General features: G+C 42.7%; 10 protein-coding genes across 19 annotated transcripts; 4 read left to right on the plus strand and 6 right to left on the minus strand.

Moving 5' to 3' along the window:
* The first annotated feature begins 36,347 nt into the window (after positions 1 to 36,347).
* LOC129711255 (transmembrane protein 158) lies at positions 36,348 to 38,586 on the plus strand. The gene has a single exon (XM_055658784.1). It carries the CDS (start codon positions 37,054 to 37,056, stop codon positions 37,708 to 37,710), a length of 657 nt encoding a protein of 218 aa, XP_055514759.1. The 5' UTR covers positions 36,348 to 37,053; the 3' UTR covers positions 37,711 to 38,586.
* Positions 38,587 to 112,959: 74,373 nt separating this feature from the next.
* On the plus strand, positions 112,960 to 214,224 carry LOC129711278 (progressive ankylosis protein homolog B-like). The gene is made up of 12 exons (XM_055658823.1): positions 112,960 to 113,116; positions 157,018 to 157,234; positions 163,344 to 163,462; positions 167,658 to 167,741; positions 169,772 to 169,942; positions 179,055 to 179,189; positions 181,884 to 181,976; positions 182,980 to 183,066; positions 197,718 to 197,847; positions 200,479 to 200,602; positions 207,325 to 207,424; positions 211,945 to 214,224. The coding sequence occupies exons 1-12, from the start codon at positions 113,018 to 113,020 to the stop codon at positions 212,056 to 212,058; spliced, it is 1,473 nt and encodes a 490-aa protein (XP_055514798.1). The 5' UTR covers positions 112,960 to 113,017; the 3' UTR covers positions 212,059 to 214,224.
* Positions 214,225 to 217,165: 2,941 nt separating this feature from the next.
* Positions 217,166 to 253,516, minus strand: LOC129711266 (ubiquitin thioesterase otulin-like). 3 transcript variants are annotated; one of them, XM_055658810.1, is made up of 11 exons: positions 253,101 to 253,511; positions 243,616 to 243,848; positions 243,449 to 243,509; positions 242,001 to 242,219; positions 239,667 to 239,939; positions 233,097 to 233,176; positions 230,239 to 230,342; positions 228,832 to 228,972; positions 227,273 to 227,398; positions 222,739 to 223,008; positions 217,166 to 217,653 (listed from the first exon to the last, which is right to left on the minus strand). In XM_055658810.1, exons 4-11 carry the CDS (start codon positions 242,159 to 242,161, stop codon positions 217,459 to 217,461), a joined length of 1,350 nt encoding a protein of 449 aa, XP_055514785.1. In that variant the 5' UTR covers positions 242,162 to 242,219; positions 243,449 to 243,509; positions 243,616 to 243,848; positions 253,101 to 253,511; the 3' UTR covers positions 217,166 to 217,458. The 3 variants fall into 3 exon arrangements, with proteins under 3 accessions (XP_055514785.1, XP_055514774.1, XP_055514767.1); XM_055658799.1 differs by having other exon boundaries at positions 230,239 to 230,339; positions 243,449 to 243,848; positions 253,101 to 253,516; XM_055658792.1 differs by having other exon boundaries at positions 243,449 to 243,848; positions 253,101 to 253,514.
* An 11,523-nt stretch (positions 253,517 to 265,039) lies between these two features.
* Positions 265,040 to 305,990, minus strand: LOC129711287 (inactive ubiquitin thioesterase OTULINL-like). Its single transcript, XM_055658835.1, has 8 exons — positions 305,846 to 305,990; positions 288,938 to 289,094; positions 286,699 to 286,721; positions 286,497 to 286,588; positions 281,147 to 281,296; positions 274,092 to 274,217; positions 271,058 to 271,327; positions 265,040 to 268,532 (listed from the first exon to the last, which is right to left on the minus strand). Exons 1-8 carry the CDS (start codon positions 305,889 to 305,891, stop codon positions 268,353 to 268,355), a joined length of 1,044 nt encoding a protein of 347 aa, XP_055514810.1. The 5' UTR covers positions 305,892 to 305,990; the 3' UTR covers positions 265,040 to 268,352.
* An 8,502-nt stretch (positions 305,991 to 314,492) lies between these two features.
* LOC129711294 (uncharacterized) lies at positions 314,493 to 339,410 on the minus strand. Of its 2 annotated transcripts, none has more exons than XM_055658847.1 (8): positions 339,300 to 339,410; positions 334,428 to 334,939; positions 332,339 to 332,403; positions 330,786 to 330,856; positions 329,249 to 329,368; positions 327,423 to 327,542; positions 326,012 to 326,281; positions 314,493 to 318,908 (listed from the first exon to the last, which is right to left on the minus strand). In XM_055658847.1, the coding sequence occupies exons 2-8, from the start codon at positions 334,910 to 334,912 to the stop codon at positions 318,843 to 318,845; spliced, it is 1,197 nt and encodes a 398-aa protein (XP_055514822.1). In that variant the 5' UTR covers positions 334,913 to 334,939; positions 339,300 to 339,410; the 3' UTR covers positions 314,493 to 318,842. The 2 variants fall into 2 exon arrangements, with proteins under 2 accessions (XP_055514822.1, XP_055514830.1); XM_055658855.1 differs by lacking the exon at positions 339,300 to 339,410 and adding an exon at positions 339,025 to 339,161.
* Positions 339,411 to 344,728: 5,318 nt separating this feature from the next.
* LOC129711306 (triple functional domain protein) lies at positions 344,729 to 677,743 on the minus strand. Of its 4 annotated transcripts, none has more exons than XM_055658868.1 (58): positions 677,476 to 677,743; positions 589,866 to 589,940; positions 576,959 to 577,073; positions 574,724 to 574,916; positions 571,534 to 572,046; positions 554,733 to 554,855; positions 545,542 to 545,733; positions 541,964 to 542,095; positions 537,713 to 537,943; positions 535,100 to 535,222; positions 521,438 to 521,629; positions 520,422 to 520,591; positions 516,573 to 516,747; positions 511,448 to 511,483; positions 510,218 to 510,413; positions 504,836 to 505,002; positions 501,855 to 501,974; positions 499,232 to 499,423; positions 491,975 to 492,124; positions 489,610 to 489,724; positions 486,756 to 486,871; positions 480,989 to 481,111; positions 480,533 to 480,721; positions 480,327 to 480,442; positions 479,369 to 479,435; positions 476,864 to 476,973; positions 475,425 to 475,494; positions 464,577 to 464,666; positions 463,469 to 463,561; positions 463,066 to 463,177; positions 461,161 to 461,351; positions 458,999 to 459,100; positions 458,551 to 458,690; positions 453,902 to 454,001; positions 438,551 to 438,794; positions 413,836 to 414,131; positions 410,690 to 410,860; positions 409,280 to 409,375; positions 407,791 to 407,945; positions 406,165 to 406,231; positions 403,714 to 403,817; positions 400,565 to 400,634; positions 395,284 to 395,373; positions 394,611 to 394,703; positions 394,156 to 394,206; positions 391,748 to 391,825; positions 389,195 to 389,386; positions 388,159 to 388,339; positions 385,109 to 385,845; positions 381,175 to 381,422; positions 379,726 to 379,864; positions 378,121 to 378,148; positions 361,080 to 361,242; positions 360,862 to 360,983; positions 358,855 to 358,933; positions 353,876 to 354,076; positions 348,855 to 348,993; positions 344,729 to 346,606 (listed from the first exon to the last, which is right to left on the minus strand). In XM_055658868.1, the coding sequence occupies exons 1-58, from the start codon at positions 677,540 to 677,542 to the stop codon at positions 346,064 to 346,066; spliced, it is 9,183 nt and encodes a 3,060-aa protein (XP_055514843.1). In that variant the 5' UTR covers positions 677,543 to 677,743; the 3' UTR covers positions 344,729 to 346,063. The 4 variants fall into 4 exon arrangements, with proteins under 4 accessions (XP_055514843.1, XP_055514853.1, XP_055514861.1 ...); XM_055658894.1 differs by having other exon boundaries at positions 346,493 to 346,629; XM_055658878.1 differs by lacking the exon at positions 511,448 to 511,483.
* A 31,079-nt stretch (positions 677,744 to 708,822) lies between these two features.
* LOC129711323 (leukocyte elastase inhibitor-like) lies at positions 708,823 to 730,832 on the plus strand. Of its 2 annotated transcripts, none has more exons than XM_055658913.1 (7): positions 708,823 to 708,922; positions 709,491 to 709,666; positions 715,580 to 715,717; positions 716,186 to 716,303; positions 717,736 to 717,878; positions 717,975 to 718,142; positions 730,098 to 730,831. In XM_055658913.1, the coding sequence occupies exons 2-7, from the start codon at positions 709,499 to 709,501 to the stop codon at positions 730,602 to 730,604; spliced, it is 1,242 nt and encodes a 413-aa protein (XP_055514888.1). In that variant the 5' UTR covers positions 708,823 to 708,922; positions 709,491 to 709,498; the 3' UTR covers positions 730,605 to 730,831. The 2 variants fall into 2 exon arrangements, with proteins under 2 accessions (XP_055514888.1, XP_055514879.1); XM_055658904.1 differs by lacking the exon at positions 708,823 to 708,922 and adding an exon at positions 708,936 to 708,995 and having other exon boundaries at positions 730,098 to 730,832.
* Positions 730,833 to 740,757: 9,925 nt separating this feature from the next.
* LOC129711334 (1-aminocyclopropane-1-carboxylate synthase-like protein 1) lies at positions 740,758 to 766,509 on the plus strand. 2 transcript variants are annotated; one of them, XM_055658934.1, is made up of 14 exons: positions 740,758 to 740,929; positions 745,156 to 745,215; positions 745,690 to 745,763; positions 747,609 to 747,678; positions 749,301 to 749,367; positions 749,445 to 749,542; positions 749,632 to 749,709; positions 755,686 to 755,705; positions 758,980 to 759,063; positions 761,872 to 761,917; positions 762,174 to 762,315; positions 762,397 to 762,539; positions 763,395 to 763,548; positions 765,718 to 766,509. In XM_055658934.1, the coding sequence occupies exons 1-14, from the start codon at positions 740,813 to 740,815 to the stop codon at positions 765,933 to 765,935; spliced, it is 1,371 nt and encodes a 456-aa protein (XP_055514909.1). In that variant the 5' UTR covers positions 740,758 to 740,812; the 3' UTR covers positions 765,936 to 766,509. The 2 variants fall into 2 exon arrangements, with proteins under 2 accessions (XP_055514909.1, XP_055514900.1); XM_055658925.1 differs by lacking the exon at positions 755,686 to 755,705 and adding an exon at positions 756,781 to 756,881 and having other exon boundaries at positions 740,760 to 740,929.
* A 79,591-nt stretch (positions 766,510 to 846,100) lies between these two features.
* Positions 846,101 to 883,583, minus strand: LOC129705860 (sodium-dependent dopamine transporter-like). Its single transcript, XM_055649712.1, has 14 exons — positions 882,726 to 883,583; positions 880,709 to 880,840; positions 878,957 to 879,188; positions 875,763 to 875,901; positions 870,931 to 871,065; positions 861,495 to 861,598; positions 859,768 to 859,892; positions 858,907 to 859,019; positions 855,703 to 855,831; positions 855,319 to 855,418; positions 853,149 to 853,249; positions 850,567 to 850,734; positions 846,441 to 846,512; positions 846,101 to 846,124 (listed from the first exon to the last, which is right to left on the minus strand). Exons 1-14 carry the CDS (start codon positions 883,126 to 883,128, stop codon positions 846,101 to 846,103), a joined length of 1,977 nt encoding a protein of 658 aa, XP_055505687.1. The 5' UTR covers positions 883,129 to 883,583.
* A 28,319-nt stretch (positions 883,584 to 911,902) lies between these two features.
* lpcat1 (lysophosphatidylcholine acyltransferase 1) lies at positions 911,903 to 1,020,467 on the minus strand. 2 transcript variants are annotated; one of them, XM_055658955.1, is made up of 15 exons: positions 1,020,262 to 1,020,467; positions 988,051 to 988,193; positions 972,484 to 972,698; positions 957,683 to 957,795; positions 956,327 to 956,387; positions 948,562 to 948,620; positions 944,996 to 945,030; positions 939,144 to 939,198; positions 937,739 to 937,821; positions 932,068 to 932,193; positions 931,122 to 931,275; positions 927,763 to 927,861; positions 920,911 to 921,049; positions 915,774 to 915,992; positions 911,903 to 914,486 (listed from the first exon to the last, which is right to left on the minus strand). In XM_055658955.1, the coding sequence occupies exons 1-14, from the start codon at positions 1,020,385 to 1,020,387 to the stop codon at positions 915,799 to 915,801; spliced, it is 1,602 nt and encodes a 533-aa protein (XP_055514930.1). In that variant the 5' UTR covers positions 1,020,388 to 1,020,467; the 3' UTR covers positions 911,903 to 914,486; positions 915,774 to 915,798. The 2 variants fall into 2 exon arrangements, with proteins under 2 accessions (XP_055514930.1, XP_055514923.1); XM_055658948.1 differs by having other exon boundaries at positions 911,903 to 915,992.
* Positions 1,020,468 to 1,077,500: the final 57,033 nt, after the last annotated feature.

The raw sequence follows: 1,077,500 nt of genomic DNA on the forward strand, positions 1-1,077,500 counted from the left end.
TCAAAAAGTCCTTTGGCACATTGGTCAGCTAATCAAAGAATTGGAGAATTGTGTTCAGTTCTGGGCACCATGTTATTGGAAAGATGTTGTCAAGCTAGAAAGGGTACAGAGAAGATTTACGAGGGTTTTGCCAGGACAAGAGGATATGAGTTATAGGGAGAGGTTGCATAGGCTGGGACTCTATTCCATGGAGCGCAGGAGGATGAGGGGTGATCTGATAAAGTCATGTATAACTTTATGTAAAAGTATATCTCTAAACTGAAGGACACTGATCAGGCTAACAAGTTTAGGCAAGAAGTTATCAAAGTTCTGGCGAACATCGACCGATCCATGCTGCCTGGAAAGCTGAAAATATGGTGCCTGCAGTTTGGGTTGCTACCTCGCGTTTTTATGTGGCCATGTAAAAGACCATGTATGATTGTGTTTATAATGACATCACCCCCACAAAGAGTCGAGAATTTCATGAAAGATGTGACAATCAGCTCTTTTTGTGACTTGAGGTGACTTGGCTAACAAGTTTTAAGTGTCATCCTCGGTGCCATCGAGCAGCGTAGGCTGAAAATATGGTGCCTCAGTTTGGGACCTCGCCTTATGTGCCACTAACCAGCTGCCTCTCTCTAGCTCTTTTGTGACAGAGGAGTTCAAGCAGTGTGCACTAAAGTACTCTAGCTGCCTAGAGATCACAGAGGTGTTCAAGGCACTAAAATCAAGGGAACACTGTCAGCATCCGAGCGGCTGCTCCAACCCTGGCAACAGGAAAGAAGTGGACGGCTAAGAATATAACACAGCAGGCAACATCTGCTCTCCACCAAGGCAGCATGGTAGGGCAAATCCAACACGGAAGAAGTGGCTTGGGGCCTGGCGGAAAGCGACCTTGCTGGAACAAGGCATCATCACTGGAGCGCCGGAAGTTGGTCGCGGCCGAAGTCTGCCGACAGGGGGAATCGTGTAGGTGTGCCAAGGCTGTGTCGCAAGCTAAACAGGGCCAGTGGATGAGATGGGAGAGTGTGGAAAAGAAGAAGATCAGCTGGAAGGACATGTGGGAGGTGGAGGCGAGCAGGATATGTTTCCTCATTCGGGCAACCTATGATGTCCTTCCTAGCCCAAAAAATCTCAACCAATGGCTGGGTGAAGATCCATCATGCCCCCTGTGTTCAACACCAGCCACATTTAGGCACATCCCCTCTGGGTGTAAAGTAAGCCTCTCCCAAGGACGGTACACCTGGAGACATAATCAAGTGCTCAAATGCCTGGCAGCGACTCTGGAACGCAGGAGAACAGCCAACAATGCCCTGCCACCCAGAACAACCAACCCAGTTAAGACAATTGCCTGGATAGGACAAACCTGTCCTATCCATGTACCATGTACCATCCATGCGATATGCAGAATAGCGAGGCTGGAGAGGTAAGATCTGCCCGGTAGAAGTTGGATGTCAAGGATTTGTGGCAACGTCTACCTTAAGACTGATGAAGGACCTGGGGATCAGCGGACAAGCCCTACGCCAGGCCATCAAAGAAACATCACGGGTGGCAGAGCGGAGTAGCCAGTGGCTCTGGCTGAAGAGGAAAGACCCCATTTGGTCTCCCAAATAACCGACTAGACAGATGCAGAGGGGGGTGGTTCTGGGACGCCAGAATGCACCGCTGAGCCTACTGGAGACGTCGTGGGTTCAATCAGCAAAACGTCTATGAAAGTAGGTGCCCACTTGATAACCCCAATGACGTGTCTGCCTAGCCTTTCTCAACATCGGAGGAGCATAGGTGAGTGCAGAAGGCTCCCATCACCATCGGGAGTCAATTGATATTTGGCACTTTGGACTTTTAACATCTGTGTCCTGTGTATTTGTAAACATGTGAGGAGTAGATCGGGTAGATGCACAGAGTCTTTTGCCCAGAGTAGGTGAATTGAGGACCAGAGGACATATAGGTGAAGAGGAAAAGATTTAATAGGAATTTGAGGAGTAACTTTTTCACACAAAGGGTTGTGGGTGTATGGAAGAAGCTACCAGAGGAGGTATTTGAGAAACAGTTGAGAAACAGTTCGACAGGTACATGGATAGGACAGGTTTGGAAGGATATGGACCAAATGCATGCAGGTGTAGTGTAGCAGGGACATGTTGGCCAGTGTGGGCAAGTTGGGCTAAAGGGCCTGTTTCCACACTGTATCACTCTATGATTCTAATAAAACTCCCACTGTTGAATCAATGAGTGGGAAGAACAAACAAAATCGATTAGTCTTAGTTTTTACAGTTTTGATGTTTCCTATTGATTCTACACATTTCTAAATTGTTTGTGAGAAAGGTTTCTCCATTTCCACTGCATTGAATAATCTGCATGAAGATTGATCTGCACACACATTGAACACTTTAATTGGTGGCATGGTGGCGCAGCGGTAGAGTTGCTGCCTTACAGCGAATGCAGCGCAGGAGGCCCAGGTTCGATCCCGACTACGTGTGCTGTCTATACGGAGTTTGTACGTTCTCCCCGTGACCTGCGTGGGTTTTCTCCGAGATCTTCGGTTTCCTCCCACACTCCAAAGAAGTACAGGTTTGTAGGTTTGGTAAATGTAAAGATTGTCCCTAGTGAGTGTAGGATAATGTTGATGTGCGGGGATTTCTGGTTGGCGCAAACCCGGTGGGCCAAAGGGCCTATTTCCGCGCTGTATCTCTAATATATATATATCATAGTAATTAAATCATCCCTGAATTACCTTTATATGTGGGAATATAAACTTAGTCTTTGCAATCTGTTTCCCCTAATCATTTAGCCTTTGTAGCAGTGGTGTACTTCTGATGAATAGAGACTGCATTTCCTGCAGGCTGACCATTTTCTCTGGAGGTGCTTTTTCGAGAACTGACCAAAAACTCTCAATGTGGTTTAACTGGAGTTTTATTTAGACCAAACCTAAATACCGTTCCCTTGAATTCCAGTATCTTTAACATAAAGACCAATACTTTGTTTAAGAAGGAACTGCAGATGCTGGAGAATCGAAAGTACACAAAAAGGCTGGAGAAACTCAGCGGGTGCAGCAGCATCTATGGAGCGAAGGAAATAGGCAACGTTTCGGGCCGAAACCCTTCTTCAGACCAATAATTTGTATCTTTAACATAAAGGCCAATTCTTTGTTGCCTTGTTCATTCAAGTTTTAGGTACTTGCTAATTGGTTTTGAATTATCCTTGTACTTAGAGAGCAGAAACAAACTGAGTAAAAAATGAAATGACAATGCTGTTGTATCACTGCCAGACCCACACAATGCTGCATGTGACTAGGTTGTATATAAATCATACACAGCACTGATGAAAATACCCATCTGCTCTAAATGTGTGTGGCAATCTGAGGCACACAGGAAACATGGAACATATTGCTATGGTAGCGGTGAAACCTTTAACAAGGAGTCAACCTTTATACCTGTCAGTTCTTGTTTTCCTGGCTCCAGTTGCCACGGGCTCCAACATCATTGTGTGCAAGCACCAATCATAGTCTGCATCCTAAAGGATTTCTGTTGACCCAACTTAATCACCTCATGGAATTCATTGCAGATATTACTCAAATGAGGATAAAGTCCTTGAATGAGAAAATGGAATGTACAATAATGCAGATTGCCAACAATTTCAATTGATAGCAAACTATTGGGGAGATTGTTTAGGGTAGTGGTGTGGGCATACCGTTTGGTCTTGGGGAAGGCTAGAGAGATGCAGGAAAGTAGTGGGACGAGGTGAGGAGATAACAAGATTGTGTTGGAGAAGGCTGAAAAAGGATAGGTGGGAAGTATAGGATTGCGTTGGGTTGAGGGTAGTTTACAGCTTTGTGTTGAGGTGGGAAGGAAGATACAGGATTGCACGAAAGTGGGGTGGATAGATAATAGGACTATTTTGGGATGGGATGGGATAGTACGGAATTTATTTGAGAAGGATCTGAGAGATAACAAGAGATACAGAATAGCATTAAATATAGGTGGGAAATATCAGGATAGAGTTGGGAGAGGGCAGGATAGTTTTGGAAAGTAATAATGCAGTATGGAATAACTTTTGGATTTGCTGTGGAGCTACATTACACATTTGTCTTGAATAAGCCATTCAGTTCAGTTGGGGTGGCTGCAGAAATGTTAATGTGCCCTGACTTGGGTTTTGTTGGAAAGATCTGAAGATGACAGATCTTTTCAGCTCCATGTGCATAAATACAATGATGTTTCAACATCAAAAGAGTTTGATATTAACATGAAACATTAATGACAATTGGGAATATTCAAAGCAAAACGTGGCCTAAAGTATTCCCCAATATTGGAAACTGTTCTGTCAATCAGGAGACAATTAATTTATCTCTTTAAATGAATACAAAATAAATAAACTCCCATCTAGGTTCCTCTGTTTTTGGTTTCCAGTATTTTCTTTTACGATAAAGCTGTCAACAGCAGCAGCAGAAACACCATGCTTCATAATGCCATGGTTTTGCTTCGTATAGGGGGCAACGCACAGCTTCCTTCCATTCCTGATAGACCATTGCGTAAGGAAGAGGTCATCAGATAAGGAATCATTCCGTTTTCAATAGAAGAGTAGACTGAATAACTAGTCGGCAGTCTAAACAGAAGCTGTTGTATTTTTGAGAGTGCAGGCCAACCCAGGAATGGGTTCTATTTTTATAGACGTCCAGAAGTTGATTTTGTCCAAAAGTCGGAAAATGCACAAATATCACTTGGCATAGTAAACATGGCAATGAATGGCATCAAAACCATTTAAGGTTGATAGAAAAGAACAATTACTTGCAGGGATAGAAAATTGGTTGGCAGACCAGAAGCAAAGAGTAGGCGTGAACGGGTCCTTTTCAAAATGGCAGGCAGTGGCGAGTGGAATGCCGCAAGGCTCGGTGTTGGGGCCGCAACTGTTTACCATATATATTAATAATTTGGAAGAGGGAATTAGGAGCAACACTAGCAAGTTTGCAGATGACACAAAGCTGGGTGGCAGTGTGAACTGTGAAGAGGATGTTAGGAGGTTGCACGGTGACCTGGACAGGTTGAGTGAGTGGGCAGATGCGTGGCAGATGCAGTGTAATATAGATAAATGGGAGGTTATCCACTTTGGCGGCAAAAACAAGGGGGCAGATTATTATCTCAATGGGGTTAGGTTAGGTAAGGGGGAGGTGCAGCGAGACCTGGGCGTCCTTGTACACCGGTCACTGAAAGTTGGCTTACAGGTACAGCATAGAAACATAGAAACATAGAACATAGGTGCAGGAGCCTGCACCGCCATTCAATATGATCATGGCTGATCATCCAACTCAATATCCCGTACCTGCCTTCTCTCCATACCCCCTGATCCCTTTAGCCACAAGGGCCACATCTAAGTCCCTCTTAAATATAGCCAATGAACTGGCCTCAACTACCTTCTGTGGCAGAGAGTTCCAGAGACTCACTACTGCCTGTGTGAAAAATGCTTCTCTCATCTCGGTCTTAAAGGATTTCCCCTCTATCCTTAAGCTGTAACCCCTTGTCCTGGACTTCCCCAACATCGGGAACAATCTTCCTGCATCTAGCCTGTCCAACCCCTTAAGAACTTTGTAAGTTTCTATAAGATCCCCCCTCAATCTCCTATATTCTAGCGAGTACAAGCCGAGTCTATCCAGTCTTTCCCCATATGAATGTCCTGACATCCCAGGAATCAGTCTGGTGAACCTTCTCTGCACTCCCTCTATGGCAATAATGTCCTTCCTCAGATTTGGGCAGTAAAGAATTATCTGGGACTATAATAATCACAGAATAAATTTTAAAAACATTTACGCAAGTCCAAAGCTAATGGAGGATTAGCTTTACCAAACTTTCTATTATATTATTGGGCAGTTAATATTAAAAATATAACCTTCTGGCTGGATGACATTGATCAACAGCCAGACTGGCTAAAGATGGAGATGGAGGACTGCTTACCTATTGAAATAGGCTCGATTCTTTTAACTCCAATTAATTTGAATAAAAAAACATACGGAGGAAATCTGATTATACATAGTGCTATACAGATGTGGAAACAATTAAAACCCACTCTAAAATTGGGTAATTTATCGCTTTTTCTCCCGATTGCAAATAACCCTTCTTTTAAACCGTCTGTTTTAGATAGAGGATTTGTTCAATGGAAAACCCAATGGAATTAAAACGGTGGGAGACCTTTATCAAAAAGGCATTTTTCTCTCATTTCAGGAACTGCAGCAGAAATACGAGTTACACGCTAATAAGTTTTTTAGATATTTGCAACTCAGAAATTATGTAAAACTACACACGCAAGATTATAGATTTAGGGGCCAAAAATCCTTAATGATTGTTTGAATAGACATCCCAATAAAAATAAATTAATATCTTATATTTATAATATCCTCTTAGATACTGAGGTTCCGTCTTCAGAATCATACAGACGAGCATGGGAGGAGTTGGCTCAACCCATAATAAAAGACACATGGGATGATAGCTTACAATATATAAATCACTGTTTGTTAAATGCTAGACACTCCATGATACAATTCAAAATACGATGTAGACTAGATTATTCGAAGGCAAAATTAAATAGGATTTTTCCAAATATTTCCCCTCTCTGTGATAAATGTCAATTTCAAGAAGCCTTTGTAACGTATAAAAATTCAAAATTTGTGGGTGGACATTTTTTAAATTATTTCTGAAGTTATCAATATCCAACTAGACCCAGAGCCAAAATTAATAATATTAGGATTATCAGAATATAGCACAAACTTAACGATAAGTCAGAGACAATTTCTTGACTACAGTCTAATAACTACAAAAAAATGAATACTAAAGTTTTGGAAAAAAACAGCCGCCCCCACAATTGGAAAAAATTGCATTTGGAAGAAATAAGACTTGTCTTAATTGACAAACCAGAATTATTTGTTAGAATATGGTCTCCATTTATTGAATTTTTGAAAAAGTGAATTGGTTTAGCACAGAATCAGCGCTGAAACCTGTGTTTGGGATCGGATGAATAGTTATACTCAACATTTCCTGGATCTATCTCCACAATCTTGTTATTGAGAGTTTCCTTTTGTGTCTCCTTTTTTCTCTATTAGTTTCTCTCATCTTTTTCTCTCTTTATCTTTATTCTTTAAAAAAAATTTTTTTTTTTAAAACTGAAGCTATGTAAGAAATCTGTAATTACATTGTCGTTTACTACTAATTGTATACATGCTTCTAATAAAAATATTAAAAAAAAATAAAATGATAGAATTATGTAGTACATCAGGAGCATCCATGGATAGAGAACCATTTCAGTTTAATGACTTTTCAATTGATGAAACGTCATCAAATTTAAATGATGCCTCTCTTTCATCCTCAAATTTAATTTCTCCACCATGTACAACTGAATGTTGAGCAGCTGAAACTTTAAGCATTGGCATTCTGATTCAATGATTCATTTCAATGGTTCTATGATGCTTTATTGTCACATGTACCGACCTGCAAAGAAATGCTTTGTTTTTGCATACAACCCGGTAAAATCATATAGCAGACCACACCTAGGCAGGACACAAGTGTCGCTACGTTTCTGGCACCAACAAAGTTACAAAAGTTCACCGAACAGTCCTATCTTCTGCCTGCTGCTGCATGTGGAAGCAGCCTTCTCCCTCCGCTGGCTCCCCCTTCATTCTCTGCGGCTCCCCGTTCTCTCACTAAACTTTTCCATTTCACTCACTTTCTTCTAAAGCTCTCCTTGAAACCTATCTCCTTGATTACGTTTTTTAACCTCAGCTTTGTAATGCTCGGTGTCAAATTATGAACATTCCAGTGTTAATAACACTTTATGATATTTTACTGTGGAGAGGATGACAAATGAGTTGTTCTATCCCTTCTAGTAATTTTCAAAAAATGAGAGCCTTTCTTATTGCAAATATAAAATGTGATCAAAATTCCTGCATCTGTAAGAGTAAGAGGTGTAAGATGTGACCTGCCTGTCCTTCATACCCACCCAAGCATTATAAAATGTCTTAACAGTATTATTTATACATGTTGTCATCTTGGCCTCATCAAGTGCTGAGGAAAACTGCATTTTACTCTGCTGACATGGATTTATTGAAATTAATGTACTTCCCTTCCCCATGTTCAAGATATTGAACATGACAAGCATTTTTTTTAGAAAACTAGATTGTTACATATTCCTTTCTTTATGTTACTAAGCAACAGCTAGGCAATTATTTTGCAATTGTCAGACTCAACATTGTGATTTCTCACATCCATTGAACTTGTTCACAATTGCTGAATCGTGCATCGCAGAGTTTTAGAATTAATTAATAATACATTGGCAAGCTGTTTTGAACTGGCATTACATGAAGATGCAGGATGTGAGAAGATTTGGGCTTGAAGTGGAAACAGGTAAGTTGATTGAATGAAAAATATGTCTCAAATAGGATGCTATCGGTGACCCAGTGGTTCTAAACAGCCACAGATTTGATAGTGAAGGTGGGAAGGAAATTGATTTCCGCAACTTTACAAATTAACCAGCAAATACTTATTTTGAAGGGTGGAGAGGACAGGTGCGGGAGATGGATAACTGGTGTGAGCTTCAGAAGGTGCATCCAGTCCACAGCGAGGATCAAGAAGACATCATGGTGCTGTTTGGAAGTGAGCCTTTCTAAGCTACTCCTTAAAAGGAACCAAGAGATTTTACATTGAGAAAGTCTTTTCGTTATCTTTGGATATCACAAAGCTCTTTTGAAGGCAACAAAGTACATTTATCTGAAACTTAAGCACTATTGCAATGCAGTAAATACCAGTCAACCTGTGTGTGGTAAACTTCTACAAACAACTGTGATAATAACCAGATAACCTGCTCCAGCAGAAATATCGTGCCATTCCTTCAGCATTGTTCTTTCTACATCCTGTAACTTCCCATTGTTGGTGTATCTTCACCAGGAGGATTGGGGTGGTTCATCACCACCATCTAAAGAGAAGTTACGGTTTGAAAATAAATACTGGCTTTGGAAATGATGCCAACATCCCACAATAATACATTAGTAAAGTGGGAAGACCCTCCATTGGTATTAGCAAGAGCTGATAGTGTTGTATGGATCTGTAGAATTATCTCAATTCACGTGTAATCCAGGGCTTTATCTGTCAGAAGAGATTTATCAATGCACACCGGATACTGGTGGCCTCTGAAATAAGGTAGACAAAAATGCTGGAGAAACTCAACGGGTGAGGCAGCATCTATGGAGCGAAGGAATAGGTGAAGTTTCGGGTCGAGACCCTTATTCACCACTGATAAGTGCAGCAGGGTGACCATGGCTGTGTCTCACTTTTATTCCCCAACAAGCTCAACGTTCACTGTCTATCCTTAGTTACTCTTGCACTTTCAAGTTCCTAGGTCAGCAGCAGCGAAGAAGGTGGCACTGGCTACCACCGTAAACATAACAAATGATTTGGTCTGGATCAACCACATTGAAGCTATAGCCAAGAAAGCACACTAACGTCTCTTCAGAAGACTAAGGGTGTTTGGCATGCGTCCATTGACTCTTACCAAGTTCTACAGATGCACCACAAAAAGCATCCTGTTGGGATGCGTCACAACTTGGTTTGACAACAGCTCTGCCCAAGACCACAAGAAATTGCAGAGAGTAGTCAACGTAGCCCATCACACAAACCAATATTCACCCGTTGACTATCCACACATTGCCTTTGGAAAGCAGACATCATAATCAAGGACCATTTATGCACTGGTCATGTCCTCCTTTCCCCTCTCAAGTAGGGCAAAAGATTAAAAGACTTGAAACCACAAACCACCAACGTCCGTACAGTTTCTTCTACACTATTATCAGACTACATGAATGGTCATCTCATAAGATAAGTGTGTAGTCCTAATCTCCAAAACTACACAGATATCACTCTCTCTCCTGCCACCTGCAGAAAATTTCAGATGACTCTGCAATTATGGGCTGCATCAGTGAGGGGAGGGAAGCTGAATGCAGAGGTATAGTCAACGACTTTGTTGTGTGGTGTGGGCTGAATCACCTGCAGCTCAACACCATCAAGACTAAGGAGTTAATGGTGGACTTTAGGAGGAGAGGAACACCCCCATCCCCTGTCTTCATCAATGGTGTGGATGTGCAGTTTATCAGGGAGTACAAATATCTTGGAGTGTACCTGGACAGTAAACTGGACTGGTCAAGGAACACTGAGGCCGTGTACAAGGGACAGAGCGGGCTGTACTTATTGAGAAGGCCTTCCTTCAACATCTGCCGTAAGATGCTGCAGATGTTCTACCAATCGGTGGTAGCCAGGGCCATCTTCTTCGCTGCCGTGTGCAGGGGCAGCTGGGCGAAGGCTGCGGATGTCAAAGGCTTAACAAAATCATCAGGAAGGCTGGCTCCGTCCTGGGGGAGGAGTTAGATTCATGAGAGGTGGTCTTGGAGGGGAGGATGTTCATCAAACTGCAGAGCATCCTGGACAATACAGCTCACCCCCTCCATGACACACTGGTCAACCTGAGGTGTACCTTCAGCAACAGACTGGTTCCACCAAGATGCAGGACAGAACACCACAGAAGGTCATTCTTCCCTGTGGCTATCAAACTGTACAACTCCTCCCCACTTGTGTCTTGGGATAGAATGAGACTGAGACGGTCTCCCCTCCCCCCACATCCCCAAACTTTGCACATCCCCAATCCTTTCCACTCATCACTTTAATTTCATATTTCATGTATTTTGTGTTTTCATGAAAGTTGGCAGACCAATTTCCCTCCTGGGATAAATAAAATTCCATCATATCGTATCGTAGATTGGTGCAGTCCTTGTACTTTTTGTTATTTGGACTTTCACTAAAGCAGTAATGATTACAATGCTGTAACACTATATTCTGCATTCTAGTATTTTTTTCTGCACTAACTGTTGTGTATGACTTGGTTATACTCATATATAGCATAATTTTATTGGATAATACAAAAATAAACAATTTCATGTTATTCTGGTACTCGCAGCATGTGTTCTGGAGTCCCCAAAGTCCATAGTGAGACAACTGAGCTTTTAACAACAGTTTAGTTAATTTAAAATCCATTACCAACTCTAATGTTGAATTCCACACGTACAGTATTACTTAACTGAATTTATGAACTAGTAGCAGTGAGGGGGTTTGCATTGGCTTCTGTTCCTGAAATAACAGTTGGGCTCATACTTCATCCGTAAGGAAAAAATTCTGTGTCCTCCTGGTTTACTGTAATGTCCAGACCCCTGTATTCCAGCAGTGGGCTCAGCCCACAGGATAGAGAGCAGGAGTAGGAATCTCTGTTTACCTTTCTTCTCATTCCAAGGATTTAGATGTTAATTGCAGCTGAAGCTGGGATGTAATGTTAAAATTGTACAAGGCATTGGTGAGACCAAATCTGAAGTATGGTGTACAATTTTGGTTGCCCAATTATAGGAAGGATGTCAACAAAATAGAGAGTACAGAGGAGATTTACTAGAATGTTGCCTGGGTTTCAACAACTAAGTTACAGAGAGAGGTTGAATAAGTTAGGTCTTTATTCTCTGGAGCGCAGAACGTTAAGGGGGGACTTGATAGAGGTCTTTAAAATGATGAGAGGGATAGACAGAGTTGATGTGGACAAGCTTTTCCCTTTGAGAACAGGGAAGATTCAAACAAGAGGACATGACTTCAGAATTAAGGGACAGAAGTTTAGGGGTAATATGAGGGGGAACTTCTTTACTCAGAGAGTGGTAACGGTGTGGAATGAACTTCCAGTGGAAGTGGTGGAGGCAGGTTCATTGGTATCATTTAAAAATAAATTGGATAGGCATTGGGATGAGAATGGAATGGAGGGTTATGGTATGAGTGCAGGCAGGTGGGACTAAGGGGAAAAAAAGTTGTTCGGCACGGACTTGTAGGGCCGAGATGGCCTGTTTCCGTGCTGTAATTGTTATATGGTTATATGTTATATGGTTATTTCCTCCCTGAGTTGACTATAATATTCTGTTCCTTACCTTATTATGATCTGGTGATGAATTATCAATAGATATCACCAGTGTATCTGTCTGCCTTTCTTTCATATCTAGGCAGTTACCAATTACCAATTTTCCTTTGAGCTTTACATGTATCAATGTCATTCGCAGTAAAGATTGAGGATCCCAACAAATGTTAGTGATCTGGATTTTGCTAAATGCCACTAATTGTGAAGAATGAAGTATTGTCATCAAACCCTGCACCCTAACCACACAGACTCTACCTCTGATAAGTCTGATAATTCTCCTGTGAAGAGTCTCAGTACATTTCTGGATAGAGTGGATGTGGAGAGGATGTTTCCACTAGTGGGAGAGACTAGGACCAGAGGACACCACCTCAGAATTAAAGGACGTTCCTTTCGGAAGGAGATGGTGAGGAATTTCTTTAGTCAGAGCGTGGTGAATCTGAATCTGGAACTCATTGCCACAGAAGGCTGTGAATGCCGTCAATGGATATTTTGAAGGCAGCGATAGATAGATTCTTGATTAGTACAGGTGTTGGGGGTTATTACGAACAAACGAGAGAAAGAGGAATCTAAAGGCCCTGCCTCGTGATCCAGGAACATGCATTCAGCTCCCATCAGAGCCACCAGGCAATTTCATTTGGCCGTGGCACAGTGGCACAGCAGCAGGGTTACTGCCTTAGTGGTGCGTTTGATCCTGACACCAGGTGTTGTCTGTACGGAGTTTGTACATTCTCCCTGTGATCACGTGGGTTTTCTCTGAGTTCACCGATTTCCTCCCACATTCTAAAGACATACAGTACATGTTTGTCAGTATATTGTCATCCTGTAAAATTGTCTGAAGTGTGTAGGATAGAACTAGCAAATGGATGATTGCTGGTCGGCATGGACTCGGTGGGCTGAAGGGCCTGTTTCCATGCTGTATCTCTAAATTAAATTAAACTAAACTAAATAATTAAATACATTCTGGAAATAAAAGCTATTTTCAGCAGTGATGACTACAGGGTTATTGTAAATGTAGACTAAGTAGGACCCGTTGGGTCCCTGTCACATCCCCAATCCCCCAATGCACCTCGTTCCCCCCAATATTTCACCACTCACCCTTAGCCCTCAACTCCCGCCCTCCGGGGCTCATCTCTCCTCCCTACCCCCTCCTATCCCTCTAGCCCCCACTCCACTTCACCCCCCCCCTTCTTCCCCCCCCTCCCCTCCTGATCCCACCTTCACCTCCTCCTCCCTCTCATTTCCCCTACCCTTAGTCCCACCCTCCCTCCCTCCAAAACTCCTCTCTCCTCCCTACCCCCTCCTATCCCTCTCTCCCTCACTAGTCCTCACCTCCCTTCTTTCCCCCCTCTATCCTACCCTGACAAACCACTGCCCTCCCTCTCGTCTCCTTTCCCCACCTTCTGTCATTCCCTCCCCCCACCATAACCTCTCTCTCCCTCTATCCCCCCCTCCTCCGCAATCCCCCTCCTCATCTCCCCCCACCTCCCCCACTTTCCCCCTCCCCCTCCTCTCCCTCTCAATCCCCCCACTCCCCCTCCTCGCCTCCCCAGGATCTCGAGGTTGCTGTTTCTCTCCCTTGTTGTGTGCCCCAGAGGAGCATCAGCCATTGGCTCCCTCAGAGCCAGGCTCAGTGCCAGGCCTCAGGATTCTCGGCGCATCCTCAGAGCACCAGCAGTTACGGCCACGTGCCGACAGAGGTGGACGGGTGCAGGTGATTGACAGCGGACGTGGCCAATCAGCGCAGCGATGGTGCAGGAAGGGGCGTCGCCATCCCAGCGGTGACTGACAGGAGAGAAGACCAATCTGCGCATGCGTGGTTTTTAAGATTTTTAGACCTTTATAACTTTTAAATTATACCACTGATCGGAACAAAACTAGTTGCACTTGCAGCACAGGAGAATGTTGAGTAAGGTGGCGAAAAATCGTAGCACTATCGTGTATCGTTTTTGCATAAATATTTAAAAGAAGCAAACCGGAAGATAACACGATGAGAGTTTTAGTTATATACTAGCAAGATGGCTATATAGATTCACTTGGTCCACAGACATGCAGTATGTACCTGGTCTAGCTAAGTCGTGATTCAGACCCAAAACAATGTGTTGACTCATAATGACCCTCTGAAATGCTTTAGAAGTCATTTATTTGTCTGAGCTGCCCACATGCTACGGTTCAATTTATACAAAATAGTCTGGTGGTGATCTGGCCAAATTACTCAGTAGGAAACTTTAGTTAACTCCACACAGATTCTTCAAGATTATCTAAAGCTAAAAATGTGCTTCAGTCCACACTTTGGATTTGTGCAGGTAGAGAATCTGGCGAATAATAAAAAACAATTTCTAACAGAAAAGGAGCTCTCAAAAAGCAAGCATCAGGGTGGGATTTTAACCCAGACCAACAGGCGTTAAATTCTCTGCCAAGATGTTTGAAGGTGACAATCCTGAGATCCTGTCCATTTGTTTGTTAAGTTTGCACAGAGTGGAGGCTGTGGACATCCTGGCCCAGACAGCGGAGCTCTCACTGAATAAACAGAAGTCACAGCAGATTGATGACAATGCAACTTTCTCCCCTGGTCGTGAGCCCTGTATGCCGTGGTGGCACCCATCAGGAATCGCCATGGTAACCAATGTGGGTTTCAGCTCAAGGGGCGATTGCCAGCCATTTATCACCATTTCCACTCAACCCGAAAACCAACGCCATATTTACATTTTTTTTTAGAATTGATAATTTTCAAATAAAGCCAGCGAGTTGAATTGTCAATGGGCCTGACAAAGAACTCTCCATGATGGCTGCCCAGCAACTAACCCAGCATAGACACAAAATGCTGTAGGAACTCAGCGGGACAGGCAGCATCTCTGGAGAGAAGGAATAGGTTTAAACCAGTGTCTGCAGTTCCTTCATACAACGACCCAGCATATTTGGAGTTAAAGCAGGAGCTAACTGCGGACTTTAATCTGTGCAATATTTTGCTAAGCTTATCTCCATCGATATTACTTTATTGTTTCTGCGTCCTGCTCATTAGGCAATGCCTGTAATTTGGTTTTATTCTTCCTTAGCCCTGCAATCAATTCTGAGAGCGCAGATAATAGCAAACCACTTAGCAATTCTTCAATAATTCTGCCATCTGCGCAGACTAAGCTTTCCGTCCAATATCACATTTTAAACAGAAAGAATGCCTGTGGATTAAATTTTAATCATGAAAAATAACATAAATTTAAGTCTTCTCTGTCTGCCTGCTAATATATAAATAGAACCTTGCGGGATGCCCACGCAATTGTTTTGATTGACATACAACTCTCATAATCCATCATGATTTCAGTAAACTCTGCCTCGGTGGGTGGCTCTCTCTCTCTCTCTGAGTCAGAAGATTGTGGGTTGAAGCCCCTCTCCAGAGACTGAGGACAAAAAGCTGATGCTCCAATGCTACAGTGAGGGAGCGTTGCACTGTCAGAGGTGCTGCTGTTCGGATGGGGCATTAAAATGAGGTCCTCCCTGCTCACACAGGCAGATGTAAACACACCAGGACATCTGAAATGTCCTCACTATTCAGGGAACGGGGGTTCCCCTCCTCCACCATAAATGAGGCTCGCACCAGGGTCTCTTCCATACCCCGCAACACTGCTCTCTCTCCCCATCCCCGCACTCGCAACAAGGGCCGAGTCCCCCTAGTCCTCACCTTTCACCCCACCAGCCATCACATACAAAAAATAATCCTCCGTCAGTTTCGCCACCTCCAACGTGACCCCACTACTGGCCACATCTTCCCATCTCCCCCCATATCTGCCTTCCGCAAAGACCGCTCCCTCCATAACTCCCTTGTCAATTCTTCCCTTCCCTCTCGGTCCACCCCCTCCCCGGGCACTTTCCCTTGCGGCCGCAGCAGATGCAACACTTGTCCCTTTACCTCCCCCCTCAACTCCTTTCAGGGACCCAAGCAATCGTGCCAGGTGCGACAGAGGTTTACCTGCATCTCTTCCAACCTCATCTATTGCGTCCGCTGCTCTAGATGTCAGCAGATCTATATCGGTGAGACCAAGCGGAGGTTGGGCGATCGTTTCGCCGAACACCTCCGCTCGGTCCGCAATAACCTAGCTGACCTCCCGGTGGCTCAGCACTTCAACTCCCCCTCCCACTCCGCCTCTGACCTCTCTGTCCTGGGTCTCCTCCATGGCCACAGCGAGCAGCACCGGAAATTGGAGGAACAGCACCTCATATTCCGTTTGGGGAGTCTGCACCCCGGGGGCATGAACATCGACTTCTCCCAATTCTGTTAGTCCTTGCTGTCTCCTCCCCTTCCTCAGCTCCCCTGCTGTCTCCTCCCACCCTCCAGCCTTCCGGCTACTCCTCCTTTTTCCCTTTCTTGTCCCCTACCCCCCCCACCCCTGATCAGTCTGAAGAAGGGTTTCGGCCCGAAACGTTGCCTATTTCCTTCGCTCCATAGATGCTGCTGCACCCGCTGAGTTTCTCCAGCTTTTCTGTGTAACCTTCGATTCTCCAGCATCTGCAGTTCCCTCTTTAACACAGATGTAAACATTTGATTGCTTCATCTCGAGAAAAGCAGTAGAATTAACCTCAAGCCATGTCATAGCCTCAGAATTAAAGGGCGCTCTTTTAGAAAGGAGGTGAGGAGGAACTTGTTTAGACAGAGGGTAGTTAATCTGTGGAACTCCGTAGACGGCTGTGTAGGCCAAGTCCGTGGATATTGTTAAGGCGGAGACAAATGTGATTAGAACGGGTGTCCAGGATTATGGGGAGAAGGCAGGAAAATGGCATTAGGAGGCAGAGATCAGCCATGATTAAATGGCAGAGTAGACTTGATGAGCTGAATTCTACTCCTAAACAGTTTTTTAAAAAACCCCATGGGCACAAACTGATTTTTCCCTCCTATTTATCCCTGACAAAATGCCACCGTAAGAGATTGCCCCACTGAAGGAGCTTTGAGTGTACAAATTGCTCCGTTTCTGATGACAAATGTGAGGATGCATAAAAAGCATTTAAAGTTCATATTGCCCTGAAAGTTGCATCAAAGGTAGATAGGGTGGTAAAAACAGCTTTTGGCATGCTGAGTATAGACGTTGGAACTAAAAACCCCCCAATGTGTTGGAGTAATTCAGTGGGTCAGGCAGCATCTCTGGAGAACATGGATAGGTGAAGTTTCAAGTCGAGACTCCTCTTCAGCATCTGTGGGGTTTTTAAAACCAGTATCTGCAGTTCCTTGCACCTCCATAGAAGTTGGGATGGTTTGTTGCAGTCACAGAAGACATTGATGAGGCTGCACTAGGAATATTGCGTTCGGTTTTAGTCACCCTGCTGTAGGAAAGATGCCATTAAACTGGAAAGAATGCAGAAACTATTTCTGTGGATGTTGCAAAGAGTCGAGGGACTGAATTATAGGGAGAGAATGGTAAGGCTGGGAATTCCTTGGAACATAGAAGATCAAGGTGTGATATGGTAATATGAATATCACTGTACCTTAATTGTTACATGTGACAATAAAAGACCTTTGAAACTGAAACCTTTGATCTTAGCGAGGTTCATAAAATCATGAGAATAGATAGTTTTTTCGCCAAGGTTGGGAAAGCAAGAACTAGAAGGCTTAAGGTGAGAGGCGAAATATTTAATAGGAAGCTGAAGGCCAACTTTTTCATGCATAAGGTGGTGGGTATATGGAATAGGGCTACTAGAGGAAGTGGCTGAGGCAGTTTCAATAACAACATTTAAGGAACGTTTGGGCAAGTACATGGATAGGAAATATTTCAAGGGATATATGTTAAAGGTGGGCAATGAGAATAGCGCAGATGACCATCTTGGCCGAAGTCCAACTGTATGACTCTATAACTACAATGTGCTTAAGGATGTCCATTAAAGGGGTGTGTAATGTGCTACAGATGTGCAACCTTTTCATCTTTTTCTGCAACATGCAATTCAATAAAATATTTTTAAGTCAAATGACAAAGCTAATTCTGTTATGTAACATCAGAAATAGCTAACAGCGCAAAGATTTTCATTTCATTATGTCTGCTTAATTCAGTTTTTCATACAAACTGTGTGATGTCAGAGATGTGAGATTCACATTATAGTTGCAGGAACTGGGCGGTCTTGGTGGCACAACGGTAGAGTTGCTGCCTTACAGCGAATTAAGTGCCAGAGACCCGTGTTCGATCCCGACTACGGGTGCTGTTGTACATTCTCCCCGTGACCTGCGTGGGTTTTCTCCGAGACCTTTGGTTTCCTCCCACACTCCAAAGACGTACAGGTTTGTAGGTTAATTGGCTTGGTAAATGTAAAAATTGTCCCTAGTGGGTGTAGCATAGTGTTAATGTGTGGGGATCCCTGGTCGACACGGATCGAGAAGAGGCACTTTGTCCCTTGGGCTTTTTCCACCATTCATTGAAATCATAGCTGATGTGTGCCTTGAGAATGTAAACCAGGCAGGCAAATGTTTCATTTAATGGATCAATAGCAGAATAATAGATCTGCGAATCATAGAATTATGGAATCATAGAATCATACGTAACAGGAACAGGCTCTTTTGAGCCATCTCATCAGTACCAACCATGATGTCTATTTATGCTAATCCCATTTGCTTACATTAGATCCACATCCCACAATGATTTTTCTATCAAGGTGGCTGTCAAAACACTCTTCCAATATCATATTTATACCTCCCTCTACCATTTCCTCTTGTTCTAGCTCCTTCTAGATAACTATGTGAAAAACCTACTCCTAATATCTACTTTAGCCTTTCTCTCCTCTTATTTTAAAACAGTGCTCTCACATTCTAGACTCCCCTGTCCTGGAAAAAAATACTCACTATCTATCCTATTAATGCCCCTCATAATGTTCTAAACCTGTAAGATCACTCCTCAGCTTCCTATGTCTCTGTGAAAATAAACCTGGCCTAACCATGCCTTGTCTGTCATCTATTGTGTACTATATATGAATCTATGGGGTGAAATGATTTACCAGATCTGACCCATCTTAAATGGCTTAATTAACAAGAAACCTTGAAAGGGTTTAATAGCAATAAGAGTTGTAATTATACAGTATCTTTCACAACCTACGAATGCTTCAAAATGCTCTACAGTCCGTAAATAACCTTTGTAGAATTATCAATATTGTAATGTAGGAAATACAACATTGTAGCGGCGCCTGCTGGCGTACGCAGAGATCGAACCCGGCGTTCCGAAGCCGCGGTCACGTGACTCGGGTGGGGCCGTTTGTTTTGCGCGTTTTTCACTTGCGTGCACTAGTTCAGCGCTGACCACCGTTGTGGGCAGAAGTGTCTGTAGAACCTGCATATTGGCAATCGAACTGGTGAATAAAGATTTGTTGAAAACTCCAGTAGTCGTTTCTCAGACCACTAAATTGGTGACCCCGACCTGTCTAGCCGTCGTTAGACAAGAAGAATTATGCAGGAAGAGAGTGTTCCCGCAGAATCGGCCAGCACGAGGCAGGTCTCGCCGGCCTTCAAACTGCCAGCCTTTTGGCCTGATCAACCTCAGGTGTGGTTCGCCCATGTTGAGGCACAGTTCCACCTTCATCGCATCGTGACGAATGACACAATGTATTTCCATGTGGTGGGTGCATTGCCACAGGACTGTGCCTCGAGGCTGTTGCCCTACATCAGAGACCCTCTGTCCAGCGGCAAGTACGAAGGGTTGAAGGCCCTGTTATTCCACGCTTACGGCCTCAGCCGCAGAGACAGAGCAGCAAGGCTGCTGCACATGGACTGTATCGGTGACCGGCGCCCATCGACCGTCATGGCGAAGATGTTGGCCCTTATGGACGGGCACCGCCCTTGTCTGCTTTTCGAACAGGTGTTCTTAGAGCAGATGCCCGACGTAGTCCAGCTGATGCTCGCCGGAGCTGATTTCAGCGACCCGCAACAACGCGACCCGCGGAGTGAGCTGACGAACTGTGGGCGCTCAGGCAGTGGGACGTTTTTGCTTTCGCCCGCCCCCTGGTCACAAAACGGGTGCAGCCGTGCCGACATCGAGGAGAAGAAGAGGAAGCTCAGCCCAGCGCCGAAGAGGAATCGCCACGGCCAGTGGTCTACAGTCAACGCAGATGCTGCTACTACCACCAACGATACTGGTCCCGAAGCTCGAAGATGTCAGAGCCCCTGTTCGTTTCTGGGAAATTCCCCGGCCGATCGTCCATAAAGGCGAATGCGATCGACCCCAATGAACGCCTCTACGTCCGCGATCGCCATTACGGCCACCGTTTCCTGGTGGACTCCGGTGCCCATGCCAGTATCCTGCCTCCGAGAGCCCGGGATATTTGCGCTGGTAAGGTAGGACGCGTCCCCTAGGCCGTTAACGGCAGCTATACTCACACTTGCGGACCGCGGACCTAAATTACACCCCCGCCAGTACAGGTGGACGTTTATCGTTGCTGATGTCGCCCAACTGATCCTGGGGACCGACTTCTTCTGCGCGTTCTCCCTGTTAGTCGATGTGCAAGGTGGACGCATGGTCCCTGTGCCGGACCTGTGCCCTGTCAAGCCGCACAACCCTGTCCACGCCCCTACAGCAACTCGACGAGGTAGCTGAGATCCAGCAAACTTTCACAGCCCTGCTCACCGACTATCCAGGGCTGCTCACGCCCCGGTTCAATGGGGCCGCGCCCCGTCATGGTGTGGTCCAGCACATTCCCACCGGTACAGATCCGCGCGCGCCCGAGTCCCCTGCCCGATAAACTGCTCATCGCACGAGACGAGTTCCAACTTATGGAGGACATGGGGATCATCCGGCAGTCAGATAGCCCCTGGGCTTCCCCGTTACACATGGTGCCCAAAGCGTCCGGAGGTTGGAGACGTTGCGGTGATTACAGGCGTTTGAACGCGGTAACCACAGCCAATCGGTATCCAGTCCTGAACATCCAGGACTTCTCGGCTCATCTTGAAGGTGCAACATTCTTCTCGAAGGTCGACCTCATCCACGGGTATAATCAAATCCCCGTCCACCCCGACGACGTCCCTAAAACGGCCACCATCACCCCTTTCAGCCTTTTCGAATGGCTCAGAATGCCTTTTAGTCTGAAGAACGCTGGTCAGGCGTTCCAAAGGCTAATGGATCAGGTCGGCCGGGGTTTGCCGTTCATTTTTATCTACCTGGATGATATCCTGGTGGCCAGCAGCTCACAGGCGGAGCATGTCAAGCACCTCCGCCTACTTTTCGAACGGCTGCGCAAACACGGGTTGGTGATCAACCCTGCGAAGTGCCAGTTCGGATAGCGCTCCATTTCAATTTAGGTCACAGCATCACCTGCCATGGTGCGCAGCCACTCCCCGAGAAAGTCAACGCTATCCATCGCTTCCCGAGGCCCCTATCGGTCAAGGGCCTACAGGAGTTTATCGGGATCGTTAATATCTACCACCGATTCATCCCGTCAGCAGCCGCCATCATGCGGCCGTTGTTCCAATGCCTGGCCGGTAAGCCCAAAGACCCGTTCTGGTCTAAGGAGGCCCAGAAAGCATTCGAGGGGGTTAAAACCGCATTGGCCAACGCCACTATGCCCAAACGGCCCTCACAGTAGACGCTTCCGACGTTGCGGTAGGCGCCGTCCTCGAGCATCTTGTAGGTAGTCGCTGAGTGCCAGCTGCGAGCCCCCGAAGTTAAATACAGCGCTTTTGACCGGGAGCTCCTCGCACTTTACCTAGCGATCCACCATTTTCGTTATTTTCCTGGAGGGGCGCACTTTCACTGCATTCACCGACCACAAGCCGCTAACGTTCACTTTGACCAAGGTGTCTGACCCCTGGTCTGCCAGACAGCAACGGCACCTCACCTACATTTCCGCATTCACGTCCGATATTCGGCATGTGGCAGGGAAGCTGAACGTTGTGGCTGACGCGTTGTCCCGTCCAGCGCTGCCAGAAGTCTCAGCGCTTAGCCTAGGCGTTGATTATGAGGAGCTGGCCGCTGCCCAACAGGCAGATGCCGGTATGAAGGTTTATCGCAATGCTGAATCAGGGCTCAAGCTGGTTAAGGTGCCTTATGGCGCCGCTGGCATGCGGGTCCTTTGTGATATCTCCACGGGCAAAGACCGTCCTATTGTCCCGGTCACTTGGGGGCGTCGGATATTCGACACCATCCACAGCCTAGCGCACCCGTCCATTCGCGCCACCTCTGCCTTGGTCGTGGTGAAGTTCATCTGGCACGGGTTAAGAAACAAGTCGCTGCATGGGTTCGTTCCTGCATCCCATGCCAGACCTCCAAAGTACAGAGACATGTGCACCCGCTGGTCCAGGATTTCACCGTCTCGGACGGCAGGTTCCTGCACATCCATGTTGACCTGGTAGGTCGCTTGCCGTGTTCGCGTGGGGCTACCCACTTACTGACCATCGTGGGCAGGTTTACCAGGTGGGCAGAGGCAATTCCGTTAACGGATACCTCCACTGAAGCATGCGCGAGGGCCATTGTCTACAGAGACAACGAAATGCATTATGAGGAGCCATTGTCTCCAATTGGATCGCTCATTTAGGGGTCCCCTCAGATATTACGACCGATCGTGGGGCCTAGTTCACGTCCTCCCTGTGGTGCGGTATGGTGCAGCTGTATGGCGTGAAGCTGCATCAGACCACCGCTTATCACCCAGAGTCCAACGGGTTGGTTGAGCGTTTCCACAGGCACCTCAAGTCGGCGTTAAAAGCTCGACTCACTGGCCCTGATTGGGTCGACCAGTTACCTTGGGTCCTCCTAGGCATCAGAATAACGCCTAAGGAGGACTTCAAAGCCTCCTCGGCCGAGTTGGTTTATGTCTCGGTTTTGAGAGTTCCCGGGGATTTCTTGCCTGTCCCCCAGGACCAAGAGATCCCAACCTCAGCGTTGTTAGCGGTCCTTCACGTGAGTGGGCGTTTCACGTGCGTTTCCGTACCGCGGATTCTGGGGGGGGCCATGTAGCGGCGCCTGCTGGCGTACGCAGAGATCGAACCCGGCGTTCGGAAGCCGCGGTCACGTGACTCGGGATGGGCCGATTGTTTCGCACGGTTTTCACTTGCACGCGTTAGTTCAGCGCTCACCACCGTTGTGGGCAGACGTGTCTGTAGAATCTGTATACTGGCAATCGAACTTGTGAACAAAGATTTGTTGAAAACTCAGGTAGTCGTTCCTCAGACCACTAAAACATCTCATTTACACAAATCTGGCATTCCTTTAGTGCCAGCAGTAGATTCAAGGCTTGGATCATGTGCCCTGGTCTCAGGCAGGGACTTGAATCCACATGCGTGTGAGCCACAGGCCATGGTACAGTACATAAGTACACAAAGAGTGACAAATATTTGGAACCATCTGCCAGGCTGGTTGATATCATCGGAAATATGTTTTAGGCTACAGTGGAATTAATCATACATCAGAATAATCAGCACATAAGTGAGTTTTAATTAACTTGGCTTGACCTTAGTATTATGCAATGCTTGATAGAGCGTCAGTGTGTATTTTCCTCATCTCTGAATCACAAGGTTCTTGTTCAAGTTCCATTCCAGCCACTTGAACAGAAACAAAGGTTGAAACTCTACCATGGCCTGAAGACATTGTAATATTGTCAAGGGCTTGTGCCTCTCACAAAAGTCTGCCCGTTTTGGAGGAATGTGAAGGACATAATTACAGCACTTCTGTTCTCCCCGCTGCCCCCTTATCAACACCAAAACTGATTTTCTGATCATTTCTATATTCATTGAGCCTGGAAACAAATTGTCAGTTTACAAAAGTGTCACACTTCAAAAGTATTTAATTGGCTTATCCATTTGGAGATATCGTAGAGTCATAAAAGATCCTGAAGAAAAAAATCATGGTCTTCTTTTATGAAGCTGAACAACTCAGGCCAAGGAATCACACTTTTAACAATATTCTCACTTTTGAGGATCCTAGAAATAATGGATCCAACCTGTTCTTTTCTTTAAATCAGATTTAGTGCATAGGAAAGGTTACTCCTCAGAGCATCTTTACTTCCATATATCACCCCGCAATAATCCTTGTGTCGGTCATCGAGATGGCCACATTCTTCAGAAAAGTCGGGCTGAATTCATGCAGATCTTAAAATGTGACTGCAGCACAGATGGCTTGTATGAAAATGTGTTTGCCTATTTATCGAGTCACTCCATTCATACGGATTCTGTTTAGCAGATATTATGTGAATTGTATGATCACAGCTTTAATCAAAAAGACCATTGCGATAAAGATTATTCAGCAAAGCTCCTCATTGCCGTTTGTTTGGTTCGCATTGTGATGAAACTCTCTCTACAGGAAGGGAACATGTCACGATAAACTGTTTCCATGGTCACAATATCAACCATCAGCTTTTATGTGTGTTATTTAGCCTTGTTTATCTACAGCCTTAGGATACCCTACTCTAACATATCTCTCTCCTATATCTTTCTTCATGTTCAACAGATGTAATGTGCAAGAGAGGTCAAGGTCAAACAGAGATAATGCAACTCCAATTGGAATCAATTTTTTTTTGCCTTCACTGGGTGCATCTGGTAAACGCACTGCCTCACAGTACGTGAGACCGGGTTCAATCCTGACCCCAAGTGGTGGGTGTGTGTGGATTTTGCATATATTCCCTGCGATCAAGTGGATTTCCCCCAGATGCTCCTGTTTTCTTTCACATCCTAAATACGTGTGGGTTGTTAGGTTAATTAGCCACTGTGTAGTAAATTGCCCTGTGTAGGTGAAGAGTAGAATCTTGGTGGAGTTTAGGAAAATGTGGAGAGAATTAAAAACAGGACTAATATAAGATTAGTGTAAATGGTTTAATGGCCAGCACTGACTTGGGGCTGCAGGACTGCTTCTGTGCTGATCTCTCTGTATGTTTACATTGGCTGAGATGTCACCAACAGACAGACAGAAACCTTAATCAGAGATCATGGCCTGAATGTAAGTTCGTTGGCCCCCCTCGGTCATGACTGACCATGGGTGATGCATCCCAGTTGTTGGCTGCTTGCTCCAAACCTCGGCTAGAGCAGCGTCGCTTGTGGCTGAAGAGACCAATGCGGGAGTGACAGTCTCTGTGGCAAAGGTCACATTTGTGTGTGTGTTTGTTGAAGTTGCTGCGCTCCTTTCTGTGTGCCCGCTTGTCTGCCGCTGCGTTCATCAGTTTCTCTTCCCCCGTTTTGAGATATTGATTCAGGGCACCTCTCCACCTCGTGCGGTCAGCTGCAAGGCTCTCCCAGGACTCCACATCAATGTCGAGCGCCTTCATATCTCTCTTGCAGACATCCTTGTAATGTAGCTGGGGGCGGCTGATGGTTCTCCTCCCAGATGTCAGCTCTCCATAGAGGATGTATTTTGGAATACGGCCAGCCTCCATGTGGTGGACATGGCCCAGCCACCACAGTCTGCGCTGCCTGAGTAGAGTGTACATACTGGGAAGGCCAGCGTGAGACAGGATCTCGGCGTTGGACACTCGGTCTTGCCAGGATATGCCCAGGATATGGTGGATGCTTCTCAGGTGGAAGGTGTTGAGTCTTCTCTCCTGCCTGGCTTATGTAGTCCATGTCTCACTGCCGTACAGCAGCGTGCTGATGACACAGGCGTTGTAGACTGCTATCTTTGTCAGCTTTGGGTTGGTTCACACTCGTGTTGTGAGGCGAGCGAGAGTTGTAGCTGCCTTCCCGATCCTCTTGTCAATCTCTGTGTCCAAGGAGAAGTTGTCGGTGATGGTGGAGCCGAGGTACGTGAACTGATGGACGGCATCAAGTTCGATGGTGATGTCAGGCGGCGCCTCTGTATCCTGCCCCAAGAAGTCCTTGCATGCCTGATAGAGGCGGTCCATCAGTGACTGACTATAGTTCCTGCTGGGTGCGGGACACAACTGTGGCGTCGTTGGCAAACAACATGTCTCTGATGAGAGTTTCACGTACTTTTGTAAGTACGTCACAATTAACAGCAATGCCTCGGACATTGGGGAATGCTAGGAAGGCGATTGCTGTGTCCCTGGTAGAGACATTTGCTTCATCCTTAGCCACAAGTGAGGCACAGAAGACTGGAGGTTGGCTAATGTTATGCCTTTACTCCAGAGAGGCTGCATGGACCAGCCAGAATTACAGGCTGGTGAACCTGACATCAGTGGTGGGCAAGCCACTGGACGAGGATCAGGACAGGATCTACCAGCATTTGGGTAGACATGTCAGCATGGCACAAACTTGATAGATTTTTTTGAAGAGGATTAATGAGGGCAAGAAATGGACACTATCTATTTTTAATTGGCCTTTGATAAAGTCCCGTATGGTTGACTAAAGGTTCAAAGGTTCAAAGATATTTTGTTGTCACGTGTACAGGTGAAGGTACAGTGAAACTCTATTTAGAATAGAATAGAATAACCTTTAATAATCCTTTACAGGAAATTACAGTGCCACAACAGCTTCAAGACAGACATAACACCACACATTTCAACAGATATCTTCAATACATAATAAGTTAAAATGTTTGTGCATTATAAGACCTTATAGCAGCTGGTATACAAGACTTCCTATGTCTCTCCGTTTTGCACATTGGTGCAATCAGTCTCTGACTGAAGATGCTGCACTTGATCACCTTCAGGGCGTGGAGTGGGTGAGTGGGGTTGGTCATTATTGAGCCTAGTTTTTTCAGAGTTCTGGCCTCTGCCACCTGCTTGACCGTTAGTTGCTCTGCCCCATACAGTCATACTATAAAAAGCAACAAGACTCACAACTCCATAAAAGTTAACATAACTATCCACCACAGCGGATCCCCCACATTCCTCACTGATGGAAGGCAATAAAGTCTAATCTTCTTCACTCTTTATTCTCCCGCAGTCGGGGCAGTTGAACCATCCACAGTCGGAGTGAAAGCTCATCGATCGAAGCCCCCATGTCGGGGCGATCAAAGCTCCCGCGATCGGGGCGGTCAAAGCTCCTGCGGCCAGGAGCTCCTGGTCCAGTTGGAGCTCTGAGGTCGATCCCCGATAAGGACTTCCAGCTCCGCGATGTTAAGTCCTGCAGGCTCCCATGGTTGGAGCTCCCAAAGGCGACCCCTAGCAAGAGGCCGCCAGCTCCTCGATGTTAGGCCATAGTGCGGAAGGAGATACGATACTGAAATAAAATCGCATCTCCGTCGCGGTAAGAGAGATTTTTAAAAAAGTTTTCCCCCACCCCACCCCCCACATAAAACAAAGCTAAAGAACACTAAAACATACATTTAACGCATACTCAAAAAACAACAAAGAAAGAAAAGGACGAGACAGACTGTTGACGAGGCAGCCATTGGGGCTTCTAGTCCAGAGATTAGATCAAATGAGATGCAGGGTGAGCTAGCCAACTAGATGCAGAATTGGCTTGGTAGGTGGAGTCAGAGGGTGGTAATGGACTAGAGGCTTGTGATCAGTGGAGTGCTGCAGGGATCTGTGCTGTGTCCACTGCTGTTTGTCCTCTGTATTTTCATGATTTAGATGACAATATAGTTAAAGTGGCTGGTAAATTTGCAAGACACTAACATTGGTGGTATAGTAGATAGTGAAGGAAGCTATCTAAACTTACAAAAATATCTGGATCAACTGGGGAAATGTGCGAAAGAATAGAAGATTAAATTTAACTCAGACAAGTGTGAGGATGCATTTTGGTAATTAATTCAGGACGGAATATACACGATAAATTGTGGGGCCTTGGAGACACAGGAAGGTGTGGTGACGCAGATAGGCAGGGTGTGAAGCCAGGATTTGGTATTCAAGAATTTTAGAATGCTTGTCTTCATCGGTACTGAGTGCAGGATTTGGGACAAAACATTGTTGAGACCACATTTGGACCACATATTGTTTGCAGCTCCAGTCTCCCTGCCAGAGGACGAATTTCAGCAAGCTGTAATGGGCACACAAAAGACTCATCAAGATGCTTGAGTTATAAGGAGAGTCTGGATTGGATGGGACTTCTTTCCCTGGGGTGTTGTAGACTACATGGTGACCTTATAGAGGTATGTACTGTAAAATCATGAGAAGCATTTTATAGAGTCATAAAGTGATCAAACATGGAAACAAGCCCTGCAGCCCAACTTGCCTACGCCAACCAATATGCGCCATCTACACTAGTCCCACCAGCCTGCCTTTGGCCGATATACCTCTAAACCTATCCTATTAAATACCTGTTTAAATGTTTCTTAAACGTTGCGATAGTACCTGCCTCATCTATCTCCTTCGACAGCTTGTTTATACACCAGCCACCCTTTGTGAAAAAAAACTTTACCCCTCAGGTTCCCATTAAATCTCTCCACTCCCCCCCCCCCCTCAACTTACACCTATGTCCTGTAGTTCTCCATTACCATACTCTGGGCAAATTACTCTGTGCGTTTACCTGATCAAATCCTCTCGTGATTTTGTGTACTGTATAAGATCATCCCTTATCATCCTACAGTGGAAAGAAGAAAACCCTAGCCTGCTCAACCTCTCCCTATAGCTCAGTCCCTCGAGTCCTGCCAACATCCTGGTAAATGTTCTCTGAACCCTTTCAAGCTTGACTACATTTCTCCTATAACATGGTGACCAAAACTGAACACTATACTCTCCGTGGCCTCACCAACATCTCGTATAACTGGGTAAGTTATATGTTTATAAGGTTAATGGTCACAATCTCTTTCTCAGGGTAGAAGAATCTGGAACTAAAGGGGCAGATTTAAGGTGTGGGGAAAAATTATTCACCTGAAATATTTCCAACATTTTAACTCACTTTTTGTCACTTTGGAAAGTGCCTGACCCACTAACCATCACTCTCCAGCATTCTCCAAAATGGTGAAAATGAAATTGACATGATTGATGGCATATTGCTTTATTAACCGGAATGATGAAAGTTAAATGTTTTATTTTACCAGCTATGTATAAGAATTGGCAAATGATCTGACTGTTCTTTCACTCTAATTGCTTCATAAAATAAGGAAGATTTGCCTGATTTAGTATTCTGATGTTTGATATTTGAGAAGGTTAGGCTAGTAATAAGCATCTGTCCCCAAAGAGTTTAAGAGCTGTTGCCAATGTATACGAAGGAAGCAATGTCATTAAACATGTGTTAAAACCTGAGCGTTATACATTTTATCTTCCAGACTTTTCTGATTAAGTGATGATGTGTAAATACTGGTATATCCATAGATATTGTTGCTACCAGATGCATGAAGTGAATGACCATTATTATAATGTTTTTATTTTCTTATATGGTTACTTTTTTGTGACACAATCAGAGAATGTGATGACTGGGTTAGAATGCAGGGTAGATGTTCAATGTAAGTCCTGATTGTGTTGTATAGCAGACCGTATTTCAGAGCCACAATGGCCCCCTCTCATGCACTTTGCAATTAAGACATACTTTTTGAACTGTGTTTCAGCTTGAATACAGTTAAATCTTATAAACAGTTACAGGAATGGCCAAATTGTGGTCGAATGATCCAAGAAAATGGGGGGATCTTCCTTCTTATCATGATTTGGTTTCATGGGAAATGTAACCCACAGATATTAATGTTAATTGTCAAACCCACATTGTTCCTGTGGATATTTCCCAAGGATCAACTTTTATCTTGCCTTTTACTTTTCTAAAACAGTAGGGCATAGAGACATACAGCATGGAAACAAGTCCTTTGATTCAACACTCATCCATGTCGAACAAAATGCCCCATCTAAGCTAATCCCAGTCATCTGTATTTGGTCCATATTCCTCCAAATCTTTCGTATCCATTCACCTGGCCAGTGTCTTTTAAATGGTGTTTTAGTAGCTGCATCAACTGCCTCCTCTGGCAGCCCATTCCATATACCTACCACCTTTAAGTGAAAAAATTGCCCCTCAGGTTCCTTAGCCATTGGCATTAACCGCAGATATGGCGTCCTACTTAAATCAAATTGTTCCCAACAACTAACCTACTCTGTTGCCTCTTTAATGTCCAACTGCAGGAAGATTGCTCCCGATGTTAGGGAAGTCCAGGACAAGGGGTCACAGCTTAAGGATAAAGGGGAAATCCTTTAAAACCGAGATGAGAAGAACTTTTTTCACGCAGAGAGTGGTGAATCTCTGGAACTCTCTGCCACAGAGGGTATGTTGAGGCCAGTTCATTGGCTATATTTAAGAGGGAGTTAGATGTGGCCCTTGTGGCTAAGGGGATCAGGGGGTATTGAAAGAAGGCAGGTATGGGATACTGAGTTGGATGATCAGCCATGATCATATGCATGAATGGCGGTGCAGGCTCGAAGGGCCGAATGGCCTACTTCTGCACCTAATTTCTATGTTTCTATGTTCTATGTTTCTATGCAACCATTCTTGGATGAACCACAAATACCTCAAACATTCAGGGGCAGTAAACAATCCGCAATAGGGAAATTGCCCAATAATAGGATTTAAACAGGAATACAAATATATTACTACAAATATACTGTGAGCTATTTTAGTGCACATCCTAGTAAAAGGATACTTTTGATCTAATGGAAGTGCAGTGGAGATTCATGACCTTGGGATTGCAGTTTTCCCACGAGAAAGATTGAGTGGCTTATCTGCTTTTAAATTTAGAATTATCATGAGGGAGCTCTTTAGCACTTATATAATTTTGTTATAGGACTTGTAAGGATGAATATAGCAAGAATGTTTTCCCTGACTTAGAAGTCGAGTACCAAGGCATGCAATCTAAAAAAATGAACAGGCTATCTGGGACTGAAGTAAGGAGAAGTCTCTTCACACAGAGGATAGTTAATTGTTGGCATTCTCTATCCTGGGTTGTCATGGATATTTTATAATTGGGTTAATTCACAAGAAAAATCAATAGATTTCTAGATATTTGGGGGAGGGATGTGTAAATAGTGCAGGAAAATGCCATTGCGGTTGTAGATCAGCAATGATAACATAATTGGTGGCACATCATTGAATGGTATTGGCGCAACGTAGGCTTGAAGTTGCTGTATGGCTTATGCCTGTTCTGATTTAACATGTTCTTACATTTTTTTTATGAACACAAATTTATCTTTGATCACTAGTACAAAACATTTAAGTGGATGATCAATTATCTACTGTACTCATCTCCTAAATATTCAGTCCCATTGACTTCAGTAGAACCGAATGTTCACATGTATTTAAAATTAGCAAGAAACATTTGTATACAAAAGCACAGATGCACTTCCATTCCATGATCTTACTCGCATTACAACAGTGGCCTCATTAATAAAGCACATCACTGTCTTTGCAACACTTTTGGACATCACAATGTTGCAAAAGATACTATGTAAGTCAAAACTGCTGGAGGAACTCAGCAGGTCAGGCAGCGTCTGTGGAGGGAAATGAACGGACAATGTTTCAGGTCGCAACCATTCTTCTGACTGATCAGTTGCTATCTTATTCTTCCTGTGTCTAGGCAGCGACTGAAGAGTGCAGCCCCGGTGGTGATGATTGTACAGAGCTGGTCAGGAGTGGCAGCAGAATGACTTTGGGACTGCTTAGGTCTGGTAGACTGGGCTATGTTCAAGGACTAGGCAACAGACCTGAACGAATACACCATGGTTATCGACTTCATAAGGAAAAGTGTGGAGGAGTGTGTTCCCACCAAGAACATCCTGGTGTTCTCTAACCAGAAGCCTTGGATTAACCTATATCCCTTGGTTCATAATCTACTGAGAGCCTAATCTTGAGCATTCAGGTCTGGTGATACAGGGTCGTGTATGGAGTACAAACTCAGCCTCGATAAGGCCATTGATAGCGTAAAGGCACACTTTTGGATCAAATGGATGTTTGGCAGCTATGGCGTCACTTTTTACAAAGTGAAACCAAGCAGAAGCTCAAGTGACAGCGACACTTCACTCCTGAACGAGCACAATGCCACTGACATACCTCAATGGCACTCACATCTGTAGTGAGGAAGTGCTTTGAGAGGTTGGTTATGACACATGTTAACTACCATAGCAAGGACCTTTACCCAACACTGTCAACAGTGTTCAACAAGTTCCTGGGCATGCATATCTCTGAAGATCTGGCATGGATCCAGCACATTTATGCAATCAGAAAGAAAGTTCATCAATGCCTCTACTTTCTTAGATGATTGAGGAAATTTGGTGTGTCGAACTTCTGCAAATGTACGGTAGAGAGCATACTGACTGGATGCATAACAGCCTGGTTCAGTAACTTGATCACCCAGGAATGAAGGAGGGATAGGAGGTGTCCAATCCATCACAGTTACTGACCTCATCACCATCAAAGAGATCTACAAGAGATGCTGCCTTAGAAAGGTAGCTAATACCATCAAAATCCCACTCCACTCTGGCCACACTCACATCCCACTACTACCGTTGGAAGAAGGTGCAGGAGTCTGAGAACCACGACCTCCAGGTTCAAGAGCAGCTTCATCCCAACAACCATCAGATTCTTGAACACTACACAACACTAACCACAGACCTACCTCAGCAACTATCATCAACTGTGAATGTTATTTTAGTTTCACTATGTACTTTGATTTTGTACTATCATGGTCTGGTTACCAAGTATTAATGATTATTAATTTATTGTTGTGTGTTATTGGGGGTTATTGTGTTAATGGTCCTGTAAAGCTGCAGCAAGTAAGAATTTCACTTCCACTGCTGATATATGTGACACAATTGATGCTTTTCACTCTTGACCCGTTGAGTTCCTGCAGCTATTTGTTTTTTAACTCATGATTCCAGCATGTGCAGCCTTTGTTTTGTACAGCCCTTTTCACAGGCCCTGAACTGTTTTCATTAATTCCAACTCCTCACCTGGTCTCTATTTCAGCTGAACCATTTTGGTTTTAAATGCTTACTTTCTATTTGTTCCTGGTCTTTGAATTCAGCTATCACATAGACCAATAACTTCCAGTTAACTTTGTTAACATTTCAATCACATATCCCGATATTCATTGTACATTGGTGGGCCAACAAGGATCATAAAGACGGTAGTTGAGGCCAGTTCATTGGCTATATTTAAGAGGGAGTTAGATGTGGCCCTTGTGGCTAAAGGGATCAGGGGGTATGAAGAGAAGGCAGGGATGGGATACTGAGTTGGATGATCAGCCATGATCATATCGAATGGCGGTGCAGGCTCTAAGGGCCGAATGGCCTACTCCTGCACCTATTTTCTATGTTTCTATGTTTCTATAAAAGCAGAATAGAAACAGGAATGTTGGAATATTCAGCAAATCAGGCAGCATTTCTGGACAAAGACGCAAACTTTTGTTAACCTGAAATTTTAATTTAATCTGCCTGAATTATTTATTAAATCCACATTGTGACTTCCACAACAAACTATTTTTTATATCTTGTGGCATATTTCATATTCCAAGGTACTTTATAAGAGGGTTATCAAACAAAATTTAACATTGGGTAGCAAATTTCAGTTCACAATCACAGCAGTGAAGATAAAGCCTTAGACCGATGTAATTAAAATATCATAGAACATAAGTAGGAGCTGGAATAGGTCATTTGGTCCTTTAATTGTGCTCTACCTTTGATCATGATCCTGGCTATTCTACCTCAGTATCATTCCTCTGCACTCTCCCAATATCTCATGATCCTCTTAAAAATGCAGAAATCTTAAAAATGCAGAAATCTTGTTAATCTCTGTGAATGAACTCTTGACTGAGCTCCCTCAGCCCTCTGGTGTACAGAATTCAAAAGATTCGCCAACCTCTGTACACAAAGAAATGTCTCCTCGTTTCTGTCCTAACCAGCTACCCATTTTTTCTAATACTATGAAATTCCTGATTCTTGACTCCACAACCAGAGTAAACATCCTGCCGGCATTCATTCTGCGGAGCCTCGTATAATTTTTGTATGTATTCATGAGATCTCTTCTCATTTTTCTGAATTCACGATCATACAGGCCTTCTTTAACTCAATCTCTCTCCATACAACATACTCAACATCCTAGCAGGTGTTAATGAATCTTTGCTGCACTTCCTCTATGATTAATATACTATTTTCCAGGTAAGGAGACAAATACTGTGCACAATACTCCAGGTGCAGTCTCATCGCTACAGTACGATTTATTTTACTCCCATAATCAATTCCTCTTGTTATAAAGGCCAATTTACAATTTGCCTTCCCAATTAGTTGCTTCACCTGCATTTTGACTTTCAATTACTCGAATTCAAGGACAACTAGATCACTTTGAACATTAATATTACCCATCCACATGATTTAAAAAAAGATCTGCTTTTCTGTTTTATGCCAAAGTGAATTATTTCATTTTTTTCCATATTATATTCCAACTGCCATGTTCTTGTTTACTCAAGTTGTCCATAATTCCCCTTTAATGCCTCTTAACAACCTCATCTCTGTTGCCCCTACTTACAATCCAGTAAGTTTTGTGTCACGCAAACTTGAAATATTTATTCCCAAATTGTTGATGTAAATCAGGAATAGCTGGGACCTAACTAAGCACCAATTTCTGCAGTAGCCCAAGCACCCCAGCCTACCCACCGAGCCAGATCCATTTACTTTCACTCTTTGTTTTCCATCCTGTAAAAAACTGTCAGTACACGTCAGTAGATTACTCCCAAGTCTATATTTTCTAACCATATTAACCAACCTCTTGTGTGGGATTTAATCAAAAGCCTTCTGAAAATCCATATCCATATCCACCCATGCCTTCTTATCTCACCAACTAATCACATCTTCATAGGCTTCTGGTAGTAAATTGGTTTAACATGTTTTTTTCTTTCATAAGCCCATGCTGCCTCTGCTCAATCTTGTTAGTCTTTTCAACCCTTCACTGTGTTTGAGGATGATCAAGATTTGAAAAGTGTAAAGGTATGAGGCTTAGAGGTAAGTCAGGAGTGTACTGGAATAGTTAAGCTTCGAGGTAACAAAGTTGTGAAATAAAGATTCAACAGCAGATGATCTGAGTGGGATAGATTCAAGTGACCTACAGAAGTAGAAATAAATGACGTACATTTATAGTTGGACATTCACTAAATCATTCATTAATGTCCTTGCCAAATAGTTTAAATCTTTCACTGTGATAAACTTTGCTGCTAAGTATATTATGGACACAACGGTTTTCTATTATTTTTTTAGGGAAAACTGATTTTTGGCGCAATGCTTGCGAATTATTGTTATTTAATTAGTTATTTCCCGCTGCCTCCTCCCCACTGAACTAATCTCCCATCTTTCTCCACCTCTGCATTGCTCTATTCACCTGTCCTTCTAATTAGATATTATTTCACAATAGTCTTGGAAGCGAACTCATAGGCAAATACATTCAACTACAGAGTACCTGACATTTAGGGTAAATGACATAAGTTTGCAAGTGGCAGAAGCACAGATACAACTTGTTTGCATTTTGCCTGTTCAGCCTGTTAGGAATCCCTCCAATCAACCTAACAAAACTTATATCTTCACCTTCTGTCTGAAGAAGGGACTCGACCCAAAACGTCACCCATTCCTCCAACATCTGAGATGCTGCCAGTCCCGCGGAGTTACTCCAGCATTTTGTGTCTATCTTCGGTGTAAACCAGCATCTGCAGTTCCTTCCTACACCTTCTCCAGTGTTGGTTTAACATCTCCCAGAATGCAGTGCCTCTTTGAAGTCTCCAACTCTAGATAACGTGTTTATATGTGTGAAGATGCAACACATGTAGTGACTGGCAAATGCTGCTGTTCATTGTAATACCTTTCACTGTTTCACTGTGGACAATGTTGCTGTTGATCTGTTCATTGCAAGCTCCCACAAATCGCAATGGAATAATGACTGCGTAAACTGTATTTTAATTATTTTGATTGAGAGATAAATATTAGGCAGAGCACTTGGGATTACACCTCAACTGTTCTTAAGAATAGTTCTACGGGATCTTTTACATTAACCTAAGTGAGCACAGAAGGCCTCATTAAAAGAAGCGGAACTCCAAATGTTCAGCACACCCTCAGCACTGAACTCCATTCTAGGGGCACAGTGGCACAGTGGTAGAGTTGCTGCCTGACAGCATCAGAGACCCGAGTTTGATCCTCACTATGGACATTGTCTGGGCGGGGTTTGTACATTCTCCCTGTGACCTTGTGGGATTTTTCTGGGTGGTCCGGTTTCCTCCGTACAGGTTTGTAGGTTAATTGTCTGCTATAAATTGCCCCTAGAAGGGTTTTGGCCCGAAACGTTGCCTATTTCCTTCGCTCCATAGACGCTGCTGCACCCGCTGAGTTTCTCCAGCACTTTTGTCTACCTGTACGATGTAAAAGTGAGTTAACACCAGAACTAGTGTATGGATGATCGATGGTCAACATGTATTCTGTGGGCCAAAGGGTCTGTTACCATGCTGTATCTCTAACTAAACAAAACGTGTTCGAATTTATGAACGTTTCAACAAAACTTCATCCTGCCCATGAGTTACCACTAATGATGCCAATTCCGATTCAGATTCAATTTTAATTGTCATTGTCAGTGTACAGTACAGAGACAACGAAATGCAAAACTTATAAATTCCAAAACTTATATGCTTCAATGTCTCTTCAATAAAGTACCAACACAGGTTACAATATGCAAAACCTGTGACAGATAAGACATTGGCACCAATAAAATATATGACAGCTCTGCCAGCTCCTCTCTAAAGAGCACTTTGTACATGGGAAGATATATCAGAATACAGTAATACTGGAAATGTGATCGTTTCAAAAACATCAAATAATTAAAGTGATTAGATTTGGGAGACAGAAGTGATCTGTAAATTGATGTGGGAAAATAACTCCCTGGCATTGATTTGCAGAAAAGAAAGTGATATAATATTGACGCAGTTGGTACCCTCTAGTTGCTGACGGTCTCATGTGGCCACACCACGCCAGTACTGGCTGTGTTCACAACGGAGAGAGAGGTGCACATTGTCAAATGCAAAAATATGATTTCTTTATGCGAGGACGGATGTTTGGCAAGGAAACCGCTCGCTCCCCAGCTGCGTGGCAATTCTAAGAATTGAAAAAAAAAATTGCAAGATTTGAAACAAAATAATGTTCCTCCGGTGCGGCAGCTTTAAGCGGAGCTCGCATTACACGACTGTGTTGCAGGATTGTATAAAAACAGGAGGGAGTGTTGTGTAGCGGTTGCAGCCGCGGGATCTCATGTGTTGCACAGGGAGAGAGGAGAGCGGCTCTTTCTCAGCACCTCCTTGATACCATGCGGTGTACAGGGAGAGGGTGATGTGGACCATCCAACTCCTGGCTGTGGCTCTGGTCGCTACCGCCAGCCTCCCGTCTTGCAAGGGCTGGAGTGGAGAGGACTTCTTCCTGCATCCCAACGGCACTTCTCTCAACTTCTCCTTGGCTGCCTTGGAGTTGGGCTCTGCCCCAGGCGCTGTCAAGGCTAACGGTGCTATCGGCCAGGGCAACCAGTGCAACATCACCGTCCTGAGGCTGGTGTCCACCTCGCTGCTGGCCCGCTGGGATCGATCACTGGGCTTCCACTGCGACGTGCTTCTCTTCACCACCAAAGCCAATGCCAGGTCCTTCTTCTCGGCGGCTTTCAACAGGGTCTTCCCCCCTCTGATCATCGACCATGTGGGGGTCGGGGGCGCGGGGCAGCAGGAGTTCAAACTCTGCGTAGGTTGCGGGCAGAGGCCACGCAAGAGGAGGACAGCCCTTCAAGGGCAGCAGGTCAACTTTTGTTGCCTGGACTTTAGCCTGGGGGAGTTGAGCTGGGACAAGGGCTGGAGGCTCAACCGCAAGCCCATCGAATCCACCCTGGTGGCTTGTTTCATGACCATGGTGATCATCATTTGGAGCGTGGCTGCACTGATCTGGCCGGTCCCCATCATCGCAGGCTTCCTACCCAACGGCATGGAGCAGAGGCGAGGCTGAAGTTTGCCGTCTTGCCCGCTCAACTATGCACGGACGGACGGACGACCGGGAACCTACCGACCTCTCCCATCCAAGGAAAGTGAGCAACAGGCATCTATCTCTCCTTGTCTGCAACTACACATCTGTGGCAGCGCACACACATCTTGGTGGCACCGATGACAACGAGATTAAATCCACAGAAAGAATGAAGCTTTTGTTTATACAAACGGTGGCACAATTGTCTTTTGTACTCGCACTTACATCTTCTGCAAGTTTGACGAGGGTTTGGAAGGGTCGGAGCAGCCTTTCTAACAGTTAAACATGTATACTTTTATTTTCTGGAGAATACAGGTAATAAATGTAAGCTTTAAGTAATGTGACATTCCATCGATTTGCTGCATCTCGTCCTATCGAGATTTGGGTAAGAGCATGATAATTTTCATTGGCAAATTTGTTAGGCTCCGGGCGATGCTTGTCGGAGAATCTGCTTTTTATTTTGCAATTCGTTTTCTGGTCAAGCAACTCCATTACAAGGCAATGCCCATCACTGCCTGGTTACTGATCATTCAAGCACACATAACACGTAACTATCATATGGCACTGTATGGCATCAGCAGTTTGCAAAATTAGCTCTGGTCATGCACCAATTAATTTGTGTTTATTTATTTTTGTACTGGTGCTCGCTTCAATTCACCTCCATTGGAGTAGATGAAGGAGCATGTTGGGCTTGTTCATAACAGCCTTTCCATCTCATCACTAAAAAATGGTTTTTGAAATTTGTATTTGGAAAGAATTTGACCAGAGCTTTTGAAGTTGTATGAATTACATTTAAATGTGTTGATTTTTTATTGGATAAAAGTATTTGAAAACATAATACCGAGTGGATTATTGACCCTCTGTTACAAACACTCCTTCCGTTCCCAACCATGGCTGTCTGTGATAAGAATAGGGTTACCACATTTTCAAGATGTGATTATAAATCTCCACAGTTTCAGGCAATGTGTTTATGGTGATTTGCAAAAGAACAGGGATATGGTGAATTTATGTTATCAGTTATTTCTGAGCAGATTAAATAGGAGCATTCAAAAAGATTCGGATAAATATCTTTAGTCAGAGGGTGGTGAATCTGTGGAATTCAAAGTCAATGGATATTTTTAAGGCAGATTCTTGATTAGTACGGGTGTCATGGGTTATGAGGAGAAGGCAGGAGAATGGGGTTGCGAGGGAAAATAGATCAGCCATGAGGAGGATGCTAGGAGGCTGCAAGGTGACTTGGATAGGTTGGGTGAGTGGGCAAATGTTTGGCAGATGCAGTATAATGTGGATAAATGTGAGGTTATCCACTTTGGTGGTAAAAACAGGAAAGTAGACTATTATCTGAATGGCGGCCGATTAGGAAAAGGGGAGATGCAACGAGACCTGGGTGTCATGGTACACCAGTCATTGAAAGTAGGCATGCAGGTGCAGCAGGCAGTGAAGAAAGTGAATGGTATGTTAGCTTTCATAGCAAAAGGATTTTAGTATAGGAGCAGGAAGGTTCTACTGCAGTTGTACAGGGTCTTGTTGAGACCACACCTGAAGTATTGCGTACAATTTTGGTCTCCTAATCTGAGGAAAGACATTCTCGCCATAGAGGGAGTACAGAGAAGGTTCACCAGACTGATTCCTGGGATGTCAGGACTTTCATATGAAGAAAGACTGGATAGATTTGGCTTGTACTCGCTAGAATTTAGAAGATTGAGGGGGGATCTTATAGAAACGTACCAAATTCTTTAGGGGTTGGACAGGCTAGATGCAGGAAGATTGTTCCCGATGTTGGGGAAGTCCAGAACAAGGGGTCACAGCTTAAGGATAAGGGGGAAATCTTTTAGGACCGAGATGAGAAAAACATTTTTCACACAGAGAGTGGTGAATCTCTGGAATTTTGTGCCACAAGGCAGTTGAGGCCAGTTCATTGGCTATATTTAAGAGGGAGTTAGATGTGGCCCTTGTAGCTAAAGGGATCAGGGGGTATGGAGAGAAGGCAGGTACAGGATACTGAGTTGGATGATCAGCCATGATCATATTGAATGGCAATGCAGGCTCGAAGGGCCGAATGGCCTACACCTGCACCTATTTTCTATGTTTCTATGATTGAATTGTGGAGTAGACTTGATGGGCCGATTGGCCTAATTCTGCTCCTAGAACTCATGAACTTATGAATATCTAAAGGGATATTCCCTTCAGAAAGGCATTGGCTTTGTGGGAATGGGCCAGGAATTAGACCAACTGAATTGATCTTGTAAAGAACTGAAAATGGTATAATGGACCAAATAACCTGTGCTAAAACATGATGGTGTCTGTGTATCTATTAATACAGACTTGGGGGTGTTGGAATAAAACCAAAGTTCCTATCCTTATTCAAAAGTGCAAGGTGATTAAATGCATCATTTGCTTGGATTTGGTTGTTGTGTACCTTAAGGAACTACTGGTACAGTTTAGAGCTTCTGCACAGGACAGGGATACAAGTCACCACACTACTGGTGATTGTGAACCAACTGCCAAGAAAGAGGTATGAAGCCAAAAACCACTATGATCTGTTATCATGGAATTCTGGGTTTTGCAGCTACAATGAGTGTTAGGAATGTAGGCTTGGCCTCCACTTAATGTTTTGTTCTCCAGATAGAACAACAATGTCAAAAGTACAAGCAAAAACATTCCTTAGCTAATGCTAAATTCAAAATTCTAACCAGCTGGAAAGCTATGGTTGAACGAATGTATGAACTCTTGGAATGCCTTTGTATTTAAAGGGTAAAGAATCCTAAGACCCTTGTGCTTACATTGTGTCAGTTGGCCTTTTGGTACAATATTTTTGCATTTCGTTAAAACTACCCTGATGAAATTTAAAATGCTTTTCATCAAATAGCGATTATTAGTTTTAAATCAAAGATTGATGTGTTTTATGTTACCAGAGGCATATTGGATGCTGGACTGGGATTGAGGACATAATGGACTTGCCTATTCCCATGTACCTCCATAAACATAACATCACAAAAGACTGTCAGCTACATAAGATATCGGGCCAGCAGTTGGCCATAGGATCCCTTGCACCTGCTTCACTATAGACGTCATACCTGATCTGCTAATTGCAAATACTCTTCTCCAATTTTCGTGTCCAATGATTTCCCCAGTGTTCAAAAATTCATTGATTTCAGACATAATTATATTCACAGTTTCTGGACAGAGAAATCCAATTATTGCTGCCATGTTTCCATAGCAAGACTGTTGTTCTCCCATTTCTCTTACAGCAAAATACAATTGTGAATAAGGTTGCTCTATGTGCTTATGCTTCATTTCCTGAATGGCAGTGAAGCAAATGTTTATAATATCACATCTGCTCTCATTTATTGTGCCACATTAATCCTATTTGTCTATGTCAATTGCCTATTCAAATAGAGCAAGTGATTTGGTATGTTGTTTGTATCCCTCACTCAACATAACTACGTCAAATTATATAGTCATCACAACATGATTGTTTGTGGCTAATTTCCGTATATATTGGTTTCCTGCTTCTGACCATGAGAAGTTATTTCCATCTGATGATAAAATACTTTAACAACATGTGAAATAAATGTGCAAATGGCTTGTGACAATAGGAGATTTCCTTTCATTTATTTGGCAGGAAAATACTCATGCTTTTTACCTTTTGATTATTGTAAAACTACAATACATCCTGAATTGCATGATTTGTCATTTTCACTTGGATCTTTACATTTCCCAAAGTGCATGTTCCCAAAGTTCAATTTGCACAGGGTACTTTGACTGTAATTTAAAGAAGCGCGTGGTCAAATTTTGACAGTGAATGTATGGAGTATGAGATTAAAAAGATTTCCCGTGGGCAGTACCATTGGATCAGGGGGCAGCAGGAATATGGAAGTGATGACAACTGACCAGTCAATTCCTGAACATTGTGACACAAAGTGCTGGACTAACTCAGAGAGTCAGGCAGCATAGAAACGTAGAGAAACATAGAAATTAGGTGCAGGAGTAGGCCATTCGGCCCTTCGAGCCTGCACTGCCATTCAATATGATCATGGCTGATCATCCAACTCAGTATCCCGTACCTGCCTTCTCTCCATACCCCCTGATCCCCTTAGCCACAAGGGCCACATCTAACTCCCTCTTAAATATAGCCAATGAACTGGCCTCAACTACCCTCTGTGGCAGAGAGTTCCAGAGATTCACCACTCTCTCTGTGTGAAAAAAAGTTCTTCTCATCTCTGGAGAACATGGATAGGTGACTTTTTGAGTAGGATGAAGGGTCCTGAACCAAATTGTCACATGTCCATGTTCTCCAGAGATCTGCCTGACCTACTGAGTTACTCAGTGTCTTTGTGTCTTTTTGTGTATACCTGCACCTGCAGTTCATTGTCTCTACATCCTGAAACAATGTGGAATGGCAATGTAGGTGTTATGTTGGTACCTATTGTGCCTATGGTGTTTTGGGCAGCATCAAAGCACTTCCATTCCTATTGGTTTACAGTAAATCTTTCAATAATCCCCAGCAGTGTTTGGATCTTTCAGCTAGACTTCCCCCATGATTCTTCACCATAATGTTATCACAACCTCATTTTTACTTGGCAGCAGATGTCCACCACGAGGAACTAACTTCTCTCTGAAGCATATGGCCAGTCCATTCCCAATGTCTTCATATCTTTACAATGATGAATAAGTACAGTTTGAATAAATCTTCAGTTTGGTTTTAATATTGTGCGTTGATACTATCCAGTCTACATTTAAGATCTGGAAGTTGTTTGTTGCTTTGTTGGTTCTGTTCCAGTTGTCATGGATTTTTAACCATTGGGTCAATGGTGCTTCCCAAGTATGTGAAATTGTGAATTAAGTTCAAATGTGATTCCGAACCTGCACTGGTCACAGTGGGGCAATGTTGGGTAATAACGCGACAAGGTATAGCACTGAATGCCATGATCGTTTGTAGTTCATCTTTCGACTGACTTTGTTGGAATAATAATCAAACAGTCTGCAGATCGGACAGCATCTGTATAAAAGAAACAAAGTTAATGATGTAAATCAAAGACATTTTATCAGAAGTGTGACACAGAAAAAAAAACAAGTTAGTTTAAAGTTGCAGAGAGGGTGGGGGAGGAATGGACAGGGCAAACAGAATATTTGTGAGAAGGTGTTAACAGGGTTGGCATGGGGATATGTTGTAAAGGTCATCCAATGGAGAGGTAAATGATCAATCTCGACCCAAAACGTCACCCATTCCTTTTCTCCAGAGATGCTGCCTGTCCCACTAAGTTACTCCAGCATTTTTGTGTCTCTCTTTGGTTAATGACGGCAGTTAGAGAGAGAGAACCTAAACAATTCTTCCCCATTTAAGCTTCTTGTACTCGTATCTGAAATATGAATGCACCTGCAATGACCACAGCATCATAGTTTCATCAACCAGTCCAGATTCTGATTGTCTTCACCCATAATATCCCAAAACTGGAAAAAGGGGAAACTGTTTTTCAGTCGCTTCAGGCTCAATAAAAGGAACGCAGGTAGAGGAACACAGCAAGTCAGGCAGCATCTGTGGAAGGAAATGGACAGTTGAGGTTTTGGCAGAGACCTTTTATCACGACTGAAAAAGTAATTGGCAGATAACAGGGAAGAGAAGGTGAGGGGAAGGGGAGGGAAGGGGAGGGTGGAGATAGTGACGCTGGAAGGTGCTAAGCGGAGAACAAAAGACTCTGGAATTTATTAGAAAGAAAAGTGAAGAATGGAACTGCATTAGGGATGATGACAGATGGGAACAACAGCGGGAAGGGATTGGTCAATAATAGGGGGAGGATGGGATTCAGTGGGAGGAGTGTATGGGTAGCGGGCAGTTGGAGTAGGTGGGAGAAGAGAAAGAAACTGGGTGATTGGGGATATTATGGGTGCATGTGAGAGGACCAGGATAGATAGAAGAAGGAAAGGGACAGAGCAGGTGAGGGTTACCTGAAATAGGAGAGTTCAATGTTTGTGCCATTGTGTTGTGGACTATCCAGGAGGAATATGAGGTTTGTTTGTCTAGTTTGTGTTTTTCTGCACCAGGTCAGTGAAAGAGGCCAGCGAGAGGCAGATTGGTGTGGAAACGGAAAGGGAAACTTAAATGGTTCATTAATTGGAGCGATGTGGATGGTCCCAATAGACTAGCCTGTGTTTGGTCTCAACAATGTAGAGGAAGACACATCAAGAGCGCTGAATGCAATTGAAAGATTGGAGGAGGAACTGGTCTACCTGGAAGGGTTGTTTAGGTCCCTGAATGGAGGTGATGGAAGAAGGGTAGGGACAGGTGTTCTGCTTTCTGTGGCTTCAGGGGGAAATGCTTGGGAGATGAGGGAATTAGTGGGGAGATATGTGTGTTTGTACTATTTGTGTTTCAATCTGTGGAACTTTGTTCTCTGTATCCCCGTTTCTTCGGGGCTTCTTTGGTTTCTATGGTTCACTTAGTGTCATCTTTTTGTTCCTTCTGCAAAGCACCCATCATTGCTACGTGTTTAGAATGCTGCCACTTTGTCCCACTTGTTGATCTCCTCAGCTGTTTTTCCTCCACTTTATCAAGGACTGCAAGTGCCCCAAACCTGTGCAGCTTCCTTTATTTCAGAGGATTCTGGCTAATCACAACCCCTATGTCCATAGTTTGGTGGATCCACTCTTCTCAGCATTTGTCTAAAGGAGATTGTCATCAGGTGGTGGTCATTGCAAACCGCACCCCATTCGCACTTCTCTGTAAATAAGCAGCACCGTCGGCCGTTGATCATTATGTAGAAACATAGAAATTAGGTGCAGGAGTAGGCCATTCGGCCCTTCGAGCCTGCACCGCCATTCGATATGATCATGGCTGATCATCCAACTCAATATCCCATCCCTGCCTTCTCTCCATACCGCCTGATCCCTTTAGCCACATCTAACTCCCTCTAGCTACAAGGGCCACATCTAACTCCCTCTTAAATATAGCCAATGAACTGGCCACAACTACCTTGTGGCAGAAAATTCCAGAGATTCACCACTCTCTGTGTGAAAAATGTTTTTCTCATCTCGGTCCTAAAAGATTTCCCCCTTATCCTTAAGCTGTGACCCCTTGTTCTGGACTTCCCCAACATCGGGAACAATCTTCCTGCATCTAGCCTGTCCAACCCCTAAAGAATTTTGCACGTTTCTATAAGATCCCCCCTCAATCTTCTAAATTCTAGCGAGTACAAGCCGAGTCTATCCAGTCTTTCTTCATATGATAGTCCTGCCATCCCAGGAATCAGTCTAGTGAACCTTCTCTGCACTCCCTCTATGGCAAGAATGTCTTTCCTCAGATTAGGAGACCAAAACTGTACGCAATACTCCAGGTGTGGTCTCACCAAGACCCTGTACAACTGCAGTAGAACCTCCCTGCTCTTATACTCAAATCCTTTTGCTATGAATGCTAATATTTGGAGAACATCGGGTCAGCTCGAGGTGTTGAAACAATGCTCCAATGACAACTTCATTGTTCATATCACAGGGATCGACAAGCTTCTCATTTTCATTCACAGTGCCACATCCTTGCCTTCCCATCACTCTTCCATTATTTGTGTTTTCCTTACTGACCTTGGCATTCGGGCCTCCCAGGGGAATAGTTAGGTCATGGCTTGACACTCTCTCTAATTTGCACTGGCGGTGTGAAGAAGTATTTGCCATTTGCTTCATCATCACTGTCCTTTGCAGGTGTGTGGCCCTGAAACTGGGAGATGTTGCTGCATTTCCCCTTCAGCCAAACACTAATCGATCTGTTGCTCAAAGGCTTCCCCTCAAGCAGGGACTCTCTCCTCAAAAGGTGTTGCCCATGACTTCACTCACAACGCTGTTAAACATTCTGATCGATTCCATCCGTGCTCACTAACATGGGGTTTATAGGTTGTAGTGTCTCTTCTCTGCTGTGACCTGAATTAGTTTTCCTGTTGCAAAACATTTTTTTTGATATTTCTCTTGACATTGAGCCATTTCCGTCTCAGGCTATTAACGGCCTTTTGTCTTTCACTGCTGGCAGTGGGATGAATCATTAACCCTGAAGGCTCAGCGGTAGTTTATTTCTCAGCTGCTGTTCCTGTACTAGGAGCCAAAGCCCCACCACTGCAGGCTCTGGGGATCGTTACCATGTGCCAGCTCTTCTTCCATGGCAAGGCAAAAACACACAGGACAAAATGCTAATGTTACTGGGTTAATAGTCATAGAGCCATGCAGCACAGAAACAGGTTCTTCAGCCCAACCAAGCTCCCCCATGCTCACTAGTCCCAACTGCCTTCACCATATTCCCCTAATGGGACTCTCCCACTTTGGCGACTTTTTAGGCGACTGCAGGAGACACTGAGGTCACCACAAGTTCGCGGGTGATTGCTGGGGAGTCGCCTTCATGGTCGTGAGGAGTTCCCGCATTCTGGTAACTAGTCGCGGGCCCATTATGGTCGCCGTGAATTTTTCAACATGTTGAAAAATTAGCGGCGACTAGAATGAAGCCGCCCTGGAGAGTAGCGAGAATTCTCGGTTGCCAGGAGGTCAAAGGTTCTCGGAGGGTCTGGTAGGTTGTAGTCGGTGCTGACCGGTGAATTTCATTGGCTTATTGGGGGGAAAAAAGGTAAGCAGTAGTTTTCAGAACCAAGGACAATCGACCAGTAATGTTAAATCTCCGCAGAGCTTCGCAGCTGTGTATCTCTGGTTTCTTAAAAGTTGTCTCCATTCCTTCTCCCCCCCTCTCCCCCCTCTTTTAAAGGACTTACCGTCCACTGTGCTTTAGCCGTCATTTTACAGCGCCAACCTTCCTGTTCATCACGGTGTGTGTCTGTTTAACCTTAGCTTTGCACCGTATGGATTTTTTTAGACAGCGCTCCCTCCGCTTGCCCTGTCCCCTGCCTGCATAACGGGCTGGTGAAGGAAGCGATGTGTTTGTGTGTGTGTGTTCCACTCTGACAGTTGCCGTTCCAGTTGTCCGTTTTTCAGGTGACTGCCGGCAACTTGACAGTCGCCTGCAGTCCACTGAAAAATCGCCTACGTGGGACAGGCCCATTAATCTTTCCTGTCGGTAAATCTGAAGGCTTGCGTAAATTCTCCAGAAACAGGAGTTCAAATTCCACCATGATACTGAGGAATTTATCTTCAGTGATTTAAACAACTAGAAGTAGAAAGTTGTAATTAGGTACTTAATGACCATGAGACTAACAGGGTTTCCAAACAATATAAGAAACAAGAGGCGGCAGAAGCTGGAGTCTGGGGCAAAGAATTTGGCCAAAAAAATGACCTGGTTCATTAGTGATTTTGGAGATGGAAATGTTCTCTCCATCACTGGTGACCCCATGAAACATGGTTTATTCATACGTGGTTTCTGATATGGGGACCAGCGTGTCATTCAGTTCTACCACAATTGGCCAAAAAGATAAATTATGAATACATTGATCAGGACAATGAAAAATACAAATGAATGATAACTAAACACAATCCTTTATCAGTGGGTGCAGCTTTTCTGTAGGAATTGTAGTTTGTGGACAGAAGGTTTTGAGATGGAAATGATCACAATGCAACAATAGAAAATAGAAGTTGTTGGTTGTTATCTTCTAAGTTACAAAGCAAACTGCAATCTACTGGGTAAACATTGTTATAATTGTAATAACAATTAGATTTTAGTAGGTTATGAGTGAGAATGTAATTTTGTAATTCGGCTATAGAGACATGCCATCACAAGCCCCAAGATACATTGTACTGTTCCAGCAGACTGATTAACATCTTCCACATCTGTCATCTGTGTTACAGTCAAATTAAATTTCCATCCTCACTGAAGAGAAAATTTAAAAAGTTGTTGTATAATTTGGTAGTAAAACCTGCAATATTTAAAAAAAAAGGTAATATCTAGCTTACAATTGTGCAATAAAATATCAACATTTACAGGATCATTGCTGCAGAGTAATATTTGCAAATCTTTACTGTTCTGTAAAACCTTCATCTCTAATGTGCAATATTATCTACTTCCTGACAGTACAGTAGTTTACTACATTGCACCTATTTTCCACTTGTTTACTGTTTATAAATTCATAACCTTTAATGTTCGTGTGGTCTGTATTCAGGTCCCAAGAATTGGGAAACTGCCAGCAAGATATTCCAGTTGATATTCTGTGACGAATGAAACATTTTATAAAGGAGAACAATATTAAGGGATTTTGGCAGAAATATTAAAGGCAAGGGATTTGAAGATCTGCTCATTCTTGCAATAATGTTTAATTTCAAGTAAATGTTTTCAGGGAGGGAACCTGACTAATATCACTTAATGATAATAAAGTACACATCTCACATTACTATGATTGAACATTAAACATTTCTTTTAGGTAGCAGGTTATGCCAAATTCATTTTGTGTTTGCTTTGAGGACATATTTTATTTCCAGATGGGAATAATGTAAACAATGCCTGAAACATAGGAATGTTCTGTAATTCAATGGCAACAACATATTGGCATCTGATAATGTTGATCCAATCGTGAGTGGATCAACAGGAAGAAGCCGGGGACTCACAAGCCGACTCACCGTTGCCGTCGCGGAGCTGGCCGAGACCGGAGCGGTGGAGGAACGCTGCTGCTGCTGCTGCTGCTGCTGCCGATGCCGCTGCTGAGTCGGGGGCTGCTGCTGCGGGTCTGCGGACAGCGGCGCCGGGAGCCCGCGGCTCCCTGGAGAGAGACCGCTTTTCGGGGCTCCTGCAACGGAGAATTCTCCCGCCCGAGTTGCGGGGTCGAAGAGCTCCTGGAGCGGGGCCTGACATCACCGCCCCGCGCGGCTGGAATGGCCGCGGGTACTTGCGAGCGCACACCGGGGGCTCCAACACCAAGACCCAGTGTGCGACCTTGCACCACCCGGCGTGGCTTCAATGGCCGCGGGACAATCGCCATCGCCAGCCGGGGGCTTTGACTTTGACTCTGACATCGGGGGGGGGAGAGGGTAGTGGAGAGATAAGTTTTTTTTTTTGGCCTTCCATCACAGCTATGTGATGGATGTTTATGTAAAATTGTAATTATTTTGTGTCTGGGTCTATTTGTGTGTAATGTATGGCTGCAGAAACGGCATTTCGTTTGGACCTCTAGGGGTCCAAATGACAATTAAATTGACTCTTGACTCTTGAGTGGAAGTAGAATAACTTGGATTTATAAATGCTCTAAATGTGGCAAGAACACGACTTGCCAAACCAGATGGAGACATTTTTGGAGAGGTGACAACATGTCTGATCAAAGATTACACAAAAAAGCTGGAGAAACTCAGCGGGTGCAGCAGCATCTATGGAGCGAAGGAAATAGGCAACGTTTCGGGCCGATCCCTTCTTCAGTCTGATCAAAGATGCAGGTTTTAAGGTGCATCTTAAATAAGGTAATCAAGTTAGAGAGGTGAAAAGGTTACAAGTAAAGAGGCAATTAAATTTAGTTGAGGAAGACCCAAGAACTGGAAGAGCATGAGGATTTGTTGAAGGACGAAAGGCTGGAGGAGATCACAAGGATAAAGAGGAACAAGACTATGCATAGAGGCATTTAAAATCTAGGACACAATTTTAAAATGGAGGCATTGCTTAAGCAGGATCAGTGTACGTGACCAAGCAGGGTAGTGAAATTGTGTGCCATGGGACAGAGACAGCAGAAATTTAGAGGACTACATTGATGGAGTAGAATGAGGGAGATTGCTGAAACAGTCAAACCTGAAGGTAGCAGAGGCATGCATGAAGGTTTTTGCAGTAGGTGTATTGGGGCAGGGGTGGAGTTGGGACACATGCCAGAGGTCAAAATAGGTGGCCGCAGTGAGAACCTGAACAAGATGCCACCAAGGTTACAAACAGGCTGATTCAGGCACAGACATAGACACAAAATGTTGGAATAACTCAGCGGGACAGGCAGCATCTTTGGATAGAAGGAATGGGTGACGTTTCGGGTAGAGACCCCTCTTCAGACTGTATTAGGAGAGAGGAAAACAGGGAAAAGGATGGGTGTGTGAAAATGAGACATCAAAGGGTATGAAAATCAAGCAATCGTAGAATAGATCATTGTTAGGTTGGAGAAGGTGACAACGAAGCATAAAGAGATACAATTCCTACTCAAATGGTCCAATCCCTCCCTACCTATGTCCAAGACACCTCGTGTGTCTCTTCAAGCCCCCCCACTCCATCATCTATGGATATTCAATCATTCTATACCTCCATCCCAAAGCAGGAAGCTCTTAAAGCCCCCAGTTTCATCCTTGACTGCAGAACCAGCCAATTTCCCTCTACCAACACTCTCCTCCTGGTCCTTGCTCTTTACACCTTCTCCGACTCCTCCCACTTCTTCCAAACCCAAGGCATAGACAATATGGGCCTATATTGCATGGGCTCGCATGTGCCCGCTATGCCTGCCTCTTTGTAGGGTACTATCCCCAAACTCTTATATCCGCTACATTGATGATTGCATTGGGTCTACCTCCTGCACCCTTGCAGAACTCACGGACATCATTAACCTCACTACTAATTTCCATCCTGCACTCAAATTCACGGACCATCTCTAAAATCTCCCTACTGTGTTTTGATCTCACCACTTGCACCACAGGAGATAGACTATCGACTGACATATATTATAAACCCTCAGACTCCACAGCTATCTAGGCTACACTTCTTCCCACCCTGTCTCCTGCAAAGAATCTACCCCCTACTCCCATTCCTCCATCTACGCCGCATCTGCGCCCAAGATGAGGTGTTCCATACCAGGACATCTGAGATGTCCTCATTCTTTAGGGAACAGGGGTTACACAATTCCATCATAGATGAGGCCCTCACAAGGGTCTCCTCGATATCCCGCACTCTGCTCTTGCTCCCCCTCCCCCCAGTCGCCACATGGATAGAGTCCCCCTAGTCCTCACCTTTCACCCCATCAGCCGTTGCATACAGCACATAATCCTCTGACATTTTCGCCATCTCCAACGGATCCCACCGTAGCCTCATCATCCCATCCCCACCCCTCTCCGCTTCACACAGGCTGTTCCCTCTGCAACTCCCTGGTTAACTTCTAACTTCTCACCTAACCACCCCCTCCCCAGGTACCTTCCCCTGCAACCACAGGAGATGCAACGTCTGTCTTTATAACTCCTCCCTTGACTTCGACCAAGGACCCCAAAAGTTTTCTCAGAGGTTCACTTGCACCTCCTCCAGCTTCATCTATTTTATCCGCTGTTCCAGGGTTGGACTCCTATTATTCGGCGAGACCAAAGTCAGGCTAGGCGATCGTTTCGCTGAACACCTCTGCTCAGTCCGCCTATACCTACATGATCTCCCATTCTCCTCCTCCCATTCCCATATTGATCTTTCTGTGAGGGGCAGTACCTCATATTCCACTTGGGCAGCTTACACCATAGAGGTATGAATATTGAGTTTAACTTGAGGAAACCCTTGCTTTTCCTCTCTTGCCATCCCTCCCTCTCTAGTTCTCCTAACAGTCCGACTGTCCCCGATTAAAATGGTATCTCTATGTTTCGTCATCACCTTCTCCTAGCTAACAATGATCTATTCTACATTTTCCTTGAACCTGATCCCCTTTGATGTCTTATTTTCACACCTTACCCTCCCTCATCTCTGTCTCCCTCTCCCCTAACTCTCACTGAAGAAGGGTCTCGACCCAAAATGTCACCCATTCCTTCACTCCTGTGATGCTGCCTGTTCCGCTGAGTTACTCCAACATTTTGTGTCTATCTTCAGAGTAAACCAGCATCTGCAGGTCCCATCTACACAGGAACAGACATGTAAAGGAAAGCAGCAAAGTCAATAGTCAAGGAACAACATTTATGCAGCTAAAGGATTATGAACATTACAAAGGAATCTAACTGGGATGGTTATTAACATATTAGATACAACGTGGGCCTTTTAAATGTTTGCCATTAAATCACATAAACAATCCTTTCAAAATAATGTGAGGGTTAATGCAAGAGATGCTCACACACATTGCGGTTTCAGAGGGGCTGACACCTCAGTGACTAATTTGGCTGTGAATCTAAAGCAGAATAGACAAGGTGCTAATTGCCTCTGCTGCAGTCACTGATGGCAATTAACAAATGTTTGAAACAAGAATGTTTAAACCAAATGTTTAAAACCAGAAGATTAAACAAACATCGGTGGAGCAGATGAAATAAGACTAAAAGTTATTTTATCTATCCCAACTCACAAAGAAATCCTTTCATTCGGTGGTACATTGGGAAGTTTGGAAATGGGAGAAGTGTATTTTGCAGGCCAGAAGGACACTTTTTGACAAGTTAATTAAGGTAATGGAGAGGAAAATGCTGTTTCCCCCACAGGAAATATTCCATGATTCAGAGCAAAACTGGGAAGGAAAATTGCTATGCATTAAAATTTAGATTTGTGAACTTCATTTGATGTGAATGTGCAAAGGGCTAGAGCGGAAGACAAAATTGATCTGCCTAATGTCAAGCAACAAAGACCTTTCTATAATTAGTTATTTCATAACCGCAGGACATCCTAAGCTCTTTACAGCCAATAGAGATACATTATTGTGGTAATGGCCATTGCAAGCTTCCCAGATGTAGTCTGCAAGGGTGAATATTTATTTCCCAACTCTACATGACACCCACCTAAGGTTATTTTAGAGACCATCATCTTGCTGGGAGTTTGGAGTTTGTTGTTCACACTGGATAACAAACTAAAATTGCCACCATCAGCAGATGTTCAATTTTCCTCGACCAGACATGTGATGTCACTGGTTAGGTGAAGGGTTGCACTATTGAGTAGAAAATTATTCTTGCATCTGTCAAATATTGATTCGGTACCAACAAGGCCCACGAGATCTGGGACACATTCAGAGGGCCTTCTTTGGGTTCTCCATTGCAGCCAGGTGTACATTGGAGTAAGAGCAGACATAAGTGGTTTGGGTGTGCGACCAAAGGGGAACCCAATCTAAATTAATTTGATTGAAGGAGAAATGGCAACATGGACTAACGAGGCATTTTCTGGTTACAACTTTAGATTTTCTTCATTTACATTTCACCGTGGCTGAGACATGGTTAAATGGCTCTTGGCAGCTATCTTTGGAATCGTATTACAGCAATATAGTAAGGAGAGCTTTGAATGTAAGGGAATGATTGAGACAACTGGTTATTCTATTGTGTAGGAAGGAACCGCAGATGCTGGTTTACACCAAAGATAGACACAAAATGCTGGAGTAACTCAGTGGGACAGGCAGCATCTCTGGAGAGAAGAAATGGGTGACGTTTGCGTTGAGACCTTTCTTCACACAGAGAGTCGGGGGAGAGGGAGTCATAGATATGAAAGGGTAAGATGTGAAAATTGTTAGCTTTTATTGTCTTGGGAAGATGCATTAGCCACTTGAAGGAGACAATATATTGCATAAGCAGCATACTTATTATTTTAATGATTTGCTTCTGAATTGTGGTCAATTTTTAATGTAGTTCGTAAGACACCTAATTTGTTCTCAGCAAGCACCTGCAAATAACCAATCATGGCAAAATATGTGTCTGTGAAATTGGTTGAAAGATAAATCTTAGCCAAGACTCCTGGGATAGTTCACTTGCTCTTTTTTTAAAAAAAGCCATTATTTCCTGATGTCCCATAAATGATAAACAAGGTGCACTTTACTCAGTTTAAGTAGAGACACAGTGGTAGAGCTCCTGCTTTACAGCACCAGAGAGCAGGGTTCTATCCTGACTATGGGTACTGTCTGTACAGAGATTGTATGTTCCCCCAGTTACTGCATAGGTTTCCTTCAAGTGCTCCAGTTTCCTCCCATGTTTCCAATAAATTCCAACTTTGATGACTTCTATAAATTATCCCTAGTGTTTAGGATAGAACTAGTGTATGGGTGAACGCTGGTCATATGGACTCGTTGAGCAGAAGGACATGTTTCCCTGCTGTATCTCTAAATTAAACAATACGATTACGCAAAACAAGTGCAAGTTGATGATCAACAGCCAGTTACCTCATTCTTTCCTGCAAGGTGAATCAGAATCATGCATATGGGAATGTTGCTCATAAAATGAACCTTGAATAATGCTTAAAAGAACATAGACAGGATACTGTGGCACAGCAGTAGAGTTGCTGCTTTACAGTGCCAGAGATCCGAGTTTGATCCTGACTACGGATGCTGTCTGTACAGAGTTTGTACGTTCTCCCTGTGACCGTGCGGGTTTTCTGCTCCAGTGCTCCAGTTTCCTCCCATATTCCAAAGACTTGCAGATTTGTAGGTTAATTGGCTTTGTAAATTGTCCCTAATGTATAGGATATAACTAATGTATGGGTGCTCGCTGGTCAGCATGGACTTGATGGGCCGAAGGTCCTGTTTCGACTGCTATACCTCTAACTTAAACTAACGACAGGAAATGGATCGTGCTTTGTGCTTGGATTATTTTTAGCTGACCATAAAAACACAATGAAAGTCATCGTAATTGATGTACAGTGATGGGTAAGAATAAAATATATACAAGGAAATGTAGAAATAGGACCACACTAATCCATGAGCCTGCTCCACCTTTCAGTGGGATCATGGTTACTCTGATCCAACTCCTTATACCTGGGAATTGAATTGAATTGAATTGAATTGAATTGAATTTAATTTAATTTAATTGAATTGAATCGAATTTCCTTTATTGTCATTCAGACCTTTCAGTCTGAACAAAAATTTCGTGCCTGCAGTCATACATACAATAATAGACAACAGAACAGACAGTAAACACAAATTAACATCCACCACAGTGAGTCCACCAAGCACCTCCTCACTGTGATAGAGGCAAAAATCTTAGGGCTGCTGTCTCTTCCCTCCTCTTCTCCCTCTACGCTGAGGCGATACCCCACCGGACGATGGTAAATCAGTCCCGCGGCTCACCGAACCCCGCGAACGGGCCGGTTCAAACACCGCGGCCCGGGTGGTCAAAGCTGCCGCCCTCCAGTCCAGCGGACGCAGCTGTTGACGACGTCGTCCACTGGCCCGCGGCCGAACCCCGGACTCAGGCCGCCGCCGCCAGAATGCCGTCTCAGCCACCGGAGCACCGTTCCAGCCCCAGGCCGGGTCGCTCTCACATGAGCGTCTCAGCCCCACGCCAGGCCGCCCCCACGGGAGCGCCGTTCCACCCTCTGGCTGGGCCGCCCCGACGGGAGCGCCATTACCCTCGGGCTGGGCCGCCCACCCGGGAGCGTCTCAGCCCCTCTCCAGGCCGCCCTCACGGGAGCGCCATACCAGCCCCGAGCTGGGCCGCCCTCACGGGAGCGAGCCCAGGGCGAGTCCTGACAGGCTGCCTCCGGAACCTCGAGGTCGCCAGCTCCGCCATTAGGCCTCAGCGCAGACGGAGGCAGAGAAGGGGGATACGACAAAAAAGTCGCATTCCCCCGAAGGGAGAGACAGCAAACCCCGTTTCAACCCCCCCACATAAACACAACCTAAAAACCTAAAAAACCAAAAACTTAGCTAGACAAAACGAAAGAAACGACACAAAAAAGTAAAAACAAACGGACTGCAGGCGAGCCGCAGCCGATCACCAGCGCCGCCACTTCCGGATTGCCCCCATATTCCTTTATACTTTTGATTACCAAATGTTTGTCAGTGACTGATTTTAAATTAACAGCTGACAACCTCATTTATTGGTTGCAAAAGAGAATTACAAACTTCTACCAGATTCAAATTAGTTTATTGTCCAGGGTACAATTAAGTTCCATATTGGCAGGCACGGTAACATGATAATGATGGATACAACAACATGCTGCAAACATTGTCGTGTTATCTGAAGTAGTGCAGAAAAAAACCTAAAGTGGAATAATGAAGACACAAACGAGGTAGAGTTTAGAGTATGCGATAATACCCTTGGAAAGATGCTGTGAAATAGTTCAGGAGTCAGATAGCAGTGGGAAAGAATATGTTCTTTAGTCTGTATATACAGGTATTCAAACTCCTTTATCTTCTCTGAGAAGGTAGAAGAGAGAAAAGGGAATAGCCAGGATTTAATATATTCTTGACAATACTGCTCGCTTTCCTAACACAACACACTGTGAAGATGTCTGAAGAAGGGTTTTGGCCCAAATCGTTGCCTATTTCCTTCGCTCCATAGATGCTGCTGCACCCGCTGAGTTTCTCCAGCATTTTTGTGTACCTTTGATTTCCCAGCATCTGCAGTTCCTTCTTAAATACTGTGAAGAAAGACTGGATGAAAGGAAGTGACGAGCTGTGTTCACCTCACTCACTGCAAGTTCAGGAGGTCGGGACCTTTCTTCAAACAAAGTGCTGGTAGAATTCAGTGGATCAGGGTGGGGGAGAGGGGAAATAAAGCAGGAGGAAGACAGGGGCAGGGCAAAGCCTAGCAGGTAATGGTTGGAGCAGACTTTTTCTTTGCGAGGTGTCTTGGGCATAGGTAGGGAGGGATTGGACCAGGGGGGATAGGATGGAGTCCAGGTATGTGTAAATTAATTCAGTGGGGGCAGGAACAAGCAGAAACAATGGGTCTGCCTGGGCAGTTCTGTCTATGTATTTTGGGGATAAGGAGGTCTGAAGAAGGATCTCAACATCCATCATCCATTACTTCTATCCAGAGATGCTGCCTGTCCTGCTGAGCTATGGGCCTGTCCCACATTGGCAATTTTTTGGGCGACTGCCAAAATATTTTCAACATGTAGAAAAATTTTCGGTGATTGTGGCAACAGTTTTTGCTGTCATAGGTACTGTCATATGTTGGCGATAGATGTCGTCGGTGAATTCCATTAAAACTAGTTCCTGGCAGTCGCCTAAATAGTCGCCTAAGTGGGACAGACCCTTTACTCCAGCGTTTTGTGTTAACCTTGAGCAATGGATGGATACAGGTGAGGGCCACTTTTGATAACCAGATTGTTGGAGAAAGGCCGGGGATGAAAAGGCAGACGGTGTGAGAAATATGGATTGAAGTTAAGGGCCTGTCCCACTTGGCCGTCATTTGCGCCTCATTTACGCGTCATATGTAAAATAGGTTGACGCGTCGTTACGCGCCATCATGCCGTCTGGTGCGCGTGACCTCATTAGAATACCTTGCGGTGTGCGGCGATGCAAGGCTACGCACGGTGACATAACCATGCATCACCACGCGATACACGTGAGACGTCGGGACGCCAGCATGCGATGCCAATGCGTCAGCGTGCGTACCCAATCCATGCGCCCTTCCCGCGCTACCCACACGCTACCCGTGCGTCACAACGCGACAACCACATTTTTGGAGGTCACGTAAATGACGCGCAAATGATGGCAAAGTGGGACAGGCCCTTTAGTGAGTGTGAAGCTAGTGGAAGGAATGTGGATGGAAGGGGAGGAGGAGGGGAGAAATAGAGGGTGAGTCCAGGTGGGGCCCCAAGTGGTTTTTCTGGTTAGGATTTTGCTCTTCACCGGAAAAAGTGATGGTAAATTAATCAAGGGTTCCTCAAATGATTGACAATGGTCTCCTATGCCTCACCTGGACTCGCACCTCCCTCCTCTTCTAAGGAATTCTCCTGCAGAGCAGTTTGAAAACCACATTAGATGACAATTGTTTGAAGAATCTTTGATTCATTTAACCTCTTTTTTTCCAGTCAAAAGTAAAATCTTAACCAGATTCAGATTCAGATTCAGATTCAATTTTAATTGTCATTGTCAGTGTACAGTACAGAGACAACGAAATGCATTTAGCATCTCCCTGGAAGAGCGACATAGCAAATGATTTGAATAAATAATAATAAGTGTCCGGGGGGGGGGTGTGGATTGGCAGTAAAACAGAGGTACGTCGTTGAGTATCATGTGACAGCCGCGCGTGACCTCATTAGAATACCTTGCTCGACCTGCAGTGGTTCGGCAACGGAGAGACCATGCATCACCACGCCTACACGTGAGACGTGGATAGCCAGGGTAAATGTCCATGGTCAGGGTGAGAGCAGTCCTTGGCGCCCTGCTGAGCGCCCCCACACGCAGACAGCGCTTGCTTTGGACAGACTCACATTTTTGGAGGGGACGTAAATGACGCGCCGGTGATGGCAAAGTGGGCAGGCCCTTTAGTGATTCACCACCCTAGTCAATGCCTTCCGGTCGGGAGACAGAGCAGTTGCCATACCATACTGTGATACAGTTGGTAAGGATGCTCTCGATGGTGCAGCGGTAGAAGTTCACCAGGATCTAAGGACCCCCCCCTCAAATGATTGACAATGGTCTCCTATGCCTCACCTGGACTCACACCTCCCTCCTCTTCTAAGGAATTCTCCTGCAGAGCAGTTTGAAAATCACATTAGATGACAATTGTTTGAAGAATCTTTGATTAATTTAACCTCTTTTTTTCCAGTCAAAAGTAAAATCTTAACCAAGACCTAAAATCACCAGGAGATACTGTACAAGGACTTGCAAATGCTGAAATCTTGATCAAAACATAAAGTGCTGGTGGAAATCAATGGATCAGGCAACATCAGTGGAGGGAATGGAGAGACAATGTTTTGGGTTGGGATCCTTCGTGAGACGAGTTGTAACCCAAAATGTCAGTATGAACAAGAGTCCTTTCCTGAAACGTTCCATGTCCACTCCCCCCCACAGATGTTGCCTGATCCGCTGAGTTTCTCTTGCACTTTGTGTTTTGATCCAAGTTCACTTCTTGTTTCCATCTTGGTCGACAGTCAAAATATTTCCCTTGCTGGCATGCTCTTCTGAAAAGGCTCTTATGGAAACTGCTAACAGGCTTAAACAGATTGAGATGGAATGATGCCAAGCACATCGCAAGAAATTGAGCTGGGAAACATTTGATCAGGCTAAAGGAGAACAGAAAAGGACTGGGATGGGTAGAAGTCCAAAAAGGTACAAAGCATAGTTGACCTGTTCTTCTGTCTACCTTATGTCTCCCCCTACCTTGGTCCTACAGAAACACCCATCCCCTCCTCCGCAACCCTACCCATCAACTAGAAACCTTAATTCTCAAGGAGACAGATGCTCTGTGGCTGAAATAGATGGGAAATGGAGCAGTAACCTGGTAACAATGGTTAAAATCACTTCAATGTCATCTTGTACTATGATACATTGGAAGTAGCTCCTTCGTTTTCTCATCAATCAGCCAAAAAGATTTGCATTTCTGCCTGACCTCAAGCTCAAGCACCAAACAGTAGAAGAGACAGCACCAGATTAATGGTGTAAATCTGAAATTAAAATAGAAAATGCTGGAAACACATAGCAAGTCAGCCAGCATCTATAGAGAGAAATTGAATTCAAATGCTTCAGGTTAGTCTGTAATAAAGGGAAAAATCAGGAATCAAACGGATTTTACAGAAAGTAGGAAGAGGGAAGAGAACATAGGATGGAAAGTTTGGTTATGGGTTGAAGGCAGAAAAGATTAAATAACTGATGAAATGAAGGTACAAGCCAAAAGAGAACGGTAAGCGGATGTAAAGTAGAAAAAAATGCCTTGTGAGGAGGTGCAAATAGGAAAGGCGAAATTATATTAAAATTTCAAATTCGCTGTTGAAATTGGAAAATGCAAATTCTCTGTGTAAAAAATGATTTTCCTCAACTCGGTCCTAAAAGACTTCCCTCTTATCCTTAAACTGTGACCCCTAGTTCTGGACTTCCCCAACATCGGGAATAATCTTCCTGCATCTAGCCTGTCCAACCCCTTAAGAATTTTGTAAGTTTCTATAAGACCCCCCCTCAATCTTCTAAATTCTAGCGTGTACAAGCCGAATCAATCCAGTCTTTCTTCATATGAAAGTCCTGCCATCCCAGGAATCAGTCTGGTGAACCTTCTCTGTACTCCCTCTATGGCATGAATGTCTTTCCTCAGATTAGGAGACCAAAACTGTACGCAATACTCCAGGTGTGGTCTCACCAAGACCCTGTACAACTGCAATAGAACCTCCCTGCTCTTATACTCAAATCCTTTTGCTATGAATGCTAACATACCATTTGCTTTCTTCACTGCTTGCTGCATCTGCATACCTACTTTCAATGACTGGTGTACCATGACACCCAGGTCTTGTTGCATCTCCCCTTTTCCTAATCGGCCACCATTCAGATAAATCTACTTTCCTTTTTTTGCTACCAAAGTGGATAACCTCACATTTATCCACATTATACTGCATCTGCCATGCATTTTCCCACTCACCCAACCTATCCAAGTCACCTTGCAGCCTCCTAGCATCCTCCTCACAGCTAACACTGCCCCCCAGCTTAGTGTCATCCGCAAACTTGGAGATGTTGCATTCAATTCCCTCATCCAGATCATTGATATATATTGTAAATAGCTGGGGTCCCAGCACCGAGCCTTGCGGTACCCCACTAGTCACTGTCTGCCATTGTGAAAAGGACCCGTTTACTCCTACTCTTTGCTTCCTGTCTGCCAGCCAGTTCTCTATCCACATCAATACTGAACCCCCAATACCATGTGCTTTAAGTTTGCATACTAATCTCTTATGTGGGACCTTGTCGAAAGCCTTCATCCCAGTTTGGCAAAAGAATAAATCAGGGAAGGTAGTACATCCGTGGATAACAAGGGAAATCAGGGATAGTATCAAAGCGAAGGATGATGCGTACAAATTAGCCAGAAAAAGCAGCATACCGGAGGACTGGGAGAAATTCAAAGACCAGCAGAGGAGGACAAAGAGCTTAATTAGGAAAGGAAAAATAAATTATGAAAGAAAACTGGCAGGGAACATAAAAACTGACTGCAAAAGTTTTTATAGATATGTGAAAAGAAAGAGATTAGTTAAAACAAATGTAGGTCCCTTGCAGTCAGAAACAGGTGAGTGGATCATGGGGAACAAGGATATGGCGGACCAATTGAATAACTACTTTGGTTCCGTCTTCACTAAGGAAGACATAAATAATCTGCCGGAAATAGCAGGGGACCGCGGGTCAAAGGAGTTGGAGGAATTGAGTGAAATCCAGGTTAGCCGGGAAGTGGTGTTGGGTAAATTGAATGGATTAAAGGCCGATAAATCCCCAGGGCCAGATAGGCTGCATCCCAGAGTACTTAAGGAAGTAGCTCCAGAAATAGTGGATGCATTAGCAATAATCTTTCAAAACTCTTTAGATTCTGGAGTAGTTCCTGAGGATTGGCGGGTAGCAAACGTAACCCCACTTTTTAAGAAGGGAGGGAGAGAGAAAACGGAGAATTGCAGACCAGTTAGTCTAACATCGGTAGTGGGGAAACTGCTAGAGTCAGTTATTAAAGATGGGATAGCAGCACATTTGGAAAGTGGTGAAATCATTGGACAAAGTCAGCATGGACTTACAAAAGGTAAATCATGTCTGACGAATCTTATAGAATTTTTCGAGGATGTAACTAGTAGCGTGGATAGGGGAGAACCAGTGGATGTGGTGTATCTGGACTTCCAGAAGGCTTTCGACAAGGTCCCACATAAGAGATTAGTATACAAACTTAAAGCACACAGCATTGGGGGTTCAGTATTGATGTGGATAGAGAACTGGCTGGCAAACAGGAAGCAAAGAGTAGGATTAGTTGGGTCCTTTTCACAATGGCAGGCAGTGACTAGTGGGGTACCGCAAGGCTCAGTGCTGGGACCCCAGCTATTTACAATATATATTAATTATCTGGATGAGGGAATTGAAGGCAATATCTCCAAGTTTGCGGATGACACTAAGCTGGGGGGCAGTGTTAGCTGTGAGGAGGATGCTAGGAGACTGCAAGGTGACTTGGATAGGCTGGGTGAGTGGGCAAATGTTTGGCAGATGCAGTATAATGTGGATAAATGTGAGGTTATCCATTTTGGTGGCAAAAACAGGAAAGCAGACTATTATCTAAATGGTGGCCGACTAGGAAAAGGGGAGATGCAGCGAGACCTGGGTGTCATGGTACACCAGTCATTGAAAGTAGGCATGCAGGTGCAGCAGGCAGTGAAGAAAGCGAATGGTATGTTAGCTTTCATAGCAAAAGAATTTGAGTATAGGAGCAGGGAGGTTCTACTGCAGTTGTACAGGGTCTTGGTGAGACCACACCTGGAGTATTGCGTACAGTTTTGGTCTTCATATCTGAGGAAGGACATTATTGCCATAGAGGGAGTGCAGAGAAGGTTCACCAGACTGATTCCTGGGATGTCAGGACTGTCTTATGAAGAAAGACTGGATAACTTGGTTTATACTCTCTAGAATTTAGGAGATTGAGAGGGGATCTTATAGAAACTTACAAAATTCTTAAGGGGTTGGACAGGCTAGATGCAGGAAGATTGTTCCCGATGTTGGGGAAGTCCAGAACAAGGGGTCACAGTTTAAGGATAATGGGGAAATCTTTTAGGACCGTGATGAGAAAAACATTTTTCACACAGAGAGTGGTGAATCTCTGGAATTCTCTGCCACAGAGGGTAGTCGAGGCCAATTCATTGGCTATATTTAAGAGGGAGTTAGATGTGGCCCTTGTGGCTAAGGGGATCAGAGGGTATGGAGAGAAGGCAGGTACAGGATACTGAGTTGGATGATCAGCCATGATCATATTGAATGGCGGTGCAGGCTCGATGGGCCGAATGGCCTACTCCTGCACCTATTTTCTATGTTTCTATGTTTCTGAAAGTCCAGATATAACACATGCACTGGTTCTCCCTTATCCACTCTACTGTTTACATCCTCGAAAAATTCTATAAGATTCGTCAGGCATGATTTACCTTTCATAAATCCATGCTGACTTTCACCACTTTCCAAATGTGCTGCTATCCCATCTTTAATAACTGACTCCAGAATTTTCCCCACCACCGATGTTAGGCTAACTGGTCTATAATTCCCCGTTTTCTCTCTCCCTCCCTTTTTAAAAAGTGGGGTTACATTAGCTACCCTAATGATGTATCGATGTAAAATAATTGATTGATGGAATAGAGTTGTGGATAAATGATGAGCCAAATAATCTCCGCACCAAAACCAGCTCAGAGTTTATAACTCTGAGAATAATTGGCTGGGATTTATGCAATAGTTGACATCCCTCCTCAAATTAAATGATATTTTTCAGATACCATTAGCATCCCCAAAAGTGTCGGATAAAATTATCAAATCACAAATTGGCACGGCAATTAAGAAAACAGAAGAAATAAATCAATTAATGCATGATTTAAATAAATCTTCACACAGTAAGCCTATCAGGAGGCATTCATTAAAAGTAGTTCAGAAAGGGAACTCTTTGCTTTGCTGTGGCTCTGTTGCCATGGAAACTATTTCCAAACTGGATCACACTCCATAAGGTGAAACTTTGTCAGCTTGAAAGAATAAGGCTCTACCCTTACATTATGTCACCATTGACTAATCTTAGAAGAGCACGGTTTCTGATTACCTTATAAGACGAAGATACATTCCTTATCAACTCTCTTGTTTCATTCTCTGGCACTAGTTCCAAACCCTGGTGAACCGTACCCACTGTTTAACCAATAGACCGGAAAAGCACAGTTTCCCTCAAATCAAATAACAAAGTAAATTAATCGAATTCTCAAAGGTTTTTTGCCAATTAGTAAAAGTAGACATTAAATATATAGCACAAAATAATTTGCAGACGTTCTTACGTAGCTCGTAATTAGCTACATTTTTGCAGGGATTTCATGAAAAACAATTATGTCAATGTAATTGAAATCTTCCACATCCATAAAGTCACCCCTTTTCTACTACCATCAATGTCTATGAACTCTGATTTTGGAATATTGGCAAATAATCTTTACAGTTTCTGTTGAAAATATACTCCAAGAAAAACATTCTTCACAAGTCTTTGTTCCTAGATCAGAAAACAAACTCCAAGAGAGTCTCTCCTCACAACTAAACTTTCTCAGCCTTTTAATTTTCTCTAAATTCCCTCTATATGCTGTCGGATGCCATCAAATCTGACCTGGTATTTGGTGATCAGAACTGTGGGCAGCACAATGGTAGAGCTGCTGCCTGCCTCACAACGCCAAAGATCCTGGTTCGATCCAGACCTCAGGCGCTGTCTGTGTGGAGTTTGCACATTCTCCTTGTGACTGTAAGGTTTTTCACAGAGAGTTGAGACTCTGCGGAATTCTCTGCCTCAGAGGGCGTTGGAGGCCGGTTCTCTGGATACTTTCAAGAGAGAGCTAGATGGGGCTCTTAAAGATAGTGGAGTCAGGGGATACGGGGAGAAGGCAGGAATGGGGTACTGATTGGGGGATGATCAGCCATGATCACATTGAATGGCGGTGCTGGCTCGAAGGGCCAAATGGCCTACTCCTGCACCTATTGTCTATTGTCCATTGTCCAGTGTTTGCTCTGGTTTTCTCCCACCTTTTAAAGATGTGTGGGACTGTGTGAATTGCCCCTCATGTTTAGGGAGTAGTTGAGAAGTTGGGATGGCACAGAACCCATGCACCTTGTACCTTGTACCTTCCGAAGAGTCCACCAGGGACTATACTAGAATTTGGATAATTTTATACTGGACAATTTTTTTACATTTTAGCAAACCAATTAATCAAGCCAATTAACTACTGTGAATTGGTGAACAATGATCGGCATGGATTGAGGGGCCTGTTTCCATGCTATTTTTTCTAAACTCTAAACCTCAAACTATATAGAGTACTCTTGTTGTGGTTTAACGAGAACTTGTCCAATCTCCCTTCCGATGGTTAAGATTTAGGAAACCGGGATTGTTTACACTATAGCACGAATAATAACTAAGTTTGATGTAGGAATGTTTAAAATGACGTGGCAGTGGAAAGGACAGCATAGATAGGCCCAAACCGTTCTGGTGATGGAGATGGCAAAAATGAAGATCCACAATAGAATGCAAGTAATTTAGAGTAGCGAGCAGGAAACATTGTTGTACAAGGTGATGTATCACAACGGTAATTATCATGGCTGTATATGTATATGTAAATGGATCTTAAAAGAGCATCAGATGTCAGTTTCCAAATCTGAGCCATTGGCTAAATGTTTTTCCAGCATTGATAAAAAGATATGCAAACATGACAATTATTCTGTGTATGGGAAAAATACACAGAATATACACGGCTTTCCGCAGAGACCGCTCCCTCCGTAACTCCTTGGTCAATTTGTCCCTTCCCACCCAAACCACCCCCTCTCCTGGCACTTTCCCTTGCAACCGCAGGAAATGCTACACTTGTCGCTTGCCTCCTCCCTCGATTCCATCCAAGGACCCAAGCATTCTTTCCAGGTGAGGCAGAGGTTCACCTGCACCTTGTCCAACCTCATCTATTGCATCAGCTGCTCTAGGTGTCAACTGCTCTACATCGGTGAGACCAAGCGCAGGCTTGGAGATCACTTCGCCGAACACCTCCGCTCAGTTTGCATTAACCAACCTGATCTCCCGGTGGCTCAGCACTTCAACTCCCCCTCCCATTCTGATTCCGTCCTTTCTGTCCTGGGCCTTCTCCATGTCCAGAGTGAATCCCACCGCAAGTTGGAGGAGCAGCACCTCATATTTCGCTTGGATAGTTTACACCCCAGCAGTATGAACATTGACTTCTCCAATTTCAGATAGTCCTTGCTTTCTCCCTCCTTCCCCTCCCCTTCCCAGTTCTCACACAGCCCACTGTCTCTGCCTCGTCCTTTCTTCTTCCCGCCCTCACATCAGTCTGAAGAAGGGTCTCGACCCGAAACGTCACCTATTTCTTCGCTCCTTAGATGCTGCCTCACCCGCTGAGTTTCTCCAGTCTATCTTCCAGTATATTAATTACCTGAGTTTACAATCTGGGAAAGTGGGAGGGGATGATAGGGGAGTCAATGCCAGCAAATACCAGGAAGTAATGATGTGAATATATTTTAATATCTCACTATCGGTGGAACTTTGGTTCCAATTGTCTACATCCTCAAAATTAAAAATTAAATTTAGCAAACGCATGAAGAAGATTTATAAAAGCCACCAAACCTTTCTTCCTGGATTCTGGCCTAGAGCCTGAAAAGCTCTGACTGACCTCACACTTACAGAGCTACAAGGATTTATCCACTCGACAATGATTTGAGTTATCCTCCTAATAGATAAACCAGACCAATTCTTAACGAGTTGGTCCCATTTATTGGCTTCTTGGATGCATGTGGTGCAACAAAATCGTAAAAAACAACTTTCAGGTCTGAGTGAAAGATGGCCAAGAATACAAACATTCATCTCCTAGCTCCTATTAAACTACTATTATCTACTATTTTCTACTTTTTCTTTCTTTCTTTTTTCTTTTTTACTTTTCTCCCTCACTCTCTCTTTCTCTTCGTTTTTTTTTTGTCTTTCTTTACACACACTACACGTTTTTCTACTCCCTATTATCTAGTCTCTTTTTCTCTCTCTCATTTCTATTAAAAAAAAATAAAAAATGAAGTTGTACATAGAATGTAACTTGCCAACATATATTTGGCACCTGAAAAAAGGTACCACTGTATTGTACTTACTTCTAATAAAAAATAAAATAAATAAAAACAATTAAAAAACAATGATTTGAGTTTGTAGAAACAAAGCACTGTAGGTTTGAGATTAGTTATATGTACCAAGGTACAGTGAAATCTTTTGTTGTGTGCTAACCAGTCAGCGGAAAGACAATATATGATTACAATTTAGCTGCCCACAGTGTACTGATACATGATGAAGGGAATAAAATGAATAATGTTTAGTGCAAGGTAAAGTCATCGAAGGTTTACAAAAAAAGACACAAAGTGCTGGAGTAACTCAGGGAGCATCTCTGGAGAATGTGGAAAGGTGACGTTTTGAGTCTGGTCAATCAGCAAGAAGCTGTCCTTTCAGCCCATCTCATTCATCCCTATCATCTGAACTAATCTACTTTGCCCAGTTGGGCCTGAATATTTCCAGGCCTTGAGACTCTCCCTATATGTCCCCTGAACATAGTGATTGGACTGACTTCACTACCTCCCCTGCCAGCATGCTCCACATATCTACCACTCTCTAAAAAATAAATCTCCTTATATTCATTATAATACTGCTTCCTTTCACCTTAAACCTACTCTCTTATTTTCAATATCCATATTAATGGAAAAAGATTCTGGTTATATATTCTATCTGTGCCTCTTATAATTTTATACACCTCCATCAGGTCACCCTTAATCCTCCTCCGCACCAGCAAAAGCAAAGCCAGTCCATCCAATCTCTCCTCATAACTAAAATCCTCCAAACCGAACAACATTCAGGTGAACCTTCTTTAGTTTGGTTTATTATTGTCACGTGTACAGAGGTACAGTGAAAAACTTTTGTTTCCATGTTATCCAGTCAAAGAAAATATTGTACATGGTTACGTTCAAGCTGTCTGGAGTGCACAGAAAAGGGATAAAGGGTACAGCATTTAGTGCAAAGTGGCTGATAAAGTTTGATTAAAGATGGTTCAAAGGCCTCCAATGGTAGATGGAAGGTCAGGATCGCATTCTAGCTGATGAGGGAACCGTACAGTTGCCTGATAACAGCTCCAGCCCAACCCTGTAATTATGCTCCTGAAGCTTACCCCATTAGTCTAGTTCAGTAAAACACTGAGTCAAGCACTGGACCACTAAACTCTATTTTTTGAAATAATAACAAACTCCCTATACAATATCTAATGCCGCGGGTCCGATCCTTGTCTCTGCTTGTCCAAGCCTTTCAGCCTCGTGCAAGCAGATACCTCCAAAAGGTTACGCAGTCCCAAGCGCCTTTCAGATGATCGACAACGATCCTCGTGGGAGTCACCTTTTATAGGTCATCGGATCTGTGGGGCAGAACTATATGGGGTGGGCAGCCCCTACAAGCCAATCACACATATCAATCACATTATACAGTTAGTGACAGTTCCCCACCCAATTACAAAGCGCCCCATTACAATGTTTCTACAGAAGCTTCCAGAAAGAAGTCAGCTAACTAATTAATGCACCATTTCCCCGGGCAGTATAAACATTTCAACCAAGGCTTCACACTTCAGCCAATCCTCAAACAGCAGTACAAACATCTTGCAACATTATTAACAGTATTTACAACCCTTTTGCAGCCGGCCGATCCTGATTATGCATCTGGAACACCTCTGAGTTTCTCTGCAGAGTCCTCATACATTTTAACAATAGAGAGGACTCTGGACCTCACCATATCTCATATAACAATCTAGGACCTAGACTTCCTGGCACCGGAGCAGCCTGTAGCTTCACACAGAAAAAGGCCAAGCAGGCCCTGCAGATGCATATCCTCTATTTTATAATAACTACAATCTAGGACCTAGACTTCCTGGCACCGGCTCACAGCCTGTAGCTTCACACAGAAAAAGGCCATTCTTTAGGCCCTGCAGAAAATGCATATGACTTCCTTACCTATTTTAGCTTAAAGGAATAAACTACAACATTCCTTGGCCATTTACTTTTATATGTCAACCCCGTCAACTTTTGCATAATATTGTTCTTTGATTAAATTTCACCTTCACACAATTTCCACCTAATCTAAGCTGCAGTCTAAACCACGAAACTCCATGCGGCAAGCGCGTTCTAAGTAACTCCATTCAGCACGCGGCTAACGGCCTGCCGTACGGCCTCACGCAGTCCCACTTCTCGAGCTGTATGGAGTTGTGCCGTCCTGACATCGCGCGGGGCTCCAAAAAACTGACCGCGTTCAAACATTCCACGCGGCAACGGCCTGCCGGCCCGCAGCCGCCTCGCACCGTACGTCACGCGCGAACTTCCCACGGACTTCGCTCACACTTTATGTCACTCACTCGACCTCCACGCCACCCCCGCTTCTGGTTAAGTTGCGCTTGCCGCATGGAGTCGCTTAGGTCGCGCTTGCCGCATGGAGTCGCATGCTCGTGGGTCAGGCCCTTAAGCCAACCTTCCTTGCGATCCACACCACCAATTTTCATGCTTTCTGAAGATTTACTAAATCATACTTCTGACATTCACGCCCAAGTTGTTAATACATATCATGGAAAACAAAGGTCGAGCTCTAATCCCTGCAGCACTCCACTAGCCACTGTCTTCCAATCAGAAATGCATCTTTCCAATACCACCCTCTGCTTCCTAAATCAAAACCAATTTTGGATCCAAATTATCAGCTTGCTTTGGATCCCTGGTGCTTTAACCATCTGCAACAGTCTACCGTACAGGCCCTTGTCCAATATCTTACCAAACACCATACAGGCAATATTAAACACCTTTATCAATTATACATCAATCTTATCCTTTGGTCATCCACCTATCGCTTGTCAGCTCTTTCCCCTCACCTACTTGTACTAACTATTTTTCCTCTACTCATTCAGTCCAAATGAAGAGTCTTGACCCAAAACGTTGTCCATTTTCCTCCACAGATGCTGCCTATCCCAGCAAATTTTCTGTTGCCCTTGCAATAAAACCCGAGATAGTTTTTCTCCTAAATTGTTTGCTCTGACTATACGTGTACTTCTGCTCTTCATACACCAGCACACCCAGACCCCTCTACATTAAATGATTCCTTACTATTTTTAAATATTCTATTTTTCTATTATTTCCTGTTCTGAACCAAGATTATTTCAAATCAGCCCATTTTAATAGGTAAAGTTACTGGATCAGCACATCTGAAACATTGGTTTCTATACAGATCAACCTTACACAGGGAAGTGGAAAACAGAACAGTGGAACAAAGATTGTTCGAGGCAAATTACTAATAATTGGTTTCCTCAGTAACTAATAAGCAGAAATCACACACTCGCCTCCGCTCAGCTCCAAGCTTCTGCCTGAGGTGTCAGACAGTGTTCAGGCTTCAGTAAATGGGATGGTTGCTGCTTTTTCACAGATCTCAGCTAATCTGTTGGATGCTCCTGGCTGCATATTCAACCATCTATTGTGCCACATTTCTATAACTGAATGGAGGAAGCTACCAAGGACAGCAGAAGCATTGTTAAAAAAAACCCACACTTAATAAGAAACTGAACTGCTGAATGAAGTGATGTGGGAAATGTCATTCTCCCAAATGGTTCCATTTTGGTTGGATCGGAACTGTGTCGGTGCATGCCAACCAAGACGGGTCAGTGAGAAAGATTCCTTTGGCATATTTTGGTGTCATGTTTCAAACTTCCTTACTATCTCTGTATCCCATAATGGCTTTGCATAGGTCCCAATATTCAATGTTTCCATCTCCGCCACATTCATGGTGTTCAATGTTTACAGATGATTGTTCCAAAATATTAATTATGTTTCCCTTTCCACAGATGCTGCCTGAGATCATAAGATCACAAGAGATAAGAATTATGCCATTCGGCCCATCAAGAATTAGGCCATTCGGCCAGTCAATCATGGCTAATCTATCTTTCCCTCCTAACCCTAACTCCTGCCGTCTCCCCATAACCTGAGTTAACATAAGCCAGAAGTGGCGGCGCTGTGAAACGGCTGCGGCTCGCCTGCAGTCTGTCTGTTTTTACTTTTTTTGTGTTGTTTTTTTTTTTTTTTTTTTTGTCTTGTTCAGTTAAACATTTGGTTATTAGGTTGTGTTAAGTGTGTTGTTGTGTGGGGGGGGGGGGGGGCTGAAACAGGGCTTTCTGTCTCTCCCTTCGGGGGAATGCAACTTTCTTGTCGTATCCCCCTTCTCTTCCCCTGTCTGAGCTGAGGCCTAATGGCGGAGCTGGCGGCCTCCAACCAGCGACCGACCTCGAGGCTCCGGAGGTATAGCCAGCCAGGACTTACCAACGTATGACTGGCCGTCTTCGAGCTGCAGTGGCGTTCGGGCAGCGGCACGACTCGGCGCTCTGGTGAGGGCAGACGGCGCGGAGCTGAGACACTCCCGTGTGGGCAGCCCGGCTCCCGGCTGGAATGCGTTCCCGTGTGGGCGGCCCGGCTCCCGGCTGGAAGGCGCTCTCGTGTGGGCGGCCCGGTGCGGGGCTGAGACGCTCCCGTGTGGGCGGCCCGGTGCGGGGCAGAGACGGTGTTCCGGTGGCTGAGGCGGCGTTCTGGCGGCAGCGACCTGAATCCGGGGCTCGGCTGCGGGCCAGTGGACGACATCGTCGGGAGCTCGCAGTTCACAGGCTGGTGCCTGTTTTCCGGCGCTTCCGTGGCAACAGCTGCGTCCGCTGGACTGGAGGGCGGCAACTTCGACCACCCCCAGGCCGCGGAGCTTGAACCGCGGGACTGACTTACCATTGCCCGGTGGGGTATCGCCTCAGCGCAGAGGGAGAAGAGGAGGGAAGAGACAGTAACCCTAAGACTTTTGCCTCCATCACAGTGAGGAGGTGCTTGGTTAACTCACTGTGGTGGATGTTAATTTGTGTTTATTGTGTGTTGTTTATTATTACATGTATGGCTGCAGGCAACGACATTTCGTTCAGACCAAAAGGTCTGAATGACAAATAAAGGATTCAATTCAATTCAATAACCTCTGACAGCCGTACTTATCAAGAATCTATCTATCTCTGCCTTGAATATATCCACTGACTTTGCCTTCACAGCCTTCTGTGGCAAAGAATGTCACAGATTCACCACCCTCTGACTAAAGAAATTTCTCCTCATCTCCTTCCTAAAAGAACGTCCATTAATTCTGAGACTATGACCTCTAGTCCTGGACTCTCCCATTAGTGGAAACATCCTCTCCACATCCACGCTAAGCCTTTCACTATTCTGTATGTTTCAATGAGGTCCCTCCTCATTCATCTAAACTCCAGCGAATATAGGCCCAGTGCCATCAAATGCTCATCATATGTTAACCTACTCATTCCTGGGATCATTCTTGTAAACCTCCTCTGGACCCTCTCCAGATCCAGCACATCCTTCCTCAGATACGGTGCCCAAAATTGCTCACAATATTCCAAATGCGGCCCAACCAGTGCCTTATAAAGCCTCAGGATCACATCCTTGTTTTTGTATACAAGCCCTCTCGAAATAAATGCTAGCATTGAGTTTGCTTTCTTTACTACCGATTCGACTTCCAGATTTATTTTTTGAGAATCCTGCACCCGCACTCCCAAGTCTCTTTGCACCTCCGATTTCTGTATTCTCTCCCCATTTAGAAAATAATCTACACCTTTATTCCTACTTCGTATCTCATCTTTTCTCCCTGTATTGCCTTTTTAGTTATTTTCTGTTGCTCTTTAAACATTACCCAATCCTCTTGCTTCCCGCTCATCTTTTCTATGTTGTACTTCGTTTCTTTAATTTTTATACTGTCCCTGATGTCCCTTGTCAGCCACGGTCGCCCCTTACTCCCCTTGGAATCTTTCTTCCTCTTTGGAATGAACTGATCCTGCACCTTCTGTATTATTCCCAGAAATACCTGCCATTGTTGTTCCACTGTCATCCCTGCTAGGGTATCTTTCCAGTCAACTTTAGCCAGCTCCTCCCTCATGGCTCCATAGTCCCCTTTATTCAACTGTAACACTGACACCTCCGATCTACTCTTCTCCCTCTCCAATTGTTGATTAAACGGCCTTATTATGGTCACTGCCTCCTCATGGCTCCTTAACCTCAAGTTCCTTTATCAAATCCGGTTCATTACATAACACTAAATCCAGAATTGCCTTCTCCCTGGTAGGCTTCAATACAAGCTGTTCTAAGTATCCATCACAGAGGCACTCCACAAACTCCCTTTCTTGGGGTCCAGTACCAACCTGATTTCCCCTGTCTACCTGCATGATGAAATCTCCCATAACAACAGTACCATTACCTTTAGTACATACCAAATTTAACTTCTGATTCAACTTGCACCCTATATTCAGCTACTGTTTGGGGGCCTGTAGATAAGTCCCATTAGGATCCTTTTACCCTTACAATTCCTTAGTTCTATCCATATATTGCTTAGTTCTATCCATACTGACTCCACATATCCTGTTTCAATGTCACCCCTTGGAAGGGACTGAATTTCATTCCTCGCCAACAGAGCTACCCTACACCACATGTGTAGTTCTAGCAAACCTGCCTGTCAGAACGTCAGTCCCCCTCCAGTTAAGGTGTAACCCGTCCCTTTTGTACAGGTCACCCCTACTCCAGACGCAATCCCAGTGGTCTATAAATCTAAATCCTTGCTCCCTGCACCAGCCTCTCAGCCACATATTCAGATCCCCTATCTCCCTGTTCCTGTCCTCACTAGCACGAGGTACTGGAAGCAATCCAGAGATAACCACCCTAGAAGTCCTGCTTTTCAGTCTTCTTTCTAACTCTCTGAACTCATGTTGGAGAACCTCGTTCCTCTTCTTCCCGATGTCATTTGTGCCCACGTGCACAACTATTGCCGGCTGTTCACCTTCTCTCTCTCTCGAGGATGATCTGAATTCAGCTCATGACATCCTGAACCCTGGGAGGCAACAGACCATCCTCGCGTCTTGTCTGCCGCCACAGAATCTCCTGTCCGCTCCTTGGACAATGGAGTCACCCACCACTATGGTTCTGCCCGATGTCGGTCTCGCCGGTCGAGTCCCATCTCCAGGATTGGAGTCACCGATGTGTCCGCCGCTCAGACTGGAAACATCGTCTCCCCGGACAGTTCCCAAGAGGGCGAACCTGTTTTCATTAGGCGCAGCCACCCGGGTCTCCTGCACTCCACGGTTACCACCGTTTCTCTCAGTCACACACCTTGGTTCTTCCCGTATCCTCGGCGTGACAACCTCACTGTAGGTTCTGTCCAGGAAACTCTCGTTTTCCCGGATGGCCCTGTGGTCATCCAGCTGCTTCTCCAGGTCCTTCAGGAGCTGAAGCTGGACGCACTTGCCACAGTTGTAGCAGCCAGAGGCTCCATCCGTGTCCCTGGGCTCCCACATCCTGCAAGCATCACACTGTCTCATATTACTCGTCATGTGTTCACCACGTCCCGTCCTCTCCAGGTTTTTGCGTAGTCTTCCCTCCTCAGCCTCCTCACCGATGACTCTCGAGCCAAAGATTTACGAAGGGGAAATCATGCTTGACAAATCTTCTGGAATTTTTGAAGGATGTAGCATGGGAGAGCCAGTGAATGTACTCTACCTGGACTTTCAGAAAGCTTTTGATAAGGACCCACACAGGAGATTAATGGGCAAAATAAGAGCACATGGTATTGGGGGTAGGGTAGTGACATGGATAGAAAATTGGTTGGCAGAGAGGAAGCAAAGAGTAGGGATTAACGGGTCCCTTTCAGAATGGCAGGCAGTGACTAGTGGGGTGCCGCAAGGCTCGGTGCTGGGACTGTAGCTATTTAATGTGGATAAATGTGAGGTTATCCACTTTGGTGGCAAAAACAGGAATGTAGACTATTATCTAAATGGTGGCCGATTAGGAAAAGGGGGGATGCAATGAGACCTGGGTATCATGGTACACCTGTCATTGAAAGTGGGCATGCAGGTGCAGCAGGCAGTGAAGAAAGTGAATGGTATGTTAGCATTCATAGCAAAGGGATTTGAGTATAGGAGCAGGGAGGTTCTACTGCAGTTTTACAGGGTCTTGGTGAGACCACACCTGGAGTATTGCGTACAGTTTTGGTCTCCTAATCTGAGGAAAGACATTCTTGCCATAGAGGGAGTACAGAGAAGGTTCACCAGACAGATTCCTGGGATGTCAGAACTTTCATATGAAGAAAGACTGGATAGACTCGGCTTGTACTCGTTAGAAATTAGAAGATTGAGGGGGGATCTTATAGAAACTTACAAAATTCTTAAGGGGTTGGACAGGATAGATGCAGGAAGATTGATCCCGATGTTGGGGAAGTCCAGAACAAGGGGACACAGTTTAAGGATAAGGGGGAAATCTTTTATGACTGAGATGAGAAAAACATTTTTCACACAGAGAGTGGTGAATCTCTGGAATTCTCTGCTACAGAAGGTAGTTGAGGCCAGTTCATTGGCTATATTTAAGAGGGAGTTAGATGTGGCCCTTGTGGCTAAAGGGATCAGGGGGTATGGAGAGAAGGCAGATACGGGATACTGAGTTGGATGATCAGCCATGATCATATTGAATGGCGGTGCAGGCTCGAAGGGCTGAATGGCCTACTCCTGCACCTAATTTCTATGTTTTTATGTTTCTATGCAACATTAGCAAATTTGTTGATCACACAAAGCTGGGTGGCCGTGTGAATTGTGAAGAGGATGCTATAAGGGTGACTTGGACAGGTTGGGTGAGTGGGCAGATGCATGGCAGATGCAGTATAATGTGGATAAATGTGAGGTTATCCACTATGATGGTAAGATCGGGAAAGCAGATTATTATCTGAATGTTGTCAGGTTGGGAAAAGGGAAAGTACAACAAGATCTGGGGGTCCTTGCACATCAGTCACTGAAAGTAAGCTTGCAGGTACAACAAGCAGTGAAGAAAGCGAATGGCATATGGCTTTCATAACGAGAGGAGTTGGGTATAGGAGCAAAGAAATCCTTCTGCAGTTGTACAGGACACTGGGGAGACCACACCTGGAGTATTGTGTGCAGTTTTGGTCCCCTAATTTGAGGAAGGACATTCTTGCTACTGAGGGAGTGCAGCGTAGGTTCACAAGGTTAATTCCCGGGATGGCGGGTCTGTCATAATATGATGAAAGAATAGAGCGACTGGGCTTGTATTCACGGGAATTTAGAAGGATGAGAGGGAATCTTATAAAAAAATATAAATTTATTAAGGGATCCGACAAGCTAGATGCAGGAAACATGTTTCCGATGTTGGGGGAATCCAGAACCAGGGGCCACACACAGTTTAAGAATAAGGGGAAAGCCATTTAGAACTGAGATGAGGAAAAACTTTTTCACACAGGTAGTTGTGAATTTGTGGAATTCTCTGCCTCAGAAGGCAGTGGAGGCCGATTCACTGGATGCATTCAAAAGAGAGTTAAATGGAGCTCTTAGTGCTACCGGAAACACGGGGTATGGGAGAAGGCAGGAACAGGGTACTGATTGTGGATGATCAGCCATGATCACATTGAATGGCAGTGCTGACTCCTGCACCTATTGTCTATATATCTATGTATTCATTTCATAATTTATTGTGCTATATGAACATTATCCTGCAGAAATGTGTTGTTACAGCAGGGGGAGTAAGGAGATAAAACTCAACATATCCAGCTCCTGACCCATTCCAAGTGCGGCTTGAGGATAGATCTTTCATCAAAGTGAGAAGTTGCGTGTTCAAGTCCCACTCCAGACATTTGAGCTTCAGTGAAATTTGGGTTGTGGAAAGTAAGGAGGATAATCTTGGGCTATAGAAATATATTGATCGGCTAGTAAGTGGGCTAGGACAGATGGAATTCAATCTTTTTAAGTTTGAAAAGGTGCATGTTTAGATGCATGTAGGTGGTCAAATACAGGTAGAACATATTGTATTGAAGTGGTGTATTGAAGAAGAATGCAGTCTTGGTGTACAATTCCAAAGATCCCTGAAGGTGACACCACTGGTAGGTAGGGTGGCAAAGAAGGCATATGGGATGTTGATCTTATTAGCTTGTGCAGAGCATATTAAAGAGTAATGAAATTATGGTATAGATTGTAAAGCATTGACGAGGTCACATCTGGCATATTGCATGCAGTTCTGATCACCACACTACACACTGACCTCAAGGAAGCGCTCTAGAGATTCATCAGGATGTTGCCTGGGGTGAAATGTCTCTGTTATGATGAGAGACTGAATGGGCTGCTTTTGTTTTTATTTGAATGGGGAAAGCTGAGAGGGGTCCTGTTACAGGTATATAAAATTATGCGGGACATAAAAAACAAACTGCTAGAGAAACACAGCAGGTCTGGCCGCAAGCGCAGAGGGAAATGGACAGATGACGTTTTGAGTCAGGACTCTTCTTCAGAATGTACACAAAAATGCTGGAGAAACTCAGCGGGTGCAGCAGCATCTATGGAGCACAAAAATGCTGGAGAAACTCTTCTTCAGAATAATGAAGGGCCCCAACCCACTGAAACGATACAGTCTGTTATTGCAAGAATTCATTCTGTAATTATTAAAAACAACATACTTGTGCCGGTTTTGTCGCTGACCAATCTCGGGAGTGTTTAGTAATAGATTTGAACATAAGCAAGGTTGAGTTTTTTCTGTCTGAGCTGTTTAATGTTTGTACTTTACTTCCCGAACTCTGATCTGGACCCAAACAAAGTGGACTCTCGGATGTAAAGCACAACGCAATGTAATCGAATTTGAAAAAATATCACTGATTCTTCTTGGTTAATAGTTCCTAGTTAAATAAACAGTTGTGATGGTTGACTTTGTCCTTTTTAATTAGTGTCACGGTGACATATTTAATTCAACTTCTCTGACACAGCGAATAGAAATTGGAGCAGGTCGTTCAGCCAGTTGAACCTACTCAACAAGATCAGGTTGAAGGCAATCTACATCAACATCATTTTCCTACCCTACTACCATATCCCTTGATTTTTTTTAAATACCTCGTTATCTATCATTCTGTTTTGAATAAATTCAATCCCCAAGCCTTGGAGAATATGAAGACATTTCTCCTTATTTCAAGTATGGCCTATTCCTGATTTTGCTACAACAACTTAGTTCTAGACTCCTTAACCAGGGAAGTATTCTCCCTGAATGATATGAAGAAGGTGGTTGAGGCCAGTTAATTGGCTATATTTAAGAGGGAGTTAGATGTGGCCCTTGTGGCTAAAGGGATCAGGGGGTATGGAGAGAAGGCAGGTACAGGATACTGAGTTGGATGATCAGCCGTGATCATATTGAATGGCGGTGCAGGCTCGAAGGGCCGAATGGCCTACTCCTGCACCTATTTTCTATGTTTCTATGTTTCTAAGAAGTCCACTTTGAGCTTATCATTATTATTGTGATCTCCATTGTTACGGTCAGGGGCTTGACCAAACCTGCACCAGCTGCTTCTGCCATTCATTTTCTTTACCTTCGGTTCATTTAAAGAAATACAGCAAATTTGCAGGTCTGGATTTCTCTTTGGGTTACTGCCCATCAGAGAGAACTAAGGAGAAAGTGTAAGGCATCAAAAGCAAACTGTCTAACTGTTAAGGCAACAGTTACAATGGAACATAGGAACTGGGGGAATGGAAGTATTCCCTGCAGCATCAATCAATTGTATGTACTAATGAGGGAATGCTGGTCTGGTTTTATTTGTAAACCTCCTTCCACAGATTTAATATGTAATGATATCAACAATAGCATTAATTATTAAGGACTGGTAAATGAGATTTGGACAAATTCGTGACCATTACAGAACTAAATTTGTTAACGTATGTAATGATTTTAGGGCTATAGAACACCAAAAATAGCAACAAGGACAGGTCATGCAGTCCCGTGATCTCACTCTCCCATTCAATATTGTGGCTGATCCACGACACATTCCCACCTGTCCCCATGTCCTTTCATTTCTTTTGTGTCCAATATTCTATAGCTGATATAAGCCATAGCCCCTGAGTAGAGACATTCATAGATTTGCAATCCCCGGGGTGAAGATTTTGCCCCTTATAACCATATAACCATATAACAATTACAGCACGGAAACAGGCCATCTCGACCCTTCTAGTCCGTGCCGAACACGTATTCTCCCCTATTCCCATATACCTGCGCTCAGACCATAACCCTCCATTCCCTTCCCATCCATATAACTATCCAATTTATTTTTAAATGATAAAAACAAACCTGCCTCCACCACCTTCACTGGAAGCTCATTCCACACAGCTACCACTCTCTGAGTAAAGAAGTTCCCCCTCATGTTACCCCTAAACTTCTGTCCCTTAATTCTCTAAGTCATGTCCCCTTGTTTGAATCTTCCCTACTCTCAGTGGGAAAAGCTTTTCAATGTCAACTCTGTCTATCCCTCTCATCATTTTAAAAACCTCTATCAAGTCCCCCCCTTTAACCTTCTGCGCTCCAAAGAATAAAGCCCTAACTTGTCCTTGTGTCAGTCCTCAGACCACAATTTCTTATCCATAGGTTGTGTTCCATAGTTCTAGATTCACCAGCCTGATGAACCACTTCCCAACCAGTGACCTGGACTTGCATTTATGTACTGGCAATATCTGACATTTTTAGCACCAACATACAGCATCTGAGGAATTTCGACATTTAATGCTTGAACATTGCATAATAAACATCCAGCAAAACACAAAGTACTGGACTAAATCAGCAGGTCAGGCAGTAAATGTGGAGGGAATGGATAGAGGTTTCGGGTCGGGGCCCATCTTTAGGTCAACAAGATGATCTGGAAAACAGTCACCATACTATTACTGCTAATTTGTCCTTACTGCTAATTAAGTCCTTAAGGGCAAAACAAATTAGCAGTAACAGTGCAGTGAATGTTTTCTAGATAATCTTGTTGAGGATCGACCGAGGGAACAAACCATTTTAGATTAGTATTGTGCAAATGAGAAAGGATTAATTAGTAATCTGGCATTTAAGGAGCCATGAGGGAACAAATTATCATAAGGGGATACAAGGTCACACAAAGATGCAGAATAACTTGGATCAATCTGAAATCTGGTTCTTCAACCTAAGCATATAACTTAGAGGTTTAAAAACAATATTTTGTGTTGTGCATTATGCAGCATGAATTTACTGGCAGACTGGGAAATTACATTAAAATAAATGACAGTCATTGAGCAACGGCTACCATTTAAGGATTTAGTGCCATCCTAGACATCGTGGGACCCGTTGGGTCCCTGTCACACAGGAGGCTTGGTCCCCCAACGTAATATTCCACCGCTCACCAATAGCCTCCAACTGCACAGGTGCAGCTCATTTCCCCTCATCCCGAGCACTCTCTGCCCCTCCTCTTCACCCTCCCTCTTCTTTCCCCTCTCTTCCTCCTCTCCCCAATCCCTCCCTCACCACTTACTCCCTCTCCTTTCCACTACCCTCAGTCACTCCCTCCCTCCATAGCCTCTCCCCCTCCTATCCCTCTATCCCCCACCTCCCCCACTCCTCACCTTTCCCCCCCCCCCCCACTATCCCTCCTCACCTCCCCCCACTGCCCTCCTCTCCATCTATTCCCCACTCCATACCTCCCTCACCCATCTTCCTCTACTCCCCCTCCTCTCTCTCTATTCCCCCTCCTGCCCCACTCTCACTCCTCACCTCCTCCCTCTTCTTTTCCCTCCCCTTTCCCCTACCCCAGTCACTCCCTCCCCTCCTTCTCTCCCTCCCTACTTCCCTCTTCTCCCTCTATCCCTTCTCATCCCCCAATCTCCGTCCCTAGGATCTCGAGGTTGCTGCTCCTCTCCCTTCTTGCGTGCCGCGGAGGAGCATCAGCCATTGGCTCGGATCTTCGGCTCGGCCCAGAAGCACCAGCAGCTATGGCCACGCCGGCATGTGGGCGAGGGGGGGGAGGGGAGAAGAGAGCACGGAGAAATGACGGGGGAATAGCCATGGGGGAGAGGGGGGTATCACGGTGAGGGGGGCAGGAGACAGCGAGGGGGGCTGTAGGAGAAAGGGCTGGAACTGCGGGGCATTGTGATGGCGGTGCATTTGGGACTCACAGTGGGCGCTGGACACTCTCCTCCACCGGGATCAGATTCTCCACTTTCCATTTGGCGACATCTCCTGCGCCACGTTGGGCCTGGCCGTTCCGGGCAGCTTCCGGTCCCTCGGAAAATTGTGTCGAGTTCGAGACTTCCGCCGGCCACCCACAGCGTTCCTTAGCTCCAGTAAAGACGCGATGGCACAGGAATGGATGGACGGTCCCAGGGAGTGAGAGGAGAAGAGATCAATCTACGCGGCGCTGACTAGCAGGTGAGGAGATCGATCTGCGCACGTGTGATTTTTAAGATTTTTAAACCTCGCTAACATTTACAATTTGCCACCGATCGGAACAAAACTTGTTGCACTCGCAGCACAGGAGAACGGTGAATGAGCTGGCGAAAAATCGTAGCGCAATTGCGTACCGTTTTTGCGCAAATAGAAAAAAACGCGCAAACCGGAAGAGCACAAGATCAGAGTTTAAGTTTTGTATAGATAGATAGATCGAAGATAGGTGGATTTATAGCAAATATATATGCCCTTAGAACTAAATATCCAATTGCAAAGGTGGTCCAGGCAACATGACAAGAAGAGCTAAAGATGGTATTACATCAAAAGACAGTCCATATAAGACCAACAAGTGTGGAGATAGGGGAAAAAATAGGGTTTCAGTAAAGGAGGACTAAAAATCTAAGAATGAAACAAAGTTCAATTCAGAGTAATCTTGCGAGAAACATAAAAGCAAATTGTAAAAGTTTCTGCGTGGAAAAAAATGAGCAAACGTTAATGTGCATCCATTACAGACTTGCCAGGAGATCTGAATGGCCCATTTCCAGTTGTATTTATGATGTTCTTTAACCCTGAACATTACAGGTGCTGAGAATATATGCAAAAACACAGGAAATGTTGGAAATGCTTAGCAGGTGAGTCAGCGTTGTGGGCAGAACAAACAAAGTTACCAGTTAAAGGCTCTGACCTGTCACTGGATGCAATAAATGGTTAGCAAGCACAGAGGCAGGGAAAGGTGTACAGAAGGGAGGAAGCAACAAGAAGGAATGGTGTGTAAATTCTTCCTGTACAGTGATGTACACGGCACAATAATGCTGCCAGTAGAGCTGTTGCCTCGCAATGCTGAAGATCTGGGATTGATTCTGACCTCGGCTGCTGACTACATGGAGTTTGCACGTTCCTCGTGTGACCGTGTGGGCTTCCCCTGGATGATCTGGTTTCCTCCCTCAAATCTAAGACGTGCGGGTTGGTAAGTTACTTGGCCGTTGTAACGTAACCCCAGTGTGTGGGTGAGGGGTAGGATCGGAGAGGAATTGATGGGAATGTAGAGAGGATAAAATGCCATGTAACTTGGATGGGTGATGGTTGTCGTGGACACAGAGGACTGAAAGGTCTGTTTCTGTGCTGTACGACAAACAAAGTTTAATTGCATGAAGCGATAATGGGTTTAAGGTGAGAGAGGTGAGGTGTAAAAAAGATGGATAGACTTGGTTTGTTTTCTCTGAAACATTGGAGGTTGAGGGCAGAGTTTATATAATTATATAAAATTATGAGGCATAAGTAGGGTAGACAATCAGAACTTTCTTTTCCAGAGTGGAAATATCCAACACGAGAGTGCATCGCAATAAGGTGAGTGAGGGGACGTTTAATGTAGATGTGTGGGGCAAGTTTTTTTTACACAGGAAGTGGTGCATGCCTGGAACGTGCAGTCAGGGGTGATGGTTGAGGCAGATACAATAGTGGCATTTAAGAGACTTTTGGACAGGCACCTGGATATGCAGGGAATGTGTTACTCCAGCATGTTATGCCTATCTTTGACATAAGATTAAGGTGAGGGGGAGAGTAATAGGAACCTGAGGTGGGACTTTTTTACACAAAGGGTGGTGGATGTATGGAATGAGCTGCCGGAGGAGTTAGTTAGGCAGGTACTATCGCAACGTTTAAGAAACATTTAGACAGTTACATGGATAGGATAGATTTAGAGGGATATGGACCAAATGCGCCCATGCTGGACATGTTGAACAGAGTCAAGTCAAGTCAAGTTTCTTCGTCACATACACATGCGAGATGTGCAGTGAAATGAAAAGTGGCAATGCTCGCGGACTTTGTGCAAAAAGACAAACAAACAAACAACCAAACAAACGACAAACAGAATGGAACAGAATCACATATTCTTTTACATATTAAATATTGTGGGCAGAAGGAAAAAGTGAAAAAAAACAGCAATTTTAAAAAAGCAGTAAATTGGTGGGCAATTTGGGCCGAAGGCTCAGTTTCCTCACTCTACGATTCCATGTCTCTCTATCTACACCTGATCCTGTGATGACTCACATCCATTGCACGGCCCAGAAAATGATTTACTGAAGGTCTACCTCATTCCATATTGGTCACCAAGCTCAGAGTGTTGGAGGAACTCAACGGAAGAGTGTGTGTTGGTCGGGCCTCTTGCAATTAATTCATGGTTTCTATAAAAACACAAGCGGGGATGGAGAGCGGGAGGTGGTATTGGTACTGTATTATTATTGTCACATGTACCAAGATAGTGGCAAAATCTGTTGGCGTATTTCCAGTCAAATCGGACTATACTTGAGTACAATCAAGTGATGCACAAGTACAACAGGTAGTGTAGCCGAGAGAAAGATACAGTGTACGGAATAACCATATAACCATATAACAATTACAGCACGGAAACAGGCCATCTCGACCCTTCTAGTCCGTGCCGAACACATAATCTCACCTAGTCCCATATACCTGCGCTCAGACCATAACCCTCCATTCCCTTCCCATCCATATAACTATCCAATTTATTTTTAAATGATAAAAACGAACCTGCCTCCACCACCTTCACTGGAAGCTCATTCCACACAGCTACCACTCTCTGAGTAAAGAAGTTCCCCCTCATGTTACCCCTAAACTTCAGTCCCTTAATTCTCAGGTCATGCCCCCTTGTTTGAATCTTCCCTACTCTCAGTGGGAAAAGCTTTTCCACGCCAACTCTGTCTATCCCTCTCATCATTTTAAAAACCTCTATCAAGTCCCCCCTTAACCTTCTGCGCTCCAAAGAATAAAGCCCTAACTTGTTCAACCTTTCTCTGTAACTTAGTTGCTGAAACCCAGGCAACATTCTAGTAAATCTCCTCTGTACTCTCTCTATTTTGTTGACATCCTTCCTATAATTAGGCGACCAAAATTGTACACCATACTCCAGAATTGGCCTCACCAATGCCTTGTCCAATTTTAACATTACATCCCAACTTCTATACTCAATGCTCTGATTTATAAAGGCCAGCACACCAAAAGCTTTCTTTACCACCCTATCTACATGAGATTCCACTTTCAGGGAACTGTGCACAGTTATTCCCAGATCCCTCTGTTCACCTACATTCTTCAATTCCCTACCATTTACCATGTACGTCCTATTTTGATTTGTCCTGCCAAGATGTAGCACCTCACACTTATCAGCATTAAACTCCATCTGCCATCTTTCAGCCCACTCTTCCAACTGGCATAAATCTCTCTGTAGACTTTGAAACTCTACTTCATTACCCGCAACCCCACCTATCTTAGTATCATCTGCATACTTACTAATCCAATTTACCACACCATCATCCAGATCATTGATGTACATGACAAACAACAGTGGACCCAACACAGATCCCTGTGGCACCCCACTCGTCACTGGCCTCCAACCTGACAAACAACCATCCACCATTACTCTCTGGCATCTCCCATTCAGCCACTGTTGAATCCATCTTGCTACTCCACCATTAATACCCGACCATTGAACCTTCTTAACCAACCTTCCATGAGGAACCTTGTCAAAGGCCTTACTGAAGTCCATATACACAACATCCACTGTGTTACCCTCATCAACTTCCCGAGTAACATCTTCAAAAAATTCAAGAAGATTAGTTAAACAAGACCTTCCAGGCACAAATCCATGTTGACTGTTCTAATCAGACCATGTTTATCCAGATGCTTATATATATTATCTCTAAGTATTCTTTCCATTAATTTGCCCACCACTGACGTCAAACTAACAGGTCTATAATTGCTAGGTTTACTCTTAGACCCCTTTTTAAACAATGGAACAACATGCGCAGTACGCCAATCCTCCGGCACTATTCCCGTTTCTAATGACATTTGAAATATTTCTGCCATAGCCCCTGCTATTTCTACACTAACTTCGCTCAATGTCCTAGGGAATATCCTGTCCGGACCTGGAGACTTATCTACTTTTATATTTCTCAAAAGTGTCAGTACTTCCTCTTCTTTGATCCTCATAGTTTCCATAGCTACTCTACTTGTTTCCCTTACCTCACATAATTCAATAGAGTCACAGTGTTATGACATTAGAGACACAGTAACAGTGTAGATAAAAAATGCAAGTGCGGTAATGACCTCAGTTAATTCATGGTTTTAATTTGGGGAACACTTATATTGTCGTCTTTGGCACACTTTCTTCCACACACTTACTGATAGAGTATGTGGCAGCAGTGGCATACTCGTTTACGTTGACCACAGAGTTCTTGAATATGGACTAGTACACCGCTCAAAGCAGTTGCAAAGGATCTCATCTGTTTATTCAGACCTGACCCACACGGGTTGCTGTATCGTATTCTTCCACGTCAGTTTCTGTGGAGTCAGGAGATGGAGCAGCGGCTATCTTTGACGGTTGTGTAGTAGTGGTCAAGTGTGTTTGGGCCTCTAGTGGGACAGGAGACCTGCTGATAATATTTTGGTAGCACATTCTAGAATAGAATAGAATACCTTTATTGTCATTCAGACCTTATGGTCTGAACGAAATTTTGTGCCTGCAGTCATACACACAATAATTCAATAATAAATAACACTAAACACAAATTAACATCCACCACAGTGAGTCCTCCAAGCACCTCCTCACTGTGGTGGAGGCAAAAATCTTAGGGCTGCAGTCTCTTCCCTCCTCTTCTCCCTCTGCGCTGAGGCGATTCCCCACCGGGCGATGGTACAACCAGTCCCGCGGCTCACCGAACCCCGCAAACGGGCCGGCTCAAACACCGCGGCCCGGGGTGGTCGAAGCTGCCGCCCTCCAGTCCAACCTCCAGCAGCCGCTGGCCTGCGGCTAAACCCCGGACTCAGGTCATCGCCGCCAGAACGCCGTCCCAGCCACCCGAGCACCGTTCCAGCCCTGAGCCGGATCGCCCTCACGTGAGTGCCGTTCCTCCCAAGAGCTGGGCCGCTCCAACGGGAGCTCCATTCCACCCTCGAGCTGGGCCGCCCTCACGGGAGCGCAATTCCACCTTGAGCTGGGCCGCTCCGACGGGAGCGCCATTCCACCTCGAGCTGGGCCTCTCTCATGGGAGAGTCTCAGCCCCGAGCCGGACCGCCCTCACGGGAGCGAGCCCAGTGCAAGTCCTGACTGGCTCTGCCTCCGGAGTCTCGAGGTCGCCAGCTCCGCCATTAGGCCTCAGCGCAGACTGAGGCAGAGAGGTGGGATACGACAAAAAAGTCGTATTCCCCCGAAGGGAGAGACAGCAAGCCCCGTTTCAACCCCCCCCCCCCCCCCCCCCCACATAACCACATCCTAAAAACAAAAACTAACTAGACAAAAACGAAAAAAAACAACATAGAAAAGTAAAGACAAACGGACTGCAGGCGAGCCGCAGCCGTTTACCAGCGCCGCCACTTCCGGAATGTTCTTAATGTTTGCCTGGTTGAAGTCTTTGAATTTACAGGATTAGCCAGATCCCCAAGATCCAATTTAGCCAAACAGGCAATAGATCAGCCCTTATTGGTGTTATGATGTAAATACACTGTATATGGTGCGCATGAAAATCAAATGTCCTGCTCCTCTGAACTTGGAAGGTACATCAAACATATACTTGCTGTAAAATTCTAGTCAAATGTTAAAGACAACAAATTGACACAATGAATTCCAATGTTATGGGCTGTGGATACAAACAATGGTATGGCATTGTCCTCCCAGCAGTGTTCGCGTCCTGCCCACAAGAGGGCAATGCATGCTTGAGCATCATCTGTAGTGGAGAAAATCTGAGGAGTTTCTGAGGGATTCTCAATGAGTGACAGAACTGGCCTCTCCATAAACCTCTGCAGCTACCCAGTGTAAGTCAGGAATGCGTCAGACCACCCGTCTTCCACATAAATTCAGGTGGGTATCAACGGCAAGGCCGGCATTTATTACAGATCCGCAATTGCACTTGAACAGTGCACCCAGATTTGCCGCTTCAGAAAGCAGTTACTCGACCACATTGGTAGAACTCTGAATCAAATACTTGATGCAAACTGGCTGATGACGGAACATTTCCTTTGCCAAGACCATAAATAAACAAGATGTTTTATGTCAATGGTCTGGGAATGTCATGGTCACAATTATCAATGGAAATTGTTTATGCTGGATTTACTTAATTTACTGAATGATGGAATTTACATTGGAGCATCACTCCATGCCTGGGCCCTCGCTATGGGCACTTGCGTGGGCCCCAGCTATGCCTGCCTCTTTGTAGAGTACGTTGAACAATCACTGTTCCAGGCGTACACTGGCCCTATCCCTGAACTCTACCTCCACTACGCTGACAACTACATCAGTGCTACCTGCACCCATGCGGAAGTCACTCACCATCAACTTCATGACTAATTTCCATCCTGCACTCAAATTCGCTTGGACCATCTCCGACATCTCCCGACTGTTTCTGGATCTCACCGTCTCCATCACAAGAGACAGACTATTGGCCGACATCCACTACAAACCTATTGACTCCCATAGCTATCTAGACTACACTTCGTCCCACCTTGCTTCATGATTCTATCCCCTACTCCCAATTCCTCCGTCTATGCCGCATCTGCACCCAGGATGTGTTTTTCCATACTAGATCATCAGAGATGTCCTCATTCTTTAAGAAACGGGGGTTCGCCTCGTCCATTATAGATGAGGCTCTCACTAGGGTCTCCTCGATATCCCATAGCTCCGCTCTTGCTCCCTCTCCACCCATTCGTAACAAGGACTGAGTCCCTTTTGTCCTCACCTTCCACCCCATCAGCTGTCACATACAGCATTACGCCACCTCCAACGGGATCCCACTATTGGCCACATCTTCCCATCTCCACCTCTTTCTGCTTTCCGCAGAGACCGTTCCCTCCTCAACTCCCTGGTCAACTCATCACTTCCCACCCAAACCACCCCTCCCCCGGTACTTTAACCTGCAACTGGAGGAGATGCAAAACCTGTCCCTCGACTCCATCCAAAGACCCTGACAGTCTTTTCAGGTGAGGCAGAGGTTCACTTACACCTCCTCCAACCTCATCTACTGTATCCGCTGTTCCAGGTGTCAACATCTGTACATCAGCAAGACCAAGCGCAGACTCGCCGATCGTTTCGCTGAACACCTCCGCTCAGTCCGCCTTAACCAACCTGATCTCCCCGTTGCTCAGCACTTTAACTCTCCCTCCCATTCCCAATCTGGCCTGTCTGTCCAGGGCCTCCTTCAGTGCTAGAGTGAGGCCTAGCGCAAATTGGAAGAACAGCACCTCATATTTTGCTTGGGTAGTTTACACCCCAGTGGTATGAACATTGACTTCTCTAATTTCAAATAGCCCTTGCTTTCCCTCTCTCTCCATCCCCTCCCCCTCCCACCAGTCTTACTGTCTCTGACTACATTCTATTTCTGTCCTGCCCACTACCGACATCAGTCTGAAGAGGGGTCTCGACCTGGAATGTCACCCATTCTTTCTCTCCCTGCCTGTCCCGCTGAGTTACTCCAGCTTTTTGTGTCTCACTCCACGACATTCACACCAACAATTTAACTGCGGTGCTACCACATGCTTCTGTTTTGCAGTAAAGCAAGATATTTTAGGTAAATGGACACACAGTGTTGGAGTAACTCACCGGGTCAGGCAGCATCTCTGGAGAACGTGGCCTGAAATGTCACCTATCCATGTTCTCCAGAGATGCTCGACCCGTTGAGTTACTCCATCACTTTGTGTCCTTTAGTGTTAAAAAACAGCATCTGCTGTTCCTTATTTCTAAATTTCAGGTGTTTAGTATAAAGGTTTATTTTCAGTTAGCAATTGAATTCATTGCATCCATTGCCAACTCAATTTTATGATCCATATACGTTATCTTTTCCTTTATTAAACCTGCTTGATTATGATTCACCACAGATGATAGCAATTTTGGGAACATTTCGCCCACATGTTTTCAGGAAATTAAAAATGTTATGTACTTGTAAAGCAGTAAATTGCAGGGTCATGAACCAGGAGCAGAAGAGTCAACCTAATTGAATAGCTCTTTTGAAGGAACACATTAGAAGGAATTTTAACTCTGATTCATGTTGGGTGTGTGGGAGCTCTCCAGCAGGCAGGAAACCCAATTAGTTACTAGTGCAGCCTTAACTCGACTGCCCAATTAGCAGGTATTACATATTAGGTACAGTGGGTGAGATCATCTCTCTCGAACACACTCACATCAATATCAGCTTTCAATGGTTTAATTTGGTTTCTAGCATATCAAAGGAGCAGGTGAAAATAGCCCATGGATGTGCCATGACTGCACTCTGATTCACTGGACAAGCTACACGAGACCCGTTGCGAGAGCTCATTCAAGTCAAGTCAAGACAAGTCAAGACAAGTCAAGTTTATTTGTCACATACACATACGAGATGTGCAGTGAAATGAAAGTGGCAATGCTCGCGGACTTTTGTGCAAAAGACAAACAACAAAACAACCAAACAAATTATAAACACAATCATAACACACATATTCTTTTACATAATAAATAATGGAAGGAAAAACGTTCAGTAGAGTTAGTCCCTGGTGAGATAGGCGTTTACAGTCCGAATTGCCTCTGGGAAGAAACTCCTTCTCAACCTCTCCGTTCTCACCGCATGGCAACGGAGGCGTTTGCCTGACCGTAGCAGCTGGAACAGTCCGTTGCAGGGGTGGAAGGGGTCTCCCATGATTTTATTTGCTCTGGAGTTGCACCTCCTGTTGTATAGTTCCTGCAGGGGGGCGAGTGAAGTTCCCATAGTGCGTTCGGCCGAACGCACTACTCTCTGCAGAGCCTTCTTGTCCTTGGCAGAGCAATTCCCAAACCAGATGGTAATGTTCCCGGACAAGATGCTTTCCACCGCCGCTGCGTAGAAGCACTGGAGGATCCTCGGAGACACACTGAATTTCCTCAGTTGCCTGAGGTGGTAAAGGCGCTGCCTTGCCTTACTCACGAGTGCTGAGGCATGTGATGCCCATGTCATATCCTCGGAGATGTGGACTCCCAGATATTTAAAACAGTTCACCCTATCCACAGGATCCCCATTTATCCTCAATGGAGTGTACGTCCTCGGATGATGTGCCCTCCTAAAGTCCATGATCAGCTCCTTTGTTTTTTTGATGTTCAAGAGGAGGCTGTTATCCTGGCACCAGAGTGCTAGATCAGCCACCTCTGGTTCTCTGATTCTCTGAGAACATTCTCTGATGTTTCACTGTCCTCCTGATTAAATATTACTGATGCCTCATTGTCATCTTCCCATCAGCTAACAATGATCCATTCTACATTTTCCTTGATCTTTGATCCCTTTGGTCTCTCATTTTCACATCTTCCCCTTCTAAATCTCTATGTCTCTCTCGCCCCTGACTCTCATCAGAAGAAGGGTCTCGACCCGAAACGTCATCCATTCCTTCTCTCCAGTGATCCTGCCTGGCCCTTTGAGTTACTCCAGCATTTTGTGTCTATCTTTGATGTAAACCACCATTTGTAGTTCCTTCCTACACAAGAGATCCAAAGCATGTTGGATCCAAAACTAGCTTGGTGATAGGAGGCAGACAGTATTGCTAGATGGGTGTTTATAATATTATACATGTCCCACCCTGCCCCCTGTAAGGACTCCATCCCCTACTACCAATTCCTCCGTCTACGCCGCATCTGTTCCCAGGATGAGACATTCCATACCAGGGCATCGGAAATGTCCTCGTTCTTCAGGGAACGGGGATTCCCCTCCTCCACCATAGATGAGGCTCGCACCAGGGTCTCATCCATACCCAGCAACACTGCTCTCTCTCCCCATCCCCGCACTCGCAACAAGGGCAGAGTCCCCCTGGTCCTCACCTTTCACCCCACCAGCCGGCAAATACAACACATAATCCTCCGCCTCTTCCGCCACCTCCAACGTGACCCCACCACTCGCCACACCTTCCCATCTTCCCCAATGTCTCCCTTCCACAAAGACCGCTCTCTCCGCAACTCCCTTGTCAATTCTTCCCTTCCCTCCCATAACACCCCCTCCCCGGGCACTTTCCGTTGCAACCACAAGAAATGCAACACCTGTCGCTTCACCTCCCCCCTCGACTCCATTCAAGGACCCAAGCAGTCGTTCCAGGTGCGACAAAGGTTCACCTGTATCTCCTCCAACCTCATCTACTGCATCCGCTGCTCTAGATGTCAGCTGATTTACATCGGTGAGACTAAGCGGAGGTTAGGCGATCGTTTCGCTGAACACCTCCGCTCAGTCCGCAATAACCTACCTGAACTCCCGGTGGCTTAGCACTTCAACTCCCCCTCCCATTCTCAATCCGACCTCTCTGTCCTGGGTCTCCTCCATTGCCAGAGTGAGCAAGACCGGAAATTGGTGGAACAGCACCTCATATTCCGCCTGGGTTGCTTGCGTCCTGATAGCATGAACGTTGAATTCTCCCAATTTTGCTAGCCCTTGCTGTCTGCTCCACTTCGTTAACCCTCGAGCTGTCTCCTCCCATCCCCTCGCCCTCAGGCTCCTCCTCCTCCCTATTTCCTTCCTGCTCTCCCCCCCACCCCCCATCAGTCTAAAGAAGGGTTTCGGCCCGAAACGTCGCCTATTTTCTTCGCTCCACAGATGCTGCTGCACCCGCTGAGTTTCTCCAGCAATTTTGTGTACCTTCGATCTTCCAGCATCTGCAGTTCCTTCTTGGACACAAGTTTATACATGTAATGTTAATTGTGGAGTTGTTCATAACAAATAAGTTTGTTTCTGAATACGAGATATAAGTCAGCAGGAAAGTTGGATGGATCACGAGCAGGTGGCAAGTAATTCAATCATTTATGAATGCACTTTGGGAAGTCAATTTCTGGCAGAGTAAAGGCAGAAATCTCAGGAGTATTGATATAAATTGGGAACTTGGGGTATATGTCCATAGCTCACTGAAAGTTGTGACACGGGTGGATAAGCATCTGGTATACTTGCCTTCATAGGCTGAGGCTGTAAGTGTAAGAGTTTGCAACTAACATTGGTTAGAACGCATTTGGGGTAGTTTGTACAGTTCGGGTCACCACACTTCAGGAACGATAAGGTAGCAATAGAGTACAGAAAAGATTAATCAAAATGTTTCCTGGAATGGAGGGCTGTAGTAATAATGAGGGATTGGGAGGTTGAGTTTGTTTTCACTGCAACGAGTCCGGGGGGAGGAGGGGAGGTGGGTTACCATATAGAGTGTTACAAAATTATGTGGCGCACAGAAACAAGAGGTAGAGTGTTTTTCCTGGATGGAGGAGTCAAGGGGGCACATATTTAAGATGAGAGGGGAGAAATTTAAAGTAGATCTGAGGAGCATGTTTTTTTTGTGGGAAAACTTTTTTCACACAGAGAGTGGTGAATCTCTGGAATTCTCTGCCGCAGAAGGTAGTTGAGACCAGTTCATTGGCTATATTTAAGAGGGAGTTAGATGTGGCCCTTTTGGCTAAAGGGATCAGGGGGTATGGAGAGAAGGCAGGAACAGGATACTAAGTTGGATGATCAGCCATGATCATATTGAATGGCGGTGCAGGCTCGAAGGGCCGAATGGCCTACTCCTGCACCTATTTTCTATGTTTCTATGTTTCTATATCTGGAGTAAGTTGCCAAGAGGTTGTGGAGGTGGATACAATGTTGTTGTTTTAAAGGCTTTTAGGCAGGTATTTAGGATGGAAAGGCATGGAGGGAACACAGGTGTAATGCAGCCAAATGGGTTGAGCATAGCTCAGCTTCATTGTCGGCGTGGATGAGGTCAAGACTCAAGTCAAGAGTGTCTACACTCTAATAATAACTTTGTATGCTACGCTTCACAAGCTTTAATCTCATTGGCCTTTTTATCCCAATACGGGCTAGATATTACAGATTATTACAGATCGCCTTTATTGTCATTCAGACCGAAGTCTGAACGAAATTTCGTGCCTGCAGTCATACATACAATACAATAAAAAACAACAATAAACACATATTAACATCCACCACAGTGAGTCCACCTAGCACCTATTCACAGTTACTTTCAACTCTAAGCAGTACGGATGTCAGGGGTTATGGGGAGAAGGCAGGAGAATGGAGTTAGGAGGGAGAGATAGATCAGCCATGACTGAATGGTGGAATAGACTTGATGGACCGAATGGCCACATTCTGCTCTTATCACATGACTATATGGCACGATAAACTGCAGATGCTGGATTCTTGATCAAACACAAAGTGCTGGAGTAACTCAACGGGTCAAGCAGCATCTGGGGAGGGAATGGGCAGCGACTCTTTGTCCGGGCCCCCACCTCTCTCTCCCAGCATTTTTTTTCCTTATTCCAATCAGTCTGAAGAAGGGTTCCAAACAGAAACTTGGCTTTTCCAGCACTTTGTTTAACTCTAAACATTATTTATTCTTTAAAGCTAGATGATTTTAGATAGTGGTAATTCTGCCTGACAGGTCATGTTATTCTAGCTTCAACTCCTTGTAAGGTGTAACAACAATTTCATCCTCAACCACAGCTGCTTCTATCTCTCTGTGGTCTCTAGAAGTAATCCAAAAACCACATCCAATTAAAACAACCTTTCATTCTGACTATATTAGCATAACAAAGATGGCTTTGGTGAAGATAATTGCTTTTTGAGATATCAGTAATCAAAAACTTGTTAATGGATGTTTCCACTAATAGTCACTCCTGTAAATACCCTTTACAAATAGAGCTAGACTCACTGGAGTCACTTTGTTGTGCCAGGTTTAGTACAAACCACATCATGAAGTATGCAGATGACACAACAGTGGTGGGCCTTATCCGGGACGACAATGAGCTTGTTTACAGGGAGGAGGTGAAACAACTGGTGGACTGATGCAATACGAACAATTTGATCCTGAATGTCGGAAAAACAAAGGAGGTCATCGTCGACTTCAGGAAAAACCGGCACAGTCACACACCACTCCACATTAATGACAGCGATGTGGAGTTGGTCAGTAGCACTAAGTTCCTGGGGGTGCAGATCACTAACAGTCTGACCTGATCAAATGACATCACATTAATAGTTAAGAGAGCGCAGCAGCGTTTGCACTTTCTGCACCGGATGAGAAGAGCTCACCTCCCCCATCCCGTCCTCACCACTTTCTACAGGGGCACCATAGAGAATATTCTGACCAGCTGCATCTCTGTCTGGTTTGGGGACTGTAAAGCCACCAACTGGAAGTCCGTGCAGAGTGGTGAGGACGGCTGAAAAAATCATCGGGACTTCTCTCCCCTCAATCGGGGACATTGCGAGCAAACGTTGCTTGTCAAAGGCCAGCAGTATTATAAAGGACCCCACACATCTCCATCATAGACTGTTCACTCTGCTGCCCCCGAGCAAAAGATATCGTAGCATAAGGAGCAGAACGTCAAGGTTTTGCAACAGCTTCTTCCCACGAGCCATCAGACTCTTGAATGTCATGCAATGGGCCGCCACCATTATCTATTTTATCTTTTTATCCATTTTGACTTTTTATCCATTTTATCTTTCTGTTTAATTTTGTGTTGCACGGGGAGCCAAATGCAACCGAATTTTGTTTAGAATTGCATATATCGATGTATTTCTAAATGACAATAAAGTTTTGATTGATTGATTGATTGTTATTTACACAATGGTTTGTATTTAGATCTTTAGATATGTAATAATAATAATAATAATAATAATAATCTTATTTATATGGCACATTTTCAGTCAACTTGCATTGACCCCAAAGTGCTTCACATAATTACATTACATTACACACAGAGAAAGGTGGGTGAAGTGTTTTGCCCCAAGGACACAACGACAGTATGCACTCCAAGCGGGATTCGAACCGGCTACCTTCCGGTCGCCAGCCGAACACTTAGCCCATTGTGCCATCTGTCGTCCCTGTAAAAGAGCAATGAAGTCAAATGTAATAATAATAATAATAATAATAACAATATATTTTATTGTCATTGCACATATGTGCAACGAGATTTGTCCCTTACAATCAGAGACAGGTGAATTTAAAATGGGAAACAAGGAAATGGTGGAACAGTTAAACAAGTACATTGGTTCTGTCTTCACTAAGGAAGACACAAATAATCTCTCAGAAATACTAAGGGACCGATGATCTAGTGGGAGGGAGAAACTGAAAGGAACCCACATTAGTCAGGAAATGGTGTTTGGTAAACTGTCGGGACTGAAGGCAGATAAATCCCCAGGGCCTGATGGGCCCAGAGTACTCGAGGAGGTGCCCTAGAAATCATGGATGCATTGGGGATCATTTTCCAACGTTCTATAGACATTGGATCAGTTCCTGTGCACTGGAGGGTAGCTAATATAACTCCACTTTTTAAGAAAGGAGGGAGAGAGAAAATGGTTATTTATAGACGTTAGCCTTACATCGGTAGTGGGGAAGATGCTTAGTTCAATTATTAAAGATTTAATAGCACATTTGGAAAGCAGTGACGGGATCGGTCAAAGTCAGCATGGATTTATGAAGGGAAAATCATGTTTGATTATACTTCTGTAATTTTTTGAGGATGTGACAAGTAGAATGGATAAGGGCGAGCCAGTGGATGTGGAGTATCTGGACTTTCAAAAAGCCTTTGACAAGGTCTCACACAAGAGATTGATGTGCAAAATTAGAGCACATGGTATTGGGGTAGGGTATTGACATGGATAGAAAACTGGTTGGCAGACAGGAAGCAAAGAGTAGCAATTAACGGGCCTTTTTCAGAATGGCAGGCAGTGACAAGTGGGCTGCTGCAAGGCTCTGTGCTTGGACCACATTTATTTACAATATATATTAACAATTTAGATGAGGGAATTAAATGTAACATCTCCAAGTTTGCGGATGACACAAAGCTGGGTGGCAGTGTGAGCTGCGAGGAGGATGCTATGAGGTTGCAGGGTGACTTGGATATGTTGGGTGAGTGGGCAGATGCATAGCAGATGCAGTATAATGTGGATAAATGTGAGGTTATCCACTTTGGTGGCAAGAACAGGAAGGCAGATTATTGGTGTCAGATTAGGAAAAGAGGAGGTGCAACGAGACCTGGGTGTGCTTGTACATCAGTCACTGAAAGTAAGCAATGAGGAAAGCTAATAGCCTTGATTGTGAGAGGATTTGAGTTTAGGAGCAAGGAGGTCCTACTTCAGTTATACAGCGCCCTGGTGAGATCGCACCTGGAGTATTGTGTGCAATTTTGGTATCCTTATTTGAGGAAGGACATTATTGCTATTCAGGGAGTGCAGCGTAGAATCACCAGGTTAATTCCCTGGATGGGGGTGGCTGACATATGATAAAATAATGGGTCAACTGGGCTTGTATTCGCTGGAATTTAGAAGGATGAGGTGGAATCTTATAGGAACTTATAAAATTCTTAAAGGATTGGACAGGGTAGATGCAGGAAAAATGTTCCCGATGTTGGGGGAGTCCAGAACCAGGTGTCACAATTTAAGAATAAGGTCATTTAGGACTGAGATGAGGAAAAACATTTTTTGGCGGGGTGCATTTTGTTCTCCAGAATATCTATTCTGGACGTCGGGGTCACCAGATGTAGCAGACATGGAGCTGTCTGTCTAAGAACGAGGCAGAATACAAAGTTTGTCCAAAAACGAGATTCTTTATTGGTACTACAAGTCTCCTAACTCCCAAACCGTGCACGCGCGATTATCACCTTAAATACTCCTAGGGGCACCCCTGGCCACTACATGACCCCTACCTCTCATCACCGGGACACGTGATCCCCCCTCCCAGAGCCAAAGGGTATGTGCAGTGCGTGGCCCACCACCAAGGGCCGCCACAATGTGTGTGTACTTGTGGGTATGTGTATATATACACACTGCACTTTTTTTCTCTCGTTTATCATATTGTTTACATATGTACACTTTAATTGTTCCATCTGGGACACATGACATTAAAACACTCTTGACTCTTCACTCTTGAAATGTTGGACTAACTCAGAGCGACAGGCAGCATTTCTGGAGAAGGAATGGGTGACGTTTCTCACAGTTGTGAGTCTGTGGAATTCTCTGCCTCAGAGGGCGGTGGAGGCCGGTTCTCTGGATACTTTCAAGAGAGAGCTAGATAGGGCTCTTAAAGATAACGGAGTCAGGGGATATGGGGAGAAGGCAGGAATGGGGTATTGATTGGGGATGATCAGCCATGATTACATTAAATGGTGGTGCTGGCTCGAAGGGCTGAATGGCCTACTCTTGCACCTATTGTCTAATGTTTATTGTCTTTAAACCAAGGCCAGCCACAAAGTGCTGGAGTAACTCAGCGGGACAGGCAGCATCTCTGGAGAGATGGAATGGGTGACTTTTCGGGTCGAGACCCTTCTTCAGACATTGCATTCTTCATTGTATTCATCATCCCTTCAGCTGGACGAGATATCAGGAGGAACACAAAACAGAGCACAGCACAGCACAGGGACAGGTCCTTTGGCCCACAACATTTGCGCTGTCAATGATACAATTTAAACTGCACATCTGCTTGCATGAGCTTTTTACATACTGTACCTTCCATTCATTTGTCCTAAGTACCATCTATATCTATATATTTCCCCTGACTCACAGTCTGAAGAAGGGTCTCGACCCGAAATGTCACATTCTTTTTTTAGTTTAGTTTAGTTTAGAGATACAACGCGGAAACAGGCCCTTCGGCCCACCGGGTCCGTGCCGACCAGCAATCCCTGCGCATTAACACTATCCTACACCCACTAGGGACAATTTTTACATTTACCAAGCCAATTAACCTACAAACCTGTACATCTTTGAAGTGTGGGAGGAAACCGAAGATCTCGGAGAAAACCTACACAGATCATGGGGAGAACGTACTAACTCTGTACAGACAGCATCCGTAGTTAGGGTCGAACCCGGGTCTCCAGCGCTGCATTCGCTGTAAGGCAGCAACTCCACCGCTGTGCCACCGTTTTCTCCAGAGTGGCTGCCTGACCTGCTGAGTTACTCCAGCTTTTTGTGTCTGTCTCCTTCACATCCTTGCCTGTTTGTGTGTTTATGTAAACCATATAACCATATAACAATTACAGCACGGAAACAGGCCATCTCGACCCTTCTAGTCCGTGCCGAACACATAATCTCCCCTAGTCCCATATACCTGCGTTCAGACCATAACCCTCCATTCCCTTCCCATCCATATAACTATCCAATTTATTTTTAAATGATAAAAACGAACCCGCCTCCACCACCTTCACTGGAAGCTCATTCCACACAGCTACCACTCTCTGAGTAAAGAAGTTCCCCCTCATGTTACCCCTAAACTTCAGTCCCTTAATTCTCATGTCATGTCCCCTTGTTTGAATCTTCCCTTCTCTCAGTGGGAAAAGCTTTTCCACGTCAACTCTGTCTATCCCTCTCATCATTTTAAAAACCTCTATCAAGTCCCCCCTTAACCTTCTGCGCTCCAAAGAATAAAGCCCTAACTTGTTCAACCTTTCTCTGTAACTTAGTTGCTGAAACCCAGGCAACATTCTAGTAAATCTCCTCTGTACTCTCTCTATATAAACGCCTGTTAAATATCCATATATTGCCATATCTGCGTCCTCAAGGAAGTGGAAAGTGATCTGGTGTATAATTGTATTCATTGTCATTGTATAATAAGTGTATAATTAATGCCACAAACATTCTTACCTATACACATCCAGCTTGTGTCTTCAGTCTCCCAGAAGGACGTTGCCCACTCTGCCAAGCATGCAGCAGGAGTGCGAGTGACAGATGCTGTTCAGAGAGTGCATCTCCACAGAACTGATGCCAGCAGGACAGATCGGTGGGCTTGCAATTGGTTTTAGTTGAGAGGGGTGAGATTTAATATGAACCTGAAGGGCAACTTTTTCACTCAGAGTGTGATGGGTATATGGAACGAGCTTCCAAAGGAGGTGATAAAAAGGAACCAAATATAGACACAAAATGGAGTAACAGTCAGGCAGCATCTCTGGTGAAAATGGATAGCTGATGTTTTGGGTCGGGTCCCCTTTACAGACAGAGGGAGGGAGATTCCAGATGAGGCAGTTGCTGCAGGTACTATAACAATATTTAAAAGTGTTTTAAATACAGGATATTTAAAATCCAGTATTTTAAATATATTGGACGGGTACATTGATAGAAAATGATTAGAGGGATATGATCCAAATGCAAGCAAATTGGACTAGCTTAGATGAGGCATCTTGGTGGGCATTGACAAGTCGGACTGAGTGGCCCATTTCTGCGCTGTATTTCTATGACTCTAGGTCTCACACATTGAAAGTGAGCAGGAACAGGTAGTGGAGACTGTGACTGCACAGGGAGATTCAGTGCCAGAGGCAATTAAACTCTTCAAGCTGAGCTCAGCTGGATGCAGATACATCACCTCCAGTTGTGAACAAACCACAAGATACTTACGCATGACGTCTGGGACATTAGGGGCATCTCCTTTCAAAGGTGTCTCCATCCCAAGGAATGATCACACACAGAGTAGTAAATGCCACAATCAATTTCATCTGGGCTATTCAATGACTCACTGACCTGCTTAAGATGCTTAGCAGCAGGTAAGTGCAAGAGGGCCATGACATGGTTGCAATAGTGACTGTGGTAGTGGGAGCTCCAACTAAAGAACTCCTTCATCAGATGTTCACAAGCTCAGATGCCCATTTGCTAGCCCGCACCCTGATCCTTTACCCACCAACCTTGCCACAGCCAAGCCCCTTTCCTTCTGCCTATCTTCCTCCTAACATTCCTCCAAACCGGTTGCTGGAAATTGACGCCCAGCTGATGGCATTAAACAAGCCAAGGAGCAGCATAAGCACCTAATGCTCTGCCTCTGAAATCCATTCCTTTACAGTCATTTAAATCAACTTCCGAGACAGATTGCAGTACATGATGGCATATTTATTGCCACTGCCCCAGGATTAGTTGGCCTAAACATGTTTCTGAACATTTTTTCAGTTCTGTCGGAGGTTCATTAGTCCTGAGGTTGTCTCACTGTATTTCTAACATTTTCTGCTTCTAGCTTGCCCCTTTCACATACAATACCTAGGGTGGTACAGGCTGTGGAGGAGTCTTCACAGGCTCCAAGATGAGCAGGATCATTGGTCGGCGGGTCCCGCTTGAAGGCTTGTCGGACTGGGAACCCGCCCGAAGGCTCGGCAGACAGCGGGACCGGGAGGGAGCTGGACTGATCAGATATGAGGGGCAAGGGCCGGTTCGAGGGTGAACCAGGTTAATGCCTCCAGTACCTACAGGAGGTGTCCCCAGGACACAATGATGGCCAGAAGAGGAGAGGGACATCGGTTTGCGGGAACTGTTCCAGTACATCGAGTCCACGGGCCAACCGGACTTTAGACTTTAAGTCCAGTCAAGCCAAGATATGGCGGCCCCTGCATGTGTAATAAATGCAAAAATAATTTCACTGTGCAGGTGCATGTGTGACAAATAAAGTTCCATTGGTCAATCAGCATCTCAGCTGTCAGCAGTCTAACTCAACCTCCAGAAAAAAACCACAGGCAATGCACACTGTAGGAGAAATAGGAAGCAGAAAGGTAAAGATTTGTTTCTGCGTGAGAGACAGCTTCAGGGTATTTTACATAATGTTAGAAAATTAATTTTCTGTGGTTTACATTTACATTAAAGTCATTGCTTGACACCACTTTTTGGTCTGTAGCAATTATGTTTTTTTCAAGAGCACAAAAGGGATCCAATCTAGATGTCAATGATTGCACTCCAACTAAACCTTGCTGCTATAAGTGGATCTCATGCAGCTGCCTGCACAGTTTCTCCAGCAATACTTCTTCCTTGTCATCCTACGGCTCATCCGGGGAGCTCCCGTGATGCCAAATGCCAGCATTCACGCCTATGTCATGTTGTGAATGGTGCGGCAGGCCACCATCATTCCAGACACGTATTAAAATGCTGCTTAAAAATAGACGGGGCATCTAAACAGCACTTCCAGCATTCAGATGGTTTGCTACATAACATCTGAAAGAAAAGATGGCTTTGTTTCTGAAGCCCCAGTGACATTGATTGACTGGAGGGCACAAGTTTAAGGTGAGAAGGGCAACGTTTAAAGGAGGTGTATGATGCAAGTTCTTTACATGGTTGAGTGATGAGTGCATGGAATGCTCTGCCTGGGGTGGTGGTGGAGGCAGATACGAGGGGCCTTTGGGATAAGCACATGGATATGCCGGGAATAGAGGAATGTGGATCATGTGCGGGCAGAGGAAATTAGTTTATCTTGTGGACTGAAGGGCCTGTTCCAGCGCTGTACTGTTTTATGATGCAAGTATTCAGCTATCAGAGTCACTCGGGAGAGCAGTTGTGAGGTCGCTGTACCTACAGTGAAGATATATTTTCAGCTCCTCATGTCATTCTGCTTTCACCAGGATCCACTGATGAGTTTCAGATAGCTCTGGAAAACAAAATACCCTATTTTAAACCTCAGTACCAGAGATAAACTTTTGATAAACTTTCAAATTATTAACCTGCCTCACGCACAGATAGGGTTCCCTCTCATTGCTTGACGTACTAAGGTTCAGACTGGAAATTAGTAACATTGTTTAACTGACCCATTGATCATATTGTGTAGGGGGGAACTGCAGATGCTGGTTTAAACCGAAAAACTGGAGTAACTCAACGGGTCAGGCAGCATCTCTGGAGAGAAGGAATAGGTGAGGTGTCGGGTCGAGACACTTCTTCAGACTGACATTTCAGGTCAAGACCCTTTTATAGTCTGAAGAAGGGTCTCAACCCAAAGCGTCACCTATTCCTTTTCTCCAGAGATGTTGCCTGTCCCACTGAATATGTGTCTCTTCCATTGATAATATTTGCAGATATGAACCTCATCCTTTTCAAAATCCATTCACTTCGAAGTTATAAGGAAGGAACCATTCTCACCACCAGCAGCCCCACCACAGCAACCACCAAACCCAGTACAACACCCATCAGATCCATCACCACCATCCCCAATGAAACCACCACCACAGCCTCCCTCCCCACCTGCCACATCTCCCATATCTCCCACCACTGTCAACTCTCCCATATCTCCCATGTCTGCCTGGACCCATGGACTTTAGTAGGGGAAGGATGAGGACCCACAATCCTGTTTATATCAACGGGACGGTGGTGGAGGGGGTCAATAACTTCAAATTCCTGGGCGTGCATATATCAGAAGATCTTTCCTGGACCCAACACACCGATGCAATTGTAAAGAAGGCACATCAGCAACTCTACTTCCTGAGAAGATTACGGAGAATCGGCATGTCGAAGAGGATTCTCCTAAACGTCTACAGGTGCACGGTAGAGAGCATTCTGACTGGTTGCATCGTGGCCTGGTTCGGCAACTTGAACGTCCAGGAGTGAAAAAGACTACAAAAAGTTGTGACCACTGCCCAGTCCATCACTGGCTTTGACCTCCTCTCCGTCGAAGGGATCTATCGTAGTCGCTGCCTCAAAAAGTCAGCAAAAATCATCAAGGACCCCACACCATCCTGGCCACACACTCATCTCACCACTGCCATCAGGAAGAAGGTACAGGAGCCTGAAGACTGTAACGTCCATGTTCAGGAACAGCATCCTCTCCTTAGCCTCAGGCTATTAAACACAACAAATATTCTATGAGCTCTGAACTGCAAAAGACTACATTATTATTTGTTATTTACACTATATTTGTTATTTATTGAACTTTTTATTTCCCCCCCCCCGTTATATACAATGTTTACATATTCACATATTCTGTTGTGCTGCAGCAAGTAAGAATTACATTGTCCCGTCCGGGACATATGAGAATAAAACACTCTTGACTTGACTCTTGCTACCTCTCCCACTTCGCCTACATCTCACACTGCCAACCCACCCCCACCTTACCTATGTCTCCAAAACCTCTCCATTCCTTACCTCCTCTAGGGCTTCCAATACCATCACCTTACCTCCCCACTACCCCCCTCCCCCCCCCCCCCCCCAACCTCTCCCACACCTCCAAACATGGGTCAAATCAATTTCTTCTCTGTTGATTCCAAGATTATATGAAACCCTGAACCAACCATCAAGGTGAACAAAATCTCTTAATTCTCTTTGTGTAAAGCATTTAATTTCCATTTGATGTTTCTACACAGTAATGTGACAGTGGTTCATCAGTGGGAAGAAATATCAACAGCACCCTGCTTACTGCAGCTTGAACTATGACCTTGTGTGGATGATTATATTTGAAGCAAATTTAAAAATAACTATATATACTTTATTGATGGTCATTGATTGAACCCACCCCTGCTTCATGTCATCTGCTGCTGACATCCTCATTCTTGCATCGACTCCACCATTCCAAACACTTCTAGCAGGATGCCCCACCCTCACCTCCCCCATTGTCCTTTCTGAACTGTTTAGGATGCATTTAAGTAATGCCTCAAAATTATCATCCGTGTTTTTAAAACTCTCCATGGTCATGTTCAAGTTCAAGTTCCATTTATTGTCCCATGCACCAATTGGTACAGTGAGATTTGAGTTATCATACAGCCATACGAATAAAAAAAGAACACAATACACGATAGAGTTTAACATAAACATCGCCACACAGCGGAATCAGCGTTCCCCCTGTGAGGGAAGGCAATAAAGTTCAGTCATCTTCCTCATTGTTCACCCGTGGTCGGGGCCTAGAGCTCTCCGCAGTCGCCGCTACGGATGGCCCGATGTTTCTCACCGGGAAGATCGGAGCACCGGCGTCGGAAAGGAAGAACACACTCAGCGGCTTGGAGTTTCCGAGTCGGCCACTTCCTTGTTATTTCTTTGTTGAAAACCACCTTTGCTATTGTGCCTTGTGAAATCCTGCTAATCGCTCTATCGTGTAGGAAGGAACTGCAGATGCTGGTTATCCACCAAAGATGGACACAAAATGCTGGAGTAACTTAGTGGGACAGACAGCATCTCTGGAGAGAAGGAATAGATGACATTTCAGGTCAAGACCCTTCTTAACGGTCTTGACCCGAAATGTCACCTGTTCCTTCCCTCCAGAGATGCTGCCTGTCTCGCTGAGTTACTCCAGCATTTTGTGTCTATCTTTGATCAATTACTCAATCATTAGCAGCAACGCATTCAGCTGCCAATGCCTAAACTCTGCGATTCCTTCTCAAAACTGGCTCAATGCCAATTTTTAGTTTGATAATGCTCAAATGAAGCATATAGGGACGTTGTGACTAAATAAAATAAATATGTATTTTATTATGTTATTTTTCTATGTGTAAGGAATTTGAGAAGTGTTGCTCATCAGAAATAGAGTGCAATGCTATACATTTTTTTGTTCATTATGAGACATAGCATAGACATAAATTAAAAAAATAATTATAACAAATATGGGTGAATATGTTACTAATCAATTAAACGTGCACAGAAAGAGAGGCCTGTTCAGCACTCAGTTTCACACATTCCCTTTTTATAAATGTTCATACATTGGGTGGCAACCAGTTTATGCCGACCAGCTATCTTAGTGATATCAACTTAGCCTTGGAAAGTACAGAGAAAATTATAGGCAGAAGTTATCAGTGGAACTCAGGCATATACCACGAAAAAGGCCTTGTTGTTTCAGAGCACAACTGATAAAGTGTTGGGGATGGTGCTATTTTCTTTAGTTAACTTCTTTAGAAACGAAGTGTTCTTGGGCTGGATCCAGTATTGTCAAAGTCCGTTGAGCAGACCGCCTTGTAATAACTGGATGGGTGATTTGAGGGATTAATGTAAACTATGGTTGATTGGGGTTCTTTGCTGTCCCAAAAAGGAATGTTAAAACCTGGCAGCGCAGGGAAGTGGAGAAGAAAGAAATGGATAGAGCTTCTTATGCTGTGTCCCTTGTTAGGCTCTGTAAATTGACCGCCTCCAGTTAATGGTTAAAAATAAGACCACTTCTCCAAGCCACTAATAATCGCTTGTTAACCACCTTGCTCCTTCTTTTATGGGTCAAGTGCCAACTTTATCTTATTGTGTTTTGATATTTACGTCAACTCTCATTCCTTTATGAGTTAATGAACCATTCAATTCTTTAACTTTATGAATGATTCAATTCAATCATGAATTGTCTGTCATCAATCTATAGAATTACATGTTGAGCAATATGCTGCCATGTCACTGCAATTAAAAAAATATGCTGTCTTGAAATTTCACGTCACCAACGGGACATGCGGTTTTCTGGGAGGGGGGTGGCATCGAACATTGGGAAAAAACATAAAAAATGACACTTTATTCATTTTGAGTTTAATCTTTATTTATGAGGATTATGTTTATTAACAATATAGAAAAAGAAGAAATGGGATAGAATTACAGGTTCTCCTTATATACAGCATCAAAGTAGCGGGACACCAAAGTAGACATTTACTGAAGAATCACCCAGAGGTGACAATGAGAAAGCATTTGATAAGGCACCACACCATGTTGGGGGAAGGGATAACATGTTAACTTAAATACGCTCATTGCACAATGGAAAGAGGACTACAGGTTAATTCTAGTTTTGCCACTTTCATTTCACTGCACATCTCGTATGTGTATGTGACAAATAAACTTGACTTGACTTGACTTGACTTGACTAGTTTTAATTGCTATGTTCTTATGCTCTGCATTTCTCTTTGAAATGCCTTGAAAAATAAATGCAATCCAAATTTTTATGTTGAGGCATATAAGCAGTAGGAACTAGATTGTGTTCAGCTTTTAAGATAGATGACTAAAGTTATGAAATCTTTCCTCACCCCCACCTCTTCATTAAGCACGCTAAAAACTGGACTGGATTGCTTTGAGATGTTATGCTGCATATATATGAATGATGTTACTGAAGCACATTTTGGCCCTTAGATAGACACAAAATACTGGAGTAACTCAGCGAGACAGGCAGCATTTCGGAGCGAAGGAATGGGTGATGTTTCGGGTCAAGGCCCTTCTCCATGGGTTATGACGAATATTCAGTGTTATTCCGTGATCTAAGCAGAGATAAGGGCAGAGTCTGTCTACAAGGTTTAGCTGCATCCTGATAACATGATGCTAATTATCTGCTCCAGGTGGGTGATAACCAATTTACCTTGCATGGAATTTAAAAATGTCAAAGCTTATATTAATAAAATATATTTTTTATTCATGTAGAACTGAAAAGTTTGTTAGCATTGAAATCAAACCAAAGCATTGTTTCAGTGCTGCTATAAATTTAAATCATCTTAAAAAGCATAACATTCACAATAAACTTTTGCTGCATTACAGCATACATGGGCCAATAGTTCTAAGTACAGACAGAAGATGCAGATACTAGAATCTAGTTTGTATTGCAGATGATTTCTAATGTGGAGGGTTAATGTTTCTAAATTTGTTGATTACATCAATATAAAATGTAATGTTAGGAAGCCATTTCTCATATCTCATGGCTTCCAGCTCCAGTTCCCCACCACCCAGTTCCGACTCCAGCCGGACCATTGGTACCGACTGGCTATCCACCGGCATACCCAGCAATTCTCCAACCAGGCACTGAGATCCACCCTGGCCGCGATGCGCGGGCACCAGCAGGACCTCGCATTGACACTCCCTGAACTTCAGGCCTCACTAACCCAGACCTACAACGGACCCCAATTATATTTCATCCGCCGAAAGATCCACATCTTCAATCAAAAATTCCAGGCCCACCTTGACTCTACCCTGGACTCTGCACTGGGCCTGAAGCATTCACACTGCTTACTCCCACTCTCCTGGGTTTGACTCCACTGGGTCCTAGTGCCAGTCTGCCCAGCCTTGCTTACCTCAGTGGCTGTTCCACTGACTCTCCCCCATCCCCCTCTAACTATGTGACCCCTGCTCTTCCCCACCCACACTACAGCCCTCTCATCCCCCCACCCCCTGACCACCCACCACCCCGACACCAAGGTCAAATCCCTTCCCACCTATGTTCAAGACACCTCAGACACTCTCCGCCGCCTCCGCGCATTCCATTCTCTAGGCCCTCACCCCCTCATCTTCACCATGGACGTCCAGTCACTCTACACCTCCATCCCCCACCAGGTTGGCCTCAAAGCCCTCCGGTTCTTCCTCGACCAGCAACCTATACCCAGCCACTGACACTCTCCTCCGCCTAGCGTAGCTGGTCCTTACCCTCAATAACTTCACGTTAGATTCCTCCCATTTCCTCCAAACACAAGGCGTAGCTATGGGCACACGTATGGGCCCCAGCTACGCCTGCCTCTTTGTCGGGTACCTCGAACAATCCTTGTTCAATACGTACCAGGGCCCCATCCCCGACCTCTACCTCCGTTACATCGACGACTGCTTTGGTGCCACCTCCTGCACCCACACACAACTGACTGACTTCATCCACTTCACCACCAACTTCCATCCGGCACTGAAATACACCTTAACTATTTCCGACACTTCCCTACCATTCATTGACCTCACTATCTCCATCGCAGGTGATAGACTCCTGACCGACATCCACTACAAACCCACTGACTCCCATGGCTATCTCGACTACACTTCTTCCCACCCTGCCCCCTGTAAGGACTCCATCCCCTACTCCCAATTCCTCTGCCTACGCCGCATCTGCTCCCAGGATGAGGCGTTCCACACCAGGACATCTGAAATGTCGTCATTCTTCAGGGAACGGGGATTCCCGTCCTCCACCATAGATGAGGCTCGCACCAGGGTCTCTTCCCATCCCCGCACTCGCAACAAGGACAGAGTCCCCCTAGTCCTCACCTTTCACCCCACCAGCCGTCACATACAACAAATAATCCTACGTCAGTTTTGCCACCTCCAACGTGACCCCACCACTCGCCACATCTTCCCATCTCCCCCAATGTCTGCCTTCCGCAAAGACCGCTCCCTCTGCAACTTCCTTGTCAATTCTTCCCTTCCCTCCCGCACCACCCCCACCCCGGGCACTTTCCGTTGCAACCGCAAGAAATGCAACACCTGTCCCTTTACCTCCCCCCTTGACTCCATTCAAGGACCCAAGCAGTCGTTCCAGGTGCGACAGAGGTTCACCTGTATCTCCTCCAACCTCATCTACTGCATCCGCTGCTCTAGATGTCAGCTGATCTACATCGGTGGGACTAAGCGGAGGCTGGGCGATCGTTTCGTCGAACACCTCCGCTCAGTCTGCAAGAACCTACCTGACCTCCCGGTGACTCAGCACTTCAACTCCCCCTCCCATTCCCAATCTGACCTCTCTGTCCTGGGTCTCCTCCATTGCCAGAGTGAGCAACACCGGAAATTGGAGGAACAGCAGCTTATATTCCGCTTGGGGAGCCTGCATCCGGCGGGCATGAACATTGAATTCTCCCAATTTTGTTAGCCCTTGCTGTCTCCTCCCCTTCCTTAGCCCTCGAGCTGTCTCCTCCCATCCCCCAGCCCTCGGGCTCCTCCTCCTCCCTTTTTCCTTCCTTCTCCCCGCCACCCCCTATCAGCCTGAAGAAGGGTTTCGGCCCGAAACGTTACCTATCTCCTTCGCTCCATAGATGCTGCTGCACCCGCTGAGTTTCTCCAGCATTTTTGTGTACCTTATATAAAATGTAACGTTAGTTCTTCAGATTTTGACAATGCATACATTTGCACTAGTGACATGAAGTACAATAAAGTATATCAACAAAACTAATGGTGGTGAATACTGCAGTGAATAGCAGCAGGCTTGTTGCTGGGGAAGAACAGTATCTGATGAACCAGTTCAAAGAACAGTAAAATCAGCATTTAGGATTTATAATGTTAATAACAAAAGCTCACTGAATTCCCTGTGTGTTATCTCAAGCAGCATGGTACTCCTTTGTACTCAATTTAAAAGTAAAATGGCTGCATTTTACATTATAAAATAGCATGCCTACGTTAGAAATTAATGTCAACATAGCTGAAAGATGGTCTAATAATTTTTCAGGTTCTTGTTTAATCCTTCGATCAAATGTACAAACTGCATCTTGTTTGGAATAACAGGTAAACTTTGGACCTTCCCACAGCCATGCATTATTTAAATGTCCTTACATCATTTCTATTGTAGATTGACATAGATGACTGTAAATTCTAATGAGACAGATACAAGAAGAACTTAGCTTTTAATCATTTAGAATTTCCTATATTCTAATGTAAATGAGGCAATGTTTCCAATTCTATGCTGTGAATATTGCTTTGAATATTGACTTCAATTTAGATTGTGTCCCCAGCCCAGTCTCCACATTTCCTAATTATCTTCAACTGCAAGACATCTATCAAACAAACACACAAGAGATTGCAGAAACTGGAAAAACGAACTGCTGAGGGCACTCAGCCTGTGAGGCAGCATCTGTGGAGAGAAATGTGGACAGATGGCTTTTTGAGTCGAGACCCTTTAGGAGAACCTCTTCAAAGTCTTCCATTCAATCCCCTCCACACATGCTGCCTGGACCACTGAGTTCCTGCAGCAATTTGTTTTTGCTCGACACACTCAGCTTGGAAGATACACAACGTTGGGATTAATGGTAAAGGCAGATAGGAAAGTCGCATTTCAGAGACTTCTGGATAGGCACTTGAATATTTAGGGAATGGAGATAAATGGATTATGTGCAGGCAGATAAGAGTTGGTCGTGGCATCATTTTTGACACAGACATTGGGGGCCGAAGAATCTGTTCCTGTGCTGTACTGTTCTATTGAACAGCATCATCAAGGACCCACATCATCCTGGCCACACACTCATCTCCCCGCTGCCATCAGCTAGAAGGTACAGGAGCCTGAAGTCTGCAACATCCAGGTTCAGGAACAGCTTCTTCCCCACAGCCATCAGACTATTAAACACAAATTCAAACAAACTCTGAACTATAACAGCCTATTGCATTGCAGGGGGTGAGGTGAAGAGAGGGGGGAGAGGTGGGGAGCAGGGAGGATGGAGGGAAGGGGTAGAGCAGTGTGGAGGGGAGAGAGAGAGAGGGGGAGAGAGAGGGGGAGAGGGAGGGGGGGAGAGAGGGGGGGGGAGGGGGAGGGGGAGAGAGAGAGGGGGAGAGAGGGGGGGGGGGGGGGGGGGAGAGGGGGGGAGGGGGGAGAGAGAGGGGGGGAGAGGTGAGGGAGAGAGAGAGAGGAGGGGAGAGAGAGAGAGTGCCTTTTTATTTCAACCCAAACCCCCCAAACAACCATTTGCAGACAATGCCTTTTTACTTCAAACCAACCATATTTTCATTTTCAAACCACATTAAGGGCACTCACAGTTGAATAGACATGTGTTCAGTGTTATTCAGAGCTCAGAGAGACGTGACCTCCATCTTGCAGAGACTGAGTGAGATACACCACTTCCTGGTTTTATAGTACCACCCCCTCCCTCCAGCAGGGGCAGCAGAGAGAATGGTGATTTTAAAAAAAAACATTAATATGTCTCTGATATTTCATCGATGGGAAAATCCCTCTGGTCCAGGAAGGCAGATTTGGGCTCTGAGCAAGGTGGCCAAAAATGACGGCCGTAGGTGGCGGCGTTCTCTTGGAAATCGCAGCACAGATGGCCAAAAGTGGTCAAGATCAAACTTTTAGTAATATAGATGGTATATGGACACACTGATCTGTATTTATGCCTACAATATTCTGTTGTGCTGCATCAACCAAGAATTTCATTGCCCTATCTGGGTCACATGACAATAAACTCTGTCTTGTCCTGTCTTGTCAGATCATCCACCAACCCAAGGAATGCCAAAAATCCAAATTATCTGAGTGGTGTCATTTCTCCTCATCCCCTTCCAACACGCTGCTCTAAGACACTAATTCTCCAGTCGGGAGAAACTGCCTTTCATATCTATCAAGCTCAATGAAGCTATTGTGTCGATGTTGAGAGGGAGCCCATGGTGGTGGGTGTATGGAACGAGCAACCAGAGGAGGTAGCTGAGGCAGCTATTATAACAACATTTAAAAGGCATTTGAACAGGTACATGGAGAGAAAAGGTTTAGAGGGACAGGACCAAACGTGGGCAGGTGGAATTAGTAAAATTGGGACAGCTTGGCCGGTATATTGGGCTGAGCCTGTTTCCGTGCTGTATGATTCTATGACTATAGTAATTCACACATGTTCACACTTTATAGGAGTAGAATTAGGCCATTTGGCACCGAGTCCACTACGCCATTCAATCATGGCAGATCTCTGCCTCCAAATCCCATTACCTGCCTTTTACCCGTAACTCTTCACACCCGTTCTAATCAAGAATTTGTCTATCTCTGCCTTAAAAATATCCACTGACTTGGCCTCCACAGCCCCAATGAGTTTAACAAATTAACTACCATCCTCACCTCCTTTCTAAAAGAGCGCCCTTTAATTCTGAGGCTATGACCTCTGGTCCTAGACTCTCCCATCAATGGAAACATCCTTTCCACATATATTCTTTGCCTTTCATTATTCTGTAAGTTTCAATGAGGTCTTCCCTCAACCTTTTAAACTCAAGGAGTAGAGGCCCAGTGAACCACTTTTTCACACAGAGAGTTGTGAGTCTGTGGAATTCTCTGCCTCAGAGGACGGTAGAGGCCAGTTCTCTGGATACTTTCAAGAGAGAGCTCGATAGGGCTCTTGAAGATAGCGGAGTCAGAGGTTATGGGGAGAAGGCAGAAACTGATTATGGATGATCAGCCATGATCACATTGTATGGCGATGCTGGCTTGAGGGACCGAATGGCCTACTCCTGCACCTATTGTCTATTGCTGTCAAACGCTCATCATATGCTAAGCCACTCATTCGTGGAATCATTCTAGTAAGCCTCCTCCTGGACCCTCTCCAGAGCCAGCACATCCTTCCTCGATATGGGGTCCAAATTTACTCACAGTACTCCAAATGCGGCCTGACCAGCACCTTATAGAGCCTCAGCATTACATTTCAGTTTTTGTATTCCAGTCCTCTTGATATAAATGCTAGCATTGAAATTACCTTCCTTACTACCGATTCAACATGCAAATTAACTTTTTGGGAGTCCTGCACCAGCACTCCCAAGTCTCTTTGCAACAATTTCTGGATTGTCTCTCCATTTAGAAAATAACCTATATCTTTATTCTTATTACCAAAATGCACGACTCCACACTTTGCTATACTGAATTTCATCTGCCACCTCTCTACCCACTCTCCTAACCTGCCCAAGTTCTTCTGCAGAGTCCTTCAACACTGCCTGCCCCTCCACCTATCTTAGCATCATCAGCAAACTTGGCTACAAAGCCTTCAATCCCCTTTCCAAATCATAGAAACATAGAAAATAAGTGTGTAGGCCCTTCGAGCCAGCACCGCCATTCAATATGATCATGGCTGATCATCCGCAATAAGTACCTCGTTCCTGCTCTTTCACCATATCCCTTGATTCCGTTAGCCCAAAGAGCTATATCTAACTCTTGAAAACATCCAGTGAATTGGCCTCCATTGCCTTCTGTGGTAGAGACTTCCACAGATTCACAATTCTGTGTGAAAAAGTGTTTCCTCATCTCAGTCCTAAATGGCCTACACCTTATTTTTAAACTGGTTCTGGACTCCCAAAACATCTGGAACATTTTTCCTGCATCTAGCCTGTCCAATCCATTAAGAATTGTATATGTTTCTATATGATCCCCTCTCATTCTTCTAAATTCCAGTACAAGCCAGGTCGACCTATTCTTTTATCATACGTCAATCCCACCACCCCGGGAATTAACCTTGTGAACCTACGCCGCACTTCTTCAATAGCAATAATGTCCTTCCTCAAATTAGAGAACCAAAACTGCACCCAATACTCCAGGTGCGGTCTCACCAGGGCCGTGTACAACTGCAGTATGACCTCCTTGCTCCTCAAATCCTCTTGCAACATAGGCCTACATGTCATTAGCTTTCTTCACTGCCTGCTCAGTGGGACAGGGAGCATCTCTGGTAAGAAGGACTGGGTGACGTTTCGGGTCAAAACCCTTCTTCAGACTGAAGTCAGGGAAGAGGGAGATGCCTAGATAAGGAAGTGTAAAGTGTGAAAACTGGACAAAGGGGATGGCGAACCTCACCAGTCTGAAGAAGGGTGTCGACCCGAAACGACCCCCCATTCCTTCTCTCCAGTGATGCTGCCTGTCCCGCTGAGTTACTACAGCATTTTGTGTCTAAATTCAGTTTAAACCAGCATCTGCAGTTCCCTCCTCCACACTTGCCAACCCTGCTGCGTGCAGCCCGGCCAGGACAAGACAAGACATCCTCACGGACCCCTAACCTGCGACTCTAGTTTTTCAGAGAATATTTCTGAGTAATCTTTCAACCTTTCCCTAAGATGTGTGGGTCATTTCTAAATGAGTCTTGCTTGGTTCATTTCAATCTTTCATTCAGCTATCTGTCTGCACCCCCACGGTTGTTGTGCCCTAAGGCAAGAGGCAATGAGGTGGTGATCCGAGGTTGTGAGTCCGAGCAGCGACCTCCCCTCCTGACCGACGCTGTGGGGAGGGGCTGCTGGGCTGGGCTGGGCTGGGCTCTCGGTGACTCCCCTCCCCTCCCCTCACCCGGCCGCGGTCACAAACACACACACACACACCGATCACCCCGCACTGGTCGGCATGTTGCTGCTGATGCCGCCGGCAGCCCGGTCGGCAGAAGCTTCTGTGCATCGATCACAATTGTTGCTGCCCGCCACTATGCTGTCGACCGCTTGTTTTCGCCCTCTCCTTGTTTACTGCGCCGCACAATGGCAGAAACTTCGGGACCATCGCCTCTTCTAATATTGTGTGGAGGGGGGGAAAAAAGAGAGACCGTCAGCTTTCCTGGTTGGGTCTGTTTGTTATTTTGGCGGAGCTGCCCGCCCTCCTTCTCTCCCCCGCCCCGTGTCCCGTGTCCCGCCCCAGCCCCAGCCCGCCCGCCCGCCTCACGCACCCATCCCCGGGGAGCGAGGAAGCGGGGTGCGGGGACCATGCTCCAACTCGCCGCCTTCCACACCCACTACTGGCCGCTGGTGCGCTTCCTCGTACCCCTGGCCGTCACCAACATCGCTGTGGACCTCGGCGAACAGGTCAGTGGCTTCATTTTGTTTTCATCCTCTCTGCAATGTGTGATGCGCAGCGGGATTAACGCGGCTGATTGAGGGGGTGGAATATGCGGCACCGGGTAACGGACGGGCGGGCGGGGATAGGACATGTTTGGTCTTTGAGCCCGGCCGAGCGGTTTCTGGGGAAGTGCGTTGAGATGGTGTGACCATGATCAGCTGTTCGCCCTCCGTCAGTGGCCCGATGGCCGTGCAGTGCGCTGCTTGCTGTCTGTACCAGTGGCGTTCCTGCTTCATTTCTGCAATGTTGAAGGGCATCGTATTATTAGTTGCACCGCTACACGGGAGGAGGGCTGAGGATGCAGTCAATGCGGCAGGCTTGAAACCAGATCAAGATGCGTGGATGCAAGGGAGGGATGCCGTTCCTTCCTTGCGCCTGTCACCGAGGAGAGCGAGCCCATCACAATTTCAATTAAGAGCCTGTGTTTTATTTGCTTCAAGTGACGAGTTCCACACAGAAGGTCGTGTGTGACCTTCCAATCGCAGCCCTCACTCGTGTTAAGGTTGTCAGTGTTGCCCGTCATTTACTAATCATATGCGGCTTCTCATTGCTAATTTACTAAACGTTTACTTAGTGATACAGATTGTCTCTACAGATTTTTCAATAATGTTAACATCAACTATTTGACGGAGTGTCAAGAGTCACAAGAGCTCTGCAGCACGGAATATGCACAATGTAATGGTATACTCACATTAGCAAAAGATCTGCAGCACAATATGTACAAAGTATATATCTTGCTAAAAATAAGAACCATTTCTATCCATTAAAACACGTTCATTGTTAAATTATTGATTTCTCATTTAATGAACATGTGATTTTTAAGGTCATAGTTAATAAGAAGCTACTGCCCATCCACCCCTCTGTTATAAATATTTAATACATCCAATTCCTCCTTTTTGCCAGACACACTTGTGTTGGTGTGTGTGGGAAAGTAGGTGCATGTCAAAGGCAGATAAATATGTTTGTGAGCTAATGATGCTATTCTGGTTGTGCGATCTGTCAGTAATCAGCATAAAACCACACACACAAGAAATGAGATGTGTGAGGTTTGCCCAGTCTTCATGGCTTTCTGTATCAACATTTTGCTTCAAGAGATCCACCATTGTACCAGTGCCTAAGAATGCCTCTCCAGCCTGCTTGAATGACTACGTCACTTGGTGGCCCTCACCTCGGTAGTCATGAAATGCTTCGAGAGGCTGATCAAGACCTACATCTGCGCTTTCCTCGCACCATGGACCCACTGCAGTTTGCATACCATCCAAACAGATCCACGGATGATGCGGTTTCCCAGGTTTTGCACACCACTCTCTCTCATCTTGACAGCCAGAGGGGGGGGCTATGTTAGAATGCTGTTTATTGATTTCGGTTCAGCTTTCAACACCATAGTCCCCACCAGACTTGCTGAGAAGCTGTTGGAATTGGGACTGAACACTCCCCTGTGTGCCTGGGTCCTGGACTTTCTTACCGCCAGGCCCAAAGTGGTCAAGATGGGGAGAATACATCCAACCTCCTGTGTCCTCAGCCCCCTACTGTACTCCCTGTATACACATGACTGTGTGGCCAGGTTCAGCTCCAACTCCATCATCAAGTTTGCTGATGACAGTGTGGTGGTGGGCCTGATCTCCAATAACAATAAGAAGGCCTACCGGGAGGAGGTGGCTGATCTGGCACTCTGGTGTCAGAACAACAGCTTCCTCTTGAATGTCACTAAAACTAAGGAGCTGATTGTGGACTTTAGAAGAGCACAACAACTGAGGACGTACACGCCACTGGGGATAAATGGGACTACTGTGGATAGGGTGAGCAGCTTTAAATACCTGGGAGTCCACATCACTGAGGATCTGACATGGACAACACACACTGCTGCACTGGTGAGAAAGGCAAGGCCGCGCCTTTACCACCTCAGGCAGCTGAGGAAATTCAGAGTCTCGCTGAGGACCCTTCAATCCTTCTACTCTGGTGCTGTAGAAAGCATCTTGTTCGGAAACATCTCAATCCTGTTTGGGAACAGCTCTGCCCAGGACAGGAAGGCTCTGCAGAGAGTAGTGTTCGGCCGAACGCACCATGGGAACTACGCTCACCCCCTTGCAGGACCTATACACCAGGAGGTGCAGATCCAGAGCCAGCAAGATAATGAAGGATCCCTGCCACCACAGCAACAGACTGGTCAGGCAAGCACCTCCGCTGCCAGGCTGCAAAAGCAGAGAGGATGAGACGGAGTTTTCTTCCCCCATCAGGACTGTAAACTTTAATCTCACCAGTGACTAATTTACTGCTGTGCCTTTTTTTTATGTGACAAATAAAGTTGACTTGACTTGACTTGACATGTCTGCTGCAGCTTACATCTACAAACTTATCCAGAAATAATTTTAGCTTTCCAATTACTGACTTTTGTCTTTTACCATTTATGCATATTTGTACTGCACCCCCTTTAGATCATGGACCTGTGCTCTGGAAATAGCCTTCCAGAATATTTCCATTTTTTACATTAAATCCACTTTCAAATGGACACCTCCCTTAATTATTGTTTATTACTTATTTACCCTGTCCACTTCTCTTTGGCAACGTGGCTATGGATTTGCGGCAGGAACGTAACTATATATATATATCATTTTGAAAATTAAATTAAAATGATCTGTTCTGGTTGACCACATTGAGTACTTCAATGGGGTGATTAGTAGAGAAGGTCAAAAAACATCTCAATGGATGTATTTTAATTGAAGTGGATAAGACTGATCTCTGCCTTTGTCCTAATCTTAGTAATCCTGTGTTTATTTTTATATGGCCATTAACGACACAACTATTTTGGCTATGCCAAAGTCTAATTATAACTTGGAATGCAGTCCTGCCTTTGGAGGAACAAAAAGCCACTCGGGAGGCTCTGACCAAGGTGTCTCTTTCAAAAGAAATAGTGGGTGAATGTTAGTAAATATTGCAACTTTGGTCTTCATGTACATACACCAGGAATGTTACGCAGAGGACAAAAATCTTAATTGTGACTTTTGAACATTTTGCACATTTAGCATTGCAAATGGTTCCAAACATATTACTTGTTCTATCTTATTATACATCTGCTATTTCACTGAATGGATTCCTTATTTTGTTGTCTGATGCACACACTGCATCACTTGTTAAAATATAGGTCTGATTAACATTGCTGTAGTGAGCTTGATCTTAAGTAATAACTAGACTAATCACACGGGAGGCCTGTTCCCCCAACGCAACTCGTTCCCCAACCCAATATTACACCACTCACCCATAGCCCCCAACTGTGCAGGCGTGGCTCATTTCCCCTCATCCCCAGCACTCTCTCCCCCTCCTCTTCACCCTCCCACTTCTTTCCCCTCTACTCCTCCCCTCCCCCAATCCACGCTGACTGGAAACTGTGCCGACCGAAGCCGTGCCAGGCAACGTCGGTTCCACCGGTGACTGACAGCGGATGCGGTCAATCATTGTGGCGATGGTGCAGGAAGATGCATCGCCGTCCCCGCAATGACTGACAGGAGAGGAGACCAATCTGCGCATGCATGATTTTTAAGATTTTTAAACCTTAATACCTTTTAAAATATACCACCATATATAGATAGATTGTGGCGCTTCAGTTTTTTGACATAAAATAGTTATTTCAGCACTCATTGCCTGTTGAGTCCAATAGGTCTATTATTATTTGTGTTCCTCATGGGTTCCCTCTCAACATCTTCCTTTCTCCTCTGGTTGCTTCTGGTTTTTTTCCAGTGAGCATATATTTCCTCTTAGGTGCATTAACGCATTTTGTTTCAGCTACTTGTGGTAGTAAGTTACATATTCTAACCATTATACAGCGAACAAAATCATCCCTATTATTCATATTGTATTATTAGTGATGTCTGTCAATGGTCTCCTATTCCAGGCTTTTCGACATACACATACATTTTCTTCCTGAACCCATTCCTATAAAAATTATCTATACTTTTAAATACTCTGTCACATCATCTTTGTCCAGGAAAGGAACACCATTCTGCGCAATTTTTCCTGATAGTTATCACCTCGCTGTTTTGATATCATCTTTATAGGTCTTTTTGTGCATCCGTGTCAGTAACTTTTTTATGACACATACAACAGAACTATATGCAGTTAGATGCTTCTGACATTGCATCCCTGAAGTGCCAATTACTTTGGTTCAGCAATCAAAATACAGTAGACCAGGGCCACGGTAGAGTTATAGGTATGAGACCGTTACCAATATATCAGATTTGGTTTATTGTCATGGGTACCGAGGTACAGTGAAAAGCTTTGTTGCATGCTAACCAGTCAGTGGAAAGACAATACATGATTTAGCGATGTTACAAAACTTACCTTCAGCGGCACTGTAGTTCTGCCACTGGCCGTGTGTGTTAGTTTGGCGCCTTTCATGGGGGGGGGCGGGATTAAAATGCCATTTGTACTGCTTATCGGAGGCGGACTTCCTCGGGCTGCAAGCTGCTGAAGAAAAATCGATGTGGCGACGGGCCACAATGCACAAATCGGCAGACAATGTGGGTAAAATCGTGCCCACCCTCACCCTGATGGCCTCCTTTGTGTGTGACTGCATCAGGCGGAGTGTAGAGCCAAGGCACGTGGGCACCAAGTGTCACTACCTGCTGATGTTCTACCTGTCCCTGGTTTTGCGAAGGATGGGCCTGGCGCAGATGCCACGTAGTGTGCCAGTCAGCTGGACATTGTAGCACCATCTGTCAATCATGGAAAGGTTCTTCCGGACCAACACCTTTGACCACAAGTCCATCGGGTAGTGGTCAGCACGGAACGTCCTGCAGGGAAATGACTCCATGGATCCGGTGGCGTTGTTCCCAGAGTAGACTGCCCAACTTGTCTGGTGAAATGCCTCATTGCCAGAACTCACCAACAAGCACCAAGACATGGCTTGGCTGGTGGTAAGGGGAGCCCTCCCAGTCAGATCCTTCCTGCACCGTTAGAACCTCACTACCAGCACACACTGCCCTCGGGACGGCTGCTATAGAGAGGAGACGGTTGCCCAACTCTTCGCAGAGTGTGAATTTGCAAAGTGAGACTGGAGAGGTTTTCAAGGTTCCCTGTCACGGTTTATTCCGAACAGCTCCGTCACAGAGCACTCTGTGATTTACGGACGGTTCCCTGGGACGCATTCAGAGACTGACATTGAGTGCTGCTGGAAGGTCATCAACTCGGTGAAAGAAGCTCTTTGGTCTGCCCGAGCATTGTTAACCACCCAGCAGCACGTGATGTCCATTGGGTAAATTTGCCAACTGGCCCGCTGCTGAGGGACGCACTGAAGCTCGGTGCAGCCAACGCCAAGGCTCGGTGGGGGAGGACCACAGTCTAGGGTCCTTCCGCTGCTGGACATGGGTGGTAGGGTGTGGTGGAGACGCCTCTCAAAGGGAAGGGATTCCACACCAGTGAGCCACTTGAGTGGCAAGGACGAGGGATAAATTTGTGAAATTTGAGCATGTATGTAACAGTATTGAAGGTTTGGTGTAGCCTCCAAAAATGTCGGATGAATGTTTTGCACGGTTCATGTATTGTATATATTACCTGAATAAAGTCTTATTTTCGAAAAAAAATTGCGAACTGAACAGAGGTGTTGTGCGAAGTGATCGTCAAGCCTACGCTTGGTCTCACCGATTGCCACTAGGGGCGCCGCATTGAAGGCGCCTCTGCCTACAGTCTGTCCGTTTTTTCCCATTTTTTTAAATTTTAGTTTGTCTAAACAGTTTTGTTTTGGGGATTCTTTAGCTTTTCTATGTGGGGGAGGGGGGTAGGGTAAGGAGGAAACCACTTCCCAGTCGCTTCCGGGCGAGGATACGGCTATTTCTCCAAGTCGCGTCCTCGCCCCCCCCCCTCCTCGCGGCCTACCACTGGATCGGAGCGGTCTTTTGTACCAGAGACTGGGGACCGGACCAGAGCTTCGGCAGCGGCGGCGTGGCCCTGGATTCACCGCGGAGCGGGCGATGCCTACCTGGATCGACGTTTGGAGCTCCGGAGCGTTGGGCCTGTTGCTCCAACATTGCGGGGTTGTGGTTTAAGGAACGCACAGCGCTGGAGGCACTGACCGACATCGCGGACTGCTGGGGCCTTTTGCTGAGGGCTGCCAGCGTTGCATCTCCGCCCAGCGGGCCGTCGGGAGCTGTGGACTCCGGTCGGAAGCGGTCGATTTGCCGATTTGGAGGTCCAAGCCGCTGAGGTTGGCCTCCCGTTCCGACGTCGGAGCTCCAACATCCCGGCGAGGGGGCCTGAGCGGCGGGCTGCCCATAGCGGCAACTGCGGAGGGCTCCGGAGGCCCCGACCACTGGGGAACATCAGAGGAAGATGAATAACTTTGGTGCCTTCCCTCACAGTGGGAATCTTTTGATTTTGCTATATGGGGATGTTTTATGTTGAACTCTATCGTGTGTTGTGTTCTTTATTTTAGTGTATGGCTGTATGGTGATCACATTTCACTGTGCCAACTGGCACATGTGACAATTAAATGTATCTTGTAGAGAAGTTAGCATTTTCTCTGGCATTTTCGTCTACCTTCGATTTTTCCAGCATCCGCAGTTCTTTCTTAAACATTTTGTCTACAATGTTTATATACTTTTAGCGAATGTTTGGTAAATTAGCACAAAATATGTGTACCTATATGCTTTATGCTTTTATGTTTCCGATGGTAGAACATTAGTTGCAGTAAAATTGCACTGAGTCACATCAATAGCAAATCCACAGCCTAGTTCTGTTATAAACCCCATTCTTGGGTGTACACCAAGAGCATGCACTGCACTATGAGATATCACCTCACTATCTGAATGAAAGTGGAACACAATCAGTGGTCGGCTGTACTTTAAACGGTTGTGCAATTACCAGTCGTGGAATACATGCTGTCAACACATGGTTGACATTTGCAAGCATGTAAATTATTAAAAACAAACTGCTCATGTCACTGTAAACTGTGCAATTATACCTGGAACATTGTTGACTTAAACAACCAATATTTGTTGTTTTTATATCTGCTAACATTTTCCAGATCCTTGTGTTTTTGTTAGGCTACAAAGTGTTGACAAAATTAAATGTTTTATTATTAACCCTTAACAAAATTGTTGAAATGATTTGTGAAGAGTACTCTAATGTTATTTATAAACCGTAATTAAGTGCTTTTTTAAAAACTTCCTTGGCATGTGGGCATAACTGACATGATCAGCATTTATTGCCTGATTGAATTTCCATCAAGTAGCTGGGTCGCCACCATGAAATGCAGAAATCCTCATGATATAGATTGCACAATTTCCTCAGTATTGTGGAATAACAAGTTCCAGGATTTAAACTAACACTGATGAAGTAGTTTGAAGATATTAAGTTACTTGGAAAGGGTAGGTTGTGGAGCTTCTGTGTGGTTATTTCTGAGAAATGAAAGTGTGGAATGTACTTCTGAAGAAGCATTAGCATGTTACAAACTAGAAACAGAGAAAATAGGTGCTGGTGTAGGTCATTCGGCCCTTTGAGCCAACACTGCCATTCAATATGATCATGGCTGATCATCCAAAATCAGAACCCCGTTCCTGCTTTCTCTCCATATCCCTTGATTCTGTGAGCCTTATATCCAACTCTCGCTTGAATACATCCAGTGAATTGGCCTCCACTGCCTTCTGTGGCAGCAAATTCCACAAATTCACAACTCTCTGGGTGAAAAGGTTTTTCCTCATCTCAGTCCTAAATGGCCTGTGAACTGTGAGTTCTGGACTCCCCCAACATCGGGAACATTTTTCTTGCAACTAGCCTGTCCAATCCCATAAGAATTTTAATATGTTTTGATAAGATATCCTCTCATCCTTCTAAATTCCAGTCAATATAAGCCCTGTCGACACATTCTTTCATCATACTGTTTGTCACAATGTGACTTTTAGTTACTACACACTGGTATGATATGATATGCCATTTATTGTCACTATACATGTACAGTGAAACTGAAAGCTGCTCGTACTCAGTGCATACATACAATTTTACACAAAAAACAAGAAACAGAAAAACAAAACAGAAGGGAGATGGGGGGGGGGGGGGAATAGGTGCACAAATTCTACGGCGCTACATACATATATACATATATACAGATGGAAGTCCGTGTTGGGCGGTGTAGTCAGTGCATGTGTGGATTTGAATTTATGGTAGATATAATTCTCGGGAAGCAGCTATTCCTGAGTCTGTTTGTCCTGGATTTGATGCACCTATAGCGCCTTCCAGAGGGCAGCAGGTCGAACAGTCCAAACGCAGGATGGGAGCTGTCTTTGGTGATCTTCTTTGCCCTGCTAAGGCAGCGGGAGGTGTAGATGTCCATCAGGGAGGGGAGAGGGCAACCAATGATCCTCTGCGCTGTCCTGGTTACCCTCTGAAGCCTCTCCCTGTCTGCCATGGTGCAGCTGCCATACCATGCTGTAATGCAGTATGTCAGCAGGCTCTCGATGGACGAGCGGTAGAAGGTCAGCAGCAGGTTAGAGTCCAGGTTGTGCTTCCTGAGGACCCTCAGGAAGTGCAGCCGCTGCTGAGCCTTCTTTGCCAGACTACCTTCTTGGTAGTTCCCTTCAGTGCCATGGATGGATCAAAAGTTAAACAAGCTTACTTGTCTTACTGATATTGAATGTCAGAAGTGCCAGGCAATTGATAAAAGCACTCCAATTTACTGCTGACTTGTAGGGGCTGGAAAGGCTTTGATCAAAAACGTATTTCAGTGGCCACAGTATAACCAGATCTCTGTCCTTCTCTTTTAGTACTGTATTTAGTTGGCTGGTGCGGTTAAGTTTGTGACCAGTGTAAGCTAAATATCATTGTTAGTGTGATGGTGCGGCACCGTTAATTTTGGGAGATGATGATTACCTGGCATTTGTAAAATGTGAATGTTATTTGTGATATATCAACACCAACCCAACTGGTCCTCAGATTATGTTGCACGTGATTATATGAAATTACTTCTTATTTGAGGAGATGTAAAGGAAGCTGAATGCTGTAATCATCAGCAAACATGTCCTCTTTAGAATTTAAAATGGAGGGCTCATTTGTGAAGTAGCTGGAAATGATTGAAGCCAGAACACTGACCTGAAGAATTCCTATGATAACTGAGCTCCAGTTGCGTTCATTGGCCTCCAACCGTTGCAATCCCCACTTGATTAAATATGCTGGGAGATTGCAGGCAGCTGCAAGACTAATAGAGAGTTGTCAAAGTAGGGATTTTAACTTTCCCAATATAGCCATTATGCCAAGGGCTTAGATGGAGTGGAATTTGTCAAATATATTCATAAAAGTTTCCTTCAGCGATATGTAGAGGGCCCTACAAGGAGAGGGCTAAGATTGACCTACTCTTAGAAAATTGGGAAGAGCAAGTGACTGAAGTGTCAGAGCAGGTGAGTATTTGGGGACTAGCGACCATAGTGTATTAGCTTTAAAATAGTTATGGATAAGTACAAGGTGGGCCCACAAGTAAAAGTTCTGAATTGGGACAAGGCCGACTTTGATGGTATTAGACAGAAACTTGTTAAAGTTAATTGGAGTAGGTTAGTTTGCCCACTCTGTTTGAAGGCAAAGAGACTTCTGGCAAGTAGAATGCGTTTAAAAGAGTGATGGTGAGAGTTTAAGGCATGTGTGTTGCTGCTAGATGAAGGGCAAGGATGATAAGAAAAATTGAGGCACTGGTCAGGAAAAAGGAGGTTTGGGCCAGGTATAGGCAGCTGGATCAAGTATTCCTGGAGAGGTTCAGGGCACTAAGGAGCATACTTAAGAAGAAAATCAGGAGGGCACATAAGGGGCAGGAGATAGCTTGTGCAGAGAAAATTAAGGAGAATCCAAAGTACATTAAGGAAAAGAGCATAACTGGCGAGAGAATGGGGCCCCCTCAGAAATCAAAGTGATCATTATGTGTGGAGCCGCAGCAGACAGGTAAGTTCCTCAATGAGCATTTCTCCTATTTTTTTTATGTGGAGAAAGACATGAAGATTAGGGAACTTAGGACAATTAATGGGGATGTCTTGAGGAGAGTTTGTGTTTCAGTTGAGGAATTGCTGGACGTCCTATGGTGTGTAAAGGTAGATAAACCCCTCCGAACTGATTAGATATTTCTGTGGACACTGAAGCGGCAGAAAAGATTGCAAGAGCACTAGGAGGGATATATGAATCATTGTTAGACACGGGTGAGGTGCCAGATGACTGGAACTATCAATAATGTATTGATATGTGTGATTGGATTGTTTGGGGAACCACCCCTATGTAGTTTGGCCCCTCAAGGTTTGTGGACCTATAAAAGGTAGCCCCCAATTAGATCGGTGTCGATCTTCTGGATGAGCGCTTGGGACTGCGTGACCTTTTGGGCAGTGTCTGCATGCATGAGGCTAAAGGGCATGGCCAGGCAGAGACAAGGATTGAACCCGCGGTGGTTAGGTATCGTATTGGGGAATTTATGTTTGTTCTAAAAATAAAGATTTGTTGGTCCAGTGCTTGAATCAGTGTTTTTACTGAACTCGACTAGGGGGATAAGCTTTAGAGGCTGAGAAGGAAATTATGCATTTGGGGAAATCAAACCAGGGCAGGAGCTTCACGGTGAATGGCAAGGCCCTAGGGAATAGAAACATAGAAACATAGAAAATGGGTGCAGGAGTAGGCCACTCGGCCCTTCGAGCCTGCACCGCCATTTGATATGATCATGGCTGATCATCCAACTCAGTATCCCATCCCTGCCTTCTCTCTATACCCCCTGATCCCTTTAGCCACAAGGGCCACATCTAACTCCCTCTTAAATATAGCCAATGAACTGGCTTCAACTATCTTCTGTGGCAGAGAATTCCACAGATTCACCACTTTCTGTGTAAAAAATGATTTCCTCATCTCGGTCCTAAAAGTCTTCCCTCTTATCCTTAAACTGTGACCCCTAGTTCTGGACTTCCCCAACATCGGGAATAATCTTCCTGCATCTAGCCTGTCCAACCCCTTAAGAATTTTGTAAGTTTCTATAAGATCCCCCCTCAGTCTTGGGAATTCCAACGTGTACAAGCCGAGTCTATCCAGTCTTTCCTCATATGAAAGTCCTGCCATCCCAGGAATCAGTCTGGTGAACCTTCTCTGTACTCCCTCTATGGCAAGAATGTCTTTCCTCAGATTAGGAGACCAAAACTGTATGCAATACTCCAGGCGTGATCTCACCAAGACCCTGTACAACTGTATATGATACAGTTGGAATTACGGAAACATGTCTCCAGGGTGACCAAGGCTGGAGCTAAACATACTGGGGAAAAAATATATTTGGGAAGGATAGACAGAAAGGAGGAGAAGGTGGGAGCATTGTTGTTTAAAGAGGAGGTTAATGCAATAGCAAGGAGAGACATTAGCTTTGATGCTGTAAAATCGGTATGGGTAAACTGCAAAATAGCAAAGGGCAGAAAACACTTGTTGGAGTTGTAAACAGACCACCAAACAGCAGTAGGGAGGTTGGGGATAGCATCACACAGGAAATTAGAGATGCGTGTAGCAAAGGTACAGCAGATATCATGGGTGACTTTAATCTATATATAGATTGGGCCAACCAAGTTGGTAGCAGAGCTGAGGAGGAGGATTTCCTGGAATGTATACGGGATGTGTAAGAAGGAACTGCAGATGCTGGTTTAAACTGAAGATAGACACAAAAGTCAGGTCAAGTCTAGTCACTTTTATTTCTATAGGTCATTTACAAAACAACTCTCGTTGGCCAAAGCGCTTTACATTGGGGGAGGTACTAACGTTACACAACAGTGGTTCATAGATTAATTACATAAATACATACATATATCCCTCACTCAGAGGACTTCAAGAAAGGTTTGAAAGTAAAGATGAGTTTTTAGTCTCAACTTAAAGGAGTCGATGGAGGGGGCAGTTCTGATGGGAAGAGGGATGCTGTTCCACAGTCTAGGAACTGCAGCCGCAAAGGCGCGGTCGCCCCTGAGCGTATGCCTAGACCGCGGGATGTTCAGTAACCCCAAGTCGGCCATTCTGAGGGACCTGGAGGTGGTGTGGTGGATAAGCAGACATTTAATGTAGGTGGGGACAAGCCCGTTAAAGGGCTTTGTAAACATAAAGTAGGATCTTGAAATTTTGAAACCGCACAGGTAGCCAGTGGAGAGAGGCCAGGATCGGGGTGATGTGGTCCCTTTTTCGGGCGCCCGTCAGGAGTCTCGCTGCGGCGTTTTGGGCCAGTTGCAGGCGGGACAGGGAAGATTGGCTGATGCCAGTGTAGAGAGAGTTGCAGTAATCTAGATGGGAGGAGATAAATGTGTGGATGATCTTTTCGAGGTCATCAAACTGGAGGAATTGTTTTATTTTAGCTATCATCCGAAGCTGGAAGAAGCTAGCGTCCGAAGCTGGAAGCAGGCAGCATCGCTGGAGAGAAGGAATGGGTGATGTTTCTGGTCTGAAGAAGGGTCTCGACCCAAAACGTCACCCATTCCTTCTCTCCAGAGATGCTGCCTGTCCTGCTGAGTTACTCCAGCTTTTTATGTATACGGTTTTATTAAACCAATATGTAGAAGAACTGACTAGAGGACCGGTCATCCTAGACTGGGTATTGTGTAATGAGGAAGGATTAGTTAGTGATCTTGTTGTAAAAAACCTCTTGGGCAACAGTAACCATAATATGGTAGAATTCTGCATTAGGATGGAAAGTGGCTTGGTTCGGCAATTTGAGCGCCCTGGAGAGGAAAAGACTACAAAAATAGTAAACACTGCCCAGTCCATCATCGGCTCTGACCTTCCTTCCATCAAGGGGATTTATCGCAGTCACTGCCTCAATAAGGCTGCCAGTATCATCAAAGACCCACACCATCCTGGCCACACACTCATCTCCCTGCTACCTTCAGGTAGAAGGTACAGGAGCCTGAAGACTGCAACAACCAGGTTCAGGAATAGCTACTTCCCCACAGCCATCAGGCTATTAAACCTGGCTCGGACAAAACTCTGATTGTTAATAACCCATTTTCTGTTATTTGCACTTTATCTGTTTATATATTCATGTGTGTATATATTTATATTATGGTATATGGACACACTTATCTGTTTTGTAGTAAATGCCTACTATGTTCTGTGTGCTGAAGCAAAGCACGAATTTCATTGTCCTATACAAGGACACATGACAATACACTCACTTGAACTTGAAGTGACATGGTTAATTCAGAGATTAGGGTTGTGAACTTAAAGAAAGGAGACTGAAGGTATGAGACAGGAACTAGCTAGGATAGACGGGCAAATTATACGTAAAGGGTTGGCGAAAGAGATGCAATGGCAAAGGTTGTTCATCATGCCTGTCGAAAAAATAAAACGGGGAAGGCTGTTCATCCGTGGCAAACGAGGGAAATCGGGGATAGTGTTAAATCCAAGGAAAAGGCATATAAATTGGCAAGAGGATGCACCATACCAGAGAACTGGGAGAAATTAAAAACTCAACAGAGGAGGACAAAGGGGTTAATTAACAGAAGGGGAAAAGAGCATGAAAGAAAGCTTGCAGGGAATATAAAAACTGACTAACAGCTTCTTTAGATATGTAAAAAGGAAAAGATTAGTGAAGACAAATGTATGACCCTTACAATCAGGTGAATTTATAATGGGAAATAAAGAAATAGCAGAACAGTTAAACAAATGCTTTGGTTATGTCTTCACTAAGGAAGACACAAACAATTACCAGAAATACTAAGGGACCGAGGATCTAGTGGGAGGGAGGAACTGAAGGGAATCCACCTTAGTCTGGAAATGGTATAAGGTAAACTGTTGGGACTGAAGGCAGATAAATCCCCAGGGCCTGATGGTCTGCATCCCAGAGTACAGGAGGAGGTGGCCCTAGAAATTGTGGATGCATTGGTGATCATTTTCCAACGTTCTATAGACTTTGGATCAGTTCCTGTGCACTGGAGGGGAGCTAATGTAACTCCACTTTTTAAAAAAGGAAGGCGAGAGAAAACGGGGATTTAAAGACATTAGCCTTACATCGGTGGTGGGGAAGATGCTTGAGTCGATTATTAAAGATGTAACAGCGCATTTAGAAAGCAGTGACAGGATCGGTCAAAGTCAGCATAGATTTATGAGGGGGAAATCATGCTTGACTAATCCTCTGGAATTTTTTGAGTATGTGACAAGTAGAATGGATAAGGGAGAGCCAGTGGATGTGGTGTATCTGGACCTTCAAAAAGCTTTTGACGAGGTCCCACACAAGAGATTAGTGTGTAACATTAGAGCAGATGGTATTGGGGGTAGGGTATTGACATGGATAGAGAACTGGTTGGCAGACAGGAAGCAAAGAGTAGGAATTAACTGTCCTTTTCAGAATGGCAAGCAATGATTAGTGGGGACCCCAGTTATTTACAATACATATTTACGATTTAGATGAGGGAATTAAATGTGACATCTCCAAGTTGTGGATGACACAAAGCTGGGTGGCAGTGTGATCTGAGCTATGAGGCTGCATGGTGACTTGGATGTGTTTCGTGAGTGGGCAGATGCATGGCAGATGCACTATTTTTAATGTGGATAAATGTGAGGTTATCCACTTTGGTGGCAAGAACAGGAAGGCAGATTATTATCTGAATGGTGTCAGATTAGGAAAAGGGGAGGTGCAGCGAGACCTGGGTGTGCTTGCACATCAGTCACTGAAAGTAAGCATGCAGATACAGCTGGCAGTGAAGAAAGCTAATGGCATGTTGGCCTTCATTGCGAGAGGATTTGAGATAAAGAGCAAGGAGGTCCGACTGCAGTTGTACAGGGCCCTGGTGAGACCCCGCCTGCAGTATTGTGTGCAATTTTGATCTCCTAATTTGAGGAAGGACAATATTGCTATTGAGGGAGTGCAGCGTACGTTCACCAGGTTAATTCCCGGAATGGCGGGACTGACATATGATGAAAGAATGGGTCGACTAGGCTTGCATTCACTGGAATTTAGGATGAGAGTGGATCTTATAGAAACATATAAAATTCTTAAAGGATTGGACAGGCTAGATGTAGGAAAAATGTTCCCGATGTTGGGGGAGTCCAGAACCATGGGTCACAGTTTAAGAATAAGGGGTAGGCCATTGATATGAGGAAAATTTCTTCAACCAGAGAGTTGTGAATCTGTGGAATTCTCTACCACAGAAGGCAATGGAGGCCAATTCATTGGATGTTTTCAAGAGGGAGTTAGATTTAGCTCTTCGGGCAAAAGGAATCGAGGGATATGGGGAAAAAGCAGGAAACGGGTACTGATGCTGGACGGGTGCTGGACCAGATGGCATCCCAGGGAGAGTATTGCGGGACTGTGCAGACCAGTTAGCGGAGGTTTTTAGCAAAATCTTTAACCTCTCTCTGTTAACGTGCACTGTCCCTAAATGCTTTAAGACTGCTACCATCGTGCCTATACCCAAAAAAACATTCATTACGAGCTTGAATGACTATAGACCTGTTGCTCTCACTTCGACCATGATGAAATGTTTTGAACGGCTGGTCCTGGCCCACATTAAGTCCTCACTCCCATCCACCCTGGATCAGCATCAGTTTGCATATAGAGCTAATAGGTCAACGGAGGATGCCATCAACACAGCTCTACATTCTGCACTGGCACATCTAGAGCGTCCTGGCTCATATGTGCAGATGTTATTTGTAGATTTTAGTTCTGCATTTAATACCATCATCCCCAGCAGAATGGTGGACAAACTGGCTGATTGGGTGTTAATGCAAACACATGTGGATGGATTAAAGACTTTTTAACAGACCGCCCACAGACTGTCAGGATGGGGTCCAATTACTCCCCAGTCCTGACGCTCAGCACAGGAGCGCCACAAGGATGTGTGCTGAGTCCCATCTTGTATACAATATACACTTACGACTGTACACCAACACACAGTACAAACAGGATCATCAAGTTTGCGGACAACACGACTGTGGTGGGACTGATAAACAACAACGACGAGTCTGCCTACAGGGATGAAGTCCAAAAATTGACCATCTGGTGTACCAAAAACAACCTGGTACTAAACCCATCAAAGACAAAAGAACTTGTCATTGACTTCAGGAGGAAGAGGAGAGAGGAACCTGCTCCCTTATACATCAAAGGAGACATGGTGGAGAGAGTCAACGACTTTAAGTTCCTGGGAATAAACATCTCCCAGGACCTCAAATGGCAGATGAACACCGTCACTCTCGTGAAGAAGTCACATCAATGGCTGTATTTCCTAAGGTCTCTACGGAGAGCTAATGTCTCACAGCCGCTGCTGCTGTCCTTCTATCGATGCGACGTGGAAAGTATCCTCACCTATGGAATCCTGGTGTGGTTTGCCAGCTGTACTGTGGCTGAGAGGAGGGCGCTGCAGGGAATTATAAAAACTGCGCAGCGCATTACAAACGCTAACCTGCCCTCCTTGGATGACATATACAAGGCCCGATGCTTGTGCAGGGCCATAAATATCAAGAAGGACACATCCCACCCTGCCAACCACCTTTTTACTCTGCTACCCTCCGGGAGGCGATTCAGGTCTCTGCAGGCTCGCACTGGTAGACTAAAAAATAGTTTCTACCATTGTGCGATAAAAGAGCTCAACTCCAATAGTGAACACTGAGAAGCAAGAAGTAGGAATACCGCTAAATTCATTTAATCTCTTTTAAAAATGTATTTATATTCTACTATTAACTGTACATATGTGCATTGGTGTTGTGTTGTATTTCTTTTAACGGAGGAGAAGCAAATGGAATTTCATTGCTCAGTTTTATGCAATGACAATAAACATATTCTATTCTATTCTATTTTAGATGATCAGCTATATTGAATGGTGGTGCTGGCTAGAAGGGCCAAGTGGCCTACTCCTGCACCTATATTTCTATGTTTCTACATTGATTTACGGCTAGTGCGACAAAATTTAATAAGGACATGTTGGTATCTTTTTTCACTGAGGGTGGTAAATATATAGAAGAAGTTGCCAGAGGAAATAATTGAGGCAGGTACTATAATAGTATTTTAAAAGATACGGACAGTTGGATGGATGGAAAGGTTTAGAGAGATATAAATATAATATAAAATGAGCAAATGGGACAAGCTTAGATGAGGCGTCTGGGTTGGCATGGATGATTTGGGCTGAAGGGCCTGTTTTAGTGCTGTATGACTATTATCCATTGATAGCTGAGTCATGAAGGATTCTTTTTATAACACCACTGGAAATGCTGCTTGGTGCTAAGGGAATTTACTCTGGCCTTGCTCAAGGAATTCAGCTCTTCAGTAATTTTGGGGTTAAGATCATAATAGTCAGAACCAGCATGGATTTGACTGATATAAAGTTGAAAATGTGAGCAGCTCAGTGAGACATGATAGCTCAGTCAATAACATCACTGGCATTCCATCATTTTGCTGCTATTTAACAGTCAGTTGTTGAGGCTGTTATTGCTTGGATGGAATTTTGGTGCATATCTATTCTATTTTTAAATTGTGGTGTGATGATGGTGTCATTTTAATGGAGGTGATTTGAATGCAGCTGTCTGAAGCAGAGGTTCTGCATCATAGTCAAGATGTTATATTGGTTTATTATTGTTACATGTTCCGAGATACAGTGAAACATTTTGTTTGCATGCTATCTAGTCAAATCATACTATACATGAGTACAAACGATTCATACAGTACAACAGGAAGTGCAAAGAGAAAATTGCCAGAGTGTACAATATATTCTGACAGCATTATAGCATTACAGCTACAGAGGGAATGTCCAAGGTCTGCATTGTGGTTGGTTGGAATATCAGGACTACATTCTATCTCATGAGAGGACCACTGAGTCGTCTGATAACAGTGGGGGTGAGTGTATACTAAGTACATTAAAAGGCTGAGAATGCATTTTTGCAGCGCACCAGTTATCCTACTGCCTATCCTCACTGATTGTGGTCTATGAGTCAGGAAGTCAAGGATCCAGTGGCAGAGGGGCCTAACTCTTACTGTAGGTCTAATTGTAAAGGTCACCAATTCCTTGATGGGTTCCCAAAAGTCCCCAATTCTTTGATTAGCTGACCAATGTGCCAAAAGCCTTTTTGACCACCCTATCTACGTGCAACTCCACCTTCAAGGAACCATGCACCTGCACTCCTAGATTTCTCTGCTCCACAACACTCCCCAGAACCTACACCACTCTCCAGAGCCCCACCATTCAATGTGTAGGTTGTGCCTATGTTAGGCTTCCCAAAATGCAACACCTCACATTTCTCTGTATTAAATTCCATCAACCATTCCACAGCCCACCTGGCCAATTGATCAAGACCCTGCTGCAATTATTCACAACCATCATCACTATCAGCAAAACCACCTACTTTGGTATCATCAGCTAACTTGCTAATCTTGCCATGTATGTTCGCATTCAAATCATTGGGATAGTCATGAAAGATCTTGCCTGTTTTCTCAGACCAGCATTGTATGAATCTCTGTATTGGATCTTTATCCTTCTGTGTTTGCTTGTAAACAGGGAGTGGAGGCAAAGGCTGATTATGAATCTCTGTATTGGTAGGTGTCTTTGATCCTTCTGTGATTACTGGAGTTGCAGTTTTGTCTAAATCTGAGGAAGGATTGCCATGGAGTGCAGAAGGCTGACTGATTCCTGGGATCAGACTGTCTTTGAAGAAAGAAAATTTAGAAGTTGGAGGGGATCTTATAGAAACTTACAAATTCTTAAGGGGGTAGGCTGTCTTTGATTGTTGGGTTAGGGAAGTCCAGCAGGGGTCACAGCTTGATCAAGGGGATCCTTTAAAACCGAGATGAGAAGATACGCAGAGAGTGGTGAATCTCTGGAACTCTCCCACAGAGCTCTTGAGGCTGTTCATTGGCTATATTTAAGAGGGAGTTAATTGGCCCTTGTGGCTATCAGGGGGTATGGGAGAAATCAGGTACGGGATTTGGGATGATACATGATCATCATTTCGGTGCAGGCTCGAAGGGCCGAATGGCCTACTCCTGCACCTAGAGGTTTTCTATTAAGTAGATAGAAGTTTTTGTCCCACGCTCTTGATGACCAGTATTGTTGCTAACAAATCTTTGGGATATCATTTCAAGTTATTGTTAGGGGACAAAGTCTTTGCTGCATCCAGTATGTTCTGCTATCTTAGTATGGGAGGTGAAGTCCATCAACCAATAATATTGAACCCTAACCATCTTTATAAGCATTTAAACCTCAAAGATAGGAGGTAAAAAGATGGCCTACCAGGAACCCAAAGGAAATCTTTGGGTACAGATAATGTTCATGATTAAATTATCAAATAGGTGCTTTGTTAATGAACATGGCATTTTATTGAGAGAGTTGTAATGGAGACTAGAGTATTAAAATGTATTGTATGTTATGTTAATAAGTAGTCTTTAATCACTATCTTAAAGTTATTGTTGGATACAGACGAGGTAATGGAGTACTGGAAGGTTGTTAATATTATGCAGTCCCTTTGGGGTCAAGGATGACTTTCTTCTGCATCAGCATAGAGAAGTGGCAGATACTGATTTATTTTAATGTAGAAACATAGAAAAATAGGTTCAGGAGTAGGTCATTCGGCCCTTCGAGACAGCACCGCCATTCAATATGATCATGGCTGATTATCTAAAATCGGTACCCCGTTCCTGCATGTATGGTGGCTATTATACACCAAGCATTATATTGATCAGACTGAGCAAAGTCTTGGTTGAGTGGCAAGGATTTGTATTCTAGTTTATTATCAAAAAAACGGCATTATATAAAAATAAAGTGCAATAACTGAATAACCAAATGAAGCAGTTAAGAGTGAGTGTTCGTGGCAGCACCTCTGGGGAAGCGGCTATGGAGTCTAATAGCAGCAGGGGAGGACATGCAAGAGAAAAGAACCAGGCTCTCTCATGTGGTCCTGGCATTTCAATGTTATTAGTGACAATAATGTTTTTGTTGAAATGGCACGAATTAGTCAAAAGAGCAAATGTGGATCTGTTAAAGGAATTAGCATCAAACCAAAAGACTGGGACATATATATGGTACATTTGCACATTAATAAATTGGACTGTGCCATGCGAATCTCTTATGAAGAAAATTGAATTTTGATGCAAGTTAGGTCAAGGATAAAGAATTACCACGGCAACAAGAAGAAGAAGAAACATAGAAACATAGAAATTAGGTGCAGGGGTAGGCCATTCGGCACTTCGAGCCTGCACCGCCATTCAATATGATCATGGCTGATCATCCAACTCAGTATCCTGTACCTGCCTTCTCTCCATACCCCCTGATCCCCTTAGTCACAAGGGCCACATCTAACTCCCTCTTAAATATAGCCAATGAACTGGCCTCAACTACCCTCTGTGGCAGAGAGTTCCAGAGATTCACCACTCTCTGTGTGAAAAAGGTTCTTCTCATCTCGGTTTTAAAGGATTTCCCCCTTATCCTTAAGATTTCCCCCTTATCCTTAAGAGGGCATAGGTTACATTTAATTACTTTTTCATAGGGAAAGTGGTTTGCAGTATTGTTTGCAAAGACCTTTTTATGTTTTAGGGACAACGTAAACTTGGGTGAGGAGCGGCATTATAATGTCTGCAGATGAATAAAACATGGCAATACAACAGATAATATAGAGCATCACTGTAGACTTTAGGAAAATAAAGACGGAATATGAATATGTGGTGATGAATGAATACCATAAATGGGAAGAGTGGACAAAGATTTGAGACGCCTGGTGCCCTTATATGGAAATTAGCAGCATAAATAGCTAGGCGCTTAAAGAAGGATGTGGATTAGTCATATTTATGTACAGATTAAAACGTACTGTAGAAAGCATACTGCCGGGTTGCATCACAGTTTGATATGCGAACAGCTCCATAAAGACTGCAAGAAATTGCTGAGGGTTGAACTTTTTTCCCTGTTGCCAGCCAAGCAACCTAGGCAGCTTTTTAGGTTGCCCAATGACAGTTTAGGTGGTCATTTATGACGGCTTGAATGACGAGTGCGATAATGTGCTCGGACGATGATGTGCTCGGAATTATGCTCAATGAAGCATTCACGTATTATTTCTGCTTCAAATAAAGTCACAAACTAAACATATTCACCAATCAAGACATGATATATACCACAATGACATGCAGCAAAATTACAATACAGTATCTCAATTCTTTTTATACGTTGCAATGAATCCAATTTCTATTATTTCTTTCCACTTTCAAACAAAAATGTGGTTGGATTATTCAGCGTATTATCAACCTCAGTGAGACCAAGCGCAGGCTTGGCGATCGCATCAAACAACGCCTACACTCAATTCGCAATAACCAACCTGATCTCCCGGCGGCTCAGCACTTCAACTCCCTCTCCCATTCCGAATCCCACCTTTCTGTCCTGGGCCTCCTCCATGGCCAGAATGAGGTCAACCACAAATTGGAGGAATAGCACCTTGTATTTCGCTTGTAGACAAAAATGCTGGAGAAACTCATCGGGTGAGGCAGCATCTATGTCTATGCCCCATAGATGCTGCCTTACCCACTGAATTTCTCCCGCATTTTTGTCTACCTTCGATTTTCCAGCATCTGTAGTTCCTTCTTAAACATCATATTTTGCTTGGGTAGTTTACACCCCAGCGGCTTGAACATTGGCCCTCCAGTTTCCTTGCTTTCTTCCTACTTCCCCTCCCATTCCCAGCTCTCCCACACCCTACTGTCTCCGTCTCTTCCTTTCTTTTTTGCGCTACCCGACATCAGTCTGAAGAAGGGTCTCGACCGAAACGTCGCCTATTTCCTTTGCTCCATAGATGCTGCCTCACTTGCTGAGTTTCTCCAGCTTTTTGTCTACCACCCGTTCACACAAGTTCTGTTATCCCACTTTCCTCACCCACTCCCTACACATTAGGGGCAATTTTACAGAGACAAGTTAACCTACAAAGCCAATGCGTCTTTGGGATGTGAGAGGAAACCCACACGTTTGCAGGGAGAATGTGCAAATTCAACACAGACATTGCCCGAGGACAGGATCGAACACAGATCTCTGGCGTGTGAGGCAGCAAGTCCACCAGCTGTGCCGCTATATTTTGTTTTCCAACACACAAAAAATAATACGTTGATAACTTTGGTTACTAAAAAAAAGAAACTATCCATTTTCAGTCTTAAATCTCTAAGTCACACTATGTCCCCCTTTACAGCCACTGTGTTTTAATTCAGTTCAAGACTATGGGGCAGTACCAGGCATGTGCCGTGAGTAATTGTTCATCTGCATGTGCAGATTGTTCTCTCCGTAAAAATAAAAATAAGTAACAATTCAATTTGCCCAAGGTTTCTAAATCTCCTTCATTTTTTAATTACTGAATGGGTGGGGGATGGAGGATGACGGCAGGTGGAGAGATGGTGGGAAAAACGGGACAAGTGGAATCAGTTGTCATCGTATTGAATGACAATACTAATTCAAGGGACCAATTGATGGGAGAGTTCCTTTCACAGCGTGTGGAGAGTCTGTGCCAGGGGTTAAAGATGTGGGGAGGCCAGGAGTGTTGAGAAGGAGGGGGTCGGAGATCATGTCAGTAACTCACTGCTGCCGCAGCGCTCCGGGCACGGACAGCAGAACTGGCCGCCACTTCCTAGGAGGGAAACAGCTCGGGTGACTGCGAGTGGCCGCCGGGACCCGACAGCAGAACCGGCTGCCACTTCAGCGCCTTCTGTCTGAACACCTCTCACCTGCTGCTCGCCGCACATGTCAGCCGCTTCCCGCAAACCCTAAAATTCCCACAGCCGAGTAGCCTCAATTGGTCCCTCGATTGCGCAGTCGGAATTTAAGGATTTGTGGGAAGCGGCTGACATGAGTTGAGGCCGGCGAGCGACAGGAGAGGGGTTTTCAGACGGAGTGCACTGCCAGAGGTGAGCGGAGACCAGCAGAGGGGGCTGTCTGGTCCCGGCGGCCAGTCGCAGCCACCCGAGCTAATTCACTCACCGGCCACAATGCGGTGGCTCCGTGCCCAGAGCGTCGCAAGTGGGTTACTGGCCCCGATCCCCTCCTTCACAACGCTCCTGCCCTCCCCGCAACTTTATCCCGAGCCAGACTCCTCAAACGCTGTGAAAGGAGCTCTTCCCTCCCACCCCGGGAAATACGGTATTTAAAAACATAAAGCACCAAGAAATGTACTTACCACGTTAATGGTAGACAAACTCCATTCTTCTCTCTTTGTTTCCTAAGATACTCTTAATATAATGGCATTATATTTGAAAAACCCGCCAAGAAACTTGCGCTGCGCATGCGCAGTATGATGCTGTACTACAAAGGCAGAATTTCACTGCCTTCAACCCCACTTGTCAATGACGGCTTGAAGCAGCGCTGACGGCACGTGGGCTGCACAGACCTTCGTGTGTTACAAGTGCTGCGGATGAAAGGTCCCATAATTCTCCCGTGCCTTTACGGTTTATATTTAATAATCACCAGTTCATAATTTTAGTCAGGGTAGGCAGTGCCCATCTTGCCTATCCTGACGGCACGTGCCTGTGTAGTACATTGGCCATAAAGTTGCTGCCTAAAAGTGCCAGAGACCCGGAATTGATCCTGAATATGGGTACTGTCTGTATGGAGTTAACTCCTTTTCCCTTTGATCGCACAGATTTTCTCTGGGTGCTCGTTTCCTTCCACATTCCAAAAGTGTGCAGGAACCTTTTTCAGACCCAACCCAAAACGTAATGAATTGGTCCGGAGATTCTGTCTGACCTGTTGAGATGCTCCAGCTTTTTGTGTCTATCTTCATTTTAAACCAGCATCGCCAGTTCCTTCCCACACACACACGATACTGTACGATAGAACTTTATTAATCCCAGGAGGGATGATCTGCTGGCCATGGCAGTGCGCATGTGCATGGGGAGGATGTGCAGGGCGTGGCAGTGCGCATGTGCAAGACGGCCGGCCGTGCCGGCGGATGAGGAGCGGCCAGAGAGCGGAGGCCTGGTCACGGATGGCGGGCAGAGACGGAGAGTGACAGAGAGAAAGAGATGGGTGGCCCGCTCAGAGTTGAACGGTAGGTGTCCTGGGTGCTCTGAGAGTGGTGCCCGTGTGCTGGCAGCGCAGCCGACAACCTAGGCCCGGAGCCTCGGCAAAGGGCCGGGGCCGCCCGGCTGCGTTTCAGACGCCTGCCAAATACGAGGGAAATGCCATCCTTGTGCCCAAAAATCCGGGATCATCCCAATCCTGCACCGCAACCACCGGACTGCAACCGTCCTCCGTCCCTGTTCATTAACCCCGCCCACACACAGGCAATTTTATCCCAATCTAACCTAATTCAGGGATTCTTCCCGAACTGCTTGATTTTTTTTTTTGCTTGCCAAGCCGAGCAAATTGACACGGCCTTTAGGTTGCCATTGGCAACCATTAATTTCGAGCCCTGGTTGTGGATGTTGCCCAGTCCATCACACAGACCAGACCATTAACCCATTTATACTTCACGCTGCCAACATAATCAAAGATGTCTTAACCCGGTTATTCCTTCTCCCCGCTTTGTCTGACAGAGAATGACAGAGGAGGCACTAGACTTTTCAAGGTCTACCTACCTTCAGACTTCAGAAATCCAAAAAAAGAGTGTCTGGTTTTTAAAAACCCTCACTAAACTTTCACAATATTTTTGCCCAGTCCATCACACAGACCAGACCATTGACTCCCTACGCTGCCCGATCGGAAGGAAACTTACAGAAACTAGAAAGTGCATACCTCGCAGCACAGAAGAACTTGGTGTGAGCATGAGAACTGGCTGCTGAAAAATCGTAGCGCTTTTGCGTACCGTTTTTGCGCAAATAGAAAAACCGCGCAAACCTGAAGAGCACAAGATCAGAGTTTTAGCTATGTATAGATGTATTAACTATAGTAGTTAGTTGGAGCGACCACATCACCAACTCTATGGGGAGAATCCACTTCTGACCGAGAAGATTAGGTTGCGAAGGATGAGACTCGCTGGTCACTGCCACCGCTGCCCAGAAATGCCAGCAAACAAGGTTGTGCTGTGGGAACCTACCCATGGAAGACGTGACCCGGGTCACCAATGAAGACGATGCTGAAGACGTTCATGGAAGGAGCGCGTGTAGAGACAAAAGGGGAGTTTGCCAGCTGCATGGAGGACAGAGATGTGTGGTGCGTCCGTCACCGTGCCCGTCGGAAACCAGCACCACTGCGTCACGAATGTTGTCAGCGATAATGAATGAATGAATATAGTAGTGTCAATCCATAGGTGCCAGTCACTTACCAGACCTCAACTTCAAGAGGATTAGGTATCTGAGCACAATCCTGCGCTTATTCAACATTTCTGAGCAGACAAATCCAGTTCACAATTGAAAGGCCTAGTTTATCAGCAATCCAACATTGATGATGCTACCCTGACAATCTAGCTAACTTGGCACTGGCTGAAACTGGGATAAATAAGGCTTTTGCCAGTTGTACAAGTGATTTTGCTCTATTGCATGCATTGAACTTCAAATAAGAACATTCTGTGCTTCAACATTATAGGAATAAAAATTGTTTATATTTTATGGAGCAACAGAATGTCCATTCATTTTTGTGCCACTGTGCTCATTTGACTGGATATTTTCCTATTTGACATCTGACAATTTCCATGCCAGGCACGCACAAGATGATGACATTTCCTGTGCATCACTCCTCCTGAGGTAAAGCAAAGTAAAAGCAAACAAAAGTGACCACTTTAGAAAGTTCATAGCCGACTAGATCTTCATTCTGCAATACTAAATTGGGTTTCCAGCAAGGCAAGTCCCTTTTTATACTTCTGCATCGCGACACCTCATTCCCCGATGCCATTGGTGACTCTCCCAACTATTTACTTGAAGCTTGGATGTTAGTTTCCAACTGTTTTGATTGTTCTCCATTTCCCAGCCCCTCTATTCTTTTTAGTGGCTTCCACTGTTTATTTTCCCCATCTCATTAAACTTCTTGAATGAGCACTTGAAAATCCATAATTGTATGGCTGTAAACCTAGAGTGGAGAAACCACTAGGGGCGCCGTAAGATGGCAGCCTCTACCTACAGTCTGTCTGTTTTTCCATCTTTTTGTTATTTTTAGTCTGTTTAATAAAGTATGTTTTGGAGGTTTCTTAGTATTTTTTGTGGGGGGGGGGGGAGGGTAAGGAGGAAACCATTTCTCAGTCACTTCCTGGTGAGGATGCGACTATTCTCTGAGTCGCGTCATCGCCACACCCCCCACCCACCTCCCCTCGAGGCCAACCAACTGGATTGTCGCTGCCTTTCCTGCCAGTGACCGACCAGAGCTTCAGCGGCAGCGCAGCACTGGATTCATTGCGGAGCGGGCGATGCCTTACCGAAGATCGCCGTTTGAAGCTCCAGAGCTCCAGGGCCTGCTGCTTCACCATCGTGTAGCTGTGGTTTATGGATTCGGAGGAGGAGGATGACTGAACTTTGGTGCCTTCCCTCACAGTGGGAAACTTTGATTCCGCTGTGTGGGGATGTCTATGTTAAAGTCTATCATGTGCTGTGTTCTTTTTTTTATTTGTATGGTTGTACGGAAGGGCTGCCAACTCTCACGCATTGAGCGTGGGAATCACGCATTTCGACAAATTCTCACGTTCTCATGCTGATCACAAATTTCTTACGCTCTCACGAAAAGTTAAAAATTCATTAACTGCATGGGCCGCGGGTGTTGGAGAGCCGGGGCTGAGGGAGGGATGGAAGCAGAAGCAGCGGCGGGGACAGATACGGACAGGGAGCCGGGGCTGGCGAGTGTTTACCAGGCTAGCAAGTGTTTGCCCTGCTGGTGAGTCGCTCGCTGCAGCTCCTGCCATGGAGCAGTTCGAGAGTCCCGGGGCGTCGGAAGCGTTGCGCCGCAGCCGTGAGAGTCTCTGTGCCGAATTCACCCTGGATGGATCAGGCTGCGGATCAGTGCATCCTGGAGAATAACCAGGGGCAAGCGGTGGAAGATAGTGGACTTCAAATGGGGGTGGTTGGAGAAAGTATCCTGCTTGCCTGCTAGATTTTCACTTACTGTAACTGCAGGAAAAAATGTTCCCAATATTGGGGCAGTTCAGAACCAGGGGTCACAGTTTAAGAATAAAGGGTAGGACAGTTAGGACTGCGATGAGGACAAACTTTCTTCATCGCAGAGAGTTGTGAATCTGTGGAATTCTCTGCCACAGACGGCAGTGGAGGCCGATTCACTGGATGTTTTCAAGAGAGAGTTAGATTTAGCTCTTGGGGCTTGTGAAATCAGGGGATATGGAGCAAAAACAGGAAAGGGGTACTGATTTTAGATGAACAGCCATGATCATATTGAATGGCAGTGCTGGCTCGAAGGGCCAATGGCCTATACCTGCACCTATTTTCTACGTTTCTATGCTTGAGTATATGGCAATAAAACTCGACCACTTGATTTTGAAGCATTCATGCATGGTGGAGGTATAATGTAGTCATAGAGTGATATCCGCCAACATGTCCCAGCTACACTACCTACTATTAGTCCATATCCCCCTAAACCTGTCCTATCCATGTATCAGTCTAACTGTTTCTTAAATGTTGGGATAGTCCCTTCCTCAATTATCTCCTCTGGCAGCTTGTTCCATACACCCACCACCTTTTGTGTGGAAAAAGTTACCCCTTAAAAAGTTACCTCTTAAAAATACTTCAAACAAAAAACATTGAAATCATATTTCTACAATGCACTAAAACATGATTTTCATACATCAAATTTCAAAAAGTCCCTACTGTGGGAGGGGGAACATCCTCCCCCCCCCCCCCCCCCCACTCAGTTGCTATAGTCACACACCTGGTACCCCCAAGGCCAGTGATCACTCAACCCCCAACTTTCAAAAACGCTCCGCGGCCCCTGGTTCAGTCAGAGAGCACTGCCAGATGTGAGCGGGGAACTGAGGCCAGTTATCCGTGATGTCTGGCTACCAATGCTCAGTGTTTTGTGTTTCGGAGTTGGCTAATGTTATTGATTTGTAATTAGCCTGATTTGTAATTAGTTGACAAAACCTTAATTTATTATTCTGGAATATCCAGGGGGATGAGATGTGTAATATTAAAATAACATGCAAGGTGCTAGGCTGTCTGTCACACCATACAGCCCCGATAACTCATTATTTCCTTCAGTTAAATATTGGGAAGGTAGCACTATTGTAATTTGCCACTCAACTATTATGTTTGTTTGCCTCACTGACTATTTCTAAACCCAATTCCTTATACTAAGATCATTCATTTGCTGCACCTGTTGATCAGAGCCTGGCTTTACTGTGGAATGTAATTAGGAATGTAATTTAGCCTAACCTTATTCATAACTAATCCAATTTAAAGCATAAATATTGCATTCAAGTGTAAGTTAAAAGACACGCTATAGTATGCACAGTAACTCAAATTTCACTGTACCTATTGGTGCCTGTGACAATAAATGTAACTTGAACTTGGGATTAGCCTGAACTTCATTTTTGGCTGCATAAACAACATGGTCTCCTTCGGTGCTGTAAAATCTTTATGATTTCACTACAGCAAGTGATTCACCAGCTAATTCCTCACAGCTTTTCAACCATATAGAGGACATAAATCTGGAGTGTAATTGCATATTCATTCCTCATCTGGATAGCTGCAATTGGAATAGCACGAGGGCCTCACCCGTGTCATATCCTCGCCTGGATCTGAATGTAATAAACACACCTCAAGGACATGGAACATAAATGCTTTGGTTTATTCATCTGCCATTCCTTTACATCCTGGCAACATGTGCCCTCTGACCTTTCTGACTCATAGTAAGATGTGATACATTTAAATACAATGTCAGTTACCATGAAAACCTGTATCCTGGACAAATCAACCACTTGATTGGTGTTCATTCTATCAGACATTTGAAACATTTAGTCCCACCACTCCCACAAGGTGTACCATCTACAAGATGCACCCAGCAAAACCTTCTGCAGCAGCACTTTCCAAGCCCACAACCTCTACTGTGTAGAAGTACCTAGGCTGCAGCAATACAAGAAGATCATCTTCTGCAAGTCCTTCTCTCAGTCATGCACTATTGTAAATGTTACCATTCTTTCATCATGTCTAGTCATGAATCCACTAGCTAACGAGTACATTGTCAGATTACTCAAAAAATAACATGCAGCATGAAGAAGGCAGTTCCCCATCAACTTGCCAAGGATAACAAGGGATGGGCAATACAATGTATGCTGGCCTTGCCAGTGACACTCCCATGTATTAGATACCAACGCTTTCCTTGCCAATGATGCCGGGCTAACTAGCTTATCGTTCTTAATCTTTGCTTTCTTCCTTGTGCCCACTGCTCCCCCTCATCTTTCTTTCTTACTCTTTCTACTTGCCCCTTCACAGAAAGTTTGGGGAGATCTAAACCATTGCTCACAATTCATGATCAGTGATGGGTGATCCAAATTTGGTGCTGATCTATGAGATAAATTCCAATTTGTCTGCCATTGACACTGCTGGATTCCTCGAAGAGCACTTGGGAAAACGCTGGCGAGGCCAGCATTCAACACGGGCATCCCATATTCACATACAATTAAGCAAAAATTTTGTGTTTGATTTTTATATATGGTGTCTGCTCTGCAGAAGTCATTTGTATACCTCCAGTTATTCAGCAGGTAACACTAGAGTCCAGGCTATCAATTTCCGAGGATATTTTGGTCCTATTAGTAGTCAACACTGTTCACCCATGCTAAACACTTTGTATTTCCTCACTTGATTTTAAATATACCTGCATGCTAACCCTTTGAGTTTCATGCACTGGGACCCCAAGATTTAAAAAATAAAATTCCTATGCTTTTCATTACTTAATAGATTTGCTCTCCAAAGTTACTCAGCACTTTTTCTTGGTGTTAATGCCAATTGCTATGATCTTGTTGAATGATGGAGTAGACTCAAGTAAGTGACCAGCCTACTCCTCCTCCTCTTTGTCTTTCTCATGTTCTTATGCAATGTTCCCTAAATGCAGACCAAAGTTAGCACATGTTCAGTTTTGGTGGGGCCTCTCATGTAATTGACTGCATCATGGGTGAGTTGGGGTAATAAGTTCATTCTGCGAAGGACATCAGCAAGCTGATTGGATTTTTATGGGTGACTGCCTGATTTAGTTAATTCAGTGTCACAGCATGCCTTGATGAAATGTATTGACTGTAGAAAGAGGTCTTAATCAAATAATTTATTTTGCTGTGGTTGGTATAAAGTTGTTTGTATCATTGAAGTTCATCCTGATAAAGTGTAGAGCATTCCACAACACTCCTGATTTTGCACCTAACCCTAACTGCCCCTCCCCCCTCCATTTTTTTGAGATTCTACCACTGTCTGATGCACAAAGGGTAATTTACAGTGGTCAATTTACTGTACTTACCAACCATGTCTTTTGGGAGAGAAATAGAGCTTTTGGAGGAAAATTCCATGAAATGCCCGAGATTAGAATTGAACCTGGGTTTCTATTTGCTGTGAGCCAGCAGCTCCACTGCTTGGACTGTTCAACCCAAGATTTTATTCCATCTGGGTGCAAAGAACCTGATTAAGGTGGATTTTCTTTTTTTTTTCAACCTCTTCTGCCCCCCCCCCCCCCACAAACACTCCCTGAGCCACCACCGTTCAGTCACACCTTTGCTTCACCCTTTCAACAATCATAAATAAGTTTGACTTTTGCTCAATGATTCCCTGCACATCCATCCACTGGTCTTTCGATTAGCCCCTTTTACTTGAATAACATGCACCACCTGCAGCTCCAAGACAAATGATCACAGGCTTTGGTGCTCATTTCAGGGCACCATAATGTTTGGGACACATGGTTTCACAGACGTTTGTAATTGCTCAGGTGTGCTCAATTGCCTCCTTAATGCAGGTATAAGAGAGTTCTCAGCACCTAGTCTTTCCCCCAGTCTTTCCATCACCTTTGGAAAATTTTATTGTTGTTTATTATGAGGACCAGAGTTGTGCCAATGAAAGTCAAAGAAGCCATTATGAGACTGAGAAACAAGAATAAAACTGTAGAGGCATCAGCCAAACCTTAGGCTTACTAAAATCAACTGCTTGGAACATCATTAAGAAGAGAGAGAGCACTGGTGAGCTGACTAATCGCAAAGGGACTGGCAGGCGAAGGAAGACCTACACAGCTGATGACAGAAGAATTCTTTCTATAATAAAGAAAATTCCCCCAAACACCTGTCAGACAGATCAGAAACACTCTTCAGGAGTCAGGTGTAGATTTGTCAATGACCACTGTCAGCAGAAGACTTCATGAACAAAAATACAGAGGCCACACTGGAAGATGCAAACCATTGGTTAGCTGCAAAAATAGGATGGTCAGGTTACAGTTTGCCAAGAATTACTTAAAAGAGCAACCACAGTTCTGGAAAAAAAGATCTTGTGGACAGATGAGATGAAGATTAATTTATATCAGAGTGATGGCAAGTGCAAAGTATGGAGGGGAGAAGGAACTGCCCAAGATCCAAAGCATACCACCTCTTCTGTGAAACACGGTGGTGGGTGTGGTATGGCTTGGGCATGTATGGCTGCTGAAGGTACTGGCTCCCTCGTCTTCATTGATGATACAACTGCTGATGGTAGTAGCATAATGAATTCTGAAGTGTATAGACACATCCTATCTGCTCAAGTTCAAACAAATGCCTCAAAGCTCATGGGTCAGCCGTTCATTCGACAGGAATACAATGATCCCAAACACACTACTAAAGCAACAAAGGAGTTTTTCAAAGCTGAAAAATGGTCAATTCTTGAGTCAATCACCCAATTTGAACCCAATTGAGCATGCCTTTTATATGCTGAAGAGAAAACTGAAGGGGACTAGCCCCCAACAAGCATAAGCTAAAGATGGCTACAATGCAGGCCTGGCAGAGCATCACCAGAGAAGACACCCAGCAACTGGTGATGGCCATGAATCGCAGACTTCAAGCAGTTATTGCATGCAAAGGATATGCAACAAAATACTAAACATGACTACTTTCATTTACATGACATTGCTGTGTCACAAACATTATGGTGCCCTGAAATGGGGGAACCATGTATAAACACTGCTGTAATTTCTACATGGTGAAACCATAATGTATAAAAATATCCTTTAATAAGATCTGACAATGTGCACTTTAACCACAGGTATATTTTTTCTATTACAAATCTCAAATTGCGGAGTGCAGAGGCAAATAAATAAATGATGGTTCTTTGTCCCAAACATTATGTAGGGCACTGTATCTTAACTTCACATTACAGATCAACATTGAATTTTAACCCGGAAAGGAACACAAAGCTGTCACACACTAAATAATATATTTTTTCCATTTAACTGTGAATATTATAGAACTTTGAGGATATATTTGATCACCTGTAACAACAACTACCACCAAATTAATTTTTAATTTGTTTCTGATCCTGGAAAAAACCTTGCCCTCTTTTCATTTATTTTTAAATTCTCAGTTGTTTATGCTTTGGCCTTCCATTCCTTTTCCACTTCTGTTTAACCAAACCTTCTTTCACTCTCTTGCCCTCTTATCAGAATAGTACTTTATTTGCCAAGTATGTTTAGCAACATCTCGGACTAGAAGGGCCGAGATGGCCTGTTTCCGTGCTGTAATTGTTATATGGTTATATTCTGAGTGTAGGTAGATGGGATTAAGGGAGAATAAGTGTTCTACTTGGACTAGAAGGGCCGAGATGGCCTGTTTCCGTGCTGTAATTGTTATATGGTTAATTGTTACATGGTTGTATGGTTAACATACGAGGAGTTTCATTTGCCAAGTCAGTCATACAAATAAAATGCAACAGAACACCCAAAACACATTTTAACATGAACATCCACCACAGTGACACCTACACATTCCTCACTGTGATGGAAGGCGAAATAAAGTTCAAGTCCCCTTTGTTCTCCCGTGGGGGCCTCGAGCCCTCCGTTGACGGGACGATCTTGACTCCCGTAGTTGGCGTCGTTTGGGCCCTCCGCGTCGAGGCGGTCAGCTCCCACATCGGGGGAGATGTCAGCTCCCCCGTGTCGGGCGATCGAACCTCGCGTCGGGGCTGGTCGAACCTTCTGCGTCGTTGGAGCTTCCCGACTCGGCCTCTCCCGAGAATGCGATCTCCTGATGGTAAGTCCACAGGCCGCATTTGGAGCGATGCCAGGCAAGAGATCCGCTCCGATTTTAAGTCCACGCCCCGCGGTGAGGCTCACGACAGTCCGAGGAGGCTTCCAGCTCTATCGATGGTAGGCCGCAGAGCGCCCAGTGAATGCGATCCGAAAATTAACCACATCTCCAGCAAGGTAAGAACCTGAAAAAAAGTTTCCCCGGACCCCCTCCCCCCTCTCCCCACATAAGACAAACCGGAGAACATTAAAACAAACTTTTAACAAACATTAAAAATTAAAACAAATTAAAAAACGAATAGACTGCTGGCGGAGCTGCCATCGTATGGCGCCCTGATGATAACCTCTTGACTTTCCCTGTGTGCTCTTCCGATCCAAGCTCTAACAGGTCCAAGGCAGGCAAATTTGTGTCATAGACAGACACTTGACAAATAAAGCACTATCATCCATTCCGCAAAATGTCTCCCACCTTCATGATCGTCCTCTATCCCTCACTTCCAGTAACACTTGAGTACTTCATTTTTTGTCACTGTTATTGATAATGCCTGCTACCAATCGCCAAGGCTAAATTTCCGTGACATTTCCTATCATCTTAATCTTAACCCTTAATCTTTCTCTAATTTCTCTCGGCCTCACCCCAAAATATTCTTGTCACAAAGATCCTCCTCCCACACTATTGACTCTACTCGTGGTAAACTGCTGTCCACCTTCGTGGTCCTCACAAGCTGATTTTGTTCCCTCAGTCAAGGTTGCCCTTTCATTCAATCTGCTGTAATTAACTTTGTCCTTGAAATAAAAATTCACTGTTGACCAGATTGAACTTGTAAACAGCGACCATATTTTTAGTCTCCCTTTCCTCTTCAAAGTCTGTGGTGATTTTGCTTCCCAAGTCTGTGCATAGTTTGCTGCAATTCTATATTTAAATCCCTCCACTCAGGTTTCTGCTTCTGCCGCAATACAAAAATGGCTCTCCTTTCCTCCCTCATTTCGCTTCCCTAATTTGTCACATTGCTTCTCCAATACTCAGACATTTCCTCCCAACTAAATATTAGAAAGGCCAGGTGTGGTTTTACTTCCCTCTGTGAACTTGATTCCTGAGCTTCATTTTTGTACTTTCGAGATACAGTGCGCAAACATGCCTGCTGAGTCTGCGCTGACCAGCGATCACCCCGTACACTAACACTATCCTACACACTAGGGACAATTTATAATTTTACCAAAGCCTATTAACCTATGTAGTTGAGAAGGCAATCGGTGCGGAATGGAAGGATTGAGGCAGGTGAATTAGTACGTGATGGTTGGAGTATGTAAAATTGTGAGGGGAGAGCACGGGGGATGTCAGTGATGTTGAATGGGGGGGTTCAGTACGGGATGAATGGAGGGGGGGGGGTAGTTCATCACTACGAGAGAGAGAGAGAGAGAGAGAGAGGGAGAGAGAGAGAGAGTCTCTCTCTCCTCAGACAACATCGCCCCGCTGCCTTGGCCATCCCCGTCCATCGCCAAGTGCCGCCGCCAAAGGGGGAAGCAGTTGGGATCTCCTCACCTCCCCTCCTTCGCCAGCCAACAGCAAGGTGCGGGGCTGAGCGGTGCAGTTCAAAGATCCTATAGTTATAGGATCTTTGGTGCAGCTGCTTCAGACGGCGAAAGGAGGCCTCCCCCACCTTCCCTCCTCCCGGCCTCGGCGTGCGGGAGGGTTTGTTTTGAAAGCGCCGTTAGTGGATTTGCAAGCAACGGCCGCTATCAGGGCGGGCGGGGTGCGGGCGGAGGAGGGAGATGGAGCCGCTATCGCGGGCGCTGCTGCTGCTGTGCAGGGCCCGTCATTCACTGCGACCCTTCATCACCACGCACCTAGTATCTTTGCCCCGCAATACAGCCGTCGCCTACACGAAACGTTACATTCCTTTTCTCCAGAGATGCTGCCTGACCATGCCAGAGAGTTACTCCAGTTTTTTGTGTCTATCTTCAGTACAAACCAGTCTGTCTTAAGAGTGCCACCATCGTCCCTGTCCCGAAGAAACCAAACCCAGCCTGCCATAATGACTTTCGACCAGTGGCCCTAACACCGATTGTAATGAAGTGTTTTGAGCGACTAGTTATGCAGAACAGTCAGGGTGGGCAGTAGGACATCAAAAACCATAGCCGTGAGCACTGGCTCACCCCAAGGCTGTGTCCTAAGCCCCCTTCTGTTTAGTCTGCTGACACACGACTGTACTGCCAGACTCAATAACAACTTCATCAACAAGTTCGCTGATGACACAACAGTGGTGGGTCTCATCAGTGACAATGATGAATCGGCGTACAGGATGGAGGTGGAGCTGCTCACAGGTTGGTGCAAATCCCACAACCTCATTCTTAACGTGGGAAAAACTAAGGAGATGGTGGTTGACTTCAGGAGGGCGGGGAAACAACACCATACACCTCTGCACATCGACGGAGCTGATGTGGAAAGGGTCAGCAGCATGAAGTTCTTAGGACTACATCTGTCTGATGACCTGACGTCCACGGCCAACACCACAGCTCTGGTCAAGAGAGCCCAGCAGCGACTTCACCCTCTCCGAAGACTACGTAAAGCAGGCCTCCCCACCACACACCTACCGACTTTTTATAGGGGGACTGTCGAGAGCACACTGACATACGGCATCACTTCCTGGTTCGGGAGCTGCAAGGCGTACGAACGGCACCAACTGGACAGGATAGTGAAGACCGCAAGCAGGATTATTGGTGCTCCACTCCCCTTCCTGCTGGACATATACAGGAAGAGATGTATCAACAGAGCCATCTCCATCATCAAAGACCCTTACCACCCATCGCATGAAATTTTCTCCATCCTCCCATCTGGGAAGAGGTACAGGAGCATTAGCTGCAAAACCAGCAGGATGCTCCTCAGCTTCTTCCCACAGGCTATAAGACTGTTAAATGGACTTTGCCCCCTGCCAAATATCGCGCACAAACCCCCACACTGCAGCAGAGCCACTGTTGTGCCGCTGCCGGTCGGAACGGCTGTTGAATGTTTAGTAGAGTGTTAAATTTGTTCATGACATGTATTTTTTATTTCTATTTATTTTTTCATGCACACTGAATGGACACTGGTTGAGCAACGTTTTTTTGTTTCCTCTGGGTATGCGAATACTCAGGAAATGACAATAAAGATATACAATACAATATCTGCAGTGCCAAGCCAGGCAAAATGACTCGGCGTTTAGGTTGCCCTGCGGCACTTTGGGTGGTCAATGGCACCCGGGCAACCGCTAATATAGGTAGATGGAAATGCAGGGAGGCAAAGGAGATCGACTTAACTTGCCACCATTTTCAGCGTAGGTATTGGCAGTCAAAGGACCTATTCCATTGCTGTACTGTTCTATGTTGTAAATACTATCCTGGCCAGTGACACCCATATCCTGAAAAATGAATACGTTAAAAAATAACCTGTCACCTGCTCACGTAATTTACTCTGCCTGGCCTCAGATCACCCACTGCTGAACTCCTTTCTTATGCATTTGTCATCCTTGCATTTGACCATTCCAGCTCAGCCGGCTGGCCTCTTATTTTCCAAATGAGACCAACCCAATCTCTGCTGTGTACATCTTAATTTACATGTCTCATTCAAGCATTGCTGCTAACCCGGCTGACCTTCTTTTGCTCCTGATCTAATGCGTAAATGTTAAGATTTTTAAAAACTTTTTTTACAAATTAATATATATTCGGTGATAGGGGCTGGTAAAGGTGTTGATGAAATAGAGAGAAAATGGTTTACGAGGAAATGAAAGAGAAAATGAGACTGATGGGATTGCACTGAAAGCCTGCATTGAAAGTCTTACATCGGATGGCGTCACTGTCGTGGCTGCCTCGCCAGCAGCTCGACAGTCCTTTCGCCTTTTTTGTTATTTTTAGTGCGTCTAAATGTATGTTTTAATGTTTCTCAGTATGTCTTGTGTGGGGGGTGCTGGGGGGAAATAGGGGGAAACCGTTTCTCAGTCACTTACCTGGACGGAGACGAGTCTTTTCTCCATGTCGCATCTTCGCACCCCTCGCGGCCTACCAACTCTATCACTTCTTCTTGCATATGGCGTGCACAGCCTAAAGTTATAGGTCAACTTGTTCTATTTGATCTTGTTTGTGCACGTCGGGTTCATTGAATTAGTCGAAACAGGGTGGGCCACGTGAAGGTTGCAATCTCCCACCCCGCTCTATCACTGTCGGAAATACTTTCAACTCCCTTGATTCTAAACTCTCAAATTGCTTCCCTGACACTGTAATTGTGTATCTCTAATCCATCCTTGAATATACTTCCTGATAACTTTCTCTGTAACCCGGCCTTTGGACTTCTGCCATAATACTATCTTGCATCGCTAAATATAAAGTTGTATTTGATTTATTTTCTCTGAAGTGCCTGGGACTGTCAACTACATTGAGACGCTAATGCAAGGACTTCAATTAAATAATTGATATTTGAGATTACAGCGATGTATGGAATTAACCTGTTGCGATCAATGTACATTTTGTGCAGAAAGTGGAAATCAAGAATTTTGTTCGGTCACTTTTTAATAAGAAGTTATATCAGTTTTTTTTAAAGATATTTTATTTTAGAAGTCATTGCTAAAATAAATATTCCAAACGTTTGTAATTAAGGCATATCAGGAGGTGATTAAATAGTGGTCAAGGCCACTGACCTGCAGTTTTTATGGAATAGGCAAAAAGTCTCAAACTTTTGCAAAAAGTATCAAACTTAAAGTAGCAAAACTTATAATTTGACCTTTTAGTTAACATAATCACTCCCACAATGGAGGAATGGTGCAAATCACATCACATTGACTACTTATGAGAACTAAAGATAGTCAAGGTGAGTCCATATAGCTCTTTAAGCCTACTGTACCATTTAGAAAGACAACTGATCTCCATATATCCTGTTTAAGAAAGAACTGCAGATGCTGGAAAAGGAATAAGCGATGTTCCTTTGTCTATTCCTTCACTCCATAGATGCTGCTTTACCCGCTGAGTTTCTCCAGCATTTTTGTCTACCTTCCATGTATCCTCTATCCCTTCATTCCTTTTGTGTCCAACAATCCATCCATCTCAATTTTGAAATAATCTCAGTGGCCTTCAGGGGTACAAAGTCCAAATATTTACAATTATTTTAGTGCAGAAATTTTAACAGTCTGGGGGTCGGTCCACAGAGTGGGAGTAGGATGGGAAAGTAAAGCTTCAGGCAAGTGGAAGCTCGGGATTACTCCTACAGGCTAAAAGCAGGTGCTCTGCAGTGATCACCCAGTCTGCATTTGGTTTCTCCAGTGTAGAGATGATTACATTGTGAACACTGAATGCAGTACATTAGGTTAGAAGTGTACGTGAATCACTGCTCGACTTGGAAAGTCAGTTTCGGTTCCTTGATGGTCGAAAGGGAACAGGGGAAAGGACAGATGTTGCATCTTCTCTGGAGTGATCCCTTGTTATCCTGAAAGGATGGGTAGGTGTTGAGGAAATTGACGGAGGAAAATTAAAGGAAAAACTGAGTCTTCGAGGTTAGCTTCAAGAGGCTTTATTGCAGGATATCATGGAGAGATGGTGACAGTTAAACTGCTCACCGGTTCCCTGTCTTTGCAGCAGAATTAGCCAACAATTATACAGTGCAGTAAACAACTTTTTTTTGTTTAGATACAACTATACGAAAATATACTTCGTCCTTGGTAATATGTTTTCCTGTTATTACTATCTACCACATGGGCATTAATTATTTCATTGATCATAATATACTTTTTGTTTATGTTAATCTTATTCAACAACAGATGGTTAATACGTCAAACATAATACAAGGGCATCTTGACATTTTTATCTCATCTTTCAAAAAGACCGTGTCACTGCCTCCCTCTCCGAGCCAGTCATAAGCCCCCATTTACTGCAACGTTTCTGCACTACTAGAGGTAGGGGGTGCAGGTGATCTACCCAGCTATTGCTGTTGTGTTTTTGATCACAATAGTTACCGACATTACATTAACTATTGTGATCCAGCATTCAGTAACTTTCCACTGAGAAACAGGCTTCCTTATCTATGTCCTAATTTGTTTTGTTTTATTCACCATGCTACGCATTCCAAAACAAAAAAGAATGCGTCTGAAACTTGTTTTGGCAAATTCCCATGATCTTCTTCTACACGTGGTCAACGAGAGATGCCCCTTCATTACCTTGTTTAATTCCAATCAGAATTAAGTAATTTAAGATTTTATTTTTTTCTTCTACGGTCGGTGAATAAGTGTCTGCTGGTGGAATCTTTTTGATGCTGTCAGATAATGTGATGGATGATTCCTGGAAAGGAGAGGCTAGTGGGGTGGAAATGATGATCCAGGGAACTCTCTTCGCCCTCTGTCCAGAGGAAGAATGGATAAGAGCAGAGGGATGGGAAATGGATGAGTAGCTATCACATGCTTTATCCACAGTGATAGGGGGAAGCCACAGTTAATCAAGAGGGAAGCTGTGCAGAATGTTTTGTCATCTGAGCAAATGCGATAGAGGCAGAAGAAGTGGGAGAACAGAATGGAGTCTGAACTTTGAAACAGTCGTTTGTGGTCGAGATTGACACGTGATGCATTTTGTAATGGAATAGCTTTTCAGTTGTGGATTCCGTGTGAATGTTGCAGTATTGCTGAGTGTGGTATTGTAAGTGCTGATGCCATGTTTGTGGATCACAATACTAATTATCAATCACCACTGTCCGCAGAAGACTTCATGAACAGAAATACAGAGGCTGCACTGCAAGATGCAAACCACTGTTTAGCTGCAAAAATAGGACAGCCAGGTTACAGTGTGCCAAGAAGTACTTTAAAGAGCAACCACAGTTCTGGAAAAAGGTCTTGTGGACAGATGAGATGAAGATTAACATATCAGAGTGATGGCAAGTGCAAAGTATGGAGGAGAAAAGGAACTGCCCAAGATCCAAAGCATACCACCTCATCAGTGAAACACGGTGGTGGGGTGTTATGGCCTGGGCATGTATGGCTGCTGAGGGTACTGTCATACTTATCTTCATTGATGATACAATTGCTAATGGTAGCATAATGAATTCTGAAGTGTATAGACACATCCTGTCTGCTCAAGTTCAAACAAATGTCTCAAAACTCATTGGCCGGCAGTTCATTCTACAGCAAGACAACGATCCCAAACATGCAGTCAAAGCAACAAAGAAGTTTTTCAAAACTAAAAAATGGTAAATTCTTGAGTTGCCAAGTCAATCACCCGATCTGAACCCAATTGAACATGCCTTTTATATACTGAAGAGAAAACTGAATGGGACTAGCCCCCAAAACAAGCATTAGCTAAAGATGGCTGCAATACAGGCCTGGCAGAGCATCACCAGAGAAGACACCCAGCAACTGGTGATGTCCATGAATCGCAGACTTCAAGCAGTCATTGCATGCAAAGGATATGCAACAAAATACTAAACATGACTACTTTCATTTGCATGACATTGCTGTGTCCCAAACATCATGGTGCCCTTAAATGGGAAGACTATGTATAAACACTGCTGTCATTTCTACATGGTGAAGCCAAAATGTATAAAAATATCCTTTAATAAAATCAGACAATGTGCACTTTAACCACATGTATATTTTTCTATTATAAATCTCAAATTGTGGGGTACAGAGGCAAATAAATAAATGATAGGTCTTTGTCCCAAACATTATGGAGGTGTTAAACTCCATGACTAGTTCTCTGCCATGTTTAGGTTAGAAATACAATGCCGAAATAGGCCCTTAGGCTCATCGAGTCTGCACCGACCAGCGATACCCACACACGAACACTATTTATTCTACGCGCAAGGGACAATTTATAATTTTACCAAAACAATTAGCCTACAAGCCTGTATGTCTTTGGGGTGTGGGAGGAAACCGGAGCTCCTGGAGAAAACCCATGGGGAGTAGATGCTGCCTGACCTGCTGAATTACTCCATCACTTTGTGTCCTTTTGTGTATTAACCAGCGTGTTTTCCAATGTGTTTTCTATTTATCATGCGGACTGCACAGAATTGTCAGGCAAGGAAAAAAGTGGTAGCATCTGCTATTTGTTCAGTGTTTGTGGGTGCACTGATGTGCCGGTCTTCGCTGACCAACCTGGAATGGTTGTTTTTAAAATTCCATCCCTTTTGTCTACCAATTCACCTCTATCATCTTGTCAGCGTTGTACATACCATCCAAACCAACACCAAAGTGATAATGTCATCAACTCTCTCAAGACAGTGAATTCCGATGCCCTGTTCGTCATCGCCAGTGACTTCAATCATGTTAATGTACACAACACATACTGTAAGTATGACTCCAGCTTCATGCCAGTTAATAACACTCTTGATCACAGCTATACGACTATCAATTACACATTTAACTCCATCCCTTGCACTCTTTTTGGCCACTTTGATCATCTGTCAGTTCTGCTTCTGCCAGTTTAAAAACTGAGACAGAAATGCAAGGCACCAATGAAAAGAGTAATACAGTAAATCATTGTTAGTTTGAATCTCTTTGTAACGTATTTTGGTTATAATGGACGGACTTACCAACCTCCACCGCAGGCCGGACTGCCGATGCTGACCCACATGCCTCCCCAGCTGCTTCCAGGCTGGACTTACTGCCTCCTCCATCAGCTCGTACATGGCTTGGTATAATGTTAAAAACATGTCCCCAGTGGGTGTAGGATCATGTTAATGTGAGGGGATTGCTGGTTGGTGCGGACCCCGTGAGCTGAAGGGCCTGTTTCCACGCTGTATTTGAGGCTCTTTCTTTTTTTTTAAAAAGGGTAAATTATTGGGAAGCACTGACCAGATGGAGTCACTGGCAGGTTCTGAAATCATATGCCAATCTGGCCACAGTATTCACCAATGTCTTCAAACTCTCACTTCAACAGTCTACTGTTCACATCTGTTTCAAGGAAACCTCCATCATTCAGCTCCAAGGAAAATAAAATGACCTACCTCAATGACTTCAGCCTAGTAGCTCCAAAAGTAACCATAATGAAGTACTTTGAAATATCGGTAAAGCTCATTTGCTCCAGTCTTTGGGAATTCTTGACCCCATGCAATTAATGTATGAAATAAATGGGTATATGGAGGAATACATCTCTCGAGCTACATTTAGCCCTATATTACCTTAATAGGAACATCAATCTCAGGAAGCTATTCATTGATTACAGAGCAGCCATCAACACATCATAACACCGAATAAGCTCATCACTAAACTTCAGGTCCTTTGCCTTGGGCCTCCATGTACAACTAGCTTAAAGTTAAGGGCCTGTCCCACGGCGGGACCGGCCCTTTAGGTCGCGCTTGCCGCATGGAGTCACATGCTCGTGGGACAGTCCCTTAAGAGTCATACAGATTTGGGAAGCACCAGAATTCCACTCTACAATAATGGAGTGCACAAAGTAAAAATCATTGAACACCGAATCTTTAGAAATGGATCTTTTAAACAAAACATCTGTTACCTCATGTGATTGGAAAATGTATACCTTGCTGAGGCAGCAATTTCTGAACAAATACATTCACTGGATTTGTGTGAAATTTTAGTGCTTCGAATTTAGTTGTTACAGACAGAAGAACAAACTGGGTTTGTCCCAGGTTGGCAAGCCATCACCTCTGGGCTGCTGCAGAGATCTGTGGCCGGTCCCCCATCGCCATAATCTGCATCAATGGATTGGTTTTGGGTCCAAATGTAACACTTTGAATTATACCAATGCCACCAAACTAGGTGGTAATGTGCATAGTAATGATAGTGACGTGCCATGGGGTTGTGGAGAAGTTTAGTGAGTGGCCATCAACACGGAAGAGTGAGTACAGTGTAGAAAAATATGAGCTTATCCATTTCATTTTCAAAAATGCAAAAATGCTGAATATTTTTTAATTGGCGAGAGAATGGGAACTTTTGATGTTCGTGGACACAAGTAGCATTCAAGTGCAGCTGGCAATTAGAAATGTAAATGGTATTTTGGTAATTATTAGTTGAGGATTTAAGTACAACTGAATAGGGACTTGAACCACATCTATTGTGTTGTGTGCAATTTTGGTATCCGTTCCTGAGGAAGGTGCACATGTTAGAGAGGACATGTGGTTAAAATTCTCCAGACTGGTTCCAGAGATGGCAGGTCAGCCATACAATGAGAGGAATAAAGAGGGTGGCCCTCTATTCTCCAGAGTTTGGAGTTCCCCTAGTTGTAAATTGTAGAAATGGTAGTCTCAAAACATGAGGTAGACCACTTAGGATTAAGGTACGGATAATTTTTTTCCACTCAGATCTTGGTGAATCTGTGGAATTCTCTACTTTTTTATAGGCTGCAGAACCTGCCCGTTGATTACATTCAAAGCAGGGATTGATAGATTTATGGATATTCAAGACATCATATAGGGATAACACAGTAGTCTTTAGCTAAAATGTGTAAAATAAATCTCCACAGTGTGTGAGCTTTAAGAATGTTGTGTCACTGCTTAATAAAGGCTGATGTTTCGGACCCCTTGATATAAACCTTTGATTCTGATCAGCAAATATTCCTTTGTAACTACTTTTCATTGTAATTGTGTTCAAGAGTCGATACTTGTGCTACTTCAGTTTGGATTAGAAGTGTTGGTTCAGATTCAGATTCAATTCAGATTCAAATGATTCTGTTCATTGAGAAACTTGAACAAAACGGAGATGATTCTCTTACTATTTATTCTGTGGATCAGTTGAATCTCTTAACATTATGCATGAATGATACATTTCTCAAAAGTGTAGGGTAAAACAATGTTAAAATTCACTGAATTTATATTTTAAAATGCACTTTTATGGATTTTACATTAATTCTTGTATTTTTCTGCCATTTCTGAACAGGCACTAAACAGGGGTATAGCAGCTGTAAAAGAGGACGCAATTGAAATGCTTGCCAGCTATGGGCTGGCCTACTCCCTCATGAAGTTCTTCACTGGGCCAATGAGTGACTTTAAGAATGTGGGCCTGGTATTTGTTCACAGCAGACGGGATAGGATCAAGGCTGTCCTCTGCATGGTCACAGCTGGCACTGTGGCTGCCGTCTTTCACATTCTAATAGGTAATCTTTTGTCTTTACTGCTGTAGCAAGAATTAGGTGATTGTTGGTTAATTATCTGGAAGATAATTTTCAGATGTCTGAGGTTGCATGCACTGGTACATCACTGCCCAGCAGAATTCTCACAATCTCCTTTGATCCAAGACTGGACTCGTGTTATACAGCAGATGATGCTCCTATATTTTCTAGAACTTGATTCTGAGCGAACAAAATTTACCCCAAAAAACCCTCAAAAGTATATTGTCATAAAAAATGCAAATCTCAAATACCGGCGGTCCTGTCTTTGTGTTTTTTATGTTGTTTATTTTGTTTGGTTAGTCTAGTTTTTTTGTTTTAGCTTGTGTTTTTTGGGGGGGGGGGGGGTTGAAACGGGGTTTGCAGTCTCTCCCTGCGGGGGAATACGACCTTTTTGTCGTATTCCCCTTCTCTGCCTCCGTCGGCGCTGAGGCCTAATGGAGCTGACGACCTCGAGGCTCCGGAGGCAGAGCACCGTCAGGACTCGCCCTGAGCTCGCTCCCGTGAGGGTGGTCCGGCTCAGGGCTGGAAGAGGTTGGGACGCTCCCGTGAGGGAGGCCAGCCCGAGGGTGGAACGAGGCTCCCGTTGGAGCGGCCGAGCTCGGGAAGGTGCGGCGCTGGCAGCCCGAGGGAGGTTTCGGCGCCCAAGTCGGGGCAGCCCAGCCCGGGGAAGAAGCGACGCCCAAGTCGGGGCGGCCCGGTCTGGGGGAGAAGCGACGCCCAAGTCGGGGCGGCCCGGTCTGGGGGAGAAGCGACGCCCAAGTCGGGGCGGCCCGGTCCGGGGGAGGTTCGGCGCCCAAGTCGGGGCGGCCCAGCCCGAGGCTGAAGACGGCGCAGTACTCACGTGAGGGTGGCTGGGATGGTGTTCTGGCGGCGGTGGCCTGAGTCCGGGGTTCGGCCGCGGGCCAGCAGCTGCTTCTGCAGGACTGGTGGGCGGCAGCTTCAACCACCCCGGGCCGCGGTGTTTGAGCCGCGGGACTGTTCTTAACATCGCCCGGGGCGGGGGGTATCGCCCTAGCGCAGAGGGAGAAGAGGAGGGAAGAGACTGCAGACCTAAGACTTTTGCCTCCATCACAGTGAGGAGATGCTGGGTGGACTCACTGTGGTGGATGTTAATATGTGTTTATTGTTGTTTTATTGTTGTTTTATTGTATGGTATTATATGTATGACTGCTGCAATTTTGTTCAGACTTCGGTCTGAATGACAATAAAAGGCTATCGAATCTAATCTATCTAATCTAAGGCTTTGGCAGTATTGCAGAAGCTGAATACCAAAGATTTATGGGTAAATTCATTCCACGTATCTTCCTCAAAAAGTAAAAGGAGAAATTTTCATCAGTCATTTAAGGATCATTCTGGACTGTGGATTATGATGGCGAATGGAAATATTTTTTGTTGTATTTGCTGCTAACGTTGTGCACCCTGCTGAAAGACTGAACATTTTTAATGAGCAAGATATTTATGCTGCTCAAGTTGCTGCTATTCATACTACCACAGTACAGTGGTAGAGCTGGAAAAGTATGGAATTAAGGTATAACACAATTTGAGGTGTGCACTTTGGGGGGTCATAACAGACACAGATATATTTCCTTAGGATTTTGGAGAAATATCTTATTTAATTATTTATCAGAAGGTATAACAGTAAAGATCTGCATTAAATATTCATTCTCTCCCTTCTCTCTTTGCACATACAACATTTTATGCCATGCACATCTGAGGTTTAATGGTAAAATGTAAAGCTTGCATTTGCATTTGAGCTTGCAAACTCAAAATAACTTTTTCAGATTTACACAGTAACCACATTGTCAGCTGAATTACAATTGTAAGCAATTATTTGTTCTTGGGTTACATAATAGTTCAATTGTTTACAAATTTTTTTGGTCTGCTCTAGAAATTAGTCTACGTGACATGATGAACTGTCAATGCTGAAGGCAGATTATCCTTTGAGACAAGTGCATGTAACTAGATTATATTGTGCACAACAGCATGTAACTACAGTTTTAGAGAACGACCACAAATTGCATGTATAATCATGCAAGAAAAAGCATCACTGTTATGAATGCTATTAATATTCTGGTCTCGCTCCCCCAGACTCCACACGACTGTGGTTGGTTTTGATCCAGCTTCGTTCTTTCTGACCTCTGTCTCCCTTTTTGAAACAAGTCACTCTAGATATTGTCGATCCTGAATTTCCTTGGTCTTTCTCAGTTTTTTATTCTACACAACTGATCACAGGCCGTCAAAAGCATTCTAGTTATATCTATCCTTTAAACTTACCAAGCTGTGCTTGGTTCTTTGATTTTAGGAAAATCTCATTCAACTATTGAAAACATTTTTATCAGGTTTTCTCATATTCCACTGCTTAAATTCAGGTAAAGAAACATGCGTGTAGATATTTCACTCCAAGGTAGGAGAAAATCAACTGTGACCACATAGATAAGTGTTAGCAGCACAATTAGCATGAAAGACAATTGCTGTGAGTAATTTTTCAGTGCAAAGGTTAAGTCAAATTATGGTGAACATATTAATTATTTCTGTTATTCAGAGATACTCCCCTCTGGTCGAACACCAAGAATAGATATCACTCCTTGCCTTTGGTCCAGCCATTAATACCTCACCTTTTGGCATTCTTAACTTCAGTTTAACTACATACAATGAGAGGACAAAAAGTTGGAGTAATTTATTGGAAGGGGGGAGGTTAAATAACAGGAAACCATCTGGATTATGGGTCATTTTTTCAATTGGCAATTAGTAACTAAGATTGCATTGGTGCTAGAACCTAAACTATTTATTATCTATACTGTGGACTTTGAAAGTATCAGCATACTGTAGCCAAATTTTCTGGTGTTGCTTGAAAGATAAGAGAGCATGCAAAGGTTAAGTGAGTGGATGCAAAATTGGCAGATGAAGTGTAATGCAGGAAACTGTGAGGAGAATTATGATTTGCATAGACAGGAAACAGGTGTGAAAAACTCAAGAACATGGGCTCAGAGGAAATCTGAGAAATCATTTTTCGGCCACAGACTAGTTAGAATCCATAAGTCATTACCTGAAAGTCCGGCGGATGGGAGTACTCTCGCAACAATAAAGGAGTATCTAGATGGTCACTTGAATTGCCAAGTCTTAGAAGACTACAGATAACATCCTGGTAAATGGGATTGTTGTAGATGGTTGACACGAACTTGCTGCACCGAAAGGCATTTTTCTGTGCCGTGCAACGATGAATTTAAAAATCAGGACGTTGCTTAACCAGATGACAGTGTAGCCGAGTATTCAGCCAGCGACTGATAGATAAATGGGGCAGTGCGAGATTGGAAAAGAGCAGCTAAAGGTCAGGATAATATCAGCTTTATAGGGTGGAGATCAAGTGAGGTCTCAGAGAAGTGTATCTGACAATCAAATGTGGAGATCACAAAGGCAAATGTGAGGGTTTCATAGGTGGAAGCTGGAAGTATTAAAATACATAAATATATGGTCTGGTCAGATATAATAAAAACTGCAATTTCTCTGATTCCATAACAACCATTTGCCACAGAGGGGTGGAGTTGAGAGGGAGTTGGGAGTTTGTGCTCAGATCAAGGAAGATTGTGTCAATATTCCCAATATCTAATTAAAAGGGTTTCAGCTTATTCTGTGGAGGATGTTAAGTAGCAGTGTGACAACTTAAAAGTGAGAAAAGGTCAAAATAGATTGATATATTTGAACCGATGTATAGCTAACAACAGAATCAATTTAATTGATTGACTTTGCTGCAGATTATATGCTTAGAAATGTCTATTTTTAACAAGGGGACATAGCGATTGACCCCAGAACGGATCCAGGACTACTTTATTCATAGAAGGCGGAGGGTTGAGGTGGAAGGTAGATATTCCAGCTAGAGGTGTGTGACCATTGGAGTTCAGCAGAGATCTGTGCCATGACCTCTTCTGTTTGTGATATACATTAGTGGCCTAGACATAAATGTAGATCAGTTAGAGAGTAAGTTTACTGATGACAACAAAATTGGAGGATTTGCAAACAATGAGGAATGCTGTCAGAAGATACAGCAGGATATCAACCATGGGCAGAGAAACTGCAGATGGAGTTTAATCCGAGCTAGTGTAAGGTGATGTCCTTTGGGAGTCATAGAGTCATACAGCGTGGAAACAGGCCCTTTGGCCCAACTTTCCCACGCCGACCAACGTGCCCCATCTGCACTTGTCCGTCCGGCCTGCGTTTGGCCAAAATCCTTTTAAACTTTTCCTATCCAAGCATCTGTCACAATGTATTTTAAATGTTGTTATAGTAAGTGCCATGATGACCTCCATTAGACTTTAGAGATACAACGTGGACACAGACCCTTTGGCCCACCGAGTCCGCGATGATCAGCAATCGCCCCTTACACTATCAATATCCTACACACTAGGGACAATTTACAATTTTACGGAAGCGAATTAACCTACAAAGCTAAACTTCTTTGGAGTGCAGGGAGGAAACCGGAGCACCCAGGATAATCCACACGGTCACAGGAAGAACATGCAAACTCTGTACAAACAGCACCTGTGGTCAGGATTGAACCCGGGTCTCTGGTGCTGTAGGACAGCAGCTCCAGCGCTATGCCACTAGGCTGCCCATGGCCTCCTCTGGCTGTTCATTCCATATACCCACCATCTTCTGTGTGAAAAAGTTTCCCATCGGGTTCCTATTCAATCTTTCCTCTCTCACCTTAAACCTATGACCACTGGTTCTTTATTTCTCTATCCTGGGTAAAATACTGTGTATTCACCATATCTATTCCTCTCATGATCTTTGCCCTCATCCACCTGCACAGCAAGGAATAAAGTACTAGCCTGCTCAACCTCTCCCTATTTCTCATGCCCTTGATTCCTGGCACCACCCCTGTAAATCTTCTCTGCACCCTTTACACCATCTTTCCTATAACCCGATGACCAAAACTGAACTCAATACTCTAAATGTGGCCTCACTAATGTATTGTACAACTGTAACATAACCTCCCAACTTCTATACTCAGTACTCTGACTGATGTAGACCAATGTGCAGAAAGCCTTTTTGACCACCTCATCTACCTGTGATACCACTTTCAAGGAACTAGATCCTTTTGCTCTACAACACTCACCGGGGCCCTGCCATTCACTGTGAAGATCCTGCCCTGCCCTGCACTTCCCAAAATGCAACACTTTGCACTCTCTGTATTCATCTCCATCATTCATTCCTCAGCCTACCTGCCTAACCTATCGAGTTCCAGGTTTTTTTGACAATCATCTTCAAAAATCATCTTATCTACAAAACCAGCCACATTAGTGTCATTGTGGGAGGATGAATGTAAAGAGAGACCATACAGTTAATGGCAAGACCCTTAACAGCATTGATGTGCAGAGGGATCTTGGAGTCCAAGCTCATAACTTGCACAAGTAGATAGGGAGGTTAAAGAAGGCGCATAGTATGTTTGCCTTCATCGCATGGGGCTTTGAATATAAGAGTCATGATGCATCTCTATCAGACTTCAGGTGGGCCTCACTTGGAGTATTACATACAGTTCTGGTCGTCCCATTGCAGGAAAGATGTGAAGGCTTTTGAGAGTTTGCAGAAGAGGTTTACCAGAATGCTGCCTGGATCAGAGGATTTCAGCTAGGAGGAGAGGTTGGATAGTCTTGCATTGTTTTCTCTGAAACTTTGGAGGTTGAGGAGAGACTTGATAGAACCACATAAAATTATGGGAGGTACACAGTCTGAACTTTTTTCCCCACAGTTGAAATATCCAACACTAGAAGATATAGTTATAAGGTTAGTGGGGGATGTTTAATGGAGATATGTGGGGCACATTTATTACACTGAGAGTGATGGGAGCCTGGAGCACACTGCCAGGGGTGCTGGTGGAGGCAGATATGATAGTGGTGTTTTGGAGGCACATGGAAGGGCAGGAAATAGAGGGATATGGATCATGTGGAGGCGGATGACCTCAGTTTAACTTGGCATTATGGTTAGCCAAACATTGTGGGCTGAAGGGTGCATTCCTATGCTGTACTGTTGTGTGTTCTAACTTGGGACGTGTGTTTGGTGTAATAAATCTGACAGTTTATTTTGTCTGTTTTTCCAGCACACACAGATCTGGGATATTATATCATCAACAAATTACATCATGTGGATGATTCTGTGGGAGCTAAAACAAGAAAGGCATTCCTCTACCTGGCTGCCTTCCCGATGCTGGATTCATTGGTAAACTAAACATGGTTTTGGTTTTTAAGTGAACGGTAACAGTGTTTCCTTGACTTTGGTTGTCTACAGTGGTGGTCTGACCATGGATTTTTATAACTGGAATTGCCCATTCAGGATAGAAATGAGGAGAGATATCTTCACTAAAGCAGCCATGAGAGACCAAATCATACACAGTCTCCTTTATTTTTTACCATAAGATACAAGATCACTAGTAATGACCCACATTTCTTCGACCAACCAAAGGTTCCACATGTTACATTTTATGTAATATTGGCATGCATTATCAAAACTTAAAAATTCCAACTTTCCCCTCGAGCACCCTGTTCTTATGCAAAATTATTGTTTATGTGATAAAATGTGCTTACCATTGAATAATAACATTATTCTTGATTTCATCTATTGTTCTATTGTGGCTAAAGGGATCAGGGGGTATGGAGAGAAGGCAGGTACAGGATACTGAGTTGGATGATCAACCATGATCATATTGAATGGCGGTGCAGGCTCGAAGGGTCGAATGGCCTACTCCTGCACCTATTTTCTATGTTTCTATGTTTTTATTATGACAACTAAATTACTCAGATAAATTATATTGAAAACTAGAGTTTATTTCTTTGACTAGTTCAGAGAAAAATAAATATGAATACAATGTTTCCATTTCTGCAAACGATAGTTTATGTCAGTTAACGTAAATGCCACTCTTTGTATATAAATTATTTTGTAGGGCTACGAACCTGTTGTCTCAGCTCCTTTGTACCCGCACATATCACATGATAATGCCTTCTAATTTATTTATTGTGTGCACTCTTTTTCTTCCATTTCCCTGTTTGACTCGCACTCATTCTTGTTTCTCTATCTTTCTGCAAGACATACACTGGTCCATAGTGGGTCCATTGTTAGTATAGAAACTGAGGCATAAAATGATCAGTTTTATGATGCTGTGTCCAGCACACAATCTGTGCTGCTTTAAAGTTGGCAACATGTTATTGTATGAATTATTAAGCAACTGATGAGGAACCTAATCTCCCTTAAGAACTCCTCAACAAAATCCATCAGTATGAATTGTGGCGTGATCAGTACGTGCGTGGACCTAATTAGCAGCTGCCAACAAAAAGTGTTTCTACTTCAGGAGACTCATTTATTTTTGTGTTCAAAATTAAATTTCAACTTGGCATTTAAATTATGGCACGGTTATCTCTGCTATTTTTTTTAGAAAAATCAAAGAACATTAAATAGTAAGGGATGTCTCTTTTAATGTGTCAATGGAGTGCAATGAAATCACACTGAAATATATAAACAGAAATTTGCAATTCATCACCTTGAACCTATTGAGTTATCCAATTGTATCATGACTGGTCTGTACCTCAGCTCCCATTGCCATAGATCTATAGCACAAAATAACTGGGGCCTATTAACAAGAGAGTTACTTTCAATGCCAGTTTTGACAATTTCACCTAACTTCATTATAAAAGCTGGTTTAAGAAAGACCCCAGTTTTTCTTTTACTTTTTGAAAGCTTAACTGCTGATATCACCTCAAACTCCTATTATTAGGTAATCTCCTCACCTGGATTTACGAGAATAATGCCCGGATTAGGGGGTATCAGCCATAGGGAAAGGACAGACTTGAAGACAGGCAGAACCTCTCTGGAATGCCGGAGGTTAAAGGGAGATCCTATACAAGTATATAAAATTATGAGGCATTGGGTAGACAATAGACAATAGGTGCAGGTGTAGGCCATTTGGCCCTTCGAGCCAGCACCGCCATTCAATGTGATCATGGCTGATCATCCCCAATCAGTACCCTGTTCCTGCCTTCTCCCCATATCCCCTGATTCTGCTATTTTTAAGAGCCCTATCTAGCTCTCGAAAGCATCCAGAGAACCGGCCCCCACCGCCCTCTGAGGCAGAGAATTCCACAGACTCACCACTCGCTGTGAGAAAAAGTGTTTTCTCGTCTCCATTCTAATCAAAATATCTTTCCCAGGATGGAAAAATCAAATATTAAACGGCATAAATTTAAGGTGAAAGGGTCAAAGTTTAAAGGAAATGTGTGGAACAAATGTTCTATACAGTGGAGGCAGATACGATCGTGGCATTTACGCGGCTTTTGGATAGGCATATGGATGGGCAGGGAATGGAGGGATATGGATTATGTACAGGCACGTATGAGTTGGTCTTGGCATTATGCTTGGCACAGACATTTTATGCTAAAGGGTCTGTTCTTGTGTTGTACTGTCCAATGTTCGATCAATTCCCCACCACCGGTTTTGCGTTTAGTGACTTTTATTCAGGAAACTTTATAATAAAGTTAATCTGTTGACATCAGATAACACAAAGTGCTCAACCTACTTCATGAGACAGTGATGTAGATTTGCCAATTAAAAATATATTTCTGTAGTGGCTTATTAATTTAATTTACTGATAACACGTAACAAAGAATACCATGGCAACACTTATTGAAATGAAAGTAATTTGAAAAAACGTGTGTCTGAAAAAGATAGGTTGCAAGTAATAAAAATATATATGACGCATATAGTTACAAGTGCTAAAGTTACCAGCAGAGTTGGTGTAATGTGTGCTGTTTAACTGGTCAAGATGACTCGGTTTCAGAGCTAGTGCCACATGACTGCAGTATAAAGTTCTCTGATGGGCAGGATCTTATTGTCGGACTTTTGTAATTTAATTAACTATTTTCTCACTCATTTCTTACAGTTTGAAACTCTGCCTAGGTCTAAACATATATACCTCAATATCTCATCGAGGTATAGATGGCGCCCCACATATATTGGATGTGATAGTTAATATTCCAATCCCAAGATACGGGTGGAATAATTATTTTGTCTTTGGAAATAAAAACCTGGGTTTATGCACGATAAGCAATTTACATCAAATATCCTGAGGCTGACCTCATTAAGTCCTGTTATCAAGGGTGAAAAACTTCTTGCTTTTGGTGGAATACCAAGCAACCATTTGTTAAAATTCTGAAGTTTCAGGTGATCGTCCAAGTTCGCACTTTACGATGTAGCAAAGCCCAGGGGAAGCCTCCAGTATCGTGACTGGAGCTCTGAGATGAACTGCCATTATCCCAGCTGGAGACCAGGTTCAGGCCTTGACTCTCCCAGCTTACTAACACCGCTGATATTTCATCAGTCTTAAGTACTGTAAGAGTTATTGTCCATGATCTCAAGAACCTAGTGTAGATCAGGAACTAACAGGATTGGCCAAAGATGTAATAGAAGCCTGTATTAAAAAAACCCACCTGTAGCAGTGTTGGAAATGAGTAATAGATGTACTTTGCACTTGCGTTATTATTTACTGAGACGTTCTGTGCAAGCTTACAAAATGATTAAAAAGAGGAGTTGGCATTTTGAATTCCAATAGTAATCTAAAATGGATATGGATGAAAAGGAATTCAAAAGAACTGTTCCTGGAGAAATTAATTCTTCATCAATTTTGCATTCTGGGAAAATATCTTATTCAGATGAAGACCTAATTAGTTCTTTTAAAAAAAAAAAGAACCAAGAAGACTGGTGCCACTGATGGATGGATGCCTGATTTGTTTCTCTCAACTCCAGCTAATTTACAGTTTTTGTGTCCCTTCTGCTTTATTTGAGTGCCAAATCTCTAATTCCTTCCAAAATCGAACACTGGGTATAGGGCTTTGTTAATTAAGTGCAAAAGTACCCGAAAGTACATAACATTCATAATAACCAAATATCAACAACATTTGTGGGTAATGATAATTTTTATGTTTTTTGTAACATTTGACTAGTGTCACCAACAAACTTTCTTCCAGATTAATTTCCATTGTAAATTTGTCTAATTGTGTGCTACCATTGGCACATATAAACAATTTAAATCAGATTCAGATTCAGATTCAAACAATTTAAATGACTTCCGTCTTATAGAAGTCTTAAAATAATGTTATATGAAATAGATCTCTCGGTTTAGACATGGTTTCTGATGTTCCCTGTACTTTGTTAAAGCTACAGCTCGTAAAAATTCCTGATTTATTTCTTTTTATCCTTCTTTGGCAAAAGAGACCTGCTGAAAGTAGATAGCCTGGTCTTCAGAGGAACTGGGACCAATGTTCTCATGAAGATTCACTGAGCATAAGATAAATTGATAGGTGCCTGGGAACTAAGTGAACTGCAACATGAGAGAATTTAATTCAATATATATATTTTTTCTGTTTAGGCATGGACCCATGCCGGCATTCTGTTGAAACACAAATACAGTCTACTGGTGGGCTGCGCCTCTGTCTCTGATGTTATTGCTCAGGTAAGTTGATTTGTTTAATACGAGTGGAGCAGAAGAGGCCAGTAAGATTTCAGACTGTAGATAATAGGTGCAGGACTAGGCCATTCAGCCCTTCGAGCCAGCACCGCCTTTCAAAGTGCTCATGGCTGATCGTCCACAATAAATACCCCATTCCTGCCTTCTCCCCATATCCCTTGACTCCGGTATCTTTCAGAGCTCTATCTATTTCTCTCTTGAAAGGTGGAGGCTGCCACCGCCCTCTGAGGCAGAGAATTCCACAGACTCAATATCCCTGCTAAATATTTTTCCTGCTTAATAGTCTGAAAGATTGTTCAGTGCAATCAGTTATGGTATTGGAATGTATTATGTGAGTCGAGGAAATATCACACAGTAGAAACATGAAAGAGAATATGCTGATGGTAGATGCCAAGAAACATCAGTATGGAGGTAAATTTAAGGTATATCGGCATGTTTGTTTTAAGAAATCAATAGTGTGAATAGCTATTCCCGGGCAACAAATGGGTTTCCTCTTTACAGATGTCCATAAGCTAATTTTGCCCCAAGTTGGAAAGTGCACTCCATATTATGAATATTAAAAATCACTCCGTATTATGACCGTACCTCCACAATTTGAGTGCATTGGTATCTAAATCACATTCTATTGATAAAAAAGAACAATTGCTAAAAGTGGAGAAACGAGTTCTGCTGCTATTCGGAATGCATAAGTGTTGGACTTTTGAATTTAATAATGTTAAGGGAACTAATTTGTACATAGGGTGCCCATAGGTCTGGCACTTGTAAGCCAGGGAACTACTGGTACAGAAATCCATTCTGTAGATTATTGTGTTGCTCCCTGAATGAATGTACAGTTGTGATCAAATAATAACATTAACGTCTCATGATAAATTCTTAATATAAGCTTCTGATCCTGCTTATTACATAAATTTAAAATTTACCAACATTGTTAATAAAAATTGTATTACAGAGAACCAAACGAAAAAAAAAATCTTGGAATTGTTATGGAAAAGCGTTTCATAGTAGGACATTGAAATTAAGATTTGACTCAATATTTGGATGAAAGTTGCTAGCACTACATATAATTATATAAAAGGACCTGAATCTGTTTATTTATTAGCAGTTAGGATGAAGGTCAATCTAATCTGTCTCTTAAGAAAACAAATTTTACTAACTTTCTATTATAAAATGTACCTTTGTAAGAGTCCAGTGTTGTGATCTCTGTCATCCTTGCTGATGGCTGGCTCAAGCGATGATTATCTTTGCTGCAACAAAATACTTCATGACTGGCACTTGTAGATAACCAGCCTGTGCACACTCAACCCACTGACTTAATATATCTGTCAATCCACATCGAGTTGAAAGTATCTTTCAAATGATTCTAATTATCACAGAAACATTCAGCTTTGCTTGTCCCTTTATAATAATGAAAGTCAATTTTGTTCTCTCTGTTTTCCATAGGCCATGACACTGTATGTAGCCCGCCAAGTGTGACCAAACTTACATTACATTGATATAAGTTATGCCTGAATTGAATTGGAAAAACTCCATTGGTTTTTACCAACATATTGCTGCCTTGTATATTTGAACAAAGTAAATGATGAGACAATTAATAATGCTGGTCTTTTCATTTATCCATGATTAACTTTCAGTGCATCTATCCAGCATTTGATATTGGTTTGTTTATTGTCTCCTGTAACGAGATACAGTAGAGAAACATTTGTGTGTGCCATGCAGGTGAATCGTCCATATGTGATTACAATCAAACCATGCCAGTTTGTAGTATTAAATGTTATCACTGACCAAATGTATGTGCTATCAAGTTTCTGGTGGAATATTGATCGTTCAGTTAGGATTTCATACCTCTCCTCAATTTCATGTTTTTCTAATTTAATCGCCCTTTGTTGTGACTACAAGTCTAGATATTTTAGTACATCAGCTTATTGGCCCAGTGATCAAAATCTGTAAATCGATTTACTGCAGGCAAATTATAAACTCGGGTTTAACTAATCTAATTTACCTCCTTTATTTTTCAGATTGTATTTGTATCCATTTTGCTTCACAGTCACTTGGAATGTACAGAGCCCCTCCTGATTCCGATTCTGGCCTTGTACATGGGAGTCATGGTCCGGTTTACCATGGTGGGCCTTGGATACTACAAGAATGTGCATGATATCATTCCTGAGAGAAGTGGACCTGAAATGGGGGTAAATATTATGTTCAAAGAGATCGCAGAAGGGAAGATTTAGAACAGATTAAGATTAAAGGTGTCATGGAATAATATGTGGTAGAACTTTTCTATTTTGCTCTTAAGGTATGTCTACATTACTTACTGCCAATGTTTGTGTATAACAGGCATCTGGGATTTACACATGACTCATACACTGCGGCTTACCATCAAGCCAACATACACTATTTGATCTAAACAGCATGGTTTAAGTCAGCAGGTCTAGGTGAAACACTTAGCCAAATCTAACTTGAATAAGTAGTTTGTTAGTTGCTAGATGCATTCAGAGTGCTTGAAAATTAGCTCTCACGTTGTAAAAAGCATAAAAATATCGATTCATAACAGTTGTTGAAGGCTCTTAGACATTTTACGGTAAGGGCAAAAACTCAATCTGTTAAAAAAAAAAATCTTGGAACATAAAGCAATCCCTTGTATTCATACAACATCCTAAAAGTCATGCTAAGGCATGTTCTGCTTAAGGTGCATATCCATTTTAAGACTAATGATTGAGGGCAAAAGCACAATCAGTTTTTTTTAATTGTTTCATAAAGCAACTATTTGTACTTGTGTAACATCTTAAAAGTCCTAGAGGGATCCACAAGGGTAAATATTGGACAGTAAGATTTAGAAAGTAATACCAGAGTTAGTAGAGAAGTGACCAAAAAATCTATTAAAATAGTTGTCTTTTATTGGTGGTCATCAGGCAAAGAGCATAAAGTTGGGATTTAGGGACAGAATTTCTGGACAAGAAAGTTTAGCTAAACGTCTAGAAGATGGAGCCTGCCTGTGGCAACATTTTGCCAGCAGCTCAACAAAAGAAGATTATTTATAGCTTCACTCAATTCACCTGGATCAGAGAAATGGCAGAAATCGGCACCGTAACGGACAAGCTGCCAGTGCACTTGAAGGCACTAGCGATATCGCGATCTCCCGCTGCTGCGGGAACCTCCCACTGCAAGCGTTCCCTCGATTGCTGGAGAACACCCGACCCGACTGAAGATCACAGGTACTGTACCGGGAAACACCGGGAAGACCTCCGGAGCCGACGGGCAGGATCACCCAGGAGCAACGGAGCTGGAGCTGCCGACTGCAAGGGAATCCCCGTTCCAGCGCAGGTCCGCAGAAACAGCAGGTACAGTAAGTACAGTATCTGGAAACAAAGGGGAGGCCTCCATTGTGTCTGGAAACGTGGCCGACGGGCAGGACTTCCAGGTCAGACTGAAGCGCAGGGGACTTCGGCCCCCTCTCCCTACCATCCTACTGGCCAATGTACAGTCCCTTGAAAACAAAGTGGAGGACTTAAGGGCAAGGCTGCTTTATCAAAGGGAGCTGAGGGAATGCTCTGTGTTCTATTTCACAGAGACATGGCTCACCCCCAGCTCCCCAGACTCAGCGGTCCAGCCTGAAGGTTTCATCCACCGTACGGACTGTGCACCGGCATCTGGGAAAGGGAGAGGAGGTGGCGTCTGCTTCATGGTCAACTCTGTGTGGTGCTCAGACGTGGCAGTCCTGTCCAACTCCTGCTCTCCACACCTGGAACACCTGGCTGTGAAGTGCCGTCCCTTCTACCTTCCGAGGGAATTCACCTCCATCATCCTGACCGCGGTCTACATCCCACCCCATGCAGACGTCCGTCTGGCACTGGAGGAGCTGCACGCCATGGTCAACAAGCACCAGACGGCTTACCCCGAGGCATTTACCACCATAGCTGGGGATGTCAACAAAGCCAACCTTAAGTTATCACTCCCTAAATGCCACCAACATGTCTCCTGCAGCACCAGAGAACCAAACACTCTCGACCACTGCTACACCACCATCAAGGATGCCCATCGCTCTATCCCACGCCCTCACTTCGGTAAATCCGACCATACTGCGGTGTTGCTTCTTCCTGCCTCCAGGCAGCAATTGCAGAGCGCACCCCCAGAGGTGAGGACAGTACAGAGCTGGTCGGGGGGAGGGCCAGAGGAACAACTCCAGGACTGATTGGAGTCTGTAGACTGGACAATGTTCAGGGACTCGGCAATGGACCTGAATGAATACGCCACAGTCGCTAGAGACTTCGTAAAGAAATGTGTGGAGGACTGCATCCCACAAAAAACCTTCTGAGTGTTTCCTAACCAGAAACCTTGGATGAACCATGAGATCCGCACTCTTCTGAAGTCCAGATCCCGGGTATTCATGCCTGATGACACAGTGGTCTACAAGAAGTCCAGATACAACCTTGGTAAGGCCATCATAAAGCCCAAAAGGGACTTTTGCTCCAAACTGGAGGATGAGACGGATGTTCGGCAACTGTGGCAGGGCTTGAATGCCATCACTTCCTACAAAGCAAAATCATGAGGCAGCTCAATTGTCAGCGAAGCATCACTCCCTGACGAGCTCAATACGTTTTACGCACGCTTTGATGGGGAGAATACTGAAGTGCCTTCCCGAGCCCCCATTCGTCTGTGATGGTATTTTGGTCACAGTCACAGAGGCCAAAGTCAGAAGATCCTTCAGAGGGGTGAACCCACAGAAAGCGCCTGATGGTATACCCGGGCGTGTTCTCAAAACCTGTGCGGACCAACAGGCTGGAGTTTTTACGGACATTTTCAACCTCTCACTTCTGAGGTCTGAGGTTCCCGCCTGCTTTAAAAGGGCATCAATTATTCCGGTGCCGTAGAAGAGCAAGGTGACGTGCCTGAATTACTATCGACCAGTGGCACTAGCGTCTGTGGTGATGAAGTGCTTTGAGCGGTTGATCAGGGCGCAAATCAACTCGTCAAAAACCTGGACCCACTGCAGTTCGCTTATTGCCACAACAGATCAACGGTGGATGCGATCTCACTGGCTCGCCACTCCGCTCTGGACCACTTGGACAACAAAAACTCATATGTCATGCTGTTATTCATTGACTACAGCTCGGCATTTAATACCATCATTCCTTCCAAGCTGGTAACCAAACTTGCAGAACTGGGTCTCTGCGCATCCCTCTGCAATTTTATCCTCAACTTCCTCATTCACAGACCACAGTCTGTCCGTATTGGTAGAAATGTGTCATCCTCGATAACAATCAGCACGGGAGTGCCTCAAGGCTGCGTGCTCAGCCCCCTGCTGTACTCACTCTATACTCATGACTGCGTAGCCGGACATAGTGTGAACTCCATCATCAAGTTCGCCGATGACACCACTGTTGTGGGGCGTATCACTGATGGTGACGAGTCAGAGTATAGAAGTGAGATCGACTGATTGACCAAATGGTGCCAGCACAATAACCTGGCCCTCAACACCAGCAAAACCAAGGAACTGATTGTGGACTTTAGTAGAGGTAGGATGGGGGCCCACAGTCCCGTTTATATCAATGGGTTGATGGTGGAAAGGGTCAAGAACTTCAAATTCCCAGGCGTACATATTTCCAAAGATCTCTCCTTGTCCCAGAACACGGATGCAATTATAAAAAAAGTACATCAGCGCTTCTACTTCCTGAGAAGATTACGGAGAGTCAGTATGTCAAGGAGGACTCTCTCGAACTTCTACAGATGCACAGTAGAGAGCATGCTGACCGGTTGTGTCGTGGCTTGGTTCGGCAACTTGTGCGTCCAGGAGCGGAAAAGGCTGCAAAAAGTTGTAAACACTGCCCAGTCTATCGTCGGCTCTGACCTCCCTACCATCGAGGGGATCTATCGCAGTCGCTGCCTCAAAAAGGCTGGCAGCATCATCAAGGACCCACACCATCATAGCCACACACTCATCCCTCCGCTGCCTTCAGGTAGAAGATACAGGAGCCTGAAATCGGGTACATCCAGGTTCAGGAACAGCTACTTCCCCACAGCCATCAGACTATTAAACACAACTTCAAACAAACTCTGAACTATAACATCCGATTGCATTTTATCTGTTTATTTATGTGAGTCTATATATATTCTATGGTATATGGACACACTGATGTGTTCTGTATTTATTCCTACAATATTCTGTTGTGCTACAGCAAGCAATAATTTCATTGTCCTATCTGGGACACATGACAATAAACTCACTTGACTTGACAACTACTGATTGAGTGTAGAAAGGGAAATGTACAAAACAGAGTTAGAAAATTATAGAGAAATAGTGCATCTAGAAATGAGGGGATTTAAACTTAAGACTGCAAATTTTAAATTTATGCACATTCAGGATCATGAGTCAAATGTGATGAGTGAAGCTGTGTGCACGTGTGAAAATTACTTTGGTATAAATACATGCTGCAGAGTTTGGGATGAAATGAAAATTACAGAGCAGGGCTCTCACTTAACTTTTCTTTCTCTGTTTCCAGCCGGGCAACCTAGGCAGCTTTTTAGGTTGCCAAATGACAGATTAGGTGGTGATTCAAGACAACTTGCGTGACGCGTGTGATAATGTGCTCGGACGAAGTGCGTAGTTACCAGTGGGAATTATGCTCAATGAATCATTCACATATTATTTCTGCTTCAAAGTCTCAAACTAAACATATTCACCGATCAAGACATGATATATACCACAATGACATGCAGCAAAATTATAATACAGTATCTCAACTCTTTTTATACGTTGCAATGAATGCAATTTCTATTATTTCTTTCCACTTCCAAACAAAAATGTGGTTGAATTATTCAGTGTATGATCAACCTCGGTGAGACCAAGTGCAGGCTTGGCGATCGCTTCGCACAACACCTACACTCAGTTCGCAATAACCAACCTGATCTCCCGGTGGCTCAGCACTTCAACTCCCCCTCCCATTCCGAATCCGACCTTTCTGTCCTGGGCCTCCCGCATGGCCAGAGTGAGGCCCACCGCAAATTGGAGGATCAGCACCTCATATTTCGCTTGGGTAGTTTACACCCCAGTGGAATGAACATTGGGTTCTCCAATTTCAGGTAGTCCTTGCTTTCTCCCTCCTTCCCCTCCCATTCTCAGTTCTCCCACAGCTAACTGTCTCCGCCCCTTCACTCCCTGGATCTGGAGTAACTCCCTGGAGTAACTCTTGCTTCTTGTTTTCCTGGTCCTCCAAAAATATTCCAAATGGAATTTAAACTGGAGGTGGTGGAGGGTCCACCACCAAACTCAGTACAATAACAGCCTATTGGACTTTATCTGTTTATTTAATGTGTATATATATGGTCTATGGTATATAGACACACTGAACTTTTATCTCCTATTCTGTGTTATGTTTACATATTCTGTTGTGCTGCCGCAAGCAAGAATTTCATTGTCCTATGTGGGACACATGACAATAAAACTCTCTTGACTCTTGCCTCTTGACTTGGACTTAAGCAAAAAAGGGTTCTTGGGGAAAAAAGAGTTACCTTAAAGTCAGTTGCGTCTGGTTGGGTAACTATGATAGGGTGAAGACTATTCCATGCTTTAATTGTGTGGGGGAACTCCATGGAGCAGCCAGCATCTCTGGATAGAAGAAATTGAGTGGCGTTTCAGGTAGAGACCCTTCTTTATGAATGTTGCCTGGGTTTCAGCAACTAAGTTACAGAGAAAGGTTGAATAAGTTAGGTCTTTATTTTTTGGAGTGCAGAAGGTTAAGGGGGGGACTTGATAGAGGTCTTTAAAATGATGAGAGGGATAGACAGAGTTGACGTGGACAAGCTTTTCCCATTGAGAGTAGGGAAGATTCAGACAAGAGGACATGACTTTAGAATTAAGGGACAGAAGTTTAAGGGTAACATGAGGGGGAACTTCTTTACTCAGAGAGTAGTAGCTGCGTGGAATGTGCTTCCAGTGGAAGTGGTGGAGGCAGGTTTGATTTTATCATTTAAAAATAAATTGCATAGGTATATGGATGGGAAAGGAATGGAGGGTTATGGTCTGAGTCTGAGTGCAGGTATAATTGGGACTAGGGCCGAAAATAATTGTTCGCTCTAATTGTTACGGACTTGTAGGGCCGAGATGGACCACTGAGTTTCCGACCACTTGCTCTAATTGTTCTATCCCACACATTTACGACAAGGTTTAGACTCCTCTCTGGTTTTAGTGAAATCCTTTTAGAATTTAGTACTCTTTAAAGATAGTGTAGCATGGAAATAGGCCCTTCGGATAGCACAATGGGAGTTTGGCCACGGAAGGTAGCCACTTATCACCCGTAGACTACTGTCGTTCTATCCCACTTCACACCTTTACGACAATGGAATGTAATTACGGCGGCAGGCGCGGGCACACCGCGACGCCCTGTGTCTCCCCTTCAAGGGAGATGCTAAAAATGCATTTCGTTGTCAGTGTACAGTACAGAGACAACGAAATGCATTTTTAGCATCTCCCTTGTAATGGAATGTACGGCGGCAGGCGCGGGCACACCGCGACTCCCTGTGTCTCCCTTTCAAGGGAGATGCTAAAAATGCATTTCGTTGTCTCTGTACTGTACGCTGACAATGACAATAAATTGAATCATTTCATTTCATTTCATTTCATTACTAAAACTCTGATCTTGACTGCTTTTGGCCCACTGTGCTGCGATTTCCGACTGAAAGCCGCCACCTACGGCCGTCATTTTTGGCCACCTCGCTCAGAGCCCCCCTCCGCCTTACGGGTGCGGAGGATTTTTCCCATCGATGACAAATCAGAGAGATATTAATGGGTTTTTTTAATCACCATTCTCTCTGCTGCCCCTGCTGGAGGGAGGGGGAGGAAAAATAAAACCAGGAAGTGGTGTGCCTCACTCAGTCTCTGCAAGGTGGATGAAACCAAGGATCACGTCTCTCTGAGCTCTGAATAACACTGAACAATTGTCTACACAACTGTGAGTCCCCTTAATGTGGTTTGAAAATGAAAATATGGTTTGTTTGAAGTAAAAAGGCACTGCCTGCAAATGGTTGTTTGGGTGCTTTGGCTTGAAGTTGAAAGGCACTACTTACTGCAAATGGTGGCTTGGGTGATTTGGTTTGAAGTTGAAAGGCACTTCTTACTGCAAATGGTGGCTTGGGTGCTTTGGCTTGAAGTTGAAAGGCACTACTTAATGCAAATTGCGGCTTGGGTGCTTTGGCTTGAAGTTAAAAGGCACTACTGCAAATGCACTTACATCCTGTTTGCACTGTATATTGATTTTAGATAAAACGCTACCACTTACGGCTGTGATTTTTGGCCATCTTACTCAGTCCCCCTCCACTGAGCAGGTGCAGAGAATTCTTCCCATCAATGAAAAATAAAAGTGTTATTAGTGTTTAAAAAATTGTTGAGAATCTCTCTCCTGTCAATCACGCCATGAAAGCCACACCTTTTCCGGTGGGAGGGGGAGGGGTTAAAACCCAGAAGTGTGGGTGTGACTCAGTCTCTGCATGATGGGGGAGGGAGAGGTCGCGACTCTGTCTGAGCTGTGAATCAACTGAACCCACTGAATGTCTACTGAACTGTGAGTTTGGTGTTTTGTGTGTTTTAATGGTGGTTTCACCCTGCATGAAATGGTATGAAGCTACATTTGAATTTGGTGGACTTGCACCCTGCTTGAAATGGAATGAAACTGGACGAATTTGGTGGCCTTGCACCCTGCTGAAAGTGGTATGAAACTGCACTTGAATTCAGTGGCCTTGCACCCTGCTTGAAGTGGGAGGAAACTGCACAAATTTGGTGGCCTTGCACCCTGCTCAAAGTGGTAAGAACTGCACTTGAATTTGGTGGCCTTGCACCCTGCTGCTTGAAAAGGAATATCAAGGAATAGTCATGAGTTAATTGCCAGCCCACCAGCCGTGAGTGAGCTGCCAAGCAGATCAGGCTTGAGGGACTGAGCTGCCACCCCAAGATCCCATACCAGCACTCCAGAAAGCCCCCCCACTGGCCACCATTATTGGAATTGGTGGAGAGGTGGAATATTGCATCGGGGGGCCAGCCCTCCCGTGTGAACATGGGACCCAACGGGTCTCACTTAGTCTAGTAACTATATATATATATATATGTGTGTGTGCGTGCGTGCGTGCGTGCGTGCGTGTGTGTGTGCGTGTGTGTGTGCGTGTGTGTGTGTGTGTGTGTGTGTGTGTGTGTGTGTGTGATATACCCACACACACACAATTTCCCTCCTGGGATTAATAAAGTTCTATCGTATAGTATCGTGTGTAGGAAGGAACTGCAGATGCTGGTTTAAACCGAAGATAGACACAAAAATCTGGAGTAACTCAACAGGTCAGACAGAATCCCTGGACCAAAGGAAAATATTACATTTTGGGTTGGGCCTAAAAAAGGTTCCTGCACACCTTTGGAATGTGGAAGGAAACAAGAGCACCCGGAGAAAACCCACGCGATCAAAGGGAAAAGGTGCAAACCATACAGACATCACCCATATTCAGGATCAATTACGGGTCTCTGGCACTTTTAGGCAGCAACTTTATGGCCAATGTACTGCCCCCTAGTCTTGAACTGAATTAAAACATACAGTAGCTGTAAAGTGACATAGCGTCACTTAGAGATTTAACTGAGAATTTCAGGTCATCCATGTAAGATGTATCATATTTGTTTCAGAATGCTTCAATCTATAATAACTGAAAATTTCATTCAGTTCTCTTAATTTTTTAAGAAAGTTATGGGCTTTTATGTCAATTGACTGTCCTCGATCACAGCTTTTGTGTTAAGTTAATGGAAAAGCAATAGGGAACAATGATGCTAATTTCCGAGTATGAAAATGACCATAACTTTTTTTAATACTGAAGATATGAAAGTGAAATTTTCTATTCTATTTTCTAGCTATCTAGCTATTAAAGTTCTTTTTATGCTTTATCTGATGGGATAAATTACAGGCTTGATTTTTAAAATCTCAAAATGTTGTAACATTCCTTAACTATCCTATTTGCTTCCACCCACCAGTCCTGGCAGCCTGTGTTAAGCTCCTGCTACACTCTGTATAAAAAAAAAACAGAACTGCCCTATTTATGCCTCTCTTCATTTTATAAATTTCAATCAGTTTGCCCCTCAGCCTTTGCGCTCCTGGGAAAACCATGCTTTGTCCAACCTTTCCTTGGACAAAGCATGGTCCCACTTGTCCAGGAACCATCCCGGTATAGCTGTTCTGCATCCTCAACAAATCCTCTACATCCTTTCTGTAATGTTTGAATATTGCTTTTGAACTGCTGTACTTGGATCTGAACTTATTTTATTTTATGTTGTAGGGTGAGGCTACAATAAAGAAGATGTTGGCTTTTTGGTGGCCTTTGGCCTTGATTCTAGCGACTCAGCGAATAAGCAGACCTATAGTCAATTTGTTTGTGTCTCGTGATCTGGGAGGCAGTCCAACAGCCACAGAGGTGAGTTTATTTTAGTCTATTCAAATAAAAGCCTGTGTTTGCTCCTGTTAGAATTCAGAACCACAGAGTTCCTGTGCAAACCATAAGCTGGGAACATTTATACTAAATATAACACTCGTCCCTACCTCTACCGCTACCGCCTCATGATTCCTTAATTTGTGGTATTGCAGCATGGAACGTTGTGTTTCTTGTTGGTGGTTTCAAACAACATCTCTGTTGATCTTTGCTTAATTGTAAATGGCAATTCCATTTCTGCTAAAGGGAGGTTGTCAATGTATTGGTCAATAATGATGAGTTCAGTCCTTTTATTTATGAATGCATTAAAAATGAAGAGAAGCTCTTTTCAATTTGTCACCAAAAGATTGATCAACTATTCTTTAGAGAGAGAGAGAGAGAGCGAGAGAGAGCAAGAGAGAGAGAGAGAGAGAGACAGCCTACGATAGCATTACGACTTACTCGACTTACTCCGACCTACCTCGACTAAACCTACAAGTCAAAAAATAAAGATTGTTTCCATGGCCACCTTTTTTACTCGTGGCCATTTTTCAGCATGTTGAAAAAAACACCGCGACCTAGCTGAGGCCTCGAATACGCCGGGACTACTCTCGAGCATGAAGGAGAGTTACGAAGACCTCCTAGGACCTCGTGTCGACCATGCTGCGAGTATGAGTCGAGGGCAAACCCTTCTAAACTCATGAATTAGGTCACCGCAGTGGGACAGGCCCTTAAGTAATTTTTGAAAGGCCTAGCATCTAATTCACTCATTGTGCTACGCAAGCTATGTTATTTGAAATTAAAAACAACTTAATACAATAGCTATCCTACTTATTTAAAAAAAGAATGAAAATATAGGTCTTTCTGTAACTCCTTTGTTTATTAATTTTCTGTGATAGAATCATACAGCACAAATAAAGGCCTATCAGTCCGTCTAAATTTTCTCATGAACAATGTTCCAGATCGCAACCACCTTGAAGATTTTTTTCCCCTTCAAATCCCATCTGAACCTCTTAAAATGGGCGCCTTCTGGTTTTAGACATCTTATGTGAAAAAGTTTCTCACTATCTCTATGCCTCTCATAATTTTGTATACTGCAATCAATTAACCCCTCGCCCTCCTCCTTCCAAGAAAAACAAACCCAGCCTATCCAGTCTTCCTTTATGACTGAAACCTTCTATCCCAGGCAATATCCGCTGCGAAATATTCTGGTAAAACTTCTCTGGAATCTCTCCAATATTATCATGCCCTTTCCATAACGCGATGAACAAAATTACATACACTATTCCAACTGTGGTTGTTCCATGCGCTACTATTCGGTACTATGGTTAATGAAGGCGAACATCAAGTATGCCTTCTCCATTCGTATCGGCTTGTGCTGTCAACCTTCAGGGATCTATGTACTGGGCCACCAAGGTCCCTTCATTCTTCAATACTCACCTTTAGTATGTGTTCAACCTTTATTAGATCTGCCAAAATGCATCACCTCGCATCTGCCGGGATTAAATTCCATTTGTTATTGCTCTGCCCAATTTATTAGCTGATCAATATCATTCTGTGACCTAAAACTATTTTCCTCACTACCACCACCAATTTTTGTGTATTCTGCAAACTTATTATTGAAACCTCCAACATTCATATCTTAAATGTTAATTTACATGACAAGCAGTAAGGGTCTCAGCAGCCATCCCTGTGGCACATCAATGGCCATAGACTTCTAATCAGAAGAGAAATTTTCCATTGTCACCTTCATGATCCAAGCCAACCATAGATCTAAAATGCCAACTAGTATTGGATCTCTTGCACTGCCCTCATCATTAAATGATGTTACTTTTACAAAAATCTTGTTTAGTCAGGCAGGATCACTTGCCACAAAAGCTGTGCTACCTTTCCCTGATCTGATCAACACTGTCATCCCAAGTGAAGATTTATCTTGCTCCTCAATTGAATAACTCTCCCTCCCCCTCCCCCCCCCCCCCCCCCCCCCCCCCCCCCCCTCCACCCCCCCACCCCCCCCCCCCCCAACTGCCATTGGATTCATTACCTGGCCGATCACCGTTTACCTTCCTGAATAAAAGCATCACATTAAATGTTTTAGTCATGGCACCTCTCAGCAAAGATTTAAATTTGTTTTTTGTAAACCCCCATGTTGAGGAAAGGGAATAATTGGATAACAATTTCAAAAAGACAGATAGCAATCTCAGTAGTCATGGTACTTACCGTATAGTAGTTGATTTACTGATAATTGGAGGCACTGCAGACATAACATGGGTTTATACTTTGGGTGGCTTTGTGTGGCCAAGATTACAGAGACAATGGATTGCACTCAAGCACAAAAGAACGTACTTTCTATTGTAAGAGGAAGATTTGGATGAAAGGAACTAAGTAAACTCCTCAACAAGAGGGATACAAAGAGACCAAGGCAAGGCAAACATTCCTGCATTTGACAGTGTGAGACTATGCTGTAACATGATGGCAGTGACACATTGATCTAATACTGTCAGATAAACTGTAGTCAACCTACATGGAAAGCAAGACCCTACCTTTGGAGCAGGAAGCAGCAAGTCAATAGAGAGAAAAATCAAGTGTATAACAATTAATAAATCCACAATCACTTTTGTGTTCATAACCAGAATTATTCCCTATATAATAGGAAAGTGATACATATTGATTTATTAACGTTTATTTTTCTCTTTTAAGGCTGTTGCAGTTTTGACAGCAACATATCCAGTTGGTCACATGCCTTATGGCTGGTTGACTGAGCTTCGAGCAGTTTACCCTGCTTTTGACAAGGTAATGCTAAGCTCAGCAAATGTAGAAATAGTTCAATAAAGATTGTAAGGCAAAAATGTTGCTTACTGTGTGGTTCTCAAAAATGCTGGTTCAAATGAATGTATAATATTATATGATGATGTTCTTTAGATATCACCACTTTTAGCCCGCTAATGTCATGCAATTGAACCTTAGTATAACCAAGTACTATCTGCTTCTGGACCCCACTTCAAATTTTACAGGTCCATGAGCATTGGGAATAATATTTGCAATAATATGCATGTCTTTAAATGTGAGTGACATTTCCAGAGTGGTTTTATTTTAAGATTAGTGGGCTAGAAATTTTATTGCAGAGCATGAGGCTTTTATGTGCCACAAATGTACGTTTGTGGAAACCCCATTATTATAGTGAGCATATGCTGGACTTCTATAAATGCATATGGTGCACATACACTTGCATCCCACCAGTTTTGTAGAGTGATGTTAGAGGGTTAAGGAATGCTCCTTGATTGCACAAGGGTCTGTCCAACCTCCGCTGGGAACGTGACAGTGAAAAATGTAACGGGATCGGTTGCTCCTCCTTAGGAGCTTGAATGCCTTCTGGTGTAGATAGTGTGTTTCAAGGCTATATCATAAGACTCGAAGAACTCGCCTTGGTAAAGTAACATGAAAATTCTCCCCACGCTACCCCATGTACTTGAAACTTACATGATACAGGTACATGACAAATGGAAAAGAAAATAATTGTAACTATTCTTAAAGCCTCCATCCTTTTTGGAATTGTCGTTTATAACAATGCAAGGTCAATTCACCATTTATTTTGCGAAACTATTGATATAAATGAATAATAACCGCAGAATTTTGTTACCAAATATTCAGGCATGGTAAAAACTGATAGTTCAAATTGCTTATATATTGCTGTCTGTTGAACCCTTTTGAAACTAAAGGTTTTTTAAGAGAATAATTATTTCATATTTCATTAATATGAATCCAGAAACAAATATATATTTTTAATTGGTTACAGAACAATCCCAGCAATAAACTTGGGAACGTGATCAATAAGTCACATATCAAGAGATTTACTTTCACCTGCCTGGCTATCTCTGTCACGGTAAGTACAAAACTTTGGAGTAAGGTTAATATGACAGTGTTTCATTAGTGATTTCATTTTGTTTAATAAATTACATGTTTCCTTTGAATGTAAATAATGGAATTGCTTACTTAGTTAAAAATGTAGGCCAGAATTAAAAAAATCTATTTACAAATGTGGTAATCTGCCAATAATGCAAAATAGACAAGAAAAGACAAATTATTACATACATACATTTCTCAAATTGAGGGCAAATAGGATGTTGGCCTTTAATACAAAGAGAATGTGGGCATAGAAGTAGTGAAGTCTTGCTATAACTGCTACACATGGACATGTTCAGTTGTGATCTGCTTATTGTTCAGAAGAAGGTTCACTAAATTTATTTTCAAGTTGAAAGTAGGACCAATGAAATCGGTTCGATCTACACTCCTTTAAGTTTAAAAGGATGAGAGGTATGTCATTGAAACATATCAGATTGGGGGGAATTTTAGATACTTAGAGAATATTTTTTTAGTGGTGAATCCAGAAGCAGGATATATATTTTCCTTCCACTTAAAAGGGAGATTAGAAGGAATTTCTTCTGAAGGTCATGTATATGTGGCGTATAGAAAAGTTAAGGGTTATGGCACTGAGACCAAGAGCCATGTTTTTATTGAACAGAGACACATGTTTAAGGAGTCCTATTACTTATTATTGTGTCATTAAGCAAATGGGTTGTAAATTATATCCAACAATAGTAAATGTAAACTACCAGACCATCTGAATGCATAGGTCAGTAAATCTAGAAATACTTTCAGCTATATTGGATCTTCAACAAAGCAAGGCACGTGCCGTGAGTAATTACTCAAGGTAGGCAGTCAGTCCGCTTTAAAAAAAAATCGTAAACCGCGCATGCGCAGATTGTTCTCTCCGTAAAAAATTAAAATAAGTAACAATTCAATTTTCCCAAGGCTTCTAAATCTTCTTCATTTTTTAATTACTGAATGGGCGGGGGACAGAGGATGAAGGCAGGTGGAGAGATGGTGGGAAAAACGGGAGGACACCGGGGGACAAGTGGAATCAGTTGCCATCTTATTGAATGACAATACTAATTCAAAGGACCAATTGGAAGGAGAGTTCCTTTCGCAGCTTGTGGAGAGTCTGTGCCAGGGGTTAAAGATGCGGGGAGGGCAGGAGTGTTGAGAAGGAGGGGGTCGGAGATCATGTCAGACTCACTCACCGCTGCCGCAGCGCTCCGGGCACGGTCAGCAGAACTGACCGCCACTTCCGGGGAAGGAAGCTGCTCGGGTGACTGTGAGCGGCCGCCGGGACCCGACAGCAGAACTGGCCGCTACTTCAGCGCCTTCTGCCGGCTCGCTCATCTCTGGCAGTGCTCTCCGTCTGAACATCTCTCACCTGCCGCTCGCCGGCTTCGCTCGTCAGCCACTTCCCGCAAACCCTTAAATTCCCACAGCCGAGTAACCTCAATCGGTCCCATGAGCACGCTGTCGGAATTTAAGGATTTGCGGGAGCGGCTGACATGTGGGAGTGAGGCTGGCCGGCAGAAGGGGCTGTCCGGTCCCGGCGGCCACTCGCAACCACCCGAGCTACTTCTCCCCCCGGCCACAATGCGGTGGCTCTGTGCCCGGAGCGTCGCAAGTGGGTTACTGGCCCTGATCCTCTCCTTCACAACGCTCCTGCCCTCCCCGCAACTTTACCCCGGGCCAGACTCCTCAAACGCTGTGAAAGGAGTTCTCCCCCCACCCCGGGAAATACACTATTTAAAAACATAAAGCACCAAGAAATGTACTTACCACATTATCGGTACACGAACTCCATTCTTCTCTCTTTGTTTCCTAAGATACACTTAAAATAATGACAATCCATATTAGAAAAACCCGCCAAGAAACCCGTGCTGCGCATGCACAGTATTTTTTTTATTTTTTTATTTTTATTTTTTTAAATTTTATTTTTATTAGAAGTACGGTAAATTACAATCCTACACAACACATATATCTTAATACATTTTTTGTACCGCTTCATTTTTTTTGAGCTTTAAGAAAAAGGTAGAAGTAAGGAAAGTAAAGAAAGTGCGCGAGAGTCGTGAAGTGCAAGAGTGTTGGGAAAAGAAAGCCCCTTAGAAAAGAAGTTAGAGAAGGAAGTAAAGTGAGAAAATAGATCCTAGAAAAGAAAGAAAAAGAAAATAGGAACAATCGCTCTATTATAACATTAAACTCCGCAGAAAGGGGACTACCAACCAAGTCTGTTTTTGTTGTTTTACCTCCCGTTACCAGGTCCTGTTACCAGGTCCTGCATAGTATGATGCTGCACATGCGCAGCACTACAAAGGCAGAATTTCAGCTGCCTTCAACCCCGCTTGTCAATGACGGCTTGAAGCAGCGCTGACGGCACGTGGGCTGCACAGACCTCCGTTTGTTACCAGTGTTGCGGATGAAAGATACGGAGAATTATGCCTACCTGAGATCGATCTCTTAGATAGGCATAATTCTCCCATGCCTTTACTATTTATATTTAATAATTGCCATTTCATGATTTTAGTCAGGGCAGGCAGTGCCCACCTTGCCCACCCTGGCAGCAAGTGCCTGCTAAGTGTTTTCCCAAGAACTCAAATAGATGTATTACTGTCTAGAATCAGAGAAGTCCTAATATCTCAGATGTATGAGTGAAGGTTGTTACAGAGATGTGGTATAGTATTGCTTATCTAAGAGTCTTGTGGGTCGGTCAACATTGTGGTAATGGGTGAACATCATTTGGTCTCTGTTAGGATATGGGTGATCTGAAGAACACCAATGTCATTGAAGTGGCCGAGCCCTCTCAATTGGATGTAAAAGATCCTGTGGAACCTCTTCAAGGAAGAGCAGAGGAATTTTTAGGTTTATGATTATCATATTTAAGGATAAGGGGGAAATCCTTTAAAACCGAGATGAGAAGAACTTTTTTCACACAGAGAGTGGTGAATCTCTGGAACTCTCTGCCACAGAGGGTAGTTGAGGCCAGTTCATGGCTATATTTAAGAGGGAGTTAGATGTGGCCCTTGTGGCTAAAGGGATCAGGGGGTATGGAGAGAAGGCAGTACGGGATACTGAGCTGGATTCATGATCATTTGAATGGCGGTGAATGCTCGAAGGGCCGAATGGCCTACTCCTGCACCTAATTTCTATGTTTCTATCACATGTACTGAGGTACAGTGGAAAGCTTTCTTTTGTTGCGCTACAGACAGCTGCAGTTAATTCAGAACGCTGCTGCTCAAGTCCTCACTAAGACCAAAAATGTAGATCACATTACTCCAGTTCTGAGGTCTTTGCACTGGCTTCCTGTCTTTCAAAGAATTGATTTCAAAATACTACTGTTGGTTTACAAAGCACTGAATGGTTTAGGGCCAAAATACATTTCTGATCTTCTGCTTATCTACGAACCACCCAGACCTCTCAGATCGTCTGGGACAGGTCTGCTCTGTATCCCCAGCGTCAGAACTAAACATGAAGAGGCAGCATTTAGTTTTTATACACCACATATCTGGAACAAACTCCCAGAAAACTACAGGTCTGCTGCAACTCTCAGCTCTTTTAAATCTAGACTGAAGACTTTTCTGTTTGCCGCTGCCTTTCAGTAAACAATACAATTTATTAATTACCTATATGGCACTGTAACTTCTACTCCTGGTTTTATTCTATTTTAAATATTTTATTTGATTGCTTTTAATTTTGTAATTATTTTATCTGAATAATCTAATAATCGTTTTACATCTAAATGTAATTTCATATGTGTTTCTTTCCAATGCTTATAATGTTTTATGCAAAGCACTTTGAATTACCTTGTTGTTGAAAGATGCTATACAAATAAACTTGCCTTGCCTTGCCCTGCCTTGCCTTGCCTTGCCTTGCCTTGCCTTGCCTTGCCCAATCAACTTGGATAACACAAGTTGCTGGAGTAATTCAGCAGGTGAGGCAGCATCTCTGGAGAGAAGGAATGGACGATGTTTCGGGTTGAGACCTTTCTTCAGACTGAAGAAGTCTGAAGAAGGGTCTCGACCCGAAACGTCACCCATTCCTTCTCTCCAGAGGGATTACCTGGCCATAATCTATAAGATTTCAGACAAATAAAATGTATAAATATAGTAAACAATGAAAAGCAAAGTGCTCATTGGAAAGAATTCAATGTTTTTGGAGATTGTGCAGCTATTTATTGTAAGGTGTGAGAGATAACCTTTCTGTGGCAAGAAAGGAAAGGCTGGGCAGTCTCCTTGGACCAGATAAGGCTGAGAGAAGATTCGGCAAAAATGATAAAATAATGAATTGCTTGACAAAAACAAAGAAGCCCTGTTGTAATCAAAGCATATAGATTTCAGGCGACTGGCAAAAGACGCAAAGAAAACATTTTTTTATTTAGAACTAGACCAAGTTTGACCCATCAGCCCCGCCCCCTCAACACGCAGTCACCGGACAATAAGAGATCACGGGATGGGGTAACGTATTAGCATGGATAAAGGATTTGTTATGGCATAGAAAACAGATGGAATGTAGGGTTGTGTTTAAGAAGGAACTGCAAATGCTGGAACAATCGAAGTTAGACAAAAATGCTGGAGAATGTAGGGTTATTATCAGATTAGTAGACTTAATAATATGGTTCATTATGAATCAGTACTAGATCGCAATTATTCACCATTCGTGCTCATGTCCTTGATGAAAAGAGGGGAATGTTTCCAAAATTGAAATGTAAAATTGAGCGGATCAGCCAGCATGTATGTAGATTGAAATATTTTGCCCTGATATCCTTTAAGAATCTGAGGGAGTGACTGATACCACACTAAGAGTCTGTTTCTTCTAGCTGCAGAGACTTAAACAAGGAGGTAAATTATTAGGATATTTAGGACCTAGACCAAGAAAATGTCTTTAACGTGAGATTATATATCTTACTCATTCATTTCCAGAGAATGTGAATGCTCATGTTTGTGTGATCAAGGCTGGAATCGATAGATCTGAACGTTATTGAAAGTGTGCATATGTTGGCATTGACCATGCTTGCACTATTGATGGTGCTCATATGTTAGTGTGATCCAGGCTGGAATCAATAGATTTGAACAATTGATGGAAATGTGCGTCAGATTGCAAAATAGACAGGGTACAGTGTTGGCCTTGAGATTGAATGCATAGCAGACTTGAGAGGTCATGTTGCCAATGCCATTGCAAAAGGATTTGAGTATAAGAGCAGGAAGGTTCTACTGCAGTTGTACACGGTCTTGGTGAGACCACACCTGGAGTATTGCGTACAGTTTTGGTCTCCTAATCTGAGGAAAGACATTCTTGCCATAGAGGGAGTACAGAGAAGGTTCACCAGACTGATTCCTGGGATGGCAGGACTTTCATATGAAGAAAGACTGGATAGACTCGGCTTGTACACGCTGGAATTCAGAAGATTGAGGAGGGATCTTATAGAAAAGTACAACATTCTTAAGGGGTTGGACAGGCTAGATGCAGGAAGATTGTTCCCGATGTTAGGGAAGTCCAGAACTAAGGGTCACAGTTTAATGATAAGAGGGAAGTATTTTAGGACCGAGATGAGAAAATCATTTTTTACACAGAGAGTGGTGAATCTGTGGAATTCTCTGCCACAGAAGGTAGTTGAGGCCAGTTCATTGGCTATATTTAAGAGGGAGTTAGATGTGGCCCTTGTGGCTAAAGGGATCAGGGGGTATGGAGAGAAAGCAGGGATGGGATACTGAATTGGATGATCAGCCATGATCATATCGAATGGCAGTGCAGGCTCGAAGGGCCAAATGGCCTACTCCTGCACCTATTTTCTATGTTTCTATGCCACTTCTGTTGCTCAACTTCTAATGTTCTCATAGTTGGAAAGCTTTATCAAACAGCTGGCACAAGCGTGACAGGCCTGCATCACTGTAGGAAGTTACCATTCTCTAAATCTGCTAAGTAGGCGGAATTTGATCACATGTCGAAATGGATGACTTTGATCACATGATGGAATGTATCACTTTGCTGCTGAGCTGATGAGTCAAAGATAAACTAAGTGACCCCTGGCTTGTTCATGAGTTCCTTCATATATTTAACCACTGCTGATGAATGGAGATAGACTGAACATGAATCAAGTAAGCATGAGGATGCAACTAAGCAGTGCTGGAAAATGTGATTATCTTTTGTTTTTCTGATGAAGTCGAATATTCTGTAAAGAGAATAAAGGATCACAAGATGGGGTCGTATTTTAGCATGGATAAAGGATTGGTTATAGGACAGAAAACAGAAGGAATAGAAGTTTAATTTTCAGCTTGGTAGACTGTTAATAGTAGGGTTCCTTAGAGATCTGTACTGGATCACACTATTCAATATTTAGTGACATTTCCAAAATAACATATCCAAAATAACAACAGAATATGCTGGAAATATTCTGCGTGTTAGACAGATATCCTTTTAAGGCATTGAGAGGAAATAACAGATAAGATACTGAGAGACTTTCTTCCAGGTACAGGTCCAAATAGGCAAAGTATTAGGACATTTAGAAGTTAGACAATCATGCCTTGTTTTCAAATAATTTCTGAACTTAAGGTTGCTGAGATCTTTTTCAGAATCGGTAAACTGCAAGCAAACCATGTTGGAAAATATGACTAAATTTGTCAGCTTTGCTTAATTCTGTCAAAATTCCCATGGGCTGGAGTCCTTGATTGCAGATTTTATCTGTTATTTAGATTTTATTTGATGTTAGTACTTTTGTCTATTGTTAAATGATTCATAATAGCCAAACTACTGACATCGTACGAGTAGAAGAGCAGACCTTGAAGTAAAAGCAGATAATTTATGTATGAAGAAGCATGTATGGGGAGAGAAACTGTTTAAGATCAATAATCTTTCAACAGAACTGGGTGGTTAAAATGAGAGATGAAACTTCAAAAAAACAGATAGGGAGGAGTGGATGTAAAGAATGCATGACAAGGCAATGATCAAGTGGAGGGGGATCAAGGAGATTCAATGGCAAAAAGGACAATAGTGGAGCAGCAAAGGTGATAAGTGGAATAAAGAATAACAAAAAGTCATCTTGGAGACATAAAATGGAAATGGTTGAATCACTGAAATTACTGGAAAGATCAAGAGAATGGGAATGTAATACAAAAAGATGATCTGAACGGTGATGAGTCCAGTGCATTGGAATGTACACAGCTGTAAAACTAGATGTTGTTTTATAAGCTTGTGCCGACTTTCACTGGAATAATACATTTCCATAATAATTCCACTCATAATGAGTTCTCTAGTCTTCGTTATTTGGACGAAGAGATAAGACCTTTAACAGGAAACAAAGAATGTAAAGATTATATCTGGCGGAGGTGACTATTGATGTGCACTGTCAAAGATAATGGGTTAATTGTAGTTACTATCAAAGGAAAACAGCACCTGAAAAAAAATATATAAGAGGGTGCATAGTACAGCAACTCAGAAACAAAAGGAAAAAACAATTGCAATAGTAAATTTGTGCCCTAATTACTCTCTCACGTTCAGGGTCCAGCGGTGAATAAAGTATGGGCCTTTGGAAAGAATCCACAAAATGTTATGGTTCAGGTTGAAACAAATAGTAAGAGGAAGAATAAATTCAGTTCCTGGAAAGAGAGCAACAGGAAATCCTCATGAACCATCCAAGGATCCCAGTGCGATATCCAGTACACAAGTCAGGTTCTATACAATACACTTCTTCTGGAGGGAAGGGTTTCGATTACTCAATATTAGCTTTGATAGAGGCTGATTAGATCTGTGAAGGAGAGTTGAAAGTCAGAATGGAAACACCAGATTGTATTAGCAGTTGAGAAGATAAATAATTGTTAGTATGCTTGTATTGTTGGAGTTGTAAAGGCTGAAAGGTCAAATATAAAGACAGAATAATGAAAAGTTGCCAAGAAAAAAACATCTAAACTATGTATTTTGTTGATAACATAGTATTAATATTAATACAGGGAGCAATAATAAACTAACTGAAACCAGGACACATGTAGTCAACAGTGGCCATGATGCAAACACAAGAATTACACTTGGGCAAAGCAAGCTTTGAGTACTTAATAAAATTAAAGTGCTGCGGCTTTTACAGTAGTGATATTGGATTTGGAAAAGCAACAAACAGACCTTAGTACCACTTCTCACGTTGATGTTTCACAGCAAGTTTCCTAAATGGTTGCATGAGGATTGAACCTCAAGGATTGTTGAGGTACTGGGCTCCCACTGTAAAGTTTAGTTGGTTTGGGTCTTGGTTGGAATTGAATAAACATTGCAGGTTTTCAGGAAATGATAATGTTCCATCCAAAGTGCAGAACCATGACTAGATCCGAATGGATCTGTGAGAGGTGGCCTTGGGCTTGATTGATGCATGAACTATGGCGATGTAAGGGCTTTGGCAAGGTTTGAAATGTGCCAGGATTGATCTGTTCCTGATTTGTGGTTATGACTGGGGAAATGATGGAGAATCGCAGAATATGTTCCATTTAGAATCCTGTTTTCAAAATCAAAAGCACATCTTTTGATTGGTGTATTAGGTATACAATCCTCTGCAAACAATGGTAAACTCGTTATTGTAATCCAGCAAATCTTCCTGAAGTTAAAAACACAAACCCGTTAAGTGGTACATGGCAGGCTCTGGGCTGACCAAGCTCTGCAGGCAGTAATCATGTGAAGGTGTCATTTCTCCTCTGTAACACTTACTGATCTTCAGCCTCAAGTAATTGAAACGTTGACTCTAAATAATGATTTGTTTTCTATTTCATTGCAAAGACTAATTTTATGATCTTATAACTATTTAATAATAATAATACATTTAATGGTGCCTTTCAAGACTCAAGGTCACCTTAAATCACATAATATCAGTAATAAACATACAATAAGCAACAAAGCATAGCACAACGAGTTAAGATTGATATAAAATAAGATGAAGTCGTTGCAGTTAAAATGAGTAAGCTAGCTTAAAAAGATGGGTTTTAAGAACAGTTTTGAATTCTGTCATGGAGTCCAGTATGTGTATGTGAGGGGATAGTGAATTCTGAAGTTTAGGTGCAGCGTGGGAGAAGGCCCTGGGACCCATTGTGCTGAGTTTGATGGGTGGTATTTCCAGTAGACCTGCTGATGAAGACCACAGGGAGCGGGAGATGGTGTAAATCTGAAGGAGGTCTGTGAGATAAACTGGGGAAAGGTTATGAAGCGCTTTAAATGTTAATAATACAATTTTAAAGTTAATCCTTTGTGACACAGGGAGCCAGTGTAATTGAATCAACAGGGGTGTGACAAGATCAGTGGACTTTGAGCATGTGATAATCCATGCTGCAGAGTTCTGGATGAGTTGAAGACGATTAATAAGTTTGTAGGGGATGCCTGCCAGGATCACATTGCAATAATCAATGTGTGATGTGACTAAAACATTGACTAGAACTTCCGTGGAGTGTTGTGTTAAAGCAGGGTGTAGTCTGGAGATGTTTTGTGGATGGAAAAAGGCAATCCGGTAGACATTGTTTATATGACTGGAGAAAGAAAGGGTACTGTCCAAGATAACACTTAACCTGTGTAGAGACTGGTATGATGGCTTCAGCGATGGGGAGTGAACAGATATTGGTTTTTGAGAGTGTAGATTTAGAGCCAATGAGAACTGCTGTTGAGCTTTAGGTAGTTGTTTGTATCCATATCTGTATATCATGGAGACAGGCAGTGAGAGTACTGGAGGGGACAGTAGAAATGGGCTTGGTGGACACATAAAGCTGTGTATCATCAGCATAACAATGAAAATGAATACCATGGTGCCGAAAAGTGTTGCCAAGAGGGAGGAGGTGGATAATGAACAGGAGTGGCCCCCAACACTCCAGAGTCGCCAGAGGGTAATGGTGGATGGCTGTTTGTCGGGTTGGAGGCAGGTGACTAGTGGGGTGCCTCAGGGATCCGTGTTGGGTCCTTTGTTGTTTGTCATGTACATCAATGATCTGGATGAAGGTGTGGTAAATTGGATTAGTAAGTATGCAGATGATACCAAGATAGGGGGTGTTGTGGATAATGAAAAGGATTTCCAAAGTCTACAGAGTGATTTAGGCCTTTTGGAAGAATGGGCTGAAAGATGGCAGATGGAGTTTAATGCTGATAAATGTGAGGTGCTACACCTTGGCAGGACAAATCAAAATAGGACGTACATGGTAAATGGTAGGGAATTGAAGAATGCAGTTGAAAAGAGGGATCTGGGAATAACCGTGCATAGTTCCTTGAAGGTGGAATCTCATATAGATAGGGTGGTAAAGAAAGCTTTTGGTATGCTAGCCTTTATAAATCAGAGCATTGAGTATAGAAGCTGGGATGTAATGTTAAAATTGTACAAGGCATTGGTGAGACCAAATCTAGAGTATGGTGTACAATTTTGGTAGCCCAATTATAGGAAGGATGTCAACAAAATCGAGAGAGAGTACAGAGGAGATTTACTAGAATGTTGCCTGGGTTTCAACAACTAAGTTACAGAGAAAGGTTGAATAAGTTAGGTCTTTATTCTCTGGAGCGCAGAAGGTTAAGGGGGGACTTGATAGAGGTCTTTAAAATGATGAGAGGGATAGACAGAGTTGATGTGGACAAGCTTTTCCCTTTGAGAATAGGGAAGATTCAAACAAGAGGACATGACTTCAGAATTAAGGGACAGAAGTTTAGGGGTAACATGAGGGGGAACTTCTTTACTCAGAGAGTGGTAGTGGTGTGGAATGAGCTTCCAGTGGAAGTGGTGGAGGCAGGTTCGTTGGTATCATTTAAAAATAAATTGGATAGGCATATGGATGAGAAGGGAATGGAGGGTTATGGTAAGAGTGCAGGCAGGTGGGACTAAGGGAAAATAATTGTTCGGCACGGACTTGTAGGGCCGAGATGGCCTGTTTCCGTGCTGTAATTGTTATATGGTTATATGTTATATGGTTAAATGGTTATTAACACTGAACCCTGTGGAACTCCGTGGTGAACTATGGAACTCTCTGACCGGTAATTCTGAATCTGTATAAAATGTGTCCTATCTGCAAGGTAGGAGGCCAACCACTGATACACAGTGCCACAGACTCCAATGCTAGCCAGACGATCCATGAGGATCTGATGGGATATGGTATCAAAGGCTGTGGTGTGGTCAAGGAGGATAAGGATGGAGAGTAGACTGTAATCAGCTGATTACAGAGGATCTTGGTGATCTTAACCAGGGCTGTTTCAGTGCTATGTTTGGGGCGGAAGCCGGATTGGACTTGTTCAAAGATATTATTGTTTGCAAGGTAGGTCTGGAGTTGAGATGAAACTACCCTCTCAAGAATTTTGGAGATGAATGGTAAGTTGGAAATAGGCCCGTAGTTGTTTTGGTCACTAGAGTCCAAACCAGGTTTTTTTCAAGGTTTGTCTGATTATGGCAACTTTCAGTGAAGAGGGAACTATACCATTGGACAGAGAGGAGTTAATAATGGAGGTTATCAGGGAAATGATAAAAGGAAGGCATGCTTTAACTAGGCTTGTGTGGATTGGATCCAGGTGACATGTGGAGTTATTGGACTTAGTAATAAGTTCATAAATATGGTTTTCAGTTGGAAGCCTGAAGTCACATAGGCCAATGGATGGGGACAGTTTCATTGTGCTTATTGATGGTCATTTGGTCTGCATGATGTTAGCAGTGGTCAGCTGCTCATGGATTGTGCAAATTTTGGAGTTGAAAAACTTCAAAAAAAGTATAGCATTGTTCATTGGAAAGGTTACTGTTCATATTGGTTTCAGGTGGTTTGAGAAGGCTTTTCACCGTGGAGAAGAGAGTTCTGGTATTTCCTTCATCTGTGCTGATGAATTTTGCATAATAAGAGGTTTTAGCTATTGTAGTGGAGTAGATGATCAAAATACATTTGTTTATGAACAGCAAGTCCAGTCTTGGCGCAGAGCCTCTCCATGCGCCCACCTAAAACTTTGAGCTGACGTAGTTCAGGTGTGTACCAGGGAGCAGTATGGGAAAATGAAACAACCCGTGTTTTCAGAGGGGCTAAAGAATCAGTGCAGAAGATAAAGTGTTGTTGTAGTAGTCCATTAGATCCGAGAGTGAGCAGGTTGGAACAGGAACAGGGTTTGAGGTAATTAAACTGCTGAGAACTTCTGGGTTAACATGTTGCAGTATGACATGATGCAATGCGCCCTTGATTTACTGCACGGTAGGTTGGTGTAGAATAATACAGCTTTATGGTCTGAGATGGGTAGTTCAGCAGAGGTGATGTTATATAGCATAATGCCGGAACAACAAACCAGGTCAAGGATATGGCCCTTAGTGTGGGTTGTAAAATTGACATATTGTGTTAGGTTGAAGCAATCTAACATTTCTTTAAAATCTTTAGTAAACATATTGTCAATGTTATCAAAATAAACATTAAAATTCCCCATTAGGATGGTATTAGGAGACATTGCACTAAGGGTGGTTAAAACTGCCGATATTTTCTTTACTGAACCTCATTGGTTGGTGATCAGTGCTTTTTAAAAAGATTTAAGATTCTTGCTTCATTTGAAAACGCTGTTTTCCAGATGTACCTATATTTTGCAGTCACGAAATCAAGCCTGAACCTCTAATACTGATTTAAGATTTTCCTCTGGGGGAAAAAATATATAACAGAGCCCTCTAAATTGTCAGATTTTCATCTCTCTGCGAGGTATATTATTTGATTAACTGACTCCCGATGGCACTTAAATGTTGGTAGAAACAAGGAATTGCAGACGCTGGTATACAAAAAAAAGACAAAGTGCTGGAGTAACTCCACAGTTTAGGCAGCATATCTGGAGAACATGGATGGATGATGTTTTGGGTTTTCAAAGTAATTGTGTGGGGGTTGGGGTGGGTAGAGGAAAGAAAGCTGGGTGAGGAATGGCATGACAAAGCCTGGCAAGTAATATGTGTGTGGGGGGGGGGGGGGGGTTGTTGTTGGGCAGATGGTTGGACAAAAGCCAAAGGGGAAAAGACAGGAGCAGTGAGGCAAAAGGAATGAGTTGTGGAAATTATGTACTGTGGAAGTTTTTAGTCAGATATTTAGTATGGAAATATTGATCATGGTAAGACAATAACACAAAATATAGATAATCTAGATGTACTTATGACATGATTGTGCAAAAAATAATGAATTGATTTTCTTGAGAGTGGATGTTTGTGAATTATGATACAGAGATCGGATTGTGGCCATCGCCATGATTTTGCTCACACTCACAGCTGGCAGGCAAGACACAGCCGATATTGGGCCTAAATTACATATTTCGCATCATCAGATTAAAATTAAATGATACCAACAACTAGATAAGATGTTAAATAAGCGTCCTATAGTAAATACCTTTTGTTTTGTCCTGAACTTTCAATCCGTGATTTTGAAGGCATTGAAGTTGGACCCGACTTTCATCCAGCGATTCAATAGTCAAGCAACATTTTAAAACAAAAATCGCGAACGGGTTGACAGAACAAAATTTCTTCATAGGCTTGTCGTACGAGGGAATCCCTCCCTGACAACCAATAAAAACCTGCATTTTAATTCCCCCCCCTCCCCCACACACATCCTCTCCCCCCCCCCCCCCCCCCCCCCCCCCCCCCCCCCCCCCCCCCCGAGTCACACGAACAGACAGTGGACAGATCTGGAGCGCCACTGATGGCAGGAATTTGTAATGACGTTACGGGAAGTCAAATATAAAGTTTAAGTGTACAGGCGAGGTAAAGAAATGGTTGAAGAGATAATTAGTCTTAATAACATAGAAAATCACTTCAATGTTGAGAAAGCTTATACGGAGGAAACTGGGCAGGGAATACATGAGCAGAATTTTAAAAAATCATTGCAAATTGCAGGGAAGGGCTCCTATTAATGGAGGAAAGTGATAAAATGATTAAATGCTAAATTCAGATAAGCATGTAGCTAAGATTTCAATAAGAATTTTTAACCTTTATGAAGACTGATGAAGCAGATTTGCTCAAATCTGAAAAAGAGTGAATTTCTGGAGTGTGTTCAGAATAGTTTACTGCAAGTGCCAGCCACATCAGAGAAGTGGTACATTTTCACTTTAGATTTAAAGCTGATTCTTCTTGATTTACAAATTTCTCTACATTAAAAGCATTTATTAGCTCTATTTCATAATCAGAGGAGGCATATAAGACTGCAGATGCTCAGTGCCTCAGGCAATATCTGTGGAGGGTATGGACAATCCAGCCTGATCATCTGAAAGGTCTCAACCTGAAACATCGTCTGTCCATACCCCCCACATATGCTGCGTGACCCACTGAGATCCTCCAGAGCTTTGTTTATTGCTCACTTTTTAGAATCTTTCAAAGTTATAAGGATGAACTCGATATCTTGCTTGTGTTTCTGACTTTGCAAATGTGATCTTGTATAGTTCCTATAGCTAAAAGCATATTTTTTTAATTGAATGTCAAAACAGTCAATCTCTGGATTTATCATGACCCTGCACCACTGGGTGTGTATCTGAATATCATAGCCAGAATAGTACTACCTTCTGAAGAATGTTCTGCACCGTGTAATATCTTAAGAGTGACGTTGACATCTTTGACTGTAACCCAGCAGTTCAAGCTGTGGTTCTGAATCGATTGACTATTTTGTAGTCAGACATCAGTGTTCAACTGTTTACCTGAATTGTGCTGGTTTCTAACTTAAATTTCTCCTATTTTCACAGTTGTGCTTTGTAGTGTTCTGGACTCCACATCTGTCGGAGAAAATTCTGGTTAACCTGATAGGTGTGAATTTTGCTTTTGCTGAGCTCTGCGTGATTCCACTGCGAATCTTTTCTTTCTTCCCTTTCCCAGGTATGAAGCTTTTGTTTTTTTAAGGTAATGACTCAACATTCAAGAGCTGTTGTTATTAATTGACTAAGAGATATCCTAACTGCCACCTTTTTTTGCTGAAATCTCAACAAAAGAGAGTTAGATTTCAAGAGTTAGATTTAGCTCTTATGTCTAAAGGAATCGAGGGATATGGGGAAATAGCAGGAACGGGGTACTGATTTTAGATGATCGACCATGATCATATTGAATGGTGGTGCTGGCTCGAATAGCCGAATGGCCTACTCCTGCACCTGTTTTGCTATGTGTGTGTTTCTAAAAGCATTTATTGGTTCAAATGTGTGCCTTAATTTAACAACAGTGAAGGCTGTACAGTGTAAAATATGGTCACCAAACTTCCCTTTCTATCCTGGCCTAATTGACTTTAAACTGCTTCCACACGAGTGATCAAGTTTTGTAAGAGGAAGTTACAATGAAAATTTAAATAACTCCCTGTACTCATACAACTCATCGATCCTGAAAGTTCATTCAGAATTCCATTTATGAAGAGGTATAGAAAGTCAAAAGATGATGAAATGTCAAAGAAGTCCCAGCAATCCCCATGAGAAACAAAGATGGTTAAGTTTTAACTATTTTTAGGTGGAGAAACCAATTTCAAAGATGACAGTCCTTGTGACTTTAGCTCGTGGCTCAGTTGGGTGTTGATGTGTTGAGTTTGCATATTCCTGTGAACCTGAATAAGGGTTTCAACCAGAAATGTTCCAGAGGTGCTCTCTGATCCACTGAGTTACTCTAGCACTTTGTGTCTTCCTGTGAACATGTACGTTTCCCCCAGTTGCTCCAGTTTCCTCCCACATTCCAAGGACGTGCAGGTTGGTGAGATAATTGGCCAGTGCATATTGCCCTTCTTGTTGGTGAGATGAAAATCTGGGGAGAGTTGATAAGAATGTGCAGCAGATCGGGGATCATGACAGAAGCCTCCTCATGGTGATCCTTGGTAATGACGACGCGATGCACTCTGACACGTCGAGCGACAATTCTGTCAACATGTTGGATGACGACAGAAGCCAACAGCGAACTACATCGTCTGACACACAAGCGAACGATGGAAAACTGTACTACACAGGAACAGGCCTCTCAGTCTAAGATGTCTGTTCCGAACATGATGCCATGTTAAACTAATTTCCTCTGCCTGCATTTGAACCGTTTTGCTTCATTCCCTGCATAACTATATGCCTATATAAACATCTGTAGATGTCACTATAGTTTTTGCTTACACTACAACCCCAGTAGCGCATACCCACCACTCTCTGTTTAAAACAAAAACCTGCCCTGTACATTTCCTTTAAACCTTATTACTCTCACTTTAAAGCAATGCCCTGACATTTCCACACTGGGGAAAAAAGTTCTGACTGTCCACACTTTCTACATCTCTCATAATTTTACATCATGTTATAAGGTTTCCCCTCAACCTCAGACACTCCCCTCATTCCCAGTTTTGCCAAACTCTTTATAATCCAGGCAGCATCCAGATAAACCATTTTGCACTCTCTCCAACACCTTCATATTTTTGTAATGGTGTGTCCAGATTGTAAACAATATTCCAAATGAGGCCTAACCAGTTTTATAAAGCTGCAACATAACTTCATGACTCTACTTGTGTTGCCACTTGCAGGAAGCTGTAGACTTGGACCACAGGATCCTTGTGTACATGAATACTCTTATGGGTCTTGCCATTAACTGTATACTTTGAGGGGGTATGATGTCAATTACTTTATACGGGGAGCTGGCCTTTTTCTGAACGGGGGCAATTAGCTGTTCATAGCTGCTCATCCAAAATCAGTACCCCGTTCCTGCTTCCTCCCCATATCCCTTGATTCCGTTGGTCCGAAGAGCTACATCTAACTCTCTTGAATACATCCTTTGTTCATTCCAGTACAAAACATTGTAGCTGTATAAAATTGTATATAATACATCGTGGACTCATTCAAGTAGAGGTCCTTGATGGATAACAAAACATGTATGTATTGGAAGAAGCACATGGCTTTCCGGAGACTTTGTGCTTAAGTGCTCTGACTCTAATGTGGAAGCTCCTTTTGATTGCAATGTTTGTCTGTGAAAACATGCTGTCACACAAAACTCTGTGTCACTATCTAATTTTATACTGTAATTTGTGTGGGATTTGCCCCAAAGCAATCATACCCAGTTTACTGATGAATTTTCAGTGACTACAGGAAGAACAGAAGATATTAATTGGAATAAATCATTCTACAAAAGTGTATAATTAAGAATTTTGTGGGACACAGCACTTATATCTGCACTCTCTTTCTCTTCCCATTGCCCATGCTCTCCCTCTCCTATTTCTCAGCAATCAGAAACAGTGGGATTTTTTATCACTGCCTATTCTCTGCAAAAGGTTTTCAGTTTCTTAATCCCATAATCCTACAATACATATGGCCTATCTAAGAAGAGCAGTACACATCACTTTATTTTGATTGTAACATTTATTCTATGTTTTGAATACACCAGCATTGATCCAAGCCTCTAAATGTGTTGCAGAAATAGATTTTATTTTTGACTGCATGAAACTAAAGTGAAATTTTAAAAATGATGTGCATCACATTGTGTCATTAACACTCATTCTTTCTTGTACAGTGACTGTACGAGCGCACCTAACTGGCTGGCTGATGACCTTGAAGAAGACGTTTGTGCTGGCACCCAGTTCAATCCTAAGGATAGTGCTTCTCATTACAAGTCTGATTGTGCTGCCTTATATGGGGTCAGTATCAGTTCTGGCAATTCGTAAATGGACATTGATGTAGTGATGAATAGGAAATTGTCTGCTAAACTTGTACATGTGACATGTGTAATGTCAGTCATGGCTTATTTAATTGCACCAGGCACCCCACTCTTTTTCAGCACCAATCTTTTACCTAGTCATATTATTCATGTTTATTTAACAAAATGCAACATCTTCCACAGTTGTATTTCTTCTGCAGTTGTATAGGGCTCTGGTGAGACCACATCTGGAGTATTGTGTACAGTTTTTGTCTCCTAATATGAGGAAGGACATCCTTGTGATTGAGGCAGTGCAGCGTAGGTTTATGAGATTGATCCCTGGGATGGCTGGACTGGCATATAAGGAAAGATTGAAAAGGCTAGGCTTGTATTCACTGGAGTTTAGAAGGATGAGGAGGGATCTTTTAGAAACATATAAAATTATAAAAGGACTGGACAAGCTAGATGCAGGAAAAATGTTCCCAATGTTGGGCGAGTCCAGAACCAGGGGCCACAGTCTTAGAATAAAGGGGAGGCCATTTAAGACTGAGGTGAGAAAAAACTTTTTCACCCAGAGAATTGTGAATTTGTGGAATTCGCTGCCACAGAGGGCAGTGGAGGCCAGATCACTGGATGGATTTAAGAGGGCGTTAGACAGAGCTCTAGGGTCTAGTGGAATCAAGGGATATGGTGCGAAGGCAGGCACAGGTTATTGATTGGGGACGATCAGCCATGATCACAATGAATGGTGGTGCTGGCTCGAAGGGCTGAATGGCCTCCTCCTTCACCTATTTTCTATGTTTCATATCTGGCAGTGAATTCCACCTGCTGCCTTTTAGTTAATTGCCCATCATCAGTATCTCAGGTGGTAGTGCTACCTCTTTTCTCAGTCAAGTCATGCCTTCAGATCCTACACCAGATCAATGCATGAGATGTGGTACTGTGCAAGTGCTTTGGTTTCAAGAAAAATATGATACAATGAGGAAGAAGAGACCAAGTGCTTGAGTAACTCAGTAGGTCAGGCAGCATCTCTGGAGAACATGGATAGGTGATGTTTCAGGTTGGGACCGTTCTTCAGACTGACTGTGGTGGGAGTTGGGGGGGGGCTGGAAGAAAGGTGGGGCAGAACAAATTATGGCATTTTATGGGTGGATACAGATGAGGGGGTGGGGGGGGGTGAGGGGCAGATGGTTAGTTTAGTTTATTGTCGTGTGTACAGAGGTACAGTGAAAAGGTTTTTGTTCTATGCTATCCAGTCAACAGAAAGGCAGTTAGATAAAGGCCAGATATGACGAAACAAAAGTGTGATACACGGATAGAAGAGATGTGAATTGTGAATCCAGAGGAAGGAATATAGGTTGGGGAAATGAATGCTGGTCCCCATAGGGTACAGGGAATGGAGGGGCGGGAAAAAAATGTTATTTTGTAGGATAGTTACCTAAGATTTGAGAATTCAATGTTCATAATGTCACAAGTGATTGGGGCAGAATTAGGCCATTCACCCCATCTAGCCTACTCAGCCATTCAATCATGGCTGAGTTATCTCTCCCTTCTAACCCCTTAGTTCATACCATTAGGTTGTTGCTTCAAATCAGCGAGACCAAGCGTACACTCGGCAACCATTTCGCTGAACACTTACGTTCGGTCCGCCGAGGCCTGCTCGATGTCCTGGTTGCTAACCGCTTTAACTCTCCCTCCCATTACCATACTGAATGTTCTGTCCTGGTCCTCTTCCTTCACCAGAGCAAGACCACTTGAAAACTGGAGGAAAAGAACCTTGTATTCCATGTGGGTAGTTTACAAACGGAAGTAACATGTGTTGTAGGTAAAGAGGATATGGTGGATGTGCTATACTTTGATTTCCTCACGACATTTGATAAAGGACCACACCAAAGGTTCTTTCAGAAAATAAAAGCTCATAGTGCAGGCGATAACATTTTGGTATGAATAGAAGATTAGTTGACCACCGGATGTAGAGGAAAGACATAATTGTGTCCATTTCTGTTGGCAAGAAGTCATGAAGACATTTTGCAACATAAATAATTGACTTCAACAAAGGCATCAAAGGTATGGTCGCTAATTTTGCTGATGACACAAAAGTAGGTAGGAAGCTAAATTGTGAAGGGTTACAAATGCATAGAAATCGATTGAAAACCCAATCCAGGCCAATTCAGGCTGCTGCAGGGCATCCATCCTCCACTTCCATCTATATTGTCCAGCAAACCATTGTACCTCTCTCTGCCAGACCACCTTCACCTTGGCTGAAGCCAAGACCTCGGTTCACTCTCTTACTGGCCCCTGCATTTGTGTCCACCATCGCTGGCTCCCTCTATCCTCCTCTCCCATTCTGTGGTCCGCAGAGAACAAGCAGGGGCCAACTCAGTGACTTCCCTCTGCAGGCCATGGCCTGCTGGTCTTGCCATCTGGCCATCAGGCGATTGAACACTGCGAATTCCAATTAAACTCCAAACTATCAACTGCCTTGGTTGCACTCTGGACTTGGGTTATGTTTTGCACTATATTTTTAATTTACTGGATTTTTTTAGTTTGTGTGTTATATTATCTATTGAGTACTGTGTTTAGAAAGCTGTTTGCTGCTGCAATTTAGAATGTCATTGTTCCGTTTTGGTACATGACCATAAAATACTTGATTCTCTAATGTTTTTTCTCAGAAATCTGTGGTTAATGAAATTTATTGCTCAAGGGTGGGGGAATATTTCTTTGAATACTTTTACAGAATGAAATAGGTACGCACTTAATGGGCAAGACAGCAAAGTTACCGTGTAGGGAAGAGTAGAGTTCTGGCTACATTTAGATCAATTTGTGAAAGGCAGAGCAGGATTGACTGTCTTAATGGCCTATTACTGTTGCTAATCTGTGTTTGTACATTACTTGATGAAACAAGCAAGTCATTATCAAAGTGCACACCCTTAGTCACAGTTGTTAAACCTGTGATCGATAAAGGGTGAAATTCATCTGCTGATTACGTTGGGAAAGATGTGATCAAGGTCCACATTCATATTCATTTTTCTTATGAGCATTACCATTTCTCAAGCTGACTATTTCCAGTGTCTAATTTTGATATGTTTTTGTTTTAATTTGAGATTTGTTGAGTTGTTCTTAAAATTGGCAAAGGCAGACTTAGTAGTCCAAAGGCAGACTTAGATTGTTACATTGAGCTTTGGCTGTGAGCCACCACAAATGCAAATTAGAAAAATCTCTCATGCAGTGATTGCGATTTACAGATCTTTGCTCAAGAGGCAAAGGTACCTTGTCACTAACCTAGATATCTTTTAATACTTTAACCAACCAATAAATTATTGGCAGCTTCCCCCAAAAAATTCTGAAAGATTCTCTTATTTAGATCTGCAAAGGCATTTATGGCTATATTGTAGTTATTTATGGGCAGTAACTGAATAATTGGGCGGTGAGCCATTGTTGATGGAGTGAATCGATAGCTATGTGTTTGTATGATTCAATGATGCTTTATTGTCACGTACTTAGGTGGATGATCAGCCATGATCACAGTGAATGGCAGTGCTGGCTCGAAGAGCCGAATGGCCTACTGCACCTATTGTCTACTGTACAGTGAAATGCAGTGTTTTTGCATACAGCCCGGTAAAATCATATACAGGTACACAACCTTTTATCCGAAAGCCTTGGGACCAGACACTTCTCGGATTTAGGAATTTTTCGGATTTCGGAATTGAAGATTTTTAGCATAGATTAGGTAGGTAGCGCGGGCGGTTTGAAAAGTCTGGAGCGGCTGCCTCCTCCCCAGAGACCGGGGAATCATTGTAAATCATTGCTTAAATGTTAGTCAGTTAGTTTGGAGGGATTTTATGTGGTGGGGGGTGTGAAGGGGGAAACTTTAATTCTTAGTCCCTTACCTGGTCGCGGGAGGCATCGGGGAGTTCCGACCCCGGGCAATGTTCCAAATCCAGCCGGCCCGGGATGCCCGCCCCAGCTCCGCGTGCAGTAGTGCTGGGATACCAGCGGGGAGCGGGCAATGCCTCCGTGCGGAGCGCTGTGGCCCGCCGATCGCGGAGCTGGGGCTGCGGGCGTCCCAACGCAGCCAGGGCTAGAGTTGGAGCTGGGGGCTGCGGCTACGTCTAGCCGCCCCGGGTGTTGGGCGGGCACAGCCGGTTGCTTACTGCACGGCGAGCTAAGGCCGACCCAATTTATACCAGGCAGGGGATTTTAAAGTTTTTATTAAAATGTTCATTAAACTTTGAGAGATCCGGGGAGGAGGTCCTCTTGAATTTGTATAGCTTTGGTGTTTCCAATGAAAAAAATGTCCGGTTTTTGGAGCTTTTCGGTTTCCGGGTCCGGATAAAAGGAATGTGGTACGCAGTCCTAATGTTCCCCTTATTGGTGAGGAATGCATGGATTTTATCTTGGATATTTAAAAAAAAAATTGCTCCAACTTCACCTCACCGCCTCATTCTGAGGGTTGTTAATCTCTGAAATTAGGTGCCTCTGATGTTGGTAGAGATACATTTAAGCCAGAGATGAATAACTATTTGACAGATTGAAGAACTAAGGGTTATGGAGAAATAGTGTTGAGAGATTGAGGCCAATGTATAGATCACATGTGAGGTTATCCACTTTGTGGGGGCAGGCTTGAAAAGGGGAGAGCAACCTGGGGTGGCCTATGCTTATGGTTTTTGCTGTTTATGCTATTGTGAGCTATAGTTTTGTCCCGAGCATTCTGCCATCCTTAATTAACTATGTTATTAATGTCCTGTACTCCTATTCCAAAAGGGGTTATGTTTGTTCCCAGGAAACACTCCAGTTTAAGGATCATCTTTTTATATGTGTACATTTTTGTGTTTGTCCCTTATTCACTTTTGTGTTCAATTTAATCTGTCATGAGTCTATTTATTTTATCAACCTGTGTGTTCTATTTCCATCCACTTATTTAGTCTGTCTGTAAACATTTACTATAGTTCCAAGTTCTGAGCCCTCTGAAACTGATTGTGCTGTGCAGACCTAGTTATTAATATGTAATGGAAATGGCATAGTTGTGAAACTAGACCCTGGGGCCTGTTACTGTAAATCTCAGTCAAAAGTATAATATTTACCGCAATTGATTTAAACTGCTTAGCAGCTTGTATCCTTTTTGCTGTTAGCAGAGTTGAAACTCATGGGATAACATGTTATGCATCACTCTGTTAAATTCCTTTTGAAAGTTAATTTGCCTGATATATGGGTAAGTGTAGGTGCCTGTGGTTAGGCTTTGGTACTTCATCAAGAAACTCAATGAATTTGCTCATAAATTTGCTTTTAAGAAGTTTGCTGCATATCTTTAATCCATATTTGCCAAAGGCTTTTATTTTCCCTTCAGTTGTTTCTTTAAAAAAAATTCCCACGACCAATGGCAACTGGTTGGACTACAAGCCTCATTCTTCAGGGAACGGGGGTTCCCCTCCCCTACTATAGATGAGGCTCTCACCAGGGTCTCTTCAATACCCTGTAACACTCTCTCCCCATCCTCCCACTCGTAACAAGGGCAGAGTACCCCTAGTCCTCACCTTTCACACCACTAGCCACATCTTCTCATCTCCCCCCCCCCTCCCCCCCGTCTGCTTTCCGCAAAGACCGCTCCCTCCTTAACTCCCTGGTGAATTCTTCCATTCCCACCCGCACCACCTCCTCCCCGGCCACTTTCCCTTGTAACCGCAAGAGATGCTACACTTGTCGCTTTACCTTTCCCTCCTTGACTCCATTCAAGGACCCAAGCAGTCTTTCCAGGTGCGACAGAGGTTCACCTGCACCTCCTCCAACCTCATCTATTGCATCTAGATGTCAGCTGATCTACATTGGTGAGACCAAGCGTAGGTTTGGCGATCGTTTCGCCGAACACCGCTTTAACCACCTGATTTCCCTGTGGCTCAGCACTTCAACTCCCCCTCCCATTCCGAATCCGACCTTTCTGTCCTGGGCCTCCTCCGTGGCCAGAGTGAGCACCACCAGAAATTGGAGGAGCAGCACCTCATATGTAGTGGTTTTTTACACCCGCCTGAAGGTCCTTTCTCCACTTCCCCTGGTCCTCAGCAGCCACTTCACAGTCGTCAGTGTCAATGTTAAAATTAGTTGTATCTCTTTAAGTCGTATCCTTGTAGCGAAGCTTTGTTCTTCCTCTTGCCCTCTGTTCATTGGCGGCCTCCCAGTATAGCACATTTGGTGATGTGTTCATTTTCCATCCTGTGTCCATTTTCCATCCTGTGTACATGTCCAAGCCAACGGAAATGCTCCTGCTTGAGGATCGCAGGAATGCCAGGCATGTTGATCAGGGAGAACAGATTCATTAGTGATTTTGTTCTGCTAAGAAACTACCGGAAGACAACGGAAATTAAAATTATTTTTGTTTCCATTCTTGATGTTCTAAGTCATCCAAGATTCACCACTGTACTGTGATATGCTCATGACGCTTTTTAGAGTTTTATAGAGAGTTTATAGAGACTTATCTTGGTCTTGATTGTGAGTTTCCTGTTCGTCCATGCTCGCTTGGTTAGACTCTCGAAGGTGGTTGCTGCCATTCCTATACGCAAATTGATTTCCTCATCCAGAGAGAGGCTATCATTCACCAAAAATATTAAATTAATTGTGTACCTAATGTTATAAACAGTTTTGTGTTTTGTAACAGCAATTATATTTCTGAATTGTCATCATTTTGCAACAGTGCTAATAACTTATAGAAGTGTTTCTGTTTCTCCTCAGAGTTCATGGAGCCTCCTTAGGGGTTGGTTCACTTCTAGCTGGTTTCTTAGGAGAATCGGCTATGGTAGCAATAGCATCGTGTTATGTTTATCGCCAAGAGGTAAAAAATAATTCTATACACGATTTTGTAGCTGTTTTGTTTTTGACACTGTGCATGAAACTAGAACAGGCACTGATGATATAGTCTCAATACAGTTTTTGCAAAAGGCTTCAAGGTGTTCAATTTAACTATCAAATGAAAAATAGATGGTATCGAAATTTGGTTAAAACCAATGGTGTTGCGATTGTTCTTCTCAAAACGCTCTGCCACTGAAATGCCAGTCACCTAGCCAGGTTAATTTCCCAATACAAGGTCCACTATGAACCAACTTTGAGTTGAACTATCCACATTTTGTTTCAGGAATCTCTCTTGGATACACCTAACAAATTTTGCACCTTGGAAGCAATGCTCCCTTTAATTTTTAATAGTTCATGTGCGCAGAAATCTTGTGTTGTGCAATGTTTTATACTGTTACAAATGTGTCTGCGTACTGAATTCTTGTGCAAATATAAACCTGAAATTGTTTCATGATATTTTTGCCATAGCCTCTCTCATGGCTAATAAAACTGTATTGCTATGTTTTAATATCATACAAATATAGTATACAGATATATTTGGAGAAATATGAATGCAATTTATGGTTATGTATTCAGTTAAGATTTTATCCTATACTTTGACGATTTAACTACTTTGTTCAGTTTGTTGTTCCATTCAATAAACAAGAGTCTGTAGGTCATATGAGTATATGATGACATACAGACTCTTGATGTTTACATTTTCAAATGAAACAAACCTCCTCCCCCCTCTCCTGCCCCTCTCCCCTCTCTCCTCTCATCCTCCTCCTCCCTCTCTCCCCCCTCCCCCCCCCTCCCTCCTCCCCCTCTCCCCCCTCTCTCATTCCCTTTCCCCAGTCCCTCTCCACCCCACTCTCCCTTTCCCCCATCCCTTCCCTCCCCAGCTCCCTCCCCCTCCTCTCCAAGGTCCAGTCCTGTCCATTTACCGCTGGATTCCTGCCAGCAGCGACACCATCTTTGAGGAGGGCGGCCCTGACCCACATCCGGGTGAAGCACGGGGACGGATTCAGCGCCCGCTGACCGGATGCGGCGCCCGCTGACCGGATGCGGCGCCCCTGGGCTGCAGCTGTCCCCGATTCCGGATCGGGCCGCCGATTTTGACATTTTTTTCTCTCACGAATTTCAAAATCCGCGGAATCCTTTTGTGTGCATATAAATTTTCTTTGTTGCAAAACCTAGAGGGAACATTGCGTGTAAGCCTTTTGTACTAAGGAAGTCTCGGTCAATATCCAGGAAATTTGCCATGCATGAAGATAACTGTTGCTTTTATATTTGGGCTCTTAAGAGGCCTAGAGTATAATCCCACCAGAGTGACCAATACTATAACTCAGAAATATGAACTCTACCCATTTGCCTCAGCCGATGAGCCTTCTGAATGCAGCTGTGACATTCTCCCTAATTAGTAAGGCAACTGCTGTACCTCTTACTTCCCTCTCAATCACAACTGAAACATAGAAACCCTTGACTATTAAGCCACCAGTTATATCTCTCTCACCATCAGGCCCCATAATTGCCACAACATCATAGTTCATTCATTGATTCAAGCTCTATCATCATCCGCATTGCCCATATCTATGTATTGTAATAAACACAAGATAGACACAAAAAGCAGGAGTAACGCAGCAGCTCAGACAGGATTCTCTGGGGAAAAGGAATAGGTGATGTTTCGGATCGAGACCTTTCTTCAGACAGAGTTAGGGGAAAGGGAAATGAGAGGTAGAGATTGTGATATAGAGAGATATTGACCAAATGAATGAAAGATATGCACATAAGTAACGATGATAAAGGAAACCGGCCACTGTTAGCTGTGGCCCAGATGAGAACGAGTACAATGAGGCTCAACAAGACGGCTTTGAAACTGGTATGACTAGGGTGGTGTGGGAGGGATGGATAGAGAGGGAAATCAAGGGTTACTTGAAGTTGGAGGAATCAATATTCATACCACTGGGTTGTAAGCTGCCCAAGCGAAATATGAGATGCTGTTCCTCCAATTTGCACTTGGCCTCACTCTGACAATGGAGGAGACCTAGGGCAGAAAGGTCAGTGTGGGAAGGGGAATTAAAGTGTTTGGCAACCAGGAGGTCAGGGAGGTCAAGGTGGACTGAGCGACGGTGTTCAGCGAAACGATTGCCCAGCCTGCATTTGGTCTCGCCGATGCCACACCTTGAACAATGGATACAGTAGATGAGGTTGGAGGTGGTGCAAGTGAACCTCTGACCAAAGACCACAACAGTCCTTTGGGTTAAGCAGAGTCAAGGGAGGAGGTATAGGGACAGGTGTTGCATCTCCTGCAGTTGCAGAGGAAAGTACCTGGGGAGGGGGTGGTTTGGGTGGGAAGGGATGAGTTAACCAGGGAGTTGCGGAGGGAACAGTCTCTGCAGAAAGCGGAAAGGGGGAGAGATGGGAAGATGAAACTAGTGGTGGGGGTCCCACTGGAGGTTCATAATAGACTTCAGTTGATATTCTAACTCCCCTGATGGAGAAATGGGAAGGATGTGTCGGAGGTGATCCAAGTGAATTTCAGTGCCAGATGGAAACTAGTGGTGAAGTTAATGAAGTATCCTACAAGGAGGCAAGCAGAGCTGGGGCCCATGCTAGTGCCCATAGCTGTACCTTTGATTTGGAGGAAGTGTGAGGAGTCGAAGGAGAAGTTGTTAAGAGTGAGGACCAGCGGAGAAGTGTTAGTGGAAGGAAATTGACCGGTTCTGCCATCGAAGAAGAAATAGAGGGCGTTAAGGCCTTCGGTGGGGGATGAAGGTGTAGAGTGACTGAATGTCCACAGTAAAAATGAGGCAGCTCGGAAAACAGAAGTCATTAAAGAGACGAAGGCATCTTGGACACAGATTGGGGGAGATTAGAAAAGGGGGATAGTATGGAGTTGAGGTACATGGAAATGATTTCAGTGGGACAGGAGCTGACAGAAACAATGGTTCTGCCAGGGCAGGTGTGTTTATGGATTATGGGGAGAAGGTAAAACCGGGCCGTGCGGGACTGGGAGCGATAAGGTTGGAGGATGTGGAGGGCAGACAGATGGAAGTGATTAAAAGTTCTGCCCATCACTCTCGCCTTGTTTATTATCCTGCTCCTGCATATTCTTTCTTTCAGACTTACTTGTCATATCCTTTCTTATCCCACATCGATCCCTCCACACGCTGACCTACTGCTCTGGTTTCCACCGCTCTGTCATTCTAAATACTCGCGAGTAGAACGAGCAATTGCAAGCCGAACAGAAAACAAACACATTTAAGGAATTATCCACTTGGGGATTGAGAGCGTAATGGAGGTTAACATCTTGCCTTTCATGCACAAGATCAACCCAATTGCGAGTAACTCTTGCCCTTCAGATTGACTTTGACCAACATTATTATCCCCAATCTGAAGTGTATGCATTACCTGCATGCAAGCTTGACTTCTCTCACACAAAGAATGATCCTCACACCAACCAGTAGAGAGCCATAGATATCCAACCCTCCCCAGTCCCACCTAAATCCCCACTGTTGAGTGTTCTTCCATTATGCAAGCCCGATTCCTTCAAGAACCCCTATACTCCCCTCAGCTTGATCATGTCATAGACTCAATGGAAAGTAAATCCTCAGTCTGTAGGACACACACTCACTCGCTCTTAATAACCCCATCACTGCTGAGCCTTGGGGTTTCAACCCTGATCACAAACCCAATCCTGACCCTCCTGAGCTGATTGCAAAGTTGATCCTTGTCCTCCCAAACTAATCATGAACATGACTTTAATTTTCCCAGAAATTAATCATTGTCTCTGTATCTTCCCCTCCCTCCACCTCCAATAGAGAGACGCACCTTTTTCCTAACCCGACTGCAAGTCTGAACCGTGCCCTCAGCGATGTTCGAAAGACTACCAGTCGCACCCAACCAATGACGAGTTGATCTGCACTATTGGACTGAAAAAACAACTTTTTGTGCCCAAAGTATGAACTCAACTATAAATCTAACCTAAGTTGCAAGACTAACTTTCAACACCTCAGCAAGTGTGAGCTAACTCTTGCATCCCCAAGTGCACGCCTGATTCTCACGTCCTCAACCCACTTCAGTGCCAACCCCTTGACCCCAGCCAAATTGCAAGACAGATTCTTACATTCCACTGTAGACCTCAACATGTACACCACCTCCTCCCTGAGAAAAGATTCTGCAAATACCCTTTTTTGGCAATAGATAATGGAAAGCCAAAATCTAGCCAATGCATAAAAACCACCATTCTCCAGTAAAGAGGCATGGTTCAATGCAACTGCTGCGTCCTGTACCATGGAGGGCAGCACACAGGTTCATGTTGTCTGATTAAAGTGGAGATTTTCTGATCTTCAGTGTAACAATATAGCAGCTTGCCAGCCCTCTTTGCAGCCCTGTATCTTGGAACAGAATGCGATTGGAGAGACACCAAGATATTCAAAAATGGCACTGAAAGAATGATATGTATTGTTGGATTGGTCAATGGTTGAAAATGGACTGTAATGCTAAAATTGTATTGGCACACAGAAAAAGAAAAGAACACTGGATACAGCAGCAGCTGAAGGGGAGGACTCTGCAATGAATTATGACGTTGTTCCTGAAGAAATGTCTGAGGTAGTGGAATTGGATGAAGATGAGTGAGCTGGATTTACACACTGCGGCAATCACTCTGGTACTACACTATGCCCTTCATTTATTCTCCCTCTTCCATTTTATTTTTCTAGAAGTGTCTATTGCCAAAGACAACTTCTAATTGTACTGCAGTATTGTTTGCACTATCGGACAGGTGCAGGCAAGGAAGGATCTCCTAATGTACAGTGCTGTTCCATTTCTGCTATTACATGGAGGAAGAAAATATTAAAGAAAACATCCAGAATGTCTTCCACCTTTAGCTTGGCTGACACCTTGCCTCTCATGATATTAGCAACACATGTGCAACCAAAGCATCTTTCATTTGTTTGCTCTCCTGTTGTCCTGTTTTCCATAAATCTTTGAAATGCAAAGGGTATATATTTGGGAATTTAACTTTATTTAATTGTTTAAGTATTACTTCTTTAAAATGTTTGTTTGCAGTTAGATTTCTAGTGGCCTGTGGGATTTGCTGCCATAATGCTGCTGTTCAAGGTGGAGCTTGTCACCAAAACCACAAAGTACACAATTTAGAAAAAGGTTAAAACATATCAAGATTATTTTTTTAATACCAAAAAGTGTTTGATAACAGAATTTGAGCATAATGATGTGCGTGGGATGGTGATGCAAGTAAAATGCTAAATGTGGAGAAATTAATACTAAAACAGACATTACTTGAATTTCATAAACTCATAATACTAAAAAGGTACGAGGTTATTAATACTTGAAATATATATGTTTTTAAAGTGGTGTGAAATTTGACAACATCAAAGTACACAAGTTTGTTACTCACACTAAAATATATGAACTGATTCAAAGCATTGTATATTGTAAAGAGGGAATCGTTAATTCATTACAGCTCATTAGATAGTTTACATGTGGAAAAATAGCTATTTCTTACAAACATTGATGACACGTACGTTGCAACTGGGTGCTTGGTAGGGTTCTCTGGAAGAGTGTCACCAGCACAGACTGAACAATAATCTCTGTTTCACTGTTCACTTTTCACTGTTTAAGTGGCATTTCATTTTCTGCATGTACATTTGAAGTTAAAGGAACCTTGATTTAAATATACTCATCAGTATTCTAGTTTGATAAGCCATTTGAAAAGTCATTAAATTTCTTCAGATAATCGACCTTTGTTCTAAATAATGAAGTTCATTCTGCCGGTCATTATTTTAATCCAATTGTTACTACACTTCAATGGCTTCAGTGAAAAATATAGCAAGAAGTTATAAGGATGAAAATCGTTTATTATTAAGACCTATTGAACAAGTGACAACCTTTAATTTACCTTTGAAGGAAATTTCTTTGAGAGCCATAATGGCTGGCTCTCAGGGACAAGGTTAACAGAATAATGCACTGTTAAGGAGCTTTGCTTTTTATTTAACACTCCCGCACATGGCCACAAAGTGCCCTATGATGTGATTGGGTGTGGAAATTTCAAAATATCAGCAGATTTGCTTAAGGAGAAAAACAAATCACAGCCACTCTTTAGTAAATCAATGCGTTTTGTGAGTGTGTGCAATAGGCACATACAGGCAAAATCTGTAGTAATACCCAAAATATTTGGTAAGCAGTTCACCCATTACTGAAAGGCACAAACTGGCTTGGCAAGAGCAGTGTTTTTAGTCAGGGAAGTAAAAGCCTATATTTTTTTTTAAATTAGTGCATCAGTGATCATTGCTATACTGAGTGTTTCAAACACTTATGGTCACAATATTCTTCTATTTAACTTGAAGAGGCCCCTGACAATATTAATTGAAATTATCTTGATGTGATTCTCAGCATTATTGTTACTAAATAGTTAGATTAAATTTTGTGTAAAAATTATGAATGTTGTGTAAATGAGTGAAGACCTGTTCTCTTTAATAGCCTAGCTCTACAACATGCTTTAAATCTCTTCAAGCAGCGAAATGTTCCAAAGTTTTCATTAATTTAAGGTACCAATGTGCCCCGTTTAACATATAAGTGTAATTTTAATATACCAAATATATTGTTATTTCCATATATATATATATCATGTGTATTTTCCACAGTATTAATTTGATTTGAATCCATTATTTTGGGCTTATGATCTTGTGCTTTTTCAGTTGACTATTCAATTAAAAAAAAAACCATGTTGATCACTTTTGCATAGTGCCATATGAAACAGTTTGATGTTTTATAAAATAAGATTCAAGATTTAAATTTTGGTTACACTACGCAGCAGAATAGGGCAAACGGGATAAGGCAATAAAAAACACATCATAACAAGGCTCGCACACATTGCTCAACTTGGAGAATTTTCCCAATAATATGTTTATTATTTGGGAAATAAACAGTAGGGAGCGACACCTATAATGAAGAGATTTTTTCCCGATGTAAGCAGATCAATTCAAAGTGATTATTAAAATGATTAATGTCATAATATTGATTAAGTATAATTATTTACAAAATTAACAGCACCACATGCAAAAATGGCAATTGCTTCAACTCATTTTGTTCTGTTCAAGATTATAATAGCATCTACCTTAGCCAATGATTAACTGCATAGAAAGTGTTCCTATTCTTTTCTCTAGGACTTTCTGCAACCCTTTTCCAGCAGATAATTTCATACAAATTGTTGTGTTAACCTTGTTGTGTTAACCTTGAACTGAAAATACAGATTACAATATGCTGAGTACAATTTTTCCATGTTATTTCATCTTTACAAATTGCTTGCACCATTTATTTTTCACCTTTTCATCTCCTGATAACTAACCAGCAACTATATTCACAGCCATGTATTAATAATATTGACATCTAGTCTATGAAAAGATGCATGTCATTTTATGTTTAAGGTTAGAGAAATATCAGTCGATTTTTTTTCACTCGAAGTGTCAAATAACTAATCAATTTATTTTACTTAAAGCTACCACCTTTCATATATATTTAACAATGCTGGTTATCAATGCCTTCTCAGGGTACACACTATTGTTTGAACAATGTGTTGCCATTGCTCCTTTCATAACCTTATCTTCATGTTTTGACTAACTTGCTCAGACACTTGTAAATCCAACATAAAGCCCTGATACCATCACATTCTGTACATCCCTTCAGGGGCATTATTTTAACAATCTGTTTGTGGACATTGCAGCCAAGTGCTCACCCATTCCCTTAAATTGATAAGTTTTGAATCAACTGATTTAAATACCTTTTTAAAGGTCTCAGAAGTTCACGCCATGGATCACAAGATAAAGTCAAGAATTGCACAGACAAATGTGTTTTAAGTTAGGCATTACCAAAAATGTCTTTGGATGCAATATCCTGTAAAATGGATTCCACATATCAGGCATGCCTAATCTTAAATTACCTAATGGGACATCAACATTTTTTCTCAAGTTTCTCAGGTAAGGTTTGCTGTTAGAAAATAATGCTGTATATCTCCAAAAACATCAAAAGCAACTCATTATAAGAAGATAGCCATGACAAATGGTATTAAGCAACATATTCAGTGATTCAGTGTGGAAACAGGCCCTTCGGCTCAACTTGCCCACCAGCCAACGTGTCCCAGTTACACTAGTCCCACCTGCCTGCTTTTGGTCCATATCCCTCCAAACCTGTCTGATCCATGTACCTGTCTAACTGTTTCTTAAATGTTGGGATAGTCCGACTCAACTTCCTCCTCTGGCAGTTTGTTTCATACAGTCACCACCCTTTGTGTGAAGAAGTTACCCCTCGGGAGATAGGCACATCCACACTGCACATCATCTCCTGCACTTTGTTCCCCATCTCTCGGTGCACCCTAATCAAAATCCTCATCCATGCCTGGAGGGAATGAATGTGCAGAATGACCTATCCTAGAGCGAGTCCCAGCACCAGATACGCAATGCCTCAAGCAGGACTGCAGCCCAAACCTATTTGCTCAGCTCTCACAGTGCCAATCTCTAAGGATGTTCAATGTCGTGTCAGAAACAATGACACACTCTTCATTGTCATCTTCCTCCTTTTACTCCACTCTTCTCTCCTGCATCTTTGGTTCTTCATGTTGTAGCGAGGACAGAAATAAGGGCCGTCTCTTTGATGCCTGGGAAAGAAAAACCAGAAGAGAACTGTAGGCTGCTCCCAGAACATACTTTAAAGTGATGAAATGGGTCATTGCCAGCTTGCATGGTAATAACATATGTGGTTATCGATACAGAGGCAATGTACCAATCACAATCTTCTTGCGTATGGCGTGCACAGCCTAAAGTTGGAGGACAACTTGTTCTATTTGATTGTGCACACCGGGTTGATTGCATTCGTTGAAACGCGTAAAGGTTGCAATCTCCCACCCCACCAATCACAATGAAACGTGCTGAAGAGTACACTTGGAAGATTTCACATAACTTTGAGTCCTGATACGGGAACCTTCTTACTCCTCACTGTTTTAGCCTAAATTGAAATTAAAAACATCTAATACCTTTTCACTATCCACATTTCAGGGCTTTACCTGTGTAGGAGGTTGCTGGAACTAAATGTGGACAGATTTGTGGATATGATTTGTGGGAGGTCGGGCGAACATATCAATCTTTACAAACATAGAAAAAAAGTAGGAAAGAACAGTAGGTTTACTGGTGTGTGACTCACCTTGATACACCGTGACAGGCCATGAAACCTCTGGCAACATAGCTCCACTCCTTTGAGGCCATTCTTGTGAAGGCCATGTTGTGTCTTCTGCATTCCCAGCAGAGCAGACCTTGCTCCTGACGTTTATCTCCCTTGTGTGTCTTTAATTTCCCTTTCTGTAAATCTAGGTTCTCTCTCCCTGTTGCCCCTTGTAGCCTCTAGCATTTCCATGGCAGTCGGTGCTTCTCATTGATATCAGGCCACCATGGGGATGCACCTTGAAGGAATGACACCCGCCTGACTCCTGCACATTTGTAATGGATTGTCTCAAAGGTAGCGGCATTGCCTATCAGTGCTTCTCTGGCTGGAATCCTGGACGTAATCCTGATGGGCTTTTGTTTTTGCCTCTCCAAAAAAATGTGAAATTGATGGAGCAATGATATTTTAGCATACCAAAAAGGTTAAATATAATTTTTCAGCAGACTGCCAAGCCCCTCAGTCAATAAAGTTCTCAGAAGTTTGGAAATTAAATCATTATACATCTCAACACTTACATGTATAATACATGTTTATTTATATAATTTCCAAGTATTATTTATGAAGACAGTTTCTGTGTACAAAGGAACAACTTACAAAGTATTAATAGAACACCAGAAAAAGTCTGGAACAGCAGATTTATTCTTCTTGCCTACATATCATTTACTCAACCTTTGATTTTAACCTGAGCATTTTTTAAGATTAAAGTCATGCATCACAGCTGCAACTCTTTTCCAAAAAAGCACAATTGGATTTTTAAAATTCCAGATATGTATTGCCAATTACATCCATCCCATAAAATTCACTTTATAAAATAGTCACTTGGTCGTCTTTCATTGGTATATTATAATGTCTGTCATCCTCTGTTATTAGGGTAACCATGGGCCATTCATCCTTGTGATCATCGGGATAATAGGTGATAAACTCGTCTGTTCCAAATTTGTAGAGCCTGAATACTTGGATAGTCACTTGCAAGGAATATCCCAGAAGAAACATTTCCACCTGTTACGTTTGAGAAAGAATGAATATGTCAGTTTGATAACAGTTATTGCACATAATTTGTTATTGTTGCAGATGGGGTAACTATCAATTAATACAATCAATAGCTCAAGTTAAATTTCAAACTGATTAAAAAGGTACTCATTATTAATGCAACCAAGGCATATTGCCAGGTTATTTTTAACTATTAATTTGCTCATGGAACACATTACACCTACAAAATAAATGAAAACCCCCCCCAACTGGTATTTCAAGGTAGCTTACAATATTACACACATTACTGATTCTGTGCACACCAGCAGCGAGGGCATAAACTTAGAAAAAATAAATGAGATAAAGGAATAGATAAAAGCACAATAAATACTGATGTAGTCACATATATAAATCAGGAGATATATACTAACATGCCACGTTGTTCCTGATAAAACTGTCATTGAAACTTACCAGGATAAAATGGAACTGTATACCGATTGTCAGGATCTGGGCATCATTGGCAGTCCTGCATTTAGTGCCTATCCTTAATTATGCTTCAGGGCATTGAGTTGAGCCACGTTCTTGAACTGTTAAGTTCTTCCCGTGAAGCTATTGCCAGTGCTATAGAGCAGGAGTTTCCAGAGTTTAGACCCACTAATAATGAACGACCAACGATATATTTCCAAATCGGAATAGTATCCAACTTGGGAGTAGAACATGCATGTGGTGTTCCTATATGCCTGCTGTCCCTTTTCTTGGAGATGTATCCTTGGCAGTAACTGGTTCTTTTTGTAGATTATACATATTGCAGCTACTGTTCACAAGTGGCAGAAAGAATGAAAGGTTAGGATAGTTCATGGGCTTGCTGCTCTATGTGTCGCTGTTTTATACCAGATGATGTTACGGTCTTGAGAATTGTTGGCACATCAGGAGGGATAGACAGAAAGCAAAAGGAGGTGGGGTAGCGTTGCTGGTCAGAGATGAGATTAACGCAATAGAAAGGAAGGACATTAGCTTGGAGGATGTGGAATCGATATGGGTAGAGCTGCGAAACACTAAGGGGCAGAAAACGCTTGTGAGAGTTGTGTACAGGCCACCTAACAGTAGTAGTGGAGTTGGGGGTGGCATCAAACAGGAAATTAGAAATGCGTGCAACAAAGGTAAAACAGTTATAATGGGCGACTTCAATCTACATATAGATTGGGTGAAGGATTTCTTGGAATGTATGCGGGATAGTTTTCTAAACCAAGATGTAGAGGAACCAACGAGAGAGCAGGCTATTCTAGACTGGGTATTGAGTAATGAGGAAGGGTTAGTTAGCACTCTTGTTGTCCGTGGCCCCTTGGGGAAGAGTGACCATAATATGGTTGAGTTCTTCATTAGGATGGAGAGTGACATAATTAATTCAGAAGCAAGGGTTCTGAACTTAAAAAAAGGTAACTTTGAGGGTATGAGACGTGAATTGGCCAAGATAGACTGGCAATTAATTCTTAAAGGGTTGACGGTGGATATACAATGGAAGGCATTTAAAGACCGCATGGATGAACTACAACAATTGTTTATCCCAGTTTGGCAAAAGAATAAATCAGGGAAGGTAGTGCATCCGTGGATAACAAGGGAAATCAAGGATAGTATCAAAACAAAAGATGAAGAATACAAATTAGCCAGAAAAAGCAGCCTACCAGAGGACTGGGAGAAATTCAGAGTCCAGCAGAGGAGGACAAAGGGCTTAATTAGGAAAGGGAAAACAGATTATGAAAGAAAACTGGCAGGGAACATAAAAATTGACTGCAAAAGCTTTTATAGATATCCAAATGAAGAGATTTCTCATCCTTTCCATCTTAAATTGACTGACTATCCTGTATTCTCTGTCTGTGCCATTGCTTCTGGATACATCAGTAATAAGAAAAATTCTCCCTGTACCTTGTCTGTCATGCCCTTTAAGATTTGGTCAATTTTGAAGAGATCTCTCATCCTTCTAAACTCTAGAATCCAATCAATCTCTCTTCATAGTACAACCCCACATTTTTGGACCAGTCTAGTGAATCTTTGTTTCACTCCTTTCTACAACTTTTCTTGGGCAATAGGACTAAAACAGTACACATCACCAGGTGTTCTCTCAAAGATTTTTGGCAATTTCATTAAGACTTCATTACTCCTGACAAACCCACTCATATTAAAGGCTGACATACCATTTTCCCACGTTCCGTTTTATATGCTAAATACTTGTGAACATAATTGAACACTGCATTCACTGGTGTCTGAGCATATGATGAAAAGAAGGTGATTTCTGTCGAGTCTCCGTTGTCGTTGGGGCTGCAACGAGGAGCGGCCTCCAACAGGAGAAGACCGGGGACTCTGGTGCCGACGACTCACCTCACCGTCGCGGAGCTGGCCGAGTCCGGAGCGGGTGGAGCGGTGGTGGAGCGCTGCTGCTGCGGCGGCCCGACCTCCGGAGATTCGGAGGCTGCAACTGCGGGTCTGGCGGACGGTGGCACCGGGAGCCCGCGGGTCCCTGGAGGGAGACCGCTTTTCAGGGCTCCTGCAACGGCGACTTCTCCCGCCCGAGTTGCGGGGTTGAAGAGCTCCTGGAGCGGGGCCTGACATCACCGCCCCGCGCGGCTTGGAATGGCCGCGGGACTCTGCGAGCGCACGCCGGGGGCTCTAACATCAAGACCCGGTGTGCGACCTCGCACCACCCGGCGTGGCTTTAATGGCCGCGGGACAATCGCCATCGCCAGCCGGGGGCTTTGACTTTGACATCGGGGGGGGGGGGGGGGGGGGGGGGGAGAGTGCAGTGGAGAGATAAGTTTTTTTGGCCTTCCATCACAGCGATGTGATGGATGTTTATGTAAATTATGTTGTGTCTTGGGTCTATTTGTTTGTAATGTATGGCTGCAGAAACGGCATTTCGTTTGGACCTCAAGGGGTCCAAATGACAATTAAATTGAATCTTGAATCTTGCTGTAGCTGGTTTGACTCAGTATTTTGCCCTGTGGAACTTCTGCACTAATTTTTTTTTTTATAAGTGCTGGAGGAACTCAGCGGGTCAGATAGCATTTGTATAGGGAAATGGACAGAATGTTTTGGGTCAGGGTACTTCTTCAGTCAGATGGAGTAGGAGGGAGAAACTTAGTACAAAGGGTGTGCAAAGCCTGGCAGGTGATGTGGATACAAATGTAGAAGGGTGGAGATAGTGACAAAGATTCAAGATGAAAAGGAGAAAACGTGTCAGAGAAAAAAGGAAAATAAGTGAAATGTAAATCTGGAGGGAGGGAAATAGGGAAAAGGGTACCTACCTATTCTTCCATTTCACTTTTAGTCTTTGTCACCATTTCCACCTAATCTGAGGAAAGACATTCTTGCCATAGAGGGAGTACAGAGAAGGATCACCAGACTGATTCCTGGGATGTCAGGAGTTTCATGTGAAGAAAGACTGGATAGACTCGGCTTGTACTCGCTAGAATTTAGAAGATTGAGGGGGGATCTTATAGAAACTTACAAAATTCTTAAGGGTTTGGACAGGCTAGATTCAGGAAGATTGTTCCCGATGTCGGGGAAGTCCAGAACAAGGGGTCACAGTTTAAGGATAAGGGGGAAATCTTTTAGAACCAAGATGAGAAAAACATTTTTCACACAGAGAGTGGTGAATCTCTGGAATTCTCTGCCACAGAAGATAGTTGAGGCCAGTTCATTGGCTATATTTAAGAGGGAGTTAGATGTGGCCCTTGTGGTTAAAGGTATCAGGGGGTATGGAGAGAAGGCAGGTACAGGATACTGAGTTGGATGATCAGCCATGATCATATTGAATGGTGGTGCAGGCTCGAAGGGCTGAATGGCCTACTCCTGCACCTATTTTCTATGTTTCTATCTGTAAATTGCTCCTCCTCACGTAACCACCTATCACTTGTCACACTTAATTTGCTTTTTCAGCTTTCTCTTCCCTATTCCCTCAGTCTGAAGAAGTCCCAACAAACTCCTGATAATTATTTTTTACCAGTAACATAATTTAAAACAGCAAAATTATTGCATTGAACAATTAAGGAAAAGTCATCAAAAATTGGTGAATTTTACAAGCCTGTGAATGTTGCTCAAAAACCAGCTTAATTCTGAAAATGAATGAACATTTGCCCTTTGCAGAAAGCAAGTGATGATAATTAATTTCTGAGGGTACAATGGCCATTTCAGAAACTTGCTACAAATTATAATACTGCCACCTGGTAAATCTGCTCCCGATGAAAAATCTGGTTCTTTCACTAGATGGCTCACTGAAGTAGTACCAGCAGATAAATGGTGTTTCATTTGACTACTTACTCCTCAATGCTGCACTGTTGTTCATTAGGCATGTGGTGAATGTGCAAAACAGGTGTCGGCAACCTACAGCCCACAGGCCAAATCCGGCCCGTAACCCAAAATCATCCTGCCTACAGGCATATTTTTTTTCAATTCGTTTTTGCGACCTGGGAATTGTCCCGGGGCAGGTGAGCCGACCTGGGCGCTATAGCCAGTCCCGGGTCAAGCAGGTGACCTGGACGCTACAGCATCTAGTTCCCGGGCAGGCGAGTCGACCTGGGAACTGCAGCCAATCCCTGGGCACACGAGGGATCCGGGAACTGCAGCCAGTCCCTGGGCACACGAGCTGATCTGGGAACTGTAGCCAGTCCCAGGGACGCGAGCTGATCTGGGAACTGCAGCCAGTCCCTGGGCACACGAGGGATCCGGGAACTGCAGAAAACTAATTGAAAAACACGTGAAAACGAATGCGAAAAACAACACCAAGTGTCACACTATGGTGATAGATGTGGTCTGCCATCCGCTCACAGGCATGGGTCCTGGCCCCTATGCAGAACAAGATTGCCGACCCCTGGTGTAAAGGAACATTTGGTCAAAGCCTCCAAGATTAACAAGCTTTCTACTGCAGCCAGAAGATTCAGCCAGTTGGCAGAATGTGTAAATGCATCTCTTCTCTCATCACTACCAATTTATCCTTTATTATTTTCATAATTTAAAAGCATTGAAATGTGAGGAGTGAAATGCCAATTCTGGACTCCTGATGATGCAGAACTCCTAGTCTTTGATAGTTTATTTCAAGATTTTATCATTGTAAGCCCTTACCTGATCCAGTCCACAAGTGTTGCCGACATGATTCAAATGATTTTTCATGAACTGATAAGGGTTAGTAGAAGTATCACGAGCAAACATCAGCCAGCAGAATAGAGGGACCTCTTTTTCATGCACTCTATTGTAGTCGAGTTCAATAGCCTTAGCCAACATCATAATTTTCAGAGCTTCAAACATTGTGTACTCCTCTGTATCGGTTTGGAACAGTTTTTCACAGGCAGCCTTTCTTTCTTTCAAGGAATCCATTTCACATAAATGAGTGCACTAATGGTGGTGACAAGAAGGGGAAGAGGGGAAAGTTAAAATCACAACGCATCAATGTGTAACCAGAGAGCTTTGTAAATTCCTGTTGTCAACATTTGAAAATTGATTGCAAATTTTACACATGCTAATAATAACACACAAAAAATGGGAATAGAATGCCAAATGCTCAAATTTGTTCCAGCATTCTATAAGAGCATGACTATCCAACTGTTGCCCTGATTCCTTTAAAATCCAAAAATCTATCACAGCTTTGAATATATCTAATTACTCATCTACAGTTCTCTGGAGTACTGAATTTCAGAGATTTACAGCTTCAGCTCAGTCGAAATTATATCCCTCATTCTAGATTCCCCTAGATCCTTGATTCTAGATCCTTCAATCAACATCTTAAATTTCTAAGAAATTGTCTCGCACTCTTCTAAATTCCAGAGCTTAAGCTCAATTTACAAAATTATTCTGCATAAAAGAATGCTTCCTCCCAAGAATATTGAGCCTTTGTGTTTCTGCTCCAAGGTGTGTGTGTGTGTGTGTGTGTGTGTATATACACACACACACATATATATATATACTAGACCAAGTGCAAACCCGTTGGGTCTGTTTCCCCAACGCGCGTTTGCGGGGGGGGGGGGGGGGGGAACACTGCGGTGTCACACTCACACTAACCACCCCCCAAACACACAGGCGAGGGCATGTTCACCAGAAATGCTGCCTGACATGCTGAGTTACTCCAGCACTTTGTCTTTCTTTGTAAAGCAGCATCTGCAGTTCTTTGTTTCGAAAATCATTTGGTACTTCTGCTCACAAACTTACATTCCCATCTAAATTTGAATTATTTGAAGCAAATTTGGATAGAATTTATATATACCCCCATGAATATATATTTTTCAAAAACACTTGTAATGTGTGCAAGTGTTAAAAAATCACAATTGTTAAGCGTTGACAACTCTCTTCAGGTCAATAGAGCAAATATTATTCACTCATGGAATACGATCCATACAATCCTTCCAAGACTTTCTACTGCTGCTGAAATGTAATCAGAATCTCTTAAGCCCAGCCTAATTTGAATTTACCCATAACTTTGGTTATATGTATAAACACACTGGACTCAGTTTTGCATCTAATAAGCATAGTAGACGTTAGTACTTTAGAAGTGTTTGTTTTTTGTTTGGGGTGATACAACAGAACTTAAACATTAACACATGTAATAAACTATTTCAGAAGTGTCTTAGGTGCTTTTGAAGCTTTGGTATCAACCATGCATGAACTTTGGAAAAAAGAAAGGGAGAAACACACGAAAAGCATTTCATCTGTCAGTACACTGAAGCAACAATTCAACAAAGTTCATTAAGCAGCCACATGGTTGAACATAAAACCACTGAAGAAAGTGTTGTTTTAAGCAACAAAGCATGCCATAACTTTGGGGACTGCAAGCATCACCTCGAACCTGATCTTGTCCTCACCAAGATTGTTTTCCCTTAAAAAGCCTCAGCCACCACTTCCTCTCCCCTTGACTCAAAGGCATCCTACTGGGAGATGCACTAATACACTGGAACACAATACATTAATGATTATGATGAATAGGCATAACTTAATGATTCAGGTCAAACAATACAGGAAATGTGTGCAATACTCAGCAATTACAGTCAGGCAGAGAAACTGAGCCGAATGGATGCTCTTCGGCCCAACTTGCCCAGACTGACCAAGAAGCCCATTCTAAGCAAATCCATTTACCCGAGTTTGGTTCATATCCCTCTCAACCATCCCCATTGTTAAACAATGCAAAAACCAGTTGCAGTCTGAGGTTACGGGGAGAAGGCAGGAGAATGGGGTTGTGTGGGAGAGATAGATCAGCCATGATTGAATGGCGGAGTAGACTTGATGTGCCGAATGGCCTGATTCTGCTCCTATAACTTATGACCTTATATCAAAACTGGGAACAGTTTAGCAAGTATACATTAACGGGGGAGATGAGGAGAGAGGGTCTGCTATAGGGTTGGCAGCAGAGATTAGGGGACAAAAGTAATAATAGTGAAACATTAAGAGGAGGAGCAATGCAAAATCATTATCTTTTCACACCCCTTACTTGACCTGCTGGAGTATTTCCAATTTTTTTAAATTTTTTATTTAATTTCCAAATAATAGTTATGCCATTTCCTTAACAAATAACATGATTGAAATATTTAAAATTTCCGCCCTCTTTGATATTTCCGCACTGATCACAACTGTGATTTAAGGAAGCAATTAGAAAGATACACAGATTGCAGATCTAGAGATGAAAAGCACTGGTAATACTTGTGGGCCAAAATAGATTCAATCATGCATAACAGATCGCACAGGTTCGTAATTCCACAAATACATCAAGTTTAGCACAGTCAAAAGTGCCATGATTAAAGGAAGTAACAGGGAATCAGGGAAAAATTACCCGATGGAAGTGTCAAAATAAGAGGGAGTAATGTTAAGAGTCACTAATGTTTAATTGTCATATGTACCGAATCAGAACAATGGAATGCTTACTTGACAAAATTAGAAAACGAAAAACTCCACAAGCTAGATATGTAGGAAGGAACTGCAGATGCTGGTTTACACCGAAGATAGACACAAAATGCTGTAGTAACTCAGCGGGTCCAGCAGCATCTCTGGAGAAAAGGAATAAGTGACATTTTGGGTTGACTGCCGGACCCGCTGAGTTATTCCAGCATTTAGTGTCTCACTTCACAAGCTAGAAATTGGAGATGTAGAAAAACACTTAGCAGGTAAGGCAGCATGAGTGGAAAGAGAATGAGAGTTAATGTGTCAGGTTGAAGAGCCTTCATCAGAAGTTGGAGCTGGGTTATTCACGCATAGTCGAGAAACACTTCTTCACAAAAAGGCAAGGATCGAAACAACTCAAATTTCGAACCGGTCAGTTGTAATTCGAACTGCCAATTTAACCTTTGAACTCCTTTGAAGCTGGATCAATCGAAATTTCATTCATGAACATTTGATTAAATCGTGGTAGAAAATCCAAGGAGAGATAGAAGGCAGCAGAGGCTGATGGTAGAAGATTACTTTTCGGACTGGAGGTCTGCACCTGGTGGTGTGCCTCCATGCTGGTGCCATTGTTGTTTGTCATCTTTATCAATGATTTGGATGAGAACGTACGAGGCATGAACAGCAAGTTTGCAGATGACACTAAAGTGGGTGGTATTGTGGATAGTGAAGATGGTTCTCAAAAATTGCAGTAGAATTTTGATGGGTTGGGCAGGTAGTCTGAGGAACAGCTGATAGAATTTAATAGACAGAAATGTGAGGTGTTGCATTTTGAGAAGTCTAACAAGGGCAGTACCTACACAGTGAATGGTAGGGCTCTGGGAACTGTTGTAGAGCAGAGGGATCTAAAAGCGTAGGTACATAGTTCTAAATGCAGGTACATGGTCAAAAAGGCTTTTGGCACTTTGGCCTTCATCAGTCAGAGTATTGAGGTAGAAGTTGGGAGGTCATGTTAAAGTTATACAATACATTTAGAGTAGATTTGGTCACCCTGTTGTAGGAAAGATGTTGTTAAGCAGAGCAGATTTATGAGGACGTTGCCAGGACTTAAGGGCCTGAGCTATATGGAGAGGTTGAGCAGGCTAGGACTTTATTACTTGGAGTGCAGGAGAATGAGGGGTAATCTTATAGATGTGTAGAGCATGAGAGGAATAGATAGGCTAAACGCACAGTCTTTTATCCATAGTAGGGAATTGAGAACCAGAGTACATAGTTTTAAGGTGAGGGGGAAAAGATTAAATAGGAACCTGTGGGGTGACTTTTTTTTACACAAAATGCGGTAGGTATGGAATGAGCTGCCAGAGGAAGTAGTTGAGGCAGGTACTATCACAACGTTTAAGAAACATTTTGACAGGTACATGGATAGGATAGGTTTAGAGGGTTATGGGCCAAGCTTGGGCAGGTGGGACTAGTGTAGATGGGGCATGTTGGTCGGCATGGGCCAGTTGCGTTGACAGACCTGTTTCCATGCTGCATGACTCTCTATGACTCTATGAAAGGTCACAATACAACTGAATGGCAGAAAGCAATCAAGGGGCTGAATTGCCTGATATTCTCCGAGTATGACCTTTCTGATGGAAAAATAAGGTATAGCTGTCCATTAACTTGAATTTTCTATTTAAAATAGACATTTAAGAGCAAAAAAAATGGAGAATGGTGATGGACATTTCAACATCATTTTTGTTTGTTAACACTGAGCAATTATTATACAGCATAAATTAACAGAAAAATGCACCTTGTCTTTCAGTGCCATCAAATATCCACTCAAGAGTTTCACAGGATTTACATCCCCAGAGTCTTGAATTCTAAAATGCCACTGCTTAATCCAGTTAAGTTTTTCTCCAATGAGTTTATCTGGTATCTAGAAAGGAGAATAATTGAATTGAATCTGAAAGTTGCAATGAAATAATAATAAATCAGTTGTTTCAATATCAATACCAGTTTAAAATGATTTGAATATCCTAACACATAGCAAGAAACATGACGTAGAAATCATAGACAATATCTAAAATCTGTGCAGGTACAGAACTCAAAGGTTCCGCTCGTGTGAAGAAATGTCTCCTCATTTCTGAGGAAGGACATTATTGCCATAGAGGGAGTGCAGAGAAGGTTCACCAGACTGATTCCTGGGATGTCAGGACTGTTTTATGAAGAAAGACTGGATAGACTTGGTTTATACTCTCTAGAATTTAGAAGATTGAGAGGGGATCTTATAGAAACTTACAAAATTCTTAAGGGGTTGGACAGGCTAGATGCAGGAAGATTGTTCCCGATGTTAGGGAAGTCCAGGACAAGGGTCACAGCTTAAGGATAAGTGTGAAATCCTTTAAAACCGAGATGAGAAGAACTTTTTTTCACACAGAGAGTGGTGAATCTCTGGAACTCTCTGCCACAGAGGGTAGTTGAGGCCAGTTCATTGGCTATATTTAAGAGGGAGTTAGATGTGGCCCTTGTGGCTAAGGGGATCAGGGGGTATGGAGAGAAGGCAGGTACGGGATACTGAGTTGGATGATCAGCCATGATCATATTGAATGGGCGGTGCAGGCTCGAAGAGCCGAATGGCCTACTCCTGCACCTAATTTCTATGTTTCTATGTTTCCATTTCAGCCCTTAAATGCCCAATCCCCTAGTTCGAGACGGAAACCCACTACTGGACTCCTCAGCCTCTGGATACTTCCTCTCCATAGTTTAACCCTCCAGAAACTTGATACGTTTCGATGAGATCACTTCTCATTCTTTTAAACTCTTAAGAAGAACTACTTATTCTTCTTCTTGGTCTTCTGGGGAAGTGGACCAGCCAACTCAAACTCTTCTCACTTGACTGACCAGTTATCCCAGAACCCAGTATAGCGAAACTTTTCTCTAAATCTTCTAAAATATAAACATTTTTTTAGGGAAGGAGATTAACATTGTCACATAAAGGAAAACAAAAATCACTTTTGTTAAAAACTAATGAGTGTTTAGGATTTGAATGCCCAACATAAAGGATAATGGACACAGATTCATCTTAACTTTCAAATATGTGAGCACAAATATGGCATGGTTAGAGATATGGCATGGCTGTGCAATTCATTCAGTGAAAAAGTTGGTACCAACTTGAATGGCTTCCCTCTATATGGTTGGACTCAATAAATCATAACTTTCATTACTCAACACGAATTACTTTCAAATATAAATTTCATGTGATAAAACACATTACATAACAATGACTTAAGCTGAGGAAACCTTCTGGTCAAGACACAGAAAAAGTGAATAGATGGATAGATTGAACAATAACCGCAGACACGGAAATACCTGGTCCAGATCATCCTGTTGCAGGCATGGAAGTTTTTCAACACTATGCAATGCTTGAAATAGTGTGGCTCTCAGAGCACAATAATTATCACCCCGAACTCTGCGTATGGAATTGAAATCTTCACATACAGCTGCATAGGCCTGTTTAAATAAAAAAATTGATTCTTTTTAAACTTCAGGTTTGTCGCTGGTTTTGAAAGGCAAGTTTGAATTAGAAGAGGACACTCCGAGGGTTGATCAGCAAGATGACTTGGCAACAAACTCAAGTTCCTGGTGCACAGCAGTTGAGTTAGAATTGCACTTACGAGTGCAGGGAATGTGAATTTGTTGAATGCAGTAGCTATCACATGCTGCACTGTAAAATTGAGAAAGCTATAATTTAAAAATAACAACAATAACAAACAAGTATCAGAGGAAATGGACTCGGCAAACTCAGATCATCATTCAAAATGAATATTGATTGGTTTCCCAACTTGATAAGGCATAGGATCACAAAATTATCAAAACATTATGCATCATAACAACCCAAGCAGATTGTGGACAAATACAACTTGCATTTATATAGTTCTGCTAATTGTACAAAACATCTGAAATTACGTCACTGTTGCAGCACAAGCATAATTTTGCTTTAGATCCAAAGGAAGTTTGAGGCACAAGGAAAAGTTTGAGCAAAGAAGTAGTTTTAAGCTTACAACCCAGGCAGCTGAAGTCACATTCACTAATGATGGAGCAATTCAAATTGGCAATACATAAGAGTTCAGAAATAGAGCAGCACCAAGATCTTACCCCTAAACTTCATGTATTCTCAGTCATGTCCCCTTGTTTGAATTATATCAGTGGGAAAAGGGAAGATTTTAGAGACCCATACAGACCTTTGCGGAAACAATAAGAAGTTGCACCAAACTAGTAAATCTCCTCTGTACTCCTCTATTTTGTACTTGAAGTCACACACACTTTCGTGATTACATACATAAGGGTGAATAGAGAGAGAGTGGAGATAAAGGGAAGGTACATACAGAATTGGAAAAAAGAATTATGCACCAACTGAGCTGTCCTTGTACTTGGAACACACTTTCGTGATTACATGGGTGAATGAGAGAGTGGAGATCAGGGTACGAAAAGAAGAATTAGCTCAATATTTTGGAGGGTGGAGGAAAGAACAGTTTTGGAACTGAATTAATACGGAGATTGGTGATGGATAAACTGAACCACAGGTGGATTGGAGAGCTGAATGCTCAGCAGCAGTTCAAATACAGGAGTTTGTTTGCAAACCCTGTGATTCACCTTCAGACAATTGCCAGGAGCAGCACTCAGTCAGAAACCAAGATCAGATGTTGTGCTAGAAATATTTAATTTGATAAAATATCCTTCAAAGACCAAATGTTAAAAATAAAAGTAACTACTGACATTTCTTATCAGCTGGGCTTTTGCTGTGTTTCCTTTCCATTCTCTAGTACAATATTTCAAAATGGCCATGCTGGGTTCAATAGTGGACTTCTCCGAGGCAACTGCTGAAAAACAAAATCATTTGAAAGTCATTTCTCTCCTTTAGCAAATGACATGAACCATCTGGAATACCAATCATAAAACCTCTTGCAGGATATTGCATGAATTCTTGATTAGTACAGATGTCAAGGGTTATGGGAAGAAGGAAGGACAATGGGATTAGGAGGCAGAGATCAGCCATGATTGAATGGCGAGATAGACTTGATGGCCCGAATGGCCCAATTCTTCTATAACTTGTGGACTTATGTTACCTGATAATCTCATAAATGGAAAGAGAACAGTACAATTTCAACTGCATGCAAAGATTGTTAATCACTCGTTCAAATTCTCCTTCAGATCTAACACAGGCAGATTCCCTTCTACGATACGATACGATAGAACTTTATTTCTCGGAGGCAATTCTTGGAGGCACCATATTTTGGTTGTTACTTGGAACAAGTAAAGGGTGGTGAATGTGGAATTCTTTGTCACAGAAGGCTATGGAGGCCAAGTCAATGAACATTTTTAAGGCAGAGCTGGATAGATCCATGATTAGTAGGGGTGTCACGGGTTATGGGGAGAAGGCAGGAGAACGTGGTTAGGGGAGAGAGAGATAGATCAGCCAAGATTGAATGGCAGAGTAGACTTGATGGGCCGAATGGCCTAATTCTGCTCCAATTATATAAGACCTTATGAACTGAATCTCGAGTCACCTGTGGTAAATATTTAAGAACAGACCATTCTTTTTATTGAAGATAGACACAAAGTAATGGATTCATTCAGCGGGTCAGAAAGCATCTTTGGAAAAAAAGGATGGGTGACATTTCGGGTCAGGACTCTTCTTCAGATTGAGGTGCAGGGGGTGGTGGAGGGAGGTGTGGGTGTGGTGGGTTGAAGAGCGGGAGGCGAGAAAAGACCATGACAAATCAAGGCCAGCCAGAAATAACCTTAGGCAAAGCAGTCCCTGGTAAGCCCATTGTTGGCTAGGGACGGTGTGATCTCAAGAGGAAAACAAGAGTGCGGGGGGAGTAAATAAAAGTTACTTAAAATTAGTAATTTCAATGTTCATACCACTGGGATATAAGCTACCCAAGTGAAATACGAAGTGGAGCAGATACAATAGTGGCAGTTAGGAGAATTTTGGATAGGCGTATGGAAATGCAGGAATTGAAGGGATACGAGATATGTGCAGGTAGATATGCGATGGTCTTGGCATCATGTACATTGCGGGCTGAAGAGCCTGTTCTCGTGGTGTACTGTTCTATGTTCCAACAATATAAGCAGCTCCTTAGTTTCCACCTAATCCTCCGCCCTTCACCACTGGCTGCCGTGCGTACCAATTACAAACTGCACTGCAGCGCCTCGATCGGATTTCTTCAATGGCATTTTCTAAACTTACAGCATACCCAACCTGTATGCCCAATGGCAGCTTGATCATGGCACTGAATGAGAGGCAAGTTCTTCCCTCAAGTTGCATACAATGGTGAATTGGAAATTACTTGTTTTTCATTGCTGGGTCTAAACCCTTGGACACCCAATCCCACAGCACTGTGGGGGAGATTTCATCCTTTCATCACACACATTGGTGTGATTCAAAATGGGAACAATTGACTTTTAGATAGGCACATGGATATACAGACAACGGAGGGTTATGGATCATGTACAGGCGGGCAATATTAGTTTATCTTGGCATCATGTTCAGTACAGACACACTGGGATGAAGAGCTTGTTCTTGTGCTGTACTTTTCCATGTTTGATGTGCTATGACTACCAGTATGCTTCACCCAAATTGGAATGATCCAACTGCATAGTGCTGCTTTAATGTTACATTTGAGTTTCCACACCAATACAAGCATTACATTTCAACTGTTTTGGGGGATCTTCCTTAGTCCAGTGAAGTTACTGCTTTTTCATTTCTTTGTGCCCCTTTTACTTTAAACTGAGAAGCTTAACTACAAAATCATAATAATAATAATAATAATAACTTTATTTGTTAAGCACCTTAAAAACAACCAAAGCTGACCAAAGTGCTGTACAGAAAAAAGAAAACAAGCAAGACATCATAAAACAGGCAGAACAACAGAACATACAACTAACACGAGGCGCATAAATTACATACAAAAATCCAAACAATAAATTAAAAAACATAAAACACGAGTACGAACAACGCAGCAAAACCAAGCAAATAAAGTTAATAAACAATTCAACACCTCACTGGTCTACAAAGGCCATGGAGAATAGATATGTCTTCAGGAGTGACTTAAAATCAGCTAGAGAAGGGGCCTGTTTTAACGTGCAGAGGCAATTCATTCCACAATCTCGGAGCCGACACAGCAAAGGCACGGTCCCCTCTGAGCTTCCGCTTAGTCTTTGGCTCAATCAGGAGCAGCTGATCATCTGACCTGAGAGAGCGGGAGGGCGAATAAGGGTGAAGAAGCTCAGATAGGTAGGACGGGGCAAGACCACTTAGGGATTTAAAAGTAAATAAAATAATTTTAAAACGAATCCTATACTGAATAGGCAGCCAGAGGCCAAAAGGTGTGAAACATGATCATGCTTTCGTGTGCCAGTCAAGAGACGAACAGCTGCATTCTGTACCATCTGGAGACGGGCGATGGAGGACCGACTAACCCCCAGATACAGTGCATTGCAGTAATCCAGCCGGGTGGTAACATCATGAGTGATGCTTTTTGATTCTTGTCAAATTAATTGGGCTGAGGAGGTTTAAAACAAGAAAAGAAGTGTGGGGAAAGGTAGGCTGCAGCAAGAAACAAGATCACCTGCAAGTTGGCTTTCATCGAGCAGCCTTTGGGATTTGTCTTTCTCGATTTCATCTTCATCGCGGTAAAGGTCTTCCTCTCTACAAAATAATAAATTATTTGTTCCACAATTAGGGGAAATTTAATTACAAAGCATGAAAAAGTATATTAATTAACTATAAAATGTTCTTCAACCCCTGCCACACCTCATTTCCAATGTAGTTTAGGACCTTTATTTAAAAACAAGTTCCTCAAAGTTGGTATTAGGACTCTTACTTTTCTTGGAATATAATAATACCTTGAACATGGGAGCAATTTTCTAGTTTTGGAGATCATACTGGTCTTTTATAAAGAAAAAGTATACAGCACAAAAGCCAGAAGGTTACATTGAACAAGTATAAGACAACGGTTTGGTTATAATTGGAGCATCATGCCCATTCACTTCATGTTTAAAAGGATTGAAGACTTTTTTTTTTAATAAAGTTTAGAAACAAAATATTTGAAGGTGAGAGTGGAAAGATTTAATAGAAACATGAGGGGTAACTTTTGTGAGAAAATGATGGGGTAAATCAGCAGGTCAGGCAGCAAAGATAGACACAAAATGCTGGTGTAACTCAGCGGGACAAATAGCCTATCTGGATAGAAGGAATGGGTGACGTTTCGGGTTGAGACCCTTCTTCAGGCAGCATATTGAGAGAACATGGAAAGGTGACATATTGGGTTGAGACTCTTCTTTCGACTCTCGATCTGGAACTGTGCCTGAAATCCAGGTGAGTTGACAGCTCAAGCTTGATGGCGGCTAGGGAGGTGTGAAAATCGGCAGAGTCATTTGCCGCGGCCTAAGTGTGGCCAAAGTGCAGGCAAGGGCCGGCGGTGGTAACAGGTGCGGCCTGGAAAAGGTGGGGGATGTGGTGTGGGCTGGGGGTGGTGTTGGCAGCCCAGCATGGTGAAGATCAGGTCCCTGTAATGTATTCATACATATTCATCTATATGTTAATGAGTTGGTGTTCAATATAAGCAGGGAATGTTGGGTAATAAATCTCTCTCTCATGATCCAGGCAATCTACGTGTAAGTTGTTATTCATTCTGCCGTCCGGAATATAACAAAATTGGCAATGAGGATGGGATGGAGTTTGTGAACTTATCCTTTAAATACAGTGCAGGACTGTTTTGCAACATGCAGTATTGTTTAACATTTTAAACAGAAAATACAGAGTTGTGTCGCAGTTGTTTGGAAGCTGGACACGATAGGCTGTAGATCCTTCTATGCAGGGGACTGTAGTTTAAAACAGCAGCTGGATAAATCATCGAGAGCTTGTCAGGCTATCTCTATGGTTACACAAAAAAGCTGGAGAAACTCAGCGGGTGCAGCAGCATCTATGGAGCGAAGGAAATAGGCAACGTTTCGGGCCGAAACCCTTCTTCAGTCGTTGCCTATTTCCTTCGCTCCATAGATGCTGCTGCACCCGCTGAGTTTCTCCAGCTTTTTTGTATAACCTTCGATTCTCCAGCATCTGCAGTTCCTTCTTAAACACAGGCTATCTCTATGTTGTGTCTACGTGGCAAGATGCCGTCCTTGGGATTGTATAAGATTTTTTTTTGTCAAGTTCCTCAAACTGATTAGCATTTGTACAGCTAAGATTTAGGTGAATTGTTACACCAGAACAGACAGGAAATCGGGGTTTTTGAATGGACTTTTAATAAAAAAGAGAACGACACGATGGCAGCCTCCACGGGCTATCGGAAACCTTGGCACTTTTTACAAGAATAGAGAGCTGTTCAGCTCCTATATGCAGAGAGCAAACATGTGTTTCACGGCAAACAACATATTGGAGATTAGTGTTGAAGGAGATACTGACGCATGAAAGCGATTCTGCTCACAGAGATCGATCCTGAAGTGTACGACACACTCGCGAATCTCCTTGTGCCCATAAAGGAAAAATACGTGCCATTCAATGACATTATGAAGAAGTTGGAGGAGCATTTCAACCCCAAAGCCTCTGGAAATTTCAGAAAGCTATAAATTTGGCACTAGAAACCAGAAGCAAAATGAGACAATCAATGAGTACATTGATGCCTTGAAAAACGTAACTTTGCACTGTAACTTTCTCTGAACCTTTCTCGGACGAGCACTACGCGACAGATTTGTTTGTGGTCTAGTGAGTAAACAAATTCAATCCAAACTCATGAACACTCCAGATCTCACATTCGAGAAAGCAAGCAAGATTGCCACCACAATGGAGATGGCAACAAAGAATGCCTGCGAGTTTCATCCACCACGGACTGCAGTGGCCGTTTACAGTCACAAGGCAGTGCCTATGGCCAAACCAAGAGGCTCTAAACCAAAACCAACGTATGGCGGGGAGCCGAGTTCAGCCAGTTGTTATCGTTGCAACGGTAATCACTCATCCCAATTTCGTCAGTTCAAAATGGCCAAGTGCTATAACTGCCAGAAGAAAGGCCATATCGCCTCAGCATGTCGGGCCAAACTTAAAACAGGAAACCAACAATCTGCGGGAATCAAGCGACAACACCAGAGAGGAGTTCACAACTTGGAGGTGAACCCAGATGGAAATGAACTTGGGTTGTACACCATTTATGCAACCAACATGGATAAGCCTACAACCAGCCAAGGCAAGGACTTTCAAACTAAACTATTGATTAATGAACAGTTAATCGATATGTGTATTGACACGGCAGCAGATTGTTCAGTCATGAGCAGAGACCTGTACGAAACAAAGTTCCCACAGATACCATTGTTTGAGAGTAAGGTCAAGCTGAGAACCTACTCGGGTGAAGTTTTGGAGACATGTGGACAAATGAACTGTAAAGTTCAACATAATGGTCAGTCAGTAACACTGCCCATCATAGTGGCCAACTACAGAAATAAACCAACCCTCCTTGGAAAGGATTGGCTGAGCAGAATAGAGTTAGAATGGAAGAACATTTTCAGCGTCGATTTGTCCAAATCACGTCTTGAAAACGTCATAAGCAAACATGCAAACATTTTTGCTGACAGTTACACGGGAATACCAGGGAACTCTGCACACATTTGACTTAAACAAGATGTGAGACCTGTGTATTGTCGGCCAAGACCTGCACCATATGCACTAAAGCAACAAGTGGAGGAAGAACTTGACAGGTTAGAGTGGAATGCAGTACTCGTGAAGACAGACCAGAGTAACTGGGCAACGCCAATTGTGGCCGTACCCAAGGCTCATAAAACTGTTCGACTATGTGGTGACTACAAAGTCACAATCAACCAAGCCGTTGATGACGAACAATATCCATTACCAATCTCGCAAGATCTGTTCGCAGAACTTAGCGGAGAAAGAGTCTTCACTAAATTGGATTTGTCTCACACTTTCGCCCAACTCAATGTCAACAAGGAAAGTCAGCGGTACTTGACTATCAACACACATAAGGGCTTGGATTCATATACAAAGCTGCCCTATGGTGTGAAATCCTCCCGGACAATTTTCCAGTCTGTCATGGACAAAACGTTACACCAGAAACAGTGAAAGACAAAACGTACTGTGTGTGCAACCAGGATGACCTACTGATATTCACAGAGGGCATGGTAGAACATCTGGAAATCCTCGAGCAAGTTCTCACACGACTGAACTGCCACAATGTCAAACTGCGACAAAGTAAATGTGCATTTGCGCAGTCAGAGGTGGTCTACCTTGGACTCAAAGTAGACGCCAACGGACTTCAACCTGTGAAGGCAAAAGTGGAAGCAATAGTGAATGCTCCAAAACCCAACAAAATGTCGGAGCTACGATCATTCCTTGGGATAGTGCAGTTCTATGCATGATTCCTTTCAGATTTAGCAACCGTGCTAAAGCCACTACATCATCTGCTACAAAAAGATGTGAAATGGCGGTGAGGAAAGGAACAGCAACGTGCATTTGACACCTGCAAGGAAAACTTGACATGACAAACTCATTGTTCACTACGATACGACACGCGAAATGAAACTTGCTTGTGATGCTTCAAGTTATGGTGTAGGTGCAGTGATCTCCCACATAATGAATGACGGACAGGAAAAGCCTATTGCTTTTGCATCCCGCACCCTATCACCGAGTGAGCGTAATTATGCACAGATAGAAAAGGAAGCACTCAGCATCGTGTTTGGAATCAAGAAATTCCAGCAGTTTCTTCTCGGCAGACCATTCACCCTAGTGACTGATCACAAGCAACTACTAGTGATACTTGGTCCCAAGTCAGCTATAACTTACATGGCGGCATCAAGGATGCAGCGCTGGGCAATTTTGCTGTCCCAGTATGACTACAAGGTTGAGTGCTGAAGCTCCAAGTGCAACGCAATTGCAGATGCATTGTCACAGTTGCCCCATGAGAACTCTGACGTGGGAAGTGAGAACTCAATCTACACACTGCATGTTGTAGATGGAGACTTTTCAGTGACTGCAACAGAAATTGCACCAGAAACAGAGAAAGACACTGTGCTGAAGTGGGTTTATGAACAGACATTGAATGTTTGGACTGAAATCAATAGTGGATTGAACTCAGTTCTGAACTCAGAGCTGAAGCTTTTCCATAATCAATGCCATGAATTATCATGTGAGCATGGATACATTAAGTGGGGTTACAGAGTGGTTGTACCAGAGTCTTTGAGAAACAAAATTATGAATGAACTTCATGCCAAACATCCTGGCATAGTAAGCATGAAGTCAATTGCCAGAAGTTTTGTGTATTGGCCTGGTATTGACAGTGACATCAGGTCACTGGTGAACAAATGTAGTGTCTGCCAAAATTGCCAGAGTAAACCACCAAAAACACCACTGCAAGCCTGGCCATGGCCAATTAAACCTTTTCAGAGAGTTCATGTAGATTTTTGTGAAAATGGTAATGATCACTTTCTGGTAATAGTAGATATCATTCCAAATGGATTGAGGTTAAGCATATGGGGTCAAGCACTACTACTGAGTGTACCATAGATGAGTTGAGATCCATTTTTGCATGCCATGGTTTACCGGAAGAAATTGTTTCTGATAACGGGCCTCAGTTTCGTTCAGAACAGTTCAAAGAGTTCATGCAGCGGAATGGTGTAAAACACACACATGTTCCCCCATAACATCCAGCCTCTAATGGGGCGGCGGAAAAGTCTGTTAGAATAGTCAAAGATGCTCTCAAGAAACAGGTTTTGCAGGGTAGTTCAAAACTCAGCATGCAACATCGTTTGACTAGTTATTTGCTGAAGTACGGAACCACACAACACTCAACAACAGGTTACTCACCTGTAGAACTGTTGATGAAGAGAAGGCTAAGAATACGCCTAAGTCTCGTTCAACCCAATTTGGCCTTGGGAGTTGAATAAAAACAATTAAGTCACAAACGTCATTTTGACTCCCACAAAAAGGAGAGGTACTTCAAGCCAGTTGAGCAAGTTCGTGTTCTCAGTCCTCCCAACAAGTCCAGTCGAGTCAAGTGGGATGTTGGGAAAATAGTGGAAGTGTGTGGAACAAAAAGATACTTAGTTGGCGTTGGAGATAGGATCAAAAGTGTTCATGTTGATCAAATGTTTCCAGCCAAAGATGAACCAAAAACTGAGCATGAAGTCCTAATCCCTGAGTTTTTATCTGAAAGTTAGTTGGAAGAGACCACTGTGATTGGAAAACAAAGTTCAGTTGGTTCAGACAAAGAAACAGATTCCTCTGGTCAAAGTCAGGGTACTAAAATAGAGCCAAACAAGCCAACAGTTGAGTCAACACCTAAACCTGTTACTCCTGTTACTGTTAGACGATCAGGCAGGAACCGTGAACCAGTAGTCAGATTAGGTTTGTAAATTAAGTAACTCACTGTATAAGTAAAACGAAAATGTGTAGATATGTAAAATAAATATATTATGTTTATCATTTAAGATTTCATAAATACTGGTTTAAATCAAGTATCACAACAACAAAAGTGTAACTGAGTACTTAGATTTAATACTTAAAAAAAGGAGAGCAGTGTAATGTATTCATACATATTCATGTATATGTTAATGAGTTGGTGTTCAATATAAGCAGGGAATGTTGGGTAATAAATCTCTCTCTCGTGATCCAGGCAACCTGCGTGTAAGTTGTTATTCATTCTGCCCTCCGGACTATAACAGTCGCTATAACCAAAAACCATTATAAAGGGATGTTTATAATGAGCGTTTACTATATCAACAGTCATGTCTTCAGTTTACAGCCATGATAGTACACTAACATTTCAAAGTGGAAGTCAAATAAATGTCAGGCACCATTCCAAGGCACGTCTGATGAAAAAGATGCTACAGGTTTAGGATTAACAGCGAACATGAAAAATGAATGCAATGACAATTGCCTTTTCCTCTGCTAGGTGCAGATATACTCATTGCAGACCTACTTTCCTAAGGCCAAGAAATGTACAAAGGATACCGTCAAGATAGAGCTGAGTTTACTTAAAACAAAATTCTATATTTCTCTGTTCGACTGTAAATTAGAATTACATTGAATTCCCCGCTGCATTATTTAGAAAAAATGCCTAGCTTTGAAGTCAATTCAGAAAATGTTCGTATTTGTACCCAGTAAATAGCAAAGTAAAACCCAAGTTGCAACATACCCATCATTTCCTTCCTGATTGCAGACAATTTGAACATCAGTATCCACAGCAACGGAAATATCACTTTTAAAGAGGTTATCTTTCATTTCCAATAATTCTGGTTCTTTAAAAACCTGTTCAGTCGCTTTCACACTCGTATTGATATGTTCACTTTGCTGGTGGTTCCTCATCCCTTCTATTCCAAAATCCAACTGTTCACTTTCTAGATTTTTTGCTCCGGTTTCATCCCCGTGAATCGTCACTTGCGTCTGACCAAACTTTTTTTCATGGTCTCTACCAACGCAAAAAACAAATAAGCATTACAAAGATATTTCAAAACCAAGGCAACAACAGCACTAGGTTTACTGCTGTCTGGCTTGCAAGTATGACTCAGTCATGCTTCTATTATCTATTAAATTAATTATGGTCAAAACAGCACTGATCAATAAACTATTTATCCAAGAAACACAGAACTGTCAACTCTTGCTATAAAATTAAAACACATATTACATATTTCATTAAATAGACAGGATTTTTTCCCCCACTCAATTACAACCACATCCTATTGTAATTATCCTTCTCAAATCAACAGATCCAATGTAAAGGAAAACAGCACTAGCAGTTATTTCTTAACTAAGATTAACTAATGGTTACACATGTTAATCAATGGTTAATACTAACATGGTTAACTAATAACTAAGATGGCCGAGCAGAAAGAGATACAAGGGCAGCAGGAATGTTCTGGGTGGCAAAGGAATAAAAAACAAGGTACCCAATTCAGCAGATTAAATATCAGGGGAAGAGATTAGACTCAGTAACTGTAAGATTTTCGATGCCATTAGATATCCCAAGATTCCAAAATAATGCCTGCAATGTATGTGTACTCTCTGGGCACAGAATGTGAAGGACACTCATTGGTGAAGGAGTTAGCATGAGAACACCCAGCTTGTGCCACAAGTGCGGAGTGTGAGCAGAACATGGCTGCAATCAAGAGTGAATTGCTGACTTGATCTCATGCTGGCATCTTGACGCTCCACATTCCTATCTTCTCTGAACCGGTCAAGCAGATCACATGTTATATGGAATGTAGCATCTTGAGGTAGCACAGCTGCCTTTTTATTCCTTTATTTCTGGCGTCAAAACTAAGCCTCGTCACTTCAAAGGGTTTACACCAGGTGGCAGCCTCCCCACTAGTCTATCTCATCCCTTTCTTCTCTTGCTGTTTTTAGTCTGGTGTTAAATGTATGTTTTAGAGTATCTTTAGTTTTGTATTATGTGGAGGAAATTATTTTTTATCTTTTTCCACAACGGAGTTGCAACTTTTCCCATGTCATATCTCCGTCTGCACTGCGGCCTAACATCGTGGAGCTGGCGGCCTCTTGCTGGGGATTGACTTTGGGAGCTCCAACCACGGGAGCCTGCGGACTTAACATCGTGGAGTGGGCGATTCCTTTGCCAGGGATCGCATTCGGGAGCTTCAATCACTGAAGCTTCGACCACCCTGACACGGGTGCATCCGATCGCCGGCTGCGGGAGCTTCGATCACCCCGAATAAGGATGGTTCAATTGCCTCGACTGTGGGAGAAGAGGGGAGAAGATAAGACTTTATTGCCTTTCATCACAGTGCGCTGCGGTGGATGTTTATGTTAACTTTTATGTAGTTGTGTGTCTTGTTGCTTTTTCTTGGTATGACTGAAAATGCATTTCGTTGTCTCTGTACTGTACACTGACAATGACAATTAAAATTGAATCTGAATCTGAATCTGAAAATGGTAAATCAAATTCTTTGTATGTTCTTCTTGCATACTTGGCTAATAAATGTCTTTGTAATCCTTGTAAAAGTGGTTAGTTTAGTTTATTGTCATGTGCACCAAGGAACAGTTTTGTTGCGTGCTAGCCAGTCAGAGGAAAGACTATACATAATTACAATTGAGCCATCCACAGCGTACAGATACACGATAAACAACGTTTATTGCAGCTAAAGTCCAGTAAAGTCCGATTAAAGGCAGCCTGAGGGTCTCTAGTGGGGCAGGTAGTAGCTGGGGACTGCTCTTTAGTTGTTGATAGAATGGTTCAGTTGCCTGATAAAAGCTGGGATGAAACTATCCCTGAATTTTGAGGTGTGCGTATTTGCACTTCTGTACCTCCTGCCCAGTGGGGGAGGGGAACAGAGTGACCAGGATGAGAATTGTCCTTGATTTTGTTTGTGGACTTGCCGCGGCAACATGAAGTGTAAATTGAGTCAATGGAAGGGAGGTTGATTTGTTAGATGCAAGGTTATGGAAGGCAAAAACAAATGATCAAAAATAAAGTGCAATTAATCAACTGGCCACAGAGCTTAAACAGAGGACCCACCCATCACTCGAATCACATTGAGGTTGTTTAGCTATTTTTGCCTTCTTGCCAGAATCTTCCAAATCAAACAAATGTCTTCTCTCTGCAGATCCTGGTAACGGGTCCCTCTCGCATTTTTCTGGCGCAGAATCCAATGGCTGGTTGTTTTTGTAATTTTTCATTGTTTTGTGCACAACCGTGCCAACATTCTCTTCTTCGGTCTTTTCAATTATTTCACAGCTAGGTTTTAGAAAATTATAGAATCATGTTTTAGTGATACTAATATTCAATCAAGACATATTTTGCAGAATGTAGACATCTGTGTATGTTTACAAAACAGCATTTTCAATATTTTAATCACAGTGCTACTTTTTCCCTAAAGTGTACATTGACTAAGTTTTACATCAAACAATTAAAACCCTTGAGTTGGCCTCCACCTCCTGAGGCAGAGAATTCCACACTCACATCTCTCTGTGAGAAAAAGTGTTTCCTCGTCTCCATTCTAAATGGCTTACCCCTTATTCTTAAATGGTGGCCCCAGGTTCTGGACTCCCCCAACATCGGGAACATGTTTCCTGCCTCTAGCGTGTCCAAACCCTTAACAATCTTATATGTTTCAATAAGATACCCTCTCATCCTTCTAAACTCCAGAGTGTACAAGCCTAGGGCTCCATTCTCTCAGCATATGACAGTCCCACCATCCCGGGAATTAACCTTGTAAACCGACGCTGCACTCCCTCAATAGCAAGAATGTCCTTCCTCAAATTAGGGAACCAAAACTGCACACAATAGAATAGTGGACTACACCGAGGCAGTAGATAAAGAGTCGCCATGTTTTACCAGTTTGAGCTGTTTAGATTCAAAGTTCATAAGAGTACAGAGTCTTATCTTGGCCATAAAGGCCCATTGTCCTGGTGGCGGCAAGGTCAGTGTGGCAGGGGTTGACCTGGCCCAGCGATGCTGTGTGTCTGCCACCGCTCCATCCCGCTGCAGGCCGCATCTGATACAAGCCCTTGTCCGACCTCTGCCGGGCCTCCAGCAGCGGCCGAATCTCGCGATCTTCTTGCTGCTGCAGGGCCTCCAGCAGCCCAATTCACCAGCCCCTCCCTCGCCTCTCACAGCCACCGCTCAGCCTCCATGCCTCCAGCAGTTGGCCTCGGAACTCCCCAGAGCACTTCCGAGGGTGCAGGAGGCAAGCCCACTGGCACAGCAGCTCTACCAGCTGCACCTCTGTGCTAACCTCTCCATCCCCAAACCCATATACTCAGTACTTTAATATCCAAAATTATTCAAGATTGCAATTCGTAAAGGCATTGAAATAAATACTACTTTTGTGGTGGTTTCTGTTGGATGGCTACGAGTTCATATTTCTTTTCATCAAATCACCAAGTTATAGGCTAATACATTGAAAGTGCACTGAAGCAGATGTAAACAGTGAAATTAGCAGAACTGAAAACAAAAAAAAATACCTTTTACAATCCTCAGTGTTGTCAGTTCCATTTCTTGGCTCTTGTGGACCCTCGCTGACTTCTGAATTTTGAGGAGATATTGATTGCTCTTTAACATAATTTGTCTCGCATGAACTGGTATTGGTAACATGCAGTAAAGCTTGTTCACTTTCAGCCATTGATCTCACCTCACTTTGGCAATATGACCATCCGCAACACACAGCATTGCCCATTTTAATCTTTACTAAGAAAGTAATCCATGATTGTCCGGCAATCCTACTGAGCTGTCAAGCAATGGTTGCACACTGTTGCCTGAACCTCTGAAGGCGAGTGAAGGAGTTATCCGATGCCTGAAGTAAGAACTCACTCCTGGGTTTAAGTATTTTTGACATTCACCAATTACATTGGTGAATTGATTTATCTGCAACAGAAAAGTACTATTAAAAAACAAAAATAACATATTGCGTGCTATTTCTTATTTGAACAGGAATTGTCAAAATAATACTCAAATTAATATCTGTGTGTGTGTGTGTAATAAATATACCCACACACATACACACAATTTCCCTCCTGGGATTAATAAAGTTCTATCGTATAGTATTGTGTGTGTGGGAAGGAAGTGCAGATGCTGGTTTAAACTGAAGATAGACACAAAAAGTTGGAGTAACTCAACAGATCAGACAGAATCTCTGCACAAAAGGAAAATATTATGTTTTGGGTTGGGTCTGAAAAACGTTCCTGCACACCTTTGGAATGTGGAAGGGAACAAGAGCACCCGGAGAAAACCCATGTGATCAAAGGGAAAAGGAGCAAACCATACAGACAGCACCCATATTCAGGATCAATTCCGGGTCTCTGGCACTCTTAGGCAGCAACTTTATGGCCAATGTACTGTCCCATTGTCTTGAACTGAATTAAAACATACAATAGCTGTAAAGGGGGACATGGCGTCACTTAAGAGATTTAAGACTGAAAATAGATATTCTTTTTTTTTAGTAACCAAAGTTATCAACGTATAATTGTTTGTGTGTTGGAAAACAAAATATAGCGGCACAACTGGTATACTTGCTGCCTCACACGCCAGAGATCTGTGTTCAATCCTGTCCTCGGGCACTGTCTGTGTTGAATTTGCACATTCTCCCTGCAAGCGTGTGGGTTTCCTCTCACATCCCAAAGAAGCATTGATTTTGTAGGTTAACTTGTCTGTAAAATTGCCCCTAATGTGTAGGGAGTATTGCGTACAGTTTTGGTCTCCAAATCTGAGGAAGGACATTGTTGCCATAGAGGGAGTGCAGAGAAGGTTCACCAGACTGATTCCTGGGATGTCAGGACTGTCTTATGAAGAAAGACTGGATAGACTTGGTTTATACTCTCTAGAATTTAGGAGATTGAGAGGGGATCTTATAGAAACTTACAAAATTCTTGTTGGACAGGCTAGATGCAGGAAGATTGCTCCCGATGTTAGGGAAGTCCAGGACAAGGGGTCACAGCTTAAGGATAAGGGGAAATCCTTTAAAACCGAGATGAGAAGAACATTTTTCACACAGAGAGTGGTGAATCTCTGGAACTCTCTGCCACAGAGGGTAGTTGAGGCCAGTTCATTGGCTATATTTAAGAGGGAGTTAGATGTGGCCCTTGTGGCTAAGGAGATCAGAGGGTATAGAGAGAAGGCAGGTACGGGATACTGAGTTGGATGATCAGCCATGATCATAGGCTCGAAGGGCCGAATGGCCTACTCCTGCACCTAATTTCTATGTTTCTATGAGTGTGTGAGGAATGTGAGATAACAGAACTTGTGTGAATGGGCAGACAAAAATGCTGGAGAAACTCAGCCGGCGAGGCAACATCTATGGAGCGAAGGAAATAGGCAATGTTTCAGGTCGAGACCCTTCTTCAGACTGATGTGAGGGTGCGGGGGAGGGGGCGGGAAGAAGAAAGGAAGAGGCGGAGACAGTGGGCTGAGTGAGAGCTGGGAAAGGGACGAGAAAGCAGGGATTACCTGAAATTGGAGAAGTCAATGTTCATACCGCTGGGGTGTAAACTGCCCAAGCAAAATATGTTGTGCTGCTCCTCCAATTTGCAGTGGGCCTCACTCTGGCCATGGAATAGGCCCAGGATAGAAAGGTTGGATTCGGAATGGGAGGGGTAGTTGAAGTGCTGAGCCACCGGGAGATCAGGTTTCTAATTGCAAACTGAGTGTAGGTGTTGTGCGAAGCGATTGCCAAGCCTGCGCTTGGTCTCACCGAGGTTGATCATACGCTGAATAATCCAACCCCATTTTTGTTTGGAAATGGAAAGAAATAATAGAAATTGCATTCATTGCAACGTGTAGAGTTGAGATACTGTATTATAATTTTGCTGCATGTCATTGTGGGATATATCATGTCTTGATCGGTGAATATGTTTAGTTTGTGACTATTTGAAGCAGAAATAATATGTGAATGCTTCATTGAGCATAATTCCAACTGGTAACTACGCACTTCATCCGAGCACATTATCGCACGTGTCATGCAAGCTGTCTTAAATAACCACCTAGACTGTCGTTTGGCAACCTAAAAAGCTGCCTAGGTTGCCTGGCTGACAACAGAGGAAACAAAGTTAGGTGAGAGCCCTGGAGTGGGGAGTTCAGTCTACCTTCACTGAATCCATTCCTGTGAAAAGTTAGAGACGGTAATTATCCTCGTTCCCTGCCTTGCCCTGATTGTGAACCAGCAGCTCAGGCAGCGGATTGGCCCTCGACAACGCTGCAAATTGTTCTGTTGCTGTTGTTCCCTTAAAGGGCATGTCCCACTTTGCGATCTTTTTCGGCAACAGCGGAGTGTCAGTGACTAACGCCTGTAAAACCGTCACTGATGCTTCGCAGTCGCCGAAAAAGATCGCAAAGTGGGACAGGCCCTTTAAGGGAACAACAGCAACAGAACAATTTGCAGCGTTGTCAAGCGCCAATCCGCTGCCAGAGCTGCTGGTTCACAAACAAGCAGCAACTCCACAGGGCAAGGCAGGAGCTCTCTGAGAAATACCGGCACAGTTTGCATCAGGCCGTCCGCTGTCCACATCAGCCAAGCTTTCCTTCGCTTGCCAAGCCGAGCAAAATGATATGGCTTTTAGGTTGCCCAGCGGGACTTTACATGGCCATTGGCAACCGGGCAACCGTTAATTTCGAGCCCTGTAGTAGCATAATGAAATCTGAAGTGTATAGACATATCCTCTCTGCTCAAGTTCAAACAAATGCCTCAAAATACATTGGCCGGAGTTTCAATCTACAGCAAGACAATGATCACAAACATACTGCTAAAGCAACAAAGGAGTTTTTTAAAGCTAAAAAATGGCCAATTCTTGAGTTGCCAAGTCAATCACCTGATCTGAACCTAATTGAGCATGCCTTTTATATGCTGAAGAGAAAACTGAAGGGGACCAGCCCCCAAAACAAGCATAAGCTAAAGATGGCTGCAATACATGAATCGCTAACTTCAAGCAGTCATTGCATGCAAAGGATATGCAACAAAATACTAAACATGACTACTTTCATTTACATGACATTGCTGTGACCCAAACATTATGGTGCCCTGAAATGAGGCGTGGGGCAGGTGACTATGTATAAACAGTGCTGTAATTTCTACATGGTGAAACCAAAATGTATAAAAATGGGCTTTATTAAAATCTGACAATGTGCACTTTATCCACATGTGATTTTTTCTATTACAAATCTCAATTTCTGGAGTACAGACGCAAATAAATAAATGACGGGGTTTTGTCCCATCTCGGTCCTAAAAGACTTCCCTCTTATCCTTAAACTGTGACCCCGAGTTCTGGGCTCCCCCAACATCGGGAACAATCTTCCTGCATCTAGCCTGTCCAACCCCTTAAGACAACAATGAAAGTGCGGCTTTATTTGAAATTCATTGGCATTTTGGAAAGCATTACAGAAAGTGTGGAAGGTTAAGTAACATTGACCGACACTCAAGATCGATGTGTAAGAAGCAACTGCAGATGTTGGTTTAAACCAAAGATAGACACAAAATGCTGTAGTAACTCAGTGGGACAGGCAGCATCTCTGGGAAAGAAGGAATGGGTGACATTTTGGGTCAGGTTGAAGAAGGATCTCAACCCCAAACGTCACCCATTCCTTCTTTCCCAGAGATGGTGCCTTTCCCGCTGAGTTACTCCAGATCGGTGAGCAGGTTGGGAACTCGCGTCCCGCATCCTCGGAGGCACTTTGGGTGTTCTGAGGTTGGCTGCAGGACTGTGGGAGGTGCATGGAGTCCGCGCAGAGTGGTGGCTGTGTGAGGAGAGGGTTGATGGATTCGCAGATTAACATGTCTGAATCGATGTGCTCATGCACTGGGCTACTGGAGGCCCTGCACTAGGCTGGGATTGTTTGGATCAGGCACCGCTAGTCCCCACAGAGGTCAGACTAGAGCAGGGATCAGATGCGGCCTGCAGCAACATGGAGCAACACACTAACATCATCACCAGACCAGGCATACACTTACAAATCTGACCCATCGCCGCCACAAGGATAACGGGCCTTTAAGGCCAAGATAAGACTCTGTTTTTAACACCTTTGAAATTTTAAGTATACAAGATGGTGCGGGAAGCATAGTGACTCTTGTGTACCGCCTCAGTTTAATCTACTATTCTATTCTTGTACGTGTGTGTGATTGTGCTTATGTACAGTAAGATTTTTACTGAATTGTATGCATAAAAAGGAATTTCAGTGTATCTAAGTACATGTGACAATAAAGTACCATCGAATCATCACTATGTTGTTATGGCAGTACCAAATAAACTACAAACTCCTACTACTATCCAGTTTTATATCAGTAACAAAGTGGCATATGATGCAAATGGTCTTATCTTCTGCAGCTACCTGCCACTAATTCCTATGTCCCCATTAGCCAGGGCCTTCCAACTAAATGATCAGGTAATTTCTGTTTTGGCCATTTAACACTCAATCCATGGCAATACATCACCCATCAAGTCTGTGTGATCTAATTTTGTTAAATAACCTCATATGATTCTTTGTCGTGTGTTTTCCAAGTCTACCCGGACTCTCCTTTAACTATTCTGCTCATCATTAGTTCTAACCAATTGGTCAAATATAACTTTAAGAAAGGCTGCAGGGAAAATGCTGGAAACTATAGGCCAGTGAGCTAAACATCTGTGGTTGGAAAGTTACTAGAGAGTATTCTGAGAGATAGGATATACAGTGCATTTAGACGGACACGGGCTGATTAGGGATAGTCAGCATGGGTTTGTACATGGGATATCGTGTCTCACAAATCTGATTGAGTTTTATAAAGACTTGACCATAAAGGGCAGAGCTGTAAATGTTGTAAATATGGGGTTCGACAAGGTTCCGCATGGTAGGCTGCTCTGGAAGGTTAGATCATTTGGGATCCAAGGAGAGATAACTGAATAGATAGAAAATCGGCTGCATGGAAGGAAGCAGAGGGTGATGGCGGAAGGCTGCTTCTCGGACTGGAGATCTGTGACTAGTGGTGTGCCTCCGTTTTCGGTGCTGGGCCCGTTACTGTTTGTCATCTACATCAATGATTTGGATGAGAACATACAGGGCAAGATTAGCAAGTTTGCTGATGATACAAAAGTGAGTGGTTTTGTTGATAGTGAAGATAGTTGTGAAAAATTGCAACAGGATCTTGATCGATTGGCCAGGTTGGCTGAGGAATGGTTGACGGAATTTAATACAGAGAAATGTGAGGCGTTGCATTTTGCAAAGTGTAACATAGGCAGAACCCACACAGTGAATGGTAGGCCTCTGGAGAGTGTTGTAGAGCAGAGGGATCAAGGAGTGCAGGTGCATGGTTCCTTGAAGGTGGAGTCGCAGGTAGATAAGAGTGGTCAAAAAGGCATTTGGCACATCAGCCTTCACCAGTCAGAGTATTGAGTATAGAAGCTGGGCGGTCATGTTGCAGTTGTACAAGACGTTGGTGAGGCTGTATTTTTTAATTTCTGGGCACCATGTTATAGGAAAGATGTTATCAAGCTGGAAAGGATAGAAGGAAGATTTACAAGGATGTTGCGAGGGCTAGAGGATTTGAGCTGAACAATGGGGTTAGGTTATGTAAGGGGGAGGTGCAACGAGACCTGGGCGTCCTTGTACACCGGTCACTGAAAGTTGGCTTACAGGTACAGCAGGCAGTGAAGAAAGCTAATGGAATGCTGGCCTTCATAACAAGAGGATTTCAGTATAGGAGTAAAGAGGTTCTTCTGCAGTTGTATAGGGCTCTGGTGAGACCACATCTAGAGTATTGTGTACAGTTTTGGTCTCCTAATTTGAGGAAGGACATCCTTGTGATTTGTGGCAGTGCAGCGTAGGTCATTTACGGGTTATTGATAGGGGACGCTCAGCCATGATCACAATGAATGGCGGTCGAAGGGCCGAATGGCCTCTTCCTGCACCTATTTTCTATGTTTCTATGAGCTTTAGGGAAAGGTTGAGTAAACTGGGACTCTATTCCTTGGAACGCAGGAGGATGAGGGGTGATCTTATTGAGGTGTATAAAATCATGAGAGGAATAGACCGGTAGACGTACAGTCTCTTGCCCAGAGTTGGGGAATCCAGGACCAGAGGACATAGGTTTAAGATGAAGGGGAAATTATTTAATAGGAATCTAAGGGGTAACATTTTCACACAAAGGGCGGTAGGTGTTTGGAACAAGCAGCCAGACTAGGTAGTTGAAGCAGGGACCATCCCAACAATTAAGAAACAGCTAGACATTTACATGGATAGGACAGGTTTGGAGGGATATGGACCCAACGTGGGCAGGCGAGACTAGTGTATCTGGGACATGTTGGCCGGTGTGGGCAAGTTGGGCCAATGGTCCTGTTTCCACACTGTATTATTCAATGACTCCACCTCTCATGTTCACTCTGCTCCAGCCCTTTATTATTTTCTAGTTGTTTTCTCACTAGTAAGTAAGTAAGTACATTTTATTTATATAGCACGTTTAAATCAACTTGCGTTGAAACCAAAGTGTTTCACATAAAAGAAATAATTAAGTTTCCGTACGTCCATAGGAAAATGAAAAGAAGAAAAATGACACAAGACATTATAGAATTCAACATGAACGTCCCCCCACACCAGAATCAAAAATTTCCACTGTGGGGAAAGGCACCAGAAATTTCAGTCCTCTTCCTCTGTGATCACCCAAGGTTATAACCATATATAACCATATAACAATTACAGCACGGAAACAGGCCATCTCGGCCCTACAAGTCCGTGCCGAACAACTTTTTCCCTTAGTCCCACCTGCCTGCACTCATACCATAACCCTCCATTCTCTTCTCATCCATATGCCTATCCAATTTATTTTTAAATGATACCAACGAACCTGCCGCCACCAATTCCACTGGAAGCTCATTCCGCACCGCTACCACTCTCTGAGTAAAGAATAGGTTGGGGCCTATTTGTTGCCTCCGCAGCCAGTCCAATGTTTTCTGGCCCTCTTGCCACGAAGATGGAGCTCCGGCATCGGGTGAACACTCCTCAGCAGCTTGGAAATGTCTGGAGCGGCCGCTTCCTCCCCGGAGACCGCGGCACCCATAGTCCTCAGGCCGCGCTGGCTGGAGCTCCGACTCTGGCGATCTTGGATCCCAGGTTCTGCAGTGTTTTAAATCCAGCGCCGCCCGCAGCTGGACGTCCGGAGCCACAGCTCCTCGGATGTTGGAGTCGGCGGTCACAGCACTCCAGAGCTTACCGCACGGCGACCCGGTAAGGCATCGCCTGCTCCGTGATGGTGTCCCAGCGCTGTGCCGCCGCCGACGCTGTAGTCCCGGCCGGTCCCGACAGGAAAGGCCGCTCCAATCCGATGGTAGGCCGCGAGGAAGGGGCGAAGAAGCAGCTCGGGGGGAAGCCGCCTCTCAGACCAGGTAGGGACTAGGAAATAAAGTTTCCCCCTTCCCCTCCCCCACCCACCGCATAAAAGACCTCCAACTAACATTTTGTTTTTTAACAGGAATAAAAGTAAAAATAAAAAGGGTGAAAGGACGGACTGCAGGCAGACACTAGATCGTTCTCGTATTATAACTTTCCATCCCTTACCAATGTTTTGATACAACTTTCACCATACCATTCAGGAAGCATGGTGGAGTACATGCCCCAAACTGTATCATGGTGCAGAAGTGGAAATGGTTGAGAGTTTCAAGTTCCTTGGCCTTAATATTACCAATAATCTGTTGTGGACCAACCACATTGATTCAACAGCCAAGAATGCACACTGATATCTCTACTTGCTGAAAAATTTCGACAGCTCAAGTGACTCTTACAAACTTGCAACAGATGCACCATAGAAAGCATACTGTCAGGTTGCCTCACAGCTTGGTTTGGGAACAGCTTTGCCTCACAAGTAGAATAGAAAACGCACTATTGCAACAGTCTACAATTTGAAAGATCACTGTTATGAACGATTCCTGAGCCTTGCATTGCAGGGCAATAAAATGCACTGCCGCTCCATACCTTTCTCAACAGTATAAACTGATAATTCTGCATCACATTTAAAACCTACAGGGATCATGGCAATAAATACCCACAGAAATTAAAAGTACACACAAAATATGCCAAATATTGCCAACGTTGTTGTAATTCGTTTCTTGGGATTAAAAGTCTGATGCACCACTTTAATTTAAATCTATGTGTTCCATTTTATAAATCTAGATTTTAAAAGTTCAACTGTTTCCAAAAACAAAAGGCCAATTTTTCAATTTTTTCCCCAAATACATTTCAGAACATTACACAAGGCTAAAAATCTCCCTCCCATTTCACAAATTTCCGAACATTTCTGTGAAGGAATTTCTTTAGTCAAAGGGGAGTGAATCTGTGGAATTGATTGGATTGGCCAAATCAATGGATTGTTTTAAAGGCGGAGATGAACACAGTCTCAATTGGTAAGGGGGAAGGGGGCGATGCGAGTGAGGAGAATGGGGTTGAGAGGGAAAGATAGATCAGCCATGATTGAATGGCGGAGTAGACTTGATGGGCCGAATGGCCTAACTGCTCCTAGAATTTATGAACCCAACCAGCAATCTCATTCCATACAGAGGTATTGGAAACGCGGTGCTGTTTCTGGGGCATCAGTGAGCAGCCATTGTTTCCGCTCTGCAACAGCAAGGGGAGCGCCGTGGAAATGCAGGCACAAGAAACTGCAGATGCCAGAAACTGGAACCAAAACAAAAACAAACTGCTGGAGGAAATGAGCAAGTCAGCCGGACTGATTTTGGAGCATCGACCCGAAACAGCCAAAAATGCATTCACAGATGCTGCTTTATCCGTCTAGTTCCTCCGGCAGTTAGATTTTAACGGGTAAATTCTTCCAAACATTAACGGTCCTTATACACTTATATGTAAAACATGTCGTGTGGGCCAAGCTGCCAGCAGTCCAAATGAAGATTGAATTCACGTAAGGTCAGCCACCCTCGGCTGACACAACAAACAAGCAAATATACTATGTTTAAGATACTATGAAAATTGCATTCCAATCTACACGTAACCCTTGTTTGTTTTTGCACCTTCCGAAGAGTCCACCAGGGACTTCTATACTGTAAGGAAGTTGGGCATTTTTTTAATACTGGACAATTTTTACATGATTAAAGCCACCTACAAAACCCACACGATATCTCGTTTCCTTTGGAGTTGAATAAGTTTGTTCTGTACCTTCTGCGTGTCAGGATTCCAGTCTCAGCGGCAGCAGCAACAGCAGCAGCAGCGGCAGCAGCGTGAGGGTAACTCTCCCAACCTGCGCCGCCCGAGCTGGGCTGCGGAGCGGAGACAGTCTCCTGCCTGCGCTTCCAGGCTCCAGAGCGCAGCGAGCCCGGCAGCCTCGGTAGCGGGCGGGTCGATGCAGGCAGGGCACTGCCTTCAGCCCGCGAACAACCCGCCGCAACCCCGAGCTGAAAGCGGGCTCTCCTCGGCCAAGGACCGGCGTCCTTTCCTCAGCTGCCGGGCCGCTCCCGCAACACTACCTGCGAGCAGAAGGAAGCGAGCTGCCACGTTAGTTTCACTTTCACTGCAGCGGGCTGTCCGCGGCGCTTCAGTGTCATTGAGGCGGCGCCGCTCGTCTTGCTGTGCATGTACGCGAGGCTCCAACTCAGGAATATTTTTTTTAACGTAAGTTTCAGTGGCCCTGCTATCATTTATTTAATTTATGTTCCTGATTTTGTTCAAAGGGGGAAAAAAAATAATTGTTTTTGATCCGGTAGGATGAATTCCCCAAAACCCATATGTTGCCTTAATCCTCAGCTCATTGGACGCAAGCGGCGTGAGGCGGCGGTCTGTCGGTCTACCTCCTTGTTTCCCGGCATGAGATATGTCGTCTCCCTGGCTTTCTGACTGGCGGGCTGTTCGGAATTGCCCTCAATTCCTGGCGATTGCATTAGAAATCAGAGGCGAGCACAACGCAAGGGAGTTCCTGGACTGAAAACTGTACTTGAGATGACTGTGACCTGCTTTGGGAGATTCCCTTGCCGTCCGGAGGACCTAGAACTGGCATTACATCTTCCCAGTTGCTGGTTCAGATCGTTAGGCAGTGGGAGCACCGGAGTGAGCTCAGTACATTTTCAAGAATCTACTGCTTGCAACACAGATTGGAGGCCAGGTTTAACCAGACGAGGAACAAAGGGTATCAGAGCCCGGCACTGCTAGAAGGGGATAAGGAGGATATCAGAAATGCCAGATGATTTGGAGGGAGTGATGGAGGAGTTCAGGAGATTGTGAGGATGGCAAGTATGAAACATAGAAAATAGGTGCAGGAGTAGGCCATTCGGCCCTTCGAGCCAGCACCACCATTCAATATGATCATGGCTGATCATCCTAAATCAGTACCCCGTTCCTGTTTTCTCCCCATACCCCTTGATTCCACTAGCCCTAAGAGCTATATCTAACTCTCTCTTGAAAACATCTGGTGATATGGTCCCCACTACCATCTGTGGCAGAGAATTCCACAGATTCCCAGTAGGGACGGGATCTGGGAGTTCTTGTACATCGGGATTTGGGAGTTCTTGTACATCAGTCTATGAAAGTAAGCATGTAGGTACAGCAGGCAGTGAAGAAAGCAAATGGCATGTTGGCCTTTATAACAAGAGGAACCAAATAAAGGAACAAAGAAGTCCTTCTGCAGTTGTACACAGCCCTAGTGAGACCAAACCTGGAGTATTGTGTGCAGTTTTGGTCCCCTAATTTGAGGAAGGACATTCTTGCTATTGAGGGAGTGCAGCGCAGGTTTACAAGGTTAATTCCCGGGATGGCGGGACTGTCATATGCTGAGAGAATGGAGCAGCTGGGCTTGTACTCTCTGGAGTTTAGAAGGATGAGAGGGAATCTCATTGAAACATATAAGATTGTTAAGGGTTTGGACATGCTAGAGGCAGGAAACATATTCCCGGTTGGGGGAGTCCAGAACCTGGGACCACAGTTTAAGAATTAGGAGTAAGCCATTTAGGACGAAGACGAGGAAACACTTTTTCTCACAGAGAGTTGTGAGTCTGTGGAATTCACTGCCTCGGAGGGCAGTGGAGGCAGGTTCTCTGGATGCTTTCAAGAGAGAGCTTGATAGGGCTCTTAAAAATAGCAGAATCAGGGAATATGGGGAGAAGGCAGGAACGGGGTACTGATTGGGGATGATCAGCCATGATCACATTCAATGGCGGTGCTGGCTCGATGGGCCGAATGGCCTACTCCTGCACCTATTGTCTATTGTCTGGGTATGGATGTGATTGGGTGTTTTGATATATGTCTTCTTACAAAATAGGTAAACTAGCACATAATAGACGTAGAAAGATGGCTCCACACACACTCGTGTTCGGATCAAAAGCAGGAATGATTTATTTCCAAGTCAAAGGTCACTGACTGATTTACTGAGCATGTGCAAGAATGAGTACAGCTCATACGCATAAATTACCTGGATATTGTCACATTGGGGTTGCTTGGAGGATTAGCAGGAAGACTAGATTGTTGCAGGATTGCCCAATGATGGATACTCTGGTCAACGTGGTTCCTTTATTTGTTATATGGGTTAACAGGTCATTTTGGGCACCGTTCAGCTGATATTAGGAACAAATGTGCCCAGATATGTCCGGTTGAATTTTGGGCTGGAAATGTTCGTTACTCTTGTGCCAGTTCAAAATAAAAACTGTTTTTCAATTGTGTGATTAGGCAACACAGCTTTAGCATTTCCAAACCAAAGGCAACACAGCTTTAGCATTTCCAAACCAAAGGCAACACAGCTTTAGCATTTCCAAACTATATTTTCAAACCACATTAAGGGCACTGACAGGTCAGTAAAACCACTCGTAGTTTAGTTCACATGTGTTCAGTGTTATTCACAGCTCAGACTGAGAGACGTGACCCTCTCGCTCTCCCATCTTGCAGAGACTCACTGCAGCACTCAACACTTCTGGGTTTTATAGTCCCTCCAGTAGGGGCGTGGCCTTCAGGAGAGAGAATCTCAACATTTTTTAAACACTAATAACTCTTTTATTTTTCATCGATGGGAAAAATCCTCGTCCTGCGCAGCGGAGGGGGACTGAGTAAGATGGCCAAAAATCACAGCCGTAAGTGGCAGCGTTTTTTCTAAAATCAATATACAGAACAGGAAGTGGTCAAGATCAGACTTTTAGTAATATAGATGGTGACTTGCAGTGGTTTGCAAAAATCCTGTTTACGAACTATGTTACTAAAGGATGAATTCCAATGGAAAAGTGAATAAGTCAACAGGCCACCTGCCATATTTCCCAAAAGTAGAGGAATTCCAGTAATTAATACCTTTGTTGATATTTATCCCTAAAAAGGGAAGCTTAAGCATGTTTTAACCACTAACATCCCACCTGAAATGAACTGTTTTTATTCTAACTCACCATGCTTAAGCTAGAAAAGGATCACATTCATACATATCAAGTCAGCTAAATGATAGAGAAGAAAATCACAAAAATAAAGATCATAAAGACACTGCGTATTTAAATATCTAAATGTCTGGTCACGACCCGAAACGTCACCCATTCCTTCTCTCCAGAGATGCTTTAAGAAGAGCACTGGGGAATCTCAGGCACACCTGTGTGTTTCTTTCATGGCACATAATTTCCCAGCAGCTGTTGATATTTGTTAGTATTTGTCTTGGGGGACAACCCACATAGCACAATGCCTTTACGAAGGAACTAAGCTTGAAAAAAACACTGAATTTCCCCAGCCTGCCTGGCAAAAATGTATTTGCTAAGGAGATGGATAACACTCTCTTGCAATCTATTCAATAACTGAATGGATTGAAAGCACAAAATAAATGTATCAACATTGTAGCCATTATGTGGCTGTAGGACTAAAGATAATAGATTTCATACCAGGTGGTATCCAAAACATATTTCTTCAACGGTCAGAGCCACAAGTGGCATGAAAGTTGCATGAAAATATCCATATGACTTGCAATTAAAGCTAACAATCCATCAGCCTTCCTAATCAGCTGTATGTTTTTCTTTGGCGACCCCCAATCCATTTGAACCACTTATGATGTTTAAATAATAATTTTCAGTTTAATTCTTATTTCCAATGGATAACCATATAGTGAGAAACATGTTTGAGAACAAAGTGATCTTCATTGGCAGATACAGAGTCAGACACTCGCACGCTGAGAGTGAACACTAACTGAGTCTCTGCAGTTGGACATACCCGTGACTCATGATGTCATTTACCCGCCAAACGCAGTCACGTGCCTGATCCAGTTCTACTAACGAGGGTTCGATCTATCACTGGCCTAACCACCAGATGGCGCTACATGACCCCACCAGAACCTGAGTAACGAAAATGAACAGGCAGACGAATAGAAAACGAACAGGCTGCCCTCTCACATCAACCAGCAGAGATTGAGCCCGGTGGAAATCGGCGCCCAGCGACGGTTGGGGGACATTAGCAACGGTAAATGGCAGGAGCCGAAGATGAGAGGGACCGTGCAAACTCCATAGTCCGGATGGAGCTGCATTAACCGTGGTCAGGAAAGGTCCCCGTTTACCAGAACGAGTGTCGAGTCCCGACGGAGGGCAAAACGCTGACCTCTGCGCCCGTGTCGACGAGGAAGCATCGCCATGAATGATGGTCCCTGGCGTAGAGGCGATGTTTCAGTCCGACCGCAGCAGCCACTACTGGCGGCTGGCCGAGGCGTTTCCCAGAAACATGCAGGGTGGGCGGCATCGATGGGCCTCCGAACCCCAGCGCTGATGATAGATGCACCGCGACTCCTTACCGGCGTTGCTCAGGCCCGGCTTCACAGCGTGAATGCAGGAACTGGCCGCTGGGCCCGTCGAGGCCCCACCAACACCCTATCGATACCAGCTGTTTGGCCTGCGACAGATCGTCAGCCTGTTCAGCCAGCTGCATGGGATCGTTGAAGTTCACACCCGCAAGTAGTCAGATGTCCTTGGGCATCTGCTTCAGGAAAGTGTGCTCAAAAAAAAGACAGGGCTGATGACCATCCATCAAAGTGAGCATCTCGCTCATTAACACGGACGGCTTGTGATCACCGATACCCTCCATGTGCATGAGCCTCGCCGCCAGTTCGCGGTGGCTGAGGCCAAAGGTACGCAGGAGGAGCTCCTTGAGGCCCTCGTACTTGTCGGCAGCTGCTGGCTGGCGCAGGAAATGTGCAGGGTGACTGGCTGTGTCCTGATCCAGTGCGCTGACCACATAATAATACTTTGTGTCATCGGCCGTAATGCATCGAACATGGAACTGGGCCTCAGTCTGCTGGAACCACATCTGTGACTGCAATGTCCAGAACACGGGCAGCCTGAGAGAAACAGCATTCTGTTGAGCCGGGATGTCGGCTGCTTCGGGTTGCTGAGGTAGGTTGTCGGCTGCGTGCATCGTGAGAATCCAAAAGAACCGTTTTGGATCGTTCGGGCCACCAATATAGTGAGAGACAGGTTTGAGAACAAAGTGATCTTCATTGGCAGATATAGTCAGACACTTGTGCGCTGAGAGTGAGCACTAACCGAGTCCTTGCAGTTCCAGTTGGGCACACCCATGACTCATGACGTCATCTTCCCGCCAAACACAGTCACCAACACAAACACAAACACAGTTCCAGTTCTACTAACGAGGGTTTAATCTATCAAGTCAAGTTTATTTGTCACATACACATACGAGATCTGCAGTGAAATGAAAGTGGCAATGCTCCCGGACTTTTGTGCAAAAGACAAACAACCAAACAAACTATAAACACAATAATAACACACATATTCTTTTACATAATAAATAATGGAAGGAAAAACGTTCAGTAGTTAGTCCCTGGTGAGATAGGCGTTTACAGTCCGAATGGCCTATGGGAAGAAACTCCTTCTCAACCTCTCCCTTCTCACCGCATGGCAACGGAGGCGTTTGCCTGTCCATAACAGCTGGAACAGTCCGTTGCAGGGGTGGAAGGGGTCTCTCATGATATTGTTGGCTCTGGAGTTGCACCTCCTGTTGTATAGTTCCTGCAGGGGGGCAAGTGAGGTTCCCATAGTGCGTTCGGCCGAACACACTACTCTCTGCAGAGCCTTCTTGTCCTTGATCCCTGACACTCCGAATTTCCTCAATTGCCTGAGGTGGTAAAGGCGCTGCCTTGCCTTACTCACGAGTGCTGAGGCGTGTGATGCCCATGTCATATCCTCGGAGATGTGGACTCCCAGATATTTAAAGCAGTTCACCCTATCCACAGGATCCCCATTTATCCTCAATGGAGTGTACGTCCTCGGATGATGTGCCCTCCTAAAGTCCATGATCAGCTCCTTTTTTTTTGATGTTCAAGAGGAGGCTGTTATCCTGGCACCAGAGTGCTAGACCAGCCACCTCCTCCCGGTAGGCCTTCTCGTCGTTGTCTGAGATCAGGCCCACCACCACAGTGTCATCAGCAAAATTAATTAATGAGTTGGAGCTGAACCTAGCCACACAGTCATGTGTGTACAGGGAGTACAATAGGGGGCTGAGGACGCAACCCTGGGGCGATCCTGTGCTCAGGGTGAGGGACTTCGATATATTCCCTCCCATCTTGACTACCTGGGGGCTGGCGGTGAGAAAGTCCAGGACCCAGGCACACAGGGGGGTGTTGAGCCCTAATTCCATTAGCTTCCCGGCCAGTCTGGTGGGGACTATCATGTTGAAGGCTGAACTGTAGTCTATGAACGGCATCCTCACGTAGCCCCTCTTCTGGCTTTCCAGATGGGAGAGAGCGGTGTGCAAGACCTGGGAGACCGCATCGTCCGTGGATCTGTTCGGATGGTATGCGAACTGCAACGGGTCCATGTTCCGAGGGGGGAAGGCGCCTGATGTGTTTCTTCACCAGCCTCTCAAAGCTTTTCATGACTACCGAGCTAAGGGCCACCGGACGGTAGTCATTCAGACAGGCTGGGGAGGTGTTTTTTGGTACCGGTACAATGATGGATTTTTTGAAGCAGGCAGGGACGACGGACTTGTCCAGGGAGAGGTTGAATAATGTAGTGAGCACCGGAGCTAGCTGCGTAGCACAGGTCTAACCACCAGATGGCGCCACAACCTTATCTTTTCCCACGCTGTAACCTATGTTCCTTTGTATGCACTTTGAGTCCTCATAACTTTCTATTTTCTGCATCATCCACAATACCAATACAGGTTATGAATACATGAAACCCGTACTACCCATATCTCCTATTTCTAGTACTTGCCTATTCACGCTGATATACACTTCCCACCCATCCCCACCCCCTCATTCTGTATGCTCTCGGCAATGATCGTTGGTGTTAAGGAGCAACATTTTTAATTTGTCTAACTTCCCCATTGATTACTGTGGCAAGACGCTAATAGTAGCAGGTCCTCTCAAAGGTGATTATGTGCGTAAATGTTGGTACCATTTAAAGTGCTGAGTTAAGATGAATGAAGTGAACCAATCTCGGCCATCGAAAACCATGTGGATGGGGATAGTAAATCTCCAAATGCTCCCTTGATAAGTTAAGAATTAATTTCATTTAAAAAATAACTTGTTTGGGGTAATTAATTGTGGTTTAAGTCTCCCAAACAGCTTTGGAACATTGTTGAATTGTGATTCACTTTCTAAGGATACAAATTGATATTAAGATGTTGTGACAGGTGGGAATTTGTGAGTGTAAAATCAGCAATAAAATCCTTCCCTGCTTGCTTCCATTATTGTAGAAATGAACAGCAACGTCTAGAATTGTGCAGTTGCTCAGTAAATGCAGAAATTCAGTGGTTGTTAGTATCCACAGGATGTGCTGTTGCACTCTTCACAGCTGCATTCAATGCAGTATCAGTGATCTGGCATTGACTTTATAGAAATCACCATAAAATCTTTTCCATATCAGTGATTTCAAAATGTATATCCAACTATGGTTAGAGGGGACAACTACAACTATACTCAAGCAGCATTGATGTTAAAGGCAGTTCAGTGCAGCACAGGACTAAGCCCTTTGGGCAAAAGGGCCTGTCCCACATGCGCTACACACACACACACGGAAAGCGGGGGAGCGCTGCCTGAAATGTACACGGTGCTAATCCAAGGCCATACCCACGATGAACAGGAAGGTTAAAGACTAGCACAGTGTACGGTTGGTCCTTTAAAAGAGCAGGGGGGAGGAGAAAAGTGGGGGGGGGGAGAAGGAGTGGAGACACTTGTAGGAATCTAGACAATTTTAATAAGCCAGAGATACACAGCTGTGAAGGTTAGTGGGCATTTAACATTACCGGTTGGTTTTCCTTGGTTCTGAAAACTCATGCTTACGTTTTTTTCCCCCCAATTAGCCAATTAAAATGCCCGATGAGCAAAGGAGATTACCTACAGCTACCTCGACTACCTACAATGACATGGCGACCCCACTACCACTGCACTACGACTTCAAAAATATCGATTTTCTCCATGCCAATCATTTTATCGTCGCAGAAAAAAACGTTCAGGCCGCGAGTAGTAACTACTATGCGGGAACTCCTCTTGACCATGAAGGAGACTTACCAGAGACCACCTACGACCATGTGTCGACCATGCTGCGAGCTTGTGGCAAGCGCAGAGTCTCCTAAACTCGCCAATAAAGTCGCCTTGGAGGAACAGGCCCTTAATCTGTGCCGAAGATGATGCCAGGTTAAACTAATCGCCTTTGCCTGCTTGTGATCTACCTCCCACCATTCCCTGCATATTAGTTTAATTTAGAGATACAGCATGGAAACAGGCCCTTCAGCCCACTGAGACCCTGCTGACCAACGGTCATCCGTACATTAGTTCTACCCTACACACTAGGGACAATTTTTAGAAGCTAATTAACCAACAACCACACACGTCTTTGAAATGTGGGAGGAAACCGGGGCACCCGCAGAAAAACCACGTGGTCACAGAGAACGTGCTAACTCCGTACAGACGGCACCTGTAGTCAGGATCCAACCCAGGTCTCAGGCACTGTGAGGCAGCACCTCTACCGCTGCGCCACTGTGCCACTTTATCCATGAGCCTACATAAAAACCTCTTAATCGGCATGATCCTGGACTTCCTTACCAGTAGATTGGTAACATTTCCTGCTCAATGACCATTGACACTGGTCTATCTCATGGCTGTGTGCAAAGCCCCCTGCTCTTTAGTGTTTACACCATGACTGTATAGATAAGGATAGCTCCAATGCTATCTACAAATTTACCAATGACACCATTGTTGTTGTCAAGTTATGGGTGGGTGGGTGGGTCAGCATACAGAAGCGATGTAGAACACCTGGTTGAGTGGTGCTGCAACAATAACTTCTCACTCAGCATCACCTAAATCAAGGAACTATTCATTTACATTGAAAGCGAAAGTTGTGAATCACACACCAGCTTTCATTGGAGGGCCTGGCAGGTTAGTGGTGGAGTGAATTCGTTGCTTCAAATTCCTGCTCATCAACATCTTGGCTGACTTGTCCTGACCTCAGCATGTAGATGTGACCATGAAGGCAGCATGCAAGCACCTCTACTTTCTTGGAATTTCAGAGAGATATGGCATGTCACACAGACCTCAACACAACAAACTTCTGCAGATGCTCTGTAGAAAATATCCTGACTGGTTGTCTCAGGAATGCAGCATCTGTCATTCCGGATCCCCACCATCCCCACCCAGTCCTCGCCCTCTTTTCACTGCAACCATTGGGCAAGAAGTACAAAAGCCACACCACCAGGTTCATGAACAGCTACTTTCCCCACAGCCATCAGGTTCTCAAACGAACACATACCAACATAGTATTTTTCATTCCAAATTATGCAAGTAATTTGTCAATGTATTATTTATGAAAAAGTGTTTTATGTGTTTGTGTGTCTGTGATATTGCTGCAAGCAAGATTTTCATTGTGCTGGTATCTCACCTTACATACAAATATGACAACAAACTCACTTTGACTTTGCCATTATTGTTTGCAGGTATATATAATTAACTTGGAAGAGAAGGTAGGTGGTGGTCAGTTCACGGATAACATGAACATTGGTGGAGTTTTACATAGCACAGTAGGTTATCTAATGATGCAATGGGACATTGATCAGTTAAAAATTGGGTTCTGAAAATGGCAGATGGAATTTAATCCAAACCAGTGTGAAGTGACTCACTTTAACAAGTCACATTCTTGTGGGACATATAGAGTAAGTGGCAGGGACCTTAGGATGTTATGGACATAGGAACCTTGAGTGCAAGTCCACAGTTCCCTGAAAGTGCCAACATAGAAAATTAGAAATTAGGTGCAGGAGTAGGCCATTCGGCCCTTCGAGCCTGCACCGCCATTCAATATGATCATGGCTGAACATCCCACTCGGTATCCCGTACACCTGCCTTCTCTCCATACCCTCTGATCCCCTTAGCCACATCTAACTCCCTCTTAAATATAGCCAATGAACTGGCCTCAACTACCCTCTGTGGCAGAGAGTTCCAGAGATTCACCACTATTCACGGAGTTGAATAGGGTAAAGAAGGCAGTATGAATGAATGAATACATTTATTGGCCAAGTATTCACACACAAGGAATTTGCCTTGGTGCTCCATCCGCAAGTGACAACATGACATATAGTGACAGTTAGGAATGACACATAAAACATTAATAATAAAACATTGTGATTAAACATGTGAATTAAATAAAACACCAAAGCAAAAGGAGGCTACAGATTTTTGGTTGTTGAGTAGAGCTACTACTCGTGGAAAAAAAGCAGTTTTTATGTCTGGCTGTGGCAGCTTTGACAATCTGGAGTCACCTTTTCAAATAGTGTTTCAAATAGTTTGTGACCAGGGTGAGAGGGGTCAGAGATGATCTTACCCGCTCGCTTCCTGGCCCTTGCAGTGTTCACTTCATCAATGGAGGGAAGGTTGCAGCCAATAACCTTCTCAGCTGATCGGACGATTCGCTGCAGCCTCTGGATGTCGTGCTTTGTGGCTGTGCCAAACCAGACCATGATGGCGAAGGTGAGGACAGATTCTACGGTGGCCGTATAGAATTGGACCATTGTTGCCTGTGGCAGATTGTGCTTCCTCAGATGCCGCAGGAAGTATATCCTCTGTTGTGCCTTTTTGACTGGAGTCGATGGTGGCCCTCCATTTAAGGTCCTTGGAGATGATGGTTCCCAGGAATTTAAAAGACTCCACAGATGTGACTGTGGTGTTGTTGATGGTGGGTGGGGTGAGGGGAAGTGGAGCTCTCCTAAAGTCGACAATCAATTCCACTGTCTTAAGACCATTGAGCTCCAGGTTGTTGCGATGGCACCAGGTACTGATATAACTTCATAACCCAAGGCTTTGAGTATGAAAGATAGCAAATGTTGGCATTTTGGGTTGAGATGTTTCTTCAAGGTCTGAAGAAGGGTCCGACCCAAAAGATTGCCTATCCGTGTTCTCTCAAGATGATGCCTGACCCGCTGAGTTACTCCAGCATTTTGCCACTTTTTTTGGTATAAATCAACATCTGCTGTTCCTTGTTATTACATTGAGTGCAAGAGTAGTTATGTTGTAGTAGTAAAAAACATTGTGTACAATTCTGGTTCCCACACTTCAGGAACAGTGTGGTAGCAATCGAGAGAGTGCAGAAGAGTTTCAACAGGATGCTGCCTGGAAAGGAGAGCTGCAGTTAAAAGGAGAGATTGAATAAACTGAAATTGTTCTCCCTGTAAAATTATTTTATAAACCTTAGATTTATAATGTCATTAAAGGCATAGATCGATGGGTGTTCCAAATTTTATTTATCCCTAGGGCAGGGGAGGCAAGAACTTGAGGAAGGGTTCTGAAGAAGGGTTTCGACCCAAAACGTTGCCTTTTTCCTTCACTCCATCTGCTGCACCTGCTGAGTTTCTCCAGCTTTTTTGTGAAGAACTTGAGGACGCAGGTTTAATATGGACAGAAGAAATTTAAAGGAGATCTGTGGAGTAAGGTTTTCACACAGAGAGTGATTGTCATCTGGAACAAATGGCCAGAAGTGGCAGAAGCAGGTACAATTATATTCTTTAAAAGGCATTTGGATCAGGACTTAAGGCGTAGAGCGATAGAGGCATAATGCAGGCAAATGGGATTAATGTGTGTTGGTTGGACGAGTTAAGTTGAAAGAGCCCTGTTTCTCTGCTGTATTTACCATGATTCTATGAATCAAAACAATGGATGATTTAAACAAAATACTTTATTGCTCAAAACCAATTTAATTTCAAATTTAATGTTAATTTCAAAAATATGATTTATACTCTCTATATAAAAACTGAACACAATTTTAAATCCATATTTATAAAACAATGACATAATTTGGCTCTGTATTAGCACCCCTAGCTGAATGACACAAGTCATGATAAATGACAACAAGTAGAGTTTATAATACATTTGTTGCCAGAATAAATGCACACATTTAAAATCAAATTGATTTGATTATCTACTATACATAGAAAATTGTGTACGAGATACTGATTGCCCTTTTCTCAAATGCTTTTATCTTAATATTTACCACAGCAAAAAGGTTAGTTTTATTTTTACTCTAAATGGTTTGTTTTACAACCGGTTTGTTATCTTTGACAGACACAGAAGGCTTTTAAATGAGTAACTGAGCTCGAGTACGGTATTATCTTATTACCACTGGAATGTTATACACCCTGTTTATAAGACCTGGCTTTGTCAGTAGTTAATGCCACAGAATATGTACAAACATCTCAGTATATTTTAAGGATTTTAAAGACACCATAAGGACATTATGGAATCCTTTATTCCAAACATTACATATTTTTATATTCTGCAGCACAAAAATAATTAAAATTACTGATCATGGACTGTATAACCTTTCCCAATTTATTAAAAAATAAGGCAAAATAAAACAATTAAATGCTTATTTTATGCTTGCCAGTTGTACAGATTTTTGTAACCAAGGGAATGAAAAAAGTACATTTCTTCACCATCAGACATAGGAGACAATAGAAAATAACTGTTTTATCATGAGGCATCTAATTATTTTGAAGCAAGTGAAAGCTGCCCTTTTATTCATAATTTGTAAATTACTGAAAGCGTCCAACGACTACTTTTACCTATATTTTTCATATATTGTATAAAGCATTTTAATCTCCGACTAAAATGTGCATCTGTAAACCAAACATAAATCATCAAGATTTACCCATTGCTAATACAATCCAAAGAAGTCTGGTTACAGTTGAGTATTGCACCGATATTAATCACGACACCTGCTATGGTACTATAGTAGCATGCAAAAATCCAAGCTAATATATAATGTTAAATAAACTGGTTAGACTCATTGGATGCTGCCAGGGAGGACAGGCTGAAGAGATAAACATAATCCCAAATGCATCAACCATTAGCATAATAGAGAAAAAGGGAAAAGCTGTCACTTATTACAATCTCTGAATTTTATAAGGCGGCAATTTACAGCCAATAAAATAATTTTGAAGTGTCTCACTTCAACAAAAGCATCAGCCTTTATCTCATTCCCTCACACACATTCCCATGAGAGATTCCGTTAATAATCTGGACTGATTATTAGTGCTGCATTACGGGAAGTCCATCAATTGAAGATTTGCTAAACTTAGAACATCCAATGCATGACCATAGCACTTTTTGGACACAACACAAGTTCTTCTTGTGTCCTGACACAAGGAGCAGGAGGAGGGCATCCATCATCTGGAACCTCATTCATCATCTAATAAGATTATATTTGCCCTCATCCCTCGAGTCAACTTGTTACTCCATCCCCACAGCCTCTTAACACATTGGTGTTCAAAAATATATACATTTCAGCTTCGCATTGACTCACAAAGCATATACATAACTCTCCGAGGCAGAGAATTCCAAACAGTTAGAACAATCAACAAGAACATATTTTTTCATGTCTTGGTGCTCTATATGTAACATGTTTTCCTAATACTACACTCTGCAGCTGAAGCAAACAATCCTTATCTTCTCCACTATCAATGGAGAAGGTGTTGATTCTCAAACTCCCGTGAGAACTGGTCCGTCTCAATCATTGTCTCCTCTAAGGAGAAGCACATTTCCCAGGAATCAATTTAGTGTATCAATGTCATACAAACTTTGAAACAGATCAATTCTACTTCAGGAACAGAGACTACAATTAAACAATATTCTCTTCTTGGGATCTCACCAGGACCTAGGCCAATATCAGCAAGACTTCCACATTTTTATGCTCTTTCTCATATACAACAAAGGACACCATTCATCACTCAATTACCGTCATATTTTTATGGGTACCAGCACACATTGGCATTAGAGGAAACGAAATGGCAGATAAGGTAGCAAAAGAGGTAACAAAAAGAAGTAAGATTGATTTAAGTATTAACATAGGTCAAACTGAAATCAAAGACATTATTAAGCAAAGACTGAAGGAAAGATGGCAAAAGCAATGGGAGGATGAGCGGAAAGGACAGTGGTTCTACAGAGTCCAGAGGAAAGTGGGAGAAATGAGATGTGCCGGAAAAAACAGAAAAGAGGAGACAGTAATTTCAAGAATCAGATTTGGACACACTGGTCTGAACAGTACACTTTTTATAATAGGCAAGCATAATACAGGCAGATGTGAATACTGTGGGCAAGAAGAGACAATAGAGCATGTCATTATACATTGTGAGAGGTATGAGGAAGAAAAGACAAATGAGTGAACGATTCAGAAAAGAAAAAGTGCAATTTGATTTAATAGATATTTTACAAAAGAATTCATATGTGCTATCAAATCCTTTTGCTTTTTCTCAGGGTAACCAATTTGTTCAGAAAGATATAGGTTATTAGTATATAAGTTATAATGTTATTTGATCCACACTCCATACCAGTTGGTGGCGGTAATGCACTAAAAAGTTGTTTGCCAACCGCCAAAAAAAACGACATAGAAGAAGAAGAAGAACCTGTGAGTGCTTGAGTCTGCCTTTAGGAGCAATGAACAGATTATTTTTTGGGTGATCAGAAACTATAGAGTAAGAGATAACGTGTATCCCAGAATTTGTTCCTCTTTCACATGTGCCCTCTCTCTACATCCGTTTACTCCTTCAAAAATAACATTCCTTGTTGACTAACTATAAATTAATTCAGTAAAACTGGCACATTGGGTACATTGATATATTTAAAATGCAGTGCTGCGTAGGAATGGAGTGGACGAATGGTTACAGATACCAAAAAAAAGAGAAAGAAAAGAAACATCGATCAATTAATTATTTATATAATATTATTTTGTGGGTTTTACTTTTTGTTTCCTAATGTAAATGTTTCTCGTTTAAACCAAAATGTGCATCTTCAGGAAAAGTTTAGGCTTGCAACATGTTGGAAATATCAAATTATATGATCAATAGATTTTCAATGAAAGTAAAGGATTTTGTTGCTACAAAGTTTGCACATAACAATCAGCACAAACATGTTAAGTCAATATAAACCCATATCATTTTAAATTCAGTCAATGCCTCCACAGAGTCTTGATAATGTAATCATTCGCAGGTAATGGGGATATTATAATGCCTGTCGTCTTCAGTCAGAATAAGAATTTCATGCCATTCCCTCTGGCAGTCCTGAGGATAGCACGTCACATATTCTTCAGAACCATGTTTGTAGAGTCTGAAAGTTCTGATCTTCAATTGAAATGTGCATCCAAGGAGAAACATTTCAATCTAGAAATAAATAAATAGAGGGAAACAATAATTTCAACTGTCAAATGTGTTTTTGTCTCAAGATAAATAAAATATAAACAGATGAAATGTCACCATTTTGTCCTGGAATTTTTCTCACCTCAAAGCACTGTCTATTTGTCGTGTTCTTTCCAACCTTCATCTATTCCTTGCCATTGTCATCAAACTTTAGAGTCAGAGCACACATGAACTGATAGGCTACCACAAAAATACTGAGCACTTTGAAACTGACAAAAGGAAATGGAAAAGTAGGCATGGGAGAAGTGTGGTGATGAGTAGAATTAATCTTGGCATTCTACTCAAAAATATAAATCCAAATTATAGCAAAGAACAGAGAATGGTACATAACAGGAGCAGTGCCCTTCAGCCCAGTGTCTGTGCCAAACTATTGTCAAAGTAAACCAACCCCATTTGCCTGCACCTGATCTATATCCTTCCATTCCCTTCATAATTTTATAAACTTCTACAGGTCTCTCCTCAACCTCCAATGCTCCAGAGAAAACAATTCAAGTTTGTGCAAACTCTCCTTACACCTAATAGACTCTAATCCAGACAGCATCCTGGTAAACCTCATTTGTACTCTCTCCAAAGTTTCCACATCCTTCCATAATGGGGCAACCAGAACGACACACAATTCTTCCAATGCAGTCTCACCAAAGTTTTGTACAGAGAAAGCAATGTTAGAATGGTCTCAATTGCCATAATTGGATCCATAGGTAAAACATTATCTGGAGATACTAATTCACATCTATGAACTAGTGACTTAAAAAGCTGGTTCAGCAAACACAATAATTCTGGATGCATAACATTTTATATATTAATTCAGAAACATCACTGACAAAGCTGCCATTTATTGCCCATTAATTGCATCTAAATAAAAGTAGTCAGATAAAGACGATTTCTTCCCTGAAGGACATGAGCGAAACAAAACAAAAAAATTACTGGAGGAACTCAGAGTCAGGCAGCATCTATGGAGGGAATGGCCAGACTACCTTTCAGATTGGCACCCTTCAGACTGATGGAGTAGGTAGGAGAAGGCTGGAAAAGACAGGTAAAATGGGGTGGGATGGTTGGCAGGTAAGTGGAGTAGATTACAGGCTAGAAGTGAAAAGGAGACGCAAGAATGTCAGATGAGAGAAGAGGAAGAGCAAAATATAGGCAGTGGGAGGGATATGAGTGAAATGGTACAGAGTGAGGGGAAAGATATTGGCTTGCTGGGCTTGTTTTCCCTGCAGTAAAGCAGGCTGAAGAGGTAACTTGATAGAAGTATATAAGGTGAGAGGCATTTGTTTTCTCCATGGTAGGGATATCAAAAACTAGAGGGCATAGTTTAAAGCTGAGGTTGGACATCGAAAAGGTACGTATTTTTGTTACACACAGAGTGGTTGATTTCGGGAATGGTGTGGCAGAGGTGGTAGAATCTAATACAATTAGTACATTTAAGAGTCACATACGCAAATATCTAAGTAGGCAAAACATAGAGGATACGATCCCGATGCTGGAAAATTGGATTAGCAAAGATGGGCACAATGGTTGCCATGGTTCAGATCAGCCATTCCTGTGTTGTAACTCTATGACCAATGCAGGTATTGACAGAGGGAATCTTAATAGAGTGAGAGTTGAAAGCAAGTTTAGTAAAGATACAGCGAGGAAACAGGCACTTCATTGAGTCTGTGCCGATCGCCCGTACACTAGTTCTATGTTTTGCATAGCAACAGTTTTGCATCCTGCACGCTAGGGGCAATTTACAAAAGCAAATTAACCTACAAACATGCAAGTCTTTGAAATGTGGGAGGAAACAGGAGCACCGAGAGAAAACCTATGAGGTCACAAAGTGAATGTACAGACTCAGTACAGACAGAACCCGTGGTCAGGAACAAACCAGAGGCTCAATTTTTAAAAGTTGTGCAAATCTGCCTGAACATAGAGAATCTAGCATCAAGTCCAGCAGTTGCTGAAGTCAGACTTCAAATAAGTCAACAATCAAGGAAGAGATGCGTCTTAGGGAGTCACTGAGAACGGGTGGGGGGGGGGGGGGGAGATTACAAACTGCAGCACGAGTTGATACCATGAGTAATAATTGTGGAGCGGTGCCAAGTTAAAGGGGCTTTGTATCTCTTATATTATTATTCTGCCATGGCTAGCATGTGGACGATATTCTATTGAAGGGATGTACCAGTATTATCCATACATATGTAATATTTATGATCTTACACTAAATCATAAAACATCCAACTACTGGCTCCAAGGTATAGCCTCCCAATTACTGAGGTACGATATTCTATTGAAGGGATGTACCAGTATTACCCATACATATGTAATATTTATGATCTTACACTAAATCATAAAACATCCAACTACTGGCTCCAAGGTATAGCCTGCCAATTACTGAGCGTATAATCTTGGCCATGTGATGGTGCTATTGGAATGCACACAAAGCATGAGAATTTCCATTTATTTCATTTCAAAAAGGTTTTGGAAGGGAATCATTAGGTATAACTCCTTACCTGCTCCAGTCCACCTGTGTCACCAACCTGGTTGAGATGGTTCATCATAAAACTCAAAGGATCTGGCGAGGAATCTCGGGCAAAGAAAATAGCACAAAAGCCAGGAACATCTTCTCCATCTTTTAAACCCTCATGGAGTTCAAACACCGTGTACAACATCAGAAATTTCATGGCTTCATACATCTTGTATTCATTCTCTTGCTTACTGAATAATTTTATACACATAGCTGTTCTTTTCTCCTGATCTTTAATTCCATGAAAGTTCATCCACTAGAATAGAATAGAATGGATTACATTAATCAAAACATCACAAATTGCTTCAGATCGATGAAACATAAAAAAATGATGAATTGCAAGTAAAACATCCAGACAATTGGCACAAAAATAAAAATCTTTCTGATGGCAAAAGAACTAATCTGAATTCTTATTTCAAAATGTGTATGATTTCAGTGGTGGGGATTAGAATCCTGCCATCTGATTTGGAGTCTCACAGGACATAACTATACATGTCTGAAGAAGGGTCTCAACCCAAATTGTCACATTCCTTTTGTCCAGAGATTCTGCCTTACCCACTGAGTTACTCCAGCTTTTGGGGTATATACTTAGATTTAAACCAGCATCTGCAGTTCCTTCCCACACACAACTGCACGTATCAGGTTCTCAGGAGGGTGGGTGTATATTCAGAAAAAAAAAAAATTTGGATATCACATGCCACCCCACACAGACCAATAGCATGTTTATCATTATTTATGGCAATAGCCAGGAAGGCAAGATATGGAAAAAAATAATAGGTACTTGGGTTTAGGTCAGGGTTGAGAGATCATTTTAACTGTGGCACTTAATTTGTTATTGTGCTGCCTATTTTTTTTTAAAGCGGAATATGGATTCTGATCTGACAGATTATGATTACAGGACAGGAACAAACTCATGTGTATTTGGTAAAAGAGCCAGGGACATTAAGTGATTAAATAACTCTGTAGGAATGTTTTCAGTTGCACCAATTTCAGACGATGTGCAGTGTGAGATATATTGTGACACTGCTTTTTTGGATACGCCTTTGAGAGGTTCCTTGGGTTGTTTTTCTAATTACAAAATAATTGCAAATTGTAATTGTATTTGCAGAGAAATTTATGCTAGAGGCCTCTACATTCAGCAGGTGTGAATGTATTAATCAAAATTTCACCCCACCACAAAATCCACCCTTGCTCCTTTTTACATTTATCTCCAATTCCTGGACACTAATTTGTTTTTTACCACCCTCTTTCCCCCACCCACTTTCCACCCATATCCCTCTTTCTAGCTTTACATTTCACCCCTTTTCTCTCGTGATCTGACATTCTGTCTTCCTCTCATCTGTAGGCTTTGTCACTTACTCTACCCATCTGACAATCAAACCACCCTCATGTGTAACCATCTATCACTTACTTGCCTGGCTTTGTCGCACCCCACCTCTTTTGCAGCCTTATAGCCTTTACTACATTCAGTCCCAAGAACGGTCCTGACCTATAACGTTGTTTACTCACTCCCTTCACAGATACTGCTTGTTCTGTCGAGTTTCTCCAGCAATTTGTGTTTTGAATTGGAAATGAGAAAACAATATTGCACTGTATTTTTGAGTTTAAAGAGCTTTAATATTGACAAGATATGCAAGGAACTGCAGATGATGGAATTTTTAGCAAAACAGAGTGCTGAGGGAACTCAGTGGGTCAGGCAAATCTGGGGAAGGTATGGACAGGTGATGTTTCAGGTTGGGACCCTTCCTCAGACTAAGGAGTATCTCTTCCCTCCCCAGATGCTGCCTGACCTGTTGAATTCCTCCAGCACTCTGTTTCTCTTTAATTTAGAATGCAGTTCACATGTGTTACAACCTGCTGTTGCTTTCTATAATTTATCATGAAATAAGGTATTGAACAGTTGTAAGTCTCCTTAATGAAGATAATAGATCTTCCATCTTTCTATATCATAGATGGTATGTTTTGCATAACTGGCCCATCCATAAAGCTCCTTCTAAACACTATCATTATCCAATTTAAAAAAAGATACAGAGGGTGAGAGTAACCCAGCAGACAGGCAGCATCTCTGGAGAATGATAGGCAACGTTTCAGGTCGGGATCCTTCTTCAGACCACAAAGTGCAGGAAGATACTAAGTGGGTCAGGCAGCAATCACTGGGAAACCATGGATTATCATGTTCTCCAAAGATGCTGCCTGACCCGTTGAGTTATTCCAGCACTTTGTGCCAATTTTTGCAAGGCAGTATCTGCATTTTCTTGTTTTTTTATGATCTAATTAACTGGTTATTCATAGCTCTGCCCGACAAGACAAAATAGCAGGTACTTCCGATCATTTGCAATTCACCGTTGCCGTCGCGGAGCTGGCCGAGACCGGAGCGGGTGGAGCGGTGGAGGAGCGCTGCCGCTGCCGCTGCTGCTGCTGCTGCCGATGCTGCTGCTGCTGCTGAGTCGGAGGCTGCTACTGCGGGTCTGCGGACGGCTCGGACGACCCCGCGCGGCTCCCTGGAGGGAGACTGCTTTTCGGGGCTCCTGCAACGGCGAATTCTCCCGCCCGTGTTGCGGGGTCGAAGAGCTCCTGGAGCGGGGCCTAACACCATTGCCCCGCGCGGCTGGAACGGCCGCGGGACTCTGCGAGCGCACACCGGGGGCTCCAACACCAAGACCCGGTGTGCGACCTCGCACCACCCGGCGTGGCTTCAATGGCCGCGGGACAATCGCCATCGCCAGCCGGGGGCTTTGACTTTGACTTTGACTCTGACATCGGGGGGGGAGAGTGCAGTGGAGAGATAAGTTTTTTTGGCCTTCCATCACAGTTATGTGATGGATGTTTATGTTAAATGTAATTATGTTGTGTCTGGGGTCTATTTGTGTGTAATGTATGGCTGCAGAAACGGCATTTCGTTTGGACCTCCAGGGGTCCAAATGACAATTAAATTGACTCTTGACTCTTAATTAACAGTGATTAATGCCTAAAGTCCTTTCTTCCCTTCATGAACGAATACTATACTTCGCATACACTACCTGCACTTGTAAGAGTTCCAAACACTTGCGAAGTTTTCCAAAAACATTGTTCCCAGTATATCTCTCAGGACCAAAGTTGTATTGCTGCACCCAGTTGCAGCCATGCATGAATATTTTTTCTGGTAACTGAAAAGGAAGTAAAAAAAAATCAATTACAAATCACCTCTTTTCTTACATTTAATCTACACGTCAAACGTGTTCATGGAGTACAGGGATGATGATGAAAATATTGCACTGTATTTTTGAGTTTAAAGAGCTTTAATAGCCAAATGAAAAAACATCTAATTGAAATGTCGTTTGTGGGCACTTGATCTTCATGCAGTACTATGAACTTCATAATTATTAATAAATAATACATAATACAAATGTTAATCTTCATAATAATTTTTACATTATTGTAATGCTTTTGATAATGAACACAAAGTTAATTATTTCATGTCTAACCAACCTGAATTTTGCATAGCTTATGTTAACAAAGGCACTTTTTGTGAGAGTCTGACAAAACATGTTGAACCAGTTCAATACTTCAACATCCATGAATCACAATTCAAGCAGGGAATAGTTCAGCATTTATTTGCAGAGCAATCCACGTATTCTCTGACAAGAATATAGAGACTGCAAAAGCATCAGTTGGAAGTCATTATCCAAACCAAAGTAGCTTCGTAAACCCCAAAATTCCTTCACGAAAAACTGCCTTTTTCAAATTAAACTTATTTTTAAAGATTAATAAATTAAAGCTGCTGAATATATTTCCTCATCGTGAATAGATGTACTTCACTATCTTGGGATAGTGGCGGGAGGTTCGGCAACTTGAGCGCCCTGGAGCGGAAAAGACTACAAAAAGTAGTAAACACTGCCCAGTCCATCATCGGCTCTGACCTCCCTTCAATCGAGGGGATCTATCGCAGTCGCTGCCTCAAAAAGGCTGGCAGCTTCATCAAGAACCCACACCATCCTGGCCACACACTCATCTCCCCGCTACCTTCAGATAGAAGGTACAGGAGCCTGAAGACTGCAACGACCAGGTTCAGGAATAGCTACTTCCCCACAGCCATCAGGCTATTAAACTCGGCTAGGACAAAACTGAACATTAATAGCCCATTATCTGTTTATTTGCACTTTATCAGTTTATTTATTCATGTGTGTATATATTTATATAATGGTATATGGACATAATGATCTGTTCTGTATTCATCCCTACTATATTCTAGTGTGCTGAAGCAAAGCAAGAATTTCATTATCCTATCAGGGACACAGGACAATAAGCTCTCTTGAACTTGAACTTGAGGTGGGGGCAGGGGTGTCTAACAGCATGAATTGCACTTTTGGGTAAGTTTGAATTTAAGTTTGTATTTGTTTTTGTTACCTCTCTTGCTGCTGTCTATGTTAAATACTAGACCCAAGTGGGTCTGTTCCCCCAACGCGCGGTCGAAGGGGGCACGCAGAGTCACACACACTAACTATCCCCCCCCCCCCCGCACTCACGCTAATTACCCCTTTGATATTATATTAATATTATTAATTTGCGCCTTTTACCCCACAACCACCTTATCTACTGATGCATAGTCCCCAACTTGCAGTCACATCTAGAGAGGCCGGGGGGGGGGGGGGGGCGGGGGGGGGGGGGGTAGAGAGTGAGGGCAGAGAGAGAAGGGGCAGAGACAGAGAGAGAGACACACACAGAGAGAGGGGCAAGAGGGATAGGGGGGGGTGGAGAGGAGGATGAAGGGTGGGTGGGTGAGGGGGGAAAGGTGGGGGAGGAGGGGAGGAGAGATAGAGGGTGAGAGTGAGGGGGAGAGAGAGGGGGGTGCTGAGAGGGGGTGGAGGTGGGGGAGGGAGAGAGGGGTGTGGAGGGAAGAGGGTAGGGGGTGTGGAGGGGAGGGGGGTTTAGGGGAGGGGGAGGGGAGGGAGGGGAGGAGGAGGGGAGAGAGGGGGAGGGGGGAGGGGGGAGAGGGCGGGAGAAGGAGGAGAGGGGGAAGAGGAAACGGGGGGTGGGAGAGGAGAGGGGGGAAGAGGAGAGGGGGGAAAGAGGAGAGGGGGGGAAGAGGAGAGGGGAGGAAGGAGAGGGGGGGGAAGAGGAGAGGGGGGAAGAGGAGAGGGGGAAGAGGAGAAGGGGAAGGGGAGAGGGGGGAAGAGGAGAGGGGGGAAGAGGAGAGAAGAGGAGAGGAGAGAAGAGAGAGGGGGGAGGGAGAGAGGAGAGGGGGAGGGGAGAGGGGGAGGAGGAGAGGGGGAGGGAGGGGAGGGGGAGGAGGAGAGGAGGGGAGGGAGGAGAGGGGGGGGGGAGGGGGGGGGGGGGGGGGGGGGGGATAGGAGGGGGGGGAGGGAGGGGGGGGGGCGAGAGAGGAATGGGGGGGAGAACCTAAAAAACATTTTAGAACCAAAAAAGACACATTCTGCAAGCATTGTAGAACCAAAAGACACCTTTTGCAAACATTTTAGAACCAATAAACACTTTTTGCAAACATTTTAGAACCAATAGGCACATTCTGCAAGCGTTTTAAAACCGCTAAGGACACTTACATTTGAGTAGACATGTGTTCAGTGTTATTCACAGCTCAGAGAAACGTGACCCTCTGCCTTCCTCCAGCTTGCACACACTGATTGAGGCACACCACTTCCTGGTTTTATAGCCCCTCCCCCCTGCTGCCAGCAGGGGTAGCAGAGAGAATGGGGAATTTTGTAAAATCATTAATATCTCTGTCATTTTTCATCGACAGGAAAAATCCTCGGCGAGGTGGCCAAAAATGACGGCCGTAGGTGGCGGCGTTCTCTCGGAAATCGCAGCACAGATGGCCAAAACCGGTCAAGAACAGACTTTTAGTAATATAGATATTGCCAATTGAACATGCACTTCAAACAATCCGCATTTCAAACCTTTCAAATTGTTGAGCTCTTCTCTGCTTTTGAAGTTTACTTAAATTTTAAAATATTTCAACAGAATATCGTCGCGCCCCCCCCCCCCTCCCCCCCTCGGTCATGACTGACCATGGGTGATGCATCCTAGTTGTTGGCTGCTTGCTCCAAACCTCGGCTAGAGCAGCGTCGCTTGTGGCTGAAGAGACCAATGCGGGAGTGACAGTCTCTGTGGCAAAGGTCACATTTGTGTGTGGTCTCTGGTTTGTTGAAGTTGCTGCGCTCCTTTCTGTGTGCCCGCTTGTCTGCCGCTGCGTTCATCAGTTTCTCTTCCCCCGTTTTGAGATGTTGGTTCAGGGTACCTCTCCACCTCGTGCGGTCAGCTGCAAGGCTCTCCCAGGACTCCACATCGATGTCGAGCGCCTTCATATCTCTCTTGCAGACATCCTTGTAATGTAGCTGGGGGCGGCCGATGGTTCTCCTCCCAGATGTCAGCTCTCCATAGAGGATGTATTTTGGAATCCTCCATGCAGTGGACATGGCCCAGCCACCACAGTCTGCGCTGCCTGAGTAGAGTGTACATACTGGGAAGGCCAGCGTGAGACAGGATCTTCGGCGTTGGACACTCTGTCTTGCCAGGATATGCCCAGGATATGGTGGATGCTTCTCAGGTGGAAGGTGTTGAGTCTTCTCTCCTGCCTGGCATATGTAGTCCATGTCTCACTGCCGTACAGCAGCGTGCTGATGACACGGGTGTTGTAGACTGCTATCTTTGTCTTCACTGTCAGCTTTGGGTTGGTCCACACTCGAGTTGTGAGGCGAGCGAGAGTTGTAGCTGCCTCCCCGATCCTCTTATCAATCTCTGTGTCCAAGGAGAGGTCGTCGATGATGGTGGAGCCGAGGTACGTGAACTGATGGACGGCATCAAGTTCGTTGTCGTCGATGGTGATAACAGGCGGCGCCTCTGTATCCTACCCCAAGACGTTCGTCTTCGTCAGGGTGATGGTCAGCCCGAAGTCCTTGTATGCCCGATAGAAGCGGTCCATCAGTGCCTGTAGTTCCTGCTGGGTGTGGGACACAACTACAGCATCATCGGCAAACAACATGTCTCTGATGAGAGCTTCACGTACTTTTGTCTTTGCTCAGAGGCGGGTGAGGTTGAAGAACCTGCCATCTGACCAAGTACGCAGGTAGATCCCCTCTGTTGCAGTGCCAAAGGCATGTTTCAGGTGCAGAGCTCAATGGCTCAGAAAAGCTGCCATTAAACTGCACTGTCCCCTTCGTGTTGATGTGGAAGGATTCTATCATTATACGGGTGTGGACACAGGGGGAGATGGCAGCCCTACCGGCAGTCTGTAGCAATGTTACAAAATTTTGAGATTTAAAAAATCAGTCTGTAATTTATCCCATCAGATAAAGCATAAAAAGAAGTTTAATTTGTCACCTAATTCACTTTCATATCTCAAGTATTTAAAAAGTTTTTTTTTCATACTTTTCTTTTTATTGATTTTTATGTTAACAAAAAGCTGTTGTGTTTATAACCTTCTTTGGTGAATGAAATTTTCAGTTATCGTAGATTGGGGGAGACCTGGGATTACTTAGTTGGGGGAAGCTAATTTCAAAACTTCAATTATGATCTTACATCTATCCATTTCTTAATAAATGATTAACAGATGTGATCAATTTTTGGATCACATTCTCCAAATGGAAGGAATTTAGTGTGCTGCGGCCTAGTCCAATCGCTGGAGCTGGGAAGTGCTGCCCTCGGACTGCGGGTCGTGGGCCCAAAATGAGCTACTCCAATATTAAACTTTGTATAAAGGGATCGGATGTTAAGCACATCTGGAGCTAGGTCGCTGGTGCCTAGGGATCGCTCCGAGGCCTTTAACCTAATAATAGCTTTTGCGACCACCGCATCTTCGAGAACAGCCTAGAGAAAATTAAACCCGCCCCCCTCTAAACGGCGCCAAAAAGGGCAGATTTTCGTAGTCTCGGGTGAGGCCGAGTCGGGTGCTCCAACGTCGCGGAGGGCTCGACCAGCCCCGACGTGAGATACGATCGCCCGGCGCGGGGGAGCTGACATCCCCCCAATGCGGGAGTGGAGCGCCTCAACGCGGAGGGCCTGAACGCCGGCTACGGGAGTCAAGATCGTCCCGTCAACGGGGGCTCGAGGCCCACGACCGAGGAAGAGCTAGGGGAAGGACTTGAACTTTATTTTGCCTTCCACCACTGTGAGGAGTGTGTAGGAGTCACTATGGTGGATGTTCAATGTTAAAATGTGTTTTGATTGTTCCGTTTCCAAGATGGCTGCCGGAAGGGAGAGTGAACGTTAGCGCGATTAGCTGCCGCTGCTCTCTCTCTGAATTGGGTATTGTTGGTCCTTACTATTTACTTTTTATTTTTTGTTGTTATATTTTTTATGTTTTGTTACATTCCGCTTACATGTTTTGCAATCTGCTTACTAAATTTTGTAAGATGTCCTTTTGAGTCCTTGAAAGGCGCCCATAAGTATAATGTATTATTATTATTATCATGCTCTGCAGTTTTGGTGGGCAGCCGATCTTTGGCAGAGCCTTAAATAGGCCATCTCTCCTGACAAGGTCGAACGCCTTGGTGAGGTCAATGAAAGCAACATACAGGGGCATCCGCTGTTCTCTGCACTTTTCCTGGAGCTGGCGAAGGGAGAAGACCATGTCCACTGTTAACCTTCCAGCTCGGAAATGCACTGTGACTCTGGGTAGACCCGTTCTGCCAGCTTCTGCAGGCGGATCAAGATGACCCGAGCAAAGACCTTGCCGATGATGTTGAGGAGGGAGATGCCTCTGTAGTTGTTGTAGTCGCTTCTCTCGCCCTTGTTCTTGTAGAGGGCAATGATGGTGGCATCCCTCATGTCCTGCGGTACAGCTCCTTCTTGCCAGCACTGGCAGAGGACTTCATACAAAGGAAGCAGTAAGGTGGTCTTGCAATGCTTGATCAGGTCAGGGGGTATCCCATCGCTGCCTGGGGCCTTGCCTGAGGCCAGGTTGTCAATGGCCTTCCTGAACTCTTCTACTGTCGGCTCTGCGTCTAACTCATCCATGGTCGGCAGGCACTCGATGGCATCAAGGGCTGAGGGGGACACAGTGCTCTCTCTCTCAAGTAGAGGTCGGAGTAGTGTTCAACCCATCTCACCATCTGCTGATTTCCTCAACAACAGAATAATATCCTCTAATACAAAGTACATTCGACAGAATTCATTTTACATATTTTCCAATACCCTTTCCAAATAGTTGTGCTCAGAATAAAAAATTGGAAAAGACAAAGCCAGTGGCTAAGTGTACAACCTCAAACTAAATTAACAAAAGAATCAGACAACTTCATTTTCACTTTCTTAACTCTGTGATTAGTTCCCCGATATAAAACTCAGAATATCACATATTTAATGTTTATTTTTTCGATCAATGTGGATCCCCATTTCTCCTTTTCATTGACGAATTCCAACCTCTATTCCCATTCATTTTCTTAACAATAATCCATGGAATCTGGCAAAACTGCTACAGTCACATGTCTTTAATCTAAATCTTTCTTGCTGTTAGTCCTGCCCTTTGACTTGGTATAGTAATCCCTGACAGTTTTTACGGCCATATTATTTATATATACACAGAAGAATTGGTAGGCAGATCTTAATAAATATGTTATTAAATTACAGCACAAATATTAATTCTAAGCCAATTAGCAAAATGTTGAGAACTTAAAACAGGTCCAGATAACAAGCCTTTCCACATCATCATCTTACCAGCAGGGGCAACAGCTCCAAAAGGACATACATGCAGTGTTGTGGATCACATTCAGCAACGTTGCCCATTTCATTCGCTCCATAGATGCTGTTTCACCCGCTGAGTTTCTCCAGCACTTTTGTCTACATTCAGCAACTACATCTGTTACTTGCTAAATGTATGGTGATAACAAGTTATATTACTTTGTTAACAACTTATCCCTACAGCAACCCTGATCTCATCCTATTAGAGATATTTCCTCTGTATTAGAAATGCTCTCCGTATGGCCTCATGTTTACGCAATAAACAGCTGAAAGGTATACAATATACGTTCACACTTAAAAATAATGAAATAAATGTGTGTTTTGGAAGCAGAGTCCATTTTCGCTGATTCAATGCATTGAGATACAACAGTTTTTTGGTCTTAACTTTACAAGCTCAAGTTACCTTGGTTATGTCCTGTTCCTTCATCCACGATGGAAGAGGTATACCCAGGCTGAAAATCTGGAACAATACCGCCCTCAGAGCACAGTAGTTATCTCCTCTGATTCTTCGCATGTGTTTAATGTGGTGCAGCAAATAAATATCTTCGTAAGCCTGCAACATAGAAATTGGACTATGTAATTATCAAACTGGAGGAATATAAGAAATGGAAATACGACTAGGCCATCTGACATTACTTCACTATTCAAACATTGTTGCTCCCCATTACTCCCTCATTATCCAAGACCTATATGCTTACTAAGTATGACAGAAGATTCCAAAAATCTACAACCACCTACATAAACATTTTACAGCCACCTACATAGAAGCACCTACATACGCCTCATCTTAATTCCATTTGGGTGCCTGCTTTCCCATGTCCCCTGGTTCTTCACTGATCAGATTGAAAAAAACAGCCACTTGGTAGCTACCCTGTCAATCTCTCTCACAATCTTGCACATCTTGTACCTCTGAATTGGGATAACATTAATCAATCTGTCTTTATATCACATTGGCAGAGGACATAGTCGTGGTCACGGTGCAACTCCATGAGAAATAAATCTGCCAATGTTAACTGTTTATTACTCAACCGCCCTTTAATCAATCCTCCATCAACACACTTGTAACCACAAACCAATGAATCTTACTGTTACATTTCATGTTACACCTCATTAAATTCCTTGAAAGGATCCAGATATACTGCAACCATTGATTTTCACAATTCATCAACAAAATAAAATTTATTGGATTAATGAAACACAAATTTTCCTTCCTTAATCTATGTTGGCTCTGCCGAATCATATTGCGATAATCTAAGATCGCTGTTCCCACATTCCAAAAATCATCATGAGCAGTGAAGTCATGTACTGTAGCAATCTTGGGCTGGTAGTTGTCAGACCCAGCAGCTTTACGTTGGTTCAGTGCCTCGGTATCAACAACGGAGCGCAGAAGGTTAAGGGGGGAGTTGATAGAGGTCTTTAAAATGATGAGAGGGATAGACAGAGTTGACGTGGATAAGCTTTTCCCATTGAGAGTAGGGAAGATTCAAACAAGAGGACATGATTTGAGAAGGGACAGAAGTTTAGGGGCAACATGAGGGGGAACTTCTTTACTCAGAGAGTGGTAGCTGTGTGGAATGAGCTACCAGTGGAAGTGGTGGAGGCAGGTTAGATTTTATCATTTAAAAATAAATTGGATAGGTATATGGACGGGAAAGGAATGGAGGGTTATGGTCTGAGTGCAGGTAGATGGGACTAGGGGAGAATAAGTGTTTGGCACGGACTTGAAAGGCCGAAATGGCCTGTTTCCGTGCTGTAATTGTTATATGGTTAATTAAATAGTTATATCCACATTTCTTCAAAGAGTTACAATACTTTTTAGTATTTAGCTTTCAGGGGACACTATAGTAAGATATACATTTAATTCATCAAATTTAATAGTATTTGGCTTATTAAAGCATTTTCAATTGCAAACATGCAATTTAACATATAGATTCTCAGCTTTTCTGTGTTCTAGTCACATAACTACAAATTTTAGTGCCAATTCAGGAAATTAAATTAGTGCTCAAAAGATTACATTAAATATTAAGGTAGATGCTGGAGTAACTCAGCGGGACAGGCAGCAACTCTGGAGAGAAGGAATGGGGGATGTTTCGGGTCGAGACCTTTCTTCCGATTCATGACGGGAGTTGGCGGGATAGAGATAGAATGTAGTCAGAGACAGTAAGACTGGTGGAAGAACTGGGATGGGGGAGGGGATGGAGAGAGAGGGAAAGCAAGGGCTATTTGAAGTTAGAGAAGTCAATGTTCATACTGCTGGGATGTGAGCTACCCAAGCAAAATATAAGGTGCTGTTCCTCCATTTTGCGCTAGGCCTCGCTGACAATGGAGGAGGCCCAGGATAGAAAGCTCAGATTGTGAATGGGAGGGGGAGTTAAAGTGCTCAGCAACTGGAAGATCAGGTAGGTTAAGGCAGATTGAGCAGAGGTGTTCAGCGAAATGATTGCCAAGCCTGCGCTTGGTCTTGCCGATGTACAGCAGTTCACACCTGGAACAGCAGATATAGTAGATGAGGTTGGAGGAGATGCAAGTGAACCTCTGCCTCACCTGAAAAAACTAACGGTGTCCTTGGATGGAGTTGAGGGAGGAGATAAAGGGACAGGTGTTACACCTCCTGCGGTTGCAGGGGAAAGTACCTGGGGAGGGGGTGGTTTGGGACGAGTTGACCTGGGAGTTGCGGAGGGAACGATCTCTGCAGAAAGCAGAAAGAGGTGGAGATGGGAAGATGTAGCCAGTAGGGGGGATTCCGTTGGAGGTGGCGAAAATGCTGGAGGATATGTTATATGTGACGGCTGATGGGGTAGAATGACAAGGGGACTCTGTCCTTGTAACAAATGGGGGGAGGGGCAGCAAGAGCGGAGCTGCGGGATATCGAGGAGACCCAAGTTAAAGTCTCACATATAATGGTAGAGGGGAACCCCCGTTTCCTAAAGAATGAGGACATCTCCGATGACCTGGTATGGAAAACCTCATACTGGGAGCAGATGTGGCGTAGACAGAGGAATTGGGAGTAGGGGAGAGTCAAGTTTAGTCAAGATAGCTATGGGAGTCAGTGGGTTTGTAATAGATGTCGGTCAATAGTCTGTCTCCTGTGATGGTGACGGCAAGATCTAGAAACGGTAGGAGATGTCAGAGATGGTCCATGTGAATTTGAGTGCAGGATGGAAATTAGTTGTGAAGTTGATGAAGTCAGTGAGTTCTGCCTGGGTGCAGGAGGTAGCACCGATGCAGTTGTCAATGTAGCGTAGGTAGAGTTTGGGAATTGGGCCAGTGTACGTCTGGAACAGTGATTGTTCGACGTACCCTACAAAGAGGAAGGCATAACTGGGTCCCATGCGAGTGCCCATAGCAATGCCTTGGATTTGGAGGAAGGAAGTGGGAGTAGTCGGAGGAGGGATGTTGTTGAGGGTGAAATGGGACCAGCTAGGTGGAGGTAGGGAGGTATCCATAGTAAAGTGAGGGAGAAAATGGAAATTGAAGAGACGAAAGGCTGGTTCTGCGGTAGGGAGTTTCCTACACATTAAATATCAAAAGGAAGTACAGGTGCACAAGAGCGATTTCCGAATAGCGACCAGTCCTTGAAGAAAGGTTGTGGCGGGGAGGTGGAGTCGGGAAGAAAGTGACTGGACATCCATAAAAAAGATGAGGGTATAGTGCGCGCGGGGGCCTAATTGAAATGGAAGTCTGAGTTTAAAAGAGACGAAGATAGCGTGTATCGTGGTTTGCATGGACATAGGTAGGGAAGTTTTCCTACACATGTGTAAATATCATTGCATACTGTCTTTTTGCCTCACCGGAATCACACTGCAAGCACGGAGATCCCACCCACAGCCAATATAAGTACTGTGGGGGTTGTTTAAGAATTCCTGACCAACGGGACAACGACTTGTCTAGCCCAGCCCCGCTCCAACTCCAGAGGAACCCGGGTTTCTCCTTTAACTTGTCGCTGTAGCAGCATCGGGGAGCGGGTTATTTCTGACGTTAAAAGAAAATCACTGATGGCTGTTCCTAGTTGAATGGTTGTGTTTATTAACAACATATTGAGTGCACAAGTTTAAGAATGGAAAGGATATCACCCCAGGGGGCCACGAGTGGCAAGGATGTTTTGTGTAAAGACAGGGACCTCCATTACTGAGTATAACGGTAGTAATATTTAATGTATAGATACGAGGAATATATTAAGTGTTTGCATGTTTTTTGTTTTATATATATATTTTTTACAAATAAAGTTTATTTTTGAAATTTAAAAAAAGTTTAAGGGTGATATTAAAGCAACTGCACTTTGTGCAAACACTAAACTTCTGAGATTTTGGCTGCCCAAATAAATTCTATCTATTTTGTTTGTTAGTGCAGACAAATACCCACTACTTCAGAGAAACTCTTCATCTTTATTGTGTTCTAAATTAGGTTATGACACTGGACTGAGAGCATTATTACACCATCAATCAGTGTCTATGTTAAGCAAAAGTATTTCATACTGATATTATAGTTTTTAATAAATGCGATGTGGGACTAGTTCATATGACTGCTGATGATTTCTCAATGTGTTCATTTCCATACATCTAATTCTTAAAATATTTCAACAAGCAGCAAGCAGCTTCTTATCAATCTTGTTAAGCAGCTCATAGCAGTTGATGGAGCACCCTGGCTGCAGAGGAATAATTACCAAGAGAAAAGCATGTGACTGGCATTCCATAGTTCAGTATCAGACCAATCAAATTTAATAAGGAAATAGAGCAAAGAAATAAATCATAGAAACTGAATCTGTATATTTGTCATGAGCAGATAACATAAATCCAATAGCTCAAAAATTCAACTAGAATTTTAAAAAGCTTAATCCATTTACAGTAGAGACTTATTAAACAAGATCTTGGAAGAAGAACCATCAACTGAAATCCTTAAAAAAATGCATACATTTCCAAACATTTTACAATAATCTGGTTAATATCACACTTCCTGACATTTAGAATTTTAATGTAAAATAGCTCAAAGACTGCCATGCATTTTTACAAAGTAGATAACTTTGAAAACTAAATACAATATTAAACTGTGTTTGCACTCAAAGATTTTGCGTGATTTTGCGATAAATGTGTTTAGCATCTAATATCAAAGTTTTAATTTGCAGAGGCAAATTAACCTACACATCTGCACAACGTTGGGATGTGGGAGGAAACCAGAACACCCTGAGAAAACCCATGCTTTTGCAAGCCTTTCGGTATATGGGATGGGGATTGCGGGGAAGAAGGACAAATGAGTGCAGAACAAGCCCCACCCACAGAAGTGCTGAACAAAAGGCATCTAAATCCTTAGTTTAGCCTGATGTCAAAATCTGAAATATTTCCAATTGTTAAAAATATTCCAGAACTATTAAACACATCATTATTAATTTTGAACATGAAAAATTAATTGAAACTTCAAAAACATTGAAATAGAATTGTAATAATCAAAATAGTTTTTAATACCAACACAAATCTAATTTACTAGTATTTGTTCTCCTCTATTGAAATTAATGAAGGAGAGATCCCCGTTTCAGATCTAACCAGTAAATCCCCAGTGTAGGTGCGTGAATTTGTTGCAGCTTTACTTTTCTAGACTCCTAATTAGAGTATTAATTTGTCGAAATCCTGAACCCTGTAGCACCAGCATAAAGAAAAGCTGACAACATTACACCACAAAGTCCAGCCCACTGTTTTGTTTCAGAGGGCAGCATTTTTTAAATGGATGTTTCAGTAGAGTTAAAAATGCTTTATAGTTACCATTCTCAGCTTCTCAGCTTGCTTGGTATCACCTTTCCATTCGATGTTTGCATATTCTAAGATATCCATTGGTGGACCAACAGAAATGTTTCCTGAATCAAAACGAGGGATAAAAAAAAATCCATCACTTAATGTACAAAGTAGATTCACAAAAAACAAACTTTGAACATAAACACTTCAGAAAGAATAAATCATCTCTTACTTTTGCCTCTTATCCTTAAGGGCCTGTAATGGTAAAATGGGAGAAAGAAATATCAATGTCTAGGTAGTTGATTTATATTTTAAGTAGGTGCATATACTTAAGCATTCAACAACTTTTTACATTTTATATTTATAATGCCAATCCAACAGTTTTCTCCCAAGTAGATGCACATGGATTCATGCTCACAATTCCATGCTTGACTAATTTTGAACTGTAATGTGGAAGCCAGACAGTTCCTGAGTTGGGAGAGCACCAGACACCAACATGACTAGTTCAAGAAATCATTTTTTGTGAGGAACTTGAAAATACAAAATTCCAAAATCCTCTGGCGTAGATTTTTTTCTGGCAAAGGTATAATAAGAGATTTGCTGTTCATCCTCTCTGAAGACAAACACAAATTGTTTGCTTAATTTCTGTATCATCTCCTCATTCCCCCAATGACATTGCTACTATCTCATTGTGAAAGGGATCATCCTTAACTAATATTTCTCTTTATGTATATTGAGAAACTTTTACAGTCCGTTTATATATATACTGCCAGATTACTCTTATTCTTTCTTTCTTCTTAATAACGCCTTGTCCTATTTTGCTGGTCAAAACCTTTCCTAATTAAGCAATTTCCTTTGATTTATTAATATATTGTAACTTTCTTCTTGGCCTTTCTTGTCTTAGACTGACATAGTTATTGGGACCAATGTGTTAATTCTTTGAAAGTCAGCCTTAGCCTGTATATTGTTATACCTTTTAATGTAATTTCTCAGTCTATTATAGCATTCTTAAGGAAGCTCTGTTCTCAAAGTTGTACACTTTGTGTGCACTGCAGGTGCTGCTGTACAAGATGGGTAAACATTATTCTGAAACGGGAATTAAATTTAACGGGACAAACTCATGCAAGCTTCTGCTGATGATAAGCTCAAGCTTCTCTCTGCTGCTTTTCTCAATGTTTGAGATTAGAGCGGTGGACCAGCATAGATTTAGCCAGGGATCTGCTATATTGGTTTTGAAAACAATATATATATTCAGAGCAACAGTTACCTACATATGAATCTAGTAAACTTGACAAGGAGACTGTGGAATAGTTTAAATGAAATTGCAGCTTGCTAAACTAACCTGGAATAAAGGAAAAAGGGAGGGAGAGAGAAAACGGGGAATTACAGACCAGTTAGTCTAACATCGGTAGTGGGGAAACTGCTAGAGTCAGTTATTAAAGATGGGATAGCAGCACATTTGGAAAGTGGTGAAATCATTGGACAAAGTCAGCATGGATTTATGAAAGGTAAATCATGTCTGACGAATCTTATAGAATTTTTCGAGGATGTAACTAGTAGAGTGGATAAGGGAGAACCAGTGGATGTGTTATATCTGGACTTTCAGAAGGCTTTCGACAAGGTCCCACATAAGAGATTAGTATGCAAACTTAAAACACACGGTATTGGGGGTTCAGTATTGATGTGGATAGAGAACTGGCTGGCAGACAGGAAGCAAAGAGTAGGAGTAAACGGGTCCTTTTCAGAATGGCAGGCAGTGACTAGTGGGGTACTGCAAGGCTCAGTTCTGGGACCCCAGCTATTTACAATATATATTAATGATTTGGATGAGGGAATTGAATGCAACATCTCCAAGTTTGCGGATGACACGAAGCTGGGGGGCAGTGTTAGCTGTGAGGAGGATGCTAGGAGGCTGCAAGGTGACTGAGATAGGTTGGGTGAGTGGGCAAATGCATGGCAGATGCAGTATAATGTGGATAAATGTGAGGTTATTCATTTTAGTGGCAAGAACAGGAAAGTAGACTATTATCTGAATGGTGGCCGATTAGGAAAAGGGGAGATGCAACGAGACCTGGGGGTTATGGTACACCAGTCATTGAAAGTAGGCATGCAGGTGCAGCAGGCAGTGAAGAAAGCGAATGGTATGTTAGCATTCATTGCAAAAGGATTTGAGTATAGGAGCAGGGAGGTGCTACTGCAGTTGTACACGGTCTTGGTGAGACCACACCAGGTGTATTTTGAGGATGAATTGGGAAGGCAGGTACAGGATACCGAGTTGGATGATCAGCCATGATCATAATGAATGGCGGTGCAGGCTCGAAGGGACGAATGGCCTACTCCTGCACCTATTTTCTATGTTTCTAAGAGACAAAGGAAGGTTGCAGACTACTAAAAGAATTTGTAGAGAATTAGCTACATCAACACAACAGCTTGACATATGATACAACATCAGTTAAAAATCAGTCACGTACCATTTTAGAAGATATACTACCCATTTGTAAGGTGTTCTGACAAACCATGAACTTAACACAATTGCTGCTATTCCAACAATTAATGGATTTGGAAGCTTTTTCCAGGTCCAGTCAATGATCCAGGAGAATGCTTGACTTAAGGAGTGTATCTTTGTTTCTGCATTGAAAATAACAAATAATTTTAGGAACACTCACTTTAATATTGTCATAAGGAGCAAAAGCCTAGAAACAGTGCAAAAGCTTCCACTTTTGAAAAAGCTTAATTGTTCAATAAGGTGAACCATTATGATTTCATGCCTTTTTTATCCACATTCCTTTACATGGCTTATTTCATAGCCACAGCTTAGCCAAATTGCTTCCCAAATCATTAAATTATTTTTGAAGTCCACACACTGTTGCTATTCAGGCATATGCTCAAGGGGGCAGCATAGTGGCTCAGCTGCTGGCACCTCTGTAAATTGCCCCTGCTTCTCTGAAGGAGGACTCGACTCGAAACGTCACCCATTTCTTCTCTCCAGAGATCCTTCCTGTCCCGCGGAGTTACTCAAGCTTCTTGTGTCTATCTCCAGTAAACTATAAGTTCCACAAATAGTGAGACCAGTCATAAAGCATGGAAACATGCCCTTCGGCCCAACTTGTCCACACCGGCTCCATAATGTCCTATCCACACTAGTCTCATATGCCTGCATTTGGCCCATATATCCCTCTAAACCTGTCTTATCCATGTGCCTGTCTAAAGGTTTATTACATTTCACAATAGTCCCTGCCTCAACTTGCTGCAGCTTGTTCCATACATCCACTACCCTTTGTGTGAAAAAGTTACCCCTCGGATTCCTATTAAATCTTTTCCCCATCACCTTGAACCCATGTCCTCTGGTCCTCGATTCCCCTACTCTGTGCATCTGCCAGATCTGTTTCTATCATGATTTTGTACATAATACTAATAATGTTGTTTTATATCTTCAACTGACTTGATCGCATCTGAATATCAACATTTTATGCACATTCAATCAAATATCACTTTGATTATATGCTTAACCCTACAACCATTTATAGAAGGCAGAAATGTACAACTGCTGGAAATCAGAAATAAAAACAGAAAATGCTGCAAGTACATAGCAGATCAAGCAGCAAATGAAAAGAGGGGAAATTAGAGTTAATATTTCCAGTCAAGACCATTTACAATAAAGGTATTTTTCTAAGGAAAGGTCATTGACCTGCAGCATGGCTTCTGTTGTTCCCACCACGGCAGTTGTCTGATCTGCTGAGCATCTCCAGCATTTTCTATTTTTATATGAAACTAATCTTTCCCATTCTTGGATGAGAGTGTCTTGTTATTCTTCAAATTAAGGTACCTTACAACAGTCACCAACGTTTTTGAATGCCTTTCAAGATATCATAAAATACACAAAGCTGAACACTTCCAACTACCACTTATTAAGCCAAGTATGCATGGTTAAAAAACACAAGAATATTCTGGCAGTGTTCAATACCCTAATGCCTCTTATTGCTTAAAGAAAGCCGAATATTGATTTAAAAAATAAATGGCTTTTGAGGAATAGGTTGCTTTTTACCCAACATCAAGAGAGACAAGGAGCAAACATTATTTCTGTGATTGAATGCTTAGTTTTGGAATTCTATTCCCAAAACTTCCACTCCCCTTCTAAATTTAATGAGAACATCAAAAACGCCCACTTTACCAAACATTTGATACCAAGCATTTCATCAGGATGCATCACAGCTTGGTTTGGGAATAGCTCCATCAAAGACCGCAAGAAATTGCAGTGAATTGTGGATGTAGCGCAGACCATCACACAAACCAACCTCCCGCCTATTGACTCCATCTATTCCTCACGTTGCCTCAGCAAGGCCAGCAGCATAATCAAGGACAATTCACACCCTGGCCACTCAATCTTCTCCCCGCTCCCATCAGGCAAAAGGTCTAGAAGTGTGAAAACACACACCACCAGATTCAGGGACAGATTCTTCCCAGCTGTTATCGGGGAACTAAATCATCCTACCACAACCGGACAGCAGTGCTGAACTACTATCTACCTCTTTGGTGACCCTCAGACTATCAAGTCAAGTCAAGTTTATTCGTCACATACACATACGAGATGTGCAGTGAAATGAAAAGTGGCAATGCTTGCGAATTGTGCAAAAAAAACCAACAAAACAGAGTGGAACAGAATCACATATTCACATATAACATGTTTGTGGGAGGAAAAACCTCCAAAAAACAGCAATTTTAAAAAGGCACAACACAACAGTAGAATGGTACAGTAAAGTTAGTCCCTGGAGAGATAGGAGTTTACAGTCCTAATGGCCTCTGGAAGAAACTCCTTCTCATCCTCTCCGTTTTCACTGGAGGCGTTTGCCTGACCATAACAGCTGGAACAGTCCGTTGCTGGGGTGGAAGGGGTCTCCCATGATCTTGTTGGCTCTGGAGTTGCACCTTCTGATGTATAGTTCCTGCAGGGGGGGGGGCGAGTGTAGTTCCCATAGTGCGTTCGGCTGAACACACTACTCTCTGCAGAGCCTTCCTGTCCTGGGCAGAGCAGTTCCCAAACCAAAATGTGATGTTTCCGGACAAGATGCTTTTCACATCCGCTGAGTAGAAGCACTGAAGGATCCTCAGAGACACTCTGAATGTCCTCAATTGCCTGAGGTGGTAAAGATGCTGCCTTGCCTTAAGGGCCTGTCCCACTTACGTTTCCTTGGCTCAGAAATTACGCGACCTCGTGGTCGCTTGAGGCGTACGGGCACCGTATGGTCGCGCGGGGCCGGTCCCATTTAGAAGCGCGGAGGGGTATGGAGTTGTGCGGGGCCGGTCCTGACATCGCACGTGGCTCCGAAATTCTTGCAGTGAACGAAATCTTCGCGCGCCAACGGCCTGTCGCAGAACTGATGGCCAAAGTGGGACAGGCCCAAGTCCCTGGCGCGACGCAACGTCTCACCTCCAACAGCAGCAGAAGCAGGTAAACGATCGCCGAACTCGGCCTGGGGCTCACGGCCGTTGCGGTCCGGATCCGCCCCCACTTCTACTCCCAGAGCGGGGCCAAGAAAATTGAAGATAGACACAAAATGCAGAAGTAACTCAGCGGGACCAGCAGCATCTCTGGAGAGAAGCAATGGGTGACGTTTCGGGTCAAGACCCTTCTTTTCAGACTGAAGAAGAGTCTCGACACGAAACGTCACCTATTGCTTCTCTCCAGAGATGCTCCTTGGATGATGTGCCCTCCTAAAGTCCACGATCAGCTCCTTTGTTTTTTTGACATTCAAGAGGAGGCTGTCGTCCTGACACCAGAGTGTCAGATCAGTCACCTCCTCCCGGTAGGCCTTCTCATCGTTATCCTTGCTTGGACTTTGTTGGCTTTACCTTGCACTAAACATTATTCCTTTATCATGTATCTATACACTGTAAATGGATCAAATGTAAACAATGTATTGTGTTGACTGGTTAGCAGGCTACAAAAGCTTTTCACTGTACCTTCGTTCATGTGATTGATACAAATACATCGATAGATGCTCCTGAACACATCATCAGTGATGTAACCTGGGGTCATTGGGTGTTTTGGGTCTTTCAACATCAGACACCCTCACCCAGGTGATCCAGCCGTGGTTGATCAGACCACGACTTGGGTTCAGGTGGCATTCGCTCCTCCCCATGGATCTCCTCTCCTGATCCAGAGCCATCTCGAGGCCTTCTCCGATGCCTCTGTGGTGTTCTTGATGGCCCTTCTGCTTGCCACTCCGTTGATGCCCAGTGCACTCAAGGCTTTGTAGAGCGATTGCCCTGCAAAACCTCTGCAGCCAACCTCGATGGGCATACACCTTGCCTTCCAGCCCTGCTTGCGGCAGTCTATGACCAGTTCTTCATATTTGGCCATCTTTCTCTCGTGGGCCTCCTCCAGACGGTCCTCCCACGGCACTGTCAGTTCCAACAAGACGATGTTTTTGGTCGCTTCTGAGACCAGGAGGATATCTGGCCTCTGGGTGGTTGTGGCAATGTGCTGTGGGAACTTCAGCTGTTTCACCAGGTCTATGGAAAGCTGCCAGGATTCCTGATGGGTTCCTGGATGCTGTGGTTCTTGGCAGCTGCACTCCGGCCTTCATGAAGGTGATCATCTGGGTGGTGGGACGTGCTAGTCTGCAGCTGCTGATTCCCATGCTGATGGCTTCTGCAATGGGTTTGAGAACCTGGTCGTGAAGCCAGGTGTACCGGCCCTGCCCAAGAGCCTTTGGGCAACAGCTCAGGATGTGTTCCAACGTCCCCTTGCCTGAGCATTGCGGGCAATCTGGAGATTCCGCTTTGCCCCAGATGAAGAGGTTCGATGGGCTGGGCAGGACATCATACACTGCCTGGACCAGGAACTTGATGCGCTGTGGTTCAGCCTGCCAGAGCTCAGTCCATGTGACTTTTCAGTCCATGGCCTGCTCCCACCTTGTCCAGGCTCCCTGCTGCCTCAATCCAACTGCTCTGGTACACCTCTCCTCCTCCACCACTGCCCTCACTTCCTCCTGGACCAGCCTGCGCCTCTCCTTCCCCTTGGCCTTGTCAAACTGGGGAGATGGGAAGATTCCCAGGCCTGCTCTTCCCCGAGTCACTGCTCCCACCAGGACTCTGTGGCGTATCCAGGACTCTGCTTGCAGCACGGCTTCGCCGGCTCTCCACTTCCTCCCAGTTTTCACCTCCACCCCTGCTTGAGCCACCTTGGGGTCGCTGGAGTCCCTGTACATCATCACCTCTCTGGCCCGAGTCACCTTGAACTCCTCCACCAGGGACTTCAGGGGCAGCTGGTGCTTCGTGTTATTTCCGTAAAGAGCGATGCTGCTAAGGCTCCTGGGCAGTCCCAGCCACCTTCTGAGAAAGCTGCTGACTTTCCTCTCCAATCTCTCTATGATGGATATTGGGTCTTCGTAGATAAGCAGTGGCCAGAGTATCCTTGGCAGGATACCATGCTGGTAAATCCATGCCTTGAACTTGCTGGGAAGCCCCAACCGGTCCACTGCTCTCAACCAGCTCTCCAGCTCCTGACAGGTTGCCTGGACAGATGCTGCATCCTTCAGGCTGCTGTTAAACACCTTGCCAAGTCTCTTCACTGGCCTTTCGGAGACAGTTGGGATTGGTGTCCCTTTGCCCTTCTTCAGCACCAGTGACCTTGATTTTCCTGGGTTAAACCTCATCCTTGCCCATCCAATCAGTTTCTCCAACCCCTGCAGGATCCACCTGCTTCCTGGCACTGACTCAGTGGTGACAGTCAGGTTGTCCAATGAAGGCTCTGATTGGTGGTTGCCGCATTCCTGACTTGGTCTGAGGGCCCCGGCATTCTGGCTCAGCAGACTTGACGATCATGTTCATCGCCAAGGCAACAAGGATCACAGAGATGGTACAGCCTGTGATGATCACAACCTCCAGTCTGTGCCACTCTGATGTTACTGACCCTGATGAGACTCTCATGCTGAACTGGTTGTAATAGTCCAGGATGAGATTTGCCACTTGGCCCTGCACATGATGCTTAGCCATGACTGTCTGGATCAATATATTAAACTGAAACTGGTCATCTGCTATTGTGCTTTCTCATGTGGCTAAATGTTAAATATTGTTTGATAATGTTCTAGTGAAAGTTTTAGAATATTTTAGAACATAAAAGGATGGAGCAGATTATTTTGACAATATGACATCCTGTATATATAACACACATTCAATGCCTTTTCATTTTACAGATTTTAATATGGATGTATTTGTGGAGGTAGATAAATAATTAAGGGAACCTGTAACAAAATCACCTATTTGCATATTAAAAGTTCAGAATTGTTGATGGAGATAATGAACAAAGTGAGCAGGCTTAGACACACTGAGATTAATTGAGTAATAGTTTCTTCTTTCCAAATCCATTCTTGTTAACCATCCTTCTTGTTTACAAACCAAAAACTGGAATCTGACAACGTTATTGGTTCCACTGTGTATTTAATTACTAGCAAATTAGCTTGTTGTGTAAAATATTCTGCAGATCTGGAAACATTTTCAACATACATGCTTCATTCATTTGGCACAAATATATAAACACAGACATCACTCAAGATCACAAAATAAATTTGTAGCTTATATGGGTACAGCAGCTGACCTCAATATTGCAAACATTTTGCAAAAAAGATGCACCCTTTGCTTCTTAATCTGGCTAAATGGAAACAAGGCTCAGTTGGTCAAATATACGGTTGTACTCAGAGCAACAACACTGGGAAGGGGAAAAAGACAATTTATTTACAGAGAGTAAATTAAATTTGTGATGACACTACAAGATATGAAGAACATGATTTTAGTTTATGGGTTGTTTAGCATGGAAACAGGGCCTTCAACTCACACAGACCCACAATCACTCATTCACACAAGTTGTATGTTACCATTCACTTTCATTTCCACTCCCTATACATTTGGGGCAATTTAGAGACAAATTAACCTACCAGCCCTCACGTCTTTGGTATGCGTAGGGAAGAAACTAGAGCACCCTGAAGAAACCCATGTGGTCACAAGTAGAACATGCAAAATCTGCACAGAAGCCCCCCCCGCCCCCAGGTCCTGGGTCTCATGCACTGTGAGGCAGCAGCTCGACCAGCTGCGCCCAACATTTTCAAAGGACAATATGCCAATGGATGAAATGAAACCTCATCAGCCTCGTCTTAGGCAGTCCTCAGGATTAATTACAACTTACTTCCATTCCAGTTTGTGGAACTCAATGAATCTTCTGCTGATGGTGCAGGTGGTGACCAATGGAGCAGGCAGGAGGGAGGTTTGTGAGGTGGTCAACTCCTTCCACTGCTTGTGCAGTCTTTGTGTACTTATGATGCATGGCCTGGAGATTCTTTGTATCATATAGAATGTTTCTTCTCTACAACTACTATGACATCCTGGTGTTGGCCACTGACTCGGCTCAAACACAAGTGCCATTCACATTCTACAGCATGACTACTGGAGGTTCGGGCAACCATGGTTCAGGAGTGTAGTCACTGGGCATTGAATGATTTCCCATGAGTCTGAAGATTTACTGCATTCCCAAAAGGAATTTGAGATATAACATTGTAACTAGAAAGATTGATAAAACGTTGGGGCAATGACACAGCCTTGTTTGTCTCTTGTCTTCATGGGGATTGGTTCCATTGTAGAGCTACTGGTTAGTATCACAACTTGTATGCCATCATGGAAGAAGAGCTAGTTGGAGTGGAAATTCTCGGAGGGACAATTGGAAGAGAGTTTTCCATAGTTCCTCCCGAATGGTGGAATGCAAAACTTTGGTCAACAACAATGCATAGGCAGAAGATCAATTTCAGCTAGCAATTATTGGTTGCTTAGCAAATTGAATGTATATTGCTTTTTTATATAGTTCTTAATGAGTGTCACTGACCAGTGACATTTATATTTATTGCTGACCCGAAATCTCATTGATAAGATTATGGTAAGCCACGACCTTTACATATTGGACTCTCATGTAATAACATCCACAATGTGTATGCTATTTTATGAACGGACTTTTCTGTTTAATGAACTGCTATCTGAAGTGAGATTTATCAATATGAGTGAAATATTAAACTGGGAGGTATTCAATCGGGAAAATCTCATGAATCACAGTGACAATATAGCCTGAAATACATACTACACAATCAGGGCCACAATGCCAGGAATTAAAAATAATTTAGTTTAAACCTCATTTGAAGCAGCATTATAGATAATTTAAATTGGCAATTTATTTCACATTTTAATAATTAAAAGAGGGGCATACAGCATTCTTAAGAACAGGTTTGAATGCATGGCCATTATAACAGCATGTGAATATTTGCAAAATGTACTTCCCTTCTCAGCAGTCAATTTCCCCTAAAATTAATCAGAATAGTTTAAAAGGAACAATTACATAAATTCTACGAAAATTCAGTTTTGGTTCTCAACCTAAGCACTATAAAAAGTCAAAGTTTATTAAGATGTTTCACAGTTATCTAGATCAAAATTATTATGAAAGCACTGATGCACTGAGACAACTCATTGCCTCTTTGCCTTTAATTATGAACCACAAATGCAGCCCAAATGCATAAACTGAAATGAAGAGGTTTTCTCTCTGCAGATGTCAAGAGTTCGTCAAAAATATTTTCAGAATAATAAATAGGATTATCTGTGCACAAAGCCACTGGGTACACACCTAGAGATGGGTTTGAAGAAACATGAAATAACAAAGATAAAAATGAAAATAACATTTGCATCCAAATTGTTGTTTTCTTGTTTGAGCCAGAGTAAATTATAGGCACTTTTTTAAATCTGATCTATAGTGGGGAAAATGTGGAATGTTTCATCCTTATGACAGGCATTCTTTCCACTTTGGGAATAAAATAAAAAAATCTGAAAATATATTTAATAAATTAAAGGTTTTGCTGGAAATATTGAACTGATCACCAAAATAAGGTGGCTGATGTGAAGCAATGTGGCAATTCTTGCTGCGGAATGTTGTTATTTATCCCCCAAGTAGCAGCAGATTCAGATACTTTAAGCATGTGTATCTGAACACGGATAACATTAACACGCTGATAGATTAAATTTCCCTACATTGCCTTTCACACCCATCAATGAGGTTCACAATATTTGCACAGGTAAGGGTTGTGCTGCCCCACCCATGTCAGCAGATGGCCCCGGTTCCAGGGTCGATACTTCCGCTAACAAGATCAGCTTTATGCGTTTGAAGCAAGTAAATGCTGGACTGGGTATGTGATATTTGAGCAATGTGTTTTGGTGGCAGTCTGCAATGTCCACTTTAATAGTTCCATTGTAGAAACAAGGAGCTGCAGATGCTAGTTTACTAAGAAAAGGCACAAAGTGCTGGAGTAACTCAGGAGGTCAGATAGCATCCCTGGAGAACATGGATAGGTGGTTTCAGGTTGGTTCGGCGACCTGAAACAACATCTATCCAAGTTCTCCAGGAATACTGCCTGACCTGCTGAGTTACTCTAGCATTTTATGTCTTTCATTACTTTTATTTCTCTCTAGATGACTTGGTTAATATTTTCTATAATTTCAGTTTTCATCTCAGATATCCAGCAACTGCAGTACTGGTACTTGGCTTTAATCTTAATTTGAAGTTTATTTTGCCTCTCCAAAATACCGGAAGTTCAACTGGGTTATGAACCATAGGCATTTCAACAGAAAGTGAGAATTTCCTATTTCCAAGAACCATGACCTGCAAAGTCTAAGAATAAAGTAGGGCCCACTAAAGACTAAAAGGGTAACATTTTTTTTTTAAATGACCAGTCTGAAAGGACTATATTACAACCCTATATTAAAATGAGAGATTGGACACCTCTCTAAAAAAAAACATAGAAGTGGTCCTTTTCCCCTTAGATAGCCCAATTAGATTATCCAAGAGTTACATAATGAAGACAGTGAATAGAAACTGACTAGTATTAAATGAGAAGTTTGCAATCCAATATTGTCCTCCTCTCTCAAAATCTGTAGGAATGTTCCTCTTTCCTTTTGTGCAGTGATCAATCGGGAGAGTCTTTTCCAAACTTAACTAAGATGGGACAGGTTTTTATTTCAAAATCACGACTTTATCCAGATCAGGGTTACATGCTTAGTATTACTATGTGCCCTCCATTGCTGATCAATATATTTGCGGCAAACCAAGACATTACAACATAAAAACAGATGCTGCTGCCCGGCCTGCTGAATATTTCCAAATATCTGTGCTGGAGTAGATTTTGCAAGGACCAGTATTTCATTTTAGCTTATTATTTCGATTTGTTATTTTATTATTATTATTTCGATATCTTTGGAATCCAAGTTGCATCATAAGACACAGAATCACATTTATTAAACCTGCAGCTGCCTGTTTCAACGAGGTGCATTTGCAGTTTCAGTGAGCTTATATGCAACAGTATAAGGGGATAAACATTCATTTCCTTTAAGGAGTGTCTTTCAAATGTCAATATGTCCCTTGGGCTTTGACAGGTAATGAACTACTTTTGAAAGCAACTATATTTATACAGGAAACCAGGCAATTTGCACACCCAGATTTGATAAGCAACCAGATCAGCCAAATGTGGACAACAAACTGATAATAAGGAGGGGAAGCCAAGAAAATATGAGAAAAACCCCCCAATTGATTTAAGAGGCTAGTGCTGCGACATTAAGAAAAATAACCGATCTCTTCTGATCTCAGTTCAGTTCAGTTTATGGTCACGCATACCGAGGTACTGTGAAAAGCTTTTTGTTGCATGCTGTCCAGCCAGCAGAAAGACAAATTATGATTACAATTAATCCCCCCTCACGGCAGTTCCCCCCCTCTCTCTTCGACCGCTACCGAGGCTCCACCACTGCCGCGAGGCTTCAATGCAGCTGCCGCTTCACCATCACCCCACCGCTACCGCCGAGGCTTCAGCGCCCAGGCTTCGGCCCAGGCAGGTTTATTCGCCCAGCTTTTCCGCAGCCTCCTGGGGTGGGCGAGTTGGGCCTACCGGGCGGGTTCCGGTCCGGGCTTCAGTCTTCAGTCACCCATTCCTTCTCTCCAGAGATGCTGCCCGTTTCACTGAGTTACTCTAGCATTTTGTGTCTATCTTCAGTTTAAACCAGCATCTGCAGTTCCTTATACTCATTTCTTAAACTTGAAGCAGTCTGACTGAAACGCCAGGGCGAATTTTAAATTCCATCTTTTACTGCCTTGTGCCATTTTTACATTTAAAAACTGGTAGCAACTTTTGTGGTTGGCTGATGGAGCATATGAGTGAAAATTCAGATCACTGTGAAACTAACATACACTGCATATAAAATGTATTTAAACACAGCATATATCTGAAATAGGTAATGCATTTTAAAGATAAAGTAAATTATTCTTTGCAATGAGAAGGAAATATTTCCACTATTAAAGTGCAACCATAATCCAAATAATGACTCATATGTCTGCAATTTCTGAAGTAGGCAGCGGCAGAGTTAAACACGACAATCTATAATGTAGAAACAAGGAACTACAGATGCAGGCCCATGCATGAAAGGACACAAAGTGCTGGAATAACTCAACAGATCAGGCAGCATCTCTGGAGAACATGGACAGGTGACATTTCGGGTCTAGACTCTCAAAATCCCCCTTACCTTTGTCCACCTATTTCCTGCCATGCTTCTTCTACTCTATCCTCTTCCAGCTTTCTTCTCCCCGCTACAATCAGTCTGAAGACGGGTCTCAACCTGAAACGCCGCCGATCCATGTTTGCCAGAGATGCCGCCTGCCTGACCTGCTGATTTACTCCAGCACTTTGTGTTTGTATGGGAATTTAAAGTTTAGCTTTAGTTTAGAGATACAGCGCGGAAACAGTCCCTTCGGCCCACTGGGTCCGTGCCGCCCAGTGATCCTCGAACATTAACACCATCCTATCAGTCTGAAGAAGGGTTTTGGCCCGAAACGTTGCCTATTTCCTTCGCTCCATAGATGCTGCCGCACCCGCTGTTTCTCCAGCATCTGCAGTTCCTTCTTGAACACTATCCTACACCCACTAGGGACAATTTTTACATTTACCACGCCCATTAACCTACAAACCAGTACTTCTTTGGAGTTGTTTTAAGTGATTCCCTGCTCCTCAATAGGTTACAATATTTTGTTAACTTTTCCAATCAAAAGAAATCACCATGATCTGTCTAGAACTTCAATGGTAAATGGTTCTTTATTATCAAGTACAGCTACAGGTATCTGGGAACAGTGACATTCTTATTTTGCATACAGTGTATTGTCATGCATAAGTACAACCTCCTATTAAATACAGAACATCGAAACAGCCCACTGAGTCCATATGCAAAAGTCGTCAAATTCGGCGCCATTTCCAAAGCCTAATGTTACAGTTCACATATAATTGGTTTATGTCCAGAGACACCAAAACAGTGTGGTTGAGGAAGAAAAGTTGAAAATCACTGAAAGATATCAATGGACTGGTTAGGTAGGCACAAAAGTTGCAAATGGAATTCATTTTACAGATTGGGAAGCAAATAAAAATGCAAAACACAGAAGGATGATCGGAGGGATCTTTGAAGCATGTCCACAGGCCTCTGAAGTTTATTGATGACATCAGTGGAAACTGTTATGAACAGTGTCACAGCAGTTAGTGCTGCTCCATTACAAGTTCGACCGTGACCTTGGTTGCAGTCTTATAGAGTTTGCACATTCTCTAAGTCTGCATGGGTTTCTTTAGGTGTTCCAGTTTCCTCCCACATCCCAAAGATGTACTTTTAAGTTTACATGTTTCTGCAAACTACCCTTAGTGTAGACAAAATGTTTAAGAAGGAACTGCAGATGCTGGAAAATCGAAGGTAGAGGAAAATGGTGGAGAAACTCAGTGGGTGCGGCAGCATCTATGGAGCGAAGGAAATAGGCAACGTTTCGGGCCGAAACCCTTCTTCAGGCTGATGTAGGGTGGGTGGAGGGGGACAGGAAGAAGAAAGGAATAGGAGGAGCCAGAGGGCTGAGGGAGGGCTGAGAAGGGGAGGTGATAATAAGGGCTACCGGAAATTGGAGAAGTCAATGTTCATGCCGCTGGGGTACAAACTGCCCAATGGAAATATGAGGTGCTGCTCCTCCAATTTATGGTGATGTTCACTCTGGCCATGGAGGTGGCCCAGAACAGAAAAGTTGGAATGGGAGGGAGAGTTGAAGTGCGGTGCCACCGGGAGATCAGGTAGGTTATTGCGGACTGAGCAAAGGTGTTCGGCAAAACGATCGGCAAGCCCACGCTTGGTCTCACCGATGTAGATCAGCTGACATCTAGAGCAGCGGATGCAATAGATGAGGTTGGAGGAGGTGCAGGTGAACCTCTGTCGCACCTGGAACGACCGCTTGGGTCCTTGAATGGAGTCGAGGGGGGAGGTAAAGCGACAAGTAGGATTTATGAGCATGTGTGAGAGAATACGTTACAAGGAAATAAGAGGATTGGGAATATGATAGGACTGCTTTGCTGGGTTCTTGGTTCTTGGCCCTCCAGAAATATTCCAAATGAAATTTAAACTGGAGTTGGCGGAGAGTGGACTTCAGCAAAAAAGCATTCTTGGAGAAGAAGAGCTACATTAAATTTAGTTGCGTCTGGTAGGGTAACTATGGGAGTTGTCATCAAACCAATGGACTGAGCAGCCTTTTTCTGATTCATAAAACAAACTGCTAAAGGAACTTAGCGGGACAGGCAGCATCTTCAAACTAAAGAAGGGTCTTGACCCGAATGGTCATCTGTTCATTTCCTTTCACAGATGCTGCCTGACCCCAACAGTTATTTCGCAGGTATTCTTTATGCTTAGGATTTGTTTAAACTTGGTTTGGGAACAGCTCCATCAAAGACCGCAAGAAATTGCAGTAAATTGTGGACGCAGCCCAGACCATCACACAAACCAACCTCCCTTCTTTTGACTCTATTTGCACCTCACGCTGGCTCGGCTAGGCCAGCCGCATAATCAAGGACAAGTCGTACCCTTGCCACTCCCATCTTCTCCCCTCTCCCATCAGGCAAAAGGTACAGATGTGTGAAAATGCACACCGCCAGATGCGGGGACAGTTTCTTCCCAGCTGTTAGCAGGCAACTGAATCATCCTACCACAACCAGAGAGCAGCGCTGAACTACTATCTACCTCTTTGATGACCTCCTTGATCGGACTTGCTGGCTTTACCTTGCACTAAATGTTATTCACTTAAAAGTGTGTCTGTACACTGTAAATGGATCGATTGTAATCATGTATTGTCTTTCTGCTGACTGGTTAGCATGCAACACAATGCTTTTCATGTGAAATTCACAATAAATTAAACTGAAACTGAAGATTCCAGCATCTGCAATCTCATGTCTGCTCTCGAATCATTGTAATTAAGTAAGTTGTTATAATGCAACAGGTTTATAGGGCAGACAGAACTTGCTGCCAAATAAGAGGCCCAACTACCTTCTCCTGATTTTCGTAGCAAGTGTGCACCTTCCTCTTGCAGATCCAATGTCAACAATTGCTGAATAACAACACTCTTATCATAGGTTTTTCCACACAGAGAGTTGTGAGTGTGGAATTCTCAGCCTCAGTGGGCGGTGGAAGCTGGTTCTCTGGATGCTTTCAAGAGAGCGTTAGATAGAGCTCTAACGGATAGTGGAGTTAAGGGATATGGAGAGAAGGCAGGAATGTGGTACTGATTGTGGATGATCAGCTATGATCATATTGAATGGCGGTGCTGGCTCGAAGGGCCGAATGGCCTACTCCTGCACCTATTGTCTAAAGCTTAGGGAAGGGCCTAGCTTGATGTCAAATGTCATTATGCCGGGTGACATATTGCAACGCTTTGCGACCAATGGCACTAACGTCCGTGGTGATGAAGTGGGTGGGTTTGAGAGAAGCCATGGAGCGAGATCGGGGGCAAACAGTGATTGTGGGCAAAGCCAGGCGAGAGGGATTCTTTTATTATGGAATTAAACTCCTTCCAATAAAAAGGATCATTTACCGGATAAGATGAGGATTGTTGTCGGGTAAAAGGCACGGCGCCAATGCTGACTGACCTGCTGAGTATTCACAGCACTCCCTATTTACCTTCTTGCAATTCTTCTTGGACATGTGAAGATGACATATGTCAGTTTGTTGTTCATAGACTGCAGCTTGGCATTCAACACCATCATCCACTCCAAACTTGTTACCAAGTTCAGGGAACAGGGTTTCTGCACATCTTTTCTGCATCCTTGATTTCGTTATCACCAGAACACAATTGGTATGAATTGGCAGCAACATTTCCCCCTATAACATTTCACTCTATAACCATGACTGTGTAGCAGACACAGGTTCAACTCCATCTTTACATTTTTTGATGATATCACCATTGTTGGACGAATTACAGATAACGATGAGTCAGAGTGTAAGAGGGAGATAGATCATTTGATTGAACGGTTCCAGAACAACCTTGTTCTCAAAATCAGTAAAACCAAGGAAGTGATTGTTGACTTTAGATGTGTAAGGCCGAGGATCCACAAACCTGTCTACATCGATGGGTCGGTGGTGAAGAGAGTGAAAAACATCAAGCTTCTGGGTGTGCTTATCTCTGAACATCTGTCCTGGATCCAGTACATTAATGCAATCATAACGCCTCTACTTCCTTAGAAGATTGAGGAGATTTGGTATGTCAATAAATACTCTCTTGTTGTACAGTAGAGCACAGTGGTCGCATCAGGGCCTGGTACGGTAACTCAAAGCACCAGGAACAACAGAACGGGCTGGCAGTGGCGCAGCGGTAGAGTTGCTGCATTTCAGCGTTAGAGACCCGGGTAAGATCCTGGCCACGGGTGCCGTCTGTACAGAGTTTGCACGTTCTCACATGAATTTTCTCCAGATTCTCCAGTTTCCTCCCACACTCTAGAGACATATAGGTTTGTAGGTTAATTGGCTTCTGTAAAATTGTAAATTGTCTCCAGTAAGTAGGATAGTGCTAGTGTAAAGTCTGATCACTGGTCAGCACAGACTCAGAGGGCCTAAGGGCCTGTTTCCACACTGCATCTCTAACGTCTATGAGATTACAAGAAGTGGTGAATACTGCCTGGCCCGTCACAGGTACTGACCTCCCTGCTATTGAAAGGATCTATATAAGGCACTGCCTCAAAAAGGTAGCCAGCATCATCAAGGACCAACACCAGCCTGAGTATGAAAACAGTGATGTCCAGTTTCAGGAACAACTTCTTCCCAACAACCATCAGGCTATTGACCACTACGAACTCGAACTAAACTTCGACCTACCTTGGTTGCACTTGGGAACTCAGCCTTTTTTTCCCTTTGCACTATATTGTGTTTTTTTTTTAATTGATTTTTTTTTGCTTATTATATTATCTATTCGATACAACTCTATATTTACACATCTGTTGTGCTGCTGCAAGTAAAATGCCATTGTTCTGTATCTGTACACAGGACTATAAAACAATCCTGACTTGAAATAACTCAAATAAACTATGTGCACTGGTTAAGAAACACTCACTGGTGTCACCAGTGTCGAAACAAGTGTCAGCAGCCATGATAATAAATAAATCCAAATTATTTATTTTTATTATTACAATGAAAAATATTTACAAACAATTAAAAACATAAGGAAACCCCACTAAAAAAAGTGACCCATGCACTTCATTCCCTTCCTTTGCATATCAATCAATAGGCTCCATATTCTGGACCAAGGACAGTTAATGTAGGTTCAGTGAGTGGATAAGTAACAGGGTATGGGTGAAGTATTTAGTACAGAAGATTGGTTGGACAAAAAATAGAGGATGTAGCAGTGAATGGTGCAAACAGTGTGAGTAGAACAAATATGGATGAACCATTAATGGCGACATTGGTACATTTGATCCGAGCTGTTTGTGTGCTGTGATGGGCGAGGTCAAAATTTGAAGGGTCTCAATCCAAAACGTCACCTATTCCCTTTCTCCAGAGATGCTGCCTGAGTTACTCCAACATTTTGTGCCTATCATGATTGGAAGGATTCGAACAAAGAGACCCTTTGAAAAGATGCAGACAGACATCATGGTAATAACACGAGGGGAGAGGTAACACCTAAAGAGGCCAGTATTAAAGTATGTACTGACATGGGAGTCGAGGGGCGATTGGGTGGCCCGTTGTATACAGAGGAAGTTGAAAAGAGGGAAGTTAGAGATGTAGGTAGGTCTGTGGCTGGAAGTTTGGTCTTGAGGAGGTAAAGTTCCTGACACTTGCCCAGATGTTCTCAATCTGAAAGACAGATAATTGCAAGGGGTGCCTATTTGAAGGGAAGAAACAGGAAGGGTTTAAACATGTTTGCAGTGGCGGAAAATAAACGTTTACACCCAAGCGGGCGAAAGCTCAGAAGACGGGCTGATAACAAAGCGGACTCGTACCCCGTGCACTAATGTGGGCGCAGCATTTACCTGAGACGGTGGAGTTGATGTCCTGGTTGAGGAGCAGCGTCGCCATCCCGGACCCGGACCCGGAGCGCGCGGCCACTACCGCCTTCTGACGGACAGCCAGCGCGGCCAATCAACCCGCGCCCAGGGCACGACATGGACCAATGGGCCGAGTGTAACGGGGCGGTGGGAGGGACTTGTCGGTGGGCGGGACTTGGGGCGGTGGGTGGGCGAGCCCGGCAGCGGTGGGTGGTGGCAGCAGCACCAGAGGTGGGTGGTGGCAGAGGTGGGTGGTGGCAGCACAGAGGTGGGTGGTGGCAGCAGCAGCAGAGGTGGGTGGTGGCAACAGCAGCGGTGGTGGGTGGTGGCAACAGCAGCGGTGGTGGGTGGTGGCAACAGCAGAGGTGGGTGGTGGCAACAGCACCAGAGGTGGGTGGTGGCAGAGGTGGGTGGTGGTGGCAGCAGCAGAGGTGGGTGGTGGCAGAGGTGGGCGGCAGCAGCAGAGGTGGCAAACAGCAGCAGAGGTGGTGGCAGCAAAGGTGGAGGGGTGCAGTGGTGGGTGGCAGCAGCGGTGGGTGGTGGCAGCAGAGGTGGGTGGCAGCAAAGGTGGGTGCAGCAGGGTGGGTGGCAGTAGCAGCGGTGGGTGGGCAGCAGTAGCGGTGGGTGGCAGGCGGTGGACGGCAGCAGCAGAGGTGGGCGGTAGCAGCAGCGGTGGGGCGGCAGCAGCAGCGGTGGGGGCGGCAGCAGCAGCGGTGGGCGGCAGCAGCAGTGGTGGGTGGCAGCAAAGGTGGGCGGGCAGCAGCGGTGGGCGGCAGCAGCAGCGGTGGGTGGCAGCGGTGGGCGGCAGCAGCAGAGGTGGGTGGCAGCAAAGGTGGGCGGCAGCAGCAGAGGTGGGCGGCAGCAGCAGCGGTGGGTGGCAGCAGCAAAGGTGGGCGGCAGCAGCAGCGGTGGGTGGCAGCAGCAAAGGTGGGCGGCAGCGCTGGGAACCAGTGGTGGGACAGTGGGGTGTAACATTTTGTATGGCAGTCAGGGTGGCACAGCGGTTGAGTTGCTGCCTTAGAGCAAAATGCAGCGCCAGAGACCCGGGTTCGATCCCGAACACGGGAGCTGTCTGTATGGAGATTGTACATTCTCCCCGTGATCTGCGTGGGTTTTCTCCGAGATCTTCGGTTTCCTCCCACACTCTAAAGACGTACAGGTTTGTAGGTTGATAATGTAGCAATGTTACAAACTTTTGAGATTTAAAAAATCAAGTCTGCAATATATCACATATGATAAAACATAAAAAGAAGTTTAATTTGACACCCAATTCACTTTCATATCTTCAGTATTAAAAACGTTATGGCCATTTTCATACTCTGAAATTAGCATCTTGTTCCCTATAGGGGGGTTGCACGAAAGGTCACTGGAGCGTAGATCCTGACCCACGTGACCGCAAATTTTAACTGGAGTACACTCGTCACTTCCGGTACATGTAGTGAATCTGAAAACACGCACTTTCACACCCGTTAAAAACCGCGAAAACGGCCAGTTTTTGAGCTGTAAATTGCTGTGCCAATCGGGGTGACCGTGAGGCACAGCTACCTAACTTTACAGTCCAGAAGAAAGATAAAAACTAAGGTAAATTCAAGAGGGAGCTGAAGGTGCAAAAACAGCGGAAGTGCTCAGCAGACATTTGCCGTGGAGATATAAAGATAGAAAATATCGGGAATTATCGCGTTTGCTCGCTGCATTTCATCAAAAGTAAGGCATTATTGCCGATCAAATTGTTTTATCTTTATTCATTTGTTATATGAAAAGATGAATTGTGAAATAAAGTTTTAAAAAGTGAAAAAATCCGTCAGTAAAATTGCAAAATCGCCCATGGTTCTCAGGTGAGTGCAGGCTTTTAACATGCAAAATGAAAACGCTTCTGAAGCTACATTTACCATTTACGAATTTAAATGGTAAATCTTCAAACTATAAAAACCACCTGCATGGGTTTTGAAATAAAATTTTACTCATGAAATGCAAGCTGAAGGAATGGGATAATTGTCAGCTGTTAATTGGACAAAATCTACGCTCCAGACATTTGAAAATACCCTATTTGCACAAAATACTGGGTTTCTAAATCCAATGTTTCTTCCGGTATATGTTTTAATGCTAGAAACGCGTACTTTCCTAACTGGTAAAAACCGCCAAAATGTTGAGTTTTTGCTGAAAAAAATGGTGGGAGTCAGGGTTATTAGATGTACCTAACTTCAGAATCCAAATAAGCGAAATAGGTGTTGAGAAGCAAGAACTGAGGGTGCATCTAAAGGCTTTTAAACAATTGGTAATTAACAGTCACTGCATTTCATCAAGAAGGCATTATTTGTTTGTTTTTTTTCTTGATTGTATTATTCTGCTGTAAGTCCTGCAAAAATTTTTTTAACAGATAGGTAAATAACCCGTCTGCCGTGAAACCTCCCTATTGCTTTTCCATTCACTTAACACAAAAGCTGTGATGGAGGACAGTCAAAAACCTAACTTTCTTAAAAATCAAGAGAACTGAATGAAATTTTCAGTTATTATAGATTGAAGCATTCTGAAACAAATATAAAACATTTTACTTGGATGACCTTCAATTAAAGCATATAATTAGTTAATTACCTAATTGTAGTTAATTACAAAATTGACCGTTTTAACGGAAATAGTAATAAACACCCAGACTGCCTTGAAAATTCAAAAATGTGATATTCTCAAGATCAGAACTTTAATATTGTATTATATGCTGTAAGTCCGTAACAGATAGGTAAATAAATTACAATTTCTAGCAATAGACCAAGTCTTTATGGAGAAGATCAGTTGCTAGCTGGTACATGGGCATATCATAATCAGTAGCATCATCATACTCCTGTACAGAGACGGTTCACCAGACTGATTCCTGGGATGGCAGGACTTTCATATCAAGAAAGACTGGATAGACTCGGCTTGTACACGCTAGAATTTAGAAGATTGAGGGGGGATCTTATAGAAACTTACAAAATTCTTAAGGGGTTGGACAGGCTAGATGCAGGAAGATTATTCCCGATGTTGGGGAAGTCCAGAACTAGGGGTCACAGTTTAAGGATAAGAGGGAAGTCTTTTAGGACCGAGATGAGAAACATAATTTTTTACACAGAGAGTGGTGAATCTGTGGAATTCTCTGCCACAAAAGGCAGTTGAGGCCAGTTCATTGGCTATATTTAAGAGGGAGTTAGATGTGGCCCTTGTGGCTAAAGGGATCAGGGGGTATGGAGAGAAGGCAGGGATGGGATACTGAGTTGGATGATCAGCCATGATCATATTGAATGGCGGTGCAGGCTCGAAGGGCCGAATGGCCTACTCCTGCACCTATTTTCTATGTTTCTATGTTTCTCAGATTGTAACCAATAAACAACTCTGTACACCTAGTTTTTCCTCAACTTTTCAATTTTGGTATTGTAAACTACAAGTTTTTGCTCTTCAAACCACACACGATATGCCTTTCTGCCCACTACATTCCCATTAACAATGTGCTGTAGTTTCCATTTCTTAAGAAAATTATATATTTTTTAAATAGCCCAAGTATCCAAATAACAAACTAATCCCATTTACACAAGAATTCACAATATAACATGATTTTTAAATCTCACTGTCATGAATTCATAAGGAATTTAATGTTTAATTCCCATAAATTAATCTAGAAATATCCACTCAATATAATTTAAATTATTATTTTTTTGCACAATACATGGGACTAAAACTGATATTTAATCTAAAAATATTGACTATGGGTATACAATAACACAAAATATAGACGATTTAGATGCTCTTATGATATGATTGTCCAAAAAAAAGAGCATTAAAATCATCTTGCGAGTGGATTTTTCTGGAACGTGATCGATTGGAACATTGCATTTGCGGTGAATTTGAACCCCATATCGGCAGGTAAAACACTGCCGGTTCGTATATCTTTCTATCCCATATCACATTTTCGCAAATGAAAATTAGATTAAAGCCGTCCTGAGAAACAAGTTTATATGTAAAATAATCGACTTACATTATGTTTTGTCCCCTTCATGCAATCCGTCACGTTGTAGGCATTGAGGGCGTTAGAAGTCGCTTTTTATTTCAATGTAATTATTGAATTGTCTCGCGATTAAATAAATTAAAAAATCGGGAACGTTTGTCCTAACGATTGTACCTCAGCAGCTCAGCAGCCCGAGGAAAGCCGCTTCCGATAAGCAGGAGAAAACAACATTTTAATCCCCCCCCCCCCCCCCCCCCCCCCCAAAGGCGCCAAAGTCGAGCACACAGCCAATGGCAGAACTGCAGCGCTGCTGAAGGTAAGTTTTGTAACATCGCTAGATAAAGGCTTGATAAAAATGTAAAATTGTCCAAGTTGGCAATATGCAGAGTACTGCCCTGCCGACTACAAAATTCAGAAGGTTCAGAAAGATTATTTATTGCAAGATAAACCACGTTCTCCCCTAAATTGTGAGATTTAATACGCCAGTGAGCAATTGCGACAGGTTAATAATTATCCTCATTGAAATTCCGCTCTGGGTAAACCAACAGCAGCAGCAGACCGGAACTAACAGATTGACTGGAGGTGAGCCGTGCTCTCTTTTCCTCCAACAAATACCAAATTTCATAAAGGACTTCAATGGCTAGAGTCCCCCTAGTTCTTACCTTCCACCCTATCAGCTGTCGCACACAACACATCATCCTCCAAATTCTACGCCACCTCCAACGGGATCCCACCACTAGCCACATTTTCCCATCTCCACCCCTTTCCGCCTTACACATAGACAATTCCCTCCGCAACTCCCTGGTTAACTCATCCCTTCCCACCCAAACCACCACCTCCCCAGGTACCTTCCCCTGCAACCGCAGAAGACGCAACACATGTCACTTTTCCTCCTCCCTTGACTGTTCAGGGACCCCGACAGTCCTTTCAGGTTAGGCTTCACTTGCACCTCCTCCAACCTCTACTGTAACCGTTGTTCAAGATGTGGACTCTTATACATCGGCGAGACCAAACGCAGAATGGCTGATCATTTCACGGAACACCTTCGCTCAGCCGGCGGGAACCAACCTGATCTCCCGGTTGCTGGGGACTTTAATTCTTCCCATTCCTACACAGACCTTTCTATCTTCAGTCTCCTCCAATGTCAGAGTGAGGCTAAATACATATTGGAGGAACAGCATCTCACATTTCACTTGGGCAGCTTACAGCCCAGTGGTATGAATCTTGATTTCTCTCATTTCATGCACAGTGGCATTCCCTCTCTATCCCTCCCCCACCCAAGTCACACTATCTTCTCATTTTCACCCTACAGTTAACAATGGCCTGTTTCCTTTATCATCGTTACTTTTTTGCATAACTTTTATTCATTGTTCTTTATCTCTCCACATCACCGTCTATATCTCTTGTTTTCCTTATCCCTAACCAGTCTGAAGAAGGGTCTTGACCCGAAACGTCATCCATTCCTTCTCTCTAGAGATGCTGCCTGTCCCGCTGAGTTTCTCCAGCTTGTTTGTGCCTATCTTTAGTATTTTTAGTTTGCAATACATTTAATTTTGAAAATCCTGCAGGAGAAATAACTTTGTTATTGGGAGTCTGAAACTTTCTAGTCACCAACCCCCTTTCCCCATTGTTTTTAATAAGGCGTTTTGTTTATAACACAATATCAGAGAACAACTATGGCGTTATAGTAGAACTACCTGAACGAACAGGTGAAGAAAGAGGGCAAAAGGTAGGAATTGGCGTAGAATGTGGGATTGAAAATTTTTGATGGAAGAAGAAAATTCCATCAATTTTTCTTTATTATGGTTGGTAGTTATTCTGGTGTACAGTAAATTGAGTTACTATGCAGGTGAAGCAAGCAATTAGGAAGACAGATGAAAAGTTAACAATTATTGCAAAGGATACAAGTGATAAGACTCATCTGAGATTACAGTTCAAGTATTGTCGACAATATTTAATTTTGCTCCAAATTAAAGGAGTTGTATCCTTTCCAGACTATTTTTTTGTAGCAAGATGATTATAGTTTTAAATCAGTAATAAAAATAATTATGTCCAGCAGTTCAACTGTTAAAGATGTTGGCATGGACTGGACAAGTGGGAAGGTGAATGCCTGTGAGCTGTCATATTTTATTTACATAGAAACATAGAAATTAGGTGCAGGAGTAGGCCATTCGGCCCTTCGAGCCTGCACCACCATTCAATATGATCATGGCTGATCATCCAACTCAGTATCCTGTACCTGCCTTCTCTCCATACCCCCTGATCCCCTTAGCCACAAGGGCCACATCTAACTCCCTCTTAAATATAGCCAATGAACTGGCCTCAACTACCCTCTGTGGCAGAGAGTTCCAGAGATTCACCACTCTCTGTGTGAAAAAGGTTCTTCTCATCTCGGTTTTAAAGGATTTCCCCCTTATCCTTAAGCTGTGACCCCTTGTCCTGGACTTCCCTAACATCGGGAACAATCTTCCTGCATCTAGCTTGTCCAACCCCTTAAGGGATACACCAAGCTCTGATCGTAGAACTACTTTACTAGATAATTGAAAAGCTTGTTTATTGCAGAAGTATTCTAAAGCAACAGACTAATCCCAGTATAATGAAAACAAAGCACAAAGCCAAGTCACAATGATAAACTACATTCATATTTTCCTTGGTAGTTGCTCAATGCAAATGACTAATTTTATTCAAATCTGTCTTGTATAAGGAAGTCTTTTCTGCAGTGTACTTTCATAAAATTGACATTGTGGCTTAAAGCGTGTAAAGTTGAATTAAATCAATAATCACAATTTTCATGACCAGTACACCAAGCAGAGTGTACGCAGAATTGTCCTCAATGTCCTGATTATATTCTGATTAACAGGGAATTAGGAAATCGCATTTTCATAATTGTTCCTTTTATTTCTTCCTTGGATATGGAGAAAGTTATATTGTGGTATTTCTGATCTCTGGTATTTATCACAGAGGATTTGGTGAAAATATATGTTGATAATCTGATCAATCAAGTGAATAAATTGGTAAAACTCTCCCGAGCTTGGCAGAAATAATTATCAGGGTGTTTTGTTTGATTGCAGAGCTCCAGTTAATTTAAATTAAATTCACCCTGGGGGGGTATGTGCATTCCAATGCACTTTTTATCTGGAAATGGGAGGAAAATATTATTGCTGCAGGCCTAAGATGACTATTCAGTTCACACCTGCTTTCTCTGTCCCGTTGCCAGATGACTCGTTCTGAAAATATTTATTTTCTCTAGTACTTCTGGTTCAGCAATTAGATCTTGCCAGAATACCTCCAGATAAATATTCCTGCTAAGCATGGGACAGTTCAGTATCCTGACAAGATTTGTTTTAATAGCCATCAAAAATGTTCAAACTATGTTTAATTGTTTGAAGGGTGGCAGTTCACACGTTAGTTGATTATCATTCCCCCTCCCCCCTAAATCATCTAACTTTCTCCATGCCCTGAGAACAAATAAAAATAACATTAATTTAAAGTTTTATTTCCTATTTGCTTATGTCAATCAAAAATGTAATTAGTAAAATGTTAAGGATATTTTCGGACTAGTTTTTGAAATTGTGTGCAGATTATACAATAATTCTTGTGGTTTCCATCCTCGGGACACAAGGATGTAAAATGTAAGTTTTTACAAGTTTTATTCCAATGTTGTGAAACAATGCCAGTCACCTAAACCATATATTCTCTTGTATGCTGATGTGCAGTTCTCAAATATATTTTATCAATTGTAATTGAGATCTGCCAATATTTGTATTGCAATCTTGATTTATAAATTTCACAGAAAGTAATAATGGTTTTGGTTTAGATAAAAGGGTGTAGAAATGAGGTGAGCAGAGTGATTTTTAAAACTATCATTCTTGCAGATACGGTAAATACCAAGATGAATTGAATGTCAAAGTAAACCAGTATAAACTCCAATAGTGACAGATGCAGAAGCTGAAAGTCGTAAAACAATTCACAAAATTAATTGTTTCGGTATCCGTACAACCAGTGAGTTTGTCAAAATATACCTCTCCATCGAAAGGCCTAATTGGCGACACAAGGATGGGAAATTTAATGTATTGGCACAATCATATGCACTTCTTGCGTATGGCGTGCACAACCTAAAGTTGTAGGACAACTTGTTCTATTTGATTGTGCACACCAGGTTGATTGCGTTCGTCGAAACAGGGCGGACCACGTGAAGGTTGCAATCTCCCACTCCATCATATGGATAGTGGGGAAATGATGACAAAATCACTTTGACTGCCCCGCCTCCATATTCAATTTGCTGTTGGCTGAGGTTGAAGCTTGAAATCTGAATTAAAAATGTTTATTGGGAGAAGCCAAACAGTGCCTGCTACTCAGAGTTATGCTGCATATGGCATAAATGTCATTTTTACTTTGAAATCATGCACATTTTTTATTTTTTATTTTAAATGGTTAACAAGCAATGGAAAAAAATGAAATGCATCAGCTTGGCCAGAAATCAGATGACATGCTCCACTTTCAAATTTTAATATAAAACTGTGATGTGAATCAAAGTTGGGCAATTATATTTTGTTAAGCATTATGATTAAGTAAAATGCCATGTGTCTTGAAAGCCAACCTTAAAATTCTATGAAAATGAAATTTCGGCTACATTTTAACATAAGAGCACTTTGGAACTTAGTTTAATCATTGGGTTTATTCACATTGCAATGTAAGTATTTTCCATTATTGAAATAACAAATTTATTTTTAAAAATTCTTTTGTTCGTGGCACATAATTACAAATATAAACAGTAACATTAAGTAAGTATGGCTGTAACGTAAAGAGTTAATCCAGGTATTTTACATCATCCATGAATATTTGAAAAAAAATAACATCTTAAGCTACTATACAAAATTTAAAAATAATCAAAATAAGACGACACACTCAATATAAATGCTAGATGAGGAGACATTGATCAAACCCATTTTAAATGACCCAGTAAATGGAAATATTTTTATGTTTAACATTTTTGTAGGACCATTTAATTGTCCTTTTAGCAAAGATATTGCAATGTCTATACTGTTACAGTCATGATTTGTTCTGCACATGTTAGTAACTGGTGTTCAATGACTAGTAAATAGCAACAGATTTGATAAATCTTGGACAGATTCTAGGTTGCAAATTGATTTTAGGAATTTTCTTGTAACAGCTAAATTATTTACAGATACACAATATACTGCAGCTGCTGGAATCTTGAGCAAAAACCAAACTACTTGAGATACACAGATCAGGCAGCATCTGTTGAGAGAAATGGACAGCTGACGTTTTGGGTCGTGATCCTTCTTCAGACAGAAACTGTTAGTTTTTCATACTATTGTTTTGGGAATTTGCTGCCTGATATGCTGTAAAAATCTCACTAATTCCTATTTTTTCTTTTGTTATGTTATCCTCGTTCAGAATGTGCGGGCTCATATTAATGTGAAAAGAAGCTGACCATTGTCCTTCCAGAATCAGTTTGATGATGGAACAACTCTGTCATTTTGAACAAAATGTTCCAAGTTACTCCAGCCTGTGTTTCTGGCTGATGTCAGGGTTTTTGGTAGTAGATTTAATGGAGAGATTAACTAGAGGCCACATACTGTTGCTTCATTACTTATTAAAGATTAAATGTAATCTTTTGACAAATGAACCAACAAATGTTCAATGGAGAAGAAATGTCCCCATGTTATTTTAAAGTTGAGTTAATCAGTTACAGCAACAGATTTTTAGGGACGAGGGATGTTATTGCATTGCGAGATTACAAAGAAAGGATATGAAGGGATCTAAACTTGATGAGCAATTTAAAATGAAAGTTTGGGGGATATTAGGAGCATTTGTGGGCCCATAACATGATGGGTGACAGGTGACCAGAACATAATGCCAGTTCTAAAATAAAAGCAAATTGCTTGATAAGTATGTGAATTGGTACAATTTAAATTGGAGAAAATGATTTGTTATCTTACTCCAAACTGTGTGTAATTAACCAAGAAAGAGTGGTTTGTGTGAGCTTGTGTTTGCAGAGAATGAGAGCATGGTGAGGAAAGTGTTAAAATAGCTCATCTGGAACTAATGTAACATAGGTAAGAATTTCAGTAGAGCTTTGGATACAGATCAATGAGGCAACAGATTATTTATGAAGTTTGTCAATTGATTATAATACCAAAAAGAAATGGAGCAATCCCAATGCAGATAATCTAATAAAGTACTGTAATCACATCCATTAAGACTATGGAAATGCCATTAGTCTCATGCAGTGATGAATCTATAGCAGTCTACTACTATTCATAAGGACTAAAAAAAATAGATGTAATTGTGGTTCCATCTGTTTAAATTTCAATATTTCAAACTACTGTTTAATATTTCATTATTAAATGTAATTTGGCTATATTTGGACGTAAATAAATATGGCGTGCTGTTGGCAGGAGGATGTGCTCTCCCAATTAGTCAAACATAGTCTGAGCTCTGCTTGCCTTGGAGCGCCTACATCATGATGAGGGCAGCTCCAGGTGCAACAGATATTGACCAAAAATATATATTTTTTACATCAGCTGTCATGAGATACTAAAACCAAGGAAGGTGCTGTTTGTCTGCATTCTTGATATGAAGCTAACAATTAATTGAAGAACATGAAGCTTTTTGAGTTAGTGTTGATCATCTTAGTTTCAGTTTAGTTTGTTGCCTGCTAACCAGCCAGTTTCAGCCCACATAGCTATCCCATCTCTTGCATTGCTTTTCAGCCAACTAGTGTTTGCCAGTCTTTGCTGCTGCTTCTGATGATCTGGCACCTTGTTGGTGTCCATCTCATTACTTCACTGTTCCAGTGCCCTATGGATGTGACCTCTTTTGTTCATTACAAACTTGCTACCATCCAAAATGCTGAGCCCTCACTTTAATCACACCCCATTCAATTAATCCTCATTCTTGTTGACTTTCCCTAGCTTCTGATTAAGCAACTCCCAATTCTTATTTATTTTCTTGTAAATTTCATCAGGGGGTCCTCCACCCTTATACCCTTTCCCACAGGCACATTCTACACTAATTTCAGCCTTCTCAGCATCCTATGAATTTATTGCTCCTAGCTTGTCTTTCATTGCCAGGAGATTAAACTATAAATTAATTTCCTACTGTTTACTTCTGTAATCTTCTTTCTTCTCTTTAAGGTACCATCTCTTCTGACAAAACATTTGATAATTGCCCCCAAAGTCTCCTTGTGTGAATCGGATTTGGCCGAAAATAAATATGGCGTGCTGTTGTCAGGAGGATGTGCTCTCCTAATTAGTCAAACATACTCTGAGCTCTGCTTGCCTTGGAGAGCCTACCTCATGATGAGGGCAGCTCCAGGAGCAACAGATATTGACCGTATTACCTTTTTGACAATATTTCTGTGACGCTGACTTTTTTATGCTATCTTATGAAAGTTGGCTTTTGTTGTCATCATATTTTAAGCAATGTTATTTCTGCAAACAAATGATAGAAACAGAAAGTCAGTGCAGGAGTAGGCCATTCGAGCCAGCACCGCCATTCAATATGATCATGGTGGATCATCCAAAATCAGTACCGTGTTCCTGCTTTCTTCCCATATCCCTTGATTCCGTTAGCCCTAAGAGCTATATCTAACGCTCTCTTGAATACATCCACTGCCTTTGTGGCAGAGAATTTCACAGATTCACAACTCTCTGGGTGAAAAAGTTGTTCCTCATCTCAGTCCTAAATGGCCTACCCCTTATTCCTAAACTGTGACCCTGTATCTGGACTTCCCCAACATTGGAAACATTTTTCCTGCATTTAGCCTGTCCAATCCCTTAAGAAATTTATGTTTCTGTAAGATCCCCTCTCATCTCCAGTGAATATAAGCCCAGTTGATTCATTCTTTTATTTCACTCCTTAATTGAATGTTAAGTGCAGAACAGCTCACTTTAATGCAACTCTTTTTCCTCATAGCTTGCACTTTATAGATGCAAGCTATTTGTTTAAAAAAAAAACACTTTTTGTATCAGTTTAATGCTTTATTTTCTAGCCATTTGAAATGAACATAATTTATAGAAAAGACAAAGTGCTGGAGTAACTCAGCAGGTCAGGCACCATCTCTGGAGAATGTGGATGGGTAATGTTTTGAGATGGGACCCTTGTTCAGACTGATTGTGTGGTGATGTGAGGGGGAAGAAGGCTGGAATAGAGGAGGGGCAGGACAACGCCTGGTGACTGATATGGATACAGACGAGGTTTTTTTTTTGATAGGCAGATAGTTGGACAAATGCTAGAGATGAAAAGGCAAAGCTGTGAGATAAGGGTAGAAGCGGTATAAATTGTGAAGCCAAAAGAACATATATATGTAGGTGGACAGGGAGAAGTAGGTGCAAGTCCAGATGGGGCACAGGGAAGGTTTTTGTAGGTTAGTTACCTAACATTGGAAAATTCAATGTTCATACTATTGGGTTGAAAGCTACCCAAGAAGAATACGAGGCACTGTTCCTCCAATTTGCGTGCGGCCTCACTAGCAATAGAGGAGGCCCTATCTGGACGTATCTGTTTCTTGGGTCCTCACCCAAAACGTCACCTATCCACATTCTTTAGAGATGCTGCCTGACCTGCTGAGATACTCCAGCACGTTGACTTTGTTTGTTAACCAGCATCTGCAGTTCCTTCTATTTCCTAGAATCTACGGACTCCTTTTGGACTACCGTGGCATTTTTTCTAATTGCATATTTTTACAATCTGTTTTGGTCTTGCTGAATTTGGATGTTATTCATGTACAATGTTCATACAAATCATATAATGTATGTTGTCTGACTGCCTGCGATGCTGCTGCAAGCAAGATTTGTATTACACCTATACCTCACCATACTTGTGCATATAACAGTAAACTTGAAGTGACTAGACTTGAATCCAGCAGTTGTAGGAATGTCAGCTGTCCTTTGTAAGCTGTTACATTGTATGCTGTTACAATTTGATTTTATTCAGTGGATACATGTCGATTTTCATTACTTGAGAATGCCAGTGATCCAGTTACTCCAAAACAAAGTGGTCAGTCATAGCAATTTCCAAAGTGTGATACAGGAGCTCTCTCTCAGCCTAAAATAAAAGAGACAAATCCAAATAAAAGAGAGACGACACCCATTGCACCACTACATCAAGCAGTAATACTTAATTAGTGTTCAAGAAGGAACTGCAGATGCTGGAAGATCGAAGGTACACAAAAATGCTGGAGAAAATCAGCAGGTGCAGCAGCATCTATTGAGCGAAGGAAATAGGTGACGTTTCGGGCCAAAACCCTTCTTCAGACTGATGGGGGGTGGGGGGGGAGAAGGAAGGAAAAAGGGAGGAGGAGGAGCCCGAGGGCAGGGGGGGATGGGAGGAGACAGCTCGAGGGTTAAGGAAGGGGAGGAGACAGGAAGGGCTAGCAAAATTGGGAGAATTCAATGTTCATGCCACCGAACGCAAGCAACCCAGGTGGAATATGAGGTGCTGTTCCTCCAATTTCCGGTGTTGCTCACTCTGGCAATGGAGGAGACCCAGGACAGAGAGGTTGGATTGGGAATGGGAGGGGGAGTTGAAGTGCTGAGCCACCGGGAGTTCAGGTAGGTTATTGCGGACTGAGCGGAGGTGTTCGGCGAAACGATCGCCCAACCTCCGCTTAGTCTCACTGATGCAAATCAGCTGACATCTAGAGCAGTGGATGCAGTAGATGAGGTTGGAGGAGATACAAGTGAACCTTTGTCGCACCTGGAACGACTGCTTGGGTCCTTGAATGGAGTCGAAGGGGGAGGTGAAGGGACAGGTGTTGCATTTCTTGCGGTTCCAACGGAAAGTGCCCGGGGAGGGGGTGGTGCGGGAGGGATGGGAAGAATTGACAAGGGAGTTGCGGAGGGAGCGGTCTTTGCGGAAATGGCGGAGGATTATTTGTTGTATTTGCCGGCTGGTGGGGTGAAAGGTGAGGACTAGGGGGACTCTGCCCTTGTTGCGAGTGCGGGGATGGGGAGAGAGAGCAGTGTTACGGGGTATGGATGAGACCCTGGTGCAAGCCTCATCTATGGTGGAGGAGGGGAATCCCCGTTCCCTGAAGAGCGAGGACATTTCCGATGCCCTGGTGTGGAACGCCTCATCCTGGGAACAGATGCTGCGTAGGCGGAGAAATTGGGAGTAGGGGGATGGAGTCTTTACAGGGGCAGGGTGGGAAGACGTGTAGTCCAGATAGCCATGTGAGTCAGTGGGTTTGTAGTGTATGTCGGTCAGAAGTCTGTCCCCTGCGATGGAGATGGTGAGGTCAAGGAATGGTAGGGAAGTGTCGGAAATGGTCCAGGTGTATTGGAGTGCCGGATGGAAGTTGGTGGTGAAGTGGATGAAGTCAGTCAGTTGTGTGTCGGTGCAGGAGGTGGCCCCAAAGCAGTCGTCGATGTAACGGAGGTAGAGGTCGGGGACGGGGGCCTGGTACGTATTGAACAAGGATTGTTCAACGTACCCGACAAAGAGGCAGGCGTAGCTGGGGCCTATGCGTGCGCCCATGCCTTGTGTTTGGAGGAAATGGGAGGAGTCAAACGTAAAGTTGTTGAGGGTGAGGACCAACTCCGCTAGGCGGAGGAGAGTGTCAGTGGCTGGGTATAGGTTACTTAATTAGTAATGTGCTGTAACTTGTGTAACTGTTCTTCAGTGTTATCCTCTAGTTTTCACAATACTGTACATTTATGCAGATTAAAAAAAAAATGTCTTATTCACTGCAGTGTCAACGCAGCAGGACAGATCTGATCAATGACACCAGAACTGCTACATTAACAACACTGAGATTCTACATGTAATTTATGAAAAATAAAAAAATCTTGGGGAAGCCAAAGAATCTCAAAAAATATTTTTTAGCAAAAAACAAGATCAGCCACATTGTCTCACCGTTCATCCATATCATGTACATCACTATTGTAAAGCAAACCTGCTTTGTGATTTACTCAAATGAAAGAATATCTAGTTCCATAAACTTTTTTTAAAGTATAAACAGGCTGATTTATTTTCCACTGGACTGTGAACAGGAATTAGGAAATCAATAGGCTATTGTCTAACTGTTTGACATATATTAAAGGAGAAGGCCATTTAGCCTGTGGGATACTTGCTTCCTCTCAGTTGAGCAGTATCAATTTCCCCCACCCATTGCAACCATGCAATTTATTCTCACTCTAAAACACCCATCAACTTCCCCCTTTAATTCTTTCAGGACTTACCAGCACCGAGCTTACGGTAACCAATTAAGAAATCATCTTTTAATTTCACGAAATTAGTCTGACGTGGAGAAACGTATAACATCTGCAAACACTCGAAAACTCTGAAGTCCAATACAGTTTGTACCAATCAAGATGTTTAAAAATAATTAGGGCTTGTAAGATTAGATCAAGATTAGACGAGATTAGGGTTTGTAAGATTGTAAGGGCTTGTAAGAGTGGTAGCGGTGTGTAATGAGCTTCCAGTGGAAGTGGTGGAGGCAGGTTCATTGGTATCATTTAAAAATAAATTGGATAGGCATATGGATGAGAAGGGAATGGAGGGTTATGGTATGAGTGCAGGCAGGTGGGACTAGGGGAAAAAAAGTTGTTCGGCACGGACTTGTAGGGCCGAGATGGCCTGTTTCCGTGCTGTAATTGTTATATGGTTACATGGTTATTCGAAAATCATATAATCGCCGGGAAGAATCAAATTAAGGGCACTTTCACACACCGTTGTAAATCTAACCAGGGAATAGTTTATTTTAGACCTGGTTATGTGGAAGGACATGGGATTAAATACTAATTTCATAATATGGATCAACTAAGAAAGAATAATCATGATTTGATATAATATCTCATGGTATGAAACAAGAGTGTTAAATTTAACTTGGGACAATTGCATAACTGAGCTGGTCAAAGTACATCGTGAAATTAGATTAAATGTTATGGCAATAAATAACCACTGCAGATTAAAAAAAAAAGTTTTCATTATTTTCAAAGGTTCAAAGTATTGTGAATTAAAGACGCTATGGTATACGGGCCTTCATCCATAACTAAATATATTACAGATGTGATTAGGATGAAAGAAACCCCTTAAAGTTGCAACACCAAAAATATCTGTGGGTTGGGGAGCTATTAGAAATACCTTATTATGCCTGAAACTATTTAAGAGGAGGGGGGGGGGGGGGGGGGGGGGGGGGGGGGGGGAGAGAATGCAAACTGGCAAAGGCTTACAAGTTTGTACAATCAATTTTCTGTAGTAAAATTAAACATTGGGCCCCTAGAAGGGGTGACAGAATCAGATATATATATATAGCGAGTATGGAAATGGCAAAAATATTGAACACAGCCACAAAATTATATTAACAGTGGAAGATAAAAACCTCTGGTCTCTTGAATGTTTCTCTTCACTCTACCTGTTGTACTCGTGTTTGAAGAGCAGAAGTTCAAGCAATTAAAGTCATTAGAGTAAAATGTGTGCAGATTGATAGAACTATTGGCCTGCAACCAATCTAGAAGGAGCTGCTCTTTGCATTAATTATAGCATTCCAAAATTCCTAAGATTCTGGTGAGGCTCCAAAGGGTTGGAAATCAGCAAATGATTGGCTGACACTCTATTCAGAAGGGCAAAAAAAACAAAACAATTTCTAGGGATAAAGCCAGTTAGCATAATATCAGTTTGGCAGAAAAAAAAATGGAATCCATTAAGGAAGTAATAGGGGGCACAATTAGTTGACACTAACAGCATAGGACGTAACTAACAACATAGATAAGGTAACCCATGGACAATTGTATTTGTACTTCTAAAAGGCAATTTAGAAGATGTTATACAAAAGGTTACTAATGAAATGGATGCCAACCTCTGAGGCCGTGTCTGAAAATCATTCTTTAATGGTGAAAAGAACAGATGGTTTATGCTGAGAGAAATATGTAAACACAATTTACTCTTCCGCTTTCTGTTCTTTGATATCTTACTTAGGTCTGCATTTATCATTTCACGGAACCTCAAGTTACTGGGAAATTCTAGCACTTCCACATCAAATTACAGATATTTTTGTGGGTATAGTACGAGTTAAATATACAGATATTATGTCTGCCATTAAGCTCAGTATATCTATATCAGCACGAAAAAGGTAAATTTGTTAGTTGCATTTCCCTTTTAAAAAAAAATGGAACTGATATTGAATTCCTAGAGCCCAGCGGCACGATAAATTGTAAACAATCTCCCAGCAGTTGAACTTGTACATTAGATTTGGCATAAGTGCAGCATTCCATTTGTACTGACGGAGAGTTCATCTTCAATTGAACGGATATTGTGTTTTACAGTTTAAAACTTTTATTTTATTCATTGTTTCAATGTTTTTAAAAGTTTTCATTTGCTCTCCCCAGCTGTATAAGGATCAAGGCTTGTGCTAGACTTCCCTCAAGATATTGTGCAAGCTACAACATCTACAACATCAAAACTGCTTCTGGCAGCAATTTTATGCTGATGGTTCTGGAAAAGGGTTGGGTGTCAGAGGAATTTCTCTACTTTCCCACAGGTCAGTATCAGGCAATGTTAGACTTGCCGCAAGCAACTTTCCAGCTCATTATTTTCCTCTCATCTTCTTTGACAGAGTAGACATGTCAAATCTTAACATCCAATATCCTTCACTAAACATTTTCCAAATTACTTCATTTCTTCAACTTATCTCATATGGTTCTATTTTCACAAAAATACAGTTGATCCAATTCCGTGAAAGTGGCATGGGGGGGGGGGGGGGGGGGGGGTTGAAGATGACCTTTGACACCTTCACCCAGGACTCACAGTAACTGGGACCTCAACGCTTGTAATCTCGTCGCCCCTTCTCCCGTCACGCAGCGACCCTCTGTGGCTCCGGTTTCAACACCCTAGGAGCATGGAGAACCAGCTGGGAACAGACTTCACGACCTCCACAATTCACTGTAGCACCGAACACCACAGCCCCACCCGGCTCGGACCTGCCCTGCAAAGAGTGGGTCGCCCTGAACCGGCTCTGTACAGAGGTCGGCCAGTTCAATGCCAACATACATCGCTGGGGGCTGCGTTCATCAGCATCCTACATGTGTGGAGCAGACCAGCAAAAATATGTCATTTTTTACTGTGCTGTCCTCCGCCCCCCTGGTGGAGGGGTAGACAGAGGGTGGTGAGTGTCCCATATTTTTCTATTCAATACTGTCTGTGCTAAGGTTGAATATAGTTGGAGAAATAATTGAGGCCGGTGCTGAATTTGGATTGAGGGTGGGGATGGGCAGGGGAAGTAGAAATGTTTGAGAAAAATGGTTTGCTAAGTTCAATGGGATGGGAGAACAAAAAGAATATTGGAAGCCATTGGAAAGATTAGAGGAAGCTGGGAAAGGGAGAACATCTTCAAACCTTTCAGCGTCCCAAGCAACTTCTCGTTAGCAATAGTGACTGTACTCACTTCTGCCTCCAGACTCTTTGAATTTATGGCAATGTTACTGGTGTCATAGAAACATAGAAAATAGGTGTAGGAGGAGGTCATTCGGCCCTTCGAGCCAGCACCGCCATTCATTGTGATCGATAACCCGTGCCTGCCTTCTCCCCATATCCCTTGACTCCACTAGCCCCTAGAGCTCTATCTAACTTTCTCTTAAATCCATCCAGTGATTTGGCCTCCACTACCCTCTGTGGCAGGGAATTTCACAAATTCACAACTTTCTGGGTGAAAAAGTTATTTCTCACCTCCGTCTTAAATGGCCTCCCCTTTATTCTAAGTCTGTGGCCCCTGGTTCTGGACTCGCCCAACATTGGGGAACATTTTTCCTGCATCTATCTTGTCCAGTCCTTTTATAAGTTTCTATAAGATCTCCCTCATCCTTCTAAACTCCAGTGAATACAAGTGTCCTTCACTGACGCAAAAATGTATACAATTCATCTGCCTTTTCTTTGTTCCCCATTACTACTTCTCTAGTATAATTTTCTGCAGTCCACTCTTGACTCTTTTTGTTTATATATCTGAAAAAATTATGGTATTCTCTTATATTGTTGGCGAGTTTACCTACATATTTCATCTTTTCTCCCCTTATTGCCTTCTGTTGGTTTTTAAAAGCTCCCCAGTCCTCTAGCTTCCTGCTAATCTTTGCCATATCATATGCCTTTAGGCAAACTTTGTTAGCCACTTCCTTTGTTAGCCATGCTCATCTCATTCTCACCCTGGTATCTTTCTTCCTCATTGGGTTAAAAAGACCCTGCGTCATCCGAATGACTCCCAATACTCCTGCCATAGCTGCTTCATGATTATTCCTGCTAGGGACCACTTCCAATCAACTTTAACCAGCTCCTCTCTCATGCCCCTATAGTAACCTTTACTCAACAGTAATACAGATACATCTGATTTCAGCTTCTCCGTCCGAACGACTGGCAGCCCTGCCAACAGTCTGTCTGTTTTTTCGTGGACTTAACATTGGAGCTGATCCCTTGCCTGGGATCGCTCCAACCGCGGCCTGCGGACTTTACATTGGGAGCTCGCAGTCTCCGGAGAGCCCGAGTCGGGAATCTCCAACGACGCAGAGGCTCGACCAGCCCCGACACATGGTCCGATTGCCGGCACGGGGGAGCTGACACCCCCCCCCCCCCCCCCCCCCCGATGCAGGAGCCGATCGCCCCGATGCGGAGTTCCCAAACGTAGCCACTACGGGAGTCAAGATCATCCCATTAATGGAGGGTTCGAGGCCCCCGACCGCAGGTGAGCATAGAAGGGAAGAGATATGAACTTTTCTTCGCCTTCCATCACAGTGAGGAATGTGGAGTCACTGTGGTGGATGTTTATGTTAAAATTATAATTTGTGTGTTCTTTTGCTTTTTATTTGTATGACTGACTTAGTAAATGAAATTTCTCATATGTTGCAAATCATATTTGGCTAATAAAGTATTATTGTGATCGCTTTTCAGGTAGCCCCGGCATTCCATCTCTATCCTACCCCCACCCAAGTCACACTAGCTTCTCATTTTCACCCTACAGTTACCATGGCCGGGTTCCCTTATCATTGTTTTTTTTTTTGCATATCTTTCATTCATTGTTCTTTATCTCTCCACGTTGACAAATGAAATTCCTCGGATGTTGCAAAACATACATGGCTAATAAAGTATTATTGGGATTGTAAAACTGTGGGTTGAATTCTATCATATTATACATCACATCAAAATGGATGAGTATCATTGCTTACCTCTTCAAAACATCTGGTGTGGCCAATCAAATTTAGATGGTTTATCATTAGATAATATGGGTAAAGCGAGGTACTCCTTGCAAACAAATGTTTACAAAATTCAGGAACAGTTCTTCCATTTTCCATGGTATTGTGAAGATGAATAGCCTTGTATAGCATTAGAAACTTTATGCCTTCATATACTTTTTGCTCAGTCACTTGATCCTCAACCAGTTTCTTGCATTCATTTGCTCTTCCACTCTCGCTTTGTATGGAACATATTAATGCCCACTGTAAAAATAAATTGGATATTAGTTTCTATATTTTAGTTATGAAATAATTGTAAATAGCTTTTAATATTTTTGGAATAAACTTCGGTTTATTCAGTATTCTAATTGTCATTCAAAAATAAAAAACATTAAATTTTCAAGAATTTTGTGTGGTAAGTGAAAATTATTTTTATAATGTCTTTATGATGGACTAGTTGCAAAGCAAATTTTAGTTGATAATTTTGTGGGAATCCTACCATTGGCATGGAAATGCTGAGACCACTTAATCATAATTGTAAAAGCATGTTTGTTATAAAATTCCTGAATCTGGGGGAACATTAACATAGTGTGTTTTCCACATCTATTTAAATAGAAAATTATTGATAAAATATCTAAATATACAACCTTAAGAACTGGAGGGACGTCTGGTCAGACTTCCATGACGTGTTCTTGCTTTGAATGTGAAGCTACAGCAGTGGCTTTCACTTTGTTCAGTTTAGAAACCCTCTTCATTGCTCAAAAACAGTCCTAAATAGCATTTACTGTCACCTTTAACCTTACGATGAGCTCTATATCTGGGATTCCTAGGCACTTATGCAGCCTTGACCTTGAGCTCTGTTGAATCAACCAAAACTAGCATGGAGAGAATCCAATATATATTACAAAATAACTGCAGATGCTGGTTTATTCCAAAGAAAGACAAAATACTGGAGTAACTCAAAGGGTCAGGCAGCGCCTCCTTTTCCAGTTTTCTTTCTTGTCCCTCCTACAATCAGTATGAAGAAATGTCTGACCTGAAACACCACCTATCCATGTTCTCCAGAGATGCTTGAGTTTAGTTACTTCAGCATTTTGTCATTGTGAAAGATCATGTAGGTTATAACATGTCAATGTTCAATTATCATTGAACATTGACATGTTCATTGAAGGAACATATGAACTCATTTAGAGTGATCTTGTAGTCTAGGATTTTTTTAAAAAGATGGCTCCTTTCCTGTTTTATGAGCTTTCCAACTCTGACATTTCCTGCAGTTTGTCCTGGCAAGTTTTTATTTTCCAAGCATTTTACTGACTTTAAATTACCTGGTCCCATTAATGCTGATGTAAACAAGTGAGAGCATGAATAAACACCTCATATTACACCATAGAATCAAAAATTGTACCTTCTTCTGAAGCGTTTCCAGACAAATTTGCAGTTGTTCAATGGAATTTCCACAAAGTTTCTGTTCAACACACCACTGATTAATCCAGCTGTAGCCTTCCCCGGATAATTTTTTGGGAATCTATGGATGTTAAACAAAGAACTACTTAACTCAAGTCAATAAGGTTATGGCTTTTTCTCCAGAGATGCAGACTAACCTGCTGAGTTTACTCAAGCACGTTGTGCCTATCTCTTGACCCTTATGCTCTATTCTAGATCTTTAACATATCCAGAAAAGTAGTACTAATATTGAACCCAAGGGGGCACCACTCTACAATTTTCACCAGTTTAAAAAAAACAATCATTCACTGTTATTGTACGCTTCCTGATCCGTGGTAAATACTGTACCAATACTTTAATCCCCAGGCCTACCTTTGCTAACAGGTTTATGATGTAATTCTTCAAAATAACTTAATTAATTTAGCTGATCACAATTTGATTAATATATCAAATGCAGTCTTTAGTTTATTTGCACAAACATTTTCCTGCAGCCACTAAATCCTTTGCACTCAGCCAATATGACTTTATGCAAGAAAATTGTTGTTTTAAGATTAATTTGGTTTAAGATTACAGGCATCTATATTTGAAGTTCTTTTAAATATACTTGAACACACTGCTTGCTTTTTCTCCCGTCAAGGTTGAAAAGGCTACAAGTTTGACGAATGATAATTATCATCAGTTACGGACGATTGTGTGTCAGGCACTGGAGAAAGGCAAGCCACTCCCTTCTTGGATAATGACCGAGGAAGCAAACATGAGGAAAGTTTAAATGCCTCACAACTTTGCTCTTGCCCATTTCTGTGAATTGCTTACGTATATATTCCTCTAATTTCACCGACTATTGGGTAGCCTGTGGTTTAACTAACCCCTGCAAACTGACTGCTCTTCTCCCCAAGTTCTACCCATATTGTCTTGTAGGGCACATTCCCAGGGTGTCCTCTTCAGGTGCTGGCTCTGGAGAGAATCCAGAGGAGGTTTACAAGAATGATTCCAGCAATGAGTGGGTTAGCATATGATGAGCATTTGACAGCACTGGGCCTGTACTCCCTGAAGTTTAGAAGGTTGAGGGCGGAACCTCATTGAAACTTACCGAATAATGAAAGACAAAGATAGAGTGGATGTGGAAAGGATGTTTCCACTGGAGGGAGAGTCGAGGACCAGAGGTCATAGCCTCAGAATTAAAGGGCGCTCTTTTAGAAAGGAGGTGAAGAGAAACTTCTTTTGTCAGAGGGTAGTTAATCTGTGGAACTCATTGCCACAGAGAGCTGTGGAGCCTGTCAGTAGATATTTTTAAGGCAGAGATAGAGAAATTCTTGATTAGAACGGGTGACAAGGGTTATGGGGAGAAGGCAGGAATTTGGGATTAGGAGGAAGAGATCAGCCATTATTGAATGGTGGAGTAAACTTGATGGGCCGAATGGCCTCATTATACGTATATAACTAGGTATGTTGCAAAACCTACCTTAATCACCTTATCTGATGATAAAGTTGAATAGCAGCCTTGGTAGGCTAATTTGATCTGTGGCCAGAATGTAAATAGATTCATGCTATTACAAATGTATCTATGGTCTTAAAAATGAGGAATCTCACCACCTAAATTCCAAGAAAGTAAGAGAAGAGTGATGTCAAATGGTGAATGGTCTTCTTGGAGTTGAACAGAAAAAAAGCTGTTTCACTCATGGGGCTCACGCTAGCATACAGGTATCCAAACTGAAACACATGCTCTGGTGAGCTTTAGAATATTGCATAAACAATGCAGAATAACAAATGAATCAATTACTGAATTACCTGTGAAGCTTCCTCGGTCATTATCCAAGCAGGGAGTGGCTTGCCTTTCTCCAGTGCCTGACACACAATCGTCCGTAACTGATGATAATTATCATTCGTCAAACTTATAGCCTTTTCAACCTTAAGGGGAGAAAAAGCAAGTACTGTGTTCAAGTATATTTAAAAGAACTTCAAATAAAGATGCCTGTAATCTTAAACCAAATTAATCTTAAAACAACCATTTTCTTGCATAAAGTCATAAGGTCATAAGTGATAGGAGCAGAATTGGGCCATTCAGCCATCAAGTCTACTCCACCATTCAATCATGGCTGATCTATCTCTCCCTCTTAACCCCATTTTCCTGCCTTCTCACCATAACCCCTGGCACCCGTACTAATCAAGAATCTATCTCTGCTTTAACCATATCCATTGATGACTTCCACAGTCTTCTGTGGCAAAGAATTCCACAGATTCACCACCCTCTGACTAAATGAATTCCGTCTCATCTTCCTAAAGGAATGTCCTTTAATTCTGAGTTTATGACCTCTAGTCCTAGATTTCCCACTAATGGAAATATCCTCTCCACATTCACTCTATCCAAGCCTTTCACTGTTCGGTATGTTTCAATGAGGTCCCCCCTCTCACTCTTCTAAACTCCAGCAAGTACAGGCCCAGTGCACATAATAAGTTAACCCACTCACAGTGAGACCAAGCGCAGGTTCAGCGATCGTTTCGCTAAACTCCTCCGCTCATTCTGCCTAAACCTACCTGATCTCCCGGTTGCTAAACAATAACTCCCCTTCACATTCCCATACTGACCTTTCTGTCCTGGGCCTCCTCCATTGTCAGAGTGAGGCCCAGTGCAAATTGGAGGAACAGCACCTCATATTTCACTTGGGTAGCTTACACCCCAGTGGTATGAACATTGACTTCTCTAACTTCAAGTAACCCTTGCTTTCCCTCTCTCTCCATCCCTCCCCCTTCCCAGTTCTCTGACCAGTCCTACTGTCTCCAACTACAGTTTCTCTGTTTGCTTTGCCGTTACTTTCTCCAAGCTAACAATGATCTATTCCACATTTTCCTTGATTTAGATTTCCTTTGTCCCGTTTTCACACTTTACATTTCCTTATCTATGTATCTCCCTCTCCCCCAAGATCAGAGCGGAGCAAGATAGTCCACTCGTCAAAAAAGCCATAGTAATTCTGTCCCCCCCCCCTCCCCCCCAGGAGACAGATTTCCTGAAAGCAACCTGCAGTGCTGGGATATACATTTCCTGTGAAGCCTCCTGACTTTTGAATAATATCTGCAGAACAACAGGATGCATACACATAGGCCCAGCTGTAGACACCATGAAAAGAGCAGAAGCAGACGCAACATTAAAGTGAAATCCATCAGAAAGCAACATTAACGTTGGTATGACCAGAAGAAGGCTTCATAAACATCAAGGAATTTGATTAAGTCTTGAAATTTGTAGAGCGATCACTGAAATCCACAACATGCTCTGAAGCACAGATCATTCATTAGTTGAATACATTTAGGACAACATTTATTATCTTACCTCCACTTTGGTCAAATTATGTTCAATTTCATCATGTAAGATATGGTCACTTCTTAAACCACTGCCTGAATCTGCCAAAGATCAGAGAAGATATCATCTGTCATTGTATTATTGATGATTTTTTCAAGTTTAATCACTAAACTTTGAGTGGGAAATCACAATGGACAAATCAAATGTATAGAGAATCCCAAAGAACAAGACTATTTAGTCCATTCACCACAATGTAGTGCACTGAAATCATGTTCCAGTATTCAGTTTGAGTCTTCTCTCACCTTATATCCACCTGGATTAGCCGACATTCAATAATCCATCAATTAACATATTTTATTTCTTTTTCAATAGAAATGTACATAAACAGGGGTGGTTGGACAAGGGTAATCCAAGCCTATGCAACCTTGTGTTGACATATTTTCAAACGGGTTTAAGACAAAAAAAAAATAGAATCAATCATTTCTTTATTGCAGAATAACAGAGAGATGACCTCCTGTAGAGGAGGTAATTTAAGTCATATCCATACCAACCTTTTCATAAGAGCAACCCATCTTGTGCAACTTCTCCCCATAGCCTTGCAATTTCCTTCCTTTCAGATACTTGTGCAATATCCTTGATTGCCACAAATGAAGTTATTCCACCGCACTACTACCACGATTTTAAATTCGTGAATCAGAGTCCCATTACAACCACTTTTGCTCCAAGGACAACTCCAAATTCTCTCAATCCACCAACTAAAATCCCTCATCCCTGGAATCAATCCAGTGAATCTGCACCTTGTCTGAGGCCTTTAAATCTCTCCTACAGCATGGTACACGGAACTGGGCAGAATACTCCAGTTGTGGCTGAAACAGTGTTTGACTTAAATTATAAAAACAGAAAAAGTAAGACCCACTCAGGAGGTCAGGCAGCACTTGTGGAAGGACAAATATTATTAGCATTTCAGTTTGAAATGTAGAAACCAGATGCAGAAATAGGCCATTCAGCCCTTCGAGCCATTCAATATGATCATGGCTGATTATCCAAAATCATTACCCCATTCCAACCTTTTCCCCCATATCCCTTGATTCCGTTTGGCCCAAGAGCTAAATCTAACTATCTCTAAACATCCAGTGAATTGGCCTCCACTGCCAATTCTGGTGAAGTTATCAACTTTCTCCAAAGACATACAGGATTGTAGGTTAATTGGCTTTGGTAAGTTGTAAAATTGTCCCTCGTGTCTGTAGGTTAGTGTATGGGTTGATTGTCGGTCAGCATGGACTCGGTGGGCCAAAGGGCCGGTGTCTCTAAAGTCGGAAACTTTAACTCTGTTCCTCCTTTCTTAGATACTACCCAAACATATATTGCACTTTAAGTTTATTTCAGATTTAAAGCATCTGCGGATTTCTAAATTCCATCACTTTGCTTCCTTGCATATAGAACTAGTACGCCTACTGCAGTTACCATGGGTGTTGTTAGGGCTTCGTTCTTTCGTGTTCTTGAGTAGCTTTTAAATATTAACATGCTACAGACTGAAATAATAGTTCAAATAAACATCCAATATGCATACACTACAAGAGTACCTGAACTCCTCAGATGACTTTCCTTAATGTCCTCCACACCACAGTACAGGTCTTCTTCCTCAGTACTAGGTAAATACACAAGGCATAACAATCAATGCTGGAAAATACGAAGGACAAAATAATGTTGCCGCTCATAATATGGATCATAAATGCACCATTTCATTTGCATTGTGTATTTTATACCTCGTTATAATTTGATTTAAACTTGTTCATGCATAGCAACCCATTCCAGCCTTTAGAAAACAAGCAACATCATGAAATATTGATATGAAACTAAACACAGATGTAGACAGACAGTTCTGGGCTATCTGTATAGAAAATGCCTCATTATCTTTTTACAGTAGACATGTACGAACCTCTCAATAATTTAATTTAGATTACGGTAAGTTATGAATTTCAGATGAAAACTGACCAATTGTTGTAAAGTCCAATAATTCACACATTTTTTTGTCTATTGCTAGAATGGAAAAAAATGTGTACACTGGCACAAATTGCATTACGGGTGGTGTAACTAGAGACATGATTGAGATAAGCACCCGGATATTAATGAGGGAAGAGAATGACTGAGGCAGAAGAAACAAATCTAGCAAGTCGAGGGATGCGTCGATCTTAATGGTGCTGGGTGTGTGCAATCCTGTTGGTCCCCCGCCCACAAGCACATATGTCTGGGGAGCCAGCAGGTCTGCTTCATCGATCTGGCAAATTTTCTGACACCATTCAATTTCAACTATTACAATAACTTTAGCATCTCCACTGGAACCAGGAATGCCGATGTTAGCGTGGAGCCAAGCAGCACGCAGGTGTATTCTAAATAAGTATCACATTCTGTGTATTTCACTTAATCTATCTCAACAACTCACACCTCAGCCCAGAGCACAACCACAACTTTCTCCCCCCTATTTCAATCAGTCTGAGGAAGGATCCCAACCTGAAACGCCACCTATTCATGTCTTCCACAGAAGCCTGGCCTGCTGAGTTACTCCGGCATTTTGTGTCTTTTTTAAAATAAACCAGTCATGGCATTTTCTCATGGAAATCTCGCATTATCTCACAACCTGCAGTCCTTTGTGTTTAAAAACTCCATTCTCTAGGCACCGATTCTCTCCCTTTCCCTGGCAACTGAGTGAGCAAGACTCTTTACAATCATTATGTCATACCTGCCCACGTATTGGTGTCATGACAAAGGTCAGTTATTTCTACTGCTATAATGCCGCCTTACACTGCACCTGGATCAACTTGGCTGTAACTGAAAGCTCATCTATGCCTCTGTTAGCTTCAGCCATACCATACCAATACAATCTTTACTGACCTTCTACATCCCATTGTAAAAATGAGGCTGCCTTCTGCCCCATCTCACACCCTTTACCTTTTGCCCATTGACCAATTTTGGTTCCCATTTAAATAAGGTTTCAATATAATAACCTTCCAATCTCTGTAATCTTCTCCTGCCTTCCAATCTTCATCTTCAGTTCTGTTGCCCTGATCATTTGTGATCAGTTGGCCACCAGCAAACATGCCTTTATCAGTCAAAAATCTAGGTTCTGGAATTCTCTTCCCAAATTTCCATGTCTCTCTTTATTCTTCTAAGATCTACATTTAACACTCTCTCTCAGTCCAACTCCCAGCCAGCAAGATAGAGTTATTTGGATAAATAGTCAAATGCTAAATGAATATGGCCGAACATATTTATCTTTTTAAATATTTGAAATGTTGAATAGCCACTCCCTAACAAGATTCAGTCAGATTTTAGTTGCTAATATCACTGCAAAGCATCCAAATCAATTTTTATGTTAAAGATATGCTACAAATGCAAGTTGTTGTCGTAATTGTGCTGATATCAACTGAGGTAAACATATCCCGAGGATTCCTTTAACTCTAAGACCTAGATTGTCAAAGGAATTTGTGATATTTTCTTTTTCTTACAACTAATACATTTTACTTCACACACATCTTGGAATGAGTTTGCTTGTTATACCCGTCCTCGGTGTTAATCAAACACAAGTGCTCCCCGCCACTAAATCTGGCGTCACCTGCAGATGTTCTATTATATTTCGGGTTACTATGCACTAGCAATGTCATTTCACGTTACCTGGACAATTGCAATTTGCTGCTCATATCATCAGTACAGCAACTGTCATTCATGCTAGTGTAGATATCAAGAAAATCCACAGATTTTGGGGCCATCATTGAAGAAATATCTTCGTCGCTTTTATATTCAACTAAAGTTTCAGGTTTTTCTACTCCTTTAATGTGTTGCAGCAGAACAACCGAGTTCTTGGACACATCCTTGTCATCTCCACTTTGTAATATTTTCCTGCTGTTTTCAGTCCGTGTGCCAATGGTGACTGGTTCCTTTATTTCCGACGTTTCTCCACTTGCACTGAGCTTTCTATTAGATGTGGTGTCTTCTTCAGGTGTTAATCCATCTTTGGGCAAGAGCTTTGTATAAATGTAACTTATAACTAATCCAGTAACTGAAATCACAACAAAATAAAACAGCATAAAATCTGCTACACAAAATACTGCTTCAATTCCACCATAGATCCAGTTCAGAAACTGCACAATGTAATCCATTTCCAATGTTTCTCAATGCGTATGCAGCTGCAGAGAAAAAAAACAAAATCATTTTCAATCAGAAAAATGCCCCAACTGATTTTAGTGTCAATTCATTAAATTATGCATTAATCAACATAATTAAGGCAATATGGAAATGCATATTATGCAAAGAATTACATAATTTTGTGGTCTATGCACTTTGTGTTCTATGCAAGATTCCAGCATCTGCAGTTCCTTGTGTCTCTATAAAAATTGAAAATGGTCTCACCGTTTGGATTAGACAGATCTTTCTCATGGTTGCATCTTCCGGGAGAAAGCACTTGTTGCGATTGTGTGTGTCCAGCCAACCATTATGTTATTTGGTAGACACAAAATGCTAGAGTAACTCAGAGGGACCTGGAATGTCACACATTGCTTCCCTCCAGAGATGCTGCCTGTCCCGCTGAGTTACTCCAGCATTTTGTGTCTACCTTTGATTTAAAGCAGCATTTGCAGTTCATTCCTACACATTATGTTATTTGAATTGGACAAAGCCACAATTAACAAATGCAAGTGCAAATAGGATAAGCCACCAAGACTTCATGAATTAGATTAACATGGTTTAAAAATCCAAGATTCAAAAGACCAAACTGATCAGCTCTTTAAGAAACTTCCATTGTTCCAAATGCCCCTGAACACAGGTGGGTATGAGGGGAAAAATTCTTATTAAATGTTTTCCCCTTCACCTTGAACCTATCAATTCAATTCAATTCAACTTTAATGTCATTGCACAAATACGAGTATGGGTACAACGAAATGCAGTTTAGCGTCAGTCCGTAATATAGTGCAATATAGAAATACAAATAAAAATACAGAATAATCAAACAATAATCGAACAATGTGGACGGAGAGACTGGAGAAGTCTATCGGCGGGACTCCGAGTTCAGCAATGTGATGGTATTATTGTAGAAGCTGTTCCTCATCCTACTAGTACGAGACCTGAGGCTCCTGTACCGCCTCCCTGATGGGAGGAGGGCAAACAGTCCATGGTTGGGGTGGGAGGGGCCTTTAATGATCTTCCCGGCCCGTCTCAGACCCCGTTTTCGGTGGAGGGCATCCATGGCAGGGAGCGGGGCACCGATGATGCACTGCGCGGTTTTCACCACCCGTTGTAGTGCCTTCCTGTCCGCTACGGTGCAGCTGCTGTACCATACCGTGAAGCAGGTGGTCCGGATCTGGGGGGACAGGTGAGCTTTCTTGAGCCTCTTCAGGAAGTAAAGGCGCTGCTGCGCCTTTTTGATCAGCTTGGAGGTGTTGAGGGACCAGGACAGATCCTCCGAGATGTGTACCCCGAGGAATTTGTAGTTGGAGACGCGCTCCACCTCCACGCGCTATGTGCTCGAGGCCCCTATTCTGGGCAAAAGACTGCATCAACCGGATCTATTTCTCTCATGATTTTGTATACCTCTATAAGATCTCCCTTCATCCTCTTGTGCTCCATGGAATAGAGACCCAGCTTACTCAACCTCTCCCCATTGCTCACTCTCTAGTCCTGGCAATATCCTCATAAATCTTTTCTGAACCCTGCCTCCTCCCTGAAGGGGGGTATCGCCTCAGCGCAGAGGGAGAAGAGGAGGGAAGAGACTGCAGACCTAAGACTTTTGCCTCCATCACAGTGAGGAGATGTTGAGTGGCCTCACTGTGGTGGATGTTAATATGTGTTTATTGTTGTTTTTTATTGTATGTAAGACTGCTTAAATTTCGTTCAGACTTCGGTCTGAATGACAAATAAAAGGCTATTCTTCAAGTTTGTTATAGTGCCTGCCTCAGCTACCTCCTCTGGAAGCTTGTTGCATATTACCACCACCCTTCAAGTAAAAACGTTTCCCACCAGGTTCTGATTAAATCTTGTTTCCTCGCATTAAACTTATGTCCTCTGGTACTTGATTCCTTAACTTTGGGTGAAGGACTGTGCTTTCACCCCATCTATCTCCATTCCGCCTTCTGCGCTCCAAGGAATAAAACATTCCACTTTCTGGACATCTTTTTTCCCTCGTTGACTTCCAATTGTTTCCCCTCTCCGTTGAGAATGTTCTGCAGCTACTTCAAGACATCCTGGCCCCAGGGAGGCAACTCACCATTCTGGAGTCTTGTTGCCGCCACAGAATCTCCTCTGCCCCCCTAACTAACGAGTCTCCTGTCACTATCACTGTGCCTGGTTTCCCGATGTGCATTGGAGCCAGTGCTGATGCTGCTGTGCTCTACTCTGACCGGTCACCCCCACCAACAGTATACAAAGGGGTACATCCTGTTGGCAAGGGCAATCAGCATAGGGTCTCCTGCACTCTCTGCCTATTCCCTTTCCTGGTTGTGGTCTAACTACTTTCTGCCTGTACTTTCGGCATGACAATGCCATTGTTACTCTTAACTATGACATCCTTCTGGATGATCCTGGTGTTGTCCAGCCGCTGTTCCAGTTCCATAACAGAGTTTATAAGGAACTGCAGTTGGACACATTGTAACTGTAAATCTGTAACTATAACTGCAACTCTCACCGGTGTTGTCCTCAGGGACACTGGAAGTCTCCATGTCTTCCCATATTCCAGAGGAGGAGCATACCACTGCCCTAGTTGTTGGCTCTACTGCACCAGACAAAGGAGATTTGGAAAAGAGAGAAAAACTCTCTTCGCCGAGCCTCTCGAGCCAAAGCCTCAGCACTTTACCTCAACACATCTTCACCTAACATGCCCACTCTGCTATCGGTGTCAGCATCAAATAACCAGTCACAACCATCCGACTGAGAATATCAAAGATTTATCATCTACTGGGTGAAATAATTTCTCCTTGTCCCAGTTCTGAAAGGACGGCTCCTTATCCTAGTGCAGTATACTGCAGCTTGAGACTTATCAGATAGAGGAGGCAGGCTGCCGCTCTGTAAATTTCTCACCAAGATCATCTTTCCCTCTTGTACTGTAAATGTCAATGGCCGAGGCCAACCTTATCCAATCTCTCTTGATAAGCCTCATAGGATAACCCATTCATCCCTGGAAACAAAGAAGTGAATTCACTGACTCCAAGTCATACTTCTCCAGCCACAGAAAGCAAAGCTGTGCACAATAATCAAAGTTTCTCACTAAGGTCCTGTGCAAACGGGAAGAGTAAAAGTTTTGAACACTAAACAAAGCAAACAAGATCCTTCCAGAAAACAATATTTATCAATTTCTCCAAGCTTAAAAAGAATGATGTTTTTTTCTATTCTTGCAAATGTTGCCCTACTGAGAAGGAAGCTTCCTATATATTAAGGACTATGTGCGGTTGTGGACCCAACACCAGCTCATGTCCCTCCACGAATACCAGCTGAAAACATTTTACTACATCCTAATTTCTATCCTGCAACCGATCCCCTATCCATCTTAATGGAATGCATCGTCCAACCAAACGCACCCAGTCACAGTGGCCAGTTTGGCATAGCTGCTTTGCTGAAATCCATATACACATCTGCAGCTCTGCCCTCACCAAACATTTTGGTCATGTCTTCAAAAAAACGCAATCAAATTTGTGAGAGGTGACCTCCCACCTATGACTATCCCTAATCAGCTCTTGTTCGTCTAAATGCCTGTATATCCTATCCCTCAGAATGCTCTCCAGCAACTTTTCAACTGCAGATGTTATAGAATGTAGAATATTTGTGAGTAATATTTCCAACTATTAATTTAATAAAACAATCCTACCCAGTGTTTTTTTGTAATTGAAGAAACCTCCCTAAGCCTGTGGGACATACAATATTGTCAAGCACTAACGTTGGTGCACAACTGTCCGCTGCCCGGGCAGTCGGCGTGTGTTCCCAACATTACACCCGAGTTGCAGTGACCCAGAGCGCCCAGCAACGCCAGCAGTGCTCGGGGATGCCCGGCCTCCTCAGACAGTAAAAGCAAACTGGGCTCAAGGCCAGGTAGCGACTCGCAACACCCTGGGTCAGTGCTGCACTCATGCAATGCACGGGCAGGCCAAGCGTTACCCGGTGCCCGGACCCACCCGCAGCATTTTCATTAGATGAGTCGCTTGTCGGCGGTGGGGAAACAGACAGCAAATATTATAGAGGAATCTTTGGCAGACAGTATCATCCCCCCGAGCTCGCCCACACTTCCTACCTGTTGCCGGCGGCGAACTGGGACTTGGTGAACCCTCCCCTTCCTCCCGCCGGCCGGCCCGCCGAGTAAACCACAGATCTTATCTTTGGAGTAAACGTTGCAAACTTCCTTCCCTTCCTCCCTCCCATTCTCACTGCAAGGCCCAGGGCCTTTACACCAGATTATGGAGCAGATCTTCGCTTTACACATTGTAACCGCGCCTGCACCTGGTGCTTCTGATGTATCTGCTACATACATCTTTCCGAAATAAAGCAGAACATGTTTTAAAGACTCACCCTGTCCGGTAGCATCTCTTTCTGCCTAATCTTCTGCGTTTAATTATAATCTCTATACTAATAGAGTTCGGTCTTCCGACTGCGCATGCCCAAGTCAAAGGTCACTATGCATAAACAGCCCTGGAAAGCAGGGAATCTTCATTTCTTATTTTTTCCAGCTTTTATTCTTCTAGGTAAGAAAATATTGCTTTCAAACTATGAAATTTGTGTATTTATTGTTCCTTTGTTAAAGGCTAAGATTATTTTGTTGTTTTTTTTTTGCTTTGGTCAGTGAGCGAGATCGTGCTTGTCCGTGGCTGGTGTCGGGCCCGGGACTGTTGCGTTGCTGTTGGGCCGTCCCTGTCCAGGGGCGGCTGGAGGTGTTGGGCCAGCTGGGCCGGGCTTGCAGACGGCGCGGGGAGAAGCCCGAATTGCTGCAGCGCTTTCGCTGGTGCCGGGGAGAGGTGGCTGGTGGCTGGGACTTGGTGAACACTCCCCTTCCTCCCGCCGGCCGGCCGAGTAAACCACAGATATTATCTTTGGAGTAAACGTTGCAAACTTCCTTCCCTTCCTCCCATTCTCACTGCAAACCCTCCCGGTAGGCGGCGCGGCTCTGGCCAGCAGCGGCCTCTGCAGCCTGTCCGCGTTTTTGTTATTTTTTTGTCTGTGTTTCTGTGTAGTTTTTGTTGTTTTATGTTGGGGTGCGTGTGTGGGGGGATGGGGGTGGGGGGGTGGGGGGGGGGGGGGGGGGGGGGGGGGGGGGGGGGGGGGAAACTTTTGAATCTCTCCCTGCACTGGAGACCCGACCTTTTCTCGTCGGGTCTCAGGTGTCGTTGAGGCCGCAACGAGGAGCGGCCTCCAACAGAAGAAGCCGGGGACTCTGGGTGCCGACTCACCGTTGCCGTCGCGGAGCTGGCCGAGACCGGAGCGGGTGGAGCGGTGGAGGAGCGCTGCCGCTGCCGCTGCTGCTGCTGCTGCTGAGTCGGAGGCTGCTACTGCGGGTCTGCGGACGGCTCGAACGACCCCGCGCGGCTCCCTGGAGGGAGACTGCTTTTCGGGGCTCCTGCAACGGCGAATTCTCCCGCCCGTGTTGCGGGGTCGAAGAGCTCCTGGAGCGGGGCCTAACACCATTGCCCCGCGCGGCTGGAACGGCCGCGGGACTTTGCGAGCACACACCGGGGGCTCCAACACCAAGACCCGGTGTGCGACCTCGCACCACCCGGCGTGGCTTAAATGGCCGCGGAACAATCGCCATCGCCAGCCGGGGGCTTTGACTTTGACTCTGACATCGGGGGGGGGGTGAGAGTGCAGTGGAGAGATAAGTTTTTTTGGCCTTCCATCACAGTTATGTAATGGATGTTTATGTTAAATGTAATTATGTTGTGTCTGGGGTCTATTTGTGTGTAATGTATGGCTGCAGAAACGGCATTTCGTTTGGACCTCCAGGGGTCCAAATGACAATTAAATTGACTCTTGACTCTTGGTGGTCCCCGGCCCGTCGGGCTGGAGTTGGCGCTTCTTCCGCGGGGAGAAGAAGTGGCAACTCCACCCTAACCCCACTCCCTGACATGCCGTGGACCGCCAGCCAACCCCCCTCCGGCACGGTCAAAAGCCGAGCACCAGCCGTAAAGCAATAAAAATGACAAAATAATCATAGCTTTTAAGAAAGAAAGAATAAATATAACCATTTCATAGTTTGACAGCAACATTTGGAAGCTGGAAAAGAACAGAAGAAATGAAGGTTCACTGCTCCACTGCTTTCCAGGACTGTTCATGCATTGTGACCTTTGATCTGGGCATGTGCAGTCGGAATACCGAACTCTCTTATTCCATTTTCCAGCACGGCCAATAAAATCACCTATCCTTTTCTCAACGGATGCTGCCCTGACCCATTATTTCCAACAGTTTGTGAGAGTCCTTTGCCAATCAAGTCACCAGTCAGATTATTGAGTATAGAAGTTGGGAGGTCATGTTGCAGTTGTATAAGATGTTGGTGAAGCTGCATTTGGAGTATTGTGTTCAGTTTTCGGCACCATGTTATAGAAAGATGTTGTCAAGTTGGAAAGGGTACAGAGAAGATTTACAAGGATGTTGCCAGGACTCGAGGGTCTTGGGTACAGAGAAGTTACCTAGGCTGGGACTCTATTCCTTGGAGCGTAGGAGGATGAGTGGTGATCATACAAAGCTGTATAAAATCATGAGAGTATTTTATACTATCCAGTTTAAATTCCATTTTGGAATATTTTGGAGGACCAAGAACCAAGGAATAGATCGGGTAGATGCATTCGGGTAGTCTTGCCCAGAGTTGGGGAATCAAGCACCAGAGGACATAGACTTAAGGTGAAGGGTGGAAAGATTTAATAAGAATCTAAGGGGTAACTTTGTCACACAAAGGGTGGTGGGTGTATGTAACAAGCTGCCAGAGGAGTTAGTTGAGGGAGGGGCTATTGCAATGTTTAAGAAAAATTAAGACAGTTATATGGACCGCACAGGTTTAGACGGATATGGGCAAAACGCAGGCAGGTGGGACTAATGCAGATGGGACATGTTGGTCGCTGTGGACAAGTTGGCTGAAGGGCTTGTTGCTATGTTGTATGACTTCCATGTGCACATTTAAACACAGGGCATTTTTAGCCTGTACGATAGAAATTCATCACTTCCTGCATCACCTGGCTGGTGAAGTTGTTACCTCATTTGACTCACTACTGTGGTGAAAGCCCCATCTGGTGAAAACTTGCTGAAATAGGATCTTGGCTGTGGCTTTGGTCAGAGGTTCAGGCTGGAAAAGCTTCTCATTTATTGAAGGCATACTATTACCAGGATTTGTTTGTTCCCCCCTCCCCAGGATGAAACAGCACAGCATAATATATCTGTAAGTCTGTCCAGTGTCCTTCCATGGGTCTGGTATGCCATAATTCACCTTTGCAGGCTTTGCATCTTTCTGGCCTTATCCTCACCCACTCTGGTAATGGGTGAGGATAAGGCCAGAAAGATCAATATAGGAAGGGGAATTAAAATAGTGAGGAACCAGGAGCACAAGCAGGTCTTGGCAGACAGAGTACATGATAGGCGAAACAGTTGCCTAGTCTATTTCGTCTCACTGACATACAGGAGGCCACATTGGGAGCACTGAATGCAGTAGACAAGGTTTAAAGAGATGCACGTGAATCTCTGTGTCATTTGGAAAGGTTGCTGGGGTCCCTGATGAAAGTGAAAGTGGTGTTGGGATTAGTATTACATCTGTGGTAGCAGAGGAAAGCACCATATCATCTGAAATGTTCCTATAGGGTGATTTCACGAAAGGTCACTGGATCATAGATCCTCACCCACGTGACCGCAAAATCCAACTGGGGTACAAACGTTACTTCCAGTACATGTTATTGATGCTGAAAACGCGGACTTTCAAACCCGTTAAAAAGCGCGAAAACGGTTAGTTTTTGAGCTGTAAATAACTGTGCCAGTCGGGGTGACCGCGAGGCACAGCTACCTTACTTTAGAGTCCAGAAGATAAAGAAAAATGAAGGTAAAGAGAAGAGAGAGCTGAAGGGAAAATAACAGCGGAAGTTGTTGGCCGTGCAGATATAAAGATAGAAAATATCGGGAATTATCGCGTTTGCTCACTGCATTTCATCAAAACATCAATAATGCCTTATTTGTATACCGGTGGGGGCGCTGCACTGGCAGCAGCCCTGTCAGCAGCGTGTTAGTCTTTTCAACTTTTTTTATTTTTTTAGTATGTCTTAAAGTTTGGTTTTAGTGTTTCTTAGTGTGTTTTGTGTGGGGGGGTAAGGGGGAAACCGTTTCGGCCGCCTCCTCCATGGAGAGGCGACTTTTTCCAGGTCGCATCCCCCGTGGCCTAACAGCGAGGATCGGCGCGGCCTTTCCCGGAGACGCGCCCGGGGCTCGGGACTCCAGCGGCGGGTGCAGCGTGGACTGTCAGCACGGAGCTGGGGCTCGCTGGAGGGGAGTACTCCGTTCCGTTGGCCCGCAGCAGACGGCAGCCTGAAGCCGCGGACTGCACAGCTCCAGCTGGCGCGGCGTCTACAGCCCGGGATCCCTCGTGGGGGACCCGGGGGGAAGAAGAAGCTTCCTCCGCCGGCCCGCGGCCAACTTCTACCGCGGGTCCGGTATGGACTTTACATCACCCCTGGAGGGGAGCTTCGACCGCCGGCCCTGCAGACTGCGGTGCTTACGGCTGCGACGTGGAGGGAACTTTAAATCTTCGGCCGCCGGCCTGCGGCCTACACCAACTAAAAGCCGCGGTCTCCGGTGGGGAGGAGCCGACTCTGGACTTACCTGGACTTGTACCTTGTCCTTTTACCATCTGGACGCCCGCAGCAACGGCTGCGGAGGGTTGAGGTCCTGACCACGGGGGGAAATGGAGGAGGACTGGCCAAATTGTGTGCCTTCCACCACAGTGATGAATGCTGTGGTGGATGTTTATGTTAAAAATTTATTGTGTTTTTGTGTGTGCCCTTTATCATTGTATCGCTGCTGACGTATCATTTCACTTGCACTTTTTGTGCAATGTGACAAATAAACGTTGTATTGTATTGTATTGTTTGATGAAATGCAGTGAGCAAACGCGATAATTCCCGATATTTTCTATCTTTATATCTGCACGGCCAACAACTTCAGCTGTTATTTTCCCTTCAGCTCTCTCTTCTCTTTACCTTCAATTTTCTTTATCTTCTGGACTCTAAAGTAGGATAGCTGTGCCTCACGGTCACCCCGACTGGCAGTTATTTACAGCTCAAAAACTAACCGTTTTCGCGGTTTTTAACGGGTTTGAAAGTCCGCGTTTTCAGCATCAATAACATGTACTGGAGGTGACGTTTGTACCCCAGTTAGATTTTGCTGTCACGTGGGTAAGGATCTATGATCCAGTGACCTTTTCGTGAAATTACCCTATCCATGTGTCCAAATGTCTTTTAAATATTATTGAACCTGCATCAACTACTTTCTCTGGCTGCTTGTTGGATATATCCATCACCCTCTGTGCAGTTTTCCTCTCATCTTGAAACCTATGTCCTTTGGTTATTGATTCCCCTATCCGGAGATAAAGACTCTGCATTCACCATATCTATTTCCCTCGTGATTTTATACACCTCGAAGATCATCCCTCTGCCTCTCGCACATATTAAACTGGCCATTAAACTATTGGATTGTTAAAAAAATCCTTGCTAGTTAACTGACAGAGTTCACATAAGACATATGTGATTTTCAAAAGAGTGCTGTTTCCAACATAATACATATTTGTTCATCTTCCTCAAAGTCCCCATTGGATGGATGCTTCACAGTTGAAAACTGAAAGCATTGGTAACCCCACATATACATTTGATGGGCTATAACACAATTACATTGTGCACCTTGTATCACTATTTTACTGTAGCTCAAATAACATTTCTCATCTCCAATGAGCTAAAACAAATGGACAAACTGATGCAGGATAAATAAAAAAAAACAGACTGCATACATTTAATTGAAACAAATGACAGAGAAAAATATTTACAATACATATTCAGCAAAACAATCAATATTATACAAAAGAAATATACATGCAAAATAGAACAAACTTAAAATGATGAATAGGCTATAAATCATTTCTAAAAATGTGAGGTTTTAGTGCCAAGACATTTTTTGAATTCTTGTTTTTTTTCTCATGCAGAATTGCTTCATGAGACACAATAGCAGTTTCATGCTTGATATAAACATACTATATCACTAAAAATACTATGTTTGGTGCTTCATTAGTTTGCAATCCACAACAACTAAGTTGTGATACTGCTCCTCATGATCAGGTAAAAGGGCCAGTTGCTAAATAAATCAAATGACTGTATAGTTTGCAGTACGAAGTACTTGTTTTTAATATTTATTACAGATACAACAGAAGTCTTCATAGAGTTGCATAAAATGTTAAAGCCACAACATTGCACATGATATGAATTAAAACATAAAATACAATGAGTGCATTTACAGTACATATTCCTCCTTAAACTGCTCTGCAATCTGAATGGCAGGTGCAACTCCCAAACCCCCCTCCAGAAATAAAAGAGCATCTACGGCTTGGCTCAGGGGGAGGGTTCCAGAATAGCAAACCAGCAATAAAAATACAGACTGAAGGCAAATTACGGTCTATATACAAGTAAGGCTTATGCATAATCAGAGCAACAGAATTTGTTTCTATCATATGCAAAAGATCCATGGTTAAAGTCGCAGCAGTAAAAACTTTGGCCATATCTGGCCAAATGCATGGAATTATAATTTAAATACATTAGTGAAGCCTTTGGAAGGTTTATGACAAGTTAAAATCATACATTTTCCAGATCACTTAATATTCACCGGCATATTTGATTAAAATCAGTAATTGGGAGGCAAAAAAAATCTTTGCTGGCTAATTTGTAATTAAAATTAAATGTTTCAAACATTTTGAGGGTTTCGTTAAAACATTATAACAATCATGATTTGTTCTTTGCATTTCCCAAGTCAAAAAATTGTTTCTAGCAATCGGAAAAAGAATACTGTCGAAATAATGAGCATCCAGCTGGTTGGCTGGGGCTTATATGGTCCTCTCCACCAGCTTTACGTTGCATTGGTGGCACTGAATCCCAAGTACTGTCTGTGCAAAGTTTCTTGGCATGCAATTCCACACAATGACACATGAGTATAGCAGCCAATTTTTTTTGTCAGTTTAATTTTGGGTCAACAGCTGACTGGCTGAAAATACCATCTCCAACTTTATTGGCAGGTGAAAGAGAATGAGCAATAAAATCTCCGTTCCAGGGTCACACCCTTGGCACGAGTCTACTTTGTAAAACGTTTTTTATGCTACCAACTGGCCGAACATCATTTTGGTGTTTGCGTCGCTCAATGAATGAAGTCAGTCTTGATGTATTTAGAGTTTCAGTATTTCTGTTGATACCTGGCTGCAGCCAAGGTTCCTGGAGGCACACTGCAGCCGAGGGGCGTTTGTTTGGATCTCCCTGCAGCAAGAAACAAACGTAATCTTTGGCAGCTTGACTAACCCCTCTGAAGTAGTCATCAGGGAAGCTGAAGTCCAATCGGCAAATGTTCAAACATGTTTCCTCTACACTCTCATCCAAAAAAGGAGACACACCGCTAAGAAGGACATAGGAAAGCACCCCAACACTCCATATATCTGATGTCAGGCAGGCAGAACTTCCTAAAATAATTTCTGGAGCAGCAAATTCAGGGTTCCCCAGCAACTGGTGGATGTAGTATGTTGCAGTTAGCTGTACGGTATCCCCAAAATCAGCAAGCTTGATGAGTGGCTTGGCCCTGCTGAGGTCCACGAGCACATTTTCTGGCTTTAAATGACGGAAATATAGAGCTGATTAGTAATAGAAAAGCTCATTATTCATCAAATAATTAATCTCATATGTACAAATATTTCAGAAAATGATTTCATTATTAACTAACAAAATATAATTTAAATCTCAAAGTATACTATGGAGCGGCATGGTGGCAGAGCAGTGCAGCCTTACAGTGTCAGAGACCTGGGTTCGACCCTGACTACTGGTGCTGCCTGTATGAAGTTGGTATGTTCTCCCCATAACCTGTGTGGGTTTTCTCCTTGTGCTCCGGTTTCCTCCCACACTCCAGATTTGTCGGCTAATTGGCTTCAGTAAAATTGTAAATTGTCCCTCATGTGTCGGATAGTGCTCGTGTATGGGATGAACGCTGGTTGGTGTGGACTCGGTGGGCCAAAGGACCTGTTTCTGCACTCAATCTCCAAACTAAACTATTAACATAGAAACATAGAAAATAGGTGCAGGAGTAGGCCATTCGGCCCTTCGAGCCTGCACCACCATTCAATATGATCATGGCTGATCATTCAACTCAGTATCCTGTACCTGCCTTCTCTCCATACCGCCTGATCCCTTTAGCCATTAAACTAAACTAAACATCACATTATTCAGAAAGTTTGAATGGTGAGCCGAGCAGCTTTATCTTGCATCATATGGAAGATCAATGCATCTCTTGACACCAACGTACAGATGTTCACTTCTAATCTTGCATTAGTTTCTTTCTGATGATGGTGTGTGCTATTTACCTCATCTTTACTTTCACGACAAAATCAAACCTAGCTCACTTGCTTGGAATAAACCATATTATATTTTCATTTATGTTAAAAACCTTGACAATTAGAATATGAAATATTGATGTTTGTTTTTGAAGGGCATTCTCCACTTCCCTGCTTCAATACACTTATTACACCATCTCGGCATTGGAGAGGACTCAGACATGTGGCATCCTCTCTCCCCAAAATACTCTTAACAGAGACTGCTCCTGCGTGATCATTAAATACCCTAAAGAGCTTGTCCCACTGCTGGGACCTAATTTGCGAGTTTAGAAGAGTTTAGGATAGTTTAAAAAAGTGCCATGGTCGTGTTGTATCCCCTATGTAGAGAACCTCCTACGAATATGTAGAAGACCACCTTTGACTATGTAGAAGACCTCCTTCGACCTCCTTTGACTATGTTGAAGACTAGCTTCAACTAGCTTCGGGAAAATTGGACACAACGAATACTGGAGAGTGAAGATGCCACCTTTGACTATACTAACACTATCTACGACTATCTTCGATCTTCGATCTTCGATTACCTTCGATTTCCTACGATTATCTACGAATAACATGCCGACCTACTTCGACCAAACCTACGAGTAACAAAAATATTGATTTTTCCATGGCGACCTATTTTAACTCGCGGACAATTTTCAGCAGGCTAAAAAAACCGCCTCGACCATACTGAGGCCTCGAGTATGCGGGGATACTCTCGAGCTTGAAGGAGAGTTACATAGACCTCCTAGAACCACGTGTCGACCATGCTGCAAGTATGAGTCAAGGGCAAACTCTTCTAAACTCGCAAATTAAGTCCCCGCAGTGGGACAGGCTCTTCTTACAAGGGTTAGAAAAATAACCCTAATCTCCTGCACTGCTATTCATTCAGTCTTCCCAAACTCATGACTTCTATGACCAGAAAAGACATGGGCAGCAGGCACAAGGGAACACAGGCAGCTATAAGTTCCCCTCCAAGTAGCATGCCACACTAATTTGGAAATTATTGTCATTGGATCTAAAATCCTGAAATTCTATTCCCAATAGCACTGTGAGAGTACATTCACTAGATGACAGTAACGGATCAAAATGGCAGCAAACCAACATCTTTGCAAGGGCAATTAGGACAGACAATAAATATTGGCCCCGATCCTGAGAAATGAATATAGAGAATACAGACGACCTAGCTGTCACTTCGTTGTTTCCCATATGGTGGAAACTGGAAGTAGAAAATGTTGCTATATATCCACAAAACCAAGTACTGGAAGTCTAAAGTGCCATACACTGTACTATACAGACATATGGATTGTAATTCAATCATATTATAAATATGCAGGCTCGAAGGGCCGAATGGCCTACTCCTGCACCTATTTTCTATATTTCTATGTAAATGAGATGTAACATTAATAACTAACAGTATGATCAGTGGCAATGCACCAATCTTTTCCTGAAATATGAATATTGCTGAGCTATATGTGTGAGTTGATGTCACCAACCTTTATATCCAGGTGAGCTGTTCTGCAGTTATGTAGATACTGTACAGCTTCAAGAGTCTCTCTGAGATATGATGCCACCTTCTCCTCAGTTAGATTCCCCCACTCTATTATATAGTTGAGAAGACAACCTTGGTCTGCTCTGAAAAAAAGTGTCAAACAGTGTTAATCTTGATCTCAGCTCCACAGTATCAACGATTGAGTATTTTGTTCAAAGTACACTCATTTAAGTTATATTTTCAGACCTTTACAGAAAACTCTTCAATGGAGAGCAAATGGACTGATGAAATTTGTCCAATTGCAGAAGAAAACACTTATCTGTAAGTGGATGGGTGACTCCTTCCATCACATTATGGCTGCCTTGGGTGGCAACAGTTTCTCCAAACAGAATAGAGATAAGAAATAATAATAATATGAAGGCACTGATGGGAGTCGCATACAGGACACCAATCGTAGCTATACTGTTCGACTGAGTATAAATCAAGAAATAAGGGGGGCTTGAATGAAAGATACTGCAAAATTCACAAGCAATTTTAATTATTAAGTAGATTGGCAAGGATCACCGTGAGATCATTTCTACGGCATATTTGGGTAATTTCTTAGTAATAAATTGAAGAACCAACCAGGGAACTAGCTACTTCAGATCTGGTGTATTGTAATGAGATTAGTTAACAAAACAACTCAATGTAAAGGATGTTAGAGAAAAGAGTGATCATAAAGGTAACATTTCAAATTTTGTGCAAGGATAAGAAACCTCTGCCTGAAATTAGAAACAAGGAATTGCAGATGGTTATTTGCAGGTTAATACAGAAAAGGACACAAAGTGCTGTAGTAACTCAGCAGGTCAGGCAGTATCTCTGAAGTACATGGATAGGAGATATTTTGAGTCGTGACCCTTCTTCAGGCTGATTGTTGGGGGGAGAGCTGGAAGAGGGGAGAGACGGGACAAAGCAATAGGGTGACACAAGCAATGGGATTTTGGATAGGATGGTTGGAACAAAGGTCAGAGATAAAAGCAGAAGGTTTAAGAGGATTGAAGAGTTGTGAATTGTGAAGCCAGAGGGAGGAAACTAGTGGAGGGGAGGGGCAAAATAGGTGGGAGCCCAGGTGGGGCAGAAAGGGAGGGGTGTGTGTGGGGGGGGGGGGGGGGGGGGGGAAAAGAGTGTTGGGGGGTTAGTTAGAGGTTACCATTTTGAGAATTGGGGTATCGCTGGAATCCATTATTTAGAAGGTAATAGCAGAACATTTAGAAAATCATAAGAAAGTCAAGTAAATTTAATGATTTTATAAATTTATGTTTGACAAATGTTTCAGTGTTCTTTGATTGGTGAACTAACATTTGACAGTCCGGATAAATGGGTCATTTTCAGATTAGCGATTAGTAATTAGCAGGATGTAATGGCAGTCAGTGCTGAGACTGCAATTATGTATTATCTGCATTAAGGATTATGTGTACTGCAATCAAATATACTGATGATAATAAAACTGGACAAGTTGGCAAGTTCTGAGTACAAAGGTAAAGTGAGTTGCAAAAAGTTTGTAGACTATAATATGGGAAAATGTAAGATTAGTTACTTTATAGGAAGAATGAAACAAATTATTACTTCAAAAAAATTAAGGCGACAAATGTGGAGGTACCAAGGAATCTGGAGATTCAAGTGCATGAAACACCAAAGCAAGCCTGCAATAAACGAAAATTAAAAAAAATAACTGCAGATGCTGGATATCTGAATTACAAAACAAAAGATATTCTTCTGACAAAGAAACTTGAAACTTAAGTTCGCAGACAGGTGCAGCATGTCATTAGGAATTAATGTAGCACTGGCATTTATTGCGGGGGGATGGAGTGTAAAAGATGCTTTGATGTAACTTTTCAAGATGCTGGTGAGACCGCACGGAGTATTGCACATAGTTTTGGTTTCCATATTGAAGGAAGTATGCCCTTGCATTGGAGTTAGTAAATTGATGCGTGATATGAAGGAATCGACATGTGATGAAAGGTTGAGCAGATTAGGCATATCTTCATGGAATATTGAAGATCGTACTGAAACATAGAAGGATCTGTAGATTGGTTATTTCCTACTAACCAATTGTAGTGCTTGTTAGTAGTTGCTCCGCCTAATATGCGATTTATATTACCAAGGGCTTGCCTACGTAATTCAGTCTGAGTAGCTGCTAGTCACTGTAATATCCTGCAGACCAATGCTGTAAGTGGACTATAATAAACATGTGTTGTATCTTGATGTGTGTATGACTCGACCCATTACAGATCTGAGTGGGATTGACCAGGTGCAAACTGAGAGGATATTTCCTCCAAAGTAGAAATAGGGATTAGTTTCAGAATAAGGGTTGCCCATTTCAAATGAAATTAAAAGACAAATGATTTTGCTCTGTGTTATGAATCTTGGGAATTCTTGATCCCACAGAGTTGAGGACAATATATTCAATAAGGAGGTTGACATACATTTTAACAGACATTCAGGACACTTCTTTGTACTGAATTTAGTAAGAGTAGGGGGAGAAATCTGGAAAAAAGGGTGGGAGTGGGAACATTGCCTGTCCATTCCCTCCACTGAGGTTGCCTGACCCACTGAATTACTCCAACATTTTGTGTTTTGCTTAAGATCCAGCATCTGTAGTTTCTTGTGTTTCCATGCTCCCACAGATGTTGGATCCTATGATTCACCAACTCCTGCAAGTCTAGCATCAATTTATGTAAGGCTATTCCAATCTAGTTGAGCTATTTGTCCTTCTGATGCATTGCATTGTTGCCAACCACATATGCTTGCGAATATTTCAGAATAAAGGTTTTCCCATTTAAGATGGAGGAGGAATCGCTACTCTCAGAGGGACATGAATCTTAGGAATTCTGTACCCCAGAGAGCTGTGGGGGAGCAGTCAGTGAATATATTTAAGGTCTAGGCAGATGGTTTTCATTTAGGTGATGGGAATAGGCAGAACTTGGAGCAAAGGTCAAGATCAACATGATCTTACAGAATAGTGAAGCATGCCCAAGGGGCCATATTTCTATGGTAATGTACGGCAGAAAAAAGTGAAATGGTAAATAACCTGCCCTCACTGTAAACCTCCAATTTTTTTTACAACACAACAGTAACACAGAAATTAAATCTTTATATTTAGTTCATCATTGTGTCTTCAAACAAAACAACATGTCCGAAAGTTGGTAGCTATTAAATTATTATTTAATATATGCAATATATAAAATTAATATATTAAATTAATATTTAATATACTTAAAAACTATATAAAAGTATTCTATCCTTGGAATCATGAAATTATCTTTTATTAAAGTAGAAAATGACATTTAAAATGAGTGTTTAGCAATGTGGTTTAAATGGCAATGAAAAATATTGTCTTGTTTGCTTTCTTTCTTTTTGGATTGCTCTTGCACTATACCATAAAGCATACTGCACCATCCACTAACTGTTACCTGGCACTAAATATCAATCACAGAGAGACACATCAACTTAAAAAGTGAAAATATATTGATGACGTTGTACCAAACGCCAGCTAAATTAATGGTTTTTTTTTTTTAACTCGTCGAAACACTCAACTGTGAACAGCAAAAGCTGCGAGAGTGGTGAATCTCTGGAATTCTCTGCCGCAGAAGGTAGTTGAGGCCAGTTCATTGGCTATATTTAAGAGGGAGTTAGATGTGGCCCTTGAAAGGGATCAGGGGGTTTGGAGAGAAGGCAGGAACAGGATACTGAGTTGGATGATCAGCCATGATCATATTGAAACATAGAAAACATAGAAATTAGGTGCAGGAGTAGGCCATTCGGCCCTTCGAGCCTGCACCGCCATTCAATATGATCATGGCTGATCATCCAACTCAGTATCCCGTACCTGCCTTCTCTCCATACCCCCTGATCCCCTTAGCCACAAGGGCCACATCTAACTCCCTCTTAAATATAGCCAATGAACTGGCCTCAACTACCCTCTGTGGCAGAGAGTTCCAGAGATTCACCACTCTCTGCGTGAAAAAAGTTCTTCTCATCTCGGTTTTAAAGGATTCCCCTTTATCCTTAAGCTGTGACCCCTTGTCCTTGAATGGCGGTGCAGGCTCGAATGGCAGTGCAAGGGTCGAATGGCCTACTCCTGCACCTATTTTCTATGTTTCTATGTGAAATTACTTGTTTTGTAAGGCATAAAGTAATGAAAAAATCCCACGCAGAAAGATTGTGTTGTGTTATGGTCATTCGTGCGGGTTTGCCAATGGCAAAACCACATCGCAGAAAACGTTATTTAAAAAGTTATAGATTTGGTGTTTAAAATCTTTGTCAATAGGGTTTGCTAACTTTTTCCATTAAGGAGCTAGATATAGTCTTACATAAAGCACAGTATTTCTGAGAAAGTAAGACAAGGAATTGCAGGCCTTGACTGAGATATATGAATCATCATCAGACACAGGTGAGGTGCTGGAAAAGCAGAAGGTGGATAATGTTGTGCTTTTAATTCAGAAGGGCTGCAAGGAAAAGCTGGGAACTATAAAACAGTGAGCTAAGCATCTATGTTAGGCAAATACTAGAGAGGATTCTAAGGGATAAGATATTTGAATAGCGAGGAGCTGATTAGGGGTAGTCAGCATGTTTTTGTACGTGGCAGATAGAGGCGTATATGATCATGAGGGGTATATATAGGTGAATGCATTTTATCTCAGAGGAGGAGAATCACGAACATAGGTTTAAGGTGAGAGCAGAAAGATTTTATAGTAACCAGAGGGCACACGGTTTTCCACACAGAGGATGGTGGGTATATGGGGTGAGCTGCTGCTGGAGGAAGCAGGGACCATAACAACATTTAAAAGATATCTGGACAAGTATGAGAATAGGAAAGGTTTAGATGGATATGGGCCAAACAACATGGGACGAGTGTAGATGGGGCATCTTGGTCAGCATGGGCATGTTGGCCGAAGGGGCTGTTTCCATGCTGTATGACTCTATGACGTTTTCAAATAAAATAGTGAACAAAGACATAATAAAATTATGACAATCATTACTTACAGTTCTAGAATGATTATGTAATTGGATGAAGTTTCAAAGATATCCAGAAGACTAATGAGCTGGGGATGCTGGAGATTGTGCATGATTCCAAGTTCATGAATAACCTGGTCCCGTTTCATCATTTTTTTGTTGATGAATTTTGCAGCAATCTCCTGCTTAGTTCCTTTTTGGTCGCATCTTTTAACCACAGAAAATCGTCCCCTGAAGTTTAAAAAACATATTTTAAAAGTCTGTATATCATTAGCTATTTTTTAAATGTGCACTTTTTTAGGGTAAATAAAACCAGAAAGAGATGGCCCAATCCAAGACACAAGCCACACACCAATATGACACTTGGTTCATATTTTGCTCAATTAGTTCAATTTTGAGTGGAACCATACTGATCAATTTTGAATGATAATTTAAATCTTGACTAAGTATTCCCATTGTTCTGGTTTAAATTAGAATTCATTCAAAGAATGATAGGAAATTGTTATAAATTGTCATGCCATTCTGATCAATAATCGATCACATTGATAATGGGTGATCTTGAAATGCACAACTAATGGGCCTGTCCCACTTAGGTGATTTTTCAAGTTGCCAGCGACTGTCAAGTTGCCAGCAGTTGCCTGAAAAAATGGCAACTGGAACAGCGGCTGTCAAAGTGGAAAACACACACACAAACACATCGCAAAGGCGGGGGCCAGGGCAAGCGGGGGGGAGCGCTGTCTGAAATTCACATGGTGCAAAGCCAAGGTGATACAGACACACACCGCGATGCACAGGAAGGTTGGCGCTGTAATTAAGATGGCTAGCACAGTGTACGATAAGTCGGCGGGCGGCGCGACTCTGGTCAGCAGCGGCCTCTGCAGTCTGTCCGCGTTTTATTAGTCTGTGTTTTTATGTAGTTTTTGTTATTTTTGTTGGGGTGTGTGGGTGCGGGGGGTGGGGGTGGGGGTGGGGGGTGGGAGTGGGGTGGGGAAACTTTTTAAATCTCTCCCTGCACGGGAGACCCGACTTTTTCTCATCGGGTTTCCGTTATTTGGGGCCGCAACGAGGAGCGGCCTCCAACAGGAAGAGACTGGGGACTCTGGTGCTACGACTCACCGTCACCGTCGCGGGGCTGGCCGAGTCCGGAGCGGGTGGAGCGGTGGAGGAGCGCTGCTGCTGCTGCTGCTGCTGCGGCCCGACCGGAGAGTCGGAGGCTCCAACGGCAGGTCTGCGGACGGCGGCACCGGGAGCCCGCGGCTCCCTGGAGGGAGACCGCTTTTCAGGGCTCTCGCAACGGCGACTTCCCCCGCCCGAGTTGCGGGGTTGAAGAGCTCCTGGAGCGGGGCCTACATCACTGCCCCGCGCGGCTTGGAATGGCCGCGGGACTCTGCGAGCGCACGCCGGGGGCTCTAACACCAAGACCCGGTGTGTGACCTTGCATCACCCGGCGTGGCTTTAATGGCCGCGGGACAATCGCCATCGCCAGCTGGGGGCTTTGACTTTGACTCTGACATGGGGGGGGAAGAGTGCAGTGGACAGATAAGTTTTTTTGGCCTTCCATCACAGTGATGTGATGGATGTTTATGTAAATTATGTTGTGTCTTGGGTCTATGTGTTTGTAATGTATGGCTGCTGCAGAAACGGCATTTCGTTTGGACCTCAAGGGGTCCAAATGACAATTAAATGTATCTTGTATCTTATCCTTTAAAAGAGGGAGGGGGGGGGGGGGGGGAGAGAAAAGGGGGGGGGGGGGGGGGGGGAATGAGTGGTGGGACAACTGTTAAGAAGCCAGACAACATTTAAGAAGCCAGAGATACACGGCTGTGAAGTTCGGCGGACATTTAACATTACGGTTATCCTTGGTTCTGAAAACTACTGCTTACGTTTTTTTTCCCCCAATGAGCCAATGAAATTCACCGGTCAGCACCGGCTACAGCCTACAAGAACCTAAGAGAACCTTCGACCTCCTGGCAACCCACCTATGGCTCGAGAATTCTCGTTACTCTCCAGGGCGGCTTCATTCTAGTCGCCGCTAATTTTTCAACATGTTGAAAAATTCACGGCGACCATAATGGGCCCGCGACTAGTTCCTGGAATGTGGGAACTCCTCACGATTTTCCGGCAACCACTCGCGAACATGTGGCGACTGCAAAGACTCCTGCAGTCGCCTAAAAAGTCGCCTTAGTGGAACAGGCCCATGTGATTCCACTACACACGTAACAGATTAAGCACTTGGGAATTTGCACATACAAGCTGTAATATATATGCAAGTATTTATGTAACTTCAGGAAGTAAGTTCGAACAAACCAGAGCAATAATGGAAGAAGGAATGGAAGAAAGGTCATGACCTGAAATGTCACCCATTCCTTCTCTCTAGAGATGCTGCCTGTCCCGCTGAGTTACCCCAGCATTTTGTGTCTATTTTCGGTAGAACAACATTGGAAACAATTCACAACCCTGCCATTACCAGAATCTAATTTTAAAAACTCAATTATTGCATCTTGGTTTCGCCCAAGAAAATGGTCACTCATCTCAGGAAGTAATGAGTCAAGATGCAGGATGGAGATAGAACGCCTGGTTCAGCGCTGCCATAATAACCTCTCGCTCAATATCAATAAAACCAGGAAGAATTATATCGTGGAATTTATGTTCAATAACTAACTCTCTGTCTTACAATATTTTCAATAGAACTGTAAATCTTGAAAAAGGCCAGGAATGATTGTTTATTCCATTACATTGAATAGACAGGTTTATATAATTTAGCATTGTGACATACTATTAATTTAAATTCCTACCACCTGGCTATTCTTTGCTACTCTAACAATAATACAACTGATCATTCAATCAACTATTTGTCTGAACTCAAAGAAATGGTTGATAACAATTTAGAGATCCAGCATGGAAATGGGCCCTTCAGCCTCTGCTATCTATCTCTGCCTTAAAAATATCCACTGACTTAGCCTTCACAACCTTCTGTGGCAAAGAATTCCTCATCATCGTCAGACTAAATAAATTTCTCCTCGTCTCCTTCCTAAAAGAACGTCCTTTAATTCTGGACCTTTACCTCTAGTCCTAGACTCACTCACTAGTGGAAACATCCTCTCCACATCCACTCCATCCAAGTCTTTCACTATTCTGAATGTCCTTTAATTCTGAGGCTATGACCTCTAGTTCTAGAATCTCCCACTAATGGAACCATCCTCCCCACATCCACTCTATCCAAGCCTTTCACTATTCTGTATGTTTCAATGAGGTCCTCCCTCATTCTTCTAAACTCCAGCCAGTACAGGCCAAGTGCCGAAAAACGCTAATTTTTGTTTAACCTACTCATTCCTGAAATCATTCTTGTAAACATCCTCTGGACCCTCTCCAGAGCTAGCACATCCTTCCTCAGATATGATGCCCAAAATTGCTCACAATATTCCAAATGCGGCCTTACCAGCGCCTTATAGAGCCTCAGCATTACACCCCTTTTATGTATACAAACCCTCTTGAAATATATGTTCGCATTGAGTTTGCTTTCTTTACTACCGATTAACTTTTTGGGAATCCTGCACCAGCATTCCCAAGTCCCTTTGCACCTCCGATTTCTCTCCCCATTTAGAAGTCTACGTCTATATTCCTACTGCCAAAATGCATGACTCCACACTTTTCTACACTATAATAATAATAATAATGGATGGGATTTATATAGCGCCTTTCTAGATACTCAAGGCGCTTTACATCGCATTATTCATTCACTCCTCAGTCATACTCGGTGGTGGTGAGCTACTTCTGTAGCCACAGCTGCCCTGAGGCAGACTGACGGAAGCGTGGCTGCTAATCTGCGCCTACGGCCCCTCCGACCACCACCAATCACTCACACACATTCACACGCAGGCAAAGGTGGGTGAAGTGTCTTGCCCAAGGGCACAACGACAGTATGCACTCCAAGCGGGATTCGAACCGGCTACCTTCCGGTCGCCAGCCGAACACTTAGCCCATTGCGCCAACACTATATTCCATCTGCAACTTCTCTGCCCACTCTCCCAACCAGTTCAAGTCCTTCTGCAGACTCCCTGCTTTCTCACTACCTGCCCCTCCACCTATTTTCATATCATCCGCAAACTTGGCCACAAAACCTTCAATCGCAGTCGCTGGCTCAAATAGGCTGGCAGTATCATCAAGGGCCCACACCATCCTGGCCACACACTCATCTCCCTGCTACTTTCAGGTAGAAGGTACAGGAGCCTAAAGACTGCAACGACCAGGTTCAGGAATAGCTACTTCCCCACAGCCATCAGGCTATTAAACTTGGCTCGGACAAAGCTCTGAACATTAAGAGCCCATTATCTGTTATTTGCACTTTATCAGTTTATTTATTCATGTGTGTATATATTTATATAATGGTATATGGACACACTGATCTGTTTTGTAGTCAATGCCTACTATGTTCTGTTGTGTTTGAGCAAAGCAAGAATTTCATTGTCCTATCAGGACAATAAACTCACTTGGACTTGGCTTGATGCAGGATCACAACCTGAAACATTGACTGTCACTTTGTTCCCTCAGATTCTGCCTGACCAACTGAATTCTTCCAGATATTTGTTTTTGCTCCAGATGACAGCATCTGCAGAGTCTTGTGTTTCCATTAATTCCCCAATACTTACTACATATGATTAGACACTAATTCAATTTGAACATAAGCATCACAAAGAGTGTTTACCAAAAACGAAAGAAGCATCTCATGTGAGAAAATGAGACCTTTCAAAAACGCCATTGTTGGAAAATAAGGAGTGATGGGTGAAGAACCGTACCTGGGAGAATCTAAATATTAATGGGAATGATGAGTAGCCAAAGGGATCTACCTCCCTCAATTTCAATGAACTGGCCTCAACTACCCTCTGTGGCAGAGATTTCCAGAGATTCACCACTCTCGAAAAAAATCTCAGTTTTAAAGATTTTCCCCCTTCCTTAAGCTGTGACCCCTTCTTCCAAAGGAGAATCTTCTTAATGGGAATGTGAGTAACCTGCCAATTTCAGCTATTTCCGTGTAAACGGAATCAAAGTTATCCTTCCAGATGACTCTTCTTCCATCACTTCTTGGTGCTAAGAAATGAAAAAAAGAATATAATTTACTGTTAACCATGAGGATATAAGAAATCTGTGCAGAACAGATTATCTACACAATAGCAGCAAGGTTTGATAAGATACTGGCTAGAAACTGAAGTCCTGTTGACTGCAGGAATACAGGGAAATATAAATTTATAATAACATAGAATATTTCATGGATAGTGGAAAAGTAAACATCAAACTTGTGGGAGAGATCTATTGTGGGTTTAAGGGAGAATAATTAATTACTATTATTTGTAAAATGATCTCAGATTACATGAATGTTTCACCAATAAAGCATGTCATTCAACTCACTGTGTCAGCGTCAAGTCCTATATGAGCAAATAGTTCCAATTTCCCTACATTCACCTTCCTTATCTTCATATTTCTTCATTCACCTTGTCCTTTCAGTATCTGGCCCTCCAAAGTTACCCTTTAAATTATCCCGACTGTCCAAAACATTGCCCGAGTTTTAACTTCATTCTCTCTGCTCATCACAAGATGTCAACTTGATCCCTGGTCAGTGAAGAAACGTATCCTCATTTTAATGTTAAACAGCCTTCCCCTATTCTGAGATTATGATCCCACACTCAAAGGAAACATTTTCCATGCATTCAGATTGTAAGGAGTTTGGAAGTTTCAATTAAATATCATGTTATTCTGCTAAACTTTGGAAAGTGCACATCTAGTCTTATTTAGTTTCTCATTATATAGCAAATTAGCTATTCTTGAAACCTGTTTGGTGAATTTTAACCCAGGCAAGTATATCCATTTTCTGATATGGAGTACACAATACTTGTGGTGTAATTTCACAAAGGCACTATATAATTGCAGTAAGGCATCTTTATTCATGTGTTAATTGTCCTATAACGAAGGTCCATATACATAGTCATCACTATTTATTATATTGATTATCAACTAAAGATCGCATACTGTATTTTTTAACGATTTTATTTATTCTCGGGCCATGGGTATTTCTGGCAAGGGTTATGTCGATATGTTCTGGCTCATTCGGCTATATAGCAAGTGGTTATGGGTCAGGACTGTTGTTATGAGATTGGAATCACATCAAGGCTAGACTAGCAGAGATGGCAGCCATCTTCCCATATAACCCATTCTCTCGGCCCTACAAGTCCATGACGAATTTTTTTTTTTCCCCCTTAGTCCCACCTGGGCACTCATACCATAACCCTCCATTCCCTTCTCATCCATATGCCTATCCAATTTATTTTTAAATGATACCAATTGCCGCCACCACTTCCACTGGGAGCTCATTCCACACCGCCACCACTCTCTGCGTAAAGAAGTTCCCCCTCATATTACCCCTAAACTTCTGTCCCTTAATTCCCCATGAGCATTAACGAACCAATGGATGTTTTCACGCATCTGGGGCAGTACTGTCACACTAATGAATACTAGGCTCCATTTACAGATTTACTTCATTTTCTGAAATGGTCATGGAGAATCTGAATGGTGTCCGTTACATTATTGGCCTGATTATTGACCACGATACCACCAGTCTCCCAATATTATTGTCATATCAGTAAAGGGAAGGTGGGTTAACAGGAGACCACATTGGAACTATTGTAGGATCTTTGCAGGAATTTATATTTGATTGCTTCTGGAGCAGTACATTAAACAGACACATTTTGATACACAAATATTCTTAATGTTTGTCATTTGAATGTTTATCATTTTCCCTGCTCTTCGGCCCTGCTCAAAATTCTCCCCGTTCACTTAAACACTAAACAACAGATACAATGTCCATGACACTATAATGTTTGGGATAATTCCTGGAGAAAGCTATTAAAACACACTTTCCAAAGCGGTCTTCTAAAAACATAGTAACAAATGCCAGAAAATCATAATGCAGAATAATTTAAATACTTTCTTACAGCATCAATGTAAAATGTCAAAACCCTCACCTAGAACTCGCAGAATTGCAGCAGATGAGGCTGACCCCACATCATTTACAGCTACACAGGTGTAAGTGCCATCATCATCAGTGGTCACATTCAGTATTTTAAGGGTAGCTTCACCAGAATCACTGTAATCACAATTGTGCAACAGAATTAACACATTAGTTGAGGCATTATCCTGGAAAACATAAATCAGTTTCTCGTAACAGAAAACTGTCCCTTACCTGTACATAATACTGTTACGACCTTCATTGCTCATGGTGCTGTTGTCTGGGGCCTTCCACGTTATTGTAGCTTTAGGACGACCGCAGACTTTGCATTTCAGAGTAACCGTCTCCCCAATCTCACAGGATACATCTGTCAGTGGGTTGATGAACTCCGGGGGAACTGGAGGGAAAGGGGTAATTTACAAAATTAGACCCAAGTACTTTACACTATGCTTTCCATGTTAAATATCTCAAAACAATAAGAGTCAAAGTTCAGGGCAGCAGGAATAATACAAATATGACAGACAAAAGTAGGAGGAATTCACATGAATAGCCTGCTTCATAATTTAACAAGTCTAATCTGATCTTAGTCTCAATTAAAATGTTGTGCTTATTTTTCTTAATCTGTGATCCACCTAGTCCAATAAAATTACTTCAACTTTTCAAAGTTCAAAGACATCCTTTAATGTTCTCCTGGGCAAATTTCAAAATATTCATGAGCTTCAGAGAAAAAAAAAATCTGATCTGTTTTAATGGAAAATGACATTCTATAATATTCCAAATTTGCCAATATTCAGAATGGCAAAAATCAGGGTGATGCTTTGCTGAGAGCTGATTTCAAGAAAAAATAACAAAGAGCAGAATTCCCAATTATTTTGTTGACATTTTGTATTGAAACACTGCATCATCAGTAGGGTTCATCCCCAAAAGTCAACAATTATCTTCCCCTCACAGATACGAGCGGAATCTGCTGAGTTGCCCCAGTATCTGCAGTCTCTTGTGCCCCATTTATTTTGTTGATTAGTGTCTAGATTCAAGATATATAATATCATAAACTTCCATTCAAATAGAAACCCTAACACAGCAAAATGTCTTATGCCACTTTCCAGCAGTGTTATTAAGCAAAGATCACACTACATGAAGGGAGGCCAAGATCATTGACCAGGACTTAATTCAGGACATAGGTTTTGTGGAAGGACTTTATTCTTGATCAGGATATTCTTATCAAGGATAACTCCTACAATTCCCGACTTTGGTAACCAACTGGGAGAGATTGGGCCTCACTTTTACACTTGCTGGAATTTTGCAACTTCTCACAGTACTTTACTTCAACATACCAATGAAAACTAATATATTGCTTTGAATGACGTTTGCAAGAGGCAATATGTAAATAAGAAGGGCCAAGGATAGAATCTTGGGAGCAAGAGGTAAAGAGAAAGAGAAACCACTGGTCACCACTGGATAGATAAAAAGGAGCTAGGCACATGTGATGCCCTCCAAGTAAATGACAGTGGAGAGGTTTAACAGGAGGATAGTGGGGGAAATGTCAGAAATATCAGAAAGGTATAGATGGTTAAGGAAAGATAATATTTCTCTTTGTACCCTTCCATATCACTAGTTTCCCTCTCCCCTGACTCTCAGTCTGAAGAAGGGTCATGACCCAAAACGTCACCCATTCCTTTTCTCCAGAGATGCTGCCTGACCCGCTGAGTTACTCCAGCATTTTGTACCTATCAAAGATAATAATTGGCTCGCTTTCTGTGGGTGTAAATAATATACCATTCCAATGCTGCAATTAAAGTCATACACCATGGAAACAGGCCCTTTGGTCCAACTTGCACACACCGACCTACATACCCCATCTATACTAGTCCCACCCGCCTGTGTTTGGCCGCTAAAACTATCCTATCCATGCACCTGTCTAAATGTTTCTAAAACAATGCGATTGTACCTGCCTCAGCTACTTCCTCCGGCAGCTCATTCCATACACCCATCGCCCTTTGTGTAAAAATATTACCCTTCTGGCTCCTATTAAATTACCCCCACCTTAAACGTATGCCCTCGGGTTCTCGATTCCCCTACTCTGGGCAAAAGACTGTGCATTTACCCAATCTATTTCTCTCATGATTATGTACACATCTATAAGATCACCCCTCATCCTCCTGCGTTCCAAGGAATAAAACCCTAGCCTGCTCAACTTCTCCCTATAGCTCAGGCCCTTGAGCCCTGGCAACATCCTCGTAATTCTTCTCTGCACCCTTTCCAGCTAGACAACATCTTTCATGTAACATGGTGAGCAAAACTGAACACAATACTCTAAACGTGGTTTCACCAAAGTAATATAACCATAACATCACCTACCAACTTCTATACTCAGTATTCTGACTGACAGGGCTGCCAACTCTCATGCTTTGAGCGTGAGAATCACGCATTTGAACAAATTCTCACGCTCTCCACAAATTTCTCATGCTCTGTCGTGAGAAATTCTGTGATCAACGAAAATTTCAAAACTCAGATAAACTGCATGGGATTATTATTTGTCTTTAGTTTTAGCTCGAACCAGGACATCTGAAGTTTAGTACAGTAATTGTGCTGATACTGACCCCAACCAACCACGTAATGAATATCATCCATTCCGGAGGTTTTACTTTTATGATGCCATTTAAACTTCACCTGGATTTCAATCACTTCAATGTAAAAGTAATTGGGAATGGTGATTGTTCCAATTGGCATTGGAACAAAAATTTGCGCTCGGTACATATTAACTGTCATGTAATAATGTATGCATGTTGGTAGGTGCAATCAAAACAAAGATCTTTTTTTATCATTGTTGTGTTATGAATACCACAGAAAATATTATGTACCCTCAAGATCACATTAAATTGAATAATATTGCTTAATTATATAGTTGTTGGACTTTGCATTTCGCAAAAGTCCCAGCTGAGAGGAAGACAGCAAAATACTGAAAATATTGGGGGTGAAAATGACTTTAGGACAGTTTGGTATGAAAATGAAAGAAATGGTAACAGAATACATATAGCTGAATGAGTATAATTTTATGGATGAGAAATTGTGTTCAACCAATTGATGACTTCTTTGACAAAGTAACTACCATGTTAGATAACAAGGAAGCCAATGGATGTAGCAAATTTTGTTATCCATAATTTGGTCTGTGAAGTGCCCCATAAAAGATTAATGCATTAGATAAGCACCTGTGGACTTGAACGTAATAGGTTAAGTCCAGGGGGTCAGATATGGGGCTTTATGTGTGGGCCAGATATATTGTCAGTGCAGAGGGGCTAGGAGCAAGGCCAAGTGAGCATCCAGAGTCAAGGTCTGGAATAGTACTAGGTGTGCAGTCAAAGCAGGGACCAGGGGAGTGTTCAGCACTGGGAACCTAAGCAGGTAAGCAGCTATGATCAGGGTAGAATAGGGGGTCTGGTGTAAGGCTGGACTCAGGGACAGGAATGAGAGAAGGTATGCAACTGGAGTCAGGGCCAGGAGTAGTACCAGGTGTGCAGTGAGACCCAGGTTGGTCTACACGGGCCAAGTGTTTGATTATAACCTGATTTCCATTCATGAATACACTAAGATCATTCATGTGCTGCACATGTTGATCAGAGCCTGGGCTCTACTGTGGAATGTAATTTAGTCTAACCTTATTCATAGTTAATCCAATTTAAAGCATATATATTGCATATTAAAAGACTCATTGCTGTATGCACCATATTGCACAATTTCAAGCTGAAAAATGCAAAAGTTCTGTACCCCCCCCCCCGGTCACTATGCTCACTCGGGCTTGATCTCTCGCAATTTCTCACTCCCAACTCGCCCAATGTTGGCAGCTCTGGACGGATGAAAGTTAAAGTGCCAAAATGATTTTAGATCACCCTCTCTACCTGTGATGCACTTTTAAGAAATTATGTACCTGCCCTCCTAGATCCCTCTGCTCTACAACACTCCCCAACGCCCCACCATTCACTGTGTAGGTCCTGCCAATGTTAGACTTCCCGAAATGCAACACTTCTCATTTCTCCGTATTAAACTCCAACAACCATTCCTCAGTCCATTTGCCCAATTCGTCAAGATTCTGTTACAATTTTTGACACCTATCTTCACTATCGACAATACCACCCACTTTGGTGTCACCTGCAAATTTTCTAATTATGCCATGTATGTTCTTATCCAAATCAATGATAGAGATGACAAACAGCAATGGGCCCAGCACCGAACCCTGAGGCACACCACTGATCACAGGCTTCCAATCCGAAAAACAACCTTCCACCAGCACCCTCTGCATTTTGTATCCATTCAGCTATCTCTCCTTGCATCCCATGCGATCCAACCTTTCAGAGCACCCTACCATGCGGAACCATGGCGAATGATTTGCTGAAATCCACATGTTCGTCTACAGCTCTGCCTTCATTAACCGGGAGATTTGTCTACCTTCATACGTGTCAGGACCTTCAGCACCTCTTCGTTTATAGTATTGTCTTTTCTCAAGACACTTCCATTGACTGCCATGTTCCCCCACCCTCCTGTCTTTCTCCACAGTAAAAACAGAGGAGAAATACTTGTTGAGGCCTTGCCCATGTCCTGTGGCTTCACAGCTTGATCGCTTTGATTTCTGAGGGGTCCCGTTCTCTCTCTGGTTATTCCTGTTCCCTCTATGTACTTTTGAAATCTCTTGGGATTAATGTTATCTGCCAGAGCCATCCCGTGTGCCCTTTTCGTCCTCACAATTTCCCTTTTCAGTTTGCTCCTCAGTTCCCAAAACATCTCCAGGGATACATTTGATCTCAGCTGATTATACCTGCCACATGCCTCATTTTTACTCTTGACCAGAGCCTCAATTTCCCTCATCATCCAAGCTTCCTTACGTCCAAGCCGCCACACCCAGACATAAAAACTGCTTTTTTCCACAAGCACACAGAGGAGAAATACACATTTCGAACCTTGCCCATCTCCTGTGGCTCCACATCGAACCTTGCCCATCTCCTGTGGCTCCACACAGAGGTGACCGCTTTGATTCCTGAGAGGTCCCACTCTCCCTCTAGTCACCTTTTCCCCCTTATGTATTTATAAAATCTTTTTGGATTGTCCTTCATGCTACCCGCCAGAGCTCTCTCCTGCCCCTTTTTTGCCCTTCTGGTTTCTTTTTTTAGTATACTCCTTAGTTCCCGAAAATCCTCCAGGGATGCACTTGATCCCAGCTGCTTATACCTGTCCCATACATCCTTCTTGTTTTTGACTAACGTCTCAATTTCCCTCGTCAGCCAAGCTTCATTACGTTTACCTGCTTTGCCCTTCACTCTAACGGGGACGTACACATCCTGAGCTTTAGTACACTTTCTAAAAACATCCCACCTGGCCGATGTTCCTATCCCTCCAAATAACCTGCTCCAGTCAACTTGAGCAAGACCTTCACTTATAACCTCAAAGTTGGCCTTACACCAATTGAGCATTTTAACATGTGGACCCTCTCCGTGCCTATCCATAACTATCTTAAACCCAATCGAACTGTGGTCACTGGTCCCAAAAGGCTCCTCCACACACACTTCATTAACTTGCCCTTCCCAATTTCCCAATACTAGATCCAGTGTTGCCCTCTCATGTGTGGGGGCCTCCACATTCTGCTTAAGAAAACTCTCCTGAACACCTTTGAGGAATTGCACCCCGTCTAAATTTTATTTCACAATTCAGTTTTCTCTTTCCTACCTTTCTTGAATAATATTACTTTTGCTCTCTTTCAATATACTGAGACATCACCCACATTCTCTGCAGCCATTTCTTTTAGAATCCTAGAGCTTAGATTATACACGGATCAGAGGATTTATCTGCTTATTGTCCCTTTAATTTTGTCAGTACTTTTCCATTTGAAATATTCATTACATTAAGTTCCCCATTTATCACGGGAACATCGGTTCACATTTATCATGTGTTCTGCAGTGAAAACAGATGTAGAATATGTTTTATTTCTTTATTCTCTGTATGACTTCTGTCCACATTCTCCACACTGGTGTCCCGCTAGGCTGCGCATACAGCCCCTAAACAAACTCCCTATACACTCACGATTGTGTGACTGAATTCTGCTCCAACATCATTTTTCAAGTTTGCAGATAACACCATTGTTGTGGGGCAGATCTCAAACAATGATGACACTGAGTATAAGATGGATATAGGGAGCTTAATAGGATAGTGTCAATCTTTTCCTCAATGTCAGCAAAATGAAGGAGCTGGTATTTGACTTCAGGAATTAGGGTGGAGGACATGCTCCTGTTTATATAAACGGTGCCATGGTGGAAGTGGTCGAGAAGTTCAGGTTCTGAGGTGTTAGTTTACTTTAGTTGAGAGATACAGCGCGGAAACAGGCCTTTCGAAAAATGAAATGAAAATGAAATGATTCAATTTATTGTTATTGTCAGTGTACAGTACAGAGACAACGAAATGCATTTTTAGCATCTCCCTTGAAAGGGAGACACAGGGCGTCGCGGTGTGCCCGCGCCTGCCGCCGTAATAACATTCCATTACAGGCAAAGGTGGGTGAAGTGTCTTGCCCAAGGACACAACGACAGTATGCACTCCATGCGGGATTTGAACCGGCTACCTTCCGGTCGCCAGCCGAACTCTTAGCCCATTGTGCTATCTGTCGCCCACCAAGTCTGCGCCATCCAGCGATCCCACACATTCACACTATCCTACATACACTACGTAGAAACATAGAAATTAGGTGCAGGAGTAGGCCATTCGGCCCTTCGAGCCTGCACCGCCATTCAATATGATCATGGCTGATCATCCAACTCAGTATCCCGTACCTGCCTTCTCTCCATACCCCCTGATCCCCTTAGCCACAAGGGCCACATCTAACTCCCTCTTAAATATAGCCAATGAACTGGCCTCGACTACCCTCTGTGGCAGAGAGTTCCAGAGATTCACCACTCTCTGTGTGAAAAAAGTTCTTCTCATCTCGGTTTTAAAGGATTTCCCCCTTATCCTTAAGCTGTGACCCCTTGTCCTGGACTTCCCCAACATCGGGAGCAATCTTCCTGCATCTAGCCTGTCCAACCCCTTAAGAATTTTGTAATTTTCTATAAGATCCCCTCTCAATCTCCTAAATTCTAGAGAGTATAAACCAAGTCTATCCAGTTTTTCTTCATAAGACAGTCCTGACATCCCAGGAATCAGTCTGGTGAACCTTCTCTGCACTCCCTCTATGGCAATAATGTCCTTCCTCAGATTTGGAATAGGAATATATAACTATATAACTAGGATATAACTTATCCTATAACTATATAACTTATATAACTAGCATCCTGGCCAGATGCGTCACAGCTTAATATGGCAACTGCTCAACCCAAGTCTGCAAGAATTCACAAACAGTTCTGAACACAGTCCAATCCATTCTCAAATCAGCTTTCCCCTGATCACCTCTGTCCATGCTGCCTTGGGAAAGCAGCCAACATAATTAAGTTCCACGCACACTCAGGTTATTCTCTCTTCTCTCCTATTCTTTCAAGAAGAATTTACAAAACTTTAAAAACAGATGCCACCAGATTTTTTTTCCACTGTAATCAGACTGAGGTTGAGTTCTTAATAGCCCAAATTGCATTGCTGCGGCACTCTTTAGTAAGATCGTCACTTTCTCTGTAGCTGTAACTTCTGCATTCTGATTATTTTTCTTTTGCATTAACTTTGTGTACATATGAATGTATGATTTGCCTGGATCGTATGCAAAGCCTTTCCTGTATCTTGGTATATGGAACAATAATAAACCAATTCCTCACTGTCTCCACATCATAAGTTTATGAGTGATAGGAGCAGAATTAAGCCATTCAGCCCATGTCTACTCCGCCATTCAATCATGGCTGATCTCTCCTAACTCCATTCTCCTGCCTTCTCCCCATAACCCCTGACATCCATGCTAATCAAGAATCTACCTATCTTTGCCTTATCCATTGACGGCCTCCACAGCCTTCACATTTATTTCTGCCACTCTTTTCCCGTTTACATTTGTATGAAAGCTCTATTTATTTTATCTTGCTATTTTACTCACATATTTTATCTACTTAGAGAATGTTCGTCATCTATTGCTAATTCCTAAAACTTTCCCAACCCTCAGACATTCCAGTCATTATTCACAACACTGTCAGTCTCTTGTTTTAATCTACTAATCATCATTTGGCATGAAATCCTGATGTGATTTTAATCCTCGGTGGAATGTATTTTTATTGAAACCTTAACTATTTGCCTAAATATTGTTATCTAATGACCAATAATTCTAATTTCCCAATTCATTTTGACATTTTTGGCAATGTAACTAGCCTTATAAATATTTAAGACTCTTGCTTTCAATTGAGTTATGTTCCTTTCAAGCTAAATATAAATCCCTATCCTTGCCATGGAGGAGCCTTTGCTGCGAGATTGCTAATTAACCACATCTAATTAAATATGACAAAATTGAAAATATCCTGTTGCCTGGTTGATTCCACAGCATTTTGCTTCAGAAAACTATCACAATGCTCTCAGTGAACTCATAAATCAAACTAATTTTGCCAATTTAATTTGTATATGAAAATTGTAGTATCTGCAATTATTGTATTATTACTCTTACTAAAAGCTCCCTTATCTCTTGACTAATACTCTCACCAGCTGTGTTGCTACTATTTGAAAACTACAAATCCTTCATAGTCACTTTACAAAGCAAAGCCTGTGGTGGATGCAAGTCAGCCTCAATTCTGAGGAGCTAGAGGCCTGCTTAGATATATACAATTTAAACTTGACTTGAAAGAGACCACAGCCAAGATGAAACTCGATTTCCACCAAATTCAATGTTGGGTCCCCTGTAGTTTGTCATTAGATATTAATGATTTGGACGAGAACGTAGATAACATGTGGTAAGTCTGCAGATGACACAAAATGTGTGGTCAATGAAGATGCTCGTCTTAAGTTATAACAAGATCAGTTATAACAACTGGGAAAGGGGGTAAAGGAATTGATGGAATTTAATTTAGACAATTGCAAAGTGATTCATTTTAGGAAGTTAAACCAGGGCACACTAAATGACAGGGCTCTGTGAAATATTGTAGAACAGAGAGATCCAGGGGTACAAGTACATAATCCCTAAATATGGTGACGCAGGTGATCAGCCTGAAATAGGGACTGCCAAAGAGAAGGAATGACTCCCATCATTATTCCATGTTTCCACCCATTCTGATTCTTTGGAGCCAAAGACATTTCTTACTCTTGCCCCAATTAATCTTTCATCTTTGAAATATCAAGGACATTGGAATTTTTGGACATTGGAACTCTCACACCTAACACCATCTTTGCCCCTGCAATAGACAACAAATCATAACTGACTTGATGTGCACTTTTTCAAATGAGGTATTAGACAAGGTGGATTGGGAAAGTATGATTGATGGTTTGCACACTACCCAAATGGCATTTGATGTTGTGTCCGATATTTGACTTGTAACACAAATGGAGAACATGATATCAAAGCAGCATTGGTCTAACATTAAATTAGTATAATAAAAAAGTTCTAGTGAAAGGCTTAGAAACATAGACAATAGGTGCAGAAGTAGGCCATTCGGCCCTTCAAGCCAGCACCGCCATTCAATATGATCATGGCTGATCATCCAGAATCAGTACCCTATTTCTCCCCATATCCCTTGATTCCTTTAACCTTAAGATCTATATCTAACTCTCTCTTGAATACGTCCAGTAAATTGGCCTCCACTGCCTTCCGTGGCAGAATTCCACAGATTCACAACTCTCTGGCTTAAGGTTTTCCTCATCTCAGTCCTAATGGCTTACTCCTTATTCTTAAACTGATTATGGACTCCCCCAACATTGGAACATTTTTCCTGCATCTAGCCAGTCCAATCCCTTAAGAATTTTATATGTTTCTATAAGATATCCTTTCATCCTTCTAAATTCCGGCTTATTTTGGACTGGAGAAATGGAGACCCTCAAGTGCAGACTTGGACCATTCATATGCATTAATGACAAGGGGGTACAATGGGGAGCATAGTTATAGACAGACAGGTAAGTGGAAAGGGGGGATACATGGCAGATGAAACTCAACACAGAAAAAGACGAGACATTGTCATACAAATAATAAGGTTAGAGAATGCATGCCAAATTATAGTTCAAATGGGATACAAGAGGAGAAAAATCTAGGATGACTGCAGTCGTTGAAGGAGGTAGGGCAAGTTAACATGATTGAATTGGAAGTGATTCTAGAAACATCGAAAATAGGTGCAGGAGGAGGCCATTCGGCCCTTCGAACCAGCACCGCCATTCATTGCGATCATGGCTGATCGTCCCCTATCAATAACCCGTGCCTGCCTTCTCCCCATATCCCTTGACACCACTTGCCCCTAGAGCTCTATCTAACTCTCTCTTAAATCCATCTAGTGATTTGGCCGCCACTGCCCTCTGTGGCAGGGAATTCCACAAATTCGCAACTCTCTGGGTGAAAAAGATTTTTCTCACCTCAGTCTTAAATGGCCTCCCCTTTATTCTAAGACTGTGGCCCCTGGCTCTGGACTCGCCCAACATCGGGTACATTTTTCCTGCAAATAGCTTGTCCAGTCCTTTTATAATTTTAGATGTTTCTATAAGATCCCCCTCATCCTTCTAAACTCCAGTGAATACAAGCTTAGTCTTTTCAATCTTTCCTCATATGACAGTCCCGCCATCCCAGGGATCAATCTCGTGAACCTACGCTGCACTGCCTCAATCCTCTTGATTGTTGAGGGTACAACTCTTCCACAATTGATTCTATGCAGTGAATTAGAGTGATTCTCTCAAGCTTATTGCGCTAATGAGGTCAATACTCAACTGTGATATGCTGCTCCAAATCCTTCTCTTCTCTATATTCTTTTTGTTTACAAGCTCACAATCTCAAATTTTAAAATTAACAAGTGACCTGATATCAAATGCTTTTTGTGATTAAGTTCAAAATTTCTAGCAGCTTTTGTTCAGACAAATGTTTCTTAAGTCAAGTCAAGTCCCTTTTATTTCTATAGCACATTTAAAAAACAACTCTTGTTGACCAAAGTGCTTTGCATTGGTGGAGGTACAGGTGCACAACCTTTTATCCGAAGATCCAAATAACGAAAAGCTCCGAATAGCGGACATTTTTTCAGTCCTTGAAGAAAGGTCCTTGAAGACGTTCACCGAGGGCGGCCCGCAGAGGTGACAGCGGAACCTCCGGTCGGTCCTCGAAGAAAGGGGAACTAAATCCCCATTCATAAAAGAGGTGAGGGTATATTGCGCGGGAGGGTTAATAATTAACAATCTGCTGCTGCCTGCCCGCTGAGTTTACAAGTTGCCACGGTAGACTCACGATACACAGTGTATCGTGAGTCTTGCGTGGGAACGTTTTAACGGGAAGGCAGCAGCAGATTGTCGCTCCCTTCAGTTTCACCCCACCTACACCCCTCTGCTTCCCGGCCATGTGTGTGACCCCTTCCCTCCCCTCTCCAGTTCCCCGCCCATTGCACCGGCGCGGGGGCTTTGCACTGCCTTCACGTCGGCGATGCCAGCCAGCAGGTCAGTGCCAGTCACCGGAGACGTCAGGACCAACGGGACACCGACCCCCAGGCCCACTGCAAGCACGGAGATCCCAGAGACCCACAGCCAGCAGCAGCCCAGCCACGTTCCAACTCCAGAGGAACACGCTCCCCGTAGGGACAGAAGCTGATGGTGTGCAAGGTACGTCTTGTTCTTGGGATTGCGGATGAGGGGGCGCAGCTCGGGCTGTGACGTCTCCGGCCACCCCCCTGTACAGGAGCTGAGACTGGGAACTGTGCCGCCCTTGCAGGTGAGCAGGAGAGTGGGGTTGTTTGCAGTTGCAGAGGGAGGGGGCAAGGGCGGTACAGTTCACAGTCTTAGCTCCTGTCCAGGGGGGGTGGCCGGAGACGTCAGGACCAACGGGACACCGACTGCAAGCACGGAGATCCCGGAGACTCACTACCAACAGCAACTCTAGCCCAACCCCGTTCCAACTCCAGAGGAACCCGGGTTGCTCGGGCTGTGGGCGAACTGCCACTTGTCGCTGTAGCGGCCCATCGGGGAGTGGGTTCCTGTTGGTCCTGACGTCTCCGGCCATCCCCCTGGACAGGAGCTGAGACTGGGAACTGTACCGCCCTTGCCCTCTCCCTCTGCAACTGCAAACAACCCCACTCTCCTGCTCACCTGCAAGGGCGGTACAGTTCCCAGTCTCAGCTCCTGTACAGGGGGTGGCCGGAGACGTCAGGACCACCAGAAGCCGCTCCCCGATGGGCCGCTACGGCGACAAGTGGCAGTTCGCCCACAGCCCGAGCTGCGCCCCCTCATCGGGACACCGACCCCCAGGCCCACTGCAAGCATGGAGATCCCAGATCAGCAACTCCAGCCCAGCCCCGCTCCAACTCCAGAGGAACACGCTCCCCGTAGGGGCAGAAGCTGATGGTGTGCAAGGTACGTCTTGTTCTTGGGGTGGCGCAGCTCGGGCTGTGGGCGAACTGCCACTTGTCGCCGTAGCGGCCCATCGGGGAGCGGATTCCTCTGGAGTTGGAGGGACAGGGAGACACAGCGGCTTTTGAAAATGGTGGGCAATCACTTCCAAAGTTCTGCCCACACAGTCAGTACACCTCTCCTATACTTGTCTCCCGCACTAAGATTATCTCGCAGAGAATGATCCCAGCCTAACCCTCCCTATTCTCTCCTATTCTGCAAGAAAAAACTACATTGAAGACTCAAACTCGCGATCGAGTAACTGCCGGGATCGAGGCGCAAATTCGCGACCTTGCGGATATGAGCCGAGCACTCTACCACTGAGCCAGCCGTTAAAATCTACGCTAAAAATCTTCCAATCCGAAAGCAGAAAAATTCCGAATTACGAAAAGTGTCCGGTCCCAAGGCTTTCGGATAAAAGGTTGGGCACCTGTACTAACGTTATACAACAGTGGTTCATAGATTAAGAGACCACACCTGGAGTATTGCGTACAGTTTTGGTCTCCTAATCTGAGGAAGGACATTCTTGCCATAGAGGGAGTACAGAGAAGGTTCACCAGACTGATTCCTGGGATGGCAGGACTTTCATATGAAGAAAGACTGGATTGACTCGGTTTGTACTCGCTAGAATTTAGAAGATTGAGGGGGGATCTTATAAAACTTACAAAATTCTTAAGGGGTTGGACAGGCTAGATGCAGGAAGATTGTTCCCGATGTTGGGGAAGTCCAGAACAAGGGGTCACAGTTTAAGGATAAGGGGGAAATCTTTTAGGACCGAGATGAGGAAAACATTTTTCACACAGAGAATGGTGAATCTGTGGAATTCTCTGCCACAGAAGGTAGTTAAGGCCAGTTCATTTGCTATATTTAAGAGGGAGTTAGATGTGGCCCTTGTGGCTAAAGGGATCAGGGGGTATGGAGAGAAGGCAGGTACAGGATACTGATCAGCCATGATCATATTGAATGGCGGTGCAGGCTCGAAGGGCCGAATGGCCTACTCATGCACCTATTTTCTATGTTTCTATGCATACATACATATAGCCCTCCCTCAGAGGACATCAAGAAAGGCTTGAGAGTAAAGATGAGTTTTAAGTCTCGACTTAAAAGAGTCGATGGAGGGGGCAGTTCTGATGGGAAGGGGGATGCTGTTCCACAGTCTAGGAGCTGCAACCGCAAAGGCGCGGTCACCCCTGAGCTTATTCCTAGATCGCGGGATGTTCAGTAACCCTAAGTCGGCCGATCTGAGGGACCTGGAGGTGGTGTGGTGGGTAAGCAGACTTTTGATGTGGGTGGGGACAAGCCCATTAAGGATTTTGTAGACATAAAGAAGGATCTTGAAATTTATTCAGAACCGCACAGGGAGCCAGTGGAGAGAGGCCAGGATCGGGGTGATGTGGTCCCTTTTTCGGGTGCCCGTCAGGAGTCTCGCTGCGGCGTTTTGGACCAGTTGCAGGCGGGACAGGGAAGATTGGCTGATGCCAGTGTAAAGGGAGTTGCAGTAATCGAGGCAGGAGGAGATGAATGTGTGGATGATCTTTTCGAGGTCGTCAAACTGGAGGAATTGTTTTATTTTAGCTATCGTCCGAAGCTGGAAGAAGCTAGCTTTTACCACAGCATTGACTTGTTTGTTTGTCAAATTTCAACGCTGAGTCAAATATCACGCCAAGGTTTTTGACGTGAGGTTTGAGTAATGGGGTAAGGCTTCCAAGGCTGCCTGCTATCGTTTTGATTGAGTCCGAGGGGCCGAGAAGGATGACCTCAGACTTACTCTCGTTTGTTTGGAGGAAGTTCTGGGCCATCCAACACTTTATATCCTCGAGGTAGTGAATAAGGTTAAGTAGATTTGATCGGTTGTTGGTTAACCTCACACTTGAAAGAACTGGCTCTAATTTGTACTTTCAGCTGCTCGTCCCAGACTCTCTGAACACCAGCAGCATTTCAACCTACCGTTTCAGTTCTAGAAACTTGAAAGTTTTAATCAAATCAGCATTTTGAATATAAATTCTTAAAAATATTACCTCAGTTTGTTTAATCTTATCTAATTTGACCAAGAGTTCAGGTAACACGTTCACCATCTTTCCTGTAGTGTTGAGAACTACTTACATTTCTCCAGGTATGATCCAAACAAAGTTTTATGTTGGCTATGTAATAAATTCTGCCCTTTCTACTCTAGTATTCCAGATAGAAGAATAGCAATTAATTAGCTTTAATAATTATTTATTGCTTGACACGTTAAATATACTGATCCATAGCTCCCTTTGGACTTCCACTGTTGCTAGTATTTTATTACTTATAAAGTACCACATTCTCGCCATTTTGGTCCAAGGTGAAAGGCCTCAACGATGTTGAAAGTGAAATTAATTTACCACAGATTTGACCATAGGTTTAATTGATTTCCCAGCCCCAAACTATGGCTAATACTCTGATGAACAGTGGCATGTGGAAACAGCTGAAGAACCTGCCCACCCTGCTTGCAAAGATGCTACCCCCTACTCTCAATTTCTCTGTGTCTGTTGTATCTTCTTCCAAGATGAGGCTTTACATCTTGAACATCTGAGGTGTTCTCTTTCTTGAGTAAACATGCATTCCTCGTTGTTTTCATTGATGGATACCTCACCCATGTTTCTTGAGTGTCCCATGGTTCTGCTCTCACTCCCCCTTCCCCCAGACAGGACAAGGATAGAGCTCTCCTGACCCTTAACTTTTACTCCACCAACCTCTGCATCCAACATGTTTTTCTCTGACATTCCTGCCACCTTCAATGTGATCCAATCCCCAGACTCATCTCCCTATCCACACCCTCTTCCGCCTTCCACAGACACCGCTCCCTCCGCAACTCCTTGGTTCACTCAACCCTTCCCACCCCACCTCCAGGTACTTTTCCCTGCCTCTCCGTATCCATGCAAGGGCCCCAGCAGTCCTTCTAGGTAAGACAGAGATTCATATGCACCCCCTCTAACCTCATCCAATGCATTTCGTGTTCCCGATGTGGCCTCCTTTACATAGGCGAGACCAAGTGTAGACTAGGTGATCGTTTGCCGAACAGTTGCATTTGGTCGGCCAAGGCCTGCTGGATCTCCTGGATGTTAATTCCCCTTCCCAAACTGACCTTTCTGTCATGGGCCTCCACCATTGCCAGAGCGAGGACACACAAACTGGAGAACAGTACCGACCACCTCTTCCCTGTGTCCCACTTGGACTTGCACCTATTTATCTCCTTTCCCCTCCATTCTATTTTCCTTCCTCTAGAATTACAATTATCCTTACCAGACATTCACACAGAGAGTGGTGAATCTCTGGAACTCTCTACCACAGAGGGTACTTGAGGCCTTTCATTGGCTATATTTGGCCCTTGGAGAAGGCAACCATACTGCCATGATCCCCGGTGCAGGCTCGAAGGGCCGAATGGCCTACTCCTGCACCTAATTTCCCATCTCTGGCTTTGGCCACCATCTGCCCATCAAACCCCAAGTCTTGTTACCAAGTTTTGTCCTTCCTGCCCCCACTTCTCTTCCACTTTCTCCCCCTCCCCACTATAATCAGTCGGAAGAAGGGTCCCGACCCGAAATGCCCCCTATTCATGTCCACCAGATATGCTGCCTGACTTCCTGAGTTACTTCAGCACTTTGAGTCTGTATTTGTAAGTTTCTCTTGCCTGCAGTTTCTGGTGCTGAATATATACTTTGATGTCCTTTTTAAAATTTCATAGTCTCTTCTGCAGTTACTACTTTGGAAGTCCTTTTTATGTCCGTAAGTAGGATTTGTGTTGCATTTTTCCTTTACGCACGTTTTTTCTTTCAATTATATGTTGTTCCCCATCCCTGTGGTTGTGCATGGCTTTGTTTCCTGGCGAGCTGAGCTCTTGCCTTCTTGCCTAATTGTTTCTTTTTAGGAACACCCTTTGCTTATCTAATGGTATTTTCAACTCACAAATTTGCCACGGTTACAGTGGAATTCTGTCTCATTGTATGGAACTCAGCTTTACCCAAATCTACAATATTAACAATGTAAACAAACAAATCTTCACACATCATTGGGATTTGAATTTTAGTTTCAGCCTTATTCCTTTAAGTTCATAGTTGAAAAACGAAAACATGGAGCCAAGAAATATTGCTAAATCATAAAATTACAGTTTGGCCTTATCGAGAACATTTGTCAAATACTGAACACTGCACTCAGGAAGACTGTGAAAGCTTTTGAAATGGGACAGAAGAACTACACTGGACTATTTCAAGGCGATGTGAGATAACAGTTCATCGGATAAAGAGGAGAAGCTGGACTATTGCCTGGAAAGAGAAAACTGAGAGGATATTTGACAAAGGTGGTTAAAGGTATGAAGATTTTAGATACATTAAATTGGGAAAGATGTTAAAAATGCTACACAATGTCATAACATACAACATTGAACCTCTGCACTGCTTTGAGGTACACACACAAGAGGTCATTTGTAATGGAAGAAGGGTCAAGAACCAGATGGAATTAGTGGAAAAATGGAGAGACTGAGGATTACATATGTATGGTTAAGTATTGAAAATACACCACCTGATTAATGGATATATTTCAACAGCAGCCTTCATGAGTGAATTGCATGACAAATGCATGGATATGGCAAAGAGCAAAGCCGAGCAGCTAACTGGATTGTCTGTCAGAATAGCCAACGGTCTGTACTATTTTATACTCAATTAATATTTCTCTATAAATGTTACGCCCAATAATCTCAATTATTTACAAGAAATATAGTTTGTGAAATTTGAGATTGTTTACAACAACTTACCATCATATATATAATTAGGATTCAGGAGCTGAAAGGAAAAAAAAGTATAATAAATATAAGTTTTTATAATTAGTAGCATCTCTCATCATCAGTTTGGAATTCTTACACTTTGCACTGATGTTTGGAAAAGTATGATTAACGGCCAGTATCAGATATATTATGTTAACAGTAATATTAATGTTAAGCAGAATATTAGTTCTCCCCAACTTGACTATTTACTGCCAGTGTGTACAAATAAGTGTTTGGAAGATCGGTGGGATGGATTTCCTGGCTGCTGCAGGCATCATCCCTGCTTGAGGCTCCATCCACCCTATTTAGATAACGTTCAACTCCTTTCTCCCTTTCGGAGATATCTAGCATACTGTATCATGTATCAGCACTATTTGCCTCTATTCCTTCAGAGAGTAGCAAGTTCTGCATTGCTAAGATTTTGACGAAAGAGATTTGTCTAAATTACTTACCCATCATTTTCAATGATTCAGGACATTAAACGTCATATTTTGAGAATATATAACTTTGAGAATATGGATTTGTATATATTTCAAAACTGAAAATTGCAATTGGAAGCTGGTGAACGGAGCTGGATTCACACATTTAAATATATATGTGTATAAACTATGCCCTGCCTGATCAACTGTGTGAATAAGCACATAAAGACTATACATTTAGAAGGTTCTGTGGAATACATTCTGAAAACGTTTCATGTTTTACAAATATTCTGAATCATTTTCACCTGTAGTTAACAACTAAACTGATTTGGTTTAAACATAGAAATATCAATGATACTTGACAAAAAAAATATATATATTTTAACAATTCAGCATACAGATCATGCAGAATCCAAATTTCTTTGGAGACCATGGATAAGTAACAACATTTTGCCAAAGGCTACTTTAATACTCGGACTGAGGTATGATCTGTGGAATTCTCTGCCACAGAAGGTAGTTGAGGCCAGTTCATTGGCTATATTTAAGAGGGAGTTAGACGTGGCCCTTGTGGCTAAAGGGATCAGGGGGTATGGAGAGAAGGCAGGTACAGGATACTGAGTTGGATGATCAGCCATGATCATGTTGAATGGAAGTTCAGGCTCGAAGGGCCGAATGGCCTACTCCTGCACCTATTTTCTATGTTTCTATGATTATACTAGTCAGTAAAATAAATGATGGCCTTTGCTCAAGAGGAAGATTGCTAGCTTACTTTAACTTCCAGCATCATGTGTGGTTGCTTTTACCTACTTAACTCAAAGAAACGTGCAGCTTTATTATATGGTAATTACTTGGACTTAATCGTTGTTCTTGCCCACTCATATTGCATAGGTCCTTTAATTATTTGGTCCCCAAACTGGGTTGAGGAATGAGGGCATATTGTAGTAAGTCACAAGCTCATAAAGACTAAAGGGAATTAACAATGAATGTAATTCTCCTTACTTCCCAAGGCAAAAATTATATAATTTAACACATAAATTGCTTGCAAATGAACACTTTGTCAGTTTTATAATCTTCTTGCCATTTATGTTTACGATTTAAATGAAAAAGAATCTGGCTGGAAGGAGGATGGAAACGCCATTGTGGAGAATTTCCAAAATAATATTTCACTCGCACTTACCTTAACTGATACCTTATTGGGTAATCCTTCTCGTGATTTCCTGAAACCATTTTCTAGCTTTCCTTCCTTCTTGCTATCTTTATCCTTCTTTTCATTTTTCTTTCTTAAACGGAGTGCAGTGTGCCAAGATGTTGACTTTCTATTGTTATATTTAAAATAAGAGGAGGACAGGAGGAAGAACACATTTCATTTTAGGAACTAATGTTGAATAAAACTCAATGATAATCAGGGCACATGAAATACGCACACTATAATTTTGAACTACATTTAATTATGGATGTAAAACATCGGGGCTTCAATGCCATGCCAAGTGATGTGGTTTAACCCACAAAGTGATCGCATCACTGGAAGTCATTGGCGTGTGGAAAAACAACCAGTTATTTCTCAAAGTCCTTTTGTGTAGCTCTGAGGCATGTTAAAACAGCAATAACAAAGGTAAGTAAAATAACCTTCATTTTCTTGCTCTGCCAGACAGTCGATGTTGTTGACACAGCAAATGACTAAGTAATAGAAGACTCCCTATACTGCTCCAAAATGCAGTAAACCTAAACAGCTGTCACACAGTATTGTTGCACAGGGTTTCTGGAATAAATAATTTATGGCCAATCATTAGCAAAATCAAAAGTGGTTTAAATTCAAAGAAGAATAATAGCTACCTGCTACTTCACAGCTTGATATCAATAGTGATGTTTCTTACAGCTCACACTTTGGAAATCAATTTAGCCACATCATAAAATAGTTGGAATGGAAATGTACAAATATGCACTTTCCATATTAATGGTTACTATGCCACTCAGTAGGAAATTGTGGCATCAGATGTGGACTAAGGGACAAGGAAAGTTCCAGGTTCAATCCGCAGCATGTGCTAAGGAAGTTGATCTTAGTTAATGCGATTGCATTAGTCTCAGTTCTCTTGGACTAAAAATGGGAAAGGAAATATTCAAGCCCCTGATTCTGATTACCATCCAGTGACCACCATTAGAAACTGTGAAGGTGTGGTTCCTGGGAATGGGGAGAGCTGGGTTTAGGTTTCGAAATAAATAGAATGAAGAGGGGTCTCGACCCAATATGCCACCCATTCTTTTTCTCCAGAGATGCTGCCTGACCCGCTTACTTCAGCATTTTGTGTCTATCTTCGTTGTGAACCAGCATCTGCAGATCTTTCGTACAGAATTATTCTTCTCCCGCCCTCACCACACTGCCAATATTGGCAGTCTGGATTCTTGTATAAACTATAGCTACTTGCATCAGTTACCAGCAGGCTACTAACATCCATGGTGTTACACTTCAGGAGAGACAAAATTGGGAAAAATCGAAGAATCTTCATCCACTTTCCACCAAATGCAATAATCTTTCTTTCATATTTGCAAGTAATGAGTTGCAACAAATTGTCTGAGATATTGACAATTTAGAGTTACACAACCACACTAGAAATGAAAACAGACTAACTTTAATGTTCCTTCAGGGTTGTCTGGGATTATAATAGTTGTGTGACCTAGTACAAAGCCAGGAATCCATCCCTCAGCTGCAGGGCACTGGTCAGTAGCTGCCCGAAACACCAAAAACATGTTCTGTTGGTTGCTGGCCAGGATCTGCACTACCTCGCCCTGGCAGACATTAATCTCATCCTCTTTCACGGCGGTGTAATCATGTGTTACCAGCATGGTGGAGATATTACTGCTACTGCTACTTTCACTCTACAAGGGAGGAAAAGACAAGGTTGGAAAAATAAAATGTGTTTCTTAAGCAATTCATACAACAATAATGTGCAAATTGTTAATCTACTATGTTAATTTGACTAATAAATTTGCAGCCCTGCCCATCACCAACAATTAAAAGACAGCTCTAAAATGAACCTGATCTCATTGGCTAGCAAAACTTCAAATAAAGTGAGAAATAGTCTTGTTTTATTAAGACATACATAAATAGATACAACAAACTGACAAGTAAAACATTAATAATGGCCACAGCACATTGGAAAATATGTTTATGATTCTCATGCTTGAAATAAGAAAGAGAAAACGCTTCTACTATAAATATTACTTTTGTGATAGGGCTGTATTTAGATTTTCAACCTTTGCCTCTCTTGTACAATTATGATTTGCTCCTTTACAATGACTATTGTATTGAAGGGTTAACTATGTAACTTTTATAAAAGATGAGAAAATTATAAGACTGGACAGTTCGCAGGTTGGTTGTTTCCCAATCTTTATGTCTAGTTTTATCTGAGTGTAGAACTAATACTTTAAACAAAATGTGTTGGCACTTTCCAGTTTAGTTTAAAAAAAAAAATGTCATTTGTTTTCCCACCAATGTTCTCTCTTCCCTTCTTTTAGTTGATTCTTTATTGAGGTATGGTTTCATGGGGTGCAAGCACTTTTGTTACTTCAGTACAAGTGGCAACCCTTCATGTTTGAAGCTGGATGCATCATTCCACTATAGAGGGGCATCACAGCTGCATCCAAACTCTGTCCTGACTTGGTGTCCACCCGAGCTAAGATTTAAGAAATGTGTGGATAATTTACAGTGGGAACATTGACTAACCTCCCCTTCTCTTGTCCAGAAATACTGAATCCAAACCCTTCTCCAGGTATAATCATATAACTCAGCACAATGAACAGAACAAAGCTATGACCTTTCTGTTTTGTAAGGATTTCCTTAATTCATGTTCACAAATCAGGTGAGCCGTTGAGAGAACACTTAAGAACAATATCACTTACCTACATAAAAATCACATAATCTGATGGTAGCCGTTATTTATGTTAGAGCAACGCATTTCAAAAGGCAGTCAAAAACAGGTGGATGTTTCATAAGGAGGGCTGCTAAATTTAAATGCAACTTTTCTCCACATATGTATACAGAATTTGATGTGTAAATACCACCATTCTGTTATTTTAAAACCCAACAGCTTATATAATTTGTTCTATCATCGCTATTCAGGACTTCTAAGGATCCATTAATACCCAACAAAGAATATTTATATACACTTTTTTTTACAGAATGAGAATAAGGCTATACATGGACAGAAAATGAATTAGTTAGCTGTAAATTACACGTTAATCTGGCAAACGGAGGATATCTGTTTTGAAATAAATGCTCTCCCCTATGTTATGCTTAATTTCACCAAAAAGATGGGCAAATGATTACCCTTTGAACATAGAATAGTACAGTACAGAAATAAGCCCTCTGGCCCACAATGTCCGTGCCAAACATGATGCCAAGTTAAACTAATCTCCTCTGCCTGCACCTGACCCACATCCCTCTGCCTAATGGCCTCTAATATATTCTAGTAAGCTTCTTCTGCACTCTCACCAAAGCCCCCACATCCTTTCTGTAATGGGGCGATTGGAACTGCAAATGCGACCTAACTTGAGTCACATAAAGCTGCAACATGACTTCCTGACTCTTACACTTAATGCCATGATCGATGAAGGCAATCAAACCATATATCTTCTTTACCACTCAATCTAATTGTGATGCCACTTTCATGGAGATATAGACTTGGACCCCAAGATTCCTCTGTATATCAATGCTGTTGGGGTCTTGTCATTAACTGTATACTTTCCCCTTACTAAAGCACAACACCCCAAACTGTTCAGATTATAAACACTTGCCATTTCTCTGCCCATTTCTGTAAATGATCTAAATCCTGTTGTACTCTTTCACAGCCTTCCACACTGTTCGAAGCTGCTTCAATTTTGATGTTGTCTGCAAAGTTACTAATCAACCCATCTACATTTACGTCCATGTCATTTATATATATAATAAACTTTTAATTAGGTAGAAACAAGAAAGTGAAGAAAATGATCCAGCGTTCATTTGAAGTGAACTCATCACCTCGTGCTGCAGAAACCTGCCAGTTTGTCATGTATTCCTTACTACATCTTGCCCAAATATTTGGCTTTCATTGGGAGACTACATTTATCTTTCTCTTTCCAATGTTTGTGGACCCAAATGCAAGAATTTTTAAACAATTCTCATGGAAGAAAAATAACGGCTTTAAACTTCCTGGTGTTTATGCATGAAGTCAGGCCACATTACTAAGAATCTCCACATATCAGTCTCTAAGGTGACTTCTCATTTTGGAACATTATATTTCACAGCCTCACCTCCATCTACATTACATATCAGTACTACAAATACTTTGCACATTTTAATTGTGGATTACATAAGACCATTTTTGACATACAAAATACAACAATAATAGTTTTTTTTTTAAACACAACTGGTACAAAGTTGCTTCCTTAATTGAGACAGAAAAAACGTACAAATTGAAACAAGGATGAAGGAAAGAAAAGGAAAGTTAAAGACTAGAACAGATAGAGGAAGAGCAGAATGCCAGAATTTACATATTATTTCAGCATCTGCTAATGCAGCAAGATGCACGCACTTCCAAGCAAACTGGATTAATACAGTAAAACTTAACGATATATCCAAAATGCCATGCTTGGAAACTGAAGAGACATGCAATGCAGAGTGAGCATGCAAGAGTTTAAAAGATATAAGCTAGGCAAAAAATGTAAGTGACAATGCTTTTGAAAGTTTTGTACTGCTCAGTGAAACATTTTCATCCCGATTAATAATTGATACAATGAGTTCTAACCAAATGAATGATGGAAAAGAAACAAATTTTGGAAAGACATCTGATAAAATTGCTTTTTCGGTGTGAGGGAATATTGAGCCCCATTTCATAAAATAACGCATTACAGATTTACAAAATGTTGAAAAACAAATTGTGTTTGTGACAATCTCTGCAATTTATAAATAATAGAACTGAGATTGCCACTGAATTAAAACTTTCAGATGTTATAGCACTCTTAAGCAGTTTCAATGTCTTACATTGTAAAGCTGGATAGATTCTTGAACAGAGAACTCCAAAAGTCAGCAGCAGAAACTGGGATGAACAAGAGGGGGGGGTGGGGGGAGTTGATGCTTTGAATCAGCAACTGGTAATAAAAGAAAGTTGGAACTAGCAAATTTAAAATAGTGCTACCAGTCCAGAGAAATGGCCCTTTAATATATGCAGTATGCTGGAGTATAAGGGAAAACGTGAAGCAGCAGATGTTTATTTTTTGCCAAACGTTGAGTAGCTAGAAGTTTGCAAGTATCTGCGTTAGTTGTTATTTGCCTTCTGCAAGTGAGGCTGTTGGAGGAGCAGTGGTTAGTAGATGTTTAGGCTGATCAGTTTTTTAATAAGATCTTGACAAGTAGAGAGTCACAGCGATGAGTAATAGGCAGGTGTGTAATCAGATGAGTAATCAGAACAGAGCAGTTTTTGCAGAGCCAGGAGGAATTATTAGTACGGAGAGTGATACTGACGCACAGAAGGTGAGCGTGGGAAGGTTTTAGAGGAGCTCACAGGACAGACGTGCTCCGCTCTTACCCCGTTGCTCTGGGTGGAATGCACCGATTGCTCGCTGGTCGAGGAGCACGTGCTCATGCGATCAGTGTCCTTGCTGTGCGTGGAGTGGCGGTGGACCTGGCGCTGTAGGGAGTCCACGTCCCCCGGGAACGTGAAGGAGCCAGGGCGGCTGGCTGGTGAGGCTGGGTGTGAGCTCCAGAAGGAGCCCTTAAGAACAGGACTGCTGGGAGGGTAGGGTTCTTTGCTGAAAGGAGTGGATGGGAACGTTGTAGACAGCGGTGAACTCAGGGGTGAAGTGGTGCCCGGTCGTTGCTTTGCTATTGTCAGAGAGCCCACACTCCCTCTTGGTGACCGGTTCTCTTCTAGACTACCACGCAATTCCTTGAGGCTTCCATCTCCTGCATTGGTGTGCGATCCTAATGTTTTCCTGGGGCTCTCAAGAACTTTTGTTCTGGGAATCTGTTCCAAGTCATTGTCGCTGCCTTCTCGTTCCAGGTGCCTGTCAGATTGGCTGCAGCCAGAATCTAGGGTGCTGTTGTTGAGTGTCGCCAGGGTAGGGTTGCGAGCGGACATACCTGTCAATCTGTCTGCCTCTGCCTGGGCCGAGGCCGCAGAGGAGACCAGGACTGGGGAATGGTGCCGGATGGGTTGGGGTATCCGAGAAGGTCTCGAGCGGCTTGTGCTGCTCATTCCACTACAGCTATTTGGTCCACTAGGGCCGACATGGTTCCTCTGGTATTCAATCGGAGATGTCAAAGCTGGAGCCAAAAAAAGGTTAATTAGACAATTTTAACATTGTATGGTTGGGATGAATGAAAAGTGAGGATTATAGAAGCCAGGCTGGAATGACTAATATTGGCTTAGAACCCCCCCTCCCCCCTCTTAAAGGTCATGAACCATCAGCATTATTCAAATAATTCATGATTATCTGAATGCAGAACTTCTTTGCTGATCTTTAGTGCTTTCCTTTAAATGTTGATGAATACTTTATTAACAGAGGGCTGGACGTGGTAGTTGTAATATTATGTCTATTATTAACACAGATTTCAAAAACAATATTAAAAGCAGGTGTAATGTGTAAGATGGAACTGCAGGTGGAGTTTGGTGATGTATCCTGCACAGTGATTTTAAGATTAATTTGCTGAAGACTGGCTATGGAGGAGTTAAATTAATGATTGTCATCCTTCTTGTAACAGTAGTACAGATGAGAATGCTTTGGCATACTTTGAGGGTACTTATGGCATAATTGAAGCAAGAATAAGCTATTCAACCCCTTGTTCTTTCCCTGTCGTTCAATTTGATCATGGCTGGTATGTTTTTGAACTCCATTTATCCATTTTACCTCCACCTTACTAAACAATGTTGTGCCTGTGGTTTTGAAAAATTAAGCTAGTGTGCAGCTAAAGCTGAAATATTACAGTATATAATTGGACTTTAAATTATTTTCTACAGTTTCTCAGATCAAATTCTTCAAATCGTTATTTAATATATTTTGAATAATTTGAAGATTTCAAAGTCATTGCATTTTCAAATTCTTAAAAGATTCTCTGTTGGGGGGGGGGAGTAGGGGGAGTTCATGAAAGAATGATATGCAGGATTGATTTTCCAGCCTATGGTATGCAGAATTGATTTTCCAGTCTATCAAGTTTGTTATTTCAGCCAGATTGATGTGTGGAATGGTGTTGGAGATGAGGGGTTTACAAGTGGGAGGAAGCATGTTGCATTTCCTCGGGGCAGCTCATAATGACAAACTCAGGGAGACTACTTTGTTTCCCCTTGGCTGCAGTTGTGATATTCTGTTAGGGGCAAAAAATGACACGAGGGAAACAAGGCTAAAACTAAATAATGAATTACCCATTGTTATTAAAGAAGTGGTGTTTTACATTAAACACTCTAATGGACACACTACAAAAATACAATACTATTTAAGCCTTCACATAAACGCACATATAATTAAAACCGATCATGCACATTTTTTCAAGACGAGTCACACTGAAAATTCAAAACAGTTCTGAAATCTACTCTCTGTGAACATGGAAGTCCAAGACACTCTAATGTATTTTTGCTGTGATTTAATTGCACCCTGACACTCAACTCCTCTTGGACTCTTCAGTCAGAATCCAGTTTCCTACAACTTCCAGATCAGGCACAGGGTCAGCAACTGCTTCAATGGAGGAGAATAGTTGGCATGAAGATGGCAAGATTCAATCACATTTGTTTAATGAATTGAGTTAACCTATGAGTATTTAATTGTGAGCAAATTATTTTGTGTTTTCTTATAATACTTTCTGTTCGTTTTAGAATGCTTGCGATCATCAGAGACATTCACAGTAATTCAATGTCTTCTGATGGTTTTGACAGTAGGTGGCCCTAAGCTATTTCTCAGGATCGCACATATTATTTTTGGCAAGGAAATTCTTTGGACGTAGAGTTATACTGATCACGAGCCAGTTTTGGAGAACAAGTTGCCACTTAAAAGTAGAACAACGTGATGAAATTTTTGTTGACCATGGTGTAGATCACAATCACAATTTAAGAATAAGGGGTCGGCCATTTAGGACTAAGATGAGGAAAAACATTTTCACCCACACCCAGAGTTGTGAATCTGTGGAATTCTCTGCCACAGAAGGCAGTGGAGGCCAATTCACTGGATGTTTTCAAGAGAGAGTTAGATTCAGCTCTTGGGGCTAAGGGAATCAAGGGATATGGGGAAAAAGCCGGAACAGGGTACTGATTTTGGATGATCAACCATGATCATATTGAATGGCGGTGCTGGCTTGAAGGGCCAAATGGCCTAATCCTGCACCTATATTCTATGATCACAAATTAACCAATATCCATGAAAAAGCCATTTTAAAACAAAAATCATAATCATTATTACTTTATGGAAAGGTGAGAGCAAAGACCAGGACATAGATTCCCAAGACAATTAACAACAGCATTCCACCCTAATCCTTGGTGTAATGTGGGTCATGCATTAACTAAAGTGGGTGCAAGTCTGAACAGTTAACATAAGAAAGATAGAAGAGGTTATGTTTAAGTCAACCTTCAGAAAAAGAATCTGTAAGTACCATTTAAAAAGTTGCGCTGGTTTTCCAGAATTTGATTGATTTCATGGATCCACATTTGTCGAATTGTAGGATTGGATGCTTGTAGAATGTAGATTTCCACACTGCCATCTGCTGATCGTGAGGTTAGTCCAAATTTACACGGATCATTATCCACATTCTCTTCCAGGCCAAGGCAACTCACCTAGAACACAATCAGTAAGCTCTCACCCAGACCAATAAATCACATTTCATCAAGTCAGGACATTCATGCAGAGGCAAGAATGGATGCAAAATTATATAACACAGGTGATCTATTACAATTAATAATGGGAGGTAATTACATTTGGTACAAAATCTGCTGTATTTATGGCCCATAATAAGATCAAATAATTTTTACTCCATAATGCACTGATATGTTTAATATCATAACATCGCCCCAACAACATTCTTTCTAAACTAAAGGTGAGAACAAGGAATGAAAAATTAATGGCGAACAATTTACAGTCAGGAAATTATCAGATAATGTTCTCATTATAGAGAGAGGTTCAGACAGTTGATAATTATACAGACTCTGAAATTAGGCTTGCACTTGCATGAAGGTTTTTAAATAAAATATTCCATTAGTTTAGAATAATGGTGGACGTCTGTGACTACATGGGTCCAGCCAGTTATTCCATGAAGACTGAAATGTGATGAATAAAACATCTGATTAAAATCTCAACAGTCCAGAAATCCAAATGTTTTCTTCAACTTGCAGGAGTTATCTGCATTGCACTGTCACATTAACCAGGGGTTTATATTACTTTATGCACGACAATTCATGAATAATATTCTGGCAAATTGGAAAATGTTATTGATCTATGATTGGATTGCATGATACATCTGTGATGGATAACTTGCTACATGATGAGACCACAATGGCACAACCGCACTAACTCACGGACAGTTCCTTTGCTCAATTGGAGGCCAAATAAGATGATTGAATAAATTTAATTCCAACATATATTTGTAAAGGATAAATGGTAACTAGTACACAAAAAACAGATTATTAGATTACCTTGATACTGTTTTTAAATAAATAACCAGGCATGGAGAAGCCTTTTTTCTTATCTAAAGGTTCACTGAATATTGCAATTTGTTCAAACAGGAAGATTCTCCGCTCTCTACTGCGTGAAAGAAGCCCAGCATCCTGATCTGCAACAAGGAAGGTGTCCTGGAGAAGTAATCTCCCCTGGGCTATAATTTTGCCCTGAAAACAAAGGAAGAAACAACATTTACCTCTGGATTTCCAAAGAAAAAATGCACAGATTTTTAAAAAGATTAAAACTATCAATTGTCTATATAATTAAAAAAAGGATTGCGTACACAGTCCAAAAGAAAATCAAGTTTTATCTAACTACAATGGTTGGAGTGTGGAATTAAGGTACAAATAGCTGCTTGAACCTTTCTAAGTTGAACCACAAATGTATCAACAAATCCTAATCTTCCTAAGCAAAGAGAAGATAAACTTATTCATACTGCAGTTCTCTTTACAATGATCAAAATGTTCTTCACCCTGAGGGAAACACATTTTTGGATTTATCTAACCAAGGACAGTGGGGGTTGTACAGCTACAGAGTACATTCAAGCAAAGATTGATAGAATTTTAGACAATACGGAGATGAAGGGTTCTTGGGTTGTTACAGGAGAGCGGGCCTACTCTAGCACTTACAGTGCCCTCCATAATGTTAGGGACAAAGACCAATCATTTATTTATTTGCCTCTGTACTCCACAAGTTGAGATTTGTAATAGAAATATCACATGTGGTTAAAGTGCACATTGTCAGATTTTAATAAAAGCCAAGGTACACAAAAATGCTGGAGAAACTCAGCGGGTGCAGCAGCATCTATGGAGCGAAGGAAATAGGTGACGTTTCGGGCCGAAACCCTTCTTCAGAAATAAAAGCCATTTTGGTTTCACCATGTAGAAATTACATCAGTGTTTATACATAGTCCCCCCCATTTCAGGGCATCATAATGTTTGGGACACAGCAATGTCATATAAATAAAAGTAGTCATGTTTAGTATTTTGTTGCATATTCTTTGCATGCAATGACTGCTTGAAGTCTGCGATTCATGGACATCACCAGTTGCTGGGTGTCGTCTCTGGTGATGCTCTCCCAGGCCTGCATTGTAGCCATCTTTAGCTTATGCTTGTTTTGGGGGCTAGTCCCCTTCAGTTTTTTCAGCATATAATAGGCATGCTCAATTGGGTTTGGATCAGGTGATTGACTTGGGCACTCAAGAATTGACCATTTTTTAGCTTTGAAAAACTCCTTTGTTGCTTCAGAAGTATGTTTGGGATCACTGTCTTGCTGTAGAATGAACTGCTGGCCAATGAGTTTTGAGGCATTTGTTTGAGCTTGTGCAGAGAGGATGTGTCTATACATTTCCGAATACATTATGCTACTACCATCAGCAGTTGTATAATGTAGATAAGTGAGCCAGTACATTCAGCAGCCATACATGCCAGACCATAACACCCCTACCACCGTGTTTCACAGATTAGGTGATATGCTTTGGATCTTGGGCAGTTCCTTCACTCCTCCATACTTTGCTTTTGCCATCACTCTGATGTAAGTTAATCTTCGTCTCATCTGTCCACAAGACCTTTTTCCAGAACTGTGGTTGCTCTTTTAAGTACTTCTTGGCAAAGTGTAACCTGGCCATCCTATTTTTGCAGCTAACCAGTGGTTTGCACCTTGCAGTGTAGCCTCTGTATTTCTGTTTATGAAGCCTTCTGCGGACAGTGGTCATTGACAAATCCATACCTGACTCCTGAAGAGTGGTTCTGATCTGTCGACTGGTGTTTGAGGAATTTTCTTTATTATAGAGAGAATTCTTCTGTCATCAGCTGTGGAGGACTTCCTTGGCCCGCCAGTCCCTTTGCGATTAGCAAGCTCACCAGTGCTCTCTTTCTTCTTAATGATGTTCCAAATAGTTAATTTTGGTAAGCCTAAGGTTTGGCTGATGTCTCTCTAACAGTTTTATTCTTGTTTCTCAGTCTGATAATGGCTTCTTTGACTTTCATTGGCACAACGTTTGGTCTTCATGTTGATAAACAGCATAAAAGTTTCCAAAGGTGATGGAAATATTGGGAGAAAGACTAGGTGTGGAGAGCTCTCTTATACCTGCATTAAGGAGGCATTTAAACACACCTGAGCAATTACAAACACTTGTGAAGCCATGTGTCCCAAGCATTATGGTGCCCTGAAATGGGGGACAATGTATAAACACAGCTGTAATTTCTACATGGTGAAACCAAAATGTGTAAAAATACCCTTTAATAAAATCTGACAATGTGCACTTTAACCACATGTGACCTTTTTTCTATTACAAATCTCAAATTGTGGAGTACAGAGGCAAATAAATAAATGATGGATCTTTGTCCCAAACATTATGGAGGGCACTGTATTTATTACAATCACAGGAATAATCATGGTAATAATAAAAAAAAAAGCACGGTAAACTATTCTAAATCCGATCAGTTTCATGCTTTTACTAATAATAATATAGGAATTAATCTGGCATGTTCATAATCTTGTACACTTTTAGGAACACAAAAACTTACATCAAATCCTTGAAGCCGTCCAACATTCATCATATCATTGCATCGTTTTGGTACGATGCACATGACTTCCACAGCTTTCTGTATATAGAAGAAAGGAAGGAAATAACAGCTTATAATAGTTTCAGGTTTAATTACATATTATAATATCTAAAATGTTTTTACACTTTCAAAAGCATCTTTCTTGGTTATATGATTCCCTGCTGGTTTTAAAAGCTGAAATTAGAGACACCTCTGTGCAAGATGCTTGTAAAAGTCCTCTGGAGTCAGAATTTTTTCTTTCTCTTTGAAAGTGATTTCCCACATCCTTGGTTTTATTTTTCCCTCCAATTTCTCACCTTCATTCCCAAATATAAGTACATGCAGCCAAAATAAGCTGTTCCATATACAGCAGTCAATAATATTTTTGTTTACCTAATTAATTGATTACTGCAAGGCACTCTGACCAACCTTTGCCCAAGGAAAGCAACGTGGCTTTAATGACCACTGGGCAGTAGTAATGGGCAGTGGGCAGTGAGTGGCAAGACGGAAGGGTATCCCCTGCAGGGTCATCAACATGAGAGGCCTGGGCCATTTGACTAAAGGTATCCACCAAACTGGCCAAATGTCTGTGTAGTTGTACGAGATCAGAAAATTAGGCTTCCAGGGATTTCGAGGAACATTCATTGGACTTGATACTCCTGGCCATGGGGCTTTACAGTAGAGAGAGAGCAAGGTGAGGCCAGGTCTCGAGAGACCCAAGAGCTAGCCAGTCACAGGGTGGCTCTCTCAACCCTCAAGGTCCACAAGGATTTCACACAAAGTATTTTTTCTAAACTTACCATGGCTTCTTCTGGGTGGTCAGTTCCTCCCACCCTGGTTCAGCCTTCAGGTCTGCTGTGGTGGCATTGATGCCATCAGTGGGCTGAAACCTTCAAATGATTTCAGATTCCCACAGAAAGTAGCAGGAGACTTGAGCCAAGGCCACATTGGAAGATGGCAAAAATCGTAGAACAATTGAGCAATGCCAATAAAGGGGCTCAGCCTAATTTAAACACCACTACACACTATTTTCTCAGAATTTTCGTAAACCTCACAACTTCTTTATATTAGTCATATATTACTTCATGAAGAATGGTAGGAATAATAGCTCCTTACATTTAGTCAGAAACTAGTAAAAAATTCTGTCCTAAATTATATACTATGTAAAATGGACCGACTCTGATAATAGCTCTACTATTGATAATTAAGAGTCAGCTTCAGACTCTGCATTTAACCAGTTTCCTTGAACACTTTCCAAAGCCAATATTGAATGAATATATCGAAAAATAACTAGGCAAACAACTGATATTGTTTGTAAATCTCCCCTCAATATAACCATATAACCATATAACAATTACAGCACGGAAACAGGCCATCTCGACCCTTCTAGTCCGTGCCGACACATAATCTCCCCTAGTCCCATATACCTGCGCTCAGACCATAACCCTCCATTCCCTTCCCATCCATATAACTATCCAATTTATTTTTAAATGATAAAAACGAACCTGCCTCCACCACCTTCACTGGAAGCTCATTCCACACAGCTACCACTCTCTGAGTAAAGAAGTTCCCCCTCATGTTACCCCTAAACTTCAGTCCCTTAATTCTCATGTCATGTCCCCTTGTTTGAATCTTCCCTACTCTCAGTGGGAAAAGCTTTTCCACGTGGAATATGGAAGGAGATGTTTTTTAAATCTATCTGAAAGTTCCAGTTGCTCTTACTAGATTTACTTAAAGTTCAGGATTTACCCAGCTGCCATGGTTTGGAACGCTGATAAATGACCTGGAACTCCACAGGCTAGTCCAATAATTTAACCACGATGCTAATGTAGGCAGTAATGTATCTAATGTTCACAAACATTTTGAAAACTTATAATACTGCATCTTAAAACTCTTAATAAATCAAAATAAACAGAAGAAAACACAAAAACAATTAAATAGATTTAAATTAATCCAATTAAATAAAATTAATATAATTTATTTTTATACTTAGCTTTCTTTTTAACAGTATTCTGCTTCACTCAAATGAATATTTGCTGTTTTGCCATGTCTGATCTGGCACAGATTCACCAGGCAGAGTTCCTCCTGCGATTACTGATAAACCATCAGGGTTTACACAGTTTTGGTGTATAGTGACAATCAGCTGTACATACTCTTGGGGCTTCCAGTTATGTACATGTTTGCATAAAATACCTCAACTTACACACTAATGTAAAAAAGGTCAGTGCTGACTATTCAGTGCAGAACTGTTGGATTTTTAGTGGATAATTGCTCTATTGGCTAAATGTTTAATTCAATCTCATCATACTATACATTTGAGGAATATATATTGATACTACTTCCATCACATTGTAATTATTAATGTTGTCACTGGTTTGATTGAACAATACCTCTAGCTCTGTTATATCTGCAGCAGCCTTCCTGGAGTATTTAAGGAAGTCCTGCGTGTTGAAAATAAATAGGATTAGCTAACATATTTCCAATAAACCAGAAAACTTTCTTTGGAATGAATATCCTCAAATTACTTGAAGTATTAGAATAAATGTTATATTATTCACAACTTTCCCATTAACAAAAACAGATAGCATCTTATTATTTTTATTGTCAATTGCTTAAATATATTTTGTTATTTTACACATTTAGCTTAATGCAGTTAAATATGAGAGGGTTCCTGCAAACTTATGAATGAACTATCAACAAAGTATTTTAGTTAACATTATGCACATGAAAAACCTAAATGTTGTCAAACTGTATCAAGTGCTAGCATACTTATTTGCAAGGATGTAAAATATAGTGCATACTCAGTAATAATTCTTTAATTCCAGGTTTCCATTGAAGAGCCTACCTTCAGCAAGAGTTGGTATTTCATTATACGCTGTACTGGTTTGATTAGCAGGTCAGTCAATTGGAGTCGATGACCAAGCCGCTGTTTTACATCCTTAAGACATTAAAATTAATATTAACACATTTTTTTTCTAAACTTCGGTGTAATAAATGTAAAGTTATATTATACTCATATGCTAATCATTTCCACCTCGGTTCTATGACATTCAACACCCTCTGGCCAACTATCTTTAGTATCTCAAATGTAACTACAGAAGAAAGTAAAACAACCACGACAATACCATGTAATATTTGTAGCCTTTGGAAAAATATAACTTTAAAATTAAATTATAATATTGAATATTGTAAATATATAAAGAACATGCACATTGAAGCTGCTTAAATGCTTGTGAGTTACTCAGAGCATCACCAAAAGTGGCTGGAAAAATATTGCCTGGACAGGACAATTAGAAATAAAGATTATAGATATTATCATCTCAAAATTATGAGGTGTTTTGATTCAATATACAAACCACAATATTTCACACCAGATTACATACAATAAAGGTATTTATCATGCTTTATACATTTACTACAGTAAATTTGGGATTGTTCAACTTCTGCCGATTCATATTTTAAAATTCACATGTATGATCGTTTCTCAAAATTCAAAACAATATATATAAAATACTCACCTCGAAATAAGTGTCAAGATATTCAGATACAATGTACTCAGATTTGGGTTTATTTTGACAGTAAACTATATACATATGCAGTCTTCTTTCCTTTTTAATTGAAATAGAAAAAAAAACAATACTGTAAATCCACTTTTAATAAAAATCAACAAAATTACTTTTTCCTTATCTTTCCTAATTTGAAGAAATATTTTCAGTTGCGTAACATGCTGCTATTTGTGTTTGTATTAATTATTTGGGAAACCATACACATTAGGTTTGTTCTGCTGCATATTAGAAAATACTTTCTTTGGAATGATGCTTTCTTTAAAAAAAAGTTACATTTATTATTGGAGGCCAATACAGTCTACTCTTGTTATTATGGACCTCTTTATAACAGATTTAGGTTATAGTGGACGGAGCATCCCCACTGTAGTCAGACACCGCTGTCTTTTTAAGATCACAGGCCTTTAGTTACACTGCGGGAGGCCATAGAAATTGATTGCTTCGATTGACACGTGCAATGACACAAAATACTGGAGTAACTCAGTGGGTCAGGCAGCATCTCTGGAGAGCATGGAGAGGTGACGTTTTGGGTTGAGACCCACCAGTCGATTGCGCCACGCATCAGACGAGGTTGAGACCCGCAGTGGTGCCGAGAGACACAGTGCCAACGTTCACCATCTCCAAGATCCCCCAAGCTGCCACCAACCTGCACTACCACCCCAGTCACTTCCCGAACAGTCCTGTCGACCTTCACCACCAAGTCCGGCTGCCATGACGGACCTACTGTCGCTAGGCCGGCCCATAGAGCTTCTTGGATTCCAGGCCCAGTTCCAGATTAAGAATCTGAAGAAGGGTCTTGGCCCGAAACATCACCTCTCCATGTTCCCTAGTGATGCTGTTTGACCCACTGAGTTACTTCAGCACATGGTGTCCTTTTGTGTATTAACCAGCATCTGTAGTTCTTTGATTCTACCACTTGTGCAATCATAATCTTTTTCTTGGTAATCCCTTACTGACAAAACATACGGGTTTTCCCAAACCAGAAACCCTGGATGTCCAGTCAGGTCCGCACACTCCTCAGAGCCCGCGATGCTGCCTTCAGGTCAGGTGACAGAGCTCTGTACAGGGCTGCTCGAGCCGACCTGAAAAGTGGTATTAAAAAGGCCAAGGCGGATCACAAGAGGAGCATAGAGTCCCACTTGTCCAGCAATAATACACGGGAGGTATGGCGGGGCATACAAGACATTACCAACTACAGAGGCTGTGCCACAAAGTCAGAAGACCTGAGTGCGCCGCTGGCAAAAAAGCTAAATTGCTTCTTCTCCCGCTTTGAAACATCACAACAGCAGCACTCACCTGCTACAGCCCTGTTCCCACCCTCACCTGGCTCCTGTACTACCCCACTCACTGTCGGGGAACACGATGTCAGACGGGTGCTCCTGGCAGTGAACCCCAAGAAGGCTACCGGCCCAGATGGAGTCCCTGGTAAGGTGCTCAAAGCGTGCGCCCACCAGCTCACTGCCATCTTCACCAGAATTTTCAATCTCTCCCTGGCCCAGGCAGTTATTCCGTCCTGCCTAAAATCAGCCACAATCGTCCCTGTGCCGAAGAAGTCTCCCATCACCAGCCTTAATGACTACCGTCCTGTTGCCCTCACTCCGGTAATCACGAAGTGCTTCGAGAGATTGGTCCTCCAGCACATCAAGGACTATCTACCACCAGACTTCGACCCCCACCAATTCGCTTATCGCCAAAACAGATCCACAGAAGACGCCATCACCGTAGCTCTCCACTCTGTGCTGAGCCATCTGGAGCAGGGGCAGAGCTACGTCCGGATGCTCTTTGTGGATTTTAGTTCAGCCTTTAACACAATCATCCCGGACATCCTCATTGGTAAACTGGTCACTCTTGGCCTCCCCACTGTCACATGTGCCTGGATTAAGGATTTCCTCACAAACCGGCCCCAGACTGTGAGACTTGGCCCCCACCTCTCCTCCACTCGCAGGTTGAGTACCGGTTCCCCACAGGGCTGTGTGCTAAGCCCCCTCTTATACTGTCTCTACACCTACGACTGTAGTCCGGCCCACAACAACAACCGCATCGTCAAATTTGCTGACGACACTACTGTGGTCGGACTTATTTCAAAGGGAGACGAGGCAGCCTACAGAGAGGAAGTCCTGAAGTTGACAACCTGGTGCTCAGAAAACAATCTGGCTCTGAACACCAGAAAAACAAAAGAGCTCATTGTCGACTTCAGGAGGCACAGCACCGACTTAGTCCCCCTACACATTAACGGCGAGTGTGTGGAGAGGGTCAACACCTTCCGGTTTCTCGGCGTCCATATCGCGGCTGACATCTCCTGGACGGACAACACGACAGCGGTCATCAAGAAGGCTCAGCAGCGGCTGCACTTCCTGAGGGTCCTCAGGAAGCACAACCTAGACTCTAACCTGCTGATGACCTTCTACCGCTCGTCCATCGAGAGCCTGCTGACATACTGCATTACAGCATGGTATGGCAGCTGCACCATGGCAGACAGGGAGAGGCTTCAGAGGGTAACCAGGACAGCGCAGAGGATCATTGGTTGCCCTCTCCCCTCCCTGATGGACATCTACACCTCCCGCTGCCTTAGCAGGGCAAAGAAGATCACCAAAGACAGCTCCCATCCTGCGTTTGGACTGTTCGACCTGCTGCCCTCTGGAAGGCGCTATAGGTGCATCAAATCCAGGACAAACAGACTCAGGAATAGCTGCTTCCCGAGAATTATATCTACCATAAATTCAAATCCACACATGCACTGACTACACCGCCCAACACGGACTTCCATCTGTATATATGTATATATGTTTGTAGCGCCGTAGAATTTGTGCACCTATTCCCCCCCCCCCATCTCCCTTCTGTTTTGTTTTTCTGTTTCTTGTTTTTTGTGTAAAATTGTATGTATGCACTGAGTACGAGCAGCTTTCAGTTTCACTGTACATGTATAGTGACAATAAATGGCATATCTATCTATCTATATCTATATCTACTCAGTTATAGCAGGCAATCAGCAATAACGGACGCCATTCTCACCCTATGATCTGTTATAACAAGGGTTCACTGTAATATACTCAAAGATTGGTTAAGAAGGTTCAATGGTTGGGTATTAATGGTGGAGTAGCAAGATGGATTCAACAGTGGCTGAATGGGAGATGCCAGAGAATAATGGTGGATGGTTGTTTGTCAGGTTGGAGGCCAGTGACGAGTGGGGTGCCACAGGGATCTGTGTTGGGTCCACTGTTGTTTGTCATGTACATCAATGATCTGGATGATGGTGTGGTAAATTGGATTAGTAAGTATGCAGATCATACTAAGATAGGTGGGGTTGCGGGTAATGAAGTAGAGTTTCAAAGTCTACAGAGAGATTTATGCCAGTTGGAAGAGTGGGCTGAAAGATGGCAGATGGAGTTTAATGCTGATAAGTGCGAGGTGCTACATCTTGGCAGGACAAATCAAAATAGGACGTACATGGTAAATGGTAGGGAATTGAAGAATGTAGGAGAACAGAGGGATCTGGGAATAACTGTGCACAGTTCCCTGAAAGTGGAATCTCATGTAGATAGGGTGGTAAAGAAAGCTTTTGGTGTGCTGGCCTTTATAAATCAGAGCATTGAGTATAGAAGTTGGGATGTAATGTCAAAATTGTACAAGGCATTGGTGAGGCCAATTCTGGAGTATGGTGTACAATTTTGGTCGCCTAATTATAGGAAGGATGTCAACAAAATAGAGAGAGTACAGAGGAGATTTAGTAGAATGTTGCCTGGTTTTCAGCAACTAAGTTACAGAGAAAGGTTGAACAAGTTAGGGCTTTATTCTTTGGAGCGCAGAAGGTTAAGGGGGGACTTGATAGAGGTCTTTAAAATGATGAGAGGGATAGACAGAGTTGACGTGGAAAAGCTTTTCCCACTGAGAGTAGGGAAGATTCAAACAAGGGGACATGACATGAGAATTAAGGGACTGAAGTTTAGGGGTAACATGAGGGGGAACTTCTTTACTCAGAGAGTGGTAGCTGTGTGGAATGAGCTTCCAGTGAAGGTGGTGGAGGCAGGTTCGTTTTTATCATTTAAAAATAAATTGGATAGTTATATGGATGGGAAGAGAATGGAGGGTTATGGTCTGAGCGCAGGTATATGGGACTAGGGGAGATTATGTGTTCGGCACGGACTAGAAGGGTCGAGATGGCCTGTTTCCGTGCTGTAATTGTTATATGGTTATATTCAGATTCAGATTATTTAATGACCACACAGTCAAGCTTGTGGAATTAATATTCAGTACAGGATGTTACACAATAGGCTGATTCCTGTCAAACATAACATGAAACACAAACAACATACAGTATACAGTACATGCACGAGGTGGCTTTGTCATATTATCATAGAGTGTTCAGAGTTCGAATTGCATATGGATAGAAACTGTTTTTAAATCGTGATGTTTTGGCAGGCAGTGAGCTGTAGCGCCTCCATGATGGCAGGTAGAAGATGTAGTGAGCTGGGTGGGAGGGATCAGAAATGATTTTCTTCACCCTTGACACGGACCGTTTGAGATTGAGTGATTCTATTGATGGGAGGGGAGTGCTGATGATTTTGGATGCTTTGTTGACAATGCGCTGTAGTTTATTACGGGAGTGAGTGTCTAAACTGCTGTACCAAACTGTTATTGATGAAGTGAGCATGCTTTGGATGATGGCTGTGTAAAATCGGATTAGGAGATGTTTCCTCACTCTGAACTTCTTGAGCTGACGGAGAAAGAAGAGTCTTTGGTTGGCTTTTTTATAAATGTTGAATGCAGAACTGAAGCCTATGAACAGGATACGGGCGTAAGTGTTGGCGGTTTCCAGGTGTTGTAGAGTGTGATGGATGGCCAGGTTGACTGTGTCTTCTACTGACCTGTTGGCTCTATATGCAAATTGATATGGGTCCATGTTGGAGGAAGTGCTGGTTTTGAGGTGAGCGAGAATAATGCGCTCAAATGACCTCATGGCCACGGATGTAAGGGCAATCGGTCTGTAGTCATTGAGGCAGGATGTTGTGTTAGACTTGGGCACAGGAATGATGGTGGATTGTTTGAAGCACTGGGGCACTGAACATGGGCAGAGTCTGGCCTGTTGGTAAAATGTGCTTTGTCTTTTAAAATGATCTGCTTTATTATTGACACCACATGTACAGACGGACCTATGGATGTGAAGGCTGAAATTCTGCAATTAAACTTTTGTAAGGTAAAAAAAGAGGAGGAAATACTGTTGCAAATTGTAACTCACATGTTTGACAAAGAGCGAAGCGAGTTTATCAGGGTCCTCAAGGCACTTCTCCAACTCACCAAGAAAGAAGCTAATGATAAATATATAATAAAAAATAAATCAAGAGAACAAGAGTGCTTTTTGTCATATGCAATGGATATGGACTGGAACAATGCAAGTCTTATGTGTTGCAGCTTTACAGGCACATTATACAATGAATTATCGTTATTCTGACTAAGCTTTACAATATAGCGCAAAGACCAAAGTAACTTGCTGAAATTCAATAGCCAGATTCAGCTATTAATTTTGTCTCAACCATACCCTTGAATCTTTTGTAAGCAACCCTAGATCTCCTCAGGTGAGGCTTTAGTTTTGTAATCATGTCAAGTCAAATCAAGTTTATTGTCAAATGTACAACTGTAGTGAGATGCAGGTACATCGAAAATCATGCTTGCAGCAGCATCACAGGTACACGGACTCAGCCTATTCATAAAAACAATAATTAACCTAACTATAATAACATTTAAATGTTTCTTCCTTCTGAAAAATCAAATGATTTGTACATAGAAATTGTGAAAGAACAACCTTCTGGGTCTTTCAAGGAAAAAAAGTTACATATTGGGTGAAAATAAATGAGAATGTTTCATTTACCAGAATGCTGCCTGGAATAAAGGCTTTAAGCTAACGGGAGTGATTGGATAGACGGATTGTTTTTTCTGTAACTTCGGTAGTTTAGGGGAGACTCGATATATTTGAAATTATTAGAGGCATAGACAGGGTAAACAGTCAGAACCTTCGCCCAGGGTGGTAATGCCTAACACCACAGGGCAGTGCTATAAAACGAGATGGGGACAACTTAATGAAGATGTGCAGGGCAAGTTTTTTTTAAACAGAGTAGAGGGGGCCTACATGGAAGTGCAGGGAATTGAGGAATATGGATCGTGTATAGGCAGATGAGATCAGTTTAACTTGGTATCATGTTTGGCACAAACACTGTGGCCCAAAGGGCTCTTTCCTGTGCTGCACTGTTCAATACTCTGTTCAATGTGTGAAAAGAGAATGTGTGATAAACAAGATTCTATGAATATTAAGCTTTAAAATGTAAATGGTGAGGCCGGAGGCAGATTAGGCCGTGAAGGATTTATTTCATGGCTTCAAACTCCGAAAAAACGATACACTATAATTTCTTGAGTAAGAAATATGCCTAATTTGCAAAATCAGTATAATGACAAAAACATTAAAAACTACGCTTTTTAACAGATGTAATTTTCGTTCACAGCATGTAAGCTGACAAAATGTGGCTGTTCACTTGGAAAGGGAATTGAATGTATAAGTGGGAAGATTATGCTTGTTACACTGGGTTTTTGTGAGAGTACACAGAGTTTTGGTCTCCTTATTAGATAAAGATTATTAATGCAATAGAAACAGTTCTGAGAAGGTTTATTAGACTAATACTGGAAATGAGTGGGTTGCTTTTTGACAGGAAATGAAGGGCCAGTCTTTTATCCTTCGGAATTTAGGAAACTTGACTAAAGCATATGAAATTCTGAGCTGTCCTGAAAGGATAGATGTGGGGAGAATGTTTTATCTTGTGGGAGGATCAAGAACTAATGTTCACTGTTTAAATAGGGATTGAATATTTAAGACATGGATGTGGCAAACTTTTGGACTGCAAGTCATTCAAACTCTCTTCCTCAAAAGATGTGTGGAAACATATTCTTTGAATCTTTTTAAGACAGAGGTAAATAGAGGGCGCTAATGTCTTCATGTAGTATGCTACTACATCCCAATTGCTGACCACACCTCAGTTTTGTGTTAAACTTTTACCCAGCACACAGCCATGCAGCAAAGCGTTCTGCAGAGGAGCAGGATTAAGTTGAAAGAAAGAGGCAAAAGTCAGAAAATAGAGAGTCAACAAAACCCAAGGCTGATGCTTAAACATTCCTTTGTTTAAAATGTTATTAATTCAATCATTCAAAAAACAACGGTTCCAGCTCTGATCCTCTGACACAGTCCTAGAGACTGAAAAACATTCACATCAAGCTATAGGTTTTCGGTTCTTAAGCCAATTTCTTATCTCTTTTGCTACGTAACCCTTTTAATCGATGGGGCTCAATTTTTCAATGGCTTTTGTGTTTGACAGTCAAATGCTTGCTAAAAATCCTTATAGTCGACGTCCACTGCATCTTGCTTAGCACCTTATTGAAAAAAATCACCATATTTTACCCTTTTACAAACTGCACGTGCTTTACTTTATTACCTTAAATCTCCAATGTCCTCTAATTGTTTCTGATTATTGATTCTAAAAGCTTCCTCATCGTCAAAGTAAAACTAACTAGTCTGAAGGTCAAGGAAGTGGTTAGTTTATCGTCTGCTTTGGTTTGGGTAAAATATAAGGTAGATCCAAAATGTTTCTAGAGATCACGTTACTGTTTAGTTCCAAAAGTTGAATTTAATTTTTCTCACCATAACTCACTTATTATTCTCTTTTAATCACAATTATCTGTCACCAGTGAAGTATTTTATGGCAGAATGATTGAGGAAAGACTGTTCTAACGATTGAATTAAAAAAATGGCAATTTAAAATAGTCACAAAAAAAGAGAGAATAATTTATCAGAAATATCTTTATATAGAACTAAATTACCATCGAGAAATATGAAGGAAAATGTAGAAAATAATTTGAAACAGGCAAGATCAGAGATATAGCAAGAAACTGGAATGATGAGAATAGGCACAAAATACCATGACAATACCATGTGTGAGAAAATCAGCCAGATCTACTCCTTTTCTGGATCCCAATTTGTCTGCATTTAATTGCTTCCAACAGTGCAAGAAGATCCACGTTTTAGAAAGGATGAAAAACCACAAATGAAATTATACAAACATTTTCAAAATTTTCCAATGTACCTTGGCTTGGCTGCAAATCAGATTTTCCATTGCCTGGAGAAGATTCATTAAATGTTTGTAGTTTTTGTATACAACAAAATCTGATTCTGTGTCCGTGCAGACTGTGGATATTGGGTCAGAATATGTATAATATAGTGTGCTTAAAAACTGGCTGGTTTGACTTGACTGGGAAAAGATGCAGACGACCACTCCAAATGTTTCCCAACAGTTTAAAATCACTCACTTTAAGCTCAAAGAAAGGCAAAATAATAATTTTACATACTCTCTGTGCCAGTCGTAGATCTGATGTATGTTACCAAACACAATCTTGTCTTTCCCCTTCATGTCATCGGGGACACCATCTTCTTTCATCACAGCTATGTAACCCTGAAGAGAAAAACATTTATTTCTGTTATGTTTATGCCTTTCGAATGATAAATATGCACATTTACAAGCCACAATTGCAGCATCAAAACTAGTACTGCATTTATTATGTGTAAGAATAATAATAATAATAATACATTTTATTTATGGGCGCCTTTCAAGAGTCTCAAGGACACCTTACAAAAATTTAGCAAGTAGAGGAAAAACATGTAAGCGGAATTAAATAAATAGTGCAGACATGACTAGTACACAAATTAAATTCAATTCAAAACACAATATGAGGCAAATCAAGCACAGATGAAAAGGGATGGGGACGTGGGGCTAAGGACAGGCAGAGGTGAAGAGATGGGTCTTGAGGCGGGACTGGAAGATGGTGAGGGACACAGAATTGCGGATCAGTTGGGGGAGGGAGTTCCAGAGCCTGGGAGCTGCCCTGGAGAAGGCTCTGTCCCCAAAACTGCGGAGGTTGGACTTGTGGATGGAGAGGAGACCGGCTGATGTGGATCTGAGGGACCGTGAGGGTTTGTAGGGGGAGAGGAGGTCAGTGAGATATGGGGGGGCCAGATGGTGGAGGGCTTTGTAGGTGAGGACCAGGATTTTGTAGGTGATCCAGTGGGAGATGGGAATCCAGTGAAGTTGTTTGAGGACTGGAGTGATGTGATGCCAGGATTTGGTGTGGGTGATGAGTCGGGCGGCTGCGTTCTGGACCAGTTGGAGTCGGTTGATATAGGTGGATCTGATGCCAAGGAGAAGTGAGTTGCAGTAGTCCAGTCGGGAGGAGATGAAGGCATGGATGAGTCTTTCAGCAGCGGGAGGTGTGAGAGAGGGTCTGATTTTGGCGATGTTGCAGAGGTGAAAGAAGGAGGTTTTAATGAAATGGCGGATGTCAGGCTCAAGGGAGAGGGTGGAATGAAAGATCACGCCAAGGTTGCGGGCCTGGGGAGATGGGGAGACAGTGGTGCTGTCGATGGTGAGAGTGGGGTTATTGATTTTGCTGAGTGTGGATTTGGAGCCTATGAGGAGGAATTCTGTAAGAAGGAACTGCAGATGCTGGTTTAAACCAAAGATAGACACAAAAAGCTGGAGTTACTCAGCGGGACAGGCAGCATCTCTGGAGAGAAGGAATGGATGATCTTTTGCGTCGAGAACTTTCTTCATACCTACCCTCAATCATTAGTAAAGTAATGAAAGGTGTTGGCAACAGTACTTTCAAGTGACACTTACCCTGTAATAACCTGCTTACCAATGTCCAGTTCCGGCTTTGCCAGGACCACTGGACTCCTGACTTATCACACCCATTATACAAACAAGCAAGTTTGCTGATGATGCTAAAGTGGGTAATTTTGCACATAGTGAAAATAGTTGTGAAAAATTGCAGCAGGATCATGATCGATTAGCCAAGTGGGCTGAGGAATTGTTGATGGAATTTATTACAGAGAAATGTGAGGTGTTGCATTTTGGGCAGTCTAACATGGGCAGGACCTACACAGTGAATGGTAGGGTTCTGGGGAATGTTGTAGACTAGAAAGAACTAGGAGTGCAGGTGCATAGTTCCTTGAAGGTGAGTCACAGGAAGATAAGGTGGTCAAAAAGGCTTTTGGCATTTTGGCCTTCACCAGTCAGAGTATTGAGTATAGAAGTTGGGAGGACATGTTGCAGTTGTATCAGACGTTAGTGAGGCTGCATTTAGAGTATTGTGTCCAGTTCTGGGCACTATGTTTTAGGAAAGATGTTGTCATGCTGGAAAGGGTACAGTGAAGATTTACGAGGATGCTGCCAGGACTAGAGGGTCGGAGCTATACGGAGAGGTTGAGCAGGCTGGGACGCTATTCCTTGAAGCGCAGGAGGATGAGTGATCTTATAGAGGTGTATAAAATCATAAGGTCATGTGATAGGAGCAGAATTAGGCCATTTGGCCCATCAATACTCCGACATTCATGGCTGATCTATTTCTCAATGCTAACCCTATTCTCCTGCCTTCTCCCCATAACCCCTGACACCCAATTAAAAAGGAATCTGAGGGGTAACTTTTTTACACAAAGGGAGGTGGCGGTATGGAACAAGCTGCCAGAGGAGTAGTTGAGGCAGGGACTATCCCAACGTTTAAGAAACAGTTAGTCAGGTACATGGATAGGACAGGTTTAGAGGGATATGGACCAAACGCTGGTAAGTGGGACTAATGTAGTGTGGACATGTTGGCCAGTGTGGGCGTTGGCAGTGTGGACCTGTTTCCATGCTGTATTACTCTATGACCATCTGCTACTTTCAAAATAGGGCTGTTGCAATTCTTTAACCACACAGAGTAAGTGCATAATACTGGACATTTGTAATGAATTACATACAAACCCACCTCTACCACGCATCCCAGGTCCCTCACGTAATCACGCTCAGTTTCAACCAACTCCTGTAACACATAGCTAAAAGAAGAAAGTTATTAGATGATATTTTAAAATATATATAATTTTGGCTTAAGAACAGCATCTCATATAGAAACATAGAAAATAGGTGGAGTAGGCAATTTGGCCCTTCGAGCCTGCACCGGCATTCAATATGATCATGGCTGCTCATCCAAAATCAGTAACCCGTTCCTGCTTTCTCCCCATATCCCTGGATTCCGTTAGCCCTAAGAGCTAAATCTAACTCATCCTTGAATACAACTATGTAAATGTGTCTGTGAAGCATAGTAATTGTCTTATGGACTGTAATTGGCTCATGTCACAGCCAGCCAGCATTGAGGAGCAACGATGTGCTCGTGATCCACTTTGTAACTTACCTCACACTGAGCTGGAATTCAGTCCCTTAGACAGGTCCTGAATAGCAACGGAAATAGTGAGCACTGCTGTCAAATTTACTTTGCGAGTTTATTAAGCCTTTTTCCTCAGCATAACATTCAGCAAAATACAAGACACAATAAAAAGAAACTATTAAAACATAATTATGTAATTAAGCATTTAAATATATTTAGAAATCTAAAATGTTAGAAAACACTTATAACAAGTACATTTACTTTAATTTAATCAATTTTAAATTTTGCAAGTTACCTGAAACATTTATGTCTTCATTGAAATGAATGGAGGATTTGAATCTGCACCAGATCTAACGTGACAGGTTCAGTGGGCAGATTTCCTAATTGTGAGGAAACTTAGATGTTGGTGCTCCATTGCTAGACTCCACAAAGAGTTCATTGTTGGAGGAGGGCAGAATGACAGTTGTGATAAAATTAAGGATTTTGTATTCATACGTGTTGTCCGTAAAAGTGCTCTGAACTGATAAAGGGAACTCCCTGTAAAATTGCTGATCATTGCTGAGCTCATACAAATAGATGGGATAGGCAGAATTATATAAATTTGTTGATGTTTTATTTTATGATGATGTGTGGATTGCAATCATGTCTTTAAATTTGTTCAAGTACCATTAAAATAATGAAAAACAATTTAAAGGGCCTGTCCCACTTACGCAACCCTTACAGGCGACTGCTGGCACCCATCATAGGTCGCCAAAATTTTCAACATGTTGAAAATTCAGCGGCGACCAGAAAGATGCTATGACTCTTTGGAGACCTCTCACGACCATACAGGCGACCCCATGCAACATGTTATGGGTGACTTCTCACGACGTGAGAGGTTTCCAAAGAGTCGTAGCGACTCTCTGGTCGCCATTGAATTTTCAACATGTTGAAAGTTTTGGCGACCTATGACGGTTGCCGGCAGTCGCCTGTAAAGGTCGCTTAAGTGGGACAGGCCCTTGAGGAATAATCCTAGTCAAAGACAAATGATCACTGCAATAATTCCAAACCTGCCTATTATTGTAAATCATAACTTATCCAATTTATTATGATGTAACCTTCAATGAAACGTACTAAGTAATGTCATATTCTGTCCACATGAATAATAGTTTGAAGAAATTTTCATTGAAATATATTTGCTCATCCAAACTAAATGAATAATACATTGCTGTTAATGGTGAAATTACTTACTGGCGCCTCTTCAAGGAACTCGATTTCCTTTCTTCCATTTCATCAATGGGAGAGGAGGAGGAAGTACACAGCAAAGAATTATCAGATGGGTTGAAAGATGGACTGCTGCTGTCTGCTTGATCAACAGAGAGGGACGTTGGACGATCCTCCAGAGCCTGTAAGTTATTTATGAATGCATGAAAATATAATTTACCAGCTTTAGTCATTGTAATACAAAAAAAAAAATTTCAGCTGTCTGTTCGATTGTTGTTACTTTGTTTACAACATCATATTTTGAATATATAACTGTTTCTAACTGAATGTAAACAACCCGAAGAAAGTACGTGTACTTTGTCGTTGAGAAGGTTGTGGTGGCCTTCTTAAACGTGTGAAGGTTGTGCAATGGTGCAAGTATCAAGGGAATTCTACCATTCCAATACAGCCACCATGAACCGTTGGACACTGAATCAAGTTAGTAAAGTTGTGCTAGCAGCCTTCTAAACCTTACCCTGAATTTGAATGCAACCCTGACTGAAAAGTCATGCAACGAGACCTGGGTGTCATGGTACACCAGTCATTGAAAGTAGGCATGCAGGTGCAGCAGGCAGTGAAGAAAGCGAATGGTATGTTAGCATTCATAGCAAAAGGATTTGAGTATAGGAGCAGAGAGGTTCTACTGCAGTTGTACAGGGTCTTGGTGAGACCACACCTGGAGTATTGCGTACAGTTTTGGTCTCCTAATCTGAGAAAGGACATTCTTGCCATAGAGGGAGTACAGAGAAGGTTCACCAGACTGATTCCTGGGATGTCAGGACTTTCATATGAAGAAAGACTGGATAGACTCGGCTTATACTCGCTAGAATTTAGAAGATTGAGGGGGCATCTTATAGAAACTTACAAAATTCTCGATTGTTCCCGATGTTGGGGAAGTCCAGAACAAGGGGTCACAGTTTAAGGATAAGGGGGAAATCTTTTAGGACCGAGATGAGAAAAACATTTTTCACACAGAGAGTGGTGAATCTCTGGAATTCTCTGCCACAGAAGGTAGTTGAGGCCAGTTCATTGGCTATATTTAAGAGGGAGTTAGATGTGGCCCTTGTGGCTAAAGGGACCAGGGGGTATGGAGAGAAGGCAGGTACAGGATACTGAGTTGGATGATCAGCCATGATCATATTGAATGGCGGTGCAGGCTCGAAGGGCCGAATGGCCTACTCCTGCACCTATTTTCTATGTTTCTATGTTAGTCATCCCTTATAGGCAAAATTGCATATTGCCACTTCCTGTTAACTGGTGGAAATGCTGAAATAGTGTGTTGAGGGGGCGGGACCTAACGGGTCGCATTTGGTCTAGTTAATTCTAAATTGGTGCTCAACTTTTTTACATTAAGAAATAAGATATGCATTGTAGAACTGAACATTGCTACACTGTAGGATTAGACATTCACTGGAAGAATATCGGAGAGTAGTTGAATTAATTTTAATCTGTGACAATAAATAAGTATCCCTCTTACCATTTTACTTTTCACGAGTTCCTCAATAGCACTAACAAGCTCTGCTGCACTGGGTGTCTCTGAACTGGTGGGGCGTACTGATAAGCGTGAGGATGCCTAAGGGAAAAATAGGGAGAAAGTTCACTGAAGGAATACCCTCTTTTGGGACACCTGCTATGAAAGCCAAATAAATAAAGACTAAACAAAACATTATTAAAATACTGTGATTAATCATCATTAAAGGACATCCAGGTATTTCTACAACACATTTGTTGAGATTTACATTTTTTTAAAGGGGACAAGGCTCACCATGTCTGAGGCATCCTCAAAGTACATTCGGATGTATGGATTTGTTTCCAGACCAGGACTGCAGGAATTTAGGAGATCTCTGGCCTCAAAAGCAATCTGACGTCAACTTATGTCTAGTTGTACAAAAGTGCATGCAGCTGGTAGAATATTGTGGGAACCAACAGTAAGGATTTCTGGGTAGGGAAACTGAGCCAATCAGAGTAAAGTTTAAGTACATGGTTTTTATGTGCTTCATGTACCATTAGGGTGCACAACAGACTGAATTTCCACATGATGGTTGTAATTAAAAAAAACAAGGATACTTGTCAAACAGGAGGTTCGTTAAGCACAATAAACAACTTTCAACATTAATTCTTTTTTTTATTTAAAAAAAAGATTGATATGGTTAAGTTGAACCTTGCGGATAGCAAGCTTCACACAACATTTAGCCAAAGTAGCTGAGGAACATGAAAAGCAATTCAACAGAAAGGTCAAGACAGGAAGCATAATGATTTAAATGGAAAGATAAGGGAACTGAGAAAATACAGATACCGAACATAAATCAACATAATGCTGTGAGAGAGTACATTAAAAAAGAGAAAACAAATCAATTAGTTACTGCATAGAAGTTATCTTTTCACATAATGAAAGATTTCACGCAAAATGTTAACACAATTTAACTATTCTTCTGTAACTAAAACCTTCAGTGAAGTTCTAAGCAAATGGTAAATAATTAGGGAATAGATCTATCACAAATGCTAAACTGCTGATTTAAAGTTCAATTTTACATACAATGAAAATAATATCCTCTTTAATTGTACTGAAACAATCTAAACGTTGAATATTAACTATTGACAATTATAGTTCTGATGGGAAGTTTATTTAGAAGTGGAATTCTCCAATGTATTTGCATGGATTAAAAAATAAATTAAAAAGGTACTTTTCAATTGTTTTACTTATGTCAATACAAATACTTCATTTACTTAACCTTAAATTTGTAAAGAATTATAACATCTTTAAAATCAAAAAGGTAAATTAGATTATCTTTATCTTTAATTTTTGAAGGAACCGTCCATTAGGTTTACCTCAGAAATGTTACAATTAGCCTTTTGTTATATAAATTTGAAAGATGCAATGTCTTACCTTGTCATCCTGGGAATCAGGCTGGAGAAGACTGTGTTGCTGAATTGCCATTGGAGGGGGAAGAGGCACAGCATCTGCCCCCTCTTCACCTTCTTCTTCCCCACAGCTCTGCATTCCTGAAGACGATGATTTTGAAAGTGTGCCGCTGCTGAGTCCTTCATTTCGTCCCCTCTGTGGAGAGAAAAACATCAACACCAATAAACACCGGTTCATCAAGGCAATCCTAGCTATTGTGATAATTAATGAAAGCAGGGAGGGATTCATCATTGAATTGGTCATGGTAAGTGTGCAATACAACAGCAGTAGTGTGTTGCATTCCATTTCTGAAATCCAGTTCCATTGACCAACAGGACCTCATTTCAAAAGCAAAGCACAACATGTAGGGTGCATGCCCAAGATGAATCTCTGATAATTAAAGCCAAAAATGCCTAAATATGTCTTCAATTATGTAAGCACTGGCATGTTCCAATTTTAGTGGTGAAAATTGGAATCCTTTCTCTCTTTTATTTGTTCTTGCTAATGGAGCCATATTACATCCACACCATTGCTGGATTCTGCTGCGTTTAATACTGATATTCTCTGTTATATCTTTTTATCTTCTGAAAATCGAGATACTTTTAGTTATCTTTTATCTCCTCTTAGAAATGTAATGGTTCATTTCCCAGGATATCTTAAAATTGATTGTGTGATAATTTTGTTTCACAGAGTGGTGAATCTCTGGAATTCTCTACCTTGAGTTTGTAGAGATGGGACCATTAGAAGTATATAATGAAGAGGTAGCTATATTTTTGAAAGTTAGGAGAATGTGGAACTACACAGATGTCGAGTTGAAAAAACAAATGTCAAGAACAGCAGGTGGCTTAGAAATAAAGTGATGTTAAAATTGTGCATGAAAATGAAACGGTAGATGTGTGGAAATCTTTTAGTTAGAATCAGTTTTCATGGTAGAGAAAAATGATAAATCCATGATTATCTTGACCAAGTTAATACCAAGTTGGAAGAGGTTTACACAACAAATGTGCATATATCAGCAATGAAAAACATGTCATAATGAATGACGATCTTCAGGACCAGATAGTTTACACCTCAATTTCATAATTAGTAAAAAACGTTTCAGATCATTGGGAAAACCAGTGGGAAATTATGCAAGGCTGTAACCATGAATCCAACGAATTTGTAAAGCGAAAGTCAATGTGATTATTTCCGAGCTGATTGTTTGAAAAAAACTTTTTAAAGTAGTAACTAGAGATTTTTTACGGATGCTATTTATAAAGAAAGCATATCATAAAGTACCTCACATTTGACTGTTGGCTGACACTGAAGCTCATGTGTTTGAAGACAACTTATTGACTTGACTAGGAAACTGTCCTCTGGCATGAGGCAGAGAGAAAGAATAATGGACTGGTATTCAAATTGTCAGGATGCAACTTCTAGTATCCTGCTAGGATCCATTTAGAGGCATGACCATTCCCTGTACTTATAAATGACTCTGGTTTTGGGATTGACAGTCAAGTCTAAAATAAGCTGCATGATAAACAATGTGAATAAAAACATTATATTATGAACAGAGTTATGACTCTGCCACAGAAGGTAGTTGAGGCTAGTTCATTGGCTACATTTAAGAGGCAGTTAGATGTGGCCCTTGTGGCTAAGGGGATCAGGGGGTATGGAGAGAAGGCAGGTCTGAGTTGCAGGATACTGAGTTGGATGATCAGCCATGATCATATTGAATGGCGGTGCAGGCTCGAAGGGCCGAATGGCCTACTCCTGCACATAATTTCTATGTTTTTATGAAAAGTAAAGTTGCCAGGAAAAGGACTAAGGCTTATTATTGAGAGCAAATTAGAATCCAGCAAATGATGATCAAGAAGAGTAAAACAGGATACAATAGTAAACTAGCAAGAAGCAAAAGACAGACGAGGACCTTCTCTAGAAATGTCAAAAGGGAAAGAACAGCAAGGGTAAATATGATCCCTTTTAGACAGAGGCTGGAGAATTTATAATGGAGAAAACATAATGACAGAGGAATTAAACAAATACTTTGCGTCTCTCTTCATGGACGAAGCCACAGAAAACTTCCCAGAAATACTGGAGAACCATGTTCCAGTGCAAATGCAGAAAAAAAAGAAACCAGTATTAGTTTAAAAAATACTATTAAAGAGATTAATCTGCTTGAAACCTGTTAAATCCCCAAAAATTCAACATCTCATCCTAGCATTTTGAATGAGGTGGTTGGAGATTTAGGATACTCCAATTTTCATCGTCTAAAATTCTGTTGATTCTGGAATAGTTCTTGCAGGTTGTGGAGTCGCAAATGTGACTGCTATTTAAGAAACAATTTAAGAAGAGACTGCACTTCTGACCTGATATTGGTCGTCAGGAAGGTACTGGAAACTAGGATAAAAAGATACAATATCAAAAGACTCAAAAATAATTCGTCTGAAATTAGATTTGTTTTCAATGGATGAAATCTGTAGCATTCCCTACCCTACAAGACTCTGAAGGCTCAGTCATAGATGCCAAAACAGAGATCAACAGTTTGGTGGATATTAAAGGAATCAAGGAATAAAGGCACAGAGCATGAAAAATTAGATTGAGGTAGGTTGCCACTTATGACCGTGCCAGGGTAGGTTTGGGAGAACCGAATGGCGTATTCTGGCTTCCAAGTTTTGCTCTTAGGCTTTTAATTGAGTGAATGATAAATGTATTTTAATATCTGCAAACATGAGGTAATCCATTTTTGACCAAAGGACATTAGAATGAAAAACTTTCTAAAAATGAAAAAGGAGTGATGGCTCAAAAAGGTCCTGATACATAGATGATTAGAACATCTGCATATGTACAACAAATAATCATAATGGAATGCTTGCTTTTTTTAATCGTAACCAAAAATATTAAGGGAAGTGAAGGAATATTGTATTTGCTCACAGATTAGCTATGAACTTCTGAAATAAGACTTAAGGCACTATGAAGCTAGTACTTTTCTTATGATCCAAGGACAATGTGAAACACATGCTTATAAAATGTTTTATCAGCTTTTGAAATAAGAGTCTAATTACTTTATGAGCTTCTGGATTATTTAAATTGTTTTTACTCTTAACCACTATATAAAATGTTTCACCACAATTTCAAGATCAGTCACTCACCTCATCCACTGTTTCTTCCTGGGGTGTAGCTGCATTCTCATCAGAGTCCTTCTGAGTTCCAGTATCAGCACTTTTTCGGACATCCCTGCTCTTTTTGTGTTTGTGGGCCAGTTTCTTAACATGGCCATCTGCTTTTCCACTGCTGAGACGCCTTACAGGACTGGTGAGCCACTTCCTCAGAGTATTACCTGGGCGCTTTGGGCCTGGTGAACTTTGAGTTGTACTTACAGAGTGAGGCTGAAGTGAGGTCACTGAGGCAGGAGGACTTGCATCGTTGCTGGACACTGAAAGTGAATCTGTGGAACAAAGCACAAATGGTAAAAATCTACTGGATACAGGAGTTGCAAGTTTACATGTGGCATTTCTCTACAACGGAATAGACCAAATTGAATGATAGAATAAAGTAATCGGGTTTTACAAGGAAAGAAACTGATTCAATGGTCCTTTTACATCTTACACAAGCAATGTATTGTGGGGATAAATGGGTTAAAACAAGATCTGCAGTAAAACATTTTACGTGTCATTATTTATTGAACAAAATAATTCTATGCATGTTCATGAGAGTATCCTTCAGGTACTGCAAGTTGTTATTGACACACAATATTAAGAGGTTCTCACTGTTGTGGCATTTACAATCAACAGATTCATAAGAGATGGTACACTTGATATTCAAAATCACATAGAAACAGGTGGCAGTCATTGGTCCACTAATATTGGAGGGTTTACTCCAGTGCTAAGATGAGTCAATGGCAGCTTTATGGGAACATAGGACTGCCCTACTCAGCTCTGCAACTGTGATGTGCAGTATGATGGATGGTGCTGTATCAATCAATTGTACTCAAACAAGTTGATGCAGGTGTATTTGTCAATTCAGTCAGGCATGCTGCAACTGAAATACTCTTAACAACGAACAGCAAAGTATGATATTCATAGCAGATTATGTACCCTGCCTTGAAGTTTAAAATGCATTTTTTGTTCATTAATTGCAAGCAGCTCTTTAATATTTGTTCAATGCGTAGGTTACTTTGAAAACACATTACTGCTAGATTGATATGATCGAATGATTTTCCTGATCAGTATGTCACTGCACACATGATTGTGATCAAAACTTTGCACAACAATTATTCAATACATCTCCCTCTTCATTCTTAACAGGGATGACTAAAACATTTAAACAATAATAAGAGCCAAAACTATTTAGTGAGGTACATGATAGAATAAAGTGAATTAATACAGCTGGAGTGGAAGTTTTGTTCCATTACTTGTTATAAAGATTACAGCTGGAAGGTAAATCTCAGAGAAAACTAATCAATATCTGAATATGAGAAAAGTTAAAATGACAACCATTCCTTCCCCCCCTCGCTGAGAGATTTAACTATAGATTTGTAAATTTTATTGTTATTTGATTTTTCAAGTGATTTTACGTATATCTCTACTGGGGGAGGTCTGTCGTTATCCCATTGTAAATCTAAATAACTGGATAGTCTTCATCTTTCATTACATTCAGAAAATGAATGCATACAATTCATTTTTCAGAAAAGAGAATAATCACTAGATGCCTATATTTACAAGGAAAGTTGACAACTATTTAGCTGCAGAAAGAAAACATTTCATTGAATTGGTAACTCTGACATCACTGTATTTATTTTCACTTTTTTTTCTTCTTTGAAACTAATTCTGAAGATCACCATGACCAAATATTTGCTTACAATCCAAATGCAAACATTTAAAAGTGATATTTTATTTAAGCTTTTTTGAAATTGCTTGCTTGAAATGTTTTCCTCCAATTGCCAATATTCAAAACTAAATTAGTTATAAGTATGGCACTCCTTTGCAAGTTAATTTGTCTGTTAACATGGACCATGAGCTTGTTTAGTACATTATTTCAGAAATGATTTATAGTGACAGCAGCAGGCATCAATTTTATTTGTGCCTGATTTTTAATTATGCATCAGGTCAGAGATTCAGTGACAACATACAGCTGGGTCTACTTAAGTTAAAGGAGGGTGGTAAAATTAAGTTCCAAAGCCATGAGTGTTGCCTCCCTTCCACATCTGGTTATTCAGCCCTTAAGCCGCAATTTGATGAAGTCATGGTTCATACAAAGTCCAGATTTGTTCCACATTTTAACTTTTTGAAGACCGATTAACACATCATCTCAGACTATTTTATAAAATTATAATTTTGTTCAACGTAGGATACAAAATAATGATTGGTACACATACCTGGACCAAAGAAGATGGAGTGTGAAAAAATACAATGTTATTATTCTAAACTTCATGGCTTTAACACCATGCAATTTTTAAAGGAATGAAACTTACATAGAACAAAGAACAGTACAGCACAAGCTCTTTGGCCCACAACATACATGCTGAACATACAGGGTTACAGGGTTTCCTTTATTGTCATTCAGACCGAAGTCTGAACAAAATTTCGTGCCTGCAGTCATACATACATACAATAAATAAAATAAAAAAAACAATAAACACATATTGACATCCACCACAGTGAGTCCACCTAGAACCTCCTCACTGTGATGGAGGCAAAAGTCTTGGGGTCTGCAGTCTCTTCCCTCCTCTTCTCCCTCTACGCTGCGGCGATACCCCACCGGGCGATGTTAAAACAGTCCCGCGGCTCAATCACCGCGGCCCGGGGTGGTCGAAGCTGCCGTCCACCAGTCCTGCTGCCGCAGCCGCTGGCTCGCGGCCGAACCCTGGACTCAAGTCACCGCCGCCAGAACGCCGTCCCAGCCACCGGAGCATCGTTCCAGCCCTGAGCCGGATCGCCCTCACGTAAATACTGTTCAGCCTCGCGCCAGGCGCCAGGCCGTCCCGACATGGGCGCCACTCCTCCCTTGGGCTGGGCCGTCCCGACATGGGCGCCGCTCCTCCCTCGGGCTGGGCCGTCCCGACTCCTCCCTCGGGCTGGGAGCGCCGTACCTCCCCGAGCTCGGCCACTGCGACGGGAGCGCCGTTCCTCCCTCGTGCTGGCCGCCCTCACGGGATCGTCACAGCCCCTCACGGAAGCCCTGTTCCAGCCCCGAGCCGGACCGTCCTCACATCAGCGAGCTCAGGGCGAGTCTTGGCGGGCTCTGACTCCTGAGCCTCGAGGTCGCCAGCTCCGCCATTAGGCCTCAGCACAGACGGAGGGAGAGAAGGGGAATACGACAAAAAAAGTCGCATTCCCCCCGCAGGGAGAGACAGCAAACCCTGTTTCAACCCCCCCACCCCAAAACACAAACTAAAAACCAAAAACTAGACTAACCAAAATGAAAAAAACAACACAAAAAAAGCAAAAACAAACGGATGCAGGTGAGCCGCTGCTGCCAGGGCAGCGCCGCCACTTCCGGAACATAATGCCAACTTAAACAAATCTCTATCTGCACATGATCCATATCCCTCCATTTCCACCACATCCATGTGTCCATCCAAAACCCTCTTAAATGCCACTATTGGACCTGCCTTCATCAGCATCTCTGGCAGCACATTCCAGTCATCCATCATTCTCTCTGTAAGAAAACATGTCTGACACATTGTCTTTAAATTTTGCTACTTTACCTTAAAGTTATGGCGTCTAGTCTTTGACATTTCCACCATGTGAAAAAGGTTCTAGCTGTCTACACTATCTATGCCTCTCATAATTGTATATACATCTATCAGGTCTCCCCTTAGCCTCAAGCAAAACTAATCTAAGTTTGTCCAACCGCTCCCTATGACTAATAACCTCTAATCCAGTATTGTGTGCAGTTCTGGTTGCCCAATTACAGGAAGGACAAGGAGGCTTTGGAGAAGGCGCTATATTGAATAAATATATGTTATTAGCCAAGTATGTATACATACAAGGAATTTGCCTTGGTACATTGCTCGCAAGTAACAACATGATATACGGTAGACAATTAAACATAAAACATAATTTAAACATGTGAAGAATGAAATAAAATACCAGAGCAAAAGACGGCTACAGACTTTTGGTTGTTGAGTAGAGTTACTGCTCGTGGAAAAAAAGCTGTTTATAAGTCTGGCTGTGGCTGCTCTGGCAGTCCGGAGTCGCCTTCCAAAGGGAAGTGATTCAAAGAGTTTGTGGCCAGGATGAGAGGGGTCAGAGATAATCTTACCCACTCGCTTCCTGGCCCTTGCAGTGTACAGTTCGTCGATGGAGGGAAGGTTGCATTCAACAACCTTCTCAGCTGATCGAACGATTTGCTGCAGCCTCTGGATGTCATGCTTGGTGGCTGAGCCAAACCAGACCATGATGGAGAAGGTGAGGTCAGACTCTGATGGCCGTATAAAACTGGACCATCATTGCCTGTGGCAGATTGTGTCTTCTCAGCTGCTACAGGAGATACATCCTCTGTTGGGCCTTTTTGACTGTGGTGTCGATGGTGGCCTCCCATTGAATGTCCCTGGAAATGATGGTTCCAAGGAACTTAAATTATTCCATAGATGTGACTGTGGTGTTGTTGATGGTGAGTGGGGGGAGAGGAGGGGGAGGTCTCCTAAAGTCTACAATCAATTCCACTGTCTTAAGAACATCGAGCTCCAGATTGTTGTGATGGCACCAGGATGGCAACTGTGTCACTTCCTGTCTGAAAGCAGATTCCTCCCCATCCTGGATCAGTCCAATCAGGGTTGAGTCGTCCGCAAACGTGAGAAACTTGAGACGAGTCTGTGGTTTATTAGCATTTTGGTAACCTTCCTCAATGTCTGCCACTCCACCAATTTTGGTGTTGTGTGCAGACTTACTAACCAACCTATCTGCATTTATGACGACATATATCACAAACAATAGATGTCCCAACATAGATCCCTTCATGACTCCACTGACCAGACCTCCAGCTAGAATAATATCCTTCCACCACAACCCAAATAATAATCTATGCCAACCTCCATTAATACATCAATTGCTATTCAAGGTGTACAGTACCATCAGTCCTGACTATCAACTATCTATTTACATGAATCCTATTTGCTCCCCCCACATTCTCAACATCTCCCACCATGATCTACCATTCACTTACCCACCAATTTGCATAGTCCAAACAATCTACCAACCAGTATGTCTTTGTGATGCAGAGGAAACCAGAGCACCAAGAAGAATCTCATGCATTGAGTGTGAACTTACACACTGGCAACACCCAAGGTCGGGGTTGAACGTGGGTATTTGGTGCTGTGAAGCAGTGGTTCTGCTCGCAATGCTACTGAATCAGTCGTTTCCTGGACAAAATGGTATTCTTTTTTCAATAGATGTGGTGGAGGCATGTGACTGGGATTATTTATAGGATACAGGAAATCATAAAGAAATATCAATAAAATGTTTAGTTCTGCAACAAGTACATATAAAACAATCACACTTATATCATGTGTCCTAGGTGTTGCAAGATTAAAATGTACTTCATAGTTTGATGTAAATATGATTGCATAAAACAGGATTATATCCTGAACTGGTTGCAACATTCATTCTAAAGCTTTCTTTGTTGCCTTTTTTCACTCCTTGTTCAAAACTATTTGTTGTTTTTTCTTAAAATTTTAGTTTGAAAGTATTCATTTGCTTCTGTGTTCTCAGTAACTACAGTGTTATTGCAAATGTTTAGTGGCAAATGACGGGGTTGTGATTTGTCATGTCTGGCCCAGCTTTGCCGTTCTCTTCCAGTGTCAATTTTAATTGACACTATTCATCACATAATATTTAATATGTTATAGGAATGACTTGGATGAATAAATAGCATGTTCTCTTTTCATACCAACATTTTTTTTCCTCATAAAGCTTATCGAAAGGAAATCCAGGTTTAAGACAAGCCCTTGAAATTCACTTAGTAACCTTCACTCCTATAGAACAGACTTTCATCAAAATGATGAATGAGCAAATGCATTACTACTTCTCGCACAAGTAAAATATTGTTCATTGTGCAATATTAGTGATTGATTCTGTGAGATTTTCACATTTCAAAAGATATTGGCATTATGGAACTGAACTAATAAGAATTTTAGAAATTATTAAGGTCTTGGATAACAAATAAAGATATTAAGAGGAAATATCAAAAGCAGGAAATAGAAAGAAAGGAAAGAAAGAAAATTCAAACAGTCACAAATGAAATGTGAATCTACTGCAAAGAGATTAATAAACCCTGAAATAAAAACACAAAATGCTGGAAAATTGAAGAGGTCAGGGAGCATTTGTGAGACAGAATGAACATTTCAATTCCATGAATCCCAGTTCAGATACAGGACAGTTAGAAAACAAATATTTCAAGTTGCAGAGAAGGAGGGATGGAGAGACCTCAGAGAACAGCTGCATTAGGGTGGAGACCAAGGGAGTCCGAATGTTCAAGAAGGAACTGCAGATGCTGGAAAATTGAAGGTAGACAAAAGTGTTGGAGAAACTCAGCGGATGTGGCAGTATCTATGGAGCGAAGTTTCAGGCCGAAACCCTTCTTCAGACCTGACATGAGTGGTATTGCCAGTTGAGAAAGGGTGTTGAAGGTTTGTTACTCACAGCTGGTCTGTCAGGAAGAGATGACGGAGGAGCAAAAAAAAACTATGTCATAACTGTGAGATACAAATTGCTGCATTTGCTGTAAACCTAAATTAAATTGTTGGAACAACTCAGTAGGTTAGACAGCATCTACGCAGAGAAAAAATAGCTAATGTTACAAGTTGATAATATTTCAAGACCTGGCCAGTTCTGATTGAAAAACGTTATTACATGTTGCAGCCTTGCCACTCTCAGTGCTGTTCATAGGGCAGAGGGCATTCGTCATTTGATGGTAGATAGTCGATGATGGATGGCTATTTGGAGGTTTCTTGCAGTGCTTGACCTGATGTCTTGAGTATTCATAGGATCAGGGAGTCATGTGGATTAGTTCTATGTTGGTCCATTTGGACACAAAACCACTGTTTCACCACCAGAGGCTGTGGGTCCAACTTGAAGATTAGGGTAGCACTTACTAAGGAATTGTGATGGAGGACTCTGGCTTTTGGCCTGGAGCATTAGATGGCATAAAGTAGATAAGGAAGGCAGATTTTATTTTCTGAACGATATTAGTAAAGCAGATTATTTTGTAAATGACAATTTGATGGTTCTATGATCACCGTTACCAATAAAGATACTTTATTTTTCCCAGAGAAGTCACAAGACGCTAGTCCGAAAAAAAAAGCCTTCCACCATCGCCCTCTGCTTCCTTCGATGAAGCCAATTTTCTTTCCATTCAGCTATCTCTTCTTGAATCTGATGAGATTTAACCCTCCAGAGCAGCCCACCATGTGGAACCTTGTCAAATGTCTTACTGAAATCCATATATACAATGTCTACAGCTCTGCCCTCACCAACCTTTTTGGTCACATCTTCAAAAGACTCAATCAGAATCACGAGACATGACCTCCCATGTACAATATTGTGTTGACCATACCTAATCAGCCCTTGTCCATCTAAATGCATGTGTAGCTTATCCCTCAGAATAACTTTCTGACTGCAGTTGTTAGACTCACTGGCCTGTAGTTCCCAGGCTTTTCCCTGCAAACTTCTTGAATAAAGGCACAACATTCACCACCCTCCAGTCTTATGGCACCTCACCAGTATTTGTTGACAACACGTAAATCTCAGCTGGGGCACCTACAATTTCCTCTATCGCTTCCCATAATGTCCTCGGATTTATCTGAGATTTGTCAGGAGATTTGTCTACCATTTTACTTGTCAGCACCTTCACGACTCTAATGCTGACTCAAGATGCTTCCGTTAACTGCCACAAGTTCTCCAGTCCTTGTGTCTTTTTCCAAAACAGAGGAAAAATACGCTGAGGTCATTGCCCATTTCCTGTTGCTCCACGCGAGTCGACTGTTTTGATTACTGAGGGGTCCCATTCTCTCTCTGGTTACCCTTTTTTTTCCTGTTTATGTACATAAAATCTCTTGGGATTATCCTTGATATCATCTGCCAGAGTCATCTCCTGTTCTTCTTGGCTTCCTGATTTCTTTTCTAGCAATGAGGAGGATGTAAAGAGGCTTCAACGGGATGTACACAAAAAGCTGGAATAACTCAGCGGGTCAGGTAGCATCTTTGGTGAGATGGAATGGGTGACGTTTCGGGTCGAGACCCTTCTTAAGTCTAAAAAAGGGTCTCAACCCAAAACGTCACCCATTCTCTCCAGAGATGCTGCCATGAGTTACTCCAGTTTTTTGTGTCTATCATTGGTTTAAACCAGCACCCGCAGTTCCTTCTTACACATTTCAAGGGGATGTCGAAAGGCTGAGAGAATCCGCAACAACATGGCACATGGAATATATGGCAAATGTGCTCCTCTCTCCTTTGGTGCATAAAACAAAAAACATATCTTAAATGATGCGAGATTGGGTAGTATTGATGTTCAAACATTTATCTCTCTTTTCCCTTTCTCCCTCCTGACTCTCAGTCTGAAGAAGGTCCTCGACCCGAAATGTCACCATTCTTTTTCTCCAGAGATGCTGCCTGACCTGCTGAGTTACTCCAGCTCTTTGTGTCTATCTTCGGTTTAAACCAGCAACTGCAGATCCTTCTAAACATTCAAGCATACTGAGTTGTGTTTGTATGCATGTCATTAAAAGCCAACATGCAGGTAAAACAAGCAATTGGAAAGCCATGTGATGTAAGCCCTTATTAGAAAAGGATTTAAATACAGCAGCAAGAAAGTCTTACTGTGATTGTGCTTTGCCTTGGTGAGTAGATATGGGGCATTGTGAATGGTTTAATCTCTTTTCGTAAGAAAGGGTTTACATGCCTCAGAGGCATGAAAGCTTCACTAGGGTGGATCCTGGTGTGGTGGGTTCGCTGTAGGACAAAATGAGTAAGACCAGACCTGCATCTCGAACGAGAGGAGATACAAAATCATTACAGGGTTTGACAGGATAGATTCAAGGATGTTTCCCTTGGAGTACAAAACGCATTATAACAGACTCAGAAGGAGTCGGCTTTTTAGGACTGAGATGAGGTCATTTCTTCACATAGGAGCTAGTGAATCTTGCGAACAGAGGCTCAGTTGTTGAACTCATTCAAAATGAAGATAGCTATTTTTGTAGATATTAAGGGAGCTAAAGGATATGGTGACGTTGCTGGAAAATGGCAATGAAACAGACGAACAGCCATAATCTTCACAAATGACAGAGCAGGTTCAAAGGTCCGGATGGTCTGCTCTTCTATCTCACATGTTACATTCTTTTAGTGCCTATTCTATCGTAGATCTTCTCTATTATCTCAGGTTTCTAATGAATCTTTCCCTCCTAATTTTACATCTATGTTCTCTCGTTCTTGATTCTCCTACTCTGGGTAGAGAAAAAGACTCTGTGGATTTACCTGATCTATTCCTCTCATGTTTTTGTACACCTCTATAAGATTCCTTATCCTCCTACTCTCCAAGGAATAAATCCCTAGCCTTCTCAACTCTTCTCCAGTCCTGGCAGTATCCCCATAAACCTTTTCTGCACCCTTTCCACCTTAACAACATTGTATATACTTTTGATTATTAATCAGATGCGCTTGCCACCCTCAATTATCCAATCTTCCTCTAAACCTCTTTTAGACAATCTGTGAACTCGCTGAATCTTCTCATATCAATTCCCCAAATTTATGAATAAAATACTTCAATTGAACATGTTCAAATCTTGAACACAAAACAAATTGCTGGAGGAATTCAGCAGGTCAGGCAGCATCTATGGAGGGAAATGAACAGATAACATTTCTGGTCATAATACTCCTCCAGAATGATGAACAAGGGAGATAGCGTGAGTTCAGGGAAAGGGGTAGGACAGGAACTGGCAAGTGTGTGGGAAGGAACTGCAGATACTGTTTTACACCAAAGATAAGACACAAATTGCTGGAGTAACTCAACAGGACTGGCAGCTTCTTTGGACAGAAGGAATGGGTGATGTTTTGGGTCGAGATTCTTCGTCAGACTGGCAAGTGATAGACAAAATCAGGTGAAGGAGGATTGATTGACAGATGAGTGAGGTGGGGAGAGATGAATGGGGATGGTAACCATGACTGGAGATGAATGGAGCAAACAAAAGAGGGATACAGAGATGGAATCTGATAAGGAAGAAAGATGGAAAGTGAAACGTAGAATCATAGGGATATTGTGTGGAAGCGACAAACGGAATGCGGGAGCGGAGGAGGGGAAGAAAGAAAATGGGTTCCTGGAGTAGGTAGGGGTAGGAGATGAGTGGATGAAGGACGGGAGAGGAACTAGGTGATACGGGTGGGGAGGGTAGTATGAAGGCCAGTGTGTGAGGGAGGAAATCAGCGTTCCTTAAAACTATCTTAATGATCAAACTACAAAATTGAGTGAATTTTTAAATAAGGAGTCGAAAAGTTCTGCTGATAATACAGAATTATACTAACTCAATCTAAGATTCAAATCTAAAAGCTTCATAGTTAGTATGATCTGGGAATTTCTAATAAGTTGGTGTAATATATAAACCTGCCCTATTTCCTAGTCATCGCTCAAGTACAATAGTAAAATATGTTAATAGGAAGTGGACTAACTATGACTACAATAGATCTCTCCCTTTTCATTTCTCGCACAAATTAGACTTACTTTTAATAGCCAGCTGAAGCAAGATGGAACAACGTTTATAGATCAAACTTCACAATATCAAGTTCATGGATAGGCACGACATTAAATATTATAAAATTAATAATTTTGCATATTTGTTAACACTTTCCGCATTGAATTTCTTCAGCACTATTATTATGAAATTAGGCATTAACAATAGAAACAGTAATTAAAAATGCAGTTGCTAAATAGTGTAACGTGTGTGTCAACAGAAAAAGAGCTGGTTCTTTATAACATTTACATGAATAAGTAACTTGCCAGGTTTTAACAATTTCAAAATTAATCTGACCACAATGTTTATGATTATTTTTGTTACAAAACACAAAAGTGATACAAAACAAGCTAAATATTTATATTGACTCTTACCTAAATCAAGAATCCAGAACTTGCAATTGCTGGATGGCACAGAACTGCAAGAGTTCAATGCACAAACAGGATGTAATGTATGGATTTCCTTACTGCTTTTTGACATGATCAGAACTCAATAGCTGACTGCATCTAAGCTATATATCCAAGAGACTGCAATTCGCTTTTTCTTCCACCACTCCTTTAAGCTTTTCAAAGAAATGCTTTTTATTGTTTAAGAATCTTGATCCACTGTCATGACTTCATGAAACATCAGATCTCTCCTGAGGGATATTATTCACTGAGTGACTCAGGCACAGCTCTGGAACGAAGCATTGCAACAGGGAATAGCTGTACAAGCCTGATTCTGAGTACCGTAATTACTGTAGTTACACCCCCAAAACCCATTGTGTGGACATATTGCACAATCATTAAACAAACAAAATAGGCACATTATTTAATTTTGTTTGGCAGAATATACTGTCGATCCTTTTGTTAATTTAATTAAACTGATTTATCAATTAGATTCCATTCAAACTGCAATCTGAGGCTTGCCAGAATCAGCTTGATTTCTTATATTTGTATTGGGAATAACTATTGCACTTACTTACTGATAGATGAAAACCAGAAGTAAGAACTTGCTTCCTCTTGAAAACAAAATTAAGCTTAAAATAATGTTCATGCTTTTGTTTAATTGAATGGAAAATATAGTGTAAATTTATGTGACTGAGAAAAAACAGTTATTGTAGAAATACTGTGATTTCTGCTCAGGTTATGCCTACAATCCATAAATAACAAAAAAAAAACATTTTTTATAGAAATTTGAATTCCTGTATGGCCAGGCATGTTCTTTCCTTATTGATCTTATGTAAGGTTTTGATATTGCAGATACTGGAGAAGTCTCTGCAATTAACTGACAGTGTGGAAACCCACTTGAAAAATAAAAAAACAGTTCAATTTAGTATTTTAAAAACAAAAAGTCTTTGTATTATCAGCAAAGCCCAAAGCAATTAAATATACATATATATATATATATATGTAGGCTGTAGAGCTCCCTTGCGCCTGCTCAGACATTCAGTAAAATTATTACTGATCTTCTACTTCAAATCACATATATATATATATATTCTGTAGCTATGGGGGATATGGAAAAAAGTAAATAATGTCAACAGAAGCAGAAGTGTCGACATAGCATATATTTTATGGGAGTAAACGACAATTTTACTTTTTAAATTCACGTAAAATTAGTTTCCCACAATCTTATATACTGGTCTAACCACAACCTAATCTCCAGCTCTGTACCCTTTATGAAGTGATGGCTGTCCACAGATCAAGTGTAGAATATCAGTGTTGACTAATTCAATTTTGAAGAATTCACATCAGTCTTGTTTAATAATTATGTGAAATATTAGGATTGAAAAACAAATCCCTTTTACTTTACGGGGTACGGAAAAAAAGTCTTAGAAATGTAAATAAAAACAAATAGATAGACACAAAGTGGTGGAGTAAGGCGGATCAGGCTGCATCACTGGATGGGCGATGTTTTGGGTCAGAACCCTTCTTCAGATTCATACCTAGGGAGTGTGAAACCCATATAATGCTCAAAGGCCTTTTGATCACAAAATGGCTGCAAACAGGATTACATGCAGCAGGATTACAAGCAGCAGGAATTTACTCAACCATTCTATTTGCATGATGCAGTATTGTTTTTAAATTGATTACCCAAATCAGATGTTTAGGAGCAAACGCATATCGCTTTAATTTGTAAAACAACACGATATTGATTTAGCATTATCTTTTCATAATCTGTATCAAAATAGTGCCAGTAGTGCAATGAATTAGGAAGATACATGGAAATCTTGGTTTTGTTAGCAGATTAACATAAACATACAGATGTTTTTTCTCGCTGCAGACGGCTTTGGTGATATCACACCTGGAGTACAACATACAAATTAGCTTTTTAATTTAAGGAAAGACATCTTTGCATTGGCGTAGTCAGAGAAGGTTCACTAGATTTATACCTGGGATGAAGAAGTTTTGTCTTGTAATGAAAGATTGAGCTGAATGGGTAACCTTATTGAAACTAACAATTCTGAGAACCATCCTATAGCCTTGAACGGTTTATCTGCAGATATTCTTTGTCACTATAAGAAATCATCCGGAATGAATAGTTTTATGTTTCATCAGTTTTTAGTAAATTAAAATTGATAAGACTAATACGTTTGAGAATCAATGGATGAAAAAAACATTACCAAGAGCAAACAATACTCAGTAAACTCAACAATATTATTACACAAGAAAAATCTTGCATCTGGTCACAATTTTAAACACCATGAGTATATTAGAACTGGACAGGAAAGTGATTTGAAGTAGAAGATCAGTAATAATTTTACTGAATGTCTGTGCAGGCTCAAGGGAGCTCTACAGCCTACATATGTTCTAATTTCTGATATTCTAAGTTGCTGGTTAAACAGCTAACGCAAGCTGTAATTCTGACATTTCTGCAAACCCATCAATTCTATGTACACCAGGGATCACACTGTAGATTAATCATAAAGTTAATTAGACATACTTCCAAGCGCTCATAAGTCTGCAATGCAGCCAAATGTCTGCACTGAACCTTGGCTGCAGTGAAGACAGTTAATCTTCCACATCCCTGACAAGATATCGTCATTTGATCCCGTGCCCAAATTAATAAGAAGCAGAAGATTGGATCCATGCATCTCACAGCTTGCGCTGCATAAACATTAACCCTTAAAGGATGTCTGTAGTCGTCGACATATTTCTTAAGATAAAAAATCGAGCATGCAGCATTACTGCTTATATGCCATCAGCTATTATTTTCTCACAACAGGCTGCAGTTTGTATCTTTCAAAAATACTTTGCTAACAATGTGCGACACATAGTAAGCTTGGAATTTTAAATTCAGACAATGCCAGGCAAGGAATTTAAATGTGACTAGACCAAGTGCAGACCCGTTGGGTCTGTTCCCCCATGTGCGGTTGCGGGGAGGGGTGGGCAGCATGTGGTGTCACACACACTAACTTCCCCCCCCCCCCCCCGCACACACGCAAACTACCCCCTTGATATTATATTAATATTATTAATTTGCTCCTTTTACCCCATAACGGCCCTATCTACTGAAGCATAGCCCCCAACTTGCAGGCACTTCTAGGGGGGGTAGAGAGCGAGGGTAGAGAGTGAAGGGGCAGAGACAGAGAGAGGGTCAAGAGACAGAGAGAGAGGGGGGTGGAGGGGAGCAGGAGAGGGAGGGTGGTAAGGGAGGGGGAGCGGTGGGGGAAGGGAGGGGGAGAGGTGGGGGAAGGGAGGGGGTGAGTGGGCGGAAATGAGGGGGTGAGAGGGGGAGGGGGGGGAGAGGGTGAGAGGGGGGAATGGATGGGAGGGACGAAGGGGGTGAGAGAGGAGGAGAGAGGGGGAGAGAGGGGGGAGGGGGAGAGAGAAAGAGAGGAGAGAGAGGGGGGGGAGATCGAGAGAGGACAGAGAAAGAGGGGAAAGAGAGGGAGGGAGGGAAAGAGAGAGAGCGTCAGAGAAAGAGAGAGAGAGAGAGAGAGAGAGGGGAAGAGTGGGGAGGGGAGAGGGCAGGGGAGAGGGAGTGTGTGAAGAGAGAGGGGGAAGGGGGGTGGGAGATGAGGGGGGGTGGGGGGGGGGGGAAGGGAGAGGGAGGGAGAGAGAGCGAGTGGGGTTGATGGGGGGAGAGGAGGGGGAGAGGAAGTGGGGGGGAGGAGGGAGTGGGGGAGGGAAGGAGGATTGGGAGAAGATGGGGGGGAGACAGAGGGAGAGGGCAGACCTGAACTCGGTGAGCAGGTGGCTCGGACGGGGCCTACTGCAAACGGGCAGCGAGCCTCGGCAGCTCTCTCGTGATGATTCCCCGTGTCCCTGCAATCAACGGAGGAATTGAGCCATTCAGAATCGCCTCTGGCGACCGGCTGTAACCTGCTATGGGGGGGGGGGGGGGAGTTGGAGTGAACGGGCGGGGGCGGGCGGACGTGGGAGCCCAGCTGCGGGAGGCGTGCGCGAGCGTACTTGGGCTGGGCACGGGGCTTTAGTCCACAGCGGCGGGAGGGAGGCGTCTGGAGGCAGGTGGGTCTCGATTGGTGGGAATGTGAGCATTGTGACGTTAGCAGCTCAAGTGGCGATTATATATTTTTTAAAGTGAGTTTTGTGATCAATTATCTTCAAAATCTGGGGCTTTAATTGACCCAGGAGTGGATTTCTGAACTCATAATAAATCCCTACTGAAATTGTAAAAATCTCCGCGTTTTTGCATCTGGTTTTCGAGGAGATACGTTGCAAATGCAAACTGCCGTACACTCACACACACATAGAATTTTAATAGATACTAGACCAAGTGCAGACCCGTTGGGTCTGCTCCCCCAACGCAGCTGTTCCCTACCCGTAGCCCCCATGGGAGACGTGGTCCTCCAACTCAAGCGGCTCAGGAATCAGCAGTGCGGCTGTTTTTAAATGGCGTCTTTGAGGCGAGATGCATGCGCCAGCAGCCGTTATGGTCGCTGGCCAGCAGGAGACGACAAAATGAGTGAGTGGGGGGGAGAAGGATTTTATTAAAAATGTGTACATAAACACGACGAAATTTAATGAGGAGTGGATACTTGGAATGAAAAGTGAAATCTCTATCGAAATGGAAAAAATCACGGCGTTTGTGGGTCGGGTGTTGGCGTGGCAATGAATCAAAGGCTGGCAGCCACAAGTCAGAAGCAACACACAGCCACACACACACACACACACAGTTTTAATATTATATAGATAGATAGATAGAAGATAGATAGATAGATATGATGATACCAAGATGTATCATAAAGTTCCATTCTTTTTCTGACATTTCTAAAAGCAAGCCATATTTCGTTAAAGATTTAACATAAATTACAGTTAAATCCACTGAAGTTTAAAATAAAACAAACATAAGGAAGAAGTTGAAATATGGTTCATCTTTCAGCAGAAATCCTTATTTGTTTTGTTTTGAGATTAGAATCAGAGGCTTAGATGCAGCATCATGGTAACCCTGAATGCGCACAACCTGTCACTCTGGGCACTGTGTTCGGATGTGGCTCATGATCCGAATTCTCACTGATCTGCTCCCATGCAAAGGCTTCAAAGACAGCTTTCCTCTCAAAAAAAATATTTTATTCTCTTCCGACTTTCCCCCATGTTGCAATCGATTTCATGGAGCACGATGGTGAACAAATGATTAATTGCAGCAAAAAGATATTTGCATTTATTTGTTACAATTGAAGCAATGGAAGTTCAGGGCACCCACTGGATACTTTTGTAACCTCACTAGCTGCCTTAATCTGGACATTGGTACAAAGAATGCTACTACCACCATGCAAGCTCTTCTGTTTCCCCTGTCACAGTAATAATCTTGCTTCACTCTCATTGCACCCGCAATAATTGTTACCTCTCAGTCAAACCATGTTCTCAATTTCCGTTTTATATTTAGAGCTATAAAACTTTACAACTCGCATGTTATTATGCAATCGCATTTCCAATTATCCACTGGAAAAATAGTATAGAATGATAATTCCATTGGGCATTAATGACACTGGATGCTGAGAACACTTACTGCTAATTATTTTTGTACAGAGGGCTGAGATGAGATAAAATTCTTGAGGTTCCATGTAGATAAAGTTTTGCTTTTGTAGAAAACCAAACATTATTGATGCTTCAAGCTTTTGTCAGAAGTATAGCCATTGGGAGTGATCAGAATACCTGGCTTCAGGGCTGACATTCTTAGAATTTCACAGATCCAGAAAGATGACCAAGATTCAGAGATAGTAGAAATAATGTTGCAATGCAGTGTTGCAATTGGTACGTATTTGCAATGCAGTGTTGGGTGGGAGATAATCAACCTCTTTAATTGCCCAAACGAGGGCAAAAAAGGATAAGGCTCTGAATTTGGACCAAAGCTGTCCTTAATATACAATAATGATTGGAGTTGCAGATCAGAGCACAGTTTTGAAATTAGCAGATAACATTAGAATTGAACACAGTAGTGCTGAGGAACAGGCCCTGCAGCCTACAATATTTGTGCTGAACATGATGCCAAGGTAAACTGATCTCATCTGCCTGTACATGATACATATCCCTCTATTCCCTGCACCTATCTAAAAGCCTCTTCAATCCCACAACTGTCTCTGCCTCTATCACCACCCCTGGCAATCCATTCCTGGCCCCACTACTCTCTGCACATTTCCATTAAACTTTACCCCTCTCACCTTATAGCTATGCCCTTTAGTGTTGGATATTTCCACCCTGGGAAAAAGGTTCTGACTGTCTACCCCATCTATGCCTCTCATAATTTTATACACATCTATCATCTCCCTTCAACCTCTGATGTTCCAGAGAAAACAATTCAAGTCTATGCAACCTCTCCCTGTAGCAGAAACACCTCTAATCCAGGCAGCATTCTGGTAAATCTGTTCTGTACCTTCTCCAAAGCCTCCACATCTTTTCTGTAAAGGGCGGAACCAGAACTGCACACTATGCTCCAAATGCAGCCTAACCAAAGTCCTATAGAGATACATCATGACTTCCTGACTCATATACTCAATGTCTCCAGCAATGAAGGCTAGCATATCATACATCTTCACCACGACTTGCTGAAGAAAGGTTACTCCAGCTTTTTGTGTCCATCTTCGGTTTAAACCAATATCTGCAGTTCTTCTTACACCCTACCTGCTTGTGCTGTCACTTTTAGTGATCAAGATCCTTCTGCACGTCAATGCATGGTTAATGGTCTTGCTATTAACTGTATACTTCCCTCTTACATTCAGCCTCTCAAAGTGCAACACCTCACACTTGCTCAGGTTAAACTCTATATGCCATTTCTCTGCCGATTTCTGCAGCTGTTTCTTCTGACAGCCTTCTCTGCTTCCTGCATTAGATCATTCTAAATAGAACATGTATAAAGAATCATGGAGACATTTGTGTTTAAAATTTTGAAGGTATTAGGACAGTGTAGCAAAACAGTGAGGAACAGAGCTTGTCAGCAGCTGGTTCCCTATGTGATATGAAATATTCATAGTCAGATATCCAGCCTGCTCAATGACCTTCTGAAATACTAATTGGAGAAACTGCACCACAGGTCTTAATGGGTACGTTGATGTAACTGGCTCCAAGCTGGAACTGACAGCACCCTTCACAGTTTAGGTCATCCATCATTTCTGGAGCACTCGCCAAATGGTCTATGGTCATTTTATACTGGTTTTGGGTCAGCGATGAGGTAACTTTTGTCTATACTGAATGAACCCCATAGTTTTTTATATTTGGATATTATATCTGTGCCCAGGCTATTCCTCAAATTGCTAGTTTTTCCAAAGCTTTTGCAGTAATTTTGGCAAATATTTGTGAATGGACGGGTTGCCCGTATTCCATTCCATGGAGCTAGTTGGAAACAATGCAAATGACAAGAATGGTTACATGAATCAGCATCAGTAACCAGTCATCTGGAGAGGGTGCCTGATATTGAGCTGCCTGGTCTGAAATTTACTAGGATTCCAGGGGTCATGGCTCAACTGCTGGGATTGGAGTGGTGATTGGCTCTTCTAGAGAGTGACCAGCTGGCAACTGGAGAATGGGAGCAGGTTGCTGTGGTGGTGGGTGAGGTGGGGATAGGGTTAGGGTTAAAAAGTATGAGGAAAAGGAAGATGGGGATTGATTGAGAGAGGTGGGAGAGGGTGCGTGAATAAATGCAGATTGGAGTGGTAGCGTGTAAGGGGCCGAGTGTTACACTTGTCGCATTACCTTCCCCCCTTGACTCCATCCAAGGACTCAAGCAGTCTTTCCAGGTGAGGCAGAGGTTCACCTGCACCTCCTCCAACCTCATCTATTGCATCAGCTGCTCTAGGTGTCAGCTGCTCTGCATCAGTGAGACCAAGCGTAGGCTTGGCGATCGCTTCGCCCAACACCTCCGCTCGGTTCGCACTAACCAACTTGATCTCCCGGTGGGCCAGCACTTCAACTCCCCCTCCCATTTCGAATCCGACCTTTTTGTCCTGGGCCTCCTCCATGGCCAGAGTGAGTCCCACTGCAAATTGGAGGAGCAGAGGAGGAGCAGCATATTTTGCTTGAGCAGTTTACACCCCAACGGTATGAACATTGACTTCTCCAATTTCAGGTAGTCCTTGCTTTCTCCCTCCTTCCCCTCCCCTTCCCAGCTCTCCCACAGCCTACTGTCTCCACCTCTTCCTTTCTTCTCCCCCTCCCCCTGCCGAGTTTCTTCAGCATTTTTGTCTACCTTTGATTTTTCCAGCATCTGCAGTTCTTTCTTAAACATGAGTATTAACAAGCACATTTTTGGCTAATATAACTGTTATCCTTTGGAGTTAATAAATAGAAAGAGATTTATAATTAATATTTGCGCTCATCCCCATGTTGCATAGATCTTATAAATGGCCATGTCTGCTGTGGCTCAGTGGGTAGCACTTTTGCCTTAGCTTGAGAGTTCAGGTCTTAATTGAAAGATTTGACAATAATTGAGGCTGACAGTGTAGTGCTGTGAGAGTGTCAGAGATGCTGTTTTTCAAAACAGATGTTCAACCTACATTAACCAAGGTCAGGTGGAGATAAAAGATTTCATGACACAATATTGAAGAACAAAGACATTTTTGCCACTGTTCCACTAAGATTTATTATTAAAATATAACATCTGTTTGATATTGCATCTTTATTTTTCTGCAGGTCAACAAGTGCTTCATTGGCTATTGAACAGTTTTGGACTTCTTGAAAGGGGCTATGTAAATACAGATCAATGTTCTTCCTTCTTTAATCCATTCTGAAGCTGAAGGATCAGTAATCTTCTTCAAAGCCTTCTAAGTGGTGTACAAAGACAACCAAAGTAACTACTGAACTAGATTGTCGCTTAATTTGGACGAGATTAAGTTGCATTGTGATATTATAAAGTGTGACTAACAAAAGGATTTAATCATTGGTGGAGGCGAAAATTCTCCAACAAAGATATATTTTTGCCTTTGTTAGTCTCTTTTGCTTAATATTGTAACAATCAGTAACGTGGCATTTGCGCCAAGGCCTCCCGTACTGTTTAACAGACTGAACCCAGTTGTTGGCAGCTGTGTTGAAAGATGTGTGTTTGGTTTGTCAACATCAAATTTTCAATATGGAGCACTACAAACGTGATACCACATGGTGCATAAATATCATTAATAATTGAGGAAGTGGCAATATTTCTGAGATATCATTATTGGAATTCCAGCACCATTCTTTTATCTCATCAAAGACTAAAAACAAAGCTCACAAGAAGGTCAGCACCTTGGCTTTGAAAAATATTGAATGCAGCACTTAGAAAGGTCATCTGCTTTATTAAAGGTATTTAAAAGGACACTTCCTTTCACCAATAATTTATGACGAAGATGACTGAAAGGTGCACAGAGAATTATTCCATTCTTAACATTAAAAAAGTGTTTTTCTTTGGACGTTAGACAATAGACAATAGGTGCAGGAGTAGGCCATTCGATCCTTCGAGCCATCACCGCCATTTACTGTGATCATGGCTGATCATCCACAATCAGCACCCCATTTCTGCCTTCTCCCTATATCCTTGACTCCACTATCTTTATCTAACTCTCTCTTGAAAGCATCCAGAAAATTGGCCTCCACTGCCTTCTGAGGCAGAGAATTCCACAGATTCACAACTCTCTGGGTGAAAAGGTTTTGCCTCATCTCCGTTCTAAATGGCTTGCTCCTTATTCTAAAACTGTGGCACCTGGTTCTGGACTCCCCAAACACCGGGAACATGTTTCCTGCCTCCAGCGTGTCCAATCCCTTAATAATCTTATATGTTTTAATAAGATTCCCTCTCTTCCTTCAAAATACCATCATGGAGAAGCTCAAGCCAATTCACATAAATCGTGGTATAAATACAAGGTGTGTGTATTCATTAATGATGATATGCAAACAAAATAATTAAATGATAATTGTGGCCAATCTAAAATATTTGGTACTGCAGGGGAATGTCCTTTGAAATAGATATTGTGCCTGACCTTTTTGCACCTGCATAGGTAACCAACATGCCCCAGAAGAAACTATTGCATGTATGACACAATTAGACACACTGATTTTTAGAATTATTAAAATAATTCTCCCTGAAACTCAAAAAATGCTTAGAATTCCAAGTTCTGGTCTGTGATACCATATGTAGTAAACTACACAGGGGTGTTTTTGCAATTTCTCATGGGTCTTCTTGAAAATCCATTTTCTTTTCACACAACCCTTTCTGATTCTTCATTCACTCTTCATCTCCATTCATAATCTTCATATCCATTAATCATTTAAAAGACAATTGGACAGGTACATGGATAGAAAAGGTTTAGAGGAATATGGGCCAAATGCGGGCAGGTGGGACGAGTATAAATGGGACATTTTGGTCGGGTATGGACAAGTTGGGCTGAATGGCCTTTTTCCATGTTGTACGTTTCTATGACTATTATTCTAATTATGAGATAAAGCTGAATCCAGGATTTTGCAGAGTTAGAAATTATTACAAATTAGGGGCTTCCCAGTACCTAGCATTGAAAAGTTGCTCTGATGCCTCCTAACAATTCACTCCCCCCTAAAGCAACTACAGTCGTTTGGAGTGCTAAAACAGCCTTGGAATATGATGATTAGATTGACCTCACCGAGTTCTGAAAGGTTATAAAACTTTAGATGTCTACCACACCTGCCTCGTCGGTCCTCAAAAAGATTCAAAACTCTATTGATTTAAATGGGGTGGTATTCGGTGGAACAGGAGATAAAAAGGAATCAATGTTTTAAAAATAATTCCCTTTAGCACAATGTGTGGTTCAGCGTTGTTTTTCATTTTTTAAAATATGATGTTTTATTTTTTAATTTAATGCAAATCAGGAACATTTAAAAGCTATTAATACGCTGCATCTGTCGCAGCTGATAAAGTTCAACCCCAGGTCTGCCAGTTGTGATAGCCTTTGAGATACGAGGCTGTGGAACACTGCTGTCCACAATCATGGCTCTTTATTGAGCTCAATGATGGACTTAATATGCTTGGTCAGAGGGTGTAAGTGAGTACTTGGCATTGGTATTCAGGACATGGAGGAGAGTGAGATCAGTGTGGGGTATACTAATATGCTTGGGCATTTTGAGATCAAGGAGAAAGTGCAATTGTTCTCTTGAAACGTATGAAGGTGGATAAGAGAGGACTTATACAACATTATTGAGAGATGCCAGAAAGGCGATCGTTATGACCATGACAACATAACAAACATTTCATTGACCTCTGACTATTTGCTACATCTGTCCATGACATTTTTAAATGGTCCATGACATTTTAAAATTATCCTTTTGCATGAATTCCAAAGTCCCTTTACACAGCTACTGCTTCCAAGTTTCATCATTTAGAAAACAGTTCTGAGTTCTTTACCATCAAAGCTGATAATAATACTAATAATAATAATAATAATACACTTTATTGTCATTGTAAATACATACAACGAAATTTCAGGCGCACTGCCCGAGCAGAGCTCCAACGCATCAGATAAATAATAACGACAGTTGAAACAGCAAAAATGGCAAGAAAAACTTCATCGTCAGAATGTGCAATATTTCACAGTATAGTGCTGTGGCAGTATAAAATATTGAAAAATGAATATTGGATGTGTGTTCAGTGCAGGTTCAGGGGGGGGGGGGGTTAATGTTGTGGTGTGTGATTTTCAGCTTTCCTGCAGAGGGTTCAAGTGAGTGGATGAGATGGCCTTAGGGTGATCACAGCAACGAGATATAGATCTCTTCCAGGGCAGGCAGATGTGTGTTGGTGATCTTATGGGCTGTACTGATGACTCTCTGCAGAGCCTTCTTGTCTACCTGAGATCTGCTGAGATATGGGTGCCCAGGAACCTGAAACTGGAGACTCTGTCCTCACATACACACACACCTCACGCACATTGAGAACTAAATTTGTTCACAACAGTTTTGCTCAATTTCCACACGATCAGTATCCCTTATATGCTTTCAAACACACCTCTTACAATGATGCCAAACTTACTTTTTCCAAACCTGTATCTTTGATTGTTTATCCCATTATCTATGAATTCAAGGAATGAGTATAATCATAACCTGATGTTTCGAGTACTGGCCAATTATCCAAACTATACATCTGCTAACCAGGATATAATTTGATGCAAATTCCACTAGCTTCATGGACATACTTCAACTAAAATGAAACGCATTATCAAATACTTCTGGAAAGAACATACAAAGCACAAAAGATAGACACAAAAAGCTGGAATAACTCAGCAGGACAGGCAGCATCTCTGGAGGTAAGGAATGGGTGATGTTTCAGGTCGAGTCTCTTCTTCAGAATATTTTTTCTATCCACCACTTAATCACAAATCTCAAAACGTTGATCAATATGTTTGTAATTGTACTATTCAAACATGCCAACTCTGCCTTGGAACTGTGGAACCTCTTAATTTCCAGATAATGGATGTAATACTCATAAATTTGTTCTCTGATTTTACCTATCATCTTTCTTGAGTTATACTGATAGAAATCATCAGTACTTGGAGATTTGTCATTTATCACTACCATTAATTATTTTCATTATTGTTGCTTTTCTTATGTTAATTTTGATGTCCCCCATACTTTCAAATGTTTGCCACAATATGATAATCAATTGCTTACATTTTAAATACACACACCACATCCAACCTGTTCCAGATTATTATTTCCAAAGAGAATTTTCCCAACAAACTTCCCCTACAATCCCCTCAGGTCAGAGCTGTAAACTTTTCTGATGTATACATTTTTTAATGTTTTAAAGCATGGGTAGGTGAATTTTTGGCACACCCTGCATTGTGAGAATTAAAATCCTCCATTACAATCAAATTACAACCCTCAGATGGTTATAAGAACAACTTTACATCGTAGTTGATAGATTTCCATTTGTTCAGTTTGCATGTAATATACCCCAATATAATGATTTGAGGAAATACACCAGAGTATTTGTCTGCTATAATGGAGGAACCTGTACAGTGGGTAAGAACTGGAAGAGAGAAAAGACCAGGAGAAATGAGTGTAGGAAGGTACCACAGATGATGGTTTACTCCGAAGGTAGACACAAAATGCTGGAGTTACTCAGCAGGACAGGCAGCCTCTCTAGAGAGAAGGAATGTGTGACTTTTCAGGTCAAGACCCAACTTCCGAGTCAGGGGAAAGGGAGACACAGATATTGAAGGGTAAGCTGTTAAAATACAGATCAAAGGTGACGTTGATCAAGGAATATGATGAACGCAGGTGGAAAGAGATTAGACAAGGTGGGATAGGATGGAAATGAGGTATGTGGAGATGGGTTTGGTGGGGCAGGAGCAGGCAGAAACAATGGGTCTGACAGGGCAGCTCTGTTTGTGGATTTTGGGAAGGAGGTAGAAGCGGGCAGTGCAGGGCTGGGGAACGATTAGGTTTGAGGCTGTGAAGGGCAGATCGGCAGAGGTATGAAGTCAGAGATAGTCTGGGATATAACCATATAACAATTACAGCATGGAAACAGGCCATCTCAGCCCTACAAGTATTAATGGCCTGGTTCTCATAGGTGGGGTCATGGTCAAGGGGTAGGTATGAATAGATGTCCAAGAGTTTGTGTCTGGCCTCCAAATGTAATTGGAGTTCCCTGGCTAATCCAAATGAATAAGCAGTAAAGAAAATGGCGTGCATAAGATCCAAGTACTTCACTTGGCTAAAGAAAATTCTGCACAGCGATTTTCTCAAAATAATAGTGAATCCTACCTTTATGGTTGAAAATGCCCTCCATCTCCATACTGCTACGCGAATGTGCAATGCATAGAACACTGCTGGGAACTACTCCTTCTGCAGCTGGAGATCGATCAGTTGTACGCACCAGACACCAATCCGGCTTGTCATGAAGTCTCTCTAATACCTCCACGGTCTGACCCCGCCGAATGCTCAACTCATTGTTGTTGGTTGCCAAGAAATCATGGATAACAACGGTTAACTCGCATCCACCAGATAACTGTAGAGGGGGTGAAGAAAAGACAAGTGATGCAACATACTGGGTCTGACAAAAAACAAATACTTTAGCTTCCAAACATTGTCAACAATAACTATTCCAACTTTTGTTGCACCTTTCTGTTACTCCTGTAGTTCGCAAGAGAGCAGGAATCTATTATTTAAATTCTTTGCCACCATTCAAACCACCATTCAGAAAGCAAACTGGCTGTCACATTTATTTTTCCAAAGTTGAAATGCAAAATAATTCATTGCTTCTACATTTAATCAAGTCGTTATTAGGGCGGCACAGCGATGCAACAAGTAGAGTTGCTGTCTCACAGTGTTACAGACCTCCTGACCTCGCAATCCTGACCTCGCAAACTGTCTGTGTGGAGTTTGCACGTTCTCCAAGTGACTATCTGGATTTCCTCCCACATCCTATCAGGGAAGGGATACAAAAGTAGGACTGGAGGGCGGCTGCTTCGACCACCCCGGGCCGCGGTGTTTGAGCCGGCCTGTTTGCGGGGTTCGGCGAGCCGCGGGATTGTTTATGCCATCGCCCGGTGGGGAATCGCCTCAGCGCAGAGGGAGAAGAGGACGGAAGAGACAGTAACCCTAAGATTTTTGCCTCCACCACAGTGAGGAGGTGCTTGGAGGACTCACTGTGGTGGATGTTAATTTGTGTTTATTGTTGTTTATTATTGTATGATTGTATGTATGACTGCAGGCACAACATTTTGTTCAGACTGTAAGACAATAAAGGTATTCAATTCAATTCAATTCAATTCAACTAATGAAAATAGGGGCTCAATAGTCAGCATGGACTTGGTGGGCTGAAGGGTGTTTCCAAGTTGTCTTTCTATCAGTGTAAAAGACAAACTGCGGGACAAATTCATCAGTTCTTGCAGCAGTTTGGTTTATGCTCAAGATTTCAGTAACTCCTCGGCCTTTGTAGTGACTGACTTTGGACTAGATTTAGTCTCTATAATTTTTCTAAAAAAACAATTTCACCATAAAATTCATTTCAATCTCTTTGCAGAATATCGCAAAGCACTTTAGTTTGACTACTTCATGAAGTGCAGCTATTGAGGAAACACATGGCTTATCTACACACAAGATTTTAGAAATCGAATGTCAAGATAATTTTTATTTTTAGTTATACTAAGTAAGAAATAATTATAGTTCAAGACATTATAGAAAACTCCCATAACGACATAATTGTTTTTACATAACAACTCGAAAGAATAGGTAGGACTATGGAAAACAAATGAAGTAATTCTCAGTAAGCTCAAAGTAGTATTTCTGTAATAATTTATCTTTAAAATCAAAAACTCCCCCAGGAAAAATGACAAGAAAATTGGATGTGCACGATTTCAACGCATGTAATTTTGTCTTGAGAAAATTGTTAATTAATAAGAAATTAAATGAAGTGGTTCAATTGGATTAAACTCAAGAGAAAGTATTCAGTGCTTTAGGTTATATTTGTGTAATACACTGAAACACTTTATTAAAAAATTCACAATGATATTCCCAATTATTACATCTGATAATACAATACTGTATTCATCTGCTTTCAAATGGTTTTAGTACTTGTTCCCGTACATGTTTTTTGCATATTTCAAGTGAATTTTTGTGCAACCTTTTATAATGATTGACCCTCCTGCTATTACAAAACTACACTCAACCAAGTGGAAAACACAACCAAGCCCACCAAGCTTTCTAATGACTCATTATTAAAATTGTGGTGAACATTTTGCTTTGGGCTTTGCCAGAATGGTCTTCAAAACAAATGACTGCACTTAATTATGTGTATATGTTTTGGCTTCCAATATAGTTTGTATTGGACAGCTTGCAAGTACAATAATGCCTTTAGTCCTTTAACAGAGTCAGTAAATTAGTTAACCAACTTACAATTTTTGTTTTCAATTATATCGTTTCATTCTTTGCTTTTTTGCACTGAGGTTATCTAGCATTATTATTATTAATTAATTGTATTACTGATTATTATATGTTTATGCATTATTGTGTTTAGGGGGTCTGTTCAAACTGCAACAAGTAAAGGTTTAATTGTTCCATTGCTGGTACACAAGACAATTAAACAATCTTCACATATATATTCTTTTGTGCAGAAATTAGATTATGAAATACCAAATGCAAACATTTCAAAAAGCATCAATTCACCAAATTTGCAGATCTAGTAAAGCAATTCATATTTTGAATTGTTTCATAACAAAATACAATGCGCAGATCAAATCTAAACTATTCTATTCCGAAAAACAAACCAGGCACCTACTCTCCACTTTGGATTATTTGAAATATTCAACCATTGATAGACTTGAAGAATCCCTGTTAATTCAATTTATTCATGGCTGGGAAAACTTATGTATCTACTTTAAATGCGAGAAGTAAAGAATAAAAAACATTAAGAGATGCCTTTCACATCTTCAACATGTCACAGTGTTCCTTAACAGCCAATAAAGTATATCTGGAATGCAATCATTGTGCGATATAGGAAATGCTAATGTTTGCAAGCTGTAATGTCATAATGATCAGATAATCTGTTTGCAATTTTGGTTGAAGGATAAATATTAGGCAAAACACCGGATGGGAGTTCTTTGCTCTTTAAAATTACTATAGGGGATGTTTTATAACCATCTGAGACGGCAGACAAGGCATTTGTAATAAAGTCCTGAACTTGCACAATTTTGGGCTACAGTCTGCTTTCTGGGTCAAACCTCTCAATTACATGATGGCAAATCCCCCCTTGGAATCCAGTTGTAGGGCGGGATTTAGATTTAATTCTCTGCATTACATTGTGGAGATGCCATTTGGAACTTGTGACAAATCTGATTTCAATGGTGTTTTTGGGCCTGCAGATTAGATGAGGAGGCATGGAGGAAGCTTTATTTCACTTTATATTTTATCTTATATTCTAATAGTAAATTAGAAAAAATATTCTCTTCAATTTTAATAGATTAATGTCAGTGGCAGTTTTAAACAAAATTTTGAAGGTGGGACCTCCACATTTCCAAGGACCAGCCACAATCTAATCCTTGCAGTTGGAGTACAGGGGCTAGCTGGACAAGTCCTCTGCAAGTCGCTCATTTAAGGTGGAGACCTTGGGTGTTAATTTTGTGCAGCTGGTCTGATCCAACATGATGTGGCCCTATGTCTTACTCAAAAGATGTCACCTCCAACAGTGTAATACTCCTTCAATAACGGACAGGCAGCAGCCCTAACACTAAGCAACAGCCGACTCAAACTAGTTTTTTGTGGTTTATGTGGGGTCAAGGAAGCAGAGACAACTAATTACAGTAAAATCCTATTTGCTACAAATATATTCAACAGTACCAACAGAATGCAGGGCTGATTGTTGTTTGTCTTGTTATTGATGTTTTCATTGAAAGTAGATTTGCTGAAGGTAATTTGGGGACATTGAACTACAAATTCATCATGAAGCAGTTGTGCATCATGCCATAGAATTGCAGCTAAACGTCAACTATAGTTTACTGGATGGGAGTCTGGAGCAGGTCTTCCCTGAACATGACGTGCTGATACAGAAAGACATCAGGACATTGTAACTGATATAAATTCCATTCAATTTACAATTCAGGTGCATGTGCACATCTAGCCTGTCCAATCCCTTAAGAATCTTATATGTTTCTATAAGATCCCCTCTCAATTTTCTAAATTCCAGTGAATATAAGCCCAGTCAACCCACTCTTTCATCATATGTTGTTCTGGACATGTTTCTACAAGAGGACTATTGAGGAAGGAATAAAAAATTGATTGTGGAAAGCTACTTTGTCTGATCAGAGGACTGTGACCAGCAGTGCGCTGCTGGCATCAATGCTGGGTCCACCACTGTTTATTATATACATTAACGATTTGGGTAAGAAAGTAATTAACATTGTTAGTAAATTTGCAGATTCACCAAAATTGGTGGAATAGTAGACAGGGAGGAAAAATATCTAAGTTTACCACAGACCTAGAGCAGTTGGGAAAGTGGGCCAAAGAATGGCAAATGGAATTTTTGTCAGAGTTAATTTCACATTTGTCAATGTGAGGTGTTGCACTTTGGTACATCAAACCAGGGCAAGACTTACACAGTAAATTGTAGAGCTCAGGAGACTGTTGTAGGACCAGAGAGATCTGGGAGTACAGGTACACAGGTTCTCCAAATGCAGTCAGGTGAACAGTGTGGTGAAGTGTTGATTGGGAAGGATATTGAGTACAAAGGTTGGTATATCATGATGCAGGTGTTTAGGTCATTGCTGAGACCATACTTAGAGTACGGTGTACAGTGCTGATCATCCAGCGATAGGAAGGAAGTTATTACGTTGAAAAGGGTGCAGAAGAGATTCACCATTAAATTACCTAGGGTTGCAGGCTTGGGAGAGGTTGGAAAGGAAGGTGTTGGATATGCTGGCACTTTTTGCTTTGGAGCATAGAAGGTTGAGGGATGACCTTGTTAAGATGTACAAGATAACGAGTAGCATGAATAAAATGAATGCTAAGTTTTTTTTCTCAGGGTACAAGATTCTAAAACTAGAAGCCACAAGATGAAGGCGACAGGGGAAAGGTTTAGGAGAGAGCTCAGGGGCAATTGCTTTACTCAGATAATAGTCCATATTTAGAATGAGCAGCTCGAGAGAGCTATAGAAGAAGATTCAATAACAACTTTTAAAAGGCATTTGGACAGATATATGGATAGGAAGGGTTTAGTGGGCTATAGCCAAATGCAGGCAAATTGGTCTAGCCCAACATACTAAATTTCGTCAGCATGGAAAGGAAGGCAGATGCATAGCTCTGACTCAATTTCTGTCTTTGATTGACCTATAGTTTTCCACAAGTCAAACTATAATCTCTTCAATAATGAATTGCATCATTTTCCCAATGACATGTCGGATTTGTTTCAATTCCTAATCTCCGATTCCTCCTTTCTTGAATAATGGCATTATATTCGTAGTTTTACAATCTTCTGGGACATATTTGAGAATCTGAAGCATTTTTGCGGATTAGAAATGACATGTACACTATCTCTGCAGCCACTACCTTCCAGACCCTTGCATGTTGGTCATCAGATATCAATGAACCCAATTGCTCCTCAAAAATCTATAAAGGTTTTCTCTGTTTTGTGACTAAAATGCAAACCATCCTTTACACCTGCCTCAAGCAAATGCACTGCAATGGACAAGCCTTGCACTCACTTCAGGGACTTAAAGAAAATATGCATTGGTTCATATTCAGCTCCAATTTATGTTGCTTTTCAAAGTGTGCACAATTGTAATGGCATTTTCTGGTTGGATTTTGTTTTTAAAGGAAGAACAATTGTCAAACTCCCTGGATCAGGATACCATTGATCACCTGCTAAGCATACGTATTTACATTCCCTATGGATTGAACCACAGATTATGGATTTTCTTTAGAATTCAATTTCCATTTGAATTTTCTGAGCAAAATGTAATTTAAAACGCAAAAGAACAGTTAAAAGGTTTATCTAAAAGCACAGGCTATTCTGCCATTGCTGTGATGTGTCTACATTTTACAACATATTCATTCGAAGTGATGTTTTTGAAATGAATTTGATTCAGAGAAAAATGAAAGCATCATACTGTAGAAATCATTTCTACTGTAAAATAAGAGCAAACATTTACATTATTTACAGCAGGACCTTTTACCTAATATAAGATCAGAACTATTTAATCATTAAAACAATGGTGTTTTAATTTAGGATTTGAATTAAAGCAGCATATATTGACCAAGAAGCAGCAAATTGATATGGTTGCCACAATATAAATATTATGTTTTAATCATTTTATTAGATAGGCTCTAATGGACAAATGCTATTCCACCAACAAACTCATTAGTGCACAATGAATCAATTAATTATGGATTATCCCAGCAGAATCCATATAATGGTAAAATAAATTAATTTGATGGTTTACAAAAAATACTGTTTTGTTATTAAACCAGCACATGAAGTTCCTTGTTCCTAATTTGATGGTTCAACATTTTTGCTCTTTTAAAATATATATTTTAATTCACAAACCGTTTTGATGAATCTTACACTAAAGACACAAAGATCATGTTTGGTACGGTTTGAAAGATCAGTGTATTATCCATACTTCTTAAGTATACATTTGACATTTATAAAAGGAAAAATGGGAAAATATCACATACATTGAAGAGCAGCAAAGCCAGTTGATAAAATTGAATTGTTCTCTTCTGCAAACAGCCTCAAAATAACTCAAGTGGCCTTCTATAACTCAAAATACCATATATTTATTGGAGAATTATTTCACTGACAGATTTGGATTATGTAGCATAAGGCTTTGCCAATATTATCGTAAGCATAAGAAATGAAATACACCTCTACATTTATTGATTATTTTCCTGATTACCATCTAGCTCTTGAAATATAAACCACAGTACAAGAAACGTACCCAGTTTTGATGAGGAACAGCTAAGGAGCTCAAAAGCTCTGTCACAGACTCCATGCCTCGGATGGAACTACCAGCCGAATTGCTTAAATCTTGCAACATCAGAAACACTAAAATGGCTTCAAAGGCAGTTTCAAACCCACACCAGTTGAATTCCCGTATCTATTTTGCAGCAAAGAGGAATGACGTTCATGCTGACAAATTCGGAATATAATGAATTTGTTTAACTTTAAAGATAAGATTTGAGCATAACAGAAAGGTTCTCTGTACTGTAAGAGCCAATTGAGGATCCTTTTAATCAGATGGAAAGGGTATTTCATGATTACTCCCAATTGCTGCACCAATTACTGCAGAAGAGCCTTTTCTACTTTCAGTTGCTGGATGCACATTAAAAGCAGTGAGCAAACATTAATTCTCATAATGATCATGATGGTGGATGGTGACATATTAACTTAAAGCAAACTGTAGCAGAATAACTGCTCTAATGGAAATTGGTGCAATTTATAAAGCCTATTATTGGTGAAGAATTTTCAAGCTGCAAGAAATAAAATTAAAAGGGAAGTCCCCTGGCAGAGTTAAAAAGAAACTTAAAATAAAGATTATAGTATGAAGGTAGACAAAAATGCTGGAGAAACTCAGCGGGCGAGACAGCATCTATGGAGCGAAGGAAATAGGCAACGTTTCAAGCCGAAACCCTTCTTCAGACTGCTCCCTAGATGCTGCCTCACCCGCTGAGTTTATCCAGCATTTGTGTCTACCTTCAATTTTCCAGCATCTGCAGTTCCTTCTTAAACACTATAGTATGAAGCTTATCTTTACAGGAAATAGTAACTTTAACTAATTACTTGGCAGGGTAATCTCTTGGGGGAAGTGGGAGAAATTTTGCATGGGGCATAAAGTCAGGCATTGGGACACTGAGCTGAATGGACCATTTTGTGCAGCAAATACAATGACTCCATACACATCTTCAACTAAACATTTAGGCTGATCAGCACGTTATTAACAATGTGTTTCACTACTTTCCAAGCAAGGATTAAGTCATTAACACAAAGTGGCAGTGCTTTTGTTTTAGATAGAACCGATGATTGGGAAAATCTGCACCAATTGCAAAATGTGTTTGTTTACACAAGTTCCTCTCATGTTCAGTTGTGTGGCCCTGGTGTGCTTTGGCTCTGTACAACCATACAAACATATAACAATTACAGCACGAAACAGGCCATCTCGGCCCTTCTAGTCCGTGCCGAACACTTATAACCATAACCCTCCATTCCTTTCCCGTCCATATACCCATCCAATTTATTTTTAAATGATAAAATCGAACCTGCCTCCACCACTTCCACTGGAAGCTCATTCCACCCAGCTATCAATTTCTGAGTAAAGGTTCCCCCTCATGTTACCCCTAAACTTCTGTCTCTTAATTCTCAAATCATGTCCTCTTGTTTGAATTTTCCCTACCCTCAGTGGAAAAAGCTTATCCACGTCAACTCTGTCTATCCCTCTCATCATTTTAAAGACCTCTATCAAGTCCCCCTTTAACCTTCGGTGCTCCAAAGAATAAAGACCTAACTTGTTCAACCTTTCTCTGTAACTTAGTTTGCTGAAACCCAGGCAACATTCTAGTAAATCTCTTCTGTACTCTCTCTATTTTGTTGACATCTTTCCTATAATTTGGCGACCAAAATTGTACACCATACTCCAGAATTGGCCTCACCAATGCCTTGTACAATTTTAACATTACATCCCAACTTCTATACTCAATGCTCTGATTTATAAAGGCCAGCACACCAAAAGCTTTCTTTATCACCCTATCTACATGAGATTCCACCTTCAGGGAACTATGCAGTTATTCCTAGATCCCTCTGTTCAACTGCATTCCTCAATTCGCTATCATTTACCATGTACGTCCTATTTTGATTTGTCCTGCCAAGATGTAGCACCTCACACTTATCAGCATTAAACTCCATCTGCCATCTTTCAGCCCACTCTTCCAAATGGCCTAAATCTCTCTGTAGACTTTGAAAATCTACTTCATTATCCACGACACCACCTATCTTAGTATCATCTGCATACTTACTAATCCAATTTACCACACCATCATCCAGATCATTGATGTATATGACAAACAACAGTGGACCCAACACAGATCCCTGAGGCACCCCACTAGTCACTGGCCTCCAACCTGACAAACAGCCATCCACCATTACTCTCTGCATCTCCCATTCAGCCACTGTTGAATCCATCTTGCTACTTCACCATTAATACCCAACAATTGAACCTTCTTAACCAACCTTCCATGTGGAATCTTGTCAAAGACCTTACTGAAGTCCATATTGACACCATCCCCATAATAACCTCTTCAAAAAATTCAAGAAGATTAGTCAAATATAGCACAAATCCATGTTGACTGTTCCTAATCAGACCCTGTTTATCCAGATGCTTATATATATTATCTCTAAGTATCCTTTCCATTAATTTGCCCACCACTGACGCCAAACTAACAGGTCTATAATTGCTAGGTTTACTCTTAGAACCCTTTTAAAACAATGGAACAACATGCGCAGTACGCCAATCCTCCGGCACCATTCCAGTTTCAAATGACATTTCAAATATTTCTGTCATAGCCCCTGCTATTTCTACACTAACACCCCTCAATGTCATAGGGAATATCCTGTCGGGACCTGGATACATCCACTTTTATATTTTTCAAAAGTGTCAGTACTTCCTCTTCTTTGAATCTCATAATATCCATAGCTACTCTACTTGTTTCCCTTGCCTCACATAATTCAATATCCTTCTACTTGGTGAATACCGAAGAAAAGAAATTGTTCAATATCTCCCCCATCTCTTTTGGCTCTGCAGATAGCTGTCCACTCTGTCTCTCTAATTTTATCCCTCGTTATACTTTTGCTATTAATATAGCTGTAGAAACGCTTTGGATTTACTTCCACCGTACTTGCCAAAGCAACCTCATATAGAAACATAGAAAATAGGTGCAGGAGTAGGCCATTCGGCCCTTCGAGCCTGCACCGCCATTCAATATGATCATGGCTGATCATCCAACTCAGTATCCTGTACCTGCCTTCTCTCCATACCCCCTAATCCCTTTAGCCACAAGGGCCACATCTAACTCCTTAAATATATCTTCTTTTAGCTTTTCTAATTTATTTCTTAAGATTCTTTTTACATTCTTTATACTCCTCAAGCACCTCATTTACTCCATGCTGCATATAATTATTGTAGATCTCCCTTTTCCCTTGAAAACCATGGCTCTTTCCAATTATTGCTATTTCTTTTCAACCGAACAGGGACATAAAGATTCTGTACTCTTAAAATGTCACCTTTAAATGTCCTCCATTTCTCTTCTACATGCTTCCCATAAAACAAAATATCCCAATTTACTCCTTTTAAATCCTTTCGCATCTCCTCAAATTTAGCCTTTCTCTAATCAAAAATCTAAACCCTTGGTCCAGTTCTAACGTTCTCCATAATTATATTGAAACTAATGGTATTGTGATCACTGGACCCGAAGTGCTTCCCAACACATACCTCCGCCACCTGACCTGGCTCATTTCTTAACAGGTCCAGCACTGCCCCTTCTCTAGTAGGTACCTCTATGTATTGCTGCAAAAAACTATCCAGCACACATTTTAGAAACTCCAAACCATCCAGCCCTTTTACAGAATGTGTTTCCCAGTCTATGTGTGGTAAATTGAAATCTCCCAAAATCACTACCTTGTGCTTACTACTAATATCTGCTATCTCCTTACATATTTGCTCTTCCAATTCTCGCTCCCCATTAGGCGGTCTATAATACACCCCTATAAGTCTTGCTACACCTTTCGCATTTCTCAGTTCCACCCAAATAGCCTCCCTAGACAAGCCCTCTAATCTATCCTGCCAAAGCACTGCTGTAATATTTTCCCTTACTAGCAATGCAACACCTCCACCTCTTGCCCCCCCATTTCTATCACACCTGAAGCAACAAAATCCTGGAATATTTAGTTTCCAATCACAGCCATCCTGCAACCAGTTTCACTAATCACAGCATCCCTTCCTGCAAACTCATGCTTTCACTACATCGCCACATTAAAATAACACATCATACTTTCTCTGTTTGTCAATCCAGATGCTGGAGAATCGAAGCTACACAAAAAACCTGGAGAAACAGCGGCTGCAGCAGCATCTATGGAGCGAAGGAAATACACGTTTAAAGGTTTTGGCCCGAAACGTTGCCTATTTCCTTCGCTCCATAGATCTGCTGTGAGTTTCTCCAGCTTTTTTTCTGTTTTTATTTCTTTTTCTTCTTTCTCCCCTAGATGTTGGGTCTAAGTGATTCCCTTCTCTGCCTCCTGCCTCACACACTGTCTACTAGCTTTCTCTATTTGAGTCCTTCCCCCCAACCGTTCTAGTTTAAAGTCTCCCCAGTAGCCTTTGCAAATCTCCCCGCCAGGATATTGGTCCCCCTCAGGTTCAAGTGCAACCTGTCCATTTTGTACAGGTCACACCTTCCCCAAAAGAGGTCTCAATGATCCAGAAACTTGAATCCCTGCCCTCTGCACCAGTCCCTCAGCCACGCATTTATTCTCCACCTCACTCCATTCCTACAACGAGTCAGTTTTAATTGGAAAATGTATTCCTGGATTAGCTAATATAGATAAATTTGAATAAGCATAATACAGGTATACTTCAGAAAAATGTACAAAATTGTCAATACACCACCTTAGACTATGTCTGTAATTTAAATTACAGAAAATTACACCCTATTTCTGCAATTCAATTTACAGAAAATATCTTCATGCATATGCAAAACTATTTCGGTTACATTAGAATGAAATGTTCAGAAGGGATCTGCCATGATGGTTAGGGTAGGAAAGAACTGCAGATGCCGGTTGAAGGTAATCACAAAATGCTGGAGTAACTCAGTGGGACATGGAGCAACTCTGGAGAGAAGGAATGGATGGCTTTTCAGGTCGAGACCCATTTCAGACTGATGTCAGGAGAGTGGGCGGGCCAGAAATAGAATGCAGTCGGAGACAGTAAGACTGGTGGGAGAACTGGGAAGGAGGAGGGGGTGGAGAGAGAGGGCAAGCAAGGGCTATTTGAAGTTAGAGAAGTCAATGGGGCGTGAGCTACCCAAGCGAAATATGAGGTGCTGTTCCTCCAATTTGTGCTGGGCCCCACTCTGACAATGGAGGAGGCCCAGGACAGAAAGGTCAGATTGGGAATGAGAGGGGGAGTTAAAGTGCTGAGCAACCGGGAAATCAGGAAGGTTAAGGTGGACTGAGTGGAGATGTTCAGCGAAACGATCGCCAAGCCTGCGCTTGGTCTCACCGATGTACAAGAGTTGACACCTGGAACAACGGATACAGTAGATGAGGTTGGAGATGGTGCAAGTGAACCTCTGCCTCACCTGGAAAGACTGTCGGGGTCCTTGGATGGAATCGAGGGGGGTAAAGGGACAGGTGTTGCATCCCTGTGGTTTCCACTAGGGATCCCACTACTGGCCACATCTTCCCATCTCCACCCCTTTCAGTGCAATCATCGCCATCTCTTTGTATACTGCTGTTTGAACGGCTGCTTCCTGCTTTTAGGTCCAGATGATGATGTAGAAGCCATTTTGGAAGCTCCCTCTCCCTCCCTTGCTCTCGCTCCCTCCTTCCTCTCTTTCCTTCCCTCCCTCCCTCTCTCTCCCTCCTCGCCCCTCTTTCCCTCCCTCTCTCTTCTTCCCTCACTCCTTCCTTTTTTTCTCTCTCCCTCTCTTATTCCTCCCTCCCTCTCTCCTTCTCCCTCCCCGAACAGTCTGGGACCCATAGCGCGCTGTGTTTAAAGCCCACAGCAATCCAACCGGTAGCGCTATATTTAGAACCCATAGAGCTGTAGCCGACAGCTCTTCGTTTAAATTCCCACTCGCTAAACGGACAGCGCTGTTGAAACCTGGAGCGGGACAGGCTGATCAAAGCTTACAAAAATAATCATCCAGATCTTGAAATTTAAACTCTAATAGATTTAATTGCTATATTCTTTAGAGGTACAGTATGGCTTTTTATATCCTTGCATTTTTTAAGCAGCAAGATGAAACAGGAAGTCGGGCCGATTAAAAAAAAAAAGTATTTAACAAAGCAAAATCAAATCCGTATTCTTATTGCATTTCCGTACAAAATATGGAAAATCCATACTGCGTGGCAGCACTGCATACTGAAACATAACTGCCATTATGTTGTTCAATTCTATACCTGCATGGAAGTCAGGAACGTTTGGAAGTCAAATACCAATGCATCTAACCTCTTGCCTTGCTGCTAAACTCAGGAGCGAAAAAGACTACAAAAAGTTGTGACCACTGCCCAGTCCATCACCGAAGGGATCTATCTTAGTCGCTGCCTCAAAAAGGCAGCCAAAATCATCAAAGACCCACACCATCCTGGCCACACACTTATCTCACCACTGCCATCAGGAAGAAGGTACAGGAGCCTGAAGACTGTAATGTCCAGGTTCAGGAACAGCTTCTTCACCACAGCCATCAGGCTGTTAAACACAACAAATAACTATGAGCTCTGAACTGCAAAAGACTATATAATTATTTATTATTTGCACTATATTTGTTATTTATTGAACTTTTTCTTTTTTCCCCCCCGTTATATACAATGCATACATATTCACATATTCTGTTGTGCTGCAGCAAGTAAGAATTTCATTGTCCCGTCCGGGACATATGAGAATAAAACATTCTTGACTCTATTCCTCCATTCTGCAAGATAGCTATGGCAGCTTAGTTAAACACAGGGGCCACAAAGACCAATGTGGTGCGGTATGTAGAGTAGTAGTGGTGAGTGGCCAATATGAGAACAAGCTGCAAAGATTCAATTGACACTTAATTTCATTTGTGCTTAATATTCTCCAATCTTGCATTGGGTGTATTGTGTGCAATTCTGGTCATCACATTTTGGGAATAATGTTTGAGCTGAGAAAGTGCAGAGAGATTCACCAGGATATCACCTGGATTGGAGGACTTTGATTACGGGGAGAGATTGTGGATTGGCTTAGATTGTTTTATCCTGAGTAAATTAAGATGAGGGGTGACCTGATAGAAGTATATAACATTTTAAGAGGCATAGATAGGATAGCTAGTAAGAATATTTTTTTTTGTCATGGCTGGGATATCAATAACAAGTGGGTATATGTTTAGGATTTTTAAAGAGGATTTGAAGGAAAAGTTTTCATTTGCACAGCGAGTGTTTGCTTTCTGGAACCACTTGGAGAAAACCCATTTCAGTCACAGGGAGAGCATACATATCCATACAGATGACACCCACAGACAGGATTGAACTAGGGTCTCTGTTGCTGTAAGCCAGCAACTCTACTGCTGTGCCACTGTACCACCTCAGGACCTCAGGCTCAGGAGATAGTGGAGTCAGATCACAATATTTAAAATGCATTTTAAAAGACACTTAAATGGACACGAAATAGAACATATTGACCAAAAACAGGAAAATAGGATTAATGTAGATGGGCAAAATGTCGGCATGGTTGCGGTGGGCTGAAGAGCCTGTTTCTGTGCTGTACAATTCTATATTCTGTGCTAACTTTGCTAATAGCATCGGAAACCGCAGATAAGAAATGGACCTGAGCAGATTTGTCAAAAACATGGGATATATTTCTAACATTTTGCTTTAATAATTTAATTTCCATGGTCCTTTTCAGTTACTGCATGTGAATTTCTTTCTTAGAAAAAATGGCTCCTGCCACTATTACCCCAAACTTTGAGTTATGTCAATAAACGTCTCATGAAGTGAAAACCTTAATCTGCTGGGAAGCCTTTTGACAACAAACCAATTCCATTGGAATTTAATGCTGTCTGCTTTCAATGCTCAAATGTATTTTACATTATGATTTACAGAAAAAAAATGTATAAATATTAATTGATATTGCTCTCTACAGCAAATTACTGCAATTATCACTAATCACTCTAGCTTAATCAAATTAAAGAAGAAATCTGGCCACTTCCTCTCTCACGATTGAGCTTAAAAGAGCTTTTTATCTTCCAGTTGTTTTCTAAAGAACTTTAATGTTCTAAAGATTCAGATCACTTTCACCTACAATATTGCCAACTGTGAGCCAGAAAGTAGATTAAGGAAAAAAGGCACATTTTCAAGTCAGGCTTTCAACCTGGCTTTAGATAGTTTGTTAGTTATAGGCCAATAAAATTAATCAATGCTGCCTCTTCTCATTTTCCTCAAGGCAACATTTTCCCATGTGAAGAACAGTGCCGTAAGAGATCACATTCAGAAATACCAAACATTTTTTTACTTGCAGCATACTAAGAATAAGTTACAATTTAAAGTTTTTTTTTGATTGTGCTAACAATATATGTTAGCTTGTCTATGTAATACATGGATGCTAGGCTTTACTTTCCTCTTTGCAGCACATTAGTGGACATGTTTACATTAATTTTTCAAAGATTACTGTGGTATATTGGCAGAAAAATAAAAGTGAATTAGTAAATCATATTTTAGTCTCAGATCACAAATTGAAATGGGTGTTGCTGTTGACCTTCAAATTCAAAAGATATAGAAAATCACAACTCTTTGGTTAAAAACTCTACTTTTAATTGTGCAGTGTCTCTGTAGTCAATTCATTGGAATCTAGTCAAACCCATGGAATTGATGTTGAACATCACAATGTCACCTACCTTATCACTGTCCAACGTATTCTGTGAGGTCCTTGATGCAATGGAGATTGTGTCAGGTTGACTGCTTGCATCTCCCTGGCTATCGAGATCTTCTCCATCCCTGCAAAACCATGAAACATCCTGATGTCTTTTGCATTTCGGGTGATTTTTAACAGATTCCGGTTATTAATTACTATAACTCTTCCATTACTTATTTGTTCAACAAATTTACTTTGAAGCTAGAATAACTTCTGTTTATAATTATATTTGATGCCAAATTTAACATTCACTTTCACCATCTAAATGAGAAATCTATTAATCTGTTTCTATTCAGTTTGTCTTGACACTGAGAATGCACGGAATGAATTCCAAAATGACAGTATGGATTATTTTAAGTACAGATGAGCTCTCTTTAGCAATGTGTTTCCCTCAAACAATTACTGCGACAAAATAAAATTGCAATAAAAGCAATAAATGGGCAGACGGTGGCACAGCGGTGGAATTACTGCTTTGCAGTGCCACAGACTCGGGTTCGATCCTGACTATGGGTGCTATCTGTACGGAGTTTGTATGTTCTCCCTGTGATCTGCGTGGGTTTTCTCCAGGGTCTCTGGTTTCCTCCCACACTCCAAAGACATACAGGTTTGTAGGCTAATTGGCTTGGTAAAATTGTAAATTGTCCCTAGTGTATGTTGGATAGTGTTAGTGTGTGGGGATTGCTGGTTGGCACAGACTCAGATGGGTGTGTTTCCACGCGTTATCTCTAAACTAAATGCAACCAACGATGTAGCTCATTACAAAGTACATCACAATACGGTTACTTGATAAAATTTGGTAACACGCCATATAATGAACTAATAAATTATCTAAAATGTGGTCAAAAGTTGATCTTAAGGAACATTTTCAAGGAAGAGAAAAATGGAGAGGTTTACTGAGGAAACTTTAGTGCATAATTTATAGGTAAGCAAGTACATAACTACCAAAGACAATGCAACATAACATGGGGACTTTGGAGAACGGGGGGTAATGAGGTTACAGGAGTTTTCAGATTATGATTGGGGGATTTGAAAAGAGTATGAATATCACAGCTGAACTGTGATGAGTCATTGGAACTTGCTGTAATTAAATAATTGTCGGTGACACATAACCAGCTCTAGATCATTTATGCATGTCGGTGGAAGCATGTACAAGTCCCTACAGACTACAACAGATTAGAATTTGCTGTTGTTAAATAATTAACTGGAGGGAAATACATCTGAAGTTTGGATTCTAAGGTATGGTTCAAGTTTAACCATTTTTCCGATCATGCTTGTAGGCGTCATAGTGCGAACAAAAATACTTCCACAATGTTAGGCTTGTTATGAGACAATTGTTTAATTAACTCGCTCTCAAATCTGGTGGTTGCCATGGCATTCACTGACATTTGCGAGCAATGGGAGACAAGTTTCCGAAAATATTTCTCCTCAATTTGCCAGGCATCCATTTTTGAACATTTTTGTTATGTTAACAAATGATTTTGGTCTTCTCATAGTGCATGGAATAAAATACATAGAACCACTAAATAGAAAATTATTGTGATTGTGACAATTTTGTGTACAGCCTGGAGTCTACATGTGGTTTTGTGTGATCAGTAAAACATGATTAAACATTGCTTTACTATTTAAATCAGTAAAATTATCTTTGGTGAAAGAGACAAAACACAAAAATGTCAAAGCATAATTTAGGATCATGTTAAGATCTGCATTTTCTAACAATAATCTTCCGACGTGTTGCATATTTGTCTGTGGGGACCTGCATATTTTTCAACCGACATGTACATATGATCAAAAGCTTGTCATGTTGTTACCAAGAACTGTTTCTTTCAGTACAACTGTTACATTATGAGTCAATTTGCACAATTATCTATCCTTCTCCAGGAGCTTAATGTTTTTCCCTGTCACTAAAACTAAGAGAACAGTTACAGCACCTAAAAATGTAGGAAGAAATACAGGGGAAAATACATTTATTTCCTCACAGCGAGTTCTGAAATTTAAAACAGATTAGGAACAATGTATCATCTCCTGCCCACAGCTAACCACGTCACAATGTAAATGGACACCGTTCACAGTTATTTAGAAGCAGTTTGAGCCTTGCCTGATTTTTCCAACTACAAAATAACTTTGCAATGTTACACATGGGGAGTTCTGCCTTATCAAAATGAAATTATTTGTGTGATAGTTGATAACTGGATAACTTGTGAACTACTTTGTTGCCAAGATTAAGACCATTCAGATGCCCCCCCCTTTGGTATTTCTACGTTTTAGTAGCCGACAGACCAATTAGCTAACAACACTCCACTACCCCATCAGTTTTGACAATTATCCTACTTCTTTCTCGTTTCTTCCTATCTCCCCTCACCAAACTCATCTTATCCTTGAAACGCACCTAGTTTCTTAGTCCATTTGCTAACCACCAAACTCTCCTTTAGGTCCACATGTTAGTGGATGGTAATGAATCCTTCCAATCAAATTTGCCACCATTTGCCCTCCCCTAACAAAGAGACTATGATCCTTACTTGCTGCCCCTGCCCATAATTCCACAAATGTAAAATACTACTTAATACCTATCCTTCCTTTCCTCTCTGAAGTAATTGATGGGCTGTGGCTTACCAAATTTGAGGCCGAAACTCTTGGCTTGATTTCCTCCTATCAGTTTTTTTGGGGGCATGTCATTGGTAACAGTAGCCCCTGTTGAACCTTGTAGTTCCTGTATGAGATAATTTTTTTAATTCTCATCTTTGTTTTCATCATCTCTATGGCCTCATTCCATCCTCCACCCCAACACTAACATTTCTTCCAGCTCCATAAATGCAGAAGATATGTGTGATTTACGAATTCTTGCTCATCCAAGTGAAAGTGCTCCACCAATGGTGGATGAGACTACAGCAGCCATACCCCACAGTTCTGAAATTCCCACCTTAAACCTAGCTTGTCATTACATTTCCTTACAGGTTTTGATGATAGTTTATCTCACAGTTGTTAATTAAGTCGCTTTGGTATGTTAAATAAGCCATATAGGCTGTGGGCCGAGCAACAAAAATGTGTCTAGAAATGGGATTTCGTGACCCAAGTCACCAAACTACATGAAATTTTCACATATTGTGTAAAAAAAATTATATAAATCACCCCTGAAACTCGATATGAAGAAGACTTGCACATTTTTTTATTAAATTAGAGAAAAAACGGAAAATTTTCGGGTAATTTTTAGTCCAATCAAAGCACGTTTAACATTGAGTTGTCTGCCAGTTGGCCAATCACGCGCTTTGCTTCAGGCTAGCACACAAAATGGCTAAGGGGGCTTCACAGATGCCTGTTTTACTGGAGATTCCGATTTGTTGTTCTGTGGAATAAATGTCGTGGAAACTTGCAGCAGGTAATTGTATTTAGTGGGAAAAGCATTAAAAAGGCTGAAGAAAGTGCTGCGAAGTGGATTAAAGTGCAAGAAAGCCTTGAAAGCAAAGTCCCTGCTGAGGTCCTGGAACACAAAGATTTAGACAGCCAGGGACCAACTCTAACTAAAAGGTAAGATCTAACGTCTGAATTTATGAAAATCTATCTGTATGTGCAAGTCTTCTTCATATCGAGTTTCAGGGGTGATTTATATAATTTTTTTTACACAATATGTGAAAATTACATGTAGTTTGGTGACTTGGGTCACAAAACTGCAGAATAAAGCTCCTCGGCCCACAGCCTAATATAGATGGAAGTTGATATTACTGTGGTTTACACTCAGTTAACTTATTGGCACTTGTTTGATTTAATAGCACAGCAATTAAATATAAACATTGCTGCACTTAAAAGTCAGCAGCTAGCCACGTCAGAAAAATATTGTGATGCATAATTTGTCTCTGGTTTACGTATTTTTTTCCTTCACAGTTTCAGTAATGAGATTTATATTACTAAAAGTCTGTTCTTGAACGGTTTTGGCTTTCTGTGCTCCGACTTCCGAGAGTACGCCGCCACCTACGGTCGTCATTTTTGGCCACCTCGCTCAAACCCCCCCCCCCCCCCGCATGTGTGCCGAGGATTTTTCCCGTCGATGAAAATTGACAGAGATATTAATGTTTTTACAACATTCCCCATTCTCTCTGCTGCCCCTGCTGGAGGGAGGGGGAGGGACTATAAAACCAGGAAGTGGTGTGCCTCAATCAGTCTCTGCAAATGGTGTGCCTCAATCAGTCTCTGCAAGTGGTGTGCCTCAATCAGAGCTCTGAATGACACTGAACAAATGTCTACAGCACTGTGAGTACCCTTAATTTGGTTTGAAAATTAAAATATGGTTAGAGGTAAAAAAGCACTGCCTTTAGTGTGTGACGCTCTCATCCCCCTCTCTCCCCCCCCCCCCCCCCCCACAACCGCACGTTGGGGGAACAGACCTAACGGGTCTGCACTTGGTCTAGTATTGGATACAAATGGTGTAAACTTGATTTCACTCACTATTTAAAAAACAAGTAATCAATCTGGGAAGTTAGAAATACATGTGAAAGATTATATGCATCGCACTTACGATTTAAAAAATGATTTGCTTGACAGACAACATACATTAAATATTGATATTACCTTGGATTATTAGCACAACATGTGGAACAATTACTGTGCCAATGAAAGAAGCAGCAATATGTAATCACTCACCTCCTTCCCTTATGTTTGTGAGAAGCAGGTTTGGGCAGATGGATTGCTTCTTTCAGTGCACCTTTCAGATGAATAGTTCTTTCCTGTATAACTTCTCGTATATGCTTAATCCAATCTTGTTTATTTTCAATACTCGATGCCTTAATCATGAAAAATTCATATATAAGCAAGATAAAACTGACATAATAGATTTCCTCTGTAACATATGCTTCCGTGAATTGAAAAGCAGATGTTTAAATTACTTTTATTTAAAAATTATTTCAGTACACGTGGCACATGATCAATGATCACATGAGTAGTTTGATTAATATTACTATATTTTCCACAGAGAATAAGGAATAGAGAATATTGAATCTTAGTCAACATCCCAATAGCAAACTCAGTAAATGGAATTTGCAATACATTTTTTGGAAAACTCTCAATTTCTTGAAAAAAAGATCAAGATTACCTTCAAAACTATTTTATTATCCGAGGTTGGTGTCCGTCCAATCCACAATGCAAACTTACACTGATCTCCTTCAACATGTTCTGTGACACCGAGCTCTGAGGTCTACACAAAAAAAGAAAATAATTGGAAATAAATGGTCAGATTTTCTACAGTATTTATGCTGTAACAATTATAATGAAGGAAACAGAAATAAGGTAAATTTAATTATAAACAAAACAAATTTCAAATGGCCGACAATTAATGTTTTTTTGTTGCATGGTTGTCCAATATTCGTAAAACAGCTAATTTTTAATTATAATTTCAGAAATTGAACATAAAAGTATATATTTCTTTACTTTAGACAGTGAATTATGCATGTAAAGTGCAACGGCATGTAAGGTTTAAGTAAATAGCACATCACAAGGCCATTAATTGTCAGTGGCAGATGGCTGCATTCTTGTTCAAGAATATCTAGGTTCTGCTGCGCATAATCTAGGATTGCTTCATTGTCCGATGGGTTATGAGTGAAATTGAACGTTCCTAATTCTGAACATGATGGAAGGAAGATCATTGAGAAGGCTTTTACAAGCCCTGAGGGACTCTTGGAGCAATCGCCTGGGAGTGATATAGCAGACCTCATGCAACCTCTGCAGTTTAATAGAACAGACATAGAAGGGTCTCAGTGATTTCCAGAGAGACTGAACAAAACAGGCTGAAGAAGGGTCTCGACCCGAAACGTCGCCTATTTCCTTCACTGCATAGATGCTGCCTCACCTGCTGAGTTCTCCAGCATTTTTGTCTACCTTCGATTTTCCAGCATCTGCAGTTCCTTCTTAAAGAACTAAACAGGCATATCATTTATCTTTATCTAAAAACACTTTAAAAAAAAAACTGCAGATGTTGGAAATCAGAAATGAACACATTGTTGCAGCTAAAGATCAGATTAAACCACTTATACAGGGTCTCAACCCAAAATGTCACCTATCCATGTTCTCCAGAGATGATGCCTGACCTGCTGAAATACTCCAGCATTTGGTGTTCTTTTGTAGATACTCAAAGGAATTCAATCTGATTTTAACTGCTCCTTACCTGCCACATTCTGTCTCAATATATCACAGAAATTCCCTTTGCCCTAATCATCCCCCTATCTAGGTTCTTTGGCCTAAACTCTTATTTTCTCTCTTTCCCTGTTCTGATGAAGGATCCTAGACTTGAAACATTAAAGGCCCAGTCCCACTTTCCCGAGTCACTCACAAACTCTCCCAAGTTTTCCCCTTGATTTGAACTCTGGGAATGTCGGTAGCGAGCTCGAAGGAGGCCGTATGAATCCGTAGATGTTTCGTAGCGGCTCGTAATGCCAGCCGTAGGAACTCGGGGCATCGGGCAAGTTGGGACGTTGTTTCAACATGTTGAAAAATGTCCACGAGTTAAAAAAATAGCCCCGAGTACCTACGAATGGCTATTACCGTAATTCTCCAAGTTCGAATCAAGGGGAAAACTCGGGAGAGTTCGCGAATAAGACAGGGCCTTAACTCTTTCTTCTTCCATAGATGTTGTCCATCATGTTGTGTTTCTACCATTTTCTATTTTTATATCGAAAAAAAACGTAACCTGTGTGGATAACCAAAAGATATGGGTAGGGTTCTAAATTAATTATTATGCCATTGTCTTTGTAAAAATAGGGAATGACGCCGATGTTGTGATTAAGAAGGGAGAGTAAGAGTAACAAACACCACTGAGCTTGTTAGAATCAGAATCAATGGCATTATATATTTAATTTTTGTTGTTGTAACAATAATGAGATAATTTAAATCATTAAGCTCCATTAAGGTGATCTAAATAAGATGCAAGATGTTTGCAATATACAATCACCAATTACTGAGAATTCAAGAAAATTGAGTCCAGGGAAGGAAAAGATTAGACAAATTAGACAACTTCCAGCTCTTATGTATCTGAATGTCTACAATTTGGAATTAAAATTTTGTGAAGATGCCCCATCACACTAATAATGTTGAAAATACACAACTGATTGGTCGACAACTGAAAGGGAACATAAATGAATGACAAACATTCCAGCGTCTCACTTCTGTAATCTAGTGAATAGTCATGTGCCGTCCTAATCCACAAGACCGAATTTTCATGATTTCAGTGGCATTTTTATTCCAGTATCTATTTGTACTTACAAGCAACTTGTGTTTGTAGATATATTTACTCCTGCCATTAGAATCTTTGATTTCTTTGCTGAAGACGAGCGACATTTCAAATAGGAAGAGGTGCCTCTCTCGACCTTTACGTATCAAAGATTTCGGATCCCACACTTGGAAGGATTCTTGGAGGATTAGCTCTCCCTGGGATTCCAGATTCTCATCAAAACCTGGTTACAACAATATTTTCATTTTTTTTTAAATAGATTCTAGTCAACTTATTCTTCCACATTCTGAACTTGCTGAAACATGCACTTGTGAAGTTATTCTAAGCTAACAAGATGGAATTACTTTTGTTTGTATATGTGTTCTAACATCACATGCGGCATTGTCATTATCATGCTTTACTGCAGAACATGTACATTTATGAAGCAAGTGTGGTGTGGTTTTAATTTTTTTATCATTTAGTTTCAAGATGCAGCATGAAAGACCATTCGGCCCACCCATTCAAACTAGTGCTGGGACCCCAGTTATTTACAATAAAACGATTTAGATGAAGGAATTAAATGTAACATCTTCAAGTTTGCAAATGAAACAAAGCTGTGAGGCAGTGTGAGCTGCAAGGAGGATGCTATGAGGCTGCAGGTTGATTTGGACACGTTGGGTGAGTGGGCAGGTGCATGGCAGGTGCAGTACAATGTGGATAAATGTGAGGTTATCCACTTTGGTGGCAAGAACAAGAAGGCAGATTATTATCTGAATGGTGTCAGATTAGGAAAGGGGAGGTGCAACAAGACCCGAGTGTCCTTGTACATCATTCACTGAAAGTAAGCATGCAGGTACAGCAGGCAGTGAAGAAAGCAAATGGCATGTTAGCCTTCATAGCAAGAGGATTTAAGTATAGGAGCAAGGTGCCCCTACTGCAGTTGTACACAACCTTGGTGAGACCACACCTGGAGTACTGTGTGCAGTTTTGGTCTCCTAATTTGGGGAAGGAAATTATTGCTATTTAGGGAGTACAGCGTAGGTTCAACAGGTTAATTTCCCGGATGGGGACACTGATATATGATGAAAGAATGGGTCGAATGGGCTTATATTCACTGGAAATTTAGACGGTTGAGAGGAGATCTTATAGAAACATATAAAATTCTTAAGGGATTTAGACAGGCTAGGTGCAGGAAAAATGTTCCCGATGTTGGGGGGGGAGTCCAGAACCAGGGGTCACAGTTTAATAATAAGGGGTAGGCCATTTAGGACCTATAAAATTCATTTTCACCCAGAGAGTTGTGAATCTGTGGAATTCTCTGCCACAGAAGTCGGTGGTGGCCAATTTACTGGATGTTTTCAAGAGAGAGCTAGATATAGCTCTTTGGGCTAACGGAATCAGATATATGGGGAGAAAGCAGGAACGGGGTACTGATTTTGGATGATCAGCCATGATCATATTGAATGGCGGTGCCGGCTTAAAGGGCTGAATGACCTACTCCTGCAACTACTTGCTACGTTTCTATGTTAGTTCTATGTTATCCCAGTTTCTCAACCCTCCCTGCATTAGTACACAATTTTACAGAGTCTAATCGAGTACAAACCCACGCATCTTTGTAATGTGGGAGGAAACCGGAGCACCCAGAAGAAAACCACACAATCACAGCTGGAATGTGCAAACCACACAGTCAGCACCGGATTACGATCAAACTCAGGTCTCTGGTGCTGTGAGGCAGCAGTTCTATCAGCTGTGCCACTGTGCAGCACAAACTTGGCCAATATACTTGGCCAAACATTTCAAGCAGAGATGACAATAATTTGGAGAAATAAGGCAATTGTTAAGAGTCAAACAACTCTCAGGTCTTAATCTGAACATAAAATGATAAACGCTATCATTTCTGGACAATTTGTGAAGAATTTCATTCTTTGCGTTCAGCTGTACACTTATCAGTGAAGTACCTTCCAGCATGCTGAGATGCATGGCATCATTGGCTCGTTTCGGCACGCTCAGCATCACCTCCAAGCCATCTTTAATTTCTCCTTTTCCTTCTTCACAACATGTCAACAGTTCCTACAAATTAACAAATCCATTGAAATATGGTTATTGCCATCAAGAAGCCTTTCTGAAGGAAAATAACGATAAGGAAATTCTAAAAGATCTCATTCTGTTGATTTGATTTTTGAATCAATATTTGAAGACAAAGAATATAAGGTATTCTCATGTGAATCCCAATACAAGCATGATTATATAATTGTTAAAGGAATCTGTGATTGCATCATTCAAAATTGAAATTCATTTGATTAATTCAGCAAATCTACTATTTTAATATTCTTGTCATTTCAGAAGTTTACTAATTCCTACCTTTAAAAGCAGTTGATATTTAGTTATTCGTTGTACAGGTTTAATAAGATAGGAAGAGATTGAGTTGGCCAGTCCATGACGATGTTGAATTTCCTATTTAAAAACAATATTTTTGTACTGTATTACATGGGAGACAATACAATTAAACCGAATACAAATGCATGTGCCAATTTCTTACAAACATTCCATCCAAATATGCATTAGCTAAACGTTTATATCAGGATAATTCATAGTTCTGTTGCTATGGGGATTTACATTCAACACAGCTTCTCCGTTTTCTTCCCTGTTAAATGGGCACAACTTTAACTAAGGGAGAAACCAGTGTCTGAATTGTGTCAACATTGTGTCAGAATTGATAAACTCTGATAAACTGGTTAGAGGCTTTCATGAAGCTAACCCACACTGGGTATTCCTCTTCTGGTTCACTGAGTTCCACAAACACCAGAATTGCGCTCAGTTTTGATACACTGCAATTTCTGTTCCATTCATTTCAGCTGATTTTTAGATAATTATGTTTTTTTTTTATTTTCAATCACTGCAGTCAATGGTACTATTGCAAGATGATGTGGAATGGGGGATGATGTAAAAATCATATTGATAACCATGGACCTGTTTTCTTCACCACAGAGATAGCACACTGAAATTCCAACTGAAAATCTATGACTATCCCCTCCCTCCCTCAAATTATTCACTGTACCCACAACTTCATGATTCTCAGATCTTAATCCAAATGAGGTGCTTTGGGAATCTGACACCGATAAAAGTATTTTTTAGCAAGGAATACTGGAAAAATATTGAGAGTTTTCTTCCTTAAGCATCATAAATTGGTGAGGAAGCAGGCCTCCTGTCTGAATGGAATCAAGGAAGTGTGGTCGGACATTAATTACGTTGGCCATGTTCCACAATTCCCTTTCTCTCCGCACAACCCCTGTTGTACACCTTAACTCCACCTAGTCTTGCTTCCACAACCTTCATTAGCTTTGTCTGACAAAATCAAAGTCAAATTCAAAATTTAACTTGAAGATGATTAAAATATAACTAAGAATCACCATCCTAAGTGAAAAGAACAGAAAGAGTTAAAAAGCACCAACACATGAATGATACTAACATCAAAGTATGCTCCTGCATGCTCCAGTATGATCTGGGTGGAATCTGGCTTGTTCCTGCAATATGTTACATACATCTGGAACTTGTCAGCCTGTTCAGAGAAAAGAAAGTAATAGTCACAAAACACATCCTTTTTGCATCATTAGTCATATCCTGAAGGAATATTAACATGGGGAAAAATAACATTAACCAAAATTCGCTTGTTAATAAAAATCCAGGGATTCACAAAAGCATAGTAAAGCGGAATAGTTCTGTCAAAAATAAGTTTTTAAAATGCAGCAATGGCATAAGACAACAAATACAAATAACTTTGTACAGGTCACTATTTTTATTGAGAAATCAAATGACTTTTTATTTGAGCATGCATATACAGTTCCAGTTTTTTTTTAATGTTCATTGTATTTTTAGGATACTTGTGAATAGGGAGGGCTAAAATTAACTTCCGACGAGCCGATACTGTCAATTAAACTGTGCATGTACACATGACTGATTTAAAAGCAATCAAAATTCAAAGTTTAAAAGCTCAACGCTGTTGTTGTGTTATATACAACTAGAAGCAGCCTTTTCATGACTTAGGAGGTAAATGGACCATTGCTGTAGTCTTACTGCATTTTAATGTTAACATACAAAGTAGTACAGTGGTGCAATGAGTAGAGCTATTGACTCACAACTCCAGTAACCAAGGTTCAATCCTGACCTCCGGTGCTGAAGTTCACTCATTTTCCTATCACCGTATGGTTTTCCTCTGGGTCCTCCAGCTTCCTGCCACATTTCAAAAATGTGCTGGTTCGCTGGTTAATTGACCACTCTAATTTGTGAGGAAGGTGAGGACGTCCTCGAACGCCTCACTACTCATATCATCCAAAAATATTTTGGCAGATCAATTCTCTGCTTTTAGTGTTTTCTCTCATAGTCAATTTATCCAAACCAAATTGACAGAAAACAACTACTCACGCCTGACTCCGATTGTATCAATTAAAAAAAAAACAGTCCTATGTCTTGGGGCTGGGGTCAGGTTAAGTTGGGCTACCTATTAATAAATAAATGTGCTAATGTTCAGGGCTTCATACATAAATGCACTCATTAAAAATAAACATACTTTGCCAGGCAACGGGAGCTATACCATGCTGGTTCGAATGGGCACTGACCTGGGAAGGTGAAGGTCAAGGTGGGGAGTTATCAAAATGATTACAAATCCTTTCTTTTCAGCCAGGTTCAAATTGTTGGATCAAGTATTAATTTTATACAGGGGTATCATATAGGTATGCAGATTTAGACTCCCTTCTATTTTCATTTACAGAATGTGAGTCAGTGTGAAGGACCTCAGCAAGGGGACTTCATTCTCACGGGACCTTTTCATGAGGAAGGTCTTGCTGGACAATTCGAGGCCAAGGACATCTACTGCCTCCAGGACTTCCCGGGTAATGGATACTTTCAAGTATCTGACGGGATGGCAGAAATTGATGCAAGATTTCTGGGAGAAGGGGAATGAAGCTCTGCTGTCGCTGCTGAAGGTGTAGCCACTCTTCACCTTCCTCACCCAGAAGGAACAGATGATCACAGTGCACATGTTTAATCCACAAGTGCCCGTCGTGGACGTCCTCACCTTCCTTGCTCGTTATGTCGAGGGAGCAGGGAACTGTGTGGATGTGAAGGACCTGTTTGGGATCTGGACGAGCAAGCAGCAAGTGAAGGTGAAGCTGTGGGTGGACGAGAAGGGAGCCATCATCCACCCTCCCTCGGTGTTCGCTAACGGAGGGAACCGAAGGTACATGACATATGCGGGGCAACCCAGGCTGTGCAGGAAATGCAACAAGCTTGAGCATGTGGTGGCCCAATGCAGTGCAGTTGTCTGCAAGAACTGCAAGCTGGAGGGCCACGAGACAAAGGACTGCCAAGTCAGCAGGAACTGCAACCTGTGTGGGGAGGCAGGCCACCTTTATAGGGCCAGCCCTAAAAGAGCTCGCACCTACGCACAGGTGACAAGACGGGCTGTTGCCAACACCCCCAGGGTAGGCGAGACCCCCCCACCACTGCCAAGACCCCAGCAGAAAGGGAGAACAGGGGTGAGGACAGCCCAACCACCTCGAGCCCCCAACCGTCGGACAGAGACCCCCAGCCCCCTGTGCAGGAGGGAGAGTCGATGGAAGAGGGGGAACAGCAGGAGGAATGGCAGGTGGTGAACAGGAGGAAACACCGGAGGGCTCTGCCCAAAGAGCCAAGGCCGGAGGGGACGGGTAAGTCTAAGAAAATAGTTATTTTCCAGACCGACGCCAACAACCTCTCCTCGTCGGAGGAATGAATGAATGATTGAATAAATGAATGAAAACTTTATTGTCATTCAGATATACACCTAGACACAGTGCACCTTGAACGAAATTTTGTTGTATTTTACTCTCCAAAATCCGGTAATAGTTAAAAGTTCTAGATGCGTCCATAAAAATGCCCCATGTGCATGGTTCTGTAAAATAAATATATATAAAAAGTTTTTAAAAAGTGTCGATATTTAAAAAGTTCTAGCCTCGGTTTTTTTGATTGTTCAGTAATCTTATGGCCTGGGGGATGAAGCTGTTGCAGAACCTGGTTGTCCCGCTCTTCATGCTGCGGTACCTCCTCCCAGAGTTAAGCAGTATAAACAGTCCAAATTGTGGGTGTGTGGGGCCTCTGGTAATGCCCTTAGCTCTTGTCAGACAGCGCTTGTACCCCATGTCCATGATGGAAGGAAGAGAAGTCCCAATGATTTTTTCCGCTGTCCTCACCACTCTCTGAAGGCACTTCCAGTCCGCAGCTGTACAGCTGCCGCACCACATAGAGATGCAGCTGGTCATGACCGACTCAATTGTGCTTCTGTAGAAAGTGGCGAGGATGGGAGGGTGGAGGTGTAAACTTCTCAACCTGCGGAGGAAGTACAACCGCTGCTGTGCCCGTTTTGCCAGAGATGTAATGTTTGTGGACCAGTTTAAGGTGTCCGTTATATGCACCCCCAGGAACTTGATGCTTTTCACCTGCTCCACTGCTGAGTTGTTGATGCAAAGTGGAGTGTGACTGGGCTGAATTTTCCTTCTGAAATCGACGACAATCTCCTTGGTTTTGTTCACATTTAGGAGAAGGTTGTTCCTGCTGCACCAGCTCACCAGCTGTTCCACCTCCTCTCTATATGCCTGGTCGTCGTTATTGTGGATGAGGCCCACTACTGTTGTGTCATTTGCGTATTTGATGATATGGTTAGTAGTGGACCTGGCGACACAGTCATGTGTCATCAATGTAAAGAGCAGCGGACTCAGGACACAGCCCTGAGGGGAGCCGGTGCTCAGTGTGATGACCGAGGAGGTGTTCTTCCCCACCCGCACAGACTGGGGTCTTTCAGAAAGGAAATCCAGGATCCAGTTGCATAGTCTGGTATTGAATCCTAAGGGTGCCAGTTTGCTCACCAGATGCTGGGGGATTATCGTGTTAAATGCTGAGCTGAAATCAACAAACAGCATCCGCACGTGGGTGTTCCTCTCCTCCAGGTGTTGTAGGCTCAGGTGGACTGCAGAGGAGATAGCATCCTCTGTGGAACGGTTCGGGCGATAAGCAAACTGGAACGGGTCAAAACTGGAGGGGAGTTTAGAGACCATGTGCTGCTTAATAAGCCTCTCAAAGCACTTCATTATTATTGGTGTGAGTGCTACGGGGCGATAATCATTCAGGCAGGTTATTGTGGACTTTTTTGGGAACTGGTATGATAGTGGCTGTCTTGAAACATGATGGAACAATGGCCTGGTTCAGGGAGATGTTAAAAATGTCTGTCAGAACCAGAGCCAGCTGGTCGGCACATCCCCTAAGCAGACGCCTCGGTGTGTTATCCGGTCCGGCTGCCTTTCGCTGGTCAATGCCCTCCAGAATTCTGCGGATTTCAGCAGTTTCAAAATACAGTGTCTGTTCTCCTGGTTGTGGCTCTAATTTCCTCACTGTAGTGGTGTTCAGTGCCTCAAACCTGCCGAAATGATTATTTAGTTCATTTAGAAAGTCTGTGTCATCTTTACAAGACATCTGAAGGGCCTTGTAGTTTGTTATGGCCCGGATGCCTTCCCACATGTTCCTGGTGTTGTTACTATCCTGGAAGAAACCCTCGATTTTCTGTCTGTGGGCGCGCTTTGCTTCCCTAATTTTGCGGTTGAGGTTGGCTCTCGCTGTTCTCAAAGCCCCCAAATCACCAGATTTAAAAGCCGCATTTCGTTCTTTCAGCATGGCACGCACCTCTGCAGAAATCCAAGGTTTGTGGTTGGCCCGGGTTGTGATGTTCCTGATGACAGTGACATCCTCCATGCACTTCTGTATATATCCCGACACAGACATGGCATACTCATCCACATTGATGGTTTGGTTGTGAGTGGCTGCTGTCCTGAACATGTCCCAGTCCGTGCACTCAAAGCAGTCCTGGAGTGCTTCTGTAGCTCCCTCAGACCAGACTCTAACCTGCTTCACAGTGGGTTTCGCTCTGATCAGCAGGGGCTTATAGGCTGGGATAAGCATTACAGAGAGGTGGTCAGAGGAGCCGAGGTGAGGCCGGGGTACTGCTCTGAAAGCCTGCTTGATATTACTATAGACCCGGTCCAGCGTATTCTCTCCACGTGTAGCAAAGTCCACATATTGATGGAAATGAGGGAGGACAGTCTTCATGTTGGCCTGGTTAAAGTCCCCAGCAACAATGACAACGCCCTCTGGATGATTTCTTTGCAACTCACTGATGGAACGGTAGAGAATACGCAGAGCCTCCTTAGTGTTGGCTGCGGGGGGGATGTATACAGCAGTAATGCTAACCACAGTAAACTCCCGTGGCAGATAGAATGGCCTGCATTTCACAGTCAAAAACTCTATGTCTGGAGAGCAGTGGCTGGAAACAGCGGTAGCATTATTACACCAGCTGTTGTTTGTGTAGATGCACACACCCCCACCCCGGGATTTACCAGTCAAGACAGTTTCCCAGTCGAGCCGGAAAGTTGTTAGCCCCCCTAAGCTAACAGCCGCATCAGGTACAGATGAGTTTAGCCATGTCTCTGTCAAAACTATAACGCAGCAGTCACTCACCTCCCTTTTTATTGTGAGATCCAGATGTAGATAATCCATTTTATTTTCCAGAGAGCGGACGTTCGACAGGAGAACGGATGGGAGCGGTGTTCTCCACGGGTTAGCCTTTAGCCTCGCCGTTAGCCCCCTTCAACAGCCCCGCTTCTGTCTTCTGTAGCGCCGCCTCCGTGTCCTTCGTGTCTTCCGTGTCCTTCTGTAGCGCCGCCTCCGTGTTCTTCTGTAGCGGCCAGTGTATGTGAATGTCTCCGCAATTCTGCGCAATTCTCCGCAATTCTGCAGGCCTCTGGGTCCTCCCGACACAGCAGTCCAAGACAGTGCAGGCATTCCTCGAGTTCAACGTCCACGTAGTCTCTACTGCTTACCCATTGTAATCTCAGTAGTGCCCACGATCGTACGTTAACTTGCAGCCTGCCCGCTGCAAGTTATGGAGCCGGACCTTAGAAAACTTATCGCTATCCCTAACGAGAGTCAATGCAGCCGCAGCCAGCCAGGGCGCCGCCATTTTTTCGAATAGGCAACACTGAGGACCCGACGACGGAGGCAGAGGAAGAAAACAGGTGAGGAAAACCACAGAACGCCGCAGCCAGGCTCCTGACAGGTACCCGGAAGAGGGACCATATTATCCCCATTCTAGCCTCTCTCCACTGGCTGCCAGTATGGTTCAGTTGATTTTAAGGTTCTCCTGTTTGTTTATAAAGCCCTATTCTGGCTTGTTCCCCCCCTTTATCACAGACCTCCTTTCCCCTTACTCGACCTCCAGGTCCCTCAGGTCGGCCGACTTGGAGCTCCTGGCTGTCCGGCGATCTAAACTTAAGCTCAGGGGTGACCGTGCCTTTGCTGTTGCGGCCCCTAGACTGTGGAACAGCATCCCCCTCCCTATCAGATCTGCCCCCTCCATCGCCTCTTTTAAGTCCAGGCTCAAAACTTATTATTATTCACTAGCCTCTGAATCCCCCTGATGTGGCTGATCTTTGTTTTGTGTCTCTGAGCTAATTATTTGTACCTGTGTGCTGTGTGCATTCCTGTGTATGTCTGTTTTTATTTGGGGGGTTGTGATTTTAGCTATCTGCTCTGGTCTGTACAGCACTTCGGTCAACATGGGTTGTTTTTAAATGTGCTTTATGAATAAATTTGATTTGATTTGAAAAGGGAAAGGCCACGCCTATTGTCCCCCAGCTCTAGGAGACCGGGAGCAGTGCAGTGGCCAATGGGCCCCAGCTCCGGGAGACCGGGAGCAGTGCAGCGGCCAATGGGCCCCAGCTCCGGGAGACCGGGAACAGTGCAGCGGCCAATGGGCCCCAGCTCCGGGAGACCGGGAGCAGTGCAGTGGCCAATGGGCCTCAGCTCCGGGAGACCGGGAGCACTGAATCACTGAATCAGCCACCGAACCCCAGCTACAGGAGACAGAGGGGGCAGTGCGCCCAGAAGAGGGTGGAACACGGAGGGTACCCCCGACGACAACTCCGGTTACGCCAGAGGAAACCCACCTCCTGGAGGATGCCGGTACCCAGTACCTGAGCCCCGGAAAGGCTGCAATTCGCCAAAGCGTTGGCATGAGGGCACAAGATGACGGTCAGTGACTCGAAAGAACAATGGAGCTGAAACTGGTATCATCAAGGCGGACCTGACTTTTTTGCAGGAGTGTGGGCTGCCAAACTCCGCAGCTATCGGAGGTGGTCGCGATGGTGGCCCCACAGACTGTCGATGTGGTCGGGGGGCAATGACTGTCGCGCTTCCAGTCTGGGGAACTTCGCCATCACTGAGGTCAAGGAGGTGGTTGGGGGGGGCATAAGAGGAGTGACATTGCCAGGCAGTGGGGGCACTCAGGTCAAAACCTCCCTGTACATGGATGATGTTGCTGTCTTCTGCTCGGATCCAGGGTCGGTCCGCAGATTGATTGGCGTCTACGACCAGTTTCAGTCGGCCATGGGAGCCAGAGTGAACCACAGGAAGAGCGAAGCCATGCCCTTTGGCAACTGGCCCAACCGATCTACCGTCCCCTTCACCATCAAGCCTGACTTCTTGAAGGTGCTGGGGATCTGGTTCGGGGGGGTTGAGACGTGTGACAAGAATTGGCTGGAGCGGATAGCCAAGGTGGGGAAGAAATTGGAGCTGTGGAAGCAACACTCCCTCTCCATAACGGGGAAAAATTTGGTCATCGGGTGTGAGGTGCTCTCGGGGCTGCTGTACATGGCGCAAGCATGGCCTGTCCCTCCCTCCTACGCCACAGGGATCACCCGGGCCGTCTTGCAGATCATCTGGGGGTCGAGGATGGACCGGGTGCGACGGGCCACAATGCACAAGTCAGCAGACAACGGGGGTAAAAGCGTGCCCAACGTCGCCCTCACCTTGATGGCCACCTTTGTATGTGGCTGCATCAGGCGGAGTGTAGAGCCAAGGCACGTGGGCACCAAATGTCACTACCTGCTGAGGTTCTACCTGTCCCCGGTGTCGCGAAGGATGGGCCTGGCGATGTGCTAGTAGCTGGACATTGCCGCACCATCTGTCGTTTGTGGAAAGGTTCTTTCCGACCAACACCATTGAACACAAGTCCATCGGGCAGTGGGCAGCACGGAACGTCCTGCAAGCACTGCAGGAAATTACTCCATGGATCCTGTGGTGTGGTTCCCAGAGTAGACTGCCCAGCTTGTCTGGCAAAATGACTCATCGCCAGAACTCGCCAACAAGCACCAAGACATGGCTGGGCTGGCGGTGAGGGGAGCCCGCCCAGTCAGATCCTTCCTGCACCGTCGGAACCTCACTACCAGCGCACACTGCCCTCGGGACGGCTGCTATAGAGAGGAGACGGTTGCCCACCTCTTTGCAGAGTGTGGATTTGCAAAGAGAGTCTGGAGAGGTCCCCAGGGGGTCCCTGTCACGATTATTCCGAACAGCTCCGTCACAGAGGACTCTGTGATTTACGGACTGTTCCCAGGGACGCATTCAGAGACTGATATCGAGTGCTGCTGGAAGGTCATCAACTTGGTGAAAGAAGCTCTTTGGTCTGCCCGAGTATTGTTAACCACCCAGCAGAGCGAGCTGTCCGTCGAGGAATGTTGCCGAATGGCCCGCTGCAGACTGATGGAGTATGTGCTGAGGGACGCACTGAAGCTTGGTGCAGCCAACGCCAAGGCTCGGTGGGGGAGGACCACAGTCTAGGTTCCTTCCGCTGCTGAACATGGGGGGGCAGGGTGTGGTGGAAACGCTCCTCAAAAGAAGGGAAGAGATTCCACGCCTTCTTTTGAATGGCAATGGTGTGGGGTAAAATTATGATTTGGGAAAACTGGATGTATAGCCTCCGAGAATGTTGGATGGAGTTTTGTATGGATCTTGTATTGTATGTAGTTATTTCTTGAATAAAGTATATTTTTAAATTAAAAAAAAAAAACTGAGCGGAGGTTTTGGGCGAAGCGATCGCCAAGCCTACGCTTGGCCTCACCGATGTAGAGCAGCTGACACCTAGAGCAGTGGATGCAATAGATGAGGTTGGAGGAGGTGCAGGTGAATCTCTGCCGCACCTGGAAAGACTGCTTGGGTCCTTGGATGAAGTCAACGGGGGAGGTAAAGCGACAAGTGTAGCATTTCCTGCGGTTGCAAGGGAAAGTACCAGGGGAGGGGGTGGTTTGGGTGGGAAGGGAAGAATTGACCAGGGAGTTACGGAGGGAGCGAACTCTGCGAAAAGCCGACACGGGAGGAGATTGGAAATGTGGCCAGCAGTGCGATCCTGTAGGTGGTGGCGAAAATGTCGGAGGATTATTTGTTGTATGTGATGGCTGGTAGGGTGGAAGGTGAGGACAAGTGGGACTCTGCCCTTGTTACAAGTGGGGGGGATTGGGAGTGAGAGCAGAGTTACGGGGTATAGAAGAGACCCTGGTGAGAGCCTCATCTATAGTCGAAGAGGGGAACCCCCGTTCCCTGAAGAATAAGGACATCTCCAATGCCCTGGTTTGGAACACCTCATCCTGGGTGCAGATGCGGCGTAGATGGAGGAATTGGGAGTAGGGGATAGAGTCCTTACAGGAAGCAGGGTGGGAAGAAGTGTAGTCCAGATAGCAATGAGATTCAGTGGACTTATAGTAGATGTCGGTCAGAAGTCTGTCGCCTGCGATGGAGATAGTGAGGTCTAGAAATGGTAGGGAAATGTCAGAAATGGTCCAGGTGAATTTGAGTGCCGGGTGGACGTTAGTGGTGAAATGGATTAAGTCAGTGAGTTGTGTATGGGTGCAGGAGGTAGCACTAATGCAGTCGTCGATGTAGCGGAGGTAGAGTTCGGGGTTAGGGCCACAGTACGCCTCGAACAAGGATTGTTCGACGTACCCTACAAAGAGGCAGGCATAGCTGGGGCCCATGCGCGTGCCCATAGCTACACCTTGGATTTGGAGGAAATGGGAGGAGTCAATGAAAAGTTGTTGAGGGTAAGGACCAGTTCCGCTTGGCGGAGGAGAGTATCGGTAGATGGGGATTGGTTGGTTCTGCAGTCGAGGAATAAACGGAGGGCTTTAAGACCCTCCTGGTGGGGGGATGGAGGTGTAGAGTGACTGGACATCCACAGTGAAGATGAGGGAGTGGACATAGGTAGGGAGGGATTTAACCAGGGGGGATAGGATGGTGTCGAGGTATGTGGAAATAAGTTTGGTAGGACACGAACAAGCAGAAACAATGCGTCTGCTAGGACAGTCAGGTTTGTGGATTTTGGGGAGAAGGTAAAATCGGGCCTGCGGGGCTGGGGAACGATGAGGTTGGAGGCTTGGGAGGGCAGGGAACCAGAAGTGATGAAGCCACAGTGATAGTGTTTGAGATAATGTAATGTCATGGTAAAAAACATCCAAGTAGCTGGAGATCAATAGGATGAGCACCGTCTGTAGATGCAAAGGAATGGTCGACGTTTTGGGATTAGTCCTGATGCAGGGGATCAACCAAAACATTGGCAATTCCTTTCCATCCACCTATGCTGCCTAATCTGTCAAATTCCTCCAGCAGATTGTTCCAGTATCTGCAGTATTTTGTGTCACCACGGTAACAGCTTGATCCTGCAACCACAGCCAAGCACAATTCTGACTTGATGTGATACCCATGTGTGTTAATCAAAAGTCACTGTCCAATGTGAATTCTTTGTTTGCTAGTTGACAGGATAGAGGCCAACAGTGTACAACCTCTTTGTTAACTATTTTTACCAATTGAGATGCATCCAAGATGACGCTGAAGCCAGGCAAAACTCTGCATGCTGGTCCCAGCAGTGGATCTGCAATCATTCATCACAATTGCTCCACTCTTTTAAAACTCAACTCCAAAAGTAGGATTTCTTATTATAACTATGCTCACTAAACATTATTCCCTTTATCCTATATCTATACACTATAGAGAGCTTTCATATATAGTCTTTCCACTGACTGGATAGCATGCAACAAAAAAGCTTTTCCCTGTACCTCGATACGTAACAATACATTAAACTAAACTAATTAATCCTTCAAGCTGCACCAAGGTAAATATAACCTTTACCAATTACAGATAATATGTTACATACATGATTCTGTTTATTGAGTTACAGGCAAACCAATTTCCAATTGCCACGTTGGTATGGCTTGATGAAAATCCAATACATTTAAAATATTCTAACATTCAAAATTTGCTTTTGGTGTTGATATACATGTTATTTTTACTTGTGTAAGTAAATATCTTAAATAAAAAGATACACATCACCAAAAGTTCATTTTTTTGCCAAAGCTTTTACAATTATCTGATGAAATTAATTTTCTGAAAGTGAGAATCAACTTACCCAGGTTACGAAACAATGACCCACATCTTCTGGCAACTGCTCATACTTTTCCAGCTCCTTCAGAAATAAACTGTGGAGATATTTTAAGTACATAAAACAATTTAAAAATGCTATTTCCATTGTAGGATTTCAAACAGCATTCGGGTCAATATGGCGGGGAAACTGTGCTGTTATTTTACAAATGGCTTGGAAAGGTTAGCGGGGGGAGGGATGGTTGTGAAGGGAAGCAAGATTAAAATTTTAAAAATCAAATCACAACCCTTAATTTGAAGACGTTTGGTGCCTGTTTCAAATTCAATTTGTTACCTACTACCCAACCATCTTCTTGCATTTGCCTGAAACTGAGCTAGAGTAGTCACAACCTCGAAACTACCAGATCAAGAAATGTAACACAACATTTGTGTGATATTTGCACTTCCATTCTCCTCTGCTCCTGAAGCCTTCTGCTTGACTTCATCATTCCAATACAGTTCCAATGTTGGTCTATCAAATCCAGTCAACTCAAACATCCATCTTAACTTGCGCCAAGCCCTTTGAACCCATCATCCTTGGCTTAACTGGCAGCCTATGAACACCTTAATTTCCAAGTTCTCACAATTGTCTTTAAAATTTTTATGTTATCAAAACACAACCCCACCGCTCCACTTTTATGTTATATTCACTAGATGTCAGCACTTCCCCACTTCTGGCACTTCGCTTTCCTCACCATTGATTGTTAATGGTTGACAGTGGTGCCTTTTGCTGCTAAGGACATGGGGTTAAAAATTCCTTCCCCTAATGTCTCTACCTTGTTACCTCTCCTTTAAGATCATCCTTAAAGCTCAACTTAGATTCTAATAGTCTCCTTAATAGTTATTTGGCTCAGTGAATTAAGTTTCTTGGACCTTTTCTATGTTAAAGATACTATAAGAATTTGTACATTTAATTTTAATTTATAATAATTTGTTCAGTACAAAAATTCCATGAGGAAGGAAAAATAAATGCTAGTCCATGGGAATGAGGTTAGCTGCATTGTTCTCAGAGCTGATGCAGATACACCTGGCTGAATGGCCTCTTCCATGCTGTAACCTTGTTGTGATTCTGTGACTTACGTTATCAACTACCCAGGAATTTCAATATCAACTCGGGATTTTTTTTAATACTTTCTGTCTGAAGTTGTGACTTAGCCAACAGTTATATATTTTTTCTCATTGGGATAATCATGTCCACCCATTAGGACAATGGATGAACTGTATGAGGCAGAAGACCCTGCCAGAGAGACTTCTTCCAACAATTTCCAAAATGTGAATTTAGTATTATTGCAAAGACAACACAGGAATATAAACACCTCTATCCCCATTTTCCCTGAAAGAATGTGGGTGATTTACACCTTAATTACAACTTAATTTGTTCATGGAACTTGCAAAAGTACTGCTGTACTATACATTAAACATACTCACTTATTATGGAATTCACAGATTTCCTGCATGTTACCAAATATGATATGTTCTTTATTTACAATCCCAGGTGGAATTTCATCTACTCCACTGGTCATTTCCCAAAGATATGTCTAGATTAGAAAGATAAAAAAAATATTCTTCAGGGATGTAATTATGATTATTTTAAAAGAAACAGAAGTAAATATTTTACTAGCAAGGGTTTTTTTTTAAAAATATTCCTTAAACAACCTCTAGGTGAAATGGAACATTATGTAAAATAATAGATACACTCAGGCAGCACATATGGGAAAAGAAACGAGAGTTAACAAAAACAGAAAATGGAAAAAATACCCAGCTGAACAGGCAGCATCTATGGGAAGAAGCAGCGTAAACATTTCAGGCCCTTCAGCAAAACCAAAAGGGAGATAAAATAAACTTATTTAGCTGCTAGCAGGATGGGGAGGAGGGCTATCTCTGATAGCATTAAAATTGGGATAACAATAGGAATAAAGTGTGGAACACAAAGTGCTGGAGGAACTCAGTGGTTCAGGCAGTATCTGTGGAGAGATTGGAAAGACGGTTGTATTCGGGGGGGGGGGGACAAAGCTGAAAATGAGCGCATGGAGTGGGACAAAGCTTGGGATGGGATAGGTGGTACGAGTGAGTTAATTGGTAGTTAAGTGGATTAAATGACAAAAGCTAGTGAGGAAAAGACAAAAGGTTGTCAGATAAAGAGCGAAGAGGTGTGAAATATAAAGCCAGAGAGAAGGCGACAGGAGGGAGGGGAAAGAAGATAAATAAAAAGGAAATGAGAGACATGAGAGAGGGGAAAAGAGTTAGGTGATTGGGACAGAATAGTGGGAGAAATGGGAGCGCATCATGGTGATGCAGGGAAACACGAAATAGAGGGGGTATGGAAGTTTTATTTAAGATTGGGGAATTAAATATTCATACCATTGGGTTATAAACCAACCAAGCAGATTATGAGGTGCTATCCCTCTAATAAAACCTGTGGCTTCACTCTGACAACGAGGAGGCCAAGGGGAGAGAGTTCGGTATGGGAATGGGGAAGGGATCTAAAATGCTTAGCAACCAGGAAATCCAGCAGGCCTTGCTGGAGAGAGTGCATGTTCAAAGTGAATGGGAGCGGTTAGCGAGTGAGAACATCGAAAAAACTACATGGACAGTTGTGAAACGCTAATGAGGAGCACTGAGGACGTAATTTCTGTCTTGTCACTTTGCAGTCTTCAGGACTTAATATCAAATACAATCATTTCCTATAACTTGCTTTATCTGCTTGTATTGAAAATTGTTGGTTCTGCTGTATATGTATCCTTCTGTAATATTAACTAAGTTTCTTACTTTCCAGTGCTCAATCCACTGGGTATTCCAGCATTCTCCTTTTGAAGACTGATTTCTCTAATTTTAGGTAACCTCCAACAACCACTCGTTATCGCCCTCCCCTTTATCCCCCCCCCCCCCCCCCCCCCCCCCCCCCCCCCCCCCCCCCCCCCCCCCCCCCCCCCCCACAACCCCACCCCCCCCCCCCTCCTGTGTGTCCCACCTGAACTCACACCCTTTTCTCTCCTCCTCCATTCTTTCCTCTAGCATAACAATTTGCAATTTTTCAGTCTATCTTACACCTGCTGTAATCATTTGCCTTTGTTCCAACCATCTGCCTATCAAAACAAAACCCTAGGTCTGTGTCCACCTATGACCTGCCATGCTTTGTCCTGCCTCTCCTCTCTCACAACTTTCTTCCAACCCCCCAAATCAGTCTGAAGAAGGACCCCAACCCAAAACATCACCTATCCATTTTCTCCAGAGATATTGCCTGACTCGCTGGGTTACTCTAACACTTTGTGTCCTTTTGTGTAATTCAGCATCTATAGTTTTTGTTTCTACATTTCTCCTTTTGGATTAAGTTTTCCACTTCATCTCTGACCTGTTATTCACATCTGTAACATAGAAACATAGAAATTAGGTGCAGGAGTAGGCCATTCGGCCCTTCGAGCCTGCACCGCCATTCAATATGATCATGGCTGATCATCCAACTCAGTATCCCGTACCTGCCTTCTCTCCATACCCCCTGATCCCCTTAGCCACAAGGGCCACATCTAACTCCCTCTTAAATATAGCCAATGAACTGGCCTCAACTACCCTCTGTGGCAGAGAGTTCCAGAGATTCACCACTCTCTGTGTGAAAAAAGTTCTTCTCATCTCGGTTTTAAAGGATTTCCCCCTTATCCTTAACATATCGCTTTCTTTGTTTTCACTCAATCTGCCCTTATTAACTTTCAGCTAGATTGCTCCACAAAGCAAGATCACCTCAGCAATCCTTGCCTCACCCTGCAGAAGATAATACTTTTGTTCCAACCATCCCTCCCACATCCTCTGCAACCTCAACTTGTTTTCTCACTTTACCAGCTCTAATGATAGTTTTAAAATCTGAAATGTTAACTGTTTATCTTTTCCTGCCTGACCTGCTGAGTATTTCTAGTATTTCCCTGGTTCCAAGAAACATACCTCCAAACATTCTCGGAGATCCCGGACATAAGCTTTTTCAGTTTGTATCAATTCAGCCATAATGAATCTGGGGATAATCGCAGAAATTATGTTGTCAGAATTCATAATTTACTATTTTTTAATACTTTAAAAGTAAACTAATCAATTCCCAATGACCCATCCTTACATAAAGAAATCAAATCTGGGTTTTGAAAACTCAAGTTTTCATGGGGCTGAATCAACCTGCAATCAGTTTGTGCCTGACTGTCTCCCAACAGTCACCATCTGCCCGAATGCAGAGCACCAAGTGGACTTGCCACTCGCACACAACAAGCAGCATATCCCAAGTAACTGCCGCAGGAAACTTATTACAGCTTCAACAGATCAGTAGGTGTCAAAGAAAGACAAGACATAAACCACTGAACTTTGCCAGACCTTTTCACATGACTTTGAGAACAGGGCAGAAAATACATTTGGCCACCCTCTTCAGAAAGTCATTGCTACCCTGCTGGACTTGATAATGAGCCCAGCCAGTTGCACAGGTATTTGACCATCAGGTTAATTTCAGATTCTTGTGTTTGCAGATGTGTAGAAGTTTAATGATTCCTTCGGTACAAATAGCTGAAGGTGAGCTGTCACCTTCCAATGCTCTGGCTACATAACTATTCTGCCTAATATTTATCTAATGATACATAACGTGAAATTCCTTCCATAGTTTGGGCACTAAATTGTCATGCACTCCATCATATCCACAAGACATAACTACTAATAATATTTTCATAATATTATATATAATATATAATACATAACAAAAAAGAACTACTAATATATATTTTGCTTTGATGGGATTCAAATTGTGACTATACCCATGATGATAGAACAGCATAGATTAGTGGTATATGTATATCAATTCCATAATTTCATTTCACTGCATCAAATTGGTAAACTCAAAGATAACTTGAAAGATATCAGAACATACTCTTTCCTGCGAGCTGATTTACGTCTTTCTTCATTAAGCTCATGGGCAGCATCACGAAGTTTCACCTCTGAACCCGGAGCACTTGAGGGGATGATATCCAATTGCAAGTCTTTGCTCTGCATTGGATGGTTGAGAAGAAACATCTCAATAAACATGTATGAGAAATAAAGTGAAAATAAAAATAAATATTGGCAGCATTTACTCACTGCTTTGGAGTCCAAGATACCCAGTGCTTTTTCTAATGCTACACGATACTTCTCCATACGGAGGGAGAAATCCCGGTATCTCTTATCTACTGCTGTAACCCAATTTTTGATTTCCACTGCATGGGAGTGCCCCTTATCACAAAATCCATCAGCCAGTTGTATCAACAGTTTCACACGGTCTTTGGTTTGCTGTTAAAAAAATAAGAGCAAATTTAAAATGGTAGCAATTACATTTTCTTTTTGTGAACTTCCATGAGAGGTCAAAAGTGAACATTAAAGTTACCTTGTTTAAGACAGCAAAAAAACTGAACAATGATAGTATCATTTGTGTAAAACTTTTATTTTCATCTAAAATAAACCACACTATAGCAACATTCAAAACAAAATAAAATTTGACACTTCTCAACGCACACGTCTTAAATGAATCATATGCGATTAAACTCAGAGCCCTTTTACCTTTGCAGTAATTTGGAACTCCTCATGATCTTTTAAAAGCTCCTGAGTGTGAGGGATGCTTGAGCCTGTGGATGTGTGCGTGGACAGGTAGAACTCCCCAGTATCATGAATCCACTCCAGAGCCTAAAAAATAATTGTATCACAATATATCAAAAATATATATATATTTTATTTACATCACATTAAATGAGAATTAGACTAAACCGTTGGGTCCCAGTCACACGGGAGGCCTGGTCCCCCCCCCAACGTAACACTTTCCCCAACGCAATATTCCACCACTCACCTGTTCCCCCAACGCAACCGGTTCCCCCAAAACAATATTCGAATTGAATAAACTTTATTAAACCCCAAGGGGAAATTCAGATGTCCTTGCAGCACACTAATAAAAATACAACAAAGTATTCGTGAAGAAATTCAACACCAAACATAAAACATTCCCCCACAGTGATTCCCACTGTGGGGGAAGGCACAAAGTTCAGTCCCCATCCTCTTGTCCACCCAAAGTCGGGCCTATTGAGGCCTCCACAGTCGCCGCCACGGCGCCCGATGTTCTCGCCGGGTGATGGTACTCCGGCGTCGGGAGAATCCCCAGCGGCTTGAGGTGCCAGGAACGGCCGCCTTCCCAACGGAGCCCGCGGCTTCCAAGCCAACCTGACCGCGCCGGACGGAGCTCCACACACTAGCGATCTCTGCGAGAGATCCCAGGCTCCGGGATGTAAAGACTTTCAGCGTCGCAGCTGGCTGCGCTCCGCAGAACCGCGGCTCACCGATGATGTTTTGGGCAGTCCCAGCATACTGGAGTTCCAGCGCGGCGACCCAGGAAAGGCATCGCCCGCTCCGCGACAGCGCTCCAGCGCCGCGCCGCCGCCAAAGCCGATGTTCTGCGCCGCCACCAAAGCCGATTTGTTCTGGGCAGGCCCCTCAGGAAATCATCGGGGAGGGGGTGTGGGGGTGGTTGATAGGGGGATGGGGGGGCCAGGGGGAGGGGTGGTGTGAGGGAGGCGGGTGTGGGGAGGAGGTGTGTAAGGGGGGGGGGCTGGTGTGGGAGGGATGGGGGGGTGTGGTGGGAGGGGGAGTGTGGGAGAGGGGAGGTGTGGGGGAGTGGTAGTGGGGGGATGGGGGAGGATGTTGGGGGGCGGGGTTGTGGAGGATGGGTGGGGGTTTAGCCAGGGGAGGGAGGGCTGTGGGGGGGGGGGGGGGAACCTTCACAACCGTTGTACTATTTCACCGATCGGAACAAAACTTATTTGACTTGCAGCAGAGGAGAATGGTAAGGTGGCGTAAAATCGTAGCGCTATGGGGGATCGTTTTTGCGCAAATTTAATTACAACGCAGACAGGAAGTGGTCAAGATGAGAGTTTAAGTAATATATAGGTATAGATGAAGATAATATATTTAACTAATTTTTTCAAAACTAATTTCTAGATCGCTAATGAAGAATGGTGCAAAATTGAAGATTGTAGTGTAATAAAATTAAAATACAATTACGAAATGACGGATTGAGGTGTGGTTAAGAATACGGAATGCATAGCAGCTCCTCCAGGAAGTAGGGCGAAGGAGGTGATTGGTTCAGAACTTTGATAGCAGTGGGAGTGAGACTGGTGTTAGGAATGGACGTCTGAGCTTTCAAGCTCATGTATCTTCTCCCAGAAGGTAGAAAAGAGAAAAGGGAATGGCCAGGATGACCTTCCTTGATGAAGGCAGCCCACCAGTCTTCCTGCAATGCACATAAAGATGAACTGGTTGGAAGGAAGCAATCTCTGCTGCTTCAGGTGGGCAAAACGGAGCAGTGGCCAGACTGACTGAGTTGCATACTTTCAGAATACATTTTGGAGCACATTTCTAGACTTTTAAGATAATTCCCACAGACTTGCCAAATCCTTTCAAGACCCCTAAGAAAGTAAATACATTGCTGCATCTCCTTGATTGCTGATGAAGGAACCAGTTTAGGTTGCTGCTGATGTGGATGCCTAGGTACTTGGAGATGTTGATCACTTCCACAGTAGCTCCGGTAACGAGTATTGGGTTGTGCACTCTTTACTCACCCCCTCACTTCCTTAAGTTAACAACTTCCAGCTCCTCGTCTTGCTGTCGTTAAGGCCCAAATTTGTGACCTGATGCTATGACGCAAGGTTACTGATCTCTTTCCTATATCCTGTCTCATCTACACCCTTGAATGAGTGGCCAAGTACAATGTCAATTTGATCTTTAATTTTGCCAATGATCCCATTGTTGATCTGGCCAACAATAATGGGATCATCTGCAAAATTAAAGATCGCATTGACATTGTACTTGGCCACTCAGTCAAGGGTCTATATAGGGTTTAGGCAAGGAACTGAGTAAATCACCCTGAGGAGCACCAGTGTTGAGGCTCTAACTGGAGGATGTGTTATGACTAATTCTAACCAACTGAGGTCTGCCTGTCAGGAAGTCCAGCAGCCAATTGCAGATGGAGGCACCAAATGTACAGATGAGCTTATTCAGTATTATGGCTTTGAAGGCTGAGGTGTAGTCAATGAATAGCATCTGGAGGCAAGTGTTGTTATTGTTAAGGTGTTCCAGAGCTGAACGTAGTGCAAGAGACATGGCATCCTCCACAAACCTAGTGCAAGGAGGCTAGATTGTCTAGATGACTTGGCATAGATGTGGGCCATTATGAGGCTTTCAAAGCACTTCATTATGGCCGCTGATCGATAGTTATTGAGGCAGGTCACTTTATTTTTCCTGGGAATTGTAATGATGGATGATTCCTTGAAGCAGATGGGTAACCTCCATCATTCCAGCAGCAGATTGTTGAAGTGAAAGATTGACAATATCGACAAAGACTGTGGCCAGTTGATCGGTGCACAATTTGACCTGCCACTGAGTATGGAACAGAGCCAGCTGGGGTGGGAGGGGTAGGTGGTGGTGGTAGGTGGAACTTTGTTTGCCTCTCTGAAATAGGCGTAAACAGCATTGAGCTCATATGGCGGAAATACACCATTTCCAGAGATCGCCCCCGATTTTGGCCTGTAGCCTGTGATGGTATTCAGGCCTTGTCACAGTCACGTGGCATCCACGTGATTGAATAGCTGTCTTGTGAATGTTTGACGACTGAGTAAAATTAGTCCTGTGCCACCTAGGCATTGCCATGGAATGGTATGTAGATCACTGAAAAGATGGTAGAGATGAATTCCCTTGGTAGTTAAAAGGGATGGCATTTTATGAACAGGTATTTGCAGGTCAGGAGATCAGAGTTGAGCAAAGACAGTCACATCAGTGCACCATGAAGCATTGACCAAAAAACAAATGCTGCCACCTTTCCCCTTGCCTGAGTATTCCATGGGATAAATGGGAAAATGCTCAGTTTGTATATCAGGGTTAGGTGAGTTATGTTTCCGTAAAATAAAGAACACGGCAAACAGTTGAAAACTAATATTAAAAAAGGTGAGGCAAAAAGCAGTATATCTGTGCACATCAAAGAATCTTTCTTTGCATTAATGAGTTCAAGTGAATTGCTACAGTGGATGTGGATGTTCATCTCTTCAACTAATCATTTCAATCATCAAAAATGCTACAAGACAAGTACAATTACATTTCCTATGAATATATAACATTCCCATACAGTTGCATGTGAATCCTGCTTACCCATAAATATGACTATTTAGTCATAGTGATACAGTGTGGAAACAGACCCTTCGGCCTAAATTTCCCAACAATGTCCAAGCTACACCAGTTCCACTTGCCTGCGCTTGGTCCATATCCCTCCAAACCTGTCCTATCCATGTACCCGTTTAACTGTCTCTTAAACGATGGGATAGTCCCAGCCGCAACTACCTCCTCTGGCATACACCTTATGTGTGAAAAAGTTACCCCTTGGATTCATATAAAATCTTTTCCTCTTCATCTTGAACCCATGCCCTCTGATCCTCGATTCCCCTACTCTGGGCAAGAGACTCTGTGCATCTACCCGATCTATTCCTCTCATCATTTTGTACATCTCTATAAGATTCCCCCCTTATCGTCCTGCGTTCTATGGGATTGAGACCCAGCCTACTCAACCTCTCCCTATAGCTCACACCCTCTAGTCCTGGCAACATCCTCGTAAATCTTGTCTGAACCCTTTCAAGCTTGACAATATCTTTCCTAAATTATGGTGCCCAGAACTGAACACAATATTCTAAATGCGGTCTCACCAACGTCTTATGCAACTGCAACATGACCTCCCAACTTCTATGCTCAATACTCTGACTGATGAAGGCCAAAATGCCAAAAGCCTTTTTAACCACCTTATCAACCTGCGATTCGACCTTCAAAGAACCATGCACCTGTACTCCTAGATCCCTCTGCTCTACAACACAACCCAGAGGTCTACCATTTACTGTGTAGGTCCTACCCTTGTTCGACATCCCAAAATGCAACACCTCACACTTCTCTGTATTAAATTCCATCAACCATTCCACCTGGCCAATTGATCCAGATCCTGCTGCAATCTTTCTAAATGTAGTGTTGCTGTAAAATGTAACTAAATCCCAACCATGCTGCTCAATTTTAGTTGAACATCAACCAATCCAGATTTGATTTTCAGGGAAATATTTTATGGGTGGGACATCTCCTGTGTGTAAAAGAAAATGTTCTTACATTTTCCAAAGCAAATATTATAACCTGCTTAGAGAATCCTTTTATTGAGCTATTATTTGAAAGCAATTTTTTCAACAATTACCCAAGAATGAAAAATGCATGAATTGTAAGCGAGTACATTACTTCTTTCTCTTTTATCCAAACATCTAAAATACATTGAAGGAATTTCAAATAAAAGAGAAAAGAAGTAAAAGTAAAAAATCTTAAATCAATTGGAGACACCATTCAGGGCCAAGTCAGGTTTGAATGGTTTGAATACTTTGAATGCTTTATCCACTTTGGTAGCAAAAACAGGAAGGCAGATTACTATCTAAATTGTGTCAAGTTGGGAAAAGGGGAAGTACAACAGGATCTGGGGGTCCTTGTTCATCAGTCAATTAAAGTAAGCGTGCAGGTACAGCAGGCAGTGAAGAAAGCAAATGGCATATTGGCCTTTATAACAAGAGGAGTTGAGTATCGGAGTAGTTCTGCAGTTGCATAGGGCCCTGGTGAGACCACACCTGGAGTATTGTGTGCAGATTTGGTCCCCTAATTTGAGGAAGGACATTCTTGCTATTGAGGGAGTGCAGCGTAGGTTTACAAAGTTAATTCCCGGGATGGTGGGACTGTCGTATGCTGAGAGAATGGAGCAGCTGGGCTTGTATACTCTGGAGTTTAGAAGGATGAGAGGGAATCTTATTGAAACATATAACATTATTAAGGGTTTGGACACGCTAGAGGCAGGAAACATGTTCCCGATGTTGGGGGAGTCCAGAACTAGGGGCCACAGTTTAAGAATAAGGGGTAAGCCATTTAGAACAGAGACGAGGAAACATTTTTTCTCACAGAGAGTTGTGAGTGTGGAATACTCTGCCTCTGAGAGCGGTGGAGGCTGGTTCTCTGGACACTTTCAAGAGAGAGCTAGATAGGACTCTTAAAGATAGCAGTTAGGGAATATGGGGAGAAGGCAGGAACGGGATACTGATTAGGGATGATCAGTCATGATCACATTGAATGGCGGTGCTGGCTCGAGGGGCCGAATGGCCTACTCCTGCACCTATTGTCTATCTGATTACATTTCCTTTCTTTGTTTTTGTCTAACAGTAAAGATGAATTATAAAATAACTCTCTCTATTGTCACAAACCTCTCCAAAAATACATAACGTACCTGTTTAGCACTCCTCTCAAAGACCACATATTGCTGGCACTGGTCCAACCTCTTCTTCCTCATGGTCCAAAAATGCAACACTCGATTCTCCCTTTGCAATAGCTCATTAAGAATGTCTGCAGCGTGCAAAATAAATATGCCATTAAAATTCAGATGTGTATATGCTAACATAAAAGAGAACAAATGAGAAAGCAAAACTACAAGAGCCACGGTTAACAGCAGAGCTATGTCTGGAGAAGGATAACCAGTTGTAATTATACAGTATCCCGACATAGAAAAACATCCCAAGGAATTCTTAAAGGCATAATCAAAAACATTAAGACCCATCAAATAGATAGTTTCAAGGAGATTGCTAAAGGAACAATGATGGAGGAAAGATTTACAGATGTATTTTCATTGCTGTGAGCCAGACAACTTGAAGAATGAGGAATAGGGAGAAAGATACACGGAGGAGAAAACCAGAGTCAGAGCGCAGCAATGGTGGAAAGTTTTGCAGAAGAGAACTATGCATGGTAAGACATTGCAAAGAGACATGGGACAGACAGATACTAATTACCTATCACTGTTGAGACTAAGAGAAACAATAAATGATTTGGAACACGCAGGAAAAAATGCTTTAAAACAAAATCAATGTTTAAGAAGAATATCAAATAAAGAGAAGCTACACCAAGATTTAAAAAAAAATTGGGAGGAATACACAGAATAAAGCAAGATAAAAATGTTGGCAGCAAAGAGGGAACTCTAAAGTTGTGTTTCACTGAAGATAACAAATCATAGTATACAAAATGTTCGATCTCCAAGTAACAGAAGTAAGGGCTGCATCACATTGGCTATGGCTTGTAAGTCGAAAGTAAATTGCCAGTGTTCAACCACTTCCACGTAATAAGCCTCGGACTTAGTGAACTGCCATAAGCTCAGAACGCACTCTGATAAATGTCAAGTGTCACTCTCTTCAATCACTTGAAGGCAAAGGCAGAGGTCAATCTTTCGTGGATTCCACTGGGAAATCCACCTTTTTGACCATATGACAATTAGATCAAGACCCTATCATATGAATGGGGAAATTCTATTTTACTCCAGTTTAATGTTTTCATCAGCTTGTATTTAGGATTAATATCATCATTCATAAAGTTATAATCTGTTACTTTATAATCTTTTTAAATAATTTCTGTCATTGTTAATATTAGAGGCATTTGCAACTTGTGCAAAAATTTCAGGCTCTGACATGCGACAAAATTCACAGATTGAACTCCTGTTAAAAGTTGCTGGGGTGGCCTGAGCCCAATCACTACCGATGCTGAAGGTAGAAACAAAGAACTGCAGATGCTAGTTAACACACAAAAGGACACAAAGTGATGAAGTAACTCAGCGGGTCAGGCAGCATCCCTAGAGAACGTAGATAGGTGACTTTTCAGGTCAAGACGCTTCTTCAGATTGATTGCAGGAGATACTTGCCACCAAAGTGGGTTGTTTAGAATGCCTGTCACTGGGGATTCACAGCATATGCAACTGGTCAATATGAAAAACCATATATCCACAAGGGCAGCCACAAGTCACTCAAGCTCCAGATTTCAAAGCTTGACGTGTCTGGATTCATAGCCATACATTCAGAGGCTGAAGGTTTCCTCGAATGTACATTCAGACAGGTAGCCACAAAACATATAGGAGGTGACGGATGAATGACCAGACAGAATACAAAATGTGCAAGATTAGCAGCCTTAGACCCCCCTCCCACACACGTGAAAAGTCATTGGCTTGAAACTTTGACCCTGAAGCATGGGAGATGGAGTTCAATGCAATGTGAAGTGATGCAGATCAGAAAGAGTAACACAGAGAGACAGTGTGCAATACCTTGCACAATTCTGAAAAGAATGAACAAAAAGGGATATTATGACACGTACTGATAAAAACTGATAGATGGCATAGCAAGTTAAAAGGATAAAAATGCTCATTGGTCACGGATTTATAAATAATATTTAAAAGCAAAGAGGTCACACTCGGCTCTTTTAAAATGTTGTCCAAATGAAAGGTCGCAAACTTGAAACATTGATTGTCTCTTCCACTGATACTGCCTGATCTGCTGAATATTTCTCTTTTGAGCTTCAAATAATTGGTTAGGCCACTACTTGAGTGCCAAGGACAATATAAGGCAACATGCATCAGAAACACATTGGTAGAGATTCAGAGCTGGTTTACTGGGAGATCGAAAGGTTTCAGTAATGAATAGCGGTGGAAATAATATCACTATGTTCTTGAACAGAGAACAGGTGACTGAGATTTTCAAGATCATGAGAAGTTTTGATGGAGTTCATGAAGATAAATTATTCCCTTTGGCAAATAGCAGTCAACAAATACTTATTTTTTACAGAACAGCTGGAGGTCATTTGGGCCATTGGTATCATTTATCCTTGTGATGAGGAAGGAGGGAAGGGCATCTTATGGAAACTCACAAAGTGCTGGAGCAATTCAACTGGTCAGGCAGAACCTGTGGAGGGAATGGGTCAGGACCCTAAACGTTGTTGGGTCCATTTCTCTCAACAGATAATGCCTGACCTGCTGAGTTACTTCAGCACTTTGTGTTTTGCTCAAGATTCCTGCATCTACAGTGTCTATGGAAACCCATGAAGTCAAGAAGAGAACATGCAAATCCCACACTGTTCCACTGTGTTGCTCATAACAGTCTAATTAGACGATGAGGAGACATTTCAAAACAAAATGGAGAGATGTGTGATTAATTATGACAACACTTTCTATGAACCAGCACAGAGGCATGGGTGAACGCTTCATTTACGGATAAGCTTCTATGATTCTACAATAAACCCCCAGTCTTGAGAAAATAATGATAATATCTCACTTTTCACTTGTTGCTCAGGTGCTTTGACATGACTCATCATTCCTGGCATGTTAACACTGTTTCTGTGGAGATATTTCAGGAAAACATCGGCATTCCTCCGAGCCAAAGTGCAGGCCTATAATTAAAAAAGTCAACCAACATTAGTCAGAAAAAAATTAATTATGCATCTGCCATCTGCTCAGTTCGGATCTACATTAACATAAATGTTTTTACTGTTGCCGAAAGATTGCATCTATCTATCTATCTATCTATCTATCTATCTATCTACTAAAAATATAACTAAAACACTCATCTTGTTTGTTTCTATGTCTGTCTGTGTGTCTGCGTGTGTTGATGTGTGCCCATGTGCTCCCGGAACTACGCCAAAACGGTACGCGATAGCTCTACAATATTTGGACAACCTTACTCACAATTGTCCTGTGTTGTGTTTTTTTAATCAATTTTCGTTCAGATTGATGTTATGATTTACAAGTTATTCACATTTTCAACCTTAAAAATGTAACTTCTCACTGTGAAAATTTCAATTTGAACTTGCTGCCCCTGCCCATTACAATGTTGCATTTTATAGGACACCGAGTCCTTTCATTTGTAACTTTGTAAAGGGCAGGGGCAGCAAATGCAATTGGATTTTTAAGAGGAGGGAGAGGGAGTTATGGGGAATGAGGGGAAATGAACCGCCCCTGTGCAGTTGGGGGCTATGGGTAAGTGGTGGAATATTGCGTTGGGGTAATGGGTTCAGTTGGGGGAACGGGTGAGTGGTGGAATATTGTTTTGGGGAACGGGTTGTGTTGGGGGAACCATGTCTCCCGTGGGGGCTATGGGTGAGTGGTGGAATATTGCATGGAGGAACGGGTTGCATTGGGGGACCAGGCCATCCATGTGACAGGGGCCCAATGGATCTTACTTGGTCTAGTATATATATTACTAAAACTCTCATTGTTAGTATGGCCGTGTGTCTGTGAGTGTGATCCGGAAATTACCCCAAAACAGTACACGATAGAGCTACTATTTTTGCCCCACCTTACTTACCGTTGTCCTGTGATGTGCATTAGTCAAGTTTTGTTCAGATTGATGATATATTTTACAAGTTAGTCACATTTTAAACGTAAAGAAAATCACTGTAAAAAATCCAATTCAACTTGTCCTGCCTGTTACAATGTTACCAAATGACAGGACTACCAGTGCAATGAGAGATTTGTTACATTACAGGAGAGGGAGGGAGTGGGGAGGGGAGAAGGAGAGGGAAAAGAGGGAAGGTGAAGAGGAGGAGGAGGGAGTTCTGGGGGATATGGGGAAATGAGCCGCGCCTGCGCAGTTGGGGCTACAGGTGAGTGGTGGAATGTTGCATTGGTGGAACAGGTTGCATTGGGGGAATGAGTGAGTGGTGGAATATTGCAATGGGGGAACGGGACCCAACAGGTCCCACTTGGTCTCGTTTGATTAGAAATCCCTTGCAAGAACCAACTCATCCTTGGGGTTGGGTGACATGTTAGCCTTAAGACAAGTCCTCACAGGTTGCAGTATATTCAGTTGGATAAGCAGCAGAACGTTTACCAGATGTTTGCAGTAATAACATATTTCTCACAACACAAGAAATATGTGCGGACCATTTGGCCCTTCGAGCCTGCTCCATTATTATGGCTGATTATACACCCAAAGGGGATTTTCCTGAATTATCCTCATATGCCTGGATTTCCTTAGTATTCAGAAATCAATTCATTTATATTTTGAATTATCTCAATGACTGAGCCAGCACAGCCTCCAGTCGGATTTGCTGAGCATTTCCAAAACTTCTGACCCACATTTCCACTGCTTTTATGTCCTCTGTTTGCTTTCAATGAAATTTCCCTCATAGCTTTGCTGCCATTACTCTCACAAATTCCAAATGTGATGATTGAACTTGTGAATTATGCATGCACCTGATAATTTACTTATTGAGACGGCTCTGCTCCTACAATGTCTGCAGTAAGATGCTGCAGATGTTCTACCAATCGGTGGTAGCCAGTGCCATCTTCTTCGCTGCCGTGTGCTGGGGCAGCAATGCAAAACTTTATAACCCCCCCCCCCCCCTTTTGTGTCTTGCATTTTTATGACTGTTGGCAGATCAATTTCCCTCCAGGGATAAATAAAGTTCTATCATCTTTTTCTTCATCTAAGAAAATTGATTTTCTTTTCAGAAAATGTTCAGGAAAGTGATCAATTTAAAAACAACCATTTTTGGAAATCACAGTGGAACTGTTTTCTATAATTGTTATTGTATATGATTTTTTTTTTCAATTGCAAATGAGATATTTCCTAACCACAAATGGTGAATGACAATTTGGAAATGAGCAACAATGACCAAATAGACAAAGGTTTCACTTACTTTGAGAAAAGCTTCTTTTTGTTCCAGGTGCTTGCTGATCATGGGTGTCACATGATCACATTCGGAATTTGGACCAAGCTTATCGATTCCTCCGCACCAGTCCTCTTCTCTTTTGTACTCCTGTTCCAGACTCTCCAGAACACTGCAGACCTATTCAAAGAACACATTACCTAAATTGATCTTTTTTTAACATACGTTTCTATGGATTTAATTTACTAATAAAGGCATATCTGATGCATCAACCAAGTAAGCTGCTATCAGAAAGCATCATACTTAGAATCATAAGAGTCATAGTGATACAGTGTGGAAACAGGCCCATCAACCCAACTTGCCCACACCAACCAACATGTCCCATCTACATTAGTCCCATCTGTCTGGCCCATATCCCTCTAAACCAGTGGTTCCCAACGTGGGGTGTACGCCCCACAGGGGGGCAATTAGATTTTTAAGGGGGGCAATTGAGCGCGACTAAGGAGGTCTAGGTCCAAATTTTCGATTTTTATTTTTTTGGATTTTCCATCAGGTAAACATATGTAGTTTATGTTTCAGATGTTATTTTGAGTAAATAATTTTTTGGGGTAAATACTGTGAATACTCTTTTATTATCATATTTATCATTATTATTATTTTAATACCACCTAATGTTTTTTTCTTTTTTTTTTACAATTTTTTAGTAATTTCTTGCTCGGAACTTTAACTGTCTTTTGTTTATTTCATTTTTCTTTTTCATGGATGCCATGTTCTTTTGAAGCTTATTTAAACCATGGTATTGGCGTTTTAAGCTTCTTCAGCTGAAACGGAGTTCACTTTTTAAATGATAAGAATTATATATCACCACATGGGGGGGAGGGGGGCATCAGGATTCTAGAGGTGATTAGGTGGGGCATGGCCAAAAAACGGTTGGGAACCACTGCTCTAAACGTATTCTATCCACGTATTTGGCCAAATGTTTCTTAAACGTTGCAATAGCATTTGCCTCAACTACCTCCTCTGGCAACCAACATGTACAATAGGTTACCCCCTCAGGATCCTATTCAATACTTCCCCCTCACCTTAAACCTATGTCCTCTGGTTCTTAATTCCCCAACTCTGGGCAAGAAACTCTGTGCGTTTACCCAATCTATTTGTCACATGATTTTGTACATCTCTATAAGATCACCCCTAATCCTCCTGTGCTCCAAGAAATAGAGTCCTAGCCTGCTCAACCTCTCCCTGTAGCTCAGGCCCTCGAGTCCTAGCAACATCCTCAATAAATCTTCTCTGTACCCTTTCCAGCTTGACAACATCTTTCCTGTAATATGGTGACCAAACTGAACATAATACTCTATATGTGGCCTCACCAATGTCTTATATAACTGCACCATGAACTCCCACATACTCAAAACGCAGTTGCTGGTTCAAATCGAAAATAGACACAAAATGCTGGAGTAACTCAGTGGGACAAGCAGCATCTCTGGAGAGAAGAAATGGGTGAAGTTTCGGGTCGAGACACTTCTTCAGAGTCAATACTCTGACTGATGAAGGCTAATATGCCAAAAGCCGTTTTAACCACCCTATTTACTGTGATGCCCCTTTCAAGGAACTGTGTACCTGCACTCCTCGATCTCTCTGCGCTACAACCCTCCCCAGAGCCCTACCATTCATTGTGTATATCCTGACTATGCTAGACTTCCCAAAATGCAACACCTCACATTCCATCAACCATTCCTCAGCCCACCTGCCCAACCAATTAACATTCTGCTGCAATTTTTGACCATCATCTTCACTATCTACAAAACCTTTTGTGTCATCTGGAAACTTGCTAATCATGCCATGTACGTTCTCATCCAAATCATTGATATAGATAACATACAGCAATGGGCCCAGCAACTGCTCTGTCTCCGACCGGAAGGCATTGCAGAGGGTGGTGAAAATTGCCCAACGCATCACCGGTTCCTCGCTCCCCTCCATTGAGCCTGTCCAAAGCAAGCGTTGTCTGCGGAGGGCGCTCAGCGTCGCCAAGGACTGCTCTCACCCCAACCATGGACTGTTTACCCTCCTACCATCCGGGAGGCGCTACAGGTCACTCCGTTGCCGGACCAGCAGGTCCAGGAACAGCTTCTTCCCGGCGGCTGTCACTCTACTCAACAACGTACCTCGGTGACTGCCAATCACACCCCACCCCCCCGGACACTCCTCCCACAGGAAAAACACTATGTCTGTATATATGCTAATGTAAATATTTATTCAAATCATATGCTATGTCGCTCTTCCAGGGAGATGCTAAATGCATTTCGTTGTCTCTGTACTGTACACTGACAATGACAATTAAAGTTGAATCTGAATCTGAAAGTCCGAAAAGCAACCTTCCACCATCACCCTCTGTTTCAAGAGTCAAGTGAGTTTTATTGTCATATGTCCCAGTTAGAACAATGAAATCTTACTTGCTGCAGCACAACAGAATATGTAAAAATAATACACTGTAAACAATATCATAATTATAATCTTTCCATGAAGCCAATTTTCTATCCATTCATCTCTCTCTCCTTAGGTCCCATGTGATCTAACCATCCAGAGCAGCCTGCCGTGCAGTAAATTTCTCAATTCTTCTTCATGCACTTCTCAATTCTTGTTGGAGCTCTACTCAAATCTAATAAGTGAAATGCATTCAATTACATTTCTTGAGTGCCTCAACAATGGAGAACCGGGGGTAAACTACTACCCAGCAACTACTCAGCCCCTTATTACTCTATAGTCTCTGTATAGTCATCATATATCTAGACCATTGTGACTTCCATCAATTTGATTGTACATATTTGATGAAAGTGTTGTAGTTGCATTTCAGGTGGAGATGGTTCGAATCTTTCTTGCTTGTGAGAGCATTGTGTGACTTTTGTGAGGTGCAAATGTAGTATAATTTGTACAATCCTAGATGTTGGTCTTGTCTATGAAAATATGTTTTCTGCCCAACTAGAAACAGGAGCAAAATTTGAAGTTATAATCCTAGTAACAACAACAGAACTGCATGCTCATCTCCACACCATTCTGAAAGAAAGCAACATGGCTGAATAACCAGAATGCAGAACTAGCAAGGCCATTTACTGGCATGCCTAATGTAGCTGAAGGACATCAAACTGTTTGAAGTCAAGCTTAAACCTTAAACCAGATGTCTGGTTAAATTTAGTTCCCTATTTACATGCCTGTGAACAATTACTCATTTCCAACCAAAATCATACCTTTTAGATTAAATATGTGTTTTTTTTTAACCAGTGGGAGTATTTCAAAGCTGCATGCTTGCTAAAAGACAAAATTATATGGTTGTCCAAAACAGAAGGATATGTTCAAAAATTTGTCCCGACTCCTGAACAGAATTGAATAAACGTATCTATCTATCTATCTATCTATCTATCTATCTATCTATCTATTAATATATAAAACTCTCTATCTATCTATCTTCTATTATTAATATATAAAACTCTCGTGCCATCCGACCTGCTGCCGTCCGGCTGCCTTTCTGCCTTTTGATTCGTTGACGGCTGCTCCTTCCTATCAGCTTCCAACACACTTCGAAACAAAGTTGCAAGACAGGAACACTCTGAACTTTTCACTGCTGCAGCAGGCAGGGGAGGTGCAATTGGATTTTTTTTTTTAATCCACTGCTGAGGGAGGCAGGGGAGTGCTGGAATCTTACATTTGGGAACGGCTTCAGTTCCATTGGAGGAGACGGGTGCATGGTGGAATATTGGGTTGGGGGATCACACCATTGGGGGAGCAGAACCAACGGGTCTGCACTTGGTCTAGTTATTATATAAAAGTCTGTGGCTGCCGCCTGCCGTCCGTCCGTCCGGCTGCCGGCTGCCTTTCTTCCCTTTGATTCGCTGCTCCTTCCTATCAGCTTCCAACACACTTCAAAACAAAGTTGCAAGACAGGAACACTCTGAACTTTTCACCTCAATGGGATATCACAGCAAGTGCTTCAACAGGAGGGGGAGGGCCAATTGGTATTGCAATTGGAACTGCTGCAGCAGGCAGGGGAGGTGAAATTGGATTTTTTTTTAATCCACTGCTGAGGGAGGCAGGGGAGTGCTGGAATCTTACATTTGGGAACGGGTTCAGTTCCGTTGGAGGAGACGGGGGCATGGTGGAATATTGGGTTGGGGGATCACACCATTGGGGGAAGCAGACCCAACGGGTCTGCACTTGGTCTAGTTTGTATATAGTAATGCCGACACTCACCACTGAATCACATTGAATGACAACCGAGAGATATTGGAGCCATATAGCTATCATACAACAATAATTTAGCAAATTAATACTTTAGGAAAGGAGAGATATAAAATTATAGAAAATAAAAATGGCGACATCTCATAAAGCACAATCCCTGTGACCAATTTCAAGAACCAAATTGTGTTCATTTCTGAACTTGGAATTTTTTCAATACTGTTAAAAGCTATTTCATGTTCCTAATCTAATTAGATATAAAAAAGGCGGTTCTTGGCTTATTCAAAGTGAATCGACAGATTTATGGAACAAGCTGCCAAAGGAAGTGGTGGAGGTGGGTATAATTATGACATTTAAAAACACCCAGAGCGGGGCCAAGAAAATTGAAGATAGACACAAAATGCAGGAGTAACTCAGCGGGACCGACAGCATTTCTGGAGAGAAGCAATGGGTGACGTTTCGGGTCAAGACCCTTCTTTGCAAACTGAAGAAGAGTCTCGACACGAAACGTCACCCATTGCTTCTCTCCAGAGATGCCGCCGGTCCCGCTGAGTTACTCCAGCTTTGTGTCCATATTCAAATGATGTCTCGCGCTCCAGAAGGCTGTGCGTACGCATTTAATCGCACCCCGACCTTCGCGAGACCATCGTGGCTCAACGCGACCACGTGGGCGCGTAATTTGCATCCCAAGGACACGTAAATGGGACAGACCCTTAAGTGGGTCAGGCAGCATGTCTGGAGGACATAGATAGGTGACCTTATAGGTCGGGACCCTTCTTCGGACTAGTTGGACTGAAGTGCCTATTTCTGTGCTGTTTGCAGCGGCCGCGGAACATTTTTGAAAGTGGCGGGGGGGGGGGGGGGGGGGGGGGGCTGAGCGATCACTGATCACCGGCCTCGGCGGTACGGTGAGGGAGGAGTGACCGAGCGGGTTGAGGGTGTGGGAGGGTGGCACAATTATTATTTTTTGTTGTTGCTCGACCTCCAAAAACTGGGGGGATAATACAGGCCATCTCCCAACTCAAAAAGTGGGGGGATATATCCCCCATCTCCCCCACTTCCCCGGGATCGAGGCCAGTGCATTCCACGGTATAGGGGGGGTTGCATGTAAGGTAATCAGAACAAAGAGCGTGACGCACGGAGCAGCTCAATCCTTCTGGAGGACATGGCAGCCTCCCGCATACACTGTTAACACACGAAACGCGTATTTTCTTACCTGTTAAAAAATGGCAAAATGGTCAATTTTTGCCCTGTAATAATTGTGGAGGGTGACTGAGCGCTTCGAACCAAATGCTCTAGTATCTTTGCTCTGACCCCGAGCACCAAGGTGTAAGCGGCCGAAGGAGCGTATCCCTCGGGACAGCCCCTAACTCTCCCCCCGGGGTCAGCGCTGTGCGGCTACAGCTGCCCTGTGGGCCGCACTGTCACGGGCTGTGGGTCGGCAGCGCCCACACATGGGGCCGGATGGAGTGGGGCCGCGGCTTGGGGCAAAGGACACACAGGAACAAAAACCCGGCAACGTCCCAGTCAGCTGCAGCAGAGTTGTGGACAGTCTAGTCCTCCCGCCCACCCAGTGTCACTGACCGCGCTGCACCGGTACCCCGACCCCCCCGAGAGAGTTGGCCCCTCTCTTATGCTGACTCTCCCTCCCTCCCTCTCAGGGCCGACTCTCTCCCCTACCTCCCCCTCGGGGCCGACTCTCTTCCTCCCTCCCTCTCGGAGCTGACTCTCTCCCTCTCTCTTTCTCCCTCCCTTTCTGCCACGGCTGGTCGTGATTTTGCCGCCCTCACTGTGCGCTTGTTCTGAGATTCTGGATGGCGGAGGTTCTCAGAAGAAGAGAAAATACGCCTGCGGGCCGGATAATTTCGGGTTATGAAGCATGTCTCGCCAAAAAAGTGGAGGGGCGGCAGCCCCAAAGCCTCCCTGGTTCTGCGGCCCATGGCATGGCTCCAAGACTCTGATGATTATGGGCATCACTGATCCTTCTAAACAGTTTCCTGCGCTGATAGAGGCCATTATTATTTTATTACACAAAGTACACATAAAGAAATATACATTTTATTTGGTTTCGTTCCCTGTCCTTCATATTAAAAAAAATAATCGGTCTATGCATTTTTGTTTGAGACCCCTTAATAAATATACCTGTGGATATCAGATGGTTAGACAATCGCCACTTTTACTGAAGTAGAATCAAAGTAGTCAATATACTCAAATAACATCTGAAACCAAGTATTTCAAAATCATAGATGAAAAACTTAAACCCTTAAACTGTATCAGTTGAGAGTTAGTTGGTAGCACAATAATCGAAGCTAACACTAAAAATATTGCACAGTCTGACGTATCAGCTGGTCTCATGTATGGGGACACAGCATCATTGCACAGAAGAATAGGGTAGTCATTCCGATGTTCCAGTTAACATTTATCGCCGAATTAACATTGCTAGAATAAAAATGAACATCATCATAATTGTACTTGTGGAAGCTTGCTATTCACATACTGGCGGCTACATTATTGACATTGTAACCTTCAATGACTTGTCAAGACGTGAAAAGTAGCATAGATATGCCAATCCTATCTTTTCTTTTAACTGTTGATATATTTTTTTTAATTGACCATTAAAAGGTTTGCTTCAATATTTTATGAACAACCCATAATCAACACTATTTCATCCGTATAATCAATCCCAATATTTCATATTTACGGCGTCACTGTTCACATTTCATTTTATACAATTCATACTTTAAAAACAAAAAAAAATATTCATATTTGAATGGGACAGAATACAACTAAGAATGATACAGTTTTAAGAATGTTTCATTCTTGTTCTAATGCTGCAAAATAGTGTTAATACCTGTAGTCCCATGGGTGTTATGCTTATGTTATTTCATTTCAATTTCATGCAGACTTACTTTCTAAATTTCATACACTTCAATGGTATTGTGTTGGCTTTCTAAAATTCCCATTTGATGAGGGACCATTTATAATCATTACACAAACACAATAATACTCAAAATCTGGGTTAATAGATCACTTGTAAACTTCGAATTATTTGCTTACCTGTTCAGAAGTTTTATAAAATGCAACTGAGGCATTAACAAGCTTTAAACGATCCTCCATCTTGAGCATGAGCTGTTGCCAGTTGGAAGCCACCTTCTCTGCACATTCTCGGATCATCTCCATGTCATAGTGATTAGCCTGCAGTAGGCCTTCTGCTTTCTGCTGCACTTGAAGGGCACTTTGATGAGTTTTCTATTGTAAAATAAAAGTGAAAAAAAACATAATTTCAAATTAAAAAATGCATTTTACTGGCTGAGAATAACTCAACAAATAAATTGATCCAATAAAGTTTTCTATTTTTTGAGGTACTTCAATTGCTGCTTTGCAGATATGCTCTTAAATCGAGCAACTTCTAATTCTGGTGAAAATATAAACAGCAAATCATCTTTTAAAATTAGTTACAGAGGACTGAAAGTAGCAACCAATTAAGGAGGAAACGGAGCTCATTGGAAGGTTATTGGGTAATGCAATAAACTTTGATGATGGTGTCAACTTCCATGAGGTCTGCCTAATGTCCTACGTCAGCGTTTTTTTTTAGGCAACTACAGGCGACTAATTTGTCGCCACATGTTCGCCGGTGGTTGCCGCGAGTAGTCCCCTCAGTCGCGCAAAAAGTCTTTCTGGTCACCACTAAATTTTCAACATGTTGAAAATTTTTCGGCGACAGTGGCTTTGATGCCAATGAGCGTAGCTTGACTTCTCCTGACGTAGGTGCTGTCGTAAGTTGTCACCAGGATGACGTAGGTTGTCGCCAGTTTTTCGGCGACCTGCTACGACTATGACAGTCGCTGGCAGTTGCCTAAAAAAATCTCCACGTGGGACAAGCCCATAAGACTGACACCATGTTGATACTATTTCTCACTAGACCCTATTTATATCTCAGATTAAGGACCATCTCAACTCTGAATGTGTGCACTGCTCTACAGTGCCACATAGTGGTTCTCTATATTGGTTATCAGTCACAATAGGCTTTTCACAATGAGGTTAGTGGTGGGAGAAGGCAGGAGCTGTGCTTGGGGTGTAAACACTGGATATTTTGAACCAAATAATCAGCAATTGGAAATAGCCCATCAGCCTTCTCAGTTTCCTTCCCAACTGCAGTATTGCTTGTGAAATAAAGAGGCAAAAATAGAAGAGAGTAAAAAATATACAATGTGTAAATCACTGAATGCTATTGGGCTGTATCATATTAGATCAGTAGGCACAACATGCTGAGGTAACGCAGCAGGACAGGCAGCATCTGTGGAGAGAAAGAATGGGTGACATTTTGGGTTAAGACCGTTTTACGTCTGAAGTCTGAAGTTTTGAAGTCTGAAGATGGGTCTCGACCTGAAACATCACCCATTCCTGAGTTACTCCAGCACTCTGCGTCTATCTTTGGTGTAAACTCGCATTGCAGTTCCTTCCTGCACATTTCGTCAGATTAGATCAGATTGTCTTATTGACATAAAAACCAGAGTGCAAGGCAATATTTTGCTCACAATGAAGCTCAGATGACACAGTATACATGATTATGACAAAAACAACAATAAAGACAATTAGTTGAATACACTGACAAATGCAATATAGCAGAAAGGAGTTGATTGTGGTTCAAAAAAATGAAAGCGCAATAGCAGAAAAATTGAACAGGAATATACATCTCAAACTCTCACTATCACATGTAAAAGCTTCCCACTTTATGCTTGTCTCTTTGCCAATAAACAACCTACTCCAATCACTTTTGCAAGTTCCTGTCTAATTCCTTTTTGGGTTTCCTCTAATTGGAATTCCTCTAATTGGGAGTCTGTTTACAGGTAAACGGATGGCTGGCTAGTACAAAGCTTTCAATTGGATAGATTCCTGCTCCTTCTGCCTACTGCCATTACCCTTGCGGGTGGTCACAAAGCCACTTTCTGCCTGCAACTTAGGCATAACCACCTCACTACAGTCCCTACGTAAAGCACCCTCATTCTCCCGGATGATCCTCAGGTTGTCCAGCCACAGCTCCACTTCCCATATGTGGTCAGTCAGGAGCTGCAGCTTGATGCACTTCCCACAGGTGTAGTCCTGAGTGACACTGGAACTTTCCCTGATTTCACACATCCTGCAGGAGCACAGCAGTGCCCTAAAGGCCACCCAGCCTGCCATAAGCCTCAAGAAGAACGTCACAAAAACTGGACCTTATCTTATCTTGCCATCACCCTCTGCTTAATTTCATCGCCAAAACCTCCTGGTCAAAGCCTTAACTCTTACCCTCAAAAACTGCCCTTGGGCCTCAACACAACCTCTCCCTAAATGGCCGCCCAGGTATACCTTTACCTTTACCTTATTGGCTGCTGTGCCTCTCTATGAGCTAATCAAACAGAACTCTTTTTAATCTTTCCTCTGAAGCTTCTCTCTGCTCTGCTTCCTGGCTTGAAACTTTATTTTAACTGTTGGCATTTCGGAGCAAAACTCTGCATCCAGATATTTCATTGCATATATGAAGTGACTGAAATTATCTGGAGCTTTCAACTCGGAAAGTATCAGATTTTAGTTGGAAAATCTTTTCAGCCACAACGACATTGTCTTCCAGTAGAATAGCGAATGGCCTACTCCTGCACCTATTGTCTATTGTCACACTGTAGACAGAAACTTGCATTACCTCAATAGCATGCTGGAACTGCTCATGTTCACGCTGTAGCTGCTCAGCTTCCTGGAGTGAGCTTGCAGTAATGAGGCCTGCATTTAGCATGGATTCTCCATTCCGGATCCAACCCAGTACCTACACCAAAACCAAGGGCACAAACAAATGACATATAATAAAACTTCCAATTGTCAAAGGAATGGGTATTAAGGAAACGCAGGTGGAGATGTTTTTGGATAGAATTTCATACCTTGGGTCTATGTGACTGAATACATGTTTACCTAAGATACGGGGTAAATAGTGGCCAGAACAACCAGTGTTCACAGGCAAATTCTGCACTTGTTTTCTATGTCTCCATATGAGGAAGAACACTTTAACTAAAGTGATAATTATCTGATATACAAAAGCTTTCAGTTTTCCTCGATCATTCTATTAGTTTACTCTGAGAGTGAACATAATGTAAAGTAACAGAAGCTATTGCTGACAGTCCTCATCCACTACGTTCCTCACTCCTTCCCCAACCAGATTCACCATCAGTAGAAAGCTCCATTGTAAAGGTCCGGTGGTTAGACCTGGCCCAATGTGTTGCACTCCAGACATGACTGCAAATCTGAATGGCCTGTACCACGAGCATGCGACTGCATGCGTCAAGCGCGACCAAACCGGAAGCGGGGGCTGCGCGGAGGTCGAGTGATCCCCGTACAGGGCCTGTGCCACCAGCATGCGGCGAGCGCGACCAGACCGGAAGCGGGGGCCGCGCGGAGGTCGAGTGATCCTGTACGAGTTGACGTGAAGTTCAAGCGAAGGCGTACGCATTCAAGACGCTGCGCACGCCCGTTGAGGCGGTGGATACGGCCTCAATGCGGCTGCGGGCCGGAAGGCCGTTGCCGCGCGGAATTTTTGGACACTGTCAGGTTTTCGGAGCCCCGCGCGATGTCGGGACCAGCTCCGCACAACTCCATACGGCTCCGGCGACCGGCCCCGCGAGGCCGTATGGCTCAAGCGACCACGTTAGTTCGCGCTTGCCGCATGCAGTCGCATGCTCGTGGTACAGGCCCTTAATGCAACTTCAGTAAAATTCTGTGAATAATGTGCTCATCCTTCCTTTGGATGAGACAATTTATTATTGCTCCATCAACCAGTCATAGAGCCAAACAGCCTTTCAGCCCAACTTTTCAGTCCCTTCCAACCCTCTCTTAGTTAGTCCATATACCTCAGTTTGGCTCATACCCTCCATATCTTTACAACCATGTATCTGTCCAAATGTATTTTAAATGTTGTTATTGTACCTGCCATAACTCTTTCATCTGGTAGCTTATTCCATACAACCTCCACCCTCTGGAAAAAGTTGCTACTCATGTTCCTATTAAATCTCCCCCTTACTGAAAACTTTTGCCTCTAGTTCTTGATTCCCCTAGCCTGGGAAAAAGACTGTGCATTCACCCTACTTATACCCTTCATGATTCTAATACACCTCTGCAAGATCACCTCACAGCCTCCTGTCCTCCAAGGAATAAAAGTTCTTCTCTGGCCAACTTCTCTCTATAGCTCTTTTGAGTCCTGGAAGCATCCTTGTAAATCTTCGCCGCACTTTTTCCAGCTTCAAGACATCTTTCCTATAGCAAGCCAACTAAAACTGAGCACAATACTCTAAATGTGGTCTCACCAGCATCACCACAACTGTAACATAACATCCTAACTTCCATTTCACTTCCCTGACAGATAAAAGCCAATGTATCAAAATCCTTCTTCATCACCCCATCTACCGGTGATGCCAATTTCAGGCACTATGCAATTCTACTCCTAGATACATCTGCTCTACAACACAACCTACTGTGGTTTGACCTCAAAATGCAACGTCATACTTATCTAAATTAAACTCCATTTGTCATTCCTTGGCTCACTGTCCCACCTGAGCAAGATATCATTATAAATCCTGATAATCATTTTCACTGTCTACAATACCACTTATTTTAGTGTAATCTGCAAACTTACTTGTATATTCATCCAAATTGTTGATATAGATGATAAACTGCACCAATTGCAGAGGTACAACACTAATCACCGGCTCCTGCTTAAAAAACAACCTTCAACTGCCATCCTCCCCTTCCTACCATGAAATCAATTCTGCATCCAGTTAGCTTGCTCTCCCTGGAACCGTTCCATAGTAGCCTTCCATGCAGACCTCATCAAAGATCTTGATGAAGTCCATATAAACCACGCCTACAGCCCTGCCCTCAGCAATCCTTCTTGGTTATTATTTCAAAAAGCTCAATCAAATTTGTGAGACACTATCTCCTAGGCACAAAACCATGTTGACTAACCAACCCGTCTTTGCAAAAGCATGCATCTATTTTCCCTCTCGAGGAATATTTGTGCCACAGGTCTATAATTCTCTTTTTTTTTTTTTAATTTGCAGCCCTTTTCAATAGGAGACACAACATTGGATACCCTCCAGATGTCCGGCATCTCAACCACCTTTACTGATGATTTATATATCTCAGCCAGGACTCTTGTAATTCTCTAGTTTTCTAGTTTCCTTGGATTTACCTGATCAGGCCCAGGATATTTATCTACCTTCTTACATTTTAGGACATCCAGCACCTCCTTGACTCACCTTACAGACTACCATGATCTTCTTCATCCATAAAGCAACCCCCTCTCCTCTCTTACCTCCACCTCTATCTCATCGGTAGCATTAGCCTGTCAGTCCCGTCGCTAAGTCAAGTTTCCGTAATGGCTATAATATCCAAGTCAAATCTACCTATCTGCTCCCCAAGATCATCCGCCTTACCTGCCAGGGCATTCGCATTGAAATAAATGCAATTTAATCAAGTCGACTTTTCTCATTCCCTACCCTTCTGCCTATCCTATCTTCTGTTAGTACATAAAAGACTGCTAATATCTATTTCCCACTTCATATTAATTTTATACTTATACCTACTGATCAAATTCATTTTGATTTTTGGGTCTGATCACCAAGTAATGTGAATGTGAACCTGTTTAACTTCAGCCTGTAGGTGCCTCAGCTGCACACACTGCTCCAAGTGGCGACGGTGTTGCTCAGCTGTCAGGTCCAATTCCTGCTGCTTCTCATGCAGAAACTCCAGCAGGTCCTGCACACGGGTTGCCATGTCAACATCTCTGTCACAGGTTAACTCAACACCTAAAATGAAAGTGCAAATACAAAATATAATTTTGTCTCCAAAAATCTGCTTTTTAAATAGTAAAAATACGTGCAGGAGTAGGCCATTCAGCCCTTCGAACCAGCACCGCCAAAATCAGAACCCCGTTCCTGCTTTTTTCCCATATCCCTTGATTTCTTTAGCCCCAAGAACTAAATCTAACTCTCTCTTGAAAACATCCACTGAATTTGCCTCCACTGTCTTCTATGGCAGAGAATTCCACAGATTCACAACTCTCTGGGTGAATTTTTTTTTCCTCATCTCAATCCTAAATGGCCTAACCCTTATTCTTAAACTGTTCTGGACTGGATCTGGACTCCCCCAACATAGGGAACATTTTTTCCAGCATCTAGCCTGTCCAATCCCTTAAGAATTGTCTATGTTTCTATAAGATACCCTCTCATCCTTCTAAATTCCAGTGAATACAAGCCCAGTCAGCCAATTCTTAGTAAGTAAGTAAGGAAGTTTATTGGCCAAGTATTCACATACATGGAATTTGCCTTGGTGCTCTGCCCACAAGTAACAACATGACATACAGTGACAGTTACGAATCTCAGAAAACACTAAACATTAATAATAATAAAACGTTAATGATAAAACACCATTGATCAAGCATGTGAACCAACAATATACCAGATCAAAGGGAGACTACAGATTTTTGGCTGTTGAGTAGAGCAACTACTCGTGGATAAAAACTGTTTTTATGTTTGGCTGTGGCAGCTTTGACAGTCTGGAGTTGCCTTCCAGAGGGAAGTGATTCAAAGAGTTTGTGGCCAGGGTGAGAGGGGTCAGAGATGATCTTGCCCACTCGCTTTCTTTCATCGTATGTCAGTCCTGCCACCCCAGGAATGAATCTGGTGAACCTACGTTGCACTCCCTCAATAGCAGTAATGGCCTTCCTCAAATTAGGAGACCAAAATTACACACAATACTCCAGGTGCTGTCTCACCTGGGCCCTGGGACCTCAGGGGACCTCCTTGCTTCTGAACTCAAATGCTCTAGCAATGAAGGTGAACATGCCATGAGCTTTCTTCACTGCCTGCTGTATCTGCATGCTTACATTCAGTGACTGATGTACAAGCACACTTAGCCCTTTTCCTGCTCTTGACACCATTCAGATAATAATCTGCCTTCCTGTTCTTGCCATTAAAGTGGATAACCTCATATTTATTCACATTATACTGCATCTGCCATGCATCCGCCCACTCACCCAACCTATCCAAGTCACACTGCACCCTCATCGTAGCCAACACAATCATCCAGCTTTGTGTCATCTTGACTCCTTAGAATTAACCATTTGATTCTTTTTTTTCCAAAACAAACGATCTCAACACGAAACGTCACCCATTCCTTCTCTCCAGAGGTACTGCCAATCCCGCTGAGTTAATCCAGCATTTTGTGTCTATATTCGGTTTAAACCAGCATCTGCAGTTCCTTCCTACACAAACTATTTAAGCTATTCTTTGATAAATAGGAAGCATATATAGTCCAATGGTTTATAGCAGGGGTCGGTAACCTTCTTCTGAATAGGTGCCAGGATCCATGTCTGTAAGCGGATAGCGGGCCACATAAATGGAGGCAATAATAATACATACTAAATTAGTAATTAGTAATAATACATATAATGCATTGGTGATAATTTTCCAATGTTCTATAGACTCAGGATCAGTTCCTGTGGATTGGAGGGGAGCTAATGTTATCCCACTTTTTAAGAAAGGCGGGTGAGAGAAAACAGGGAATTATAGACCAGTTAGCCTGACATCGGTGGTGGGGAAAATGCTGGAGTCAATTATAAAAGATGAGATAGCCGCACATTTGGATAGCATTAACAGGATTGGTCAGAGTCAGCATGGATTTACGAAGGGGAAATCATGCTTGATTACCTAAGTCCAGGTACACTACATCCACTAAAGAGCCAGTGGATGTAGTGTACCTGGACTTTCAGAAAGCATTTAATAAGGTCCCACACAGGAGCTTAGTGGGCAAAATTAGGGCACATGGTATGGGGGGTAGAGTGCTGACATGGATAGAGAAGTAGTTCGCAGGCAGGAAACAAAGAGTAGGGATTAACGGGTCCCTTTCAGAATGGCAGGCAATGACTACCACAAGGCTCGGTGCTGGGACCGCAGCTATTCACAATATATATTAATGATTTAGATGAAGGGATTGCAAGTAACATTAGCAAATTTGCAGATGACACAAAGCTGGGTGGCAGTGTGAACTGTGAGGACGATGCTATGAGAATGCAGGGTGACTTGGACGGGTGGGGCAGATGCATGGCAGATGAAGTTTAATGCGGATAAATGTGAGGTTATCCACTTTGGTAGCAAAAACCGGAAGGCACATTACTATCTAAATGGCGTCAAGTTGGGAAAAGTACAACGGGATCTGGGGGTCCTTGTACATCAGTCTATGAAAGTAAGCATGCAGGTACAGCAGGCAGTGAAGAAAGTGAATGGCATGTTGGCCTTTATAACACGAGGAATCGAATATAGGAGCAAAGAGGTTGTACAGAACCCTATTGAGACCACACTTGGAGTATTGTGTGCAGTTTTGGTCCCCTAATTTGAGGAAGGACATTCTTGCTATTGAGGGAGTGCAGCGTAGGTTTACAAGGTTAATTCCTGGGATGGCGGGACTCTCATATACTGAGAGAATGGAGCAGCTGGGCTTGTACACTCTGGAGTTTAGAAGGATGAGAGGGTATCTCATTGAAACATATAAGATTGTTAAGGGCGTGGACACACTAAAGGCAGGAAACATGTTCCCGATGTTGGGGGAGTCCAGAACCTGGGGCTACAGTTTAAGAATAAGGTGTAAGCCAATTAGAACGAAGACGAGGAAACACTTTTTCTCACAGAGAGTGGTGAGTCTGTGGAATTCTCTGCCTCAGAGGACGGTGGAGGCAGGTTCTCTGGATACTTTCAAGAGAGAGTTATATAGGGCTCTTAAAAATTGCGGAGTCAGGGGATATGGAGAGAAGGCAGGAAAGGGGTACTGATTGGGGATGATCAGCCATGATCACATTGAATTGCAGTGCTGGCTCGAAGGGCCAAATGGCCTACTCCTGCACCTATTGTCTATTGTCTAGTAATACATACATTACTAATATTACATACTAATAATACATACTAACTAGTGTGACACTTTGTGTCGTTTTTCGCATTTGTTTTCACGTGTTTTTCAATTAGTTTGCTGTAGTTCCCAGATCCCTCGTGTGCCCTGGGACTGGCTGCAGTTCCCAGTTCGGCTCACCTGCCCCGAGACTGGCTGTAGCACCCAGGTTGCCTTCATGCCCCGGGACTAGCTGAAGTTTCCAAGTCGGCTCGCCTGCTCCGGGACTAGCTGCAGTACTTCCCAGGTCGGCTTGCGTGCAAGCGACTAGCTGCAGATCCCAGATCCCCCGAGTGCCCCGGGTCTGGCTGCAGTTCCCAGGTTGGCTCACAATCACAATCACTATCAGTTTTATTTGTCACTTGCACATAAAGTGCTAGTGAAATGAATTTGCCAGCAGCGGTACAATGAAAAAGAACACACAAAAACACAATAAAAATGTAACACAAACATCCACCACAGCATTCATCACTGTGGTGGAAGGCACAAAATTTGGCCAGTCCTCCTCCATTTTTCCCCCCGTGGTCGGGACCTCAACCCTCCGCAGCTGCCGCTGCGGGCGTCCAGATGAGTAGGGACTGGTTGCAGTTCCCAGGTCAGCTCGCATCCCCGAGACTGGCTGCAGTTCCCAGGTCAGGTCAGCTCGCATCCCCGGGACTGGCTGCAGTTCCCAGGTCAGCTCGCATCCCCGAGACTGGCTGCAGTTCCCAGGTCGCGAAAACGAATTGAAAAAAAAAAATGCATGGGGGCCGGATGATTTCGGGTTACGGACCGGATCCGGCCTGTGGGCCACCGACCCCTGGTTTATAGTTTATATCAATGCCTTTGGAGCCATTGCTAACCACTCATTGTTTATCCTTTGTTATTTTAAAATGGGGAAGAAACAGTGTACATGCCTTCAAAAACACAAATTATTATTCCATTAACTTTTAGGTTTGATCTCTACTCCAAACTGCTCTCCAAACAATAAGCCCATCGTTTTCCCTTGTTACTGAGAGTGTGAAACAGATTGTGCACCATAAGTACCACTAAGCTGAACTTCTGATCTAATATCCTCTCCATTACCAATCTGCCTACATCCACAGCTGTCTCTTTAGTCATCTCCAGCCCAGCCTCAACTGGAATGCTGCTAAAATCTTCTTCAGAGCGGCACAGCGATGGAGTTGCTGCCTTACAGCACCAGAGCCCTGGGTTCAATCCTGACTGTGGGTGCTGTCTGTAAGGTGTTTGTACGTTCTCCCTGTGATCACGTTTGTTCTCCGGGTGCTCCGGTTTCCTCCCACACCATAAAGGCCACACAGGTTAATTGGCTTTGATACGTTGTAAAATTGTCTTTAGACATACAGCGCAGAAATTGGCCCTTCGGCCCACCGAATCCGCACCAAACAGCGATCACCCCATGCACTAACACTATCCTACATACTAGGAACAATTTTACAACTTACCGAAGCCAATTAACCTATAAACGTACGTCTTTGGAGTGTGGAAGGAAACCGGAGCACCCTGATAAAACCAACATGATCACAAGGAGAATGTACAAGCTCCTGTAGACAGCAGCCATAGTCAGGATCATACCCGGGTCTCTGGCACTGTAAGGTAGCACTCTACCTGCTGTCCCAATTTTCCTTAGTATGTAGGATGGTGTAATATAGGGATGATCGCTGGTCGGCACAGACTCGGTGCACCAAAGGACTCGTTTCCATGCTGTATCTCTAAAGTCTAAAAGTCCAACCCTTTGTTATCTCCGGATTTGATTATTCCAATTGTCAGCCTTCCACTCTGTATCCTTTGTAATCCTTAGTCATTCAAACATTTAACAGCGATCCCTGATCCGACTGGCAATTATCCAATTGGATTCATTTGCACGCATTTGGAATGTGGGAGGAAACTGGAGACTTTGGAGGCTGCAGGAAGAACATGCAAACTCCAAGCAGACAGCACCCGAGGTCAGGATCAAACCTGGGTCTTTGGCATCGTGAGGCAGCAGCTCTACCCTCTGCGCTTCTGAGCCGCCCAAATTTAGATCCTTTGTCCTGGATATCTTGGGAGGATGTGATAGAAAAGACAATGAATAGAGCATACCTGTTGCTTGAACGTCATTCACATATTGGAGTAACTCCTGTCCCTGGTGGATAACATCAAAGGTCAGGTTGTTCATGGTGAGGGATTTATCAGCATGGTGTTGCAATCTTTGCTCAGCAAGGGTCAAATCCTCAGTATCAAAGTCATTCATCTGCTGAGATAGCTCGTCACCCCAAGATTCGAGGTCTGAAATAATCTGAAAGAAGCAAGGCATCATAATTTACGGAAAACCATGCCGCAGTGGTGGAGAGTCCAGCCTTCATGTGGCAAGATTACTTTCAATGTGGTAAAAATCAGTTTGTTAAAGTTTAGCATCAAAACATAACACACATACAGGCTTTTATAGAGTGCCAATAATACGAGTTAAAAATAATAATTTACCACTATCTACCAGAACAGGCTAAAGTGTGTGGTGACTCAATGTGCAATTTTAAAGTAAAAAGGAAGAAAACAATGCACAATTAAACTCAACAAGAAAACATTCTGCAACATACAATTTTACATTTGCCCAGTCTCGCAAGATAATCACTCCAAAATATATTAGAATTTAGCAGTTCTCAGCAGTTTCATTCAAATTGAAGGTGAATGTCAGGATTATCAGTCATGAAAAAATGGTGAATTTTCAAAATAATCTTTGCAGTGGCTCACACAGTTTGGCATTATTAAAATGCAAGATCAACAAGCTGTATACATAATCATAATCTCTCAAAATAAGCCATGGGTGGCCTCCAGGAAAATGCCTCCCAATTTGCAACACAAGATGCAACTAATTTTATATATATATATTATTGTGTCCAACTGCTGATCGGTAACTCTGCAGTAAAACCATGCCTGTCCTCAGTATTTCCATGAACTAAGTTGGGAATACAGAAAATAGTTAAGCATAATAGTTTTCATGTTCTACCTTGTAACCTAGATGGTAATCTGACAATGGTTCAACCAGTTATTGTGCCTCAAAACAATTCCATTCCAATCAGTAAATGCCAAATGATGCATGTCCGAGCTTACTGCTTACATGCTTTTAAGTTAAAAGATTATTCTCCAAATACTAATAGGAAAATTATCCCAGCACTCTATTGATTATTTTCATAATACCATTATTATTTGTTGATCATTTATAAACGCACTAACATGTAAATATTATTCTCTCACCATTACAGATGAACTTTACAATCATCTGTTCACACATATAAACCATTCCAGTCCATTCCCACACGTACAAAGTCTTACCTGTGAACTGCATGGAAATTGGAACAGGCCAATTTTCTGCAAAAAAAGTTATATTTGTAACCTAGACACAGAAGTAACCCAAATCACACCCTGTCAAATTGACTGGTTTATTTTGTATAGCCTAAGTGAGCTAATTTTGTAAACTTTTATAAAATTACAATGCTGCTCTGCAGGACATCATAAGCCACCAATAGAAACTATGTTTTAATCTTTCTTGATTCTTATCCATCGCTTGTCTTGTCCACATGCTTAACTATTATTATATTCAATTCTTCCTTCAGTTATTTTCCTCTTCCGCTTGAAGTATCAACTGCTCTTATTGTACAGATTTCTGTTAAGCTGGGTACCTAGTCATAAAATCATCAAATAAAATGTTACAGAAACTGGCCCCTCAGCCCAACTCATCCCTGCTGAACAAGATGCCCATCTAAGCTAGATGGCCATCCACTTACCCGTGTGTGGGCTATGTCCCTCTAAACCTTTCCTACCCATGTACAACCAAATGGATTTCAGATGTTTTTGTACGCCTCAACCACTTACTGCTGCAGCTCGTTCTATATATGCACCACTCTTGGCCCATTAGATGCCTCTGTAATTCTTTATAATCTTTTTCACTGTCTACAATATTACCTATTTAAGTGTTATCTGCAAACTTACTAATCATGCCTTGTACATTCTCATCCAAATAATTTCAAATCAATCACAGACAACAATGGGCCTAGCACCAACCCTTGTGGCATACCACTATTCACATGCCTTCAATCCAAAAAACAACCTACCAGTACCCTCTACTTACTATTATCAAGCAATTATGTATACAATTAAACATCTTTCCATGGATCCTATACAATTTAACCTTCCAGATTATACTACCATGCAGGACCTTGTCAAAAGCTTTGCTTAAGTCCATAAGACAACATCCACCACAGCATGCCCTCATCAATTATTTTGGTTATCTCTTCAAAGCACTCTCGAACATCACTTATTATCAACACTTTTTATGCAAAAAACAGAAAGAAGATATTGATTAAATATTTGACTGCATTGTATATCACAACTATACTCACATTTACACAAGAAATGAACAACCCAGCAAATACCACTGGATGCAATGTTTGGATCTTTTGGGATGCATTGTTTGGATCTTACAAGCATTAAAGTCAACAGTAAGATTCAACTGAGATTCGCAGAATAAAGATTGAATCTAGGATTTTGAGCAAAAAACAAAGTGTTCAAGGAACTCAGGGGATGAGGCAGCATCTGTGGAGCGAATGGCCAGGCAAAGTTTTAGGTCAAAGTTTTACCTCTCTTCTTCAGACTGCGGTGAGAAAGCAGGAAAAGAGAGGTGGGAGTGGGTCAAAGCTGACAAGTCATAGAGGGAAGGTACACAAAAATGCTGGAGAAACTCAGCGGGTGCAGCAGCATCTATGGAGCAAAGGAAATAGGTGACGTTTCGGGGCCAAACCCTTAGAGGATGTATGATTAACAGATGGGTGGAGATGGTGACAAAGGATAGAGGTGAAAAGGAGAATAAAGGGTGTGAGATAAGGAAAGGGGTGAGGGAGTAGAGCTGGAGGGAGCTGGAGGAAGGGATATATGTGGAAGGGGAAAGGAAGGTGATGAAAGAGGGGATATTTTCCAGTTTGGAAAGCCTTATAAAACATTGGGGAAGTTATTTTGTACTTCACTTCACTTTGTTTACGATTAAAAATAAATAGCTAAATGTACAGTATTTTCTAATTTTGGCTGCTAGAAATATGTTCCCTTGAACTTACAATGCCAAGCTATGGCTGTTATTTGTATTTGTGCAGTTACAACAATGGGGAGTAGGTGTGGTAACTGGCGAAGAGTAAGTCCAATAAATTGCTGGGGGTGAAGCAAACAATGGTCTTCAAAATAAACTGAGCATTTGCATTAACGTCCACAACCTACATGTATAACAGTGATCCATTAGCCTGGATTGATCTGAGGCTGCCATCTGTAACTTAGAAGCAATTTTTTAATCCCTTACATCCATTCAAACTGTTTTATATACAGGTGCACAACCTTTTATCCGACAGCCTTGGGACCAGACACTTTTCGTAATTTGGAATTTGTCGGTCTTCGGAATGGAATTTTTTTAGCGTAGATTTTAATGGCTGGCTCAGTGGTAGAGTGACTGGCTCATATCCGCAAGGTCGCGAGTTTGCGCCTTGATCCCGGCAGTTCCTCGGTCGCGAGTTTGAGTCTTCAGTGTAGTTTTTTTCTTGCAGAATAAATGGCTGTATGAAATGCAGTGTGTTGAATGAATTCCTGAATTTGTAAATGTGACCGCAGCATTGAATCACCTCCCGCACTGTCACCCTAGCGGGGCTACATGCCCTAAGGCGGCCTAAGGCGACATTTTCACACTCTTATATCCGTGTGCAGTAGAGGCGCCAAACGTGAGCTTTGGTGTGCAGACGACATCCTGGAAAAAATGTCTGGTTTCTGCCAGGTAGGCGATATACCCTCCCGCGCAATATACCCTCCACTTCTCTTTTATGAAGGTGATTTAGTTCCCCTTTCTTCCAGGACCGGCCCGAGGTTCCGCTGTCACCTCTGCGGGCCACCCTCGGTGAACGCTCACTCAACTTTGTCTTGGGATTCCTACTCTCCCACGCAATGTACCCTCACCTCTTTTATGAATGGGGATTTAGTTCCCCTTTCGTCGAGGACCGACCGGAGGTTCCGCTGTCACCTCTGCGGGCCGCCCTCGGTGAACGTCCTGTCTCTCTGTCCCTGGGATAGCAGGGGGCGATCAAACAGCACAATACCCCCCTCCCCCTCCCCCTCCCCCCCACCCCCAACTCCAGAGGGGCCGCTACGGCGACAAGTGGCAGTTCGCCCACAGCCCGAGAACAAGACGCACCTTGCGCACCAGCAGCAGCTGCCCCTCTGGAGTTTGGAGCGGGGCTGGGCTGGAGTTGCCGATCTGGGGATCTCCGTGCTTGCAGTGGGCCTGGGGGTCGGTGTCCCGATGAGGGGGCACAGCTCGGGCTGTGGGCGAACTGCCACTTGTCGCCGTAGCGGCCCATCGGGGAGCGGCTTCTGGTGGTCCCGATGTCTCCCGCTAGTTTGCAGTTTTCCTCTGGAGTTGGAACGGGGCTGGGCTGCTGCTGGCTGTGGGTCTCTGGGATCTCCGTGCTTGCAGTGGGCCTGGGGGTCGGTGTCCCGTTGGTCCTGACGTCTCCGGTGACTGGCATTGCCGACGTGAAGACAGTGCAAAGCCCCCGCGCCGGTGCAATGGGCGGGGAGCTGGAGAGGGGAGGGAAGGGGTCACACACATGGCCGGGAAGCAGAGGGGTGTAGGTGGGGTGAAACTGAAGGGAGCGACAATCTGCTGCTCCCTGCCCGCTGAGTCACAACGTTCCCACGCAAGACTCACGATACACTGTGTATCGTGAGTCTACCGTGGGAACTTTTTAACTCAGAGGGCAGACAGCAGCATATTGTCAATTATTAACCCTCCCGCGCAATATACCCTCACCTTCTCTTTTATGAATGGGGATTTAGTTCCCCTTTCTTCGAGGACCGACCGGAGGTTCCGCTGTCACCTCTGCGGGCCGCCCTCCGTGAACGTTTTCAAGGACCTTTTTTCAAGGACTGAAAAAATGTCGCTATTCGGAGGTTTTCGTTATTTGGATCTTCGGATAAAAGGTTGTGCACCTGTATATCTTTAATAATATTTAAATGCACTTCCAAAAATTTTTAATTAAAGCAAGCTACCAAATGTCATCAGGAGGTCTGGATACAATGGTAAGTGCTTCAGGAACAAGATAATGCTCTTGGTTGAATGTCATTTCCTAGCATCATTTTTAAAAGGTGGTTTGCAAGGAAGATAGTGTGAAACTATTTGACTCAAGAGGCTGCACGTCAGATCAGGTGTGATCTCTCCGTGTACAGAACTAGGTTGATTAGTTTTACAAATTTCTATTTGAGGTTGCACTTTGTAAGGGGGAAAGTGAGGGTGGAGACAACTGCTGGGGGTGATAAGCAGGGACACAAAGACTACAAGTCACTTCTCAGCCCTGTTAACACCACAAGTCAGCTTGTTCACCAAACAGCTAATATCTGAAAGACTAGAAATTTTCCTCAACCGGTGCAAGAGATAACACTTGGATTTTTTTGAGGAATATGCCGAGGAATAAATCAGAAAATATTTCCCCAAATGCTACTTGTTACTAAGCAAATTTTAATTAGATTTATTTTACATTAAAAAAAAGCAAGGCTATTAAAAAAGGGTCTAGGTTAATTAAATCTGAGACATCATCGGTAAGATTAATGTTTGAATTGCTTTCCTTATTTAGGGGACCAAATTCATCTGTTTGACTTTCATATTGAGTCAGAGGGAACAGAAATAGCAATGAAATGAGCAGTGGCACAGAAGAGTGGAAATTAAAGTGGGATGGGAATTGCTGGAGTTCAGAGAACCTTGAACTTTTGACTTTGGAGAAACTTTCAGTAAAAGTCAACACATTAAGTGAATGAAGGAGTCAGAAGAGGAGAATTTATACTCTGTGCGATTTGTACAGAATCTAAAATTTGAACACTGACAACTAGAATTGCCAGGCATAATACACAAATTAACAAGTTACTTCTAAACCTCTATCTTCTCTCAATCAGATAATTGATTTGAAAGTTGAAATCTGAAATATTTCAACAGAAGCAACAATCCTGCACCAGCACTCCTAAGTCTCTTTGCAAACTCCAAATCCTTCGAATCTTCTCCCCATTTAGAAAGTATACGCCTTTATTCCTTCAAATACAGGATTGCCATTTTGTAATTAAATCAACTAAAAATAAATTGAGCACCTTAAGGTGACAGTTGCTGCGATTTTGATGAACAGAGCCCCCATTTGATTGGTGTGATTAGGTAGTGATGACAGGGGAACCTGCTAGTACAATACTAAAATGCTACAGGCTACCTGCATGCTAATGTGGAAGACGCCAGGCACATCACAGTAAATGCCACATACTGTCTCATTGAAGGAAGAACAAAACCAAAAACTTACGAGCATGGAATTAACTTGCCAAAGGATAACAGAGATCAGCGAATTAAAACAATTGCTTTAGCAAACCACTACTTTCTGCTGTTGACACCTACATCTATTGCATCCCGCTCAAATACTCTGAGCTGAAGAAAAAGATCCAGTTTGATCTTGCGTTCCTGAAAAAGATCTTCCATTTGAGCCTGGGCTTCATCCAGCTGTTGAAGAACGCTCTCGATGTGATTAATAGAGCTGTTGTGTGGTGTCTTGTTGCTTGAAATGGCAGAATCCCTATTAAGAAAAGAGAGTAAACTAACTGCCACAGATAATTACACAATGACTGAACTTTAAATACTTTTAAGTTAGGGCGGCACAGTGTCTCCACACAGACCCAGGTTCAATCTCAACCTTGGGTGCTGTCTGTGTGGAGTTTGCACATTCTCTCGGTGACTGTGTGGGTTTTCTTCCACATCCCAAAAATGTGCAGATTTATAGGTCTTTGACCCCAGTAATTTGGTCCCTAATGTGTAGGGAGTAAATGAGAAAAATGGTATAACATAGAACTAGTGAGAATGGGAGATCGATAGTCTGTGTGGATTTGGTGGGCAAAAGGAGTTGTATCCGTACTGTATCTCCAAACTAAACTAAGTTATTATTTGGAGATCCACTAACTTGGGTTTCAATTTAGTGCCCTGTCTCCCTGTAAAAAAAACTAAATGTAATAATGTTTCGTGAGAATTTAACTTCTAGGGAGAAATATTGTTTGTCATGAAAAGTGAGCTGTCTTATGTAACTAGCTTGTGTCAGATGTATCAAGCTAAATGCAGTGAAATCCCCTCAACTCTGCAAACTTCGAAGATTCTAAACTTTGACATGTACGCACTGCAGACTGTGTAATTTTTAACTAAGGTCATTATTAAACGTCATCAAAATAGTGTGAGTATTGTGCTCTAAGCCCTCAACTGAAAATAATTTGATTGGAGAAGTTTCACTGCATGAGATACTCTCAGAGTCATGGATCACTAATTTAAGGGACTTAAATCAAATGCCCAGGATTTGAAATTTTATTTTAACCAGTGTTCTAACCAGAAAAAATGAGGTTAAATGTAGCGCAAATACTGCTGTGCAAGCCGTGAGCAACCAACACAGAATCCATTAAGTACACTAGTGTTTTTTGTGGAATTTTGTTTTAAAAACCTAACACACCTGCAGATCAAGCTGGCCAATAAATAAATAGAGAAAAAACAGAAACAAATCTTTCAAATGGTTGTATCTGAAATGTGTAGGTGAACATCAAGATTCCCATTTTCAATTATTACCATGAAAAGCAAAAATGTTCTTAATAGCATTATTACTCACAGGGAATATTACTCAATACTATTCACATAAAACAAATGTTGTGATTCAAAGTGCAAATTAAACACATCATACTTCACTGGCATATTTTACAGAAATTACATCATGTACAACACACTGAGCATGAGAGGTAGAGCTTTTATTTAGTATGAACAAATTTACTTCACCATCTGCTTAATGTTGGAATACCTTTCAAATAACCAAAGAGAAGAGTGTTTAAAAACAGAATAAATTAATGTATTCAAATCACATCTGAAACTTAAAGGCCTACCTTTTACTGTAGCTAAACTTAAATATCTCTGCGTCCTAAATCCCAAATATCTCTGAAGATATGTCCTGGGACCAGCACACCAATGCAATCACGGAGAAACCTTATCAACGCCTCTACTTCTTGAGAATGTTGAAGAGATTTGGCCTGCCACCCAATATTCTATCTCACCTACACATATGCACAAGCCATGACAGATTGCATCACGGACTGGTTCGGTAAGCCAAATACCCAAGAACAAAGGACGCTGCAGAAATTAATGAACATTGCCTGGTCCATTGTAGGCATCAACCTCACCATCAAAGGATGGATCTTATTGAAACGTATAAGATTAATAAGGGTTTGGACAGAGGCAGGAAACACGTTCCCGATGTTGGGAGATTCCAGAACCAGGGGCCACAGTTTAAGAATAAGGGGTAAGCCATTTAGAACGGAGGGGGGTGGAGGCCGGTCCACTGGATACTTTCAAGAGAGAGTTGGATAGGGCTCTTAAAGATAGCGAAGTCAGTGGATATGGGGAGAAGGCATGAAAGGGGTACTGATTGGGGATGATCAGCCATGATCCCATTGAATGGCGGTGCTGGCTCGAAGGGCCAAATGGCCTACTCCTGCACTTATTGTCTATTGAACCTACAGAAAGTGCTGCCTCTAAAAGGCAGCTAATATCATAAACAATCCACGCCACCTTGGCAAAGCTCTCATCTCGCTGCTACCTTTAGGAAGAAGGTCTAGGAGCCTGAGAACCATGACCCACACGTTCAAGAACAGCTTCTTCCCTCCGACCAACACGCTCTTGAACTACACTGCACAACCCTAATCACAAACCTACCTCAGCAACAATTTACTATAGACTTTGTACAAGGATGCATGATGTATTTTGGGTCTGGTTACCTAATATTATTGATAATTTATTGTATTATTGATCATTGTATATTTATTTGTTGTGTTGTTGTTTTAATGGGCTGTTATGCTGCAGCAAGAATTTTAGTTCCATTCCCAGTGCATATGACAATTAAACACTCTTAACTCTTGAAATATGAAAGCCTTAAACTTCCTTCATATTTTTCATTTAATTTTTACTTTGCCTTTAATTTATTTTTCTTGTTCATTTATACAGCCCCGCCAAACCAGAAATATATTAAAATACACAACTGCATTATTATTTTTAAAAAGAGGTCTTAGGAGCTGCAAAATTTGTCTAGCATATTTTTCTATTTGTACTCTATTTCTTTATCATAACTAGTTATCAATCTTTTGTGTACCCATGTTGTAGAATAATCTTGAGGAGAATCTAGCATATTACACCATAGAAAGTAGGAGCGCATAGCTGTCCAGTATCCAGGTGTCTGTTATTCTGCTGGATTATGTAAAAGGGTACATTGGAATGATTGATTCTCTTCCATTGCTCCCCGAATATCGGGAATAGAATCCTAGTCTGTAAGTAACCCAGCTGAGCTTGACACGGTATACCTTTTGCAGATATCACATGCTTCTTGCCATTGTTTGATTTACACAAAAAATGTTTTCCATCATACTTCAACAATTTGCTTTTTTAAACTAATTGTATACCAATATCGTGCAAGTATATTTAGATTTATGCTGTTGATTTTATTTGGTCTCTTTTTTTCCTGATAGATAGATAGATAGATAGATATAGATAGATAGATAGATAGATAGATAGATAGATAGATAGACAGAGGCGGCCCGGTCCGGGGGAGGTTCGGCGCCCAAGTCAGGGCGGCCCAGCCCGAGGCTGCAGTACTCATTGGCTGGGACTGGCCGGTATGTTGCATTGCATTGGTGGGCGGCAGCTTCAAGGCAGCATTTTTGATCCGCGGGAAAATATTAACAATCGAATACTACAACTTTTGTCCATCACAGTGAGGAGAATTAATCAGAAAGTTATATTGTTTATTGGTTTTTATTATATAATTTATGACTTTTGTATTCCAGGCTCTAGAAGCATATTCGAGGATAGATAGATAAAACAGATATTCCATTACTCTATGTGCATATTGGGTAGCATTTTTGAAAATCGAATATACAAATTCCCACACATTATTAAAATTTATTTTGAAGGCTCTAGCATTTTACTGTTCATTTACTTAATGACAAAATATTGGCAATATTGGCAAACTGCTCTCTTTGAGCACTCTTTCCAAACTTACAAAACTATAACAACTAAATTATTGAAATGATAATAAAGTAGCTGTAGTTTTGCATTCACTTGTAATTCCAACACAAAATTAGGAGAGGCTTAAGTCCTGCAAATGGCTACCAATTTCCAAGAATTCAAACCAATTGATGAAAGCCTAAAAGCTTTAACAGCCTCTTCACCAACCTCAGCTGCTGGATGAGGGCCTCCCCTTCTTTGATGACATTTACTGTCACTTGGAGGGTGGTCTGCTGCTGCTGTCCAAAGCGTTTTATCAAATCCTGCACTGCCTCCACAGATTCCGCATATACATCGTCAAGGAGTTCCTTCTGTAGCTCCTCCAACCACGTCCATAGCTTAAAAAAAACAGTAAAAAAAAAACATTAGCACACTGAATACAATAAAGGCTTGTGATTGAGAAAAGGTTTAAGAAAAAGTTTGAAAATTACTCTTCTGTACACATCTTGAAGTTATTTTCCCACAAACAGGGTTAACATATTTTGTGTGGGTCATCAGCCTATTATATTTTCTCCATTTCCAGCAGCCAAGTACAACCTTTGGGAGATCAGTCATAATTTATTGCAAAATTATGTAATGGTGTGATTTTTCAATGCTCAATGAAGAAAACCAAATGCCCGTTATCAGTAGAAATTAAATAAGCAACTTATTGCCATGAAGAACATATAAACTCTTCACACTCACAGGAAAACTATTATCACTGGTGATTTTTCAACATATGAATGGTGCATATCCTCCCACTTTTGCAATTCAACTACGAAGAAACAGTTTCTGGAGATCCTAATTCAGAATGAAATTTAGCACCAAAAGAAACATCCAATCTCCTCTCCTAAATGTCTATTCAACAAGGCAAGAGTTCCCCAATTGATTGCGATGTTTCAACAATGGAACGATAAGCATTCTCTCAAAAACCTTCACAGGAGCAGTAATTAACATACATCTGCAAAAAGGCCTGTGATCCATCGATCATTCATTTAGCTGGTCATATTACGAATCAACTTTAAATGCTGTTTAAGATCCTAGTTAGTAGACTGGCCACTGTTTCACAACTGCTACAAATGCCAGCCAAGCGGCAATATTATTCATACGTAGTTAGCAATATCCATTAAAAATCATTGGCCAGAAATACATCAAGATGTGAAAATATACAATTATTAAACAAAGGGAAAAAAATAACATCTCACCTCTTTGACATGAGTATGAAAAGAGACCGACATATCCAATAAAATTTTCCGTTGTTCTACTCTTCTCACAAAATCCTGTATCCGATCTTCCAGTTGATGGGCTGCCTGGTAAATCTCTTCAGGGTCACACTCTCCAGTCTGAGCCAATTGCTCTGCTGCTTCCAGGAGTTTATCTGCATTAGTGTATGTGTTCTAAAGAAGAAAAGAATGTTTCTATATTTTCTGCGATTTTCAATGAATTCTGGAACACAATGTAACCAATTTCCAAATGGAGCCAAGTTTATTCAAGAAAGTTAACCTATTACAATGAATATATAATTTGGCTGCTTAAGAAACTCAGGGAATATCAGATATATATAAATTTTCAGATGACACAATAGATTTATCATCTCATTTTAATAATGGGATGAATATAACATTTCCTACGGTGCTGTCAATCTACAGAATGACAGGTTCAATCAGCATAATTCCTTAGTGATGCAAACCAAATAGTTTTGGTTGAAATCTATTGAAGTGCTACATGCATGCAAATCCACATATGAACGCGTGCATGTGTGAGAAGTACTTATGTATGTGTAAGAAAATGTGTGGAGGGTTTACATCCGTATACACTTGAACATAAATGAATAAGGTGAGTGTTCATTGGAATGCACAACCGTGGAAATGTTAGTGAGAGCGTGTTTCAGACCAAATATGAGGTTGCAAGTGCATAAGAGCAATAGTATTACACACTGCACACATGAGCATGGCAGAGAGACCATGATCTCAAATGTGTATGATCATGAAAGAGCACAGGCATGAGAATGAAGTCAAACACAATCCTGGATGAAATAGAGAACTGTTTAATGCATAGTTCATGGAGGTCTATCTTGTGAAGAACTACAGACGACTTCCGTAAAATGGGAAGGGGTGACAGTTCATATCTTAATTTTCTACAATGCAAAGCTGTGTCATCCCTGCATGCACCAGGAATTGCGATTTAAAAAATAAAATTGTATTGATTTATTCATTTTTTTCTCCACATAAATTCTCTGAGAGCAAATTTTATTTTATTCCGTTTCTAAAATTTCTGGGTTGTAATTTGTGAATTCTGTTGGGGTGAATTTCCGTCACCTGCATGGTGGTAATGCAAGGGTCATATACACAGTTATATTTGAAATTAGTCCTGGCAGGGATTACCCATACCTGAGAGCAAAAATGTGTTTATGACACTGCTAAAATACTTTTAATATTGATTCCAATAATCAGTGATGGAAATGGGGGGGTACGCAGGGGTACTGCGTTCCCCTAGTTTTAAATTTCCAGCTCAGGTTTAATGAGTACTGCAGAAAGATTCGAGCCGTTTCTCAATTTATTCAACTCAGACGAAAACGATTTGTTAACGGCCACTGTTAGCACGTGTTAACAGCCAGTAGTTAACAGTAGTTATACAATATGTCATCAATACATCGATCCACATTCCCCAGTAAATGTAATAGTGTTTTAACACCGCGTTCTTTGAATAAAATTCAAGGGAGAATTTCTTAAACTCGCTGTCAGGGCTACCAGACCGTGAGCACGGGCTCAGGTAATGTCATGTTGTTTTATTATTCCACGTTATTTTATTTGCATCCCTGCCTTCGTGCCTCTCCCCCGCTCTCCCACTCTCTCCCCCGCTTCCCCCTGCCCTGCCTGCTCTCTCCCCGCTCTGCCTGCTCTCTACCCCGTTCTGCGCTCTCTCCCCCGCTCTCCTCTCGCTCCCCCGCTCTCCTCTCGCTCCCCCGCTGTCAAGTCAAACTGAAATGAAAGGACAGGTGCAGAGAAATGCTAAATTGAAATCACGAGACAGTGATTAAAGTGGGCGGAACCCCAGCCTGCCGAGTTCTGCCCGGGGCTTTCAAAAGGGCACACAGCACCAGAAGCCAGGGAAGAAGACGGAAGAGACTTGCGGGCGGCAAAACTTGAACAGTAAATCAAAAGGACTGTCCGAAAAGACTGCCGCGATAGCCAGAAAAGGCAAGCAGGACTGATTTTCTACAGACCCGATTGGCAGCCGGTAAGGACTGAACTCTAAATGAACTGAGCCGAAGACTGCAGCCCCAGAGACTCTGTTTAACCCTTTAATGTCTGAGAAACTTGTCTGGCTAACGTGTTGATTGAGAAAGTTTGAAATATTGGTGGGGTTTGTTAACCAAGATGACAGGTTGATGATAGTGTTTGTCGTCTATGTAAAGTGCATCCTGCTTCAGTGTAATAATAATAATAATAAATTATATTTTCGGGCGCCTTTCAAATCTCAAGGTCACCTTACAAAGATTAAACAGAAGAGAAAAAAAAACATATAGTCGGAGAAAAATAAATAATAAGGACATCATCAATACACAAATTAAAGATAGAAATCGCTCCAAAGACACAAAATAAAAAAATAAATAAAAAACACAATGTGAAGAGAGAGCAGCGGCAGCTAAAGCACGCCAGCGTCCACTCTCTCTTCCGACAGCCATCTTGGACACAGACTAACAAAGTACTTTACACACAGAAAAATCATCCCCTCACAGTGGTTACCACTGTGGGGGAAGGCACAAAGTCCAGTCCCCATCCCCAGTTCACCCAAAAGTCAGGCCTATTAAGGCCACCGCTGTTGCCTCAACGGAGGCCCGATGTTCCTGGCTGTTCTAGCCCCGGCGTCGGGAGAGGTGTGGGGTTAAGGGCTAATGTGAGCTAATTTCTAATGCTTATATGCCATGTGTGGTGTTGGTTTAAATAATTGCACTTTAAAAAATATGATAAAATGTGTTAAAAACCAGTAAAGATTCATATGATATTAAGCTAAAAAAATTGGTAACAGTAGTGGGCATTATCTGTATTTTTCATTTAATGAAATGTGAAAATTATTTTAAAAAACAAAATGGCTGCTATGTTGGAATGTTAGATACATGTAATTTTCTGTTATTTATATTTGGTTACAGTAATGTGTATATTTTCTGCCTTTGTGTCTAAAGGTTTTTCACCTGCTAAAGACAAAAACTGGTAAAGACTAAAACTGCTAAAGTCTAATCTGCCAAAATAAAAGGAGGAGAAAATAAAAGGTGGAAAAGAAGTGTTTGGTTTGAGTGAATCCAGGTCATCATTTCGGGGTAGATAAATCAAATCCCTTTCAAGCGGGGAATCTGCAAAAACATTAGAAGACTTGACACCCGCTCTCCTATCTCTCCCCCGCTCTGCCCGCTCTCGAAAACTCAATGATGTATTTTGGGAGGGATTTTGGAGAAAGGAGATGCATAAAATATGCACATTTTAAAAATCAGGGTTCAGAAATACAAACCTTCAAAAGCAAATGATATGCTACATTTTCAAATGGGAAATAATGCTTAAGAAGCTAATAGAAAGTATAAACCATTGGTTGTGCCATTGTTAGAATATAGTGTTCAATTTTTCTGGAACGATATTTCCTTCAGCTAACAAAAATAATGAATAAATAGTCTGAGTTAGTCAATTAGTTAATGGTGCAGTAACGCTTGGCTAGCAGTCACCGTTGAATGGTATTCGATATACCTGTTAAGAGGGCGAAGGATAAGTCACAAACAAGGCTCTAAATTTAAGTAAACTTTGGGAAAGTGAGGCAGAAGAGTAGACTATCCAGAGCATTGACAAACAATATGAAATGTTCCAAGATCTTCTTGGTAATAGACCTGTACATTTTGAATTGAATTGAAATTATTTATCATTTAAAAATGAAAGAAAAGAAATGAATGTTATTCCTAACAACCAAGTTCAGGTAGACAGTAACATGGATAAGGGAGAGCCAGTGGATGTAGTATACCTGGACTTTCAGAAAGCCTAATCTCCTGGAGATTAGTGGGCTTTCTCCTGGAGATTAGTGGGCAAAATTAGAGCACATGGTATTGGGGATAAGGTATTGACATGAATAGAACATTGGTTGGCAGGCAGGAAACAAAGAGTAGGAATTAACGGTTCCCTTTCAGAATGGCAGGTAGTCACTAGTGCGGTGCCTCAAGGCTTGGTGCTGGGACCGCAGCTATTCACAATATATATTAATGATTTAGATGAAGGAATTAAAAGTAACATTAGCAAATTTGCAGATGATACAAAGCTGGATGGCAGTGTGAACTGTGAAGAGGATGCTATGAGGATGCAGGGTGACTTGGATAGGTTGGGTGAGTGGGAAGATGCATTGCAGATGCAGTATAATGTGGATAAATGTGAGGTTATCCACTTTAACTGGCAAGAACAAGAGGCAGATTATCATCTGAATGGCAGGTAGACAAAATGCTGGAGTAACTCAGCGGGTCAGGCAGCATCTCTGGAGCAAAGGAATGGGTGATGTTTCGGGTCGAGGCCCTTCTTCTGTATGGTGTCCGATTAGGAAAAGGGGAAGTGCAACGAAACCTGGATGTACTTGTACATCAGTTACTGAAAGTACGCATGCAAGAAACAGCAGGCAGTGAAGAAAACTAATGGCATGTTGGCCTTCATAATGATAGAATTTGAGTATAGGAGCAAAGAGGTCCTTCTGCAGTTGTACAGTGCCCTGGTGAGATTACACCTGGAGTATTGTGTGCAGTTTTGGTCTCCTAATTTGAGGAAGGACATTCTTGCTATTGAGGGAGTGCAACGTAGGTTCACGAGGTTAATTCCCAGGGTGGCAGAAATGTCATATGATAAAAGAATGCCACGACTGGGCTTGTATCCACTGGAATTTAGAAGGATGAGGGAATCTTATAGAAACATAAAATTATTAAGGGATTGGACACGCTTGATGCAAGAAACATGTTCCCGATGTTCGAGGAGTCCAGAATCAAGGGCCACTGTTTAAGAATATGGGGTAGGCCATGAGAACTGAAAAACCTTTTCACCCAGAGTGTTGTGAATTTGTGGAATTATCTGCCTCAGCAGGCAGTGGAGGCCGACTCATCGGATGCATTCAAAAGAGTTAGATAGAGCTCTTAGGGCTAGTGGATCAAAGGATATGGGGAGAAGGCAGAAATGGGGTACTGATTGTGGATGATCAGCCATGATCACATTGAATGGCTCAAAGGGCCGAATGGCATTCTCTTGCACCTATTTTCTATGTAACTATGTAAAATGCTGGAATAACTCAACGGAACAGACAGCATGGGTGACGTTTCGGGTCGAAACCCCTTTTCATACTGATATCAGGGATGAGTAGGACAGAGATAGAATGCAGTCGGAGACAGTAAGACTGATGGGAGAACTGGGAAGAGGGAGGGGATGGAGAGAGAGGGAAAGCAGTGGGTATTTGAAGTTAGAGAAGTCAATGTTCATACCGCTGGGGTGTAAGCTACCCATGCAAAATATGTGGTGCTGTTCCTCCAATTTTCGCTGGGCCTCACTCTGACAATGGAGGAGGCCCAGGACAGAAATATCAGATTGGGAATGGGAGGAGAATGGCGTGAATTCAGAGTTTTATCCTGCGCTACTTAATCCAAGGGCGAGCGAACGAGCGGACAGACGGACGAAAGCGATGATCATAGAGTGGAATAGATGACATTTCGGGTCAAGATCCTTCTTCAGACTGAGTCAGGGGAAAGAGGAACTAGAGATATAGACGGTACTAAGGACAAATGAATGGAAGATATGCCTATATCTCCCGTTTCTCTTTCCCTTGACTGTCTGTCTGAAGAAGGGTCTCGACCCGAAATGTCACCTACTCCACTCTATGATCGTTGCTTTCGTCTGTCTGAGAGAGAGATGCAAGAAAACAGCTATGACATTTAATACACAATAAACTATATTATAAATACGCAATAAACAAGTTATGCATTCTTGTACTCTTACATGGGTATGACCGCACATAAAAATCCCCCCCCTTCCCCCCAACCTCAGCCTCATGGACCTTAGAGTACCCCTAGTTCCTCAAACCCATTTCCATCACTGCCATTAATAAAGTCACAAGACACGACAGCTTCTTCAAATTTCCTTTATGTATCATAACCAAACAAACCACCTTCAATTTCCCACTTCAGTTTTTTTGGTTGAAACTCAAACTATTTATGATTGGAGGATCACAAACAGTGCAAAGCTGCAGTAACATTAGCACTTGATTTTAACGCAATGCTCTTTTAAAGCAACGCTCAGTCATCATGTCGCTTTAAATTCTCAACGGTGTAACAGATCTAACTTCTCCAATCTCTTGTCATAACTGAACTGCAACATTCTGCTGAATGTTCTTTGCACCCCCTTCGGCGCTATCAGATCCTTCCTGTACCTTGGTGACCACAAATGCACGTATTTCTCCAACTGAGGTCTGACCAATTTTTTCTGAAATTGGAACATAGCCTCTCTACTTCTGCATTCAAAGTCCCCTTTTGCTGTGCTGACTTAAAAAGTGAAATAGAAAATGGTTTAAGGCAGGTGGGAGCTATATAAAGGTCCCTCAGAACAGCTGGGATTTTGCAGAGCATATTATTGCAGAAAATTCTAAGCAGGCTAACACGCATGCACACTTTTTTGACAGTGCTTATCCCAATCTTTATGAAATTTAAAATGCATTACCAAAATCACGGTATCTTTTCACACAATTTGCTCATCTCTTTACTTGAGCCAGCAAAATCCCATATAGAACTTCAACTATGTTGTTTATCTTTATTTGAAACTTTGAAGAGGGTACAGAAGGTGTTTACCAGGATGCTTCTTGAGTGTATTAGCTAAATGGATAGTTTGGAGAAACTTGTTCTGTCAGGAGTGTTAGAAGTATAGGCTAAGCGGAAAGGGACTCAGAGAATAAGATGGGAAACTTGTTCACCAGGAGGGAAGCAAGTACTTGATGCAGTGCCCAAGAGAGTATAAGTTGGACCGCTGACCAGATTGAAGAATTGTTTCGATGAACACTGAAGCCATTTAGGCATGAAGATTTATGGACCAATTGTTGGGCAATGGAGATATCACAGAATGGTCCCCACTAGAAGGTTTGGATAAGTTGCGCCGAATGGCCTCTTTCCATAGTTTACAATTCTATAAAAACCCATATTAGATTTAATGACATATTTAGTTAATAGCCGAAGTCTAATTGCAACAAAAATATTGTTGAATCACTGTTCAATAGAAAATAAAATAGCCTTTAAATTTGTAGATTTAAATCAGTTCAGTTAAATGGGCTCCGGAAAAAATCAATTCCTGTGTTTGAGGCCCATTTCATTCTCGAAGAACGTACTCTCTCTATAATACAGTAACAGTGAAGTTACGGCAGTTGGAATCTCTATGCTGACTGATGTCATTGTAAGCACATGATACACTTGGAGACAGTGATGTAACGTCCCAAAGTGTACCATGTACAAAAACATATTTAGCAATCAGTATACAGGTGAAACCTAGTCACGCGTTAAATGCTACCTAGTGAAGCTAAATATCCCACAATTAATTAACACTTCAACAAGTAGGCAGGTTCAACAGGAGTTGGAAAACTAGGGAGGGGGTGGGGGGGGGGGGGAAGGTAATGCCAGGGGAAATCAATCACAATCACAATAATACTTTATTAGCCAAGTATGTTTTACAACATACGAGGAATTTAATTTGCCAAGTAACTCGTACAAATAAAAAGCAACTGAACACACAAAACACATTTTAACATACACATCCATCACAGAGACTCCTCCACATTCCTCTCTGTGATTGAAGACGAAACAAAATTCAATCTCTTCCCTTTGCTCTCCCGCGGTCGGGGGCCTCCAGCCCTCCATTGACTCCCGTAGCCGGCTGTGTCAAGGCGATCTGCTCCTGCATCGGGGGGATGTCAGCCTCCCCCGCGCCGGACGATCGAACCTCGTATCGGGGCTGGTCGAACCTTCTGCGATCTTGGAGCTCCCAACATCCACGGCCTATCCCGAGACTGCAAGCTGCAGATGTAAAGTCCGCAGGCCACAGTTGGAGCGATCTCAGTTCAATTCTGATGTAAGTCCACGCCTCGCGGTGTGGCCCAAGTCTATCCGAGGAGACCTCCAGCTCCACCGATGGTAGGCTGCAGAGCGACCGGTGAATGCGATCCAAAAATTAATTGCATTCTCTGGCAAGGTAAGAAACTGAAAAAAAAGTTTTCCCCGACCCATCTATCTCCCCCCACATAAAACAAACTGGAGAACATTTACACAAACTTTTAACACACACTAAAAAATTTTTAAAAGACAAAAAAAACAGACTGTTGGCGGGGCTGCCAATCGTACGGCATCTCTGGGAATTAGCAGAGGTAACCTCAAATAGTTCTCAACTAAGTCCAAAACTTGGACTAATTCTGAAAACAAAAGTTGAATTCAAAATGTGGTGAATGCTGAATACATGTTACGCCTTAGACAATTTAAACAATATGTAGTGTACGGGTTAAACTGACAATTACAGCTAAAATGTGAAATGGAGTTTTCAGCTAAGTTAGCAGCCCTACATTCCATAGCCTCTTGAAAACAAGTTTTCAAACGCATTATCTCCTCGCCCCTGTGTTCATTGCCTGGGAATGCAGCCTTTCCCGGGCCATTCTCTGGGAAAGCGTAACTTTGGCAGACACAACACAAAATAGTTGCCAGGTGATCAAGATCGAAACATCCTGTGGTGTGCTCTGATGATTTTGCAAGTACGTACGGGTTTACGTGAGTGTATAAAGAAGTACCCTGCGGCGTGCCCTGCTGTGTACTCAGGGTTTTTGAGTGCGTTCGGAGATATTCGAGGATAGGTGAGTGTATGTGCCCTATTTAGTAATGTAATAAATTACTGAGTGAAACAAACTGTTATCTGAATCCAGTGATTTATCGGACACAACATTTGGTGTAGTCGGCAGGATTCAGATAACAGACACTTGGTAATAAATAATGTGCAAGTCAAAAAAAGCAGTGGAGCCTGCAACTTATCGGATTCCAGGGTGGGTGGATAATAAGGACGAGTTTGCGAGTTTGGCCAACTTAATTACTCAATCAGGGACGCCCATCGACAAGTCCGATGCACTAATCAACAAACTTAATGTTACAATCGGACATAATATATTGACACAGTAAAAAGAGAGCGGGTTCCACAAGTAAAAGGGGAGCCACAAAGGAGCATTCTGACTGTTACTATCAATAGTTAAATCTCGGCATGAGAGTCTTAAACAGAAAGAACAAGAAGTAAAAAACCTAAAAGACAAAATTGATAAATTAAAGGAGGACCCACTGACTCTATTAGAGGCAGTGGAGACATCCAGAAACCGGGCAATGGAGATGGAAAACCAGGCGGTGGACAATGCTTGTGGGTTGGCCAGACTCCAGCAAGCTGAGGCAGCTAAGCTCACGGACTGGTAAGTTGACCCGATTAAAGTCCGTTCACTAATGATAAGGGGGGGATGACATTAATACCTGGGATGGGGACAATCTGGTATGATAACCATAGCGGGAAGCAGGCAGTGGATCAGGGTCCCTCCCTTCCCCCATCAACAGACTTACGACCCCCCCCCCCAATGGTCCACAGCCAAGGAGGGGGCAGTGGCATTAAGACAATGGGCCCTGATTATCTATATTACCAAATTTAAAACAAATCAAACTCGTGGGAATCACGTAGAATTAACATAGCGGGAACGTCGGAACTCGTAACACTAACGGCAGGCACTCGGGAAACTTGTTAACTCATGAAAATCTTTCAACAGGATGAAAGATTTCCACAAGTCAAATTTACTCTTGAAGTAAAAATGTTTAACTTTTAAACTTGTTGTAAGAACGTAGTAGCCCGTGAGTTTACCGTAGTGACACGTGACTCTACCATGGGCACTCTTTAACTCAGCGGGACAGGCAGCATCTCTGAAGAGAAGGAATGGGTGACGTCTTTGTGTTACTCCAGCACAATCAACTGCCACGGATACAAATAATGTCATACACAAGAAAGGGCAGATGCTGGTTAACAAAGTGAACACACAGTGCTGGATTAACACAAAGACGCAGCAGAATTTTGGAAACGTAGGTTTAGTCGAAGTAGGTTGTAGTAGGTCGGCATACTATTTGCAGGTAATCTAAGGCAATCAAAGGTAATCGAGGGTAGTCGAAGGTAGTCGTAGATAGTGTTAGCATTGTTGAAGGTGGTCATCTTCACTCTCCACTATTCGGTGTCCAATTTTCCCGAAGCTAGTCTTCAACATCGTCGAAGGAGGTCGAAGGAGATCGAAGGAGGTCTTCTACATAGTCGAAGGAGATCTTCAACATATTCGTAGGAGGTTCCCTACATAGTCGAGGAAGGTCGAAGAAGGTGTTCTACTTCGGCGATACAACACGATCATGACACTTTTTCATACTCTCCTAAACTCTTCTACACTCGCAAATTGGGTCCCCGCAGTGGGACAGGCCCTTATCTCTCACTCCTGCATATGTACCCACTTAAACTGAGTTTGTGCACGTCCCACATCACAGACAACAGGGCCACTCTGGGGCTAGTAGAGGCAGGGCAGACTATCCAAGCCCTGAGTGCCAAAATGGTGGCAATCCGCTGTCGCCTTGCAGAATCGCATGGCCCTGTACTTCCTACTACCTGTGATTTGTGCCATCATAGGGAGAGAATGCTGCATTTACATACTGGATTACAAACCTGGTGGCCCACATGCGATAACAGGTTGAGGCCTTGAATAGGGTTGGTAAACATGAGGCCACGGAGAGCGCATGGTGGAATTGGTGGTTCAGAGGTTGCAGGCATATTAATATTATGCAATGGCTGATGACTGGACTTGTTTTGGTGGTGGTTGGCATAATATTCTGCAATTATGTGCTTCCCTACTGCGTGTGAGGAGTGCCAAAAGGGTGGAGTGGTGGTATTGAGCCTGTGGGCCGAATGTAACGGGATTTAGGGTGTGTGGGGTTAATGTGAGGTGAAATTGTGTTCAAAACACCGCTTTGCTTGCTGAATTCAAATAACAGTTTGATTCATTGAGTAATTTATTACACTACTAAATAAGGCACATACAATCACGTCTCCTCGTATATCCTCGAACGCACTCGCAAATCCCGAGTACACAGTAGGACACGCCGCAGGGTGTTTCTACATATACTCACGTAAACCCATAAGCACTCGCAAACTCATCAGAGCACGCCACAGGATGTTTCGTTTTTGATCACCTGGCACCGTTCGCGACACGGTCGAAGGCTGAGGTACTCTCACCGAAAGGGCGCCCAACACCCATCTTTATAGCATTTCTTATCAGACACGCCACTGCCCCCTCCCCGAGCCAATCTTTATGGCATAGTAAAGAGGGGCGAGTAAATCATGGGGATGCTTGCAAGGCTAATGAGATAAGCTTTGCTTTCACAGAGACTGTCAAAACTAGCTCGGTGTTTGATAGAACACATAACTCACGCCATCGTGGCATGGATAGTTAATGTTACACATAATCACCTCACATTCATAGAGAAATAATTATAATACTGTACTTTTGATTATTATTGTTTGTATACGGAGTAAAATGTAGTTAGATGGCCGCTAATGTAAATTGATGACTCCTCAAGGGGTGGAGTGTAGTGTAAGGGTGAAACTGACAATTTCAGCTAAAATGGGAAATGGGTACGTTGTAAAATATATGGGTACGTTGTGAATATGTGTATATATACACACTGAGCTTTTCTTTTCTCCGTCTCGTTTGTCATATATGATGTTTGCATATTCTGTTGTGCAGCAGCAAGTAAGTTCTATCTGGGACATATGACAATAAAACACTCTTGACTTAATAGTTTAGTTTAATTTGGTTTAGTTTAAAAATACAGTGTGGAAACGGGCCCTCCAGCCCACCAAATCTGCACCAACCAGTGATCTCCGCACACTAACACTATCCTACACACACTAGGGAAAATTTACAATTATACCAAGCCAATGAACCTACAAACCTGTACTTCTTTGGTGTGTGGGAGAAAACGAGAGATCCCAGAGGGGAGAACGTATAAACTCCATACAGACAGCACCCATAGTCAGGATCAAACTCGGGTCTCTGGCACTGTAAGGCAACAACTCTACCACTGCGCCACCGTGCCGCCCCTCGCCGATTGCAAAATGATTGGAAGATGGAGAGTGTTTAAGAAAGAACTGCAGATGCTGGAAAAATCGAAGGTAGACAAAAATGCTGGAGAAACTCAGCGGGTGAGGCAGCATCTATGGAGCAAAGGAATAGGTGACGTTTTGGGTCGAGACCCTTCTTCAGACTGAAAGGTCGGATTCAGAAAGGGAGGGGGAGTTGAAGTCCTGAACCACCGGGAGATCAGGTTGGTTAGTGCAAACCGAGCGGAGGTGTTGGGCGAAGCGATCGCCAAGCCTATGCTTGGTCTCACCGATGTACAGCAGCTGACACCTAGAACAGCGGATGCAATAGATGAGGTTGGAGGAGGTGCAGGTGAACCTCTGCCTCATCTGGAAAGACTGCTTGGGTCCTTGGATGGAGTCAAGGGGGGAGATAAAGCGACAAGTGTAGCAATTCCTGTGGTTGCAAGGGAAAGTACCAGGGGAAGGGATGGTTTGGGTGGGAAGGGACAAACTGACCAGGGAGTTACAGAGGGAACGGTCTCTGCGGAAAGCCAAAAGGGAAGGAGATGGGAAGATGTGGCCAGTGGAAGGATCCCGTTGGAGGTGGCGAAAATGTCGGAGGATCTGTTGCATGTGACGGCTGGTAGGGTGGAAGGTGAGGACAAGGGGGACTCTGTCCTTATTACGTGGGGGGATGGGGAGTGAGGAAGATGGGGAATTTATTTTGCACCCAACCCATGTTCTGAACCTCATTGTGTGACAGTCACAAACTGTCTTCATGTTTAAAGAGCACCTGGCAGAACTCACGATGGCTCATACCTAAATAGCTACACACGGAGTTCAGAAGTGAAATTAGTCTGAATAAGTTCTTTATCTGGTATGGACACGATGAACAAAGGGGATCCTTCTACAATTTATTTTAAGGTTCTGTAAACTCATTCGCTCTCATTTCATATAACCATGCCTAATTAAATTTTTAGATGCACCACAGCAAGATTTTAAAGATTACAAATCAATTGCAAAATTTAAGGTTTGAATAGTTTGCAATGTCTAAAATCCTGAAGTACTTAGCAGATCAAGTAGCATCTGTACAGAGAGAAACAGAGGTAGTGACCTATCATCAGATCTAGGAAAAGATAGATAATATCCATAGAGGAGGGGTGAGGAGAACAAAGGGGAAGTTTGTGATACAGTGGAGGCCAAGTGAGACTGTAATGCAAATCATTGTGGTGCTGGTCGAGGCTCGTTAACTCTAGGGAAAACATTTAAATAGGCAACGAATAAGAACTGAGGAGAGAAAACATTTAACATTTCTGAAACTGAGATATGGTGCAATGCATTTATCTAATCATAAATAAGAATGTTGGCATACCCAGCCGATTGGACTGATGCCAACTGGCAGGAGTACATTTCTGAAATTGCCGAATTCTCAGGAGTGCCGGGGACTGTAATGAGCTTGGTCATAGGATGAGATGCTGTTTCTCAATCTTAGTTTGGTCTTCATTTGAACACTCCAAGAGGTCAAGGAGTCAGAGCAAGACGAAATGGATAATTAACATGGAGATATAACATGGAACTACAAGCCCTAGATTAACCTTGCACACAGGATCCTTAAGAATACACAAATATCATGCATCTCTTGATAGAAAATCAAATGTAACTCTTCATCTCCCAGTATGCATGAGTTGAACTTACCTGTGCAACTTCTTCAAAATCCTCGTGTCGCTTCTGTAAAGCCCTGGCTCTGTGTAGTGATTTTCCCACTCCAGTATGTTTGCTGAGGAAAGCTTCTCCATGATTTTCAATCCAGTCCAACACCTGAAATATTTAACAAAACCACTCTAAGGAATGAACTTTCAGGTATTCTGCCCAAACCAATGATCACAATAGCAGCTCGTATGACCAAGTTAAGACATTTTTACCAATTTTGAACGTGAAGGATGAAAAATAGCATCGGGAACATGGCGACACTTATGTCCTGCCTCAGCATAATCTCCTATTCTTACACTCTTGGACTTAAGTATAATTGTGCCTACTGTAAAAATATTGTTACAACTATATGTAAAAGGAAATGTCACCGTACCAAAGTCCATGTGACATTAAAGTACCATTAGTTGTCATTCATCACGATCAAGATAGTCCAATTTTTACAAAAGAGTTATTCTAATACCAAGACAAAAAACATGATTAGGTAGCTGCATCATTTTTTTTAATCACCCTTGTCCTTGCTTTGAACTGCCACAGTGATGGGGCCAAAATAATGACTTAGCAAGGACAACTTGCATGAAAACTGTGCCTTTAACATTGAAAAATGCCCCCAAATTAGTTTAGACTAAAATTTGTATTTTATCAGATTTTTTCCCTATTTTCTTCAGTAAAAAAAAAGTCATAGCACCATTCTCGTGATTTTAATTATTAGAACACCTGGCAATGTTGTACCTTGATTCACCAGTCTGAAGAAGGATCTTGACCCGAAACGTCACCCATTCCTTCTTTCTAGAGATGCTGCCTGTCCTGCTGAGTTACCCCAGTTTTTTGTGTCCATCACATCTGGAATGTCTGATTAAGGCACTCCGACAGCGATGTCGAGTACAGAGCTCAGGGATCGAGACTGTGATGTTGAAAATAAGTTTGTTTTCAGGTCAGCATTATATTAGGCTTGGTGGGGAACACAAAGGTGCTGGAGTTCACTTGCATTTTATCCCAACTCTTTGGTGGTGAGATTGCAAGTTTGCGAGGTTCCATTAGACCTTACACAGTAGGTAACCATAGTATATTCTGTATATGGTACATATAGCAGTCACAGAGTACCAGTGTTAGAGGGAATAATGTATAAGATAGAGGGTGGTATTAAGCATTTTGATCCGTCCTGTATTGTGTCAAACTTCTTGAGTCTTTGTGGAACGTGCAATCACACGGGAAAGTGGAAAGTACTTTGTTACGCTCCTAACCTCTGCCTTGCTGACTGTGGAAAGGCATTGTAGTGTTGGAAGGTGGGTCATTCACTTCACCGACCTGCTACTGGACTCCTCCCCCTTCTGTAGTGGGGTAGACTGATTCCCCTTTCCTCCCCCCCTCCCCATATCTATGCACATCCCCAATCCGTTCCACTCGTCACTTTAATTTCATGTTTCATGTGTCTTGTGTTTTATGACTGTTGGCAGATCAATTTCCCTACTGGGATAAATGAAGTTCTATTGTATCGTATAGTATTGTACTGTTGCTGGTTATTAATTCCTGGATATATTACAATTTTGAAGTTTAATTTTAGTCATGTCAGCCTTTGGTCTGTTAAACTGTTTGGTCGTCAACAAAATAGAGAGAGTACAGAGGAGATTTACTAGAATGTTGCCTGGGTTTCAACAACTAAGTTACAGAGATAGGTTGAATAAGTTAGGTATTTATTCTCTGGAGCGCAGAAGGTTAAGGGGGGACTTGATAGAGGTCTTTAAAATGATGAGAGGGATAGAGTTGATGTGGACAAGCTTTTCCCTTTGAGAATAGGGAAGATTCAAACAAGAGGACATGACTTCAGAATTAAGGGACAGAAGTTTAGGGGTAATATGAGGAGGAACTTCTTTACTCAGAGAGTGGTAGCGGTGTGGAATGAGCTTCCAGTGGAAGTAGTGGAGGCAGGTTCATTGGTATCATTTAAAAATAAATTGGATAGGCATATGGATGAGAAGGGAATGGAGGGTTATGGTATGAGTGCAGGCAGGTGGGACTAAGGAAAAAAAAAGTTGTTCGGCACGGACTTGTAGGGCCGAGATGGCCTGTTTCCGTGCTGTAATTGTTATATGGTTATATGGTTATAAATCTTATAAAGTTACATATAGAATTAGCTAATCTCAATTACACATGGATTAGAACACTACTTCAGTAATATTAGATTTGAATTTGCCTCACATGCAATGTATTTAATGTGAATTATTGATAGAAGTCATAGTCAAACTGTTCCTCAATTTTTAATTTACTTTATGATGAGGTGTATTTTCATAAGGACAGTCAAAGAAGATAGATGTGAGCCGCCACTTTAAATTAGAGATTTTGGAAACGATGTTTCCACAAAAAATTAAAAAAACAATTAATCCCCGAGAAGATTCAAATACGTATCAGTAATTCACCAGTCTAAAATGTATACATTCTTTCTATTAACTGCCTGAAGTGCTGGTGGCTTATTTGTAAAAAATAAAAAAGAAATGTATGAACAAAAATACAATGGAGTTAGGAATAACATTAAATTCTCTAAATGCAAACATAACACCTCATTCCATTACACCGTGACACCAATAAAATGTTGCCATTCACCTGGTGTACATCTTGTTGAAATACACAGAGCTGGAGTCGCTGGTGAAGTCGAACCTTGCGATGCTGCCAGATATTTTCCAACTGTCGCTGATGGTGGAGGACCTCATGAATGATATCCAAGACATGATGAACGGCCTTTGAATAATTGGCTGTTGCCATTAATGAGTCAGCACTTCCTGGAGTCAGGGGTCGCTGGAGTTTATCCAGCAGAACTTTTCCATCTTGACTCACCTGCAGAAGATTTAAAAAAAATGAATATAAGTAAAATGAAACTGTAAATCTAAATTCATCTTTTGTAAAAAGCAACTCAATTATAGGTCACAGCAAATTCAATCATGCCTCAAGTTTTACAATTATTTGATTACCCTTAATGCTTCGGCTTTAAAGTAATAACAGAAGCATTTCCCCTCTTTGACTGATGACTTTGCTTTCAAGATATAATTTTCCCAATTTCTGAAGCAAAACAATGAGTGCTAATAGCATTTTTGACTGATGAGGGCATCCAGCAGAATCTATTATGATCTTGACCAATGAACAAATGTACTCTTTCCAGCAGAAGCCACCTGGCAAGTCAGATATTAGTTTGAGTGGGAAGGTACTACTGGCAGCATCTCTGGATCGAAGGAATGGGTGATGTTTTGGGTCGAGACCCTTCTTCAGACTTTAGGTTGATTGTTCCCCCCACAGTTCAGGTGCACATCTATCAAAATACCCCAGCATGGGAAGGCACGGGAAATGCACCACAGACCCAAAATCTAATTTGTTGCCTTACATTATAAATGGGGCACTAGGTGCTGTACTGCATAACAGATCATCAGTGAAATTACCAAGATGATTTTCAAGTGTTTTGACGTTGCTGATTAATGGCCCTGTCCCATGGTACGAGTTCATTCCAAGAGCTCTCCCGAGTTTGCCCTGATTCGAACTTGGAGATTTACGATAATGGCCGCTCGTCGGTACTCGGGGCTCTCGTGGACATTTTTCAACATGTTGAAAAATCTTCACGAGTCTTCCCGAGCTTACCTGCCATTAGCGAGTCTTCCCAAGTATCTGCCGTTAGCGTTACGAGCCACTAAGAGACGTCCCCAAGCTCCGACGTACCCGCTATGTTCATTCTCCATGCTTCCCACGAGTTTGATTTTTTTTTAAAACTCGGGAGAGCTCTTGGAATGAACTTGTACCGTGGGACAGGGCCATTAGGGTTTTTTTTTAAAACAAGTTTAAAAGCAAAACTATTCATGGCTGAGCAGCATACTTTCAATTAACAATACCAAAAAGGAGAACATGCCAAAGAAAAATTTAGTTGGGAGTGCTAAAATGTTTTCCTGCAGCACTGGGTCATAAAATGGATCTTAAAGCAAAAGAGGCTGAGTCAGGGACATTGAAGGAGAGAATTTCACAGATTTCAAACTGGCTGATTAATGTATGATTACTCATGGTGGGGCATAGAGAAGGTAGTGCATAACTGGTCAGTGAAAGAAATTAAGAATTTATGGAAATGTTCCGAAGGAAACCATCACAAGAAATAGGATTTTAAATGCAAATCATAGTAGAAGGCAAGAGGGGTGTGAACCCACAATCAAAAAGGATAGTGAGGATGTGGCTAAGGTGTCGACAGGAAATGGGAATGAGAAATTTGTCTGAACTGCAGCGTGCGTAAGATGGAAACTAGCCAAAATAGCAGTGGGGGAGCACTTCTCGAGGCATACGTGAAGGCTTCATTAGCAGGCAAACTCTTGAGCAGGGAATGAAAAGGAAGTTGGCAAACAAAAAGCTGAAGTTGATAGTTTCAAGGAAATCTTGGATTAACCGAGGTTGGATGCTGACCAACCACTCACGCAGTAGCTATGTTAAAGATATAGCATTAAGCAGGAAGTTGTGTAATAAAAACAGAAAAACAATGGGAATTTGCACAGCTGAGGAACCATCTGTGAAGGGAAAAAAATAAAATTAAAGAATATATTGAGTGTGAGCATTGTGGAAACAAATGTAATCAGTGCCTTGCAATTGAAACAGGAAAGGCAGTGAAGGGCTATGGGGAAAGAGCAGTAAATTTGGGATTGGCCGAATTGCTCTATTGAAAAAGGTGAACTTCGTGTGCCAGTATAAATCTAAGAATCTAAAATTTCTTCCAAGGGTCAATGATTTAACACTGATCTCTTTTAAGATACTGTCTGACCTGCTAAGTATTTCCGTTAATTATTTTCTAATATTTCATACTCTGCTTTGTAAAGAAAGCAGCAGCTGGAAACGCCAAATCATTTTGCCTTCCAGATTAAAGAGTTGAAAATGAAATATATTAGCCCAACATTGTTTATGACTGCTTTCTAAAATTACTTGTGAGAAATTCAGCACATGCTTGCAGTTTGAACAAGCACAGGGATCCAGGCCCTATAAATGAATCAGCTAATAATTTTATTAAAAATAGATAATTGTGCCTGAGCAATGCCATGAAATGGGAATGTCATCAATTCATAGAAAAGTTATGCAAGCTATTCTGATCGCATTCAAAAACCTTGTAAATTCACGCACAACTTTCGTGTTTTTCACAAATTAAGCATGTTAAAGTTTGGTTAAAATTCAGCCATTAAATGCTAAATGTTTATATCATCCCATTGAAAAGTCATAAAGGGTATGAATTGACAAACATAAACTTAGAAAAAAAAGAACCAAGGAAGGTTGAACGAGCATTTCAGAAATAAGTTTTGAAATCCAACAAGTTTTATCGAGGGTACACAAAAAAGCTGGAGAAACTCAGCGGGTGCAGCAGCATCAATGGAGCGAAGGAAATTAGCAACGTTTCGGGCCGAACCCCTTCTTCAGACTGATCGGGGGCGGGGGGGGAGGGGCGGGGACAAGAAAGGAAAAACTAGGAGGAGCCCGAAGGCTGGGGATGGGAGGAGACAGCAGGGGGACTGAGGAAGGGGAGGAGACAGCAAGGACTAACAAAATTGGGAGAATTCGATGTTCATGCCCCCAGGGTGCAGACTCCCCAAACGGAATATGAGATGCTGTTCCTCCTGTTTCCCGTGCTGCTCGCTGTGGCCATGGAGGAGACCCAGGACAGAGAGGTCGGAGACGGAGTGGGAGGGGGAGTTGAAGTGCTGAGCCACCGGGAGGTCAGCTTGGTTATTGCGGACCGAGCGGAGGTGTTCGGCAAAACGATCGCCCAACCTCCGCTTGGTCTCACCGATATAGATCTGCTGACATCTAGAGCAGCGGATGCAATAGATGAGGTTGGAGGAGATGCAGGTAAATCTCTGTCGCACCTGGAACGATTGCTTGGGTCCTTGAACGGAGTCGAGGGGGGAGGTAGAGGGATAAGTGTTGCATCTCTTGCGGTTGCAAGGGAAAGTGCCCGGGGAGGGGGTGGTACGAGAGGGAAGGGAAGAATTGACATGGGAGTTATGGAGGGAGCGGTCTTTGCGGAAGGCAGATATGGGGGGAGATGGGAAGATGTGGCAAGTGGTGGGGTCACGTTGGAGGTGGCGAAACTGACGGAGGATTACTTTTTGTATGTGACGGCTGGTGGGGTGAAAGGTTAGGACTAGGAGGACTCTGCCTTGTTACGAGTGGGGGGATGGGGAGAGAGAGCAGTGTTGCGGGGTATGGAAGAGACCCTGGTGCGAGCCTCATCTATGGTGGAGGAGGGGAACCCCCGTTCCCTGAATAATGAGGACATTTCAGATGTTTTATCGAGGATCCCTTTTGTGCCAATAGTGTAAAACTCCCTTCATAATGCTGCACCCTCATTACTTGAGCCCAGGCAACCATGGAAAAACACAGATGAATGCTAATCCTGTACAGAATATCCAGAAATTTGGATGGAACTAAGTCCAAATTCATGTCTGGTTTTATGATAACCCAGCAAACAGAAGATTTGATGTATTTTCTTTATCTTTAAGAGTAACTGTATCAAAACAATCTATTTTATAATTAAAAAACTTCCACAAATGTCTTTTCCTAAATATTTTTGCCTCTTTTTCAAAAATTATACTACTTTAATCTCTCAGGTTTGCATTTATAAAGATTACATTAAAAATGTTTTAAAAATCGTGCTTCCTTGTTCCTATATCTTTATGCTGATTTTCCTTATACATTCTAATAGAAATAAAAAAGTACCCTTGCAAATAAATTGTTAGGCAGATCATTTTATGCTTTTGTTTGTCAAGATGGTGAAAGGAACCTGCATTAAAGGTGGCCTAAATGTATTCCCATATGTTGTAATTTGTTCTGTATTACTTCACTTACCTCAGAGTATGCCAATGTTATTTGTTCATATAAACCTTGGTGATGGTGAATTGAATCTTCTAGATCTTGCAGCTCTGAGGGAAGATCCACTTCTCCACAGGCCTTACACCAGGAATCCACGTTACTCATGTACTAGGAATAGAAATCCATGGTCACTGATAGGATACTTGATTTTATAGGACCTTGATCTTAAAACCTTGTGTTTTATATATTCAAATGCCATTGAAACTTTATTGCAATAGTGCAGAAATAAACACAACAACCTTTTTTATAATAGTATTTGTAAATCACTCATTGCATTAATTGCATGTAATTAAGCATTATATAGATTTTTGTAAATGACATAATGTATGTTAAAAAAATAAACAACAAACATTGGAGCAACAGAATATATCAAATAATCTTGTGCTGCATATGAACACACCAGAATAAGTTCAGAACATCTCTCCACTATGTAGGTAGTTCATGAATTTAGGATCAACATAAGGAATCTCATAAAATAACAATTTTATGATGACAGGATAGACAGGAAAAATAAACATGCCATTTGACGCAACTTGTTCATGTTCGCTCTAATCCTGTTATTCCTAATCTAATTCATCACTATTCCCCTATCCCTCATAGACTTGACCATATTCTTCTTTAATGCATGAAATAACGTACTTCAACCATTTCCTACGGTAGTAATTTTGCATCCTCACCTCTGTTCAGGCAAAGCCGTCACTTCCGAATTCTCAATTTAATTTCTACATTATACCAATGGCTTCAGGTTATGCTCTTCTCACATGGAAATATTCTCTTTAAATAACCTCCATCACTGAATGGCTACAGCTTGGAAGGAGACCATTGGGCATGTTTAGTTTATCCCACCTCTATGCAAGATCATTCCAGCAAGACTCATTTTCTCCCATACTCTAAAAGCTATTTTTTCGATACATACCTGCTTCTTTTTCAATGCTACAATTGAAATTGTCTCCACTGTCTCCATTCCTTCTAAAGGCCATACATTCCAGACCCTAACAACTCATTTTGTAGAACGAGTTTTCCTCACGATACATTTGGCTAATGATCATTTTATATTCATTAAATTCCCTGAACAGATATAGTAGCTCCCCATCTACCCTAGTCTAGTTCCTTCGTGATTTTAAATACTCTGTGTTTTCAGGTCTTCTCACAACCTCCTTAGTTCCAAGGAAAACAACCATAGCTTCTCCAATTTCCCCACTTCCCCACTTCTATAGTCAATCATCTCAACATCATTTAGGTCCAACTCTTCGGCAGCCTCTCCAAAGCCTTCATCTATCCTTGAGTGCAATGCCATGGACAGCAATACCTCTTCACCTATCTACAACATCTCTTTTGTCATGTATTTATCTGTTCTACTCTGCTATTACCATACTCAGGAAGTAATTGGGATATATCCATCTTAGAGGTCTTTACTAAACTTCTTACAATCTGCTCGCAGGATCTCACGATATTTCTACCAATATCATTGGTACTGAAATGGACCAGGATCTTGAGCTGATCATCCTCATCCTCCAGAATTTTGTGCTATCACTCTTTCATAATCTAGGCAAATCTTCATCCTGGAATCAGTTTTGCATTCACAAAAAGACTTACTACTCCCCTAATGAGGGAATCAAAATAACTATTGCATTCTTGGCATTTCTCTTTCAATGTATAATTGGAGCAATCCACAGGGCTATGGTTCTGACTGCAGTTCCCAGGGTACTACTGTCCTTCTCATCACCGACTATCCCAATGCTGACTCCCAACGATCCAATTTGGCATCACACCCAAATTTAAAAAAAAAGAAGGGTTTCGGCCCGAAACGTTGCCTATTTCCTTCGCTCCATAGATGCTGCTGCACCCGCTGAGTTTCTCCAGCTTTTTTGTGTACCTTCAGAAATTATACATTTGATTCTCAAGTCTAAAATATTAATTATAATTACAATAACAGTGCTCTCCAAGGAAATGATAATTTCTCAATTCCTTCCATTGTCAAGAATCACTCTTTACTCTTAATATCAGCTCTCTGTCAGCAGTAAACTTAGAACAGAATTCTCATGTGCACTATGACAACAGCAGAACAAAACCACTTTCAAACAGTTTGTCAAGACTAATGACAGAAATGCATTGTTATCTCTAAGGGTGAGCTTCCAAACAAAAATGCTGGAAATATTTCACAAACTTTTTATGCAGGGGGATTGTATGTTTATCGACCCAACAAATTAAGATAAATCAAATAGCAACCCCACCCCTCCTCCCACCAACCATGTGATGTTGTCAGATTTACAAAGCTTAATGCAGCTTTCTGTATTCGTAGGACAGTATCAATGTAACTTTTGCAGCAGCTGCCAAATTAGGCTCATTGTTTAACTGTTTAATTTAGATGTTGTCTTATAGTGATTCACTTAATTATTACTGCAAGTAGCACGACTTTTAGCAATTGTAAGAAATCAACAAACTGGACTATCGTCAAACAAAGCAAATTCTTATAATTAGCAGCAGCAGCAATGATGGGGTACGAACGTTCAATCCTTTTAAAGCAGAAATAAAACAAAAGGAAGAGGGCTGTTTCTTTACCAAGATCATGTCACTAATTTACAGATCCCCATGGTGCTGCTCAAAATATGTCGAGTCATTCAATTTTTCAAAAGAAAAGAACAATGTAGTATTTTATTGTTATATTTAGCAATACTAAGTTCGCAAAGTAATTAGGTCACAAAATACATTACTGCAATCAGGTCTATTCTGCGAACAATCATCAGCTAATTATTTTTCATTCCCTGCAGATTACTGGGAGGCTGGTGGAATCTGTCAGTGGCAATGCCTTTCAAATAAGACATAAAACCAAGGACTTGCTTGGCCTCCAAAAGATCCCCACATTCCATTTCACAGGAAATCAAGGGAGTTATCTCTGGCATCCTGGTCTATATTTATTTCTCTAACAATATCGCAAAAAGAAAGAAACAAAATCTTCTCATGGTCAAAAAAGAAACACTGGAAAATCAGAAAATACAGGAATCAGATCTTTTGATTCTATAACTTCTATATATCATATTTCAAACATTTCGGCATTTTATGGAAAAAAAATCAGAATCTGTTGCGGTATCAATTTTTTAAAGGACCATTTTTGAGATATATTGGTTAATGGATGAGATCTTTGCAAGGAAGTAATTCTCTATTGTAGCCACTGAAGTAGACTGCAAGAAGAAATTATTTGAGACAGTTTTAAGAATAGAACAATTTACATGGAGTTACATTTGACCTGAAAACTATCAGGTATAGAAATAGGTCAAGAGAAGCTCAACATGCCAGGTGCACAATAATAGAGAACCAATATAAAAATGAAATATCCGAAGTACTGGCGACAGATTTTCCATATCAAAAGCAATCACATAAGCAATGACAATGAACATTTACTGAAATTCAAAAAAACCTACAGATTCTAGAAATGTATAACTCAAACCGCAGTAAATACTCAGTAGGTTAGGCAGCGCAGGTGGGAGGAGAAACTGGCTTTCTCTTCCCAGTCCAGTCAGTACTGACCTGCTGAGTAATGAACAATTACTGACCTGTTCAGCTTTCTGATGGAAAACAGCAGACATGTCAAGCAAGGTACTTCGCTCATCTAGCGCTGCTGCAAATGCCTTCCACTCCAGATCCAGCTGATTGGCAATCTGCTTGATTTGCTGAGATGCATAATGGCTAGATTCCAATAAACGATTGGCCACCGACATGATGCGATTGATATTTACATATACATTCTGTGGAAAAACAGATAGAAAAAACAACTGTTGGTCTTGACAAATAACATATTGGGTTTCTCAGGATTTGCCACAAGCCCAGTTTGGCAACAACATCCTTTACGACTCAGAGTGCATCATTGGTCACAATATATGATGCCACTTTTGATGATGAACACAGAAGAACGTCTCCTGTTAAGATTCTGTGCCCTTGTTCTATCCATCTCTCCCTCACCTTGTCGGCTGCTGAAAACTAACTTGTTTTCCTCTATTTCCAAGTTTTGACAGAAGGTCCTGCACATGTAGTATTAACTGTTTTTCCATCCAGATGCTGCCCAACCTTCTGAGTTCTTGCAGTGTTTTTTGTTCCAACTAAGTCGTGGGTTTAAGAGATGTAGCCAACAAAGTCTGGGTGGCTTAATAAAATATTTTTGGGGCACACACTGCTGCCATGGGTGTGACAGTAATGGAAATAGTAAATATTCATCAATTGGCTACTTTGTCCTGCATCTGTTGAGCAACTAGCTTCAGCCGAGTGAAAAGTATTCAATCTTACTCCCACTGTCTGCCTTGTAGATGACGACAGGATTTTGGGGAATAGTCACCTTTTACCTGCTTTAGTAACCACAGCATCTATGAAGCAGCTCCAGTTAATATTAGAGTCAACGATGAACCCCCCCGCAAATCTTGATGGTTGGAGATTATTATATCACTGAATAAATAGATGCCGTAACTCCTTTTGTGATGGTCCTTGGCTGCCATATATTTAGCAAATTGTGAATGACCACTTCCAGCACATGCCCAAATGTAGTCTATGTCATGCTGACTACATGCATGGATTGTTCAGAAGTTACAAATGTAATTGAACCATGATTTAAAAAATCCCCAATTTCAACCTTAGGTATCCATGCAGAGAAGATGAAGCTTCTCAAGATAGTTCAACACTGGACAACCTGTTATAGCCTGGGGTTCAGTCTGAAGAAGGGTCTCGCCCAGAAAGGTCACCCATTCCTTCTCCCCAGAGATGCTGCCTGACCCGCTCAGTTACTCCAGCATTTTTTGTCTACCTTCGGGGTTGAGCCAATAATCTCTAACAATCAGAAAGTGATGGAAGGTGTCATTGGCATTGTTCGATATACGCTTCTGCTATGTACAACTCATAACAGTGGAGAGTTTCGCCCTTGTTTTCCATAAATTTAAATCTCATCAAGGTACTTTGATGGCATACTTGATTAAAAGTTGCATTAAAGTTACGAGCTGTACCTCTCAGCTTATTTCCAGTGACTAAGTTATTTTGTCCATATAGAACAAAACTTGTAATCAAGTCCTCGTATGAGGAGCAGGGTAGTACTGGCAAAGCTCAAACTGAGCGTCAGTGAGCAAGCAAATGCCACTTGCCGTACATAACAATGACAATGGCATAGTCCATCACTTTGCTGATTATTGCTAGGCTTATAGGGTATTAATTAGATTGATCATATTTGTCCATCATTATTTTGAACTGGATTAGCGTGGGCTAATTTTCCACATTGTCCAGTAGATGCCAGTATAGTAGCTACACTGGAACTGCTGCTTGGTTAGATACACAGCTAAATCCGGAGCAAAAGTCTCCAACATCACACAAAAACCTAAAATAAGAACATTCTGGTATAGACTCAACAGATCAAGCTGAATTTCTGAAGTGAGAAATAGAGTTCATGCTTTGTGAATGACCTTTCAGAAGAACAAAAAGTTAGGAAAAAGGCAAATATGTTGCAGCGAAGGAGCATGGGAAAGCTCCAGAGAACAAAAGAGAAAATCTGTGAAATACTGGAGACAGAGAGAAAAGCGACAACACAGATTTGGTGTCAGCCGATGGAGAGAAGAAGGCATGGTCATTTGATTGAATGTGGTGCATATAGAGGAAAAATAGAGGGAAGAAAAGAGAGAAAAATAGCTGGAACTGTGAGGACAGAACATGACACTTGCTGAAGACTTGAAATAATAGTGAATGCTGGAAAACACTACAGCAAAGGCAGCATCTGCGGCAAGCAAAATATTGAGTTAAATTTACAGATTGATGAATTGTGATAGTTTTCACACAAAATAGAGAGGCTGGGTGATTGTTGAATTCAGTGTTAAGTTCAGAGGGCTTTACAGTGGCTGGACTAAGGTTGCGATGTTGTACCTCCAGCTTGTTTTCTGCTTTGTTATAACAGTGCACAAAGCCAAAGAAAGAAGGATTAGATTGGCAATGGAATGTAACATGACAGGCAATTGGAAGCTCAGGTCACCTGTACAAACTGAATGAAAGTTGATTGTGGCAGAAATTATGACGACCTTCTGGACGTAGAAAAAGAAAAGAGATCTAAGGAAAAGAGAAGACATCTAGAAGTAATGACGTGGACGGACTCATTATGTTGTGTGTGTTTTAATGTACGCGTTTAATGTCTCTCTGTGTGTCTTGTGTGGGGGGTGGTGTGGGGGGGTAAGGGGGAAACCGTTTAGGTCGCCTCCTCCACGGAGAGGCGACTTTTTCCATGTCGCCTCCCCCGTGGCCTAACATCGAGGATCGGTGCGGCCTTCCCCGGAGATGCGCCCAGGGCTTCAGCTGCGAGCGCAGCGTGGACTCTCGTCGCGGAGCGGGTGAGCCCTCGCCGGAGGGGAGCACTCCATTCGCTGGCCCGCAGCAGCCTGAAGCCGTAGTCAGCAGAGCTCCAGCTGGCGGCGTCCTAGGCCTGGGATCCCTCGTTGGGGACCCGGGAGGAGCAGAGTTCCGACTGCCGGCCCGCGGCCAACTTCTACCGTGGGCGCGGCGGGGACTTACCATCAGAAGTGGGGTCCCTCGCTGGGGTCCCCTGGAGAAGAGTTCCGACTGTCGGCCCTGCGGTCTGCGGTGCTTCCGGCTGCAGCGCGGTGGGGTCTTTAGATCTTCGACCGCCGGCCTGCGGCCTACACCAACCTGAAGCCAGGGTCTCCGGTGGGGGAAGCACCGATTCTGGACTTACCGGGACTTTACCTGTCTACTCATCTGGACGCCCGCAGCGGCGGCTGCGGAGGGTTGAGGTCCCGAGCACGGGGTAAAGTGGAGGAGGACTGGCCAAATTTCGTGCCTTCCACCAGTGATAAATGCTGTGGTGAATGTTTGTGTTAAATTTTTATTGTGTTTTGATGTGTTCTTTTTTCATTGTACCGCTGCTGGCAAATTCATTTCACATGCACTTTATGTGCAAGCGATGAATAAAACTGATATTGATTGATATTGATATATTGATGCAAAACAAAAAAACTGTGGAGAATGGAATTGAGGTCTTTCTGAAACCAGGGTGTAAATATGGGGATCTGTGAGTTTCAAGTTTATAATTGGTCTTTCTGAAACCAGGGTGTAAATATGGGGAACCGTGAGTTTGAAGTTTATATTTGGTCAAGAACCTATCTCCAGAGGTAGAGACAGAATAATTCAAAAAAAAGTATGAGAGCATGGTAGAAAATGGCAGCCAAGGAAATTACATCTTTAATTTTTAAATGCATGCAGGAAGCAGCTCCAAAATACAGTGCCCTCCATAATGTTTGAGAAGAAGACCCATCATTTATTTATTTGCATCTGTACTCCACAATTTGAGACTTGCTTGGGACATATTCTAGTCGATATCGCTCAGTGCATCCTGCAGCATGGCCTCTGTATGGTCAGACCACTGCTTTATGTCCCTCGTCCCAGCTGCTTCCCTTACTATCCGTTGTTTATACTCCGGCTGCAGGAAAATGGCAGCATGGTCAGATTAGGAAAATCCTTCCTTTAGGAAAGAGGGAAACGGCCTTGTAGCCTTTCCTGAATGGGGTGTAGCAGTGGTCCAAAATTCTTTCCCCTCTGGTGACACAAGTGGTGTGTTGGCAGAAGGTAGGCATGACCTTTTTGAGATTTGCCTTATTAAAATCTCCAGTTCTATCTTGATAGAAGTATATAAAATTATGAGAGGCATAGATAGGATGGACAGTCAGAACATAATTCCCATATTGGAAATGTCCAACACTAGCGGGCATAACTATAGGTGAGATTGGGAAAGTTTGATAGAGAAGTACAGGAAAATTGATTTTACATAGAGAGTGGTGGGGGGCTGGAATGCATTGCCAGTGGTGGTTGTGGAGGCAAGTATGATGGTGGCATTTAAGAGACTTTTAGATAGGAACATGGAAGTGCAGAGAATAGAAGAATATGGATCATTTACAGACAGAAGAGATCAGTATAAGTATCACGTTCAGCACAAACATTGTGGACTGAAGGGCCCATTCCTGACTGGTACTGTTCTATGGTCTATCTCAGTTTTTTTAACACAAATGAGCGAATCTCCACAATTCTCTGGGATAAAACTTTTCAAAGAATCACCATGCACTATGTGAGGAAATTTCAGTCCTAAATGTCTAATCCTTCACTTATGACTGTAACCACTATTACCATTATTTGATGTCAGAGCCACATCACCTGGTCCAGGTCAGATGCATCTCCCTGGCCCTACACTCACTCCTGCAACATCTGTATTTAAGGTTGAAAATTTGATCAGAAAGAAAAAAGAACTATATGTAAGGTTCAGAATTCATTCATTCATTCATCATCGTTGAAAACATTAACGATTCAGAAGGATTAAATCAGACAGGGCCTTTGAAGAATATAAATAAAGCTGGGAAGAAATTGAGCAGGGCAATAGGATGGTCACAAGAGGCCATGAAATATCGTTGGCAATTTGGATTAAAGAGAATCTTGGAGTAAGAGGATTTAGGCGTGGTATTAATGAGTACTTTCAGCGCCAGGATTCATCACGGGTAAGGACATGGAAGATCGTGAGATCAGTGTGGGGAATACTAATGAGTAAGAGGTTTTTACAGATAAAGGAATGGGTAATAGGTATCTTGAAGGGAATTAATATGGATAATCTCCCAGGACCTAACAATATCTATCCCAGGTTATTGAGAGAGGCAAGAGAGATTGCTGGGGCTTTGACAAAGATCTTGTATCTTCTCTAACCAGGCCAAGGTCATGGAGAGCTGGAGAGTAACCAAATTTGGTTCTTTGTTCAAGAGCGGAAATAGGTGTAATGCAGGAAATTACAGGCCGCTGAACCTCACATCAGGGGTAGGGAAGCCACTGGTATTTAGAAGGATGCAAGGGGATCTTATAGAAACATATAAAATTCTTAAGGGATCGGACAAGCTAAATGCAGGAAACATTTTCCTGATGTTGGGGGAGTCCAGAACCAGGGGCCACAGTTTAAGAATAAAGGGTAGGCCCAGATAGATGTGAATTTATGGAATTCTCTGCCTCAGAAGGAAGTGGAGGCCGATTCACTGGATAAATTCAAAAGAGAGTTAGACAGAGTTATTAGGGCTAGAGGAATCAAGGGATATGGGGAGAAGGCAGGAACAGGGTACTGATTGTGGATGATCAGCCATGATCACATTGAATGGTGGTGCCTGCTCGAAGGGCCAAATGGCCTACTCCTGCACCTATCTTCTGTGTTTCTATAAGATGATTCGTTCGGAGAGGATTTACTCAAATATGAACGAAAATGGCCTAATTGGGGTTTTGTCCGCGACAGGTCATGTCTTGCTGAGTTTTCTGAGGAAGTGACAAAATTTGACGAAGGTAGGGCAGTAGAAAATAAAGGGAAAGTATATAGTTTATGGCAGAACCCTTAACAGCACTGATGTAAAAGTAGATAGTGGTACAGAATGCAGACGGTATATTTGCCTTTGTCAGTTAGGATATTGAAGAAAAAAATCAGCAAGACATCTTGCAGCCTTATAAAATTTTGGGTGTACACAAAAATGCTGGAGAAACTCAGCGGGTGCAGCAGCATCTATGGAGCGAAGGAAATAGGCAACGTTTCGGGCCGAAACCCTTCTTCAGACTGAGATTTTGGTTAGGCCACATTTGGAATATTATGTACAGATACGGTCACACCATTATAGGATGAGGGTGGCTTTGGAGAGATTGCATAAGCGATTTGCCAAGATGCTACCTGGATTAGAGGGTATTAGCTATATGCAAAGATTGGATTGTCCTCTTTGGAATGTCGGGTTCTGTGTGGTGACCTGATGAAAGAACTAATTTTATAAAATTAGGTTTATTGGAATGAATATGGCGCCTGTCGGAACCTACTCTCTGGGGTTTAAATGTCAAAGGCTAGAGCACATATCATTTTAAGGTATGAGGGGCAAAATTTAGATGAAGTGCAAGCAAGTTCTTTTACACAGAGAATGGTGTGTGCCTGGAACATGCTACCAGGGATGGTGATGGAAGCAGAAATGGCATTCAGAGGCTTTGGGACAGGCACATAAATATGCAGGAAATGGAGGAATATGGATCATGTGCAGGCAGAATGGATTAGTTTAATTTGACATCATGTTGGTGCCTGTAGTTGTGTTTAATGTTTTAAGTAAGGACACTGACATCAGACTATTTATTAACTATCACCCTGTCTTCAACACCATCATTCCAACCAAATTTACCTCCAAACACTTAGATTTTGGAGTCACCACCTTCCCCCTGCAACTGGAACTGCAATTCCTGAAAATACAGACCACAATCAATAAGGATAGGCGATAAAACATCCTCTACAATAACTCAACACCGGTGACTCACAAGATGCCTACTCAGCTCCACTATACTCCCTGTACACTCGTGACTGTGGCCACATTCAACTCTAATTCCATTTTCAGATGACACCACAGTTGCGGGACAGATCTCAAACAACGAGATGAAGTTCAGGAAGAAGATAGAGAACTTAGTAGCTTGGTGTCAAAACAACCACCCCTCTCCCTCAACATCAACAACATTTTGGAGCTTGGCATCAACTTTTGGAAGTAGACGTCTCTGTCTGGAGCAGCAGTGATGATCAGGAGCTTTAACTGCCTCAGTGTAAATATCACCAAGAATTAGTCCACTCACAAAAACACTATGGCTAAGCAAACACACTACCTCGTCAGAAAGCTGAGGAAATTCAGCATGTCTCCAATTAATTGTGCCAATTTCCACAGAGCCACCAATGAAAGCATCCAATTTGAATGCATCACAACTTGGTTTAACAACTGCTCTTCCCAAGACCACAAGCACTGTAGGAAGTTGTGAACGCAGCCCAGCCCATCATGCAATCCAGCCACATGATCGTCAACTCCATCTACACTTCACACTACCTCAGAAAAACAGCCAACATAATCAAGATCTACTTACATCTCAATCATTTGCTTTTCTCCCATCTCCTGGTGGGCAGAAGCTTCAAAAGCTTGAAAGCAAATACCAATATATCCAAAAAAAGTTTTTTTGAAGCATCTTTGCATACTCACCACTTCCCACATTCTCTTAGTTTCATGTCACCTGCACTTGCAAATATTATACTTAGTTCCTTTAGTGAAATTGTTAATATAGAACGTGAAAAGATGTCTGAAGAAGTGTCTCGACCCGAAACATCACCCATTCAACGAAGCAGGAGCAGATCGCCTCGGCTGTGGGAGTCACGATCATCCCGTCAACGGAGGGCTCGAGGCCGCCGACCGCGGGGGAGCAAAGGGAAGAGATTGAACTTTTTTTCGCCTTCCATCACAGAGAGGAATGTGGAGGAGTCTCTGTGATGGATGTTTATGTTAAAATGTGTTTTGTCTGTTCCGTTGCTTTTTATTTGTATGACTGACTTGGCAAGTTAAATTCCTCGTATGTTGCAAAACATACTTGGCAAATAAAGTATTATTGTGATTGTGATGTGAAAAGGTGCCAACAAAAACGACTCTAATCCATCTACCTCAGTGATCATGAGCTTTGAACTTGCCCAATCTACTGAGGATCTCTGCTAAAGCCAATCAATTAAAAAATATATAGCAGGAAACAAAAAGCAGAGATTATATATTTTACCATTAGAACGAGTGAAGATAACATATCTCTTAAAAATAATTTCTATTCTTTTAAAATTATGGAAATTTAAAATGTTATCTGAATGGCTATCTCCATAATCACAAAATTGCATTTTACAAGGCTACACGGCGTACAAACAGAATAACTTGGAACACCATACATGCGCTTTTATTCAACAATATCTATTTCAAGAATAGTGTGACCTAGTTCATAGTTCAAGTTGTAGTTCAAGTGAAAATCAATAACTATATACGGAGTATTCAACAAAGACTGAAACCTCATGCCCTTCAGAGCAGCAGGGAACCACTGACAGCAACACCTAGGTTGCTTTTACACATGGGTGGCATTAAGTGGTAACACCTTTGTCATCATTGCAATTGTAACTGCCAGGTCATTAATTAATCAACGCATATAATTTGTGGAGTATAAAAAAATGAAATTCAAGGTCAAACATACTGGGCTCAATTCATCAAAACTGATTAATTAATCAACTGGGCAGGCATTTTTTACTTTTACACAGGATTTTGTACTAAATTCCATGAAATTCTACTACATGCAATGCAATCTGCAGCCAATGTATTATGAAGTTTGCATATTAAGTTTCAACGCTGGTGTATATCATTGTAGAGGCAATGTCGTGGCAAATGGGATCTCAGGGAGGAATGAAAGTCAAGAAAAGAATAAAGAGGTTTAGCGAAATCCCAAAAGGTTAATGATATTTCGTCATGAAGGACATTAAAGATGGAAAATGTTACTTAAGCTTTAAAGGAATCAAAGGATGTGTCACTAAAATGGGCCAGAAGAGGATCAGCCATGATTTTATTTAATGGTGACACGGGACAGCTTTGGTTAGCAATTGTATGTTTTATTTTCAAGAAGGAACTGCAGATGCTGGAAAATCAAAGGTAGACAAAAATGCTGGAGAAACTCAGCGGGTGCGGCAGTATCTATGGAGCAAAGGAAATAGGCAACGTTTCGGGCCAAAACCCTTCTTCAGGTATGTTTTATTTTGATGTAAAAACCTATTTTGAGAGAATCCAAGCAATAACAAACCATGTATTAATCAATAGTGAACCCATTGAATAATTGTTTATTGTTGCTGAATAATTACCTTTTTGCCCCATAATGTAATTGCACTTACCATGCAGTTCATTGCAAAGTGATTGTGTTGTGTCTGAAGTTCCACAGCATGTTGATGAGTAGCTCCAATCTCTGTATAGCTATTCAAGAAGAGCCCTTTGTTGTGAGAAATCCAATCAAACATCTGCAATAAAAAGAGATTTATTAAACACTTTGAATCTCAATCAGCTTTATGAAACAATTCATTGTGATTGAATTAATTATTTCATTTTATTACACACCTGTGATCAAAAATAAAAAAGGTAAAGCATGCAGTACACAGTGGTTGAAGTTAACACACACTACACCTCCTATCAGCTTTATTTGGTCCTCTAAAAATAGAAGTATGAAATGTTTCTTGTTTCTATTGAAACATGTAATTCCACCATGGAGCTGCAGAAATCAATCAACCATTTGAACATTTAAAGATATACCAGCATCTCGCAAACAGTTTTTAAAAAGCATACCTCTTTATTAAATACATAGAAAGAATTGGTGATACAACGTATTTGCCATTGAATCGATGGCAAAACTAAGTACATTAAATTCATATAACCATATAACCATATAACAATTACAGCACGGAAACAGGCCATCTCGGCCCTACAAGTCCGTGCCGAACAAATTTTTTTCCCCTTAGTCCCACCTGCCTGCACTCATACCATAACCCTCCATTCCCTTCTCATCCATATGCCTATCCAATTTATTTTTAAATGATACCAATGAACCTGCCTCCACCACTTGCACTGGGAGCTCATTCCACACAGCTACCACTCTCTGCGTAAAGATGTTCCCCCTCATATTACCCCTAAACTTCTGTCTATCCCTCTCATCATTTTAAAGACCTCTATCAGGTCCCCCCTTAACCTTCTGCGCTCCAGAGAATAAAGACCTAACTTATTCAACCTATCTCTGTAACTTAGTTGTTGAAACCCGGGCAACATTCTAGTAAATCTCCTCTGTACTCTCTCTATTTTGTTGACATCCTTCCTATAATTGGGCGACCAAAATTGTACACCATACTCCAGATTTGGTCTCACCAATGCCTTGTACAATTTTAACATTACATCCCAGCTTCTATACTCAATGCTCTGATTTATAAAGGCTAGCATACCAAAAGCTTTCTTTACCACCCTATCTATATGAGATTCCACCTTCAAGGAACTATGCACGGTTATACCCAGATCCCTCTGTTCAACTGTATTCTTCAATTCCCTACCATTTACCATGTACGTCCTATTTTGATTTGTCCTGCCAAGGTGTAGCACCTCACATTTATCAGCATTAAACTCCATCTGCCATCTTTCAGCCCATTTTTTCAAATGGCCTAAATCACTTTGTAGACTTTGGAAATCCTCTTCATTATCCACAACACCTGGTATCATCTGCATACTTACTAATCCAATTTACCACACCATCATCCAGATCATTGATGTACATGACAAACAACAAAGGACCCAACACAGATCCCTGAGGCACCCCACTAGTCACCTGCCTCCAACCCGATAAACAGCCATCCACCATTACCCTCTGGCTTCTCCCATTCAGCCACTGTTGAATCCATCTTGCTATTCCTGCATTTATACCCAACAGTTGAACCTTCTTAACCAACCTTCCATGAGGAACCTTGTCAAAGGCCTTACTAAAGTCCATATAGACAACATCCACTGCTTCACCCTCGTCAATTTCCCTGGTAACCTCTTCAAAAAATTCAAGAAGATTAGTCAAACATGACCTTCCAGGCACAAATCCATGTTGACTGTTCCTAATCAGACCCTGTTTATCTAGATGCTTATATATATTATCTCTAAGTATCTTTTCCATTAATTTGCCCACCACTGAAGTCAAACTAACAGGTCTATAATTGCTAGGTTTACTCTTAGAACCCCTTTTAAACAATGGAACAACATGCGCAGTACGCCAATCCTCGGGGACTATTCCCGTTTCTAATGACATTTGAAATATTTCTGTCATAGCCCCGGCTATTTCTACACTAACTTCCCTCAATGTCCTAGGGAATATCCTGTCAGGACCTGGAGACTTATCCACTTTTATATTTTTCAAAAGTGTCAGTACTTCTTTTACTTTGAACCTCATAGTATCCATAGCTACTCTACTAGTTTCCCTTACCTCACATAATTCAATATCCTTCTCCTTGGTGAATACCGAAGAAAAAAAATTGTTCAATATCTCCCCATCTCTTTTGGCTCTGCAGATAGCTGTCCACTCTGTCTTTCCAATGGACCAATTTTATCCCTCGTTATCCTTTTGCTATTAATATAGCTGTAGAAACCCTTTTGATTTACTTTCACCTTACTTGCCAAAGCAACCTCATATCTTCTTTTAGCTTTTCTAACATGCAAAACATTACTTGTTTAGACAGATAACAAATAAGAAAATAACCACTGCAAATTCTTATAAGTGCATCTGCTGCTATTCTTAACCATTAGGCAGTCACTGCAATTATACAGTACAATGACAATCTCTTAGAACATGTGGTGAAGCATTCTGGGAAGTCAAATAGGGGCAGGCCACATACATTATTGGCGCTAAGGAATGGTGATGACGAGATAAAAGTAAAGGTCCAAGTTCATTTTAAAATTTCCTGAAAGTATTAAAAAAAGTCACCAGAATGGTTAAGAAGGCATATGGAAAACATGCCTTCATAGCTGGGGCTTGACTTGGCCTCCACAGCCTTCTGTGACAAAGAATTCCACAGATTCACCACCCTCTGACTAAAGAAATTTCTCACCTCCTTCCTAAAAGAACATCCTTTAATTCTGAGGCTATGACCTCTTGTCCTAAACTCTCCCACTAATGGAACCATCCTCTCCAAATCCACTCTATCCAAGCCTTTCAATATTCTGTATGTTTCAATGAAGTCCCCCCTCATTCTTCTAAACTCCAGCAAGTACAGGCCCAGTGCTGACAAACGCTCATCATAGGTTAACCTACTCATTCCTGGAATCACTCTTTGTAAACTTCCGCTGGACCCTCACCGGAGCCAGCATATCCTTCCTCAGATATGATGTCCAAAATTGCTCATGATATTCCAAATGGGGGCTTACCAGTGCCTTAGAGCCTCAACATTACATCCCTGTTTTTCTGTACAAGCCCTCTTGAAATAAATGTTTGTTTTCTTTACTACCTATTCGACCTGCAGATTAACATTTTGGGAATCCTGCACCAGCACTTCCTTTGCACCTCCAATTTCTGGATTCTCTCCCCATTTAGGAAATAGTCTACGCCTTTATTCCTACTACCAAAATGCATGACTCCACACTTTGCTACACTATATTCCATCTGCCACTTCTCTGCCCACTCTCACAACCTGCCCAAGTCCTTCTGCTGAGTCCCTGCTTTCTCTACACCACCTGCCCTAACACCTATTGTAGTATCATCCGCAAACCTGGCCACAAAGCCTTTAATCTCCTCATCCAAATCATTAATATACAACGTGAAGAGTAGCGGCCCCAGCACCGACCCCTTCAGAACCACTAGTCGCTGGCCGTCAACAAGAAAAAGCCCCCTTTATTGCCACTCTTTGTCATCTGCCATCCAGCCAACCTGCCAACCTGCTATCCATGCTAGTATCTTCCCTTTGATACCGTGGGTTCTCATCTTAATTAGAAGCCTCAAGTGTGTCACCTTATCAAAGGCTTTCAGAAAATCTATGTAAAGGTCATCTACTGACTGTTCTTTGTCTGATCTGTTATTTACTTCTTAAAAAAAAACATGGCAATTAATCAGCAACAAACAAAGAGGGCATGGGCTTAAGCCGAGAGGAAGGAATATTAAATAGAATTAGAGAGGCAAGTTTTGTATTTACACATAGATATCTTGATATCTTGAACATGTTGCATGAGGTGGTGGTGAAACCAATACAGTGCCCGCATAATGTTTGGGACAAAGACCCATAATTTATTTATTTGCCATTGTACTCCACAATTTGAGATATGTAATAGAAAAAAATCACATGTGGTTAAAGTGCATTGTCAGATTTTATTAAAGGGTATTTTTATACATTTTGATTTCACCATGTAGAGATTACAGCTGTGTATATGCATAGTCCCCCCATTTCATAATGTTTGAGACACATGGCTGCACGGGTGTTTGTAATTGCTCATGGGTGTTTAAATGCCTCCTTAATGCAGATATCAGAGAGGTCTCAACACCTAGTCTCAGCATCTAGTCAGAAACACTCTTCAGGAGTCAGGTGTGGATTTGGCAATGACCACTGTCCGCAAAAGACTTCATCAACAGAAATACTGAGGCTACACTGCAAGATGCAAACCACTGGTTAGCCGCAAAAATAGGATGGTCAGGTTACGGTTTGCCAAGAAGTACTTAAAAGAGCAACCACAGTTCTGGAAAAAGGTCTTGAATTGTGGACAGATGAGAAGAAGATTAACATATCAGAGTGATGGAGGAGAGAAGGAACTGCCCAAGATCCAAAGCATACCACCTCATCTGTGAAACAAGATGGTGGGGGTGTTATGGCCTGGGCATGTATGGCTGCTGAAGGTCCTGGCTCACTTAACTTCATTGATGATACAACTGCTGATGGTAGTAGCATAATGAATTCTGAAGTCTATAGGCACATCCTATCTGCTCGTACAAACAAATGCCTCAAACCTCATTGTCGGTGGTTCAGTCTACAGCATACAATGATCCCAAACATACTGTTAAAGCAACAAAGGAATTTTTCAAAGCTAAAAGATAATCAATCTTAAATGGCCAAGGTCAATCACCTGATGTGAACCCAATTGAGCATGCCTTTTATATGCTGGAGAGAAAACTGAAGGGGACTAGCCCCCAAAACAAGCATAAGCTAAAGATGGCTGCAATACAGGCCTGGCAGAGCATCACCAGAGAAGACACCCAGCAACTGGTGATGTCCATGAATCGCAGACTTCAAGCAGTCATTGCATGCAAAGGATATGCAACAAAATACTAAAAATGACTACTTTCATTTACATGACATGGCTGTGTCCCAAATATTATGGTGCCCTGAAATGGGGGAACCATGTATAAACACTGCTGTAATTTCTACATGGTGAAACCAATATGTATAAAAATGGCCTTTATTAAAATCTGACAATGTGCACTTCAACTACAAGTGAATTTTTTTCTATAACAAATCACAAATTGTGGAGTACAGAGGCAAATAAATAAATGATGGGTCTTTATCCCAAACATTATGGAGGGCATTGTACATTTTGAGGTTTAAGAGCCATTTAAACAGACATTCAAAATAGGTAAGGAATAAAAGGATACAATCTAATGCAGGCAAACAGGATTAGTGTGCATGGGCAAAAAGATCAGCATGGACTGGTGGGCTGATGAGACTGTTTCTGTGTGTACAACTCTCATTGAATCATACGTTAACCCATGAATGAATGGGTTAACATATGCTGAGTGTTTGACGGCACTGGGCCTATACTCGCTGGAGTTTAGAAGGATGAGGGCGGATCTCGTTAAAACATACCGAATAGTGAAAGGCCTGAATAGAGGGGATGTCGAGAAGATGTTTGAATTTATCGTCTACCACCAGAGAAGATAGTTGTACCAGGTACTAAAACAACATTTAACAGACCATGTCATAGGAGCAGAATCTATTCCTTGGAGGGCAGGAGGCTGAGCGGTGATCTTACAGAGGTGTATAAAATCATGAGGAATAGATAGGGTAGTTGCACAGACTAGGGTATTCGAGATCCATAGGTTTAAGGTAAGGGGAGGAAAGAATTAATAGGAACCCGAGGGGTGACTTTGTCACTCAAAGGGTGGTGGGTGTATGGAATGAGCTGCTGGAGTAAGTAATTGCGACAAGGCTATCACAATGTTTAAGAAACATTTGGACATATACATGAATAGGACATGTGATGTGGGTCAAACACAGACAGGTGGGACTAGTGTGGATGGGACAAGTTGGTCGGTGTGGGCAAGTTGAACCAAAGGGCCTGTTTGCACGCTGTAAGATTTTATGTCTCTGATTAGGGCATTTGGCACATCAAGTCTGCTCCCGCGGTAGACACAAAGTGCTGGAGTAACTCAGCAGTTCTCAATTCCCCAACTCTGTGCATCTACCCGATCTATTCCTCTCAGCAGCAACATCTCTAGAGAAAAAGAATAGGTGACATTTCCAGATGGAACCCTTCTTCAGACAGTAACCTGCTGAGTTACTCCAGCATTTTGTGTCTATCTTCGGTATAAACCAGCCTGCAGTTCCTTCCCACACATTGAGTCTGATCCACTTCCAGCTCTTAGACTAAAATTCAAATTGAACCAAATGTTTCTCCCCCATGCGTTAGGGTGAGTTTGACGAGTATTATCCGTGACAATGTCATTCTTCAACCCAATTTACAGCCTTTATTTGTGTACGACGATTCCCTGTGGGTAAGTTGAAACTTTACTTTTGTTTATTAATCTGCAGAGTACCAAGTCACAGATAGACAACATAAGATGGAGTAACTCAGCGGGCCGGGCCAGGTTGCAGCTCTGGAGAGAAGGAATAGGTGATGTTTTGGGTCGAGACCCTTCTTATCCTTTTTTCCAGATATGCTGCCTGTCCCGCTGAGTTACTCCGGCTTTTGCTCTCTCCTCGTGGGTTTAAACCAGCATCTGCAATTCCTTCCCACATGCTTCAAGTCGCTGCAGGTGAGAATCGTAGCTTGTGTGTAAGCAAGTCGAGGCGGGTTACACTACAGGAGAGCCCGGTGTGGGGACTCGACCCAGTCGAGGGACAGCCGCTTCTTGCTCAGGCTTCAGGAAGCCAGTGCAATGGAGAGGTACGAGGCTGCCATGGTCCTTGGAGCACTCGGGAATGCCATGGGCTATTATAACGTTACGGGTCACGGGTGCAACAAAGCTGGATTCAAGCTGACCGAGTCTGATTTATCAGCAGAGATAGACATATTGGTTTTAAAACCATTTCAGTGGAGGGCTCCGTTCGATACGCTCATGCACATGGCGACCGCTGAAGCTTTGGTTAGTGGTGAGTTTTCTACTCTCGAGTCTTATTCTTTATTGTTTATGTATGACTCCAGTTTGTCCCATGGTATTGTTATCCATCTTGCTTGCCTTACACACTGCCCGCCCACCAACACGCTTCATTCACACGAATACATGACACACATAATCCTCGCGTGTTGTGTACTATGCTGGCACTAAAGTAGAAATAAACGCTTCGGGTATCACTGCTCCAGTGCTGCCCACCTCTTGCTTCGGGCGACTCTCTAACAACTTGCAGTTTTTAACATGCGATTTTATCCATCGCATTTTCCGTTTAGTTTCACAAGCTCTCGGAAATGCTCAACATTCATGAACGCGCCATTACAAAACGAATCGTATCCCTTTCGTCCAGATTTGGATGAGAAATCTAATCTTCGGATTACTTCACAATACCGACCTTAGTTTCAATCTTCATGGTAACTGTGAACGTACTGACTGGGGTACCTTGGAAAGTAGACCCGAGGTCCTGTCAAAGCACATCCTCCCCCCCACCCCAGTTACTTTTCAAAAGATGCCATCATTAAAAAATACCTTAATTCACGGTTGGCTCAAGAGTAACTCGGGAGACGAACTTGGAACATCGCAGAAATGACAAGTGAATGGCAAACTTGTCATACCCGTGGGAACTCGGTTAAACTCTTGATCATACACTTGGAATCTCGTACACAACCACGAGTCTTTCACTGGGGGTACCTCGTCGGTCAGCTTGCACCGTGAGACAGGGCTATAAGGACCTTTTTTCAGGCAAATTTCAAGAGAGAGTTAGATGCGACTCTTAGGGCCAAAGGAGTCAAAGGATATGGGGAAAAAACAGAAGAGGGTACTGATTTTAGATGATCAGTCATATTGAAAGTGCTGGATTGTAGTATGCCAAATGGCCTACTCATGCATCCATTTTTTTCTATGTTTTTCTCTATAGAAATTGCTCTTTCAATCTACCGTTTATGCCAACTATGATGCCTATCTATGCTGACCTACCTGCTTATATTAAGTTCAGATCCCTCTTCACCTTTTATATCTAAGCCTATGTCCAAAGTACCTGACTTTATGACAAACTGCCGGAGGAGGGTAGTTCCGTTTATTTGGTTCATAAAAGCTTTTGTTTGCGTACTATCCAGTCAAAAAAATGACTATACGTGATAACAATCAAGCCATCCTCTTAAACAATCAAGCCATCTGTACACAGATAAAGGATAAAGTCTGAGGTAGTTGTTGCAGGTACTATAACAACATTTATAGGTTCATGGATAGGAAAGGTTTGAAGGGATGTGGGCCAAACACAGGCAGGTAAGACCAGTGTAGATGGGGTTTCTTGGTCAGCATAGGCAAGCAGGGCCGAAGGGCCTGTTTCCGTGTTGTATGACTTTATGCCTTTAAGTGGTGGTAGCCTTGTTTAAGGCTGTGGATTCCAGAATATGAAAACTTGATATTATAATTTAATGTTAAAAGAGAATGTGCTGTTTATCACTGAGAAGCAAATTGTTACTTGATTAGTGAATGGTAAAATCTCATTAACATTAGCAGCAATCAAATGTTGCAGTATTTAAGATAGTGTTAAATTTTAAGATAATTTCACTGGTAGTTTTTTTTTCCAATTCATAATTTTTATGTACAGATTTGGTACATAAACCACAAAGGAACATAAATCATTACACTAATTATTACACTAAATGAAAACACTAATTACTTGAACTGCATGGGTGTTTTCCAAACAATAAACTTGAATGTTTTATTAATAGTCACACAGCATGGAAATTGGTCCTCTGGCCTAACTCGACCATGCCGACCAAAATGCCCCATCTAAGCTAGTCCTATTTGCCCGCCTCGGCATTGGCCCACATCCCTCTAATCCTTTCCTATCCATGTATCTGTCCAAATGTGTTTTAAATGCTTTTAGAGTAATAAGATGGCTGAGTAATGATTAAGAAGCAGGTAAATACTACATTCTAGTAAGCTACTAGATTAAAGTAGAATGAATGGTCAAGAATTGCGGTTTTCCATGAGATGGTAAAGGAAAATAGAGAAATCTCTTGAAATTTCTAAAATTTCTCTCAGTCTGTTGCCTCAGACAATATTCAAATTGGTGTAATGACGATTAGAAAGAAGAGGAGTTAGCACAAATGGTTAAAGGAACATAAGTTTGGATCTAATAAGAAATGGGGGAGTATACTACACACACTATCCTACACACACTAGGGACAATTTTACATTTGTACCAAGCCAATTAACCTACAAACCTGTACGTCTTTGGAGTGTGGGAGGAAACCGAAGATCTCAGAGAAAACCCACGTGCTCACGGGTGGAACATACAAACTCTGTATAGACAACACCCGTAGTTGGGGTCTCTGGCTCTATAATCGCTGTAATGTAGCAACTCTACCGCTGCGCCACCATGCCGCCCGTATATATTGGATTGATTACCTTATCTGATCCTAAATGAGCTGAAACACATAGTTCGTATTAATTCCGAATTCAGAGGTGGTTAATACAAGTCAAATCAGTCAATTAACTCTGTAACAACTTATTTGCAGTCAATACTAGGGTATAATTTGACATTTGTACTCAGAAGTGGCATGAGTCTATATAAGATTGATAAGGGGAACATCCAAATCCTAATTATAACGCTTTAGCAAAGGTAAAAATGGCACCCACCACACCCAAAAAGAGAATTTGACACCCAATACAAATGGAGAATTATTTCAAGATACATTCTCAGCATCAAAGCAAGAGGTCTACTAATGCTTGTCAGATTGTTTGTTGAACAATTCCTTCAGGGGGCATATTAGCAACGATTTCTGATGGTATTGATGTCCCCAGATCGAGATAGTCACTATTTATAGGGAGTTTCACATTCATTGAATTTAAACAAAGTGTTGAGACCATGCCAGGAAAGAGCCTATGATGCTAACATTTCTTGATTGGGAACTCCCATGGAGTTGTACTTGAGTACTCCTCGCGTAATTTACTGCCAAATTAAGAGTAGCAACAAACAAATCGGTTTGCTTTGGTCTAATGAATAACTTACCTTGCTCTGATTAATGTGGGAAACATTATGCAACCATTATGGTTGCTTTTCAATAACCAGAAACAAATTTGACAGGTAATGAAGCCATGAATTGGCAGCATGCATTGTACATAATGACCAAATGCAAAGCAAGTGTGAACACAGTTCACCCTCATTATTATGGACTTCTTTATAATGGATTTCAGTTAAAGCATACAGAGCATCCACACAATAATCATACACCAATATCTCGAACAATTTTTGGAGTTCATCCATGCGGTCTTTAAATCTTTACCATTGCATCTCCACCCTCAACCCTTTAAGTATAATTTGCCAGTCTATCTTAGCCAATTACCATCTCATACCTTCAACTATGATCATCAGCTATGATCTAATGGTGGATCAAAATGGATGGGCCGAATTCTTCTCCTATGTCTACTCCTAAAGTCTACAGAGGCTGTGCACGCTGGTCCTAGACTCTCCCACTACTTGTAAATGTCCTCTCCCCATCCAATCTATATTTGCCTTTTTGTGCCTTGTCTTTTCTTTTGTACAAATTTGAACATATAACTTTGTTCTTTTCTGTAAGTCCGTTTTTCAGTTTAAAGTTTTGTCTGCAGTCCTAGTTTGATGATTCATCAGGAAACTGGCTGCAGTCTAGTTTCAATGCATCATGACACTTTGGAATAGCTTTCTTTGTCTGGATGCAGAATAAAGTGCAAAACTAAAAGTGAGGAGGGAAAGTGATGTCCGAGAAGAAAGTGAAGTATGAAAGGATATCTTTCAAAAGGTGGCAGGTGGAATGTAATATGGTAAAATTTGAAGTTCTAAACATTGGCATGACATACAGAAAATAGCATGTTTAAATGGTCAGAAACTTCTAAACGTCATTGTACAAAAGGATCAGTGTGCTGGTTCGTGTGATTCAGAACGTTCACATGGGAAAACAATGATTGTACAAAAGTGAGAAGCCCTGCTACATTTGTACAGAGCCTTGGTCTAAATCCAAGGTGCATTATAAACTTTCTATGCTAATTTTGCGATTAAGCGTTTGTCCCACAAAACACTGAGATAGATTAGCCTTTTCCTGTAAACAGGAGGAACCTCAGATGCTGGTTTATAAAAGAAGTCTCAACCCGAAAGGTCATTTATCCACTTTCTCCAGAGATCCTGCCTGAGCTGCTGAGTTACTCCAACGGTCTTTCTCGCCTGTTCCTACTAGATTTAATAAGATTAAGTTGTTCATCATGAAAATAAAAGGCTTGGAGAGGGATGGAAAGGTTAGAACTTGAAAGGCTTCTCAAAGGTGAACGCAAAGTTTAGTTTATTGCCAAGTGGACTAAGGTACAGTGAAAAGCCTTTTGTTGCAAGCTATCCAGTCAGTGGAAAGACTACACATGATTACAATCAGGCCGTCCACAGTGTACAGACTGTACAAAGAGTCTACAAAGAGCAACAGATAGGTTAAGAGGCTCGGCAAAGATATGGCAGGGAGTACAATGTGCGGAAATGAGGTGATCCACCGATAGAAAAACAGAATTTTGTTTAGAAGACAAGACATTACAGATTTTTTTTTAATATGGAAGAATGGGTATACTTGTACATGAAACACCGCGTTAGCATGCAGGTACAGCAAGTGATCAGAAAGGCAAATGGAATAACAGACTTCATTAAAAAGGGAACAGAGCATGAAAGTTGAGACATTTTGATAAAACTTGCAGGGTCCTGGAGAGACCATGCATGGAGTACTGCATACAATTGTAATCTCGTTATTGAAGCTGGGATACATTTAAGCTGGGAGGCTGTTCAGAAAAGATGCATAGATTGATTGATGAGATGAATGGCGTGGTCTTAATGAGGAAAGTTAGAGAAGTTTTGGGCTATACTCGTTGGTATTTAGAAAAATAAGAGGGAGTTTTATTGATCCAAATTTTATTGAACTAGGAAGCCTGGTCTATAATAACTAGCTGCCATTTTAGTTCAAGATAAGGAATAATTCCTTTTCAGAGAATCATTGATCTTTAGAATTCTCTCCCCCAGAGAGCTGGAGACTAAAATGTTAAATATATTCACGGCTTGGATAGACAGATACCATGCTTATCGAGGAATCAATGGTTGTGGGGAACAAGCAAGGAAGTAGAGCTGATGCTAAGATCAGATTTGCCATGACCTTATCAAATGGTGAAGCAAGATCAAGGGTCGGCATGGTCTACTTTTTTTTTCTTATCTTATGTTCACAACTTTTCAGGGTAGGGATTCAAAATTGAGTTGAGAAGATATTTCTTTACTCTGGGGCTTATTAATATGTGGAATTCTCCAAAGCAGAACAATATGCAACTGCACATATATAAGACAGGGATCAATGGATGTATGGAGAGTCATGAGATGAAGGGATAAGGGAAAAGTGGGCCTTTGTCATTGAATTGCCCATGATCTTTTTGTGCAGCAGAGGTGTTTGAGAAAAACATGGCTTTGGTCATGGATAATGCAGGATTATGCCACTACATGTATTCAATGAATAGATATCTTACTTATCCAACTGTACTTCAACAAAAAAAATGGCCTTGCTCCAAACCTGTAGGGCTGCACCACAATTAAAAATCTACTATCATTTTGCTCCGGGTTAATTGAAGCTCCGAGGTACCAGTTTATAACCTGCCGTTCAGTGCTGATCTGTTATTTTTTGATTCTGTGTTTTGACTATAATTGTGCTTTCACCGAGATTCATAGTATCTGCTGTGAAAATTTGTCTGTTCTCAGTACAGGTGCACAACCTTTTATCCGAAGTTCCAAATAACGAAAACCTCCGAATAGCGACATTTTTTCAGTCCTTGAAGAAAGGTCCTTGAAAACGTTCACCGAGGACGGCCCGCAGAGGTGACAGCGGAACCTCCGGTCGGTCCTCGAAGAAAGGGGAACTAAATCCCCATTCATAAAAGAGAAGGTGAGGGTATATTGCGCGGGAGGGTTAATAATTGACAATCTTCTGCTGCCTGCCAGCTGAGTTAAAAAGTTCCCACGGTAGACACGTTACACAGTGTATCGTGAGTCTTGCATGAGAACTTTTTAACTCAGCGGGCAGGCAGCAGCAAATTGCCGCTCCCCTAAGTTTCAATATGAAGGAACCCCTCTGATTCCAGGCCATGTGTGTGACACCCTTCCCTCCCCTCTCCAGCTCCCCGCCCATTGACAGCTTCGCGGGGGTTTTGCAATGAAAGAGAAACGTTGAGCTAGTGCCAGTCACCGGAGGTCAGGACCAACGGGACACTGTGCCCCCAGGCCCACTGCAAGCACGGATCTGGGATCTCTGGGATGTGCTTGCAGTGGGCCAGGGGGTCGGTGTCAATGAGGGTTCGCAGCTCGGGCAAGCGATTATGCCACTTGTCTCTGTAGCGGCCCATATGAGCGGGTTCCTGTTGGCTGAATCTATTGCCGTCCCCCTGGACAGGGTTGAGAGACGTCAGAAAACCAGAAGCCGCTCCCCGATTGTGCGCCGCTACAGCATCAAGTGGCAGTTCGCCCACAGCCCGAGCTGCGCCCCCTCATCGGGACACCGACCCCCAGGCCCACTGCAAGCACGGAGATCCCAGAGACTCACAGCCAGCAACAACTCTAGCCCAGCCCCGCTCCAACTCCAGAGGAACCCGGGTTGCAGATGAGAGGGCGCAGCTCGGGCTGTGGGCGAACTGCCACTTGTCGCCTTAGCGGCGCATCGGGCAGCGGATTCCTCTGGAGTTGGAGGGACAGGGAGACACAGCAGCTTTTGAGAATGGTGGGCAATCACTTCCAAAGTTCTGCCCACACAGTCAGTACACCTCTTCCTACACTTGTCTCCCGCACTAAGATTATCTCGCAGAGAATGATCCCAGCCTAACCCTCCCTATTCTCTCCTATTCTGCAAGAAAAAACTACATTGAAGACTCAAACTCGCGTTCGAGTAACTGCCGGGATCGAGGCGCAAACTCGCGACCAGCCGTTAAAATCTACGCTAAAAATCTTCCATTCCGAAAGCCGAAAAATTCTGAATTACGAAAAGTGTCTGGTCCCAAGGCTTTCGGATAAAAGGTTGTGCACCTGTATAAGTCTCAGAAAATGTCCACTAATCAGTGGAGAACAAAATGCCTCGAATGAAGAAGTTAACATAGTAAAACAAGAAGGAGAAATTGTTGGGAACGAAAGCTTGTAATTTCCAGGAACACGATAAATTTTCAAGATATCAAAGACATATTAGATGCATTGACAGTCATCTTCCAAAGTGCCATTGATTTTTTTTGGATTTGATTTTGAATGGCTCCTATAAATTGGAAAGTAGTAAATTAACCCCACTATTTAAGAAAGGAAGGAGGGAGGAAATAGGAAACTACAGTTAGCCTGACATCAATATGAAGGAAAACATGGGAATATATTATCAAAGTGGTAGCACTCACAAAATAATAATAGAATCGGACAGCTTCAAAGTAGGTCAATGAAAGAGAAATGTTTGATAAATCTTTTTTGAGGTTGTAATAAGCAAAGTGAAGGGGAACCAGTTGATGTGTGTTTGAACTTTCAGAAAGCCTTCAATAAGTTCCATACAAGAGATTATTAAATAAAATTAGAGCATATGAAATTGTTGGCAATATATTGGTATGGATCAGGGATAGATTAGCACATAGAAAACAGAAATAAACAAGTTATTTTTGGATTGTGGGATCAGGGCCAGAGTTTCAGCTGCACACAATAAACATCAATGGTTTGGATGACAGGGTTAATGTGAGATTAAGTACTCTGGGAGCAAAACAAAACCAGAAACCATTGAAAGTTTTAAAAGGCATTCAGAGTGTCCTATAAATTACTAAAAGACAATGGGCAATTAGAGCAAGCAATGGAAAGGCCCTGAGGTATTGTTGTAGAACAGAGAATGTTGGGGCGGCAGGTACATAGTTCCATGAAGTGGCCCCACAGTGGACAGGACTGTGAAAGCGGCACTTGAGATGCTTGCCGTTACCAGTCAAGGTATTGAGTACATGAGTTGGGACACCTCATTTTACAGACGTACAAGATTTTGGGACGTAATGTTACAGATATACAAGGTGTTGGGACATCATGTTACAGATGTACAAGACAATGGTAACTTTTGTGAATATCCTAAATACATTTGAAGTATTGGCTACATTTCTAGACACCCTGCTATAAGAAGGATGTCATTAAGATGCATAGCATGCAAAAAGGATTTGCGAAGTTGTGACTGGACTGGAGGGTTTAAATTACATCAACAGGCTGGGTAAACTGGGTCTCTTTTCTCAGGAGCAGAGAATGCTGAACGACAATCTTACAGAGAGTGGTATATAAAATCATGAAGGACAACGTTTAAAAGACATTTAGACAGGTTCATGCTAACGATTGGATGGCTATAGGCCAGGCATTGGCAAGCCAGACAACCTCATTTAGGCAACTTGGTCGGCACAGATAAGGTGGGCCAAAGGGCCTGTTTCCATGTTGTATAGCTCTAAGATCCTATAGCTCCAAGTAAAAGACAAATGATACGTTGACCAGTATTAGGATCCAAGAATAAGAGTCAATCTTGCTGCTTCATGGTAGGGTGCTGGTGAGCTGCCTTTGGAATATTTTATCCTGGTTTGCTCTCCCTGCCCAAGGGGAAATATATTTGCAACAGAGTGCAACAAAGTTTTATTCCGTTGATTCTTGATATGGGAAGTTTGTGCTAATAGAAGAGATTAAGCAGATACTCTCCAAATTTCAATGGCTGAGAGGTGAACTCATTGAAAACTTCAAAATTCTAAGGTGGGAAAATTGAGTAGAAATTTAGCTGCAATCTTGTGAACAGTACACCAGGCTGGATGAGTCACACCCAATCCTACTTACATTCTTGTGTTCTTTTCATGTGAAGGGTTTAAAAACATGTTTAAAGCCTTGATTTTTTTAACTCAACTTGAATTTGTTATGGGTAAAAGATCAGGATGAGAGACAATGGATACAAACTTGATGTTCCGTGTGGAAACACAGGAACTGTCCCCAGCATTATATATGATACAGATGAAAGAATACATCCAAGTAAATTGATGACACCAAGTTAACAAATAAGGGACAACATTCAAAAGGGACACTGACAGATTTTGAAAACTGACAGATTGAAAAATCTGCAACACTATGAACTTCAATTAGAAGTATGAGTCTTTCCTATTTGGATCCAAGAAAATTTAGGGACCCAAGTACATAAATCTCCCACGACTGACAGGTACAAGATACAATGAAAGAGGTTAATGGGATAGCATCCTCTATCTTTAAAGATTCACAAAAAAACAGGAAAAGGTTTGGAATTTAAGGATGTTTTATTAATTTTAAGCTTTGGATCAAGCCCATTTGGTTCAGTTCTGAACACCACTTTTCAGGTTATGGGGTGATGACAGGAGGAATACCTTCAAACTAAATGTAATGGAAATATGGGAAATGTCACCCCTCTGCCCCTTTACCCCTTCCTTCTACTCCTCCTATTCCCCCCCCCCCCTCACCTTCCCCACCCCCACACAACGCCCATTTCCCCCACCACTATCTTCCCATAACATACCGATTCCTGCCATTACAAAGAGTGCTGGAACCATAATCTTTTTAACCCTGTGAACCAAAAGCTGGAAAAGACTGTTTTCCTCAGTTGTCACAAATAAGATGGACTGAATGGCTTCCTCGTGTACTATAAATTTCAATGGTTCTCAGCACACTTGAATTTAAATTAACTTTGGAAATAACAATATCACTCCAAAACCAGCCAAGATTGTTAATGCAACCTAAATGGCTTATCAATCCTTACCTTTTCTGCATCTTGTTCAAACAGCCTTAGCTGAAAGCATTGATCGAGTTTCAGCTTGCGTATATGCCACATCTGATGCAGATGCTGTCTGGTTGAGTGTAGTCTGTCCAACATACTGGACACTTTTGGTACAAGGCCCTGAAAATCTGCATTCCCTGATATCGAGTTTTTATGGGGAAAACTTTCACTGCTTTGAATCCTTTGCAGCAATTTTTGCCCTTCTAGATCTAGTTCTTCAATTGGAGCTTTGATTACTTTCTTCTTCAGCAGCGAATGTTCATCAATCATCTTTCTTGCTCCTTCCAAGTCCTGAGGGAAGTCTTTTTTGGCGAGCATTTCCTGTAGCTCTTCCAGCCTGGACAACATGTGTGATGCATTGCTTATAAAGTCTTCAAAGGCCACACGAATTTCAATCCATTCATCGTGGTTGTAGTCCAGGCAGCCATCAAACTCCGGAGTAAGCTGCGATGGGTCAACTACTTTGGTGAGACCTTCTATGGACACCATGTTGGTCTAAAAGCAGAGAACATGTTACCAAATTGGATAATAAGTCACTATCAAAGATTACACTTATGTGAAACTTATTACACTGCTTGAAAAATGCTTTTGTTTATGTTGGCAGAACTCCGGATTTACATTTTTTACGGATCTGATTTTCTCTCCAGTAAAGATAGCATGGATTTCTTTTAAAAGACATGGCCACCAAGAATCATATATCAAACTTTAGAAACTTATAGGATATATAGTTTAAAATCAACTTAAATATTTCACCCCCACCCAGAGGGAAGTATATAGTATTCTCTGCAAAAAAGGAACAGCCTACCAAGAGATTGAGGTACAAACCAACACTACTTGCAGAACTTTAGTGCAATCTCAAAACCTGCCGCAAAAACCTGCAGCAAAAAAAAAATAAAAAATTTCCATTAATAAAACAATCAACGTCAGGCACTTCATTAAATGTTTTATTGTATACCTAGTTTGTGAAGTAATTAATTTCAAGTTTTACGATCTCTAAACAGTTCCTGAACTTTTGTTTGGAATGTCCAGTGGCTATTGCAGACTTTTTGATAACTGAATGAGTAGTTTTACTTTAAACTGTACCTTGTTTACACATTTGCTTCAACTGTGTCACCTCCACTCTATCCAGCCTTACGCAATTTCCTACCGTCTATTCCAATGGACCCAAAACATTTCAAGCAACAGCTTCTCTCACTGCTTCACAACTTCCAGCTAGAGAGCCCCTTGAATTTTATATTTAACCTCTTTGTCTCCAATACAGTTTCTCTCTTCACAACATTGTCGGGAAGCAACAATTCAATTTTCATTAATGCACTCTTGCTCTATATTTCCACCACCTACTGTCACTGCCAACACTATCCTTTCAGACTGCTTTTAAAATACCAACTCATGCAACACATCTTTTATTAGGAAAGAGATATAATTTATTGTCACCCTCCACCATTTTCTCTAGTTCCTTCCACTGGCTAATACTTAAATTGAAGCAGGCTGCCCAAAGCTTCAATACACTGATTGTGAATTTAACTAAATTTCTAACTTAACTACCATTCTTCACTAAGGCTACCTAATCAAACTTTTCCATCCCACGGTAACCACTGAATTACTGAAATCTTTAACTGGAGTTCTGTCGAATCAAAATCGACTTTCATTTCCTATTTTTCTAGGTTTCCATAATCCGCACTCATCAGATTTTACCTTGCTCAAAATGCAACCATTTTAAATTTCCCTCACATTGTCCCACATGACCATCACCTTTATCTTGCTGACTTGTAGCAAACTGTTCTACTCCAACATAAACTCTGAAGAAGGGTCTCGACCTGAAACGACTCCTATTCCTTTTCTCCAGAGATGCTGTCTGATCTGTTGAGTTCCTCCAGCTTTTTGTGTCTATTTTTGGTTTAAACCAGCATCTGCAGTTCCTTCCTCGGTGCCAAATACTATAACGTGCAATCACGGCTCTTTGTACATTCATGTCTCATATTAAGAGCAGCTTTTGACTAACCTTGTTTTCTTATTATACATTTTTCTCCGACAAGACCACAATTTTCATCCCTGCAAATTGTCACTATATTTAATGTGTGTTACACATTATTGATACCTAGTTGACCAAAAATATTTTCTGGTGATCGGGGGCATCCATTAATCATGTTGTGAACTAGCATTTTTCACAGAATTTTAAAAATATTATACCCAAAATTTGAAAACAAAAAATGACCTATGCATTATCTCACATTTAGTCAATTTGTACCCAATTTTTAGAAACCAACCTGCAGAATAATGACCACCATGGCTTCACTCAAAAATAAATCACTGGTTTTTAAGTCTCAGCAGTTAGAAAGACGTGATGAATAACATGCCGTAATCATTCAATAGAAGTTGCAGCAAGCTTTCTTTCATTCAGTTACTAATTGTGGGAACTCTGAATAACAGTTCACCAAAGAGTCACGTAAACGCAGTTAAGGACTCCTTAAAAACTTTGCTCCAATTGATTGCATAACGAACTGAACATTATCTTATCACACAATATAGTGAAGAAGCAAGTGTGCCTACAGAGATTCTGATTATTTTTGGATGAAAATGTTATGAGATAACTTAAGTAATAAAGTCCCAACTCATCAGGTCAAATTCTCAAATGTTTAGTCCACTATACCAGCTTTTTCCTGTTAGTTAAATGGATTAATTTCTTAAATTAGCCAGTTCATTGGCTATATTTAAGAGGGAGTTAGATGTGGCCCTTGTGGCTAAAGGGATCAGGGGGTATGGAGAGAAGGCAGGTACGGGATACTGAGTTGGATGATCAGCCATGATCATATTGAATGGCGGTGCAGGCTCGAAGGGCCGAATGGCCTACTCCTGCACTTATTTTCTATGTATCTATGTATCTATATAAACCAATCCTAAATATTGTTTCTTAAGAGATTTAAACAATGACAAGTACCTTGCTTAAGTTAGTTATAAACAGTACTTAGGACTAGATGTGTTTTCACAAAACATGTTTATAAACTTCCGGGATTTACTCACAAATATGGCAATAATTTGTCTTGTCACTAGTGACTTTAAATAAACTTTCAAATCTCTTGTTTTGAAATAAAGAAGTTAATGCTTTGCCAAAAATCTGCTGTGAACCATTAAATCTGCTTTTGGATTTATTCTGATATCTGTCTCAAAGTACCTCAAACTCAAACTTTGAGCTCCCAAAGTTAGTCCTTTGCTTCTGCCAGAAGTTGTCTGGCTTGATGATCAGTGCAACGTGAATACAGCCAGGAAATGACTCCTGTAGAATCTTCAGCAGCGGTTTAATGGAATCCCATTTGGAGCCTCGCATGTCAACAATCACAGTGAATCCACGCTTACACACCTCCTCACTGGAGAGAAGAAAACAAGGCACAAAGTGAGCGTACATATAAACAAGAAACACAGACTGCATAAAGAGGGGAGGAAGGAGAAGGTGGGGCAAGGGAGGAGAGAGGGGAGAGTTGGTAGGAGAAGTGAAAGAAGTTAAGAACTGTCTTGACTCTACACTTCTTCCCACCCTGCTTCCTGTAAGGACTTCATCCCCTACTCCCAATTCCTCCGTCTACGCTGCATCTGCACCCAGGATGAGGTGTTCCACACCAGGGCATCGGAGATGTCCTCATTCTTCAGGGAATGGGGGTTCCCCTCTTCTACCATAGACAAGGCTCTCACCAGGGTCTCGTCTATACCCCGTGACTCTGCTCTCTCTCCCCCTTGTCCTCACCTTCCACCCTACCAGCCGTCACATACAACAAATAGTCCTCTGTCATTTTCGCCACCTCCAACGTGACCCCACCACTCGCCACATCTTCCCATCTCCTCCCGTCTGCTTTCCGCAGAGACCGCTCCCTCCGCAACTCCCTGGTTAATTCATCCCTTTCCACCCGTACTACCCCCTCTCTTGGCACTTTCCCTTGTAACCGCAAGAAATGCTACACCTGTCATTTTACCTCCCCCCTTGATTCCATTCAAGGACCCAAGCAGTCTTTCCAGGTGCGGCAGAGGTTCACTTGCACCTCCTCCAACCTCATCTATTGCATCAGCTGCTCTAGATGTCAGCTGCTCTACATCGGTGAGACCAAGCGTAGGCTTGGCGATCGCTTCGCCGAATACCTCAGCTCGGTTCGCAATAACCAACCTGATCTCCTGGTGGCTCAGCACTTCAAGTCCCCCTCCCATTCCGAATCCGACCTTTCTGTCCTGGGCCTCATCCATGGCCGGAGTGAGGACCACCGTAAATTGGAGGAGCAGCATCTCATATTTCGTTTGGGCAGTTTGCACCCCAGCGGTATGAACATTAACTTCTCTAATTTCAGGTAGTCCTTACTATCTCCTCCCCTTCTCAGCTCTCCCTCCACCTCTTCCTTTCTTCTTCCCTCCCCCCACCCTCACATCAGTCTGAAGAAAGGTTTCTGCCCGAAATGTTGCCTATTTACTTCACTCCATAGATGCTGCCTCACCCGCTGAGTTTCTCCAGTATTTTTGTCTACCTTTGATTTTCCAGCATCTGCAGTTACTTCTTAAACAAGTGCTTATTTTCCTAATTGCTTGATATCACTCCACATTAGTGATTTGTATACCAGGCTGCCAAAGTTCTCCTAAAACTTCAAACTCACTTTTTCACAGTATGCTGTCTTTCTGTTTTAGTACCAAAGTAAATGTTCTCCAATTTTTTCATATTATATCCCAGCTGCCGCCACATCCTTGCCCATTAACTTATCCTGTCTATTCTCCCAGAAGACGCTGCATGCTTGACAAGGCTAACACTGCCACCTATTTTAGTGTAATCAGCAAAGTTAATCGTCAACACCGCCCCCACCCAATCTCCGATGTAGACTATGAACAGCCAAGGCATTAGCAGTGATCACTGTGAAATTCCACTAGTCACATCTTCCCAACCCAAAATGACCAGTTAATTCCTCCTCACTGTTTTCCACTCATTAACCAATCGAGAAAAACAATCGTTTCAGATTGGAGAGTGAAATCTAAAATTAGTGCTTGGAAATACTTGCACAAACAGAAAGTGGTGGTTCAAACTCTTCCACAAATGGAACAATAGGCAAAGTCAATCATTCATTTAAATCTGAGTTAAAACAAATAAAACTAACTGTGTTCAATATTTGTTAAACCAAATTTGTTAGCCAAATATTGTTGACTTTCTAAAATATATTATATACTGATAGTTGCCAACCTATATCGTCAATAACAGCAGTACTTCCCAGTGCCATCATTTAATATTTACCAAGTTTCTAAGCAAAATTACATAGATATTTGGCAGAATATTAATTTTTCCCACCATTCACATTTTGAACAAAGACAGTTTTGCAGCAAAATAAATTGTGCAAAATACACAACTAGTACAATTTTCAGAACATTAATGCAGGTTATATACCTTGGAATATTAGCTAAATAAGAGATAAGCCGCCTAAGATCTTCTTGTCTTATTCTGTCATGGTTGCTGCGTGCTGGAAATGTCAAGACGGGCCCTCCACGCTTATCTCGTCCACCTGGAAAAAAGTAATGTTCAAGATCATATAAAGGCAAGCAAGTAATAACAAATGCATTTCTCCTAACTTCTACAAAACAAAATCCTGTAGCAAATTTATTTGTAATATATTTGGAAGGAAATTGCCTACTTCACGAAGGATGCCGAATTTAAAAACCTTAAATCAAACAAAAGATGACAATAAATATTGATTACTGTCAGGACACAGCTCCAATATCTAGTCTTGTCCAAGATGACCACAGATCAGATACCACGTAGATTGGTTCAGTGGCTTCAGAATCTTTGGAATTCTCCTAACCCAGAGTGTGAATGTAGTCATTGCGTATATTCATTAATGAATGAGTCATTAAGTGTATTCAAGCTTAAGATGGACTATTCAAGAATCAAAGTGTATGTGAATACACAGGAGAGTAAGTGAGGCGAATAATCAGATCGAACGTGATCATATGGAATTGCACAGCAGGCTCAAGTGGGCAGAAAGTCCATTTCTATTCCTGTTCCTTAGGTTAGCATGTTTAGTTGGCAAGGGAGTGATAAGTGGTTGCTAACAAATCCGTCCATCTTCCTTTGGAGTACAAAAAGAATGGCAAAGTTGCGCCCCCAAAAAGCTTGGTGAATTCATATTCTGAAGTTTTACTTCAAAACAAACTTCATGTTTTATCATTAATCTTTCTAATGTATTTTTCAGAAATAACGAGGTCAAAATGGGCAGAATTAATTGCCCAGCTCAATCAGAACAGACGCTGCCTTTTTGCATGTGAATGCCCAAGGGTCCCTTTGAAAGGCACCATAATTTCAATTTTAATTAGAAACTTGCTCCTGACTGCAAATTTTGATTTATTTTTTCAACTCCAGTCATAGATCATTTTCAGAATAGAAAACTAATTTCTGGTTTCCACACATTCGAACTGAACCATCTGATCAATATATGGTGATTGCACAGTTGGGCTTTTCCACTGCCGACATGCTTTTAGGGTGCGCAACCAAGGAAACTGATAAAACTGAAACATGGTCACTGGCCTTCACCTGAAACTTAATTCTCTTAACATCAATTCTATTGGCTTATTCTGGCCTAAACAGCATTTAAAAAAATAATTAATACAATTTTCCTTTTTTGTACTCTCTGTCTCTATTTACAAAGTCCAGAATTGTAAATGCTTCAGGAACTCCATCCTCTCAACATATCCTGCCGCTTTCAAAGATTTATGAACTGAGTTCCATCTTCTGAATATTCTTTAATGCCTACAATGTCTTCCCTGTTCTTTCTGCCAAAATGTATCCTCAGGGCTCGTAATTAACGGTTGCCCGGTTGCCAATGGCCACCTAAAGTCCCGCCGGGTAACCTAAAAGCCGTGCCATTTTGCCCGGCTTGGCAAGCAATAAAAAAAATCAAGTAGATCAGGATCAATCCCTGAATTAGGTAGATGCACATTCCTGGTATTGAGATAAAATTGCCCTGTGGGGGCGGGGTTAATGAATAGGGACGGGGGACGGTCACTCTTCCAGTGGTTGCGGTGCAGGATTGGGGTGATCCCGGATTCCTGGGCACAGGGAAGGGAATTCCCTCGTATTTGGCGAGCGTCCGACCCGCAGCCCCGGAACCGAGCATAGGCTGCGCTGCCGGCGCACGGGCGCCACTCTCAGAGCACCCGGGACACTTACCGTTCAACTCTGAGCAGACCCCCCTCTCTATCTCTCTCTCTGTCACTCTCCGTCTCCGCCCGCCATCCATGTCCGGGCCGCCGGGTCTCCGCTCTCCGGCCGCACCTCATCCGCCGGCACGGCCGACCGCCTTGAACATGCGCGCCGCCATGACAAGCACATCCTCGGCTGCCCTGCACATGTGCACTGCCACGGCCAGCACATCCTCCCCATGCACATGCGCACAACCACGGCCTGCACATCATCGGCCACCCTGCACATGCGCACTACCATGGCAACTGGTCGGCGCCAGGGACTTTCTCTCTCCCTTAACATTGTGGGAGATCTGGCCGCCATTGCTGTCCGGTCACAGCCTCGCCGCGACCGTTGAAACCCAACTCTGGAGCTGGAGCTGGAGCTGGAGCTGGAGCTGAAGCATGTGCGTGTGCGTGTGTGTATATTATATATACCCACACACACAATTTCCCTCCTGGGATTAATAAAGTTCTGTTGTATAGTATCGTGTGTGTAGGAAGTAAGTTTATTGGCCAAGTATTCACATACAAGGAATTTGTCTTGGTGCTCCACCCACAAGTAATAACATGACATACAGTGACAGTTACGAATGACTCAGAAAACACTAAACATAAATAATAATAAAACATTAATGATAAAACACCATTGATCAAGCATGTGAACCAACAAAATACCAGATCAAAGGGAGGCTACAGATTTTTGACTGTTGAGTAGAGCAACTACTCGTGGATAAAAACAGTTTTTATGTCTGGCTGTGGCAGCTTTGACAGTCCGGAGTTGCCTTCCAGAGGGAAGTGGTTCAAAGAATTTGTGGCCAGGGTGAGAGGGGTCAGAGATGATCTTGCCCGCTCGCTTCCTGGCCCTTGCAGTGTACAGTTCATCAATGGAGGGAAGGTTGCAGCCAATAACCTTCTCAGCTGATCGGATAATAATAATAATAACTTTATTTATAAAGCACTTTTAGGTAACATCAGTTACCACAAAGTGCTGTACAATGGAAATCAACAAAAAGTTATCACAAAACTAAAACCATTAAAACGACAGGACTATAAAAACAGTAAAAAATTAAAAGACATTAAAAGCACTAAAACAGGAACAAAGTCTCAGCCAGTGTCGAAAGCCAGTGAATAAAAGTGCGTTTTCAGGGAGGATTTAAAGATGGACAGTGAAGGGGCCTGTCTGATCTGCAGCGGCAAGGTGTTCCAAAGTGCCGGTGCAGCAACAGAAAAGGCTCTATCCCCTCTGAGCTTCCGCTTAGACCTTGGTACCTCAAGGAGCAGCTGATCCGCTGACCTGAGGCACCGGGTAGGAGCATATAGGTGGAGCAGCTCAGAGAGGTAAGGCGGGGCGAGGCCATTCAAAGATTTAAAAACAAATAAAATAATTTTAAAATGAACTCGAAAGTGCACTGGAAGCCAGTGAAGGGAGGCCAAAATTGGCGTAATGTGCTCCCTCTTTCGAGTTCCGGTTAAAAGGCGAGCGGCAGCATTTTGGACCAACTGGAGACGCGCCAACGAAGCTCGCGAGACTCCAGTGTAGAGCGCATTACAGTAATCCAGCCGAGATGTAATAAAGGCATGGATTACTGTTTCAAAATGCTGCCGCTCCAGAATAGGCTTCACCTTTGCCAGCTTCCTTAGGTGAAAGAAGCTGGACTTAACCACTGCGCCTATTTGCTTATCTAATTTAAAATCACTGTCCATCATAAAACCCAGGTTTAAAACTGTTGGCTTTTCAAACACTGCAAGTGGACCCAAGTCAACAGAGGGAGGTTCACGGCAGCCATTAGGGCCGAACAAAATCACTTCCGTCTTTTTTTCGTTAAGTCCCAGAAAGTTTAAGGCCATCCAGGACTTAATGTCCTCAAGACAAGACAGAAGTGATTTTAGGGAATAATTATCTTCTTTCCTGAGTGGCATATACAACTGGCTATCATCCGCGTAAAAGTGAAAGGAGATGCCATGCCTTCTTAAAATTGAGCCCAGTGGAAGTAGATAAAGGGAGAAAAGCAGGGGGCCTAAAATTGAGCCCTGTGGAACCCCATATGCCAAGGGAGCAGAGGAGGATTCAAGGCCACCAAGGCTTACACGCATGGTTCTGTCTGCCAGATAGGACCTGAACCATCCCAGGGCACTGCCACAGATGTCCACTTGTTGCTGTAATCGGGAAATTAATATTCCATGGTCCACAGTGTCGAAGGCGGCAGATAGGTCCAGCAAGACAAGAACCACATAATTACCGGAGTCGTTTGCCAGGAGGATGTCATTAGAGACCCTTAGCAAAGCCGACTCTGTGCTATGCATAGCCTTGAAACCAGACTGAAAGACCTCCCGGATGTTGTGCTCATCCAGGAAGAGTTTCAGCTGGGCATAAACTACTTTCTCCATGATTTTTGAGATAAATGGCAGCTTTGAGATTGGCCTAAAATTGGCCAGGACAGTCTGGTCCAGGCCTGGTTTCTTGAGTAATGGCTGCACTACAGCATGTTTAAATTTTATGGGGACAACCCCGGAAGACAAGCTACTGTTTATGATGGCAAGGACCGAATGCCCTATGCTCGGGAAGACCTCTTTAAAAAGAAGAGGAGGGACAGCATCACATGGGGAACCCGATGGCTTGATATGGGTAACCACATCCTCTAGACCCGACAGCGTCAGGGGAACAAACTTATCAAATGCCACCCGGCAAGGGGCCAGAACAGGTGGGTCTGAGGCAGGAGCTGAGATAAGAGCCCTAATAGAAACAACCTTGTTTATAAAGAAGTGCAGGAAGTCGTTGCACATGATTCACTGCAGCCTCCAGGTGTCGTGCTTGGTGGCTGAGCCAAACCAGACCATGATGGAGAAGGTGAGGACAGACTCCACAATGGCTGTGTAGAATTGTACCATCATTGCCTGTGGCAGATTGTGCTTCCTCAGCTGTCATAGGAAGTACATCCTCTGTTGTGCATTTTTGACTGTGGAGTCGATGATAGACCCCCACTTAAGGTCCTTGGAGATGATTGTTCCCAGGAACTTAAAATACTCCACAGATGTGAGTATGGTGTTGTTGATGGTGAGTGGGGTGAGGGGAGGGGGAGCTCTCCTAAAGTCCACAAATCCACAAATTGCGTACAGTTTTGGTCTCCAAATTTGAGGAAAGATATTCTTGCCATAGAGGGAGTACAGAGAAGGTTCACCAGACTGATTCCTGGGATGTCATATGAAAATATGAAGAAAGACTGGATAGACTCGGCTTGTTCTCTCTGGAATTTAGAAGATTGGGGGGGGATCTTATAGAAACTTACAAAATTCTTAAGGGGTTGGACAGGCTAGATGCAAGAAGATTGTTCCCGATGTTGGGGGAGTCCAGGACAAGGGGGTCACAATTTAAGGATAAAGGGAAAATCCTTTAGGGCTGAGATGAGAAAAACATTTTTCACACAGAGAGTGGTGAATCTCCGGAACTCTCTGCCACAGAAGGTAGTTGAGGTCAGTTCATTGGCTATATTTAAGAGGGAGTTAGATGTGGCCCTTGTGGCTAAAGGGATCAGGGGGTATGGAAAGAAGGCAGGTACAGGATACTGAGTTGGATGATCAGCCATGATCATATTGAATGGCGGTGCAGGCTCGAAGGGCCGAATGGCCTACTCTTGCACCTATTTTCTATGTTTCTATGTTTCTAATCAAAGGAAGTGCAGATGCTGGTTTAAACCAAAGATAGACACAAAAAGCTGGAGTAACTCAACAGGTCAGACAGAATCTCTGGTCAAAAGGAAAATATTACGTTTTGGGTTGGGTCTGAAAAAGGTTCCTGCACACCTTTGGAATGTGGAAGGAAACAAGAGCACCTGGAGAAAACCCATGCGATCAAAGGGAAAAGGTGCAAACCATCCAGACAGCACCCATATTCAGGATCAATTCCGGGTCTCTGGCACTTTTAAGGGCCTGTCCCACGAGCATGCGACTGCATGCGGCAAACGCGTCCTAACGTGGTCGCTTGAGCCGTATGGCCTCGCGGGGCCGATCGCTGGAGCCGTATGGAGTTGTGCGGAGCTGGTCCCAACATCGCGCGGGACTCCGGAAAACTGACAGTGTTCAAAAATTCCACGCGGCAGCGGCCTGCCGGCCCGCAGCCGCATTGAGTCCGTACGCACCGCCTCGACGGGTGTACGCACCATCTTGACGCCGTACGTCACACGCGAACTTCCCGCGGACTTTGCTCGAACTTCAAGTCACTCACTCGACCTCCGCGCGGCCCCCGCTTCTGGTTTGGTCGCGCTTGCCGCGTACAGTCGCATGCTGGTGGGTCCGGCCCTGTACGGGGATCATTCGACCTCCGCCCTTGCCCCCGCTTCCGGTTTGGTCGCGCTTGCCGCATGCAGTTGCATGCTTGTGGGACAGGCCCTTTAGGCAGCGACTTTATGGCCAATGAACTGCCCCGGAGTCTTGGACTGAATTAAAACATACAGTGGCTGTAAAGGGGGAAATAGAGTGACTTAGAGATTTAAGACTGAAAATGGATAGTTTGTTTTTTTTAGTAACCAAAGTTTTCAACGTATAATTTTTTGTATGTTGGAAAACAAAATACAGTGGCACAGCTGGTAGACTTACTGCCTCACACGCCAGAGATCTGTGTTCGATCCTGTCCTCGGGCACTGTCTGCATTGAATTTGCACATTCTCCCTGCAAACGTGTAGGTTTCCTCCCACATCCCAAAGACGCATTGGCTTTGTAGGTTAACCTGTCTCTGTAAAATTTCCCCCAATGTGTGTGTAGGGAGTGGGTGAGGAAAGTGGGATATCAGTACGTGTGAATGGGTGGGAGACAAAGAAGCTGGAGAAAATCAGTGGGTGAGGCAGCATCTATGCAGCGAAGGAATAGGCGACGTTTCGGGTCGACGCCATTCTTCAGACTGATGTCGGGGCAGGGGGGCGGGAAAAAGAAAGGAAGAAGCGGAGACAGTGGGCTGTGGGACAGCTGGGAATGGGAGGGGAAGGAGGGAGCAAGCAAGGACTACCTAAAATTGGAGAAGCCAATGTTCATACAGCTGGGGTGTAAACCATCCAAGCAAAATATGAGGTGCTGTTCCTCCAATTTGCGGTGGGCCATGGAGGAGGCCCAGGACAGAAAGGTTGGATTTGGATATGGAGGAGGAGTTGAAGTGCTGAGCCACCGGGAGATCAGGTTGGTTATTGCGAACTGAGTGGAGGTGTTGTGCGAAGCGATTGCCAAGTAGGAGTGAGGCCACCGTCGCGGAGTGAGGAACAAAAGACGACAATAGACAATAGGTGCAGGAGTACGCCATTTGGCCCTTCGAGCAAGCATTGCCATTCAATGTGATCATGGCTGATCATCCACAATCAGTACACCGTTCCTGCCTTCTCCCCATATCCCTTGACTCCGCTATTTTTAAGAGCCCTATCTAGCTCTCTCTTGAAAGCATCCAGAGAACCTGCCTCCACCACCCTCTGAGGCAGAGAATTCCATAGACTCACCACTCTCTGTGAGAACATTTTTTTCCTCGTCTCTGTTCTAAATGGCTTACTCCTTATTCTTAAACTGTGGCCCCTGGTTCTGGACTCCCCCAACATCGGGAACATGTTTCCTGCCTCTAACGTGTCCAAGCCCTTAACAATCTTAAATGTTTCAATGAGTTACCCTCTCATCCTTCTAAACTCCAGAGTGTACAAGCCCAGCTGCTCCATTCTCTCAGCATATGACAGTCTCGCCATCCCGGGAATTAACCTTGTAAACCTACGCTGCACTCCCTCAATAGCAAGAATGTCCTTCCTCAAATTAGGGGACCAAAATTGCACACAATACTCCAGGTGTGGTCTCATTAGGGCTCTGACAAACTGCAGAAGCCCCTCTTTGCTCTAATATTCGATTCCTCTTGTTATAAAGGCCAACATGCCATCGCTTACTTCACTGCCTGCTGTACCTTTCGTAGACTGATGTATAAGGACCCCCAGATCCCGTTGTGCTTCCCCTTTTCCCAACTTGACGCCATTTCGATCGTAATCTGCCTTCCTGTTTTTGCTACCAAAGTGGATAACCTCACATTTATCCACATTAAACTTAATCTGCCATGCATCTGCCCATCTCCCCAACCTGTCCAAGTCACCCTGCATTCTCATAGCATCCTCCTCACAGTTCACACTGCCACCCAGCTTTGTGTCATCTGCAAATTTGCTAATGTTACTTTGAATCCCTTCATCCAAATCATTGATGTATATTGTAAATAGCTGTGGGCACCGAGCACCGAGCCTTGCGGTACCCCACTAGTCATTGCCTGCCATTCTGAAAGGGACCCGTTAATCCATACTCTTTGTTTCCTGTCTGCCAACCACTTCTCTATCCAGGTCAGCACTACCCCCAACACCATGTGCCCTAATTTTGCCCACTAATCTCCTATGTGGGACATAGAAAACAGAGAAACATAGAACATAGGTGCAGGAGGAGGCCATTCAGCACTTCGAGCTAGCACCGCCATTCATTGTGATCATGGCTGTTCGTCCTCTATCAATAACCCGTGCCTGCCTTCTCCCCATATCCCTTGACTCCACTAGCCCCGAGAGCTCAATCTAACTCTCTCTTAAATCCATCCAGTGACTTGGCCTCCACTGCCCTCTGTGGCAGGGAATTCCATAAGATCACAACTCTCTGGGTGAAAAACAGTCTGAAATGACCATTTATTCTAAGACTGTGGCCCTTGGTTCTGGACTCGCCTAACATTGGGAACATTTTTCCTGCATCTAGCTTGTCGAGTCCTTTTATAATTTTGTATGTTTCTATAAGATCCTTCTCATCCTTCTAAACTCCAGTGAATACAAGCCTAGTATTTTCAATCTTTCCTCATATGACAGTCCCGCCATCCCAGGGATCAATCTCGTGAACCCACGCTGTACTGCCTCAATCACAAGGATGTCCTTCCTCAAATTATGAGACCAAAACTGTACACAATACTCTAGATGTGGTCTCACCAGAGCCCTATACAACTGCAGAAGAACCTCTTTACTCCGATACTGAAATCCTCTTGTTATGAAGGCCTACATTCCATTAGCTTTCTTCACTGCCTGCTGTACCTGCATGTCAACTTTCAGTGACCGGTGTACAAGGACGCCCTGGTCTTGTTGCACCTCCCCCTTACCTAACCTAACCCCATTGAGATAATAATCTGCCCCCTTGTTTTTTTACCGCCAAAGTGGATGACCTCACATTTATCTATATTATACTGCATCTGCCCACTCACTCAACCTGTCCAGGTCACCCTGGAACCTCCTAACATCCTCTTCACAGTTCACACTGTCACCCAGCTTTGTGTCATCTGCAAACTTGCTAGTGTTGCTCCAAACTTCCTCTTCCAAATCATTAATATATACAGTAAACAGTTGCGGCCCCAACACCGAGCCTTGCGGCACTCCACTCGCCACTGCCTGCCATTCTGAAAAGGACCCGTTCACTCCTACTCTTTGCTTCCGGTCTGCCAACCAATTTTCTATCCATGTCAACACCCTACCCCCAATACCATGTGCTCTAATTTTAGTCACCAGTCTCCCGTGCGGGACCTTATCAAAGGCTTTCTGAAAGTCTAGGTGCACTACATCCACTGGCACCCCTTCGTCCATTTTACTTGTCACATCCTCAAAAAATTCCAGAAGATTAATCAAGCATAATTTCCCTTTCATAAATCCATGTTGACTTGAACTAATCCTTTTACTGCTATCCAAATGCCCCATTATTACCTCTTTAATAATTGACTCCAGCATCTTTCCCACCACCGAAGTCAGGCTAACTGATCTGTAATTCCCAGTTTTCTCACTCGTTCCTTTCTTGAAAAGTGGGTCCTGATCAAATGCTTTCTGAAAGTCCAGGTACACTACATCCACTGGCTCTCCCTTGTCCATTTTCCTAGTTACATCTTCAAAACATTCCAGAAGATTAGTCAAGCATAATTTCCCCTTCGTAAATCCATGCTGACTCGGACCGATCCTGTTACTGCTATCCAAATGTGTGGCTATCTCATCTTTTATAATTAACTCCAGCATCTTCCCCACCACCGATGTCAGGCTAACTGGGCTATAATTCCATGTTTTCTCTCTCCCGCCTTTCTTAAAAAGTGGGATAACATTAGCTACCCTCCAATCCCCAGGAACTGATCCTGAGTCTATAGAACATTGGAAAATTATCACCAATGGATCCACGGTTTCTAGAGCCACTTTCTTAAGTACCCTGGGATGCAGACCATCAGGCCCTGGGGATTTATCAGCCTTCAGTCCCATCAGTCTATCCAACACCATTTCCTGCCTAATGTGGATTTCCTTCAGTTCCTCTGTCATCTCAGATCCTCTGGCCACTACTATATCAGGAAGATTGTTTGTGTCCTCCTTAGTGAAGACAGATCCAAAGTACCTGTTCAACTCATCTGCCATTTCCCTTGTTCCCCATAATAAATTCACCTTTTTCACTCTTCAAGGGTCCAACTTTGGTCTTAACTAATTTTTTCCTCTTCACTTACCTAAAGAAGCTTTTACTATCCTGCTTTATATTCTTGGCTAGTTTACCTTCGTACCTCATCTTTTCTCCCCATATTGTCTTTTTGGTTATCTTCTGTTGTTCTTTAAACATTACCCAATCCTCTTGCTTCCCCCTCATCTTTGCTACATTGTACTTCTTCGCTTTAATTTTTATACTGTCCCTGACGTCCCTTGTCAGCCATGGTCGTCCCTTTCTCCTCTTAGAAACTTTCTTCCTCCTAAGAATGAACTGATCCTGCACCTTCTGTGTTATTCCTAGAAACACCTGCCATTTTTGTTCCACTGTCATCCCTGCTAGTGTATCTTTCCAGTCAACTTTGGCCAGCTCCTCCCTCATGGTCCCATAGTCCCCTTTATTCAACTGCAACACTGACACCTCCGATCTACTCTTACTCCCTCTCCAATTGTAGATTAAACCTGACCATGTTATGGTCACTGCCTCCTAATGGCTCTTTAACCTCGAGGTCCTTTATCAAATCCGGTTCATTACATAACACTAAATCCAGAATTGCCTTCTCCCTGGTAGGCTTCAATACAAGCTGTTCAAAGAATCCATCACAAAGGCACTCGACAAAGTCCCTTTCTTGGGGTCCAGTACCAACCTGATTTTCCCAGTCTACCTGCATGTTGAAATCTCCCATAACAACCACAGCATTACTTTTGCTACATGCCAATTTTAACTCCTGATTCAACTTGCGCCCTATGTCCAGGCGACTGTTTGGGGGCCTGTAGATTAGTCCCATTAGGGTATTTTTACCCTTACAATTCCTTAGTTCTATCCATACTGACTCCACATCTCCTGTTTCAATGTCACCCCTTGCAAGGGAGTGAATTTCATTCCTCACCAACACGGCAACCCCACCCCCTCTGCCCACCTGTCTGTCTTTTCGATGGGAGGTATACCCTTGAATATTCAGTTCCCAGCCTTGGCCCATTTGCAGCCATGTCTCAGTAATTCCCACAACATCATACTTGCCAGTTTCTAACTGAGCTTCAAGCTCGTCCACTTTATTCCTTGTACTTCGCGCATTCATATATAGTACTTTGACCTCCGTATTCACTACCCCCCTTGCAATTGGCCCTGACCTTACTCTGTTGTCCATTCTCAAGCTTTCCTTCCCATTAATTTGAGAATCTTTTGTAATTTTTCCTGTAGCCACTTCCCCTTCAACTCCATCTTTATACTCCCAATTTGTCAATCCCTCCCCCCCACAATTTAGGACCTGGCGTGGGGGGACCACTGTGAGGGGGAAGAACAATGGAGGACCCGGCGTTGGGAAGTGTCGTGAGGGATGGGGGGAGAACATACGTGGACTTGACGTAGGACGATTTGCAACTTTGTCGCCACCGTTTATGGGGCGATAATTGCATACCCAAGCAAAGAATTTCGCTGTAACTTGTCACTTGTGACAATATAGTAAAGTATTCGGTGTTCAACAAGCTAGGAAGCATCCATCTAGTCCAAATGAAATCACTTTAAGCACAGCCAGTCTGTGTACCATTTTTCTACTATCCGTACTTCTAGTGACATGTGGTGGCAACCTCATCCTCAGTAAAGACCAATGTAAAGATTGTGTCTCAAATTTCAAAAGTGAGGACAGGCTTTTTCACGTGTACATTAGAGCAACTTCCTGACAGTTCTGGGATGAATGTAATGCAATCTAAGATAAGTAAATAAATATTAGAGAATCAAACATTGAATATAAACATTGAATATTGAACTTTATATATTGTATATAGAATGCAAACAAGTGTTCATTTTGATCAAAATATTAGGATAAGAAATCTGCAAAAGGTGATAAATTTCAACATTAGCAACGATGTCATATACTATATGTTGGGCCTTAAGTTTGATTCTGAACAATCTATGTTGAATCTAGCTTAAATTGTCGCAGTAAAGTTAAACATAATTTCACCGTGAATGCGCTGCAAAGTTTATGATCCAGGATGGCATTGTTGTGATAAAGAAGGTGACAGCAATAAACTAAATTGCTGTCACTCAGTATTGGTTGTTTTGCTGGATGCAACTAAATAAGTTTTACCAATGGCTATGTTTGATCCTTTTGATTTTTATTGCCATATATATGACATTTCAAGGAAACTACATGAAGTCACGGAAAATAAACCCAAATCCTAAACCTTTCTTCTTATAAATATCTTAATGATTTGATGAGACAGATTTCTATTGAATTGTTTTAGTATACAACCATAAGTTGTTTTATCTGCTTTAGCTGTCAAGACCCCGAACACTGGAATTCCATTCCTTTCAACCCCTCTCCCATCCCCTCAATGTCTCTGCCTCTTAACTCCTGCATCATTCCTAAAAAGGTTTTGACCAAAGGGATTGAAGGGTTTCGGCCCGAAACGTTGCCTATTTCCTTCGCTCCATAGATGCTGCTGCACCCGCTGAGTTTCTCCAGCTTTTTTGTGTAACCTTTGACCAAAGGGAGATGGGGAGATGGAGAACGAGCAGAAAATAAAATTAGAGGAGATGGGGAAATGGGGTAGAAGATAAACAGTAATTGCCAAAATCAGGTCCCCCCTCTAAACTATTGCAAATTCTCAAAAGTATATATACAATGTAAAGGTTTGGTTTACCCGAGAGGAATGCAACCTTCTCCTTCAGTATTGGAAGGACCTCCATCGCCTTCATCTCATCATTTTTACGAAAACCTGAAAGGGAATCATATTAAAATCAGAGAAAAGCCATTTATCACAAACTTATTTCAAGCCTTAAACAAAAATCGAGAAATTCTATAAATATTTAAACTCCTATATCTAAATGTCCTTTGACAATCTTAATTGGGCATTTATTATTTTTTAAACAAGATTTGTTTGTACCCCTCACATGCAGAAACTTTACTAAAACTATGTAACAACCCAAATCGTCGACACAATTAGTTCTCCGATGAATTATTAACAGGAATCCAAATTCTTTGACTAAACCGGGTAACTAATTTTGGCAATGATGTAATACAAAAGATTCTTCCGCTTTAGTCTTTCCATTCAATGATTATTATTCAACTGTGACTTGCATTGTGCTTTGTACCATTTCAACAGAAGGACTTAAAAGATTTGACTCCCCCCCCCCCCCCCTCCCCAACCTGCAGATTTCCTAGAAAAACATTGCTGATCATAATAGAACAGCTCTCGAGCCATAACCCTATGGTGTTATGAGCTCAGTATAAATTTTTCATGCAGACCTTATTTAAACACAGCCAAACATGTTTCCAATGTTCTCTCCCCCCCCCTCCCCCGCCTGTATTTAATAAGTAGAGGAGATATTATTTGTCCAGGAAAATTACAGAACAAGTAGGTCATTTATTCCTTTGTGTCTGCTCTACCATTCGTTCAATTTGATTTAACACCATTTTCTTGCCGAATCCCCAAAAACTGGATTCTAGCATAAATTTATCTTATCTCTGAATTTTCTCAACAACTCAGCATTCACAGCTCTCTTGCATATGTAATAACAAAAATGTACAATCCTCGGAAGAAAAAAATACTTTTCCTTTCAGTCTTTTATCCAGAGACCATTACATTTCCACTGGGGATAACATCCTCAGATACCTTCCCTGTCAAGCTCCAACACAATCTTCTGTGTTTCAATATGATTGCCCTTCCCTTGAAACACAAGGGTTGAAACACAAGGTAATATGGGCCCTATTATTTTTCAGAACTCAACTCCTTTATCTTCGGAATCAACCTGTAGAATCATCTTTGTCTCCTTAAATAATTTGGAGGACTCTGTGTGAGTCCTCCAAATGCCAACTTATTCATGCCCTGTATGGATATACCAAAACTTCCAAATGTTTGTACTAAAAGAAAATAGCAAACAATTGATTTTGCACTGACTTTCCCCATCTATGAAAGTTCAATCTATGCAACAGTATGATTTTTCAGTAACAATTTTCATTTTTTTATTCTCTGCTTTACTGGGGCAACTGAATGATTGGCTATCTGCATACTCTCTGATCCTGTCCGGTATGATAGCTAGTACCAATTCTGATCTGCCTGATGGCTTCCCACACGTATATTCCATCAGTAACGACTGAGCGCTGTTTTTTTTAATATCCATGGGTGGCACAGTGGTGCAACAGTAGAGTTGCTGCCTTACAGTGCCAGAGACCCGGGTTCGATCTGACCATAATCTTATAGGAACCTGAGAGGCAATTTTTTTTAGGTAGTTGAGGCAAGTACTATCACAAAATGTAAAAAACATTTGGACTGTTACATGGATAGGATAGGTTGATAGGGATATAGGCCAAATGCAGGCAAGTGGGACTAGAGCAGGGAGGGCATGTTGGTCGGCATGGGCAAGTGGGCCAAAGGACCTGTTTCCACCCTATATGCCTCAATAAAATTGAATTTAATATCTGAACTAAATTTCTTTTGCCACATTTTTGCAGGTTATTAACAAAGTGGCATTGCCTGGGAAGAACAAAGTTCTATCTCATTTAATTTATCTTTTAGAGCGATGCACCTGAATAAAGGTTTGATTATGTTCAAATTGTCACAATCCATTGTTAAGTAGCTGATACAGCACACGTAAAATTATGATACAATTAAGTGTAATCAACATAGCTTTATGAAGGGAATGTCACATTAGGATAAGGTTGTTATCTAACAAAATTCTAAGAATATAATTTGCAAAGAGAAGGAGGAAGACCACTGGATGTATATGGATTTCCAAAAAGGCATTTGATAAAGTAACACTCAAAAGGTTATTGCATAAAACTAAGCTCACACATTTAAAGGTTAGCTTGTGGGTCACTTAAAGTGCACAAATAGAGATTAGGAATAAGTAGATATCAAATTTTAATGAGGGTATATTTTTTGTGGAGGGATTAGTTCTGGGCTCTGAACTTCATAATTTGTATAAAGACATGAATGAAATGCTAAAGTGTAATTCTCATAAGATGAGAGGGGCAAAGTTTAAAGGAAATGTATCCTACAGGTTATTTTTTTAACGATGAGTTCTTAGAAGGTGCTGCCAAGGATGGTGGCGGAGTGGCATTTAAGAGACTTTTAGATATGCAGGGAATGGGTGGATATGGATCACGTGCAGGCAGAGGAGATTAATTTAACTTGGCATCATGCTCGGCATGGACATTATGGGCCGAAGGGCCTGTTCCTGTGCTATACTGTTCAATGTTCTATGAATACAAGTCTGTTGATGATATAGAGCTGGAACGAAAAGTGAGCTGAGTGGATGATGCAGGGGGCTAGAGACAAATAACCAAAAATTAGGTGTGCTGATGAATAGGATAGATGCCACGGAACTATTTATTCTAACTGGGGAGTCTAGAAAAGGAAAACATGATCTTAAGACAAGGTATCAGTCATTTATGGATGACGTAAGAACACATTTCTTTGTGTAAAGAGGGTTGTAATTATTTGGTTTTCTTTGCCTTTGTGAATGTTCTGTCATTGATTATATCCAAGGCAAAGATCAACATAAACGTGAGGATATGGGGCTTAGTGATAAAACGAGCAATGTGCATGATCAGCCATGATCTTACTGAATGACAGAGAAAATTAAAAAATAACCAGATGGCTTACTTTCAACTTTTCATATTCTTATAAGACTAAAACATCAGTTGAATCCTGAGTGTATTTCAAAATCGACAAGCAGCCAACATTCCAGCTATATTACTGAAATGCTGTCCTCTTGAACTAGCTGTGCCTCGAGCCAAAATATCTCAGTACAGTTGCAACACTGGCTACCGCACAAAAATGTTGAACATTTCTCTTGTAAGTCAATGCCGTAGAAGATAGAAATAGGACCTTCAAGGGCCTATTGTCAGTGTTCACAAACAAAAACAGGACAGATCCATTGCAGCTGAATACCTTCTGAATCAAAGGTAAAGTGATGGAAATTATGCTTGAAAGTGGGGATTTTGCCTAGACCACTTGGCTCCAGATCTCATCTCAATCTTGATCCAAACATGGATCCAAGAGCTGAGTTCCAGGTGCAAGGTTGGGATGCCTGCCCTTGGTGTTGTGGCAAGTCTTGAACAAGTGTAGTATCAAGATGCCCTGGTAAACCTCAAGACAAATGGAATTGAAGTGAATGCACTCATGTGGATAATGGAAGATGGTTGCAGCTGTGGGAGGTCGAACTACCAATTTTGGGGTTCCACAAGACAACCTAAAGAATTTGTTAGCCAAACTAATTTCAGCTGCTGCATTAATGGCCTTCCATTATCATCAGACCAAAGGTGGTCATGTGTTTTTTGGTTCTAAAGATACGGCATGTGAACAGGCCAAACGGCCCACCAAGCCTGCACCAACCAGCTATTCCTACACACACTATGGACAATTTACAATTTTCCCAAGCCAATTAGCCTACATAGAAACATAGAAAATAGGTGCAGGATTAGGCCATTCGACCCTTTGAGTCTGCACCGCCATTCAATATGATCATGGCTGATCATCCAATTCAGTATCCTGTCTCCTTCTCTCCATACCCCCTGATCCCTTTAGCCACAAGGGCCACATCTAACTCCCTCTTAAATATAGCCAATGAACTGGCCTCAACTACCTTCTATCCAGTCTTTCTTCATATGAAAGTCCTGACATCCCAGGAATCAGTCTGGTGAACCTTGTCTGTACTCCCTCTATGGCAAGAATGTCTTTCCTCAGATTAGGAGACCAAAACTGTATGCAATACTCCAGGTGTGGTCTCACCAAGGCCCTGTACAACTGCAGTAGAACCTCCCTGCTCCTACACTCAAATTATTTGCCTATGAATGCTAACATACCATTCACTTTCTTCACTGCCTGCTGCACCGGCATGCCTACTTTCAATGACTGGTGTACCATGACACCCAGGTCTCGTTGCATCTCCCCTTTACCTAATCGGCCACCATTCAGATAATAGTTTACTTTCCTGTTCTTGCCACCAAAGTTGATAACCTCACATTTATCCACATTATACTGCATCTGCCATGCATTTGCACACTCACCCAACCTATCCAAGTCACCTTGCAGCCTCCTAGCATCGTCCTCACAGCTAACACTGCCCCCCAGCTTCCTGTCATCCACAAACTTGGAAATGTTGCATTCAATTCCCTCTTCCAAATCATTAATATATATTGTAAATAGCTGGGGCCCAGCACTGAGCCTTGCGGTACCCCACTAGTCACTGCCTGCCATTCTGATAAGGACCCGTTTACTCCTACTCTTTGCTTCCTGTCTGCCAGCCAGATCTCTATCCACATCAATACTGAACCCCCAATACCGTGTGCTTTAAGTTTGCATACTAATCTCTGATGTGGGACCTTGTGTGGGACCTACAAACCTGTGCATCTGTAGAGTGTGGGAGGAAACGGGATAAAACCCATGTAGGTCACGGCGAGAAAGTACAAACTCCGTACAGGCAACACCCGAAATCAGGATCAAACCCGGGTCTTTGGCGCTGTAAGGCAGCAGCTCTACTGTTTCGCCACCATGCTGCCCCCGTTCTCTGACACTGCACAGAGTCCATGCCTCCATGGAGTAAGACTTGGACAGGCTTCGACAGGGGCTGAGAAGTGGTAGGTAACATTCACTTTGGATAGATGCAGGCAATGTTTATATTCAACAAGAGGGCATCTAACTGCCTATCATTCAAGATGTTACCACTGTCAAATCTTCACTATCAATATCCTCGGGCTCATCAGTCACCGGAAATTAAAATGGACTAGCTGCTCAAATATTGCGGCTACGCGAGTAATTCTGAAGCTGAAAATATTATGACAAGTGATTTACATTCTGAGACCTCAAATCCTCTCATTTATCTACAAGGCACAACACAGGAGTGTGACGGGATACTTTCCTGCTGCCTGGATGACTGTAGTGTCAACTGCTCTTAAGAAACTTAACATTATCCAAAATAATGTAGCTCTCTTGAATTTGATGCCATCAACCAGCTGCAGTGTGTAACGTCTATTGACGGCACTGCTGTTACTCATCAAGGCATACAGTCCTCATTATGCTCCTGATTATGATATGCCAATGTACAAGCTAGCAACTGATCTTCTCCATAAAGACCTGGTCTTTTGCTAGAAATTGTAATGTCTTTACCTGTTACGGACTTACAGCATATAATACAATAATATTAAAGTTCTGATCTTGAGAATATCACATTTTTTAATTTTCAAGGCAGTCTGGGTGTTTATTACTATTTCCGTCACAACGGTCAATTTTGTAATTAACTACAATTAGGTAATTAACTAATTATATGCTTTAATTTCATGTCATCCAAGTAAGATATTTCATATTTGTTTCAGAATGCTTTCATCTATAATAAATGAAATTTTCATTCAGTTCTCTTAATTTTTAAGAAAGCCAAGGGCTTTTGACTGTCCTCGATCACAGCTTTTGTGTTAAGTCAATGGAAAAGCAATAGGGAACAAGATGCTAATTTCCGAGTATGTAAATGACCATAACTTTTTTAATACTGAAGATATGAAAATGAATTAGGTATCAAATTAAAGTTATTTTTATGCTTTACCTGATGGGATAAATTACAGGCTTGATTTTTAAAATCTCAAAATGTTGTAACATTCCTACATTGTATCAGTAGAACAAATCAACCAGTTTAGGGTACCAGAGTGGCACAGCTGGTAGAGATACTGCCTTACAGGAATAGAGACCCAGGTTCGATCCTGACCTTGTGTGCCGTCTGTGTGGAGTTTGCACGTTCTCCCTGCGACCGCGTGGGTCTCCTCCGGGTGCTCTGGTTTCCACCCACATCCTAAGGACGCGGGTTTATAGGTTAATTTGTCCCTAGTGTGTAGGGAGTGAATGTGGAAATGCGATAACACAGAACTAGAGTGAAGGGGTGATCAACAGTCAGTGTGGACTTGGTGGGCCGATGGGCCTGTTTCCATGCTGTGTCGTTTAATCAATCAACATTTTTGAATAAGTTAGACAATACATAAATTAATTATTTGTGCCAAGATATTAATCCATGGGTAAAAAAAAATTGCAAGCATGTGTCCTTTTCTATATTTTTATGAAAAACTGATTGTATTAAAAACTGCAATTTCAGTTGAGGATCATGAACCAGTGCTTAATTCCAATCATTAACTAACTGGCATTTGACTCCCATATCAATAATTTATTTTCCTGCTTGAGAAGTAATCATTCATGTAAGGTGTTGTACATCTCTGATGTATCTGCAGAGATTTTTCACTGTAATCCTTGTTCTGAATGTCAAGAGATATTTCCCATTGCAGAGAAACTGAGTTAACTGGATGACATCAGCTTCATTTTATGCTGAGGATGCAGGCATACATGGATGGACTAGTACAATTATTTATGGTGCCAATTCTGTTGTGATTTACAACATAGATCATGTGCAATCTAGTTCTAACTGGCTGAAGCAGCTGTAATGCATCAGTCAGCAGTTTATTTTAAATGTGTCTCAGTATCTCTCGAAGAGAGACTTAATTTTTTTTTCAAAAACTCAAACTTAGTAGGGTTCTGGAAGTACTCAAAGTAATCAATGAACTGAATCATTTAGCAAGCACTTACTATTCTTGGACAAAGCATGGCTGAGATATGGTAACAGCTGACTAACTTGTGGGCCTCTTTCAATGTCAGTTGGCAGCAACTGCAAATAGGTACATGGAACAAAGAAAATTATACAACTTGGAAGGAGAATACTGGTCTATTACATCTATGTTCGATAAAAAAAGAGCTAACTAGCTATCTCATTCCAGGCTCAATCCATCTGTTGCCTTGCATAGCGTCACAGAGCAGGGAAACGGGCCCTTCAGGTCAATAACTAGTGAATGTCACATTGTTGGTATGTCAGGCCAACTGGGGAATTCTCTCCATTATCTGAAATATAGTATAAGTGTTTTGGTCATCTGATGGGGTGGCGCAGCGGTAGTGTTGCTGCCTTATGGCGCTAGAGACCTGGGTTCAGTTCAGTTTAGTTTATTGTCACGTGTAACGAGGTACAGTGAAAAGCTATTGTTGCATGCTAACCAGTCAGCAGAATGACAAAATATGAGGACAATCGAGATATTTACAATGTATAGATACATGATAAGATAATAACATTTAGTGCATGGTGAAGCCAGCAAAGTCCGGTCAAGAATAGTCAGAGGGTCACCAATGAGGTAGATAGTAGTTCAGCGCTGCTCTCTGGTTGTGGTAGGATGATTCAGTTGTCTGATAACAGCTGGGATGAAACTGTCCTTGAATCTGGAGGTGTGCATTTTCACACTTCTATACCTTGTGCCTGATGGGAGAGGGGAGAAGACGGAGTGGTGCTGCTGGCCTTGTCGAGGGAGCGTGAGGTATAAAAGGAGTCAACAGAAGGGAGGTTGGTTTGTGTGATTGGCTGGGCTGCGTCCACAATTCGCTGCAATTTCTTCAAGTCTTGGCGCGAGCTGTTCCCAAACCTTGCTGTGATGCATCCTGATAAAATGCTTTCTATGGTGCATCTGTAGAAGTTGGATATAGTTGCCAAACGTCCAAAGCCTTCTAAGGTAGTTGAAAATGAATATATGGTTTGTTTGAAGTAAAAAGGCACTGCCTGCAAATGGTTGTTTGGATGCTTTGGCTTGAAGTTGAAAGGCACTACTTACTGCAAATGGTGGCATGAAGTTGAAAGGCACTACTTACTGCAAATGGTGGATTGGGAGCTTTGGTTTAAAGTTCAAAATCACTATTTACTGCAAATGGTGGATTGGGTGTTTTGGCTTGAAGTTGAAAGGCACTACTTACTGCAAATGGTGCCTTGGGAGCTTTGGCTTGGTTTTAATAAAAAAACACCATTCTCTCTGCTGCCCCTGCTGGAGGGAGGGGGAGGGACTATAAAACCAGGAAGTGGTGTGCCTCACTCACTCTCTGCAAGATGGATGAAGCCAAGGGTCACGTCTCTCTGAGCTCTGAATAACACTGAACAAATGTCTACACAACTGTGAGTACCCTTAATGTGGTTTGAAAATGAAAATATGGTTTGTTTGAAGTCAAAAGGCATTACATACTGCAAATGGTGGCTTGGGTGCTTTGGCTTAAAGTTGAAAGGCACTACTTACTGCAAATGGTGGCTTGGGTGCTTTGGCTTGAGGTTGAAAGGCACTACTTACTGCAAATGGTGGCTTGGGTGCTTTGGCTTGAAGTTGAAAGGCACTACTTACTGCAAATTGTGGCTTGGGTTCTTTGGCTTGAAGTTTAAAGGCACTACTGCAAATGCACTTACTTCCTGTTTGCACTGTATATTGATTTTAGATAAAACGCTACACTTACGGCTCTGATTTTTGGCCATCTTACTCAGTCCCCCCTCCACTGAGCAGGTGCAGAGAATTCTTCCCATCAATGAAAAATAAAAGTGTTATTAGTGTTTAAAAAATGTTGAGAATCTCTCTCTTGTCAATCACGCCTTGAAAGCCACACCTTTTCCTGTGGGAGGGGGAGGGGTTATAAAACCCAGAAGTGTGGGTGTGGCTCAGTCTCTGCATGATGGGGGAGGGAGCGGTCATGACTCTGTCTGAGCTGTGAATCAACTGAACACACTGAATGTCTACTGAACTGTGAGTTTGGTGTTTTGTGTGGTTTTATGGTGGTTTCATCCTGCATGAAATGGTATGAAGCTGCATTTGAATTTGGTGGCATTGGACCATGCTTGAAGTGGAATAAAACTGCACTGAATTTGGTGGCCTTGCACCCTGCTGAAAATGGTATGAAACTGCACTTATATTTGGTGGCCTTGGATCCAGCTTGAAGTGGTATGAAACTGCACTTGAATTCGGTGGCATTGCACCCTGCTCATAGTGGTAAGAAACTGCACTTGAATTTGGTGACCTTGAACCCTGCTTGAAATGGTAGGAACATAGATTTGAATTTGGTGGACTTGCACCCTGCTTGAAATGGAAATTCAAGGAATAGTCATGAGTCAACTGCCAGCCCACCAGCCGTGAGTGAGCTGCCAGCAGATCAGGCTTGAGGGACTGAGCTGCCACCCCAAGAACCCATACCAGCACTCCAGAAAGCCCCCCCCCCACTGGCCACCAATATTGGAATTGGTGGAGAGGTGGAATATTGCGTCGGGGGACCAGCCCTCCCATGTGAACATGGGACCCCCCACTTAGTCTAGTATCTATTATTTCTTTCCACTTCCAAATAAAAATGTGGTTGGATTATTCAGCGTATGATCAACCTGTGTCAATAAATCCTGGACCATGGTAACATATATGCTTAACCATGCACACTACAGATTGATGCAAGCATGTTTTCTGTGAAAAAACGAAAATTATCATGACATGACCATAACATGGGGTCGTTATTGCTATTGGTACAGAAACACTCTCGCTTCCCACATAATTTATCCACAACAAAATATACAGGTTGCAAGGAAATTTCTAAAGGCATTTTATGATAATAGTTGTTAAAACTGACTATACTCATCTGACAGGTTAAACATGACAGGAGATGGCCAAAGGACATAACTGCATCAAGTGTTCTTTTGGTAATATGTTTAAAGGTATCAAAACGCCACATTACAGGACATTTAGATTAGATGTATGTGTTGTGAACAGCAATGAAGATACCCAATTTGTAAGCACCAGATTAAAAACAAATTATTGATAAACACTGTTTCCATCATTCCCACTTCAAAAATAACATTAAAATTTCAACTGAAATATCTCCTGACCACATTTGTGATGTATATGACTGACTGTAGAAGTAAAACCTGGATAAATCCAACGTATAGTTGTGAATGTTGTTCATTAAATAACTACAGTACTGATACTCCATATTAAGAGCATTGATTTGCCGTTAAAATTAATTCTGTAATAATGTGTCAACGGTAGCAGTGACAATCGAATTTTAATGTTTCACGTGTTCACAATTAATCCATCTTTATGGATTAAAACAAATATTAACATTGGGAATTAAAACACATTTGATTGCATTCCATCATTAAACATAGTCGACCGAGGGGGGGGTGTGTGAATCAGTGTGGGATGGATAGATTGGGGTTCAGAAGGCAATCAGTGCGGAATGAATGGATTGAGGCTGGGGAATTTAGTGCGTGTTGGTTGGAGTAGGTAAAATTGTGGGGGGGGAGAGCGCGGGGGTTGAATGGGGGGGATCAGTACGGGATGGACGGGGGGGATCTGTGCAGGATGGATGGGGGAATCAGTACAGGATGAATGGGAGTAGACAAAAATGCTGGAGAAACTCAGCAGTTGAGGCAGCACCTATGGAACGAAGGAAATAGGCAAAGTTTTGGGTCGAGACCCTTCTTCAGACTGATCCCCCCCTCCCCCATTCCTTTTAAATGGGAGGGATCAGTACAGGATGGGGGGGATTCAGCGCAGGATAAATGGGAGGGTCAGTACAGTGTGGATCAGAGGGTCTGAGCAGGATGAATGGGAAGTTCACTACAGGATGAATGGGAGGGGGGGGTCACTACAGAATGGATGGGGGGGGTCGGTGCAGGATAAATGGAGGGGGGGTTGGTACGGGATGGATCGGGAGATCAGTGCAGGATGAATGAGGGGTTCAGTACAGGATGAATGGGAAGATCACTAAAAGATGGATGGGGAGATCAGTAAAAGATGAATGGGGAGAGCAGTAAAAGATGAATGGGGAGATCAGTACACGATAGATGGGGGGGATCGGTGCAGGATAAATGGAGGGGGATCAGTACAGGACGGGTGGGGGGAGCAGTGCGAGGTGGATGGAAAAGGGGGTCAGTACAGGATGAATTGGGGGACCAGTGTAGGATTGATGGGGGGTTGCAGGAGAATCAATGTGAGGTGGATAGGGAGATCAGTGCAGGATGAATAGATGGGGCACAGGGGGGGGGGGGGGGGAGTAGAAGGGGAGAGGAGCACAGGGGATGTCAGGGAAGACTGAATAGAGGCGGGAATGGGGATCAGTGCGGGGTGGAGAGGAGGGGTCCCAGCATAAGGGGGTGGAGGGGGCGGGGGGGGGGGGAAAGGGAGAGAGAGAGAGAGAGAGAGAGAGAGAGAGAGAGAGAGGGGGGGGGGGGGGGAGGAGGAAGGAAGGTCAGCGCTCCTCGGACAACACCGGCATCATCGCGCCGCGCTGTCTTGGTCGTCCCTGTCCACCGCCAAGGCCCGCCACTAAAGGGGGAGGCAGTTGGGACTCCTCACCGCCTCCCCTCCTCCACTAGCCAACAGGAGGTTGTGGAGCCGAGCGGTGCAGATGCTTCAGACGGCGGAAGGAGGCCTTCCACTTACTCCCTCCCTCCCTCCTCCCAGCCTCGGCGTGCGGGAGGGTTTGTTTTGAAAGCGCCGTTGGCAAGCAGCGGCCACTATCAGGGCGGGTGGAGTGTGGGAGGAGGTGGAGGTGGAGCCGCTGTCGTTGTGCGGGGCCCGTCATTTGCTCCGACCCTCCGTCACCCCGCACCTAATATCTTTGCCCCGCACTACAGCCGCCGACATGAAATGCCACGTTCCTTTTCTCCAGAGATGCTGCCTGACCCGCTGAGTTACTACAGTTTTTTATGTCAATCTTCAGTATAAACCAGTATCTGCAGTGCCAAGCCGGGCAAAATGATTCGGCATTTAGGTTGCCCGGCGGGACTTTGGGTGGCCATTGGCACCCGGGCAATCGCTAATTTCGAGCCCTGCCCATGGTCATTAAGTTGTAGAATCTCATTGATCGCCATCCTGATCTTTGCGATATTCATTTATTTGGCATAAATTTGATGAACACGAACCAAGACTTTAAGAAAGTCACTAGCTACTACGACACAGTCCATGTATCACACACAGCTGCGCAGGAAAATGTAGAGACTATTCACCCCCAAAGGTCTTACATTTGTGATATAATCTACTTTATTTCACAGTACATATGGCTGATAAAAATATATCCATATCACCATGATAATTAGCCATTTGGATTTTCATCTATTACTGTTTGTTGAACAAAGTTCCAAAGATATCTTTTTCTATGCAAGTTTTTTTTCCCAATCCAACTTCCCAAATATCGAGCTTTAATTTTTAAGACAATATCACTACATTCTGTGCCAATCTATTTTATTTTAAGTTGGGGAAAATGAAAAGCTCAGAGCATGTTCTGAGGGACCTGTTTTGTTTGGGTGTATAAATCAATTAAAGTTTACACCCAGCTACAGTAAGTAATCAGGAAGAATAATGGTACAACAGCATTTATTACAAGAAAACATAGTAGTCTGTAAACAATGTTATCAACGAGAAAACAAAACAGTGTATATTTTTATATATGAATATATAACTATGCACACATGCACACAATTTCCCTCCTTTGGGAATAAAGTTCTATCGTATAGTATCGTGTGTGTAGGAAAGAACTGCAGATGCTGGTTTAAACAGAAGATAGACACAAAAAGCTGGAGCAACTAAACAGGTCAGACAGAATCTCTGGACAAAAGGAAAATATTACGTTTTGGGTTGGGTCTGAAAAAAGTTCCTGCACACCTTTGGAATGTGGAAGGAAACAAGAGCACGCGGTGAAAACCCATGCGATCAAAGGGAAAAGGTGCAAACCATACAGACAACACCCATATTCAGGATCAATTCCAGGTCTCTGGCAATTTTAGGCAGCAAATTTATGGCCAATGTACTGCCCCATAGTCTTGAACTGAATTAAAACCTACAGTAACTTTAAAGGGAGACATAGCGTCACTTAGAGATTTAAGACTGAAAATGGTAGTTAATTTTTTTTTCGTAAACCAAAGTTATCAACGTATAATTGTTTGTGTGTTGGAAAATAAAATATAGTGGCACAGCTGGTGGACTTGCTGCCTCACACGCCAGGGATCTGTGTTCGATCCTGTCCTCGGGCACTGTCTGTGTTGAATTTGCACATTCTCCCTGCAAGCGTGTGGGTTTCCTCCCACATCCCAAAGATGCATTGGCTTTGTAGGTTAACTTGTCTCTGTAAAATTGCCCCTAATGTGTAGGGAGTGGGTGAGGAAAGTGGGATAACAGAACTTGTGTGAATGGGGAGACTAAAATGCTAAAGAAACTCAGCGGGTAAGGCAGCATCTATGGAGCGAAGGAAATAGGCGACGTTTTGGGTCGAGACCCTTCTTCAAACTGATGTGAGGGTGCAGGGGATGAGAAAAAGAAAGGAAGAGGCTGAGGGAGAGCTGCGAAGTGGAGGAGAAAGCAGGGATTACCTGAAATTGGAGGTCAATTTTCATACCGCTGGGGTGTAAACTGCCTAAGCAAAATATGAGGGGCTGCTCCTCCAATTTACAGTGGGCCTCACTCTGGCCATGGAGGAGGCCCAGGACAGAAAAGTCGGATTCGGAGTGGGAGGGGGAGTTGAAGTGCTGAGCCACCGGGAGATCCAGTTGGTTATTGCGAACCAAGCGGAGGTATTGGGCAAAGCTATCGCCAAGCCTATGCTTGGTGTCACCGATGTAGAGCAGCTGACGCCTAGAGCAGCGGATGCAATAGATGAGGTTGGAAGAGGTGCACGTAAACCTCTGCCGCACCTGGAAAGACTGCTTGGGTCCTTGAACGGAATCATGGGGGGAGGTAAAGCGACAAGTGTAGCATTTCCTGCGGTTACAAGGGAAAGTGCCAGGAGAGGGTGTGTTTTGGGTGGGATGGGACGAATTGACCAGGGAGTTACGGAAGGAGCGGTCTCTGCGGAAAGTCGACAGGGGAGGAGATGGGAAGATGTGGCCAGTTGTGGGATCCCATTGGTAGACGAAGCTGGAGAAATCATCGGGGAGGCAGCATCTATGGAGCGAAGGAATAGGCGACGCTTCGGGTCGAGACCCTTATTCCGGCTGATGTTGGGGCTGCGGGGGGGGGGGGGGGGAGAGGGGGGGTTTTAAAAGAAAGGAAGAGGCAGAGACAGTAGGCTGTGGGAGAGCTGGGAATAAAGGAGTGGGAGGAGAAGGATGGAGAAAGCAAGGACTACCTGAAATTGGAGAAGTCAATGTTCATACTGCTGGGGTGTAAACTACCCAAGCAAAATATGAGGTGCTGTTCCTCCAATTTGTGGTGGACCTCACTCTGGCCATGGAGGAGGCCCAGGCCAGAAAGGTCAGATTCGGAATGGGAGAAGGAGTTGTAGTGCTGAGCCACCGGGAGATCAGGTTGGTTATTGCGAACTGAGTGTAGGTGTTGTGCGAAGCGATTGCCAAGCCTGCGCTTGGTCTCACTGAGGTTGATCATACGCTGAATAATCCAACCAGAATTTTGTTTAGAAGTGGAAAGAAATAATAGAAATTGCATTCATTGCAACGTGTAAAAGGAGATGGGATACTGTATTGTAATTTTGCTGCATGTCATTGTGGTATATATCATGTCTTGATTGGTGAACATGTTTAGTTTGTGACTTTATTTGAAGCAGAAATAATATGTGAAAGCTTCATTGACCATAATTCTGACTGGTAACTACGCACTTCGTCCGAGCACATTATCGCACGTGTCATGCACGTTGTCTTAAATGACCACCTAAACTGTCATTTGGCAACTTAAAAAGCTGCCTAGGTTGCCCGGCTGGCAACAGGGAAAAAAAGTTAAGCGAGAGCCCTGCTCTCCTTCTCTAACCCCCTCCCTACCCTCCCTCTCCACCCCCTTCACCCTCCTTCTCTGCACCCCTCCCTCTCTACCCCCCTCCTTCTCTATCCCCCTCCATCTCTACGCCCTCCCCTTCCCTCTATACCCTCCTCCCTCTCTTACCCTCCTCACCCTCCCTCTCTTCCCCCTTCCTTCTCTGCCCCCACTCACTCTATCCCCCTCCCTCTCTACCACCCCTCCCTCTCTGGCCGCGCCTGTGCAGTTGGGGGTTATGCGTGAGTATAACCCCCAACTGCACAGTTCATAACCACATGTCAGTGTGTGTGGGGGGTGGTTAGTGTGTGTGTGTGACGCCGCCCCCCCCCCCCCCCACCCCCCCGCAACTGCGCGTTGAGGGGACGGGACTCTCAGAACTACCATAAACCTTTGCATCACAAAATATAACCCATGCACTCTCATTTGTCCATCCTGGACTGAATCGAAAATCTTTACCCCATTCTGCTTTCCGTATGGAAATAAAAACACACCACTACCCCTATTTTTTTTCCTGGAGAATTTGAAATGTGTTTGAATACTCTCTGTTACATAGAAATAACATCCTGCAGTCAAGTAAACAAGCTGTAACTGATGTTTCATCCTAATCTCCCCATTAGGCAAGGGGTGGTCATCCACACAGCAACATGCAGACACAAAAGGAAGCCTGAAAGTAACTTATGTAAAAGCATACACCAACTGATAAAATGAAGGCTAAAAGAGAAAATGAAGGCAACTCCTGAAGACGCTGCATCAGACTGTGAGGAAATACGAATGTGCCATGCTACATACGATCTTCAAAGACGAAAACAATTTTGCATACTGCTGAAATACTTATGGATGAAATGTTAAATCCAGATTACCCATCTCGATGCAAACAATCCCGTGGCACTATGTGAATAAGAACCGGCAATGGCTACTGAATGAATATCAAACAAACTGCAGATGCTGGAAAACTGAAATTTAAAGAGAAAATACTGGAAACACAAACTAAAACAAAATACTGGAAACACAAACTGACAGTATCTCTAGAAAGCAGGGCTGTCAACTCTCACACATTGAGCGTGAGACTCACACATTTCGCCAAATTCTCACGCACTCACGCTGATCACAAATTTCTCCGCTCTGCCATAAGAAATTTTGTGATCAACGAGAATTTCTAAACTCATATCAACTGCAAGGGCCGCGGGTGTTGGAGAGTCGGGGCTGAGGGAGGGATGGAAGCAGAAGCAGCGGCGGAGGCAGATGCGGACTGGGAGCCGGGGCTGGCGAGTGTTTGTCGGGCTGGCGGGTGTTTGTCGAGCTGGCGAGTCGCTCGCTGCAGCTCCGGTCATGGAGCAGCCTCAGTGCAACAGTCCAGGGCCGTTAGAGACATCGGAAGCGTTGCACTGCTGCCGTCAGAGTCTCTGTGCCGAATTTGCCCTGGTGACCGGCATGGATCAGGCTGCGGCTCGGTGCATCCTGGAGGGCAACCAGTGGCTGCTGAAAGTAAGTAACAAGCACTGGGTAGAAACGGTGGATGAAAGTGACCTTCAAATGGTTGGAGAAAGCATCCTGCTTGCCTGTTAGATTTTCACTTACTGTAACTGCAGGAAAAAAAATCCCAATGTTGGGGGATGCAGAACCAGGGGTCACAGTTTAAGAATAAAGGCTAGGCCAGTTAGGATTGAGATGAGGACATACTTTCTTCACCCAGAGAGTTGCAAATCTGTGGAATTCTCTGCCACAGAAGGCAGTGGAGGCCAATTCACTGGATATTTTCAAGAGTTACATTTAGCTCTTGGGGCCAGCAAAATTAAGGGATATGGGGAAAAAAACAGGAAAGAGGTACTGATTTTAGATGAACAGCCATGAACATATTGAATGGCAGTGCTGGCTCGAAGGGCCGAATGGCCTATTCCTGCACCTATTTTCTATGTTTCTATGCTTGAGTATATGGCAATAAAACTTGACCACTTGATTTTGAAGCATTCATGCATGGTGGAGGTATAATGTAGTCATAGAGTGATAGTGTGAAAACAGGCCCTTCGACGCAACTTGCTCACACCCGCCAACATGTCCCAGCTACGCCACCTGCTTTTGGTCCATATCCCTCCAAACCTATCCTATCCATGCATCAGTCTAACTGTTTCTTATATGCCTCAACTACCTCCTCTGGCAGCTTGTTCCATACACCCACCACTCTTTGTGTGGAAAAGTTACCCCTTAAAAAGTTACCTCTTAAAAATACTTCAAACAAAAAACATTGAGTTCCACAATGCACTAAAACATGATTGTAATACATCAAATTTCAAAAAGTCCCTATCCCCCTCCCACACCTAGTCCCTAACCTCCCTCCATTCGGTTGCTCCTCTCCCTCGCAGGGTACCCCCAAGGCCAGTGATCAGTGATCGCTCAGCCCTCCCCCCCCCTTTCAAAAACGCTCCGTGGTCCCCAGTTCAGAGAGAGCACTGCCAGATGTGAGCGGGGAACTGAGGCCAGTTGTCCGTGATGTCTGGATCCCAATGCTCAGCACTTTGTGTTTCGGAGTTGGCTAATGTAACAATAGGATTGTTTATTTAAGTACTGTTGTACGAGGGAGTGTGTATACTGGCTTGGAATGAACGAGGAGATCAAGACCTTCATCGCCAAATGTGACATATGTAGGTCAGTGGACCCGAGGCAACAAAGAGAGACACTACATCCACATGACATGGCCAGCAGACACTGGGCCAAGGTAGGAACGGAACTTTTCTCCTTTCACAATAGAGACTATCTGATAACAGTGGATTATTATTCAAACTTTTGGGAGGTCGATTATCTACCTGACACTAAGAGCAACACAGTGATCAAAAAACTCAAGGCCCACTTTGCCCGACAGGGGATTCCGGACATTGTTATCTCGGATAACGGACCCCAGTATGCATCACAAGAGTTTCAGCACTTCAGCCAGAAGTGGGGTTTTGAACACCGTACATCGTCGCCGGGATACCCGCAGAGTAATGGGAAGGCGGAGTCAGCGGTAAAGACAGCCAAGCGCCTGATGCTGAAGGCTGCAGCAGCGAGACAGGATCCGTACTTGGCAATGCTGGATCATCGCAACACACCGAGCCAGGGCCTCAACACAAGCCCGGCACAGAGACTCCTAAGCAGGAGGACCAGGACCCTGTTTCCCACAAAGGACACTCTGCTGAAGCCAGAGGTAACACACGACGATCAGGGACTGAAATACAACAGACAGAGACAGGAAAAGTACTACAACCGCACAGCAAAAGACATAGACACTCTGAAAAGAGAGGACAGTGTGAGAGTACAGCCCTCTGACACACACAAGGGCTGGAGACCAGCGAGAGTGGTCCAACAGGTGAGCCATAGATCGTACGAGGTGGAGTTAGAGTCAGGAGGTGTTCCGAGACGAAATCGTCATCACATCAGATACAATCCCACCACGCTCACACCAACACAAAACACACCCACACCAACAGTGACTGAGGCGGCCATACCGCCAGATGGCCCAGCAGAGAACCAAGGCACGGTCACCAGGTCAGGTCGACAAGTTATCAGACCCCGCTACCTGACAGACTATACTCAGTGATTAGAGTATGGACTATGAAAGGAAAATAAAAGAAATGAAAATGTGTTGTTTATGCACTTGTGGGAAAAAACTGATGTTTTGAACTGTTGATTTATTATTGCTTATGTTGTTAGATCTGTTGTAAATGAGCAGAGCATATGGTACAAGTTTGTTGCACTAGAATACCTAAGGGGAAGAGACTAACTTGAAAAAAGAAAAAGAAAGATGTAACAATAGGATTGTTTATTTAAGTACTGTTGTACGGGGGACTGTTTTACTGTTGTACGGGGGACTGTTTTAGAGGTGACACCGGGCTCGTGGCCCAGTTGCAGATAAAGTTACAGAGGCAGAGAGATGAACTGCACAAAGACAATAAAGTTCAAGTAAGCAAAACTGCTTTAATCGTCCATTATGTATCGTCCAGATAGAGACAGAACATAATGAAACAGCTAATGTTATTGATTTGTAATTAGCTTGACAAAACCTTAATTTATTCATCTGAAATATCCAGGGGGATGGCATAAGTGTAATATTAAAACGGCATGCAAGGTGTCAGGCTGTCTGTCACAACATACAGCCCAGATAACCAATATTATTTCTTCCAGTTATATATTGGGAAGGTAGCACTGTTGTCATTTGCCACTCAACTATTATGTTTGTTTACCTCACTGACTATTTCTAAGCACCCCCCCCTCCCCCCCAAATTCATTTGACAGGTTGAATAGAAATGTCCTCAATCTCGTTGTTTTATTAATTGAACACATAGATGAACATCCTCAAGGAGTGTAATCAGATGAAAACGGATTCAGATGCGATGTTTAAGAGCTTGTTCAAAGAATGGGTATATTTTAAAGGAGTGACAAAGATACTTGCAGGGCAATGTGTGAGGAGGTTATTATTTGTCTTTAGTTTTAGCTTGTATCAGGACATCTGAAGTTTCAAAGTTTAATATAATAATTGTGCTGATACTGACTCCAACCAACCACGTAATGAATATCATCCATTCCAGAGGTTTTATCTTTCTGATGCCATTTAAAATTCACTTTGATTTCAATCACTTCAATGTAAAAGTAATTGGGAATGAGAAGCATTGGAACAAAAATTTGCCCTCGGTACATGTTAACTGTAATATAATAATGTATGCATGTTGGTAGGTGTAATCAAAACAAAGATCTTTTTTATCATTGTTGTGTTATGAATACCACAGAAAATATTATGTACTCTCAAGATCACATTTAATAGAATAATATTGCTTAAATATATAGTTATTGGACTTTGCATTTCGGAAAAGTCCCAGCTGAGAGGAAGACAGTAAAATACTGAAAATATTGGGGGTGAAAATGGCTTCAGGACAGTTTGTTAGGAAAATGAAGGAAATGGTAACAGAATACTTATACAGCTGAGTGACTATCATTTTATGAATGAGAAATTGTGTTCAACCAATTGTTTACTACTTTGACAAAGTAACTAGCATGTTAGATAACAAGGAAGCCAATGGATGTGGCAAATTTTGTTATGCAAAATTTGATCCGTGAAGTGCCACATAAAATATTACTGCATTAGATAAGCACCTGTGGACTTGAACGTAATAGGTTAAGTCCAGGGGGTCAGATATGGGGCTTTATGTGTGGGCCAGATATATTGTCAGTGCAGAGGTGCTAGGAGCAAGGCCAAGTGTGCATCCAGAGTCAAGGTCTGGAATAGTACTAGGTGTGCAGTCAAAGCTGGGACCAGGGGAGTGTTCAGCACTGGGAACCTAAGCAGGTAAGCAGCTATGATCAGGGTAGAATAGGGGGCCAGGTGTAAGGATGGACTCGGGGACAGAAATGAGAGAAGGTATGCAACTGGAGTCAGGGCCAGGAGTCGTACCAGGTGTGCAGTGAGAACCAGGTTGGTCAACATGGGCCAAGTGTTTGATTATAATCTGATTTCCATACATGAATATACTAAGATCATTTATGTGCTGCACCTGTTGATCAGAGCCTGGCTCTACTGTGGAATGTAATTAGGAATGTAATTTAGCCTAACCTTATTCATAGCTAATCCAATTTAAAGCATAAATATTGCATTCAAGTGTAAGTTAAAAGATTTGCGACAGTATGCACCAGATTGCACAATTTCAAGCTGAAAAATGCAAAAGTTCCGTACCAATGGGAGGGGGCACACCCCCATCCCACACCCTCCCCCATTTCAGTCACTACACTCCCTCCGGTTGGGTCTCTTGCAATTTCTCACTCGTAACTCTCACCCAATGTTGGCAGCCCTGAGAAAGTGAAACAAAGAACTAAAATTTCAGATTTATAATCTCCTTTCCCTTGACAAGGAAACAACAAAAACAAGGTGGAGAAAGGATGGATAGAACAAAGGGAATGTATTTCATAGTGTGAGGCCAGGGAATAAGTAACAGAGGTAATCCAGTCAGTGTATTTATAGAGATGCTGGACAGAAACAAAATAGTACCAAAGCTATGAGATGAGTGCAGTCAGAGAGTGTAAAAGCAAACACAGGCATAGGATATTCCTCCAGGACGGGCTGTAATAATGGAAATAAAAACTGACCAACATCACAAATGGAGGATTTGCATTGCAAATAATAAATTCAGATACAGGGAGAGTAAGCAAGTTACCCGAGATTGTGAAATTCAATATTAGCCTGAAAGATTGCAATATCGTCTGATGGAAACCTAAATTCTGATAACAAGCTTATCAATCAGAATGCAGTTCTCTTACTTAAAAGATGGCAGCAAACCAAAAACAGTTAGTCCAAAATATTTGAGGGTTTAAAGAGTGCACATAGCCCTGTGGGTAACCATAAACTAAAGGCCACAAATACAACAGTAGCTCAATAGCTCCTAAATCCATGATGAATGAACTTCCGAGATATGCATTTACCTACAGAACAGACGATGACCACACTCATGGATCGGCTGAGGGAAATAGCAAGACATACTTAACGGGATTCTTGGAAAGTTTAGACAAATGAATCACGCTGATGTAGGAGGGTGGAAGGAAGTGAGTGTAGAGCGAAACATTGACAGACCAATAAGCATAACAATCTGTTTCCGTGTTGTAACCTCTCTGCATTTCTTGTAATGGCAGGCTAATAAAATTAAATCATGCCATGAAGATTTAAAGTTTTCAATTTGGTATAAGGAAGATAGACACAAAAAGCTGGAGTAACTCAGCAGGACAGGCAGCATCTCTGGACAGAAGGACTGGGTGACGTTTCTGGTCGAGACCGTTCTTCAGACCTATGCTCTTCCAAAACCATGAGCAATCCTATTTCAGATTAAGAAAATAACATTTTGTTATTTCAGCTCTAAACGTGTAACGTACGAGTTGAGAATACTGAAACGTGTAATATCTTGGTAGAAGAGCAAAGGATATTTAACATTTGATGACATTCTCCAAGCATTCAAACGATACAAGGGGACAACACAAATAATATGCTCTCTCAAGGAGACCTTTTCCAGTCAAAACTATTGACATCTAACTAGAATGGACTTTACTGAATTTGAAAATGAGTAATTCACTCAAAGTTGTGATGCCAGCATTAGATTGGACAAAATTATAATGAATTGCAGGACACTGAAGAGGTTAAACAGACTGGATATAGACCACATGGCATACATTTTCAATAAATCATACTTTCATATCTGTAGATCCATTGTGCTTGTTTAAATACCAAATAAAAGAAAGGAATTTATTTTTACTGAAAAAATAGTTATTGATTGTCAGCATATCTTTGAAAAACACAGATTTCAAACCATATTGTTCAATCCATGCGATATCAAGAAACAATTAATTGTACTACATACAGAATCTATGGGCACAATTAATTTCCTGCCTTTAATGCTGAAGAGCAGTGCTCAGACTCCAGCCAAGCTGTTTCTGTCCAGTTACCCAATATTGCAAAATATTGCTTTCAGATACCTAATCCAAAACCAATTCAATGGACCTGACTGGAAACACAAGGAACTACTGATGCTGGAATCGTCTGTAGAAAACAAAGTGCTCGACTAACTCAGCAGGTCAGCCAGCATACCTGAATTGGAAAACCAATTCAGTTTCCACAGCACATTGCCACCACCACCCTGAGGCCAGACATCCTCCTGGTCTCAGAGGCGACCAAAAACATTGTCTTGTTGGAACTGACAGTGCCGTGGGAGGACCATCTGGAGGAGGCCCACGAGAGGAAGATGACCAAGTACGAAGAGCTAGTCATAGACTGCTGTAAGCTGGGCTGGAAGGCAAGGTGTATGCCCATCGAGGTTGGCTACACAGGTTTTGCAGGGCAATCGCTCTACAAAGCCTTGAGTGCACTGGGCATCAACGGAATGGAGAGGAGAAGGGCCATCAAGAACACCACAGCGGCAGCGGAAAAGGCCTCGAGATATTCTTGCTATTGAAGGAGTGCCAGCGTAGATTTACAAGGTTGATTCCCGGGATGGCGGGACTGTCCTATGCTGAGAGAATGGAGCAGTTGGGCTTGTACACTCTGGAGTTTAGAAGGATGAGAGGGTATCTCATTGAAACATATAAGATTGTTAAGGGTTTGGACATGCTAGAGGCAGGAAACATGTTCCCGATGTTGGGGGAGTCCAGAACTAGGGGCCACAATTTAAGAATGGCGACGCGGAAACACTTTTTCTCACAGCGAGTTGTGAGTCTGTGGAATTCTCTGCCTCAGAGGGCAGTGGAGGCCGGTTCTCTGGATACTTTCAAGAGAGAGCTAAATAGGACTCTTAAAGATAGTGGAGTCAGGGAATATGGGGAGAAGGCTGGAACGGGGTACTGATTGGGGATGATCAGCCATGATCACATTGAATGGTGGTGCTGGCTCAAAGGGTCAAATGGCCTACTCCTGCACCTATTGTCTATTATCTAACTGTAGCCACATATCTCTTATCAGGCTTTGTCCCACCCCACCTCATTTTCTGCTCTTTATCCCGACTACAATCAATCTGAAGAAGGTCCTGACCCGAAACGTCCTCCAGAGATGCTGCCTAACCTGCTTTCTACCCAATCTACCTGATCAGTTTATTTGCAATTAGCAAAGTAATGAAAGATGTTGTCATCAATGCTTTCAAGCAAAACTCACTTACCAATTACCACATTAATAATATCCAATATAGGTTATGCCGGGAATTCTCAGCTATGGAACGCAATACAGATTTGGTTCAAACATGGACTAAATTATGGAGATAAATTCCAAAGGTGAGGTAACTGATAACATGGCGGCATCTGATGGTGACATTAGGGAACCCGGTAAAAGTGAAGTCGATGAAACAAAGATTAACTCAAGTCCAGCATCTCAACCCCTAAACATCATTCCACGATTTCAAGATATTCTCATCAGTCCAATCATATTCACCTGTTGAATCAATGGCCTTCCTTCCTCAAGATCATAATAACTGGGACAAGTAAAGCAAATGCACAAATCCACTCAGTGAATAAAACAGTCGGTACCCTGCACACACACAACGGTAAAAATACCCTGGCACAGGCTCTAGAATGGCCAGTAACAGGAGCAACGCATGCAAGTTCACGAGCAGACAGTATGACAACCTACCCTTGACATTCAACAGCATCTGCATCCCCAACCTCCACCACCACAGTTCTGGGTAGGGAACAGTAGGTTCATCACTATTAATTTGACACAAACCATGCCTATAAAATCAGGGCAGAAACTGCATTTTGCAGCGTGACTCATTTCCTGACTTTCAAACATCTGCAGAGCACCAATCAGATAAGTGATGAAATATTCAGCACTTTCCTGGATGAGTGCAGCTCACAGCAGCTGAATAATATCTAGGACAAATATATAATAACGCTAAGAAAACCTTCTCCATCTCTCACATGCAAGGACTGCATGGATACCCAGCAAAATGTATGGCATGATAGCATCAGTTTCTTTGATGATAGTGCTCAATCCAATAATAAAGAACACCTCGTCTGATCCATGCGATCCTCAGCTGCTACAGGACTTGCATGCCCACTCCATGGATACATCGACCCGTGAACACGCCATCGGCATTTAGGTTGCCCGGGTGTCAATGACCACTCAAAGTGCTGCCGGGCAACCTAAATGCCGAGTCATGTTGCCCGGCTTGGCACTGCAGATACTGGTTTATACCGAAGTTAGACCCTCTTTTACCTTCAAATGATTTTAAAAAGGACAAATGCCACCAAATACACGCATCTCAGCATATCACTGTGATATCAATTCTACATAAATAGCTCAAAAGGGAAAAAAACTGAACCTGATAGTATGAAGTTCTCCTTCTTATCCTCTATACAGAAATCTTATTTCAAAATAGGTCATTTTTATTCTATTCAACATAATCAATGACGTATTTTCTGCTTTTACACAGTAGCAGGCTGATTTTTCCCAACAGAAAACTCAATTTAGTTCAAATATTACTCCCTGTGGTGTGCCACTGATTTTAGATGTGTCCTGGTCATGTATTTTTTTGAAACATTAATTACAAGCAAAAAGAAGCTCCGCGTAGAGTTGGTGTCCCCATCCCCAACAAATTACAAAGCTAAGAAATAATATTACACTTTAATCGATTTGGTAGTGTAGAGGTAAATTCTTACTGCAAATGAGTAATAAAATGAGATCAATTGATATTACCAAAAATCTGTCAGTAACAATAAGGAAAGTTAAAATGCAGTGAAGGAGAAAACAGCAGAGTCAATTTTTTTAATTAAAAAAAAAAAAAAAAAAGTTAAAATGCAGTGAAGGAGAAAACAGCAGAGTCACAGAGCATGAAAACAGGGCCTTCAACACAACTAGCCCATGTCAAACAAGACGCCCTATATTCCCACCTGCCTGCATTGTCCCATATCCCTCTAAACATTTCCTATCCATGTACATGTCCAAATGTCTTTTAAAATGGTGTTGAAGTATCTGTCTCAACAACCTCTTCTGGCAGCTTGTTCCATATACCCACTACCCTCCCTCTGTGTGTAAAAGTTACACCTCGGGTTGCTATTAATCTTTTCCCCTCTCCATAAACCTATGTCCTCTGGTTCTTGATTCCCTTACTCTGGGCAAAAGACTGCATTCACCCTATCTCTTCACCTCAGAAAATCACCCCTCTTCAACCAGCACTCCTAGAAATATAGTCCTAGCCTGCCCAACCTCTTCCAATAACTCGGATGCTCAAGTCCTGGCAACATCCTCGTAAATCTTCACTGCACACTTTCCAGCTTAACAACATTCTTCCGATCGCAGGGTGATCAAACCTCACCACAATTTCTCCAAATGCAGTCTCACCAACTCTTGTACAACTGCAACATAACATCCCCACTTCAATACTCAATATCCAGACAGATGAAGGCCAAATACTGAAAGCCTTCTTAACCACCAACCTGCCACGCCACTGTCAGGAACGACATACCTGCACTCCTAGATCCCTCTGCTCCATAACACACTTCAGAGCCCTGCCATTCACTGTGTAGGTTCTGCCTTGGTTTGACCTCCCAAAATGCAACACCTTCACTAACCATTCCTCAGCCCACTTGCTCAACTGATCAAGATCCTGCGGTACGTTTTGATGACATATTCGCTATCTGCAATAGAACCCACTTCAGTGTCATCTGCAAATTTACCAATCATGCCTTCTACCATATAACTATATAACAATGCACGGAAACAGGCCATCTCGGCCCTTTTAGTCCTCTCACCTAGTCCCATCTACCTGCACTAAGACCATTACCCTCCATTCCTTTCCCGTCCATATACCTATCCAATTTATTTTTAAATGATAAAATCAAACCTGCCTCCACCACTTCCACTGGAAGCTCAATCCACATAGCTACCACTTTCTGAGTAAAGAAGTTCCCCCTCATGTTACCTCCAAACTTCTGTCCCTTTTCTCAAATCATGTCCTCTTGTTTGAATCTTCCCTACTCTCAATGGAAAGAGCTTATCCACGACAACTCTGTCTATCCCTCTCATCATTTTAAAGACCTCTATCAAGTCCCCCCTTAACTTTCTGCGCTCCAGAGAATAAAGACCTAACTTGTTCAACCTTTCTCTGTAACTTAGGTGCTGAAACCCAGGCAACATTCTAGTAAATCTCCTCTGTACTCTCTCTATTTTGTTGACATCTTTCCTATAATTTGGCGACCAAAATTGTACACCATACTCCAGAATTGGCCTCACCAATGCCTTGTACAATTTTAACATTACATCCCAACTTCTATACTCAATGCTCTGATTTATAAAGGCCAGCACACCAAAAGCCTTCTTTACCACCCTATCTACATGAGATTCCACCTTCAGGGAACTATGCACAGTTATTCCTAGATCCCTCTGTTCAACTGCATTCCTCAATTCGCTACCATTTACCATGTACGTCCTATTTTGATTTGTGCTGCCAAGATGTAGCACCTCACACTTATAAGCATTAAACTCCATCTGCCATCTTTCAGCCCACTCTTCCAAATGGCCTAAATCTCTCTGTAGACTTTGAAAATCTACTTCATTATCCACAACACCAACTATCTTAGTATCATCTGCATACTTACTAATCCAACTTACCACACCATCATCCAGATCATTGATGTATATGACAAACAACAGTGGACCCAACACAAATCCCTGAGGCACCCCACTAGTCACCTGCCTCCAACCTGACAAACAGCCATCCACCATTACTTTCTGGGCATCTCCCATTCAGCCACTGTTGAATCCATCTTGCTACTCCACCATTAATACCCAACAATTCAACATTCTTAACCAACCTTCCATGTGGAACTTTGTCAAAGGCCTCTTCAAAAAATTCAACAAGATTAGTCAAACATGACCTTCCAGGCACAAATCCATGTTGACTGTTCCTAATCAGACCCTGTTTATCCAGATGATTATATATATTATCTCTAAGTATCCTTTCCATTAATTTCCCCGCCACTAATGTCAAACTAACAGGTCTATAATTGCTAAGTTTAGTCTTAGAACCCTTTTTAAACATTGGAACAACATGCGCAGTACGCCAATCCTCCGGCACCATTCCCGTTTCTAATTACATTTGAAATATTTCAGTCATAGCCCCTGCTATTTCTACACTAACTTCCCTCAATGTCCTAGGAAATATCCTGTCAGGACCTGGAGACTTATCCACTTTTATATTTTTAAAAAGTGTCAGTACTTCCTCTTCTTTGATCCTCATAGTTTCCATAGCTACTCTACTTGTTTCCCTTACCTCACATAATTCAATATCCTTCTCCTTGGTGAATACTGAAGAAAATAAATTGTTCAATATCTCCCCCATCTCTTTTGGCTCTGCAGATAGCTGTCCACTCTGACTCTCTAATGGACCAATTTTATCCCTCGTTATCCTTTTGCTATTAATATAGCTGTAGAAACCCTTTGGATTTACTTTCACCTTACTTGCCAAAGCAACCTGATATCTTCTTTTAGCTTTTCTAATTTCTTTCTTAAGATTCTTTTTACATTCTTTATACTCCTCAAACACCCCATTTACTCCATGCTGCCTATAATTATTGTAGATCTCTCTCTTATTCTGAACCAAGTGTCCAATTTCCCTTGAAAACCATGTCTCTTTCCAATTTATTACTCTTTCCTTTCAACCGAACAGGGACATAAATATTCTGTACTCTTAAAATGTCACCTTTAATTGCCCTTCATTTCTCTTCTACATCCTTCCCATAAAACAAAATGCCCCAATTCACTCCTTTTAAATCCTTTTGCATCTCCTCAAAGTTAGCCTTTCTCCAATCAAAAATCTCAACCCTTGGTCCAGTTCTGACCTTCTCCATAATTATATTGAAACTAATGGTATTGTGATCACTGGATCCGAAGTGCTCCCCAACACATACCTCCGCCACCTGACCTGTCTCATTTCCTAACGGGAGATCCAGCACTGCCCCTTCTCTAGTAGGTACCTCTATGTATTGCTGCAAAAAACTATCTTGCACACATTTTACAAACTCCAATTCTATCACACCTGAAGCAACGAAATCCTGGAATATTTAGTTTCCAATCACAGCCATCCTGCATCCATGTTTCACTAATCGCCACAACATCATACTTCCAGGTGTCAATCCAGGTTCTAAGCTCATCCACCTTTCTAACAATGCTCCTAGCATTTTCATCCACAGCTACATTTTCATCCAAATCACAAACTGCAAAGGGCTCAGCACCGATCCCCGGCACACCACTCGTCACAGGCACCCCTAACAAAAAAAAATAATAACCTGCCAACATCATCCTCTGCTTCCTTCCATGAAGCCAATTCTTTATCTAGTGGCTCGCTCTCCCTGGATCCCATGTGATCTAACCTTTCAGCACAGCTTGCCATGAACCTTATCAAATGCCTTGCTGTAATCCATATAGGCAACATTCATGTCTTGGCCCTCATCAACCTTCATCGTTACTTCTTCAAAAAAAGATTCATAAGACACTATCTCCCACGTACAAAACCATGCTAACAATCCCTAATGGCCCCCTGTCAATCCAAATGCATATATACATATATTCCCTCGGTATACTCTCGAGTCACTTGCAGAATATTGAGTGGAGAATTTGGGAAGAAATGTTACAGTTGAAAAATACATCGGTGAGGCCACATTTAGAGTATTGCGTTCAGTTTTTGTCGCCATGCTATAGGAAAGATGTTGTCAAGCTGGGAAGAATGTAGGGAGAATTTATGAAGATGTTGCCAGGAATCGTGAGTTTGAGTTATAGGGAAAGGTTGAGCAGGCTAGCACTTTATTCCTTGGAGCACAAGATGAGTGGAGATCCTATAGAGATATACAAAATCATGAGAGCAATACATCAGGTAAATACACAGAATCTTGCCCGGAGTAGGGGAAATCTAGAAATATAGGGCACACGTTTAAGGGGGGGGGAAGATTTAAAAGGAACCCGAGAGGTTGTTTTTTTTTTAAAGCACAAAGGGCAGTGGGTATATGGAACGAGCTGACAAGAGATAGGTATAGCAGGTACTAACATTTAAGAGACAATTGGGGAAGGTACATGTATAGGATAGGTTTAGAGGGTTATGGGCCAAGCGTGGGCAGGTGGGACCAGTGTAGATGGGGTAATGTGGCCGACATGCTCACACTCTATGACTCTATATGTCTCAGCCAGGGTGCCTGCAAGTTCTTCTCTAGCTTCCCACAGTGTCTTTCATACATCTTAGGACGTTCAGCACCACCTCAACTGTTATAGGGACTATCCTCAAAACATTTTCAGGAACTATCCCAAGTTCACCAGTCTTCGTGTCTTTCTCCACAGTAAAAACAGAGGAGACATATACTCATTGAGGACCTTGCCCATCTCTCATGGCTCAACACAGAACTGGCTGATTTGGTTTCTCTCCCTAGTTATCCTCATTCCCTTAATGTACATCCCTTTGGAGACCAAAACTGTACGCAATACTCCAGGTGTGGTCTCAACCAAGACCCTGTACAACTGCAGTAGAACCTCTCTGCTCCTATACAAATCCTTTTCAATACCATTCGCTTTCCATGCCTGCTGCACTTTATTTTAATTTGGATTTTCCTTGCTATCATCTGCCAGTGCCATCTCCTATCCCCTTTTTGTCCTCCTGATTTCCTTCTTAAATTTGCTCCTCAGTTCCTGAAACTCCTCCTGGGATATATTTAATCCCAGCTTCCTATATCTGTCCAATGCCTCCTCCTTTTTCCTGACCCAAGCACTCAATTTTTCTCATCACCCAAGCTTCCTTACTGTTAGAGTGAAGGGCAAGAAGCCCTTCACTAACAATAAAATACATGCCCTGAACTCTTGTCATTGCACTTTTATAAGCATCCCACTTTCTGGATGTTCATTTGTCCACAATCAAGCTTCTCCAATCAATTATAGAGATGACCCAATTCAGAATGTTATCTTGTGGGTCTGCTCTCTCCAGATCCACAACTATTTTAAAGCTAATAGAACAGTGAGAGCTGGTCACAGAAGGCTCGCCCACAGACACTTCAATTACTTGTCTTTCCCAACTTCCTCAAAGTAGATCAAGTTTTTCCCTTTCCCTTGTAGGGTCTCTCCATATTGCCTGAGGAAACGTTCCTGAACACATTTGACAAATTTCACCCTGTCAAAGCCCTTAGAGCCCATGGCACTCTGACAGTCCAAGTCTATATTGAGAAATTTAAAACCTCCTGCTATGACAACCTTAGTAGTCTTGCAACTGCGTGCAACAAAGATGATTGCAAAATCGATGAACACTGCCCAGTATCGTGGGTCCTAACCTACCCACCATCAAAGGTATCTAGAGGAGTCACTGCCTCAAAAAGGCAGCCAGCAGAGACCCACAGCACCCTGGCCACACTCTCATTTCACTCCTGCCATCAGGAAGGTAGTATAGGAACCTGAAAACTAACCTCCAGGTTCAGGAGCAGCTTCTTCCCAACAACCATCAGATTATTAAACACTATAACCTGCATATACGCTCCCAACTGCATAGACTTGGTGGCATTCTATTTTTCATATAGTCCTCTAACACCATTAATATAATAAATATATTATGGTGTTGGAGGACTATGTTTATATATCTATTGTGCTGCTGCAAGTAAGAATTTCATTGTTCCGTTTAAGGACAAATGATAATAAAACAGTCTTGACTCTAATTTGGGGGAGGGGCTATTGTACACTCCCAACAAGGTGATCACCCCTTTTTAATTTGGCAGCTCCATCCATATAGCCTCACTGGACAAACCATCAATCATGTCATCTCAGACTACTGCCGTGGCATTTTCCTTAATCAATAAAATAATACCCCTCCTTTTTACCCCCACCTCTATCTCTCCTGTCGTATCTGCACCCTGGATGATTAAGCTGCCAACCCTGTCCCTCTCTCAGCCAAGTTTTCGTGACAGCCACAACATCCCAGTTGTTCTTGCCTATTCATGTCCTGAGCACCCCAGTCACTCTTGCTTATCCATGTCCTAAGTTGATCTGCCTTACCTGCCATGTCTTTCACATTAAACTAAATGCAATTCAATCCAACAGTCCTTCCTCACTCTTTGCCATGACCCTGCCTATTCTGTCCACTGAACGTTTGTTTATCCGTACCAACTTCCAGCCTCTCGACTGTCTCAGACCTGCATTGGATCCCACCCCCTGCCAATCTAGTTCAAACCACAAGTGTAACATTCGCAATCCTGCCTGTAAGGATATCGATTCCCCTGGATATGATGCAAAACTGGGTTGGATTAGGGACTGGGAGAAGGGTGCAGAGAGTGCAGAGAAGATTCTGAGAATACAGACAAGTCAAGTGAATTGTACGGTAGCAGCACCACAGGTTCAATCATGATTGCTGGTTCTGTGAGTTTGCACATTCGCCCTGGGACCTCGTGGATTCATAATAACTCTGCACTGCTGGTTTTCTTCTCTATCCCAGAGATGTGCTGCTTGATAGTTTAATTGGCTATTGTAAATAACAGTAGTTGGGATTTAAAGAATCTGTTGGGAATTAATAGACACAGATGGTGTCGTCAGATTGCTCTGAGAACTGGCAATGAATTGATAGGCATAATGGTCTCTAAGACATGAGAAAATATATGAGGATTTGAAACATAAGACTCCTCCTGTTAATTAATTGAAACAAACACCAACCAAAACACAGAACAGAATTACTGTACCATTGTCATTCATAAGACCATTCATTCAGGTGTTGCACTGAACACCATATCATAAAATATTTTTGTGTAATAAAATCAATCTGACTAAATTACAAACCACTGCCATCAGCAATACTGAAGGATCTTGACCCAAAACGTCACCCATTCCTTCTCTCCAGAGAAGCTGCCTGTCCCGCTGAGCTACTCCAGCAGATTGTGTCTACCAGCATTGTACATGCAATCTCCATGTACCAAAAACAGAGCAGGCTTCCCTCTGAAAAGTTATAAGAGAGATTGAATGTACAATGACTTTCAACTCAGTTTCAGAATCAGCTGCAAATAACAAAGAACTCTGCAAAACCACTTTTAATTTTTAGTGCTGACTGACACTTAAAAAGCCTTTGACTGAGCCAATTGATCATCATTTATTAATAATAAGTAAGCACTAATAAAAAACGACTTCATTACTGTTAAATTAATTTCCAATACTTTTATTTCAATAACTTGGTGCACAAAAAAATTAACCTTGTGCCCCATCACTGACATAATTTTATTATTCAAACTACAGGAATGCTCTCCTTAAAAATATGGACGAATAAACCAAGCATAATTAGTTTTTCTGCACAAATACAAGACAGCATTATGAATGAAACTAATTTTTACCCATTTTCCATCTTGGGGGACATGATAAATACTGCAGTATATTCAAAGTTGAGATATGATGAAGTGTATGTAATTTCAATAATGCACAATACCGGTTTTGAAACGGAATGAAAACATGCGCTGATGCATCTGTATTATCTGTTTTATCAGCTTGAATCACATGACCTCAATTCTTAGATGGAGAATTGAAAAATTGTGTCAAGGACGAATGCAGATAGCACCAGTGTCTCATTTTGAAATAAAAGCACAAGCAATAGGGTGATTTCATGAAAGGTCACTGGAGCGTAGATCCGCACCCACATGACCGAAAATCTCAAGTGGAGGACATGCTAGGCATCCGGTACATGTTAGTGGATGGGAAAACACGCACTTTCCCACCCGTTAAAAACATAGAAAACGGCCAGGTTTTGATCTGCAATTTATTGTGCCAGTCGGGGTGACCGTGAGGCACAGCTACTTAGATTTGCAGTAAAAAAAAAAGATAGAAACGAAGGTAAATTGAAGAGGGAGCTGAAGGTGCCAATCCAGCGGAAGTGAACAGTGGACATTTGCCGTGGAGATTTAAAGGTCCAAAATATCGGGAATTATCACATTTGCTCGCTGAATTTCATCAAAAGTAAGGCATTATTGACTTTTGATGAAATTCAGGGTAGAATAGGGGGCCAGGTGTAAGGCTGGACTCAGGGTCAGGAATGAGAGAAAGGTATGCAACTGGAGTCTAGGTCAGTAGTACCAGGTATGCAGTGAGACCCAGATTGGTCTACACGGGCCAAGTGTTTGATTATAATCTGATTTCCTGACATGAATACACTAAGATCATTCATGTGCTGCACGTGTTGATCAGAGCCTGGGCTCTTCTGTGGAATAATTAGGAATGTAATTTAATGTAGGAATTAGGAATGTAATGTAATTGGAAATCCAATTTAAAGCATATATATTGCATTCAAGTGTAAGTTAAAAGACTCACTACAGTATGCACGATATTGCACAATTTCAAGCTGAAAAATGCAAAAGCTCCGTACCAATGGGAGGGAGGACACCCTCCTCCCACACCTTCCCCCCCCACCCCCACCCCCACACCCCCCCCACACCCCACACCTTCCCTCCCTCCCCCCCCCCGGTCGCTACGCTCCCTCAGGATTGGTCTCTCGCAATTTCTCACTCCCAACTCTCATCCAATGATGGCAGCCCTGTGTATACCCTCGTCAGGCTATTACATATGGTCACAGCTGCAGCCTGCCATATGTAATCAACCCTTCAGAAGGAGATGCTTGTACTGCTAATTGTACACTGTCATTAGAGTTCAACAGCTGAACTCAATGAATCTATCAGCTTAGTCAAGCATTTCTTTGTGGGCCTTAATTCATTAATGGTGATTTTAGGTTACAAAATTGCTTCCTAGTTAAATTATTTTATTTGTTATAAATTGGCCCCAGTGTCATGGAATGAGCACACTAATAACTACCATATCCCATAATGTTGTTGCAACAGCAAAAACAACCTTCTCTGCATTACTCCATATATTGGATGAACTTTAGCCTTCATGCTCTAAGAAAATTGGATGTGATGTCACTGATAATTTGTTGCTTTTGCCCGAAAAATGATCGAGAGAAAAGATTGAGATCTCTTTATATTTGTCAAGACAGTCACATGTTTAACCTTCCAAGATTCCCAGTGTTAGCACTGTAATTCAATTTCATGTGGAATGCATGCAGAATTATGAATAGAAATACTGCAAATTTGATTGATGTTTTCTACAAGAATCTTTGAATGTGCCATTTAAAATTATGGGGCAAAGAATAAAGACAGTTGCAAGGTAATCCCTTTTTATTTAGTAGTTGGAAGCTGGAAATCATGACCTGCAAGGGTAGTCATAGTGTAAAATCAGGCCCTTCGGCCCAACTTGCCTATGCCAACCAACATATCCCATCTACAATAGTCCAACCTGCTTACGTTCTACAATATCCCTCTAAGCCTGTCCTATCCATGTATCTGTCCGATTGTTGCTTAAACATTGCAGTAGTCCATGCCTCAGTTACCTTCTCTGGAAACGCGTTCCATACACCCACCACCCTTTGTGTGAAAAAGTGAAAACAGAATAGATCTGTCCAATTCCCCTTTGAAGAGAATAATCCGTCGGATTACAGGAAAGGAAATTGATGACTCCTCAGAGCCAGCACAGATGGCTTCCTTCTGTGCAACAACAGTTCAATGATTTTATGATCTTTTCCCTTATGGCAAAAAAATGTTGCACACAGAGAAACTAGAAGAATCACTTGACCCTTAAAACCAAAGATCGTTTAACTGTGCAAAGTAAAGGTTCCACTGGAAGGAGCTAACAATCGATATTGCCCAAGCACATGACCTAATGAAGTCAAATTAGTGTTTAAATTACATGAAGACCTGGTGTTCATTTAGATTGTCTCCAAATGGCATTCTATGCATTCAAAGTTATGGGATAGTGTGAACTTCACGCGCATGCGCATGCACACACACAGATATATAAATATATATTTTTAATTTTCCACTGGTTTTGGAGAAGATATTTCTCTAAGATAGGCACAAAAAGCTGGAGTAACTCAGTGGGCCAGTCAGCATCTTTGGAGAAAGGGAATAGGTGACATTTCGGGTTGAGACCTTCAGACAGAGTCAGGGAAAAGGGAAACAAGAGATATAGTGGGTGATACAGAGAGATATAGACAAATGAATCAAAGATATGCAAAAAAGTAACCATAATAAAGGAAGCAGGAACTTACTATTTTGTAACTGGGGCATATATCTCTCTACATCACCGTCAATATCTCTTGTTTCCCTTTTCCCCCACTCTCAGTGTGAAGAAGGGTCTCAACCCAAAACATCACCTATTAGTTTTCTCCAGAGGTGCTGTCTGACCCCCTGAGTTACTCCAGCTTTTTGTGTCTATCTTCGGTTTAAACCAGCATCTGCAATTCCTTCCTACAGGTATTTCTCCAATCCTGTTCAGATACAATTAAAACCCATGCAGCTCACGGGGAGAACGTACAAACTCCGTACAGACATCATCCGTAGTCGGGATCAAACCCGGTCCTCCAGCGCTGCATTCGCTGTAAGGCAGCAACTCTACCGCTGCGCCACCTCTTCCCATAGCCAAAGCCCATATGGGTATTCCAGGTGAGAGAATAATATGCCCACCACATTTACCCCATTTAATACACTCCATTTACTCCTTATATTGGGCAATTGTTCAGTGGGACACACATCTTACTCATGCATTAACCTCAGTCTTCAAACTCCTATCCTGCTCCAACAAAGTTCAATGCAAACTCAAAGAACACCTTTTTCAAATTATAACCACTGCTCTCATTTTATTTCTTAGCCCAATTGCAAATTCATCAGCTGCACAATTGAACAAACTTAATTCAAGAGGCTATTTAAAAAAAAAAAAAATTAAAAACACACAATGCTGGAAATACTCAGCAGGTCTGGCCACATCTTTGGGAAGAAAAACAGAGCTAATATTTCAGGTTACTTCCAGGGTACTTGACATTTGGAATGGACAACCAAATGCAAAAGAAAGTAGACACAAAAAGCTGGAGTAACTCAGCGGTGGTACAGGCAGAGTTTCTGGAGAGAAGGAATGGGTGATGTTTCGGGTTGAGTCTGAAAAAGGGTCTGAAGAAAGGTTTAAACCAGCATCTGCAGTTCCTTCTTAGACTTTATGCAAACGATAGATGTTGGGAGGATGAAAATTCTTCTGGTAATACAGGTAGTCCCCAGGTCAAGGCAGGCTCCTTCTCCTGAGAGACCACAAGCTGAATGACTCGTGTTGGAAATGAACAAATTCACAACAATTTGAAATGTCACATTTCTAACTTGTTCACAATTCTGATGAAAGATTAATCACTGAAAGACAAACTGTGCATATCATATATATATACACGTCACATATATCAGAATTACAGAGAGGCCACAATGGTACTGATAAAAGACTAAGAATTCAGTCTGAATACATCTCCTGAACATTAAAAAATGTAGTATCTAATTGCAAAGTACGGAATGACATGCAAAACAAGAACGACCAAATTAAACATTGCTAGACTTTTGATACAAGTAAAAATAATAGGTACCCCATATTTAGGATCTGCACCTAACTGATGGTCAAGAGTCAAGAGTGTTTTATTGTCATATGTCCCAGATAGGACAATGAAATTCTTACTTGCTGCAGCACAACAGAATATGCAAACATTGTATGATATGACAAGTGAGAGAGAGATACAAGCATTTGGTAAATAAACATTCTCAACATTTGTTACATGAAGCAATCTCATGTAGAATGGAATTACATGTTAATGTGGTCTATAAAATATTTCACAAGGAGACTTATTTAAAAAAATTCATATCAATAACTAAAAACCCTTTTTTGATAAAGGGTTTGTTTATCTTAGCATCTTTACAAATTGGCAAGTCTCTAAATTCTGGATTCTCACTGCTTATTGTCATGACGAGGGCAGCTATGCAAGCCTGGCAAATGACGTTAACCCGAATTCCCATGACAAATGGTATTTGCTTCAAATACACATGACAGTGCCTTATGGAATGAATTACATATGACACCCAACAATCAAACTGCTTGTAGATATTTCCTCTTCAGTCAATCGAGTCTGGCTACTCAGGTCTAATCTGACAGGATCCGAATTTATGCCTCAGACCTGTGATTTGAATTCAGTACCTAGTACCATACCATGCTCGCCAGCTTCACATTTTACCCCGGTCATTTAGAGTTGATGCGAGTGACAGCATGCAATACCAAACCAGGGAGTGAGCAGGGATGGTTCCATGGGATTTTGCCGCACTTTTCCAGGCATTAACTTCAAGTGTCAGGCAACGACATCTGTCCATTAAGGGTGGACAGGAGATTTCAGCTAAGTTTGGAATGCACCTTTCAGTTCTGGATGTCGTCTGAATCTGCAAATCACTTTAGATTAGGTGATGAAAAGTACTTATTATTTAAATCATGGTGTTTTGTATCAACTTATTTTATTTAAACACTTTAATCCATTTTAGTTTGGAATGAGAGTTCAAAACAATGAGCGCTAAATACATAAATGGAGAAACCAATTGGCTTGAGAGATTAAGCTAAGGGGCACTAAGGGGCAGAAAACGCTGGTGGGTGTTGTGTACAGGCCACCTAACAGTAGTAGTGAAGTTGGAGATGGTATCAAACAGGAAATTAGAAATGCGTGCGACAAAGGCAAAACAGTTATAATGGGTGACTTCAATCTACATATAGATTGGGTGAATCAAATTGGCAGGGGTGCTGAGGAAGAGGATTTCTTGGAATGTATGCGGGATAGTTATCTAAATCAACATGTAGAGGAACCAACGAGAGAGCAGGCTATTTTAGACTGGGTATTGAGTAATGAGGAAGGGTTAGTTAGCAGTCTTGTTGTACGTCCCCCCTTGGGCAAGAGTGACCATAATATGGTTGAGTTCTTCATTAGGATGGAGAGTGACATTGTTAATTCAGAAACAATGGTTCTGAACTTAAAGAAAGGTAACTTTGAGGGTATGAGACGTGAATTGGCCAAGATTGACTGGCAATTAATTCTAAAAGGGTTGACGGTGGATATGCAATGGAAGACATTTAAAGACTGCATGGATGAACTACAAAAATTGTTCATCCCAGTTTGGCAAAAGAATAAATCAGGGAAGGTAGTACATCCGTGGATAACAAGGGAAATCAGGGATAGTATCAAAGCGAAGGATGATGTGTACAAATTAGCCAGAAAAAGCAGCATACCGGAGGACTGGGAGAAATTCAGAGACCAGCAGAGGAGGACAAAGGGCTTAATTAGGAAAGGAAAAATAGATTATGAAAGAAAACTGGCAGGGAACATAAAAACTGACTGCAAAAGTTTTTATAGATATGTGAAAAGAAAGAGATTAATTAAAACAAATGTAGGTCGCTTGCAGTCAGAAACAGGTGAGTTGATCATGGGGAACAAGGATATGGCGGACCAATTGAATAACTACTTTGGTTCCGTCTTCACTAAAGAAGACATAAATAATCTGCCGGAAATAGCAGGTGACCGCGGGTCAAAGGAGTTGGAGGAATTGAGTGAAATCCAGGTTAGCCGGGAAGTGGTGTTGGGTAAATTGAATGGATTAAAGGCCGATAAATCCCCAGGGCCAGATAGGCTGCATCCCAGAGTACCCCCGATCAGCTCCAGAAGAAGGGTTTCGGCCCGAAATCTTTTGCCTCTTTCCTTCTGGAGTAGTCCCTGAGGATGGCTGGTAGCACCCGTAACCCCACTTTTTCTCCAGAGAGAAAACGGGGAATTACAGACCAGTTCGTCTAACATCGGTCTCCAGCATCTGCTAGAGTCTTTATTAAAGATGGGAAAGTAGCACATTTGAAAGGTGAAATCAGGACAAAGTCAGCATGGATTTACAAAAGGTAAATCATGTCTGACGAATCTTATAGAATTTTTCGAGGATGTAACTAGTAGCGTGGATAGGGGAGAACCAGGGATGTGGTGTATCTGGACTTCCAGAAGGCTTTCGTACAAGGTCCCACATTGGTAGATACAAACAAACCTGGAGTATTGGGTACAGTTTTGGGGATAGCCAACTGGCTGCAAACAGGAAGGACATTTTTGCCATGGCAGGCAGTGCAGAGTGGGTTCACGCAAGGCTCCGTGCTGGGACCCCAGGGATTTACAATATCATTAACGGTCTTATGAGGGAATTGAAGGCAATATCGATAGTTTGGTTTATACTCTCTAGGGCATAGGAGCTGTGAGGAGGATCTTATAGAAACTTACAAAAATTCTTAAGGCTGGGGATTGGACAGGCTAGATGCAGTATAATGTGGAAAATGCTCCCGATGTTTGGGGGAAGTCCAGGACAAGGGGTCACAGCTTAAGGATGAGACTATTAAAATGGCCCTAGGAAAACCAAGATGCAGCGAGAACTGGGTTTGATACACAGTCAGAAAGTAGGCTTTGAATCTCCTGGAACTCTCTCCATTGCAGGTGTAGACTCAAGGCCAGTTCATTGGCTATAAACCCAGAGGGAGTTATGGCTATCTGGACCTTCTTCCCACCCTGTTCCTGTAAGGGGATCCCCTACTCCCAATTCCTGGAGAGAAGGCAGGATAGGGTTCCACACTGACATTGGATGTCCTCATTATTCAGGGCCGGGGGTTCCCCTCATACCATAAAGAGGCTCGCAATGGCCTTCCACTCCTGCAACACTAATTTCTCTCCCCCATCTATTTACTGCGCAACAAGGCAGAGTGAATAGTCCTCACCTTTAACATGATCAAAAGGTGGCTCCGTCAGTTTATTGAAGCAGTCCGGACCCCACAGCTCGCCACTAATCCCATCTCAGTGAATTCCCCATAGGAGTCATTAACCTCAAAGGCAAAAATATGAGAGGGGAATGCAAGTGAGAGAAACAGCTGTGCATGAATTTTACATTCATCAGCTCTAACATTTTATCATGACATATTTTAGTTTTATCAAACAAATTTATGCAGATTTGACCAGATAATGTAATTCATCTTTGAGTATCTTTGAAAGGAAGAATAGTGAAGTGAATCTAAAACTGGCTCTATGTCAGAGTACAAAGGGTAATGGTTGACAGGTGTTTTGGGAATTGCAGGCTAGTTCAGTATTTGGTTTCTTGCTTTTTATGACTATATATCAATAATTTAGTAATATAGTGGGCATAATAAAGATTTTTGCATGATTTAGTAACGATCCAGTGGTCAATGTGGAGAGAAGATTTAAACTGCAGAAAAATATCCATCGCCTGGTCAATTGAGCAGCAAGGTACCTCGTGAAATTTCATTCGTAGAATTGCGAGTTTATGCATTTGGAGACCTCTAATGAGGCACAGGAAAGTCATTAAATGCTAAGAGAATGAGCAGTGTGGAGAAACAGAGGGACTCATTAATGTACATAGATCCTTAAGGCTAATAGGATGAAGTTGAAAATACAAGTCAAGGATGAAAATATAACCAGGTGTTAAAACAGTACACAACACTATCAGAACTGCTCAAGTAAGAGCGACCAAACTATGAAAAAGATACGATTACACTAGATAGAGCTTGGAGGATTTATAACGATATTCTCAAACTCAAAAACATTACCTCCAAGGAAATGCGGGGTAGGCTGGGACGGCTTTCCTTGGAACAGGATGAGGAAAGAGCCATTAGTATTTTATTAACAGATGTTTTTCGATGATTAAAAAAGAGTGTCAAAAAGTTAGAGCCATCTTCTCAAATACTATGTCAAGCTAATGTTACTCATTCAATGCAAGGCGTGAGGCTTGGCTGCCTCGGAAGGCACTGGAGGCCGATTCTCTGGATGCTTTGAAGAGAGAGTTAGATACTCTTAAAGATAGCGGAGTCAAGGGATATGCGGAGAAGGCAGGAATGGAGTACTGATTGTGGATGATCAGCCATGATCACAGTGAATGGTGGTGCTGGTTCGAAAGGCCTACTCCTGCACCTATGGTCTATTGCCCATTTCACTAAAATGTAGCTGGAGCAGACAATACAGGCATTTTACTGTCAATTTTTGCAATAAAAATTTTGCAGGAAAATCTTTACAGCTAGTTTATATTTCTCAGATGCTGGATGTGCTGTGCCTCTGTAATGACACTGGCCCATCTCAGTTCACTGGCCTATCTCAGCTGGCCCATTCTTGGAAAGTGAACCAAAATGTCACACATGTCAAGATGGCGGCGCTGACTTAACAGCTGCGGCCCACCTGCAGTCCGTCTGTTTTTTTTCTTTCTTTTTGTTCCTTTGTCATGTTTTAGTTAATTTTGTTTTATTGAGTTGTGTATGAGTGTGGGTGGGGTGGGAGAAACATGTTTTGGTCTCATCCTTCGGGGGATGCAACTTTATTTCTGTCGTATTCCCCGTCCCCATCTCCGCTGAGGCCTAATGGCGGCGCAGGCAGCCTCGGAGCTGTGGCGGCGAGAGAGCGACTCGGAGCTGTGGCAGAGTTAGCTCCGGCAGCAGCAGGGATATGCGGAGAAGGCAGGAATGGAGACCTGATTGTCGATGATCCCCAGAACCGTGGCGGCGGAAAGCGACTCCTGCACCCGCGGGTTTTTGCCCAACCGGCCTAAAATGTCGCTGGAGCAGACAATACGGCATTTTGCTGCGGGATTTACCATCAAAACCCGGCAGGAAATCTTTACAGCAATATTTCTCAGATGGAGCCTGGCCTCTGTAATGACTCTGGCCCACAGAGGGCCTATCAAGCTGGCCCATTCTTGGAAAGAGACAAAAGTCAGACTTGTCAGATTTTGCGCTTCCTTAACAGTGACCTGCAGTCCGTCTGTTTGGTGAACTTTCTTTTTGTTCTGTGGTCATGGATAGTTAAATTTGTTTTGATTGTGTGTATGTTTTGTCATCTGTGGCGGCGATTATGTGGTATGACTGCAGGGAAACGAAATTTCGTTCAGACCGAAATGTCTGAATGACAAATAAATTCAGTTTTCAATTCAATTCATATTTGACCTCTTACCCTAAACTAACATTGTTAGGATAACATATAACATTTTAACTTGATAAACCAAAATAAATTTGTGTCATATATGCAGTAGAAAACAATATACCTGGAATGCTTTCAGAATTAGAAGAGATGTATTCCACAATGTTTCATCCTTTGGTCACACACGTGACTAAGAATGGGCAGCTATGATAGAATGTACAAATTCAGAGCCCCCCATCTGCTAATTTGGTGAAATTACCTAATTCGTGTCAACATGTGCAGTGTCAACACAGTGCAGAATTGTTTTCTTTTAAACTTTGCAGGAATATTGACTTGTTTGATCTAATTGCTGCATGACATTATCTTTACTGACTCGGGGATATGGCGTCCAAAGTAGGAACCCTCACAGTCATGGCTTGCTGTTGGATCACTGAGGTCCCAAAAAGAAAACCAGACCACTTTCTTTATTCTTGCTGATTACAGTTAATCTCAGTTGAGCCCTGGTCATTAGTTGGGATAAGGTCTGATGAGAAGGTACAGTGACCCAACCAGAAGTCATTCCCTTCACATGAAAATATTGCCAGCGGCAACAACACGGAAATGGAAACAGATACGATTAAAGCCTTGTGTCAATACACAATGACATTACATATTGCACAAGCTCATCATTTAGATATTCTAAAGCACTCAGCCATATTTATCCCTGTTACATATTATTGTTTATATATTGGGTATTTAAAAAACTTGAATGTGATACTCTGCATTTAAAATATTTTAATTAACTTAAATAAATAATTCTTCCATTTATATTTTTTATTATAATTAAAAATGTTACTAAAAAACTTTGTGGAGTATTGTGTATACTTAATTTCAAGTAGAGCACAGATTTGATGGCAACAGTGTCACCGGCTTTCAGTGGGCTACAAAGAATTTGATGGTTGTGCCAGAAAAGCAATGTCAGTACAATATTTCATGGCAAGTCACACAAAAACAATTGTTCGGACAACAATGTATACAACAGTTTGTTACTAAAATTCAGAAAACCAAGGATAATCATTGGTTGCATTAATTCTCAGACAATCCTCACAGAAATTGCAAAGTTTAAACAATGGTCAATTGGCCAGGCAATTTAAAAAATCCCACTATCAGCCTCAAACGTATTCCTCGTGAAAGGCAAAAACACAGTAAATACATTAATTATTTTTAGCAACAACACACCTACGTTAATAGAAATAACTGATAACTCAATTACAATTGATCAATTATGTCATGCAACAACAGTGAGGTTGACAGGTAGAAATCTGAATCTATTGCACTTGTGTCATACGTTACATCATACAGCACCAAAATTTAGTTATGGTTTGTAACCACTATTGCATGCCTTATCAACTGAAAAATAGCCACATTCCTACCTACTTTACACACAAGAGATATTACTACTGCTTACAGCAAAGCACAGTCATTATTTCTAGAGTTTGGCATTTACATAGCACATTGCATAACCACAGGATGATCTGCAGTATTTGACTTCTGTAGTCATAATTACTCAAAGTAATAAATACAACAGTCGGTATGTTTGCAGGAAGATGATGATAGCAATATTTAATTCATTATTTTAATTAAAGGTCATTCCTCAGCACTCTGAAGAATTGACTATATTGAGATAAAGCTGGGAACATGCTGTTATGCCTCATGTAAAAGACAACATTTCTAACAATGTGCTCGAAATATCAGCTTTAATTTTTTTAACTAAAATTTGTGGAGTAGGATTTGAATTCCCACAACCATTTTGCTTAGAATCAAATGTACTACCAACTGGGTCATAGCTGCTAAAAATGGACAACATAGCTAAGTGGTCAATAAATCCTATAGATGTTGGTTAATCAGTTGTTTGCCAAAGCATAACCATCCAAATAAAATACAGAGTATTACACGCTCACTGTATTTGTCACTTTAAGCAAGGCGCACATTTCAGAAATGATCACATACACAACTAAAAATGTTCAGTCATCACTTCATGAACACAGGGAAAGTGGCAAGTTTACTCAAACATTACATCAATCTGTTTCACAGGCAGTTAACTAAATATATTCAGTTTTCATCAAAAGTGATTACAAATGATATTTAAATTAATAAGCCACTGATTCTGTGATCCGACCACTTAATGGATGAAATCAAACACATGGAGGGGGGGGGGGGGGGGGAGGGGGGGGGGGGGAGAGGGGATAGAGGGGAGGGGGGGGGGAGAGGGGGGGGAGGGGGGGAGGGGGGAGGGGGGAGGGGAGAAGACAAGGGAGAGGGGGAGGGAGGGGAGGGGGGGGGAGAGAGTGAAGGGGGGAGTGGAGGGGGGGGGAGTGGGGGGGGGGGGGTGTGAGTGGGGGGGGGGGTGAGTGTAGTGGGGGGGGGGGTGGGGGGGAAAGGGAGGGAAGAGGGGGGGGGGGAGGGGGGGGGGAGGGGGGGGGGGGGGGACGACCAGGGGGGGGGGGGGGGGGGGAGAAAGAGGGGTCTTCCTGGTGTGCTAGTATGGGTGTCGTGGGCCAAAGGGACTGGTTTCCAGAGAGCTAGTATGGACATTGTTGGGCCGGCAGCTCAGTCACTCGGGCCTGGTGGGCCGGCAGCCGACTCATGGCTGGTAGGCTGGCAGTTGACTCCCTCACGGCTGGTGGGCTGACAGTTGACTCGCTCACGGATGGTGGGCACACACACACACACACCCTCCATCACACGCACGCACCCTCCATCTCAGACACACACCCTCCATTTCAGACACACACCCTCCATCTCACACACACATACACACTCACATACACACCCTCCAACTCACACACACACCTTCCATCTCACACACACACCCACCATCTCACACACACCCACCATCTCACACACGCACCCACCATCTCACACACTCACACCATCCATCACACACTCTGACAGAACATATATATGACAGTAAAACTCTTGATCTACTCACGCAGTTGAGCACGGCCTCTCCCGAGCGGGACTTCCGCAGTGAGCAGAACTTCCGGAATGAGTGCGACATTTAGTTCAAGCAGCAGTTTGCAGACCAACCAGTTCAGTTCCCTCACTGCAGAGACTCACAGTTCTGGACTCAACTATCGCTCACGGTTTTCCGGGATGACTGCCTCATGTCCGGCCTCTGGGGCTTTATTTTCCTGGCCCCCCCAGAAGCGCTTTACCTTCATCATGGTGACTGACAGTGAGAAGACCAATCTGCTGATCTCACTGATTTTTTTAACATTCGTAACTTTTTTATTATTTCACCGATCGGTAAAACCTTGGGGTGGTTGGAGGAGAGGAGAACGGTGAGTAAGATGCCAAAAAATCATAGCAATATAGGGTAGCGTTTTTTCTAAAATGTATTTATAACGTAGACAGGAAGTGGTCAAGATGAGACTTTTAGTAATAGTATAGATATGACTACGATTTGTTTGAAATCTACCATGCATTTAATGAGTATTGTAGATTAATCGGAAGACAGCAACCCCATCAGCTCACAAATAGCCCATACAACGATTGGCTCCTTTGGCTATGGAAATGTCCTATGCTTAAAATCAAACATTAAAATAACACTAAAAATAAAGATACTTTGTCACTAATTTAATAATTCAACAATCATAAAACTGTGTGTATGGGGTTTGAGTAGGACCCATGGTCGAGACTGAAATGCACATTTGCATTCTGCTGAAAAGCGTAACAAATGGAATCGACTGCAAGCATGATCTATTTATTTAAGAAAGAACTGCAGATGCTGGAAAAATCAAAGGTAGACAAAAATGCTGGAGAAACTCAGCGGGTGAGGCAACATCCATGGAGCGAAGGAATAGGTGACGTTTCGTGTCGAGACTGATGTGGGGGTAAGGGGGGGAAGAGGCGGAGACAGTGGGTTGTGGGAGATCACAGCATGCAAACATGATCTAGAACAGCATTGACGTCAGATGTTTGAACAAAGATTACAAAGTGTTAGCACGTCAATAAATTTGGAAATAAAGCTCTCAAAATTCTTCACAGCAATGCTGTGTAGGTTTGGCTTTATTAATTACTAGACTAAATGGGACCCGTTGGGTCCCAGCATCGCACGGGAGGGCTGGTCACCAACGCAATATTCCACCTCTTCACCAATTCCAATATTGCTCGCCAGTGGGGGGGGGGGGCTTTCTGTTGCACTAGTATGGGTGTTGCGGGCCAAAGGTACAGGTTTCCAGTGGACTAGTATAGACATTGTGGGCCGAATGGATTCTTGGGCTGGCAGCCAACTGTTGCAACGATTTTAAAAGCCAAGTCAAGGCAAACAATTTGGCTGCAGCCACCCGACAACCAAAATTCATTTTGTGAACACAAACTTCTTTAAAAAGGCGAGGCAAACAATTGGGCAGCAGCCACCCGACAACCAAAATTCATTTTGTGAACGCAAACTTTAAATAAAAAGGCAGACAATTTGGCAGCAGCCACATCAAGGGGACTCACCGTGCATTCAGTGTTATTCACAGCTCAGAGAGCCGTGACCCTCTTGCTTGCTGGGTCTGGCAGAGACTGAGTGAGGCACGACACTTTCGGGTTTTATAGTCCCTCCCCCCTCCCGCCAGCAGAGATAGCGGAATATTTTTTAAACATTAATATCTCTCTGATTTTTCATCGATGGGAAAAATCCTCCGGTCCTGGAAGGCGGAGGGGGGCTCTGAGCGAGGTGGCCAAAAATGACGGCCGTAGGTGGCGGCATTCTCTTGGGATTTGCAGCACAGCGGGCCAAAAGCGGTCAAGATCAGACTTTTAGTAATATATAGATAATTGTTGAGCTCCTAATTACAAATATCCAATCATCATTTGAGATCACAAATTTGAGATTTACCAATTAAAATTTAGAAATGGTTTTATTCATGAATGTTCCCAAGTATTGAAATGAAAAAAAAAACAGGTATTCCTTTAACAATGGCCTACATGTGAATAACGCCACTGCAATTTAAGGACATGCTGACCACCACATTATAAGGGAACATGTTTGATACCATTATAAAATGCTGACTTTAATTACTTTCTGCCTATTATGCCTCCTGGCATGTAGGGTAGCAACGAAGGACCTCCACCCCTGTCTGTTCTGGGCTAGCTTCTGGACACTACCCCAGGTCAGGTCCATTGTGTTCATTTCCTCCTCTATAGTTCGACGCCAGGTGGTTTTGGGTCTCACTCCTTTCCTTTCCCCTTCGGTGTCCGGTGCAGGGCTGCTGTCTGGTTCTCTTCACAGTATATGGCCAAACCAGTTTCAGCGCCTTCTCATGATGATAGTGTCCATGCTGCCTTGTTGGCATTGAGCAAGGAGATCTTGGTTGGATATGGCGTTTGGCCAAAATATTCTAAGGATTCTTTTCAGGTTCTTAGTATGGAAGATTGATATCGCTCACTGTCATTCTCCAGCATTCCAAGCCACATAGGAGGGTGGAGAGGACACAGCTCTGGTATAACTTCAGCTGACTTTGCGTCATGCTAAATGGCATCTCAACACAATGCTTGAGGAATAAGTGGGTTTGTTTGCATCTGTGGACGGAAATGGATCGACATTCCAGATTGGGACCATTCAATCTGAATCGTAACACGGTCTGTCGATCTCCCTCCATGGATGCTTCCTGAACTGATGAGTTCCTCCAACATTTTGATTTTTGCTCAAGATACCAGCTTTTGCTCCGATCTTAATGGCATCTGATGTCTTGAGGTTTCTAAACGTGTAGCATCTGTCCCAACTGCCCTTGAGTGTGTGGTGCACGAATTGGACTCATGAGCCATGTCAGAACTCACCAGAATTGAGATTGCACAACCCGCCATCATCGTTATCAACGGGCCACCACCAGCAATTAATCAAAGAAAGTATGCAACTATAAACCTATAAAACATTTAAGTTACTTCAAAATTCATTCATCCGGCAACAAAAGGTAGAGTTGATTTGACAATATATGAAAAATAGTTTATGACATGATTATTGCAGACACACAAAAATACAACTGTGTTTGAAAAAGAAGGCATTTTATGTTGTGTGTAACTAAAACTCAAAAGTAACTAAATTTTAAACTTTCAATTCGTGGCCAAATAAATCTCTGTCCTTTCGGCAATTTTCTTTTGTAAAATTCAGTCTTTTGCAGCCTTCTAAATCTTAAAAATATTGTATATCTTACAACAAAACTGATACACAATGATTACGACGAAAAAAAGAGCTTCAGCCACATAGGTTAAATAAATTTGGTTCCTTTTCAAATTGAGTCCATACAAATGCACTAGATGGGAAAAGAGGAAATTGATTGGATTTTAAAACATTTAATACATATACACACATATATGCATACATACTCACACACACACACAGTTTCAGACTTAGCATTAGCCAAATTGCATGAAATTACACTACCCTTACTTTTTCATAGATTGAGAGAATTTCCATGTTTTTTAATAATTAGTCCTTTATAATAGTTCAGATAAGATCACAGAGCAGATTTCTCCACAGTGAACATTTTCGCAGTTGTTATAGGGCTTAGCTTGTCCTCAAGCATAGAGACAGTCCGACTCCACCTACTGCAGCAAAGCACAGCTGCAGACTAGCACTGACCTCCCTAGAGGCATTTATTATTAACAACATTCCTTAACCTGCAGATCAGTGTGTTGCCGGCAGCTAAAATTACTGCAACCATGAGGCTAACCAATGGCCTGATCCAAGAAACAGGAAGCAAAAAAAGTCCCGACATTAAACTCAGCACAAATATAAGATACAAAGTTAGATAACATTGATTACATTTTTATAATTGCTGCATTTAGTGACAATAATGTCTGAAGATAGAGTATTGAAGGTGTAGCTAACCAATGTCATTGTTGCATGTGACTGAGAGCTAATAGATGCACGTTTTGTGTTTAACTATTCTCCACTTCCTACTATCCTGCCAAAATTACCTAGTTCATATTTGTAGTTTCTTTCCCTAGTTCCATTTCCTCAGTTACTTAAATAATTTTTTTCTGAGTAAAGTGACATTATTAGTTGTGCAATCAACTATCTGCTGAAAGCTCAGGCATATACCTGCCCTTCTTTCAGTTCATCAGCTGACACTGCGCATTTCAGCACTAGCCCTTGCATTTTCTGCAGACGAATATTGTGCCCCTGTTTGGTCCAGGTCATCCCACACACACCATGTGGACACCCAATTGAACTCAACAATGAGGATCATCACAGGAACAATCCGCTCAACGCCACTCCCCTGGCTCCCTGTCCTATCCAACATAACCCCTCCACACATCCGGCGAGTAGTCCTCACTCAAAGGATGCTCCAAAAGACCAAAAACTCCCCTCACCTGCCAATTCACATGGACATCTTCAACCCACCCACTGCTCGACTTCCATCTAGACAACCAATTTGGAAGAACCCACCACCAGCTGATTTCACCATCCAATCAGCTTGGAAAAAGGAATGGGAGTCCAAGGACGTCCCAAATAAACATCTGGTGTCAAACCCCACCCTACCGGTCCCTGGCACCAATCTCCCAAGGAAGCAGTGGACGACACTGAATAGATTCAGGACTGGACATGGCCCCTGCTTGGCCAGCCTTCACAAATGGGGCAGCAGTCCAACCCCATGGTGTGCTTGTGGAGAGCAGCAAACAATGCAACACATCATTGAAGCATGCCCTCAACAAAGACTCAAAGGAGGACTTGTCACCCTTCATACAGCAAATCAAGAGGCAACTGCTTGGCTAAAGGACTTTGCATTCGCTAAATAAAATCAGCTGACAAACCTGTCAATTAAGATTTAGCTTCATAATTAATATAACACTGGTGTCATTTTTTTCCACACGAATTTCAAACCATAGAGGGGGGGTGGAGAAGAAGGGGGGGGGGGAGGAAAGGGGAGAGAGAGGGGGGGGAGGGGGGGGGCGGGGGGGGTGGGGCGGGGTGGGGGGGGGGGAAGGGGGGGGGGGGGGGGGGGGGGGGGGGGGGAGGGGAGGTGGTGGGGGGGGGGGGGGGGGGGGGGGGGGGGGGGGGGGGGGGAGGGGGGGGGGGGGGGGGGGGGGAAGAGGGGGGGGGGAGAGGGGGGGGGGGGAGAGGGGGGGGGGGAGGAGAAGGGGGGGGAGGGGGGTGGAAGGGGGGGAAGAGGAGGGGGAAGAAAGAGAAGGGGGGGGAAGAGAAGGGGGAGGGGGGGGAGAGGGGGGGGGGGGGAGGGGGGGGGGAGGGGGGGGGGGAAGAGGAAGGGGGAGGGAAGGGGGAAGAGGAGGGGGGGGGGGGGAGGGAGAGAAGGGGGGGGGGGGGGGGGGGGGGGGGGGGGGAGGGGGGGGAAGAGGGAAGGAGAGAGGGGGGGGGGAGAGAAGAGAAGGGGGGGGGGAGAGAGAAGGGGGGGAGAGAAGGGGGGGGGAAGAGGGGAGAGAAGGGGGGGGAGAAGGGGGAGAGAGAAGGGGGGGAGAGAAAGAGGGGGGGGGGAGAGAACGGGGGGAAGGGGGGAGAGAGAAGGGGGGATGGGGAGAAGGGGAGGGGGGGGGAAGGAGGGGGGGGGGAGAGGGGGGGGGGGGGGGGGGGGGGGGGGGGGGAGGGGGGAGGGGGGGGGGGGGGGGGGGGGGGGTGGGAATGGGGGGGGGGGGGGGGCTGGGGGACGGGGAGAGAGAGGGGGGAGAGGTTGGCGGGGGGGGAAGAAGGGGGGGGGAGGGGGGGGAGAGAGGAGAGGGGCGGGGGGGGGGGGGGAGAGGGGGAGGTGGAGAGGGGGGGGGGAAGAGGAGGGGGAAGAGGAAGGAAGGGGGGGAGAGAGAAGGAGGGGGGAGAGAAGGGGGGGGAGAGAAAGGGGGGGAGAAAGCGGGGGGAAGGGGGGGGGAGAGAAGAGAGAAGGGGGGAGAGGGGGGAGAGAAGGGGGGGGGGAAGAGAGGGGGGGAGAGAAGGGGGGGGAGAGGGAGGGGGGGGGGGGAGAGAAGGGGGGGGAGAGGAGAGAAGGGGGGGGAGAAGGGGGGGAGAGAAGGGGGGGGGGGGAAGAGAAGGGGGGGGGAGAGGGGGGGGGAGGGAAGAGAAGGGGGGGGAGAGGAAGAGAAGGGGGGGAGAGAGAAGGGGGGGGAGAAGGGGGGGGAGAGAGAGAAGGGGGGGGAGAGAAGGGGGGGAGAGAAAACTGAAGTTGGGGATGGGTTGGGGATGGGGAGATCGGAGGGGGGTATGCTCTAAATTTGCCTGGTATAATAACTGAACCTAAATTACCCATTCTATTGAGTCTCAAGTGATAACGGCAAAAAGATATTGCAAGCAGATTATGCTGACGTAACAACAATCCACAAGGAATAATTCCCTACATTTTAAGTAAGTAATTATTTCTGACTTTTCTTGTTTGATAGCAAATAAACAGTTAATAAATTACAACATTTTAGATTTCATGTCAAACTAAAAATAACAATATGCAACCACAATGAATAATAAGTTTCTGATGAGTGCTCCCGATGATTTGGCTTATCAATCTTACAATCGCTCAACAAAATTGTATACCACTCATCAGTCTAAACAGGAGATACAAACATGCAAATCTTTTTCAAGTGCATGTTCGGTTGCATCGTGACCATTGACTGGTCTATGGGGATAATGAATTACATAAAAAAATAATTGAGATATGGTAGTCTTACAGCAGAAATTAACGCATTTAGCAATGAAGAGATGTAAAACATTTATATTTGTTAAATTGGCTCAATGGCAGGCAAACCTCGTGTTCTTGCTAAAAGTCTGGAAAAAAATTCCAGGAAAAGTATATTGGCAAAAATGTGTTGATAAACAATACAAAAAAAATAGATTAAGTAGGTGACTTAATATTGAAAGATAATTTCAAAATTATTTTTTTCTACGTCACAATTGTAGTGTGAGGCATATTATCTTTTAAGCGTCTATATCATAATGAAGATTTGTTTTTATTCCACTTTCATGACAACTTCCGACTTCAAATGTAATGCATTAGAAAAAACCTGTGGAACCCAAGCTCTCACTCTACTCCTGCCACCATATTCTACAAATTGAAGCCAATCCCTTACTCGGGTAAAGCTGTAGTACTATTTTCTATCCTATTTTTCTTCTTCCAGTAATATAGTATTATTATTCTAATTTTTGATTTTTTTAAGTATCAATCTTTTTATAACTCGACATCATCAGTAGGGAAGAGGTCTACAATAATACTTACATCTTGATATTAAGGAATCCAATGGCAATTCCAAACAAAGGTTTGTTACTTGGGCACCACACTAGTTTAGGACTCCACCTCATGAAGTAGGTTCAAATATTCAAAAAGGGAACTGCACAAGTTCATGGAAAAAGCTAACAATGTTATTCACAAAAGCTAAAAAAAAAATGTTGTGCTGTCATTGTTTATCTTGTGGAATAACTTTTGAAGATGCTTTCATTAATGTTCTGCATTTTGTGTTAATTTCATATATTTTTTGTTAATCAACTTTCCCCACTCCCCTATACTAATGTGGATGAATCGAGAATAACCAGACAATACCCAAGAGAAGCCACTTCTATTGCAAAATAAAAAATCTGACCTAAATGGAGCAAACTGAAGTTGGAAAATAACATCTTGAATGCAAGAGTGGGACACAATGAGTTATAAATTCAGCCACAAAAATCAAGCCAGGATCATGCTTAATCAATACCAGGACTGATATAATGGGCTGGAGAAAAGTGCCAGGACATTTCAACACAAATATTGTAGCCCCGAAGAAAATAGAATATAAAGTAGCAGTGTTTTTGGTTTTAATAGGATTCCCTTTAATTCAGGTTCTCAAAATTTGATGCTAAGCTTAGTGCGTGCTCTGTTGAATCTGGTTTTGCAGAGAACTGACATTTATGAAAATAGTTATTCCTATTATTCTGAACAACCTATTCATTGCAGATCGTTTATTGGGGCTGAACAAAACCTTAAGCAATTCTTCCATGTTACTTAGCAGGAAAATTTTGATTGCTCGATAAATGGTCACAGTCAGTAAATAACTTCCAGATGGTGTCTGCACCACAGGAAGAGGCAAATGCACATTAAATATAAATAAACTGAATATTTAGGTTTTAAGTTAAGGAAAATATGACCAGTTGAAAATGGGTGGGACAGCCATGGTAAACCAGCAAGTAAAGTTACCCATTATTGTTTTTGTTTTGATTGTAACAAAGCTGAGAACAAAGTGTTGGAAATAATCTACAGTCCAGGTAGCATCTTTGGAAAGAGAACATCAGCTAACCTACCAGGAAAAAGATGTTTGCTGAACTTTGGCCTGAAACAATGATTTGGTTTCTCTTTTAACAGATGCCGTCTGACAGTTCATTTATTCCCACATTTTAGTAAACCATTAGTTTCAAGTTGCAGGGACAGAGGAGGAGGGATGAATACAGCCAGACCAGATGTGTTGCCATGATCCTGCCGTTTACCGAGCCATTGACCGATACATTAGTGATGGCACATTAACAAGAGCAAGAAAACATACGTCAATTAAGCACCAAAAAGACCCTCGTTTTTACCAACCTCTTTATAACGGATTTTAATTGTAGCGGACAGACGCACCAAACTTCACTGCGAGGGCAGCCGACAGATGCCAGCCGCCTCCTCGGGCGCGCCCGCCATCGCTGGCTCCCTTGGCAGCACCGACCCCAGCCGCTCCCTCAAGTCACTTCCGCCGGCCGTGCCAGCTCCTTCCGGCGCGCCTACCAACGCCACCCCCAGCCCATACAATTTCTTCAGCTGCACCTGCCACCTGTATTGCTGTATTGAGACCTTAGAGCTTTGGTAGGTACGGCTTTGTTTTAATGTTTCCACTGAAAAAAAGGCACCTGTCAGGGCAGCTCTTGCTTGGCCTAAATTGTATTACTGGGTCTTTGCACATGAAACGCCTTTTATTATACTCAGTTATAACAGATAATTGGCACCATTCCCCCCAGCTATTGTCCGTTATAATCTGTAAAAATTAAAACAGATTCAAAGAATCCCTCCCGAACCAATTCATAACGAGTTGGTCTCCATTCGTCGTTTTTTTGGAATCATATGGTGCAACACAATTGTAAAAAATAACTGTTTCAGGACTGGACGAGGGTTGGTCAATATTATAAATAATGATCTCCTTTTCTTTTCACTATTTTCTCTCTCAACTGTCTTCATTACTCGTTTTCTTTCTTCACACACTGTATATTTCACATCTTTCTATCCTTTACTATCTAACTTCTTTTTCTTATTCTCATCTTTTTTCAATGTAACAAAAAAAAAAAAAGAAGTTGTACATAAAATGTATTATGAAAATATATATTAGGCACTTTGGTGCCATATGACTGTGCTTACTTCTAATAAAATAAAATATTTTAAAAAAAAAAAGAATCCCTCCCGAGGCTGATGCCGGGATTTACCCATTGCATAAAATTGAGTATAACATTTTCTGCATCGCCATAAGATGATAGTTTAGCAGTTAAAATCGTTTTGGAGTAATGGGTTGATTCTTGAACCTAAAGAGTCGTCATGTTGTAGGGAATTAAACAATTCTACTTTGGGGCACTACTACAATTTTAGCCACAGGTTAACAAACAAAGACAGACACAAAATGCCCGAGTAACTCAGCGGGTCAGGCAGCGTGCCAAATTCGGATTAGTTGAAATTTGTTAAAGACAGCTTTGAAAATACTTTTTGGAGAACAAATACATGAACTCAGGAAGTAACAGGATACTTCAAATTTGTAACAAACATAATTAATATATTGTCATAACAAAAAATATCTTGACATTACTATTGTCGAGTCCCACAATTTCAAAATCACGAGGGTCACTATTAATCAGAAATGCTCAGGACCAGCCATATAAATCAAAGGCTGAGATTATGTGGAAATTGACTCACCTCCTGACACACCAAGATCTTTCCACCAACTACATGGTACAGTGTAGGATTGTGATGCAATGCTCTATTTGCCAAGATGAGTTCAACTCCAATAATTTGTAACAAGCATCATACAATCTAGAACAACGCAGCCTGTTTGATGATACCCCATGCACCATTCTGAACAATCATTTCTTCCACCAACAGCACACTTTGACCGCAGTGTGTACCACCTACAAATGCAATGTAGTTACTGATCTTGACCAGTCACACCGCACTTCCAAACTTGGCGCCCCCACAACCAAGGAAAACAAAACATCCCAGACTGATTATCTATCCAAAACTTTGAAATCCCCACACAAGGAATGCAACAAATCAAGATGGTGGTTCACCACCAACTTCTCAGGCATTTAGGAATAGGCAATAAATGCTCACTAAGCCAGATACATTCACACAGCAAAAATAAATTGATTTGATAAATAAATATGCCTTTTGTCTTGCAGTAGTTAATCATGGCCTGATCATGGTACGAGTCAATTAAATAACAGTCTACCCACTATGCATTCTCATGTGGATTTCTCGACACACTTTCGCAATATAAATGAACAGTTAGTTATTTTATCTCAAAAATATCACCCAAATGATAACCTAGAAATAAAAGTAGAGAAAATGAAATGCAATTAACCTAGTTAACTTACATTATCGAAATCCAAAACCCTAAATCCCCCAGGTACGTAAGACATGTTTTGCTATCTAATGGGATTTCCCCCCCCCCCCCCCCATCTATTGGGAAGTGAGGTAGAGGAGATAGGAAGATCGATCCCTCTATCTAAAAGAGGTGCACAGTTCGCTGAAAGTGGCATCACATGTAGATTATAAGGTCATGAGGTCATAAGGAATAGTAAAATTTGGCCATTCAGGCCATCAAGTCTGTGCCGCTATTCAATCATGGCTGATCTATCTCTCCTTTCTAACCCCATTCTCCTGCCTTTTCCCCATAACCTCTGACACCTGTACTAATAGAATAGAATATAGAATAGCTTTTTATTTGTCATTCAGACCGAAGTCTGAACGAAATTTAAGCAGTCATACATACAATAAAAAACAACAATAAACACATATTAACATCCACCACAGTGAGACCACCCAGCATCTCCTCACTGTGATGGAGGCAAAAGTCTTTGGTCTGCAGTCTCTTCCCTCCTCTTCTCCCTCTGCGCTGAGGCGATACCCCCCCGGGCGATGTTATAACAGTCCCGCGGCTCAACACCGCGGCCCAGGGTGGTCGTAGCTGCCGCCCACCCAGACCTGCAGACGCAGCCGAACCCCGGACTCAGGCCACCGCCGCCAGAACACCGTCCCAGCCACCCTCACGTGAGTATCTGTCGACTTTAGCCTCGGATCGGGCCGCCCCGACACGGGCGCCGAACCTCCCCCGGGCCGGGCCGCCCCGACATGGGCGTTGCTCCTCCCTACGGCCGGGCCGCCCCGATTCGGGCGTTGCTCCTCCCCCGTTCCGGGCCGCCCCGACTCGGGCGTTGCTCCTCCCTTCGGCCGGGCCGCCCCGACATGGGCGCCGAACCTCCCTCGGGCTGCGAGCGCCGCACCTCCCCGAGCTCGGCCGCTCCGACGGGAGCCTCGTTCCATATCGGGCTGGCCGCTCCTCTCCTGTGCCGGACCGCCTTCACGGGAGCGAACTCAGGGCGAGTCTTGACGGTCTCTGCCTGAAGAATCTATCTATCTCTGCCTTAAAAATATCCACTGACTCGGCCTCCGCAACCTTCTGTGGCAAAGAATTCCACGGATTCACCACCCTCTGACTAAAGACATTTTTCCTCATCTCCTTCCAAAAAGAAGGCCCTTTAATTCTGAGGCTATGCCCTCTAGTCTGAGACTCTCCCACTAGTGGAAACATCCTCTCCACATCCACCATATCCAAGTCGTTCATTATTCTGTATGTTTCAATGAGGTCACACCTCATTCTTCTAAACTCCAGCAAGTACAGGCCCAGTGCCGACAAATTCTCATCATAGGTTAACCTACTCATTCCTTGGATCATTCTTGTAATCCACCTCTAGACCCTCTCCAGAGCCAGCACATCTTTCCTCAGATATGATGCCCAAAATTGCTCACAATATTCCAAATGCAGCCTTATCAGCTCCTTGTAGAGCCTCAACATTACATCCCTGTTTTTGCATAAAAGTCCTCTTGAAATAAATGCTAGCATTGAGTTTGCTTTCTTTACTACCGATTCGACTAGCAGATTAACTTTTTGGGAATCCTGCATCAGCACTACCAAGACCCTTGCTACCTCCGATTTCTGGATTTGCAACCCATTTAGAAAATACTCTATTCCTTTATTCCTACTACCAAAATGCATGACTCCACACCTCGCTACACTATATTCCTTCTGCCACTTCTCTGCCCACTCTCCCAACCTGCCCAAACTCTTCCGCAGAGTCCCTGCTTGCTCTGCATTACCTGCCCCTCCATTTATTTTCGTACCATCCACAAACTTTGCCACAAAGCTTTCAATCCCCTATTTTAAACCATTAATATACAACGTGAAGAGTAGCAGCTCCAATACTGACCCTTGCAGAACCCCACTTGTCACTGGCAGCCAATCTTTGCCACTCTTTGTCTTCTGCCATCCAGCCAACCTGCTATCCATGCTAATACCTGCCCTTTGATAGCGTGGGCTCTCATCTTCCTAAGCAGCCTTATCAAAGGCTTTCTGAAAAGTAAACAACATCTACTGAGTCAGTAACAGTATGAAGAAGGGTTTCAGCCCAAAACCTTGCATCTTTGGAATGTAGTGGGAAACTGGAGCAGCAGAAGAAAACCCACACAGGTCACGAGGAGAACGTGCAAACTCTGTATAGACAGCAACCCATAGTTAGGAAAATAAACATCTCTCTTCAATTTCTTATTATTCAGGCAGTATCAGGACACCTACTCACCCACTCTTAATCCTATATCCATTCTCCTATTCTCCTTCTGCAGCATGAATAGCAAAACTATTTTTTAATATAAATTTCAATCACTGGTTAGGTCAGGAACATGACATTTTTGTTGCCAGGCAGTTCAACCTTTGCAGAAAGATTTCTTTCCAAGTATCAGGAAAATCTCAAAGTATGCTTCAATTTATTTCAACGGTTACTGGCAAGTTAAATTAAGAATTGTTGACGCCCAGACCCAAAACGATTAATCTCAAAGACCTGGGATTGTTAACAAAGATTATTATTGAGAGATACCACAAGATATTTGGAAAAGTTATCAAATTATGAATGTTAACAGAATCATGTATCTTACAAACAACAAGGATTAACATTTCCTAGTCTATTTGTACATCTCCATTCAAAATGTTTAAATGGATGATTAAAGTTACATGGCTAATATCTGTTTAAAATCTGATATCCAACATCCTGCCTGAAATGCAGAAGGCAAATCATTCTCAAAAATCCTTTGAATGCACATCATTTCAGAATTTTAAATCTGACTGCCACAGATGTTAATTTAAACTTCCATTTCAAACAAGACAGATGCAAATTCAAGCTATTGGTTAAAAAGGAATTATACAGATCCATTTCCAAATATTTTTAAAACAGCCTGATATGATCAGCAGCAGATTTCAATCGTACACATTACATGATATACTACAAATTGGACAATGACCTTTTATAAAACAGAAAATATTTGTATGGTGCATCATTTGCTCTTAAAGGCAAGAGAGAAATTAACTCAAAATCTCTGTGTTGCTGGTGGAAGACCACCAATGAGGCACCATTGTTTAGAATAATAAGGAGACTTGCTAAGTAACTTTGGATCAGTAACCTTAACATCAGTGGTGCACAAATTATTAGTAAAAATTGAAGACCAGTTAGGGGAACAGATAGCACATTCTGTGGTAGCAATTGATACTCCTGGATGGTATGTTGCTTCCCTGGTGCCATGATGGACAACATTCTCATGGGGGAGTGTGAGCAGCCAGAAGTCGTTGTACATGTTGTGCTTGTTGACATAAATAACATGGGTAGGAAAGGGGATGAGGTCCTGCAAAGTGAATATAGGGAGTTAGACAAAAGATTGAAAAGCAAGACCAGGCTAATGATGCAAGGGGAGGGGTTCAGATTTTTGGACTATTGGAATCTCTTCCAGGGCAGAGGGGAACCAACATCCCAGCAGGCAGGTTTGCCAGTGCTACTCGGATGAGTTTAAACTAGATTGGCAGGGGTGCGGGATCCAATGCAGGACTAGGATGGTTAGAGGCTGGAAGTTGGTAGGGAAGGTGATGAAAGGATGTTCAGTGGACAGGATAGATAACGAGCATGGCAGTGAATGTGGAAGGACTGTTGGATTGAATGGCATTAATTTTAATGTGAGGGGCACGATGGGCTAAGGAGATGAAGTCAGGGCGTGGATAAATAAGTGCGACAAGGATGTTGCGGCGTGTTATTTTATTGATTAAGGAAAATCAAGGCAGTAGTCCGAGATTATGAACTACTAATGGTTCATCTAGTGGGGCTATATGGGTGGAGTTGAAAAATAAAAAGCGGATGTTCACCTTGTTGGGAGGGTACAATGGGCTTTCATACAGTCAAAAGGAATTAGTACAATACTCCAAAGAGATTGCAGACAGCTGCAAGACTAATGGGGTTATCATAGCAGGGAATTTAACGTTTTTTAAACTTTCCCAATATAGAGTGGTATTGTCAAGCGCCATAGGATGAGATGGAGTGGAATTTGTCAAATGTGTTCAGGAATGTTTCCTCAGGCAATATGTAGGGTAGGTATGTTACAATACTTACCTTCAGCAGCGCTGCAATTCTGCCACTGGCCGTGTGCGCGATTTTGCCGCGTTTGAGGGGGGGGGGGGGGGGGGGGGGGGGCAGGATTAAAACGCGGTTTTCTCCGACCTGGTCCTGGATTATATTTTGTTGGAGTGCAAGCTTTTGCTGAAGAGTCGTTCCGACAGCCGTTCTGTGTCTTTATTTTTAAAATTCGTCCGACAAATTAATCGCTGGAGTGATTTTAAAATAAGCTTCTGAAGCCGTCAACGCCGACAATGGGGACGGATTTTATGTAGGGGACAGGTAAAAGAAAGTAGTTTATTTTTTTGTATAAAAGTGTTTCTTAAGATGCATTTAATTCACATTATAAGTTGCGAAACGGTGATTTTTTTCCCCCGTACGAACTGGCAGTGTTTTTGCTGCCGATATGGGGACTAAATCACCGCAATGTTCCAATTGATCGCGTTCCAGAAAAACCCACTCGCAAGCTGATTTAAATGGCCTTTCAATTCATAGGTATTAAACATTAAATTCCTTCCATTTGGCCTATAAACCCATGACAATGAGATTTTAAAATTATGTTATATTGTGAATTCTTGTGTGAATGTTATTTGGACACTTAGGCTATTTAAAAATGTTAATCTATTCTTAAGAAATTAATAGATGTTTAGATCTAGTAATTGAATTTTGTAATTAGCTACAATTAGGTAATTAACTAATTATATGCTTTAATTTCAAGTCATCTAAGTAAGATTGTTACATATTTGTTTCAGAATGCTTCAATCTATAATAAATGAACATTTCTTTCAGCTCTTAATTTTTAAGAAAGTTATGGGCTTTTGACTTGATCACAGCTTTTATGTTAAGTCAATGGAAAAGCAATAGGGAACAAGATGCTAATTTCCGAGTATGAAAATGGCCATAACTGTTTTAATACTTAAGATATGAAAGTGAATTAGGAGTCAAATTAAACTTCTTTTTATGCTTTATCTGATGGGATAAATTACAGAATTGATTTTTAAAATCTCAAAATTTTGTAACATTGCTATGTAGAGGGCCCTATAAGGGAAAGTTCATGTCATTGGCGCAGAATTAGGCCGTTCAGCCTATCAAGTCAACCTTTCAATCATAGCTAGTCTATCTTTCACCCCCATTTTCCTGCTTTTCCCCGTAACCTTTAACACCCTTACTAATCAAGAACCTGTCAATCTCAGCTATAAAAATACACAAAGACTTGGCCTCCACAGCCTTATGTGGCAATGAGTTCCACAGATTCACCACCCTCTGGCTAAAGAAATTCCTCATCATCTCTTTCCTAAAGGTATGTCATTTTATTCTAAGGCTGTGCCCTCTGGTCCTAGACTCTCCCACTCGTGGAAACATCCTCTCCACGTCCACTCTATCTAGGCCTTTCATTGGCTGCAACATTCCCTCCATTGATGAACTGTACACTGCAAGGGCCAGGAAGCGAGCGGGTAAGATCATCTCTGACCCCTCTCACCCTGGTCACAAACTCATTTAATCACTTCCCTCTGGAAGGCGACTCAGAACTGTCAAAGCTGCCACAGCCAGACATAAAAACAGCTTTTTATCACGAGTAGTAGCTTTACTCAATACCAAAAATCTGTAGCCTCCTTTGCTCTGGTACTTTATTTAATTCACATGTTTAATCAATAATGTTTTATTATTAATGTTTAATGTTTTATGTGTCATTTCTAACTGTCACTGTATGTCGTTGTCACTTGTGGGCGGAGCCCCAAAGCAAATTCCTTGTGTGTGAATACTTGGCCAATAAACTAATTCATTCATTCAAGTTTCAATGAGATACCCCACATCTTTCTAAACTCCAGCAAGTACAGGCCCAGTCGTCAAACGTGGATCATATGTTAATGAGAACAAAGCTTGATCTACTCTTAGGAAATTGGGATGGGCAAATGACTGAAGTGTCTGTGGGCTTGCCTTTAGGGACCAGCAACCACAGTTCTTTTGGCTTTAAAATAATTATAGATAAAGACAGGGCGGCCCACAAGTTAAAATTCGGAATTGGTGCAAGGCTAACTTTGATAATATCAGACAAACTTGCTAAAGTTGACCTTAGTATGTTATGTGTGGTCAAAGGGATAGCCGGAAAGTGGGATGTTTTTAAAAGTGTGATGACGAGAGTTTGAGGCATAAATGTTCCTGTTAGAGCAATGCAGGTGGCAGTAAGGAATCCTGGATGATGAGAGAAATTGAGGCTCTGGTCAGGAAATAGAAGACATGCACCATGTATAGGTAGCTATGATCAATTGTATCCCTGGAGGAGTTTCAGGAACCAAGGAGTATACTTATGAAGGAAATAAGGAGGGCAAAAAAGGAACTGGAAATAGCTCTGGCAACTAATTAAAGAAAATGCAAAGAGATTTTATGTACATTAAAGGAATGGGGGTAACTGGAGAGAGAAACAAAATCAGTCATCTATGTAGAGCTGCAGGAGTTGGGCAAAGTCCTCAATGCGTATTTCTCCACCAAAGACTAGGGAACTTACGACAGTTAGTGGGGAAGTCTTGAGTACTTTTGCATTACAGTTGGGGAGGTGGAATGGAATACTTTATTGTCACGTGACTAGGCACAGTGAAATTCGTTGCTTGCATACACAATGTATACAAATCCCAATTGTCCTTTGTTCTCCCCTCCACCTCCCTCACGGCGGTCCCCCCACACCGGGTCCCACATTGTTCTTCCCCTCCCCCCTCACGGCGGTGCTAAACATCATAAGGTGTATGAGGGTAGATAAACCCCCCGGGCCTGATCAGATATATCCAAGGACACTATGGGAAGCTCAAGAAGAAATTGTAGGAGTCCTGGTTAAGTTGTATGAATCATTAATAGACATAGGTGAGGTGCCCAAAAATCGGAGGGTGGCTAATGTAGTACCTCCATTTAAAGGCTGGAAGGAAAAGCTTGTGAACTATTGACCAATAAGCCTGCTGTCCACGATAGGCAAGCAACTGGAGAGTATTCCGAGGGATAAGATTTATTTGCATTTGCATGGACAAAGGCTGATTTAAGATAGTCACATGGTTTTGTACGTGGGAGATCGTATCTTACGAATCTGATAGTTTTTAAGTAACCAATAAGGTTGATGACGGTGAAGCCATAGATGTTGTTTGCATGGACTTCAGCAAGGTAAGGTTCCTCATTGTAGGTAGGCTGCTGTGGAAGGTTAGATCACATGAGATCCAGGGAGAGCTAGCCAATTTGATACAAAATTGGCTTTAGACATAAGCACAGAAACAAGCCCACAGAGTTCACACCAACCAGCAATAACCCTGTACACTAACCTACACACTAGTCAATTCACAAGTTTATCAAAGCCAATTAGCCTACAAAACTGTACGCCTTTGTAGCGTGAGAGGAAACCAGAGCACCTGGAAAAAACTCAATCACAGGAAAAACATACAAACTCTGTATAGGCAGCACCCATAGTCAGGATTAAACCCGGGTCTCTGGCGCTGTAAGGCAGCAACTCTACGGCTGCACCACTTTAGTTGAATGTTCAAGGAACGATTAGTAAGTTTGCAGGAGACACTGAAGTGGGTGATGTCAGAGAGGGAATGTGGTTGTCAATATTTACAACAGGAGTGTGATCAGTTGGATAAGTGGTCTGAGGAATGGTTAATGGAATTTAAAGGACTTAACTGTGAGGTATTGCATTTTGGGAAGTTGTAACAGTGCAGAGCCTCCACAGTGAATGGCAGGGCCCTGATGAGTGTTATAGAGCAGAGGGATCAAGGAATGCAGTTACTTAGTTCCCTGCAAGTAGTGCCACACGAAGATTGGGTGGTCATGGCGGTTTTTGGTACATTGACCTACATCAGTCAGGGTATAAACATTGGAATGTTATGTTACAGTTGTACAAGACTTTGGTAATGTTGTATAAGAATTTGGAGTATTATGGCCAGTTTTGGTCACCTTGTTATCGGAAGGATCTTGTTATCGGAAGGATCTTGTTAAGGTGGAAACAGTGCAGAGAAGATTTACGAGGATATTGCCCTGGGTAAACGTTGGACAGGCTAAGAATTTATTCCTTACTGGATGGACGGTGGCACAGCGGAAGAGTTGCTGCCTTACAGCCTGGCGGATCCCGACTGAGGTGCTGTCTGCAGAGTTTGGACATTCTCCCCGTGACCGCGTGGATTTTCTCCGAGACCTTCAGTTTCCTCCCACGCTCCAAAGGTAATTGGCTTGGTATAAACGTAAATTGTCCCTAGTATGTGTAGGATGGCATTAATGTGCGGGGATCGCCGGTCAGTGCGGAAATAGTGGGCCTGTTTCCGTGCTTTATCTCTAAACTAAATTACTGCAAAGGAGGCTGAGGAGTGATCTTATAGAGGTGCATAAAATCATGAGAAATGGTGAATGAACATTTACCCAGAGTAGGGGAATCAAGAGCCTGAGGTCATAGGTTTAAGGTCAGAGGGGAATGATTTAATAGGAACCTGTAGGGCAAATTTGGCAGTGAGTGGAACAAGCTGCCAGAGGAGGCAGGTAGAATAACAATATTTAAATGCCATTTGGGCAGGTACATGCATTGGAAAGGTTTAGACGAATATGGGCCAAATATAGGCAGTTTGGAACGTACATAGATGGGGTATCTTGGTCAGCATGGGCAAGTTGAGCTGAAAGGCCCGTTTCCATGCTGTGCGACTGTAAATCATATCTCAAGGGGCACAGGTTAATTAAGGCCAATCAGTTAGCATGGATTTATTATGAAAAGATCATATCCCACTAATTAGCTTGGTTCTCCTTAACATTTCATATGGAAGATCCATCACCAGAACACTTTATCAATTGTGAAAGAGCTACGGCCCAACATGAATCATTGCGGCACCATGGTCACAATCTACCAAATCTTAAGTGACATATTTATCCAACTGATTTCAAGAGTCCCGACCCAAAATATCACCTATCCATGTTCTCCAGAGATGCTGCCTCACCTGCTGTTACTCCAGCACTTTGTGTCTTTTTCTGGTTTCTGCTTGCTGACCAATCCTCGATTTATATCAATATGGAGGTCTGAATCCACATCAACTGGTTGTTGTATACCCTGAACCTTGTCACCTCTGCTTTAATTAAGATTCTAATAGTTTCCTTACAACTGACTGAAGGCTAACTGGGCTACAATTTAATGCTGTCTCTCAGCACACAGTGAGGAAGCCATTGTGCAATTATTCCAGCGTATATGGAATTTTGAATAAGGACAAATGCTGAACTTGCTTCTTTCAACGCCCCAGAAATCAGGTCATCGTACTCTGGGGATTGGTTGACTTTTATTCACTAAGTTTAACAATAAAGCATATTTCTTCTGCAGCCCTCTACTTGTACTGCAAGGTTTTCTGTGTCTTTTTCAGTTTCTTGTTAGCCTCATCCCTAACTTTTCCTTTCCTTACGAATGCCTTTGGGCTTCCTTTACTAAAATTCTAAGATAATCATAACCCTCAGCCTTAATAGACCTTTGACAAAATTTCTGGCAGCTGCAATATTTAGTTTCAAGCTTATGTAAAATGGAAGCTCCCAGTATAATCTTTTTTTTTTTTCGAATAATCAGAAGTGTAGATGGTACTTATCTAAAATATATAAACAAAAAATGTTATTACTACATAATCTTAATTCAAATTTTGTAGCTCACATTTCCAGCATCTTTTTTCAATATAATACCCAATTCAATCTGTTCACAGTAATGCAGGTTTACAATGAAATCAGAGCGGCAATGCGGCACAAATGCATTATTTGATCAATTCAGATGAGAACATCCTGATAACCATAATCTAACCATTTTGGCGGTCGCAAGAACGACAACTGAGTTTTCAAACGTATTTTTATTCAGAAAATAACTTCAGTTTACAGGCTCTCACAACACGTCTGGCCACAACGGTGGTCAGCACTGAACTGCCGCGCGAAAGAAAAACCGCGCAAAAACAAGCAGCCCCCGAGTCACGTGACCGCGGCTTCCGAATGCCGGGATCGATACCTGCGTGCGCCAGCAGGCGCCGCTACATGCCCCCCCCCCCCCACCGAGAATCCGCGATACAGAAACACACAGGTAACCAGACGGTTCGACTGGAACGTGTAGTCCGAGGTCGCGGGGTGAGCGTAACAGTAGGGGCCGTCAAAACTGAACCAGAGGGAGGCGACGAACGAGAACGAGGGACGGGCGTAACAGAGGGGACTGGTGGAACATAACCGGGGGTAAGAGATGCAGAGGGTGGCAAACCGGCCGGTGGATGTCCACTACGCCGCGGAGTGGCCACCGGGATATCCTCGTCAACGTGTGCTGGCTTAAGGCGGCTCACGGAGACAAACTCCTCCTTGCCACCCATATCCAACATAGACGTCGAGGTGCCAGTCCTTAACATCCTGTACAGGCCTTCGTACACCCGCTGTAACAGCGAGCGGTGAGCATTCCTAGGAATGAAAACATAAGCAGAATCCCGTAACATAGTAGGCACATGCACCGCAGACGACCCGCGCCGGGAAGTGGGAACCGGGACCAAAGCGCGCGCCCGCTCGCGATGGTCAGCCAACACTGCCGAAGCCAGGACCTTCTGATCCCGGGGGACGGGCAGGAAATCCCCAGGTATCCTCAAAACCGAGCCGTAAACCAGCTCGGCTGAAGAGGCGTTGAGGACCTCCTTAGGCGTGGTTCTGATGTGTAGGAGAACCCAGGGCAACTGGTCGACCTAAGGTGAGCCGAGCCTTCAAAGCCAATTATAGGTGCCTGTGGAAACGCTCAATCAAACTGTTGGACTCTGGATGATACGCTGTGGTCTGGTGCAGCTTCGCACCGTACAGCTGCGCCATACACTCCACAGGGAGGACGTGAACTGGGCCCCTCGATCAGTAGTAATATCTGAAGGGACCACGAAACGAGCGATCCAATGGGAGACGATAGCCTGTGCACAAGCCTCAGCGGAGGTATCAGTTAACGGTATTGCCTTCGTCCACCTGGTAAACCTGTCCACCATGGTCAGTAGGTGAGCAGCCCCATGCGAACACGGCAAGGGACCTACCAGGTCGACATGGATGTGCAGGAACCTGCCGTCTGGAACAGCGAAATCCTGCACGGGCGGTCGCACATGCCTCTGCACCTTGGAAGTCTGGAAGACAGGGGATACAAGAGCAGGCTTCCGCAACCCATGCCAGAAGAACTTGGCCGCGACCAGCGCAGAGGTGGCACAAATGGACGGGTGAGCTCAGCTGTGGATGGTGTTGAAAATCTGACGCCTCCAGGCAATCGGGACAATTGGGCGGGCTTTGCCCGTGGAGACATCACAAAGGACCCGCACGCCAGCGGCGTCGTAGGGCACCTTGGCCAACTTAAGGGCAGCCGTAAACCTCCACACCGGCATCTACCTGTTGGGCAGCGGCCAGCTCCTCACAATCCACACCTAGGCTTAAAGCGGAAACCTCTGGGGCTGCCGGACGGGACAGCGCGTCAGCCACAATGTTCAGCTTCCCCGCCACATGCCGAATATCAGATGTGAATTCGGATATGTAGGCGAGGTGCCTCTGCTGCCTGGCGGACCCGGGATCGGACACCTTGATCAAAGCAAACGCGAGTGGCTTGTGGTCCGTGAATGCAGTGAACGCGCGCCCCTCCAGGAAATAGCGTAAATGGCGGATCGCTAGGTAGAGCGCGAGGAGTTCCCAATCGAAAGCGCTGTACTTAACCTCGGGGGCTCGCAGCTGCCTGCTGAAAAATGGCAGCGGCACCCAGCGGCTACCTACTCGTTGTTCGAGGACAGCACCCACCGTGACGTCAGATGCGTCCAGGGTGAGGTCCGCTAGGGCTGACGCCCTAGGGTGCACTAGGTAGGGTGTACTAGCATAGTGGCGTTGGCCAATGCGGTCTTAGCCCCCTCGAAAGCAGTCTCAGCCTCCTTGGACCAGACCAGGTCCTTAGGCTTACCGGCCACACACTGGAACAACGGCCGCATGATGGCGGTTGCTGACAGGACGAATCAGTGGTAGAAATTGACCATTCCGATAAATTCTTGCAGGCCCTTGACGGATCGCGGCCTCGGGAAGCAACGGATAATGTCGACCTTCTTGGGCAGCGGCTGTGCGCTGTGGCAGGTAATGCTGTGACCTAAAAAGGAAATGGAACGCAAACCGAACTGGCACTTCGCAGGGTTGATCACCAACCCGTGTTTGCGCAGCCTTTCGAAAAGCAGGCGGAGGTGCCTAACGTGCTCTGCCTGTGAGCCGCTGGCCACCAGAATATCATCCAGGTAGATGAATATGAATGGCAAACCCCAACCAACGTGATTCATTAGCCTTTGGAACGCCTGAGCAGTGTTCTTCAGGCCAAAATGCATTCTTAGCCATTCGAAAAGGCTAAAAGGGGTGATGGTGGCCCTTAGGGACGTCGTCGAGATGGACCGGAATTTGATTATACCCGCAAATGAGGTCGACCTTCGAGAAAATTGTTGCGCCCTCCAGATGAGCCGAGAAATCCTGGATGTTCGGGACTGGGTACCGATGTGCCGTGGTTACGGCGTTAAGCCGCCTGTGATCACCGCAAGGTCTCCAACCCCCGTAAGCTTTGGGTAACATGTGCAGCGAGGAAGCCCAAGGGCTTTCCGACTGCCGGACAATCCCCATGTCCTCCATAAGCTGGAACTCGTCTCGTGCGATGCGCAGTTTATCAGGCGGGAGGCGGCGCGCACGGGCGTGAACCGGTGGGCCCTCGGTGGGAATGTGGTGGACCACGCCATATGTTGAGCAACCCTGGGAAATCGGTGAGCAGGGCTGCGAAAGTTTGCTGGATCTCAGCTACCTTGTCGAGTTGTTGTAGGGGCGTGGATAGATTACGTGGCTTGGCAGAGCACAGGTCCGACACAGGGTCCGACAGCTTGTTGCATACATTCACAACCATTTATATAAAAATGTTATCCCTCAGGTTCCCATTAAATCTTCGCCCCCTCATCTTAAACCTATGTTCCCTGGTTCTCGATTCCCCCACTCTGGACAAGAGACTGCATTTACCCGATCTATTCCTCTCACAATTCTGTACACTTCTAAGATCACCCCTCAACCTCCTGCACGCTAAGGAATAAAGGCTGAGCCTACTCAACCTTTCCCTATAGCCCAGTCCATCGAGTCCTGGCAACATCCTGGTGAATCTTCTCCAGGCAACACTGTGGCGCCACAGTAGATTTGTTGCTTTGCAGCACCAGAGACATTGGGTTCGATCCTAACTTCGGGTGTTGTCTGTACGGAATTTTACCTTCTCCCTGTGACCTGCGTGGGTTTTTTTCCAGGAGCTCCGGTTTCCTCCGACACTCCAAAGATGTACAGCATTGTAGGTTAATGTGCCTGGTAAAATTGTAAACTGTTCCTACTGTGTGTGGGAATCGCCGGTCGGTGCGGACCCGGTGGACAGCATTTCCGTGCTGTATCTCCAAACTAGACTAAAACTAAACTGAACCTTTCAAGCTTGACAACATCTTTCCTAAAACATGGTGACCAAACCTGAACATAATACTCAAAATGTGGCCTTATCAATGTCTTATATAACTGTCTTATATAACCTGCCATTCACTGTGTACACTTCATATTGGACTTCGTAAAATACAACACCTCACATTTCTCTGTATTAAATTCCATCAACCATTCCTCAGCCCACCTGCCCTACCAATCAAAATCTGGCTGTAATCCTTGACCATCAAAAATATCACCCACTTTAGTATCATCTGCAAACTTGCTAATCATGTCATGTACATTCTCATCTAAGTCATTGATATAGATGACAAGCAGCAATGAGCACTGCACAGAACCCCTAGGCACGCCACTATTCACAGGACTCCTGTCCAAAAACAATTCTTCTACCATTACCTTCTGCTTCCTTCCATGAAGCCAATGTTGTATCTGTTCAGCTATCTCTCCTTGGATCCCACGCGTTCTAATCTTCTATAGCAGCCTACCATGAGGAACCTTGTCAAATGCCTTGCTGAAATCCATACATACAACGTCTACAGCTCTGCCCTCAACAACATTTTTGGTCGCATCTTCAAGAAACTCAAACAGATTCATGAGACATGACATCCCACGTACATAACCATGCTGAATTTCCTTAATCAACCCTTGTCCTTCTAAATTCATGTATATCTTATCCCGCAAAATACTCTTCAGCAAGTGTCAAGAAGAGAGAGGTGCAGTCCAGATAATCGTAGGAGTTAATGGGTTTATTGTAGCTGTTAATTGATAGTCTGTCCCCTGTGATGGAGACAGAAAGATCAAGAAAAGGAGCGAGGTGTCAGAGGTAGTCTTAATGAATTTGAGGGCAGGATGATAGCTAGTGGTAGATCTAATGAAATTAATGAGTTGTGCACGGGGGCAGTGGGCAGCCCCATTGCAGTCATCGATGTAGTGGAGAAAGAGTTTAAGGGATAGTGCCAGTGTACGTTTGGAACAAGGACAGTGCTGACGTAACCAATAAAAAAGCAGGCACAGCTGGGACCCTTGCAAGTGCCCATGGCTACACATTTAATTTAACGAAAGCAACAGGAATCAAAAGAGAAGTGTTGAGGGTGGGGACAAGTTCTGACAGGCAAAACAGAGTGTTAGCAGAGAAATATTAATTTGGTGGAGACTTTCTTGGTGGGGGATGGATGTGTAAAAGAATTAGACGTTCAAGGTAAAGATGAGGCAATGAGATCCTATAAATTGAAAGTTATCAAAGAGTTGAAGGGTGTGGGATGTGACTTGGATGTAGGGATATTGGATTGCATTGTTATGGTACCTCTCAGCTATTCAGGATGTTCAGAAATACTTTACCCACCAACATAATTGTTAAGTCCAATCTTTGCTGCTCTGTAGATAGTCCTGCAAACAGTGTGCACGATAAAAATTGCCAGATACACCACAATTGTACAAGAACGGAAAGTTGCAATTGATCGTTTCAAACTTGTTCCGCCATTCAAATTAGATGCTGGCAATTCTGCACCTCAGTTAATTTTGGGCAGTGTAAAGAACATCCAAGATATCTTCATAATTTATCCCTGGAATCATTCTAGTTAATTTGTACTTTACTACTCCAAGCCCAGCAATGTGATCATGCCTATTTGAAAAATCAAACACTGCAGATGCTGGAAATCCGAAATCAAAACTGAAAACATCAGGAACATATTGAATGGTGGTGCCATTGAGTGCAGCAGCATCACCAGCAGTTGTCCATCCTTTCATCCTTTTTTGTAATTCTTAGTCTGTTTGTTTTTGGAGGTTTTTAATCTTTTTTAAGTGGGGGGTGGGTGAAACCATTTTCTCAGTCACTTCCTGGTCAAGAATGCGTCTTTTCTCTGAGCCGCATCTTCGCCACTCCCTCGCGGCCTACCATATGGATTGGCGCGGCCTTTCCTGTCGGAAACAGGCCAGAGCTTCAGCAGCAGCGCAGCACTGAATTACCATCGTGGAGTGGGCGATGCCTTACCGGGATCGGCGTATTGGAGCTAAAAGACGTCCTGCTGACTTTCACACCGTGGAGCTGTGGTCTGTGGAGCTTCCAGCCGTGGGCGGCGCTTACTTTTAACATTGCGGAGGCCTGGGATCTTTCGCCGTGGATCGCCAGCATTGAATCTCCGCCCAGCTCGGCCTGTGGACTTCGGAAGCCGTGGTCTCCGGTAGGAAGCGGCCGATTCGGAACTCCAGGCCGCTGAGAGTGTTCTTCCGTTCCGACGTCAGAGTTCCGTCATTCCGGCGAGAGGGCCTGAAACATCGGGCCGTCGTTGCAGTGACCTCAATAGGTCCCGACCACGGGTGTACAAGAGGAAAATGACTGAACTTCCGTTGATTCCGCTGTGGGGGATGTTTATGTTAAATTCTATAGTGTTGTGTTTATTTTATTTGTGTGGCTGCATGGTAACTCAAATTTCACTGCACCAATTGGTGTATGTGACAATAAATGCAACTTGAACCGTAACTTGAACACTGCAGGTCGGCCAGCATCTGTGATACAAAGAGCATCTTGGACAATGCAGCTCCCTCCCTCCATGACACTGGTCAACCTGAGGAGCACCTTCAGCAGCAGACTGGTTCCACCAAGATACAGCACAGAACACCACAGGAGATCCTTTTACCCCATGATTATAAAACTGTACAACTCCTCCCCCTTAAATCGTGGGGTAGACTGACTGACCCCCCCCCCCCCCCCCCCCCCCCCCCCCTCAATCTTTGCACATGCCCAATCCTGGACTTTCCACTCGTTAATTTAATTTCATCTTTTTGATTAATTTCATGTTTAATGGATCTTGGTGCGTTTTATGACTGTTGGCAGACCAGTTTCCCTCCTGGGATAATTAAAGTTCTATCGTATCAAATTGTATCGTATCATAACATTTCAAGTTGTAACACCTTTGTCCGATGCTGCCAAAATTGTTCTGCATTTCCAGTACGGGCCATTCCTGGGTTACACAAGAATGTGTAATTTCTGAGAACTGTCCAAGAGGTGATGTCTCCATCAGAAACAATTAATTTCTATAGTCACCCAACATCTTATCACTCTACATAACACTTGCTATTATTCTTTAATTCCATTGATCATTCAATGACAATACCTTCAACTGAACTTCCAATTTTTCCACTTTTGTAATTCCTCATTTCTACTAATGAAACCAGACAGCTTTGAGAAAAGACTTTTCACCTCTAATAATATCAAACCTGATTAACCCTTTTCTTCATGAGGCTATTAACAACTGGTATACATGAACATTTAGTTTATGAAAGGCAATGAGGACAAGACTTAAGCAAAAATGTGCCAACTAACTCCTTAAAAGTGAACTTTAATGGGAGCCTTCAATAGATAAAGTTACTTAATAGAAACGGGAAATAGCAGATGTTGGTTTGCAAAAAAAGACAGAAAGCACCTGTGCTCTATCAACAGCAGAGACCCAGAGTTCCTGATTGCCTGCCACTCTGACCTTTCTATCTTTGTCTTCTTCACTGTTACAAGGCCAATACCAGCTGAAGAAACAACACCATTCTGTCTGGTCATGTTACATCTTTCCAGAGTACATATCAAACTCTCTAAATTTAGGTAACTCATTCTTTCTTTCTTTCTTCCTGTAACACAATGGACAAATTTTGTTCGACACCATTTTGGGTCCGATTTTCTTCATCTTCGGGTTCGCCAACTACATCACCATTATTGGACGAATTACAGATGACGATGAGCGGAGCATAGGAGGGCGATCAACTGACTGACCAAATGGTTCAAGAACAACAAACAACCCTACTCTCAATGTCAGCAAGACCAAGGAACTGATTGTGAACTGAGGAAGAGGAAGTAAGAGGATCCACAAATCTGTCTTCATCGGTGGGACGGTGATAGAGAGTCAAAACCTTCAAATTCCTGGGCATGCATATCTCTGAAGATCTGTCCTGGACCCAGAATATTGATGCAATCATAAAGAAACCCCATCAACTCTACTTTCTTAGAAGATGGAGGAGAATAGGTATGTCAACAAATACTCTCGAACCTCTAGTTATACGGGAGAGAGCACATTGACTGATTGCATCATGGCCTGGTTCAGCAACTCAAACGCCCAGGAATTGAGATGATTGCAAAAAATGGTGAACATTGCCCAGTCCATCAAGGGATCTTCAAAGTGGCTGCCTCAAATAGTCAGCCAGCATCATCGGAGACCCACACCACCTTGGTCATGCTCTCACTTCACTCCTAAAAGATGGTACATAAGCCTGAAAACTGTAATGTCCAGATTCAGGAGCAGCTTCTTCCCTACAACCATCAGGCTCTTAAGCACTACGACCTCCAAATAGGCTCCAAACTATCTAGACTCGGGGACATTATTTTTAATTTTGCACTATTATCGTTTATTTATTTATCTGTTTTTTATATGTATGTACTGGACTTTTTTTGTGTAGGAAAGAACTGCAGATGCTGATTTAAACCGAAGATAGACAAAATACTGTATGTAACTCAGCAGGACAGGCAGTATCTCCACAGAGAAGGAATGGGTGACATTTCGGGTGGAAACTCTTCTTCCGACTGAAAGTCACGGGGAAGGGAAACTAGACATTTAGACGATGATGTAGAGAGATATAGAAATGAATGAAAGATATTCAAAAAAGTAACAATGATAAAGAAAACAGGCTATTTATTGTTAGCTGTTTCTAGGTTGTAAGCTGCCCAAGCAAAATATGAGATGCTGTTCCTCCAATTTGCGTTTAGCTCTCTCTGATAATGGAGGAGGCCTAGGACAGAAAGGTTAATGTTGGAATGGAAAGGTAAATTAAAGTGTTTAGCAACCAGGAGATCAGGTTGGTCCAGGCTGACTGAGCGAAGGCATTCAGTGAAACGATCGCCCAGTCAACGTTTGGTCTCGCCGATGTATAAGAAACCACATCTTGAACAACGGACTCACCGATGTATAATTGTTTATTATGGGTTTTACAGAGTATTATGTTTACAAATCTGTTGTACTGTTGCAAGTAAGTAGTTTGTTGTTCTGTTTCGGGACATACAACAATAAAACACTCTTGACTTTCAGTATATTCTGGCATGCAGAGCTTGTCCCACAACCTTGCAACACGCAGACATTTCTATTCTCCATGGCCTTTGTAGACCAGTGAGGTGCTGAATTGTTTATTAACTTTATTTGCTTGGTTTTGCTGCGTTGTTCGTACTCGTGTTTTATGTTTTTTAATTTATTGTTTGGATTTTTGTATGTAATTTATGCGCCTCGGGTTAGTTATATGTTCTGTTGTTCTGCCTGTTTTATGATGTCTTGCTTGTTTTCTTTTTTCTGTACAGCACTTTGGTCAGCTTTGGTTGTTTTTAAGGTGCTTAACAAATAAAGTTATTATTATTATTATTATTATTATTACACAAAGAAGCATAATGCTTCCCAATGCTATTTTAACCGATTTGATCTCACTTTTTCAGAAATATACCTTTTACTCTACCCATTCTCCCACCAACTTATCCATTTCTGAAAACTAACCAATTTCTCTCTTTTGCATAAGAAAGAGCTGCAGATGCTGGTTAAAATCGAAGGTGGACACAAAATGCTGGAGTAACTCAGCGGGACAGGCAGCATCTCTGGAGAGAAGGATTGGGCGACGTTACAGGTCAGAAGAAGGTTCTCAACCCAAAACATCGCCCATTCCTTCTCTCCAGAGATGCTACCTGTCCCGTTGAGTTACTCCAGCATTTTGTCTACCTTCTCTCTTTTGCAGTTCTAATCAAGGCTTTTGGACCTAAATATTACCGGTTTATCTAGCCAGGGGTGTCAAACTCATTTTAGGTCACGGGGCCGATGGTAGTTTGACACCCTTGATCTAGCCATTGATGCTACCAGACCGAGTGTTTCTAGCAATTTCTGTCATTATTATGAAAAACAGTTTAACTTATATTTTTCATGAATCGGCTTCACACAATGTGTCAATAGCTAAAGTGCTTCTACTTGACCACAGACTTTTTTGATCAAAATGTGGCCAATCGCAACCAACTCATCCACCTTAACCAGCAGTGGAATTCCTCCATCACTGAAGTTTACAAAGCATAACATAAAGGATCAGAATCTTGCATGTAAACGATTAAGAATAGGCTAAGTGCTTAGACACCAACCTCCCAAACTCCTCCTTCAAAGTAAACCTTTTACACCATTGCCTCAATTTCCTAAGATAGAAAACTGGGCAAAAGAGCAAAATTTAAGAATGGCTTTCTTTGAACCAGTGTTCATGTAATTTAAAGAGCCTCTGTTAAAAGTTAATTTATCAAGGGTAAAATTCTTCACTGACTGCAACATATATATCCGCAAGAGGAAAATATTTGCTGATCTGATGCACAGCTGAACCAAAATACAGATAGTTTTGTTATACATAATTTTTGTGCTCTTAAGAAACATTGTGTTATAGAAAATATTGTTATAAAATCAATTGTGTCAAAGAGAGAAAGAGGGTTAGGGGCGAGAGAGTTTTCAACATTTAATAACAAGGTTATTATTTCCCAACAGGATTTTCAAAAATGAAAATGTTTTCAATATCATAAGTTTATTTTACTTTGGTTAACAGGATATTATTGCACCAGTATCAAAACAAGCAATTGCTTGTCAATTTCAATAACCACCAGCTAAAGTAGCCATGCTCTTGAGACATTGATGTCTGATTACTGTGATTCTATGAAAACAGATTCTCCCCCTATGCAGTTTAAATTCAAGTTTCTTTGTTCTGTTTGTCACTTTCCAAAGTAACTTTCAAGTGGTTCTCTAGTTTCCAATCAAACTTGCATTACACCCAATTCAGCCATTCAATACAAGTCATGTTCTCTAATTCATGACTTGCATTACATTCAATTCATGCTATGGAAACACATGTTATAGCTGAACTATCTGTACATACTGCAGCCACTGAACTGGTCAGCAGCTGTGAATTCTATGGCAAGATGTTCAGCTCTTGACATTGTAAATCCTTCTGTAAGGCATGTCAAGTGTTTGTTGAAATATTTCTATTTTTAAATCAGAAATGTATACCTCCAACAGTCAAAAATCTTAACATATCAAGACAAAAAATCCACTTTAGTAATCAGTGTTAGTTCTTTAAAAAACAAGCTTCTGATGCCTAAACAGAATAGGTCGGATTGTAGGTATTCAACTGTGCAAAGACACATTCAAGAATAATTCAGTTCAAACTAGTAATCACAAAAGTAGAAATATATGTTATATACACACCTAGCAACAGGAAATCATGGCTGATTTATCCCTCTCTAATATAGTTGCATTAAGGCCAACAAAGCATCATAACCAACCAGTCGGTAAATCAACCTGAAGACTGGGCCAAACTAGAGTTCTTCCTTGCTTATATGAATTGGCTACTGGGTCTAAACATTTCAACATTTTGTCCTTTCAGTTTTGCTCGTGCAAGTGGTTTTCATTCTAGCCTCCTAGTATATTACATTTTTAAAAGTTGATAACAATTATGAAAAATTTAAGAATGGAAGGCAGAAGGCAAATGTTTTTGCTTAGTTTCACCTTTCTGACATTCTCTAGTTTTTCTGCTCTGCTGTCTTGTAAAATAGGGAGGAGACTCCTTTTGCACTTAGTCACTTCCTTTACCAAATTTAATTCTCCTCAAAAAATCTCAATGAACAATCGTTTTATCATTTCCCGTCTAACTCATTACAAAAAAACTACTCACTGAATCATTCTACCTCATTGAACCAAAAATCATATGATCACAAGCAACATAACTCAATCTGCAGGCTTTAAAACAATATTAAGAAATGCAAATATTTAAATAGAATATTTATTCCTTATAAGGCTAAAACGACATAATTTGTACAATGTTTTAAGTCAGTATCAAGAAAATAATGAATCATAGTGGAATTTAGAATGATCGCATCTTCTTCAGTCACAATAGTCCTTTTCCTTTTCAAAATCAACTTCCTTTTGGTAACCTTTCTGAATATCAGTCAAAAGTCACATGCAGAGTTACCTGGAAGATAGCAATATTTAGTCAAAAACTGCCCAATGAAAATAATAAAAAGAATTGAGTAATTATACCAGAAATAAAATAAAAAGAAAGCACCAACTACACAGCACTACTACTTAGGGAAGATTTAACAAAGCATATTACTCACTTATACAATGTGACCTTCCTTTATATTCTGCAGCCAAAAGTGGGGGGGGAAAGCTACTTACAGTTGAAGCTACAATGTTAATGCCTTTCTGCTGTCCCTTTGTCAAATTTCAATGAAATGAATAAACTTAGTTCTGAATGTAGATTTATTACTTCAGTTTTAATTTCAAGTTTCCAAAATAAATGATTTTTTCTTTAAACCAACATTAGCATCATAAGATAGATTCTTGATTAGTACAGGTGTCAGAGGCTATGGGGTGAAGGCAGGGAAATTGGGTTAGGAGGGAGAGAGAGAGATCAGCCATGGCCTAATTCTACTCCTATTCCATATGATAAGAGGAAACACCCAGCATTTATGGTACACGCAATGTAGTTATGAATCCCATAGATCCAGATCAAACAGTCGCGTTTTAGATGTCATTTCTCTGTGCAGCAAGTTGGTCATGGACGATGGCTGCCCGCAAGGCAGTGAGGTAATGTGGGTTGCAATAACTATATTGGTGTACAGATTTTACCTGCTTCCTTTCCACTTTTCCCAAGTCACTAATACAATCTCCATTTTGCCACAGTTTGCATTCTTCACCCTCTCTTTACCATTCTCATTTACAGCCGTTCTAGATCATACCTCTTTTGTTTTTTCACATCATTTACTTCTACTATGCATACTCATCACTGCCCATCAGAACCTCTTCACTTGGAACCTCCTCATTTTGCCTACCTTCATTTCCTGGCTCTGAACTGGTTATAGAAATGATTTTTTTTTTAAATCTCTCCACACTTCCTATTCCACAAGCTAATTGTTTTTCAACGTTATTTTGTAATGTCATATAGCTTTATGGGCATGGATGTTCAATGGAGGCAATGCACCTTAATATAAGAGTACTGAAAAAATAAACATGAACTGACACATTAACTATTTTTGCCCCCACAGATGCCATCTGAGGTATTGAATATTTCCAGCATTTATATGGTTCAGGCAAGGGGCTCTTAGGACTAACAGCCAAAGTTTAAGGATGTGTGTCCAGGTCAGCTCGACATGTAAAGGGTTAAAGATAATTTCATACACAACCTCCTCAGAGTTTTAAGGCAAGGTCAAGATATTACATTTCTCAGAGTATTCACATATTTTTGTGCATCCCGGAGGCCAACATCTAATGCAATCCACTTAAACCAATTTACCATGACAAAGATGTTTTAAGGTTGTTCATTCATGAAAATAATGCAATATTTTAAGTAATGTATTTTGTGATAACATCACAATGCAAATAAATTACATTTATTCTCGTTAACACAATGTTTTGAGATGATAAATTAATACACAAGATGCTTGCCATGTTTAAGACTGAATGGGTAGGTTTATTAAAATGATGTAATTGTTTTGAGGTGGGGGATATTAGGTGGTGGAAGGCATGGAGAATGTGACAAGTACTAGCCTGAAGAAAAGTACCATAGTTGGATGGATATCTTAAATATTTAAATAAAATGGACATCAATGGCAATCCCAACATTCATTAGCCATCCCTAAATATACTAAACTAAGTGTGCAGTTAAAAGTGCACCACATTATTGTTGTGGATCTGGAATCACAGAAACCAGACCTGCTATGGACAGCCAATTTCCTTAACCAACATGCATTAGTAAACCAGGTTGTATACTGTACTGCCAAAGGTGGGATGTGGTGGATCTAAAACACATCCTGCAGCTACCTAGAAGAAATAAATAAAGCAGTAAAAACCTTCAAAAAGATTATGAAAATACAAATGCTAGGAATATCAAAATTAACCAATTGTTTTTAATTGCCTAAGCAAAAATTAGTCTTGGGAGTCATACGAGCAACCTGACAATTCATCAACAATGAAAATGAAATGGAATGGATGGAATGGAATACTTTGTGTCACATGTGACAAGGCACAGTGAAATTCTTTGAGAGAATACAAAAAGGAAGAAACATCAAATATGTTTCATCAAACCTCACAGAAGGATACCTGCCATTTAGTCCCTCACGGCAGGCTAAATTGAACAATAATAATAATAATAATAATAATACATTTTATTGTCATTGCACATAGGTGCAACGAGAATTGGTATGCAGCTTCCATCCGATATAGTCATAACTTAAACAACTAATAAAATTTAGATACCCCGAGAAACTGATTTATATAAAAAAAAAACAATAAAACAGTTTAAAGTGCAAATATGTCTGTGCCGGATCGATGTGCGTGAATACAGTTCATGGGGGTGGGGGGCACTCAGCAGGGCCGGTTCAGAGCAGCGATAGCTCTGGGGATGAAGCTGTTCCTGAGCCTGGAGGTGCGGGCGTAGAAGGCCTTGTAACGTCTGCCGGAAGGTAGGAGTTCAAACAGACGATTACAAGGGTGTGAGGAGTCTTTGTGGATGCTGACGGCCTTCCTGAGGCACCGTGTGTATGTAGTAGATGCCCTCCAAGGCTGGATGCTGTGTCCCAATAATCTACTGCGCCCTGTGGACGATGCGCTGAAGAGCTCTCCTCTCCGCCTCCGTGCAGCAAAGATACCACAGAGATGCCATGTGTTAGTATCCTCTATGATCCTCTAGGGGCGCTACACTGCAGCAGCTTCTGTCTACAGCCTGTCTGTCATTTCTATCTTTTTTTTTTAATTTTCAGTTAGTCCAAAGTCTGTTTTTGGGGGAAACTTTAACTTTTCTATGTGGGGGAGGGGGGCAGGGTAAGGGGAAAACCGTCTCCCAGTCTCTTCCTGGCGGGGACGCGACTATTTCTCCGAGCCGCGTCCTCGCTCCCCACCTCGTGGCCTACCAGCTGGATCGGAGCGGCCTTTCCTGCCAGGGACCGGGAACCGGACCGGGGCTGCTACAGCGGCAGCGCAGCGCTGGAGTCACCACGGAGCGGGCGATGCATACCTGGGTCGCCGGTTGGAGCTCCAGAGCGTTGGGCCGTTGCTCCAACATCGTGGAGCTCTGGTGCGGAGAGCTTCCAACGCGGGCGGCGCTGAACAACATCGCGGAGTCCTGGGGCGCCTTGCAGAGGGTCTACAGCAGCAGTCTCCGCCCGGATTTTGGAAGCCGCCGACTCCGGTAGGATGGGGCCGACTCCGTGTCCACGCCGCTGAGGACGTCCCGCAGCCCCAACGTCGGACTTGTATCACCCCAGCGAGCGGTCCTGGACATCAGGCCGCCCGTAGCTGCAACTGCGGAGGGCACAGGGAAGCCCTGACCACGGGGAACAGTGGAGGAAGAGACTGACTTTGGTGCCTTCGGGAAACTTTGATTCTGCTGTGTGGGGATGTTTTATGTTAAATTCTATAGTGTGTTGTGTTCTTTATTTTTATTGTATGGCTGTATGGGAATTTCATTTCACTGTGCCATCTGGCACATGTGACAATTAAATGTATCTTGTAAATCTTGTAATATAAATCTTGTAGTATGCTCTCTGTGGTGCTGCGGTAGAAGGCAGCTGTTGGGGCAGACCAGTCTTTTCAATGTTCTTAGGAAGAACAGTCGTTGCTGTGCCTTCTTGACCAGCACAGCAGTGTTGGTGGACCATGTGAGGTCCCCCGAAATGTGTGTGCCCAGAAACCTAAACCTGGACACTCTCTCCACACTATCCCCGTAGATAGAGATTGGGGCGTGTTCCCCATTTTGTGACCTCCTGAAGTCGATAATCAGCTCCTTGGTCTTGGAGGTGTTTAGTGACAAGTTGTTACGTGAGCACCATTCCGCCAGGTTCTGCACCTCCGCTCTGTAATTTGTTTCATCACCGTTGGTGATCAGCCCGATCACCGTTGTTTCGCCTGCGAACTTGACAATAGTGTTGGTGTCGAATGCAGGAACACAGTCGTGTGTGAAGAGGGAGTAGAGCATGGGGCTCAGTACACAGCCCTGTGGTGTGCCGGTGCTCAGAGTGAAAGTGGAGGACAGGTGCAGGCCCAGTCTCACTGCCTGCGATCGCTCCGTCAGGAAATTCAGGATCCAGTCGTCTATCGGTGAGCTGAGGCCTAACTAGTGAAGTTTGGTGGTGAGCTTGGTGGGGATGACCATGTTTAAGGCAGAGCTATAGTTTATGAAGAGCATCCTCACGTATGTGCCCCGTCTTTCCAGGTGAGGACAGTGTGAAGAGCCAGAGATGGCATCCTCTGTAGATTGATTTGCCCGGTATGCAAATTGATGAGAGTCCAGTGAGGCAGGGATGCTGGATTTGATGCGAGATAGGACCAGCCTTTCAAAGCACTTCATGGGTATTGGAGGCAAGGCAACCGGACGGTAGTCGTTCAGGTTGGTGACCTTTTCGGCACCAGCACTATGGTAGCTGTCTTCAGGCACTTGGGGACCGTTGCCAGAGCTAGAGACAGGTTAAAGATCCTCGTGAATACCTCAGCCAGCTGTACAGCACAGTCCTTTAGTACTCTTCCTTGGACTCCGTCCGGGCCTGCAGCCTTGCGTGGATTGATCCTACGCAGAGCGCACTGTACCTCCTGAGTGCTCAGTGTTAAGACCTGTCCCTCCGCCATGGCCGGGGTTATTCCACTCCTGGTGGTGTTGCCAGTTTCAAAGCGGGCAAATAAGGTGTTTAGTTCGTTGGCCAGTGTGATATCACTGTGGGGGCAGGCGGGGCTGCTCTTGGAGTCAGTGATGTCCCCGACACCCTGCCACATGCTTCTGGTGTCCGCAGTATTGAAGTGGTCTTCCACCCTTTGCCTGTGGATGTCTTTGGCCTTTTTTATACTTTTGTTCAGGATTGACCTGGCAGCATTGTATGCAGACATGTCACTGGATTTAAAGGCATTGTTGCGTGCCCTCAGCAGATTCTGTACCTCCTTGTTCATCCACGGTTTCAGGTTTGGGAACATCTTTATTTTCTTGTCCACTATATGACAGACTCCACACAGCAGTTGATGTAGGAGAGCACAGTGGATGTGTACTCCAAGTCTACCTCTGTACCACTGGGTAGCCTGTTGTGCAAACAGGTCCCTCGGTGCGATCAAAGCAGTCCTGGAGTTGTAGGGTGGCGTCCTCGGCCCATATTTTGACCGTCCTTATTGCAGGTTTGGTCCATGGAAGTATACGTATCAAAATTAACATAAATAATAATGAAGAAAATAACAGCTCATTGGAGTCCAATGCCACTGGGTCAGAGAGCTTCTAACGCATGTTTCTAAAGGAAAAGATAAGAACTTCGCTGGTGCCCGTCAGTTAGGCCTTGACGTCTTCATTCAGAAACTAGAAATGGAAAATTACTTATTTAGGGTGGAGCTTGGGAGGTGAGGCTACCTAGGAATTGTAGCCCAGTTCACCTAACATTTATTGCAGGTCTACAATCTTTAATGAATGACTGAACATCTTAAATATTTTCAGCTGAACAAACAGTTAACATGGATTTATATGAACAGATCGTGACTGGTCACTCAAGAATTTTTTTTCCTCCTGAGATGACTCCAACGGCACAGGGGAATGTGCGTGGAAGTTATTTACATCTATTTCTAGCAGATATTTGACGAGATCCATGGTAGAGAGCATTCGCAGAGGTTGAAGTTCATGGAACTGAAGTTAATTCATCAACTTTCCTGGGATACTTACTGGATGAGCAACAGAAGACGGAATCAAAATAATGTACAAATACCTACTTGGCAAGGTATGGGTGCAAGCGAGTTCGGTATTCCAAACGCGCCCAGCTCATTCATCACAAGCGAGAAACACTCTCAGCAGCCGTGCCGCGGCATGTACACAGACCCGCGCCTCATCCGCAGCCAGGATAGATCTCAGGTCTCCGGCGCCACAATCGCTGCCGAACCGCCACTGGACCATCCCCGTCCCCTTCCGAATACCCCCCCCCCCCCCCCCCCCCCCCCCGTCCGGCGTCGGCCAGAGAAGCCGGGAGTCAGACGGATGCGGCGGCGCCCCCAGGCAGTGCAGAGAAGCAGCGCTAAATCCAGCTCAACTCTGCCTGACCCGCCAGGTTAACCTACAGCCCTGCCTGAACATACAGGAATGATGGCTCAGGCTTACAGCCAGAGCGGAGAAGCAGCGCTAACTCCACGGCTCCGGGCTGGTGTCCCGTCAGTCCAGGCAGGGCTATAGGTTAACCCGGCGGGACAGGCAGTTTTGAGCTGGTTTTAGCGCTGCTTCTCCGCGCTGGCTGTGGGTCTGGGGGCGCCGCTCCCGTCTGACTCCTGACGTCTCTCGCACCCCCCGGATGGGAGGGGGGGGCGGAGCACGGGAGGGGACAGGGATGGTCCAGTGGCGATTTGGCAGCGCTACAGACCCGGGTTCAGATGGACCCGGACCCATGAACGCTGCAGATGAGGCGCAGGTCCGTCTCCATGCCACAACACGGCTCCGAGAGTTTTTATCGCTTGTGCCTTTTGACAAATCCCATGATTCCTTGCGTTTTTCGGAATACGAACTCGCTTATTGGTCACCCACAAGGATCTTTATAACTACTCAGTGCTTAACAATGACTCCTTCCTTCACTCTGAAATGGCAGGTCAATTACTGACCATCTGTTAATGCTAGGCAAAAACAATATCCCTCAATATCAGCAAAAGCTAGTTATTGACTTCATAAAATGAGGTGGTGTACATGCCCCAGTCAGAATAATTGATGCAGAAGGAGATGGTTGAGAGCTTCAGATTCTTGGGCATACAACAATTTGTCATGGATCAACCACTTTAAATCTATGGCTAAGAAAGCATATCAATATCCTCCTAAGATGAGCAAGGAAGTTTGGCATATCTCCAATAACTTACCAACTTCTACAAATGCATCACAGAAAGTATTCTATCAGAATGCATCACAGCTTGGTTTTCAACAGCTCTGCCCAAGACTGCAAAAAAATTCTGAGTTGTGGATGTAACCCAGTCCACAACCCAAACCACCCTCCCTCATATCGACCCCAATTACACTTCACATTGCCTCAGCAAAGCAGCCAACGTAATCAAGGATGATTTTCATCTCGGTCATTACCTCTTTTCCCCTCTCTCGTCGGGCAGAAGATACAAAAGCTCCAAAGCACATAACGCCAGCATTTTCTCTGCTGTAATCACACTACTGAACAGTCTTCCCATATGCTTGCACTTTTTTTTCCCCATAGTAAAGATAAGGGAGTGGGGGCTTGGAAACCAGAAGTCATTTAAATATTGATCTCAGACTTATATGGGTGTCCTAGTATAACAAATGCAAAGTTAGCTTGCAGTTACAGCAAGTAATTAGGGTTTAGATTAAGGGATGCTCAGCTTTCTTGACAAAGGGAATAGGTATACAAGTTTTGCTGCAATTAATCATGGCAAATAGGACATGGTTATGGTCTTTAATGAAGAATACTATTTTGTTTGCATCAATACAACGAGGGCTCACTCGATTGATTCCTGGGATGAGAAGTCTGCATCAAGAGGAAAAAAATAACATTCAGAACTTAGAAGCACGAGATATGATCTCATTGAATCATACAGATATTCTTGCAGGAGCTTGACAAGAAAGATGGTGATTCAGAGGCAAAGTATGGGGGACAGTCTTTGGGTAAAATAGACTTAATACTGTGGTAAAGAGCAATAAGAGTGCTCAATCTCATCACTCACTCCACTCCACCACCGACCCGACCCGCTCCCTCCCTCCCAACCAAGGTTGTGAAATTGTGAATTCTCTACCCTAAAGACCCGTTATCATCAAAGCTAAAATACACACTTTTGACTGGGAGGGGAATTAGGCAAATAATGGAGTTGACATTTACTTTAAGAGTGCATTTATGGATAAAACTTTCTCTTTCCTCCAATACCAATTCATCTGCTAAAGGTTTCCAGCATTTTGTTTTGAATTTCATGATTTTCAACATTTGCAGCTTATTTTTTTATTTTCAAGCCAACTGTTTTTGTCTTATGCTTTCTATGAAACACATTTCTAAATTTAGTAAAAAATAAATTCCAAGGTTTTGCAATTCTTCACACTAACTTGTTCAGAAATTATAAAATCTAAACAGTTCCTTTAGAAAATTGATTCTTGACGAGTTAAAAATGTTCCAAGTTTAAAAGTTGTCTTTTTGATGAGCATTTTACTGACAAATGTTATCATCTCACACATATGAAGTTGCGCAAGATTCAAATATTTCAATAGAAAAACAAAAATATACAACTTCCATTCAATCTCCACTAAATAGAAAACAAACATTTTCATCTGTAAATATTTTATTTTGGTTTTTTTCACAACTAACCACAATACCAATCTCTGCGAGCAGGTGGGAGAGTTCATTTCAATAAACTTGCAGGAGCAAGTCCAAAACAGTCGTTCTTCCGATTAAAAAAAAATACACATATTCCTTTCTATAATAGATGACAACTTTAGGTGAATCTATAACATAATGAAAAATTGAACCATTTGCCTACAAGCTAACCAATATTCACTTCTGTCTCTCTGCTGTTTTTACTAGGGCATGACTGTAATAATTATTGAAAATATTGTAAATTATGGTTTCAACATGACACACAAATCTTATGACTTGACATGGAACTTCACAGATTCAAGACCTCAAGATGATATTGCTATTCAGACATCAGGTATCCATCATCTTAAGAAATCTTCTTTCAGAACAAAATGCAATATAGAAAGTAGTAGAAACCCCTCAAAATGCTCAGATTTAATTATCCTGCTGTATTCTGTTAATGTTAAAATCCAAATCTACCATGTTTCTAACCTTAATTATCACACGGTTCCCATTTTCTCACAACAAAACATTCTTCTTTAATAATAGCTGTCCTATATACATATAAGTTATAGGACAGCTATTATTAATGGTCAACATGTCCCAGCTACACAATGCCCGCCTTTGGCCCAAATCCCTCCAAATCTGTCCCAGTAATTGATAGTAAGGCATTGTTGTCCTCCATAATTTCCAAATCCAAAGTAGATGCCCTCTTCCCCCTTGCAGTAAACATGTCATATGCATTTACTTGTCCCATCCTCTTGATCACTATATCTTCAATCCAAATTTTCTCATTCTTCCATTTCCTGCTTATCCCCTCAACATAATTTTTAATTTCCTCCTCGTTCATTCCACCAATTTACTTCCTATTCGCCTGTTCTCCTTTCAGATCATTTGATTTTCAGTTTACATTCCTCCTCTCCTAATTCACCAATATTTCACCATATCAATCATAGACAGAGTCAGAGTGATACAGCGTGGAAATTGTCAACATGTCCCAGCTACACAATGCCCGCCTTTGGCCCAGATCCCTCTAAATCTGTCTTATCCATTTACCTGTCTGTTTCTTAAATGTTGAGATAGTCCCTGTCTCAACTACCTCCTCTGGCAGCTTGTCCCATACACCCACCACCCTTTGTGTGAATCCTAACTATAGCAGTAAGCTCTTCCAATGTTTTAACTGAATGGTTCAGTCGACTTCACTAATGAATTACGTCAGAAGATTACAGTCTAAATTCCCTCTCCGTAGAAAGTTTCCACATTTCTGTCAAACCGACAATAAGGTTATGAAAGGCTTGAGATTCCTTGTACTAAGGAGATAAAGGAAGCGCTCCTCCTCGATATCAAAAAGTGCACATACGCACCGAGTGAAATGGAGACAAGCACAGTCTGGCTGCTTGTTGATATTATCTAAATGTTCTTAGGATTTAACGTCATCATTATCCATTGAAAGATAAACCCAAAGTTACCTAATTTTCCCACTCTCACACGTCCCTTTCGTTTACCACATGACAATCCCCTTCTGTATCCCCCTCCTTCCCTTGTCCGTGTTCCCCATCCTCTTCAATTCTGTCTTCCTCTGCCTTCTTCCATTTTCTCTGTTCCCATCTGTCCCTTCTTTAACCTCGCCCATTCTTCCCTATCACTCATCTACCCAGCCTTTCCGCCGTCTCCTCAGGTTCCCCTGAGCATCCTCGCCACCCTTTCTGTCAGCCTCGCAAGCCCCCCCTTCGACTCCTTGTCTCATCGCCTCCCCCTCCATTCACACTCTCTCATCTCGCCTCTTGCATCCTTCCGCATGCCGCCGTCCCCTCTGTGTACCGCGGATGGAGGCAGTCGCCCACGGTCACTGGGCCTGCCCGGGCCGGACGCCTTTCGCAGTCACTCACTCACTCACCAGATCGGAAAAAGGCGGCGATGTCGGCGTCTCCGGCCGCGTCCTCCGCCCCCTCTGCGCAGCTCATGGCGATGGCGGCGGCCTCCTCCTCCCTCTCCCTCTTCCTCCTGCTCCTGCTCGGACTGTCAGCCCGGTTACAATCCTCCCGTGAAACGTGGATCCCGATCCGGTGCCTGACCCTGGCCGGCAGCCGCCACCAAGCGGAGAAGGAAGGAGGGAGGGAGGGAGCGAGCAGCGATCGCCCCCACCTCTACCAGCTCTCCTCCATCTTGGAACCAACCGTGAGTCACCGTCCGGGAAACATCGGGAAACATCGGCAACTTCCGGCACTCCAGCAGCTCGCGCTCTCGCTCGCGCTCGCCAAGGTCAGCGTTCGTTCCGTCAGCAGGAGGAGCGAGTCGGGCAGCGGCCGCACAGCCACAGCCACAGCCTGTAGCAGCAGAAGCACAGGACACACCAAGCCCAGCAGCGCACTGATTTACCTTCTCTCAGTATTGGGCAAAGATGCACATTCTCGCAGGTGAATGACATGCAGAGACTGAAATGACATCACGTCAACAATAACCGATTTCAATCAAATGAATTGTAAACAAAAAGTGAAACAACATGCACCGATTGAAATAATCACAGGAACCAACGTCACTCATATATTGTAAACGGAAAGACAAATTCTGCAGGTTATTGTGCTGGAATTACAAATAATTTGCGAAGTGACGTATTCCGAAAACGTAAAACTACGGATTATAATCCCATAAAGCAAAGGAATATATTGACAGGAAAAGATGGAAACACACATCGATGATGAACTGGGTATACTTGTTTTCGCAGTAGCCTAAGGTTTTTTTATGCACAAAACAGTCTGAGCTGACTGTAAGTAGGTTTCAGTGCCGGGCAGATTAGTTTTAAAGGGGACGCTGATATTGCCTTGTGTATTGTGCCAGTAGACCCGGAAGATTTCTTTTGAGACTGCACTGATACGTGGAGAAGCCCGTTGAATGTCGTCGTAATGTTTTTTGTGAGATCAAGAAAAGCTATATAGGTGATCGTTCGTGGTGTTCGCCGATATCTCATCATAGAAACATAGAAAATAGGTGCAGGAGGAGGCCATTCGGCCCTTCGAGCCAGCACCGCCATTCATTGTGATCATGGCTGATCATCCCCAATCAATAACCCGTGCCTGCCTTCTCCCCATATCTCTTGATTCCACTAGCCCCTAGAGCTCTATCTAACCCTCGCTTAAATCCATCCAATGATTTGGCCTCCACTGCCCTCTGTGGCAGGGAATTCCACAAATTCACAACTCTGGGTGAAAATGTTTTTTCTCACATCAGTCTTAAATGGCAATAGACAATAGGTGCAGGAGTAAGCCATTCGACCCTTCGAGCCAGCACCGCCATTCAATGTGATCAATAATTCACAATCGATGTGAAAATAATTGCACTTCTATGACTGAATGCACGTAAATATATTTATTTATCATATTTATTTATTGCTCATTTATTGCTAATATTTATTTATTGTCGCTCTTCTAGGGAGATGCTAACTGCTTTTCGTTGTCTCTGTACTGTACACTGCACAATGACAATAAAGTTTGAATCTGAATCTGATCATCCCCAATCAGTACACCGTTCCTGCCTTTTTCCTATATCCCCTGACTGCTATTTTTAAGAGCCCTATCTAGCTCTCTCTTGAAAGCATCCAGGGAACCTGCCTCCACCGAGGCAGAGAATTTCACTGACTCACCATTCTCTGTGAGAAAAAGTTTCCCCGCGAATTGACGTATTCCGAAAACGTAAAACTACGGCTTATAAAGCAAAGGAATATATTGACTGGAAAAGATGGAAACACACATCGATGATGAACTGGGTATACTTGTTTTCCTCCCCTTTATTCTAAGACTGTGACCCCTGGTTCTGGACTAGCCCAACATTGGGGAAAAATTTCCTGCATCTAGCTTGTCCAGTCCTTTTATAATTTTATATGGTTCTATAAGATCCCCCCTCATTCTTCTAAACTCCAGTGAATACAAGCCTAGTCTTTTCAATCTTTCCTCATATGACAGTCCCGCCATCCCAGGGATCAATCTCGTGAACGTACGCTGCACTGCCTCAATCATAAGGATGTCCTTCCTCAAATTAGGAGACCAAAACTGTACGCAATACTCCAGATGTGGTCTTACCAGAGCACGATACAACTGCAGAAGAACCTCTCTACTCCTATACTGAAATCACTCTTGGTGCTGCTGCGTTAAAGATCATGTCCGTGAGTGAAAACATGGAACTGCGGATGGTGGTTTACAAAGAAGGACACAAATTGCTGCTGTAATTCAGCAGCCCAGGCAGCATTCCTGGAATACATGAAAGAAGTCCACGAGTACTGTAGATAGTTGGTACTGCAAATGTATTAAACTTGATATGACTAATGTATACACCTGACAACACTACAAATGTAGAGACTGACAACACCATGAATTTAAAGAAAGCCACGCACTGTCTTGTATATACTTTCATCAATAAAGTTTATATTTGAAATCATTAAGTAAGTATTCACTGTGCCTCCGGGTGAATGGAATCCACTCTGTGATTTGTGAGACAGCTCTTTCACCATGGGACGAAAAGATCTGAGGACATTTTAATTAAATGAAAGGAAACTTACGTTAATAATCATATGATCAACACTCCCAGATGCTGCCTGACCGCTGAGCTACTCCAGCTTTTTGTGGCACTCTTTGGTTTAAACCAGCATCTGCAGTTCCTCCCTACACTCTCTATCTTACGGGGCTTCTCTTCATAATAATTTTCTAATTTGCTTTGCTGGCCCACCCCTTCTCCATAGTATCTCCCCACTTCAGCGAAGCTGGTAGGATGCTTCTCCCTTTCAGTAGCTGGAACAGCAGATAGGCATGATGAGCAACTTTTAACTCTGATCCCAAATATGCTTGCTGGTCAGTGCAATATCTGAGGCTAACCAACAACAATCTTGGACGAAAGGACACAAAGTGCTGGAGTAACTCAGCGTCAGCCTGCAACTCTGGGTGGAAGAAGAAAGTTGGAAAAAGGGAGGAGCAGAGCAAAACATAGCAGGTAATAGATCAACAGGCAGATGGGTGGCACAGAGGCCAGAGACAGAGACAAGAACAGTAGATGTGAGACAAGTTTGAAAAGTTGTGGATTGTGAACCTACTGTTCTTATCTCTGGTCTTTGTTCCAACCATCCAAAGTCAAAAAATCCCCCTCGCCTGTGTCGACCTGTTCCCTGCCACATTTTGTCCTGCCTCTCCACTTTTCCAACTTTTTTCTCCAGCACGCCCAATCCGCCTGAAGAAGGGTTTGACCCAAAACCACAACTATCCATGTCCACCAGAGATGCTGTCTGACCTGATGAGTTACTCCAACACTTTGTGACCTTTTGTGTAGCATCTGCCGTTCTTTGTTTCTTAGACAGTTGACTATGAGACGCTTGACAATCCGTCGCCAGAGAATTAAAGGAGGGAGTAAGTATACCGACATAGGGAAAGAAAACAGTAATTTTTGACTTAATGATGCTATGTCCATGCAATCTTCCAGGACATGGCATTCAGCTTGCTAAATTGCAGCCATCACACCATGCAGACCTCCTAGAATACCAATGATCTCTGATTAAGAGTCTGCTTTCAGGATGACATCGATAGGTGATGTCACCTATTCCTTTACTCCAGAGATGCTGCCTGACCCGCTGGGTTATTCCAGCTTTTTATGTCCATCTGGTGCAAACCAGCTTCTGCAATTTTTCCTACACATCTTTAGGATAGTTGTGTGCTCCAAAATGGCAGCAACCCTTTCCCAGATAGAATCTCTTGACCCCAGAGTGCAGCAGTTTGCTTCATGCAGAGATCTAATTGGAGCAGTTCATGTATCCACTGAAACCTCCCTCTGGAAAACAAGCAGCAAATCCATTAGTTGTTACATAATGGGGATTAAGCTATCAACTAGCATTGATATGCCGACCATTTCTGCCCTGTAAGGCATGTATTTACAGCTCCACTAAAGGTCTTGAAAAATCTTACAGAAAGACTAATCTTGTCATCTCTAACATGCTCGCTAGCTGGTTAGACAATACATCAAGCATATCAACATAGACTGCAACATCTTTCTCAAGTACCCTCCGCTATTGTGGTATTGTAGATCCAGAGCAGTATGACTGAGCTCCAGGGAGCTGGCATTCCAGCTTCATTGAAACTCTGGAGACTGAAGAAGTGTCCCAACCTGAAACATTGTCAAGTTTGAAGAAGAGTCCTGACCTAAAATGCAACCTATCCCTTTCCCTTCACAGAGGGACCAGCTGAATTCCTTCAGCACTTTGTTTTTTTTCATTCAAACTCCATTATAATCACTGCCCTCTGATGGCATGTATGCACACGTGTGAAACCTGAACCTCTAATCAATCTGTTCCCTCAAGGGTAATTGAAAATGTCAAGAAAAGGGCAGATTTGGGAAATTTAAAATAAAAACAGAAAATGTTGGAAGTATTCAGTAGGTTATGCAGCATCTGTGGAAAGAAAAACAAAGTTAACATTTCTGGTCAAAATCCCTTCATGAGAACTGAGAAAGAGAAAAAAAAAGTTTTAAGTTATCCTTTCTGCAACTAAAACACAAATTGATTTTTGACTTAATATCTATATTACTAAAACTCTGATCTTGACCGCTTTTGGCCCACTGTGCTGCGATGTCCGACATAACGCCGCCACCTACGGCCGTCATTTTTGGCCACCTCGCTCAGAGCCCCCCTCCGCCTTACGGGTGCGGAGGATATTTCCCATCGATGACAAATCAGAGGGATATTAATGTTTTTTAAAAAATCACCATTCTCTCTGCTGCCCCTGCTGGAGGGAGGGGGATGAACTATAAAACCAGGAAGTGGTGTGCCTCACTCAGTCTCTGCAAGATGGATGAAGCCAAGGGTCACGTCTCTCTGAGCTCTGAATAACACTGAACAAATGACTACACAACTGTGAGTCCCCTTAATGTGGTTTGAAAATGAAAATATGGTTTGTTTGAAGTAAAAAGGCACTGTCTGCAAATGGTTGTTTGGGTGCTTTGGCTTGAAGTTGAAAGGCACTACTTACTGCAAATGGTGGCTTGGGTGCTTTGCTTGAAGTTGAAAGGCACTACTTACTGCAAATGGTGGCTTGGGTGATTTGGCTTGAAGTTGAAAGGCACTACTTACTGCGAATGGTGGCTTGGGTGCTTTGGCTTGAACTTGAAAGGCACTACTTACTGCAAATGGTGGCATGAAGTTGAAAGGCACTACTTACTGCAAATGGCGGCTTGGGTGCTTTGGCTTGAAGTTAAAAGGCACTACTGCAAATGCACTTACTTCCTGTTTGCACTGTATATTGATTTTAGATAAAACGCTACCACTTACGGCTCTGATTATCAGTCCCCCTCCGCTGAGCAGGTGCAGAGAATTCTTCCAATCAATGAAAAATAAAAGTGTAATTAGTGTTTAAAAAATGTTGAGAATCTCTCTCCTGTCAATCACGCCATCAAAGCCACATCTTTTCCAGTGGGAGGAGGAGGGATTATAAAACCCAGAAGTGTGGGTGTGGCTCAGTCTCTGCATGATGGGGGAGGGAGAGGTCAGGACTCTGAGCAGTGAATCACGTGAACACACTGAATGTTTACTGAACTGTGTGTTTGGTGTTTTGTATGGTTTTATGGTGGTTTCACGCTGCATGAAATGGTACGAAGCTGCATTTGAATTTGGTGGCCTTGCACCCTGCTTGAAATGGAATGAAACTGCACTTGAATTTGGTGGGTTTGCACCCTGCTTGAAGTGGTATGAAACTGCACTTAGAAACATAGAAACATAGAAAATAGGTGCAGGAGTAGGCCATTCGGCCCTTCGAGCCTGCACCGCCATTCAATATGATCATGGCTGATCATCCAACTCAGTATCCTGTTCCTGCCTTCTCTCCATACCCCCTGATCCCTTTAGCCACAAGGGCCACATCTAACTCCCTCTTAAATATAGCCAATGAACTGGCCTCAACTACCTTCTGCGGCAGAGAATTCCAGAGATTCACCATTCTCTGTGTGAAAAAAGTTTTCCTCATCTCGGTCCTAAAAGATTTCCCCCTTATCCTTAAACTATGACCCCTTGTTCTGGACTTCCCCAACATCGGGAACAATCTTCCTGCATCTAGCCTGTCCAACCCCTTAAGAATTTTGTAAGTTTCTATAAGATCCCCCATCAATCTTCTAAATTCTAGCGAGTACAAACCGAGTCTATCCAGTCTTTCTTCATATGAAAGTCCTGACATCCCAGGAATCAGTCTGGTGAACCTTCTCTGTACTCCCTCTATGGCAAGAATGTCTTTCCTCAGATTAGGTGACGAAAACTGTACGCAATACTCCAGGTGTGGTCTCACCAAGACCCTGTACAACTGCAGTAGAACCTCCCTGCTCCTATACTCAAATCCTTTTGCTATGAATGCTAACATACCATTCGCCTTCTTCACTGCCTGCTGCACCTGCATGCTTACTTTTAATGACTGGTGTACCATGACACCCAAGTCTCGTTGCATCCCCCCTTTCCTTATCGGCCACCATTCACATAACCATCTACTTTCCTGTTTTTGCCACCAAAGTGGATAACCTCACATTTATCCACATGATACTGCATCTGCCATGCATTTGCCCACTCACCCAGCCTATGCAAGTCACCCTGCAGCCTCCTAGCATCCTCCTCACAGCTAACACTGCCCCCCAGCTTCATGTCATCCGCAAACTTGGAGATGTTGCATTCAATTCCCTCGTCCAAATCATTAATATATATCGTAAATAGCTGGGGTCCCAGAACTGAGCCTTGTGGTACCCCACTAGTCACTGCCTGCCATTGTGAAAAGGACCCGTTCACTCCTGCTCTTTGCTTCCTGTCTGCCAACCAGTTCTCTATCCACATCAATACTGAACCCCCAATACCGTGTGCTTTAAGTTTGTATAGTAATCTCTTATGTGGGACCTTGTCGAATGCCTTCTGAAAGTCCAGATATAACACATCCACTGGTTCTCCCTTATCCACTCTACTAGTTACATCCTCGAAAAATTCTATAAGATTCGTTAGACATGATTTACCTTTCATAAATCCATGCTGACTTTGTCCAATGATTTCACCACTTTCCAAATGTGCTGCTATCCCATCTTTAATAACTGATTCTAGCAGTTTCCCCACTACCGACATTAGACTAACTGGTCTGTAATTCCCTGTTTTCTCTCTCCCTCCCTTTTTAAAAAGTGGGGTTACATTAGCTACCCTCCAATCCTCAGGAACTACTCCAGAATCTAAAGAGTTTAAAAAATGATCACTAATGCATTCCCTATTTCTGGGGCTACTTCCTTAAGTACTCTGGGATGCAGCCTATCTGGCCCTGGGGATTTATCGGCCTTTAATCCATTCAATTTACCCAACACCACTTCCCGGCTAACCTGGATTTCACTCAGTTCCCCCATCTCATTTGACCCCCGGTCCCCTGCTATTTCCGGCAGATTATTTATGTCTTCCTTAGTGAAGACAGAACCAAAGTAGTTATTCAATTGGTCTGCCATGTCCTTGTTCCCCATGATCAATTCACCCGTTTCTGACTGCAAGGGACCTACATTTGTTTTAACTAATCTTTTTCTCTTCACATATCTATAAAAGCTTTTGCAGTCAGTGTTTATGTTCCCTGCCAGTTTTCTTTCATAATCTATGTTCCCTTTCCTAATAAAGCCCTTTGTCTCTGCTGGTCTCTGAATTTCTCCCAGTTCTCTGCTAGGCAGCTTTATCTGGCTAATTTGTACGCTTCATCTTTTGTTTTGATACTATCCCTGATTTCCCTTGTTATCGACGGATGCACTACCTTCCCTGATTTATTTTTTTGCCAAACTGGGATGAACAATTGTTGTAGTTCATCCATGCAGTCTTTAAATGCCTTCCATTGCATATCCACCATCAACCCATCAAGAAACAATCGCCAGTCTATCTTGGCCAATTCACGTCTCATACCCTCAAAGTTACCTTTCTTTAAGTTCAGGACCCTTGTTTCTGAATTAACGATGTCACTCTCCATCCTAATGAAGAACTCAACCATATTATGGTCACTCTTGCCCAAGGGGCCTCGCACAACAAGACTGCTAACTAACCCTGTTTAAGAAGGAACTGCAGATGCTGGAGAAACGAAGGTACACAAAAAAGCTGGAGAAACTCAGCGGGTGCAGCAGCATCTATGGAGCGAAGGAAATAGGCAACGTTTCGGGTCTGAAGAAGGGTTTCGTCCCAAAACGTTGCCTATTTCCTTCGCTCCATAGATGCTGCTGCACCCGCTGAGTTTCTCCAGCTTTTTTGTGTACCTGCTAACTAACCCTTCCTCATTACTCAATACCCAGTCTAGAATAGCCTGCTCTCTCGTTGGTTCCTCTACATGTTGGTTTAGAAAACTATCCCACATACATTCCAAGAAATCCTCTTCCTCAGCACCCTTGCCAATTTGATTCACCCAATCTATATGTAGATTGAAGTCACCCATTATAACTGTTTTACCTTTGTTGCACGCATTTCTAATTTCCTGTTCGATGCCATCCCCAACTCCACTACTACTGTTAGGTGGCCTGTACACAACTCCCACTAGCGTTTTCTGCCCCTTAGTGTTTTGCAGCTCTACCCATATCGATTCCACATCCTCAAAGGTAATGTCCTTCCTTTCTATTGCGTTAATAGTCAATAGTCAATAGTCTATTTAATTGTCATTTGGACCCCTGGAGGTCCAAATGAAATGCTGTTTCTGCAGCCATACATTACACACAAATAGACCCCAGACACAACATAATTTACATTTTACATAAACATCCATCACATAGCTGTGATGGAAGGCCAAAAAAAACTTATCTCTCCACTGCACTCTCCCCCCCCGATGTCAGAGTCAAAGTCAAAGCCCCCGGCTGGCGATGGCGATTGTCCCGCAGCCATTAAAGCCACGCCGGGTGGTGCGAGGTCGCACACCGGGTCTTGGTGTTAGAGACCCCGGCGTGCGCTCACAGAGTCCCGCGGCCATTCCAAGCCGCGCGGGGCAGTGATGTAGGCCCCGCTCCAGGAGCTCTTCGACCCCGCAACTCGGGCGGGAGAAGTCGCCGTTGCAGGAGCCCTGAAAAGCGGTCTCCCTCCAGGGATCCGCGGGCTCCCGGTGCCGCCGTCCGCAGACCCGCAGTAGCAGCCTCCGCATCAGCAGCAGCAGCAGCGGCAGCAGCAGCAGCAGCAGCGCTCCACCACCGCTCCACCCGCTCCGGACTCGGCCAGCTCCGTGACGGTGAGGTGAGTCGGCACCAGAGTCCCCGGCTTCTTCTGTTGGAGGCCGCTCCTCGTTGCAGCCCCAACGACAACTGAGACCCGACGAGAAAAGGTCGGGTCTCCAGTGCAGGGAGAGATTTAAAAGTTTAAAGAGAGATTTAAACTCCCACCCCACCCCCACCCCCCCCACACACACCCCAACATAAAATAACAAAAACTACATATAAACATAGACAAAAAATAATAAAAACGCGAGCGGGCTGCAGAGGCCGCTGCTGACCAGAGTCGCGCCGCCTACCGGAGGCGCGACTCTGCTCTCTAACCAGCAACGCTACCCCACCTCCTTTCCCTTTCTGTCTATCCCTCCTGAATATTGAATATCCCTGGATGTTCAGCTCCCAGCCTTGGTCACTCTGGAGCCATGTCTCCGTGATCCCAACTATATCATAGTCATTAATAGCTATCTGCACGTTCAATTCATCCACCTTATTACGAATTTCCTTGCATTGAGACACATAGCCTTCAGGCTTGTTTTTACAACACTCTTACCCCTTATACTATTATGCTGAAAAGTGGCCCTTTTTGATTTTTGCCCTGGATTTGCCGGCTGCCACTTTTACTTTTCACCTTGCTACCTATTGCTTCTACCCTCATTTTACACCCCTCTATCTCTACGCTCACACATTTAAGAAACCCTTTCCCTTTAACTCCATCCTCCACTATCCATTCGACACCCCACCCCCCTTATTCCGTTTAAAACCACCCGTGTAGCAGTGGCAAACCTGCCTGCCAGAATGCTGGTCCCACACCTGTTAAGATGCAATCCGTCCCTTTTGTACAGTTCCCCCTTACCCCAAAACAGATCCCAGTGATCCAAGAATCTAAATCCCTGCCCCGTGCACCAGTTCCTCAGCCACACGTTCAGGTCCTGTATCTCCCTGTTCATGCTCTCGCCAGCACGAGGAACTGGAAGCAAACCTGAGATAACAACCCTGGAGGTCCTGCTTTTCAACATTTTTCCGAGCTCTCTAAAGCCACGCTGCAGAATATTCATCCCCTTCTTTCCGACATCGTTTGTGCCGACATGCATTACCACTTCCGGATGTTCACCTTCGCCCTTGAGGATATTCTGCACTCTGTCCGTGACATCCTGGATCCTGGCACCAGGAAGGCAGCACACCATCCTCGCATCCCGTCTGTTGCTGCAGAAACCCCTGTCTGTCTCCCACTTAGGCCTTTTTGGTTTTGGCTCAACAGCCCTATTCGCATCGCAAGCCAGTCCGCCACTCAGTGTAAACACGTCTTCTGTCCCGACAGCTTCTAAGTGGGTGAACCTGTTCACAAGAGGTACAACACCCGGGGACATTGGCAGTCCATGCTTCCCTCCCTTTCTCACTGTCTCCCACCTTCTCTCTTCCAGTACCTTAGGTGTACCAATCTTACTGTAGGACTTGTTGAGGAACGACTCTGTTTCTCGGACGAACCGGATGTCATCCACTTGCTTCTCCAGTTCCCCAACACCATCTTTCAGGAGCTCTACCTGGATGCACACCACGCATTTGTAGCAGCCAGAGGCACCAGCGGTGTCCTTGACCTCCCACATACTGCAAGCATCGCACTGAATCAGCTTGCCTGACATCTCCTTCTTTCGTCTCTAACTCTCGAACGTATTGCGTGGTCTCCTCTCCTCAGCCTCCTCACCAAAGACTCACACTTTACTCACAGGGCACTTCACTCACTGCCGCTCCCTAAGAGCAGTCTTGCTTAAATTGACTGATAAATTGCCCAATTTACAAACCAATTCCTCAGTTTTCAACTGTTTTCGCCCCTCTGACTCACTTCTCTCCTCCCACTTGGGCTAGAGCCAATCAGTCTGATCTCTTGCTAATCTCCTCCTGCTGTTGCTCCCAAATCTACAGCAGTTCTTGAATTTGGCGGCCTTGCATCCTGCTTGAAGCGGTATGAAACTGCACTGAATTTGGTGGCCTTGCACCCTGCTTGAAGTGGTTGGAAACTGCACATGAATTTGGTGGCCTTGTTCCCTGCTTGAAATGGTAGGAACATGGGTTTGAATTTGGTGGCCTTGCACCCTGCTTGAAAAGGAAAATGGAATTTCAAGGAATAGTCATGAGTCAACTGCCAGCCCACCAGCCGTGAGTGAGCTGCCAGCAGATCAGGCTTGAGGGACTGAGCTGTCACCTCAAGAACCCGTACCAGCACTCCAGAAAGCCCCCCCACTGGCCACCAATATTGGAATTGGTGGAGAGGTGGAATATTGCGTCGGGGGACCAGCCCTCCCATGTGGACATGGGACCCAACGGTTCCCACTTAGTCTAGTAATAAATAAAATGCAGATGTTGGTTTATACCAAAGATAGACACAATGTGCTGGAGTAACTCAGCATGTCAGACAGCATCTCTGGAGAAAATGAATAGGTGACCATTTGGGTTGGGACCCTTCTTCAGTGATTATAATGGAGTTGCGGTGGGGCGGGGGGGACTGAAAGCGAGACAAAAACCTGGACAAAACAGGGCTGGCAACAGATGACCTCAGGTAACTCCTTGGTTCATTCATCCCTTCCCATCCAAGCAACCCCCTCCCCAGATACTTTACCTGTGTGAATATCCAGGGATTAGGGTACCTTAGGAAATGGCAGGCTTCTGTGAAAAAGGTCAAGCTTTGCTGAGGTGACCAAGGAACACCAGGTGCAAGAGGCCCATTAAATGTTGTGATCAAGTCTGGATGTGTTAAGAAGCTCCCAACTGTTTCTGCTCCAAAGAAGCCCTAGGTGACATTGAGTCGAGGTTTTGATAATTTTATAAAGGAGGAAAACTCCTTCAGCTGCCCGGACTTTGAGACTGGTGAGATTCCCTTCTCATTTGTTGAGGAAATCAATAGTTTCCCACAACTTTACGCTGCAAGACAAAAAAAAAGTTTATATCAAAGTTTTATAACAACATCACGGTGGTAGATTAGTGGGTGAATGTTGTACGGTGAGTTATGTATGTGTGTTGTGTGTGTGCATGTATGTATCTTCCTGCTCCATAATGAATGAGGACATGGAATATTTTCTCCTGCAATGTTTCTAGACTCTGAATTATTCAATCTACCGAGGAATGTTTCTGCCCAACTCCTGCCAAGGGTACTTTATTTATTTTCTTATAGCCATTCTGACACCCTTGATGGAGAGCACATCCTTGCATAAGAGAAGAATATCTATGTTATTCTCTGATCTTGACCGCTTTTGGCCGACTGTGCTGCGATTTCCGAGAGAACGCTGCCACCTATGGCCGTCATTTTTGGCCACCTCGCTCAGAGCCCCTTTCCGCCGTAAGATTGCGGAGGATTTTCCCGTCGATGAAAATGAGAGAGATATTAATGTTTTTAGAAAATTCTCCATTCTCTCTGCTGCCCCTGCTGGCGGCAGGGGGGAGGGACTATAAAACCCGGAAGTGTCGTGCCTCATTCAGTGTCTGCCAGACCCAGGAAGCGAAAGGGTCACGGCTCTCTGAGCTGCGGATCTACTCCACGATGTGCTTTTCAGCCAATTGATATGTATTCTGTCGGCTTGTTGCAACGTGTTTTGTCCCGCAATTGCTTGGTGTTTTTAAACTTTTTTCAGCCAATTGATATGTATTCTGTCAGTTTGCTTGCAATGTGTTTTGTCTCGCAATTGCTTGCCGTTTTTAAACGCTTGCTTGCAACCGTTTTCAGATGGATAAAGCATGAATAAACATTTTATTAGATCAGAACTGTGTTTAAGTTTAAAATTGGCACTCATTCTGTGATTTTGGCTAGGTCGCAAGATGGCGTAGATGACGTCATTTCCGGCCAGCAGCAAGATGGCATCGATAATGTCATTTCCGATCAGTGGCAAGATGGCGCTGACTCTAGAAGACACAGATTGCAGGCGCTGCTGAATAATTCAACACAGCTGGCTGCTTTGTCTCTGGTAAGTGTGTGTTTGTTGGACATTATTTAAAGCATGTTTTTGTTTTAGCAGCAGCAGCCGCTACAGCAGGCTTTAAACATTTGAATCGTTCGTTTTATACACTGTCTGTTTACCATGTTCTGAAGTTATTTAGCATTTTAGTATTGGCAGTGAATGTGTGTGTCTGTGTGTTTTCTTCAGGAAATGTTTGGTTGTAAAGAGTTTGTAAATTTGTTTCTATTGTGTTTAAAATAAATGTTTACAGAAAAGAAAATATATTTGTTGTAAAGAGTTTGCTATTGGGTTTTTGTTGTAAAGAGTTTGCAAATTTGTTTCTATTGGGTTTAAAATAAATGTTTACAGAAAAGAAAATGTATTTGTTGTAAAGAGTTTGCAAATTTGTTTCTCTTGGGTTTTAAAATGGTTGCAACCGTTTTCAGATGGATAAAGCATGAATAAACATTTTATTTGATCAGAACTGTGTTTAAGTTTAAAATTGGCCTCATTCTGTGATTTTGGCTGGGTTCCCCCGAATGAACAACCCTTCAGTCTCTCCACCTCTGCTGTACAAGATGCACTGAGCAAGGTGAATGAGCACAAAGCTGCCGGCCCCGATGGCATCCCCGGGCGTGTGCTCAGGGCATGTGCTGGACAACTATCCCTGGTTTTCACTGACATTTTCAATCTGTCACTGGCCCAGGGTGTTGTCCCCACTTGCCTCAAGACATCAACCATTGTGCCAGTGCCCAAACAATCAGCTACAGGGAGTCTCAACGACTTCCGCCCAGTGGCACTCACCCCTGTCATTGCAAAGTGCTTTGAGCGGCTGATCTTGGCTCACCTCAAAGCCAGCCTCCCCCCCACACTGGACCCCCATCAGTTTGCCTACTGGACCAACAGGTCTACAGAGGACGCCATATCGGCGGCCCTACACTCTGCCCATACCAACCTGGACAGCAATAACACCTACATCAGGCTGCTGTTCATTGATTTCAGCTCCGCCTTTAACACCGTCATCCCCGCCAGCTTGATCACCAAACTCAGTGGACTTGGCATCTCCACCTCCCTCTGCAATTGGACACTGGATTTCCTCACCAACAGACCACAGTCTGTTAGGGTCAACAACCTCACCTCCTCCACTATAACACTGAACATCGGCGTGCCACAGGGCTGTGTGCTCAGCCCTCTCCTCTACTCCCTCTTCACCCATGACTGCATCCCTAAGAATGGCTCCTACGCCATCATTAAATTTGCCGACAACACCACGGACTGATCAGTGACAACGACGAGTCAGCCTACAGGGATGAGGTCCAGCACCTGACAACCTGGTGTGCCAACAATAACCTCGTCCTCAGCTCCAAGAAGACGAAGGAAATTATTGTTGACTTTGTTGTTCAGGAAGGACAGAGGGGGCAGACATACCCCCATCCATATAAACGGGACTGAGGTGGAGCGCGTCTCCAACTACAAATTCCTCGGGATAGATCTGTCCTGGTCCCTCAACACCTCCAAGCTGATCAAAAAGGCGCAGCAGCACCTTTACTTCCTGAGGAGGCTCAAGAAAGCTCACCTGTCCCCCCAGATCCTGACCAACTTTTACTGCTGTACCATCGAAAGCATCCTGACCACCTGCTTCACGGTATGGTACAGCAGTTGCACCGTAGCGGACAGGAAGGCACTACAACGGGTGGTGAAAACCGCTCAGTACATCATCGGTGCCCCGCTCCCTGCCATGGATGCCCTCCACCGAAAACGGTGTCTGAGACGGGCCGGGAAGATCATCAAAGACCCCTCACACCCCAACCATGGACTGTTTGCCCTCCTCCCATCAGGGAGGCGGTACAGGAGCCTCGGGTCTCATACTAGTAGGATGAGGAACAGCTTCTACAACAACACTATCACATTGTTGAACTCAGAGTCCCGCCGATAGATTTCCCCAGTCTCTCCGTCCACATTGTTTGCTTATTCTGTATTTTTATTTCTATATTGCACTATTACTACGGACTGACGCTAAACTGCATTTCGTTGTACCCATACTTGTATCTGTGCAATGACATTAAAGTTGAATTGAATTGAACTGCAAGATGGCGTCGCGGACATCATTATCATTTCCGGTTAGCGGCAAGATGGCGCAGATGACGTCATTTCCGGTTGGTGGCAAGATGGCGTAGATGACATCATATCCGGTTAGCGGCAAGCGGCGGGATGGTGACGTCAAGATGGCGGCAAGTTCAGGTGCTACTGAATAATTCATGAATTTACTGCCCTGTCTATGGTAAGTGTTTGTTTGTTAGATGTTATTTAAAAGCAGCATTTTGTTTCGGCAGCAGCCTACAGAGCAGGATTTAAAGATTCGTTTTACACACTGTATATTCAATATGTTCTTGCGGCGACTCCTAACAGACAAAGCAGACCAATTCTTAATGATTTGGTCTCCATTGATCGACTTCTTACAAGCATATGGTGCAAAACAACTGTAGAAATTAACTTTCAGGATCGGGTGAAGGGTGGTCAAGAATAATAAATAGCTATTTCTCCTTCAGTCCCCTGTTTTCTATCACCTTTGTCTCTCTCTCTATTTTCTCTCTTTTCTTCTTTCCTTCACCTCACTGTTCGATATCACGCACTTCACTATTTTTCTACAATTCTCTTTCTTTTCTTCCATTTACTGCTAAAAGAAATGTTGTAAAAAATGGAACATGTCAATATATATTAGGTATCTACAAGATACCACATTATTGTACTTACTTCTAATAAAAAAAAAAGAAAACACATTCTGAAGTTACTTAGCATTTTCGTATTGTGTGTGTGTGAATGTGTGTGTGTGTGTGTGTGTGTGTGTGTGAATGTGTGCGTGTGTGTATGTGTGTGAATATGTGTGTGTGTGTGTGTGTGTGTGTGTGTGTGTGAATATGTGTGTGTGTGTGTGTGTGTGTGTATATGTATATGAGTGTGTGTGTGTATATATATATATGTGTGTGTGTATGTGTGTGTGTGTGTGTGTGTGTGTGTGTGTGTGTGTGTGTGAGAATGTGTGTGTGTGTGCGTGTATGAGTGTGTGTGTGAGAGTGTGTGTGCGAATGAGTGTGTGTGTGTGTGTGTGTGTGTGTGTGTGTGTGTGTGTGAGTGTGTGTGTGTGTGTGTGAATGAGTCTGTGTGTGAATGAGTCTGTGTGAATGAGTCTGTGTGTGAATGTGTGTCATTGAGTTTGTGTGTGCGTGAATGAGTCTGTGTGTGTGAATATGTGTATGAGAATGTGTGTGTGTGTGTGAATGTGTGTGTGTGTGTGTGTGTGTGTGTGAATGAGTGTGTGTGTGTGAATGTGTGTGTGTGAATGAGTCTGTGTATGTGTGTGTGAATGAGTCTGTGTGTGAGTCTGTGTTTGTACGTGTGTGAGTCTGTGTGAGGTGGAGTGTGTGCGTGTGTGATCAACAAATAGTACAAATAATATAGTCTTTCATTGTTCAGAGCTTATTTCTTATGTTTAATAGCCTGATGGCTGTCAGGAAGAAGCTGTTCCTCAATGTAGATGTTACAATTTTCAGTTTACAAAAGTCGGATGTGACTCCAGATGACGGGCATCAGTCAAGCTGTGAGAATCAGTCAGTCCAAAGGCCATGAGTTAATCCCAAGGCAGTGAGTGAGTCCACAGGTCATGAGTAAATCGCTCACTGCCCTCCACTGACATCCCCCACCGCAAGATGCTGCCCTCCACCTGGTTATAGGATGAACCCCCTACTGAAGCCGCCCACATCCCCTGCATGAGAACACCCCCCCCCCCCCCTTCTCAACAGCTAACGAGAGCCCCTGCCTGAAGCTGTGCCCCTCCCTTGGCTGCACAACATTTGCCACCCCCACCCACCCTGACAGCACCCACCACAAAAAAATGTTTTGCACAAATTCTTCAGTGTTCATTAACAACTGAAATTGTCTTTAGGCTGCTTTTTCAACATCATGTCAAGAAAAGTTAGAGGTCGAGGTGATGTGACTATTGCTGTAGCATCCTCTGGGATAGCAGCTCCATTACTGCCTGGTGGAAGAACTACACATTCTCGATTCAAGATACCCATCCAAGTGGCCGAGGATACATTCTGCAACATCGAAAAGAACTCTAAGACGGCATATTTCATGAGGCAAGTGAAAGGTATTGTTTGGGATGAATGTCCTATGATTAGGAGAGAAAGCTTTGAAGTGGTGGACAGAACTCTTCAAGATGTCTTCAGCAACACTAAGCCTTTTGGTGGAAAGATGAAGGGAAATGTTTTCCTGAAGGATGGAACATCGACCAAGAATGTTGTCATTAAAAGCGTGCTTTGTTGAATGATGACTTCTGAGATAAATTCTCAGATTTTCTTTCTTAAAATTTGACCGCTGACTTTCTCTATATTAAAATTGTCTCTTTTTATCAACAGGAAATAGTCATCAAGGGGCAGTGAGCAGCAGAACACAACAAGAGACACAACAAGTAAGAATTTACTAATTCTCATCTTTAACATTTAAATTGGTCTTATATTTTAATAGTCATTCACATTTTAAACTTTAATATATCCTTTTTGCACTTTTGATGCCTGTGTGTTCTTCATCACAATGGGAACCTAATAGGCAGGAATGGCTACTCTGTGGGAGAGCCACTAAGAGTGCATGGGGGGAGGTTGTGGGGAGATGCACTGAATGTGTGGGTGGGAGGGGAATGGCAAGGAGCAGAGTGAGGGGGGTGAAGGTAGGTGGGGTGACTGAGTGAACTGCCAACGTACCAGGCGTGAGTGACTGCACTGCCAACCCACGAGCCGTGAGTTAGTGAATTGCCAGCCCACCAGCCGTAAGTGACTGAACTACCAACCCAATAATCCATTCAGTCCACCTTCTTCCACTTTCTTCCCCCTTCTCTCTTACAGTCTGTCACCTGTTTTGGGCAGAATTTCTGGCAGTTTCTCAGCCGCCAGCCTGCCAGGTCCGAGTGATTGTACTGCCAGGCCTCAGTGACTGAGCTGCCAGTCCAAAAATCCATTCGGCCCACAAACTCCATACTAGCCCTCTGGAAACCAGTACCTTCGGCCCACAACACTCATACTAGCGCAACAGAAAGAGCCCCCCCCCGGCTTCCTTTAAAGATGACCACACATCCCAGGCAGCCATCTAACGCAATGCAACGCAATGGAAAGGAAGGACATTAGTTTGGAGGATGTGGAATCGGTATGGGTAGAGCTGCGAAACACTAAGGGGCAGAAAACGCTGGTGGGTGTTGTGTACAGGCCACCTAACAGTAGTAGTGAAGTTGGAGATGGTATCAAACAGGAAATTAGAAATGCGTGCGACAAAGGCAAAACAGTTATAATGGGTGACTTCAATCTACATATAGATTGGGTGAATCAAATTGGCAGGGGTGCTGAGGAAGAGGATTTTTTGGAATGTATGCGGGATAGTTATCTAAATCAACATGTAGAGGAACCAATGAGAGAGCAGGCTATTTTAGACTGGGTATTGAGTAATGAGGAAGGGTTAGTTAGCAATCTTGTTGTACGTGCCCCCTTGGGCAAGAGTGACCATAATATGGTTGAATTCTTCATTAGGATGGAGAGTGACATTGTTAATTCAGAAACAATGGTTCTGAACTTAAAGAAAGGTAACTTTGAGGGTATGAGACGTGAATTGGCCAAGATTGACTGGCAATTAATTCTAAAAGGGTTGACGGTGGATATGCAATGGAAGACATTAAAGACTGCATGGATGAACTACAAAAATTGTTCATCCCAGTTTGGCAAAATAATAAATCAGGGAAGGTAGTACATCCATGGATAACAAGGGAAATCAGGGATAGTATCAAAGCGGAGGATGATGCGATCAAATTAGCCAGAAAAATTAGCCAGAAAAAGGACTGGGAGAAATTCAGAGACCAGTAGAGGAGGACAAAGGGCTTAATTAGGAAAGGAAAAATAGATTATGAAAGGAAACTGGCAGGGAACATAAAAACTGACTGCAAATGTTTTTATAGATATGTGAAAAGAAAGAGATTAATTAAAACAAATGTAGGTCCCTTGCAGTCAGAAACAGGTGAGTTGATCATGGGGAACAAGGACATGGCAGACCAATTGAATAACTACATTGGTTCCGTCTTCACTAAGGAAGACATAAATAATCTGCCGGAAATAGCAGGGAACCGCGGGTCAAAGGAGTTGGAGGAATTGTGAAATCCAGGTTAGCCGGGAAGTGGTGTTGGGTAAATTAAATGGATTAAAGGCCGATAAATCCCCAGGGCCAGATAGGCTGCATCCCAGAGTACTTAAGGAAGTAGCTCCAGAAATAGTGGATGCATTAGTAATAATCTTTCAAAACTCTTTTGATTCTGGAGTAGTTCCTGAGGATTGGCGGGTAGCAAACGTAACCCCACTTTTTAAGACGGGAGGGAGAGAGAAAATGGGGAATTACAGACCAGTTAGTCTAACATCGGTAGTGGGGAAACTGCTAGAGTCAGTTATTAAAGATGGGATAGCAGCACATTTGGAAAGTGGTGAAATCATTGGACAAAGTCAGCATGGATTTACAAAAGGTAAATCATGTCTGACGAATCTTATAGAATTTTTCGAGGATGTAACTAGTAGCGTGGATAAGGGAGAACCAGTGGATGTGGTGTATCTGGACTTCCAGAAGGCTTTCGACAAGGTCCCACATAAGAGATTAGTATACAAACTTAAACCACACGGCATTGGGGGTTCAGTATTGATGTGGATAGAGAACTGGCTGGCAAACAGGAAGCAAAGAGTAGGAGTAAACGGGTCCTTTTCACAATGGCAGGCAGTGACTAGTGGGGTACCGCAAGGCTCAGTGTTGGGAACCCAGCTATTTACAATATATATTAATTATCTGGATGAGGGAATTGGAGGCAATATCTCCAAGTTTGTGGATGACACTAAGCTGGGGGGCAGTGTTAGCTGTGAGGAGGATGCTAGGAGACTGCAAGGTGACTTGAATAGGCTGGGTGAGTGGGCAAATGTTTGTCAGATGCAGTATAATGTGGATAAATGTGAGGTTATCCATTTTGGTGGCAAAAACAGGAAAGCAGACTATTATCTAAATGGTGGCTGACTAGGAAAAGGGGAGATGCAGCGAGACCTGATTGTCATGGTACACCAGTCATTGAAAGTAGGCATGCAGGTGCAGCAGGCAGTGAAGAAAGCGAATGGTATGTTAGCTTTCATAGCAAAAGGATTTGAGTATAGGAGCAGGGAGGTTCTACTGCAGTTGTACAGGGTCTTGGTGAGACCACACCTGGAGTATTGTGTACAGTTTTGGTCTCCAAATCTGAGGAAGGACATTATTGCCATAGAGGGAGTGCAGAGAAGGTTCACCAGACTGATTCCTGGGATGTCAGGACTGTCTTATGAAGAAAGACTGGATAGACTTGGTTTATACTCTCTAGAAATTAGGAGATTGAGAGGGGATCTTATAGAAACTTACAAAATTCTTAAGGGATTGGACAGGCTAGATGCAGGAAGATTGTTCCCGATGTTGGGGAAGTCCAGGACAAGGGGTCACAGCTTAAGGATAAGGGGGAAATCCTTTAAAACCGAGATGAGAAGATCTTTTTTCACACAGAGGGTGGTGAATCCCTGGAACTCTCTGCCACAGAGGGTAGTCGAGGCCAGTTCATTGGCTATATTTAAGAGGGAGTTAGATGTGGCCCTTGTGGCTAAGGGGATCAGAGGGTATGGAGAGAAGGCAGGTACGGGATACTGAGTTGGATGATCAGCCATGATCATATTGAATGGCTGTGCAGGCTCGAAGGGCCGAATGGCCTACTCCTGCACCTAATTTCTATGTTTCTATGTTTCTATGTACCACAGACACTTCCAGTAAAGTTATGGAGTAATAAAAGAAACAAGCCCTTAGTCCACCACATCTATCGGACTATACTATATTAATCTCATTACTCGCAGTTGGTTCGTAGCCTACTATACCTTGGCAGTTCCAGTGCTCAACCAGTGCTTCTTCAATGTTATGAGAGTACCTGCCTCCACCACCGTCTCAGGCAGTGTGTTCCAGATTTCTTCCACCCTTTGAGTGAAAACATTCTTCAAACATCTGTGGAAGGAAATGGACAGACATAATTTCAAGTCGGGGAGCCTTTGTCAACTTCCTTTCAGTCTAATTCTTTCCTCACTTTAAAACCCCTTCTTCCTCACCTTAAACCTATGGCCTCTGGTCTTAGAAACCTCTATCGTAGAGAAAAGTTTCTTACTATCAACACTATCTCTGCCTTTCATAATTTTGTATACGTCTTACCAACAAGTGAGTTCGGTATTCCAGAAAACGCAAGGAATCATCGGATTTTCTCGTCGGGTCTCAGTTGTCGTTGGGGCCGCAACGAGGAGCGGCCTCCAACAGGAAGAAGCCGGGGACTCTGGTGCTACGACTCACCGTCGCCGTCGCGGAGCTGGCCGAGACCGGAGAGGGTGGAGCGGTGGAGGAGCGCTGCTGCTGCTGCCGCTGCTGCTGCTGATGCGGAGGCTGCTACTGCGGGTCTGCGGACGGCGGCACCGGGAGCCCGCGGATCCCTGGAGGGAGACCGCTTTTCGGGGCTCCTGCAACGGCGACTTCTCCCGCCCGAGTTGCGGGGTCGAAGAGCTCCTGGAGCGGGGCCTAACACCACTGCCCCGCGCGGCTTGGAATGGCCGCGGGACTCTGCGAGCGCACGCCGGGGTCTCTAACACCAAGACCCAGTGTGCGACCTCGCACCACCCGGCGTAGCTTTAATGGCCGCGGGACAATCGCCATCGCCAGCCGGGGGCTTTGACTTTGACTCTGACATCGGGGGGGGGTGGGGGGGGGGGGAGAGTGCAGTGGAGAGATAAGTTTTTTTGGCCTTCCATCACAGCTATGTGATGGATGTTTATGTAAAATGTAAATTATGTTGTGTCTGGGGTCTATTTGTGTGTAATGTATGGCTGCAGAAACGGCATTTCATTTGGACCTCCAGGGGTCCAAATGACAATTAAATAGACTATTGACTATTGACTATTGACTATTGATTTGTCAAAGGTCACTCACTATAAAGAAAAAGCGAAAGAAGTGCTGGCTGTATAAACTGTGAATATATTCTTATCTTTATTCATGATTTATGTGTAAAAATATATTTAATCTGAGGAACGGGTTGCCGGGTAGTGGGGGACCGGGGTGTAACAGTGAAAGAGAGGGGGCAGATTCGAGTGGGAGACAGGGGGAGAGACTGGACCGGTGGAGAAACATTCTCGGCAGCTGCGTGCACACAGACCTGTGCCTCATCTGCAGCCAGGATCGAACCCGGGTCCCCGGCGCCGCAAACGCTGCCGAACTGCCAATGGACCGTCCCTGTCCCCCAGAGCAGAGCCGAGCCGGAGCCAGTGCCCCCCACCCTCCCTTCCGCACCGGCTGCAATTTCGGGGCTGTCAGGGCCATCCTGGACACCTCCGGCCTCCCCCGGACATGGACGGGACACCCGGGAGGGGACAGGGACGGCTCAGCAGCAACTCAACAACACCCGCTAAGCAGGAGACCCGGGCCCGACCACAATCATGGACGAAATGCAAGCCTGCACACAAGGCAGCACCACAGTTGCCAAGAATGTTTATAACAAGTGACCTATGATCTGGGCATGCGCAGTCAGAATATCAAACTCACTTATTCCCCATTCGCCTCTTCCACACCAAACAATGTCTGTCTGCTCTCTCCTCATAACAGACACATTCCATCCCAAGCAACGTCCTGGAAAATCACATCTGCACGATCTCCAGTGCAATCACATCCTTTGTAAAATGTGTGATAACAAGGAGAGGACACGGGATTCTAGCTGTGGCCTTACCAGTGTTTACTATTATCCAAAGGCCTCCTGGTTATGCTGCCTTGACTAATGAAGGAAAACGTCCCGCATGCCTTCCTCACCATCCTATCCAATGATCGTAGGCTCCGCTCTATAATCTTTGATCCTATCTACCGATGCTGCCACCTTCTGGAAACTTTGGGCATGTACACCAAGGTTTCTCATACTTCCTATGGACCAACAATTCAATGTTTATGAATGACCTATCCCAATCAAACCCCTGGAAATAAATCAACTTGCACTTATCGGGATTAAACTCCATCTGCTATTTTTCTGCCGTATTTTTTTTTTTATCAGCTAATCAATTTTATTCTGTAGCCTAAGCCCTAAGACTACCGTTCTCATCATCAACACCACCACCAATTTGCATGTCATCTGCAAACTTACAAATCATAACCCTGATAGTTCAAGTTCAAGTTCAAGTGAGTTTATTGTCATGTGTCCCTGTATAGGACAATGAAATTCTTGCTTTGCTTCAGCACACAGAACATAGTAGGCATTTACTACAAAACAGATAAGTGTGTCCATATACCATGATATAAATATATACACACATGAATAAATAAACTGATAAAGTGCAAATAACAGAAAATGGGTTATTAATAATCAGAGTTTTGTCCGAGCCAGGTTTAATAGCCTGATGGCTGTGGGGAAGTAGCTATTCCTGAACCTGGTTGTTGCGATAAAATTAACAGCAAGTGCAGCACCAATCTCTGTGGTGCACCATAGATGAGGTACTTTAGTGTCTTTACAGGCTGGAATCCTGATAATCACATATTGCAGAATTACTCAACAAGCACAATTTCAAGTACTAATAATTATTAAATGTAATAGCAAGCTAAACAATATTGATCTTTCACACCCATAATCCAAGCTTGTTTTTGAACAATAGTCAGCTTCATTTAGATTTTCCTTTTGGCTTGGTAGATGGATTAATGATACAACTATGACCTAATTAAAATGTACAATGAGGTTGAGGGCCAAATGTTCTATTTAACTGCTTCTTAATTGATTTAAGAATTTTTTAAACATAAACCATTTTATCTGTTAATTACTTTATGTAAATATTTTGTGTTACAACAATTCCAGATTTAGCCTTTAAATGGTTTGAACTAATTTCCATGACCTGGATCAAAATAGTTCAGAATCTTTTTATGCCACTATACAGCATCCAGCTGCATTAGCTTGATGAACAAGCACAGGCTCCCCAAGCACTGTCATTTGAGCTAAATAATTTCAAATGATTGGTTTTCATTTTTGCTCACTTCATCCTCCCCTCCCCCACCACAAATGGAAACATTTGTTGCCTCCAATGCTTCATAATTTGCAACATATCATTCCTTAGCCTCCTTCTTTCAAGAGAAGAAACAGTCATCCATCTTGACAAGTGTAAAACCCCTGTCTCACGGTGCGAGTCCACCCACGAATGATCCCGAGTTTAAAACAAATCAAACTCGTGGTAATCACGTAGAATTAACATAGCGGGAACGTCGGAACTCGTAACGCTAATGGCAGGTACTCGGGAAACTTGTTAATTCGTGAAAATCTTTCAACATGAGTCAAATTTACTCTTAAAGTAAAAATTTTAAAGTTTTAAACTCGTTGTAAGAACGTAGTAGCCCGTGAGTTTACCGCAGTGACTCGTGACTCTACCGCGGGCACTCTTTAACTCAGCGGGACAGGCAGCATCTCTGGAGAGAAGGGATGGGTGACGGGATGACGTTTCCAAAATTCTGCTGCGCCTTTGTGTTACTCCAGCATTGTGTGTTCACTTTTTGTCAACCAGCATCTGCCCTTTCTTGTGTATGACATTATTTGTATCCGTGGCAGTTTATTATCGCTCCCTTCAGTTTCCCAGGGGGTCGGGACGGGACTGGAGTTGGGAGGGAAATGTGGGGGGGAGGGGGTGTTGGGGTGACTTAGTACGGGAGACAAGTGTACGAGAGGTGTACTGACTGTGTGGGCAGACACTTTGGTAGTGATTGCCCATGGGGTTCACTGTCGAGGACTTCATAATGCAGAGAGCATTATAAACAGAGCGATTAACCCTGGAAAGGGGGGAGACTTCTCTCTGAGTTGGACCCAGGAAACTGAAGCAGGCTCACGTAGACGTAATATTTTCTTGAGGTTATTAACGACAGATAAATGGATGGGAAGGGTTTAGAGGGCTATGGGCCACATGCAGGCAAATAGGACTACCCCAAGACGCCAACTTGGACGGCACGGCCAAGCTGGGCCGAAGGACCTGTTTCCGTGTTGTACAGCACCATGACTAAGGCCTATCCAGTGGGGTTGACATGTTTTGTATTTATCCTTTCTAAAGATGCAGTGTATTTTGGTGACTATTGCACACTGCAGACCAGAAGCGCCTTCAATACCCAGAGAGAAGGGATGGGTAGGTTAGGTGAGCAGGAGAGTGGGGTTGTTTGCAGTTGCAGGGGGAGGGGGCAAGGGCGGTACAGTTCCCAGTCTCAGCTCCCGTTCTACCGAGCGTGTAGATGTGGACGGGTGGCTTGGTTGGCGGCGGCCCATGGTGTGGCAGAGCCGGCGTGCCCGCTGACTCCCATCCCCCCCCCCCCCCCCCCCACCCCCCGGTCCGGGGCCACGCTGGGAGAGAGCCCCCGAGCAGGGCTGGTCTTAAGCCGATTGGACCGATTTCTCCCAATGAGGAGAGAGAGAAGAGGGGAGAGAGAGGAGGGGAGCGAAGAGGGAAGAGAGAGGAGGGGGAGACGGGAGCGTGGGGTTCATTTTCCCACACAAGCCATAGGTGACTGGGCAATCTGAACCCAAGCACCAAGTTGAAAGTGGCCGAAGGTGTACAGCTCCCACTCTACCACAGCCACCCTCGGCTGTGGGTCGGGTGGAGCGGAGGTTTGGGACAATGTTCATTCCTTCACTGTGATGTGATGGACGTGGGTGTCTGGACCAATTGCTAACAAGTCCCGCCCCCCGGCAACATCAAGTCCGTTATTGGACTTTTCTGTTGAGCAGCAGTTGGCCCTTTGGCTTGTAGGCGCCGCCACCTTTCGGGTGTGTGGCGTTTCGACAGAGCGGCCATTCGTTAAGTTTGCTTTTAGGGGACGCAGCTTTTTGGTTCGTTGGCTTTTAGTTGTCCCGCCCTTGCGATTAGTTTGCATTTAGACGTCCCATCCTTTCGGTTAGTAGGCGTTTCATCTTCGGACTCTTTCGGTTTATTGGCGTTTCAGCCTCGTTTCCATTCGGTTCTTTGGCTTCAACTTCTTTGCTTCGGCTTCTTGTCTGTCAGCACCACGCCCGGGTACCGTTTTAATAAGACCAATAACCAAGTTATGCTTGCTTCGAGAAGGTCAAGGTGAAGATGGAAGAATCGCTGAAGAAGTCTGAATGTGGATATATAATGCATGCTATTTTTTGTTTTTGATATATGTTAAGCTTTTATAGCTACTTTTTTGATGTCTATTAGTAATTGCCTCGTTATATACTCAGAACAATTAGGGGCCGGTATGTAATAGCCATTTAGCTTAATTCTGTATGGTATAATTATAACCAGTTCCATTTAAATTATATCTGCCTGTAATTACATGGGTGGGATTTATTACGTAGTTGGAGGCGTGTTTGTGGCTGGGATTTTTCACGCAGAGGTGCGAGTTTGTTTTTAGTTTAGTTGAAGAAGCATGGGGGGGGGGGAAAGCTTTTGAACATGTCGGAGTTCTAACATGCCGGAGTTCTACTGTGCACGGTTTGACTACGAGTAAGATTAATATGTACTTAAACAAGAAGAAGTTTGGATGAATATCTCATTGTTTTTACTATGACAATAAATAAACTATTAATCAAGAGTGTGTTTTGAAGATGTATCTGTGGAGAGCTCCCATGCGTAACGAGGCTATCTCCTTACCCATTGTTTTCAATCTTTGTGGCTAGAGGAAAATATTCCTTGAACGATATAATAATCGGCCACTACAGGTACATATCAGGAAATTTGATCATATTTCCAGAAGCTACAAGTATAGTTGTTAGGTTACATTTGAAGATTTAATCGAGCTTATTCTGACATTAGGTGAGAGGGAACATGATGAAAATATTAATCAAGCTGAGAAAAAACATAAAACAAAGTAACACGTATCAGCCGGATTAGCCCGTCCCCGAAGCTAACTCTGCCGCTAAAAAACCGGTTCATGCCACTACGACAGTCCACAAACGACAGCCCGCAGAAACGTGATGAGAAACGGAGACGGAACACGTCGCCAGGCAGGCAAGCTGCCACGAGCCCCGAGATGTGCCCGGACAGACGGCGCGGACAGAGACGGACCATGAACACGTCGCCAGGGAGGCGAGCTGCGGATGGGTCCACCACCGGCACCTCAAGCTCTGGGGTGCGTCTGGACAGACAGCGCAGACAGAGACAACAAGGGCCCATCACACAGAAAGCGGATGAACCAGACACTCTGATTGTAGGAGATTCAGCCATAAAGGATATAACCGGTAAGAAGATCAAAACATGCTGCTTCCCAGATGTGACGGTTAGTGATGTCAACCAGAAACTAGCCACAATTATACTGGAAAACCCCAAAATCCCACAGGTAATTGTGCATGCAGGATTTAATGATATTCGAAAAGAACAGTCAGAACTTTTAAAGAGGGATTTCACTGAACTATTAGATACACTGGACAAATTAGACATTAAGTCATTCATCAGTGGCACTACGTACTGCAAATGGTGGCTTGGGTGTGGCTTGAAGTTGAAAGGCACTACTTACTGCTAATGGTGGCGTGGGTGCTTTGGCTTGAAGTTGAAAGGCACTATTTACTGCAAATGGTGGCATGAAGTTGAAAGGCACTACTTACTGCAAATGGTGGTTTGGGTGCTTTGGCTTGAAGTTAAAAGGCACTACTGTAAATGCACTTACTTCCTGTTTCTACTGTATATTGATTTTAGATAAAACGCTACCACTTACGGCTGTGATTTTTGTCCATCTTACTCAGTCCCCCTCCGCTGAGCAGGTGCAGAGAATTCTTCCCATCAATGAAAAATAAAAGTGTTATTAGTTTTTTTTTTTTAAATGGTGAGAACCTCTCTCCTGTCAATCACTCCATGAAAGCCACACCTTTTCTGGTGGGGGGGGGGGGGGGGGGGGGGGGGGGGGGGGGGGAGGGGTTATAAAACCCAGAAATGTTTGGTGTGGCTCAGTCTCTGTAAGATGGAGGAGGGAGAGGTCACCACTCGTTGTCTTTAGTGGCTTTGCACCCTACATCAAATGGTATGAAACTGCACTTGAATTTGGTGGCCTTGCACCTTGCTAGAAGTGGTAAGAAACTGCACTTGAATTTAGTGGCCTTATACCCTGCTTGAAATAGAATTTCAAGGATTAGCCGTGAGTCAACTACCAGCCCACCAGCCGTGAGTGAGTTGCCAGCACAACAGGCTTGATTGACTGAGACGCCAGCCCAAGAATCCATTTGGCGCACAATTTGCATACTAGCCCTCTGGAAACCAGCCCCTTCAGCCCACAACACCCATACTAGCGCTCCAGAAAGCCCCCCACCCCCCAACTGGCCACCAATATTAGAATTGGTGGAGAGGTGGAATATTGCGTTGGATTGCATTTTAACTTCAAGCCATTGCACCCAAGCCACCATCTGCAGTAAGTAGTGCCTTTCAACTTCAAGTCACACCCAAGCCACCATTTGCAGTAAGTAGTGTAAGTAAGTGCCTTTCAACTTCAAGCCATTGCCACCATTTGCAGTAAGTAATGCCTTTCAACTTCAAGCCAAAGCAACCAATCCACCATTTGCACTAATTAGTGCCTTTCAACTTCATAGCATCATTTGCAGTAAGTGGTGTATTTCAACTTCAAGTCACACCCAAGCCACCATTTGCAGTAAGTAGTGCCTTTCAATTTCAAACCAAAGCAAGCCAAGCCAGTGCCTTTCAACTTCAAGCCACACCCAAGCCACCATTTGCAGTAAGTAGTGCCTTTCAACTTCAAGCCAAAGCAACCAAGCCTCCATTTGCAGTAAGTAGTGCCTTTCATCTTCAAGCCAAAGCAAGTAAGCCACCATTTGCAGTAAGTAGTGCCTTTCAACTTCAAGCCAAAGCAACCAAGCCACCATTTGTAGTAAGTAGTGCCTTTCAACTTCATGCCACCATTTGCAGTAAGTAGTGCCTTTCAATTTCAAGACACACCCAAGCCAAGCCAACCGGGGGCGGGGCGGCTTTCTGGAGCGCTAGTATAAACCATTTTAGAACCAATAGACATTTTTCTTGCAAGCTTTTGCAAGATTTAGAACCACAGATTTTTTTGCAAGATTTAGAACCAATAGACATTTTTTTTGCAAGCTTTAGAACCAATAGACATTTTTTGCAAGCTTTAGAACCAAGCTTTAGAAGCAATAGACACTTTTTGCAAGCTTTACTTTTTTTTTTGCAAGCTTTAGAACCAATAGACATTTTTTTGTAAGCTTTAGAACCAATAGACATTTTTTTCAAGCTTTAGAACCAATAGACATTTTTTTGCAAGCTTTAGAACCAATAGACATTGTTTTGCAAGCTTTAGAACCAATAAGCATTTTTCTGCAAGCTTTAGAACCAATAGACATTTTTTTGCAAGCTTTAGAACCAAATAGACATTTTTTGCAAGCTTTAGAACCAATAGAGACACTTTTTGCAAGCTTTAGAACCAATAGACACATTCCAATAGACACATTCTGCAAGCATTTTAGAACCACTAAGGCACTTACATTTGAGTACACATGTGTTCAGTGTTATTCACAGCTCAGAGAAACGTGACCCTCTGCCTTCCTCCATCTTGAAGAGACTGTGTGGCACACCACTTCCTGGTTTTATAGTTCCTCCCCCCTGCCGCCAGTGGGGGCAGCAGAGAGTATGGGGAATTTTGCTAAAACATTAATATCTCTGTCATTTTTCATCAACGGGAAAAATCCTTGGCACACATGCGGCGGAGGGGGGCTCTGAGCAAGGTGGCCAAAATGATGGCCATAGGTGGCGGCGTTCTCTCAGAAATCAGATGGCCAAAACCGGTCAAGAACAGACTTTTTAGATAGATAGATAGATAGATAGATAGATAGATAGATAGATAGATAGATAGATAGATAGATAGATAGATAGATGCAACAAATAGCTGGAATAAACTTCCTGAAGATTTAAGACGCCTCAACTTTGATCACTTTTAAAACAAGACTGAAAACTTTTATGTTTACTTTAGCTTTCAGCTAAATCTTAACTACATTGCACTTTTAACTTTTGCACTTTTTATAATGCATTTTTAACTTTGCTTTTATTTTCTTTTAATTCTTCTACTTCATTTCATTTTATTATTTCATTTTATTATATGACATGTTTTTATGTGAAGCACTTTGAGTCTGCCTCGTGTATGAAAAGTGCTATATAAATAAAGTTGCCTTGCCTATTCCATTTTTGCATATCTTTCATTCATTGTTCTTTATTTCTCTATATCATCGTCTATATCTCTTGTTCCCCTTATACTTAACCAGTCTGAAGAAGGGTCTCGACCCGAAATGTCACCCATTCCTTCTCTACAGAGATGATGCCTGTCCCGCTGAGTCACTCCAGCTTTTTGTGTCTACCTTAGGTTAAAAATCTCACTGCCAATTAATTTTGCTTGTTAATTATAGTTCATGTAATTCAGGAGAGTTTGACACCAGAATCATTATGAGCAGGCAAATAAAAATCCTGCTGATGTCAGGGCTTGTGTTTCCCAACAGGAGCTAACATGTTAAGAGATGTTAGCAAAATTTCCCCATGGCTCGCATGACAAATTTTTAACTGCAAGTCATTTTTTTTAGCTTTCGAACAAACTTATAAGTAAGGTATGGAGAAACAGAGAGGAAAATAGGGAAAAATAAAGGTGGAGCTGCACATGAAGATGGACATACAGATACAGAAAGATCGTAAGACTGGAGCAGAATTAGGCCATTCGGCCCATCTAGTCTGTCTAAACACAAACAAAATGAAGGAATGGGGAGAGAGAGATTGGCCATGAGAGGGGCAAGGGCACAAATGGAGAGTAAAGTAGGACAAAAGAGAAAGTGAAACATCAGGTATTGACACCAAGAATGATAAGGGCTATATATTTATGAAGGGATGTTGATTTGAAATAAAATGACAGCAAAATGAATATTGGCCATGCTTTTATTTTCATGTCTTTGCATATCCCACTAATCGGATGTGCATGCAAATCAAAAAATTCATGTGTGAACAAGAAACTATTCAGGATTAGTCAGATACCTCATCTAAGAACACCCCCTTGAATTAGCAGTATTTAAACAGATCCAGAAACCAACTAGAAACCAGGAAGAAACTTGTAGGCAAACAGGTTTCTGGCCTTGCTGAAACTAAGGTAAAAATTTCACTAAAGGTACAATTTTCACCAACAGTTGCACGTATGTGCCATGCTATGGTAACCAGAATTGGTAATGCAATAACTAACCATGATATTGTAAAATGAATCAAAAGGGTAATGAGATAAATGTTGAAGGAGACTTACTAAAATGTTTAATTGCCACGTTGTTTGCATAATGTTAATGTAGCTATGTCTACTATGCAATAAGAGAAAGGATGACTCAAATGGCACTTTGCTTAATTCCTGAACGTTTTACAGCTAATTAAATGTTTCAACCCAATGTTTTTTAAGTAAAGTGTATTAGTATAATTGATAATGGCATATTTTGAACATGTCGGAGTTCTAACAGTGGTATTTAAGATTCCCGTGATAGACACACAAAGTGCTGAATTAACTCAGTGGGTCAGGCAGCAGCAATCCTGGAGAAAAAGAATAGGTGATATTTTGGGTCAGGACCCTTCTTCAAACTGTCTGAAGATAACATCTATCCTTTTTCTCCAAAGATGTTGCCTGACCTTTGTATCCTATTGCGTATTTACTTATGATCACATTTTGTTTTCTCCAGATTTTGCAATGGATTCTTTGAATGCTGCAAACTCTCAATTTGCCTTTGATCTCTTCATGAAGCTATATGAAGAACATAAAACTGAGAACATATTTTTGTCTCCATTAAGCGTCTCAGTGGCTCTGGCCATGGTGTATCTCGGTGCTAAAAACAACACTGCAGTTGAGATGGCCAAGGTGAGTAACAGTTAACAATATTGACAAATCGTGAAAAGGGTGTGCTGCAAACACAATCTATAATTATGACAGGTTTGTCAGGGGTGAGCCATGTCTGTGAAACAGAGCATACAGCAGTGTCTCGGTTCTCTAAGCTAGGTTAGCCTGGCTTTGAGTTCATCAAGCTTGTTCTCTATAAACTACGCAAATATGCTGCAAACACATTCTAAAATTATGTTACAGTGAAACAGCCATATATAGAATAGGAGGAGATTAAATATTGCATATTTGTTTGAGTTGTTTTTGTGTAACTGATTTATGCACTTTCTTACTGTAGATTTAGGGTGTGTCATGCCAATCTGGCACATTTTTCTGCAAATGAAGTAATGTTTAATGTGTGGCTGTTGAAATGTGAGTGTGTTGCATGCCTTTGCTTGCACATACAGTAAGGCCTTATGTGATTAAAAAAATCAGAATATTAATGAACAATAGTTTCTGTAACTTGTTTTTGAAGAAGGGTTTCGACCTGAAAGGTCACCCATTCTTTCTCTCCAGAGGTGCTGCCTGTCCCGCTGAATTACTCCAACATTTTGTGTCTATCTTTATGAAAATATGAACATTTATTATGATTGTGCATATTTAATAAGAAACTTTCAATTTAATCTGCTGTATTTTTAAAACATTTCTCAATTTCAGAATGAATGTCCAGCTGGCGACTGCACAACATTTGCGCGGTTGCCCTGTAAGAAAGAATTCAATCTAATTTTGAATCCATCTGCAAATTGAGCATATGCACACTATATAGTTGCTGTCATAGTAAATAGCTGGTAACATACTTCCATGATAAATTAATGAGAGTGAGTTACTTAGAAAGATTCAAACACTGGTAAGGTGAGAAACATGTTTATTTCAGCAAGGTGCAAGATGAATTGTTAGTCTGGCCCTATAATAGCAAAAAAAGGCATGGAATGGAACAATGAAGCAAACATATGAGAAAGTTGAAAGTCTCAGATGGTTTTGGAGTCAGAGCGTGGTGCTGATGATGTACTAACACGAGAAGTTGGTAATCAGTCTGTTTTTAGAGCCTTTACCTGAAGCAATCAGAAATGTTGGTCAATGCAGGGCTAAAGATTTAAAGCTGGAACTGGACTGAAGTTCCACTAGATATGAAAGGGTACTACTCGTGTGAAACCAAGGAATGTGAGTCATTCATTCAGCCCCCCAAGACTTGCCGCTGTTCAATTCATGGTGAATCTGCTTGATTTATATCTTTGTTTCATGCTCTTCTCCAAGAAAGCCACTTGGAGTGGGGAGAGGAGAAGAAGGCAAAGAGTTGAAATTGGCAGATATTAAAGACTATGCTGTTCTATGCTGCTGGACTGAAAATTAAAATTAAAGTGGCATTTCTGAAATTTCTCCCAAAAGTCTTATTAAGCGTCATGTTAAATATTGCACCACCATTCCTATAACAAAATCAGATGCAAGGTCTGGAAAACAGGTAATAGTATTCTCATGGATCAGCACTACTTGTTGCTTCTAACACCATTCTAAAACTTCAACCAAAAGAATGCAGCAGGTCATGGGAATGGCCCTTCCACCGTCTCAAGGTATTTACCATCCATTAATTTAGCTAACCATCATCATCTTGAGGGCAATTACAGAGGGGCATTACAATTGACGCATGTATCTTGAGTACCAATAATTTATTTTAAGAAAGGTATGCAGAAGTGACATATCAAGATCTTTGTTTCCAGATATCAATTCTTATTGTTTTACTATTTCTTTAAGAAAATGTTATATTGCTATTGCACACCATGGGCTGCATGCACTACATCGGGATGGGTGATGCGGGGCCAGACGCGGTGCTCCGACCCAACAGTCCCCTCGACCCGAGTAGCAGCAGTCAAGTATGGGTCAAGGGCGGTCCCGTGTGGGACAAACCAACAGCCCAAAATACGGAATGTCCCGGCTAATACGGGACAGTTGGCAACCCTACTTACTAATCAAAAACCGGGCAATCTCCGCTTTAAAAAAAGACCTGGCCTCCACAGCCATGTGTGGCAATTGCTAAATTTTCCTTGATCAGCGTCCTCTTTGATGTCTCAATTTACACAACATTCCTTATCTATGTGTCTCCCTCTCCCCTGACTCGCAGTCTGAAGAAGGATCTCGACCCGAAACATCACCTATTCCTTCACTCTATAGATGCTGCCTTATCCGCTGAGTTTCTCCAGCATTTTTGTCTACCTTGGATAACGGGATTGAAGGCTTTGTGGCCAAGTTTGCAGATGATGCTAAGATAGGTGATGGGGCAGGCAATGTAGAAGGACTCTGCAGAAGGACTTGGACAGGTTAGGAGAGTGGGCAGAGAGGTGGCAGATGACATTCCGTATAGCAAAGTACGGAGTCATGCATTTTGGTAATAAGAATAAAGGCATTGATTATTTTCTAAATGGAGAGACAATCCAGAAATGGGAGGTGCAAAGGGACTTTAGAGTGCTGGTGCAGGATACCCAAAATGTTAATTTGCTTGTCGAATCAGTAGTAAGGAAGACAAATTCAATGCTAGCATTTATACCAAGAGGATTGGAATACAAAAACAGAGTTGCAATGCTGAGGCTCTATAAGACACTGGAGAGGCTACATTTGGTGTACTGTGAGCAAATCTGAGCAAGGAAGTGCTGGCTCCAGTGAGGGTCCAGAGGAATTTACAAGAATGATTTCAGGAATTAGTAGATTAGCATATGATGAGCATTTGACAGCACCGGGCCTCCACTCGCTGGAGTTTAGAAGTTGAGGAGGGACCTCATTGAAACTTACAGAATAATGAAAGGCATAGATAGAGTGGATGTGGAAAGGATATTTCCACTGGTGGGAGAGTCTAGAACCAGAGGTCATAGCCTTAGAATTAATGGGAGCAATTTTAGAACATAATTAAGGAGGAATCTGTGGAACTCATTGCTGTGGAGGCCAAGTCAGTGGATATTTTTAAGGCAGAGATGGACAAATTCTTGATTTTAATGGGTGTCAAGGGTTATGGAGAGAAAATGAGATTAGGATGCAGAGATCAGCCATGATTGAATAGACTCGATGGGCCGAAAGGCCTAATTCTACTCTTATAACTTGTGAACTTGTTTATGTACTGCTTCGTATTTGAAGCCAATCACAATCTCCTTAGTCCTGCTGACATTGAGGGAGAGGTTGTTGCCTTGGCACAAGGTTATGAGGTTTTTGATCCTCTTGCTGTAATCCATCTCGTCATGTTTTGATATCCAGCCCAATATGAACTTGTAAATGGAGTTGGATTGATATTTGACTGCACTTGCATGACAGTATAAGGAGTGTAGTAGAGGGCTGAGAATGCATCCTTGCGGAGCACCAGTGTTGAGTATTATCAATGAGAACCAGCGGATGATTTGCCACCGATCCTCACTGATTGTGGTCCATTTGTCAGGAAGCCGAGGATTCAGTTGCAGGGGGGGACTGCTGACTCCAAGTTCCACAAATTTGGAGATGAGATTTGTTGGGTTAATGGTATTGAAAGCAGAGCTTTAGTCTATGAATAGGAGACTACCCTGAGTGTTCTTCTGATCGAGGTGTTCCAGGGATGAGTGTTGGTGCCAGGTAGATGGCATCAGTCATGGACCTGTTGATAGATGAACCACAGTGGATCATGGCTGCTTGGCAGGCAGAATTTCATGTGCCATTACCAGCTTCTCAAAGCACCAAATGAAGAAATGAGGGCTGCATGCGAGGCTGAAATAATGTGGTTTCAAGACCCCTCCCCAACATACTACTGGACGATGCGTAGTTTATAGAGAACAAGCTTGATGAACGTAAAGCCAGGCTAATCTATCTTAGAGAATCGAGACACTGCTGTGTGCTCTGTTTCACAGACATGGCTCACCCCTGACAAACCTGTCTGTGCCATCCAACCTGAGGGCTTCTCCCTTCATCGGATGGAGCGCATGTGGGTTGGCGGCACGACCGACGTCGCAGCGGCCTCTGCAGTCCGTCTGTCTTTTTTTAAATTTTATTGTCCTGTTGAGGGTACAGTTTGTAGTGGTTTTTTGACTGTGTATGTGTGGGGGGTGGGGTGGGGGAAACTTTTAAATCTCTTCCCTGCACGGGGACCCGACCTTTTCCCTGTCGGGTCTCTGTTGTCGTTAGGGCCTAGCACCGTGGAGCGGCCTCCAACCGGAACGACCTGGGTGCTCAAGTCACGGAGCCTGCGGAGCTGCGGACCTACCATCGTGGAGCTGGCCGGCTTCGGAGCGTGGAGAGCTGCGGTGGCGCGCTGCTGTGACCCGACTCCCGTGGATAGTGACACCGGGAGCTCGCGGGTCCCCGGTGGGAGACCGCTTTGCGGGGCAACGGCGACTTCTCCCGCTCGAATTGCGGCGACTTCTCCCGCTCAAATTGCGGGGTTGAAAGTGCCCATGCTAGCGCCCGCCGGGGGCTCCAACATCAAGACCCAGAACAGGGCCTTACATCACCCGGCGCGGCTTTAAATGGCCGTGGGACTTGCTAGCGCCCGCCGGGGGCTTTGACTTTGACTTTGGGAGAGGAATGGAGAGCAGGGGAGAGACAAGACTTTGCCTTCCATCACAGTGAGGAGGAGATTCGCTGTGATGGATGTTTGTGTAATTTGTGTTGGTGTGTGGGTCTTGGTTCTTTTCTTGTATGATCGCAGAAACCAAATTTCGTTTGAACTTCATGTGAGGTTCAAATGACAATAAACGGTATTGTATTGTATGGCATCTTCGGGCAAGGTTAGAGGCAGAAGGGTCTGCTTCCTAGTCAATACCTCATGGTGCTCAGACATGGCTAATGCAACAAAGACAGTTCATAGTTTGTGGTTTAGTTGGTGCTTGAATTGTTCAATAGCCTGATAGTTGTTATATACACGCACATTCTACTTATATGCACATTCAAAGTAGTGTGAGCTCCGTCAATATTTGTCAGCACTTACCTGATAATTACCATCAGGTCCCTGGCCAGCAGACCCACAGAAAATTGTTTTGTCGGTAGTCGATATGTACATTTGGAAAGCCATATTTTTCCAAAAGTACTACATTGGTCTGGAAGGTTGACATTTATTGCTTGAATGAGATTTCCAAGGATCTCTTTGGCCACATTTTGTACGTTGTAAGTGGATGCTGGGTACTTCTGCGGGGGAGCCATAAGAGATTTATCTTTGCCATAAATAATATCTCTTGACACTGTTTAACCACCAGGATACCAGAAAATTTCTCAACCAAAAAACTGACAGTTTGTTTCCAGCAATAGCTAAAGGGATTTTTGAAAAATGATTGCCCCAGCATGAATCGTTCATCTTCTTTCTTGATCTATAAGGTTCTTGTGATTGCTTATATTCAATTTAGTTGCCTTTGCATTGATTAGTTCCTTCCTTGCTATTTCCCATCCCTCACCCAGTTTTCTTGCTGTTGACTCGCGTTATTTACCTCTTGTTTTGTAATCAAACCATTACAAAGTATTAGGTGAACCACAAGTATTTATTAAAACCTGTGCAGAGAGAATAATACATACTGCTGCACTTGTTGCATCATCTTACCAACTGCCGAGCTCAGGGATGAGCAGGTTGTCATCAGTAACTGCATTCCTTCCTCAAAATCCTGGACTGGATTACATGGTGGAATGTGTATCATGCATAATATACGTGGTGAAGGTTATATTGACAGCGATTAATATGGTTGATCTACACCTCTTCAACAAAAGTTGATGCTTGTTTGCAGTTTTATCTAACCTCTAGAAATTTGTATAAACGCAAGGTGCCAAAACATACTGTAGCATCATGGCAATTTGCCCTCCATTTAATCATGAAAGCATGTTGGCAAGATAGCTATGTGGTCAGATAACTAATTTTCAGTTAAGCCTTCTTGACTCTCATCTCAAATGTCATTTTCATAATAGGTTCTGCATTTTCACACGGTACATGATGTCCATGCAAAATTCAAGGAATTAATGGATAACGTCAACAAACCTGATGCTCCTTATACTCTAAGAGTGGCCAACCGCATATATGGAGAGGAAACGTACAACATTCTCAGAGTAAGGTCAAATGGAGTCTTAACTATTACATATAAACTTTTGAAAACATGCAGATAACATAAAAATGCAGCTGTACCTTCAAGCACAGAATTGAATGTTGCTTTTTTTTCTGTTTGATTTCTCTGCTTCTCTTGGTGTTGCTGATCAGGTTAGCAACTGTTGAGCTTATCCCACAGGGAGTACACGTTTGGAATTGGTGCATTTCCAATCTACCCAGTTAAACCAGTAATCGAGATAACAGGCATATGGTCAGATAATGAAAAGATTAAATTAGATTATGGACATGTGTGCACACACTTGCCCAGTTACGAAGAGGAAGCGCACACATATTCCTGCAAAAGCTCTTGAATGCGTCAGGAACATTTGAAAAATTGATATATTTACATATATTCTGATTCACTCTTATTTGTAGATGGACTTTGTCCCCTTTTATGTAAAATATTTGACCATTTATGTTCATTTTTGCAGGAATTTCAAAGCTCCAGTTTGAAGTACTATGGGGCAGAATTGGCTCCTGTTGGTTTTAGAAGACAGCCAGAAGCTGCCAGGAACGAAATTAATACTTTTGTTGAAAATAAGACAGAGGGTAAGTGATGTACCTTATGGCTTTGTGCAGTTGCATTCCATACTTAAATAAAGTTGATAATAAATGATCCACCTCAATTGACATTAATATGAATCCTTAAATTGGTTGAATTAACACAATTTAGTTTACTACTGACAGTTAAAACCTCACTGAATGTTTAAAAAAAAAAATTGATCTTAACCTATCGATTATTTTATTGATGTTTGGTGTTTCGCTTCAAAGTATTACTTTAATTAGACTTTGGGGAGCTATGCAAATGTATAGATATTATTGTAATAAATTGGGTCAGTTCTGTTTATCAACTCAATTTTAATCTATTTGCAAGCCTTATAAATAACTAGGCCAAGTTGGACCCATTGGTTCCCTGTCACATGGGAGTTCAGGTCCCCCAACGCAATATTCCACCACTGACCCATAGCCCCCAACCGTGCATGCTCGGCTTATGGGCCCGCACTAATGGCAGAAATTAAGTTAAAGTTAATTAATTTGCGTTTGATATTTCCATTACCTTGCCATCCCTCTTCCTACCCCTATCCTCCCCCATTCCCCCTCATCCCGCAGCACTCCCCTCCCCCCCCAATCTTCACCCTCCCTCTTCTTTCCCCTCCCCCACTCCCTCCCTCACCTCTCCCTCCCTCTACTTTCCCATACCCTCGGTCACTCCCTCCCTCCATAACACCAATCCCCACCCTAACCCCCTCCTCTCCCGCTATGCCATTCTCCCCATCTCCTCACCTCCCCCCCATCCCACCTCCCCCACTCTACCTCGTCACCTCCCCCACTTTCCCCTCTCTCTCCCTCCCTACCCCCCATCCTCTCCCTCAATCCCCCTGGCTCCCTCCTCATCCTCAATCCCCCTGGCTCCCTCCTCACCTCCCCAGGATTTTGGTATAAACTACCGCCGGCCCCGTTTTCTCCACCACGTCGGTGATGAAGTTGAAGTTGAGGACGGGCCGAGCGGTCTGGAGCCGAGCGGTCTGGAGCCGGGCGGTCTGGAGCCGGGCGGTCTGGAGCCGGGCGGTCTGGAGCCGGGCGGTCTGGAGCCACGGGAGGGGGAGGGAGAGGTTGAAGTTGTGGCCTAAATTCAGTGGATCTAAATTCACATATGTACCATTCTGGGTAAAAATGCCATAAATTCTTCCCAAAATCACATTAATGAACCAGTTTATGTTTTTCTGACAATTTATTGGTCGCAAATACCATTCTATTTTAATGTATTTAACATTTCCTGCTGTAATAATGACATTGTTCCACCTTTTCTGTTCAGCAGTCTGCATTACATCTCCAGTAGCTTCTGAAAATTGTTAGCCGTTGATATGTAATTTTGCATAGTGGTCCCGATTGTCAGTTGCAAATAAATATTTTGTTTTAAAATTCTTTATGTCATCCTTCTATGAAGTATGAAGTAATTGATTTGTGATCTTTCATGTAGATAAAATCCAAAAGTTGATACCAGCGGATGCGATTACCCCTCAGACAATTCTTATTCTTGTAAATGCCATCTACTTTAAAGGAAAGTGGGAGAGCAAATTTAATGAAAAAGATACGTACGAAGCCCTCTTCAAGCTGAACAAGGTATGTTGCTCTGGTGATAAAACATTTGCCAGCAGGAGTTGACCTTTTATTATACTGTCAAACGCAGTTGATGTTAATATATTACTTTCTTCGTAGAAAGAGACCAAATCAATAAATATGATGACCCAGAAGGCAAGTTTTAAATTTAGGCATATTGAGGAACTGAAAGCCAGTGTTCTTGAGCTTCCTTATGAGGAGAACGAGCTGAGTATGGTCATCCTACTGCCTGATGGCATCAACGACAGCACAACTGGACTCGAACAGGTAACTGAACGTTAAATTACAATGAGAAAGGACATTTTAAGAGAGGCCACTGCAGTTGTAACCACCACCCTCATTAAATACTCTTTCCCTTATAAAATGAACGATCATTAGAACTGCAGTCCACTTTGCTGTCACTTTAGAAACATAGAAACATAGAAAATAGGTGCAGGAGGAGGCCATTCGGCCCTTCGAGCCAGCACCGCCATTCATTGTGATCAGGGCTGATCGTCCCCTATCAATAACCTGTGACTGCCTTCTCCCCATATCTCTTGACTCCACTAGCCCCTAGAGCTCTATCTAACACTCTCTTAAATCCATCCAGTGATTTGGCCTCCACTGCCCTCTGTGGCAGGGAATATCATAAATTCACAACTCTCTGGGTGAAAAAGTTTTTTCTCACCTCAGTCTTAAATGACCTCCCCTTTATTCTAAGACTGTGGCCCGTGGTTCTGGACTCGCCCAACATTGGGAACATTTTTCCTGCATCTAGCTTGTCCAGTCCTTTTATAATTTTATATGTTTCTATAAGATCCCCCCCCCCCCCTCATCCTTCTAAACTCCAATGAATACAAGCCTAGTCTTTTCAATCTTTCCTCATGTGACAGTCCCGTCATCCCCGTGATAAATCTCGTGAATCTACGCTACACTTCCTCAATCACAATGATGTCCTTCCTCAAATTAGACCAAAACTGTACACAATACTCCAGATGTGGTCTCACCAGAGCGCTATACAACTGCAGAAGAACCTCTTTACTCCTGTACTGAAATCCTCTTGTTATGAAGGCCAGCATTCCATTAGCTTTCTTCACTGCCTGCTGTACCTGTCAGCCTACTTTCAGTGTCCGGTGTACAAGGACGCCCAGGTCTCGCTGTACCTCCCCCTTACCTAACCTAACCCCATTGAGATTATAATCTGCCCCCTTGTTTTTGCCACCAAAGTGGATAACTTCACCCTTATCTATATAATACTGCATCTGCCACGCATCTGCCCACTCACTCAACCTGTCCAGGTCGCCCTGCAACCTCCTAACATCCTCTTCACAGTTCACACTGTCACCCAGCTTTGTGTCATCCGCAAACTTGCTAGTGTTGCTCCTAATTCCCTCATCCAAATCATTAATATATATGGTAAATAGTTGCGGCCCCAACACCGAGCCTTGCGGCACTCCACACTCACCACTGCCTGCCATTCTGAAAAGGACCCGTTCACTCTTACTCTTTGCTTCCGGTCTGCCAACCAATTTTCTATCCATGTCAACACCCTACCCCCAATACCATGTGCTCTAATTTTAGTCACCAGTCCCCTGTGCGGGACCCCATCAAAGGCTTTCTGAAAGTCTAGATACACTACATCCACTGGCACCCCTTCATCCATTTTACTTGTCACATCCTCAAAAAATTCCAGAAGATTAGTCAAGCATGATTTCCCTTTCATAAATCCATGTTGACTTGGACTAATCCTTTTACTGCTATCCAAATGCCCCTTTATTACCTCTTTAATAATTGACTCCAGCATCTTTCCCACCACCGAAGTCAGGCTAACTGGTCTGTACTTTCCCGTTTTCTCTCTCGCTCCTTTCTTGAAAAGTGGGATAACATTAGCTATCCTCCAATCCACAGGAACTGATCCTGAATCTATTGAACATTGAAAAATGATCACCAATGCATCCACTATTTCTAGAGGCCCAGGGGATTTATCATCCTTCAGTCCCATTAGCCTACCCAATACTATTTCTCGCCTAATGAAAATTTCAGTTCTTCTACCCCCTTAGATACATATGGGTGATTGTTTGTGTCTTCCTTAGTGAAGACAGATTCAAAGTACCTATTCAACTCTTCTGCCATTTCCTTGTTGCCCATAATAATATCACCCATGCCTTCCTTCAAGGAACCCACATTTGACTGCGACTCCTTTTCCCTTAACATATCTCAAGAAGCTTTTACTGTCCTTCTTTATATTCCTGGCCAGCTTCCCCTCGTACTTCATCTTTCTAGCCCGTATTGCCTGTTTTGTTTCCTTCTGTTGTCAAGATCAAGATGTCAAGATTTCATCAAGATCACAACTGATCTCTGACTGAACTGCAATTATCCATATCCCTTAATACTTCTAGTTTACAAAAAGTTGTTCTTATCATATTTAAAATTAACAATTGTCCACCGTTAATTGGCATTTGTGGAAGTGTGTTCTAAATTCCAACAGCCCTGCTTATTTGGAATATTATCAAATTTCACTTCTGAAAACTTGATATCTAACGTTTAGACAATGCCGACCTAAGGAACTGCAAATGTTGGCTGACAAAAATAGACACACATGCTGGAGCAACTTCTTCGTCTTGCGTATGGCATGCACAGCCTAAAGTTGTAGGACAACTTGTTCTATTTGATCTTATTTGTTTGTGCACGCCAGGTTGATCGCATTCGTCGAACAGGGCGGACCACGTGAAGGTTGCAATCTCCCACCCCCTGAAACAGCAAATTGTCAGGCAGTAACTCTGGTGTACACTGACTCTCTCTCTCATTCCTCCACCTTTGTGATTCCTGATGCTCTCCTGCTCCTCGACCCAGTTTGAAGGACGGTCCTAACATAAAATGTCACCTATCCATGTTTTTCAGATGTGCTGCCTGACCCGCTGAGTTACTTCAGCACTGTGAGATATTTGTGGACCAAGCTTCAGAGTTTCAGACCCCCTTAAGAATTTAAAATCAAATAGATACATTATCTTCCAACTTTTAGGAAGAGGTTCAACCTCTTTGTGATATCCCATGCATTATTCTGTTAATTCTATACTGCATTACTTCAAGACCAATATTTCCTCTTTAAGATGCTCGGTCCAAAAATATTTGCTTTGCATGTGTGGTCAAACGTACACTTGCCTTTTTGGGGATTTTCTCTGCCATAGTGGCGTTGGGGATGACGCTGGGCTCAGCAATGACCACACTGATATTCGTTGCAGGGTGAACATGATATATGATATATTTTATTTACAATGACAAGAATGTCCAGGACTGCATGCGGGCACTGTCCCTTGTCGCCAGGGCACGTGTGGTGATGCTGGTGATCTTGGGCTTTTCTGGCAGCTCAGTCCTGGTCTCACAGAGGGAATTTGGTGATTTCAAGCTTCTCCCTGCAGTTCACCCTTGCCTCGACAGGAGGCACTGGCGGTGTCAGGCTTATGCTGGCGGCTCAGCTTAAGGCTTGAAAATGTGGCACTCGCAGTCTCTGGGTTATCCTGGTGGCTCAGGCTTTGTCTCCATGTGTGGCCGCAGTCCCTCATAGTCCACGGGCGGAAACAGACACTTGTGTCTCAAACCAGCCCCGGCCCCTCAGCCTTAACCTCAGTAGAGGCTCTGGCTAGGGCAGCTTCCCAGTAGTCCAGTCTTGACCAATGCTGCTGGTGGTCTCGGGTTTGTCCCAGTGGCTGCGATGGGGAACACAGCTGGCTAGAAGGCATCCGCCTCCACCCCTTCCTTCCTCCCCCCCTTTTTCATGCCTTACTCTGTCCTTCGGTGTTCACTCCCGCTAACACATTTCCCCAGAGTTGTTAGGATCCCTACTTATTCAACCATTTGTCCACACCTCCTGCTGCACCCTGTCCAATGGAATGTCCAAGCCTTCCATGATTTCCTTGGGGGGGTGTTTGCTACTGCTGTCGGGGAGGATTTAAACTAATGTGGCAGGGGGATGGGTACAAGAGCAGAGGGGCAGGGGGGTGTAAAATGAAGGTAGAAGCAATAGGTAGCAAGGTGAAAAGTAAAAGTGGCAGGCAGACAAAACCAGGGCAAAAATCAAAAAGGGCCACTTTTCAACATAATTGTATAAGGGGTAAGGGCGTTGTAAAAACAAGCCTGAAGGCTTTGTGTCTCAATGCAAGGAGTATTCGTAATAAGGTGGATGAGTTGAACGTGCAGATAGCCATTAATGATTATGATATAGTTGGGATCACGGAGACATGGCTCCAGGGTGACCAAGGCTGGGAGCTGAACATCCCGGGATATTCAATATTCAGGAGGGATAGAGAGAAAGGAAAAGGAGGTGGGGTAGTGTTGCTGGTTAGAGAGGAGATTAACGCAATTGAAAGGAAGGACATTAGTTTGGAGGATGTGGAATCGGTATGGGTAGAGCTGCGAAACAATAAGGGGCAGAAAACGCTGGTGGGTGTTGTGTACAGGCCACCTAACAGTAGTAGTGAAGTTGGGGATGGCATCAAACAGGAAATTAGAAATGCTTGCGACAAAGGCAAAGCAGTTATAATGGGTGACTTCAATCTACATATAGATTGGGTGAATCAAACTGGCAGGGGTGCTGAGGAAGAGGATTTCTTGGAATGTATACGGGATAGTTATCTAAACCAACATGTAGAGGAACCAACGAGAGAGCTGGCTATTTTAGACTGGGTATTGAGTAATGAGGAAGGGTTAGTTAGTAGTCTTGTTGTGCGTGGCCCCTTGGGCAAGAGTGACCATAATATGGTTGAGTTCTTCATTAGGATGGAGAGTGACATTGTTAATTCAGAAACGATGGTTTTGAACTTAAAGAAAGGTAACTTTGAGGGTATGAGACGTGAATTGGCCAAGATTGACTGGCAATTAATTCTAAAAGGGTTGACGGTGGATATGCAATGGAAGGCATTTAAAGACTGCATGGATGAACTACAAAAATTGTTCATCCCAGTTTGGCAAAAGAATAAATCAGGGAAGGTAGTGCATCCATGGATAACAAGGGAAATCAGGGATAATATCAAAGCAAAGGATGATGCGTACAAACTAGCCAGAAAAAGCAGCATACCGGAGGACTGGGAGAAATTCAGAGACCAGCAGAGGAGGACGAAGGGCTTAATTAGAAAAGGAAAAATGGATTATGAAAGAAAACTGGCAGTGAACATAAAAACTGACTGCAAAAGTTTTTATAGATATGTGAAAAGAAAGAGATTAGTTAAAACAAATGTAGGTCCCTTGCAGTCAGAAACAGGTGAGTTGATCATGGGGAACCAGGATATGGCGGACCAATTGAATAACTACTTTGGTTCCGTTTTCACTAAGGAAGACATAAATGATCTGCCGGAAATAGCAGGGGCCCGCGGGTCAAAGGAGGTGGAGGAATTGAGTGAAATCCAGGTTAGTCGGGAAGTGGTGTTGGGTAAATTGAATGGATTAAAGGCCGATAAATCCCCAGGGCCAGATAGGCTGCATCCCAGAGTACTTAAGGAAGTAACTCCAGAAATAGTGGATGCATTAGTAATAATCTTTCAAAACTCTTTAGATTCTGGAGTAGTTCCAGAGGATTGGCGGGTAGCAAACGTAACCCCACTTTTTAAGAAGGGAGGGAGAGAGAAAACGGGGAATTACAGACCAGTTAGCCTAACATCGGTAGTGGGGAAACTGCTAGAGTCAGTTATTAAAGATGGGATAGCAGCACATTTAGAAAGTGGTGAAATCATTGGACAAAGTCAGCATGGATTTACGAAAGGTAAATCATGTCTGACGAATCTTATAGAATTTTTCGAGGATGTAACTAGTAGCGTGGATAGGGGAGAACCAGTGGATGTGGTGTATCTGGACTTCCAGAAGGCTTTCGACAAGGTCCCACATAAGAGATTAGTATACAAACTTAAAGCACATGGCATTGGGGGTTCAGTATTGATGTGGATAGAAAACTGGCTGGCAAACAGGAAGCAAAGAGTAGGAGTAAACGGGTCCTTTTCACAATGGCAGGCAGTGACTAGTGGGGTACCGCAAGGCTCAGTACTGGGACCCCAGCTATTTACAATATATATTAATGATCTGGATGAGGGAATTGAAGGCAATATCTCCAAGTTTGTGGATGACACTAAGCTGGGGGGCAGTGTTAGGTGTGAGGAGGATGCTAGGAGACTGCAAGGTGACTTGGATAGGCTGGGTGAGTGGGCAAATGTTTGGCAGATGCAGTTTAATGTGGATAAATGTGAGGTTATCCATTTTGGTGGCAAAAACGGGAAAGCAGATTATTATCTAAACGGTGGCCGATTGGGAAAGGGGGAGATGCAGCGAGACCTGGGTGTCATGGTACACCACCAGTCATTGAAGGTAGGCATGCAGGTGCAGCAGGCAGTAAAGAAAGCGAATGGCATGTTGGCTTTCATAGCAAGAGGATTTGAGTATAGGAGCAGGGAGGTTCTACTGCAGTTGTATAGGGTCTTGGTGAGACCACACCTGGAGTATTGCGTGCAGTTTTGGTCTCCAAATCTGAGGAAGGACATTATTGCCATAGAGGGAGTGCAGAGAAGGTTCACCAGACTGATTCCTGGGATGTCAGGACTGTCTTATGAAGAAAGACTGGATAGACTTGGTTTATACTCTCTAGAGTTTAGGAGATTGAGAGGGGATCTTATAGAAACTTACAAAATTCTTAAGTGGTTGGACAGGATAGAAGCAGGAAGATTGTTCCCGATGTTGGGGAAGTCCAGGACAAGGGGTCACAGCTTAAGGATAAGGTGGAAATCCTTTAAAACCGAGATGAGGAGAACTTTCTTCACACAGAGAGTGGTGAATCTCTGGAACTCTCTGCCACAGAGGGTAGTTGAGGCCAGTTCATTGGCTATATTTAAGAGGGAGTTAGATGTGGCCCTTGTGGCTAAGGGGATCGGGGGTATGGAGAGAAGGCAGGTACGGGATACTGAGTTGGATGATCAGCCATGATCATATTAAATGGCGGTGCAGGCTCGAAGGGCCGAATGGCCTACTCCTGCACCTAATTTCTATGTTTCTATGTTTGACCATGACCAGCATGATCCATCATCTACTTTCATCAGGACCAGCAGAACCCACTGTCCAAATATGTACAGTGTTCACTTGATATCTCAATATTTCTAAACTCTACATAAGAGTTTAATTTTACTGCGGGTTTGTGACCTGGATAATGGTGCTTTTAGGTCCATTGTTCAAATTAAACTGTTAAGCACAGGGGCATCTGGACATGTTCAGTGGCATTCAAATACATGTCCCACTTAACTAGATGCCGATCTGTAAAATCCATCTGTGCCTACACGATCCACAGACGTTGGAGGGCTTCCATGCAGAAACAGACCTTTATAACAATCGTGTACCCTGCTCTGGCAAAACTTAAAGAGGAGCCTTGAGAAGCACTTAGCCACAGGAGTCCGGTGGTGAGCTGTGCACTTTCAGTGAAAGACGTACACTTTCTACCGCTCCGTTGATGCTAACATCCCTTCTCGATTACCGAGAACGGATGCGAACATCCCTTCTGCAGCTCCCTTGATGCAAACATCCCTTCTCCTCAACACTCCATCTTGGTTTCTCACCCCACAGATCCTTGCCTTTGTTCGAATAACATAATCTTCAACAACCATCTGAAAAAAACCCCATGAAATTGGTGGTATGTTGCACTATGCACTTAAGGCATGTTTCAGGAGGCCTCAATGATTTTTATGTTTGGACTCGTAGGCTGCTGCTGTGGATAGTGAATAAATCAGTCAACTTTCATGATAACCCACATCCAGTACTGATGGGTACTATACATAAATTTATATGTACAGACACTAAGCTATCTCCAACTACTTTTTACAATGACCAAACGAATGCTTGCACCAGTGAGATACATCTACAGCATCACTTTGAAAACTGTTGCATTGAAACATAGCAACATAGAAACATAGAAAATAGGTGCAGGAGTAGGCCATTCGGCCCTTCGAGCCTGCACCGCCATTCAATATGATCATGGCTGATCATCCAACTCAGTATCCTGTACCTGCCTTCTCTCCATACCCCCTGATCCCTTTAGCCACATCTAACTCCCTCTTAAATATAGCCAATGAACTGGCCTCAACTACCTTCTGTGGCAGAGAATTCCAGAGATTCACCACTCTCTGTGTGAAAAATGTTCTCCTCATCGCGGTCCTAAAAGATTTCCCCCTTATCCTTAAACTGTGACCCCTTGTTCTGGACACCTACATGTATTTCCAGAACACTGAATTATTTAACTTTAGATAACTAACGTACAAACACCCCCCCCTCCCCCTCACCCCTCTCTTCCTTATGCCCCACCTGGATGCACACCTATTTGTCCCTTTCCCCTTCTGCCTGTGCCCTTCCCACCGATATTCCTTCACCTTTCACGCTTTTATCTTTTGTCTTTTCATCTCTGGCCTTTGTCCTATCATCTGCCAATCAAAATCGCCCTCACCCTTATCCACCTATCACTTGCCAGGTTCTGGACCGCCACCACCTCTCTTCCAGCATTCTCCACCCTACTACATTCAGTCTGCAGACAGGTCCAGGCTCACAAAAGTCATCTATCATGTTCTCCAGAGATACTACCTGACCTGCTAAGTTACTGCAGCACTTTGTGCCTGTCCTTCCAAAAAACCTTTTAGCACATCTCAGTTTTAAAAAGATGGACAATATGGAAACAGAGTCCAATTTAAACTCTTGTCCTTGGTCATCATGCTTGCTGTCACAATTTGAGGGAACTTAATGGTAGACATTTCTTACCACAACCTAATGAGCTGTTTATAGGCAAAAGTGGGCATTATAGCATCTAATTCCAAACTTTGTGTCTGATGCTACAAATGACACAGGCATTGTGACAGATGACTTTAACAATGAGTGAGATTAAGTGGTGCAATAATGAGGTAGGGCTACATCAATAGAAGAGAGGCCAACATCTTATCTTATATAACACTAAAAGTCTGTTCTTGACCAGATTTGGCCATCTGTGCTGCGATTTCTGAGAGAACGCCGCGGCCTACGGCCGTTATTTTTGGCCACCTTGCTCAGAGCCCCCCTCCGCCGCCTGTGTGCCGAGGATTTTTCCCGTCGATGAAAAATGACAGAGATATTAATGTTTTTACAAAATTCCCCATTCTCTCTGCTGCCCCCGCTGGCGGCAGGGGGGAGGGACTATAAAACCAGGAAGTGGTGTGCCACACAGTCTCTTCAAGATGGAGGAAGGCAGAGGGTCACGTTTCTCTGAGCTGTGAATAACACTGAACCCATGTCCACTCAAATGTAAGTGCCCTTAGTGGTTCTAAAATGCTTACAGAATGTGTCTATTGGGTCTAAAGCTTGCAAAAAGTGGCTCTATTGGTTCTAAAGCTTGCAAAAATTGTCTATTGGTTCTAAAGCTTGCAAAGAAATGTCTATTGGTTCCAAAGCTTGCAAAAAAAAATGTCTATTGGTTCAAAAGCTTGCAAAAAAATGTCTATTGGTTCTAAAGCTTGCAAAAAAATGTCTATTGGTTCAAAAGCTTGCAAAAAATGTCTATTGGTTCTAAAGCTAGCAAAAAGTGTCTCTATTGGTTCTAAAGCTTGCAAAAAGTGTTTCTATTGGTTCTAAAGCTTGCAAAAAATGTCTATTGGTTCTAAAGCTTGCAAAAAATGTCTATTGGTTCTAAAGCTTGCAAAACAATGTCTATTGGTTCTAAAGCTTGCAAAAAAATGTTTATTGGTTCTAAAGCTTGCAAAAAAATGTCTATTGATTCTAAAGCTTGCAAAAAAAATGTCTATTGGTTCAAAAGCTTGCAAAAAAATGTCTATTGGTTCTAAAGCTTGAAAAAAAATGTCTATTATTGGTTCTAAAAAGTCTATTGGTTCTAAAGCTTGCAGAAAATGTCTATTGGTTCTAAAGCTAGCAAAAAGTGTCTCTATTGGTTCTAAAGCTTGCAAAAAAAGTGTCTATTGGTTCTAAAGCTTGCAAAAAAATGTCTATTGCTTCTAAAGCTTATTGGTTCTAAAGCTTTCAAAAAATGTTTATTGGTTCTAAAGCTTGCAAAAAATGTCTATTGGTTCTAAAGCTTGCAAAAAAAAAATGTCTAAAAAAGCTTGTTCTAAAAAAAATGTCTATTGGTTCTAAAGCTTGCAAAAAGTGTCTCTATTGGTTCTAAAGCTTGCAAATGGTGCCATGAAGTTGAAAGGCACTACTTACTGCAAATGGTGGCTTGGTTGCTTTGGCTTGAAGTTGAAAGACACTACTTATTGCAAATGGTGGCTTGGGTGTGGCTTGAAGTTGAAAGACACCACTTACTGCAAATGGTGCCATGAAGTTGAAAGGCACTACTTACTGCAAATGGGGGGCGTGGGTGCATTGGCTTGAAGTTGAAAGGCACTACTTACTGCAAATTGTGGCTTGAAGTTGAAAGGCACTACTTACTGCAAATGGTGGCTTGAGAGCTTTGAAGTTGAAAGGCATTACTTCCTGCAAATGATGGCTTGGGTGTGGCTTGAAGTTGAAAGACACCACTTACTGCAAATGGTGGTATGAAGTTGAAAGGCACTACTTACTGCCAATGGAGGCTTGGGAGCTTTGGCTTGAAGTTGAAAGGCACTATTACTGCGAATGGTGGCTTGGTTGATTTGGCTTGAAGTTGAAAGGCACTACTTTCTGAAAATGGTGGCTTAGGAGCTTTGACTTGAAGTTGAAAGGCACTACTTACTGCAAATGGTGGCTTGGGTGTGGCTTGAAGTTGAAAGGCACTACTTACTGCAAATGGTAGCATGAAGTTGAAAGGCACTACGTACTGCAAATGGTGGCTTGGGTGCTTTGGCTTGAAGTTGAAAGGCACTATTTACTGCTAATGGTAGCATGAAGTTGAAAGGCACTATTTACTGCTAATGGTAGCATGAAGTTGAAAGGCACTACTTACTGCAAATGGTGGTTTGGGAGCTTTGACGAAGTTGAAAGGCACCTCTTACTGCTAATGGTGGCGTGTGTGTGGCTTGGGTGTGGTTTGAAGTTGAAAGGCACTACTTACTGCAAATTGTGGCTTGGGTGCATTGGCTTGGGTGCATTGGCTTGAAGTTGAAAGGCACTACTTACTGCAAATGGCGGCATGAAGTTGAAAGGCACTACTTACAGCAAATGGTTTTTTGGGTGCTTTGGCTTGAAGTTAAAAGGCACTACTGTAAATGCACTGACTTCCTGTTTGCACAGTATATTGATTTTAGATAAAACGCTACCACTTACGGCTGTGATTTTTGGCCATCTTACTCCATCCCCCTCCGCTGAGCAGGTGCAGAGAATTCTTCCCATCAATGAAAAATAAAAGTGTTATTAGTTTTTTTTAAAATGGTGAGAATCTCTCTCCTGTCTATCACTCCATGAAAGCCACACCTTTTCCTGTGGGGGGAGGGGGGTTATAAAACCCGGAAATGTTTGGTGTGGCTCAGTCTCTGCAAGATGGAGGAGGGAGGGGTCACGACTCGCTGTCTTTAGTGGCTTTGCACCCTACATCAAATGGTATGTAACAGCACTTGAATTTGGTGGCCTTGCACCCTGCCAGGAGTGGTAAGAAACTGCACTTGAATTTGGTGGCCTTATACCCTGCTTGAAATAGAATTTCAAGGATTAGCCGTGAGTCAACTACCAGCCCACCAGCCGTGAGTGAGTGAGTTGCCAGCACAACAGGCTTGATTGACTGAGACGCCAGCCCAAGAATCCATTTGGTGCACAATTTGCATACTGGCCCTCTGGAAACCAGCCCCTTCAGCCCACAACACCCATACTAGCGCTCCAGAAGCCCCCCCCCCCCCCCCCCCCCCCCCCCACCCCCACCCACCCAACTGGCCACCAATATTAGAATTGGTGGAGAGGTGCAATATTGCGTTGGATGACCAGCCCTCCTGTGTGATGCTGGGACCCAACGGGTCCCACTTGGTCTAGTTTTCTATAATTTTAAAACACTGATGGGGGGATATAGACTATGGATGGAGGATTCAGCATGTTATCCTTCGGAGACACCTACAGGAGTTGATGTGAACCTAGAGGGAGATAAGACTTCATATAGGTAGCTCAACTGAATCTGGTGGCTTCATAAAAAATAATCACAAATTTTACTCTGATGCAACAGATAAAATACTCTGCCTTGCTCCAGATTGTATAATATGATGACATTTACATTTCCTGGTTAAACCATGGAATAAAATAAACATTATTTATTCATTAATCTGCTTTCTTTTCTAATAGCTTGAACAGGCACTTGCAAACAATTCTCTGCTTAAATGGATTAACCTGGAAAATATGAGAAGAAGGAAGGTTGAAGTTCATCTGCCCAGATTTAAACTGGAAGACCAGTTTCAACTTGAAGAAATACTTCCAGCAATGGGAATGCGTGATGCCTTTGATTCATTAGGGGCTGATTTCACTGGCATGTCTGAGAAAAGGGATCTCTGGTTGTCAAAGGTTATTCATAAATCCTTTGTGGAAGTTAATGAAGAGGGCACTGAAGCAGCTGCAGCTACAGCAGCAATAATGACCCGCACTCTAGCAGTCAACATTACACCCACATTTGTAGCAGATCACCCCTTCCTGTTTTTCATCAAACACAACAAAACACAGAGCATTTTGTTTATGGGTCAATACACTTCACCAGTGGATGAGGTTGTGGAAAGTGGAGACGGAGGCAACATGACACAGCAGGTCCAAAGCTGCTTCACACAACAATATCAAAAGGTGCAAAGGGTCAACTTCTGATTCAAGTAAATATATTGCATTACACACATATAGGGAATTTCTCAATTCCAATTGGCAAATGGGAACTATTTGGTATTGGGCTGATTTAATTTACATAAGGATGACATATCTACCTTCTTTGTTTAAGAAGGAACTGCAAATGCTGGAAAATTGAAGGTAGACAAAAATGCTGGAGCTCACTCAGCGGGTGATGCAGCATCTATGGAGCGAAGGAAATAGGCGACGTTTTGGGTCGAGACCCTTCTTCAGACTGATGTGAGGATGGGGGGGGGGGGGTGGGAAGAAGAAAGGAAGAGATGGAGACAGTGGGCTGAGGGAGAGCTGGGAAGGGGAGGAGAAAGCAGGGACTATCTGAAATTGGAGAAGTCAATGTTCATACCGCTGGGGTGTTTACTGCCCAAGTGAAATATGAGGTGCTGCTCCTCCAATTTACAGTGGGCTTCACTCTGGCCATGGAGGAGGCCCAGGACAGAAAGATTGGATTCTGAATGGGAGGGGGTTGAAGTGCTGAGCCACCGGGAGATCATGTTGGTTATTGCGAACCGAGCGGAGGTGGTGGACAAAGCAATCGCCAAGCCTATGCTTGGTCTCACCGATGTAGAGCAGCTGACACCTAGAGCAGCAGCTGACACCTAGAGCAGCGGTGAGACCAAGTGTAGGCTTGGCGATCACTTCGCCCAACACCTCCGCTCGGTTCGCAATAACCAACCTGATCTCCCGGTGGCTCAGCACTTCAACTTCCCCTTCCAATCCCAATCCGATCTTTCTGTCCTGGGCCTCCACCATGGCCAGAGTGAGGCCAACCGTAATTTGGAGGAGCAGCAACTTATATTTTGCTTGGGCAAATATTACATCCCAGCGGTATGAACATTGACTTCTCCAATTTCAGATAGTACCTGCTTTCACCTCCCCTTCTCAACTCTCCCTCAGCCCACTGTCTCCGCCTCTTCCTTTCTTCTTTCATGCCCCCCCCCCCCCCCCCCCCCCACCACCCTCACATCAGTCTGAAGAAGGGTCTCAACCCGAAACATTGCCTATTTCCTTTGTTCCATAGATGCTGCCTCACCCGCTGAGTTTCTCCAGCATTTTTGTCTATCTACCTACTTTTGTTGTTTACCATTGTGTTATACAATAATTGCTGTCTTTAGGAATTTAGTTCTCAAACTCAACTCTAGGGTGAAGAATTATTTTACTTATGATTCTTTTTCGCAAACAAATTTTGATTTCTGAAAATTTATCTTTTGCAATAGGTATTCTTGTTATTTCAAAACCAATATTTCCAAATGTAATTCAAATCAAGAAGTTTAAATAAAATAAATAAAATTTACATCTGTTATGGAATTATTTCAATTTTGAAAGAAGATTTTTTTTAATTGATAAAAGCAAATTCCCTCAACAATGATTAATGCCAAAGAATTGTATTTTATTGTAAAGATATTTTTAAGGAAATGTTTTTACAGTGTTTTGATCTTCCAGGTATATCACATGAACAAATCTGCACAGTAACGTAAAACATTTGCCACATTTGTTAAATTTGTCATAAAATGGGATCACGGTCTTGGGAATCTTGATGTTGTTCTTCCTGATCATCTTGGGAATCTTATTAACTGCTAATTTTGTTATCACTATTTACAGAGTAAACCAACACCATTTCTCCCATCAAAGGAAAAATCATTAAATTTGATAATGGAGATGAGAAGATAATTTAGGATAGAGCGGATGCAGCCGCTACAATACCAGATACATCGCAAATCACATGGATTACTACATTGCATTTTGTAACTTACTTTGGTGAATCTCTGTCTCCAGATTTTTCCAATCCAAACATCAAAAAAATGTTGAGGCAGAGGTTCACCTGCACCTCCTCCAACCTCATCTACTGCATCCGCTGTTCCAGGTGTCAACTTCTCTACATCGGTGAGACCAAGCGTAGGCTTGGCGATCGCTTCCCCCAACACCTCCGCTCAGTTCGCAATAACCAACCTGATCTCCCGGTGGCTCAGCATTTCAACTCTCCCTCCCATTCCGAATCAGACCTTTCTCTCCTAGGCCTCTGCCATTGCCAGAATGAGGCCCAGCACAAATTGTAGGAACAGTACATCATATTTTGCTTGGGTAGTTTACACCCCAGTGGTATGAACATTGACTTCTCAAATTTCAGGTGTTCCTTGCTTTCTCCCTCCTTCCCCTCCCCTTCCCAGCTCTCCCACAAGCCTACTGTCTCCGCCTTTTCCTTTCTTTTTTCCCCCCCCCCCCCCCCCCCCCCCCCCCCCCCCCCCCCCCCCCCCCCCCCCCCCCCCCCCCCCCCCCCCCGACATCAGCCTGAAGAAGGGTCTCGGCCCGAAACGTCGCCTATTCCTTCTCTCCATAGATGCTGCCTCACCCGCTGAGTTTCTCCAGCATTTTTGTCTACTATCATAAAACGTTGGGCTAGATTTCCAACTTTGCAAAGTTACAGATCAGTACTTATCAGAAACATGCTGACTGGTCGAGGATTTTCTTTTGACGTATCTATTTGGCCTTCTTGAACTGTTGTTGTGGTGGCATATTCCATACCACCACAAATATTAGTGGAAGCTCCCATCAGAAATTATTATACTTTTTTCATAATTTTAATCAGCTGGTACCCGTGTTGTTGGGGGTGCTTCTTGCAAGCAGCAAAGTGGCATAACTAGTAGAGAGCCATTGTCTCATGGCCCCAGGGACCCGAGTTTGATCCTGACCTCGGGTGCTGTCTATGTGGAGGTTGCATGTTCTTCTTGTGACCATGTGGGTTTCCCCTGAGTTCCCAGCTTTCCTCTCACATTGCAATACTCTATCAGTTACACATTGGCGGATGTCCGCAGCGCTGATCGTGACCCAGCCCATCTGTAAACCCCTCTCATAAAAGAACAAACTTATGTCTTACCGGTGCCAGACTTTATACCGGCTGTAGGAGCCATTCTTGCTTAAGCTCGTTACAGTTAGCATATTTCATTATTTTGTCTAGATATTTCTTGCAGAATTATTTTGTACGTTTGGAGGTGGGATTTTGATACATAGATGGGCGTGGCATACATCAGATGAGGCTAGCAAACCCACAGGAAGTGATTAGATCAACTGGAGCGAGCAGGAGAGAAGGAATAGAGTTTTGTGCCAGGTCAGATAGTAAGAATGGAAAGCTACAATTTGTATAAGAATAAAGAGGATCTGGTATGTTCACTTCTTGTATTTACAACAACTTCAATTAAAATCAATGAAACTGGAAATAACGACTGGAAGATTTGTTTTTATCATCGACTGCGTAAATTTGTTTCACTCCCTCCTGCCTGCGTAGTAATGACAATGGAAAGGTTTGAAATTGCCATTACATTAAAGTAAAAAATTTCCCTATACAAGTGGAACTAAAGTAAAAATATATTCTCTATGAGTGGAGCCAAAAGTGGAAAAAAGAATCTGCTTGACGCCGTCATCGCGACACGGTCAAAACCTGTGCTATCTGAAAAATGTTTGCTTGTTGTCGCAGAATTGGTATTCATGAGCCACAAGTTGACCAGTGATGGCATAAATCCAGCTGAGGGCAAAAATGAAGTTGTGGCAGAAGTTCGAGAAGCAAGCAATGATATTGAAGTGAGGAGTGTCTTTTATATGGTGAATTATTCTGCAAGATTTATACCAAGCCTTGCTACTGCAGCAGAACGACTGAAGAGGTTGACAAGGAAAAATGTGTACTTTGCGATTGGTCCAGAACAAAGAGCTGCATATCAGGTGTTCAAACAGAGTGCCCATTCTTTGTGATACTATGATCCAAAGGCCCCAACCCAAGTCACTGCAGATGCAAGCCCAGTGGGAATAGGAGGGGTACTTGTACAGAAGCATGCTGGACAATCGAGAGTCATTGCATACGCCAGCAGGTCATTGATAGAGGATAAATGAAGATATAAAGGGTATAAAGGTAGAATGACTGATTTGGTGTGGGCATGTGTTACAAGTGAACAGATTCAACGATCTGACTAGTAGAACAAAAAAAGGCTCATTCGTCTGTTTAGTTACATATCAGATATATTGGCAAGAGAGAGAACAAAAACAATACCTGTCTCAGTATATGCGGAGCACATTCTACAGCAGCACTATTACCTCTCTCTCTGCCTCAGTCCACGGCGTTGATCGCGACCCAGCCCATCAGTCAACCCCTCTCGTACAAGAACTAACTTATGTCTTACCGGCGCCTGACTATACCAGCTGAATAAGTAAGCTGAGTATGCTGAATACTGTGGCAGCTTGGTTTCTTAAACTAAGGGCAATGCTCTTGCTGTTGACACAAAAAAGAGAGGAGATTGCAATAGGTATCTTTGAAAAAGATCCTGGCAAACTAAAGGTAAAAGGTTGAAAAGCGATGCAAGTCTTTAAAGCATCACTCTGCGGACGGTGTTTATGTCCTGAAGATCTTCTCAAAGCAGAAAACGCAGTTATTTCTTTCTGTCAAAGACAAAGATTCAAAGAAGAGCTATGAGCATTAGAAGCTGGTAAACATGGTGTCAAAAGGAGCAGTCATTTGTATAAGCTAGATCTGGTAATGAATGAAGGAATTCTGAGAGTAGGTGGTCGCATGAATAGACTAGCGATGCCTGAAGAGGCTAGGCATCCTGTTATTCTCTCTAAGGACTTTCACATATCAACACTACTGTTACGACATATCCATGAACAGCTTGGACATGGAGGAAGAAATTATATACTGTCGTGACCATAAAAGATACTGGATTATCAAAGCTAACTCCGCTGTTAGGAAGGTGATAACAGACTGTGTTGTGTGTAGGCGACAGCAGGGTACAGACAGTTGGAGAACAGAAAATGCCAGATGTGCCTCTGGAGAGGATTCTACCAGACAAAATAGGAGTAAACTACTTCGGTCCTATAGAGGCCACGAGAGGAGGAAGTCTAGTTAAAAGGCAATGTGTAGTCTTCACTTGCATGGCAAGCAGGGCAGTACATCTTGAAGTTGTATCTACACTTGACACAGACTCCTGCATTCAGGCATTACGAAGATTCATCTGTCAACGAGGTCAAGTTTCATCTTTAAGATCAGACAATTGCACAAATTTTATTGGAGCGGAAAGAGAATTGAGAGAAGCACTCGATGGCTTAAATCAGAATGGCATCCAGAATGCTATGCTTCAGCAAAGGATAAGGAGGAGCTTTAATCCCCCAGCAGTAGGTATGTTACAAAAATTACCTTCAGCGGCGCTGCAGTTCTGCCACTGGCCGTGTGCGTGACTTTGGTGCCTTTGAGGGGGCGGGACTAAAATGCCGTTTACTCCTGCCTGTCCGAGATATATTTTCTCGGGCTACTACCTGATGCTGAAAAATCGTTCCGACTGCCGTTCTCTGAAGTTTAAAAAAAAAAATCGCTGGACAATTTAATTGCTGGAGTAAAATAAAAATCTACTTCTAATGCCGTCAACGCCGACAACGGGACGGATCTCACATATGGGACAAAACATAAGGTAAGTCGTTTATTTTACATATAAACTTGCTTCTTAGGATTACTTTAATCAAAATTTCATCGGCGAAAATGCGATTGAGGCCCCATACAAACCGGCAGTGTTTTTCCTGCCGATATGGGGTTCAAATTCACCACAAACCGCAACGTTCCAATCGATCGCGTTCCACAAAATCTCACTCACAAGATGATTTAAATGGCCATTAATTTACGGGAATTAAACACTAAATTCCTTCCATTTGGCCTATCAATTCATGACAATGAGATTTAAAAATCATGTTATATTGTGAATTCTTGTGTGAATGTTATTTGGACACTTAGGCTATTTAAAAATGTTAATCTTTTCTTAAGAAATGGATAGATGTTTAGATCTAGTAATTGAATTTTGTAATTAGCTACAATTAGGTAACTAACTAATTATATGCTTTAACTTCAGGTCATCCAATTAAGATTGTTTCATGTTTGTTTCTGAATGCTTCAATCTATAATAACTGAAAATTTCATTCAGTTCTCTTAATTTTTAAGAAAGTTATGGGCTTTTGACTGTCCTCGATCCCAGCTTTTGAGTTACAGTAAGTCAATGGAAAAGCAATGCTAATTTCCGAGTATGAAAAAGGCCATAACCTTTTTAATACTGAAGATATGAAAGTGAATTAGGTGTCAGATTAAACTTCTTTTTATGCTTTATCTGATGGGATAAATTGCAGACTTGATTTTTTTTTATCTCAAAATTTTGTAACGTTGCTACCAGCAGGATCCCATCACGGCAGTTTTTGGGAACGTTTGATTTGCATGGTTCGAAATGTGCTGCGCTCTGTTCTTTAATGTTTATTATGAGTTTATCAGTTGATTAATAAGTTTATTGGCCAAGTATTCACGTACAAGGAATTTGGCTTGGTGCTCTGCTCGCAAGTGTCATGACATACAGTTCGGAATGGCACATAAAATATTAAACATTCATAATAAAAATGTATTGATTAGACATGTGCATTAAATAAAAAATCCAGAGCAAAATGAGGCTACAGATTTTTGGTTATTGAATAGAGCTACTAGCCGTGAAAAAAAAACTGGTTTTATGTCTGGCTTTGGCAGCTTTGACAGTCCAGAGTCGCCTTCCAGAGGGAAGTGGTTCAAAGAGTTTGTTGCCAGGGATCAGCGATTATCTTACCCATTCGCTTCCTGCCCCTTGCAGTGTACAGATCATCAAAGGAGGGAAGGTTACAGTCAATAACCTTCTCAGCTGATCGGACGATTCACTGCAGCCTCTGGATGTCGTGCTTTGTGGCTGAGCCAAACCAGACCATGATGGAGAAGGTGAGGACAGACTCTACGATAGCCGTATAGAATTGGACCATCATTGCCGGTGGCAGAATCTTAAACAACAAGTTTTTGACGAAGATGATACGTGGCATGACCATCCGTGGCAAAGTTTTACCATACCTTTGTTTTTCAACAACATTATTTCGTCAGAGAGTGATGGGGAAAGCATTGTCCAGTTTGTCACGAGATTTGGTCAAGTTTCTGAGGGCTGCAACTATTGAACCGAGTTGCAAAATCAAATGAGGGATCAAGTGGTACAAAGTTGCAAATCAACAGGCTTACAACGCAAGCTGTTGGAGAAAGGTGGCACGCTGGCATTACTGGAAACACTGACAATTGCTGCAACATTTGCAGCTGTAGAAATCCATTTTCAGCCCAAGGGATTGTAAATATGCAAAAAGAATTTCACTCTGCAGTTGCACAGATGACAAATAAAGCACCATTGAACCATCGAAGATTTGGATGAGAACGTACAGGGCAAGATTAGCAAGTTTGTTGATGTTAAAAAAGTTAGTGGTTTTGCAAATAGTGAAGATGGTCGTGAAAGATTGCAGCAAGATCTAGATCGATTGGCCAAGTGGGCGTTGGAAAAGTTGATGGAATACAAGTTGATACAGAAAAGTGTGAGGTGTTGCACTTTGGGACGTCGAACAAGGGCAGGACCTACACAGTAAATGGTAGGTCTCTGGGTAGTGTTGTAGAGCAGAGGGATCTAGAAGTACAAGTGCATGGTTCCTTGAAGGCTGAGTCGCAGGTAGATAAGGTGGTCAAAAAGACTTTTGGCACTTTGGCCTTCATTAGTCAGAGTATTGTATATATAAGTTGGGAGGTCATGTTGCAGTTGCATAAGACGTTGGTGAGACGGCATTTAGAATATTGTGTTCAGTTCTAGGCACCATGTTAGAGGAAATATATTGTCAAGCTTGAAAGGATTCAGAAAAGATTTACAAGGATGTTGCCAGGACTAGAGGGTATGAGCGATAGGGAGAGGTTGAGTGGGTTGGGTCTCTATTCCATGGAGCATAGGAGGATGAGGGGAGATCTTACAGAGGTATACAAAATCATGAGAGGAATAGATACGGTAGATGCACAGAGGACATAGGTTCAAAAGAAGGGGAAAAGATTGAATAGGAATCCGAAGGGTAACTTTTTCACACAAACGGTGGTGGGTGTATGGAACAAGCTGCCAGAGGAGGTATTTGATGCTGGGACTATCCCATCGTTTAAGAAATGATTAGATAGGTACATGGATAGGACAGGTTTGGAGGGATATGGAACAAGCTCAGGTAAGTGGGACTAGTGTAGCTGGGACATTGTTGGCAGTGTGGGCGAGCTGGGTCGAAGGGCCTGTTTCCACATTGTATCACTCTATGACTCTATGTCGGTGATGTAATTGAGCACCACATTTGACAACAAACATCAGAGCCTCTAAATTAACAGCAGAGACAGGGAGCGAGCAGATCTATTCTCTGGGACAGAGATCGATGCTGCGGGACTTCACCCTTCCATCCCCACCGCATGTCAACCAGTCCAGCATTTTTCTCATATTTTAATGCCATGAAAGGAATTAATTTGCACCCTTGAATCTATGCCATAGGGTATAGAGAAGATTTACGAGGATGTTGCCAGGTATCGTGGGTTTGATCTATAGGGAGAGGTTGATTAGGCTGTGACTATTCCTGCAGGAGGATGAAGGAAGATCTTATAGAGGTGCATATATAACTTCAGATATAACTCGACTCCTGCCACCTACAGAAGTTTTCAGATGACTCTGTGGGCTGCATCAACGTGGGGAGGGAAGCTGAATACAGAGGTGTAGTCAATGACTTTGTTGAGTTGGTAGACAAAAGTCCTGGAGAAACTCAGCGGGTGCAGCAGCATCTATGGAACGAAAGAAATAGGCAATGTACATCAGTCCGAAGAAGGGTTTTGGCCCGAAACGTTGACTATTTCTTTCGTTCCATAGATGCTGCTGCACCCGCTGAGTTTCTCCAGCACTTTTGTCCACCTTCGATTTTCCAGCATCTGCAGTTCCTTCTTAAAGACTTTGTTGAGTTGTGTGGATTGAATCACCTGCAGCTAAACACAGACAAGATTAAGGAATTAGTGGTGGACTTTAGCAGGAGAGGAGCACCCATGTCCCCTGTCTCCATCAATGGTGTGGATGTGCAATTTACCAGGGAGCACAAATACCTTGGAGTGTACCTGGACAGTAAACTGGACTGGTCGAGGAACACGGAGGCTATGTAAAGAAGGGACAGAGCCGGCTATACGTTTTGAGTAGTACAGTAAGATGCGTCTGCAGTAAGATGTGGCAGATGTTCTACCAATCGGTGGCAGCCAGTGCCATCTTCTTCGCTGTCGTGAGCTGGGGCAGCAGGGAGAAGCTGCGGACACCAAAAGGATGAATTGATCTGCCAACAGTCATAAAAAACAAACTACATGAAACATGAAATTAAAGGGATGCGTGGAAGACAATCGCAAAGTTTAAGAGTTTAAGAAGCTGAGGAGTACCTTCAGCAACAGACTGGTTCCCCCAAGATGTAGTAAAGAACAGCACAGGAGATCCTTCTTCCCTGCGGCTATCAAACTGTACAACTCCTCCCCCTTCTGTCATGGGGTAGACAGACTCACCTCGCCTCCCACCCCAATCTTTGCACATCCCCAATCCTTTCCAAGCATCCCTTTAATTTCATGTTTCATGTAGTTTGTGTTTTATGACTGTTGGCAGATCAATTTCCCTCCTGGGATAAATAAAATTCTATCGTATCATATTGTATAAATCATGAGGCGAATAGACCATGTAGGCGCACAGGATCTCTTGCCCAGAGTAAAGGAATCGATGACCAGAGCACATAGGTTTAAGGTGAAGGGGAAAAAATTTAATAGGAATCTGAGTGGTAACGTTTTCACACAAAGGTTGGTGGGTGTATAGAACAAGTTGACAGATGAGGTAGTTGAGGCTGGGACAATCGCAACGTTTAAGAGTTTAAGAAGCAACTGCAGATGCTGGAAAACCGAAGGTACACAAAAATGCTGGAGAAACTCAGCGGGTGCAGCAGCATCTATGGAGTGAAGGAAATAGGCAACGTTTCGGGCCGAAACCCTTCTTCAGGCTGCTGCACCCGCTGAGTTTCTCCAGCATTTTTGTGTATGCAACGTTTAAGAAACAGTGAGACAGGTACATGGATAGGCCAGGTTTGGAGGGATATGGGCCAAGTGCAGGCAGGTGGGACTAGTGCAGCTGGGACATTGTTGACCAGGATGGGCAAGTTGGGCCGAAGGGCCTGTTTTTACACTGTGTCACGCTATGACCATTGAGCAGCCAATCAGGCGCGGTCTCTTTAACCGGCGGAGGCGCCGTGACGTCATTGGTCGGGCCCAGAGATACTGCGGCGACCGGTGAGTGATGGCGGCCGAGGGCGATATGTCGGCGAGGGGACGGCGCATTGGCGACGACAGCGCCCTGGACTGCAGCTCCAGCATCTATGAAGCAGACCCGTACGACGAGTGCACTAACCCCCAGGTGAGGGTGAGGCCGGGCCCTCGGCGCAGTTGTGAACTTCCGGGAGCGAAGCTGCGGACGATGCCGATCCTCCAGCCCGGCCTAACTCAGGCCGCCAGTCCAGGGCCGCCCCGAGACCGAGTCCGTCCCCAGCCCCGTCCCCAGCCCCGGGACCGAGTCCGTCCCCAGCCCCGAGGACCGAGTCCGTCCCCAGCCCCGTCCCCTCCCCCAACCCCCAGCCCCGGGACCGAGTCCGTCCCCCAACCCCAACCCCAACCCCCCGGACCGAGTCCGGCCCCAGCCCCGTCCCCCCCCCAACCCCCCCCCCCCCCAGCCCCGGGACCGAGTCCGTCCCCAACCCCGTCCCCTCCCCCAACCCCCACCCCCCAGCCCCGGGACCGAGTCCGTCCCCAACCCCGTCCCCTCCCCCAACCCCCCCCCCCCAGCCCCGTCCCAACCCCAACCCCGTCCCCAACCCCGTCCCCAGCCCCGGGACCGAGTCCGTTCCCAGCCCCGTCCCCTCCCCCCAACCCCCCCCCCCCGCCCCCGTCCCAACCCCACCCCCGTCCCCAACCCCCCCCCCCAGCCCCGGGACCGAGTCCGTTCCCAGCCCCGTCCCCTCCCCCAACCCCAACCCCCACCCCCCCGTCGCCAGCCCCGGGACCGAGTCCGTCCCCCTCCCCCCCCCCCCCACCCCAGGACCGAGTCCGTCCCCCTGTCCCAACCCCGTCCCCAGCCCCCGGGACCGAGTCCGTCCCCTCCCCAACCCCCAGCCGGGACCGAGTCCGGCCGCAGCCCCGTCCCCTCCCCCCCCAGCCCCGTCCCCAACCACCACAAGTCAGCACGGCATCGATTTTTCTTTTTTTTTTAAGGCAATGAAAGGAATTAATTCACACCCTTGAATTTTGCCATTTCTCAGAGCAATATCATCTATCCCATTTCGTTACCAAATTATCTTTTTCTGTTGTGCATTCTCACTTAACTACCCACCAATGTTGGAGTAATTTACAGTTGCTAGCACACTTGGGATATGGGAGGAATCTGGCGCAACCGGGATAGGGGGTTGGAACAAACATGGTCACAGTAAGAATGCCAACTGCACATAATTGGCACCAGAGGTTAATGTTGATTTGATTCCTGGAGCTGTGAGACACAGTACTGCATGACTATTCCACCAAAGATCTTATAGCAGCGGGGAGAGAGAGTGCGGGGCCCGGGGCAGCGGGGAGAGAGAGTGCCCCAAGACAATGTTTCTTATTTACAATGTTTCTTATTTAATGTCCCTTGTCTAGTCTGAAATAAAGTTCATTATTGGATTAGAATAAACATAATAGTGTGTGTTATATACATTTATATAATTTTCATGTATGTGTGTTTATAAACATTTTATTCCTTAACAAGAATCAACAGAATTATGAACTAACAGAATCATGAATCTAACCCTATAATCACGCACAAAAAGTCCCCCCCCCTGTCAATCACCCTGCGAGTCGGGTCGGTTCCGGTTGCTACAGAATCAACTCAAACACTGTTTGTGAGCCATTTAAAAAGAAATGATTTAAAAAACATTAAAAAAGACAATTACCAGAATCAAATTTTATTCTTGACAAGAAGTTTGAACTGACAGATTTATGAATCTGACCCACACAAACTGTTGCCCCGCAACATTGATTACAGTGCGAGTCGGGTCGGGTTAGGTAGGCTCAGGTTGCTAAAATGGGCGTGGAAAATGCCCATGATCCCCTCCACTGCGTACTACACGTCAGTCCATTGCATTTAGCAGGAGTAGCCTATCTTGCTTCGCTATAAGATCTTTGATTCCACTGTGTGGAAGAGGGGTGTGGACTGCAGTATGACGGGTAAATGGCAAATCAAATTAATTCTTGGCAGGAGTTGTCAGGGTCTGTTTTGGTAGGTAGATGTAATAAGTGGTGAAATGAGAAGTGCAAAAGAATAGTCAAATCACAAAACAGTGGTTAAGAATGGCTGAAATAATGTTTGTAGTTCTGATCACTACTATGGAGGTAGGATGGAACAACAACAACAAATGTAGAGAATTGTGGGTACGAGTAAGTTGGGCAAGTGGCTACAGTTGTGTGGCCTTTGTGGCTATGCCGCTTCCATTTGTTTGATAGTATTTGTGACTGCCCTATGAGCACACTGGGTCTTGAATGACAGCCAAGCCCTTGGGAGTCAAATCCTGATGCCCTGCTGATGGTCTTTGGTTCTAAGATATGTTTTAAGGTGTTTAAATGTCCCAAATAATCAGTCACTTTTAAAAACAATTTAATGATATAAATGATGTTAAAAAATAACATACTAAACCATTTATTTAAAACATGTCAAACTATTAATTAAAAACAAATATCTAATTAAAATATAAACTTATCTTTTTTAAGGTTACTGACCCCTCTCAATAAACATGTATACCCAGCCTTTTGGCTCGGTATGGTATAGAATGTCTTTAGATTACAGTGAATCCAGGAATAAGTGATATTGATGTGTTCTGGTGTAATCTTGACAATGATTTTATTTTAACTATCGGTTAATACCAGCAAATTATTTTGAGTGCAATTACTCCTGACACCTGGAAGGAAGCTTTTTGAAATTCATTTTCTAGATCTGTGTGTGGTGGCTGGCAAAGTCCTTGAGAAAGTGCAGAAGCGCTGCCACCTTGACCCACTGCAGTAATGTTACAAAGCAGTTGAGGAGAGAGCTCCTGCATTAAACACTCTGTCAATGAAAGAACAGTGATTTATGTCCATATCAGCATGGTATGATATTTGTAGAGGAAATTGAGATGTTGAAGTCGTCTTTCAAATTAATGTAGTGCAAATTGTAGATGGCACATACTGGGGAAGCAATACCAAGCGGAGGCTTGGCGATCGTTTCGCCGAACACCTCTGCTCGGTCCGCATTAACCAATCTGACCTCCCGGTAGCTCAGCACTTCAACTCCCCCTCCCTTTCCGTATCCGACCTCTCTGTCCTGGGTCTCCTCCATGGCCAGAGTGAGCAGCACCGGAAATTGGAGGAACAGCACCTCATATTCCGCTTGGGGAGTCTGCATCCTGGGGGCATGAATGTTGAATTCTCCCAATTTTGATAGCCCTTGCTGTCTTCTCCCCTTCTTATCTCTCCCTCAGCCCTCGGGCTCTTCCTCCTCCTTTTTCCTTTCTTCTCCCAGGCCACCCCCCCATCAGTCTGAAGAAGGGTTTCGGCCCGAAACGTTGCCTATTTCCTTCGCTCCATAGATGCTGCTGCACCCGCTGAGTTTCTCCAGCATTTTTGTGTACCTGTGGAAGGAATAGTCGGGTGCTGATGGGGTTGAGCTACTTGAGTGTTATTGGAACTGCATATATTCTGGGAATAGTGAAAGAGTATGAATATGTGCTTTTAAAATATGTGCTTTTCTAAGTAACAGTAGCAGAAAATTAATATTTGCAGCAGACAGAAGTTGCACAGGAGGAGAGAGCATGGCTTATTTTGTGTCTTAGTTCATGTTTCAATTGCAGACCATGTTTTCTGACTTTTGATTATTTCCTGCAGTTGATGGAAAGAAAATAATCTTAAATGCAATCTCAAACGTTCATATTTATTAGAACAGCAATGAGATTTTCAGCACTGTTTTATGTATCATTTTTGCTAAGTCACTGGGTCAAAAATGCTGGCATACATTAAATTTAGTCTTTTGATATGAGAAGATAAATTGGTCAAACATGTTGGCTCCAATTGAAGCTCACGTACTTAATTGAAGAGTTGCCAAATGTCTTAACAATACCAGCTGGAACATCAACATTCTCCGAATGTTTTAGTAAATTTTAGTTAATCTGTAAGTCATTTAGATTGAACATCTGCACGTCATTGGGGAGCTGATCTTGCAAGAGAGATGCACACAAGGTCAAATCAAATAGACAATAGGTGCAGGAGTAGGCCATTTGGCCCTTCGAGCCAGCACCGCCATTCAATGTGATCATGGCTGATCATCCCCAATCAGTACCCCGTTCCTGCCTTCTCCCCATATCCCCTGACTCTGCTATTTTTAAGCCCTATCTAGCTCTCTCTTGAAAGCATCCAGAGAACCTGCCTCCACCACCCTCCGAGGCAAATCTGCTTTGGTTTCATTAGACCAGAAGATTTATATACAGTATCAAGTGTACAGAATTCTTGAAGTGTGATAACATGATTGATGAATGTTTTGTATGTATATATGCAAACGGACAATAAAACACAATTCTTTTCTCTTAGGGCATCCTTAATTTGGGAACTAGTGAGAACAAACTTTGTTTTGACTTAATAGAAGAGTGGGTAAGTATATAAAAGACTGAAAAGTGACATTTTGAATATTGAAAGTAGTAGATAACAGGGGAACACGGGATGGGACTGGACTTTGCTGCCTTCCCCCCATTGTGGGGGGATGTTTTTATGTTTATTGTTAAGTTCTTTAATGTTGTGTCTTATCTTTATTCATGTGCTGCAATGGCAAGTCAAATTTCACTACACCATTTGGTGTATGTGATAATAAATGTCCTGTGTATCCTTTTGTAGATTGGTGGAAATATTTTTAGATGTAGATTTTACGTAAATCATACTCATTTGGTTACATTTATGTCAGAATTAAATTTATATTGAATTATTAATCTACTCTCACCAAAATTGAGATTTCAGTATATAAAGCTGTAGCATATTTGTTTATTGAAAGATTAAATGATTTTAAAGACTTCAACATTTAATTTTTGATACGTGTGTAAATGCAATCTTTTTTTAAATCCCTGGCCACAGTTCAACAGACGTAATGGTGGAAAGAGTATTGCACCTGATTTGTTACAATATTCCTGTGTTCAAGGAATTGAGAGGCAAGTATATTTGGCTAATTTCTAAAGGGAAATCAAACAATTGTATGAACATTAGAAAACATTGGGTAATTTTTAGCTTTGATATGAGAACAGGAGGAATGTTTTGTGTGCTCCTCGTAGATGCAGTTAAAACCTAAATTCTATTGTGATTGACCATTCAACCGTACCAGGTTACCACACAAGTGAAGTGAAAACATATTTCTTCTTCCTCCTACACCCCTCTTCCCATCATCCTGATGGCACAGTATTATCAAAAAGCATGTATAGCCAGAACTGAACTTAGTTTGACAGTACGTAGCAGTCTACTTTAAATAAATATTTAAAACAAAGCAGTCTACTTTCTAACAAACGTACAAAAACAGAAAATGCTGGTGAAGCTGAGCAGGTCGGGTAGCATCTGTGGAGAGAGAGATTCTCAAGAATGCTGTCTGACCATTGAATATTTTCAGTGTCGTCTATATTCATATACTTCTATACTTATTTCTAGAATCTGCGTGTATTGATCTTCTGTTTCTAATGAATCCTGTTAGAATGAGAAAATATTTTATTTTTTTCAACTGATCTTAAAGTTATAAATGAAGATGTTTCTTTTCAGTTTAGCTCAGTTTATTATCGTCACATGTACTGAGGTACAGTACAAAGCTTTTGTTTGCATGCTCTTCAGTCAAAAAAAAAAGACGATACATGATTACAATCAAGCCATTCACAATGAAAAGATTTAAGATTGGAGCAATTGTAGCAGATCCTCTTCTGGGACTGGCCCATAAAGAGTCACCTACTCGGGCGTCATCTTGTAGTGCAACCACAATTTACAAAAATGTGATGCTTCATGAGCCACTCTATGATTTCTATATACATTTTCCAATGCTTATGGTTTTATACCGTTTCATCAATTGCCCCTTGTACTTGTTCACAACTAATTTATTATCTTGGGTCCCTTAAGAACTTGAACAACTCATGACATTTACATGTACCAAAAGTATAGTTACTGGTTGTGGTATTAACTAAACTGATAATTACATGACATTTTTACAAACCAATATTGAAACAATGAAATGTGGTTTATGTTGTACAATTATGTTCTATGTGGTGCCATTTCTAACCTGGATTCAGATTCAGACCGTTCAAATTAATATTCTTGCCTTGATTCAGAATACTACAAATTTAGCTGGAAAAAGGACCTAGTAATTATATATTTCACAGCCAGCATATCAAGTTGTGAAGCATTAAATAATGTACAATCTAGTTTTAGTCTGAGATATGAGTGCTGGCTATTTGAAGATCAATATCATATACCCTACATCCAGATTAAATTCAGTATAATTGATTAATGGTATTTAAACTAAGATATTTGCTTTAGGTTTTGTATGGTAATGTAGTGGTTAGGCTCCTGGATTAGTGCAAGATGCACGTTTTAATCCAGTGGAAGATGAGGAATTAGGGAGGCACACTGGCACAGTTGGTAGAACCACTGCCCCAGTGTCAGAGGGTTTAATCCTGACCTCGGGTGCTGTCTGTGTGGAGTTTTCACACTCTTCCTGTGGCTGCGTGAGTTTTCTTCAGGTGCTTCAGTCCCCCCCCCCAGGTCTCTAGGTTAATTAGCCTCTTTAAATTGGCTTAAGTGTTTGTGGAGTGGATAAGAAAGTGAGATAACATAGAACTAGTGTGCATGGGTAATGGATGGTCATTATTTATTATCATTTCACACTGAAATTGATTATTGAGGACTTGATTTCAAGGATAGTTTAAATTATGTTTTTCTCAATTTAGGCTGTAGCATTATTTATTTACAATGTCAATGAATCAAAGTTGTTGATTCTTTTCTGTATTAACTGTGTGCTTTAGTTTCAGGGAGGAAATTGCGAAATTTCTTACTGATTATACCAGAGCTCCAAAAACATTACATTCAGAGGAGGTAAGAAATGCCCAGTGTTTGCTTTTGTCTTTACAGCTCATTTATTCTTTTATGTTATACTATTATTTGGGGTTGAGCAATTGGACCTGAAACTGTCTTTCTAATATAGAATGCTTTTCAGTGAAATAAGGAAGCATATGGAAATAGTGCTTGACTTGTGTAGTTAAAATGCAACAAAGCTTATTTTTATTGTTAAACGTGTGTGTTCCCAAGTGCCAGCGTATAATTTTTCATTAAGATATTACAATTTTTATCTTGATATTTATCCAGATGATTCCATAGGGTGTTGGTAAGTTGGTTCCATAAATATTTCTCATATATGGAGAATCAATTCATTCAACAGCTTCAGCTTCGAGAAATATACTTGCCATATTTTTTTTCAATACCTTGTTTCAATACCTTCTTCAAAGTTGGAGGAGAAAAGTAAATGATTATTCTGTTTACCAAACTGTAAACTTCTGTGATTTTATTGAAGTTAGGAGAAAACCCTTGTTGCAGTCGATTCATAGTCAGTTGTGATTATTATCCAGTAAATTTCATTGTGGATAGATAGAATGACAAAAAAAGGTCAATAGTTTGTGTGATAATGATGATGAGACTGTCAGCATTTGCAGTTAGGCAGTAGGTGGAGCTCTAATGCTGTTTTTTTCCATGGTCTTTCAATGTGGTTTAGGGTACTTGGGCTAAATGCCTGTATTCGTGCTTGGACTCCCTGCCATGATGATATGGGACACGTCCAAGAAGATGTAAAGAGTACTTTGTCTGACTTAAATAAAAGAGAGGAATTGCGTACGCCATGGATGAGGAGTTTGTCATTTACAAATATTTTAAATAGTTTCATTTGAAAATTTATTATTTTTGAAATATCTACCAGAAGCTTGCTAATTTAGATTTTTGGGTGCCTGGAAGCATTTTAGATTTGAGAAATTATGATTTTTTTGGAATGTTTCTGAAGTATTTAGAATACTAATGAATGTTCAGTATTTGTTTTATTGTAGCTGATGCCATTTATCTCTGGAGACATGATTTGCTGGCAGCTTTATTTCAATATATTGCTGGGGCTTGCTTTGGCCACCTCAGATATGACGTTGCATTGCAAAAGGCGCATAATGTGCAGGGCCTTGTTGTGGAGTATCCTTTAAAATTCTTGCTTGGTGGATCAGTAAATAAATGTTTTCTTACAAATGTCAGCGTTAAGTTCACAAAATTTGTAGTTAACTGCAACATATACCTAATAAGATGAAGTCTTTGGATTGAGTTAAATTAACTCTTGTTTCTGTTTACTGTAGGAGTACATAAATTGCTTTGTTTTGTGAAATTGCATTTCAATGTAAAGATACAACGTTATAAATTTAAGCACTGGGTCTTGGCTTTGGTGTGAGAAATTCTGCGGTTTCTCTGAATGATTGCAGCATAAAGAGACTTTTTGTTTTGTTTCAAATTATTCTTCAAAAGTTCAGTTGCATGTGATTGTGATGTTAAATAGTCTGTGGTCTTTGGGCATGGGGGTTGTGAAATATTTTTAGTTAATCAAAATATAGCTAATATTAAAAATACATAATTGGCCATTGCCTTTTTTATAATAATACCAATATTAACTCCATGTACTTGGTTCTTTTCAGATTATAATTATGAATGGATGTTGTTCCATTTTTGCTGCACTTTCTATGGTCTTGTTTGACCCTGGAGGTGGGTGCATCCATTACATTTTATTTTATTTCACTTGTTCTATTTAAAATCCAATTAAACATATTTCTTTTTTTAAGATGGCTACCTGATTCCAACTCCCTATTATGGTGGCGTGAATCCATACATGGACCTTTATGGGGAAGTGAAAGCTGTGCATGTTAATTTGGATAGTAAGGTGCGTGAGTAATACGTTTCCTTTGTTTCCATTTTCATTGACAATACTGTTTTGGATAGGCTAAGATTTATTTTAATATTCATTTCTAGATATCGGAATATGAAAGTTTACCCTTTCGACTAACAGTGGATAAGCTTGAAGCAGGGATGCAGCATGCAAAGGAAAAGGTATGCTTTGCTACGTTTTAGACCCAGATGTAATATTTTTGCTAGGAAAGCCGATTTATGTACAGATGCATGATAAAGTAGTATGTTATCGTCTTCAGGAATTGGGATGTACATTTCATAAAAAGTGTTTATATGCTTGTATTAAGAGTATGCTCCCTCCTTCCACCACTCTGTCCCCTGTTACCCTGTTTCTCTCTCTTACTGCTCTCCCCCAAACTTGATTCCATCTACCAATCACCTACATACTTAATCCACTCGATTTCTGTTCTCTTTCTCTTTTCCCTCCTCCACCCACTGTTCACATCTACTCATCATGCCACCTTATACAGTGCCCTCCATAATGTTTGGGATCCATTATTTATTTATTTGCCTCTGTACTCCACAATTTGAGATTTGTAATAGAAAACAATCACACGTGGTTAAAGTGCACATTGTCAGATTTTAATAAAAAACATTTTTATACATTTTGGTTTCACCATGTAGAAATTACAACTGTGTTTATATATAGTCCCCCCCATTTCAGGGCACCTTAATGTTTGGGACATTAATGTCATGTAAATGAAAATAGTCATGTTTAGTATTTTGTTGCATATCCTTTGCATGCAATGACTCCTTGAAGTCTGTGATTCATGGACATCACCAGTTGCTGGGTGTCTTCTCTGATGATGCTCTCCCAGACCTGTATTGCAGCCTTCTTTAGCTTATGCTTGTTTTGGGGGCTAGTTCTCTTCAGCATATAAACGGCATGCTCAATTGGGTTCAGATTGGGTGATTAACTTGGCCACTCGAGAATTTACAATTTATTAGCTTTGAAAAACTCCTTTGTTGCTTAAGCAGTATGTTTGGGATCATTGTCTTGCTGTAAAATTAACTGCCGGCCAATGAGTTTTGAGGTATTTGTTTGAACTTGAGCAGATAGGATGTGTCTATACACTTCAGAACTCATTATGCTACTATCATCAGCAGATGTATCATCTATGAAGATAGGTGAGCCAGTTTTCTTCAGCTGCCATACATGCCCAGGCCATAACACCCCCACCACTGTTTCACAGATAAGGTGGTATGCTTTGGATCTTGGGCAGTTCCTTCTCTCCTCCATACTTTGCTCTTGCCATCATTCTGATATGTTAATCTTCATCTCCACAAGACCTTTTCCCAGAACTGTGATTGCTCTTTCAAGTGGTTATTGGCAAACTGTAACCTGGCCATCCTATTTTTGTGGCTAACCAGTGGTTTGCATCTTGCAGTGTAGCCTCTATTTCTGTTCATGAAGTCCTCTGCAGACAGTGGTCATTGACAAATCCACACCTGACTCTTTAAAAGTGTTTCTGATCTGTCAGACAGGTGTTTGGGGATTTTTTTCTTTATTATAGAGAGAATTGTGGAGGTTTTCCTTGGCCTGCCAGTCCCTTTGCGATTAGTAAGCTCTGTTTCTTAAGTGCTCTTTCTTAATGATGTTCCAAACAGTTGATTTTGGTAAGCCTAAGGTTTGGCTGATGTTTCTAACAGTTTTATCCTTGTTTCCTCGTCTCGTAATGGCCTCTTTGACTTTCATTGGCACAATTTTGGTCCTTATGTTGATAAACAGAAATAAAGTTTCCAAAGGTGATGGAAAGACTGGAGGAAAGACAAGGTGCTGAGAGCTCTCTTATATCTGCATTAAGGAGGCATTTAAACACACATGAGCAATTACAAACACCCGTGAAGCCATGTGTCCCAAACATTATAGTGCCCTGAAATGGGGGGGGGAAACGTGTATAAACACAGCTGTAATTTTTACATGGTGAAACCAAAATGTATAAAAATGGCCTTTATTGAAATCTGACAAAGTGCATTTTAACCACATGTGATTTTTTTTTTTTCTATTACATATCTCAAATTGTGTAGTACAGAGGCAAATAAAAAAAATGATGGGTCTTTGTCCCAAACATTATGGATAGCACTGTAATTCCATTTGTTACCTTAGTTTCTTATCAAATCTAATCTGCAGCCCTTTGAAGCCTCCAAAAATAGCCTGTTGCTATCTTCAGCACTCCCTCACTCCCAGGCTTCATCTGCCCATTGACATCTCCTTACTTGGACCCATCTATTGTTTTTTAAATTATTTTTGCTATTTTAAAAACAAAACCTCCAGAAAGATATGTAACATTCTTTAGTCACAGGTGAAGTTCTGGAAGACTGGAAGGTGGCTAGTGTTATACTGTTATTTATGAAAGGCTGCAGGGTCAAGCCGGTGAACTACAGGGCAGTGGGTAAGTTACTCGGTGGATGGGGATGATTGAGGGAGAGGATGTACCAGCATTTGGATAGAGAAGGACTAGTTAAAGATAGTTCATGGTTGTGCGTCAAATCTGTTTTTACCAAGGTTCTGCATTTTAGGCTAGTTTGGAAGGTTAAATTGAATGGGATTTAGGGAGAGCCAGCTAATCGGATATATAATTGCCATGATGGTAGGAGGCAAAGAGTGACGATGATTTTTTTCTTTTAATTGAAGCATGTGACTTGGGATGTTCTTCAGCGATTGATATTGGGTCCATTATTGATTAGTAAATTTGCAGGTTATACTGTAATAAATGGTATTGTAGAATGTGAAGAAGGTTATTAAGAATTACAACTGAATCTCGATCTGAAAAGTAAGTGGGTTCAAGAATGGCAAATTATGTTATTTAATTGAGTTAAATTTAAGGTGTGGCATTTTGGGAAGTCAAAACAGGACTGGACTTTCATTGTGTATGGTAGAGCCCTAGGGAGTGTGGTAGAACAGAGAGACTTGGGAGTACAAGTACATAGTTCGATGAAAATGGGATCACAGGTAGACTGGGTGGTGAAGTTGTTTGGTACGTTGGCCTTCATCAGTCAGTGCATTGATATAGAGTTGGAAAGTTGTGTTGCAGTTGTGCAAGATTTTGGTGAGGCTGCATTTGGAGTATTATGCACAGGTTTGATTGTCTTGCTATAAGGAAGGCAACATTAAGCTAGAATGCTCATTAAGCTTATTTGATATTTTAACTCTATTACACATGTTTCAGTCTTTATTTTGTGTTCTGTGAAACCTTTTTGTGCTTTAAAAAAAATTCTGGTTTGTTGTCTGGAGGATTCTCTTAAAGTGCTTGGCTGATTAACCTAATTGATGATGACCTTCATGATGCAGAAATTGCCAGGAGCTTTATGTCCAGGGTTCTTTGAAATCAGGCATGGTGGCACAGCGGTAGAGTTGCTGCCATACAACGCTTTCAGCGCCAGAGACCCTGGTTCGATCCCGGCTACAGGTGCTGTCTGTACGGAGTTTGTACGTTCGCCCCGTGACCGTGTGGGGTTTCTCTGAGATCTTCGGTTTCCTCCCACACTCCAAAGACGTACAGGTTTGTAGGTTAATTGGCTTTGTATAAATGTAAATTGCCCCTAGTGTGAGCAGGATAGATAGAGTTAATATGTGGGGATTGCTGATCGGCGCAGGCACAGTGGGCCGAAGGGCCTGTTTCCGCACTGGATCTCTAAACTAAACTAAATCATTGTGAAACTGTATTGATCTCCTGTTGTCTGTAATATTAAAAAATCTAACTAATGTTCTTGTCTCCATCCTTGTATTACTGTTTTTTTTGTTTTTTTGCAGCATCTTACCTTGCTCTTATCATTATCTACATCCCCTCATTTATTATTTCAAACTTTTTATGATTGCTGATGCTTTTATTACATTTTTTTCCCCTGGTTGGTCCAATTTATTTCCTACTACTCTGCCTCGCTGTGCTTTCCCGTTCCCCTTCTTTGGATCGGAATGGAGTTTTGTGTGCTCTATGTTCAAAATTTGTTTAATCCGTATGCTGCCATCTCTTGCCACTTTATTTGAGATAGTTGACTACCTTAGTCATTTTACTGTTAACCATTTCACTTATTGTAACTGCATTTTATTGCTGCTGTCTGTTTTTTGTTATGAGCCCAAAATAACTAATTAATAATAGTAAATTCGTTTTTTTAAACAGCTAACACTGTCAGCATGTTACCATTATTCCTATTTTTTTAATATTAGAAACGGGGGGTGGGAAAAACAGCAGGATTAGGTAATTTAGGCTTTCAAGTTTACTCTGCCATTCAAAATGATTCTGACTGGTCTTCTATATTAATAAGTTACTTACAGTCCCCTGATTTGATCATTTTGATGTTTGTTTCCATTTGCTCTCCACAGACTGTTACCTTTTGTGTCTAGAAACCAATTGCTTGCTCTCCTTGTTAAACACATGTTATGACTTGGCCTCCCTCACCACCTGTGGTAGAGAATTTCTGAAATCCACCACCTTCGAGTTAAGAAATTTCTCCCCCATTCCAGTCCTAAATTCCTTAACCTATTTCCTGAGAGCATGAATCCTGGTTCTAGTCTGAAGCATTCTGCCTGCTTGCAGCCTACTGGATTCTGTCAGTATTTAGTTTTAATTACATCTCTCCTTAATCTTCTGCACTCCGTGTAGTGGCCCAATTGTACAAATCTTGACATATGACAATGATAAGACACACTGACCATGTCAGGAAGCTGTATGGTAAACTGTCATTGCATATCCTCTGTAGCAAGTACATCCTCTTGGATATGGAGACCAAACCTGCTTGCCGCAATCCAGATGTCTCACAATTATTAATATTATGTCTGACAATGCGCGGATAGTTTAATTTTTTTGTTAGGTCATCTATAAACTAAGTCCTCATTCGTGGAAGATGGGGGCACGGAGTATGCTCTAACAAAAACACAAAATAATCTTTAAGACTGCTGGCAATGATTCCAAGGCTGCAGTGGCATACAGCAATCAACTCCAACTTCCAAATAAATTTAAGCTTGTAGTTGTTAGCTTGGAAGTTTCAAGCAATGCAGACCCTTGCTGTGGCTGTAATCCTACCCATGTTCCTGATCCTGACCGTGACCTGGGCCACCAATGTTACCTACACTCTGGACCCTGGCTTTGTTGCACATCTGCCCGTCTCTCTGACCCCCAGATGTTCATGTTGCTGATTACAACTCCAATTGTTGCTCTGGCCACACATAGACCATTGATATTTCAATTTTTGTTGGCACAAGACATCAAATCTAATTTATCTTAAGGTGAGCGGGATTTGCTGGAGAAAGCCATAGAGGAATGTGCCACTTTATCAACATTTCCAGTAATTCCAGTAGTACACACCCAACTTTGAGTGTGTGAATATTGGGTAGTAAATCAATAGATAACATGGATTTGATGTAGTCAGATTTTTTTCATGCTTCCTGCATCTTTTAAAAAATAAAAGCTCTTTTTCCTCTAACCTTTCTGTATAACTTTTTTTCTTTTCCTGATTAGACATTTGTTTTCATAAGAGTCCACACTATGCTTATCATTTGAAACAAGATCGGATTCACATTGATGAAAAAGCAAATCTCACCCATTTAATCTTCTATTTATTCCAACTTTCAATTAATCTTAAGTCTTCATCACACTGAGCAATTTGTATCAGTCATTCATGTTTGGATAGACACAAAAAGACGGAGTAACTCAGCGGGTCAGACAGTATCTCTGGAGAAAAGGAATAAGTGATGTTTTGGGTTGAGACCTTCATTCATGTTTGGGTAAATTGGGTGTCCTGGGGAAATGCTACAGTTTTTCAACATTATTTTAAACAGTTTTCCTTTACTTTTGTCAATCCTGAAGTAATATTTCAGCATATTTTTCAATTGTATGATTTCGGTATGAGTTTTCTGGTCCCAACAATTTGGAGATGATGGTAAATCATACATCTTCTCCAAACCTTGAATTATATTACTATAAAGTTACTGTTTTTGTTTGTATATCTAATTTAACTATTAATCCTTCGCAATCTGTGAAACTACTGTTGATAAGAGTCAGGGCAACAATAGCAGTGTAATGTTCTTATTTTGATTTCTCATTCATGATAATTTCATCCTTTATCTTACACCAAATCTGTATTTATAGTAGTTATATATATTGTCTGTTTCTACAGTTGGATTCCATTGTGTTCAGGTAAATCATATTTCAAAAGTGGTGTAGAGTATGCAGCTCCTACTATATATAAACAGTTTGAACACAATCTACTGAACTCATTCTTATATTTCCAGTTCCCCAATTGCACTGAAAATTCATTAACTTATTCAATTCCACCTTGTGTATCTTGCAACTGAAACAGACTTAGTCCTTTTCTTGTTACAACACGTTAGTTTAACATTTTGAAGTTAACTCCCAAATTGTAGAATTACTAATGAATAATGCTAATACCTGACAAAGGCATGTTTATAGTTGTTTTAATTCTACTGAATGTTGGGCTTGATCCTGAATAGCATTGATCTAGTCTGACATGGAATATATATTGAATATTACACCTATATTTCATGGAAAAAGCTGTTCAATCTTTGGATCATGCAGCAAAGTCCTTACATTTCTTGTTTGCGTCTTTTCACTTTTTTCCTTGGCTAAGTTTCTACAGACATTATTCGCAATTCATGAAATGTTCAATTTGTCACATTAACCTGGAAACTATCCCAATCTTGCCTGCTCTTAATATCTCCAAACAATTTCCAGCAGAATCAATTGCATAGCAATTTAGAAAGAGGAGTTTAATTTCAAGTCTTTTTTTAATCCTAGTCAAAGTATCAGTTACATTGTCCTGCAGATTTGTTTCCTTCAATTTAAGAACAGATTAGTTAACACACAGGTTGTGTCATTTAAGTTTATGATGTTAAATGGTTTATTTAATGTAACTTGAATTATGCAATCAGTGCCCCAGCTAGTTTTGTGCTTTGTCGAATTTGGGGAATTTTAGAGAAAATAATCGAAAATGCCCCAAAACTTTAGGATTTAAAAAAAAAATCCTGGGCCCTAAATGATAAGAAAGCATTTATTTTATTTTTTTTACTTTGAATTGCAATACACTTGGTCTAATTAGCTCTGGCACTGTATATCTTTCTGAAGTATGTTAATTGCAGCATGGTTACATATTATTTTAATTAGTTATTTGTTTGTTAATTAAGGAATGGCGACTAAGAAAACTCGCCATTTCTTTACCTTCAGCGTCTTCGATTCTCGGTTTTTCTTTTTTCAGGGCATCAGAGTCAGAGCTTTAATCCTGATCAACCCTCACAATCCGTTAGGCGACATTTACCCTGAACAGTTACTGAAAGACTGTCTAGACTTTGCACACAGGTTTGAGTCCTACCACTGTTTGGGCTGCAATGTTGTCATAATGAAAGTTTCAATACAAAATTAGCTTTAATCAGTGCTGCAGAGTGATTGCCAATCTTTATTTGCATGCGAACAAAAACATTTACAGATATGGGGCTACAATGTAAATACCTGAAACTGAGTGTAGCTGTACACGTTAAACTAAAAGTATTAATGGAATTTTTGTATATCTTGCAAAGCAACAAGCTATTAAACAGTAGATCTATTGTAGAATATATATGTATCTTAATGTACAATTAAATGTTGAGTGCAGGATAGCTGGATGACATTTATTGCATTTTATATATAGTGGCACATCAAGTTTTCTTTATACTTGGTGTTTCTGCTCTGTGGTGAAGTTTGGATATATGCCTGCAGGGAACGAGTAAACTTCCACAGCTAGTTACTAATAATATAGTGGCTTGGAGCAGATCGTAGTCTGATTAGACTTGGTGAATAACAAGTGATTTAGTTGTGTGAAGTCAAAGCTTGCTATGGAAACTATTGTATTTATAGACTGTTCTGCCCTCTATCATACAATGGGTTTTATCTGAATCGGATTGGATTTTAAAAAGTTATTTTAATACAAAATGGCATGATGCAGAAGTGTATAAAGCAGGTAATTACTAAAGCCTGTAGTTATAGCCACAGTAGGTTGCAATGTGCATGTAATGCCACTTCAGCTACTCATAGGGGCCACTGCATCCTGAGCATTGAAGCCTGTATGTAGGTTCCTGGACAAGGTGGTTGCAATTGGTCTCCAAAGCGTGAGAAAATTAGGTGGGAAAAAATAGCAGGATAACAGGAGCTCGCACATGCAGTAAGATAGTGTATGCTTTTTATTTTATTGGTTTATTATTAAATTTAAATTTGCATGAATCTCTGAATGAATACATTTTTAATTTTATTTGTTAGTGTAAATAGCTCATCTGGTGATGTCATTCCTCAATGCTTAAATCCACCATCGATTTTCCAGCAACTGGACCTCCTTTTCCTATTCCAGCACCTCCTTAATCCGGACAAAATTACAAGATCGCACTTGAAATTTCCCCCCCCCCCTGAAAATGTGGCGCCTAGGCCGGGTGAGGCCACAATTCTGACCTCATCAGGACATCCGCGCTGATTGGTGGGTTGAAATTGCCCACTGCGGTCAAGGTTGTGGAGCTCTGGCCTGGCCAGAGCCTGCAGATCTGTTCCCACAGCAGATCCCTGCGGTTGATCGGCAGTCGAATTGGTCCCCTGTGGCTGGGGCTCTGGAACTCCAACCCGGCCAGATCCATTCCCATAGCCTACTTCTGTGGCCGACTATGCCTCTGAGGGCTGGTATCTCGGCACCTAGGTGGACCGTTCCGGTACCATTGGACTTAACTTGGAGACCATGGCCTCTGTTGGTCTTGCAAAACGGATAATCCAGAAAGGCTCTGGAAACAAGGATGCTGGAAAATCACTGGTAGACTAACTTATTTCTTTAATTTAAAAAAAACAATCAGTACTGGGGTGGCTGTTGGTGGTAGTGTGTTGTGGAATGGAAAGCCCATAAGTGCATTTAAGACAATCTTTTTAAAGATTCTTGGGAATGGTGATTTTTTTTTTTTTCCATATATAATCTTAATATGCATTTATGGTCTTTTGATGGATGTTTATAAAACTGCATTTGAGATTACAGGAGCAAGGTTCGTATTTATTTTCTAAAAAGAGTCCAAAACATAGATGTGGTAAATCAGTTGAAATTGAATGGCTGCTGAATAGCAAACTGCACTGAAGCAAAAAACATAGTAATATCTGGATAGTTAAACATACATATAAAAATCTGAAACTATGTCCAAATTGTGCAAAGCATTTTGAGTAACTAACCAGACCTTTAATCTGTCTTGAGCACATGGATGTGCGCGGAAATGTGGGCAGGAAATCCCTAAGTGTATCCTTAAAATTGGTAAGTCAAAAATCTTGTTTTCATCTGGGATGCTGGAGCAGAGAGATTTAAGGAATCAGGAAAAGGATAATCATTCAGGCCCTGAAATAATTAAAATAAATATATAATTTGGGAGTTTCCTCTAACTTTTGTTTGATCATTTTGTAGACACAAATTGCATGTAATAATGGATGAAATTTACATGCTATCACGGTTCGAGGACATCAACTTCACCAGTATTCTTAGTTTGAAGTAAGCATGTGAATTATTTTATGTAGATTGATCTGCAAAGGTAATAGGATGCCATTAACTATATATGTTTTACAGATTTGAAGAATGAGTGGTATCTGCAGACCAATTTAACGAAATTAAAATCCATGCATTAAATAGTAAAGTCAAATATCTCTACACTTCTATTCCTTGTAATTCAGAGATTTATTTTATAAGCATGTCTTGTAGGAATAAATAGTACCAAATACAACAAGGGTTGATTGCCCTTTATCATTTTTATTTGTTTTTTGCTGGAGCATTCAAAAAATAGAAAATAATATAGAATTATTACAGTACATGAGGAAACTCAAAGAATATTGCAGTAGCCAGAAATCTAGAAACAAAATGTAGGAAGCAATCAGCAGTTTCAGCACAGGAAACTATCTTGTGGCTTGTTGAAATCTTGCTGGTGTTTGATGTGCAGTCTCGTGCATTCACCGATCATTGCTGTTCTCTAACTCTTCCCCCATAGTTTTGAAAGGGTATACCCTTTAAGTACTGAATTCTGTAGACAAACGGATTGTAATTATGTTATCCAAGAAGTTTTTCTTTATGGCATTCACATTTGGAACATCTGCTGGTAACGAGAAATAATTGTTCTCCGACTCAACCCTCCTGCAATAGTTTTTATCTCTTTAGTTAACATCTTAACTTTTGTCTTTGAACACTTCTATTTAATATTCACTCAAGCGTTCCTGGATTAAAGGGAGGAATCCCAGCTGTTCTAATTCTAATGACATTCTGACTGTTTCTTTGATCTAAGATGTTAATTTACTCGTCTTTTCACATATGCCGACTGGGCTGTTGAGTGTTTCCCACATTTAGTAATTTATTCCCAGCTCTGGAAATTTGTCCCTAGAACCGTTCACATTTTGTTCTGCACCCTTTCTAAGGCCTTTGGCCTTTCCTGAAGCTCAGAATTAGACATACAACTGTTAGCTGAACAAATATTTTTATATTCACACATCTTGAGTTTCTTGCTTTTGTACTCTGCCAAAGATCTTGTACGTCTTTTTAACTGCTTCCTTAACGTCCTCCTACCTTCAAAGATTTATATACATATACTCCCAACTCCGTGTTTGGCACCCACTTGAAAATGTTATTCTTTAGATTATTTGCTTCTCTAAATTCTTTCCACTGAAATGTGTCACTTCTCCTATCTTGGTTTTAAATTCCTTTTGTGATGTGATTGCTTATTTCACAAGATTGTCTACTTCCTTGGGGGGGGGGGGGGGGTTTACTGTTCTTGTCATTGTTTAATGTTAAGTTTGTGCAATGCACAGATTTTAAAATTGAGCCTTGTATATTCATTTCAGATTATTAAGCTATTGAGAAAATAAACTAATATATTAATATTACACAATGGGAATACTACCTCACTCAATTTGGAAAAAAAAACGAGAAATGTATCTGCTATTACTGTTTTTATTCCATCCCAGAACAATTTTGAAATTAAGTAACATGCCATGGTCTTTAATTTTGCTGACAAATCAGTACTTAACACTTTATCAGATGGACATCCATAGACTAAACATTAACATTTAAGCATTTTTAAATTTAGACTCTAGGAACAGCAGATGCTGACTTACAAAAAAGATGCACAGTGTTGGAATAAGACTCACTTTGCTGGAATAACTTGGCGGACCAGGTAGCCTCTCCGGAGAACCAGAGATGCCACCTGATTCGCTTGAGTTACTCCAGCATTTTGTGTTTTTTTAATTTTTGTCAGTTTCTTAGCTTGTTAACAGCTAAACTAAACAAGGAAAATAATTTGTGTAAGAAGGAACCGCAGATGCTGATTTAAACCAAAGATAGACATAAAAAGCTGGAGTAACTCAACGGGACAGGCAGCATCTCTGGAGAGAAGGAATGGGTGATGTTTCGGGACGAGAAGGGTCACTCATTCCTTTTCTCCAGAGATGCTGCCTGTCCTGCTGAGTTACTCCAGCTTTTTGTGTCTAAGTGAAACGATTTCATTGATCTGCATTTTCTCCAGATCATACTTCACATATTCAGGTTTCTTCAAAAGTTACAATATTGCTTGCTTGCTTTTTCTTCTCGAGAAAGGTTACTTTATTAATCCTGTCTGCTGGACACCAAACATTTAAAGATCCTATTCCAAACGACTTCCCTTTCTTTGAAATCACTATATTAGATCGATTTAAATGTACACAAATGTCAATTATTTTTATTTTTTGTACACTGTAGCTTTTTGAAATTTACATTTCATTATTTCATAATTTTATCTACCGCTACATTTGTTCTTGCATTGGAGCACATATTCTAATTTCCACCCTTCTGTGCCCTTCCATTGCGTGTAAATTCCCATTCCTTTTCCGTCAAAATTTGTCTTAAACATTGCAACATTTTTTTCTGTCCATCTCACCAGCCTTGTTGCTGTCTTGTCACAATTCAAAATTGGATCATAAGAAAATTAGATCTGAAAGCTAAATAAGGCCATTTAGCCTCTCACACCAAAGCAGCTGTTCAGTGAGGTAATGGGTGATATTTTACCTTCATGACATTTTACTGCACTAACCCCATATTCCTTAATTCCCTTAATATACAGGAATCTATTGAGTTTGTCGAATTTAATCAATGACCGAGTGTCCATTAATATATTTAATTACCTGGCCTTAGCTGCCTTCTGAGGTGGAGAATACCATCACTTTTGTAAAAACAACGTTTTTTTCTATTGATTGTTTATTGGAAATATTTTTGTTCTGCAGATTTATGCAGCTTCTTAATAACTTATTTTTGAATGGTAATAATTATTGTACATATTCACAGTGCACCAGATCCAGAAAGGATACACTTTATGTGGGGATTTAGTAAGGTATGTTACATTTTATCTTGTAGTGATTGTTCATTAAAGTGTTGCCTTATGAGATTCTATTGAACTATTCCATTTTTTTTTAAGGACAATTGTTCTTTAAAATGTCATTTTAGCAGGGAATATATTATTTAAAATAAAATTACTAAATTAACACGTTTGATTTAGATGACATGGTTCTGCAGCTTGACAATTATTTAAGCAATGAATTTCCCTTGGCATATGTTAATAGAAGTTTTTACTGTCCTTCCACTTTAAGGATTTTGCCATGTGTGGGATACGTGTTGCAGTTTTGCATACAAGGAACAAAGAAATCCGTTCTGCGCTCAATCGCCTAGCCAGTTTTCATCGATGTCCAGGGCCTATTCAATGCATTCTGAGACAGCTAATTGCTGATAGAGGTAGGTTAAATATATTTCTATTGAGAAATTAGATTTTCCGTTGGAAATTCTTATAGACATGTAAACTTTTCTTCTGTGTAGAATGGATAAACAAGACGTATATCCCAACAAATCAACGGCGACTGAGGGAAGCGCACCGTATTATTGTGGATGGTCTGGCTGCACTTGGGATTCCAGTTCTTCAAAACTCGGCAGGCCTATACGTTTGGGCAGATTTTAGAAAAGTAATTATGTTTTATTTTCCTTGCTGACTTTTGAGTTGTCATGGACAAGGATATATGGCCAATATCTAAATTTAGGCAAGAATGCTTAATGTAGCTTCTAAAACAGAATCTCCTGCCCCTCGTTTTATACTGCTGCTTCATGTAATTGATTGTCACTGCAGAATGATGCCATTTGTAGGAAATTCCACCCAAGATGTGTGTTATGTTTGGAGCAGTCGTGCTAATGGTTCCACTGGGAGAGTGTTGAGATATTAGAATGAGACCAAATGAATAATTCAAAACACTTTGGGCTGAACAGCCTCCTATAATTCAAGAGGTAAGGAGGAAGAAGAATGGCAGATCTCTACTAGAGAGGGAGAAACCTTCTGGTTGGAAGGCACAAAAGAGCACTCTCTTGCACATGGACAAGCGTTTAAGTGTGATAACTACAGGAAATATGAGTCTTTGATACATAATCCATGAGACGTTTTTAGTAATTCCTATCCTAAGTTTGTTGGCCAGTTTATAGAGTAGAGAGATGCCTATAGATATACTTGGATGTACTTAGAAACTCACTACTTAAACAAAGGTTTTTTTGATCTAAACTGTATCTTTAACCATGGTTGTACATTATAGTTTCCATGAAATGTTCTCTGGGTCAAATCGATGGTAATTGAATTGACAATCCGGGAACTATAAAGTTTTGAATACTGTCACTCAATTGATCTTTGTGTAAATCCAGAAGAACTCTGAAGGTTAATTGGAATAGACTGAAGGTGAGGGGTGATTATTAAAAGAACATGCTATATTGTGCATTACTTTTGAAAATCGGATGTATTGGCTTATTCATTATGTTTTTTTTTTTTTTTTTTACAGTTTCTGAAAGCTCAGACCACAGAAGCCGAGATAGATCTCTGGTGGAAACTCATTCATGGAAAGCTGTACATAAACCCTGGCATTGCTTTTGGCTGTTGCGAACCTGGATGGTTCAGACTGGTTTTTTCAGATGTTGCTGATAGAATCAATTTGGGTAAGAAGCACATAACATTTAACTTTGTTTTTGCAGCACTGGACAATAATTCTCTTTTCATTTGAAGGCAGTAACTTGCAATTATGTTTATATACTCTCAAAACCCCATTAATCATGTCAATGGAGATGAAAGCCAAATACTCTACTGAGTTTCCTCTCCTTAATTAGATGAAGAATGCATAACCAAGGGGTCCAATTGAGTCATAAACAATTTTGTACTTTGGGCACATCAACATTGAAATGATATAAAAGGCACATCTTGCACATACTGTTATAAATAATAAATAGATCAAATTTGAGTAGTATACAAAAAGTTATTGAATACTTTTACAGGTATTTTCTTGAAGGGGTAAGCCAAGTCTTTAAATTTGGGTATGTTAAACCTAAAGAGAATGCAAAGAATAATGATTGTTGAGCTCTTAATGGATGAACAAGCATTTCAACATCAGCAGGTATTCACAATATTTAACGGGACATGAAGCTACTATAATAATGCTGCAAGTAAATGGGGTTAAAACAGACCTATTTCCACAATCTGATGGTTTTCACTTCTGAAGTTCTAAAGAAAATAGAATGCCGATTATATTTAACAAATTTTTAGATTTGGCCATCTTCCACATGGCAAAGATCGGTTCCGGAGCTTATTCAATCCTTGCTAAATCTTTTGGATATCTTTCATGGGAAATGATCTCTGTTACAATCAGAGATGGATGCAGATCATGACTGAGAGTTCAGTGACCATTGGACAGGAAGGCAGATTACTATCTAAATGGCGTCAAGTTGGGAAAAGGGGAAGTACAACGGGATCTGGGGGTACTTGTTCATCAGCACACAGGTACAGCAGGCAGTGAAGAAAGCAAATGGCATGTTGGCCTTTATAACAACAGGAGTCGAGTATAGGAGCAAAGAGGTCCTTCTGCAGTTGTACAGGGCCCTAGTGAGACCACACCTGGAGTATTGTGTGCAGGTTTGGTCCCCTAATTTGAGGAAGGATATTCTTGCTATTGAGGGAGTGCAGCGTACGTTTACAAGGTTAATTCCCGGGATGGCGGGACTGTCATATGCTGAGAGAATGGAGCGGCTGGGCTTGCACACTCGAGTTTAGAAGGATGAGAGGGAATCTTATTGAAATATATAAGATTATTAAGGGTTTGGACACACTAGAGGCAGGAAACATGTTCCCGGTGTTGGGGGAGTCCAGAATCAAGGGCCACAGTTTAGGAATAAGGGGCAAGCCATTTAGAACGGAGACGAGGAAACGCTTTTTCTCACGGAGAGTTGTGAGTCTGTGGAATTCTCTGCCTCGGAGGGCAGTAGAGGCCGGTTCTCTGGATACTTTCAAGAGAGAGCTAGATAGGGCTCTTAAAGATAACAGAGTCGGGGGATATGGGGAGAAGGCAGGAACGGGGTACTGATTGGGGATGATCAGCCATGATCACATTGAATGGCGGTGCTGGCTCGAGGGACCGAATGGCCTACTCCTGCACCTATTGTCTATTCCAGGCAAAGAAAGAACAGATTGAAATTTGAGATGCACCTTGATATTGTGCACCACAACACCACTCTTCATTGTGCTTCCTTGTCTGAAAACTGAAGCAGGCATGCAATTCAAACACAACCCATTCTCTTCATCAACCTGTGTGCCTCAGTCAAGTAACACCACTCGCTATTGTTTCTCCAAAGTGTAGAATTCCAGCAATTTACCCAACTTTAGCTGAGATATAGTAGAATGACAAGTAGTCTTGTAGCCTGCTTTTTAAAACCTCATTTTGTGTGGAGATCCAACAGGGAGGGAAACAAACTATTTTAATAATGACTGCTCAGTTCCTCACTCAACATCAGACCACCCTTTAGTATGTGGTATTTTAACTTTGTGAAGTGACTCATCCAGTTTCTTAATGAATAAATGCAATGAATCTGCACTTGACGTACACCTAACATGATATAGCTTTAATCTGTAATCAGGACACCCTCAAGTCAATTCAATACACAAGCATTTTGTATCCCCCTAATCTAATTTATGGAATTTAAATGAACCCTCCATCCAAGCAGCATTTCAAATACATTATTCTTCTGACTCTTTAAATGGCTGTTTATTTGTGAAAGGATCTATGTTCACACAATTTTTGATTATAGTAGAATCTAACTTTACATTTTTCTAATTCACAGGGATTCAGAGGTTAAAGGTTACATTACAAGCTTATGTTTCAGAAACAATTCCAATGGATGATCTGAAGGAGGTGCCTTCTAGTTTGGTCTCTGCCAAGGTGTGTTCGGATGATGACTCTTCAGAGTGGGGAGAAGAATTGCTGCAGAGAACATCAGAAGCCCGTACACAAAATAACGCAATAGTTAATGTGACTGCTTTCACATCTGCAACAGGATAGGCAATTGTCGCCTGTACATTGATCTAAACTGTTCAAATAATATTTGGCACTGAGTGAAGCCAAAATGTAGTTGAAAAACTTTCTATGAACTAATTTAACTTTTCCTCCCTCACTGTATAGTTACCCAGTATGCTTTGCGTAGGATATATTATGGATACATAGAACAAGTGCTGTATGAACAGGAATGAATGACAACATAAATATGTCTATTTAGGGTGGGATGTCATCACTATGGAGTAAATTTGCTATTCAGTGAGGTTTTTACACAAGGGTCATCTGATTTTGCATTGGTTTATACCAGTGTTAAAATAACATTTAGAGGCAAATAGATTCTAATTTGTGTAATTATTCATACTTGAGTTATTTATTTCCTCTTAGATGTTTAGATTTTTTAAAATGTTTTGACGCCTCCTTTTGTTACATGCATTCTCCATTTTTAATTGCAGCCCCTCAGTCCACTGAAGACTTCTGAAGTAGAAATGTGTAAATAGTGAGAATCAAATGTAATAGAATCTGCTATTAAAAATTCTGTGATTTTAAATATTTGGAAAAAAATAAAAAAAATGATTACCTATTTTGTAGGCTTTGTTAATTCCTTGTGCTCTGCATTTGGACATTTATCACAAAATGGAACAAGTAAGCCCTTTAAATTAGGCCCTGTAGAAGGACTGTTGCAGATACTGTAAAATAAACTAACAATCAGTTTTAAATAAAACGGGCATCACTGACAAAGACAATATTTATTGCCCAATACCAGAAGTTGAGGGTGAGCTGCTCTCTTACATAGAAACATAGAAACATAGAAATTAGGTGCAGGAGTAGGCCATTCGGCCCTTCGAGCCTGCACCGCCATTTAATATGATCATGGCTGATCATCCAACTCAGTATCCCGTACCTGCCTTTTCTCCATACCCTCTGATCCCCTTGGCCACAAGGGCCACATCTAACTCCCTCTTAAATATAGCCAATGAACTGGCCTCAACTACCCTCTGTGGCAGAGAGTTCCAGAGATTCACCACTCTCTGTGTGAAAAAAGTTCTCCTCATCTCTGTTTTAAAGGATTTCCCCCTTATCCTTAAGCTGTGACCCCTTGTCCTGGACTTCCCCAACATCGGAAACAATCTTCCTGCATCTAGCCTGTCCAACCCCTTAAGAATTTTGTAAATTTCTATAAGATCCCCTCTCAATCTCCTAAACTCTAGAGAGTATAAACCAAGTCTATCCAGTCTTTCTTCATAAGACAGTCCTGACATCCCAGGAATCAGTCTGGTGAACCTTCTCTGCACTCCCTCTATGGCAATAATGTCCTTCCTCAGATTTGGAGACCAAAACTGCACGCAATACTCCAGGTGTGGTCTCACCAAGACCCTATACAACTGCAGTAGAACCTCCCTGCTCCTAAACTCAAATCCTCTTGCTATGAAAGCCAACATGCCATTCGCTTTCTTTACTGCCTGCTGCACCTGCATGCCTACCTTCAATGACTGGTGTACCATGACACCCAGGTCTCGCTGCATCTCCCCCTTTCCCAATCGGCCACCGTTTAGATAATAATCTGCTTTCCCGTTTTTGCCACCAAAATGGATAACCTCACATTTATCCACATTATACTGCATCTGCCAAACATTTGCCCACTCACCCAGCCTATCCAAGTCACCCTGCAGTCTCCTAGCATCCTCCTCACAGCTAACACTGCCCCCCAGCTTAGTGTCATCCGCAAACTTGGAGATATTGCCTTCAATTCCCTCATCCAGATCATTAATATATATTGTAAATAGCTGGGGTCCCAGTACTGAGCCTTGCGGTACCCCACTAGTCACTGCCTGCCATTGTGAAAAGGACCCGTTTACTCCTACTCTTTGCTTCCTGTTTGCCAGCCAGTTCTCTATCCACATCAATACTGAACCCCCAATGCCATGTGCTTTAAGTTTGTATACTAATCTCTTATGTGGGACCTTGTCGAAAGCCTTCTGGAAGTCCAGATACACCACATCCACTGGTTCTCCCCTATCCACGCTACTAGTTACATCCTCGAAAAATTCTATAAGATTCGTCAGACATGATTTACCTTTCGTAAATCCATGCTGACTTTGTCCAATGATTTCACCACTTTCTAAATGTGCTGCTATCCCATCTTTAATAACTGACTCTAGCAGTTTCCCCACTACCGATGTTAGGCTAACTGGTCTGTAATTCCCCGTTTTCTCTCTCCCTCCCTTCTTAAAAAGTGGGGTTACGTTTGCTACCCGCCAATCCTCTGGAACTACTCCAGAATCTAAGGAGTTTTGAAAGATTATTACTAATGCATCCACTATTTCTGGAGCTACTTCCTTAAGTACTCTGGGATGCAGCCTATCTGGCCCTGGGGATTTATCGGCCTTTAATCCATTCAATTTACCCAACACCACTTCCCGACTAACCTGGATTTCACTCAATTCCTCCACCTCCTTTGACCCGCGGGCCCCTGCTATTTCCGGCAGATCATTTATGTCTTCCTTAGTGAAGACGGAACCAAAGTAATTATTCAATTGGTCCGCCATATCCTGGTTCCCCATGATCAACTCACCTGTTTCTGACTGCAAGGGACCTACATTTGTTTTAACTAATCTCTTTCTTTTCACATATCTATAAAAACCTTTGCAGTCAGATTTTATGTTCACTGCCAGTTTTCTTTCATAATCCATTTTTCCTTTTCTAATTAAGCCCTTCGTCCTCCTCTGCTGGTCTCTGAATTTCTCCCAGTCCTCCGGTATGCTGCTTTTTCTGGCTAGTTTGTACGCATCATCCTTTGCTTTGATACTATCCCTGATTTCCCTTGTTATCCATGGATGCACTACCTTCCCTGATTTATTCTTTTGCCAAACTGGGATGAACAATTTTTGTAGTTCATCCATGCAGTCTTTAAATGCCTTCCATTGCATATCCACCGTCAACCCTTTTAGAATTAATTGCCAGTCAATCTTGGCCAATTCACGTCTCATACCCTCAAAGTTACCTTTCTTTAAGTTCAAAACCATTGTTTCTGAATTAACAATGTCACTCTCCATCCTAATGAAGAACTCAACCATATTATGGTCACTCTTGCCCAAGGGGCCACGCACAACAAGACTACTAACTAACCCTTCCTCATTACTCAATACCCAGTCTAAAATAGCCAGCTCTCTCGTTGGTTCCTCTACATGTTGGTTTAGATAACTATCCCGTATACATTCCAAGAAATCCTCTTCCTCAGCACCCCTGCCAGTTTGATTCACCCAATCTATATGTAGATTGAAGTCACCCATTATAACTGCTTTGCCTTTGTCGCAAGCATTTCTAATTTCCTGTTTGATGCCATCCCCAACTTCACTACTACTGTTAGGTGGCCTGTACACAACACCCACCAGCGTTTTCTGCCCCTTATTGTTTCGCAGCTCTACCCATACCGATTCCACATCCTCCAAACTAATGTCCTTCCTTTCCATTGCGTTAATCTCCTCTCTAACCAGCAACACTACCCCACCTCCTTTTCCTTTCTCTCTATCCCTCCTGAATATTGAATATCCCGGGATGTTCAGCTCCCAGCCTTGGTCACCCTGGAGCCATGTCTCCGTGATCCCAACTATATCATAATCATTAATGGCTATCTGCACGTTCAACTCATCCACCTTATTACGAATACTCCTTGCATTGAGACACAAAGCCTTCAGGCTTGTTTTTACAACGCTCTTACCCCTTATACAATTATGTTGAAAAGTGGCCCTTTTTGATTTTTGCCCTGGTTTTGTCAGCCTGCCACTTTTACTTTTCACCTTGCTACCTATTGCTTCTACCTTCATTTTACACCCCCCTGCCCCTCTGCTCTTGTACCCATCCCCCTGCCACATTAGTTTAAATCCTCCCCGACAGCAGTAGCAAACACCCCCCCAAGGACATTGGTTCCATTCCAGTCCAGGTGCAGACCGTCCTGTTTGTACTGGTCCCACCTCCCCCAGAACTGGTTCCAATGCCCTAAAAATTTGAATCCCTCCCCCTTGCACCATTTTTCAAGCCACGTATTCATCTGCAATATCCTCCTATTTCTGCTCTGACTGGCCCGTGGTACTGGCAGTAATCCAGAGATTATTACCTTTGAGGTCCTACTTTTAAGCTTATCTCCTAGCTCCCTAAATTCATCCTTTAGGACCTCATCCCTTTTTTTACCTATATCGTTGGTGCCAATATGCACCACGACAACTGGCTGTTCACCCTCCCCCTCCAGAATGTTCTGCAGCCGTTCAGTGACATCCCTGACCCTTGCACCAGGGAGGCAACATACTATCCTGGAGTCTCTTTTGCGGCCGCAGAAACGCCTATCTATTCCCCTGACAATTGAATCCCCTATTACTATTGCCCTTCCACTCTTTTTCCCCCCCTCATGTGCCGCAGAGCCACCCATGGTGCCATGAACTTGGCTGCTGCTGCATTCCCCTGATGAGCAATCTCCCTCAACAGTTTCCAAAATGGTATACCTGTTTAGGAGGGAGATGACCGCAGGGGACTCCTGCACTACCTGCCTACTGCTTTCCTGACTATTGGCCACCCGTTCCCCTTCTGTCCTCTTACCTTTTACCTGCGGTGTGACCAACTCACTGTACGTGCTGTCCACGACTTTCTCAGCGTCGTGGATGCTCCAGTATGAATCCAACCGCTGCAGCAGTCCATGTGAAGCAAATATCTACACATTTGCTAGTTTCTGAGAGATGCTCCAATTATTTGCCAAGACTGAATCACAGTGCCATTTGGTAGCAGCTCCTGAATGTGTGACTTGAAGGTTATGGTATCCCTTTCATCTCTCACCCAAGGCCTACTAAAGAGTGGAGATTGCAGAGAACATCACAGGAACAAACCCTTCAACCTCTGAAGTCTGCGTTGAAAGTAATTAAAAAACAAAACAAAAAAACTAATGGCTTCTTGCACATGGTCCATAATCTCTGTTCCTTCATATTCGTGTGCCTACCTAAAAAGCCTCTTGAATGCTGCGAGAGTCATATAATGTGGAAACAGGCCCTTCGGCCCAAATTATCCACACTGGCCAACTTGTCCCACCTGCCAGCATTTGGCCCATATTGCTCCAAACCTGCCCTATCCCTGTACCTGTCTAACTGTTTCTTAAATGTTGAGGTAGACCCCGTCTCATCTACCTCCTCTGGCAGCTTGTTCTATACATCCACCACCCTTTGTGTAAAAGCTACTCCTCAAATTCCTATTAAATCTTTTCCCCTTCACCTTAAACCTATGTCCTCTGATCCTCGATTCATATACTCTGGGTAAGAGACTATGCATCCACCCGATCTATTCCTCTCATGATCTTATAGACCCCTATAAGATCACCCTCATCCTCCTGTGCACCAAGGAATAGTCCCAGCTTACTCAACCTCTGCCTATAGCTCAGACCCTCTAGTCCTGGCAACATCCTCGTAAATCTTCTCTGTACCCTTTCCAGCATGACAACATCTTTCCTAAAACCCGGTGCCCAGAACTAAACACAATATTCTAAATGTGGCCTCACCAACTTCTTATACAACTGCAAGATGACCTCCCAACTAATATATATTCAACCACTATTGTATCTGTTTCCACCACCGCCCATGGCTATGTGTTTCAGGCACCCATCACTCAGTTTATGTAAAAAAAAAAAAAAGAAAGGTTGTGAAGCCAGACTTTTAAATATATTCAAGGTGAGGAATCCGTTTCTTAAATACAAAAGGATGAGGGGATGTGAAAGAAGTGGAATAGCCATGATTGTGTTAAACGATGGAACTATCCCAAACTCACTCCTGCTCCTATTTTAAATTTCACAATGCCTCGGTCTAAATTCTGTGACCCCCATTGACTCCTCGTGTAGCCTTATGCAGACACTCTTAAACTTCTGTTGCTCTCCCACATGCATAGTTTCTACCACTGGGTGGCAGAGCAGTTCACCTTTACTAGCTTCAGTAGCATGCCATACAACTGAGAGTATATGTTACCATCTGAGCAATTATGTAACAGGCAGTGCTCCGTCTGCCATAGCAACAAAACCAAGTAGATTAACATTTCACTAAACCTCAGTTTACAACATCAAATTTAAAAAATCCATAATTGGGCACAATTTCATTTTCAAAATGCAATAATATTATAAACTCTATCTCCTTAATCTGTTCTTGAAAAATTTAAACCAGGCCTTTTACTAAATGTGGATATTGTGTACAAATTGAATTTAAAAATGGGAGAAAACAGCCATCTTATCCTTAAAAGCGTTTGACCAGATAGAGTGGCCCTATATGTTAGAGGCACTTAAAAGATTTGGGTTTGGGGATACCTTTATTGCGTGGGTCAAAATGGTGTATCTTCGTCCGACATCATCCATCCTCACTAATAATGATAAATCTGGACCTTTAAACTTACAACGTGGGGTCAGACAGGGGGGTCCTCTGTCCCCCTTACTCTTTGATATATTGCTCTGGAGCCCCTCGCAATAGTCAAAGTCAAAGTATCCTTTATTGTCATTCAGACCTTTCGATCTGAACGAAATTTCGTTGCCTTGCAGTCATACATTTAATAAAAATAACATAAACACAAATTTAACATCCACAACAGTGAGTTCACCAGGCACCTCCTCACTGTGATGGTAGGCAAAAGTCTTAAAGACTTTGTCTCTTCCTTCCTTGTTCTCCCTCTGCACTGAGGCGATCCAGGCCTCTGATGTTGTGACCACACCGGGTGATGGCAAGTAAGTCCCGCGGCTCAACCGTGCTCCGCGAATTGGCCGGTTCAAACTCCTAGGCTGTGGGCCGAGGAGCTTTATTCCAGTGTTTCGTGAGCCAAGTCACCAAACTACATGAAATTTTCACATATTGTGTAAAAAAATTATATAAATTACCCCCGAAACTCGTCATGAACAAGACTTGCACATTTTTAATTAAATTAGAGAAAAAACGGAAAAATGTCGGGTATTTTTAGTCCAATCAAAGCACGTTTAACATTGAGTTGTCTGCCAGTTGGCCAATCACGCGCTTTGTTTCAGGCTAGCACACATCTTAGCTGAGAGGGCTTCACTGATGCCTGTTTTATTGGAGATTCCGATGAAGGTTCTTTGTCGTGGAAACTTGCAGCAGGGTAATTGAATTTAGTGAGAAAAGCATTAAGAAGTCTGAAAAATGTGCAGCTAAGTGGATAGAAGTGGAAGAAAGTCTTGAAAGCAAAGTCCCTTTGTGAATCTTTGTGAAACTTTGTGAATCAACTCAAACTGAAAGGTAAGATCTAAAGTCTGAATTTATGAAAATTAATCTGTATGCTTTAATTAATTTATAATTAATTTAATTGCACCCTTTATAATGTGAAAAAAATGAGATTTGGAGGCTGTACATTCACATTCACTAATTAATTCACTCATTCAATCATTCACTCATTCATCATTCATTCATTCACTCACTCACTCACTCACTCACTCACTCACTCACTCACTCACTCACTCACTCACTCACTCACTCACTTACTCATTCACTCACTCATTCATTCATTCACTTATTCATTCATGAAGTTGAGGGCCTAACAAGGTAAATTAAACATTTTCACTAATGCCAGCTTATTGCAGAGTAATAAGTCTTAATCATCTAATCTCGGAGCTGCCTGCGATAACTTACCGGGAAAAGGTACTCCGATCGCGGGGCCTATGTATTTAACATAGTGAAGCCGCGGTCTCAATTAAAAAGCGGCCAATTCGCGAACACGGAGCCGCGGATCTTCTCCGCGGGCGGGGGGGTGGAGGGGGGGGGGGGGGCATTGGCCACTAGATGGCGCTTACTTTCCCGATCTCATTTTCTAATTCGTTTAATTAATTAATGTGCAACTTTCGGCAATGACGAGTTATGACTTCCTTCTCAATTATATTTCATCTAATTATATTTCATCTGTGGAAAATTTCATGTAGTTTGGTGACTTGGGTCACGAAAACTGATTTCTAGACACATTTTTGATGCTCGGCCCACAGCCTATCCGCGGCCTGGGGTGGTCGAAGCTGCCGCCCTCCAGTCCAGTGTACGAAGCTGTTGTTGCGGGACCTCCAGAAAAACAGGTCGCCAACCTGCGAGCTCCCGACGACGTCGTCCACCTGTTTCCCCCCCCCCCACCACCCCCACATACACAACCTAATAAACTAAGTATCAGGTATCAGGAGTCACCCAAACATTAGGGGTATTAAGGTGGGGAACGTAGAAAGTCGTGTGGGGCTTTACGTCGATGACACATTATAATATCTCTCCTATCCAGATGTCTCTGTTCCTCCCTTGTTAGATTTTATTAAATCATTTGGCAAGCTTTCCGGATACACAGTCACCTGGAGTAAGAGCGAGTTTATGCCTTTATCAGACAGTATAGATTCAGATCTTCTTGAGGCTCTTCCATTTAAGATAGAATATGACCATTTTACATATCTACATATCAAAATACCCCATAAACCCCAAACATATTTAAACTGAACTATGCTGATATGATTACAAAGTTTAAATTGAACATCGAGAAGTGGAGGATTTGTCTATAGTGGGGCGTATTAACGCTATCAAGATGGTGTCTCTTCCTAGATTTTTATATTTATTCCAAAATCCATAATAATAATGCCCCCTTGTAGCTAAACATTGAAAGCACAGCAGTGAAAAATTCCTCCCTCTGTACTTTGCTTTTTTCCAAAACAGAATCCTCAAACAAGTGGTTGGTGAGAATTTTATTTTAAGAAATTCTATTTGAATTTTAAATCAGATAAGAAGTTTCAGTACATTGTCAAATGTCTCTATTTACACCCCCATATGTCACAACCATTCCTTTTTGCCATCACAGACGGATGGGGTGTTTGCTGTCTGGAGGGACAAGGGCCTTGCGAACCTCAGAGATTTATATATAGACAAAAAATTTGCATCGTTTAAACAGCTGAATTCAAAATGTAACCTTTCCAACTCTCATTTTTTCACTATCTCCAAATTAGGCACTATGTTAAAGACCAAATTGCAAATTTTCAAACCATGCCTGACAGTTGCCCACTCTACGAGCTCCTGCAGCTTCCTCCGGACTCCAAACATCTAATATCTCGCTTTGTGCGTCTATTCACCACCTCTGTATCCACTACCCATCTGAAAGAAGCCTGGTCTACTGAGCTGAATTTCGAGGTGTCTGACGACATTTGGAATGAAGGTTTGACCAGAATCCAAACTTGTTTGATTGATGTCAGGTATAAATTGATTCAGAAAGTCATCCATAGACTCCATTACTCAAAGACCAAATTACATCAAATCGATCCATCTATTTCTCCATTATGTGACAGATGCGAAAGTGCAGGTGGTTCTTTAACACACATTTTCTGGCTCGGTCCTCATATACAAAGATACTGGTCTGAAATATTTAAGTGGTTTTCTGGGGTTTATGGAAAAAATATTCCCCCTGATCCAGAACTGGCACTTTTTGGATGCTCAGAGACTGCTTTGAACTTCACGTCTGAAGAAAAACAAGCACTGATGCTTGGTATGATGGCAGCCAAGAAAATGATCCTAACAGACTGGAAATCATCTACACCCCCCTGCTTCGAAAAATGGCTCAATGAAATGATAATAATCATACAGATGAAAAGGATACGCTTCCACAACTCCAAGGTACCCAACAACCTTTTAAGTGTTTGGGGACCATTTATCAACCATCTCAAAGACCAATAATTTCATATTTTCTGCAGCGATGTAGTCCTGTGCTTTTTACTTGTGCTCTTGCAATGCCTGACTGTATAGCACCATGTGTATTGCACCAATAGTGTTATGTCCGGTGGCTTTTTTCTGTTGTCTTTCTTCTCTTTCTTTTCTTTCTCTTTTTGCTTTGTATAGTAGAAAACTTGAAAATTAAAATTCTTTATTCAAAATTTAGATCAGAGTGGATTTTAGTGTTAAACTAGACTAAGTGGGATCCGTTGGGTCCCAGTTGCATGGGAGGCCTGGTCCCCCAAACGCAACCCATTCTCCAACGCAATATTCCACCACTCAACCGCTCCCCAACGCAACCTGTTGCCCCCAACGCATTATTCCATCACTCACCCATAGCCCCTGGCCCATACACTCATTTCCCCTCATCCTCGAGCACTCCCTCCTTCTCCTCTATATGTGTGGGAGGGGAGGGGGGGAGGGAAGTGGGTGTGTGGCGGGGGGTGTGGGGTGGGAGGGGAGGAGGGGTTGTGTGGATGGGGAGGTGTAGGGAGGGGAGTGGGTGGTGTGGGGGGAGGGGTGAGTGTGGTGGGGTAGGTGTGTATGTGGGCGGGAGGGGTGTGGGAGGCGGGGGTGTGTGGGGGGGGGGGTTGTGGGGCCAGAGGAGGGGGTGGGGTTCTGAGGGTGGGGGGGAGGTTCTGGGGTCGGAATGGATTCTGCGGGGTTGTGGTGGCGGGGGGGGGTTGGGGGGCGGAGCGGTTGTGGGTCAGAGGGGGTTGGGAGGGATGTGGGGGTGGGGAGTGAGCTCATAGAAAAGACGGTGGAAGAGCCATGAGGTGCATCAATGGGGAGGGGTCGGGGAGCCAGCGAGAGGGACCAGAGGGGTAGTAGCAGGAATTGGCTGTGCGACTCACAGTGGGTGCTGGTTATTCTCCGCTGGGATCTGATTCGCTGCATTCCATTTGGCGACATCTCTGACTCCAGGCTGGGTCTCCAACGCTGGGCTGCTGCTTGGGGCGGGGTTGCTGCTTGGGGCGGGGCTGCTGCTTGGGGCGGGGCTGGGCTGGGCTGGGCTGGGCCGGGCTGGGCCGGGCCTCTCCGCTCCACTCCACTAGCCACCCTCAGCTCCTGTAAAGACGCGATGACGCAAAAGGGGTTGAACATCCTGGGGAGTGACATGGGAAGAGACTAATTGGCGCCGCGATGTCTGGCGAAGAGATCGATCTGCGTGTGCACGGTTTTTAAGATTTTTAAACCTCGCTAACATTTACGGCATTCAACCGATCGGAACGAAACTTGGTGAATCGCAGAGCAGGAGAACGATGAGTGAGCTGGCGAAAATTCGTAGCACTATCGCGAGCCGTTTTTGCGCAAATAGAAAGACCGTCAAACCGAAAGATAACATGATCACAGTTTTAGTTATGTACTAGACCAAGGGGGACCTGTTGGGTCCTGAACCCTCAACGCACAGGGGGAGAGAGGGGGACGGATGGGGGGGAGGGGGCGGAAAGGGGAGATGGAGGAGGGGTTGGAGGTGGGGGAGGGGCAGAGGGGGGGGAAAGGGCGGGGAGGGGGGGGGGAAGAGGGCAGGGAAGGGGGGGAGAGACCGAAATTGTAAAAATCTCCGCGTTTTTGCGGCTGGTTTTCGAGGAGACGTTTCAAATGCAAAATGCTGTACACCCACACACACACAGAATTTTATAGATGGATAGATGGATGGATGGATGGATGGATGGACGGACGGACGGATGGATGGACGGACAGACGGACAGACGGATAGATGGATGGATAGATAAATACAAGATAGATGCAAAGAATTTAAATGGAATTGTGAACACTCTTAAGTCTCACCGTTTAGGATTTCTGTGCAAACGTATGTCTTACATTTGCTGAAAGTTCTTTGCTGGGATGAATTACATTGCTTAGTAGTGCCTGAATATATAGAAGTTTACCAACACGCGTTGGGGAATCTGTCTGCAGAACCTGTGGCAGGTTAGTCCCATTTAGAAATATAGGTGCAGGAATAGGCCATTCGGCTCTTCGAGCCAGCACCACCATTCAATATGATCATGGCTGATCATCCAAAATCAATACCACGTTCCTGCTTTCTCCCCATATCCCTTGATTCCATTAACCTGAAGAGCTAACTCTCCCAGTGAATTGGCCTCCACTGCAATCTTTTCCACAGATCCACAACTCTCTGGAATTCTTCTTCTCAGTCATAAATGGCTTACCCCTTATTCTTGAACTGTGACCCCTGGTGAAGCGTTTGTTTGTGTTTAAAATTAAACAAAAGTGCAGATTCTGGAAGTCTGAAGTGAAACCGAAATGATGGAAATACTGAGCAAGTTGAGCAGCATTAATGGAAAAAAAAATGTTTGGTCAATAACCTTTCATCAGCTGGGAAAATTCAGCACTTGATATTTCGTGAGTGATAAATTGTCTTAGTTTTACAACATTTTAAAGGATTTTTAAATCTTCATTATTTAAATTGCATTGTATTTTAATCATTTTTGAAGCATTTTGAATAGAACAAAGAACATAGAAGAGTATAGCACAGGAACAGGCCCTTCAGCCCACAATGTGTGTGCCGAATATGATGCCTAGTTGAACTGATCTCTTCAGCTTGCACATGATCTGTACCCCTCTATTCCTTGCAATTCCAAAATTCCCTTAAACTACGATCGTATCTGCCTCCATCACCACACCAGGCAATATGTTCGAGGCCTCCATCACCATCCCTATGTGTAAAAAAACTTGCTTGTACATCCCCATTAAACTTCCCCACTCTCACCTTATTGCCACGCCCGCTAGTGTTGAACATTTCCACCCTGGGAAAAAGGTTCTGACAGTCTACTCTTTGTATGCTTCTCATAATTTTATACATTTCTCTTGAACCTCAAACGTTCCAGAGAAAATAATCCATCTGCCCAACCGCTCCTCGTAGCTGAAACCCAGGCAGCATTCTGGTAAACCTCCTCTGCACCCTCTCCAAAGCTTCCACATCCTTCCTGTAGGTATGCAACCAGAACTGTACGCAATATTCCAAATGCCGCCCAACTAAAGCCCTATATAGCTGCATGATGACATGAGCTTTTATGCTGCAATGGCAGTTTCATTTTGTAGATGTTCTTTATTTATCTTTATATATTTGAATTGCAGAGTGAGGGAGTGTTTTCTGGGCATGTGATTCCACAGTCCTTGCTGAAAATTCTTTGTTAGTGCATATTCCTTAATGTAGCTTCATTATTACATCTGCCACTAAACAGACAATCTCTCCTTTGTGAGCAGGTTTTCTTTCTGCACGGTTGCACATTTGTACACTAATAAGTCACATCACCTGGGGCTCAGCTTGTTACATTGAACTGGAAGATGCCTCCTTGCCCCGTTGTGGTTCTAATTCAGTTTATGCTAACCCAGTGGCTGGTCTATCTGCTATCCCACTACATTACTCATTCTCTAACTGCCCTTTCTGATAATGGCTACTCTGAGTACCAAACTCCAAACAGCATTAGAGACAGAAACAGGCTCTATGATTGTGCCTTCATCCCCCGAATAGACGTTCCTCCCTTCACTCCTTCTCAGTTCCCTGTAATTGTGTTCATCACTGACCTGCAAGGGTATAAACCTGAGCATGACCAACTTATGACCAATTCCTTGCATGACCAGGTCTGACTCGAGCATTTCAAACATGCTTCATCCCAAAATTGTTCTGTATTTTCAATAACTGTCCATTTTATTTTTTAAATTATAGCCAGCACCTGGTTCATTCATCTTTCTGTCCACAAACCCTTTCATCATCCATACAAACCTGCTCCATGGCTACAGTCTGTGTCTACAATTTATATAAATGATTTGGATGAAGCCAAATGGAGTACAATGTTTTAAAATATGAAATTGGCCATTATGGCAGGAAAATTAAAAGAGCAACAAAATAGAGAGAGTACAGAGGAGATTTACTAGAATGTTGCCTGGGTTTCAACAACTAAGTTACAGAGATAGGTTGAATAAGTTAGGTCTTTATTCTCTGGAGCACAGAAGGTTAAGGGGGGACTTGATAGAGGTCTTTAAAATGATGAGAGGGATAGACAGAGTTGATGTGGACAAGCTTTTCCCTTTGAGAATAGGGAAGATTCAAACAAGAGGACATGACTTCAGAATTAAGGGACAGAAGTTTAGGGGTAATATGAGGGGGAACTTCTTTACTCAAGAGAGTGGTAGCGGTGTGGAATGAGCTTCCAGTGGAAGTGGTGGAGGCAGGTTCGTTGGTATCATTTAAAAATAAATTGGATAGGCATATGGATGAGAAGGGAATGGAGGGTTATGGTATGAGTGCAGGCAGGTGGGACTAAGGGGAAAAAAATTTTTGTTCGGCACGGTCTTGTAGGGCCGAGATGGCCTGGTTCCGTGCTGTAATTGTTATATGGTTATATGGTTTAGCACATCATTCAAGTAGTGAGAGACTCCGCAGCTCTGAAAAGCAGAAAGATCTAGGTGTCCTTGTGCGTGATCTGCAAAAGGCAAGTAGCAGGTAACGCAATTAATTGGGAAAGCTGACGGAGTATAAGTAGTTGAATACAAAAGTAGGGAAGTCACGCTTCAGTTATATAAAGGGCCTGTCCCACTTTACCGAGTTATTCACGAATTCTCCTGAGTTATTCATAAATTCTCCCGAGTTTTCAAACTCGCATAATGTTCGTAACGAGTCCGTAGGAGGCCTTAGGAGTCGTGGATATATTGTAGCAGCTCGTTATGCCAGCCGTAGGTACTCGGGGCATCAGGTAAGTCGGGACGTTTTTTTAGCATGACGAAGAAGGTCCATGAGTAAAAAAATAGCTCTGAGTACCTACGGCTGGCATAACGAGCCGCTATGATATATCCACGGACTCCAACGGACTCGTTACGAACATTCTGCCAGTTTGAAAACTCGGGAGAATTCGTGAATAACTCGGGAAAGTGGGACAGGCTCTTTAGGAATATGTGAGACTCCATCTGAAGTACTGTCTAGAGTATTGAACTAGTTTGGATGGATCCGATGCCTTGTAAACAGTTCAGCACTTATTACACCAATACCTGGAATGGGCATGTTGCTTTAAGAGAAAAGGATGGACAGGCTAGGATGGTATTGACTGGAATGTAAAAGAGTGAGTGGAGACGTGATTGATTTTCTGAAGATTCCAGGGACCCTGACGGGGTGAATGTGTAGAGCATGGGAGAACATGAAACTTGGAATTACTGTTTAAAAATAAGCACTTATTAACGACAGAGATGTTGAGATATTAAAGACAGATCTTTCCTTTCAGTGGGGCATATGTCTTTGGAACCTTTCCTCAAAGTAGGGTCTTTGCATATTTTTAAACCGGGGTAGAAGGATTCTTGATGAGCAAGGGGGTGAAAGGTAAAGTGGGATAGGCTAAAATACCAAGTTGACATTCCAATAAAATCAACCATTATATAATGGAATGCTGGAGAAGGTTTGAGAGGCTTGACTTTAATCCTAATATTTACTGGAACTACCACGCTTGTCTTTGCCATGGTATTCCGCTTTTATGTTTAAAGTTTAGTTTTATTATTGTTACGTGAGTTGAGTTACAATGAAAAGATTTGTGTCAGTCAAATCAAATAATACTGTGCATGAAAAAACACATTTACAACAAAGATAGACACAAAAAGCTGGAGTAACTCAGCAGGACAGGCAGCATTTCTGGAGAGAAAGAATGGGTGACATTTCGGGTCTAGACCCTTCTTCAGACTAGGAGTTGGGGAAGAAGGAGACATAGAGATATGGAAGGGTAAGGTGAGAAAACGAGAAATGAAAGGAAACTAGAGTGGGTCATTGTTAGCTGAGGGAAAGGTGACAAAGTCAAGTCAAGTCAAGTCAAGTTTATTTGTCACATACACATACGAGATGTGCAGTGAAATGAAAGTGGCAATGCTCGCGGACTTTTGTGCAAAAGACAAACAACAAAACAACCAAACAAATTATAAACACAATCATAACACACATATTCTTTTACATAATAAATAATGGAAGGAAAAACGTTCTGTAGAGTTAGTCCCTGGTGAGATAGGCGTTTACAGTCCGAATTGCCTCTGGGAAGAAACTCCTTCTCAACCTCTCCGTTCTCACCGCATGGCAACGGAGGCGTTTGCCTGACCGTAGCAGCTGGAACAGTCCGTTGCAGGGGTGGAAGGGGTCTCCCATGATTTTATTTGCTCTGGAGTTGCACCTCCTGTTGTATAGTTCCTGCAGTGGGGTGAGTGAAGTTCCCATAGTGCGTTCGGCCGAACGCACTACTCTCTGCAGAGCCTTCTTGTCCTTGGCAGAGCAATTCCCAAACCAGATGGTAATGTTCCCGGAAAAGATGCTTTCCACCGCCACTGCATAGAAGCACCGGAGGATCCTCGGAGACACTCTGAATTTCCTCAATTTCCTGAGGTGGTAAAGGCGCTGCCTTGCCTTACTCACGAGTCTAATCAAGAGGTATACAATCAGTAAAATGTATTCAGGAGGAGAACTAGGATGGGGAGGGATTAAGAGAGGAAAAGCAAGGGTTACTTGAAGTTACAGAAGTCATAATTCATACCGCTGGGGTGTAAGCTGCCCAAGCAAAATATGAGTTGCTGTTCCTCCAATTTGCACTGGGCCTCACACTGACAGTGGAGGAGGCCCAGAACAGAAAGGCCAGTGTGGGAATGGGAAGGTGAGCTAAAGTGTTTAGCAACCGGGGGATAATGTAGGCCTAGGTGGACTGAGCGGAGGTGTTCAGCAAAATAATCGCCAAGCCGGCGCTTGGTCTCGCCGAAATATACAGGTGTCCACACCTGGAATAGCTGATAGAGTAGATGAGGTTGGAAGTGCAAGTGAACCTTGCCCTCACCTGAAAGGACTGTCAGGGGCTTTGGACAGAGTTGATGGAGGAGGTATAGGGACAGGTGTTGCATCTTCTGCAGTTGCAGGGGTAGGTACCTGGGGAGGGAGAGGTTTGGGTGGGAAGGGACGAGTTTATTAGGGAGTTGCGGAGGGAACGGTCTCTGCGGAAAGTGGAACTGGGTGGAGATTGTTCCTATGTGTAGTGAGAACTGTATGTAGAAAAGGAACTTCACTGTAACCATTGAACCATCTATGGAGTGAAGGAAATAGGCAAAGTTTTCGGGACGAGACCCTTCTTCAGACTGATGTGAGGGTGGGGGGGGGGGGTGGCGGGAAGAAGAAAGGAAGAGGTGGAGACAGTGAGCAGGGACTACCTGAAATTGGAGGTCAATGGTCATACTGCTGGGGTGTAAATGAGAAATATGTGATGCTCCTCCAATTTACATGAGGCTCACTCTGGCCATGGAGGAGGCCCAGGACAGAAAGGTCGGATTCGTAATTGAAGGGAGAGTTGAAGTGCTGAGCCACCGGGAGATCAGGTTAGTTATTGCGAACCGAGCGGAGGTGTTCGGCGAAACGATCGCCAAGCCTATGCAAGGTCTCACCGATGTAGAGCAGCTGACACCTAGAGCAGCGGATGCAATAGATGAGGTTGGAGGTGCAGGTGAACCTCTGCCGCACCTGGAAAGACTGCTTGGATTCTTGAATGGAGTCAAAGGGGAAGGTAAAGTGACAAGTGTAGCATTTCCTGCGGTTGCAAGGGAAAGTGCCAGGAGAGGGGGTGGTTTGGGTGGGAAGGGACGAATTGACCAAGGAGATACAGATGGAGTGGTCTCTGCGGAAAGCAGACAGAGGAGGAGATGGGATGATGTGGCCAGTGGTGGGATCCAGTTGGAGGTGGCAAAAATGTGGAAGGATTATTTGTTGCATGTGACGGCTGGCAGGGTGGAAGGTGAGGACAAGGGGGACTCTGCCCTTGTTACGAGTGGGCCGGATGGGGAGTGAGAGCAGTGTCACGGGGTATAGAAGAGACCCTGGTGAGAGCCTCATCTATAGTAGAAGAGGGGAACACCCGTTCCCTTGAAGAATGAAGACATCTCCGATGCCCTGGTGTGGAACACATCCTGGGTGCAGATGTGGCATAGACGGAGGAATTGGGAGCAGGAGATGGAGTCACAGGAAGCAGGGTGGGAAGAAGTGTAATCCAGATAGCCATGGGAGTCAGTGGGTTTCTAGTGGATGTCGGTCAGAAGTCTATCACCTGTGATGGAGATAGTGAGGTCAAGAAATGGTAGGGAAGTGTCGGAAATGGTCCAGGTGTATTTGAGTGCCGAAAAGAAGTTAGTGGTGAAATGGATCAAGTCAGTGAGTTCTGCATGGGTGCAGGAGGTAGCACCCATGCAGTCGTCGATGTAGCAGAGGTAGAATTCGAGAACAAAGATTGTTCGACGAACCTTACAAAGAGGCAGGCATAGCTAGGGCCCATGCGCGTGCCCATAGCTACGCCTTGTATTTGGAGGAAATGGGAGGAGTCAAACAAAAAAGTTGTTGAGGGTAAGGACCAGTTCCGCTAGGCGGAGGAGAGTATCAGTAGATGGGGATTGGTTGGTTCTGCAGTCGAGGATGAAACGGAGGGCTTTAAGATCCTACTGGTGGGGGATGGAGGTGTAGAGTGACTGGACGTCCATAGTAAAGATGAGGGAATGGGGGTCTGGAAAATGGAAGTCCTGGAGTAGATGAAGAGCGTGTGAGGGGTCTTGAACATAGGTAGGTAGGTATTTAACCAGGGAGGATAGGGTGGAGTTGAGGTATGTGGAAATAAGTTTGGTGGGACATGAACAGGCAGAAACAATGGGTCTGCCAGGACAGTCAGGTTTGTGGATTTTGGGGAGAAGGTAAAATCGGGCCGTGCGGAGGGCAGGGAGCCGGAAGTGATGAAGTAAGTGATAGTGCTGGAGATACAGGCCTGGTGCTCGTCTGTGGGGTCATGGACCGAGGATAAGCAGGAGGAGGAGTCTGAGAGCTGGTGTGTTACCTCAGCCTTGTAGAGATCAGCGCACCAGACTACCACGGCACCTCCCTTGTCAGCAGGTTCGATCACCCAGCCAATAGACAATAGGTGCAGGAGTAGTCCATTCGGCCCTTCAAGCCAGCACCGCCATTCAATGTGATCATGGCTGATCATCCCCAATCAGTACCCCGTTCCTGTCTTCTCCCCTTGTCCCCTGACTCCGCTATTTTTAAGAGCCCTATCTAGCTCTCTCTTGAAAGCATCCAGAGAACCTGCCTCCTCCGCCCTCTGAGGCAGAGAATTCCACACTCACCACTCTGTGAGAAACAGTGTTTCCTCGTCTCCGTTCTAAATGGCTTACTCCTTATTCTCTTTTTTTTTTTTTTTTTTTAATTATTAGAAGAATAAAACATTCGGCATATAAAATTATAGAATTATTGTACAGCTTCAAAAATTTTGACCTTTTAACCTGAAAATGAAGGAAAAGAACAAGAGAGAGAGAAAAAGTGAAAAGATAGAACCCCTAGACTGCCAAGGTAGTGTGGCCAAAGAGTGAATAAAGATATAAGAGAGGAAATAAAAAAAGAAGAAAAAAAGGGAAAAAAGAAAAAAGTGGAGATATACCTGCCCACCACCCACCGCCCACCTCACCCAACCCAACCCAACCCAACCCAACCCAATCCAACCCAACCCAACCCAACCCAACCCAACCCAACCCAACCCAACCCCAACCCAACCCAACCCATAGTTGGTTTAAATCCAAATTTGTGTTGCGCCATACTATCCTTTACTCCTTATTCTCCGTTCTAAATGGCTTACTCCTTATTCTTAAACTGTGGCCCCTGGTTCTGGACTCCCCCAACATCTGGAACATGTTTCCTGCCTCTAGCGTGTCCAAACCCTTAACAATCTTATATGTTTCAATGAGATATCCTCTCATCCTTCTAAACTCCAGAGTGTACAAGCCCAGCTGCTCCATTCTCTCAGCATACGACAGTCCCGCCATCCCGGGAATTAACCTTGTAAACCTGCGCTGCACTCCCTTAATAGCAAGAATGTCCTTCTTCAAATTAGCGAACCAAAATTATACAGAATACTCCAGGTGTGGTCTCACTAGGGCCCTGTACAACTGCAGAAGGACCTCTTTGCTCCTATATTCGATTCCTCTTGTTTTGAAGGCCAACATGCCATTCGCTTTCTTCACTGCCTGCTGTACCTGTGTGCTTACTTTCATAGACTGATGTACAAAGACCCCCAGATCCGGTTGTACTTCCCCTTTTCCCAACTTGATGCCATTTAGATAGTAATCTGCCTTCCAGTTTTTGCTACCAAAGTGGATAACCTCACATGTATCCGCATTAAACTTTATCTGCCCACTCCCCCAACCTGTCCAAGTCACCCTGCACTCTCATAGCATCCTCCTCACAGTTCACATGCCACCCAGCTTTGTGTCATCTGAAAATTTGCTAATGTTACTTTGAATCCCTTCATCTAAATCATTGATGTATATTGGGGTGGAAGATTGCAACCTTCACGTGGTCCGCCCTGTTTTGACTAATGCAATCCACCCGGCGTGCACAGTCAAATAAGATCAAATAGAACAAGTTGTCCTACAACTTTAGGCTGTGCACGCCATACGCAAGAAGAAGATTGATGTATATTGTAAATAGCTGCAGTCCCAGCACCGAGCCTGGCGGTACCCCACTAGTCACTGCCTTCCATTCTGAAAGGGACCCGTTAATCCCTACTCTTTGTTTCCTGTCTGCCAACCACTTCTCTATCCATGTCAGCACTCTACCCCAATACGATGTGCCTAATTTTGCTCACTAATCTCCTACGTGGGACCTTATCATATGCTTTCTGAAAGTCCAGGTACACCACATCCACTGGCTCTCCCTTGTCCAATTTCCTAGTCACATCTTCAAAAAATTCCAGAAGATTAGTCAAGCATGATTTCCCCTTCGTAAATCCATGCTGACTCGGACCGATCCTGTTACTGCTATCCAAATGTTCCGCTATCTCATCTTTTATAATTGACTCCAGCATCTTCCCCACCACTGATGTCAGGCTAACTGGTCTATAATTCCGTTTTCTCTCTCCCTCCTTTCTTAAAAAGTGGGATAACATTAACTACCCTCCAATCCACAGGAACTGACCCCGAGTCAATAGAACATTGGAAAATTATCACCAATGCATCCACGATTTCTAGAGCCACTTCCTTAAGTACCCTGGGATGCAGACCATCAGGCCCTGGGGATTTATCAGCCTTCAGTCCCATCAGCCTATCCAACAACATTTCCTGCCTAATGTGGATTTCCTTCATTTCCTCCATCACCCCAGATCCTCTGGCCACTACTATATCAGGAAGATTGTTTGTGTCCTCCTTAGTGAAGACAAATCCAAAGTACCTGTTCAACTCATCTGCCATTTCCTTGTTCCCCATAATAAATTCACCTTTTATTATTCACCTTCAAGGGTCCAACTTTGGTCTTAACTAATGTTTTCCTCTTCACATACCTAAGGAAACTTTTACTGTCCTGCTTTATATTCTTGGCTAGTTTACCTTCGTACCTCATCTCTTCTCCCGTGTTGTCTTTTTGGTTATCTTCTGTTGTTCTTTAAACATTACCCAATCAACTTGCGCCCTATGTCCAGGCGACTGTTTGGGGGCCTGTAGATTAGTCCCATTAGGGTATTTTTACCCTTACAATTCCTTAGTTCTATCCATACTGACTCCACATCTCCTGTGCAAGGGAGTGAATTTCATTCCTCACCAACAGGGCAACCACACCACCTCTGCCCACCTGTCTGTCTTTTCGACAGGAGGTATACCCTTGAATATTCAGTTCCCAGCCTTGGCCCATTTGCAGCCATGTCTCAGTAATTCCCACAACATCATACTTGCCAGTTTCTAACTGAGCTTCAAGTTAGATGTCGTTTGTGCCCACGTGCACAACTACTGCCGGCTGTTCACCTTCTCTCTCTCTCGAGGATGATCTGAATTTGGCTCGTGACATCCTGAACCCTGGCACCAGGAAGGCAACAGACCATCCTCGCATCTCGTCTGCCACCACAGAATCTCCTGTCCGCTCCTCGGACAATGGAGTCACCCACCACTATGGTTCTGCCCAATGTCGGTCTCGCCGGTCGAGTCCCATCTCCAGGATTGGAGCCACCGACATGTCTGCCGCTCGGACTGGAAACATCGTCTCCCCGGACAGTTCCCAAGAGGGCGTACCTGTTTTCATTAGGCACAGCCATCTGGGTCTCCTGCACTCCACAATTTCCACCCTTTCTCTCAGTCACACACCTTGGTTTTTCCCGTATCCTCAGCGTGACAACCTCACTGTAGGTTCTGTCCAGGAAACCCTTGTTTTCCTGGATGGCCCTGAGGTCATCCACCTGCTTCTCCAATACAGTCATGTAGGAGCTGAGGCTGGACGCACTTGCCACAGTTGTAGCAGCCAGAGGCTCCATCCGTGTCCCTGGGCTCCCACATTCTGCAAGCCTCACACTGTCTCATCTGCCCCGACATGCGTTCCCTGCATTCCGTCCTCTCGAGCTTTACGCGTAGCCTCCTCTCCTCAGCCTCCTCGACGAAGACTCTCGAGCCAAAGACTGACACTTTACTCACAGGGCACTTCCCACACAAGGTCGCTCCCTAAGAACTGTCTTGCTTATATTGACTGATAAATTGCCTAATTTACCAATTTACAAACCAAATTCCTTGTTTTAAACTGTTTACCCCCCCCCCCCCCTGACTCAGAAGTGAGTCTCCTCCCACTCAGGCTACAGCCAATCACTGCTTTTTCCTGCTTCTCTTTGCTGCCGTCTCTTCAAAATCCACGGAAGCTCTGAGTCTAGGTTGTTGAGGAGTGAGTCGATGGCTGTACGTTCGGGGGGGAGAGGTTAGAGTGAGAAAGGGCAGTGGAGAAGTTGAGGCGGTTGATGTCCCGCCGGAAGTTTAAAATAAAAAGGTGTAAAGCCGGTAGATGGCCATGAGGGGGAGTCCAAGAGGAGGGGATCCGTTGGAGACAGGAGAAAGGATCATCACTGGGGGGCGAGGACTCCTTCCCATGGAAGAACGCTTTGAGGCAGAGGCGACGGAAGGAGAGCTCCACATCATGGCGGATGCTGAACTCATTGAGGTGAGGATGGAGGGGAACAAATGTGAGGCCTCTGCTGAGGACAGACCGTTCGGTATCCGAGAGGGGGAGGTCAGGGGAGATGGTGAACACACGGCAAGGATGGGGGTTGGGGCCGGAGGAAGGCAGGTGAGTGACTTCATCCATTTCATCACTAATTTCCATCTGGCACTCAAAATACACCTGGACCATTTCCGACATTTTCCTACCATTTCTAGACCTCACTATCTCCATCGCAGGTGATAGACTACTGACTGACATCTACTACAAACCCACTGACTCCCATGGCTATCTGGACTACACTTCTTCCCACCCTGCTTCCTGTAAGGATTCCATCCCTTACTCCCAATTCTCTGTGTACGCCACATCTGCACCCAGGATGAGGTGTTCCACACCAGGGCATCGGAGATGTCTTCATTCTTCAGGGAACAGAGGTTCCCCTCTTCTGCTATAGATGATGCTCTCACCAGGATCTCTTCTATACCCCGTAACTGTGCTCTCACTCCCCACCCCCCCACTCGTAACAAGGGCAGAGTCCCCCTTGTCCTCACCTTCCACCCCACCAGCCGTCACATACAACAAACAATCCTCCAACATTTTCGCCACCTCCAACGGGATCCCACTACTGGCCACATCTTCCCATCTCCTCCCGTCTGCTTTCTGCAGAGACCGTTCCCTGTCTGTAACTCCCTGGTCAACTTGTCCCTTCCCACCCAAACCGCCCCCTGTCCTGGCACTTTCCCTTGCAACCGCAGGAAATGCTACACTTGTCGCTTTACCTCCCCCCATTGACTCCATTCAAGGACCCAAGCAGTCTTTCCAGGTGCGGCAGAGGTTCACCTGCACCTTCTCCAACCTCATCTATTGCATCCGCTGCTCTAGGTGTCAGCTGCTCTACATCGGTGCGACCAAGCGTAGGCTTGGCGATCACTTAGCCCAACACCTCCGCTTGGTTTGCAATAACCAACCTGATCTCCCAGTGGCTTGGCACTTCAACTCCCCTCCCATTTCGAATCTGACCTTTCTATCCTGGGCCTCCTCCATGGCCAGAGTGAGGCCCACCGTAAATTGGAGGAGGAGCACCTCATATTTCGCTTGGGCAGTTTACAACTCAGTGGTATGAATATTGACCTCCAATTTCAGGTAGTCCCTGCTTTCTCCTCCCCTTCTCCTCTTCTCAGCCCACTGTCCCCTCCTCTTCCTTTCTTCTTCCCGCTCCACAACCTCACATCATCTGAAGAAGGGTCTCGACCCGAAACGTTGCCAATTTCTTCGCTCCATAGATGCTGCTTCTTCCAATCACCACCCCCCAGACACGTATTATTATTTATTCAAATCATTTGCTATGTCGCTCTTCCAGGGAGATGCTAAATGCATTTCGTTGTCTCTGTACTGTACACTGACAATGACAATTAAAATTGAATCTGAATCTGAATCTGAATCTGAATCTGAATCTGAATCTGCCTCACCCGCTGAGTTTCTCCAGCATTTTTGTCTACCTTCAATTTTCCAGCATCTGCAGTTCCTTCTTAAACATTGAACCATCTATATCTGCATTCCCTTCCCTTTCCATCATCACTCACCCAATCACAATACCAGCAAAGTGAACTCCAGGTGTCCAGGTTCATTGCTCTAGAACGTCCATTAAAAACATCTTTTTTCTAACATATTATAGAGTAGCCTTCTTAATATCTTATACTTTGATGGATTCAATCGGCATGATGTGCCTTGGTATGTTCAACAGCATTAAAGTGCCATTTTATTGCAAGTTGTTGTTGTGACCCTTAATTTAGCATATTTTAATATTTGCATATTCCCTGATTATTTTATCATCGTTGGCTGGTTTCTTCATTCGTTTTATTGGTCCACATTCATTAATTACAATATGAACATGTAAATATCACAACACATTCTCTGTCATATGCATGATTTGAAAATGTATCTTAACCTCTTTATAATGAAATTATTCATATTCATACAATACAATAAAATTTATTTGTTGTCATTTGAACCCAGAGGTTCAAACGAAATTTGGTTTCTGCAGTCATACAAACAAGAAGAACCAAGACACAACACAATTTACACAAACATCCATCACAGTGAATCTCCTGCTCATTGTGATGGAAGGCAAAGTCTTATCTCTCCCCTGCACTTCTCGTTCTCCTCCCGATGTCAGTCAAAGCCCCCGGCGGGCGATGGTAAATAGGTCCCGCGGCAATTATAAAGCCGCGCCGGGTGATGCAAGGCCGCGCTCCGGGTCTTGGTGTTGGAGCCCCCGGCGTGCGCTAACAAGTCCCACGGCCATTAAAGCCGCGCCGGGCGATGATGTAAGGCCCCGCTCCAGGTCATCCTCAACCCCGCAACTCGGGCGGGAGTAGTCGTCGTTGCGGAAGCCCCGAAAAGCGGTCTCCCAGCAGGGACCCGTGGGCTCCCGGTGTCACCGTCCAGCAGCTCGCCACCACCGCTCCTCCCGCTCCGGACTCGGCCAGCTCCGTGATGGTGGGTAAGTCCGCAGCGCCGCGACTTTCGTTCCGGCTGGAGGCCGCTCCACGGTGCTCGGCCCCAACGACAACGGAGACCCGACAGAGAAAAGGTTGGGTTCTCCGTGCAGGGGAAAGATTTTAAAAGTTTCCCCACCCCCCCACACACACACCCAGTTTAAAAATAAATAAAAACGACATTCAAACGAGACAAAAAAAAAAGAGAGACGGACTGCAGAGGCCACTGCGACATGAGTCGTGCCGCCCGCCCGGATATTAATTTCTTATTATGGGTAATTGTAGTTCGGTAGGTGAACAAATTATGTTGTAAGGACGGTAGCAAATTAAGTTTATTTCTATGCATCATGATTTGCTTACTTCAAATCTATATTCTAAATCCTGTTATTAATTTATGAAATCCATGATGGTAACAAGATGTGACAGACACAAAGTGGTGTAATTTTAAAAGAATCAGGTCAATTGTCTGCTATGGGGGTATTTCAATCATCACATTTCCACCTTCCCATCCACAAGACCCTGCAGAGAAACCCTAAGCATTTATCGGACAGATGGTAGATTGCTTCTAGGCCCTGAGATTTTAACCAGCCAGTAAAATGTAAACATGGCCTTGAGCTGAAAATGACTGGACGATTAAATTGATGGCACTGGAAGGATTTCTGATGCATGCACTGCATCCACATATCTGCTCATAACTTGCTGCTGCTTCAAATCCCTGTTCAATAGTTTTCTTTTCCATACAATTTGTTAAATACAGAATATAAAACTTGTCCTAAATAATTACAATTGAATGAACAGACCACTGTTTTTCAAATGTTAGAGATGACTGAGTTGCACTGGAAGATGTAATGTTTCCAGCATTAAGCTGTGAAGCAATTTACAAAATCAAAATCAATTTTGCCTTTGTTTTGTGAAATTATGTTTTGTATCTTGTCATCTGTGATTTTAGGCCATCTCTTGGAGATCTAGGATAGAAATTATCTATAATTGCTGTAGAACTGTCGGTGTAATAGCATTATTACCTTCAGCCCAAAGTGCTACATAATTGGGCTGCTTTGACAATTCAGCAGTTAAACAGAACGGTGAAGGTGTCCACTATTTGTCAAAATGTAGGCCTTCTCTTTCAGCACCTGAAAGGCTCTCTAAATGTTCGTGACTTTAGTAATCATTATGTTTAAATTGACATCAAACAATCAGTTTTTGTTGAACAATCTTACTTTAGTAAAGCTTATAATTGTACTATGGGAACACTCTTTGACAGGACAAAAAATAAATTGTGCTAAAAAACGTTTTACATAAGAGTAAAGAAAATGTTTTAACTAAGATATATAATGTACTTGTTGTGTTTATCTACAAAAAAAGATGATAGTAGCTAGGATTGTGAAATTAATCGAAGCTTTTGTTGAGTTTTATGTTACAATGACACTGTTTGAATCAAAATGCTGGAGTAACTCAGCAGGACAGGCAGCTTTTCTGCAGAGAAGGAATGGGTGCTGTTTCAGATTGAGACCCTTCTTTAGTCTGAAGTCTGGCAGATGTGAAGGCAATGTGAAGGCAGAGGTTTTGACAGAGCTACAAATATATGTCTGAAGCTGACGAAGACCCTCAACCCAAAACGTTACCTATTCCTTCTCTCCAGAGTTTAGGGGTAATATGAGGGGGAACTTCTTTACTCAGAGAGTGGTAGCGGTGTGGAATGAGCTTCCAGTGGAAGTGGTGGAGGCAGGTTCATTTGTATCATTTAAAAATAAATTGGATAGGCATTGGGATGAGAAGGGAATGGAGGGTTATGGTATGAGTGCAGGCAGGTGGGACTAAGGGGAAAAAAAATGTGTTCGGCATGGACTTGTAGGGCCGAGATGGCCTGTTTCCGTGCTGTAATTGTTATATGGTTATATGGTTATTAGATGCTGCCTGACCCGTTGAGTTACTCCAGCATTTTGTGTCTACCTTTGATTTAAACCAGCATCTGCTGTTCTTTCCTACACACTGTTTGAATCACTCTGTCTCTCTCAGGCTTTGTTAAATAAAATGTTATTGACTATTTTGCAGCTGGCATTATTGATCAGACAGCAAATTGTGGTGGCATTTAGTAATACATTTTTCTTTTGGCTTGTATCAAAAAGCTGAAATTCTGGGTTTGGATTTCTGGAAGCTATACTAATTAATAACATTTTCAAATTTCCTTCATATAGAACTGTCATTGATATTTTGTTGAGGAAATGAAATGGGCCTTTAATGATGAACCAAGGAGTAAGACTAAATTTTAGATTTTTCCAGTAAAGAAACAGCAGAGCCATAATGGATGTTACAGACATATCTGGCCTCCTGTCTACATACAAATATATGATTTTGGATCAGCAGGTGGTCACACTGCCACTCAAACGTTCTCAATCATTTAGACAGATCGTGGCTGATCTGACTGGAACCTCAATTCTGTATTCCCACCCACCCACAGTAATCTTTCACCTCTTTACTTATCATCTATCTCAGCCTTAAAGAAATTCAAAGACTTATAACCATATAACCATATAACAATTACAGCACGGAAACAGGCCATCTCGGCTCTACAAGTCCGTGCCGAACAACTTTTTTTCCCCTTAGTCCCACCTGCCTGCACTCATACCATAACCCTCCATTCCCTTCTCATCCATATGCCTATCCAATTTATTTTTAAATGATACCAATGAACCTGCCTCCACCACTTCCACTGGAAGCTCATTCCACACCGCTACCACTCCCTGAGTAAAGAAGTTCCCCCTCATGTTACCCCTAAACTTCTGTCCCTTAATTCTGAAGTCATGTCCTCTTGTTTGAATCTTCCCTATTCTCAAAGGGAAAAGCTTGTACACATCAACTCTGTCTATCCCTCTCATCATTTTAAAGACCTCTATCAAATCCCCCCTTAACCTTCTGCGCTCCAGAGAATAAAGACCTAACTTATTCAACCTATCTCTGTAACTTAGTTGTTGAAACCCAGGCAACATTCTAGTAAATCTCCTCTGTACTCTCTCTATTTTGTTGACATCCTTCCTATAATTGGGCGACCAAAATTGTACACCATACTCCAGATTTGGTCTCACCAATGCCTTGTACAATTTTAACATTACATCCCAACTTCTATACTCAATGCTCTGATTTATAAAGGCTAGCATACCAAAAGCTTTCTTTACCACCCTATCTATATGAGATTCCACCTTCAAGGAACTATGCACGGTTATTCCCAGATCCCTCTGTTCAACTGTTTTCTTCAATTCCCTACCATTTACCACTTCTTTCCACACTCAGTGAATAAGACATTTGAAAAGACTCAGGACCCCCTGAGAAAAATATTCTGCCTCACCTGTCTTAAATGAGCAACCCCTTATTTTTAAATAGTTAATTCCAAGGTATCTTGGAATCTTATATGCTTCAATCAAGTTCTCTCTCACTCTTCTGAACTCCAGCAGATAGAGGTATTGCCTGTCCCACCTTCCATCATAAAGTAGCCTGCTCATTCCAGGTTTTAATCCAGTAAGAGGGAAGCACAGTGGCACGGTTAGGAGAGCTGCTGCCTCACAGTGCCAGAGACCCTGGTTTGATCCTGACCTCAGGTGCTGTCTGTGTGGAGTTGGCACATTCTCTCTGTGACTGATTGGGTTTCCTCCGGCTGCTCTGGTTTCTGCCCACATCCCAAAGATGTGTGGGTTGGTACATTCATTGGGCTCTACAAATTACCCCTTGTATGTAGGGAGTGGATGTAAAAATAGGATTAGATAGAACTAGTGTGAATGGGTGATCGGAGAGCAGTACTGTACACAATTGTAGTTGTAGCCTCATTAATGTCCTATAGAGCTGAAGAATAACCTACCCACTTTTGTATTCAATTACCTTAGCAAAAGGAAAACCTAATAACATTTAATTTTCTTGCATTGCTATCTACTGTAGCTCCATTATTGCTTCTTGCAAATATGTAATAGGATACTAGGTGCCTCTGCATCTCAGAGCTCCAGTATCTCACACTGGACAGGTGATATGTATATTTTTTATCTCTGTTAAAGACTCTGCCTTCACATTTCCACACATTACACTGCGCTTGTCAGATTTTTTTCCCACTCACTTAACACATCCATATCACTTTGTAACCTCCTTATGTCCTCTTCATAACTCACCGATTCACCTCGGATTTCTAAAAATCCTCTGGGTTCAGGAGATGTAAAACTATTAGTATTTGTCAATGTTTGTAATTTCAGTGTTTGTCAAAGCCTACTTTTATGAAGTAAAACATAGAATCTCAGATGTTCACATCATCCAAGAAGATTATTTGGCCCATGATGTATCTATTGCTTCTTTATTAGAGGAATCTAAAAGTAAGTCCAATGCTCACTCTTTACCCATAACTTCCACCTTTTTAAAGTATGGCTGAGGCAAAACAAAATTGCCTTGAAATTTGTTGCCATTGCTTAATTTACCAAAGGGGCGTGCTCCTGGAAATCTGAACCTGACCTGGTAATGTATGACCAGGGTTCTGTACCCGCTGCCCGATGGTAGGAGCGAGAAGACAGCATGGCCTGGATGGTCAGAAACCTTAATGATAGTTAGCGCTTTCTTGAGGCAGTGTCTCATGTGGATACTTTCAATGGAGAGGGTTGTGCTCGTGATGGACTGGCCTGAGTCCATTACTTTCTGCGGCCTCTTTGCATTGGAATTGCTAAGGCACTTTCGACTCTTGTTGAGGCTCTGATGCTGGAGATGCATCACATGTGTCCTCTGTCCTTGAAGCCCAATTGTTATGAGATAGAGGGAATTTGACACACTCATGCCAAGGCAATTCCAGATCTTGCACAGTTGGCAGGCTGTTGGGACCCAGTACCATCACCCCCCTTAACTCTTGAATCCTGCCCACATTCTGACTACTCTGTGGACACTTTCTAGAACCTTCACTACTCTGGGTCTCCTTGCAGGACTCCCCCGAAAGGGCTGGTTGCCTCGTCCCCACCTGCTGACTGCTCCACAACCACTCCGCTTTGCAGGGAAAGCCAGTGGTTTCATGTGACCTTAAGAGCAGCACAATGCTCATAGTAAAATGCTGTATCTGTATAGCTGGCATGTTTAACATGGCGAGTCCTCATCCATATTCTGAGCTGTACGAGTTGAGTAGAAGTGTTCGGATGGTTGGATGTTGCAGACATGGCTGCCTGCTATGAGACCTTAACAGTAATCCCATGTGGAGAGATGATCTGCACATGGCCTGGGACTAGCAGTCATTGACTCTATTTATACCTCACGCTGCCTTGGCAAGACCAGCAGCATAATCAATAACCCTGGCCACTCCCTCTTGTCCACTCTCCCATCGAGACTTGCATAGAAAATTATGCCCACTCTGACCCCTCCCTCCATCATCCAGTCCAATATAATAAAAGTTAATCCATGGAAGTTAATAGGCACGGTTCTCCAGAGAACAGTGTATTTCTGTGTAGTATGTATATTCTTACCTGATGCAGCTTAATAAGTGAAAGCTGGTAAAGAAACTACATGCAATAACCAAACCATAGTGTCAGCAATGTGATGATTCATGTTCAAGACAACCTTCCTGATAATGAACCTTTTAAGAAATTTGAGAATTTGAAAACACCACAACATTTAAACATTTAATGAATTATTTTACAATAATTGCTGTAATTCTTTTAATTAATTGGAAAATGCTGCAAAACATATTGGCAGTATTCCAACTGCAACACAAGATAATTTTTTGCAATGTCATGGGGAGCTCTTCTACCTAACAACCTCTGTTATCCTTATAACTATAAAACTCTGAGTGTGTGTGTGTGTGTGTGTGTGTGTGTGTGTGTGTGTGTGTGTGTGTGTGTGTGTGTGTGTGTGTGTGTGTGTGTGTGTGTGTGTGTGTGTGTGTGTGTGTGTGTGTGTGTGTGTGTGTGTGTGTCCTCGTGACAACCATGCTGCGAGTATGAGTCAAGGGCAAACTCGGCAGAGGTCGTGAATTAGGTCGTGAAAGTGGGACAGGTCCTTCACTCTGCTCCTAGAACTTATGATCTTATGAAGCTATTGCGTGCTGATAAATGTAACCCAAATCTAAAATGCAAACATGAAGAATAATCAATAGGTCAGAAGAATGGTTGCAATCAGAAATCAAGAGTATTTAATTAACATATGTACCAACAACAGAATAATTCAATTCTTGCTAGCTGCAACATAACAGGCCTGTAAACACAGTACACATAGATAAAATTTAATAAATAGAAATGCAATGAATTAATAACCACAATACTAGTACAAAATAATCTGGTGGAAACAAAGATAATCCATTGTTCATGGTTGAGGTTAGTATTATGTCGTGTTCATAGAAACATAGAAATTAGGTGCAGGAGTAGGCCATTTGGCCCTTCGAGCCTGCACCGCCATTCAATATGATCATGGCTGATCATCCAACTCAGTATCCCATACCTGCCTTCTCTCCATACCCTCTGATCCCTTTAGCCACAAGGGTCACATCTAACTCCCTCTTAAATATAGCCAATCAACTGGCCTCAACTACCCTCTGTAGCAGAGAGTTCCAGAGATTCACCACTCTGTGAAAAAAGTTTTTCTCATCTCGGTTATAAAGGATTTCCCCCTTATCCTTAAGCTGTGACCCCTTGTCCTGGACTTCCCCAACATCGGGAACAATCTTCCTGCATCTAGCCTGTCCAACCCCTTAAGAATTTTGTAAGTTTCTATAAGATCCCCTCTCAATCTCCTAAATTCTACAGAGTATAAACCAAGTCTATCCAGTCTTTCTTCATAAGACAGTCCTGACATTCCAGGAATCAGTCTGGTGAACCTTCTCTGCACTCCCTCTATGGCAATAATGTCCTTCCTCAGATTTGGAGATCAAAACTGTACGCAATACTCCAGGTGTGGTCTCACCAAGACCCTGTACAACTGCAGTAGAACCTCCCTGCTCCTATACTCAAATCCTTTTGCTATGAAAGCTAACATACCATTCGCTTTCTTCACTGTCTGCTGCACCTGCATGCCTACTTTCAATGACTGGTGTACCATGACACCCAGGTCTCGCTGCATCTCCCCTTTTCCTAATCGGCCACCATTTAGATTAATAGTCTGCTTTCCCGTTTTTGCCACCAAAATGGATAACCTCACATTTATCCACATTATACTGCATCTGCCAAACATTTGCCCACTCACCCAGCCTATCCAAGTCACCTTGCAGTCTCCTAGCAGCCTCCTCACACCTAACACTGCCCCCCAGCTTAGTGTCATCCGCAAACTTGGAGATATTGCCTTCAATTCCCTCATCCAGATCATTAATACATATTGTAAATAGCTGGGGTCCCAGTACTGAGCCTTGCGGTACCCCACTAGTCACTGCCCGCCATTGTGAAAAGGACCCGTTTACTCCTACTCTTTGCTTCCTGTTTGCCAGCCAGTTCTCTATCCACATCAATACTGAACCCCCAATGCCATGTGCTTTAAGTTTGTATACTAATCTCTTATGTGGGACCTTGTCGAAAGCCTTCTGGAAGTCCAGATACACCACATCCACTGGTTCTCCCCTATCCACGCTACTAGTTACATCCTCGAAAAATTCTATAAGATTCGTCTGACATGATTTACCTTTTGTAAATCCATGCTGACTTTGCCCAATGATTTCACCACTTTCCAAATGTGCTGCTATCCCATCTTTAATAACTGACTCTAGCAGTTTCCCCACTACCGATGTTAGACTAACTGGTCTGTAATTCCCCGTTTTCTCTCTCCCTCCCTTCTTAAAAAGTGGGGTTATGTTTGCTACCCGCCAATCCTCAGGAACTACTCCAGAATCTAAACAGTTTTGAAAGATTATTACTAATGCATCCACTATTTCTGGAGCTACTTCCTTAAGTACTCTGGGATGCAGCCTATCTGGCCCTGGGGATTTATCGCCCTTTAATCCATTCAATTTACCCAACACCACTTCCCGGCTAACCTGGATTTCACTCAATTCCTCCAACTCCTTTGACCCGCGGTCCCCAGCTATTTCCGGCAGATTATTTATGTCTTCATTAGTGAAGACGGAACCAAAGTAATTATTCAATTGGTCCGCCATATCCTTGTTCCCCATGATCAATTCATCTGTTTCTGACTGCAAGGGACCTACATTTGTTTTAACTAATCTCTTTCTTTTCACATATCTATAAAAACTTTTGCAGTAAGTTTTTATGTTCCCTGCCAGTTTTCTTTCATAATCTATTTTTCCTTTCCTTATTAAGCCCTTTGTCCTCCTCTGCTGGTCTCTGAATTTCTTCCAGTCCTCTGGTATGCTGCTTTTTCTGGCTAATTTGTACGTATCATCCTTCGTTTTGATACTATCCCTGATTTCCCTTGTTATCCACGGATGCACTACCTTCCCTGATTTAATCTTTTGCCAAACTGGGATGAACAATTTTTGTAGTTCATCCATGCAGTCTTTAAAAGTCTTCCATTGCATATCCACCGTCAACCCTTTTAGAATTAATTGCCAGTCAATCTTGGCCAATTCATGTCTCATACCCTCAAAGTTACCTTTCTTTAAGTTCAGAACCATTGTTTCTGAATTAACAAAGTCACTCTCCATCCTAATGAAGAACTCAACCATATTATGGTCACTCTTGCCCAAGGGGGCACGTACAACAAGACTGCTAACTAACCCTTCCTCATTACTCAATACCCAGTCTAAAATAGCCTGCTCTCTCGTTGGTTCCTCTACATGTTGATTTAGATAACTATCCCGCGTACATTCCAAGAAATCCTCTTCCTCAGCAACCCTGCCAATTTGATTCACCCAATCTATATGTAGATTGAAGTCACCCATTATAACTGTTTTGCCTTTGTCGCACGCATTTCTAATTTCCTGTTTGATACCATCTCCAACTTCACTGCTACTGTTAGGTGGCCTGTACACAACACCCACCAGCGTTTTCTGCCCCTTAGTGTTTCGCAGCTCTACCCATATCGATTCCACATCCTCCAAGCTGATGTCCTTCCTTTCCATTGCGTTAATCTCCTCTCTAACCAGCAACGCTACCTCACCTCCTTTTCCTTTCTCTCTATCCCTCCTGAATATTGAATATCCCTGGATGTTCAGCTCCCAGCCTTGGTCACTCTGGAGCCATGTCTCCGTGATCCCAACTATATCATAATCATTAATGGCTATCTGCACGTCCAACTCATCCACCTTATTACGAATACTCCTTGCATTGAGACACAAAGCCTTCAGGCTTGTTTTTACAACGCTCTTACCCCTTATACAATTATGTTGAAAAGTGGCCCTTTTTGATTTTTGCCCTGGCTTTGTCTGCCTGCCACTTTTACTTTTCACCTTGCTACCTATTGCTTCTACCCTCATTTTACACCCCCTGCCCCTCTGCTCTTGAACCCATCCCCCTGCCACATTAGTTTAAATCCTCCCCGACAGCACTAGCAAACACTTCCCCAAGGACATCGGTTCCATTCCAGCCCAGGTGCAGACCCTGTTTGTACTGGTCCCACCTCCCCCAGAACTGGTTCCAATGCCCTAAAAATTTGAATCCCTCCCCCTTGCACCATTTTTCAAGCCACGTATTCATCTGCAATATCTTCCTATTTCTACTCTGACTGGCCCGTGGTACTGGTAGTAATCCATAGATTATTACCTTTGAGGTCCTTCTTTTAAGTTTATTTCCTAGTTCCCTAAATTCATCTTGTAGGACCTCATCCCTTTTTTTACCTATATCGTTGGTGCCAATATGCACCACGACAACTGGATATTCACCCTCCCCCTCCAGAATGTTCTGCAGCCGTTCAGTGACATCCCTGACCCTTGCACCAGGGAGGCAACATACCATCCTGGAGTCTCGTTTGCAGCCGCAGAAATGCCTATCTATTCCCCTTACAATTGAATCCCCTATTACTATTGCCCTTCCACTCTTCCCCCCCCCCCCCCCCCCCCCCCCCCCCCTCATGTGCTGCAGAGCCACCCATGGTGCCATGAACTTGGCTGCTGCTGCATTCCCCTGATGAGCCATTTCCCACAACAGTATCCAAAATGGTATACCTGTTTAGGAGGGAGATGACCGCAGGGGACTCCTGCACTACCTGCCTACTGCTTTGCTGGCTATTGGCCACCCGTTCCCTTTCTGTCCTCTTACCTTTTACCTGCGGTGTGACCAACTCGCTGTACGTGCTATCCACGACTTTCTCAGCGTCGTGGATGCTCCAGTATGAATCCAGCCGCAGCTCCAATCGTTCAATGCGGTCTGCCAGGAGCTGCAGCTGTACACACTTCCTGCAAACGTAGTCACCAGGGACACCGACCATATCCCTGATCTCCCACATGTTGCAGACTGAGCAAACCATGGGGCCAATCTCCACTGACATATCTTACTCCCAAATTAACTATATTAAATATTAAAAAACATAAAACTTTATCCTTTAAACTTTACTAATAAATACTGTACACAACTCCCAGAATCCTTAACTCCCAGAATCCTTAACCTGAAGGCAGAAATGTAAAAATGTAAACCCGGTCCTCTTCCACCAATCAGAGGCTTCCACTAGAATCCTTCTCTGGAACGTTGCCGATTTTGGTGTCAGGTCCCCTCAAACCAACGGCTCCCTGGGCCTCTGTGAAAGCAAGCCCCGCGATGTATTTTATACTTACAGCGCAGGTACTCCTCCACTCGCACCAATGGCTCCCTGGGCCTCCTGAGCCTGCTGGTTGTAGAAACAAAGAACTGCAGATGCTGGTTATTACACCAAAGGGCACAAAGTGCTGGAGTAACTCAGCAGGTCAGGCAGCATCTCTGGAGAACATGGGTTGGTGACGTTTCGTGTTGAGACACTTTTTCAGACCCTTCTTCACTCTCGACCCGAAACGTCACCTATCCATGTTCTCCAGAGATGCTGCCTGACCTGCTGAGTTGCCCCAGCACTTTGAGAGCATGATGGTTGTTGGGAAGATGCTACTAATGAACCTGGGGGTCCCGTTTTTCAGATTCCTATAACTTCTTTCCTACGGCAGGAGTGAAATGAGGAAAGCCAGGATGATGGGTCTTTGATGCTGACTCCATTTTTGTGGCTGCATGTCCTATTGATCTCTTTAATGGTGGGGAGGTCAGTTCATTTGATGGACCAGTGGTCAGTGTCCACCATCCTCTGTAATCCCCTTTGTTCCTGGGCGTTTAAGTTGCTGAGCCAGACCACGATGTAAACAGCTAATGTGCTCTCTACTTGTAGAAATGTAAGAGAGTATTTGTCAAAATACTCGATCTCCTCAATCACTTAGACCAGACTTTCCATTATTGACTCCATCCACACTTCGCACTGTCTCAAAAAAGCATAATGAAAGACTTGTCCCACTCCGGTCATTCCTTCTTCTCCCTGTTCCCATCCAGCAAAGTTATAGAGGCTTGAAATTGCTCACCACCAGACTCAGGAACAGCTTCTTCCCCTCTGTTATCATGCTTCTGTATGGTCCTTCCATAATCTGGGCTTCTGTCCGATTCACCTCTACCCCATTGTGGACCTCTACCCCATTGTGGACCTCTACCCCATTTGGGATTAGCAATAGTGTTAGACAAGGGGGAATTTTGTCCCCAGTCCTTTTTAATCTATATATTGATGATCTGTCCAAACAATTGAAAGCCTGTAATACTGGGTGTGTGATTGGTAATATTTTAGTGAACGATATTATGTATGCAGATGATCTTGTGGTCTTTAGTCCATCTAACGCTGGTCTCCAGCAGCTCCTTACTATATGTTCTGTGTATGGTGTTGAACATGATATTAAATATAATGCTAGTAAGAGTGCTGTTATGATCTGTAGAACCAAAGAGGACAAAAAGTCTAAAATTTCCTGATTTTAAATTGTCTGACAATAATCTTGGTGTCTGTAATAAGGTAAAATATCTAGGACATTTTATTACAGAACAAATGACAGATGATGGGGATATTTATAGGCAACGACGCATGCTGTATGTACAGGCGAATATTCTCTTGCGTAAATTTGGTGTGTGTGCAGATGTGGTGAAGATGTCACTATTTAGAGCATACTGCACACCCCTCTACACTGCGCACCTGTGGTCGAACTATGGAAAGACAAGTTGGTAGAGACTAAAGGTGGCATATAACTTTGCCATGAGAACACTGCTAAGGAACCCTAGATGGTGTAGTGCCAGTAATATGTTTGTGGCTGCAGGAGTCAGTACTTTAGAAGATATCCTAAGAAATCACATGTATAAATTCATTTGCAGGATAAATGACTCTTAAAATGTAATTATTGTGTCCTTGTCAAACATAAGGGTTAGCACTACACGCTACGAATCCCAGCTGTGGAGACACTGGTATCGTCTCGTTGTAGGACATTGATCATCTTTTAATCTGGATTTTTAACTCATGTATTGTGTTTTTTTAAATAATAATAATAATAACTTTATTTATAGAGCACTTTAAAAACAACCACTGTTGCAACAAAGTGCTGTATATGACTAATCACGGACAAAAAATTATTACACGACAATAAAAACATTAAAAGAGAGTAAAAACAATAAAATTAAAAAAACATTAAAAGCACTAAAACAGGAGCAAAGTCTCAAGCAGGGTCAAAAGCCAAGGAATATAAATGTGTTTTAATACTGGTTTTGAAGATGGACAGATAAATTTAATATAATTTATGATCCTTTTATGTGATATACTAAGATTTTATATGTGCTTTATGATATTTTTTAATATGGAATGCATTTTTTTAATGTAATGTTGCCCCTTGTCTGGACCTCGAGTCCGTAATAAAGTTTATTATTATTATTGTACTTTGTCTATGGAACTAATGTGCTACAATGCTGAGAACTACATTCTGCACTTTGTATCTCCCCCTTTGCCCTATCTATTGGACTTGAGTTTTACTTGAAACAAAGTTTCTCACTTTACATCAGTACACATGACAATAACAAACCTAAACCTAAACCTAATCATGTTGCACAGTACTAGGCATACCAAGTCCAAACCAAATATCAAGAATATAAAGAAAATATATGGTAAAAGCAAAACGGAGGCTCAGCCTCAATTATATTTGAGGAAATAACAAAAGATAATCCTAATGTGAAGCTCCTATAAATGATAATTAAATGCTTGAGACGTTTCTCTCATTTTAAAAAAAAAAGGTTTTAAGTATCTATTTTGTACTGGTCCAAGTGAAATGTAGTTTGAATAACAAGAGTGGTAGTGGTTCTAGAATGGAAAAATACTGATATAGATTGTGATACAGGTATATTTTTCTTGACAATTTTAAGCATTGTTCACAATTCATCAGGAGCAAAGTATTGATTTATCAAACTCTTTAAACAATGTGGTGTTTCATTCTGCAGGTCACGTTGAATAAAGGAGACAAACACTTTTCTCCATTAGATTTTTATAAATGTCAGCAACTGAAGCAAGGACCACTGCTGCTGGAAGATTTAAACAAACCAATTATGATGAAAGCTCAGAGACGGTGGAGTTTACTTTGGACTTGTTTTGGTATCAAAGATAACTACAGTATAAAAGTAAACTTTCATTCTGTCAAGTTTCATAAGGTTCATTAGGTTCATTTATTGTCACATACACCAATTGATGAGTGACTACATTTATTTCTTTATTGTAGTAGAATGGGAAATAGAGAAGACTTGCACTCAAGATATCCTTTATGGACTTGAATCATACCAAAGCACATTAGAGCCAATTAATGTTTGGTAAAGTGTAATCCCTGCAATAATGTTGCAAACACAGGAATCAATTTATTGAGCAAACCTTCACAAACAGCCATAAGCTTAGGACCTTAGGACCAAATAATCTATTTTTATGTTATTAACCTCTGGGTATAAATAAAAATAGACTCTGGGCAGTCTAGGGATAACTTTTCTACTCTGAATGTAATGCCAACGCATCTCTTATATTTACCCAAGAAGCATCTTCAGATTACTAGGTTTCAGTGACAACCAGGCTGGGAACAATGAGCAAAGTTGCAGTCCCACCAGCATCTTGTAATCTTCCACCTCACATTCTCATTGTGTCTTGTTAAACTTCCTCTATCTCATTCCTCTTCATCACCATTAGGTTTTCACAGCAGCCATCCCTTCCACTTCAAAATACTTGCCACCCATTACCCCATCCTTTATCCATCCCTATTTCTGTGTAATCTCCTAACTTTCTGTGCTCTTCTCAGATAGAATCAACGCATCCTAATTTGTAAGGTTATGGCATTATTGACATTATAACTCCTAATGGGTACACTCGTTATATGCCAGCATCCATCAGATTTATATAGGTCATACTTTTAACCCACTCTTGAGCACACAGGAGAAAAGAGGAAAATATTCAGAAGCAATAGCTATTGCGATGGGAAGAGAAACCATTGCAGATGATTTTGTACAGATAGATAAGAACAGAACTAAGTGAGTGTGTTTCTTGCCAGCTGCACCATGATAGACAAGCTTACATTCAAGCCGTCCACATTGTACAGATGCAGGATAAAGGGAATAACTTTTAGTGGGTGTAGACAGTTCAATCGGGGATAAAATACTCCCTTATCTCCAATAGCAGATGTGAGGAGTTTAGTGAATCAAACCGGATAACTATGCAGGGTACCACCTGATATTCATAGCGATCAAGAAAGCAAGGTCAGAAAGAGGTGGCAGGGAGAATTGCCACAGTGGTGTCATTCATGGGGGGAATCATCTCTTGCTTTTCAGATGAACTGACATCTGGTTTTATCATCATTTGATAAGAAGAAAATCTGAGGCTCAGCAGCAAATGTTCAAAGTGCTGGTTTTCCTACCGGACACTTTATATGCAATCATAATAGATGGGAGGGACCAACAATCGTTTAATGGTGTACCTTGATTTTTTTAGGTAGGGAAGGATTTGACCAGGGGGGATAGGATGGAGTTGAGGTATGTGGAAATAAGTTCGGTAGGACACGAACAGGCAGAAACAATGTGTCTGAAGAAGGGTTTCGACCCGAAACATTGCCTATTTCCTTCGCTCCATAAATGCGGCCCCACCCGCTGAGTTTCTCCAGCATTTTTGTTTACCAATGGTTTAATAGTGCTTTTATTGGTCCAATGAATACATTTAACGTACATTTGTGCATTGGACTCATGTGCATTTTGGAAATGTCTCCCATTAAGTGTTATAACTATGAGGGACATCAGTGCTGGAAATTTGAACAGATTTTGATTATTGATGTTTCAATTCAATGCCTCCAGACCTGATGTGGCTTATTTATATTGGAAATATTCTCAATTTTCCAGCACGAATGCCCCTCCTTTTTTTTTAATAAAGTCAGAAAATACTGGAGACACTCAACAGGTCAGAGAACATTTGTGGAAAGAGAAACAAGTTGACATTTCAGGTCCAAGACCCTCAACAGAACTGGGAAAAAGAGTAAACAAGTTAATTTTCCATAGCAGAGAAGAAGGATAGAACAAAGTGATTAACTCTAATAGAGTGAGACCAAGGGAGCTTACATCACAGTTAGAAGCACATTATATGTGTTTTTAATGTTGCGTTACCAAAAGCAGGGTGGTGGGACATTCACAACAGGCTAGGCTACTCTAAGGAGAGAGAAAAATAGTCAAAATTACAGTTGAATGACTGGCATAAATGATAGGTTGCAATATAGGTGGAGAGAAGTAGTGGGTTATCTAAAGTTACAGAATTCAATATTGAGTCTGAACTGCAATGTGCACTAACAGAAAATAAAGTGTTATTTCTCAAGCTTGTGTTAGGCCTTATTGTAATAGTGCAGGACGGCATAGAAAGGTCAATGTTGGAATGGATGGAGAATTGAGGAGCGGGCAACAGGATGCTCAGGGTCACTCCTGCAGAATAAGTGCAAATACTCTGCGGAACAATCATCTAGTCCAAGTGTGATGAAACCACACTAAAATCCACATTTTAACCTATTTTGCGGATTGTTCAGCTGTTTTATTTTCAAAAATCTATCATACAATTCTAATACTGACCAAATGCCCTCTACTGAGTGTTAGAATCTGGGAAGAGTTGATGGGAATATGGGGAAAAGTGGGATTGGCATTAATGGTTGCTTGATAGTCTATAGATTGGGCTGAATGATGTATTTATATGTTATACGACTATGACAGTAAACTGCTTTTCAGCTTACAATGGGAAGTTTGAAAGATAATGGAATATACAACACTACATTTCATCTTCTTATATTAGTAACATAATTTATTTTTACAGGCTTTTGGAAGAAATCCGTGGGAAAAGATATTGAAAGCTTACCGCACATGAAGAACTCTGTATGCATTTGGTACCTCAGACACACCCAGGGAATATTTTGCCTGTTTGTACACAGCTAAACACTCAGGGCAATAACATAATTTGTTGACTTTGACAACTAATAGCATTAGGGGAAATGTGAACCTTAAACTTCTAAGCAGACCTATTAATCTTCAGCAGCACTGGTCTCTAGATCTAAGAAATATCGAATGAGAATTGTGGAATATTTTCTTAACTACAAAGAGAATAAAGGTATCTGTTTCAATTCCAATGTCCATTATGTATTGGTGCTAATGAGTATTCCTTTCAAAGTTCTTGGCTCTATTATTATGCTCCTTAAATGCTGTATCCTATGTAGTGTAAATATAGGATTATGTTTCCTTTGTAAGGTCATATTTGTGACAATAATCAACTAAGAATTACATAAGATAAATTATAACCACTACACTGTATATATTGGTAACTGGTATCAGCAAAATTATATTCCACAGAAAATGAACTACAGTACATGTTTTTGGTAAGTTGTTTCGTATAAGATTTAAGCAGGTTTGAGTGGAAATAATTCAAATCAAAATAGAACGGTTAGAGGGATGTAGCAACTGTGCAGTTCATTTAATAAACAATAAATGGTTATTAAGGGTTGAATTTGCAGATTTTGATTTGCAACCTTAACATTTTAGATATTTATTGGACAGACTGGTTCTGCCTTAAAGCCAGGCTGAGTGAAAACCTGCACAGTTTCTGTAAATTTAAATTATACCTGAATTGAAGTCCCAGTCAGGGAAATTGTCATCCCCAGCAGTGCAGTTCGTAAAAGCTTTGTAATTGCAATAACTATATGTCTATGGATTGCAAGATTGACATTACAACAATCCGCAGCATGTTTAGCAAACAAACTCAGTGTTGGTTTGACATTTCTTATAATTTATGATTTATGAATTTTTGGACTTGCATATGCCTTACGGATGGTAGACATTATTCCCTAGGTTAAGGCATGAATCGTTCGCTGTTAAATAACCAGACCCCTGCTTGTATCAGTCCATAGTCATTAAATTTGTAAAAAAAATCAGTCTGAAGAAGGGTCTCGATCTGAAACATCACCCATTCCTCACCAGAGATGCTGCCTGTCCCGCTGAGTTACTCCAGCATTTTGTGTCTATCTTCGGTTTAAACCGGCATCTCCAGTTCCTTCCTACGCTTAGTAGTTAAATACCTGATCAAGGCTACTTTTTCTTAGTGATAATTTGCAGAATTTTGAAAATTGGGGTGCCGAACAGTAACAAAGCAGTTGAATATTGAGGATTTAGTTTCCCTCCTGTTGAAGGCGGCCTTGTAAAGCACTCCCTCAGCTATCTTCACTGCCTCCAACCCTGTTTCCTGTAAGGATTCCATTCCATTCCTTCAATTCTGTCTCTGTCCTAACTGCTCTGATGATAAGATTTCCCATTGAGGTGCTTACATAGAAACATAGAAAATAGGTGCAGGAGGAGGCCATTCGGCCCTTCGAGCCTGCACCGCCATTCATTGTGATCATGGCTGATCATCTCCAATCAATAACCCGTACCTGGCATCTCCCCATATCCCTTGATTCCACTAGCCCCTAGAGCCCTATCAAACTCTCTCTTAAATCCATCCAGTGATTTGGCCTCCACTGCCATCTGTGGCAGGGAATTCCACAAATTCACAACTCTCTGGGTGAAAACGTTTTTTCTCACCTCAGTCTAAAATGACCTCCCCTTTATTCTAAGATTGTGGCCCCTGTTTTTGGACTCGCCCAACATTGGGAACATTTTTCCTGCATCTAGCTTGTCCAGTCCTTTTTTATTGTTATAGTGTGTGTGTGTGTGTGTTTCTATGTGTGTGTGTGTGTGTGTGGGTGTGCGTGTGTGTGTGTGTGTGTGTGTGTGTGTGTGTGTGGGGGGGGCGGGGGATGGGGGGGGGGGGGGAAACTTTAAAAATCTTTCCCCTGCACGGAGAACCCGACCTTTTGCCTGTCGGGTCTCCGTTGTCGTTGGGGCTGCAACGTGGAGCGGCCTCCAGCAGGAACGATCTAGGGCTCCATTCGCGGGTCCTGCGGACCTATTCACCATCGCGGAGCTGGCCAAGTTCGGAGGGGGAGGAGCGGTGGTGGCGCGCTGCTGCGACCGGACCCCCGAGATTCGGAGGCTCCAACCGCAGGTCTGCAAGGACGGTGACACCGGGAGCCCGCGGGTCCCTGCTGGGAGACCGCTTTTCGGGGCTTCCGCAACGGTGACCTCACCCGCCCGAGTTGCGGGGTTGAAGAGTACCTGGAGCGGGGCCTTACATCACCGCCCCGCGCGGCTTGGAATGGCTGCGGGACTTTGCTAGCGCCCGCCGGGGGCTCCAACACCAAGACCCGGAGCGCGGCCTTGCACCGCCCGGCGCGGCGTAAATGGCCCCGGGACAATTACCATCGCCCGCCGGAGGCTTTGACGCCGGGGGCTTTGACTCTGACATCAGGAGGGGAATGGGGAGTGCAGGGAAGGGATAAGTTTTTGCCTTCCATCACAGCGAGGAGGAGATGCGCTGTGATGGATGTCTGTGTAAATTGTGTTGTGCCTTGGGTCTTTTTCTTGTGTGTATGACTGCAGAAACAACATTTCATTTGAATCTCAATGAGGTTCAAATGACAAATAAAATTGTATTGTATTGTATTGTATTGTAAGATATCCCCTCATCCTTCTAAGCTCCAGCGAATAAAAGCCTTTCAATCTTTCCTCATATGACAGTCCCGCCATCCCAGGGATCAATCTCGTGAACCTGCGCTGCACTGCCTCAATCACAAGGATGTCCTTCCTCAAATTAGGAGACCAAAACTGTACACAATACTCCAGATGTGGTCTCACCAGAGCCCTATACAACTGCACAAGAACCTCTTTACTCCTATACTGAAATCCTCTTGTTATGAAGGCCAACATTCCATTAGCTTTCTTCACTGCCTGCTGTGCCTGCACGCCAACTTTTAGTGACCGGTGCTCAAGGACGCCCAGGTCTCGCTGCACCTCCCCCTTACCTACCCTAACCCCATTGAGATTATAATCTGCCCCCTTGTTTTTACCACCAAAGTGGATAACCTTACATTTATCTATATTATACTGCATCTGCCACGCATCTGCCCACTCACTCAACCTGTCCAGGTCAACCTGCAACCTCCTAACATCCTCTTCACAGTTCACACTGCCACCCAGCTTTGTGTCATCCGCAAACTTGCTAGTGTTGCTCCTAAATGTGTGGGCGGCGAGACCGATGTTGCAGCGGTCTCTGCAATCTGCCAGCCTTTTTTTTCTGTCCCGTTGAGTGTATAGCCAGTAGTGTTTTTATAAAAATTGTTTTTAACTGTGAATATGTGGGGGTGGAGGGGGGGAACTTTTAAATCTCTTCCCTGTACGGGTAACCCGACCTTTTCCCTGTCGGGTCTCCATTGTCATTGGGGGCCTAGCACCGTGGAGTGTCCTCCAACCGGAACGACCTGGGGGCTCCAGTCGCGGAGCCTGCGGAGCTACCATCGTGGGGCTGGCCGGCTTCGGAGCGTGGGGAGCTGTGGTGGCGTGCGGCTGTTACCCAACTCCAGAATTTCGGGGGCTCCAGCCGCAGGCCTGGTGGACGGTGACATCGGGAGCTCACGGGTCCCTGGTGGGAGACCGCTTTTCGGAGCTCCCACAATGGCAACTTCTCCCGCCCGAATTGCGGGGTTTAAATGACTCGGAGCGGGGCCTACATCACCCGGCGCGGGACTTGCTAGCGCCCGCCGGTGTCTCCAACATCAAGACCCGGAGCGCGGCCTTGCATCGCCCGGCGCGGTCTTAATGGCCGCGGGACTTACCATTGCCCGCCAGGGGCTTTGACATCGGGAGAAGAATGGAGAGCAGGGGAGAGACAAGACTTTGCCTTCCATCACAGTGAGGAGGAGATTCACTGTGATTGATGTTTGTGTAAATTGTGTTGGTGTGTGTTTTGGTTATTTTCTTGTTGTATGACTGCAGAAACCAAATTTCGTTTGAACTTCATGTGGTTCAAATGACAATAAACGGTATTGTAACACCGAGCCTTGCGGCACTCCACTCGCCACTGTCTGCCATTCTGAAAAGGACCCGTTCTTTGCTTCCGGCCGCTAACTAATTTTCTTTCCACGTCAACACCCTACCCCCAAAACCATGTGCTCTAATTTTAGTCACCAGTCTCCCATGCGGGTCCTTATCAAAGGATTTCTGAAAGTCTAGATACACTTCATCCACTGGCACCCCTTCATCCATTTTACTTGTCACATACTCAAAAAATTCCAGAAGATTAGTCAAGCATGATTTCCCTTTCATAAATCCATGCTGACTTGGACAAATCCTTTTACTACTATCCAAATGCCCCTTTATTACCTCTTTAATAATTGACTCTAGCATCTTTCCCACCACCGAAGTCAGGCTAACTGGTCTGTAATTCTTTGTTTTCTCTCTCGCTCCTTTCTTGAAAAGTGGGATAACATTGAGTGAGCGGCCTAGTGAGGGAAGTGCCCTGTGAGAAAAGTGTGAGTCTTTGGCTCGAGAGTCTTCGGAGAGGAGACCACGCAATACGCTTGAGAGGCTAAGGATTCTGGGAGAGGCAAAGAGGTTTGCCACGCACTGCAAGGGAGCAGTGGGCCAGACAGGAAGAGCGGACGGAATTACCACTAGACAGCCAACCCAGTAGGTAATTTACGGCTGGGGTGAGTACTTTCCCATTTATAGGAGGTAGGATTATATAAATAAGGGGTGTATCAATACAGTAGGGGATTCTTAAATAGGACCAGTTAATTACTTATATAAGATGGGCGGTCAGGAGATGTGCCAATACTGCGAGATGTGGGAATTTGTCGACACCATTGATGTAGAAGATCCCTACAGCTGCAGTAAGTGTTTGAGGCTAGAGGAACTCCAGCTCCGCATTGATGAGCTGGAGACCCAACTTCATACGCTGCGGTACATCAGGGAGGGGGAGTATTACCTGGATGTTTTGTGCCAGGGCATGGTCACACCGACCAGTTTAACTAATTCAGTAGGCAGTGAGCAAGGAAAGGAAGGTGTGGCCATAAGCGAGGCAGGTAGGGGGAACCAGGAGGAGATGCGGCAGGAGCCACAGCCCTTGTCCCTGACGAGCATGACCGAGGCTCTTACTCAATGTAAGGACGGGATCAGGGGCTGTGGGAGGGATGAGCAACCTGGCTGCAGCACCGTGGATCAGGAGGCCATTCAAGAGGGGGGAGTTAGAAGAAATACCGTAGTGATAGGGGATAGTATTATTCGGGGGGTAGATAGGGTTCTCTGCGGCCAGCAGAACATGTCCCGAAGGCTGTGTTGCCTACCCGGTGCTAGGGTTAAGGATATCTCTGCGATGCTGGAGAGAAATTTGCAGTGGGAGGGGGAGGATCCAGTGGTCGTGGTCCATGTGGGGACCAATGACATAGGAAGGACGAGGAAGGAGGATCTGCTGAAGGAGTTTGAGCAGTTAGGGAATAAATTAAAAAGCAGAACCTCGAGGGTACTGATCTCCGGATTGCTACCTGAGCCACGGGCCAAATCGGCGAGGGTACGTAAAATTAAGAAGCTAAATGCGTGGCTCAAAGACTGGTGTGGGAATAATGGGTTTGGTTTCTTGGGCCACTGGCACCAGTACTGGGACAGGGGGGATCTGTTCTGTAAGGACGGACTTCACCTGAACGGTGCTGGGACTGGGGTCGTGGCAAAGCATATAACTAGGGCAGTAGAGAGGTCTTTAAACTAAGTAGCGGGGGGGAGGTATCAAGGGGGGGGTAATAACGGCAGGAGGTAGAGGAAATAGAGCAGGGTATCAGTGGGGAAGCGGAAAGTCAAAATGTGACAGGAGACAGAATGTGTGAAGATAAAGCTTTAGATGTAAAAGGGGCAAAAACGGAAAGGAAGGGTAGTAAAAATCATCTGAAAGTGCTTTATCTAAATGCACGGAGTATTCGTAATAAGATAAATGAATTAACGGTGCAATTAAGTATATATAGTTATGATATCGTGGCCATTACGGAGACATGGCTGCAAGGGGATCAGGACTGGGAGTTAAATATAGAGGGGTACTCGACAATTAGGAAAGATAGACAGGAAAGAAAGGGAGGAGGGGTGGCCCTTTTAATAAGGGAGGGAATAACGGCAATAGAGAGGAAGGATATTGCGTTGAAGGATCAGGATAGTGAAACAGCTTGGGTACAGATAGAGAATAATAAGGAGAAAAAAACACTAGTGGGTGTAATTTATAGACCTCCAAATAGCTGTGACGCTGTTAGTCAGAACATAAATCTGCAAATAGTTGACGCATGTAAAAAGGGAACTGCTGTAATCATGGGGGACTTCAATTTTCATATTAATTGGGCAAACCAAACTGGGCAGGGTAGACTAGAGGAAGAGTTTATAGAAAGTATTAGAGACGGGTTCCTAGAACAGTATGTCACAGAACCGACAAGGGGGGAGTCAATCTTGGATCTGGTCCTGTGTAATGAAGCAGGATTAATTAAAAATGTCATAGTTAGGGACTCGTTGGGAACAAGTGACCACAATATGGTCGAATTCCATATTCAAATAGAAGGGGAGCAGGTTGAAACTCAGGCTAGGGTGCTTAGGCTAAATAAGGGGGATTATGAAGGTATGAGGACTGAGCTGATCAAAGTTGACTGGGATAGCACACTCAAGAATAAGACGGTACATGAGCAGTGGTGTACGTTTAAGGGTATACTGTATAACCTTCAAGAAAAATTTATTCCTATGAAGAAAAAAAGGGGTAAGGGTAAGAACAGTCAGCCATGGCTCAGTAAAACTATAAAGGATAGTATTCGGCTGAAGGCAAGGGCATATAAGGTAGCCAGAGATAGTGGGAGGGTAGAGGATTGGGAAGCATTTAAAGGTCAGCAAAAAATAACTAAGAGATTAATTATGACGGGGAAAATAGACTATGAAAGGAATTTAGCGAACAACATAAAAACTAATAGTAAGAGTTTTTATAGCTATATAAAAAGAAAAAGGGTGGCTAAGGTGAACGTTGGTCCATTGGAGGGTGAGACTGGAGAGTTGTTGGTGGGGAACATGGAAATGGCAAAGGCATTAAACGAGTATTTTGTATCCGTCTTCACCATAGAAGACACAAAAAATATTCCAACGCTGGATAAACAGGGGGCGGTAGGAATGGAGGAGCTAAATACTATTAAGATCACCAAGGAGGTGGTATTAGGGAAATTAATGAGACTGAAGGAGGATAAATCCCCTGGGCCTGATGGATTACATCCAAGGGTCTTGAGGGGGATAGCGGTGGGGATTGTGGATGCATTGGTGATAATTTTCCAAAACTCCCTGGAGGCAGGAACGGTCCCAGTGGATTGGAAAATGGCCAATGTAACACCTATATTTAAAAAAGGAAGTAAACAGAAGGCGGGTAACTATAGACCGGTTAGTCTAACATCGGTGGTGGGTAAAATGTTAGAGACAATTATTAAAGAAACACTAACGGGGCACTTGGATAAACATGACTTCATCGGACAGAACCAACATGGTTTTGTGAAGGGGAAGTCCTGTTTAACAAATCTGCTCGAATTCTTTGAGGAAGTAACAACCCGGGTGGATAAAGGGGAACCGGTGGATGTGGTATACTTGGACTTCCAAAAGGCTTTTGACAAGGTGCCACATAAGAGACTATTGCTAAAAATAAAAAATTATGGGATTGGGGGTAATATATTAGCATGGGTAGAGGATTGGCTAACAAATAGGAAGCAGAGAGTGGGGATAAATGGTTCATACTCGGGATGGCAACCGGTAACTAGCGGGGTTCCGCAAGGGTCGGTGCTGGGACCCCAGTTGTTCACAATTTATATAAATGATTTGGAGGAGGGAACCAAGTGTAATATATCAAAATTTGCGGACGATACAAAAATGGGAGGAAAAGTAGGGGATGAGGAGGATAGGAAGAGTCTGCAAAAGGATATAGATAAGCTAGGTGAGTGGGCAACAACTTGGCAGATGAAATTTAATACTAATAAATGTGAAGTCATTCACTTTGGGAAAAAAAATGATAGGGCAAGTTATTTTCTAAATGAGGAGGAGCTGCGTTGTAATGCAACGCAAAGGGATCTAGGGGTATTAGTACATGAATCACTGAAAGTTAGTATGCAGGTGCAGCAAGCAATCAGGAAGGCCAATGGAGTTTTGGCCTTTATTGCTAGGGGGATTGAGTATAAAAACACGGAGGTCTTGCTGCAGCTGTACACAGTATTAGTGAGACCACATTTGGAATACTGTGTACAGTTCTGGGGTCCATACTTAAGAAAGGATGTACTAGCCCTGGAGGCAGTGCAGCGAAGGTTTACAAGATTAATTCCTGCAATGAGGGGATTGACATATGAGGAAAGGTTAAGTAGGCTGGAACTCTACTCTTTGGAGTTTAGAAGAATGAGAGGCGATCTCATTGAAACATATAAGATCGTGAGGGGCCTTGATCGGGTGGATGCACCGAGGATGTTCCCAATGATCGGGGAAACTAGAACTAGGGGACATAGTTGCAGAATAAGGGGGGGCTCTTTTAAAACTGAGATGAGGAAGAACTTCTTCACCCAGAGGGTGGTTAATTGATGGAATTCACTGCCCCAGGGAGCAGTGGAAGCAGAAACTTTAAATATATTTAAGACTAAAATAGATGGTTTTTTAGCTGCCAAGGGGATAAGGGGCTACGGGGAGAGGGCAGGGATATGGACCTAGGTATGGTTAGTATAGTAAGACCTGAGTGATCTCCTGGACAAGTGTCGATCGCCTAGATTGGGGTCGGAGAGGAATTTCCCGGATTTTTTTCCCGAATTGGACCTGGGTTTTTATCCGGTTTTTTGCCTCCCCCAGGAGATCACGAGGTTCTTGGGGTGGAGAGGGGTGGTAGCGGTATAAAGGGGAGGGTAGTGTCTTGTGTTCTGTGTCTTGTGTCTACTGTTTGTGGGTAAGTGTGTCTGTTTAGTGTTCAGCCATGAGCGAATGGCGGTGCGGGCTCGATGGACCTGGTGGTCTGCTCTCGCACCTACTTTCTATGTTTCTATGTTTCTATGTAACATTAGCTATCCTCCAATCCACAGGAACTGATCCTGAATCTATTGAACATTGGAAAATGATCACCAATGCGTCTATTATTTCTAGAGCCTCCTCCCTGAGGACCCTGGGATGCAGATCATCTGGCCAGGGGATTTATCATCCTTCATTCCCATTAGCATACCCAATACTATTTCTCGCCAAATGAAAATTTATTTCAGTTCCTCTACCTCCTTAGATCCTCTGTCATCCAGTACTTCTAGGAGATTGTTTGTGTCTTCCTTTGTGAAGACAGATCCAAGTACCTGTTCAACTCTTCTGCCATTTCCTTGTTCCCCATAATAATTTCACCCGTGTCTGCCTTCAAGGGACCCACATTTGACTTTGCTACTCTTTTACCCTTAACATATCTAAATAAGCTTTTACTGTCCTTCTTTACATTCCTGGCCAGCTTCCCCTCGTACTTCATCTTTTCAGCCCGTATTGCCCGTTTTGTTTCCTTCTGTTGTCCTATGAAAGTTTCCCAATCCTCTGGCTTCAGGCTACTCTTTGCTGTGTTATACATCTTTTCTTTTAATTTTATTCTATCCCTAACTTCTCTTGTCAGCCACGGTTGCCTCCTACTGCCCTTAGTATCTTTCTTCCTTTTTGGAATGAAATCATCCTGCATCTTCCAGATTATGCCCAGAAATTCCTGCCATTGCTGTTCCACCATCATTCCTGCTAGGATCCATTTCCAGTCTACCTTGGCCAGCTCCCCTCTCATGCCTTCATAGTCTCCTTTGTTCAACTACATCACTGACACTTCCGATTTAACCTTCTCCTTCTCAAATTGCAGATTAAAACTAATCATATTATGATCACTACCTCCAAGCGGTTCCTTTACCTCGAGTTCTCTTATCAAATCTGGTTCATTGGACAACACTAAATCCAGAATTGCCTTTTCTCTGGTTGGCTCCATTACAAGCTGCTCTAAGAATCCATCTCGGAGGCATTCTACAAACTCTCTTTCTTGGGGTCCTGAACCAACCTGATTTTCCCAGTCTACCTGCACATTAAAATCCCCCATCACCATAGTGGCATTACCTTTGTTCAATGCCAGTTTTAACTCCTGCTGCAACTTGCACCCTACATCTGGGCTACTATTTGGGGGTCTGTAGATAACACCAATTAGTGTCTTCTTGCCTTTACAATTCCTCAACTCAATCCACAGTGACTCTACCTCATCAGTCCCCATGTCTTCCCTCGCAAGGGACTGAATTCCATCCCTCACCAGTAGAGCTACCCCCCTCCTCTGTTCACCTGCCTGTCCTTTCTATAGGATGTATAACCCTGAATATTAAGTTCCCAGGCCTGATCCTCCTGAAGCCACGTCTCGGTAATCCCCACAATGTCATATCTACCAACCTCTAACTGAGCCTCAAGCTCATCTACTTTACTTCTTATACTTCGCGCATTCAAATACAATACTTTTAATTCCTTACGCATCCCACCTTTCACATCAATCCCTATTACACTTGGCCATACTCTCCTATCCCTTTGTGAGCTTTCTTTCCCGTTAATTCTGGGGTCATTAACTATCCCTTTACTCCCTTTCCCTTTAACTCAGTCATTGACTATCCCATTTGACACCCTCCCCCCTTATTTAGTTTAAAACCACCTGTGTCGCAGTGGCAAACCTGCCTGCCAGAATGCCGGTCCCCCACCTGTCAAGGTGCAATCCGTCCCTTTTGTCCAGTTCCCCCTTACTCCAAAACAGATCCCAGTGATCTAAGAATCTAAATCTCTGCCCCCTGCACCAGTTCATCAGCCACTCATTCAGGTCCCGTATCTCCCTGTTCCTGCTCTTGCCAGCACAAGGAACTGGAAGCAAACCGGAGATAACCACCCTGGAGGTCCTGCTTTTCAGCATTTTTCCGAGCTCTCTAAAGTCACGCCAGAATATTCATCCCCTTCTTTCTGACATCGTTTGTGCCGACATGCACTACAACTTCTGGCTGTTCACCTTCGTCCTTGAGGATTTTCTGCACTCTGTCCGTGACATCCTGGATCCTGGCACCAGGGAGGCAGCACACCATTCTCAAATCCCATCTGTTGCCGCAGAAACCCCTGTCCGTACCTCTCACAATGGAGTTTCCAACTAGCACTGCGTTGCCTGACGTCGGCCTCTTTGGTTTTGGCTCAACAGCACTTTTTGCTTCGCAAACCAGTCCGCCGTTCAATGTGTTAACGTCTTTTGTCCCTTCTAAGTGGGTGAACCTGTTCACAAGAGGTACAACACCCGGGGACTTTTGCATTCCATGTTTCCATCCTTTTCTCACCGTCACCCACCTTCTCTCTTCCAGCACCTTAGGTGTAAGAATCTTACTGTAGGACTTGTCGAGGAATGACTCAGTTTCTTGGACGAACCTGAGGTCATCCACTTGTTTCTCCATTTTCCCAACACAGTCCTTCAGGAGCTGTACCTGGATGCACTTCTCACATTTGTAGCAGCCAGAGGCACCAGCGGTGTCCTTGACCTCCCACATACTGCAAGCATCACACTGAATCAGCTTGCTTGACATCTCCTTCTTTCATCTCTCCCTCTCCAGCATTTGGCGTAGCCTCCTCTCCTCAGCCTCCTCGCCGAAGACTCTCGAGCCAAAGACTCACACTTTACTCACAAGTCCGCTTCCCCCACTGCCGCTCCCTTAGAGCAGCCTTGCTTATTTTGACTGATCAATTGCCTAATTTACCAACTTACAAACCAAATTCCTCAGTTTTAAACTGTTTTTCCCCTGTGACTTACTCACCTTTCCCACGGTCTTCAGCCAATCAGTTCTTCTCCCTGCTTCTCTTTGTTGCTGCTTGTTCAAAATGCACATAAGCTCTGGGCTAAGTTGACTCCTCTTCCCCTTAAATGGAGCTTCACCTCTACCATAACTAGTCAGAGAGCCACACAGCATGGACACAGGTCCTTCAGTCTGACTCTACATACTGACAGATGTCCCATCTATGCTCGTCCCATTAGCCTGTGATTGGCTCATATCTCTCTCTAAGTTTTTCCTATCCATGTACCTATCCAAATGTCCCTGAAATGTTGTTATTGTACCTGTTGCAGTTACTTCCTCTGTCAGCTCTTCCCCATATATTCACCATGCTCTTTGTGAAAAAATTTCCCATTTCCCCTTGCACCTTAAATATATACCCACTAGTTCTTGATTCCCCTAATATTGGAAACACACTCCGTGCATTCACCCTACCTACTCTCATTATTTTATGAGCCTTTATAAGATCACCCCTCAGCCTCCAGCGCTCCATGGAATAAAGTCCTAGTCTGCCCACCTCTTCCCATATCTCAATCCTTCATGTCCTGGCAAAATCCGCTCTGCACATTTCCTCCTTTATGGCATCTTTCCCATAACAGGGTGATCAAAACTCCACACAACAATCCAAGTACAGCCTCACCAATGTTTTGTACAACTGGATCATAATATAGAACATAAAACATAGAAGGCGAAACCAGGAGGCAGCTCGAATGTCGATGAAACATCACTCCCTGACGAGCTCAATGCGTTTTACGCACGCTTTGACAGGGAGAACACTGATGTGCCTTCCCGATCCCCCATTCGTTGTGATGGCATTTCAGTCTCAGTCACAGAGGCCGACGTCAGGAAATCCTTCAGAGGGGTGAACCCCCGAAAAGCACCTGGTCCTGATGGTATACCCGGTCGTGTTCTAAAAACCTGTGCGGACCAACTGGCTGGAGTTTTTACGGACATTTTCAACCTCTCACTTCTGAGGTCTGAGGTCCCCACCTGCTTTAAAAGGGCATCAATTATACTAGTGCCCAAGAAGAGTAAGGTGACGTGCCTCAATGACTATCGACCAGTGGCACTAACGCCGGTGGTGATGAAGTGCTTTGAGAGGTTGATCATGGAGCAAATCAACTCCTACCTCGACAAAAACCTGGACCCAATGCAGTTCGCTTACCGCCACAACAGATCAACGGTGGATGCGATCTCGCTGGCCCTCCACTCCGCACTGGATCACGGACAATAAAAACTCATATGTCAGGCTGTTATTCATTGATTACAGCTCGGCATTTAACACAATCATCCCCTCCAAGCTGGTTACCAAACTCGCAGAACTGGGTCTCTGCGCATCCCTCTGCAACTGGATCCTTGACTTCCTCATCCACAGACTACAGTCTGTTCGTATTGGTGGAAATGTGTCAGCCTCTATAACAATCAGCACGGGAGCACCTCAAGGCTGCGTGCTCAGCCCCCTGCTGTACTCACTCTATACCCATGACTGCGTAGCGAACCACAGTGCGAAGTCCACCATCAAGTTCGCTGATGACACCACTATTGCCCAAAAAAAACAACATCTCCAGCCTCAACGACTACCGGCCAGTCGCACTCACACCAGTGGTGATGAAGTGTTTTGAAAAACTGGTCCGGGGTCACATCACATCACTTCTGCCCCGAAGCTTTGACCCCCACCAGTTTGCGTACAGAGCGAATAGATCCACAGAGGACGCTGTAGCCACAGCTCTCCATGCTGCACTGTCTCACCTGGAGCAGCGGGGGAGCTACGTGCGGATGCTCTTTGTGGACTACAGCTCTGCTTTTAATACTATCCTTCCCCACAAACTGGTGGACAAACTGGGGGACTTGGGACTTCCACACTCCACCTGTACGTGGATAAATAGCTTCCTGTCGGGTCGAAGCCAGAGAGTCAGAGTGGGCCATCACACATCCACGGCCCTCAGCCTCAGTACCGGCTCTCCACAGGGCTGTGTACTGAGCCCCCTGCTCTACACCATCTACACGCATGACTGCACCCCAGTCCACCACAGCAACACCATTGTCAAATTTGCGGATGACACTACAGTGGTGGGACTCATCTCCGCGGGGGACGAGTACGCCTACCGGGATGAGGTGGAGCAGCTGACAGGGTGGTGCGAAGAAAATAACCTGCTCCTCAACACCTCAAAGACGAAGGAGGTAATAATAGACTTCAGGAAAAACAAAACGGACATGGTACCACTGACCATCAGAGGGGACTGTGTAGAGAGGGTGGCGGATTTCCGCTTCCTGGGAATCCACATTGAGGAGGACCTGACGTGGAGCGTGAACACCACTGCGCTGCTGAAAAAGGTCCAGCAGAGACTGCACTTCCTGCGGGTGCTCAGGAAGAACAACATCACTCAGAGGCTGCTGCTGTCCTTTTATCGGTGCTCCATTGAGAGCATACTAACATACTGTGTATGCGTGTGGTACACCAGCTGCACAGTGGCTCAGAGGAAAGCGCTCCAGAGGGCCATTGACAACGCCCAGAGGATTGTCGGCTGCCCTCTCCTTACCTTGGAGGACCTACACAGTTCCCGCTGCACCAAAAAAACCCAGAATATAATAAAGGACATCTCCCACCCCGGACACTCCCTGTTTGAACTGTTGCCGTCAGGCAGACGGTACAGATCCACAAGGACAAGGACAAATAGACTACAAAACAGTTTTTACCCCACTGCTATAAAAGCACTAAATGTGGCCGCCAAGGAACGCAGGGGCGATACAGACTAAGGGACTGTGGTAACGGTGAAATCGACAGAAGGATGGAGGGTTGGGTGTGTATGCGTGCTTTGTCTGTGTTTTTTATTTATTGCTTATCTTTATTATTTTACCGTGGATGTTTCGTTAGCTTTAGAAATGTTTGAATGCTGCACTGACTGGCTGACATTTTAAATTTCGTTGTACATGGCCCATGTTACAATGACAATAAAGAAACTATTCTATTCTATTGTGGGGCGTATCACTGATGGGGATGAGTCAGAATATAGAAGAGAGATCGAGCAACTGTCCATATGGTGCCAGCGCAATAACCTGGCCCTCAACACCAGCAAAACCAAAGAACTGATTGTGGACTTTGGAAGGAGTAGGAGGGAGACCCACAGCCCCATTTATATCAACGGGTCGATTGTTGAAAGGGTCAAGAGCTTCAAATTCCTGGGCGCGTATCTCTGAAGATCTTTCCTGGTCCGAGAACACTAACGCAATTATCAAAAAAGCTCATCAGCGCCTCTACTTTCTGAGAAGATTACGGAGAGTCGGTTTGTCAAGGAAGACTCTCTCTAACTTCTACAGGTGCACAGTAGAGAGCATGTTGACCAGTTGCATCGTGGCTTGGTTCGGCAATTTGAGCGCCCTGGAGAGGAAAAGACTACAAAAAGTAGTAAACATTGCCCAGTCCATCATCGGCTCTGACCTTCCTTCCATCGAGGGGATTTATCGCAGTCGCTGCCTCAAAAAGGCTGGCAGGATCATCAAAGACCCACACCATCCTGGCCACACACTCATCTCCCTGCTACCTTCAGGTAGAAGGTACAGGAGCCTGAAGACTGCAACAACCAGGTTCAGGAATAGCTACTTCCCCACAGCCATCAGGCTATTAAACCTGGCTCGGACAAAACTCTGATTATTAATAACCACTTTCTGCTATTTGCACTTTATCAGTTTATTTATTCATGTGTGTATATATTTATATCAGGGTATATGGACATATTTATCTGTTTTGTAGTAAATGCCTACTATGTTCTGTGTGCTGAAGCAAAGCAAGAATTTCATTGTCCTATACAGGGACACATGACAATAAACTCACTTGAACTTGAACTTGAACTTGAAACAGTAAAACACAAGATCAGGCCCTTCGGCCCATAATGTCTGTGCTGAACATGATGCCATTCAATTCTTATCTGCCTGCACATGATTCATAACCATATGCCTATCCAAAAGTATTTTAAATGACACTATTATATTTGCCTCCACCACCACCCCAGCAGTGCATTCCAAGCAATTACCACCCCCTCTGTAAACTTTGCCCCTCTCACAATAGCTCCCCGCAAAGCTGCAGGGCCGGACAACATTCCTGGATGCGTTCTAAGAGACTGTGCCGAGCAACTGAAAGATGTCTTCACAGACATTTTTAACATCTCACTCAGCCAGGCAGTAGTGCCCAACTGTCTTAAGAGTGCCACCATCGTCCCTGTCCCGAAGAAACCAAACCCAGCCTGCCATAATGACTTTCGACCAGTGGCTCTAACACCCATTGTAATGAAGTGTTTTGAGTGACTAGTTAGGCAGCACATCAAAAATAGTCTACCTGCCGACCTAGACCCACTGCAGTTCGCCTACAGAGCCAACCGATCCACAGAGGACGCAGTCTCAACAACACTGAACCTCGTATTGTCACATCTCGATCGGAAAAATACCTATGCCAGGATCCTCTTCATAGACTTCAGCTCTGCTTTCAATACAATCATTCCACAGCAGCTGGTGGAGAAGTTGAATCTATTGGGGGTTGATGCTGGCACATGCAACTGGGTCCTGAACTTTCTGTCGCAACGGCAGCAGACAGTCAGGGTGGGCAGTAGGACATCAAAAACCATAGCCGTGAGCACTGGCTCGCCCCAAGGCTGTGTCCTAAGCCGCCTGCTGTTTAGTCTGCTGACACACGACTGTACTGCCAGACTCAATAACAACTTCATCAACAAGTTCGCTGATGACACAACAGTGGTGGGTCTCATCAGTGACAATGATGAATCGGCGTACAGGATGGAGGTGGAGCTGCTCACAGGTTGGTGCAAATCCCACAACCTCATTCTTAACGTGGGAAAAACTAAGGAGATGGTGGTTGACTTCAGGAGGGCGGGGAAACAACACCATACACCTCTGCACATCGATGGAGCTGATGTGGAAAGGGTCAGCAGCGTGAAGTTCCTAGGACTACATCTGTCTGATGACCTGACGTCCACGGCCAACACCACAGCACTGGTCAAGAGAGCCCAGCAGCCACTTCACCCTCTCCGAAGACTACGTAAAGCAGGCCTCCCCACCACACACCTACGGACTTTTTATAGGGGGACTGTCGAGAGCACACTGACATACGGCATCACTTCCTGGTTCGGGAGCTGCAAGGAGTACGAACGGCACCAACTGGACAGGATAGTGAAGACCGCAAGCAGGATTATTGGTGCTCCACTCCCCTTCCTGCTGGACATATACAGGAAGAGATGTATCAACAGAGCCATCTCCATCATCAAAGACCCTTACCACCCATCGCATGACATTTTCTCCATCCTCCCATCTGGGAAGAGGTACAGGAGCATTAGCTGCAAAACCAGCAGGATGCTCCTCAGCTTCTTCCCACAGGCTATAAGACTGTTAAATGGACTTTGCCCCCTGCCAAGTATCGCGCACAAACCCCCACACTGCAGCAGAGCCACTGTTGTGCTGCTGCCGGTCGGAACGGCTGTTGAATGTTTAGTAGAGTGTTAAATTTGTTCATGACATGTATTTTTTTTATTTTTATTTCTATTTATTTTTTCATGTACACTGAATGGACACTGGTTGAGCAACGTTTTTTTGTTTCCTCTGGGTATGCGAATACTCAGGAAATGACAATAAAGATATACAATACAATATACAATAGACAATAGACTTTAGACAATGGGTGCAGGAGTAGGCCATTCGGCCCTTCGAGCCAACACCGCCATTCAATGTGATCATGGCTGATCATCCACAATCAGTACCCCGTTCCTGCCTTCTCCCCATATCCCCTGACTCCGCTATCTTTAAGAGCCCTATCAAGCTCTCTCTTGAAAGTATCCAGAAAACCGGCCTCCACCACCCTCTGAGTCAGAGAATTCCACAGACTCACAACTCTCTGTGTGAAAAAGTGTTTCCTCATCTCTGTTCTAAATGCCTTGCCCGTTATTCTTAAACTGTGGCCCATGGTTCTGGACTCCCCCAACATTGGGAACATGTTTCCTGCCTCTAGCGTGTCCAAACCCTTAATAATCTTATATGTTTCAATAAGATATCCTCTCATCCTTCTAAATTCCAGAGTATACAAGCCCAGCCGCTCCATTCTCTTAGCACATGACAGTCCCGCCATCCTGGGAATTAACCTTGTGAACCTACGCTGCACTCCCTCAATAGCAAGAATGTCCTTCTTCAAATTAGGGGACCAAAACTGCACACAATACTCCAGGTGTGGTCTCACCAGGGCTCTGTACAACTGCAGAAGGACCTCTTTGCTCCTATACTCAACTCCTCTTGTTTTGAAGGCCAACATGCCATTCGCTTTCTGCACTGCCTGCTGTACTTGCATGCTTACTTTCATTGACTGGTGGGTGGAGGAGGGAGATGCCCCCTCCCTATCTACCCTCACTCCCACCCCTCCTCTCTACCCCCTCTCTCTCTACCACCTCCCTCCCTCCCTTGCCCTCTCTCTCTATACCCTCCCTCACCCCACTCTATCCCCTCCCTCTCCCTCTTCCCCTATCCTTCTCTCTCTCAACCGCCTCGTTCACTGCCCCTCTTCCTCTCTACCCCCTCCCCCTCCCTCTACCCTCCCTCTCTACTCCCCCCCCCTCCCTCCCCCCCCCTCCCCTCCACCTTTCCCCCCCCCCTCCCTCTCCATATCTACCCCAGCCCCTCCCCCTCCCTCTCTACCCCCCTCCCTCTCTAGGGAATGAAGAGGGAGGGTGAAGAGGAGGAGGAAGGAGTGCTGGGGAATGAGAAATGAACTACACCTGAGCAGTTGGGGGCTATGCGTGAGTGGTGGAATATTATGTTGGGGGAACGGCTTGCGTTGGGGGAATGGGTGAGTTGTGGAATCTTGCGTTGTGGGAGCACTTGGGGTCTGCACTTGGTCTAGTGAAGTTATAATTTGTGAAAATAACATCTCGGATGGAGGCTAAATTCAAGGATGTATATTAATAGGAAGCAGAATACTTGCTGGAAATTTGAAGTAAAAACAAACAATGCTGAAATTGGCATCAGATCTGTTAGGTAATGTTGCTATTGCTTAGCCCAATGGTGGAGTTCTGTTACTTAGTAACAAAAGAAGTTGCTTATTTTGCTGAACTTTGGAGGGGAGAAAGCTCTGCGGCACAACTCACTGGATCCACTTCCACCTTATTTCAAACAATGTTCTTGTGCCTGTTTTTTTTTAGCAAAATACTTAACTCTAATGAAAAATATAGTTGTGCCATACAAGTCTGCCCAGCAGCTATCTATTGACAGTGATTCTTCATTTTATTTCCCCATGTGATGGAAAGCTACCCATGCTTCATTTTGATGGATTTTGAAATCCATTGTCTGTTACAATCTTTATGGCTGGCGATAGCAAGTTTCTGTGGGTTTTAAAGACATTTGTTATTATTTCTTATATTACTTATGTTTCTGCTGCTGCCTCGTCCAATTTGCTCACAAAGAATATTTTGATTTGTATTGATTTCAGCCAGTGATCTTAACAAAGACAATCTTTAAAAATCCGTGCAACTGAAACCATTTGTGCTTTGATTGGCTTTGTAACCAATTCTCTCAACACTGAGGGATATTACACCTTGGCCATTATCGACTCATTGTTTGCACAGGCACGTATGCCCTCATGAAATCTTTTAATCACTCAGCCTGTTGCAGAGATATTCCTTTCCTTGTCAAATTTTGCCAAATATACACACAAATAATGAAAGGAAGGAAAATGTGCCTTTAAGTGTAGTGGATCTTGAAGTGGTAAATCAGATTGAGAGAACGGCTGTCTGTTTGCTGAGAGGGTTAGGCCTGTTGCTCATCAGTCAGTTCCTATTGATTTATTGGTAACTGAGTTATTACACAAAAAATGTGTTTGTCTTGGTCATGAGAAAGGGGACCACAGTGGCATCTTAAGGTGGCATTACTGAAATGTCATTTCAGTGTTCAATTTCAATAGAAACATTATTTTCTGAAAAGATTTTCAGTATTAATGTTTTGTGTTTATGCTTTCATTGCTCATAAATGCTAAGTGATGTCCCGCTGTGTGGTGGGCGTCCTTTAGTGCTGGCAAATTCAGCTTTGGGACTGAGAGACTTCACTTTGGGTCCTTGTGTAACTGCTGATTTGGGAATAATAAATAATCACCTATGAAAAGCATACAAGGTGCGCGAGGCAGCCATACGCACAGAATATGGTGCGGGGTTCTATTTCTAGGTCAAATGCATATACAGTAAAACAATTTCAATTCCTTGGTGGCTTGAAATTTGAAGTTTGAGTTTAGTTTAGCGTCACACATACAGAGGTACAGTGAAAAGCTTTTGTTGCATGCTAACCAGTCTGCGGAGAGACGATACATGAGCGAGTGTGCACCGACCAGCAATACCTGCACACTAACGCTATCCTGCACACACTCGGGACAATTTACATTTATACCAAGCCAGTTAACCTACAAACCTGTATGTCTTACAAAATTCTTAAGGGGTTGGACAGGCTAGATGCAGGAAGATTGTTCCCGATGTTGGGGAAGTCCAGAACAAGGGGTCACAGTTGAAGGATAAGGGGGAAATCTTTTAGGATCGAGATGAGAAAAACTTTTTTCACACAGAGAGTGGTGAATCTCTGGAATTTTCTGCCACAGAGGGTAGTTGAGGTCAGTTCATTGGCTATATTTAAGAGGGAGTTAGATGTGGCCCTTGTGGCTAAAGGGATCAGGGGGTATTGAGAGAAGGCAGGTACTGGATACTGAGTTGGATGATCAGCCACGATCATATTGAATGGCGGTGCAGGCTCGAAGGGCCGAATGGCCTACTCCTACACCTATTTTCTATGTTTCTATGTCTTCGGAGTGTGGGAGGAAACCGAAGATCTCGGAGAAAACACAAGCAGGCCCTGGAGATTTATCTGCCTTCAGTCCCATCAGTTTACCTAACACCATTTTCTGACTAATGTGGATTCCCTTCAGTTCCTCCCTCCCACTAGATCCTCAGTCTCCTAGTATTTCTGGGAGATTGTTTGTGTCTTCCTTAGGGAAGACAGAACCAAAGTATTCATTTAACTGTTCTGCCATTTCCTTGTTTCCTTTATAAATTCACCTGTCTCCGATTGTAAGGAACGTACGGAAGGAACGATTGTAACAAACTTCACTAATCTTTTTCTTTTTACATATCAAAATAAGCTTTTTCTGGTTTGCTGCTTCATTTGACCAATTTATATGCCTTTTCCTTGGATTTTACACTATCCTTGATTTCCCTCGTTAGCCACCTTCCCCATTTTATTTTATTTTCCATTCAGGGATGAATAATTTTTGGAGTTCATCCATGCGGTCTGTAAATCTTTGCTATTGGATTCCCACCGTCAACCCTTTAAGTATAATTTGCCAGTCTATACTAGCCAATGCCCATTCCATACCTTCAAAGTCTCCTTTCTTTAGGTTCAGGACCCTAATCACTGAATTAACCGTGTCGCTTTCCATCATAATGCAGAATTCCACCATATTATGGTCACTGTTGCCCAAGGGGCTTTGCACACAAGTTCGCTAACTAGCCCCTCCTCATTACACAATACCCAGTCAAGGATGGCCGGTCCTATAGTCGGTTCTTCTACATATTGGTTTAAAAAAACATCCCTTATACATTCCTGGAAATCCTCCTCCTCAGAGCAGAAGGATCTAGGAGTGCAGGTACACTGTTCATTGAAGGTGGAGTCGCAGGTAGAAAGGGTGGCAAAAAGGCATTTGGCATATTAGCCTTCATCAGTCAGAGTATTGAGTACAGAAGTTGGGAGGTCATGTTGCGGTTGTATAAGACGTTGGTGAGGCTGCATTTAGAGTATTGTTTTCAGTTCTGGGCACCATGTTATTGGAAAGATGTTGTCAAGCTGGAAAGGATACACAGACGATTTACAAGGATGTTGCCAGGACTAGGGGATCTGAGCTTTAGGGAGAGGTTGCATAGGCTGGGACTATTCCTGGAGAGCAGGAGAATGAGGGGTGATCTTATTGAGATGTATAAAATTATGAGAGGAGGTAGATGCACAGAGTCTCTTGCCCAGAGTAGGTGATTGGCTCGAAGGGCCGAATGGCCTACACTTGCACCTATTGTCTATTGTCTATTGTCTATTGCGAATCAAGGGCCAGAGGACATAGGTTTAAGGCGAAGGGGAAAAGATTTCATAGGAATCTGAGGGGTAATTTTTTCACACAAAGGGTGGTGGGTGTACGGAGCAAGCTGCCAGGGGAGGTAGTTGAGACAGGGACTATCCCCAACATTTAAGAAACAGTTAGACAGGTAGATAGGATAGGTTTGGAGGGATATGGACCAAATGCAGGCAGGTGGGACTAGTTTAGCTGTGACATGTCTGCCGGTGTGGGCAAGTTGGGCCGAAGGGCCTGTTTCCACACTGTATCCCTCTATGACTCTATGACTATGTAGAGGTATATGCTCCTCCCATAACACCAAAGTTGTATTGATTGGTACTATCACCGGCTACTGTAAATTATAAATGTTGGCGGGGGACAGGAGAATTGAATGGGTGCTGGTGACAGTGGTTGGTATATCAGAGAGAATAGTTACAGGGCAATATTTCATGGAATGGTCTAATTTACGATGGGCTGAATGGATTCATGTCAGAAGGAAGGAAGAATATATGTATAGTCTTCCTTCCTTCTGACATGAAGCCATTCAGCCCATTGTACATTAGACCAATCCATGAAATATTGCCCTGCAACTATTCTCTCTAATATATATATATATTAATCCCTCACTCTAATGGATCTCTTAATAATGTATTTCCATAATAGCGGGTGGACCTACCAACGTCTGCCGATGCTGCCCCCGGCTCACTCTTCCTCCTCAGCTGCTTATTGCTCTGGCCAAGTTGTCAACATCTTCCACAAGGTGCACCAGCGAGCCCTTCTTCATCATCAGCAGCTGCACTGTTCGGTTGATGCTGCTGTTGTCGAGGCTCATGTTGTAGTCCCTGGGCAATGGCACTTCACTCAGGCCACTGCCATCGACAGGACTCGCTCGGTCACCATGGGGCTCCCTCCCCTTTCACCAGCTGCCACTTCATCCTGTTGGCCGTTGCTTTGTCCACTCGGCCTCTTCCTCTCCCTCCACCACCACCTCCCCCTCCTTCTCCCCTGGGTTCGCCGACATACTCAACCTTGGAAGTCGCGACTGCATGAGAGAAGGATGAGGAGGAGGTGGCTGCAGTGGAGGAGAGAGCGGCGGAGTAGACAAAGCGATGGGAGAAGATTTTCTCCTTATCCCTTGATTCCCTTAATTTTCAGAAACCTGTTGAGTTTTTCGGAATAAACTCTGTGGTTGAGCTTCCATCGTACTCTACAACAGAGAATGCCACGGTTTTACCACTTCTTCTGGAGGGAAGAGGTTTCTCTTGATAATAGTTGTAAAGAGACCATTCCTTCTATTAAATCCATGACATCTGCTTCTGCCCTCCTCTGCAGGGTCATCAACTCCCCCACATTTGTCAATGAGGAGAATGGAGATTGTGAGGAAAAATGTTGAAATGGTTAATAGTGGAGTTTTGATTGCTTTTTACTTCAATGGTCAGCTGAAAGATTTGGATAGTTAGGCCATAGAATGGAAGGTTAATGGTGATATAATATTCAAATCAAGATGCATCACCTAGTAAATTATTGTGGAACATCATTGCTGCTTATATATTAACAATAATTGAAGATGATGGGTTGGAAGTCTTTCATTACAATTCATATTTGCTTTTAATGTCTATTTTCAGTGTGTGAAGCAGCACCTGCAGTTCCTTCCTATGCATTTTGCCCTGCATCTTCACTTGCAGCGATTACAGGAGACTACTAAAATGTGAGGGTTTTAGGTCTCTCTGGGGTGTTAGGCATACTTAAAACGAGGAAAAATAAAAATAGCTTATCTGAGGAGATCCACTTGAAACATTGGAAAATTATTTGAAATTGTAAAAAGAACAATGTTATGAATGAGTCTTTGGTGGTCGTATCTCATTATTTATTATTGTTCTGTTTGGCGAGAGACAATTATAATGACAATTGACAACTATATGAATAATCTCTTGTCATTCATTCGTTCTACCTAAACAGCTGTGTCCTTTTTCAATCATTAACATTTTTAATCATTTTTTGGGGGGGGGGGGGGGGGGGGGGAATAAAACCGTTTTATTTTTCAAACATTCTTGTATTACGTTGCACATAATATACATGATCAGTGTATCAAAATATTTTGTTTAAACAATTATGATTTTGATTGTTGATCAAAATGACTTGATTTCGTAATCTTTGTTTTGTTTTTACATATAGGGCTGTGTGTAGACTCGTGTATAAGTTTGATCCCGCTGTTAGATTAGAACTGAGATTTAATACTTTTCTTCAATGTACAGCACACTGAACATACAATCCAGCAACATGCAGCCCCTGCCTGCTCAGCTGTCTTACACTCTACCTTCTTGATCAAAGATTATTGTTTCCTTTGTGCCTGTAAAAGGCACGTTGCTTAATATTTATAATGTGTAAAAAGGGTATCAGCTGTATTCTTGTATTGCAAATCTACTGAGCAAAATTGCTTCCTCCATTCACTATAGAGCTCACAACAGAATGGCCAATCTTCAGTGTGGCAAAGTGCTTGCAATAAGGGTAAATGAATTGACATTATTTTGAATTGACATTTTTGGAGTTTATCAATTTAAATATCAAATAATTGACCAAAACTCTTTTTAATGTAGCATAATAATGTTCTTGAATATTTCCAAATAAGATAAAAAAATATAAACAAATAATATATCTAGAAATGTTGGGCTATATTAATATAGGATTTTAAACACATATAGGATTTCACAGAGAGAATAGTGAATCTCTGGAATTCTCTGCCACAGAAGGTAGTTGAGGCCAGTTCATTGGCTATATTTAAGAGGGAGTTAGATGTGGCCCTTGTGGCTAAAGGGATCAGGGGGTATGGAGAGAAGGCAGGTACAGGATACTGAATTGGATGATCAGCCATGATCATATTGAATGGCGGTGAAGGCTCGAAGGGCCGAATGGCCTACTCCTGCACCTATTTTCTGTGATTCTATGTTTCTGCGGCATTACGTTTCAGCATGCAAAGCGGAGCGGGAGACAGGCTCTAAGTTTAGGAAACGAGTAAGTTTTAAGTACTTACCTTTACTTTTACAGCCCCTTTGCGTCTGCTTGTTCCCCGCAGGGCGTGCAAGCGGCCCCCTTGGACTCCGGGAGGAGTTTTTCCGTTCGCGGGAGGGGAGGAAAGACGCTACCAGGACCGCACTCACCGGCGGACCATGGATGGGAGCTGTGCCGGTGCCGGTAACTCTCCACAGGGGCGACATCGAGAGAGCGCAGGAAGACGGCGCTAGCACTGCGTTGGGGTCCCCCTCAGTCCTCGCTCGCTCTCGAGTACTGTCCAGGGAGGCAGGCACGCGGGCGGGAGGAGGCTTCCGACATTTGCGGAGCCGTTAAGGGGACCCACTGTGCAGTGCTGGCGTGAGTGCGCTGCAGCCCGAGTGCAGGTGAGCAGCAGCACGAGTGCAGAGAGAGAGAGAGATCAAGGACCGCTAATCAACGGCCCGCTCCCGACACTGCACCAAGCCCGTCAGCATCAGCTGCGGGCTGGGGGAAAATGCTGCACCTGCCCGCTCGACGAAAGAACGTCATTGGGCAGCAACAGGCGGTAGGACCGCTTAGCGGGCGGTCCACAAACCCGACACCGCGACCGAGCCAGCCCGCTAGCGCCTGAGCAGCGGGCTGGATGTGTGTAAAACCGGGCGGTGGAGCCGACATCGGACTGGGACGTCTCTCCACCCAGGAGGGGGAGAGACAGCCGCCTGAGCTGCAGGAGCGGCTCTTGGGCATTGGAAAGGTGAGTTTGCAGTTGTGTTTTATTATAGATTTCATGAACACAACGCAAAAACTCGCAAAGAGAAACTGCCCCGCTCCAACTCTACCAGCGGGGCAGCAAACGGCGGCAGCGTCGCTCGCAGAGCGTTTTTTCGCTGTCCGTGAGACCGAGCCAAGCCAGTCTCGCCAGAGCCTGCACGGCGGACTGGGAAAGCGGCCAGGAAGCCAAACGGGCGGTGGTCTCCGATTCGTCGGAGGGGGACATGTCTCTACCAAAGCAGAGAGAGACAGCCGCCTGAGCTGCATTTAGCAGCTCCTGGAGGAGAAGGTCCACCGGGAACAGCAGCGCTCCCGGCGAGACAGGACAGGCACCTCCTCCATAGTGTCGTGTCAGGCACTGCCCTTTGCTACCCTCATACCACGGGTTGGAGCAGGAGGCTAGCATTGGTGACCAGGGCAGGGCTGGTCTGCAAATGGGGCAGGCGGACAAAATCGGGAGTATGCATGAGGTGCAGGATCAGGAACAGCTGTTGGGTGTGGTGGACCGCTTCGTAGCAACCCCACGGGCTGGAGCACCGCCGGAGCCAAAACAATGGCAGCCAGCAAGAATATACAGCACCAGAGAACTGTGAGGCCCTTAAGGGGAATAAGCCTAAAACAGCAAAATCTGGAAGTTGTGGGGGCCTTATGCGGGCATATAAACTCAAGCTACAGCGGATCCGAAGGCTCCTGATGTCAGCTATCACAGTCTATGCTCGTTCTGTGGAGATAACGAGATGAACACATGCCACCAGAAAGTGCTGGTATTAAGGTGTACCACACAATTCGAACTAAACAATCTCTGAAGGGAAATATAACACCTGCCCTCAATCTCAAAGATGCAGGCTTGAGCAAAGCCCAGCAGCGGAGGCAGACTCACTGCTATTTGGGAGAGATCTGAACAAAAAGCTGAAGGAGATCGAAGAGGCATCAAAAACCTTCGGCATCATGAGGGCAGGCCCCGGGACGAGCAAACCACGACTTTCGATACCCAAACAGCAGCACCTCACGGCATCCACCAGTCAATGTCTAGAATATGGGACTGGTGAACGCTTGGGGCCGCACTATCCCCAAAGATCTTTTAGATCAGGGCCCGCCGCGGACCCCCTGGAAAATGCGCCTCCCCCCAACGTCGCCAGCACGTCCTCAGAACAAAAGCACTCAGAAAACAGAAAACACAAAACCGCCAATAACCATGGAGGTAGGTGGGTCTGGTTCCTACCAGCATATAGAGCGCTTTCTTGGACTATCTTGGCTTTCATATTAATTCAGTCCACGTAACTATAATGTTGCCAAGAGACAACATAGTTGAATTGGCACAAACAAGCACAAATTAATGGTCAAACTGCCAACTACTCGACAAATAACAGAGTAATTGGGAAAATATGGTACCATTTCTGTCTACATCATTCAGATGTTAGTATCAAAAACAACATATAGGTTGTCATTGAGCATCTCATGAAGTTACCCACTGAAGTAATATCAGAAAGACAGTGGTGGGGTTACCACTTATACTGGGCATTAATTATCTAAAAAATGTTCGGGTGAATTTTATGAGTTTTAAAGCACTTGCATGTATGGGTATAAATAGACTACACTATGGAGGTGGCCTATATTAACCATATGGCAGCATAAAGTCGGTATCATATGACAAGTTGGTCAAACCAATTTGGCAATGGTATATCCATAGATGTATTTGACTATCAACAACTTACCTGGCCGGTAAGCAAAATACAGTGACAGACACCAGGTCACATAATATTAAGGACAACATCAATTAGATGTTTTCATATAAAGTTTAACAAAACTATCAAGCTATATGATGCAACAGATATTAATGCATTTCATTGTCGCTGTACTGCACACTGACAATGACAATTAAAATGGAATGTGAATCTGATATCGATTATTTGCATTAACGCTATATCACCAGGTGTTCGGGGATGTCCTATGTATGTCGCGGGGGAAACCAGACCCTGGGGCAGTGGAATCCTCATTAAAAAATTTCTCTGGGACAGATAGTTCCAGCAGAAAGATCGTCAGCTATATATATTAACTTTTCTGACCTATAGGTCATGTTGTCATTCAAGAATGTAATTATAATATTGATAGACAAATGCGTTCACGCTGCATTGGTGAAATTAATTCTATGTATTTTTCCCTTCTGCCTCACCAATCGAGAACAACGCACAGTACAAAAGGATTCTGCTTCAGGTATTTGATAGTACCTGACGGACTTACGCAGCCCTTGTTTCACATCACGCCATGACATGGCTGTTGAAACTTGGATGGTGTTTTCCAGTACCCAGAATTATTAACAATCGGAGCCGGGCACAAGTCAACTGTGCCATGAGAAAAATAAGCTCCTGAGCTGCAGATTCTGCGCAAGCCTCTGGGACTGGGATTGTTATACTGAACAATCGACACCATGTCAGCATCCTTTTGAACATCCACTGGACTACAACACTTGTCCAGCATCAAGAGAAGTACTGCAAGGATACAGGGAAAACCTACTCATCCGATACAGGTACTACGAACTGGAATTCCTGGAGAACCTTCATCACGATGAAGGATTCGGCTACAGTACCATCAACACAGCTAGAATTGCCCTGCCTGTTCTTTTCCAAACAGCTACAGGACAACAGGCCATGGGGTCACTGGCTGGTGGTAAATTTGAAGGGTATTAAAACTCTAAACCCCTAGACCAGGTACACCCATATATGGGATGTCACAGTGGTTAACCATACTTCAGGGGATACCCACCAGCCAGAGCCCTAAACCTGAACCTTCTATGCACTAAAAACATATGTTGAAGGCACACGGAGCAGCACAGAGTGTCCAGTCACTACTCCTATTTTCAACTGGACACCATGCTCACAGCTTCAGACCAGATCTCTATCATTTGTCCAGGGAATGGTCAAACCAGACCAGGAACACCTTATCCAGTCATAAAACCCGGGCTTACCCGCCAGAAAACACGGTAATGTGCCAAGACCCTATTACCTTACATAGACACAACCTAATTATGCGAGGGAGATGAAAAGCCTTGTGGGTTGGTCACAAAAAACCTTGTGGTCGGGTAACAAGCCTTTTTTGAAATGGCTCAAGCAGGTTAAAGCTCCTGGGATAAAACTAACATGTACAAAGTTGTCATCCCACAGGAGAAGCTTCCACGTCAACGGCAAAAGAATGGACGTGCCTGTAAACCACATCCTGGCTACAGCAGAATAGTAGGGGTAAAACGTTCAGAGAAATAATTTATTATAAACTGTTGACAAAACCTGTTTTTATTTGCAGGAAAGATTCCAATCTGCAAATATTCAAATTAGCCAAGGGGAGCATTTAAATTTCTTCAGTGTTATTGTAAAAATACCATTGTTTTTTCTATAAACAGAATCATTGGTTGATTATGATAACACGCTTCCTCCCTCAAAGGCTTCGGCAGCGAGTGATATAAAGCTGTTACACGGTTTGAAATCACAGAAGCTTTGAAATCTTCACGTAGTCACTCACGTGACTCCGAAGTAAAATAGTAAGATTAAACGAGAACTTACCAGTTTGAAGTTTGATCTGTATTTTATGAGGAGTTACGATGAGGGTTTACGTGCCCTCCGCTCCCACCCTCATTACATGGATCAAACTGATAAATTGATGTGATTCTGTCTCTTTACTTCAAATCTTTATCTATGTTACTTCAAATGCGTCCTGGGTGTCTATCATGTGACAGATCAAACTTCAAACTGGTAAGTTCTCGTTTAATCTTACTATTTTATGGGTGAGTTGGGTCTTTGGGATTTGTTTCAGTGATGGCAAGTGCTGTCTTCTCTGTGGGTATAAGCTTATCATTGAAATTTCTGTCTCCCGACAATTAATTGTTCCAGTCTTATATTCCTTCTTGTCCTGGAAGAGAGGCAAACTTTTGGGATGAGGTGCCAGTTGCAGTTCGATAATTGGTAATATGTAAACTCCTCAATGTGGTTGAGACATGAGGTAGTTCCAAGCTTGTACAGTTAGTTCTGAACTTAATGAACATGAATTCTGGGGGAAGGGGCAATGTCTGTAGCTAGATGTATCTTTAGTGGATCTAGCATTCCTAGAGCACCAGGCCATTATCTCTCAGACCATCTCTGATTGTGTTAATTCCAGCTGTTTGCCCTTTGCAGCCTTACCCCCCCCCCCCCCCCCCCCCCGCCGTCCACACTTTGTCCGATAAAGGGGAAGCGTCACCCATCCTTTTTCTCCAGAGACGCTGCCTGACCTGCTGAGTTACTCCCGCACTTTGCGTCTATCGCAAGAACAGATCCATTGGGTCACGGGTCAGGTAGTTTCACTGGAGAAAATGGACAGGCAATATTTTGGTTGGAACATTTCTTCAGAATTATTCAAATTCTTACTTTGGGGATTGTATTCAGAATTGTCTGAATCAGAGGACTGGGTATCCTCAGTCATAGAGTTTATTCAAGGATAAGAGGGATGGATTTTGTGAAATTGGTGTATGGGGGTTAGAGAATAGAGAATATGGCACAGGAACAGCCATGATCTTAGTGAATAGTGGAGTAGGCTTGTGGGACTTTATGGGCTGTCTAACTATGATGTCAAATTTTGTCTCAGCATCGTCCCCTCCCAGAAGTTCAAGTTGCCTAATCCTTCAAATTAGAACATTATGTACTTCAAAGTGAAATATGGGGAAAGTGCTTCAAAGTTTGATCGTGGGCAAGGGTGTAATTTGTAAGAGATAAAATAGGTGGCAGTCGTTTTGTGTTGTTTATGGGTGGTCTGTGTTGGTTGGATATGTCTTGTGTTGAATCGGCATTTGTCTGTATCAATTTGAATTCCCTGACTTTCTGCTCTCTAGCTCCTGCCAGTCAGAGATTTCCTAATAATTTTGAATTGCATTCTCAGATCTGGGCAGTATGAATCTGCAATGTTGTTCTGTTTGGGTGTAATGTAAGGGATAAACAGGCTATTCAGATAAGAAGGAGTTGTCTGCCAACATTCCCCATATCGAGCAAGCGGTGTCACTGAGAGAAACAGTCAGGTGCTTTGGAAAATAATTGGGTTCACTTGGAAGGAACCAGTGAATCATGAGGTCTCTGATCGTGCAGCCTGAAGAATATTCAGTAGCAAGACGTGACAAACATTTATTCCCAGTGGGATCTGAGATAAGCTCAGTCATGATTGAGTATATAACCGCTGTTCCCATCACTAAAGAAAATACCCAGTATGGATGCTGCACTATAATGGGAAATTATCCTCAGCCATTTAGTCGCAGAAACTGCTTTGCAATAAAGCAATCATTGTGGTATGACTGCAACTAGATTTGTTATTTCAGCCTTAGCATTCGGCACAGACCAAATGTGAGAAGGTGATTTCATTCACTTGAATTGCACAAGTAAAATCAAGCTTACAGATCAACCATATTATTGGTGCAGCTTTTACGCTTCTACCATTAGAAAGACATAGGTTATCTCCCCAGCTTGTTCTCACCTTACAGGGCTAATGGGGTAATCTGTGAGAGCATTCTGGTATGTTTTAAATAACCAGGCAGTGAGCTTGCAGTGATTTGATGGATGGCAAGGCGGTATATCATTACATTTTCCTAAAGCAAAGGTAAACCTTTTATTTGGAGAGACGGATAAACTTTTTGCGCATTTTCACTTTGGGAGGAAATAGTGCTAATGTTTTTAGCTACATATTTATGGATATTCTTAATACTTGCAAAATCACTGTGAAAACTGGAATAATATTACGAGGATTTTGCCAGGATTAGAGGATGTGAGCTACAGGGAAAGGTTGAGTAGGCTGGGTCTCTATTCCTTGGGGCGTTGGAGGATGTGGGATGATCTTATAGAGGTGTACAAAATCATGAGAGGAATAGATCGGGTAAATGCAGAGTCTCTTGGCCAAGTGGGGGAATTGAGGACCAGAGGACATAGGTTCAAGGTGAAGGGGGAAAGATTTAATAGGAATCTGAGGGGACACTTTTTCATACAAAGGGTAGTGGGTGTATGGAACAAGCTATCAGATGAGGTAGTTGCGGCTGGGACTATACCAACGTTTAATAAACAATTAGACAGGTACATTGATAGGACAGGTTTGGAGGGATATGGACCAAGTGCAGGCAGGCAGGACTAGTGTCGGCTGGGCCACGTAACTAGCTGCGCATTGAAAAGTCTGCGCAGCTGGTCGCGAGGAGCAAACGCATCGTGACGTCATCCGCTCGCTTCAGATTCAGTTAGATTTTAAACAATTTTAGTAAAAAACTTGGGAAATAATTAACTAAATTTTCAGATGAGGAGATTTTTGAATTCATGAAGTAAATCTCTACCGGAATATGTAAAAATGTCTCCGTTACCGCATCGGGTTTTGGAGGAGGTGTGACTGACAACCAATCAACCAAACAAACTAACAAAGAGAGTTTTAATAGTTATATGATATGATAACATTAAAAATTCTCGACTTGAAATTCTGTTATTTCTCATCCAACCCACTCCCTAATACTCTGGAATGTTGCTGAAATATTTAGCATACATAACTAAATTCCATGCAAATATTTATTATTGTTTTTTTTTTAAAGTTAATGACTAGAGAAACATTAGAAGGTCATTATTAGTTAATATCTTGCAATATTAGCTGAGAAGTTTTGGTCACGAGCAGTTCTAGTCGCCGTTTTAGAGGCAGGTTGTGAAGGCATTGGGGAGGTGCAGAAGAGGTTTACAAACATGCTGCCTGGATTAGAGGTTATTAGCTATAAGCAGGGGTGGGAGATTGCAACCTTCACGTGGTCCATCCCGTTTCAACGAATGCAATCAACTTGGCGTACACAATCAAATAAGAACAAATAGAACAAGTTGTCCTGCAACTTTAGGCTGTGCACGCCGTACGCAAGAAGAAGAAGAAGATATAAGCAAATGTTGGACAAACTTGGATTGTTTCCTCTGCAGCGTCAGAGGCAAGTGGAGACCCGATAGAAGTTTATAAAGTTACAAAAGTCAAAGAGAGGAGAGCCAGTCAGAATATAATTCCCAGGGTGGATATGATAAATACTAGAGGGCATAGCTGTAAGGTCAGAAGGGAAACATTTAAAGGAGATGTGCAGAGTGAGTTTTACACACAGCAGCGATGGGCATCTGGAACACGTTGCCAGGGTTGGTGTTAGAAGGAAATACGATAGTGGAGGCTTTTAGACTGGCACAAGCATATGTAGGGGATGGAGGAAATTGGTCATGTAGGCAGAAGAGATTAGTTTAATTTGGCATCATGTTTAGCAGTCATTGTGAACCACACTTTTCCTGCAGTACTCCATGTTATGTTGCTGCTTACTGTCCTAGTCAATCAATCAATCAATCAACCTTTATTGTCATCTTGCAAGCAACAGTTGTACAGTGCAAAATGAAAAGATGTTTCCCAGGGAATAGCGGAGCATCGCACATGAAATTTAAAACATTTCACACATAATAACACTAAAAACAATGCAGTCCCTGATGGAACAGTATAAATAGTTAAAAGCAGGTAAAACACAACGTTAAAATACAATAAACCAATCATAAAAATGTCCGGGGCAGCTGATTTGAGTGGCCAGTGCCAGTTATTAAAGTGGCCAGTGCCAAACTTTGTTCAGATATTCCAAGTATTATTAATTTTGTGTCTGGGTCCACTTTTGTATTAATAACTTTAATAAGTTTAACACTCACAACAAACCAAAGAAATTTCCTCGACTACAGTATAGTAATCGGGAAAAAATTAATATTAAAATTTTGGAAAGGCCCTACAACCCCACAATTAAAATGTGGATTACGGAAATTAGATTAGATTAGATTAGATTAGATTCGTTTATTGTCATTCAGACCTTTCGGTCTGAACGAAATTTTGTTTCCCTGCAGTCATACATATAATTTAAAAAATGACAAAAACACACAATCAACACAAATTTAACATCCACCACAGTGAGTTCACCAAACACCTCCTCACTGTGGTGGAAGGCAAAATCTTAAAGTCTCTGTCTATTCCCTCTTTGTTCTCCCTCTGCGCCGAGGCGACGGCTCAAACTCTGCGGGTGGTCGCTGCCTCCGCCACAGCTTCGGGGCCGAGTCGGGTCTCCGCCACCTCTCCGCCACAGCTCCAGGACCGAGTCGGGTCTCCGCCGCTGCTGCCGCTGCTACAGCTCCGATGCCGCCAGCTCCGCCATTAGGCTTCGGCGCAGACGGAGACGGGGATGGGGAATATGACCGAAGAAAAAGTCGCATCTCCCGAAGGAAGAGACCAAAGCATGATGTCGGAAATGTCAGAAACCCTATACTTAGAAAGAATTAGACTCGTCTTAATGGACAAACAAGATCTTTTCGATAAAATCTGGGCTCCATTCATTAACTATCTGAAGGGATAGATTGGCACAGCATGAGGACCCAACTGAAACTTGAACTCAGGATTAGATGAAAAGCTATATTTTATAATCTACGAACCTATCTCCATTGACGTATTATAGGCAATCCATTCCACCTCTTCCGTTTCTCTGTTTTTTTTAAAATTTGTAACTTTCTGCCCTCTCTTTTTCTCTCTTTCTATAAAAAATAAAAATACTAGAAGCAGAAGTAATTGATAATTGAAAATTTTAACAATGTATGATTGATGTATATGAAAAGTCTTTTTACTATAATATGTAACTATACTTTATAATATGTCTACTTCTAAAAAAAATATTAAAAAAAAAAAAAAAAAAAAAAGTGGCCAGTGCCAGTTATTAAAGTGTCCGTGCCAGCCGCAGAATCAAGTGACTGTGTTTGGACATCACTACATTTGAGGTAGTGGGAAACCTTGTCGTCAGGTTTCACAATTCTCAACTCTTCAATCCTTTTGTCTCACACTTTCTGCCTTTTCTTCTCGGGCCTTTGTCCACCATCTATCTATCAAAACCCCCCACCACAGTATCAACTAATACCCTGCCCCATCTCTCTTCCAGCTTTCTTCCCACCCCTACCATCATTCTGAAGAAGGTTTCCAACCCAAAACGGTACCTAAACATGGTCTCTAGAGATGCTGAGTGAACCTGCTGAGTTACTCCAACACTTTGTACTTTCATTTAGCAAAGTAGCATCTGCAGTTCTTAGTATTTACATCTTCCTGTCGTATAGTTCTGGTATTGTGTTTAAAAAGGAAGGGCTTTTAAACCTCAGTAAAGACCAACAAATTAAAAGCTCACTAGTGGCCCAATCATCAATATCTATTCTGAGGGACAGTATGAACCATTGTGAATGTCTCCATTATTTTGGCAAGGAGTAATGGTTGGCTGGAAGGTCACGATCAGTACTTTAGTTTCCTCTCATGTTCTAAGGACAGGAGAGTAGGTTTGTTGATTAGCCATTGTAAATTGCTCCTCATGTGTTGGTGATGGGTAGAATCAGAGGGAGTTGAGGGAGAATATGGGTAGGATTAGTGTAGAATTAGGGAAGGAATGTGATTAGTTGGCTGAGACATGTTGGGCCGAAGATCCCATGCATTCATTTTCCCATTTTGTGCACCCAAAAATGTGCCTGTAGGAAAGACATTTCAGACAGCTCAGCGGAATTGTAAAATTATGACACTTATGAAATGTTTAAGATTATTAATGTTTATTTTGAAGTTGAATTTTGAGTATTACAAGACATTGTTCACTGCAAATTGGTAAATAAGATGTTGAACTCAGTCATGAGACCAAAAAAGAGAAAGCAGACAGCAAACTCTGTACGTAAACAAGACATTGAAATCAGTGGCATATCAGAGTAAACAGTGAAGAATATTCAGCACAGAACAACTAGATAGGTATACATCACAAGTTAAACCAAAGTTATTCATAATCCACAATGTCACAACAGCAGTCTCCTTGTGAGGCAATATCATTAAGACGAGCACAAAGAGATTCCAAAAAAAATAATTCTCCTTGGATATATCTGTGCCTCAGTTGCTTTTCCCTCTGTCCTGTTACATTGTATTGGTGAGACACAGGACATGTAATTGTGTGGCAGCTAAGAAGGAACTGCTTTCTCCATTCGTAGTGCTGTTCTGCACGTTGGACATCACTACATTTGAGGTGGTCGCACTATTTGAATGACCTTGAACAGCGTGGTACTGGACAACTCCATCTCAACAGACCCGCACAGATACCTTAAGGTAGGAATTCTGATAGCACTTCATTGGGAGCAGCAACGTTTTGTTTATCTTAAGTGTGCGCAGTAAATTTGTTTGAGGTATGTCAGCAAGAGGACGAGACAGGGAACTAGACTGGAAACTAGACTTGCAGGAGATGGCCGGTGGATGCACTAATGAGTGGCTCACTTATATTGAGAAATGTGAATGCGTTTGACGTGCATTCGCATAGTTGTTACTGAATGGGAGACAGGCAGAAAAAGCTGGAGTAAGTCAGCGTGTAAGCCAACATCTCTGGAGTAGATGATATTTCGGATCAAGACCCTTCTTCAGACTGAGATTCAGGGGTAAAGAGAATGGGATGATAAGAATAAGGGATAGGCCATTTAGGACTGAGATGAGGAAAAACATTTTCACCAAGAGCGTAGTGAATCTGTGGAATGCTCTGCCACAGTGGAGGCCAATTCACTGGATGTTTTCAAGAGAGAGAGTTAGATTTAGCTCTTTGGGTAACGGAATCAAGTGATATGGAGAGAAGGCAGGAACGGGGTACTGATTTTGGATGATCAGCCATGATCATATTGAATGGCATTGCTGGCTCTAAGTAGCAAATAGCCTACTCCTTGCACCTATTTTCTATGCTTCTATGTTTCTATGATGGGAGATTTTCTTTAGTTCAACAGGATCGTCTGGGGCTCATGTTGTCGACATCCCCGTGGTGAGCCCAGTCAACTGACCTTAGTCAGGCCAATGACGAGAAACAGAGGCAGCTTGGCACCAACCCGCAGCATGCGCCCTTTTTAGGGCGGGCACCGTGGATGTCGAACAGGATTGCATCACCCTGCTGCAGACTTCTGCTGCCTCAAACGCAAGAAGAAGAAGAAGTCTTTGGTCAGGGATTATGTACTCTTTTTATTACCAATATTCAAACGTATACTTCCTCTTCCATCTCCTCAGTTGTATAAATAAGAAATGGGTTACAGTAATCAGTGAGACGTTAATGAGATGCAGACCAACTCCTCCTGTTCAGATGCTGCAGGGGTATAAAGCTGTGTGATGCCAAACCCCCACTGAAACTGTTCAGCCTCGAGTGCCACAGATTAGTCACTGCACATTTTGTAACATGGAAATATGCTGTTCATCCTCCTCTTCATGGGTACTTGAAGAGTACAAGCATGATTGGCTGGACTGAATTTTGGCTGGGGTGGGTAGGAAACAGGTGGCTGATGGCGTGATTGGGGTGTTTGTTGGAGGTGACAGATGAATAAGGTTGCGGAGGAGAAAAGAGAAGCGCAACGAGTCCTGGCATGTTAGCCGGGTTGGGTTGGATTTGGTTTGCAAGAGCCAAACTAAGTGATTCACTTCTCTAGTCTGCACGAGTAAGGCTGTGTTGGCTCTGTTGCGCTAACTGTCAGGTGCACAGGACAACCTTGTTCAAGTTCCCTTGAAATGTTCCAAAAGTGCTTGGGGGATGACATTTTGTGTGTCTCAACTTGGAAATCACATCAAGGTTGCAGTTATTCGAGTGACACAAAATTACATGTACACAATTGTTATCATCTTAGAATATTGAACATATATAAGTGTTATGCCAGTTGATTTCAAGGCTTCTGTCTTTTTTATAGACTCAAATACTAAACCTTACATCATCTGACTTTACTAAGTTGACCATCACTCAAATGCCTGTTCACTTAAGTACTTATAATTGATATCAGCAACAGACAACATTTTTTGCAATGATGATTTGGCCTTGTGTTTTCTAAGAAAGTATTTAATGATTTATGATCATGTGTTAAACAACGTGACAAATATTGAGTAGCACATTTGTAAAGCTAACAGTCTTGTTCAACATGCTGATGTTGATTAAAATGATAAATCTAAATGTAAATGAGGATGCACTTTTTCTACTAAAGTGTAAAAACTTGTGTTAGACAGTCATGAATTTTGGACGCCTGTGAATAAACAGTTCCTGTGCCTTTCATGACAGTGGAATTTCAACATTTTGAAGCTTGAGGTTGGTAAAACAGAGAATTTAAAATAAACTTGCATTAATATAGCACCTTCTATGTCAATTTCAGGATATTTGAAAGCTAATGACGTACTTTTGAACTGTAGTTAAGGTGGAAACAAGTCTCCCAATTTGCTCAAAACAATGCCCAGATAATCTAATTTAATGCTATTGATTGGATTATTTCCCAATAATTATCCTTCAGAGAGAATTATATGGTTGTGTAAATATTTATTTGATCCAATTGAACTGTCAGGCAGGGCCTCAATTTATTACCACAGTTTAAAGTGACAGAGCCACGCTCAAAGAAAGAATCACAAATGATGCTTGAAGTTGTGAATGAAAGCTGAATCCACCCACCTCTGCTCAAATGTGAGAGTGTGGGAAGCAGGTTGGTTGATAGAAAAACAGACTTTAATATCTAATAACTGGATCTCCAGTCAGTGTACATATGAAGTACAGATAAAACCAACTCTTGCAAATTGCAATGGGTTTGTTAAATATAGTAATTAACAGCAAGTATTTTGGCAACAATGGGATAATCAAAACCTCTGGGCCATGGAAAACAGATCCAGCTTGCAATTTCTTTTGACTAATGCAGCTAGCAGCGTCAAAGAAATGTAAGAATGCCCTGTGGCACAGACAATGTAGCATCACTTACAGAACACATACCATGCATGAAGTACAACTTACTGAGTTACTTTGTTGTAACTCAGTTGGTGAGCAGTGAAGGATTTTTTTCCTGCCTCTTTTGGATTTTATGCACTCGTCCTTGCCCAGTGCCGTTAATTCTCAGACGATGAGCCAGTGACGCAGCTGTTGAGAAGAAAAAAAACACTAGTTATGTTGATGGTGAGTGGGGTGGTGAGGGCTAGAGTGGGGCACTGAGGAGTTGGGGCAGAGAGAGAGAGAGAGAGAGGGATGCTGAGGCAGAGAGAGATTGGGGAGCTGAGGGAGGAGGGCAGCGGAGGAGAGGGATGAGGATGGGAATGCAAGGGGTGGGGGAGGAAGGGGGAGTGAGGAAGGGCGGGTGGAAGGAGGGATAATTAGGAGTGACGTTGGCAGGGCTGGTGGTGGGGAAGGAGGGTTGAAGGCAGGAAGGGAGATCTCTTTGTCACAGGTCAGTACTCACCGTAAACTGACGGGCCTCTCCATCTTCCAGCAGGTGATAGTCCTTCTCGGATGTGATTGCAAAAGCTAACTTCTGGAAATATTTTAAAGGTTTCTTGGCTTATTATTTACACTTGGTAGTGATTATCATAATTAAGATTGAATAATATTCTACATCTATTTTGATTACAATGCTTAGTCTCTTTATTACATAACCCAATCCATTCTTTCCTAATTGAATTCTTATCTCAGCCAGCTATTTCTTGCTCTGCATTTGGCAGTAATCCTTGATTACATTAATTATATTGACTGACTTCTTTACCATCTTCTAACTCATTTGACCATATCTTTTATTTTGATCTCCCTCACAATGGTGGCCTCTGCATCTTATAATCAAAGCTGGATGCAAATGTCAAGTCTCTCTAACTGAAGACTTTTCAATCATGTGTAGGAAGTCAAAATGCAGATGTTGGTTTACACCGTAGACACAAAATGCTGGAGTAACTCAGCGGGTCAGGTACCATCTCTGGAGGAAAGGAATAGGTGGCGTTTTGGGTTGAGACCCTTCGTCAGACTAAGAGTCAAGGGAGAGAGAAAAATAAACTTTTTCCTTTTCCCCCAACTCTCAGTCTGAAGAAGGGTCTTGGCCTGAAACATCACCTATTCCTTTTCTCCAGCGATGCTACCTGACCCGCTGAGTTACTCCAGCATTGAGAGTCCAGCTGCCTTTTCAATCATCTTCTCATCCATAAAGTTTGTATTACTTAACCTATTAAGTCGATGGCAGCACAATCCCATTCCCCAACCAATTTTCTCCGCAATATTCCTGACATTATTTATAATCTGCCACTGACAAGTTACCCACTCAAACACTCGGAAGAAACCAGAGTCAGATAATATGAAATTTAACCTACGTTAACTTTTTATAAATTTGATGAATAATTATTGCTGACTGACCCACTGCATTTTATATTTCGTACCAAATAGAATGGAAGAACATAGAAGAGTGCAGCACAGGAACAGGCTCTTTGGTCCACAATTAACATAGAAACATAGAAACATAGAAATTAGGTGCAGGAGTAGGCCATTCGGCCCTTCGAGCCTGCACCGCCATTCAATATGATCATGGCTGATCATCCAACTCAGTATCCCGTACCTGCCTTCTCTCCATACCCCCTGATCCCCTTAGCCACAAGGGCCACATCTATCTCCCTCTTAAATATAGCCAATGAACTGGCCTCAGCTACCCTCTGTGGCAGAGAGTTCCAGAGATTCACCACTTTCTGCGTGAAAAAAGTTCTTCTCATCTCGTGTTTTAAAGGATTTCCCCCTTATCCTTAAGCTGTGACCCCTTGTCCTGGACTTCCCTAACATCAGGAACAATCTTCCTGCAGGCCAAACAGGATGTAAAAAAACCCTAATCTCCTCTGCCTGCACGTGTCCCATATCCCCCCATCCCCTGCATATCCATATCCTTATCTCACTTTAATGTTACTATTGTATCTGCCTCCACTGCCATCCCAGGCAGTGTGTGGTGCGGGCACCCACCACTTTTAAATTTCCTACGCACACTAGTCAATGTTATTTCTACCTTGGGGAGAAAGGTTCTAACTGCCTACTTTATGTTTGCTTCTCATAATCTTATATACTTCCATCATGTCTCCCCTCAACTTCTGATATGCCAGAGAAAACAATCCAACTGTTCAACCACCACTCATAATAATGGCCTCTAATCCAGACAGCAAGCTAGTAAACATCTTCTGCACCCTTTCCAAAGTCTCCACATTCTTCCTGTAATGGTGTGGCCAGAACTGCACACAATACTCCAAATGTAGCCTTGCCAAAGTGCAACATGACTTCCTGATTCTTGTACTCAAAGCCCCATACCATCTGCCTTCTTTACTACTCTATCTACTTGTGTTACTGTATTCTGGGAACTTTGGATTTGGGCCGCAAGATTTATCAGTGCAGTTAAGATTCCTACCATTAACTGCACTGTCTTATTAGTATACTATACTATTAGTACGATTAAAGATGGCTCCTACCTGTGGCGACATTTTGCCAGCAGCCCAACCGAAGAGGTTAATTTACAGCTACAATCAACTTACCTGGATCAGAGAAATGGCAGAAATCGGCACCGTAACGGACAAGCTGCCAGTGCACTCGAAGGCACTAGCGATATCGCGATCTCCCGCAGCTGCGGGAACCTCCCACTGCAAGCGTTCCCTCGATCGCTGGAGAGAACCCGACCCGAGGTCTGGGAATCACAGGTACAGTACTTGGAAACACCGGGAAGATCTCCGGAGCCGACGGGCAGGACCTCCCTCGAGCAACGGAGCTGGAGCTGCCACCTGCAAGGGAATCCCCGTTCCAGCGCAGGTTCGCAGAAACAGCAGGTACAGTAAGTACAGTACCTGGAAACTACAGGGAGGTCCATTGTGGACCTCCATTGTGTCCAGAAACGTGGCCGACAGGCCGGACTTCAGGTCCGACTGAAGCGCAGGGGACTTCAACCCTCTCTCCCTACCATCCTACTGGCTAATGTACAGTCCCTTGAAAACAAAGTGGAGGACTTAAGGCAAGGCAACGGGTCGATGGTGGAAAGGGTCAAGAGCTTCAAATTTCTGCGTGCATATTTCCGAAGATCTCTCCTGGTCCCAAAACACAGATGCAATTATAAAGCACATCAGCGCCTCTACTTCCTGAGAAGATTATGGAGAGTTGGTATGTCGAGGGAGGACTCTCTCGAACTTCTACAGGTACACAGTAGAGAGCATGCTGACTGGTTGCATTATGGCTTGGTTCGGCAACATGTGCGCCCAGGAGCAGAAAAGACTGCAAAAAGTTGTAAACACTGCCCAGTCCATCATCGGCTCTGACCTCCCTACCATCGAGTGCATCTACCACAGTCCCTGCCTCAAAAAGGCTGGCAGCATCATCAAGGACCCACACCATCCTGGCCACACACTCATCTCTCCACTGCCTTCAGGTAGAAGGTACAGGAGCCTGAAATCTGCAACATCCAGGTTCAGGAACAGCTACTTCCACACAGCCATCAGACTACTAAACTCAACGCAAACATAAATCTGAACTTTAATATCCTATTGCACTTTATATGCTTATTTATGTATATATATATATTCAATGCTATATGGACACACTGATCTGTTCTGTATTTATTTATGCCTACAATATTCTGTTGTGCTGAAGAAGCAATGACAATAAACTCTCTTGAACTCTTGAACTTACTGATCTCACTATCCTTCATGTCTTCTTTGGTGAATGCAGATGCAAGGTTATCATTTAGTTCCTCACCTTCCCCCTGACTCTAAGCATCAATTCCCTCCTTTATCTATTGTTGTTAATGTACATCTATATAATGTAAATGGATGTGATCCAAACACTTACATGTTCAAGGGTAAGAGAGTTTAAGTGTGTTAGGTTCAGCATAGATGGGTCCTATTACCATGTAATAGTTAGCAGCATTTGATATAATTGCTTTGGTAATTTCATGACATGGTATGTATTATCAATTGTAGTGCTTGTATTAACATTATTAACACGTCCAAACACTAGAAATAAAATAATGTATTAAAGGATTTCGAGCTTGTGGCTCTGTGAGCCTTATCTAATTTTCCCAACCTGGACGATTTGGACCAGACTCAGAAGAAAGTAGCTGTGGGAGAAACTACATACAGATGACATCTCAAAGAACAATATAAAGGGGTAGATTGGACCGGCGCGGAGGCCGGACTGAAGCCTGAACCCAGGACTAGATGAATAATTATGTTCTCTGACCTACGGACCTATCTCCCAAGTTGTATTATTGATAGTTTATCTTATTTTTCTAATTTCTCTCTTTCTTTTGTTTTGTTATTTTTCCTATCGATAAATAAATAATTAGAGGCAATGTTAATATGTAACCGATAAAGGAGGGTCCCAGCTACTTTGGTAACTGGGTCCCTGGAAACCTGGATATTTAATATGTAACCGTTAAACAAAGTCTGTATTGGTTTGGACTATGATATGCAGATGCCTCTAATAAAAATGTATTAAAAAAATAAAAAAGAACAATATCAATGAAAAATCTACTGCAAGAACACAAAGGTATCTGCAAACAGATCAATGATGCCTGACAGTGTGCTCACCTTACGCAGAGACCCAGGCAGACTGGCGTACTTGTACACGGCATAGATGGGCACGAGTGCCATGGAAGATGTAGCTATACACCATCCAATTACATTGGCCCAGTCTGGGAAGATGTAATTGTCATATTCTGGTGGATTAAATGTTGAAATACTGATGACCACAACGGTCTTCATGGAACAAGCAGCCAGAATAGAGAGAAAAAGAAAGCAGATGTCAGACAATGTCTGAAACAGTATTAATACTTTCAGTTGTTAATCAAAACATTCTCTTACAAACAGTATTCATGTTAGATCACTGACTATGGAAGATTTTCTCTTAATGTTTGGAGTGTGGACAGTAGAACAACTATTGCCCACCCTAAGCACCCGTGAGAAAGTGATACTGGAAAAACTTCAGTATTGCCATCAGCCATAGTCTTGTTGAATGACAGAGCAGTGAGAGAAACTGAATGGCCTATTCTTCTTATCTCTTACCTTTTTGAGACACTTGAACAGTGGGCAATACATACATTCGTTCCCCAATACATCCGTTCCAGGATTTGGGGAGTTTCTGAAGGGCACAAAGGTCCTGTCAATGAGTTGCTGCACCTACCAAGATGCTCGTTAGTTCTGCAAGTGGCAGTGCATGGGAGAATAGCAGGACAAGGGGCAATTGTTTAGTTCTATTGCCAGTGAGCTACCCTAGTCTCTCTCTACTGGAAACATCCGCCTGCACTTTCAGCACACCCAGACATGCCCTCATTCAAAGGATGATGCACTTAAGACAACATCATCTTTGCAAAGAACTGCTGCTGCAGAGCTTTATAATCTCCCTGTGCAGGATTAACAGCATTCTGGGAGCAGCATTGAAACAAAAGCACAAGCAGAGTTTAGCAGCCCTTGTTTTGCGATGCAAGTGGAGTTACAACAACAGTAACAGTGGGGCTGTGTTTAAAATTAGAATTTGCTGTAGACAGAGTTTGGTTCACGGTGTCTTCAAAATATATAATTCATTGTGAGCTGGGCATTGAATAACAAAACCTTCATAACTATTTCACCGATCGGAACAAAACTTATTTGACTTGCAGCAGAGGAGAATGGAGCGTAAGGTGGCTAAAATCGTAGCGCTATGGGGGATCGTTTTTGCGCAAATTTAATTACACGCAGACAGGAAGTGGTCAAGATTAGAGTTTTAGTAATATATAGATAAGTATTGGAACTAAAATTAATTTCATCATTTTAGAGATTAACATAAGAGTTTTGGAATATGTCTGTCAATGGCAATTTACAATTGGTGATCGTCTGACAACGGACATTTATATGGGACAGCACTTGGACCTTGTACGGGTCAAAAGGATATTTAAGTATTAACAGGTATTTGCTGCCATGTGATGGCTATACGCTGGATGCACTGTAAAATGTACCGAGATTGAATTTGCTGCGGGGATGGGTAACTGAGTGCACAGGAAGGAGAGCTTATATTTGTGTGGCCAACACCTGCAATTGTTCACATTAGTTTGAAGCAGTGATTACTGTACTTTACATTTTGTTCAACAATGCAACTTTGTGTGGTAGAGAAACATTTACCAGATGATATCTAGAAGCACTACTCTCCCATCCCCTAGTCCCATATTTCCTTGTCCCCCCTCTTTCTCCTCCCCCATGTCCCCTTGCATCCATATCCCTCCCTCAAGCTCCATATTTCACTCCTCTTCTTCTTTTCTTATCTGGCACCCTTTGTCTCCTTATCACATCCAGCCATTCTCACTATCTCCATCCATCTGCTAATCAACTCCCCCCCATCCACCTCACCTTATGCACCTATCAGTTACCAGGCTTTGTACCTCCCCCATCTCTCTTTATCAGCTTTCTCCCCTCAATTCCAACATAATGGATGTCATCTGTCCATTCCCTCCACAGATGCTGCTCGATCTGCTGAGTTTCTCCAGCACCAATAATTAATGAAGAAAAAATGTTCTAATAAAGGAATTCTCCAGAGATGTTGCATGACATGCTGAATTACTCCAGCATTTATTTTGTGTCTTTGTTTTCCCAAATACTACCATGGTAGTTGAAAGGGAGCATTCTGGAAGTGAATCTGATTTGTCTGATCAGGTTGTTAGACTAATTTGATTTGTTGCAGCTGTTTGAGGAAGGACAAATGCAGCCTTTAGCGTTTTGCTGTCACCCATCCTTTTTATACAGAGATGCTGCCTGAGCTCCTGAGTTACTCCAGCACTTTGTGTCTCTCTTCTGCCCTTATCCAATATGGCTGTTACATGGATCCAGACCTAAGCCATCATGGTTGACTCTTAGCTGCATTATGAACTGACCCGGGAAGTCACTCAGTTGCATCAGATGCTGGAAAAATCGAAGGTAGACAAAAATGCTGGAGAAACTCAGCGGGTGAGCAGCATCTATGGAGTTTCTGTGTTAAGATGTGGTCGTAGAGTTGGAGGGAAGGGTGAATCTTCTGGTAAAGATATGATCGTGGAGTTGGAGGGAAAGGGGAATCTTTTCTGGGTTAAGATGTGGTTGTAATATCTGGGTTAAGATGCGATCTATAAATCATTTGTTTTCAAATACAATTCATTACGACTCACCAGAAGGAAACAGGGGCTGACAAATTTCCAGCACAGCCTCCAGTACAAGCCAGGTCTTGTACCAATCATCTTTTCAATGTCATTGCTGAAGCGATCAACTCCTGGAAAAAGAAAGTTGGTTTATTTTTCAGGTTTGTCTTATAACGTACACAAAGTCCATTGATCATCAGTCCTTGGGGGAATGGGCATTTCCTATCTCCAGACATCACCAGGTCTCCTATCTCCAGGCACCACCAGGTTCGGGGACAGTTTCTTCCCAGCTGTTATCAGACAACTGAATCATCCTACCACAACCAGTGCTGAACTACTATTTCCCCTTTGATGATCCTCGGACTATCCTTGATCAGACTTTACAAGCTTTACCTTGCACAAAACGCTATTCCCTTGCCATGTATCTATACACTGTAAATGGATCGATTGTAATCATGTATTGTCTTTCAGCTGACTGGTTAGCACGCAACAAAAGTTTTTCACTGTACCTCAGTACACACGTGACAATAAGTTAAGCTGAAACTAAACTGAAACTAAGACATCTGCTAACATTACAATGGAAAGTCCAAAGTCTGAAGAAGGATCCCGATCCAAAAAGTCATCCATCCTTTTTCTCCGGACATGCTTCCTGACCCCCTGAGTTACTCCACCACTTAGTGTTTATCTTTGGCATAAACCAGCATCTGCAGTTATTTGTTTCTATCCCCACGTGACTGTTTCTGCACGGCGGAACTGACAAGTGATATAACTGTACTATGATAAATCTATGTCCTTTTGTCTGACCCAAGCATTGAAGGAACTCGGGACTAGGTGTAAATGATGAGCTTGCCAGTGGCTGATCTTACTCTGGGATTGGGTTGGTGATAAGGGTAGAGTTGTATTAGTGAGCAAGATTGGGGGCAGGCAGCGTATGGTGGCACTGCCGTTAATGGTGAGGCTTGCGGGTGGGCAGTGAAGATCGGTGTTTCTGGGGGAGAAGACCAGAAGAGTTAAAGGAAAGTACAGGCAACCTCCTGAGTTACAGAAGTTCAAATTGCTCAGGTTTACCCTTGTGAAATTCACAAATCACTCCACAAAATCTGAGATATGGAATAAAAAATTGCTTTGTAAAAATAATTAAAGTTTCCACCCCAGCCCATATTTCTTGATGCACACACAGATGATGTGCCTTCATGTTTCAAGGAATAATGCTATGAACAGCCTTCTAGTAATGCGCCCCCACCTCCCACCCTTACTGCAGAGGTCAACTGTATGGGATTTGCCTCAATGGGTTTCCAGTCCTATGCTTTGATGTGAAGGCTGCAGAGAGGGAGAGAGAGGCATTGTTCTAGGTGAGGAAGGGACAACATCAAATGGAGTCTGAAGAAGGGTCCCAACCTGAAACATCATCTATCCATGTTCTCCAGAGATGCTGCCTGATCTGCTCATTTACTCCAGCACTTTGAGCTAGATAGGGCTCTTAAAGATAGCGGAGTCAGGGGATATGGGGAGAAGGCAGGAACGGGGTACTGATTGGGGATGATCAGCCATGATCACATTGCATGGTGGTGCTGGCTCGAAGGGCCGAATGGTCTACTCCTGCACCTATTGCCTATTGTCTATTATACATTGTCTTTTTCTGCAAACTGGCAACTGCAGTTCCTTGTATCTACCAAATTTGTAACTGCCTTATCTTCCGTTATGTTGACTGTGGTTAAAAGCCTTAATTGGGGAAAAGCCCTTGCTGAACAGAGGCTTTTCCCCCAGAGTAGGGGAACCAAGAACCAAAGAACATAGGTATAAAGTGAGAGGGGAAAGATTTAATAGGAACCCAAGGGGCAACTTTGTTTACACACGGAGGGTGGTGGTATATGGAAGAAGCTTTCAGACGAGTTAGCTGAGACAGGTACAATAACAACATTTAAAAGACATTTAAACAGATACATGGATACGAAACGTTTTGAGGAATATAGGCCAAACATAGGCAGGTGGAACTACCATACATGAGGCATCTTGGTTGGCATGGGCAAGTCGAACCGAAGGGCCTGTTGCGTGCTATGACTGTTAACTAACAAAGAACTGTCAATAAACCATGATTGCTCTATGTCGTCATCAGCAAAAACAAAATTAGGCAGATGGATTAGTATTTCGGATGTATATGGTTAAAGGAAATGATTAAAGAAAGTCAAAATAAACTTACCATAAAACCAGGAGACTCCGATGGTTTCTATTAGCACTCCAAATAAAATGGACGTCTCTGCTGCAAACTTGTCAAGCAAGGTGAACACGTAGATACCACCCTAGAAACAAATGATATTCCAGGAGAGGTCACAGCAGATTATATATTCAATAGGTAAACAACACTTGGGAAGCAATATCCAATCTGCAATGAATGATGACTATCAAATGTGGTAAAGTTTAGGACCACAGTGAAATGATTCATGTCAGCTCTTCCTTTCTTGTTGTACCAAGTAATCCTAAATAATCCTAAATAATAATTTCCTAAATAATCATGAGAATGTATAAGCAGAGAAGCACCGTTAAACTGTCATTTAAAAAATGACTCTTTCTGAGAGCTACTTACATTAGTAACGCAGAAGAGAGACACCAGAAAAGTAATTGTAATGATGAAAAGTGTGAAGATCTCTCTGTGGTTCCGCAGGAACTTGAATTCATCAATCACTCCTGTGATGACTGATTCCATGCCGCCCATCTGCAGGACCAGGAATAAACATTGTTAGAAAAGTAGAAGATTCTGAAATGCCTGGAATGCACCTTTATTCCGATTAATGAATAGATGAGGTGGCACAGTGGCACAACGGTAGAGTTGCTGCCTTACAGCGCAGGAGACCCAGGTTCAATCCTGACTAGGGGTGCTGTCTGTAGAGTTTGTACATTCTCCCTGTGACTGCGTGGTTTTTTTCCAAGTGCTCCGGTTTCCTCCCACTCCAAAGACATGCAGGTTTGTACATTAATTGGCACGGTTTAGTTTAGAGATACAGCGCGGAAACAGGCCCTTCAGCCCACCACGTCCGCACCGACCAGCGATCCCCGCACACTACACTATAATACGCATGCAATAGGAACAATTTACACATACACCAAGCCAATTAACCTACAAACCTGTACGCCTTTGGTGTGTGGGAGGAAACCGCAGATCTCGGAGAAAATCCACGCAGGTCATGGTGAGAAAGTACAAACTCCGTACAGACAGCACCCGTAGTCGGGATCAAACCTGGGTCTCAGGCGCTGTAAGGCAGCAACTCTACCGCTACGCCACCGTGGCCGGTATTATTGAAATTTGTCCCGAGTTTGTGCAGGATAGTGTAAGCATCTTGGGGTCGTTGGTCAGCATGGACTTGGTGGGCCGAAGGGCCTGTTTCTGCACTGTATCTCTAACTGAAAAACTAAATGTACTGTCAATGAAGAAAGAGAGTTTGTTAGAAGCCGATCATATTTCAGACCTCACTGCTGAAGTTCCTCGGGGAAATAATCCAAGAATGACCAACTGCAGCTGCTTCAGAGACCTTACTTCCATCATGAAGTCAATGGTGGGGATGTTCACTCATAACTGCTTGGTCCCCAATGCCATTTGCGTCTTGGCAGAAAACGAGGCAACCCATACTGCATGCAGCAACATCTTGACAACGTGGCATGGACCGTGATGTGGAATATTGCTCCAGTTTATTATTTTGCGGCCAGAGTCTCTGTCAAATGCTGAAATTTGGCTTTGTCAAGTCAAGTTTATTCGTCACATACACATACGAGATGTGCAGTGAAATGAAAAGTGGCAATGCTCGCGGACTTTGTGCAAAAAGACAAACAAACAAACAAACTATAAACACAATCATAAACACACACATATTCTTTTACATATCAAATATTGGAAGGAAAAACGTTCAGTAAAGTTAGTCCCTGGTGAGATAGGAGTTTACAGTCCGAATGGCCTCTGGGAAGAAACTCCTTCTCAACCTCTCTGTTCTCACAGCATGGCAACGGAGGCGTTTGCCTGACCGTAGCAGCTGGAACAGTCCGTTGCATGGGTGGAAGGGGTCTCCCACGATTTTATTGTGGGGTTGAGGGTGTGACAGTGTTGATACTGCACACTTCCTCCTGTCCATTACCCACAACAAGACAATGCAAGAGGCTCTTAGGCTCTTCTGGAGTTCTGGCTGCGAAAAGTGGGAAAGGATGAGAGGATAAACATGTAAAGCTAACAGATTAAAATACTGTGTAGAATGTGCCATTTACAGAGGAAAGTTCTGCAGCAAAGGAAAATAAAAAGATGGAATTATGCAGAGAAAATAGTAAACGTGTGGCTGGAAAGCAAGATGGGCAAAAAGTTGTACACGAGAATGGAAAAGTCGAGGAGAGAACATTGTTAAAAAGATAGCTGTGAAATAGAAAGCTGATGTAAGGTAGAAAAAGGACAAGCAGAAAACCAAATGTTAACAAAAGAAAAATAAAGTAGAGAAGAAAAACAATTGTTAGTTCTGGCACAGATTATTGATAGTAAGGGATTCAACCACAGTAATGCACTGAATATCACAACGGAAGCCTGGATCACCTCAGCGCAGAGGGAGAACAAGGAGGGAAGAGACAGAGACTTTAAGACTTTTGCTTCCATCACAGTGAAGAGGTGCCTGGTGAACTCACTGTGGTGGATGTTCATTTGTGTTTATTGTGTGTTTTGTTATTTATTATTATTATATGTATGACAGCAGGCATGTAATTTCGTTCAGACCGAAAGGTCTGAATGACAATAAAGGAATCGAATCTAATCTAATCTAATCTAATCTAATCTAATGGTAGGTGGTTGGACTATTGAGTCATTGTGTGGCATTTTGGTGGCATCAATACTACTTGCTTCTGAACACCTGAGGTGCTGCATGCAGGAATAATTACCTAATTTATTGAGAAGATCCAAATGGATTTGACGTCTGCACAATCATCAGTGAACATCCCCACCACTGATTCAAAGTGGAAGTTAGGTCTCTGATGAAGCAGCTACAGTGTGGTCCTAAAGATAATAGACCGCTAACAATCACATCCATTTTCCTTCATCAGGGACTAGAATGCTTTCCTCTTGAGCCCTAGCAACTGCACCGTAGATTTGTCCACTTGTCAATTAATTACATTCATGATAACTCTGCTCACACACCCTGGCAGCCACGTAAAACTACCACTGACATATTTTACTCTTTCTTGCAGGAGAAAGTGACACATAACACCAGTAGCAGCAAAGTGTTGGCGAAGGCTGTGATTGCACTTTATAATTTCCATGGAAGGCAGTGAGGCAGCGCTGAAAGGATAGTCAATGAAAGCACCCTCCCAAAATCCCACACCCTTCGCACATCCCATCCTTTCCCGCACAGACAGCTGATGAACAGGATGGGAGTAACTTTGAGGAATTTGGGCTATCTTTTATCCACAGAAGAGGGAATGAATGTTAATTTCACAATTGGGGCATTAGAATTTGAATATGAACATTGCATTTTTTTGATATTGAATTTTTGTTTACTGTATGTTTTCTGTGAGTATTGCGTTTGCAGGTCTGTATGCTGCTGTAAATAAGAATATCATTGTTCCATTGTGGTTCTATATGACAATTAAAACCAAGACAATTAAAAGTCTAGACTTTAAATGTATTCCTGTTCCTATGCCTTTTGCAAATTGATGTTCTGCAGCTTGCAAAGTACTGAAAGCTTTGAGAATTCTTTCACCAAATCGTAAAGTATGTGTCCCATTTGTTTCATCGACCTTTAAATAATAAAAACTGTGCACTTACTGCACTGTCCAGTCCGAGTGTCAGAAGCATGATGAAGAAGATGACTGACCATACTGATGAACCAGGAAGAGTGGCAATTGCTTCTGGGTAAATGATGAAGACCAAACCAGCCTCTGGAAAACATAAATCTGGTTTTCAATTTCAAGAAAATGCCAAGTCAGTTTGATGATGTTGTTAAAGACCAGGTAGACTAAAATGCTGGAGAAACTCAGCGGGTGAGGCAGCATCTGAAGAAGGGTCTGAAGAAAGGCCTCGAAGAAACGTAACCTATTCCTTCACTCTAGATGCTGCCTCATCCGCTGAGTTTCTCCAGCATTTTTGTCTACCTTCGATTTTTCCAGCATCTGCAGTTCTTTCTTAAACTGTTAAAGCCTATGATTGCTTTCCCCATCATAGAGATTCAATTGTTCAAAAATAATTCATCCAGCATACCTTCCAGTTCTTTCTTAAACTGTTAAAGCCCATGGTTGCTTTCCCCATCATAGAGATTAAATTGTTCAAAAATAATTATCCAATACTACAAGAAAGCCAAGTATAATCTATGCAAGGCCATCATCAGAGATGCCGGGAGTCTACCTAAACAAGCTCATTTTAGTCAAACTGATGCCAGGTGACTGCGGCAGGACCTGCATATCATTGCATGGTACGTTCAAGTCAAGGACGATCTCTGGCAATGACTGGATAAGCTTATTGCTTATTACGCCCTTTTTGAACAGGCAAACAAAGCTCCACTGTGACATGTCCCCACATATCCCACTTGGGGATATTGTGCATCTTCTCTCTGTAAACATTCTCTTGAACTTGAACAAATACGTGATATTCTGATGGAATACTTCTGAGAAATCAGGTACAAGTCCTCACCTCCGGTGGCCACATCCTCCAGAGGCACTCCGCGTTGTTTTGATATGTAGCCCAGGAACGAGAAGACAACAAAGCCCGAGAAGAAGCTCGTCACAGAATTGACAGAACTGGTAATGATGGCATCCCTGCAATCAGAATTGAGAGTTACCGGCTGGAGGCATTGAAGGGCCATGTATGATGGATTCAGATGTTGCTTATCATGGAAGGAAAACACATCCTGGATGTGTTTAGAAATGCTCAAACATATGAAACTTCTGTGTTGATGACTGCGGTTAAAGGAAGGGTAGAAAAGTAACAATTTTGTGAGCCGCAGGAAGCCTACAGGCAACAAACACAAGAAAAATGAGAGTAAATCAAATCCACTCCAGATGTGCTAAATATAGTGACTCAAACAGCAGTATCTACAACAAAGAGGCTTTTGTTCCTCTTCCCCTTCCTTCCAAGCAACTACCAATGACAATTTGTGTCAAATAACATTACTAGATATGTTTAAACAATGTTGTTGCTCAGACAAGCAACAAGTAATCTCTAATCATAATTACTGTTATGATTCTATCGGTGCCATATCCAGATGTCTTGACTATACCTGCTGCTAATATTAACCACTGGAACTTTAAAAATGACTGACATATTCAAACACTGTAGGAACCCATTAAGCAGCTTGGTGTGCAGGAGTAACAATAATGGCAACACTACACAGGATCTGGGACAATTCAGACCTGCAGGAAATAGTGGACACCAGCACCACCATTGGCAATTCCGTAGATCTGCCTAGTGCATGAAAATCGATGTGCCCCATTGTCTTTGTGACTAGTTGGGTCTGATAGGCACCTCTCACAAGTCTCAGACCATGAATGATCATCTCCGACAAGTGAGAGACTCTAGGCACCTTCCCAACATTCAATAGAATTCCCTTTTCCAAACTTCCAATATTTAGAGAGTCATCCTGACACTTGGTGCCCGAGTCATCAAGATTTTGTGGTACAAGAGGTGGAGAGATGTCTTGTGTCCCGTGAAGATTTACTCCCTCGCCCCCAAACTCCCTGAGATGCTCTACCATCTACAATTCACAATTTCACAATGTGTTGAAAAACTTTTCACATATCTGAATAAATGCAGCTGTAATTCTCAAGAGCCTCAGTACTGTCTGTGTCCTAAATATTCTCTTCATTCACCCCATTCCACCGAAAGCTGCAACAAAAACCACTGCACCAATTTGCTAAGAATTATTTGAGAGCCTCCACCCTGCTCCTCACCAAAGATACACGCTTGTAAAAATAGAAGGTTAAAATTAACAGGTACATGGAGATTCCATCAGATTTTGATATATATTGTGCATTCACTGTTCTTGGTTCGAACTTCTGAGAGCTCGCTACCCTCAGTTCGCAGATTGCATTGGTCCAAGGAGGTGGATAAGAACTGTATTAGGAACAGGTATTGAATGTTAATCTTGCCAGCTGTCCCTGCATCCCATTATGTTACAGACAATTAGTGCTGAGGAATCGCCAGCCACTTCCAAATCCACGAAAGAACATTAAAAAAGTGGGTCATATGGTACTTGTTTCTTTTAAGTGTCCAATTTCCCAGAGAATAAATAATTTAGGGTCTTAATAAGATAACTGGAAAAGAATGGCCCAGATGGTGCCAATCTAGAGCCAAGGTTTTGAATACTCAAAAAAACATCAGAGGCATTACATAAAAACAGAACTAGAGCAAAGGGGCTTTACCTGTAGCAATTGTTATTAAATTTGTTATAGCTGGCAAATGCTATTAGTACACCAAAACCCACTCCAAGAGAGAAACATATCTGTGTGGCTGCATCTATCCAAACCTACAACAACAGATGCACAAAGGAGAGAAAAAGAGCTGTTATTAGAGATAATTGCAGGAACCTATTCACAACAGAGATGAAAGACAATATTAAAATAAGGGCAATTTTGTAACTTGTGCTTTGCATCTGTAGAATATTTTTGTAAGATATTGTGCCTTATTCGGCTACTAGCAATTATATAAATGATGCATAAATTGGTATCTCTCATATATGTCTATTTGCACATTCACATATTATTTTAAAGACAACTGTAGATTAATACATTCTGCGCAGCAGGCAGTAAATTTACAGTGACATTTTTCTGAAAATGTATTGAATTATTCAATATTGATCAGTTACTGGCATTTAAAACATGGAATTGCTGCTGTTGAAAAGCCTGGCTTCATTTCCATGGTAACTTCACCAAGTAAATAAATTAATCAAAGCTAATGCCCATTTTCTCAAATTATAAATATAATTTTAAAGATTCTGTAAATTATGTTTTTGAAAAACAAATTAAATCCATGGTTATTGCAATGACAGGACAGACACTATTTTTCCTCTTAATAATTTTCATAAAATTAAATAAACTAAATCTGCCAGGGGCGGAAAACCGGGGAGGGGGCCAGTCCACCCCATGTTTTGAGAGGTGGGGGATATCCCCCCTAGTTTTTGTCATCCGGATTTTAAAATCTCCGCTTTCCGCTAGACAGTGGAGGTGGGACTGCTGATCGAGGGCACCGATTGGACGAGAGAGACGTCGATCAGCAGGCAATGGGGGCGGAACATGATGTTTCAGCGCGATGACTGGAGAAGGGAGGAGTCGTGGGGGGGGGGGGTGGGACTGAGGATAGAGTGCGGTGACTGGAGGAGGGAGGAGTTGTGGGGTGGGGGTGGGGGGGGGGGACTGAGGATAGAGTGCGGTGACTGGAGGAGGGAGACGTGGCACAGACCTGCGGCACAAAAATTGGGGGGGATCGTCCCCACCTCTCAAAACAGAGGGGGGACGTGTGTCCCCAGGCCTCCACCCCCTGGGATTTCTGCCACTGGCCCACTGTACCAAAATCTAAAGGCATCCGAGGCTCAGAACATCAAGCACGACTGAAAAACTCTTCACGTACTTCCCTTCACCTGCTGCACCACCAGCTGCTCCGTCTACGATAGGGGTCAAGCTCCACGCTCAGCAGGGAGCTGAAGTTGAAGTTGTGGGCAATTGATTAGGGCCTGGTTGGAGAGTGTGTGGAGACCTAGGAGGAAGTCTCCAAGTCATCTGGTTACCTCCAACTTCCAAAATACGTGGTGACCACTGCAAGTTGTCCTTAGTGCAAGTAAGTTGTAAAAATATTCAAATACGAGCTAATGGGATATGAGAGAAATCATTTGTAGGGTTACACAGAAATATGTAGGAGGGGGAGCAACTGATGGGGATTCCTCTGTAGCGAGTTGGCATGTATGCAACAACCCAACTGGCCATCTGCTGTGCTGTGCTGTATTAAGCTGTGCTGTATAAAGCCCCCTGCTTTACTCATTCTATACCCATGACTGTGTAGCCGGGCATAATGCGAACTCCATCATCAAGTTCGCCGACAACACCACTGTTCCTGGACGAATTACAGATGGTGATGAGTCAGAGTAGAGAAGTAAGATCGACCGATTGACCAAATGGTGTCAGCACCAACAAACTGGTGCTCAACATCAGTAAAACCAATGAACTGATATGTGGACTTTGGAAGGGGAAGGATGAGGACCCACAATCCTGTTTATATCAATGGGTCAATCGTGGAGAGGGACAAAAACTTCAAATTCCTGGGTGTGCATATTTCTGAAGATCTTTCCTGGTCCCAACACGCTAATGCAATTATAAAGAAGGCACATTGCGCCTCTACTTGAGAAGACTACGGAGATTCAGTATGTCAAAGAGGATTCTTTTGAACTTCTATAGGTGCACAGTAGAGAGCATATTGACTGGTTGCATCATGGCCTGGTTTGGCAACTTGAATGTCCAGGAGCGGAAAAGACTGCAAAAGGTTGTGACCACTGCCCAGTCCATCACTGGCTCTGACCTTCCCACCATCGAAGAATCTATCAAAGGCGCTGCCTCAAAAAGGCAGCCAACATCATCAAAGACGCACACCATCCTGGCCACACACTCATTTCACCATTGCCATCAGGAAGATGGTACAGGACCCTGAACACTGTAACCACCAGGTAGAGGAACAGCTTCTTCCCTGCAGCCATCTGGCTATTAAACAACAATAATTAAGCTCTGAACTACAACAGACTATTATTATTATTGCACTATATTTGTTTATTTATTGAGTATGTGTGCATGTGTATATATACACACTGAACTTTTTTTCTCCCTTTATGTACTATGTTTACATATTCTGTTGTGCTGCAGCAAGCAAGAATTTCATTGTCCTATCTGAGACAAATGACAATAAAACACTCTTGACTTGACTCTTGACTGGTTGTTCAGCCCAACAATAGGCTCACTTTGGAGCAATGTGACATATTGACCGGTCTGTGAACTAAACGAGTGTTGCAGATAGAATGATGTTGGTCTGTGTGACTCTAATGAGGAAATTATGTCATTGGCACAACAGCGAGTCACATCTGGAAGTACCTGTATTTCTTAAATGGGGCAATTTCATCCTGATATGATTGCAGAATTGTTCCACTCTGAAAATAACTGACTTTATTGATATAGCACAGAGCAAAATCCTTCTGCGCTATTTGATTTTACCTCAATAGAATAGTAAGTCTGTGTCGAACATAATGCCAGGTTAAACTAATCCCTTCTGCCTGCACATGATCCATTTCCCTCCATTTCTGCATACTCATATAAAGGCCTCTTAAATTCCTATATTATATCTCCAATTTTTGGGAAACAGCCACAATGATAGTCTCATAGAAACATAGAAACGTAGAAAATAAATGTAAGAGGAGGCCATTCAGCCCTTCGAGCCAGCACCGCCATTCAATCTGATCATGGCTGATCATCCCCAATCAATAACCCGTGCCTGCCCTCCCCATATCCCTTGACTCCACTAGCCCCTAGAGCTCTATCTAACTTTCTCTTAAATCCATCCAGTGATTTGGCCTCCACTGCCCTCTGTGGCAGGGAATTCCACAAATTCACAACTCTCTGGATGAAAATGTTTTTTCTCACCTCAGTCTTAAATGACCTCCCCTTTATTCTGTGGCCCCTGGTTCTGGACTCTCCCAACATTGGGAACATTTTTCCTGCATCTAGCTTGTCCAGTTCTTTTATAATTTTATATGTTTCTATAAGATTACCCCATCATCCTTCTAAACTCCAGTGAATACAAGCCTAGTCTTTTCAATCTTTCCTCATATGACAGTCCCGCCATCCCAGGGATCAATCTCGTGAACCTACGCTGCACTGCCTCAATCACAACGATGTCCTTCCTCAAATTAGGAGACCAAAATTGTACACAATACTCCAGATATGGCCTTACCAGAGCCCTATACAACTGCTGAAGAACCTCTTTACTCCTATACTGAAATCCTCTTGTTATGAAGGCCAACATTCCATTAGCTTTCTTCACTGCCTGTTGTACCTGCACGCCAACTTTCAGTGACTGGTGTACAAGGACACCCAGGTCTAGCTGTACCTCTCCTTTACCTAACATAACCCCATTGAGATAATAATCTGCGCAGGCTTGGCGATCGCTTCGCCCAACACCATCGTTCAGTTCACAATAACCATCCAGATCTCCCGGTGGCTCAGCACTTCAACTTCCCCTTCCATTCTGAATCCGACCTTTCTGTCCTGGGCCTCCTCCATTGCCAGAGTGAGGCCCAACACAAATAGGAGGAACAGCACCTCATATTTCGCTTGGGACTTTACACCCCAGTGATCTGAACATTGACTTCTCCAATTTCAGATAGTCTTTGCTTTCTCCCTCCCTCCCCTCCCCTTCCCAGCTCTCCCACAAGCCTACTGTCTCCGCATCTTCCTTTCTTTCCCCCCCACACCCTCTGACATCAGTCTGAAGAAGGGTCTCGTCCAAAAACATCACCTATTTCCTTCACTCCATAGATGCTGCATCACCCGCTAAGTTTCTCCAGCATTTTGGTCTACCTTCGATTTTTCCCGCATCTGCAGTTCCTTCTTAAACAATGATACCACTGTTCTTTTCCTCAGCGACTAACATTTCTAAGATTTCTCTAATTTTTTAAACCAAACCAAAACATCTAAACATCCATTGGGTGGAACCAAACATCTTTGTGAATGTTCTGGAGGATTTCAGTAGTGGACAAGTTCACATATCTTGGTAGCATTCTCTCAAAATCAGTCAACATTGATGACAAAATCAACAACAGGAACTACAATTAAAGCATCATCGTGTACAAACTCCAATACACATCTGCCAATGTGTCTAAAATGATAATAGCTGTTCAGAGTGCTTGGAAATCAGTACACCAGGTAAAAAACCTGGGCACTGGAGAAACGAAACCTTCTGAGAGCCAGTCAGCTGAGATTTCTAACTGTATAGAATACTTTGATGAAGTAGCAGAATAAAATATGAACCATCCTCAGATGTTTGACAACTAAAATGAAGTCTATTGTAAAGGATGAGAATACAAGGTACCAGGAAATATCAATATACAAAGCCAACATGGGTTTACAAAAAGGACATCATGGCTGACTATTCCACTGTATTTTTTCCAAGATGTAACTGGTAAAATAAATGTGGATGAGATGTCTTACGACTTTCAGATTTAGACTTTGATGCAGTCGGACCCAAGAGGTAGACATGCAAATTTAAAACGCATGGGATTGGGGATAATATCGTGGCACTGTTGACAGACAGGAAATGGAGAGTAAAATGGTAATTTACGCGGTGGCAGATGGTGATTAGATGGGTGCCACAGGTATCAGTGGGTGTCACTGCAGTCCCTCTGATAAAAATGACAACAAACTGGAGTTTCTTTTTAATTGCAATGTTGTCGCTTGCCTGGATTTTTTTTCTAACTTTGCTCATTGTCCACTGGCTATGGCTGCTCCTGTTTTACTTGTTTTGATTTAAGTACGTGCAAGTGTTACATTTTCCCACATTCTAGATTACAGAAGAATTCAATGGGTGCCAGAAATTACTCCCTTAAACAAATAGTAGCTGAAATGCAGAAACCATCTTTGAAGTTGCCCAAATGTTATCTGGAAAGTGAAGGTGGTACTGGAGAAATTAAAACAATGTAAAGACATAAAGAGTGAAATAAATTACTTTCAAATTATACTAATTATATTATATTGAGGGGGGTGTGGAGACTAACAGATTTGTTGACTAAAGGCCATGTTCTGTTCCAGTTGTTTTTCATCCATCCAGTACATTTCCTTTGTGTCATGGACTGTTATGTGTTATCTATGTTTAAACAGCTCAAGTCTATTTATCATTCTGTCCATTCAACATGCCAGTCAAGTAGCCAGTAAATTCGATGCCTTCCCATTGCCCTGAGCAGCTGAACTTTCATAACTGGTTTTATTCAGCTAATCTCAAGCTGGGATAATATTTGAAAAGAAACATAACACAAGTCCAATCGTCCCTTGAAAGCAAATCACGGTGCTGCCGTTTCCCTGCTTTTCTTAACAACATAGCATCTCCTTTATTATTATTACTATATAATCAATGTCATATTTAGAATTACATTTTGAGTATGGAGTGAGGTGACAAGTTAGGTCTGAATTACAAGTGATGGGGGTTGCCCAATTCCATAAAATGCAGAAAGCATTTCATTATCCTTGCAATCCTTGCACCGAAATATCAAGATCTGATGTACCTATTCAACTCTTCTGCCATTTCCTTGTTGCCCATAATAATTTCACCCGTGTCTGCCTTCAAGGACCCACATTTGACTTAGCTACTCTTTTTCCCTTAACATATTTAAAGAAGCTATATTCCTTCTTTATATTCCTGGCCAGCTTCCCTTCATACTTCATCTTTTCAGCCCGTATTGCCCGTTTTGTTTCCTTCTGTTGTCCTATGAAAGTTTCCCAATCCTCTGGCTTCTGGCTACTCTTTGCTGTGTTATAGATCTTTTATTTTAGTATTATTCTATCCCTAACTTCTCTTGTCAGCCACGGTTGCCTCCTACTCCCATAGAAACATAGAAACAAAGAAAATAGGTGCAGGAGGAGGCCATTTGGCCCTTCGAGCCAGCACCGCCATTCATTGTGATCATGGCTGATCGTCCCCTATCAATAATCCGTGCCTGCCTTCTCCTCATATCCTTTGACTCCACTAGCCCCTAGAGCTCTATCTAACTCTCTTAAATCCATTAGAATCTTTAGAATCTTTCTTCCTTTTTGGAATGAAATGATCCTGCGTCTTCTGGATTATGCCCAGAAATTCCTGCCATTGCTGTTCCACCGTCATTCCTGTTAAGATCCCTTTCCAGTCTACCTTGGCCAGCTCCCCTCTCATGTCTTCATAGTCCCCTTTGTTCAACTGCATCACTGACACTTTCGATTTAACCTTCTCCTTCTCAAATTGCAGATTAAAACTAATCATATTATGATCACTACCTCCAAGCGGTTCCTTTACCTCGAGTTCTCTTATCATATCTGGTTCATTGGACAACACTAAATCCAGAATTGCCTTTTCTCTGGTCGGCTCCATTACAAGTTGCTCTAAGAATCCATCTCGGAGGCACTCTACAAACTCTCTTTCTTGGGGTCCTGAACCAACCTGATTTTCCCAGTCTACCGGCATATTGAAATCCCCCATTACCTTAGTTACATGCCAGTTTTAACTCCTGCTGCAACTTACACCCTACATCCGGGCTACTATTTGGGGGTCTGTAGATAACACCAATTAGTGTCTTCTTGCCTTTGCAATTGCTCAACTCAATCCACAGTGACTGTACCTTGTCAGTCCCTATGTCTTCCCTCGCAAGGGAATGAATTCCATCCCTCACCAGTAGAGCTACCCCACCTCCTCTACCCACCTGCCTGTCCTTTCTATAGGATGTATAACACTGAATATTAAGTTCCCAGGCCCGATCCTCCTTCAGCCACATCTCCGTAATCCCCACAATGTCATATCTACCAACCTCTAACTGAGCCTCAAGCTCATCTACTTTACTTCTTATACTTCGCGCATTCATATACAATACTTTTAATTCCTTACACATCTCACCTTTCACATCGATCCCTATTACACTTGGCCATACTCTCCTATCCCTTTGTGAGCTTCCTTTCCCGTTAATTCTGGGGTCATTAACCATCCCTTTACTCTCTTTTCCTTTAACTCCGTCCTCGACTATATTGTGCTCTTGTGCTCACTGCATGTACTTTTCACTTGATAGTGGTTGCAGATTTGAGAAATGGTGTCAGAGTAGCCAAGGTGAGTAAATATACTATATCTTATAAATCAAATGTACGGTAGCCACAATGCGCTATGTATGCAAACAAAGGATGTTTAGGCTGGTTAACAGGGTACCAGAGTATGTTTATTGTCGTGGTACACTAGCTAAGTCGGCAGACTAGTAACCCAGAGACTTTGACTAATAATCTAATTCACACCAAGGCAGTTGTGGGATTTAATTGCAGTTAACAACATAGAAATAAAGAAAAACTAGCATTAGAAGAAAGATTACAAAACTGCTGGATTGTTGTGAAACTTGTTTGGAACCTTCTGTGCTTTTGGGGGAAGGGGTTTGGAATTTGCTATTTGTATCCAGTCTGACCTATGAGTGACTAAAGACTTACAAGAGCATGGGTGACTCTCGAGAGCCCTCTGAAATCAACTAGTCTGTCAGTTATAACAGAACAATTCCAAGGTGTTTCAAGTAATGTAAAGAAGCCAACACTGAGTCAAGACGTCTCTGTGGATGGCTCAAATGTAATTATGTCTTTCTGCTGACTGGTTAGCATGTAACAAAAGCTTTTCACTGTACCTCAGTACACGAGACAATAAACCAAACTAAACTAAACTAAAGTAGAAGGAGGGAGTGCGGGAGGGAGTGTGAGTGGGCAGGCCCGTGAGAGGAGGGGGGTTAACAATTCCAAAGACTAGTGACTCCGTTTTTGCTTGCTGCATCAACAATAATATCCTATGACTTCCACAATAAAATGCATGTAAAAGAAAGTAGGAAATGCCATATAATCTGGCACTTAATATATAGGTTGATATCATCAACAAATGAGGAATTTTAGATATAGTCTCTGACCTTGGACTCTGACCCTTCCTCAAAAACAGTGAATTATCAAAAAAGATTGCTGATTTGAGGAAAGAACTCCACAAGGAGGACTTCAAGTGTGCTCTTGTGGACAAGAGTCCACCAAAGGTTCAGCATCAAAAGCAATGGGGTGCAAGTTCACATCTTTCATCTGATCCTGTTCCTTCTCATTTTTGTGTGGACCCTGCAGCATAAAGTCCTGCGGGAAGAAATCTCAGGCAACTCCTTCACCAACCAGAACTCTGTTGAGGGTGCTGCCTTGCTTGTTGCCCCTTACATGTAGATTGATGAAAACAAAGTTCTTGCGATGCCCAAGGCCAAATTACAACCTCACAATGAGCGCCAAAACTTATGCTTGAGGAAGAAGTGATAGGCTGCAATGTCAGTAGGTGAAATCATTCAGCTATCTAACCGTAACCTTCAATGTGCTGAGGAGACCTAGCAGCAGAGGCGGGAGAGTTGCTGCCTTACAGCATCAGAGGCCTGGGTTTGATCCTGACTACGGGAGCTGTCTGTACGGAGTTTTACTTTCCCTCCGTGACTGTGTGGGTTTTCTCCTGATACTTTGTTTCTTCCCACACTCCACAGACCTAGACGTACAGGTTTGTAAGTTAATTGGCTTCGGTAAAAATTGTAAATGGGCCCTAGTATGGAGGATAGTGGTAGTACATGGGAATCGGTGGTTGGCACAGACTCGGTGGGCCAAAGGGCCAGTTTCCATGCTGTATCTCTAAACAAAACTAAACCAAACCTGTAAAGCTGAGCCTGAATGAGGGTTATCAGTTACATAGAAACATAGAAAATAGGTGCAGGAGGAGGCCATTCGGCCCTTCGAGCCAGCACCGCCATTCATTGTGATCATGGCTGATCGTCCCCTATCAATAACCCGTGCCTGCCTCCTCCCCGTATCCCTTGACTCCACTAGCCCCTAGAGCTCTGTCTAGCTCTCTCTTAAATCCATCCACTGCCCTCTGTGGCAGGGAATTCCATAAATTCACATTTGTGGATGAGAAGCTACAATATTGTAATAGCAAAATTGCACAAAATAATTGACTCCTGCCCATACTTTCTTTTATGGGAAGAAATAAGCGACTGCTTTATAACCAGTTGCGAAAAGCTGGCATGATATGTTAATCTTAAAAACATACCGAGGCCTTACGAAGCCGTAAGAAGTCAACACTTAGATATGCTTTGATTCCATCTATCGCTCCAGGGAGAGTGATTCCACGAAGCAGCAGAATTGTGAGAACAATGTAAGGCATTGTGGCCGTAATCCAGACAACCTGTTGTGTAATAAAGAAAAGCAAATTTACTCTTACACTTATCATTTGTGGATTTAATTAACTGCAAAGCATTTAATGCCAAGATAAATTATGTTATACATTAAATATTCTATTTAAGATGGTGATACCTAAAAATAAAGTATCAGCATATTTTGCAGATACAAATGTTAATTTCACTTAGAGTTTCGAAACAGGCCCTTCGGCCCAACTTGTCCATGCCGACCAAGATGTCCCATCTAAGTGTGACCCATTTGCCTGCATTCGTCCCACATCCCTTTCCCATCGCTGTACCTGTTCATGGATACTTCCTTGCCCCTGATTACACTAATGCTCATATTTCCTCAAAACAGAGACAGGGGGCATTCAGCCAATACAGACCATGTTAGCTCGGTGTAAGCTAACATTTAACATCATATTTAATGTCAGCTGAATCATATCAGAATTAATTTGGACACGAATAAAATGGGCTGTTTCAGCTTGACCTGGACTGCTGACCGGACAGATCGCCCACACTTACTCTCACTCTGCGTGTACAAAATCATGAGAGGAATAGATCAGGTAGACGCACAGAGTCTCTTGCCCAGATTTGGGGGAAATCGAGAACCAGAGGACATAGATTTAAGTTGAGGGGGGGGAAAAGATGTAATAGGAACCTGAGGTGGTACTTTTTCACACAAAAGGTGGTGGATGTATGGAACGAGCTGTCGGAGGAGGTAGTCGAAGCAGGTATTATTGCACCATTTTAGAAATGGTTAGACTGGTACATGGATAGGACAGGCTTAGAGGGATATGGGCCAAATGCAGGTAGGTGGGTCTAGTGTAGATGGGGCACGTTGGCCGTGTGGGCAGGTTGGGATGAAGGGCCTGTTTTCACGCTGTAAGACTCTATCAGTACCCCGTTCCTGCATTCTTCTCCCCATATCCCCTGACTCCACTATTTTTAAGAGCCCTATCTGGCTCTCTGTTGAAAGCATCCAGAGAACCTGCCTCCACTGCCCTCTGAGGCAGAGAGTATCCAGAGAACTGGCCTCTGAGGCAGAGAATTCCACACTCACAATTCTCTGTGTGAAAAAGTGATTCCACCAGTCCAGCAGCTGCAGAGCCAAGAGTGCTGATGTGAGGAAGGCCCTTCCTGAGATATATCCGACAGACTCTTGTACCTGGGAAAGGGCTAGAGCCAGAGTATTGGCTGCAAAAATCTTTGGAAATATTTCTTTTTTTTAATGTTTCTGGCATTTGGAAATATTTAAAACCATCAAAACTGAATTATTAACTGAAATATAAATGCTATTGACAATCATTCTATTATATAAAAATAATAATTTTAAACACTTAAGACGTTTAAATGCAGTGAAAGAATGAAGTAGGAGTACTTTGCCTTTCACTTGATCCATAATGAAGTGTTGTACCAGATCTGACCTGGTTCAAGATTCATCAGGTGCCTCCTAAGTGTAAATGCTGGGTCATGAGAGCAAGACTGAACTCTGTCCCTACAAGGAAATCCTGTCGTAGATTGGCCTTTCCAAATCTACCAATAAATATGGGCATTCTGCGTTTGACAGGACATGCCAGAACTATCAGTATTAGTGAGTGGCATCCACAAAAATATTTGTTTGGGTGTGTTTGTAAAGTCCATTGGATATTGAATATAAATCTCCAAAATTGGCCAAGGTATGTCATTTTATGATCATGAAAAGTATACATCAGAGTCAGGAGAGAGTTGGATTTAGCTCTTAGGACTAACGGAATCAAGGGATATGGGGAGAAAGCAGGAACGGGGTACTGATTCTGGATGATCAGCCATGATAATTTTGAATAGCGTGCTGGTCTGAAGGGCCAAATGGACTACTCCTGCACCTATTTTCTATGTTTCTAAGTCCCACCCTTATCCTGTTGGAGGAACTCAGTGGATCAGGCAACATCTGTGGAGGGAATAAATAGATTCATCACATATCCAATCCCTCCACAGATGTTGCCTGTCCCACTGGGTTATAGAGTCATAGAGTTATAGAGTGATGCCACGTGGAAACAACTTGCCCACACCAGCCAACATGTCCCAGCTACACTACTCCCACCTGCCAGCATTTGGTCCAATCCGTCCAAACCAGTCCGACCATTGTACATGTCTAACTGTTTCTTAAATGGTGGGATAGACCAAGCCTCAACTACCTCCTCTGGCAGCTTGTTCCTTACATCCACCACCCTTTGATTCCCATTAAACCCCTCAAATTCCTATTCAATCTTTTCCCCTTCACCTTAAACCTGTCCTCTGGTCCTCAATTCACCTACTCTGGGCAAGAGAATCTATGCATCTACCCGATCTATTCCTCTCATGATCATATACAGTACACCTCTATAATATCACCCCTCATTCTCCTGCACTCCAAGGAATAGAGACCCAGCCTACTCAACCTCTGCCTGTAGCTCAGATCCTCTAGTCCTGGCAACATCCTCGTAAATCTTCTCTGTACCCTTTCCAGCGCGTTTCATCCAGCACTTTGTGGTTTGCTCCTGATTCCAGCATCTGCAGTTCCTTGTGTCCACATTCCTATCTTTTTACATTGACTTGGCTCTGTGAACCTCTTGAAAACTTTAGGCAGAAATCTCCCAGCTTTTTCCATGATTTAATTAAAAACCCTACTGCACAGTTGTTTTTGCAGGGAGAGAGTCGGATGCTTGGTTACTGGAAATGTATCCAGATGAAAAGAAAAGTGCAACACTTTATTCTGTCTGGTCAAATTGCCTAAGGCCGACTAAGGCATATAGTTGAAGCAAGGTCTGTCTTTAGGGTGTATAAAATAAATTAGATCAGAGACAAAAATTGATCAGAAAATTTAATTTAAGCTATTAAATTCATATAATACATTTTCCTTGTGATGCTGAAATTAAGTAAAAGCTAATGAGAATTATTTTAAATAATACACTACTTATTCACTTTATATTGTAGATTGATTTCATTCCAATCGATCGCGTTCCACAAAAACCCACTTGCAAGGTGATTAAAATGCCCATTAATTTACGGAAATTAAACATTAAATTCCTTCCATTTGGCCTATAAATTCATGACAATGAGATTTAAAAATCATGTTATGTTGTGAATTCTTGTGTGAATGTTATTTGGACACAGGCTATTTAAAAATGTTAACCTTTTCTTAAGAAATGGATAGACGTTTAGATCTAGTAATTGAATTTTGTAATTAGCTACAATTAGGTAACTAGCGAATTATATGCTTTAATTTCTGGTCGTCCAAGTAAGATTGTTCCATATTTGTTTCAGAATGCTTCAATCTATAATAACTGAAATTTTCAATCAGTTCTCTTACTTTTTAAGAAAGTTATGGGCTTTTGACTGTCCTCGATCACAGCTTTTGAATTAAGTCAATGGAAAAGCAATTTGACAAGATGCTAATTTCAGAGTATGAAAATGGCCATAACTGTTTTAATACTGAAGGCATAGAAGTGCATTAGGTGTCAAATTAAACTTCTTTTTATGCTTTATCCGATGGGATAAATGGCAGACGATTTTAAAAATCTCAACATTTTGTGACATTGTTACAAGTAGATATAGGCAAGTTGATTAAATGAGTGGATAGATGGTTGATGAGATTTAATTCTGAGCAATATGAATAGCATTTTGATAAGAATAATGAGAAGAAGCAATGATCTAGAGGGCACAATTCTAAACAAGGTCCAAGAACAGACATTTGGATAAATGTGAATATTTAAATGAAAATGGCAGGGCAGGTTCAGATAATGGTTGTAAAAAGTATATAATGGTAAAAGAGTAAAGAGCAAGAGAATTATGATGATCATTTGTAAACACTGATTAAACTACAGTTGGAGTATCTTTTCCAGTTCTGGATGTGACCCTTTGGAAAAGATATGAAGCCTTTGCAGAGAACGCAGTAGAAATTTACCAAAATGATTCCAAAAATGACAGACTTCTTTAGTTATAGAGATTAGAGATGATTGTTTGCTCTTCCTGGAAAAGGTGTGGTTAGGGGAGGAATAGATACATGTATTTAGAATCAAGCAAAGTGTCCACAGAGAAGAAAGGCTGTTAAGAAACAAGGGAAATTAAATTAAGGTAATTGACAAAAGATTTAAAAGTAAAACAGGGAAAGGTGCATTGACACATTGAGTCTGGAATGCACTGCAGGGGGGAGTAGTGGAGATGGCTTCAATTATATATAAAACGGAGCTGAATATGCACTTGATATGCAAAGAATTTGCAGAGCTATGGGAAAAGTTCAGAAAAGTGGGACGAGCTAACTGTCCTTGCATGGTGTTTAATGAATCTGACAATCCAAACACATCATGTTAATAAATGATAGCAGAAGAAGTAGGCCATTCATCCCATCACCATTCAATCATGGCTGATCTATCTTCCCCTCATAACCTAATTCTCCTGCTTTCTCCCCATAAACCCCTGACACCCGTACTAATCAATAATCTATCTATTTTTGCCTTAACAATATCCTTAAACAGACTTCCTTCCTTCTATGCTGTAAACATTTTGTGATTATGAAGGCAATGGTTTCCACCAACTCAGGATATTACCCCAAACCATTTAAAGCAAATTGAATACGTTTAAAGTGACACCGCGACAATAGTACGATCAGATAACCTGCCTTATATGAAGTTAGTTAAATCTGACAGCTATGTAGTGTTTGAATATACCAGAATAATGAGCTTACCTTGCCTGATGTTCGAACTCCCTTCCAGAGGCTGAAGTAGAGGATGACAATGACCACAAATAAGCAACAAGTGAGCTGCCACCTGGGTTTGCCAATATCATGGATCCCCGCACTTTCATGAAGGTGAAGCATACTCCGTCTGTTTAGAAACATTATCATGAATGTCTTAACCAGGGCTAGAATGGATTGGTAACATTTTGCACTTTAATTTAGTTCTCATAAACCCAATGATTAATTTGCATTACAATTTGCAATACTTCCCTCTGCAGAGCAGCAAGTTCCACTACTACAAACCAGCAGAGTAGTAGATACTGCCAGGTCCACTGCAGGTACTAACCTCCACATCATCAAAGGTAACAATAGGAGGTGATGTCTCAAAAAGGCAGCCAATATCATCAAAGACCCACACTACACTGGCCACGCTCTCATTTCACTCCTACCATCTAGCAGAAGGTACAGGAGCCTGAAAACTGTGTTCTTGGTTGCACTAAGGACTTTGTTATTTTTACAACAGTATTAGAGTTACTAATTTATTCAATTTAAAAAAATGTATTATGTATTATCTGTGTGTTTTGCAATTACGAACCTGTTAAGCTGCGGCAATAATTTCATAATCCAAAATTGTACACAGTGCTCCAGGTGTAGTGTCACCTGTGCCCTTTAAAGTTGCATCAGGGCTTCACTACTTTTATACACCATATCCCTTGCAATAAGGGTCAACATTCCTACTTACCAGCAATAGTTAAATAGTTTCTGGTTCAACTGAAGTCTGGAAAGTTTTTCAACAGACAGCACCCATAGTCAGGATCGAACATGGGTCTCTGGCATTGTAAGCGCAGCAACTCTATCACTGTGCCACCGCCCCTCCCCCCCTTCCCTTCCTCTCTGATACTTTTACTTGTCTTTATTTAGATTTAGGACATTGGCTGCAGACCAAGGTGCCGTAACCTTAAATTAAATTTGTAATCCTCTCATGCTGTGATTACTCTTTCTTACTATGAGATTAATAATTAACCCTGTTTAAGTGCACAACACAAAATAGGTAATGGCCTTCCCCTGGTTGGTTCCTCAATGCATTGCTCTGGGAAACTATCCCAGATTCCCCCTCCAAATTCAGCCTGAAGACTACCCTTGTTAATTTGATTTGTCCAATCTGTATAGTTAGTTATTATTGCAGTCCATTTCCTGCAAGCCCCCTCTTCCCTCTCAATTTATAGCTGCTGTTGCACCTTATATACTACTCCTACTACAGGTGAATTCTTACTATTTCATATTGAGACTGAAGCTGATTCTGCATCTGAGACGGTCATGTCCCACCTCTACATTGAGCTCAACCGTTCAAGAGTCAAGAGTGTTTTATTGTCATATGTCACTAAATGGAACAATGAAATTCATACTTGCAGCAGCAAAACAGGTATGTAAACACTCAGTAAATAACGTTGTTCAATAAATTAGAAAAAACAAAACAATACGATGCCAAAACACAAATAAAGCCCAAAGTCCTCAGTGAAATCAAGGATCAAGGCAGTTCGTAGTTCATAGTTTAGTTGGAGATCGTTGTGTCCAATAGTGCGATGGTTGTTGGGAAGAAGTAATTCCTGAACCTGGACATTACAGTTTATAAGTAGAGCTATTCCACCTCCTTTCCCTTTCTTTCCCTCATTCTAAAATGTCACATATCCCTGAATATTCAGGGTCCAGCTTTGGTGACCTTACAAACATATCTCTGAAATGGATATAATACTCGATTTCTGCTGCCAAATCATGTATCTCACTGCTGTGTCTACTGTGTGAATACTGATAGTGCTTTAAATATTATTTTAATATTTTTCCTTCATCTCACTATCTGCTGGTGCCCCCTTTCACTTGCATGCTCCATTCTTTTCAGATACACTCTGGCTCTGCTTACACCCCTCAATGCCTTCTACTGTTTCATTTCGTATTGCCTTTCTAAATCCCTTGACTCCCAAACACCTATGTTCTATTTCCAAACTTGCCAACTGATTTTACCATTTCCCAATTCCCCAAAAGCATGAGCAACACCCCTACTGTGAGGGCATTTGTCCCATACGTGTTAGATTGTGACCTGTCTAGCTTGTAGAGACAGCCCTAATTCGTATATCATTTCTCCAGCCACATAGTCATGAATAAAACAGAAAATGTTAGAAATACTCAGCGTCAGGAAGCATCTGGGGAGGAGAGAAAGTGCATGAATGAGCAATGAAAGATTCTCATCCTGAAAGGTTAACTCCTTATCTCTTTCTTCATAAGCCACTATTTGCAGCAATGTATTCTGTTCCAAAATAGTAATGCCAACGCTTCTGGGGAGAAACAATGGACTGGAAAGACATAATAGTCAATGGGATCCTTCAGAAGGGAGTGTAAAAGAAACCAAAGATAAGGGGTAGACAAAAATGTTGGAGAAACTCAGCGGGTGAGGCAGCAACTATGGAGCGAAGGAAATAGGCAACGTTTCAGGTCGAAACCCTTCTTCAGACATATTCTTCAAAGATAAGGGGATATAGAAGAGATTAGGAAAATAAATAGAAAAAAAATGTTGTGATGCTGAGAGAGGGAGGGGGGGGGGGGGGGGGGGAGAGGGGGAGAGAGGAGAGGGGAGGGGAGGGGGGGGAGAAGGTGGGAGGGCGGAGCGGGGGGGAGAGGGAGAGGGGTTTGGAGGGGGGGGGAGAAAGCGGAGAGAGATCAGCCCGGAGAGAGACGGAGAGGAGAGAGACTGAGAGAGAGAGAGAGAGAGACAGAGACAGAGAGAGAGAGAGAGAGAGAGAGACAGAGAGAGAGAGAGAGAGAGAGAGAGAGAGAGAGAGAGAGAGAGAGAGAGAGAGAGAGAGACAGACAGAGAGACAGAGACAGACAGAGAGAGAGACAGAGAGAGAGAGACAGAGACAGAGACAGAGAGAGAGAGACAGAGAGAGAGAGACTGCCATCATTATTTTTTCATGTATATGTCAGAAAACCTGATGTATCAACTTTCAATTACTGCCAGCCTAACAATTACATTTGCTGTGGAACATACCCTGTAACAAAATCTTTGAGTGGTGACCGTTTGAATCATACTTAATCCCACCATATCAGAACTAATGTTACAATTTAATTAGAGTTGTAGCCCAATGCCCAATACTTTGAAAGCCATCCCATGATACAGTGAGTAATTATGATAAAACATTTCTACTTACTCGTAATATTCAGCTGCGGGATTGTTTTTGTACTCATAATATTTTGTGGATGAGTTTTGCTGGGTAAAGTTGGTGATTTCGGAACAATTAGGGCTGTTCCACTTGTTGTTGCAGTGGATCCAGGGGAGTTCCATTGTAAAGGATGAGAAAAGGTAATAGAGAGCCCAGGCGATGATGACATTGTAATAGAAACCGACATACAATGCAATCAAGATCACTGTGAAGCCAACTCCTAAAGCAATGGTGCAAATAACAGGGAATCAAAGTCAGCTGTCGTCCTCCAGTGCTATTTTTAAACAAATCAGATCTTAAAACTGTATCTTAATTCCCTCGCAGATAATAATGAATTCTGAAGATAGACACAAAGGCTGGAGTAACTCAGTGGGACAGGCAGTATCTATGGAGGGAAGGAATGGGTGACGTTTCGGGTCAAGACCCTTCTTCAGACTGGTTAGGGATAAGGGAAACGAGAGATATGCAAAGAAAAATACTAAATTGAAGATAATTTATAATGTTTATTTTTAGTGTCTAAAATGTATGTTTTAATGTTTCTCGGTATGTTTTTATGTGGGGATAAGGGGGGGGGTAAGGGGGGGGGGGGGGGGGGGGGGGGGGGGGGGAGGTGGGGAATCAATTTTCAGCCACTTATCTCGACGGAGATGTGATCTTTCTCGGTATCATGTCTCCGTCCCCTCCCCATGACCTAACAACTGGATTGGTGCGGCCTTTCCTGGACAGCGGCCTGGAGCTTTAAGCCGCAAGCGCGGCGCCGACTTACCGTCGCGGATCCTTTGCCGAGGATCACTGTGGAAGTGCTCCGACCGCGGGGCTTGTGGACTTTAACACTGTGAAGCTGCGGTCTCCGGTAAGAATAGGCCGACTCCAGCGCCGAGGCTGAGTGTTTCCGTTCCGTCTCTATCATCCCGACCAAAGGGCTTTAACATCGGGCTTGTCGGCAGAGGCAGTGCAGAGGGTTCAAGGCCCCGACCACCACGGGTGAACAAAGGAGGAAGATGACTGAACTTTATTGCCTTCCATCACAGTGAGGAATGATGATTCCACTGTGATGGATGTTTATGTTAAATTTATTGTGAATTGCATTCTTTTTTGTACTTGTTTGGCTGTATGGTAACTCAAATATCACTGTTACCTAATTGGTGCATGTGACAATAATTGTGAACTTGAACATAATTGAAAGGGTGTGTTGTGACTGAGGATTTTTAGTGTCACCAATTGAAAAAACATTATTCAAGCATTTTTCCTGCAGCATTTGACACTTAAGATGAGGTTGTCAAAGATTCTGTGCAGGATATCCATATTACATACACATCGTTGTAACACCAATTTTAAAGTGATTTTCTTCCATTTGGGCTCTCTCTGCTCGCGGTCAGTAGCAACCTCCTAATGCAAACCGTAGCTGTTAGATCCTGGTCATACGCAGCAGCCGGCAAACAGCACGGAGATAGACACAAAAAGCTGGAGTAGCTCAGCGGGGCAGGCAGCACATCTGGAGAGAAGGAATTGGTGACGTTTCGGGCCGAGACCCTTCTTCAGCGCTTAGAGCTAGCTTTGCAGTTGCCAGCTCTTAGCGCCTTACAGAATATCCAGAAACACTGTTAAACACTATACATCAGATTATTTCACAAAGAGACGAATATTGGACATTTACACCAACCCTTTTCACGGAGGCGAAAAATAAATGATTCGGAGTTGAAATCCGAGTTTGCAAGTGAATGCAAAGGAACTGTTTACCTTTAAATATGGGGCAGATCTTCCAAACCCCCGCAGCGCCTTGTCGATTGAATTGGCCCAGCGCTAATTCCATATAAAACAGTGGCATTCCAGCGATGAGCATGAAGAATAAATAAGGAACGAGAAAAGCCCCTAGATGAAAACAGAACACATTTAGCATGTCAGGGACAAGATTGGAGGTGTGGGCGGACAGCTGTTACGGACTTGCCCATTGTCCAGGCAGACTGGCAGCGATCTCTAAGGCAACACGTTTACCTGTCGTCTATGGTGTGTGGGAGGCAACTGGAGACCCCTGAGAAAACCCACGCAGGCTACAGGGAGGATGTACAAACTCCATACAGAGAAGCGCCTGAATTCAGGATTGAACTCGAGTCCCTGGCGCTGTAATTTCTACCGCCACACCAAACTATTTTAAGATGAATACTTCACTGGCTAATAATTCAGATTCAGATTCAGATTCTATTTTAAATTGTCATTGTCACGTGTACAGTACAGAGACAACGAAATGCATTTAGCATCTCCCGATAAAAAGAGGGACACGGGAGAAACGATGCTTGAAATGAAATAATACACAAAGTGTCGGGGGAACTCAGGGGGGCAGCATCTGGACTGGGGATTCGGGCGAGTCTGAAGTGTCTGCCCCGGTAATAATACTGTTGAAATCCTGCTTCCTAAAGTAAAAATTCAGATAAATGGCTCGATACAAAGAGGGACACGGGAGAATGCAGATGCCGGAAACTTGAGCTAAACACAAAGTGCTGGAGGAACTCAGCGGGTCAGGCAGCATCTGGACTGGCAACGTTTCGGGTCGAGTCTGAAGTGTCTGCCCCGGAATGCTACATAATCTGTTGAAATCCTTCAGCACTTAATGTTTACAACTTGATACAAACTCGGATATTATCGGAAACGGGATATGCCTGGCAAGAGGAAAAACCACGTCCTGTACACTCTAAGAAAATCAAACAAGGGGCAGCAGTAGAGTTGCTGCCTTGCAGTGCCAGAGACCCGGGTTCAATTCTGACTACGGGTGTTGTCCGTAGGCGTTTGCACGTTCTCCCCGTGACCTGGTGGGGTTTCCCCGGGTGCTGCGGTTTCCTCTCACACCCCCAAAGACATACATGTTTGTAGGTTAATTTGCCTTCGGTAAATTTGTAAATTGTCCCTAGTGTGTAGGATAGTCCTAGTGTACAGGGTGATCGCTAACGGCGCGGTCTCAGTGTGTCGAAGGACCTGTGTCGTGCTCAGCGGGTCAGGCAACATCTCCGAGGAACATCGAGCTCACTAATTTACTGTCCAACCTCTGAGACATTCGGTTAAACTATCAAACGGTCATTGCCACTTTAATCCATGAAATGTCCTATCCTGTGCATTCATAGAAACAGAAAATAGGTGCAGGAGTAGGCCATTCGGCCCTTCGAGCCTGCACCGCCATTCAATATGATCACAGCTGATCATCCAACTCAGTATCCCATCCCTGCCTTCTCTCCATACTCCCTGATCCCTTTAGCCACAAGGGCCACATCTAACTCACTCTTAAATATAGCCAATGAACTGGCCTCAACTACCTTCTGTGGCAGAGAATTCCAGAGATTCACCACTCTCTGTGTGAAAAATGTTTTTCTTATCTCGGTCCTAAAAGATTTCCCCCTTATCCTTAAGCTGTGACCCCTTGTTCTGGACTTCCCCAACATCGGGAACAATCTTCCTGCATCTAGCCTATCCAACCCCTTAAGAATTTTGTAAGTTTCTATAAGATCCCCCCTCAATCTTCTAAATTCTAGCGAGTACAAGCGAGTCTATCCAGTCTTTCTTCATATGAAAGTCCTGACATCCCAGGAATCAGTCTGGTGAACCTTCTCTGTACTCCCTCTATGGCAACAATGTCTTTCCTCAGATTATGAGACTGTACTAAGCGTATTTCTCTCCGACATGCGCTTAGTACAGATTTCAAAATTATGCCAATTAGGAAAGGTGCTAAAAATGAGTGGATATTAAGGTGAATGTCTAAACGTCCTACCTCCGCCGTTGCGATAACAGAGATATGGGAATCTCCAGACATTGGCTAAGTCCACCGCAAAGCCGACAACTGAAAGGAGAAAATCGATCTTCTTAGCCCAGGTCTCACGAGTTTGGTTCTCGTCCTCCCTTTCCCCAGTCGACGGGACAAGCGCCGAGTTGGTAAACTGCACGCCATTCTGTTCCTTTACCAAAATCAGCTCCACCTTCTTGGTCTCCATCTTGTTGAACTCTTGGGCTGGGGCCACTACAGAAGACATCAGGCCGAGGAGTCTCCCTTTGATCATGGGAATCGGGATCTGCTGACGCTCGAACTCCTTTCGACTTGCCGGTTGAGTTTTAACTGCAATTGTAAGGAAGCATGTCAGTGAAGGGAACCGCTCCAACTGCGGAAACAGGAACATGGAACTCACACAAACATCCCCACATCAAGAAACAACAGAGAGGTGGAGAAGCCCTCCCTACATTTGAAACCTTCAGCGTTTTATCAATGTAGTTGTCGCGCGACATTCGATGATTTGCGCGGATGAGATTAGTTTAAAAGGATACACGTAGAATAAATACAGGGTTATGATTTCTACACAATTCTGCAGTGGTCCCTGTAACTTTATGGGCAGTATAAGTTAATCGTTTCCTTTCCCTAGTCACGAAACCCGAAATGTCACCCATTCCTTCTCTCCAGAGATGCTGCTTGTCCCGCTGAGTTACTCCAGCCTTTTGTGTCTATGTTTAATGTAACTGTTATATACATTTTAATGCTTTAGATAATACAAAATTCAGCGAACAGATTTGTTTTTTTCTGCTTAATTATTACTGGATTTATATTATTTCGCGATAAACTACTTAAATACACAATATTTTAAATAGCCTTCTGCATTATTCACAAATAAACACAATTCGAATAAACTGCGCACCCATACCCCCACCCCCAGCACGGTTGCAACATTCATATTTTCTAACAATGGCATGTTTGACAAGCTCTTTCTAGGAAACGCGACCTTCGGCTACCAAACAAATCCGCAGATTATTTAAAAAACAAAACAATATCTGGAAATCCAATCGCAATCGGAAACGGCACAAACAAGGTGAGTAGAGTGCGATCCTTTCCCAAAGTGCGGTCACAGTAAATCTCAATAACCATATAACCATATAACAATTACAAGTGCGGTCACAGTAAATCTCAGTCCCATATCAATGTCATTCGGTTATCTGAAGTGAACAGTATAACGAAAAGGATCGCCTTTAAAGTGCAGAATATTTTGTTCAAGTTCATCCACCTCTGCTTTTGGGGAGGCAAAATAGTCAAATTAGTTTTCTTCCCGACTCCAGTGCGGTTTATCAACGATTGACATTTTACGAGATAAACAAATGAACAATACAATAGATAGATACAAAAAGCTGGAGTAACTCAGCGTGACAGGCAGCATCTCTGGAGAGAAGGAATGGGTGACGTTTCGGGTCGAGACCCTTCTTCAGACAATACAATAGAATTAAGATATCACCAGCTTTACCTGTGTAATAATAAATAACTTATTGTAATAACTGCTATAAAACAATGCGGCAAAACGAAATGCCGGCAACTATTGCCTGTTAGATGGAGATGGCGAGATTCTGCCCGGAGTTGTCACAAGCTCGCCGCTCGATGACTGCAAGCACCAATTGGAAGGTTTTGGTTTTGGTATCAGGGATACGGGGTTGCATTTATGAGACGCAGGTTACGCCGCCGGAGCGACAGACTGATGATCAATGCGCCGAGAAGGGACGGACCATCAATAAAATACAATAATTGCACGGAGACTTGAGAAAGCAGGTGCAAGCAATGCGGACGCTGGAATCAGAAACTCGGCACTACTCAATCTTCTAACGATGACAGCGTTTAATACGGAATCATTTCCATCTTTAATGGCGATGGTGCACCTTAGCACCTCTTGACCCATCAGAAGCGACTTAAATCAAGGTTGCGCTCTTCAATTTAGCTTGGTTGCCGTGGGATATGTCGAATATTAGCGTAATGTTAACATATTTTTAAAGTATTGAGAAACACACGATTAGATATGTATTTAAAATGAAACAAAGCATGTCTCGGAAACGGAATTCACGATTGTAAGCAGAATATGTTGGAAATGATCAAGTCGCTAAGCAGCAACCCTGTAAAACAAACACGTTGACGTTTCAAACGTCAGCAATGAAAACGGTCCATCGTGTATTTAAAAATCCCATCATTATTCACCTAATATGCTCTAGTTTACACAAGCTATAGAACAATATATTTATAGACTTCTTTCATTTGTATCAATGCGTAATCTAATTAACGAAATCCTTACCATTATTTGCAGTGAATGTGGGTATCAGGGAAAGTTTCCTGTATCGAATAGTGGATTAAAAACCGAAATAATGCATCTTGAATCACCTATCCTTATCATTTCACACTTAGAACGTTTATTTTTCAGACGGAATCCGCATTTTCCGCTTGATTATTGTACGATGGAATTGTAGATGCTGATTTAAACCGAAGATAGACACAAAATGCAAGAGTAACTCAGCGGGACAGGCAGCATCTCTGGATACAACGAATGGGCGATGTTTCGGGTCGGGACCCTTCTTCAAACGTCTGACTGAAATACGTTTAAATGACTAGTCGAAATGCCTTCCTTGCAATTAGCAGCCAAGTTTCGTTTACACTTGATATCAGTTAATGGATGTGTACATTTTGAAGCTCGACACCGTGCTTTAACTACAACACTACATTAACCACAATACATAACGGTGTTATTGAGCTGGGAAGGAATCAACACTTGTCATTTTGAACTTTAATTTTAAACCATAATATCAAGTATATTTGAAGTTTGTATCGGATTATTTATTTTGTAACATTGCAACCGACACCTTTTAACGTTTCATATTGCCACCCAAGAACGCTATTTGTTTTAAAATCTGTCCAATCCCTTTATTTATCTGTACAAAATCTCGGACGAATCCACACCACATGTTTGCATTTTGCTACATTTTCAAACCTTCCACCATACAAGCCAACTCTTTTAAAACGAATATGATTAATTATGCAGGAATTAAACCGCGCATTTCTTTGTATCCAGCGGGAGGGACACAATAATACATTGATAACAGGCTCTGCCGTGGTAAATAATTGGCAACGTGTTAATGTCTGAATAAAAGGAAATCAAAGCAATGACAGGGAGAAGACTCTGCTCGGCAGGAAACAAATGAAGACACAAAGTGCTGGAGTAACCCAGCGGGTCAGGCAACATCTCTGGACAACATGGGTGGGTGACTTGTCGGGTCGGGACGCTTCTGCAGACTGAAGCTAATGGAAGCTCTTTGCACTGAGTGTCCCGACCCGAAACGTTGCCTTTCCATGTTCTCCAGAGATGTTGCCTGACCCGCCGAGTTACTCCGGCACTCTCTGTCTTTCCATGTCAGCACATGCAGTTCCTAGTTTCTACAGGAAACAAATGGATCACGCTTCAAAAATAAAACATTCCATATTAATCGCGGGAGCATTTTAATTTATTTGTGCCAGCACTAGGAATAAATATTTACTTATCTTTCCTAATCTCGAAGAACCTTTATTTGTTCTGCAGGTTGGGAATGCGAAGAACAAGGCGTATAGCTTTTAGGTGAGAGGAGGGATGCTAAAAGGAGATGTGCGGGGCAAGTATTTCCACAGAGCGGTGAGTACCTGGAATGCAATGCAAGTGATTGGGTATGGAAATACACTGGATTTCTAGTGGTGGTGGAGGGAGACAAGATCGTGGCGTTTCAGAGGCTTTCAGATAGGCACGTGAACATGCAGCGAATGGAGGGATATGGATCACGTATAGGTAAAGGTTAGTTTATCTTTGGCACCATGTTTGGCACAGATACCGAAGGGCTCGTTCATATGATGTTCTACGTAACGGACAATCGCCTATGTAGAGTTATTGTTTACAACGTGTGTGGAATACATCTATAATATGAGGAAATAAACATTGACATAAATAATGGTGAGGTGAACTTCAACCGATGTGATAATGGTTGAAGTCAGGATGGCAGACGCTGGCTGCGGTGTAGGTAGTGCAGGGATTCTTACTGGGTTAAACATTTGCCCGTCCTTGCAATTCCTGGGGGAGCAGGGCATGGTGTTCAATGCATAGAGCTTCTTATTAACCCTTTGTAAGTAGAACTGGAGTCTCCCAGGGACCAAACAATGGCACCAACGTTGTGAGAACTGTAATGGAGAAATTGTCCCCATAACGCAGGCTTATTCCACTAAGCAAGTTCAGTGTTACAGTTTTTCAGTGAATGTGATCTTTATTGTTTCTCGGTGGCATCTGCTCAGTATGATTGTGGATCTGCTTCCCTAGCTAGCACGCAACTGGTTGCCATCTTAGAAGCACCTGGATTTCCACTACATGAATAGGGTTATCTAAAAATACTCCTTTTATACTTTTACATCACATTATTATTTGAGGCACTTGAGATTGTTAAAGAGAAATGCTGCAAAGGAGCAGCACTATTATCATTCCCAGATTGCATATTTGAGGACAAATTACATTTTTATGGCAACAGTATAATCCAATGTTAAGACACTTCCGTAGTATTCTGATTGTCAAAAATGCATGTGTGAAATGGTGCTCACTGTAAATCTGCTTCTGAACCTGTTGTGGCTGTTTATGCTCAAAACTAACTCAGGCGACGCAGAGAATTCTTCTTCAAACCTTTATTTGCAAATTAAGGCTGGAACACTCAAAGAGCAAATCACTTGAGAGTTCACTCCAAACTCTGTATGTCCCACCTCCAGTGTATTTCCATACCCAATCACTTGCAGACATTCCCTTATCGATAACCAATCACTTGCAAACATTTCCTCAGCAATAACCAATCACTTGCTTTTACTTTTTTCCTCCTTCCCAGTTATTTTCCATTCCATAATTCCTATTTTTAAATCACATGCCTCCCCTTTCTTGGGCCTCTTATTTCTCTTAGCTAGGGCTTGATACAGAGTTACAAAGGTCATATAATTGTCACCACTGATTTAGCTTATGGCTGCAAGATAATCTTGGATAAACAATTCCTCTACTTTGATGACCTTGAAAAGATCATCCACACATTCATCTCCTCCCGTCTAGATTACTGCAACTCTCTTTACACTGGCATCAGCCAATCTTCCCTGTCCCGCCTACAACTGGTCCAAAACGCCGCAGCGAGCCTCCAGACGGGCACCCGAAAAAGGGACCATATCACCCCGATCCTGGCCTCTCTCCACTGGCTCCCTTGCGGTTCCATATACATTTGAAGACCCTCCTCTATATCTACAAAGCCCTCAATGGGCTTGCCCCCTCCTACATTAAAAGTCTTCTCATGCACCACTCCACCTCCAGGTCCCTCAAATCGGCCGACTTGGGGCTTCTGAATATCCCGCGGTCTAAGCATAAGCTTAGGGGCGACCGCGCCTTTGCGGTTGCAGCTCCTAGACTGTGGAACAGCATCCCCTTTCCCATCAGAACTGCCCCCTCCATCGACTCCTTTAAGTCAAGACTAAAATCTTATCTATACTCCCAAGCCTTTCCTGACGTCCACTGAGTGAGGGCTACATGTATATATGTATGTAGTCTGTTTGTTTATACAATTCTTATAACAAATGTAAAGCACTTTGACTCCATTATCTCTCTTAGTTATGTCAGCTAGGGATGTTACAAAGTTACAAAGATCATATAACGGTCACAACTAATTTACGCTGTAGTGAGCTAGCTTCGAGGGGAGGACCCAAACACCTTCTCCCTCAATGTATACAAACAAAACACACAAAGGTGAGCACAAATGTCATATATTGCACAAATGTCTTATCTCAACAGAAACAAGCTAATCCAAACATGCAGAGCAAAGCCAAATCAAAATGTGCAGAGCAAAGCTAATACAAAGGATAATAGATAAAGGATAATATTTAAGTATCTCAAGCATGATAAACACCAAGGATATAAAATATAAAGATTATATACTTCTATATAATTCCCCCCTTTGAGACCTAAATGGTCTCACAGAAAAAGAAAACCACAAGCTGCACATATTGGCACTGAATCAAACTACAATGAGCCCCCAAAATCAGGGTCCTCTTATTTGTAATGTTCAGCCTCACGGTGTTCTTTCTCTGGAATCCTGGGTAACTGGGCCAAAAACCCACCCCCATTATACTGGGCGGGGAAAAAGACCCAGCTATCCTTACAGACTATTGTTCAATATTCCTCTGGTGTGTTTTGCACGTCATTGTAGTATTCAATCAGCGGGGTCTGCTTCTTTGGGGGACCAGATTCACCTTTTTCCTTGAGGGGGAGCTGTTTGCAGTGGCTCTTACCAGGAGAGACTTAATAAAGGGCAAAACACACCATAGCACAACAGTAACCACCAGCAGCGCAGCTCCAATAGTCACCCCCCAACTTAGCCAACCATGCTGCTCCTAACATATGTTCCAGCCAATCAAATAATTTATGTCCAAAACCCACATTCTGCTTAAGTTCTTTTCTCTGATTCTGCAACTTATCCATTGCTTTAGTGAAGGACTCCTCCGGGCTAGTATTGTTAGATATGAAGGTGCAGCAGTGTTCCCCAAACAGGACACCACACACCCCTTTTCCTGACCTCATTTACAACAGCCTCAGAGTCACTAGTGTCTCCAAACACCTCACACTATCTGGCTAAAACTCTGCTCTCCCCTTATGTCTTTGTCCTCCAGTTCACTTACCTCAGGGTTATTATCGAGCCGTAACTGTGGGATAGTCCTCGTGCAATAATTGAGATGGTACCATGTGGATCGACCTTCTACCCGAACAGCAATGGTCCTTCCCTTCTTTGCTCATTCCACTTCCTTCGGATGGCTCGTACACAAACCTTGTTTCCGTGTTTAATGGGTCCTTCCTCTGGGTTCATTTGCTTTTCCTGTGCATGAATAGACTTGTGTATCATAGTTAACTGTTGCATATACTGCTTACGTTCTATCTCTAACTGCTCCAAACTTAGTCCCTTGTGGGGACCTCTCCATTTTGGCGCCGGCATGGGTCTGCCAGTGAGCATCTCATGTGGTGTCAAATGAGTTATTCGATTAGTTTGCATGCGACAGCTCATCAGTGCCAATGGCAGGGCATCGATCCAGTTCAACTTTGTAGTTGCACAAATCTTATTTAGCTTAGCCTTCAACGTCCCATTAATTCTTTCCACCATGCACTGTGACTGAGGGTGGTACACACACCCAAACCTTTGTTTCACTCTCAGGGCCTGTAGCACCAGGTTGACTACTCTCTGAATAAAAGCCGATCCGTAGTTGGAGCTAATTTCTGTAGGTTTACCAAACCTTGGGATTACTTCATTTGTCAGAAACTTTACTACAGTCCCTGCACCTAAATCTTTGGAAGGTACTGCCTCCACCCACCTGCTAAATCTATCAATCACTACTAGCATGTACCTTTTCCCTCTTTCCATTTTTATCATATCCGCATAGTCGATCACCAGGTGCCTAAATGGCCTTTAGGGCACATATATGTGACCTATTGGCGTTGTTATTCCCTTTCTTTTTTTAATTCTTTTTTATTTTTTTTAATATTTTTATTTATTAAAAGTACAGTAAGTTACAGTAGTACAAGCCACATATACCTTATTACATTTATTGTACCCCTTCATTTTTTTAAGCTTTAAGGAAAGATAGAAATAAAGAAAGTAAAGAAAGTGAGATAGTCGTGTTAGTGTGAAAGAGTGATCAAAAAGAAAAACCCATTAAACAAAGAGTTAGGGAAAAAAGTTAAGAAAGGCCATAGAAAAGAAAGAAAGAAAAAGAAACACAAGCTTATGAAAATCGCGCAAAAAGGGATATACCAACTTCGCATTTTTTACCCCCCCTTACCAGAACCTGATACCATTTCTTTTTTAAAGTATTGTTGCACCTTATACTTGTAGTAAGTCGATAAATGCAGACCACGTCTTTTGGAAGTGGTAGTGGAGGTTATTCCCTTTCTAACATTGCTTTGGGCACATACCTCACACTGTGACAAAATGTGGTCTACCGAAGCCTATAAATAGGGTGATCAAAACCCATCCTTTTTTACCTTTCTTATTACTTCTCCCCTTGTGCAATGGTCTAACCCATGCACCTGAAATAAGAGTGGTCAACAATGGTGTGGGTGCTACCAACAATCCCTCAGTAGTCCACATGCCCACCAAGTTCTGCTTAGCTCCCCTTTGTCTCCACATTGTTTGCTCTGCTAAGGTTGCCTTACCTTGCATGTCAATTATGTCCTCATCTGTGGGTTGCAGATCCAAGCTTACCTGAGGTACAACAACAGCTGATCGGCATCCAGACGCTGTTCTGGCTGCTTCGTAATAGTGTTAAAAGCTGTTTCTGCCTCATCATTCCATTGCAAAACATTTCTCAGGCTTGTGTGTCCTACTTCCTTCATTATTTTCCTTAATGGCGTCACAATTTCAGCATACTCTCCAATCCATTCTGAACTGTATCCTACCATTCCCAAGAACATCATCATCTGTCCTACCGTCTGACGTTTGGGAGCTTTAATTATTGCCTCAATTTGATCCGATGCTATAGCCTTTACTCCTTTGGATATTAATTGTCCTAAAATATTCTACCGGCTGCTTACAAAACTGCAGCGTCTTCCTAGATACTTTATGACCTCCGCACGCCAGCCTTTCCAAGAGAGTCAAAATGTCTCGCTCACATTACTTCTCACTTGCGGAGCAAACCAACAAATCATCCATATTGTATTAATGTACTTTCTAAGGGTATGCCTTCCAAATCTGCCTTTAATATCTGATTGAAGACATGGGACAAGTGTTTGAATCCCTGCGGCATCCTAGTATAGGTGTACTGAGTACCTCTACAGGTAAAAGCAAACAAATACTGACATTGCTCTGCAAAGGGCACACTGAAAAACACCGAACAAAGATCTACTACTGAAAAGTAAGCTGCCTCTGTTGGAACATTAGTCAGCAGTGTATGTGGATTTGGGACTACCGCTGGCCAATCTCTCACTACCTCGTTTATCGCTCGCAGATCATGTACTAGTCTCCACTTTTTCAGCTGGTTCTCCAGATAGGTTGCTGGATTCTCTGCCTCCCCCAGTTGATCTCCCCTTTAATGCCTTGGGGTCCACCTTAAGCGGATAACAGTGTCTGAGGGCCTGCCATACCCTCTGCCTGACTGGTTCAAATGGCTTGCCATTGACCATTGCGTTATCCACTGCAATTTGATAGCAGCCATCTTCAGGAGTTCTGTCAGTTTAGTGGTTCCTATCGCTTTCACCACAATGTGTCTTCAAATCTCCCATAGCCACCAACCATCCCGCGTTCTCCTCCTCAAAGGCCCTAATCCATTTTCCTGCCCCATCATGAATATTGCGCAAGGTATTTTTTTAGCCCTTCCAGGTCCTGGGTCCCACAAGGGATATACGGTGTCTGTCCCGTTCTTTTTAAAAGCAACATCATCATTTTATCCCTCCATTCCTGTTACTCTTCTTCTTCCTGTATGTCTTCCCATTCCAATCCTTCTTGGAGTGCCTTCTTTCTCATTCTAATCTCTATTTCTTGCTTCTCAGATATTCTAGCCTTTGCGATTCCTTCACCTTTCTTTTAAAATCTTCCACTAAATCCTCATCCCTTATTTCTCTTGCATCCCCCCTATCGCTTCCCAATTCTGTTTCCTCCTCACTGCTTTGCCCTCCTTTCAGTGTCCATCAGTTTCCAGTCCTGTCTATCACTTTCCTCGCTCCCCATTCTGCTGAATAGGATGTCTCAAAATCCCTCTGGTTCCTCAGATCCTGCAGCCTCCTAATATCCACTTCTAATTACCTTATTTCTTGCTTCATCCTTTCCCTTTCTCTTTGTCCACTTCTCTGTTTATATTCCTTTATTTCCTTCTCATCATTCCAAATTGCAACCTCTCCTTCTATCTCCACTATTCTCTTTACCAAGGGACACTGCTTTGTACCACCCGGGCCTGGATAGGGAGGAGGTTGCCCAGGGTCTCTCAAGCTTGGATATAACATTGACTTTTTCCTTGGAGTTCCTGGCTTTCATGCTGCATTTCGGTTCTCTCACCCTCTTCCTTTGTCATATTTAACCTGGTATACTTTCCTCAACCTCTCTTCTACAGTACATCCTTTTCTCTCATCTTTTTTGCATTTCCAACATCTTTGGACCTATAATTCTTAATTAACACTTCCATCTCGTCACACATATTTATATCGAAAGTGCCTTCCTAGGGCCACTTTCAGTTTTCCGTCACAAGTTTCCCATTCTTTTTCCCCATTTCTCAGAGTGCAGAGGGATGAGGTCCTACAAGGTGAATTTAGGGAACTAGGAGATAAACTTAAAAGTAGGGCCTCAAAGGTAATAATCTCTGGATTACTACCAGTGCCACGGGCTAGTCAGAGTAGAAATAGGGGGATATTGCAGATTAATACATGGCTTGAAAAATGGTGCAAGGGGGAGGGATTCAAATTTCTAGGGCATTGGAACCAGTTCTGGGGGAGGTGGAACCAGTACAAACAGGACGGTCTGCACCTGGGCTGGAATGGAACCAATGTCCTTGGGGGAGTGTTTGCTAGAGCTGTCGGGGAGGATATAAACTAATGTGGTGGGGGGGATGGGTGCAAGAGCAGAGAGACAGAGGGGTGTAAAATGAGGGTAGAAGCAATAGGTAGCAAGGTGAAAAGTAAAAGTGGCAGGCAGACAAATCCAGGGCAAAAATCAAAAAGGGCCACTTTTCAACATAATTGTATAAGGGGTAGGAGTGTTGTAAAAACAAGCCTGAAAGCTTTGTATCTCAATGCAAGAAGCATTCGTAATAAGGTGGATGAGTTGAATGTGCAGATAGTTATTAATTAAGACATGGCTCCAGGGTGACCAAGGCTGGGAGCTGAACATCCAGGGATATTCAATATTCAGGAGGGATAGACAGAAAGGAAAAGGAGGTGGGGTAGCGTTGCTGGTTAGAGAGGAGATTAACGCAATAGAAAGGAAGGACATTAGCTTGGAGGATGTGGAATTGATATGGGTAGAGCTGCGAAACACTAAGGGGCAGAAAACGCTAGTAGGAGTTGTGTACAGGCCACCTAACAGTAGTAGTGGAGTTGGGGATGGCATCAAACAGGAAATTTGAAATGCGTGCAACAAAGGTAAAACAGTTATAATGGGTGACTTCAATCTACATATAGATTGGGTGAATCAAATAGGCAGGGGTGCTGAGGAAGAGGATTTCTTGGAATGTATGCGGGATAGTTTTCTAAACCAACATGTAGAGGAAACAACGAGAGAGCAGACTATTCTACACTGGGTATTGAGTAATGAGGAAGGGTTAGTTAGCAGTCTTTTTGTGCGTGGCCCCTTGGGCAAGAGTGACCATAATATGATTGAGTTCTTCATTCGGATGGAGAGTGACATTGTGAATTCAGAAACAAGCGTCCTGAACTTAAAGAAATGTGACTTTGAGGGTATGAGGCGTGAATTGGCCAAGATAGACTGGCAATTGATTCTTAAAGGGTTGTCGGTGGATATGCAATGGAAGGCATTTAAAGACAACATGGATGAACTACAACAATTGTTCATCCCAGTTTGGCAAAACAATAAATCAGGGAAGGTAGTGCATCCGTGGATAACAAGGGAAATCAGGGATAATATCAAAACAAAAGATGAAGCGTACAAATTAGCAAGAAAAAGCAGCCTACCAGAGGACTGGGAGAAATTCAGAGTCCAGCAGAGGAGGACAAAAAGCTTAATTAGGAAAGGGAAAATAGATTATGAATGAAAACTGGCACGGAACATAAAAACTGACTGCAAATGTTTTTATAGATATGTGAAGAGGAAAAGATTAGTTAAAACAAATGTAGGTCCCTTGCAGTCAGAAACAGGCGAATTGATCATGGGGAACAAGGACATGGCAGACCAATTGAATAACTACTTTGGTTCTGTCTTCACTAAGGAAGACATAAATAATCTGCCGGAAATAGCAAGGGACCGGGGGTTAAACGAGATGGAGGAACTGAGTGAAATCCAGGTTAGCCGGGAAGTGGTGTTAGGTAAATCGAATGGATTAAAGGGCGATAAATCCCCAGGGCCAGATAAGTTGCATCCCAGAGTACTTAAGGACGTAGCCGCAGAAATAGTGGATGCATTCGTGATAATTTTTCAAAACTCTTTAGATTCTGGAGTAGTTCCTGAGGACTGGAGGGTAGCTAATGTAACCCCACTTTTTAAAAAGGGAGGGAGAGAGAAAACGGGGAATTACAGACCAGTTAGTCTAACATCGGTGGTGGGGAAAATTCTGGAGTCAGTTATTAAAGATGGGATAGCAGCACATTTGGAAAGTGGTGAATTCATTGGACAAAGTCAGCATGGATTTATGAAAGGTAAATCATGTCTCACGAATCTTATAGAATTTTTCGAAGATGTAAATAGTAGGGTGGATAAGGGAAAACCAGTGGATGTGTTATATCTGGACTTTCAGAAGGCTTTCGACAAGGTCCCACATAAGAGATTAGTATGCATACTTAAAGCACACGGTATTGGGGGTTCAGTATTGATGTGGATAGAGAACGGGCTGGCAGACGGGAAGCAAAGAGTAGGAGTAAATGGGTCCTTTTCAGAATGTCAGGCAGTGACTAGTGGGGTACCGCAAGGCTCAGTGCTTGGACCCCAGCTATTTACAATATATAATAATGATCTGGATGAGGGAATTGAATGCAACATCTCCAAGTTTGCGGATGACACAAAGCTGGGGGGCAGTGTTAGCTGTGAGGAGGATGCTAAGAGGCTGCAAGGTGACTTGGATAGGTTGGGTGAGTGGGCAAATGCATGGCAGATGCAGTATAATGTGGATAAATGTGAGGTTATCCACTTTGGTGGCAAAAACAGGAAAGTAGACTATTATCTGAATGGTGGCCGATTAGGAAAAGGGGAGATGCAACGAGACCTGGGTGTCATGGTACACCAGTCATTGAAAGTAGGCATGCAGGTGCAGCAGGCAGTGAAGAAAACAAATGGTATGTTAGCATTCATAGCAAAAGGATTTGAGTATAGGAGCAGGGAGGTTCTACTGCAGTTGTACAGGGTCTTGGTGAGACCACACCTGGAGTATTGCGTACAGTTTTCGTCACCTAATCTGAGGAAAGACATTCTTGCCATAGAGGGAGTACAGAGAAGGTTCACCAGACTGATTCCTGGAATGGCAGGACCTTCATATGAAGAAAGACTGGATAGACTCGGCTTGTACACGCTAGAATTTAGAAGATTGAGGGGGGATCTTATAGAAACTTACAAAATTCTTAAGGGGTTGGACAGGCTAGATCAGGAAGATTGTTCCCGATGTTGGGGAAGTCCAGAACTAGGGGGTCACAGTTTAAGGATAAGAAGGACGTCTTTTAGGACCTAGATGAGAAAATCATTTTTTACACAGAGAGTGGTGAATCTGTGGAATTCTCTGGCACAGAAGGTAGTTGAGGCCAGTTCATTGGCTATATTTAAGAGGGAGTTATATGTGGCCCTTGTAGCAAAAGGGATTGGGGGTATGGAGAGAAGGCAGGGATGGGATACTGAGTTGGATGATTAGCCATGATCATATTGAATGGCGGTGCAGGCTCGAAGGGCCGAATGGCCTATTCCTGCACCTATTTTCTATGTTTCTATGTTTCTATGTTTGTAATTTAGATACAGGGAACTTTTTACTTAGTAGTTCAACTGCAGTTACCTTACTCATTGTATTATCTTGTTCAGTGCACTTTATAAATCAGTCCAGTCATTGTCCTTATTCTTATTCCATCCCGTGTCTGTAGTCACTATACTATCCTGTCTGTTTCTAAGAATTTCAGCAGGAACCAGATCAACCTAATAATAATAATAATACATTTTATTTATGGGCGCCTTTCAAGAGTCTCAAGGACACCTTACAAAAATTTAGCAGGTAGAGGAAAAACATGTAAGGGGAATGAAATAAATTGTAGAGACATGACTAGTACACAAAGTAAAGACAGAATTCAATTCAAAACACAATATGAGGCAATTAATGCACAGATGAAAAGGGAGGGGGACGTGGGGCTAAGGATAGGCAGAGGTGAAGAGATGGGTCTTGAGGCGGGACTGGAAGATGGTGAGAGACACAGAATTGCGGATCAGTTGGGGGAGGGAGTTCCAGAGCCTGGTAGCTGCCCTGGAGAAGGCTCTGTCCCCAAAACTGTGGAGGTTGGACTTGTGGATGGAGAGGAGACCGGCTGATGTGGATCTGAGGGACCGTGAGGGTTGGTAGGGGGAGAGGAGGTCAGTGAGATATGGGGGGGCAGATGGTGGAGGGCTTTGTAGGTGAGGATCAGGATTTTGTAGTTGATCCGGTGGGAGATGGGAAGCCAGTGAAGTTGTTTGAGGACTGGAGTGATGTGATGCCAGGATTTGGTGTGGGTGATGAGTCGGGCGGCTGCGTTCTGGACCAGTTGGAGTCGGTTGATGTAGGTGGAGCTGATGCCAAGGAGAAGTGAGTTGCAGTAGTCTTAGTACTTATTACAATAGACCGAGTACGAAGGTCCTCAGTCTTCCTGGGAGCTTCTTGGGTGGGGTCAGTCTCAAAGGATCTAACTAGTGCCCTTTTCTCTCCCCATCTGACCCCAGTGAGCCTGTGGCCACTTACTCATTGGTTGATGGTCCCAGTGAAATCCCAGCTGGCTTGCTAAATGATAATGTTTGCATCTTAAAAAACAGACAAAATACAACAAATTAAAATAAACCATACAAGCTATTACTTTTTACGTCAAACGGGAGTGGCCGGAGATGTCACAGTCCAGAAGAATCCAGTGATACTTCTAGTTCCACAAAATACCACCTAAATTATTAAAATTCTGGAGTCTTTTATCCAAAAATCGTCACATATGCAGAATATCAGGGGCATTAGGTTATGTCCGATGTTGTTTTTCTATGCCAGTTCATGGCTATCCTGTTGTCAGTTAGTTCCCCTTTCGGGCCTCTCTTATCTGATTGACCTTTTTCAACCGGAAAGTTTGTCTGAAAAAGCCATAAAATCTGGTCATGTTCCAGCTAGGAATGCAATAGCAATTAAATTATTTTCAATTGTTCCAATCCATCTTCCCAATATTCACAATTTCAAATTCTTAGTATAAATATATACCAATAACAATTTCCCATATTAACACTTAAAAAAAAAGTTTATCATAGGGGTGGGGAATCTTGTCATGTTGGAATGCCACATTAAGTTAGCTGTAATCTAATAAGGCCGCATCCAAGAAACGTCAATTAGATATACTTCAAAATGTACATTATTTTGTAAAAATCTAACTACTATGTACTAACTTCAAGAAAATGATAGAATTTTGTTAATTCTAAAGTTAACCAACCTTTTAATGACTTTGTTGTGACAGCTTTTTGTGGGAAAGCATTTGAATATTTGGTTGCAACATGGAGGTACGCAGTTTCAGCTGATCTTCTAGATGGGTATCTGTCATTTGTGACAAGGGTGTCTTGATTTGGGTTAGGTAGGAGAATGTAGATTCGCAGCAATAAGTGGCTGAAAAGCAAGAAAGCATTTTTCGTGCATGTTGCTGAAGTCGTGGGTATTCTACTGCATTTTCCCATGTTTTAATCGGATTTTTCTTCGCGTCAAATAAGGACTTGTCATCTTCTGAGAGATCAATCAATTCTATCTGTAGTTCTTTTGGGGCCTGGGAGACATCAACTAGGTAAGGTTGAAATGCTAATTTGAGTATGATGTCATGATTCTCAAAGTCAGTGAACCTTTCATTGTATTCTTTAATTAATAAGTCTATAAAAGCTGTGTATTCTTCAAATGATTCACATGAATCCTCCTGCTCATCAATGACCTTCGCTAACAGTGGAAAAAGTTCATCCGAAATTTTTTTGAAGAAGAGTTTTGAAAAAAGATAGCTTTTTTCGAAATGCTTGAATTTTTTGCCACATCTATCTTCTATCTTGTCTTATATATTACTAAAAATCTGATCTTGCCACTTCCTGTTGTTCTGTATATTGATTTTAGAAAAAAACACTGCCACTTACAGCTGTGATTTTTGGCCATCTTACTCAGGGTCCCCCTCCGCAGCGCAGGACAAGAGGATTTTTCCCATTGATTAAAAATAAAAGAGTTATTAGTGTTTAAAAAATGTTGAGATTCTCTCCTCTGAAGGCCACGCCCCTTCCAGAAGGATTATAAAACCCAGAAGTATTGAGTGCCTCAGTCAGTCTCTACAAGATGGGGGAACGAGAGGGTCACGTCTCTCAGTCTGAGCTGTGAATAACACTGAACACATGTTTACTAAACTGTGAGTGGTTTTACTGACCTGTCAGTGCCCTTAATGTGGTTTGAAAATATAGTTTGGAAATGCTAATGCTGTGTCGCCTTTGGTTGGGAAATGCTAAAGCTGTGTTGTATTTGGTTTGGAAATGCTAAAGCTATGTTGCCTTTGGTTTGGAAATGCTAAAGCTGTGTTGCCTTTGGTTTGGAAATGCTAAAGCTGTGTTGCCTAATTAAAGTTGCCTTGCTGACTATAGAATTAAAAGTCCAATCTTGACCACTTCCTGTTTACGCTTAATATTGATTTTAGAAAAAACGCTACCACGTACGGCTGTGATTTTTGGTCCTTACTCAGTCCCCCTCTGCTCATCAGATGCCGAGGATTTTTCCCATCAATTAAAAATAAAAGTTATTGGTGTTTAAAAAATGTTGAGATTCTCTCTCCTGTCAATCATGCCATGAAGGCCATGCCCCTTCTGGTGGGAGGGGGAGGGACTATAAAAGCCAGAAGTGTGGGCATGGCTCAGTCTGCAAGATGGAAGAGGGAGAGGTCATGACTCGCTGTCTTTAGTGGCCTTGCACCCTGCTTGATATGAAATTTCAAGGAATAGCTGTGAGTCAACTGCCAGCCTACCAGCCGTGTGAGTGAGCTGCCAGCACAACAGGCTTGAGTGACTGAGCCGCCAGCCCAAGAATCCATTCGGCCCACAGTCCATACTAGCCCTCTGGAAACCAGTCCCTTCAGCCCACAACACGCATACTAGTGCTCCAAAAAGCCCCCCCCCCTCTCACTGGCCACCAATATTAGAATTGGTGGAGACGTGGAATATTTCTTTGGGGGACCAGCCCTCCCGTGTGATGCTGGGACCCAACGGGTCCCACAGTCTAGTATCATATATAGAATTAGTTTTACCTTGCAAAGAAACATTCAAGTCGTATTGCTTTGACATGATATCACACAGAAATACAGTATTTCTATAGAAATCTTCTTTCAATAATTCAAATTGCTGATTCTGTTGTTCATGACATTTAACTATCTGTTGTCACAAAGATAAAAACGTTAGCTAACACCTGTCCCTGCGATAGCCAACACACTTTACAATGATACGGCAAATCCACACTGAATGCCTCATCGTCCAACTTTAGCATATTACGAAACTGACGATGCTCTGTTGCATTTGTACGAATATATTTAAAAATAATAACTTGTTGCAAAGTTCTGACTTCGGTGGTGGGAAAGATGCTGGAGTCAATTATTAAAGAGGTAATAATGGGGCATTGGGATAGCAGTAAAAGGATTAGTCAGAAAGTCAACATGGATTTATGAAAGGGAAATCATGCTTGATTAAACTGCTGGGATTTTTTGAGGATGTGACAAGTAAAATGAATGAAGGGGTGCTGGTGGATGTAGTGTATCTAGACTTTCAGAAAGCCTTTGATAAGGTCTCACATGGGAGACTGGTGACTAAAGTTAGAGCACATGGTATTGGGGGTAGGGTGTTGACATGGATAGAAAATTTGTTGGCAGACCGGAAGCAAAGAGTATGAGTTAACGGGTCCTTTTCAGAATGGCAGGCAGTGGCGAGTGGAGTGCCGCAAGGCTCGGTGTTGGGGCCGCAACGAATTACCATATATATTAATGATTTGGAAGAGGGAATTAGGAGCAACACTAGCAAGTTTGCGGATGACACAACGCTGGGTGGCAGTGTGAACCGTGAAGAGGATGTTAGGAGGTTGCAGGGTGACCTGGACAGGTTGAGTGAGTGGGCAGATGCGTGACAGATGCCGTATAATATAGATAAATGTGAGGTTATTCATTTTGGCGTCAAAAAAGGGGGCAGATTATTATCTCAATGGGGTTAGGTTAGGTAAGGGGGAGGTGTAGCGAGACCTGGGCGTCCTTGTACACCGGTCACTGAAAGTTGGCATGCAGGTACAGCAGGCAGTGAAGAAAGCTAATGGAATGTTGGCCTTCATAACAAGAGGATTTCCGTATAGGAGTAAAGAGGTTCTTCTGCAGTTGTATGGGGCTCTGGTGAGACCACATCTGGAGTATTGTGTACAGATTTGGTCTCCTAATTTGAGGAAGGACATCCTTGTGATTGAAGCAGTGCAGCGTAGGTTCACGAGATTGATCCCTGGGATGGCGGGACTGTCATACGAGGAAAGATTGAAAAGACTAGGCTTGTATTCACTGGAGTTTAGAAGGATGAGGGCCGAGATGGCCTGTTTCCATGATGTAATTGTTATATGGTTATATGGTTATCTTATAGAAACATATAAAATTATAAAGGACTGGACAAGCTAGATGCAGGAAAAATGTTCCTAATGTGGGGCAAGGCCAGAACCAGGGGCCACAGTCTTAGAATAAAGGGGAGGTCATTTAAGACTGAGGTGAGAACAAACATTTTCACCCAGAGAGTTGTGAATTTATGGAATTCCCTGCCACAGAGGGCAGTGGAGGCCAAGTCACTGGATGGATTTCAGAGAGAGTTAGATAGAGCTCTAGGGGCTAGTGGAGTCAGGGGATATGGGGAGAAGGCAGGCACGGGTTATTGATAGGGGACGATTAGCCATGATCACAATGAATGGCGGTGCTGGCTTGAAGGGCCGAATGGCCTCCTCCTGCACCTATTTTCTATGTTTCTATGTCACTTAAAATAGTAGATTTAGCACAGAGATTTTGCTGATGTAAGATACAATGAAAGGAAATGATAGCACCTGGATCTGATAATACCTTTTTTATCTGTGTAATAAACTTTTCATGTTTTCCTGTCATGGAAGGTTCACCATCTGTACATACATTCACTAAATTAACCAAATCCCGTCGAACTTCATGACATTTATCTAGAAAGTTGTTGAAGAAATCTATTCCTTGTGTTCTACCCGTAAGAGTGCCCAAAGTGAGTAACTCTTCCTAGCAAAGAAAATCTTCTGTTATGGCCCGAATGAAGTATAAAGTCAGTAGTATCAGTTGATTCATCCAAAGCGATTGAATATATATTTTCCTTCTGGTGTATTGCATGAAATTGTTCTGTTACATTGAGGACAAATTCATCTTAATCATGTATTTACAAACCTGCTCAGCTCTTCTGCAAAACCCTCATATATATTAACAAAAGGAAGGACATCTGGACCTCACCTTATCCTCAACTTCCATCTAGGGTCAAGACTCCTTTGAGCTGATTCATAGCTTGCAGTTTTCATAGAAAGAGGCCAAGCAGACTTTGCAAATACAGAGATTCTCCATTTTGTGACATCTTTTATTTGGCCAATTACAAAAGTTGGATTCATTCAAAAGGCCGTACTTAATGGCCTAGAAGACCGCGTGCGGCCTTAAGGCCGCAGGTTCCCCACTCCTGGCTTATCCAATCTCATTATCCAATCTCATCTAACACATGGCCCATGGGGCAACCAAGTCTCCTTTTGAACGATACAACAGATAAGATATAGAATGAAAATAAACTTAAAACATCAATGAGACAAAGCAACCTGCATTTTTTCATCTCTGTTGAAAGTTGAGAGAAAATAAAGAACAGTTAATTTCCATAGATTGCTAACACATTTGCAGATATTAAAGGAGCAGAAAATAGCTGTGTATAGCCCCATCCCCATACAATTGCAGTTTCTTAAAGAGACACACACTACCTCTTAATACACATGAGGCTCTACAAAGATTTATCACATGAAAGAGCAAGCTCATTCAATGATATGCTATTTCATCTGAAGTGTAGGATTAAATCAGCATTCATCCAAAACCAGTTCCACAAAAAAGTAATAGTCTTCTCATTCTCACTTCGAAGAAATCATGTAACTCTTAATACTTCGATGCGCCCAAATACATTCATACATTATTGATAAATTCAACACATACTGAAGAATAGTCACAATCCAAAACACACATTTAGACACTTATATCCCTCTCGACCCTTTCTCCCTCTTAGACTCTGGTCATAGCTTCAAAGTGTAAGCTACATTCCACATTCCCTTTCCCACATACACAAATTTTATCCGAGAACAGTGCTGCCAGAGGCCCGTCAAAGCGTCATGATGCATCCCGCTCGTTTTCATAATTATTTTTCCATATTGGTACAGCAGGTACCAGGTTTCCATATTGGTACAGCCAGTACATGCAGGTACAACAGGCAGTGAAGAAAGTGAATGGCATGTTGGCCTTTATAACAAGAGAAATCGAATATAGGAGCAAAGAGGTCCTTCTGCAGTTGTACAGAGCCCTGCTGAGACCACACCTGGAGAATTGTGTGCAGTTTTGGTCCCCAAATTTGAGGAAGGACATTCTTGTTATTGAGGGAGTGCAGCGTAGGTTTACAAGGTTAATTCCCGGGATGGCAGGATGGTCATATGCTGAGAGAATGGAGCAGCTGGGTTTGTACACTCTGGAGTTTAGAAGGACGAGAGGGGATCTTATTGAAACATATAAGATTGTTAAGGGCTTGGAAACGCTAGCGGCAGGAAACATGTTCCTGATGTTGGGGGAGATCAGAATCAGGGGCCACAGTTTAAGAATAAGGAGTAAGCCATTTAGAACAGAGATGAGGAAACTTTTTCACACAGAGAGTGGTGAATCTGTGCAATTCTCTGCCTCAGAGGGTGGTGGAGGCAGGTTCTTTCTCTGAATGCTTTCAAGAGAGAGCTAGACAGGGCTCTTAAAAATAGCTGAGTCAGGGGATATGGGGAGAAGGTAGGAACGGGGTACTGATTGGGGATGATCAGCCATGATCACATTGAATGGCGGTGCTGGCTCGAAGGGCTGAATGGCCTACTCCTGCACCTATTGTCTATTCAAAGGCGTCCCTTAGTAATTTCGAATCCTTCCCTTGTCTGACAAGACCGTTTCGTTTACTAGAATCTTTGGTTCTGTGGGGACCAGTATAATGATTTTACAAGCTGCCGCAGGGGGGGCAATACTGTTTGCTCAGCATTCCCCTGGACTGCTTTATCGGGCCATTCATATAGGCATTACACACAATAATGGCCAGGTGGAGTGGGAGGACTGAGGCCTGCAGTGTGGGTATCGTTGTCTTTAAGTTGTGAAAATCTTCTTGTTGAAATGAGAGAGTTAAATTGATAAGGATTAATCTGCTAAGAATGGGCGGACATAATTCACAGTGGGATGGTGCAATTCCCTCAGTCAGGATCTTGGGCGCTGTGATTGAACATTGCTCCAGATTGTGATTAGTCAGACTCCCTATCATTCAACGTTTTGCCACACCTCACACCCATCAATCTCCACAAACAAAGACACACATTTCTCCTCTTTCTTTCTCTTCAGCAGAAGCGAGCTCGCTGCTCTGTGCCAAAAGTTATTCAAAGTTCGAAGTTGTAAGTTTGTTGTAACCAAAAGTACAGGCTGTTGGCTGGGATTTAAATGTTTTGAGCAGCCTTGATCCTCATGCTCTTTTTTCTTCTTTATTTTGTCTTCTGTTTTTTTTCTCTCTGATGCTCTGTATTGTTTAACTCTCGCACTGCTGAATTCAATACTGCTTCTTCTTCCTCTTATGCCTCAAACCTTTCCCTTCTTCTTTCTCATCTGCCTTTTCAGTCTCCTAGTCGCTATGGTGTCATCTTTGTTTGGGAGTGCCCTTCCCTGTAGGGGTGCTAGAGCATTCTCCCCTAACCCCTACGGGATCTTATATTGGGGAGATGGTCTACACTATTCCCAACTTTGTTCCTCATTCCCCACCAAATTTATACCTTCATCCCCCCTCATCTCTAAACAGGGTTGCCATGTCATCAAGGGGTCTCCAGAGAAATTACCAGCACTGGGTTTGTTCTTAACTGTTTGCTTGTTTTCTGAACTCTTCTTATCAGTGCTTTCTTTCCCTGCCTTGGCCCTTAACATTTTGCAATTTTATGTTTCCCAATTAGTTCCTATTCTCCCTGACTTTCATATGAAGAAAGACTGGATAGACTCGGTTTGTACTCGCTAGAATTTAGAAGATTGAGGGGGGATCTTATAGAAACTTACACAATTCTTAAGGGGTTGGACAGGCTAGATGCAGGAAGATTGTTCCCGATGTTGTGGAAGTTCAGAACAAGGGATCACAGTTTAAGGATAAGGGGGAAGTCTTTTAGGACCGAGATGAGAAAAACATTTTTCACACAGACAGTGGTGAATCTCTGGAATTCTCTCCCACAGAAGGTAGTTGACGCCAGTTCATTGGCTATATTTAAGAGGGAATTAGATGTGGCCCTTGTGGCTAAAGGGATCAGGGGGTATGGCGAGAAGGCAGGTACAGGATACTGAGTTGGATGATCAGCCATGATCATATTGAATGGCGGTGCAGGCTCGAAGGGCTGAATGGCCTAATCCTGCACCTATTTTCTATGTTCTGTCTGTACAGACCTCTTATTCTTCTAAGGGAGGTAGCCACAGAATGCCTTGTCCATTCAGACCCCTTTCACTTCTAAGGGTGGTAGCCACAAGGTCTTATTCTTATTTTGCCTGTTCAGACCCCTTATTCTTCTATGGGCGGTAGCCACATGATGACGTGTCCATTCAGACCCCTTTCACTTCTCACATTCTTATCACAAAACTACTTTCTCAGATGAATTATATTCTACTTACCCTACTGCGCTGTGTTCTCGAGCAATCCTCCAGGTCTCCTCTTAGAATAATTTAGCGACAGATTCTTTGGGTTGGCAAGGCCCTCTGATTGCCTGGACATTTCTGTGTCCCCAGTGGCTTCCCGTTTTCAACAGGGTATTAGTCCAAATGAAGTGGAAAACCGCCTATCTTTTTGCGGGTGGCCAACCTTGTCCTGTTGTCCCTGGTAGCCACTGAGGGGCTGGGAAACGCCCTTGGCTGTTAGTCTTTTATTGAATGGGTCTCTTTCCAACCCTGCTTGCTGCGCCAATTTTGTTGTGGTTGCTGATACTCAAAATTAACTCAGGCGATGCAGAGAATTCTTCAAGAAGTTCTTTTAGTTTTTTGAATTTATTTTATTAGAAGCAATTGTACAAGAATAAAGCAATCGACATGAAAGTTATACAATTTTCATAAGCTTTATTTTTAACATTAATACGTAAATCAAAAAAAGAGAAAAAAGGAACGAATTAAGAAATATGCAAAAGAGAGAGAAGACCCCTGAACTACCAAACAAGTGCGAGAAGAAAAAAGAGAAATGAGAAAAAAAAGATGGAGATATGCCCCTACTGTCCTCCTCCCCCCCCCCCCCCCCCCCCCCCCCCCCCCCCTACCCCATCCCTAGCATCGGTTTTAAATTTGTGTTGAACCATTCTGTTGTTGAAGAAATTCAGTGAAAGGAGACCATGTTTTGAAGAATTGGTCTGCTTTTTCAGCCAAAACAAGCCCAATGTTTTCTAAATGTAGTGTCTCGGACATGTCAGTAATCCACATCTTCACTGTGGGAACTGTCGTCTTTCTCCAGAATTTAAGTATGAGTTTTTTCGCAGTTATTAGACCGTAGTCAAGGAAGCGTCTTTGAAATATCGTTAACTTAGAACAGGCCTCTGACATACCTAAAGTTATTAATTTTTTAACTGATTCCAGTTTAATTTTAAGTGTTTTAGAGAAGATATCGAATATTCCTGTCCAGACGTTTTGTATCTTTATACAGGATGCAAAGGAATGGGTTAAGGTCGCTTCTTGCAGGTGGCATTTATCACAGATAGGGGAGACAGTTGGGAAGATCTTATTCAATTTAGTCTTTGAATAGTATAGCCTATGCAGTATTTTGAATTGTATCAGGGAGTGCCTGACAATGAGAGAGCAGTAATGTATGTGTAGTAGGCTTTCATCCCATATATCTTTTGAAATTAATAAACCCAACTCGCCTTCCCATGCTCGCCTATACATCTCAGAAGTTGGGGTATCCACATTTAAGAGAGTGTTATAGATGCAAGATATTAACTTACTTGTATCGGCATGTCTATTCAAACAATCATCTAATATATCTGGACCCATAAAACGAGTCTTGTGTGTATGTTTTCACATAATCGCGGATTTGAAGATATCTAAAAAGATTGCTTGCTTTCAAATGATATTACTCCTGTAGTTCTTGAAAAGACAGGAAAGTCCCCTTCTTATAGAGGTCTCCCACCGTTTTAATTCCTAGGTTTTTTCCATTGTCAAACGCCTTATCTAAAATAGACGGTTTAAATGAGGGATTGTTAGCAATAGGTAGGAGAGACAAATATCTCAGTTTGAGACTTAATTTCAACTGTTTCCAGATACGTAGGGATTTTGCTCATACGTTGATTTATTCAGATGTATTGGAGAAAGAAGAATGGAGCCTAAATTAAAAGGCAAACAATCTTCCCTCTCCATTTTTAACCAATTTACCTGTTGACATGTATCATCCATCCACAAGATTTTATTTTTGATGTTAGTCAGCCAATAGTAGAAAAGAAAGTTAGGAAGAGCTAATCCTCCATTTTCTTTGGATTTACACAAATATCTTTTGTGTATTCTATGGGTTTTGTAGTCCCAGATGCAGTTTGTAATAATAGTCCATTTTTTTGAAAAAACTTTTAGGGAGATATATGGTATTGATTGAAATAAATAAAGAAGTTGTGGCAGGAAGATCATCTTTATGGCATTTACTCTACCTATAAGGGAAATAGGGAGTGTTTTCCAGAATAGAATGTGGGCATTTAGTTTAGTAACTAGTGGTGGGAAATTTGTTTTAAATAGGGAGGTGTATTTTCTAGTCACGTAAACTCCGAGGTATCTAAATTTTTCAGTAACAATTCTGAAGGGAAATTTTTGTAGTTGAGAAGGATCTTGAGCTTTTATTGGCATAATTTCACTTTTATTCCAATTTTTTCTATACCCTGAAAAGGCACCAAATTGTTCTATAAGGTTTAATACATTTGGGATACTAACTTGGGAGTTAGTAATGTATAAAAGTACATAGTCTGCATATAACAAAATCTTGTTACTGGTATATTTAGTGTTATATCCATGAATACACAAATTGTACTCTAATACTCTCTGCGAGAGAGTCTATGGTTAAGGCAAATAACATTGGTGAAAGGGCGCATCCTTGTCTGTTACCCCATGATAAGTGAAATTTATGTGAAAGAATTTGATTTGTCAGTATTCTGGCTGTCGGACTATTATAAAACAGCTTCACCCATGAAATGAAGTTTTCTCTTAATTGGAATTTTTCCAACACTGTAAAAAGATAAGCTATTCCACTTGGTCGAAAGCTTTTTCTGCGTCTAAGGAAATAATTGTTAAATCTTCGAAAGAACTGAACGTCTCAATTTCAGCTTAGGCCCGCCTTACTCACCATTTGGCTGTGGTGTGCAGTAGCAAGTTTCCTTCGATTTGACAAAGTAAGCCCCATAATAAACTTTAAAAATGACAAAAAAAAATCTTTTAAAAAAATGCATTCCTGTATGTTCCCGAAAGTCAGCCAAAACAGTGCACGATAGAGCAACAATTTCAGGGATGCAATATTGCGTTGAGGGGGGATGGGGCCCATCAGGTCCCACTTAGTCTTATGTATCTAATCTAATATTACTAAAACTCTCATATAACCATATAACAATTACAGCACGGAAACAGGCCATCTCAGCCCTACAAGTCCGTGCCGAACAATTTTTTTTCCCCTTAGTCCCACCTGCCTGCACTCATACCATAACCTCCATTCCCTTCTCATCCATATGCCTATCCAATTTATTTTTAAATGATACCAATGAACCTGCCTCCACCACTTCCACTGGAAGCTCATTCCACACCGCTACCACTCTCTGAGTAAAGAAGTTCCCCCTCATATTACCCCTAAACTTCTGTCCCTTAATTCTGAAGTCATGTCCTCTTGTTTGAATCTTCCCTATTCTCAAAGGGAAAAGCTTGTCCACATCAACTCTGTCTATCCCTCTCATCATTTTAAAGACCTCTATCAAGTCCTCCCCTTAACCTTCTGCGCTCCAGAGAATAAAGACCTAACTTATTCAACCTATCTCTGTAACTTAGTTGTTGAAACCCAGGCAACATTCTAGTAAATCTCCTCTGTACTCTCTATTTTGTTGACATCCTTCCTATAATTGGGCGACCAAAATTGTACACCATACTCCAGATTTGGTCTCACCAATGCCTTGTACAATTTTAACATTACATCCCAGCTTCTATACTCAATGCTCTGATTTATAAAGGCTAGCATACCAAAAGCTTTCTTTACCACCCTATCTATATGAGATTCCACCTTCAAGGAACTATGCACGGCTATACCCAGATCCCTCTGTTCAACTGTATTCTTCAATTCCCTACCATTTCCCATGTACGTCCTATTTTGATTTGTCCTGCCAAGGTGTAGCACCTCACATTTATCTCACACATATTAAACTCCATATGCCATATTTCAGCCCATTTTTCCAAATGGCCTAAATCACTCTGTAGACTTTGGAAATCCTCTTCATTATCCACAACACCCTCTATCTTGGTATCATCTGCATACTTACTAATCCAATTTACCACACCTTCATCCAGCTCATCTTGTTTGTTATGTCTGTCCGTGTCTGTGATGAGTGTGATCCTTAGGTGACAAAGGGAGTGGAGGAGAGGGGAAAGAAGAGGGAGGGTACTGTTGAATAAAACACAAAACATAGCCATTTGGTGACTCTTTCTCATAGTTCACCCCAACATTCATTTCTCAAATCCACTGGATGGAAATACCACTCAACACTTTTACCCAAGCCTAAATCAGCACCCTTGTACTCCAATTCAATCTTCAATCTACTTAATTAACATTTATTAAATATGTGGCTTGCAATGCTTCCCATTCTTTCTGCAGTTGTTGTTCCTTGTTGGGCATGTTAAATGATTCTAAAATAGCTAATACCTATAATACCGTTGGTTTCCTCTTCCTCGATAGGTTGATATCCTTCTGTGCTTGCAGCACATCAGTTTGGATGTTTCTGACTGTGAATTTGAGTGGATACAAAATGTAACTCATGTTAAAAATGTATCTATTGACTCAAAGATTAATATTTTTTAAAGTACTTAAGGCATATTTTTTTGAGAACTTAGTTTATTAAAGCCCATCATCTCAAGTTATTTCACTCCTTTTAAATATTTCTTTAGTAACTAAGAAAACATTGGCAACCCTAACATTTACTGTTGCTCATCTTTTATTCTCAGCCATATTCTGCAAATTTCCAATTCTGGGCAATTGCTGTTTACTGTATCCAAGACAAACCAAAGGTGTCTCTGTTGGAAAGAAGTATGCAACTTACAGAACTCAAGTTCTAAAAAATCCAAATCACCCAAGTACAAGTTGATGTTCTTCCTCATTCAAGGTTAGTTATCCATAACTGCCATCTTACAGAAGTTATCATAGGAAAGTGGCATGGATGCCTTTGAAAAAATATATATTTAATCTTCAAGCTAGATCCATTCACCATGCTTGGGAAGGAACTGCAGATGCTGGTTTACACCCAAGATAAACACAAAGTGCTGGAGTAACTCAGCGGGTCAGGCAGCATCTCTGGAGAAAAGGACTCTGAAGAAGGGTCTTAACACGAAATGTCACCTAATCCTTTTCTCTCGAGCTGCCTGACCCGTTGTTACCCCTGCATTTTGTGTCCATCTCCAAGCTAATCTTCCAAATTAACACTTGCCACCAAAAATCAAGTTTGTAATGCTTCATTACTCAGTGATTAGTCTCTGGAATGTACGACCAGGGCAGATTCAATTCTAATGTTTAAATAGGTAAACATCTGGATAGAGTTTGCAGGGCTATCGGGAGCGAACAAGGGTGTGCAAGCAGCTGAATTTCTCTTACATTGGGCTAGACCAGTGAATTGAATGGCTTTCTTCAGTGCTATAAACATTATTTCTGTGATACAGGTGATCTTCAGCTGCAGTGGGTTAATGGGAATAGTTTGCAAGTTTATATACTTAAGCCGTATATGTGGGTGTCATTGTATCTGATGTAGCAATTGCCATTTTTTTTAATCAACTTCAATAAATTAAAAATAAGCCTTATTGAAAACCCGTTGAGTTTATTCTCTAACATCCATGTGTAAATGAAATCATTTAAAAATTAAAACCTATTGATTTTCAATTAACGTATTGCGATTGGGGTTTTCTTGGGCAACCTTCATGAAACTATGAAATCCAAATCTTCAAACATAATTCAGTTATTAGTGTATCAAACATTCTCCTTTATATCTCCCCATTGCATCTGAATGGAGATCTACGACTATTCTGTAGATTTGGTCTTTTCCATCAAGGATCAAAGAGCAGCACAGTTAGGCAGCTGATGGGAGTCGCTGCATCAGTGTCAAAGACAGATTTTATCCAGAACCTTGGGCACTGTCTGTGGAGTCTGCATGTTCTCCCTGTGACCACAGTGGGTTTCTTCTAGTTTCCTCCTACATCCCAAAGATGTGTAGGTTTGTAGGTTAATTATTCTAGTAAATTGCCCCTAGTGTGTGGGGTATGGATGCAAAAGTGGGATGACGTAGAACTAATTCCAACTAGTTTGAACAGATGATCAATAGTCAGCATGTATTTGGTGGGCCAAAAGGCCCGTTTCGAACTTTCAATCAACCAATCAAGAATATACTGACCACTCGCATTTCTACATTATCAAAAAGGAACATTTGAACAGTTTCAATCCTGCATTGGGAGTAAGGAAAATTAATCACTTAATCTTAGGCAATAAAAAAATCCAGCTCACGAAGGTTTAAGAATTTTGGCAGAATGCTAGTAAGCCTTAGGACAAACTTCATGGGAATATTTCATTTGTTTTACATGGTTTCAGAGTGGAACATAAAATGGCAAAATGAGGTGTGAGCACATGTCAGTCAACATTCAGAACATCCAATTGGATATTTTTTTACTGTGCTCATTAACTCAACAGCAGAAACAACCACAGGACACTATTTGATCCATTTATTCTTGACTCACAGACAAACCAAATAATTTCACTGTGAAACACAAAATCCAATGCAAGTTTGAGCAGTAATCTTTTTATGTACAGGTTAAACTCAGGAAAATAATGTCAGTTATTGCAACATATTTCCACATATAACCTATTATGAAGCATTAACAAAGTAATGTCAAATATGTTCAAGGTGAATACAAAATACAGCAGTAAACATGTAGTTAAAAAAAATAAGCAGCCTCCTGCACAATTTCATGGATTCTTTCAAAGACAACCAAGAACACATAACAGTGTGCCTACTGAGGTATTTCTCTCAAAGAAAATAAGCATTATAGATTGCAAAAGTCAATATAAACCATGAGTGATAATGGAGTTACATGATTAAAAGTATTACTTCTCATATTGTATTATTTCAGATTATGCAATTACCTGATCCACAATTAAAATGCAGCAACCAGAGATGTTTACATGATTCACAATGGTAGAAAAGTTATTTCAAAGAAATAAATTAACTCCCAAAACCTATGATCATAATTCTAATCATGATAGGTTGTTGACTGTAAATCGCACAGAAACTTCATGCCAATAAGTAATGTCTAATCTTCACAGGATTTTTTCTGAACGTCACTTGCATCGCGAGATTACTAACATTCATTCTCATTGCAGTGAAACTGTACAGTTCTCAGGTTTAAAATCATGTGACCATCAACCTTCACTGAAGTTTATAAAAAGGCCAACTGGATATATTCAGTTGGATATACATACAAAATAAATTGAAAAATCCTCAGAAAAAGTACATTACCTTTCAAAGCACAATAAACTGTAAATTCATGGTTCATCTGGAATTGTCCACATGTTAACAATCAAAACTCTTCCCATTGCATCCTCAATGAGGCTCAGCACATAGAGCTGGATTGTATTGTTTCCAAAATGTCAAACTTGATTGAGAAGACACTCAGCTCAACATCAAATGCATACAGTACCAATGTTTAAAAACATTAATTTGCTTCACCAAAGGATTCATCTGTATATAACACTAAAAATCATTAAATAATTCTGAAATCACAAGTTGATTATATATGGCAGTGCCAATGTACATTTTCAGTAGGATTCTACATTAATGTTATCACAATAAATCACAAATTTATCACCCTTGCATCTCCCACCCCACTCCTGTAAGTTTAACTATTCTCCTGATTCTGACAAACCTTGATTTAATACTGCAGGATGCTCATCAATAAATGTTTCATATCATCCAACATCAATTCACAAGATGTGCTATAATATTGACTGTAAAAACAGCGAGACTACTGTTCCTTTGTAAATTTACCCAAGAATACAAATCAATAATCTCTCAACCTGCCTCACCATTTTTTTCCCCATTAACTGTTCTTTACTCAGCATCAGTCTACTTTTCTTTAATATTGAATTGTGGGAACTTAAGACTTAAAGGCGTCAACTCAAGCAACAGGTGACCCATTTATCAACAAAGCCATTTTTGTAATCATATGCCATTATTCATCAAGATGGGATATAAATTATATTGATATTTTTGAGGAAAAGGCAAAAGATATAAGCTCATCCTAAAACAGCAATAATATTTAAAACCATGTAAAGATCCCCTTGAAATCATGTAGAATGGAGAGGGCAGAAAAAAAAGGTGGCCGAGTTTACGGGCATTTATTCTGTGCTGAAAGTGATGGGAGTGGATGATTAAAATGTATCCTATATGGAGCAAAGTGCAGTTATCTTGAACTTTGATCAGAAAACAAATTAAAACAAATTTCACTTTTCATTGCAACAACCTGAATACTTGGCACCAAACAATACTTGACAAACTTGAGAAAAAAAACTGCCAAACACTTAAAATGGGAAAAGCTTAAATCCTGCAAGAAATAACTGTTTACCCTTCTTTCCCTCGCGTCTTCTGCAGAACTGGCTTTCATCGTTGACGAATTTATAATAATTGGTAAATGTAGAACTGACTGCTTGTGACAAGGTTCTACCACCACAGTTCAAAGAGGGTGCATCGGAGCAATGCTGACCTGATCACTGTATTCAGCCACATCAGCAAGGAGCTTTCCAGAGAATTATTTCACATCAGAGGGAAATCATTTGATCCACATTTTTGTTAAGATGCTTAGGAGATTCAATGCTCAGGACATGCCAATAACCAATGGAATATCTTGCAAGTAGAATTTATTCCAAAGAATCTAAATTGCTTTTCATGTGGCATCACCAGCTACTAACCTCAGTGACTGTAATTTGTAGCTTGAAAATCATCGTTGGATAATAAATTCGCAGAAATTAACTATTATGTATAGACATTGCAAAATCAGGGAAATACTGCAGTGCTTTTATTTGTAGCAGAATCAGAACAAAAACAGCATGCTGGAAGAATAGAGCGGGTCAATCAGCATCTGTAGAGGCAAGGCAAAAGGTGCAAGCTGACGTTGAATTGAGATCCTGCACCAGAACCGACAGTGACCTGCACTCGTTGTCTTGTCTCCATAGATGCGGATTGATCCACCGAGTCTTTCCAATGTTCTGTTTTTGGTAAATTCCAGCAGCCTCTTGCCTACAGAATAAAGCAGCCCTGATCAGATTATATATTTTCAGCTGGTCATCATATTCTATTTCTTTAAATAGTCAGTTTATTTCACATTTTAAAAAACCTTCAATTTTGTATCTGTAGCTTCAAAATCATACAATTCTTATAAACCATAACCAATTTAATTGTTTCCCATTTATTCCCAAGATATAAATTTATAAAAAAGAGTAGACTTGATATTAAGTAGTTAAGAAGCCATAAAGGCAGTTTGGAATGCAAATGTACGATGCATCTTGTTAAATCCATGGTTTTCATAAGATTATTTCATTGTGTTTTGGAACCAGACAAATAAATTTGCCCACTCCTTGGCTACTGTCACATACAATGCATAACTGTTTAGTTCACATTCAAAATATTGACATCTAGTTTATATTGTATGGCCATGTCCTTATTGGTCCATTGTAACACTAATTTTCTTGTTCTTTTCGGTTATTTACACACATCAGACAACATAACATGCTTTGTTACCAGATCAATAAAATCCACGTGATTCCCTGTTCAAAATAGTCAATCAAATGAATTATATGGAACAATATCCCTCAAGTATATTCCATCATATGGTTACATTTAACATAGTAACAAACCTTTCAATAGAATTCCTATGCAACTGTGAAGGAATACCTGCTGGTACATGTTTATATCCAGTACAGTATTCAAATGTTAATCTGAATATCAATTGATTTCCTTACAGTTATGTTCTTTTTACTGCATTCATATTAGAATATTTTCATTCTAGTCTTGACAGCAAGAGCAGGGAAACAGTGATGATACTTAATATTTTTAAGTATTTAACAATACCCCAAGCTAGCACATTACGGAATGGAATGCACCACACCAAAGATTTGTTATATTGTAACAATTGCAGAAAAACACCAATATCCCTTCCTCTGCAAACATTTTTTTCATAAACTGCAATAAAATTAAGCATAGACAAAATAAGAAGACAATAAATGGATACAAACTGTAGGTACAAGTTTTAAACATGCATAGTCACCATAACACATACCATAGACATGAAAATTCAACTGAATAAGTGCTTGATTTCCTTCAAGTACAGGTAAAAATAATAAGCATCTTCACAATCATGGTTCTGATCTTAAATTTTCTTTCAAACTCACCGTCTCCAAGTTCAACAAATATTACATTGGAGAGATGATAAATACAGAAAAAATGGCAGTAGGCTCATATAGGAAAAGACATTTAGTCAAGTTAATAGAAGTAATGAATGGATCCCCAATAGGTCTAACTTCTCACCAGGAGAAGGTTCATCGCTACGGAGTTAGTTAAGCTTTTTTTCCAAGATACTTTCTTCTTTCTCCCCTTCTTGGTCCTCGGGCGAGAAGTCTGTGCAAAATCCATTAACAGTCGGAGCAAATTGATTTTGCATGCTGTCTATGAAATCCATCTTCTGGTCTGGATAAAGATAATCTTCAGCATAATCAGGATTCCAACATGAAAACTTGTAGAAGTCCACTGAAGTTAGAAAAATGAATGCATGAAAATGAGTATGTAATTCTCCACGTGTTTAACTCTCCCTCCTTCTCAACTCCACCATGGTAGAACATACAGCGACCACAGATTTTGTTTGTTGTTGAAACAAATCTTAATTTCTGGCATGAAATAGCAACACAATCTGGAGTGGATAGATTACACATGTCGATTCTGGAAAAGTCAATAACCAATTGGAGCAGTCACTTCCAGCTTCTAATAACTCTTCCCTATAGATGTCATTCAAACAGCCAAGGGGGTTTGATATCATAACATTTATATTTATGGTTAGACAATCTAGGATTGTGAGTTAAAGGAATGAATTGCACTTTCCTTTAGTTGGTGGTTCTGCATTTAACCCCGTGATCCCCTGCATTTGACCCCCTTTGTCCACCAATGGACTCATTAGTCAAATAGCTGAGTGCACATGCAGCCCCTCACAATTCCACGGAGTTGTCGATGTTGATTAAAAAGGCAGGTAAGTAATTTGTTTTTACTTTGTTTTATGATTTATAAGTAATTAATTCAAAAAAGCTCAGATAGTAATAAAATTTCATCAGGATCTTCCAGAGCAGAGCCTTAGCATTCGTCAGCCCAGATCGGCCACAGCTTGTGGCCTGCACCTTTTCTGGTGTGGAATCTAAGCCAAGGACCTCACCAGCACTGAGAATTAAATCATTATATTTTGTGTTAGTGATTAAAAACTGGCAAAAAAGCAAAATTTAACATTGGTCAATAACCATCCTCAAGGATGTGGAAGTTTGCGAGGGGGGGTACAGAAGAAGTTTATCAAAATTCTGCCCAGATTAGACGGTAGTCACTATAAGGAGAGGTTGGTCAAACTTGGATTGTTTTCGCAGGAATATCACGACGTTGAGGGGTGACCTGACATAAGTACATAAAATTATGAGAGGCATAGATAGTCATAACCTCCCTCCTCACCTCCATAGGTATTCCCCACTCCCTACCTCCCCTACTCCTCTCCCTCTATTTCCCTTCCTCCCTCACTCTCCCTCCTCACCTCCCCCACTTTCTTCCCCCTCAACCCCCCCACTCTCCCTCCTCACATCCCCAGGATTTCGAGGGTGCCGCTCCTTTCCCTCCTAGCGTGTCGGGAGCCAGCAGCGCCGTCGGTCTCAGAGCCAGGCTCAACGCCCAGGCCATAGATCGGTGGGGCTTCACCCCGTCCCCAGCAGCTGCCGCAGCCACAGTGCCAAGGCAGCGGATCCCAGTGGGCTCGGAGTAGCAGTAAAATGCCGTATCTAACATCTTACCTGTTTCGCCATTGTGAAAAAAAGATGGCAATAAAAATTCTGGAAAGGCCCCAACTGCACAGGCGCGGCTGAGGACCTGTTGGGTGCCCTTTGCGACACCAGCAAAGATGCGCACGGGAACTCTCCCTCAACTGCGCATGCGCAGGTGGGGGCGCTGTTTTAAGTTGATTTTAAAACGTTAATAATTTTTAAAATATACCATAGATCTGAACAAAACTTGTTTCATTTACAGCGCAAGACAATGTTGAGTAAGGTGGGGCAAAAACTGCAATGTTGAGTAAGGTGGGGCAAAAATTTAGTTTTATACATATATAAAAAACTAAAAAGTAAATTAATTTTGAATGTGTGAAATATTCACCAGAAAGGTGCATTACTAAGATATACAGGGAACTTAGAAAAGATTAATAAAATGGGCAGAAATCTGGGATATCCCCGATAATAAAAGATCGGTTACAAGCAGTCTTCTCCCAAGAACTTAGTCCTTTATGGCGGGGTGAGGATCACTTATCTGTCAGTTTGTCTGGGGAGAAGGGGAGCGAGAGTAGAACTACAGGACACAGAGACAAAGGTGAGGGAGCCATCGACAACAGCAAAGGGAAACTACGTTTACTAAAGAAAGAGGACATCTCGGAAATTACAGTCAATGTCTCCTTAACCAAAGGTTGATATACTTGAATATAACGAAGGTGCACTCAATTTCTGGAATGCGATAATTGTCCAAAGAGATATTTGATAGAATGGGTCCATGTATGTTGTCAAGATGAGGAGAGATCACTTGAAGTATTTAGGTTCTAGAAGGATATGTTAAAAATAAATGCTGAGAAGGTGCTGGTGTCTAGTAGATAACATTTACAGAGTAGATATCAAATAAGGAGGCAAGTCTTCACAGGATTATGAGCCTTTATCATTTTCTACTCAAAGGGACGTTAGATTCTCAATCCACAAGCATATTTGCAACTATAAAAGACCAAGTCGAACATTGGAGTTCCTTGAAAGTGTGTAAGAAAGAACGGCACATGCTGGTTTAAATCGAAGGTCGACACAAAATGCTGGAGTAACTCAGCAAGTGAGGCAGCATCTCTGGAGAAAAGGAATGGGCAATGTTTCGGGTCGAGACCCTTCTTCAGACTGATGTCAGGGGAGGGGGTGGGGCAAAGATAGAATGTAGGCGACGACAGTAAGACTAGTGGGAGAACTGGGAAGGGGAGGGAGAGAGAAAGCAAAGGTTATCTGAAGTTAGAGAAGTCAATGTTCATACCGCTGGGGTGTAAACTACCGAAGTGAAGTGTGTGGGGTAAAGATCTCTCAGGAAGTTCAGCGATAGTCTTGCCCTCCATAAAAAGCTATTCCCCATCGAGTTCACACTTGAGAAGTTCAAAATTATCAACTGCATTCACCAAGAAATTAAATAAGTTATATGTTGAATTTAGTTCCTGAGGGTAATCAAGATAAAGAACAAATGCAATTTAGAAGCTGTAAGGTTTTAAAAAACTGCCATTAAGTGGCAGGACAAATATAGTAAATGGCACAGGTGGAGCATAAACATTTGCACAGGTTTACTCCATGTACTGAGTTCCAAATTAGACTTACAAAATATGTATTTTTTATTGTAGCGGGAAATAATTTTTATAATTAGATTTTTAAAGGTTTACCGATGAGAAAAAACATTGCCCTCCATAATGTTTGGGACAAAGACCCATTATTTATGTGCTGCATTCCACAATTTAAGATTTGTAATAAAAAAAATTACATGTGGTTAAAGTGCAGTCAGAATTTAATAAAGGCCATTTTTATACACTTTAGTTTCACCATGTAGAAATTACAGCAATGTTTATATATAGGCCCCCCATTTCAGGGCACCATTTTGTTTGGACACAGCAATGTCATGTAAATGAAAGTAGTCATGCTTAATATTTTGTTGTATATCCTTTGCATGCAATGACTGCTTGAAGTCTGTGATTCATGGACATTACCAGTTGTTGGGTGTCTTCTCTGGTGATGCTCTGCCAGGCCTGTATTGCAGCCATCTTTAGTTTACGCTTGTTTTGGGGGCTAGTCCCCGTCACTTTTCTCTTCAGCATTTAAAAGGCATGCTCAATTGGGTTCAGATCAGGTGATTGATTTGGCCACTCAAGAATTGACCATTTTATAGCTTTGAAAAACTCATTTGTTGCTTTAGCAGTGTGTTTGGGATCATTGTCTTGCTGTAGAATGAACCGTCGGCCAATGAGTTTTGAGGCATTTGTTTGAACTTGAGCAGATAGGATGTGTCTATACACTTCAGAATTCATTATACTACTACCATCAGTTGTTGTATCATCAATGAAGATGAGGGAGCCAGTACCTTCAGCAGTCATACATGTCCAGGCCATAACACCCCACCACTGTGTTTCACAGATGAGGTGGTATGCTTTGGATCTTGGGCAGTTCCTTCTCTCCTCCATACTTTGCCTTTGCCATCACTCTGATATAAGTTAATCTTCAACTTATCTGTCCACAAGACCTTTTTCCAGAACAGTCGTTGCTCTTTTAAGTACTTCTTGGCAAACTGTATTCTGGCCATCCCATTTTTGCGGCTAACCAATGGTTTGCATCCTGCAGTGTAGCCTCTGTATTTCTGTTCATGAAGTCTTCTGCGGACAGTGGTCATTGACAAATCCACACCGAACTCCTGAAGAGAGTTTCTGATCTGTTGGACAGGTGTTTGGGGATTTTTCTTTATTGTAGAGAGAATTGTTCTGACATCAGCTGTGGGGGTCTTCCTAGGCCTGTCAGTCCCTTTGCGATTAGCAAGCTCACCAATGCTCTGTTTTTTTTAAATGATGTGTCAAACAGTTGGTTTTGGTAAGCCTAAGGTTTGGCTGATGTCTCTACCAGCTTTATTCTTGTTTCTCACTCATAATGGCTTATTTGACTTTCATTGGGACAACTTTGGTCCTCAAGTTGATAAACAGTAATAAAAGTTTCCAAATGTGATGGAAAGACTGGAGGAAAGACTAGGTGCTGAGAACTCTCTTATACCTGCATTAAGGAGGCAATTAAACACACCTGAGCAATTACAAACGCCTGTGAAGCCATGTGTCCCAAATATTATGGTGCCCTGAAATGGGGGACTATGTATAAACACAGCTGCAATGTCTACATGGTGAAAACAAAATGTATAAAAATGGCCTTTCATAAAATCTGACGTGCACTTTAACCACATTTTTTTCTATTTTTTTCAAATTACAATTTTTTTCTATTTTTTAATTACAAATTTTTTCTATCACAAATCTCAAATTGCGGAGTCCAGAGGCAAATAAATAAATGATGGGTCTTTGTCCCAAACATTATGGACGGCACTGTACATCTCTTCAAATGCACAGGAACAGAATGAGAAACTGAATGTGTACATTTTTCCCTATTCAGATGCAAATTACGCAAAATACAAATGGAACGTATGAATCTATTTGTTAAAAATTGGGCACAACAGAAAAACAGTTTGACACATGGAATTGAGTAAAGGTTCTACAATAAGGTAAAGTTGAAGTTTAATCAGCAAGAGAAATTTGCAAATGACATTAGCATCACTTGATGAAAATGAATGGATGAATAAAAATGTGTCCAATAAAAATGAATATTACACTTACTATAACTAATTTTTCCTCTCCGAGTAATATCAATGGCTTCAAATAAGTTTGATACATCAAGCTTATTAACTCCCAAGGCAGTCTTCAGAATGCATGCAAGATCATTGTCATCAATTGTTTGTTCAGCTGATGCGTACATCTGTCAAAATATAACATATTTTCATTTTAACTTTCTGCAGTAAAATTAAAATTGATATACAAGATTTGACTTTCTTTGCTGTGGAAAATCTCAACACATTTATTTAATACAACAATTACTCCAAGGTAGGAAATAAACTCTGGATCTTGCTACTACTAAAAATCTGTCTCGAGTTGGCTTAATCTTGCATATAGACACCAGAAATAGACCTCATTTGCATGTTACCAACCATACAAGACAGATGACATCTTATCCAGTCCCTTACTCATTATCGCCATGTGTCTAACTGCTGGAGTAAGCGCAAGCAGAGTTAAACACAAATCTATAGGTTGCTGTCAGTGATTGCTGACAATTCCAGAGATGCATTGCTTGAGGCTTTCGCCAGACTAATCAGTGAATTCATGAGAACTTCTGATACTTTTACAAATTATTCTCAACGCCAGATAGCGTAAAAACATCCTGTTTCACTGTGTGAAGTTTAAACACATTTTTGTGGTGTACTATGCCACAATTACCACTTGAAAGGCACTGAGCCCAAATCTCAGCACCATTTCAATGAACACTTCAGTGGAATGCCCCCCCTGAATAAAATAATAATTTGGTAAAATTGAAGATTTTCTGAGTTTTCTTAAGTATTGACTGTTTGTTACAGATAACACAGATAACATTAATCAAATGGACTGTCCACATTAAAGATTGAGAGAACTTTGTAAGCAATTTTCTTTGAGGGCAAGTGCTACCACTTTGTTATAGACTGCAAGATCCAGTCCAATGGTGAAATCAGTTAAAAATAATTGGACCTATTGGCCTGGATAAAACGTATCCTAGGCAGTTGAAAAAGAGGTTGACATCTTATACAGTACCTTGCTCATTATCGTCATGATTCTGTGTGCTGGAATGCTGCAAAGGGTATTTTGTTAATACAGATGCTAAGAAAAGGGATTGACCAAATAATTACACGTTTGTGATCGTAAATTAATGTGGGAAATTTGCGAGAAAATTCCAAAGCACAGCGGCAGTGGGTGACAGTAAGAGTGTAGATAACTAAAGTGTATACATTTGAAAAGTATCCTGAAGGTGACATGAGGCATCTATTTCTCTCAACTATTTCCTCAGTCAATCATAAGAGGGCTTGAAGGTAATAAATGAAAAAAGTTGAGAGAAGATACACAGTATACACTGGAGGGTATCAGGAACTTGCTGCCTGAAAGCATGGCTTTGAGGGACTGTTGTAAGGAGGAAAACATCACATTTACAAAATAAATTGTTGAACATAATAAACCTCAATCTGCAAGGATATGGATTAAAATCTGACACAAAATAAGAAGGAAACATGTTGTAAACTGCAGAGAGGAGGCAGGAGTGACCACAACTTGGGAATGCTTGTGAGTGTCACTAAACACAGCGAAGTTCTGAGATACACTTTGGACAAAACAATGGAAAGCAGAGGGAGTGGTGTTCAAGCCATGCTGTGATCTGCCCATAATACCGGCTGCCTTTTCATTTACAGAAATTATATTTAGAATCATAAACCATTACGACATAATAGTAATTTCTAATGTCAGGAGAATTTCTTTGTTAATGACACCTTCCTTATGATGGAAGGGATGGACTAGGGGTACCGCAAGGTAAGTGCTGGGACCCCATATGTACAAAAAAAATGATCTGGTTGTAGGCAATATCTCCAAATTAAGCTGGGGGGGAGAAATAAAATGTGGATAAATGTGAGGATCCATTTGGTGGCAAAAACAAATTGAAAATATATGGGTTCATGGTACACCCGTTTTGAAGGTAGGCACAGGTGCAGCAGGCCTTAAAGAAATAAAGGATGTTAGCTTTCATTGCAAAAAAATCTGAGTAAAGACAGGGAGGTTCTACTGCAGTTGTACATCAAATGAAGTCACTGGCAAATCTGGCAAACAAATAAGCCAACTCACATTTTTGAGTCAGTCGTTTCACTATCTGTTAAATTACTTTACCCATCATTGGGGAGCAACATATTGATCAAGGGAAAAATCAAATGGATTTAAGGAAGTTAAACAACAGACAATAAAATGGCCGTGTTTCATGCCATAATACTATTTACTGTGGATAACCATATCTTCAAGAAAATTCATACAAAATCAAACAACTGTTAAAAATTGACAAACAAAACAAATCAGTTCAAGAAGTCAGTAAATAACCATAAGGAACTCACATTTTTGAAACATCTGTTAAAACTTTACCCATATAATGACAAGGGATCTTAATAAACAACAGACAAAATGTTACTTTTCTGTGATAACCAACAGGTTATACAAAATTGGTTTTAACAAATATGTAAAAACCATGGGATACAAAAAAATATAATTTAGGGGAATGATTTAACTGGATGATTTTTCCATGTAAACGCGAATAATTTAAACTGGATTTTCCGTGCGCACTTAGTTCAAACGAGTATTTTTACAGAAGCCTTCCATCAATGAGCCGTAGAAAATTATCAGATAAATGGCTTGTTATTATGTATTCTCATTGGAAATTGAACAATCCAAATTAGAAAAAATTACAAACAATTGTAATGCTTACAGTGAATAAAGACAACATGATCAGGACTTTGCTGTATGGAAAAAACATAAAAAACATTCATGGGTGAAGGCTATTGGCGGCAAAGAAATTGGCATTTCATTCCCCATCCTCAATGTCTGATGGTGAGGAATGATGGGATGGTTTCTCAGACTGATGCAGTCTAAATGGGGAAGGTACGCACGGGAAACAAATACACAATATTTGTAACATATTATTATGCACACTAAAAGCAGTTAACACAATTAAGAAACAAAATATCAGATATCTTTGACTTTGAATGGGACTGAAGATTGAGTAAAAATAGAAATATGCAAGACCAATATGATGGGTCTTCAACTGTTGTAACCGCAGACAGGTCAATTGTGCATGACAATCAATAGAGTTTACAAGGTTATGTTTGGTTTCCAAATTCCTCAATGGCTTCATCCTCCCTATTGTGATAATTTCCTTAAACCCTATAGTGCTTATGCACCAGAATGCAAATGCCACTGCAAGCTTTACCTTCAGATGACAAGATCCTAACTAACTTACCAAACAACCACACTAAATCTTTCCTTATTCCTTTAAGACATCACTTAAATTGTAAACCTGACCAAATCTTTGACCAACATCTTGTGACTTTTTGGACAGAGCCCTGGAGTGAAACATTAGGATCAATTACTAGATTAGTGGCACTATATAAATAGAGAAATGGAGCTACAATAAGAATATTGATCAATCACATTCAGATTCTGGAACCTTGCCCTCAATCATTCAATATTGCATGGTCTTTTAATATCTTGTTCAGGTTGGCAGGATTCCAGGGTTCAAAATATTTTTTTGTTTTATAATGTTTTCATTTTTATCCATGCAAACAATATTGTATTGAATGCTGACCTCAAACTATTATAAATGACCTGTCCCACAGTTCTTACTGCATATTTAGTACCACAAATTGCAATACAAATTTTAGAGGATGTACCTAGATAAATGGACAAGGGAGATCCAGTTGATGTAGTGTACCTGGACTTTCAGAAAGCATTTGATAAGGTTCCACATAGGAGATTAGTGGGCAAAATTAGGGCACGTGGTATTGGGGGTATAGTGCTGACATGGATAGAAAATATGGTTGGCAAACAGGAAACAAAGAGAAAGGACTAACGGGTCCCTTTCAGAATGGCAGGCAGTGACTAGTGGGGTGCCGCGAGGCTCGGTGCTGGGACCACAGCTATTTACAATATACATCAATTATTTAGATGAAGGGATTCAAAGTAACATTAGCAAATTTGCAGATGACACATGGCTGGGTGGCAGTGTGAACTGTGAGGAGGATGCTCTGAGAATCCAGGGTGACTTGGACAGTTTGGGTGAGTGGGCAAATGCAGTTTAATGTGGATAAATGTGAGGTTATCCACTTTTGTAGCAAAAACAGGAAGGCAGATTATTATCTGAATGGTGTCAAGTTGGGAAAAGAGAAAGTACAACGGGATCTGGGGGGGTCCTTGTTCATCAGTCAATGAAAGTAAGCATGCAGGTACAGCAGGCAGTGAAGAAAGTGAATGGCATGTTGGCCTTCATTACAAGAGTAGTTGAGTATGGGAGCGAAGAGGTCCTTTTGCAGTTGTACAGGGCCCTAGCGAGACCACACCAGGAGTATTGTGTGCAGTTTTGGTCTCCAAATTTGAGGAGGGGTGAGGAAGGACATTCTTGCTATTGAGGGAGTGCAGCATAGGTTCACAAGGTTAATTCCCAGGATGGCGGGACTGTCATATGCTGAGAGAATGGAGCGGCTAGGTTTGTATATTCTGGAATTTAGAAGGATGAGAGGAGATCTTATTGAAACATGTAAGACTATTAAGGGTTTGGACACGCTAGAGGCAGGAAACATGTTCCCGATGGTAGGTGTCCAGAACCAGGGGCCACAGTTTAAGAATAAGGGGTAAGCCATTTAGAATGGAGATGAGGAAGCACTTTTTCACACAGAATTGTGAGTGTAGAGTTCTCTGCCTCAGAAGGAGGTGAAGGCCGGTTCTCTGGATACATTCAAGAGAGCTAGATAGGGCTCTTGAAGATAGCGGAGTCAGGGGATATGGGGAGAAGGCAGGAACGGGTTACTGATTGTGGATGATCAGCCATGATCACATTGAAGAGCGGTGCCCTAATTTTGTCCACTAATCTCCTATATGGGACCTTATCAAATGCTTTCTGATGCATTTTCCTAGTTACATCTTCAAAAAATTCCAGAAGATTAGTGAAGCATGATTTCCCCTTCGTAAATCCATGCTGACTCGGACCGATCCTGTTACTGCTATCCAAATGTGCAGCTATCTCATCTTTTATAATTGACTCCAGCATCTTCCCCACCACCGATGTCAGGCTAACTGGTCTATAATTCCCTGTTTTCTCTCTCCCGCCTTTCTTAAAAAGTGGGATAACATTAGCTACCCTCCAATCCACAGGAAATGATCCTGAGTCTATAGAACATTGGAAAATTATCACCAATGCATCCACGATTTCTAGAGCCACTTCCTTAAGTACCCTGGGATGCAGACCATCAGGCCCTGGGGATTTATCAGCCTTCAGTCCCATCAGTCTATCCAACACCATTTCCTGCCTAATGTGGATTTCCTTCAGTCACCCCAGATCCTCTGGCCACTACTATATCAGGAAGATTGTTTGTGTCCTCCTTAGTGAAGACAGATCCAAAGTACCTATTCACCGCATCTGCCATTTCCATGTTCCCCATAATAAATTCACCTTTTTCGGTCCAACTTTAGTCTTAAACTAATTTTTTCCTCTTCACATACCTAAAGAAACTTTTACTATCCTGCTTTATATTCTTGGCTAGTTTACCTTCGTACCTCATCTTTTCTCCCTGTATTGTCTTTTTTGGTTATCTTCTGTTGTTCTTTAAAAATTACCCAATCCTCTTGCTTCCCGCTCATCTTTGCTACGTTGTACTTCTTCGCTTTAATTTTTATACTGTCCTTGACGTCCCTTGTCAGCCATGGTCATCCCTTTCTCCCCTTGGAATATTTCTTCCTCCTAAGAATGAACTGATCCTGCACCTTCTGTATTATTCCTAGAAGCACCTGGCATTTTTGTTCCACTGTCATCCCTGCTAGTGTATCTTTCCAGTCAACTTTGGCCAGCACCTCCCTCATGGCCCCATAGTCCCCTTTATTCAACTGCAACACTGACACCTCCGATCTACTCTTCTCCCTCTCCAATTATGGATTAAACCTGACCATGTTATGGTCACTGCCTCCTAATAGCTCATTAACCTCGAGGTCCTTTATCAAATCCGGTTCATTACATAACACTAAAACCGGAATTGCCTTCTCCCTGGTAGGCTCCAATACAAGCTGTTCAAATAATCCATCACAAAGGCATTCTACAAAGTCCCTTTCTTGGGGTCCAGTACCAATCTGATTTTCCCAGTCTACCTGCATGTTGAAATCTCCCATTACAACCACAGCATTACTTTCACTACATGCCAATTTTAACTTCTGATTCAACTTGCACCCTATGTCCAGGCTACTGTTTGGGGCCCTGTAGATTAGTCCCATAGTTCTATCCATACTGACTCCACATCTCCTGTTTCAATGTGACCCATTGCAAGGGACTGAATTTCATTCCTCACCAACAGGGCAACCCCACCCCCTCTGCCCACCTGTCTGTCTTTTCGATAGGAGATATACCCTTGAATATTCAGTTCCCAGCCCTGGCCCTCTTGTAGCCATGTCTCAGTAATTCCCACAACATCAGACTTGCCTGTTTCTAACTGAGCTTCAAGCTCGTCCACTTTATTCCTTATACTTCGCGCATTCATATACAGTACTTTGACCTCCGTATTCACTTTCCCCCTCGCAATAATGGGCCCTGACCTTACTCTGTTGTCCATTCTCAAGCTTTCCTTCCCATTAATTTGAGAATCTTTTGTAATTTTTCCTGTAGCCTCTTCCCCTTCAACTCCATCTTTATACTCCCAATTTGTAAATCCTTCCCCCCCACTATTTAGTTTAAACCCACACGTGTAGCCCTAGCTTTATCTTTAGTCAGCTTCATTAAATAGGGCAGCAGACATATTTCATTCTGAATTGAATCTTGATGCTTCCATTTCAACAATATGTACATAATTTTTGACTCTGTACATAACAAATACTTACCTTAATTGATAGCTTAATAGTTTCAAGAGTGTTAGATGGTCTTGATATTACTGACAAGGCAATCACATACTCTCTAAAATCAATTGTTCCATCTTTAATCTGAAAGAAATAACCAATTAGTAATTTGCAAACCAAAGCAAATCTGTTGAACTTCATTTTGATGTTGTTTATTTTTTTTAAATCAACCTAGATGGTATTATTTTATATGAAGAAAGAATGAAACATGAAGACATTTAAGACTGAAGAAATGCCGAGGCTGCTCTATGCCATGGAGGTTCAATTTAAAAAGAGTATGAGACATCTCAGGCACACCCTGAAATAATGCAATTGTCAATTTTCATTGAAAACTTTTATTGTTAGTAAGTCTGTGACATATATTCCACATATCTAATATCCATAACTTTAAAAGAAAATTAGCCAGTCATTTTAGTGGCCAGTATTTTTAAGCAGTTGCAGTTAATCTTGATATTTATTGATCATTGCTGGAATGTAAAAAAAAAACCTTCCACTGGTGAAATATACAACCACCATTTTATCACTACGATCATCGATCAAATCCAAAATGATATTGCACGAATAGAGTCAATAGGGGTAAGTTATGCTATGTCTCCAAAGAACACAGTGTAATTCTAAATGCAAACAAATTGCAAAAATGTGTCAGCAAAAATACGAGTTTAGCTTTCAAATGAGCAGAAAGCACGAGAGACATTCCCTGCAGAACATGGCATAGCTTACTCCAAAGAACTCCATGGTTGCTCTACCATTATGGAATTGATCAATGAATATGGATAGAAAATGGCTGGTGTATATTTCTCCTGTGGAAGTTTTTTATTCACTGTCTAGGCTTGGGGGAAAAAAACATCTTCATGCATACATTAAGCCTTCAACCAAAGTTTCAGATGGTTGGCAAAACCCTTGCAGCAAATTAATATAATCACAGGATATATCTGTGATTATATTAATTGGGAGAGTATAAAAGTACAAATGCATTTTTTTTATTTTTTATTCCGAGGAAAGAAGGATCCAACTCTCAATCTGCAAATTCACTCAGTAGAGGTCACCATTCGGACAATATTGATTACAATGTATTCAGTATAAATTCAGTAATTCATACAGTGGTTAACAGTACCATTGAGGATCTGTGGAAAATATGTACAGTTGACTTTATGCTATGATTTGCTGTCAATCAATATGGACGAAAATGTGCACCTACGTTTCTTGCTATTGAAATTAGAAAAAATAGTAGAATTAGAAAACCAATATTTGTACAATTATCATAACATATTAAATCAATACAAATTAGAAGTTGCACAGGGAAGTATTGCTATTAAACTTAAAATTACAACTGCACTCTTACATATTAATAATTTCATAAATAATTATGACAACTAGCTTTTTATAATATATATATTCTGGCTATTTTATGCTGTCCTCTAAATCTGTATCCTCTGGCCACATGCCATCCTGTCACCAGAAAGTGTTTTCCTATATTTACTTGACCAAAAAAATGGATAGAAATTATGAATCTCCTCTTAATTTTCTCAATTGCCAACAGGGCTTCACCGTTTCCCAACATCTGCCCTCGGAGTTTGGCATTAAGTCCTAGAGTGTTATGTTTCAGACCAGGCAAGTCAAAGTTTAAGACTTACTTCAGTTTCAAGGCTGAACAGTAGTAGTCCCATTTTGAAAGGCTGGAAAAAGACTGTCTCACTACTTAAGCTGAGGCCAACTATCATGTAGTATTTTGCCCAGCATCTTTTGCAAATCAATGGCTGAAAAATTCACTTGGCTAAACAAGTGGCTGAAATCTGCATTGTATCTAAAGTAGAAATATGTTCAATTTTCAGTGGGCAATGCTCAAATGAGCAATACATAATGGAAATAATTACAGATGTAGCCACTGGATAAATCATCTTAGATTTTCTAGTGGGCAACCTCTGGCAATTTAAAAGATGACATTTTCTGCAATTCATGCACAGAGTGCTTAAAAAACATTATGTGAATTAAATTCTGGTTTAATGTGCATTTTAACCACACTACTCTCATCTACCAAATACTTCCTCCAATAGGCCTGTAAATGTGGCCATCCCCTTTCCATTATTAGATATACACTCAATAGCATCAATCATATGGTTGTTTATATGATTTTTAAGGTCAATTTTTCATTGCTTTTCTATGAATTTTATTACTGCCGTATCTTCCTGCTCTTGCTTTTAAGTGCTACTAATGGGTCCCATAATTGCAAAAGGAACATTTTCAAACCAAAAATTGGATAATCAGGCAAGTTAATGAACACACAGCATTATTATGCCATAATGTACAACCTTTGGCTTACATCTCCCATTGGATATAGAAGATGTCACTTGGATAAATTAATTCTAATTTTTGGGGACTTTTCTTAGCCTTTCCCAAGCAATACCAGTTTATAAATTTAACAAGGTCCACATATTCAGTGGCATGTTCGGTGTGGCGCGCCTTATGGCAGCGGCTCGACTGCAGTTCGTCCGTCTTTTCTTTCTTTTTGTCCCATTAGGTGTATGTTTTTGGTTTGATTTTTTAGATGTGTATATGTGGGAGGGTGGGGGAAACTTTTTAATCTCTTCCGTGTAAGGGGACCCGACGCTATCCCTATCGGATCTCAGTTGTCGTTGGGCCTAACATCGTGCAGCCGGCGGCATCCAACCGGAACCAACCCGAGGGCTCCAATCGTGGAGCCTGCGGACTCACCATCGCGGAGCAGGCCGATTTAGGAGCGTGGAGAGCTGTGGTGGTGCGCGGCTGCGACACGACTTCAGAGGCTCCGGCTACAGGCCCTGTGGACGGTAACATCGGGAGCTCGCAGGTCCCTGGTGGGAGACCGCTTTTCGGAGCTCCCGCAATAGCAACTTCTCCCGCCCGAATCGCGGGGTTAAAACGGCCCGGTGCAGTGCCTTACATCGCCCGGCGCGGCTTTAACGGCCGCGGGACTTACCATCGCCCGTCGGGGGCTCTAACATCAAGACCCGGAGCAGGACCTTACATCGCCCGGTGCGGCCTTGACGGCCGCCGGACTTACTATTGCCCTCCGGGGGCTTTAACATCGGGAGCTCCGGTCGCCTCGACGCAGCAGTTGGACTGCTTGACCGCGGGAGAAGAATAAAGAACAGGGAAGAGAGAAGACTTTTGCCTTCCATCACAGCGAGGAGGTGTTTGGAGATTCACTGTGATGGATGTTTATGTAAATTGTGTTAATTGTGTGTCTTAGTTTTTTTAAAATTATGTTATGACTGCAGGAACGAAATTTCATCCGAACCATGTCTGTTTGAATGACAATAAATGGCATTTTATTCTATTCTATGTTTGCCAAGAGTATAATTCACCTCATCAAAAAGCGCAAAGATATCTGTTAATGCATCAGTGATTGGCAGCTTCAAATAATCAGCGAATATCTCCAGAGTTATTCGTTTTCCTCTCTCTCTTTTGGCACTTTCTGCAAGTTCATCCAGTTCTTTTTCAACTTGTTTAGGCTTTAAACTAGAAAAAAAAAATAACACAGTCAATCAACCAGCATTAATTCTAAAATTAAAAAGACAAATGCAGTAAAAAGTTAATTTATCATTTGCTTTAGTAAGTAAAATTTCCTTTTGAAAGTGCATTCTCTGCATGAGACTTTCCACCAATCAGCTTCTATTCCAACCCTTCCCCCAAGCATTTGTACTTATTTGAAGCAATGGTTTTTATGCAATTAATACTGAACTTTCGAAGAAAGCTATTTTGAAGGATAGGAATTGTGCACTTCTAGTGCACATCTATGAGATGAATTAAATGACTTGGCATGTCTGCAAATGATATTTCATAATTGGGAGCTAATCTAACAGGGCAGTGAAGTAAATGATGGAAGGGATCAGCTTTGCTTATTTTATTCAGCCCTTTCGGCAGAACTAATATTGTTCCTTTGGAAATTAAAGATAAAGAAAACATTTCAGACACCACAGCTCTCGGCTTTGTGTTTTGAAGATTTGCTCAAATTTACTTAGCAGTTCCTACAACAATCTTCAAGAAACAGAAAATTAGGAATGTTATTCTGTTTTTGGGGTGTGGGTCTCATCGACAAGGCCAGTGTTTACTGCCCATCCATAATTGTCCTCAAGATGATGGTGATTGATCTTCTTGAACTGCTGGTCAAGATACTCCCACAATTTTAGCACATGCAGAATTCCAAGAATTTGAAAAGAAAGGTATAAGGAAAGTACTGTTTAGGCTGGAAATGTGAAATTAAGGCAAAAAAAGCACGAGTGCCTTGTATTTTTTAAAGCAAGAACCTACTTGAGTTTTCTGACAAGCTTTGCAAATTCTAGCAGACAGGTATACAGCGGAAGTTTCAGTTGACTCTCGGACATTACAATCTGACAATCTTCAAAAGTATAGTCAGTCACAGGAACACCAAGAGCACTAAGGGGGACAGATTAAAAAATAATTAAATATTACAGAAATATTAAGATAAAAAATAATTAAATATTACAAGATGTGAGGCATGATTAAAGGAACATTTCTTTGAACATTTCATACACAAATATACTGAATGAAGCAGCTGTTAGCCAGCAATAAATAAAGAGTTGCTGGCTCCCTCCCACCAAACAGCTCAAATGTTATTTTAGACACAAAGTGCTGGATTAACTCAGCAGCTACGGTAGTATCTCTGGAGCAAAAGGATGGGCGGCGATATGAGATAATTCAATGTTCATACTGTAGGTTGTTAGCTACCCAAGCAAAATAAGGGGCAATGCTCCTACAATTTGCGTGTGGCCTCACTCTGGCAATGGAGGAGACCCAGGACAGAAAAGTCAGTATGGGAATGGTAGTTGAAATGGCTGGCTACTGCGAGATTGGGACACTGAATCAAAAGAAAAAGTGCTGCATATTTTAAGCAGCAAGTTGGCCACCAGATTAGACATCTTATAATCAGTAATATTAGAAAAATAGATTCTGTTGTTCCTTATTTTGGTCATGAAGAGATGATGTTGATGAGTTCCTGCTGATGAAAGAGTCTGGATTTTGCATAGTACAAGCAGTTCGCAAAGGAATTGCCAGCAAGCATAAAACGTCTGCAGATGCAATTCCATTAAGGGAGTGTTTAATTCTGTGGCAACTTTCCAGCACGTGAAACTGGGAACTCAGCCTAACTGGTACAGGCACAGCACCTTTTATTTCAGCGGGGAACAGCTCAGATGAGTTTAGGGCGGTGTCAATTTACATCTTTTTAAAATCACCTGCGTTTAAATGTTCCAAATATTTAAGGTGAGAGGCGCAAGATGTATTAAGAACCTGAGGGGCAAATATTTCACGCAGCGGGTGGTGAGTAAATGAATCGAGCTGCCACAGGAGGTAGTAGAGAATGGGGTCGACAACCTTGTTCTGCATAGGGGATGGAACGTATGTCTGTGAGTGGATGGCGGGTTACATTTATCTCGTGTACACATGGCTCTCGCCCCCATCCCGCCCCGGATGGCAGGCATCAAATCACGTGTTCACAGAAAGTAGACAAAAATGCTGAGGAAACTCAGCAGGTGAGGCAGCCTCATGCAATCCTTGCATGTCTCACCCGCTGAGTTTCTCCAGCTTGTCTACCTTCGATTTTTCCAGCATCTGCAGTTCTTTCTTAAATGTGTTCATAGAAGGTGCACGGCTGTGCCGGCAGCTTTGTGCAGGATGCGGCACAGACAGAGCTCGGCCGCGCTCGGGGTGGTTGGATGATTACGGGGTAAAAAATCCGCCTGCGGGCCGGGTGATTTCGGGGGCCGTAGGTTGCTGACCCCTGTAGTAGAGGCAGGTACTATAAAGGCATTCAAAACATTTGGACAGGTACATGGATAGGAAAGGTTTAGAGGGATATGGGCGCAACGTGGGCAAATGGGACTAGCTTAGATGTGGCATCCTGGTCGGCATGGACAAATTAGGGCGAAGGGCCTGTTTCCATGCTATATATGATTGATTCAAATTGCTTTTTATCTGTTTTTTTAAAAATATTTCCATCAACGATGCTTTTCCATTAGTTTTGAACTTATGGAGACATTCAAAAACATTCAATATTTTGACAACATTGACAAATGGCCATGTCTGGTAGTGTGGAATATCTGTCTTATTTTGTAAGCCATTTTCTAGGCTTGGTTTGTTCTTACCCGTACTTATTGCCACATCAGTCTTTCCTTTAAAAATATACATTTTAAAAATATCATTAATGCCTCATATTATTTCCCTCCAGGGTGGGGTGGGGGAGGAGCCAATAATCTCTTTAAGTTGCCAAAGTGAATATTGACACTCAATTACTGATTTTACGCTACAAGAAGCATCTTCTGACCGTGATTATTGTAAAAACAAAGTCTTTCTAAAATTTTGGGCATAAGGCTCGAGTATGGAGGAATATATTTGGAGTATGGAGGAACAGCAAGATCTTGATGTACAAGTCAAAAGATTCCTGAAGATGGCAGCACTGGAAGATAGGACAGTAAAGACAGCGAATTGGACGATGTACTTCAGGAACCAGGGCACCGAATTTAAGAGCACGGAAGTTTTAGTACAGCCTTGCAAAACATTGATGTTGGTTTGGGGTCCTTGTAATAATAAAGCCCTCACACCATGTCAGGTTATACACTGTTTATTTAGAATAAACAATTACAAGCTCTCATTTGAGTTCACCTCAGACTGCGGAGTGCAGTAGACCGCAATGCTAATAAACTAGTGGGCGTAACTACAAAAGCATGACTCATAACATGAGACACTAATCTACATCCCCCCCTCTTAAAGAATCAATAACATTGTATACCCATAACTAAACAAAGCAAAAATCACAACGCAATTCACAAAAATCACTATGTAGTCAAACATAGTCCGGATACTTCACGACCGGCACGTGTACGATAAGAGGCCATCTCCATTCCTCTTCCCCAAGGACAGAGTTGGTGATTTCACCGCCGTGGGGGTGGACCAACACCTCTGGAGTCGAAGCAAGAGACTGTGGCACAGGCGAAGGTGGGACAGACAGAGGAACTGTCACAGGCATGGATTGTTGTGCTGGCAAGAGCATGTGAGGGTCACCAGATGCAGATTGAAATGAACTTGTACGATCCAGATAATGAGGAGGGATTGGCTCGTTCACAGGCAGAAGATGTTGTCTGTTTCGTCGGTAGGTGCCGCCATCGGCTCTAACAATGTTACGACCGTGAATCCGAAGCTAGACCAAGAATCACTCCAACACGCTCATGGCTTTTGTCAGTCTGTAAGCGGACCACCTGTCCTTGGGTCAATGGTGGCAGAGGCCTGCTCGTCTTGTCGAACCATTTTTTTTTAATGTCACCCTTCTGTCGTAACCTGGTTTGAATATCCTCAGGTGGAAAGAGATGTGGGACTAACGTTTGTTCTGCGACGGGCGGGGTACGGGTCTGCCTTGACAATAATCGTTGAGCAGGGGAACCCAAGGCAGGGTCATGGGAAATGTTGCGTAAGTTGAGCAAATCCAGGAACACGTCAGATTTGGCTCTGTGAGAGCGCTCCATGAGTTTCGCACATCGGACAGCCCGTTCAGCCAGGCCATTAGACTGTGGATACTCAGGGCTGCTGGTGATGTGGTGAAAATTCCAGCGTCTGGCAAACTCTCGGAATTGTTGGCTGGTGAACTGGCTGCATTGTCAGTCAACAGCTTGCCTGGAGATCCATGGATTGAAAAATGACGAGAAGTGGGGCTGCTGAGAAAATCAATGTCGAACCACCCTGAATACGAATCCACGAGCACCAGGTACTGCTTGCCATGCCACTCAAATAAATCAGCTGCCACTGTAGACCATGGGAGCGCAGGTACAGGATGTGGCAGAAGTGGTTGCTTTTGTTGATGAGGTGCCATGCTATTGCACACAGCACAAGCTGCCACATTGTCGTTGATGTATTCGGCCATGCCAGGCCAGTAAAACATGCTTTTCGCCTGTGAAACAGTGGCTTCAGCACCTGGGTGTCCTGCATGGACAGCGTCGAAATACCGGTGATGCAACAAAGCAGGAACCACGGCTTTGTGTTCTTTTAAAACAATCCCGTCTTGTAGCACTAATTCGTCCCGAACAGGGAAGAAAGGTCGGGCTGGCAAAGGAACGTTGTAGTGCTTGTCTGGCCAGCTACGCTTAATGACAGAGGTCAGGGACCGTAGGGTCTTGTTGGTGGTAGTGTGGGCAACCATGATGAAGGGACGAAGGATACGGACATCACAATAAAGTCATCATCCTGTCCGTCCTCGCTGGCGGCCCGGAGGCTCACTCGGGATCACACCATCTTGGCTTGAAGTAGAAAAGGGACTACTTACTGCAAATGGTGGCTTGGGTGCATTGGCTTGACGTTGAAAGGCAGTATTTACTGCTAATGGTAGCATGAAGTTGAAAGGCACTATTACTGCAAATGGTGGCTTGGTTGCTTTGGCTTGAAGTTGAAAGCCACTACTTACTGCAAATGGTGGCTTGGATGCAATGGCTTGAAGTTAAAAGGCATTACTTACTGCAAATGGTGGCTTGGGTGCTTTGGCTTGAAGTTGAAAGGCACCACTTACTGCAAATGATGGCATGAAGTTGAAATGCACTACTTACTGCAAATGGTGGTTTGGGTGCTTTGGCTTGAAGTTAAAAGGCACTACAGTAAATGCACTTACATCCTGTTTGCACTGTATATTGATTTTAGATAAAACGCTACCACTTATGGCTGTGATTTTTGGCCATCTTACTCAGTCCCCCTCTGCTGAGCAGGTGCAGAGAATTCTTCCCATCAATGAAAAATAAACGTGTTTAAAAAAATGTTGAGAATCTCTCTCCTGTCAATCACTCCATGAAAGCCACACCTTTTCCGGTGGGGGGTTATAAAACCCGGAAACGTGGGTGTGGCTCAGTCTCTGCATGATGGGGGAGGGAGAGGTCACGACTCACTGTCTTTAGTGGCTTTGCACCCTACTTCAAATGGTATGACACTGCACTTGAATTTGGTGGCCTTGCACCCTGCTAGAAGTGGTAAGAAACTGCACTTGAATTTGGTGGCCTTATACCCTGCTTGAAATAGAATTTCAAGGATTAGCCGTGAGTCAACTACCAGCCCACCAGCCGTGGGTGAGTGAGTTGCCAGCACAACAGGCTTGATTGACTGAGACGCCAGCCCAAGAATCCATTTGGCGCACAATTTTCATACTAGCCCCCTGGAAACCAGTCCCTTCAGCCCACAACACCCATACTAGCGCTCCAGAAAGCCCCCCCCATCCACCCACCCACCCAACTGGCCACCAATATTAGAATTGGTGGAGAGGTGGAATATTGCGTTGGATGACCAGCCCTCCTGTGTGATGCTGGGACCCAACGGGTCCCACTTAGTCTAGTATATAGATGTAGTCAAAAGAAGTAGCAGAATGGTCAGGAAACTGGGAACAAATCCAAAACCGGTGAACTCACTGTGGAATGATCAGAGATTGTGAGGCCTGGCATCCTCGGCGCTTGTGACACGCCGGCTCTGTCATGCTGGCTGTTCCCCCCTGCTTTTCGGCCGAGGATTGAAGATCCGATGTTTGGCTTGAGGCAGCGTGACAGAGCCGGGACGGGCACCAGCGGTTCGGAGAAATGTCGGCATTTTCCGAGCAGAGCCGGGCGTCAGCAGCCGTTATGGTAGCTGGCCAGCAGGAGGCGACAAAATTAGTGAGTGAGGGGGGGGGGGGGGGGGGGGGGGGGGGAGGGAGGGGGTGGAGGATTTTATTACAAAACGTGTAGATAAAAATGTCCAAATGTTTTGAGGAGTGCATGAGTGAATGTAAAAGTGAATTAGGTAGCGATATGGAAAAAATGACGGAGATTCAGTGCGTGGTGCTGGCGAACCAAGGAATCAAAGGCCGAATCTGGCACCCACACCCCCACACACACAGAGTTTTAATAGTATATAGATATAAATATAGATAGATAGATATGATTAGTGCTATCATACTTACTTTGCCATTAACCTCCTGACGTTGTTTGCATACAAAATGGGATTCTTCCTTTCCTCCTCAGAGGGTGTATAAACTGGCAGAAACTAATTGAAACAAGCAAAATAATTATTTAAAAAAAAGGCTAAAACACATGTAACTAGATATTCAAACTGTTTACAGAATGACATAATATTCTTTAACAAGATTTTCCGTGACACACATGCAATTTTACAAAATTTTAGCTAAAACTATTAAAACTTGTGTGCCAGATTTTATGGAAATTGATCAAATGGCCTGACAAATTTATTTACTTGATCTTCAAGTGTTTCTTTCATGGTACCACCGGACAATGATTGTTATGGTATTAGCATTCATGCAGGTATTGAAAGAAATAAATAAATCAGGAAATCAAGGCTGAGAGCAAAATTGAAAGTTTAAAAAGCACCAAGGACATTGGAAGGATATAGAACAAATACAAGTAATATTAAAATACAAGACAGATACATTTGATCAGGTGAAAGAAAAGCTACCGATATTCATTGTCAATGCCAGAGTACTTTATTGTAAACATTTCTGAAAATCTGTTTCATTTCTATTGAGTATTAAATGCGTTCTGCATTTAAGAGACAGGGAATGGAGGGATATGGATTATATGCAGGCAGATAAAAGCTAGTCTTGGCATTACGTTTGGCACAGACATTGTGGGCCGAAGGACCTGTTCCTGTGCTATTCTGTTCCATTTTCTACTACAGATTGTCCACAATATACATCTTCAAAATTATTCGTCTCGTGAAGGGAAGTGATGTTCAACATTATTTTAAAACTAAGTACACAAAGCACATTACATCTCAAAGATTACAATACAACCAATGGCACGTTTCTATACGCACATCCTAAAACAAAAAATGAAGAGTGTAATTTCCACTTTGACTTTCTGGGAAAAGATAATGCACACATTTTTAAATAAGTAGGCAAGGACACATCACTTCCAATTTGAACTACATTGCTCATGACGGACATGAAGATTATACAAAATTTAAAAAAGGAAACCAAATTGCTAAATGTTTGTTGATTTTGTTCGATTTCTCTGACCCAAGCAGCGCAGATTCTCTAATTTGTATAGTAAAGAAAGGAAACTAAACAAAGGTTGGAATTTTATGCACTTAAGAGGAGGAATATCACAAACCTAATAACATCTGACCACAGGTTTCATGTCTGAAATGTTTGTTCAGTGATTATAAATTTGGAAACTGTAGGTCAATATCAAGAGGGTTGACACAAATATAGGGGATTTTTAGTGCAGAATATAATTGATTACAACAAATATCTTATTCTTTAATGATATCAAACGTTAAAAGATTAATTTAAACCCAAATAAAAGAGAATAAACATTCTATTTCTTTAAAAGAAGCAATTTAAAACTAACCTCCATCTCCACATTATTATGTAGTTGGCATAAGGTGAGCCAAAGGATTTTTAACCTGAGAAATAAGATTGTTAGTATAATCTCCACAAAAGTGCACGACTGGTTCAATTTGTATTTTAATAAAAATAGTAAAACATGCAAGTTATAATGCGTTTATATACATATGGCATGTTACACAAAACCAAGCTATATCTTAAAAAATGTATATAGTAATGTGCCCTCTACAATATCTTCAGTAAATATTGAAGAAGACATGTCTTTCTAAAAGTGGTGCTTCTTCCGTAGGTTGTGTTAAAATTACCCGAAGAGCATTCTAGCTGTCATATGCCAATTACAACTATCTACAATATTGCTATTATTCATAGTTATTCCTATTTTCTATGAGGATTAAACACATGCAACAATTCAGGCACTACCTGCTAAATATGTTAGCTTGTGGGTATTACAAGACTTAAAACAAAGTGTTTATCTTCAGCAATTTTTGTATAATCTTTTATGGAAGTTGCTGATTTTGCTTCAGTAAACAAATGTCTTTGCTCCAGGCTCTGAACTATTTGGACCAAATTGTTTTGCTTCAAAATCCTCAATATAGGATTTGCAGACCAGACAGCAAGGGTTGGGACCCTACTTCAGTCCAAAGAAGTGTCCCAACCCAAAACATCATTCCCTTCCATAGATATTGCCTGACTGGCAAAAGTCCTCCAGCACATTGATTTTTGCACTTAATGTTCCAATCAAACATTTTTGTTCTGTTTATAGAGTCTATTCATCCTGCATGCCATATAACTGTGAAGGGGCATACTTTTCTGAGTGAAGTTAGTTACACCATATAAATACAGCTACAAACAAATCTGCCCAGGCATTGCTGCCGTTGCTTTGGCAGAATAGCGGTACGTCTTATTTGTATTTGTGAATATTATTTCTCTGACATTATCAACTTGACCCGAATAAAATAGAAACATCCCCCTGAAATTTCCCAGCATAGGAATTCTATCATCATGATTTGATGATATTAAAATTCAGATGCAAGGGTGTGGAATGAAAGCAGCTTCAATGACTAAAGTGAATTTCAGGTTTACATACACCGCATGCAATTTCTTAGAGGTGCACATGGGATATGAATGAGCAAATTCGAGCCCAATAAAAAGCATGGGAACCTCCAAACTAGAACATGAAGATGCATAAGCAATTGCCAACTTCGATCTATAATTCTGCCAATGTGTTGATTTCATTAGTAGCGATTAATTGAAGCTCAGATGATGAGTTGATCACTAGCATGGCCAAAAAAATAACAAAAAATGACTAACTTCAAGTGGTATATACCAATTTTAGCAGATCAAAAACTTAGATAATTGTGCTGCTGATGATTTATCAATTCACTTGTTTTCACTGATTTATTTAAAGCCTCACTTCAGCTGAGTGTAAATTCATGAACTTTCACAGGCATCATTGATGAAATCGGTGCAGCACCATGGTGTTCTCTATATATTTGATAGTGACCCGGGTCCCTCTGGTGGGACTGGGATATTGAAAACCAAGATTTAATTATGTAGTCATCTTAGTCATTTCTTTAGGCATTCAGATGTTGGACTTAACATCTGAGTCAATGTTGAATTTGTTCATTGACATCCACGATGAAAAAGGGCGTTTTAAGATCTCTGAGATATTCACCATTCCTCAAAGTTTTAGCACAAATCTGACGCTGGAAATACGTTGAGATCTTGTTCATGGAGAACTATACTGCTTCCGAGACCATTAATGGCTTTTATTTATTCATTCAGTTTGGAGGTCTGGATACTTTCATGAACCCATTGGTGTCCTTCTAGTGAAATTACTCTCATGGTGCTATTGGGTACAGAGTTCCAGGATTTAGACTCAGTGACAATGAGTAATTGACAATATGTTTCTAAGCCAGGAATGCATAGGACAGGGTAGGAAACCAGCAAGAAATGGTGTTGACAGCTAACAGATATTCTTCTTGGTGGTGGAGGTCATGGGTTTTGGAGGTGCTATTTGAGTAGACTTGGTGAAAAACTGCAGTTTATTTTGAAGATGATAGAAACTGCAGCCACTCTACTAGTGGTGGAAAGAATGCGCATTTAGAGTGGATGGGGTGTCAATCAATACATCTGCTTTGTTCTGGAAGAATTGGTGCAATTCGCTTCCAACTCTGGAGCTACAGTAAGACACAGGAAAAGCATTGAGTCATAGAAGTCACTGGAAGAGTATCAATGTCGCCTTCTGATGTTTTTACTTATGCACACTGCTGACAAACCAGCTAACAATATAATTTTCAAGTGAAAACAAGTACTGAAGCAATGGTCATCTGGTACGTACTTTGCAATACCCCATATATTACAGATGTCAAATTACAAAGTAAAGCTTTTGCCATCTAGATTCAGTTATTTGAAATACTAAAATCAGGAAAGGAAGAGCCAAAGATAATTCTCAAATGAGTTTAACCTTATAACTACTGGTGTATCCTTAATGTGTGTTAAATTCATTAATGTTTGGAATATGGATGTCTGATTAGCATGATGGACACAAACATTGTAATCGATAGAGAAGGTGGTGTGACCCTATAGAATTATATTGACCAGCTAGTAAATTGTGTATAACATTGACACTTTGGAATCTAATCCTGATAAATGCAATGAAATTCACATACACAATGAATGGTAGGGCTGAGTGCCGAGGAACAGAAGGACCTTAGTGTTCATGTCTAAGGAACGATGAATGTGGCAGCACAACCAAATAAGACAAAGAAGGCATACAAGATACTTGGGGACAAAAGATGCAGATGCTGGAGTCTGAAGCAAACAACAAACTGCTGGAAGCGAGCAGGTCAAGCCACATCTGTGGAAGCAAAGGGAAGGTTGACATTTCAGGTTGATATCCTGCATCAGGACTGATAATATAGAGAGAAGATAGTCAGTATGTGGATGTGAGAGGAAGGGGTAAAATGGGCACTGGTAGGTGATGGGTGGAACCAGTTGGAGGGGTGTGGGGAAGATGAGCGGTGATCAGATGGGGGAAGGGTTATGGGCAGAAGGAATAAAGTGTGGAATGGTTATGTCCAAGCAACCAGGGTGGGGGAATCAAAGGCGGAAAGGTAAAAAAAATGGATAGGCGCCCAGGTGGACCGAGAGCAGGAAAGGATCACAGGGGAATGGGTTACCTGAAATAGGAAAATTCCACATTCATACCAGAATTGTGAATAGTGAGGAAAGTTGTCAAAGGATTCAACGGAAAAGGAACCGGTTGGGAATGTGCAAAGAGAAATGGCAGATGAAGTTTAATCCGGGCAAGTGCAAAGTGTTGCACTTCGAAAGGTCCAAAGTAAGAGGAAATTATAGAGTAAAAGGCAGGATCCTTAGAATCATGGATGCACAGAGGGGTCTTGGGCGCAAATCCATAACTCCCACAAGGTCCCAACACAAGTAGGTAGGGTGGTAGAGGCAGCATATGACATGCTTGCCTTCTTTGGTTGGGGTTTGAGTATAAAAGTCTGGATTTTGCAGCAGTACAAACCTTTGGTTAGGCCACATTTGGAATACTTGTGTAGTTCTGGTAGCCACATTACAGCAAGGATGTGGAGACTTTGGAGAGGGTGCAGAAGAGGGTCACCAGGATGTTGCCTGGAATAGAAAGCATTAACGACAAGGAGAGATTGGACAAACTTGGAATATTTTCTCTGAAGCAGAGGAGGCTGAGGGGTGACCTGATAGAAACATAAAATTATGAAAGGCTTAGACATGGTACATAAAGTGGAAGTGGCAAATACTAGAGGGCATAGCTTTAATGCGAGGAAGAGAAAGTTCAAACAAATTTACGAGGCACGCTTTCTTTAGTATACAAAGACTGGCTGTTGCCATTGTATCCGCTTCCATCACTTCCCATGGCAATGATTTCCAAGCATTGGCAGGGGACGTGATGATACAATAGCAAAAGCTAAGAGCATTTAGACAGATACAAACAAACAAACAGGGAATGCAGGATATAGACCATGTGCAGGCATATATGTAGTTTAAACTGGCACCATGGTTGGCCTGTCCTGTGCTGTACTGCTCTAGGCTTCACAGCATTGTACTGCAGACTACCCAAGTGTAATATGTGGTGGTGTTCTTCTAGTTTATATATGGCTTCACTGTGTTAGCGGAGAAGGCCAGGGACATACAGGTGAGATTTGGAATGGGAAGGGGTGTTAAAATGGCATACAACCGGAAAATCAAGAAGACTGGTGCAGACAGAGCTCAGGTGCCCCGCAAAACAGTCACTTAGTCCCAGATGTCAAGAACACATCACAAACATCAAATGTAATAGACAAGGTTGGAGTGGAAGCATGCAAATCTCTGCATCATCTGATGGGCTGTTTAGCACCCTGGATGGTGGTTTAGTGAACAGGAGGTGAACAGATCTGTGCCAAACCACCTGTGGTTGCACAAAAAACTGCCAGGGGATGGGGAAGGTTAACAAGATGCTTGCCTTCATTAGCTAGGGCATAAGATACAGGCGCAAGGAAGTTACATACAAGTTGACAAAAACAATGGCTGCAGTAGAATACTGTATGTCACTCGATTCAAAACATTATATGAAGAACACGATTGCACTGTAGAGAGTGCAAAGGTGGTTGACCAGTATATCGGATCGTATGGGGGAGGTTAATTTAAGAGGAGAGACTGATTAGAATGAGTTTGTTTACCTTGGAGTGTTCAAGCCCATGGAGGGTTCTACTGGGAGTTATATATGATAGACAGTATGAAAATTAATAAAAAATACCCTTTAATAAAATCTGACAATGTGCACTTTAACCACATGTGATTTTTTAATTAAATTACAAACCTCAAATTGTGCAGTACAGAGGCAAATAAATAAATGATGGGTCTTTGTAGTTTTTCTGCTCACTCCCACCAAAATAACTCATTTGCTACACATTCTTCAAAAAGCACAGCACTCTCTCAAGCATTAGTGTGTGATTACCAATGCTAGTTCTTCTCTATTCCATTAGACTGATTTTAGCACATTCTAATTATACAGTTCTTCCTCAGCTTTTGAACAGCTCACCTTGCAGTCTTGATACATTTCTTAGCTATTCACTCTTAGTTTCTGCATTGAATGAGGCACTGCAAATTCATTCTCTATTTCAGTTTTACCCAACTTCACCAAGTGACCTATTTCTCTCAACTTCACACTAAATTTTTGGTCTTGCTAATGATAGTCTTTGAGATCTCAGACATATACAAACATTTTCAGACCGTTTTCACATCGGCAACTTTTTGTACATATCTTCTGGCAAGTCTGATCATTTCTACTTTTGACTATTGAAGAAAAATTATGAAAACTTAGTTAAATTTTAGATTGGAAAATAGGTGAAAACCAGGCAGGACTTGTATTTGTAATATGTTTTGAACAAAGCCAATCATTAGCAGCAAATGTATAGTGCTTAGTCACTATGATTGTTCAATTTTATCCCATTCAATACCAAGAATGAATGATCATTTAACAAGGGTTACGCAGCAACTGCGAGGAGGTCAAAAGAACAAAGCCTAGGAGAGGCAACAGCCACTCCTACAGTTAAATGCATTATTACTTCAGAAGACCCCGCTCATAATGCCATGCCTTCCTGACTCACTACCAATGCCTGACAATGTATAAATCTTCACTGTTGTACGCATGCAAGAATCAAAGAAAAACGCACAGCAGTTAGCCATGAAACAGAATAACTTTTCTGAATTAAATCAGAACTTTAATCTTATTTTAGCCATTTCCCATTTACATTCTTAGAAAAGCATTGTGTGAAATTACCAATTTGTTGATAAGAAAAAGAGGAACAAAAATATAAATCAACCTACGCTCCAGGTCCTTGCCAGGTCCAAGTGATTGTATCCTGGAATTAAAAATTGAAAATCTGATTCAAAATGAGCATTTGCTGAGGTTTGGTATTATAGACAGAAGTATTCAAACTGGTTTGAGATTGACAGGGATACATTCCTTGAATGCATTGTGCAATCTGATAGAACCATAGAAATTAAAAGCAAAGGAAGGTAGTCAAGTGCTAAAAGTGAGCAAGTTTAGAAAGCTGTCTGGTGTCTTACCCAGTCTTACCCAGTTAATTCTAAAGACCTTTTACTCCCATGTACACGAACAAGACATTAAATAAAAATATTTAAAAGGGGTACTTAGAGGTAAATAAGATGGAGTAAAAGCAATGGCAGAGGGAAGGATAATCCAGATAGGAGAGTTAAGGTGACTCAAGGCTGTGCTGCCAGGAGCAGTCAATTAACTGTATAGAGTTGTGGTGGACCGTCAGACTGGATACGGAGGAACAAAATCCTCAAGGCAAGAGAGATTTGGCTGCTCTTCTTCAAGAATCACATTTTGCTTTCAGGTATAGTAAATAATTAAGGCAGTGAATGGAGTGCTGGTCTTTATTGCAAGAGGAATGAAGTACAAATGTTAGGAAACCTTGAGGCAACTCGTTTGGTAAATTGATGCCACAAACCTGGAATATTTGCTATGAGTTTGTTTGAAAAGTAAAGTTATAGCAGTGTAGCAAAGTTTCCTGAGATTTATTCCTTTGGGTTATGAGGAAAATTCAAATACAATGGTTCCATATTTAAACCTGATGAGGTTCTGAGGGGACTTGATAGGAAATATCTATGAGGAGGTTTTCACTAATGGGCAAGTTTAAAAATCTCTTGAAGACTGAGATGAGGATGAATTGTTTTTGTGAGGGCGGTGAACCATTGGAATTCCCTGCCTTGAGATTTATAGTTATTCAAATAGCTTCAAGACTTAGGAGAGTCAAGGACTACAGGGATCAGACATGAAAAAAATGTGTATTTCTTTGATTTAGGGGCATCTGGATATCATTGGCAGCACCAGCATTTACTGCCAACCCCCAGTTGCCCATGAGATGCTGGTAGTCCACCTGCTTGAACAACTGCAATCAGTCCGACTGAAGGTCGTCCACAGTGCTGTTGGGGACGGTGTTGAAGGATTTAGACCCAGTGAGCAATATAGAAAGTTGTGTCAACCATGATCTTATTGAATGGCAGGGCAATGACCCAAGAGGTTCAATGGCCCACCCTTCTTCCTATGATCGTATTTCCAAATCGCGATGGTGTGCAATTTGGGATGGGAAAATGCAGGTAGTGTTGTCACCATGCATCTGATGCATTTGCCCCTCTTGCTGTTATCGTTCGCAGGCTTGGGAGGTGCTGGTGGAAAAGCCTAGGTAAGAAACCATGGGTTATTTTGCTGATAACATGCTTTGCAGACACTGTGCAGGAAATAATGTTTAGGATGGCAATTGGGGTGTCAACCCAGAAAGCTGCTGTGTTTTGGAAGGTGTTGAGCATGCTGGAGTTGCTGGAATTGAGCTCATCCAGCACTCCGTCATGTGCCTGACATATGTCTTGTGGTTGGTGGAAGCACATCAGGATGTTAGGGGTTGAGTCACACACTGCAGGATACTCTCAAATCTGCTCTGTAGCTACAGTATTTATATGGTTGTTTCAATTGAGTTTGGTCTGTGCTGACACCCAGGAAACTGATGGTGACTGAATCTGACGCAATGTGTTGAACATCAAGTGCAGGTAGTTATACTCTCTTTTGATGGAGTTGGCCACTATCTAGCACTCTGTGGCACGAGTATTATTAGCCGCCCATGCCCAAATGTTGTCTAGGTTTTATATGCAGACAGTTTCATTTGCCAGGTAATTATAAATGGAAGTGAAAATCGTGATTAGAAAGAGCTTGGCTAGAGCACAGCTAATTCTGGGACGCATGTATCCTTTGATATTTAATCCCATAGTTGGGGCAAAAAATCAGATTAGCCATGTCATTAAATGGCAGAACACATTTGAGCAGCTGTACGACCTCCTCGCGCGACTATCTCCTCTGTTCTTAATTAAGACTATGGGAAACTTTAAATACAAAGATTAAAATTTCCAATTTTAAGATTGAAGCCAGTACTAATCCCGGAGGATTGATGGCGAGGACGTTCTCTGTAAATGGAATTTGGCTTGTGATAAAATTGGTGTCATGAACTTCAGATGCATTTTAATTTATTGAGGGTGGATGATGGAATTACAGAGCTTGGAGATGAAGGAAGCATAAATGAGCGCTACAGATTACAACATGCAGGACTGATAGCAGGTGACATTATAGAGAGCTGTTTAAAACAAAAACAGCCAATCTTGCCACAAATAGGTTTTGTCAGTTTTGGCCCAAAATAAATTGCTGCAGCTGAGGCAGAGTCCGAAGAGCAGCTTCTTTCAGTAGCAAAGGTGCAAAACCTTTGATGAGAGATGAAGACAACAGAATTAGTCTTCCAAAGGTTTTACTGGACAAAATTCCAAATCAGCCAAGAGCAAATGTAACAAGCAAAAGTTGCAGCTGCAGAACACAAACTTGTCATTCAATTTGATCAAATCTAATCTAGGCTTGCTTCCTTGCTGCGTGACTTACATCCTTAAATATCTCTGCCTAACTGCATTTTCAACTGACCAAGACCTCAACAACTTCTTAGGGCACGAATGCCCCAAAATTCCACTAGCCTTTGACAAAAGGCTTAGTGACATCAACTCTGAATGGCTCGCTCTAATGAAGGTCAGGTCCATGTGTTCTGGATTCCTGAGTCAAAGGCAAAAGGTTGGATTGGAAAATTGCTGAATCCATTTAATGACTTAAAATACCTCGTTAAGTACATAGTAGTTATAAATAAACCACATTTGCAATTTATCCATGTAATTATTAGCCAAGTAAGAGTTTTACATGGCCACTGCACCATCTCCATGGTAAATATATTATGGGACACAGATAACATGGAGCATAGATTAGGAACAGTACCTTGTGCTGACTGTGACGCCAAATTAAACAAAACCTGTGTCTGTACATGATCCATATCCCTCTATCCACTTCAACTTCATGTGCCTATCTCAATGCCTCTTCGATACTATTATCTCCACCAGCACCCCTGGCAGTGTGCTCCAAGTTTCTACCATAGTGGAAGAACGCTTGCCTTGCACATCTCCTATAACATTTCCCCTCTCACTTTCAAGTATTCCTTCCAATAAATGACATTTCTACATTGGGGGAAAAATCCATCCTATCTATAGCTTTCATGGTTTTATATACTTTATTATGTCTCCCTCAGCCTCCGACACTGTGGGCAGGGAATTCTATCAGGAAATGCTGAAATGTATTTTAGATTATGTACAGTCTTAAGAGTCTTAAATTCTATGCTAGAGCTGATATATAATATCTGCAAAGTTGTACAACAGGCCAGTTTCCTGCAAGTCTTATTAAAAACATCATTAAACAGTAATCTACAAATAGTTGTTCTGGACAATTAACATATGATTGATATGATGGATTAAAAATCTTCATCAGCTAAAAATAAAAGCACACTCACCATTTTGTTGGGATAACGCAAGATTACAGGCTGCACGGGAACTCCAGGAATAAAGGCCCCTGATGACAAATATGCAATAAAAATTACAATTTTCTTCTTTTGTTCTCTGTCAATATTTTTTATTCTCGCCTTCCTGGAAGATGCTCACTTTTCACCAGTAGAATTATAAAAAGGCCCAATCGCCTGATTGCCATTTTACAACAGGAAATAAGACTGAATCAGCAAATATTTTGTCAGACCTTGCTACCAACATAAAGTCAGCTACACTCAACAATGATCTGAGTCAATGAGGGTAAGCAAATGCAATACGTGGCAATGCCAATGTATGATCAAGCCCCTAGACGGCAACCTCTTGGATGGCATCAGGGTTGCAGTAAGTAACCCCGGCAAATAGATGAATCAGAGAAAGTGTTATTCACAAAAGGCTCAAACCATTGGTTGACATCCAGAAACATTCAAAAATTAATAAATGTCAGCAAGACAAGTTAAATATGCATTAAAATTTAAACCATAAATATTTTGACACTGGGAAACTCAATTAAATAAAAATGATGCAAGTAGCTTATTTCTTACTCTCATTTCTGCATGTGTAAATAGGTAATAAGAATATCACTGTGCAGTTGCCCATGCAATAAAAAAGGACTATTGAATCATATGTTACTTACCCTTCAATAAAATGAACAGGCTTCCTGTTCCTATGCCTGGTCTAACCTGTCATGTTACAGCAAATTTACACACTCTAAGCTCCCAAGTTGGAATTCTCATTGAGTCCAGCAACAAAGGTCTTGAGGCTAGTAAATCTGGGAATGTATATTGGCCTGGAAATTCTTAAAGTGGCACTTAGAGAAATGCTAACTGTTTTCAGTGAGCACCAGACCTTTGCTGTGGCCAGCATTTCAGGCACAGCAACCTTGTTTAAACCAAGCTTGAATAACACTAACCTGTGCTAGTTTTCAAAGGAGCAGCAATGTGAACAATAAATCTCTTACATTTTCAGAATACAGTGCACAGAGGCCATAAGCAACGATGACTGTGTTGACTGCTTTACCATTATATTTCACAGCCCAGTAAACATCCACTTCAATTATTTATTTTGTTCTCTTTCAAAAGTTTTATTGAAATCTCTTTCAGCACTTCAGGCAGTGAGTTTTCAACACGTTGTTAACTATCTAGGAAAAACGTTAGGGTATTATGAGAAGAAGTACCTTAAATTCAACTTCTCTGCAGGTTGACGGGTACATTCCTGTACTAGACTAACACCTAATTGGAAGGTTTATCCAAAGCTTTGATATCCTTGCAGAACTAGCCAAAACTCTCTGGCTGCAACTTCCTTGCTTTGTACTTTATGCCTCTGGTATAATGCAAGACGTATGTTAAGGTTAAGGAAACTGAAATCAGCCAAGGCCCTTAAAGAATACAAAGCCAAGATGAACTCAAAGGGAATCAGGTGGGCCACAAGGGGGCATAAAATATCCTTGGCGAGTACGATAATGGAAAACCCCAAAACCTTTTATACCTACATTAAAAGTGAGGATAGCGAGGGAGAAGGGAGGACCACTCTAGAGTAAAAGAGGGAATTAATATACTTGGAGCCAGAGGAAGCAAGCAAGATACCAATTGAGTACCTCACATTGGGATTCACCAAGGCAAAGGACAGAGGATAGTGAGATCACTGTGGCGTATGCAAATATTCTAGGGCATGTTGAGATCTAGGAGGTAGTGGCAGTGGGTTTATTGAAGAATATTTGTTGAGGGTGTTTGTCCCTCGGGCTGATTATGCAAAGAGGGGATTGCTCTGAGGGGATTTTTGTATCCCCTCAGAGCTGATAAAAGTTGATAAAATTATGAGAGGCATGAATAAGGTTAATAGTCTCTTTCCCAAGGTGTAAATGTCAAATGCTAGAGGGCATAGGTTTAACCATATAACAATTACCGCACGGAAACAGGCCATCTCGGCCCTTCTAGTCCATGCCGAACACTTATTCTCCCCTAGTCCCATCTACCTGCACTCAGACCATAACCCTCCATTTCTTTCCCGTCCATATACCTATCCAATTTATTTTTAAATTATATAATTGAACCTGCCTCCACCACCTTCACTGGAAGCTCATTCCACACAGCAACCACTCTCTGAGTAAAGAAGTTCCCCCTTATGTTACCCCTAAACTTATGTCCCTTAATTCTCAAGTCATGTCCTCTTGTTTGAATCTTCCCTACTCTCAGTGGGAAAAGCTTATCCACGTCAACTCTGTCTATCCCTCTCATCATTTTAAAGACCTCTATCAAGTCTCCCCTTAACCTTCTGCACTCCAAAGAATAAAGACCTAACTTGTTTAACCTTTCTCCGTAACTTAGTTGCTGAAACCCAGGCAACATTCTAGTAAATCTCCTCTGTACTCTCTCTATTTTGTTGACATCTTTCCTATAATTTGGCGACCAAAATTGTACACTATACTCCAGAATTGGCCTCACCAATACCTTGTACAATTTTAACATTACATCCCAACTTCTATACTCAATGCTCTTTTATAAAGGCCAGCACACCAAAAGCTTTCTTTACCACCCTATCTACATGAGATTCCACCTTCAAGGAACTATGCACAGTTATTCCTAGATCCCTCTGTTCAAATGCATTTCTCAATTCGCTACCATTTACCATGTACGTCCTATTTTGATTTGTCCTGCCAAGATGTAGCACCTCACACTTATTAGCATTAAACTCCATTTGCCATCTTTCAGCCCACTCTTCCAAATGTCCTAAATCTCTCTGTAGACTTTGAAAATCGACTTCATTATCCACAACACCACCTATCTTAGTATCATCTGCATACTTACTAATCCAATTTACCACACCATCATCCAGATCATTGATGTATATGACAGTGGAGTGGACCCAACACAGATCCCCGAGGCACCCCACTAGTCACCGGCCTCAAACCTGACAAACAGTCATCCACCATTACTCTCTGGCATTACATTCAGCCACTGTTGAATCCATCTTGCTATTCCACCATTAATACCTAACAATTGAAACTTCTTAACCAACCTTCCACGTGGAACCTTGTCAAAGGCCTTACTGAAGTCCATATAGACAACATCCACCGTTTTACCCTCATCAATTTTCCTAGTAACCACTGACGTCAAACTAACCGGTCTATAATTGTCAGGTTTACTCTTAGAACCCTTTTTAAACAATGGAACAACATGCGCAGTACGCCAATCCTCCGGCACCATTCCCGTTTCTAATGACATTTGAAATATTTCTGTCATAGCCCCTGCTATTTCTACACTAACTTCCCTCAATGTCCTAGGGAATATCCTGTCAGGACCTGGAGATTTATCCACTTTTATATTTTTCAAAAGTGTCAGTACTTCCTCTTCTTTGAATCACATAGTTCCCATAGCTACTCTACTTGTTTCCCTTACCTCACATAATTCAAAATCCTTCTCCTTGGTGAATACCGAAGAAAATAAATTGTTCAATATCTCCCCCATCTCTTTTGGCTCTGCAGATAGCGGTCCACTCTGACTCTCTAATGGACCAATTTTATCCCTTGTTATCCTTTTGCTATTAATATAGCTGTAGAAACCTTTGGATTTACTTTCACCGTACTTGCCAAAGCAACCTCATATCTTCTTTGAGCTTTTCTAATTTCGTTCTTAAGATTAAGGTGAGAGAGGGGAAGTTTAAAGGAGGCGTGAGGCAAGTTTATTTTTTAAAAAAAAGTGGTACATGGCTGGATGCATGCCAGATGATGTGATGTCAGAGACCTAGAAAATTGGAAGCTGGTTATAGTCAGAGTCAAAGCTTTACAGGACAGAAACAGGCCTTCAGATCACCTTGTCCATGCCAATCAAGTTGGCATATTGGACGAGAAGCACTTGCCTGCATTTGTCCCACAACCCTCTAAACTGTTCTTATTCCAGTGGCATCTTGGGCCTCAAAGATAGACAAAGGGGCCGATCGGTAATAATAGTAATGTGAGAAATCTAGAAGTCTAAGCAACGATAGAAAAATGCTATAGTAAAAGAGACTTAGTCATCAAATTAATGCGTAGAATGAAATCCTTGCATCTACTGTCAGGAATAATCAATTCTATGTTCTTCTGCACCTGGTGGGCTTTGTACCAATATCTGGAATGCTTTTTTAATGAAAGCAGAAAATATGAGTTACACAATAGCAAATAATTGTCCAGTTACCATGGGAGTGTGGATGAAATGGTTTCGACCTGTATTGGGCAATCAATGTAGTTAGTACCTGCTCTTTAGAGAACAAAAGGGAATAGGAGGGAAATGGTGCCTTGGAAACCTGATTTAGCACATGCTGGTACACTGAAAAACCCAGTACTTGAACTCACAAGGGGAGAAGAGAGTTTTGACTCAAAGAGACCTCTGATCAAAACTGATTGCTTCGTGCCTCGACAGATAGCATACTGCACAAGGTGCAAGTGTTTGTACGTTGATTTATTCAGGCACTTAATTGCAAAGACAGAGTACACCTCTCACTAATTATCAGTGATGTGTTGCAAATCTATTTGGAAACTTGACGTGCCAGAAAATGGTTCCGATCAGAGATAAGTTTTGTTGAATAGCAAATCAGGATTCTTTCTTTATGGCTAATGTCCTGTAATCTAGGCAACTTCCTTGTAAACCTCTTCTGCATCTTTTCAAAGCCTCAACATCCTTCCTGAAATGGGTTCACCAGAACTGCACAAAATATACAAGCAACATGATCCACCTTATTACTGACTGACATCTATTAAAATGTGTCCAAGTTGGAATTAATTTACCCGATTTATTTTCTCTGAAAAAAAAAATTATCAACCACAAACATTAGACTGAATGTCCAGTGGTGCTGGGTTAAATTACTTGTGTTTGAACAGTTAGCTGGAATACTGACTTTATGTCTGTACGAGCAAAATTGTATATGAATATATTAATAGAGAATCTGAATTCCAATTATCTCAAAGGAATTTACCTTTGAGATAATTGACCTAAAGTTTAATCTTATCTCATTAATTCCCAGAGAACATGGTGTTGTAAACTGAATGTACAAGTGTTTAATTAAAAAAAAAAAAATTTTATAACATCTAATTGTTGGAAGCTGTATTTTTACAGAAAATTGTTACAGGCAAATAGATTGTGGGCCATTTGAAAGATAACATTCTTAGTTTAAATATTAGGGAATTAAGTCAATAGTTTCATGATTAGCTGCTGAAGTACATTCAAGCGTGCAGCTTTAGTGCGAGTCAACAAGCTCTTATCTCCAAGAAGATTATCGCAAAATAAATATCTCAAAATTATCACAGTGCAGATTTTGGCACAAGAATACATCTGGCAAACAATATCAGCGCACTTTAAAAGAAAATGTCATGAATAAAATTTGTCAGAAACAAACAATTTGTCTTACTTCCCCAAAATGCCAACACAGAAAAATAGACAGAAGCCTAGTTGAAAATCCATCTACTCCGAACATACATTTAATCAGGGAGTTAAGCCAATCATTCACAGACAGCTACTGAAGTACAACTCGGTGTAGAACTTTAATAACAAGTCAACAAGCTCTTTGTGCAGGTTATCACAAAGCAAAAATCACAAATAAAATGGTTCTCAAAAGCATTCTCTCACATTGGAATACATTAAAAATACTAATTCTTGCTCATGAAATTAGAAGTGGACTTTTATCCAGAAACAACACAGCCTAATTTTACATGCACAAGACTTTTATAGGAATACATTCAGTCGCATTACAAATTAATTTAAAGAGACTTTCCTATGTACAGGTACAGCATTAACAGCAATTTCACAAGCGCAGTGCAGAAAATTATCATACAATTTAGTGGGCTAGATAATGTATATAATTAAAATCACACTGCATTGGGATGGGGGGGCAATCTTTAGTTTAGTGCAAGGTTCCCAAATGCTTTAATGTTCATGAGCAGCAGAATAAGCTTATATTTGTACAAAGGCTTTGGTAAATGACTATCTACCATTAGAGGGATAGAAACTGAGACTTTGGTGAAGATGATGATTCGGGAAGATGGGGGAGAACGGTAAAAAAAACCCGTAAGGAACTGACTTACAAAAGTAAAGAAATGGGCTCCCAACCATTTCCCCAGGTAACAATGAGACATATCTAATACTGACACAGGCTTAAATCCTACAATTAAGAATATTAGTACCGATTGTCTTCACATGTACTGGAATTGAGTATAAAGGAAGCATTATGTACAGATTTACGTCAATGCATTTGTGGCGAACTCTGGCTCAAAATCCAGAGGCAAGTAATTACATTTATTATTATTATTATCTTTTAAGTGCACACTAACATTGGGCGATGAGACAATTCAAGTACAGGAGTAGGCCATTTGGCCATTCGAGCCAGCACCACCATTCAATATGATCATGACTGATCATCCAAAATCAGTACCCCGTTCTGGCTTTTTCCCCATATTGCTTGATTCCCTTTGCCCCAAGAGCTAAATCTAACTCGCTCTTTAAAACATCCAGTGAATTGGCCGCCACTGCCTTCTGTTGGTGCCTCTAAAAATAACCATGCTTTTAGTCAACAATAAAAGCAGTTTTCATACTCATGCAGGCAATTAAAATGTTTTTGCATTTGATAGACCTGCACTTCTTATCCTAGTTTTTCTACCTTATACTTTATATTCTAGCCAAGTCACTTAAGAAAAAGCTGTAAATTTAGTTTTTTTTAACATTAGGTCTGGTGGCAATAGACAATAGGTGCAGGAGTAGGCCATTCGGCCCTTCGAGCCAGCACCGCCATTCAATGTGATCATGGCTGATCATCCCCAATCAGTACCCCGTTCCTGACCTCTCCCCATATCCCCTGACTCCGCTATTTTTAAGAGCCCTATCTAGCTCTCTCTTGAAAGCATCCAGAGAACCTGCCTCCACCGCCCTCTGAGGCAGAGAACGGTGGTCTAGGTCTGGTGGCATATCAGTGCAAATGGAAACAGAATGTTGTGAAGGGACTATGAAAGATTGAGAGAGTGGATATAAAGCTGTCAGATTAGATCTATCAAATCTAGTTGCTAGATATCTTAATTTGAACATATAAAAATAAATCAGAGTATTTTCCAAATGCAGAGGAGATATGAATTGGAGAAGACTGTGGGGCTGTGTGTAGAATTTAGCAAAAACTTAAGGCCAGGGAGTTTTTAAAAGGGCTCATTTCAGGGAAGATGGATAAAAATTATGGTACAACAGTGTTAATGTTTTTGTTTAAACACATCTGGACTGCACCTGAAGGAGAACACAATGACCTTGGAGTGGGTGTAGTAGTCAAAATTATATGGGTTAAACTGAGGCAGCACTGAGTCAGCCTGAATTCATACACTTGGGAATTAGGCATTATTTAACAAAGTTGCACATCCATTTTTACAACCATTTTTTTTTGCAATTTCTGCTATTTAAATTGTTGCACAAAAGTGTAAGACAATTTTTTTTCCCCCCTAGTCACAACATTATTTACTTTCTGACAGCTATACAAAAATGTTTTAAGGGCCTTACCAACAAATCCTATAACCGTAAAGCTGTACAGATACATACTATAATTTTAAAAACCGAAAAGTTGGTATAATATCAAATTTGGGACAATGCAACAAACACAGGATTTCTGCTCAAATTTTAACTAAGAGTGACAGAAGTATGAACACACGTCAATCATGATTAACAATCTTAATTAAAGATGAAGTTGGCTCATTGCAATATATTTTTAAAATTAGTGACGTTACAATCTTACCAGGTTTGAAGGTGATCAAACACGATCTGTTGGTACATGTACCCTCCGGGAAAATCATGACCTATGATTAAGATCATGAAACAGTCAACTAAATCAATACTACAGTACTTATTTTTTTACTAGAAACATTTATATTTGAAAATATACTCACTAATTTATGAAATAGTGAATGCTAAAGATATGAGCATTTACATGTGTTCAAAATACTAAATTCACATTTTGGTGTGAGCAAAGCCACGCTGTCACAATGTTTTTGTCTTTGCAATGTGTGAGGAAAGATGGAACCACTATGGTAGCTAGGATAAAACTAGTATATGGGTGATTGTTGGTCGGTGTGAACTCTGTTTCCATGCTGTATCGCTAAACTAAACCAAGAATTGCTTCATCCACGTACTGGTCATTCCGTGAATCAAACATGGTCCACAACAGATTTAGTCTGCTATAACCAAAATCAGTTATAAAGAGCTCAGTTATTGCAAGGATTTACTGCATTCCGTCCACGGCATACTTTGACAGCCTTCCTTGCTGTCCGTAACTCCCCCAATTTTGTTATTGTCTGCAAAATTACTAATCAGCCTATCCACATTTACATCCAAATCATTTAAATATATCACAAAGAACAAAGGTCCCAGCACAGATCCCTGTAAAACTCCACTGGTCACAGACTTCCAGCCAGATTAACACCCTTTCATGACCATCTTGTCTTCTGTAAGTAAACCATTTCTGAATCCAAATGAGCAAGACACCTTGGATCCCATGCATCTTAATCGTCTGGATTAGCCTCGATGAGACGATTAAATGCCCGACTAAAATCCATGTGTACAACATCCACTGCCCTTACCTCATCAATCACCTTCCCAAACAAAAATCAAATTCGTAAAACATGACCTACCTCTCAACTTCCTACTAACAAAAATCTGCATATCTATTATTGAAGAAAATCTAAATCACCCATCCCTTTGTAATACAGATAAAAATATTTCTAACAATGGAGATGATAAAGGATAATCTATCGAGTTTCCAGAATTCTGTTTTCAAGAACAGCCCTGACCTGCATTTCAGTTTTACAAAACCCCTTTGTTTGTTTCTCATCCTCATTAACTAGACAGCTTCAAAAACACTGGAATCACCTGGGTAACCCTGGCCTTATCCGATCAATGATACTCCTTTTGCCCTCAGCATCCCATACCCCACCTTTACTGCAATTTAAAATTAACTTGTTTATCACTTTCTTATTTTTATAAAGAGCTTTGACCGGAAACAACAACTAACGTGCATTTCTGGTTTGCTTATTATTTAAATCACAGATAGACTTCAAAAAATGTTGGTATAAATTTGGACAAATAAAAAAAATACCTGGGGCCATCTGCCATTAGACAGAGCTCTCTGTTTTATTTCTTCTACTGTTTTTCGGCGCGAATGCTGGTCTGATCGAGACACCAAGACTGGCTGAATGTACTTTATCAAAGCTGGTAAAAAAATAATAATGTGGTTGAATTAGATAAAAGCATGAAGATCTTTTGTGAAAATAGACACCCTGTATAACTTCAAGTTATTTATTGTTTGAGGTAAACATAACCAGTGGTAATAAATCTATACATTACGTTCGACAAGAGTATACATTTTTTATAAAATAACTTATTTTGTAAACGAACATTTACTAACAATGCTGACATTTCGTACTTCTCTACCTTCTTGTACTTTATGCAATTTTCTGGGAAAGAGGTACAACAAATAGGACCCATCTGTGCCTGGTATTTTAATTACAAGACAAGACTGTTCTTCAAATTAATTTTCAAAAAGTGATTAGCTTAAATTTGTTTGATTTTGCATTGTAGCCAATCACCAATTATGAAATAAATGATTTCCCCCCTGCCTTGAATTTTTCAATGCTCTGATAGCATTGTCACATCGGCCAATGTGAATAGTTAAGCAAAATGGAACTTGTTTGTTTATATTTTCTTGTGGTCCATTCACATCAAATCAGAGTTTACATTTTCCAATTTTATGAATGGTAGAGGGAAGATAAATCACTATATGACACGAGAACAGAATGTTTCTCTAAACTGTGGGGAAATAAATTTGCCATATTCCATTCGTCGTCAGGATCGAACCAAAGTCTCTAACGCTATAAGGTAGCATCTCTATCACCACACCACTATGCTGCCCCACTTGTACAAACTAATGGAGAGTATTCTATCAAACTATGATTCGTAGCTGGTTGATTGCAAAAATAACTTGGGATGTCAAAAGGTAAACCATTCATCACAGGATAGATGGTAGAGGAGTACATTGCTGCTTCTTTTTCTTTTCAAATCTTTTTATTTATTTTTTCCAAAAAACAAAAACAAAACATAAAAAAGAGCAAAAAGAATAATGATAAACATAACAATTATATTGATACATAGGGATCAGGATTACATTAATAACAGGTATAACCTAATATGACCAGTGTCAAAATACACAATGAATATAGACCTCCCGGTCTCTATGTAAATATAGTTAAATCTTTAAAAGAAAACTTGTAAATGTAGGGAAAAAAAAAGTTAAAAAAATAAAAAGAAAAAGAACAAAACCCCCCTAAACTAAAGAAAAAAAAGAAAGGAAAATAAATAAATAAAAAAAATAAGATGAATAAAAAGAAAGCGATGCAAAACAGAATCTAAACTGCGAATTTCAACAATTTAAGTCTGCTTGTCGTCGTCCGTTCCACCATATAGTTTTTATAGTTTTTATAACGGTTAAAGAGGGAGCAATTTATGTTGTATGAAAATGTTGAATACATTTTTCCCAAGTCTTATCAAATTTAACCAAGGGTTCAACAATGTCACTCCTGATTTTTTCTAAATTTAAACATGATATCGTTTCAGAGTACCACTGGAGTGTGGTCGGAGGGTTGGAGTCTTTCCATTTAAATAAAATAGATCTTCTGGCGATTAATGTGGTAAAAGCAATCAACCGATGGGCGGAGCGGGACAAATGAATAAAATCTAACATTGGTAGCCCAAAAATTGCAGTAAAAGGATGAGGTTGTAAATCAATACCTAAGACTACAGAAATAGTATCAACAATTTATTTCCAATATTTTTCCAAAAGTGGGCAGGACCAAAACATATGGGTCAGTGAGGCCACTTCAGAGTTACATCTGTCACAGGTAGGATTTATATGACTATAAAAACAGGCCAACTTATTTTTTGACATATGAACTCTGTGAACCACCTTGAATTGTATCAGAGCGTGTCGTGCACACATTGAAGAGGTATTGACTAATTGAAGAATCCTCTCCCATTTCTCTATAGATAAAGAAATTTGGAGTTCTCTTTCCCAGTCATTCTTAATTTTATCAAATATATCTATTTGTAATTTCAAAATCAACTCAGAAATAGTCGTTATTAATCTTTTCTGATAAGGGTTCAAATGTAATTTTTTTTCCAAATTTTCGGATTGATGTGGTAGCGGAAAAACGGGTAGAGTAGCCTTCAAAAAATGTCTTATTTGTGAATATCTAAAAAAGTGTGAATTAGGTAAATTATATTTATTGGAGAGTTGTTCGAAAGACATAAAACAACCCTCCAAAACAAATCACGAAAAGCTACTATTCCCTTCCTCTTCCATAACAAAAATACTTGATCAGTACTAGAAGGTTGGAAGAGAAAATTGGATAAGATAGGACTCGATAAGATAAAATCATTTAGTCCAAAAAACATACGAAATTGAAACCATATTCGGAACGTATGTCTTATTATTGTGTTAGTCGTATATTTATTCAATCTCGTAATTGTAAAAGGCAACGAGGCCCCTAGAATAGCAGCCAATGATAGCCCTTGTAAGGAATCACATTCAAGGTTTATCCATCCTGGGCATTGGGTATCTTCTAAATCTTTTGTCCAAAATGTTAGATAACGAACATGGCAATACTAAACCACCATCTTTTTTGGATTTCTGTAAGTATTTTTTACTTAGTCTGGAATTTTTATTCTGCCATATATATGAACAAATTTTGGAATCTATAATATCAAAGAAAGATTTGACAATAAAAGTTGGTATTGTCTGAAATAAATACAGAAATTTAGGTAAAATGAACATTTTAATAGCATTGATTAGGCCAATTAAGGATAAGGACATTGATGACCATTTAGTAAACTGATGTTTAATATGGTCAATTAAAGGCATAAAATTAGCTTTAAATAAATCGTTGTGTTTCTTAGTGATCTTAATACATAGATTAGTAAAACTTCCGGTAGTCAATCTAAGTGGAAACTGTCCATAATTCGAAACAAGATTATTTAATGGAAAAAGCTCACTCTTAGTCAAGTCAAGTCACATTTATTTATATAGCACATTTTAAAAAACAACTCTCGGTGGCCAAAGTGCTTTACATTTGTTATAAGAATAGTATAAACAAACAAACTACATACATATATACAAATAGCCCTCGCTCAGAGGACGTCAGGAGAGGCTTGGGAGAACAGATACGTTTTTACTCAAGACTTAAAGGAGTCGATGGAGGGGGCAGTTCTGATGGGGAGGGGGATGCTGTTCCACAGTCTCGGAGCTGCAACCGCAAAGGCGCGGTCACCCCTGAGCTTATGCCTAGACCGCGATTCAGCAACCTCAAGTCACCTGGAGGCGGTGTAGTGGGTGAGAAGACTTTTAATGTAGGTGGGTGCAAGTCCATTGAGGGCTTTGTAGACAAAGACAAAGTCTTGAAATTTATTCGGAACTGCACAGGGAGCCAGTGGAGAGGCCAGGATCGGGGTGATGTGGTCCATTTTTTGGGTGCCCGTCAGGAGTCTCACTGCGGCGTTTTGGACCAGTTGCAGGCGGGACAGAGAAGATTGGCTGATGCCAATGTAAAGGGAGTTGCAGTAATCTAGGCGGGAGGAGATAAACGTATGGATGATCTTTTCGAGGTCATCAAACTGGAGGAATTGTTTTATTTTAGCTATCATCCGAAGTTGAAAGAAGCTAGCTTATACCACGGCATTGACTTGTTTGTCAAATTTCAGTGTTGAGTCAAATATCACGCCAAGGTTTTTGACATGAGATTTGAGTAGTGGGCTAAGGCTTCCAAGGCTGCCTGCTATCATTTTGATTGAGTTCGGGGCCGAGAAGGATGACCTCAGACTTACTCTCGTTTAGTTGGAGGAAGTTCTGGGCCATCCAGCACTTTATATCCTCGAGGCAGCGGGTAAGAATCAGATTTGATTGGTTTTTGGGCTTCAGGGGGAGATAGAGTTGTGTATCGTCTGCGTAGCAATGGAAGGAAATGCCGTGCCTTTCAATGACTTGGCCTAAAGGGAGTATATACAGGGAGAAGAGAATGCGGCCAAGGATGGAACCTTGTGGAACTCCACAGCAGAGACTAGCTGGGGAGGAGAAAGAGTTTCCTATGTTGGTAGAGAAACTCTTACCTTTGAGGTAGGATATGAACCAGCTCAGGGCAGTGCCATCAATACCAACCCCGTACTGGAGACGAATTAGGATGGTGTGGTCGACAGTGTCAAATGCTGCGCTGAGGTCAAGAGGAGCAGGATTGCACAGTCGCCAGAGTCAACGGTGAACAGCAAGTCATTATGTACCTTCAACAAGGCAGACTCTGTGCTGTGGTGGGCCCTGAAACCTGATTGGAAAGTTTCCAAGATAGTATTTTAGTGAAGGTTAGGCATGACTTAAAATTACCTTTTCAAGGGCTTTTGAGAGGAAAGGCAGTTTAGAAATGTAACTGTAGTTGCTTGGCAAGGTGGGGTCGAGGTTAGGTTTTTTCAGGAGTGGCTGGACCTCCGCATGCTTGAAGCAGGTAGGTACAGTGCCAGTGGTCAGAGAACTGTTGAAGATGGCGAGGATACTGGGACCTGCTATTGTAATGACGTCCTTTAGGAGGGCAGAGGGGACAGTGTCGAGGGGGCAGGTAGTAGGTTTCATGGTGGTGATCAGTTTTACAAGGGAGGGTAGAGTAACGGGTTGGAAACAATCTAATTTTGAAATTTTGAAGAACAGACCAATGAGACAGCCAGGTCACGGGTGGGAGGGAAAATATTTGTTCTTATGTTCTTTACCTTGGTGGTGAAAAATGTAGTAAATTCCTCGCACTTAGCAGGGGACCCAGTTAAGCTGGTGCTGGGGGGCAGGACAAATGATGGAGGTGATGGTGCTAAAAAGGACCTTGGAGTTATGAGCGTTTTACCACACTCTTACTAAGATTTCATTTATAACCAGAAAAACTACTAAATTGATTAAGTAATGCTACTATTGCCAGGATAGATTTCTCAGGGTTAGAAATGAATAATAACAGATCATCTGCATAAAGAGATAGCTTATGTCTTATTCTCGCGGACAATACCAAAAAATATTAAGGGATTCCCTAATAGCCGTGGCTAAAGGTTCCAAAGCAATATCAAATCGTAAAGGACTTAAGGGACAGCCCTGTCTAGTACCTCAAAAGAGCCTGAAAAAAGGGGATCTCTGATTATTAGTAAATACAGAAGCCTGAGGTATATGATATATCAGCTTGATCCAAGACATAAATTTAGGACCAATCTTAAATTTTTCAAGTTCTTTAAATAAGTATTCCCATTCTACTATATCAAACGCCTTCTCGGCATCAAGTGAGATGACACATTCTGGGGTTTTATTTGACGCTGTATATACAATATTCATTGATCTCCTAACGTTAAAGTATGAGTAACGATTTTTAATAAAACCTGTCTGATCTTCAGAGATAATTTGCGGTAAAATATTTTCCAATCTCATAGCTAATATTTTGGAATATTGCTGCTTTTAATGGTCCAAAACACCTCATGGGTGCTCAATTTTGCACTCTCACAGTCGTTGTGTGATTGTCCCATTTAGTACAATTGCAGCGACACACAACCGATGGTGTCCTCCATACAAACACGATTATGCAGTGGTTACTTTTACAAATGGACAGAAGCATCTGCACAGATAGATGAAGGGATCTCAGGGGTCCCGATCAGAAACTTCTCCTATCTATTTTCTCCAGTGATGCTGCTTCATTCGCTGAGATACTTGAGCATTTTGTGTCCATCTTTTGGTATAAACCAGCATCTGCAGTTCCTTGTTATTATATTAGATGAAAGCAAAGTCTTGTAGCTTTATCCCTTGCTCACACACTTGAAGTTGCTGACCCATTCTGGCAGACAAGTCCTTCCTGACTCTGCTGGTTGTCAGTGGCATTTCTATCAATCCATTCTTCATGATGTACAATGAATTTCCCCAACCGGAGTGCATTCTCTGCCCTCGCTACTTTTAATGTTTCTTCCAAATGTTATTCAAAATGGAGAATTGCTTCAACTGAAGTAGGATGATGAGTGTAATCAAGAAGGTTTCCTTGCTCTTACCACTTCATGGTACAGCATCTGGAGTCATCGTTTAGGACTTCCAGATTCTCCAACACTGCACAGCCTTCACTGTTGTGTATGTCCTGCCTGGCAGGCAGGATGCACAATATGATTGTGATGAAGAAGTCAGCTACATTGCATCTGAAGGGTGATTATTCAAATGCAACCATGTTAGGCTGCTCTTTAATTAATTTCTGGACAACCCCTCAAATTTAGACATTAGTACCCTAATGTTCATTTTGCACGCTTACAGGGCTAGGAATAATTTGTCAGAATTGTGTGCCCAGCTCGATGCCAGGGAGCAACAACCCTACAATTGACGGGTTTACGATACGATAAAACGTTTGCTAGCCTATTAGTAAAAGCGGTGCTGTTTCTCTCCTTAAGGACATTTTTATGACAATGAGGTTGTTTTATAATCATCATGACGAAGACAAGTTGTTTTCCTCCATCCCTTCTCCCTATATTCCATATGAGGAAATTAGTTTGAATTCAACAACTACCAGAGGAGAATTATGAACTTGGGTAAGAAAGAACTGCAGATGCTGGTTTAAATCAAAGGTAGACACAAAATGCTGGAGTAACTCAGCGGATGGGGCAGCATCTCTGGAGAAGAAATGGGTGATGCTTCGGGTCGAGACCCTTCTTCAGACTGATGTCAGGGGAGGGGGCAGGCCAAAGATAGAATGTAGTCTGAGACAGTAAGACTAGTGGGAGAACTGGGAAGGGGAAGGGGATGGAAAGAGAAAGCAAGGGCTATCTGAAGTTAGAGAAGTCAATGTTCATACTGCTGGTGTAAACTACCCAAGCGAAATATGAGGTGCTGTTCCTTCAATTTGCGCTGGGCCTCACTCTTGATAATGGAGGAGGCCCAGGACAGAAAGGTCAGATTGGGAATGGGAGGGGGAGTTGAAGTGCTGAGCCACCGGGAGATCAGGTAGGTTAAGACGGACTGAGCGGAGGTGTTCAGCGAAACGATCACCGAGCCCGAGCTTGGTCTCGCCGATGTAGAGGTTTTCCAAACTGATGGTTGACTAACAGGGCAGTACCTGTTTCCTTCCTTTCACAGATAATAGATAATAGACAATAAACAATAGGTGCAGGAGTAGGTCATTTGGCTCTTCGAGCCAACACCACCATTCAATGTGATCATGGCTGATCATCCCAAATCAGTACCCCGTTCCTGCCTTCTCCCCATATCCCCTGATGCTATTTTTAAGAGCCCTATCTAGCTCTCTCTTGAAAGCATCCAGGGAACCTGCCTCCACTGCCCTCTGAGGCAGAGAATTCCACAGACTCACCACTTTCTGTAAGAAAAAGTGTTTCCTCGTCTCCGTTCTAAATGGCTTACTCCTTATGCTTAAACTGTGGCCCCTGGTTCTGGACTCCCCCAACATCGGGAACACGTTGGGCGTGATAGTGGGATACAATTGCTACCTTCTGCAGGAACCATTCCAGAATGGTTTGGAAGGTTTGGGATGGATTTCTGGAATTTTGAAGAGAAGATGTTGGAAAATGATAACACGTGCAATCTTTTATTTGAGATCCAACTTTCAGAACGAGAATGAGTTCAGAGTAAACAGTCTCTCCAACTTCTGTAGGACATCTTTTAAAGGAAAGCTCAACACTAATCTCATCCAGTTTCTCATTCTTTTTTAGAAGCTACTTTTGTGAAGACAAGGTGTTAGTTTAATTTCTCTGCCTCTTCCTTATTGCAGCTTATAAGTTCTCCTGTTAGTAACCGATTCAGTTATGCATTAAATATTCTCCCTTTTCTTATCCAAAAGGATCCCTTATATTCCCTTTATATTTTTCACCAGTTTGCTCATTCTATTTTCCTAATAAAAACTTTTTGGGACCTCTTTTGCTGAATTCTGACACGATCCCAATGTTCAGGTCTACTACTGTTTATGGCAACTTTATAAGCCTCTTTCTTGGAATCAATACTATATTTAATGTTGTCAGCTATGGACAGACCAGTTTATCCGTTCAGTTATTACGCTTTGAAGGAACCCAAAATAATAGTAATGGGTCAGGCAGCATCTGTGGATGAAAAGGGGCATACAACGTTTTGGGTCAAGACACTTCTTCGGACTTATAGAATGATTCCTGGAATAAGGGACATCAGTTACAAGGCTGGAACTATTTTTTTTTAAACTGGAGGCTTTGGTTTAAAGTTATAGTTAGTGATAAGATGTCTCGACAAAGTGGATAGTGCAAGACTTTTCCCACTGATGGAGGGTTGAGGATATGATTGGAATTTGTAATGTTCTGCCTACAGATATGGAGGAGGTAGACTTCAGCAGAGGGCTACAAGAGGGTATCGGATTTTTGTCCAGGTTTCCCATTTTTTTAAGAAACAGGATGTATTGCTGGATCTAGTAAACCTAAGGGGAAACATTTTCCATACAGAGGATAGTGGAAGAAGCTACCAGATTAAATTGTTGAGGCAGGTACATTAACAACATTTGAAAAGATATTCAACAAGGAACTTGGACAGGAAGGAATATGGGCCAAAAGCAGTCAAATGAGACTACCTTAGAATGCTCATCCTGGTTGGCCCCAAGAGTCCATTTCCATCCTGTATGACTGAGTCCACCAACAAAGAAAATATGCCATTGTAAATAAAAGGTCAATGTTACTACAGCTTTGGGACAACATTTCACCTAATGTCTCCGTACCTGCACGCCTAGATTCCTCTGCTCTCTGACATTCAACAGGGTCCTGCCATTCATTGTGAAGGTCCTGTCCCAGTTAGACTTTCCAAAATGCTCTTACCTGCATTAAACTCCATTAACCATTGCTCAGCCCCCCTAGCCCAACTGATCAAGATTCTGCTGTGAATTTTGATAACCATCTTCACTACCTACAAAACCACTCACTTTAGTGTCAGCTACAAACTTGATAATCATGCCTTGATCATTCTCATGCAAATCACTGATATAAACCACAACCGGCAATTGCCCAGCATTGATCCCATACGAACAGTCCTCCAGACCAAAATACAACCTTCCATCATCATTCTCCGCTTCCATCCACAAAGCCAAATTTTCTATCAGTCGTCCAGCTCTACCTGGATCCCATGCGATTTAACCTGCCAGAGCACTCAACCATGCAGAACCTTATTAAATGCGTTGCTGATATCCATATAGACAACATTCACGGCTTTGCCCTCACCAACCATTGCAAAACCATTCTGACTATCCCAAAAAAGCCCTTCCATCCAAATGCATATACATTTGAAATCACATCACTGTTTCAGAATGGATTCTTGGAAGTGTTGTAGAGCAGAGGAATCTACGAGTGCAGGTACATAGTTCCTTGAAAGTGGCATCACAGTAAATAGGGCGGTCAAGGCAGAATTTGGCACATGATCTTCATCAGAGTATTCAGTATAGAAGTTATGATGTTATGTAATAGTTGTTGAGGCCACATTTGGAGTATTGTTTTCAGCTCTGCTCACCCTGTTATACAAAATATGTTGTTAAGTTAACAAAGGGACAGAGAAGATACCAATTTTGTCCTCCTGATTTCCTTTTTAAGTATACTCTTCTCAGGAAACACCTGATCCCAGCTTCCTATACCTATCCCGTGCCTCCTCCTTTTTGCTGACCAGAGGCTCAATGTCTCTCAATGTCTCAACCTTACTCCCACCTGCCTTTCCCTTCACTCTAGCAGGAATGTGCAAGCCCTGAACTCATGTCATCACGATTTTGAAAGCATCCCACTTTCTGGATGCTCCTTTGCCCAAAAACTACTACAATCAACTTGAGCAAATTCTTGTGTAGTACCAAAGTTGGCCTTGTCCCAATTCTGAATTTTAAAATCCAAAAATCCAACCTTTCCCCCTGCACCAACTCCTCAGCCATGCATTCATCTGTCCCATTTTCCAGTACGTACCCTCATAGCACATGACATCAGGGGTAATACGGGGATCACTATTCTGTATGTCCTGCTTTTTAATCTTTTGCTCAATTACTTACGTACATCCCTTTTCCTCCTATCTTATTTGTGCCTCAGAGCCAGGCTCCGTCACAGAGCCGACTGTTATTGGTGTTCACCCCTGATGGGTCATCCCTCCCCCCTCCGTACCGAAAATAATTTGGTATTTTGAAGGGGAATGGCCACAGGGGTCACATGCACCCTATCTATGCCCTTTCATTGTCACTCTCTTCCTGTACTTTAGACGTGACCAGCTCGCTATGACTGCCATCTACAAAGCTCTCATTCAGCTGGATTATCCAGAGGTCTTCCCACTGCAGCCGCCTAAAACGGTATTTAAGGAATTGCACCTGGACACACTTCCCACAGGTGTAGCCCTCAGGGACACCTGCAGTTTCCCTGCCTTCTGCAGGAGGAACATTGCTCTGTTCTACCAGCCATCATTACTGCACTAAAACCAAGAGGGGGGAGGGGGGGGGGAGGGAAGCACAACAATCACATACAAAAAGTGTACTGTACCATCTTTCTCTTTCGCCTCAGTCTCTTGAATCAAAGCCTCACAATCATCCGCAACACAGCATGTCTCAATAGAGCCTCTCCCCCAAAAGGCCACACCGCTACATCTTAACTTCTTTTTAATGGTTGCTCAATTATTACATTTTGATCACTCAACCAATCCAATTGCTGTCTTTTGAAATCATCTGCTACTGCTCTGACAAGGAAATACACAGACTCAACCAATCCAACAGCTGCGTTTTGAAATCTCCCGCGAATGTCCCAACACAGAAATGGAGTCTTGGCACTGAAATAGACGGAGGCTAATTATCACAAGCTCAAACTTTTCTCAAGCTTCTCAACACTAACATCAAGCAATGACATCCACAGTCAAGAATTAACCATCACCTATCCATGACATTAAATGGCATTACTATTATTGCACCCCTGTCAACATCCTGAGGATTTCCACTGACCTGAAACTCAACCAGACTACTCACAGATCATGTCTATTAGAGTTGGTCAGGACTAGGTATTCTTTCATATATGGCTCATCTTCAACTCCTAAAAGCCTATTCACCACCTGCAAAAAAGATCATGTTCTATTGGCATAATCACTGTCTGAATAAAGGCAGCTCTGAAACCACATACAGCTTGACACTATTCCAAGTTAAGTAATTTACTTTGGCAACTGTTCAGCCACTAATATAAACACTCACTTCCTTTGCTGACGCACTACAAATGCAGCATTTACTGTCGACAAATCAGCCAGAGGACAAGACCTAGGCACCTGAGAATTATCTATTCTTTATCTATATCTATATCTATTCTATATCTATATCTATAATCTATATCTATGTTGCAGGCCCAAAATCATGGAGTATCATACCCAAAAGCATTCTGGAACAACCTTTCCCATGCTCTAAGAGACTGGCATAAACTTATTTCCTCAAGGAACATGAAATACGTTTCAGCCTCAGTGATGTCCATACCCAAGAATAAAAGTAAAGTTACATTGTCCACCTGCAAATTTTTGTTTCATTAAAGTCTAGGGTGGATTGTTGGAACTTTTTCTGGCACTTCTCAGCAATGGGTTTAATCAGACAGGTGTAAGCGGAACAAATGAGCTAATTTGACTGAAACATAGGACTAAAAGGACAGGATGGGAAAAGATAAGGATTTGAATACCAATTGGCTGTGCAATTTGAGGATCTCAGATTTCTCGTATTTGCAAATGTTTTGCTTTTCACACAAATAAAATTATTTACTGTTTAATTTGTAATAATCGTTTTGATTTTGAACATTTTGAAAGCTTTGAAAATTAAATCAAAAGCAACGCCTGCCACGGGCTTTTTAAGAGTTGAACCTCAGTACTCAAGGCATGAGCCCTAGATGGACCTGCTTCAGTCAAGAGTACAAAGGGCCAGCAAGATGAAGTCCACACAGGGTTTAATTTATCACTGGCATTTGGCAATTCTGGGTGAATGAGTGGGGGTTTAGCTGAGCTAATGCATATTTAAAAGCATACGGTTTTGATGGCAGAAGGCACATCTATACATGATAGACTGGAGGATCGACATGAAGGGATGACTTGTGAAAGGAGATGCAAAATAAGTGTTTGATAAGAACTGCAGATCAGGAAAAGATGGCAGAAATAAAGGAGCATAAAGGAAGGTAAATAGTTACATTTTAAATACAAAGGTTTGGTTGTGACAAGAAAAATAACACGTTGGTCAGAGATTGAAGGGCATCAGGAGAGCCAGAATTATTTCTAGGTATTCAATGCCAACGACTCACCTCACCGTCGCGGAGCTGGCCGAGTCCAGAGCGGGTGAAGCGGTGGTGGAGCGCTGCTGCGGCCCGACCTCCGGAGATTCAGAGGCTGCAACTGCGGGTCTGGTGGATGGCGGCACCGGGAGCCCGCGGGTCCCTGGAGGGAGACCGCTTTTCAGGGCTCCTGCAACGGCGACTTCAACCGCCCGAGTTGCGGGGTCGAAGAGCTCCTGGAGCGGGGCCCGACATCACCGCCCTGCGCGGCTTGGAATGGGCGCGGGACTCTGCGAGCGCACGCCGGGGGCTCTAACACCAAGACCCGGTGTGCGACCTTGCATTACCCGTCGTGGCTTTAATGGCCGCGGGACAATCGCCATCGCCAGCCGGGGGCTTTGACTTTGACTCTGACATCGTGGAGGGGAGAGTGCAGTGGAGAGATAAGTGTTTTTGGCCTTCCATCACAGCGATGTGATGGATGTTTATGTAAATTATGTTGTGTCTTGGGTCTATTTGTTTCTAATGTATGGCTGCAGAAACGGCATTTCGTTTGGACCTCAAGGGGTCCAAATGACAATTAAATTGAATCTTGAATCTTGAATAGTTTTTTATCATACTTTTTAAATATTTCTTTGTTGTTATTATATGATAAGGGTGCCATGAAAAGGGTGCCACGGGACGACGGATGGCGCAATGGGCTAAGTGTTCGGCTGGCGACCGGAAGGTAGCCGGTTCGAATCCCGCTTGGAGTGCATACTGTCGTTGTGTCCTTGGGGCAAGACACTTCACCCACCTTTGCCTGTGTGTAAATGTAATGTAATTATGTGAAGCACTTTGGGGTCAATGCAAGTTGACTAAAAATGTGCTATATAAATAAGATTATTATTATTATGAATAGTTAGAAACTGATGCACACACAAAATGTATGTCAGAAAAGAACAAGTTTCAGAGGTACAAAAGAATGGGTGATACAAGATGAAGTTGACAGAGGAAGTCAAGGGACATAGACAGAAATGTGGTGTGACAACAAATATATACAGTTTATACACTTGGCATGAGGGTAAGTGCAAAATTTGCAGAGACAAATCAGGCAAGGTACTGGGATATCCAGAAAAATAACATTTGAAATTTGATGCAAAAGTTAATAATCCAATATTATTCCTTTTGGAGATGACAAGCTCATTTATCTTAAGGCACTTAATGGCCAGAGGATGGAATCCACTGGAAGGTCAACTAAACAGAATACTACTGCAAAATATTAAGTCAGTAACAAAATATAATTCATCCACGCCATCTATCCAATTTCCTCATACACTAAATTATTACAAGTTTCTTAAATTTGGTAATCCACTTGCTGCTATTCAATTTTGAAAAATTATTACACAGAAACATAGAAACTAGGTGTAGGAGTAGGCCTTTCGGCCCTTCGAGCCAGCACCGCCATTCAATGTGATCATAGCTGATCATCCACAATCAGTAACCCGTTCCTGCCTTCTCCCCATATCCCTTGATTCCGCTAGCCCCAACAGCTCTATCTAACTCTCTTTTGAATGCATCCAGTGAATCGGCCTCCACTGCTTTCTAAGGCAGAGAATTCCACAAATTCACATGTAAAAGCTTTTCCTCATCTCAGTTCTAAATGGCCTACCCCTTATTCTTAAACTGTGCCCCCTGGTTCTGGACTCCCCCAACATCGGGAACATGTTTCCTGCATCTAGCTTGTCCAAACTCTTAATTTTATATGTTTCTACAAGTTGGTTAATGCTTAAAATTGTAGTGTGACAGAGTATATGCAAACAGTATATTTGAATTAGACTATATCTGTGAACAATTAAATAGTCTTATTAACAGTTTAGACCACTAGTAGTCACCTCAAAATCATCGTAAACCTTAAAACTCATCACTACTAAAACCTCAACATGTGCATCGCCTTTTAAGTGTCTTGCAAAATTTTTTTTTTTCACAATCCCGAAGAGGAAAATATAAATTGTACTAGGTTCGCACATTCCACTTCTTTACCAAGTTAAAAAAATATTTTTTTTATTTGAAGATATGCAAGTGCATTTAAATGCAAAATACAGTGTACACAAATGTTTGTCTACAGAATTGTGGTGCTAATGGAGTTAATCATATATCAGTGCGAGGTATTTAACCAACTCTATAAATTGATGATTAGATCATGAAAACGTGGTCAATCTAGATGATGACAGATAGGGTACTAAACTATGCTTCCTGTGAGAGGGGGAGGGCAATTTAATTCATCTTCTAAGAATAATAATAGAATGCATTGAAACTAAGGTTTTAACAATGATTTTATTTTATGAAGCATCATACTTCAAATAAAACTTAATATCCAAATGTATTGCCGAACCTGAAATTTACATGGCAGGCTGGTTATAGAGTATATCCTAACCATGCTGGACACACATATTTCAGGATCTGAGGGTACTGGGTGTGAAACAAATGTATATCAATGCAGGCTAACAAATGATGAATGCGTGGTACAGCACAGTGATTTCAGCAAATTTCTCATGGCGACACTGCATTCCTCTTCACCTATTATAGCACATTTAGTAAGAAATTACTTACTTCCCCATATAGGGATGTCTTTGCTTTCTGCCTTCATTACAATGGAAGCCATGGTCATGGTAACCGGAATAGCATCAAAATATGAAGAATGTGGTGCTAAAGTAATTATTGGTGCTTCTGTTGGCAATGCACGACGTCCCTTTATACTCATCCAATGAAAGCCACCCGCAAACCACATAGCTCTCATTATCACTTTCAGCAAAAAATCCAATGCCCTACAAGATACAAAATATAAATGTGTCAAAGGCTACAATTGAAAATGCAACAGCTGGGGGGAAAAAAATATCACACAAATTATATAATCTATCAATTTCACTTACGTCACACTTCATCTCATTAAAACAAAAATGCTAGTTATCTTTTTCAGCTGGAGAACGCTAGCAACTTTCATAATCAAACAGAAGTTCACAAAAAATGGCATGGTTTATATTTATATTCAGATTCCAATTGACCAAGGTTTCTCTATTCTTTATTAAATTTGTCAGAGAGGATGAAGTTAGTGCTGATCTTCCTTAAATTGCTTCAGTGATAAAAAGGAAATGTATACATATTTTCTTTCTAAGCTACATCAAAGGCTAGTGAGGTTTTCAGAGTGTCACATGTTGAGGAAAGAAGTTAGCTCTTTGCGAGTATTAGTAAGCGATCCATTTGATCATAGTCATAGAGCGTTGAAGCAGGCCCTTCGGCCCAACTAGCCCACGCCGGCCAACATGACCCAGCTACACTAGTCGCTAAGATTTAAAATATAAAACGATTAGGTTGCTAGTCAATGCATTACAAATGGTAGAAAATTGAATATGGCATGGCTGTGGGCATCTGAAGTTGCTGAATGAAAATGTGATCCATGGCAAATATACCTCCAGCCAAGGAGCTTTAACTCAGTAAAGTGTTACAAACTTGGTTAATTAAATGATTTGGTCAGGTGAATGACCCCCTAGTAGATAGTATATTCTGATCTGGTCAGGGATAGGCAACGGCAAGGTGGGGGGGGCATGAGATCAGGGTGCAGAAGCCACAGATTTTGCGTTTGTCCAATGGGTTGAGGCATGAGCAGCTTGTTAGGGTGAGTGAGAGGAGGGGACGACACAACCCTTATTGGACTGATCCAGGATGGGGAAGAATCTGCCTACAGACAGGAAGTGACACAGGTGACGTTCTGGTGCCATCGCTACAACCTGGAGCTCCACTTAAGACAGTGGAATTGATTGTAGACTTTAGGAGAGCTCCCCCCCTCGCCCCCCTCACCATCAACAACACCACAGTCACATTTGTGGAGTCATTTAAGTTCTTTGGAACCATAATCTTCAGCATCACCATCAATACATGCACTCAACAAGAACCACGCGCACAATAATCATCCGAGAAGAGGCTTCAGGTCTGTTCCTGCGGCTGGATGAAAATAACATCTTCAAAGGGCTTGAAAATACATCAAGGAAAGAAAGGGTGCTTGAGAGAGGGAAAACAGGGACCTCGCATTTTTTAAGTACTTCCTGAGAAGTCAATCAAGTAAGTCGAATGACGTCCAGCGAGTGAAGTCTCACCAAAGTTCGCAGGGCATCAGCCCCCCTAATGAAGGAAACTCAAGCACAGTTACGCAGGCAGAAGAAGATATGGAGCCCATCCAGCCAAGAAAACCAGCAATGGAGAAAAAGATCAGCAGAAGAAAACCTCGCGTGAAATGGCCTGGAGCCTCGGAGAAGAATGGGAGACCATAAATGCAGACCTGACCAGTATCTGACTAAGGGGTTCAGTTGAAAGAAAGCTTGACAAGATGGGGGACATCATCTATGGCTATGGAGCAGAACGATATGGACTAAGGGAGAAAAAGGAAAAGGCACCAGCTTTGGAAAGCAAATCCAGACGGCAAAAGGAGATGGAATGCCTAATCCAGGAGAGAAGGCAGCTCAAGACGCCGTGGAGGAAGGCTTCTGATAGTGAGAAGGAGGGCATCAACATTCTCCAGGTGAACATCAAAAACTGTTTAGCAACCCTTAGACGAGCAGAGTACCTGCGGAAATCACAAAAAAAGAAAGAAAGAACGAGATCACGCTTCTTCAAGGACCCCTACGAGTTCATAAAATCACTTTTCATCAAAGAAAAGGGAGGAAACCTGAAAACATCAAGGCAGGAGCTGGACGAGCATCTGGAAAGAATGCATGTGGATGGCAAGAGACACCAGAAGACAGCTATTCCATCGGACATTCCACCAATTGAACAACCAGAGCACAAGATGGACATTAGTCCTCCAAAGTGAAGGGAGGTGGAACAGACAGTAAAGCGGGCAAGAGCATCTTCGGCCCCAGGGCCAAATGGGGTTCCGTATCGACTCTACAAGAGTGCTCCTGATGTTCTTCGCTTCCAGTGGAGGCTAATGAGAGTGACTTGGGAGAAGAAAGACATTCCAAAAGTATGGCGCAGGGCAGGAGGAATCCTAATTCCGAAGGAGAAGGAATCTACAGATATCAGCCAATTCTGCCCTATTAGTCTCCTCAATGTAGAGGGTAAGATTTTCTTCAGCATCATAGCTCAGTGGATGACCAGCTATTTAGAGAGAAACAACCTTGTGGATACAACAGTCCAAAAAGCAGGCATCCCAGGGTTCTCTGGATGTCTCAAACATACCAGCATGATTTGGCACCAAATCCAGACTGCAAGAAAAGAGAAGAGAGATCTGCATGTCATTTTCCTTGACCACGCGTTTGGAACTGTCTCTCAGTTTCCTCTGGGCATCCTTTGACTTCTTCAGGATACCAGAGACTATCGCAAGCCTTGTCAAGGCTTATTTTCAAGATCTGCAGCTCTGTTTCACCACGCCTGACTTCACGACCACATGGCACTGCATGGAGATTGGCATTATGGTGGGGTGTACCATCTCCCCATTGATTTTTACAATGGCTATGGAAGTCATCATAAGGGCCTCCAAGTGGGTAGTGGGTGGTGAGCGGCTGAAGTCTGGAGTCCGTCTACCACCCATCAGGGCCTACATGGATGACATGACAATCATAACAACAACAGCACCTTGCACCAGGCGCCTTTCAGGGAAGCTTCAAGAGAACATCACTGGGGTCAGAATGAAATTCAAGCCATCCAAATCAAGAAGCATTTCTATAATCAAAGGCAAACTGACAGGTCAAAGGTTCTTCATTGATCAAGAACCTATTCCAACTGTGTCAGAGAAGCCAATCAAAAGTCTGGGAAGATGGTATATCTCTAAACTGAAGGACACTGATCAGGCTAACAAGTTTAGGCAAGAAGTCATCAAAGGCCTGGTGAACATCGACCGATCCATGCTGCCTGGAAAGCTGAAAATATGGTGCCTGCAGTTTGGGTTGCTACCTCGCCTTATGTGGCCACTAACCATGTATGACATCACCCTCACAAGAGTCGAGAAGATAGAAAGAACAATCAGCTCTTTCGTGAGAAGGTGGTTAGGTGTTCCTTGGTGCCTGAGCAACGTAGGCCTGTACGGTCAGGGGGTACTCCAGCTGCCTCTCTCTAGTCTCACAAATTCCACCAAGGACCAGGTTTGGACAGCTGGAGGCAGCCCGGGATTGGCAGATGCTGGTGGATGTGGACCAACGGCTTACAGTTCCATCAGAGATAGCCATCACCAACTTGAGGCCTGATCTTGTGCTCTGGTCGAACTCTCAGCGCATGGTGTATTTTGTGGAGCTCACAGTCCCTTGGGAGGATGCTGTGCAGGAAGCCTTCGAAAGAAAGAAACTGCGATATACAGAGCTTGCAGCAGAGGCAGAACAGCGGGGCTGGAGAGCTAAGATCTGCCCGGTAGAAGTTGGATGTCGAGGATTCGTGGCAACATTTTGAAAAATATAAAAGTGGATAAGTCTTCAGGTCCGGACAGGATATTCCCTAGGACATTGAGGGAAGTTAGTGTAGAAATAGCAGGGGCTATGACAGAAATATTTCAAATGTCATTAGAAACGGGAATAGTGCCGGAGGATTGGCGTACTGCGCATGTTGTTCCATTGTTTAAAAAGGGTTCTAAGAGTAAACCTAGCAATTATAGACCTGTTAGTTTGACGTCAGTGGTGGGCAAATTAATGGAAAGGATACTTAAGAGATAATATATATAAGCATCTGGATAAACAGGGTCTGATTAGGAACAGTCAACATGGATTTGTGCCTGGAAGGTCATGTTTGACAAATCTTCTTGAATTTTTTGGAAGAGGTTACTCGGGAAATTGATGAGGGTAAAGCAGTGGATGTTGTATATATGGACTTCAGTAAGGCCTTTGACAAGGTTCCTCATGGAAGGTTGGTTAAGAAGGTTCAATTGTTGGGTATTAATGGTGGAGTAGCAAGATGGATTCAACAGTGGCTGAATGGGAGATGCCAGAGAGTAATGGTGGATGGCTGTTTGTCAGATTGGAGGCCAGTGACTAGTGGGGTGCCACAGGGATCTGTGTTGGGTCCACTGTTGTTTCTCATGTACATCAATGATCTGGATGATGGTGTGGTAAATTGGATTAGTAAGTATGCAGATGATACTAAGATAGGTGGTGTTGTGGATAATGAAGTAGATTTTCAAAGTCTACAGAGAGATTTAGGCCAGTTGGAAGAGTGGGCTGAAAGATGGCAGATGGAGTTTAATGCTGATAAGTGTGAGGTGCTACATCTTGGCAGGACAAATCAAAATAGGACGTACATGGTAAATGGTAGTGAATTGAGGAATGCAGTTGAACAGAGGGATCTAGGAATAACTGTGCACAGTTTCCTGAAGGTGGAATCTCATGTAGATAGGGTGGTAAATAAAGCTTTTGGTGTGCTGGCCTTTATAAATCAGAGCATTGAGTATAGAAGTTGGGATGTAATGTTAAAATTGTACAAGACATTGGTGAGGCCAATTCTGGAGAATGGTGTACAATTTTGGTCGCCTAAATATAGGAAGGATGTCAACAAAATAGAGAGACTACAGAGGAGATTTACTAGAATGTTGCCTGGGTTTCAGCAACTAAGTTACAGAGAAAGGTTGAACAAGTTAGGTCTTTATTCTTTGGAGCGCAGAAGGTTAAGGGGGGACTTGATAGAGGTCTTTAAAATGATGAGAGGGATAGACAGAGTTGACGTGGATAAGCTTTTCCCACTGAGAGTAGGGAAGATTCAAACAAGAGGACATGACTTGAGAATTAAGGGACAGAAGTTTAGGGGCAACATGAGGGGGAACTTCTTTACACAGAGAGTGGTAGCTGTGTGGAATGAGCTTCCAGTGGAGGTGGTGGAGGCAGCTTCGATTTTATCATTTAAAAATAAATTGGATAGTAATATGGACGGGAAAGGAATGGAGGGTTATGGTCTGAGTGCAGGTAGATGGGACTAGGGGAGAATACGTGTTCGGCATGGACTAGAAGGGCCGAGATGGCCTGTTTCCGCGCTGTAATTGTTATATGGTTATATATGGTTATTTACCTTAAGACTGGTGAAGGACCTGAGGATCAACGGACAAGCCCTACGCCAGGCCATCAAAGAAACATCACGGGTGGCAGAGCGGAGTAGCCAGTGGCTCTGGCTGAAGAGGAAAGACCCCATTTGGTCTCCCAAATAACCGACTAGACAGATGCAGAGGGGGCTGGTTCTGGGACGCCAGAATGCACCGCTGAGTCGACTGGAGACGTCGTGGGTTCAATCAGCAAAACGTCGATGAAAGTAGGTGCCCACTTGATAACCCCAATGACGTGTCTGCCTAGCCTTTCTCAACATCGGAGTAGCATAGGTGAGTGCAGAAGGCTCCCATCACCATCGGGAGTAAATTGATATTGGCATTGGATTTTTAACATCCAGTCCTGTGTATTTGTAAACAGGGACCTTAAATGGGAGGCCACGATCGACTCCACAGCCAAAAAGGCCCAACAGATGATGTACTTCCTTGCGGCAGCTGAGAAAACACAATCTGCCATAGGCAATGATGGTCCAGTTTTATACCGCCATCATAGAGTCTGTCCTCACCTTCTCCATCATGGTCTGGTTTGGCTCAGCCACCAAGCATGACATCCAGAGGCTGCAGCGCATCATTCGACCCCCCCATCGACGAACAGTACACTGCAAGGGCCAGGAAGAGAGCAGCGGGCATGATCATCTCTAACCACTCTCACCCTGGCCACAAACTCTTTGAAGCACTTCTCTTTGGAAGGCGACTCCAGACTGTCAAAGCCACCACAGCCAGACATAAAAAGAGTTTTTTTCCACGAGCAATAGCTCTACTCAACAGCCAAAAGTCTGTGGCCCCCTTGTGCTCTGGTATTTTATTTCATTCTTCACATGTTTAAATTATAATGTTTTATTTCTAATTGTCTACTATATTGTGTTGTTACTGGTGGGCAAAGCACTAAGGCAGATTCCTTTTATGTATACATACTTGGCTAATAAAATGGATTCAATTCAATTCAATGAACAAAGTACCCGACTGTGATACCTTGTTGGGGGAGCAAAAATCAAAGATTGGGGGAGCAAAAAAGTATTAGTAGAGGACAATATAGTGAAGGGCATTGACACCGTCATCTACAGCTAAATTCTAGAAATCTGTGCTGCTTGGCCAGTGCCAAGGTTTGAGTTACCTGTCCTTTTGGAGAGAAACATTGTTGCAGGGAGGGGATTCCATCGTTATGGTAAACAAAGGCATCAATGACAAAGGTAGGACTAAACAAGTGGCTCCATATAATCGGCGCATCAAATAAGCAGAACCTCCGGTTTCATAATCTCAGTGGAAACTTGTATTTGGAAAGCAAATGGCCTAGTTGACAAGCAAGAGGGTGAAAGTTTAATGTGGTGGTTTGGGATGCAGAGTTAGTTACATTCAGATCAGCTATAGTCTTACTGCATTATGCAGCAGACAAAATAGGTCATATGGCTTTGCCCTGTTCCCACTTCGTAAGCATTTATTAAATATGGAGTTTAAAAAGAATGATGCAGAATGCATTCTGCTGGATTTTTCCAAAAACATATCTATTACATTGATAACTTAATCTAAAAAAGAGGCAAAACATAAATCCATTTTGCAGTTAATAACAAGATCACATTTACAATGCATATTCTTCTATTAAGCAAAGAGCGACGACAATAGAAAATTACAATGGTAAAAATAAGTCAGACTGGATGCTATTTAGAATGTTTCTTTGGCACATTGCACAAGCCCAAACTATTTGTTTACAGTGAGCGATAAGAGAATGTTGATTTTCAGTATAAAAGTAACTGAAAGCTAACATGCAAGTGCAATAAGCAATAAGGTGAGCAATTGAAATGTTAGACTTTATTGCAAAATGATTGAATTTAGGGACTGAGATCAACGATTAATAGTGACCAGCAATTTTGAAGAAGCATTGCATGGATCATTGCATGTAGCAAAAGCTCACCATCAAGAAAATTCTTGGTTTATTCCTCTGACAACAGGTCTCAATACCCAGCCATATCGAAGGAATGGCCAAGAAAGCACACCAATGGCTCTACTTCCTTAGAAGTCTTCAGAAGTTCAGCATGTCCCCAACAACTCTCACCAACTTCTACAGATGCGCCATAGTAATGCATCACAACATGTTTTGGGAACAGCTCCTTCCAAGACCGCAAGTAATTGCAGGGTGTTGTGGACAGCCTCGACCATCGCACAAACCAGCTTCCCTTCCACTGACTCCATCCACACGTCATGCTGTTTCGGCAAGGCCACCAGCATAATCAAGGCCCACTCACCCCAGTCACTTTCTCTTCTCCCTCTCCCATCAGGCAAGAATTACAGAAGTTTTAAAACACATACCTCCAGATTCAGGAACAGTTTCTTCCCAGCTCTTAGCACACAACTGGATGGTCTTCCATCAGCTAGAGTGCAATCCTGACCTCCCATCTACCTCATTGGAGACCTTTGAACTATCTTTAATTGGACTTTGATGTTATATCTTTTCTCTAAATGCTGTACCCTTTATCCACAAATATAATGTGGAGGGGCAGGTAGTGTAGAGAAAGCAAAGAGACTTGGGAGTGCTGTGCAGGATTCTCAAAAAGTTGATTTGCAAGTCGAATCGGTAGTAAGGAAGGCGCATTCAATGCTAGCATTTAATTCGAGAGGGCTAGAATATAAAAACAGGGATGTCATACTGAGGCTTTATAAGGCACTTGTAAGACTGCATTTGGAGTATTGTGAGGAATTTTGGGCCCCATATCCGAGGAAGGATGTGCTGGTGTTGGACAGGGTCCAGAGGAGGTTTACGAGAATGATCTCAGGAATGATTGGGTTAACATATGATGAGTGTTCAAGGAACCACGCCTGTATTCACTGGAGTTTAGAAGGATGAGGGGTGGGGCCTCATTGAAACTTATCAAATACTGAAAGACCTGGATAGAGTGACTGTGGAGAGGATGTTTTCACTAGTGTCTGTCTCTGTGTGTGTGTCTGTCTCTCTGTCTGTGTGTGTGTGTGTCTGTCTGTCTGTGTGTCTGCCTGTGTGTCTGTCTGTCTGTGTGTGTGTGTGTGTGTGTGTGTGTGTGCGTCTGTCTGTCTGTGTCTCTGCCTGTGTGTGTGTCTCTGCCTGTGTGTGTCTCTCTGCCTGTGTGTGTGTGTGTGTGTGTGTCTGTCTGTCTGTCTGTCTGTGTGTGTGTCTCTCTCTGTGCCCGTGTGCCTGTGCGTGTGTCTGTCTTGACAGTCGCCAGCAGTCCGCTGAAAAAATTGTCTAAGTGGGACAGGCCCATTAGACTCCATCAGCCACAGGCTTCCAAGCAAGACTTTGGGTAGGATGGGAGTTGACCTTCTTCTCAGACGTATACAAAGCCTGGCCATTTTTATTGAAAATGGCAATGTAAGATTGTAACCATCCCCCTCATGATGGGAGGGTTAAGCAAGGTACGACACTATCCCCCCATTTTAATTTAGTACTGGATATTTCAATTCTGTTTTTTGGATAGGGATGGATGCAAATTATTAACCATTAACCGCCAATACATATTGGCACCACCATGGCCTTTTCCAGTGAAGCCTTTGAGCGATTCTCTCAAGGGCACATCAAAGCATCAAGGTACTGTAAACATTACGTTGCAAAACAGATAGATATCAGCAAAACGGCAAGTTTTTAACATGGCTTTTAAGAACAAGTTTCAATTTTAATAATGTTATGAAAAGGCATTTGAATGGAAGTGAAGTAAATTATATCAGTCCAGACATATTTGTAAATGCCCTGACACCCAGAACAGCTGCACGGTTGTTTGGTTTAATAACGTCGAGAAATGGGTTAAGAACCCCTCCAGAGCTTGGCATAAGCCAGTTAAAAAAAATGGAGATCAAGACCTTTACATTACTCCTTTGTTTTGAATGAATATTCACAAGATATTTTAAGTTAGAAGATATTCTTGGATTATATATCACAGAGTATTTGCAGCTCCCCAATTATTCAAATAATGAATTTCATATTCTAGGGTGAAAGATGATGGTTTCGGGATCCCCAAGTTGGAGGTACGGATCCCATTGTGCATAATTACGAAATACATATTTTAAAAGCACTTTAGGCGTTTTGTTTGGCATTCCTTTCCAATTGGCTGAGATCGATTTGGATCAGGTGATTGAGATACAGAAGATTGCAATGTCTTGTTCAGATCTTATTGTATATCTTTATTGTCATTTCCCGAGTATTCACATACCCAGAGGAAACAAAAAAACGTTGCTCAACCAGTGTCCATTCAGTGTGCATTAAAAATAAATAGAAATAAAAATACATATATCATGAACAAATTTAACACTCTACTAAACATTCAACAGGCGTTCCGATCGGCAGCGGCACGGCAGTGGCTCTGCTGCAGTGTGTCCAGGTTGGTGGTTGGTTCGCGATACTTTGGCAGGGGGCAAAGTCCGTTTAGCAGTCTTATAGCCTGCGGGAAGCTGAGGAGCGTCCTGCTGGTTTTGCAGCTAATGCTCCTGTACCTCTTCCCAGATGGCAGGACGGAGAATATGTGATGCGATGGGTGGTAGGGGTCTTTGATGATGGAGATGGCTCTGCTGATACATCTCTTCCTGCATGTCCAGCAGGAAAGGGAGTGGAGCACCAATAATCCTGCTGGCGGTCTTCACAATCCTGTCTAGTTGGTGCCGTTCGTACGCCTTGCAACTCCCGAACCAGGAAGTGATGCCGTAGGTCAATGTGCTCTCGATTGTCCCCCTATAAAAAGTCCGTAGGTGTGTAGTGGGGAGACCTGCTTTACGTAGTCTTCGGAGAGGGTGTAGTCGCTGCTGGGCTCTCTTGACTAGTGCTGTGGTGTTGGCCGTGGACGTCAGGTCATCTGACAGGTGTAGTCCTAGGAACTTCACGCTGCTGACCCTTTCCACATCAGCTCCATCGATGTGCAGAGGTGTATGGTGTTGTTTCCCCGCCCTCCTGAAGTCAACCACCATCTCCTTAGTTTTTACCACGTTGAGAATGAGGTTGTGGGATTTGCACCAACCTGTGAGCAGCTCCACCTCCATCCTGTACGCCGATTCATCATTGTCACTGATGAGACCCACCACTGTTGTGTCATCAGCGAACTTGTTGATGAAGTTGTTGTTGAGTCTAGCAGTACAGTCATGTGTCAGCAGACTAAACAGCAGGGGGCTTAGGACACAGCCTTGGGGTGAGCCAGTGCTCACGGCTATGGTTTTTGATGTCCTACTGCCCACCCTGACTGCCTGCTGCCGTTGCGATAGAAAGTTCAGAACATATTGCTATGTTTTTTATTTAAAGACCACATTCAAATTAAAATATCCAACATTTAAAGAAAATATATTTTTTATGATAGTTACTTTATTGTGTTGAATTCCTGATTTGTAAAATAGTTATAGAACTATTTTTTTAATGTTTCAACACATCCAATGTTATCTATCTCTACATAACTAAAACTCTGATCTTGTTATCTTCTGGTTTGCGCGGTTTTTCCATTTGCGAAAAACGGTACGCGATAGCGCTATGATTTTTCCGCCAGGTCACTCACTGTTCTCCTGTGCTGTGGGTGCACCAAGTTTCGTTCTGATCAGTGGCATAATGTAAAAGTTAGCGGGGAGAACGACCAGCGACCAGCACCCGCTGTGAGTCCCCATCGCACAGCCAGCACCTGCCCCTTCCCCTCTAGCCCACCTCGCTGACTCCTGCTCCCCTCCCCCGTGATACCCCTCCCCCCCCGATGGCTCTTCCCCGTCTTTCATCTGAGTTCTCTCCTCCCCTCCACCCCTGTCCACACATCCCCCCCCCCCCACAACCTCCCCGCCCATACCCCCTCCCCTCCAAACCCACCCCCCCATCCACACTCCCCTCCCTCCACAACCCACCTGCCCCACCCCCCCCCCGCACACACACCCACCCCCCACACTCCCCTCCCCCAACAAAAACCCCCCTCCACACAAACCCCCGCCCTCACAACCCCCCATTCTAGAATCCCCCTCACCACCCCCCTACCCACACACCCTCCCCCCGCCCACACACCACCCCTCCCCTCCCCGGGGGAATGAGGGGAAATGAGCCGCGCCTGCGCAGTTAGGGGCAATGGGTGAGTGGTGGAATATTGCGTTGGGGGAATGGGTTGCGTCGGGAGAACGGGTGAATGGTGGAATATTGCGTTGGGGGACCAGCCTCCCGTGCTACTTGGACACAGCGGGTCACACTTAGTCTAGTTAATGTTATAATTAAATAGTATAAGCCCTGGTTCCTAGTGGATGACACTCCATTTTTACATCCTCCCATTACCTTAAGTTTGTTCTATTAACTTTCCTTGTTCCTGGCATTAATCTAGAAACAATGTTTGACATATCTGCATCAATTATATCAATTTCTCCCTTGTATAAAAAACCTTGCATAACCAAATGAAAAATAAACTCAGATTGTACGAGACGAAAAGCAAAAAAGCTACAGATGCCAGCAATCGGAAATAAAGTGGAAGTGCTCTGGCAGTCAAACACCTGTTAAGAAAAATTAAGTTGACTTTCAGGTCCCTCACCATGAGATGGACCCAGTCTGCTGATTATTTCTATTATTTTTCTGTTACATAATAGTTGGTTTCTCCTACTTTCAGAAAGTTCCTCTAAATCAAAAATGACTTGCTTCCAGTTTTGTGAATCGTGAGATGACTGAAGGGAACTGCTAACTCCTCCACATATGGGATATAGGTGTCCGATAGGGCTAGCTGGTGGTGCGCTCCTTCCACCATTTACATTTAGGTTCTGCATCTATCAATGCGTAAGCTTGACGATTGAAATACTGTATCAAATACTCTTTTCCATTCAGTGTAATCATGGGCCATAGGTCTCGCAGATTAAATGGTGATATTGCATATTTTCCAAGACTGCTTTGAACACATCCTTAAATTATTGCCTGTCTGTCCATACCCCTGTGACAAGAGCCACGAATAGGGTGATTTCACGAAAGGTCACTGGAGCGTAGATCCTGACCCACGTGACCGCAAATTTTAACTGGAGGATACTCGTCACTTCCGGTACATGTTAGTGAATGGGAAAACACGCACTTTCACACCCGTTAAAAACATTGAAAACGGCCAGTTTTTGAGCTGTAATTTACTGTGCCAGTCGGGGTGACCGTGAGGCACAGCTACGTAAATTTACAGTCCAAAAGAAAGATAGAAACTAAGGTAAATTTAAGAGGGAGCTGAAGGTGCAAAAACAGCGGAAGTGCTTAGCGGACATTTGTCGTGGAGATTTAAAGATCAAAAATATCGGGAATTATCGCGTTTGCTCGCTGCATTTCATCAAAAGTAAGGCATTAGACTTTTTAATCTTTATTCATTTGTTATATGAAAAGTTTTAAAAGTGAAAAATCCCGTCAATAAAATTGCAAAATCGCCCATGGTTCTCAGGTGGGTTTTAACATGCAAAATGAAAACGCTTCTGAAGCTACATTTACCATTTAAATAATCGTAAACTATCAATGCGTTTTGAAATAAAGCATCTCAAGCATCTATAGCTGCGGCCAAATCTGCTTTAATACTCTCTTCTTGTTGCATGTGCATGGCGTTCTTGTGCACATTGTCTATCCTGCTCACAGTGGGTGCCCAATCAGGATTGTTGACATCATTCCATGCTGCAGGCTTGTCTGTTATTAGATGATAAATAAATAAGTAGTTTGGGTGATTGTGCAGGCTTTAAACAAGAAACATTGAGAAATATATTTTGGCAAATAATAAAATGTCCTGATTTTGTCCAACCAACAGCTGACAATTATCCCATTCCTTAGCTTGCATCTGAGTAAAATTTATTTCAAAATGCATTGATAGTTTATGATTATTTAAATGGTAAATGTAGCTTCAGAAGCGTTTTCATTTTGCATGTTAAAACCCACCTGAGAACCATGGGCGATTTTGCAATTTTACTGACGGATTTTTCACTTTTAAAACTTTTCATATAACAAATGAATAAAGATAAAAAAAAGTCAATAATGCCTTACATTTGATGAAATGCAGCGAGCAAACGTGATAATTCCCGATATTTTTGATCTTTAAATCTCCATGACACTAAGCACTTCCGCTGTTTTTGCACCTTCAGCTCCCTCTTGAATTTAGCTTAGTTTCTATCTTTCTTTTGGACTGCAAATTTAGGTAGTTGTGCCTCACGGTCACCCCGACTGGCACAGTAAATTGCAGCTCAAAAACTGGCCGGTTTCGATGTTTTTAACGGGTGTGAAAGTGCGTGTTTTCCCATTCACTAACATGTACCGGAAGTGACGAGTATCCTCCAGTTAAAATTTGCGGTCACGTGGGTCAGGATCTACGCTCCAGTGACCTTTCGTGAAATCACCCTATACAGTGTTTTGTAAATCTGCGAATGGGCATGCCAATGACAAGTCCAAATATAATTACAGCCTCAGTGTTGGTGAGAACATTGTTGATGGTTACATCCTTCCGGTGGATGTGGAGGAATTTGTGCTCACAGTACTGGTAGTATTTTACACTTTGATTTTTCTAATTTTCTTTTCCTCAATTAACCAAAGGCTCTGCTGACAAAATGAATATGAATTTCACCTGATCTCAGCATTTACCGAGAGGAAGCTTTCAAGAAATGGAAAGTGATATATTTTCCAGGATCTCCTGACAGTCCTATCAACTGCCCCATCACCCATCTCCCAAAGGAGGTAGCAGTAAATAAGATGGTTGTCCAAGATTAGGTAAGTTTTCATGAAATAGCTGGCCTTTCCCTGTCCATTAACTTTGTTTGTTTCTGTTCCAAAATAAGAGACTGAAAGTAAATTCCAACTAAACTTGAAAATAAAGGAATCAAAAAAATGTTTTGAAATCATGGCCAACTGGAAAGTTTCAATATTTGTTTTGTTTGGAGATTTTTACTCTCAAATGGATTATAAAAACCAGGATGAATGGATCATTGTCAGTAGAAGTTGGACAATAAAGTAAACTTGAAATTCAGATTGGGATGAAATTCTTATTCTACTCATGTACAATGATTCATATCACCAAACCACATTTTCCATACTTTGTAGATTCCCAGAAGATTAAAACAAGAAACACTTTAAAATCTGACATTACAAATGAAACAGATGCAAATTATGTGAGCTGGGTATTAATCCCTGGATCTTTGCATTGATATATGACCCAAATTCCATTATACTATGCATATATAAATGCATATATAAATGCATCACTAGGGATTTAAAAAAATGTTCCCAAACTGAGCTATGCCCCAAATCCTAACCTCAATATAAGCTGTTACTATGATCAGAATCCTACTGACCAAGGATTATTCCCCACGGTTTTTCCATGCTTACATTTCCCAGGTCTGGGCCATCTTGTCAGCACAAAATGCCCTGGAATGGCAGCACTCCTGTTGAAACTGAATGAGATCCAGCCTCGGTAGACTATGAAATCAAGTAAAGGTCTACTTCTAGCTTTGCCATCTAAAACAACCAAGACCATCATTTAATTGCTTTTTATAAAATCTCAGTATAAAATCTCTTCATACTGATGCATTTAAAAGTTTTCTTTAATTTTACCTGGTATGAATTTTAAGCTTATTTGAAATTTAGATGCATGAAATTATTTTTTATAAAGGAACTTACCTACCCCTTGTCTCTGAATCTGCAGCCCTACAATGTCCACTGAATTCAATGGGATATCCAATGGAGAAACAAACTGAAAGATCTAGCTTTTGAAATCGGTCACTAAACCTCAGGCTTCTATATTTGAAAGTCCACATGGAAGTCATGCACTTATTGCTGTTGAAACAGATAAATGCTGGCTATTCCATTTCAAATTGTGGCATGAACCAACAATACCTGGCTGTGTTTGGAAGCCAACAAACTAGCCCCTACTTTATTGACTTTGTGTACATCCTTTATGTGTTACTTATCCAAAAATACATACAAGTATTTAAAAGTTGATCTTTAAATTAGGACAGTAAATGCTGCAAACACAAAATTACGGACAAGAGTGCAAATAAACATGTTTCATCTAAACAAGTGTCTTCTAAAAATATTTAGAACTTTCAAACTGACCATAATATTTTGATTCTTAATTGAGGTATAGCACACATATTCGATCTTTAGTTAATGTCTCAAAATGAACAGAATAATAATATTATTTACTCACTTTTTCCACAAATTTGTAGGTTTATCGGGTTCTTTTTCAATACGTCCCCATGCAGCAAGGAATGCAATTGGCCAAGCCAGCAACATCATGAAAGCAGCTAGCAGAAGACGAATTGGGAACAGAGTCACTGTCATAACAGCTATCTGCAGAATTTTAAAAAACAATGTTGGAATCAGTCATTGTAATGGCGAGGACATTCAATGTAGTTCCATTTTTTGTTAAATTATAAATTAAATATAAACCAATTTTAATTATTTCGTCTGAAGGCTTGTGGATGAGATTAAAGCAATATCCACATGTAACCACAGATGAAAAAAAATGTCAATACTGTATTGAGGAGCCATTTTTAATTTTGATTTGCGCCTGAAACTTGAGTATGTGTAGTAACATTGTATATTTTGCATAATTCTGCAGATAATCTTGCAATTTTTGGATATCTTGGATATTGCAGTATTGTAAAATCCAAGATACATCTTGGATATTAGATAATGCTGATATATTGTAATGTTTGAGAATATTAAACAAGAGTTTAAAAGAATCATTCTGAATGCACCGAATCAAGTGGCAAGAAAAATAATAAAAAGCACAGCAATTACTGTACCACTGGGAGAGTTTAATCTAATTTTCAATCAAATATGTTCATGGTAGAGTAATGCGCAAAAAGACATACATGCGGACTTTGCATTGTGCATCTCTAATAGTTCCATGCACTGTGCATGCTTTGAATTCCTTTAAAGCGGCCCATTAGATAGTTAAGCACAAAATCATGAACAGCTATTTCAATTCCTTTGGTAGTTACACAAAGCAAATGGTGAAATGAAAACAGTAAGCATCAGGAAAACTTGCCCCAAGACAATTAGCCTCAGAGATATTTGTTGTCATCACTATAAATTTAATGTTATTGGCTGAATTATGGATGGTGATGAATCAGCATACGTGCAAGAGATAAAACACCTGGTTGAGTGGTGCTGCAACAGATACCACTCATCCATTGTTGCTAAAATCAGGAGCTATTCGTTGACTTTGGGAAAGTTGGGAGACCACGTGCCAATTCTCATTGATGGGCCGGTGGTGGTGGAGAGTTGACCTTTGAAACCTTTGAACTAGGCTCAGGAACAGATACTTTCCTACAACCATCTGGTCCTTGTACCAACCTGCACAACCCTAATCCTATCTCAGCAATGGAACACTACAAACCATCTCCTGCACCACCATGGATTCATTTTCTAATTATGTTTTTGTACTCATGTCTTTTTTATTTTGCAGATGTATCCTTTCATTGTCTCGCAAAATGTGTGTAATTTATGCGTAATAAGTTTTTGTGTGCTGTCTAAGTTAATATGCCTGTGATCCTGCTACAAAAAATATTGTCATTGATCATGTACCTCATATGACAATGAACTTGACTTAAACTTGATTAATGTTTCAGATACAAAGCTACAAGCTTGAGCTTGAAGTGAAGGCTTCATCATAAAAGCATGCAGGCAGAACATTCTACAAAACTGGTGTTAATTTGTTCATTATATTTGTTCTTCATTAGGTTGTTCCATTTTGTTTGATTTTTCTAATAATGTTTTATGTTTCAGAATAAGTCCAGCTATACCTTTTCAAATGCTTTTTCAAAAAATATTTTAGTTTAGATTTTTCTGTTTAACCATTTTCATTATTTAATTTTGTCAATATTAAACTTGATGCAAAATATACTTGCACTATTATATTTCTTCTCCAGAAGATATTTTCATGAGAAATTCATAATTACCTGCCTCATTACACAAGATCTAAAATTAGCTGGTCCCTGTTTGGTTCAATATATGCTATTCTCGGAAACCGACTCAAATCCATTCTCTGATCTCATCATCTTGACCACACTAGGCAATTTGATTTTGAGTTTATGAAATTGAAATTCCCTCAAGATTATTATAGGGTCACCTCATTATTTTGTGACAAATACTCTGTCCAACGGTGATGTGACTGTTGAGAGGCCTATAACCATTTCTCATCTGATTCTAATCCTCTGATCCTGGCTCATTCCAGACTTCTGAACTTATGTCATGTTTTAAAAACAGGTCAATTCTTATTTTTAATTCTTCCTATTTTGAAAGAACAGCCCACAGCCAGGTATATTTGTACCAGGCAACCTAGAACCAGCTTGCCTGAAATTTACTATGGTGACCAGCCATTCAAAAAAAGCCGAGATTTGTCCAAACAGCCCCTGATAAGGATTACATGCCATTCATCATTGTCTGCGATCATGCAACAGACATGCCTAACCTGGAATGTAATCAGTGCTGATGCATCTAAAGCTAGCTAATGTTTCATAAAATACCATGAGCACCCGAGGAACAAAGAAGACATCGGCCTACACATCAAGCTCAAAAGGTAAACAAGCCATTATTATCAAGACACCGGAACAAAACAAAGCTGTCGAGCAATGTAGAAACAAGGAACTGTAGATGGCAGTTTACAAAAAAAAAAAAAATGATGGAATAACTCAGCAGATCTGGCAGTGTTTCTGGATAACTGGATGTTGTTTGGGTTTGGGTGAGGGTGAGGGGAAGAATGGAGGGGCAGGAAAATGCCCTGTAGATGTTGGTTAATACAGGTGAGGGACGCTTTGATAAGCAGATGGTTGCACAATGGTAACAGATGAAATCGTAGGCGATGCAAAACAAAAAGGATGGAAGAGTTACAAATATTGAGGGGGCAGGTGTAGGGACAGGTGTTACATCTCCTGCAGTTGTAGCAGAAAGTACCTGAGGAGTGAGTGGTTTGGGTGGGAAGGGTTGAGAGAACCAAGTAGCTGCTCAGGGAGCAGTCTCTGTAACTGGTGGTGGGATCACATTGGAGGCAAGGGAAATCTCCTGGATGCGGAAGCTGATGTGGTGAAAGGCGAGGACCAGAGGATCCTTGTTCCAATGTGAGGGGTGGTGAGGACGCAAGAACAGAATCATGGAACACAGTAGAGACACTGGTTGGGGAGCCATCTAGAAGAACTGTTGGACGAAACTAGTGGGTCAGGCAGCATCTGTGGAGGGAATGGACAGGTCCATTGCAGGTTGAGACAAAGGCTGGAGGTGAAAAGACATTAGATACAGAGAGGAGTGAACTGTAAAGGTGGAGGGAGGGATGTGGGTGGAAGGGAAAGAAGGGAGGGGAAAAGAGGTGAAAAGGGGAAATGGGAGTCTCGGGGATGGTGATGAGGGTATAGAGGAGGTGCCATGTGACTGCCCCGAGGAGGGAGATATAGGAGTGCACCAGGGTGGGGCACAAGAAAGAAGGAGGGTAATGAGGCTATTATTAGAAATTGGAGAATTCAGTGTTCACATCATTCGGTTGCGATTGTCCTCCTCTCTTCTGTAATATCATCTCTCTCGAAAATATATGTACATAAAACACCATTTACACCCATCTAAAACAACAAATATACAGCCCCGGCAAAGTCCATGAAATTAACAAACCAAACCTGGCACGGCTTTAAAATTTCAGCTTTAAATCTACCTATGATTGCAAGGTAATGTGGAACGATGCAAAATAATTTAATCATAGATATATTTATTGCAAACTATCAACTATAAAATGCAATTCTAAATACATTGGCTTAAAACAATTCTGATAACCGCATAGTATCTAAAGGTGGGAACTACTTGCAACATAATAAAGCATAATATGAAAACATTTATAAAGTTTTAATTCTCCTGACAGGCACATCATGTTGCTAAAATAATTCACAAAGATCCTGCAAGTGGCAATATGGATAAATAAAATGTGAAAGCAGTATATGGTGTGCATGCCTTTAGTTTGAGGCATAAAATATCAAAGTTGGAACATTATATCGCAACTTTACACTTGCACGGTGCATTGTTTGCAGTTCTATTCGACACACCATAGCAGGGGTCTCCAAACTATGGCCTGCGGGCCACATCTGGCCCGCCACGAGATTTTATCCGGCCCGCAGCAAGCTCTTAACACGTACCGTGCGGCGGGCTACTGTGGTAGTGCGGGAACTTACACGTCAGTTTGCTCTAAACTTTAGAGATACAGTGCGGAAACAGGCCCTTCGCTTGCCCCCACCCCCCACCACTAACACTATCCTACACACGCACTAGGGATAATTATATCAACCCAATTAATCTACAAATCTTCAGTGTATAACCAGCATATGTAGTTCCTTCCTACACAAACCTGTAAGTATTTGGAGTGTGGGCGCAAACCGGAGCTCCCAGAGAAAATCCATGCAGGTCACTGGGAGAACGTACAAACTCCGTAGACAGCACCCGTAGTCAGGAACAAAGCCGCCATTCTTGTGCTATATGGCAGCAACTCAAGACTGCACCACCCTATTATCTTGTACAACTGTAACATTACAAATTATTACAGTTGTTTTTAAAATCCCCCCGATATTTTTTTACAAAAGGCAGATTCTCTCCCTACATTTTGACTGTGGGGAAAAAAGGGAAAAAGATCAATTATTCCCAGACCAATGACCTTGTTGTATTTGTTGGGCCAAAGGGTAAATTATGTCGGAACAACCTGTTGAAAGCTATCATATGGCCTGTGTTTATTGTAGGTTGGTGTATGTGGCGATGTTGCTGCAGATGAATGTGTCAATTCAGTGTTTGTCAAAGGTGTTTGCCAGGAATTTACCTTAAATATTAATGTGGGAATTTGGGTGCAGAGAAACTAAAATCAAAAGTCTAATGAAAATAACATGCATGGGAATTAAATCCCAGTGGAATTTACCACATGCTGAGTAATTTTGCATCAACCCATACAATGCTGCACCTATACATTGAACTAATCGCATTCAATGCAGGGCTCTCGCTTAACCTTTTTCCCCTGTGGCCAGCCGGGCAACCGTGGCAGCTTTTTAGGTTGCCAAATGACAGTTTAGGTGGTCATTTAAGACGGCTTGCATGACGCGTGCGATAATGTGCTCGGACGAAGTGCGTAGTTACCAGTCGGAATTATACTCAATGAAGCATTCACATATTATTTCTGCTTCCAATAAAGTCACAAACTAAACATTCACCAATCAAGACATGATATATCCCACAATGACATGCAGCAAAATTATAAGACAGTATCTCAACTCTTTTTACACGTTGCAATTTAATGCAATTTCTATTAGTTCTTTCCACTTCCAAACAAAAATGTGGTTGAATTATTCAGCGTATGATCAACCTGTGTCAATAAATCCTGGACCATGGTAACATATGTGCTTACGTATAGTTGTGAATGGTGCTCATTAAATAACTACAGTACTGATATTCCATATTATGAGCATTGATTTGCCGTTAAAAAGAATTCTGTAATAACGTGTCAATGGTAGCAGTGACAATCGAACACTGTTTAATGTTTCACGTGTTCACAATATAATTAATCCATCTTTATGGATTAAAACAAATACAGGTGCACAACCTTTTATCCGAAAGCCTTGGGACCAGACACTTGTCGGATTTCGGACATTTTCGGATTTCCGAATGGAAGATTTTTAGCGTAGATTAGGTAGGTAGCGCGGGCGGCTTGAAAAGCCTGGAGCAGCTGCCTCCTCCCCGGAGACCGGGAGAATCATTGTAAATCATTGCATAAATGTTAGTCAGTTAGTTTGGAGGGATTTTATGTGGTGGTGGTGGAGTAGGGGTGAAGGGGGAAACTTTAATTCTTAGTCCCCTACCTGGTCGGCGACTCCCAACCTCGCGGAGCTGGGGGCTCCGTCCGGCCGCGGGCGGCGCCGGTTGGAGCTCCGACCCCGGCAACTCTACCCCTGGCTGCGCGGCTCCAAATCCAGCGACGCTCCGCGAACGTTGGGAGTCGGCGGCCACAGAGCTCCGGAGCTTGCCGCACGGCAACCCGGTAAGGCATTGCCCGCTCCCCGCTGGTATCCCAGCGCTGCGACGCCGCCGACTCCCGACATTCGCGGAGCTGGGGCGTCCGGCCGCGGGCCGCGCTGGATTTGGAGCGCCTCGCAGCCAGGGGTAGAGTTGCCGGGGTCGGAGCTACAACCGGCGCCGCCCGCAGCCCCACCGGCCACAGCGCTGCGGAGCTTACTGCACGGTGACCCGGTAAGGCATTGACCGCTCCCCGCCTCTCCGACCAGGTAGGGGACTAAGAATTAAAGTTTACCCCTTCAACCCCCCTTCACATAAAAGCCCTCCAAACTAACTGACTAACATTTAAGCAATGATTTACAGATGTTTAAGCGTCTCCCGGTCTCCGGGGAGGAGGCAGCCGCTACAGTAGTACAGACCTGGGTTGACCGTGGGTCGTTTCGGGTCAAGTTTGGCGCCAAACGCGAGCTTTGGTGCGCAGACGACATCTGGAAAAAATGGCCGGTTTTCGGAGTTTTTCAGTTTCCGGAACACCGGATAAAAGGTTGTGCACCTGTAATAACATTGGGAATTAAAACATATTTTATTGCATTCCATTATCAAACGTAGTCCATGTTCGCTCTGAAGACATTTCCAGGGCAATAGGGTCAGGGAGGGGTGTGTGTGTGAATCAGTGCGGGGTGAATAGATGGTGGGAGCGGGGGGGGGGGGGGTGTTAGAAGGCAGTCTGAGTTAGAGGGCAGAATGGATGGATTGAGGCAGGTGAATTAGTACGTGTTGGTTGGAGTAAGTAAAATTGTGAGGGGAGAGCACAGGGGATGTCAGTGATGTTGAATAGGGGGGTTCAGTACGGGATTGATGGGGATAGACAAAAGTGCTGGAGAAACTTAGCGGGTGAGGCAGTATCTATGGAGCGAAGGAAATAGGCAACGTTTCAGGTCGAGACCCTTCTTCAGACTGTTCCCCCCAGAGAGATCTGTAAGAGGCAAGAGAGTTTAATTGTCATATTACAAGAGGACAGATAATTAGAATCTTTATCACTGTGATTCAGGTATTAAAAAAGGGGCATAAGATATATGGTGAGAGAAAGGAGTTTTAAATGGAGTTTGAGGTTAAAAGTTTTTAATACAATAAATGGTTGATGTCTGGAACTTCCTGTCAGAGGTGGTGGAATCAGATGTTTGAGTTATATTTAGATAGGCACTTAAATAGGCAAGAAAGAAACAGATCCACTCTAGGCAAATGGGATTAGTGTAGATGGGAAGAAGTTTGATTTTGATGTAGTTGGATGAAGGAATTATCCTGTGCTGGACAACTCCATTACTCTTGAATGGCAGCTGCAGACAATCAATAACCTGGCAGATCCAGGACCACTCTGGACAAAGCACTAACCATATTCAAATAAAACCATTTGCTTTGGAAAACAAGGGCAGAATTACATGTCCATTTATTCAGAATATTTTTACACTGTAAAATAAACCACAACGAGCCATAATTTGAATTTAGTACAACACTAGAACTTCCTTTATCCAATTATCTAAACATTATAGACAGTTAGTGTAGATGATACATTCATGTGACCCTTAATATAGTTACCTCATCACTACTAACCACTCCCCATATCACAAGTATAATTACAACCTCCCCACCCACATATCGCTCTCTAGTTTCCGTGACAGACCACATACAGCCAGTGCTCTCTGTAATGCCACAGTATGAATAAAAGAAGTAGTCAGTGTGTTGATAACACTTCTTTACATGGTGTCAAACCTCCTACCCTTGCGCCTCATGTTTATCGGTTGTTTCTTTAATTTTGCCCCAGTTTTCTGTTACCCCCTCTTTTTTTTCCTCGATATGGCCACTTCTTGCTGCAAACCCGATGTGCTCATTTTCGATGCAGACATTGCCCATCGATGGGATGTCTTTAGACGTGACTTCGACCACTATGTCACAATCACTCATCCTGCCGCTACTCCTGCCGTCCAAACTTCTCTGCTCCTTAACCTGGCTGGTCCCGATGCCCTGGCTCGGTCAGACTTCTTCGTCTACGCTGCGGGTGAATCTGTTCGGGACCTAGTATGTTTATTGGCTAAGTTTGCGACATTCCGTCTAATTGCATTTTAGAACGTTTCAAACTGTTTGGGCGGCGTCAGCACCCTGGGGAATCTGCTATGTTGCTGCGCTGCGACACCTGGCCAGACGGTGCCGCCTTGACACGCTTACCCCCGAGGAGCTGACCAGGGACCTACTGGTTTACGGTCTCCGCGATGAAAAGCTAAGGGCTGAACTTTTGCGCAAGTCTGACCTGTCTTTTAACGAGGCTATGCATGCCTGCCACTTAGCCGAAGCCGTCACTTCTGCAGTGTCTCCGGCTGATCAGGACATTAACTTTGCCAGCGTTACCCGGCCTTGGCAGAACCCTACCCCGCCACGACCCACGAGGTCCAGCACTGCTCCCGGGGGACGTACCCAGCTAAGGTGCCCCAATTGTAACATTGCCTCTCATTAGTACAATATATGCCCTGCGTTGGGCAAAACGTGCAATTACTGCAAGAAACTAAACCACTTTTCTGCTGCCTACCGTTCCCGTGGGAAGCCTCCTGCTGCTCCAAGGCGTATGTTAAACAACTTGGAGCAAACTGATAGCGAGCTCGGTTCCTAGTACCATCTCAACGAACTCCCTGTGTCTGAATCTGGGTCCTCTCAGGGGGAGAACATCATTTTTTCTGTGTTGGATGCACCTGCATTGATAACAGACCCTTCAGTTCGTGTAACTGTGAACAACTTGACCTTCACCGCTAAGTTAGATACCGGAGCTGTTGCGAATGTTATTTCAACAATCCTCTTCAATAAGATTAGGTCTAATGAGCAAGTTACTTCTGATCGCACCACTTTGCACGCATATGAGGGAGGGGTTCTTTTTCCTGTGGGAAAGGCAACTCTGCGCTGCAAGATACTGGAAACCTCTCGGCTCCTCACTTTCTATCTTCTCGATTCCAACTGCATTACCCTGTAGGGCAGCCAAGCCTGCCAGGACCTGGGCCTGGTCTCCTTCCACCGTGACATCCACAAGGTGCAGGCCCTAATGGACCCGTTGGCTGAATATCCTGACCGCTTTGATGACGAGCTGGGCAAGCTGCCCTACGACTACAAGATTGTCGTCGACCGCAAGGTCGAGCCAGTGGTCCGTGCTCCACACCGTGTCTCCTTCGCCATGAAGAAAAAAGTAAATCGACGCTGCACGGCATGATAAAAATGGGACATCCTAAAGGCGGTCAGCGAACCTACCAAGTGGGTCTCCACCATGGTTGTTGCCGCGAAAAAGGACAAAAGCGAAATATGCATTTGCATCAACCCCAAAGACCTAAACCTTGCCATCAAACGCCCGCACTACCCCATGAGAACAGTAGAGGATGTCGCTGCACAGGTTGGTCCTGCCACAATCTTTTCTGTCCTCGATGCCAAGAGCTCCTTCTGGCAGATACCGCTTGACGAGCATTCCTCCAACCTGACAACTTTCAGCACCCCCTTCGGCAGATTTAAGTTCCTCCGAATGCCATTCGGAATCAGCTCTGCCAGCGAGGTGTTCCAACGGACACTGGAGCAGCTGTTTGCCAGGCTACCATGTGCCATCATCGTTGATGGCATCCTGGTCTACGGTAAGGATGTCGCTGTGCACGATTTCAACCTCCACCAAGTCCTAGACCGGGCCCGGAAGATCAACTTGAAACTCAACCCCAAGAAGTGCCGATTCTGCGTCCCCGAGGTCACATATGTTGACCATGTATTCACAGCCTCGGGGCTGAAACCCGACCCACAGAAAACGTCTGTCATCTCCGAGATGTCATCACCCACTGATGTGCCCAGCCTGCAACGTTTCCTGGGCACGGTAAACTACCTGGGGAAGTTCATCCCCGAACTCAGCGAGCTGAGTGAACCCCTGAAGGATTTGATAGAGAAGGACATACCCTGGGCTTGGCTCCCTCAACACCAAAAGGCTTTCGACATCCTTTTCGAAGTCCAAGCTGATCAGTACCCCCACACTCAAATTCTTTGACCCGCAACGTCCCATTATTATCACCTGCGACGCCTCTCAGTTCGGGCTCGGTGCCGCTTGTCTACAGCTCCATGACGGCCTGCAACTGCCAGTCTCCTACGCGTCCCGTACCATGACCCCTGCCGAACAGCACTACGCACAGATCGAGAAGGAGCTACTGGCCGTGGTGTTTGCCTGCTCCAAATTCAAGGACTATATACTATGCAACACTTTCACCATTGAAACGGATCACCAGTCGCTTGTCACCATCCTCAACAAGTCGATCCATGTTGCCTCATCCCGACTGCAGAGCATGATGCTGCAGCTCCAGCGTTTCACTTTCAACGTCGTTTTCCGAAAAGGCAGACATGTTCGTGGCCGACACGCTATCCCGCGCCCCGCTATCATCCACCGATCGCCACCGCTATGAAATGTCTGACCTGATGGTGCTCAATGTCAATATTGTCCCTTCACAGCAATGAAGTCCCTGGTCGAGCACACTGCCGATGATCCTGCCCTGCAACAGCTTGCTGCCATCATCCAGCAGGGCTGGCCCGACCGTCGTTCCGCTCTGCCGGCTGGCGCCGTGCCCTACTTCCTGGTCCGTGATGAGCTCGTACTCCACGACGGTGTGGTCGTGAAAGGACACAAGGTGGTAGTGCCTGCTGCTCTGCACGACCACTATTTTCAGGCCGCTCACAACGGTCATCCTGGGGACGAAGCCACCTTGTCTCACGCCCAGAGCCAGTTCTACTGGCCTGGTATGGCTCAATACATCCGAGAGAGGGTCTCCTCCTGTTCCACCTGCAACAGCCTCGCCCCCCACCAGCAACGACAGCCGCTTCTGCAGCAGGCTGCACCGGAACTGCCCTGGATGGCGGTTGCCACTGACATTTTCGAGTGGCGAGGCAAACGCTTCCTGGTACTTGTCGACTCCTACTCCAACTGGTTCGAGGTTGACCAGCTGCATTCCCTCACCTCTTCGGCCGTTGTCGATAAGCTGCGCCGCCATTTCTCTACTTTGGCACCCCGGCCAGCCTGCAGTCGGACAACGGCAGCCAATTCACTAGCTCCGAGTTTAGGGCTTTCGCAACCAGTTGGAACTTCCGCCACTTCACCAGCAGCCCCGAGTACCCGCAGAGCAACGGTCTGGCCGAGCGCCGTCCGCAGTGCAAAGAACAATGTCGTTTGTCCAACTCCGACTTCTTTCTAGCCCTCCTCAACCTTCGCAACATATCCCGTGACCCTGCCATGGGCTCCCCTGCTCAGCGGCTCATGTCTCGCACTACCAGACCTCCGATCCCGGTGGCCCAGCGCTCACTCATCCCATCTGTCCTCAAGCCCGCTGCTGTTCAGGAGCGCATTGCCTTTCAGCGCGATGTCCAGAAACGTTCCCATGACAAGTCCTGCCGCCCCTTGCCGCGCCTTTTCCCCAGTCAGGTTGTCCGCATGCAGACCCCCACTGGTCACTCCCGGCTTGCAACCGTAGTCGCCTCTGCTGGGTCGCCTCGGTCCTATCTCGTCAACCATGCAGGAACCATCTACCGCCGGTCCCGCCAACATCTGTGGCTCGTCAGCGAGCCTCGACCACCACCCGCAGATCCTTTTGCTCCCCCGCTGCAATTTCAGCCTCCAGGCGATGCTCGGCCCATCGCTCCTTGCATGCCACAGTCTCTACCCTCCCAGCTATCTCCGCCCGATCCTCCACCGGTTCACCCTCCCTCGCCTACCCGCGCGCAGTCCACTGCGAGCCCCGCATCCCCTCATACCCTTCTGCCCTTGTCTTCTCCGTCCCCTCCCGGCTCTCCTGTTCCAGTTCGGCTGTCTGCACCTGTTGCCGTACTGCCTCCACTTGTTCCTGCAGGGAGGGGAGATGGCGAGATGCGAACCCGGACGGGACGAGTTGTCAAGCTACCTGTTCGCTATGGCGATTTTGCTTAACCATTTCTAGCGCATGAGACGTGGTCGCCTTGTCACTACTTTGTTTGTCTTTCATTTCCAAGGGGAAGGATGTAGATGATACATGCATGTGACCCTTAATATAGTTACCTCATCACTACTAACCACTCCCCATATCACAAGTATAATTACAACCTCCCTACCCACATATCGCTCTCTAGTTTCCATGACAGACCACGTACAGCTAGTGCTCTCTGTAATGCCACAGTATGAATAAAAGAAGTAAAGTCACAGTGTGTTGATAACACTTCTTTACAGTAAGTCTGGTCAGAACTACATATTAGCAAGTAAAGTCCTAACAAAGGAGATTTTAGTTGAGTACACTTTGTAATCGTAGAAACTCGGATACCAATAAGATACTAATTTTTCTGTGCCCTGCTAACACAAGGTTAAGTTTCTCTTCATAAACAGATTAATAATATCTGCGAAGGTCAAACCTTGCCTGGTTGGAACAGGCTCAACCGATAGCAAAGCCCAGATTCTGTAAGCAACATGATAATCCAACAACATTTTCAGATAGTGTACAGTTTTGACCACAGCAATACAGACCACATTCTGTATTGCTGTGGTCAAAACTGTACACTATCTGAAAATGTTTGGAGAGAGTGCGAAAGAGGCTCACCAAGATTAAAGAGCATCCACTGTAAAGAGGGTCTGAACCTGAAAATCACCTGCCCTTTTCCCTCCGCATAAACTGTTGGAGCTTATGAGTTCCCCTTGCATTTTGTTTATTGCTCAAGATTCCAGCATCTCCAACCTCTTCTATCTACAGTGCAATGTGAGGGGCTCATGTTGTCGACCTCCCCGTGGTGAGCCCTGTCAGACAGTCAGACGAACGACAACAAACAGTGACAGCAGAAGCGCCGCAACTTGGCGCCAACCCGGAGCATGCGCCCTTTTTATGTTGAACCGCATGGCATCACTCTGCTGCCTCAAACGCAAGAAGAAGTGCAATATGAGATTGGACAATTCTGGATTTTTTTCGCATGCAGCAGAATTTGATGGGTTGAGGACATAACTTTAAAGTTAGAGACAAAGCTTAAAGGTGCTATAGAGGACAAGTTTTATTTGTGGCACCTACCACACTGAGCGGTAGGTGCCTGGAACTCATCGCCGGTGAGGTGCTGGCAGCAGATATGATTGTGACATTAAGGGACAGGCATAATGTGCAGGCAGGTGGGATTTGTTTAATTTGGAATCATGGCCAGCATAGATATCGTGGAACAAAAGGTCTATTCCTGTGCTTTACTGTTATGTGTTCCTTTAGAGGAAATAACCTCAGAAGTGCACTTCTAAATATTATTTTGAAAAACTAAAGCCAGTGAAGAAAGCGAATGGTATGTTAGCTTTCATAGCAAAAGGATTTGAGTATAGGAGCAGGGAGGTTCTACTGCAGTTGTACAGGGTCTTGGTGAGACCACACCTGGAGTATTGCGTACAGTTTTGGTCTCCAAATCTGAGGAAGGACATTATTGCCATAGAGGGAGTGCAGAGAAGGTTCACCAGACTGATTCCTGGGATGTCAGGACTGTCTTATGAAGAAAGACTGGATAGACTTGGTTTATACTCTCTAGAATTTAGGAGATTGAGAGGGGATCTTATAGAAACTTACAAAATTCTTAAAGGGTTGGACAGGCTAGATGCAGGAAGATTGCTCCCGATGTTGGGGAAGTCCAGGACAAGAGGTCACAGCTTAAGGATAAGGGGGAAATCCTTTAAAACCGAGATGAGAAGAACTTTTTTCACACAGAGAGTGGTGAATCTCTGGAACTCTCTGCCGCAGAGGGTAGTCGAGGCCAGTTCATTGGCTATATTTAAGAGGGAGTTAGATGTGGCCCTTGTGGCTAAGGGGATCAGAGGGTATGGAGAGAAGGCAGGTATGGGATACCGAGTTGGATGATCAGCCATGATCATGTTGAATGGCGGTGCAGGCTCGAAGGGCCGAATGGCCTACTCCTGCACCTAATTTCTATGTTTACAAATACATTAAAAAATACCTCTGATACCATTAAATTCTGACACACGTCATTTCAACATCACAACTTCACATTCTGAACAGGAGATTTAACCATAACATACGATCTTAATTTAAGTGATCCCTTTAAGGCAAATTAACCCATGAAGGGAAAAAAAGTTAATTTCTGCAAATTTAAAGAACACATCATTCCTAGAGCAAAGTGCCTGAATCTGAAAAACTAGAATTTCTACAATGCAAATGCAATACATTGCAAAAAACATCTATATTCTTAAATTAAAATATTTTGTGCTTGAGCTAATCTTACATTGTGCCATTCAAAGTACAAATAACTCAACAATGCCTTCTACGGTCAGCATCACACAAACACCTGGTCTTATCACAAGTCTGACCATAGCTGCTGTGGGCTGGACCATGTTGAACCACGTTCATAATTTCTTGCTGCCACCCCTGCTCCTAGTCACGACTGCATGGTTAATATGAGGCCCAGCCATTGCTTATATTCAAATTAAAGTAGTTTGCAAATGGAAACTAGGCCTCAGGTCGCACCAACTATGGACCTGCTTGGTAATTCTCAAACACTCCTCAGGTAGAATTCATGCTTATTCCCGATGTTCAAGAAATATTTAAAATCTAATACATTCAGTTAACTGCACATCAAATGATTGAAGAAATTAAAAATATTAATTTAAATAAAGATAAAAGAAAGCCCACCTGGGTATTTTTTTTAAATGATCAGTGATCCCAATAACAAGGCTAAGGGGCCAAATATTTTTAAAAAACATCCAACCCTTGAAATAATTTTCATGTCTCAGGGAGCCCCTACATAAAAATTATATATCTTCATTAATCTCTTTCTTTCTCTTTCATAAACTTAAAGTTAATTCGGCAAATATAATATATTTTTCTGATAACTGGTTTAAGGAAAAAAGTAACGCGTCTTTCTCAAGATTATTGACAATGCAAAAAAAACCCCACTGAAATCAAACTGCTTGTTCAAGAGACCTCATGAGGTTTTCATTCACACAAAAAAATCAACCATATCTGTAAACACAAAAAATAAACATAAAAAACATAGAGAGACACAGAGAGAGCGAGACACCGAGAGAGACAGAGACACACAGAGAGAAAAAAAAGAAAAAGAGAGAAACACAAACTTCTCACAAACTAACAAAAACATAAACAAACTTTTGATAAACTAACATACACAAAAATAAACATAAACTTTTAAATTCATATAACATCCCTAAATGATGGGTAAAAATCACTAAATAATGTGGGTGAATGAGGGACTCCTGCATGTCAGGAAGAACGTGCTCGCCCGCCGAAGCCCTTAATGATCGTCTGATACCTGTTTAAATCTTTCCCATCCACCAATACATCCAAAGTTCAAATGATAATTGTACCCGCGTCAAACGGTTTAAAGAAATTGTATTGAATTTTCTCAGTAACTGGACATGACCAACGCATTTGTAGCTACAGCATTCCATACTTTTGAATTGACAAAAGAGCAGACAAATCAGCAAGAAGTGCTACTCTCTATATTTTATTCAATAGAACGCGTCAATTAACAAGCGTTAACAGTGGCAGTTAACAAATTGTTTTTGTCTCAGAGGAATCATGTGATAAACAGACTCCAATCGTTCTGCAGTATTCTTTAAACCCAAAAGCTTCTTAAAATTGTAAAATTCTAAGACGGTTTTACTGCAATCTGTTTTGTGTGTGTATGTGGAATAGATGAGCGCCTTGCTACCGTTTATCATAACCAAAGGAAGACATTAGACATCACGAGATTTCACTAACACAAAAATGACTCAAAAATGCATTTACATATTAGCCTATTGATCACTATTTCTCTCGGAACCCCTAGCGACCTATCGTGGAACCCTAATGTTCCAGTGGAACCCCGGTTGAGAAACGCTGTTTTAGATCATTGCACATTAGCCAGGATTTTGCCATAAATGCCGTGTGTCTTTTCATGCCTCTTTTGATGATTTCACCAGGATAATGCCTTTTTCTCGAACGAGTGCCTATATCAGCCTTTTTTTTTGCCGTTTTGCTAATAGATCGTGCTAATTTCTCTAGTTGTACCGTGATTACAATTACATTTTCTACGTTAACACGTTAATATTAATGTTATTAACATGTTCTACGATAGTATAACTTACAAGAAAATATCCACCACCAAGGCGAAACCGGGGGCGCCACCGTTGGTCGTTCATTCGCTCATGCCGCTGGTTCAGTCTTCCCCAAGATCTATTTAAGAAAGAACTGCAGATGCTGGAAAAATCGAAGGCAGACAAAAAATGCTGGAGACTCAGCGGGCGAGGCAGCGTCTATGGAGAGAATGAATAGGCGACTTTCGGATCAAGACATTGGATGATCAGCCATGATCATATTGAATATGATCATGGCATATTGAATTGATCAGGGCATATAGAATTGCAGGCCCGAAGGGCCGAATGGCCTACCTGCACCTATCTTCTTTGTTTTTATGTTTCTTTTAAGATCCTTCCTCAGACTGATGTGTGTGTGGGGGTGGGGGGGGGGGAGAGGGTAGGAAAAAGGAGACAGCTGGACTAGAAGGAGAGCTGGGAAGAGGAAGGGGGAGAAGGGAGATGACACGGGCTATCTAAAATTAGAGAAGTCAATGTTGATACCGCTGGGGTGTAGACTACCCAAGCGAAATACCCAAGCTTGTCTCCTCACTACATTTACTGCTGGCTCCAGTCCAAATCTGAGTTTGAGTGATCTGTGCAAGGCATTCATTGATGCTGGAATTCCACTGTGGAAATTGGAAAACAAATCTCGCAGAAGTTTTTTAGAGAAATACACAGAGGAACATATACCGAGCGAGTCATCATTACGGAAAAATTATGTTGACAGCAACTTCAACTTTGTTGTACAGAAAATTAGAGATGAAGTTGCATGCAACAAATATGGATGTCAATAGACGAGACAACTGATGGTGTGGGGAGATATGTTGCCATTGTGGTCATCGGTACACTGGAGGCAGGTCAGCCATCAAAGGAGTATTTGTTGACATCGGAAATATTAGAGAAGTCAAACAGCTCAACTATTGATCAGTTGTTTACATCTTCGCTTGCTGAACTATTGATCAGTTGTTTACATCTTCGCTTGCTGTACTTTGGCCAGAAGGTATAAAACACGAGAATGTTCTATTGTTTGTGACTGTTGCAGCTCCGTACATGAAAAAAGCTGCTGGTGCTCTTAAAGTTTTATTCCCCAAAATGTTGCATTTGACATGCTTAGCTGAAGACTTCATAGAATTGCCAAGTAGCTTGTTTCCAAATGTCGATCGCCTAGTTTCCAATGTCAAGAAAATCTTCCTCAAAGCACCTAAACGTGTGCAGTTGTGCAAGGAAATGGCACCCGAGATTCCACTATCTCCTCAGCCCGTTTTGACTAAGGCAACAATAGAAATTAGCACGGCCTATTAGCAAAACGTCAAAAAAAGGCTGATATAGGCACTCGTTTGAGAAAAAGGCATTATCCTGGTGAAATCATCAAAAGAGGCATGAAAAGACATGGCATTTATGGCAAAATCCTGGCTAATGTGCAATGATCTAAAACAGCGTTTCCCAACCGGGGTTCCACTGGAACATTAGGGTTCCGCGATAGGTCGCTAGGGGTTCCAAGAGAAATAGTGATCAATAGGCTAATATGTAAACGCATTTTTGAGTAATTTTTGTGTTAGCGAAATCTCGTGATGTCTAATGTCTTCCCTTGGTTATGATAAACGGTAGCAAAGCGCTCATCTATTCCACATACACACACACAAAACAGATTGCATTAAAACCGTCTTAGAATTTTACATTTTTAAGAAGCTTTCGGGTTTAAAGAATAACCCGACTTTATTTGAAGCAGAAATAATATGCGAATGCTTCATTGAGTATAATTCCGACTGGTAACTACGAACTTCATTCGAGCACATTATCGCAAACTTCATGCAAGCCGTCTTAAATTGACCACCTAAAAAGCTGCCCAAGTTGCCCGACTGGCAACAGGGAAAAAAAGTTGTGAGAGCCCTGTTTATATTATCATTTTTAACCATATTTTGGTGGTGTAAATACATGCCTTTTTATGTTTTGTTAATAAATGCCTTTTTCGTGCCTTTTTTGTAATTTTATTATGCCGTTTTGCTTGCCAATTTCAGTATTCTTTAGTGCCCAAAAATCCTGGCTCTACACATCACCCTTGGATGCAATTGCTTGCCTAGTCAGAGCTCTAGGGGCTAGTGAGGTCAAGGGATATGGGGAGAAGGTAGGCACGGGTTATAGATAGGGGACGATCAGCCATGATCACAATGAATGGCGGTGCTGGCTCGAAAGGCCGAATGGCCTCCTCCTGCACCTATTTTCTATGTTTCTATGTAATTGGTCAGTTACAGAATCATCATTCTGCAACGTGTTACAAAAGAGATCTCATGTAATAGTGCACTGCACCACAATTAATTCTCTACAGATCCACTAACTGTATGCACTATCCAACCTATTATTTAGGTAGTAAATAGGTATTTAAATAGTAGATGACCAACATTATTTCTTATTGCCAGCCAATTACAATTGTCTTTTAAATGTTATCGGCATAAAATCTGTACTACAATATTGTTAAAAAGTCAATGCATTGTTTTGAATTAAACTAGTCATCATCATCATCATTGAAAACATTAGCGACGCGGTGGTGCTGGTTTCCAACGGAACAGTGTCAGACGCACCACACATGTCTGTCCTCCAGTTCCTGTGGACTTCCGCTGCTGGAAGTATAGGATTTTGGTGTGTATGCGCTTTATCATCCTTCCTTACAACGCTATGTTCGACAGTGGTCGCAACTTCTACTGAAGTGTGGATGGCCGTTGGCTCGCTAGCAGTTCCTCCGGCCTTTGACAGGTCCTGTTTTGGGTCCTGTTGGGGGTTCACAGCCCCTTCCTTACCTGGCAAACCAGGTGGGGAAGAGGGTTTAGTCGCCGACTATCCGACCATGGAGCAAGTAGCACGGGATTGCATGAAACTCCCCCCGACCTCGCCTAAACTGGTAAAAAAAAAATTATAAACACTCATCTAACCTGTAGAATATTTTATTGCGGAAAACACAACTGTAAAACACAACCAGCTAGCAAAGTCAAACCGGTTGTATCTACTCCTAAAGAGCTCACACACCCCCCTCCATGGTTTATACTTACAGGTATTAATCCAGATGCTCAACTACATAATGACCACCTAAAGGGTTATTAGAAATCAAAATTGTTTCTCCACTCTCAATTTAATCTCAGTTTTCAGATTTATTCAGTACATTCATTAACATTATCAACACTCAGGCACTTGTCAAGATGGAAAAGTCCAAGTTCCCCCAATACTCTCCTGTAACTCATGGCTCTTGAGGTTCTTTGCTATGTCTCCCTGGTGACCATAACGGGATAGTATTCCAAAAAAACACTTAAGAGTACTAGGTACACAAAAATGCTGGAGAAACTCTGCGGGTGCAGCAGCATCTGTGGAGCGAAGGAAATAGGCAACGTTTCGGGCTGAAACCCTTCTTCAGACTGATGGGGGGTGGGGGCGGGGAGAAGAAAGGAAAAAGGAGGATTGTCCTCCTTTTTCCCTTCTTCTCCCCCCCCCCCCCTCCCCCACCACCAGTCTGAAGAAAGGTTTCGGCCCGAAACATTGCCTATTTCCTTCGCCCCATAGATGCTGCTGCACCCGCTGAGTTTCTCCAGCATTTTTGTGTACCTTCGATTTTCCAGCATCTGCAGTTCCTTCTTAAACACTTAAGAGTACTAGTTTGGTCATGATTTCCTCTGGGATAAATTGTTTATTTTACTAATTTTGTTGACTCTGCATTGAATATAAAAGTGAAATTTAAGCTTGTGATTCCACAGTACAGTTTAAAGATTATCGTTAGCTGTTTTATTATCTTCATAAATTGCTTGGATTGTGTACTTTCTTGCTAAATATAGTAATCATACAATTAAAACAGCCATTCTACTTCCATGTTTGGACAAAATGTTCCAAATGGCTGCTGGGCATAGTGGTGCAAATAGAGATGCCTCTATTGTATCTGGGAAGTAGAGACCCAGGTACAATATTGACTTTGGGTGCTGTCAGTGTGGAGGTTGCATGTTCTCCACATGGCCATGTGGGTTTTTTATCGGAGCTCCAGCATCCTCCCAGATCCCAAAGATGTGCAGGCTTGTAGGTTAACTGGCCTCTGTAAATTGCCAGAGCATGTAGTGAGTGGATACAAAATGTGGTATAACACAGAACTAGTGTGAACCGGTGAACAATAGTCCATGGAGATTCGGTGAGCCAGAGGGCCTGTTTACATGTTGTTTCTTTCAAGCAATCAATGAATCAAAAGTCTGCATATATAAAATTGGCAAAGAAACCCCACTATGGTATAAAGATGGAAAAAATTGCACCGGGATTCAAATTAATTAAGGCTGTCTATTTAGCAACGTCTGAACTTCCACATCCATACAAAAATAGTGACGTCATTAATGCAAAATGGCAAGTACCAAATACAATAACACTAAGATTTGCTTGTATCCATCAGTTTGAAAATATCAATGGATCATATCACAGCATTCCCAAAGGCTGACAAGAAAATGTGATATCTGAAGCAAAATTTGATTTCGGATTACTTGGTCACACAATATTGAAATGGTGTACAAATATTGAGGTTAGTATTCTATCTAACAATATTTGGAGCTCTTTACTGCAGATAAATTATCATCTCAGATAATTTTTTATCGATTTTCTTTTTTTTATAGACTTATTGGAGGGAAGTATAACGGCAAAGGAGATTTAGGCAAGACATTCTAGAGCAGGGCACTTGGCATCTGAAAGCATAGTATCCAGGGTGAGATGATGACAAAGAGGTGGTGCAATAAAGCAGAACTGGAGTAATGTAGCTATGTCAGACAGCTGAAGTAGGAAGAGATTGGAAAACATGGATACAAATTAAAAAAAATTGGGATATTGCCTCACCAGGAGACGAGGAAACCAGCAAACATGGAAGTGATGAGTAAATAGATTGGCACGGGTATAATTACAGAGGACTGACAGATGATGCATGCGAGAGGTCAGGTGGAGAAGCACTGGAAAGCATGGATGCAACAAAACACACAAGAAAATAGGAGGACGCTATTAGGCCCTTCAAGTCTGTTGTACCTTTTAATATGATCAGGGCTGATCAATGCTGGCCTAAACCCTTCATCTTTGCTGTTTCTTTAAACCCATCTAGTCTTCACCCTATCAAATATTTATGCGTCCCCACTTGAAATATTTCTAATGATCCAGCTTCCACCACGCATTGGGATAGAGAAATCTGGAGATTCCCCACCCTTTGCAAGCAGACGTTTCTACATACCTGGGCTTTAAATGACCGGCCTCTGACCTTGCAGTTATATCAGCTTGTTCCAGACTCTCCCACCAATAACCCTAACCCTGTGAAGATTTCTTAGGATCTTGTATATTTGAATAAGGTTACCCCACTAACTCTTTTAAACTTTTTTAAACTCCAAGAAATATAGTATCTCTTGGTTGGTTAAACCTCTCATCCCAGGAATTAATCCGGCGAAGTTACTATCTATTTTTGGAAAGGGGTCCAAAACTGTACACGGTATTCCAGTTGTAGCCTGAACAACACAAGGTACAATGGCAACAGAGCCATGTTTAAACTCAAACCTCATTGCAACAAAGCCCTAAATGCTTTTTGCCTTAGCTACTCACTGGACCTGCTTGCCTGGTTTTTTGAGATTCAAGGATGAGAACATCCAGATTACACTGTAGCTCACTTACATTAAGATAATAATGCCTATGATCCATCTTACTATAGAGTATGACTTCACAGTTCCCTACATTAAACTTCATTTGCCAGTATTTTGTCTACTCGTTTTATCTATCTATATCCTGTTTGAGAATCACAATATCCTCATCACAACATGTCCTTCCAACAAATAAAAGAGGAAATCAACACCAGTTGAGGCAGGGACGAAAATGAGACAATGCTACTCTATCACACAGTAGCCTCATGAAGCAGCAAGTTTATAATCAAAAGCTCACGCTCATGTCAATTGTGCCAAAGTTGCAAATGGTCTGATTCATCTGTGAACAACTAATAGAGATATGGACATGGTAGCTTCGAAAGATAATTTGGTGAGGACAAAAATGATGACAGCAATCTCCTCTTTCAAGGAAGTTTCTGCATACTCCTGTTATTAGCTAGCCCTTCAGATTGAAGATGACTTACTGCCACATCAGATTTGTGCAGGGAGGTGGCTGACCAATCCCAGGCTATGCCACAAGTACATTGGCTCCTTGTGCTTCCACATGGATTCATGCTTAGTCTCCATCGTGAGTGGTCAGTGACAGTGCCACATCTTCTCAATTTCTTTGAAAATACTTTTGATAACTTTGTACTTGGGCATGTGCAGTGTGCCCCAACAACAGAAGTGGTTGAGTGGAATCAGAGCCGTAATGCTGGAGATGCTGCCCTGGGAGAAAAACCTGACACTGGTTTACCTATCCTGCCAATTGATTATGGATAATTTTGAGACTGCATGGTTGTAATTCAATGGTTTTGCGTTGCTGCTTTAGGTTGTCCATATTTCTGAAGCATATAAGTGGTAAAGCATTACTGATGATAAGCATACCAGGAGCTTAGCATTAAGTTTGAGGTTTTGTCCTTTGTCAGCTGAAGGCAATGTTGACACACTAAAGTCAATGAAAATTTCATCATAGATATCTGTCTTTGCAAAGAGGTGGCACCCGAGATAGGGAAGTGGTCCATGTCTTCCGATATCTCAATACTGATCTTCATTGCAAGGACAGCAGGACAGCAGTGTTTGAAGAAATCATTTACATCAGTTACTGTCCACGGAAGGCCATTTTCTTAATCTGTTTTAGGAATGGGTGATATAGTCATTTTCAAAGTAAAATTGTTAATCTGTAGGATAAATGGCAGGAAAGGTCATTGCCCTCCAGAATAAACCAATAATAGGCCTTTTTCACGGGGCGACTTGACGCAAGATGTAGCCAGAGTGAAGTGGTCATGGTCTAGCACGATATCACACGATATAACGGGGGTAGAGTAAAGAGTTCCCACGGTACTCGGCAATTCTGTCATTTGTGCGAGTGACTTGTCCGTCTCCCGATCTTTCCCGTTAATCGTGAATGAACATCGTGGACTGTAGTGTAGTTAATCACGTGGCACAAATGATGTTACTTTGTTGTCACACACCATATTGTTTTTTTTCACTCGAGCTCTTTAATGAGCTGAAGAATAATCTGTGTTTTTTTAGACAAATGTTGTTTGGTGTGATGCACCTTCTCTCAATATGTGCAAGAAGTTGTCTTTTTATTTTGTCAACTATGAATAAAGACTGTGTCTCACATTGACCGTGATGATTGTGTTATTTTATGATCTACTGAGAGGTGAAACTTTCAGTCTGAAGAAGGCTCTCGACCCGAAACGCCACCCGTTCCTTCTCTCCAGAGATGCTGCCTGTCCCGCTGAGTTGCTCCAAGCAACTGGTGTCTATCTTCAAAGGACTGACCAGGACTGCCTCTCTCTCTCTCTCTCTCCCTCCCTCCCTCTCACACAGGCATGACTGGAGGAACTCCGCGGGCCAGGCAGCATTTACGGAGGGAAATGGACAGGCGACCCATTCTTCAGGCTGCCTTATGTCTCTCCCCCCCCCCAACTCCCACCCACACACACGAATGCTGGAGAAACTCAGCGGGTGCAGCGGGGCCGAAACGTTGTCTATTTCCTTCGTTGCATAGATGCTGCTGCACCCGCGGAGTTTCTCCAGCATTCGCGTGTGTGGGTGGGAGTTTGGGGGGGGGAGAGAGACATAAGGCAGCCTGAAGAATGGGTCGCCATTTCCCTCCGTAAATGCTGCCTGGCCCGCGGAGTTCCTCCATTCATGCCTGGAGGGAGGGAGGGAGGGAGAGAGGAGGGAGAGAGAGAGAGAGAGAGAGAGAGTGAGAGAGAGAGAGAGAGAGGAGAGAGAGAGAGAGAGAGAGAGAGAGAGAGAGAGAGAGAGAGAGAGAGAGGCACACACAAGGTGGATGCGAAATCTCACCTGCCTGTTTCAGTGACAGACACGCACCGCCAGTAAATGAAGACACCCCCATCTGTCTCCCCCTCCTCTCCCTTGACTCCCCCACCTTTCCCTCCCAACTCCAGTCCCGTCCCGACCCCCTGGGAAACTGAAGGTTTCCCGCTGTAATTAAAGAGTTCCCACGGTAGACTGTAAAACTGGGACCCTGGTTCTGGACTCCCCCAACATCGGGAACATTCTTCCTCCATCTAGCCTGTACAATCCTGTAGATACGATTAGACAGGTATCTAGTTATTTAATTCAATTAATGATTTCTATCGCCATCTTTCAATCGGGTTCGGCCAGGAAGGAACTGCAGATGCTGGATTAAAACGAAGATAGACACAACATGTATCTCAGCGGGACAAGCAGCATATCAGAAGGGTCTCGACCCGAAATGTCACCCATTCCTTCTCCCCAAAGATGCTGCCTGCCGTCGAACTCATTCTCTTTAAACCGGCATCTGCTGTTCCTTCCGACACATACACAAGAAATAAGCAACTTTTCGGGCCGAAACGTTGCCTATTTCCTTCGTTCGATAGATGCTGCTGCACCCGCTGAGTTTCTCCAGCATTTGTGTGTGTGTGGGTGGGAGTTGGGGGGGGGGGGGGGGGGGGGGGGGTAGAGAGATAAGGCAACCTGAGGAAAGGCTCGCCTGTCAATTTCCCTCCGTAGATGCTGCCTGGCCCGCGGAGTTCCGCCAGTTAGAAACTGCTTTCAGACAAAAAGGGACACACTGACATTAATGAAATGCTTGCTAGCTAGTTTTATTAGATTTGTATGTAAATAGCAAACTGGCTGGATTCACTCTATCCAACTTCCGGGTTCACCGTTCGCAGGAGTTCCCACGGTAACCGCAAGAGTTACTACGGATATCGCACTGGCAACTACGTTCATAAAATGTTGCAATGCTCAACCACAAGTGTACAAGTCACTCTTGGACAAATTCAAACATGTTTGAATTTTCTCCCGAGTACCCAAGTTACACGATTACCTGCCGTTAGCGCCACGGTGGTCCACGAATGCCGTACTGTTATCGCACGAGGTTCCCACGATGTTAAAACTCTGGTTACCTCTTGCGTCAAGTCGCCCCGTGAAAAGGGGGTTTAAGACACATTGCAGATATGATTAGGCTTTCACATGGAAATACACAATTCTTGAGAATCATGCATTTCTAGTTGCAGAGATCAAGTTCCTAGTGAGAGGTGAATGGGATAAGTCATGTAATAACAGCGATTTTGGACATTGTAGTTTTCGAATCAGACAGTAATTTTCGAATCAGACAGGAATTCTCCTACTTCCCAGAATTGACAGATTATTCTAAATGCCTGAACAGACAATTATACATTATGGACTGAATGGATTGCATTTCGGCCATCAAGTCCTAATTAAATTACATTTGTTAACACAGCATAAAGTTAACTTGGCTTTGTATCTGGCCAATACAATTTGGTTCAGTTGTAGCATCCCCTTGCATTGATAAAACAATTATTGTTTCTCTGTATCTAGAGAATTTATTTTCCCCAATCAATTTAGTTTTGTTCCTCTCATGATTCAAAACAACAGATTCTAAGCAGATCTATGGAAAGAGTTTTCTCGGAACAAAGTTAACATGTTTAATGACCTGCTATAATATACACACCATTTTACTTTCCCCCCCCCCAAAAACAATGCAACAACACATTCACTTGGGATGAGAAAGCTTTCTGGCACACATACACTAATTTCCCTTCTCTGGCAGAGTAAGCAGATAAAGCATTGTGCTCTTTATAACAAAACTGGCTGGACTCAAACAACAGAAGAAGGAACTAATGAACATAAATAAAGAGTGGATTTCAATTTTAGAACTATTTACAAATGAGATCAATGCTTTAGGGACCATGTATACAAACACGATACGATACAATAGAACTTTATTTTATCCCAGGAGGCAAATTGGTCAAACAGACGTACTGTAAACGAGACTGGTAGGCTCCAATACAGCTTGTATTGGAGCCTACCAGGGAGAAGGCAATTCTGAATTTAGTGTAATGTAATGAACCGGATTTGATAAAGGACCTCAAGGTTAACGAGTCATTAGGAGGCAGTGACCATAACATGGTCAGATTTAATCTACAATTGGAGAGGGAGAAGGGTAGATAGGAGATGTCAGTGTTGCAGTTGAATAAAGGGGACTGTGGGGCCATGAGGGAGGAGCTGGCCAAAGTTGACTGGAAAGATACACTAGCAGGGATGACAGTGGAACAAAAATGGCAGGTATTTATAGGAATAATACAGAAGGTGCAGGATCAGTTCATTCCTAGGAGGAAGATAGATTCCAAGGGGAGGAGGGGACGACCATGGCTAACAAGGGATGTCAGGGAGAGTATAAAAATTAAAGAGAAGAAGTACAACAGCAAAGATGAGCGGGAAGCAAGAGGATTGGGTAATTTTTAAAGAACAGAAGATGACCAAAACTACAATACGGGAAAAAAAGATGAGGTACGAAGGTAAGCTAGCCAAGAATATAAAGCAGGATAGTAAAAGCTTCTTTGGGTATGTGAAGAGGAAAAAATTAGTTAAGACTAAAGTTGGACCCTTGAAGACCAAAAAATATGAATTTATATGGGGAACAAGGAAATGGCAGATGTTGAACAGGTACTTTGGATCTGTCTTCACTAAGGAGGACACAAACAATCTTCCTGATATAGTAGTGGCCAGAGGATCTGGGGTGACGGGGGAACTGAAGGAAATCCACATGAGGCAGGAAATGGAGTTGGATAGACTGATGGGACTGAAGGCTGATAAATCCCCAGGGCCCGATGGTCTGCATCCCAGGGTACTTAAGGAAGTGGCTCTAGAAATCGTGGATGCATTGGTGATAATTTTCCAATGTTCTATAGTTCCTGTGGATTGGAGGGGAGCTAATGTTATCTCACTTTTTAAGAAAGGCGAGAGAGAGAAAACAGGGAATTATCGGCCAGTTAGCTTGACATCGGTGGTGGGGAAAATGCTGGAGTCAATTATAAAAGATGAGATAGCCAAACATTTGGATAGCAGTTACAGGATCGGTCCGAGTCAGCATGGATTTACGAAGGGGAAATCATGCTTGACTAATCTTCTGGAATTTTTTGAAGATGTAACTAGGAAAATGGACAAGGGAGAGCCAGTGGATGTAGTGTACCTGGACTTTCAGAAAGCATTTGATAAGGTCCCACATAGGAGATTAGTGGGCAAAATTAAGGCACATGGTATTGGGGGTAGAGTGCTGACATGGGTAGAGAAGTGGTTGGCAGACAGGAAACAAAGAGTAGGAATTAACGGGTCCTTTACAGAATGGCAGGCAGTGACTAGTGGGATACCGCAAGGCTCGGTGCTGGGACCGCAACTATTTACAATATACATCAATGATTTGGATGAAGGGATTCAAAGTAACATTAGCAAATTTGCAGATGACACCAATCTGGGTGGCAGTGTGAACTGCGAGGAGGATGCTATGAGAATGCAGGGTGACTTGGACAGGTTGGGGGAGTGGGCAGATGCATGGCAGATGAAGTTTACTGCGGATAAATGTGAGGTTATCCACTTTGGTAGCAAAAACAGGAAGGCAGATAACTAAATGACGTCATGTTTGGAAAAAGGGAAGTACAACGGGATCTGGGGGTCCTTGTACATCAGTCTATGAAAGTAAGCATGCAGATACAGCAGTCAGTGAAGAAAGCGAATGGCTTGTTGGCCTTTATAACAAGAGGAATCGAATATAGGAGCAAAGAGGTCCTCCTGCATTTGTACTGAGCCCACACCTGGAGTATTGTGTGCAGTTTTGGTCCCCTAATTTGAGAAAGGACATTCTTGCTAATGAGGGAGTGCAGCGTCAGTTTACATGGTTAATTCCCGGGATGGCGGGACTGTCATATGCTGAGAGAATGGAGCAGCTGGGCTTGTACACTCTGGAGTTTAGAAGGATGAGAGGATATCTCATTGAAACATATAAGATTGTTCAGGGTTTGGACAAGCTAGAGGCAGGAAACATGTTCCCGATGTTGGGGGAGTCCAGAACCAGGGGCCAGTTTAAGAATAAGGAGTAAGCCATTTAGAACGGAGACGAGGAAACACTTTTTCTCACAGAGAGTGATGAGTCTGTGGAATTCTCTGCCTCAGAGGGTGGTGGAGGCAGGTTCTCTGGATGCTTTCAAGAGAGAGCTAGATAGGGCTCTTAAAAATAGCAGTCAAGGGATATGGGGAGAAGGCAGGAACAGGGTACTGATTGGGGATGATCAGCCATGATCTCATTGAATGGCGGTGCTGGCTCAAAGGGCCGAATGGCCTACTCTTGCACCTATTGTCTATTGAGATGATTTATGTAACTACTTATGTCACATAAAGAAGATATCAGATGCACAATGATCACTATTTCGTGCCACTATATTGTAGTGTATAAGATGCACAAAGCAGTGATCCAAATTTAATCTACATATAACAGTCATCCTCTCCAAGCTCAATACTTTCTACAGAGGCTCAAATCATACTCATCTTGCTCCAAATGGATGCACCACATTGTTGTTGCGCATGTGGATGCAATCTCAAAACATTTAAATCCCAAGACAGAAAATGCTTTAAGGGTATCTCCAACTCCTTGAAGGCACAGGGTAAATGACTCACAGGTATCCCTATCCAAGATCATTCCAACTCGCACATAAGCATTTGAAAAGATAGTTGCTGGCTCTCTGACAGGAACATACAAAAGATGAGCATAAACTCTCCCAACTGTGGGGAAATCTGCTGGCCACGTCAGGACTATAGGGAAAGCAAGTCATCCTCCATTTTGAGGGGTTGCTTCAGAATCAGTAAGTCACCAACACCTACAATAACGAAAATGCTAGAAAATCATCTGCCTGGAATGTTGTGTTTTTCTCTCTCTCTCTCTCCACATATGTTGCCCAACTTCAGTATTTACAGTATTTTATTTGTTTTTTAGATTCTGATTATTTGCAGCATTTTGCCTATGTATAACGTCCAGACTACACAACATTTGTCCCTAAGCACCAGATGCAATTCCTGAGAGCTTATTGCGTGTGCAGGAACACAATTGAAATCAAGAGGCATTCAATGTGAATATCAAAATTTACAATATAATGTTTCACCTATTGATCACAAAAAAAAAAATGACAAGAGGGATAGACAGGGTTGACGTGGATAAGCTTTTCCCTCTGAGAGTAGGGAAGATTCAAACAAGGGGACATGACTTGAGAATTAAGGAACAGAAGTTTAGGGGTAACATGAGGGGGAACTTCTTTACTCAGAGAGTGGTGGCTGTGTGGAATGAGCTTCCAGTGAAGGTGGTGGAAGCACGTTCGTTTTTATCATTTAAAAATAAATTGGATAGTTATATGGACGGGAAAGGAATGGAGGGTTATGGTCTGAGCGCAGGTATATGGGACTAGGGGAGAATACGTGTTCGGCACGGACTAGAAGGGTCGAGATGGCCTGTTTCCATGCTGTAATTATGGCTATGGTTATATACAAACACCTTAACGGATTACTTGATTAATCATGTTGTCCATTTCCAGGTTAGCTGTCTGGAAGATAAGTTAACAAGTGATTCTTTGGAATTCAATCCACAAGTATCTTATAACTTTTATTCTGCAAGTATAATAAAACATCATAAACTACCTTGCCGAATATCCACTCAAAAGTCACATCCTTCAGTCTCAATTACAAAGTCAGGAAATAGCACTTATGCACTTTGAATTACCTATAAAAACATGGACTTTTCAAACTCAGCAAACTACATTGGCAAATGGCGTCGCTGTAATGTGGAATTATAGGTAAGAGGAAACTAAACACTTTTCCCAGGAGATAGAGCATTCCATGCTAATAGCTTCCTTAAGGAAGAGAACAATAACCCTGAAGCAACACAAGAAACATAATGGATGCAAGACAACTGCATATCCATGGTTTTACATTATAATAATAGGAGCACTAATCTCATGTTGTTATAACTCTAATTTTACAGTGACAATGAAACAGGATTTAGAAAGACTCCAGAAATATTAAAAACAAATTGAAATATCCAAGTAAATTAACACTGCATTTGAAATGAAGCATCAGCTGGTGAAGATAAATTAACACCGGAAATTCCAGTTAGTGAATGCCACTGACATCAGTGCCAATTAGGAACCAAACCGCCTGCAAACATGGCTGGGAGCGAAGTCGGTGAGTGGGTTGGGGTGGTGGCAGGGCAAAGACGATGGAGCGCATGGTCCGAGTAGGGGAACGATGCGTCACAGGGATGGTGGTGAGAGGGCAGGATGGGGAGCAGGGGGGGGGGAGGACACAGCGCAGGGGTGGGGTGGGGGACGCAGGCAAGATACAGGGTCGAGAAGAATAAGGAAGAGTGGCTGCAGGGTCGTGGGGGGGGGGGGGGGCTGTGGGGTCGGAAGAAAGATTGATGTAGGGTCTGGGGGGGGGGGGGGGGGGGGGAGAGAAGGGCGCAGGGCTGGGAGGGAGGAGGAGGAGAGGGCGCAGGGTCAGGGGGGGGGAGGAGAAGGGCGCAGGGTCGGGGGGTCGGGGGGGGGGGGGGAAGGGGTGCAGGGCCGGGGGGGGGAGGAGGAGGAGATGGCGCAGGGTCGGGGGGGAGAGGAGGGGGGGGCATCAGGGTCAGGGGGGGAGGAGAAGGGGCGCAAGGTCGGGGGAAGAGAAGGGGCGCAAGGTCGGGGGGGAAGAGAAGGGGGCGCAAGGTCAGGGGGGGGAGTAGGAGGCGCAAGGTCAGGGGGGTAGAGAGGGGGGCGCAAGGTCAGGGGGGGGAGCAAGGTCAGGGGGGGGGAGAAGGGAGCGCAAGGTCAGGGGGGGGGAGAAGGGGCGCAAGGTCGGGTGCATGATTGGGCAGAGTTGTGTAAAAGGAAGATGGGGCGGGGGGGGGGGTTGGGGGGGGGGAGAAAGGACACAGCGCGGGGGGCGCAGGCAAGATGGGGCACAGTGTCGGAGGAGAAGGAAGAGGGGCCGCAGGGTCAGGGGGTGGGGCTGTGTGCTGTGGGAGGGGGTGCAGGGTCAGGGGAGGAGGAGGAGGGGCGCAGGCTCGGGCGGAGGAGGAGGCACAGGGTCTGGGGGGGGGGGAGAAGAGGCGCGCAAAGTCGGGAGGGAGGAGAAAGGGGCGCAAGTTCGGGTGCATGATTGGGCAGTTGTGTGAAGGGAAGATAGGGCGAGGGTTGGGGGGGGAGATGGTTGGGGGGGGGGTGATGGGGCGAGGGTTGGGGGGGGGAGAGAGGGTTGGGGGCGAAGAGGGTTTGAGGGTTGGGGGGTGAGATGGGGTGAGGGTTGGGGGGAGAGGGTGAGGGTTGGGGGGAGATGGGGTGAGGGTTGGGGGGGGGGGAGATGGGGTGAGGGTTTGGGGGGGAGATGGGGTGAGGGTTGGGGGGGGGGGGGGAGATGGGGTGAGGGTTGGGGGGGAGATGGGGTGAGAGTTGGGGGGAGATGGGGCACGTGGTCGGTGGGGAGCAGGGCAGGATTGGGCACTAGGTGAAGGGAAGATGGGAAGAGGGTTCGGTGGAGGGGGGGGCGGTGACGGAAATGGGGCCAGGGTCGGGTTAGAGCAAGATGAGATGGATTGTGGAAGAGGACAGTATGGGGCGCAGGGTTAAGAGAGGGGGGGGGGGGGGCATGGGGCGCAGGGTTGGGGGGGGGGGGGGGGGGGCATGGGGCGCAGGGTTGGGGAGGGGGGGGCGCAGGGTTGGGGAGCATGGGGGGCGCAGGGTTGGGGGGGGGGGAGCATGGGGCGCAGGGTTGGGTGGGCGAAGGGAGAATGGCGTGCAGCAGCAGGGTCGGAGAGGATGGGGGTCGGGGGGGGGGGATCCCGGGGGGGGGGGAGGGGTGGAAGTGGGGATGGGTGACAGGGTGATGAAGAGGTTGGAGTGAGGGGTCTGGGACGACGTATCGGAAGGTGGTGGGAAGGCACAAAGTACCAGCGCCTGGGGAAGGAGGGGGGCAGGATGTGGCGCAGGGTCGGGTAGAGAGAAGATGGGGCGAGGGTTGGGGGCGGCAGGATGGGGCGCAGATGGGCCCCGGGGTCGGTGGGGAGCAGGGCAGGATTTGGGCGCGACGGTCGGGTAGAGTGAAGATGGGGCGCAGGGGGGGCAGGATGGGACGCCGGGTCGGATAGGGCGCAGGGTCACGTCAGGGAGAGGATGGGGGGGGGAGGCGAGGATGGAGCGAACGGTGATGGGTCCCGGAACGAGGTCGAGAAAGGCACAAAATACCGGGGCCTGGGGCAGGAAAGGGGTGCGGGGGGAAGCAGGCCGCCTCGCCTCACCTTCGCCTTCTGCGGCGCCGACAAGCGGATTTCGTGTACAAAGGGATTCCTGACCGGCGGCAGCCGACTGCGCCCCTCATCGCCGTCTCCTGCCGCCGAGCAGCATCCTCTCCTCGGCATCTTCATGCTGCGCGTAAAGCCGCGGCTGTGAGATGGTTGCAGGAGAGAGCGATGCTGGAGCCCCTCCCTCCCTCTGTCCGTCCCTCCCTCTGTCCGTCCCTCCCCGACCGCCGGGCGGCCGCGTCCTGCGCTGCTCTCACTCAGGCCCGGGCGCGTCGCAGCCGCCAGCCCTGCCAACGCCTCCCCGCTCTGCGCACGCGCGCATCCCACGTCAGCGGGGCGGACGGTTGGCCCCGCGGCGGCTCGAGAGAGAGGAGGTGGTGGAGAACCATCGACAGTTGCAGCTTGGACACAGAGTGCTGGAGGAACTCACTCGGCGGCACTGGCAGCATCTCTGGAGAAAAGCAACGGGTGGCGAGTCGGGTCGAGAGCCGGGGGAACGAGAGACATAGACGGTACTTTGGAAAAGTACTTAGGAAAAATGAATGACAATAGACAATAGGAGCAGGAGTTGGCCATTCGGCCCTTCGAGCCAGCACCGCCATTCAATGTGATCATGGCTGATCATCACCAATTCAATCAGTACCCCGTTCCTGCCTTCTCCCCATATCCCCTCTCCGCTATCTTTAAGAAACATATCTAGTTCTCTCTTGGAAGATATGCAACAAAAAAAGCAACGATAATCAAGGAAAGGTCCATCGTTGGCTGTGGGATAGGTGATAACGAGTTATGCAGACAGTGGGACTTAACTGGCCGACAGTGAAGCTGGCCCCAGGACTAGGAGAGGGACGTTGAGGGGATATAAGGTTTGCTTGAAGGTAGAGAAATCAATATCCGAGGATCATGATTGCAATGCAAGAGAACAATCCCCTTTTTCTTAGGCATCTGAGAAAATTCTGTATATGTACCAGGATTGCTGTGAACCTCTACGAGTATGTTATAGAAAGTATTCTGACAGGATGCATTTCAGCCTGATATTCACGTTCATGAGTTATAGCAGTAGAATTAGGCCATTCGGCCCATCGAGTTAAGTCAAGTCAAGAGAGTTGTTTGTCATGTGTCCCAGATAGGACAATGAAATTCTTGCTTGCTGCAGCACAACGGAATACTGTAGGCATAAATACAGAACAGATCAGTGTGTCCATATACCGTAGAATATATATATACACACATAAATAAACAAAAAAAGTGCAATCTACTCCGCCATTCAATCTTGGCTGAAGCTAGTTGTGTGCAAATTGGATGCTGTGCTTCCTACATTTACAACAGTGACGACACTGTAGGAAGTATTTCAGTGAATGTAGGAAGTATTTCAGTGAACAGCTTTGAGACATAATGAAACTGACACAGTCATTATAAAAATACAAGCATTATTTAGAATATCTAATGTTCCCACTTTTTCTGCGAGTGCCTGGCCTGATTTCAGGCAATCTAGCAGAGGAATATATCAACATTAAAACCAAGAAAATGTGAAACCTGTATTACTTTGTTTAGATATCTTTAATCATGATTTCTGTCACATTCTCCTGCGCTTTGTGGATCTGACAGGAATATTAACTTTTAATGTATCTACTAACTTGACAATTTACTATGTTAATCCACTTACATGAAGACAGCAAAGTTGAAGATTCAGGGATTTTGCGAATTGTAGTGTTTGAAATTCCAATTTACTTTCACTCATGTATAATAAAATCTCATTGCAATAACATTTTGATTACAATTAAACATTGGAAGCTTATAATTATCCAAAAAAATAACTTGTACAATAATCACTAACTATTTTCAGCCAAGCCACAATATGCTTCCTCTAACATTGACACCCTATGCAATAAGAAGCTAAAATTAATATAACAGGTTGCTAGGAGTTATCAAATCAGAAAAGAACATAAATCATGGGTCTCATTGGACTTCCTTATGATTTAGTATGAGTAGGCAAATGTTGTCTTGATGTACACTTAAAAGAATGAAAGAGCACTTGAGTTTGCTTTTATTTTGAATTGATTCTACATAGTATTTTGGTTCTTGGTCCTCCAAAATATTCCAAATGGAATTTAAACTGGAGGTGGGTATTTGACAGTCAGCTCCCAATGGGTCCATTAATATCTTCATTGATGGATCTTAACAAAAGTTTATAGTAATAACTTTCCCACTGTTGCAATAGTTAGTCAGTAAAATATAACTTATTTTGCCTGAACTCGAGCTATGATGCTTGGTCCAATTGCCTGTCCACCCCCCTGTAGTTGATTTCAGTAATGGTGAGATTAGACTATTTATGTAGCATCAAGGCAGTGGGACACAGCTCCCATTTCTGACTGCAATATAAGGACTGCATTTCCCTTGAGAGGTCTGAGTTCAAAAGTATCCGTTTGAATTCATAACATTTTACTGGACAATGTATTTATTTTCTCATTTAAGCATTTATCCTTTTTGAATGCATATAATGATTCTGCATCCACCACCTTGGTCATAGCATTGCATCCAAATTCTTACTCCTTTAGCAAATATGTTTTTGTCAAATGGTTTTGTCCGGTACTTCTGTCAATTACCTTAAATCTGTGTCCTCTGATCATTACCTGTTCTGCTATTAGAAATATTTATTATGCATCAACTGCATCTAAATAATTTAAAATAATTTAAACCATAATCAAAGTATCCTGGCCTATTCTGCCCTTTCATAGATCTGTAATCTCTTGTCCCTGGAACCATTGCAGTAAATACTTTTCATAGAGACACAAGGGAGTACAAAATCCAATCACGTTAATCATGTACAATTTGTCATTTACAAGTCCACATTGATTCTTCCATGTTTGTCCAAATGGCAATTAATTTTCTCCTCAATTATTGTATAAGGGGTTTTTCACCACCAACATCAAACATTCAGGTTGTTACAAATTATATTATGACTCTTTATTTCTATATTCACAAATAATATGTGTTATTATTTAAATGTATCTATGGCATAACACTATGAGTAGTTTAGATGTACATGGTGGATGTTGAAATGGAAGGGTGCGGTCAGGAAAGCTTCTGGGGATTCAATACTAAGTTGAAACGGTGTTTCTTTACATGCCCATAGATTCCAAAGTGATATGTTCGCCCCTTAACCAGGGTGAAAGATGTAACACAAAGGTTACGAGGGGCTGGATGTGTATCAGAGGTTGTGAAGGAACAATCTTACTCAGAAATAATAAGTGATGGTAATTAAAAAGATAAATGAAGGTGGGATTTTATTGATTTCTCCATTTATGTTTTTGATCAATGTCTGTAAAATATTAATTAGGACATTCCAAATCTTAACAGTAATATGGTATTTTAAATAAATAATCATTTTAAACGTGCCAATTCTTACTTAAATCAATTTTTACATTTTTAAAGTGTCTCCGATTCTCAATTGTCAAAGGCCATGAAGGCGGTGTTGGGAGGGGGGCTTCAGCATGTATTGGTTCATCTGGTTGCCATTTGGTGCTTGATCAGTTCAGAGGATGGCTACTTTACTGAAGCCGCATCAGATAACTGCAGCAGAGGCGCCATTACAGAGGGCGAGCATGTGTGGCAGCTTGTATTGAGCCCAAAGTTGCCCATTAATATATTTGCAGAATTGGCAAATTATTAGCAAATAAATGTCAGTGCTGTTAGTTGTAAGATATTGCAATTTACAGAAATAAAATAAAGAGATCACAATATTCAAAAAATAAGCATCTAAATAAAATGGAACATGAATCACTGAGTCCAATTCACTAAATGCAGTCTTGAACAGTTTGAATCCTGGTTGGGCTGATATTCAGTCATTAAAAAAAAGAAAGGATAAGAACATGCAGGACAGATGTTGTAGTGATTTACAAAATTGGACCCAGATCTGTTAGGAAATGAATGGATAGGTTGTGACTCTTTTACCTTGCAAAAAAAGCATGAACTAATGCGGGTCTTTATGACTGAAACATCCTGGTAGGGTCGATACAAAGAACAATTTCCATTTGTGGAGAATGTAAAAACTAGAAGTCATCAGCATATTAAATAAAGAATTCAAAATAAACTTCTTTGTTCAGTAAAAGGTAAGAATGTGAAATCCCTTACTGCGCAAAGCATTTATTGCAATTACTTTAAGTGCACTTAAGAAGAGGCTGGCAAGGGAAAAGGCATTGAGGATTACACCAACAAATTCCTCAAGGAGAGATGGGAACATTGAGTGGAGAATAAACATTATCATGGACTGTTTGTGTCCACATGAATGATTTCTTGCTGAATGTTTCATGTAATTATTTGAATATTTATCACATTAAGACTCAAATTTGGACAAGATGACCTGAAGGCCTGGTGGACAAGATGACCTGAAGGCCTATGCAAAAAAAAATCCTACATTTCATTCATTTGTAAAACATTAAGTATTTTTTTTCATAATTCTTGATACTTAATGGTAATTTTTTTGAATTGGTTTGGATATTGGTTGGAAGTTCTTTGGAGACAGATTGTCTACATCTGTTTCCACTGCAATATGTCCCAATTAAGTGGAATATTTTAGGAGAGGATGTCCAAATTGCTATTATGTAATAATAGATCTCAGGACAGAATCGGGATAGCATAATGTTGTTTCTGAACTATTATTAATATATTCTATCTTAAGGGTGGCATTAATCATTCTTGATTTCAAAGTAATATCTAGGCTTTTTCCATTTATTGTGTTTAAAGCTCACGTTTATTCCAGAAGTCCCTACAATCCTGCATTTACCTGCATTCTTACCAATCATAACCCGTGTGCAGATAAGGCCAATTAGTGCGTCCGAGCTTGGAGTTGTTATTGGGGTCTTGTGGTTGGACCTTCTCATGAGGCTGCTGGCGAGTCACCAGCAGTGACAGGCTGTATGCAAAACCAACGTGGGCGTGAAGGCGCCACAATGTATTGATCAGGCTATCAGCTTACCCTCTACATTAGCACTCCCTCATAGTCATAGATGATTTGCGTGTACTCTACTTTTATAGGTTACAAGGTAGCTTGTGAAACCTACGTGGGATCCCCAGAATTTACCACAGGTGCTTGATAAAGTGATGGGTGGCTAAAATGAGAGGTGGTAAACATAAGCATAAGGCATGAGAAATAAAAGCAGGGTAGGCCAACTGGTGCTGTGAGCCTACTCTTCCATTCATCATTTTCTACCCTAGTGCCATTTTCCAGCACTGTCACTATTCAAATTTCCAGGTTGCAGACCTGCAGATTTCCTGTGCCTTACAGTCCCAGTGTTTTTCCTTCTGCCTTCCTGTATTTGATCTATTTGCCCCTCCCCCAGACAGATAATTTGCAACCAGCAAGCTTCCACCAGCCTTCAAAGCCAATAGTACAACCATTCAGTCACTCTTATTTCCTCAACTCCTCTCTTGGTCTGTGCCTTTAAAACATGCTTGCTTTCAAACTTTTCCATGATGTGATGAAAGCTTATTGACCGGAAATATTATCTGTTTCTCGCTCATAAATTCTGCCTGAGCTTGCGAGTATCTGCATTATGTTATGCTTTTGTTGCTCTCAATCCTGTTTTACATGTTATATGAAACTACTTTCTCTTGATCATGCAATGCTGCTCATCCATTTGGGTGCAGCGGACATGTGCAATTCAAGCCAAGTATACTCTGTTGTCAGCTGATAGTTTTTGAAATAGGCTGTGTTTTGGGTGTTGTCTTTTATAGCACCATGTGTCTCTTTTGTTGAGCTATAAATAAAATTATAGTAAGTGGTGGAAATATAAATATACAGTAGTAACATGCTGCAATGCATGTTATTCATTTTGTCAAAATATGTTCTTAAACAGATATGCTTTAATTAGAATGCAGGCCAGATTTAGCTGTTGCCTGGATGACTGCTCTTTTCCGGGTTGGAGGAAGGCTGAACAAACTGACCCACTGTATCCAAGAGGCAATAGAAACATAGAAAATAGGTGCAGGAGTAGGCCATTCGGCCCTTCGAGCCTGCACCGCCATTCAATATGATCATGGCTGATCATCCAACTCAGTATCCTGTAGGAGAGGTGCAATAAGATTTCAAGTCATGTACTAACTACTGAGGTCCATTCCGATGCCCTTACAATTTTTGACAGACGTAAAATTGGGGGCAGAACTCTGTCCCAGTCAAAGCTGGGAAACATTTCTTTAATAAGTTTTAAATATCTGATATTCAGAGCCATTTGTAAATTATTAAAATTCTGTATAGAATTGCAAAAGGAAAATTTATGAAAAAAACCCCAAACATGTTAGTCTAGCAGGAACTCCTTAAAATATGAAGATAAAGGAGGTAAAAAATAAGAAACCTTTTCTCCCCCTCCTGATCCCTAGGGAGCGAATCCCCATATATTGGAATGCTGATTCTAATTCTTTTTTTGTCTGGCTAACATAGTGTTGGAGTGACACTGGTCCCAGCACAATCATACACTGTGGTTGGACTTTATGTGGGGTCCACCGACTGAGCAGTGCAACAGATGCAGCAGCATCCATCACTTGTTATGTTTTGGGTTTATTTGATATGATATGATATGCCATTTATTGTCACTATACATGTACAGTGAAACTGAAAGCTGCTCGTACTCAGTGCATACATACAATTTTACACAAAAAACAAGAAACAGAAAAACAAAACAGAAGGGAGATGGGGGGGGGGAATAGGTGCACAAATTCTACGGCGCTACATACATATATACATATATACAGATGGAAGTCCGTGTTGGGCGGTGTAGTCAGTGCATGTGTGGATTTGAATTTATGGTAGATATAATTCTCGGGAAGCAGCTATTCCTGAGTCTGTTTGTCCTGGATTTGATGCACCTATAGCGCCTTCCAGAGGGCAGCAGGTCGAACAGTCCAAACGCAGGATGGGAGCTGTCTTTGGTGATCTTCTTTGCCCTGCTAAGGCAGCGGGAGGTGTAGATGTCCATCAGGGAGGGGAGAGGGCAATCAATGATCCTCTGCGCTGTCCTGGTTACCCTCTGAAGCCTCTCCCTGTCTGCCATGGTGCAGCTGCCATACCATGCTGTAATGCAGTATGTCAGCAGGCTCTCGATGGACGAGCGGTAGAAGGTCAGCAGCAGGTTAGAGTCCAGGTTGTGCTTCCTGAGGACCCTCAGGAAGTGCAGCCGCTGCTGAGCCTTCTTGATGACCGCCGTCGTGTTGTCCGTCCAGGAGATGTCAGCAGCGATATGGACGCCGAGAAACCGGAAGGTGTTGACCCTCTCCACACACTCGCCGTTAATGTGTAGGGGGACTAAGTCGGTGCTGTGCCTCCTGAAGTCGACAATGAGCTCTTTTGTTTTCCTGGTGTTCAGAGCCAGATTGTTTTCTGAGCACCAGGTTGTCAACTTCAGGACTTCCTCTCTGTAGGCTGCCTCGTCTCCCTTTGAAATAAGTCCGACCACAGTAGTGTCGTCAGCAAATTTGACGATGCGGTTGTTGTTGTGGGCCGGACTACAGTCGTAGGTGTAGAGACAGTATAAGAGGGGGCTTAGCACACAGCCCTGTGGGGAACCGGTACTCAACCTGCGAGTGGAGGAGAGGTGGGGGCCGAGTCTCACAGTCTGGGGCCGGTTTGTGAGGAAATCCTTAATCCAGGCACATGTGACAGTGGGGAGGCCGAGAGTGACCAGTTTACCAATGAGGATGTCCGGAATGATTGTATTAAAGGCTGAACTAAAATCCACAAAGAGCATCCGGACGTAGCTCTGCCCCTGCTCCAGATGGCTCAGCACAGAGTGGAGAGCTACGGTGATGGCGTCTTCTGTGGATCTGTTTTGGCGATAAGCGAATTGGTGGGGGTCGAAGTCTGGTGGTAGATAGTCCTTGATGTGCTGGAGGACCAATCTCTCGAAGCACTTCGTGATTACCGGAGTGAGGGCAACAGGACGGTAGTCATTAAGGCTGGTGATGGGAGACTTCTTCGGCACAGGGACGATTGTGGCTGATTTTAGGCAGGACGGAATAACTGCCTGGGCCAGGGAGAGATTGAAAATTCTGGTGAAGATGGCAGTGAGCTGTTGGGCGCACGCTTTGAGCACCTTACCAGGGACTCCATCTGGGCCGGTAGCCTTCTTGGGGTTCACTGCCAGGAGCACCCGTCTGACATCGTGTTCCCCGACAGTGAGTGGGGTAGTACAGGAGCCAGGTGAGGGTGGGAACAGGGCTGTAGCAGGTGAGTGCTGCTGTTGTGATGTTTCAAAGCGGGAGAAGAAGCAATTTAGCTTTTCTGCCAGCGGCGCACTCAGGTCTTCTGACTTTGTGGCACAGCCTCTGTAGTTGGTAATGTCTTGTATGCCCCGCCATACCTCCCGTGTATTATTGCTGGACAAGTGGGACTCTATGCTCCTCTTGTGGTCCGCCTTGGCCTTTTTAATACCACTTTTCAGGTCGGCTCGAGCAGCCCTGTACAGAGCTCTGTCACCTGACCTGAAGGCAGCATCGCGGGCTCTGAGGAGTGTGCGGACCTGGCTGGACATCCAGGGTTTCTGGTTTGGGAAAACCCGTATGTTTTTGTCTACAGTCACATTTCCGATGCAGAACTTGATATAGTCCAGCACCGATTCTGTGAGAGTTTCCAGGTCCTGGTGTTCGAATATGTCCCAGTTTGTCTGGGTAAAGCAGTCCTGTAGATTGGAGAGTGCATTTTCAGGCCAGGTTGTAACAGATTTTATGGTGGGCCTGGCACTGCGTCTGAGGGGGGTGTAGGCTGGAGAGAGCAGGAGGGAGAGATGATCTGACTGGCCGAGTTGGGGGAGGGGGATGGCTCTATACGCGTGCTTGATATTGGTGTAAACATGATCCAGCTTGTTCACCCCTCTAGTAGAACACTTGACATGTTGGTAGAATTTTGGCAGTACAGTCTTCAAGTTGGCCTTTATTAAAGTCCCCTGCGATTATGTGAACACCTTCGGGGTGGTCCCGCTGCTGTTCGTTAATGGTGTTCAGCAGGAGAGAGAGCGCCTTGTTTACATTGGCGTCAGGTGGAATATACACAGCCGTGACAATCACGACTGTTAGTTCTCTCGGTAGAAAAAAAGGCCGGCATCTTACAGACATGTACTCGAGGTCAGGGGAACAATGATTGTCTATGATTGTCCCGTTGTTGCACCAATTCTCATGCACGTATATACAGAGACCCCCTCCCCTGCTCTTACCGGAGTCCATAGTCCTGTCCCCGCGGAGCAGAAAGCGACCTGCTAGCTGCATGCTAGCATCAGGTATCCCCGGGTGAAGCCAGGTTTCGGTGATGATCATAACACAGCAGTCACGAACATACCGATTCCCAGCGAGTTGCACTTCCAGGTCGTCCATTTTGTGAACCAGGGATCTGGCGTTGGAGAGATACAGGCTCGGTAGAGGTGGCTTGTGTGGCCGATTCCTTAGCCTTAGCAAAGCTCCAGACCTGCGGCCTCGCTTCTGCTTCCTCTCCCTCCTCCGTCTGCGCCGCCTCCTAGACCCGACAACAATCCACGGTGACCCCGGTGGTCTTGCTATGTCGCCCGGGATGTTATACTTGCGGTGGAAGGCACCCGAAACCGCAGGCTGACGCTGTACAACGATATCCCCGATATCCACGAGGTTCTGTCGGGAGTAGCGGGTGTAGCGGGTGTTCGCAGAACCGACTGCAAAGACGTACACGGACAACACAACGTACACAAACAACAAAAAAGAGCACCGAGTCCGGGAGCCGTGAGCCGCTGCGACCGTGCGCGCCGCCATCTTGCTCGGGAGTGGTCTGGTTCTGTAGGATTCTGCCTAGTATCTTCAAGAATTGTTGGTAATTTTCCAATGTTACAACTGGTTTATTATGTTTGATGCTCAAGGTTTTTAAGAAAGGTTTTTAAAGAAACATTTAATCAGGTACATGGATCGGACAGGTTTAGAGATATATGGGTCAAACGCAGACAGGTGGGACTTGTGCAGATGGGACGTGTTGGACGATGTGAACAACTTGGGCTGATGGGCCTGTTTCCACACTGTAACAATCTATGTCTCTGACTCTTTCCCATCTGTTGATCTCAGTGAATGTAAAATTATGCTTCGCACTCTTGTCATAGTTTGCCACCAGATCAGAATCTCACTCTGCTCTCACAGCCCAAAATCTCAGGAAATGAAAACAAAAAAACACTTCACCAGAGTCAAGGAACTGTGATCTGAAATGTTAACCAATTATTTTTCCACATATGCTGCCTGACCTGCAGAGTCTTTCCATAATTTTCTGTTTTATTTTTGATTTCTGGTATATGTAGATTTTTTTTGTTTCATTTATTGGGAAACACAGATGCTTTGCCATCAACAATACCCATTGAGTGAGGCAGCATGGACAGGATATCATCAGGCAGTGGATACAACTCCCTCAAAGGGAAATCAAAAGTGTCCTGTTGAATTGGTAAATGTCTCAGAGCTATTCAGTTAGTCTACACATCACTAACATGCTATGGTTTGCCGAGCATTTGGCCCAATCTTGGTAGCTGTGTATGAGACCAAAAGGGACTTCTTTTTTGATTTGATGAAAACTCTTGTTTGCATTCCTGAGGAAGACAAGATGATGCTCACAGATGAAGGACACAAAGTGCTGGTGTAACTCAGCGGGTCAGGCAGCATCTCTGGAGAACATGGATAGGTGACGTTTTGGGTTAGGACCCTTCTTTAGACTGTTTGTAGGGTGTGTGGGAAAGGAAGCTGGAAGAGAGGAGGGGCAGGACACAACATGGCGGGTACTTGATGAACACAAGCGAGGGGGGTTTTAGATAGGTAGATTTTTAGACAAAGGCTACAGATTAAAAAACAGGTGTGAGCCAAAGAATAAAGATTTGTAAGTTGTGAAATTTGGGGATAGGAAAGTTGTGAATTGTGTAACCATTGGAACGAATGTAGAAGGAGGGAAGTGGACTGCGGCAGAGAGGAATTGAGAGTAGGGATAGCGTCTTTGCAAGAGGCAGGGTGGGAGGAAGTGTAGTTCAAATAACAGAGTAGGTAGGTTTGGAGCATACATCAGTAGATAGTCTGCCCCCTGTGACAGAGACCAAGAAAGAGGAGAGAGCTGTTGGAGATAGTCCAGATGAATTTGAGGGCTGGTGGAATTTAGTGGTGAAGTGAATGAAATAAATAAGTACTGCATGAGTGCAGGAGGCAGCCCCAATACACATAATTTTATTTCTCCCCTGAAATAGAGGAATTAGTAAGCATCCACTAGGTACATGATATGAATGGGAGAATGGCTGGGGTAAAGCAGAACTGACCAAGATATTGGATAAAAGAGAAGAGGAGGAGAAAAGTAGGAAGTATCTGCACCGGGAGTTCCAGGAGCATTTTTCCAAACTGAACCTCAGAAGATGCAAAATAATACATCAAATAGCTCAGAGGAATCCCATTTGACCCATCATACCCGTGTGCCTCCCACTTCATCAGTGGTGGTTGGCATCCAGCCATCTGCGAGAGGTGATGGTGTGGCTTTGTTGTCCTGTTTGGAGAGGGGAATGCTTCATCTGTGGTTGCATTTCCTGCTGCAGGCCTACCCTTGACAGGCAGACCCTCCCACAGCTTCCACAGATTAAGTTGTCTCTGGCCGCTAGATTGGACAGTATGTTGCTGTTGCCATTGACCATTTTGTGGCATGGCGCCTAGCCTCCATGGTCATGAACCACATCCTGTCTTGGTGTTTTATACCCGCCTGGAGAACTGCATAGTTTAATTCATTCCCCAATTTTCCCTATTTCCCCCCTGCTGATATTTATTGAATGTCTTTAAACTGTGCAATGTTGTTTGAAGCAAAATAGAGGTGAGGTTTAAAAAATACCTGGACAATACTTAGTGCTTTCAACTCTACTGGCCCAGATCTGCAATATGGAAACAAGACAATTTGGCTGGCATGGATATAAATGCTCCAATGCTTTCTTCCATGCTATATCGTTTTATTGTCCTCTGAAAGTATGCTTTATTTTCAATATTGTTAGACCAGAAATATGCACCAACATTATTTCAGAGTAACTGTCTCATGCTTGACCAAGCATACTTCCTTACAACCACATTCTGCAAAATGCCCACTGCACAATTCTGTTTATTTTAATGGACATTTCTTTTTTTGTAAAGCAGAACTGGGCTGTTAGAGGCTGAAGGAAAATTGCATGATCAGACAGCCAGTCAAATAGGAGTCAAAATTAAGTACATATACAAAGAAAATTGGCAGGATATCATTCATCTTGCGGTATAGAAGGAGAAAGTTCAGCTCAACGTGTCTGAACCAGTTGACTGAAAAACTGATTCAGTTTGTCACACTTAGTCTTCATCCAGGCATTGTAAATCACACCTTTTTTTTAGTAGAAATTGAGTTTCCCTTTGTAAATTACTTTTGATTATGTTTCCAGCACACAATCAGTTTGTGCATTTCAACTAAAGTAATAGATTGCTTTTATCTCCCTAAAATTATGCTCCTTATTTAAAATGCGACATCTTGTTTATCAGCTCTCCTGTTTCTGCCTGTCAGGAAGTCCTTATAGCCCTCAAGATACACATGAAATTACACCGTAACTAACTTGCATTTAGAAAGTACTTTTCATGAGTTCAGTAAAGGCCTATTTTAAAACAATCAGTACAGTACAGTACAATCAGTAAACTAGAATGGTTGGGGCGAGGGACTCAAATAGAGAAAGCTAGTAGACAGAATGGGAGGCAGAAAGCAGAAAAGGGAAGCACTCGGGCACAAGAGGAGAAAGGAAATAAACAGACAATAAGAGGCGGGGGGTTTCTTAAATGTGCATATTTTAATGCTAGGAGCATTGTAAGAAAGGTGGATGAGCTTAGAGTCTGGATAGACACCTGGAAGTATGATGTTGTGGCGATCAGTGAAACATGGTTGCAGGAGGGCTGTGATTGGAAACTAAATATTCCAGGATTTCGTTGCTTCAGGTGTGATAGAATTGGAGGGGCAAGAGGTGGAGGTGTTGCATTACTAGTCAGGGAAGATATTACAGCAGTGCTTTGGCAGGATAGATTGGAAGGCTCATCTAGGGAGACTATTTGGGTGGAACTGAGAAGTGGGAAAGGGGTAGCAACACTTATAGGGGTGTATTATAGACCGCCAAATGGGGATCGAGAATTGGAAGAGCAAATATGTAGGGAGATAGCAGATATTAGTAGTAACTTTCCACACATAGACTGGGAAACACATTCGGTAAATGGGCTGGATGGTTTGGAGTTTGTAAAATGTGTGCAGGATAGTTTTTTGCAGCAATACATAGAGGTACCTACTAGAGGAGGGGCAGTGTTGGACCTCCTGTTAGGAAATGAGACGGGACAGGTGGCAGAGGTATGCGTTGGGGAGCACTTCGGGTCCAGTGATCACAATACCATTAGTTTCAATATAATTATGGAGAGGGTCAGAACTGGACCTAGGGTTGAGATTTTTGATTGGAGAAAGGCTAACTTTGATGAGATGCAAAGTGATTTAAAAGGAGTGAACTGGGACATTTTGTATTATGGGAAGGATGTAGAAGAGAAATGGAGGACATTTAAAGAGGAAATTTTAAGAGTACAGAATCTTTATGTTCCTGTTAGGTTGAAAGGGAACAGTAAAAAGTGGAAAGAGCCCTGGTTTTCAAGGGAAATTGGACATCTTGTTCGGAAAAAGTGGGAGATCTACAATAATTATAGGCAGCATTAAGTAAATGAGGTGCTTGAGGAGTATAAGGAATGTAAAAAGAATCTTAAGAAATAAATTAGAAAAGCTAAAAGAAGACATGAGGTTGCTTTGGCAAGTAAGGTGAAAGTAAATCCAAAGGGTTTCTACAGCTATATTAATAGCAAAAAGATAACGAGGGATAAAATTGGTCCATTGGAGAGACAGAGTGGACAGCTATCTGCAGAGCCAAAAGAGATGGGGGAGATATTGAACAACTTCTTTTCGTCGGTATTCACCAAGGAGAAGGATATTGAATTATGTGAGGTAATGGAAACTAGTAGAGTAGCTATGGATACTATGAGTTTCAAAGTAAAAGAAGTACTGACACTTTTGAAAAATATAAAAGTGGATAAGTCTCCAGGTCCTGACAGGATATTCCCTAGGACATTGAGGGAAGTTAGTGTAGAAATAGCCGGGGCTATGACAGAAATATTTCAAATGTCATTAGAAACGGGAATAGTTCCCGAGGATTACTGCGCATGTTGTTCCATTGTTTAAAAAGGGTTCTAAGAGTAAATATAGGCCTGTTAGTTTGACTTCAGTGGTGGGCAAATTAATGGAAAAGATACTTAGAGATAATATATATAAGCATCTGGATAAACAGGGTCTGATTAGGAACAGTCAGCATGGATTTGTGCCTGGAAGGTCATGTTTGACTAATCTTCTTGAATTTTTTGAAGATGTTACTAGGGAAATTGACGAGGGTAAAGCAGTGGATGTTGTCTATATGGACTTTAGTAAGGCCTTTGACAAGGTTCCTCATGGAAGGTTGGTTAAGAAGGTTCAACTGTTGGGTATAAATGCAGGAGTAGCAAAATGGATTCAACCGTGGCTGAATGGGAGAAGCCAGAGGGTAATGGTGAATGGTTGTTTGTCGGGTTGGAGGCAGGTGACTAGTGGGGTGCCTCAGGGATCGGTGTTGGGTCCTTTGTTGTTTGTCATGTACACCAATGATCTGGATGATGGTGTGGTAAATTGGATTAGTAAGTATGCAGATGATACCAAGATAGGGGGTGTTGTGGATAATGAAGAGGATTTCCAAAGTCTACAGAGTGATTTAGGCCTTTTGGAAGAATGGGCTGAAAGATGGCAGATGGAGTTTAATGCTGATAAATGTGAGGTGCTACACCTTGGCAGGACAAATCAAAATAGGACATACATGGTAAATGGTAGGGAATTGAAGAATACAGTTGAACATAGGGATCTGGGAATAACCGTGCATAGTTCCTTGAAGGTGGAATCTCATATAGATAGGGTGGTAAAGAAAGCTTTTGGTATGTTAGCCTTTATAAATCAGAGCATTCAGTATAGAAGCTGGGATGTAATGTTAAAATTGGACAAGGCATTGGTGAGACCAAATCTGGGGTATGGTGTACAATTTTGGTCGCACAATTATAGGAAGGATGTCAACAAAATAGAGAGAGTACAGAGGAGATTTACTAGAATGTTGCCTGGGTTTCAACAACTAAGTTACAGAGAAAGGTTGAATAAGTTAGGTCTTTATTCTCTGGAGCGCAGAAGGTTAAGGGGGGACTTGATAGAGGTCTTTAAAATGATGAAAGGGATAGACAGAGTTGATGTGGATCAGCTTTTCCCTTTGAGAATAGGGAAGATTGAAACAAGAGGACATGACTTCAGAATTAAGGGACAGAAGTTTAGGGGTAACATGAGGGGGGAACTTCTTTACTCAGAGAGTGGTAGCGGCGTGGAATGAGCTTCCAGTGGAAGTGGTGGAGGCTGATTCGTTGGTATCATTTAAAAATAAATTGGATAGGCATATGGATCAGAAGGGAATGGAGGGTTATGGAATGAGTGCAGGCAGGTGGGACTAAGGGAAAAAAAGTTGTTCGGCACGGACTTGTAGGGCTGAGATGGCCTGTTTCCGTCCTGTAATTGTTATATGGTTATAGTAGTCTATAGGCAAAACACAAAGTGCTGGAGGAACTCGGCAGGTCAGGCAGCATCTATGGAGGCATTGGGTGTTTCAGGGTGAAACTGTTCTTCAGACTGATTGGAGTAGGGGGGAGAAAGCTGGAAAAGAGAGATGGGACAGGACAAAGCTTGGCATTGAAGGGATCTTTAGGAGGTACTTGAAAAAGCAGCCAGCATCATCAAGAACCCACACCACCCTGGCTACACTCTAATTTCCTGCCTCGGGAAGAAGGTATAGGAGTCTGAAGGTATAGGTATCGGGAAGAAGGTATAGGAGTCTGAAAACTGTAACATCCAAGTTCAGTAATAGCTTCTTTCCTACTATCATCAAGCTATTGAACAATATGAAAGCCAATTAAACTCCAAGCTATGAACTGGTTTGGATGCACTATAGACTTTAAGCTTTGTTTTGCTTTGCTCCGTTAGGTTTTTTATTTATTGAACTTTTTTTTTGTTTATTATATTATCTACTGAATACTGTTTTTACAAACCTGTTGTGCTGCTGTAAAAAAGAATTTATGTGGCTCTTTGTGAAAACATGTCAAGTGAAGTTGAGTTTATTGTCGTATGCACAAATACAGTGAGGAATGAAAAATTTGCTTGTAGCAGCATCACTGGAACATTATCCCAGACAGCACACAAAAATATAAATTATCCATAAACTATATACAGATTACATGTAAATTCTAAACAAATATAAAAATAAAAAGAGCGTGCAAAAAAAAAGATATTAGTGCAAAAATACACAATTAGAAAGCCCAAGTTAGTGCGAGAGGTGGTCCATTGTTGCTGAGGTAGGATTACGATTGTGCAGCGTGTTGGAAGGAATTGTAGATGCTAGTTTACACCGAAGATAGACACAAAATGCTGGAGTAACTCAGCGGGACAGGCAGCATCTCCTGAGAGAAGGAATGGGTGACAATTCGGGTCGAGACCATTCTTCAGACAGAGTCAGGGGAGAGGGAGACATAGAATATGGAAGGGTAAGGTGTGAAAACAGATCAAAAGGGACGAAGATCAAGGAAATGTAGAATGGTTGTCATAGAGTGACCCTTCCACCCAACTTGCCAACACCGGCTAACATGTCTTAAGGGGTTGGACAGGCTAGATGCAGGAAGATTGCTCCCAATGTTGGGGAAGTCCAGGACAAGGGGTCACAGCTTAAGGATAAGGGGGAAATCCTTTAAAACCGAGATGAGAAGAACTTTTTTCACACAAAGAGTGGTGAATCTCTGGAACTCTCTGCCACAGAGGGTAGTCGAGGCCAGTTCATTGGCTATATTTAGTAGGGAGTTAGATGTGGCCCTTGTGGCTAAGGGGATCAGAGGGTATGGAGAGAAGGCAGGTACGGGATACTGAGTTGGATGATCAGCCATGATCATATTGAATGGCGGTGCAGGCTCGAAGGGCCGAATGGCCTACTCCTGCACCTAATTTCTATGTTTCTATGTCCTAGCTACACTAGTCCTACCTGCTGGCGTTTGGTCCATATCCCTCCAAACCTATCTTATCCAGGTATCCATATACCTGTTTAGCCGTTTCTTAAATGTTTGGATAGTCCCTGCCTCAATTACCTTCTCTGGCAGCTTGTTCTACACCTGAGGTTTGTTTCATACACCCACCACCCTTTGTGTGAAAAAGTTACCCCTCAGATTCCTATTAAATCTTTCCCCCTTCACCTTAAACCTATGACCTCTGGTCCTCCATTCAGCCACTCTGGGCAAGAGATTATGTGCATCTACCCGATCTATTCCTCTTGTGATTTTATACACCTCTATAAGATCACCCCTCATCCTCTTGTGTCCAGGGAATAGTGTCACAGCCTACTCAACCTCCCTATAGCTCAGACCCTCTAGTCCTGACAACATCCTTGTATATCTTCTCTTCACCCTTCCCAGCATAACAACATCTTTCCTATAGCATGGTGTGCAGAACTGAACACAATACTCAAAATGTGGCCTCACCAATGTCTTATACAACTGCAACATGACCTTCCAACTTCTATACTCAATACTCTGACTGATGAAGGCCAAAGTCCCAAAAGGGGAACAACAAGGCTTATAATCAGTAATATTTAATCAGGATAACAGTGGAGCTAGTTGGAGAACTAGGATTGTGCAGGTTAGTTCAATAACCTGATAGCTGTTGGAAAATAGCTCTTCCGAACTGGGGGGTAGTAGGAGTTTATAGCTTCTATATCTCTTTCCGACGGTCGTAGTGAGAAGAGGGCATGGCTCAGATGGTGGAGATACTAAATAATAGATGCTCCCTGCTTGAGGCAAAGCTTGTAGGTTGTAACTTTCGATGGTGGGGTGGCCTGTGCACTTGATGGACCGGGTTGAGTCCACCACCTTTTGCAACCTCATGCTCCTGTGCATTGGAATGCCATACCAGGCCGTGATGTAATCAGTCAGCATACTTTCTACAGTGCATTTGTAGAAGTTTGTAGCGTATTCAGTGACATGCCAAATAAGTTCTTAGGAAGTGGAGCTGGCGGTGCGCCTTTCTCATGATTACATCTTTGTGCTGGCATCGTAAAACTTTTTTTGTCTATAAAACTCTATAGTGTTCTTTAGATAATGACATAGTTTAATGATGTTCAATCCCATATCGAAATCCCACAAATCTGAAGGAGATAAATAACAAGGTCATTTCTTTTTAATTATATTGGTTGAAGGGTGAGTGCTCGACAGAACACTGGGATGATGATCATACTTTTATTTGAACTGGGGAACAAGATACTTTAATACAGTTCAGTGGAAACATGGTCCTGGTTGATATCCTTTTGAAAGGATAGCACCCCATTCAGAACTCTGCTGGAGTGAATTACCTGCTCAGGTGTCTGGATATGGACCTAAGCCCACCATTTCCTGACTCAGAGGCAGCATTGCCTCTGCTGAATCCAGATTAACAACACCTTTAAAATGAGCAAGTATGAAACACTGAACATTCAGCTATGAAGCTGTTTATACGCGCGTGATATATGAAAAATAGATCCCATCCCAAACTAGAATTGTTTTCTGTTCACAAAGCAAATATTGCAGGCCTGTTACCATGGCCCACTTCACAGCACTGTTTTAGTGCATGTTTTTAGGAGTGATCAAATCATATCAGGAGGCAAGAGTATTTCATTGTCATAAGGAACAATGAAATTCTTATATGCAAAAGCATAACAGATATGTAAATATATTACTCAGTGGACAGCATAATATACAATTAAAATAATTCACTGAAAAGAACAAGCAAACCATATAGTGCAAAAGCAATAACAAAGTACTTAGTCTCTAGTGCATTCAAGACAGTTCGTAGTTCGAAGTTTAGTTGGCGGTCACAATGTTCAGTAGCCTGATGGTTGTTAAGAAGCTATTTCTGAACCCGGACATTACAGTTTTCATGCTCTTATGCCTTCTTTCCAAAGTTGATTAAATATTTTGTCTAATTACTTTTGAAATCAGCAAGAATCAAATCTCCATTGAAGCATATGGATAGTTAGGCACTGCTCATGATCAACCCATCCATTCACACCCTTCCCCCTCTTTAACACACCCGTTGTGAAAATACCACTTTTAATGCCCAGACAGCAAATAGGCCAGATTCAGAGGATGAAGATACTTAATTATTGCATCCATTAGAACCTTTCAGCAGCTCAGATCATGGAAGTTGTGTGTACTTTGTGGGGTAGATTAGAGGAAAGATGCCAACTCTAATCTATTCCTTACTTAACATGGACTGCAGCCAGATTGTGTGAAAGTCTAGTCCTAGTTTCTTGGTGTCGTGTAGGAGTACGTCATACACTGATGTAATGCAGAAGATTCAGATAAAGACTGCTAAAAGCAGCCTGTCCATGAGCATGAATGTTAAAATGCTGACCTGGCCACATGTGTGCGTAATATATCAGAGAACATGAGTTTGTGTATGGCCTGGAGGCCAAGTGTAGTGGAAAGGAAGTGGAGGTTTATTGTTTAAGAAGGAACTGCAGATGCTGGAAAATCGAAGGTACACAAAAATGCTGGAGAAACTCAGCGGGTGCAGCAGCATCTATGGAGCGAAGGAAATAGGCAACGTTTCGGGCCGAAACCCTTCTTCAGAGGTTGTTTTTTTATTAAATTTATTGAACTTTCTTTTGCATACTATGTTATGAGTACTGTGTTTACAGACCTGTTAGACTGTTGCAAATAATAATTTCCATTTTCAGTTCATATTATAAACACTCTTGACTCGTGTAAGGTAATTCTCTCGTATAATTCAGTGAACAAGATGTTGACTGGGGCTAGACCCATGAACACATGCAGGACTTGAAGGACTGATCTTTTGGAAGAGGTAATTCCTTGGAGGGCAGGAGACTGAGGGGTGGTCTTATAGAGATGCATAAAAGCATGGCAGACATAGATAAGATGAATGCACAGAATCATTGTCCCAGTGCAGGAGAATCAAGAAACATAGAAACATAGAAATTAGGTGCAGGAGTAGGCCATTCGGCCCTTCGAGCCTGCACCGCCATTCAATATGATCATGGCTGATCATCCAACTCAGTATCCCGTACCTGCCTTCTCTCCATACCCCCTGATCCCCTTAGCCACAAGGGCCACATCTAACTCCCTCTTAAATATAGCCAATGAACTGGCCTCAACTACCCTCTGTGGCAGAGAGAGTTCCAGAGATTCACCACTCTCTGTGTGAAAAAAGTTCTTCTCATCTCGGTTTTAAAGGATTTCCCCCTTATCCTTACGCTGTGACCCCTTGTCCTGGACTTCCCCAACAATGGGAACAATCTTCCTGCATCTAGCCTGTCCAACCCCTTAAGAATTTTGTAAGTTTCTATAAGATCCCCTCTCAATCTCCTAAATTCTAGAGAGTATAAACCAAGTCTATCCAGTCTTTCTTCATAAGACAGTCCTGACATCCCAGGAATCAGTCTGGTGAACCTTCTCTGCACTCCCTCTATGGCAATAATGTCCTTCCTCAGATTTGGAGACCAAAACTGTACGCAATACTCCAGGTGTGGTCTCACCAAGACCCTGTACAACTGCAGTAGAACCTCCCTGCTCCTATACTCAAATCCTTTTGCAATGAAAGCTAACATACCATTCGCTTTCTTTACTGCCTGCACCTAGAACTAAAGGACATAGCTTTATGGTGAGATGGGAGAGGTTACCTTTTCACACAGAGGCTGTCCACATAATGGCTAAAATACTGTATTCAAATCACAGTTTGAATTTGTGATTTCAAAATTAAACAGGAGGTATAATGTACATGATCTTCACTGTCCAACACATCCAAGTGAAATGCAGGGAGTTGCACCAACCACCATATTTGATCTTCTTGCCTCAGGCTCTGGCAGGGTGTTTGAGTAGGATTGTGGAGCATCCCCCCAAACTTTGTTTCCTGCAGAAACCCTTCTCCGTTTTACATTGTTCTCACAATGGCATGCAAGCTATGATCCAAAACAATAGCTGCAGAACTGATCCGTCTTCAGTGCAGATGATGTAAAGCAATTAATTAATTAATGTTTAATGGCCAAGTATTGGGTAAGTATTCACATACAAGGAATTTGCCTTGGTGCTCCGCACGCAAGTGACAACGACATACAGTGACAGTTAGGAATGATAAATTAAACATTAAACATTAATAATAAAACATTATTGATCAAACATGTGAACCAATAAAATACCAGAGCAGGGAGGCTACAGATTTTTGGTTATGGAGCTACTTGTCGTGGAAAAAAAAGCTGTTTTTATGTCTGTGGCAGCTTTGATAGTCCGGAGTCGCCTTCCAGAGGGAAGTGATTCAAAGAGTTTGTGGCCAGGGTGAGAGGGGTCAAAGATGATCTTACCCGCTCGCTTCCTGGCCCTAGCAGTGTGCAGTTCATCACTGGAGGGAAGGTTGCAGCCAATAACCTTCTCAGCTGATCGGACGATTCGCTGCAGCCTCCGGATGTCGTGTTTGGTGGCTGAGACAAACCAGACCATGATGGAGAAGGTGAGGACAGACTACACGATGGCCGTATAGAATTGGACCATCATTGCCCGTGGCAGATCTTCCTCAACTGCTGCGGGAAGAACATCCTCGTTTGTGCCTTTTTAGACAATAGACAGTAGGTGCAGTAGGCCATTCGGCCCTTCGAGCCAGCACCGCCATTCAATGTGATCATGGCTGATCATCCTCAATCAGTACCCCGTTCCTGCCTTCTCCCCATATCCCCTGACTCCGCTATCTTTAAGAGCCCTATCTAGCTCCCTCTTGAAAGTATCCAGAGAACCGGCCTCCACTGCCCTCTGAGGCAGAGAATTCCACAGACTCGACACTCGGTGAGAAAAAGTGTTTTCTTGTTTCCGTTCTAAATTGCTTACTCCTTATTCTTAAACTGGCCCCTGGTTCTGGACTCCCCCAACACCGGGAACACGTTTCCTGCCTCTAGCGTGTCCAAACCCTTAACAATCTTATAAGTTTCAATGAGATCCCCTCTCCTTCTAAACTCCAGAGTGTACAAGCCCAGCGGCTCCATTCTCTCAGTATATGACAGTCCTGCCAACACCGGGAGTAAACCTTGTAAACCTACGCTGCACTCCCTCAATAGCAAGAATGTCCTTCCTCAAATTAGGGGACCAAAACTGCACACAATACTCCAGGTGTGGTCTCACTAGGTCTCTGTACAACTGCAGAAGGGCCTCTTTGCTCCTATATTTGATTCCTCTTGTTATAAATGCCAACATGCCATTCGCTTTCTTCACTGCCTGCTGTACCTGCATGCTTACTTTCATAGACTGATGTACAAGGACCCCCAGATCCCGTTGTACTTCCCCTTTTCCCAACTTGACGCCATTTAGATAGTAATCTGCCTTCCTGTTTTTGCTACCAAAGTGGATAACCTCGTATTTATCCGCATTAAACTTCATCTGCTATGCATCTGCCCACTCCCCCAACCTGTCCAAGTCACCCTGCATTCTAATAGCATCCTCCTCACAGTTCACACTGCCACCCAGCTTTGTGTCATCTGCAAATTTGCTAATGTTTCTTTGAATCCCTTCATCCAAATCATTGATGTATATTGTAAATAGCTGCGGTCCCAGCACCGAGCCTTGCGGTACCCCACTAATCACTGCTTGCCATTCTGAAAGGGACCCGTTAATCCCTACTCTTTGCTTCCTGTCTGCCGACCACTTCTCTATCCATGTCAGCACTCTACCCCCGATACCATGTGCCCTAATTTTGCCCACTAATCTCCTATGGGACCTTGTCAAATGCCACAGGCATTTGACTGTGGAGCTGATGGTAGCCCCCCATTTCAGGTTTGTTGGTTTTGAGTCCTTTTAATAATAAAGATCTCACACCTTGGTAGGTTATACACTGTTTATTTAGAATAAACAACTACAAGCTCTTACTTGAGAGTTAACTTCATACTGAGGAGTGCAGTAGCTCACGACACTAATAAGCTAGTGGGCGTAACTACAAAAGCATGACTCATAACATGAGCCACTGATCTACATCCCCCCTCTTAAAGAATCAATAGCACTATACCCATAACTAAACAAAGCAAAAATCACAACCGGTGACCAACATATGTAATGTCAAACACAGTCCGGATACTTCACAACCGGCCTGCTAACACGACCAGCCTGCTAACTGGCACGTGTACAATAGAGGCCATCTCCATTCCTCTTCCCCAGGGACAGAGTTGGTGATTTCAGCACCGTGGGAGAGTGGACTAACGCCTCTGGAGTCGAAGCAAGAGACTGTGGTACAGGCAAAGATGGGACAAACAGAGGAACTGTCACAGGCATGGATTGTTGTGCTGGCAAGAGCATGTGAGGGTCACCAGATGCAGATTGAAATGAACTTGTACAATCGGATAATAGGGAGGAGGGATTGGCTCGTTCACAGGCAGAAGATGTTGTCTGTTTCGTCGGTAGGTGCCGCCATCGGCTCTAACAATGTACGAGCGTGGATCCGAAGCTAGACCAAGAATCACTCCAACACGCTCATGGCCTTTGTCAGTCTGTAAGCGGACCACCTGTCCTTTGGTCAATGGCGGCAGAGGCCTGCTCGTCTTGTCAAACCATTTTTTTTTAATGTCGTGCTTCTGTCGTAACCTGGTTTGAATATCCTCAGGTGGAAAGACATGTGGGACTAACGTTTGTTCTGCGACGGGCAACGGGGTACGGGTCTGCCTTGACAATAACCGTTGAGCTGAGGAACCCAAGGCAGGGTCATGGGAAATGTTGCGTAAGTTGAGCAAATCCAGGAACACGTCAGATTTGGCCCTGTGAGAGCGCTCCATGAGTTTTGCACATCGGACAGCCCGTTCAGCCAGGCCATTAGACTGTGGATATTCAGGGCTGCTGGTGATATGGTGAAAATTCCAGCGTCTGGCAAACTCTCTGAATTGTTGACTGGTGAACTGGCTGCATTGTCAGTCACAGCTTGCCTGGAGATCCATGGTTTGAAAATTGACGAGATAATTTCGAAATCACGCCGCTGGAAGTGGGGCTGCTGAGAAAATCAATGTCGAACCATCCTGAATACAAATCCACAAGCACCAGGTACTGCTTGCCGTGCCACTCAAATAAATCAGCTGCCGCTGTAGACCATGGGAGCGCAGGTACAGAATGTGGCAGAAGTGGTTGCTTTTGCTGACGAGGTGCCATGCTATTGCACACAGCACAAGCTGCCACATTGTCGTTGATGTATTCGGCCATGCCAGGCCAGTAAAACATGCTTTTCGCCTGTGAATCAGTGGCTTCAGCGCCTGGGTGTCCTGCATGGACAGCGTCGAAATACCGGTGATGCAACAAAGCAGGAACCACGGCTTTGTGTTCTTTTAAAACAATCCCGTCTTGTAGCACCAGTCCGTCCCGAGCAGGGAAGAAAGGTCGGGCTGGCAAAGGAACGTTGTAGTGCTTGTCTGGCCAGCCATGCTTAATGACAGAGGTCAGGGACCGTAGGGTCTTGTTGGTGGTAGTGTGGGCAACCATGATGAAGGGACGAAGGATACGGACATCACAATAAAGTCATCATCCTGTGAGGGCAGATCCTCGCAGGTCTTCCGAGGTGCACGTGAAAGAATGTCTGCCAGGTGCACATCCTTTCCATGTTTGTAGGTGAGGCCAATGTCATATTTTTGAAGTTGTAGTAACATCTGTTGTAGGAGCGCTGGAGAGTTAGGAATAGGTTTATTGAAAATGCTGATAGGAGGTTGGTGGGCGGTTTCAACTGTAACTGTGCGACCAAAGATGAAATCGTTGAACGTTTTGCAGGCAAAAACAACTGCTAGTAATTCCTTTTCAATTTGGGCGGATCGTTGTTCTGTGTCAGACATGGTGCGTGAGGCATAGGCGACAGGCTTAATGCCATGGCCATCATTCTGAAGGCATGCAGCGCCCAGGCCATGTTGTGAGGTGTCACATGTAAGTATAACAGGCAGTCTATGATCAAAGTACGCTAGAGTAGGGGTGGCCAACATCTGCCGTTTAAAAGTGTCAAATGCTGTCTGTTGTGGTTCATGCCAGGTCCAAGCAGTGTCTTTGTGTGTGTGTGAAGGTGTAATGGGGCTGACGTTTCACTGAAATCAGGAATGAATTTGCTCAAATAGTTCGCCATGCCAAGGAACCTCTGCAAGCTGAGCATGTCAATGGGTGCTGGGAGTTCATTAATGGCACTGGTTTTCGCTGGATCAGTTTTCAGGCCTTCCTTGGTAAATAGATGGCCTAGGTATTTTACCTCATTCACTCTGAATTTGCAATTTTTGGGGTTGAGTTTGTGATGGATGGCCTCGGCACGCTTCAATACTTTTGTCAGATTGACGTCGTGTTCCTTGATCGTTTTCCCAGCAATGAGGATATCGTCCACTACGATGGAGCATGGGTATCCGGAAAACAATTGCTCCATGGATTGTTGAAACACTTCACTGGCAGGACTTATACCAAAAGGCATTCTCAAAAATTTATATCGTCCGAACGGTGTACTGAAAGTTGTCAGCTTGGAGGATTTATGTTCCAGTGGATTCTGCCAGAATGAGTTCTTGGCATCTAGCACTGTGAATATAGTTGCATCGGTCATCTGTGCTGCAATCTCGTCCACTGAACGCATTAGATAACGTGGTCTCTTAATTGCTGTATTTAAGTCCTTGGGGTTGATACAAATCCGTATCTCGTCTTTATACTTCTTAGTAGTGGCAACCATTGAGGAGACCCAGTCTGAGGGTTCAGTTACGGGGGTAATCACACCAATCTGTTAAGTCCACTTTGTACTCGATCCCGCATAGCATAGGGAATCCTGTGAGCTGGAAGAACAACTTGGATTTCCCCAGTAATCATGCATCTGACAGGCAACCTGCCCAGCTCGTCGTTAAAATGTGATGTGTAAAATCACAGTCTACAGTCAGTGGACAGACTGAAGGGCTGAAGGAAATCAATCCCATGTCATGGCATGCATCGGCATCCAGTATGTATGGTACCTTCTCGCGTACCACGTAAAAATCCAGGATGAGCCACTGATAACATGAGCTGCTGACCTACAAGGTCCTTGGAGATGATGGTCCCCAGGCACTTAAAATACTCCACGGATGTGACTGTGGTGTTGTTGATGGTGAGTGGGGTAAGGGGAGGGGGAGCTCTCCTTAAGTCTACTATCAATTCCACTGTCTTAAGAGCATTGAGTTCCAGGTTGTTGCGATGGCACCAGGCCGCCAGTAGTGTCACTTCCTGTCTGTAGGCAGATTCTTCCCCATCCTGGATCAGTCCAATCAGGGTTGTGTCGTCCACAAACTTGAGAAACTTGACTGTGGAGGTGCAGTCATTGGAGTAGAGGAGAGGGGAGAGTGCGCAGCCTTGCGGTGCTCCTATGCTGAGGGTTTGCAGGTCCAAGATGAGCTTTCCCAGCCTCACATGCTGCTTCCTGTCTGTCAGGAAGCTGGTGATCCACCGACAGAGGGGTTCAGGCACAGTCAACTCGGAAAGTTTGGAGTGTAGTAGCTCTGGCACAATGGTGTTGAATGCAGAGCTAACATCAACAAACACAATCCTTACATAGGTCCCCTGGCAGTCTAGGTGCTGGAGGATGCAGTGCAGGCCCAGGTTGACTGCATCATCCACAGATCTATTGGCCCGATATGCAAACTGCAGGGGGTCAGCTTGGCCAGCACAAGTCTTTCAAGGGTCTTCATGACTGCAGAGGTCAGTCCGACAGGCCTGTAGTCATTAAGACCAGTTATCCTTGCCTTTTTGGGTAAAGGGACAATAGTGGAGACTTTACAGCAGGCAGGGTCAGTACAGGTTTGCAGGGACTGGTTGAAAATGTCTGTGTAGGCTGGTGCCAGTTGTTCAGCATAGAACTTGAGAGTAGAGGGGGAAACATTGTCCGGTCCTGGAGATTTCCGGCTTTTCTGTCTTCTGAACAGCCTCTCCACCTCCTCTATTTTTATTGTTGATGATGGAGAAGTGATGTTGTGCAGCACGGAGGGGATGGGTAATTGGATGTGAAGTGGTGATTAGAGAGGGATGGGTGGAAAAGGGACCAGTCTTTTCAAACTGGAGTCTTGCTTTAAGTAAGTGTGAAGTGGTGATTGGGGAGGAGTGGGTGTAGAAAGGACCTGTCTTTTCAGACTATGGTCAGGCTGTGAGTGGGTGTGAAGTGTTGGTTGGAGTGGGAAAGGGTCCAGTCTTTTCAGACTGAAGTCTTGCTTTAAGTAGGTGTGAAGTGGTGAATGGGGAGGAGTGGGTGTAGAAGGGTATAGTCTTTGCAGACTGGGGTCTAGCTGTGTTGGTTGGGGAGGGGGTACCAGGGTTACGTTACTGCTTGTCAAACCTGCAGTCGAACTCATTCCGGTCGTTGGTCAGCTGACGATGGTCCAAAGAGCGGGGGGCTTTCCTCTTGTAGCTGGTGATTTCTTGCAAGCCCTTCCAAACTGAAGAAGAGTCACTAGCTGAGAACTTGCTCCTCAACTTCTCAGAGTAACGTTCATTGGCAGCTCTGATTCCTCTTCTCAGCTTGTACTTTGCCTGCCTGTAGAGGTCTGCATCCCCGTTCCTGTAGGCTCCTGTAGGCTGCACCCTTTTCTCACCACATTGACAAATGACATTTTTAAACCAGCAGATTCACTGTGTCTAAATTGAAGTCTGTAATAAGGACCAATGAATGAAAAGAATTGACCTTAACTACACTCACCACACATTTTCATACTGGCCCATTTAATGCCATGAACTCAGCCCCAAATGACTTCCTAGCAAAACTGCAATGATTATTTTAAATAGTGCAGGCGCTATGCATGTCCCTGATGAGAAAACCTGGTTTCCTGTGTGTGAACCACATCAGGGATTAATTATATTTTTTTGATTTATTTTCACAGATGAGTTCAGCAATTAGGCATTGCATGGGGATTGGCGGCACACACGTGTATGTGCTCTCTGCAGAGGAGAAATTAAAATCCTCATTATATGTGCTTAGCGTTCTTTAGGATCAGATGTGCTGTTTGCAATTGATTTTACACTTGAAACAAATCCTTAAAGACTCACACATAATTTAATTTCTTGCCTGAATTTTCAACTATGATTTTACCACATCTTTTGTTGGTGATAACAGGATAGGAAAGTTCAGACACTACACTTATCATAAAATATCCACTAATTTCATGGAAGAATTTCTTCTTTGGCATATGTGACAGAGGTTTCTCAACAATCTGAGCAATGTAACACTTTCAATCTGAGCAATGTAAAAGCCCTGTCCCACGGTACGAGTTCATTCCAAGAGCTCTCCTGAAATCAAACTCGTGGTAAGCACGGAGAATGAACGTAGCGGGTACGTCAGAGCTCGAGGCCGACTCTTAGCGGCTCATAATGCTAACGGCAGGTACTAGGGAAGACTCGCTAACGGCAGGTAAGCACGGGATACTCGTGAAGATTTTTCAACATGTTGAAAAATGTCCACGAGAGCCCCGAGTACCGACGAGTGGCCATTACCGTAAATCTCCGAGTTTGAATCAGGGCAAACTCGGGAGAGCTCTTGGAATGAACTCATACTGTGGGACAGGGCTATAACATTTCTTCCACCATTTGCAATGCATGCCATATGCTGCTGTTGTTTTTGTATCCCCAAGATTAAATTTTGGAGTTTGGTTGCTGGAATTACATTGGGCAGTTGCATGCAGCAGGCATGACTGCGAGGTGGTTTTCTTCTTCCTCCAAATTCTAATTTTACAATTTTATCTTTTCAATCTAATTTTATCTAATGCCAAAGTCTTCATACCCAGCTGTAGAAGGGGAAAGCCAAAGATCCACAACACTATCTTTATCAACATGTTGACAGTGGGGAGTCAACAACTTCATGTTCCTGGGCATGCATATCTCTGAAGATCTACCCTGGACCCTGCACATTGATGCAAACATAAAGAAAGCCCATCAACAACGCCACTTTTTTGGAAAATTGAGGCGGTTCGGGTTGTCAGCAAATAATCTGTTGATCTTCTACTGCCGTAAGGTAGAGAGCATATTGACTGGTTACATCACAGCCTGGTTCGGCAACTCTGATGCACAAGAACAAAGGAGATTGCGAATAGAGGTGGACAACACCCAGTCCATCACAGGTATTGACCTTCCTGTCATCAAAGGGATTTTATAGAAGTCACTGCTTCACAAAGGCAGCCAGTATCATCAAGGACCCACACCACCCTGGTCATATTCTCATTTCATCCCTATCATTAGAAGGATAATATAAGAGTAAGAAAACCATGACCCAGGTTCAAAAATTAAACACCCTTGACTCTTGACAGGTGAATCCCACCATATCTATCCATATTACTAAAAGTCTGTTCTTGACCGGTTTTTGCCATCTGTGCTGCAATTTCCGAGAGAATGCCGCCACCTACGGCCGTCATTTTGGGCCACCTTGCTCAGAGCCCCCCTCCGCCGCATGTGTCCCGAGGAATTTTCCCGTCGATTAAAAATGACAGAGATATTAATGTTTTTACATAATTCCCCATTCTCTCTGCTGCCCTCGCTGGGTGGGGGGGAGGGACTATAAAACCAGGAAGTGGTGTGCCACACAGTCTCTTCAAGATGGAGGAAGGCAGAGGGTCACGTTTCTCTGAGCTGTGAATAACACTGAACACATGTCTACTCAAATGTAAGTCTCCTTAGTGGTTCTAAAATGCTTGCAGAATGTGTCTATTGGTTCTAAAGCTTGCAAAAAATGTCTATTGGTTCTAAAGCTTGCAAAAAAGTGTTCTAAAGCAATCAAAGTCTTATTGGTTCTAAAGCTTGCAAAAAGTGGCTCTATTGGTTCTAAAGCTTGCAAAAAGTGTCTCTATTGGTTCTAAAGCTTGCAAAAAGTGTCTCTATTGGTTCTAAAGCTTGCAAAAAATGTCTATTGGTTCTAAAGCTTGCAAAAATGTCTATTGGTTCTAAAGCTTGCAAAATATGTCTATTGGTTCTAAAGCTTGCAAAAAATGTCTATTGGTTCGAAAGCTTGCAAAAATATGTCTATTGGTTCTAAAGCTGGCAAAATGTCTATTGGTTCTAAAGCTTGCAAAAAATGTCTCTTGGTTCTAAAGCTTGCAAAAAATGTCTCTATTGGTTCTAAAGCTTGCAAAAGGTGTCTCTATTGGTTCTAAAGCTTGCAAAAAGTGTCTATTGGTTCTAAAGCTTGCAAAAAAATGTCTATTGGTTCTAAAGCTTGCAAAAAAAATGTCTATTGGTTCTAAAGCTTGCAAAACATGTCTATTGGTTCTAAAGCTTGCAAAAAATTGTCTATTGGTTCTAAAGCTTGCAAAAAATTGTCTATTGGTTCTAAAGCAAAAAATTGTCTATTGGTTCTAAAGCTTGCAAAAAAATGTCTATTGGTTACAAAGCTTGCAAAAAAATGTCTATTGGTTCTAAAATGGTTCATAAAGGCACTACTTACTGCAAATGGTGGCATGAAGTTGAAAGGCACTACTTACTGCAAATGGTGGCTTGGGTGTGGCTTGAAGTTGAAATACACCACTTACTGCAAATGGTGGCATGAGTTGAAAGGCACTACTTACTGCAAATGGTGGCTTGGGAGCTTTGGCTTGAAGTAGAAAAGGCACTACTTACTGCAAATGGTGGCTTGGGTGATTTGGCTTGAAGTTAAAAGGCACTACTGCAAATGCACCTATTTCCTGTTTGCACTGTATATTGATATTAGATAAAACGCTACCACTTACGGCTGTGATTTTTGGCCATCTTACTCAGTCCCCCCTCCGCTGAGATAGGTGCAGAGAATTCTTCCCATCAATGAAAAATAAAAGTGTTATTAGTGTCTAAAAAATATTGAGGATCTCTCTCCTGTCAATCACGCCATGAAAGCTACACCTTTTTCCGGTGGGGGGGGGGGGGGGTTTATAAAACCCAGAAGTGTGGGTGTGGCTCAGTCTCTGCATGATGGGGGAGGGAGAGTTCAGGACTCTGAGCTGTGAATCAACTGAACAAACTAAATGTCTACTGAACTGTGAGTTTGGTGTTTTGTGTGGTTTTATGGCGGTTTCACCCTGCATGAAATGGTATGAAGCTCCATTTGAATTTGGTGGCCTTGCACCCTGCTTGAAGTGGTATGAAACTGCACTGAATTTGGCGGCCTTGCACCCTGCTGAAAGTGGTATGAAACTGCACTTGAATTTAGTGGCCTTGGATCCAGCTTGAAGTGGTATGAAACTGCACTTGAATTCGGTGGCCTTGCACCCTGCTCATAGTGGTAAGAAACTGCACTTGAATTTGGTGGCCTTGTACCCTGCTTGAAATCAGATTCAGATTCAACTTTAATTGTCATTGTCAGTGTACAGTACAGAGACAACGAAATGCAGTTAGCATCTCCCTGGAAGAGCGACATAGAATATGATTTCAATAAATAAATGGTATTGAAATGGTAGGAACATGGATTTGAATTTGGTGGCCTTGCACCCTGCTTGAAATTGAATTTCAAGGAATAGTCATGAGTCAACTGCCAGCCCACCAGTCGTGAGTGAGCTTCCAGCAGATCAGGATTGAGGGACTGAGCTGCCATCTCAAGAACCCATACCAGCACTCCAGAAAGCCCCCCCCCCCACTGGCCACCAATATTGGAATTGGTGGAGAGGTGGAATAGTGCATCGGGGGACCAGCCCCCCCGTGTGAACATGGGACCCAACGGGTCCCACTTAGTCTAGTATATATATGTTGGATTTAATTCTAGGCAGTTTCTGTGAGTGTCGGTGTAATTGAACATCACTCCCTGTACAATGGGGAAGGATTCCACCAACCCTGACAGAACTTAATTATTACTTCCCCAGTCACTTGGTGTATGATGATATCACTTATTCACCAAGGAGTAGGCAAGTTAAAGAAAGCTTTCTGATTAAATATTTGTTAATGTGCAAACTGAGAACCAACACAAAATTGAATCTGTGGCATCAGTGACCAACAAAGATCTGGTTGGAGTTTGAGGGCTTCTGTCTAAGGTACAATCATGGACTGCTTTGAACTGAATCCATGCAGAACTCACAATTTGTGGGCATTTACTAAGCCCTTTGGAGTTAATGACTTGCTACACTGCTTACATGGCAAGGCACAGTCAATGACCCTTACTGCACTTGATATTACGAAAGGATGAATATTATTCACTTAATTCCACAAATGCCATCAATTGACCATCGATTTTAACATTCAAATTTAGCCACTTTTTCACTACTGCCTGCGCTGACTGTGTAAAGAAAGTAATTATGATATAAATTCGAGATGGAATTGAATATGGCAATATGTCAAATAATTTTGTATTTTGTTAATCGTCCAATTCGTATCATGAAGACCTGTGGTTTTTAAAACAAAAATTCTTACAGTAGAGTTTGCCACCCAGTGGCTTTTTGTGAACATTGCAATTGAATTAGAAGAGAAACAAACTCATGGGAATTACATTTCCAGTACCTCTTCTAGAATGCCTGTTGTACCCAGTGCTTTTTCATATAAATATCACAGATAATAAAGATGACATAATGGAGCTATAATTGATCAATGCCGGCAACATGAAAGGTTTTTGGTGAAAGATAACCAGAATCATCTTAAGTAGGAAGCTAGTTGGATATAAATCTATTTTTATCCTCATTGTTATTGAAGAACTTAGTTCCCAATGTAATGAAGCAATTTATGATGATATATTTGTCATAATATCGATAAATTAATGTTTTATTACGAGTAAGTGATAGACAGAAGGATGAAAGTCTTGCATTTATGTGTCTTTTTCCCATTTCAGAAAGCATTTTAAAACCATAAGGATATTTTTGACGTGAAGTCATTACTGGAATGTAGAAGCCTCCCTCAACAGCAATGTGGTGATGACGTAATAAACTATTAAAAAAATTGTTGATTGAAGGATAAATATTGCCCAGCACAGCAGAGGTATTTTTGTGAAAGAGTGCTGTTGAAAAGTTTAAAATTAATCTGACAGTGAACATGGGGGCCTCAGTTTAAAAGTTATTTTGAAAGATACTATCTCTATCAGTATAGCACTGAGAGACCAAGTCATGCAGCATAAAAACTAGCCCAATGGTGCACTGGAGTATTAGCCTTGACATTTTGTGCCAAAGTTTCTGAGCAGAAGGTCATTATGTGGTAAAAATAATCAATAAGCCAATGGGACTTTTGTTTATTTGGATGATACAGCAACATTGGACAAGATGTGCTGGTTATGCAAATTTGTCGAGCTATTCTCCTCAGCTGACACCATCACAAAAATGGCGTGGGGCAGTAGTTTAAAAACCTAAAATAAAAGCAGGTCCTTTCTATTGTGATGCGATAAGAGTTAACTTCTGGCACTTCTTCTTGTTCTTCTTGCCTATGGCGTGCACAGCCTAAAGCTGTAGGACAACTTGTTCTATTTAACCTTATTTGATTGTGCACGCCAGGTTGATTGCATTCGTTTAAACAGGGCGGACCACATGAAGGTTGCAATCTCCCACCCTAACTTCTGGCACTGAAAAGCGCCTAAGCATTAAATCTCAGTCGTTCAACTTTTAATGTTTGATAGTGGAACAAGAGAAAGAGAACAACATTGCTCTGAGGGAGGCCATTCAGGCCCCTTGCCTCTTCTGGCATTCTGGTAGAGCTAGTCAATTACTCCCACTCCCCGGCATTATTGCAGCATAATTTTATCCATTTTGAATGTTATGATTAAATGTGATCCCATCATCTATTGAAAAATTTCATTTCACGTTGTAGTGATTTACTTCATTAAAAATCCTCACCACCTGTAATTCCTTTGGTAATCACAAAACTTATTCCTTATTTACATTATTGCAGTTATTCATGAATTTAAGCATATTTATAAAACCTCTTGTTCTAGTGGGAAATAAAAAATAGTATTCATATTCCTTTAGGAAAATAACATAATTAATCAATTGGACATTGAGCCTCATTAAGTAGATACAACGGCAAATGAAGGAGGTGGTGTATATTAGTTTCTTGCAGGATGTGGAAAGTGGTTGAGTAGAAAGGTTTATGGAGGAAATTGCAATGGTTCGCACATCGGCAGTTAAAATGTAATAACAGCATGATTAAAATGATGTGACTGTTTTGCAGCACACCTCTGATTAGTACACAGGGTGCTGGAAGGTTCAGGTTGCCTGTCACTTTAATTCTCCCACTCTCACGTCTGTCTATGACCTCTCCTATATTATTCCAATGAAGCCCAAAATAAGCATGAGGAACGGCATTTCAACTTCCGTCCATGTGTATTATAGCCTTCAGGACTTAATATTGAATTCAACAATGTCAGATCACCAAGCTTTTCTGTTTGTGTGTGGAAACTGGCCAGTTCTGTATTTTTTTGGTCTCCACCCTATGACTAACATTCCCTTTTTTTCTTTCTATTCCTTCTCTATCGTTGCAACTTAGCACAACTGTTTTCTCACTTTTATAATTTGAAGAAAAGACACCAAGCCATAACATTTCCTCCATATTTCTTACCAAAAATACTGCCTGAACTGTTGAGTATTTACACCATTTTCTGTTTGTATTTCATTCTTCCTGCAACTTTAGTTTCGTTTAGAGATTCAGTGCGGAAACACCCTATGATCCACCGAGTCCACATCGATCAGCGATCCCTGCACACTAACACTATCCTGCACACACTAGGGACAATTTACAATTATACAAGGCCAATTAACCTACAAACGTCTATGTCTTTGGAAAGAGGATGGAAACCAGAGACCCCGGAGAAAACCAATGCAGATCACTGGTAGAATGTACAAACTCTGTTCAGACAAGCATCCATAGTCAGAATCGAAACCAGGTCTGTGGCGCTGTAAGGCAGCAACTCTAGTGCTGAGCCACCATTTATTCTTTATTGGCTTATGTTGTGGGGGGGAGTGGCGAGGTTAGAATTGGAACATTAGAGACATCTTTGAGGGTTAAAAGGTATGTGGCTGTCACATTGAGGGAGAGGGTTAAACCACGGAGTGATTTGAAAATACAGATGAGAATTTAACTTCAATCATTGTGTAATTAGAGGTCAACCCCAACTTCCCCATTCTCTGGTTCCTCCACTTTTCTGGTACTGTTCTGAATTGCTATTAGCTTCAATATACTGAGGCTGTAAGAATCTAATGCAATTGGGCCTATATTGATTCTGCTCATCCTTCCAACTATGATATCTCACATCCATTGTGTGCCTTATCTTTTAACACAAGTAGAGAGAGTAGAAAATAAGGCTTATGGGATGCTAGTATTCATTGGTCAGGGCATTAGGTATTGTGTACCAGAAAAATGAAAATGCAGAGCTTGGGATTGACCTATAATTACACAACGACTGAATTTAAGTTCTCGTTTGTATTTTCAGAACACTCTGTGGTTTAACCCTCTCTCTCAATGTGACATCCACAAACCTTTTTAACCCTTTATCTCTTTCCTCGCTGGGGAGATACTTTTTCACAGTGTCTCTGTCTCTGAACTGCAACAACCAGGAGTTGGTCTCTGTGTTGACTACACCAGGGATCAACTGCTGGAGCTCCAACCATCCCAACCGGCTGGCTTCGCCAGGGTTACATCAGAAATCCCCAAGGAACTGAGGAGGAAATACAGGGGATGTCGGTCAGGAGTAAAACGACGTGCGGAGAAAAGGAGGTACAAGCCATACTTGTCTTCCATCACAATGGGGAATGTGAGATAGCTGTCTAACAAGATGGGCGAGCCAGCTGCACTAGTGAGGACCCAGAGGGAGTACCGCGAGAGCAGGGTGATGCGTTTCATGGAGACATGGATCCACGAGGACATCCCTGAGTTCCACAAGTGTGGATGGCTTTCAGGCTGTTTGGGCGGACAAGGACTGAAAGTGGCAAGTGTAAAGGTGGGGTACTTGCTATTCTTGTTAACAACAAATGGTGCAACCCTGGTCCCATCGCGATTAAGGAGCAAGTGTGTAGCCCGGACATTGAACCTATGGCTGTGGGTCTCCATCTATACTATATGCCCAGGGAATTCTCACACCATTGTGATGGCTGTTTACATTCCTCCGTTCACCAACCCTCTACGCACCTGTGACGTCATCCACACAGTCACCGCGAGACTCCAGACACAGCACCCGAGTGCTTTCATTGCAATTTCGGGGGATTTCAACCACGTGATTTTGGACACTATTCTAACCACTTTCACTCAGTTTGTTGACTGTCCCACCAGGGATATGAAAACATTGGACCTACTGTATGCCAATGTTAAAGAGGCGTGCAGCTCCATAGGGTGTCCACCACTGCGAAGATCTGACCGCAACCTGCTTCACCTCCTACCCAGGTATTAGCCAATGATCCAGAGGCTGCCTGTGTCCACAAGGTCAGTGAGGAAGTGGTCGCAGGAGGCCTATGGTGCTCTACAGAGCTGTTTTGAGGTTATACACTGGTCTGCACTCTGTAGTGTCCATGAAGAGGACATTGATGGACGTACATAAAGTTCTGTGTGAATAACGTTGTCCCTGAGGAGACTGCACACTGTTTCCCCAACAACAAGCCCTGGGTCACCAGTGACATGAAGGCCCTTCTCAACCAGAAGAAGAGGGCCTTCAAGAATGGCGACTGGGAGGAGGTGAAATGGGTTCAGAAAGACCTGAAGGCGAGACTGAGCCAGGGCAAAGACGACTACAGGAGAAAGCTGGAGCTGAAACTTTAGCAGAACAACATGAGGGATGTGTGAAGCAGTATGATGAGCATTCCAGGCTACAAGAAGACCAGTGGCCTGGGGAGGGAAAGCAATCAGGACTGGGCCAACGAGCTAAACCTGTTTTCTAATAGATTTAATGGTGGGGCCTCTGCCCACCCTCCCCCCTGCTCCCCGAGAGACTCTCCCCCTCAACCCCCCGGTCCACTTTCTCTGCTCTTTCTTTATCGCGCGTGATCATCAAGGCTGAGCAGGTGAGGAAGGAGCCGAGCAGACTCCACCCAGGCAAAGCCGTGGGTCCCAATGGTGTCAGCCCTAGGGTACTCAAGACGTGTGCCAGCCAGTTGTGCGGAGTACTCCAGCATAACGCCAACCTGATCCTGAGCCTGGAGAGGGTTCCTGTCATGTGGAAGACATCCTGCTTGGTTCCTGTACCAAAGAGGACGTGCCCCAGCTCCCCCAATGACTACAGACCGGTGGCACTGCCTTCACACATCATGAAGTCTCTGGAGAGGCTGGTGCTCACTCACCTGCGATCCCTGGTTAAACCCTACCTGGACCCCCTACAGTTCGCATACCAAACAAAGATGGGGGTTGAGGACGCCATCAACCACCTGCTCCGTCGTTCCTATGCTCACCTGGATAAGCCGGGAAGCATTATGAGAGCCATGTTTTTTCACTTCTCCAGTGCATTTAATACGATCCGGCCTGCACTGCTAGGGAGCAAGCTGACGAAGATGTGGATGGATGCTCCATTGGAGTCCTGGATCAAGAACTACCTGACTGAACGATCACAATATGCCAGGCTACAGAACTGTGTCTCGGACATGGTGGTGAGCAACACAGAGGCCCCACAGGGGATGGTTTTCTCTCCCTTCCTGTTTACCATCTACATCTTGGACCAGATATATCTCTGCCTCCTGCAGCTTTGAAATGACTCTGCAATTAGGGGCTGCATCAGAGGGGAGGGAAGCTGAATACAGAGATGAAGTCAACGACTTTGTTGAGTGGTGTGGGCTGAATCACCTGCAGCTCAACACCGACAAAACTAAGGAGTTGATGGTGGGCTTTAGAAGGGGAGGAACACCCCTGTCCCCTGACTCCATCAATGGCGTGGTTGTGCAGTTTACTAGGGAGTACAAATACCATGGAGTGTGCCTGGACAGTAAACTGGACTGGTCCAGGAACGCTGAGGCCCTGTACAAGGGTCAGAGCCGACTGTACTTATTGGGAAGGCTCTGCTCCTTCAACATCTGCAGTAAGATGCTGCAGATGTTCTACCAATCAGTGGTACCCAGGGCCATCTTCTTCGTTGCCATGTGCTGGGGCAGCAGGGCGAAGGCTGCGGACACCAAAAGGATCAACAAACTCATCAAGAAGGCTGGCTCCGTCCTGGGGGCGGAGTTAGATTCATGGGAGGTAGTCTTCGAGGAGAGGATACACCTCAAACTGCAGAGCATCCTGGATAATATAGCTCACCCCCTCCATGACACACTGGTCAACCTGGGGAGTACCTTCAGCAACAGACTGGTTCCACTAAGATGCAGGACAGAACACCACAGTGGATGATCAGCCATGATCATATTGAATGGCGGTGCAGGCTCGAAGGGCCGAATGGCCTACTCCTGCACCTATTTTCTATGTTTCTATGTTTCTAGGTCCCTATGGAACTCCACTGGTCACAGACCTCCAGACTGAATTGTGTCCTTGCACCACAACTCTGCTTTCCATCAGTAAGCCATATGTTGAATTATTTACAAAAACACATATGCAGTCAACAACTATAAATTTAATTAACCATTTTCTGGTCCTCTCAACTGCAGTGCTATGTCATACACTAAATAGTATCACAGTATGTATTTTCAAAGCTGATTAATCCAATGAATGACCATGTATAGTTAGGTGGATTGTTAATTTGACTATGTGACTATGTATATTATACATTTCTAAATATCAATTCTAATCCTAAATCTAACAAAGACTGATGAACCCATCAACAACTACAATGATTACAACTTTACTTTGGTTCCAAAATATTGCTAACTCAGAAATAAAACAGCAAAAATTTCCAACTATCTACAAATTAAAACTGCATCTTATCTTCTTGCCATTGTGCACACTTTATTTCACAACTCTCACCTCAGCTTTCTGTGGAATACCGGACCTTTACTTTTCTCTGAAGATAGACACAAAAAGCTGGAGTAACACAGCGGGCAGGCAGCATTTTTGGTGAGAAGGAATGGGAGAGATGCTGCCGGGCCCGCTGAGTTACTCTAACTTTTTGTGTTTTATCTTCAGAGAAAAGTAAACGTCCAGTTTCCACAGAAAACATCTGCAGTTCCTTCTTACACTTTACTTTTCTCTGAAGACTTGTTCAAAGGAAGGATGTGGTGACAGCCTATCATCTATATCTGTAAGTTTTCCGTTTCCGCATCTCTGCTTCATGCTTCTCAGCCTCGCTTGCTGCACTTTGTACTGAATCAGCACGTTCAACATCACATGTGGGATCTTCAGACTTTTAAAAATATTCTTCACATTGTAACAGCTCTCCCTCCAGACTTTAATCAAAGCCTGGCTCAGGCCTTTAGATTACTCTAGAGACAACAGGAGCCTCATGCACGGTGCCCCTTTCCATTGACTCTTCTGCCATCAGCACATGTCACACTCCTTCCATCTTTTAAGTATGTTCCTGAGAAGATATAGCTATTGTCTGAATATTTTGATCAACTGACTGTCTCATATCATTTAAGCAAATAACAGTCCTCTTCCATAGAGCTCATTATTGAAAACACTTTACAGTGTATAAAGAAAACACAACTAGCTCGGGGGAAGTGTGTAGATGGACATTTTCAGACATTGGTCAAGTGTGTTTTATTGTCATATGTCTTGAAAATATATAGTGAATATATGTACAGTGACCTCCATAATGTTTAGTACAAAGACCTATCATTTATTTATTTGTCTCTGTACTCCACAATTTGAGATTTGTAATAGAAAAAAATCACATGTGCACATTGTCAGATTATCATAAAGGCCATTTTTATACATTTTAGTTTCACCATGTAGAAATTACAGCAGTGTTTATACATAGTCTCCCCTTTTCAGGGCACCTTTGGTGATGTTTCGGGTCGAGACCCTTCTTCAGACACTCCAGAGTTGCTCCAGCTTTTTGTGTCTTTCTTCGGTTTAAACCAGCATCTGCAGTTCCTTCCAGATATATAGATATAGATATCTATATCTATATCTATATCTATATCTATATCTGGAAGGAACTGCAGATGCTGGTTTGTATGTTATGTTATGGTTATGTATATGTATGTTATGGTTATATATATATATATATATACATACATAAAGTTTTGCATATATACTGGATATAAGTGTTGTAGTTTTCATGCTCCTATCTATATCTTCTTCTCGATGGTAGGAGTGAAATGAGAGTATGTCCAGGGTGATGTGGATCTCTGATGATGCTAGCTGCCTTTTTGAAGCAGTGACTCCTGTAGACCACTTCGATGGTGGGGTGGTCAGTACCTGTGATCAGCCAGGCAGTGTTCACCACTTTCTACAATTTTCTTAATTCCTGGGTATTCAATTTGCCGAACCAGGCTGCGCTGCAACCAATCAATCTCCTTGCCAACACCCAGAAACCTGGAGCTGGTGGTGATTCCATGTACCGCTACCCGTATCTTCTTGGTGGCTGAGGTTGTGGATATGGGAGCTGCTGTCAGGTGTAGCCTGGTCTAGGATATGCAATGCATTTTAGATAAGATGGACACTGTATGCTGATAGACAATAGACAATAGGTGCAGGAGTAGGCCATTCGGCACCGCCATTCACTGGTAATCATGGCTGATCATCCACAATCAGTACCCCGTTCCAGCCTTTTCCCCATATCCCTTGACTCCCTTGATCGTGGAGGGAATGAACATTTAGTGTGACCAGTGGCCAATCAAAGGATGTTTGTCCTGGATAAAGCTGAGCTTCTGAAGAGTTCTTAGCGCTGCGCTCATTAAGGTAGCAGAGGAGTATTGCAAGACACTGCTCTCCTGTGTCTTGTAGATGGAGGAAAGACTTTAGGTTAGGTATCATGCAATGAGGCACCTGGTGCAGGACACTCAGCCTCTGACTTGTTCTTTCAGCCAATTAATTTATATGGCTGGTAATTAGACAAGTGTTGGTTTCCATTATCTGGCTGTGGTGGCTATTGCAGCATGAGAGATACATATTATTATCAGTCCATGAATTAATGTTTTGTGGTTCTTGCTGGATGCAGGAGGTACAAAAGCTTGAAAGCGCTTATCACCAGACTCAGAAGCAGCTTCTTCCCCTCTGTTATCAGGCTTCTGAATGTTTCTTCCATAACCTAGGGTCCTGTTCATATCTATACCATTGTGGACATTGGACTTTGCCTCTGGAATTGGCGCACTACAATGCTGAGAACCATGTTCTGCAATTTGTATTTTCCCCTTTGATTTTTCCTATTGTACTCGATTTTGACAATTGTATTTACGTACTAGACAACGTGCGGTTGTGGAGGGGGGGGGCAGCATGCAGCGTCACACACACTAACTATCCCCCCCCCCACCACACTCACGCTAATTACCCCCCTTGATATTATATTAATATTATTAATTTGCTCCTTTTACCCCATAACCACCCTATCTATTGACGCATAGCCCCCAACTTGCAGTCACATCTGGGGGGGGGGGTATAGAGTGAGGGCAGAGAGAGAAGGGGCAGAGACAGACACAGAGAGAGCGGGGTGGAGTGGAGGAGGTGGTGGGGGGGGGAGGGGGAAAAGGTGGAGGAGGGTAGGAGAGAGAGCAAGGTGAGAGTGAGGGGGAGAAGAGGGGGTGCTGAGATAGACAATTAGGTGAGGGGGAGAGGTGGGGAGCATTTACTGGGGGGGAGGGTAGGGGTGTGGGGGGGGAGGGCCTTAGGGGGGGAGGGAGGGTGGGGGAGGGGCTGGGGGGGAGAGACTCCCTTGGGGGGGAGGGGAAAGAGGGGAAAAAGGGGAAAGAGGGGCCAATCAAAAGAGGAGTTTTGTCCTGGATGAGAGGGGAGGGGAAGAGTTCTGGGGAGCAGGGGATCATAAGGGAGAGAGGAGTATTCCAAGACAAGGGGGTAGGTGTCTTGTAGATGGGGGGGACTTTAGGAGATATCAGGCAATGAGGATTGTTGGGAGAGGAGGGGGGAGAGTTCTTTCAGCCAATTAGATTTATATGGCTGGAGAGAGAGAGGTGTTGAGAGAGGGGGAGATTATCCTGGATGAGGTGGCTAGGGGGGAGAGAGGATACGTATTAGGGGGAGATTTCTTTCTTGAGGAGAGGAGAGGGGGGTGAGGATGAGGGGGGGAGGTACTAGGAGCTTGAAAGATGTCCCTCACCAGAGAGAGAGCAGGGGGGAGAGAGAGAGGAGGGGGGAGGAGTCTGGAAAGAGAGAGGAGGGGGAGAGGAGGAAGGAGGGGGAGGGGGGAGGGAGGGGAGATAGGGGGGAGAGAGAGGAGGGGGGGGGGAGGGAGAGGAGGGGAGAGAGAGAGAGGGGGGGAGATTGGAAGAGAGCTCTGGGGGGGAGCATTTAGATCTTGAGATCAAATTGGAGAGATTGAGAGGGCAATATGAGAGAGAGATCCAACTTTTGCCTTTTTACTTCAACCCAAACCCCCGAAACAACCATTTGCAGGCAATGCTTTTTTACTTCAAACTAACCATAACCATATTTTCATTTTCAAACCAAATTAAGGGTACTTACTCACAGCTGTGTAGACATTTGTTCAGTCATTCAGAGCTCAAACCTCCATCTTGTAGAGACTGATTGGGGCACACCACTTCCTGGTTTCATAGTTCCTCCCCCATCCTCCAACAGGGGCAGCAGAGAGAATGGTGAATTTTTAAAAAAATAATAATTTCTCTCTGATTTTTCATAGATGGGAAAACAACTCTGGTCCAGGATGGCAGACATGGGCTCTGATCAAGGTGGCCAAAAATGACGGCCGTAGGTGGCGGCGTTCTCTCGGAACTCGCAGCACAGTGGGCCAAAAGCGGTCAAGATCAGACTTTTAGTAATATAGATAGCATTATCTGATCTGATTGGATAGCATGAAAAGCAAAGCTTTTTGCTGAATCTTGGTACACGTGACAATTAGGGTGGCATGGTGGCACAGTGGTAGAATTGCTGCCTTACAGCGCTTACATGGCCGGAGACCCAGGTTCGATCCCGACCACGGGTGCTGTCTGTATGGAGTTTGTACGTTGCGTGGGTTTTCTCTCACACTCCAAAGACATACAGGTTTGTAGGTTAATTTGCTTGGTTAAAGTGTAAATTGTTCCACTTTTCCTTTCAGGCTAAAGCCAGAGGAGTTTCAATCCTTATCAGCCAGAATATTTATTTTTAGTCACATAATGTGATCTCTGACAAGTTTGGTCGGTATGTAATTGTGACTGGAAAATTATATAATACACTGGTAGTATTTGTCAACGTGTATGCCCTTAATGTAGACGATGTAGGTTTTTTCGAGCGGCTATTTTCATTGCTTCCAGACCTGAACACATACTCTCTTATACTCGGTGGTGGATTTCAATTGTTGTTTAGATCCTCTTTTAGACCGATCCTCTACTAACCCCAGTACAGTAAATAAATCAGCTCGTTTCATCCAAGCCTTTCTCTCCCAGTACGGTGTCTGCGAGGTGTGGTGCTCTTTACATCCACAAGATAAGGAATACTAATTTTTCTCACATGTCCATCATACGTATTCTAGAATTGACTATTTCTTTCTTGATAACCAACTTGTACCCCTGGTTCATTCCTGTGACTATGAGAGTATTGTCATTTCTGACCATGCCCCTATTGCTCTGGCCTTGTCCCTTCCAGATGTCCCTCAAAAGAGTAGGCAGTGCCGATTCAATTCAACTTTACTCTCGGATGATAAGTTTGTAGAGTTTATGGAAAGAGAGATAACCTTTTTTTCTCACTAATATATCCCCTGAAATCTCTAGCCTGATCGTATGGGATGCCCTTAAGGCTTATCTTAGGAGGCAGATCATATCTTACACTGCTCAAATGAAGCGGAAATCCAATGAAGAGCATTTAGATCTTGCTCATCAAATTGGAGAAATTGACAAGCAATATGCGCAAACTCAAAATCCAACTCTTTATAAAAGACGAATGGAACTCAAAACCAAATTTGACCTACTCACTACTGACTCAATTGAACACATACTTAAAAAAAATAAAGCCATGTTTTATATATATGGAGATAAAACTGACAAATTACTTGCAAATCAACTTAAAGGTGCTAAAACGAGAGAATATTTCTAAAATTCGCATGCCTAATGGCCAGTCTACTCCGGATCACTAGCAAATTAATGATGCTTTCAGAAACTTTTATTCCCAGCTTTATGCTTCAGAATCTCAACCGGATCATAAGGTAATGCATGACTTCCTGAGCAGTCTAAATATTCCCACACTGCCATTTGATTTTAGGGAAAGATTGGATGAACCTATATCACAGGCAGAAATAGCTTCAGCCATTTCCTCAATGCAATCAGATAAATGTCTGGGCCCTGACAGCTTCCCGGCAGAGTTTTTAAAAAAGTTCTCTCTACTCCTTTCCCCACAGTTGTGTTCCGTTCTATCTGAATCCTACAGACAAGGTTCTTTTCCTCCATCCTTTGCCGAAGCCTGTATTACTCTTATCGCCAAAAAAGGTAAAGATCCAACTGAATGCACCTCCTACCTCCTACCGTCTCCCTTCTAAACACGGATGCTAACATTTTATCTAAGGTTCTAGTTCATAGACTAGAGAATGTCCTCCCTACTGTTATATCTGAGGACCAAACCGGCTTTATTAAGAGCAGACATTCCTCCTTTAACATACATCGATTATTAGATATTGTCTACTCTGCTTCTGAGGATGTCCCTGAGTGTGTCGTATCTATTGATGCAGAAAAAGCATTTGATCGCGTTCAGTGGGTGTATCTATGGGCTGTTCTGGACAAATTTGGTTTTGGAACAAACTTTATTTCATGGATCAGGTTACTATACTCTCATCCCACAGCCTCGGTTCGGACTAATTCCCAGTTGTCCAAGTCGTTCGACTTGCATCGTGGAACCCGCCAGGGGTGTCCTCTGTGCCCCATGCTTTTTGACTTGGCCATCGAACCACTTGCCATGGCCTTTCGCAGCTGTGAGGACATAGCCGGTATTTGGAGGGGCAGTACACAGCATAAGGTCTCACTATATGCTGACGACCTTTTGCTTTTTGTCTTAAACCCAGGCACCTCTCTCATTCTGCATGTCACTGCTCAATAATTTTGGTCAATTTTCAGGTTATAAGATAAATCTTGGAAAAAGCTAACTGTTTCCCATTAACTATGAAGTACAACCCTCGGATCTTACCAACTTGCCATTCAAAATTGAAAAAAACAAGCTCTCATACTTGGGCATTTCAGTTACGAGGAAATACAAGGATCTTTTCAAAGAGAATTTTATCATTCTGTTAAACCAAATCAAACAGACACTAACACAGTGGTCACCCTTGTCAATGTCACTTGTCAGCCGGATAAATTCAATCAAAATGACCATTTTACCAAGATGTTTGTACCTTTTTCAGGCTTTACCGGTTTTTATCCCCAGGTCCTTCTTTGACCATCCTGACTCAGTTATTTCCTCCTATATATGGAGAGGTAAGCGGCCTCGTCTTAATAAGACCCACCTTCAAAAAACCAAGGCTGCTGGTGGCCTGGTTCTCCCAAATTTTCGCTTTTATTATTGGGCTGCTAACCCGCGCTGCCTTGCATTTTGGATTTTCTTTCACAGCCAGCCCGGTTGCCCTGACTGGGTAGCCATGGAATTACACACAGATGATAATATGTCCATACCTGCACTACTTGGTTCCTCACTTCCACTCCCCTCAATTAAATCTGTAAAAAATCCAGTGGTTAAACACTCTTTGAGGATATGGGTTCAATTCAGGAAATGTTTTGGGTTGCATAACTTTTCTCTACTGAGATCTATTGCATCAAACCACCTTTTTAAACCATCAACTCAGGACCCTGGCTTTAAAGAATGGCATAGGAAGGGTATTGTGCGCTTCAAGGACCTGCTTATGGGTAACACTGTAGCATCATTTGACCAATTAAGCAACAAAGTCAGATATTTTCCAATACAGGTACCTGCAAACAAGACATTATGTGTTCTATAAACTGCCCAATTATTCTATACCAACAGACACAACCCTTGTTGATAAAGTTCTTTCTTTAAACCCATCTCAGAATAGACTTGTCTCAGCTTTATATGGCAGGATGTTGGACCTAAGGCGCGGCTCATGGACAAACTCAAGGCAGCATGGGAGGAAGACTTGGGCTTCTCTCTCTCAGAAGATACATGGAGTTCCATTCTTAAACTGGTTAATTCCACCTCTCTATGTGCTCGTCACTGTCTGATTCAATTCAAAGTGGTACATAGGGCTCATATCTCAAAAGTCAAATTATCTACTATTTACCCTGAGGTTAGTCCATTCTGTGTTAAATATAAAATTTCTGTAGCCTCTCTTATCCATATGTATTGGTCATGCCCCAGCCTTAACAAGTTCTGGCTAGAGGTCTTTCGTACATTATCCCAGGTGTTGAACATCAAATTGGAACCAAAGCCTCTAATTGCTCTTTTTGGGGTCACTGGTGAAGAGATTAGATTAACTGCAGATAAACGGCGCACTATATCTTTTGCTTCTCTTCAGGCACGGCGAACAATCCTGCTCAGGTGGACGGAACCTACCCCGCCCACTCATACACAATGGCTGACAGATATTATGTCGTGCCTAAAGCTCGAGAAAATCAGGTACTCACATCAACATTCAAATGGAAAGTTTCAGAAAGCATGGGGACCTTTTTTAAATGCATTCCAGACTTTATAAATGCTTGATTATCAAGCACAGTTTAACAGCTTCACAGTCTACCCATTCATTTATCGTGGATTATTGTTGTGATAGGCTGATATTTGCATATGCTCACTGGCAGTGACTGGGGAGGGGTTATTTATGGTATCTCGTTTTTCTTTTATTGTTGTTGTCTTGTTATATGTTAGCATGTTGGTTTTTTATTTATTCTTTTTGTACACTCTGTAACAAATAGACAACTTTGCACTTTGTTATGTCCTGAAAACGATATAAAATAGATTTTGTTTTTTTTAACAAGTGTGAATTGTCCCTAGTACTTGTAGTGTTATTGTGTGGGTATCACTGGTCGGCGCGGACTCGGTGGGCCGAAGGGCCTGTTTCTGTGCTGTTTCTCTAAACTAAACTAAACCTAAACCTAAAACTTAATTTATTGATAAGTTCAAACTGAATTGAACATTATATATTCTTCAATGAACTTTGCCACATCTGACCATAGGTTGGGAAGAAGGGTCATCAATGAAGCAGCTGAAGATGGTGGGTTTGGTGCTCTGATGATGATGTCATTGGGCTGAGATGATTGATCTCTGATAATCGCACCTTTCTCTGTGTGAGGTATGACTTCAGTTGCTCGAGTGCTTTTCTTTTGATGTCCTTTTGAAATGGTTGATTCGAAGTGAAATTGACAATTGACAAAGGAACAATTAATAGAGAAATTATGTTCCAGAACATTTTGATGGATTCCTCCCCTTTACCTTCTTTGAGGACTTTGAAGGCAAAGAATGTAATGGGAAGGACACTGTCAAGGTGTTTTAAATGTTAACATTGGGCAACTGCAATGGTTGATATTTTGTCTTTCCAAGTATAGATTAAAAAATGTCACAAATCAGTTTGCATTTACAATTAGATGAAACTTGTTCAATTGGAAGTCATCCATTATTATGTCACTATTCAAGACAGACACAGTAAAAGTAAAGGCAATTAACATAAATAGCCATGTCTACATGAAATCTAGCATGACAACCAAATAAGAATAATTGATAGATTTAAGGCAGAAACACACCATTGCAGTAAGAAAAAAGTGACATGCTTTTAGAAAAGGGAACAATATTCTTATGAAAATAAAATAAGCACACAAAAGATTTCAATGGTGTACAGTGTGTACAACTAAGAATTATGATAATGTTTATCTTCACAATTTGTGACAAAGTAAACTGAAAATTAATAGATGGCAATAAAACCTATTTGATTTCTAGTACACTTACTGTATGTTCAAATAATCCATTTTTCTTCTATCCTTGTCAAAATGAATTGTTTTTACTTGAACAATAAATAAAAAAAATCAACATTACTGCAGTTGCCCAATTGCCTGGAGTTAATTTTAAAAATTTACGATTTAAGGTTTATCAGTGAAAGGGTTACAAATTCAATGTTCATCAAAAATTGCACTTTTAAAGGTAATCTTTCAGTTCACAGACAGAAGGCTTACACTTTTCTTTGCCCCACAGGCATGTAACACTGTACCTAATTATTTGAACACAAAAAAACATAGCAACAGAGTCGTGAAATTATGCATCCAGCGAATGGCTACATGTTTCTGATTAAATTCTATTTCTTATGTTTTCTGCAATCATGTTACTGATATGTTCTTTGTAATTGCACATGTCAAAATGAATGCCTCGTGTAAGTTGTGCTAAGCAACAATTTTAATTTAGAGTGAAAAACACTTGTCAAATTGCCCTCCTGGCACATTGTGTTGGGTCATGACATTTGCATCCATTGAGGACTCAAGGTTAATAAGTGAAAAGTCTGCAAATGTTAGCTTGTATTTGGAGTGCTGTGGTAAAATTAAAAGAGAAAATGCAATTTAAAAACATGAAGTAAACAATTACCTAACACTTGTATGAAGTATATATACAATTTCCAGGGTTCTGTCCAATTACATTATAACCTCGGGCAATGAATTTTAAGAACTAATCCTGTTGATGATTAAAATTGAAATGTTCTAAAAAAAATCAATTCTTGTGACATTTTTAGTGGAAAAATAGGTCTTATTACTCACCTACCTTATGATTGTTGTTTGAAGTAACACTGGCAGCACTTTTGCACTAGGGAGATTTCATTGTCGAGTTTACTGTAATAAAGTATGCATTTCTTCAAAGAATTTGAACAAATGCCATGAGGAGCATTTGGTTGGTAATTTACATTACATTCAAGAATACTGGTTGCTTCCCCCTGGTTATAAATATTCATCATGATTAATTTACAACATACAAATTTAAGGCCAATAAGTAAATGTTTCAGTTCTGCTTTGATGCATATATCTAATGGCTAACCAGCAATAAAAGGAGGACAAGCAAGTTAACCTATGGAATAGTTGGCACCACTGAAATCCAAGCTAGAAAGAAGAGGTTATAAAATTCTTATTTACTGGTGATTTTCTAACCTTAGCCTTTTCTTTGCCAAAATCCATGAATATCTTACTACCGTAGAGATCAATGCCCCAATTCTCCTGAAGATCCTAATTCCTTCAGTCAACCATTGATCTCTTCAGAACACCAAACAGTCCAGCCTGAAGAAGGGTCTTGACCCGAAACGTCACCCATTCCTTCTTTCCGGAGATGCTGCCTGTGAGTTACTCCAGCATTTTGTGTCTACCTTCAGTCCAATTTAATGTTACCAAAGGCACCCTCTGCTTGCTATTTTCATAAGTGATGCAGACCTATAAAGAGAAGTGCACTAGATTTAAAAATAATGGGCCTGTCCCACTTAGGCGACTTTTCAGCGACTGCTGGCGAATGTCAGAGTGGAACACACACATCACTTCCTTCACCAGCCAGTCATGCAGGCAGGGGACAGGGCAAGTGGGGGGAGCGCTGTCTGAGTGAAATTCACATGGTGCAAAGCCAATGTAATACAGACACACACCACAATGAACAGGAAGGTTGGCGCTATAATTAAGATGGTGAAAGCACAGTTTACGGGAAGGGTCACTTAAGACCTTTAAAGTCCTTTAAAAGAAGGGAGGAGAAGGGGGAGATGGGGTGGGGAGAAGGAGTGGAGACAACTTTTAAGAAGCCAAAGATACACGGCTGTGAAGCTCGGCAGACATTAACATGACCGGTCAGTTATCCTTGGTTCTGAAAAGTACTGTTTATGTTTTTTGTCCCAATGAGCCAATGAAATTCACCGTTCAGCACCAGCAACAACCTACGACCTCATGGCGACCCACTACCACTGCACCTATGGCACGAGAATTCTCCATGGCAGCTTCATTCTGGCAGCTTCATGTTGAAAAATGAGCGGGAACCAGAATTAAACCAGAACTAGTTCCGAGAATGCGGGAACTACTCACGACCATGAAGGCAACTCCCCGGCAACCACCCGCGAACATGTGGCGACCATGTGGCCACCGCATAGTCTCCTGTAGTCGCCTAAAAAGTCGCCTTGGTGGGACAGGCCCATAAGCCTTTTTCTAGCCAAATAAATGGGAGACAGGCTTTAGCTGTATGGTAATTTTAAAGCGACTATTGCGAGACTGATTGTGTTTGAGTTCCAAGTGCAGTATTTGAGTCGTAGATGCTAAGGTTTTATGTTGAGAAGTTTTGACAAGAAGGATGAGCAATGCATAGATAAGGCAAGGTCTTTCTAACTATCCTCTTCAGCGTTATTGTGGTCAGAACAGCAGTTAAGGCAATTGTATGCCACTCCTGCATAATAAGGTACATCACAGAGTCTTTACATCAATGGTGCAGAAGGTAGGTTGTTGGGAGACCACTAGGACGAGCAGAGGGATTAGGAACAGACAGCTAGATACCCCTGTACCAGTCCCCTCAAAACTGACAATACCATTTTGGATGCTGTTGGGGTGATGACATGTCAGTGGAAAGCATTGATTTGGGACCAATGACCATAATTGTATTCATTTTTAAATACCTATGAAAAAGGATAGGACCGATCCAAAAGTTGTGTTCCATGTCTATAGCTCCCAGAAATGAGCAACACAAATGGACAGGGTGGTAAAGAAAATATATGGTTGCTTGCCTTGAATGTTCGGGGCATTGGATATAAAAGTAAGGAAGTCATGTTGCAGCTTTTTAAAACTTTGAATTTGGCCACCCCATTACAGGAAGGATGTGGAGGTTTTAGAGAACGTGCAGAAAAGCTTCACCAGGATGCTGCCTGGACGATAGGGTACTAGTAAAAGGTGAGGCTGAACAAACTTTGATTGTTTTTGCTGGAGTGCAGAGGCTAAGAGGCAGAGGTGACCTGATTGAAGCATATAAAATCTTTTTTTTTTTTTTTATTAAAAAAATTTTTTTTTTTTAAATTATTAGAAGCAGTGTACAAAAGTATAAACTGCGGCATATGACATATATATTTATTGTACAGCTTCCATTTTAATTTTAACAAAGATGAAATAGAAATTAAGAGAAAGAGCAAGAAAGAAAGAAAGTGAAAGAGAAAGTGAATGTGTAAGAATAGAACCCTTAAACTACCAAATGAGTGTAATCAAAGAGTGAGTAAGTAAAAACTTAAAAAAAAATAAAAAGACAAAAACGAAAAGAAGGAAAAAAAAAAGTGTTGATATACCTGCTTCATTTCTCACCTCACCCATCACCCAGTCCGTAAATCGGTTTGATTCCAAAGTTGTGTTGCACTATACTATCCTTGTAATGAATCAATGAAAGGAATCCATAGCTTTGAAAATTGCTCTGATTTTCCTGCCAAGACAAGTCTCATATCTTCAAGATGTAGCATCTCAGACATGTTTGTAATCCACATTTTAAGAGTTGGGGGGGATGTATTTTTCCCAAATTTAAGTATACGTTTTTTCGCCATTATCAGGCCATAATAAAGGAAACATCTTTGAAATATTGACAGTTCAGAGCAGGCTTCTGCTGGTCCGAAAATAATCAATTCGGTATGGGGGTCCAGTTATGTTTTTAATAATTTTGAGAAAATTTCAAAGATTCCTTTCCAAAAGTTATGGAGTTATATGCAAGAGGCAAAGGTGTGTGTTATAGTTGCTTCTTGAGAGAGACATTTGTTGCAAATACTGTAGGAGATACATTTGAAAAAATCTTATTCAGTTTAGTCTTTGAGTAGTAGACTCTGTGGGGTATTTTGAATTGGATTAAAATGTGTCTGGCATTAATCGGACAATTATGTATATATAAGAGATATTTTTCCCATCTGTCTTTGGAGATTTTTAGGCCTAATTCCTCTTCCCATTCTCTTCTAATTACGTCTGACGGTGGAATTTCTATATTTAGAAGGATATTGTACAACTATGATATTAGATTGTTTGATGGAGTTTCTATTCATACCTTCGTCTAATATATCTGGCAGCAGAGTTTGATAATCGTGGGTATATGTTTTCAAATAATCTCGAATTTGAAGATATCTAAAATATTGATTACCTTTCAGACTGTATTTCGACTGTAATTTCTGGAATGATAGGAGGTTTCCCCATCTCGTACAAATCTCCAAACTTTTTAATTCCTAGTCTTTCTCAATTAATAAACGTTATATCTATAATAGATGGCTTGAACGACGGGTTATTAGCTATTGGTGAAAGAAGAGATAAATTTCTTAGTTTAAAAGTAGGTTTTACTTGTCTCCAAATTCGTAAAGTGCTGTGAATAATTGGATTTTTCTCATATATTGTGTTCTTCAACTTTATTGGGGAGAGAAGGATCGCGCCTATATTAAAAGGCGAGCAATCCTCTCTGTCCATTACTAACCAGTCTACCTGTTGGCATGCGTTATCCAGCCAGTAAATTGCATTTTTAATATTCGCTGCCCAATAGTAGTATAAGAAATTGGGGAGCACCAATCCGCCCTTTTCTTTGGGTTTACATAGATGTTGTTTATGAATTCTATGTGATTTACTAGACTAAGTGGGACCCGTTGGGTCCCATGTTCACACGGGAGGGCTGGTCCCCCGACGCAATATTCCACCTCTCCACCAATTCCAATATTGGTGGCCAGTGGGGGGGCTTTCTGGAGTGCCGGTATGGGTTCTTGGGGTGACAGCTCAGTCCCTCAAGCCTGATCTGCTGGCAGCTCACTCACGGCTGCTGGCAGCTCAGTCACGGCTGGTGGGCTGGCAGTTGACTCATGACTATTCTTGAAATTCCATTTCAAGCAGGGTGCAAGGCCACCAAATTCAAATCCATGTTCCTACCATTTCAAGCAGGGTGCAAGGCCACCAAATTCAAGTGCAGTTTCTTACCACTATGAGCAGGGTGCAAGGCCACCGAATTCAAGTGAAGTTTCCAACCACTTCAAGCAGGGTGCAAGGCCACCAAATTTGTGCAGTTTCATATCACTTCAAGCTGCATCCAAGGCCACCAAATTCAAGCGCAGTTTCATACCACTTTCAGCAGGGTGTAAGGCCACCAAATTCAGTGCAGTTTCATACCACTTCAAGCAGGATGCAAGGCCACCAAATTCAAATGCAGCTTCATACCATTTCATACAGGGTGAAACCACCATAAAACACCAAACTCACAGTTCGGTAGACATTCAGTGTGTTCAGTTGATTCACAGCTCAGACAGAGTCATGACCTCTCCCTCCCCCATCATGCAGAGACTGAGCCACACCCACAGTTCTGGGTTTTATAACCCCTCCCCCTCCCACCAGAAAAGGTGTGGCTATCAGGGTGTGATTGACAGGAGAGAGATTCTCAACATTTTTTAAACACTAATAACGCTTTTGTTTTTCATTGATGGGAAGTGTTCTCTGCACCTGCTCAGCGGAGGGGGGACTGAGTAAGATGGCCAAAAATCACACCCGTAAGTGGTAGCGTTTTAACATAAATCAATATACGGTGCAAACAGGAAGTAAGTGCATTTGCAGTAGTGCCTTTTAACTTCAAGCCAAAGCACCCAAGCCACCATTTGCAGTAAGTAGTGCCTTTCAACTTCAAGCCAAAACACCCAAGCCACCATTTGCAGTGCCTTTCAACTTCAAGCCAAAGCACCCAAACCACCATTTGCAGTAAGTAGTGCCTTTCAACTTCAAGCCAAAGCACCCAAACAACCATTTCAGGCAGTGCCTTTTTACTTCAAACAAACCATATTTTCATTTTCAAACCACATTAAGGGTACTCACAGTTGTGTAGACATTTGTTCGGTGTTATTCAGAGCTCAGAGAGACATGACCCTTGGCTTCATCCATCTTCCATAGACTGGGTGAGGCACACCACTTCCTGGTTTTATAGTCCCTCCCCCTCCCTCCAGCAGGGGCAGCAGAGAGAATGATGATTTCTTTAAACTTCAAGCCAAAGCTCCCAAGCCACCATTTGCAGTAAGTAGTGCCTTTCAACTTCAAGCAAAAGCACCCAAGCACCATTTGCAGTAAGAAGTGCCTTTCTGGAAAATTCTGCAAAAACGCTCCAATATCAACAATAAAAATGTGGATTTCAAACATGTTCGAAACATTACGCCTGGAAGAGATAAGACTCCTCCTAGCAGGCAAAGCAGACCACTTCCAAAAGACGTGGTCTGCATTTATGGAACTATTACAAGCATAAGGTCCAATAGTAATTAAAAAAAATAAATGGTACCAGGATCTGGTAACGGGGGGTAAAAAAAACAACACGATTGGTATATCCTTTTTTTGCGGAGTTTTGTGTTATAATAGAGCGATTGTTTCTCCTTTTTTTTCTTTTCTTTCTAGGGTCTATTTCCTTTCTTTACTTCCTTCTCTAACTTCTTCTCTAAGGGGCTTTCTTTTCCCAATACTTTCCTGCACCTTCACGACTCTTGCTCACTTTCCTTACTTCTTTTATTTCTACCTTTTTTAAAGCTCGAAAAATGAATAAGATATATGTGATGTGTATTACTGTAATTTACTGTACTTCTAATAAAAATAAATAAAATCTGAGGAGTATGATGATGCTACTGATTATGATATGCCAATGTACCAGCTAGCAACTGATCTTCTCCATAAAGACTTGGTCTATTGCTAGAAATTGTAATTTATTTACCTATCTGTTACGGAATTGCAGCATATAATACAATAATATTAAAGTTCTGATCTTGAGAATATAACATTTTTGAATTTTCAAGGCAGTCTGGGTGTTTATTCCATTGCTACGCAGATGATACACAACTCTATCTCCCCCTGAAGCCCAAAAACCAATCAAATCTGGTTAACCTTACCCGCTGCCTCAAGGATATAAAGTGCTGGATGGCCCAGAACTTCCTCCAACTAAATGAGAGTAAGTCTGAGGTCATCCTTCTCGGCCCCTCGGACTCAATCAAAATGATAGCAGGCAGCCTTGGAAGCCTTACCCCACTACTCAAACCTCACATCAAAAACCTTGGCGTGATATTTGACAGCACTGAAATTTGACAAACAAGTCAATGCCGTGGTAAAAGCTAGCTTCTTTCAGCTTCGGACGATAGCTAAAATAAAACAATTCCTCCACTTTGATGACCTTGAAAAGATCATCCACACATTAATCTCCTCCCGCCTAGATTACTGCAACTCCCTTTACACTGGCATCAGCCAATCTTCCCTGTCCCGCCTGCAGCTGGTCCAAAACGCCGCAGCGAGACTCCTGACAGGCACCCGAAAAAGGGACCACATCACCCCGATCCTGGCCTCTCTCCACTGGCTCCCTGTGCAGTTCCGTATACATTTCAAGACCCTCCTCTATATCTACAAAGCCCTCAATGGGCTTGCCCCCTCCTACATTAAAAGTCTTCTCACCCACCACTCCACCTCCAGGTCCCTCAGATCGGCCGACTTGGGGTTGCTGAATATCCCACGGTATAGGCATAAGCTTAGGGGCGACTGCGCCTTTGCGGTTGCAGCTCCTAGACTGTGGAACAGCATCCCCTTTCCCATCAGAACTGCCCCCTTCATCGACTCCTTTAAGTCAAGACTAAAAACTTATCTATACACCCAAGCCTTTCCTGACGTCCACTGAGCGAGGGCTATATGTATATATGTATGTAGCTTGTTTGTTTATACTATTCTTATAACAAATGTAAAGCACTTTGGCCAATGCGAGTTGTTTTTTAAATGTGCTATATAAATAAATGTGACTTGACTTGACTATTACGATTTCCGTCACAACGGTCAATTTTGTAATTGACTACAATTAGGTAATTAACTAATTATATGCTTTAATTTCAGGTCATCCAAGTAAGATGTTTTATATTTGTTTCAGAATGCTTCAATCTATAATAACTGAAAATTTCATTCCGTTCTCTTAATTTTTAAGAAAGTTATGGGCTTTTGACTGTCCTCGATCACAGCTTTTATGATAAGTCAATGCAAAAGCAATAGGGAACAAGATGCAAATTTCCAAGTATGAAAATGGCCATAACGTTTTTAATACTGAAGATACAAAAGTGAATTAATTGTCAAATTAAACTTATTTTTATGCTTTATCTGATGGGATAAATTGCAGACTTGATTCTTTAAATCTCAAAATTTTGTAGGTTAATTGGCATGGTGTATGTAAATTGTTCCTAGTATGTGTACGATAGTGTTATGTCCCTGTCCCACTTAGGAAACCTGAACGGAAACCTCTGGAGACCTTGCGCCCCACCCAAGGTTTCCATGAGGTTCCCAGAGGTTTCTGTGAGGTTCCCGGAGGTTTTGGTCACTCTCCCTAATAGTCGAAAATGGTTTCCGCGCAGTTGAGGCTTCTTCTATGTTCCTGCGATTATTTCAACAAAACCAAAACCGGACTCGACTAAAAATAGGTTGCCGTTTGGTCGAAGCCAGTGGAGTAGGGCCGCTATTTACTTACAGGCAGTCGAAAGCAATCTCCTTCGCTGACCGGCCATTTTGATTGGCTCATTGGAGTTTTCAGCAAAGTTTTCAGGACCTAGAAGATCTGTCGGAAGGTAAAATGCCCGCTAACTTTATTAAACTTCTTAAAACTGTCTCCACTCCTTCTCCTCCCCCTTCTTCCCCTTCTCTCCCCTTCTCTCTCCCCATCTCTCTCCCCTTCTCTGTCCCCTTCTTTGTCCTTCTCTCCCCTTCTTTCCCTCTTCTCTCCCTCCCTCTCTAAAGGACTTACCGTGCTCTGTGGCAGCCGTTTACATTACTCTTCATCTCTCAGACAGCGCTCCTCCGCTGTTCCTGGCCCCCACCTTCGCGATGTGTTTGTGTGTGTGTGTGTGTGTGTGCGGTCGGTAGCAAAGATCCTGTAAGTTGCCGCTAGGGTCGAGGCTTTCCAGGCAAGTGACCAAAACCCCTGGCAACTCATGGAAACCTTGGGTGGGGCGCAAGATCTCCAGAGGTGTCCGTTCAGGTTTCCTAAGTGGGACAGGGGCATTAGTGTGCAGGGATCGGTGGTTGGCACGGTCTCGGTGGGCCAAAGGGCATGTTTCCATGATAAATCTCTAAACTAAACTAAAATACCTCATCCACTTACCCACCTGATCCTCACAGCCATTTATTCCTAGGCATCCAAAGCCTCAATAATCTCAGCAATAAATGTTCTCAGTGACCAAGCATCCACAGACCACTGAGGTAGAGATTTCTAAAGCTTTAAAATGCTCTGCATTAAAACAATTATCCTCGTCTCAG

The sequence above is a fragment of the Leucoraja erinacea genome, chromosome 2 (genome assembly GCF_028641065.1).
Source record: "Leucoraja erinacea ecotype New England chromosome 2, Leri_hhj_1, whole genome shotgun sequence".
Taxonomy (NCBI): domain Eukaryota; kingdom Metazoa; phylum Chordata; class Chondrichthyes; order Rajiformes; family Rajidae; genus Leucoraja; species Leucoraja erinaceus.

Bases quoted from the DNA above. Each gene is read 5' to 3' on its own strand.
- LOC129711266 (XM_055658792.1), bottom strand. From the start codon at position 243,660: ATGGGCAATGCTGTGTGTTGCGGATGGTCATATTGCCAAAGTGAGGTG. The intron at 239,940-242,000 runs GTGGGTCCTCTG...TTGCGTTGGTAG, and splicing joins CAATGTGATTCGAGTGATGG to AGACCATGAAAAAAAGTTTG. The intron at 217,654-222,738 runs GTAAGGGCTTAC...CAAACGTAACAG, and splicing joins ACACTTGTGGACTGGATCAG to GTGGAAATGTTTCTTCTGGG.
- LOC129711287 (XM_055658835.1), bottom strand. From the start codon at position 305,891: ATGGCGACGCTGCTCCTCAACCAGGACATCAACTCCACCGTCTCAG. The intron at 289,095-305,845 runs GTAAATGCTGCG...TTTTCAATGCAG, and splicing joins CATCAACTCCACCGTCTCAG to AAACAAAGATACACTCCTTA. The intron at 281,297-286,496 runs GTAACTATAAAG...TCTATGTTGCAG, and splicing joins AAGCTGAGAAGCTGAGAATG to GCTTACGAAGATATTTATTT.
- lpcat1 (XM_055658955.1), bottom strand. From the start codon at position 1,020,387: ATGAAGATGCCGAGGAGAGGATGCTGCTCGGCGGCAGGAGACGGCGAT. The intron at 988,194-1,020,261 runs GTGAGGCGAGGC...AAAATTCTGCAG, and splicing joins CGGCGCCGCAGAAGGCGAAG to ATAGCTGTTATGACAGTGAC. The intron at 927,862-931,121 runs GTGAATTATACT...TATTTCTTTCAG, and splicing joins TCTTTGCGCTTTTTGATGAG to ATTAAAGATGGAACAATTGA.
- LOC129711334 (XM_055658925.1), top strand. From the start codon at position 740,813: ATGGCGGCCGAGGGCGATATGTCGGCGAGGGGACGGCGCATTGGCGAC. The intron at 749,543-749,631 runs GTGCGTGAGTAA...ATTCATTTCTAG, and splicing joins ATGTTAATTTGGATAGTAAG to ATATCGGAATATGAAAGTTT. The intron at 763,549-765,717 runs GTAAGAAGCACA...TCTAATTCACAG, and splicing joins TGCTGATAGAATCAATTTGG to GGATTCAGAGGTTAAAGGTT.
- LOC129711306 (XM_055658868.1), bottom strand. From the start codon at position 677,542: ATGAGCTGCGCAGAGGGGGCGGAGGACGCGGCCGGAGACGCCGACATC. The intron at 545,734-554,732 runs GTAAGTGCAATT...GTTTTTCCACAG, and splicing joins ACTTTGCAATGAACTGCATG to AATGTATATGTAAATATCAA. The intron at 458,691-458,998 runs GTAATCTTGATC...TTCATGATTAAG, and splicing joins ATAATAAAATAGTTTTGAAG to GCATCGAGTATTGAAAATAA.
- LOC129711323 (XM_055658904.1), top strand. From the start codon at position 708,968: ATGTGCCATGCTATGGTAACCAGAATTG. The intron at 708,996-709,490 runs GTAATGCAATAA...TGTTTTCTCCAG, and splicing joins TGCTATGGTAACCAGAATTG to ATTTTGCAATGGATTCTTTG. The intron at 715,718-716,185 runs GTAAGGTCAAAT...TCATTTTTGCAG, and splicing joins AAACGTACAACATTCTCAGA to GAATTTCAAAGCTCCAGTTT.
- LOC129711255 (XM_055658784.1), top strand. From the start codon at position 37,054: ATGTGGACCATCCAACTCCTGGCTGTGGCTCTGGTCGCTACCGCCAGC.
- LOC129705860 (XM_055649712.1), bottom strand. From the start codon at position 883,128: ATGTTCCTGTTTCCGCAGTTGGAGCGGTTCCCTTCACTGACATGCTTC. The intron at 880,841-882,725 runs GTAGGACGTTTA...GTTTTCATCTAG, and splicing joins CTGTTATCGCAACGGCGGAG to GGGCTTTTCTCGTTCCTTAT. The intron at 850,735-853,148 runs GTGAGTCGTAAT...TGTTCCATGAAG, and splicing joins TCAGCCCCTGTTTCCTTCTG to ACCGTTGTGGTCATCAGTAT.
- LOC129711278 (XM_055658823.1), top strand. From the start codon at position 113,018: ATGCTCCAACTCGCCGCCTTCCACACCCACTACTGGCCGCTGGTGCGC. The intron at 167,742-169,771 runs GTAAGTTGATTT...TTTATTTTTCAG, and splicing joins TCTCTGATGTTATTGCTCAG to ATTGTATTTGTATCCATTTT. The intron at 183,067-197,717 runs GTAAGTACAAAA...CTATTTTCACAG, and splicing joins GCCTGGCTATCTCTGTCACG to TTGTGCTTTGTAGTGTTCTG.
- LOC129711294 (XM_055658847.1), bottom strand. From the start codon at position 334,912: ATGGATTACATTGTGCAGTTTCTGAACTGGATCTATGGTGGAATTGAA. The intron at 332,404-334,427 runs GTAACGTGAAAT...GTATTTACCTAG, and splicing joins AGCAAATTGCAATTGTCCAG to TACTGAGGAAGAAGACCTGT. The intron at 326,282-327,422 runs GTACAATTTTTG...TTATTTTTACAG, and splicing joins TGGAAACGCTTCAGAAGAAG to TGGGCATTAATATGTTCCAT.